Here is a 1,153,433-nt window from a genome sequence, read left to right as displayed (position 1 = left end):
CAATTTTTTGGGGGAGGTCACGAATTAAAGTCCTTTTCGCTCTAGGACGCTTAGTTTAGGAGATATGGGCAAAAGAAGTTTTTCATATAAAAATTTCAATTTTTTTAGGTTTTGGGTGGATTTTTCAATTTTTTGGGGGAGGTCACGAATTAAAGTCCTTTTCGCTCTAGGACGCATATTTAAGGGGATATGGGCAAAAGAAGATTTTCATATAAAAATTTCAATTTTTTTAGATTTTGGGTGGATTTTTCAATTTTTTGGGGGAGGTCACGAATTAAAGTCCTTTTCGCTCTAGGACGCATATTTAAGGAGATTGGGCAAAAGAAGTTTTTCATATAAAAATTTAAATTTTTTTAGGTTTTGGGTGGATTTTTCAATTTTTTGGGGGTGGTCACGAATTAAAGTCCTTTTCGCTCTAGGACGCTTAGTTTAGGAGATATGGGCAAAATAAGTTTTTCATATAAAAATTTAAATTTTTTTTTTAGTTTAGGAGATATGGGCAAAATAAGTTTTTCATATAAAAATTTAAATTTTTTTAGGTTTTGGATGGATTTTTCAATTTTTTGGGGGAGGTCACGAATTAAAGTCCTTTTCGCTCTAGGACGCATATTTAAGGAGATATGGGCAAAAGAAGTTTTTCATATAAAAATTTAAATTTTTTTAGGTTTTGGGTGGAGTTTTCAATTTTTTGGGGGAGGTCACGAATTAAAGTCCTTTTCGCTCTAGGACGCTTAGTTTAGGAGATATGGGCAAAAGAAGTTTTTCATATAAAAATTTAAATTTTTTTAGGTTTTGGATGGATTTTTCAATTTTTTGGGGGAGGTCACGAATTAAAGTCCTTTTCGCTCTAGGACGCATATTTAAGGAGATATGGGCAAAAGAAGTTTTTCATATAAAAATTTAAATTTTTTTAGGTTTGGATGGATTTTTCAATTTTTTGGGGGTGGTCACGAATTAAAGTCCTTTTCGCTCTAGGACGCATATTTAAGGAGATATGGGCAAAAGAAGTTTTTCATATAAAAATTTAAATTTTTTTAGGTTTTGGGTGGATTTTTCAATTTTTTGGGGGTGGTCACGAATTAAAGTCCTTTTCGCTCTAGGACGCTTAGTTTAGGAGATATGGGCAAAAGAAGTTTTTCATATAAAAATTTAAATTTTTTTAGGTTTTGGATGGATTTTTCAATTTTTTGGGGGTGGTCACGAATTAAAGTCCTTTTCGCTCTAGGACGCTTAGTTTAGGAGATATGGGCAAAAGAAGTTTTTCATATAAAAATTTAAATTTTTTTAGGTTTTGGATGGATTTTTCAATTTTTTGGGGGAGGTCACGAATTAAAGTCCTTTTCGCTCTAGGACGCATATTTAAGGAGATATGGGCAAAAGAAGTTTTCATATAAAAATTTCAATTTTTTTAGGTTTTGGGTGGATTTTTAAATTTTTTGGGGGTGGTCACGAATTAAAGTCCTTTTCGCTCTAGGACGCTTAGTTTAGGAGATATGGGCAAAAGAAGTTTTTCATATAAAAATTTAAATTTTTTTAGGTTTTGAATGGATTTTTCAATTTTTTGGGGGAGGTCACGAATTAAAGTCCTTTTCGCTCTAGGACGCATATTTAAGGAGATATGGGCAAAAGAAGTTTTTCATATAAAAATTTAAATTTTTTTAGGTTTTGGATGGATTTTTCAATTTTTTGGGGGTGGTCACGAATTAAAGTCCTTTTCGCTCTAGGACGCTTAGTTTAGGAGATATGGGCAAAAGAAGTTTTTCATATAAAAAATTAATTTTTTTTAGGTTTTGGATGGATTTTTCAATTTTTTGGGGGTGGTCACGAATTAAAGTCCTTTTCGCTCTAGGACGCATATTTAAGGAGATATGGGCAAAAGAAGTTTTTCATATAAAAATTTAAATTTTTTTAGGTTTTGGGTGGATTTTTCAATTTTTTGGGGGTGGTCACGAATTAAAGTCCTTTTCGCTCTAGGACGCATATTTAAGGAGATATGGGCAAAAGAAGTTTTTCATATAAAAATTTCAATTTTTTTAGGTTTTGGGTGGATTTTTCAATTTTTTGGGGGTGGTCACGAATTAAAGTCCTTTTCGCTCTAGGACGCTTAGTTTAGGAGATATGGGCAAAAGAAGTTTTTCATATAAAAATTTAAATTTTTTTAGGTTTCGGATGGATTTTTCAATTTTTTGGGGGAGGTCACGAATTAAAGTCCTTTTCGCTCTAGGACGCATATTTAAGGAGATATGGGCAAAAGAAGCTTTTCATATAAAAATTTAAATTTTTTTAGGTTTTGGATGGATTTTTCAATTTTTTGGGGGAGGTCACGAATTAAAGTCCTTTTCGCTCTAGGACGCATATTTAAGGAGATATGGGCAAAAGAAGTTTTTCATATAAAAATTTAAATTTTTTTAGGTTTTGGATGGATTTTTCAATTTTTTGGGGGAGGTCACGAATTAAAGTCCTTTTCGCTCTAGGACGCTTAGTTTAGGAGATATGGGCAAAAGAAGTTTTTCATATAAAAATTTAAATTTTTTTAGGTTTTGGATGGATTTTCCAATTTTTTGGGGGTGGTCACGAATTAAAGTCCTTTTCACTCTAGGACGCATATTTAAGGAGATATGGGCAAAAGAAGTTTTTCATATAAAAATTTCAATTTTTTTAGGTTTTGTGTGGATTTTTCAATTTTTTGGGGGTGGTCACGAATTAAAGTCCTTTTCGCTCTAGGACGCTTAGTTTAGGAGATATGGGAAAAAGACGTTTTTCATATAAAAATTTCAATTTTTTTAGGTTTTGGGTGGATTTTTCAATTTTTTGGGGGTGGTCACGAATTAAAGTCCTTTTCGCTCTAGGACGCTTAGTTTAGGAGATATGGGCAAAAGAAGTTTTTCATATAAAAATTTCAATTTTTTTAGGTTTTGGGTGGATTTTTCAATTTTTTGGGGGTGGTCACGAATTAAAGTCCTTTTCGGTCTAGGACGTTTAGTTTAGGAGATATGGGCAAAAGAAGTTTTTCATATAAAAATTTAAATTTTTTAGGTTTTGGGTGGATTTTTCAATTTTTTGGGGGTGGTCACGAATTAAAGTCCTTTTCGCTCTAGGACGAATATTTAAGGAGATATGGGCAAAAGAAGTTTTTCATATAAAAATTTCAATTTTTTTAGGTTTTGGGTGGATTTTTCAATTTTTTGGGGGAGGTCACGAATTAAAGTCCTTTTCGCTCTAGGACGCTTAGTTTAGGAGATATGGGCAAAAGAAGTTTTTCATATAAAAATTTCAATTTTTTTAGGTTTTGGATGGATTTTTCAATTTTTTGGGGGAGGTCACGAATTAAAGTCCTTTTCGCTCTAGGACGCATATTTAAGGAGATATGGGCAAAAGAAGTTTTTCATATAAAAATTTAAATTTTTTTAGGTTTGGATGGATTTTTCAATTTTTTGGGGGTGGTCACGAATTAAAGTCCTTTTCGCTCTAGGACGCATATTTAAGGAGATATGGGCAAAAGAAGTTTTTCATATAAAAATTTAAATTTTTTTAGGTTTTGGGTGGATTTTTCAATTTTTTGGGGGTGGTCACGAATTAAAGTCCTTTTCGCTCTAGGACGCTTAGTTTAGGAGATATGGGCAAAAGAAGTTTTTCATATAAAAATTTAAATTTTTTTAGGTTTTGGATGGATTTTTCAATTTTTTGGGGGTGGTCACGAATTAAAGTCCTTTTCGCTCTAGGACGCATATTTAAGGAGATATGGACAAAAGAAGTTTTTCATATAAAAATTTAATTTTTTTTAGGTTTTGGGTGGATTTTTCAATTTTTTGGGGGTGGTCACGAATTAAAGTCCTTTTCGCTCTAGGACGCTTAGTTTAGGAGATATGGGCAAAAGAAGTTTTTCATATAAAAATTTAAATTTTTTTAGGTTTTGGATGGATTTTTCAATTTTTTGGGGGAGGTCACGAATTAAAGTCCTTTTCGCTCTAGGACGCATATTTAAGGAGATATGGGCAAAAGAAGTTTTTCATATAAAAATTTCAATTTTTTTAGGTTTTGGGTGGATTTTTCAATTTTTTGGGGGTGGTCACGAATTAAAGTCCTTTTCGCTCTAGGACGCTTAGTTTAGGAAATATGGGCAAAAGAAGTTTTTCATATAAAAATTTAAATTTTTTTAGGTTTTGGATGGATTTTTCAATTTTTTGGGGGAGGTCACGAATTAAAGTCCTTTTCGCTCTAGGACGCATATTTAAGGAGATATGGGCAAAAGAAGTTTTTCATATAAAAATTTAAATTTCTTTAGGTTTTGGGTGGATTTTTCAATTTTTTGGAGGAGGTCACGAATTAAAGTCCTTTTCGCTCTAGGACGCTTAGTTTAGGAGATATGGGCAAAAGAAGTTTTTCATATAAAAATTTAAATTTTTTTAGGTTTTGGATGGATTTTTCAATTTTTTGGGGGAGGTCACGAATTAAAGTCCTTTTCGCTCTAGGACGCATATTTAAGGAGATATGGGCAAAAGAAGTTTTTCATATAAAAATTTAAATTTTTTTAGGTTTTGGGTGGATTTTTCAATTTTTTGGGGGAGGTCACGAATTAAAGTCCTTTTCGCTCTAGGACGCATATTTAAGGAGATATGGGCAAAAGAAGTTTTTCATATAAAAAATTAAATTTTTTTAGGTTTTGGATGGATTTTTCAATTTTTTGGGGGTGGTCACGAATTAAAGTCCTTTTCGCTCTCGGACGCATATTTAAGGAGATATGGGCAAAAGAAGTTTTTCATATAAAAATTTAAATTTTTTTAGGTTTTGGATGGATTTTTCAATTTTTTGGGGGAGGTCACGAATTAAAGTCCTTTTCGCTCTAGGACGCATATTTAAGGAGATATGGGCAAAAGAAGATTTTCATATAAAAATTTCAATTTTTTTAGGTTTTGGGTGGATTTTTCAATGTTTTGGGGGTGGTCACGAATTAAAGTCCTTTTCGCTCCAGGACGCTTAGTTTAGGAGATATGGGCAAAAGAAGTTTTTCATATAAAAATTAAAATTTTTTTAGGTTTTGGATGGATTTTTCAATTTTTTGGGGGAGGTCACGAATTAAAGTCCTTTTCGCTCTAGGACGCATATTTAAGGAGATATGGGCAAAAGAAGATTTTCATATAAAAATTTCAATTTTTTTAGGTTTTGGGTGGATTTTTCAATGTTTTGGGGGTGGTCACGAATTAAAGTCCTTTTCGCTCTAGGACGCTTAGTTTAGGAGATATGGGCAAAAGAAGTTTTTCATATAAAAATTTAAATTTTTTTAGGTTTTGGATGGATTTTTCAATTTTTTGGGGGTGGTCACGAATTAAAGTCCTTTTCACTCTAGGACGCATATTTAAGGAGATATGGGCAAAAGAAGTTTTTCATATAAAAATTTAAATTTTTTTAGGTTTTGGATGGATTTTTCATTTTTTTGGGGGAGGTCACGAATTAAAGTCCTTTTCGCTCTATGACGCATATTTAAGGAGATATGGGCAAAAGAAGTTTTTCATATAAAAATTTCAATTTTTTTAGGTTTTGGGTGGATTTTTCAATTTTTTGGGGGAGGTCACGAATTAAAGTCCTTTTCGCTCTAGGACGCATATTTAAGGGGATATGGGCAAAAGAAGATTTTCATATAAAAATTTCAATTTTTTTAGGTTTTGGGTGGATTTTTAAATTTTTTGGGGGAGGTCACGAATTAAAGTCCTTTTCGCTCTAGGACGCATATTTAAGGAGATTGGGCAAAAGAAGTTTTTCATATAAAAATTTCAATTTTTTTAGGTTTTGGGTGGATTTTTCAATTTTTTGGGGGAGGTCACGAATTAAAGTCCTTTTCGCTCTAGGACGCTTAGTTTAGGAGATATGGGCAAAAGAAGTTTTTCATATAAAAATTTAAATTTTTTTAGGTTTTGGATGGATTTTTCAATTTTTTGGGGGAGGTCACGAATTAAAGTCCTTTTCGCTCTAGGACGCATATTTAAGGAGATATGGGCAAAAGAAGTTTTTCATATAAAAATTTAAATTTTTTTAGGTTTTGGGTGGATTTTTCAATTTTTTGGGGGAGGTCACGAATTAAAGTCCTTTTCGCTCTAGGACGCTTAGTTTAGGAGATATGGGCAAAAGAAGTTTTTCATATAAAAATTTAAATTTTTTTAGGTTTTGGGTGGATTTTTCATTTTTTTGGGGGTGGTCACGAATTAAAGTTCTTTTCGCTCTAGGACGCTTAGTTTAGGAGATATGGGCAAAAGAAGTTTTTCGTATAAAAATTTCAATTTTTTTAGGTTTTGAGTGGATTTTTCAATTTTTTGGGGGTGGTCACGAATTAAATTCCTTTTCGCTCTAGGACGCATATTTAAGGAGATATGGGCAAAATAAGTTTTTCATATAAAAATTTCAATTTTTTTAGGTTTTGGGTGGATTTTTCAATTTTTTGGGGGTGGTCACGAATTAAAGTCCTTTTCGCTCTAGGACGCTTAGTTTAGGAGATATGGGCAAAAGAAGTTTTTCATATAAAAATTTAATTTTTTTTAGGTTTTGGGTGGATTTTTCAATTTTTTGGGGGAGGTCACGAATTAAAGTCCTTTTCGCTCTAGGACGCATATTTAAGGAGATATGGGCAAAAGAAGTTTTTCATATAAAAATTTAATTTTTTTTAGGTTTTGGTTGGATTTGTCAATTTTTTGGGGGTGGTCACGAATTAAAGTCCGTTTTGCTCTAGGAAGCATATTTAAGGAGATATGGGCAAAAGAAGTTTTTCATATAAAAATTTCAATTTTTTTAGGTTTTGGGTGGATTTTTCAATTTTTTGGGGGTGGTCACGAATTAAAGTCCTTTTTGCTCTAGGACGTATATTTAAGGAGATATGGGCAAAAGAAGTTTTTCATATAAAAATTTCAATTTTTTTAGGTTTTGGGTGGATTTTTCAATTTTTTGGGGGTGGTCACGAATTAAAGTCCTTTTCGCTCTAGGACGCTTAGTTTAGGAGATACGGGCAAAAGAAGTTTTTCGTATAAAAATTTAAATTTTTTTAGGTTTTGAGTGGATTTTTCAATTTTTTGGGGGTGGTCACGAATTAAAGTCCTTTTCGCTCTAGGACGCATATTTAAGGAGATATGGGCAAAAGAAGTTTTTCATATAAAAATTTCAATTTTTTTAGGTTTTGGGTGGATTTTTCAATTTTTTGGGGGTGGTCACGAATTAAAGTCCTTTTCGCTCTAGGACGCTTAGTTTAGGAGATACGGGCAAAAGAAGTTTTTCGTATAAAAATTTAAATTTTTTTAGGTTTTGAGTGGATTTTTCAATTTTTTGGGGGTGGTCACGAATTAAAGTCCTTTTCGCTCTAGGACGCTTAGTTTAGGAGATATGGGCAAAAGAAGTTTTTCATATAAAAATTTCAATTTTTTTAGATTTTAGGTGGATTTTTCAATTTTTTGGGGGTGGTCACGAATTGAAGTCCTTTTCGCTCTAGGACGCTTAGTTTAGGAGATATGGGCAAAAGAAGTTTTTCATATAAAAATTTAAATTTTCTTAGGTTTTGGATGGATTTTTCAATTTTTTGGGGGTGGTCACGAATTAAAGTCCTTTTCGCTCTAGGAAGCATATTTAAGGAGATATGGGCAAAAGAAGTTTTTCATATAAAAATTTCAATTTTTTTAGGTTTTGGGTGGATTTTTCAATTTTTTGGGGGAGGTCACGAATTAAAGTCCTTTTCGCTCTAGGACGCATATTTAAGGAGATATGGGCAAAAGAAGTTTTTCATATAAAAATTTAAATTTTTTTAGGTTTTGGGTGGATTTTTCAATTTTTTGGGGGTGGTCACGAATTAAAGTCCTTTTCGCTCTAGGACGCTTAGTTTAGGAGATATGGGCAAAAGAAGTTTTTCATATAAAAATTTAAATTTTTTTAGGTTTTGGATGGATTTTTCAATTTTTTGGGGGTGGTCACGAATTAAAGTCCTTTTCGCTCTAGGACGCATATTTAAGGAGATATGGGCAAAAGAAGTTTTTCATATAAAAATTTCAATTTTTTTAGGTTTTGGGTGGATTTTTCAATTTTTTGGGGGAGGTCACGAATTAAAGTCCTTTTCGCTCTAGGACGCATATTTAAGGAGATATGGGCAAAAGAAGTTTTTCATATAAAAATTTAAATTTTTTTAGGTTTTGGGTGGATTTTTCAATTTTTTGGGGGTGGTCACGAATTAAAGTCCTTTTCGCTCTAGGACGCTTAGTTTAGGAGATATGGGCAAAAGAAGTTTTTCATATAAAAATTTAAATTTTTTTAGGTTTTGGATGGATTTTTCAATTTTTTGGGGGTGGTCACGAATTAAAGTCCTTTTCGCTCTAGGACGCATATTTAAGGAGATATGGGCAAAAGAAGTTTTTCATATAAAAATTTCAATTTTTTTAGGTTTTGGGTGGATTTTTCAATTTTTTGGGGGTGGTCACGAATTAAAGTCCTTTTCGCTCTAGGACGCTTAGTTTAGGAGATATGGGCAAAAGAAGTTTTTCATATAAAAATTTAAATTTTTTTAGGTTTTGGATGGATTTTTCAATTTTTTGGGGGAGGTCACGAATTAAAGTCCTTTTCGCTCTAGGACGCATATTTAAGGAGATATGGGCAAAAGAAGTTTTCATATGAAAATTTCAATTTTTTTAGGTTTTGGGTGGATTTTTCAATTTTTTGGGGGTGGTCACGAATTAAAGTCCTTTTCGCTCTAGGACGCTTAGTTTAGGAGATATGGGCAAAAGAAGTTTTTCATATAAAAATTTAATTTTTTTTAGGTTTTGGATGGATTTTTCAATTTTTTGGGGGAGGTCACGAATTAAAGTCCTTTTCGCTCTAGGACGCATATTTAAGGAGATATGGGCAAAATAAGTTTTTCATATAAAAATTTAAATTTTTTTAGGTTTTGGATGGATTTTTCAATTTTTTGGGGGTGGTCACGAATTAAAGTCCTTTTCGCTCTAGGACGCATATTTAAGGAGATATGGGCAAAAGAAGTTTTTCATATAAAAATTTCAATTTTTTTAGGTTTTGGGTGGATTTTTCAATTTTTTGGGGGATGTCACGAATTAAAGTCCTTTTCGCTCTAGGACGCATATTTAAGGAGATATGGGCAAAAGAGGTTTTTCATATAAAAATTTAAATTTTTTTAGGTTTTGGGTGGATTTTTCAATTTTTTGGGGGTGGTCACGAATTAAAGTCCTTTTCGCTCTAGGACGCTTAGTTTAGGAGATATGGGCAAAAGAAGTTTTTCATATAAAAATTTAATTTTTTTTAGGTTTTGAGTGGATTTTTCAATTTTTTGGGGGTGGTCACGAATTAAAGTCCTTTTCGCTCTAGGACGCTTAGTTTAGGAGATATGGGCAAAAGAAGTTTTTCATATAAAAATTTCAATTTTTTTAGGTTTTGGGTGGATTTTTCAATTTTTTGGGGAGGTCACGAATTAAAGTCCTTTTCGCTCTAGGACGCATATTTAAGGAGATATGGGCAAAAGAAGTTTTTCATATAAAAATTTCAATTTTTTTAGGTTTTGGGTGGATTTTTCAATTTTTTGGGGGTGGTCACGAATTAAAGTCCTTTTCGCTCTAGGACGTTTAGTTTAGGAGATATGGGCAAAAGAAGTTTTTCATATAAAAATTTAAATTTTTTTAGGTTTTGGATGGATTTTTCAATTTTTTGGGGGAGGTCACGAATTAAAGTCCTTTTCGCTCTAGGACGCATATTTAAGGAGATATGGGCAAAAGAAGTTTTTCATATAAAAATTTAATTTTTTTAGGTTTTGGGTGGATTCTTCAATTTTTTGGGGGTGGTCACGAATTAAAGTCCTTTTCGCTCTAGGACGCTTAGTTTAGGAGATATGGGCAAAAGAAGTTTTTCATATAAAAATTTAAATTTTTTAGGTTTTGGATGGATTTTTCAATTTTTTGGGGGAGGTCACGAATTAAAGTCCTTTTCGCTCTAGGACGCATATTTAAGGAGATATGGGCAAAAGAAGTTTTTCATATAAAAATTTAAATTTTTTTAGGTTTTGGGTGGATTTTTCAATTTTTTGGGGGTGGTCACGAATTAAAGTCCTTTTCGCTCTAGGACGCTTAGTTTAGGAGATATGGGCAAAAGAAGTTTTTCGTATAAAAATTTCAATTTTTTTAGGTTTTGGGTGGATTTTTCAATTTTTTGGGGATGGTCACGAATTAAAGTCCTTTTCGCTCTAGGACGCATATTTAAGGAGATATGGGCAAAAGAAGTTATTCGTATAAAAATTTCAATTTTTTTTAGGTTTTGGATGGATTTTTCAATTTTTTGGGGGTGGTCACGAATTAAAGTCCTTTTCGCTCTAGGACGCATATTTAAGGAGATATGGGCAAAAGAAGTTTTTCATATAAAAATTTCAATTTTTTTAGGTTTTGGGTGGATTTTTCAATTTTTTGGGGAGGTCACGAATTAAAGTCCTTTTCGCTCTAGGACGCATATTTAAGGAGATATGGGCAAAAGAAGTTTTTCGTATAAAAATTTCAATTTTTTTAGGTTTTGGGTGGATTTTTCAATTTTTTGGGGTGGTCACGAATTAAAGTCCTTTTCGCTCTAGGACGCATATTTAAGGAGATATGGGCAAAAGAAGTTTTTCATATAAAAATTTCATTTTTTTAGGTTTTGGGTGGATTTTTAAATTTTTTGGGGGTGTCACGAATTAAAGTCCTTTTCGCTCTAGGACGCATATTTAAGGAGATATGGACAAAAGAAGTTTTTCGTATAAAAATTTCAATTTTTTTAGGTTTTGGGTGGATTTTTCAATTTTTTGGGTGTGGTCACGAATTAAAGTCCTTTTCGCTCTAGGACGCATATTTAAGGAGATATGGGCAAAAGAAGTTTTTCGTATAAAAATTTCAATTTTTTTAGGTTTTGGGTGGATTTTTCAATTTTTTGGGGTGGTCACGAATTAAAGTCCTTTTCGCTCTAGGACGCATATTTAAGGAGATATGGGCAAAAGAAGTTTTTCATATAAAAATTTCAATTTTTTTAGGTTTTGGGTGGATTTTTCAATTTTTTGGGGGTGGTCACGAATTAAAGTCCTTTTCGCTCTAGGACGCTTAGTTTAGGAGATATGGGCAAAAGAAGTTTTTCATATAAAAATTTAATTTTTTTTAGGTTTTGAGTGGATTTTTCAATTTTTTGGGGGTGGTCACGAATTAAAGTCCTTTTCGCTCTAGGACGCTTAGTTTAGGAGATATGGGCAAAAGAAGTTTTTCATATAAAAATTTCAATTTTTTTAGGTTTTGGGTGGATTTTTCAATTTTTTGGGGGTGTCACGAATTAAAGTCCTTTTCGCTCTAGGACGCATATTTAAGGAGATATGGACAAAAGAAGTTTTTCGTATAAAAATTTCAATTTTTTTAGGTTTTGAGTGGATTTTTCAATTTTTTGGGGATGGTCACGAATTAAAGTCCTTTTCGCTCTAGGACGCATATTTAAGGAGATATGGGCAAAAGAAGTTATTCGTATAAAAATTTCAATTTTTTTAGGTTTTGGGTGGATTTTTCAATTTTTTGGGTGTGGTCACGAATTAAAGTCCTTTTCGCTCTAGGACGCTTAGTTTAGGAGATATGGGCACAAGAAGTTTTTCATATAAAAATTTAATTTTTTTTAGGTTTTGAGTGGATTTTTCAATTTTTTGGGGGTGGTCACGAATTAAAGTCCTTTTCGCTCTAGGACGCATATTTAAGGAGATATGGGCAAAAGAAGTTTTTCGTATAAAAATTTCAATTTTTTTTTAGGTTTTGGGTGGATTTTTCAATTTTTTGGGGGTGGTCACGAATTAAAGTCCTTTTCGCTCTTGGACGCATATTTAAGGAGATATGGGCAAAAGAAGTTTTTCATATAAAAATTTCAATTTTTTTAGGTTTTGGGTGGATTTTTCAATTTTTTGGGGAGGTCACGAATTAAAGTCCTTTTCGCTCTAGGACGCATGTTTAAGGAGATATGGGCAAAAGAAGTTTTTCATATAAAAATTTCAATTTTTTTAGGTTTTGGGTGGATTTTTCAATTTTTTGGGGGTGTCACGAATTAAAGTCCTTTTCGCTCTAGGACGCATATTTAAGGAGATATGGGCAAAAATGGTTTTTCGTATAAAAATTTCAATTTTTTTAGGTTTTGGGTGGATTTTTCAATTTTTTGGGGTGGTCACGAATTAAAGTCCTTTTCGCTCTAGGACGCATATTTAAGGAGATATGGGCAAAAGAAGTTTTTCATATAAAAATTTAAATTTTTTTAGGTTTTGGGTGGATTTTCCAATTTTTTGGGGTGGTCACGAATTAAAGTCCTTTTCGCTCTAGGACGCATATTTAAGGAGATATGGGCAAAAGAAGTTTTTCGTATAAAAATTTCAATTTTTTTAGGTTTTGGGTGGATTTTTCAATTTTTTGGGGTGGTCACGAATTAAAGTCCTTTTCGCTCTAGGACGCATATTTAAGGAGATATGGGCAAAAGAAGTTTTTCATATAAAAATTTCAATTTTTTTAGGTTTTGGGTGGATTTTTCAATTTTTTGGGGGATGTCACGAATTAAAGTCCTTTTCGCTCTAGGACGCATATTTAAGGAGATATGGGCAAAAGAAGTTTTTCATATAAAAATTTCAATTTTTTTAGGTTTTGGGTGGATTTTTCAATTTTTTGGGGGTGGTCACGAATTAAAGTCCTTTTCGCTCTAGGACGCTTAGTTTAGGAGATATGGGCAAAAGAAGTTTTTCATATAAAAATTTAATTTTTTTTAGGTTTTGAGTGGATTTTTCAATTTTTTGGGGGTGGTCACGAATTAAAGTCCTTTTCGCTCTAGGACGCTTAGTTTAGGAGATATGGGCAAAAGAAGTTTTTCATATAAAAATTTCAATTTTTTTAGGTTTTGGGTGGATTTTTCAATTTTTTGGGGGTGTCACGAATTAAAGTCCTTTTCGCTCTAGGACGCATATTTAAGGAGATATGGACAAAAGAAGTTTTTCGTATAAAAATTTCAATTTTTTTAGGTTTTGAGTGGATTTTTCAATTTTTTGGGGATGGTCACGAATTAAAGTCCTTTTCGCTCTAGGACCCATATTTAAGGAGATATGGGCAAAAGAAGTTATTCGTATAAAAATTTCAATTTTTTTAGGTTTTGGGTGGATTTTTCAATTTTTTGGGTGTGGTCACGAATTAAAGTCCTTTTCGCTCTAGGACGCTTAGTTTAGGAGATATGGGCACAAGAAGTTTTTCATATAAAAATTTAATTTTTTTTAGGTTTTGAGTGGATTTTTCAATTTTTTGGGGGTGGTCACGAATTAAAGTCCTTTTCGCTCTAGGACGCTTAGTTTAGGAGATATGGGCAAAAGAAGTTTTTCGTATAAAAATTTCAATTTTTTTAGGTTTTGAGTGGATTTTTCAATTTTTTGGGGGTGGTCACGAATTAAAGTCCTTTTCGCTCTAGGACGCATATTTAAGGACATATGGGCAAAAGAAGTTTTTCATATAGAAATTTCAATTTTTTTAGGTTTTGGGTGGATTTTTCAATTTTTTGGGGGTGGTCACGAATTAAAGTCCTTTTCGCTCTAGGACGCTTAGTTTAGGAGATATGGGCAAAAGAAGTTTTTCATATAAAAATTTCAATTTTTTTAGGTTTTGAGTGGATTTTTCAATTTTTTGGGGGTGGTCACGAATTAAAGTCCTTTTCGCTCTAGGACGCATATTTAAGGAGATATGGGCAAAAGAAGTTTTTCATATAAAAATTTAAATTTTTTTAGGTTTTGGATGGATTTTTCAATTTTTTGGGGGTGGTCACGAATTAAAGTCCTTTTCGCTCTAGGACGCATATTTAAGGAGATATGGGCAAAAGAAGTTTTTCATATAAAAATTTCAATTTTTTTAGGTTTTGGGTGGATTTTTCAATTTTTTGGGGGATGTCACGAATTAAAGTCCTTTTCGCTCTAGGACGCATATTTAAGGAGATATGGGCAAAAGAGGTTTTTCATATAAAAATTTAAATTTTTTTAGGTTTTGGGTGGATTTTTCAATTTTTTGGGGGTGGTCACGAATTAAAGTCCTTTTCGCTCTAGGACGCTTAGTTTAGGAGATATGGGCAAAAGAAGTTTTTCATATAAAAATTTAATTTTTTTTAGGTTTTGAGTGGATTTTTCAATTTTTTGGGGGTGGTCACGAATTAAAGTCCTTTTCGCTCTAGGACGCTTAGTTTAGGAGATATGGGCAAAAGATGTTTTTCATATAAAAATTTCAATTTTTTTAGGTTTTGGGTGGATTTTTCAATTTTTTGGGGAGGTCACGAATTAAAGTCCTTTTCGCTCTAGGACGCATATTTAAGGAGATATGGGCAAAAGAAGTTTTTCATATAAAAATTTCAATTTTTTTAGGTTTTGGGTGGATTTTTCAATTTTTTGGGGGTGGTCACGAATTAAAGTCCTTTTCGCTCTAGGACTTTAGTTTAGGAGATATGGGCAAAAGAAGTTTTTCATATAAAAATTTAAATTTTTTTAGGTTTTGGATGGATTTTTCAATTTTTTGGGGGAGGTCACGAATTAAAGTCCTTTTCGCTCTAGGACGCATATTTAAGGAGATATGGGCAAAAGAAGTTTTTCATATAAAAATTTAATTTTTTTAGGTTTTGGGTGGATTCTTCAATTTTTTGGGGGTGGTCACGAATTAAAGTCCTTTTCGCTCTAGGACGCTTAGTTTGGGAGATATGGGCAAAAGAAGTTTTTCATATAAAAATTTAAATTTTTTAGGTTTTGGATGGATTTTTCAATTTTTTGGGGGAGGTCACGAATTAAAGTCCTTTTCGCTCTAGGACGCATATTTAAGGAGATATGGGCAAAAGAAGTTTTTCATATAAAAATTTAAATTTTTTTAGGTTTTGGGTGGATTTTTCAATTTTTTGGGGGTGGTCACGAATTAAAGTCCTTTTCGCTCTAGGACGCTTAGTTTAGGAGATATGGGCAAAAGAAGTTTTTCGTATAAAAATTTCAATTTTTTTAGGTTTTGGGTGGATTTTTCAATTTTTTGGGGATGGTCACGAATTAAAGTCCTTTTCGCTCTAGGACGCATATTTAAGGAGATATGGGCAAAAGAAGTTATTCGTATAAAAATTTCAATTTTTTTTAGGTTTTGGATGGATTTTTCAATTTTTTGGGGGTGGTCACGAATTAAAGTCCTTTTCGCTCTAAGACGCATATTTAAGGAGATATGGGCAAAAGAAGTTTTTCGTATAAAAATTTCAATTTTTTTAGGTTTTGGGTGGATTTTTCAATTTTTTGGGGAGGTCACGAATTAAAGTCCTTTTCGCTCTAGGACGCATATTTAAGGAGATATGGGCAAAAGAAGTTTTTCATATAAAAATTTCAATTTTTTTAGGTTTTGGGTGGATTTTTCAATTTTTTGGGGGTGTCACGAATTAAAGTCCTTTTCGCTCTAGGACGCATATTTAAGGAGATATGGGCAAAAGAAGTTTTTCGTATAAAAATTTCAATTTTTTTAGGTTTTGGGTGGATTTTTCAATTTTTTGGGGTGGTCACGAATTAAAGTCCTTTTCGCTCTAGGACGCATATTTAAGGAGATATGGGCAAAAGAAGTTTTTCATATAAAAATTTCATTTTTTTAGGTTTTGGGTGGATTTTTAAATTTTTTGGGGGTGTCACGAATTAAAGTCCTTTTCGCTCTAGGACGCATATTTAAGGAGATATGGACAAAAGAAGTTTTTCGTATAAAAATTTCAATTTTTTTAGGTTTTGGGTGGATTTTCAATTTTTTGGGTGTGGTCACGAATTAAAGTCCTTTTCGCTCTAGGACGCATATTTAAGGAGATATGGGCAAAAGAAGTTTTTCGTATAAAAATTTCAATTTTTTTAGGTTTTGGGTGGATTTTTCAATTTTTTGGGGTGGTCACGAATTAAAGTCCTTTTCGCTCTAGGACGCATATTTAAGGAGATATGGGCAAAAGAAGTTTTTCATATAAAAATTTCAATTTTTTTAGGTTTTGGGTGGATTTTTCAATTTTTTGGGGGTGGTCACGAATTAAAGTCCTTTTCGCTCTAGGACGCTTAGTTTAGGAGATATGGGCAAAAGAAGTTTTTCATATAAAAATTTAATTTTTTTTAGGTTTTGAGTGGATTTTTCAATTTTTTGGGGGTGGTCACGAATTAAAGTCCTTTTCGCTCTAGGACGCTTAGTTTAGGAGATATGGGCAAAAGAAGTTTTTCATATAAAAATTTCAATTTTTTTAGGTTTTGGGTGGATTTTTCAATTTTTTGGGGGTGTCACGAATTAAAGTCCTTTTCGCTCTAGGACGCATATTTAAGGAGATATGGACAAAAGAAGTTTTTCGTATAAAAATTTCAATTTTTTTAGGTTTTGAGTGGATTTTTCAATTTTTTGGGGATGGTCACGAATTAAAGTCCTTTTCGCTCTAGGACGCATATTTAAGGAGATATGGGCAAAAGAAGTTATTCGTATAAAAATTTCAATTTTTTTAGGTTTTGGGTGGATTTTTCAATTTTTTGGGTGTGGTCACGAATTAAAGTCCTTTTCGCTCTAGGACGCTTAGTTTAGGAGATATGGGCACAAGAAGTTTTTCATATAAAAATTTAATTTTTTTTAGGTTTTGAGTGGATTTTTCAATTTTTTGGGGGTGGTCACGAATTAAAGTCCTTTTCGCTCTAGGACGCATATTTAAGGAGATATGGGCAAAAGAAGTTTTTCGTATAAAAATTTCAATTTTTTTAGGTTTTGGGTGGATTTTTCAATTTTTTGGGGTGGTCACGAATTAAAGTCCTTTTCGCTCTTGGACGCATATTTAAGGAGATATGGGCAAAAGAAGTTTTTCATATAAAAATTTCAATTTTTTTAGGTTTTGGGTGGATTTTTCAATTTTTTGGGGAGGTCACGAATTAAAGTCCTTTTCGCTCTAGGACGCATGTTTAAGGAGATATGGGCAAAAGAAGTTTTTCATATAAAAATTTCAATTTTTTTAGGTTTTGGGTGGATTTTTCAATTTTTTGGGGGTGTCACGAATTAAAGTCCTTTTCGCTCTAGGACGCATATTTAAGGAGATATGGGCAAAAATGGTTTTTCGTATAAAAATTTCAATTTTTTTAGGTTTTGGGTGGATTTTTCAATTTTTTGGGGTGGTCACGAATTAAAGTCCTTTTCGCTCTAGGACGCATATTTAAGGAGATATGGGCAAAAGAAGTTTTTCATATAAAAATTTCAATTTTTTTAGGTTTTGGGTGGATTTTTCAATTTTTTGGGGTGGTCACGAATTAAAGTCCTTTTCGCTCTAGGACGCATATTTAAGGAGATATGGGCAAAAGAAGTTTTTCGTATAAAAATTTCAATTTTTTTAGGTTTTGGGTGGATTTTTCAATTTTTTGGGGTGGTCACGAATTAAAGTCCTTTTCGCTCTAGGACGCATATTTAAGGAGATATGGGCAAAAGAAGTTTTTCATATAAAAATTTCAATTTTTTTAGGTTTTGGGTGGATTTTTCAATTTTTTGGGGGATGTCACGAATTAAAGTCCTTTTCGCTCTAGGACGCATATTTAAGGAGATATGGGCAAAAGAAGTTTTTCATATAAAAATTTCAATTTTTTTAGGTTTTGGGTGGATTTTTCAATTTTTTGGGGGTGGTCACGAATTAAAGTCCTTTTCGCTCTAGGACGCTTAGTTTAGGAGATATGGGCAAAAGAAGTTTTTCATATAAAAATTTAATTTTTTTTAGGTTTTGAGTGGATTTTTCAATTTTTTGGGGGTGGTCACGAATTAAAGTCCTTTTCGCTCTAGGACGCATATTTAAGGAGATATGGGCAAAAGAAGTTTTTCATATAAAAATTTAATTTTTTTAGGTTTTGGGTGGATTATTCAATTTTTTGGGGGTGGTCACGAATTAAAGTCCTTTTCGCTCTAGGACGCTTAGTTTAGGAGATATGGGCAAAAGAAGTTTTTCATATAAAAATTTAAATTTTTTAGGTTTTGGATGGATTTTTCAATTTTTTGGGGGAGGTCACGAATTAAAGTCCTTTTCGCTCTAGGACGCATATTTAAGGAGATATGGGCAAAAGAAGTTTTTCATATAAAAATTTAAATTTTTTTAGGTTTTGGGTGGATTTTTCAATTTTTTGGGGGTGGTCACGAATTAAAGTCCTTTTCGCTCTAGGACGCTTAGTTTAGGAGATATGGGCAAAAGAAGTTTTTCGTATAAAAATTTCAATTTTTTTAGGTTTTGGGTGGATTTTTCAATTTTTTGGGGATGGTCACGAATTAAAGTCCTTTTCGCTCTAGGACGCATATTTAAGGAGATATGGGCAAAAGAAGTTATTCGTATAAAAATTTCAATTTTTTTTAGGTTTTGGATGGATTTTTCAATTTTTTGGGGGTGGTCACGAATTAAAGTCCTTTTCGCTCTAGGACGCATATTTAAGGAGATATGGGCAAAAGAAGTTTTTCGTATAAAAATTTCAATTTTTTTAGGTTTTGGGTGGATTTTTCAATTTTTTGGGGAGGTCACGAATTAAAGTCCTTTTCGCTCTAGGACGCATATTTAAGGAGATATGGGCAAAAGAAGTTTTTCATATAAAAATTTCAATTTTTTTAGGTTTTGGGTGGATTTTTCAATTTTTTGGGGGTGTCACGAATTAAAGTCCTTTTCGCTCTAGGACGCATATTTAAGGAGATATGGGCAAAAGAAGTTTTTCGTATAAAAATTTCAATTTTTTTAGGTTTTGGGTGGATTTTTCAATTTTTTGGGGTGGTCACGAATTAAAGTCCTTTTCGCTCTAGGACGCATATTTAAGGAGATATGGGCAAAAGAAGTTTTTCATATAAAAATTTCATTTTTTTAGGTTTTGGGTGGATTTTTAAATTTTTTGGGGGTGTCACGAATTAAAGTCCTTTTCGCTCTAGGACGCATATTTAAGGAGATATGGACAAAACAAGTTTTTCGTATAAAAATTTCAATTTTTTTAGGTTTTGGGTGGATTTTTCAATTTTTTGGGTGTGGTCACGAATTAAAGTCCTTTTCGCTCTAGGACGCATATTTAAGGAGATATGGGCAAAAGAAGTTTTTCGTATAAAAATTTCAATTTTTTTAGGTTTTGGGTGGATTTTTCAATTTTTTGGGGTGGTCACGAATTAAAGTCCTTTTCGCTCTAGGACGCATATTTAAGGAGATATGGGCAAAAGAAGTTTTTCATATAAAAATTTCAATTTTTTTAGGTTTTGGGTGGATTTTTCAATTTTTTGGGGGTGGTCACGAATTAAAGTCCTTTTCGCTCTAGGACGCTTAGTTTAGGAGATATGGGCAAAAGAAGTTTTTCATATAAAAATTTAATTTTTTTTAGGTTTTGAGTGGATTTTTCAATTTTTTGGGGGTGGTCACGAATTAAAGTCCTTTTCGCTCTAGGACGCTTAGTTTAGGAGATATGGGCAAAAGAAGTTTTTCATATAAAAATTTCAATTTTTTTAGGTTTTGGGTGGATTTTTCAATTTTTTGGGGGTGTCACGAATTAAAGTCCTTTTCGCTCTAGGACGCATATTTAAGGAGATATGGACAAAAGAAGTTTTTCGTATAAAAATTTCAATTTTTTTAGGTTTTGAGTGGATTTTTCAATTTTTTGGGGATGGTCACGAATTAAAGTCCTTTTCGCTCTAGGACGCATATTTAAGGAGATATGGGCAAAAGAAGTTATTCGTATAAAAATTTCAATTTTTTTAGGTTTTGGGTGGATTTTTCAATTTTTTGGGTGTGGTCACGAATTAAAGTCCTTTTCGCTCTAGGACGCTTAGTTTAGGAGATATGGGCACAAGAAGTTTTTCATATAAAAATTTAATTTTTTTTAGGTTTTGAGTGGATTTTTCAATTTTTTGGGGGTGGTCACGAATTAAAGTCCTTTTCGCTCTAGGACGCATATTTAAGGAGATATGGGCAAAAGAAGTTTTTCGTATAAAAATTTCAATGTTTTTTTAGGTTTTGGTGGATTTTTCAATTTTTTGGGGGTGGTCACGAATTAAAGTCCTTTTCGCTCTTGGACGCATATTTAAGGAGATATGGGCAAAAGAAGTTTTTCATATAAAAATTTCAATTTTTTTAGGTTTTGGGTGGATTTTTCAATTTTTTGGGGAGGTCACGAATTAAAGTCCTTTTCGCTCTAGGACGCATGTTTAAGGAGATATGGGCAAAAGAAGTTTTTCATATAAAAATTTCAATTTTTTTAGGTTTTGGGTGGATTTTTCAATTTTTTGGGGGTGTCACGAATTAAAGTCCTTTTCGCTCTAGGACGCATATTTAAGGAGATATGGGCAAAAATGGTTTTTCGTATAAAAATTTCAATTTTTTTAGGTTTTGGGTGGATTTTTCAATTTTTTGGGGTGGTCACGAATTAAAGTCCTTTTCGCTCTAGGACGCATATTTAAGGAGATATGGGCAAAAGAAGTTTTTCATATAAAAATTTCAATTTTTTTAGGTTTTGGGTGGATTTTTCAATTTTTTGGGGTGGTCACGAGTTAAAGTCCTTTTCGCTCTAGGACGCATATTTAAGGAGATATGGGCAAAAGAAGTTTTTCGTATAAAAATTTCAATTTTTTTAGGTTTTGGGTGGATTTTTCAATTTTTTGGGGTGGTCACGAATTAAAGTCCTTTTCGCTCTAGGACGCATATTTAAGGAGATATGGGCAAAAGAAGTTTTTCATATAAAAATTTCAATTTTTTTAGGTTTTGGGTGGATTTTTCAATTTTTTGGGGGATGTCACGAATTAAAGTCCTTTTCGCTCTAGGACGCATATTTAAGGAGATATGGGCAAAAGAAGTTTTTCATATAAAAATTTCAATTTTTTTAGGTTTTGGGTGGATTTTTCAATTTTTTGGGGGTGGTCACGAATTAAAGTCCTTTTCGCTCTAGGACGCTTAGTTTAGGAGATATGGGCAAAAGAAGTTTTTCATATAAAAATTTAATTTTTTTTAGGTTTTGAGTGGATTTTTCAATTTTTTGGGGGTGGTCACGAATTAAAGTCCTTTTCGCTCTAGGACGCTTAGTTTAGGAGATATGGGCAAAAGAAGTTTTTCATATAAAAATTTCAATTTTTTTAGGTTTTGGGTGGATTTTTCAATTTTTTGGGGGTGTCACGAATTAAAGTCCTTTTCGCTCTAGGACGCATATTTAAGGAGATATGGACAAAAGAAGTTTTTCGTATAAAAATTTCAATTTTTTTAGGTTTTGAGTGGATTTTTCAATTTTTTGGGGATGGTCACGAATTAAAGTCCTTTTCGCTCTAGGACGCATATTTAAGGAGATATGGGCAAAAGAAGTTATTCGTATAAAAATTTCAATTTTTTTAGGTTTTGGGTGGATTTTTCAATTTTTTGGGTGTGGTCACGAATTAAAGTCCTTTTCGCTCTAGGACGCTTAGTTTAGGAGATATGGGCACAAGAAGTTTTTCATATAAAAATTTAATTTTTTTTAGGTTTTGAGTGGATTTTTCAATTTTTTGGGGGTGGTCACGAATTAAAGTCCTTTTCGCTCTAGGACGCTTAGTTTAGGAGATATGGGCAAAAGAAGTTTTTCGTATAAAAATTTCAATTTTTTTAGGTTTTGAGTGGATTTTTCAATTTTTTGGGGGTGGTCACGAATTAAAGTCCTTTTCGCTCTAGGACGCATATTTAAGGAGATATGGGCAAAAGAAGTTTTTCATATAAAAATTTCAATTTTTTTAGGTTTTGGGTGGATTTTTCAATTTTTTGGGGAGGTCACGAATTAAAGTCCTTTTCGCTCTAGGACGCATATTTAAGGAGATATGGGCAAAAGAAGTTTTTCATATAAAAATTTAAATTTTTTTAGGTTTTGGGTGGATTTTTCAATTTTTTGGGGGTGGTCACGAATTAAAGTCCTTTTCGCTCTAGGACGCTTAGTTTAGGAGATATGGGCAAAAGAAGTTTTTCGTATAAAAATTTAAATTTTTTTTTGGTTTTGAGTGGATTTTACAATTTTTTGGGGATGGTCACGAATTAAAGTCCTTTTCGCTCTAGGACGCATATTTAAGGAGATATGGGCAAAAGAAGTTTTTCGTATAAAAATTTCAATTTTTTTTAGGTTTTGGGTGGATTTTTCAATTTTTTGGGGGTGGTCACGAATTAAAGTCCTTTTCGCTCTTGGACGCATATTTAAGGAGATATGGGCAAAAGAAGTTTTTCATATAAAAATTTCAATTTTTTTGGGGGTGTCACGAATTAAAGTCCTTTTCGCTCTAGGACGCATATTTAAGGAGATATGGGCAAAAATGGTTTTTCGTATAAAAATTTCAATTTTTTTAGGTTTTGGGTGGATTTTTCAATTTTTTGGGGTGGTCACGAATTAAAGTCCTTTTCGCTCTAGGACGCATATTTAAGGAGATATGGGCAAAAGAAGTTTTTCATATAAAAATTTCAATTTTTTTAGGTTTTGGGTGGATTTTTCAATTTTTTGGGGTGGTCACGAATTAAAGTCCTTTTCGCTCTAGGACGCATATTTAAGGAGATATGGGCAAAAGAAGTTTTTCGTATAAAAATTTCAATTTTTTTAGGTTTTGGGTGGATTTTTCAATTTTTTGGGGTGGTCACGAATTAAAGTCCTTTTCGCTCTAGGACGCATATTTAAGGAGATATGGGCAAAAGAAGTTTTTCATATAAAAATTTCAATTTTTTTAGGTTTTGGGTGGATTTTTCAATTTTTTGGGGGATGTCACGAATTAAAGTCCTTTTCGCTCTAGGACGCATATTTAAGGAGATATGGGCAAAAGAGGTTTTTCATATAAAAAATTCAATTTTTTTAGGTTTTGGGTGGATTTTTCAATTTTTTGGGGGTGGTCACGAATTAAAGTCCTTTTCGCTCTAGGACGCTTAGTTTAAGAGATATGGGCAAAAGAAGTTTTTCATATAAAAATTTAAATTTTTTTAGGTTTTGGGTGGATTTTTCAATTTTTTGGGGGTGGTCACGAATTAAAGTCCTTTTCGCTCTAGGACGCATATTTAAGGAGATATGGGCAAAAGAAGTTTTTCATATAAAAATTTAAATTTTTTTAGGTTTTGGGTGGATTTTTCAATTTTTTGGGGGAGGTCACGAATTAAAGTCCTTTTCGCTCTAGGACGCTTAGTTTAGGAGATATGGGCAAAAGAAGTTTTTCATATAAAAATTTAAATTTTTTTAGGTTTTGGATGGATTTTTCAATTTTTTGGGGGAGGTCACGAATTAAAGTCCTTTTCGCTCTAGGACGCATATTTAAGGAGATATGGGCAAAAGAAGTTTTTCATATAAAAATTTAAATTTTTTTAGGTTTGGATGGATTTTTCAATTTTTTGGGGGTGGTCACGAATTAAAGTCCTTTTCGCTCTAGGACGCATATTTAAGGAGATATGGGCAAAAGAAGTTTTTCATATAAAAATTTAAATTTTTTAAGGTTTTGGATGGATTTTTCAATTTTTTGGGGGAGGTCACGAATTAAAGTCCTTTTCGCTCTAGGACGCATATGTAAGGAGATATGGGCAAAAGAAGTTTTTCATATAAAAATTTCAATTTTTTTAAGGTTTGGGTGGATTTTTAAATTTTTTGGCGGTGGTCACGAATTAAAGTCCTTTTCGCTCTAGGACGCTTAGTTTAGGAGATATGGGCAAAATAAGTTTTTCATATAAAAATTTAAATTTTTTTAGGTTTTGGATGGATTTTTCAATTTTTTGGGGGTGGTCACGAATTAAAGTCCTTTTCGCTCTAGGACGCTTAGTTTAGGAGATATGGGCAAAAGAAGTTTTTCATATAAAAATTAAAATTTTTTTAGGTTTTGGATGGATTTTTCAATTTTTTGGGGGAGGTCACGAATTAAAGTCCTTTTCGCTCTAGGACGCATATTTAAGGAGATATGGGCAAAAGAAGTTTTTCATATAAAAATTTAAATTTTTTTAGGTTTTGGGTGGATTTTTCAATTTTTTGGGGCAGGTCACGAATTAAAGTCCTTTTCGCTCTAGGACGCTTAGTTTAGGAGATATGGGCAAAAGAAGTTTTTCATATAAAAATTTAAATTTTTTTAGGTTTTGGATGGATTTTTCAATTTTTTGGGGGAGGTCACGAATTAAAGTCCTTTTCGCTCTAGGACGCATATTTAAGGAGATGTGGGCAAAAGAAGTTTTTCATATAAAAATTTAAATTTTTTTAGGTTTGGATGGATTTTTCAATTTTTTGGGGGTGGTCACGAATTAAAGTCCTTTTCGCTCTAGGACGCATATTTAAGGAGATATGGGCAAAAGAAGTTTTTCATATAAAAATTTCAATTTTTTTAGGTTTTGGGTGGATTTTTCTACTTTTTGGGGGTGGTCACGAATTAAAGTCCTTTTCGCTCTAGGACGCTTAGTTTAGGAGATATGGGCAAAAGAAGTTTTTCATATAAAAATTTCAATTTTTTTAGGTTTTGGATGGATTTTTCAATTTTTTGGGGGTGGTCACGAATTAAAGTCCTTTTCGCTCTAGGACGCATATTTAAGGAGATATGGGCAAAAGAAGTTTTTCATATAAAAATTTAAATTTTTTTAGGTTTTGGGTGGATTTTTCAATTTTTTGGGGGAGGTCACGAATTAAAGTCCTTTTCGCTCTAGGACGCTTAGTTTAGGAGATATGGGCAAAAGAAGTTTTTCATATAAAAATTTAAATTTTTTTAGGTTTTGGATGGATTTTTCAATTTTTTGGGGGAGGTCACGAATTAAAGTCCTTTTCGCTCTAGGACGCATATTTAAGGAGATATGGGCAAAAGAAGTTTTCATATAAAAATTTCAATTTTTTTTAGGTTTTGGGTGGATTTTTCAATTTTTTGGGGGTGGTCACGAATTAAAGTCCTTTTCGCTCTAGGACGCTTAGTTTAGGAGATATGGGCAAAAGAAGTTTTTCATATAAAAATTTAAATTTTTTTAGGTTTTGGATGGATTTTTCAATTTTTTGGGGGAGGTCACGAATTAAAGTCCTTTTCGCTCTAGGACGCATATTTAAGGAGATAGGGGCAAAAGAAGTTTTTCATATAAAAATTTAAATTTTTTTAGGTTTTGGGTGGATTTTTCAATTTTTTGGGGGAGGTCACGAATTAAAGTCCTTTTCGCTCTAGGACGCATATTTAAGGAGATATGGGCAAAAGAAGTTTTTCATATAAAAATTTAAATTTTTTTAGGTTTTGGATGGATTTTTCAATTTTTTGGGGGAGGTCACGAATTAAAGTCCTTTTCGCTCTAGGACGCATATTTAAGGAGATATGGGCAAAAGAAGTTTTCATATAAAAATTTCAATTTTTTTAGGTTTTGGGTGGATTTTTCAATTTTTTGGGGGTGGTCACGAATTAAAGTCCTTTTCGCTCTAGGACGCTTAGTTTAGGAGATATGGGCAAAAGAAGTTTTTCATATAAAAATTTAAATTTTTTTAGGTTTTGGGTGGATTTTTCAATTTTTTGGGGGTGGTCACGAATTAAAGTCCTTTTCGCTCTAGGACGCATATTTAAGGAGATATGGGCAAAAGAAGTTTTTCATATAAAAATTTCAATTTTTTTAGGTTTTGGGTGGATTTTTCAATTTTTTGGGGGTGGTCACGAATTAAAGTCCTTTTCGCTCTAGGACGCTTAGTTTAGGAGATATGGGCAAAAGAAGTTTTTCATATAAAAATTTAAATTTTTTTAGGTTTTGGATGGATTTTTCAATTTTTTGGGGGAGGTCACGAATTAAAGTCCTTTTCGCTCTAGGACGCATATTTAAGGAGATATGGGCAAAAGAAGTTTTTCATATAAAAATTTCAATTTTTTTAGGTTTTGGATGGATTTTTCAATTTTTTGGGGGTGGTCGCGAATTAAAGTCCTTTTCGCTCTAGGACGCATATTTAAGGAGATATGGGCAAAATAAGTTTTTCATATAAAAATTTAAATTTTTTTAGGTTTTGGATGGATTTTTCAATTTTTTGGGGGAGGTCACGAATTAAAGTCCTTTTCGCTCTAGGACGCATATTTAAGGAGATATGGGCAAAAGAAGTTTTTCATATAAAAATTTCAATTTTTTTAGGTTTTGGGTGGATTTTTCAATTTTTTTTGGGTTGGTCACGAATTAAAGTCCTTTTCGCTCTAGGACGCATATTTAAGGAGATATGGGCAAAAGAAGTTTTTCATATCAAAATTTAAATTTTTTAGGTTTTGGATGGATTTTTCAATTTTTTGGGGGAGGTCACGAATTAAAGTCCTTTTCGCTCTAGGACGCATATTTAAGGAGATATGGGCAAAAGAAGTTTTTCATATAAAAATTTCAATTTTTTTAGGTTTTGGGTGGATTTTTAAATTTTTTGGGGGAGGTCACGAATTAAAGTCCTTTTCGCTCTAGGACGCATATTTAAGGAGATATGGGCAAAAGAAGATTTTCATATAAAAATTTCAATTTTTTTAGGTTTTGGGTGGATTTTTCAATTTTTTGGGGGAGGTCACGAATTAAAGTCCTTTTCGCTCTAGGACGCATATTTAAGGAGATATGGGCAAAAGAAGTTTTCATATAAAAATTTCAATTTTTTTAGGTTTTGGGTGGATTTTTCAATTTTTTGGGGGTGGTCACGAATTAAAGTCCTTTTCGCTCTAGGACGCATATTTAAGGAGATATGGGCAAAAGAAGTTTTTCATATAAAAATTTAAATTTTTTTAGGTTTTGGATGGATTTTTCAATTTTTTGGGGGAGGTCACGAATTAAAGTCCTTTTCGCTCTAGGACGCATATTTAAGGAGATATGGGCAAAAGAAGTTTTTCATATAAAAATTTAAATTTTTTTAGGTTTTGGGTGGATTTTTCAATTTTTTGGGGGAGGTCACGAATTAAAGTCCTTTTCGCTCTAGGACGCTTAGTTTAGGAGATATGGGCAAAAGAAGTTTTTCATATAAAAATTTCAATTTTTTTAGGTTTTGGATGGATTTTTAAATTTTTTGGGGGAGGTCACGAATTAAAGTCCTTTTCGCTCTAGGACGCATATTTAAGGAGATGTGGGCAAAAGAAGTTTTTCATATAAAAATTTAAATTTTTTTAGGTTTGGATGGATTTTTCAATTTTTTGGGGGTGGTCACGAATTAAAGTCCTTTTCGCTCTAGGACGCATATTTAAGGAGATATGGACAAAAGAAGTTTTTCATATAAAAATTTCAATTTTTTTAGGTTTTGGGTGGATTTTTCAATTTTTTGGGGGTGGTCACGAATTAAAGTCCTTTTCGCTCTAGGACGCTTAGTTTAGGAGATATGGGCAAAAGAAGTTTTTCATATAAAAATTTAAATTTTTTTAGGTTTTGGATGGATTTTTCAATTTTTTGGGGGTGGTCACGAATTAAAGTCCTTTTCGCTCTAGGACGCATATTTAAGGAGATATGGGCAAAAGAAGTTTTTCATATAAAAATTTCAATTTTTTTAGGTTTTGGGTGGATTTTTCAATTTTTTGGGGGTGGTCACGAATTAAAGTCCTTTTCGCTCTAGGACGCTTAGTTTAGGAGATATGGGCAAAAGAAGTTTTTCATATAAAAATTTAAATTTTTTTAGGTTTTGGATGGATTTTTCAATTTTTTGGGGGAGGTCACGAATTAAAGTCCTTTTCGCTCTAGGACGCATATTTAAGGAGATATGGGCAAAAGAAGTTTTCATATAAAAAATTTCAATTTTTTTAGGTTTTGGGTGGATTTTTCAATTTTTTGGGGGTGGTCACGAATTAAAGTCCTTTTCGCTCTAGGACGCTTAGTTTAGGAGATATGGGCAAAAGAAGTTTTTCATATAAAAATTTAAATTTTTTTAGGTTTTGGATGGATTTTTCAATTTTTTGGGGGAGGTCACGAATTAAAGTCCTTTTCGCTCTAGGACGCATATTTAAGCAGATATGGGCAAAAGAAGTTTTTCATATAAAAATTTAAATTTTTTTAGGTTTTGGGTGGATTTTTCAATTTTTTGGGGGAGGTCACGAATTAAAGTCCTTTTCGCTCTAGGACGCATATTTAAGGAGATATGGGCAAAAGAAGTTTTTCATATAAAAATTTAAATTTTTTTAGGTTTTGGGTGGATTTTTCAATTTTTTTGGGGGAGGTCACGAATTAAAGTCCTTTTCGCTCTAGGACGCTTAGTTTAGGAGATATGGGCAAAAGAAGTTTTTCATATAAAAATTTAAATTTTTTTAGGTTTTGGATGGATTTTTAAATTTTTTGGGGGAGGTCACGAATTAAAGTCCTTTTCGCTCTAGGACGCATATTTAAGGAGATGTGGGCAAAAGAAGTTTTTCATATAAAAATTAAAATTTTTTTAGGTTTGGATGGATTTTTCAATTTTTTGGGGGTGGTCACGAATTAAAGTCCTTTTCGCTCTAGGACGCATATTTAAGGAGATATGGGCAAAAGAAGTTTTTCATATAAAAATTTAATTTTTTTTAGGTTTTGGGTGGATTTTTCAATTTTTTGGGGGTGGTCACGAATTAAAGTCCTTTTCGCTCTAGGACGCTTAGTTTAGGAGATATGGGCAAAAGAAGTTTTTCATATAAAAATTTAAATTTTTTTAGGTTTTGGATGGATTTTTCAATTTTTTGGGGGAGGTCACGAATTAAAGTCCTTTTCGCTCTAGGACGCATATTTAAGGAGATATGGGCAAAAGAAGTTTTTCATATAAAAATTTCAATTTTTTTAGGTTTTGGGTGGATCTTCCAATTTTTTGGGGGTGGTCACGAATTAAAGTCCTTTTCGCTCTAGGACGCTTAGTTTAGGAGATATGGGCAAAAGAAGTTTTTCATATAAAAATTTAAATTTTTTTAGGTTTTGGATGGATTTTTCAATTTTTTGGGGGTGGTCACGAATTAAAGTCCTTTTCGCTCTAGGACGCATATTTAAGGAGATATGGGCAAAAGAAGTTTTTCATATAAAAATTTCAATTTTTTTAGGTTTTGGATGGATTTTTCAATTTTTTGGGGGTGGTCACGAATTAAAGTCCTTTTCGCTCTAGGACGCATATTTAAGGAGATATGGGCAAAAGAAGTTTTTCATATAAAAAATTAAATTTTTTTAGGTTTTGGATGGATTTTTCAATTTTTTGGGGGTGGTCACGAATTAAAGTCCTTTTCGCTCTAGGAAGCATATTTAAGGAGATATGGGCAAAATAAGTTTTTCATATAAAAATTTAAATTTTTTTAGGTTTTGGGTGGATTTTTCAATTTTTTGGGGGTGGTCACGAATTAAAGTCCTTTTCGCTCTAGGACGCATATTTAAGGAGATATGGGCAAAAGAAGATTTTCATATAAAAATTTCAATTTTTTTAGGTTTTGGGTGAATTTTTCAATTTTTTGGGGGTGGTCACGAATTAAAGTCCTTTTCGCTCTAGGACGCTTAGTTTAGGAGATATGGGCAAAAGAAGTTTTTCATATAAAAATTTAAATTTTTTTAGGTTTTGGATGGATTTTTCAATTTTTTGGGGGAGGTCACGAATTAAAGTCCTTTTCGCTCTAGGACGCATATTTAAGGAGATATGGGCAAAAGAAGTTTTTCATATAAAAATTTCAATTTTTTTAGGTTTTGGGTGGATTTTTCAATTTTTTGGGGGTGGTCACGAATTAAAGTCCTTTTCGCTCTAGGACGCATATTTAAGGAGATATGGGCAAAAGAAGTTTTTCATATAAAAATTTCAATTTTTTTAGGTTTTGGGTGGATTTTTCAATTTTTTGGGGGTGGTCACGAATTAAAGTCCTTTTCGCTCTAGGACGCATATTTAAGGAGATATGGGCAAAAGAAGTTTTTCATATAAAAATTTAAATTTTTTTAGGTTTTGGGTGGATTTTTCAATTTTTTGGGGGTGGTCACGAATTAAAGTCCTTTTCGCTCTAGGACGCTTAGTTTAGGAGATATGGGCAAAAGAAGTTTTTCATATAAAAATTTAAATTTTTTTAGGTTTTGGATGGATTTTTCAATTTTTTGGGGGTGGTCACGAATTAAAGTCCTTTTCGCTCTAGGACGCATATTTAAGGAGATATGGGCAAAAGAAGTTTTTCATATAAAAATTTCAATTTTTTTAGGTTTTGGGTGGATTTTTCAATTTTTTGGGGGTGGTCACGAATTAAAGTCCTTTTCGCTCTAGGACGCTTAGTTTAGGAGATATGGGCAAAAGAAGTTTTTCATATAAAAATTTACATTTTTTTAGGTTTTGGATGGATTTTTAAATTTTTTGGGGGAGGTCACGAATTAAAGTCCTTTTCACTCTAGGACGCATATTTAAGGAGATATGGGCAAAAGAAGTTTTCATATAAAAATTTCAATTTTTTTAGGTTTTGGGTGGATTTTTCAATTTTTTGGGGGTGGTCACGAATTAAAGTCCTTTTCGCTCTAGGACGCTTAGTTTAGGAGATATGGGCAAAAGAAGTTTTTCATATAAAAATTTAACTTTTTTTAAGTTTTGGATGGATTTTTCAATTTTTTGGGGGAGGTCACGAATTAAAGTCCTTTTCGCTCTAGGACGCATATTTAAGGAGATGTGGGCAAAAGAAGTTTTTCATATAAAAATTTAAATTTTTTTAGGTTTTGGGTGGATTTTTCAATTTTTTGGGGGAGGTCACGAATTAAAGTCCTTTTCGCTCTAGGACGCTTAGTTTAGGAGATATGGGCAAAAGAAGTTTTTCATATAAGAATTTAAATTTTTTTAGGTTTTGAATGGATTTTTAAATTTTTTGGGGGTGGTCACGAATTAAAGTCCTTTTCGCTCTAGGACGCATATTTAAGGAGATATGGGCAAAAGAAGTTTTTCATATAAAAATTTCAATTTTTTTAGGTTTTGGGTGGATTTTTCAATTTTTTGGGGGTGGTCACGAATTAAAGTCCTTTTCGCTCTAGGACGCTTAGTTTAGGAGATATGGGCAAAAGAAGTTTTTCATATAAAAATTTAAATTTTTTTAGGTTTTGGATGGATTTTTCAATTTTTTGGGGGAGGTCACGAATTAAAGTCCTTTTCGCTCTAGGACGCATATTTAAGGAGATATGGGCAAAAGAAGTTTTTCATATAAAAATTTAAATTTTTTTAGGTTTTGGGTGGATTTTTCAATTTTTTGGGGGTGGTCACGAATTAAAGTCCTTTTCGCTCTAGGACGCATATTTAAGGAGATGTGGGCAAAAGAAGTTTTTCATATAAAAATTTAATTTTTTTTTAGGTTTGGATGGATTTTTCAATTTTTTGGGGGTGGTCACGAATTAAAGTCCTTTTCGCTCTAGGACGCATATTTAAGGAGATATGGGCAAAAGAAGTTTTTCATATAAAAATTTAAATTTTTTTAGGTTTTGGATGGATTTTTCAATTTTTTGGGGGAGGTCACGAATTAAAGTCCTTTTCGCTCTAGGACGCATATTTAAGGAGATATGGGCAAAAGAAGTTTTTCATATAAAAATTTAAATTTTTTTAGGTTTTGGGTGGATTTTTCAATTTTTTGGGGGTGGTCACGAATTAAAGTCCTTTTCGCTCTAGGACGCATATTTAAGGAGATGTGGGCAAAAGAAGTTTTTCATATAAAAATTTAATTTTTTTTTAGGTTTGGATGGATTTTTCAATTTTTTGGGGGTGGTCACGAATTAAAGTCCTTTTCGCTCTAGGACGCATATTTAAGGAGATATGGGCAAAAGAAGTTTTTCATATAAAAATTTAATTTTTTTTAGGTTTTGGGTGGATTTTTCAATTTTTTGGGGGAGGTCACGAATTAAAGTCCTTTTCGCTCTAGGACGCTTAGTTTAGGAGATATGGGCAAAAGAAGTTTTTCATATAAAAATTTCAATTTTTTTAGGTTTTGGATGGATTTTTAAATTTTTTGGGGGAGGTCACGAATTAAAGTCCTTTTCGCTCTAGGACGCATATTTAAGGAGATGTGGGCAAAAGAAGTTTTTCATATAAAAATTTAATTTTTTTTTAGGTTTGGATGGATTTTTCAATTTTTTGGGGGTGGTCACGAATTAAAGTCCTTTTCGCTCTAGGACGCATATTTAAGGAGATATGGGCAAAAGAAGTTTTTCATATAAAAATTTAAATTTTTTTAGGTTTTGGGTGGATTTTTCAATTTTTTGGGGGTGGTCACGAATTAAAGTCCTTTTCGCTCTAGGACGCTTAGTTTAGGAGATATGGGCAAAAGAAGTTTTTCATATAAAAATTTAAATTTTTTTAGGTTTTGGATGGATTTTTCAATTTTTTGGGGGTGGTCACGAATTAAAGTCCTTTTCGCTCTAGGACGCATATTTAAGGAGATATGGGCAAAAGAAGTTTTTCATATAAAAATTTCAATTTTTTTAGGTTTTGGGTGGATTTTTCAATTTTTTGGGGGTGGTCACGAATTAAAGTCCTTTTCGCTCTAGGACGCTTAGTTTAGGAGATATGGGCAAAAGAAGTTTTTCATATAAAAATTTAAATTTTTTTAGGTTTTGGATGGATTTTTCAATTTTTTGGGGGAGGTCACGAATTAAAGTCCTTTTCGCTCTAGGACGCATATTTAAGGAGATATGGGCAAAAGAAGTTTTCATATAAACAATTTCAATTTTTTTAGGTTTTGGGTGGATTTTTCAATTTTTGGGGGTGGTCACGAATTAAAGTCCTTTTCGCTCTAGGACGCTTAGTTTAGGAGATATGGACAAAAGAAGTTTTTCATATAAAAATTTAAATTTTTTTAGGTTTTGGATGGATTTTTCAATTTTTTGGGGGAGGTCACGAATTAAAGTCCTTTTCGCTCTAGGACGCATATTTAAGGAGATATGGGCAAAAGAAGTTTTTCATATAAAAATTTAAATTTTTTTAGGTTTTGGGTGGATTTTTCAATTTTTTGGGGGAGGTCACGAATTAAAGCCCTTTTCGCTCTAGGACGCTTAGTTTAGGAGATATGGGCAAAAGAAGTTTTTCATATAAGAAATTAAATTTTTTTAGGTTTTGGATGGATTTTTCAATTTTTTGGGGGAGGTCACGAATTAAAGTCCTTTTCGCTCTAGGACGCATATTTAAGGAGATATGGGCAAAAGAAGTTTTTCATATAAAAATTTAAATTTTTTTAGGTTTTGGGTGGATTTTTCAATTTTTTGGGGGAGGTCACGAATTAAAGTCCTTTTCGCTCTAGGACGCTTAGTTTAGGAGATATGGGCAAAAGAAGTTTTTCATATAAAAATTTACATTTTTTTAGGTTTTGGATGGATTTTTAAATTTTTTGGGGGAGGTCACGAATTAAAGTCCTTTTCGCTCTAGGACGCATATTTAAGGAGATGTGGGCAAAAGAAGTTTTTCATATAAAAATTTAAATTTTTTTAGGTTTGGATGGATTTTTCAATTTTTTGGGGGTGGTCACGAATTAAAGTCCTTTTCGCTCTAGGACGCATATTTAAGGAGATATGGGCAAAAGAAGTTTTTCATATAAAAATTTAAATTTTTTTAGGTTTTGGGTGGATTTTTCAATTTTTTGGGGGTGGTCACGAATTAAAGTCCTTTTCGCTCTAGGACGCATATTTAAGGAGATATGGGCAAAAGAAGTTTTTCATATAAAAATTTAAATTTTTTTAGGTTTTGGGTGGATTTTTCAATTTTTTGGGGGTGGTCACGAATTAAAGTCCTTTTCGCTCTAGGACGCTTAGTTTAGGAGATATGGGCAAAAGAAGTTTTTCATATAAAAATTTAAATTTTTTTAGGTTTTGGATGGAATTTTCAATTTTTTGGGGGAGGTCACGAATTAAAGTCCTTTTCGCTCTAGGACGCATATTTAAGGAGATATGGGCAAAAGAAGTTTTCATATAACAATTTCAATTTTTTTAGGTTTTGGGTGGATTTTTCAATTTTTTGGGGGAGGTCACGAATTAAAGTCCTTTTCGCTCTAGGACGCTTAGTTTAGGAGATATGGGCAAAAGAAGTTTTTCATATAAGAATTTAAATTTTTTTAGGTTTTGGATGGATTTTTCAATTTTAGTTTAGGAGATATGGGCAAAAGAAGTTTTTCAAATAAAAATTTCAATTTTTTTAGGTTTTGGGTGGATTTTTCAATTTTTTGGGGGTGGTCACGAATTAAAGTCCTTTTCGCTCTAGGACGCTTAGTTTAGGAGATATGGGCAAAAGAAGTTTTTCATATAAAAATTTAAATTTTTTTAGGTTTTGGATGGATTTTTCAATTTTTTGGGGGAGGTCACGAATTAAAGTCCTTTTCGCTCTAGGACGCTTAGTTTAGGAGATATGGGCAAAAGAAGTTTTTCATATAAAAATTTAAAATTTTTTAGGTTTTGGGTGGATTTTTCAATTTTTTGGGGGAGGTCACGAATTAAAGTCCTTTTCCCTCTAGGACGCTTAGTTTAGGAGATATGGGCAAAAGAAGTTTTTCATATAAAAATTTAAATTTTTTTAGGTTTTGGATGGATTTTACAATTTTTTGGGGGAGGTCACGAATTAAAGTCCTTTTCGCTCTAGGACGCATATTTAAGGAGATATGGGCAAAAGAAGTTTTTCATATAAAAATTTAAATTTTTTTAGGTTTTGGGTGGATTTTTCAATTTTTTGGGGGAGGTCACGAATTAAAGTCCTTTTCGCTCTAGGACGCTTAGTTTAGGAGATATGGGCAAAAGAAGTTTTTCATATAAGAATTTAATTTTTTTTTAGGTTTTGGATGGATTTTTCAATTTTTTGGGGGTGGTCACGAATTAAAGTCCTTTTCGCTCTAGGACGCATATTTAAGGAGATATGGGCAAAAGAAGTTTTTCATATAAAAATTTCAATTTTTTTAGGTTTTGGGTGGATTTTTCAATTTTTTGGGGGTGGTCACGAATTAAAGTCCTTTTCGCTCTAGGACGCTTAGTTTAGGAGATATGGGCAAAATAAGTTTTTCATATAAAAATTTAAATTTTTTTAGGTTTTGGATGGATTTTTCAATTTTTTGGGGGTGGTCACGAATTAAAGTCCTTTTCGCTCTAGGACGCATATTTAAGGAGATATGGGCAAAAGAAGTTTTTCATATAAAAATTTCAATTTTTTTAGGTTTTGGGTGGATTTTTCAATTTTTTGGGGGTGGTCACGAATTAAAGTCCTTTTCGCTCTAGGACGCTTAGTTTAGGAGATATGGGCAAAAGAAGTTTTTCATATAAAAATTTAAATTTTTTAGGTTTTGGATGGATTTTTCAATTTTTTGGGGGAGGTCACGAATTAAAGTCCTTTTCGCTCTAGGACGCATATTTAAGGAGATATGGGCAAAAGAAGTTTTTCATATAAAAATTTCAATTTTTTTAGGTTTAGGATGGATTTTTCAATTTTTTGGGGGTGGTCACGAATTAAAGTCCTTTTCGCTCTAGGACGCTTAGTTTAGGAGATATGGGCAAAAGAAGTTTTTCATATAAAAATTTAAATTTTTTTAGGTTTTGGATGGATTTTTCAATTTTTTGGGGGTGGTCACGAATTAAAGTCCTTTTCGCTCTAGGACGCATATTTAAGGAGATATGGGCAAAAGAAGTTTTTCATATAAAAATTTCAATTTTTTTAGGTTTTGGGTGGATTTTTCAATTTTTTGGGGGTGGTCACGAATTAAAGTCCTTTTCGCTCTAGGACGCTTAGTTTAGGAGATATGGGCAAAAGAAGTTTTTCATATAAAAATTTAATTTTTTTTAGGTTTTGGATGGATTTTTCAATTTTTTGGGGGAGGTCACGAATTAAAGTCCTTTTCGCTCTAGGACGCATATTTAAGGAGATATGGGCAAAAGAAGTTTTCATATAAAAAATTTCAATTTTTTTAGGTTTTGGGTGGATTTTTCAATTTTTTGGGGGTGGTCACGAATTAAAGTCCTTTTCGCTCTAGGACGCTTAGTTTAGGAGATATGGGCAAAAGAAGTTTTTCATATAAAAATTTAAATTTTTTTAGGTTTTGGATGGATTTTTCAATTTTTTGGGGGAGGTCACGAATTAAAGTCCTTTTCGCTCTAGGACGCATATTTAAGGAGATATGGGCAAAAGAAGTTTTTCATATAAAAATTTAAATTTTTTTAGGTTTTGGGTGGATTTTTCAATTTTTTGGGGGAGGTCACGAATTAAAGTCCTTTTCGCTCTAGGACGCTTAGTTTAGGAGATATGGGCAAAAGAAGTTTTTCATATAAGAATTTAAATTTTTTTAGGTTTTGAATGGATTTTTCAATTTTTTGGGGGTGGTCACGAATTAAAGTCCTTTTCGCTCTAGGACGCATATTTAAGGAGATATGGGCAAAAGAAGTTTTTCATATAAAAATTTAAATTTTTTTAGGTTTTGGGTGGATTTTTCAATTTTTTGGGGGAGGTCACGAATTAAAGTCCTTTTCGCTCTAGGACGCTTAGTTTAGGAGATATGGGCAAAAGAAGTTTTTCATATAAGAATTTAAAATTTTTTAGGTTTTGAATGGATTTTTCAATTTTTTGGGGGTGGTCACGAATTAAAGTCCTTTTCGCTCTAGGACGCATATTTAAGGAGATATGGGCAAAAGAAGTTTTTCATAAAAAAATTTAAATTTTTTTAGGTTTTGGGTGGATTTTTCAATTTTTTGGGGGAGGTCACGAATTAAAGTCCTTTTCGCTCTAGGACGCTTAGTTTAGGAGATATGGGCAAAAGAAGTTTTTCATATAAGAATTTAAATTTTTTTAGGTTTTGGATGGATTTTTCAATTTTTTGGGGGTGGTCACGAATTAAAGTCCTTTTCGCTCTAGGACGCATATTTAAGGAGATATGGGCAAAATAAGTTTTTCATATAAAAATTTAAATTTTTTTAGGTTTTGGATGGATTTTTCGATTTTTTGGGGGAGGTCACGAATTAAAGTCCTTTTCGCTCTAGGACGCATATTTAAGGAGATATGGGCAAAAGAAGTTTTTCATATAAAAATTTCAATTTTTTTAGATTTTGGGTGGATTTTTCAATTTTTTGGGGGTGGTCACGAATTAAAGTCCTTTTCGCTCTAGGACGCATATTTAAGGAGATATGGGCAAAAGAAGTTTTTCATATAAAAATTTCAATTTTTTTAGGTTTTGGATGGATTTTTCAATTTTTTGGGGGAGGTCACGAATTAAAGTCCTTTTCGCTCTAGGACGCATATTTAAGGAGATATGGGCAAAAGAAGTTTTTCATATAAAAATTTCAATTTTTTTAGGTTTTGGGTGGATTTTTCAATTTTTTGGGGGTGGTCACGAATTAAAGTCCTTTTCGCTCTAGGACGCTTAGTTTAGGAGATATGGGCAAAAGAAGTTTTTCATATAAAAATTTAAATTTTTTTAGGTTTTGGATGGATTTTTCAATTTTTTGGGGGAGGTCACGAATTAAAGTCCTTTTCACTCTAGGACGCATATTTAAGGAGATATGGGCAAAAGAAGTTTTTCATATAAAAATTTAAATTTTTTTAGGTTTTGGATGGATTTTTCAATTTTTTGGGGGAGGTCACGAATTAAAGTCCTTTTCGCTCTAGGACGCATATTTAAGGAGATATGGGCAAAAGAAGTTTTTCATATAAAAATTTCAATTTTTTTAGGTTTTGGGTGGATTTTTCATTTTTTTTTGGGGAGGTCACGAATTAAAGTCCTTTTCGCTCTAGGACGCATATTTAAGGGGATATGGGCAAAAGAAGATTTTCATATAAAAATTTCAATTTTTTTAGGTTTTGGGTGGATTTTTCAATTTTTTGGGGGAGGTCACGAATTAAAGTCCTTTTCGCTCTAGGACGCATATTTAAGGAGATATGGGCAAAAGAAGTTTTTCATATAAAAATTTCAATTTTTTTAGGTTTTGGGTGGATTTTTCAATTTTTTGGGGGTGGTCACGAATTAAAGTCCTTTTCGCTCTAGGACGCTTAGTTTAGGAGATATGGGCAAAAGAAGTTTTTCATATAAAAATTTAAATTTTTTTAGGTTTTGGATGGATTTTTCAATTTTTTGGGGGTGGTCACGAATTAAAGTCCTTTTCACTCTAGGACGCATATTTAAGGAGATATGGGCAAAAGAAGTTTTTCATATAAAAATTTAAATTTTTTTAGGTTTTGGATGGATTTTTCAATTTTTTGGGGGAGGTCACGAATTAAAGTCCTTTTCGCTCTAGGACGCATATTTAAGGAGATATGGGCAAAAGAAGTTTTTCATATAAAAATTTCAATTTTTTTAGGTTTTGGGTGGATTTTTCATTTTTTTTGGGGGAGGTCACGAATTAAAGTCCTTTTCGCTCTAGGACGCATATTTAAGGGGATATGGGCAAAAGAAGATTTTCATATAAAAATTTCAATTTTTTTAGGTTTTGGGTGGAATTTCAATTTTTTCGGGGAGGTCACGAATTAAAGTCCTTTTCGCTCTAGGACGCATATTTAAGGAGATATGGGCAAAAGAAGTTTTTCATATAAAAATTTCAATTTTTTTAGGTTTTGGGTGGATTTTTCATTTTTTTTGGGGGAGGTCACGAATTAAAGTCCTTTTCGCTCTAGGACGCATATTTAAGGGGATATGGGCAAAAGAAGATTTTCATATAAAAATTTCAATTTTTTTAGGTTTTGGGTGGATTTTTCAATTTTTTGGGGGAGGTCACGAATTAAAGTCCTTTTCGCTCTAGGACGCATATTTAAGGAGATATGGGCAAAAGAAGTTTTTCATATAAAAATTTCAATTTTTTTAGGTTTTGGGTGGATTTTTCAATTTTTTGGGGGTGGTCACGAATTAAAGTCCTTTTCGCTCTAGGACGCTTAGTTTAGTAGATATGGGCAAAAGAAGTTTTTCATATAAAAATTTAAATTTTTTTAGGTTTTGGATGGATTTTTCAATTTTTTGGGGGTGGTCACGAATTAAAGTCCTTTTCACTCTAGGACGCATATTTAAGGAGATATGGGCAAAAGAAGTTTTTCATATAAAAATTTAAATTTTTTTAGGTTTTGGATGGATTTTTCAATTTTTTGGGGGAGGTCACGAATTAAAGTCCTTTTCGCTCTAGGACGCATATTTAAGGAGATATGGGCAAAAGAAGTTTTTCATATAAAAATTTCAATTTTTTTAGGTTTTGGGTGGATTTTTCAATTTTTTTGGGGGAGGTCACGAATTAAAGTCCTTTTCGCTCTAGGACGCATATTTAAGGGGATATGGGCAAAAGAAGATTTTCATATAAAAATTTAAATTTTTTTAGGTTTTGGGTGGATTTTTCAATTTTTTGGGGGAGGTCACGAATTAAAGTCCTTTTCGCTCTAGGACGCATATTTAAGGAGATATGGGCAAAAGAAGTTTTTCATATAAAAATTTCAATTTTTTTAGGTTTTGGGTGGATTTTTCAATTTTTTGGGGGTGGTCACGAATTAAAGTCCTTTTCGCTCTAGGACGCTTAGTTTAGGAGATATGGGCAAAAGAAGTTTTTCATATAAAAATTTAAATTTTTTTAGGTTTTGGATGGATTTTTCAATTTTTTGGGGGAGGTCACGAATTAAAGTCCTTTTCGCTCTAGGACGCGTATTTAAGGAGATATGGGCAAAAGAAGTTTTTCATATAAAAATTTAAATTTTTTTAGGTTTTGGGTGGATTTTTCAATTTTTTGGGGGAGGTCACGAATTAAAGTCCTTTTCGCTCTAGGACGCTTAGTTTAGGAGATATGGGCAAAAGAAGTTTTTCATATAAAAATTTCAATTTTTTTAGGTTTTGGATGGATTTTTAAATTTTTTGGGGGAGGTCGCGAATTAAAGTCCTTTTCGCTATAGGACGCATATTTAAGGAGATGTGGGCAAAAGAAGTTTTTCATATAAAAATTTAAAGTTTTTTAGGTTTGGATGGATTTTTCAATTTTTTGGGGGTGGTCACGAATTAAAGTCCTTTTCGCTCTAGGACGCATATTTAAGGAGATATGGGCAAAAGAAGTTTTTCATATAAAAATTTAAATTTTTTTAGGTTTTGGGTGGATTTTTCAATTTTTTGGGGGTGGTCACGAATTAAAGTCCTTTTCGCTCTAGGACGCTTAGTTTAGGAGATATGGGCAAAAGAAGTTTTTCATATAAAAATTTAAATTTTTTTAGGTTTTGGATGGATTTTTCAATTTTTTGGGGGAGGTCACGAATTAAAGTCCTTTTCGCTCTAGGACGCATATTTAAGGAGATATGGGCAAAAGAAGTTTTTCATATAAAAATTTAAATTTTTTTAGGTTTTGGGTGGATTTTTCAATTTTTTGGGGGAGGTCACGAATTAAAGTCCTTTTCGCTCTAGGACGCTTAGTTTAGGAGATATGGGCAAAAGAAGTTTTTCATATAAAAATTTCAATTTTTTTAGGTTTTGGATGGATTTTTAAATTTTTTGGGGGAGGTCACGAATTAAAGTCCTTTTCGCTCTAGGACGCATATTTAAGGAGATGTGGGCAAAAGAAGTTTTTCATATAAAAATTTAAATTTTTTTAGGTTTGGATGGATTTTTCAATTTTTTGGGGGTGGTCACGAATTAAAGTCCTTTTCGCTCTAGGACGCATATTTAAGGAGATATGGGCAAAAGAAGTTTTTCATATAAAAATTTAAATTTTTTTAGGTTTTGGGTGGATTTTTTAATTTTTTGGGGGTGGTCACGAATTAAAGTCCTTTTGGCTCTAGGACGCTTAGTTTAGGAGATATGGGCAAAAGAAGTTTTTCATATAAAAATTTAAATTTTTTTAGGTTTTGGATGGATTTTTCAATTTTTTGGGGGTGGTCACGAATTAAAGTCCTTTTCGCTCTAGGACGCATATTTAAGGAGATATGGGCAAAAGAAGTTTTTCATATAAAAATTTAAATTTTTTTAGGTTTTGGGTGGATTTTTCATTTTTTTTGGGGGAGGTCACGAATTAAAGTCCTTTTCGCTCTAGGACGTATATTTAAGGGGATATGGGCAAAAGAAGATTTTCATATAAAAATTTCAATTTTTTTAGGTTTTGGGTGGATTTTGCAATTTTTTGGGGTAGGTCACGAATTAAAGTCCTTTTCGCTCTAGGACGCATATTTAAGGAGATATGGGCAAAAGAAGTTTTTCATATAAAAATTTCAATTTTTTTAGGTTTTGGGTGGATTTTTCAATTTTTTGGGGGTGGTCACGAATTAAAGTCCTTTTCGCTCTAGAACGCTTAGTTTAGGAGATATGGGCAAAAGAAGTTTTTCATATAAAAATTTAAATTTTTTTAGGTTTTGGATGGATTTTTCAATTTTTTGGGGGAGGTCACGAATTAAAGTCCTTTTCGCTCTAGGACGCATATTTAAGGAGATATGGGCAAAAGAAGTTTTTCATATAAAAATTTAAATTTTTTTAGGTTTTGGGTGGATTTTTCAATTTTTTGGGGGAGGTCACGAATTAAAGTCCTTTTCGCTCTAGGACGCATATTTAAGGAGATATGGGCAAAAGAAGTTTTTCATATAAAAATTTCAATTTTTTTAGGTTTTGGGTGGATTTTTCAATTTTTTGGGGGTGGTCACGAATTAAAGTCCTTTTCGCTCTAGAACGCTTAGTTTAGGAGATATGGGCAAAAGAAGTTTTTCATATAAAAATTTAAATTTTTTTAGGTTTTGGATGGATTTTTCAATTTTTTGGGGGAGGTCACGAATTAAAGTCCTTTTCGCTCTAGGACGCATATTTAAGGAGATATGGGCAAAAGAAGTTTTTCATATAAAAATTTAAATTTTTTTAGGTTTTGGGTGGATTTTTCAATTTTTTGGGGGTGGTCACGAATTAAAGTCCTTTTCGCTCTAGGACGCTTAGTTTAGGAGATATGGGCAAAATAAGTTTTTCATATAAAAATTTAAATTTTTTTAGGTTTTGGATGGATTTTTCAATTTTTTGGGGGAGGTCACGAATTAAAGTCCTTTTCGCTCTAGGACGCATATTTAAGGAGATGTGGGCAAAAGAAGTTTTTCATATAAAAATTTAAATTTTTTTAGGTTTGGATGGATTTTTCAATTTTTTGGGGGTGGTCACGAATTAAAGTCCTTTTCGCTCTAGGACGCATATTTAAGGAGATATGGGCAAAAGAAGTTTTTCATATAAAAATTTAAATTTTTTTAGGTTTTGGGTGGATTTTTCAATTTTTTGGGGGTTGTCACGAATTAAAGTCCTTTTCGCTCTAGGACGCTTAGTTTAGGAGATATGGGCAAAAGAAGTTTTTCATATAAAAATTTAAATTTTTTTAGGTTTTGGATGGATTTTTCAATTTTTTGGGGGTGGTCACGAATTAAAGTCCTTTTCGCTCTAGGACGCATATTTAAGGAGATATGGGCAAAAGAAGTTTTTCATATAAAAATTTCAATTTTTTTAGGTTTGGGATGGATTTTTCAATTTTTTGGGGGTGGTCACGAATTAAAGTCCTTTTCGCTCTAGGACGCATATTTAAGGAGATATGGGCAAAATAAGTTTTTCATATAAAAATTTAAATTTTTTTAGGTTTTGGATGGATTTTTCAATTTTTTGGGGGAGGTCACGAATTAAAGTCCTTTTCGCTCTAGGATTTTCATATAAAAATTTCAATTTTTTTAGGTTTTGGGTGGATTTTTCAATTTTTTGGGGGAGGTCACGAATTAAAGTCCTTTTCGCTCTAGGACGCATATTTAAGGAGATATGGGCAAAAGAAGTTTTTCATATAAAAATTTAAATTTTTTTAGGTTTTGGATGGATTTTTCAATTTTTTGGGGGTGGTCACGAATTAAAGTCCTTTTCGCTCTAGGACGCATATTTAAGGAGATATGGGCAAAAGAAGTTTTTCATATAAAAATTTCAATTTTTTTAGGTTTTGGGTGGATTTTTCAATTTTTTGGGGGTGGTCACGAATTAAAGTCCTTTTCGCTCTAGGACGCTTAGTTTAGGAGATATGGGCAAAAGAAGTTTTTCATATAAACATTTCAATTTTTTTAGGTTTTGGGTGGATTTTTCAATTTTTTGGGGGAGGTCACGAATTAAAGTCCTTTTCGCTCTAGGACGCATATTTAAGGAGATATGGGCAAAAGAAGTTTTTCATATAAAAAATTAAATTTTTTTAGGTTTTGGATGGATTTTTCAATTTTTTGGGGGTGGTCACGAATTAAAGTCCTTTTCGCTCTAGGACGCATATTTAAGGAGATATGGGCAAAAGAAGTTTTTCATATAAAAATTTCAATTTTTTTAGGTTTTGGGTGGATTTTTCAATTTTTTGGGGGTGGTCACGAATTAAAGTCCTTTTCGCTCTAGGACGCTTAGTTTAGGAGATATGGGCAAAAGAAGTTTTTCATATAAAAATTTAAATTTTTTTAGGTTTTGGATGGATTTTTCAATTTTTTGGGGGAGGTCACGAATTAAAGTCCTTTTCGCTCTAGGACGCATATTTAAGGAGATATGGGCAAAAGAAGTTTTTCATATAAAAATTTAAATTTTTTTAGGTTTTGGGTGGATTTTTCAATTTTTTGGGGGTGGTCACGAATTAAAGTCCTTTTCGCTCTAGGACGCATATTTAAGGAGATATGGGCAAAAGAAGTTTTTCATATAAAAATTTAAATTTTTTTAGGTTTTGGGTGGATTTTTCAATTTTTTGGGGGTGGTCACGAATTAAAGTCCTTTTCGCTCTAGGACGCTTAGTTTAGGAGATATGGGCAAAAGAAGTTTTTCATATAAAAATTTAAATTTTTTTAGGTTTTGGATGGATTTTTCAATTTTTTGGGGGAGGTCACGAATTAAAGTCCTTTTCGCTCTAGGACGCATATTTAAGGAGATATGGGCAAAAGAAGTTTTTCATATAAAAATTTAAATTTTTTTAGGTTTTGGGTGGATTTTTCAATTTTTTGGGGGAGGTCACGAATTAAAGTCCTTTTCGCTCTAGGACGCTTAGTTTAGGAGATATGGGCAAAAGAAGTTTTTCATATAAAAATTTAAATTTTTTTAGGTTTTGGATGGATTTTTAAATTTTTTGGGGGAGGTCACGAATTAAAGTCCTTTTCGCTCTAGGACGCATATTTAAGGAGATGTGGGCAAAAGAAGTTTTTCATACAAAAATTTAAATTTTTTTAGGTTTGGATGGATTTTTCAATTTTTTGGGGGTGGTCACGAATTAAAGTCCTTTTCGCTCTAGGACGCATATTTAAGGAGATATGGGCAAAAGAAGTTTTTCATATAAAAATTTAAATTTTTTTAGGTTTTGGGTGGATTTTTCAATTTTTTGGGGGTGGTCACGAATTAAAGTCCTTTTCGCTCTAGGACGCTTAGTTTAGGAGATATGGGCAAAAGAAGTTTTTCATATAAAAATTTAATTTTTTTTAGGTTTTGGATGGATTTTCCAATTTTTTGGGGGAGGTCACGAATTAAAGTCCTTTTCGCTCTAGGACGCATATTTAAGGAGATATGGGCAAAAGAAGTTTTTCATATAAAAATTTCAATTTTTTTAGGTTTTGGGTGGATTTTTCACTTTTTTGGGGGTGGTCACGAATTAAAGTCCTTTTCGCTCTAGGACGCTTAGTTTAGGAGATATGGGCAAAAGAAGTTTTTCATATAAAAATTTAAATTTTTTTAGGTTTTGGATGGAATTTTCAATTTTTTGGGGGAGGTCACGAATTAAAGTCCTTTTCGCTCTAGGACGCATATTTAAGGAGATATGGGCAAAAGAAGTTTTCATATAAAAATTTCAATTTTTTTAGGTTTTGGGTGGATTTTTCAATTTTTTGGGGGAGGTCACGAATTAAAGTCCTTTTCGCTCTAGGACGCATATTTAAGGAGATATGGGCAAAAGAAGTTTTTCATATAAAAATTTCAATTTTTTTAGGTTTTGGGTGGATTTTTCAATTTTTTGGGGGAGGTCACGAATTAAAGTCCTTTTCGCTCTAGGACGCATATTTAAGGAGATATGGGCAAAATAAGTTTTTCATATAAAAATTTAATTTTTTTTAGGTTTTGGATGGATTTTTCAATTTTTTGGGGGTGGTCACGAATTAAAGTCCTTTTCGCTCTAGGACGCATATTTAAGGAGATATGGGCAAAAGAAGTTTTTCATATAAAAATTTCAATTTTTTTAGGTTTTGGATGGATTTTTCAATTTTTTGGGGGTGGTCACGAATTAAAGTCCTTTTCGCTCTAGGACGCATATTTAAGGAGATATGGGCAAAATAAGTTTTTCATATAAAAATTTAATTTTTTTTAGGTTTTGGATGGATTTTTAAATTTTTTGGGGGAGGTCACGAATTAAAGTCCTTTTCGCTCTAGGACGCATATTTAAGGAGATATGGACAAAAGAAGTTTTTCATATAAAAATTTAAATTTTTTTAGGTTTTGGGTGGATTTTTCAATTTTTTGGGGGTGGTCACGAATTAAAGTCCTTTTCGCTCTAGGACGCATATTTAAGGAGATATGGGCAAAAGAAGTTTTTCATATAAAAATTTCAATTTTTTTAGGTTTTGGGTGGATTTTTCAATTTTTTGGGGGTGGTCACGAATTAAAGTCCTTTTCGCTCTAGGACGCTTAGTTTAGGAGATATGGGCAAAAGAAGTTTTTCATATAAAAATTTAATTTTTTTTAGGTTTTGGATGGATTTTTCAATTTTTTGGGGGAGGTCACGAATTAAAGTCCTTTTCGCTCTAGGACGCATATTTAAGGAGATATGGGCAAAAGAAGTTTTTCATATAAAAATTTCAATTTTTTTAGGTTTTGGATGGATTTTTCAATTTTTTGGGGGTGGTCACGAATTAAAGTCCTTTTCGCTCTAGGACGCATATTTAAGGAGATATGGGCAAAATAAGTTTTTCATATAAAAATTTAATTTTTTTTAGGTTTTGGATGGATTTTTCAATTTTTTGGGGGAGGTCACGAATTAAAGTCCTTTTCGCTCTAGGACGCATATTTAAGGAGATATGGGCAAAAGAAGTTTTTCATATAAAAATTTAAATTTTTTTAGGTTTTGGGTGGATTTTTCAATTTTTTGGGGGTGGTCACGAATTAAAGTCCTTTTCGCTCTAGGACGCATATTTAAGGAGATATGGGCAAAAGAAGTTTTTCATATAAAAATTTAAATTTTTTTAGGTTTTGGGTGCATTTTTCAATTTTTTGGGGGTGATCACGAATTAAAGTCCTTTTCGCTCTAGGACGCTTAGTTTAGGAGATATGGGCAAAAGAAGTTTTTCATATAAAAATTTAAAGTTTTTTAGGTTTTGGATGGATTTTTCAATTTTTTGGGGGAGGTCACGAATTAAAGTCCTTTTCGCTCTAGGACGCATATTTAAGGAGATATGGGCAGTTTTTCATATAAAAATTTCAATTTTTTTAGGTTTTGGGTGGATTTTTCATTTTTTTTGGGGGAGGTCACGAATTAAAGTCCTTTTCGCTCTAGGACGCATATTTAAGGGGATATGGGCAAAAGAAGTTTTTCATATAAAAATTTCAATTTTTTTAGGTTTTGGGTGGATTTTTCAATTTTTTGGGGGAGGTCACGAATTAAAGTCCTTTTCGCTCTAGGACGCATATTTAAGGAGATATGGGCAAAAGAAGTTTTTCATATAAAAATTTCAATTTTTTTAGGTTTTGGGTGGATTTTTCAATTTTTTGGGGGAGGTCACGAATTAAAGTCCTTTTCGCTCTAGGACGCATATTTAAGGAGATATGGGCAAAAGAAGTTTTTCATATAAAAATTTAAATTTTTTTAGGTTTGGATGGATTTTTCAATTTTTTGGGGTGGTCACGAATTAAAGTCCTTTTCGCTCTAGGACGCTTAGTTTAGGAGATATGGGCAAAAGAAGTTTTCCATATAAAAATTTAAATTTTTTAGGTTTTGAGTGGATTTTTCAACTTTTTGGGGGTGGTCACGAATTAAAGTCCTTTTCGCTCTAGGACGCTTAGTTTAGGAGATATGGGCAAAAGAAGTTTTTCATATAAAAATTTAAATTTTTTTAGGTTTTGGATGGATTTTTCAATTTTTTGGGGGAGGTCACGAATTAAAGTCCTTTTCGCTCTAGGACGCATATTTAAGGAGATATGGGCAAAAGAAGTTTTTCATATAAAAATTTAAATTTTTTTAGGTTTGGATGGACTTTTCAATTTTTTGGGGGTGGTCACGAATTAAAGTCCTTTTCGCTCTAGGACGCTTAGTTTAGGAGATATGGGCAAAAGAAGTTTTCCATATAAAAATTTAAATTTTTTAGGTTTTGAGTGGATTTTTCAACTTTTTGGGGGAGGTCACGAATTAAAGTCCTTTTCGCTCTAGGACGCTTAGTTTAGGAGATATGGGCAAAAGAAGTTTTTCATATAAAAATTTAAATTTTTTTAGGTTTTCGATTTATTTTTCAATTTTTTGGGGGAGGTCACGAATTAAAGTCCTTTTCGCTCTAGGACGCATATTTAAGGAGATATGGGCCAAATAAGTTTTTCATATAAAAATTTAAATTTTTTTAGGTTTTGGGTGGATTTTTCAATTTTTTGGGGGAGGTAACGAATTAAAGTCCTTTTCGCTCTAGGACGCTTAGTTTAGGAGATATGGGCAAAAGAAGTTTTTCATATAAAAATTTAAATTTTTTTAGGTTTTGGATGGATTTTTCAATTTTTTGGGGGAGGTCACGAATTAAAGTCCTTTTCGCTCTAGGACGCATATTTAAGGAGATATGGGCAAAAGAAGTTTTTCATATAAAAATTTAAATTTTTTTAGGTTTGGATGGATTTTTCAATTTTTTGGGGGTGGTCACGAATTAAAGTCCTTTTCGCTCTAGGACGCTTAGTTTAGGAGATATGGGCAAAAGAAGTTTTCCATATAAAAATTTAAATTTTTTAGGTTTTGAGTGGATTTTTCAACTTTTTGGGGGTGGTCACGAATTAAAGTCCTTTTCGCTCTAGGACGCTTAGTTTAGGAGATATGGGCAAAAGAAGTTTTTCATATAAAAATTTCAATTTTTTTAGGTTTTGGGTGGATTTTTCAATTTTTTGGGGGTGGTCACGAATTAAAGTCCTTTTCGCTCTAGGACGCATATTTAAGGAGATATGGGCAAAAGAAGTTTTTCATATAAAAATTTCAATTTTTTTAGGTTTTGGGTGGATTTTTCAATTTTTTGGGGGAGGTCACGAATTAAAGTCCTTTTCGCTCTAGGACGCTTAGTTTAGGAGATATGGGCAAAAGAAGTTTTTCATATAAGAATTTAAATTTTTTTAGGTTTTGGATGGATTTTTCAATTTTTTGGGGATGGTCACGAATTAAAGTCCTTTTCGCTCTAGGATGCATATTTAAGGAGATATGGGCAAAAGAAGTTTTTCATATAAAAATTTCATTTTTTTTAGGTTTTGGATGGATTTTTCAATTTTTTGGGGGTGGTCACGAATTAAAGTCCTTTTCGCTCTAGGACGCTTAGTTTAGGAGATATGGGCAAAAGAAGTTTTTCATATAAAAATTTAAATTTTTTTAGGTTTTGGATGGATTTTTCAATTTTTTGGGGGAGGTCACGAATTAAAGTCCTTTTCGCTCTAGGACGCATATTTAAGGAGATATGGGCAAAAGAAGTTTTTCATATAAAAATGTCAATTTTTTTAGGTTTTGGATGGATTTTTCAATTTTTTGGGGGTGGTCACGAATTAAAGTCCTTTTCGCTCTAGGACGCATATTTAAGGAGATATGGGCAAAATAAGTTTTTCATATAAAAATTTAAATTTTTTTAGGTTTTGGATGGATTTTTCAATTTTTTGGGGGAGGTCACGAATTAAAGTCCTTTTCGCTCTAGGACGCATATTTAAGGAGATATGGGCAAAAAAAGATTTTCATATAAAAATTTCAATTTTTTTAGGTTTTGGGTGGATTTTTCAATTTTTTGGGGGAGGTCACGAATTAAAGTCCTTTTCGCTCTAGGACGCATATTTAAGGAGATATGGGCAAAAGAAGTTTTTCATATAAAAAATTAAATTTTTTTAGGTTTTGGATGGATTTTTCAATTTTTTGGGGGTGGTCACGAATTAAAGTCCTTTTCGCTCTAGGACGCATATTTAAGGAGATATGGGCAAAAGAAGTTTTTCATATAAAAATTTAAATTTTTTTAGGTTTTGGGTGGATTTTTCAATTTTTTGGGGGTGGTCTCGAATTAAAGTCCTTTTCGCTCTAGGACGCATATTTAACGAGATATGGGCAAAAGAAGTTTTTCATATAAAAATTTCAATTTTTTTAGGTTTTGGGTGGATTTTTCAATTTTTTTGGGGTGGTCACGAATTAAAGTCCTTTTCGCTCTAGGACGCTTAGTTTAGGAGATATGGGCAAAAGAAGTTTTTCATATAAAAATTTAAATTTTTTTAGGTTTTGGATGGATTTTCCAATTTTTTGGGGGAGGTCACGAATTAAAGTCCTTTTCGCTCTAGGACGCATATTTAAGGAGATATGGGCAAAAGAAGTTTTTCATATAAAAATTTAAATTTTTTTAGGTTTTGGGTGGATTTTTCAATTTTTTGGGGGTGGTCACGAATTAAAGTCCTTTTCGCTCTAGGACGCTTAGTTTAGGAGATATGGGCAAAAGAAGTTTTTCATATAAAAATTTAAAGTTTTTTAGGTTTTGGATGGATTTTTCAATTTTTTGGGGGAGGTCACGAATTAAAGTCCTTTTCGCTCTAGGACGCATATTTAAGGAGATATGGGCAGTTTTTCATATAAAAATTTCAATTTTTTTAGGTTTTGGGTGGATTTTTCATTTTTTTTGGGGGAGGTCACGAATTAAAGTCCTTTTCGCTCTAGGACGCATATTTAAGGGGATATGGGCAAAAGAAGTTTTTCATATAAAAATTTCAATTTTTTTAGGTTTTGGGTGGATTTTTCAATTTTTTGGGGGAGGTCACGAATTAAAGTCCTTTTCGCTCTAGGACGCATATTTAAGGAGATATGGGCAAAAGAAGTTTTTCATATAAAAATTTCAATTTTTTTAGGTTTTGGGTGGATTTTTCAATTTTTTGGGGGAGGTCACGAATTAAAGTCCTTTTCGCTCTAGGACGCTTAGTTTAGGAGATATGGGCAAAAGAAGTTTTTCATATAAAAATTTCAATTTTTTTAGGTTTTGGATGGATTTTTCAATTTTTTGGGGGAGGTCACGAATTAAAGTCCTTTTCGCTCTAGGACGCATATTTAAGGAGATATGGGCCAAATAAGTTTTTCATATAAAAATTTAAATTTTTTTAGGTTTTGGGTGGATTTTTCAATTTTTTGGGGGAGGTAACGAATTAAAGTCCTTTTCGCTCTAGGACGCTTAGTTTAGGAGATATGGGCAAAAGAAGTTTTTCATATAAAAATTTAAATTTTTTTAGGTTTTGGATGGATTTTTCAATTTTTTGGGGGAGGTCACGAATTAAAGTCCTTTTCGCTCTAGGACGCATATTTAAGGAGATATGGGCAAAAGAAGTTTTTCATATAAAAATTTAAATTTTTTTAGGTTTGGATGGATTTTTCAATTTTTTGGGGTGGTCACGAATTAAAGTCCTTTTCGCTCTAGGACGCTTAGTTTAGGAGATATGGGCAAAGAAGTTTTCCATATAAAAATTTAAATTTTTTAGGTTTTGAGTGGATTTTTCAACTTTTTGGGGGTGGTCACGAATTAAAGTCCTTTTCGCTCTAGGACGCTTAGTTTAGGAGATATGGGCAAAAGAAGTTTTTCATATAAAAATTTAAATTTTTTTAGGTTTTGGATGGATTTTTCAATTTTTTGGGGGAGGTCACGAATTAAAGTCCTTTTCGCTCTAGGACGCATATTTAAGGAGATATGGGCAAAAGAAGTTTTTCATATAAAAAATTAAATTTTTTTAGGTTTGGATGGATTTTTCAATTTTTTGGGGGTGGTCACGAATTAAAGTCCTTTTCGCTCTAGGACGCTTAGTTTAGGAGATATGGGCAAAAGAAGTTTTCCATATAAAAATTTAAATTTTTTAGGTTTTGAGTGGATTTTTCAACTTTTTGGGGGAGGTCACGAATTAAAGTCCTTTTCGCTCTAGGACGCTTAGTTTAGGAGATATGGGCAAAAGAAGTTTTTCATATAAAAATTTAAATTTTTTTAGGTTTTGGATTTATTTTTCAATTTTTTGGGGGAGGTCACGAATTAAAGTCCTTTTCGCTCTAGGACGCATATTTAAGGAGATATGGGCCAAATAAGTTTTTCATATAAAAATTTAAATTTTTTTAGGTTTTGGGTGGATTTTTCAATTTTTTGGGGGAGGTAACGAATTAAAGTCCTTTTCGCTCTAGGACGCTTAGTTTAGGAGATATGGGCAAAAGAAGTTTTTCATATAAAAATTTAAATTTTTTTAGGTTTTGGATGGATTTTTCAATTTTTTGGGGGAGGTCACGAATTAAAGTCCTTTTCGCTCTAGGACGCATATTTAAGGAGATATGGGCAAAAGAAGTTTTTCATATAAAAATTTAAATTTTTTTAGGTTTGGATGGATTTTTCAATTTTTTGGGGGTGGTCACGAATTAAAGTCCTTTTCGCTCTAGGACGCTTAGTTTAGGAGATATGGGCAAAAGAAGTTTTCCATATAAAAATTTAAATTTTTTAGGTTTTGAGTGGATTTTTCAACTTTTTGGGGGTGGTCACGAATTAAAGTCCTTTTCGCTCTAGGACGCTTAGTTTAGGAGATATGGGCAAAAGAAGTTTTTCATATAAAAATTTCAATTTTTTTAGGTTTTGGGTGGATTTTTCAATTTTTTGGGGGTGGTCACGAATTAAAGTCCTTTTCGCTCTAGGAGATATGGGCAAAAGAAGTTTTTCATATAAAAATTTCAATTTTTTTAGGTTTTGGGTGGATTTTTCAATTTTTTGGGGGAGGTCACGAATTAAAGTCCTTTTCGCTCTAGGACGCATATTTAAGGAGATATGGGCAAAAGAAGTTTTTCATATAAAAATGTCAATTTTTTTAGGTTTTGGATGGATTTTTCAATTTTTTGGGGGTGGTCACGAATTAAAGTCCTTTTCGCTCTAGGATGCATATTTAAGGAGATATGGGCAAAAGAAGTTTTTCATATAAGAATTTAAATTTTTTTAGGTTTTGGATGGATTTTTCAATTTTTTGGGGATGGTCACGAATTAAAGTCCTTTTCGCTCTAGGATGCATATTTAAGGAGATATGGGCAAAAGAAGTTTTTCATATAAAAATTTCATTTTTTTTAGGTTTTGGATGGATTTTTCAATTTTTTGGGGGTGGTCACGAATTAAAGTCCTTTTCGCTCTAGGACGCTTAGTTTAGGAGATATGGGCAAAAGAAGTTTTTCATATAAAAATTTAAATTTTTTTAGGTTTTGGATGGATTTTTCAATTTTTTGGGGGAGGTCACGAATTAAAGTCCTTTTCGCTCTAGGACGCATATTTAAGGAGATATGGGCAAAAGAAGTTTTTCATATAAAAATGTCAATTTTTTTAGGTTTTGGATGGATTTTTCAATTTTTTGGGGGTGGTCACGAATTAAAGTCCTTTTCGCTCTAGGACGCATATTTAAGGAGATATGGGCAAAATAAGTTTTTCATATAAAAATTTAAATTTTTTTAGGTTTTGGATGGATTTTTCAATTTTTTGGGGGAGGTCACGAATTAAAGTCCTTTTCGCTCTAGGACGCATATTTAAGGAGATATGGGCAAAAAAAGATTTTCATATAAAAATTTCAATTTTTTTAGGTTTTGGGTGGATTTTTCAATTTTTTGGGGGAGGTCACGAATTAAAGTCCTTTTCGCTCTAGGACGCATATTTAAGGAGATATGGGCAAAAGAAGTTTTTCATATAAAAAATTAAATTTTTTTAGGTTTTGGATGGATTTTTCAATTTTTTGGGGGTGGTCACGAATTAAAGTCCTTTTCGCTCTAGGACGCATATTTAAGGAGATATGGGCAAAAGAAGTTTTTCATATAAAAATTTAAATTTTTTTAGGTTTTGGGTGGATTTTTCAATTTTTTGGGGGTGGTCTCGAATTAAAGTCCTTTTCGCTCTAGGACGCATATTTAAGGAGATATGGGCAAAAGAAGTTTTTCATATAAAAATTTCAATTTTTTTAGGTTTTGGGTGGATTTTTCAATTTTTTTGGGGTGGTCACGAATTAAAGTCCTTTTCGCTCTAGGACGCTTAGTTTAGGAGATATGGGCAAAAGAAGTTTTTCATATAAAAATTTAAATTTTTTTAGGTTTTGGATGGATTTTCCAATTTTTTGGGGGAGGTCACGAATTAAAGTCCTTTTCGCTCTAGGACGCATATTTAAGGAGATATGGGCAAAAGAAGTTTTTCATATAAAAATTTCAATTTTTTTAGGTTTTGGGTGGATTTTTCAATTTTTTGGGGGTGGTCACGAATTAAAGTCCTTTTCGCTCTAGGACGCTTAGTTTAGGAGATATGGGCAAAAGAAGTTTTTCATATAAAAATTTAAATTTTTTTAGGTTTTGGATGGATTTTTCAATTTTGTGGGGGTGGTCACGAATTAAAGTCCTTTTCACTCTAGGACGCATATTTAAGGAGATATGGGCAAAAGAAGTTTTTCATATAAAAATTTTAATTTTTTTAGGTTTTGGATGGATTTTTCAATTTTTTGGGGGAGGTCACGAATTAAAGTCCTTTTCGCTCTAGGACGCATATTTAAGGAGATATGGGCAAAAGAAGTTTTTCATATAAAAAAGTGGTCACGAATTAAAGTCCTTTTCGCTCTAGGACGCTTAGTTTAGGAGATATGGGCAAAAGAAGTTTTTCATATAAAAATTTAAATTTTTTTAGGTTTTGGATGGATTTTCCAATTTTTTGGGGGAGGTCACGAATTAAAGTCCTTTTCGCTCTAGGACGCATATTTAAGGAGATATGGGCAAAAGAAGTTTTTCATATAAAAATTTAAATTTTTTTAGGTTTTGGGTGGATTTTTCAATTTTTTGGGGGTGGTCACGAATTAAAGTCCTTTTCGCTCTAGGACGCATATTTAAGGAGATATGGGCAAAAGAAGTTTTTCATATAAAAATTTAAATTTTTTTAGGTTTTGGATGGATTTTTCAATTTTGTGGGGGTGGTCACGAATTAAAGTCCTTTTCACTCTAGGACGCATATTTAAGGAGATATGGGCAAAAGAAGTTTTTCATATAAAAATTTTAATTTTTTTAGGTTTTGGATGGATTTTTCAATTTTTTGGGGGAGGTCACGAATTAAAGTCCTTTTCGCTCTAGGACGCATATTTAAGGAGATATGGGCAAAAGAAGTTTTTCATATAAAAATTTCAATTTTTTTAGGTTTTGGGTGGATTTTTCAATTTTTTGGGGGAGGTCACGAATTAAAGTCGTTCTCGCTCTAGGACGCATATTTAAGGGGATATGGGCAAAAGAAGATTTTCATATAAAATTTCAATTTTTTTAGGTTTTGGGTGAATTTTTCAATTTTTTGGGGGAGGTCACGAATTAAAGTCCTTTTCGCTCTAGGACGCATATTTAAGGAGATATGGGCAAAAGAAGTTTTTCATATAAAAATTTCAATTTTTTTAGGTTTTGGGTGGATTTTTCAATTTTTTGGGGGTGGTCACGAATTAAAGTCCTTTTCGCTCTAGGACGCTTAGTTTAGGAGATATGGGCAAAAGAAGTTTTTCATATAAAAATTTAAATTTTTTTAGGTTTTGGAGGGATTTTTCAATTTTTTGGGGGAGGTCACTAATTAAAGTCCTTTTCGCTCTAGGACGCATATTTAAGGAGATATGGGCAAAAGAAGTTTTTCATATAAAAATTTCAATTTTTTTAGGTTTTGGGTGGATTTTTCAATTTTTTGGGGGAGGTCACGAATTAAAGTCCTTTTCGCTCTAGGACGCTTAGTTTAGGAGATATGGGCAAAAGAAGTTTTTCATATAAAAATTTCAATTTTTTTAGGTTTTGGATGGATTTTTCAATTTTTCGGGGGAGGTCACGAATTAAAGTCCTTTTCGCTCTAGGACGCTTTAGGAGATATGGGCAAAAGAAGTTTTTCATATAAAAATTTAAATTTTTTTAGGTTTTGGATGGATTTTTCAATTTTTTGGGGGAGGTCACGAATTAAAGTCCTTTTCGCTCTAGGACGCATATTTAAGGAGATATGGGCAAAAGAAGTTTTCATATAAAAATTTAAATTTTTTTAGGTTTTGGGTGGATTTTTCAATTTTTTGGGGGTGGTCACGAATTAAAGTCCTTTTCGCTCTAGGACGCTTAGTTTAGGAGATATGGGCAAAAGAAGTTTTTCATATAAAAATTTAAATTTTTTTAGGTTTTGGATGGATTTTTCAATTTTTTGGGGGAGGTCACGAATTAAAGTCCTTTTCGCTCTAGGACGCATATTTAAGGAGATATGGGCAAAAGAAGTTTTTCATATAAAAATTTAAATTTTTTTAGATTTTGGATGGATTTTTCAATTTTTTGGCGGTGGTCACGAATTAAAGTCCTTTTCGCTCTAGGACGCTTAGTTTAGGAGATATGGGCAAAAGAAGTTTTTCATATAAAAATTTCAATTTTTTTAGGTTTTGGGTGGATTTTTCAATTTTTTGGCGGTGGTCACGAATTAAAGTCCTTTTCGCTCTAGGACGCTTAGTTTAGGAGATATGGGCAAAAGAAGTTTTTCGTATAAAAATTTCAATTTTTTTAGGTTTTGAGTGGATTTTTCAATTTTTTGGGGGTGGTCACGAATTAAAGTCCTTTTCGCTCTAGGACGCATATTTAAGGAGATATGGGCAAAAGAAGTTTTTCATATAAAAATTTTAATTTTTTTAGGTTTTGGGTGGATTTTTCAATTTTTTGGGGAGGTGACGAATTAAAGTCCTTTTCGCTCTAGGACGCATATTTAAGGAGATATGGGCAAAAGAAGTTTTTCATATAAAAATTTCAATTTTTTTAGGTTTTGGGTGGATTTTTCAATTTTTTGGGGGTGGTCACGAATTAAAGTCCTTTTCGCTCTAGGACGCTTAGTTTAGGAGATATGGGCAAAAGAAGTTTTTCGTATAAAAATTTCAATTTTTTTAGGTTTTGAGTGGATTTTTCAATTTTTTGGGGATGGTCACGAATTAAAGTCCTTTTCGCTCTAGGAGATATGGGCAAAAGAAGTTTTTCGTATAAAAATTTCAATTTTTTTTAGGTTTTGGATGGATTTTTCAATTTTTTGGGGGAGGTCACGAATTAAAGTCCTTTTCGCTCTAGGACGCATATTTAAGGAGATATGGGCAAAAGAAGTTTTTCATATAAAAATTTAAATTTTTTTAGATTTTGGATGGATTTTTCAATTTTTTGGGGGTGGTCACGAATTAAAGTCCTTTTCGCTCTAGGACGCATATTAAAGGAGATATGGGCAAAAGAAGTTTTTCATATAAAAATTTCAATTTTTTTAGGTTTTGGGTGGATTTTTCAATTTTTTGGGGGATGTCACGAATTAAAGTCCTTTTCGCTCTAGGACGCATATTTAAGGAGATATGGGCAAAAGAGGTTTTTCATATAAAAAATTCAATTTTTTTAGGTTTTGGGTGGATTTTTCAATTTTTTGGGGGTGGTCACGAATTAAAGTCCTTTTCGCTCTAGGACGCTTAGTTTAGGAGATATGGGCAAAAGAAGTTTTTCATATAAAAATTTAAATTTTTTTAGGTTTTGGGTGGATTTTTCAATTTTTTGGGGGTGGTCACGAATTAAAGTCCTTTTCGCTCTAGGACGCTTAGTTTAGGAGATATGGGCAAAAGAAGTTTTTCATATAAAAATTTAATTTTTTTTAGGTTTTGAGTGGATTTTTCAATTTTTTGGGGGTGGTCACGAATTAAAGTCCTTTTCGCTCTAGGACGCTTAGTTTAGGAGATATGGGCAAAAGAAGTTTTTCATATAAAAATTTCAATTTTTTTAGGTTTTGGGTGGATTTTTCAATTTTTTGGCGGTGGTCACGAATTAAAGTCCTTTTCGCTCTAGGACGCTTAGTTTAGGAGATATGGGCAAAAGAAGTTTTTCGTATAAAAATTTCAATTTTTTTAGGTTTTGAGTGGATTTTTCAATTTTTTGGGGGTGGTCACGAATTAAAGTCCTTTTCGCTCTAGGACGCATATTTAAGGAGATATGGGCAAAAGAAGTTTTTCATATAAAAATTTCAATTTTTTTAGGTTTTGGGTGGATTTTTCAATTTTTTGGGGAGGTCACGAATTAAAGTCCTTTTCGCTTTAGGACGCATATTTAAGGAGATATGGGCAAAAGAAGTTTTTCATATAAAAATTTCAATTTTTTTAGGTTTTGGGTGGATTTTTCAATTTTTTGGGGGTGGTCACGAATTAAAGTCCTTTTCGCTCTAGGACGCTTAGTTTAGGAGATATGGGCAAAAGAAGTTTTTCATATAAAAATTTAAATTTTTTTAGGTTTTGGATGGATTTTTCAATTTTTTGGGGGAGGTCACGAATTAAAGTCCTTTTCGCTCTAGGACGCTTAGTTTAGGAGATATGGGCAAAAGAAGTTTTTCGTATAAAAATTTCAATTTTTTTAGGTTTTGAGTGGATTTTTCAATTTTTTGGGGGTGGTCACGAATAAAAGTCCTTTTCGCTCTAGTACGCTTAGTTTAGGAGATATGGGCAAAAGAAGTTTTTCATATAAAAATTTCAATTTTTTTAGGTTTTGGGTGGATTTTTCAATTTTTTGGGGATGGTCACGAATTAAAGTCCTTTTCGCTCTAGGAGATATGGGCAAAAGAAGTTTTTCGTATAAAAATTTCAATTTTTTTTAGGTTTTGGGTGGATTTTTCAATTTTTTGGGGGTGGTCACGAATTAAAGTCCTTTTCGCTCTAGGACGCATATTTAAGGAGATATGGGCAAAAGAAGTTTTTCATATAAAAATTTCAATTTTTTTAGGTTTTGGGTGGATTTTTCAATTTTGTGGGGAGGTCACGAATTAAAGTCCTTTTCGCTCTAGGACGCATATTTAAGGAGATATGGGCAAAAGAAGTTTTTCATATAAAAATTTAAATTTTTTTAGGTTTTGGGTGGATTTTTCAATTTTTTGGGGGTGTCACGAATTAAAGTCCTTTTCGCTCTAGGACGCATATTTAAGGAGATATGGGCAAAAGAAGTTTTTCGTATAAAAATTTCAATTTTTTTAGGTTTTGGGTGGATTTTTCATTTTTTTTGGGTGGTCACGAATTAAAGTCCTTTTCGCTCTAGGACGCATATTTAAGGAGATATGGGCAAAAGAAGTTTTTCATATAAAAATTTCATTTTTTTTTAGGTTTTGGGTGGATTTTTCAATTTTTTGGGGGTGTCACGAATAAAAGTCCTTTTCGCTCTAGGACGCATATTTAAGGAGATATGGACAAAAGAAATTTTTCGTATAAAAATTTCAATTTTTTTAGGTTTTGGGTGGATTTTTCAATTTTTTGGGTGTGGTCACGAATTAAAGTCCTTTTCGCTCTAGGACGCATATTTAAGGAGATATGGGCAAAAGAAGTTTTTCGTATAAAAATTTCAATTTTTTTAGGTTTTGGGTGGATTTTTCAATTTTTTGGGGTGGTCACGAATTAAAGTCCTTTTCGCTCTAGGACGCATATTTAAGGAGATATGGGCAAAAGAAGTTTTTCATATAAAAATTTCAATTTTTTTAGGTTTTGGGTGGATTTTTCAATTTTTTGGGGGATGTCACGAATTAAAGTCCTTTTCGCTCTAGGACGCATATTTAAGGAGATATGGGCAAAAGAGGTTTTTCATATAAAAAATTCAATTTTTTTAGGTTTTGGGTGGATTTTTCAATTTTTTGGGGGTGGTCACGAATTAAGTCCTTTTCGCTCTAGGACGCTTAGTTTAGGAGATATGGGCAAAAGAAGTTTTTCATATAAAAATTTCAATTTTTTTAGGTTTTGGGTGGATTTTTCAATTTTTTGGGGGTGGTCACGAATTAAAGTCCTTTTCGCTCTAGGACGCTTAGTTTAGGAGATATGGGCAAAAGAAGTTTTTCATATAAAAATTTAATTTTTTTTAGGTTTTGAGTGGATTTTTCAATTTTTTGGGGGTGGTCACGAATTAAAGTCCTTTTCGCTCTAGGACGCTTAGTTTAGGAGATATGGGCAAAAGAAGTTTTTCATATAAAAATCTAAATTTTTTTAGGTTTTGGGTGGATTTTTCAATTTTTTGGGGGTGGTCACGAATTAAAGTCCTTTTCGCTCTAGGACGCTTAGTTTAGGAGATATGGGCAAAAGAAGTTTTTCGTATAAAAATTTCAATTTTTTTAGGTTTTGAGTGGATTTTTCAATTTTTTGGGGGTGGTCACGAATTAAAGTCCTTTTCGCTCTAGGACGCATATTTAAGGAGATATGGGCAAAAGAAGTTTTTCATATAAAAATTTCAACTTTTTTAGGTTTTGGGTGGATTTTTCAATTTTTTGGGGAGGTCACGAATTAAAGTCCTTTTCGCTCTAGGACGCATATTTAAGGAGATATGGGCAAAAGAAGTTTTTCATATAAAAATTTCAATTTTTTTAGGTTTTGGGTGGATTTTTAAATTTTTTGGGGGTGGTCACGAATTAAAGTCCTTTTCGCTCTAGGACGCTTAGTTTAGGAGATATGGGCAAAAGAAGTTTTCCATATAAAAATTTAAATTTTTTTAGGTTTTGGATGGATTTTTCAATTTTTTGGGGGAGGTCACGAATTAAAGTCCTTTTCGCTCTAGGACGCATATTTAAGGAGATATGGGCAAAAGAAGTTTTTCATATGAAAATTTATTTTTTTTAGGTTTTGGGTGGATTTTTCAATTTTTTGGGGGTGGTCACGAATTAAAGTCCTTTTCGCTCTAGGACGCTTAGTTTAGGAGATATGGGCAAAAGAAGTTTGTCATATAAAAATTTAAATTTTTTTAGGTTTTGGATGGATTTTTCAATTTTTTGGGGGAGGTCACGAATTAAAGTCCTTTTCGCTCTACGACGCATATTTAAGGAGATATGGGCAAAAGAAGTTTTTCATATAAAAATTTAAATTTTTTTAGGTTTTGGGTGGATTTTTCAATTTTTTGGGGGTGGTCACGAATTAAAGTCCTTTTCGCTCTAGGACGCTTAGTTTAGGAGATATGGGCAAAAGAAGTTTTTCGTATAAAAATTTCAATTTTTTTAGGTTTTGAGTGGATTTTTCAATTTTTTGGGGGTGGTCACGAATTAAAGTCCTTTTCGCTCTAGGACGCATATTTAAGGAGATATGGGCAAAAGAAGTTTTTCATATAAAAATTTCAATTTTTTTAGGTTTTGGGTGGATTTTTCAATTTTTTGGGGAGGTCACGAATTAAAGTCCTTTTCGCTCTAGGACGCATATTTAAGGAGATATGGGCAAAAGAAGTTTTTCATATAAAAATTTCAATTTTTTTAGGTTTTGGGTGGATTTTTAAATTTTTTGGGGGTGGTCACGAATTAAAGTCCTTTTCGCTCTAGGACGCTTAGTTTAGGAGATATGGGCAAAAGAAGTTTTCCATATAAAAATTTAAATTTTTTTAGGTTTTGGATGGATTTTTCAATTTTTTGGGGGAGGTCACGAATTAAAGTCCTTTTCGCTCTAGGACGCATATTTAAGGAGATATGGGCAAAAGAAGTTTTTCATATAAAAATTTATTTTTTTTAGGTTTTGGGTGGATTTTTCAATTTTTTGGGGGTGGTCACGAATTAAAGTCCTTTTCGCTCTAGGACGCTTAGTTTAGGAGATATGCACGCAAAAAAATAATTCGTTCCTCCCAAACGAAATTTTAGACAAACAAAGTTCGTTTCTCATTTGCTTTTCGCTGTAAGGAAGTGTATTTGGAAGAAAAGTATATACTTTTTGTGATAAACGTTTATTCTTTTCCAGGATGTAAAAACAATTTCATAAAGACTAGCTCAAAAAAAAAAAAAACATTATTTTCTTGCTAATTGCATTGTCCCTCACATCTTTCTCACATCCACGAGGATTTTTAGTTCTTAACACCTTTTCCTGTAATACCAACAATGTAGAAGAAATTATACGATTTTATAAATTTTTAAATTTTTTTTTACCTTTCGCCTGGACGGAGAATCGAACCGCGGACCATGCACATTGTAAGCCAACACACTAACCACTGAGCTATGTACTTGTTATGGTCATCAATAGATAAATATCCAAATAAGTTATATTTATATAGCATAGAAATAAAAATTTCAATTTTTTTAGGTTTTGGGTGGATTTTTCAATTTTTTGGGGGTGGTCACGAATTAAAGTCCTTTTCGCTCTAGGACGCTTAGTTTAGGAGATATGGGCAAAAGAAGTTTTTCATATAAAAATTTAATTTTTTTTAGGTTTTGAGTGGATTTTTCAATTTTTTGGGGGTGGTCACGAATTAAAGTCCTTTTCGCTCTAGGACGCTTAGTTTAGGAGATATGGGCAAAAGAAGTTTTTCATATAAAAATCTAAATTTTTTTAGGTTTTGGGTGGATTTTTCAATTTTTTGGGGGTGGTCACGAATTAAAGTCCTTTTCGCTCTAGGACGCTTAGTTTAGGAGATATGGGCAAAAGAAGTTTTTCGTATAAAAATTTCAATTTTTTTAGGTTTTGAGTGGATTTTTCAATTTTTTGGGGGTGGTCACGAATTAAAGTCCTTTTCGCTCTAGGACGCATATTTAAGGAGATATGGGCAAAAGAAGTTTTTCATATAAAAATTTCAACTTTTTTAGGTTTTGGGTGGATTTTTCAATTTTTTGGGGAGGTCACGAATTAAAGTCCTTTTCGCTCTAGGACGCATATTTAAGGAGATATGGGCAAAAGAAGTTTTTCATATAAAAATTTCAATTTTTTTAGGTTTTGGGTGGATTTTTAAATTTTTTGGGGGTGGTCACGAATTAAAGTCCTTTTCGCTCTAGGACGCTTAGTTTAGGAGATATGGGCAAAAGAAGTTTTTCATATAAAAATTTAAATTTTTTTAGGTTTTGGATGGATTTTTCAATTTTTTGGGGGAGGTCACGAATTAAAGTCCTTTTCGCTCTAGGACGCATATTTAAGGAGATATGGGCAAAAGAAGTTTTTCATATGAAAATTTATTTTTTTTAGGTTTTGGGTGGATTTTTCAATTTTTTGGGGGTGGTCACGAATTAAAGTCCTTTTCGCTCTAGGACGCTTAGTTTAGGAGATATGGGCAAAAGAAGTTTGTCATATAAAAATTTAAATTTTTTTAGGTTTTGGATGGATTTTTCAATTTTTTGGGGGAGGTCACGAATTAAAGTCCTTTTCGCTCTACGACGCATATTTAAGGAGATATGGGCAAAAGAAGTTTTTCATATAAAAATTTAAATTTTTTTAGGTTTTGGGTGGATTTTTCAATTTTTTGGGGGTGGTCACGAATTAAAGTCCTTTTCGCTCTAGGACGCTTAGTTTAGGAGATATGGGCAAAAGAAGTTTTTCGTATAAAAATTTCAATTTTTTTAGGTTTTGAGTGGATTTTTCAATTTTTTGGGGGTGGTCACGAATTAAAGTCCTTTTCGCTCTAGGACGCATATTTAAGGAGATATGGGCAAAAGAAGTTTTTCATATAAAAATTTCAATTTTTTTAGGTTTTGGGTGGATTTTTCAATTTTTTGGGGAGGTCACGAATTAAAGTCCTTTTCGCTCTAGGACGCATATTTAAGGAGATATGGGCAAAAGAAGTTTTTCATATAAAAATTTCAATTTTTTTAGGTTTTGGGTGGATTTTTAAATTTTTTGGGGGTGGTCACGAATTAAAGTCCTTTTCGCTCTAGGACGCTTAGTTTAGGAGATATGGGCAAAAGAAGTTTTCCATATAAAAATTTAAATTTTTTTAGGTTTTGGATGGATTTTTCAATTTTTTGGGGGAGGTCACGAATTAAAGTCCTTTTCGCTCTAGGACGCATATTTAAGGAGATATGGGCAAAAGAAGTTTTTCATATAAAAATTTATTTTTTTTAGGTTTTGGGTGGATTTTTCAATTTTTTGGGGGTGGTCACGAATTAAAGTCCTTTTCGCTCTAGGACGCTTAGTTTAGGAGATATGCACGCAAAAAAATAATTCTTCCTCCCAAACGAAATTTTAGACAAACAAAGTTCGTTTCTCATTTGCTTTTCGCTGTAAGGAAGTGTATTTGGAAGAAAAGTATATACTTTTTGTGATAAACGTTTATTCTTTTCCAGGATGTAAAAACAATTTCATAAAGACTAGCTCAAAAAAAAAAAAAACATTATTTTCTTGCTAATTGCATTGTCCCTCACATCTTTCTCACATCCACGAGGATTTTTAGTTCTTAACACCTTTTCCTGTAATACCAACAATGTAGAAGAAATTATACGATTTTATAAATTTTTAAATTTTTTTTTACCTTTCGCCTGGACGGAGAATCGAACCGCGGACCATGCACATTGTAAGCCAACACACTAACCACTGAGCTATGTACTTGTTATGGTCATCAATAGATAAATATCCAAATAAGTTATATTTATATAGCATAGCTTGCGGCGCCCACGAACCGAATAAACAAAGTTTATTAAACAGAAACAAACATTTAGTTTGGAACGTGGAGCAGTGGTAGCTACGTCTGAATCTCATGCCAAGGGTCGTGGGTTCGATCCCTGCTTCGGCCAAAGTTTTTTTTTGCTTTTGTTTTTTTTTACATATATTCCAGATATATTCGGAAGATTCCGAAAAAATGTTCAACATTACATTGTACTATATTAAATATTGAACTGTAAAATGTGTCTTATTAAGGACCTAAAGTCAGAAAAGAACAGTGTTTGGTATAAACGAAATGGACTGTGTTGTTATTTCAAAAATAACTTTTTTTATTGAAAAAATAAAAATTTTGTAACAAACGAATTTTTTTGGTGATAAAAGTTTAAAATTTTCGAAGCAATTCAAAAAACTCTAACAAAAGAAAAACGTTTTCGGTACACGTTTTCCAAACGTTTTTTTTCTTTGCGTGTGGGCAAAAGAAGTTTGTCATATAAAAATTTAAATTTTTTTAGGTTTTGGATGGATTTTTCAATTTTTTGGGGGAGGTCACGAATTAAAGTCCTTTTCGCTCTACGACGCATATTTAAGGAGATATGGGCAAAAGAAGTTTTTCATATAAAAATTTAAATTTTTTTAGGTTTTGGGTGGATTTTTCAATTTTTTGGGGGTGGTCACGAATTAAAGTCCTTTTCGCTCTAGGACGCTTAGTTTAGGAGATATGGGCAAAAGAAGTTTTTCGTATAAAAATTTCAATTTTTTTAGGTTTTGAGTGGATTTTTCAATTTTGTGGGGTTGGTCACGAATTAAAGTCCTTTTCGCTCTAGGACGCATATTTAAGGAGATATGGGCAAAAGAAGTTTTTCATATAAAAATTTCAATTTTTTTAGGTTTTGGGTGGATTTTTCAATTTTTTGGGGAGGTCACGAATTAAAGTCCTTTTTGCTCTAGGACGCATATTTAAGGAGATATGGGCAAAAGAAGTTTTTCATATAAAAATTTAAATTTTTTTAGGTTTTGGGTGGATTTTTCAATTTTTTGGGGAGGTCACGAATTAAAGTCCTTTTCGCTCTAGGACGCATATTTAAGGAGATATGGGCAAAAGAAGTTTTTCATATAAAAATTTAAATTTTTTTAGGTTTTGGGTGGATTTTTCAATTTTTTGGGGGTGGTCACGAATTAAAGTCCTTTTCGCTCTAGGACGCTTAGTTTAGGAGATATGGGCAAAAGAAGTTTTTCATATAAAAATTTAAATTTTTTTAGGTTTTGGATGGATTTTTCAATTTTTTGGGGGAGGTCACGAATTAAAGTCCTTTTCGCTCTAGGACGCTTAGTTTAGGAGATATGGGCAAAAGAAGTTTTTCGTATAAAAATTTCAATTTTTTTAGGTTTTGAGTGGATTTTTCAATTTTTTGGGGATGGTCACGAATTAAAGTCCTTTTCGCTCTAGGACGCATATTTAAGGAGATATGGGCAAAAGAAGTTTTTCGTATAAAAATTTCAATTTTTTTAGGTTTTGTGCGGATTTTTCAATTTTTTGGGGGTGGTCACGAATTAAAGTCCTTTTCGCTCTAGGACGCATATTTAAGGAGATATGGGCAAAAGAAGTTTTTCATATAAAAATTTAAATTTTTTTAGGTTTTGGGTGGATTTTTCAATTTTTTGGGGAGGTCACGAATTAAAGTCCTTTTCGCTCTAGGACGCATATTTAAGGAGATATGGGCAAAAGAAGTTTTTCATATAAAAATTTCAATTTTTTTAGGTTTTGGGTGGATTTTTCAATTTTTTGGGGGTGTCACGAATTAAAGTCCTTTTCGCTCTAGGACGCTTAGTTTAGGAGATATGGGCAAAAGAAGTTTTTCGTATAAAAATTTCAATTTTTTTAGGTTTTGGGTGGATTTTTCAATTTTTTGGGTGTGGTCACGAATTAAAGTCCTTTTCGCTCTAGGACGCATATTTAAGGAGATATGGGCAAAAGAAGTTTTTCGTATAAAAATTTCAATTTTTTTAGGTTTTGGGTGGATTTTTCAATTTTTTGGGGTGGTCACGAATTAAAGTCCTTTTCGCTCTAGGACGCATATTTAAGGAGATATGGGCAAAAGAAGTTTTTCATATAAAAATTTCAATTTTTTTAGGTTTTGGGTGGATTTTTCAATTTTTTGGGGGATGTCACGAATTAAAGTCCTTTTCGCTCTAGGACGCATATTTAAGGAGATATGGGCAAAAGAGGTTTTTCATATAAAAAATTCAATTTTTTTAGGTTTTGGGTGGATTTTTCAATTTTTTGGGGGTGGTCACGAATTAAAGTCCTTTTCGCTCTAGGACGCTTAGTTTAGGAGATATGGGCAAAAGAAGTTTTTCATATAAAAATTTATTTTTTTTTAGGTTTTGAGTGGATTTTTCAATTTTTTGGGGGTGGTCACGAATTAAAGTCCTTTTCGCTCTAGGACGCTTAGTTTAGGAGATATGGGCAAAAGAAGTTTTTCATATAAAAATTTCAATTTTTTTAGGTTTTGGGTGGATTTTTCAATTTTTTGGCGGTGGTCACGAATTAAAGTCCTTTTCGCTCTAGGACGCTTAGTTTAGGAGATATGGGCAAAAGAAGTTTTTCGTATAAAAATTTCAATTTTTTTAGGTTTTGAGTGGATTTTTCAATTTTTTGGGGGTGGTCACGAATTAAAGTCCTTTTCGCTCTAGGACGCATATTTAAGGAGATATGGGCAAAAGAAGTTTTTCATATAAAAATTTCAATTTTTTTAGGTTTTGGGTGGATTTTTCAATTTTTTGGGGAGGTCACGAATTAAAGTCCTTTTCGCTCTAGGACGCATATTTAAGGAGATATGGGCAAAAGAAGTTTTTCATATAAAAATTTCATTTTTTTTAGGTTTTGGGTGCATTTTTCAATTTTTTGGGGGTGGTCACGAATTAAAGTCCTTTTCGCTCTAGGACGCTTAGTTTAGGAGATATGGGCAAATGAAGTTTTTCATATAAAAATTTAAATTTTTTTAGGTTTTGGATGGATTTTTAAATTTTTTGGGGGAGGTCACGAATTAAAGTCCTTTTCGCTCTAGGACGCATATTTAAGGAGATATGGGCAAAAGAAGTTTTTCATATAAAAATTTAATTTTTTAGGTTTTGGGTGGATTTTTCAATTTTTTGGGGGTGGTCACGAATTAAAGTCCTTTTCGCTCTAGGACGCTTAGTTTAGGAGATATGGGCAAAAGAAGTTTTTCGTATAAAAATTTCAATTTTTTTAGGGTTTGAGTGGATTTTTCAATTTTTTGGGGATGGTCACGAATTAAAGTCCTTTTCGCTCTGGGACGCATATTTAAGGAGATATGGGCAAAAGAAGTTTTTCGTATAAAAATTTCAATTTTTTTTAGGTTTTGGGTGGATTTTTCAATTTTTTGGGGGTGGTCACGAATTAAAGTCCTTTTCGCTCTAGGACGCATATTTAAGGAGATATGGGCAAAAGAAGTTTTTCATATAAAAATTTCAATTTTTTTAGGTTTTGGGTGGATTTTTCAATTTTTTGGGGAGGTCACGAATTAAAGTCCTTTTCGCTCTAGGACGCATATTTAAGGAGATATGGGCAAAAGAAGTTTTTCATATAAAAATTTCAATTTTTTTAGGTTTTGGGTGGATTTTTCAATTTTTTGGGGGTGGTCACGAATTAAAGTCCTTTTCGCTCTAGGACGCATATTTAAGGAGATATGGGCAAAAGAAGTTTTTCATATAAAAATTTCATTTTTTTTTTAGGTTTTGGGTGGATTTTTCAATTTTTTGGGGGTGTCACGAATTAAAGTCCTTTTCGCTCTAGGACGCATATTTAAGGAGATATGGGCAAAAGAAGTTTTTCATATAAAAATTTCATTTTTTTTAGGTTTTGGGTGGATTTTTCAATTTTTTGGGGGTGTCACGAATTAAAGTCCTTTTCGCTCTAGGACGCATATTTAAGGAGATATGGACAAAAGAAGTTTTTCGTATAAAAATTTCAATTTTTTTAGGTTTTGGGTGGATTTTTCAATTTTTTGGGTGTGGTCACGAATTAAAGTCCTTTTCGCTCTAGGACGCATATTTAAGGAGATATGGGCAAAAGAAGTTTTTCGTATAAAAATTTCAATTTTTTTAGGTTTTGGGTGGATTTTTCAATTTTTTGGGGGATGTCACGAATTAAAGTCCTTTTCGCTCTAGGACGCATATTTAAGGAGATATGGGCAAAAGAAGTTTTTCATATAAAAATTTCAATTTTTTTAGGTTTTGGGTGGATTTTTCAATTTTTTGGGGGATGTCACGAATTAAAGTCCTTTTCGCTCTAGGACGCATATTTAAGGAGATATGGGCAAAAGAGGTTTTTCATATAAAAAATTCAATTTTTTTAGGTTTTGGGTGGATTTTTCAATTTTTTGGGGGTGGTCACGAATTAAAGTCCTTTTCGCTCTAGGACGCTTAGTTTAGGAGATATGGGCAAAAGAAGTTTTTCATATAAAAATTTAAATTTTTTTAGGTTTTGGGTGGATTTTTAAATTTTTTGGGGTGGTCACGAATTAAAGTCCTTTTCGCTCTAGGACGCATATTTAAGGAGATATGGGCAAAAGAAGTTTTTCATATAAAAATTTCAATTTTTTTAGGTTTTGGGTGGATTTTTCAATTTTTTGGGGGATGTCACGAATTAAAGTCCTTTTCGCTCTAGGACGCATATTTAAGGAGATATGGGCAAAAGAAGTTTTTCATATAAAAATTTCATTTTTTTTTAGGTTTTGGGTGGATTTTTCAATTTTTTGGGGGTGTCACGAATTAAAGTCCTTTTCGCTCTAGGACGCATATTTAAGGAGATATGGGCAAAAGAAGTTTTTCATATAAAAATTTCATTTTTTTTAGGTTTTGGGTGGATTTTTCAATTTTTTGGGGGTGTCACGAATTAAAGTCCTTTTCGCTCTAGGACGCATATTTAAGGAGATATGGACAAAAGAAGTTTTTCGTATAAAAATTTCAATTTTTTTAGGTTTTGGGTGGATTTTTCAATTTTTTGGGTGTGGTCACGAATTAAAGTCCTTTTCGCTCTAGGACGCATATTTAAGGAGATATGGGCAAAAGAAGTTTTTCGTATAAAAATTTCAATTTTTTTAGGTTTTGGGTGGATTTTTCAATTTTTTGGGGTGGTCACGAATTAAAGTCCTTTTCGCTCTACGACGCATATTTAAGGAGATATGGGCAAAAGAAGTTTTTCATATAAAAATTTAAATTTTTTTAGGTTTTGGGTGGATTTTTCAATTTTTTGGGGGTGGTCACGAATTAAAGTCCTTTTCGCTCTAGGACGCTTAGTTTAGGAGATATGGGCAAAAGAAGTTTTTCGTATAAAAATTTCAATTTTTTTAGGTTTTGAGTGGATTTTTCAATTTTGTGGGGTTGGTCACGAATTAAAGTCCTTTTCGCTCTAGGACGCATATTTAAGGAGATATGGGCAAAAGAAGTTTTTCATATAAAAATTTCAATTTTTTTAGGTTTTGGGTGGATTTTTCAATTTTTTGGGGAGGTCACGAATTAAAGTCCTTTTTGCTCTAGGACGCATATTTAAGGAGATATGGGCAAAAGAAGTTTTTCATATAAAAATTTAATTTTTTAGGTTTTGGGTGGATTTTTCAATTTTTTGGGGGTGGTCACGAATTAAAGTCCTTTTCGCTCTAGGACGCTTAGTTTAGGAGATATGGGCAAAAGAAGTTTTTCGTATAAAAATTTCAATTTTTTTAGGGTTTGAGTGGATTTTTCAATTTTTTGGGGATGGTCACGAATTAAAGTCCTTTTCGCTCTGGGACGCATATTTAAGGAGATATGGGCAAAAGAAGTTTTTCGTATAAAAATTTCAATTTTTTTTAGGTTTTGGGTGGATTTTTCAATTTTTTGGGGGTGGTCACGAATTAAAGTCCTTTTCGCTCTAGGACGCATATTTAAGGAGATATGGGCAAAAGAAGTTTTTCATATAAAAATTTCAATTTTTTTAGGTTTTGGGTGGATTTTTCAATTTTTTGGGGAGGTCACGAATTAAAGTCCTTTTCGCTCTAGGACGCATATTTAAGGAGATATGGGCAAAAGAAGTTTTTCATATAAAAATTTCAATTTTTTTAGGTTTTGGGTGGATTTTTCAATTTTTTGGGGGTGGTCACGAATTAAAGTCCTTTTCGCTCTAGGACGCATATTTAAGGAGATATGGGCAAAAGAAGTTTTTCATATAAAAATTTCATTTTTTTTTTAGGTTTTGGGTGGATTTTTCAATTTTTTGGGGGTGTCACGAATTAAAGTCCTTTTCGCTCTAGGACGCATATTTAAGGAGATATGGGCAAAAGAAGTTTTTCATATAAAAATTTCATTTTTTTTAGGTTTTGGGTGGATTTTTCAATTTTTTGGGGGTGTCACGAATTAAAGTCCTTTTCGCTCTAGGACGCATATTTAAGGAGATATGGACAAAAGAAGTTTTTCGTATAAAAATTTCAATTTTTTTAGGTTTTGGGTGGATTTTTCAATTTTTTGGGTGTGGTCACGAATTAAAGTCCTTTTCGCTCTAGGACGCATATTTAAGGAGATATGGGCAAAAGAAGTTTTTCGTATAAAAATTTCAATTTTTTTAGGTTTTGGGTGGATTTTTCAATTTTTTGGGGGATGTCACGAATTAAAGTCCTTTTCGCTCTAGGACGCATATTTAAGGAGATATGGGCAAAAGAAGTTTTTCATATAAAAATTTCAATTTTTTTAGGTTTTGGGTGGATTTTTCAATTTTTTGGGGGATGTCACGAATTAAAGTCCTTTTCGCTCTAGGACGCATATTTAAGGAGATATGGGCAAAAGAGGTTTTTCATATAAAAAATTCAATTTTTTTAGGTTTTGGGTGGATTTTTCAATTTTTTGGGGGTGGTCACGAATTAAAGTCCTTTTCGCTCTAGGACGCTTAGTTTAGGAGATATGGGCAAAAGAAGTTTGTCATATAAAAATTTAAATTTTTTTAGGTTTTGGATGGATTTTTCAATTTTTTGGGGGAGGTCACGAATTAAAGTCCTTTTCGCTCTACGACGCATATTTAAGGAGATATGGGCAAAAGAAGTTTTTCATATAAAAATTTAAATTTTTTTAGGTTTTGGGTGGATTTTTCAATTTTTTGGGGGTGGTCACGAATTAAAGTCCTTTTCGCTCTAGGACGCTTAGTTTAGGAGATATGGGCAAAAGAAGTTTTTCGTATAAAAATTTCAATTTTTTTAGGTTTTGAGTGGATTTTTCAATTTTTTGGGGGTGGTCACGAATTAAAGTCCTTTTCGCTCTAGGACGCATATTTAAGGAGATATGGGCAAAAGAAGTTTTTCATATAAAAATTTCAATTTTTTTAGGTTTTGGGTGGATTTTTCAATTTTTTGGGGAGGTCACGAATTAAAGTCCTTTTCGCTCTAGGACGCATATTTAAGGAGATATGGGCAAAAGAAGTTTTTCATATAAAAATTTCAATTTTTTTAGGTTTTGGGTGGATTTTTAAATTTTTTGGGGGTGGTCACGAATTAAAGTCCTTTTCGCTCTAGGACGCTTAGTTTAGGAGATATGGGCAAAAGAAGTTTTCCATATAAAAATTTAAATTTTTTTAGGTTTTGGATGGATTTTTCAATTTTTTGGGGGAGGTCACGAATTAAAGTCCTTTTCGCTCTAGGACGCATATTTAAGGAGATATGGGCAAAAGAAGTTTTTCATATAAAAATTTATTTTTTTTAGGTTTTGGGTGGATTTTTCAATTTTTTGGGGGTGGTCACGAATTAAAGTCCTTTTCGCTCTAGGACGCTTAGTTTAGGAGATATGCACGCAAAAAAATAATTCGTTCCTCCCAAACGAAATTTTAGACAAACAAAGTTCGTTTCTCATTTGCTTTTCGCTGTAAGGAAGTGTATTTGGAAGAAAAGTATATACTTTTTGTGATAAACGTTTATTCTTTTCCAGGATGTAAAAACAATTTCATAAAGACTAGCTCAAAAAAAAAAAAAACATTATTTTCTTGCTAATTGCATTGTCCCTCACATCTTTCTCACATCCACGAGGATTTTTAGTTCTTAACACCTTTTCCTGTAATACCAACAATGTAGAAGAAATTATACGATTTTATAAATTTTTAAATTTTTTTTTACCTTTCGCCTGGACGGAGAATCGAACCGCGGACCATGCACATTGTAAGCCAACACACTAACCACTGAGCTATGTACTTGTTATGGTCATCAATAGATAAATATCCAAATAAGTTATATTTATATAGCATAGCTTGCGGCGCCCACGAACCGAATAAACAAAGTTTATTAAACAGAAACAAACATTTAGTTTGGAACGTGGAGCAGTGGTAGCTACGTCTGAATCTCATGCCAAGGGTCGTGGGTTCGATCCCTGCTTCGGCCAAAGTTTTTTTTTGCTTTTGTTTTTTTTTACATATATTCCAGATATATTCGGAAGATTCCGAAAAAATGTTCAACATTACATTGTACTATATTAAATATTGAACTGTAAAATGTGTCTTATTAAGGACCTAAAGTCAGAAAAGAACAGTGTTTGGTATAAACGAAATGGACTGTGTTGTTATTTCAAAAATAACTTTTTTTATTGAAAAAATAAAAATTTTGTAACAAACGAATTTTTTTGGTGATAAAAGTTTAAAATTTTCGAAGCAATTCAAAAAACTCTAACAAAAGAAAAACGTTTTCGGTACACGTTTTCCAAACGTTTTTTTTCTTTGCGTGTGGGCAAAAGAAGTTTGTCATATAAAAATTTAAATTTTTTTAGGTTTTGGATGGATTTTTCAATTTTTTGGGGGAGGTCACGAATTAAAGTCCTTTTCGCTCTACGACGCATATTTAAGGAGATATGGGCAAAAGAAGTTTTTCATATAAAAATTTAAATTTTTTTAGGTTTTGGGTGGATTTTTCAATTTTTTGGGGGTGGTCACGAATTAAAGTCCTTTTCGCTCTAGGACGCTTAGTTTAGGAGATATGGGCAAAAGAAGTTTTTCGTATAAAAATTTCAATTTTTTTAGGTTTTGAGTGGATTTTTCAATTTTGTGGGGTTGGTCACGAATTAAAGTCCTTTTCGCTCTAGGACGCATATTTAAGGAGATATGGGCAAAAGAAGTTTTTCATATAAAAATTTCAATTTTTTTAGGTTTTGGGTGGATTTTTCAATTTTTTGGGGAGGTCACGAATTAAAGTCCTTTTTGCTCTAGGACGCATATTTAAGGAGATATGGGCAAAAGAAGTTTTTCATATAAAAATTTAAATTTTTTTAGGTTTTGGGTGGATTTTTCAATTTTTTGGGGAGGTCACGAATTAAAGTCCTTTTCGCTCTAGGACGCATATTTAAGGAGATATGGGCAAAAGAAGTTTTTCATATAAAAATTTAAATTTTTTTAGGTTTTGGGTGGATTTTTCAATTTTTTGGGGGTGGTCACGAATTAAAGTCCTTTTCGCTCTAGGACGCTTAGTTTAGGAGATATGGGCAAAAGAAGTTTTTCATATAAAAATTTAAATTTTTTTAGGTTTTGGATGGATTTTTCAATTTTTTGGGGGAGGTCACGAATTAAAGTCCTTTTCGCTCTAGGACGCTTAGTTTAGGAGATATGGGCAAAAGAAGTTTTTCGTATAAAAATTTCAATTTTTTTAGGTTTTGAGTGGATTTTTCAATTTTTTGGGGATGGTCACGAATTAAAGTCCTTTTCGCTCTAGGACGCATATTTAAGGAGATATGGGCAAAAGAAGTTTTTCGTATAAAAATTTAAATTTTTTTAGGTTTTGTGCGGATTTTTCAATTTTTTGGGGGTGGTCACGAATTAAAGTCCTTTTCGCTCTAGGACGCATATTTAAGGAGATATGGGCAAAAGAAGTTTTTCATATAAAAATTTAAATTTTTTTAGGTTTTGGGTGGATTTTTCAATTTTTTGGGGAGGTCACGAATTAAAGTCCTTTTCGCTCTAGGACGCATATTTAAGGAGATATGGGCAAAAGAAGTTTTTCATATAAAAATTTCAATTTTTTTAGGTTTTGGGTGGATTTTTCAATTTTTTGGGGGTGTCACGAATTAAAGTCCTTTTCGCTCTAGGACGCTTAGTTTAGGAGATATGGGCAAAAGAAGTTTTTCGTATAAAAATTTCAATTTTTTTAGGTTTTGGGTGGATTTTTCAATTTTTTGGGTGTGGTCACGAATTAAAGTCCTTTTCGCTCTAGGACGCATATTTAAGGAGATATGGGCAAAAGAAGTTTTTCGTATAAAAATTTCAATTTTTTTAGGTTTTGGGTGGATTTTTCAATTTTTTGGGGTGGTCACGAATTAAAGTCCTTTTCGCTCTAGGACGCATATTTAAGGAGATATGGGCAAAAGAAGTTTTTCATATAAAAATTTCAATTTTTTTAGGTTTTGGGTGGATTTTTCAATTTTTTGGGGGATGTCACGAATTAAAGTCCTTTTCGCTCTAGGACGCATATTTAAGGAGATATGGGCAAAAGAGGTTTTTCATATAAAAAATTCAATTTTTTTAGGTTTTGGGTGGATTTTTCAATTTTTTGGGGGTGGTCACGAATTAAAGTCCTTTTCGCTCTAGGACGCTTAGTTTAGGAGATATGGGCAAAAGAAGTTTTTCATATAAAAATTTATTTTTTTTTAGGTTTTGAGTGGATTTTTCAATTTTTTGGGGGTGGTCACGAATTAAAGTCCTTTTCGCTCTAGGACGCTTAGTTTAGGAGATATGGGCAAAAGAAGTTTTTCATATAAAAATTTCAATTTTTTTAGGTTTTGGGTGGATTTTTCAATTTTTTGGCGGTGGTCACGAATTAAAGTCCTTTTCGCTCTAGGACGCTTAGTTTAGGAGATATGGGCAAAAGAAGTTTTTCGTATAAAAATTTCAATTTTTTTAGGTTTTGAGTGGATTTTTCAATTTTTTGGGGGTGGTCACGAATTAAAGTCCTTTTCGCTCTAGGACGCATATTTAAGGAGATATGGGCAAAAGAAGTTTTTCATATAAAAATTTCAATTTTTTTAGGTTTTGGGTGGATTTTTCAATTTTTTGGGGAGGTCACGAATTAAAGTCCTTTTCGCTCTAGGACGCATATTTAAGGAGATATGGGCAAAAGAAGTTTTTCATATAAAAATTTCAATTTTTTTAGGTTTTGGGTGCATTTTTCAATTTTTTGGGGGTGGTCACGAATTAAAGTCCTTTTCGCTCTAGGACGCTTAGTTTAGGAGATATGGGCAAATGAAGTTTTTCATATAAAAATTTAAATTTTTTTAGGTTTTGGATGGATTTTTAAATTTTTTGGGGGAGGTCACGAATTAAAGTCCTTTTCGCTCTAGGACGCATATTTAAGGAGATATGGGCAAAAGAAGTTTTTCATATAAAAATTTAATTTTTTAGGTTTTGGGTGGATTTTTCAATTTTTTGGGGGTGGTCACGAATTAAAGTCCTTTTCGCTCTAGGACGCTTAGTTTAGGAGATATGGGCAAAAGAAGTTTTTCGTATAAAAATTTCAATTTTTTTAGGGTTTGAGTGGATTTTTCAATTTTTTGGGGATGGTCACGAATTAAAGTCCTTTTCGCTCTGGGACGCATATTTAAGGAGATATGGGCAAAAGAAGTTTTTCGTATAAAAATTTCAATTTTTTTTAGGTTTTGGGTGGATTTTTCAATTTTTTGGGGGTGGTCACGAATTAAAGTCCTTTTCGCTCTAGGACGCATATTTAAGGAGATATGGGCAAAAGAAGTTTTTCATATAAAAATTTCAATTTTTTTAGGTTTTGGGTGGATTTTTCAATTTTTTGGGGAGGTCACGAATTAAAGTCCTTTTCGCTCTAGGACGCATATTTAAGGAGATATGGGCAAAAGAAGTTTTTCATATAAAAATTTCAATTTTTTTAGGTTTTGGGTGGATTTTTCAATTTTTTGGGGGTGGTCACGAATTAAAGTCCTTTTCGCTCTAGGACGCATATTTAAGGAGATATGGGCAAAAGAAGTTTTTCATATAAAAATTTCATTTTTTTTTTAGGTTTTGGGTGGATTTTTCAATTTTTTGGGGGTGTCACGAATTAAAGTCCTTTTCGCTCTAGGACGCATATTTAAGGAGATATGGGCAAAAGAAGTTTTTCATATAAAAATTTCATTTTTTTTAGGTTTTGGGTGGATTTTTCAATTTTTTGGGGGTGTCACGAATTAAAGTCCTTTTCGCTCTAGGACGCATATTTAAGGAGATATGGACAAAAGAAGTTTTTCGTATAAAAATTTCAATTTTTTTAGGTTTTGGGTGGATTTTTCAATTTTTTGGGTGTGGTCACGAATTAAAGTCCTTTTCGCTCTAGGACGCATATTTAAGGAGATATGGGCAAAAGAAGTTTTTCGTATAAAAATTTCAATTTTTTTAGGTTTTGGGTGGATTTTTCAATTTTTTGGGGGATGTCACGAATTAAAGTCCTTTTCGCTCTAGGACGCATATTTAAGGAGATATGGGCAAAAGAAGTTTTTCATATAAAAATTTCAATTTTTTTAGGTTTTGGGTGGATTTTTCAATTTTTTGGGGGATGTCACGAATTAAAGTCCTTTTCGCTCTAGGACGCATATTTAAGGAGATATGGGCAAAAGAGGTTTTTCATATAAAAAATTCAATTTTTTTAGGTTTTGGGTGGATTTTTCAATTTTTTGGGGGTGGTCACGAATTAAAGTCCTTTTCGCTCTAGGACGCTTAGTTTAGGAGATATGGGCAAAAGAAGTTTTTCATATAAAAATTTAAATTTTTTTAGGTTTTGGGTGGATTTTTAAATTTTTTGGGGTGGTCACGAATTAAAGTCCTTTTCGCTCTAGGACGCATATTTAAGGAGATATGGGCAAAAGAAGTTTTTCATATAAAAATTTCAATTTTTTTAGGTTTTGGGTGGATTTTTCAATTTTTTGGGGGATGTCACGAATTAAAGTCCTTTTCGCTCTAGGACGCATATTTAAGGAGATATGGGCAAAAGAAGTTTTTCATATAAAAATTTCATTTTTTTTTAGGTTTTGGGTGGATTTTTCAATTTTTTGGGGGTGTCACGAATTAAAGTCCTTTTCGCTCTAGGACGCATATTTAAGGAGATATGGGCAAAAGAAGTTTTTCATATAAAAATTTCATTTTTTTTAGGTTTTGGGTGGATTTTTCAATTTTTTGGGGGTGTCACGAATTAAAGTCCTTTTCGCTCTAGGACGCATATTTAAGGAGATATGGACAAAAGAAGTTTTTCGTATAAAAATTTCAATTTTTTTAGGTTTTGGGTGGATTTTTCAATTTTTTGGGTGTGGTCACGAATTAAAGTCCTTTTCGCTCTAGGACGCATATTTAAGGAGATATGGGCAAAAGAAGTTTTTCGTATAAAAATTTCAATTTTTTTAGGTTTTGGGTGGATTTTTCAATTTTTTGGGGTGGTCACGAATTAAAGTCCTTTTCGCTCTAGGACGCATATTTAAGGAGATATGGGCAAAAGAAGTTTTTCATATAAAAATTTCAATTTTTTTAGGTTTTGGGTGGATTTTTCAATTTTTTGGGGGATGTCACGAATTAAAGTCCTTTTCGCTCTAGGACGCATATTTAAGGAGATATGGGCAAAAGAGGTTTTTCATATAAAAAATTCAATTTTTTTAGGTTTTGGGTGGATTTTTCAATTTTTTGGGGGTGGTCACGAATTAAAGTCCTTTTCGCTCTAGGACGCTTAGTTTAGGAGATATGGGCAAAAGAAGTTTTTCATATAAAAATTTAAATTTTTTTAGGTTTTGGGTGGATTTTTAAATTTTTTGGGGTGGTCACGAATTAAAGTCCTTTTCGCTCTAGGACGCATATTTAAGGAGATATGGGCAAAAGAAGTTTTTCATATAAAAATTTCAATTTTTTTAGGTTTTGGGTGGATTTTTCAATTTTTTGGGGGATGTCACGAATTAAAGTCCTTTTCGCTCTAGGACGCATATTTAAGGAGATATGGGCAAAAGAGGTTTTTCATATAAAAAATTCAATTTTTTTGGGTTTTGGGTGGATTTTTCAATTTTTTGGGGGTGGTCACGAATTAAAGTCCTTTTCGCTCTAGGACGCTTAGTTTAGGAGATATGGGCAAAAGAAGTTTTTCATATAAAAATTTAAATTTTTTTAGGTTTTGGATGGATTTTTCAATTTTTTGGGGGAGGTCACGAATTAAAGTCCTTTTCGCTCTAGGACGCATATTTAAGGAGATATGGGCAAAAGAAGTTTTTCATATAAAAATTTAAATTTTTTTAGGTTTTGGGTGGATTTTTCAATTTTTTGGGGAGGTCACGAATTAAAGTCCTTTTCGCTCTAGGACGCATATTTAAGGAGATATGGGCAAAAGAAGTTTTTCATATAAAAATTTCAATTTTTTTAGGTTTTGGGTGGATTTTTCAATTTTTTGGGGGTGGTCACGAATTAAAGTCCTTTTCGCTCTAGGACGCTTAGTTTAGGAGATATGGGCAAAAGAAGTTTTTCATATAAAAATTTAAATTTTTTTAGGTTTTGGATGGATTTTTCAATTTTTTGGGGGAGGTCACGAATTAAAGTCCTTTTCGCTCTAGGACGCATATTTAAGGAGATATGGGCAAAAGAAGTTTTTCATATAAAAATTTAAATTTTTTTAGGTTTTGGGTGGATTTTTCAATTTTTTGGGGGTGGTCACGAATTAAAGTCCTTTTCGCTCTAGGACGCTTAGTTTAGGAGATATGGGCAAAAGAAGTTTTTCGTATAAAAATTTCAATTTTTTTAGGTTTTGAGTGGATTTTTCAATTTTTTGGGGATGGTCACGAATTAAAGTCCTTTTCGCTCTAGGACGCATATTTAAGGAGATATGGGCAAAAGAAGTTTTTCGTATAAAAATTTCAATTTTTTTTAGGTTTTGGGTGGATTTTTCAATTTTTTGGGGGTGGTCACGAATTAAAGTCCTTTTCGCTCTAGGACGCATATTTAAGGAGATATGGGCAAAAGAAGTTTTTCGTATAAAAATTTCAATTTTTTTAGGTTTTGGTTGGATTTTTCAATTTTTTGGGGTGGTCACGAATTAAAGTCCTCTTCGCTCTAGGAAGCATATTTAAGGAGATATAGGCAAAAGAAGTTTTTCATATAAAAATTTCAATTTTTTTAGGTTTTGGGTGGATTTTTCAATTTTTTGGGGGTGGTCACGAATTAAAGTCCTTTTCGCTCTAGGACGCATATTTAAGGAGATATGGGCAAAAGAAGTTTTTCATATAAAAATTTCAATTTTTTTAGGTTTTGGGTAGATTTTTCAATTTTTTGGGGGTGGTCACGAATTAAAGTCCTTTTCGCTCTAGGACGCATATTTAAGGAGATATGGGCAAAAGAGGTTTTTCATATAAAAATTTCAATTTTTTTAGGTTTTGGGTGGATTTTTCAATTTTTTGGGGGTGGTCACGAATTAAAGTCCTTTTCGCTCTAGGACGCTTAGTTTAGGAGATATGGGCAAAAGAAGTTTTTCGTATATAAATTTCAATTTTTTTAGGTTTTGAGTGCATTTTTCAATTTTTTGGGGGTGGTCACGAATTAAAGTCCTTTTCGCTCTAGGACGCATATTTAAGGAGATGTGGGCAAAAGAAGTTTTTCATATAAAAATTTCAATTTTTTTAGGTTTTGGGTGGATTTTTCAATTTTTTGGGGGTGGTCACGAATTAAAGTCCTTTTCGCTCTAGGACGCTTAGTTTAGGAGATATGGGCAAAAGAAGTTTTTCATATAAAAATTTCAATTTTTTTAGGTTTTGGGTGGATTTTTCAATTTTTTGGGGGTGGTCACGAATTAAAGTCCTTTTCGCTCTAGGACGCATATTTAAGGAGATATGGGCAAAAGAGGTTTTTCATATAAAAATTTCAATTTTTTTAGGTTTTGGGTGGATTTTTCAATTTTTTGGGGGTGGTCACGAATTAAAGTCCTTTTCGCTCTAGGACGCTTAGTTTAGGAGATATGGGCAAAAGAAGTTTTTCGTATAAAAATTTCAATTTTTTTAGGTTTTGAGTGCATTTTTCAATTTTTTGGGGGTGGTCACGAATTAAAGTCCTTTTCGCTCTAGGACGCTTAGTTTAGGAGATATGGGCAAAAGAAGTTTTCCATATAAAAATTTAAATTTTTTAGGTTTTGAGTGGATTTTTCAACTTTTTGGGGGTGGTCACGAATTAAAGTCCTTTTCGCTCTAGGACGCTTAGTTTAGGAGATATGGGCAAAAGAAGTTTTTCATATAAAAATTTCAATTTTTTTAGGTTTTGGGTGGATTTTTCAATTTTTTGGGGGAGGTCACGAATTAAAGTTCTTTTCGCTCTAGGACGCTTAGTTTAGGAGATATGGGCAAAAGAAGTTTTTCATATAAAAATTTCAATTTTTTTAGGTTTTGGGTGGATTTTTCAATTTTTTGGGGGTGGTCACGAATTAAAGTCCTCTTTGCTCTAGGAAGCATATTTAAGGAGATATGGGCAAAAGAAGTTTTTCATATAAAAATTTCAATTTTTTTAGGTTTTGGGTGGATTTTTCAATTTTTTTGGGGGTGGTCACGAATTAAAGTCCTTTTCGCTCTAGGACGCATATTTAAGGAGATATGGGCAAAAGAAGTTTTTCGTATAAAAATTTCATTTTTTTTAGGTTTTGGGTGGATTTTTCAATTTTTTGGGGGTGGTCACGAATTAAAGTCCTTTTCGCTCTAGGACGCATATTTAAGGAGATATGGGCAAAAGAAGTTTTTCATATAAAAATTTCATTTTTTTTAGGTTTTGGGTGGATTTTTCAATTTTTTGGGGGTGTCACGAATTAAAGTCCTTTTCGCTCTAGGACGCATATTTAAGGAGATATGGACAAAAGAAGTTTTTCGTATAAAAATTTCAATTTTTTTAGGTTTTGGGTGGATTTTTCAATTTTTTGGGTGTGGTCACGAATTAAAGTCCTTTTCGCTCTAGGACGCATATTTAAGGAGATATGGGCAAAAGAAGTTTTTCGTATAAAAATTTCAATTTTTTTAGGTTTTGGGTGGATTTTTCAATTTTTTGGGGTGGTCACGAATTAAAGTCCTTTTCGCTCTAGGACGCATATTTAAGGAGATATGGGCAAAAGAAGTTTTTCATATAAAAATTTCAATTTTTTTAGGTTTTGGGTGGATTTTTCAATTTTTTGGGGGATGTCACGAATTAAAGTCCTTTTCGCTCTAGGACGCATATTTAAGGAGATATGGGCAAAAGAGGTTTTTCATATAAAAAATTCAATTTTTTTAGGTTTTGGGTGGATTTTTCAATTTTTTGGGGGTGGTCACGAATTAAAGTCCTTTTCGCTCTAGGACGCTTAGTTTAGGAGATATGGGCAAAAGAAGTTTTTCATATAAAAATTTAAATTTTTTTAGGTTTTGGGTGGATTTTTAAATTTTTTGGGGTGGTCACGAATTAAAGTCCTTTTCGCTCTAGGACGCATATTTAAGGAGATATGGGCAAAAGAAGTTTTTCATATAAAAATTTCAATTTTTTTAGGTTTTGGGTGGATTTTTCAATTTTTTGGGGGATGTCACGAATTAAAGTCCTTTTCGCTCTAGGACGCATATTTAAGGAGATATGGGCAAAAGAGGTTTTTCATATAAAAAATTCAATTTTTTTGGGTTTTGGGTGGATTTTTCAATTTTTTGGGGGTGGTCACGAATTAAAGTCCTTTTCGCTCTAGGACGCTTAGTTTAGGAGATATGGGCAAAAGAAGTTTTTCATATAAAAATTTAAATTTTTTTAGGTTTTGGATGGATTTTTCAATTTTTTGGGGGAGGTCACGAATTAAAGTCCTTTTCGCTCTAGGACGCATATTTAAGGAGATATGGGCAAAAGAAGTTTTTCATATAAAAATTTAAATTTTTTTAGGTTTTGGGTGGATTTTTCAATTTTTTGGGGAGGTCACGAATTAAAGTCCTTTTCGCTCTAGGACGCATATTTAAGGAGATATGGGCAAAAGAAGTTTTTCATATAAAAATTTCAATTTTTTTAGGTTTTGGGTGGATTTTTCAATTTTTTGGGGGTGGTCACGAATTAAAGTCCTTTTCGCTCTAGGACGCTTAGTTTAGGAGATATGGGCAAAAGAAGTTTTTCATATAAAAATTTAAATTTTTTTAGGTTTTGGATGGATTTTTCAATTTTTTGGGGGAGGTCACGAATTAAAGTCCTTTTCGCTCTAGGACGCATATTTAAGGAGATATGGGCAAAAGAAGTTTTTCATATAAAAATTTAAATTTTTTTAGGTTTTGGGTGGATTTTTCAATTTTTTGGGGGTGGTCACGAATTAAAGTCCTTTTCGCTCTAGGACGCTTAGTTTAGGAGATATGGGCAAAAGAAGTTTTTCGTATAAAAATTTCAATTTTTTTAGGTTTTGAGTGGATTTTTCAATTTTTTGGGGATGGTCACGAATTAAAGTCCTTTTCGCTCTAGGACGCATATTTAAGGAGATATGGGCAAAAGAAGTTTTTCGTATAAAAATTTCAATTTTTTTTAGGTTTTGGGTGGATTTTTCAATTTTTTGGGGGTGGTCACGAATTAAAGTCCTTTTCGCTCTAGGACGCATATTTAAGGAGATATGGGCAAAAGAAGTTTTTCGTATAAAAATTTCAATTTTTTTAGGTTTTGGTTGGATTTTTCAATTTTTTGGGGTGGTCACGAATTAAAGTCCTCTTCGCTCTAGGAAGCATATTTAAGGAGATATAGGCAAAAGAAGTTTTTCATATAAAAATTTCAATTTTTTTAGGTTTTGGGTGGATTTTTCAATTTTTTGGGGGTGGTCACGAATTAAAGTCCTTTTCGCTCTAGGACGCATATTTAAGGAGATATGGGCAAAAGAAGTTTTTCATATAAAAATTTCAATTTTTTTAGGTTTTGGGTAGATTTTTCAATTTTTTGGGGGTGGTCACGAATTAAAGTCCTTTTCGCTCTAGGACGCATATTTAAGGAGATATGGGCAAAAGAGGTTTTTCATATAAAAATTTCAATTTTTTTAGGTTTTGGGTGGATTTTTCAATTTTTTGGGGGTGGTCACGAATTAAAGTCCTTTTCGCTCTAGGACGCTTAGTTTAGGAGATATGGGCAAAAGAAGTTTTTCGTATATAAATTTCAATTTTTTTAGGTTTTGAGTGCATTTTTCAATTTTTTGGGGGTGGTCACGAATTAAAGTCCTTTTCGCTCTAGGACGCATATTTAAGGAGATGTGGGCAAAAGAAGTTTTTCATATAAAAATTTCAATTTTTTTAGGTTTTGGGTGGATTTTTCAATTTTTTGGGGGTGGTCACGAATTAAAGTCCTTTTCGCTCTAGGACGCTTAGTTTAGGAGATATGGGCAAAAGAAGTTTTTCATATAAAAATTTCAATTTTTTTAGGTTTTGGGTGGATTTTTCAATTTTTTGGGGGTGGTCACGAATTAAAGTCCTTTTCGCTCTAGGACGCATATTTAAGGAGATATGGGCAAAAGAGGTTTTTCATATAAAAATTTCAATTTTTTTAGGTTTTGGGTGGATTTTTCAATTTTTTGGGGGTGGTCACGAATTAAAGTCCTTTTCGCTCTAGGACGCTTAGTTTAGGAGATATGGGCAAAAGAAGTTTTTCGTATAAAAATTTCAATTTTTTTAGGTTTTGAGTGCATTTTTCAATTTTTTGGGGGTGGTCACGAATTAAAGTCCTTTTCGCTCTAGGACGCTTAGTTTAGGAGATATGGGCAAAAGAAGTTTTCCATATAAAAATTTAAATTTTTTAGGTTTTGAGTGGATTTTTCAACTTTTTGGGGGTGGTCACGAATTAAAGTCCTTTTCGCTCTAGGACGCTTAGTTTAGGAGATATGGGCAAAAGAAGTTTTTCATATAAAAATTTCAATTTTTTTAGGTTTTGGGTGGATTTTTCAATTTTTTGGGGGAGGTCACGAATTAAAGTTCTTTTCGCTCTAGGACGCTTAGTTTAGGAGATATGGGCAAAAGAAGTTTTTCATATAAAAATTTCAATTTTTTTAGGTTTTGGGTGGATTTTTCAATTTTTTGGGGGTGGTCACGAATTAAAGTCCTCTTTGCTCTAGGAAGCATATTTAAGGAGATATGGGCAAAAGAAGTTTTTCATATAAAAATTTCAATTTTTTTAGGTTTTGGGTGGATTTTTCAATTTTTTTGGGGGTGGTCACGAATTAAAGTCCTTTTCGCTCTAGGACGCATATTTAAGGAGATATGGGCAAAAGAAGTTTTTCGTATAAAAATTTCATTTTTTTTAGGTTTTGGGTGGATTTTTCAATTTTTTGGGGGTGGTCACGAATTAAAGTCCTTTTCGCTCTAGGACGCATATTTAAGGAGATATGGGCAAAAGAAGTTTTTCATATAAAAATTTCAATTTTTTTAGGTTTTGGGTGGATTTTTCAATTTTTTGGGGGTGGTCACGAATTAAAGTCCTTTTCGCTCTAGGACGCATATTTAAGGAGATATGGGCAAAAGAAGTTTTTCATATAAAAATTTCAATTTTTTTAGGTTTTGGGTGGATTTTTGAGTTTTTTGGGGGAGGTCACGAATTAATGTCCTTTTCGCTCTAGGACGCTTAGTTTAGGAGATATGGGCAAAAGAAGTTTTTCATATAAAAATTTCAATTTTTTTAGGTTTTGGGTGGATTTTTCAATTTTTTGGGGGTGGTCACGAATTAAAGTCCTTTTCGCTCTAGGACGCTTAGTTTAGGAGATATGGGCAAAAGAAGTTTTTCATATAAAAATTTCAATTTTTTTAGGTTTTGGGTGGATTTTTCAATTTTTTGGGGGTGGTCACGAATTAAAGTCCTTTTCGCTCTAGGACGCTTAGTTTAGGAGATATGGGCAAAAGAAGTTTTTCATATAAAAATTTCAATTTTTTTAGGTTTTGGGTGGATTTTTCAATTTTTTGGGGGTGGTCACGAATTAAAGTCCTTTTCGCTCTAGGACGCTTGGTTTAGGAGATATGGGCAAAAGAAGTTTTTCATATAAAAATTTAAATTTTTTTAGGTTTTGGATGGATTTTTCAATTTTTTGGGGGAGGTCACGAATTAAAGTCCTTTTCGCTCTAGGACGCTTAGTTTAGGAGATATGGGCAAAAGAAGTATTTCATATAAAAATTTCAATTTTTTTAGGTTTTGGGTGGATTTTTAAATTTTTTGGGGGAAGTCACGAATTAAAGTCCTTTTCGCTCTAGGACGCTTAATTTAGGAGATATGGGCAAAATAAGTTTTTCGTATAAAAATTTAAATTTTTTTAGGTTTTGGGTGGATTTTTCAATTTTTTGGGGGTGGTCACGAATTAAAGTCCTTTTCGCTCTAGGACGCTTAGTTTAGGAGATATGGGCAAAAGAAGTTTTTCATATAAAAATTTCAATTTTTTTAGGTTTTGGGCGGATTTTTCAATTTTTTGGGGGTGGTCACGAATTAAAGTCCTTTTCGCTCTAGGACGCTTAGTTTAGGAGATATGGGCAAAAGAAGTTTTTCATATAAAAATTTCAATTTTTTTAGGTTTTGGGCGGATTTTTCAATTTTTTGGGGGTGGTCACGAATTAAAGTCCTTTTCGCTCTAGGACGCATATTTAAGGAGATATGGGCAAAAGAAGTTTTTCGTATAAAAATTTCAATTTTTTTAGGTTTTGGGTGGATTTTTAAATTTTTTGGGGGAAGTCACGAATTAAAGTCCTTTTCGCTCTAGGACGCTTAATTTAGGAGATATGGGCAAAATAAGTTTTTCGTATAAAAATTTAAATTTTTTTAGGTTTTGGGTGGATTTTTCAATTTTTTGGGGGTGGTCACGAATTAAAGTCCTTTTCGCTCTAGGACGCTTAGTTTAGGAGATATGGGCAAAAGAAGTTTTTCATATAAAAATTTCAATTTTTTTAGGTTTTGGGCGGATTTTTCAATTTTTTGGGGGTGGTCACGAATTAAAGTCCTTTTCGCTCTAGGACGCTTAGTTTAGGAGATATGGGCAAAAGAAGTTTTTCATATAAAAATTTCAATTTTTTTAGGTTTTGGGTGGATTTTTCAATTTTTTGGGGGTGGTCACGAATTAAAGTCCTTTTCGCTATAGGACGCTTAGTTTAGGAGATATGGGCAAAAGAAGTTTTTCATATAAAAATTTCAATTCTTTTAGGTTTTGGATGGATTTTTCAATTTTTTGGGAGAGGTCACGTATGAAAGTCCTCTTCGCTCTAGGACGCTTAGTTTAGATATGGGCAAAAGAAGTTTTTCATATAAAAATTTAAATTTTTTTAGGTTTTGGGTGGATTTTTCAATTTTTTGGGGGTGGTCACGAATTAAAGTCCTTTTCGGTCTAGGACGTTTAGTTTAGGAGATATGGGCAAAAAAAGTTTTTCATACAAAAATTTCAATTTTTTTAGGTTTTGGGTGGATTTTTAAATTTTTTGGGGGTGGTCACGAATTAAAGTCCTTTTCGCTCTAGGACGAATATTTAAGGAGATATGGGCAAAAGAAGTTTTTCATATAAAAATTTCAAATTTTAGGTTTTGGGTGGATTTTTCAATTTTTTTAGTGGTGGTCACGAATTAAAGTCCTTTTCGCTCTAGGACGCATATTTAAGGAGATATGGGCAAAAGAAGTTTTTCATATAAAAATTTCAATTTTTTTAGGTTTTGGGTGGATTTTTCATTTTTTTGGGGTGGCCACGAATTAAAGTCCTTTTCGCTCTAGGACGCTTAGTTTAGGAGATATGGGCAAAAGAAGTTTTTCATATAAAAATTTCAATTTTTTTAGGTTTTGGATGGATTTTTCAATTTTTTGGGGGAGGTCACGAATTAATGTCCTTTTCGCTCTAGGACGCATATTTAAAGAGATATGGGCAAAAGAAGTTTTTCAAATAAAAATTTCAATTTTTTTAGGTTTTGGGTGGATTTTTCAATTTTTTGGGGGTGGTCACGAATTAAAGTCCTTTTCGCTCTAGGACGCTTAGTTTAGGAGATATGGGCAAAAGAAGTTTTTCATATAAAAATTTCAATTTTTTTAGGTTTTGGGTGCATTTTTCAATTTTTTGGGGGTGGTCACGAATTAAAGTCCTTTTCGCTCTAGGACGCTTAGTTTAGGAGATATGGGCAAAAGAAGTTTTTCATATAAAAATTTAATTTTTTTTAGGTTTTGGGTGTATTTTTCAATTTTTTGCGGGTGGTCACGAATTAAAGTCCTTTTCGCTCTAGGACGCATATTTAAGGAGATATGGGCAAAAGAAGTTGTTCATATAAAAATTTCAATTTTTTTAGATTTTGGGTGGATTTTTCAATTTTTTGGGGGAGGTCACGAATTAAAGTCCTTTTCGCTCTAGGACGCTTAATTTAGGAGATATGGGCAAAAGAAGTTTTTCATATAAAAATTTCAATTTTTTTAGGTTTTGGGTGGATTTTTCAATTTTTTGGGGGTGGTCACGAATTAAAGTCCTTTTCGCTCTAGGACGCATATTTAAGGGGATATGGGCAAAAGAAGTTTTTCGTATAAAAATTTCAATTTTTTTAGGTTTTGGGTGGATTTTTCAATTTTTTGGGGGTGGTCACGAATTAAAGTCCTTTTCGCTCTAGGACGCTTAGTTTAGGAGATATGGGCAAAAGAAGTTTTTCATATAAAAATTTCAATTTTTTTAGGTTTTGGGTGGATTTTTCAATTTGTTAGTGGTGGTAACGAATTAAAGTCCTTTTCGCTCTAGGACGCATATTTAAGGAGATATGGGCAAAAGAAGTTTTTCATATAAAAATTTCAATTTTTTTAGGTTTTGGGTGGATTTTTCAATTTTTTGGGGGTGGTCACGAATTAAAGTCCTTTTCGCTCTAGGACGCATATTTAAGGAGATATGGGCAAAAGAAGTTTTTCATATAAAAATTTCAATTTTTTTTAGGCTTTGGGTGGATTTTTCAATTTTTTGGGGGAGGTCACGAATTAAAGTCCTTTTCGCTCTAGGACGCATATTTAAGGAGATATGGGCAAAAGAAGTTTTTCATATAAAAATTTCAATTTTTTTAGGTTTTGGGTGGATTTTTCAATTTTTTGGGGGAGGTCACGAATTAAAGTCCTTTTCGCTCTAGGACGCTTAGTTTAGGAGATATGGGCAAAAGAAGTTTTTCGTATAAAAATTTCAATTTTTTTAGGTTTTGGGTGGATTTTTCAATTTTTTGGGGGTGGTCACGAATTAAAGTCCTTTTCGCTCTAGGACGCTTAGTTTAGGAGATATGGGCAAATTAAGTTTTTCATATAAAAATTTCAATTTTTTTAGGTTTTGGGTGGATTTTTCAATTTTTTGGCGGTGGTCACGAATTAAAGTCCTTTTCGCTCTAGGACGCTTAGTTTAGGAGATATGGGCAAAAGAAGTTTTTCATATAAAAATTTCAATTCTTTTAGGTTTTGGGTGGATTTTTCAATTTTTTGGGGGAGGTCACGAATTAAAGTCCTTTTCGCTCTAGGACGCATATTTAAGGAGATATGGGCAAAAGAAGTTTTTCATATAAAAATTTCAATTTTTTTAGGTTTTGGGTGGATTTTTCAATTTTTTGGGGGTGGTCACGAATTAAAGTCCTTTTCGCTCTAGGACGCTTAGTTTAGGAGATATGGGCAAAAGAAGTTTTTCATATAAAAATTTCAATTCTTTTAGGTTTTGGGTGGATTTTTCAATTTTTTGGGGGAGGTCACGAATTAAAGTCCTTTTCGCTCTAGGACGCATATTTAAGGAGATATGGGCAAAAGAAGTTTTTCATATAAAAATTTCATTTTTTTTAGGTTTTGGGTGGATTTTTCAATTTTTTGGGGGTGGTCACGAATTAAAGTCCTTTTCGCTCTAGGACGCATATTTAAGGAGATATGGGCAAAAGAAGTTTTTCATATAAAAATTTCAATTTTTTTAGGTTTTGGGTGGATTTTTCAATTTTTTGGGGGTGGTCACGAATTAAAGTCCTTTTCGCTCTAGGACGCTTAGTTTAGGAGATATGGGCAAAAGAAGTTTTTCATATAAAAATTTAAATTTTTTTAGGTTTTGGATGGATTTTTCAATTTTTTGGGGGAGGTCACGAATTAAAGTCCTTTTCGCTCTAGGACGCATATTTAAGGAGATATGGGCAAAAGAAATTTTCATATAAAAATTTAAATTTTTTTAGGTTTTGGGTGGATTTTTCAATTTTTTGGGGGTGGTCACGAATTAAAGTCCTTTTCGCTCTAGGACGCATATTTAAGGAGATATGGGCAAAAGAAGTTTTTCATATAAAAATTTCAATTTTTTTAGGTTTTGGGTGGATTTTTCATTTTTTTGGGGTGGCCACGAATTAAAGTCCTTTTCGCTCTAGGACGCTTAGTTTAGGAGATATGGGCAAAAGAAGTTTTTCATATAAAAATTTAAATTTTTTTAGGTTTTGGATGGATTTTTCAATTTTTTGGGGGAGGTCACGAATTAATGTCCTTTTCGCTCTAGGACGCATATTTAAAGAGATATGGGCAAAAGAAGTTTTTCAAATAAAAATTTCAATTTTTTTAGGTTTTGGGTGGATTTTTCAATTTTTTGGGGGTGGTCACGAATTAAAGTCCTTTTCGCTCTAGGACGCTTAGTTTAGGAGATATGGGCAAAAGAAGTTTTTCATATAAAAATTTCAATTTTTTTAGGTTTTGGGTGCATTTTTCAATTTTTTTGGGGGTGGTCACGAATTAAAGACCTTTTCGCTCTAGGACGCTTAGTTTAGGAGATATGGGCAAAAGAAGTTTTTCATATAAAAATTTAATTTTTTTTAGGTTTTGGGTGTATTTTTCAATTTTTTGCGGGTGGTCACGAATTAAAGTCCTTTTCGCTCTAGGACGCATATTTAAGGAGATATGGGCAAAAGAAGTTGTTCATATAAAAATTTCAATTTTTTTAGATTTTGGGTGGATTTTTCAATTTTTTGGGGGAGGTCACGAATTAAAGTCCTTTTCGCTCTAGGACGCTTAATTTAGGAGATATGGGCAAAAGAAGTTTTTCATATAAAAATTTCAATTTTTTTAGGTTTTGGGTGGATTTTTCAATTTTTTGGGGGTGGTCACGAATTAAAGTCCTTTTCGCTCTAGGACGCTTGGTTTAGGAGATATGGGCAAAAGAAGTTTTTCGTATAAAAATTTCAATTTTTTTAGGTTTTGGGTGGATTTTTCAATTTTTTGGGGGTGGTCACGAATTAAAGTCCTTTTCGCTCTAGGACGCTTAGTTTAGGAGATATGGGCAAAAGAAGTTTTTCATATAAAAATTTCAATTTTTTTAGGTTTTGGGTGGATTTTTCAATTTGTTAGTGGTGGTAACGAATTAAAGTGCTTTTCGCTCTAGGACGCATATTTAAGGAGATATAGGCAAAAGAAGTTTTTCATATAAAAATTTCAATTTTTTTAGGTTTTGGGTGGATTTTTCAATTTTTTGGGGGTGGTCACGAATTAAAGTCCTTTTCGCTCTAGGACGCATATTTAAGGAGATATGGGCAAAAGAAGTTTTTCATATAAAAATTTCAATTTTTTTTAGGCTTTGGGTGGATTTTTCAATTTTTTGGGGGAGGTCACGAATTAAAGTCCTTTTCGCTCTAGGACGCATATTTAAGGAGATATGGGCAAAAGAAGTTTTTCATATAAAAATTTAAATTTTTTTAGGTTTTGGGTGGATTTTTCAATTTTTTGGGGGAGGTCACGAATTAAAGTCCTTTTCGCTCTAGGACGCTTAGTTTAGGAGATATGGGCAAAAGAAGTTTTTCGTATAAAAATTTCAATTTTTTTAGGTTTTGGGTGGATTTTTCAATTTTTTGGGGGTGGTCACGAATTAAAGTCCTTTTCGCTCTAGGACGCTTATTTTAGGAGATATGGGCAAATTAAGTTTTTCATATAAAAATTTCAAATTTTTTAGGTTTTGGGTGGATTTTTCAATTTTTTGGCGGTGGTCACGAATTAAAGTCCTTTTCGCTCTAGGACGCTTAGTTTAGGAGATATGGGCAAAAGAAGTTTTTCATATAAAAATTTCAATTCTTTTAGGTTTTGGGTGGATTTTTCAATTTTTTGGGGGAGGTCACGAATTAAAGTCGTTTTCGCTCTAGGACGCATATTTAAGGAGATATGGGCAAAAGAAGTTTTTCATATAAAAATTTCAATTTTTTTAGGTTTTGGGTGGATTTTTCAATTTTTTGGGGGAGGTCACGAATTAAAGTCCTTTTCGCTCGCTTAGTTTAGGAGATATTGGCAAAAGAAGTTTTTCGTATAAAAATTTCAATTTTTTTAGGTTTTGGGTGGATTTTTCATTTTTTTGGGGGTGGTCACGAATTAAAGTCCTTTTCGCTCTAGGACGCTTAGTTTAGGAGATATGGGCAAAAGAAGTTTTTCATATAAAAATTTCAATTTTTTTAGGTTTTGGGTGGATTTTTCAACTTTTTGGGGGTGGTCACGAATTAAAGTCCTCTTCGCTCTAGGACGCGTATTTAAGGAGATATGGGCAAAAGAAGTTTTTCGTATAAAAATTTCAATTTTTTTAGGTTTTGAGTGGATTTTTCAACTTTTTGGGGGAGGTCACGAATTAAAGTCCTCTTCGCTCTAGGACGCATATTTAAGGAGATATGGGCAAAATAAGTTTTTCATATAAAAATTTCAATTTTTTTAGGTTTTGGGTGGATTTTTCAATTTTTTGGGGGTGGTCACGAATTAAAGTCCTTTTCGCTCTAGGACGCATATTTAAGGAGATATAGGACGCATATTTAAGGAGATATGGGCAAAAGAAGTTTTTCATATAAAAATTTCAATTTTTTTAGGTTTTGGGTGGATTTTTCAATTTTTTGGGGGTGGTCACGAATTAAAGTCCTTTTCGCTCTAGGACGCTTAGTTTAGGAGATATGGGCAAAAGAAGTTTTTCATATAAAAATTTCAATTTTTTTAGGTTTTGGGTGGATTTTTCAATTTTTTGGGGGTGGTCACGAATTAAAGTCCTTTTCGCTCTAGGACGAATATTTAAGGAGATATGGGCAAAAGAAATTTTTCATATAAAAATTTCAATTTTTAGGTTTTGGGTGGATTTTTCAATTTTTTTAGTGGTGGTCACGAATTAAAGTCCTTTTCGCTCTAGGACGCATATTTAAGGAGATATGGGCAAAAGAAGTTTTTCATATAAAAATTTCAATTTTTTTAGGTTTTGGGTGGATTTTTCATTTTTTTGGGGTGGCCACGAATTAAAGTCCTTTTCGCTCTAGGACGCTTAGTTTAGGAGATATGGGCAAAAAAAGTTTTTCATACAAAAATTTCAATTTTTTTAGGTTTTGGGTGGATTTTTAAATTTTTTGGGGGTGGTCACGAATTAAAGTCCTTTTCGCTCTAGGACGAATATTTAAGGAGATATGGGCAAAAGAAGTTTTTCATATAAAAATTTCAAATTTTAGGTTTTGGGTGGATTTTTCAATTTTTTTAGTGGTGGTCACGAATTAAAGTCCTTTTCGCTCTAGGACGCATATTTAAGGAGATATGGGCAAAAGAAGTTTTTCATATAAAAATTTCAATTTTTTTAGGTTTTGGGTGGATTTTTCATTTTTTTGGGGTGGCCACGAATTAAAGTCCTTTTCGCTCTAGGACGCTTAGTTTATGAGATATGGGCAAAAGAAGTTTTTCATATAAAAATTTAAATTTTTTTAGGTTTTGGGTGGATTTTTCAATTTTTTGGGGGTGGTCACGAATTAAAGTCCTTTTCGGTCTAGGACGTTTAGTTTAGGAGATATGGGCAAAAAAAGTTTTTCATACAAAAATTTCAATTTTTTTAGGTTTTGGGTGGATTTTTAAATTTTTTGGGGGTGGTCACGAATTAAAGTCCTTTTCGCTCTAGGACGAATATTTAAGGAGATATGGGCAAAAGAAGTTTTTCATATAAAAATTTCAAATTTTAGGTTTTGGGTGGATTTTTCAATTTTTTTAGTGGTGGTCACGAATTAAAGTCCTTTTCGCTCTAGGACGCATATTTAAGGAGATATGGGCAAAAGAAGTTTTTCATATAAAAATTTCAATTTTTTTAGGTTTTGGGTGGATTTTTCATTTTTTTGGGGTGGCCACGAATTAAAGTCCTTTTCGCTCTAGGACGCTTAGTTTAGGAGATATGGGCAAAAGAAGTTTTTCATATAAAAATTTAAATTTTTTTAGGTTTTGGATGGATTTTTCAATTTTTTGGGGGAGGTCACGAATTAATGTCCTTTTCGCTCTAGGACGCATATTTAAAGAGATATGGGCAAAAGAAGTTTTTCAAATAAAAATTTCAATTTTTTTAGGTTTTGGGTGGATTTTTCAATTTTTTGGGGGTGGTCACGAATTAAAGTCCTTTTCGCTCTAGGACGCTTAGTTTAGGAGATATGGGCAAAAGAAGTTTTTCATATAAAAATTTCAATTTTTTTAGGTTTTGGGTGCATTTTTCAATTTTTTGGGGGTGGTCACGAATTAAAGTCCTTTTCGCTCTAGGACGCTTAGTTTAGGAGATATGGGCAAAAGAAGTTTTTCATATAAAAATTTAATTTTTTTTAGGTTTTGGGTGTATTTTTCAATTTTTTGCGGGTGGTCACGAATTAAAGTCCTTTTCGCTCTAGGACGCATATTTAAGGAGATATGGGCAAAAGAAGTTGTTCATATAAAAATTTCAATTTTTTTTAGGCTTTGGGTGGATTTTTCAATTTTTTGGGGGAGGTCACGAATTAAAGTCCTTTTCGCTCTAGGACGCTTAATTTAGGAGATATGGGCAAAAGAAGTTTTTCATATAAAAATTTCAATTTTTTTAGGTTTTGGGTGGATTTTTCAATTTTTTGGGGGTGGTCACGAATTAAAGTCCTTTTCGCTCTAGGACGCTTGGTTTAGGAGATATGGGCAAAAGAAGTTTTTCGTATAAAAATTTCAATTTTTTTAGGTTTTGGGTGGATTTTTCAATTTTTTGGGGGTGGTCACGAATTAAAGTCCTTTTCGCTCTAGGACGCTTAGTTTAGGAGATATGGGCAAAAGAAGTTTTTCATATAAAAATTTCAATTTTTTTAGGTTTTGGGTGGATTTTTCAATTTGTTAGTGGTGGTAACGAATTAAAGTCCTTTTCGCTCTAGGACGCATATTTAAGGAGATATGGGCAAAAGAAGTTTTTCATATAAAAATTTCAATTTTTTTAGGTTTTGGGTGGATTTTTCAATTTTTTGGGGGTGGTCACGAATTAAAGTCCTTTTCGCTCTAGGACGCATATTTAAGGAGATATGGGCAAAAGAAGTTTTTCATATAAAAATTTCAATTTTTTTTAGGCTTTGGGTGGATTTTTCAATTTTTTGGGGGAGGTCACGAATTAAAGTCCTTTTCGCTCTAGGACGCATATTTAAGGAGATATGGGCAAAAGAAGTTTTTCATATAAAAATTTCAATTTTTTTAGGTTTTGGGTGGATTTTTCAATTTTTTGGGGGAGGTCACGAATTAAAGTCCTTTTCGCTCTAGGACGCTTAGTTTAGGAGATATGGGCAAAAGAAGTTTTTCGTATAAAAATTTCAATTTTTTTAGGTTTTGGGTGGATTTTTCAATTTTTTGGGGGTGGTCACGAATTAAAGTCCTTTTCGCTCTAGGACGCTTAGTTTAGGAGATATGGGCAAATTAAGTTTTTCATATAAAAATTTCAATTTTTTTAGGTTTTGGGTGGATTTTTCAATTTTTTGGCGGTGGTCACGAATTAAAGTCCTTTTCGCTCTAGGACGCTTAGTTTAGGAGATATGGGCAAAAGAAGTTTTTCATATAAAAATTTCAATTCTTTTAGGTTTTGGGTGGATTTTTCAATTTTTTGGGGGAGGTCACGAATTAAAGTCCTTTTCGCTCTAGGACGCATATTTAAGGAGATATGGGCAAAAGAAGTTTTTCATATAAAAATTTCAATTTTTTTAGGTTTTGGGTGGATTTTTCAATTTTTTGGGGGTGGTCACGAATTAAAGTCCTTTTCGCTCTAGGACGCTTAGTTTAGGAGATATGGGCAAAAGAAGTTTTTCATATAAAAATTTCAATTCTTTTAGGTTTTGGGTGGATTTTTCAATTTTTTGGGGGAGGTCACGAATTAAAGTCCTTTTCGCTCTAGGACGCATTTCAATTTTTTTAGGTTTTGGGTGGATTTTTCAATTTTTTGGGGGTGGTCACGAATTAAAGTCCTTTTCGCTCTAGGACGCATATTTAAGGAGATATGGGCAAAAGAAGTTTTTCATATAAAAATTTCAATTTTTTTAGGTTTTGGGTGGATTTTTCAATTTTTTGGGGGTGGTCACGAATTAAAGTCCTTTTCGCTCTAGGACGCTTAGTTTAGGAGATATGGGCAAAAGAAGTTTTTCATATAAAAATTTAAATTTTTTTAGGTTTTGGATGGATTTTTCAATTTTTTGGGGGAGGTCACGAATTAAAGTCCTTTTCGCTCTAGGACGCATATTTAAGGAGATATGGGCAAAAGAAATTTTCATATAAAAATTTAAATTTTTTTAGGTTTTGGGTGGATTTTTCAATTTTTTGGGGGTGGTCACGAATTAAAGTCCTTTTCGCTCTAGGACGCATATTTAAGGAGATATGGGCAAAAGAAGTTTTTCATATAAAAATTTAAATTTTTTTAGGTTTTGGGTGGATTTTTCATTTTTTTGGGGTGGCCACGAATTAAAGTCCTTTTCGCTCTAGGACGCTTAGTTTAGGAGATATGGGCAAAAGAAGTTTTTCATATAAAAATTTCAATTTTTTTAGGTTTTGGGTGGATTTTTCAATTTTTTGGGGGTGGTCACGAATTAAAGTCCTTTTCGCTCTAGGACGCATATTTAAGGAGATATGGGCAAAAGAAGTTTTTCATATAAAAATTTCAATTTTTTTTAGGCTTTGGGTGGATTTTTCAATTTTTTGGGGGAGGTCACGAATTAAAGTCCTTTTCGCTCTAGGACGCATATTTAAGGAGATATGGGCAAAAGAAGTTTTTCATATAAAAATTTCAATTTTTTTAGGTTTTGGGTGGATTTTTCAATTTTTTGGGGGAGGTCACGAATTAAAGTCCTTTTCGCTCTAGGACGCTTAGTTTAGGAGATATGGGCAAAAGAAGTTTTTCGTATAAAAATTTCAATTTTTTTAGGTTTTGGGTGGATTTTTCAATTTTTTGGGGGTGGTCACGAATTAAAGTCCTTTTCGCTCTAGGACGCTTAGTTTAGGAGATATGGGCAAATTAAGTTTTTCATATAAAAATTTCAATTTTTTTAGGTTTTGGGTGGATTTTTCAATTTTTTGGCGGTGGTCACGAATTAAAGTCCTTTTCGCTCTAGGACGCTTAGTTTAGGAGATATGGGCAAAAGAAGTTTTTCATATAAAAATTTCAATTCTTTTAGGTTTTGGGTGGATTTTTCAATTTTTTGGGGGAGGTCACGAATTAAAGTCCTTTTCGCTCTAGGACGCATATTTAAGGAGATATGGGCAAAAGAAGTTTTTCATATAAAAATTTCAATTTTTTTAGGTTTTGGGTGGATTTTTCAATTTTTTGGGGGTGGTCACGAATTAAAGTCCTTTTCGCTCTAGGACGCTTAGTTTAGGAGATATGGGCAAAAGAAGTTTTTCATATAAAAATTTCAATTCTTTTAGGTTTTGGGTGGATTTTTCAATTTTTTGGGGGAGGTCACGAATTAAAGTCCTTTTCGCTCTAGGACGCATTTCAATTTTTTTAGGTTTTGGGTGGATTTTTCAATTTTTTGGGGGTGGTCACGAATTAAAGTCCTTTTCGCTCTAGGACGCATATTTAAGGAGATATGGGCAAAAGAAGTTTTTCATATAAAAATTTCAATTTTTTTAGGTTTTGGGTGGATTTTTCAATTTTTTGGGGGTGGTCACGAATTAAAGTCCTTTTCGCTCTAGGACGCTTAGTTTAGGAGATATGGGCAAAAGAAGTTTTTCATATAAAAATTTAAATTTTTTTAGGTTTTGGATGGATTTTTCAATTTTTTGGGGGAGGTCACGAATTAAAGTCCTTTTCGCTCTAGGACGCATATTTAAGGAGATATGGGCAAAAGAAATTTTCATATAAAAATTTAAATTTTTTTAGGTTTTGGGTGGATTTTTCAATTTTTTGGGGGTGGTCACGAATTAAAGTCCTTTTCGCTCTAGGACGCATATTTAAGGAGATATGGGCAAAAGAAGTTTTTCATATAAAAATTTAAATTTTTTTAGGTTTTGGGTGGATTTTTCATTTTTTTGGGGTGGCCACGAATTAAAGTCCTTTTCGCTCTAGGACGCTTAGTTTAGGAGATATGGGCAAAAGAAGTTTTTCATATAAAAATTTAAATTTTTTTAGGTTTTGGATGGATTTTTCAATTTTTTGGGGGAGGTCACGAATTAATGTCCTTTTCGCTCTAGGACGCATATTTAAAGAGATATGGGCAAAAGAAGTTTTTCAAATAAAAATTTCAATTTTTTTAGGTTTTGGGTGGATTTTTCAATTTTTTGGGGGTGGTCACGAATTAAAGTCCTTTTCGCTCTAGGACGCTTAGTTTAGGAGATATGGGCAAAAGAAGTTTTTCATATAAAAATTTCAATTTTTTTTGGGTTTTGGGTGTATTTTTCAATTTTTTGCGGGTGGTCACGAATTAAAGTCCTTTTCGCTCTAGGACGCAGATTTAAGGAGATATGGGCAAAAGAAGTTGTTCATATAAAATTTTCAATTTTTTTAGATTTTGGGTGGATTTTTCAATTTTTTGGGGGAGGTCACGAATTAAAGTCCTTTTCGCTCTAGGACGCTTAATTTAGGAGATATGGGCAAAAGAAGTTTTTCATATAAAAATTTCAATTTTTTTAGGTTTTGGGTGGATTTTTCAATTTTTTGGGGGTGGTCACGAATTAAAGTCCTTTTCGCTCTAGGACGCTTGGTTTAGGAGATATGGGCAAAAGAAGTTTTTCGTATAAAAATTTCAATTTTTTTAGGTTTTGGGTGGATTTTTCAATTTTTTGGGGGTGGTCACGAATTAAAGTCCTTTTCGCTCTAGGACGCTTAGTTTAGGAGATATGGGCAAAAGAAGTTTTTCATATAAAAATTCCAATTTTTTTAGGTTTTGGGTGGATTTTTCAATTTGTTAGTGGTGGTAACGAATTAAAGTGCTTTTCGCTCTAGGACGCATATTTAAGGAGATATGGGCAAAAGAAGTTTTTCATATAAAAATTTCAATTTTTTTAGGTTTTGGGTGGATTTTTCAATTTTTTGGGGGTGGTCACGAATTAAAGTCCTTTTCGCTCTAGGACGCATATTTAAGGAGATATGGGCAAAAGAAGTTTTTCATATAAAAATTTCAATTTTTTTTAGGCTTTAAGTGGATTTTTCAATTTTTTGGGGGAGGTCACGAATTAAAGTCCTTTTCGCTCTAGGACGCATATTTAAGGAGATATGGGCAAAAGAAGTTTTTCATATAAAAATTTAAATTTTTTTAGGTTTTGGGTGGATTTTTCAATTTTTTGGGGGAGGTCACGAATTAAAGTCCTTTTCGCTCTAGGACGCTTAGTTTAGGAGATATGGGCAAAAGAAGTTTTTCGTATAAAAATTTCAATTTTTTTAGGTTTTGGGTGGATTTTTCAATTTTTTGGGGGTGGTCACGAATTAAAGTCCTTTTCGCTCTAGGACGCTTAGTTTAGGAGATATGGGCAAATTAAGTTTTTCATATAAAAATTTCAATTTTTTTAGGTTTTGGGTGGATTTTTCAATTTTTTGGCGGTGGTCACGAATTAAAGTCCTTTTCGCTCTAGGACGCTTAGTTTAGGAGATATGGGCAAAAGAAGTTTTTCATATAAAAATTTCAATTCTTTTAGGTTTTGGGTGGATTTTTCAATTTTTTGGGGGAGGTCACGAATTAAAGTCCTTTTCGCTCTAGGACGCATATTTAAGGAGATATGGGCAAAAGAAGTTTTTCATATAAAAATTTCAATTTTTTTAGGTTTTGGGTGGATTTTTCAATTTTTTGGGGGTGGTCACGAATTAAAGTCCTTTTCGCTCTAGGACGCTTAGTTTAGGAGATATGGGCAAATTAAGTTTTTCATATAAAAATTTCAATTTTTTTAGGTTTTGGGTGGATTTTTCAATTTTTTGGCGGTGGTCACGAATTAAAGTCCTTTTCGCTCTAGGACGCTTAGTTTAGGAGATATGGGCAAAAGAAGTTTTTCATATAAAAATTTCAATTCTTTTAGGTTTTGGGTGGATTTTTCAATTTTTTGGGGGAGGTCACGAATTAAAGTCCTTTTCGCTCTAGGACGCATATTTAAGGAGATATGGGCAAAAGAAGTTTTTCATATAAAAATTTCAATTTTTTTAGGTTTTGGGTGGATTTTTCAATTTTTTGGGGGTGGTCACGAATTAAAGTCCTTTTCGCTCGCTTAGTTTAGGAGATATTGGCAAAAGAAGTTTTTCGTATAAAAATTTCAATTTTTTTAGGTTTTGGGTGGATTTTTCAATTTTTTGGGGGTGGTCACGAATTAAAGTCCTTTTCGCTCTAGGACGCTTAGTTTAGGAGATATGGGCAAAAGAAGTTTTTCATATAAAAATTTCAATTTTTTAGGTTTTGGGTGGATTTTTCAACTTTTTGGGGGTGGTCACGAATTAAAGTCCTCTTCGCTCTAGGACGCGTATTTAAGGAGATATGGGCAAAAGAAGTTTTTCGTATAAAAATTTCAATTTTTTTAGGTTTTGAGTGGATTTTTCAACTTTTTGGGGGAGGTCACGAATTAAAGTCCTCTTCGCTCGAGGACGCATATTTAAGGAGATATGGGCAAAATAAGTTTTTCATATAAAAATTTCAATTTTTTTAGGTTTTGGGTGGATTTTTCAATTTTTTGGGGGTGGTCACGAATTAAAGTCATTTTCGCTCTAGGACGCATATTTAAGGAGATATAGGACGCATATTTAAGGAGATATGGGCAAAAGAAGTTTTTCATATAAAAATTTCAATTTTTTTAGGTTTTGGGTGGATTTTTCAATTTTTTGGGGGTGGTCACGAATTAAAGTCCTTTTCGCTCTAGGACGCATATTTAAGGAGATATGGGCAAAAGAAGTTTTTCATATAAAAATTTCAATTTTTTTAGGTTTTGGGTGGAGATATGGGCAAAAGAAGTTTTTCATATAAAAATTTCAATTTTTTTAGGTTTTGGGTGGATTTTTCAATTTTTGGGGGTGGTCACGAATTAAAGTCCTTTTCGCTCTAGGACGCTTAGTTTAGGAGATATGGGCAAAAGAAGTTTTTCATATAAAAATTTCAATTTTTTTAGGTTTTGGGTGGATTTTTCAATTTTTTGGGGGTGGTCACGAATTAAAGTCCTTTTCGCTCTAGGACGCTTAGTTTAGGAGATATGGGCAAAAGAAGTTTTTCATATAAAAATTTCAATTTTTTTAGGTTTTGGGTGGATTTTTCAATTGTTTGGGGGTGGTCACGAATTAAAGTCGTTTTCGCTCTAGGACGCTTAGTTTAGGAGATATGGGCAAAAGAAGTTTTTCATATAAAAATTTCATTTTTTTGAGGTTTTGGGTGGATTTTTCAATTTTTTTAGTGATGGTCACGAATTAAAGTCCTTTTCGCTCTAGGACGCTTAGTTTAGGAGATATGGGCAAAAGAAGTTTTTCATATAAAAATTTAAATTTTTTTAGGTTTTGGGTGGATTTTTCAATTTTTTGGGGGAGGTCACGAATTAAAGTCCTTTTCGCTCTAGGACGCTTAGTTTAGGAGATATGGGCAAAAGAAGTTTTTCATATAAAAATTTAAATTTTTTTAGGTTTTGGGTGGATTTTTCAATTTTTTGGGGGAGGTCACGAATTAAAGTCCTTTTCGCTCTAGGACGCATATTTAAGGAGATATGGGCAAAAGAAGTTTTTCATATAAAAATTTCAATTTTTTTAGGTTTTGGGTGGATTTTTCAATTTTTTGGGGGTGGTCACGAATTAAAGTCCTTTTCGCTCTAGGACGCTTAGTTTAGGAGATATGGGCAAAAGAAGTTTTTCATATAAAAATTTCAATTCTTTTAGGTTTTGGGTGGATTTTTCAATTTTTTGGGGGAGGTCACGAATTAAAGTCCTTTTCGCTCTAGGACGCATATTTAAGGAGATATGGGCAAAAGAAGTTTTTCATATAAAAATTTCAATTCTTTTAGGTTTTGGGTGGATTTTTCAATTTTTTGGGGGAGGTCACGAATTAAAGTCCTTTTCGCTCTAGGACGCATTTCAATTTTTTTAGGTTTTGGGTGGATTTTTCAATTTTTTGGGGGTGGTCACGAATTAAAGTCCTTTTCGCTCTAGGACGCATATTTAAGGAGATATGGGCAAAAGAAGTTTTTCATATAAAAATTTCAATTTTTTTAGGTTTTGGGTGGATTTTTCAATTTTTTGGGGGTGGTCACGAATTAAAGTCCTTTTCGCTCTAGGACGCTTAGTTTAGGAGATATGGGCAAAAGAAGTTTTTCATATAAAAATTTAAATTTTTTTAGGTTTTGGATGGATTTTTCAATTTTTTGGGGGAGGTCACGAATTAAAGTCCTTTTCGCTCTAGGACGCATATTTAAGGAGATATGGGCAAAAGAAATTTTCATATAAAAATTTAAATTTTTTTAGGTTTTGGGTGGATTTTTCAATTTTTTGGGGGTGGTCACGAATTAAAGTCCTTTTCGCTCTAGGACGCATATTTAAGGAGATATGGGCAAAAGAAGTTTTTCATATAAAAATTTAAATTTTTTTAGGTTTTGGGTGGATTTTTCATTTTTTTGGGGTGGCCACGAATTAAAGTCCTTTTCGCTCTAGGACGCTTAGTTTAGGAGATATGGGCAAAAGAAGTTTTTCATATAAAAATTTAAATTTTTTTAGGTTTTGGATGGATTTTTCAATTTTTTGGGGGAGGTCACGAATTAATGTCCTTTTCGCTCTAGGACGCATATTTAAAGAGATATGGGCAAAAGAAGTTTTTCAAATAAAAATTTCAATTTTTTTAGGTTTTGGGTGGATTTTTCAATTTTTTGGGGGTGGTCACGAATTAAAGTCCTTTTCGCTCTAGGACGCTTAGTTTAGGAGATATGGGCAAAAGAAGTTTTTCATATAAAAATTTCAATTTTTTTTAGGTTTTGGGTGTATTTTTCAATTTTTTGCGGGTGGTCACGAATTAAAGTCCTTTTCGCTCTAGGACGCAGATTTAAGGAGATATGGGCAAAAGAAGTTGTTCATATAAAATTTTCAATTTTTTTAGATTTTGGGTGGATTTTTCAATTTTTTGGGGGAGGTCACGAATTAAAGTCCTTTTCGCTCTAGGACGCTTAATTTAGGAGATATGGGCAAAAGAAGTTTTTCATATAAAAATTTCAATTTTTTTAGGTTTTGGGTGGATTTTTCAATTTTTTGGGGGTGGTCACGAATTAAAGTCCTTTTCGCTCTAGGACGCTTGGTTTAGGAGATATGGGCAAAAGAAGTTTTTCGTATAAAAATTTCAATTTTTTTAGGTTTTGGGTGGATTTTTCAATTTTTTGGGGGTGGTCACGAATTAAAGTCCTTTTCGCTCTAGGACGCTTAGTTTAGGAGATATGGGCAAAAGAAGTTTTTCATATAAAAATTCCAATTTTTTTAGGTTTTGGGTGGATTTTTCAATTTGTTAGTGGTGGTAACGAATTAAAGTGCTTTTCGCTCTAGGACGCATATTTAAGGAGATATGGGCAAAAGAAGTTTTTCATATAAAAATTTCAATTTTTTTAGGTTTTGGGTGGATTTTTCAATTTTTTGGGGGTGGTCACGAATTAAAGTCCTTTTCGCTCTAGGACGCATATTTAAGGAGATATGGGCAAAAGAAGTTTTTCATATAAAAATTTCAATTTTTTTTAGGCTTTAAGTGGATTTTTCAATTTTTTGGGGGAGGTCACGAATTAAAGTCCTTTTCGCTCTAGGACGCATATTTAAGGAGATATGGGCAAAAGAAGTTTTTCATATAAAAATTTAAATTTTTTTAGGTTTTGGGTGGATTTTTCAATTTTTTGGGGGAGGTCACGAATTAAAGTCCTTTTCGCTCTAGGACGCTTAGTTTAGGAGATATGGGCAAAAGAAGTTTTTCGTATAAAAATTTCAATTTTTTTAGGTTTTGGGTGGATTTTTCAATTTTTTGGGGGTGGTCACGAATTAAAGTCCTTTTCGCTCTAGGACGCTTAGTTTAGGAGATATGGGCAAATTAAGTTTTTCATATAAAAATTTCAATTTTTTTAGGTTTTGGGTGGATTTTTCAATTTTTTGGCGGTGGTCACGAATTAAAGTCCTTTTCGCTCTAGGACGCTTAGTTTAGGAGATATGGGCAAAAGAAGTTTTTCATATAAAAATTTCAATTCTTTTAGGTTTTGGGTGGATTTTTCAATTTTTTGGGGGAGGTCACGAATTAAAGTCGTTTTCGCTCTAGGACGCATATTTAAGGAGATATGGGCAAAAGAAGTTTTTCATATAAAAATTTCAATTTTTTTAGGTTTTGGGTGGATTTTTCAATTTTTTGGGGGTGGTCACGAATTAAAGTCCTTTTCGCTCGCTTAGTTTAGGAGATATTGGCAAAAGAAGTTTTTCGTATAAAAATTTCAATTTTTTTAGGTTTTGGGTGGATTTTTCAATTTTTTGGGGGTGGTCACGAATTAAAGTCCTTTTCGCTCTAGGACGCTTAGTTTAGGAGATATGGGCAAAAGAAGTTTTTCATATAAAAATTTCAATTTTTTTAGGTTTTGGGTGGATTTTTCAACTTTTTGGGGGTGGTCACGAATTAAAGTCCTCTTCGCTCTAGGACGCGTATTTAAGGAGATATGGGCAAAAGAAGTTTTTCGTATAAAAATTTCAATTTTTTTAGGTTTTGAGTGGATTTTTCAACTTTTTGGGGGAGGTCACGAATTAAAGTCCTCTTCGCTCGAGGACGCATATTTAAGGAGATATGGGCAAAATAAGTTTTTCATATAAAAATTTCAATTTTTTTAGGTTTTGGGTGGATTTTTCAATTTTTTGGGGGTGGTCACGAATTAAAGTCATTTTCGCTCTAGGACGCATATTTAAGGAGATATAGGACGCATATTTAAGGAGATATGGGCAAAAGAAGTTTTGTCATATAAAAATTTCAATTTTTTTAGGTTTTGGGTGGATTTTTCAATTTTTTGGGGGTGGTCACGAATTAAAGTCCTTTTCGCTCTAGGACGCTTAGTTTAGGAGATATGGGCAAAAGAAGTTTTTCATATAAAAATTTCAATTTTTTTAGGTTTTGGGTGGATTTTTCAATTTTTTGGGGGTGGTCACGAATTAAAGTCCTTTTCGCTCTAGGACGCATATTTAAGGAGATATGGGCAAAAGAAGTTTTTCATATAAAAATTTCAATTTTTTTAGGTTTTGGGTGGAGATATGGGCAAAAGAAGTTTTTCATATAAAAATTTCAATTTTTTTAGGTTTTGGGTGGATTTTTCAATTTTTGGGGGTGGTCACGAATTAAAGTCCTTTTCGCTCTAGGACGCTTAGTTTAGGAGATATGGGCAAAAGAAGTTTTTCATATAAAAATTTCAATTTTTTTAGGTTTTGGGTGGATTTTTCAATTTTTTGGGGGTGGTCACGAATTAAAGTCCTTTTCGCTCTAGGACGCTTAGTTTAGGAGATATGGGCAAAAGAAGTTTTTCATATAAAAATTTCAATTTTTTTAGGTTTTGGGTGGATTTTTCAATTTTTTGGGGGTGGTCACGAATTAAAGTCGTTTTCGCTCTAGGACGCTTAGTTTAGGAGATATGGGCAAAAGAAGTTTTTCATATAAAAATTTCATTTTTTTGAGGTTTTGGGTGGATTTTTCAATTTTTTTAGTGATGGTCACGAATTAAAGTCCTTTTCGCTCTAGGACGCTTAGTTTAGGAGATATGGGCAAAAGAAGTTTTTCATATAAAAATTTCAATTTTTTTAGGTTTTGGGTGGATTTTTCAATTTTTTCGGGGAGGTCACGAATTAAAGTCCTTTTCGCTCTAGGACGCTTAGTTTAGGAGATATGGGCAAAAGAAGTTTTTCGTATAAAAATTTCAATTTTTTTAGGTTTTGGGTGGATTTTTTAATTTTTTGGGGGAGGTCACGAATTAAAGTCCTTTTCGCTCTAGGACGCTTAGTTTAGGAGATATGGGCAAAAGAAGTTTTTCATATAAAAATTTCAATTTTTTTAGGTTTTGGGTGGATTTTTCAATTTTTTGGGGGTGGTCACGAATTAAAGTCCTTTTCGCTCTAGGACGCATATTTAAGGAGATATGGGCAAAAGAAGTTTTTCATATAAAAATTTCAATTTTTTTAGGTTTTGGGTGGATTTTTCAATTTTTTCGGGGAGGTCACGAATTAAAGTCCTTTTCGCTCTAGGACGCTTAGTTTAGGAGATATGGGCAAAAGAAGTTTTTCGTATAAAAATTTCAATTTTTTTAGGTTTTGGGTGGATTTTTTAATTTTTTGGGGGAGGTCACGAATTAAAGTCCTTTTCGCTCTAGGACGCTTAGTTTAGGAGATATGGGCAAAAGAAGTTTTTCATATAAAAATTTCAATTTTTTTAGGTTTTGGGTGGATTTTTCAATTTTTTGGGGGTGGTCACGAATTAAAGTCCTTTTCGCTCTAGGACGCTTAGTTTAGGAGATATGGGCAAAAGAAGTTTTTCATATAAAAATTTCAATTTTTTTAGGTTTTGGGTGGATTTTTCAATTTTTTGGGGGTGGTCACGAATTAAAGTCCTTTTCGGTCTAGGACGTTTAGTTTAGGAGATATGGGCAAAAGAAGTTTTTCATATAAAAATTTCAATTTTTTTAGGTTTTGGGTGGATTTTTCAATTTTTTGGGGGTGGTCACGAATTAAAGTCCTTTTCGCTCTAGGACGCTTAGTTTAGGAGATATGGGCAAAAGAAGTTTTTCATATAAAAATTTAATTTTTTTTAGGTTTTGGGTGGATTTTTCAATTTTTTGGGGGAGGTCACGAATTAAAGTCCTTTTCGCTCTAGGACGCATATTTAAGGAGATATGGGCAAAAGAAGTTTTTCATATAAAAATTTCAATTTTTTTAGGTTTTGGGTGGATTTTTCAATGTTTTGGGGGAGGTCACGAATTAAAGTCCTTTTCGCTCTAGGACGCTTAGTTTAGGAGATATGGGCAAAAGAAGTTTTTCGTATAAAAATTTCAATTTTTTTAGGTTTTGGGTGGATTTTTCAATTTTTTGGGGGTGGTCACGAATTAAAGTCCTTTTCGCTCTAGGACGCTTAGTTTAGGAGATATGGGCAAAAGAAGTTTTTCATATAAAAATTTCAATTTTTTTAGGTTTTGGGTGGATTTTTCAATTTTTTTGGGGGTGGTCACGAATTAAAGTCCTTTTCGCTCTAGGACGCTTAGTTTAGGAGATATGGGCAAAAGAAGTTTTTCATATAAAAATTTAAATTTTTTTAGGTTTTGGATGGATTTTTCAATTTTTTGGGGGAGGTCGCGAATTAAAGTCCTTTTCGCTCTAGGACGCATATTTAAGGAGATATGGGCAAAATAAGTTTTTCAAATAAAAATTTCAATTTTTTTAGGTTTTGGGTGGATTTTTCAATTTTTTGGGGGAGGTCACGAATTAAAGTCCTTTTCGCTCTAGGACACTTAGTTTAGGAGATATGGGCAAAAGAAGTTTTTCATATAAAAATTTCAATTTTTTAGGTTTTGGGTGGATTTTTCAATTTTTTGGGGGTGGTCACGAATTAAAGTCCTTTTCGCTCTAGGACGCTTAGTTTAGGAGATATGGGCAAAAGAAGTTTTTCATATAAAAATTTCAATTTTTTTAGGTTTTGGGTGGATTTTTCAATTTTTTGGGGGAGGTCACGAATTAAAGTCCTTTTCGCTCTAGGACGCTTAGTTTAGGAGATATGGGCAAAAGAAGTTTTTCGTATAAAAATTTCAATTTTTTTAGGTTTTGGGTGGATTTTTCAATTTTTTGGGGGTGGTCACGAATTAAAGTCCTTTTCGCTCTAGGACGCTTAGTTTAGGAGATATGGGCAAAAGAAGTTTTTCATATAAAAATTTCAATTTTTTTAGGTTTTGGGTGGATTTTTCAATTTTTTGGGGGTGGTCACGAATTAAAGTCCTTTTCGCTCTAGGACGCTTAGTTTAGGAGATATGGGCAAAAGAAGTTTTTCATATAAAAATTTAAATTTTTTTAGGTTTTGGGTGGATTTTTCAATTTTTTGGGGGAGGTCACGAATTAAAGTCCTTTTCGCTCTAGGACGCATATTTAAGGAGATATGGGCAAAAGAAGTTTTTCATATAAAAATTTCAATTTTTTTAGGTTTTGGGTGGATTTTTCAATTTTTTGGGGGTGGTCACGAATTAAAGTCATTTTCGCTCTAGGACGCATATTTAAGGAGATATGGGCAAAAGAAGTTTTTCATATAAAAATTTCAATTTTTTTAGGTTTTGGGTGGATTTTTCAATTTTTTGGGGGTGGTCACGAATTAAAGTCCTTTTCGCTCTAGGACGCATATTTAAGGAGATATGGGCAAAAGAAGTTTTTCATATAAAAATTTCAATTTTTTTAGGTTTTGGGTGGATTTTTCAATTTTTTGGGGGAGGTCACGAATTAAAGTCCTTTTCGCTCTAGGACGCATATTTAAGGAGATATGGGCAAAAGAAGTTTTTCATATAAAAATTTCAATTTTTTTAGGTTTTGGGTGGATTTTTCAATTTTTTGGTGGTGGTCACGAATTAAAGTCCTTTTCGCTCTAGGACGCATATATAAGGAGATATGGGCAAAATAAGTTTTTCATATAAAAATTTCAATTTTTTTAGGTTTTGGGTGGATTTTTCAATTTTTTGGGGGTGGTCACGAATTAAAGTCCTTTTCGCTCTAGGACGCATATTTAAGGAGATATGGGCAAAAGAAGTTTTTCATATAAAAATTTCAATTTTTTTAGGTTTTGGGTGGATTTTTCAATTTTTTGGGGGTGGTCACGAATTAAAGTCCTTTTCGCTCTAGGACGCTTAGTTTAGGAGATATGGGCAAAAGAAGTTTTTCATATAAAAATTTCAATTTTTTTAGGTTTTGGGTGGATTTTTCAACTTTTTGGGGGTGGTCACGAATTAAAGTCCTCTTCGCTCTAGGACGCATATTTAAGGAGATATGGGCAAAATAAGTTTTTCGTATAAAAATTTCAATTTTTTTAGGTTTTGAGTGGATTTTTCAACTTTTTGGGGGAGGTCACGAATTAAAGTCCTCTTTGCTCTAGGACGTGTGAGGACAAAAGTCGTCTACTCGTTTTTGTCCACATCGAAATTGTTTTCTTTAATGAATTTTATAAAGAAAACTAATTATCGGTAATATAATTTTGAATATGTTCTGTGGGTAACGGAAAACCCTAGCGGATAAAACAAGAGCTACTATGGCAGGATTGGTAACATTGCCATGTAGGGGGACATTGGCAACACAGGCTGTGCATCTTAGTTGGCATCGCTGGGGTGTTGGGGAGAATATAAAAAGGCGAGCACTCGCACAGGAAGGGTGAGTTCGCCAGTAGCCGGCCAACAGGTAGGACTATTTTGGGATCATAGCGTTGTAACGCAGTGACCAAAATATTACTATTTAGACTGCTAGGAAAGTGGGAAAGTTGTGACTTCCCCTTTTCTAACAATTTGCCCCGGTAATAGGTGGTTGTTGTTACAACCGCTCCGTCGCTGCCGCCCGCGGTTGTTGTTACAACTGCGCCATCGCCACCGTCCGTGGTTGTTGTTACAACTGCGCCATCGTCGCCGGTTGTGGTTGTCGTTACAACCGCTCCGTCGCTGCCGCTCGTGGTTGTTGTTACAACCGCGCCATCGCCGCCGTCCGTGGTTGTTGTTACAACTGCGCCATCGCCGCCGTCCGTGGTTGTTGTTACAACTGCGCCATCGCCGCCGTCCGTGGTTGTTGTTACAACTGCGCCATCGCCGCCGTCCGTGGTTGTTGTTACAACTGCGCCATCGTCGCCGTCCGTGGTTGTTGTTACAACTGCGCCATCTCCGCCGGTTGTGGTTGTTGTTACAACCGCGCCATCGCCGCCGTCAGTGGTTGTTGTTACAACTGCGTCATCGTCGCCGGTTGTGGTTGTCGTTACAACCGCCTCGTCGCTGCCGCCCGTGGTTGTTGTTACAACTGCGTCATCGTCGCCGGTTGTGGTTGTCGTTACAACCGCTCCGTCGCTGCCGTCCGTGGTTGTTGTTACAACTACGCCATCGGTACTGTCGCTGTGGCCTGTCATCAGTTTAGCATCGAATCGACGCCGTAAGCCGTTTATCTACGTCCGCATCTTCGTCCATCGTCTCTGGCCGTACGAATCTGTGTTTATGTAGATGTGTGTGAATATAGTGTTAATGTTGTGTATGAGACCAATAAAATTATAACGTTGATTGAAAACATAAATAAAGCCTGGTCAGTGTTTTTCTCTTTCTGTGGAAATATAAATATTTTGTAACGACCCTGGACACCCTGAGTTTGCCCCAGCTTTAAAGTGAAAACACGTCGTTACAGACGCATATTTAAGGAGATATGGGCAAAAGAAGTTTTTCATATAAAAATTTCAATTTTTTTAGGTTTTGGATGGATTTTTTAATTTTTTGGGGGAGGTCACGAATTAAAGTCCTTTTCGCTCTAGGACGCTTAGTTTAGGAGATATGGGCAAAAGAAGTTTTTCATGTAAAAATTTCAATTTTTTTAGGTTTTGGGTGGATTTTTCAATTTTTTGGGGGAGGTCACGAATTAAAGTCCTTTTCGCTCTAGGACGCTTAGTTTAGGAGATATGGGCAAAAGAAGTTTTTCATATAAAAATTTCAATTTTTTTAGGTTTTGGGTAGATTTTTCAATTTTTTTGGGGGTGGTCACGAATTAAAGTCCTTTTCGCTCTAGGACGCATATTTAAGGAGATATGGGCAAAAGAAGTTTTTCATATAAAAATTTCAATTTTTTTAGGTTTTGGATGGATTTTTCAAGTTTTTGGGGGTGGTCACGAATTAAAGTCCTTTTCGCTCTAGGACGCATATTTAAGGAGATATGGGCAAAAGAAGTTTTTCATATAAAAATTTCAATTTTTTTTAGGTTTTTCAATTTTTTGGGGGAGGTCACGAATTAAAGGCCTTTTCGCTCTAGGACGCATATTTAAGGAGATATGGGCAAAAGAAGTTTTTCGTATAAAAATTTCAATTTTTTTAGGTTTTGGGTGGATTTTTCAACTTTTTGGGGGTGGTCACGAATTAAAGTCCTCTTCGCTCTAGGACGCATATTTAAGGAGATATGGGCAAAAGAAGTTTTTCATATAAAAATTTCAATTTTTTTAGGTTTTGGGTGGATTTTTCAATTTTTTGGGGGAGGTCACGAATTAAAGTCCTTTTCGCTCTAGGACGCATATTTAAGGAGATATAGGCAAAAGAAGTTTTTCATTTAAAAATTTCAATTTTTTTAGGTTTTGGGTGGATTTTTCAATTTTTTGGGGGAGGTCACGAATTAAAGTCCTTTTCGCTCTAGGACGCATATTTAAGGAGATATAGGCAAAAGAAGTTTTTCATATAAAAATTTCAATTTTTTTAGGTTTTGGGTGGATTTTTCAATTTTTTGGGGGTGGTCACGAATTAAAGTCCTTTTCGCTCTAGGACGCTTAGTTTAGGAGATATGGGCAAAAGAAGTTTTTCATATAAAAATTTCAATTTTTTTAGGTTTTGGGTGGATTTTTCAATTTTTGGGGGGTGGTCACGAATTAAAGTCCTCTTCGCTCTAGGACGCATATTTAAGGAGATATGGGCAAAAGAAGTTTTTCGTATAAAAATTTCAATTTTTTTAGGTTTTGAGTGGATTTTTCAACTTTTTGGGGGAGGTCACGAATTAAAGTCCTCTTCGCTCTAGGACGCATATTTAAGGAGATATGGGCAAAAGAAGTTTTTCATATAAAAATTTCAATTTTTTTAGGTTTTGGGTGGATTTTGCAATTTTTGGGGGTGGTCACGAATTAAAGTCCTTTTCGCTCTAGGACGCATATTTAAGAAGATATGGGCAAAAGAAGTTTTTCATATAAAAATTTCAATTTTTTTAGGTTTTGGGTGGATTTTTCACTTTTTTGGGGGTGGTCACGAATTAAAGTCCTTGTCGCTCTAGGACGCATATTTAAGGAGATATGGGCAAAAGAAGTTTTTCATATAAAAATTTCAATTTTTTTTAGGCTTTGGGTGGATTTTTCAATTTTTTGGGGGAGGTCACGAATTAAAGTCCTTTTCGCTCTAGGACGCATATTTAAGGAGATATGGGCAAAAGAAGTTTTTCATATAAAAATTTCAATTTTTTTAGGTTTTGGGTGGATTTTTCAATTTTTTGGGGGTGGTCACGAATTAAAGTCCTCTTCGCTCTAGGACGCATATTTAAGGAGATATGGGCAAAAGAAGTTTTTCGTATAAAAATTTCAATTTTTTTAGGTTTTGAGGGGATTTTTCAACTTTTTGGGGGAGGTCACGAATTAAAGTCCTCTTTGCTCTAGGAAGCATATTTAAGGAGATATGGGCAAAAGAAGTTTTTCGTATAAAAATTTAAATTTTTTTAGGTTTTGGGTGGATTTTTCAATTTTTTGGGGGTGGTCACGAATTAAAGTCCTTTTCGCTCTAGGACGCATATTTAAGGAGATATGGGCAAAAGAAGTTTTTCGTATAAAAATTTCAATTTTTTTAGGTTTTGAGTGGATTTTTCAACTTTTTGGGGGAGGTCACGAATTAAAGTCCTTTTCGCTCTAGGACGCTTAGTTTAGGAGATATGGGCAAAAGAAGTTTTTCATATAAAAATTTCAATTTTTTTAGGTTTTGGGTGGATTTTTCAATTTTTTGGGGGAGGTCACGAATTAAAGTCCTTTTCGCTCTAGGACGCTTAGTTTAGGAGATATGGGCAAAAGGAGTTTTTCATATAAAAATTTAAATTTTTTTAGGTTTTGGGTGGATGTTTCAATTTTTTGGGGGTGGTCACGAATTAAAGTCCTTTTCGCTCTAGGACGCATATTTAAGGAGATATGGGCAAAAGAAGTTTTTCATATAAAAATTTCATTTTTTTAGGTTTTGGGTGGATTTTTCAATTTTTTGGGGGAGGTCACGAATTAAAGTCCTTTTCGCTCTAGGACGCTTAGTTTAGGAGATATGGGCAAAAGAAGTTTTTCATATAAAAATTTCAATTTTTTTAGGTTTTGGGTGGATTTTTCAATTTTTTGGGGGAGGTCACGAATTAAAGTCCTTTTCGCTCTAGGACGCTTAGTTTAGGAGATATGGGCAAAAGAAGTTTTTCATATAAAAATTTCAATTTTTTTAGGTTTTGGGTGGATTTTTCAATTTTTTGGGGGTGGTCACGAATTAAAGTCCTTTTCGCTCTAGGACGCATATTTAAGGAGATATGGGCAAAAGAAGTTTTTCGTATAAAAATTTCAATTTTTTTAGGTTTTGAGTGGATTTTTCAACTTTTTGGGGGAGGTCACGAATTAAAGTCCTCTTCGCTCTAGGACGCATATTTAAGGAGATATGGGCAAAGAAGTTTTTCATATAAAAATTTCAATTTTTTTAGGTTTTGGATGGAATTTTTAATTTTTTGGGGGAGGTCACGAATTAAAGTCCTTTTCGCTCTAGGAAGCTTAGTTTAGGAGATATGGGCAAAAGAAGTTTTTCATATAAAAATTTCAATATTTTTAGGTTTTGGGTGGATTTTTCAATTTTTTAGTGGTGGTCACGAATTAAAGTCCTTTTCGCTCTAGGACGCATATTTAAGGAGATATGGGCAAAAGAAGTTTTTCATATAAAAATTTCAATTTTTTTAGGTTTTGGGTGGATTTTTCAATTTTTTGGGGGAGGACACGAATTAAAGTGGATTTTTCAATTTTTTGGTGGAGGTCACGAATTAAAGTCCTTTTCGCTCTAGGACGCATATTTAAGGAGATATGGGCAAAAGAAGTTTTTCAAATAAAAATTTCAATTTTTTTAGGTTTTGGGTGGATTTTTCAATTTTTTGGGGGTGGTCACGAATTAAAGTCCTTTTCGCTCTAGGACGCTTAGTTTAGGAGATATGGGCAAAAGAAGTTTTTCATATAAAAATTTCAATTTTTTTAGGTTTTGGGTGGATTTTTCAATTTTTTGGGGGTGGTCACGAATTAAAGTCCTTTTCGCTCTAGGACGCTTAGTTTAGGAGATATGGGCAAAAGAAGTTTTTCATATAAAAATTTCAATTCTTTTAGGTTTTGGGTGGATTTTTCAATTTTTTGGGGGGGTCACGAATTAAAGTCCTTTTCGCTCTAGGACGCTTAGTTTAGGAGATATGGGCAAAAGAAGTTTTTCATATAAAAATTTAAATTTTTTTAGGTTTTGGGTGGATGTTTCAATTTTTTGGGGGTGGTCACGAATTAAAGTCCTTTTCGCTCTAGGACGCATATTTAAGGAGATATGGGCAAAAGAAGTTTTTCATATAAAAATTTCAATTTTTTTAGGTTTTGGGTGGATTTTTCAATTTTTTGGGGGTGGTCACGAATTAAAGTCCTTTTCGCTCTAGGACGCTTAGTTTAGGAGATATGGGCAAAAGAAGTTTTTCATATAAAAATTTCAATTTTTTTTAGGTTTTGGGTCGATTTTTCAATTTTTTGGGGGTGGTCACGAATTAAAGTCCTTTTCGCTCTAGGACGCATATTTAAGGAGATATGGGCAAAAGAAGTTTTTCATATAAAAATTTCAATTTTTTTAGGTTTTGGGTGGATTTTTCAATTTTTTGGGGGTGGTCACGAATTAAAGTCCTTTTCGCTCTAGGACGCTTAGTTTAGGAGATATGGGCAAAAGAAGTTTTTCATATAAAAATTTCAATTTTTTTAGGTTTTGGGTGGATTTTTCAATTTTTTGGGGGTGGTCACGAATTAAAGTCCTTTTCGCTCTAGGACGCTTAGTTTAGGAGATATGGGCAAAAGAAGTTTTTCATATAAAAATTTCAATTTTTTTAGGTTTTGGGTTGATTTTTCAACTTTTTGGGGGTGGTCACGAATTAAAGTCCTCTTCGCTCTAGGACGCATATTTAAGGAGATATGGGCAAAAGAAGTTTTTCGTATAAAAATTTCAATTTTTTAGGTTTTGAGGGGATTTTTCAACTTTTTGGGGGAGGTCACGAATTAAAGTCCTCTTCGCTCTAGGACGCATATTTAAGGAGATATGGGCAAAAGAAGTTTTTCATATAAAAATTTCAATTTTGTTAGGTTTGGGTGGATTTTTCAATTTTTTTGGGGGTGGCCACGAATTAAAGTCCTTTTCGCTCTAGGACGCATATTTAAGGAGATATGGGCGAAATAAGTTTTTCATATAAAAATTTCAATTTTTTGAGGTTTTGGGTGGATTTTTCAATTTTTTGGGGGTGGTCACGAATTAAAGTCCTTTTCGCTCTAGAACGCATATTTAAGGAGATATGGGCAAAAGAAGTTTTTCATATAAAAATTTCAATTTTTTTTAGGTTTTGGGTGGATTTTTCAATTTTTTGGGGGAGGTCACGAATTAAAGTCCTTTTCGCTCTAGGACGCATATTTAAGGAGATATGGGCAAAAGAAGTTTTTCGTATAAAAATTTCAATTTTTTTAGGTTTTGGGTGGATTTTTCAACTTTTTGGGGGTGGTCACGAATTAAAGTCCTTTTCGCTTTAGGACGCTTAGTTTAGGAGATATGGACAAAACAAGTTTTTCATATAAAAATTTCAATTTTTTTAGGTTTTGGGTGGATTTTTCAATTTTTTGGGGGAGGTCACGAATTAAAGTCCTTTTCGCTCTAGGACGCATATTTAAGGAGATATAGGCAAAAGAAGTTTATCATATAAAAATTTAAATTTTTTTTAAGTTTTGGGTGGATTTTTCAATTTTTTAGGGGTGGTCACGAATTAAAGTCCTTTTCGCTCTAGGACGCTTAGTTTAGGAGATATGGGCAAAAGAAGTTTTTCATATAAAAATTTCAATTTTTTTAGGTTTTGGGTGGATTTTTCAACTTTTTGGGGGAGGTCACGAATTAAAGTCCTTTTCGCTCTAGGACGCATATTTAAGAAGATATGGGCAAAAGAAGTTTTTCATATAAAAATTTCAATTTTTTTAGGTTTTGGGTGGATTTTTCAATTTTTTGGGGGTGGTCACGAATTAAAGTCCTTTTCGCTCTAGGACGCATATTTAAGAAGATATGGGCAAAAGAAGTTTTTCATGTAAAAATTTCAATTTTTTTAGGTTTTGGGTGGATTTTTCAATATTTTGGGGGAGGTCACGAATTAAAGTCCTTTTCGCTCTAGGACGCATATTTAAGGAGATATAGGCAATAGAAGTTTATCATATAAAAATTTAAATTTTTTTTAGGTTTTGGGTGGATTTTTCAATTTTTTAGGGGTGGTCACGAAGTAAAGTCCTCTTCGCTCTAGGACGCATATTTAAGGAGATATGGGCAAAAGAAGTTTTTCGTATAAAAATTTCAATTTTTTTAGGTTTTGAGTGAATTTTTCAACTTTTTGGGGGAGGTCACGAATTAAAGGCCTTTTCGCTCTAGGACGCATATTTAAGAAGATATGGGCAAAAGAAGTTTTTCATATAAAAATTTAAATTTTTTTTAAGGTTTTGAGTGGATTTTTCAATTTTTTGGGGGAGGTCACGAATTAAAGTCCTTTTCGCTCTAGGACGCATATTTAAGGAGATATGGGCAAAAGAAGTTTTTCATATAAAAATTTCAATTTTTTTAGGTTTTGGGTGGATTTTTCAATTTTTTGGGGGTGGTCACGAATTAAAGTCCTTTTCGCTCTAGGACGCATATTTAAGAAGATATGGGCAAAAGAAGTTTTTCATATAAAAATTTAAATTTTTTTAGGTTTTGGGTGGATTTTTCAATTTTTGGGGGGTGGTCACGAATTAAAGTCCTTTTCGCTCTAGGACGCATATTTAAGGAGATATGGGCAAAAGAAGTTTTTCATATTAAAATTTAAATTTTTTTTAGGTTTTGGGTGGATTTTTCAATTTTTTGGGGGAGGTCACGAATTAAAGTCCTTTTCGCTCTAGGACGCATATTTAAGGAGATATGGGCAAAAGAAGTTTTTCATATAAAAATTTCAATTTTTTTAGGTTTTGGGTGGATTTTTCAACTTTTTGTGGGTGGTCACGAATTAAAGTCCTCTTCGCTCTAGGACGCATATTTAAGGAGATATGGGCAAAAGAAGTTTTTCGTATAAAAATTTCAATTTTTTTAGGTTTTGAGTGGATTTTTCAACTTTTTGGGTGAGGTCACGAATTAAAGTCCTCTTTGCTCTAGGAAGCATATTTAAGGAGATATGGGCAAAAGTAGTTTTTCGTATAAAAATTTCAATTTTTTTAGGTTTTGGGTGGATTTTTCAATTTTTTGGGGGTGGTCACGAATTAAAGTCCTTTTCGCTCTAGGACGCGTAGTTTAGGAGATATGGACAAAAGAAGTTTTTCATATAAAAATTTCAATTTTTTTAGGTTTTGGGTGGATTTTTCAATTTTTTGGGGGAGGTCACGAATTAAAGTCCTTTTCGCTCTAGGACGCATATTTAAGGAGATATAGGCAAAAGAAGTTTATCATATAAAAATTTAAATTTTTTTTAGGTTTTGGGTGGATTTTTCAATTTTTTAGGGGTGGTCACGAATTAAAGTCCTTTTCGCTCTAGGACGCTTAGTTTAGGAGATATGGGCAAAAGAAGTTTTTCATATAAAACTTTCAATTTTTTTAGGTTTTGGGTGGATTTTTCAACTTTTTGGGGGAGGTCACGAATTAAAGTCCTTTTCGCTCTAGGACGCATATTTAAGAAGATATGGGCAAAAGAAGTTTTTCATATAAAAATTTAAATTTTTTTTAAGGTTTTGAGTGGATTTTTCAATTTTTTGGGGGAGGTCACGAATTAAAGTCCTTTTCGCTCTAGGACGCATATTTAAGGAGATATGGGCAAAAGAAGTTTTTCATATAAAAATTTCAATTTTTTTAGGTTTTGGGTGGATTTTTCAATTTTTTGGGGGTGGTCACGAATTAAAGTCCTTTTCGCTCTAGGACGCATATTTAAGAAGATATGGGCAAAAGAAGTTTTTCATATAAAAATTTAAATTTTTTTAGGTTTTGGGTGGATTTTTCAATTTTTTGGGGGAGGTCACGAATTAAAGTCCTTTTCGGTCTAGGACGCATATTTAAGGAGATATAGGCAAAAGAAGTTTATCATATAAAAATTTAAATTTTTTTTAGGTTTTGGGTGGATTTTTCAATTTTTTAGGGGTGGTCACGAAGTAAAGTCCTCTTCGCTCTAGGACGCATATTTAAGGAGATATGGGCAAAAGAAGTTTTTCGTATAAAAATTTCAATTTTTTTAGGTTTTGAGTGGATTTTTCAACTTTTTGGGGGAGGTCACGAATTAAAGTCCTTTTCGCTCTAGGACGCATATTTAAGAAGATATGGGCAAAAGAAGTTTTTCATATAAAAATTTAAATTTTTTTTAAGGTTTTGAGTGGATTTTTCAATTTTTTGGGGGAGGTCACGAATTAAAGTCCTTTTCGCTCTAGGACGCATATTTAAGGAGATATGGGCAAAAGAAGTTTTTCATATAAAAATTTAAATTTTTTTAGGTTTTGGGTGGATTTTTCAATTTTTTGGGGGTGGTCACGAATTAAAGTCCTTTTCGCTCTAGGACGCATATTTAAGAAGATATGGGCAAAAGAAGTTTTTCATATAAAAATTTCAATTTTTTTAGGTTTTGGGTGGATTTTTCAATTTTTGGGGGGTGGTCACGAATTAAAGTCCTTTTCGCTCTAGGACGCATATTTAAGGAGATATGGGCAAAAGAAGTTTTTCATATAAAAATTTAAATTTTTTTTAGGTTTTGGGTGGATTTTTCAATTTTTTGGGGGAGGTCACGAATTAAAGTCCTTTTCGCTCTAGGACGCATATTTAAGGAGATATGGGCAAAAGAAGTTTTTCATATAAAAATTTCAATTTTTGTAGGTTTTGGGTGGATTTTTCAACTTTTTGTGGGTGGTCACGAATTAAAGTCCTCTTCGCTCTAGGACGCATATTTAAGGAGATATGGGCAAAAGAAGTTTTTCGTATAAAAATTTCAATTTTTTTAGGTTTTGAGTGGATTTTTCAACTTTTTGGGGGAGGTCACGAATTAAAGTCCTCTTTGCTCTAGGAAGCATATTTAAGGAGATATGGGCAAAAGTAGTTTTTCGTATAAAAATTTCAATTTTTTTAGGTTTTGGGTGGATTTTTCAATTTTTTGGGGGTGGTCACGAATTAAAGTCCTTTTCGCTCTAGGACGCTTAGTTTAGGAGATATGGGCAAAAGAAGTTTTTCATATAAAAATTTATTTTTTTTTAGGTTTTGGGTGGATTTTTCAATTTTTTGGGGGAGGTCACGAATTAAAGTCCTTTTCGCTCTAGGACGCTTAGTTTAGGAGATATGGGCAAAAGAAGTTTTTCATATAAAAATTTAAATTTTTTTAGGTTTTGGGTGGACTTTTCAATTTTTTGGGGGTGGTCACGAATTAAAGTCCTTTTCGCTCTAGGACGCATATTTAAGGAGATATGGGCAAAAGAAGTTTTTCATATAAAAATTTCAATTTTTTTAGGTTTTGGGTGGATTTTTCAATTTTTTGGGGGTGGTCACGAATTAAAGTCCTTTTCGCTCTAGGACGCTTAGTTTAGGAGATATGGGCAAAAGAAGTTTTTCATATAAAAATTTAATTTTTTTTAGGTTTTGGGTGGATTTTTCAATTTTTTGGGGGAGGTCACGAATTAAAGTCCTTTTCGCTCTAGGACGCATATTTAAGGAGATATAGGCAAAAGAAGTTTATCATATAAAAATTTAAATTTTTTTTAGGTTTTGGGTGGATTTTTCAATTTTTTAGGGGTGGTCACGAATTAAAGTCCTTTTCGCTCTAGGACGCTTAGTTTAGGAGATATGGGCAAAAGAAGTTTTTCATATAAAAATTTCAATTTTTTTAGGTTTTGGGTGGATTTTTCAACTTTTTGGGGGAGGTCACGAATTAAAGTCCTTTTCGCTCTAGGACGCATATTTAAGAAGATATGGGCAAAAGAAGTTTTTCATATAAAAATTTAAATTTTTTTTAAGGTTTTGAGTGGATTTTTCAATTTTTTGGGGGAGGTCACGAATTAAAGTCCTTTTCGCTCTAGGACGCATATTTAAGGAGATATGGGCAAAAGAAGTTTTTCATATAAAAATTTCAATTTTTTTAGGTTTTGGGTGGATTTTTCACTTTTTTGGGGGTGGTCACGAATTAAAGTCCTTTTCGCTCTAGGACGCATATTTAAGAAGATATGGGCAAAAGAAGTTTTTCATATAAAAATTTAAATTTTTTTAGGTTTTGGGTGGATTTTTCAATTTTTTGGGGGAGGTCACGAATTAAAGTCCTTTTCGGTCTAGGACGCATATTTAAGGAGATATAGGCAAAAGAAGTTTATCATATAAAAATTTAAATTTTTTTTAGGTTTTGGGTGGATTTTTCAATTTTTTAGGGGTGGTCACGAAGTAAAGTCCTCTTCGCTCTAGGACGCATATTTAAGGAGATATGGGCAAAAGAAGTTTTTCGTATAAAAATTTCAATTTTTTTAGGTTTTGAGTGGATTTTTCAACTTTTTGGGGGAGGTCACGAATTAAAGTCCTTTTCGCTCTAGGACGCATATTTAAGAAGATATGGGCAAAAGAAGTTTTTCATATAAAAATTTAAATTTTTTTTAAGGTTTTGAGTGGATTTTTCAATTTTTTGGGGGAGGTCACGAATTAAAGTCCTTTTCGCTCTAGGACGCATATTTAAGGAGATATGGGCAAAAGAAGTTTTTCATATAAAAATTTCAATTTTTTTAGGTTTTGGGTGGATTTTTCAATTTTTTGGGGGTGGTCACGAATTAAAGTCCTTTTCGCTCTAGGACGCATATTTAAGAAGATATGGGCAAAAGAAGTTTTTCATATAAAAATTTCAATTTTTTTAGGTTTTGGGTGGATTTTTCAATTTTTGGGGGGTGGTCACGAATTAAAGTCCTTTTCGCTCTAGGACGCATATTTAAGGAGATATGGGCAAAAGAAGTTTTTCATATAAAAATTTAAATTTTTTTTAGGTTTTGGGTGGATTTTTCAATTTTTTGGGGGAGGTCACGAATTAAAGTCCTTTTCGCTCTAGGACGCATATTTAAGGAGATATGGGCAAAAGAAGTTTTTCATATAAAAATTTCAATTTTTTTAGGTTTTGGGTGGATTTTTCAACTTTTTGTGGGTGGTCACGAATTAAAGTCCTCTTCGCTCTAGGACGCATATTTAAGGAGATATGGGCAAAAGAAGTTTTTCGTATAAAAATTTCAATTTTTTTAGGTTTTGAGTGGATTTTTCAACTTTTTGGGGGAGGTCACGAATTAAAGTCCTCTTTGCTCTAGGAAGCATATTTAAGGAGATATGGGCAAAAGTAGTTTTTCGTATAAAAATTTCAATTTTTTTAGGTTTTGGGTGGATTTTTCAATTTTTTGGGGGTGGTCACGAATTAAAGTCCTTTTCGCTCTAGGACGCTTAGTTTAGGAGATATGGGCAAAAGAAGTTTTTCATATAAAAATTTAATTTTTTTTAGGTTTTGGGTGGATTTTTCAATTTTTTGGGGGAGGTCACGAATTAAAGTCCTTTTCGCTCTAGGACGCTTAGTTTAGGAGATATGGGCAAAAGAAGTTTTTCATATAAAAATTTAAATTTTTTTAGGTTTTGGGTGGACTTTTCAATTTTTTGGGGGTGGTCACGAATTAAAGTCCTTTTCGCTCTAGGACGCATATTTAAGGAGATATGGACAAAAGAAGTTTTTCGTATAAAAATTTCAATTTTTTTAGATTTTGAGTGGATTTTTCAACTTTTTGGGAGAGGTCACGAATTAAAGTCCTTTTCGCTCTAGGACGCATATTTAAGGAGATATGGGCAAAAGAAGTTTTTCATATAAAAATTTCAATTTTTTTAGGTTTTGAATGGATTTTTTAATTTTTTGGGGGAGGTCACGAAGTAAAGTCCTTTTCGCTCTAGGACGCTTAGTTTAGGAGATATGGGCAAAAGAAGTTTTTCATATAAAAATTTCAATTTTTTTAGGTTTTGGGTGGATTTTTCAATTTTTTAGTGGTGGTCACGAATTAAAGTCCTTTTCGCTCTAGGACGCTTAGTTTAGGAGATATGGGCAAAAGAAGTTTTTCATATAAAAATTTCAATTTTTTTAGGTTTTGGGTGGATTTTTCAATTTTTTGGGGGTGGTCACGAATTAAAGTCCTTTTCGCTCTAGGACGCATATATAAGGAGATATGGGCAAAAGAAGTTTTTCATATAAAAATTTCAATTTTTTTAGGTTTTGGGTGGATTTTTCAATTTTTTGGGGGTGGTCACGAATTAAAGTCCTTTTCGCTCTAGGACGCTTAGTTTAGGAGATATGGGCAAAAGAAGTTTTTCATATAAAAATTTAAATTTTTTTAGGTTTTGGATGGATTTTTCAATTTTTTGGTGGAGGTCACGAATTAAAGTCCTTTTCGCTCTAGGACGCATATTTAAGGAGATATGGGCAAAAGAAGTTTTTCAAATAAAAATTTCAATTTTTTTAGGTTTTGGGTGGATTTTTCAATTTTTTGGGGGTGGTCACGAATTAAAGTCCTTTTCGCTCTAGGACGCTTAGTTTAGGAGATATGGGCAAAAGAAGTTTTTCATATAAAAATTTCAATTTTTTTAGGTTTTGGGTGGATTTTTCAATTTTTTTAGTGGTGGTCACGAATTAAAGTCCTTTTCGCTCTAGGACGCTTAGTTTAGGAGATATGGGCAAAAGAAGTTTTTCATATAAAAATTTAAATTTTCTTAGGTTGTGGATGGATTTTTCAATTTTTTGGTGGAGGTCACGAATTAAAGTCCTTTTCGCTCTAGGACGCATATTTAAGAAGATATGGGCAAAAGAAGTTTTTCGTATAAAAATTTCAATTTTTTTAGGTTTTGGGTGGATTTTTCAATTTTTTGGTGGTGGTCACGAATTAAAGTCCTTTTCGCTCTAGGACGCTTAGTTTAGGAGATATGGGCAAAAGAAGTTTTTCATATAAAAATTTCAATTTTTTTAGGTTTTGGGTGGATTTTTCAATTTTTTGGGGGAGGTCACGAATTAAAGTCCTTTTCGCTCTAGGACGCTTAGTTTAGGAGATATGGGCAAAAGAAGTTTTTCATATAAAAATTTAAATTTTTTTAGGTTTTGGGTGGATTTTTCAATTTTTTGGGGGTGGTCACGAATTAAAGTCCTTTTCGCTCTAGGACGCATATTTAAGGAGATATGGGCAAAAGAAGTTTTTCGTATAAAAATTTCAATTTTTTTAGATTTTGAGTGGATTTTTCAACTTTTTGGGGGAGGTCACGAATTAAAGTCCTCTTCGCTCTAGGACGCATATTTAAGGAGATATGGGCAAAAGAAGTTTTTCATATAAAAATTTCAATTTTTTTAGGTTTTGGATGGATTTTTTAATTTTTTGGGGGAGGTCACGAATTAAAGTCCTTTTCGCTCTAGGACGCGTAGTTTAGGAGATATGGGCAAAAGAAGTTTTTCATATAAAAATTTCAATTTTTTTAGGTTTTGGGTGGATTTTTCAATTTTTTAGTGGTGGTCACGAATTAAAGTCCTTTTCGCTCTAGGACGCTTAGTTTAGGAGATATGGGCAAAAGAAGTTTTTCATATAAAAATTTCAATTTTTTTAGGTTTTGGGTGGATTTTTCAATTTTTTGGGGGTGGTCACGTATTAAAGTCCTTTTCGCTCTAGGACGCATATTTAAGGAGATATGGGCGAAATAAGTTTTTCATATAAAAATTTCAATTTTTTTTAGGTTTTGGGTGGATTTTTCAATTTTTTGGGGGTGGTCACGAATTAAAGTCCTTTTCGCTCTAGGACGCTTAGTTTAGGAGATATGGGCAAAAGAAGTTTTTCATATAAAAATTTAAATTTTTTTAGGTTTTGGATGGATTTTTCAATTTTTTGTTGGAGGTCACGAATTAAAGTCCTTTTCGCTCTAGGACGCATATTTAAGGAGATATGGGCAAAAGAAGTTTTTCAAATAAAAATTTCAATTTTTTTAGGTTTTGGGTGGATTTTTCAAATTAAATCACGAATTAAAGTCCTTTTCGCTCTAGGACGCTTAGTTTAGGAGATATGGGCAAAAGAATTTTTTCATATAAAAATTTCAATTTTTTTAGGTTTTGGGTGGATTTTTCAATTTTTTGGGGGAGGTCACGAATAAAAGTCCTTTTCGCTCTAGGACGCTTAGTTTAGGAGATATGGGCAAAAGAAGTTTTTCATATAAAAATTTAAATTTTTTTAGGTTTTGGGTGGATTTTTCAATTTTTTGGGGGTGGTCACGAATTAAAGTCCTTTTCGCTCTAGGACGCATATTTAAGGAGATATGGGCAAAAGAAGTTTTTCATATAAAAATTTCAATTTTTTTAGGTTTTGGATGGATTTTTTAATTTTTTGGGGGAGGTCACGAATTAAAGTCCTTTTCGCTCTAGGACGCTTAGTTTAGGAGATATGGGCAAAAGAAGTTTTTCATATAAAAATTTCAATTTTTTTAGGTTTTGGGTGGATTTTTCAATTTTTTAGTGGTGGTCACGAATTAAAGTCCTTTTCGCTCTAGGACGCTTAGTTTAGGAGATATGGGCAAAAGAAGTTTTTCATATAAAAATTTCAATTTTTTTAGGTTTTGGGTGGATTTTTCAATTTTTTGGGGGTGGTCACGAATTAAAGTCCTTTTCGCTCTAGGACGCTTAGTTTAGGAGATATGGGCAAAAGAAGTTTTTCATATAAAAATTTCAATTTTTTTAGGTTTTGGGTGGATTTTTCAATTTTTTGGGGGTGGTCACGAATTAAAGTCCTTTTCGCTCTAGGACGCTTAGTTTAGGAGATATGGGCAAAAGAAGTTTTTCATATAAAAATTTAAATTTTTTTAGGTTTTGGATGGATTTTTCAATTTTTTGTTGGAGGTCACGAATTAAAGTCCTTTTCGCTCTAGGACGCATATTTAAGGAGATATGGGCAAAAGAAGTTTTTCAAATAAAAATTTCAATTTTTTTAGGTTTTGGGTGGATTTTTCAATTTTTTGGGGGTGGTCAGGAATTAAAGTCCTTTTCGCTCTAGGACGCTTACTTTAGGAGATATGGGCAAAAGAAGTTTTTCATATAAAAATTTCAATTTTTTTAGGTTTTGGGTGGATTTTTCAATTTTTTTAGTGGTGGTCACGAATTAAAGTCCTTTTCGCTCTAGGACGCTTAGTTTAGGAGATATGGGCAAAAGAAGTTTTTCATATAAAAATTTCAATTTTTTTAGGTTTTGGGTGGATTTTTCAATTTTTTGGGGGTGGTCACGAATTAAAGTCCTTTTCGTTCTAGGACGCATATTTAAGGAGATATGGGCAAAAGAAGTTTTTCGTATAAAAATTTCAATTTTTTTAGATTTTGAGTGGATTTTTCAACTTTTTGGGGGAGGTCACGAATTAAAGTCCTCTTCGCTCTAGGACGCATATTTAAGGAGATATGGGCAAAAGAAGTTTTTCATATAAAAATTTAAATTTTTTTAGGTTTTGGGTGGATTTTTCAATTTTTTGGTGGAGGTCACGAATTAAAGTCCTTTTCGCTCTAGGACGCTTAGTTTAGGAGATATGGGCAAAAGAAGTTTTTCGTATAAAAATTTCAATTTTTTTAGGTTTTGGGTGGATTTTTCATTTTTTTGGGGTGGCCACGAATTAAAGTCCTTTTCGCTCTAGGACGCTTAGTTTAGGAGATATGGGCAAAAGAAGTTTTTCATATAAAAATTTAAATTTTTTTAGGTTTTGGATGGATTTTTCAATTTTTTGGGGGAGGTCACGAATTAATGTCCTTTTCGCTCTAGGACGCATATTTAAGGAGATATGGGCAAATGAAGTTTTTCAAATAAAAATTCCAATTTTTTTAGGTTTTGGTGGATTTTTCAATTTTTTGGGGGTGGTCACGAATTAAAGTCCTTTTCGCTCTAGGACGCTTAGTTTAGGAGATATGGGCAAAAGAAGTTTTTCATATAAAAATTTCAATTTTTTTAGGTTTTGGGTGCATTTTTCAATTTTTTGGGGGTGGTCACGAATTAAAGTCCTTTTCGCTCTAGGACGCTTAGTTTAGGAGATATGGGCAAAAGAAGTTTTTCATATAAAAATTTCAATTTTTTTAGGTTTTGGGTGGATTTTTCAATTTTTTGGGGTGGTCACGAATTAAAGTCCTTTTCGCTCTAGGACGCATATTTAAGGAGATATGGGCAAAAGAAGTTTTTCATATAAAAATTTAATTTTTTTTTAGGTTTTGGGTGGATTTTTCAATTTTTTGCGGGTGGTCACGAATTAAAGTCCTTTTCGCTCTAGGACGCATATTTAAGGAGATATGGGCAAAAGAAGTTGTTCATATAAAAATTTCAATTTTTTTAGATTTTGGGTGGATTTTTCAATTTTTTGGGGGAGGTCACGAATTAAAGTCCTTTTCGCTCTAGGACGCTTAATTTAGGAGATATGGGCAAAAGAAGTTTTTCATATAAAAATTTCATTTTTTTTAGGTTTTGGGTGGATTTTTCAATTTTTTGGGGGTGGTCACGAATTAAAGTCCTTTTCGCTCTAGGACGCTTGGTTTAGGAGATATGGGCAAAAGAAGTTTTTCATATAAAAATTTCAATTTTTTTAGGGTGGATTTTTCAATTTTTTGGTGGTGGTCCTTTTCGCTCTAGGACGCTTAGTTTAGGAGATATGGGCAAAAGAAGTTTTTCATATAAAAATTTCAATTTTTTTAGGTTTTGGGTGGATTTTTCAATTTGTTAGTGGTGGTAACGAATTAAAGTCCTTTTCGCTCTAGGACGCATATTTAAGGAGATATGGGCAAAAGAAGTTTTTCATATAAAAATTTCAATTTTTTTAGGTTTTGGGTGGATTTTTCAATTTTTTGGGGGAGGTCACGAATTAAAGTCCTTTTCGCTCTAGGACGCTTAGTTTAAGAGATATGGGCAAAAAAGTTTTTCATATAAAAATTTCAATTTTTTTAGGTTTTGGGTGGATTTTTCAATTTTTTGGGGGTGGTCACGAATTAAAGTCCTTTTCGCTCTAGGACGCTTAGTTTAGGAGATATGGGCAAAATAAGTTTTTCATATAAAAATTTCAATTTTTTTAGGTTTTGGGTGGATTTTTCAATTTTTGGGGGGCGCATATTTAAGGAGATATGGGCAAAAGAAGTTTTTCGTATAAAAATTTCAATTTTTTAGGTTTTGAGGGGATTTTTCAACTTTTTGGGGGAGGTCACGAATTAAAGTCCTCTTCGCTCTAGGACGCATATTTAAGGAGATATGGGCAAAAGAAGTTTTTCGTATAAAAATTTCAATTTTTTAGGTTTTGAGGGGATTTTTCAACTTTTTGGGGGAGGTCACGAATTAAAGTCCTCTTCGCTCTAGGACGCATATTTAAGGAGATATGGGCAAAAGAAGTTTTTCATATAAAAATTTCAATTTTGTTAGGTTTGGGTGGATTTTTCAATTTTTTTGGGGGTGGTCACGAATTAAAGTCCTTTTCGCTCTAGGACGCATATTTAAGGAGATATGGGCGAAATAAGTTTTTCATATAAAAATTTCAATTTTTTTAGGTTTTGGGTGGATTTTTCAATTTTTTGGGGGTGGTCACGAATTAAAGTCCTTTTCGCTCTAGGACGCATATTTAAGGAGATATGGGCAAAAGAAGTTTTTCATATAAAAATTTCAATTTTTTTTAGGTTTTGGGTGGATTTTTCAATTTTTTGGGGGAGGTCACGAATTAAAGTCCTTTTCGCTCTAGGACGCATATTTAAGGAGATATGGGCAAAAGAAGTTTTTCGTATAAAAATTTCAATTTTTTTAGGTTTTGGGTGGATTTTTCAACTTTTTGGGGGTGGTCACGAATTAAAGTCCTCTTCGCTCTAGGACGCATATTTAAGGAGATATGGGCAAAAGAAGTTTTTCATATAAAAATTTCAATTTTTTTAGGTTTTGGATGGATTTTTCAATTTTTTGGGGGAGGTCACGAATTAAAGTCCTTTTCGCTCTAGGACGCATATTTAAGGAGATATAGGCAAAAGAAGTTTATCATATAAACATTTAAATTTTTTTTAGGTTTTGGGTGGATTTTTCAATTTTTTAGGGGTGGTCACGAATTAAAGTCCTTTTCGCTCTAGGACGCTTAGTTTAGGAGATATGGGCAAAAGAAGTTTTTCATATAAAAATTTCAATTTTTTTAGGTTTTGGGTGGATTTTTCAATTTTTGGGGGGTGGTCACGAAGTAAAGTCCTCTTCGCTCTAGGACGCATATTTAAGGAGATATGGGAAAAAGAAGTTTTTCGTATAAAAATTTCAATTTTTTTAGGTTTTGAGTGGATTTTTCAACTTTTTGGGGGAGGTCACGAATTAAAGTCCTTTTCGCTCTAGGACGCATATTTAAGAAGATATGGGCAAAAGAAGTTTTTCATATAAAAATTTAAATTTTTTTTAGGTTTTGAGTGGATTTTTCAATATTTTGGGGGAGGTCACGAATTAAAGTCCTTTTCGCTCTAGGACGCATATTTAAGGAGATATGGGCAAAAGAAGTTTTTCATATAAAAATTTCAATTTTTTTAGGTTTTGGGTGGATTTTTCAATTTTTTGGGGGTGGTCACGAATTAAAGTCCTTTTCGCTCTAGGACGCATATTTAAGAAGATATGGGCAAAAGAAGATTTTCATATAAAAATTTCAATTTTTTTAGGTTTTGGGTGGATTTTTCAATTTTTTGGCGGTGGTCACGAATTAAAGTCCTTTTCGCTCTAGGACGCATATTTAAGGAGATATGGGCAAAAGAAGTTTTTCATATAAAAATTTAAATTTTTTTTAGGTTTTGGGTGGATTTTTCAATTTTTTGGGGGAGGTCACGAATTAAAGTCCTTTTCGCTCTAGGACGCATATTTAAGGAGATATGGGCAAAAGAAGTTTTTCATATAAAAATTTCAATTTTTTTAGGTTTTGGGTGGATTTTTCAACTTTTTGTGGGTGGTCACGAATTAAAGTCCTCTTCGCTCTAGGACGCATATTTAAGGTGATATGGGTAAAAGAAGTTTTTCGTATAAAAATTTCAATTTTTTTAGGTTTTGAGTGGATTTTTCAACTTTTTGGGGGAGGTCACGAATTAAAGTCCTCTTTGCTCTAGGAAGCATATTTAAGGAGATATGGGCAAAAGTAGTTTTTCGTATAAAAATTTCAATTTTTTTAGGTTTTGGGTGGATTTTTCAATTTTTTGGGGGTGGTCACGAATTAAAGTCCTTTTCGCTCTAGGACGCTTAGTTTAGGAGATATGGGCAAAAGAAGTTTTTCATATAAAAATTTCAATTTTTTTAGGTTTCGGGTGGATTTTTCAATTTTTTGGGGGAGGTCACGAATTAAAGTCCTTTTCGCTCTAGGACGCTTAGTTTAGGAGATATGGGCAAAAGAAGTTTTTCATATAAAAATTTAAATTTTTTTAGGTTTTTGGTGGATTTTTAAATTTTTTGGGCGTGGTCACGAATTAAAGTCCTTTTCGCTCTAGGACGCATATTTAAGGAGATATGGGCAAAAGAAGTTTTTCGTATAAAAATTTCAATTTTTTTAGATTTTGAGTGGATTTTTCAACTTTTTGGGGGAGGTCACGAATTAAAGTCCTCTTCGCTCTAAGACGCATATTTAAGGAGATATGGGCAAAAGAAGTTTTTCATATAAAAATTTCAATTTTTTTAGGTTTTGGATGGATTTTTTAATTTTTTGGGGGAGGTCACGAAGTAAAGTCCTTTTCGCTCTAGGACGCTTAGTTTAGGAGATATGGGCAAAAGAAGTTTTTCATATAAAAATTTCAATTTTTTTAGGTTTCGGGTGGATTTTTCAATTTTTTGGGGGAGGTCACGAATTAAAGTCCTTTTCGCTCTAGGACGCTTAGTTTAGGAGATATGGGCAAAAGAAGTTTTTCATATAAAAATTTAAATTTTTTTAGGTTTTGGGTGGATTTTTCAATTTTTTGGGCGTGGTCACGAATTAAAGTCCTTTTCGCTCTAGGACGCATATTTAAGGAGATATGGGCAAAAGAAGTTTTTCGTATAAAAATTTCAATTTTTTTAGATTTTGAGTGGATTTTTCAACTTTTTGGGGGAGGTCACGAATTAAAGTCCTCTTCGCTCTAGGACGCATATTTAAGGAGATATGGGCAAAAGAAGTTTTTCATATAAAAATTTCAATTTTTTTAGGTTTTGGATGGATTTTTTAATTTTTTGGGGGAGGTCACGAAGTAAAGTCCTTTTCGCTCTAGGACGCTTAGTTTAGGAGATATGGGCAAAATAAGTTTTTCATATAAAAATTTCAATTTTTTTAGGTTTTGGGTGGATTTTTCAATTTTTTAGTGGTGGTCACGAATTAAAGTCCTTTTCGCTCTAGGACGCTTAGTTTAGGAGATATGGGCAAAAGAAGTTTTTCATATAAAAATTTCAATTTTTTTAGGTTTTGGGTGGATTTTTCAATTTTTTGGGGGTGGTCACGAATTAAAGTCCTTTTCGCTCTAGGACGCATATTTAAGGAGATATGGGCAAAAGAAGTTTTTCGTATAAAAATTTCAATTTTTTTAGGTTTTGGGTGGATTTTTCAATTTTTTGGGGGTGGTCACGAATTAAAGTCCTTTTCGCTCTAGGACGCTTAGTTTAGGAGATATGGGCAAAAGAAGTTTTTCATATAAAAATTTCAATTTTTTTAGGTTTTGGGTGGATTTTTCAATTTTTTGGGGGAGGTCACGAATTAAAGTCCTTTCCCTCTAGGACGCTTAGTTTAGGAGATATGGGCAAAAGAATTTTTTCATATAAAAATTTCAATTTTTTTAGGTTTTGGGTGGATTTTTCAATTTTTTGGATGAGGTCACGAATTAAAGTCCTTTTCGCTCTAGGACGCTTAGTTTAGGAGATATGGGCAAAAGAAGTTTTTCATATAAAAATTTAAATTTTTTTAGGTTTTGGATGGATTTTTCAATTTTTTGTTGGAGGTCACGAATTAAAGTCCTTTTCGCTCTAGGACGCATATTTAAGGAGATATGGGCAAAAGAAGTTTTTCAAATAAAAATTTCAATTTTTTTAGGTTTTGGGTGGATTTTTCAATTTTTTGGGGGTGGTCAGGAATTAAAGTCCTTTTCGCTCTAGGACGCTTACTTTAGGAGATATGGGCAAAAGAAGTTTGTCATATAAAAATTTCAATTTTTTTAGGTTTTGGGTGGATTTTTCAATTTTTTTAGTGGTGGTCACGAATTAAAGTCCTTTTCGCTCTAGGACGCTTACTTTAGGAGATATGGGCAAAAGAAGTTTTTCATATAAAAATTTCAATTTTTTTAGGTTTTGGGTGGATTTTTCAATTTTTTGGGGGTGGTCACGAATTAAAGTCCTTTTCGCTCTAGGACGCTTAGTTTAGGAGATATGGGCAAAAGAAGTTTTTCATATAAAAATTTAAATTTTTTTAGGTTTTGGATGGATTTTTCAATTTTTTGGTGGAGGTCACGAATTAAAGTCCTTTTCGCTCTAGGACGCATATTTAAGGAGATATGGGCAAAAGAAGTTTTTCGTATAAAAATTTCAATTTTTTTAGGTTTTGGGTGGATTTTTCAATTTTTTGGGGGTGGTCACGAATTAAAGTCCTTTTCGCTCTAGGACGCTTAGTTTAGGAGATATGGGCAAAAGAAGTTTTTCATATAAAAATTTCAATTTTTTTAGGTTTTGGGTGGATTTTTCAATTTTTTGGGGGAGGTCACGAATTAAAGTCCTTTTCGCTCTAGGACGCATATTTAAGGAGATATGGGCAAAAGTAGTTTTTCATATAAAAATTTCAATTTTTTAGGTTTTGGGTGGATTTTTCAATTTTTTAGTGGTGGTCACGAATTAAAGTCCTTTTCGCTCTAGGACGCTTAGTTTAGGAGATATGGGCAAAAGAAGTTTTTCATATAAAAATTTCAATTTTTTTAGGTTTTGGATGGATTTTTTAATTTTTTGGGGGAGGTCACGAATTAAAGTCCTTTTCGCTCTAGGACGCTTAGTTTAGGAGATATGGGCAAAAGAAGTTTTTCATATAAAAATTTCAATTTTTTTAGGTTTTGGGTGGATTTTTCAATTTTTTGGAGGTGGTCACGAATTAAAGTCCTTTTCGCTCTAGGACGCATATTTAAGGAGATATGGGCAAAAGAAGTTTTTCGTATAAAAATTTCAATTTTTTTAGGTTTTGGGTGGATTTTTCAATTTTTTGGGGGTGGTCACGAATTAAAGTCCTTTTCGCTCTAGGACGCTTAGTTTAGGAGATATGGGCAAAAGAAGTTTTTCATATAAAAATTTCAATTTTTTTAGGTTTTGGGTGGATTTTTCAATTTTTTAGTGGTGGTCACGAATTAAAGTCCTTTTCGCTCTAGGACGCTTAGTTTAGGAGATATGGGCAAAAGAAGTTTTTCATATAAAAATTTCAATTTTTTTAGGTTTTGGGTGGATTTTTCAATTTTTTGGGGGTGGTCACGAATTAAAGTCCTTTTCGCTCTAGGACGCTTAGTTTAGGAGATATGGGCAAAAGAAGTTTTTCATATAAAAATTTCAATTTTTTTAGGTTTTGGGTGGATTTTTCAATTTTTTGGGGGTGGTCACGAATTAAAGTCCTTTTCGCTCTAGGACGCTTAGTTTAGGAGATATGGGCAAAAGAAGTTTTTCATATAAAAATTTAAATTTTTTTAGGTTTTGGATGGATTTTTTAATTTTTTGGGGGTGGTCACGAATTAAAGTTCTCTTTGCTCTAGGAAGCATATGTAAGGAGATATGGGCAAAAGAAGTTTTTCATATAAAAATTTCAATTTTTTAAGGTTTTGGGTGGATTTTTCAATTTTTTGGAGGTGGTCACGAATTAAAGTCCTTTTCGCTCTAGGACGCATATTTAAGGAGATATGGCAAAAGAAGTTTTTCGTATCAAAAGTTCAATTTTTTTAGGTTTTGGGTGGATTTTTCAATTTTTTGGGGGTGGTCACGAATTAAAGTCCTTTTCGCTCTAGGACGCTTAGTTTAGGAGATATGGGCAAAAGAAGTTTTTCATATAAAAATTTCAATTTTTTTAGGTTTTGGATGGATTTTTTAATTTTTTGGGGGAGGTCACGAATTAAAGTCCTTTTCGCTCTAGGACGCTTAGTTTAGGAGATATGGGCAAAAGAAGTTTTTCATATAAAAATTTCAATTTTTTTAGGTTTTGGGTGGATTTTTCAATTTTTTAGTGGTGGTCACGAATTAAAGTCCTTTTCGCTCTAGGACGCTTAGTTTAGGAGATATGGGCAAAAGAAGTTTTTCATATAAAAATTTCAATTTTTTTAGGTTTTGGGTGGATTTTTCAATTTTTTGGGGGTGGTCACGAATTAAAGTCCTTTTCGCTCTAGGACGCTTAGTTTAGGAGATATGGGCAAAAGAAGTTTTTCATATAAAAATTTCAATTTTTTTAGGTTTTGGGTGGATTTTTCAATTTTTTGGGGGTGGTCACGAATTAAAGTCCTTTTCGCTCTAGGACGCTTAGTTTAGGAGATATGGGCAAAAGAAGTTTTTCATATAAAAATTTAATTTTTTTTAGGTTTTGGATGGATTTTTCAATTTTTTGTTGGAGGTCACGAATTAAAGTCCTTTTCGCTCTAGGACGCATATTTAAGGAGATATGGGCAAAAGAAGTTTTTCAAATAAAAATTTCAATTTTTTTAGGTTTTGGGTGGATTTTTCAATTTTTTGGGGGTGGTCAGGAATTAAAGTCCTTTTCGCTCTAGGACGCTTACTTTAGGAGATATGGGCAAAAGAAGTTTGTCATATAAAAATTTCAATTTTTTTAGGTTTTGGGTGGATTTTTCAATTTTTTTAGTGGTGGTCACGAATTAAAGTCCTTTTCGCTCTAGGACGCTTACTTTAGGAGATATGGGCAAAAGAAGTTTTTCATATAAAAATTTCAATTGTTTTAGGTTTTGGGTGGATTTTTCAATTTTTTTAGTGGTGGTCACGAATTAAAGTCCTTTTCGCTCTAGGACGCATATTTAAGGAGATATGGGCAAAAGAAGTTTTTCGTATAAAAATTTCAATTTTTTTAGGTTTTGGGTGGATTTTTCAATTTTTTGGGGGTGGTCACGAATTAAAGTCCTTTTCGCTCTAGGACGCTTAGTTTAGGAGATATGGGCAAAAGAAGTTTTTCATATAAAAATTTCAATTTTTTTAGGTTTTGGGTGGATTTTTCAATTTTTTGGGGGAGGTCACGAATTAAAGTCCTTTCCCTCTAGGACGCTTAGTTTAGGAGATATGGGCAAAAGAATTTTTTCATATAAAAATTTCAATTTTTTTAGGTTTTGGGTGGATTTTTCAATTTTTTGGATGAGGTCACGAATTAAAGTCCTTTTCGCTCTAGGACGCTTAGTTTAGGAGATATGGGCAAAAGAAGTTTTTCATATAAAAATTTAAATTTTTTTAGGTTTTGGATGGATTTTTCAATTTTTTGTTGGAGGTCACGAATTAAAGTCCTTTTCGCTCTAGGACGCATATTTAAGGAGATATGGGCAAAAGAAGTTTTTCAAATAAAAATTTCAATTTTTTTAGGTTTTGGGTGGATTTTTCAATTTTTTGGGGGTGGTCAGGAATTAAAGTCCTTTTCGCTCTAGGACGCTTACTTTAGGAGATATGGGCAAAAGAAGTTTGTCATATAAAAATTTCAATTTTTTTAGGTTTTGGGTGGATTTTTCAATTTTTTTAGTGGTGGTCACGAATTAAAGTCCTTTTCGCTCTAGGACGCTTACTTTAGGAGATATGGGCAAAAGAAGTTTTTCATATAAAAATTTCAATTTTTTTAGGTTTTGGGTGGATTTTTCAATTTTTTGGGGGTGGTCACGAATTAAAGTCCTTTTCGCTCTAGGACGCTTAGTTTAGGAGATATGGGCAAAAGAAGTTTTTCATATAAAAATTTCAATTTTTTTAGGTTTTGGGTGGATTTTTCAATTTTTTGGGGGTGGTCACGAATTAAAGTCCTTTTCGCTCTAGGACGCATATTTAAGGAGATATGGGCAAAAGAAGTTTTTCGTATAAAAATTTCAATTTTTTTAGGTTTTGGGTGGATTTTTCAATTTTTTGGGGGTGGTCACGAATTAAAGTCCTTTTCGCTCTAGGACGCTTAGTTTAGGAGATATGGGCAAAAGAAGTTTTTCATATAAAAATTTCAATTTTTTTAGGTTTTGGGTGGATTTTTCAATTTTTTGGGGGAGGTCACGAATTAAAGTCCTTTCCCTCTAGGACGCTTAGTTTAGGAGATATGGGCAAAAGAATTTTTTCATATAAAAATTTCAATTTTTTTAGGTTTTGGGTGGATTTTTCAATTTTTTGGATGAGGTCACGAATTAAAGTCCTTTTCGCTCTAGGACGCTTAGTTTAGGAGATATGGGCAAAAGAAGTTTTTCATATAAAAATTTAAATTTTTTTAGGTTTTGGATGGATTTTTCAATTTTTTGTTGGAGGTCACGAATTAAAGTCCTTTTCGCTCTAGGACGCATATTTAAGGAGATATGGGCAAAAGAAGTTTTTCAAATAAAAATTTCAATTTTTTTAGGTTTTGGGTGGATTTTTCAATTTTTTGGGGGTGGTCAGGAATTAAAGTCCTTTTCGCTCTAGGACGCTTACTTTAGGAGATATGGGCAAAAGAAGTTTGTCATATAAAAATTTCAATTTTTTTAGGTTTTGGGTGGATTTTTCAATTTTTTTAGTGGTGGTCACGAATTAAAGTCCTTTTCGCTCTAGGACGCTTACTTTAGGAGATATGGGCAAAAGAAGTTTTTCATATAAAAATTTCAATTTTTTTAGGTTTTGGGTGGATTTTTCAATTTTTTGGGGGTGGTCACGAATTAAAGTCCTTTTCGCTCTAGGACGCTTAGTTTAGGAGATATGGGCAAAAGAAGTTTTTCATATAAAAATTTAAATTTTTTTAGGTTTTGGATGGATTTTTCAATTTTTTGGTGGAGGTCACGAATTAAAGTCCTTTTCGCTCTAGGACGCATATTTAAGGAGATATGGGCAAAAGAAGTTTTTCGTATAAAAATTTCAATTTTTTTAGGTTTTGGGTGGATTTTTCAATTTTTTGGGGGTGGTCACGAATTAAAGTCCTTTTCGCTCTAGGACGCTTAGTTTAGGAGATATGGGCAAAAGAAGTTTTTCATATAAAAATTTCAATTTTTTTAGGTTTTGGGTGGATTTTTCAATTTTTTGGGGGAGGTCACGAATTAAAGTCCTTTTCGCTCTAGGACGCATATTTAAGGAGATATGGGCAAAAGTAGTTTTTCATATAAAAATTTCAATTTTTTAGGTTTTGGGTGGATTTTTCAATTTTTTAGTGGTGGTCACGAATTAAAGTCCTTTTCGCTCTAGGACGCTTAGTTTAGGAGATATGGGCAAAAGAAGTTTTTCATATAAAAATTTCAATTTTTTTAGGTTTTGGATGGATTTTTTAATTTTTTGGGGGAGGTCACGAATTAAAGTCCTTTTCGCTCTAGGACGCTTAGTTTAGGAGATATGGGCAAAAGAAGTTTTTCATATAAAAATTTCAATTTTTTTAGGTTTTGGGTGGATTTTTCAATTTTTTGGAGGTGGTCACGAATTAAAGTCCTTTTCGCTCTAGGACGCATATTTAAGGAGATATGGGCAAAAGAAGTTTTTCGTATAAAAATTTCAATTTTTTTAGGTTTTGGGTGGATTTTTCAATTTTTTGGGGGTGGTCACGAATTAAAGTCCTTTTCGCTCTAGGACGCTTAGTTTAGGAGATATGGGCAAAAGAAGTTTTTCATATAAAAATTTCAATTTTTTTAGGTTTTGGGTGGATTTTTCAATTTTTTAGTGGTGGTCACGAATTAAAGTCCTTTTCGCTCTAGGACGCTTAGTTTAGGAGATATGGGCAAAAGAAGTTTTTCATATAAAAATTTCAATTTTTTTAGGTTTTGGGTGGATTTTTCAATTTTTTGGGGGTGGTCACGAATTAAAGTCCTTTTCGCTCTAGGACGCTTAGTTTAGGAGATATGGGCAAAAGAAGTTTTTCATATAAAAATTTCAATTTTTTTAGGTTTTGGGTGGATTTTTCAATTTTTTGGGGGTGGTCACGAATTAAAGTCCTTTTCGCTCTAGGACGCTTAGTTTAGGAGATATGGGCAAAAGAAGTTTTTCATATAAAAATTTAAATTTTTTTAGGTTTTGGATGGATTTTTTAATTTTTTGGGGGTGGTCACGAATTAAAGTTCTCTTTGCTCTAGGAAGCATATGTAAGGAGATATGGGCAAAAGAAGTTTTTCATATAAAAATTTCAATTTTTTAAGGTTTTGGGTGGATTTTTCAATTTTTTGGAGGTGGTCACGAATTAAAGTCCTTTTCGCTCTAGGACGCATATTTAAGGAGATATGGCAAAAGAAGTTTTTCGTATCAAAAGTTCAATTTTTTTAGGTTTTGGGTGGATTTTTCAATTTTTTGGGGGTGGTCACGAATTAAAGTCCTTTTCGCTCTAGGACGCTTAGTTTAGGAGATATGGGCAAAAGAAGTTTTTCATATAAAAATTTCAATTTTTTTAGGTTTTGGATGGATTTTTTAATTTTTTGGGGGAGGTCACGAATTAAAGTCCTTTTCGCTCTAGGACGCTTAGTTTAGGAGATATGGGCAAAAGAAGTTTTTCATATAAAAATTTCAATTTTTTTAGGTTTTGGGTGGATTTTTCAATTTTTTAGTGGTGGTCACGAATTAAAGTCCTTTTCGCTCTAGGACGCTTAGTTTAGGAGATATGGGCAAAAGAAGTTTTTCATATAAAAATTTCAATTTTTTTAGGTTTTGGGTGGATTTTTCAATTTTTTGGGGGTGGTCACGAATTAAAGTCCTTTTCGCTCTAGGACGCTTAGTTTAGGAGATATGGGCAAAAGAAGTTTTTCATATAAAAATTTCAATTTTTTTAGGTTTTGGGTGGATTTTTCAATTTTTTGGGGGTGGTCACGAATTAAAGTCCTTTTCGCTCTAGGACGCTTAGTTTAGGAGATATGGGCAAAAGAAGTTTTTCATATAAAAATTTAATTTTTTTTAGGTTTTGGATGGATTTTTCAATTTTTTGTTGGAGGTCACGAATTAAAGTCCTTTTCGCTCTAGGACGCATATTTAAGGAGATATGGGCAAAAGAAGTTTTTCAAATAAAAATTTCAATTTTTTTAGGTTTTGGGTGGATTTTTCAATTTTTTGGGGGTGGTCAGGAATTAAAGTCCTTTTCGCTCTAGGACGCTTACTTTAGGAGATATGGGCAAAAGAAGTTTGTCATATAAAAATTTCAATTTTTTTAGGTTTTGGGTGGATTTTTCAATTTTTTTAGTGGTGGTCACGAATTAAAGTCCTTTTCGCTCTAGGACGCTTACTTTAGGAGATATGGGCAAAAGAAGTTTTTCATATAAAAATTTCAATTGTTTTAGGTTTTGGGTGGATTTTTCAATTTTTTTAGTGGTGGTCACGAATTAAAGTCCTTTTCGCTCTAGGACGCTTAGTTTAGGAGATATGGGCAAAAGAAGTTTTTCATATAAAAATTTAAATTTTTTTAGGTTTTGGATGGATTTTTCAATTTTTTGGTGGAGGTCACGAATTAAAGTCCTTTTCGCTCTAGGACGCATATTTAAGGAGATATGGGCAAAAGAAGTTTTTCGTATAAAAATTTCAATTTTTTTAGGTTTTGGGTGGATTTTTAAATTTTTTGGGGGGTGGTCACGAATTAAAGTCCTTTTCGCTCTAGGACGCTTAGTTTAGGAGATATGGGCAAAAGAAGTTTTTCATATAAAAATTTCAATTTTTTTAGGTTTTGGGTGGATTTTTCAATTTTTTGGGGGAGGTCACGAATTAAAGTCCTTTTCGCTCTAGGACGCATATTTAAGGAGATATGGGCAAAAGAAGTTTTTCATATAAAAATTTCAATTTTTTTAGGTTTTGGGTGGATTTTTCAATTTTTTAGTGGTGGTCACGAATTAAAGTCCTTTTCGCTCTAGGACGCTTAGTTTAGGAGATATGGGCAAAAGAAGTTTTTCATATAAAAATTTCAATTTTTTTAGGTTTTGGGTGGATTTTTCAATTTTTTGGGGGAGGTCACGAATTAAAGTCCTTTTCGCTCTAGGACGCATATTTAAGGAGATATGGGCAAAAGAAGTTTTTCATATAAAAATTTCAATTTTTTTAGGTTTTGGGTGGATTTTTCAATTTTTTGGGGGTGGTCAGGAATTAAAGTCCTTTTCGCTCTAGGACGCTTACTTTAGGAGATATGGGCAAAAGAAGTTTTTCATATAAAAATTTCAATTTTTTTAGGTTTTGGGTGGATTTTTCAATTTTTTTAGTGGTGGTCACGAATTAAAGTCCTTTTCGCTCTAGGACGCTTAGTTTAGGAGATATGGGCAAAAGAAGTTTTTCATATAAAAATTTAAATTTTTTTAGGTTTTGGATGGATTTTTCAATTTTTTGGTGGAGGTCACGAATTAAAGTCCTTTTCGCTCTAGGACGCATATTTAAGGAGATATGGGCAAAAGAAGTTTTTCGTATAAAAATTTCAATTTTTTTAGGTTTTGGGTGGATTTTTCAATTTTTTGGGGGTGGTCACGAATTAAAGTCCTTTTCGCTCTAGGACGCTTAGTTTAGGAGATATGGGCAAAAGAAGTTTTTCATATAAAAATTTAAATTTTTTTAGGTTTTGGGTGGATTTTTCAATTTTTTGGGGGAGGTCACGAATTAAAGTCCTTTTCGCTCTAGGACGCTTAGTTTAGGAGATATGGGCAAAAGAAGTTTTTCATATAAAAATTTCAATTTTTTTAGGTTTTGGGTGGATTTTTCAATTTTTTTGGGGGTGGTCACGAATTAAAGTCCTTTTCGCTCTAGGACGCATATTTAAGGAGATATGGGCAAAAGAAGTTTTTCGTATAAAAATTGCAATTTTTTTAGATTTTGAGTGGATTTTTCAACTTTTTGGGGGAGGTCACGAATTAAAGTCCTCTTCGCTCTAGGACGCATATTTAAGGAGATATGGGCAAAAGAAGTTTTTCATATAAAAATTTCAATTTTTTTAGGTTTTGGGTGGATTTTTCAATTTTTTGGTGGAGGTCACGAATTAAAGTCCTTTTCGCTCTAGGACGCTTAGTTTAGGAGATATGGGCAAAAGAAGTTTTTCATATAAAAATTTCAATTTTTTTAGGTTTTGGGTGGATTTTTCAACTTTTTGGGGGTGGTCACGAATTAAAGTCCTCTTCGCTCTAGGACGCATATTTAAGGAGATATGGGCAAAAGAAGTTTTTCGTATAAAAATTTCAATTTTTTAGGTTTGGGTGGATTTTTCAATTTTTTTGGGGGTGGTCACGAATTAAAGTCCTTTTCGCTCTAGGACGCATATTTAAGGAGATATGGGCGAAATAAGTTTTTCATATAAAAATTTCAATTTTTTTAGGTTTTGGGTGGATTTTTCAATTTTTTGGGGGTGGTCACGAATTAAAGTCCTTTTCGCTCTAGGACGCATATTTAAGGAGATATGGGCAAAAGAAGTTTTTCATATAAAAATTTCAATTTTTTTAGGTTTTGGGTGGATTTTTCAATTTTTTGGGGGTGGTCACGAATTAAAGTCCTTTTCGCTCTAGGACACTTGGTTTAGGAGATATGGGCAAAAGAAGTTTTTCGTATAAAAATTTCAATTTTTTTAGGTTTTGGGTGGATTTTTCAATTTTTTGGGGGTGGTCACGAATTAAAGTCCTTTTCGCTCTAGGACGCTTAGTTTAGGAGATATGGGCAAAAGAAGTTTTTCATATAAAAATTTCAATTTTTTTAGGTTTTGGGTGGATTTTTCAATTTGTTAGTGGTGGTAACGAATTAAAGTCCTTTTCGCTCTAGGACGCATATTTAAGGAGATATGGGCAAAAGAAGTTTTTCATATAAAAATTTCAATTTTTTTAGGTTTTGGGTGGATTTTTCAATTTTTTGGGGGAGGTCACGAATTAAAGTCCTTTTCGCTCTAGGACGCTTAGTTTAGGAGATATGGGCAAAAGAAGTTTTTCGTATAAAAATTTCAATTTTTTTAGGTTTTGGGGGTGGTCACGAATTAAAGTCCTTTTCGCTCTAGGACGCTTAGTTTAGGAGATATGGGCAAAAGAAGTTTTTCATATAAAAATTTAAATTTTTTTAGGTTTTGGGTGGATGTTTCAATTTTTTGGGGGTGGTCACGAATTAAAGTCCTTTTCGCTCTAGGACGCATATTTAAGTAGATATGGGCAAAAGAAGTTTTTCATATAAAAATTTCAATTTTTTTAGGTTTTTGGTGGATTTTTCAATTTTTTGGGGGTGGTCACGAATTAAAGTCCTTTTCGCTCTAGGACGCATATTTAAGGAGATATGGGCAAAAGAAGTTTTTCATATAAAAATTTCAATTTTTTTAGGTTTTGGGTGGATTTTTCAATTTTTTGGGGGTGGTCACGAAGTAAAGTCCTTTTCGCTCTAGGACGCATATTTAAGGAGATATGGGCAAAATAAGTTTTTCATATAAAAATTTAAATTTTTTTAGGTTTTGGGTGGATTTTTCAATTTTTTGGGGGTGGTCACGAATTAAAGTCCTTTTCGCTCTAGGACGCTTAGTTTAGGAGATATGGGCAAAAGAAGTTTTTCATATAAAAATTTCAATTTTTTTAGGTTTTGGGTGGATTTTTCAACTTTTTGGGGGTGGTCACGAATTAAAGTCCTCTTCGCTCTAGGACGCATATTTAAGGAGATATGGGCAAAAGAAGTTTTTCGTATAAAAATTTCAATTTTTTAGGTTTTGAGGGGATTTTTCAACTTTTTGGGGGAGGTCACGAATTAAAGTCCTCTTCGCTCTAGGACGCATATTTAAGGAGATATGGGCAAAAGAAGTTTTTCATATAAAAATTTCAATTTTTTTAGGTTTGGGTGGATTTTTCAATTTTTTTGGGGGTGGTCACGAATTAAAGTCCTTTTCGCTCTAGGACGCATATTTAAGGAGATATGGGCGAAATAAGTTTTTCATATAAAAATTTCAATTTTTTTAGGTTTTGGGAGGATTTTTAAATTTTTTGGGGGTGGTCACGAATTAAAGTCCTTTTCGCTCTAGGACGCATATTTAAGGAGATATGGGCAAAAGAAGTTTTTCATATAAAAATTTCAATTTTTTTTAGGTTTTGGGTGGATTTTTAATTTTTTTGGGGGAGGTCACGAATTAAAGTCCTTTTCGCTCTAGGACGCATATTTAAGGAGATATGGGCAAAAGAAGTTTTTCGTATAAAAATTTCAATTTTTTTAGGTTTTGGGTGGATTTTTCAATTTTTTGGGGGTGGTCACGAATTAAAGTCCTTTTCGCTCTAGGACGCTTAGTTTAGGAGATATGGGCAAAAGAAGTTTTTCATATAAAAATTTAATTTTTTTTAGGTTTTGGGTGGATTTTTCAATTTTTTGGGGGTGGTCACGAATTAAAGTCCTTTTCGCTCTAGGACGCATATTTAAGGAGATATGGGCAAAATAAGTTTTTCATATAAAAATTTAAATTTTTTTAGGTTTTGGGTGGATTTTTCAATTTTTTGGGGGTGGTCACGAATTAAAGTCCTTTTCGCTCTAGGACGCTTAGTTTAGGAGATATGGGCAAAAGAAGTTTTTCATATAAAAATTTCAATTTTTTTAGGTTTTGGGTGGATTTTTCAACTTTTTGGGGGTGGTCACGAATTAAAGTCCTCTTCGCTCTAGGACGCATATTTAAGGAAATATGGGCAAAAGAAGTTTTTCGTATAAAAATTTCAATTTTTTAGGTTTGGGTGGATTTTTCAATTTTTTTGGGGGTGGTCACGAATTAAAGTCCTTTTCGCTCTAGGACGCATATTTAAGGAGATATGGGCGAAATAAGTTTTTCATATAAAAATTTCAATTTTTTTAGGTTTTGGGTGGATTTTTCAATTTTTTGGGGGTGGTCACGAATTAAAGTCCTTTTCGCTCTAGGACGCATATTTAAGGAGATATGGGCAAAAGAAGATTTTCATATAAAAATTTCAATTTTTTTTAGGTTTTGGGTGGATTTTTCAATTTTTTGGGGGAGGTCACGAATTAAAGTCTTCTTCGCTCTAGGACGCATATTTAAGGAGATATGGGCAAAAGAAGTTTTTCGTATAAAAATTTCAATTTTTTAGGTTTTGAGGGGATTTTTCAACTTTTTGGGGGAGGTCACGAATTAAAGTCCTCTTCGCTCTAGGACGCATATTTAAGGAGATATGGGCAAAAGAAGTTTTTCATATAAAAATTTCAATTTTTTTAGGTTTGGGTGGATTTTTCAATTTTTTTGGGGGTGGTCACGAATTAAAGTCCTTTTCGCTCTAGGACGCATATTTAAGGAGATATGGGCGAAATAAGTTTTTCATATAAAAATTTCAATTTTTTTAGGTTTTGGGAGGATTTTTAAATTTTTTGGGGGTGGTCACGAATTAAAGTCCTTTTCGCTCTAGGACGCATATTTAGGGAGATATGGGCAAAAGAAGTTTTTCATATAAAAATTTCAATTTTTTTTAGGTTTTGGGTGGATTTTTCAATTTTTTGGGGGAGGTCACGAATTAAAGTCCTTTTCGCTCTAGGACGCATATTTAAGGAGATATGGGCAAAAGAAGTTTTTCGTATAAAAATTTCAATTTTTTTAGGTTTTGGGTGGATTTTTCAAATTTTTGGGGGTGGTCACGAATTAAAGTCCTTTTCGCTCTAGGACGCTTAGTTTAGGAGATATGGGCAAAAGAAGTTTTTCATATAAAAATTTCAATTTTTTTAGGTTTTGGGTGGATTTTTCAACTTTTTGGGGGTGGTCACGAATTAAAGTCCTCTTCGCTCTAGGACGCATATTTAAGGAGATATGGGCAAAAGAAGTTTTTCATATAAAAATTTCAATTTTTTAGGTTTGGGTGGATTTTTCAATTTTTTTGGGGGTGGTCACGAATTAAAGTCCTTTTCGCTCTAGGACGCTTAGTTTAGGAGATATGGGCAAAAGAAGTTTTTCATATAAAAATTTAATTTTTTTTAGGTTTTGGGTGGATTTTTCAATTTTTTGGGGGTGGTCACGAATTAAAGTCCTTTTCGCTCTAGGACGCATATTTAAGGAGATATGGGCAAAATAAGTTTTTCATATAAAAATTTAAATTTTTTTAGGTTTTGGGTGGATTTTTCAATTTTTTGGGGGTGGTCACGAATTAAAGTCCTTTTCGCTCTAGGACGCTTAGTTTAGGAGATATGGGCAAAAGAAGTTTTTCATATAAAAATTTCAATTTTTTTAGGTTTTGGGTGGATTTTTCAACTTTTTGGGGGTGGTCACGAATTAAAGTCCTCTTCGCTCTAGGACGCATATTTAAGGAGATATGGGCAAAAGAAGTTTTTCGTATAAAAATTTCAATTTTTTAGGTTTGGGTGGATTTTTCAATTTTTTTGGGGGTGGTCACGAATTAAAGTCCTTTTCGCTCTAGGACGCATATTTAAGGAGATATGGGCGAAATAAGTTTTTCATATAAAAATTTCAATTTTTTTAGGTTTTGGGTGGATTTTTCAATTTTTTGGGGGTGGTCACGAATTAAAGTCCTTTTCGCTCTAGGACGCATATTTAAGGAGATATGGGCAAAAGAAGTTTTTCATATAAAAAAAAACTTCTTTTGCCCATATATATTTAAGGAGATATGGGCAAAAGAAGTTTTTCGTATAAAAATTTCAATTTTTTTAGGTTTTGGGTGGATTTTTCAATTTTTTGGGGGTGGTCACGAATTAAAGTCCTTTTCGCTCTAGGACGCTTAGTTTAGGAGATATGGGCAAAAGAAGTTTTTCATATAAAAATTTCAATTTTTTTAGGTTTTGGGTGGATTTTTCAATTTTTTGGGGGAGGTCACGAATTAAAGTCCTTTTCGCTCTAGGACGCTTAGTTTAGGAGATATGGGCAAAAGAATTTTTTCATATAAAAATTTCAATTTTTTTAGGTTTTGGGTGGATTTTTCAATTTTTTGGGGGAGGTCACGAATTAAAGTCCTTTTCGCTCTAGGACGCTTAGTTTAGGAGATATGGGCAAAAGAAGTTTTTCATATAAAAATTTAAATTTTTTTAGGTTTTGGGTGGATTTTTCAATTTTTTGGGGGTGGTCACGAATTAAAGTCCTTTTCGCTCTAGGACGCATATTTAAGGAGATATGGGCAAAAGAAGTTTTTCATATAAAAATTTCAATTTTTTTAGGTTTTGGATGGATTTTTTAATTTTTTGGGGGAGGTCACGAATTAAAGTCCTTTTCGCTCTAGGACGCTTAGTTTAGGAGATATGGGCAAAAGAAGTTTTTCATATAAAAATTTCAATTTTTTTAGGTTTTGGGTGGATTTTTCAATTTTTTAGTGGTGGTCACGAATTAAAGTCCTTTTCGCTCTAGGACGCTTAGTTTAGGAGATATGGGCAAAAGAAGTTTTTCATATAAAAATTTCAATTTTTTTAGGTTTTGGGTGGATTTTTCAATTTTTTGGGGGTGGTCACGAATTAAAGTCCTTTTCGCTCTAGGACGCTTAGTTTAGGAGATATGGACAAAAGAAGTTTTTCATATAAAAATTTCAATTTTTTTAGGTTTTGGGTGGATTTTTCAATTTTTTGGGGGTGGTCACGAATTAAAGTCCTTTTCGCTCTAGGACGCTTAGTTTAGGAGATATGGGCAAAAGAAGTTTTTCATATAAAAATTTAAATTTTTTTAGGTTTTGGATGGATTTTTCAATTTTTTGTTGGAGGTCACGAATTAAAGTCCTTTTCGCTCTAGGACGCATATTTAAGGAGATATGGGCAAAAGAAGTTTTTCATATAAAAATTTCAATTTTTTTAGGTTTTGGGTGGATTTTTCAATTTTTTGGGGGTGGTCAGGAATTAAAGTCCTTTTCGCTCTAGGACGCTTACTTTAGGAGATATGGGCAAAAGAAGTTTTTCATATAAAAATTTCAATTTTTTAGGTTTTGGGTGGATTTTTCAATTTTTTTAGTGGTGTTCACGAATTAAAGTCCTTTTCGCTCTAGGACGCTTAGTTTAGGAGATATGGGCAAAAGAAGTTTTTCATATAAAAATTTAAATTTTTTTAGGTTTTGGATGGATTTTTCAATTTTTTGGTGGAGGTCACGAATTAAAGTCCTTTTCGCTCTAGGACGCATATTTAAGGAGATATGGGCAAAAGAAGTTTTTCGTATAAAAATTTCAATTTTTTTAGGTTTTGGGTGGATTTTTCAATTTTTTGGGGGTGGTCACGAATTAAAGTCCTTTTCGCTCTAGGACGCTTAGTTTAGGAGATATGGGCAAAAGAAGTTTTTCATATAAAAATTTAAATTTTTTTAGGTTTTGGATGGATTTTTCAATTTTTTGTTGGAGGTCACGAATTAAAGTCCTTTTCGCTCTAGGACGCATATTTAAGGAGATATGGGCAAATGAAGTTTTTCAAATAAAAATTTCAATTTTTTTAGGTTTTGGGTGGATTTTTCAATTTTTTGGGGGTGGTCACGAATTAAAGTCCTTTTCGCTCTAGGACGCTTAGTTTAGGAGATATGGGCAAAAGAAGTTTTTCATATAAAAATTTAAATTTTTTTAGGTTTTGGATGGATTTTTCAATTTTTTGTTGGAGGTCACGAATTAAAGTCCTTTTCGCTCTAGGACGCATATTTAAGGAGATATGGGCAAATGAAGTTTTTCAAATAAAAATTTCAATTTTTTTAGGTTTTGGGTGGATTTTTCAATTTTTTGGGGGTGGTCACGAATTAAAGTCCTCTTCGCTCTAGGACGCATATTTAAGGAGATATGGGCAAAAGAAGTTTTTCATATAAAAATTTCAATTTTGTTAGGTTTGGGTGGATTTTTCAATTTTTTTGGGGGTGGTCACGAATTAAAGTCCTTTTCGCTCTAGGACGCATATTTAAGGAGATATGGGCGAAATAAGTTTTTCATATAAAAATTTCAATTTTTTTAGGTTTTGGGTGGATTTTTCAATTTTTTGGGGGTGGTCACGTATTAAAGTCCTTTTCGCTCTAGGACGCATATTTAAGGAGATATGGGCAAAAGAAGTTTTTCATATAAAAATTTCAATTTTTTTTTAGGTTTTGGGTGGATTTTTCAATTTTTTGGGGGAGGTCACGAATTAAAGTCCTTTTCGCTCTAGGACGCATATTTAAGGAGATATGGGCCAAAGAAGTTTTTCGTATAAAAATTTCAATTTTTTTAGATTTTGAGTGGATTTTTCAACTTTTTGGGGGAGGTCACGAATTAAAGTCCTCTTCGCTCTAGGACGCATATTTAAGGAGATATGGGCAAAAGAAGTTTTTCATATAAAAATTTCAATTTTTTTAGGTTTTGGGTGGATTTTTCAATTTTTTGGTGGAGGTCACGAATTAAAGTCCTTTTCGCTCTAGGACGCTTAGTTTAGGAGATATGGGCAAAAGAAGTTTTTCGTATAAAAATTTCAAGTTTTTTAGGTTTTGGGTGGATTTTTCATTTTTTTGGGGTGGCCACGAATTAAAGTCCTTTTCGCTCTAGGGCGCTTAGTTTAGGAGATATGGGCAAAAGAAGTTTTTCATATAAAAATTTAAATTTTTTTAGGTTTTGGATGGATTTTTCAATTTTTTGGGGGAGGTCACGAATTAATGTCCTTTTCGCTCTAGGACGCATATTTAAGGAGATATGGGCAAAAGAAGTTTTTCAAATAAAAATTTCAATTTTTTTAGGTTTTGGGTGGATTTTTCAATTTTTTGGGGGTGGTCACGAATTAAAGTCCTTTTCGCTCTAGGACGCTTAGTTTAGGAGATATGGGCAAAAGAAGTTTTTCATATAAAAATTTCAATTTTTTTAGGTTTTGGGTGCATTTTTCAATTTTTTGGGGGTGGTCACGAATTAAAGTCCTTTTCGCTCTAGGACGCTTAGTTTAGGAGATATGGGCAAAAGAAGTTTTTCATATATATGGGCAAAAGAAGTTTTTCATATAAAAATTTAAATTTTTTTAGGTTTTGGATGGATTTTTCAATTTTTTGTTGGAGGTCACGAATTAAAGTCCTTTTCGCTCTAGGACGCATATTTAAGGAGATATGGGCAAAAGAAGTTTTTCAAATAAAAATTTCAATTTTTTTAGGTTTTGGGTGGATTTTTCAATTTTTTGGGGGTGGTCAGGAATTAAAGTCCTTTTCGCTCTAGGACGCTTACTTTAGGAGATATGGGCAAAAGAAGTTTTTCATATAAAAATTTCAATTTTTTAGGTTTTGGGTGGATTTTTCAATTTTTTTAGTGGTGTTCACGAATTAAAGTCCTTTTCGCTCTAGGACGCTTAGTTTAGGAGATATGGGCAAAAGAAGTTTTTCATATAAAAATTTAAATTTTTTTAGGTTTTGGATGGATTTTTCAATTTTTTGGTGGAGGTCACGAATTAAAGTCCTTTTCGCTCTAGGACGCATATTTAAGGAGATATGGGCAAAAGAAGTTTTTCGTATAAAAATTTCAATTTTTTTAGGTTTTGGGTGGATTTTTCAATTTTTTGGGGGTGGTCACGAATTAAAGTCCTTTTCGCTCTAGGACGCTTAGTTTAGGAGATATGGGCAAAAGAAGTTTTTCATATAAAAATTTCAATTTTTTTAGGTTTTGGGTGGATTTTTCAATTTTTTGGGGGTGGTCACGAATTAAAGTCCTTTTCGCTCTAGGACGCTTAGTTTAGGAGATATGGGCAAAAGAAGTTTTTCATATAAAAATTTAAATTTTTTTAGGTTTTGGATGGATTTTTCAATTTTTTGTTGGAGGTCACGAATTAAAGTCCTTTTCGCTCTAGGACGCATATTTAAGGAGATATGGGCAAATGAAGTTTTTCAAATAAAAATTTCAATTTTTTTAGGTTTTGGGTGGATTTTTCAATTTTTTGGGGGTGGTCACGAATTAAAGTCCTCTTCGCTCTAGGACGCATATTTAAGGAGATATGGGCAAAAGAAGTTTTTCATATAAAAATTTCAATTTTGTTAGGTTTGGGTGGATTTTTCAATTTTTTTGGGGGTGGTCACGAATTAAAGTCCTTTTCGCTCTAGGACGCATATTTAAGGAGATATGGGCGAAATAAGTTTTTCATATAAAAATTTCAATTTTTTTAGGTTTTGGGTGGATTTTTCAATTTTTTGGGGGTGGTCACGTATTAAAGTCCTTTTCGCTCTAGGACGCATATTTAAGGAGATATGGGCAAAAGAAGTTTTTCATATAAAAATTTCAATTTTTTTTTAGGTTTTGGGTGGATTTTTCAATTTTTTGGGGGAGGTCACGAATTAAAGTCCTTTTCGCTCTAGGACGCATATTTAAGGAGATATGGGCCAAAGAAGTTTTTCGTATAAAAATTTCAATTTTTTTAGATTTTGAGTGGATTTTTCAACTTTTTGGGGGAGGTCACGAATTAAAGTCCTCTTCGCTCTAGGACGCATATTTAAGGAGATATGGGCAAAAGAAGTTTTTCATATAAAAATTTCAATTTTTTTAGGTTTTGGGTGGATTTTTCAATTTTTTGGTGGAGGTCACGAATTAAAGTCCTTTTCGCTCTAGGACGCTTAGTTTAGGAGATATGGGCAAAAGAAGTTTTTCGTATAAAAATTTCAAGTTTTTTAGGTTTTGGGTGGATTTTTCATTTTTTTGGGGTGGCCACGAATTAAAGTCCTTTTCGCTCTAGGGCGCTTAGTTTAGGAGATATGGGCAAAAGAAGTTTTTCATATAAAAATTTAAATTTTTTTAGGTTTTGGATGGATTTTTCAATTTTTTGGGGGAGGTCACGAATTAATGTCCTTTTCGCTCTAGGACGCATATTTAAGGAGATATGGGCAAAAGAAGTTTTTCAAATAAAAATTTCAATTTTTTTAGGTTTTGGGTGGATTTTTCAATTTTTTGGGGGTGGTCAGGAATTAAAGTCCTTTTCGCTCTAGGACGCTTACTTTAGGAGATATGGGCAAAAGAAGTTTTTCATATAAAAATTTCAATTTTTTTAGGTTTTGGGTGCATTTTTCAATTTTTTGGGGTGGTCACGAATTAAAGTCCTTTTCGCTCTAGGACGCTTAGTTTAGGAGATATGGGCAAAAGAAGTTTTTCATATAAAAATTTCAATTTTTTTAGGTTTTGGGTGGATTTTTCAATTTTTTGGGGTGGTCACGAATTAAAGTCCTTTTCGCCCTAGGACGCATATTTAAGGAGATATGGGCAAAAGAAGTTTTTCATATAAAAATTTAATTTTTTTTAGGTTTTGGGTGGATTTTTCAATTTTTTGCGGGTGGTCACGAATTAAAGTCCTTTTCGCTCTAGGACGCATATTTAAGGAGATATGGGCAAAAGAAGTTGTTCATATAAAAATTTCAATTTTTTTAGATTTTGGGTGGATTTTTCAATTTTTTGGGGGAGGTCACGAATTAAAGTCCTTTTCGCTCTAGGACGCTTAATTTAGGAGATATGGGCAAAAGAAGTTTTTCATATAAAAATTTCAATTTTTTTAGGTTTTGGGTGGATTTTTCAATTTTTTGGGGGTGGTCACGAATTAAAGTCCTTTTCGCTCTAGGACGCTTGGTTTAGGAGATATGGGCAAAAGAAGTTTTTCGTATAAAAATTTCAATTTTTTTAGGTTTTGGGTGGATTTTTCAATTTTTTGGGGGTGGTCACGAATTAAAGTCCTTTTCGCTCTAGGACGCTTAGTTTAGGAGATATGGGCAAAAGAAGTTTTTCATATAAAAATTTCAATTTTTTTAGGTTTTGGGTGGATTTTTCAATTTTTTTGGGGGAGGTCACGAATTAAAGTCCTTTTCGCTCTAGGACGCTTAGTTTAGGAGATATGGGCAAAAGAAGTTTTTCATATAAAAATTTCAATTTTTTTAGGTTTTGGGTGCATTTTTCAATTTTTTGGGGGTGGTCACGAATTAAAGTCCTTTTCGCTCTAGGACGCTTAGTTTAGGAGATATGGGCAAAAGAAGTTTTTCATATATATGGGCAAAAGAAGTTTTTCATATAAAAATTTAAATTTTTTTAGGTTTTGGATGGATTTTTCAATTTTTTGTTGGAGGTCACGAATTAAAGTCCTTTTCGCTCTAGGACGCATATTTAAGGAGATATGGGCAAAAGAAGTTTTTCAAATAAAAATTTCAATTTTTTTAGGTTTTGGGTGGATTTTTCAATTTTTTGGGGGTGGTCAGGAATTAAAGTCCTTTTCGCTCTAGGACGCTTACTTTAGGAGATATGGGCAAAAGAAGTTTTTCATATAAAAATTTCAATTTTTTAGGTTTTGGGTGGATTTTTCAATTTTTTTAGTGGTGTTCACGAATTAAAGTCCTTTTCGCTCTAGGACGCTTAGTTTAGGAGATATGGGCAAAAGAAGTTTTTCATATAAAAATTTAAATTTTTTTAGGTTTTGGATGGATTTTTCAATTTTTTGGTGGAGGTCACGAATTAAAGTCCTTTTCGCTCTAGGACGCATATTTAAGGAGATATGGGCAAAAGAAGTTTTTCGTATAAAAATTTCAATTTTTTTAGGTTTTGGGTGGATTTTTCAATTTTTTGGGGGTGGTCACGAATTAAAGTCCTTTTCGCTCTAGGACGCTTAGTTTAGGAGATATGGGCAAAAGAAGTTTTTCATATAAAAATTTCAATTTTTTTAGGTTTTGGGTGGATTTTTCAATTTTTTGGGGGTGGTCACGAATTAAAGTCCTTTTCGCTCTAGGACGCTTAGTTTAGGAGATATGGGCAAAAGAAGTTTTTCATATAAAAATTTAAATTTTTTTAGGTTTTGGATGGATTTTTCAATTTTTTGTTGGAGGTCACGAATTAAAGTCCTTTTCGCTCTAGGACGCATATTTAAGGAGATATGGGCAAATGAAGTTTTTCAAATAAAAATTTCAATTTTTTTAGGTTTTGGGTGGATTTTTCAATTTTTTGGGGGTGGTCACGAATTAAAGTCCTCTTCGCTCTAGGACGCATATTTAAGGAGATATGGGCAAAAGAAGTTTTTCATATAAAAATTTCAATTTTGTTAGGTTTGGGTGGATTTTTCAATTTTTTTGGGGGTGGTCACGAATTAAAGTCCTTTTCGCTCTAGGACGCATATTTAAGGAGATATGGGCGAAATAAGTTTTTCATATAAAAATTTCAATTTTTTTAGGTTTTGGGTGGATTTTTCAATTTTTTGGGGGTGGTCACGTATTAAAGTCCTTTTCGCTCTAGGACGCATATTTAAGGAGATATGGGCAAAAGAAGTTTTTCATATAAAAATTTCAATTTTTTTTTAGGTTTTGGGTGGATTTTTCAATTTTTTGGGGGAGGTCACGAATTAAAGTCCTTTTCGCTCTAGGACGCATATTTAAGGAGATATGGGCCAAAGAAGTTTTTCGTATAAAAATTTCAATTTTTTTAGATTTTGAGTGGATTTTTCAACTTTTTGGGGGAGGTCACGAATTAAAGTCCTCTTCGCTCTAGGACGCATATTTAAGGAGATATGGGCAAAAGAAGTTTTTCATATAAAAATTTCAATTTTTTTAGGTTTTGGGTGGATTTTTCAATTTTTTGGTGGAGGTCACGAATTAAAGTCCTTTTCGCTCTAGGACGCTTAGTTTAGGAGATATGGGCAAAAGAAGTTTTTCGTATAAAAATTTCAAGTTTTTTAGGTTTTGGGTGGATTTTTCATTTTTTTGGGGTGGCCACGAATTAAAGTCCTTTTCGCTCTAGGGCGCTTAGTTTAGGAGATATGGGCAAAAGAAGTTTTTCATATAAAAATTTAAATTTTTTTAGGTTTTGGATGGATTTTTCAATTTTTTGGGGGAGGTCACGAATTAATGTCCTTTTCGCTCTAGGACGCATATTTAAGGAGATATGGGCAAAAGAAGTTTTTCAAATAAAAATTTCAATTTTTTTAGGTTTTGGGTGGATTTTTCAATTTTTTGGGGGTGGTCAGGAATTAAAGTCCTTTTCGCTCTAGGACGCTTACTTTAGGAGATATGGGCAAAAGAAGTTTTTCATATAAAAATTTCAATTTTTTTAGGTTTTGGGTGCATTTTTCAATTTTTTGGGGTGGTCACGAATTAAAGTCCTTTTCGCTCTAGGACGCTTAGTTTAGGAGATATGGGCAAAAGAAGTTTTTCATATAAAAATTTCAATTTTTTTAGGTTTTGGGTGGATTTTTCAATTTTTTGGGGTGGTCACGAATTAAAGTCCTTTTCGCCCTAGGACGCATATTTAAGGAGATATGGGCAAAAGAAGTTTTTCATATAAAAATTTAATTTTTTTTAGGTTTTGGGTGGATTTTTCAATTTTTTGCGGGTGGTCACGAATTAAAGTCCTTTTCGCTCTAGGACGCATATTTAAGGAGATATGGGCAAAAGAAGTTGTTCATATAAAAATTTCAATTTTTTTAGATTTTGGGTGGATTTTTCAATTTTTTGGGGGAGGTCACGAATTAAAGTCCTTTTCGCTCTAGGACGCTTAATTTAGGAGATATGGGCAAAAGAAGTTTTTCATATAAAAATTTCAATTTTTTTAGGTTTTGGGTGGATTTTTCAATTTTTTGGGGGTGGTCACGAATTAAAGTCCTTTTCGCTCTAGGACGCTTGGTTTAGGAGATATGGGCAAAAGAAGTTTTTCGTATAAAAATTTCAATTTTTTTAGGTTTTGGGTGGATTTTTCAATTTTTTGGGGGTGGTCACGAATTAAAGTCCTTTTCGCTCTAGGACGCTTAGTTTAGGAGATATGGGCAAAATAAGTTTTTCATATAAAAATTTCAATTTTTTTAGGTTTTGGGAGGATTTTTAAATTTTTTGGGGGTGGTCACGAATTAAAGTCCTTTTCGCTCTAGGACGCATATTTAGGGAGATATGGGCAAAAGAAGTTTTTCATATAAAAATTTCAATTTTTTTTAGGTTTTGGGTGGATTTTTCAATTTTTTGGGGGAGGTCACGAATTAAAGTCCTTTTCGCTCTAGGACGCATATTTAAGGAGATATGGGCAAAAGAAGTTTTTCGTATAAAAATTTCAATTTTTTTAGGTTTTGGGTGGATTTTTCAAATTTTTGGGGGTGGTCACGAATTAAAGTCCTTTTCGCTCTAGGACGCTTAGTTTAGGAGATATGGGCAAAAGAAGTTTTTCATATAAAAATTTCAATTTTTTTAGGTTTTGGGTGGATTTTTCAACTTTTTGGGGGTGGTCACGAATTAAAGTCCTCTTCGCTCTAGGACGCATATTTAAGGAGATATGGGCAAAAGAAGTTTTTCGTATAAAAATTTCAATTTTTTAGGTTTGGGTGGATTTTTCAATTTTTTTGGGGGTGGTCACGAATTAAAGTCCTTTTCGCTCTAGGACGCTTAGTTTAGGAGATATGGGCAAAAGAAGTTTTTCATATAAAAATTTAATTTTTTTTAGGTTTTGGGTGGATTTTTCAATTTTTTGGGGGTGGTCACGAATTAAAGTCCTTTTCGCTCTAGGACGCATATTTAAGGAGATATGGGCAAAATAAGTTTTTCATATAAAAATTTAAATTTTTTTAGGTTTTGGGTGGATTTTTCAATTTTTTGGGGGTGGTCACGAATTAAAGTCCTTTTCGCTCTAGGACGCTTAGTTTAGGAGATATGGGCAAAAGAAGTTTTTCATATAAAAATTTCAATTTTTTTAGGTTTTGGGTGGATTTTTCAACTTTTTGGGGGTGGTCACGAATTAAAGTCCTCTTCGCTCTAGGACGCATATTTAAGGAGATATGGGCAAAAGAAGTTTTTCGTATAAAAATTTCAATTTTTTAGGTTTGGGTGGATTTTTCAATTTTTTTGGGGGTGGTCACGAATTAAAGTCCTTTTCGCTCTAGGACGCATATTTAAGGAGATATGGGCGAAATAAGTTTTTCATATAAAAATTTCAATTTTTTTAGGTTTTGGGTGGATTTTTCAATTTTTTGGGGGTGGTCACGAATTAAAGTCCTTTTCGCTCTAGGACGCATATTTAAGGAGATATGGGCAAAAGAAGTTTTTCATATAAAAAAAAACTTCTTTTGCCCATATATATTTAAGGAGATATGGGCAAAAGAAGTTTTTCGTATAAAAATTTCAATTTTTTTAGGTTTTGGGTGGATTTTTCAATTTTTTGGGGGTGGTCACGAATTAAAGTCCTTTTCGCTCTAGGACGCTTAGTTTAGGAGATATGGGCAAAAGAAGTTTTTCATATAAAAATTTCAATTTTTTTAGGTTTTGGGTGGATTTTTCAATTTTTTGGGGGAGGTCACGAATTAAAGTCCTTTTCGCTCTAGGACGCTTAGTTTAGGAGATATGGGCAAAAGAATTTTTTCATATAAAAATTTCAATTTTTTTAGGTTTTGGGTGGATTTTTCAATTTTTTGGGGGAGGTCACGAATTAAAGTCCTTTTCGCTCTAGGACGCTTAGTTTAGGAGATATGGGCAAAAGAAGTTTTTCATATAAAAATTTAAATTTTTTTAGGTTTTGGGTGGATTTTTCAATTTTTTGGGGGTGGTCACGAATTAAAGTCCTTTTCGCTCTAGGACGCATATTTAAGGAGATATGGGCAAAAGAAGTTTTTCATATAAAAATTTCAATTTTTTTAGGTTTTGGATGGATTTTTTAATTTTTTGGGGGAGGTCACGAATTAAAGTCCTTTTCGCTCTAGGACGCTTAGTTTAGGAGATATGGGCAAAAGAAGTTTTTCATATAAAAATTTCAATTTTTTTAGGTTTTGGGTGGATTTTTCAATTTTTTAGTGGTGGTCACGAATTAAAGTCCTTTTCGCTCTAGGACGCTTAGTTTAGGAGATATGGGCAAAAGAAGTTTTTCATATAAAAATTTCAATTTTTTTAGGTTTTGGGTGGATTTTTCAATTTTTTGGGGGTGGTCACGAATTAAAGTCCTTTTCGCTCTAGGACGCTTAGTTTAGGAGATATGGACAAAAGAAGTTTTTCATATAAAAATTTCAATTTTTTTAGGTTTTGGGTGGATTTTTCAATTTTTTGGGGGTGGTCACGAATTAAAGTCCTTTTCGCTCTAGGACGCTTAGTTTAGGAGATATGGGCAAAAGAAGTTTTTCATATAAAAATTTAAATTTTTTTAGGTTTTGGATGGATTTTTCAATTTTTTGTTGGAGGTCACGAATTAAAGTCCTTTTCGCTCTAGGACGCATATTTAAGGAGATATGGGCAAAAGAAGTTTTTCATATAAAAATTTCAATTTTTTTAGGTTTTGGGTGGATTTTTCAATTTTTTGGGGGTGGTCAGGAATTAAAGTCCTTTTCGCTCTAGGACGCTTACTTTAGGAGATATGGGCAAAAGAAGTTTTTCATATAAAAATTTCAATTTTTTAGGTTTTGGGTGGATTTTTCAATTTTTTTAGTGGTGTTCACGAATTAAAGTCCTTTTCGCTCTAGGACGCTTAGTTTAGGAGATATGGGCAAAAGAAGTTTTTCATATAAAAATTTAAATTTTTTTAGGTTTTGGATGGATTTTTCAATTTTTTGGTGGAGGTCACGAATTAAAGTCCTTTTCGCTCTAGGACGCATATTTAAGGAGATATGGGCAAAAGAAGTTTTTCGTATAAAAATTTCAATTTTTTTAGGTTTTGGGTGGATTTTTCAATTTTTTGGGGGTGGTCACGAATTAAAGTCCTTTTCGCTCTAGGACGCTTAGTTTAGGAGATATGGGCAAAAGAAGTTTTTCATATAAAAATTTAAATTTTTTTAGGTTTTGGATGGATTTTTCAATTTTTTGTTGGAGGTCACGAATTAAAGTCCTTTTCGCTCTAGGACGCATATTTAAGGAGATATGGGCAAATGAAGTTTTTCAAATAAAAATTTCAATTTTTTTAGGTTTTGGGTGGATTTTTCAATTTTTTGGGGGTGGTCACGAATTAAAGTCCTTTTCGCTCTAGGACGCTTAGTTTAGGAGATATGGGCAAAAGAAGTTTTTCATATAAAAATTTAAATTTTTTTAGGTTTTGGATGGATTTTTCAATTTTTTGTTGGAGGTCACGAATTAAAGTCCTTTTCGCTCTAGGACGCATATTTAAGGAGATATGGGCAAATGAAGTTTTTCAAATAAAAATTTCAATTTTTTTAGGTTTTGGGTGGATTTTTCAATTTTTTGGGGGTGGTCACGAATTAAAGTCCTCTTCGCTCTAGGACGCATATTTAAGGAGATATGGGCAAAAGAAGTTTTTCATATAAAAATTTCAATTTTGTTAGGTTTGGGTGGATTTTTCAATTTTTTTGGGGGTGGTCACGAATTAAAGTCCTTTTCGCTCTAGGACGCATATTTAAGGAGATATGGGCGAAATAAGTTTTTCATATAAAAATTTCAATTTTTTTAGGTTTTGGGTGGATTTTTCAATTTTTTGGGGGTGGTCACGTATTAAAGTCCTTTTCGCTCTAGGACGCATATTTAAGGAGATATGGGCAAAAGAAGTTTTTCATATAAAAATTTCAATTTTTTTTTAGGTTTTGGGTGGATTTTTCAATTTTTTGGGGGAGGTCACGAATTAAAGTCCTTTTCGCTCTAGGACGCATATTTAAGGAGATATGGGCCAAAGAAGTTTTTCGTATAAAAATTTCAATTTTTTTAGATTTTGAGTGGATTTTTCAACTTTTTGGGGGAGGTCACGAATTAAAGTCCTCTTCGCTCTAGGACGCATATTTAAGGAGATATGGGCAAAAGAAGTTTTTCATATAAAAATTTCAATTTTTTTAGGTTTTGGGTGGATTTTTCAATTTTTTGGTGGAGGTCACGAATTAAAGTCCTTTTCGCTCTAGGACGCTTAGTTTAGGAGATATGGGCAAAAGAAGTTTTTCGTATAAAAATTTCAAGTTTTTTAGGTTTTGGGTGGATTTTTCATTTTTTTGGGGTGGCCACGAATTAAAGTCCTTTTCGCTCTAGGGCGCTTAGTTTAGGAGATATGGGCAAAAGAAGTTTTTCATATAAAAATTTAAATTTTTTTAGGTTTTGGATGGATTTTTCAATTTTTTGGGGGAGGTCACGAATTAATGTCCTTTTCGCTCTAGGACGCATATTTAAGGAGATATGGGCAAAAGAAGTTTTTCAAATAAAAATTTCAATTTTTTTAGGTTTTGGGTGGATTTTTCAATTTTTTGGGGGTGGTCACGAATTAAAGTCCTTTTCGCTCTAGGACGCTTAGTTTAGGAGATATGGGCAAAAGAAGTTTTTCATATAAAAATTTCAATTTTTTTAGGTTTTGGGTGCATTTTTCAATTTTTTGGGGGTGGTCACGAATTAAAGTCCTTTTCGCTCTAGGACGCTTAGTTTAGGAGATATGGGCAAAAGAAGTTTTTCATATATATGGGCAAAAGAAGTTTTTCATATAAAAATTTAAATTTTTTTAGGTTTTGGATGGATTTTTCAATTTTTTGTTGGAGGTCACGAATTAAAGTCCTTTTCGCTCTAGGACGCATATTTAAGGAGATATGGGCAAAAGAAGTTTTTCAAATAAAAATTTCAATTTTTTTAGGTTTTGGGTGGATTTTTCAATTTTTTGGGGGTGGTCAGGAATTAAAGTCCTTTTCGCTCTAGGACGCTTACTTTAGGAGATATGGGCAAAAGAAGTTTTTCATATAAAAATTTCAATTTTTTAGGTTTTGGGTGGATTTTTCAATTTTTTTAGTGGTGTTCACGAATTAAAGTCCTTTTCGCTCTAGGACGCTTAGTTTAGGAGATATGGGCAAAAGAAGTTTTTCATATAAAAATTTAAATTTTTTTAGGTTTTGGATGGATTTTTCAATTTTTTGGTGGAGGTCACGAATTAAAGTCCTTTTCGCTCTAGGACGCATATTTAAGGAGATATGGGCAAAAGAAGTTTTTCGTATAAAAATTTCAATTTTTTTAGGTTTTGGGTGGATTTTTCAATTTTTTGGGGGTGGTCACGAATTAAAGTCCTTTTCGCTCTAGGACGCTTAGTTTAGGAGATATGGGCAAAAGAAGTTTTTCATATAAAAATTTCAATTTTTTTAGGTTTTGGGTGGATTTTTCAATTTTTTGGGGGTGGTCACGAATTAAAGTCCTTTTCGCTCTAGGACGCTTAGTTTAGGAGATATGGGCAAAAGAAGTTTTTCATATAAAAATTTAAATTTTTTTAGGTTTTGGATGGATTTTTCAATTTTTTGTTGGAGGTCACGAATTAAAGTCCTTTTCGCTCTAGGACGCATATTTAAGGAGATATGGGCAAATGAAGTTTTTCAAATAAAAATTTCAATTTTTTTAGGTTTTGGGTGGATTTTTCAATTTTTTGGGGGTGGTCACGAATTAAAGTCCTCTTCGCTCTAGGACGCATATTTAAGGAGATATGGGCAAAAGAAGTTTTTCATATAAAAATTTCAATTTTGTTAGGTTTGGGTGGATTTTTCAATTTTTTTGGGGGTGGTCACGAATTAAAGTCCTTTTCGCTCTAGGACGCATATTTAAGGAGATATGGGCGAAATAAGTTTTTCATATAAAAATTTCAATTTTTTTAGGTTTTGGGTGGATTTTTCAATTTTTTGGGGGTGGTCACGTATTAAAGTCCTTTTCGCTCTAGGACGCATATTTAAGGAGATATGGGCAAAAGAAGTTTTTCATATAAAAATTTCAATTTTTTTTTAGGTTTTGGGTGGATTTTTCAATTTTTTGGGGGAGGTCACGAATTAAAGTCCTTTTCGCTCTAGGACGCATATTTAAGGAGATATGGGCCAAAGAAGTTTTTCGTATAAAAATTTCAATTTTTTTAGATTTTGAGTGGATTTTTCAACTTTTTGGGGGAGGTCACGAATTAAAGTCCTCTTCGCTCTAGGACGCATATTTAAGGAGATATGGGCAAAAGAAGTTTTTCATATAAAAATTTCAATTTTTTTAGGTTTTGGGTGGATTTTTCAATTTTTTGGTGGAGGTCACGAATTAAAGTCCTTTTCGCTCTAGGACGCTTAGTTTAGGAGATATGGGCAAAAGAAGTTTTTCGTATAAAAATTTCAAGTTTTTTAGGTTTTGGGTGGATTTTTCATTTTTTTGGGGTGGCCACGAATTAAAGTCCTTTTCGCTCTAGGGCGCTTAGTTTAGGAGATATGGGCAAAAGAAGTTTTTCATATAAAAATTTAAATTTTTTTAGGTTTTGGATGGATTTTTCAATTTTTTGGGGGAGGTCACGAATTAATGTCCTTTTCGCTCTAGGACGCATATTTAAGGAGATATGGGCAAAAGAAGTTTTTCAAATAAAAATTTCAATTTTTTTAGGTTTTGGGTGGATTTTTCAATTTTTTGGGGGTGGTCAGGAATTAAAGTCCTTTTCGCTCTAGGACGCTTACTTTAGGAGATATGGGCAAAAGAAGTTTTTCATATAAAAATTTCAATTTTTTTAGGTTTTGGGTGCATTTTTCAATTTTTTGGGGTGGTCACGAATTAAAGTCCTTTTCGCTCTAGGACGCTTAGTTTAGGAGATATGGGCAAAAGAAGTTTTTCATATAAAAATTTCAATTTTTTTAGGTTTTGGGTGGATTTTTCAATTTTTTGGGGTGGTCACGAATTAAAGTCCTTTTCGCCCTAGGACGCATATTTAAGGAGATATGGGCAAAAGAAGTTTTTCATATAAAAATTTAATTTTTTTTAGGTTTTGGGTGGATTTTTCAATTTTTTGCGGGTGGTCACGAATTAAAGTCCTTTTCGCTCTAGGACGCATATTTAAGGAGATATGGGCAAAAGAAGTTGTTCATATAAAAATTTCAATTTTTTTAGATTTTGGGTGGATTTTTCAATTTTTTGGGGGAGGTCACGAATTAAAGTCCTTTTCGCTCTAGGACGCTTAATTTAGGAGATATGGGCAAAAGAAGTTTTTCATATAAAAATTTCAATTTTTTTAGGTTTTGGGTGGATTTTTCAATTTTTTGGGGGTGGTCACGAATTAAAGTCCTTTTCGCTCTAGGACGCTTGGTTTAGGAGATATGGGCAAAAGAAGTTTTTCGTATAAAAATTTCAATTTTTTTAGGTTTTGGGTGGATTTTTCAATTTTTTGGGGGTGGTCACGAATTAAAGTCCTTTTCGCTCTAGGACGCTTAGTTTAGGAGATATGGGCAAAAGAAGTTTTTCATATAAAAATTTCAATTTTTTTAGGTTTTGGGTGGATTTTTCAATTTTTTTGGGGGAGGTCACGAATTAAAGTCCTTTTCGCTCTAGGACGCTTAGTTTAGGAGATATGGGCAAAAGAAGTTTTTCGTATAAAAATTTCATTTTTTTTAGGTTTTGGGGGTGGTCACGAATTAAAGTCCTTTTCGCTCTAGGACGCTTAGTTTAGGAGATATGGGCAAAAGAAGTTTTTCATATAAAAATTTCAATTTTTTTAGGTTTTGGGTGGATTTTTCAATTATTTGGGGGTGGTCACGAATTAAAGTCCTTTTCGCTCTAGGACGCATATTTAAGGAGATATGGGCAAAAGAAGTTTTGCATATAAAAAAAAACTTCTTTTGCCCATATATATTTAAGGAGATATGGGCAAAAGAAGTTTTTCGTATAAAAATTTCAATTTTTTTAGGTTTTGGGTGGATTTTTCAATTTTTTGGGGGTGGTCACGAATTAAACTCCTTTTCGCTCTAGGACGCTTAGTTTAGGAGATATGGGCAAAAGAAGTTTTTCATATAAAAATTTCAATTTTTTTAGGTTTTGGGTGGATTTTTCAACTTTTTGGGGGTGGTCACGAATTAAAGTCCTCTTCGCTCTAGGACGCATATTTAAGGAGATATGGGCAAAAGAAGTTTTTCGTATAAAAATTTCAATTTTTTAGGTTTGGGTGGATTTTTCAATTTTTTTGGGGGTGGTCACGAATTAAAGTCCTTTTCGCTCTAGGACGCATATTTAAGGAGATATGGGCGAAATAAGTTTTTCATATAAAAATTTAAATTTTTTTAGGTTTTGGGTGGATTTTTCAATTTTTTGGGGGTGGTCACGAATTAAAGTCCTTTTCGCTCTAGGACGCATATTTAAGGAGATATGGGCAAAAGAAGTTTTTCATATAAAAAAAACTTCTTTTGCCCATATATATTTAAGGAGATATGGGCAAAAGAAGTTTTTCGTATAAAAATTTCAATTTTTTTAGGTTTTGGGTGGATTTTTCAATTTTTTGGGGGTGGTCACGAATTAAAGTCCTTTTCGCTCTAGGACGCTTAGTTTAGGAGATATGGGCAAAAGAAGTTTTTCATATAAAAATTTCAATTTTTTTAGGTTTTGGGTGGATTTTTCAATTTTTTGGGGGAGGTCACGAATTAAAGTCCTTTTCGCTCTAGGACGCTTAGTTTAGGAGATATGGGCAAAAGAATTTTTTCATATAAAAATTTCAATTTTTTTAGGTTTTGGGTGGATTTTTCAATTTTTTGGGGGAGGTCACGAATTAAAGTCCTTTTCGCTCTAGGACGCTTAGTTTAGGAGATATGGGCAAAAGAAGTTTTTCATATAAAAATTTAAATTTTTTTAGGTTTTGGGTGGATTTTTCAATTTTTTGGGGGTGGTCACGAATTAAAGTCCTTTTCGCTCTAGGACGCATATTTAAGGAGATATGGGCAAAAGAAGTTTTTCATATAAAAATTTCAATTTTTTTAGGTTTTGGATGGATTTTTTAATTTTTTGGGGGAGGTCACGAATTAAAGTCCTTTTCGCTCTAGGACGCTTAGTTTAGGAGATATGGGCAAAAGAAGTTTTTCATATAAAAATTTCAATTTTTTTAGGTTTTGGGTGGATTTTTCAATTTTTTAGTGGTGGTCACGAATTAAAGTCCTTTTCGCTCTAGGACGCTTAGTTTAGGAGATATGGGCAAAAGAAGTTTTTCATATAAAAATTTCAATTTTTTTAGGTTTTGGGTGGATTTTTCAATTTTTTGGGGGTGGTCACGAATTAAAGTCCTTTTCGCTCTAGGACGCTTAGTTTAGGAGATATAGACAAAAGAAGTTTTTCATATAAAAATTTAAATTTTTTTAGGTTTTGGGTGGATTTTTCAATTTTTTGGGGGTGGTCACGAATTAAAGTCCTTTTCGCTCTAGGACGCTTAGTTTAGGAGATATGGGCAAAAGAAGTTTTTCATATAAAAATTTAAATTTTTTTAGGTTTTGGATGGATTTTTCAATTTTTTGTTGGAGGTCACGAATTAAAGTCCTTTTCGCTCTAGGACGCATATTTAAGGAGATATGGGCAAAAGAAGTTTTTCAAATAAAAATTTCAATTTTTTTAGGTTTTGGGTGGATTTTTCAATTTTTTGGGGGTGGTCAGGAATTAAAGTCCTTTTCGCTCTAGGACGCTTACTTTAGGAGATATGGGCAAAAGAAGTTTTTCATATAAAAATTTCAATTTTTTAGGTTTTGGGTGGATTTTTCAATTTTTTTAGTGGTGTTCACGAATTAAAGTCCTTTCGCTCTAGGACGCTTAGTTTAGGAGATATGGGCAAAAGAAGTTTTTCATATAAAAATTTAAATTTTTTTAGGTTTTGGATGGATTTTTCAATTTTTTGGTGGAGGTCACGAATTAAAGTCCTTTTCGCTCTAGGACGCATATTTAAGGAGATATGGGCAAAAGAAGTTTTTCGTATAAAAATTTCAATTTTTTTAGGTTTTGGGTGGATTTTTCAATTTTTTGGGGGTGGTCACGAATTAAAGTCCTTTTCGCTCTAGGACGCTTAGTTTAGGAGATATGGGCAAAAGAAGTTTTTCATATAAAAATTTCAATTTTTTTAGGTTTTGGGTGGATTTTTCAATTTTTTGGGGGAGGTCACGAATTAAAGTCCTTTTCGCTCTAGGACGCTTAGTTTAGGAGATATGGGCAAAAGAAGTTTTTCATATAAAAATTTCAATTTTTTTAGGTTTTGGGTGGATTTTTCAATTTTTTGGGGGAGGTCACGAATTAAAGTCCTTTTCGCTCTAGGACGCATATTTAAGGAGATATGGGCAAAAGAAGTTTTTCGTATAAAAATTTCAATTTTTTAGGTTTTGAGGGGATTTTTCAACTTTTTGGGGGAGGTCACGAATTAAAGTCCTCTTCGCTCTAGGACGCATATTTAAGGAGATATGGGCAAAAGAAGTTTTTCGTATAAAAATTTCAATTTTTTAGGTTTTGAGGGGATTTTTCAACTTTTTGGGGGAGGTCACGAATTAAAGTCCTCTTCGCTCTAGGACGCATATTTAAGGAGATATGGGCAAAAGAAGTTTTTCATATAAAAATTTAAATTTTTTTAGGTTTTGGGTGGATTTTTCAATTTTTTTGGGGGTGGTCACGAATTAAAGTCCTTTTCGCTCTAGGACGCATATTTAAGGAGATATGGGCGAAATAAGTTTTTCATATAAAAATTTCAATTTTTTTTTAGGTTTTGGGTGGATTTTTCAATTTTTTGGGGGTGGTCACGTATTAAAGTCCTTTTCGCTCTAGGACGCATATTTAAGGAGATATGGGCAAAAGAAGTTTTTCATATAAAAATTTCAATTTTTTTTAGGTTTTGGGTGGATTTTTCAATTTTTTGGGGGAGGTCACGAATTAAAGTCCTTTTCGCTCTAGGACGCATATTTAAGGAGATATGGGCAAAAGAAGTTTTTCGTATAAAAATTTCAATTTTTTTAGATTTTGAGTGGATTTTTCAACTTTTTGGGGGAGGTCACGAATTAAAGTCCTCTTCGCTCTAGGACGCATATTTAAGGAGATATGGGCAAAAGAAGTTTTTCATATAAAAATTTCAATTTTTTTAGGTTTTGGGTGGATTTTTCAATTTTTTGGTGGAGGTCACGAATTAAAGTCCTTTTCGCTCTAGGACGCTTAGTTTAGGAGATATGGGCAAAAGAAGTTTTTCGTATAAAAATTTCAAGTTTTTTAGGTTTTGGGTGGATTTTTCATTTTTTTGGGGTGGCCACGAATTAAAGTCCTTTTCGCTCTAGGACGCTTAGTTTAGGAGATATGGGCAAAAGAAGTTTTTCATATAAAAATTTAAATTTTTTTAGGTTTTGGATGGATTTTTCAATTTTTTGGGGGAGGTCACGAATTAATGTCCTTTTCGCTCTAGGACGCATATTTAAGGAGATATGGGCAAAAGAAGTTTTTCAAATAAAAATTTCAATTTTTTTAGGTTTTGGGTGGATTTTTCAATTTTTTGGGGGTGGTCACGAATTAAAGTCCTTTTCGCTCTAGGACGCTTAGTTTAGGAGATATGGGCAAAAGAAGTTTTTCATATAAAAATTTCAATTTTTTTAGGTTTTGGGTGGATTTTTCAATTTTTTGGGGGTGGTCACGAATTAAAGTCCTTTTCGCTCTAGGACGCTTAGTTTAGGAGATATGGGCAAAAGAAGTTTTTCATATAAAAATTTCAATTTTTTTAGGTTTTGGGTGGATTTTTCAATTTTTTGGGGTGGCCACGAATTAAAGTCCTTTTCGCTCTAGGACGCATATTTAAGGAGATATGGGCAAAAGAAGTTTTTCATATAAAAATTTAATTTTTTTGAGGTTTTGGGTGGATTTTTCAATTTTTTGCGGGTGGTCACGAATTAAAGTCCTTTTCGCTCTAGGACGCATATTTAAGGAGATATGGGCAAAAGAAGTTGTTCATATAAAAATTTCAATTTTTTTAGATTTTGGGTGGATTTTTCAATTTTTTGGGGGAGGTCACGAATTAAAGTCCTTTTCGCTCTAGGACGCTTAATTTAGGAGATATGGGCAAAAGAAGTTTTTCATATAAAAATTTAAATTTTTTTAGGTTTTGGGTGGATTTTTCAATTTTTTGGGGGTGGTCACGAATTAAAGTCCTTTTCGCTCTAGGACGCTTGGTTTAGGAGATATGGGCAAAAGAAGTTTTTCGTATAAAAATTTCAATTTTTTTAGGTTTTGGATGGATTTTTCAATTTTTTGGGGGTGGTCACGAATTAAAGTCCTTTTCGCTCTAGGACGCTTAGTTTAGGAGATATGGGCAAAAGAAGTTTTTCATATAAAAATTTCAATTTTTTTAGGTTTTGGGTGGATTTTTCAATTTGTTAGTGGTGGTAACGAATTAAAGTCCTTTTCGCTCTAGGACGCATATTTAAGGAGATATGGGCAAAAGAAGTTTTTCATATAAAAATTTCAATATTTTTAGGTTTTGGGTGGATTTTTCAATTTTTTTGGGGGAGGTCACGAATTAAAGTCCTTTTCGCTCTAGGACGCTTAGTTTAGGAGATATGGGCAAAAGAAGTTTTTCGTATAAAAATTTCATTTTTTTAGGTTTTGGGGGTGGTCACGAATTAAAGTCCTTTTCGCTCTAGGACGCTTAGTTTAGGAGATATGGGGAAAAGAAGTTTTTCATATAAAAATTTCAATTTTTTTAGGTTTTGGGTGGATTTTTCAATTTTTTGGGGGTGGTCACGAATTAAAGTCCTTTTCGCTCTAGGACGCTTAGTTTAGGAGATATGGGCAAAATAAGTTTTTCATATAAAAATTTCAATTTTTTTAGGTTTTGGGTGGATTTTTCAATTTTTTGGCGGTGGTCACGAATTAAAGTCCTTTTCGCTCTAGGACGCTTAGTTTAGGAGATATGGGCAAAAGAAGTTTTTCATATACAAATTTCAATTCTTTTAGGTTTTGGGTGGATTTTTCAATTTTTTGGGGGAGGTCACGAATTAAAGTCCTTTTCGCTCTAGGACGCTTAGTTTAGGAGATATGGGCAAAAGAAGTTTTTCATATAAAAATTTAAATTTTTTTAGGTTTTGGGTGGATGTTTCAATTTTTTGGGGGTGGTCACGAATTAAAGTCCTTTTCGCTCTAGGACGCATATTTAAGGAGATATGGGCAAAAGAAGTTTTTCATATAAAAATTTCAATTTTTTTAGGTTTTGGGTGGATTTTTCAATTTTTTGGGGGTGGTCACGAATTAAAGTCCTTTTCGCTCTAGGACGCATATATAAGGAGATATGGGCAAAAGAAATTTTTCATATAAAAATTTCAATTTTTTTAGGTTTTGGGTGGATTTTTCAATTTTTTGGGGGTGGTCACGAATTAAAGTCCTTTTCGCTCTAGGACGCATATTTAAGGAGATATGGGCAAAATAAGTTTTTCATATAAAAATTTAAATTTTTTTAGGTTTTGGGTGGATTTTTCAATTTTTTGGGGGTGGTCACGAATTAAAGTCCTTTTCGCTCTAGGACGCTTAGTTTAGGAGATATGGGCAAAAGAAGTTTTTCATATAAAAATTTCAATTTTTTTAGGTTTTGGGTGGATTTTTCAATTTTTTGGGGGTGGTCACGAATTAAAGTCCTTTTCGCTCTAGGACGCATATTTAAGAAGATATGGGCAAAAGAAGTTTTTCATATAAAAATTTCAATTTTTTTAGGTTTTGGGTGGATTTTTCAATTTTTTGGCGGTGGTCACGAATTAAAGTCCTTTTCGCTCTAGGACGCATATTTAAGGAGATATGGGCAAAAGAAGTTTTTCATATAAAAATTTAAATTTTTTTTAGGTTTTGGGTGGATTTTTCAATTTTTTGGGGGAGGTCACGAATTAAAGTCCTTTTCGCTCTAGGACGCATATTTAAGGAGATATGGGCAAAAGAAGTTTTTCATATAAAAATTTCAATTTTTTTAGGTTTTGGGTGGATTTTTCAACTTTTTGTGTTGGTGGTCACGAATTAAAGTCCTCTTCGCTCTAGGACGCATATTTAAGGAGATATGGGCAAAAGAAGTTTTTCGTATAAAAATTTCAATTTTTTTAGGTTTTGAGTGGACTCAAAACTTTTTGGGGGAGGTCACGAATTAAAGTCATCTTTGCTCTAGGAAGCATATTTAAGGAGATATGGGCAAAAATAGTTTTTCGTATAAAAATTTCAATTTTTTTAGGTTTTGGGTGGATTTTTCAATTTTTTGGGGGTGGTCACGAATTAAAGTCCTTTTCGCTCTAGGACGCTTAGTTTAGGAGATATGGGCAAAAGAAGTTTTTCATATAAAAATTTAATTTTTTTTAGGTTTTGGGTGGATTTTTCAATTTTTTGGGGGAGGTCACGAATTAAAGTCCTTTTCGCTCTAGGACGCATATTTAAGAAGATATGGGCGCTCTAGGACGCTTAGTTTAGGAGATATGGGCAAAAGAAGTTTTTCATATAAAAATTTAAATTTTTTTAGGTTTTGGGTGGATTTTTCAATTTTTTGGGGGTGGATTTTTTTCGCTCTAGGACGCATATTTAAGGAGATATGGGCAAAAGAAGTTTTTCGTATAAAAATTTCAATTTTTTTAGATTTTGAGTGGATTTTTCAACTTTTTGGGGGAGGTCACGAATTAAAGTCCTCTTCGCTCTAGGACGCATATTTAAGGAGATATGGGCAAAAGAAGTTTTTCATATAAAAATTTAAATTTTTTTAGGTTTTGGATGGATTTTTCAATTTTTTGGGGGTGGTCACGAATTAAAGTCCTTTTCGCTCTAGGACGCTTAGTTTAGGAGATATGGGCAAAAGAAGTTTTTCATATAAAAATTTCAATTTTTTTAGGTTTTGGGTGGATTTTTCAATTTTTTAGTGGTGGTCACGAATTAAAGTCCTTTTCGCTCTAGGATGCTTAGTTTAGGAGATATGGGCAAAAGAAGTTTTTCATATAAAAATTTAAATTTTTTTAGGTTTTGGGTGGATTTTTCAATTTTTTGGGGGTGGTCACGAATTAAAGTCCTTTTCGCTCTAGGACGCTTAGTTTAGGAGATATGGGCAAAAGAAGTTTTTCATATAAAAATTTCAATTTTTTTAGGTTTTGGGTGGATTTTTCAATTTTTTGGGGGTGGTCACGAATTAAAGTCCTTTTCGCTCTAGGACGCTTAGTTTAGGAGATATGGGCAAAAGAAGTTTTTCATATAAAAATTTAAATTTTTTTAGGTTTTGGATGGATTTTTCAATTTTTTGGTGGAGGTCACGAATTAAAGTCCTTTTCGCTCTAGGACGCATATTTAAGGAGATATGGGCAAAAGAAGTTTTTCAAATAAAAATTTCAATTTTTTTAGGTTTTGGGTGGATTTTTCAATTTTTTGGGGGTGGTCACGAATTCAAGTCCTTTTCGCTCTAGGACGCATATTTAAGGAGATATGGGCAAAAGAAGTTTTTCATATAAAAATTTCAATTTTTTTAGGTTTTGGGTGGATTTTTCAATTTTTTTAGTGGTGGTCACGAATTAAAGTCCTTTTCGCTCTAGGACGCTTAGTTTAGGAGATATGGGCAAAAGAAGTTTTTCATATAAAAATTTCAATTTTTTTAGGTTTTGGGTGGATTTTTCAATTTTTTGGGGGAGGTCACGAATTAAAGTCCTTTTCGCTCTAGGACGCTTAGTTTAGGAGATATGGGCAAAAGAATTTTTTCATATAAAAATTTCAATTTTTTTAGGTTTTGGGTGGATTTTTCAATTTTTTGGGGGAGGTCACGAATTAAAGTCCTTTTCGCTCTAGGACTCTTAGTTTAGGAGATATGGGCAAAAGAAGTTTTTCATATAAAAATTTAAATTTTTTTAGGTTTTGGGTGGATTTTTCAATTTTTTGGGGGTGGTCACGAATTAAAGTCCTTTTCGCTCTAGGACGCATATTTAAGGAGATATGGGCAAAAGAAGTTTTTCATATAAAAATTTCAATTTTTTTAGGTTTTGGGTGGATTTTTCAATTTTTTAGTGGTGGTCACGAATTAAAGTCCTTTTCGCTCTAGGACGCTTAGTTTAGGAGATATGGGCAAAAGAAGTTTTTCATATAAAAATTTAATTTTTTTTAGGTTTTGGGTGGATTTTTCAATTTTTTGGGGGAGGTCACGAATTAAAGTCCTTTTCGCTCTAGGACGCTTAGTTTAGGAGATATGGGCAAAAGAAGTTTTTCATATAAAAATTTAAATTTTTTTAGGTTTTGGGTGGATTTTTCAATTTTTTGGGGGTGGTCACGAATTAAAGTCCTTTTCGCTCTAGGACGCATATTTAAGGAGATATGGGCAAAAGAAGTTTTTCATATAAAAATTTCAATTTTTTTAGGTTTTGGGTGGATTTTTCAATTTTTTAGTGGTGGTCACGAATTAAAGTCCTTTTCGCTCTAGGACGCTTAGTTTAGGAGATATGGGCAAAAGAAGTTTTTCATATAAAAATTTAAATTTTTTTAGGTTTTGGGTGGATTTTTCAATTTTTTGGGGGTGGTCACGAATTAAAGTCCTTTTCGCTCTAGGACGCATATTTAAGGAGATATGGGCAAAAGAAGTTTTTCATATAAAAATTTAAATTTTTTTAGGTTTTGGGTGGATTTTTCAATTTTTTAGTGGTGGTCACGAATTAAAGTCCTTTTCGCTCTAGGACGCTTAGTTTAGGAGATATGGGCAAAAGAAGTTTTTCATATAAAAATTTAATTTTTTTTAGGTTTTGGGTGGATTTTTCAATTTTTTGGGGGAGGTCACGAATTAAAGTCCTTTTCGCTCTAGGACGCTTAGTTTAGGAGATATGGGCAAAAGAAGTTTTTCATATAAAAATTTAAATTTTTTTAGGTTTTGGATGGATTTTTCAATTTTTTGGTGGAGGTCACGAATTAAAGTCCTTTTCGCTCTAGGACGCATATTTAAGGAGATATGGGCAAAAGAAGTTTTTCAAATAAAAATTTCAATTTTTTTAGGTTTTGGGTGGATTTTTCAATTTTTTGGGGGTGGTCACGAATTAAAGTCCTTTTCGTTCTAGGACGCATATTTAAGGAGATATGGGCAAAAGAAGTTTTTCATATAAAAATTTCAATTTTTTTAGGTTTTGGGTGGATTTTTCAATTTTTTTAGTGGTGGTCACGAATTAAAGTCCTTTTCGCTCTAGGACGCTTAGTTTAGGAGATATGGGCAAAAGAAGTTTTTCATATAAAAATTTAAATTTTTTTAGGTTTTGGATGGATTTTCAATTTTTTGGTGGAGGTCACGAATTAAAGTCCTTTTCGCTCTAGGACGCTTAGTTTAGGAGATATGGGCAAAAGAAGTTTTTCATATAAAAATTTCAATTTTTTTAGGTTTTGGGTGGATTTTTCAATTTTTTGGGGGAGGTCACGAATTAAAGTCCTTTTCGCTCTAGGACGCTTAGTTTAGGAGATATGGGCAAAAGAATTTTTTCATATAAAAATTTCAATTTTTTTAGGTTTTGGGTGGATTTTTCAATTTTTTGGGGGAGGTCACGAATTAAAGTCCTTTTCGCTCTAGGACTCTTAGTTTAGGAGATATGGGCAAAAGAAGTTTTTCATATAAAAATTTAAATTTTTTTAGGTTTTGGGTGGATTTTTCAATTTTTTGGGGGTGGTCACGAATTAAAGTCCTTTTCGCTCTAGGACGCATATTTAAGGAGATATGGGCAAAAGAAGTTTTTCATATAAAAATTTCAATTTTTTTAGGTTTTGGATGGATTTTTTAATTTTTTGGGGGAGGTCACGAATTAAAGTCCTTTTCGCTCTAGGACGCTTAGTTTAGGAGATATGGGCAAAAGAAGTTTTTCATGTAAAAATTTCAATTTTTTAGGTTTTGGGTGGATTTTTCAATTTTTTAGTGGTGGTCACGAATTAAAGTCCTTTTCGCTCTAGGACGCTTAGTTTAGGAGATATGGGCAAAAGAAGTTTTTCATATAAAAATTTCAATTTTTTTAGGTTTTGGGTGGATTTTTCAATTTTTTGGGGGTGGTCACGAATTAAAGTCCTTTTCGCTTTAGGACGCTTAGTTTAGGAGATATGGGCAAAAGAAGTTTTTCATATAAAAATTTAAATTTTTTTAGGTTTTGGATGGATTTTTCAATTTTTTGTTGGAGGTCACGAATTAAAGTCCTTTTCGCTCTAGGACGCATATTTAAGGAGATATGGGCAAAAGAAGTTTTTCAAATAAAAATTTCAATTTTTTTAGGTTTTGGGTGGATTCTTCAATTTTTTGGGGGTGGTCAGGAATTAAAGTCCTTTTCGCTCTAGGACGCTTACTTTAGGAGATATGGGCAAAAGAAGTTTTTCATATAAAAATTTCAATTTTTTTAGGTTTTGGGTGGATTTTTCAATTTTTTGGTGGTGGTCACGAATTAAAGTCCTTTTCGCTCTAGGACGCTTAGTTTAGGAGATATGGGCAAAAGAAGTTTTTCATATAACAATTTAAATTTTTTTAGGTTTTGGATGGATTTTTCAATTTTTTGGTGGAGGTCACGAATTAAAGTCCTTTTCGCTCTAGGACGCATATTTAAGGAGATATGGGCAAAAGAAGTTTTTCGTATAAAAATTTCAATTTTTTTAGGTTTTGGGTGGATTTTTCAATTTTTTGGGGGTGGTCACGAATTAAAGTCCTTTTCGCTCTAGGACGCTTAGTTTAGGAGATATGGGCAAAAGAAGTTTTTCATATAAAAATTTCAATTTTTTTAGGTTTTGGGTGGATTTTTCAATTTTTTGGGGGAGGTCACGAATTAAAGTCCTTTTCGCTCTAGGACGCTTAGTTTAGGAGATATGGGCAAAATAAGTTTTTCATATAAAAATTTCAATTTTTTTAGGTTTTGGGTGGATTTTTCAATTTTTTTGGGGGTGGTCACGAATTAAAGTCCTTTTCGCTCTAGGACGCATATTTAAGGAGATATGGGCAAAAGAAGTTTTTCGTATAAAAATTTCAATTTTTTTAGATTTTGAGTGGATTTTTCAACTTTTTGGGGGAGGTCACGAATTAAAGTCCTCTTCGCTCTAGGACGCATATTTAAGGAGATATGGGCAAAAGAAGTTTTTCATATAAAAATTTCAATTTTTTTAGGTTTTGGGTGGATTTTTCAATTTTTTGGTGGAGGTCACGAATTAAAGTCCTTTTCGCTCTAGGACGCTTAGTTTAGGAGATATGGGCAAAAGAAGTTTTTCGTATAAAAATTTCAAGTTTTTTAGGTTTTGGGTGGATTTTTCATTTTTTTGGGGTGGCCACGAATTAAAGTCCTTTTCGCTCTAGGACGCTTAGTTTAGGAGATATGGGCAAAAGAAGTTTTTCATATAAAAATTTTAATTTTTTTAGGTTTTGGATGGATTTTTCAATTTTTTGGGGGAGGTCACGAATTAATGTCCTTTTCGCTCTAGGACGCATATTTAAGGAGATATGGGCAAAAGAAGTTTTTCAAATAAAAATTTCAATTTTTTTAGGTTTTGGGTGGATTTTTCAATTTTTTGGGGGTGGTCACGAATTAAAGTCCTTTTCGCTCTAGGACGCTTAGTTTAGGAGATATGGGCAAAAGAAGTTTTTCATATAAAAATTTCAATTTTTTTAGGTTTTGGGTGGATTTTTCAATTTTTTTAGTGGTGGTCACGAATTAAAGTCCTTTTCGCTCTAGGACGCATATTTAAGGAGATATGGGCAAAAGAAGTTTTTCATATAAAAATTTAATTTTTTTTAGGTTTTGGGTGGATTTTTCAATTTTTTGCGGGTGGTCACGAATTAAAGTCCTTTTCGCTCTAGGACGCATATTTAAGGAGATATGGGCAAAAGAAGTTGTTCATATAAAAATTTCAATTTTTTTAGGTTTTGGGTGGATTTTTCAATTTTTTGGGGGTGGTCACGAATTAAAGTCCTTTTCGCTCTAGGACGCTTAGTTTAGGAGATATGGGCAAAAGAAGTTTTTCATATAAAAATTTCAATTTTTTTAGGTTTTGGGTGGATTTTTCAATTTGTTAGTGGTGGTAACGAATTAAAGTCCTTTTCGCTCTAGGACGCATATTTAAGGAGATATGGGCAAAAGAAGTTTTTCATATAAAAATTTCAATTTTTTTAGGTTTTGGGTGGATTTTTCAATTTTTTGGGGGAGGTCACGAATTAAAGTCCTTTTCGCTCTAGGACGCTTAGTTTAGGAGATATGGGCAAAAGAAGTTTTTCATATAAAAATTTAAATTTTTTTAGGTTTTGGGTGGATTTTTCAATTTTTTGGGGGTGGTCACGAATTAAAGTCCTTTTCGCTCTAGGACGCTTGGTTTAGGAGATATGGGCAAAAGAAGTTTTTCGTATAAAAATTTCAATTTTTTTAGGTTTTGGGTGGATTTTTCAATTTTTTGGGGGAGGTCACGAATTAAAGTCCTTTTCGCTCTAGGACGCTTAGTTTAGGAGATATGGGCAAAAGAAGTTTTTCATATAAAAATTTCAATTTTTTTAGGTTTTGGGTGGATTTTTCAATTTGTTAGTGGTGGTAACGAATTAAAGTCCTTTTCGCTCTAGGACGCATATTTAAGGAGATATGGGCAAAAGAAGTTTTTCATATAAAAATTTCAATTTTTTTAGGTTTTGGGTGGATTTTTCAATTTTTTGGGGGAGGTCACGAATTAAAGTCCTTTTCGCTCTAGGACGCTTAGTTTAGGAGATATGGGCAAAAGAAGTTTTTCATATAAAAATTTCAATTTTTTTAGGTTTTGGGTGGATTTTTCAATTTTTTGGGGGTGGTCACGAATTAAAGTCCTTTTCGCTCTAGGACGCTTAGTTTAGGAGATATGGGCAAAATAAGTTTTTCATATAAAAATTTAAATTTTTTTAGGTTTTGGGTGGATTTTTCAATTTTTTGGCGGTGGTCACGAATTAAAGTCCTTTTCGCTCTAGGACGCTTAGTTTAGGAGATATGGGCAAAAGAAGTTTTTCATATAAAAATTTCAATTCTTTTAGGTTTTGGGTGGATTTTTCAATTTTTTGGGGGAGGTCACGAATTAAAGTCCTTTTCGCTCGCTTAGTTTAGGAGATATGGGCAAAAGAAGTTTTTCGTATAAAAATTTCAATTTTTTTAGGTTTTGGGTGGATTTTTCAATTTTTTGGGGGTGGTCACGAATTAAAGTCCTTTTCGCTCTAGGACGCTTAGTTTAGGAGATATGGGCAAAAGAAGTTTTTCATATAAAAATTTCAATTTTTTTAGGTTTTGGGTGGATTTCTCAATTTTTTGGGGTCACGAATTAAAGTCCTTTTCGCTCTAGGACGCATATTTAAGGAGATATGGGCAAAAGAAGTTTTTCATATAAAAATTTAATTTTTTTAGGTTTTGGGTGGATTTTTCAATTTTTTGCGGGTGGTCACGAATTAAAGTCCTCTTCGCTCTAGGACGCATATTTAAGGAGATATGGGCAAAAGAAGTTTTTCATATAAAAATTTCAATTTTTTTAGGTTTTGGGTGGATTTTTCAACTTTTTGGGGGAGGTCACGAATTAAAGTCCTCTTCGCTCTAGGACGCATATTTAAGGAGATATGGGCAAAAGAAGTTTTTCATATAAAAATTTCAATTTTTTTAGGTTTTGGGTGGATTTTTCAATTTTTTGGCGGTGGTCACGAATTAAAGTCCTTTTCGCTCTAGGACGCATATTTAAGGAGATATGGGCAAAAGAAGTTTTTCATATAAAAATTTAAATTTTTTTTAGGTTTTGGGTGGATTTTTCAATTTTTTGGGGGAGGTCACGAATTAAAGTCCTTTTCGCTCTAGGACGCATATTTAAGGAGATATGGGCAAAAGAAGTTTTTCATATAAAAATTTCAATTTTTTTAGGTTTTGGGTGGATTTTTCAACTTTTTGTGGGTGGTCACGAATTAAAGTCCTCTTCGCTCTAGGACGCATATTTAAGGAGATATGGGCAAAAGAAGTTTTTCGTATAAAAATTTCAATTTTTTAGGTTTTGAGTGGATTTTTCAACTTTTTGGGGGAGGTCACGAATTAAAGTCCTCTTTGCTCTAGGAAGCATATTTAAGGAGATATGGGCAAAAGTAGTTTTTGTATAAAAATTTCAATTTTTTTAGGTTTTGGGTGGATTTTTCAATTTTTTGGGGGTGGTCACGAATTAAAGTCCTTTTCGCTCTAGGACGCTTAGTTTAGGAGATATGGGCAAAAGAAGTTTTTCATATAAAAATTTAAATTTTTTTAGGTTTTGGGTGGATTTTTCAATTTTTTGGGGGAGGTCACGAATTAAAGTCCTTTTCGCTCTAGGACGCTTAGTTTAGGAGATATGGGCAAAAGAAGTTTTTCATATAAAAATTTCAATTTTTTTAGGTTTTGGGTGGATTTTTCAATTTTTTGGGGGTGGTCACGAATTAAAGTCCTTTTCGCTCTAGGACGCATATTTAAGGAGATATGGGCAAAAGAAGTTTTTCGTATAAAAATTTCAATTTTTTTAGATTTTGAGTGGATTTTTCAACTTTTTGGGGGAGGTCACGAATTAAAGTCCTCTTCGCTCTACGACGCATATTTAAGGAGATATGGGCAAAAGAAGTTTTTCATATAAAAATTTCAATTTTTTTAGGTTTTGGATGGATTTTGTAATTTTTTGGGGGAGGTCACGAAGTAAAGTCCTTTTCGCTCTAGGACGCTTAGTTTAGGAGATATGGGCAAAAGAAGTTTTTCATATAAAAATTTCAATTTTTTTAGGTTTTGGGTGGATTTTTCAATTTTTTGGGGGTGGTCACGAATTAAAGTCCTTTTCGCTCTAGGACGCTTAGTTTAGGAGATATGGGCAAAAGAAATTTTTCATATATAAATATCAATTTTTTTAGGTTTTGGGTGGATTTTTCAATTTTTTGGGGGTGGTCACGAATTAAAGTCCTTTTCGCTCTAGGACGCTTAGTTTAGGAGATATGGGCAAAAGAAGTTTTTCATATAAAAATTTAAATTTTTTTAGGTTTTGGATGGATTTTTCAATTTTTTGGTGGAGGTCACGAATTAAAGTCCTTTTCGCTCTAGGACGCATATTTAAGGAGATATGGGCAAAAGAAGTTTTTCAAATAAAAATTTCAATTTTTTTAGGTTTTGGGTGGATTTTTCAATTTTTTGGGGGTGGTCACGAATTAAAGTCCTTTTCGCTCTAGGACGCTTAGTTTAGGAGATATGGGCAAAAGAAGTTTTTCATATAAAAATTTCAATTTTTTTAGGTTTTGGGTGGATTTTTAAATTTTTTGGGGGTGGTCACGAATTAAAGTCCTTTTCGCTCTAGGACGCTTAGTTTAGGAGATATGGGCAAAAGAAGTTTTTCATATAAAAATTTCAATTTTTTAGGTTTTGGGTGGATTTTTCAATTTTTTGGGGGTGGTCACGAATTAAAGTCCTTTTCGCTCTAGGACGCTTAGTTTAGGAGATATGGGCAAAAGAAGTTTTTCATATAAAAATTTAAATTTTTTTAGGTTTTGGATGGATTTTTCAATTTTTTGGTGGAGGTCACGAATTAAAGTCCTTTTCGCTCTAGGACGCATATTTAAGGAGATATGGGCAAAAGAAGTTTTTCAAATAAAAATTTCAATTTTTTTAGGTTTTGGGTGGATTTTTCAATTTTTTGGGGGTGGTCACGAATTAAAGTCCTTTTCGCTCTAGGACGCTTAGTTTAGGAGATATGGGCGAAAGAAGTTTTTCATATAAAAATTTCAATTTTTTTAGATTTTGGGTGGATTTTTCAATTTTTTTAGTGGTGGTCACGAATTAAAGTCCTTTTCGCTCTAGGACGCTTAGTTTAGGAGATATGGGCAAAAGAAGTTTTTCATATAAAAATTTAAATTTTTTTAGGTTTTGGATGGATTTTTCAATTTTTTGGTGGAGGTCACGAATTAAAGTCCTTTTCGCTCTAGGACGCATATTTAAGGAGATATGGGCAAAAGAAGTTTTTCGTATAAAAATTTCAATTTTTTTAGGTTTTGGGTGGATTTTTCAATTTTTTGGGGGTGGTCACGAATTAAAGTCCTTTTCGCTCTAGGACGCTTAGTTTAGGAGATATGGGCAAAAGAAGTTTTTCATATAAAAATTTCAATTTTTTTAGGTTTTGGGTGGATTTTTCAATTTTTTGGGGGAGGTCACGAATTAAAGTCCTTTTCGCTCTAGGACGCTTAGTTTAGGAGATATGGGCAAAAGAATTTTTTCATATAAAAATTTCAATTTTTTTAGGTTTTGGGTGGATTTTTCAATTTTTTGGGGGAGGTCACGAATTAAAGTCCTTTTCGCTCTAGGACGCTTAGTTTAGGAGATATGGGCAAAAGAAGTTTTTCATATAAAAATTTAAATTTTTTTAGGTTTTGGGTGGATTTTTCAATTTTTTGGGGGTGGTCACGAATTAAAGTCCTTTTCGCTCTAGGACGCATATTTAAGGAGATATGGGCAAAAGAAGTTTTTCGTATAAAAATTTCAATTTTTTTAGATTTTGAGTGGATTTTTCAACTTTTTGGGGGAGGTCACGAATTAAAGTCCTCTTCGCTCTAGGACGCTTAGTTTAGGAGATATGGGCAAAAGAAGTTTTTCATATAAAAATTTCAATTTTTTTAGGTTTTGGGTGGATTTTTCAATTTTTTGGGGGTGGTCACGAATTAAAGTCCTTTTCGCTCTAGGACGCATATTTAAGGAGATATGGGCAAAAGAAGTTTTTCATATAAAAATTTAAATTTTTTTAGGTTTTGGATGGATTTTTCAATTTTTTGTTGGAGGTCACGAATTAAAGTCCTTTTCGCTCTAGGATGCATATTTAAGGAGATATGGGCAAAAGAAGTTTTTCAAATAAAAATTTCAATTTTTTTAGGTTTTGGGTGGATTTTTCAATTTTTTGGTGGAGGTCACGAATTAAAGTCCTTTTCGCTCTAGGACGCTTAGTTTAGGAGATATGGGCAAAAGAAGTTTTTCGTATAAAAATTTCAATTTTTTTAGGTTTTGGGTGGATTTTTCATTTTTTTGGGGTGGCCACGAATTAAAGTCCTTTTCGCTCTAGGACGCTTAGTTTAGGAGATATGGGCAAAAGAAGTTTTTCATATAAAAATTTAAATTTTTTTAGGTTTTGGGTGGATTTTTCAATTTTTTGGGGGTGGTCACGAATTAAAGTCCTCTTCGCTCTAGGACGCATATTTAAGGAGATATGGGCAAAAGAAGTTTTTCATATAAAAAGTTAAATTTTTTTAGGTTTTGGATGGATTTTTCAATTTTTTGTTGGAGGTCACGTATTAAAGTCCTTTTCGCTCTAGGATGCATATTTAAGGAGATATGGGCAAAAGAAGTTTTTCAAATAAAAATTTCAATTTTTTTAGGTTTTGGGTGGATTTTTCAATTTTTTGGTGGAGGTCACGAATTAAAGTCCTTTTCGCTCTAGGACGCTTAGTTTAGGAGATATGGGCAAAAGAAGTTTTTCGTATAAAAATTTCAATTTTTTTAGGTTTTGGGTGGATTTTTCATTTTTTTTGGGGTGGCCACGAATTAAAGTCCTTTTCGCTCTAGGACGCTTAGTTTAGGAGATATGGGCAAAAGAAGTTTTTCATATAAAAATTTAAATTTTTTTAGGTTTTGGATGGATTTTTCAATTTTTTGGGGGAGGTCACGAATTAATGTCCTTTTCGCTCTAGGACGCATATTTAAGGAGATATGGGCAAAAGAAGTTTTTCAAATAAAAATTTCAATTTTTTTAGGTTTTGGGTGGATTTTTCAATTTTTTGGGGGTGGTCACGAATTAAAGTCCTTTTCGCTCTAGGACGCTTAGTTTAGGAGATATGGGCAAAAGAAGTTTTTCATATAAAAATTTCAATTTTTTTAGGTTTTGGGTGGATTTTTCAATTTTTTGGGGGTGGTCACGAATTAAAGTCCTTTTCGCTCTAGGACGCTTAGTTAAGGAGATATGGGCAAAAGAAGTTTTTCATATAAAAATTTCAATTTTTTTAGGTTTTGGGTGGATTTTTCAATTTTTTGGGGTGGTCACGAATTAAAGTCCTTTTCGCTCTAGGACGCATATTTAAGGAGATATGGGCAAAAGAAGTTGTTCATATAAAAATTTAAATTTTTTTAGATTTTGGGTGGATTTTTCAATTTTTTGGGGGAGGTCACGAATTAAAGTCCTTTTCGCTCTAGGACGCTTAATTTAGGAGATATGGGCAAAAGAAGTTTTTCATATAAAAATTTCAATTTTTTTAGGTTTTGGGTGGATTTTTCAATTTTTTGGGGGTGGTCACGAATTAAAGTCCTTTTCGCTCTAGGACGCTTGGTTTAGGAGATATGGGCAAAAAAAGTTTTTCGTATAAAAATTTCAATTTTTTTAGGTTTTGGGTGGATTTTTCAATTTTTTTGGGGGTGGTCACGAATTAAAGTCCTTTTCGCTCTAGGACGCTTAGTTTAGGAGATATGGGCAAAAGAAGTTTTTCATATAAAAATTTCAATTTTTTTAGGTTTTGGGTGGATTTTTCAATTTGTTAGTGGTGGTAACGAATTAAAGTCCTTTTCGCTCTAGGACGCATATTTAAGGAGATATGGGCAAAAGAAGTTTTTCATATAAAAATTTCAATTTTTTTAGGTTTTGGGTGGATTTTTCAATTTTTTGGGGGAGGTCACGAATTAAAGTCCTTTTCGCTCTAGGACGCTTAGTTTAGGAGATATGGGCAAAAGAAGTTTTTCGTATAAAAATTTCAATTTTTTTAGGTTTTGGGGGTGGTCACGAATTAAAGTCCTTTTCGCTCTAGGACGCTTAGTTTAGGAGATATGGGCAAAAGAAGTTTTTCATATAAAAATTTCAATTTTTTTAGGTTTTGGGTGGATTTTTCAATTTTTTGGGGGTGGTCACGAATTAAAGTCCTTTTCGCTCTAGGACGCTTAGTTTAGGAGATATGGGCAAAATAAGTTTTTCATATAAAAATTTCAATTTTTTTAGGTTTTGGGTGGATTTTTCAATTTTTTGGGGGTGGTCACGAATTAAAGTCCTTTTCGCTCTAGGACGCTTAGTTTAGGAGATATGGGCAAAAGAAATTTTTCATATAAAAATTTCAATTTTTTTAGGTTTTGGGTGGATTTTTCAATTTTTTGGGGGAGGTCACGAATTAAAGTCCTTTTCGCTCTAGGACGCATATTTAAGGAGATTGGGCAAAAGAAGTTTTTCATATAAAAATTTCAATTTTTTTAGGTTTTGGGTGGATTTTTCAATTTTTTGGGGGAGGTCACGAATTAAAGTCCTTTTCGCTCTAGGACGCTTAGTTTAGGAGATATGGGCAAAAGAAGTTTTTCATATAAAAATTTAAATTTTTTTAGGTTTTGGATGGATTTTTCAATTTTTTGGGGGAGGTCACGAATTAAAGTCCTTTTCGCTCTAGGACGCATATTTAAGGAGATATGGGCAAAAGAAGTTTTTCGTATAAAAATTTCAATTTTTTTAGGTTTTGGGTGGATTTTTCAACTTTTTGGGGGTGGTCACGAATTAAAGTCCTTTTCGCTCTAGGACGCTTAGTTTAGGAGATATGGGCAAAAGAAGTTTTTCATATAAAAATTTCAATTTTTTTAGGTTTTGGGTGGATTTTTCAACTTTTTGGGGGTGGTCACGAATTAAAGTCCTCTTCGCTCTAGGACGCATATTTAAGGAGATATGGGCAAAAGAAGTTTTTCGTATAAAAATTTCAATTTTTTTAGGTTTTGAGTGGATTTTTCAACTTTTTGGGGGAGGTCACGAATTAAAGTCCTCTTCGCTCTAGGACGCATATTTAAGGAGATATGGGCAAAAGAAGTTTTTCATATAAAAATTTCAATTTTTTTAGGTTTTGGGTGGATTTTTCAATTTTTTAGGGGTGGTCACGAATTAAAGTCCTTTTCGCTCTAGGACGCATATTTAAGGAGATATAGGACGCATATTTAAGGAGATATGGGCAAAAGAAGTTTTTCATATAAAAATTTAAATTTTTTTAGGTTTTGGGTGGATGTTTCAATTTTTTGGGGGTGGTCACGAATTAAAGTCCTTTTCGCTCTAGGACGCTTAGTTTAGGAGATATGGGCAAAAGAAGTTTTTCATATAAAAATTTCAATTTTTTTAGGTTTTGGGTGGATTTTTCAATTTTTTTAGTGATGGTCACGAATTAAAGTCCTTTTCGCTCTAGGACGCATATTTAAGGAGATATGGGCAAAAGAAGTTTTTCATATAAAAATTTCAATTTTTTTAGGTTTTGGGTGGATTTTTCAATTTTTTGGGGGAGGTCACGAATTAAAGTCCTTTTCGCTCTAGGACGCATATTTAAGGAGATATGGGCAAAAGAAGTTTTTCATATAAAAATTTCAATTTTTTTAGGTTTTGGGTGGATTTTTCAATTTTTTGGGGGTGGTCACGAATTAAAGTCCTTTTCGCTCTAGGACGCATATATAAGGAGATATGGGCAAAAGAAGTTTTTCATATAAAAATTTCAATTTTTTTAGGTTTTGGGTGGATTTTTCAATTTTTTGGGGGTGGTCACGAATTAAAGTCCTTTTCGCTCTAGGACGCATATTTAAGGAGATATGGGCAAAAGAAGTTTTTCATATACAAATTTCAATTTTTTTAGGTTTTGGGTGGATTTTTCAATTTTTTGGGGGTGGTCACGAATTAAAGTCCTTTTCGCTCTAGGACGCTTAGTTTAGGAGATATGGGCAAAAGAAGTTTTTCATATAAAAATTTCAATTTTTTTAGGTTTTGGGTGGATTTTTCAACTTTGTGGGGCTGGTCACGAATTAAAGTCCTCTTCGCTCTAGGACGCATATTTAAGGAGATATGGGCAAAAGAAGTTTTTCGTATAAAAATTTCAATTTTTTTAGGTTTTGAGTGGATTTTTCAACTTTTTGGGGGAGGTCACGAATTAAAGTCCTCTTCGGTCTAGGACGCATATTTAAGGAGATATGGGCAAAAGAACTTTTTCATATAAAAATTTCAATTTTTTTAGGTTTTGGATGGATTTTTTAATTTTTTGGGGGAGGTCACGAATTAAAGTCCTTTTCGCTCTAGGACGCTTAGTTTAGGAGATATGGGCAAAAGAAGTTTTTCATATAAAATTTTCAATTTTTTTAGGTTTTGGGTGGATTTTTCAATTTTTTAGTGGTGGTCACGAATTAAAGTCCTTTTCGCTCTAGGATGCATATTTAAGGAGATATGGGCAAAAGAAGTTTTTCATATAAAAATTTCAATTTTTTTAGGTTTTGGGTGGATTTTTCAATTTTTTCGGGGAGGTCACGAATTAAAGTCCTTTTCGCTCTAGGACGCTTAGTTTAGGAGATATGGGCAAAAGAAGTTTTTCATATAAAAATTTCAATTTTTTTAGGTTTTGGGTGGATTTTTCAATTTTTTGGGGGTGGTCACGAATTAAAGTCCTTTTCGCTCTAGGACGCATATTTAAGGAGATATGGGCAAAAGAAGTTTTTCATATAAAAATTTCAATTTTTTTAGGTTTTGGGTGGATTTTTCAATTTTTTGGGGGTGGTCACGAATTAAAGTCCTTTTCGCTCTAGGACGCTTAGTTTAGGAGATATGGGCAAAAGAAGTTTTTCATATAAAAATTTCAATTTTTTTAGGTTTTGGGTGGATTTTTCAACTTTTTGGGGGTGGTCACGAATTAAAGTCCTCTTCGCTCTAGGACGCATATTTAAGGAGATATGGGCAAAAGAAGTTTTTCGTATAAAAATTTCAATTTTTTTAGGTTTTGAGTGGATTTTTAAACTTTTTGGGGGAGGTCACGAATTAAAGTCCTCTTCGCTCTAGGACGCATATTTAAGGAGATATGGGCAAAAGAAGTTTTTCATATAAAAATTTAAATTTTTTTAGGTTTTGGGTGGATTTTTCAATTTTTTAGGGGTGGTCACGAATTAAAGTCCTTTTCGCTCTAGGACGCATATTTAAGGAGATATAGGACGCATATTTAAGGAGATATGGGCAAAAGAAGTTTTTCATATAAAAATTTCAATTTTTTTAGGTTTTGGGTGGATTTTTCAATTTTTTGGGGGTGGTCACGAATTAAAGTCCTTTTCGCTCTAGGACGCTTAGTTTAGGAGATATGGGCAAAAGAAGTTTTTCATATAAAAATTTCAATTCTTTTAGGTTTTGGGTGGATTTTTCAATTTTTTGGGGGAGGTCACGAATTAAAGTCCTTTTCGCTCTAGGACGCTTAGTTTAGGAGATATGGGCAAAAGAAGTTTTTCATATAAAAATTTAAATTTTTTTAGGTTTTGGGTGGATGTTTCAATTTTTTGGGGGTGGTCACGAATTAAAGTCCTTTTCGCTCTAGGACGCTTAGTTTAGGAGATATGGGCAAAAGAAGTTTTTCATATAAAAATTTCAATTTTTTTAGGTTTTGGGTGGATTTTTCAATTTTTTTAGTGATGGTCACGAATTAAAGTCCTTTTCGCTCTATGACGCATATTTAAGGAGATATGGGCAAAAGAAGTTTTTCATATAAAAATTTCAATTTTTTTAGGTTTTGGGTGGATTTTTCAATTTTTTGGGGGAGGTCACGAATTAAAGTCCTTTTCGCTCTAGGACGCTTAGTTTAGGAGATATGGGCAAAAGAAGTTTTTCGTATAAAAATTTCAATTTTTTTAGGTTTTGGGTGGATTTTTCAATTTTTTGGGGGTGGTCACGAATTAAAGTCCTTTTCGCTCTAGGACGCTTAGTTTAGGAGATATGGGCAAAACAAGTTTTTCATATAAAAATTTAAATTTTTTTAGGTTTTGGGTGGATTTTTCAATTTTTTGGGGGTGGTCACGAATTAAAGTCCTTTTCGCTCTAGGACGCTTAGTTTAGGAGATATGGACAAAAGAAGTTTTTCATATAAAAATTTCAATTTTTTTAGGTTTTGGGTGGATTTTTCAATTTTTTGGGGGTGGTCACGAATTAAAGTCCTTTTCGCTCTAGGACGCTTAGTTTAGGAGATATGGGCAAAAGAAGTTTTTCATATAAAACTTTCAATTTTTTTAGGTTTTGGGTGGATTTTTCAATTTTTTGGGGGAGGTCACGAATTAAAGTCATTTTCGCTCTAGGACGCATATTTAAGGAGATATGGGCAAAAGAAGTTTTTCATATAAAAATTTCAATTTTTTTAGGTTTTGGGTGGATTTTTAAATTTTTTGGGGGTGGTCACGAATTAAAGTCCTTTTCGCTCTAGGACGCATATTTAAGGAGATATGGGCAAAAGAAGTTTTTCATATAAAAATTTCAATTTTTTTAGGTTTTGGGTGGATTTTTCAATTTTTTGGGGGAGGTCACGAATTAAAGTCCTTTTCGCTCTAGGACGCATATTTAAGGAGATATGGGCAAAAGAAGTTTTTCATATAAAAATTTCAATTTTTTTAGGTTTTGGGTGGATTTTTCAATTTTTTGGGGGTGGTCACGAATTAAAGTCCTTTTCGCTCTAGGACGCATATATAAGGAGATATGGGCAAAAGAAGTTTTTCATATAAAAATTTCAATTTTTTTAGGTTTTGGGTGGATTTTTCAATTTTTTGGGGGTGGTCACGAATTAAAGTCCTTTTCGCTCTAGCACGCATATTTAAGGAGATATGGGCAAAAGAAGTTTTTCATATAAAAATTTCAATTTTTTTAGGTTTTGGGTGGATTTTTCAATTTTTTGGGGGTGGTCACGAATTAAAGTCCTTTTCGCTCTAGGACGCTTAGTTTAGGAGATATGGGCAAAAGAAGTTTTTCATATAAAAATTTCAATTTTTTTAGGTTTTGGGTGGATTTTTCAACTTTGTGGGGCTGGTCACGAATTAAAGTCCTCTTCGCTCTAGGACGCATATTTAAGGAGATATGGGCAAAAGAAGTTTTTCGTATAAAAATTTCAATTTTTTTAGGTTTTGAGTGGATTTTTCAACTTTTTGGGGGAGGTCACGAATTAAAGTCCTCTTCGCTCTAGGACGCATATTTAAGGAGATATGGGCAAAAGAAGTTTTTCATATAAAAATTTCAATTTTTTTAGGTTTTGGATGGATTTTTTAATTTTTTGGGGGAGGTCACGAATTAAAGTCCTTTTCGCTCTAGGACGCTTAGTTTAGGAGATATGGGCAAAAGAAGTTTTTCATATAAAATTTTCAATTTTTTTAGGTATTGGGTGGATTTTTCAATTTTTTAGTGGTGGTCACGAATTAAAGTCCTTTTCGCTCTAGGATGCATATTTAAGGAGATATGGGCAAAAGAAGTTTTTCATATAAAAATTTCAATTTTTTTAGGTTTTGGGTGGATTTTTCAATTTTTTCGGGGAGGTCACGAATTAAAGTCCTTTTCGCTCTAGGACGCTTAGTTTAGGAGATATGGGCAAAAGAAGTTTTTCATATAAAAATTTCAATTTTTTTAGGTTTTGGGTGGATTTTTCAATTTTTTGGGGGTGGTCACGAATTAAAGTCCTTTTCGCTCTAGGACGCATATTTAAGGAGATATGGGCAAAAGAAGTTTTTCATATAAAAATTTCAATTTTTTTAGGTTTTGGGTGGATTTTTCAATTTTTTGGGGGTGGTCACGAATTAAAGTCCTTTTCGCTCTAGGACGCTTAGTTTAGGAGATATGGGCAAAAGAAGTTTTTCATATAAAAATTTCAATTTTTTAGGTTTTGAGTGGATTTTTCAACTTTTTGGGGGAGGTCACGAATTAAAGTCCTCTTCGCTCTAGGACGCATATTTAAGGAGATATGGGCAAAAGAAGTTTTTCATATAAAAATTTCAATTTTTTTAGGTTTTGGGTGGATTTTTCAATTTTTTTGGGGGTGGTCACGAATTAAAGTCCTTTTCGCTCTAGGACGCATATTTAAGGAGATATGGGCAAAAGAAGTTTTTCATATAAAAATTTCAATTTTTTTTAGGCTTTGGGTGGATTTTCAATTTTTTTGGGGAGGTCACGAATTAAAGTCCTTTTCGCTCTAGGACGCATATTTAAGGAGATATGGGCAAAAGAAGTTTTTCATATAAAAATTTCAATTTTTTTAGGTTTTGGGTGGATTTTTCAATTTTTTGGGGGTGGTCACGAATTAAAGTCCTCTTCGCTCTAGGAAGCATATTTAAGGAGATATGGGCAAAAGAAGTTTTTCGTATAAAAATTTCAATTTTTTTTAGGTTTTGAGGGGATTTTTCAACTTTTTGGGGGAGGTCACGAATTAAAGTCCTCTTTGCTCTAGGAAGCATATTTAAGGAGATATGGGCAAAAGAAGTTTTTCGTATAAAAATTTCAATTTTTTTAGGTTTTGGGTGGATTTTTCAATTTTTTGGGGGTGGTCACGAATTAAAGTCCTTTTCGCTCTAGGACGCTTAGTTTAGGAGATATGGGCAAAAGAAGTTTTTCATATAAAAATTTCAATTTTTTTAGGTTTTGGGTGGATTTTTCAATTTTTTGGGGGAGGTCACGAATTGAAGTCCTTTTCGCTCTAGGACGCTTAGTTTAGGAGATATGGGCAAAAGAAGTTTTTCATATAAAAATTTCAATTTTTTTAGGTTTTGGGTGGATTTTTCAATTTTTTGGGGGAGGTCACGAATTAAAGTCCTTTTCGCTCTAGGACGCTTAGTTTAGGAGATATGGGCAAAAGAAGTTTTTCATATAAAAATTTAATTTTTTTTAGGTTTTGGGTGGATTTTTCAATTTTTTGGGGGTGGTCACGAATTAAAGTCCTTTTCGCTCTAGGACGCATATTTAAGGAGATATGGGCAAAAGAAGTTTTTCGTATAAAAATTTCAATTTTTTTAGGTTTTGAGTGGATTTTTCAACTTTTTGGGGGAGGTCACGAATTAAAGTCCTCTTCGCTCTAGAACGCATATTTAAGGAGATATGGGCAAAAGAAGTTTTTCATATAAAAATTTCAATTTTTTTAGGTTTTGGATGGAATTTTTAATTTTTTGGGGGAGGTCACGAATTAAAGTCCTTTTCGCTCTAGGACGCTTAGTTTAGGAGATATGGGCAAAAGAAGTTTTTCATATAAAAATTTCAATTTTTTTAGGTTTTGGGTGGATTTTTCAATTTTTTAGTGGTGGTCACGAATTAAAGTCCTTTTCGCTCTAGGACGCATATTTAAGGAGATATGGGCAAAAGAAGTTTTTCATATAAAAATTTCAATTTTTTTAGGTTTTGGGTGTATTTTTCAATTTTTTGGGGGAGGTCACGAATTAAAGTCCTTTTCGCTCTAGGACGCTTAGTTTAGGAGATATGGGCAAAAGAAGTTTTTCGTATAAAAATTTCAATTTTTTTAGGTTTTGGGTGGATTTTTCAATTTTTTGGGGGTGGTCACGAATTAAAGTCCTTTTCGCTCTAGGACGCTTAGTTTAGGAGATATGGGCAAAAGAAGTTTTTCATATAAAAATTTCAATTTTTTTAGGTTTTCGGTGGATTTTTCAATTTTTTGGGGGTGGTCACGAATTAAAGTCCTTTTCGCTCTAGGACGCTTAGTTTAGGAGATATGGGCAAAAGAAGTTTTTCATATAAAAATTTCAATTTTTTTAGGTTTTGGATGGATTTTTCAATTTTTTGGTGGAGGTCACGAATTAAAGTCCTTTTCGCTCTAGGACGCATATTTAAGGAGATATGGGCAAAAGAAGTTTTTCAAATAAAAATTTCAATTTTTTTAGGTTTTGGGTGGATTTTTCAATTTTTTGGGGGTGGTCACGAATTAAAGTCCTTTTCGCTCTAGGACGCTTAGTTTAGGAGATATGGGCAAAAGAAGTTTTTCATATAAAAATTTCAATTTTTTTAGGTTTTGGGTGGATTTTTCAATTTTTTGGGGGTGGTCACGAATTAAAGTCCTTTTCGCTCTAGGACGCTTAGTTTAGGAGATATGGGCAAAAGAAGTTTTTCATATAAAAATTTCAATTCTTTTAGGTTTTGGGTGGATTTTTCAATTTTTTGGGGGAGGTCACGAATTAAAGTCCTTTTCGCTCTAGGACGCTTAGTTTAGGAGATATGGGCAAAAGAAGTTTTTCATATAAAAATTTAAATTTTTTTAGGTTTTGGGTGGATGTTTCAATTGTTTGGGGGTGGTCACGAATTAAAGTCCTTTTCGCTCTAGGACGCATATTTAAGGAGATATGGGCAAAAGAAGTTTTTCATATAAAAATTTCAATTTTTTTAGGTTTTGGGTGGATTTTTCAATTTTTTGGGGGTGGTCACGAATTAAAGTCCTTTTCGCTCTAGGACGCATATTTAAGGAGATATGGGCAAAAGAAGTTTTTCATATAAAAATTTCAATTTTTTTTTAGGTTTTGGGTGGATTTTTCAATTTTTTGGGGGAGGTCACGAATTAAAGTCCTTTTCGCTCTAGGACGCATATTTAAGGAGATATGGGCAAAAGAAGTTTTTCGTATAAAAATTTCAATTTTTTTAGGTTTTGGGTGGATTTTTCAACTTTTTGGGGGTGGTCACGAATTAAAGTCCTCTTCGCTCTAGGACGCATATTTAAGGAGATATGGGCAAAAGAAGTTTTTCATATAAAAATTTCAATTTTTTTAGGTTTTGGGTGGATTTTTCAATTTTTTGGGGGAGGTCACGAATTAAAGTCCTTTTCGCTCTAGGACGCATATTTAAGAAGATATGGGCAAAAGAAGTTTTTCATATAAAAATTTCAATTTTTTTAGGTTTTGGGTGGATTTTTCAATTTTTTGGCGGTGGTCACGAATTAAAGTCCTTTTCGCTCTAGGACGCTTAGTTTAGGAGATATGGGCAAAAGAAGTTTTTCATATAAAAATTTCAATTTTTTTTTAGGTTTTGGGTGGATTTTTCAATTTTTTGGGGGAGGTCACGAATTAAAGTCCTTTTCGCTCTAGGACGCATATTTAAGGAGATATGGGCAAAAGAAGTTTTTCGTATAAAAATTTCAATTTTTTTAGGTTTTGGGTGGATTTTTCAATTTTTGGGGGGTGGTCAAGAAGTAAAGTCCTCTTCGCTCTAGGACGCATATTTAGGGAGATATGGGCAAAAGAAGTTTTTCGTATAAAAATTTCAATTTTTTTAGGTTTTGAGTGGATTTTTCAACTTTTTGGGGGAGGTCACGAATTAAAGTCCTTTTCGCTCTAGGACGCATATTTAAGAAGATATGGGCAAAAGAAGTTTTTCATATAAAAATTTCAATTTTTTTAGGTTTTGGGTGGATTTTTCAATTTTTTGGCGGTGGTCACGAATTAAAGTCCTTTTCGCTCTAGGACGCTTAGTTTAGGAGATATGGGCAAAAGAAGTTTTTCATATAAAAATTTAAATTTTTTTTAGGTTTTGAGTGGATTTTTCAATTTTTTGGGGGAGGTCACGAATTAAAGTCCTTTTCGCTCTAGCACGCATATTTAAGGAGATATGGGCAAAAGAAGTTTTTCGTATAAAAATTTCAATTTTTTTAGGTTTTGAGTGGATTTTTCAACTTTTTGGGGGAGGTCACGAATTAAAGTCCTCTTCGCTCTAGGACGCATATTTAAGGAGATATGGGCAAAAGAAGTTTTTCATATAAAAATTTCAATTTTTTTAGGTTTTGGATGGAATTTTTAATTTTTTGGGGGAGGTCACGAATTAAAGTCCTTTTCGCTCTAGGACGCTTAGTTTAGGAGATATGGGCAAAAGAAGTTTTTCATATAAAAATTTCAATTTTTTTAGGTTTTGGGTGGATTTTTCAATTTTTTAGTGGTGGTCACGAATTAAAGTCCTTTTCGCTCTAGGACGCATATTTAAGGAGATATGGGCAAAAGAAGTTTTTCATATAAAAATTTCAATTTTTTTAGGTTTTGGGTGTATTTTTCAATTTTTTGGGGGAGGTCACGAATTAAAGTCCTTTTCGCTCTAGGACGCTTAGTTTAGGAGATATGGGCAAAAGAAGTTTTTCGTATAAAAATTTCAATTTTTTTAGGTTTTGGGTGGATTTTTCAATTTTTTGGGGGTGGTCACGAATTAAAGTCCTTTTCGCTCTAGGACGCTTAGTTTAGGAGATATGGGCAAAAGAAGTTTTTCATATAAAAATTTCAATTTTTTTAGGTTTTCGGTGGATTTTTAAATTTTTTGGGGGTGGTCACGAATTAAAGTCCTTTTCGCTCTAGGACGCTTAGTTTAGGAGATATGGGCAAAAGAAGTTTTTCATATAAAAATTTCAATTCTTTTAGGTTTTGGGTGGATTTTTCAATTTTTTGGGGGAGGTCACGAATTAAAGTCCTTTTCGCTCTAGGACGCTTAGTTTAGGAGATATGGGCAAAAGAAGTTTTTCATATAAAAATTTAAATTTTTTTAGGTTTTGGGTGGATGTTTCAATTGTTTGGGGGTGGTCACGAATTAAAGTCCTTTTCGCTCTAGGACGCATATTTAAGGAGATATGGGCAAAAGAAGTTTTTCATATAAAAATTTCATTTTTTTTAGGTTTTGGGTGGATTTTTCAATTTTTTGGGGGTGGTCACGAATTAAAGTCCTTTTCGCTCTAGGACGCATATATAAGGAGATATGGGCAAAAGAAGTTTTTCATATAAAAATTTCAATTTTTTTAGGTTTTGGGTGGATTTTTCAATTTTTTGGGGGTGGTCACGAATTAAAGTCCTTTTCGCTCTAGGACGCATATTTAAGGAGATATGGGCAAAAGAAGTTTTTCATATAAAAATTTCAATTTTTTTAGGTTTTGGGTGGATTTTTCAATTTTTTGGGGGTGGTCACGAATTAAAGTCCTTTTCGCTCTAGGACGCTTAGTTTAGGAGATATGGGCAAAAGAATTTTTTCATATAAAAATTTCAATTTTTTTAGGTTTTGGGTGGATTTTTCAACTTTTTGGGGGTGGTCACGAATTAAAGTCCTCTTCGCTCTAGGACGCATATTTAAGGAGATATGGGCAAAAGAAGTTTTTCATATAAAAATTTCAATTTTTTAGGTTTTGAGGGGATTTTTCAACTTTTTGGGGGAGGTCACGAATTAAAGTCCTCTTCGCTCTAGGACGCATATTTAAGGAGATATGGGCAAAAGAAGTTTTTCATATAAAAATTTCAATTTTTTTAGGTTTGGGTGGATTTTTCAATTTTTTTGGGGGTGGTCACGAATTAAAGTCCTTTTCGCTCTAGGACGCATATTTAAGGAGATATGGGCGAAATAAGTTTTTCATATAAAAATTTCAATTTTTTTAGGTTTTGGATGGATTTTTCAATTTTTTGGGGGTGGTCACGAATTAAAGTCCTTTTCGCTCTAGGACGCATATTTAAGGAGATATGGGCAAAAGAAGTTTTTCATATAAAAATTTCAATTTTTTTTTAGGTTTTGGGTGGATTTTTCAATTTTTTGGGGGAGGTCACGAATTAAAGTCCTTTTCGCTCTAGGACGCATATTTAAGGAGATATGGGCAAAAGAAGTTTTTCGTATAAAAATTTCAATTTTTTTAGGTTTTGGGTGGATTTTTCAACTTTTTGGGGGTGGTCACGAATTAAAGTCCTCTTCGCTCTAGGACGCATATTTAAGGAGATATGGGCAAAAGAAGTTTTTCATATAAAAATTTCAATTTTTTTAGGTTTTGGGTGGATTTTTCAATTTTTTGGGGGAGGTCACGAATTAAAGTCCTTTTCGCTCTAGGACGCATATTTAAGGAGATATGGGCAAAAGAAGTTTTTCATATAAAAATTTCAATTTTTTTTTAGGTTTTGGGTGGATTTTTCAATTTTTTGGGGGAGGTCACGAATTAAAGTCCTTTTCGCTCTAGGACGCATATTTAAGGAGATATGGGCAAAAGAAGTTTTTCGTATAAAAATTTCAATTTTTTTAGGTTTTGGGTGGATTTTTCAACTTTTTGGGGGTGGTCACGAATTAAAGTCCTCTTCGCTCTAGGACGCATATTTAAGGAGATATGGGCAAAAGAAGTTTTTCATATAAAAATTTCAATTTTTTTAGGTTTTGGGTGGATTTTTCAATTTTTTGGGGGAGGTCACGAATTAAAGTCCTTTTCGCTCTAGGACGCATATTTAAGGAGATATAGGCAAAAGAAGTTTATCATATAAAAATTTAAATTTTTTTAGGTTTTGGGTGGATTTTTCAATTTTTGGGGGGTGGTCAAGAAGTAAAGTCCTCTTCGCTCTAGGACGCATATTTAGGGAGATATGGGCAAAAGAAGTTTTTCGTATAAAAATTTCAATTTTTTTAGGTTTTGAGTGGATTTTTCAACTTTTTGGGGGAGGTCACGAATTAAAGTCCTTTTCGCTCTAGGACGCATATTTAAGAAGATATGGGCAAAAGAAGTTTTTCATATAAAAATTTCAATTTTTTTAGGTTTTGGGTGGATTTTTCAATTTTTTGGCGGTGGTCACGAATTAAAGTCCTTTTCGCTCTAGGACGCTTAGTTTAGGAGATATGGGCAAAAGAAGTTTTTCATATAAAAATTTAAATTTTTTTTAGGTTTTGAGTGGATTTTTCAATTTTTTGGGGGAGGTCACGAATTAAAGTCCTTTTCGCTCTAGCACGCATATTTAAGGAGATATGGGCAAAAGAAGTTTTTCGTATAAAAATTTCAATTTTTTTAGGTTTTGAGTGGATTTTTCAACTTTTTGGGGGAGGTCACGAATTAAAGTCCTCTTCGCTCTAGGACGCATATTTAAGGAGATATGGGCAAAAGAAGTTTTTCATATAAAAATTTCAATTTTTTTAGGTTTTGGATGGAATTTTTAATTTTTTGGGGGAGGTCACGAATTAAAGTCCTTTTCGCTCTAGGACGCTTAGTTTAGGAGATATGGGCAAAAGAAGTTTTTCATATAAAAATTTCAATTTTTTTAGGTTTTGGGTGGATTTTTCAATTTTTTAGTGGTGGTCACGAATTAAAGTCCTTTTCGCTCTAGGACGCATATTTAAGGAGATATGGGCAAAAGAAGTTTTTCATATAAAAATTTCAATTTTTTTAGGTTTTGGGTGTATTTTTCAATTTTTTGGGGGAGGTCACGAATTAAAGTCCTTTTCGCTCTAGGACGCTTAGTTTAGGAGATATGGGCAAAAGAAGTTTTTCGTATAAAAATTTCAATTTTTTTAGGTTTTGGGTGGATTTTTCAATTTTTTGGGGGTGGTCACGAATTAAAGTCCTTTTCGCTCTAGGACGCTTAGTTTAGGAGATATGGGCAAAAGAAGTTTTTCATATAAAAATTTCAATTTTTTTAGGTTTTCGGTGGATTTTTCAATTTTTTGGGGGTGGTCACGAATTAAAGTCCTTTTCGCTCTAGGACGCTTAGTTTAGGAGATATGGGCAAAAGAAGTTTTTCATATAAAAATTTCAATTTTTTTAGGTTTTGGATGGATTTTTCAATTTTTTGGTGGAGGTCACGAATTAAAGTCCTTTTCGCTCTAGGACGCATATTTAAGGAGATATGGGCAAAAGAAGTTTTTCAAATAAAAATTTCAATTTTTTTAGGTTTTGGGTGGATTTTTCAATTTTTTGGGGGTGGTCACGAATTAAAGTCCTTTTCGCTCTAGGACGCTTAGTTTAGGAGATATGGGCAAAAGAAGTTTTTCATATAAAAATTTCAATTTTTTTAGGTTTTGGGTGGATTTTTCAATTTTTTGGGGGTGGTCACGAATTAAAGTCCTTTTCGCTCTAGGACGCTTAGTTTAGGAGATATGGGCAAAAGAAGTTTTTCATATAAAAATTTCAATTCTTTTAGGTTTTGGGTGGATTTTTCAATTTTTTGGGGGAGGTCACGAATTAAAGTCCTTTTCGCTCTAGGACGCTTAGTTTAGGAGATATGGGCAAAAGAAGTTTTTATATAAAAATTTAAATTTTTTTAGGTTTTGGGTGGATGTTTCAATTGTTTGGGGGTGGTCACGAATTAAAGTCCTTTTCGCTCTAGGACGCATATTTAAGGAGATATGGGCAAAAGAAGTTTTTCATATAAAAATTTCATTTTTTTTAGGTTTTGGGTGGATTTTTCAATTTTTTGGGGGTGGTCACGAATTAAAGTCCTTTTCGCTCTAGGACGCATATATAAGGAGATATGGGCAAAAGAAGTTTTTCATATAAAAATTTCAATTTTTTTAGGTTTTGGGTGGATTTTTCAATTTTTTGGGGGTGGTCACGAATTAAAGTCCTTTTCGCTCTAGGACGCATATTTAAGGAGATATGGGCAAAATAAGTTTTTCATATAAAAATTTCAATTTTTTTAGGTTTTGGGTGGATTTTTCAATTTTTTGGGGGTGGTCACGAATTAAAGTCCTTTTCGCTCTAGGACGCTTAGTTTAGGAGATATGGGCAAAAGAATTTTTTCATATAAAAATTTCAATTTTTTTAGGTTTTGGGTGGATTTTTCAACTTTTTGGGGGTGGTCACGAATTAAAGTCCTCTTCGCTCTAGGACGCATATTTAAGGAGATATGGGCAAAAGAAGTTTTTCATATAAAAATTTCAATTTTTTAGGTTTTGAGGGGATTTTTCAACTTTTTGGGGGAGGTCACGAATTAAAGTCCTCTTCGCTCTAGGACGCATATTTAAGGAGATATGGGCAAAAGAAGTTTTTCATATAAAAATTTCAATTTTTTTAGGTTTGGGTGGATTTTTCAATTTTTTTGGGGGTGGTCACGAATTAAAGTCCTTTTCGCTCTAGGACGCATATTTAAGGAGATATGGGCGAAATAAGTTTTTCATATAAAAATTTCAATTTTTTTAGGTTTTGGATGGATTTTTCAATTTTTTGGGGGTGGTCACGAATTAAAGTCCTTTTCGCTCTAGGACGCATATTTAAGGAGATATGGGCAAAAGAAGTTTTTCATATAAAAATTTCAATTTTTTTTTAGGTTTTGGGTGGATTTTTCAATTTTTTGGGGGAGGTCACGAATTAAAGTCCTTTTCGCTCTAGGACGCATATTTAAGGAGATATGGGCAAAAGAAGTTTTTCGTATAAAAATTTCAATTTTTTTAGGTTTTGGGTGGATTTTTCAACTTTTTGGGGGTGGTCACGAATTAAAGTCCTCTTCGCTCTAGGACGCATATTTAAGGAGATATGGGCAAAAGAAGTTTTTCATATAAAAATTTCAATTTTTTTAGGTTTTGGGTGGATTTTTCAATTTTTTGGGGGAGGTCACGAATTAAAGTCCTTTTCGCTCTAGGACGCATATTTAAGGAGATATAGGCAAAAGAAGTTTATCATATAAAAATTTAAATTTTTTTAGGTTTTGGGTGGATTTTTCAATTTTTGGGGGGTGGTCAAGAAGTAAAGTCCTCTTCGCTCTAGGACGCATATTTAGGGAGATATGGGCAAAAGAAGTTTTTCGTATAAAAATTTCAATTTTTTTAGGTTTTGAGTGGATTTTTCAACTTTTTGGGGGAGGTCACGAATTAAAGTCCTTTTCGCTCTAGGACGCATATTTAAGAAGATATGGGCAAAAGAAGTTTTTCATATAAAAATTTCAATTTTTTTAGGTTTTGGGTGGATTTTTCAATTTTTTGGCGGTGGTCACGAATTAAAGTCCTTTTCGCTCTAGGACGCTTAGTTTAGGAGATATGGGCAAAAGAAGTTTTTCATATAAAAATTTAAATTTTTTTAGGTTTTGAGTGGATTTTTCAATTTTTTGGGGGAGTTCACGAATTAAAGTCCTTTTCGCTCTAGCACGCATATTTAAGGAGATATGGGCAAAAGAAGTTTTTCGTATAAAAATTTCAATTTTTTTAGGTTTTGAGTGGATTTTTCAACTTTTTGGGGGAGGTCACGAATTAAAGTCCTCTTCGCTCTAGGACGCATATTTAAGGAGATATGGGCAAAAGAAGTTTTTCATATAAAAATTTCAATTTTTTTAGGTTTTGGGTGGATTTTTCAATTTTTTAGTGGTGGTCACGAATTAAAGTCCTTTTCGCTCTAGGACGCATATTTAAGGAGATATGGGCAAAAGAAGTTTTTCATATAAAAATTTCAATTTTTTTAGGTTTTGGGTGTATTTTTCAATTTTTTGGGGGAGGTCACGAATTAAAGTCCTTTTCGCTCTAGGACGCTTAGTTTAGGAGATATGGGCAAAAGAAGTTTTTCGTATAAAAATTTCAATTTTTTTAGGTTTTGGGTGGATTTTTCAATTTTTTGGGGGTGGTCACGAATTAAAGTCCTTTTCGCTCTAGGACGCTTAGTTTAGGAGATATGGGCAAAAGAAGTTTTTCATATAAAAATTTCAATTTTTTTAGGTTTTCGGTGGATTTTTCAATTTTTTGGGGGTGGTCACGAATTAAAGTCCTTTTCGCTCTAGGACGCTTAGTTTAGGAGATATGGGCAAAAGAAGTTTTTCATATAAAAATTTCAATTTTTTTAGGTTTTGGATGGATTTTTCAATTTTTTGGTGGAGGTCACGAATTAAAGTCCTTTTCGCTCTAGGACGCATATTTAAGGAGATATGGGCAAAAGAAGTTTTTCAAATAAAAATTTCAATTTTTTTAGGTTTTGGGTGGATTTTTCAATTTTTTGGGGGTGGTCACGAATTAAAGTCCTTTTCGCTCTAGGACGCTTAGTTTAGGAGATATGGGCAAAAGAAGTTTTTCATATAAAAATTTCAATTTTTTTAGGTTTTGGGTGGATTTTTCAATTTTTTGGGGGTGGTCACGAATTAAAGTCCTTTTCGCTCTAGGACGCTTAGTTTAGGAGATATGGGCAAAAGAAGTTTTTCATATAAAAATTTCAATTCTTTTAGGTTTTGGGTGGATTTTTCAATTTTTTGGGGGAGGTCACGAATTAAAGTCCTTTTCGCTCTAGGACGCTTAGTTTAGGAGATATGGGCAAAAGAAGTTTTTATATAAAAATTTAAATTTTTTTAGGTTTTGGGTGGATGTTTCAATTGTTTGGGGGTGGTCACGAATTAAAGTCCTTTTCGCTCTAGGACGCATATTTAAGGAGATATGGGCAAAAGAAGTTTTTCATATAAAAATTTCATTTTTTTTAGGTTTTGGGTGGATTTTTCAATTTTTTGGGGGTGGTCACGAATTAAAGTCCTTTTCGCTCTAGGACGCATATATAAGGAGATATGGGCAAAAGAAGTTTTTCATATAAAAATTTCAATTTTTTTAGGTTTTGGGTGGATTTTTCAATTTTTTGGGGGTGGTCACGAATTAAAGTCCTTTTCGCTCTAGGACGCATATTTAAGGAGATATGGGCAAAATAAGTTTTTCATATAAAAATTTCAATTTTTTTAGGTTTTGGGTGGATTTTTCAATTTTTTGGGGGTGGTCACGAATTAAAGTCCTTTTCGCTCTAGGACGCTTAGTTTAGGAGATATGGGCAAAAGAATTTTTTCATATAAAAATTTCAATTTTTTTAGGTTTTGGGTGTGGTCACGAATTAAAGTCCTCTTCGCTCTAGGACGCATATTTAAGGAGATATGGGCAAAAGAAGTTTTTCATATAAAAATTTCAATTTTTTAGGTTTTGAGGGGATTTTTCAACTTTTTGGGGGAGGTCACGAATTAAAGTCCTCTTCGCTCTAGGACGCATATTTAAGGAGATATGGGCAAAAGAAGTTTTTCATATAAAAATTTCAATTTTTTTAGGTTTGGGTGGATTTTTCAATTTTTTTGGGGGTGGTCACGAATTAAAGTCCTTTTCGCTCTAGGACGCATATTTAAGGAGATATGGGCGAAATAAGTTTTTCATATAAAAATTTCAATTTTTTTAGGTTTTGGATGGATTTTTCAATTTTTTGGGGGTGGTCACGAATTAAAGTCCTTTTCGCTCTAGGACGCATATTTAAGGAGATATGGGCAAAAGAAGTTTTTCATATAAAAATTTCAATTTTTTTTTAGGTTTTGGGTGGATTTTTCAATTTTTTGGGGGAGGTCACGAATTAAAGTCCTTTTCGCTCTAGGACGCATATTTAAGGAGATATGGGCAAAAGAAGTTTTTCGTATAAAAATTTCAATTTTTTTAGGTTTTGGGTGGATTTTTCAACTTTTTGGGGGTGGTCACGAATTAAAGTCCTCTTCGCTCTAGGACGCATATTTAAGGAGATATGGGCAAAAGAAGTTTATCATATAAAAATTTAAATTTTTTTAGGTTTTGGGTGGATTTTTCAATTTTTGGGGGGTGGTCAAGAAGTAAAGTCCTCTTCGCTCTAGGACGCATATTTAGGGAGATATGGGCAAAAGAAGTTTTTCGTATAAAAATTTCAATTTTTTTAGGTTTTGAGTGGATTTTTCAACTTTTTGGGGGAGGTCACGAATTAAAGTCCTTTTCGCTCTAGGACGCATATTTAAGAAGATATGGGCAAAAGAAGTTTTTCATATAAAAATTTCAATTTTTTTAGGTTTTGGGTGGATTTTTCAATTTTTTGGCGGTGGTCACGAATTAAAGTCCTTTTCGCTCTAGGACGCTTAGTTTAGGAGATATGGGCAAAAGAAGTTTTTCATATAAAAATTTAAATTTTTTTTAGGTTTTGAGTGGATTTTTCAATTTTTTGGGGGAGGTCACGAATTAAAGTCCTTTTCGCTCTAGCACGCATATTTAAGGAGATATGGGCAAAAGAAGTTTTTCATATAAAAATTTCAATTTTTTTAGGTTTTGGGTGGATTTTTCAATTTTTTGGGGGTGGTCACGAATTAAAGTCCTTTTCGCTCTAGGACGCATATTTAAGAAGATATGGGCAAAAGAAGTTTTTCATATAAAAATTTCAATTTTTTTAGGTTTTGGGTGGATTTTTCAATTTTTTGGCGGTGGTCACGAATTAAAGTCCTTTTCGCTCTAGGACGCATATTTAAGGAGATATGGGCAAAAGAAGTTTTTCATATAAAAATTTAAATTTTTTTTAGGTTTTGGGTGGATTTTTCAATTTTTTGGGGGAGGTCACGAATTAAAGTCCTTTTCGCTCTAGGACGCATATTTAAGGAGATATGGGCAAAAGAAGTTTTTCGTATAAAAATTTCAATTTTTTTAGGTTTTGGGTGGATTTTTCAATTTTTTGGGGGTGGTCACGAATTAAAGTCCTTTTCGCTCTAGGACGCATATTTAAGGAGATATGGGCAAAAGAAGTTTTTCATATAAACATTTCAATTTTTTTAGGTTTTGGGTGTATTTTTCAATTTTTTGGGGGAGGTCACGAATTAAAGTCCTTTTCGCTCTAGGACGCTTAGTTTAGGAGATATGGGCAAAAGAAGTTTTTCGTATAAAAATTTCAATTTTTTTAGGTTTTGGGTGGATTTTTCAATTTTTTGGGGGTGGTCACGAATTAAAGACCTTTTCGCTCTAGGACGCTTAGTTTAGGAGATATGGGCAAAAGAAGTTTTTCATATAAAAATTTCAATTTTTTTAGGTTTTGGGTGGATTTTTCAATTTTTTAGTGGTGGTCACGAATTAAAGTCCTTTTCGCTCTAGGACGCATATTTAAGGAGATATGGGCAAAAGAAGTTTTTCATATAAAAATTTCAATTTTTTTTAGGTTTTGGGTGTATTTTTCAATTTTTTGGGGGAGGTCACGAATTAAAGTCCTTTTCGCTCTAGGACGCTTAGTTTAGGAGATATGGGCAAAAGAAGTTTTTCGTATAAAAATTTCAATTTTTTTAGGTTTTGGGTGGATTTTTCAATTTTTTGGGGGTGGTCACGAATTAAAGTCCTTTTCGCTCTAGGACGCTTAGTTTAGGAGATATGGGCAAAAGAAGTTTTTCATATAAAAATTTCAATTTTTTTAGGTTTTCGGTGGATTTTTCAATTTTTTGGGGGTGGTCACGAATTAAAGTCCTTTTCGCTCTAGGACGCTTAGTTTAGGAGATATGGGCAAAAGAAGTTTTTCATATAAAAATTTCAATTTTTTTAGGTTTTGGATGGATTTTTCAATTTTTTGGTGGAGGTCACGAATTAAAGTCCTTTTCGCTCTAGGACGCATATTTAAGGAGATATGGGCAAAAGAAGTTTTTCAAATAAAAATTTCAATTTTTTTAGGTTTTGGGTGGATTTTTCAATTTTTTGGGGGTGGTCACGAATTAAAGTCCTTTTCGCTCTAGGACGCTTAGTTTAGGAGATATGGGCAAAAGAAGTTTTTCATATAAAAATTTCAATTTTTTTAGGTTTTGGGTGGATTTTTCAATTTTTTGGGGGTGGTCACGAATTAAAGTCCTTTTCGCTCTAGGACGCTTAGTTTAGGAGATATGGGCAAAAGAAGTTTTTCATATAAAAATTTCAATTCTTTTAGGTTTTGGGTGAATTTTTCAATTTTTTGGGGGAGGTCACGAATTAAAGTCCTTTTCGCTCTAGGACGCTTAGTTTAGGAGATATGGGCAAAAGAAGTTTTTCATATAAAAATTTAAATTTTTTTAGGTTTTGGGTGGATGTTTCAATTGTTTGGGGGTGGTCACGAATTAAAGTCCTTTTCGCTCTAGGACGCATATTTAAGGAGATATGGGCAAAAGAAGTTTTTCATATAAAAATTTCAATTTTTTTAGGTTTTGGGTGGATTTTTCAATTTTTTGGGGGTGGTCACGAATTAAAGTCCTTTTCGCTCTAGGACGCATATATAAGGAGATATGGGCAAAAGAAGTTTTTCATATAAAAATTTCAATTTTTTTAGGTTTTGGGTGGATTTTTCAATTTTTTGGGGGTGGTCACGAATTAAAGTCCTTTTCGCTCTCGGACGCATATTTAAGGAGATATGGGCAAAATAAGTTTTTCATATAAAAATTTCAATTTTTTTAGGTTTTGGGTAGATTTTTCAATTATTTGGGGGTGGTCACGAATTAAAGTCCTTTTCGCTCTAGGACGCTTAGTTTAGGAGATATGGGCAAAAGAATTTTTTCATATAAAAATTTCAATTTTTTTAGGTTTTGGGTGGATTTTTCAACTTTTTGGGGGTGGTCACGAATTAAAGTCCTCTTCGCTCTAGGACGCATATTTAAGGAGATATGGGCAAAAGAAGTTTTTCATATAAAAATTTCAATTTTTTAGGTTTTGAGGGGATTTTTCAACTTTTTGGGGGAGGTCACGAATTAAAGTCCTCTTCGCTCTAGGACGCATATTTAAGGAGATATGGGCAAAAGAAGTTTTTCATATAAAAATTTCAATTTTTTTAGGTTTGGGTGGATTTTTCAATTTTTTTGGGGGTGGTCACGAATTAAAGTCCTTTTCGCTCTAGGACGCATATTTAAGGAGATATGGGCGAAATAAGTTTTTCATATAAAAATTTCAATTTTTTTAGGTTTTGGGTGGATTTTTCAATTTTTTGGGGGTGGTCACGAATTAAAGTCCTTTTCGCTCTAGGACGCATATTTAAGGAGATATGGGCAAAAGAAGTTTTTCATATAAAAATTTCAATTTTTTTTTAGGTTTTGGGTGGATTTTTCAATTTTTTGGGGGAGGTCACGAATTAAAGTCCTTTTCGCTCTAGGACGCATATTTAAGGAGATATGGGCAAAAGAAGTTTTTCGTATAAAAATTTCAATTTTTTTAGGTTTTGGGTGGATTTTTCAACTTTTTGGGGGTGGTCACGAATTAAAGTCCTCTTCGCTCTAGGACGCATATTTAAGGAGATATGGGCAAAAGAAGTTTTTCATATAAAAATTTCAATTTTTTTAGGTTTTGGGTGGATTTTTCAATTTTTTGGGGGAGGTCACGAATTAAAGTCCTTTTCGCTCTAGGACGCATATTTAAGGAGATATAGGCAAAAGAAGTTTATCATATAAAAATTTAAATTTTTTTAGGTTTTGGGTGGATTTTTCAATTTTTGGGGGGTGGTCAAGAAGTAAAGTCCTCTTCGCTCTAGGACGCATATTTAGGGAGATATGGGCAAAAGAAGTTTTTCGTATAAAAATTTCAATTTTTTTAGGTTTTGAGTGGATTTTTCAACTTTTTGGGGGAGGTCACGAATTAAAGTCCTTTTCGCTCTAGGACGCATATTTAAGAAGATATGGGCAAAAGAAGTTTTTCATATAAAAATTTCAATTTTTTTAGGTTTTGGGTGGATTTTTCAATTTTTTGGCGGTGGTCACGAATTAAAGTCCTTTTCGCTCTAGGACGCTTAGTTTAGGAGATATGGGCAAAAGAAGTTTTTCATATAAAAATTTAAATTTTTTTTAGGTTTTGAGTGGATTTTTCAATTTTTTGGGGGAGGTCACGAATTAAAGTCCTTTTCGCTCTAGCACGCATATTTAAGGAGATATGGGCAAAAGAAGTTTTTCGTATAAAAATTTCAATTTTTTTAGGTTTTGAGTGGATTTTTCAACTTTTTGGGGGAGGTCACGAATTAAAGTCCTCTTCGCTCTAGGACGCATATTTAAGGAGATATGGGCAAAAGAAGTTTTTCATATAAAAATTTCAATTTTTTTAGGTTTTGGATGGAATTTTTAATTTTTTGGGGTAGGTCACGAATTAAAGTCCTTTTCGCTCTAGGACGCTTAGTTTAGGAGATATGGGCAAAAGAAGTTTTTCATATAAAAATTTCAATTTTTTTAGGTTTTGGGTGGATTTTTCAATTTTTTAGTGGTGGTCACGAATTAAAGTCCTTTTCGCTCTAGGACGCATATTTAAGGAGATATGGGCAAAAGAAGTTTTTCATATAAAAATTTCAATTTTTTTAGGTTTTGGATGGATTTTTCAATTTTTTGGTGGAGGTCACGAATTAAAGTCCTTTTCGCTCTAGGACGCATATTTAAGGAGATATGGGCAAAAGAAGTTTTTCAAATAAAAATTTCAATTTTTTTAGGTTTTGGGTGGATTTTTCAATTTTTTGGGGGTGGTCACGAATTAAAGTCCTTTTCGCTCTAGGACGCTTAGTTTAGGAGATATGGGCAAAAGAAGTTTTTCATATAAAAATTTAAATTTTTTTAGGTTTTCGGTGGATTTTTCAATTTTTTGGGGGTGGTCATGAATTAAAGTCCTTTTCGCTCTAGGACGCTTAGTTTAGGAGATATGGGCAAAAGAAGTTTTTCATATAAAAATTTCAATTTTTTTAGGTTTTGGATGGATTTTTCAATTTTTTGGTGGAGGTCACGAATTAAAGTCCTTTTCGCTCTAGGACGCATATTTAAGGAGATATGGGCAAAAGAAGTTTTTCAAATAAAAATTTCAATTTTTTTAGGTTTTGGGTGGATTTTTCAATTTTTTGGGGGTGGTCACGAATTAAAGTCCTTTTCGCTCTAGGACGCTTAGTTTAGGAGATATGGGCAAAAGAAGTTTTTCATATAAAAATTTCAATTTTTTTAGGTTTTGGGTGGATTTTTCAATTTTTTGGGGTGGTCACGAATTAAAGTCCTTTTCGCTCTAGGACGCTTAGTTTAGGAGATATGGGCAAAAGAAGTTTTTCATATAAAAATTTCAATTCTTTTAAGTTTTGGGTAGATTTTTCAATTTTTTGGGGGAGGTCACGAATTAAAGTCCTTTTCGCTCTAGGACGCTTAGTTTAGGAGATATGGGCAAAAGAAGTTTTTCATATAAAAATTTAAATTTTTTTAGGTTTTGGGTGGATGTTTCAATTGTTTGGGGGTGGTCACGAATTAAAGTCCTTTTCGCTCTAGGACGCATATTTAAGGAGATATGGGCAAAAGAAGTTTTTCATATAAAAATTTCAATTTTTTTAGGTTTTGGGTGGATTTTTCAATTTTTTGGGGGTGGTCACGAATTAAAGTCCTTTTCGCTCTAGGACGCATATATAAGGAGATATGGGCAAAAGAAGTTTTTCATATAAAAATTTCAATTTTTTTAGGTTTTGGGTGGATTTTTCAATTTTTTGGGGGTGGTCACGAATTAAAGTCCTTTTCGCTCTAGGACGCATATTTAAGGAGATATGGGCAAAATAAGTTTTTCATATAAAAATTTCAATTTTTTTAGGTTTTGGGTGGATTTTTCAATTTTTTGGGGGTGGTCACGAATTAAAGTCCTTTTCGCTCTAGGACGCTTAGTTTAGGAGATATGGGCAAAAGAATTTTTTCATATAAAAATTTCAATTTTTTTAGGTTTTGGGTGGATTTTTCAACTTTTTGGGGGTGGTCACGAATTAAAGTCCTCTTCGCTCTAGGACGCATATTTAAGGAGATATGGGCAAAAGAAGTTTTTCATATAAAAATTTCAATTTTTTAGGTTTTGAGGGGATTTTTCAACTTTTTGGGGGAGGTCACGAATTAAAGTCCTCTTCGCTCTAGGACGCATATTTAAGGAGATATGGGCAAAAGAAGTTTTTCATATAAAAATTTCAATTTTTTTAGGTTTGGGTGGATTTTTCAATTTTTTTGGGGGTGGTCACGAATTAAAGTCCTTTTCGCTCTAGGACGCATATTTAAGGAGATATGGGCGAAATAAGTTTTTCATATAAAAATTTCAATTTTTTTAGGTTTTGGGTGGATTTTTCAATTTTTTGGGGGTGGTCACGAATTAAAGTCCTTTTCGCTCTAGGACGCATATTTAAGGAGATATGGGCAAAAGAAGTTTTTCATATAAAAATTTCAATTTTTTTTTAGGTTTTGGGTGGATTTTTCAATTTTTTGGGGGAGGTCACGAATTAAAGTCCTTTTCGCTCTAGGACGCATATTTAAGGAGAGATGGGCAAAAGAAGTTTTTCGTATAAAAATTTCATTTTTTTTAGGTTTTGGGTGGATTTTTCAACTTTTTGGGGGTGGTCACGAATTAAAGTCCTCTTCGCTCTAGGACGCATATTTAAGGAGATATGGGCAAAAGAAGTTTTTCATATAAAAATTTCGATTTTTTTAGGTTTTGGGTGGATTTTTCAATTTTTTGGGGGAGGTCACGAATTAAAGTCCTTTTCGCTCTAGGACGCATATTTAAGGAGATATAGGCAAAAGAAGTTTATCATATAAAAATTTAAATTTTTTTAGGTTTTGGGTGGATTTTTCAATTTTTTGGCGGTGGTCACGAATTAAAGTCCTTTTCGCTCTAGGACGCTTAGTTTAGGAGATATGGGCAAAAGAAGTTTTTCATATAAAAATTTAAATTTTTTTTAGGTTTTGAGTGGATTTTTCAATTTTTTGGGGGAGGTCACGAATTAAAGTCCTTTTCGCTCTAGCACGCATATTTAAGGAGATATGGGCAAAAGAAGTTTTTCATATAAAAATTTCAATTTTTTTAGGTTTTGGGTGGATTTTTCAATTTTTTGGGGGTGGTCACGAATTAAAGTCCTTTTCGCTCTAGGACGCATATTTAAGAAGATATGGGCAAAAGAAGTTTTTCATATAAAAATTTCAATTTTTTTAGGTTTTGGGTGGATTTTTCAATTTTTTGGGGGTGGTCACGAATTAAAGTCCTTTTCGCTCTAGGACGCTTAGTTTAGGAGATATGGGCAAAAGAAGTTTTTCGTATAAAAATTTCAATTTTTTTAGGTTTTGGGTGGATTTTTCAATTTTTTGGGGGTGGTCACGAATTAAAGTCCTTTTCGCTCTAGGACGCTTAGTTTAGGAGATATGGGCAAAAGAAGTTTTTCATATAAAAATTTCAATTTTTTTAGGTTTTCGGTGGATTTTTCAATTTTTTGGGGGTGGTCATGAATTAAAGTCCTTTTCGCTCTAGGACGCTTAGTTTAGGAGATATGGGCAAAAGAAGTTTTTCATATAAAAATTTCAATTTTTTTAGGTTTTGGATGGATTTTTCAATTTTTTGGTGGAGGTCACGAATTAAAGTCCTTTTCGCTCTAGGACGCATATTTAAGGAGATATGGGCAAAAGAAGTTTTTCAAATAAAAATTTCAATTTTTTTAGGTTTTGGGTGGATTTTTCAATTTTTTGGGGGTGGTCACGAATTAAAGTCCTTTTCGCTCTAGGACGCTTAGTTTAGGAGATATGGGCAAAAGAAGTTTTTCATATAAAAATTTCAATTTTTTTAGGTTTTGGGTGGATTTTTCAATTTTTTGGGGGTGGTCACGAATTAAAGTCCTTTTCGCTCTAGGACGCTTAGTTTAGGAGATGTGGGCAAAATAAGTTTTTCATATAAAAATTTCAATTCTTTTAGGTTTTGGGTGGATTTTTCAATTTTTTGGGGGAGGTCACGAATTAAAGTCCTTTTCGCTCTAGGACGCTTAGTTTAGGAGATATGGGCAAAAGAAGTTTTTCATATAAAAATTTAAATTTTTTTAGGTTTTGGGTGGATGTTTCAATTGTTTGGTGGTGGTCACGAATTAAAGTCCTTTTCGCTCTAGGACGCATATTTAAGGAGATATGGGCAAAAGAAGTTTTTCATATAAAAATTTCAATTTTTTTAGGTTTTGGGTGGATTTTTCAATTTTTTGGGGGTGGTCACGAATTAAAGTCCTTTTCGCTCTAGGACGCATATATAAGGAGATATGGGCAAAAGAAGTTTTTCATATAAAAATTTCAATTTTTTTAGGTTTTGGGTGGATTTTTCAATTTTTTGGGGGTGGTCACGAATTAAAGTCCTTTTCGCTCTAGGACGCATATTTAAGGAGATATGGGCAAAATAAGTTTTTCATATAAAAATTTCAATTTTTTTAGGTTTTGGGTGGATTTTTCAATTTTTTGGGGGTGGTCACGAATTAAAGTCCTTTTCGCTCTAGGACGCTTAGTTTAGGAGATATGGGCAAAAGAATTTTTTCATATAAAAATTTCAATTTTTTTAGGTTTTGGGTGGATTTTTCAACTTTTTGGGGGTGGTCACGAATTAAAGTCCTCTTCGCTCTAGGACGCATATTTAAGGAGATATGGGCAAAAGAAGTTTTTCATATAAAAATTTCAATTTTTTAGGTTTTGAGGGGATTTTTCAACTTTTTGGGGGAGGTCACGAATTAAAGTCCTCTTCGCTCTAGGACGCATATTTAAGGAGATATGGGCAAAAGAAGTTTTTCATATAAAAATTTCAATTTTTTTAGGTTTGGGTGGATTTTTCAATTTTTTGGGGGTGGTCACGAATTAAAGTCCTTTTCGCTCTAGGACGCTTAGTTTAGGAGATATGGGCAAAAGAAGTTTTTCATATAAAAATTTCAATTTTTTTAGGTTTTCGGTGGATTTTTCAATTTTTTGGGGGTGGTCATGAATTAAAGTCCTTTTCGCTCTAGGACGCTTAGTTTAGGAGATATGGGCAAAAGAAGTTTTTCATATAAAAATTTCAATTTTTTTAGGTTTTGGATGGATTTTTCAATTTTTTGGTGGAGGTCACGAATTAAAGTCCTTTTCGCTCTAGGACGCATATTTAAGGAGATATGGGCAAAAGAAGTTTTTCAAATAAAAATTTCAATTTTTTTAGGTTTTGGGTGGATTTTTCAATTTTTTGGGGGTGGTCACGAATTAAAGTCCTTTTCGCTCTAGGACGCTTAGTTTAGGAGATATGGGCAAAAGAAGTTTTTCATATAAAAATTTCAATTTTTTTAGGTTTTGGGTGGATTTTTCAATTTTTTGGGGGTGGTCACGAATTAAAGTCCTTTTCGCTCTAGGACGCTTAGTTTAGGAGATGTGGGCAAAATAAGTTTTTCATATAAAAATTTCAATTCTTTTAGGTTTTGGGTGGATTTTTCAATTTTTTGGGGGAGGTCACGAATTAAAGTCCTTTTCGCTCTAGGACGCTTAGTTTAGGAGATATGGGCAAAAGAAGTTTTTCATATAAAAATTTAAATTTTTTTAGGTTTTGGGTGGATGTTTCAATTGTTTGGTGGTGGTCACGAATTAAAGTCCTTTTCGCTCTAGGACGCATATTTAAGGAGATATGGGCAAAAGAAGTTTTTCATATAAAAATTTCAATTTTTTTAGGTTTTGGGTGGATTTTTCAATTTTTTGGGGGTGGTCACGAATTAAAGTCCTTTTCGCTCTAGGACGCATATATAAGGAGATATGGGCAAAAGAAGTTTTTCATATAAAAATTTCAATTTTTTTAGGTTTTGGGTGGATTTTTCAATTTTTTGGGGGTGGTCACGAATTAAAGTCCTTTTCGCTCTAGGACGCATATTTAAGGAGATATGGGCAAAATAAGTTTTTCATATAAAAATTTCAATTTTTTTAGGTTTTGGGTGGATTTTTCAATTTTTTGGGGGTGGTCACGAATTAAAGTCCTTTTCGCTCTAGGACGCTTAGTTTAGGAGATATGGGCAAAAGAATTTTTTCATATAAAAATTTCAATTTTTTTAGGTTTTGGGTGGATTTTTCAACTTTTTGGGGGTGGTCACGAATTAAAGTCCTCTTCGCTCTAGGACGCATATTTAAGGAGATATGGGCAAAAGAAGTTTTTCATATAAAAATTTCAATTTTTTAGGTTTTGAGGGGATTTTTCAACTTTTTGGGGGAGGTCACGAATTAAAGTCCTCTTCGCTCTAGGACGCATATTTAAGGAGATATGGGCAAAAGAAGTTTTTCATATAAAAATTTCAATTTTTTTAGGTTTGGGTGGATTTTTCAATTTTTTGGGGGTGGTCACGAATTAAAGTCCTTTTCGCTCTAGGACGCATATTTAAGGAGATATGGGCGAAATAAGTTTTTCATATAAAAATTTCAATTTTTTTAGGTTTTGGGTGGATTTTTCAATTTTTTGGGGGTGGTCACGAATTAAAGTCCTTTTCGCTCTAGGACGCATATTTAAGGAGATATGGGCAAAAGAAGTTTTTCATATAAAAATTTCAATTTTTTTTTAGGTTTTGGGTGGATTTTTCAATTTTTTGGGGGAGGTCACGAATTAAAGTCCTTTTCGCTCTAGGACGCATATTTAAGGAGATATGGGCAAAAGAAGTTTTTCGTATAAAAATTTCAATTTTTTTAGGTTTTGGGTGGATTTTTCAACTTTTTGGGGGTGGTCACGAATTAAAGTCCTCTTCGCTCTAGGACGCATATTTAAGGAGATATGGGCAAAAGAAGTTTTTCATATAAAAATTTCAATTTTTTTAGGTTTTGGGTGGATTTTTCAATTTTTTGGGGGAGGTCACGAATTAAAGTCCTTTTCGCTTTAGGACGCATATTTAAGGAGATATAGGCAAAAGAAGTTTATCATATAAAAATTTAAATTTTTTTAGGTTTTGGGTGGATTTTTCAATTTTTGGGGGGTGGTCAAGAAGTAAAGTCCTCTTCGCTCTAGGACGCATATTTAGGGAGATATGGGCAAAAGAAGTTTTTCGTATAAAAATTTCAATTTTTTTAGGTTTTGAGTGGATTTTTCAACTTTTTGGGGGAGGTCACGAATTAAAGTCCTTTTCGCTCTAGGACGCATATTTAAGAAGATATGGGCAAAAGAAGTTTTTCATATAAAAATTTCAATTTTTTTAGGTTTTGGGTGGATTTTTCAATTTTTTGGCGGTGGTCACGAATTAAAGTCCTTTTCGCTCTAGGACGCTTAGTTTAGGAGATATGGGCAAAAGAAGTTTTTCATATAAAAATTTAAATTTTTTTTAGGTTTTGAGTGGATTTTTCAATTTTTTGGGGGAGGTCACGAATTAAAGTCCTTTTCGCTCTAGCACGCATATTTAAGGAGATATGGGCAAAAGAAGTTTTTCATATAAAAATTTCAATTTTTTTAGGTTTTGGGTGGATTTTTCAATTTTTTGGGGGTGGTCACGAATTAAAGTCCTTTTCGCTCTAGGACGCATATTTAAGAAGATATGGGCAAAAGAAGTTTTTCATATAAAAATTTCAATTTTTTTAGGTTTTGGGTGGATTTTTCAATTTTTTGGCGGTGGTCACGAATTAAAGTCCTTTTCGCTCTAGGACGCATATTTAAGGAGATATGGGCAAAAGAAGTTTTTCATATAAAAATTTAAATTTTTTTTAGGTTTTGGGTGGATTTTTCAATTTTTTGGGGGAGGTCACGAATTAAAGTCCTTTTCGCTCTAGGACGCATATTTAAGGAGATATGGGCAAAAGAAGTTTTTCGTATAAAAATTTAAATTTTTTTAGGTTTTGGGTGGATTTTTCAATTTTTTGGGGGTGGTCACGAATTAAAGTCCTTTTCGCTCTAGGACGCTTAGTTTAGGAGATATGGGCAAAAGAAGTTTTTCATATAAAAATTTAAATTTTTTTAGGTTTTGGGTGGATTTTTCAATTTTTTGGGGGTGGTCACGAATTAAAGTCCTTTTCGCTCTAGGACGCTTAGTTTAGGAGATATGGGCAAAAGAAGTTTTTCATATAAAAATTTTAATTTTTTTAGGTTTTGGGTGGATTTTTCAATTTTTTAGTGGTGGTCACGAATTAAAGTCCTTTTCGCTCTAGGACGCTTAGTTTAGGAGATATGGGCAAAAGAAGTTTTTCATATAAAAATTTCAATTTTTTTAGGTTTTGGGTGGATTTTTCAATTTTTTGGGGGTGGTCACGAATTAAAGTCCTTTTCGCTCTAGGACGCTTAGTTTAGGAGATATGGGCAAAAGAAGTTTTTCATATAAAAATTTCAATTTTTTTAGGTTTTGGGTGGATTTTTCAATTTTTTGGGGAGGTCACGAATTAAAGTCCTTTTCGCTCTAGGACGCTTAGTTTAGGAGATATGGGCAAAAGAAGTTTTTCATATAAAAATTTAAATTTTTTTAGGTTTTGGATGGATTTTTCAATTTTTTGGTGGAGGTCACGAATTAAAGTCCTCTTCGCTCTAGGACGCTTAGTTTAGGAGATATGGGCAAAAGAAGTTTTTCATATAAAAATTTCAATTTTTTTAGGTTTTGGGTGGATTTTTCAATTTTTTAGTGGTGGTCACGAATTAAAGTCCTTTTCGCTGTAGGACGCTTAGTTTAGGAGATATGGGCAAAAGAAGTTTTTCATATAAAAATGTCAATTTTTTTAGTTTTTGGGTGGATTTTTCAATTTTTTGGGGGTGGTCACGAATTAAAGTCCTTTTCGCTCTAGGACGCTTAGTTTAGGAGATATGGGCAAAAGAAGTTTTTCATATAAAAATTTCAATTTTTTTAGGTTTTGGGTGGATTTTTCAATTTTTTGGGGGTGGTGACGAATTAAAGTCCTTTTCGCTCTAGGACGCTTAGTTTAGGAGATATGGGCAAAAGAAGTTTTTCATATAAAAATTTAAATTTTTTTAGGTTTTGGATGGATTTTTCAATTTTTTGGTGGAGGTCACGAATTAAAGTCCTTTTCGCTCTAGGACGCATATTTAAGGAGATATGGGCAAAAGAAGCTTTTCAAATAAAAATTTCAATTTTTTTAGGTTTTGGGTGGATTTTTCAATTTTTTGGGGGTGGTCACGAATTAAAGTCCTTTTCGTTCTAGGACGCTTAGTTTAGGAGATATGGGCAAAAGAAGTTTTTCATATAAAAATTTCAATTTTTTTAGGTTTTGGGTGGATTTTTCAATTTTTTTAGTGGTGGTCACGAATTAAAGTCCTTTTCCCTCTAGGACGCTTAGTTTAGGAGATATGGGCAAAAGAAGTTTTTCATATAAAAATTTCAATTTTTTTAGGTTTTGGGTGGATTTTTCAATTTTTTGGGGGAGGTCACGAATTAAAGTCCTTTTCGCTCTAGGACGCTTAGTTTAGGAGATATGGGCAAAATAAGTTTTTCGTATAAAAATTTCAATTTTTTTAGGTTTTGGGTGGATTTTTCAATTTTTTGGGGGTGGTCACGAATTAAAGTCCTTTTCGCTCTAGGACGCTTAGTTTAGGAGATATGGGCAAAAGAAGTTTTTCATATAAAAATTTCAATTTTTTTAGGTTTTGGGTGGATTTTTCAATTTTTTGGGGGTGGTCACGAATTAAAGTCCTTTCGCTCTAGGACGCTTAGTTTAGGAGATATGGGCAAAAGAAGTTTTTCATATAAAAATTTAAATTTTTTTAGGTTTTGGATGGATTTTTCAATTTTTTGGTGGAGGTCACGAATTAAAGTCCTTTTCGCTCTAGGACGCATATTTAAGGAGATATGGGCAAAAGAAGTTTTTCATATAAAAATTTAATTTTTTTTAGGTTTTGGATGGATTTTTCAATTTTTTGGTGGAGGTCACGAATTAAAGTCCTTTTCGCTCTAGGACGCATATTTAAGGAGATATGGGCAAAAGAAGTTTTTCAAATAAAAATTTCAATTTTTTTAGGTTTTGGGTGGATTTTTCAATTTTTTGGGGGTGGTCACGAATTAAAGTCCTTTTCGCTCTAGGACGCATATTTAAGGAGATATGGGCAAAAGAAGTTTTTCATATAAAAATTTCAATTTTTTTAGGTTTTGGGTGGATTTTTCAATTTTTTGGGGGTGGTCACGAATTAAAGTCCTTTTCGCTCTAGGACGCTTAGTTTAGGAGATATGGGCAAAAGAAGTTTTTCATATAAAAATTTCAATTCTTTTAGGTTTTGGGTGGATTTTTCAATTTTTTGGGGGAGGTCACGAATTAAAGTCCTTTTCGCTCTAGGACGGCTAGTTTGGGAGATATGGGCAAAAGAAGTTTTTCATATAAAAATTTAAATTTTTTTAGGTTTTGGGTGGATGTTTCAATTTTTTGGGGGTGGTCACGAATTAAAGTCCTTTTCGCTCTAGGACGCATATTTAAGGAGATATGGGCAAAAGAAGTTTTTCATATAAAAATTTCAATTTTTTTAGGTTTTGGGTGGATTTTTCAATTTTTTGGGGGTGGTCACGAATTAAAGTCCTTTTCGCTCTAGGACGCATATATAAGGAGATATGGGCAAAAGAAGTTTTTCATATAAAAATTTCAATTTTTTTAGGTTTTGGGTGGATTTTTCAATTTTTTGAGGGTGGTCACGAATTAAAGTCCTTTTCGCTCTAGGACGCATATTTAAGGAGATATGGGCAAAATAAGTTTTTCATATAAAAATTTCAATTTTTTTAGGTTTTGGGTGGATTTTTCAATTTTTTGGGGGTGGTCACGAATTAAAGTCCTTTTCGCTCTAGGACGCTTAGTTTAGGAGATATGGGCAAAAGAAGTTTTTCATATAAAAATTTCAATTTTTTTAGGTTTTGGGTGGATTTTTCAACTTTTTGGGGGTGGTCATGAATTAAAGTCCTTTTCACTCTAGGACGCATATTTAAGGAGATATGGGCAAAATAAGTTTTTCATATAAAAAATTTCAATTTTTTTAGGTTTTGGGTGGATTTTTCAATTTTTTGGGGGTGGTCACGAATTAAAGTCCTCTTCGCTCTAGGACGCATATTTAAGGAGATATGGGCAAAAGAAGTTTTTCGTATAAAAATTTCAATTTTTTAGGTTTTGAGTGGATTTTTCAACTTTTTGGGGGAGGTCACGAATTAAAGTCCTCTTCGCTCTAGGACGCATATTTAAGGAGATATGGGCAAAAGAAGTTTTTCATATAAAAATTTCAATTTTTTTAGGTTTTGGGTGGATTTTTCTATTTTTTTGGGGGTGGTCACGAATTAAAGTCCTTTTCGCTCTAGGACGCATATTTAAGGAGATATGGGCAAAAGAAGTTTTTCATATAAAAATTTCAATTTTTTTAGGTTTTGGGTGGATTTTTCAATTTTTTGGGGGTGGTCACGAATTAAAGTCCTTTTCGCTCTAGGACGCATATTTAAGGAGATATGGGCAAAAGAAGTTTTTCATATAAAAATTTCATTTTTTTTAGGTTTTGGGTGGATTTTTCAATTTTTTGGGGGAGGTCACGAATTAAAGTCCTTTTCGCTCTAGAACGCATATTTAAGGAAATATAGGCAAAAGAAGTTTTTCATATAAAAATTTCAATTTTTTTAGGTTTTGGGTGGATTTTTCAATTTTTTGGGGGTGGTCACGAATTAAAGTCCTTTTCGCTCTAGGACGCTTAGTTTAGGAGATATGGGCAAAAGAAGTTTTTCATATAAAAATTTCAATTTTTTTAGGTTTTGGGTGGATTTTTCAATTTTTTGGGGGAGGTCACGAATTAAAGTCCTTTTCGCTCTAGGACGCATATTTAAGGAGATATGGGCAAAAGAAGTTTTTCATATAAAAATTTCAATTTTTAGGTTTTGGGTGGATTTTTCAATTTTTTGGGGGAGGTCACGAATTAAAGTCCTTTTCGCTCTAGGACGCTTAGTTTAGGAGATATGGGCAAAAGAAGTTTTTCATATAAAAATTTCAATTTTTTTAGGTTTTGGGTGGATTTTTCAATTTTTTTGGGGGTGGTCACGAATTAAAGTCCTTTTCGCTCTAGGACGCATATTTAAGGAGATATGGGCAAAAGAAGTTTTTCATATAAAAATTTCAATTTTTTTAGGTTTTGGGCGGATTTTTGAATTTTTTGGGGGAGGTCACGAATTAAAGTCCTTTTCGCTCTAGGACGCTTAGTTTAGGAGATATGGGCAAAAGAAGTTTTTCGTATAAAAATTTCAATTTTTTTAGGTTTTGGGTGGATTTTTCAATTTTTTGGGGGTGGTCACGAATTAAAGTCCTTTTCGCTCTAGGACGCTTAGTTTAGGAGATATGGGCAAAAGAAGTTTTTCATATAAAAATTTCAATTTTTTTAGGTTTTGGGTGGATTTTTCAATTTTTTGGGGGTGGTCACGAATTAAAGTCCTTTTCGCTCTAGGACGCTTAGTTTAGGAGATATGGGCAAAAGAAGTTTTTCATATAAAAATTTAAATTTTTTTAGGTTTTGGGTGGATGTTTCAATTTTTTGGGGGTGGTCACGAATTAAAGTCCTTTTCGCTCTAGGACGCATATTTAAGGAGATATGGGCAAAAGAAGTTTTTCATATAAAAATTTAAATTTTTTTAGGTTTTGGATGGATTTTTCAATTTTTTGGTGGAGGTCACGAATTAAAGTCCTTTTCGCTCTAGGACGCATATTTAAGGAGATATGGGCAAAAGAAGTTTTTCAAATAAAAATTTCAATTTTTTTAGGTTTTGGGTGGATTTTTCAATTTTTTGGGGGTGGTCACGAATTAAAGTCCTTTTCGCTCTAGGACGCTTAGTTTAGGAGATATGGGCAAAAGACGTTTTTCATATAAAAATTTCAATTTTTTTAGGTTTTGGGTGGATTTTTCAATTTTTTGGGGGTGGTCACGAATTAAAGTCCTTTTCGCTCTAGGACGCTTAGTTTAGGAGATATGGGCAAAAGAAGTTTTTCATATAAAAATTTCAATTTTTTGGTGGATTTTTCAATTTTTTGGGGGAGGTCACGAATTAAAGTCCTTTTCGCTCTAGGACGCTTAGTTTAGGAGATATGGGCAAAATAAGTTTTTCGTATAAAAATTTCAATTTTTTTAGGTTTTGGGTGGATTTTTCAATTTTTTGGGGGTGGTCACGAATTAAAGTCCTTTTCGCTCTAGGACGCTTAGTTTAGGAGATATGAGCAAAACAAGTTTTTCATATAAAAATTTCAATTTTTTGGTGGATTTTTCAATTTTTTGGGGGTGGTCACGAATTAAAGTCCTTTCGCTCTAGGACGCTTAGTTTAGGAGATATGGGCAAAAGAAGTTTTTCATATAAAAATTTAAATTTTTTTAGGTTTTGGATGGATTTTTCAATTTTTTGGTGGAGGTCACGAATTAAAGTCCTTTTCGCTCTAGGACGCATATTTAAGGAGATATGGGCAAAAGAAGTTTTTCATATAAAAATTTAATTTTTTTTAGGTTTTGGATGGATTTTTCAATTTTTTGGTGGAGGTCACGAATTAAAGTCCTTTTCGCTCTAGGACGCATATTTAAGGAGATATGGGCAAAAGAAGTTTTTCAAATAAAAATTTCAATTTTTTTAGGTTTTGGGTGGATTTTTCAATTTTTTGGGGGTGGTCACGAATTAAAGTCCTTTTCGCTCTAGGACGCATATTTAAGGAGATATGGGCAAAAGAAGTTTTTCATATAAAAATTTCAATTTTTTTAGGTTTTGGGTGGATTTTTCAATTTTTTGGGGGTGGTCACGAATTAAAGTCCTTTTCGCTCTAGGACGCTTAGTTTAGGAGATATGGACAAAAGAAGTTTTTCATATAAAAATTTCAATTCTTTTAGGTTTTGGGTGGATTTTTCAATTTTTTGGGGGAGGTCACGAATTAAAGTCCTTTTCGCTCTAGGACGGCTAGTTTGGGAGATATGGGCAAAAGAAGTTTTTCATATAAAAATTTAAATTTTTTTAGGTTTTGGGTGGATGTTTCAATTTTTTGGCGGTGGTCACGAATTAAAGTCCTTTTCGCTCTAGGACGCATATTTAAGGAGATATGGGCAAAAGAAGTTTTTCATATAAAAATTTCAATTTTTTTAGGTTTTGGGTGGATTTTTCAATTTTTTGGGGGTGGTCACGAATTAAAGTCCTTTTCGCTCTAGGACGCATATATAAGGAGATATGGGCAAAAGAAGTTTTTCATATAAAAATTTCAATTTTTTTAGGTTTTGGGTGGATTTTTCAATTTTTTGAGGGTGGTCACGAATTAAAGTCCTTTTCGCTCTAGGACGCATATTTAAGGAGATATGGGCAAAAGAAGTTTTTCATATAAAAATTTCAATTTTTTTAGGTTTTGGGTGGATTTTTCAATTTTTTGGGGGTGGTCACGAATTAAAGTCCTTTTCGCTCTAGGACGCTTAGTTTAGGAGATATGGGCAAAAGAAGTTTTTCATATAAAAATTTCAATTTTTTTAGGTTTTGGGTGGATTTTTCAACTTTTTGGGGGTGGTCACGAATTAAAGTCCTTTTCGCTCTAGGACGCATATTTAAGGAGATATGGGCAAAATAAGTTTTTCATATAAAAATTTCAATTTTTTTAGGTTTTGGGTGGATTTTTCAATTTTTTGGGGGTGGTCACGAATTAAAGTCCTCTTCGCTCTAGGACGCATATTTAAGGAGATATGGGCAAAAGAAGTTTTTCGTATAAAAATTTCAATTTTTTAGGTTTTGAGTGGATTTTTCAACTTTTTGGGGGAGGTCACGAATTAAAGTCCTCTTCGCTCTAGGACGCATATTTAAGGAGATATGGGCAAAAGAAGTTTTTCATATAAAAATTTCAATTTTTTTAGGTTTTGGGTGGATTTTTCAATTTTTTGGGGGTGGTCACGAATTAAAGTCCTTTTCGCTCTAGGACGCTTAGTTTAGGAGATATGGGCAAAAGAAGTTTTTCATATAAAAATTTTGGGTGGATTTTTCAATTTTTTTGGGGGTGGTCACGAATTAAAGTCCTTTTCGCTCTAGGACGCATATTTAAGGAGATATGGGCAAAAGAAGTTTTTCATATAAAAATTTCAATTTTTTTAGGTTTTGGGTGGATTTTTGAATTTTTTGGGGGAGGTCACGAATTAAAGTCCTTTTCGCTCTAGGACGCTTAGTTTAGGAGATATGGGCAAAAGAAGTTTTTCGTATAAAAATTTCAATTTTTTTAGGTTTTGGGTGGATTTTTCAATTTTTTGGGGGTGGTCACGAATTAAAGTCCTTTTCGCTCTAGGACGCTTAGTTTAGGAGATATGGGCAAAAGAAGTTTTTCATATAAAAATTTCAATTTTTTTAGGTTTTGGGTGGATTTTTCAATTTTTTGGGGGTGGTCACGAATTAAAGTCCTTTTCGCTCTAGGACGCTTAGTTTAGGAGATATGGGCAAAAGAAGTTTTTCATATAAAAATTTAAATTTTTTTAGGTTTTGGGTGGATGTTTCAATTTTTTGGGGGTGGTCACGAATTAAAGTCCTTTTCGCTCTAGGACGCATATTTAAGGAGATATGGGCAAAAGAAGTTTTTCATATAAAAATTTAAATTTTTTTAGGTTTTGGATGGATTTTTCAATTTTTTGGTGGAGGTCACGAATTAAAGTCCTTTTCGCTCTAGGACGCATATTTAAGGAGATATGGGCAAAAGAAGTTTTTCAAATAAAAATTTCAATTTTTTTAGGTTTTGGGTGGATTTTTCAATTTTTTGGGGGTGGTCACGAATTAAAGTCCTTTTCGCTCTAGGACGCTTAGTTTAGGAGATATGGGCAAAAGACGTTTTTCATATAAAAATTTCAATTTTTTTAGGTTTTGGGTGGATTTTTCAATTTTTTGGGGGTGGTCACGAATTAAAGTCCTTTTCGCTCTAGGACGCATATTTAAGGAGATATGGGCAAAATAAGTTTTTCATATAAAAATTTCAATTTTTTTAGGTTTTGGGTGGATTTTTCAATTTTTTGGGGGTGGTCACGAATTAAAGTCCTTTTCGCTCTAGGACGCTTAGTTTAGGAGATATGGGCAAAAGAAGTTTTTCATATAAAAATTTCAATTTTTTTAGGTTTTGGGTGGATTTTTCAACTTTTTGGAGGTGGTCATGAATTAAAGTCCTCTTCGCTCTAGGACGCATATTTAAGGAGATATGGGCAAAAGAAGTTTTTCGTATAAAAATTTCAATTTTTTAGGTTTTGAGTGGATTTTTCAACTTTTTGGGGGAGGTCACGAATTAAAGTCCTCTTCGCTCTAGGACGCATATTTAAGGAGATATGGGCAAAAGAAGTTTTTCATATAAAAATTTCAATTTTTTTTGGTTTTGGGTGGATTTTTCAATTTTTTTGGGGGTGGTCACGAATTAAAGTCCTTTTCGCTCTAGGACGCATATTTAAGGAGATATGGGCAAAAGAAGTTTTTCATATAAAAATTTCAATTTTTTTAGGTTTTGGGTGGATTTTTCAATTTTTTGGGGGTGGTCACGAATTAAAGTCCTTTTCGCTCTAGGACGCATATTTAAGGAGATATGGGCAAAAGAAGTTTTTCATATAAAAATTTCATTTTTTTTAGGTTTTGGGTGGATTTTTCAATTTTTTGGGGGAGGTCACGAATTAAAGTCCTTTTCGCTGTAGAACGCATATTTAAGGAGATATAGGCAAAAGAAGTTTTTCATATAAAAATTTCAATTTTTTTAGGTTTTGGGTGGATTTTTCAATTTTTTGGGGGTGGTCACGAATTAAAGTCCTTTTCGCTCTAGGACGCATATTTAAGGAGATATGGGCAAAAGAAGTTTTTCATATAAAAATTTCAATTTTTTTAGGTTTTGGGTGGATTTTTCAATTTTTTGGGGGAGGTCACGAATTAAAGTCCTTTTCGCTCTAGGACTCTTAGTTTAGGAGATATGGGCAAAAGAAGTTTTTCATATAAAAATTTCAATTTTTTTAGGTTTTGGATGGATTTTTCAATTTTTTTGGGGGTGGTCACGAATTAAAGTCCTTTTCGCTCTAGGACGCATATTTAAGGAGATATGGGCAAAAGAAGTTTTTCATATAAAAATTTCAATTTTTTTAGGTTTTGGGTGGATTTTTCAACTTTTTGGGGGGTGGTCACGAATTAAAGTCCTCTTCGCTCTAGGACGCATATTTAAGGAGATATGGGCAAAAGAAGTTTTTCGTATAAAAATTTCAATTTTTTTAGGTTTTGAGTGTTTCAACTTTTTGGTGGAGGTCACGAATTAAAGTCCTCTCGCTCTAGGACGCATATTTAAGGAGATATGGGCAAAAGAAGTTTTTCATATAAAAATTTCAATTTTTTTAGGTTTTGGGTGGATTTTTCAATTTTTTGGGGGTGGTCACGAATTAAAGTCCTTTTCGCTCTAGGACGCATATTTAAGAAGATATGGGCAAAAGAAGTTTTTCATATAAAAATTTCAATTTTTTTAGGTTTTGGGTGGATTTTTCAATTTTTTGGCGGTGGTCACGAATTAAAGTCCTCTTCGCTCTAGGACGCATATTTAAGGAGATATGGGCAAAAGAAGTTTTTCATATAAAAATTTAAATTTTTTTAGGTTTTGGGTGGATTTTTCAATTTTTTGGGGGTGGTCACGAATTAAAGTCCTTTTCGCTCTAGGACGCATATTTAAGGAGATATGGGCAAAAGAAGTTTTTCATATAAAAATTTCAATTTTTTTAGGTTTTGGGTGGATTTTTCAATTTTTTGGGGGTGGTCACGAATTAAAGTCCTTTTCGCTCTAGGACGCATATTTAAGGAGATATGGGCAAAAGAAGTTTTTCATATAAAAATTTCAATTTTTTTAGGTTTTAGGTGGATTTTTCAATTTTTTGGGGGAGGTCACGAATTAAAGTCCTTTTCGCTCTAGGACGCTTAGTTTAGGAGATATGGGCAAAAGAAGTTTTTCATATACAAATTTCAATTTTTTTAGGTTTTGGGTGGATTTTTCAATTTTTTAGTGGTGGTCACGAATTAAAGTCCTTTTCGCTCTAGGACGCATATTTAAGGAGATATGGGCAAAAGAAGTTTTTCATATAAAAATTTCAATTTTTTTAGGTTTTGGGTGGATTTTTCAATTTTTTGGGGGAGGTCACGAATTAAAGTCCTTTTCGCTCTAGGACGCTTAGTTTAGGAGATATGGGCAAAAGAAGTTTTTCGTATAAAAATTTCAATTTTTTTAGGTTTTGGGTGGATTTTTCAATTTTTTGGGGGTGGTCACGAATTAAAGGCCTTTTCGCTCTAGGACGCTTAGTTTGGATATATGGGCAAAAGAAGTTTTTCATATAAAAATTTCAATTTTTTTAGGTTTTGGGTGGATTTTTCAATTTTTTGGGGGTGGTCACGAATTAAAGTCCTTTTCGCTCTAGGACGCTTAGTTTAGGAGATATGGGCAAAAGAAGTTTTTCATATAAAAATTTAAATTTTTTTAGGTTTTGGATGGATTTTTCAATTTTTTGGTGGAGGTCACGAATTAAAGTCCTTTTCGCTCTAGGACGCATATTTAAGGAGATATGGGCAAAAGAAGTTTTTCAAATAAAAATTTCAATTTTTTTAGGTTTTGGGTGGATTTTTCAATTTTTTGGGGGTGGTCACGAATTAAAGTCCTTTTCGCTCTAGGACGCTTAGTTTAGGAGATATGGGCAAAAGAAGTTTTTCATATAAAAATTTCAATTTTTTTAGGTTTTGGGTGGATTTTTCAATTTTTTGGGGGTGGTCACGAATTAAAGTCCTTTTCGCTCTAGGACGCTTAGTTTAGGAGATATGGGCAAAAGAAGTTTTTCATATAAAAATTTCAATTCTTTTAGGTTTTTGGTGGATTTTTCAATTTTTTGGGGGAGGTCACGAATTAAAGTCCTTTTCGCTCTAGGACGCTTAGTTTAGGAGATATGGGCAAAAGAAGTTTTTCATATAAAAATTTAAATTTTTTTAGGTTTTGGGTGGATGTTTCAATTTTTTGGGGGTGGTCACGAATTAAAGTCCTTTTCGCTCTAGGACGCATATTTAAGGAGATATGGGCAAAAGAAGTTTTTCATATAAAAATTTCAATTTTTTTAGGTTTTGGGTGGATTTTTCAATTTTTTGGGGGTGGTCACGAATTAAAGTCCTTTTCGCTCTAGGACGCATATATAAGGAGATATGGGCAAAAGAAGTTTTTCATATAAAAATTTAAATTTTTTTAGGTTTTGGGTGGATTTTTCAATTTTTTGGGGGTGGTCACGAATTAAAGTCCTTTTCGCTCTAGGACGCATATTTAAGGAGATATGGGCAAAATAAGTTTTTCATATAAAAATTTCAATTTTTTTAGGTTTTGGGTGGATTTTTCAATTTTTTGGGGGTGGTCACGAATTAAAGTCCTTTTCGCTCTAGGACGCTTAGTTTAGGAGATATGGGCAACAGAAGTTTTTCATATAAAATTTTCAATTTTTTTAGGTTTTGGGTGGATTTTTCAACTTTTTGGGGGTGGTCACGAATTAAAGTCCTCTTCGCTCTAGGACGCATATTTAAGGAGATATGGGCAAAAGAAGTTTTTCGTATAAAAATTTCAATTTTTTAGGTTTTGAGTGGATTTTTCAACTTTTTGGGGGAGGTCACGAATTAAAGTCCTCTTCGCTCTAGGACGTATATTTAAGGAGATATGGGCAAAAAAAGTTTTTCATATAAAAATTTAAATTTTTTTAGGTTTTGGGTAGATTTTTCAATTTTTTGGGGGAGGTCACGAATTAAAGTCCTTTTCGCTCTAGGACGCATATTTAAGGAGATATAGGCAAAAGAAGTTTTTCATATAAAAATTTAAATTTTTTTAGGTTTTGGGTGGATTTTTCAATTTTTTGGGGGTGGTCACGAATTAAAGTCCTTTTCGCTCTAGGACGCTTAGTTTAGGAGATATGGGCAAAAGAAGTTTTTCATATAAAAATTTCATTTTTTTTAGGTTTTGAGTGGATTTTTCAATTTTTGGGGGGTGGTCACGAATTAAAGTCCTCTTCGCTCTAGGACGCATATTTAAGGAGATATGGGCAAAAGAAGTTTTTCGTATAAAAATTTCAATTTTTTTAGGTTTTGAGTGGATTTTTCAACTTTTTGGGGGAGGTCACGAATTAAAGTCCTTTTCGCTCTAGGACGCATATTAAGGAAGATATGGGCAAAAGAAGTTTTTCATATAAAAATTTCAATTTTTTTAGGTTTTGGGTGGGTTTTTCAATTTTTTGGCGGTGGTCACGAATTAAAGTCCTCTTCGCTCTAGGACGCATATTTAAGGAGATATGGGCAAAAGAAGTTTTTCATATAAAAATTTCAATTTTTTTTAGGTTTTGGGTGGATTTTTCAATTTTTTGGGGGAGGTCACGAATTAAAGTCCTTTTCGCTCTAGGACGCATATTTAAGGAGATATGGGCAAAAGAAGTTTTTCATATAAAAATTTCAATTTTTTTAGGTTTTGGATGGATTTTTTAATTTTTTGGGGGAGGTCACGAATTAAAGTCCTTTTCGCTCTAGGACGCTTAGTTTAGGAGATATGGGCAAAAGAAGTTTTTCATATAAAAATTTCAATTTTTTTAGGTTTTGGGTGGATTTTTCAATTTTTTAGTGGTGGTCACGAATTAAAGTCCTTTTCGCTCTAGGACGCATATTTAAGGAGATGTGGGCAAAAGAAGTTTTTCATATAAAAATTTCAATTTTTTTAGGTTTTGGGTGGATTTTTCACTTTTTTGGGGGAGGTCACGAATTAAAGTCCTTTTCGCTCTAGGACGCTTAGTTTAGGAGATATGGGCAAAAGAAGTTTTTCGTATAAAAATTTCAATTTTTTTAGGTTTTGGGTGGATTTTTCAATTTTTTGGGGGTGGTCACGAATTAAAGTCCTTTTCGCTCTAGGACGCTTAGTTTAGGAGATATGGGCAAAAGAAGTTTTTCATATAAAAATTTCAATTTTTTTAGGTTTTGGGTGGATTTTTCAATTTTTTGGGGGTGGTCACGAATTAAAGTCCGTTTCGCTCTAGGACGCTTAGTTTAGGAGATATGGGCAAAAGAAGTTTTTCATATAAAAATTTAATTTTTTTTAGGTTTTGGATGGATTTTTCAATTTTTTGGTGGAGGTCACGAATTAAAGTCCTTTTCGATCTAGGACGCATATTTAAGGAGATATAGGCAAAAGAAGTTTTTCAAATAAAAGTTTCAATTTTTTTAGGTTTTGGGTGGATTTTTCAATTTTTTGGGGGAGGTCACGAATTAAAGTCCTTTTCGCTCTAGGACGCTTAGTTTAGGAGATATGGGCAAAAGAAGTTTTTCGTATAAAAATTTCAATTTTTTTAGGTTTTGGGTGGATTTTTCAATTTTTTGGGGGTGGTCACGAATTAAAGGCCTTTTCGCTCTAGGACGCTTAGTTTGGATATATGGGCAAAAGAAGTTTTTCATATAAAAATTTCAATTTTTTTAGGTTTTGGGTGGATTTTTCAATTTTTTGGGGGTGGTCACGAATTAAAGTCCTTTTCGCTCTAGGACGCTTAGTTTAGGAGATATGGGCGAAAGAAGTTTTTCATATAAAAATTTAAATTTTTTTAGGTTTTGGATGGATTTTTCAATTTTTTGGTGGAGGTCACGAATTAAAGTCCTTTTCGCTCTAGGACGCATATTTAAGGAGATATGGGCAAAAGAAGTTTTTCAAATAAAAATTTCAATTTTTTTAGGTTTTGGGTGGATTTTTCAATTTTTTGGGGGTGGTCACGAATTAAAGTCCTTTTCGCTCTAGGACGCTTAGTTTAGGAGATATGGGCAAAAGAAGTTTTTCATATAAAAATTTCAATTTTTTTAGGTTTTGGGTGGATTTTTCAATTTTTTGGGGGTGGTCACGAATTAAAGTCCTCTTCGCTCTAGGACGCATATTTAAGGAGATATGGGCAAAAGAAGTTTTTCGTATAAAAATTTCAATTTTTTAGGTTTTGAGTGGATTTTTCAACTTTTTGGGGGAGGTCACGAATTAAAGTCCTCTTCGCTCTAGGACGCATATTTAAGGAGATATGGGCAAAAGAAGTTTTTCATATAAAAATTTCAATTTTTTTAGGTTTTGGGTGGATTTTTCAATTTTTTTGGGGGTGGTCACGAATTAAAGTCCTTTTCGCTCTAGGACGCATATTTAAGGAGATATGGGCAAAAGAAGTTTTTCATATAAAAATTTAAATTTTTTTAGGTTTTGGGTGGATTTTTCAATTTTTTGGGGGTGGTCACGAATTAAAGTCCTTTTCGCTCTAGGACGCATATTTAAGGAGATATGGGCAAAAGAAGTTTTTCATATAAAAATTTCATTTTTTTTAGGTTTTGGGTGGATTTTTCAATTTTTTGGGGGAGGTCACGAATTAAAGTCCTTTTCGCTCTAGAACGCATATTTAAGGAAATATAGGCAAAAGAAGTTTTTCATATAAAAATTTCAATTTTTTTAGGTTTTGGGTGGATTTTTCAATTTTTTGGGGGTGGTCACGAATTAAAGTCCTTTTCGCTCTAGGACGCTTAGTTTAGGAGATATGGGCAAAAGAAGTTTTTCATATAAAAATTTCAATTTTTTTAGGTTTTGGGTGGATTTTTCAATTTTTTGGGGGAGGTCACGAATTAAAGTCCTTTTCGCTCTAGGACGCATATTTAAGGAGATATGGGCAAAAGAAGTTTTTCATATAAAAATTTCAATTTTTTTAGGTTTTGGGTGGATTTTTCAATTTTTTGGGGGAGGTCACGAATTAAAGTCCTTTTCGCTCTAGGACGCTTAGTTTAGGAGATATGGGCAAAAGAAGTTTTTCATATAAAAATTTCAATTTTTTTAGGTTTTGGGTGGATTTTTCAATTTTTTGGGGGTGGTCACGAATTAAAGTCCTTTTCGCTCTAGGACGCATATTTAAGGAGATATGGGCAAAAGAAGTTTTTCATATAAAAATTTCAATTTTTTTAGGTTTTGGGTGGATTTTTGAATTTTTTGGGGGAGGTCACGAATTAAAGTCCTTTTCGCTCTAGGACGCTTAGTTTAGGAGATATGGGCAAAAGAAGTTTTTCGTATAAAAATTTCAATTTTTTTAGGTTTTGGGTGGATTTTTCAATTTTTTGGGGGTGGTCACGAATTAAAGTCCTTTTCGCTCTAGGACGCTTAGTTTAGGAGATATGGGCAAAAGAAGTTTTTCATATAAAAATTTCAATTTTTTTAGGTTTTGGGTGGATTTTTCAATTTTTTGGGGGTGGTCACGAATTAAAGTCCTTTTCGCTCTAGGACGCTTAGTTTAGGAGATATGGGCAAAAGAAGTTTTTCATATAAAAATTTCATTTTTTTTAGGTTTTGAGTGGATTTTTCAATTTTTGGGGGGTGGTCACGAATTAAAGTCCTCTTCGCTCTAGGACGCATATTTAAGGAGATATGGGCAAAAGAAGTTTTTCGTATAAAAATTTCAATTTTTTTAGGTTTTGAGTGGATTTTTCAACTTTTTGGGGGAGGTCACGAATTAAAGTCCTCTTCGCTCTAGGACGCATATTTAAGGAGATATGGGCAAAAGAAGTTTTTCATATAAAAATTTCAATTTTTTTAGGTTTTGGGTGGATTTTTCAATTTTTTGGGGGAGGTCACGAATTAAAGTCCTTTTCGCTCTAGGACGCATATTAAGGAAGATATGGGCAAAAGAAGTTTTTCATATAAAAATTTCAATTTTTTTAGGTTTTGGGTGGGTTTTTCAATTTTTTGGCGGTGGTCACGAATTAAAGTCCTCTTCGCTCTAGGACGCATATTTAAGGAGATATGGGCAAAAGAAGTTTTTCATATAAAAATTTCAATTTTTTTAGGTTTTGGGTGGATTTTTCAATTTTTTGGGGGAGGTCACGAATTAAAGTCCTTTTCGCTCTAGGACGCATATTTAAGGAGATATGGGCAAAAGAAGTTTTTCATATAAAAATTTCAATTTTTTTAGGTTTTGGATGGATTTTTTAATTTTTTGGGGGAGGTCACGAATTAAAGTCCTTTTCGCTCTAGGACGCTTAGTTTAGGAGATATGGGCAAAAGAAGTTTTTCATATAAAAATTTCAATTTTTTTAGGTTTTGGGTGGATTTTTCAATTTTTTAGTGGTGGTCACGAATTAAAGTCCTTTTCGCTCTAGGACGCATATTTAAGGAGATGTGGGCAAAAGAAGTTTTTCATATAAAAATTTCAATTTTTTTAGGTTTTGGGTGGATTTTTCACTTTTTTGGGGGAGGTCACGAATTAAAGTCCTTTTCGCTCTAGGACGCTTAGTTTAGGAGATATGGGCAAAAGAAGTTTTTCGTATAAAAATTTCAATTTTTTTAGGTTTTGGGTGGATTTTTCAATTTTTTGGGGGTGGTCACGAATTAAAGTCCTTTTCGCTCTAGGACGCTTAGTTTAGGAGATATGGGCAAAAGAAGTTTTTCATATAAAAATTTCAATTTTTTTAGGTTTTGGGTGGATTTTTCAATTTTTTGGGGGTGGTCACGAATTAAAGTCCGTTTCGCTCTAGGACGCTTAGTTTAGGAGATATGGGCAAAAGAAGTTTTTCATATAAAAATTTAATTTTTTTTAGGTTTTGGATGGATTTTTCAATTTTTTGGTGGAGGTCACGAATTAAAGTCCTTTTCGATCTAGGACGCATATTTAAGGAGATATAGGCAAAAGAAGTTTTTCAAATAAAAGTTTCAATTTTTTTAGGTTTTGGGTGGATTTTTCAATTTTTTGGGGGAGGTCACGAATTAAAGTCCTTTTCGCTCTAGGACGCTTAGTTTAGGAGATATGGGCAAAAGAAGTTTTTCGTATAAAAATTTCAATTTTTTTAGGTTTTGGGTGGATTTTTCAATTTTTTGGGGGTGGTCACGAATTAAAGGCCTTTTCGCTCTAGGACGCTTAGTTTGGATATATGGGCAAAAGAAGTTTTTCATATAAAAATTTCAATTTTTTTAGGTTTTGGGTGGATTTTTCAATTTTTTGGGGGTGGTCACGAATTAAAGTCCTTTTCGCTCTAGGACGCTTAGTTTAGGAGATATGGGCAAAAGAAGTTTTTCATATAAAAATTTAAATTTTTTTAGGTTTTGGATGGATTTTTCAATTTTTTGGTGGAGGTCACGAATTAAAGTCCTTTTCGCTCTAGGACGCATATTTAAGGAGATATGGGCAAAAGAAGTTTTTCAAATAAAAATTTCAATTTTTTTAGGTTTTGGGTGGATTTTTCAATTTTTTGGGGGTGGTCACGAATTAAAGTCCTTTTCGCTCTAGGACGCTTAGTTTAGGAGATATGGGCAAAAGAAGTTTTTCATATAAAAATTTCAATTTTTTTAGGTTTTGGGTGGATTTTTCAATTTTTTGGGGGTGGTCACGAATTAAAGTCCTCTTCGCTCTAGGACGCATATTTAAGGAGATATGGGCAAAAGAAGTTTTTCGTATAAAAATTTCAATTTTTTAGGTTTTGAGTGGATTTTTCAACTTTTTGGGGGAGGTCACGAATTAAAGTCCTCTTCGCTCTAGGACGCATATTTAAGGAGATATGGGCAAAAGAAGTTTTTCATATAAAAATTTCAATTTTTTTAGGTTTTGGGTGGATTTTTCAATTTTTTTGGGGGTGGTCACGAATTAAAGTCCTTTTCGCTCTAGGACGCATATTTAAGGAGATATGGGCAAAAGAAGTTTTTCATATAAAAATTTAAATTTTTTTAGGTTTTGGGTGGATTTTTCAATTTTTTGGGGGTGGTCACGAATTAAAGTCCTTTTCGCTCTAGGACGCATATTTAAGGAGATATGGGCAAAAGAAGTTTTTCATATAAAAATTTCATTTTTTTTAGGTTTTGGGTGGATTTTTCAATTTTTTGGGGGAGGTCACGAATTAAAGTCCTTTTCGCTCTAGAACGCATATTTAAGGAAATATAGGCAAAAGAAGTTTTTCATATAAAAATTTCAATTTTTTTAGGTTTTGGGTGGATTTTTCAATTTTTTGGGGGTGGTCACGAATTAAAGTCCTTTTCGCTCTAGGACGCTTAGTTTAGGAGATATGGGCAAAAGAAGTTTTTCATATAAAAATTTCAATTTTTTTAGGTTTTGGGTGGATTTTTCAATTTTTTGGGGGAGGTCACGAATTAAAGTCCTTTTCGCTCTAGGACGCATATTTAAGGAGATATGGGCAAAAGAAGTTTTTCATATAAAAATTTCAATTTTTTTAGGTTTTGGGTGGATTTTTCAATTTTTTGGGGGAGGTCACGAATTAAAGTCCTTTTCGCTCTAGGACGCTTAGTTTAGGAGATATGGGCAAAAGAAGTTTTTCATATAAAAATTTCAATTTTTTTAGGTTTTGGGTGGATTTTTCAATTTTTTGGGGGTGGTCACGAATTAAAGTCCTTTTCGCTCTAGGACGCATATTTAAGGAGATATGGGCAAAAGAAGTTTTTCATATAAAAATTTCAATTTTTTTAGGTTTTGGGTGGATTTTTGAATTTTTTGGGGGAGGTCACGAATTAAAGTCCTTTTCGCTCTAGGACGCTTAGTTTAGGAGATATGGGCAAAAGAAGTTTTTCGTATAAAAATTTCAATTTTTTTAGGTTTTGGGTGGATTTTTCAATTTTTTGGGGGTGGTCACGAATTAAAGTCCTTTTCGCTCTAGGACGCTTAGTTTAGGAGATATGGGCAAAAGAAGTTTTTCATATAAAAATTTCAATTTTTTTAGGTTTTGGGTGGATTTTTCAATTTTTTGGGGGTGGTCACGAATTAAAGTCCTTTTCGCTCTAGGACGCTTAGTTTAGGAGATATGGGCAAAAGAAGTTTTTCATATAAAAATTTAAATTTTTTTAGGTTTTGGGTGGATGTTTCAATTTTTTGGGGGTGGTCACGAATTAAAGTCCTTTTCGCTCTAGGACGCATATTTAAGGAGATATGGGCAAAAGAAGTTTTTCATATAAAAATTTAAATTTTTTTAGGTTTTGGATGGATTTTTCAATTTTTTGGTGGAGGTCACGAATTAAAGTCCTTTTCGCTCTAGGACGCATATTTAAGGAGATATGGGCAAAAGAAGTTTTTCAAATAAAAATTTCAATTTTTTTAGGTTTTGGGTGGATTTTTCAATTTTTTGGGGGTGGTCACGAATTAAAGTCCTTTTCGCTCTAGGACGCTTAGTTTAGGAGATATGGGCAAAAGACGTTTTTCATATAAAAATTTCAATTTTTTTAGGTTTTGGGTGGATTTTTCAATTTTTTGGGGGTGGTCACGAATTAAAGTCCTTTTCGCTCTAGGACGCTTAGTTTAGGAGATATGGGCAAAAGAAGTTTTTCATATAAAAATTTAAATTTTTTTAGGTTTTGGGTGGATGTTTCAATTTTTTGGGGGTGGTCACGAATTAAAGTCCTTTTCGCTCTAGGACGCATATTTAAGGAGATATGGGCAAAAGAAGTTTTTCATATAAAAATTTCAATTTTTTTAGGTTTTGGGTGGATTCACGAATTAAAGTCCTTTTCGCTCTAGGACGCATATATAAGGAGATATGGGCAAAAGAAGTTTTTCATATAAAAATTTCAATTTTTTTAGGTTTTGTGTGGATTTTTCAATTTTTTGAGGGTGGTCACGAATTAAAGTCCTTTTCGCTCTAGGACGCATATTTAAGGAGATATGGGCAAAATAAGTTTTTCATATAAAAATTTCAATTTTTTTAGGTTTTGGGTGGATTTTTCAATTTTTTGGGGGTGGTCACGAATTAAAGTCCTTTTCGCTCTAGGACGCTTAGTTTAGGAGATATGGGCAAAAGAAGTTTTTCATATAAAAATTTCAATTTTTTTAGGTTTTGGGTGGATTTTTCAACTTTTTGGGGGTGGTCATGAATTAAAGTCCTCTTCGCTCTAGGACGCATATTTAAGGAGATATGGGCAAAAGAAGTTTTTCGTATAAAAATTTCAATTTTTTAGGTTTTGAGTGGATTTTTCAACTTTTTGGGGGAGGTCACGAATTAAAGTCCTCTTCGCTCTAGGACGCATATTTAAGGAGATATGGGCAAAAGAAGTTTTTCATATAAAAATTTCAATTTTTTTTGGTTTTGGGTGGATTTTTCAATTTTTTTGGGGGTGGTCACGAATTAAAGTCCTTTTCGCTCTAGGACGCATATTTAAGGAGATATGGGCAAAAGAAGTTTTTCATATAAAAATTTCAATTTTTTTTAGGTTTTGGGTGGATTTTTCAATTTTTTGGGGGTGGTCACGAATTAAAGTCCTTTTCGCTCTAGGACGCATATTTAAGGAGATATGGGCAAAAGAAGTTTTTCATATAAAAATTTCATTTTTTTTAGGTTTTGGGTGGATTTTTCAATTTTTTGGGGGAGGTCACGAATTAAAGTCCTTTTCGCTGTAGAACGCATATTTAAGGAGATATGGGCAAAAGAAGTTTTTCATATAAAAATTTCAATTTTTTTAGGTTTTGGGTGGATTTTTCAATTTTTTGGGGGTGGTCACGAATTAAAGTCCTTTTCGCTCTAGGACGCATATTTAAGGAGATATGGGCAAAAGAAGTTTTTCATATAAAAATTTCAATTTTTTTAGGTTTTGGGTGGATTTTTCAATTTTTTGGGGGAGGTCACGAATTAAAGTCCTTTTCGCTCTAGGACTCTTAGTTTAGGAGATATGGGCAAAAGAAGTTTTTCATATAAAAATTTCAATTTTTTTAGGTTTTGGGTGGATTTTTCAATTTTTTTGGGGGTGGTCACGAATTAAAGTCCTTTTCGCTCTAGGACGCATATTTAAGGAGATATGGGCAAAAGAAGTTTTTCATATAAAAATTTCAATTTTTTTAGGTTTTGGGTGGATTTTTCAACTTTTTGGGGGGTGGTCACGAATTAAAGTCCTCTTCGCTCTAGGACGCATATTTAAGGAGATATGGGCAAAAGAAGTTTTTCGTATAAAAATTTCAATTTTTTTAGGTTTTGAGTGGATTTTTCAACTTTTTGGGGGAGGTCACGAATTAAAGTCCTCTCGCTCTAGGACGCATATTTAAGGAGATATGGGCAAAAGAAGTTTTTCATATAAAAATTTCAATTTTTTTAGGTTTTGGGTGGATTTTTCAATTTTTTGGGGGTGGTCACGAATTAAAGTCCTTTTCGCTCTAGGACGCATATTTAAGAAGATATGGGCAAAAGAAGTTTTTCATATAAAAATTTCAATTTTTTTAGGTTTTGGGTGGATTTTTCAATTTTTTGGCGGTGGTCACGAATTAAAGTCCTCTTCGCTCTAGGACGCATATTTAAGGAGATATGGGCAAAAGAAGTTTTTCATATAAAAATTTAAATTTTTTTAGGTTTTGGGTGGATTTTTCAATTTTTTGGGGGTGGTCACGAATTAAAGTCCTTTTCGCTCTAGGACGCATATTTAAGGAGATATGGGCAAAAGAAGTTTTTCATATAAAAATTTCAATTTTTTTAGGTTTTGGGTGGATTTTTCAATTTTTTGGGGGTGGTCACGAATTAAAGTCCTTTTCGCTCTAGGACGCATATTTAAGGAGATATGGGCAAAAGAAGTTTTTCATATAAAAATTTCAATTTTTTTAGGTTTTAGGTGGATTTTTCAATTTTTTGGGGGAGGTCACGAATTAAAGTCCTTTTCGCTCTAGGACGCTTAGTTTAGGAGATATGGGCAAAAGAAGTTTTTCATATACAAATTTCAATTTTTTTAGGTTTTGGGTGGATTTTTCAATTTTTTAGTGGTGGTCACGAATTAAAGTCCTTTTCGCTCTAGGACGCATATTTAAGGAGATATGGGCAAAAGAAGTTTTTCATATAAAAATTTCAATTTTTTTAGGTTTTGGGTGGATTTTTCAATTTTTTGGGGGAGGTCACGAATTAAAGTCCTTTTCGCTCTAGGACGCTTAGTTTAGGAGATATGGGCAAAAGAAGTTTTTCGTATAAAAATTTCAATTTTTTTAGGTTTTGGGTGGATTTTTCAATTTTTTGGGGGTGGTCACGAATTAAAGGCCTTTTCGCTCTAGGACGCTTAGTTTGGATATATGGGCAAAAGAAGTTTTTCATATAAAAATTTCAATTTTTTTAGGTTTTGGGTGGATTTTTCAATTTTTTGGGGGTGGTCACGAATTAAAGTCCTTTTCGCTCTAGGACGCTTAGTTTAGGAGATATGGGCAAAAGAAGTTTTTCATATAAAAATTTAAATTTTTTTAGGTTTTGGATGGATTTTTCAATTTTTTGGTGGAGGTCACGAATTAAAGTCCTTTTCGCTCTAGGACGCATATTTAAGGAGATATGGGCAAAAGAAGTTTTTCAAATAAAAATTTCTATTTTTTTAGGTTTTGGGTGGATTTTTCAATTTTTTGGGGGTGGTCACGAATTAAAGTCCTTTTCGCTCTAGGACGCTTAGTTTAGGAGATATGGGCAAAAGAAGTTTTTCATATAAAAATTTCAATTTTTTTAGGTTTTGGGTGGATTTTTCAATTTTTTGGGGGTGGTCACGAATTAAAGTCCTTTTCGCTCTAGGACGCTTAGTTTAGGAGATATGGGCAAAAGAAGTTTTTCATATAAAAATTTCAATTCTTTTAGGTTTTTGGTGGATTTTTCAATTTTTTGGGGGAGGTCACGAATTAAAGTCCTTTTCGCTCTAGGACGCTTAGTTTAGGAGATATGGGCAAAAGAAGTTTTTCATATAAAAATTTAAATTTTTTTAGGTTTTGGGTGGATGTTTCAATTTTTTGGGGGTGGTCACGAATTAAAGTCCTTTTCGCTCTAGGACGCATATTTAAGGAGATATGGGCAAAAGAAGTTTTTCATATAAAAATTTCAATTTTTTTAGGTTTTGGGTGGATTTTTCAATTTTTTGGGGGTGGTCACGAATTAAAGTCCTTTTCGCTCTAGGACGCATATATAAGGAGATATGGGCAAAAGAAGTTTTTCATATAAAAATTTAAATTTTTTTAGGTTTTGGGTGGATTTTTCAATTTTTTGGGGGTGGTCACGAATTAAAGTCCTTTTCGCTCTAGGACGCATATTTAAGGAGATATGGGCAAAATAAGTTTTTCATATAAAAATTTCAATTTTTTTAGGTTTTGGGTGGATTTTTCAATTTTTTGGGGGTGGTCACGAATTAAAGTCCTTTTCGCTCTAGGACGCTTAGTTTAGGAGATATGGGCAACAGAAGTTTTTCATATAAAATTTTCAATTTTTTTAGGTTTTGGGTGGATTTTTCAACTTTTTGGGGGTGGTCACGAATTAAAGTCCTCTTCGCTCTAGGACGCATATTTAAGGAGATATGGGCAAAAGAAGTTTTTCGTATAAAAATTTCAATTTTTTAGGTTTTGAGTGGATTTTTCAACTTTTTGGGGGAGGTCACGAATTAAAGTCCTCTTCGCTCTAGGACGTATATTTAAGGAGATATGGGCAAAAGAAGTTTTTCATATAAAAATTTAAATTTTTTTAGGTTTTGGGTAGATTTTTAAATTTTTTGGGGGAGGTCACGAATTAAAGTCCTTTTCGCTCTAGGACGCATATTTAAGGAGATATAGGCAAAAGAAGTTTTTCATATAAAAATTTAAATTTTTTTAGGTTTTGGGTGGATTTTTCAATTTTTTGGGGGTGGTCACGAATTAAAGTCCTTTTCGCTCTAGGACGCTTAGTTTAGGAGATATGGGCAAAAGAAGTTTTTCATATAAAAATTTCATTTTTTTTAGGTTTTGAGTGGATTTTTCAATTTTTGGGGGGTGGTCACGAATTAAAGTCCTCTTCGCTCTAGGACGCATATTTAAGGAGATATGGGCAAAAGAAGTTTTTCGTATAAAAATTTCAATTTTTTTAGGTTTTGAGTGGATTTTTCAACTTTTTGGGGGAGGTCACGAATTAAAGTCCTCTTCGCTCTAGGACGCATATTTAAGGAGATATGGGCAAAAGAAGTTTTTCATATAAAAATTTCAATTTTTTTAGGTTTTGGGTGGATTTTTCAATTTTTTGGGGGAGGTCACGAATTAAAGTCCTTTTCGCTCTAGGACGCATATTAAGGAAGATATGGGCAAAAGAAGTTTTTCATATAAAAATTTCAATTTTTTTAGGTTTTGGGTGGGTTTTTCAATTTTTTGGCGGTGGTCACGAATTAAAGTCCTCTTCGCTCTAGGACGCATATTTAAGGAGATATGGGCAAAAGAAGTTTTTCATATAAAAATTTAAATTTTTTTTAGGTTTTGGGTGGATTTTTCAATTTTTTGGGGGAGGTCACGAATTAAAGTCCTTTTCGCTCTAGGACGCATATTTAAGGAGATATGGGCAAAAGAAGTTTTTCATATAAAAATTTCAATTTTTTTAGGTTTTGGATGGATTTTTTAATTTTTTGGGGGAGGTCACGAATTAAAGTCCTTTTCGCTCTAGGACGCTTAGTTTAGGAGATATGGGCAAAAGAAGTTTTTCATATAAAAATTTCAATTTTTTTAGGTTTTGGGTGGATTTTTCAATTTTTTAGTGGTGGTCACGAATTAAAGTCCTTTTCGCTCTAGGACGCATATTTAAGGAGATGTGGGCAAAAGAAGTTTTTCATATAAAAATTTCAATTTTTTTAGGTTTTGGGTGGATTTTTCACTTTTTTGGGGGAGGTCACGAATTAAAGTCCTTTTCGCTCTAGGACGCTTAGTTTAGGAGATATGGGCAAAAGAAGTTTTTCGTATAAAAATTTCAATTTTTTTAGGTTTTGGGTGGATTTTTCAATTTTTTGGGGGTGGTCACGAATTAAAGTCCTTTTCGCTCTAGGACGCTTAGTTTAGGAGATATGGGCAAAAGAAGTTTTTCATATAAAAATTTCAATTTTTTTAGGTTTTGGGTGGATTTTTCAATTTTTTGGGGGTGGTCACGAATTAAAGTCCTTTTCGCTCTAGGACGCTTAGTTTAGGAGATATGGGCAAAAGAAGTTTTTCATATAAAAATTTAAATTTTTTTAGGTTTTGGATGGATTTTTCAATTTTTTGGTGGAGGTCACGAATTAAAGTCCTTTTCGCTCTAGGACGCATATTTAAGGAGATATAGGCAAAAGAAGTTTTTCAAATAAAAGTTTCAATTTTTTTAGGTTTTGGGTGGATTTTTCAATTTTTTTGGGGTGGTCACGAATTAAAGTCCTTTTCGCTCTAGGACGCTTAGTTTAGGAGATATGGGCAAAAGAAGTTTTTCATATAAAAATTTCAATTTTTTTAGGTTTTGGGTGGATTTTTCAATTTTTTGGGGGTGGTCACGAATTAAAGTCCTTTTCGCTCTAGGACGCTTAGTTTAGGAGATATGGGCAAAAGAAGTTTTTCATATAAAAATTTCATTTTTTTTAGGTTTTGAGTGGATTTTTCAATTTTTGGGGGGTGGTCACGAATTAAAGTCCTCTTCGCTCTAGGACGCATATTTAAGGAGATATGGGCAAAAGAAGTTTTTCGTATAAAAATTTCAATTTTTTTAGGTTTTGAGTGGATTTTTCAACTTTTTGGGGGAGGTCACGAATTAAAGTCCTCTTCGCTCTAGGACGCATATTTAAGGAGATATGGGCAAAAGAAGTTTTTCATATAAAAATTTCAATTGTTTTAGGTTTTGGATGGATTTTTTAATTTTTTGGGGGAGGTCACGAATTAAAGTCCTTTTCGCTCTAGGACGCTTAGTTTAGGAGATATGGGCAAAAGAAGTTTTTCATATAAAAATTTCAATTTTTTTAGGTTTTGGGTGGATTTTTCAATTTTTTGTGGTGGTCACGAATTAAAGTCCTTTTCGCTCTAGGACGCATATATAAGGAGATATGGGCAAAAGAAGTTTTTCATATAAAAATTTCAATTTTTTTAGGTTGTGGGTGGATTTTTCAATTTTTTGGGGGAGGTCACGAATTAAAGTCCTTTTCGCTCTAGGACGCTTAGTTTAGGAGATATGGGCAAAAGAAGTTTTTCGTATAAAAATTTCAATTTTTTTAGGTTTTGGGTGGATTTTTCAATTTTTTGGGGGTGGTCACGAATTAAAGTCCTTTTCGCTCTAGGACGCTTAGTTTAGGAGATATGGGCAAAAGAAGTTTTTCATATAAAAATTTCAATTTTTTTTAGGTTTTGGGTGGATTTTTCAATTTTTTGGGGGAGGTCACGAATTAAAGTCCTTTTCGCTCTAGGACGCATATTTAAGGAGATATGGGCAAAAGAAGTTTTTCGTATAAAAATTTCAATTTTTTTAGGTTTTGAGTGGATTTTTCAACTTTTTGGGGGAGGTCACGAATTAAAGTCCTCTTTGCTCTAGGAAGCATATTTAAGGAGATATGGGCAAAAGAAGTTTTTCGTAAAAAAATTTAAATTTTTTTAGGTTTTGGGTGGATTTTTCAATTTTTTGGGGGTGGTCACGAATTAAAGTCCTTTTCGCTCTAGGACGCTTAGTTTAGGAGATATGGGCAAAAGAAGTTTTTCATATAAAAATTTCAATTTTTTTAGGTTTTGGGTGGATTTTTAAATTTTTTGGGGGAGGTCACGAATTAAAGTCCTTTTCGCTCTAGGACGCTTAGTTTAGGAGATATGGGCAAAAGAAGTTTTTCATATAAAAATTTCAATTTTTTTAGGTTTTGGGTGGATTTTTCAATTTTTTGGGGGAGGTCACGAATTAAAGTCCTTTTCGCTCTAGGACGCTTAGTTTAGGAGATATGGGCAAAAGAAGTTTTTCATATAAAAATTTCAATTTTTTTAGGTTTTGGGTGGATTTTTCAATTTTTTGGGGGTGGTCACGAATTAAAGTCCTTTTCGCTCTAGGACGCATATTTAAGGAGATATGGGCAAAAGAAGTTTTTCGTATAAAAATTTCAATTTTTTTAGGTTTTGAGTGGATTTTTCAACTTTTTGGGGGAGGTCACGAATTAAAGTCCTTTTCGCTCTAGGACGCTTAGTTTAGGAGATATGGGCAAAAGAAGTTTTTCATATAAAAATTTCAATTCTTTTAGGTTTTGGGTGGATTTTTCAATTTTTTGGGGGTGGTCACGAATTAAAGTCCTTTTCGCTCTAGGACGCATATTTAAGGAGATATGGGCAAAAGAAGTTTTTCGTATAAAAATTTCAATTTTTTTAGGTTTTGAGTGGATTTTTCAACTTTTTGGGGGAGGTCACGAATTAAAGTCCTTTTCGCTCTAGGACGCATTTACAAGGAGATATGGGCAAAAGAAGTTTTTCATATAAAAATTTCAATTTTTTAGGTTTTGGGTGGATTTTTCAATTTTTTGGGGGAGGTCACGAATTAAAGTCCTCTTCGCTCTAGGACGCATATTTAAGAAGATATGGGCAAAATAAGTTTTTCATATAAAAATTTCAATTTTTTTAGGTTTTGGGTGGATTTTTCAATTTTTTGGGGGTGGTCACGAATTAAAGTCCTTTTCGCTCTAGGACGCTTAGTTTAGGAGATATGGGCAAAAGAAGTTTTTCATATAAAAATTTCAATTTTTTTAGGTTTTGGGTGGATTTTTCAACTTTTTGGGGGTGGTCACGAATTAAAGTCCTTTTCGCTCTAGGACGCATATTTAAGGAGATATGGGCAAAAGAAGTTTTTCGTATAAAAATTTCAATTTTTTAGGTTTTGAGTGGATTTTTCAACTTTTTGGGGGAGGTCACGAATTAAAGTCCTCTTCGCTCTAGGACGCTTAGTTTAGGAGATATGGGCAAAAGAAGTTTTTCATATAAAAATTTAAATTTTTTTAGGTTTTGGTTGGATGTTTCAATTTTTTGGGGGTGGTCACGAATTAAAGTCCTTTTCGCTCTAGGACGCATATTTAAGGAGATATGGGCAAAAGAAGTTTTTCATATAAAAATTTCAATTTTTTTAGGTTTTGGGTGGATTTTTCAATTTTTTGGGGGTGGTCACGAATTAAAGTCCTTTTCGCTCTAGGACGCATATATAAGGAGATATGGGCAAAAGAAGTTTTTCATATAAAAATTTCAATTCTTTTAGGTTTTGGGTGGATTTTTGAATTTTTTGGGGGAGGTCACGAATTAAAGTCCTTTTCGCTCTAGGACGCTTAGTTTAGGAGATATGGGCAAAAGAAGTTTTTCATATAAAAATTTAAATTTTTTTAGGTTTTGGGTGGATGTTTCAATTTTTTGGGGGTGGTCACGAATTAAAGTCCTTTTCGCTCTAGGACGCATATTTAAGGAGATATGGGCAAAAGAAGTTTTTCATATAAAAATTTCAATTTTTTTAGGTTTTGGGTGGATTTTTCAATTTTTTGGGGGTGGTCACGAATTAAAGTCCTTTTCGCTCTAGGACGCATATATAAGGAGATATGGGCAAAAGAAGTTTTTCATATAAAAATTTCAATTTTTTTAGGTTTTGGGTGGATTTTTCAATTTTTTGGGGGTGGTCACGAATTAAAGTCCTTTTCGCTCTAGGACGCATATTTAAGGAGATATGGGCAAAATAAGTTTTTCATATAAAAATTTCAATTTTTTTAGGTTTTGGGTGGATTTTTCAATTTTTTGGGGGTGGTCACGAATTAAAGTCCTTTTCGCTCTAGGACGCTTAGTTTAGGAGATATGGGCAAAAGAAGTTTTTCATATAAAAATTTCAATTTTTTTAGGTTTTGGGTGGATTTTTCAACTTTTTGGGGGTGGTCACGAATTAAAGTCCTCTTCGCTCTAGGACGCATATTTAAGGAGATATGGGCAAAAGAAGTTTTTCGTATAAAAATTTCAATTTTTTAGGTTTTGAGTGGATTTTTCAACTTTTTGGGGGAGGTCACGAATTAAAGTCCTCTTCGCTCTAGGACGCATATTTATGGAGATATGGGCAAAAGAAGTTTTTCGTATAAAAATTTCAATTTTTTTAGGTTTTGGGTGGATTTTTCAATTTTTTGGGGGTGGTCACGAATTAAAGTCCTTTTCGTTCTAGGACGCATATTTAAGGAGATATAGGCAAAAGAAGCTTTTCATATAAAAATTTCAATTTTTTTAGGTTTTGGGTGGATTTTTCAATTTTTTGGGGGTGGTCACGAATTAAAGTCCTTTTCGCTCTAGGACGCTTAGTTTCGGAGATATGGGCAAAAGAAGTTTTTCATATAAAAATTTCAATTTTTTTTAGGTTTTGGGTGGATTTTTCAATTTTTGGGGGGTGGTCACGAATTAAAGTCCTCTTCGCTCTAGGACGCATATTTAAGGAGATATGGGCAAATGAAGTTTTTCGTATAAAAATTTCAATTTTTTTAGGTTTTGAGTGGATTTTTCAATTTTTTGGGGGTGGTCACGAATTAAAGTCCTTTTCGCTCTAGGACGCTTAGTTTAGGAGATATGGACAAAAGAAGTTTTTCATATAAAAATTTAATTTTTTTTAGGTTTTGGGTGGATTTTTCAATTTTTTGGGGGTGGTCACGAATTAAAGTCCTTTTCGCTCTAGGACGCATATTTAAGAAGATATGGGCAAAAGAAGTTTTTCATATAAAAATTTCAATTTTTTTAGGTTTTGGGTGGATTTTTCAATTTTTTGGCGGTGGTCACGAATTAAAGTCCTTTTCGCTCTAGGACGCATATTTAAGGAGATATGGGCAAAAGAAGTTTTTCATATAAAAATTTCAATTTTTTTTAGGTTTTGGGTGGATTTTTCAATTTTTTGGGGGAGGTCACGAATTAAAGTCCTTTTCGCTCTAGGACGCATATTTAAGGAGATATGGGCAAAAGAAGTTTTTCATATAAAAATTTCAATTTTTTTAGGTTTTGGGTGGATTTTTCAACTTTTTGGGGGTGGTCACGAATTAAAGACCTCTTCGCTCTAGGACGCATATTTAAGGAGATATGGGTAAAAGAAGTTTTTCGTATAAAAATTTCAATTTTTTTAGGTTTTGAGTGGATTTTTCAACTTTTTGGGGGAGGTCACGAATTAAAGTCCTCTTTGCTCTAGGAAGCATATTTAAGGAGATATGGGCAAAAGAAGTTTTTCGTATAAAAATTTTAATTTTTTTAGGTTTTGGGTGGATTTTTCAATTTTTTGGGGGTGGTCACGAATTAAAGTCCTTTTCGCTCTAGGACGCATATTTAAGCAGCTATAGGCAAAAGAAGTTTTTCATATAAAAATTTCAATTTTTTTAAGTTTTGGGTGGATTTTTCAATTTTTTGGGGGAGGTCACGAATTAAAGTCCTTTTCGCTCTAGGACGCTTAGTTTAGGAGATATGGGCAAAAGAAGTTTTTCATATAAAAATTTCAATTTTTTTAGGTTTTGGGTGGATTTTTCAATTTTTTGGGGGAGGTCACGAATTAAAGTCCTTTTCGCTCTAGGACGCTTAGTTTAGGAGATATGGGCAAAAGAAGTTTTTCATATAAAAATTTAAATTTTTTTAGGTTTTGGGTGGATTTTTCAATTTTTTGGGGGTGGTCACGAATTAAAGTCCTTTTCGCTCTAGGACGCATATTTAAGGAGATATGGGCAAAAGAAGTTTTTCGTATAAAAATTTTAATTTTTTTAGGTTTTGAGTGGATTTTTCAACTTTTTGGGGGAGGTCACGAATTAAAGTCCTCTTCGCTCTAGGACGCATATTTAAGGAGATATGGGCAAAAGAAGTTTTTCATATAAAAATTTCAATTTTTTTAGGTTTTGGATGGATTTTTTAATTTTTTGGGGGAGGTCACGAATTAAAGTCCTTTTCGCTCTAGGACGCTTAGTTTAGGAGATATGGGCAAAAGAAGTTTTTCATATAAAAATTTAAAATTTTTTAAGTTTTGGGTGGATTTTTCAATTTTTTAGTGGTGGTCACGAATTAAAGTCCTTTTCGCTCTAGGACGCATATTTAAGGAGATATGGGCAAAAGAAGTTTTTCATATAAAAATTTCAATTTTTTTAGGTTTTGGGTGGATTTTTCAATTTTTTGGGGGAGGTCACGAATTAAAGTCGTTTTCGCTCTAGGACGCTTAGTTTAGGAGATATGGGCAAAAGAAGTTTTTCGTATAAAAATTTCAATTTTTTTAGGTTTTGGGTGGATTTTTCAATTTTTTGGGGGTGGTCACGAATTAAAGTCCTTTTCGCTCTAGGACGCTTAGTTTAGGAGATATGGGCAAAAGAAGTTTTTCATATAAAAATTTCAATTTTTTTAGGTTTTGGGTGGATTTTTCAATTTTTTGGGGGTGGTCACGAATTAAAGTCCTTTTCGCTCTAGGACGCTTAGTTTAGGAGATATGGGCAAAAGAAGTTTTTCATATAAAAATTTAAATTTTTTTAGGTTTTGGATGGATTTTTCAATTTTTTATTGGAGGTCACGAATTAAAGTCCTTTTCGCTCTAGGACGCATATTTAAGGAGATATGGGCAAAAGAAGTTTTTCAAATAAAAATTTCAATTTTTTTAGGTTTTGGGAGGATTTTTCAATTTTTTGGGGGTGGTCACGAATTAAAGTCCTTTTCGCTCTAGGACGCTTAGTTTAGGAAATATGGGCAAAAGAAGTTTTTCATATAAAAATTTCAATTTTTTTAGGTTTTGGGTGGATTTTTCAATTTTTTGGGGGTGGTCACGAATTAAAGTCCTTTTCGCTCTAGGACGCTTAGTTTAGGAGATATGGGCAAAAGAAGTTTTTCATATAAAAATTTCAATTCTTTTAGGTTTTGGGTGGATTTTTCAATTTTTTGGGGGAGGTCACGAATTAAAGTCCTTTTCGCTCTAGGACGCTTAATTTAGGAGATATGGGCAAAAGAAGTTTTTCATATAAAAATTTAAATTTTTTTAGGTTTTGGGTGGATGTTTCATTTTTTTAGGGGTGGTCACGAATTAAAGTTCTTTTCGCTCTAGGACGCATATTTAAGGAGATATGGGCAAAAGAAGTTTTTCATATAAAAATTTCAATTTTTTTAGGTTTTGGGTGGATATTTCAATTTTTTGGGGGTGGTCACGAATTAAAGTCCTTTTCGCTCTAGGACGCATATATAAGGAGATATGGGCAAAAGAAGTTTTTCATATAAAAATTTCAATTTTTTTAGGTTTTGGGTGGATTTTTCAATTTTTTGGGGGTGGTCACGAATTAAAGTCCTTTTCGCTCTAGGACGCATATTTAAGGAGATATGGGCAAAATAAGTTTTTCATATAAAAATTTTAATTTTTTTAGGTTTTGGGTGGATTTTTCAATTTTTTGGGGGTGGTCACGAATTAAAGTCCTTTTCGCTCTAGGACGCTTAGTTTAGGAGATATGGGCAAAAGAGGTTTTTCATATAAAAATTTCAATTTTTTTAGGTTTTGGGTGGATTTTTCAACTTTTTGGGGGTGGTCACGAATTAAAGTCCTCTTCGCTCTAGGCCGCATATTTAAGGAGATATGGGCAAAAGAAGTTTTTCGTATAAAAATTTCAATTTTTTAGGTTTTGAGTGGATTTTTCAACTTTTTGGGGGAGGTCACGAATTAAAGTCCTCTTCGCTCTAGGACGCATATTTAAGGAGATATGGGCAAAAGAAGTTTTTCATATAAAAATTTCAATTTTTTTAGGTTTTGGGTGGATTTTTCAATTTTTTGGGGGTGGTCACGAATTAAAGTCCTTTTCGCTCTAGGACGCATATTTAAGGAGATATGGGCAAAAGAAGTTTTTCATATAAAAATTTCAATTTTTTTAGGTTTTGGGTGGATTTTTCAATTTTTTGGGGGTGGTCACGAATTAAAGTCCTTTTCGCTCTAGGACGCATATTTAAGGAGATATGGGCAAAAGAAGTTTTTCATATAAAAATTTCAATTTTTTTTAGGTTTTGGGTGGATTTTTCAATTTTTTGGGGGAGGTCACGAATTAAAGTCCTTTTCGCTCTAGGACGCATATTTAAGGAGATATGGGCAAAAGAAGTTTTTCGTATAAAAATTTCAATTTTTTTAGGTTTTGGGTGGATTTTTCAACTTTTTGGGGGTGGTCACGAATTAAAGTCCTCTTCGCTCTAGGACGCATATTTAAGGAGATATGGGCAAAAGAAGTTTTTCATATAAAAATTTCAATTTTTTTAGGTTTTGGGTGGATTTTTCAATTTTTTGGGGGAGGTCACGAATTAAAGTCCTTTTCGCTCTAGGACGCATATTTAAGCACATATAGGCAAAAGAAGTTTTTCATATAAAAAAATCAATTTTTTTAGGTTTTGGGTGGATTTTTCAATTTTTTGGGGGAGGTCACGAATTAAAGTCCTTTTCGCTCTAGGACGCTTAGTTTAGGAGATATGGGCAAAAGAAGTTTTTCATATAAAAATTTAATTTTTTTTAGGTTTTGGGTGGATTTTTCAATTTTTTGGGGGTGGTCACGAATTAAAGTCCTTTTCGCTCTAGGACGCATATTTAAGGAGATATGGGCAAAAGAAGTTTTTCGTATAAAAATTTCAATTTTTTTAGGTTTTGAGTGGATTTTTCAACTTTTTGGGGGAGGTCACGAATTAAAGTCCTCTTCGCTCTAGGACGCATATTTAAGGAGATATGGGCAAAAGAAGTTTTTCATATAAAAATTTCAATTTTTTTAGGTTTTGAATGGATTTTTTAATTTTTTGGGGGAGGTCACGAATTAAAGTCCTTTTCGCTCTAGGACGCTTAGTTTAGGAGATATGGGCAAAAGAAGTTTTTCATATAAAAATTTCAATTTTTTTAGGTTTTGGGTGGATTTTTCAATTTTTTGGGGGAGGTCACGAATTAAAGTCCTTTTCGCTCTAGGACGCTTAGTTTAGGAGATATGGGCAAAAGAAGTTTTTCGTATAAAAATTTCAATTTTTTTAGGTTTTGGGTGGATTTTTCAATTTTTTGGGGGTGGTCACGAATTAAAGTCCTTTTCGCTCTAGGACGCTTAGTTTAGGAGATATGGGCAAAAGAAGTTTTTCATATAAAAATTTCAATTTTTTTAGGTTTTGGGTGGATTTTTCAATTTTTTGGGGGTGGTCACGAATTAAAGTCCTTTTCGCTCTAGGACGCTTAGTTTAGGAGATATGGGCAAAAGAAGTTTTTCATATAAAAATTTAAATTTTTTTAGGTTTTGGATGGATTTTTCAATTTTTTGGTGGAGGTCACGAATTAAAGTCCTTTTCGCTCTAGGACGCATATTTAAGGAGATATGGGCAAAAGAAGTTTTTCAAATAAAAATTTCAATTTTTTTAGGTTTTGGGTGGATTTTTCAATTTTTTGGTGGAGGTCACGAATTAAAGTCCTTTTCGCTCTAGGACGCTTAGTTTAGGAGATATGGGCAAAAGAAGTTTTTTCATATAAAAATTTCAATTTTTTAAGGTTTTGGGTGGATTTTTCAATTTTTTGGGGGTGGTCACGAATTAAAGTCCTTTTCGCTCTAGGACGCTTAGTTTAGGAGATATGGGCAAAAGAAGTTTTTCATATAAAAATTTCAATTCTTTTAGGTTTTGGGTGGTCCTTTTCGCTCTAGGACGCTTAGTTTAGGAGATATGGGCAAAAGAAGTTTTTCATATAAAAATTCCAATTTTTTTAGGTTTTGGGTGGATGTTTCAATTTTTTGGGGGTGGTCACGAATTAAAGTCCTTTTCGCTCTAGGACGCATATTTAAGGAGATATGGGCAAAATAAGTTTTTCATATAAAAATTTCAATTTTTTTAGGTTTTGGGTGGATTTTTCAATTTTTTGGGGGTGGTCACGAATTAAAGTCCTTTTCGCTCTAGGACGCATATATAAGGAGATATGGGCAAAAGAAGTTTTTCATATAAAAATTTCAATTTTTTTAGGTTTTGGGTGGATTTTTCAATTTTTTGGGGGTGGTCACGAATTAAAGTCCTTTTCGCTCTAGGACGCATATTTAAGGAGATATGGGCAAAATAAGTTTTTCATATAAAAATTTCAATTTTTTTAGGTTTTGGGTGGATTTTTCAATTTTTTGGGGGTGGTCAGGAATTAAAGTCCTCTTCGCTCTAGGACGCATATTTAAGGAGATATGGGCAAAAGAAGTTTTTCGTATAAAAATTTCAATTTTTTAGGTTTTGAGTGGATTTTTCAACTTTTTGGGGGAGGTCACGAATTAAAGTCCTTTTCGCTCTAGGACGCTTAGTTTAGGAGATATGGGCAAAAGAAGTTTTTCATATAAAAATTTCAATTTTTTTTAGGTTTTGGGTGGATTTTTCAATTTTTTGGGGGAGGTCACGAATTAAAGTCCTTTTCGCTCTAGGACGCATATTTAAGGAGATATGGGCAAAAGAAGTTTTTCATATAAAAATTTAATTTTTTTTAGGTTTTGGATGGATTTTTCAATTTTTTGGTGGAGGTCACGAATTAAAGTCCTTTTCGCTCTAGGACGCATATTTAAGGAGATATGGGCAAAAGAAGTTTTTCATATAAAAATTTCAATTTTTTTAGGTTTTGGGTGGATTTTTCAATTTTTTGGGGGAGGTCACGAATTAAAGTCCTTTTCGCTCTAGGACGCTTAGTTTAGGAGATATGGGCAAAAGAAGTTTTTCGTATAAAAATTTCAATTTTTTTAGGTTTTGGGTGGATTTTTCAATTTTTTGGGGGTGGTCACGAATTAAAGTCCTTTTCGCTCTAGGACGCTTAGTTTAGGAGATATGGGCAAAAGAAGTTTTTCATATAAAAATTTCAATTTTTTTTAGGTTTTGGGTGGATTTTTCAATTTTTTGGGGGAGGTCACGAATTAAAGTCCTTTTCGCTCTAGGACGCATATTTAAGGAGATATGGGCAAAAGAAGTTTTTCATATAAAAATTTCATATTTCATATTTAAGGAGATATGGCCAAAAGAAGTTTTTCATATAAAAATTTCAATTTTTTTAGGTTTTGGGTGGATTTTTCAATTTTTTGGGGGTGGTCACGAATTAAAGTCCTTTTCGCTCTAGGACGCTTAGTTTAGGAGATATGGGCAAAAGAAGTTTTTCATATAAAAATTTCAATTTTTTTAGGTTTTGGGTGGATTTTTCAATTTTTTGGGGGTGGTCACGAATTAAAGTCCTTTTCGCTCTAGGACGCATATTTAAGGAGATATGGGAAAAGAAGTTTTTCATATAAAAATTTAATTTTTTTTAGGTTTTGGGTGGATTTTTCAATTTTTTGGGGGTGGTCACGAATTAAAGTCCTTTTCGCTCTAGGACGCTTAGTTTAGGAGATATGGGCAAAAGAAGTTTTTCATATAAAAATTTAAATTTTTTTAGGTTTTGGATGGATTTTTCAATTTTTTGGGGGTGGTCACGAATTAAAGTCCTTTTCGCTCTAGGACGCTTAGTTTAGGAGATATGGGCAAAAGAAGTTTTTCATATAAAAATTTCAATTTTTTTAGGTTTTGGGTGGATTTTTCAATTTTTTGGGGGTGGTCACGAATTAAAGTCCTTTTCGCTCTAGGACGCTTAGTTTAGGAGATATGGGCAAAAGAAGTTGTTCATATAAAAATTTCAATTTTTTTAGGTTTTGGGTGGATTTTTCAATTTTTTGGGGGTGCTCACTAATTAAAGTCCTTTTCGCTCTAGGACGCTTAGTTTAGGAGATATGGGCAAAAGAAGTTTTTCATATAAAAATTTCGATTTTTTTAGGTTTTGGGTGGATTTTTCAATTTTTTGGGGGTGGTCACGAATTAAAGTCCTTTTCGCTCTAGGACGCATATTTAAGGAGATATAGGAAAAGAATTTTTTCATATAAAAATTTAATTTTTTTTAGGTTTTGGGTGGATTTTTCAATTTTTTGGGGGTGGTCACGAATTAAAGTCCTTTTCGCTCTAGGACGCTTAGTTTAGGAGATATGGGCAAAAGAAGTTTTTCATATAAAAATTTAAATTTTTTTAGGATTTGGATGGATTTTTCAATTTTTTGGGGGTGGTCACGAATTAAAGTCCTTTTCGCTCTAGGACGCTTAGTTTAGGAGATATGGGCAAAAGAAGTTTTTCATATAAAAATTTCAATTTTTTTAGGTTTTGGGTGGATTTTTCAATTTTTTGGGGGTGGTCACGAATTAAAGTCCTTTTCGCTCTATGACGCTTAGTTAGGAGATATGGGCAAAAGAAGTTTTTCATATAAAAATTTCAATTTTTTTAGGTTTTGGGTGGATTTTTCAATTTTTTGGGGGTGGTCACGAATTAAAGTCCTTTTCGCTCTAGGACGCTTAGTTTAGGAGATATGGGCAAAAGAAGTTTTTCATATAAAAATTTAAATTTTTTTAGGTTTTGGGTGGATTTTTCAATTTTTTGGGGGTGGTCACGAATTAAAGTCCTTTTCGCTCTAGGACGCTTAGTTTAGGAGATATGGGCAAAAGAAGTTTTTCATATAAAAATTTCAATTTTTTTAGGTTTTGGGTGGATTTTTCAATTTTTTGGGGGTGGTCACGAATTAAAGTCCTTTTCGCTCTAGGACGCATATTTAAGGAGATATGGGCAAAAGAAGTTTTTCATATAAAAATTTCAATTTTTTTAGGTTTTGGGTGGATTTTTCAATTTTTAGGGGAGGTCACGAATTAAAGTCCTTTTCGCTCTAGGACGCATATTTAAGGAGATATGGGCAAAAGAAGTTTTTCATATAAAAATTTAATTTTTTTAGGTTTTGGGTGGATTTTTCAATTTTTTGGGGGTGGTCACGAATTAAAGTCCTTTTCGCTCTAGGACGCTTAGTTTAGGAGATATGGGCAAAAGAAGTTTTTCATATAAAAATTTCAATTTTTTAGGTTTTGGGTGGATTTTTCAATTTTTTGGCGGTGGTCACGAATTAAAGTCCTTTTCGCTCTAGGACGCTTAGTTTAGGAGATATGGGCAAAAGAAGTTTTTCATATAAAAATTTCAATTTTTTTAGGTTTTGGGTGGATTTTTCAATTTTTTGGGGGTGGTCACGAATTAAAGTCCTTTTCGCTCTAGGACGCATATTTAAGGAGATATGGGCAAAAGAAGTTTTTCGTATAAAAATTTCAATTTTTTTAGGTTTTGGGTGAATTTTTCAATTTTTTGGGGGTGGTCACGAATTAAAGTCCTTTTCGCTCTATGAAGCATATTTAAGGAGATATGGGCAAAAGAAGTTTTTCATATAAAAATTTCAATTTTTTTAGGTTTTGGGTGGATTTTTCAATTTTTTGGGGGAGGTCACGAATTAAAGTCCTTTTCGCTCTAGGACGCTTAGTTTAGGAGATATGGGCAAAAGAAGTTTTTCATATAAAAATTTAAATCTTTTTAGGTTTTGGATGGATTTTTCAATTTTTTGGGGGAGGTCACGAATTAAAGTCCTTTTCGCTCTAGGACGCATATTTAAGAAGATATGGGCAAAAGAAGTTTTTCGTATAAAAATTTAAATTTTTTTAGGTTTTGGGTGGATTTTTCAATTTTTTGGGGGAGGTCACGAATTAAAGTCCTTTTCGCTCTAGGACGCTTAGTTTAGGAGATATGGGCAAAAGAAGTTTTTCGTATAAAAATTTCAATTTTTTTAGGTTTTGGATGGATTTTTCAATTTTTTGGGGGTGGTCACGAATTAAAGTCCTTTTCACTCTAGGACGCTTAGTTTAAGAGATATGGGCAAGATAAGTTTTTCGTAAAAAAATTTCAATTTTTTTAGGTTTTGGGGGGATTTTTCAACTTTTTGGGGGAGGTCACGAATTAAAGTCCTCTTCGCTCTAGGAAGCATATTTAAGGAGATATGGGCAAAAGAAGTTTTTCATATAAAAGTTTCAATTTTTTTAGGTTTTGGGTGGATTTTTCAATTTTTTGGGGGTGGTCACGAATTAAAGTCCTTTTCGCTCTAGGACGCATATTTAAGGAGATATGGGCAAAAGAAGTTTTTCGTATAAAAATTTCAATTTTTTTAGGTTTTGGGTGAATTTTTCAATTTTTTGGGGGTGGTCACGAATTAAAGTCCTTTTCGCTCTATGAAGCATATTTAAGGAGATATGGGCAAAAGAAGTTTTTCATATAAAAATTTCAATTTTTTTAGGTTTTGGGTGGATTTTTCAATTTTTTGGGGGAGGTCACGAATTAAAGTCCTTTTCGCTCTAGGACGCTTAGTTTAGGAGATATGGGCAAAAGAAGTTTTTCATATAAAAATTTAAATCTTTTTAGGTTTTGGATGGATTTTTCAATTTTTTGGGGGAGGTCACGAATTAAAGTCCTTTTCGCTCTAGGACGCATATTTAAGAAGATATGGGCAAAAGAAGTTTTTCGTATAAAAATTTAAATTTTTTTAGGTTTTGGGTGGATTTTTCAATTTTTTGGGGGATGTCACGAATTAAAGTCCTTTTCGCTCTAGGACGCTTAGTTTAGGAGATATGGGCAAAAGAAGTTTTTCGTATAAAAATTTCAATTTTTTTAGGTTTTGGATGGATTTTTCAATTTTTTGGGGGTGGTCACGAATTAAAGTCCTTTTCGCTCTAGGACGCTTAGTTTAGGAGATATGGGCAAAAGAAGTTTTTCATATAAAAATTTCAATTTTTTTAGGTTTTGGGTGGATTTTTCAATTTTTTAGTGGTGGTCACGAATCAAAGTCCTTTTCGCTCTAGGACGCATATTTAAGGAGATATGGGCAAAAGAAGTTTTTCATATAAAAGTTTCAATTTTTTTAGGTTTTGGGTGGATTTTTCAATTTTTTGGGGGTGGTCACGAATTAAAGTCCTTTTCGCTCTAGGACGCTTAGTTTAGGAGATATGGGCAAAAGAAGTTTTTCGTATAAAAATTTCAATTTTTTTAGGTTTTGGATGGATTTTTCAATTTTTTGGGGGTGGTCACGAATTAAAGTCCTTTTCACTCTAGGACGCTTAGTTTAAGAGATATGGGCAAGATAAGTTTTTCGTAAAAAAATTTCAATTTTTTTAGGTTTTGGGGGGATTTTTCAACTTTTTGGGGGAGGTCACGAATTAAAGTCCTTTTCGCTCTAGGACGCTTAGTTTAGGAGATATGGGCAAAAGAAGTTTTTCATATAAAAATTTCAATTTTTTTAGGTTTTGGGTGGATTTTTCAATTTTTTGGGGGTGGTCACGAATTAAAGTCCTTTTCGCTCTAGGACGCATATTTAAGGAGATATGGGCAAAAGAAGTTTTTCGTATAAAAATTTCAATTTTTTTAGGTTTTGGGTGAATTTTTCAATTTTTTGGGGGTGGTCACGAATTAAAGTCCTTTTCGCTCTATGAAGCATATTTAAGGAGATATGGGCAAAAGAAGTTTTTCATATAAAAATTTCAATTTTTTTAGGTTTTGGGTGGATTTTTCAATTTTTTGGGGGAGGTCACGAATTAAAGTCCTTTTCGCTCTAGGACGCTTAGTTTAGGAGATATGGGCAAAAGAAGTTTTTCATATAAAAATTTAAATCTTTTTAGGTTTTGGATGGATTTTTCAATTTTTTGGGGGAGGTCACGAATTAAAGTCCTTTTCGCTCTAGGACGCATATTTAAGAAGATATGGGCAAAAGAAGTTTTTCGTATAAAAATTTAAATTTTTTTAGGTTTTGGGTGGATTTTTCAATTTTTTGGGGGAGGTCACGAATTAAAGTCCTTTTCGCTCTAGGACGCTTAGTTTAGGAGATATGGGCAAAAGAAGTTTTTCGTATAAAAATTTCAATTTTTTTAGGTTTTGGATGGATTTTTCAATTTTTTGGGGGTGGTCACGAATTAAAGTCCTTTTCACTCTAGGACGCTTAGTTTAAGAGATATGGGCAAGATAAGTTTTTCGTAAAAAAATTTCAATTTTTTTAGGTTTTGGGGGGATTTTTCAACTTTTTGGGGGAGGTCACGAATTAAAGTCCTCTTCGCTCTAGGAAGCATATTTAAGGAGATATGGGCAAAAGAAGTTTTTCATATAAAAGTTTCAATTTTTTTAGGTTTTGGGTGGATTTTTCAATTTTTTGGGGGTGGTCACGAATTAAAGTCCTTTTCGCTCTAGGACGCATATTTAAGGAGATATGGGCAAAAGAAGTTTTTCGTATAAAAATTTCAATTTTTTTAGGTTTTGGGTGAATTTTTCAATTTTTTGGGGGTGGTCACGAATTAAAGTCCTTTTCGCTCTATGAAGCATATTTAAGGAGATATGGGCAAAAGAAGTTTTTCATATAAAAATTTCAATTTTTTTAGGTTTTGGGTGGATTTTTCAATTTTTTGGGGGAGGTCACGAATTAAAGTCCTTTTCGCTCTAGGACGCTTAGTTTAGGAGATATGGGCAAAAGAAGTTTTTCATATAAAAATTTAAATCTTTTTAGGTTTTGGATGGATTTTTCAATTTTTTGGGGGTGGTCACGAATTAAAGTCCTTTTCGCTCTATGAAGCATATTTAAGGAGATATGGGCAAAAGAAGTTTTTCGTATAAAAATTTAAATTTTTTTAGGTTTTGGGTGGATTTTTCAATTTTTTGGGGGAGGTCACGAATTAAAGTCCTTTTCGCTCTAGGACGCTTAGTTTAGGAGATATGGGCAAAAGAAGTTTTTCGTATAAAAATTTCAATTTTTTTAGGTTTTGGATGGATTTTTCAATTTTTTGGGGGTGGTCACGAATTAAAGTCCTTTTCGCTCTAGGACGCTTAGTTTAGGAGATATGGGCAAAAGAAGTTTTTCATATAAAAATTTCAATTTTTTTAGGTTTTGGGTGGATTTTTCAATTTTTTAGTGGTGGTCACGAATCAAAGTCCTTTTCGCTCTAGGACGCATATTTAAGGAGATATGGGCAAAAGAAGTTTTTCATATAAAAGTTTCAATTTTTTTAGGTTTTGGGTGGATTTTTCAATTTTTTGGGGGTGGTCACGAATTAAAGTCGTTTTCGCTCTAGGACGCTTAGTTTAGGAGATATGGGCAAAAGAAGTTTTTCGTATAAAAATTTCAATTTTTTTAGGTTTTGAGTGGATTTTTCAATTTTTTGGGGGTGGTCACGAATTAAAGTCCTTTTCGCTCTAGGACGCTTAGTTTAGGAGATATGGGCAAAAGAAGTTTTTCATATAAAAATTTCAATTTTTTTAGGTTTTGGGTGGATTTTTCAATTTTTTGGCGGTGGTCACGAATTAAAGTCCTTTTCGCTCTAGGACGCTTAGTTTAGGAGATATGGGCAAAAGAAGTTTTTCATATAAAAATTTCAATTTTTTTAGGTTTTGGGTGGATTTTTCAATTTTTTGGGGGTGGTCACGAATTAAAGTCCTTTTCGCTCTAGGACGCTTAGTTTAGGAGATATGGGCAAAAGAAGTTTTTCATATAAAAATTTCAATTTTTTTAGGTTTTGGGTGGATTTTTCAATTTTTTGGCGGTGGTCACGAATTAAAGTCCTTTTCGCTCTATGAAGCATATTTAAGGAGATATGGGCAAAAGAAGTTTTTCATATAAAAATTTCAATTTTTTTAGGTTTTGGGTGGATTTTTCAATTTTTTGGGGGAGGTCACGAATTAAAGTCCTTTTCGCTCTAGGACGCTTAGTTTAGGAGATATGGGCAAAAGAAGTTTTTCATATAAAAATTTCAATTTTTTTAGGTTTTGGGTGGATTTTTCAATTTTTTGGGGGTGGTCACGAATTAAAGTCCTTTTCGCTCTAGGACGCTTAGTTTAGGAGATATGGGCAAAAGAAGTTTTTCATATAAAAATTTCAATTTTTTTAGGTTTTGGGTGGATTTTTCAATTTTTTGGCGGTGGTCACGAATTAAAGTCCTTTTCGCTCTAGGACGCTTAGTTTAGGAGATATGGGCAAAAGAAGTTTTTCATATAAAAATTTCAATTTTTTAGGTTTTGGGTGGATTTTTCAATTTTTTGGGGGTGGTCACGAATTAAAGTCCTTTTCGCTCTAGGACGCTTAGTTTAGGAGATATGGGCAAAAGAAGTTTTTCGTATAAAAATTTCAATTTTTTTAGGTTTTGAGTGGATTTTTCAATTTTTTGGGGGTGGTCACGAATTAAAGTCCTTTTCGCTCTAGGACGCTTAGTTTAGGAGATATGGGCAAAAGAAGTTTTTCATATAAAAATTTCAATTTTTTTAGGTTTTGGGTGGATTTTTCAATTTTTTGGGGGTGGTCACGAATTAAAGTCCTTTTCGCTCTAGGACGCTTAGTTTAGGAGATATGGGCAAAAGAAGTTTTTCATATAAAAATTTAAATTTTTTTAGGTTTTGGGTGGATTTTTCAATTTTTTGGGGGTGGTCACGAATTAAAGTCCTTTTCGCTCTAGGACGCTTAGTTTAGGAGATATGGGCAAAAGAAGTTTTTCATATAAAAATTTCAATTTTTTTAGGTTTTGGGTGGATTTTTCAATTTTTAGGGGAGGTCACGAATTAAAGTCCTTTTCGCTCTAGGACGCATATTTAAGGAGATATGGGCAAAAGAAGTTTTTCATATAAAAATTTCAATTTTTTTAGGTTTTGGGTGGATTTTTCAATTTTTAGGGGTGGTCACGAATTAAAGTCCTTTTCGCTCTAGGACGCATATTTAAGGAGATATGGGCAAAAGAAGTTTTTCATATAAAAATTTCAATTTTTTTAGGTTTTGGGTGGATTTTTCAATTTTTAGGGGAGGTCACGAATTAAAGTCCTTTTCGCTCTAGGACGCATATTTAAGGAGATATGGGCAAAAGAAGTTTTTCATATAAAAATTTCAATTTTTTTAGGTTTTGGGTGGATTTTTCAATTTTTTGGGGGTGGTCACGAATTAAAGTCCTTTTCGCTCTAGGACGCTTAGTTTAGGAGATATGGGCAAAAGAAGTTTTTCATATAAAAATTTCAATTTTTTTAGGTTTTGGGTGGATTTTTCAATTTTTTGGGGGTGGTCACGAATTAAAGTCCTTTTCGCTCTAGGACGCATATTTAAGGAGATATGGGCAAAAGAAGTTTTTCATATAAAAATTTCAATTTTTTTAGGTTTTGGGTGGATTTTTCAATTTTTAGGGGAGGTCACGAATTAAAGTCCTTTTCGCTCTAGGACGCATATTTAAGGAGATATGGGCAAAAGAAGTTTTTCATATAAAAATTTAATTTTTTTAGGTTTTGGGTGGATTTTTCAATTTTTTGGGGGTGGTCACGAATTAATGTCCTTTTCGCTCTAGGACGCTTAGTTTAGGAGATATGGGCAAAAGAAGTTTTTCATATAAAAATTTCAATTTTTTTAGGTTTTGGGTGGATTTTTCAATTTTTTGGCGGTGGTCACGAATTAAAGTCCTTTTCGCTCTAGGACGCTTAGTTTAGGAGATATGGGCAAAAGAAGTTTTTCATATAAAAATTTCAATTTTTTTAGGTTTTGGGTGGATTTTTCAATTTTTTGGGGGTGGTCACGAATTAAAGTCCTTTTCGCTCTAGGACGCTTAGTTTAGGAGATATGGGCAAAAGAAGTTTTCCATATAAAAATTTCAATTTTTTTAGGTTTTAAGTGGATTTTTCAATTTTTTGGGGTGGTCACGAATTAAAGTCCTTTTCGCTCTAGGACGCATATTTAAGGAGATATGGGCAAAAGAAGTTTTTCATATAAAAATTTCAATTTTTTTAGGTTTTGGGTGGATTTTTCAATTTTTTGGGGGTGGTCACGAATTAAAGTCCTTTTCGCTCTAGGACGCATATTTAAGGAGATATGGGCAAAAGAAGTTTTTCGTATAAAAATTTCAATTTTTTTAGGTTTTGGGTGGATTTTTCAATTTTTTGGGGGTGGTCACGAATTAAAGTCCTTTTCGCTCTAGGACGCATATTTAAGGAGATATGGGCAAAGAAGTTTTTCATATAAAAATTTAAATTTTTTTAGGTTTTGGGTGGATTTTTCAATTTTTTGGGGGTGGTCACGAATTAAAGTCCTTCTCGCTCTAGGACGCATATTTAAGGAGATATGGGCACAATAAGTTTTTCATATAAAAATTTCAATTTTTTTAGGTTTTGGGTGGATTTTTCAATTTTTTGGGGGTGGTCACGAATTAAAGTCCTTTTCGCTCTAGGACGCTTAGTTTAGGAGATATGGGCAAAAGAAGTTTTTCATATAAAAATTTCAATTTTTTTAGGTTTTGGGTGGATTTTTCAATTTTTTGGCGGTGGTCACGAATTAAAGTCCTTTTCGCTCTAGGACGCTTAGTTTAGGAGATATGGGCAAAAGAAGTTTTTCATATAAAAATTTCAATTTTTTTAGGTTTTGGGTGGATTTTTCAATTTTTTGGGGGTGGTCACGAATTAAAGTCCTTTTCGCTCTAGGACGCTTAGTTTAGGAGATATGGGCAAAAGAAGTTTTTCGTATAAAAATTTCAATTTTTTTAGGTTTTGAGTGGATTTTTCAATTTTTTGGGGGTGGTCACGAATTAAAGTCCTTTTCGCTCTAGGACGCTTAGTTTAGGAGATATGGGCAAAAGAAGTTTTTCATATAAAAATTTCAATTTTTTTAGGTTTTGGGTGGATTTTTCAATTTTTTGGGGGTGGTCACGAATTAAAGTCCTTTTCGCTCTAGGACGCATATTTAAGGAGATATGGGCAAAAGAAGTTTTTCATATAAAAATTTCAATTTTTTTAGGTTTTGGGTGGATTTTTCAATTTTTAGGGGAGGTCACGAATTAAAGTCCTTTTCGCTCTAGGACGCATATTTAAGGAGATATGGGCAAAAGAAGTTTTTCATATAAAAATTTCAATTTTTTTAGGTTTTGGGTGGATTTTTCAATTTTTAGGGGAGGTCACGAATTAAAGTCCTTTTCGCTCTAGGACGCATATTTAAGGAGATATGGGCAAAAGAAGTTTTTCATATAAAAATTTCAATTTTTTTAGGTTTTGGGTGGATTTTTCAATTTTTTGGGGGTGGTCACGAATTAAAGTCCTTTTCGCTCTAGGACGCTTAGTTTAGGAGATATGGGCAAAAGAAGTTTTTCATATAAAAATTTCAATTTTTTTAGGTTTTGGGTGGATTTTTCAATTTTTTGGGGGTGGTCACGAATTAAAGTCCTTTTCGCTCTAGGACGCATATTTAAGGAGATATGGGCAAAAGAAGTTTTTCATATAAAAATTTCAATTTTTTTAGGTTTTGGGTGGATTTTTCAATTTTTAGGGGAGGTCACGAATTAAAGTCCTTTTCGCTCTAGGACGCATATTTAAGGAGATATGGGCAAAAGAAGTTTTTCATATAAAAATTTCAATTTTTTTAGGTTTTGGGTGGATTTTTCAATTTTTAGGGGAGGTCACGAATTAAAGTCCTTTTCGCTCTAGGACGCATATTTAAGGAGATATGGGCAAAAGAAGTTTTTCATATAAAAATTTCAATTTTTTTAGGTTTTGGGTGGATTTTTCAATTTTTTGGCGGTGGTCACGAATTAAAGTCCTTTTCGCTCTAGGACGCTTAGTTTAGGAGATATGGGCAAAAGAAGTTTTTCATATAAAAATTTCAATTTTTTTATGTTTTGGGTGGATTTTTCAATTTTTTGGGGGTGGTCACGAATTAAAGTCCTTTTCGCTCTAGGACGCTTAGTTTAGGAGATATGGGCAAAAGAAGTTTTCCATATAAAAATTTCAATTTTTTTAGGTTTTGAGTGGATTTTTCAATTTTTTGGGGTGGTCACGAATTAAAGTCCTTTTCGCTCTAGGACGCATATTTAAGGAGATATGGGCAAAAGAAGTTTTTCATATAAAAATTTCAATTTTTTTAGGTTTTGGGTGGATTTTTCAATTTTTTGGGGGTGGTCACGAATTAAAGTCCTTTTCGCTCTAGGACGCATATTTAAGGAGATATGGGCAAAAAAAGTTTTTCGTATAAAAATTTCAATTTTTTTAGGTTTTGGGTGGATTTTTCAATTTTTTGGGGGTGGTCACGAATTAAAGTCCTTTTCGCTCTAGGACGCATATTTAAGGAGATATGGGCAAAGAAGTTTTTCATATAAAAATTTAAATTTTTTTAGGTTTTGGGTGGATTTTTCAATTTTTTGGGGGTGGTCACGAATTAAAGTCCTTTTCGCTCTAGGACGCATATTTAAGGAGATATGGGCACAATAAGTTTTTCATATAAAAATTTCAATTTTTTTAGGTTTTGGGTGGATTTTTCAATTTTTTAGTGGTGGTCACGAATTAAAGTCCTTTTCGCTCTAGGACGCATATTTAAGGAGATATGGGCAAAAGAAGTTTTTCATATAAAAATTTCAATTTTTTTAGGTTTTGAGTGGATTTTTCAACTTTTTGGGGGAGGTCACGAATTAAATTCCTTTTCGCTCTAGGACGCTTAGTTTAGGAGATATGGGCAAAAGAAGTTTTTCATATAAAAATTTAAATTTTTTTTAGGTTTTGGATGGATTTTTCAATTTTTTGGGGGAGGTCACGAATTAAAGTCCTTTTCGCTCTAGGACGCATATTTAAGGAGATATGGGCAAAAGAAGTTTTTCATATAAAAATTTCAATTTTTTTAGGTTTTGGGTGGATTTTTCAATTTTTTGGGGGTGGTCACGAATTAAAGTCCTTTTCGCTCTAGGACGCATATTTAAGGAGATATGGGCACAATAAGTTTTTCATATAAAAATTTCAATTTTTTTAGGTTTGGGTGGATTTTTCAATTTTTTAGTGGTGGTTACGAATTAAAGTCCTTTTCGCTCTAGGACGCATATTTAAGGAGATATGGGCAAAAGAAATTTTTCATATAAAAATTTCAATTTTTTTAGGTTTTGGGTGGATTTTTCAATTTTTTGGCGGTGGTCACGAATTAAAGTCCTTTTCGCTCTAGGACGCTTAGTTTAGGAGATATGGGCAAAAGAAGTTTTTCATATAAAAATTTCAATTTTTTTAGGTTTTGGGTGGATTTTTCAATTTTTTGGGGGTGGTCACGAATTAAATTTCTTTTCGCTCTAGGACGCTTAGTTTAGGAGATATGGGCAAAAGAAGTTTTTCATATAAAAATTTAAATTTTTTTTAGGTTTTGGATGGATTTTTAAATTTTTTGGGGGAGGTCACGAATTAAAGTCGTTTTCGCTCTAGGACGCATATTTGAGGAGATGTGGGCAAAAGAAGTTTTTCATATAAAAATTTCAATTTTTTAGGTTTTGGGTGGATTTTTCAATTTTTTGGGGGTGGTCACGAATTAAAGTCCTTTTCACTCTAGGACGCTTAGTTTAAGAGATATGGGCAAGATAAGTTTTTCGTAAAAAAATTTCAATTTTTTTAGGTTTTGGGGGGATTTTTCAACTTTTTGGGGGAGGTCACGAATTAAAGTCCTCTTCGCTCTAGGAAGCATATTTAAGGAGATATGGGCAAAAGAAGTTTTTCATATAAAAGTTTCAATTTTTTTAGGTTTTGGGTGAATTTTTCAATTTTTTGGGGGAGGTCACGAATTAAAGTCCTTTTCGCTCTAGGACGCTTAGTTTAGGAGATATGGGCAAAAGAAGTTTTTCATATAAAAATTTAAATCTTTTTAGGTTTTGGATGGATTTTTCAATTTTTTGGGGGAGGTCACGAATTAAAGTCCTTTTCGCTCTAGGACGCATATTTAAGAAGATATGGGCAAAAGAAGTTTTTCGTATAAAAATTTAAATTTTTTTAGGTTTTGGGTGGATTTTTCAATTTTTTTGGGGGAGGTCACGAATTAAAGTCCTTTTCGTTCTAGGACGCTTAGTTTAGGAGATATGGGCAAAAGAAGTTTTTCGTATAAAAATTTCAATTTTTTTAGGTTTTGGATGGATTTTTCAATTTTTTGGGGGTGGTCACGAATTAAAGTCCTTTTCGCTCTAGGACGCTTAGTTTAGGAGATATGGGCAAAAGAAGTTTTTCATATAAAAATTTCAATTTTTTTAGGTTTTGGGTGGATTTTTCAATTTTTTAGTGGTGGTCACGAATCAAAGTCCTTTTCGCTCTAGGACGCATATTTAAGGAGATATGGGCAAAAGAAGTTTTTCATATAAAAGTTTCAATTTTTTTAGGTTTTGGGTGGATTTTTCAATTTTTTGGGGGTGGTCACGAATTAAAGTCCTTTTCGCTCTAGGACGCATATTTAAGGAGATATGGGCAAAAGAAGTTTTTCGTATAAAAATTTCAATTTTTTTAGGTTTTGGGTGAATTTTTCAATTTTTTGGGGGTGGTCACGAATTAAAGTCCTTTTCGCTCTATGAAGCATATTTAAGGAGATATGGGCAAAAGAAGTTTTTCATATAAATATTTCAATTTTTTTAGGTTTTGGGTGGATTTTTCAATTTTTTGGGGGAGGTCACGAATTAAAGTCCTTTTCGCTCTAGGACGCTTAGTTTAGGAGATATGGGCAAAAGAAGTTTTTCATATAAAAATTTCAATTTTTTTAGGTTTTGGGTGGATTTTTCAATTTTTTGGGGGTGGTCACGAATTAAAGTCCTTTTCGCTCTAGGACGCTTAGTTTAGGAGATATGGGCAAAAGAAGTTTTTCATATAAAAATTTCAATTTTTTTAGGTTTTGGGTGGATTTTTCAATTTTTTGGCGGTGGTCACGAATTAAAGTCCTTTTCGCTCTAGGACGCTTAGTTTAGGAGATATGGGCAAAAGAAGTTTTTCATATAAAAATTTCAATTTTTTTAGGTTTTGGGTGGATTTTTCAATTTTTTGGGGGTGGTCACGAATTAAAGTCCTTTTCGCTCTAGGACGCTTAGTTTAGGAGATATGGGCACAAGAAGTTTTTCGTATAAAAATTTCAATTTTTTTAGGTTTTGAGTGGATTTTTCAATTTTTTGGGGGTGGTCACGAATTAAAGTCCTTTTCGCTCTAGGACGCTTAGTTTAGGAGATATGGGCAAAAGAAGTTTTTCATATAAAAATTTCAATTTTTTTAGGTTTTGGGTGGATTTTTCAATTTTTTAGTGGTGGTCACGAATCAAAGTCCTTTTCGCTCTAGGACGCATATTTAAGGAGATATGGGCAAAAGAAGTTTTTCATATAAAAGTTTCAATTTTTTTAGGTTTTGGGTGGATTTTTCAATTTTTTGGGGGTGGTCACGAATTAAAGTCCTTTTCGCTCTAGGACGCATATTTAAGGAGATATGGGCAAAAGAAGTTTTTCGTATAAAAATTTCAATTTTTTTAGGTTTTGGGTGAATTTTTCAATTTTTTGGGGGTGGTCACGAATTAAAGTCCTTTTCGCTCTATGAAGCATATTTAAGGAGATATGGGAAAAAGAAGTTTTTCATATACAAATTTCAATTTTTTTAGGTTTTGGGTGGATTTTTCAATTTTTTGGGGGAGGTCACGAATTAAAGTCCTTTTCGCTCTAGGACGCTTAGTTTAGGAGATATGGGCAAAAGAAGTTTTTCATATAAAAATTTCAATTTTTTTAGGTTTTGGGTGGATTTTTCAATTTTTTGGGGGTGGTCACGAATTAAAGTCCTTTTCGCTCTAGGACGCTTAGTTTAGGAGATATGGGCAAAAGAAGTTTTTCATATAAAAATTTCAATTTTTTTAGGTTTTGGGTGGATTTTTCAATTTTTTGGCGGTGGTCACGAATTAAAGTCCTTTTCGCTCTAGGACGCTTAGTTTAGGAGATATGGGCAAAAGAAGTTTTTCATATAAAAATTTCAATTTTTTTAGGTTTTGGGTGGATTTTTCAATTTTTTGGGGGTGGTCACGAATTAAAGTCCTTTTCGCTCTAGGACGCTTAGTTTAGGAGATATGGGCAAAAGAAGTTTTCCATATAAAAATTTCAATTTTTTTAGGTTTTGAGTGGATTTTTCAATTTTTTGGGGTGGTCACGAATTAAAGTCCTTTTCGCTCTAGGACGCATATTTAAGGAGATATGGGCAAAAGAAGTTTTTCATATAAAAATTTCAATTTTTTTAGGTTTTGGGTGGATTTTTCAATTTTTTGGGGGTGGTCACGAATTAAAGTCCTTTTCGCTCTAGGACGCATATTTAAGGAGATATGGGCAAAAGAAGTTTTTCGTATAAAAATTTCAATTTTTTTAGGTTTTGGGTGGATTTTTCAATTTTTTGGGGGTGGTCACGAATTAAAGTCCTTTTCGCTCTAGGACGCATATTTAAGGAGATATGGGCAAAGAAGTTTTTCATATAAAAATTTAAATTTTTTTAGGTTTTGGGTGGATTTTTCAATTTTTTGGGGGTGGTCACGAATTAAAGTCCTTTTCGCTCTAGGACGCATATTTAAGGAGATATGGGCACAATAAGTTTTTCATATAAAAATTTCAATTTTTTTAGGTTTTGGGTGGATTTTTCAATTTTTTAGTGGTGGTCACGAATTAAAGTCCTTTTCGCTCTAGGACGCATATTTAAGGAGCTATGGGCAAAAGAAGTTTTTCATATAAAAATTTCAATTTTTTTAGGTTTTGAGTGGATTTTTCAACTTTTTGGGGGAGGTCACGAATTAAATTCCTTTTCGCTCTAGGACGCTTAGTTTAGGAGATATGGGCAAAAGAAGTTTTTCATATAAACATTTAATTTTTTTTTAGGTTTTGGATGGATTTTTCAATTTTTTGGGGGAGGTCACGAATTAAAGTCCTTTTCGCTCTAGGACGCATATTTAAGGAGATATGGGCAAAAGAAGTTTTTCATATAAAAATTTCAATTTTTTTAGGTTTTGGGTGGATTTTTCAATTTTTTGGGGGTGGTCACGAATTAAAGTCCTTTTCGCTCTAGGACGCATATTTAAGGAGATATGGGCACAATAAGTTTTTCATATAAAAATTTCAATTTGTTTAGGTTTTGGGTGGATTTTTCAATTTTTTAGTGGTGGTCACGAATTAAAGTCCTTTTCGCTCTAGGACGCATATTTAAGGAGATATGGGCAAAAGAAGTTTTTCATATAAAAATTTCAATTTTTTTAGGTTTTGGGTGGATTTTTCAATTTTTTGGCGGTGGTCACGAATTAAAGTCCTTTTCGCTCTAGGACGCTTAGTTTAGGAGATATGGGCAAAAGAAGTTTTTCATATAAAAATTTCAATTTTTTTAGGTTTTGGGTGGATTTTTCAATTTTTTGGGGGTGGTCACGAATTAAATTCCTTTTCGCTCTAGGACGCTTAGTTTAGGAGATATGGGCAAAAGAAGTTTTTCATATAAAAATTTAAATTTTTTTTAGGTTTTGGATGGATTTTTCAATTTTTTGGGGGCGGTCACGAATTAAAGTCCTTTTCGCTCTAGGACGCATATTTGAGGAGATGTGGGCAAAAGAAGTTTTTCATATAAAAATTTCAATTTTTTAGGTTTTGGGTGGATTTTTCAATTTTTTGGGGGTGGTCACGAATTAAAGTCCTTTTCACTCTAGGACGCTTAGTTTAAGAGATATGGGCAAGATAAGTTTTTCGTAAAAAAATTTCAATTTTTTTAGGTTTTGGGGGGATTTTTCAACTTTTTGGGGGAGGTCACGAATTAAAGTCCTCTTCGCTCTAGGAAGCATATTTAAGGAGATATGGGCAAAAGAAGTTTTTCATATAAAAGTTTCAATTTTTTTAGGTTTTGGGTGGATTTTTCAATTTTTTGGGGGTGGTCACGGATTAAAGTCCTTTTCGCTCTAGGACGCATATTTAAGGAGATATGGGCAAAAGAAGTTTTTCGTATAAAAATTTCAATTTTTTTAGGTTTTGGGTGAATTTTTCAATTTTTTGGGGGTGGTCACGAATTAAAGTCCTTTTCGCTCTATGAAGCATATTTAAGGAGATATGGGCAAAAGAAGTTTTTCATATAAAAATTTCAATTTTTTTAGGTTTTGGGTGGATTTTTCAATTTTTTGGGGGAGGTCACGAATTAAAGTCCTTTTCGCTCTAGGACGCTTAGTTTAGGAGATATGGGCAAAAGAAGTTTTTCATATAAAAATTTAAATCTTTTTAGGTTTTGGATGGATTTTTCAATTTTTTGGGGGAGGTCACGAATTAGAGTCCTTTTCGCTCTAGGACGCATATTTAAGAAGATATGGGCAAAAGAAGGTTTTCGTATAAAAATTTCAATTTTTTTAGGTTTTGGGTGGATTTTTCAATTTTTTGGGGGAGGTCACGAATTAAAGTCCTTTTCGCTCTAGGACGCTTAGTTTAGGAGATATGGGCAAAAGAAGTTTTTCGTATAAAAATTTCAATTTTTTTAGGTTTTGAGTGGATTTTTCAATTTTTTAGTGGTGGTCACGAATTAAAGTCCTTTTCGCTCTAGGACGCATATTTAAGGAGATATGGGCAAAAGAAGTTTTTCATATAAAAATTTCAATTTTTTTAGGTTTTGGGTGGATTTTTCAATTTTTTGGCGGTGGTCACGAATTAAAGTCCTTTTCGCTCTAGGACGCTTAGTTTAGGAGATATGGGCAAAAGAAGTTTTTCATATAAAAATTTAAATTTTTTTTAGGTTTTGGATGGATTTTTCAATTTTTTGGGGGAGGTCACGAATTAAAGTCCTTTTCGCTCTAGGACGCATATTTGAGGAGATGTGGGCAAAAGAAGTTTTTCATATAAAAATTTCAATTTTTTAGGTTTTGGGTGGATTTTTCAATTTTTTGGGGGTGGTCACGAATTAAAGTCCTTTTCACTCTAGGACGCTTAGTTTAAGAGATATGGGCAAAAGAAGTTTTTCGTATAAAAATTTCAATTTTTTTAGGTTTTGGGGGGATTTTTCAACTTTTTGGGGGAGGTCACGAATTAAAGTCCTCTTCGCTCTAGGAAGCATATTTAAGGAGATATGGGCAAAAGAAGTTTTTCATATAAAAATTTAAATTTTTTTAGGTTTTGGGTGGATTTTTCAATTTTTTGGGGGTGGTCACGAATTAAAGTCCTTTTCGCTCTAGGACGCATATTTAAGGAGATATGGGCAAAAGAAGTTTTTCATATAAAAATTTCAAATTTTTTAGGTTTTGGGTGGATTTTTCCATTTTTTGGGGGAGGTCACGAATTAAAGTCCTTTTCGCTCTAGGACGCTTAGTTTAGGAGATATGGGCAAAAGAAGTTTTTCATATAAAAATTTAAATCTTTTTAGGTTTTGGATGGATTTTTCAATTTTTTGGGGGAGGTCACGTATTAAAGTCCTTTTCGCTCTAGGACGCATATTTAAGAAGATATGGGCAAAAGAAGTTTTTCGTATAAAAATTTCAATTTTTTTAGGTTTTGGGTGGATTTTTCAATTTTTTGGGGGAGGTCACGAATTAAAGTCCTTTTCGCTCTAGGACGCTTAGTTTAGGAGATATGGGCAAAAAAAGTTTTTCATATAAAAATTTCAATTTTTTTAGGTTTTGGGTGGATTTTTCAATTTTTTAGTGGTGGTCACGAATTAAAGTCCTTTTCGCTCTAGGACGCATATTTAAGGAGATATGGGCAAAAGAAGTTTTTCATATAAAAATTTCAATTTTTTTAGGTTTTGGGTGGATTTTTCAATTTTTTGGCGGTGGTCACGAATTAAAGTCCTTTTCGCTCTAGGACGCTTAGTTTAGGAGATATGGGCAACAGAAGTTTTTCATATAAAAATTTCAATTTTTTTAGGTTTTGGGTGGATTTTTCAATTTTTTGGGGGTGGTCACGAATTAAATTCCTTTTCGCTCTAGGACGCTTAGTTTAGGAGATATGGGCAAAAGAAGTTTTTCATATAAAAATTTAAATTTTTTTTAGGTTTTGGATGGATTTTTCAATTTTTTGGGGGAGGTCACGAATTAAAGTCCTTTTCGCCTAGGACGCATATTTGAGGAGATGTGGGCAAAAGAAGTTTTTCATATAAAAAATTCAATTTTTTAGGTTTTGGGTGGATTTTTCAATTTTTTGGGGGTGGTCACGAATTAAAGTCCTTTTCACTCTAGGACGCTTAGTTTAAGAGATATGGGCAAAAGAAGTTTTTCGTATAAAAATTTCAATTTTTTTAGGTTTTGGGGGGATTTTTCAACTTTTTGGGGGAGGTCACGAATTAAAGTCCTCTTCGCTCTAGGAAGCATATTTAAGGAGATATGGGCAAAAGAAGTGTTTCATATAAAAGTTTCAATTTTTTTAGGTTTTGGGTGGATTTTTCAATTTTTTGGGGGTGGTCACGAATTAAAATCCTTTTCGCTCTATGAAGCATATTTAAGGAGATATGGGCAAAAGAAGTTTTTCATATAAAAATTTCAATTTTTTTAGGTTTTGGGTGGATTTTTCAATTTTTTGGGGGAGGTCACGAATTAAAGTCCTTTTCGCTCTAGGACGCTTAGTTTAGGAGATATGGGCAAAAGAAGTTTTTCATATAAAAATTTAAATCTTTTTAGGTTTTGGATGGATTTTTCAATTTTTTGGGGGAGGTCACGTATTAAAGTCCTTTTCGCTCTAGGACGCATATTTAAGAAGATATGGGCAAAAGAAGTTTTTCGTATAAAAATTTCAATTTTTTTAGGTTTTGGGTGGATTTTTCAATTTTTTGGGGGAGGTCACGAATTAAAGTCCTTTTCGCTCTAGGACGCTTAGTTTAGGAGATATGGGCAAAAGAAGTTTTTCATATAAAAATTTCAATTTTTTTAGGTTTTGGGTGGATTTTTCAATTTTTTGGGGGAGGTCACGAATTAAAGTCCTTTTCGCTCTAGGACGCTTAGTTTAGGAGATATGGGCAAAAGAAGTTTTTCATATAAAAATTTAAATCTTTTTAGGTTTTGGATGGATTTTTCAATTTTTTGGGGGAGGTCACGTATTAAAGTCCTTTTCGCTCTAGGACGCATATTTAAGAAGATATGGGCAAAAGAAGTTTTTCGTATAAAAATTTCAATTTTTTTAGGTTTTGGGTGGATTTTTCAATTTTTTGGGGGAGGTCACGAATTAAAGTCCTTTTCGCTCTAGGACGCTTAGTTTAGGAGATATGGGCAAAAGAAGTTTTTCGTATAAAAATTTCAATTTTTTTAGGTTTTGGGTGGATTTTTCAATTTTTTGGGGGTGGTCACGAATTAAAGTCCTTTTCGCTCTAGGACGCTTAGTTTAGGAGATATGGGCAAAAGAAGTTTTTCATATAAAAATTTCAATTTTTTTAGGTTTTGGGGGGATTTTTCAATTTTTTGGGGGTGGTCACGAATTAAAGTCCTCTTCGCTCTAGGACGCATATTTAAGGAGATATGGGCAAAAGAAGTTTTTCGTATAAAAATTTCAATTTTTTTAGGTTTTGGGTGGATTTTTCAACTTTTTGGGGGAGGTCACGAGTTAAAGTCCTCTTTGCTCTAGGAAGCATATTTAAGGAGATATAGGCAATAGAAGTTTTTCATATAAAAATTTCAATTTTTTTAGGTTTTGGGTGGATTTTTCAATTTTTTAGTGGTGGTCACGAATTAAAGTCCTCTTCGCTCTAGGACGCATATATAAGGAGATATCGGCAAAAGAAGTTTTTCGTATAAAAGTTTCAATTTTTTTAGGTTTTGGGTGGATTTTTCAATTTTTTGGGGGTGGTCACGAATTAAAGTCCTTTTCGCTCTAGGACGCATATTTAAGGAGATATGGGCAAAAGAAGTTTTTCATATAAAAGTTTCAATTTTTTTAGGTTTTGGGTGGATTTTTCAATTTTTTTGGGGGAGGTCACGAATTAAAGTCCTTTTCGCTCTAGGACGCATATTTAAGGAGATATGGGCAAAAGAAGTTTTTCATATAAAAATTTCAATTTTTTTAGGTTTTGGGTGGATTTTTCAATTTTTTGGGGGAGGTCACGAATTAAAGTCCTTTTCGCTCTAGGACGCATATTTAAGGAGATATGGGCAAAAGAAGTTTTCCATATAAAAATTTCAATTTTTTTAGGTTTTGAGTGGATTTTTCAACTTTTTGGGGGAGGTCACGAATTAAAGTCCTTTTCGCTCTAGGACGCTTAGTTTAGGAGATATGGGCAAAAGAAGTTTTTCATATAAAAATATCAATTTTTTTAGGTTTTGGGTGGATTTTTCAATTTTTTGGGGAGGTCACGAATTAAAGTCCTTTTCGCTCTAGGACGCTTAGTTTAGGAGATATGGGCAAAAGAAGTTTTTCAGATAAAAATTTCAATTTTTTTAGGTTTTGGGTGGATTTTTCAATTTTTTGGGGGTGGTCACGAATTAAAGTCCTTTTCGCTCTAGGACGCTTAGTTTAGGAGATATGGGCAAAAGAAGTTTTTCGTATAAAAATTTCAATTTTTTTAGGTTTTGGGTGGATTTTTCAATTTTTTGGGGGAGGTCACGAATTAAAGTCCTTTTCGCTCTAGGACGCATATTTAAGGAGATATGGGCAAAAGAAGTTTTTCATATAAAAATTTCAATTTTTTTAGGTTTTGGGTGGATTTTTCAATTTTTTGGCGGTGGTCTCGAATTAAAGTCCTTTTCGCTCTAGGACGCTTAGTTTAGGAGATATGGGCAAAAGAAGTTTTTCATATAAAAATTTCAATTTTTTTAGGTTTTGGGTGGATTTTTCAATTTTTTGGGGGTGGTCACGAATTAAAGTCCTTTTCGCTCTAGGACGCTTAGTTTAGGAGATATGGGCAAAAGAAGTTTTTCGTATAAAAATTTCAATTTTTTTAGGTTTTGGGTGGATTTTTCAATTTTTTGGGGGAGGTCACGAATTAAAGTCCTTTTCGCTCTAGGACGCATATTTAAGGAGATATGGGCAAAAGAAGTTTTTCATATAAAAATTTCAATTTTTTTAGGTTTTGGGTGGATTTTTCAATTTTTTGGCGGTGGTCTCGAATTAAAGTCCTTTTCGCTCTAGGACGCTTAGTTTAGGAGATATGGGCAAAAGAAGTTTTTCATATAAAAATTTCAATTTTTTTAGGTTTTGGGTGGAATTTTAAATTTTTTGGGGGTGGTCACGAATTAAAGTCCTTTTCGCTCTAGGACGCTTAGTTTAGGAGATATGGGCAAAAGAAGTTTTTCATATAAATTTCAATTTTTTTAGGTTTTGGGTGGATTTTTAAATTTTTTAGTGGTGGTCACGAATTAAAGTCCTTTTCGCTCTAGGACGCATATTTAAGGAGATATGGGCAAAAGAAGTTTTTCATAAAAAAATTTCAATTTTTTTAGGTTTTGGGTGGATTTTGCAATTTTTTGGCGGTGGTCACGAATTAAAGTCCTTTTCGCTCTAGGACGCTTAGTTTAGGAGATATGGGCAAAAGAAGTTTTTCATATAAAAATTTAATTTTTTTTAGGTTTTGGGTGGATTTTTCAATTTTTTGGGGGTGGTCACGAATTAAAGTCCTTTTCGCTCTAGGACGCATATTTAAGGAGATATGGGCAAAAGAAGTTTTTCATATAAAAGTTTCAATTTTTTTAGGTTTTGGGTGGATTTTTCAATTTTTTGGCGGTGGTCACGAATTAAAGTCCTTTTCGCTCTAGGACGCTTAGTTTAGGAGATATGGGCAAAAGAAGTTTTTCATATAAAAATTTCAATTTTTTTAGGTTTAGGGTGGATTTTTCAATTTTTTGGGGGTGGTCACGAATTAAAGTCCTTTTCGCTCTAGGACGCTTAGTTTAGGAGATATGGGCAAAAGAAGTTTTTCATATAAAAATTTCAATTTTTTTAGGTTTTGGGTGGATTTTTCAATTTTTTGGGGGTGGTCACGAATTAAAGTCCTTTTCGCTCTAGGACGCATATTTAAGGAGATATGGGCAAAAGAAGTTTTTCATATAAAAATTTCAATTTTTTTAGGTGTTGGGTGGATTTTTCAATTTTTTGGGGGTGGTCACGAATTAAAGTCCTTTTCGCTCTAGGACGCTTAGTTTAGGAGATATGGGCAAAAGAAGTTTTTCATATAAAAATTTCAATTTTTTTAGGTTTTGGGTGGATTTTTCAATTTTTTGGGGGTGGTCACGAATTAAAGTCCTTTTCGCTCTAGGACGCATATTTAATGAGATATGGGCAAAAGAAGTTTTTCATATAAAAATTTCAATTTTTTTAGGTTTTGGGTGGATTTTTCAATTTTTTGGCGGTGGTCACGAATTAAAGTCCTTTTCGCTCTAGGAAGCATATTTAAGGAGATATAGGCAAAAGAAGTTTTTCATATAAAAATTTCAATTTTTTTAGGTTTTGGGTGGATTTTTCAATTTTTTGGGGGTGGTCACGAATTAAAGTCCTTTTCGCTCTAGGACGCTTAGTTTAGGAGATATGGGCAAAAGAAGATTTTCAGATAAAAATTTCAATTTTTTTAGGTTTTGGGTGGATTTTTCAATTTTTTGGGGGTGGTCACGAATTAAAGTCCTTTTCGCTCTAGGACGCTTAGTTTAGGAGATATGGGCAAAAGAAGTTTTTCGTATAAAAATTTCAATTTTTTTAGGTTTTGGGTGGATTTTTCAATTTTTTGGGGGAGGTCACGAATTAAAGTCCTTTTCGCTCTAGGACGCATATTTAAGGAGATATGGGCAAAAGAAGTTTTTCATATAAAAATTTAAATTTTTTTAGGTTTTGGGTGGATTTTTCAATTTTTTGGCGGTGGTCTCGAATTAAAGTCCTTTTCGCTCTAGGACGCTTGGTTTAGGAGATATGGGCAAAAGAAGTTTTTCATATAAAAATTTCAATTTTTTTAGGTTTTGGGTGGATTTTTAAATTTTTTGGGGGTGGCCACGAATTAAAGTCCTTTTCGCTCTAGGACGCTTAGTTTAGGAGATATGGGCAAAAGAAGTTTTTCATATAAAAATTTCAATTTTTTTAGGTTTTGGGTGGATTTTTAAATTTTTTAGTGGTGGTCACGAATTAAAGTCCTTTTCGCTCTAGGACGCATATTTAAGGAGATATGGGCAAAAGAAGTTTTTCATATAAAAATTTCAATTTTTTTAGGTTTTGGGTGGATTTTGCAATTTTTTGGCGGTGGTCACGAATTAAAGTCCTTTTCGCTCTAGGACGCTTAGTTTAGGAGATATGGGCAAAAGAAGTTTTTCATATAAAAATTTAATTTTTTTTAGGTTTTGGGTGGATTTTTCAATTTTTTTGGGGGTGGTCACGAATTAAAGTCCTTTTCGCTCTAGGACGCATATTTAAGGAGATATGGGCAAAAGAAGTTTTTCATATAAAAGTTTCAATTTTTTTAGGTTTTGGGTGGATTTTTCAATTTTTTGGCGGTGGTCACGAATTAAAGTCCTTTTCGCTCTAGGACGCTTAGTTTAGGAGATATGGGCAAAAGAAGTTTTTCATATAAAAATTTCAATTTTTTTAGGTTTAGGGTGGATTTTTCAATTTTTTGGGGGTGGTCACGAATTAAAGTCCTTTTCGCTCTAGGACGCTTAGTTTAGGAGATATGGGCAAAAGAAGTTTTTCATATAAAAATTTAAATTTTTTTAGGTTTTGGGTGGATTTTTCAATTTTTTGGGGGTGGTCACGAATTAAAGTCCTTTTCGCTCTAGGACGCATATTTAAGGAGATATGGGCAAAAGAAGTTTTTCATATAAAAATTTCAATTTTTTTAGGTTTTGGGTGGATTTTTCAATTTTTTGGGGGTGGTCACGAATTAAAGTCCTTTTCGCGCTAGGACGCTTAGTTTAGGAGATATGGGCAAAAGAAGTTTTTCATATAAAAATTTCAATTTTTTTAGGTTTTGGGTGGATTTTTCAATTTTTTGGGGGTGGTCACGAATTAAAGTCCTTTTCGCTCTAGGACGCTTAGTTTAGGAGATATGGGCAAAAGAAGATTTTCAGATAAAAATTTCAATTTTTTTAGGTTTTGGGTGGATTTTTCAATTTTTTGGCGGTGGTCTCGAATTAAAGTCCTTTTCGCTCTAGGACGCTTGGTTTAGGAGATATGGGCAAAAGAAGTTTTTCATATAAAAATTTCAATTTTTTTAGGTTTTGGGTGGATTTTTAAATTTTTTGGGGGTGGCCACGAATTAAAGTCCTTTTCGCTCTAGGACGCTTAGTTTAGGAGATATGGGCAAAAGAAGTTTTTCATATAAAAATTTCAATTTTTTTAGGTTTTGGGTGGATTTTTAAATTTTTTAGTGGTGGTCACGAATTAAAGTCCTTTTCGCTCTAGGACGCATATTTAAGGAGATATGGGCAAAAGAAGTTTTTCATATAAAAATTTCAATTTTTTTAGGTTTTGGGTGGATTTTGCAATTTTTTGGCGGTGGTCACGAATTAAAGTCCTTTTCGCTCTAGGACGCTTAGTTTAGGAGATATGGGCAAAAGAAGTTTTTCATATAAAAATTTAATTTTTTTTAGGTTTTGGGTGGATTTTTCAATTTTTTTGGGGGTGGTCACGAATTAAAGTCCTTTTCGCTCTAGGACGCATATTTAAGGAGATATGGGCAAAAGAAGTTTTTCATATAAAAGTTTCAATTTTTTTAGGTTTTGGGTGGATTTTTCAATTTTTTGGCGGTGGTCACGAATTAAAGTCCTTTTCGCTCTAGGACGCTTAGTTTAGGAGATATGGGCAAAAGAAGATTTTCAGATAAAAATTTCAATTTTTTTAGGTTTTGGGTGGATTTTTCAATTTTTTGGGGGTGGTCACGAATTAAAGTCCTTTTCGCTCTAGGAGGCTTAGTTTAGGAGATATGGGCAAAAGAAGTTTTTCGTATAAAAATTTCAATTTTTTTAAGTTTTGGGTGGATTTTTCAATTTTTTGGGGGAGGTCACGAATTAAAGTCCTTTTCGCTCTAGGACGCATATTTAAGGAGATATGGGCAAAAGAAGTTTTTCATATAAAAATTTCAATTTTTTTAGGTTTTGGGTGGATTTTTCAATTTTTTGGCGGTGGTCTCGAATTAAAGTCCTTTTCGCTCTAGGACGCTTAGTTTAGGAGATATGGGCAAAAGAAGTTTTTCATATAAAAATTTCAATTTTTTTAGGTTTTGGGTGGATTTTTAAATTTTTTGGGGGTGGTCACGAATTAAAGTCCTTTTCGCTCTAGGACGCTTAGTTTAGGAGATATGGGCAAAAGAAGTTTTTCATATAAAAATTTCAATTTTTTTAGGTTTTGGGTGGATTTTTAAATTTTTTAGTGGTGGTCACGAATTAAAGTCCTTTTCGCTCTAGGACGCATATTTAAGGAGATATGGGCAAAAGAAGTTTTTCATATAAAAATTTCAATTTTTTTAGGTTTTGGGTGGATTTTGCAATTTTTTGGCGGTGGTCACGAATTAAAGTCCTTTTCGCTCTAGGACGCTTAGTTTAGGAGATATGGGCAAAAGAAGTTTTTCATATAAAAATTTAATTTTTTTTAGGTTTTGGGTGGATTTTTCAATTTTTTGGGGGTGGTCACGAATTAAAGTCCTTTTCGCTCTAGGACGCATATTTAAGGAGATATGGGCAAAAGAAGTTTTTCATATAAAAGTTTCAATTTTTTTAGGTTTTGGGTGGATTTTTCAATTTTTTGGCGGTGGTCACGAATTAAAGTCCTTTTCGCTCTAGGACGCTTAGTTTAGGAGATATGGGCAAAAGAAGTTTTTCATATAAAAAATTCAATTTTTTTAGGTTTAGGGTGGATTTTTCAATTTTTTGGGGGTGGTCACGAATTAAAGTCCTTTTCGCTCTAGGACGCTTAGTTTAGGAGATATGGGCAAAAGAAGTTTTTCATATAAAAATTTCAATTTTTTTAGGTTTTGGGTGGATTTTTCAATTTTTTGGGGGTGGTCACGAATTAAAGTCCTTTTTGCTCTAGGACGCTTAGTTTTTTTTTAGGTTTTGGGTGGATTTTTTAGGTTTAGGTTTTGGGTGGATTTTTAAATTTTTTGGGGGTGGTCACGAATTAAAGTCCTTTTCGCTCTAGGACGCTTAGTTTAGGAGATATGGGCAAAAGAAGATTTTCAGATAAAAATTTCAATTTTTTTAGGTTTTGGGTGGATTTTTCAATTTTTTGGGGGTGGTCACGAATTAAAGTCCTTTTCGCTCTAGGACGCTTAGTTTAGGAGATATGGGCAAAAGAAGTTTTTCGTATAAAAATTTCAATTTTTTTAAGTTTTGGGTGGATTTTTCAATTTTTTGGGGGAGGTCACGAATTAAAGTCCTTTTCGCTCTAGGACGCATATTTAAGGAGATATGGGCAAAAGAAGTTTTTCATATAAAAATTTCAATTTTTTTAGGTTTTGGGTGGATTTTTCAATTTTTTGGCGGTGGTCTCGAATTAAAGTCCTTTTCGCTCTAGGACGCTTAGTTTAGGAGATATGGGCAAAAGAAGTTTTTCATATAAAAATTTCAATTTTTTTAGGTTTTGGGTGGATTTTTAAATTTTTTGGGGGTGGTCACGAATTAAAGTCCTTTTCGCTCTAGGACGCTTAGTTTAGGAGATATGGGCAAAAGAAGTTTTTCATATAAAAATTTCAATTTTTTTAGGTTTTTGGTGGATTTTTCAATTTTTTGGGGGTGGTCACGAATTAAAGTCCTTTTCGCTCTAGGACGCATATTTAAGGAGATATGGGCAAAAGAAGTTTTTCATATAAAAGTTTCAATTTTTTTAGGCTTTGGGTGGATTTTTCAATTTTTTGGCGGTGGTCACGAATTAAAGTCCTTTTCGCTCTAGGACGCTTAGTTTAGGAGATATGGGCAAAAGAAGTTTTTCATATAAAAATTTCAATTTTTTTAGGTTTTGGGTGGATTTTTCAATTTTTTGGGGGTGGTCACGAATTAAAGTCCTTTTCGCTCTAGGACGCTTAGTTTTTTTTTTAGGTTTTGGGTGGATTTTTTAGGTTTAGGTTTTGGGTGGATTTTTAAATTTTTTGGGGGTGGTCACGAATTAAAGTCCTTTTCGCTCTAGGACGCTTAGTTTAGGACATATGGGCAAAAGAAGTTTTTCATATAAAAATTTCAATTTTTTTAGGTTTAGGGTGGATTTTTCAATTTTTTGGCGGTGGTCTCGAATTAAAGTCCTTTTCGCTCTAGGACGCTTAGTTTAGGAGATATGGGCAAAAGAAGTTTTTCATATAAAAATTTCAATTTTTTTAGGTTTTGGGTGGATTTTTAAATTTTTTGGGGGTGGTCACGAATTAAAGTCCTTTTCGCTCTAGGACGCTTAGTTTAGGAGATATGGGCAAAAGAAGTTTTTCATATAAAAATTTCAATTTTTTTAGGTTTTTGGTGGATTTTTCAATTTTTTGGGGGTGGTCACGAATTAAAGTCCTTTTCGCTCTAGGACGCATATTTAAGGAGATATGGGCAAAAGAAGTTTTTCATATAAAAATTTCAATTTTTTTAGGTTTTGGGTGGATTTTTCAATTTTTTGGGGGTGGTCACGAATTAAAGTCCTTTTCGCTCTAGGACGCTTAGTTTAGGAGATATGGGCAAAAGAAGTTTTTCGTATAAAAATTTCAATTTTTTTAAGTTTTGGGTGGATTTTTCAATTTTTTGGGGGAGGTCACGAATTAAAGTCCTTTTCGCTCTAGGACGCATATTTAAGGAGATATGGGCAAAAGAAGTTTTTCATATAAAAATTTCAATTTTTTTAGGTTTTGGGTGGATTTTTCAATTTTTTGGCGGTGGTCTCGAATTAAAGTCCTTTTCGCTCTAGGACGCTTAGTTTAGGAGATATGGGCAAAAGAAGTTTTTCATATAAAAATTTCAATTTTTTTAGGTTTTGGGTGGATTTTTAAATTTTTTGGGGGTGGTCACGAATTAAAGTCCTTTTCGCTCTAGGACGCTTAGTTTAGGAGATATGGGCAAAAGAAGTTTTTCATATAAAAATTTCAATTTTTTTAGGTTTTTGGTGGATTTTTCAATTTTTTGGGGGTGGTCACGAATTAAAGTCCTTTTCGCTCTAGGACGCATATTTAAGGAGATATGGGCAAAAGAAGTTTTTCATATAAAAGTTTCAATTTTTTTAGGCTTTGGGTGGATTTTTCAATTTTTTGGCGGTGGTCACGAATTAAAGTCCTTTTCGCTCTAGGACGCTTAGTTTAGGAGATATGGGCAAAAGAAGTTTTTCATATAAAAATTTCAATTTTTTTAGGTTTTGGGTGGATTTTTCAATTTTTTGGGGGTGGTCACGAATTAAAGTCCTTTTCGCTCTAGGACGCTTAGTTTTTTTTTTAGGTTTTGGGTGGATTTTTTAGGTTTAGGTTTTGGGTGGATTTTTAAATTTTTTGGGGGTGGTCACGAATTAAAGTCCTTTTCGCTCTAGGACGCTTAGTTTAGGACATATGGGCAAAAGAAGTTTTTCATATAAAAATTTCAATTTTTTTAGGTTTAGGGTGGATTTTTCAATTTTTTGGGGGTGGTCACGAATTAAAGTCCTTTTCGCTCTAGGACGCTTAGTTTAGGAGATATGGGCAAAAGAAGTTTTTCATATAAAAATTTCAATTTTTTTAGGTTTTGGGTGGATTTTTCAATTTTTTGGGGGTGGTCACGAATTAAAGTCCTTTTCGCTCTAGGACGCTTAGTTTAGGAGATATGGGCAAAAGAAGATTTTCAGATAAAAATTTCAATTTTTTTAGGTTTTGGGTGGATTTTTCAATTTTTTGGGGGTGGTCACGAATTAAAGTCCTTTTCGCTCTAGGAGGCTTAGTTTAGGAGATATGGGCAAAAGAAGTTTTTCGTATAAAAATTTCAATTTTTTTAAGTTTTGGGTGGATTTTTCAATTTTTTGGGGGAGGTCACGAATTAAAGTCCTTTTCGCTCTAGGACGCATATTTAAGGAGATATGGGCAAAAGAAGTTTTTCATATAAAAATTTCAATTTTTTTAGGTTTTGGGTGGATTTTTCAATTTTTTGGCGGTGGTCTCGAATTAAAGTCCTTTTCGCTCTAGGACGTAGTTTAGGAGATATGGGCAAAAGAAGTTTTTCATATAAAAATTTCAATTTTTTTAGGTTTTGGGTGGATTTTTAAATTTTTTGGGGGTGGTCACGAATTAAAGTCCTTTTCGCTCTAGGACGCTTAGTTTAGGAGATATGGGCAAAAGAAGTTTTTCATATAAAAATTTCAATTTTTTTAGGTTTTGGGTGGATTTTTAAATTTTTTAGTGGTGGTCACGAATTAAAGTCCTTTTCGCTCTAGGACGCATATTTAAGGAGATATGGGCAAAAGAAGTTTTTCATATAAAAATTTCAATTTTTTTAGGTTTTGGGTGGATTTTGCAATTTTTTGGCGGTGGTCACGAATTAAAGTCCTTTTCGCTCTAGGACGCTTAGTTTAGGAGATATGGGCAAAAGAAGTTTTTCATATAAAAATTTAATTTTTTTTAGGTTTTGGGTGGATTTTTCAATTTTTTGGGGGTGGTCACGAATTAAAGTCCTTTTCGCTCTAGGACGCATATTTAAGGAGATATGGGCAAAAGAAGTTTTTCATATAAAAGTTTCAATTTTTTTAGGTTTTGGGTGGATTTTTCAATTTTTTGGCGGTGGTCACGAATTAAAGTCCTTTTCGCTCTAGGACGCTTAGTTTAGGAGATATGGGCAAAAGAAGTTTTTCATATAAAAAATTCAATTTTTTTAGGTTTAGGGTGGATTTTTCAATTTTTTGGGGGTGGTCACGAATTAAAGTCCTTTTCGCTCTAGGACGCTTAGTTTAGGAGATATGGGCAAAAGAAGTTTTTCATATAAAAATTTCAATTTTTTTAGGTTTTGGGTGGATTTTTCAATTTTTTGGGGGTGGTCACGAATTAAAGTCCTTTTTGCTCTAGGACGCTTAGTTTTTTTTTAGGTTTTGGGTGGATTTTTAAATTTTTTGGGGGTGGTCACGAATTAAAGTCCTTTTCGCTCTAGGACGCTTAGTTTAGGAGATATGGGCAAAAGAAGATTTTCAGATAAAAATTTCAATTTTTTTAGGTTTTGGGTGGATTTTTCAATTTTTTGGGGGTGGTCACGAATTAAAGTCCTTTTCGCTCTAGGAGGCTTAGTTTAGGAGATATGGGCAAAAGAAGTTTTTCGTATAAAAATTTCAATTTTTTTAAGTTTTGGGTGGATTTTTCAATTTTTTGGGGGAGGTCACGAATTAAAGTCCTTTTCGCTCTAGGACGCATATTTAAGGAGATATGGGCAAAAGAAGTTTTTCATATAAAAATTTGATTTTTTAGGTTTAGGTTTTGGGTGGATTTTTAAATTTTTTGGGGGTGGTCACGAATTAAAGTCCTTTTCGCTCTAGGACGCTTAGTTTAGGAGATATGGGCAAAAGAAGATTTTCAGATAAAAATTTCAATTTTTTTAGGTTTTGGGTGGATTTTTCAATTTTTTGGGGGTGGTCACGAATTAAAGTCCTTTTCGCTCTAGGAGGCTTAGTTTAGGAGATATGGGCAAAAGAAGTTTTTCGTATAAAAATTTCAATTTTTTTAAGTTTTGGGTGGATTTTTCAATTTTTTGGGGGAGGTCACGAATTAAAGTCCTTTTCGCTCTAGGACGCATATTTAAGGAGATATGGGCAAAAGAAGTTTTTCATATAAAAATTTCAATTTTTTTAGGTTTTGGGTGGATTTTTCAATTTTTTGGCGGTGGTCTCGAATTAAAGTCCTTTTCGCTCTAGGACGCTTAGTTTAGGAGATATGGGCAAAAGAAGTTTTTCATATAAAAATTTCAATTTTTTTAGGTTTTGGGTGGATTTTTAAATTTTTTGGGGGTGGTCACGAATTAAAGTCCTTTTCGCTCTAGGACGCTTAGTTTAGGAGATATGGGCAAAAGAAGTTTTTCATATAAAATTTTCAATTTTTTTAGGTTTTGGGTGGATTTTTAAATTTTTTAGTGGTGGTCACGAATTAAAGTCCTTTTCGCTCTAGGACGCATATTTAAGGAGATATGGGCAAAAGAAGTTTTTCATATAAAAATTTCAATTTTTTTAGGTTTTGGGTGGATTTTGCAATTTTTTGGCGGTGGTCACGAATTAAAGTCCTTTTCGCTCTAGGACGCTTAGTTTAGGAGATATGGGCAAAAGAAGTTTTTCATATAAAAATTTAATTTTTTTTAGGTTTTGGGTGGATTTTTCAATTTTTTGGGGGTGGTCACGAATTAAAGTCCTTTTCGCTCTAGGACGCATATTTAAGGAGATATGGGCAAAAGAAGTTTTTCATATAAAAGTTTCAATTTTTTTAGGTTTTGGGTGGATTTTTCAATTTTTTGGCGGTGGTCACGAATTAAAGTCCTTTTCGCTCTAGGACGCTTAGTTTAGGAGATATGGGCAAAAGAAGTTTTTCATATAAAAAATTCAATTTTTTTAGGTTTAGGGTGGATTTTTCAATTTTTTGGGGGTGGTCACGAATTAAAGTCCTTTTCGCTCTAGGACGCTTAGTTTAGGAGATATGGGCAAAAGAAGTTTTTCATATAAAAATTTCAATTTTTTTAGGTTTTGGGTGGATTTTTCAATTTTTTGGGGGTGGTCACGAATTAAAGTCCTTTTTGCTCTAGGACGCATATTTAAGGAGATATGGGCAAAAGAAGTTTTTCATATAAAAATTTCAATTTTTTTAGGTTTTGGGTGGATTTTTAAATTTTTTGGGGGTGGTCACGAATTAAAATCCTTTTCGCTCTAGGACGCTTAGTTTAGGAGATATGGGCAAAAGAAGTTTTTCATATAAAAATTTCAATTTTTTTAGGTTTTGGGTGGATTTTTCAATTTTTTGGGGGTGGTCACGAATTAAAGTCCTTTTCGCTCTAGGACGCATATTTAATGAGATATGGGCAAAAGAAGTTTTTCATATAAAAATTTAAATTTTTTTAGGTTTTGGGTGGATTTTTCAATTTTTTGGCGGTGGTCACGAATTAAAGTCCTTTTCGCTCTAGGAAGCATATTTAAGGAGATATAGGCAAAAGAAGTTTTTCATATAAAAATTTCAATTTTTTTAGGTTTTGGGTGGATTTTTCAATTGTTTGGGGGTGGTCACGATTTAAAGTCCTTTTCGCTCTAGGACGCTTAGTTTAGGAGATATGGGCAAAAGAAGATTTTCAGATAAAAATTTCAATTTTTTTAGGTTTTGGGTGGATTTTTCAATTTTTTGGGGGTGGTCACGAATTAAAGTCCTTTTCGCTCTAGGACGCTTAGTTTAGGAGATATGGGCAAAAGAAGTTTTTCGTATAAAAATTTCAATTTTTTTAGGTTTTGGGTGGATTTTTCAATTTTTTGGGGGAGGTCACGAATTAAAGTCCTTTTCGCTCTAGGACGCATATTTAAGGAGATATGGGCAAAAGAAGTTTTTCATATAAAAATTTCAATTTTTTTAGGTTTTGGGTGGATTTTTCAATTTTTTGGCGGTGGTCTCGAATTAAAGTCCTTTTCGCTCTAGGACGCTTAGTTTAGGAGATATGGGCAAAAGAAGTTTTTCATATAAAAATTTCAATTTTTTTAGGTTTTGGGTGGATTTTTAAATTTTTTGGGGGTGGTCACGAATTAAAGTCCTTTTCGCTCTAGGACGCTTAGTTTAGGAGATATGGGCAAAAGAAGTTTTTCATATAAAAATTTCAATTTTTTTAGGTTTTGGGTGGATTTTTAAATTTTTTAGTGGTGGTCACGAATTAAAGTCCTTTTCGCTCTAGGACGCATATTTAAGGAGATATGGGCAAAAGAAGTTTTTCATATAAAAATTTCAATTTTTTTAGGTTTTGGGTGGATTTTGCAATTTTTTGGCGGTGGTCACGAATTAAAGTCCTTTTCGCTCTAGGACGCTTAGTTTAGGAGATATGGGCAAAAGAAGTTTTTCATATAAAAATTTAATTTTTTTTAGGTTTTGGGTGGATTTTTCAATTTTTTGGGGGTGGTCACGAATTAAAGTCCTTTTCGCTCTAGGACGCATATTTAAGGAGATATGGGCAAAAGAAGTTTTTCATATAAAAGTTACAATTTTTTTAGGTTTTGGGTGGATTTTTCAATTTTTTGGCGGTGGTCACGAATTAAAGTCCTTTTCGCTCTAGGACGCTTAGTTTAGGAGATATGGGCAAAAGAAGTTTTTCATATAAAAATTTCAATTTTTTTAGGTTTAGGGTGGATTTTTCAATTTTTTGGGGGTGGTCACGAATTAAAGTCCTTTTCGCTCTAGGACGCTTAGTTTAGGAGATATGGGCAAAAGAAGTTTTTCATATAAAAATTTCAATTTTTTTAGGTTTTGGGTGGATTTTTCAATTTTTTGGGGGTGGTCACGAATTAAAGTCCTTTTCGCTCTAGGACGCATATTTAAGGAGATATGGGCAAAAGAAGTTTTTCATATAAAAATTTCAATTTTTTTAGGTTTTGGGTGGATTTTTCAATTTTTTGGGGGTGGTCACGAATTAAAGTCCTTTTCGCTCTAGGACGCTTAGTTTAGGAGATATGGGCAAAATAAGTTTTTCATATAAAAATTTCAATTTTTTTAGGTTTTGGGTGGATTTTTCAATTTTTTGGGGGTGGTCACGAATTAAAGTCCTTTTCGCTCTAGGACGCATATTTAATGAGATATGGGCAAAAGAAGTTTTTCATATAAAAATTTCAATTTTTTTAGGTTTTGGGTGGATTTTTCAATTTTTTGGCGGTGGTCACGAATTAAAGTCCTTTTCGCTCTAGGAAGCATATTTAAGGAGATATAGGCAAAAGAAGTTTTTCATATAAAAATTTCAATTTTTTTAGGTTTTGGGTGGATTTTTCAATTTTTTGGGGGTGGTCACGAATTAAAGTCCTTTTCGCTCTAGGACGCATATTTAAGGAGATATGGGCAAAAGAAGTTTTTCATATAAAAGTTTCAATTTTTTTAGGCTTTGGGTGGATTTTGCAATTTTTTGGCGGTGGTCACGAATTAAAGTCCTTTTCGCTCTAGGACGCTTAGTTTAGGAGATATGGGCAAAAGAAGTTTTTCATATAAAAATTTCAATTTTTTTAGGTTTTGGGTGGATTTTTCAATTTTTGGGGGTGGTCACGAATTAAAGTCCTTTTCGCTCTAGGACGCTTAGTTTTTTTTTAGGTTTTGGGTGGATTTTTTAGGTTTAGGTTTTGGGTGGATTTTTAAATTTTTTGGGGGTGGTCACGAATTAAAGTCCTTTTCGCTCTAGGACGCTTAGTTTAGGACATATGGGCAAAAGAAGTTTTTCATATAAAAATTTATTTTTTTTTAGGTTTTGGGTGGATTTTTCAATTTTTTGGGGTGGTCACGAATTAAAGTCCTTTTTGCTCTAGGACGCATATTTAAGGAGATATGGGCAAAAGAAGTTTTTCATATAAAAATTTCAATTTTTTTAGGTTTAGGGTGGATTTTTCAATTTTTTGGGGGAGGTCACGAATTAAAGTCCTTTTCGCTCTAGGACGCATATTTAAGGAGATATGGGCAAAAGAAGTTTTTCATATAAAAATTTCAATTTTTTTAGGTTTTGGGTGGATTTTTCAATTTTTTGGCGGTGGTCTCGAATTAAAGTCCTTTTCGCTCTAGGACGCTTAGTTTAGGAGATATGGGCAAAAGAAGTTTTTCATATAAAAATTTCAATTTTTTTAGGTTTTGGGTGGATTTGTAAATTTTTTGGGGGTGGTCACGAATTAAAGTCCTTTTCGCTCTAGGACGCTTAGTTTAGGAGATATGGGCAAAAGAAGTTTTTCATATAAAAATTTCAATTTTTTTAGGTTTTGGGTGGATTTTTAAATTTTTTAGTGGTGGTCACGAATTAAAGTCCTTTTCGCTCTAGGACGCATATTTAAGGAGATATGGGCAAAAGAAGTTTTTCATATAAAAATTTCAATTTTTTTAGGTTTTGGGTGGATTTTGCAATTTTTTGGCGGTGGTCACGAATTAAAGTCCTTTTCGCTCTAGGACGCTTAGTTTAGGAGATATGGGCAAAAGAAGTTTTTCATATAAAAATTTAATTTTTTTTAGGTTTTGGGTGGATTTTTCAATTTTTTGGGGGTGGTCACGAATTAAAGTCCTTTTCGCTCTAGGACGCATATTTAAGGAGATATGGGCAAAAGAAGTTTTTCATATAAAAGTTTCAATTTTTTTAGGTTTTGGGTGGATTTTTCAATTTTTTGGCGGTGGTCACGAATTAAAGTCCTTTTCGCTCTAGGACGCTTAGTTTAGGAGATATGGGCAAAAGAAGTTTTTCATATAAAAATTTCAATTTTTTTAGGTTTAGGGTGGATTTTTCAATTTTTTGGGGGTGGTCACGAATTAAAGTCCTTTTCGCTCTAGGACGCTTAGTTTAGGAGATATGGGCAAAAGAAGTTTTTCATATAAAAATTTCAATTTTTTTAGGTTTTGGGTGGATTTTTCAATTTTTTGGGGGTGGTCACGAATTAAAGTCCTTTTCGCTCTAGGACGCATATTTAAGGAGATATGGGCAAAAGAAGTTTTTCATATAAAAATTTCAATTTTTTTAGGTTTTGGGTGGATTTTTCAATTTTTTGGGGGTGGTCACGAATTAAAGTCCTTTTCGCTCTAGGACGCTTAGTTTAGGAGATATGGGCAAAAGAAGTTTTTCATATAAAAATTTCAATTTTTTTAGGTTTTGGGTGGATTTTTCAATTTTTTGGGGGTGGTCACGAATTAAAGTCCTTTTCGCTCTAGGACGCATATTTAATGAGATATGGGCAAAAGAAGTTTTTCATATAAAAATTTCAATTTTTTTAGGTTTTGGGTGGATTTTTCAATTTTTTGGCGGTGGTCACGAATTAAAGTCCTTTTCGCTCTAGGAAGCATATTTAAGGAGATATAGGCAAAAGAAGTTTTTCATATAAAAATTTCAATTTTTTTAGGTTTTGGGTGGATTTTTCAATTTTTTGGGGGTGGTCACGAATTAAAGTCCTTTTCGCTCTAGGACGCATATTTAAGGAGATATGGGCAAAAGAAGTTTTTCATATAAAAGTTTCAATTTTTTTAGGCTTTGGGTGGATTTTGCAATTTTTTGGCGGTGGTCACGAATTAAAGTCCTTTTCGCTCTAGGACGCTTAGTTTAGGAGATATGGGCAAAAGAAGTTTTTCATATAAAAATTTAATTTTTTTTAGGTTTTGGGTGGATTTTTCAATTTTTTTGGGGGTGGTCACGAATTAAAGTCCTTTTCGCTCTAGGACGCATATTTAAGGAGATATGGGCAAAAGAAGTTTTTCATATAAAAGTTTCAATTTTTTTAGGTTTTGGGTGGATTTTTCAATTTTTTGGCGGTGGTCACGAATTAAAGTCCTTTTCGCTCTAGGACGCTTAGTTTAGGAGATATGGGCAAAAGAAGTTTTTCATATAAAAATTTCAATTTTTTTAGGTTTAGGGTGGATTTTTCAATTTTTTGGGGGTGGTCACGAATTAAAGTCCTTTTCGCTCTAGGACGCTTAGTTTAGGAGATATGGGCAAAAGAAGTTTTTCATATAAAAATTTCAATTTTTTTAGGTTTTGGGTGGATTTTTCAATTTTTTGGGGGTGGTCACGAATTAAAGTCCTTTTCGCTCTAGGACGCATATTTAAGGAGATATGGGCAAAAGAAGTTTTTCATATAAAAATTTCAATTTTTTTAGGTTTTGGGTGGATTTTTCAATTTTTTGGGGGTGGTCACGAATTAAAGTCCTTTTCGCTCTAGGACGCTTAGTTTAGGAGATATGGGCAAAAGAAGTTTTTCATATAAAAATTTCAATTTTTTTAGGTTTTGGGTGGATTTTTCAATTTTTTGGGGGTGGTCACGAATTAAAGTCCTTTTCGCTCTAGGACGCATATTTAATGAGATATGGGCAAAAGAAGTTTTTCATATAAAAATTTCAATTTTTTTAGGTTTTTGGTGGATTTTTCAATTTTTTGGGGGTGGTCACGAATTAAAGTCCTTTTCGCTCTAGGACGCATATTTAAGGAGATATGGGCAAAAGAAGTTTTTCATATAAAAGTTTCAATTTTTTTAGGCTTTGGGTGGATTTTTCAATTTTTTGGCGGTGGTCACGAATTAAAGTCCTTTTCGCTCTAGGACGCTTAGTTTAGGAGATATGGGCAAAAGAAGTTTTTCATATAAAAATTTCAATTTTTTTAGGTTTTGGGTGGATTTTTCAATTTTTTGGGGGTGGTCACGAATTAAAGTCCTTTTCGCTCTAGGACGCTTAGTTTTTTTTTTAGGTTTTGGGTGGATTTTTTAGGTTTAGGTTTTGGGTGGATTTTTAAATTTTTTGGGGGTGGTCACGAATTAAAGTCCTTTTCGCTCTAGGACGCTTAGTTTAGGACATATGGGCAAAAGAAGTTTTTCATATAAAAATTTCAATTTTTTTAGGTTTAGGGTGGATTTTTCAATTTTTTGGGGGTGGTCACGAATTAAAGTCCTTTTCGCTCTAGGACGCTTAGTTTAGGAGATATGGGCAAAAGAAGTTTTTCATATAAAAATTTCAATTTTTTTAGGTTTTGGGTGGATTTTTCAATTTTTTGGGGGTGGTCACGAATTAAAGTCCTTTTCGCTCTAGGACGCTTAGTTTAGGAGATATGGGCAAAAGAAGATTTTCAGATAAAAATTTCAATTTTTTTAGGTTTTGGGTGGATTTTTCAATTTTTTGGGGGTGGTCACGAATTAAAGTCCTTTTCGCTCTAGGAGGCTTAGTTTAGGAGATATGGGCAAAAGAAGTTTTTCGTATAAAAATTTCAATTTTTTTAAGTTTTGGGTGGATTTTTCAATTTTTTGGGGGAGGTCACGAATTAAAGTCCTTTTCGCTCTAGGACGCATATTTAAGGAGATATGGGCAAAAGAAGTTTTTCATATAAAAATTTCAATTTTTTTAGGTTTTGGGTGGATTTTTCAATTTTTTGGCGGTGGTCTCGAATTAAAGTCCTTTTCGCTCTAGGACGCTTAGTTTAGGAGATATGGGCAAAAGAAGTTTTTCATATAAAAATTTCAATTTTTTTAGGTTTTGGGTGGATTTTTAAATTTTTTGGGGGTGGTCACGAATTAAAGTCCTTTTCGCTCTAGGACGCTTAGTTTAGGAGATATGGGCAAAAGAAGTTTTTCATATAAAAATTTCAATTTTTTTAGGTTTTGGGTGGATTTTTAAATTTTTTAGTGGTGGTCACGAATTAAAGTCCTTTTCGCTCTAGGACGCATATTTAAGGAGATATGGGCAAAAGAAGTTTTTCATATAAAAATTTCAATTTTTTTAGGTTTTGGGTGGATTTTGCAATTTTTTGGCGGTGGTCACGAATTAAAGTCCTTTTCGCTCTAGGACGCTTAGTTTAGGAGATATGGGCAAAAGAAGTTTTTCATATAAAAATTTAATTTTTTTTAGGTTTTGGGTGGATTTTTCAATTTTTTGGGGGTGGTCACGAATTAAAGTCCTTTTCGCTCTAGGACGCTTAGTTTAGGAGATATGGGCAAAAGAAGTTTTTCATATAAAAGTTTCAATTTTTTTAGGTTTTGGGTGGATTTTTCAATTTTTTGGCGGTGGTCACGAATTAAAGTCCTTTTCGCTCTAGGACGCTTAGTTTAGGAGATATGGGCAAAAGAAGTTTTTCATATAAAAAATTCAATTTTTTTAGGTTTAGGGTGGATTTTTCAATTTTTTGGGGGTGGTCACGAATTAAAGTCCTTTTCGCTCTAGGACGCTTAGTTTAGGAGATATGGGCAAAAGAAGTTTTTCATATAAAAATTTCAATTTTTTTAGGTTTTTGGGTGGATTTTTCAATTTTTTGGGGGTGGTCACGAATTAAAGTCCTTTTTGCTCTAGGACGCTTAGTTTTTTTTTTAGGTTTTGGGTGGATTTTTTAGGTTTAGGTTTTGGGTGGATTTTTAAATTTTTTGGGGGTGGTCACGAATTAAAGTCCTTTTCGCTCTAGGACGCTTAGTTTAGGAGATATGGGCAAAAGAAGATTTTCAGATAAAAATTTCAATTTTTTTAGGTTTTGGGTGGATTTTTCAATTTTTTGGGGGTGGTCACGAATTAAAGTCCTTTTCGCTCTAGGAGGCTTAGTTTAGGAGATATGGGCAAAAGAAGTTTTTCGTATAAAAATTTCAATTTTTTTAAGTTTTGGGTGGATTTTTCAATTTTTTGGGGGAGGTCACGAATTAAAGTCCTTTTCGCTCTAGGACGCATATTTAAGGAGATATGGGCAAAAGAAGTTTTTCATATAAAAATTTCAATTTTTTTAGGTTTTGGGTGGATTTTGCAATTTTTTGGCGGTGGTCACGAATTAAAGTCCTTTTCGCTCTAGGACGCTTAGTTTAGGAGATATGGGCAAAAGAAGTTTTTCATATAAAAATTTCAATTTTTTTAGGTTTTGGGTGGATTTTTAAATTTTTTGGGGGTGGTCACGAATTAAAGTCCTTTTCGCTCTAGGACGCTTAGTTTAGGAGATATGGGCAAAAGAAGTTTTTCATATAAAAATTTCAATTTTTTTAGGTTTTGGGTGGATTTTTAAATTTTTTAGTGGTGGTCACGAATTAAAGTCCTTTTCGCTCTAGGACGCATATTTAAGGAGATATGGGCAAAAGAAGTTTTTCATATAAAAATTTCAATTTTTTTAGGTTTTGGGTGGATTTTGCAATTTTTTGGCGGTGGTCACGAATTAAAGTCCTTTTCGCTCTAGGACGCTTAGTTTAGGAGATATGGGCAAAAGAAGTTTTTCATATAAAAATTTAATTTTTTTTAGGTTTTGGGTGGATTTTTCAATTTTTTGGGGGTGGTCACGAATTAAAGTCCTTTTCGCTCTAGGACGCTTAGTTTAGGAGATATGGGCAAAAGAAGTTTTTCATATAAAAGTTTCAATTTTTTTAGGTTTTGGGTGGATTTTGCAATTTTTTGGCGGTGGTCACGAATTAAAGTCCTTTTCGCTCTAGGACGCTTAGTTTAGGAGATATGGGCAAAAGAAGTTTTTCATATAAAAATTTAATTTTTTTTAGGTTTTGGGTGGATTTTTCAATTTTTTGGGGGTGGTCACGAATTAAAGTCCTTTTCGCTCTAGGACGCTTAGTTTAGGAGATATGGGCAAAAGAAGTTTTTCATATAAAAGTTTCAATTTTTTTAGGTTTTGGGTGGATTTTTCAATTTTTTGGCGGTGGTCACGAATTAAAGTCCTTTTCGCTCTAGGACGCTTAGTTTAGGAGATATGGGCAAAAGAAGTTTTTCATATAAAAATTTCAATTTTTTTAGGTTTTTGGGTGGATTTTTCAATTTTTTGGGGGTGGTCACGAATTAAAGTCCTTTTTGCTCTAGGACGCTTAGTTTTTTTTTTTAGGTTTTGGGTGGATTTTTTAGGTTTAGGTTTTGGGTGGATTTTTAAATTTTTTGGGGGTGGTCACGAATTAAAGTCCTTTTCGCTCTAGGACGCTTAGTTTAGGAGATATGGGCAAAAGAAGATTTTCAGATAAAAATTTCAATTTTTTTAGGTTTTGGGTGGATTTTTCAATTTTTTGGGGGTGGTCACGAATTAAAGTCCTTTTCGCTCTAGGAGGCTTAGTTTAGGAGATATGGGCAAAAGAAGTTTTTCGTATAAAAATTTCAATTTTTTTAAGTTTTGGGTGGATTTTTCAATTTTTTGGGGGAGGTCACGAATTAAAGTCCTTTTCGCTCTAGGACGCATATTTAAGGAGATATGGGCAAAAGAAGTTTTTCATATAAAAGTTTCAATTTTTTTAGGCTTTGGGTGGATTTTGCAATTTTTTGGCGGTGGTCACGAATTAAAGTCCTTTTCGCTCTAGGACGCTTAGTTTAGGAGATATGGGCAAAAGAAGTTTTTCATATAAAAATTTAATTTTTTTTAGGTTTTGGGTGGATTTTTCAATTTTTTTGGGGGTGGTCACGAATTAAAGTCCTTTTCGCTCTAGGACGCATATTTAAGGAGATATGGGCAAAAGAAGTTTTTCATATAAAAGTTTCAATTTTTTTAGGTTTTGGGTGGATTTTTCAATTTTTTGGCGGTGGTCACGAATTAAAGTCCTTTTCGCTCTAGGACGCTTAGTTTAGGAGATATGGGCAAAAGAAGTTTTTCATATAAAAATTTCAATTTTTTTAGGTTTAGGGTGGATTTTTCAATTTTTTGGGGGTGGTCACGAATTAAAGTCCTTTTCGCTCTAGGACGCTTAGTTTAGGAGATATGGGCAAAAGAAGTTTTTCATATAAAAATTTCAATTTTTTTAGGTTTTGGGTGGATTTTTCAATTTTTTGGGGGTGGTCACGAATTAAAGTCCTTTTCGCTCTAGGACGCATATTTAAGGAGATATGGGCAAAAGAAGTTTTTCATATAAAAATTTCAATTTTTTTAGGTTTTGGGTGGATTTTTCAATTTTTTGGGGGTGGTCACGAATTAAAGTCCTTTTCGCTCTAGGACGCTTAGTTTAGGAGATATGGGCAAAAGAAGTTTTTCATATAAAAATTTCAATTTTTTTAGGGTTTGGGTGGATTTTTCAATTTTTTGGGGGTGGTCACGAATTAAAGTCCTTTTCGCTCTAGGACGCATATTTAATGAGATATGGGCAAAAGAAGTTTTTCATATAAAAATTTCAATTTTTTTAGGTTTTGGGTGTATTTTTCAATTTTTTGGCGGTGGTCACGAATTAAAGTCCTTTTCGCTCTAGGAAGCATATTTAAGGAGATATAGGCAAAAGAAGTTTTTCATATAAAAATTTCAATTTTTTTAGGTTTTTGGTGGATTTTTCAATTTTTTGGGGGTGGTCACGAATTAAAGTCCTTTTCGCTCTAGGACGCATATTTAAGGAGATATGGGCAAAAGAAGTTTTTCATATAAAAGTTTCAATTTTTTTAGGCTTTGGGTGGATTTTTCAATTTTTTGGCGGTGGTCACGAATTAAAGTCCTTTTCGCTCTAGGACGCTTAGTTTAGGAGATATGGGCAAAAGAAGTTTTTCATATAAAAATTTCAATTTTTTTAGGTTTTGGGTGGATTTTTCAATTTTTTGGGGGTGGTCACGAATTAAAGTCCTTTTCGCTCTAGGACGCTTAGTTTTTTTTTTAGGTTTTGGGTGGATTTTTTAGGTTTAGGTTTTGGGTGGATTTTTAAATTTTTTGGGGGTGGTCACGAATTAAAGTCCTTTTCGCTCTAGGACGCTTAGTTTAGGACATATGGGCAAAAGAAGTTTTTCATATAAAAATTTCAATTTTTTTAGGTTTAGGGTGGATTTTTCAATTTTTTGGGGGTGGTCACGAATTAAAGTCCTTTTCGCTCTAGGACGCTTAGTTTAGGAGATATGGGCAAAAGAAGTTTTTCATATAAAAATTTCAATTTTTTTAGGTTTTGGGTGGATTTTAGGAGATATGGGCAAAAGAAGATTTTCAGATAAAAATTTCAATTTTTTTAGGTTTTGGGTGGATTTTTCAATTTTTTGGGGGTGGTCACGAATTAAAGTCCTTTTCGCTCTAGGAGGCTTAGTTTAGGAGATATGGGCAAAAGAAGTTTTTCGTATAAAAATTTCAATTTTTTTAAGTTTTGGGTGGATTTTTCAATTTTTTGGGGGAGGTCACGAATTAAAGTCCTTTTCGCTCTAGGACGCATATTTAAGGAGATATGGGCAAAAGAAGTTTTTCATATAAAAATTTCAATTTTTTTAGGTTTTGGGTGGATTTTTCAATTTTTTGGCGGTGGTCTCGAATTAAAGTCCTTTTCGCTCTAGGACGCTTAGTTTAGGAGATATGGGCAAAAGAAGTTTTTCATATAAAAATTTCAATTTTTTTAGGTTTTGGGTGGATTTTTAAATTTTTTGGGGGTGGTCACGAATTAAAGTCCTTTTCGCTCTAGGACGCTTAGTTTAGGAGATATGGGCAAAAGAAGTTTTTCATATAAAAATTTCAATTTTTTTAGGTTTTGGGTGGATTTTTAAATTTTTTAGTGGTGGTCACGAATTAAAGTCCTTTTCGCTCTAGGACGCATATTTAAGGAGATATGGGCAAAAGAAGTTTTTCATATAAAAATTTCAATTTTTTTAGGTTTTGGGTGGATTTTGCAATTTTTTGGCGGTGGTCACGAATTAAAGTCCTTTTCGCTCTAGGACGCTTAGTTTAGGAGATATGGGCAAAAGAAGTTTTTCATATAAAAATTTAATTTTTTTTAGGTTTTGGGTGGATTTTTCAATTTTTTGGGGGTGGTCACGAATTAAAGTCCTTTTCGCTCTAGGACGCATATTTAAGGAGATATGGGCAAAAGAAGTTTTTCATATAAAAGTTTCAATTTTTTTAGGTTTTGGGTGGATTTTTCAATTTTTTGGCGGTGGTCACGAATTAAAGTCCTTTTCGCTCTAGGACGCTTAGTTTAGGAGATATGGGCAAAAGAAGTTTTTCATATAAAAAATTCAATTTTTTTAGGTTTAGGGTGGATTTTTCAATTTTTTGGGGGTGGTCACGAATTAAAGTCCTTTTCGCTCTAGGACGCTTAGTTTAGGAGATATGGGCAAAAGAAGTTTTTCATATAAAAATTTCAATTTTTTTAGGTTTTGGGTGGATTTTTCAATTTTTTGGGGGTGGTCACGAATTAAAGTCCTTTTTGCTCTAGGACGCTTAGTTTTTTTTTTAGGTTTTGGGTGGATTTTTTAGGTTTAGGTTTTGGGTGGATTTTTAAATTTTTTGGGGGTGGTCACGAATTAAAGTCCTTTTCGCTCTAGGACGCTTAGTTTAGGAGATATGGGCAAAAGAAGATTTTCAGATAAAAATTTCAATTTTTTTAGGTTTTGGGTGGATTTTTCAATTTTTTGGGGGTGGTCACGAATTAAAGTCCTTTTCGCTCTAGGAGGCTTAGTTTAGGAGATATGGGCAAAAGAAGTTTTTCGTATAAAAATTTCAATTTTTTTAAGTTTTGGGTGGATTTTTCAATTTTTTGGGGGAGGTCACGAATTAAAGTCCTTTTCGCTCTAGGACGCATATTTAAGGAGATATGGGCAAAAGAAGTTTTTCATATAAAAATTTCAATTTTTTTAGGTTTTGGGTGGATTTTTCAATTTTTTGGGGGTGGTCACGAATTAAAGTCCTTTTCGCTCTAGGACGCATATTTAATGAGATATGGGCAAAAGAAGTTTTTCATATAAAAATTTCAATTTTTTTAGGTTTTGGGTGGATTTTTCAATTTTTTGGGGGTGGTCACGAATTAAAGTCCTTTTCGCTCTAGGACGCATATTTAATGAGATATGGGCAAAAGAAGTTTTTCATATAAAAATTTCAATTTTTTTAGGTTTTGGGTGGATTTTTCAATTTTTTGGCGGTGGTCACGAATTAAAGTCCTTTTCGCTCTAGGAAGCATATTTAAGGAGATATAGGCAAAAGAAGTTTTTCATATAAAAATTTCAATTTTTTTAGGTTTTGGGTGGATTTTTCAATTTTTTGGGGGTGGTCACGAATTAAAGTCCTTTTCGCTCTAGGACGCATATTTAAGGAGATATGGGCAAAAGAAGTTTTTCATATAAAAGTTTCAATTTTTTTAGGCTTTGGGTGGATTTTTCAATTTTTTGGCGGTGGTCACGAATTAAAGTCCTTTTCGCTCTAGGACGCTTAGTTTAGGAGATATGGGCAAAAGAAGTTTTTCATATAAAAATTTCAATTTTTTTAGGTTTTGGGTGGATTTTTCAATTTTTGGGGGTGGTCACGAATTAAAGTCCTTTTCGCTCTAGGACGCTTAGTTTTTTTTTAGGTTTTGGGTGGATTTTTTAGGTTTAGGTTTTGGGTGGATTTTTAAATTTTTTGGGGGTGGTCACGAATTAAAGTCCTTTTCGCTCTAGGACGCTTAGTTTAGGACATATGGGCAAAAGAAGTTTTTCATATAAAAATTTTTTTTTTTTTAGGTTTTGGGTGGATTTTTCAATTTTTTGGGGTGGTCACGAATTAAAGTCCTTTTTGCTCTAGGACGCATATTTAAGGAGATATGGGCAAAAGAAGTTTTTCATATAAAAATTTCAATTTTTTTAGGTTTAGGGTGGATTTTTCAATTTTTTGGGGGTGGTCACGAATTAAAGTCCTTTTCGCTCTAGGACGCATATTTAAGGAGATATGGGCAAAAGAAGTTTTTCATATAAAAATTTCAATTTTTTTAGGTTTTGGGTGGATTTTTCAATTTTTTGGCGGTGGTCTCGAATTAAAGTCCTTTTCGCTCTAGGACGCTTAGTTTAGGAGATATGGGCAAAAGAAGTTTTTCATATAAAAATTTCAATTTTTTTAGGTTTTGGGTGGATTTTTAAATTTTTTGGGGGTGGTCACGAATTAAAGTCCTTTTCGCTCTAGGACGCTTAGTTTAGGAGATATGGGCAAAAGAAGTTTTTCATATAAAAATTTCAATTTTTTTAGGTTTTGGGTGGATTTTTAAATTTTTTAGTGGTGGTCACGAATTAAAGTCCTTTTCGCTCTAGGACGCATATTTAAGGAGATATGGGCAAAAGAAGTTTTTCATATAAAAATTTCAATTTTTTTAGGTTTTGGGTGGATTTTGCAATTTTTTGGCGGTGGTCACGAATTAAAGTCCTTTTCGCTCTAGGACGCTTAGTTTAGGAGATATGGGCAAAAGAAGTTTTTCATATAAAAATTTAATTTTTTTAGGTTTTGGGTGGATTTTTCAATTTTTTGGGGGTGGTCACGAATTAAAGTCCTTTTCGCTCTAGGACGCATATTTAAGGAGATATGGGCAAAAGAAGTTTTTCATATAAAAGTTTCAATTTTTTTAGGTTTTGGGTGGATTTTTCAATTTTTTGGCGGTGGTCACGAATTAAAGTCCTTTTCGCTCTAGGACGCTTAGTTTAGGAGATATGGGCAAAAGAAGTTTTTCATATAAAAATTTCAATTTTTTTAGGTTTAGGGTGGATTTTTCAATTTTTTTGGGGGTGGTCACGAATTAAAGTCCTTTTCGCTCTAGGACGCTTAGTTTAGGAGATATGGGCAAAAGAAGTTTTTCATATAAAAATTTCAATTTTTTTAGGTTTTGGGTGGATTTTTCAATTTTTTGGGGGTGGTCACGAATTAAAGTCCTTTTCGCTCTAGGACGCATATTTAAGGAGATATGGGCAAAAGAAGTTTTTCATATAAAAATTTCAATTTTTTTAGGTTTTGGGTGGATTTTTCAATTTTTTGGGGGTGGTCACGAATTAAAGTCCTTTTCGCTCTAGGACGCTTAGTTTAGGAGATATGGGCAAAAGAAATTTTTCATATAAAAATTTCAATTTTTTTAGGTTTTGGGTGGATTTTTCAATTTTTTGGGGGTGGTCACGAATTAAAGTCCTTTTCGCTCTAGGACGCATATTTAATGAGATATGGGCAAAAGAAGTTTTTCATATAAAAATTTCAATTTTTTTAGGTTTTGGGTGGATTTTTCAATTTTTTGGCGGTGGTCACGAATTAAAGTCCTTTTCGCTCTAGGAAGCATATTTAAGGAGATATAGGCAAAAGAAGTTTTTCATATAAAAATTTCAATTTTTTTAGGTTTTGGGTGGATTTTTCAATTTTTTGGGGGTGGTCACGAATTAAAGTCCTTTTCGCTCTAGGACGCATATTTAAGGAGATATGGGCAAAAGAAGTTTTTCATATAAAAGTTTCAATTTTTTTAGGCTTTGGGTGGATTTTGCAATTTTTTGGCGGTGGTCACGAATTAAAGTCCTTTTCGCTCTAGGACGCTTAGTTTAGGAGATATGGGCAAAAGAAGTTTTTCATATAAAAATTTAATTTTTTTTAGGTTTTGGGTGGATTTTTCAATTTTTTTGGGGGTGGTCACGAATTAAAGTCCTTTTCGCTCTAGGACGCATATTTAAGGAGATATGGGCAAAAGAAGTTTTTCATATAAAAGTTTCAATTTTTTTAGGTTTTGGGTGGATTTTTCAATTTTTTGGCGGTGGTCACGAATTAAAGTCCTTTTCGCTCTAGGACGCTTAGTTTAGGAGATATGGGCAAAAGAAGTTTTTCATATAAAAATTTCAATTTTTTTAGGTTTAGGGTGGATTTTTCAATTTTTTGGGGGTGGTCACGAATTAAAGTCCTTTTCGCTCTAGGACGCTTAGTTTAGGAGATATGGGCAAAAGAAGTTTTTCATATAAAAATTTCAATTTTTTTAGGTTTTGGGTGGATTTTTCAATTTTTTGGGGGTGGTCACGAATTAAAGTCCTTTTCGCTCTAGGACGCATATTTAAGGAGATATGGGCAAAAGAAGTTTTTCATATAAAAATTTCAATTTTTTTAGGTTTTGGGTGGATTTTTCAATTTTTTGGGGGTGGTCACGAATTAAAGTCCTTTTCGCTCTAGGACGCTTAGTTTAGGAGATATGGGCAAAAGAAGTTTTTCATATAAAAATTTCAATTTTTTTAGGTTTTGGGTGGATTTTTCAATTTTTTGGGGGTGGTCACGAATTAAAGTCCTTTTCGCTCTAGGACGCATATTTAATGAGATATGGGCAAAAGAAGTTTTTCATATAAAAATTTCAATTTTTTTAGGTTTTGGGTGTATTTTTCAATTTTTTGGCGGTGGTCACGAATTAAAGTCCTTTTCGCTCTAGGAAGCATATTTAAGGAGATATAGGCAAAAGAAGTTTTTCATATAAAAATTTCAATTTTTTTAGGTTTTTGGTGGATTTTTCAATTTTTTGGGGGTGGTCACGAATTAAAGTCCTTTTCGCTCTAGGACGCATATTTAAGGAGATATGGGCAAAAGAAGTTTTTCATATAAAAGTTTCAATTTTTTTAGGTTTTGGGTGGATTTTTCAATTTTTTGGCGGTGGTCACGAATTAAAGTCCTTTTCGCTCTAGGACGCTTAGTTTAGGAGATATGGGCAAAAGAAGTTTTTCATATAAAAATTTCAATTTTTTTAGGTTTTGGGTGGATTTTTCAATTTTTTGGGGGTGGTCACGAATTAAAGTCCTTTTCGCTCTAGGACGCTTAGTTTTTTTTTTAGGTTTTGGGTGGATTTTTTAGGTTTAGGTTTTGGGTGGATTTTTAAATTTTTTGGGGGTGGTCACGAATTAAAGTCCTTTTCGCTCTAGGACGCTTAGTTTAGGACATATGGGCAAAAGAAGTTTTTCATATAAAAATTTCAATTTTTTTAGGTTTAGGGTGGATTTTTCAATTTTTTGGGGGTGGTCACGAATTAAAGTCCTTTTCGCTCTAGGACGCTTAGTTTAGGAGATATGGGCAAAAGAAGTTTTTCATATAAAAATTTCAATTTTTTTAGGTTTTGGGTGGATTTTTCAATTTTTTGGGGGTGGTCACGAATTAAAGTCCTTTTCGCTCTAGGACGCTTAGTTTAGGAGATATGGGCAAAAGAAGATTTTCAGATAAAAATTTCAATTTTTTTAGGTTTTGGGTGGATTTTTCAATTTTTTGGGGGTGGTCACGAATTAAAGTCCTTTTCGCTCTAGGAGGCTTAGTTTAGGAGATATGGGCAAAAGAAGTTTTTCGTATAAAAATTTCAATTTTTTTAAGTTTTGGGTGGATTTTTCAATTTTTTGGGGGAGGTCACGAATTAAAGTCCTTTTCGCTCTAGGACGCATATTTAAGGAGATATGGGCAAAAGAAGTTTTTCATATAAAAATTTCAATTTTTTTAGGTTTTGGGTGGATTTTTCAATTTTTTGGCGGTGGTCTCGAATTAAAGTCCTTTTCGCTCTAGGACGCTTAGTTTAGGAGATATGGGCAAAAGAAGTTTTTCATATAAAAATTTCAATTTTTTTAGGTTTTGGGTGGATTTTTAAATTTTTTGGGGGTGGTCACGAATTAAAGTCCTTTTCGCTCTAGGACGCTTAGTTTAGGAGATATGGGCAAAAGAAGTTTTTCATATAAAAATTTCAATTTTTTTAGGTTTTGGGTGGATTTTTAAATTTTTTAGTGGTGGTCACGAATTAAAGTCCTTTTCGCTCTAGGACGCATATTTAAGGAGATATGGGCAAAAGAAGTTTTTCATATAAAAATTTCAATTTTTTTAGGTTTTGGGTGGATTTTGCAATTTTTTGGCGGTGGTCACGAATTAAAGTCCTTTTCGCTCTAGGACGCTTAGTTTAGGAGATATGGGCAAAAGAAGTTTTTCATATAAAAATTTAATTTTTTTTAGGTTTTGGGTGGATTTTTCAATTTTTTGGGGGTGGTCACGAATTAAAGTCCTTTTCGCTCTAGGACGCATATTTAAGGAGATATGGGCAAAAGAAGTTTTTCATATAAAAGTTTCAATTTTTTTAGGTTTTGGGTGGATTTTTCAATTTTTTGGCGGTGGTCACGAATTAAAGTCCTTTTCGCTCTAGGACGCTTAGTTTAGGAGATATGGGCAAAAGAAGTTTTTCATATAAAAAATTCAATTTTTTTAGGTTTAGGGTGGATTTTTCAATTTTTTGGGGGTGGTCACGAATTAAAGTCCTTTTCGCTCTAGGACGCTTAGTTTAGGAGATATGGGCAAAAGAAGTTTTTCATATAAAAATTTCAATTTTTTTAGGTTTTTGGGTGGATTTTTCAATTTTTTGGGGGTGGTCACGAATTAAAGTCCTTTTTGCTCTAGGACGCTTAGTTTTTTTTTTAGGTTTTGGGTGGATTTTTTAGGTTTAGGTTTTGGGTGGATTTTTAAATTTTTTGGGGGTGGTCACGAATTAAAGTCCTTTTCGCTCTAGGACGCTTAGTTTAGGAGATATGGGCAAAAGAAGATTTTCAGATAAAAATTTCAATTTTTTTAGGTTTTGGGTGGATTTTTCAATTTTTTGGGGGTGGTCACGAATTAAAGTCCTTTTCGCTCTAGGAGGCTTAGTTTAGGAGATATGGGCAAAAGAAGTTTTTCGTATAAAAATTTCAATTTTTTTAAGTTTTGGGTGGATTTTTCAATTTTTTGGGGGAGGTCACGAATTAAAGTCCTTTTCGCTCTAGGACGCATATTTAAGGAGATATGGGCAAAAGAAGTTTTTCATATAAAAGTTTCAATTTTTTTAGGCTTTGGGTGGATTTTGCAATTTTTTGGCGGTGGTCACGAATTAAAGTCCTTTTCGCTCTAGGACGCTTAGTTTAGGAGATATGGGCAAAAGAAGTTTTTCATATAAAAATTTAATTTTTTTTAGGTTTTGGGTGGATTTTTCAATTTTTTTGGGGGTGGTCACGAATTAAAGTCCTTTTCGCTCTAGGACGCATATTTAAGGAGATATGGGCAAAAGAAGTTTTTCATATAAAAGTTTCAATTTTTTTAGGTTTTGGGTGGATTTTTCAATTTTTTGGCGGTGGTCACGAATTAAAGTCCTTTTCGCTCTAGGACGCTTAGTTTAGGAGATATGGGCAAAAGAAGTTTTTCATATAAAAATTTCAATTTTTTTAGGTTTAGGGTGGATTTTTCAATTTTTTGGGGGTGGTCACGAATTAAAGTCCTTTTCGCTCTAGGACGCTTAGTTTAGGAGATATGGGCAAAAGAAGTTTTTCATATAAAAATTTCAATTTTTTTAGGTTTTGGGTGGATTTTTCAATTTTTTGGGGGTGGTCACGAATTAAAGTCCTTTTCGCTCTAGGACGCATATTTAAGGAGATATGGGCAAAAGAAGTTTTTCATATAAAAATTTCAATTTTTTTAGGTTTTGGGTGGATTTTTCAATTTTTTGGGGGTGGTCACGAATTAAAGTCCTTTTCGCTCTAGGACGCTTAGTTTAGGAGATATGGGCAAAAGAAGTTTTTCATATAAAAATTTCAATTTTTTTAGGTTTTGGGTGGATTTTTCAATTTTTTGGGGGTGGTCACGAATTAAAGTCCTTTTCGCTCTAGGACGCATATTTAATGAGATATGGGCAAAAGAAGTTTTTCATATAAAAATTTCAATTTTTTTAGGTTTTGGGTGTATTTTTCAATTTTTTGGCGGTGGTCACGAATTAAAGTCCTTTTCGCTCTAGGAAGCATATTTAAGGAGATATAGGCAAAAGAAGTTTTTCATATAAAAATTTCAATTTTTTTAGGTTTTTGGTGGATTTTTCAATTTTTTGGGGGTGGTCACGAATTAAAGTCCTTTTCGCTCTAGGACGCATATTTAAGGAGATATGGGCAAAAGAAGTTTTTCATATAAAAGTTTCAATTTTTTTAGGCTTTGGGTGGATTTTTCAATTTTTTGGCGGTGGTCACGAATTAAAGTCCTTTTCGCTCTAGGACGCTTAGTTTAGGAGATATGGGCAAAAGAAGTTTTTCATATAAAAATTTCAATTTTTTTAGGTTTTGGGTGGATTTTTCAATTTTTTGGGGGTGGTCACGAATTAAAGTCCTTTTCGCTCTAGGACGCTTAGTTTTTTTTTTAGGTTTTGGGTGGATTTTTTAGGTTTAGGTTTTGGGTGGATTTTTAAATTTTTTGGGGGTGGTCACGAATTAAAGTCCTTTTCGCTCTAGGACCCTTAGTTTAGGACATATGGGCAAAAGAAGTTTTTCATATAAAAATTTCAATTTTTTTAGGTTTAGGGTGGATTTTTCAATTTTTTGGGGGTGGTCACGAATTAAAGTCCTTTTCGCTCTAGGACGCTTAGTTTAGGAGATATGGGCTAAAGAAGTTTTTCATATAAAAATTTCAATTTTTTTAGGTTTTGGGTGGATTTTTCAATTTTTTGGGGGTGGTCACGAATTAAAGTCCTTTTCGCTCTAGGACGCTTAGTTTAGGAGATATGGGCAAAAGAAGATTTTCAGATAAAAATTTCAATTTTTTTAGGTTTTGGGTGGATTTTTCAATTTTTTGGGGGTGGTCACGAATTAAAGTCCTTTTCGCTCTAGGAGGCTTAGTTTAGGAGATATGGGCAAAAGAAGTTTTTCGTATAAAAATTTCAATTTTTTTAAGTTTTGGGTGGATTTTTCAATTTTTTGGGGGAGGTCACGAATTAAAGTCCTTTTCGCTCTAGGACGCATATTTAAGGAGATATGGGCAAAAGAAGTTTTTCATATAAAAATTTCAATTTTTTTAGGTTTTGGGTGGATTTTTCAATTTTTTGGCGGTGGTCTCGAATTAAAGTCCTTTTCGCTCTAGGACGCTTAGTTTAGGAGATATGGGCAAAAGAAGTTTTTCATATAAAAATTTCAATTTTTTTAGGTTTTGGGTGGATTTTTAAATTTTTTGGGGGTGGTCACGAATTAAAGTCCTTTTCGCTCTAGGACGCTTAGTTTAGGAGATATGGGCAAAAGAAGTTTTTCATATAAAAATTTCAATTTTTTTAGGTTTTGGGTGGATTTTTAAATTTTTTAGTGGTGGTCACGAATTAAAGTCCTTTTCGCTCTAGGACGCATATTTAAGGAGATATGGGCAAAAGAAGTTTTTCATATAAAAATTTCAATTTTTTTAGGTTTTGGGTGGATTTTGCAATTTTTTGGCGGTGGTCACGAATTAAAGTCCTTTTCGCTCTAGGACGCTTAGTTTAGGAGATATGGGCAAAAGAAGTTTTTCATATAAAAATTTAATTTTTTTTAGGTTTTGGGTGGATTTTTCAATTTTTTGGGGGTGGTCACGAATTAAAGTCCTTTTCGCTCTAGGACGCATATTTAAGGAGATATGGGCAAAAGAAGTTTTTCATATAAAAGTTTCAATTTTTTTAGGTTTTGGGTGGATTTTTCAATTTTTTGGCGGTGGTCACGAATTAAAGTCCTTTTCGCTCTAGGACGCTTAGTTTAGGAGATATGGGCAAAAGAAGTTTTTCATATAAAAAATTCAATTTTTTTAGGTTTAGGGTGGATTTTTCAATTTTTTGGGGGTGGTCACGAATTAAAGTCCTTTTCGCTCTAGGACGCTTAGTTTAGGAGATATGGGCAAAAGAAGTTTTTCATATAAAAATTTCAATTTTTTTAGGTTTTGGGTGGATTTTTCAATTTTTTGGGGGTGGTCACGAATTAAAGTCCTTTTTGCTCTAGGACGCTTAGTTTTTTTTTTAGGTTTTGGGTGGATTTTTTAGGTTTAGGTTTTGGGTGGATTTTTAAATTTTTTGGGGGTGGTCACGAATTAAAGTCCTTTTCGCTCTAGGACGCTTAGTTTAGGAGATATGGGCAAAAGAAGATTTTCAGATAAAAATTTCAATTTTTTTAGGTTTTGGGTGGATTTTTCAATTTTTTGGGGGTGGTCACGAATTAAAGTCCTTTTCGCTCTAGGAGGCTTAGTTTAGGAGATATGGGCAAAAGAAGTTTTTCGTATAAAAATTTCAATTTTTTTAAGTTTTGGGTGGATTTTTCAATTTTTTGGGGGAGGTCACGAATTAAAGTCCTTTTCGCTCTAGGACGCATATTTAAGGAGATATGGGCAAAAGAAGTTTTTCATATAAAAATTTCAATTTTTTTAGGTTTTGGGTGGATTTTTCAATTTTTTGGCGGTGGTCTCGAATTAAAGTCCTTTTCGCTCTAGGACGCTTAGTTTAGGAGATATGGGCAAAAGAAGTTTTTCATATAAAAATTTCAATTTTTTTAGGTTTTGGGTGGATTTTTAAATTTTTTGGGGGTGGTCACGAATTAAAGTCCTTTTCGCTCTAGGACGCTTAGTTTAGGAGATATGGGCAAAAGAAGTTTTTCATATAAAAATTTCAATTTTTTTAGGTTTTGGGTGGATTTTTAAATTTTTTAGTGGTGGTCACGAATTAAAGTCCTTTTCGCTCTAGGACGCATATTTAAGGAGATATGGGCAAAAGAAGTTTTTCATATAAAAATTTCAATTTTTTTAGGTTTTGGGTGGATTTTGCAATTTTTTGGCGGTGGTCACGAATTAAAGTCCTTTTCGCTCTAGGACGCTTAGTTTAGGAGATATGGGCAAAAGAAGTTTTTCATATAAAAATTTAATTTTTTTTAGGTTTTGGGTGGATTTTTCAATTTTTTGGGGGTGGTCACGAATTAAAGTCCTTTTCGCTCTAGGACGCATATTTAAGGAGATATGGGCAAAAGAAGTTTTTCATATAAAAGTTTCAATTTTTTTAGGTTTTGGGTGGATTTTTCAATTTTTTGGCGGTGGTCACGAATTAAAGTCCTTTTCGCTCTAGGACGCTTAGTTTAGGAGATATGGGCAAAAGAAGTTTTTCATATAAAAAATTCAATTTTTTTAGGTTTAGGGTGGATTTTTCAATTTTTTGGGGGTGGTCACGAATTAAAGTCCTTTTCGCTCTAGGACGCATATTTAATGAGATATGGGCAAAAGAAGTTTTTCATATAAAAATTTCAATTTTTTTAGGTTTTGGGTGGATTTTTCAATTTTTTGGCGGTGGTCACGAATTAAAGTCCTTTTCGCTCTAGGAAGCATATTTAAGGAGATATAGGCAAAAGAAGTTTTTCATATAAAAATTTCAATTTTTTTAGGTTTTGGGTGGATTTTTCAATTGTTTGGGGGTGGTCACGATTTAAAGTCCTTTTCGCTCTAGGACGCTTAGTTTAGGAGATATGGGCAAAAGAAGATTTTCAGATAAAAATTTCAATTTTTTTAGGTTTTGGGTGGATTTTTCAATTTTTTGGGGGTGGTCACGAATTAAAGTCCTTTTCGCTCTAGGACGCTTAGTTTAGGAGATATGGGCAAAAGAAGTTTTTCGTATAAAAATTTCAATTTTTTTAGGTTTTGGGTGGATTTTTCAATTTTTTGGGGGAGGTCACGAATTAAAGTCCTTTTCGCTCTAGGACGCATATTTAAGGAGATATGGGCAAAAGAAGTTTTTCATATAAAAATTTCAATTTTTTTAGGTTTTGGGTGGATTTTTCAATTTTTTGGCGGTGGTCTCGAATTAAAGTCCTTTTCGCTCTAGGACGCTTAGTTTAGGAGATATGGGCAAAAGAAGTTTTTCATATAAAAATTTCAATTTTTTTAGGTTTTGGGTGGATTTTTAAATTTTTTGGGGGTGGTCACGAATTAAAGTCCTTTTCGCTCTAGGACGCTTAGTTTAGGAGATATGGGCAAAAGAAGTTTTTCATATAAAAATTTCAATTTTTTTAGGTTTTGGGTGGATTTTTAAATTTTTTAGTGGTGGTCACGAATTAAAGTCCTTTTCGCTCTAGGACGCATATTTAAGGAGATATGGGCAAAAGAAGTTTTTCATATAAAAATTTCAATTTTTTTAGGTTTTGGGTGGATTTTGCAATTTTTTGGCGGTGGTCACGAATTAAAGTCCTTTTCGCTCTAGGACGCTTAGTTTAGGAGATATGGGCAAAAGAAGTTTTTCATATAAAAATTTAATTTTTTTTAGGTTTTGGGTGGATTTTTCAATTTTTTGGGGGTGGTCACGAATTAAAGTCCTTTTCGCTCTAGGACGCATATTTAAGGAGATATGGGCAAAAGAAGTTTTTCATATAAAAGTTACAATTTTTTTAGGTTTTGGGTGGATTTTTCAATTTTTTGGCGGTAGTCACGAATTAAAGTCCTTTTCGCTCTAGGACGCTTAGTTTAGGAGATATGGGCAAAAGAAGTTTTTCATATAAAAATTTCAATTTTTTTAGGTTTAGGGTGGATTTTTCAATTTTTTGGGGGTGGTCACGAATTAAAGTCCTTTTCGCTCTAGGACGCTTAGTTTAGGAGATATGGGCAAAAGAAGTTTTTCATATAAAAATTTCAATTTTTTTAGGTTTTGGGTGGATTTTTAAATTTTTTGGGGGTGGTCACGAATTAAAGTCCTTTTCGCTCTAGGACGCATATTTAAGGAGATATGGGCAAAAGAAGTTTTTCATATAAAAATTTCAATTTTTTTAGGTTTTGGGTGGATTTTTCAATTTTTTGGGGGTGGTCACGAATTAAAGTCCTTTTCGCTCTAGGACGCTTAGTTTAGGAGATATGGGCAAAAGAAGTTTTTCATATAAAAATTTCAATTTTTTTAGGTTTTGGGTGGATTTTTCAATTTTTTGGGGGTGGTCACGAATTAAAGTCCTTTTCGCTCTAGGACGCATATTTAATGAGATATGGGCAAAAGAAGTTTTTCATATAAAAATTTCAATTTTTTTAGGTTTTGGGTGGATTTTTCAATTTTTTGGCGGTGGTCACGAATTAAAGTCCTTTTCGCTCTAGGAAGCATATTTAAGGAGATATAGGCAAAAGAAGTTTTTCATATAAAAATTTCAATTTTTTTAGGTTTTGGGTGGATTTTTCAATTTTTTGGGGGTGGTCACGAATTAAAGTCCTTTTCGCTCTAGGACGCATATTTAAGGAGATATGGGCAAAAGAAGTTTTTCATATAAAAGTTTCAATTTTTTTAGGCTTTGGGTGGATTTTTCAATTTTTTGGCGGTGGTCACGAATTAAAGTCCTTTTCGCTCTAGGACGCTTAGTTTAGGAGATATGGGCAAAAGAAGTTTTTCATATAAAAATTTCAATTTTTTTAGGTTTTGGGTGGATTTTTCAATTTTTGGGGGTGGTCACGAATTAAAGACCTTTTCGCTCTAGGACGCTTAGTTTTTTTTTAGGTTTTGGGTGGATTTTTTAGGTTTAGGTTTTGGGTGGATTTTTAAATTTTTTGGGGGTGGTCACGAATTAAAGTCCTTTTCGCTCTAGGACGCTTAGTTTAGGACATATGGGCAAAAGAAGTTTTTCATATAAAAATTTATTTTTTTTTAGGTTTTGGGTGGATTTTTCAATTTTTTGGGGTGGTCACGAATTAAAGTCCTTTTTGCTCTAGGACGCATATTTAAGGAGATATGGGCAAAAGAAGTTTTTCATATAAAAATTTCAATTTTTTTAGGTTTAGGGTGGATTTTTCAATTTTTTGGGGGTGGTCACGAATTAAAGTCCTTTTCGCTCTAGGACGCATATTTAAGGAGATATGGGCAAAAGAAGTTTTTCATATAAAAATTTCAATTTTTTTAGGTTTTGGGTGGATTTTTCAATTTTTTGGCGGTGGTCTCGAATTAAAGTCCTTTTCGCTCTAGGACGCTTAGTTTAGGAGATATGGGCAAAAGAAGTTTTTCATATAAAAATTTCAATTTTTTTAGGTTTTGGGTGGATTTTTAAATTTTTTGGGGGTGGTCACGAATTAAAGTCCTTTTCGCTCTAGGACGCTTAGTTTAGGAGATATGGGCAAAAGAAGTTTTTCATATAAAAATTTCAATTTTTTTAGGTTTTGGGTGGATTTTTAAATTTTTTAGTGGTGGTCACGAATTAAAGTCCTTTTCGCTCTAGGACGCATATTTAAGGAGATATGGGCAAAAGAAGTTTTTCATATAAAAATTTCAATTTTTTTAGGTTTTGGGTGGATTTTGCAATTTTTTGGCGGTGGTCACGAATTAAAGTCCTTTTCGCTCTAGGACGCTTAGTTTAGGAGATATGGGCAAAAGAAGTTTTTCATATAAAAATTTAATTTTTTTTAGGTTTTGGGTGGATTTTTCAATTTTTTGGGGGTGGTCACGAATTAAAGTCCTTTTCGCTCTAGGACGCATATTTAAGGAGATATGGGCAAAAGAAGTTTTTCATATAAAAGTTTCAATTTTTTTAGGTTTTGGGTGGATTTTTCAATTTTTTGGCGGTGGTCACGAATTAAAGTCCTTTTCGCTCTAGGACGCTTAGTTTAGGAGATATGGGCAAAAGAAGTTTTTCATATAAAAATTTCAATTTTTTTAGGTTTAGGGTGGATTTTTCAATTTTTTGGGGGTGGTCACGAATTAAAGTCCTTTTCGCTCTAGGACGCTTAGTTTAGGAGATATGGGCAAAAGAAGTTTTTCATATAAAAATTTCAATTTTTTTAGGTTTTGGGTGGATTTTTCAATTTTTTGGGGGTGGTCACGAATTAAAGTCCTTTTCGCTCTAGGACGCATATTTAAGGAGATATGGGCAAAAGAAGTTTTTCATATAAAAATTTCAATTTTTTTAGGTTTTGGGTGGATTTTTCAATTTTTTGGGGGTGGTCACGAATTAAAGTCCTTTTCGCTCTAGGACGCTTAGTTTAGGAGATATGGGCAAAAGAAGTTTTTCATATAAAAATTTCAATTTTTTTAGGTTTTGGGTGGATTTTTCAATTTTTTGGGGGTGGTCACGAATTAAAGTCCTTTTCGCTCTAGGACGCATATTTAATGAGATATGGGCAAAAGAAGTTTTTCATATAAAAATTTCAATTTTTTTAGGTTTTGGGTGGATTTTTCAATTTTTTGGCGGTGGTCACGAATTAAAGTCCTTTTCGCTCTAGGAAGCATATTTAAGGAGATATAGGCAAAAGAAGTTTTTCATATAAAAATTTCAATTTTTTTAGGTTTTGGGTGGATTTTTAAATTTTTTGGGGGTGGTCACGAATTAAAGTCCTTTTTGCTCTAGGACGCATATTTAAGGAGATATGGGCAAAAGAAGTTTTTCATATAAAAGTTTCAATTTTTTTAGGCTTTGGGTGGATTTTGCAATTTTTTGGCGGTGGTCACGAATTAAAGTCCTTTTCGCTCTAGGACGCTTAGTTTAGGAGATATGGGCAAAAGAAGTTTTTCATATAAAAATTTCAATTTTTTTAGGTTTTGGGTGGATTTTTCAATTTTTTGGGGGTGGTCACGAATTAAAGTCCTTTTCGCTCTAGGACGCTTAGTTTTTTTTTAGGTTTTGGGTGGATTTTTTAGGTTTAGGTTTTGGGTGGATTTTTAAATTTTTTGGGGGTGGTCACGAATTAAAGTCCTTTTCGCTCTAGGACGCTTAGTTTAGGACATATGGGCAAAAGAAGTTTTTCATATAAAAATTTATTTTTTTTTAGGTTTTGGGTGGATTTTTAAATTTTTTGGGGTGGTCACGAATTAAAGTCCTTTTCGCTCTAGGACGCTTAGTTTAGGAGATATGGGCAAAAGAAGTTTTTCATATAAAAATTTCAATTTTTTTAGGTTTTGGGTGGATTTTTCAATTTTTTGGGGGTGGTCACGAATTAAAGTCCTTTTCGCTCTAGGACGCTTAGTTTAGGAGATATGGGCAAAAGAAGTTTTTCATCTAAAAATTTCAATTTTTTTAAGTTTTGGGTGGATTTTTCAATTTTTTGGGGGTGGTCACGAATTAAAGTCCTTTTCGCTCTAGGACGCTTAGTTTAGGAGATATGGGCAAAAGAAGTTTTTCATATAAAAATTTCAATTTTTTTAGGTTTTGGGTGGATTTTTCAATTTTTTGGCGGTGGTCACGAATTAAAGTCCTTTTCGCTCTAGGACGTATATTTAAGGAGATATGGGCAAAAGAAGTTTTTCATATAAAAATTTCATTTTTTTTAGGTTTTGGGTGGATTTTTCAATTTTTTGGGGGTGGTCACGAATTAAAGTCCTTTTCGCTCTAGGACGCTTAGTTTAGGAGATATGGGCAAAAGAAGTTTTTCGTATAAAAATTTCAATTTTTTTAGGTTTTGAGTGGATTTTTCAATTTTTTGGGGGTGGTCACGAATTAAAGTCCTTTTCGCTCTAGGACGCTTAGTTTAGGAGATATGGGCAAAAGAAGTTTTCCATATAAAAATTTCAATTTTTTTAGGTTTTGAGTGGATTTTTCAACTTTTTGGGGGTGGTCACGAATTAAAGTCCTTTTCGCTCTAAGACGCATATTTAAGGAGATATGGGCAAAAGAAGTTTTTCATATAAAAATTTCAATTTTTTTAGGTTTTGGGTGGATTTTTCAATTTTTTGGGGGTGGTCACGAATTAAAGTCCTTTTCGCTCTAGGACGCATATTTAAGGAGATATGGGCAAAAGAAGTTTTTCATATAAAAATTTCAATGTTTTTAGGTTTTGGGTGGATTTTTCAATTTTTTGGGGGAGGTCACGAATTAAAGTCCTTTTCGCTCTAGGACGCATATTTAAGGAGATATGGGCAAAAGAAGTTTTCAATTTTTTTAGGTTTTGGGTGGATTTTTCAATTTTTTGGGGGTGGTCACGAATTAAAGTCCTTTTCGCTCTAGGACGCATATTTAAGGAGATATGGGCAAAAGAAGTTTTTCATATAAAAATTTCAATTTTTTTAGGTTTTGGGTGGATTTTTCAATTTTTAGGGGAGGTCACGAATTAAAGTCCTTTTCGCTCTAGGACGCATATTTAAGGAGATATGGGCAAAAGAAGTTTTTCATATAAAAATTTAATTTTTTTAGGTTTTGGGTGGATTTTTCAATTTTTTGGGGGTGGTCACGAATTAAAGTCCTTTTCGCTCTAGGACGCTTAGTTTAGGAGATATGGGCAAAAGAAGTTTTTCATATAAAAATTTCAATTTTTTTAGGTTTTGGGTGGATTTTTCAATTTTTTGGGGGTGGTTACGAATTAAAGTCCTTTTCGCTCTAGGACGCTTACTTTAGGAGATATGGACAAAAGAAGTTTTTCATATAAAAATTTAAATTTTTTTAGGTTTTGGGTGGATTTTTCAATTTTTTGGGGGAGGTCACGAATTAAAGTCCTTTTCGCTCTAGGAGGCATATTTAAGGAGATATGGGCAAAAGAAGTTTTTCGTATAAAAATTTAAATTTTTTTAGGTTTTGGGTGGATTTTTCAATTTTTTGGGGGTGGTCACGAATTAAAGTCCTTTTCGCTCTAGGACGCATATTTAAGGAGATATGGGCAAAAGAAGTTTTTCATATAAAAATTTAAATTTTTTTAGGTTTTGGGTGGATTTTTCAATTTTTTGGCGGTGGTCACGAATTAAAGTCCTTTTCGCTCTAGGACGCTTAGTTTAGGAGATATGGGCAAAAGAAGTTTTTCATATAAAAATTTCAATTTTTTTAGGTTTTGGGTGGATTTTTCAATTTTTTGGGGGTGGTCACGAATTAAAGTCCTTTTCGCTCTAGGACGCTTAGTTTAGGAGATATGGGCAAAAGAAGTTTTTCATATAAAAATTTCAATTTTTTTAGGTTTTGGGTGGATTTTTCAATTTTTAGGGGAGGTCACGAATTAAAGTCCTTTTCGCTCTAGGACGCATATTTAAGGAGATATGGGCAAAAGAAGTTTTTCATATAAAAATTTAATTTTTTTAGGTTTTGGGTGGATTTTTCAATTTTTTGGGGGTGGTCACGAATTAAAGTCCTTTTCGCTCTAGGACGCTTAGTTTAGGAGATATGGGCAAAAGAAGTTTTTCATATAAAAATTTCAATTTTTTTAGGATTTGAGTGGATTTTTCAAATTTTTGGGGGTGGTTACGAATTAAAATCCTTTTTACTCTAGGACGCTTAGTTTAAGTGATATGGGCAAAAGAAGTTTTTCATATAAAAATTTCAATTTTTTAGGTTTTGGGTGGATTTTTCAATTTATTGGGGGTGGTCACGAATTAAAGTCCTTTTCGCTCTAGGACGCATATTTAAGGAGATATGGGCAAAAGAAGTTTTTCATATAAAAATTTCAATTTTTTTAGGTTTTGGGTGGATTTTTCAATTTTTTGGCGGTGGTCACGAATTAAAGTCTTTTTTGCTCTAGGACGCATATTTAAGGAGATATGGGCAAAAGAAGTTTTTCATATAAAAATTTCAATTTTTTTTAGGTTTTGAGTGGATTTTTCAATCTTTTGGGGGAGGTCACGAATTAAAGTCCTCTTCGCTCTAGGACGCTTAGTTTAGGAGATATGGGCAAAAGAAGTTTTCCATATAAAAATTTCAATTTTTTTAGGTTTTGAGTGCATTTTTAAATTTTTTGGGGGTGGTCACGAATTAAAGTTCTTTTCGCTCTAGGACGCATATTTAAGGAGATATGGGCAAAAGAAGTTTTTCATATAAAAATTTCATTTTTTTTAGGTTTTGGGTGGATTTTTCAATTTTTTGGGGGAGGTCACGAATTAAAGTCCTTTTCGCTCTAGGACGCATATTTAAGGAGATATGGGCAAAAGAAGTTTTTCATATAAAAATTTCAATTTTTTAGGTTTTGAGTGGATTTTTCAATTTTTTGGCGGTGGTCACGAATTAAAGTCCTTTTCGCTCTAGGAGGCATATTTAAGGAGATATGGGCAAAAGAAGTTTTTCATATAAAAATTTCAATTTTTTTAGGTTTTGGGTGGATTTTTCAATTTTTTGGGGGTGGTCACGAATTAAAGTCCTTTTTGCTCTAGGACGCATATTTAAGGAGATATGGGCAAAAGAAGTTTTTCATATAAAAATTTCAATTTTTTAGGTTTTGGGTGGATTTTTCAATTTTTTGGGGGTGGTCACGAATTAAAGTCCTTTTCGCTCTAGGACGCATATTTAAGGAGATATGGCAAAAGAAGTTTTTAGTATAAAAATTTCAATTTTTTTAAGTTTTGAGTGGATTTTTCAATTTTTTGGGGGTGGTCACGAATTAAAGTCCTTTTCGCTCTAGGACGCTTAGTTTAGGAGATATGGGCAAAAGAAGTTTTTCATATAAAAATTACAATTTTTTAGGTTTTGGGTGGATTTTTCAATTTTTTGGCGGTGGTCACGAATTAAAGTCCTCTTCGCTCTAGGACGCATATTTAAGGAGATATGGGCAAAAGAAGTTTTTCATATAAAAATTTCAATTTTTTTAGGTTTTGGGTGGATTTTTCAATTTTTTGGGGGTGGTCACGAATTAAAGTCCTTTTCGCTCTAGGACGCTTAGTTTAGGAGATATGGGCAAAATAAGTTTTTCATATAAAAATTTAAATTTTTTTAGGTTTTGGGTGGATTTTTCAATTTTTTGGGGGAGGTCACGAATTAAAGTCCTTTTCGCTCTAGGAGGCATATTTAAGGAGATATGGGCAAAAGAAGTTTTTCATATAAAAATTTCAATTTTTTTAGGTTTTGGGTGGATTTTTTAATTTTTTGGGGGAGGTCACGAATTAAAGTCCTTTTCGCTCTAGGACGCATATTTAAGGAGATATGGGCAAAAGAAGTTTTTCATATAAAAATTTCAATTTTTTAGGTTTTGAGTGGATTTTTCAATTTTTTGGGGGTGGTCACGAATTAAAGTCCTCTTCGCTCTAGGACGCTTAGTTTAGGAGATATGGGCACAAGAAGTTTTTCATATAAAAATTTCAATTTTTTTAGGTTTTGGGTGGATTTTTCAATTTTTTGGCGGTGGTCACGAATTAAAGTCCTCTTCGCTCTAGGACGCATATTTAAGGAGATATGGGCAAAAGAAGTTTTTCATATAAAAATTTCAATTTTTTTAGGTTTTGGGTGGATTTTTCAATTTTATGGGGGAGGTCACGAATTAAAGTCCTTTTCGCTCTAGGACGCATATTTAAGGAGATATGGCAAAAGAAGTTTTTAGTATAAAAATTTCAGTTTTTTTAAGTTTTGAGTGGATTTTTTAATTTTTTGGGGGTGGTCACGAATTAAAGTCCTTTTCGCTCTAGGACGCTTAGTTTAGGAGATATGGGCACAAGAAGTTTTTCATATAAAAATTTCAATTTTTTTAGGTTTTGGGTGGATTTTTCAATTTTTTGGCGGTGGTCACGAATTAAAGTCCTCTTCGCTCTAGGACGCATATTTAAGGAGATATGGGCAAAAGAAGTTTTTCATATAAAAATTTCAATTTTTTTAGGTTTTGGGTGGATTTTTCAATTTTGTGGGGGTGGTCACGAATTAAAGTCCTTTTCGCTCTAGGACGCTTAGTTTAGGAGATATGGGCAAAAGAAGTTTTTCATATAAAAATTTCAATTTTTTTAGGTTTTGTGGTGGTCACGAATTAAAGTCCTTTTTGCTCTAGGACGCATATTTAAGGAGATATGGGCAAAAGGAGTTTTTCATATAAAAATTTCTATTTTTTTACGTTTTGGGTGGATTTTTCAATTTTTTGGGGGAGGTCACGAATTAAAGTCCTCTTCGCTCTAGGACGCTTAGTTTAGGAGATATGGGCAAAAGAAGTTTTCCATATAAAAATTTAAATTTTTTTAGGTTTTGAGTGCATTTTTAATTTTTTGGGGGTGGTCACGAATTAAAGTTCTTTTCGCTCTAGGACGCATATTTAAGGAGATATGGGCAAAAGAAGTTTTTCATATAAAAATTTCAATTTTTTTAGGTTTTGGTGGATTTTTCAATTTTTTGGGGGTGGTCACGAATTAAAGTCCTTTTCGCTCTAGGACGCATATTTAAGGAGATATGGGCAAAAGAAGTTTTTCATATAAAAATTTCAATTTTTTTAGGTTTTGAGTGGATTTTTCAATTTTTTGGGGGTGGTCACGAATTAAAGTCCTTTTCGCTCTAGGACGCTTAGTTTAGGAGATATGGGCAAAAGAAGTTTTTCATATAAAAATTTCAATTTTTTAGGTTTTGGGTGGATTTTTCAATTTTTTGGCGGTGGTCACGAATTAAAGTCCTCTTCGCTCTAGGACGCATATTTAAGGAGATATGGGCAAAAGAAGTTTTTCATATAAAAATTTCAATTTTTTTAGGTTTTGGGTGGATTTTTCAATTTTTTGGGGGAGGTCACGAATTAAAGTCCTTTTCGCTCTAGGAGGCATATTTAAGGAGATATGGGCAAAAGAAGTTTTTCATATAAAAATTTCAATTTTTTTAGGTTTTGGGTGGATTTTTCAATTTTTTGGGGGAGGTCACGAATTAAAGTCCTTTTCGCTCTAGGACGCATATTTAAGGAGATATGGGCAAAAGAAGTTTTTCGTATAAAAATTTCAATTTTTTTAGGTTTTGAGTGGATTTTTCAATTTTTTGGCGGTGGTCACGAATTAAGAGATATGGGCAAAAGAAGTTTTTCATATAAAAATTTCAATTTTTTTAGGTTTTGGGTGGATTTTTCAATTTTTTGCGGTGGTCACGAATTAAAGTCCTTTTTGCTCTAGGACGCATATTTAAGGAGATATGGGCAAAAGAAGTTTTTCATATAAAAATTTCAATTTTTGTTAGGTTTTGGGTGGATTTTTCAATTTTTTGGGGGAGGTCACGAATTAAAGTCCTCTTCGATCTAGGACGCTTAGTTTAGGAGATATGGGCAAAATAAGTTTTTCATATAAAAATTTAAATTTTTTTAGGTTTTGGGTGGATTTTTCAATTTTTTGGGGGAGGTCACGAATTAAAGTCCTTTTCGCTCTAGGAGGCATATTTAAGGAGATATGGGCAAAAGAAGTTTTTCATATAAAAATTTCAATTTTTTTAGGTTTTGGGTGGATTTTTCAATTTTTTGGGGGAGGTCACGAATTAAAGTCCTTTTCGCTCTAGGACGCATATTTAAGGAGATATGGGCAAAAGAAGTTTTTCGTATAAAAATTTCAATTTTTTTAGGTTTTGAGTGGATTTTTCAATTTTTTGGCGGTGGTCACGAATTAAAGTCCTTTTCGCTCTAGGAGGCATATTTAAGGAGATATGGGCAAAAGACGTTTTTCATATAAAAATTTCAATTTTTTTAGGTTTTGGTTGGATTTTTCAATTTTTTGGGGGAGGTCACGAATTAAAGTCCTTTTCGCTCTAGGACGCATATTTAAGGAGATATGGGCAAAAGAAGTTTTTCGTATAAAAATTTCAATTTTTTTAGGTTTTGAGTGGATTTTTGATTTTTTTGGCGGTGGTCACGAATTAAAGTTCTTTTCGCTCTAGGACGCATATTTAAGGAGATATGGGCAAAAGAAGTTTTTCATATAAAAATTTAAATTTTTTTAGGTTTTGGTGGATTTTTCAATTTTTTGGGGGTGGTCACGAATTAAAGTCCTTTTCGCTCTAGGACGCTTAGTTTAGGAGATATCGGCAAAAGAAGTTTTTCATATAAAAATTTCAATTTTTTTAGGTTTTGAGTACATTTTTCAATTTTTTGGGGGTGGTCACGAATTAAAGTTCTTTTCGCTCTAGGACGCATATTTAAGGAGATATGGGTCACGAATTAAAGTCCTCTTCGCTCTAGGACGCATATTTAAGGAGATATGGGCAAAAGAAGTTTTTCATATAAAAATTTCAATTTTTTTTAGGTTTTGGGTGGATTTTTCAATTTTTTGGGGGTTGTCACGAATTAAAGTCCTTTTCGCTCTAGGACGCTTAGTTTAGGAGATATGGGCAAAAGAAGTTTTTCATATAAAAATTTAAATTTTTTAAGGTTTTGGGTGGATTTTTCAATTTTTTGGGGGACGTCACGAATTAAAGTCCTTTTCGCTCTAGGAGGCATATTTAAGGAGATATGGGCAAAAGAAGTTTTTCATATAAAAATTTCAATTTTTTTAGGTTTTGGGTGGATTTTTCAATTTTTTGGGGGAGGTCACGAATTAAAGTCCTTTTCGCTCTAGGACGCATATTTAAGGAGATATGGGCAAAAGAAGTTTTTCATATAAAAATTTCAATTTTTTTAAGTTTTGAGTGGATTTTTCAATTTTTTGGGGGTGGTCACGAATTAAAGTCCTTTTCGCTCTAGGACGCTTAGTTTAGGAGATATGGGCAAAAGAAGTTTTTCATATAAAAATTTAATTTTTTTAGGTTTTGGGTGGATTTTTCAATATTTTGGGGGAGGTCACGAATTAAAGTCCTTTTCGCTCTAGGAGGCATATTTAAGAAGATATGGGCAAAAGAAGTTTTTCATATAAAAATTTCAATTTTTTTAGGTTTTGGGTGGATTTTTCAATTTTTTGGGGGTGGTCACGAATTAAAGTCCTTTTCGCTCTAGGACGCTTAGTTTAGGAGATATGGGCAAAAGAAGTTTTTCATATAAAAATTTCAATTTTTTTAGGTTTTGGGTGGATTTTTCAATTTTTTGGGGGTGGTCACGAATTAAAGTCCTTTTCGCTCTAGGACGCTTAGTTTAGGAGATATAGGCAAAAGAAGTTTTTCATATAAAAATTTCAATTTTTTTAGGTTTTGGGTGGATTTTTCAATTTTTTGGGGGTGGTCACGAATTAAAGTCCTTTTCGCTCTAGGACGCTTAGTTTAGGAGATATGGGCAAAAGAAGTTTTCCATATAAAAATTTCAATTTTTTTAGGTTTTGAGTGGATTTTTCAACTTTTTGGGGGAGGTCACGAATTAAAGTCCTCTTCGCTCTAGGACGCTTAGTTTAGGAGATATGGGCAAAAGAAGTTTTTCATATAAAAATTTCAATTTTTTTAGGTTTTGGGTGGATTTTTCAATTTTTTGGGGGTGGTCACGAATTAAAGTCCTTTTCGCTCTAAGACGCATATTTAAGGAGATATGGGCAAAAGAAGTTTTTCATATAAAAATTTCAATGTTTTTAGGTTTTGGGTGGATTTTTCAATTTGTTGGGGGTGGTCACGAATTAAAGTCCTTTTCGCTCTAGGACGCTTAGTTTAGGAGATATGGGCAAAAGAAGTTTTTCATATAAAAATTTCAATTTTTTTAGGTTTTGAGTGGATTTTTCGATTTTTTGGGGGTGGTCACGAATTAAAGTCCTTTTCGCTCTAGGACGCATATTTAAGGAGATATGGGCAAAAGAAGTTTTTCATATAAAAATTTCAATTTTTTTAGGTTTTGGGTGGATTTTTCAATTTTTTGGGGGTGGTCACGAATTAAAGTCCTTTTCGCTATAGGACGCATATTTAAGGAGATATGGGCAAAAGAAGTATTTCGTATAAAAATTTCAATTTTTTTAGGTTTTGGGTGGATTTTTCAATTTTTTGGGGGTGGTCACGAATTAAAGTCCTTTTCGCTCTAGGACGCATATTTAAGGAGATATGGGCAAAAGAAGTTTTTCATATAAAAATTTCAATTTTTTTAGGTTTTGGGTGGATTTTTCAATTTTTTGGGGGTGGTCACGAATTAAAGTCCTTTTCGCTCTAGGACGCTTAGTTTAGGAGATATGGGCAAAAGAAGTTTTTCATATAAAAATTTCAATTTTTTTAGGTTTTGGGTGGATTTTTCAATTTGTTGGGGGTGGTCACGAATTAAAGTCCTTTTCGCTCTAGGACGCATATTTAAGGAGATATGGGCAAAAGAAGTTTTTCATATAAAAATTTCAATTTTTTTAGGTTTTGGGTGGATTTTTCAATTTTTTGGGGGTGGTCACGAATTAAAGTCCTTTTCGCTCTAGGACGCATATTTAAGGAGATATGGGCAAAAGAAGTTTTTCATATAAAAATTTCAATTTTTTTAGGTTTTGGGTGGATTTTTCAATTTTTTGGGGGTGGTCACGAATTAAAGTCCTTTTCGCTCTAGGACGCTTAGTTTAGGAGATATGGGCAAAAGAAGTTTTTCATATAAAAATTTCAATTTTTTTAGGTTTTGGGTGGATTTTTTAATTTTTTGGGGGTGGTCACGAATTAAAGTCCTTTTCGCTCTAGGACGCATACTTAAGGAGATATGGGCAAAAGAAGTTTTTCATATAAAAATTTCAATTTTTTTAGGTTTTGGGTGGATTTTTCAATTTTTTGGCGGTGGTCACGAATTAAAGTCCTTTTCGCTCTAGGACGCTTAGTTTAGGAGATATGGGCAAAAGAAGTTTATCATATAAAAATTTCAATTTTTTTAGGTTTTGGGTGGATTTTTCAATTTTTTGGGGGTGGTCACGAATTAAAGTCCTTTTCGCTCTAGGACGCTTAGTTTAGGAGATATGGGCAAAAGAAGTTTTTCATATAAAAATTTCAATTTTTTTAGGTTTTGAGTGGATTTTTCGATTTTTTGGGGGTGGTCACGAATTAAAGTCCTTTTCGCTCTAGGACGCATATTTAAGGAGATATGGGCAAAAGAAGTTTTTCATATAAAAATTTCAATTTTTTTAGGTTTTGGGTGGATTTTTCAATTTTTTGGGGGTGGTCACGAATTAAAGTCCTTTTCGCTATAGGACGCATATTTAAGGAGATATGGGCAAAAGAAGTATTTCGTATAAAAATTTCAATTTTTTTAGGTTTTGGGTGGATTTTTCAATTTTTTGGGGGTGGTCACGAATTAAAGTCCTTTTCGCTCTAGGACGCATATTTAAGGAGATATGGGCAAAAGAAGTTTTTCATATAAAAATTTCAATTTTTTTAGGTTTTGGGTGGATTTTTAAATTTTTTGGGGGTGGTCACGAATTAATGTCCTTTTCGCTCTAGGACGCTTAGTTTAGGAGATATGGGCAAAAGAAGTTTTTCGTATAAAAATTTCAATTTTTTTAGGTTTTGGGTGGATTTTTTAATTTTTTGGGGGTGGTCACGAATTAAAGTCCTTTTCGCTTTAGGACGCATATTTAAGGAGATATGGGCAAAAGAAGTTTTTCATATAAAAATTTCAATTTTTTTAGGTTTTGGGTGGATTTTTCAATTTTTTGGGGGTGGTCACGAATTAAAGTCCTTTTCGCTCTAGGACGCATATTTAAGGAGATATGGGCAAAAGAAGTTTTTCATATAAAAATTTCAATTTTTTTAGGTTTTGGGTGGATTTTTCAATTTTTTGGGGGTGGTCACGAATTAAAGTCCTTTTCGCTCTAGGACGCTTAGTTTAGGAGATATGGGCAAAAGAAGTTTTTCATATAAAAATTTCAATTTTTTTAGGTTTTGGGTGGATTTTTTAATTTTTTGGGGGTGGTCACGAATTAAAGTCCTTTTCGCTCTAGGACGCATACTTAAGGAGATATGGGCAAAAGAAGTTTTTCATATAAAAATTTCAATTTTTTTAGGTTTTGGGTGGATTTTTCAATTTTTTGGCGGTGGTCACGAATTAAAGTCCTTTTCGCTCTAGGACGCTTAGTTTAGGAGATATGGGCAAAAGAAGTTTATCATATAAAAATTTCAATTTTTTTAGGTTTTGGGTGGATTTTTCAATTTTTTGGGGGTGGTCACGAATTAAAGTCCTTTTCGCTCTAGGACGCATATTTAAGGAGATATGGGCAAAAGAAGTTTTCCATATAAAAATTTCAATTTTTTTAGGTTTTGAGTGGATTTTTCAACTTTTTGGGGGAGGTCACGAATTAAAGTCCTTTTCGCTCTAGGACGCTTAGTTTAGGAGATATGGGCAAAAGAAGTTTTTCATATAAAAATTTCAATTTTTTTAGGTTTTGGGTGGATTTTTCAATTTTTTGGGGGTGGTCACGAATTAAAGTCCTTTTCGCTCTAAGACGCATATTTAAGGAGATATGGGCAAAAGAAGTTTTTCATATAAAAATTTCAATGTTTTTAGGTTTTGGATGGATTTTTCAATTTTTTGGGGGTGGTCACGAATTAAAGTCCTTTTCGCTCTAGGACGCTTAGTTTAGGAGATATGGGCAAAAGAAGTTTTTCATATAAAAATTTCAATTTTTTTAGGTTTTGGGTGGATTTTTAAATTTTTTGGGGGTGGTCACGAATTAATGTCCTTTTCGCTCTAGGACGCTTAGTTTAGGAGATATGGGCAAAAGAAGTTTTTCGTATAAAAATTTCAATTTTTTTAGGTTTTGGGTGGATTTTTTAATTTTTTGGGGGTGGTCACGAATTAAAGTCCTTTTCGCTTTAGGACGCATATTTAAGGAGATATGGGCAAAAGAAGTTTTTCATATAAAAATTTCAATTTTTTTAGGTTTTGGGTGGATTTTTCAATTTTTTGGCGGTGGTCACGAATTAAAGTCCTTTTCGCTCTAGGACGCTTAGTTTAGGAGATATGGGCAAAAGAAGTTTTTCATATAAAAATTTCAATTTTTTTAGGTTTTGGGTGGATTTTTCAATTTTTTGGGGGTGGTCACGAATTAAAGTCCTTTTCGCTCTAGGACGCTTAGTTTAGGAGATATGGGCAACATAAGTTTTTCATATAAAAATTTCAATTTTTTTAGGTTTTGGGTGGATTTTTCAATTTTTTGGGGGTGGTCACGAATTAAAGTCCTTTTCGCTCTAGGACGCATATTTAAGGAGATATGGGCAAAAGAAGTTTTTCATATAAAAATTTCAATTTTTTTAGGTTTTGGGTGGATTTTTCAATTTTTTGGGGGAGGTCACGAATTAAAGTCCTTTTCGCTCTAGGACGCATATTTAAGGAGATATGGGCAAAAGGAGTTTTTCATATAAAAATTTCAATTTTTTTGGGTTTTGAGTGGATTTTTCAAGATTTTGGGGGTGGTCACGAATTAAAGTCCTTTTCGCTCTAGGACGCATATTTAAGGAGATATGGGCAAAAGAAGTTTTTCATATAAAAATTTCAATTTTTTTAGGTTTTGGGTGGATTTTTCAATTTTTTGGGGGTGGTCACGAATTAAAGTCCTTTTCGCTCTAGGACGCATATTTAAGGAGATATGGGCAAAAGAAGTTTTTCATATAAAAATTTAAATTTTTTTAGGTTTTGGGTGGATTTTTCAATTTTTTGGGGGAGGTCACGAATTAAAGTCCTTTTCGCTCTAGGACGCATATTTAAGGAGATATGGGCAAAAGAAGTTTTTCATATAAAAATTTCAATTTTTTTAGGTTTTGGGTGGATTTTTCAATTTTTTGGGGGTGGTCACGAATTAAAGTCCTTTTCGCTCTAGGACGCATATTTAAGGAGCTATGGGCAAAAGAAGTTTTTCATATAAAAATTTCAATTTTTTTAGGTTTTGGGTGGATTTTTCAATTTTTTGGGGGTGGGTACGAATTAAAGTCCTTTTCGCTCTAGGACGCTTAGTTTAGGAGATATGGGCAAAAGAAGTTTTTCATATAAAAATTTCAATTTTTTTAGGTTTTGGGTGGATTTTTCAATTTTTTGGGGGAGGTCACGAATTAAAGTCCTTTTCGCTCTAGGACGCATATTTAAGGAGATATGGGCAAAAGAAGTTTTTCATATAAAAATTTCAATTTTTTTAGGTTTTGGGTGGATTTTTCAATTTTTTGGGGGTGGTCTCGAATTAAAGTCCTTTTCGCTCTAGGACGCTTAGTTTAGGAGATATGGGCAAAAGAAGTTTTCCATATAAAAATTTAAATTTTTTTAGGTTTTGAGTGGATTTTTCAACTTTTTGGGGGAGGTCAAGAATTAAAGTCCTCTTCGCTTTAGGACGGTTAGTTTAGGAGATATGGGCAAAAAAAGTTTTTCATATAAAAATTTCAATTTTTTTAGGTTTTGGGTGGATTTTAAAATTTTTTGGGGGTGGTCACGAATTAAAGTCCTTTTCGCTCTAGGACGCATATTTAAGGAGATATGGGCAAAAGAAGTTTTTCATATAAAAATTTCAATTTTTTTAGGTTTTGGTTGGATTTTTCAATTTTTTGGGGGAGGTCAAGAATTAAAGTCCTCTTCGCTTTAGGACGCTTAGTTTAGGAGATATGGGCAAAAAAAGTTTTTCATATAAACATTTCAATTTTTTTAGGTTTTGGGTGGATTTTTCAATTTTTTGGGGGTGGTCACGAATTAAAGTCCTTTTCGCTCTAGGACGCATATTTAAGGAGATATGGGCAAAAGAAGTTTTTCATATAAAAATTTAAATTTTTTTAGGTTTTGGGTGGATTTTTCAATTTTTTGGGGGAGGTCACGAATTAAAGTCCTTTTCGCTCTAGGACGCATATTTATGGAGATATGGGCAAAAGAAGTTTTTCATATAAAAATTTCAATTTTTTTAGGTTTTGGGTGGATTTTTCAATTTTTTGGGGGTGGTCACGAATTAAAGTCCTTTTCGCTCTAGGACGCATATTTAAGGAGATATGGGCAAAAGAAGTTTTTCATATAAAAATTTATTTTTTTTTAGGTTTTGGGTGGATTTTTCAATTTTTTGGGGGTGGTCACGAATTAAAGTCCTTTTCGCTCTAGGACGCATATTTAAGAAGATATGGGCAAAAGAAGTTTTTCGTATAAAAATTTCAATTTTTTTAGGTTTTGAGTGGATTTTTCAATTTTTTGGGGGTGGTCACGAATTAAAGTCCTTTTCGCTCTAGGACGCATATTTAAGGAGATATGGGCAAAAGAAGTTGTTCATATAAAAATTTCAATTTTTTTAGGTTTTGTGTGGATTTTTCAATTTTTTGGGGGTGGTCACGAATTAAAGTCCTTTTCGCTCTAGGACGCATATTTAAGGAGATATGGGCAAAAGAAGTTTTTCATATAAAAATTTCAATTTTTTTAGGTTTTGGGTGGATTTTTCAATTTTTTGGGGGAGGTCACGAATTAAAGTCCTTTTCGCTCTAGGACGCATATTTAAGGAGATATGGGCAAAAGAAGTTTTTCATATAAAAATTTCAATTTTTTTAGGTTTTGGGTGGATTTTTCAATTTTTTGGCGGTGGTCACGAATTAAAGTCCTTTTCGCTCTAGGACGCATATTTAAGGAGATATGGGCAAAAGAAGTTTTTCATATAAAAATTTCAATTTTTTTAGGTTTTGGGTGGATTTTTCAATTTTTTTGGGGGAGGTCACGAATTAAAGGCCTTTTCGCTCTAGGACGCTTAGTTTAGGAGATATGGGCAAAAGAAGTTTTTCATATAAAAATTTCAATTTTTTAGGTTTTGGGTGGATTTTTCAATTTTTTGGGGGTGGTCACGAATTAAAGTCCTTTTCGCTCTAGGACGCATATTTAAGGAGATATGGGCAAAAGAAGTTTTTCATATAAAAATTTAATTTTTTTTAGGTTTTGGGTGGATTTTTCAATTTTTTGGGGGTGGTCACGAATTAAAGTCCTTTTCGCTCTAGGACGCATATTTAAGGAGATATGGGCAAAAGAAGTTTTTCGTATAAAAATTTCAATTTTTTTAGGTTTTGAGTGGATTTTTCAATTTTTTGGGGGTGGTCACGAATTAAAGTCCTTTTCGCTCTAGGACGCATATTTAAGGAGATATGGGCAAAAGAAGTTTTTCATATAAAAATTTCAATTTTTTTAGGTTTTGGGTGGATTTTTCAATTTTTTGGGGGTGGTCAAGAATTAAAGTCCTCTTCGCTTTAGGACGGTTAGTTTAGGAGATATGGGCAAAAAAAGTTTTTCATATAAAAATTTCAATTTTTTTAGGTTTTGGGTGGATTTTAAAATTTTTTGGGGGTGGTCACGAATTAAAGTCCTTTTCGCTCTAGGACGCATATTTAAGGAGATATGGGCAAAAGAAGTTTTCCATATAAAAATTTAAATTTTTTTAGGTTTTGAGTGGATTTTTCAACTTTTTGGGGGAGGTCAAGAATTAAAGTCCTCTTCGCTTTAGGACGGTTAGTTTAGGAGATATGGGCAAAAAAAGTTTTTCATATAAAAATTTCAATTTTTTTAGGTTTTGGGTGGATTTTAAAATTTTTTGGGGGTGGTCACGAATTAAAGTCCTTTTCGCTCTAGGACGCATATTTAAGGAGATATGGGCAAAAGAAGTTTTTCATATAAAAATTTCAATTTTTTTAGGTTTTGGTTGGATTTTTCAATTTTTTGGGGGAGGTCAAGAATTAAAGTCCTCTTCGCTTTAGGACGCTTAGTTTAGGAGATATGGGCAAAAAAAGTTTTTCATATAAACATTTCAATTTTTTTAGGTTTTGGGTGGATTTTTCAATTTTTTGGGGGTGGTCACGAATTAAAGTCCTTTTCGCTCTAGGACGCATATTTAAGGAGATATGGGCAAAAGAAGTTTTTCATATAAAAATTTAAATTTTTTTAGGTTTTGGGTGGATTTTTCAATTTTTTGGGGGAGGTCACGAATTAAAGTCCTTTTCGCTCTAGGACGCATATTTATGGAGATATGGGCAAAAGAAGTTTTTCATATAAAAATTTCAATTTTTTTAGGTTTTGGGTGGATTTTTCAATTTTTTGGGGGTGGTCACGAATTAAAGTCCTTTTCGCTCTAGGACGCATATTTAAGGAGATATGGGCAAAAGAAGTTTTTCATATAAAAATTTATTTTTTTTTAGGTTTTGGGTGGATTTTTCAATTTTTTGGGGGTGGTCACGAATTAAAGTCCTTTTCGCTCTAGGACGCATATTTAAGAAGATATGGGCAAAAGAAGTTTTTCGTATAAAAATTTCAATTTTTTTAGGTTTTGAGTGGATTTTTCAATTTTTTGGGGGTGGTCACGAATTAAAGTCCTTTTCGCTCTAGGACGCATATTTAAGGAGATATGGGCAAAAGAAGTTGTTCATATAAAAATTTCAATTTTTTTAGGTTTTGTGTGGATTTTTCAATTTTTTGGGGGTGGTCACGAATTAAAGTCCTTTTCGCTCTAGGACGCATATTTAAGGAGATATGGGCAAAAGAAGTTTTTCATATAAAAATTTCAATTTTTTTAGGTTTTGGGTGGATTTTTCAATTTTTTGGGGGAGGTCACGAATTAAAGTCCTTTTCGCTCTAGGACGCATATTTAAGGAGATATGGGCAAAAGAAGTTTTTCATATAAAAATTTCAATTTTTTTAGGTTTTGGGTGGATTTTTCAATTTTTTGGCGGTGGTCACGAATTAAAGTCCTTTTCGCTCTAGGACGCATATTTAAGGAGATATGGGCAAAAGAAGTTTTTCATATAAAAATTTCAATTTTTTTAGGTTTTGGGTGGATTTTTCAATTTTTTTGGGGGAGGTCACGAATTAAAGGCCTTTTCGCTCTAGGACGCTTAGTTTAGGAGATATGGGCAAAAGAAGTTTTTCATATAAAAATTTCAATTTTTTAGGTTTTGGGTGGATTTTTCAATTTTTTGGGGGTGGTCACGAATTAAAGTCCTTTTCGCTCTAGGACGCATATTTAAGGAGATATGGGCAAAAGAAGTTTTTCATATAAAAATTTAATTTTTTTTAGGTTTTGGGTGGATTTTTCAATTTTTTGGGGGTGGTCACGAATTAAAGTCCTTTTCGCTCTAGGACGCATATTTAAGGAGATATGGGCAAAAGAAGTTTTTCGTATAAAAATTTCAATTTTTTTAGGTTTTGAGTGGATTTTTCAATTTTTTGGGGGTGGTCACGAATTAAAGTCCTTTTCGCTCTAGGACGCATATTTAAGGAGATATGGGCAAAAGAAGTTTTTCATATAAAAATTTCAATTTTTTTAGGTTTTGGGTGGATTTTTCAATTTTTTGGGGGTGGTCAAGAATTAAAGTCCTCTTCGCTTTAGGACGCTTAGTTTAGGAGATATGGGCAAAAAAAGTTTTTCATATAAACATTTCAATTTTTTTAGGTTTTGGGTGGATTTTTCAATTTTTTGGGGGTGGTCACGAATTAAAGTCCTTTTCGCTCTAGGACGCATATTTAAGGAGATATGGGCAAAAGAAGTTTTTCATATAAAAATTTAAATTTTTTTAGGTTTTGGGTGGATTTTTCAATTTTTTGGGGGAGGTCACGAATTAAAGTCCTTTTCGCTCTAGGACGCATATTTATGGAGATATGGGCAAAAGAAGTTTTTCATATAAAAATTTCAATTTTTTTAGGTTTTGGGTGGATTTTTCAATTTTTTGGGGGTGGTCACGAATTAAAGTCCTTTTCGCTCTAGGACGCATATTTAAGGAGATATGGGCAAAAGAAGTTTTTCATATAAAAATTTATTTTTTTTTAGGTTTTGGGTGGATTTTTCAATTTTTTGGGGGTGGTCACGAATTAAAGTCCTTTTCGCTCTAGGACGCATATTTAAGAAGATATGGGCAAAAGAAGTTTTTCGTATAAAAATTTCAATTTTTTTAGGTTTTGAGTGGATTTTTCAATTTTTTGGGGGTGGTCACGAATTAAAGTCCTTTTCGCTCTAGGACGCATATTTAAGGAGATATGGGCAAAAGAAGTTGTTCATATAAAAATTTCAATTTTTTTAGGTTTTGTGTGGATTTTTCAATTTTTTGGGGGTGGTCACGAATTAAAGTCCTTTTCGCTCTAGGACGCATATTTAAGGAGATATGGGCAAAAGAAGTTTTTCATATAAAAATTTCAATTTTTTTAGGTTTTGGGTGGATTTTTCAATTTTTTGGGGGAGGTCACGAATTAAAGTCCTTTTCGCTCTAGGACGCATATTTAAGGAGATATGGGCAAAAGAAGTTTTTCATATAAAAATTTCAATTTTTTTAGGTTTTGGGTGGATTTTTCAATTTTTTGGCGGTGGTCACGAATTAAAGTCCTTTTCGCTCTAGGACGCATATTTAAGGAGATATGGGCAAAAGAAGTTTTTCATATAAAAATTTCAATTTTTTTAGGTTTTGGGTGGATTTTTCAATTTTTTTGGGGGAGGTCACGAATTAAAGGCCTTTTCGCTCTAGGACGCTTAGTTTAGGAGATATGGGCAAAAGAAGTTTTTCATATAAAAATTTCAATTTTTTAGGTTTTGGGTGGATTTTTCAATTTTTTGGGGGTGGTCACGAATTAAAGTCCTTTTCGCTCTAGGACGCATATTTAAGGAGATATGGGCAAAAGAAGTTTTTCATATAAAAATTTAATTTTTTTTAGGTTTTGGGTGGATTTTTCAATTTTTTGGGGGTGGTCACGAATTAAAGTCCTTTTCGCTCTAGGACGCATATTTAAGGAGATATGGGCAAAAGAAGTTTTTCGTATAAAAATTTCAATTTTTTTAGGTTTTGAGTGGATTTTTCAATTTTTTGGGGGTGGTCACGAATTAAAGTCCTTTTCGCTCTAGGACGCATATTTAAGGAGATATGGGCAAAAGAAGTTTTTCATATAAAAATTTCAATTTTTTTAGGTTTTGGGTGGATTTTTCAATTTTTTGGGGGTGGTCACGAATTAAAGTCATTTTCGCTCTAGGACGCATATTTAAGGAGATATGGGCAAAATAAGTTTTTCATATAAAAATTTCAATTTTTTTAGGTTTTGGGTGGATTTTTCAATTTTTTGGGGGTGGTCACGAATTAAAGTCCGTTTCGCTTTAGGACGCATATTTAAGGAGATATGGGCAAAAGAAGTTTTTCGTATAAAAATTTCAATTTTTTTAGGTTTTGAGTGGATTTTTAAATTTTTTAGTGGTGGTCACGAATTAAAGTCCTTTTCGCTCTAGGACGCATATTTAAGGATATATGGGCAAAAGAAGTTTTTCATATAAAAATTTCATTTTTTTTAGGTTTTGGGTGGATTTTCAATTTTTTGGGGGAGGTCACGAATTAAAGTCCTTTTCGCTCTAGGACGCATATTTAAGGAGATATGGGCAAAAGAAGTTTTTCATATAAAAATTTCATTTTTTTTAGGTTTTGGGTGGATTTTTCAATTTTTTGGCGGTGGTCACGAATTAAAGTCCTTTTCGCTCTAGGACGCTTAGTGTAGGAGATATGGGCAAAAGAAGTTTTTCATATAAAAATTTCAATTTTTTTAGGTTTTGGGTGGATTTTTCAATTTTTTGGGGGTGGTCACGAATTAAAGTCCTTTTCGCTCTAGGACGCTTAGTTTAGGAGATATGGGCAAAAGAAGTTGTTCATATAAAAATTTCAATTTTTTTAGGTTTTGGGTGGATTTTTCAATTTTTTGGGGGTGGTCACGAATTAAAGTCCTTTTCGCTCTAGGACGCTTAGTTTAGGAGATGTGGGCAAAAGAAGTTTTTCATATAAAAATTTCAATTTTTTTAGGTTTTGGGTGGATTTTTCAATTTTTTGGGGGTGGTCACGAATTAAAGTCCTTTTCGCTCTAGGACGCTTAGTTTAGGAGATATGGGCAAAAGAAGTTCTTCGTATAAAAATTTCAATTTTTTTAGGTTTTGGGTGGATTTTTCAATTTTTTGGGGTGGTCACGAATTAAAGTCCTTTTCGCTCTAGGACGCATATTTAAGGAGATATGGGCAAAAGAAGTTTTTCATATAAAAATTTCAATTTTTTTAGGTTTTGGGTGGATTTTTCAATTTTTTGGGGGTGGTCACGAATTAAAGTCCTTTTCGCTCTAGGACGCATATTTAAGGAGATATGGGCAAAAGAAGTTTTTCATATAAAAATTTAATTTTTTTAGGTTTTGGGTGGATTTTTCAATTTTTTGGGGGTGGTCACGAATTAAAGTCCTTTTCGCTCTAGGACGCATATTTAAGGAGATATAGGTTAGGTTAAAGTGGCAGCCCGATTAAGATTCAGGCTCACTTAGACTATTCAGTCCATTGTGATACCACATTAACTAAAAGTACTTATTACATATGGGCACTTCTAGTTTTAACCGCTGAACCTTCTTGATTATTTTTCTTTGTTGAACCAACCAGATTGTTCCAAAAATATTAGCAGACTGCTTAAGTTAACGTTTTCCAGATCCGCCAGTAATCTGAAGCTATATGCTCCTAAAAGTTGCTTGCGCTTTACACAAAATGCAGGACACTCACACAAGAGGTGTTTTATTGATTCCTTTTCCTCCGCATCATGACAGCTCATACAATAGTCATTATACTTCGCACCAATAGTCTCGAGAACACTAGCATATCTAGTGTGCGGTTTAAGTTGAAATGGGGCCATATTTGCTTGGTGTCGTTACAACCCTTGCAATTCTCCCATCGAACATTTGCCATCATAACAGCCTTCTCACGCAGCATGAGCTTGCAGGTAGCTAGGGGAATACCAACAAATTCTAGTTCCCCTGGAATATGTAAGGTAGTCCCTAGCCTTGCCAACTCATCCGCTTCGCAGTTCCCCGGTATGTTCCTATGGTCATATTAGGTGAATATTGTACTGCTCAGCCATCTCATTGAGAGATTTGCGGCAATCGATGGCCGTTTTCGAGTTGAGGAACACAGAGTCCAAGGATTTTATTGCAGGTTGACTGTCTGAGTATATATTAATGCCCACATTTTTTGGAACATTACTTCTCAGCCAATTCGCCACCTCTCTTATTGCTAATATTTCAGCCTGAAAAACACTACAGTGATTAGGAAATCTTTTCGCTATTTGAAGTTCCAGATCATTAGAATATACTCCGAAACCCACTTGTCCATCCAATTTGGAGCCATCCCCCAACTTGTCTATCCATTCCCCGGGGTCTGTGTGCACCACGCCTCACCGTTGGGGATCAGAGTCCCAAACTTTTTGTCGAAAAGTGGACTCGCCAAAGTGTAATCCACTACGTTAGGCACATCTGGCATTATTTTGAGGACAGAACTGTGACCGTAACCTTTTTCCGTCCACAGCGATAGTTCGCGATAGTTGCAGCTGACTGTTTGGCCAAAATGTCTAAAGGCAATAGATGCAGCATGACATTAAGGGAATTTGTTCCTGTCTTGCTGAATGCGCCTGAAATACACAAACACGCCATACGCTGAACTTTATCTAAACAAGTCGGTTTCTGAAGTGCCGGCCACCAGACTACAACACCATATAGCATTATAGGTCTAACCACTGCCGTGTATAGCCAATGCACAATTTTTGGTTTTAGTCCCCACTTTTTTCCTATTGCCTTTTTGCACGAGTACAAAGCTATAGTTGCCTTTCTCGCCCTTTCTTCAATATTAAGCTTAAAGTTCAGCTTCCTGTCCAAAATAACGCCAAGGTATTTTGCACAATCACCAAAGGGAATTTCAATACCCCCTAAGGAAATAGGCCTAACCGTGGGAGTTTTGCGATCTTTGCAGTACATGACTAATTCTGTCTTTGCAGGATTTACCCCAAGACCATTGTCTTTCGCCCATTTCTCTGTCATCCGGAGGGCCCTCTGAATAATATCTCTGATTGTGGATGGGAATTTTCCCCTGACTGCCAGAGCCACATCATCTGCGTATGCCACCACTTTTATCCTTTCTTTTTCTAGAGTAACCAGAAGGCTATTTATAGCAACATTCCAAAGAAGAGGTGATAGAACTCCTCCTTGGGGAGTGCCTCTGTTCACATACCTTTGTATGTTTGCTTGTCCTAGTGTGGCTGAAATACGTCTCTTCATTAGCAGTTGGATCAACATTCAGAGTTGTCAGTCCATTTAATATCGAGCTCGGAACGCCCCGTCGATGTCTAGAAACGCCACGATTGTGTATTCTTTGGCAGATAGTGAGCTGACTAGTTCATGTAGTGAGGTCTCAGTAGACCTGCCTTTCGAGTATGCATGCTGTCGTTTCGAGAACAAACTTGAATTGATGATAGTTCTAAGATAAATATCTATCATCCTCTCCAGAGTCTTAAGTAGGAATGATGATAAGCCGATTGGTCGGAAATCCTTCGCCCTCGAGTGAGAGGCTTTTCCCGCTTTAGGTATGAAAACGACTTTTGTTTCCCTCCACTTTCCTGGGATATATGATAAGTTGATACATCCTTTATATATCACCGATAACCAGGGGATAATTTTGTCAGTTACAGCTTGTAACTCCGCCGGAGTAATTCCATCAGGTCCGGGCGATTTGAATGGTCCAAAGCTATTTAGCGCCCATCTTATTCTAGTTTCCGATACAATTTCCTCGACAGGAAACGACCGCTGAGCAACTGCGGCACCGCCAGTACATGGTTCAACCGTCTGATTTCCAGGAAAATGTGTGTCCAATAGTACCTCCAGCGTCTCCTCACTGGACGTTGTCCAATTGCCCTCCGATGTTTTAATGAAACCTGGAGCGGAGTTGGTGGATGCTAGAACCTTCCGTAGTCTGGAAGCCTCGGACTTATTCTCAATACTGCTGCAGTAATCATTCCAAGAGTTATGCTGAGCCTTTCTCAGTTCTCGCTTGTATCCTCTCAGATTCTTCTTGTAAGCGTCCCAGTCCTCAGGGGCTCTGGTGGACTTTGCCTTGTTAAAGAGCTTCCTGCAGGATTTCCTCATATTACTTAATTCCGTAGACCACCATGGTGGTCGATGTTTCCCCCTTTGCTTTCCTTTAGGGCATGCAGTTTTCAGTGAGATGTTGAAGGCCTTAGTAATCCGCTCCACTGCGTGTTCGATATCTTGCACATTTCTCATATTTGTCTCTGTTATTTCCGGTATCATCATATTGAACGATTCCCTATACCTATTCCAGTCAGTTTTCCTAACATTTGGCGGAAATAAGGTCTTGGTGATATGAACATCAAATTTGAAACTGATGTAGCGATGATCTGAGAAGCTGTGTTCACTTAAAATCTGCCACTCAGATATCATTTCATTCAGTTCTTGCGAGGCCAAGGTGATGTCCAAAACCTCTTGCCTGTTTTTAGTAACAAAGGTTGGGGCATCTCCCTTGTTGCAAACTACCAGATTAGTACGCAAAATAAACTCTATTAGCGACTCTCCCCATGCATTAGTATCACTACTTCCCCATATACTATGATGTGCATTCGCATCGCATCCCATAATGAGTTTCGTCTTTGTTTTCAGTGACTCCTCAACTAAGGTCTTAACGGCACAGGGGCACAGATACCCAATATTTGCATTTGGATATCTCTAGACTGGCTGCGACAGTGTCTGCATTGCGCAATGAAGGAAGCAGAAACACGTTTAGTTCGTTTTTAGCAATTATACATGCTCGATTTATATCGTTACCGGTATTATGCAAAAGTTTGAAACCCGGAGTGCTTAATTCACAGATATTGTTCTTATATACACTGGCGATCAAAACCGAGTGCATGTTTACGATAATTTTATTTAGGGTGTCAAACAATTTTGAATAATAGACGGATAATTTTGAAAATTTCAGGGAATGCTATTTATTATGTTAGTAATAACATTTAGAAAGCAGAAAAAAATAAACTTAACTAGAATTAACAAATTCACAGGAAAAAATAAGGCAGCAGTATTCACTCAGTTTTGAACGTATTATTAGTAAGACAGTATATGTTTGGTATCAGTACGGAATCCACAATCCTTTGTTTGTAATCACTTTTTTTATACGTCTAGGCATGTTTTCAACTATATTTTGTATGATTTCACTTGGAATATTTTGCCACTCTAATTGTACTCGGCTCCAACGTTCTTCCATGTTACTTGGCGCTCGTTCATACTGCGCCAATCGCCTCTTGACCACAGCCCATAAATTTTCGATAGGGTTGAGGTCTGGGCTTTGTGCTGGCCACTGCATTAACTCAAAATTTTGTTCCAAGAGCCAGCGTTGCACAATTTTCGCTGTATGCTTTGGGTCTCCGTCTTGCTGGAAAACCACTTCCTCTTCAGGGTAGGCGCTTCTATCCACACGGTTTGTTTTACATGGTGTTTTTGAATACGCTCATGAGGTCTATGCCAAAAATATTCTTTCCCATCACTCTGGAAACGATTAATTTTTGTTTCGTCGGACCAAATTACCCGTTTCCAATCTTCCTCCGTCCAATTCTTGTGACTTTTACAGAACGTGAGTCTGGATTTTATGTTTTTATCAGATAGAGCTGATTTTTTCTTCTTGACTGCTGAAACGTATCCAAGTCTGTGAAGCGCTCTACGAGCAGTTGGTGCACTTACGTTCTTTCTTATTGCTAAAGCAGGCTGTTTAGGTGTTTTGCAGCTTTTGTTTCGTATTTGACGTAACATCAAACGGGCATCTGAGTCTTTTAACAGCCTTGGGCGACCACCAGAATTCGGCACAGGAGCAACATTTCTTCGTTTCTGTACAGATATTACGGTGCGTTGACTCACGTTCAGTTCTTTAGCAATAACACGTGACGATTTTCCACTATTAGTCAAGGTGACTATATTATTTTCCACATCTAATGCGATTTTTGTCATTTTTTAATTACTTTATTTTAACGCACCTTAATCTCCAAAATTAACGAACACAATAATACCGAAATTCACTGAAGAATACTACAAGCAAACAAAATGCCCTACATTTACCTAACGGTACATTTCCATATCTTTGGAAATGCGTAGCCTACTTAGCTTTTAATTGAACAAAGCGATCAAAACTGAGTGCATAGGGTTTCCATATATTTTTGCTGCAATTCGCTGGTGTTGCCATGTTTATTTTTTTTTCTTCGTACATTATTATGTTGCACATGTAATGAAGTATAAGCGCTGAAAATTTCAACGAAATCCGACAACTATTTAAAAATATATGACACTAGAAGTAAAAATGTTTAAAATATGCACTCGGTTTTGATCGCCAGTGTATGTATGGTTCTTGAATAAGAACTATATATATGTCTCCTTTCATCAGGAGAACTTTTAAGGCAGCACAAGCGGCCTTACAATGGTGAAGATTTATCTGGAGGAACCGTAGAACCATCAAATTTTCAGATCAGCCGCTTCAACTGAGTCATAAAGGGCTTCCTCTTCACAGATCTCGGCGACTCTCGAAACAATTCGCGGTTCAGTTTTTGTGAGGTTTGAGCCTGTAGAAACTTCCCGCATACGATTTTCGTCATAGTCTGCATTTTTTATGTCTCCTTCGGATTCGATAGGAGATTTTTTCACTGCTGACTCCACCGGAGGATTGTCCGTTTCGGAATCCTTTGGCTGATCGCTTTTGTATACCTTCATATGGATATCATGAAAGCCATAACTTACACATCCTTGGGTCTCGGCTAGATGTGGCAGCGACTCTATGTTTAATATAAACACCGCATGTCGTCTTGGTCCATCCACCTCATCCAAACGACCAACCTTCCAATCGGCGGTTGGAAGATCTGGGTTACATTCTTTTAATCTCTCTAGTATTGACTCAGGATCAGGAGGGTTTGCCGGTATCCATACAAGTGCTCTAGGTTTAGCCGGTATGTCTTTTTTATCGACTAACTCCAAAGCGGCTACTTCCCAAACTTCACCAATTAGCATCAATGCAGCTTTAAAGCAATCCATAGACATCTGGTCTGCAAAAGCTATTAACTTATATCGTCCTTGATACAATCCATCATCTTGCCGTCGAGGACATGGTCCGGGAAACTTTTTTAGCACCTCTGAGTAGACACCAGACATCGCGTTCTCAATTTCCCCCCATTTTTGCCTTGGAATCATACCGTCCAATGCTCCTTTATTAATGATAGCCATCACAAGGCTGTCTTTTGCAACTGAGGCAAACTACCTTTGATCCCGTTTAGAGGATGGCAGCTCATCCGGTAATCGTTCCCTTTTTCCAGCTTCAAGAATTCCTTGAGCCCATTTTAAGGAATCACTTTGTTTAGCCGCAAGCGTGCTTGGGTCGACTGATTCTAACTTCTTTAGGATAAACAAAGCATTTCTGCGTTCCTTGAATCTCTTTCGTGAGGGATTACCTCGTTTTGATGTCGTTACCTTAGAAAAAGTTCGACTTGTCAGAGTGTCGCCACCTGTCGACCCGTCTACAGGTCGACTAATTGGGCCTAACTCTTGGTCATTACCCAAATTTATAACTCCAGTCGATATCCGTCCACTGGGCCGTGAAGTAAGCAACCCAGTGGATGACTTTGAATGTCGCTGCATGGTGGCTTAATAACCCACCACACTTGAAATTCTTACTAGGTACCTATTACGATGAGTTTATCCGCTATTAAAAAAAGAACAGGTCCGTTCCGTTCGACGGTTGAATTAATAAGTCATCCCGTAGAAAATCCAAAATTCCACGCACATCCTGAAAAATTTGCAATTTTTATATAAAACAATTCTTTTTGTTCTATATCTCCTAAAATATGCGTCCTAGAGCGAAAAGGACCTTAAGTCGTGATCACCCATAAGGTTAGGTTAGGTTAAAGTGGCAGCCCGATTAAAATTCAGGCTCACTTAGACTATTCAGTCCATTGTGATAAACCATAGAAAATCCAAAATTCCACCAAAATCTTGAAAATTTTGAAATTTTTATATAAAAACTTCTTTTGCTCATTCTACTTAACTATGCGTCCTAGAGCGAAAAGGACCTTAATTCGTGATCACCCATAGAAAATCCAAAAATCAACACAAATACCAAAAATTTTAAAATTTTTATATAAAAACTTCTTGTGCTCATATCTCCTAAACTGTGCGTCCTAGAGCGAAAAGGACCTTAATTCGTGATCACCCATCGAAAATCCCACAATCGACCCAAATCCCGAAATTTTTAAAAGTTTTGTATGAAAAACTTATTTTGCTCATATCTCCTAAACTTTTCGTCCTAGAGCGAAAAGGACCTTAATTCGTGATCACCCAAAAAATCCAAAATTCCATCCAAATCCCGAAAAATTTTAAATTTTTATATGAAAAACTTCTTTTGCTTAAATCTACTAAACTTTGCGTCCTACAGCGAAAAGGCCCTTATTCGTGATCACCCATGGAAAATCCCACAATCGACCCAAATCCCAAAAATTTTGAAATTTTTATATGAAAACCTTCTTTTGGTCATATCTGCTAAACTTTTCGTCCTAGAGCGAAAAGGACCTTAATTCGTGATCACTCATCGAAAATCCAAAAGTCCACCCAAATTCTGAAAATTTTGAAAATTTTACATGAAAAACAGATTTTGCTCATATTTCCTAAACTATAATTTCTAGAGTGAAAAGGAACTTAATTCGTGCTCACCCATAGAAAATCCAAAGTTCCACCCAATTCCCGAAAATTTTGAAATTTTTATATGAAAACCTTCTTTTGCTCATATCTCTTAAACTATGCGTCCTAGAGCGAAAAGGACCTTAATTCGTGATCACCCATCGAAAATCCCACAATCGACCCAAATCCCGAAATTTTTAAAAGTTTTATATGAAAATCTTCTTTTGGTCATATCTCCTTAACTTTGCGTCCTAGAGCGAAAAGGACCTTAATTCGTGATCAACCACAGAAAATCCAAAATTCCACCCAAATCCTGAAAATTTTGAAATTTTTATATGAAAATCTTCGTTTGCTCATATCTCTTAAACTATGCGTCGTAGAGCGAAAAGGACCTTAATTCGCGATCACCCATAGAAAATCCAAAATTCCACCCAAATCCTGAAAAATTTGAAATTTTTATATGAAAATCTTCTTTTGCTCATATCTCTTAAACTATGCGTCTTAGAGCGAAAAGGACCTTAATTCGTGCTCACCCATAGAAAATCCAAAATTCCACCCAAATCCTGAAAAATTTGAAATTTTTATATGAAAATCTTCTTTTGCTCATATCTCTTAAACTATGCGTCCTAGAGCGAAAAGGACCTTAATTCGTGATCACCCATCGAAAGTCCCACAATCGACCCAAATCCCGAAATTTTTAAAAGTTTTATATGAAAATCTTCTTTTGGTCATATCTCCTTAACTTTGCGTCCTAGAGCGAAAAGGACCTTAATTCGTGATCACCCATCGAAATTCCAAAATTCCAACCAAATCCGAAAATTTTGAAATTTTTGCTCATATCTCCTAAACTGTGCGTCTTAGAGCGAAAAGGACTTTAATTCGCGATCACCATAGAAAATCCAAAGTTCCACCCAATTCCCGAAAATTTTGAAGTTTTTATATTAAAAACTTCTTGTGCTCATATCTCCTTAACTTTGCGTCCTAGAGCGAAAAGGTCCTTAATTCGTGATTACCCATAGAAAATCCAAAAATCAACCCAAATCCCAAAAATTTTGAAATTTTTATATGAAAAACTTCTTTTGCTCATATCTCCTAAACTTTGCATCCTAGAGCGGACCTTAATTCGTGATCACCCATAGAAAATCCATTCCACCCAAATCCTGAAAAATTTGAAATTTTTATATAAAAAACTTCTTTAGCTCATATCTCATAAACTATGCGTCCTAGAGCGAAAAGGTCCTTAATTCGTGATTACCCATAGAAAATCCAAAAATCAACCCAAATCCCAAAAATTTTGAAATTTTTATATGAAAAACTTCTTTTGCTCATATCTCCTAAACTTTGCATCCTAGAGCGGACCTTAATTCGTGATCACCCATAGAAAATCCATTCCACCCAAATCCTGAAAAATTTGAAATTTTTATATAAAAAACTTCTTTTGCTCATATCTCCTAAACTATGCGTCCTAGAGCGAAAAGGACCTTAATTCGTGATCACCCTTAGAAAATCTCACAATCGACCCAAATCCCAAAAAATTTGAAATTTTTTATGAAAAACTTCTTTTGCTCATATCTACTAAACTTTGCGTCCTAGAGCGAAAAGGCCCTTATTGGTGATCACCCATAGAAAATCCCACAATCAACCCAAATCACGAAAATTTTGAAAATTTTATATGAAAAACTTCTTTTGCTCATATCTCCTAAACTATAAGTTCTAGAGTGAAAGGGATCTTAATTTGAAATTTGTATATAAAAATCTTCTTTTGCTCATATCTCCGTATCTATGTGTCCTAGAGCAAAAAGAACCTTAATTTGTGATCACCCATAGAAAATCCAAAAATCAACCCAAACGCCAAAAATTTTGAAATTTGTATATAAAAATCTTCTTTTGCTCATATCTCCTAAACTATGCGTCCTACAGCGAAAAGGACCTTAATTCGTGATCACCCATAGAAAATACAAAATTCCACCCAAATCCTGAAAATTTTGAAATTTTTATATAAAAAAACCTCGTTTGCTCATATCTCCTAAACTATGCGTCCTAGAGCGAAAATGACCTTAATTCGTGATCACCCATAGAAAATCCAAAATTCCACCCAAATCCTTAAAAATTTGAAAATTTTATGTAAAAACTTCTTTTGCTCATATCTCCTAAACTATACGTCCTAGAGTGAAAAGGACCTTAATTCGTGATCACCCATAGAAAAAAATTTGAAATTTTTATATGAAAAACTTCTTTTAAAGGGTGATACGGCCAATATAAACTTAACGTATTTCTTTCAATTTTGCATTTAAAAAACCTGAACACCCCTCATTTTGAAGGTGTGTGTGTAGAATGTTGCTCCTGTTTTGATTTTGGAATTCACTCTTCAGTTGTCAAAATGCCGTCCAAGCAAGAAGAGCAGCGTATCAAAATTTTGCTCGCGCATCGCGAAAATCCAAGCTACTCGCACGCAAAGCTGGCAAAATCGCTAAAAGTTGCCAAATCAACCGTTACAAATGTACTTAAAGTGTTTGGGAAACGTTTGTCGACAGCCAGGAAGTCTGGATCGGGGGGAAATCGAAAACCGGAAGCCGCTGAGACGACAAAGAGAGTTGCCGGTAGTTTCAAGCGAAACCCTAACCTCTCTCTCCGAGATGCCACAAATAAGCTGGGTGTATCGTCTACAACCGTGCATCGAGCCAAAAAACGAGCCGGACTATCGACTTACAAGAAGGTAGTGACTCCAAATCGCGATGATAAACAAAATACGACGGCCAAAGCGCGATCCCGGAGGCTGTATACGACGATGCTGACGAAGTTTGACTGCGTGGTAATGGACGACGAAACCTACGTCAAAGCCGACTACAAGCAGCTTCCGGGACAGGAGTTTTATACGGCAAAAGGAAGGGGAAAGGCAGCAGATATTTTCAAATACATAAAACTGTCAAAGTTCGCAAAGAAATATCTGGTTTGGCAAGCCATCTGTACCTGTGGCTTGAAAAGCAGTATTTTCATAGCTTCCGGGACTGTCAACCAAGAAATTTACGTGAAAGAGTGTTTGAATACACGTCTGCTGCCTTTCCTGAAGAAACACGGTTGTTCCGTACTGTTTTGGCCGGATTTGGCATCTTGGCCCGGCAATTCGGATTTGGAAAAGCGAAAGCCAAACCGAATATTTTTCCTGAATTTTATACTAATTGAACTTGAAAAAAAAATTAATTTGATTTTTTGAATAAACGATTTCACCGATTTACACGTGTCTTCCCTTGACCAAGTTTTAACCGTATCACCCTTTACTCATATCTCCTAAACTATGCGTCCTAGAGCGAAAAGGAACTTAATTCGTGATCACCCATAAAAAATCCAAAAATCAACCCAAATCCCAAAAATGTTGAAATTTTTATATGAAAAACTTCATTTGCTCATATCTCCTAAAATATGCGTCCTAGAGCCAAAAGGACCTTAATTCGTGATCACCAATCGAAAATCCAAAAATCAACCCAAATCCCAAACATTTTGAAAATTTTATATGAAAAACTTCTTTTTCTCATATCTGCTAAAATATGCGTCCTAGAGCGAAAATGACCTTAATTCGTGGTCACCCATAGAAAATCCAAAATTCCACCCATATCCCGAAAATTTGAAATTTTTATGTAAAAAGCTTCTTTTGTTCATATCTCCTAAACTATGCGTCCTAAACTGTGCGTTTGGCCATATCTCCTAAACTAAGCGTCCTAAAGCGAAAAGATTTTGAATTCGTGACCACCCCCCAAAAATTGAAAATTCCATACAAATCCTATAAAAAGAATTTTTCATATGAAAACTTCTTTTGCTCATATCTCCTAAACTATGCGTCCTAAAGCAAAAACGAGCTTAATTCGCGATCCCGTAAATTTAAAATATTATTGGTTTGGTTTAAATCGCAATTATCTAGTAATTGTTCTCCTATATATAGATATAACTATAATGTGATGGAATAAAATTAATTTTCAATGGCTTTTCGTCAAGTTTTCAATATGGCACACTGTCAATATAAACCGGCAATATGTATAAGGCAAAATCAAATATTCTAAACAACTGCCGCCAAAACCTGCCCCCATTCAGAGATTTTCCCTTCGTCTTTGGCATATATTTTGTTATATCCGCAAATAGCAATACGTTAGACTATCCTTTGAATAAATCATTCCGGTTAAATGTCTACATGTATGTATAGATCACACAATGGGTCCTATTACAACGTTTACACGTAATGCCAAAAAAATATAACACTTTTGGCTTCCACATCAACGCCCACAAAATCGATAGCAGTTCTATTTTGTGCCAAAGCAATCACGCGATTTTTTCCAAATCGTCTAAAGTCGAAGGTCATTTACACGCTCTAAACAATTTTTCCTAGAATTTCTTTGCCCCTTAAAATCTAAAAGCTATTGGTAAAATTTAATCAATTGATTAAATCTATATAACAGTAAGGCACAGTATTTCGAACTAGGATAAAGTGTTGTATGGATGAATGTTTGCCACACACACAGATAAAAAGTATCGACAAATTTTTAATTGATTTTTAAAAAAAAATATTCAATTGAAAATTAATTAAACATTTAATTGATGCAACAATATTTTTAATTGAAATAAATATCACAAAAATCAATTGTATCAATTAATTTTTTTAATTCACTTTGGTGATTGATACTTTCATTTCTTTGAATAAAGACATTTTAACTAATAATTAATTGGATCAAATAATTTCGTGATTGAAGACAACAAGTATTGTTTTTCTGTGTATAGGAATTGTACTAGGTGGGGGTTTACGTTTCATCGACTGATAAAGCGTAATGCAAGCTCTAAGCTAATTTTTCAATGGAGAACTTGTACACTTTACATTTTCGGAAATCGATACATGGATGTGTTAGAAATAAAATAGAAAATTAGTATACATCATTCTTATAAGATTTGGTGCAAAAAATGCTTCGTTTTCAAATCCTCCAAAATATTCAAATAATTTTTTTTGTTTCACTTTCATGTCCATTAGACCTTTCTACTGTGCGTCCTTTAGCTATAAAATATAGCATTTGTATTCGTAACGAGTTCTGGTGCCAACAGCTAACACCTTACTTGATTGAACACCAACCACATCATTGAAGTGTGTTTAGCCAAAGACTAAAAATCGATTTCTAAGTATGGCTAGAGGCCCTTTAAATGCTCTTTATCAGATGACCAACATTGTTCGCTTTCATGCAAAATGATGGTGTTGTTGATGTGTGGTGGTAATGACGACAATGCCAGTAACTAAAGCAAGAGAATGGGGATAAAGATTATAAGGATGAAATAGCAAAATTGATGTGGTTGATTGTTTATATTTAGATTTTTTTCATAATGTGTCCATTATCAATCGCTCCATTGTTTCAAAAAAAAAAAAAACTGAAAAACCCTGGAGGGAAGAGAATATATTGCAGTTACTTTGCTGTTTTTCCAAGTCGAGTGAAAAAAAATCCAATGTCAGCAATAGCTTATTTTATGTAATAAACAAAATTAGTGAATTGACAAGAAGCCTGTACTAGGTGATATATATATATATATATATATATATAAGTCGGCCCCGCCCGACTTTAGACTTTCCTTACTTGTTTTGTTTAATATCCCAGCAAAAAAAAATTGGAAATTGTTCCACAAACATTTCTTTTAAAGCCCATCCCACAATCCCCCATCGAGTTTTTTCAACTTCCAATGCAGTCCTTTTGGACAAGTCCACAAACATTTCCTTTTCCCAGTATGCATTTATTTGACTACAGAAGTAATTTGAGCATAGGACAATTCTATACTACATCGGCACAAATATCGAACAGATTTGTCTATAAAGTTATAAATGGTAGAATATAACTGGCTCCGTCCAATATATATATATATATATATATATATATATATATATATATATATATATATATATATATATATATATATATATATATATATATATATATATATATATATATATATATATATATATATATATATATATATATATATATATATATATATATATATATATATATATATATATATATATATATATATATATATATATATATATATTGGACGGAGCCAGTTATATTCTACCATTTATAACTTTATAGACAAATCTGTTCGATATTTGTGCCGATGTAGTATAGAATTGTCCTATGCTCAAATTACTTCTGTAGTCAAATAAATGCATACTGGGAAAAGGAAATAAATGCTACCCCAATATAAATCAAGTTCATTCGGCATATATAGAGCCAATATTGTAACAACCTACATTTTTTTTTTTGCCAAAATTCTAAGCAATATATCAAACTGGGACCTATGGGAAGCCAGAGTTTTACCCCAATTTGGTTGAAATTTTGCACAGGGAGTAGAATTAGCATTGTAGCTATGCGTGCCAAATTTGGTTGAAATCGGTTCAGATTTAGATATATCTCCCATATATAGCTTTCGCCCGATTTATCCTCATATGACCACAGAGGCCAGTTTTTAACTCCGATTTAGTTGAAATTTTGCACAGGGAGTAGAATTAGCATTGTTGCTATGCGTGCCAAATTTGGTTGAAATCGGTTCAGATTTAGATATAGCTCCCATATATAGCTTTCGCCCGATTTATCCTCATATGACCACAGAGGCCAGTTTTTAACTCCGATTTAGTTGAAATTTTGCACAGGGAGTAGAATTAGCATTGTTGCTATGAGTGCCAAATTTGGTTGAAATCGGTTCAGATTTAGATATAGCTCCAGTATATAGCCTTCGGCCGATTTACACTCTTATAACCACAGACGCCAATTTTTTGCTCCGATTTGGTTGACATTTTGCACAGGGAGTAGAATTAGCATTGTAGCTATGCGTGCCAAATTTGGTTGAAATCACTTCAGATTTAGATATATCTCCCATATATAGCTTTCGCCCGATTTATCCTCATATGACCACAGAGGCCAGTTTTTAACTCCGATTTAGTTGAAATTTTGCACAGGGAGTAGAATTAGCATTGTTGCTATGCGTGCCAAATTTGGTTGAAATCGGTTCAGATTTAGATATAGCTCCCATATATATGTTTTTCTGATTTCTACAAAAATGGTCAAAATACCAAAATTTTCCTTGTATAATCGCCACTGCTTAGTCGAAAAGTTGTAAAAATGACTCTAATTTTCCTAAACTTCTAATACATATATATCGAGCAATAAATCATAAATAAACTTTTGCGAAGTTTCCTTAAAATTGCTTCAGATTGAAATGTTTCCCATATTTATACCCTTCACCACTACTGTGGTACAGGGTATAATAAGTTTGTGCATTTGTATGTAACGCCAAGAAGGAGTAATCATAGACCAACCTTTTAGTATACGGATCGGCTTAGAATTAAATTCTGAGTCGATTTAGCGATGTCCGTCTGTCTGTCTGTTGATGTATTTTTGTGTGCAAAGTACAGTTCGCAGTTTTAGTCCGATTGTGCTAAAATTTAATATAGGGTTCTGTTTCGGCTCAAAGACGATCCCTATTGATTTTGGAAAAAATCGGTTCAGATTTAGATATAGCTGCCATATATATTTTTCACCGATCTGGTCATAATTGGCGTGTATATCAACCGATCTTCCTAAAATTCCGTACATCCGAATATTTTATGAGTCTCGAAAAACTTGCAAAATATCAGCAAAATCGGTTCAGATTTAGATATAGCTCCCATATATAGCTTTCGTCCGATTTACACTCATTTGCCCACAGAGGCCAATTTTTAACTCCGATTTAGTTGAAATTTTGCACAGGGAGTAGAATTAGCATTGTAGCTATGCGTGCCAAATTTGGTTGAAATCGGTTCAGATTTAGATATAGCTCCCATATATATGTTTTTCTGATTTCGACAAAAATGGTCAAAATACCAATATTTTCCTTGTAAAATCGCCACTGCTTAGTCGAAAAGTTGTAAAAATGACTGTAATTTTCCTTAACTTCTATTACATATATATCGAGCGATAAATCATAAATAAACTTTTTCGAAGTTTCCTTAAAATTGCTTCAGATTTAAACGTTTCCCATATTTTTTATACCCTCCACCATAGGATGGGGGTATATTAACTTTGTCATTCCGTTTGTAACACATCGAAATATTGCTCTAAGACCCCATAAAGTATATATATTCTGGGTCGTGGTGAAATTCTGAGTCGATCTAAGCATGTCCGTCCGTCCGTCCGTCTGTCCGTCTGTCCGGCTGTCCGTCCGTCTGTGGAAATCACGCTAACTTCCGAACGAAACTAGCTATCGACTTGAAACTTGGCACAAGTAGTTGTTATTGATGTAGGTCGGATGGTATTGAAAATGGGACATATCGGCCCACGTTTACGTATAGCCCCCATATAAACCGATCCCCAAATTTGGCTTGCGGAGCCTTCCGGAGCAGCAAAATTCATCCGATCCGGTTGAAATTTGGTACGTGGTCTAAGTATACGGTCTCTAACAACCATGCAAAAATTGGTCCATATCGGTCCATAATTATATATAGCCCCCATATAAACCGATCCCCAGATTTGACCTCCGGAGCCTCTTGGAGGGGCAAAATTCATCCGATCCGGTTGAAATTTGGTACCTGATGTTAGTATACGGTCTCTAAAACCATGCAAAAATTGGTCCATATCGGTCCATAAATATATATAGCTCCCATATAAACCGATCCCCAGATTTGACCTCCGGAGCCTCTTGGAGGAGCAAACTTCATCCTACCCGATTGAAATTTGGTACGTGGTGTTAGTATATGGTATCTAACAACCATGCAAAAACTGGTCCATATCGGTCCATAATTATATATAGCTCCCATATAAACCGATCCCCAGATTTGACCTCCGGAGCCTCTTGGAGGGGCAAAATTCATCCGATCCGTTTGAAATTGGGTACCTGATGTTAGTATACGGTCTCTAACAAGCATGCAAAAATTGGTCCATATCGGTCCATAGTTATATATAGCTCCCATACAAACCGATCCCCAGATTTGAACTCTGGAGCCTCTTGGATGAGCAAAATTCATCCGATCCAATTGAAATTTAGTACGTGGTGTTAGTATATGGTCTCTAACAACCATGCAAAAATTGGTCCATATCGGTCCATAATTATATATAGCTCCCATATAAACCGATCCTCAGATTTGACCTCCGGAGCCTCTTGGAGGAGCAAAAGTCATCCGATGCGGTTGAAATTTGGTACATTTCGTTAGTATATGGCCTCTAACAGCCATGTAAAAATTGTCAAATTTTATTACTATAGAAAGTTTTGTCAAAATTTCATTTCTATAGAAAGTTTTGTAAAAAGTTTATTTCTATAGCAATGTTTGTCAACATTTTATTTCCATAGAAAATTTTGTCAAAATTTTATTTCTATAGAAAATTTTGTAAAAAATTTATTTCTGTAGAAAATTTTGTCAACATTTTATTTCTATAGACAATTTTGTCAACATTTTATTTCTATAGAACATTTTGTCAACATTTTATTTCTATAGAAAATTTTGTCAACATTTTATTTCTACAGAAAATTTTGTCAACATTTTATTTCTATAGAAAATTTTGTCAAAATTTTATTGCTATAGAAAATTTTGTCAACATTTTATTTCTATAGAAAATTTTGTCAAGTTTTATTTCTATAGAAAATTTTGTCAAAATTTTATTTCTATAGAAAATTTTGTCAAACTGAATTATATACGTATTTAATCGGCCGTTTTTTTGTTTAATATATACCCCTTATGGACTAACTTACAATTTAGAAGACAGTGTTAAAAAGTTTTACGATACCTTGCCATCGGCAAGTGTTATCGCAACCCAAGTAATTCGATTGTGGGTGACAGCCTTTAGTAGAAGTTCCTACGCAATCCATGGTGGAGGGTACATAAGATTCGGCCTGGCCGAACTTACGGCCGTATATACTTGTTATTATTATACCCTTCACCACTACTGTGGTACAGGGTATAATAAGTTTGTGCATTTGTATGTAACGCCAAGAAGGAGTAATCATAGACCAACCTTTTAGTATACGGATCGGCTTAGAATTAAATTCTGAGTCGATTGAGCGATGTCCGTCTGTCTGTCTGTCCGTCTGTCTGTCTGTCTGTCTGTCTGTCTGTCTGTCTGTTGATGTATTTTTGTGTGCAAAGTACAGCTCGCAGTTTTAGTCCGATTGTCCTAAAATTTGGTATAGGGTCCTGTTTTGGCTCAAAGACGATCCCTATTGATTTTGGAAAAAATCGGTTCAGATTTAGATATAGCTGCCATATATATTTTTCGCCGATCTGGTCATAATTGGCGTGTATATCAACCGATCTTCCTCAAATTCCGTACATCCGAATATTTTATGGGTCTCGAAAAACTTGCAAAATACCAGCCAAATCGGTTCAGATTTAGATATAGCTCTCATATATAGTTTTCGCCCGATTTACACTCATTTGCCCAAAGAGACCAATTTTTAACTCCGATTTGGTTGAAATTTTGCACAGGGAGTAGAATTAGCATTGTAACTATGCGTGCCAAATTTGGTTGAAATCGGTTCAGATTTGGATATATCTCCCATATATAGCTTTCGCCCGTTTTACACTCATATGACCACAGAGGCCAATTTTTAACTCCGATTTAGTTGAAATTTTGCACAGGGAGTAGAATTAGCATTGAAACTATGCGTGCCAAATTTGGTTGAAATCGGTTCAGATTTGGATATATCTCCCATATATAGCTTTCGCCCGATTTACACTCATATGACCACAGAGGCCAATTATTTGCTCCGATTTAGTTGAAATTTTGCACAGGGAGTAGAATTAGCATTGTAGCTATGCGTGCCAAATTTGGTTGAAATCGGTTCAGATTTAGATATATCTCCCGTATATAGCTTTCGCCCGATTTACCCTCATATGACCACAGAGGCCAATTTTTAACTCCGATTTAGTTGAAATTTTGCACAGAGAGTAGAAGTAGCATTGTTGCTATGCGTGCCAAATTTGGTTGAAATCGGTTCAGATTTAGATATAGCTCCCATATATATGTTTTTCTGATTTCGACAAAAATGGTCAAAATACCAACAATTTCCTTGTAAAATCGCCACTGCTTAGTCGCAAAGTTGTAAAAATGACTCTAATTTTCCTAAACTTCTAATACATATATATCGAGCGATAAATCATAAATAAACTTTTGCAAAGTTTCCTTAAAATTGCTTCAGATTTAAATGTTTCCCATATTTTTATACCCTTCACCACTACTGTGGTACAGGGTATAATAAGTTTGTGCATTTGTATGTAACGCCAAGAAGGGGTAATCATAGACCAACCTTTTAGTATACGGATCGGCTTAGAATTAAATTCTGAGTCGATTTAGCGATGTCCGTCTGTCTGTCTGTCCGTCTGTCTGTCCGTCTGTCTGTCTGTCTGTTGATGTATTTTTGTGTGCAAAGTACAGCTCGCAGTTTTAGTCCGATTGTCCTAAAATTTGGTATAGGGTCTTGTTTCGGCTCAAAGACGATCCCTATTGATTTTGGAAAAAATCGGTTCAGATTTAGATATAGCTGCCATATATATTTTTCACCGATCTGGTCATAATTGGCGTGTATATCAACCGATCTTCCTCAAATTCCTTACATCCAAATATTTTATGAGTCTCGAAAAACTTGCAAAATATCAGCAAAATCGGTTCAGATTTAGATATAGCTCCCATATATAGCTTTCGCCCGATTTACACTCATTTGCCCACAGAGGCCCATTTTTTGCTCCGATTTAGTTGAAATTTTGCATAGGGAGTAGAATTAGCGTTGTAACTATGCGTGCCAAATTTGCTTGAAATCGGTTCAGATTTGGATATATCTCCCATATAAAGCTTTCGCCCGATTTACACTCATATGACCACAGAGGCCAATTTTTAACTCCGATTTAGTTGAAATTTTGCACAGGGAGTAGAATTAGCATTGTAGCTATGCGTGCCAAATTTGCTTCAGATTTATATGTTTCCCATTTTTGTACCCTTCACCACTACTGTGGTACAGGGTATAATAAGTTTGTGCATTTGTATGTAACGCCAAGAAGGAGTAATCATAGACCAAGCTTTTAGTATACGGATCGGCTTAGAATTAAAATCTGAGTCGATTTAGCGATGTCCGTCTGTCTGTCTGTCCGTCTGTCTGTCCGTCTGTCTGTCCGTCTGTCTGTCCGTCTGTCTGTCCGTCTGTCTGTCTGTCTGTTGATGTATTTGTGTGCAAAGTGCTGCTCGCAGTTTTAGTCCGATTGTCCTAAAATTTAGTATAGGGTCTTGTTTCGGCTCCCATTTGCTCCCATTTAGTTGAAATTTTGCACAGGGAGTAGAATTAGCATTGTTGCTATGCGTGCCAAATTTGGGTGAAATCGGTTCAGATTTAGATATAGCTCCCATATATATGTTTTTCTGATTTCGACAAAAATGGTCAAAATACCAACATTTTCCTTGTAAAATCGCCACTGCTTAGTCGAAAAGTTGTAAACATGACTCTAATTTTGCTAAACTTCTAATACATATATATCGAGCGATAAATCATAAATAAACTTTTTCGAAGTTTCCTTAAAATCTGAAGATTTAAACGTTTCTCATATTTTTTTACTAACATTGTGTTCCACCCTAGTGCATTAGCCGACTTAAATTTTGAGTCTATAGATTTTGTAGAAGTCTATCAAATTCTGTCCAGATCGAGTGATATTTAAATGTATGTATTTGGGACAAACCTTTATATATAGCCCCCAACACATTTGACGGATGTGATATGATATAAAAACGCTGCATGACATAAAAAATAATTTAAAAAAAATAGTTGATAAAAAAAGTGCCGCTGGTGAGATTTGAACCTGTGTTTCTTATTTTTTCGTTCATACTAATAAAGAACATCTCGAGAAGCAATTAGAATGTTATTCCTTGGTGCGTATTACGATCATATCACTAACATTTGAATTGACCTTTCGACGCTTTATGTTCAATGGCGTTTGTGGCTGAGTGTGCTAAGGCGTTCTGTTATGGTGCCAGCAAACCCAGGTTCAACCCCTGGTCGGAGCGAAAAAGTTTTTCAAATTGTAAAAATTTGATAATAGGAAAATAATTGTGTAATAAAACGTATGGATGAAAAAAAAGTGAAATTGGTTGAAAAAAAAAATTTCGCTTTTTAAATTTCTTCATTCAAATTAACTTCCAGGGCACAACTTCTAAAGCAATGCAAAGGATCCAAAAAGGGAGTACTTCTGTCCTATGACAAGCCCATGTAAATCTCATTGGAGATGATCCAAGTTTGCACTACTTCCGGATCACAGATTGGGGATCCAAACTACTTTTTTGGAAGCTCTTTTTTTGCTGGGATATACCCCGTATAGACTAATTTACAATTTAGAAGACGGTGTTAAGAAGTTTTATGATACCTTGCCATGGGCATGTGTTACGCAACCCAGGTAATTCGATTGTGGATGACAGTCTTTACTAGTAGAAGTTTCTACGCAATCCATGGTGGAGGGTACATAAGATTTGGCCTGGCCGAACTTACATAACAATAATAACAAAATTTCTACTTGAAGCCGAGTCTGATTTAGAAATTGAAGTTCTCGTTAACACGTTTTTAAACGACTCTGATAGCACATGAAGAAAAAAGCAAGAAAAACGAATCAAGTAAAATTTGTTTGCTAGTATCAATTACGCGAGACTTGAATTCTGAGTTTCTTAGGCTCGAAATCAATACCAAACTCATTATGTAAAGACAAAATCTTTTAAACCGGACATGATTTGTTTTTCAGTTTACATACTTTTTGAAGTAGGCTACAATTTGCTTTAAAAGAGTACACTTTATTCATTATCTTTGATAAAATTGGAAAATTCAATTTTTAACGCTAGTTATGGCTTTCATTTATTCCCATTATGAAGTTCCTTAGAAAGATTCTTAATAACTTTGAGGTTTTAATAAAACTCTATCCTGTTAGTGTAGGCTTAATAAACATTAATCATGTATTTCTCCTGTTCACATTCATACACTCCAAGAGTGACATAAGTAAGAGGGTGACTAGCTCTAGCTAAATTACTAAAGCTTGTGTTGTGGCAATTAATGCGCTATGTTTATTTACACAACAATTTCGTAGACACAATTTCTTATGACCACAACTTGTGGTCGCTAACACCATAATGTGATTTTGTACATCAAATATTGGGTACACATCTGAAAGCATTCCTCGATTGTAATAAGGTGGTTCTGCTCACAGTGCTGAATATATTTTAAATGGGTTGCATATTAAGTCGTAAAATCGATTTTCGACCTAGAAAGTACAACAGTTGATCAGGGTAATATTTTAAGGCGATCTAGCTACATACTTCCGTCTGTTGTCCATAGCTATGTCCGCCACTATACAGTCTTCAATAATGGAGCTTTCGTCCTGAAATAGGCATATATTATTTTTGATATGAGAGAAAATGAAACCGAAATTATAAAAAGTGTTGCACCGGCTATCTCAAATCTTTATATCCTGCGCCACACTGTGGAAAAGGGTATTATAAGTTAGTGAATATAAAGGGTGGTTAAATTGTAAGGGCCGATGTTGAATGTGAACCACACCTAAACGCCAAGTTTTTTCCGAATTTTATTTGACATTTCTCTATTTCAGACTTACTCAATTTGAACCATGGAGAGATACACAATCCAACAATGTGTTAAATGGTTCCAAGAAATGGCAAGAGTGGATGATCAATTTTCGAAGAACATCATCTTCAGTGATGAGTCACATTTTCACCTCAGTGGATTCGTCAATAAATAGAATTGCCGCATTTTGGCGAATGAGAATCCAAGAGTGATTGTCGAAAAACCAATACACAAAGAGTGACTGTTTGGTGCGGGTTATGGGCTGGCGGCATCATCGGGCCGTATTTTTTCCAAAATCCGGCCGGTCAGGCATTTACTGTGAATGGTGTTCGCTATCGTGAGATGATAACGAACTTTTTATGGAAGATATGGATGTGGACGATATGTGGTTTCAGCAGGACGGTGCCACTTGCCACACAGCTAACGAAACAATGGCTCTTTTGCGCAACAAATTCAATGGCCGTGTTATCTCACGTAATGTCGATGTCAATTGGCCGCTAAGATCATGTGATTTGACACCGTTGGACTTTTTTTCTTTGGGGTTATTTGAAAGAAAAGGTGTTCGTCGATAAGCCGGCAACAATTCAAGAGCTAAAGGATGAGATAATTCGGCACATTAACGGCATAGAACCTCCATTATGCCTCAGCGTCATCGAAAATTTGGACCATCGGATGAAGGTGTGCCACCGAGGTCGCGGCGCCCATTTGGCCGATATTTTGTTCCATATATAATTTAGTAATACCAATATATCGTAATAAAATAAAATTACAATAATTTCCTAAATAGTTTGTGTTTTATTCAAAATCAACATCGGCCCTTGAAATTTTAACCACCCTTCATTTGCAATACCCAGAAGGAGACGACATATCGTGTCGTTGGCAATAATGTACAGGGCCGGCTCCTGTCCGTCTGCCTGTGAACATTTTTTGTAATCAAAGTCTAGGTCGCAGTTTCAGTTCAATCTACTTAAAATTTGGCATAAGTATGTGTTTTGGGTCAGAATAGAACCCTATTGATTTTTGGAGAAACTAGTTTAGATTCAGATCTAGCTCCCGTATATACCTTTCGCCCGATATGCATGCTTTTGTAACCCCTGAAGCCTGAGTTATACTTTGGTTTACTTCAAATTTTGTATATTTGATTGAAATCTGTTCAGATTTGGATATAGCTCCCACGCATATCTTTCGTCCGATTTACACTAATATGACCATAGAGGCCATAGTTTTACTTCGATTTACGTAAAAGTTTGCACAGGGAGTAGAATTACAAGTAAGAAAAGTCCAAAGTCGGGCGGGACCGACTATATTAAAGGGTGATACTGTAAAAATTTGGTCCAAGGAAAACGCGTGTAAATCGATGAAATCGTTTATTTAAAAAATCAAATTAAATTTCTTTTTCAAGTTCAATTAGTATAAAATTCAGGAAAAATATTCAGTTAGGCTTTCGCTTTTCCAAATCCGAATTGCCGGGCCTCACGCTTGACATCTGCCATCAGATTTTGTACAGCCACCTTGTCCACCTTCTTCGCCGCAGAAAGCCAGTTTGCCTTGAACTGCTGCTCGTCCTTAGCAGTTTTTATACCCTCCACCATAGGATGGGGGGTATATTAACTTTGTCTTTCCGTTTGTAACACATCGAAATATTGCTCTAAGACCCCATAAAGTATATATATTCTGGGTCGTGGTGAAATTCTGAGTCGATCTGAGCATGTCCGTCCGTCCGTCTGTTTAAATCACGCTAACTTCCGAACGAAACAAACTATCGACTTGAAACTTGGCACAAGTAGTTGTTATTGATGTAGGTCGGATGGTATTGCAAATGGGCTATATCGGTCCACTTTTACGTATAGCCCCCATATAAACGGACCCCCAAATTTGGTTTGTAGACCCTCTAAGAGAAGCAAATTTCATTCGATCCGGCTGAAATTTGGTACATTGTGTTAGCATATGGTCTTTAACAACCATGCAAAAATTTGTCCACATCGGTCCATAATTATATATAGCCCCCATATAAACCGATCCCCAGATTTGGTTTGCGGAGCCTCTAAGAGAAGAAAATTTCATCCGATCCGGCTGAAATTTAGTACATGGTGTTAGTATATGGTCTCCAACAACTGTGCAAAAATTAATCTACATCGGTCCATAATTATATATAGCCCCCATAAAAACCGATCCCCCGATTTGGCTTGCGGAGCCTCTAAGAGGAGCAAATTTCATCCGATCCGGCTGAAATTTGGTACATGGTGTTAGTATATGGTCTCTACTAACCATACAAAAATTGGTCAATATAGGTTCATAATTATATATAGCCCTCATATAAACCGATCCCCAGATTTTTGTCTAATATATACCACGTGTGGACTAACTCACAATTTAGAAAACGATTTAAAATACCACAACCCAAGTAATTCGATTGTGTATAACAGTCTTTCGTAGAAGTTTCTACGCAACCCATGGTGGAGGGTACATAAGATTCGGCCTGGCCGAACTTACGGCCGTTTATACTTGTTTTGGTCTTCTTTGGGTTCCGCTTGACAATAGCCCAGTATTTCTCAATTGGGCGGAGCTCTGGCGTGTTGGGAGGGTTCTTGTCCTTGGGAACCACCTGCACGTTGTTGGCGGCTTACGACTCCATGGCCTTTTTACCGTAATGGCAAGATGCCAAATCCGGCCATAACAGTACGGAACAACCGTGTTTCTTCAGGAAAGGCAGCAGACGTTTATTCAAACACTCTTTCACGTAAATTTCTTGGTTGACAGTCCCGGAAGCTATGAAAATGCTGCTTTTCAAGCCACAAGTACAGATGGCTTGCCAAACCAGATATTTCTTTGCGAATTTTGACAGTTTTATGTGCTTGAAAATATCTGTGCTTGAAATAAAATACGATGTTTATCATCGCGATTTGGAGTCACTACCTTCTTGTAAGTCGATAGTCCGGCTCGATGCACGGTTGTAGACGATACACCCAGCTTATTTGTGGCATCTCGGAGAGAGAGGTTAGGGTTTCGCTTGAAATTACCGGCAACTCTCTTTGTCGTCTCAGCGCCTTCCGGTTTTCGATTTCCCCCCGATCCAGACTTCCTGCACACAGAAATCAAATTTGTTGTGCCAACTAATTTTTTTGCCAACCAAATTATTTGGTCCCATCTACTATCAGAATATAACCAATAAAATTTGTTGAAGCAACCAATTGTTGTCTGACACAACAGTATATAAAATAGTTTGAAGAACTACATTTTGGGCACATTAACAGTCTAATTGGCAATCACAACCAATAAAATTGAATTCGTTTGTTAAAGCAACTAACTATTTGCCCGATAACCAATGCTTGCGAATTTAAAGAAAAAATCCGTTGAATTCATTTTAGTTTTTATTTTATTATAACATATATTAATGTATATTGTATTTATTGACCAAAAAGGATATTGTAAAACGCCTTTTATGAAGGATAAAAGATAACCCCATGAAATAGCTAAGGTGGAGATTTGCAAAATCTTCAAAAGCACAATCAAATATTTGCAGTTGTTGTTGTAGTAGCATATTATCATCATTGGAAACGTTCCATAGCAAATTTTCCCAACTTCCGCCAATAGTCACGCCCATACATTAACTTTGTTAGTTCGACCACTCACAATCACGTGATCAATTTTCAGTGTGACTTGGGACTCAATCAGGCTCATTAAATTTTTCTTATATATCGGCAGCAGCAATGTTGAGATTTTGAGACCGATGATGAGGCAGACAAACCCTATATATACCTTTCCCAACCTCGGTAATGGTCACATTTGCTAAGATATCTCTACATATTTTATGGAAATTAAGAGAAATGGTGAAGAGTGAGTTGTATTTAATTTGATGTTTATCTTACTTACCTTGAAAAAAATCTAACTTGATTTTTTAAATTTTATGTAATTAATGAAACAAAATGATTATTTGTTGTCATAACACATATGTAGCCCATAGCAAGAAGTTCCCTTTATAACTATCAAATCTGTTAACACGACCAACTTATTGGCCAGGGTTTGGTGACACATTGGCAAAACAAATTAGTTATCGCAACAATATGGAATATATTGAAATGGTTGCTTACTTCAATTTATAAATAACGACCAATATTTGGTCGGGTGTACGAACTTTTAGTCACACAGCTATTATATTGGATATAGAAACCATTAAACAAGGGAAGTAACTAACATTTATTTCAAACAACTAAAAATTGTAGGTCTACACTATCTATTTGTTGTCGTACTCGTATTCCAACCAATCATTTCTCTGGGTGTGGCTGTCGACAAACGTTCCCCAAACACTTTAATTACATTCAACCATCGTAACGGTTGAATGCAACTTTTAGCGATTTTGCCAGCTTTGCGTGCGAGTAGCTCGGATTTTCGCGATGCGCGAGCAAAATTTTGATACGCTGCTCTTCTTGCTTGGACGGCATTTTGACAACTGAAGAGTGAATTCCAAAATCAAAATAGGAGCAACATTCTACACACACACACCTTCAAAATGAGGGGTGTTCAGGTTTTTAAATGCAAAATTGAAAGAAATACGTCAAGTTTATATTGACCAAATTTTGACCGTATCACCCTTTATACCCTTCATCACTATGTATACCAACATTTTTGATACCATCTTAACACCTTCAACTTTGTTAGGAGCCATATTCTATATTACCATATACAAATATTTTAATTTGAACCGATTTGGACAACATTTTTTAAACTTTCACAAAAAGTCTAGAATCAATATTTAAATTGGTTAATAACCGGGACGGACCACAATGTTAGTAAAAAATAATACCCTGTTCCACAGTGTGGCGCAGGGTATAAAAAATATTGGATATATTTAAATTGCATATATTTTGCAAATCTGCATTTACGATTTATAGGTCGATAACATATATACGAATTAGAGTATAGGTAAATTTGAATCATTTTTGAGAGTTTTCGACTTAACTGTGACGATTTTACAAGGAACATATGAGAATTTTGGTCATATTTGCTAAAATCGGAAGAGCATATATATGGGGGCTTTGTCTAACTCTGAGCCGATTTTGATAAAATTTGGCAAACATTGCTAAAATTTTAATTGAACTCTCAGTGCAAAACTTCAACATTTTCGAAATAAGACTTTGGCTTCCGTGGTCATATAAATCTAAATCGGGCGAATGATATATGGGAGTTATATCTAAATCTGAACCGAATTTGACCAAATTTGGCATATGTATGTTAGTCCTACTCTCTGTGCAAAACTTCAAGTAAATCGGAGTGATTTTTTTTTTCGGACAAAAGATATATATGGCAGCTATAATTTAATCTGAACCAATTTCTACTAAATTTTGGCATGCATAGTAAAAATGTTATTTCCATTCCCTGTGAACAATTTTAAGTAAATCGGAGGGAAATTTTGATATACGGTAGTCATATGACTGTAAATCGGACGACATATATATATGGGAGCTATATCTAAATCTGGACTGATTTCAACCAAATTCGGTATCCATATTTATGTTAGTTCTACTCCTTGTGCAAAATTTTACGCAACTCGGAGTAAATCTTGGGCCTCTGGGGCCACAGGGGTGTAAATCGGGTGAAACCTATATATGGGAGCTATATCTAAATCTGAATCGATTTCAACCAAATTCGGCACGCATATTTATATTGTTAATTCTACTCCCTTTGAAAAATTTCACGTAAATCGGAGCAAAAGATTTTCCTCTGGGATCATAGAAGTGTAAATCGGGCGAGAGCTATGTATTAGAGCTATATCTGAATCTGAACCGATTTGACTGATATTCTGCAAAATTTGCGAGACTCACCATATATTCAATTATACGAAATTGGAAGAAAATAAGTTAATAAATACGTCATTTATGACCAGATCGGTTATAAATATATATGGTAGCTATATCTAAATCTGAACCGATTTTCAATAAGAATCGCCGAAAAAGGCTCAAAGAGGAGCTGGACTTTGCACAAAAAATACATCAACAGACAGACGGAGAGACAGACAAGCGGACATCGCTAGATCGACTCGGAATTTAATTCTAAGCCGATCGGCATTACATACAAATGCCAAATTTATTATATCCGGTACCACAGTAGTGGTGAGGGATATAAATATTCCTACTAGGCTATTAATGGAACTATTTCGGACTGAGAACAAATATACCAAAAAAATTTAATAGACTTTGGTTTGCATCTTTGTATTCGAAAACAAGTAAGTAAAGTCTAAAGTCGGGCTTGGCCAACTATATTATACCGTTCACCACCGTGTTGGCCAAAATATTTGATACCATCTCAAATTCATAATTTATTTAAATCTGAAGCGATTTGGACAATATTTTTTACACGTCAACAAATTCTCAACAACTGAAATGAAAATTGGCTAACGTCCTGGGACGAAACCGAATGTTAGTAAAAAATATGAGAATGATTAAACCTAAAGATATTTCTATGAAATTTGACAAAAGTACATTTGTACATGATTTATCGGGCGATGCATGTGTGTTATAGAAATAGGACAATTGGAGGCATTTCAATTTTTTTTTGATACTTATCAGTGGCTATTTTACAAGGATATTGACCAGACCTCGCCAAGATAGTGTGTAGGATTTGACTACAATATGGGGAAATCATCACAGAATTTTATGTAAAGGGTGATTTGTTAAGAGCTTGATAACTTTTTTTTTAAAAAAACGCATAAAATTTGCAAAATCTCATCGGTTCTTTATTTGAAACGTTAGATTGGTCCATGACATTTACTTTTTGAAGATAATTTCATTTAAATGTTGACCGCGGCTGCGTCTTAGGTGGTCCATTCGGAAAGTCCAATTTTGGGCAACTTTTTCGAGCATTTCGGCCGGAATAGCCCGAATTTCTTCGGAAATGTTGTCTTCCAAAACTGGAATAGTTGCTGACTTATTTCTGTAGACTTTAGACTTGACGTAGCCCCACAAAAAATAGTCTAAAGGCGTCAAATCGCATGATCTTGGTGGCCAACTTACCGGTCCATTTCTTGAGATGAATTGTTCTCCGAAGTTTTCCCTCAAAATGGCCATAGAATCGCGAGCTGTGTGGCATGTAGCGCCATCTTGTTGAAACCACATGTCAACCAAGTTCAGTTCTTCCATTTTTGGCAACAAAAAGTTTGTTAGCATCGAACGATAGCGATCGCCATTCACCGTAACGTTGCGTCCAACAGCATCTTTGAAAAAATACGGTCCAATGATTCCACCAGCGTACAAACCACACCAAACAGTGCATTTTTCGGGATGCATGGGCAGTTCTTGAACGGCTTCTGGTTGCTCTTCACTCCAAATGCGGCAATTTTGCTTATTTACGTAGCCATTCAACCAGAAATGAGCCTCATCGCTGAACAAAATTTGTCGATAAAAAAGCGGATTTTCTGCCACTGATTTTGGTAATAAAATTCAATGATTTGCAAGCGTTGCTCGTTAGTAAGTCTATTCATGATGAAATGTCAAAGCATACTGAGCATCTTTCTCTTTGACACCATGTCTGAAATCCCACGTGAACTGTCAAATACTAATGCATGAAAATCCTAACCTCAAAAGAATCACCCTTTATTATGGTCATATTTGCCTAAACTGGAAGAAAAAATCGATGTCTACATTCCATGTGCTAAGTCTAAAAAGTGGATTTTACAGATTTGAATATTACCCATATTTTGTTTACTAATATTCTGCTCCGTCCCAAGGCATTAGTTTAAATTTAAAGTTTAGAGAAATTCTTTATATATATAGCACCCAATAAATTTTGTAGGATTTTATTGGTATCGAAAATGTATATCTACAAAGTGGATCATAGTATAATATAGTCTGCCCCGCCCGACTTTGCACCCCTCATTATCAACAGAGCATTCCAACAATATATCCTAGATGTGACCCACATTAATATTAGCGAAACATACGAACAACATGCTTAGTGGCGTTTGTCTCCCTCATATAATGCGTGTATGTCATTCATTAAAGATACATGGACACCAGAAATATAGCCATATTACACTCTTATTTGCATAAAACACGACGATAGGAGATCTTATGATGACATTTGCAATAACAGCCAGAACAACACCAAATGTGTATGTGGCTGGTAAAAGTTCAGCTACTAAATATCCTTGAGCGTATTTTCATATTCATCAAGAGACCACAAAGAAAACCCCTTGACCAATAAAAATGTATAATCACCACAAATTTTTGATGCGTTTAAAGAGAGTACTTTCAAAGCAAGACCATTATCGCAGAAATATTCCTGGTTATCTTCTGCACTGGCTCTTATGGAATTTCTATTTGTAAATAAATTTTAAAAGTGAGCTTAAGGTAATTTCTCAGCTAAAATGCCTCATGAATAAATCCTCTAAATATATTAAGGTCTTTGATGATTTATTAAACATTTGTCACTACAGTAAACAAAAAGTTTTTAGGTAACATCTGTTAAATTTTTAAATTTAAAAGTGAAAAATACTTTAGAGGTCAAGGAATGCTAAATGTAAATTTTATATACAAACTTTTGGAATTTGCTTGCAAGGAGACACATGTTCATTTAGTTGGGGCCAAAATGTAATGTTACATTAGAGTTTACATCATCACGTCATCATATTTGAGATTCATTTCTGTGAGTTTTTTTTTTATTTTTTATTTTCACATCCTTATGGGCAAACACCACAATGGATCCTTTTCGTTTTGAAAACCCCTCCTCGTTGCGGGATATTGGAAAATATTTCGGATTCCAGGTAGATTTGATGAAACATACTACTTTCGATTAAAATTATTCAGATCCCAAAGTTAAATTTAAAATTTCACGAGAAGTAAAAATTCCAGATACGATGATTGTCTTGTTTTGGCGGGATAGTCTGTCTGTCCATGTATTTTTGTGTGCAAAGTGCAGTTCGCAGTGTAAGTCCGATCGTTCTTAAATTTGGTATATAGTATTTCTTCGGGTCAAAGACAATAGATTTTGAAAAAAATTGGGTCAGATTTACATACAGCTGTCATATAAAGGGTGATTCTTTTGAGGTTAGGATTTTCATGCATTAGTATTTGACAGATCACGTGGGATTTCAGACATGGTGTCAAAGAGAAAGATGCTCAGTATGCTTTGACATTTCATCATGAATAGACTTACGATCTGCCACAACGTCGAATTTTCAGTGAATGGGCCCTAGAAAAGTTGGCAGAAAATCCGCTTTTTTATCGACAAATTTTGTTCAGCGATGAGGCTCATTTCTGGTTGAATGGCTACGTAAATAAGCAAAATTGCCGCATTTGGAGTGAAGAGCAACCAGAAGCCGTTCAAGAACTGCCCATGCATCCCGAAAAATGCACTGTTTGGTGTGGTTTGTACGCTGGTGGAATCATTGGACCGTATTTTTTCAAAGATGCTGTTGGACGCAACGTTACGGTGAATGGCGATCGCTATCGTTCGATGCTAACAAACTTTTTGTTGCCAAAAATGGAAGAACTGAACTTGGTTGACATGTGGTTTCAACAAGATGGCGCTACATGCCACACAGCTCGCGATTCTATGGCCATTTTGAGGGAAAACTTCGGAGAACAATTCATCTCAAGAAATGGACCGGTAAGTTGGCCACCAAGATCATGCGATTTGACGCCTTTAGACTATTTTTTGTGGGGCTACGTCAAGTCTAAAGTCTACAGAAATAAGCCAGCAACTATTCCAGCTTTGGAAGACAACATTTCCGAAGAAATTCGGGCTATTCCGGCCGAAATGCTCGAAAAAGTTGCCCAAAATTGGACTTTCCGAATGGACCACCTAAGACGCAGCCGCGGTCAACATTTAAATGAAATTATCTTCAAAAAGTAAATGTCATGGACCAATCTAACGTTTCAAATAAAGAACCGATGAGATTTTGCAAATTTTATGCGTTTTTTTAAAAAAAAAAGTTATCAAGCTCTTAACAAATCACCCTTTATATTTATCACCGATTTGCTCATAATTAATATGTTTACAAACCGATCTTCTTCCAATTTAATACATCTGATTGTTTTACATGTCCCGTACAACTTGTACAATATCAGCCAAATCGGTTCATCCGATATCAATTTATAAGGCCATAGAGGCCACAATTACATATCGATTTGCTTCAAATTTTTCACAAGGAGTATAACTGATGGTATCGTCAAGTATGAAAAATCTTATTCAATTGGCTCTGATTTAGGTATAGCTCCTAAATATATATCTTACGTCCGATATAGAATCATATGACCATCGGAGGCCAAAGTTTCATTACGATTTACATGAAATTTTACACTGCGAGTAGAATTAATATTTTAGCAATATGTGCCAAATTTGGTTTAAACCGTTTAATATTTAGATATAGCTCCCATATACATTTACGCTCAATAAATATGTGGAAATAGGGTAGAATATTTTTCATATTTTATACTTATTTTCAATGAGATTTTAATCCAATTTACTTGATATTTTAAATAGAGAATATATTTACCATTCTATTAAGTGTGTCGAATTTCATCTAAATTGGTTCAGATTTAGATGAACCATCCATATATTAGTTCTTTCGGGTTATTTAGGCAAATATCGAAATCGAAAATTTTTAAAATGCCTCCAATTGTTCTATTTCTCTAATACCTGTATCGCCTGATAAATAATGAATGTACTTTTCTCAAATTGAATAAAAGCGACTTTAGGTTTAGGTTAGGTTAGGTGGCAGCCCGATGTATCAGGCTCACTTAGACTATTCAGTAGAGGTGTGTGCGTGACACGAAATTCTCGTGAAATGCGTGATTCACGTGAGTCGTGAACAAAATACAAAGCAACTCTCGTGAATGTGCGTGAATGGGACTAAATTTTGTGTGTCATGAGTGAGCGTGCGTGAGAAATAAAATCGGTCCATGAATGTGCGTGAATAAAATTTCTGCAAAATCACGCTCACGAAAATAAGTAAGATTTATTTCACACTCGTATGTTAACTGAAATTAATTTAGCTCTCGAACTGTATTATATTTTTGAATTTTGTTACCTTTGCTGATTTCTGTTTGGAAAATATCGTGAGTCTGGTGAATTTGCCGTGAAACACGTGAATTGTCGTGAATCGTTCGTGAACGTGAGTCTTTAAAAGTAGTTCGTGAGTCTTTAAAAGTAGTTCATAAGTCTTTAAAAGTAGTGCGTAAGCGTGCGTGAGTACTGGTTTTCATTTAGTGAATGTGCGTGAGTGTGATTGGCTACAACACGTACCGTGCGTGAGCGTGCGTGAATAAATATTTTACTTCAGTTACGCGCACACCTCTACTAAATATTCAGTTCGTTGTGATACCACAGTGTTGAACTTCTCTCTTATCACTGAGTGCTGCCCGATTCCATGTTAATTAAGCTCAATGACAAGGGACCTACTTTTTATAGCCGAGTCCGGACGGCGTTCAATATTGCAGTGAAACCACTTAGAGAAGCTTTGAAACACTCAGAAATATCACCAGCATTACAGAGGTGGGATAATCCACCGCTGAAAACCTTTTTGTATCATATATTCAAAATTAGACCTCATGTAGGTCCCATTATTATACCCTCCACCATATATTCTGGGTCGTGGTGAAATTCTGAGTCGATCTGAGCATGTCCGTCCGTCCGTCCGTCTGTTGAAATCACGCTAACTTCCGAACGAATCAAGCTATCGACTTGAAACTTGGCACAAGTAGTTGTTATTGATGTAGGTCGGATGGTATTGCAAATGGGCCATATCGGTCCACTTTTACGTATAGCCCCCATATAAAGGGGCCCCAAATTTGGCTTGCGATTGCTCTAAGAGAAGCAAATTTAATCCGATCCGGCTGAAATTTGGTACATGGTGTTAGTATATTGTCTATAACAGCCATGCAAAAATTGGTCCATATCGGTCCACTTTTACGTATAGCCCCCATATAAACGGACCCCCAAATTTGGCTTGCGATTGCTCTAAGATCCGGCTGAAATTTGGTACATGGTGTTAGTATATGGTCTCTAACAACCATGCAAAAATTGGTCCACATCGGTCCATAATTATATATAGCCCCTATATAAACCGATCCCCCGATTTGACTTGCGAAGCATCTAAGAGAAGCAACTTTCATCCGATTCGGCTGAAATTTGGCACATGGTGTTGGTACATGTTCTCTAATGACCATGCAAAAATTGGTCCACATCGGTGCATAATTATATATAGCCCCCATATAAGCCGATCCGCAGATTTGACCTCCGGAGCCTCTTAGAGGAGCAAAATTCATCCGATCTGGTTGAAATTTGGTACGTGGTGTTAGTATATGGTCTCCAACAACTATGCAAGAATTGGTCTATATCGGTCCATAATTATATATAGCCCCCATATAAATCGATCCCCAGATTTGTCCTCCGGAGCCTCTTGGAGGAGCAAAATTCATCCGATCCGGTTGAAATTTGGAACATGGTGTTAGAATTTGGACTCTAACAAACACGCAAGAATTGATCCATATCGGCCCATAATTATATATAGCCACCATATAAACCGTTCCCCATATTTGATCTCCGGAGCCTCTTGGAGGAGCAAAATTCATCCGATCCGGTTGCAATTTGCAACGTGGTTTAGTATAAGGCCGCTAATAACCATGCCAAAATTGGTCCATATCGGTCTATAGTTATATATAGCCGATCCGCAATCACACAAAAATTGGTCCATATCGGTTCATAATCATGGTTGCCACTCGAGCCAAAAATAATCTACCAAAATTTTATTTTTATAGAAAACATTGTCAAAATGTTATTTCTATAGAAAATTTTGTCAAAATTTTATTTCTATAGAAAATTTTTTCCAAATTTAGTTTCTATAGAAAATTTTGTAAAAATTTTACTTCTATAGAAAATGTCAAAATTTTATTTTGTCAAAATTTTATTTCTATAGAAACTTTAAACTTAATTATATACGTATTTAATAGGCCTTTTTTAGTTTAATATATACCACGTATGGATTATGTGGTATATATTACGGTGTTAGGAAGTTTTAAGATACCTTGCCATCGGCTTCAGTAGAAGTTTCTACTCAATCCATGGTGGAGGGTACATAAGCTTCGGCCTGGCTGAACTTACGGCCGTATATACTTGCTTTTTTTTTATACCCTCCACCATAGGATTGGGGTACATTAACTTTGTCATTCTGTTTGTAACACATCGAAATATTGCTCTAAGACCCCATAAAGTATATATATTCAGGGTCATGGTGAAATTCTGAGTCGATCTGAGCATGTCCGTCCGTCCGTCTGTTGAAATCACGCTAACTTCCGAACGGAACAAGCTATCGACTTGAAACTTGGCACAAGTACTTGTTATTGATGTAGGTCGAATGGTATTGCAAATGGGCCATATCGGTTCACTTTTACGAATAGCCCCCATATAAACGGACCCCCAAATTTGGCTTGCGAATCCTCTAAGAGAAGCAAATTTCATCCGATCCGAAATTTGGTACATGGTGTTTGTATATGGTCTCTAACAACCATGCAAAAATTGGTCCACATCGGTCCATAGTTATATATAGCACCCATATAAACGGATCCCCCGATTTGGCTTGCGGAGCCTCTAAGAGAAGCAAATTTCATCCGATCTGGCTGAAATTCGGTACATGGTGTTAGTATATGGTCTCTAATGACCATGCAAAAAATTGTGGATGACAGTCTTTCATAGAAGTTTCTACGCAATCCATGGTGGAGGGTACATAAGATTCGGCTTGGCCGAACTTACGGCCGTATATACTTGTTTGGATTTGAGATGGTGTCAAAAATTTTGGCTAACATGGTGGTGAAGAGTATAGTATAGCTGGTCCCGCCCGATTTTAGACTTTACTTACTTGTTTATATCTGTATTTGCTAAACAATTTTTTTACTTATTTTTCCTCGTTCGAAAATGTCAAGCATCAACAAGAAAATATGTTTCTTTTTTCTTTTTTTGAAATTTTTCAATATCAAGGGTGTTTCTGTAATAAAATTTAGTATGGTAATGCGTCTGATGCATAATTTAAACAAAACAAAAGAAAAACAATGTGACGGCACGCATTCTTCCAGCAATAGCATTAAAATAAAAAGTCAACAAATGTTGCCAACATTACTATGAGGAGCAACACAAAGACTCGTTAATTTTCCCGCTACTGTTGCTTTTTAACTGCTGTCGTTTTATGCCTTGGCCCGGAAATATAAAAAGGACATCTACATTTGTGTTGGCGTGAGCTATACACATTTACCCCTAAAATGCAAAGTACTCATACACCAACACGCACTATGCCCTTCTTTTCGCCTGTGTAGGAAAAATACTTCGTGCACACTGGCGTTTATTGAACATGTCAAAATATTCTTTCCGTTAAGTAGTGACGCTTCTAACACTTCTCTTTTTGTTTTTACGATACAAAGACCGATAATGTTGTTTTAGAGTACAATACGGTTGACAGTCATAGAAAGGAAAGGTTGTGACAGCGTGCAGTGGGACAAAATTGAAAAAAAAATGTACATAACTTTTATCTTTTTATACCCACCACCATAGAATGGTGATGGGGTATAATAAGTTTGTCATTCCGTTTGTAACATATCGAAATATCGATTTCCGACTACGCTCAGAGAGTGAATGTTTTAAGAGCAAAATGTTATTTTTGTACGAGAAACATGTAACATCTTTTGGCGGGAAAACAACATTTTTGCGGCAAACATATTCTAAAAAAAAAACTTTTTGCTCTTAAAAAATGTTTGGGGTGATCATATTTCTTCTCTGCGTGTATATATTCTTGATCAGGGAGAAATTCTAAGACGAAATCTAGAGGTATATTAGGACCATCAAAAAGTGTGCCGAAAATGGTGCCGAAAAATCTAGAGGTATATTAGGACCATCAAAAAGTGTGCCGAAAATGGTGCCTATCGGACAATGTTTTGGTATAGCCCCCATACACAGAAAAAAATTTACGAAAATTTTTCCAATTAAAGTCTTAATTGAGTTTTAAAAAATATCTCATTAAAAATTTAATTGATTCAAAATATTTTTTAATTGAAACAAAAATCAATCACAAAAATTTATAGTATCAATTAATTTTTTAATTGGATCAATTAAATTTTTAATTGGCTTTCAACTAGTTTTTTAACTGATGTTATCATTTCTATGGTTTAAGACATTTCAATTAAAACTTAATTCGATAAATTAATTTCGTGATTGAAGACAAAAAATATTTTTTTTTTTGTGTGTGTATAGACCGATCTTCTCGCTTTGACTGAAATTGAAAATCTAAAAGTATTTTAGGATCACAAATTGGTGTGTCGAAAATGGGGTGTATTGGTCCATGTTTTGGTACAGCCCCCATATAGACAGATCTCCCGATCTGGGCGTCCAGAATCTGTAGTTTTTATCCAATTTGCCAGAAATTTGAAATCTAGAGGTATTTTAGGACTATAAGAGTTGTGTCGAAAATGGTCCGTATAGATCCATGTTTTGGTATAGCCCCCATATAGAGTGATCTCCTGATTTTACTTCTTTGGCTTCTAGAATTAGTAATTCTTACCCAATTTGTCTGAAATTGGAAACGTAAATGTCTTTTAGGACAACAAACGGGTCAGCCTAATATGGTATGTATCGACCCATGTTTTGGTATAGCCCCCATATAGACTGATCTCCCGATTTAACTCCTTGGGCTCCTATAAACCGTAGTTTTTAAACCCTCAAAAATCTTTATCGCATTTATTTTTACCGGTCCAGTTGGTAAGGCATCGATATAGACAGTTTTCAGTTTTTGAGGTTATAACAGGCGCACTGATCATTGGTTAGGTTAGGTTATGTCGCAGCCCGATGTATCAGGATCACTTAGACTATTCAATCCATTGTGATACCACAGTGGTGAACTTCTCCCTTATCACTGAGTGCTGCCCGATTCCATGTTAAGCTCAATGACAAGGGACCTCCTTTTTATAGCCGAGTCCGAACGGCGTTCCACATCCCAGTGAAACCACTTAGAGAAGCTTTGAAACCCTCAGAAATGTCACCAGCATTACTGAGGTGGGATAATGCACCGCTGAAAAACTTTTTGGTGTTCGGTCGTAGCAGGAATCGAACCCATGACCTTGTGTATGCAAGGCGGGCATGCTAACCATTGCACCACGGTGGCTCCCATAAAAATTGCCTGATCATAAAAATTGCTTGAAACTGCTTTACTCCTCGTCATCATTTAAATAATGGCGGTAAAAATCTACAGATTTAAGAATTCAAATCTAGGCTTTATGTCATTATTCTCACGATATGTTTATGATTTCTCTAAAATTGGTTCTTATAAATGCAGAATCTGATCTAGTCTTCATAGGTACAATTTTTAAAATATATCTTCGGGAAGCGTACTGGTTGAACTGATCTGCTTGGGAGCATATCTGTCATCAAACACCCTGAAATTGTATATATTATCAAGTAACTCGCTACCACGAAGAGTTTTCAAAGTAAACTATTATATGTGATTCATGGTGGTGGGTAATTAAGATTCGGCCCGGCCGAACTTACTGCTGTATGTACTTGTTAAACATAGTTTCTTATTCTATCGCAATTTGCAATAAATCAGTCTATAATTTATCCTTATTATACCCAACCGGATGGTATGAAATTTGCTTCTCTAAGAGGCTCCGCAAGTCAAATCCGGGGATCATTTGCTTTTGACTCAAAGTATCATCTCCATCCAATATCGTTTGCAATTCGGCGTCTTCACACTTTTTGGTGGCCTTCCATGGGTTTGATTCCTCACATCAACACCTTTATTTCTTTGTCATTCCGTCGCGGTGAAATTCTGAGTCGATCTGAGCATGTCCGTCCGTCTCTTGAAATCACGCTAACTTCCGAACGATCCGTCTGAAATTTGGTTCATGGTGTAAGTATATGGTCTCTAATAACCATGCAAAAATTGGTCCACATCGGTTCATAAGTACATATAGCCCCCATATAAACCGATCCCCCGATTTGGCTTGCGGAGCCTCTAAGAGAAGCAAATTTCATCCGATCCGGCTGAAATTTGGTACATGGTGTTAGTATATGGTCTCTAACAACTATGCAAAAATTGCTCCACATCGGTAGATAATTATATATAACCCCCATATAAACCGATAATCAGATTTGACCTCCGGAGCCTCTTGGAAGACCAAAATCCATCAGATTAAGTTGAAATTTGTTGCGTGGTGTTAATATATGGCCTCAAACACTCATGCAAAAATTGGTCGAAATCGGTCAATAATTATATATAGGCCCCATATAAACCGATCCCCAGATTTGAATTCCGGAGCCCCTTGAAAGAGCAAAATTCATCCGATTCGGTTGAAATTTGGTACGTCATGTTAGTATATGGTATCCAACAACCATGCAGGAATTGGTTCTTATCAGTCCATAATTATATATAGCCCCCATATAAATCGATCCCCTGATTTGACCTCTGGTGCCTTTTGGAGAAGCAAACTTCATTCGATTTGGTTGAAATTTGATACGTGGTGGTAGTATATGTTATTTAACAACCATGCCAAAAGTGGTCCATATCAGTCCATAATCATATAGAGCCCCCATATAAACCGATCCCGAGATTTGGTTTTGGAGCCTCTTGGAGGAGCAAATTTCATCCGAGTCAGTTGAAATTTGGTACATTGTGATAGTATATGGCCGTTAACAACCATGTTTAACTAAGTCCATATCAAGTTCATAATTCTATATAGCCCCGATATAAGCGACCCCCATTTTTTAATTCTGGCTCTCTACGTACCGTGCAAAAGTCCATGCCGATTCGTAATTATTTATAGACTTACCTATACATAACTTTGTTGTCTAATATATACCACGTATGGAATAACTCAGAATTTAGAAAACGATGTTAAGAAGTTTTGAGATACCACAACCCAAGCAATTCGATTGTGGATGACTGACTTTCGTAGAAGTTTCAACGCAATCCATGGTGGAGGGTACATAAGATTCGGCCTGGCCGAACTTACGGCCGTATATACTTGTTCATATTAAAATTTTATTTTTTTTTTAGGATTTGGATGAAATTTTAAATTTTGGGGGGTGATCCCGAATTAACGTCCTTTCGCTCTAGGACTATTAGTTTAGGAGACACGCCAAAGTAACTTTGCCGAAATGTGGCCCATTCCCGGAGATCCGGAGACTTTGCTGTAAAAATGAAGCGAGGAACCTCAATTTCAAAATCAATTTGCTTTTAGAACAATTTCCCGATAATATTAGGAATTAATTAACTTCGTCATTCCTTTTGTAACACATCGAAATATTGGTACATGGTATTGGTATATGGTCTCTAACAACCACCCAAAAATTGGTCCACATCGGTCCACAATTATATATAGCACCCATATAAACCGATTCCCAGATTTGGCTTGCGGAGCCTCAAAGAGAAGCAAATTTCATCCTATCCAGCTGAAATTTGGTACATGGTGTTGGTATATGGTCTCTAGCAACCACGCAAAAGTTGGTCCACAATTATATATAGCCCCCATATAAATCGGTCCCCAGATTTGACCTCCGGAGCCTCTTGGAGGAGCAAAATTCATCCGATCCGGTTAAAATTTGGAACGTGGTGTTAGTATATGGCCGCTAACAACCATACCAAAATTGTTCCATATCGGTCTATAGTTATATATAGCCGATCCCCAATCACACAAAAATTGGTCCATATCGGTTCATAATCATGGGTGCCACTCGAGCCAAAAGTAATCTACCAACATTTTATTTCTATAGAAAATTTTGTTAAAATTTATTTCCATAGAACATTTTGTTAAAATTTCATTTCTATAGAAAATTTTGCCAAAACTTTATTTCTAGAAAATGTTGTCAACATTTTATTTCTATAGAAAATTTTGTAACAATTTTATTTCTTTAAAAAATTTTGTCAACATTTTATTTCTATAGAAAATTTTGCCAAACTGAATTATATACGTATTTAATCGGTCTTTTTATACCCTCCACCATAGGATGGGGGGTATATTAACTTTGTCATTCCGTTTGTAACACATCGAAATAATGCTCTAAGACCCCATAAAGTATATATATTCTGGGTCGTGGTGAAATTTTGAGTCGATCTGAGCATGTCCGTCCGTCCGTCCGTCCGTCTGTTGAAATCACGCTAACTTCCGAACGAAACAAGCTATCGACTTGAAACTTGGCACAAGTAGTTTTTATTGATGTAGGTTGGATGGTATTGCAAATGGGCCATATCGGTCCACTTTTACTTATAGCCCCCATATAAGCGGACCCCCAAATTTGGCTTGCGAGGCCTCTAAGAGAAGCAAATTTCATACGATCCGGCTGAAATTTGGTACATGGTGTTAGTATATGGTCTCTAACAACCATGCATAAATTGGTCCAAATCGGTCCATAATTATATATAGCCCCCATATAAACCGATTCCCAGATTTGGCTTGCGAAGCCTCTAAGAGAAGAAAATTTCACATGATCCGGCTGAAATTTGGTACATGGTGTTAGTATATGGTATCTAACCTCTATGCAAAAATTGGTCGAAATCGGTCCATAATTATATATAGCCCCCATATAAAATGATCCCCAGATTTGACCTCCGGTGCCCCTTGGAAGAGCAAAATTCATCGGATTCGGTTGAAATTTGGTACGTGATGTTAGTATATGGTATCCAACAACCATGCATGAATTGGTTCATATCAGTTCATAATTATATATAGCCCCCATATAAACCGATCCCCAGATTTGACCTCCGGAGCTCTTAGAGGACCAAAATTCATCGGATCCGGTTAAGATTTGGTACGTGGTGAAATTTTGTACATTGTGCAGTATATGGCCGCTAACAACCATGCCAAAATTGGTCCGTATCCGTCTATAGTTATATAAGCCGATCCCCAAAAGTAATCTAGCAAAATTTTATTTCTATAGAAAATTTTGTCAAAATTTTATTACTATCGAAAATTTTTCAACATTTTATTTCGATAGAAAATTTTGTTAAAATTTTATTTCTATAGAAAATTTTGTCAAAATTTTATTACTATAGAAATTTTTGTCAAAATTTTATTTCTATACAAAATTATGTAAAAATTTTGTCAAAATTTTATTTCTATAGAAAATTTTGTCAACATTTTATTTCTATAAAAAATTTTGTCAAACTGAATTATATAGTATTTAATCGACCTTTTTTGTTTAATATATACTCCGTATGGACTAACTTACAATTGAGTAGACGGTGTTAAGAAGTTTTAAGAAACCTTGCCATCGCAAGTGTTACCGCAACCCAAGTAATTCGATTGTGGATGGCAGTCTTTAGTACAAGTTTCAATGTAATCCATGGTGGAGGGTACATAAGATTCGGCCTGGCCGAACTTACTGCCGTTTATACTTGTTTAATTTAATATATACCACGTATGGACTTACTTACGATATAGAAGACGGTGTTAGGAGGTTTTAAGATACCTTGCCATCGGGCGTTACCGCAACCCAAGTAATTCGATTGTGGGTGGCAGTGTTTAGAAGAAGTTTCTACGCAATCCATGGTGGAGGGTACATAAGCTTCGGTCTGGCCGAACTTACGGCCGTAGCATATATACTTGTTTATACCCTGTGCCACACTGTAGAACAGGGTATTATAAGTTAGTGCATATGTTTGCAACACCCAGAAGGAGACGAGATAGACACATGGTGTCGATCTAGCCATGTCCGTTTGTCCGCCCGTCAAAGTCTAGGTCGCAGTTTAAGTCCAATTGCCTTCAAATTTTACACAAGTTCCTCTTTTGGGTCAGAATAGAACCCTATTGATTTTGGAAGAAATCGGTTCAGATTTAGATATAGCTCCCATATATATCTTTCGCCCGATATGGACTTATGGCCCCAGAAGCCAGAGTTTTACCCTAATTTGCTTGAAACTTTTCACCAGGAGAGCAATAAGTACTATAGTCAGGTGTGCCAAAATTGATTGAAATCGGTTTAGATTGAGATATAGCTCTCATAGATATAGCCCAGAAGCCAGAGTTTAAGCCCAATTTGGTTGAAATTTTGCACTAGGAGTACAATTAGTAGTGTAGTCAAGTTTGATAAATTTTATGGAAATCGGTTCAGATTTAGATGTAACTCCCATATATATCTTTCGCCCGATTTTCCGTCATATGACCACAGAGGTCAAAGTTGTAGTCCGATTTACGTGAAATTTTGCACAGGGAGTAGAATTAAAATACTAAGTATTCATGTCAAATTTGGTTGAAATCGATTCAGATTTCTATATAGCTTCCATATATATGTTTTTCCGATTTGGGCAAAAATGGCCAAAATACTCACATTTTCCTTATAAAATCGCCACTGCGAAGTCGAAAACTTGTAAAAGTGAGCCAAATTTTGCTTTATTTCTAATACATATCTATCGACCGACATTTTTGCGAAGTTGCCTCAAAATTGGTTTAGATTAAAATGTGTCCCATATTTTTTTTACTAAATTTTTTAAATTTTAAGTCTATAGATTATAAATTTTGTTCAGATGGAGTCAGTTTAAATGTATGTATTTGGGGCAAAAACCTTTATATATAGCACCCAACACATTTCACGGATTTGATATAGTATCGAAAATGTGGATTTACAAGGTGGTGCAGGGTATGTATAGTCAACCCCGCCCGACTTTAGACTTTCCTTACTTGTTTTTTTTTTAATCATAACCATAGCGTTTACCAAAACTACCAGTATCATTTTAACGATTTATAGAGCGATCATAAAGATTTTGTTCGCTTTGAGTTGTTTAATATACCAGTGTGAACTAACACTTCTTTGTTTTAGCTATCCTATTTATAAAATTATACTTCCGTTTTTTAGTTTGTTTATATCTTGCCTCTTATACAGTGCTAGTATTTTCAATTTTGAACCACTGTTCTATGGAAAAGATACGTCTGATGCTCTTCTCCTTTCGTAACCAGGACACTCAGAATCTGTGTTTCCCTTTCACTGGAAATAACAGATAAAACAATGAGAACAATATTGTAGCGAAGGAATACCAACTGTTCCCTTCGTTGGACTCATTGCCAATTGCCTTTGCGTATGCAGAATGTGTACTGGCACTTTCAAGTGTTTTCACTTTCGCATTTCTGTACACTTGTCAAGCGTCCCAAAGGCTGATGTGCGTAATAACTCTAACACAATGGGATGTAGGTAAGTCCTTTGAGGAGTGAAATCTTTGATTTGTTAAATCTTTAATACCCACCACCATAAATCGGATACAATTATTTTCTTCGAATTATGAATTAGACGAAGGCTAACCCTCTCCCAGCAAAACAGCGTTGCCAAGAAAGTAGTGAAAATGTTCTTTTTGGATCCGGAAGTGCTGCAAAATTGGCGCTGAGGCGATGAATTTAACATGGACTTGTCATAGGATGAATGTCCACCATTTCAACAGCCGTTGCAATGAATTTGAATCACTTTTTAAAATGTGATATGTGACATTTTGCCAAATAAATAATTTGTATAATTATATAAAGCTTGTGTGAAGAGTTTGACGTCAAATATTTTCAAAAATTAACAATTTTTCTAGAATGGGTTTAGCATTTTTATCGACAGAATTAGAATAATTTGTTCCAATTTATTCGTTCCTACTTTGTTTTTATCCTATGTGAAACCAAAAAAAAAAGTTAAAATTAAAATGCGAAAAAAACGAGTTACAAAAAATTGAATTAAAAGAACTTCCTGTGTAGTTAAATAATGAACATCTTTGGGAGGACATATTTGGTAGTGATTTTAAAGTGGTGCCCATAATAGCTTCAATTTTTTGCTGGGCTCTTAAATGGTACAGGTTCCACAATTTAATGAATTTCTAGAAGGAATCATAAATTCATGTTTAAGAAAATCGCATGAAACTATCGATTTCATATGATTCGAGACTTTAGTTATGTAAATTTATACAGTGGAACATTATTGTTTGAATTGGTCATGCCAATCAGTCATTTAATGACTGATATTGTCATCTATGTGCCCAAACTAATCTGCAGGCATGCTAGGTACACATTGTTATTTTTAAGGGTCCACGAAACCAAATCGGAAAATTGGTCTATAAGGGAGTTAAATCGATATATCAATAAAACCCACTTTTGGCATAACTGTTCTTGCATCTAAAATACATCTTTAAATATAGGGGCTATATGAAAACATGATCCAACACCAAGAAAAATGTGCCTTCGGAACTAAAGGAAAAAATATTCATCAATTTATTTTAGCCAATTTATTTCCATTAAGTTAAATTTTTGTTTAAAATAATAAAATTTACTTGCTTCAGTAAAAAAATCCTAAACTTAAAGCAGTTAGGAATAGTTCATTAACTAGAATAAGGCATGGAATTTTTCTAATACTGTTTTCTTCGCTGGGTATAAGAATTTACTACTGAACAAGAAAATTTTATTCACTGATAACAAAACATTCGTAAAAATAAACAAAATATGAACTAAAACCAAGTTTCCTCAAATTTAGTAAAATTTCTTATAAAATGACAATTCTGACTTCCTTTATTATAGAAAGCTTATCATACATACGAATAACACTTGGCATAGAAAAATATTTTAGTTCATTCGTACTAAGAAGTATCCAATCCTTTTAAAACTTAAGGAGACACACTTGCTAGAATATAGGAAATTTTCCTATATTTCTTTTATCTACCTGCAATCGATAACTGTCATCGATGTAATCGATATGTTTGCGCGTGGGTTGGTTTTTTAGTTGGAATCGCGTTGTTATGGTATACGGAGGGATTGCTAAAAAAAAAGTAAAATATATAAAATATTTGTTATTTTAAATTAGTGAGAAAAAACTATGTTCGTGATGGTGCATAAAGAAAGAAAACATTCATTCATTCGTCTTCATTTTGGAATATTCAATTAACAGGTGACATTCAGTGACGCTAATCTTTTGTGAAAAAATTGGTTTATGATTTTTTTTTATTTGTAGGTATTGAAATTGTAAAAGGAAAAGTGAAATGTACAAGAAGAAGGAAAAATGCGGTTTACAGTTGATGACATTACATGGAAATTGGAAAAAGTGGAATAATAAACTAATATTTCAAGGCCAGTCGATGCTGTTGATTTCAAATAAGTATATTTAATATATTAATAAAACGTGTATTTTATAGAAGAAAAAATTGCTTATATAAATAAATAAAATTGTATTTAAAAACGAAGGTAAGCAGTTCTAAGTTTGAAGTAAAAAGGTTTACCACAAATATGTAAGATTTGTCCCAATGAATGAAAAAATTTCAATAAAATCATTCCATATATGAATTCAATTCAGTTAAATTTTTTCATTCTGTAGTATAGTGGTACATAAATATAGGAAAATGTTAACTAATATATGGAATGCATTCTACCTAATTTAAACGAAATTCACATCGTTCAAAAAAATAAAAATGTCTTTGGCGCTATACGAAGTTCAACTTTCTTCACAATTAGTTCATTTTAACTTAAAGAAGGGGTCACTTTTTTCTGGGTGAATATGCATCAAATTTGGCATACCTCAATATAAAATGGAAGGAAATCAGATAAAAACAGATAAAACAAGTCTATAGGGCGTGGCCAACTATATTAAAACCTGCACCGCATTACAGATATACATTTTCGTTACCATCTAAAATTCTTCAAATTTGTTGGGAGTTATAAAGGTTTATGTTCCCAAGTTATATTTAAATCTGAACCGATTTGGACTTCTTAAAAAATCTGTAGTCTTCAAATTTAAATCGGCTAATGCCCTGGGTCGGAACACAATGTTAGTAAAGAAATAAGGAAAATATTGAAATCTAAAGCAAATTCGCAAAAGTGTCTTTACGATTTATCGGTCAATAGATATGTAAAGAGAAAAAAATGTGGAAATTTTATATTCACTTATAAGCAATTTTCACAGTGCGCCTTCTATACCCTCAAGAAGTGAAATCGGTCTATATGTACGCCTTATCAAATGGACCGATAAAAATTAAATCCGATACACGTTTTTGTGAGTCTAAAATTCCAGCAGATTTACAATTTGAAGCAAATCGAGATCGGTTTATATGGGGGCTATATCAAAACATAGACCGATACTCACCATTTTCGGCACACCTTTTTATGGTCCTAAAACACCTCTAGATTTTCAATTTGAGGCATATTGGATAAAAACTATAAGCCTTTTTTATTTCTATAAACCCAAGAAGTACAATCGGGAGATCGGTCTATATGGGGGCTATACCAGAACATGGACCGATACTCACCATTTTTGACACACCTCTTTATGGTTCTAAAATTCGTTCAGATTTCAAATTTCAGGCTAATTGGATAAAACCTACTGATTCTAGAAGCCCAAGAAAAAAAATTGGCAGATCGTTCTATATGGGGGCTATAACAAAACATGGACCTATACTCACCATTTTTGGTACACATCTTTATGGTCCTAAAATAACTCTAGATTTCCATTTTCGGATGAATTGGATAAAAACTACGGTTTTTATAAGCCCAAAACCCAAAATCGGGAGGTCGGTTTATAGGGGGACTATATCAAAACCTGGACCGATATAGCCCATCTTCGGACTTGGCCTGCCTGCAGCAAAATCCGAGTTTGTGCACAATTTCAGCACGATTGCTTCATTATTGAAGACTGTAGCGAGATTACAACAGACAGACAGACAGCCAGACAGGCAGACAGACGGACAGACGTTTTAGAATTTCTCCCTCATCAAGAATATATATACTTTAAATTGTCGGAAAACGATATTACGATGTCTTACAAACTTAACATATTATACGCCCGTCACCATTCTATGGTGGTGGGTATAAAAATTACTTGTTTTACAAGCTTTTTTTACAGTGACAATTTAACTGGTGACATTTCTAAGTGTTTCAAAGCTTCTCTAAGTGGTTTCACTACAATGTGGTTAACATGGAATCGGGCAGCACTCAGTGATAAGAGAGAAGTTCACCAATGTAGTATCACAATGTTAGTAGAGGTATGCGCGTGAGTGCAATTTCACTCACACTCACGCACATTCACGAAGCCAAATATTTATTCAGGCACGCTCACGCACGATAAGTGTCGTAGTCACTTACAGTCACGCACATTCACGAAATGAAAAGCAGTATTCACGCACGTGACAATTCACGTGACTCACGACAAATTCACGTGACTCACGGCATTTTCCAACCGGGGATAAGCAAAGTTAACAAAATTCATAAATAAAATATATTTCGACTGCTAAATCAATTTCAGTTAAGAATAATAATTAAATCTTGATTTTTTTCATAAGCGTGATTTTGCAGAAATTTTATTCACGCACATTCACGAAACGATTTTATTACTCACGTACGCTCACGCACGACATATTTATTTTAGTCCCATTTCACGCACATTCACGAGAGTTGCTTCAGATTTTATTCACGACTCACGTGTGAATCACGCGTGTCACGACAATTTCGTGTCACGCACACATCTCTACTGAATAGTCTAAGTGAGCCTGATACATCGGACTGCCACCTAACCTAACCATATACCATATTTGGCACATATCTTAACGGACACAAAATACTTCTAGATTTCCCATTTCAAGCATATCGGTTAAAGATAGAGACTTCCATGCTTTCACGAATTCAAATTGGTCGATCAGTTTATATGGGTTATATCGAAATATGGACCGATATAGGCCAGTTATCACGATAACTGTACGGAAGGCTGAATCTTGGTTACAATAGACAAACAGACGGGCGGACATCGTTAGATCATCTTTGAATTTTTCCCTGATAAGGAATATATATATTTTATATAGTCGGAAATCGTTATTTCCAAGTGTTACAAACGGAATGGCAAACTTATTATACCTCTATCACCATCCTATGTTAGTGGATATACAAATATTGATGATATCTTGTTCTGTAAGTACATCTACAACCCACTGTGCCATAAAAATTGTCTACTCATTGCCATAGCTTGCCTTGCATACTTAAAAACAATCAATTCTGCAGGACCGGGTATCATCACCACGAGTCACATCATCAATGTCTTTTTGTGATTTTTCTGCCAGTGAATGTTTCGTCATTGGCCTGGTCCTGTATCATTTTGGCATATTATGCTTCCCTCCCCAAACTCACACGGTGGGGTGTCATGGTTATTGATATTGTGCCATTGGTATAATTTCATTCTGGTTTTTATGCGACTTATACGTGGTGGAAATCGGTTAGTTTCATGACGTACTCGTAAAATCTTCACATCGGTAAAATTTTCCATAATGAAGAAATTGGAAATTGATTGGATGCAGATTGTCACGAGAGTTCGAAGCATTCCATGGCCTGACATTCCACATCACTGTCATGGGGGGGAATTTGTATTGAGGTAATAGCTGCATAAATAGCAACAATCATTAAATTAGCATAATCTCATATACTGAATGGTTTGGTAGGGAGATTTAACTTTTTTTGGTGTTATTTGCATAGCATAATGGTGTAATGCCTTTACACAGTCTGCTGATATTGGCAATGCTCAAGAGGGAAATATTCAATTCTTTGTTTCCATAGCCCCATTAAAATGGGGTCAGGGTATTGCGATTTTTGTTTTTGTAAAACAAGGACTTTTTTTACATAAATATGTCGAACAAGTCAATGCAGAGTAATCCAGATGACCGCTCTTTTCGGGACCATGCATTTACGGGGAAATGATGCATATACGTAGTCAGACAAACAGCAAGATTGGTAAGATTTAAATACGTAAAATAAATGCTTAATTAATGATATTACAATAACCGTTTATTAGACAATGCTAGTCCTCTGTAGATCTTGCTATGAATCTTTCAAATTGGATTTTGTAATTTTGACCAAATTTCTCTTTAAAATATACTCTAGGATATTTTTGGTGGGACTCACGCTCATGCGTACTCACGAAATGAAAACTTTTAGTCACCTACGAAAAGCTTTTAAAAACTCGCGCACGCTTACGAGGAGAAACTTTTTATTTACACCTACTTACAATTAGAATAAGGAACTAATGTACAGAAAACAATGAAATATTGACTCAATTAAGTCAAGAAAATTATCGTTACTTTTGAGTTCGAAGAAGTTTTTCATATAAACATTTAATTTTTTTTAGGATTTGGTTGAATTTTTTGGCGGTGATCACGAACTAACCTCCTTTTCGCTCTATGACCCATATTTAAGATGATATAGCCAAAAGAAGTTTAATTAATTAATTTCAATTTAATCAAATAATAAAATTGTTGTTGTTTTTTATTTCAGCTTAAAACCATACATTGACTAAACTACAAGAGTAGCTTAAGCAACAGAGGAAAAGAATGTTTGTCAAATTTATTTGGGCAAAGCCCTATAGACTGCAAGATGGTTGGATGGACGCACGTTTCGGAATTACCACATTCAAAACCAACAATAACAAAACAAAACAAATGGAAAAAGAAGAGGAGGCACGCTCAAAATAAACCCAGCCATGTGAATTCAAATCGATGATTTGACAGTGGCATAGGAAAAGAGATATGTTTGTTTCGAATTTATTTCGGCAAAAGCCGGCTATCAATGTAAAACCTTTTTTCGGAGGGTTCAAGTGTGGTTTTTGTTGGGTTTAATAAACTGCCTGAATTTATTCTGATAATTGGTTGATAGTTTTGCTGCAAGTAGAGGATGCTGATGAGGAATGTGGTAATTCCGAAACGTGCGTCCATCCAACCATCTTGCAGTCTATAGGGCTTTGCCCAAATAAATTTGACAAACATTCTTTTCCTCTGTTGGTTAAGCTACTCTTGTAGTTTAGTCAATGTATGGTTTTAAGCTGAAATAAAAAAACAACAACAATGCTTAAAGAACAAAACCAACAATAACAAAACAAAACAAATAAATAATAAAATTTTTTTGGGGATGGTCACGAAATAAAGACCTAAGACGCTTAGTTTAGGAGATATGACCAAAAAAAAGTTTTTCAACTTTTTGGGGGTGGTCGCGAATTTCAACTTTTTGGAGGTGGTCACGAATTATCGTCCTTTTCGCTCTATGACGCATATTTAAAGAGATATGACCAAAAGAAGTTGTTCATATAACTTCTTTTGGCCTTATCTCGGAAACAAATGTAGCTCCTATATATGTATATGTTTCGGGCGAAATATAAAGGATGATACGGTCATAATTTGGTCAATATAAACTTGACGTATTTCTTTCAATTTTGCATTTAAAAAACCTGAATACCCCTCATTTTGAAGGTGTGTGTGTGTGTAGAATGTTGCTCCTATTTTGATTTTGGAATTCACTCTTCAGTTGTCAAAATGCCGTCCAAGCAAGAAGAGCAGCGTATCAAAGTTTTGCTCGCGCATCGCGAAAATCCGAGCTACTCGCACGCAAAGCTGGCAAAATCGCTAGAAGTTGCCAAATCAACCGTTACAAATGTAATTAAAGTGTTTGGGGAACGTTTGTCGACAGCCAGGAAGTCTGGATCGGGGGGAAATCGAAAACCGGAAGCCGCTGAGACGACAAAGAGAGTTGCCGGTAGCTTCAAGCGAAACCCTAACTTCTCTCTCCGAGATACCACAAATAAGCTGGGTGTATCGTCAACAAACGTGCATCGAGCCAAAAAACGAGCCGGACTATCGACTTACAAGAAGGTAGTGACTCCAAATCGCGATGATAAACAAAATACGACGGCCAAAGCGCGTTACCGGAGGCTGTACACGACGATGCTGACGAAGTTTGAATGCGTGGTAATGGACGACGAAACCTACGTCAAAGCCGACTACAAGCAGCTTCCGGGACAGGAGTTTTATACGGCAAAAAGAAGGGGAAGGGTAGCAGATATTTTCAAGCACATAAAACTGTCAAAGTTCGCAAAGAAATATCTGGTTTGGCAAGCCATCTGTACCTGTGGCTTGAAAAGCAGCATTTTCATAGCTTCCGGGACTGTCAACCAAGAAATTTACGTGAAAGAGTGTTTGAATAAACGTCTGCTGCCTTTCCTGTAGAAACACGGTTGTTCCGTACTGTTTTGGCCGGATTTGGCATCTTGCCATTACGGTAAAAAGGGCATGGAGTGGTACGCCGCCAACAACGTGAAGGTGGTTCCCAAGGACAAGAACCCTCCCAACACGCCAGAGCTCCGCCCAATTGAGAAATACTGGGCTATTGTCAAGCGGAACCCAAAGAACACCAAAAAAACTGCTAAGGACGAGCAGCAGTTCAAGGCAAACAGGCTTTCTGCGGCGAAGAAGGTGGACAAGGTGGCTGTACAAAATCTGATGGCAGGCGTCAAGCGTGAGGCCCGGCAATTCGGATTTGGAAAAGCGAAAGCCTAACTGAATATTTTTCCTGAATTTTATACTAATTGAACTTGAAAAAGAAATTTAATTTGATTTTTTAAATAAACGATTTCACCGATTTACACGCGTTTTCCCTTGACCAAATTTTGACCGTATCACCCTTTATAACCCATATTTAAGGTGATATGGCCTAAAGAAGTTTTTCATATAAACATTTCGATTTAATTAATTTCAATTTAATCAAATAATTAAATTTTTTGGGGATGGTCACGAATTAAAGACCTAGGACGCTTAGTTTAGGAGATATGGCCATAAAAAGTTTTTCATAAAAAATTTACAATTTTTAAGCCTTAGGTTGATTTTTTAAGTTTTTTGGAGGTGGTCACGAATTAATCTACTTTTCGCTCTATGACGTATATTTAAAGAGATATGGCCAAAAGAAGTTTTTCATATAACTTCTTTTGACCTTATCTCAGAAACAAATATAGCTCCTGTATATGTTTCGGGAGAAATATATACATGCACCCTCAAAAAAAAATCGCTTCTGTAACATATGTTATAACTCAAACACATTCTGCTTCAAGCATATATATTTTCAGGATTCCAAACAAAATGTTGTTTGTATTGTTCAAACATATTATGTTTCAACTTAGGCATAAATTGGTAGAAAAAAATTTTAATGCGTATATATATAACGTAGGTTAGGTGTCCATTGTGATACTATACGTGATTTACTTCTCTCTTAGTAATGAGTGCTTTTATGTTTAACTCAATGACAACTTGTCATTTAAAAGTGAACTCTTGTTTTATAGCCGAGTTCTGGTATCTCACATTGCGGTGGAGTACTTCGAGAAGCTTTGAAACATTTAGCATCCACCGTAGGTTAGGTTAGGTTGTAGAGTTTGACATCAATGTTCTTATATTGATGCCCACTTAGACCAGTATAGGTCCATTGTGATCCCTCGATGTGATTTTTCAATCTTTCTCCTTCCGATGCGGCCGCTATGTCCCAGAAACTTCCACCTACTCGTTATATTTGAAAGAAATCTCAGATAACCAACCAGAGGCCCTGATGAATGCAAGTATGTCCCTTAAGCTGCACTCCCGCAGATCAGTGAGAGCCTGAAAGAAAAGGGAGCCCAGTATCTTGTTTCTTCTAAAGGATAAAGCTGGGCACTGACACAGGAAGTGGTACGAGTCCTCCGTAACTTCCGGGTCTAGGCACCATCTACAGATATCATCGTCTTTAAGTCCTATTCTTACCATGTGTTTCCCAAGTGTGTTGTGTCCTGTTATGATACCAATCAATGGCCGTAATTCCTCTCTGTTCATCGACAACAAAATTTCACAGTTCCTACGTTTCTTTTCATCCCATATCAACTTGGTTTGCTCGCAACCATCCGAAGAGACCCAGCGTCATCGCCATTGCTCATCATATTTAACCTCTATCCTGTAATGATAAGAAGATAGTGGAGGAAAAATGTCCGCTAGGACGTTGTTCGTTCCACGAGTACCCTCCTTAGCCAGCACATCCGCTTTCTCATTTCCTATTATCCCATAGTGCCCAGGTACCCAGCACAGAGTTATATTATGCTGTTCAGTGAGAACCTTGAGTTCTCGACGACAGCGGCTGACTACCCTAGACCTTATGTCAGCACTGCACAATGTCTTTATAGCTGCCTGACTGTCGATGAAGAAGCTGATATCGCTTCTGAATAACGGCCTCATCAACAGCGACTCAGCAGCCTTCGTGATCGCAGAAATCTCAGCCTGAAAAATACTGCAATCACTATCCAGCGTGTAAGACTTCCTTATTCCTAGTTCACTACAATAGATTCCACTGCCCGTTCCTTCCTCCATCTTTGATCCGTCCGTATACATGTTCAGGGTTCCGAAGGGTATCCTCCTGTCTTCCCACTCTTCCATACTTGGTATAATGTATGTCGGTTTGTGATGGTAAACATGCTCCGTGGCCATATGGTCCGTCTCTCTATACTGCCCGGCCAGACTTTCAGTATGCCTGCAGGCTGTCCTCTCCAGCGTGTTCAAGCTCCTAAGTCTCAGTTCAGCCGTCTTCCTTACGTGTAAATCGAGTGGGATAAATCCCATCAGTACCTCCAGAGCGGCAGTGGTTTTGGTTCTCATGGCACCTGTCATATAGATGAATGCAGTCCTATTTTCCCTATTTATTCTCACGATTGTCCACCAAACATGAAAAACATTTGTTGCCACCGTAGAAACACATTTTGCTCTTTGGTCGAAACTGGGTTTGAATCCTTTGTATACAAGGCGGGCCATTGCACAGCAATGGCTTCGCGTAAGGCGCACGGCGTTGAATTCACACTTATAAAAATTGCTTAAAATTTAAGCACTTCCCTTTGTTTGCATATTTCAAAAAAAGAGCATGACGTCAAAAAGGTTGCAAAATGCGACTAAAGTCGCACAACGGTAACACTCGTGGTGAGTATTAAAAGAAGTTATCTCCTATATACTCACCTTTCTGCACCACAGTGTCTGCATGAAGAAAAAAAAAACCAACTATATTTTCCAATATTTTTTAATTGCCATTTATTGTTTAGTTTTTTTTTTGCTTGTCATTAATTTGCCTGTTTTTTTATTTTCAATCATTTCTTTTTATATTTGTGTATTCAATTCTTTACTTTGGTATTTGTTCATCAATTCATATAATTTGCTTGCTCTCTCTCTCTATATGTATATAGTATATCGTTTTATTTCTATATATAATTATTTTTTTGGTTTCAATTTGTTGCTTAAAAATACATACATACATCATCAGTAGAAGTAGAGTTTATGTTACTTTGTAAATTATATGCTTTTTATCAATTTGTATGACTATTTAATTTTTTCCCCATTTAAAAATTCATATCATTCTATTACAGGAAGATTTATGTTTTCTACATATATGTTTGTCAATATCAATATACTGTTTGAAGGAGAGTATACACAAGAGAATCCTATTGACTTTTTCTAATGGAGAGAAAGGAATAATGGAAATTATCTGCATAGATGTTATCTATGTTATGTATGGACATCTGATAAATATTTAATTATAGGATAGTCCAATTTCAACAGAATACAGTTTAAGAGAATATTGAGAAACGAATCGTTATCCAATTGCAAAAATAAATCAATAATTTACAATAAAAAAAAACAGAGATTTGGGAAAGTTTAAACGTTTAAAAGGGTCTATCATATGATACACGACATTAGAATAAGTTGACAAGTGGTAGGGATTGAACATAATCCTAGTTTTGGCTGAACGGAAAAAAAGTGTTTTAAAGGTTTATATTCTCTCCGAAATTTTAATAAGATTTCAGAGTGCTTTAAATCTTCTCAAAGTCGTTTTATATTATCTCCGTAAGGAAGTTATTCCACAAGCATTTCAGGTTAGGAGCATCTGCGGATCCTCCCACCAGTTTGTTCCACTTCTGCAGAATTATCATTTTGGACAAGCCTTAGTTTTAAAAATAAACTAAAAATTGAATTTTAGACTATTAAAAAAACTTAACAAAATAAAATAAATAAAAAAATGTTATGAAAGTATATTTTTACGATTTTTGTTTAATTGTTTCACTACACAAAAAAAAATTCTGATTCAATCACGAAATTAATTGATCTAATTAGTTTTTTAATTAAAAAGTCTTCAATCACAGAAATTATAGTATGAATTAAAAAATTAAATAATCCAATTAAAAAATTAACTGATACTATTAATTTTTGTGATTAATTTTTATTTCAATTAAAAAATTTGTTGAATCAATTACATTTTTAATTGAATATTTTTCAAACTCAATTAAAATTTTAATTGGAAAAATTTTCGTGAATTTTTTTTCTGTGTAGTTTAGTTGACCTGTAGTTTTTATTTATTTTATTACTATTTCGGCTTGAGGTCCATTAAATAAAAATTCGTTTTCACGACTTTTGAATAATTTTTTAATTTATTATTCAATATCAAATAACATTGTTAGTCTTCGAGGGGGATATTTAGAGTTTTTATAAATAAACAAAAAAAGATAGAGTGTTTACGTTTGTTTTTTTAATTACCTAAAATAGACGTAAACGCTCTATATATTTTTTGGTTTATTTGTTTAACAATTGTATTATCCCTGGCCAAGACTAACGATTTCAGTGGTAATATTGAATAATAAATTTAACAATTAATCAAAAATTCTAAAACTGAATTTTTATTAAATCCCAGATCCCAGAGATTTGATCTCAGACGAAAGGAGAATAAACTAATTCACCCTAGAAAGCTTAACGTACTGCAAGTCACTGATAAGTCTGTGGGACAAAATTTGTGGATTTTTGTTTTAAATTTTTGTACTCACACCGATTCTTTATACAAATCCTTATAATTTAAAAACTTTGTTGGATAAACTTTTATTTATTGTGTAACAAAAATCACATTTCCAGTACTCATTTTCATGAGGGAGAGCGAAAAACTAAAAAAAAAAACAAGTATATACGGCCGTAAGTTCGGCCAGGCCGAAGCTTATGTACCCTCCATCATGGATTGCGTAGAAACTTCTCCTAAACTAATAATAAAAATTTGACAAAATTTTCTATTTTGACAAAATTTTCTATAGAAAGAAAATGTTGACAAAAATTTCTACAGAAATACAATTTTAACAAAATTTTCTATAGAAATAAACTTTTGACAACATTTTCTATAGAAATAAAATCTTGGTAGATTAGTTTTGACTCGAATGGCAACCATGATTATGAACCGAATAAAATTTGAACAAAATTTTCTATAGAAATAAAATTTTGACAAAATTTTCTATAGAAATAAAATTTTGGCAATGATGAAAATTTTATTATGTACGGAATAAAATTTTAACAACATTTTCTCTAGAAATAAAATTTTGACAAAATTTTCTATAGAAATAAAATTTTGGTAGATTATTTTTGGCTCTAGTGGCAACCATGATTATGAACCGATATGGACCAATTTTTGTGTGATTGGACCAATTTTGGTATGGTCCTTAGCGACCATATACTAACACCACGTTCCTAACTTGAACCGGATCCGATGAATTTTGCTCCTCCAAGAGGCTCCGGAGGTCAAATCTGGAGAACGTTTTATATGGGGCCTATATATAATTATGGACCGATGTGGACCAATTGTAGCACGGTTGTTAAAGATCATATACTAACACCATGTTCCAAATTACAACCGGATTGGATGAAATTTTCTTCTCTCGGAGACTTCGCAAGCCAGATCTGGGGATCGGTTTATATGGGGGCTATATATAATTATGAACCGATGTGGACCAATTTTTGCATGGTTGTTAGAGACCATATACCAATATCATGTACCAAATTTCAGGCTGATCGGATGAAATTTGCTTCTTTTTGAGGCTCCGCAACCCAAATCTGGAGATCGGTTTATATGGGCGCTATATATAATTATGGACCAATGTGGACCAAATTTTGCAAGGTTGTTAGAGACCGTATAACAATACCATGTACCAAATTTCAGCCGGATCGGATGCAATTTGCTTCTCTTTGAGGCTTCGCAAGCCAAATCTGGAGATCGGTTTATATGGGGGCTATATATAATTAAGGACCGATATCGACCAATTTTTGCATGGTTGTTCGAGAACATATATCAAAATCATGTACAAAATTTCAGCCGGATCGGATGAAATTTTCTTCCCTTTGAGGCTCCGCAAGCCAAATCTCGGGATCGGTTTATATGGGGGCTATATATAATTGTGGACCGATGTGGACCAATTTTTGCATGGTTGTTAGAGGCCATATACCAACACCATGTACCAAATTTCAGCCGGATCGGATGAAATTTGCTTCTCTTTTAGGCTCCGCAAGCCAAATCTGGGGATCGGTTTATATGGGGGCTATATATAATTATGAACCGATGTGGACCAATTTTTGCATGGTTGTTAGGGACCATATACCAGCATCATGTACCAAATTTCAGCCGGATCGGATGAAATATGCTTCTGATAGAGGCTCCACAAGCCAAATCCGAAGGTCCCTTTATATGGGGGCTATACGTAAAAGTAGACCGATATGGCCCATTTTCAATACCATCCGACCTACATCGATAACAACTACTTGTGCCAAGTTTCAAGTCGATAGCTTGTTTCGTTCGGAAGTTAGCGTGATTTCAACAGACGGACGGACGGACATGCTTAGATCGACTCAGAATTTCACCACGACCCAGAATATATATACTTTATGGGGTCTTAGAGCAATATTTCGATGTGTTAAAAACGGAATGACAAAGTTAATATACCCCCATCCTATGATGGAGGGTATAAAAAAACGAATAAGTCTCTCAGACGTAGATAAGTTGTCTAGGGTTAAGAACAACAGGTCAAACGGGTATTTGAGCCGCTCAAAAAAAGTTTACTTGGATCCAAAGAATTTGACCTTCCCTTAAGGAAAAATAAAGAAATATTTAGCGAAATAGCTGGCTCTAGGATCAATAAAATTAAAATTAAGATACAGATCTTTTCATTCTCTTTTCGCGATTTATTAATATAGGTACTTACCAGCGTTGCCAGAATTGTTTCACCAAAAACCGCTAGATTTGCCCAAAAAAATAGCTAAAAAATGCTAAAAAATAGCTAGAAAAAAGCTCATTTTTTTGTATCAAAAGCCACATTTTTGATTGAAATTTAACAAACTTAAAGGCTTTATTTCACTTAAAATGCATATTATTTTCATTTTAATTCCACTTCTGTGAGACTGTAACAATATCTAAGGCATATTAGCTCTGTTTGCGTATTCGATACATTTTGATTACTATCACAAATTTATTGGAAGTGCTTCGTTTTGTGGGAGCTACCTTCCCAACAACTCTATTTTATTTACTTGTTATTTTAAAATATTAAATAATCTAAGCATGCTTTGGGTTTGGTAAAAAATGATTTGTCATTTTTTAAAATAAAATTTTAGTTTGGTTTTGAAATTGTGAGAAATTCGAAATACATTACTTTTATTTAAATTGTAGAAAATACCTACAGTTTACATTTCCCAGTAAAAACATTTTCCTTTTCTTCATGACCTATCAAAGTGCTTTAAAAACGTGCTAACGCCAACTTAAATTTCCAAATTCAGACTCGACTTCAAGTAGAAATTATTGTATGTATACGTTTTTAAAATAAAGTGTTGAAAAACATCTTCTATTTTTGAACGCTATTTTGGTTTGTGGTCAAGAAGTAAAAACTCCTCACATTTAAAGACTATTTCATTAATTCTTCCTTCTTTCATGAAAAGAAGAAGGACAAAACGACTTTATCGTCTTTTGGACAAGGAAAACAGATTATATAAGAGAAATTCACAAATGCTATTATAACCAAATTTCGCGTTCGTATTTTAAGGAGATGAAATCTTTGGCCTCACGACAATATTTTTTCAGTGCACAGACCAATTCACATCTACTATTTTAATTCAGTAATATCGTAATAACTTTAGAATATTATAATAACATAAATAAGATAAACGAGTCAAATGATTACTTTTATGAATATGATGAAAAAACTTTACAACAAGGTGTATTTGCTACAAAAATGCCCCCATAGTGGCTGGAATCATTATTAATATTTCAACAGAGCTTTGAAATATGTGGAAACCCCAAGGCTTAGATAAAAACGCCGTTTTATCCATATTTCAATAGAAACATGTCGAAAATAAAAAAAGCCAAAAATAGCTAAAAGGGTCATGAAAAAAAGCCAGAAAAAAAGCTTAAAGCTGAATGCATTTTTTTCCCGCTAAACATCTTCAAAAAAGCCAAATCTAGCGGGGAAAAAGCTAAATTGGCAACGCTGGTACTCACGTACAAACAAATGCCAGTTTAAAAATCCAAATTATAACCGATACTTCAAATTAAAAAATTTTTGTTAATTCTAAAAAAACTTTAAACCAAAGACGCTAAATCATCAAAATAACTCTTATCCTGTATTTGAAGCGTTTTTATCTTAAATCTAAAGTTTCAATGTTTCAGTTAATTTAAGGACAATTTCTTTAAATCAAAAATGTGTTTCTTTACTTTAATGAAAATTAGTCTTAGTTTAAAGACATGCGAAATTTAATGACAAAAATGTTTGAAGCAAAGATTATAAACTATATTTTTATTAAAATATCATTATTTTAAAGAAAATTGTCCTTAATATTTTGTAAATTTCGCATCCTAAAATTAAGGTTGCGTAATGTTTAATATCACTTTTCAGTGTGAATACCAAGAAAAAGTTTCACCAAAATATATCCAAATAAAAGTTTAATTGCATTACCAAAATATTCAATTAAAAAAATTATTGATTCAACAAAGTTTTTAAATAAAAAATGTCAATCAGAAAAATTTATAGTATCAATTATTTTTTTATTATTTGTATCAATTAACGTTTTAAAAGTCTTTCATTCCTGTGATTGAAGTCATTTCAATTAAAAATTAATTTCTTGATTGAATCAAAAAATTTTTTCTGTGTACTCAAAACGCTTCTGTTTTGGGGCACACATACTCAGATCCAACCCCTGTAGATAAAGTTCAGTGAATGACTCGTTTTGTGTATCTCAGGCGCATTCAGGAGCCACCGTGGTGCAATGGTTAGCATGCCCGCCTTGCATACACAATGTCGTGGTTTCAATTCCTGCTACGACCGAACACCAAAAAGTTTTTCAGCGGTGTATTATCCCACCTCAGTAATGCTGGTGACTTTTCTGAGGATTTCAAAGCTTCTCTACACTGAAAAAAAAGCATACCCGGTTCCAAAGATTTTGTCTTTACTTTAAAAATTTTGGTATTGATTCCGAGCCAAAGACGAGAATACAAGTAAGGATAATTTTAAGACAAAATTCTCTTTTGAATTTGGGTTTTGTGTACTTGCTTCCAAGAAGCAAATTTTAATTTTTCGTTTTTTCAGCTTTTTTTCGTCGTATGCTATTAAAGTCCTTTAAAAACGAGTTAACGACAACTTTATTTTCCTAATTAAGACTCGACTTTCAGTAGAAATTAATTTTTCAAGTAAAAAACGTCTTTAAAATAAAGTGTTGAAAAACATGTCCTATATTTGAACGATTTTTTGCTTTGTAGTCAAGATGCAAAAAGACAATAAATTTAATGACAATTTCATTAAATTTAAAGAATTTTTCGGAATTATTAAAGTCAAATTGACCTTAGTCCAAACATTTTTTCTTTCATATTATGATACCCATTTTTAAGTGAAATCACCTAATTATAAGGACAATACGACTTCAGTGAAAAGTTTATCGACTTTTGGACTAGGAAAAAAACTTTATATTAGAGAAATGCGTCTTCTATGCTAAGCAAAATTTATATTCGTATTTTAAAGACATGAAATCTTTGACCTCACGACAATATTTTTTTTCAGTATAAGTGGTTTCACTGGAATGTGGAACGCCATTCGGACTCGGCTATAAAAAGGAGGTCCCTTGTCATTGAGCTTAACATGGAATCGGGCAGCACTCAGTGATAAGAGAGAAGTTCACCACTGTGGTATCACAACGGACTGAATAGTCTAAGTGAGCCTGATACATCGGGCTGCCACATAACCTAACCTAACCTAAGCTGGGGTCTTGGGCTTAAAAAAATCGTAGTTTTTATCCAATTTGTCTGAAATTTGAAATCTAGAGGTATTTTATGACCATAAAGAGGTGTGCCAAAAATGGTGAGTATCGGTCCATGTTTTGGTATAGCCCCCATATAGACCGATCTTTACTTCTTGGCCTTCTAGAATCCGCAGTTTTTATTCAATTTACCAGAAATTGGAAATCTAGGGGTATTTGAGAACCATAAAGAGGTGTGCCTCTTTGAATGGTGGGTATCGGTCCATGTGTTGGTATAGCCCTCATATAGACCGATCTCCCGAGTTTGCTTCTTGGGCGTCTAGAAACTGTATTTTCTATCCGATTTGCCTGAAATTGAAAATCGGGAAGTCTTTTTGGTACTTAAAGAGGTGTGTCGAAAATGGGGTGTATCGGTCCATGTTTTGGTATAGCCTCCATATAGACCGATCTCCCGATTTTAGTTCTTGGGCTTCTAGAAACTGTATTTACTATCGGATTTACCTGAAATTGGAAATCTAGACGTATATTGGGGCATAAAGAGGTGTGTCGAAAATGGTCCGTATAGGTCCATGTTTTGGTATAGCCCCCATATAGACCGATTTCCCGGTTTTGCTTCTTGGGCGTCTAGAAACTGTATTTTCTATCCGAGATGCCTGAAATTGAAAATCTTGAGGTATAAAAGAAAACACTTCTTTCAGGGTATAACATGCTCACTAATCATGAAAATTGCTTGAAATTGAAAGTAAAATTTCCAGATTTTACTCATCGTATTCATTTAAATAATGTCGGAAAAAATCTACAGATTTAAGATTTCAAATCAAGGCGTTATTTTATCATATACACGATATGTTTATGATTTCTCTAAAAACTCAAACAAAATTGGTTCTCATAAATCTGATCTAGACTTCATAGGTAGAATCGGTTTGAACTGATTTGCTTGGGAGAAAATTTGTCATCAAACCCCCTAAAATTCTATATATTATCAAGAAACCCAATACGACGAAGAGTTTTCAAAGTAAACTATTATATTTGATTCATGGTGGTGGGTATTTAAGATTAGGCCCGGCCGAACTTACTGCTGCATATACTTGTTTATGTAATTTTTGCAATAAATTTAAATTTTCTGAATTTTACCGGAAATGAAACAAAGGACAAATAATAAAAATGTCGTTACATAGGAAAGATTGTAATTTTCTTGCTTTTTCAAATGAAATTGGAAATGAAATCATCACATCTGAAGAATTAATGCCAAATCAATGCAGCGGATATTTAAAGATTTGACAACCGCCCAATGACAAGTCCATTTAAAACTCATTATTTCTGATTCGATGTTACATCGCTTCCGGATCAAAACAAAACAACGTCATTGCTTTTTTCGCTAGGTGGTTTCATAGTCTGGTACACTGAAAAAAAGCATGCCCAGTTCCAAAGATTTTGTCTTTACTTTAAAAATGTTGGTATTGATTCCGAGCCAAAGAAGCGGATAATACAAGTAATGATACTTTTGAGACACAATTCTCTATTAAATTCGGGTTTTGTGTACTTGCTTCTAGGAAGCAAATTTTAATTTTTCGTTTTTCAAGCTTTTTTTTTTCTTCATATGCTATCAAAGTTCTTTAAAAACGAGTTAACGACAACTTTATTTTACAAATTTAGACTCGACTTCCCGTAGAAATTATGCTATGTTTCAAGTAAAAAACCTCTTTAAAATAAAGTGTTGAAAAACATGTCCTATATGAACGATTTTTTGCTTTGTAGTCAAGATGCAAAAAGACAACAAGTTTAAAGACAAATTCATTAATTTGAAAGAATTTTTCTGAATTATTAAAACGGGTATCATAACATGAAAGAAAAAAATTTTGGGCTAAGGTCAACTTGACGACCTTAGCCCAAAAATTTTTTCTTTCATGCTATGATACCCATTTTGAAGCCAAATCACTTAATTATAAGGACAATACGACTTCGTTGAAAAGTTTATCGACTTTTGGACAAGGAAAAGATCTTTATATTAGAGAAATGCGTCTTCTACGTTAAGAAAAATGTGCATTCGTATTTTAAAGACATGAAATCTTTGACCTCACGACCATATTTTTTTTCAGTGTATACTGACGGTATTAAAACTATTAAAGGCCAATTTGTTCCTGGATAATTTAACAATAGCTCTGGTGGTCGTTATTTCCAGTAAATGGTTAATGTTTTGAGTTTTGAAGAATATATGTGTCCTATAGCATTCCAAGAGATTCCTCCCAGCTCGATTTCCTTCCTGCCACTCTTCCACATTACAAAAATCCCTAATTGTGGTTAGAGGAATAAATGACCATAATGTAATTTTAAATTGCCTTTTAGTGTTGTGGCCAAACAGTCTGCTTTCAATTAACAATAGGCGGTCTGTATACCAGAATCAGAATCCATCAAACAATGACTGAAAAAATATCGATCGGCCTCTTTTGGAGAAATAAATTGTGCATACCTACCATTCGTATAATACTGCAATATTCTCTTATGTTTTTATAGATATATCATTTAATTAGTTGTCTCTTTTAATTATATTATATTAAATTAAAATTTAAATAGTAATTTATCATTTACCCAATGACAATTTGATTCTTCCCCACTATCAAAAGTCAATATTTTTTCACATTGGCTTTTTACCCCACTCCGTGTTTTTTGTTGTTGTTGTTTCAAATCCTATATTTATGTATGCTAATTATTTACACATGTATGTAGGTATGTATGCAAGTGTTTTTGTAAAAATAAATTTATTTCATTGTGGTGATAATATCATTTCCCCAAATGATTTATCAATTAGTTCTATTGGATTTTATTTAAATTTATCTTAGAGTTTCACATGCACAACTATTTAATATTGCATGACATTGGATAATATATAGTTTTCTGACTATGTATGCATTTATATTTAATGAACTGCAATGAAAACATTTAATAGAATTGTGGGGAAGTTGTTTTTTTTTTTGTGAATGTGATAAATCTATCACATTCACTTTGTTTTATTTTGTTTGTTTTATTATACATTCAACACAATTGATATTTGCGATGAAATATAAAAGAACATGAGAGAAAAACAAATAAAAACGGCGTTGAGTTCAACCTTGCCGAAACATCTACAAACCCTTCTGCAATGAATTTGAATAATCTGATTTTTCGGTCGAAAGCTTCAAGAGAATCGTTAACAAATGTTTTGATTTTCATATGTTCAGAATATCGTGAAATGAAATTCTAAATCTCAGGCACATTATTTCTGAGGTGAACAATTTTTCGACCAATCAAATTAAAACTGTTATACTAGGTATTTAGAAACACAAATCTGTCTATATACTTTATCATCTAATGATTTCTTATAGCTCTATACTGGTAAAGGGTTAACTTGCACAAAAATATATTGACTTTCTCTTAATGATTTTTGTATTGATTCAGGTCCAATGATGCGGTTTCTCTAAAATAAAGAAGTTGTTTTAGGGCTCAATCTAGATTTAACTTCTCCGCCTTTTTTATACAAATGGAAAAAATGCCTAAAGAGTGGATCTCTCTAATCTGATACAAACCACATATACCGATATTCCATGTTTGTACAAGCCTACACTGAAAAAAGCATGCCCGGTTCCAAAGATTTTGTCTTTACTTTAAAAAAATTGGTACTGATTTCGAGCCAAAGAAGCGGAGAATACAAGTAAGGATACTTTTAAGACACAATTCTCTTTTAAATTTGGGTTTTGTGTACTTTAATTTTTCGGTTTCTCAGCTTTTTTTCTTCATATGCTATCAAAGTCCTTTAAAAACGAGTTAACGACAACTTTATTTTCCAAATTAAGACTCGACTTTCAGTAGGAATTATTCTATGTTTCAAGTAAAAAATGTATTTAAAATAAAGTTTTGAAAAACATGTCCTATATGTGAAAGATTTTTTGCTTTATAGTCATGATGCAGAACGACAACAAATTTAATTTCATTAAATTTAAAGAATTTTTCTGTATTATTAAAGTCAAGTTTACTTTAGCCCAAACATTTTTTCTTTCATGTTATGATACTAATTTTTAAGTGAAATCACTTAATTATAAGGACAATACGACTTCATTGAAAAGTTTATCGACTTTTGGACAAGGAAAACAACTTTATATTAGAGAAATGCGTCTTCTATGCTAAGCAAAATTTGCATTCGTATTTTAAAGACATGAAATCTTTAACCTCACGACAATATTTTTTTTTTGTGTATGTTTCAGTCTCTACACTAGTAGAAAAAATACCATCACCTCAAATATTTTTCAAGAACTCAAAGTTATTTTTGAAAGGGAAACATGTAATATGTTTGTCCCAATCACATTATTTCTCCAAAATAATATATATGATTTCGGCAAGCATTCTTATGGGCGAGAAAAATGTCCCACGTTCATCGTTCAAAAATAGCGTTATGCTCTGGAAAATGGTTTGGGGTGATTACTGTATTTACTTTTCTTCATATAATTTCTCAAATTAACAATAATTATAGGGGTTACAGACTACTTCCTCCTAATTTAGATCGGCCTTATGGTTTAAATTTCTCATCATGAAGATTTTATTAATAAATGATGGCGTTTGCATTTTTATAGCACCACTTAAAACTTTGGAGAGGCTGAAAGATATCTATCTATCAAAAAAATCTTTAAAAGTAAATAAAAAAGTTCAAAAGGCTTATCATAAATTGTATTCCAACAAATATCAATGTCTAATCAGTTATGTTACAATCAAACCTTTAGACTTCATGTTCCTACACGCTCACAAAAAATCGCTTCTGTAACATATACTCCCAAACATATTTTGCTTCAAGCATATACATTTTTGGGTATTGCCCAAACTTTTATATGTTTGATCTCTTCCAATATATAATATGTTTGAAAGCATATTGGTCTAAACAATATATGTTTGGGTAGTCTAAGTTCCAAACATTTTGTATTTTTGCATCCAAATTCAATAATATTGTCTTCCAAAAAACAATATGTTATTATGTGAACATATAATATGTTTGGAAGCATTTTGCTCCCAAAAATATTATATGCTTAAAAAAATTCTCCCAAACAATATTGTGCTCAAAATTTTATTTATTTATTTATATATTTACAATCATAATAAATTATGAAAATTAACAGGTAATATAGGTGCTAACAACATAGGTTTTCGACATGAATGCTCAAAATTTTGTTTCTGCCCAATTGTATATTCCCCCACATCTTTCTCACTTCCACGAGATTTTTTAGCTCTTAGCACCTTTTTCTGTAATACAAACATTGTAGAAGAAATTATTCAATTGTATGATTTTTTTATTTTAATTTTACCTTTTGCCGGACGGGGATTCGAACAGCGGACCACACAGTTTGTAAGGATCAAAGAAGTAGCTGATCAATTGCCCAAGGAAAAATAAAATGTTAATTTTGTAATAACAAGCAACAACCACCAACTTAATTCAATATCGCTCCCTGTTAAATAGCGCTCCAAGCTACTAAACACATATATGTTTATAGGCTATTTCTAAATTAATATATGTTTGCATCCAAGCATATTATATTTACAAACATTTTATGTCCCAAACATAATATGTTCTAACATATTAACATATATGTCCCAAACATGTTATGAACATTATATGCTTGCACTCAAAAATATTGTGTTTAAAAATTTGTGTTCCAAACATATAATGTTTATAGCCAAACATATGAAAAACAGTCTGTTTCAACCGTGTAAGCAGTTCAATATTCACCAATTATGGGTACCTGACCATCCTAACGTAATCTCCCTTAACTGGTATCTGATATGATCGAACCTTTACCATAGTTACCATATATGAGTTCTCGATGTTATTGGGAGCCACCGTGGTACAATGGTTAGCATGCCCGCCTTGCATACACAAGGTCGTGGGTTCGATTCCTGCTTCGACCGAACACCAAAAAGTTTTTCAGCGGTGGATTATCCCACCTCAGTAATGATGGTGACATTTCTGAGGGTTTCAAAGCTTCACTAAGTGGTTTCACTGCAATGTGGAATGCCGTTCGGACTCGGCTATAAAAAGGAGGTCCCTTGTCCTTGAGCTTAACATAGAATCGGGCAGCAGTCAGTGATAAGAGAGAAGTTCACCAATGTGGTGTCACAGTGGACTGGATAGTCTAAGTGAGCCTGATACATCGGGCTGCCACCTAACCTAACCTACCATGGATAAAAGTATTCGAGAGAGGATTTAGGAATTGAGGCGGCTGCTTTTATCTGATCTAAGTTGGGTCAAAACTACCCAATATAGATAAGATTAGCAAGGTATATATTTAACAGACCGTAGATGTCATAAACTAGGGGAACTCTCTGCTTTCCTCTACTACATCTTGACTTTCCGTCTCCAACCAAAGTTTGGTTCTCGTAGGTATATATGAGTTTTCGATGTCATCATGTGGAGGAGTCTGGTCAAGTACTCAACTCTCAGTATTCCTAGATGCTTCAACATAAGCTTAGAAATACCCTTGACAATATTTTGCGAATGCCACGATGACTTACTTTTTCGTCTATATTTCTCGGGATGCTGTCAATTGAAAAATCTGGTAGACATCTTTGGATGAGTCACCGTCACATAGCCCAATGTGACTGAGGCAGTGTGGCCAAGTTGGGGGTTTTCCCCAAAATTTAGGTATTTTTTCACGGTTAGGGGTAATTTTAGGGGTAACATTTATTTGGATTTTTGGAGGTAAAAAATATATTAGGCCATAGGAGCAATTCTCAATTAAATTTGGAACTATTTTGGCATGAATTTGGAGAAAGAAGATGCGGAACGTCAACCCCAGTTCCTTAATATAAGCAAGTATGCATTAGCATTATTTTCGTTATCCTTTTAAATAGCTTCTGTTGAAAGGACATTTTTAATATTTGACACAGTTAAAAACAAATTAAGAAATCGTATTTCAACTTTAGCAGCTGAAAGCATTTTAAGAGTTAAATGTTCCTTAAATTATGCATCTCATAATATAACACCTACAATTTGGACTCTTTTTGGCGTACAATGTATACACCCTACGGGAAATGGATTAACCACAGGACCGGTACAGGACTAGTCCCTGGTGTGTATGGACCAATCCTAGTTCTGGTCAAAATGTATGGAAGGGACCGGTCACTTTAACACGGGTTTGTCATTGACGGGGCAAATTTATACTTTAGGACACCTCTTGGACTCGTTCCTAAGCGCGCGTCGTGGAACATTTTAGTAGTAGCACTCCATAGACAGGTCCTCATGAACCAGTCTCGAACAAACTCTTAGGAATCTGTTTCATTTTGAAGTATGTTAAACAATAAGTTACTCTGGTAATTCTACTTCACTAAATGTGTAGGTAGATTCAATAAGATTTTTATGTCAAGCTAGTATGGAAATCATTAAATTATGATTATTTAAACAAACTGCGATAAACTGGATCACCAGTACCAGTCCTGTTATAGGTCCGTCAGTGGCAGTTTGCACCAATTTTCCGTAGGGTATTAACTAAACTTGCATTTTTGGTAATTTTTTCTACTTTAAAAACCGATTTTTTAAATAAATTTGGTTTAAATTATGCATTAAATTATTTTTTTACGTACATATTGTATTATTCTATATTTTTATTAAATTTAATTTTTGAAGTGTATCAATACAGAATATTTTCACGAAATTTAGGAACCCATTTTGTACTATTTACATTCTTAAATTTTTTAGATTGGACCAATTTAGGGTTTTTTTCTTAAGATTTGGGGAAAGATTTAAAAATCACCTGGCAACACTGGACTGAGGTCCCATCATCTCTTGTAGCGGTGTGCGAGACAACTTTTCAGTTGACTAAAATTTTGCTGTGCCTATGTTACATTGCTTTAGGTTTTCGAAATATGTGTGCGGCACGTGCTCGTCGACTAAGATCACCAGGATCAGCATTACAACGCTTCTCACGATCGTTTGCGATTCCCGCCACTTTTGCTGCGTTAATGATGTCCCGGATCATTCCTCTGGGCAATGTTGTCCTGGGAGGAATATTCTTTGAAGCTGTCCAAGTTGGCAGTTTTTATACCCTCCACCATAGGATGGGGGGTATATTAACTTTGTCATTCCGTTTGTAACACATCGAAATATTGCTCTAAGACCCCATAAAGTATATATATTCTGGGTCGTGGTGAAATTCTGAGTCGATCTGAGCATGTCCGTCCGTCCGTCCGTCTGCTGAAATCACGCTAACTTTCGAACGAAACAAGCTATCGACTTGAAACTTGGTACAAGTAGTTGTTATTGATGTAGGTCGGACGGTATTGCAAATGGGCCATATCGGTCTACTTTTACGTATAGCCCCCATATAAGCGGACCCCCAAAATTGGCTTGCGATTGTTCTAAGAGAAGCAAATTTCATCCGATCCGGCTGAAATTTGGTACATAGTGTTAGTATATGGTCTCTAACAACCATGCAAAAATTGGTCCACATCGGTCCATAATTATATATAGCCCCCATATAAACCGATCCCCCGATTTGGCTTGCGAGGCCTCTAAGAGAAGCAAATTTCATCCGATCCGGCTGAAATTTGGTACATGGTGTTAGTATATGGTCTTTAACAACCATGCAAAAATTGGTCCACATCAGTCCATAATTATATATAGCCCCCATATAAACCGATTACCAGATTTGACCTCCGGAGCATCTTGGAAGACCAAAATTCATCTGATTCAGTTTAAATTTGGTACGTGGTGTTAATATATGGCCTCACACTCCCATGCAAAAATTTGTCGATATCGGTCCATAATTATATATAGGCCCCATATAAACCGATCCTCAGATTTGACCTCCAGAGCCCCTTGGAAGAGCAAAATTCTTCCCATTCGGTTGAAATTCGGTACGTGATGTTAGTATATGGTATCCAACAACCATGCAGGAAGTGGTTCCTATCAGTCCATAATTATATATAGCTCCCATATAAACCGATCCCCAGATTTGACCTCCGGTGCCTTTTGGAGAAGCAAAATTCATCCGATCTGTTTGAAATTTGGTACGTGGTGGTAGTATATGATATTTAACAACCATGCCAAAAGTGGTCCATATCAGTCCATAATCATACATAGCCCCATATAAACCGATCCCGAGATTTGGTTTTGGAGCCTCTTGGAGAAGGAAATTTCATCCGAGTGAGTTGAACTTTGGTACATTGTGCTAGTATATGGACGTTAGCAACCATGCCTAACTAGGTCCATATCGGTCTATAGTTATATATGGCCCTCACATTAATCGATGCCCAATCACACAAAAATTGGTCCATATGAAGTTCATAATTGTATATAGCCCCCATATAAGCAACCCCCATTTTCCAATTCTGGCTCTCTACGTACAAAAAGTCCATATCGATTCGTAATTATTTGTAGACTTAACTATACATAACTTTTTTGTCTAATATATACCATGTATGGACTAAATCACAATTTAGAAAACGATGTTAAGGTGTTTTAAGATACTACAACCCAAGTAATTCGATTGTGGATGACAGTCTTTCGTAGAAGTTTCTACGCAATCCATGGTGGAGGGTACATAAGATTCGGCCTGGCCGAACTTACGGCCGTATACACTTGTTTTGTATTGATAAACGTCGGATGTTCAGAGATTATGACGTTAGAGGAACGGTCAATGGTGGTGAATTATGGGGATGTTGTCTGATACCAGTGAAATGTATTTTTGACAGGCAGTGATGCCAGGAAGTTGTTTGAAAATTCCTCCCTCTTTTTCCCTACTCCCAAAAATTATTCCCTACATTTTTCGCTACGGTAAAAAATTTACTAAATTCAAACAAATATGGCAAGAAAATCACAAATATATTTTTAAAATTAATAGTCAGGGACTATATCCTTCAATTAAGGGACCAAATATGCAATAATATTAATATATTCTGACATTCTTAATCGGATTTCAAATTTTGCAATATCATTGCTCATTTTTAACACTACCAACATTTTTCTTGTCAAGTTTAAAGGCCGCGTGTTTCTTCAGGTCAGATTTTCCACAATTTACAAATTTTCCAAAAGCAATGCAATAACATTTAAAATCGCCATTTTCTAGCCAATCCTTTAATTCAGCAGTGATCCAATTTGCACAAAAAGATTGTTTTCTAAATTTTGTTGCAATGGTTTTTGTAGATGACAGTTTCTTTTAATAAAAAACTCTTATGAATGTAATTTGCCCATAGGTAAACAGCGTAAAACAGTTATTTAAAGATATTCCGGAATAAATATTCTACATTTATATAAGCGAACCGCAAATGCACTGCTGAAGTGGTCTTTGTATTAGAAAATATTGGGAAGCACCAAGTTGGGGAAGCTATATCCCCACTGGTGTACCTAAATGGAAGCGTTCATTCCTGTAAAAGTAAATCTATTTCATGTTATTAAATACCAATGCAAAAAAATTTTAACGATACCGCTGACCTTTTCTAAATAATATAATTACAATAACATCGTTGACGGTGAATTACGTATTCAATTAGTTGATGCCTTGACCACCATATATTTTGGATCTTATAATATTTGAAATATTAAGCAAAAGTACTCTTCTTGTTGCAAAATATAGTAACATTAGAAAAATTCCCTACATTTGTATAAAAAAATTAAAATCTGTTCTTTTTATACCCTCCACCATAGGATGGGGGTATATTAATTGTCATTCCGTTTATAACACATCGAAATATTGCTCTAAGACCCCATAAAGTATATATATTCTGGGTCGTGGTGAAATTCTGAGTCGATCTGAGCATGTCCGTCCGTCCGTCCGTCTGTAAGTTGAAATCACGCTAACTTCCGAACGAAACAAGCTATCGACTTGAAACTTGGCACAAGTAGTTGTTATTGATGTAGGTCGGATGGTATTCAAATGGGCCATATCGGTCCACTTTTACATGTAGCCCCATATAAACGGACCCCAAATTTGGTTTGCAGACCCTCTAAGAGAAGCAAATTTCATCCGATCCGGCTGAAATTTGGTACATGTTGTTTGTATATGGTCTTTAACAACCGTGCAATAATAATAATTATATATAGCCCCCATATAAACCGATCCCCCGATTTGGGTTTCTGAGCCTCTAAGAGAAGAAAATTTCATCCGAACGGGCTGAAATTTGGTACATGGTGTTAGTATATGGTATCTAATATCTATGCAAAAATTGGCCCACATCGGTCAATAATTACATATAGCCCCCATATAAACCGATCCCCAGATTTGACCTCCGGAGCCTCTTGGAAGACCAAAATTCATCTGATGCAGTTGAAATTTGGTACGTGGTATTAATATATGGCTTCAAACACCCATGCAAAAATTGGTCGAAATCGGTCCATATTTATATAAAGCCCCCATCGAAACCGATCCCTGGATTTGACCTCCGGAGCCCCTTGGAAGAGCAAAATTCATCTGAATCGGTTGAAATTTGGTACGTGATGTTAGTATATGGTATCCAACAACCATGCAGGAATTGGTTCTTATCAGTCCATAATTATATATAGCCCCAATATAAACCCATCCCCAGATTTGACCTCTGGCGGATAAACAAAATTCATCCGATCTGATTGAAATTTAGTACGTGGTGTTAGTATATGGTCTATAATATTCATGCAGGTATTGGTCCATATCAGTCCATAATTATATATAGCGCCCCATATAAACCGATTCCGAGATTTGGTTTTGGAGCCTCTTGGAGGAGCAAATTTCATCCGAGTCAGTTGAAATTTGGTACATTGTGCTAGTATATGGCCGTTAACAACCTTTGCCTAACTAGGTCCATATCGGTCTATACACAGAGAATACAGATTGGTTGTGATAACCGAATTTATTGCCAACCTCCTTTTGGCAGTTGCAGCAACTAACTGTTGGTAGTTGTGATACCCGATAAATTCGGTCGTCTCAATCGAATTATGGGAAATCCAACTAATACTATACATGAGGTTGGTTGTATTAGACAATGAAATTGGTCGTTGCCCCTTGTTCATTTGGTTGTATCACCCAACTTTACTAGCATATTAACCGAATTGAGAATTAATTTTTCCTCAAAATATTGTATTTTATTTATATTTTTATAGGATAGAAAGGTACATAAAATAACTTTATACCTAAATACAATACATTGATAACAATTTAAAACAATGATCACTATTAAAGGCAATTGGAGTTAAATCTTTGAAGCTCTTCGTTCAGTAGTATTTATAATTGGAGTCCGAACTGAGTACATAGTGGTATATCAGAAAAATTGGCCAACACATCCCGTCTAAAACCACAAAAAATTAAATCAAAAAATTAGAGTGTAGTTTTAAAAAATAAATAAGAATCTACTCGCCATGGTCACTTCCTTTTGGGTTTCATAGATAAACGGCAGATGTGGAGATGATCTTTAAAGTCGTTATCATTGTTTTCGCACAATAAAATTGTTCCACATCTAAAACATAATACAACTCAATCTTCATTTGATCCTAAACAATTTAAGATGCGCACTATTTATCTAACTGGTAGCATTGAGTATCCTCAAGCCTGCGCGAGTTGTTCGTGAAAATGTGTGAGTGGCACTCCACCAAGGACTCAAATAAACTTAGATATGGCTGAAAAATAATCCATTTCCTGTGGTTTTTACTTTAAATTAAAAAAAAAACACGTTTTCCTTCAACATTGAAGAATTAGTAATAAATTGTTTGACATTTAAAAATATGTCCAAAGGAATTCGGCTGTGAAAACCAATTGTTAGTGCTGAATACTAAATGACAGTTATAAAAGATTTAGATTTAAAGATTTTACATTTAAGATTTATTTGTGCGTATCGAATTCGATAACAAATTTTCGTAAGAGAGGCAATTAGTTCAGACAACTATTTGACTGGTATTACAAACAAAAATCTATAATAATAAGCGCCAAATGGAAACAGAAACGAAATAATGGTTGTAAATAAAGTAAATAGATTGCCACAACTGTGATTTCATTGTAAATGCAGAATTTTCATTACAACAATCGATTTTCAACTAATATCTTCTCTGTGTGTAGTTATATATAGCCCTCAGATAAATCGATCCCAATCACACAAAATTTGGTCCATATCAAGTTCATAATTGTAGCCCCCATATAAGCGACCCCATATTTCAATTCTGGCTCTCCACGTACCGCGCAAAAGTCCATATCGATTCGTAATTATTTGTAGACTTACCTATACATAATTTTTTTGTCTAATATATGTTATACCACGTATGGACTAACTCACAATTTAGAAAACGATGTTAAGAAGTGTTAAGATACCATGCCATCGGTTGGTATTACCACAAGAATCATGCCAAAAGTGTTCCATATCAGTCCATAATCATACACACAGAAAACAGATAGGTTGAAAATCGATTATTGTAACGAAAATTCTACATTTACAATCAAATCCAAGTTGTGTCATTCATTTTACTTTATTTACAATCGTTTTTTCGTTCCTTCTACCATTTGTTGTTTATAATACAAGACAATTAGTTGTCTAAACTAAATGCCTCTCTTTTGAAAAATTTTGATCGAATTCGATAGGCACAACCAACCTTATAAAACCTTTGTAACTGTCATTTAGTAGTCAGCAGTCTTTCGCAGAAGTTTCTACGCAATCCATGGTGGAGGGTATATAAGATTCGGCCTGGCCGAACTTACGGCCGTATATATTTGTTTTTCCTACAGTTGTAATTTTAGGAAAAAAAATCCCTACAAAAAAGGATTTTCCCTACGCATGACATCACTGTTGCCAGGGCAGGTCATTTATCAGACCAGGAGAAGCAAAGGAAATGTCTGGCAAACTACCGCAACCACCCTTAACTTTCCTGGGTATCTCTTCGTTCGTCTTGCAAAATGTGGGATCAATGATCTGCTCTGCCAAATCTATGCCTCTATGTAATGTTCACCTCAGAGAGAATGTCACAGTTCATGGTGGGCATTGAATTTTCCTTGAACTCATACATTGCATATAGGGTTCACTAGTGTCGGTCACAAGCGAGATAGGTCTATACTGCATAGAACGGTAGAAAATAAAAGCTACCCAGCAAAAATATTTGGAAGTTCTTCCATAGGCACAACTTTAAGAACACTTCCAAAAGATGTACTCCCAAAGATGTTCTTTTTTTTAACTACAAGGAAGTTCTTTTAATTCAATTATTTATAACTCGTTTTTTCTTATTTTTAATGGGTAAATTTAATTTAAAAAAAAAATCTAAATCCATTCAAGAAATATTGCGAATTTTTGAAAATATTTTAATTTAAACGTTTTGGACAAGCGTTAGAATGCATTAAAAATCATAAAAAATTATAAAAATTTTTATTTGTCAAAATATGACAATATTTTTTAATTCACATCCAAAACACTGAATTTGAATCACACAGTAAGAAGTGATGCAAAAAATTATTTATTTGTCAAAATATGACAATATTTTTTAATTCACATCCAAAACACTGAATTTGAATCACACTGTAAGAAGTGATGCAAATTCAGTGCAACGGCTGTTGCAATGGTGGACATCCATCCTATGACAAGCCCGTGTTAAATTCATCGCTTCTGCGCCAATTTTGCACTGCTTCCGGATCCAAAAACAACATTTTCACTACTTTTTTGGCGACGCTTTTTTTACTGGGTATGTCTTATTCCATCCTTACGTAGCACATTGTATCTATCACAATGGCGTAAGTTAGTTGGCATTCAGCTTCATCTCTTGGATCGTCGTGACCCTGATTCTCTTCAGATGCATAAAATCAACATTATCACTAATCTTACCTCAGGAGCCCGTGCATGATTTGCCCCACCAGGTAATGATATCATAGTCTATTATTTAAATAATCCCAGCAGAAAATATTGCATCCCCGGATGCTATAGTGCAAAAGAAATTATCATGACATTATGTTATCTTACACCGTTTTTTCACTGCCAGACAAAATACATATATAGAAATAAATAAATTCAAGAATTTAGCTTGAAGAATATAAAAATTGGAATATAATTTGTTGGATTTTTTTTCATTTGGGCTATCAAACTTTAAGAACAAATAATAAATATCTAAATGTTTAATTGCATTTGACAAAATTCCAAATTTATTAAACAAAGAAATGATTAAAAATCCATAACTTCTGATGGAGAATATTTAAGTTTGAGACTATACTGGCAACTTTAGATTATGAGCAGTGTCCATAAAGTTAATAATTGCATATACACAATTCCCCAAAATATATGCAAGAGAAAGCTATTACATATATAGTCCATAATTATTATTTCGTATAATATTTTCATTGCATTTATTTTAAAACCAATGTATGTATGACATTAGAAATGATTGATTGTGTTATGTTAGATTAGGTCTCTAATGGATGATTGTTTTACAATATCATGACTTTTGACTCTTTGGATTAAATATTCATGACAATTTATGAGTGTGTGACTAAGTATTCTACAATGTCTTAACCAATACATATACATACACATACATATATTCTAATCTATATACATATGACTTAAAACTGGTAGTTATTTTTGGTTTTTGGTTTTTTGTTTTTGTTTTTTTTTTTTTTTGTTTAGTTATTTGCTTTTCATTTCATGTAAAAATTAATTTATATTCTTTTTATCACAGAGAGACGTGACTGTTTAACAATAATAATCGTCAGTTTTAAATAACTTAATAACAAGAAATTAATTTTAAATATTTATATAGATTTAATAATAATTTTTTCCATGCTATGCATTTAGCTAACTATGCCAACAAAATGAATAACGAATATTGAAAATAGCACATGTGGTCTATAATCCTTAAAGAAAGCTCGCTGCTTGAAGATGACTAGAATTTCTTTGGAAGGTTTTTGTTATGGCTTAGAGTGTGGTAAATTTTAATGTAAGCAGCAAAAATGTTCATCGTTATTGGTGAGAAATACTCAATAATTATTTTTAAAAAATCTGGTATATCTAATATTTAATCTGTTTGATGTTTTTTCCTTTATCATTATTTATTTTTTTCCTTTATATTGACCAAAATGACATATTAAAATGTAAGATATGAAGTTGAAAATATTGTCATGCTACACAGAAAAAAATTTCAGGAAAAAATTTTCCAATTAAAATCTTAATTGAAAAATCGTGAAAAAATTTCATGAAAATTTTTCCAATTAAAATCTTAATTGAGTTTTAAAAAAATATTCAATTAAAAATTTAATTGATTAAAATATTGTCATGCTACACAGAAAAAAAGTTCACCAAAAATTTTCCAATTAAAATCTTAATTGAAAAATTTTGAAAAAATTGCATGAAAAAATTTCCAATTAAAATGTTAATTGAGTTTTAAAAAATATTCAATTAAAAATTTAATTGATTCAGCAAATTTTTTAATTGTAACAAAAATTATTAGTATCAAGTATTTTTTTAATTGATTGAAGACATTTCAATTTAACAACAATTGGATCAATTAATTTTGTGATTGAATCAGAATTTTTTTTGTGTGTAAACTCAATCAAAAATGTATGAAATCGTTGAATACAAAATACCAAACGATTTCATTAAATCGGCAAATTTTTCCGTAACTGTAATTTAAAAGAACATTTTTGTTAAAAAGATTAAATATTTTTTGTGTCCATTTGGGAACCTTTTTTTGGCTGTACACAGAAAAAATATTTTTGTCTTCAATCATTCATTTAAACATTTCATTGATAGAGATAAGTTTTGTCACTGAATTTTGTTTGAACTAAAATATAAGTTGAATGAATTAAACTTTTAATGCAGATTTTTAAAAATTCTATAACAAATGTTTGTGATATTTTTTCCGTGTACATATATTTTTGCAATATTCACACACAACTTAAGCTTTTTTGCCAATCTATTAATTCGTTTAAAATTATTTGTTATATAAAAACAAAAATATTTAATATGTTTTGCTGGCACAGTTTTGGTAGATTTAACTAAAGTTAAAGCTAAATAAATTAACAAAATGGCAACAATTTTTAATTTATCTGTGGTCTAATACAAAAATATTATTTTATTTTATTTTAGCCGCTTTTTCATGAAGCTCCGTTAGTACATTGCTAGGTAAAGATCTTTTAAATCATATTAATGATAGATTTGTAACGTTGCTTCTATAATCATATACCATTTATGATATTGTCTGCTGAAATTTTTTCGATTAAAGTTAAGCAAAGAAAATCCACTTTCTGCTAACTGACAATTAAAATCTAACGGAGCTACTTGAAAATGGTGCTCAATTAATTAACCAAAGTGAAATAAGATCTACTGTCATGGAAAACATTTGTTAACAAATCAAACATAAAATAGTGCTTTAAAAATATTCCATATGTTCTATCGAAGAATATGATTTGATTGACGGATATTTAAAAACATGCTGTAAACTAATAAAAATTAAAAAAAAAAACACATAAATTAAAAAAAAATATATATTTTGTAAAAAATCCGACGCTGATGAGATTTGGACCTGCGTACTTTATTTTTTATTTATTCATAATATTAAAGAACGTCTCGAGAATGTTAGCCTTTGATGTCACATCATCACAAACATTTAATTAGACGTTTTGTTGCATCATGTTGAATGGCCTTTATAGGTGAGTATGTTAGGGTTCTATTATTGTACCAACATATAAAGGTTCAACCTCCCAGTTGGAGCGAATAAGTTTTGCAAATTGTAAAAATTTAACAATAAGAAAATAAAAATGTAATACGAAAAAATTGATAAAAATAAAAAGTAACATTGGAGATTTTTTTTTTGTAAATTTCTTCATTCAAATTAATGTCCAATACGTAGTTTCTACAGCAATGCAAATTATCCGAAAACAGAGTATTTCCGTCCTATGACAAGCTCTTGTTAATTCATTCATGGGAGATTATCCAACTTTGCACTAATTACAGATTACAAGTTTAGGATACAAAACCACTTTTTTGAATCATTTTTTACTGGGGTTTTATACATATTTGGTAATTATTGAATCGATTGAAGTTCTAATTTTAAAATGCTGCACTTCATGCGAGACATAGCCTTTACAGAAAAAACGAGAGATATAAAACAATATTTAATGGTTTTATGTTAGCCTGGTATCAATACAGTCAAGCTTTTCATCCAAATGAACTATTCTACATATTATTACAATTTTCATACGTGCTTCCTGGACATGCGTTTTGAACAAATTCGGAATCTTTAAAGGCAACAAATAATATTTAATAATTTGTCAAGATAACAGCTCTAACCGTAAGCGGATGTTGCTCCTCCAAAACTGCAACAAAATAATAAATATGCCAGCTTAAAAAAATAAATAAAAAACATTATTTGACCAATATTTTCAATTTTTAGATACACTTAAAGAAAAACATCCAAATCTTCAGCTAAAAATATCGCAAAGCGTCAACAAAAACAGCAAACTGAAAATTTTCTGGTGACTATTATATGGCAAACATAATGCGTGATACAATGATAAAGAAAGAAAAACCCTACTCCATTGTTTGGTAGATGCAAACGTTGGACATACGAATTATTTATTTTAAAATAAAAAATTTTGAAAACTCATCATCGGAGCAAAAAAATGGAAGTTTTTTCACAAACATTTCTTTTAAACATCCCGGGATTCCCTATCGTTTTTTTCCACTTCCGATTCAGTACTTTTGGACAAGATTTCGAAAGTACGAAATTAGGCCGTGTTAAGTGAAAATTTAAGTTTTGGACAATTTTTTAATTTAATAATTTCGGAAATAAGAATAGAAAATCAATAAAAAGTAAATGAAAAGTAATAAAAATAATAAAAAAAAAAAACATACGCGCTGGGATTGGAACCTTTGCAGTTTGACTTTTTCACTTCCAAGGAACTTCTTTTGGAAAGGGTGTGTAAATTACTATAATTATTATTTTTTTTTTTATTTTTAATGGAAAAAAATATACAAAAACATATGCCGAAAAAAAAAAAAAAACAAAATTCAAACGATCTATAACATAAAAAATAATTTTTTAGAAAAATATTTATTTAAAAAATTGCCGCTGGTGAGATTTAAGCCATTCACAATAATAAAGAACATCTCACGAAGTAGTATGAATGTTTTTCGGTTTTTCAATTTATAAAAATAAGATGATAAGAAAATAAAAATTTAACAAAAAATACTGATAAAAAAATAAATAAAAAGTGAAATTGGAAAACAAATTGTTTTTTAGGGTTTTAAATATCTGCATCCAAATGAACTTCCTAGGCACAATGCTGGTGACATTTCTGAGGGTTTCAAAGCTTCTCTAAGTGGTTCCACTGTAATGTGGAACGCCGTTTGGACTCGGCTATAAAAAGGAGGTCCCCTGTCATTGAGCTTAACATGGAATCGGGCAATGTGGTATCACAGTGGACTGAATAGTCTAAGTGAGCCTGATACATCTTGCTGCCTCCTAACCTAACCTAACCTAAGGCACAACTTCCAAAGCAATGCAAAGGCTTCAAAAATGGAGTACTTCCATCCTACTATTACAAGTCTATGTAAAATTCATTGGAGATGATCCAAGATTGCACTACTTTCGGATCACAAATTGGGGATCCAAACTACTTTTATGAAAGCTCTTTTTTTTTGCTGGGTGGTTAATTGAACCTATATTGAATTTCAGGTGGATTTGATGGCAGATATTCTCCCTGGTGGAGAGGTTCAAATAGTAATTTTACTTACTTACTTACGTTACTATAAGAACCAGTTTTGTTTGAGTTTTAGGGGAATCATAAATATCTCGTAAAAAATAACGCGATTTGACATATAAATTCCTGAGATGTTTCCCCCCATTACTAGACGAGGAGTAATCTCGGGAAATGTTAGTTTCATGCAATTTAGATGACCAATGCGACTTTTATGCCATCAAGAATAGATTTACAAATTTTTATTTACAAATTCACGACGGTCGGATAAAAATTGTGGTGTCCGTATGTCCTAGAATTCAAAAAGGGAGATCAGTCTATGTGGTTGCCACACCGAAATATAGACCGTGGTCGGCCTAAATTGGGGTCTATCTATAAAAAACATGAATAGATACACACCATATTCGACGCACCTCATTGTGGACCTAAAGAATTTCTAGATTGCTAATTTCAGGCAAATCGCATGAAAATTGCGCTATATAGGAGCCCAAGACCACAAATCGGTGGATCATATTATACGGGAGCTATATCAAAGCCTGGACCGGCACATTTCGTCGTGGAACTAAATAACCAAAAGTCAAATCTAGAGATCGGCCTACGTGGAGCCTATACCAAACTATGGACCCATACACTTCATATTCGCTACAACTCTCACATCCAAAACACTTAATTCGGATCACACCCTAAGAACTAATGCAAATTCAGTGCAACGGCTGTGGAAATGGTGGACATCCGTCCTATGAAAATCCCATGTTAAATTCATAGCTTCTGCGCCAATTTTGCACCACTTCCGGATCCAAAAAGCACATTTTCACTACTTTTTTGACTACGCTTTTTTTGCTGGGATCCGATACATTTGTTAACGTTTTACCGTTTTCCAGGTAATTCATATGGGTGTCCTTTCATTTTTGTCTCACCTTTTCACACTTTAAATTGAGGTTTGGCCGCCATGGCGCATAATAAATAATTTTGCCACAGGTCCATGATCTATCATTTGCATTATTATTTAATTAATATGAATTGTACATTTAAGGTTATTTAATTTGCTTTTTATTTGAAGATGTTAACGATTTAATAAAAATTTCAATATGAAACAATTTGGCAAGTATAGAAAAGGTTTTTTTTTATCTATCAATCAAAACATATTCTGAATTATTATAAATTGGTTGAAAATTAAAAAAAAAAACAAAGGGAAGTGACCTAAATTGAATTATTTTTCTTAATAAAGGGTGATTCTTTTGAGGTTAGGATTTTCATGCATTAGTATTTGACAGATCACGTGGGATTTCAGACATGGTGTCAAAGAGAAAGATGCTCAGTATGCTTTGACATTTCATCATGAATAGACTTACTAACGAGCAACGCTTGCAAATCATTGAATTTTATTACCAAAATCAGTGGCAGAAAATCCGCTTTTTTATCGACAAATTTTGTTCAGCGATGAGGCTCATTTCTGGTTGAATGGCTACGTAAATAAGCAAAATTGCCGCATTTGGAGTGAAGAGCAACCAGAAGCCGTTCAAGAACTGCCCATGCATCCCGAAAAATGCACTGTTTGGTGTGGTTTGTACGCTGGTGGAATCATTGGACCGTATTTTTTCAAAGATGCTGTTGGACGCAACGTTACGGTGAATGGCGATCGCTATCGTTCGATGCTAACAAACTTTTTGTTGCCAAAAATGGAAGAACTGAACTTGGTTGACAAGTGGTTTCAACAAGATGGCGCTACATGCCACACAGCTCGCGATTCTATGGCCATTTTGAGGGAAAACTTCGGAGAACAATTCATCTCAAGAAATGGACCGGTAAGTTGGCCACCAAGATCATGCGATTTGACGCCTTTAGACTATTTTTTGTGGGGCTACGTCAAGTCTAAAGTCTACAGAAATAAGCCAGCAACTATTCCAGCTTTGGAAGACAACATTTCCGAAGAAATTCGGGCTATTCCGGCCGAAATGCTCGAAAAAGTTGCCCAAAATTGGACTTTCCGAATGGACCACCTAAGACGCAGCCGCGGTCAACATTTAAATGAAATTATCTTCAAAAAGTAAATGTCATGGACCAATCTAACGTTTCAAATAAAGAACCGATGAGATTTTGCAAATTTTATGCGTTTTTTTTTAAAAAAAAGTTATCAAGCTCTTAACAAATCACCCTTTACAATAAATTAATTTTTATTTTTTGGTTTTTTACTACAATTCTTTTTTATAACAATACTTTTAAACGTTTGGTTTGGTTTGACTTTATTTTAGGATGCTGCCGTTACGATTTTTTCTTTAGTTTTTATATTAAATGCCTTAATATCTAAAATTAATATTTTTGACAGTTTTCTTTTTTTTTTGGTTTTTTACACTGATTCTAGGAGTATATTTATGTTCACTTTGTGTTTTGTATTTATGGGTGTTTGTATTCTTAATAATTGTCAGTTAAAAATAGGATCTCTTGTTATGTCATCTATTCTGATATATCTTACGAATATGATTTATTTTTGTTTTTTTTTTCAGTATTATATTTTAGAGTTTAGTTTGCTTTTCTTTGCTTTAGTTTTGATTCTTTAAGAAAATAATGTTTTTTTGGTATTAAATAATAACAACAATGCGTAGTTCATAGTATTATAATAAACTTAATAAATACAATAATAATAATAATAATAATAGTTTTATATATTATTTTATATATATATAAAAAATCATCACTCTTTTGTTTAGCAGAAGAAGAAGTAGTATCGGAAATAGTCAAACAAAATGAATCTTTTTCAGCATTCTATGTCAGTATTGGCTGTGATTGATTGGCATGCTTTTCATTGCAACGTGAAGAGAGAAAATAGATGGATTCTGACCAACGAATATGCGAGAGTAATATCACTACGAGTAGATTAGATTATGTTTGTGTCACTCTTAATGGAATTGTCTTTCGTGCTTTAAGCATTTCTCTCTCACACTCAAAGACGCTCTCACTCTCCCTCTCCAATTGTAATAAATCTTGTCATGGATTAGTAATGCAGTACATTGCAAGGGGAATCAACCATTAGTTATGCAGTGTTAGAGATAGAGAGAGAGGAGGAAAAAAATTTGCTATTCTCGTAGAAGAGAAACCAAGTTATTACTCTTTGAAATTTTTACCTCATTCACAATACACTTCTGAAATCCTCTTTAACTTGATTCAAAACTGTCATTTGCCTTATAAAAAAGTGATTTGAAGTCAACTTTTACTGGATTTCGAGTTTAATTTGAATGGGCTGTTGCAATAAGAAAAAGAGTAATCATTTTGCATTCACACATACAACGATCATAGTTAATTCGCATGAAAATATAGGTGCCGATGATTTGATCACATAGCAGTTTGTCGTACATCCTAAAACACTCTTGTGCAAAGCGTTTTTTTTCGGAGAATTAACAAAAATTGTCCTTGCATTATAATGTAACTTTCTCAATAATGTGGTTACATATTACAGTTATTGATAACGTAAGATTTCATGCCACGACGTTACATTTTCGCTAATTGGCTAATAAAAACCTCTAATGATCTCTTTGTTTCTCCTCCCCCAATTACTCTCTCTCTCAATCTCGCTTTTTGTTTTTGCTCTCCTAAACTCTATCACCTTCTTCTCAATTTACCTAATTTCAGAGAAAACTTTCCCTAGCACCATGCCTCTCATCGCCCAACATTACACGCTGTGATGGTGGCTCACCATATTGATCTTGATAGTAATTCTCTCGCATCATTGTATTGAGACTAGAACATCGGAAGTAGAGAATCTCTTGGAAAGGTTTACGGAAGTCACGATTCAATGTAGCATAGATAATGGGATTGAGCAATGAATTGGCATAGCCCAGCCATAGGAACAACGAAGACAGCGATTGTGGCACATGTGTGGTTTCCGTTTCCACAAATGGACGTATGAGAGCTAAAATGAAAAATGGCAGCCAGCATATGGTGAATGCGGACATTATAATGCCCAATGTGGTAGAGGCTTTCTTCTCTTTGGCCAATTGGAAACGTAGCTTCTTTTGATGGGGCGAACCGAGTAGGCCGCTCGAACCACTACCGCCTCCACCACAATGGCCTGCTGTACCACCACTACTGTGATGACTGGTGGATAAACCGCCACCTCCTCCACATGTGGAATAGTTGAGGGAGGTATTGCCAAAACTACTATGTCTATGCTGTTGCGTGTGCGTATCCAAGTCGGTATGGCCCGGAAGTGGTGAACCCGTTCCATTAAGGGCATGCTGCAAATGTGTTTGGGCTCGTTTCTCCTCGAGAACAATACGTCGAGCAGCCCTAAATATCTGATAATAGACAAACAACATTACGGCCAGAGGTATATAAAAGGAACCCAATGTTGCATAAATTTGATAGCCAAAATTCTGACACACCGAACACATGGGATTACCATGCTCATCCACATGTTCGTTGCCCAATATTAACAAAGGAGGCAATGAAATACAAGCTGCTGCCAGCCACACCAAAGCCACACACAACATCATGCGGCGCGGAGTTCGTTTGACCCCATACTCTAGGGGCTTGGTAATGGCTAAATAGCGATCCACCGAAATGGCACACAAATTCAATATGGAAGCTGCACAGCACAGGACATCGAATGATACCCAGATATCACACAACACTGGGCCAAAATTCCATTTTTCTAAAACCTCATAAAGCAAAGCCATGGGCATAACCAGCACAGCGACACAGAGATCAGAGAGCGCCAAGGATACTAATAAATAATTACAGGGACGACGTAGTTTACGGACCATGCACACAGCAATGCACACCAGGACATTGCCAACAATGGTGCCTAGGATGACAAAGAGCAAAACAATGCTCACCAATACGGTATGGACAGGGGGCATGGTGAATTCGGCTTCAGGTATTGTGGCCGTCGGCGAACTGGACAGGTTCGATGATGTATCCGAGGTGATGGTGGTGGTAGTAAGGGACAGAGATGAGGACGGTAAAGATGTGGACGTAAACGAGTAGAGTAGATGCGAGGGTGGTGTTTGTGGTGGTGGGACTGACGAGGATGCTGATGTGAGTATAGACCCTGAGCCAACTGGCCACTCAGAGTCATTTGTTGACGACAATGCCGCCGACAATGTCGAAGTGATGGTATTGAAACTAATGCCGCTGGCCTGGTGTCCACGATGATGCAATGGCCCCCCAGACAATGAAGCCATTGTTGATGCTGTAATTCCTGTTGCTGATCCTTGTGTTCCGGTAGCCACATTTGTGGCTGTGCTAAACATGTTGCTAATACTGTGCTGTTGCTGCTGGTGGTTAGTATGGTGATGGTGTTGTTTGATGTTGACGCTGCCACTGGTCTGGCCATACGAGTTGGTGGATGTTGTATCAAAGGCGACTTTGTTGCCATCATTTGTTTGTTCTTTATCCTCTTCTTGGCTATTGGTGATTGTCGTACTATTGCTGTTATCTTTACCCCAATGTTCGCTTAGTCGATTACTATGGCGTTGGCGTTTGTTCTCTAAATCCTGATCCACAGTTTCCACCTCAAAAATCAATGCCTGTATGGGCAGCAATGATGGCAAGGGAGTGTGAGTTTCAAGCTCTTCCAGGTGTGATGGGTGGGCCAATACCTTTTCTCTGGCCAAAATCGCAGCGGCTGAACCACCTTGAAACCAACAATCACTAAGGCTTAATAGCAATAGAATATAGATCCAAGCCCTTAGCAAGGCGAACATAAAATTTTTCAAATGTTTTCCTAAGCTAGTCCAAATGAGCGATTTCCGTTTTTGATAGTTGTGAAATTTGAAATTAGTTGTGCCAAAGGTGAGAGAGGAATAGTTGTGATGTTGACCATAAGTTGGTGTTCTGGTGGTGCTATAGAACTCACCCAAATGATCTGATGCTGTTGTTGTTGTAGCTGGTTGTGTTTTTGATGAAGAAATTTTAAAGCTTTTTATAGTCTGTTGGTTATAGATGTCTAGGCTTAAAGAATTCATATGATGGAGATATGAGTACCTGGTTTAGCTTTAAGCCTTTATGAAAGCGGACGAGAGTTTTGATTTCAGATCCAATTTGTACTTTGTGATATTTGGGATTACTTCAAAAAATTATTTCTAATAATTGCTCTTAGTTTTGTAAATGGTAGGGACATTCTCTCCTGCAATTCCTTTTTCAGTCAAATTACGGTTGTCTATGGCCTGTATGAAGCACTGGTGTAGGACTAAATATCCCTATTTACTTTTAGTATTTGTCTTTTCCATACATTTGTAATATAGATTAAATCCATTTATATAGTGTGTATGTGTGTTTTGTTATGACCTAGCAATCTCTCTTATTCTCCCCTCTCCGCCCAAGGTGCACACAATATCATGTGGGCTAGGCAAGCTGATTTGAGGCTGATGACTAGAGCAAAGTAATCGATTCGTTGTCTCACGTCATCAAGATGGTCTTATTACTAAGTTTGATTGACTGATAATAGAAACTCTTTAGCTCGCTCTCTCTATCTCTCTTACACCTAGTCTTAGTTACTCTCTGGTAGTAGTACTTGGCTTGTCGTTTATCATAATTCTTCTCTTTGTTATTCTATTCAGAAGATATGCCAGTCACTCTTTCATTCATGCTCTCTCTCACTCATATTATTCGTTGGTTATTATGGTGTCCATTCACTTTAGCAAAGCCTTGAATGTGGATTGGTTCCGACCAACCTACAATGACATTGTACAACAAACATCCTTTCATCAGGCGAAAATCATTCATTTATCAGTGTCGTCGTTGTTGGCAACATGCAGCTGCTGTTGTAGAATAGGGCTGTCTGTAGCACTTGTTCGTAACTGATTGTGTTGTTTTACTTTCCAGTTCTATGATTCTAGTCCTTCAATTTTACATCGTGTTGCCAGGTAATTTATTTTTGTTTTTATTTTTTTGCCAGTTCTTGTTGTTGCGTTGTTGTTACTATTACAGGTTTTTTGTATCCTCCTTTTTCAAAGATATGAAATGGATTTTGTTGACGTTTGGGTTTTATGGATTTTTATTCTTTGTTGTTGTTTCGTGGTCTAAAATGAAAATCTTGTTCCTTATGTTGCTTGAAACCGCTTAATGGAAACACTAGAGTGATTGTCCAAATTCTGTAAGAAGAGAAGGGAAACAGAAAAAAAAAATTGATATTAAATTCGTTTTTAAGGCAAAATTAATAACAAACTATTAAGAAAAGTTTTAAATCGGGCGGACCGACTATATTAAAGGGTAATACGGTCAAAATTTGGTCAAGGGAAAACGCGTGTAAATCGGTGAAATCGTTTATTTAAAAAATCAAATTAAATTTCTTTTTCAAGTTCAATTAATATAAAATTCAGGGAAAATATTCAGTTAGGCTTTCGCTTTTCCAAATCCGAATTGCCGGGCCTCACGCTTGACACCTGCCATCAGATTTTGTACAGCCACCTTGTCCACCTTCTTCGCCGCAGAAAGCCAGTTTGCCTTGAACTGCTGCTCGTCCTTAGCAGTTTTTTTGGTCTTCTTTAGGTTCAGCTTGACAATAGCCCAGTATTTCTCAATTGGGCGGAGCTCTGGCGTGTTGGGAGGGTTCTTGTTCTTGGGAACCACCTGCACGTTGTTGGCGACGTACCACTCCATGGCCTTTTTACCGTAATGGCAAGATGCCAAATCCGGCCAAAACAGTACGGAACAACCGTGTTTCTTCAGGAAAGGCAGCAGACGTTTATCCAAACACTCTTTCACGTAAATTGCTTGGTTGACAGTCCCGGAAGCTATGAAAATGCTGCTTTTCAAGCCACAGGTACAGATGGCTTGCCAAACCAGATATATCTTTGTTTTATGTGCTTGAAAATATCTGCTACCTTTCCCCTTCCTTTTGCCGTATAAAACTCCTGTCCCGGAAGCTGCTTGTAGTCGGCTTTGACGTAGGTTTAGTCGTCCATTATCACGCAGTCAAACTTCGTCAGCATCGTCGTGTACAGCCTCCGGGATCGTGCTTTGGCCGTCGTATTTTGTTTATCATCGCGATTTGGAGTCACTACCTTCTTGTAAGTCGATAGTCCGGCTCGTTTTTTGGCTCGATGCACGATTGTAGACGATACACCCAGCTTATTTGCGGCATCTCGGAGAGAGAGGTTAGGGTTTCGCTTGAAACTACCGGCAACTCTCTTTGTCGTCTCAGCGGCTTCCGGTTTTCGATTTTCCCCCGATCCAGACTTCCTGGCTGTCGACAAACGTTCCCCAAACACTTTAATTACATTTGTAACGGTTGATTTGGCAACTTTTAGCGATTTTGCCAGCTTTGCGTGCGAGTAGCTCGGATTTTCGCGATGCGTGAGCAAAATTTTGATACGCTGCTCTTCTTGCTTGGACGGCATTTTGACAACTGAAGAGTGAATTCCAAAATCAAAATAGGAGCAACATTCTACACACACACACCTTCAAAATGAGGGGTGTTCAGGTTTTTTAAATGCAAAATTGAAAGAAATACGTCAAGTTTATATTGACCAAATTTTGAGCGTATCACCCTTTAGTAGATGGAAAAAATCGTCTTTCATAATTTAGACAGGCCATTCTAGGTCTGTAAGAGTGCATTAAAATCATGTTCGAATATAATAGAAATAAGAAAAACTCGTTGACACCGGAATGTTGGCAATCTCATCCACTTGATTTTCTTCACATTCATACAAGATTCATAAAAAATTGCTATTTGCAAGAAAGTTTTATCGAGGAAACTATAGCAGAACGATAAGTCATTTTCAATGTAAAATATGGCCGTAAATAAAAGTTTCCTAGAAAATGTATGTCATCCATTCTGCATATCAAATAGAGATTTAAATATAAAATATATATATTTACAAATGTAGAAGAATACCTTTTGTAGTAGGGTTTGGAGATGGGTTATGTAAAAGGAGCTATACTTATAGTAACTTTGTATTTACAAACCAGGGAAATACCATCTACGGGTTGGGTCTTAACTATATGACTTGGCCTCCCCTTATGATGCAAAAGTAATTTTTTTACATTCTCGTCAACGTAAGAATATAATGTGTGGCTGTAATGCAATGCTCCGAAGTAAAATACAATAATATTTTTAGTTTTAGAATCGGTTTAGCTTTGTTCGGATTGTCTACTTTTGGCACAAATTATGGCCTTCAAACAGCCGTCAAAGCCATCATACGCTGCACGATAGTAACTCTGCGGTATTTTGGCCCTTTACCGGCAAAGCGCTGTCTTGAGATGATCGACACAGTTTTTAGTGCCAACCTTACTCTCCAAAAGTCCAACGGATTGAGATCCGGAAATTTTGGTGACCATTTTGGTCGTACGGTATAAATGAAGGGTGGAGTCTACTTTTTAATCCATTCATTGTTGACGCGTTTAAAGTGCGATGGTGCTGAGTCCTGTTGGAATGTTCATGGTCTGCGGCCGAAATGTTTGTCTAACCAGGGCTTCAATACCGCCTTTGGGACAGTTTCGCGAACATGTTCGAAATTTATTTTGACTCACGGTCGATAAATGCGATAGGGGGCTAACCATCGATGGAGCTTGATTTATGGTGGCCAATCGAAGGAGAAAATTTTTTTGCTGACCTCTTGGGCAAGTAAACCCGATTATCTTGTTTGTTTACAAACCGCACAATTTGGAATGAATTCGCATATGAGGAAACCAAATTCGGCACATGACCACTTTTGTGCAAACGAAGCAATACCACGGCTCTTTCCAGTGTAACTGTATCGGAGAGCTCTTGCATTTTCTATACTAATAAAATTTCTATAGAAATAAAATTTGGACAAAATTTTCTATAGAAATAATATTTGGACAAAATTAACTAAAGAAAAAAAATTTTTCCAAATTTTCTATAGAAATAAAATTTTGACAAAATTTCCCATAGAAATAAAATCTTGACAATATTTTCTATAGAAATAAAATTTGGACAACGTTTTCTATAAAAATAATATTTGGACAAAATTTACTATAGAAATAAAATTTGGACAAAATTTTCTATAGAAATAATATTTGGACAAAATTTTCTATAGAAATAAAATCTTGACAAAATTTTCTATAGAAATAAAATTTGGACAACATTTTCTTAGAAAAAATATTTGGACAAAATTTTCTGTAGGAAAATATTTGGACAAAATTTACTATAGAAATAAAATTTGGACAATTTTTTCTATAGGAATACAATTTTGACAAAATTTCCTATAGAAATAAAATTTTTACAAACTTTTCTATAGAAATAAAGTTTTGACAAAATTTTCTATAGATATGAAATTTTGACAAAATTTTTTGACAAAAAAAATGTTGACAAAATTTTCTATAGAAATAAAATTTTGGCAAAAATTTTCTAAAGAACCGAAATATTTTAAATAAATATTAAAACAAATCAATAATCGATTGTTTGACAAAATTTTCTATAGAAATAAAATTTGGACAACATTTTCTATAGCAATTAAAATTTCACAAAATTTTCTATAGAAATGAAATTTGGACAAAATTTTCTATAGAAATAAAACTTGACAAAATTTTCTATAGAAATAAAATTTGACAAAATTTTCTATTGAAATAAAATGTTGACAAAATTTTCCACAAAAATTAAATTATTACAAAATTTTCTATAGAAATTAAATTTTGACAAAATTTTCTATAGAAATAAAACTTTTACAAAATTTTTCTATAGAAATAAAATGTTGACAAAAGTTTCTATAGAAACAAAATTTTGACAAAATTTTCTATAGAAACAACATTTTGACAAATTTTCTATAGAAATAAAATTTTGACAAAATTTTCTATAAAAATAAAATTATTACAAAATTTTCTATATAAATTTGACAAAATTTTCTAAAGAAATAAAATTTTGAAAACATTTTCCATAGAAATAAAATTTTGCAAAAATTTTACATAGAAATAAAATTTTTAAAAAATAGAAATAAAATTTGGACAACATTTGCTATAGCAATTAAATTTTGACAAAATTTTCTATAGAAATGAAATTTGGACAAAATTTTCTATAGAAATAAAATGTTGACAAAATTTTCCACAAAAATTAAATTATTACAAAATTTTCTATAGAAATAAAATTTTGACAAAATTTTCTATAGAAACAAAATTTTGACAAAATTTTCTATAGAAACAGAATTTTGACAAAATTTTCTATAGAAATAAAATTTTGACAAAATTTTCTATAAAAATAAAATTATTACAAAATTTTCTATATAAATTTGACAAAATTTTCTAAAGAAATAAAATTTTGACAACATTTTCCATAGAAATAAAATTTTGCAAAAATTTTACATAGAAATAAAATTTTTAAAAAATAGAAATAAAATTTGGACAACATTTGCTATAGCAATTAAATTTTGACAAAATTTTCTATAGAAATGAAATTTGGACAAAATTTTCTATAGAAACAAAATGTTGAAAAAATTTTCCACAAAAATTAAATTATTACAAAATTTTTCTATAGAAATAAAATGTTCACAAAAGTTTCTATAGAAACAAAATTTTGACAAAATTTTCTATAGAAACAAAATTTTGACAAAATTTTCTATAGAAATAAAATTTTGACAAAATTTTCTATAAAAATAAAATTATTACAAAATTTTCTATATAAATTTGACAAAATTTTCTAAAGAAATAAAATTTTGACAAAATTTTCCATAGAAATAAAATTTTGCAAAAATTTTACATAGAAATAAAATTTTTAAAAAATTTTCTATAGAAATAAAAATTTTAAAAACTTTACTATAGAAATAAAATTTTAACAAAAATTGTCTATACAAATAACATTTTGACAAACATTTTCTATAGAAGTAACATTTTAACAACATTTTCATAGTTGGTGAGACACCATTTTCATGCTTGAAAACGAAAATGGACTTTAATTGGAAAACATTTTTGGACTAAATAGAGATACAGCTTCCACAAACATCGCTCGATTTTGCAACTGTATTCTTCTTTAAATTTGTTACAATTATACAAATGTCGGTATAAGGGTCACATAATTTGAAATTTTAGTAAATACTGAACTCTATATTCGTATTAATGGGAGTATAGTTTTTCATTCGGTTGTGGGAATTCATAATGGTGGATGACACAACCGAATGATGATGGTACGGATAACCAATAAAATCGGCTGAAACAACCAACTCCATTATATTGAATAAGTTGTATTGCCGTAATTTGATTGAGTCGACAGGAAAAATCGGGTGGCACAATTGCCAATAGATAGTAGCTGCAACTACCAAAGAGAGGTTGGCAATAAACTCGGTTATCACAACCAATCTGTATTCTCTGTGTGTTTTGAAAGCTCTGTTTTTCTGGCCAATATATTAACAATCAAAATCATGTCTTGTTAAAGTTTTAGAGCTTTCTAGAATAACAAAATCCTTACATTGTTAGATTCTCCAAAAATCGTGAAGCAAAGTATGTAGATATTTGAATCGCATTGTCAATGTTACTATTTCCCAAAATCTTACCTAAGCCATAGGATTTTGGTTTATAAATATTTTCTTCCATATTATAAGAACTTTGCATAATAAATCTCAAATCCCTACTAGATAACTCATCTTATATGATAATCGTATAAAAAAACAAACCAACCCGCTATCTAACAGAATAACATTGTAAATTTATGCATTGCACCAGCAAAACTAAATAAATATCGCGTATTATATCGGTTGTATGAAAATAAACCTTTATCGCTTTATTCTGCATATCAAATTTACTTCTTGCACACTCATGACCGTCTCATTCATATCATGGAAATGATTTCCCTACAAATTGCTACGATATTATATTTATGTTTATTTTTAAAGCGTGTTTCCATCCATCCAATGTCGCTTGCCAAAAGACAGATGTATGACTAGATAAGTGTTGCAGGGCCGGGGAAAAACGTCAACCTGAAGGAAGGACATCGTTTTATATAAACTTCGCAAAAAAAGAAAAAACGAAACGAAATTCAAGGAAATGAAATCTTGACATTTTCCCCCTTTTAATTTATTATATGAAAAATATTTTGCATTTTGCATTGGCAGCAGAAGTTAATGCTTGGATGAATTCTGGCCCATCAAGAGCGTGTTTAGTACGCTACACTTTTCTTGATTTAATGAAATTCAAGTTGTCTTGAATTCTATGCTAAAGTGAAATTGTTGATAATAGTTTTCTTAAGGTTGTCATGACATAGAGAGTCGTCTCTAAAACCCAAATATAATGGAAACATTTTATGAAATTGTTGTAAAAAATTTCGTTAACTTGAAATTTTTGTTTGATTGCAAGTTTTTCTGAACATAGTACGAGATATGATTGAATAGGTTTTGCTAAAAGCATTCCATTATTAACAAAATTGTTGAAAGGTCATAGCCATATACATTGTTATCAACCTGCACAGAGATGAAATATGTAAGTTTTTCGTGATCATCATAAATTATAAGGCAATGCAGAAAAAATATTTTTGTTTTTTTAGTCACGAAATTAATTTTAATTGGAAGTTTTTCAATCACAGAAATGATAGTATCAATCACCAGCGTCAGTAAAAAACAATAATTGTTCCAATTAAAAACTTAATTGGTACAATTTAGTTTTGTGTACAGAAAAAAACCATAAAACATCTCCAATTAAAAAGTTGATTGAAGATGAAAACGTCCCAGCAAAAAAAGAGCTTCTAAAAACGTAGTTTGGATAACCGATCTGTGATCCGGAAGTAGTGCAAACTTGGATCATCTTCAATGAATTTTACATGGTCTTGTCATAGGACGGAAGTACTCAATTTTTAGATCCTTTGCATTGCTTTAGAAGTTGTGCCTTGGAAGTTCATTTGGATAAAGAAATTTAAAAAAAATTCTCCAATTTCTCTTTTTATTTTTATCAGTATATTTTGCTACACTTTTATTTTCATATTATCTAATTTGTACAAATTGAAAAACTTCTTCGCTTCCACCGGTGGTTGCACCTGGGTCTGATGGCACCATAACAGAACGCCTTAGCACACTCAGCCACAAATGCCATTGAACACGATGCATCAAAACGTCTATTCAAATGTTTGTGACATAAACCTAATATGACGCCACGGCCTGGCATTCTAACTACTTCCTGAGATGTGCTTTATTATTATGAATGAAAAAATAAAGAACGCTGGTTAAAATCTCATCAGCGGAAATTTTTTTATTAAATATTTTCCAATTATACAATTATTATTCGAGCTTTATGGACAGATATAGATTAAGGAACATGGTTAATAGAGTCATTGAAAAGAAAACGCCAGATACAAATCTATACACGCCTGGACTGTACATGTTTCGGTTCGGGCGAATGAACCTTTCCACAGCCTTTAGTATAGATCTGGCTGAGAGAGATAACTCAATTTTGGGCCCTTTATGCTAACTCCTTATGGAGAAAACATTTAGGAAATTTCCTCTTACAAATTGAATCATCTTTTCTCCCACTGTACATCATCTTTTCATATAACTTACAAGTCCCTTAATCTTATTTTTATTTCGTTTTGTTACATATTAATGCAACAACACGAAATTTATTTTTAGAAAGTTAATTTGTTAGAATTCACCTAAGTGGTGAACAGTCGAACAATGCTTATTGTTTCTACAGTCAACTACAACATATGACAATTAACAGAAACTGGTTTCCAGGATACAACAACAATTCTAACGCGTACATTAGTCGTGTTTTTCCTAGTTTTACGACGGGCTCATCGTTGCTTATTATATTACATGTTATATTATATTATATTATATTACATGTTTCGGTTCGGGCGAATGAACCTTTCCACAGCCTTTAGTATAGATCTGGCTGGGAGAGATAACTCAATTTTGGGCCCTTTATGCTAACTCCTTATGGAGAAAACAGCTCCATAAGGAGCCTTTAGTATAGATCTCTCCCAGCCAGATCTATACTAAAGGCTGTGGAAAGGTTCATTCGCCCGAACCGAAACATGTACAGTCCAGGCCTGTATAGATTTGTATCTGGCGTTTTCTTTTCAATGACTCTATTAACCATGTTCCTTAATCTATATCTGTCCATAAAGCTCGAATAATAATTGTATAAATAGATATAATGCATTTGGACGTCAATTACCTGTTTCGGTATCAGGCTAACATGTAATATATTAAATATTTTCCTAAAAAAAAATTTTATGTTATACATCGTTTTAATTTTGTGTTTTTTCGGTATATATTTTTGTATAAATATATTTTTCGATTAAAGAATTATCGTAACCCAGCAAAAAAAGCGTCGCCAAAAAGTAATGAAAATTTTCTTTTTGGATCCGGAAGTGGTGCAAAATTGACGTAGAAGCGATGAATTTAAGATGGGCTTGTCATAGGACGGAAGTCTTCCATTTCAACAGCCGTTGCAATCCAGTGTTTTGGATGTGAATTAAGAAATTTTGTGATATTTTGACGAATAAATAATTTTCTAATGCATTTTCAAAATTTCGCAATTTTTCTAGAGATGATTTAACATTTTTTTCGGCAAAATTTAAATAATTTACACTATTTTGTTAATTATTAATCTGTTTTTAACTTATTTGAAATAAAAAATTTAAATTTAAAAAATTTAAAAATTTTAAATTTCCCTTTAATAATATGAAAAAGCGAGTTATAAAAAAATTGACTCAAAAGAACTTCCTGTTCAGATAAAATAAAGAACATCTTTGGGAGGACATTTTTGGAAGTACTTTTAAAGTTGTGCCTTTAGGAGAACTTCCAATTTTTTTTGCTGGGTAGTAAATAATTTCTAGCCAATCCCTCCAAACACGTAGCAAAACCTCTCTGGGCGGCAATCCTGCCAATCCCTGGAAACACACACCAAAAGCATAGTGAGCGGCAATCCCGACTGTCTTCTGACTGTCAATATACTTTACCTTAACTAACCTAACAATATATAAAGCTTTCAGCTCTGTTTTTATACCCTCCACAATAGGATGGGTGTATATAAATTTTGTCATTCCCTTTGTAACACATCGAAATATTGGTTCATAAAGTTGTTATTGAAATAAATCGGATGGTATTGCAAATGGACCGATCCCAAGATTTGGCTTGCGGAGCCTATTAGAGAAGCAAATTTTATTACTTGCAAAAATTGGTACATATCGGTTCATAATTATATATAGCCATATAAGCCGATCCCCAGATTTTGCTTTCGGATGAGCAAATCTCATCCGATCCGGTTGAAATTTGGTATGGGGTGTAAGTATATGATGACTAACAACTTTGCAAAATTTAGTCCATATCGGTTCCTAATTATATATATGTCCCATATAAACCGAACCCTAGTTTTGACCTCTTGGAAGAGCAAATTTCTTGGAGGAGCAAATTCATCTGATTCGGTTGAAATTTTTCTAACAGTCATGCCAGAATTGGTTCATACACTCAACAAAAAGTTTATTTGGATCTAAATAAAGGATTTTGGTATTGATTCCGAGCCAAAGATTTGGCTTCTTTAAAATAAAGAAATTTTTTAGCGACCTATCTGGCTTTAAATCTAGGACCAATAAAATTAAAATTAGTATACAGATCTAATTTATCAAATTTTTATTATCTTTTCGTGGTTTATTAATAACACACAAAATAAAATTTTAATTTTTGAGATAATAATAAATTGTTGTTGCAGAAAATTTTGAAGTTCAACTAAATTTTTGTTGATATAACAAAATTAGTTGATAAAGTGACTATAATCGTAATTGTATTTACAAAATACGTTGTTAGCTCAAATTTATACATAATTTTAATTGTATTGACAATCAAATTAATTGATATTTTTGTTATAACGAATACTACAAAGTAAAAAATCTACTCTTAATTCAAAAAAAAAAAACTTTAAACCAAAGACGCTAAATCTTCAAAATAAGTCTTAGCCTATATGTGAAGCGTTTTTATCTTAAATGAAAAGTTTGAATATTTCAGTTAATTGAAGGACAATTTCTTTAAATCAAAAATGTGTTTCTTTACTTTAAGGAAAATTAGCCTTAGTTCAAGGACATGGGACTTTAACGGAGGGACGCAAATTTACAAAATTTGTGTCCTAAATTTAATGAAAAAATTTTAAATAAATTTTATTTTAATTAAAATTTCATTATTTAAATTTCATTAATATTTTGTAAATTTCGTATCCTAAAATTTAGATTTTTAATATTTTTTCAGTGTATCTATATATAGCTCTCAGATAAACCAATACCCAGATTTTACTTCGTGAGCCAGGAGGCAAAGCAAATTTCATTTGATCTTGCTAAATTTTGATATTATTGACACAAAAATTGGTCCATATAGCCCCATATAAACCGACCCCCCCCCCTATATGACTTTTTTTTATTTTTCCACAGCTCAAAGAAATCTTACTATTTTTTAAATATGTCTCAAATATTTTATGAACTAAACGTGAGTAAAATGTTCAATTACTGTACACATAAGTTCATTATGAAATAAAACAAAATCGTAAAGAATCGATTTTTAAAAAATAGTAAGAAAGAACTACTGTATGGTTAAAATGGTCATGATTTGGCGCCAATAATTTGTTTTCTTTATTTTTAGTTCATGTTTTCTTCTATGAGAGAATGTAATTTCGTGAACTGCTATAAAAAAGTACAACAGGGTATTACATTTTCCTGCTTTTAACAACGCTTTGTGGAAATCTCCAAATGTGGAGTATAATATAGTTAAATTTTTCTAAGTGTTAGTTTATTCTTAGTATGGAACAGATTACTTTTTTTCTTTGCACATAAGAAACGTAACCTTTCATCAAATGTACATGAAAAAAATTTATTTTGTAAACTAGTGCCACGAATAACGTGCGGTATCAATTTGAGTACAAATGGTACAAATTTTTCTTTTGGTGTGCCAATATACGGGTTTGAATTCTATTTCTTGTCTTGTTTGTGAGTTCTACTCACTGATAGCCTAGGATATTATGAACTGAGATCAAAAAAAAATCAAAAAAAAAAAAAACAATAACGATTGAAGAGAAGCCAACAATAACAAACAAAACGAATGATTGATTTATTCTGGTTTAAACTTTTCTTTATGAAATTATGTAAATATTTACTGCATAACTCATATCATATATTCCCTCAATCTTTGGTATACTTCCATCGCCCTTCAAGTCTACAAAAATTTCATCCAAATCGGTTCAGATTTAGATATAGCTCTCATATATATGTATCGCCCGATTTTCCCAATATTGGCCACAAAACCTTTATTTATCAACCGATCTTACTCAAAGTTGGCTAAATGTAGTCTTCTATAGCACTAACTATATGTGCAAAAAATCATCGAAATTGGTTCAGATTTAGATATAGCTCCCATATATATGTATAGCCCGATTTTCCCAAATTTGGCCATAGAACCCTTATTTATTAACCGATCTTACTAAAAGTTGGCTAGATCCAGTCCTCTATAGTACTAACTATATGTGCAAAATTTCATCGAAATCGGTTCAGATGTAGATATAGCTCCCACATATGTATCACCCGATTTTGAAAAATTCGCCCCTAATAACCTTACGATTGACCATACAGGCCTCATTTCTTAACTGATCTTACTCAAATCTTAAAGAAGGTAACCTTTTGTGGTATTAATCAAATCCGCAAAATATTATGCAAATTGGTTCAGATTTAGATATAGCTTCCATATATATGCATCGCTCTATTTTCCCAAATTTGGCCATAGTACTCTTATTTATTAACCAATGTTACTCATTTTTTTGATGTACTAGCCGATCGTACTTATACGTACTTGTAGCTCTGACATAAGAATATTGCACGATTTTTACAAATTTGTATTTATTACCCACACTAATTCAACGATTTTCTTTTTTAATAATGGGCTCAATATTAGTGGCATACTAACTCTGTGGGTGCAATATCAACACAGTCAGTGTTGCTAGAAGTAGGGGAAATTCCCTATATGTAAGGTTTTTCTAAAATTTATCGTCTTGTAGGGACGTAGGGCCACAATATAGGACATTTTCACTCAACACAATTTGTAATAATTTTTACATTTTGGTGGCTCTAGAGGAGGAAATTAGAAGCCGGCAAGGCTTGATCTTTAACAATGTGTGGTAAACTTTATTCCTGTAGAAAATTTTGTCAACATTTTATTTCTATAGATCATTTTGTCAAAATTGTATTTCTATAGAAATTTTTTTCAAAATATTATTTCTATAAAAAATTTTCTCAAAATTTTATTTCTGTGGAATTTTTTCTCAAAATTTTATTTCTATAGAATTTATGGTCAAAATTTTATTTCTATAGAAAAATTTCTCACAAAAATTTGTTTATAGAAACTTTTTTCAAAATTTTATTTTTATAAAGATTTAACAAAAAAGATTACTAATTTTGGGTAGAATTCTACCAACTGTGGCAACCGTGGTGGTAATACAAATTTATATTCTAAGTTAAATACGTTGCATATTCATGTTTTAAGATAATAAAGTACTTAGAACCATTTTTGCTTTGTAAAATTTTTTAAATTTAACGAAAAATATAGTAGGTAAAATTGTTTGGGAATGTATAGGAAAGTAGGGAACTTTTTTTGTCCTTGTAGGGTAAACCGAACATTTTCCCTGGCAACATTGACTATGAGATTGACACAAAGCACCCATAGACATGTACCCCTTAATTTTCTTAAATATGCAACAGCGGTTTATCTCCCAGAACTATATGTCACCCCACAAATGCTTATGATTACTAATTCTGTAATGGTGGTTTAGGGTATGATATAGTCGGCCCCGCCCGACTTTCTACTTTACTTACTTGTTTTTAATTTAAGACCGATTAAATACGTATATAACACTGGACTTACAGTGTTAGGAGGTTTTAAGATACCTTGCCATCGGCAAGCGTTACCGCGACCCAAGTAATTCGATTATGGATGGCAGTGTTTAGAAGAAGTTTCTGCGCAATCCATGGTGGAGGGTACATAAGCTTCGGTCTGGCCGAACTTATCGCCGTTTATACTTGTTTATTTTAAATATGCCAGACTAATGCGAGATAACAACATGTTCATTTCAATGGCTTTAAATATAGCCCTCAACAATGTATATGTAATACAAACTATTTGTGAGTATATAATAAACTTTTAGTTGTATTTGCATTTAATATTAAATGATTCCATAATCCTTATGTGACTTTGTGCCATTTGGGACTACTAACAAAATCTAACCATTACATGTCGTACAAAAAAAAACTTAATAACTTTGTATTCGTACAAGAGAGAACACAAATCTACCACAAAACTTGTTGTGCTAGTTTAAGTTTAACCACATTTTATTATTTCCTAAAAATGTGCCTGTGCAAACAACAGGGTTGGAGCTCAGATGTAATTTCATTGCGGGTTGATAAACATTTAGATGAATCCAATAAGAACTTAGTCTACATAACTAAGCACTCTCGATAAGAAGCAGTATTAGAGACATATATAGTAGTCGATCTGTATACAATTTCGAGAGTCAACAAAATAGTCAATAGTTAAATTGATGCTAAATTTAACTTAGTTTTATTAAAAACAAGGAAGGGAAGTCCTGAGTCGGGCGGGGCCAACTATATTATATCCTGCACCATTTTGTAGGTCTCTATCTTCGATACCATCTCAAATCGTTCAAATTTGTTGGGTGTCATATATTAAGGTTTATGTCCGTATATACATACACAATTTAAATCTATAGCCATTTTTATGGAATTTCGCAAAAGTGAATTTATGATTTATCGGTCGACAAATATGTATTAGGTATAGGAAAATTTGATTTTGATTCATTTCTAAAAATTTTCGACTTAACAGTGGCGATTTTACAAGGAAAATGTGGGTATATTGTCTATGTTAGACCAATTCGAAGGGACATAAGTATGAGAGCTTATATCAAAATCCGAAACAATTTCAATCAAATTTAGCACACGTGACTATACTACATAGAAAAATTTCCGTAGTTAAACTAACCCTAAATTTAACTTATTTTTATTGGAAAAAAATTATTAAAAATGTAGGTATAAAGTTTAATGACCGTACACATAAGTTCAATATGAACTAAGCAAAAGAAGATTTTCGTACGATTCCCAAAAATAGTAAGAATGAACTACTGTATGGTTAAAATGGTCATGATTTGGCGCCAATGATTTTCTTCTTTACTTTTAGTTAATTTTTGCTTCTATGAGAGGATTTAATTTCGTGAACTGCAGTTAAAAAGTACAAAAGGACATTACATTTTCCTGGTTTTAACAACGCTTTGTGGAATCAGGGTAAAATTTAGTTCAATTTTCGTGCGAGGTAGGTCATTTTTCCTATAAAACAGTTTATAGGAAGAACTGTTTTATAGGAACAGTTCTTCCTATAAACAAAATTTCAAGGAAATCAAGGTAAAACTCTGCCTTCTGGGGCCATATAAGTGCACATGGGACGAAAGCTATAAATAGGAGCTATATCTAAATCTGAACCGATGTCAACCGGACATGGCTAGATCGACTCAGGGATCCACCCTGAGAATTATTGCCAAAGACATATTTTGTTCATCTTTTCTCCTTCTTGGTGTTGCCTGTTCCAAAATCAATAGGGTTCTATTCTGACCAAAAACAGAAACTTGTGCCACATTTAAAGTCGATTAGACTAAAACTGCGGCCTAGACTTTGATCACAAATATATCTTCACAGACAGACGGACGGACGGTCATGGCTAGATCGACTAAGGGACCCATCCTGAGCATTATTGTCAAAGACGTCATGTGTCCATCTTGTCTCCTTCTGGGTGGTGCCTGTTCCAAAATCAATAGGGTTCTATTCTGACCCAAAACAGAAACTTGTGCCACATTTAAAGTCGATTGGACTATAACTGACGACACTACTAAGTGTTGTCCTTGTGCAAAATTTCAAGGAAATCAAGGTAAAACTCTGGCTTCTGGGGCCATATAAGTGCATATTAGGTGAAAGCTGTATGTGGGAGCTATATTTAAATCTGAACCGATTTCTTCCAAAATAAATAGAGTTCTACTCTGACCCAAAATATAAACTTGTGCCACATTTAAAGTAGATTGGACTAAAACTGCGCCTGGACTTTGATCACAAAAATGTGTTCACAGACAGACGGACGGACATGGCTACATCGACTCAGGGACCCATCCTGAGCATTATTGTCAAAGACGTCATGTGTCCATATTGTCTCCTTCTGGGTGTTGCCTGTTCCAAAACCAAAGGGTTCTATTCTGACCCAAAACAGAAACTTGTGCCACATTTAATGTCGATTGGACTATAACTGACGACACTACTAAGTGTTGTCCTTGTGCAAAATTTCAAGCAAATCAGGGTAAAACTCTGGCTTCTGGGGCCATATAAGGGCATATTGGGTGAAAGCTATATGTAGGAGCTATATCTAAATCTGAACCGATTTCTTCCAAAATCAATAGGGTTCTATTCTGACCCAAAACAGAAACTTGTGCCAAATTTGAGTCGATTGGACTAAAACTACGTAGGACTTTGATTACAAAAATGTGTTCACAGACATACGGACGGACAGACATGGCTAGATCGACTCAGGTATCCACCCTGAGCATTATTGCCAAAGTCACCATGTGCCCTCCTTCTGGGCGTTGCAAACATCTGTACTAACTTATAATAACCTGTTCCACAGTGTGGCGCACGGTATAAAAATTATTCGTATTTGCGCGTCTCAAATCTTTAATGAGCTAACGTGGATATAATATTTAATGAACGTACAAATAAGTTCAATATAAACTAAAACATAAAGAAAATTCCGAACGATTTCCAAAAATGCAGGTCACGATATGGTGTCCATGCTTTTTGCTTTAATCTTAGTTCAAAAATAATATTTGTTATTATTTTTTCAGTGTAATACCAAAAGCCAAATTCGAAAACACAACAAACCTATTTTTTTATGGCATGTGAAAAAAGCAACATTTCCTGAAAATTCACATGTTTTCAGTTTGTCAATAATTTCCACAACATTTCCTATGTGGTCATAGTGTGGTTTATTCCATTTTGTCTGTAGGTTGGAGGATACCAGTCATCGGCTAGAGAGCAGTGAGTTATCCACACACCACAAGAAACTCTATTAAACTTTACTTTGTTTTTGTACATTCGAGATGGTTGTGGCTAAGTGGCAAAGACACAAACGGATAAAGTTTGTGGTTATGGCTGAGATTGCAAGAGTGCAGAATGGTGATTTCGCATGGAACTATTAGTGAAAGTTCTTTGGCTCTAGAAGGGAAAACATTTTTTTGTTTAAACTTTCTGTCGGATTATTTACATTTGTTTTTTTTTTTTTTTTGTTATAGGCAAACCAATTCGATATTTGTATGTTGTGCTTAAGGGAATGTCAGGGGAAAAATATCTTAAATTCCAATAAATGGAAAACTTGTCTGTGATAAGGATGTAAGTATAGACATTGACTTCTTAAATTATTGTAAAATAAAAACCTTAGCTTCCATTTGAAAATAAAGTATTTACAACGCTAATCATTTAAAGTGTATCAAAAGGTTTTCCAACAAAAAGTGTCGGTATCTATTCTAAAGCTTTTACTCTGTGACATTTGACAAATAGAAACTATGTCATTACTAACAACTTAAATACCCACTGCCAATGTAATGTAAATGTCAACACCTACTCGCATCGAAGTTTTGCTGTGGACACAAAAATTGTGGAAAATCGTTAGTATAAAGTCTGTCGTAAATTGTGGATACATAGGGTCTCTGTTATGGAAATTTGAAGGCATAAAGTTAATATAGAGAATTTCTGGTAAATTTGATGATCGGTTCAAATAAGTACGGTCTCCAAAGTTAAATTTGAAATTTGTAATATAGATTAGGAAACTTTTTTCTACATATCATTATTCGAGCTAATTGGACAAGAATATACAGGAATTTGACACATCCTACTAAGACATTAAGAACCAAGCTACACAAGACAATACAAATGTTTCATCGCTGGCTAAGGAGAGATGATAGTCTTACTGCTTATGCAAATTACATACGACAATTATTTGTCCAAAAAGTAAATAGTGTGAAAATAACGCCTTTCATAGGATTCAATGCTCTAGATTTACACGGTGGCTGATATGTATCACAACCAACTTTATACTCATTTTATTGGTCGGCTGTGGTCATAATTCTGAGTCAATCCTTCCGTCTGTTGAAATCACGCTAACTTCCGAACCAAAAAAAGCTAGCGACTTGAAACTTGGCACAAGTAGTTGTTATTGATGTAGGTCGGATGGTACTGCAAATGGCCATATCGGTTCACTTTTACGTATGGGGGCTTTTATATGGGGGCTATAAAGGGAGATTTGGCTTGCGGAGCCTCTAAGAGAAGTAAATTTCATCCGATCTGCCTGAAATTTGGTCCATGGTGTAATTATATGGTCTCTAACTACCATGCGAAAATTGGTCCACATCGGTCCATAATTATATATAGCCCCCATATAAACCGATCTCCAGAGTTGGCGTGCGGAGCCTCAAAGAGAAGTAAATTTCATCCGATCCGGCTGAAATGTGGTACATGATATTGGTATATGGACTCTAACAACCATGCCAGAATTGGTCCACATCGGTCTATAATTATATATAGCCCTTATATAAACCGATCCCCAGATTTGACCTCCGGAGCCTCTTGGAGTAGCAAATTTCATCGGATCCTGCTGAAATTTGGTACATGGTGTTGGTATATGATCTCTAACAACCGTACAAAAATTGGTCCACATCGGTCCATAATTATATATAGCCCCCATATAAACCGATCGCCAGATGTGGGTTGCGTAGCCTCAAAGAAAATCAAATTTCATCCGATCCGGCTGAAATTTGGTACATGATATTGGTATATGGGCTCCAAAAACCATGCCAGAATTGGTCCATATCGGTCCATAATTATATATAGCCGTAATATAAACCGATCCCCAGATTTGACCTCCGGAACCTCTTGGAGGAGCAAATTTCATCGGATCAACCGATCCCCAGATTTGGCGTGCGGAGCCTCAAAGAGAAGCAAATTTCATCTGATCCGGCTGAAATTTGGTACATGATATTGGTATACGGACTCTAACAACCATGCCAGAATTTGTCCATATCGGTCCGTAAATATATATAGCCCTTATATAAACCGACCCCAGATTTGACCTCCGGAGCCTCTTGGAGGAGCAAATTTCATCGGATCCTGCTGAAATTTGGTCCATGGTGTTGATATATTATCTCTAACAACCGTACAAAAATTGGTCCACATCGGTCCATAATTATATATAGCCCCCATATAAACCGATCGCCAGATGTGGGTTGCGTAGCCTCAAAGAAAATCAAATTTCATCCGATCCGGTTGAAATTTGGTACATATCGCTACCCAGCAAAAAAATTTGGAAGTTCTTCCAAAGGCACAACTTTAAATGCACTTCCAGAAGATGCACTCCCAATGATGTTCTTTTTTTTTAACTACCCAGGAAGTTATTTTAATTAAATTTTTTATAACTTGGCTTTTTCATACTTTTAATGGATAATTTTAACTTTCTTTGTTTCAAATAGGTTAAAAACAGCACCCAGAAAAGGAATATGATCACCTCAAACATGTTTTAAGAGCAAAATGTTATTTTTGGGTGTTGACCATGTAGCATGGTTTTCGCAACCATGTTATTTTCTCGGAAATCATGTATCTGATTTCGGCAAACAGGTTATATTTGACGACAAAATAACATTTTAGTGACAAACATGTTACATGGTCACCATACAAAAATAACATTTTGCTCTTGAAACAGGTTTGAGGTGATCATATTCCTTCTCTGCGTGAGAGTAAGAATTCATAAAATGGTACAAGTCATTTAAATTTTGTCGAAAAAATGCTAAATCCAATCTGAAAAAAATGTGAATTTTTGAAAATATTTGAGGTCAAACGTTTCCGACAAGTGTTAGAATCCATTAAAAATTATAAAAATTATTTATTTGTAAAAATATCACAAATTTTTTTAATTTACAACCAAAACATTGAATTCGGATCACACCTAAAGAAGTGATGCAAATTCAGTGCAACGGCTGTTGAAATTGAGAACTTCCGTCCTGTGACAAGCCCATGTTAAATTCATCGCTTCTGCGTCAATTTTGCACCACTTCCGGATCCAAAAAAAAAAACATTTTCATTACTTTTTTGGCGACACTTTTTTTGCTGGGTAGTGTATGGCCGATAACAACCATTCCAAAATTGGTCCGTATCGATCTATATTATATATAGCCCCCAAATAAATCGATCCCCAATCACAGAAAAATCACGATTGCTACTAGAGCCAAAAATAATCTACCAAAATTTTATTGCCATAGAAAATTTTGTCAACATTTTAATTCTTTAGGAAATTTTGTAGAAATATAATTTCTTTTGTCAAATATAACTTTTTGTCAAAAATTTATTTCTATAGAAAATTTTGTCAAAATTTTATTTCTATAGAAAATTTTGTCAGAATTTAATGTCTGTAGAAAATTTTGTCAAAGTGTTATTTCTATAAAAAATTTATGAAGCATTTCATAAATGGAGAGGAATATTTAGCAAAATCTTCCAAAACATCAAGATTTCTACCAATCTACCAAACAGTAAAAAATCTGCCAATTTTGGTAGACTCGTGTTCATAATTGTATATAGCGCAATCCATGGAGGAGGATACATAAGATTCGGCCTGGCCGAACTTACGGCCGTATATACTTCTTAATAATAAAATAAAATAAAAAAAATTAAAATATAGCTTTTTACTTTGTTGTATTACATATCAGGCACACTGAAGTACTCGTAGTAGTGACAAGGATTGTTACATAAAAATCCAAAACTACGTTTTCTACGCAATCATAGAATAACTAGAAGTGATAAATCTTGCGATAGCCACGCAGACAAGCAAGACAAGGCAAAAACAAGCAGAGGAAACTTAATACCATAAGACCCCAACAAATAAGCCACTAATTTATCATCGAAAGACATGATTTAGTATTTCAAGTTAATTTGACCTTAAACTTATTAGAGGTATTCTAATTCGTTAATGTCGAGCATTAGGGGGGAGGATATTCCATGTTACAAAATAACAAAAATGAACAAAAGTAGCTAAAATTGCCACAAAACGAAATAAGTCAAATTTGATTCCAGACTTAATGGCAAATCTCCTTTCAATGCTCGGGGGACAATGTCAATGCTGCTGCTATCTAAGGCATTGCCTTAAGACAACATAATGTTAATTTCTCAGAGAAATTTGGCCACAAAACCATACACACAGAGAATGAAAGGCCAAGTAATAAGTTAATAAAGGCCAAAAAGAAGGCCGATTAAACAAGCACAGTAAATTAATATAATTATAATATTTGATTTATGAATATTAAAATCGTAGACATTGATGACAACGACAAAGTGGATGACATTAAAGATGAACTGAACGTTGAGTATGGTTAACCATTAATTAGATTGGGTTCATGTCGTCTGAAGTCAAATAAGATCTTAATCATGTTCACATGGAATTCGTTGATAGTGAGGTTATATTTGTTAAAATTATTAATACATTCAAAATTTACGAATTAATTTAGATTAATATGTAAAAAATATTAGCAAAGAATGTATATTTTTAAGAATTAATAAATAAATTTCAAAAATGACGTCTAAATTTTTCTCCATCTTAAAAATGACTGAAAAACATAAAATATAATACGAAGGTATACCTTGAGAGGTAACTGCAGGATATAGCATAATTTGTGTCTTAATTTGTACAAAGTACAAAAGCAATACGAAAAAATACCATACCATTATATATGCAAATGCACGAATTAGGAATCTGCAATTAAGGCAATAAGACAGAAGGTATTAAATATTAGAACGCAAAATAAACTATGTTATAATCCAGGGATGAAAAATAGCATTCCAAAAATTGTACTGAATGGCTACCAGGGAGCCATCGTGGTGCAATGGTTAGCATGCATACACAAGGTCGTGGGTATGCATACCTTGTGTATGCATACACAAGGTGCATGCATACAAAAGGTCGTGGGTTCGACCGAACACCAAAAAGTTTTTCAGCGGTGGATTATCCCACCTCAGTAATGCTGGTGACATTTCTGAGAGTTTCAAAGCTTCTCTAAGTAGTTTCACTGCAATGTGGAACGCCGTTCGGACTCGGCTATAAAAAGGAGGTCCCTTGTCATTGAGCTAAACATGGAATCGGGCAGCACTCAGTGATACGAGAGAAGTTCACCAATTTGGTATCACAATGGACTGAATAGTCTAAGTGAGCCTGATACATCGGGATGCCACCTAACCTAACCTAACCTACCCCCTTCAATAATAAATCTATTTTGCTGAACATTCGCACACATTTATTTTTTGCATTCAATCAGGTCAAGATGGAAGATGGGCTATATCAATCCAGGTTTTGATAAAACCCCCATATAAACCGATCCCCGATAACCCCAATATGAGGTCTTGAGCACCAAGCCACAGCAAATTTTTATTCGATTTGCATGAAATTCAGGACGTGGGAGTACTTTTGGTCCATAAATAGCTGTGCCGAATATTGTGTGTGTGTTTGGTTTATGTGAGGGTCATAAACCGATCTCCCAATTTGGCTTTTTCGGTTTCTGAAAATCGCAATTTTTATTCAAAATACCTAAAATTCAAAACATAGAGGCCCGATTGACATTAAATTGAAAATATAGGTATTTTTGGCCCACAAACAGGTGTGCCAACCCGGTATAGGTCGCTATTCCGATTTGGCTTCTTGGGCTTCTAGATACCGCCATTTTTATACCCTCCACTATAGGATGGGGGTACATAAACTTTGTCATTTCGTTTGTAACACATCGCAATATTGCTCTAAGGTCCCATAAAGTATATTATTCTGGGTCGTGGTGAAATTCTAAGTCGATCTAAGCATGTCCGTCCGTCCGTCTGTTGAAATCATGCTAACTACCGAACGAAACAAGCTATCGACTTGAAACTTGGCACAAGTAGTTGTTATTGATGTAGGTCGGATGGTATTGCAAATGGGCCATATCGGACCACTTTTACGTATAGCCCCATATAAACCGACGCTCAGATTTGGTTTGCGGAGCTTCTTGGAGGAACAAAATTCATCCGATTCGGTTGAAATTTGGTACGTGGTGTTAGTATAGGGTCTCTAACAACCATGCAAGTCGATATCGGTCTATAATTATATGTAGCCCCCATATAAACCGATCCCCAGATTTGACCGGTTGAAATTTGGTACGTGGTGTAAGTATATGGTCTCTAACAAACATGCAAAAATTGATCCATACCGGTCTTAATTATATATAACCCCAATTTAAACAGATACCCACATTGAAAAACATATTGACATAATATGGATGATTAAGCATCTTAGGGACTCGAAATTTATGCAATGCAAGGACAAATTCTTTCAAAAAAATGACATTTTAATTAAAAGAAAGTTTATAAAATTCTTTTCATTAAATTTAGGACACATATCTTGAAATGTGGCGTCCCTCTGTTGAAGTTGTAGATCTTTGAAGTAAGGCAAATGTTCCTTAAAATAAAGAAAAACATTTTTAATTTAAAGAAATTAATTTAAAGAAAATAATTGAAGTACATTGCATAATTTGGATATTGAAACTGGAATTTTTACATGAATACCTTTATTAATATATCGCAAACAGAGAATAAAAAATCGATGAATGAGATCTGTATCCAATTTTAATTTTATCGATCCTAGATTTAAAGCCGCATTTTTGGCTCGGAATCAATACCAAAATCCTTAAAGGAAGGTCAAAATCTTTGGATCAAAGTAAACTTTTTTTGAGTGCAGATTTGACCTCCGGAGCTCTTGGAAGAGCGAAATTCATCCGATCCGGTTGAAATTTGGTACGTGGTGAAATTTGGTCCATTGACCCAGCAACAAAAGTTCTTCTAAAGGCACAACTTTAAAAGAACTTCCAAAAATGCTCTCCCAAAGATGTTCTTTATTTTAAATGCACAGTTAGTTCATTTGAGTCAATCTCTTTATAACTCGCTGTTTTCATATTTTTAATGGGACATTTATTTTTGTGTGTTTCAAATAGGTTAAAAAAAGGATTAAGAATTAATAAAATGGTACAAATTATTTAAATATAGCCGAAAAAATGCTAAATCCTTTGTAGAAAAATTTCGAATTTTTGAAAACATTTGACGACAAAAGTTCCAGACAAGCGTTATATGTTAATGCATTAAAAATCATTAAAAAAATTTAAAAATTATTTATTTGTCAAAATATCACAACATTTCTTAATCCACGTCCAAAACACTAAATTCGCCTCACATCTTAAGAAGTGATGCAAATTCAGTGCAGCGGCTGCTGAAATGGTGGACATCCGTCCTATGACAAACCCATGTTAAATTCATTGCTTCTGCTTCAATTTGGCACCACTTCCGGATCAAAAAAAAACATTTTCACTACTTTTTGGCGACGCTTTTTTTGCTGGGGCGCTAGGAAAGGGTGGTTAAAATTTCGAGGGCCGATGTTGATTTTGAATAAAACACAAACTATTTAGGAAATTATTGTAATTTTATTTTATTATGATATATATTATGATATATCGATGACGCTGAGGCATAATGGAGGTTCTATGCCGTTAATGTGCCGAATTATCTCATCCTTTAGCTCTTGAATTGTTGCTGGCTTATCGACGTACACCTTTTCTTCAAATAACCCCAAAGAAAATAGTCCAAGGGTGTCAAATCACATGATCTTGGCGGCCAATTGACATCGACATTACGTGAGATAACACGGCCATTGAATTTGTTGCGCAAAAGAGCCATTGTTTCGTTAGATGTGTGGCAAGTGGCACCGTCCTGCTTAAACCACGTATCGTCCACATCCATATCTTCCAATTCGGACCATAAAAAGTTCGTTATCATCTCACGATAGCGAACACCATTCACAGTAACTGCCTGACCGGCCTCATTTTGGAAAAAATACGGCCCGATGATGCCGCCAGCCCATAAACCGCACCAAACAGTCACTCTTTGTGGGTGCATTGGTTTTTCGACAATCACTCTTGGATTCTCATTCGCCCAAATGCGGCAATTCTGTTTATTGACGAATCCACTGAGGTGAAAATGTGCCTCATCACTGAAGATGATTTTTTTCGAAAATTGATCATCCACTGTTGCCATTTCTTGGAACCATTTAACACGTTGTTGGATTGTGTATCTCTCCATGGTTCAAATTGAGTAAGTCAGAAATAGAGAAATGTCAAATAAAATTAAAAAAAAAAAAAAACTTGGCGTTTAGGTGTGGTTCACATTCAACATCGGCCTTTACAATTTAACCACCCTTTATATGGCCGCTAAGAACCATGCCAATATTGGTCCATATCGGTCTATAGTTATATATAGCCGATCCCCAAAAATAATCTACCAAAATTTTATTTCTATAGAAAATTTTGTCAATATTTTATTTCTATAGAAAATTTTGTCAATATTTTATTTCTATAGAAAATTTTGTCAAAATTTTATTATTATAGAAAATTTTGTCAACATTTTATTTCTATAGAAAATTTTTCAATATTTTATTTCTATAGACAATTTTGTCAATATATTATTTCTATAGAAAATTTTGTCAATATTTTATTTCTATAGAAAATTTTGTCAAAATTGTATTTCTATAGAAAGTTTTGTCAAAATTTCATTTCTAGGTGTTATTTATTGGGATTTCAAATGTTTTACAAACCAGTAATGTTGCTATATTTAAAACTTTTTGCTAATAACCACTATTTTACACTAATGACCACTTGGACGATATTCATAATTTTTGTAAGGTATTGCGTGTACGTAAATTGCTCTACATGTGAATTTTCCTGCGTTCTAATGACTATGCCATTTTACGCCTTCATGATTGCTCGCAATCAGCATGGCCACAAATGTCATTAGTAATTTATGTTTTAATTAAAACTTTTCTAAATTAAAAGTGAACAAATTTAATCGCTTTTGCAAATATAATCTACACATGTTTGAAAATAACCACAACCAAATTGGAAACAATTTTAATATTCTAACACAACATTTTGAAATTATACAAAATGTTCGACATAATTGTGATAAAAAAAAATTCTAGTGTACATGAGTATTTCCAATTGCAATCATTAGAATACGACAATTATGAATTATCGGTCAATTTGCATTTGAAAGCGAGTGCACAAAATAATTTTCCTAAAAATTTGGTGTGGACAAAAGACATTTGTTTACATTGCAATGATAATTTCAAATTTCTTTTTTGCATGGTTGACATCGTTAATCATATGGCGATTGATGTGGAAAAAAATAAACAAAAATGACCCTGAGTTTGAAATGCTTCCATTAGATCTAAAACTAAATAGTAGGCATACTACAAAGCAAACTCTGTCTTTTCACTGCATAAGAAGTAAAACTGAGAAATCGGTGTATTTACAACACACATAGTTTAGGCAGATCTAACTATAAGGGTCAAGTCAGAAGAAGTGTATCGAGATTTTGAATTTTGTCAAATTTTATTGGTTGTTTTTGTTGCAGTTTCAAAATTTGAAATTTCAGAAAGTGTACATTTTTCTGAACTAATTAAAATTCTAAAGTTCAAAAATGTCTCAATGTATTTGCATGTTTCTTTTTTATTTATTGAAGGTAAAAAATGCCATACCAAATAATGATCAAGTTGAAATAGTGGAATTTTCAGCAGTTAAATTTAAGAAATTGTTTCAATAACACATCTATAATTTTGTAGTAGGAAATTTGGAAAAGCTTATCGCAAGAAAATTGATGAATATTTCATTTAGACATTTGCATTTGTTTATCACTTTAAAGTTTTTTTTTCTGTGTATACATTTCTCTCTGATGTTTATCACTTTAAAGTTTTTTTTTCTGTGTATACATTTCTCTCTGATGAAATAAAAAATTAATTATTGTGTTATTAATTGATTAAACTTTTATTCTACAGGCTAATTAAATTTACTGTAGCATTTCAATTCTTTGTGTTTCATTTGTAATTGCATTCATTAATAAAAAATAAATAAAAAAACTTTAATCTTAATTCGCTTAATTACATATTATATACAATAAAAAAGAGAATATACAGCTGCAAGTTCGGTCAGGCCGAATCTTAAACCCACTACCATGAATCAAATATAATCGCAAAGTTACATTGACAAAAAAAACATACCCAGTTCCAAAGAAGCGGATTATTGGTGTAAGAATAAACTTATGACACAATGCTCTTTGAGCTTTATGCAGTTGATTCTAAGAAACAAATTTTAGATTCTTCGTTTTTTCAGATTTAAAAATATGTTAACGGCAAATGAAATATCCAAATTCAGACTCGACTTCAAGCGGAAATCAAGATATGTTTCTAGTAAAAAACGTCTTTAAAATTAAGTATTGAAAAGCATCTCCTCTTTTTTAATGCTTTGTAGCCATGATGCAAAAAGTCAACCAATTTAAAGACACATTAATTTTGATTAATTTTTCCAAGTTGACAGCAGAGCTGACACTTATGAGACTTAAGAGCTTGGACAATCTGGAGAGGACTGGCTGCAGGTATGTTGAAATTCTTGCCGGGCATTATAGAGAGACGGGCAATACGGCCACGGAGCAAGTTTATCATCACAAACGGGCACACAAGTATAGAGGAGGGGTAAGACAGAAGCATACCCTTCGGAACATGTATACGGACGGATCAAAGATGGAAGAAGGAACGGGCAGTCGTATTTATTGCTGGATAGTGATTGCAGTACTTTTATACCCTCCACCATAGGATGGGGGTATATTAACTTCGTCATTCCGTTTGTAACACATCGAAATATTGGTCTAAGTATATATATTCTGGGTCGTGGTGAAATTCTGATTCGATCTGAGCATGTCCGTCCGTCCGTCCGTCTGTTGAAATCACGCTAACTTCCGAATGAAACAAGCTATCGACTTGAAACTTGGCACAAGTAGTTGTTATTGATGTAGGTCAGATGGTATTGCAAATGGGCCATATAGGTCCACTTTTACGTATAGCCCCCCAAATTTGGCTTGCCGATCCTCTAAGAGAAGCAAATTTTATCCGATCCGGCTGAAATTTGGTACATGGTGTTAGTATATGGTATCTAATAACCATGCAAAAATTGGTCCACATCGGCCCATAATTATATATTAGCCCCCATATAAACCGATCCCCCGATTTGGCTTTCGAAGCCTCTAAGAGAAGCAAATTTCATCCGATCCGGCTGAAATTTGGTATATGGTCTCTAGCAACCATGCAAAAATTGGTCCACATCGGTTCATAATTATATATAGCCCCCGTATAAACCGATCCCTCGATTTGGCTTGCGGAGCCTCTAAGAGAAGCAAATTTCATCCGATCCGGCTGAAATTTGGTACATGATGTTGGTATATGGTCACTAACAACCATGCAAAAATAGGTCCACATCGGTCCATAATTATATATAGCCCCATATAAACCGATCCCCCGATTTGGCTTGCGGAGCCCCTAAGAGAAGCAAATTTCATCCGATCCGGCTGAAATTTGGTACATGGTGTTGGTATATGGTATCTAACAACTATGCAAAAATTGGTCCACATCGGTTCATAATTATATATAGCCCCCATATAAACCGATCCCCCGATTTGGCTTGCGGACCCTCTAAGAGAAGCCAATTTCATCCGATCTGGCTGAAATTTGGTACATAATGTTAATATATGATCCCTAACAACCATGCAAAAATTGTCCACATCGGTCCATAATTATATATAGCCCCCATATAAACCGATCACCAGATTTGACCTCCTGAGCCTCTTGGAAGCCTCTAAGAGAAGCAAATTTTATCCGATCCGGCTGAAATTTGGTACATGGTGTTGGTATATGGCCTCTAACAACCATGCAAAAATTGGTCCATATTGGTCCATAATTGCATAGCCCCCATATGAACCGATCCCCCGATTTGGCTTTCGGAGCCCCTAAGAGAAGCAAATTTCATCCGATCCGGCTGAAATCCCCTCAAAAAGTGAAATCGCGAGATCGGTCTATATGAAGGCTTTACCAAAAAATGGACCAATAAAAAAATACCTTTAAATTTATTTCATGCAAATCAGATCAAAATGGCGGATTATAAAAGCTGAAGAAGTCAAATCGAATGGGCGCCATACCAAAACATGAACCGATAAACACCCCACTCGGCACATCTATGTTAGGCATGGTTGTTAACGGTTGAGTCCATATATTAACACCACGTAGCAAATTTCAACTGAATCAGATGAATTTTGGTCTTCCAAGAGGCTCCGCAAGCACAATCGGGGGATCGGTTTATAAGGGGGCTATATATAATTATATACCGATGTGGAGCAATTTTTGCATAGTTGTTAGAGACCATATACCAACACCATGTACCAAATTTCAGCCGGATCGGATGAAATTTGCTTCTCTTAGAGGCTCCGCAAGCCAAATCAGGGGATCGATTTATATGGGGGCTATATATAACTATTGACCGATGTGGACCAATTTTTGCGTGGTTGTTAGACATCATATGCTGACACCATGTACCAAATTTCAACCGGATCGGATGAAATCTGGGGATCGGTTTATATTAGGGCTATATATAATTATGGACCGATGTGGACCAATTTTTGCATGGTTGTTAGAGACCATATATCAACACCATGTACCAAATTTCAGCTGGATCGGATGAAATTTGCTTCTCTTAGAGGATCGACAAAACAAATTTGGTGGTCCGTTTATATGGGGGCTATACGTAAAAGTGGACCGATATGGCCCATTTGCAATACCATCCGACCTACATCAATAATAACTACTTGTGCCAAGTATGGTGGAGGGTATAAAAACTACTACAGGCCCAAGAAATCAAATCGGGAAATCGGCCTATATGGGGGCTATACCCAAATATGAAGAGATAAACACCATATTCGGCACACCTATTTATCCTCAAAATAGCACTAGATAAAACCCTACATAAACCGACCCCGAATCGGGGCGTCGGTTTACATAGTGTTGTAATCAGTCTATAGCCTTTATAAACCGACCCAAAATCGGGGCGTAGGTTTATATATGAGGGCTATATCAAAATCTTAACTGAAATAGCCAATCTTAGAACTTGACCTATGTAGAAACACAAAATGAAGCTGCGTCAAATTTGTGGACGACAGTGCCATTATTAAAGGCTATAGACTGATTACAACAGACAGACAGAAACCCGGTCCCCATTTGGAGTCGGTTTATATATGAGGGCTACATCAAAATCTGGATTGAAATAACCAATCTTCGAACTTGACATGTCTGCAAACAAAAAACTAATCTGCGTCAAATTTCAAGACAACAGCGCCATTATTAAAGGTTATAGAATGATTACAACAGACATAAAGACCTAAAGTCACATATTGCTTTAGAAATTCTCCCTGATCAAAAATATTTATACGAAGATCGATATTGCGTTGTGTTACAAATTGCATGACATACTTATTATACCCTCATCACCATTCTATGGTTGCGGGTATGCAAAAAAACACAAAGAAATCAACCATATCTGGTTATCCAACGCGTTGGTTGCATAATATAACAAATATTTGCTTAAGGTTAATTCGAGGTTTTATTTATAATTAATCATTTTGTTACACAGACATAAAAAAACATAAAAACAATATGTAAATTTATAATTAAAATAAATGTGTATATGGACATTCATTTAACACTGAATAAATAATAAAGAGTTTTGTTTATGACATAAAATAATAGTTGCATGATTGTGATAAAATGGTGGCCTCAAATCATTTCCATATTAATTTTTTTTTAATAACATAAAAAAATACTTGTACTTTAAATTCGACAGAAGGATGTAGTTATAAAAATAAATTTCTTACAAATTTATATTTCCAACTGATGAGCTTAAAATTGCAAACAAAATTTAAGAATTTAAAATATAAAATTAATAAAATTTAAGAATTTAAAAATTCATATAAACTCAATAATTTAGAAAAAACTTCCAATTCACCAATTTTAAATTTATTACAATATTAAATTTATCCTAACAATATAATAGTATCAGTTCAAATCTAAATGAAATCTGATTAGAAGTTTATCACTTGATTTTCTCATACATTTGGCCATAATCAAATTTTCTCATTTTGGTATACGTCCATTTAATTTTGGATTACTAATTGAAATTGCTTTAATCAAGATAATGATTGTATCAATCATAGAAATAATAAGAAATAAAAAATTTTAATCATGTTTGATTTGAAAAATAAATTTAATTTTTCGATTGATGTTTTTATTGGTTCAATTAAAAATTCAATTAATTTTGACTGCAAACTACAAGTAATTGGTTAATTTAGACAATCAATTATGCGTTGTATTTATTTTTTTTTATAATTATTTTATAATTATTTTGTTTTATTTTCTTATAACTTTATAAGAGTTTATACATTCATATGAATTTTTCGATTGTAACTATAGTTAGATTTAGTCTTTGCATTTGAGTCAAAATATAACCAATCATATCGATGGCCTCATTCCAGAGTACGCTTCGATCCCCAATCACACAAAAATTGGTCCATATCGCCAAAAATAATCTACCAACATTTTATTTCTATAGAAAATTTTGTCAAAATTTTATTACTATAGAAAATTTTGTCAAAATTTTATTGCTATACAAAATTTTGTGAAATTTTTATTTCTATAGAAAATTGTGTCAAAATTTTATTTCTATAGAAAATTTTGCCAAAATTTTATTTCTACAAAAAATTTTGTCAAAATGTTATTTCTATAGAAAATTTTGTCAAAATTTTATTTCTATGAAAAATTTTGTCAAAATTTTATTTCTAAAGAAAATTTTGTCAAAATTTTATTTCTATATAAAAATTTTGTCAAAATTTTATTTCTATAGAATTTTTTGTCAACATTTTATTTCTATAGAAAATTCAATTAATCAAAATTTTGTCAAAATTTTATTTCTATAGAAAATTTTGTCACAATTTTATTTCTGTTGAAAATTTTGTCAAAATTTTATTTCTATAGAAAATTTTGTCAAAATTTTATTTCTATAGAATAGTTTGTCAAAATTTTATTTCTATAGAAAATTTTGCCAAAATTTTATTTCTACAAAAAATTTTGTCAAAATGTTATATCTAAAGAAAATTTTGTCAACATTTCATTTCTATAGAAAATTTTGTCAAAATTTTATTTCTATAGAAAATTTCGTCAAAATTTTATTTCTATAGAAAATTTTTGTAAAAATTTTATTTCTATAGAAAAGTTTTGTCAAAATTTTATTTCTATAGAAAATTTTGTCAAATTTTTATTTCTATAGAAAAATTTTGTCAAAATTTTATTTCTATAGAAAATTTTGTCAAAATTTTATTTCTATAGAAAATTTTGTCAAAATTTTATTTCCGCAGAAAATATTGTCAAAATGTTATATCTACAGAAAATTTTGTCAAAATTTTGTTTCTATAGAAAATTTTGTCGAAATTTTATTTCTATAGAAAATTTTGTCAAAATTTTATTGCTATAGAAAATTTTTGTAAAAATTTTATTTCTATACAAAATTTTGTCAATTTTATTTCTATACAAAAGTTTGTCAAAATTTTATTTCTATAGAAAATTTTGGCAAAATTTCATTTCTATAGAAAATTTTGGCAAAATTTCATTTCTATAGAAAATTTTGGCAAAATTTTATTTCTATAGAAAATTTCCTCAAAATGTTATTTCTAGAGAAAATTTTTGTCAAAATTTTATTTCGTTATTGTTGTTTTTTATCTCAGCTTAAAGCCATGCATTGACTAAACTACAAGTGTGGCTTAACCAACAGGGGAAAAGTATGCTTGTCAAATTTATTTGGGCAAAGCCCAGACTGCAAGATGGTTGGATGTACAGCTGTTTCGAAACAAATAAATTTGACAAGCATACTTTTCCTCTGTTGGTTAAGCTACACTTGTAGTTTAGTCAATGCATGGCTTTAAGCTGAGATCAAAAAAAACAACAATAAGGATTGAAGAGAAGCCAACAATAACAAACAAAACAAAATTTTTGTCTCTATGGAAAATTTTTTTTCAACATTTTATTTCTATAGAAAATTTTGTCAAAATTTTAGTTCTATGAAAAAATATATATATATATATATATATATATATATATATATATATATATATATATATATATATATATATATATATATATATATATATATATATATATATATATATATATATATATATATATATATATATATATATATATATATATATATATATATATATATATATATATATATATATATATATATATATATATATATATATATATATATATATATACCCCGTGTGCACGAACTTAGAATTTAGAAGACGTTGTTAAGAAGTTTTAAGATACCTTGCAATTGGCAAGTATTACCTCAACCCAAGTAATTCGATTGTGGAAGACAGCCTTTCGTAGAAGTTTCTATGCAATCCATAGTGGAGGGCACACTGAAAAAAAGCATACTCGGTTCCAAAGATTTTGTCTTTACTTTAAAAAATTTGGTATTGATTCCGAGCCAAAGAAGCGGAGAATACAAGTAAGGATACTTTTAAGACACAATTCTCTTTTAAATTTAGGTTTTGTGTACTTGCTTCTAGGAAGCAAATTTTAATTTTAATTCTCAGCTTTTTTCTTCATATGCTATCAAGTCCTTTAAAAACGAGTTAACGGCAACTTTATTTTCCAAATTAAGACTCGACTTCCAGTAGAAATTATGCTATGTTTGAAGTAAAAAACTTCTTTAAAATAAAGTTTTGAAAAACATGTCCTATATTTGAACGATTTTTTGCTTTGTAGTCAAGATGCAAAAAGACAACAAATTTAAAGACAATTTCATTAAATTTAAAGAATTTTTCTGAATTATTAAAGTCAAGTTGACCTTAGCCTATAAATTTGTTCTTTCATGTTAAGATACCCATTTTTAAGTCAAATCACTTAATTATAAGGACAATACGACTTCATTGAAAAGTTTATCGACTTTTGGACAAGGAAAATAACTTTATTTTAGAGAAATGCGTCTTCTATGCTAAGCAAAATTTGTATTCGTATTTTAAAGACATGAAATCTTTGACCTCACGACAATATTTTTTTCAGTGTACATAAGATTCTGCCTGGCCGAACTTACGGCCGTTTTGGCTACATATAACAGCTTGGCTTGAAATCAACTCAGGTGGAAGTGTTTATATCCCAGCAAAAAAAAAATTGGAAGTTCTTCCAAAGGCACAACTTTAAAAGCACTTCCAGAAGATGCACTCCCAATGATGTTCTTTATTTTAACTACCCAGGAAGTTCTCTTAATTCAATGTTTTATAACTTAGTTTTAATACTTTTAATGGGTAATTTTATCTTTTTTGGTTTCAAATAGGTTAAAAACAGAGTAAGAATTCATAAAATGGTACAAATCATTTAAATTATGTCGAAAAAAATGCTAAATCTTATCTGAAAAAAATTTGAATTTTTGAAAATATTTGAGGTCAAACGTTTCCAACAAGCGTTAGAATTCATTAAAAATTATAAAAAATTATTTATTTGACAAAATATCATAGAATTTTTTAATTTACATCCAAAACATTGAATTCGGATCACACCTAAAGAAGTGATGCAAATTCAGTGCAACGTCTGTTGAAATGGAGGACTTCTGTCCTATGACAAGCCCATGTTAAATTCATCGCTTCTGTGTTAATTTTGCACCACTTCCGGTTCCAAAAAGGACATTTTCATAACTTTTTTGGCGACGCTTTTTTTGCGGGAATCATATGCATAATTCCCCCCGATTCCAGGCGACCAAACTTTGACAAAATGTTGACAGTATTGTTGAAAATATTGTACACACAATGGCGGAGGGTATATTATAATAGACCAAGCCCGCATTTAGACTTTACTTATTCATTTCCTTTTACGACACCTCTCAAAAGTATCAAATATCACATATAGAATAGTATATAGAAATGTGTAGTAAATATTTGTATTTATTATTAAAACAAAAAAAAATATATATATAATTTTTATTTATATAATTTATATTTGTTTTTAAAGTAAATATCAAAAATTTGCAAGCAATTCATAACATAATTTCTTTAAGTCAATTTTTTTGCAAGTCGTTTTGGATTCAAGCAAATATATTAAATAAAAACACGTTCCATAAGAGTATGATCCTATAAATAATTTTTATGATAATATTATTTAAATCGTTTCACATTTCCATAATCATTATTATTAATATTTACCCATAATTGTGACCTTCTACAATCTGTGAACAGCGATTTTTGGTTCAGCTTCAATAAATGTTTATCGTAGTCAAATAATTGCAAATATCTTGTGAACAAACAAACACACACGCAAACATTTAAAGAACTTACACACATCTTTACATACATATATTAATAAATAGCAGTGTCTTGACTGTTTTGGTCTGGAATCTCTCAAGTCCTTGTCGTATTTAACAATACTTAAAAACATAAAACGATTTCCGTAAGTACTCTTCATATCTTATGAAAAGATTTTATAAATTTCGAAGAGATTTTCCGTCTGTCTGCCCGATTGTTGTGAAAATTATTTTCTGTTTATTTGCCATTAAAAGAATTTGTATTCCATTCTTTCATTGCCCTGAATAAGCACAGTGGGATGAGGGAGAAGAAAAAAATTATATTATCCATTACATTGAAATATTTTATAAGCCTTTTTCAAAAGAACAAGAACTTAATCGAACTTAATATTTGTATGGAGTCCGGTTAGTTTTTATAAAAAAAAAAAATAAAATAAACCAAAAACCGAAGTCGACGAGAAACCAGATTATTTTTAGCAATGCTCAAACCATTAATATAAAAATCGTTTTCTTCTATTCTAGTCGCACTTTTAAAATGTTTTTGTTAAACAAAAAAAACTATTCTATTATTTTTTTCGATATGAGAATTTTTATTTTTAATATAAATGTTTAGCATAGATTGAATTAATTTTTTCAAACTTTACGAATTCCTTGATTCTCATGTTTTGATGTCTATTGCAAGTTATGATTTGGGAGATCTGTAATGTTCTTGAAAGTTTATCAAAATTTAACCAAATGTTTTGAAATAATGGTGGTATATCTTTACAAAAACAAAAGTGAATTCGTCATGGAAGCCTTCTTTCATTCATTCGTATGTTGCATCTTTCGGGCAACATATGGATACCACGACCACTCGCCTTTTGAATCAATATGCGAATAGACCCAATTTTTGGTTTATTCATAAACAATCAGCCAGAACATACCAAGGAGAAATCTGTAAAAATAATGTCCTAGGAAAAATCTATAGAAATAATGTCGGGTTATATAGGATATCTCATTTGAGTGTTTTCAAATAAGGTTTTACGAAATTACAACATCGCAGAACAGTTAATTCTGAGTGGTATACAACCAGATGCCAGTTTTTTCCAAGAAATCAGGAAGATCAAGAGGAAAACCGCCGAAGAGGGATCACTCTTCACCACGACAATGTGAGCTCCAACACATCCGTTCAAAAAGTTGTATTTTGAGCTGTCAAAACATCGATTTGATGAGTCATCCGTTGTATAGTCCGGACTTCCCACCGAGTGACTTCTTTGTAAAAAATTCATTCCCGTACAAGTAAGTAAAGTAGAAAGTAGGGCGGTGCCTACTATATTATACCCTAAACTACCCCTACTGAATTAGTAAGCATTGTTTGTGAGGTATCAGTGGTGTAGGTTTGGGAGATAACATAAACTGGGATCCATATTTAAGAACATTAAGGGGTACATGTTTATGGGAGTTTTATCACAATCAGAACAGAAATGCCTAATATTAGAAGCTATAGAGTTAATATGCCACTAATATTGAGTCCATTATTAAGAAAAGAAGAAATCGCTCAATTAATGTGGGTAATAAATGAAAATTCATGAAAATCGGGCAATATTGTAATGTTAGAGTTACGAGGGCAGTTCGGAAGCTTCTTAGCCTAGCACAAAAAGCGCGGTATAAACCAGGGATCTGAAGCGGAGCGGAGCAAGCCCTTTTTTTGCCGGAGCGGGAGCGGCATTTCTAAAATCCGGAGCGGGAGCGGAGCGGTTTCCAAATGAAAAACCGCTCCGCTCCGAATAAAATATTACTTGAATGAAATGTGTAACTTTGAAATTACACTGTGTAGGTAATTTCAAATTTAGCTAGTACTTAGCGTAGTGTGAGTAAACGTTTAAAATGTACGATATGTATTTTTGTACGTACGTACATTGGGGAAAACACAACGTGTTTTTTTAGTAATTGTTTTCAAAAACGGCAAATGTCAAAATATATCTCTAGTATGTGTTGTAAAAGTAACAACAGTACTTTCGATCAATTTCATCCCGTATTACTACAAAGATGGTTGTAATGAACGTCAAATAAATGCAATTAAACGATCTTATTTATATTTAGTTTTTTAGTTTTCTACACTGAAAAAAATATTGTCGTGAAGTCAAAGATTCCATGTCCTTAGAATAAGAATGCAAATTTTGCTTAACATGGAAGACGCATTTCTCTAAAATAAAGTTTTTTTCTTGTCCAAAAGGCAATAAACTTTTGAATGAAGTTGTACTGTCCTTATAATTAAGTGATTTTACTTAAAAATGTGTATCATAACATGAAAGATAAAATTTTTGAGGTAAGGTCAACGTGACTTTAATAATTAAGAAAAATTCTTTAAAATTAATAAAATTGTCTTTAAATTTGTTTCCTTTTTGCATCTCAAAAAATCGTTAAAAAATAAGACATGTTTTTCACCACTTTATTTTAAAGACGCTTTTTACTTGAAACATAGCATAATTTCTACTGGAAGTCGAGTCTTAATATGAAAAAAAAAACAACTCGTTAACTCGTTTTTAAAGGATTTTGATAACAACTGACGAAAAAAATCTAAAAAAATGAAAAATTAACATTTGCTTCCTAGAAGCAAGTACATAACCCCCAAATTTAAAAGAGAATTACGTCTTTAAAGTATCCTTACTTGTATTCTCCGCTTCTTTGGCTCGGAATTAATACCCAAACTTTTAAAGTAAAGACAAAATCTTTGGAACCGGGCATGCTTTTTTTCAGTGTAAGGACATTCATATTTGCTTTACTATTGTACTATATCCTAGCATTCTCTTATTTCTGATATTAGTTCTCGAAAATTTAATTAAAATTATGGATAGTTTCAATTTTGATTGAAAAATGTGCGCATATACATTTATTATACAATAAAGGGGAAAAAAGCGAAATTAGGTAACACTAGATCTGAGTAAGAATATTCGTAGGTATATCACGGACTGATGTCGATGGAGGTTGTTGCAAACATAAACATACACACACATTACAAATATAACAAAACCTCTTCTCTACGTCTGTTGCAAAACAAAAAAAAAACTTTCGGAGAGTAGTTACTTCTACTCTGTGTATAGACTTTCAATTCCAATCAGCGTTGCCGTTTTGGTCCGATCGGACCAAAATTGGTCCAAAAGATTTCCAATTTTTAAATTTGGTCCGATGGTCAGACCAAACAGAATTTGGTCCATTTTGGTCCTATTTCATAAATTTGGTTTCTATCACATATTAAATAGTAGATGGTGCACCGCAAAGAATATTGTCGGGAGTCCAAATATTTCACATGCTTAAAATACGAGTACTAATTTTGCTTAGAATAGAAGACGTATTTCTCTGAAAAAAAGTTTTTCCTTGTCTAAAAGTCTCTAAACTTTTCAATGAAGTCTGTTTATCCTTATAGCTAAATGATTCGACATAAAAATGTGTATCCTAACATGAATGCAAATTTCGTTTTAATGAAGTCAAAATGGATTTAATATTTCTGAAAAAATCTTCAAAATTAATAAAATGTTTCAACACATTGTTTTAAAGTCATTATGCCTACAAGAAATATTGATTTTAGACCCCATAAAATATATACCGATCGACTAAGAATCACCTCCTGAGTCGATCTAGCGCTTGGTGTCCGTCTGTCCATGTATTTGTTGTTCACAGGATTTCGGTGGCAATTATTAACCGATTTTGATGAAATTTGGTACAGGGAGTTTTTTTGGGCACAAGCACGAACGTTATTGAATTTGGAAGAAATCGGATCAAATTTAGATATAGCTCCCATATATATGTATTGCCCGATTTCGACAAATGGGGTCACGTTGCACTTTTTTACTAACCGATCGTCGTCAAATTTAGCACAAAATAATCTTCTGTATCACCCTTTAAGTCTGAAAATTTCATCGAAATCGGTTAAGATTTAGATATAGGTCCCATATATATGTATCGCCCGATTTTGCCAAATTAGGTCATAAAACCCTTATTTATCAACCGATCTTACTCAAAGTTGGCGAAATGTAATCTTCTATAGCACTAACTATATGTGCAAAAAATCATCGAAATCGGTTCAGATTTAGCTATAGCTCCCATATATGTACCGCCCGATTTTTCTAAATAAAATAAAACTCAATTGAACAAATAATACAATGTTTGTACTATAATTTTCTCGAAGAGGAGCGGAGCGATTTTTTTTTCTAGGAGCGGAGCGAGGAGCGGAGCGGTTTTTTTTTCTCCGGAGCGGGAGCGGAGCGAAAAAAATGGACCGCTCCGGATCCCTGGTATAAACAGAAAAAAGTTAAGTGTTTTGGAAACTTCTATCTCCGTTATGAACACATGTTAAATTTTGTTTCGATCTGGCAACTCCTTCATATAGAAACAGGTGTTCAAAAAAGACACATCCGCAATTTTTTACAATGGAAAAATTAGAAATGCGTGCTGTCATTAAATATTTACATAAAAAAATGTGTTAGGTGAAAGTGCTCCTTCATATGCAACAGTAAAAAATTGGGTTGTTGAATTTAAACGTGGTCGTACAAGCATTGAAGATGAACCACGTAGTGGACGTCCAAAAACAGCAACAACAACAGAAATTGTAGCCAAAGTGCATGATATGGTATTAAATGATCGACGAATAAAAGTGCGTGAAATTGTTAATATCATGGGCATCTCAAATGAGTCCATTTAATTTTGCATGAAGAACTACAGATGAAAAAGCTTTCTGCAACATGGGTGCCGTATTTGTTAACAGTCGATCAAAAACGCATAAGAATGAACATTTCTCAAGCTTGTTTCGATCGTTTTAAGCGAAATAAAATGGATTTTAAGCGTCGTTTCATAACTTTTGATGAGACATGGATCCACCACTATACTCCAGAGACAAGAGAACAATCCAAACAATGGACTGAAGCTGGAGGAAGTGCCCCAAAGAAGGCAAAAACAATTCAATCGGCTGGTAAGGTTATGGCAACGGTTTTTTTGGGACTTCAAAGGTATTTTATTGATTGACTATCTGCAAGAGGGTAAAACAATAAATTCAGAGTACTATTGCCACCTTTTGGATCAATTAAATGTACAAATTCGAGAAAAACACAAACAAATAATTTTTCATCAAGACAACGCACCAGCGCACAAGAGTGTTTTAACAATAGCTAAAATCAACGAATTAAAGTACGAGTTGCTTGACCACCCACCTTATTCTCCTGATTTAGCTCCCAGTGACTTTTACTTGTTCCCAAATCTAAAAAAATCTGTGCTGGCAAGCGTTTTACCTCAAATGAAGATGCAATTACAGTTGTAAACCACTATTTTGAAGACCTTGAGGAAACTATTTTAATCAAGGGATAGAATTGCTAGAAAAGCGTTGGATTAAGTGTATTCAGGTTTCAGGAGATTATATTGAAAAATAAAAATATTTTTGAAAAATGATCTATTCTCTTTCATTGATAGGCTAAGAAGTTTGCGAACCGCCCCCGTACATGTAAGTCTAAATATGATCGAATAATACATAAAAAATTTAAACTTGAGTAGCATTGGTTAATAAATAATATTATTATGGCCACATTTGGGAAAATCGAGCGATGTGTATATATGGGAGCTATATCTAAATCTGAACCGATTTCAACCAAATTTGGCACGTATAGCTACAATGCTAATTCTACTCTATGTGCAAAATTTCAACTAAATCGGAGTTAAAAATTGGCCTTTGTGGTCATTTGAGTGTAAATCGGGCGAAAGCTATATATGGGAGATATATCTAAATCTGAACCGATTTCAACCAAATTTGGCACGCATAGCTACAATGCTAATTCTACTCCCTATACAAAATTTCAACTAAATCGGATGAAAAAATTGGCCTCTGTGGTCATATGAGTGTAAATCGGGCGAAACTTTATATGGGAGCTATATCTAAATCTGAACCGATTTCAACCAAATTTGGCACGCATAGCTATAATGCTAATTCTACTCTCTGTGCAAAATTTCAACTAAATCGGAGTTAAAAATTGGCCTCTGTGGTCATATGAGTGTAAATCGGGCGAAAGCTATATATGGGAGATATATCCAAATCTAAACCGATTTCAACCAAATTTGGCACGCATGGTAATTCTACTCCCTGTGCAAAATTTCAACTAAATCGGAGTTAAAAATTGGCCTCTGTGGTCATATGAGTGTAAATCGGGCGAAAGCTATATATGGGAGATATATCCAAATCTGAACCGTTTTCAACCAAATTTGGCACGCATAGTTACAATGCTAATTCTACCCCCTATGCAAAATTTCAACTAAATCGGAGCAAAAAATTGGCCTCTGTGGGCAAATGAGTGTAAATCGGGCGAAAGCTATATATGGGAGCTATATCTAAATCTGAACCGCTTTGGCTGATATTTTGCAAGTTTTTCGAGACCCATAAAATATTCGGATGTACGGAATTTGAGGAAGATCGGTTGATATACACGCCAATTATGACCAGATCGGTGAAAACTATATATGGCAGCTATATCTAAATCTTAACCGATTTTTTCAAAATCAATAGGGATCGTCTTTGAGCCGAAACAGGACCCTATACCAAATTTTAGGACAATCGGACTAAAACTGCGAGTTGTACTTTGCACACAAAAATACATCAACAGACAGACAGACAGACGGACAGACGGACAGACAGACAGACAGACAGACAGACAGACAGACAGACAGGCAGACAGACAGACAGACGGACATCGCTAAATCGACTCAGAATTTAATTCTAAGCCGATCCGTATATTAAAAGGTTGGTCTATGATTACTCCTTCTTGGCGTTACATACAAATGCACAAACTTATTATACCCTGTACCACAGTAGTGGTGAAGGGTATAAAAAACGGAGTTAAGTTTGCATATATCGTTTTGGTGCTATACTAAGCTCATGATACAAGACTTTAGTTTTAGTGCTTCCAAATTTCCAGTTATTTTTATTTATTTCTTTCTTTCTTTTGTTACAATTTTCGTTCAAATAGCAGTATTTCTCTGTTATAAATTATTTCCAATGAGTATTCCCCATGCCACAGTGCCTCATTATTAATGTTGTTTATCTCTGTGATTTCCTATGTTATGGTACAGAGCAGATGAAATAAATTATTTCATTTACATTTCATTAAGCAAGGATGAATATGTAAAGAAAAGTCTATAGCATCCTTTACGTATATAAATATGTAAATTATATTTCATATTTTTTTCGCTCTTAAATGGTTTGTCGAGTTCTTTTTTGTGACATTTGCTATATTTATTATTCATAGACAAAAGAAAACATTTTATAGAAAAAGTGCATTGGCCTCGAACACCATCATCAATTGTTCAACTTTTAAATATTTTTGTTTAATTGGTGAATAATTATAGATTAAAAGAAATTTAAATATTTTTCAAAAGAAAGCGTTTTTAATGAAAGTATACTTTATTATTAAATAACTATAGAATCAATTATATTAAAAAAAATATTTTTCTTTGAATACCATAATAATTAAACCAACATTGGAAAACGCTTTACGTTATAGCATTTTTTTTTTTTACCTGAACACTTTTCGAAATTCATATTGTATGGCATCAATTTATAATAACTCTCAAAATAATAATTCATATTTAATTTGCTTTAGCATACAAGATAACCAAAAGTTTATTAGAGTTATTAAATTTCTAAAATATTTTGTAAACTTTTAACAACCATCATCTCAGATATCTGTATTTCGATGGTGTACATGGTGACGTATGATTGTGCATTTGTTATGCAAGCTGAAGCCATTACTTATACGCACTCGCATCCCTCCATCAAAAAAAAAAGAAAGCAAGTAAATGTGGAAAATTTATTTGAGTGTTTGTTCACATTACGAATGTAATCGTAAACAATATTTTTTATTAAGCGGGGGATATAAATCTCTGACATTGTTACCGCACAACTCATCTGCACGTGCCAGTATTCGTGGTGTTGTTGGTTGAGCTGAAACTCTTCGAGTATGTGCTTGCAGGTTTTCTCAACTAAATCTTCTTTAGCAATATTGCCATGGGCGATATTTACTAAACAGCGACGTAGTAGAATATTGTGCAAACATATTTGCTAAAATAAATAAAGCGTATGAAAACATTTGAGAAACGCTGATGTGATATATGTTCTCAACTGAAGGATGTCATAGTGTCGTTTGTTAAATATAATATTGTTTTATACGCATATTGAAATGTAAGAAAATGTCTTCCTCCTTAGTGACATTTCTACATTTATAGTTTTTTTGCCATGGTCGTGACTCTGTCTCTGTAAACATTGTATCTTCATAACATAAACTATATGTTATGTAGAGAAATATGTGAATGTGAGATGTATGACATTTGATAAATATTGTATTTAAATTCTGAAAATTTAATTTTTTATTATACGATGAATTGGTATACCAGGAGAGATATTGTCAATTACGACTATTTTTAGATTCAGTGTGCAGAACAAATGTAGGAATAATTATTGAATTAAAAATGTAAGAATAACACAGACTTCAACCAGGCCGAAATTTAAATCACATAAAGCTTTGGATCATGAGCACGGTTACCACATGGGTTAAAAATAATCTACAAACAATTGCAAAAAATTCTACCAAAAAAACCATTAAAAACTGCCATTTTTGAATTTTTTTGATCAAATTTTGGAAGTTGGGATAGGAAAAAGGAATTTCTTTTCAAGAAATATTTTATTTAGTCATTTGGCATACTAAAGACAAGTAAGTAAGGTCTAAAGTCGGACGGGCCCGACTATATTATACCCTTCACCACAGTGTTGACCACCATTTTTGGTACCATCTCAAATCAATCAAATTCATTGGGAACTGCATAAACCCCTAAATTGGAATATACATGTATTTAAATCTAAAACGATTTGCATATTATTTTACACTTCTAGAAATTCTCTACAATTAAAAATTAAATCAACTAGCTGTTTGGGACGAAACACTATGTTAGTAAAAACAAGTAAAGGGTGATTTGTTAAGAGCTTGATAACTTTTTTTTTTAAAAAAACGCATAAAATTTGCAAAATCTCATCGGTTCTTTATTTGAAACGTTAGATTGGTCCATGACATTTACTTTTTGAAGATAATTTCATTTAAATGTTGACCGCGGCTGCGTCTTAGGTGGTCCATTCGGAAAGTCCAATTTTGGGCAACTTTTTCGAGCATTTCGGCCGGAATAGCCCGAATTTCTTCGGAAATGTTGTCTTCCAAAGCTGGAATAGTTGCTGGCTTATTTCTGTAGACTTTAGACTTGACGTAGCCCCACAAAAAATAGTCTAAAGGCGTCAAATCGCATGATCTTGGTGGCCAACTTACCGGTCCATTTGTTGAGATGAATTGTTCTCCGAAGTTTTCCCTCAAAATGGCCATAGAATCGCGAGCTGTGTGGCATGTAGCGCCATCTTGTTGAAACCACATGTTAACCAAGTTCAGTTCTTCCATTTTTGGCAACAAAAAGTTTGTTAGCATCGAACGATAGCGATCACCATTCACCGTAAAGTTGCGTCCAACAGCATCTTTGAAAAAATACGGTCCAATGATTCCACCAGCGTACAAACCACACCAAACAGTGCATTTTTCGGGATGCATGGGCAGTTCTTGAACGGCTTCTGGTTGCTCTTCACTCCAAATGCGGCAATTTTGCTTATTTACGTAGCCATTCAACCAGAAATGAGCCTCATCGCTGAACAAAATTTGTCGATAAAAAAGCGGATTTTCTGCCACTGATTTTGGTAATAAAATTCAATGATTTGCAAGCGTTTCTCGTTAGTAAGTCTATTCATGATGAAATGTCAAAGCATACTGAGCATCTTTCTCTTTGACACCATGTCTGAAATCCCACGTGATCTGTCAAATACTAATGCATGAAAATCCAAACCTCAAAAGAATCACCCTTTATATATGGCCGTAAGTTCGGCCAGTCCGAATCGTATGTACCCTCCACCATGGGTTGCGTAGAAACTTCTACGAAAGACTGTCATCCAGAATCGAATTACTTGGGTTGTGGTATCTTAAATTGTTTACTAAATTGTGAGTTAGTCCATACGTGGTATATATTAGACAAAAAGGTATGTGTAGGTAAGTCTACAAATAATTACGAATCGATATGGACTTTTGCACGGAACGTAGAGAGCCAGAATTGAAATATGGGGGTCGCTTATATCGGGGCTATATAGAATTATGAACTTGATATGGACCAATTCTTGTGTGATTGGGGATCGATTTATCTGAGGGCTATAAATAACTTTAGACTGATATGGACCTAGTTAGGCATGGTTGTTAACGGCCATATACTAGCACAATGTACCAAATTTCAACTGACTCGGATGAAATTTGATCCTCCAAGAGGCTACAAAACCAAATCTCGGGATCGGTTTATATGGATGCTATATATGATTATGGACTGATATGGACCACTTTTGGCATGGTTGTTAAATATCATATACTACCACCACGTAACCAATTTCAACCAGATCGGATGAATTTTGCTTCCCCAAAAGGCACCGGAAGTCAAATCTGGGGATTGGTTTATATGGGGGTTATATATAATTATGGACTGATATGAACCAATTTCTGCATGGTTGTTGGATACCACATACTAACATCACGTACCAAATTTCAACGGAATTGGATGAATTTTGCTCTTCCAAGGGGCTCCGGAGGTAAAATCTGGGGATCGGTTTATATGGGGGCTATATATAATTATGGACCGATTTCGACCAATTTTTGCATTGGTGTTTGAGGCCATATATTAACACCACGTTCCAAATTTCAACTGAATCAGATGAATTTTTGTCTTCCAAGAGGCTCCGGAGGTCAAATCTGGTGATCGGTTTATATGGGGGCTATATATAATTATGGAGCGATATGGACCATTTTTTGCATGGTCATTCGAGACCATATACTAACTCCATGTACCAAATTTCAGCCGGATCGGATGAAATTTGCTTCTCTTAGAGGCTCCGAATGCCAAATCTGGGGATTAGTTTATATGGGGGCTTTATATAATTATGGACCGATGTGGACCAATTTTTGCATGGTTGTTAGAGACCATACACTAACACCATGTACCAAATTTCAGCCGGATCGGATGAAATTTGCTGTTAGAGGGTCTGCAAGCCAAATTTGGGGGTCCGTTTATATGGGGGCTATACGTAAAAGTGGACCGATATGGCCCATTTGCACTACCATCGATAACAACTAATTGTGCCAAGTTTCAAGTCCATAGCTTGTTTCGTTCGGAAGTTAGCGTGATTTCAACAGACGGACGGACGGACATGCTTAGATCGACTCAGAATTTCACCACGATCCAGAATATATATACTTTATGGGGTCTTAGAGGAATATTTCGATGTGCTACAAACGGAATGACAAAGCTAATATACCCCCATCCTATGGTGGAGGGTATAAAAATGGGAATGATTAAAGCCACTTTTATTGAATTTGACAAATGTTAGGTTAGGTGAGGTTAGGTGGCAGCTCGATGTCTCAGGCTCACTCAGACTATTCAGTCCATTGTGATACCACATTGGTGCACTTCTCTCTTATCACTGAGTGCAGCCCGACGTATCAGGCTCACTTAGACTATTCAGTTCATTGTGATACCACATTGGTGAATTTCTCTCTTATCACTGAGTGCTGCCCGATACCATGTTAAGCTCAATGAGAAGAGACCTCCTTTTTATAGCCGAGTCCGAATGCCATTCCACATTGCAGTGGAACCACATACAGAAGCTTACAGAAATGTCACAAACATTACTGAGGTGGAATAATCCACAGCTGAAAAACTTTTTTGGTGTTCGGTCGAAGCAGGAATCGAACCCACGACCTTGTGTATGCAAGGATGGCATGCTAGTCATTGCACCACGGTGGCTCCATTAGCGTAGCTAGACAATTTTCCTAGGGGGGGGGGGGGCTATAGCCCCCCTAGCTAAAACTTTATAGACTGAACTTATAGGTTCAACTAATGTTTTATTTCATAAAATTTAATAAAAAATAGACATCAAAATAACTCGAGAATCAATTTATAATAAAGCAACTAAAAGTACCCTACGGGAAATTGGTGCAAATTGTGAAATAAAATTTAGTGAAATAAAATTATCAGAATAACCTTTTGTTCGTTATATTTCAAATTTTGTTTCATTTCGGGTTCGATTAGGAGCCCAAATTGAAAGAGATTTCTAAGAGTTTGTCCGAGACTGGTTCCTGAGGACCTGTTTAGGGTTGCTCCTGCTAAATTGTTCCAAGACATGTCCTTTGGGGTGAGTCCAAGACGCGTCCTAAAATGTAAGTTTACTCCGTCAATGACAAACCCATGTAAAGGTGGACGGTCCCTTCCATACGTTTTGATCAGAACTGGGACTGGTCCATACACACCAGGGACTAGTCCTGTACCAGTTCTGTGGTTGATCCATTTCCCGTAGGGTAGTTCCACACTTTTCCCAGCAAAAAATTGGGAGTTGTTCTAAAGTCACAACTTTAAAAGCACTTCCAAAAATGTCCTCACAAAGAAGTTAACTATTTTAACTACACAGAAAGTTTTTTTACTTCATTTTTTTATATTTTAATGCGTAATTTTTTGTTTTCTGTTTTCAAATAGTTTAAAAAAAGAGTAAAAGAGTAAGTAAGAGTGTACCACTTCCAGACCCAAAAAGAACATTTTCATTTCTTTTTGGCGACGCTTTTTTGCAGCATTATTAAGATATTAATTTATGAAAGAATAGTTCTAATATCAATTACTATTTTTTATTCAACTAAATCATAAGTTCAACCACAGCTTTATTTCATAAATATCAGACTTCTACCACAACCCACGTAATTCGATTGTGCATGAAAGTCTTTAGTGGAACTTTGTGCGTTGTACGAGTATATACTTGCTTAATTTTTATAAAAATGTAAAATCGTAAATAGGTTTTCAAATTCTGGGGGGGGCTAAAATTTTTCTGGGGGGGTCTAAGCCCCCTCCCCAGAGGCCTTCCTACGCTTATGGGTGGCTCCCAATTTGACAAAAGTGCATTTATGATTTACTGAGCGATACAAATGTATTAGAAGCATAGGACAATTTGAGGCATTTTTACAATTTTTGCTACATAGCAGTGGCTATTTTAAAAGGATATTAGCTAGATCTCTCGAAGATAGGTGGTATATTATGATTTGGCAACATCGGGCAACACTTGCACAAGTCGCAGCCTTATTTAAATCTCAATCGTTGTCTGGAAAGTCTGGCCTGACAGTGTTTAGGATTTGACACCATCACAGAATTTTGTGTAAGTCGGAGCCTTATCGAAATATCAACCGTTAATAGGAGCAAATTTATGGAATCAGATATACACAGAGAAATTAATTAATCTTTTAATTGAAAATCACGAAAATTTTATTATAGATCACAGAAGTAATTCACTTTGGTTGGAAAACTCAATTAATGTTTTAATTAAAGAAATCAATAACACTACGAGTAGTTTACACTGATAATGTACACTTGATGAGAGTCGACTTTTCTTATGTATTTCGATCTGCGATTTTGCTAAAACTATTGGTGCGAAGTAACAGGTTGGCTGATAAGTCCCCGGTCTAACAAAGAAAAACACATTTTTTTCTGTCAAAATTCGTTTTTATACCCACCACCATAGAATGGTGACGGGGGTATAATAAGTTTGTCATTCCGTTTGTAACACATCGAAATATCGATTTCCGACTATATAAAGTATATATATTCTTGATCAGGGAGAAATTCTAAGACGATATAACGATGTCCGTCTATCTGTCTGTCTGTCTGTTGTAATCACGCTACAGTCTTCAATAATGAAGCAATCGTGCTGAAATTTTGCACAAACTCGTCTTTTGTCTGCAGGCAGGTCAAGTTCGAAGATGGGCTATATCGGTCCAGGTTTTGATATAGTCCCCATATAAACCGACCTCCCGATTTGGGGTCTTGGGCTTATAGAAATCGTAGTTTTTATCCAATTTACCTGAAATTGGAAATCTAGAGGTATTGTAGGACCATAAATACGTGTGCCGAAAATTGTGAGTATCGGACCATATTTTGGTATAGCCCCCATATAGGCCGATTTCCCGATTTTACTTCTTGAGCTTATAGAAACCGCAGTTTTTATCTGATTTGTCTGAAATTGTAAATATTCTGGTATTTTAGGCTCACAAAAACATGTATCGGATTAAGTTTTTATCGGTCCATTTGGTAATGCCTCCATATAGACCGACTTCACTTTCCAGATTTTACTTTTACAGATTTAAGATATCAAATCAAGACGTTATTTTATAATTTTCTTGCACATTACAAGAGATATTAATGATTCCTCTAAAACTCAAACAAAAATGATTCTTATAAATCCAGAATCTGATATAGTCCTCATAGGTGAAATCTTTAAATTTATCTTCGGGAAGTGTCCTCAAGTCCTCAAGCCCTCCTGAAATTTCAAAGGAAAACCTAATATTTGGTTCATGGTGGTGGGTATTTAAGATTCGGCACGGCCGAACTTAGTGCTGTATATACTTGTTATTATTCAACATAGTTCCCTTCAAGAGCGATACAACGATTATAACGACCTTCCAATTTGTTGATACCATTTTGGTAGTACTCCTTCGGGTTTGCCTCAAAATAGGCCTCAGTTTCGGCGATCACCTCTTCATTGCACCCAAATTTTTTCCCTGCGAGCATCCTTTTGAGGTCTGAGAACAAGAAAAAGTCGCTGGGGGCCAGATCTGGAGAATACGGTGGGTGGGGAAGCAATTCGAAGCCCAATTCATAAATTTTTGCCATCGTTCTCAATGACTTGTGGCACGGTGCGTTGTCTTGGTGGAACAACACTTTTTTCTTCTTCATATGGGGCCGTTTTGCCGCGATTTCGACCTTCAAACGCTTCAATAACGCCATATAATAGTCACTGTTGATGGTTTTTCCCTTCTCAAGATAATCGATAAAAATTATTCCATGCGCATCCCAAAAAACAGAGGCCACTACTTTGCCAGCGGACTTTTGAGTCTTTCCACGCTTCGGAGACGGTTCAACGGTCGCTGCCCACTCAGCCGACTGTCGATTGGGCTCAGGAGTGTAGTGATGGAGCCATGTTTCATCCATTGTCACATATCGACGCAAAAACTTGGGTGTATTACGAGTTAACAGCTGCAAACACCGCTCAGAATCATCAACACGTTGTTGTTTTTGGTCAAATGTGAGCTCGCGCGGCACCCATTTTGCACAGAGCTTCCGCATATCCTAATATTGATTAATGATATGGCCAACACGTTCTTTTGATATCTTTAAGGCCTCTGCTATCTCGATCAACTTCATTTTACGGTCTTTCAAAATCATTTTGTAGATTTTTTTGATGTTTTCGCCGGTAACCACCTCTTTCGGGCGTCCACCGTCCTCCGTGCTCATTTCACCACGCTTGAATTTTGCATACCAATCATTTATTGTTGATTTCCCTGGGGCAGAATCCGAAAACTCATTATCAAGCCCAGTTTTTGCTTCCACCGTATTTTTTCCCTTCAGAAAACAGTATTTTATCAAAACACGAAATTCCTTTTTTCCATTTTTTTTTTCACAATAACAAAAGTTGCTTCACAAAAGACGCTCTATCTCACAAACTAATTGACTTACAGACGTCAAATTTTGACACGAATCATTTGAAGGTTGGTACTATATAAAAATAATATGCATTTAATACTAGCGACGCCATCTATGTGTTAGACCGGGGACTTATCAGCCAAACTGTTATAAATACTATTGTATGAGATGCCATGATGCGGAGGAAAAAAAAATCAATTAAACACCTCTTGTGTGAGTGTCCTGCATTTTGTGTAAAGCGCAAGCAACTTTTTGGAGCATATAGCTTCAAATTACTGGCAGACCTGGAAAACGTTAACTTAAGCAGTCTGCTAATATTTTTGGAACAATCTGGTTGGTTCAACAGAAGGAAATAATCGAGAAGGTTCAGCGCTTAAAACTAGAAGTGTCCATATGTAATACGTACTGAATAGTCGAAGTGAGCCTAAAACTTAATCGGGCTGCCACTTTCACCTAACCTAACCTAAGGGGTATATATTTTATGGGGTCTAAACTCAATATTTTTTGCAGATAAAAGTTATTATGTCCTCTTAGTGGTTTTGGGAAAAAATAGAAGTTTGTAAAGTTACTCTATAGAGTTATTCTCTTAAATAATAATAACATTATCAACTATCTGTTGTTAGTATGCATAGCATAAATGAAAGTGTCTGTATACAAATTATATTAATTTGTTTTGTTAATATAACGTTGTAGACTACCTATCTTTTAATTTTTCTTATTTGTGAGCAAAACAACAAACTGTTTCCCATCTAATCTGTACAATGCTTATCCAATTAATGTTGAAGTTACTTCCCGTGTCAGAAAAAAAACAAAAAACATTAAACTAAATTGCCTAGCAAATGCCATTCATATTCATTATATTTACGACCAGTTTATCCATCATTAAGACAATGCCAAAGGGGCTTTTCGTTTAACAAGAAATCTGAATGCATATTCTATTGGGTGGATCCATGGATGGATGATTGTCGTCAAAGAAGAAGAGAGCAATTTATGTTTTTGTTGATATGTGAAATAAATGTTAATTTTATGTTTACTTCGTAAATTTCTATGTAAATGTCCAAGTCATGTCTGTGCTGTTTTGTTTTCATATGTATACTACATCGGAAGTTATTTTCCCCTTTTTTTCTTTCTGAGTTCTTCTCGCTTTTGGTCCTCACAGTGGGGTAAGAGTGTTTATTTTTCTTTTTAAGTTCATGTTGTGGTACAGAGTGTCATAAAAAATGAAAGGAAGCAACATTGTTGTACTGCTACATTAAGTTTTTTTCTTCGTTTTTACTTTGTGGTGAATTTTTTTTTTTTAACCCAGCATACATTGTTAAGGCCTTAAACATAGGGAGACAGCGCTGGAAAAACGACTCGTCTTTTGGGTCAATCTGCGAATTGACTTAATTTTTGGCTTCCTCAAAAGAAAGAAAATGTTGAACAGCCAGTTGATCGGAACAAGTGGTGATCACAAGCACTCAAGAAAGGTTTACTTGCATCCAAAGATTTTGACGCTCCTTTAAGGATTTTGTTATTGATTCCGAGCCAAATATATAACTTCTGTAAAATAAAGACATTTTTAGGGACCGTAACCCGGCCCGCTTCGCTGCGCCTTCCAAAGCGTATTTGTAGGAATATTTTCCGTTAACTTAGTCAACCATATCCTTCGTGCTGAAAACAAATTCGAAAAGATTTGAATTCTTTCAAACAAATCCGACTACGTGCTTTTTCGTTTATAGGTAAAAATACGACGGATATGCATATGTAAAACGGTTCGTCCTAAAAAATGTCGGGGAGAGGGTGTACCCTTTCCTCCAAATGTTTTAAATAATGTTCTGTATTCAAGTAGTTGGACAATGTTCTATATTTCTTGTGAATATTAAGGGAAAGGAAAGGTATCCTTCTCCTCAACATATCTGAAAATTAAGCACTATATTATAATAACATAACATACAAAGAATTACTTTTTCCCATCCAATAAATCGGAAAAAGCAAAAGTAGTAAAAAATTTTACCACATTAACATTTGCTAAAATGTTGGAAAATGATGCACCCTCTACGTTGGCTGCCAATTTCATGTAAATTTAAGTTCTTTACTAAAAAGAAGTCTGGCAGAATCTTGTTCAAAAATTATAAAATTACACACAAAAAAATATCAATTAATTTGATTGTCAATACAATTAAAATTATGTTTAAATTTGAGCTAACAACGTATTTTGTAAATACAATTACGATTTTAGTCACTTTATATCATTTCTTATATCAACAAAAATTTAGTTGAACTTCAAAATTTTCTGTAACAACAATTTATTGTTAGCTCAAAAATTATAATATTTTTTGTGTGTATGTACCGAGTTTACGGACAACCCTCTACTTTCAATTTAAGGAAAAAACGGACAAAAGGGTAGTAAATCGACAAAGTCTATTCAAATTTTCCCCTTCCCCAACCAGATATCGAAAAATCATGTACTAATTTAAAAATCATGTATAAATTTAATCACCTCCTCCCACGTTCCCTGTAAATTTCAAGTAGATCGGAGATGTTTAAATTTTGCTCTATTGTTTTAAAGGGACGTCACATTCCCCGATACAATATCGACAAACACCGTAGTGAATAGCACCCGTAACCTTCCCTGAAAATTCTTGAAACTTTCTTTCAAGTGTGTTCGGCAAGGAAGGTTACCTCTTCGTTCATAACCTTCCCCCACTGCCTTTGTAAATTTCAAGAAAACTTAAGAATTTTTGTTTTTCTTCCAGTTTTAGAGGAGGACCTCCTCCCCAAATATCGAAAAGTGATATAGCGTATCTTTTGTAAACGTCCCAGAAAATGTCAAGCAAATTATAAGCCTAAAGGAACGGCCTCTCTTCCGTCCGAATATGACAAAATCAGGTATCAACTATTTATATCGTAACCTCTCCCCTATCCTCTGTAAATTTCAAGTAACTCGGTAAAGTTTAATTGTTTCTCTGTATGTAGTTACTTAAGAGAAGCGGATGTCTCCCTATGTCCTTTTAGTTTTATTAAAAAAATTAGGAACCTGATATATTTAAATATCATAACCTCACTCATTTTTCCGTAAAATTTCAGTCGGGGGAGTTTAGTTTTGTTTTCACTGTACTTTAAAAAAAGTCGGGCAAAGGGGTGGTCCCCCTCCCCGACCAAATATCGAAATATAAAGTAGCGGATCTTTGTCTAGATACCAAACCCAACCTTCAATGAAAATTTCAAGCAAATCGGTCAACTTTGGTCCAATTTTCAAAAAGTCCGACAAAGGGGAGGTCCCCCTCCGCGACCAAAAAATGAGGTACCCTATTTTCACCACATGAACGCCCCCTACGATCTCTGAAAGTTTCAAGTAAATCGGTTCAGCCGTCTCAGAGCCAACTCGGAACATACAAACAAACAAACAAACAAATAAACAAACATATGTAGATTGAATTTTATATATATAGATATTGTCAAGATTTTATTTCAACAGAAAATTTTGTAAAAATTTTATTTCAATAAAAAAATTTGGTAAAATTTTATTTCAATACAAAATTTTGTCAATACTTCATTTCTACAGAGAACTTGTCAAAATTTTATTTCTATAGAAAATTTTGTCAATATTTTATTTCTATGGAGAATTTTGTCAGTGTTATTGCTATAAAAAATTTTGTAAAAATGTTATTTTTATAGAAAACTATGATATTATTTCTATGGAGAATTTTGTCAAAATTTTATTTCTATAGAAAATTTTGTAAAAGTTTTATTTTTATAGAAAATTTTTGCAATATTTTATTTCTATGGAGAATTTTTTCAAAATTTAATTGCTATATAAAATTTTGTCAAAATTTTATTTCTATAGAAAATTTTGTCAAAATTTTACTTCAATAGAAAATTTTGTTAAAATTTTATTTCAATAAAAAATTTTGTCAAACTTTTATTTCTATAGAAGATTTAGCTACATTTTTTGTCTATAGAAGATATTGCTAAATTTTATTTTATAGACAATTTTGTCAAAATGGTATTTCTATAGAAAATTTTGTAAAAAATTTATTTTTATAGAAAATTTTGTCAAAAATTTTATTTCTATAGAACATTTTTTCAAAAGTTTATTTCTATAGAAAATTTTGTCCAATTTTTATTTCTATAGAAGATTTGACCAAAATTTTATTTCTATAGAAGATTTTACCAAATTTTATTTCTATAGAAAATTTTGTCAACAATTTTATGTCTATAGAATTTTAAAAATATTTTATTTCTATAGAAAACTTTGACTGATATGGAATGAAATAAAGTAATTTCTTTTTAAATTTTTTGTCCAAAACCAAAAACTATTGGCAATTTTAGAATCAATTTAGATTTGTTCGAATCGGCTACATTTGACCCGACTTATGTGCTTCAAATGGCTGGCAAAGCCATTACTGGCTTCGCGAAAGTACCATTCCCGGCGAAGCGCAGTCTTTGCTACTTTTTTTTTGCCAACCTTACTCTCCAAAAGTCCAACGGATTGATATTCGTAGGTTTTGATGGCCATTGTGCGTTAGAAATAAAGCGATGAAACTCCTTTCTAAGCCATTCTGTGTGGACACAAGCTGAGTGCGATAATAAGGTGTACCATTGGAATGTCCATGGTCAAAGGCCGAAGTGTTTGTTGGACCAGGGAAAATGTCCTAGGTAATGTCTCGCTATTTATTTTCACCCCACGGTTGATGAATACGAACGGAGTGCGATCATCGGCCGTTACGGCGGCCCAAGCAACTACCATCATTGGCGCTTGAGTTCTGGCAGCCAATAGAAAATGTAAATTTTCAGTTTATCGCATTGACAAGTAAACCCGAAGATTTTTCATTGTTCACAAACTGCTCAATTTGGAATGGGTTCACATCGGGGAAAGAGAAATTCGGTTTTTTCCAGACTAACTGTATTGGTGCGTCGGTAAGCTTTTGCACTTTTTGGAACTTCAACGGTTTTAGTAAACTGAAAAAAAAACTTGCCCGGTTCCAAAGATTTTGTCTTTACTTTAACAATTTTGGTATTGATTCCGAGCCAAAGCAGCGGGGAATACAAGTAAGGATACTTCAGCTGATCGCTGAAATAGTTTTTTAAATTTGGGGTTTGTGTACTTGCTTCTAGGAAGCAAATTTTAATTGTTTGTTTTTTTTCAGCTTTTTTCTTCATGTGCTATCAAAATCCTTTAATAACGAGTTAACGACAACTTTCTTTTCCAAATTCAGACTCGACTTTCAGTAAAAATTATGCTATGTTTCAAGTAAACAACGTCTTTAAAATAAAGTATTGAAAAACATGTCCTATATTTGAATGATTTTTTTGCAAAAAAACAACAAATTTAAAGACACTTCCATAAATTTTAAAGAATTTTTCTGAATTATTAAAGTCAAGTTGACCTTAGCCCAAACATTTTTTCTTTCATGTTATGATACCCATTTTTAAGTCAAATCACTTAATTATAAGGATAATACGACTTCATTGAAAAGTTTATAGACTTTTGGACAAGGAAAAAAACTTTATATTAGGTTAGGTTAGGTGGCAGCCCGATATTTCAGGCTCACTTAGACTATTCAGTCCATTGTGATACCACATTGGTGGACTTCTCTCTTATCACTGAGAGCTGCCCGATTCCATGTTAAGCTCAATGATAAGGGACTTCCTTTTTATAGCCGAGTCCGAACGGCGTTCCACATTGCAGTGAAACCACTTAGAGAAGCTTTGAAACCCTCAGAAATGTCACCAGCATTACTGAGGTGGGATAATCCACCGCTGAAAAACTGTTTGGTGTTCGGTCGAAGCAGGAATCGAACCCACGACCTTGTGTATGCAAGGCGGGCATGCTAACCATTGCACCACGGTGGCGGGCATGCTATCCATTGCACCACGGTGGCTCCCAACTTTATATTAGAGAAATGTGTCTTCTACGCTAAGCAAAATTTGCATTCGTATTTTTATGACATGAAATCTTTGGCTTCACGACAATAATTTTTTCAGTGTAAGAGCTCATTTTTCAACATGTGCTGTTTATGTTCTCGCGATATGTTCAGCTCACGAGTAAGTTTTCTATTACTGCGACGTAGATTTTGATTAAATCTGGCCACCACTGTTTGGATTTTTTCTGATATTTGTATTTCTTAAATAAATCCTCACCTCAATTCTCCGCTTATTTTGCGCAATACCAAAATAGTTAGGGTAAAGATAAACTCTTAAGAACCAGACAAGCTTTTTTCAGCACACTATCACGAATACATTTATTTTCCATCACGAATAATTTTATTTCTAAATGCAAAAGATCAAAATGCTTTTGGAAGCTTCTAAACAATAAAATGAACAGTCAATGGAAAAAAATTTTTTAAATGAAATCAGTTGCAATACATATCAGCCACACTGTATAAAAACAATTTTCTTTTAATTTTTTATCTTCATATTTCTTTTCACTTCAAGAACACTTTGTTTTTTTTTGCTGGGTTATATTTATGCTTCAATGAGAGCTTTAAAAAAAACCCTGTGCCCCTCAAGGGGTAAAGGGAATGAACTGGTACAACAATGTGTGTGAACCTTTGATAGAGAAGAAGATGTACACATGTCACTTTATGTTTAACTGGTCCTCCCAGAGGCTGGCTAGGAAGAATAAATGAATAAAATATACATAAAACTCTTCTTTTATGGCAGTGGTGCTTAGTACATACTGCCACTCAAGTTCTTTAAGAATTCAATTTTCATTAGAAATTTAATGTTGTTCATAAAATTTACAAAATTCCTGAAATTCCGTTTTCTTTGGGAAAGATCAAGTTTCATCTTTTGTGATGGGATGAAAATCGTGTTTTTTTTCTTTTTTGAAGAACATATTATGGTAACTTTGCTTTTAGCAGCATAATCTCTCAGTTATGTTATTATACGTCATATATCCTTAACGTTATTAATTATTCTTGGTGTTTGAAACAGCATTTAAATTCATTCATGTTGTTATTAATTTCTTTTATTAATTCCATCTCATGGATTTTAAGAAATAATTAAATGGATTTTGGAAAATATGGAAATAATGAACGAAAAACATAGAGCTTCACAGTCTTCACCATTGCATTGTAGATGTTCACAAAATGTGGCATTTAATTAAATTTTTAAATAATAACACTAGTTTACAAAAAAAAATCATACACCATTGATAAAACCCAACTTTTCTTATGTATATTGAGCTGCTGAATTCGAAAATAATTTAAAAAAAAATTTTTATGGAACGGTTTTTAGATATCCCGTTATTTTTAAATTTTCGCTCTGTTTTCACTAAACACAATATATATCGAATTAGAAACGTTCGATTATAACGTTGTTGATACTTAAATGAAAGGTTATAAGATGACGAATAATCGTGTGCAATTGAATTTGTGATAAGTTAAGTGGTTCAAAAATTATCAATGCGAAAATTCAAAATTTTCGAAAAAATCGTGTTTTACAAAGAACCTTTTCCGCTTTAAATTTTTTTTTTTTCGAATTCAGCAGCTCAAAATACATAAGAAAAGTTGGTTTTTATCAATGGTACATTTTGAGTGTAAACTAGTGTAATCAGAGCGTCCGGAAAGTATGTGTTTATAAAACCAATGGACATCTATATTCATATATCTGTCTTTCCATATGTCAACTTAATCAAATAATACTAGCTTATAAGCAATTTTCATTTAATCCACTCAAAATTCACTATAATTTTGTTTTCCATAACCCATCGAAAAAAATGGTAGTTGTTCCACAAACATTTTTTTAAGAGCATCCTTTCTTTTTAAGAGATCCTCCAACAACTTTGCCCACTTCTAATGAAATTTTTTTGGACCAGAAAATAAGCTATATGGCGGTTTAAAGTGAACATTTAAACTTTGGACAATTATGTGTCTCAAAAAGGTATAGAATATCAGCAATATAGTAAACAAGTAATGAAAGTCTAAAGTCGGGCGGGGCCGACTATATTATACCCTGCACCACTTTGTAGATCTAAATTTTCGATACAATATCACATCCGTCAAATGTGTTGGGGGCTATATATAAAAAGGTTTGTCCCAAAACATACATTTAAATATCACTCGATCTGGACAGATTTTGATAGACTTCTACAAAATCTATAGACTTAAAATTTAAGTCGGCTAATGCACTAGGGTGGAACACAATGTTAGTAAAAAAAATATGGGAAACATTTAAATCTAAAGCAATTTTAAGAAAACTTCACAAAATTTTTTTTATGATTTATCACTCGATATAAATGTATTAGAAGTTTAGGAAAATTGGAGTCATTTTTACAACTTTTCGACTAAGCAGTGGCGATTTTACAAGGAAAATGTTGGTATTTTGACCATTTTTGTCGAAGTCAGAAAAACATATATATGGGAGCTATATCTAAATCTGAACTGATTTCAACCAAATTTGGCACACATAGCTACAATGCTAATTCTACTCCCAGTGCAAAATTTCAACTAAATCGGAGCAAAAAATTGGCCTCTGTGGTCATATGAGTGTAAATCGGGCGAAAGCTATATATGGGAGCTATAGCTAAATCTGAACCGATTTCAACCAAATTTGGCACGCATAGCTACAATGCTAATTCTACTCCTTGTGCAAAATTTCAATTAAATCGGAGTAAACGATTGGCCACTGTGGTCATATGAGTGTAAATCGGGCGAAAACTATATATGGGAGCTATAGCTAAATCTGAACCGATTTCAACCAAATTTGGCACGCATAGCTACAATGCTAATTCTACTCCTTGTGCAAAATTTCAATTAAATCGGAGTAAACGATTGGCCACTGTGGTCATATGAGTGTAAATCGGGCGAACGATATATATGGGAGCTATATCTAAATCTGAACCGATTTCAATAAAATTTGGCACACTTGACTACACTACTAATTGTACTCCTAGTGCAAAATGTCAACCAAATTGGGGTAAAACTCTGGCTTCTGGGACCGTATTAGTCCATATCGGTCGAAAGATATATATATATATATATATATATATATATATATATATATATATATATATATATATATATATATATATATATATATATATATATATATATATATATATATATATATATATATATATATATATATATATATATATATATATATATATATATATATATATATATATATATATATATATATATATATATATATATATATATGGGAGCTATATCTAAATCTGAACCGATTTCTTCCAAAACCAATAGGTTTTATTCCGAGCCAAAACACATACTTGTGCCAAATTTGAAGTCGATTGGACTAAAACTGCGACCTAGACTTTGATTACAAAAATGTGTTCACGGACCGACGGACATGGCTATATTGACTCAGGAGCCCATCCTGAGCATTTTTGCCAAATACACCATGTGTCTATCTCGTCTCCTTCTGGACATTGCAAACATATGCACTAACTTATAATACCCTGTTCCACAGTGTGGCGCAGGGTATAAAAATTTCACCACCGTATTTGAACCTATGGCTATTGGAGTTTTTAATTCCATAGAATGCTTTGCAAATTACTAAAATTTTCAATTTTTTATTGAATGCTGGACCCAGAGGCCAACACCTTAATTTGATTAAAATTTTACCCAAAGACTACAATGTATGGCATTGTCAAGTGGGCTAAATTTGATTGAAATCGGTTCAGATTTAGATCTAGCTCCCATATGTATGGCAAATTTGGTAAAAATCGGTTCAGATATTCAGAAATAGCTCCCATATATATCTTTCGCCCGATTTAGATTCATATAACAGCGTAAGTTTCACTCCGAATATTTCCACTCAGAAATTTCGCACAAAGAGTAGAATTAATACTGTAGCAATATGTGTCCAATTTGGACAAAATCTAGCTATATTACCCATATTTTACCCCCAGGATTCAACTAGATTTTAGTCAAACTGTCCTAATATTTAACACAAATAGCAGATTTAAAATTCTATTTCAATGTTCTGAATATGATCCCAACAAAAAAAGCGTCGCCAAAAAAGTAATGAAAATGTTCTTTTTGGATCCGGAAGTGGTAGAAAATTGACGCAGAAGCGATGAATTTAACATGGGCTTGTCATAGGACGGAAGTCCTCCATTTCAACAGTCGTTGCACTGAATTTGCATCACTTCTTTAGGTGTGATCCGAATTCAATGTTTTGGATGTAAATTTAAAAATTCTGTGATATTTTGTCAAATAAATAATTTTTATAATTTTTTTATAATTTTAATGGATTCTAATGCTTGTCGGAAACGTTTGACTACAAATATTTCCAAAAATTCACAATTTTTTCAGATTGGTATTCGGATTGTTTTCGACAAAATTTAAATGAATTCTTACTCTGTTTTTACCTATTTGAAACAAAAAAAGTTAAAATTACCCATTAAAAGTATGAAAAAACCAAGTTATAAAAAATTTTATTAAAAGAACTTCCTGGGTAGTTAAAATAAAGAACATCATTGGTAGTGCATCTTCTGGAAGTGCTTTTAAAGTTGTGCCTTTGGAAGAACTTCCAAATTTTTTTGCTGGGATCCCAATCGATCTAGATTTAGATATAGCACATTTATGTTCTTCCGATTTGGGGAAATATGGTCAGAATAACTATATGGTACACACAATTTCAATGATGATTTACCCATATTATAATCATATCGTAGGATATCATCTACAAATACCATAATTCTAACGAATGATGATATTTGTAGATGGTGTTTGGACCCTGAGGCTACGGATGATTTATTCCATTTTATGCGCCAGTGTCCAACATTATCTTTCAGAAGGAATAAGATACTGGTAAGAGAACCTCTTTCAGACTGTGACCGATTTGCCTCTGGGTGGAGGACCCAAGCAGATCTGAATGACATTTTATCATTTGATGGGATTATCCTGGCAGGAGATAATCGTCCAAAAATCAACAATTCACTACATACATAAGATAAGACTTGGCCTAACTTATGGTGGTATATACTTCTTTTTACTTAATTTGCATTCTTTAGAAACTTACCCTTTTATTGGTTTTTTGTTGCTATGATCGCATCTGTAAAAAAGAAAAAATTTTTGAATTAAGAAATGCCTTGGGATTTACAATGAAAAAAGTCTTAAATATCTAATTAATTATAATTTATAGCCTTAATTTGTATACCCTGCGCCACACGGTGGAACACGGTATTATAAGTTAGTGCATATGTTTGCAAGACCCAAAAGGGGACGAGATAGACATATGGTGTCTTTGGCAATATTGGTCAGAGTGGGTCCCTGTGTCGATGTCCGTCTGTCCGTCCGTCCGCCCGTCTGTCAGTGAACACATTTTTGTAATCAGAGTCTAGGTCGCAATTTCTGGTTTGAGTCAGAACAGAATCCTATTGATTTTGGAAGAAATCAGTAACCATATATATCTTTCGTCCGATGTGGGCATATATGGCTCCAAAAGCCAGAGTTTAGCCATGATTTGCTTCAAATTTTGCACAAGGAGTACGTTTAATAGTATCGTTAATTGTGCCAAATTTATTTGAAATCGGTTCAGATTTAGATATAGCTCCCATATATATCTTTCGTCCGATTTACACTCATAAAGGGTGATACGGTCAAAATTTGGTCAATATAAACTTGACGTATTTCTTTCAATTTTGCATTTAAAAAATCCTTAACACCCCTCATTTTGAAGGTGTGTGTGTGTAGAATGTTGCTCCTATTTTGATTTTGGAATTCACTCTTCAGTTGTCAAAATGCCGTCCATGCAAGAAGAGCAGCGTATCAAAATTTTGCTCGCGCATCGCGAAAATCCGAGCTACTCGCACGCAAAGCTGGCAAAATCGCTAAAAGTTGCCAAATCGTAACGGTTGAATGTAATTAAAGTGTTTGGGTAACGTTTGTCGATTGCCAGGAAGTCTGGATCGGGGGGAAATCGAAAACCGGAAGCCGCTGAGACGACAAAGAGAGTTGCCGGTAGTTTCAAGCGAAACCCTAACTTCTCTCTCCGAGATGCTGCAAATAAGCTGGGTGTATCATCTACAACCGTGCATCGAGCCAAAAAAACGAGCCGGACTATCGACTTACAAGAAGGTAGTGACTCCAAATCGCGATGATAAACAAAATACGACGGCCATAGCGCGATCCCGGAGGCTGTACACGACGATGCTGGCGAAGTTTAACTACGTGGTAATGGACGACGAAACCTACGTCAAAGCCGGCTACAAGCACCTTCCGGGACAGGAGTTTTACACGGTAAAAGGAAGGGGAAAGGTAGCAGATATTTTCAAGCACATAAAACTGTCAAAGTTCGCAAAGAAATATGTTACAGACCTGTGGCTTGAAAAGCAGCATTTTCATAGCTTCCGGGACTGTCAACCAAGAAATTTACGTGAAAGAGTGTTCGAATAAACGTCTGCTGCCTTTCCTGAAGAAACAAGGTTGTTCCGTACTGTTTTGGCCGGATTTGGCATCTTGCCATTACGGTAAAAAGGCCATGGAGTGGTACGCCGCCAACAACGCGCAGGTGGTTCCCAAGGACAAGAACCCTCCCAACACGCCAAGCGGAACCTAAAGAAGACCAAACAAACTGCTAAGGACGAGCAGCAGTTCAAGGCAAACTGGCTTTCTGCGGCGAAGAAGGTGGACAAAGTGGCTGTACAAAATCTGATGGCAGGTGTCAAGCGTGAGGCCCGGCAATTCGGATTTGGAAAAGCGAAAGCCTAACTGAATATTTTTCCTGAATTTTATACTAATTGAACTTGGAAAAGATATTTAATTTGATTTTTTAAATAAACGATTTCACCGATTTACACGCGTTTTCCCTTGACCAAATTTTGACCGTATCACCCTATATGACCACGGAGACCAAAATTATTCTCCCATTTACGTGAAATTTTGCAAATGTAGCAGAATTATTATTCTAACTATGCATGTCAAATTTGGTCAAAATCGGTTCAGATTTTGATATAGCCCCCACGCTAGAGTTGGGGAAATATGGTAGAATGTTTTATAGTTTAGACCCAATTTCAATTGACTCGTGAATATATTTAATATGCTATTAAAGTGTGCCAAGTTTGATCTAATTTGGTTCAGATTTAGATAAAGCTTCCATATATTTGTTCTTCCGGTTTATACAAATATGGGAAAAATACCCACATTTTACACACAATTCTGTGATGATTTCCCCATATCGTAGTCATATCCTACACACTGTAATGCCAGCTTCGACTTGTGGAAATATCGCCCGACTTGGCCAAATAATATATCACAACCCACATATCTTGGCGAGATCTAACCAACATCCCTGTAAAATTGTCACTGCTAAGTAGAAAAAATTGTAAATATTATTCAAATTGTTCTCTATCTCGAATACATCTTTTTGTACAATTTCATTGAAATTGCTCTAGCTTTACTAACATTGTGTTTCATCCCAGGGCGTTTGCCGATTTAAATTGTAATTCTAGAGATTTTGTTAGAAGTATAAAAAATTGTCTCCAAATCGCTTAAGATATAAATATCTTAACCGACGTAGTTGAGATGGTAACACAAATTTTTGTCCACATAGTGGTGAAGGGTATAATATGGTCGGCCCCGCCCGACTTTAGACTTTCCTTACTTGTTTTCTATTGGGTGTGTAAAATAGAAATGTAAATTCACACAATTTTGGTTTTCTCATAAGAATGAAAACGATGATAAGCAAGGTCATATGTTATCGATCGGAACAGGTGGTAACCAGAAGGGGCAATGTATAGCTATAAGGCGGGTGGGATACGACTTCCGTTTGAATGTTTCCAACTAAAATTCCAAAGTGTCGGTCATTCCAAGATGGCTATTCGTAACAAAAGTAGTCAATTCTAAAACATTTAAATCGATTCTAAAATTTTAATTTATTTCCCACATTTTTGCTTATGAACAATAAAAATTAAAAAAGGGACAAAATATAGTGCCTTAGGTTAGGTTAAAGTGGCAGCCCGATTAAGATTCAGGCTCACTTAGACTATTCAGTCCATTGTGATACCACATTAACTAAAAGTACCTATTACATATGGGCACTTCTAGTTTTAACCGCTGAACCTTCTTGATTATTTTTCTTTGTTGAACCAACCAGATTGTTCCAAAAACATTAGCAGACTGCTTAAGTTAACGTTTTCCAGATCCGCCAGTAATCTGAAGCTATATGCTCCTAAAAGTTGCTTGCGCTTTACACAAAATGCAGGACACTCACACAAGAGGTGTTTAATTGATTCTTTTTCCTCCGCATCATGACAGCTCATACAATAGTCATTATACTTCGCGCCAATAGTTTTTGCAAAATCGCCTATCAGACAGCGACCCGTTATAGCAGATATCAGGAGTGATATCTGACGTCTCGAGAACATTAGCATATCTAGTGTGCGGTTTAAGTTGAAATGGGGCCATATTTGCTTGGTGTCGTTACAACCCTTGCAATTCTCCCATCGAACATTTGCCATCCTAACAGCCTTCTCACGCAGCATGAGCTTGCAGGTAGCTAGGGGCATACCAACAAATTCCAGTTCCCCTGGAATATGTAAGGTAGTCCCTAGCCTTGCCAACTCATCCGCTTCGCAGTTCCCCGGTATGTTCCTATGGTCAGGCACCCATATTAGGTGAATATTGTACTGCTCAGCCATCTCATTGAGAGATTTGCGGCAGTCGATGGCCGTTTTCGAGTTGAGGAACACAGAGTCCAAGGATTTTATTGCAGGTTGACTGTCTGAGTATATATTAATGCCAATATTTGTTGGAACATTACTTCTCAGCCAATTCGCCACCTCTCTTATTGCTAATATTTCAGCCTGAAAAACACTACAGTGAATTAGGTAATCTTTTCGCTATTCGAATTTCCAGATCTTTAGAATATACTCCGAACCCCACTTGTCCATTCAATTTGGAGCCATCAGTATAGAAATCTATATATCTTTTATTCCCCGGGGTCTGTGTACACCACGCCTCACTGTTGGGAATTAGAGTTTCAAACTTTTCGTCGAAAAGTTGTTTTGCCAGGGTATAATCCACTACGTTAGGCACATCTGGCATTATTTTGAGGACCGAACTATGACCGTACATTTTTTCCGACCACAGCGATAGCTCGCGCAACCGCACAGCCGTTGTTGCAGCTGACTGTTTGGCCAAAATGTCTAAAGGCAATAGATGTAGCATGACATTAAGGGAGTCTGTTCCTGTCTTACTAAATGCGCCTGAGATACATAGTGCCTTACTTCAGCCACCCTGTATATCCAGACTGAAGAATGATATCAATACGTCTTTCCTTTATTATGCAATTCCTCTCGCAACAATGAGAAAATTTTCTGCACTCATTCACATCACTGTTTCTAACTGCATTTGTTTCAGAATACTAGATGGTCACATTTACCAGGAAAATGTATTGCTTACTTGCGAATGACAATGTGCATGTGTTTGTGTAGGTGTATTCTTGGCTAAGTGTCTCGTACACGTTTATGCCTAGGATAATAAAACTCTTCATAGTTTTTTACATCCGCAAAGAGTTGTGAAGTAAAAACTTAACTATGGTTACAAATAGGCACTAAACGAGGTAAAACACGAATGAATACAAACACACACACACATACATCAAAGATGAGTACAAACACTTACTTTCTCACACACACACACCTAATGGTAGCATCCATGCATATTAACACATTGAAGAAAGAAAACACAAACAAACACCAACACAACAGCTTCATTGCGAGACATTTGCCGGAGTATACTACATACTACATGATCATGGCCCATAACACTTCGAAATGGGCTATAAAATACACACACTGACATATCCAACCGGTAAACACACGTTCATCTCCTCACTCATTTTGATGGATACGAACTGTTGGAAAAATCGATGGAAAAAAGGCATTAAGTTGTGGTATAGGATGGCGTCATTTACTACAAGCTCCTGCTTGTGCATAGGAGGTCTTATTGCCACCTTCCCCATCGTCGTGATGTGAGAAAAACTTGAATACAAATACCTGGTGCATATTTTATGGATAACTTAATCTTTGTAAATACTATGGTGGGTATACACAGTCTGTGTCTAAGTGAAATGGAAATTCAATGTAATTTCAAATTTTTTCCTTGAATTTGGTCTAGAAATATGCTTAGCGTAATTTCTTAAGAAGATATAACTTTTTTCGGACCTCTTAGAAAAAGCAAGTTTCGAACATTGTGGAATGAGCAATAAACGATCCTGAAATTACAGCATTATTTAAAGACAACGGCAAATTATATTGCCGAAAATTTTGTTCCAGAGAAGAAAAAAAGGCATTATGAACATTTCGCATCCTCCAGATGTGTACTAAATTGTATGGAAATACAATTTAGTTGAAATATATTAAACCTTCCATGGGGTCTTAACGGTCATGGTAACCAAATCCAAACAAATGTAGAAATCATGCGATACATACTCGCATAAGATTATTAGGGGAAATTTTTGAAAATCAAGCGATACATATATATGGGAGCTATATCTAAATCTAAACCGATTTGAACGATATTTTGCAGGTATGTTGGGTACCACAGAATGTTACCCTGTGCGAGTAAGTGTAAGTACGTATTCTTTTCGGGCAAGAAAAGACACTGGAGAAAAATTTTGAAATTGAATAGAGAAAAGTAGTTAAAAAAAAAGAGTCATATTAGAAACTATAGAAACAGAGAGTTTGAAAAAAAATTATTAGAAAAATTTTGTTAGAGAAATAGGAAGCCTGCAAAAAAGAAAAAAAAAAACAAGTATATACGGCCGTAAGTTCGGCCAGGCCGAAGCTTACGTACCCTCCATCATGGATTGCGTAGAAACTTCTTCTAAACACTGCCATCCACAATCGAATTACTTAAGTTGCGGTAACGCTTGCCGATGGCAAGGTATCTTAAAACCTCCTAACACCATCTTCTAAATTGTATGTAAGTCCATACGTGGTATATATTAAATCAAAAAAGATCGATCCAATACGTATATAATTCAGTTTGACAAAGTAGACATAAAATTTGACAAAATTTTCTACAGAAATAAAATTTTAACAAAATTTTCTATAGAAATAAAATTTTCACTAAATTTTCTATAGAAATAAAAATTTTGACAAAATTTTCTATAGAAAGAAAATTTTGACAAAAAAATCTACAGAAAAAAATTTTAACAAAATTTTCTATAGAAATAAACATTTGACAAAATTTTCTATAGAAATAAAATCTTGCAAGATTATTTTTGGCTCGAGTGGCAACCATGATTATGAACCGAATAAAATTTGAACAAAATTTTCTATAGCAATAAAATTTTGACAAAATTTTCTATAGAAATAAAATTTTGACAATGATGAAAATTTTATTATGAACCGAATAAAATTTTAACAAAATTTTCTCTAGAAATAAAATGTTGACAAATTTTTCTATAGAAATAAAATTTTGACAAAATTTTCTTTAGAAATAAAATTTTGACAAAATTTTCTATAGAAATAAAATTTTGACAAAATTTTCTATATAAATAAAATTTTGATAGATTATTTTTGGCTCTAGTGGCAACCATGATTATGAACCGATATGGACCAATTTTTGTGTGATTGGACCAATTTTGGTATGGTTGTTAGCGACCATATAGTAACACCACGATCTTAATTTTAACCGGATCGGATGAATTTTGCTCCTCCAAGAGGCTCCGGAGGTCAAATCTGGAGAACGTTTTATATGGGGGATATATATAATTATAGACCGATATGGACCAATTGTGGCACGGTTGTTCAAGATCATATACTAAAACCATGTTCCAAATTACAAACAGATTGGATGAAATTTGCTTCTCTTGGAGACTTCGCAAGCCAAATCTGGGGATAGGTTTATATGGGGGCTATATATAATTATGAACCGATGTGGACCAATTTTTGCATGGTTGTTAGAGACCATATACCAATACCATGTACCAAATTTCAGCCGGATCGGATGCAATGTGCTTCTCTTTGAGGCTTCGCAAGCCAAATCTGGAGATCGGTTTATATGGGGTCTATATATAATTATAGACCGATGTGGACCAATTTTTGCATGGTTGTTAGAGACCATATACCAACATCATGTACCAAATTTCAGCCGGATCGGATGAAATTTTCTTCTCTTTGAGGCTCCGCAAGCCAAATCTGGGGATCGGTTTATATGTGGGCTATATATAATTATGGGCCGATGTGGACCAATTTTTGTATGATTGTTAGAGACCATATACCAACATCATGTACCAAATTTCAGCCAGATCGGATGAAATTTTCTTCTCTTTGAGGCTCCGCAAGCCAAATCTGGGGATCGGTTTATATGGGGGCTATATATAATTATGGACCGATGTGAACCAATTTTTGCATGGTTGTTAGAGACCATATACAAACACCATATACCAAATTTCAGCCGGATCGGATGAAATATGCCTCTGTTAGAGGCTCCACAAGCCAAATCTGAGGGTCCCTTTATATGGGGGCTATACGTAAAAGTGGACCGATATGGCCCATTTTCAATACCATCCGACCTACATCAATAACAACTACTGGTGCCAAGTTTCAAGTCGATAGCTTGTTTCGTTCGGAAGTTAGCGTGATTTCAACAGACGGACGGACGGACGGACGGACATGCTTAGATCGCCTCAGAATTTCACCACGACCCAGAGTATATATACTTTATGGGGTCTTACAGCAATATTTCGATGTGTTACAAACGGAATGACAAAGTTAATATACCCCCATCCTATGATGGAGGGTATAAAAATGAAATAATTTTATAATAATTTAACTAAGAAAACGAAAAAAAAGGAAGATTTCAATAGCCATGTGCCTTTAGAAAAGGAGGAAATTTTGAATAACCGACACCAAGAATTTTAAATTACCAATAATATCAATTATCGCCTACTTTTAATTTAAAAGCGAAGCACGCCCGGCCGCCAATCTCTAGAATTGAATGAGAGACATTTTGGAAATACGTTCGAGGATAAAATGCTGAATGGGCACGGGTCAACTTTTATTGAAACCAAAATCTAAATCAACTATTTAATCTACGTCGAGCCTCATTTCAATATCGCCTTCTTAATTAAACTACAAAGAAGAAAGCTTCATTTCATTATCGCCTTCTTAATTGAATTACAAAGAAGAAAGAAATTGTTGAAAACCTCGAGAGGAAAAGGAGCAAAATTTTAAACCCGTCATAGGATGATGGAAATAACTACTACTGATACAGATTTTTACACTATATAAGTATTTAAGTTATTTGTCCATATTATTACACATATTTATCATTTCATATAAACATTTTCTACCATTTAAACGGCTTCAAGATCCTCCATCAACAGGCCTGGTGACAGCGAGGGATATCTTGGGTAAGTCCGACCATATTTATGTTCATTATTTCTATATATTCATTATTACTTCTTTACTACATTATTACTCGTGAACTACTACAACAACAATTTACCTTTAAATTTACACTAACTTTATTATCCTAGAATATTAGGTCATAATTCGATAGATTTTTGTACTTACCATTTCATTGCTTACTAAACCCTTATCCACTTGTATAATTTTCCATCCGTTTGTTAAATATACATATTAAACTGATTCGACTTTAAAATGAATTGCTAACTTTCATTTCGATAGTGCGAAAGGTAATGACGGTTAGATAAAGGATTCGTAATTCGTGGGCTGATATTGGTATGTCACCAGGTAGGACGGGTAAAGAAATATGAGCCGCAGTTAAACACCTAAGCCGGCTCGCCTCAGTTAACGCCACTTTCATTTTTCGGTATCTACTACAAAGTTTTTGAGGCATGTCAAATACACATGTACATACACACACACATACCTTTAAGAGCTACCTTATCTTCTTAATTTCTGTAAACGGATCCGTAATCTATCTCTGAAGGAAAACGAACTCTCCCAAGACTGAGCAAGGCCGAGAGCCAGAAGGTAGCCATTTCCGGAGGAGACAGATTTATCGAGAGGATCGTTAAATAAGATCGGTTATAAATAAGGCTATTACGACTAAATTTTTGAAAATCGGGCAATGCATATATATCGGAGCTATATCTAAATCTGAGCCGATTTCCATGATTTTATTCCACATATTGTTAGTACTATAAACGATTAGAGTAAACCAAATTTAAGGAAGATCGATTGATAAATTTGGGAAAATTGGGCGATACATATATATGGCAGCAATAGCTAAATCTGAACCGATTTCGATGAATAAAAAAGTAATAACAAGTATATACGGCCGTAAGTTCGGCCAGGCCGAATCTTATGTACCCTCCACCATGGATTGCGTAGAAACTTCTACGAAAGACTGTCATCCACAAATTTCAACTCACATGGTTGTTAAATATCATATACTACCACCACGTACCAAATTTACACCAGATCGGATGAATTTTGCTTCTCCAAAAGGCACCGGAGGTCAAATCTGGGGATCGGTTTATATGGGAGCTATATATTATTATGGACTGATAGGAACCAATTCCTGCATGGTTGTTGGATACCCTATACTAACATCACGTACCAAATTTCAACCGAATGGGAAGAATTTTGCTCTTCCAAGGTGCTCCGGAGGTCAAATCTGGGGATCGGTTTATATGGGGCCTATATATAATTATGGACCGATATCGACCAATTTTTGCATGGGTGTTTGAGGCCATATATTAACATCACGTACCAAATTTCAACTGCATCAGATAAATTTTGGTCTTCCAACAGGCTCCGAAGGTCAAATCTGGTGATCGGTTTATATGGGGGCTATATATAATTATGGACCGATGTAGACCTATTTTTGTATGGTTGTTAGATACCATATACTAACACCATGTACCAAATTTCAGCCGGATCGGATGAAATTTGCTTCTCTTAGAGGCTCCGCAAGCCAAATCGGGGGATCGGTTTATATGGGGGCTATATATAATTATGGACCGATATGGACCAATTTTTGCACGGTTGTTAGAGACCATATACTAACACTACGTACCAAATTTCAGCCAGATCGGATGAAAATTGTTTCTTTTAGAGGCTCTGCAAGCCAAATCGGGGGATCGGTTTATATGAGGGCTATATATAATTATGGACCGATGTGGACCAATTTTTGCATGGTTGTTAGAGACCATATACTAACACCATGTATCAATTTTCAGCCGGATCGGATGAAATTTGCTTCTCTTAGAGGCCTCGCAAGCCAATTTTGGGGGTCCGTTTATATGGGGGCTATACGTAAAAGTGGACCGATATGGCCCATTTGCAATACCATCCGACCTACATCAATAACAACTACTTGTGCCAAGTTTCAAGTCGATAGCTTGTTTCGTTCGGAAGTTAGCGTGATTTCAACAGACGGACGGACGGACGGACATGCTCAGATCGACTCAGAATTTCACCACGACCCAGAATATATATACTTTATGGGGTCTTAGAGCAATATTTCGATGTGTTACAAACGGAATGACAAAGTTAATATACCCCCCATCCTATGGTGGAGGGTATAAAAAGTATATACGGCAGTAAGTTCGGCCAGGCCGAATCTTATGTACCCTCCACCATGGATTGCGTTGAAACTTCTACTAAAGGCGGTCATCCACAATTGAATTACTTGGGTTGCGATGGCAGGGCATCTTAAAACTTGTGCTATATGTAACTATAGATCGATATGAACCAATTTGGCATGGTTGCGATCGGCCACATACTAGCGAAATGTACCAAATTTCAACCTGATCGGAAGAATTTTGCTCCTTTAAGAGGCTCCGGAGGCCAAATCTGGGTATCGGTTTGTATTGGAGCTATATATAATTATGGACCGATATGGACCAATTCTGACATGGTTGTTAGATACCACATACTAACACCTCGTACCAAATTTCAACCGGATCCGATGAATTTTGCTTCTCCAAGAGGCTTCGGATGTCAAATCTGGGGATCGGTTAGGTTAAAGTGGCAGCCCGATTAAGATTCAGGCTCACTTAGACTATTCAGTCCATTGTGATGGGGATCGGTTTATATGGGGGCTATATATAATTATGGGCCGATATGGACCAATTTTTGCATGTTTGTTAGAGACCATATACTAACACTATGTACCAAATTTCAGCCAGATCGGATGAAAATTGTTTCTTTTAGAGGCTCTGCAAGCCAAATCGGGGGATCGGTTTATATGAGGGCTATATATAATTATGGACCGATGTGGACCAATTTTTGCATGGTTGTTAGAGACCATATACTAACACCATGTATCAATTTTCAGCCGGATCGGATGAAATTTGCTTCTCTTAGAGGCCTCGCAAGCCAATTTTGGGGGTCCGTTTATATGGGGGCTATACGTAAAAGTGGACCGATATGGCCCATTTGCAATACCATCCGACCTACATCAATAACAACTACTTGTGCCAAGTTTCAAGTCGATAGCTTGTTTCGTTCGGAAGTTAGCGTGATTTCAACAGACGGACGGACGGACGGACATGCTCAGATCGACTCAGAATTTCACCACGACCCAGAATATATATACTTTATGGGGTCTTAGAGCAATATTTCGATGTGTTACAAACGGAATGACAAAGTTAATATACCCCCCATCCTATGGTGGAGGGTATAAAAAGTATATACGGCAGTAAGTTCGGCCAGGCCGAATCTTATGTACCCTCCACCATGGATTGCGTTGAAACTTCTACTAAAGGCGGTCATCCACAATTGAATTACTTGGGTTGCGATGGCAGGGCATCTTAAAACTTGTGCTATATGTAACTATAGATCGATATGAACCAATTTGGCATGGTTGCGATCGGCCACATACTAGCGAAATGTACCAAATTTCAACCTGATCGGAAGAATTTTGCTCCTTTAAGAGGCTCCGGAGGCCAAATCTGGGTATCGGTTTGTATTGGAGCTATATATAATTATGGACCGATATGGACCAATTCTGACATGGTTGTTAGATACCACATACTAACACCTCGTACCAAATTTCAACCGGATCCGATGAATTTTGCTTCTCCAAGAGGCTTCGGATGTCAAATCTGGGGATCGGTTAGGTTAAAGTGGCAGCCCGATTAAGATTCAGGCTCACTTAGACTATTCAGTCCATTGTGATGGGGATCGGTTTATATGGGGGCTATATATAATTATGGGCCGATATGGACCAATTTTTGCATGTTTGTTAGAGACCATATACTAACACCATGAACCGAGCCAGATCGAATTTTAGCTTCGATCGGGTTAAGTCGGGCTCCATCCCTTTTTGAAAATTGGATCAAACAAATCGGAGAACTGTTCGACAATTTTCAGAAAAGGTTAAAGTGGCATCTAGACAAAGATCCGTATATTTTCCGATATTTGACTGTGGAAGAGACGCCTCGTTTGTAAAACAATAGAGTGAAATCTAAACTTCTCCAATTTACAAGAGGGTGTATATTCTCACAAAATATATCTTCCCAGCAAAAAGATTTGGAAGTTCTTCTAAAGGCACAACTTTATAAGCATGTTCTTTATTTTAACTACCAAGGAAGTTCTTTTAATGCAATTTTTTATAACTTGGTTTTTTCATACCTTTAATGGGTAATTTTAACTTTTTTGGTTTCATATAAGGGGTGATACGGTCAAAATTTGGTCAAGGGAAAACGCGTGTAAATCGGTGAAATCGTTTATTTAAAAAATCAAATTAAATTTCTTTTTCAAGTTCAATTAGTATAAAATTCAGGAAAAATATTCAGTTAGGCTTTCGCTTTTCCAAATCCGAATTGCCGGGCCTCACGCTTGACACCTGCCATCAGATTTTGTACAGCCACCTTGTCCACCTTCTTCGCAGCAGAAAGCCAGTTTGCCTTGAACTGCTGCCCGTCCTTAGGAGTTTGTTTGGTCTTCTTTAGGTTCCGCTTGACAATAGCCCAGCATTTCTCAATTGGGCGGAGCTCTGGCGTGTTGGGAGGGTTCTTGTCCTTGGGAACCACCTGCACGTTGTTGGCGGCGTACCACTCCATGGCCTTTTTACCGTAATGGCAAGATGCCAAATCCGGCCAAAACAGTACGGAACCACCGTGTTTCTTCCGGAAAGGCAGCAGACGTTTATTCAAACACTCTTTCACGTAAATTTCTTGGTTGACAGTTCCGGAAGCTATGAAAATGCTGCTTTTCAAGCCACAGGTACAGATGGCTTGACAAACCAGATATTTCTTTGCGAACTTTGACAGTTTTATGTGCTTGAAAATATCTGCTACCTTTCCCCTTCCTTTTGCCGTATAAAACTCCTGTCCCGGAAACTGCTTGTAGTCGGCTTTGACGTAGGTTTCGTCGTCCATTACCACGCAGTCAAACTTCGTCAGCATAGTCGTGTACATCCTCCGGGATCGCGCTTTGGCCGTCGTATTTTGTTTATCATCGCGATGTGGAGTCACTACCTTCTTGTAAGTCGATAGTCCGGCTCGTTTGCACGGTTGTAGACGATACACCCAGCTTATTTGCGGCATCTCGGAGAGAGAAGTTAGGGTTTCGCTTGAAACTACCGGCAACTCTCTTTGTCGTCTCAGCGGCTTCCGGTTTTCGATTTCCCCCCGATCCAGACTTCCTGGCTGTCGACAAACGTTCCCCAAACACTTTAATTACATTTGTAACGGTTGATTTGGCAACTTTTAGCGATTTTGCCAGCTTTGCGTGCGAGTAGCTCGGATTTTCGCCTTCAAAATGAGGGGTGTTCAGGTTTTTTAAATGCAAAATTGAATGAAATACGTCAAGTTTATATTGACCAAATTTTGACCGTATCACCCTTTAGGTTAAAAACAGAGTAAGAATTGATAAAATGATACAAATCGATTAAATTGTGAATTTTTGGAAATATGTTATTTGAAGTCAAACGTTTCCGACTAGCCTTAGAATCCATTAAAAATTATAAAAAATTATAAAAATTATTTATTTGACAAAATATCACAGAATTTTTTAATTTACATCCAAAACATTGAATTCGGATCACACCTAAAGAAGTGATGCAAATACAGTGCAACGGCTGTTGAAATGGAGGACTTCCGTCCTAGGATAAGCCCATGTTTAATTCATCGCTTCTACGTCAATTTTGCACCACTTCCGGATCCAAAAAAAAAAACATTTTCATTACTTTTTTGGCGACGCTTTTTTTGCTGGGTTATGATTCACAAGAAATTGATGTGGCATGTAGATTGTCGTGACGTAGTTCATCATGATGCCCACTATTTCTGTTATGCGATACTTAGTCCAGGTAGCTGTATAGTTTATCCCACAAACCATCTCTTGGGTAAATATTGAGATTCGTACAAACTCATTCGATTCTCGAAAGGTGTCAATGGTTCATTGTCATTTTAGAACTACTCAGTGATAAGTATGTAGAGCCTTCATCAACATCAGCATATACAACCAAATCTTCAACCAATTCAGCATCGGTGCATTAACAGTTGGTATTGTCATCTTCATTGTCATCATCCACTAGTAATCTCAACGTTTGTTTGCGAAAGAATATGCCGATTTTCCTGTTCTTGAGTAGGTGTCGTTGATTCATCTTCCTCATCAAGGGTATATTGTTCATTTTCTTCTTCTTTAATTTCAAATGAATTTTGAAATTAAAGTAACGTCTTTAATTTCGAAATTCATTTTATATTCTTTGATACATTTAAGATCCATTAAAGGTAGCTACAACATCTTGTCAATATCAATTCAATGTCACATGGCTGTATAGTTTCTCCCACAAACCATATCTTGCGATGCACAACAAAGTGTTGTGGCATGAACGAAACACATCAGCAACAATGATTATCACCACGTAGTCCATCATCGCCCCTGCAATTTCTATAGCTGCAAAAATCCTGTTATGAGAAATTTAGTCCAGAATTTTATTTTCTCCATTCACTTCACTTCACTTTCTTTTAAAATCCTGTCATTGCTTATGTCGTTGATGCCAATTGAAGGGCGTAGAAATCAGGAAAATCATTTTTATCATCTCCGTAAAGTGTTGGGGTTTTACAAGGTTTATGAGAATTGTGGGACTACGATATTATTATTCTCTTATAGCTTTGCCAATGTGATTAAAGGAGAAAGGACTCTATTTTTTATTATCATCATCATTGTCATCAGTCGAATAGAAAACATAAAATTGTGAAGCCAGTGGACAGTTTAACCTTAATTTGGAATTTAAAAGTCACATCAAATTAACGAGTTTAAGGAATACGGGATTCAGAAGGATATATTGCAAAAGTATGGAAAATTTGAAGATAGAAATGGTGCTATTTTACAATTAAGCTACATCAAAACGGGAAGCTATTGGCGAAATCGGCAAAGAAAGTTGAATTTAAAAACAATTTAGGCCGTTGACTAAAATTTTTTTTTTCGAAATTTTCCACAGTCCAATGTAAGTTTCCTTATCCCAAAGATGCAAAATAAGTATTATCTTATTTTTGAGCATTTCAATACCAACCACCTTAGAATGGTGATGGGGGTTAATAAGTTTACCATTCCGTTTATAACACATCAAAATATCGAATTCCAACAACATAAAGTATATATTCTTGACAAGGAAAAAACTCTACGACAATTTAATCATGTCCGTTTGCCTTTCTATTGTAATCACGCTACATCTTAAATTATTATTATCATCCTGAAATTGGGCGTAGGTTCGCTGTTTGTCTGCACCATAGATAGTGCGAGAAGCAATTATTTTGGTTTTCTACTTTACTTTATTGAAGTATTTTAGATTTTTCATAATATAATATTTTTAAATTTTTACTCAAATTGTTAAAACTTTAAAAATTTTTTTGCTAAAAATTTGTTTATATACAACATACAAAATGCCAACCACATCGATTTAAATTTATAAAGATTTTTATATTGTACTACACTGTAAAAACAGTGAACCCACCAGGATGAAAACTTTTGGTTGATTTTAGAAAATTTTAAATATTTTCAGAAAACTGCAAACGCTGGAATCACGCCGATATTACAACAATAAGTAACTATTTTTCGACAAATTCAAGAAAATTTATTAGACATAAATAATTTTTTTCACTTGTTGAAAAAAAGTTTGAAGGCAAAAATTGGAGTTCAAAATTGCAAGAATGTCTTTAGTGACATAGGAAGTTCATGATGGACGCATTTGTAGCAAAATTTACAAATTTAAAGAAATAATGAACTATTTTGTGAGATATACGAATGTAGTAAATCTTTGTGCTTAATTTGTGTATAATTATTTCCCGTTTTTTAGTTCATTTAACAAAAGTCCGCTAAAAATTATTAGTGTAAAGCAAACATTCTCCAAACATAACAATTCCATGAACTAAAATAAAGTTAAATTGGCTTTAGAGAGTTCACTTTTTTTTGAGTGTAGTTAAATCCGGCCCGCTTCCTTGAGCATTTCCGTGTGTTTTTTTTTATAACCTCCACCATAGGATGGGGGTATATTATCTTTGTCATTCCGTTTGTAACACATGGAAATATTGCTCTAAAACCCCATAAAGTTATATATTCTGGGTCGTGGTGAAATTCTGAGTCGATCTGAGCATGTCCGTCCGTCCGTCTGTTGAAATCACGCTAACTTCCGAACGAAACAAGCTATCGACTTGAAACTTGGCACAAGTAGTTGCTATTGATGTAGGTCGGACGATATTGCAAATGGGCCATATCGGTCCACTTTTACGTATAGCCCCCATATAAACGGACCCCCAAATTTGGCTTGCGTTTGCTCTAAGAGAAGCAAATTTCATCCGATCCGGCTGAAATTTGGTACATGGTGTTAGTATATGGTCTCTAACAACCATGCAAATATTGGTCTAAATCGGTCCATAATTATATATAGCCCCCATATAAACCGATCCCCAGATTTGGCTTGCGGAGCTTCTAAGAGAAGCAAATTTTATCCGATCCGGCTGAAATTTGGTACATGGTGTTAGCATATGATTTCTAACACTCATGCAAAAATTGGGCCACATCGGTCCATAATTATATATAGCCCCTATATAAACCGATCCCCAGATTTGGCTTGCGGAGCCTCTAATAGAATCAAATTTCACCCGATCCGGGTGAAATTTGATATACTTACGTGGGTAAGTATATGGTCTCTAACAACTATGCAAAAATTGGTCCACATCGGTCCATAATTATATATAGCCCCCATATAAACCGATCCCCCGATTTGACTTGCGTAGCCTCTAAGAGAAGCAAATGTCGTCCGATCAGGCTGAAATTTTGTACATGGTGTAAGTGTATGGTATCTAATAACCATGCAAAAATTGGTCCACATCGGTCCATAATTATATATAGCCCCTATATAAACTGATCCCCAGATTTGACCTCCGGAGCCTCTTGGAAGACCAAAATTCATCTGATTCAGATGAAATTTGGTAAGTGGCATAATATATAGCCTCAAACACCTATGCAAAAATTGGTCGAAATAGGTATATAATTATATCTAGCCCCCATATAAATCGATCCCCAGATTTGACCTCCGGAGCCCCTTGGAAGAACAAAATTTATCCGATTCGGTTGAAATTTGGTACGAGATTTTAGTATATGGTATCCAACAACCATGCAGGAATTGGTTCATATCAGTCCATAATTATATATGGTTTTGGAGCCTCTTGGAGAAGCAAAATTCATCCGATCTGGTTGAAATTTGGTACGTGGTGTTAGTATATGATATTTAACAACCGTTTCTACGCAATCCATGGTGGAGGGTACATAAGATTCGGCCTGGCCAAACTTACGGCCGTGTATACTTGTTTTCACTATAAACAGGCTTAAAAGAGTCAGACAAAGGAGAGGGTCCCTTCTTCGATCATATACCGAAAAATTAAGTAGCAGATCTTTGTCTGGGGGCCTTCCCTAACATTGCCTAGAAATTTCTAGCAAATCGGAGAACTTTGGCCAAATTTTCTTCAAATTTTTAATCCTTTAATGGGAAATATTTAGGTGTTATTTTTTTCTGTGTATTGTCGACTCTGCTCGACCACTTTGCACTTGTTTTAATTTTGTAAGATTGCATGGTCTGACCTTTATCGCAGTCACGTTTCAAAATGTTACTCTTGCTATGTTTAGTGGTAAACTACAACACGATTTGGTTGTGCTATACCTTCCACAAATTTTGTATTTCACGCTGTGATGAATTCTAATGCTTTACTCATCATCGTCCATCTGCAAAAGAAGAATCCATTTAGCATTTCAAAACCCCAGCCCCCACCCCAAAAAAAAAGTAAATGATTGCAAGTCCATTTGCAATGGAAACAAATTTGTTCAAAGTTAATTAAAAATCTTGAACAGATTGAAAGAGGAACCATTAGCAGTAGACTAGGAGGAGCGCTGAAGAAAAATAGTAACAGCGAATGACTACTAAAATTTCTGGTCAGAAGATAGAAGAGCTAAAATGTATGCAAATGCAGTTTGTGGACAATGTTCAAAATATTTTCAAAGAATTTTGCACGGACACACGCAAAACACTTACAGACAAATTGGGAAACTTTGTTCGAAACTTTGTAAAAGTTTCTGTGGACATAGTAGCTAAAATGAAGCATTCCAAGTATCTAACATTTACACTGTACACCATGAATTCTTTTCAGAAGGCAAGTGATGGACTGGCAAAACGGAAAAGTTGAACATTAGTTACGCCACTTATATAGTGTATCTGTTGCAAACAGTCTACTGGTGGTTTGATTTATGAGAATACTAAATAGAATTAGACTTTTACAAGGGGATTTTTGTAATTTTAAGTTTTGTTCTTCATATAGTTTTCGGCAGTGATGACGAGGTTATCTTATAATTGGGGAAAACATATAAGCTGGTGAATCAAACAAATAAAAATAGTGCTGCGCCCGAGCAGCTCAAAGCTTTTGTACACCCTTTTGTGGCTGTGGTTTTGTGGCACAGTTCTCGTAACGAAATTACTGGAAAGGCCTGATCTTCCATCACTAATGGGTCAAGATGTCATGATTGTATCGTCTTTGGGAGAATGTGAAAAAAATAGAGCATAGAGCCACCAGCACTTCAAGGCCCAATAATTCGTTTCTGTCTTATGCGGACGACAGTACATTCAAGGCTCTATTTCGCTGATTCAGCGAGGTAGGCAAGTAGTCGAAACCACTGCTACTTGTAAGAAGCTCTGGAATAGGAATAAGGTTGGCAACTCACTTGCAACTCAGAACTGTGACGAGTATCTTTCCAAGATTACCAGAGGGCAATGAAAGCGGACGGTATTGGAATGCAAACGCATGATGAACGAATACTCGGGACATGCCGGAATAAAAGGAAACATAAAAGCAACCTAGCGATAAAAGCTGGGACCCGAGGGTCGAGTTGGATGACAGGGTACGGAATCAATGCAACGGTGGGAAGGGCGACGAAAATACTATGGGGGGACCCAGATAAAAAAATAGATTGGAGAACTACTCAAGTAGAGTAGTCCGACAGTCAGGAGAATCGTGTACGTAGAATTGATAGCACATCTGTGCCGAATAAGAGCAGCAGAGCTGGTACATGTAGCGAGTGGTGTGAGGATGGTGATGATTTGGAAGGAAAAGGAATTGAGTTCAAAATTGCAAAAATGTCTTTAGTGCTATACGAAATTCAATATGGAATTCTGAACTATTTTATGGGAGACACGAATTTAATAATTCATTTTATTTCATTTGTTCGTATTTATTTAACTTAACTAACGAACAAAAAGAAACAAGTATAGATGGCCGTAAGTTCGGCCAGGCCGAATCTTATGTACCCTCCACCACGGATTGCGTTGAAACTTCTACTAAAGACTGTCACCCACAATCGAATTACTTGGGTTGTGGTAATACTTCCCGATAACAACATAAATTATTTCTTCTTGGCATCGTCTTCTAAATTGTAAGTTAGTTCATACGTGGTATATATTAGACAAAATAAAGGTATATGAACTTACCGATATGAACTTTTGCGCGGTAATTAGAGGGCCAGAATTTAAATATGAGGGTCGCTTTGTATAGGGAGTATATACAATTATGAACCGATATGGGAGAATTTTTGTGTGATTGGGGATCACTTTATCTGAGAGCTATATATAACTATAGACCGATATGGACCAAGTTTGGCATGGTTGTTAGCGACCATATATTAGCACAATGTACCAAATATCAATCGAATCGTATGATGTTTGCTCCTCCAAGAGGCTCCGGAAGTCAATCTTGGGGATCGGTTTATATGGGGGCCACATATAATTATGGACCGATATGGACCAATTTTTGCATGGATGTTATTGACCATATACTTACACAAAATACAGAATTTCAACTGAATCGGTTTTAATTTGATCTTACAATAGGCCCCAAAACCAAATCGGGGGATCGGTTTAATGTGGGATAAATATAATTATGGACCGATATGAACTAATTTTCGCGTGGTAGTTAGAGATCATATACCAACACCACGTACCAAATGTCAACCAGATCGGATGTATTTTGCACCACCAAGAGGCTCCGGAAGTCAAATCTGGGGATCGGTTTATATGGGCGCCATATATAATTATGGACCGGTATGGACCAAATTTTGCATGGTTGTTAAAGATCATACACTAACACAATGTACCAAAATTCAGCCGGATCGGATGAAATTTGCTTCTCTTAGAGGCTCAGAAAGCCAAATCCGGGGATCGGTTTATATGGGGGCTATATATAATTATGGACCGATGTGGACCAATTTTTGCATAGTTGTTAGAGACCATATACTAACACCATGTACCAAATTTTAGCCGGATAGGATGCAATGTGCTTCTCTTAGAGGCTCCGCACGCCAAATCGGGGGATCGGTTTATATGGGGGCTATATATAATTATGGACCGATATGGACCAATTCTTGCATGGTTGTTAGAGACCATATACTAACACCACGTGCCAAATTTCAACCGGATCGTATGAAATTTGATTCTCTAAGAGCCTCCGCGTGCTAAATCTGGGGGTCGGTTTATATGGGAGTGGTCCGATATGGCTTTTGCAATACCATCCTACCTACGTCAATAACAACTACTTATGCTAAGTTTTAAGTCGATGGCTAGTTTCTTGACGAAGATAGAGTGATTTCAATTGACGGACGGACAGACGGGCATGGCTAGATCGACTCAGAATTTCACCACGACCCAGAAAATGGGGACTTAGAGCACTATTTCGATGTGTTCCGGAAACGGAATGACAAAGTTAATATACCGCCCATCCTACTGTGGAAGGTAGGTTAGTTTAGGTGGCAGCCCGATGTATCAGGCTCGCTTAAACTACTCAGTCCATTGTGATACCACATTGGTGATCTTCTCTCCTATCACTGAGTGCTGCTTTTTATAGCCGAGTCCGAACGGGGTTCCACATTGCAGTGTAACCACTTAGAGAAGCTAACATATGAAACGCTCAGAAATGTCTCCAGCATTATTGAGGTGGGATAATCCACCGCTGAAAAACTTTTTGTTCGGTCGAAGCAGGAATCGAACTCACGACTTTGTGTGTGTAAGGCGGGCATTAATGTTAAGGAATATTTCTTAAAACATAATAATTCCATGTACTAAAATTGAGTTAAATTGGCTGTAGTGCCATAGAGAGTTCACTTTTTTCAGTACAGGCAAAAAGTTAACGTGATGATTCGGGACCTGGCCCACCCCGATAATAGGAACTGGAAACAAATTAGGTAGGAAACTCGTTTGGGACACAGATTCCTGGAATAACAGGAGGGTACACGCACAGAAAAACATGTTTGAACATGGTTGCCGCATCCATTTAATGCTTATCTAAAGCATGTAATTGTCGAGAGAACCATGTATTTTGTCTTTGTAAAAATAATTTTCGAGCAGAGAAAAATGTATGCTGGTAATAAGCACTTAAAAGGTTCTCAAATGCCGCAAACCGTTATATTATTTAAATGATAGAATTTGAATTACAATTTTTGACTTTTTTCCTTGATGATATATCTACAAGATGTCACAGAAATACCTTCTGGGTTGTCGATAACCAAACCTAGCAAAGTCCGAATTGTACTATGGAGTACAAGAATGGGCTTCACGGACTAATGACAAGCAATGAAATAAAATACAGACCTCTCGGAGCTTCGATCGAGTATCTCCACTCTCCTGGAAGTTATGATACTACCTACGCGAAGACATAACTACAACATGCCACTGAGAGAAGACGGCGCATGCTGGATATTTTATATATTGTGAAGTTGGTTAATGGTATGATTGACTCAGATTTCTTGATTGGACTCTTGAACTTTGTTGTACCAAGTCGACCAATGAGACATTTTTTGCCCTTGAGACTACCACTATTCAAGTACAACTACGAGGCCAATAGCCCATTGAATCGTCTTATAATTGAGTTTAACCATTCTTTTAATTTATTTTCACTCACTGATTCCATATCTTGTAGAAAACGCGCTATCCTTATGGATTAGATTTGTGCTCTAATGGGTTGTCAACTATAACTATATCGTATTTCGTATTTTATTGTTCCTGTCTGTTCCTGCAATAACTCCCTATTATGCTCCTGTCCATTAACGTAATTTCCTGTGTTCGTTCCTGCTTTCCTTATTCATGCTATCACTGTGTTCCTGATTCCTGCTATCACCATGTTCCTGCAATAACTCCCGTTCAAGCGATATTATTCTCTTCGATTTTATTTTCCATTTCCTTATACTGCTGTGTTCCTGATTCTTCCTGGTTCCTGACTTGTAATTGCCTAAATTTCTTCCTTTCAACATACCTACTATGCTTTGGCGTCATTTCCTGTATCCGTTCCTGCTGTTCTTATTCCTGCTATCACCATGTTCCTGATTCACCCTAGTTGCTGATTCATCCTTATACTGCTGTGTTCCTGATTCTTCCTGGTTCCTGACTTGTAATTGCCTAAATTTCTTCCTTTCAACATACCTACTATGCTCCTACTATGCTTTGGCGTCATTTCCTGTATCCGTTCCTGCTGTTCTTATTCCTGCTATCACCATGTTCCTGATTCATCCTAGTTCCTGATTCATCCTAGTTCCTGATTCTCTTATTTCCTGACCCATAATTCGTCTAATACAAAACCCATTTTATCCCTGGTATCCCAGTTTTTCCGCAATGAATTTACTCCAGCTTTACACTATATTCCCAATTCTTGTTGTAAAATTGTTCCTTATCTTATCGTTTTTTTTTCTCTTCTTTTTTTCTCCTGTTTTTGTTGTTGTTTGTATCCAATTCTTAGTCCCAATCCTGCCTTTAAATCTTCTATTGTTCCTACAATTTCTAAAATAGATTATATAGATATATGTTTTATTTTATTTTATTTTATTTTATTTTATTTTTAATGTATTATAAGCGTCATACTTTTTATTTTACTGTAACCAGCTGCTAATTATGCTGTGTAAATAAATAAATAAATGTCCCTGGGCAGTCATAATTGATCTGCATTATCTAGAGCCCAGGGTCAAGTGTTATAAAGAAGAGCATACGCCTGAACACCGCAACAGCAGCTAACTGAACACCAATTTATCTGGAATTAAAAGCAGCTTTGCTGATGTGTGTCCCGTCTGTAACCAAGATACCAGAATAGCCCGCTTGATATGGATATCCAGAAACGAAAAGGGCGATACATACCACCCACAATAGCTCATAATGCTCGGAAAGAGTGATCTCCCAAGTATCTTGGCGATGGTAAAATAAAGGGTGATACGGTCAAAATTTGGTCAATATAAACTTGACGTATTTCTTTCAATTTTGCATTTAAAAAACCTGAACACTCCTCATTTTGAAGGTATGTGTGTGTAGAATGTTGCTCCTATTTTGATTTTGGAATTCACTCTTCAGTTGTCAAAATGCCGTCCAAGCAAGAAGAGCAGCGTATCAAAATTTTGCTCGCGCATCGCGAAAATCCGAGCTACTCGCACGCAAAGCTTCCAAAATCGCTAAAAGTTGCCAAATCAACCGTTACAAATGTAATTAAACTGTTTGGGGAACGTTTGTCGACAGCCAAGAAGTCTGTATCGGGGGGAATCGAAAACCGGAAGCCGCTGAGACGACAAAGAGAGTTGCCGGTAGTTTCAAGCGAAACCCTAACTTCTCTCTCCGAGATGCCGCAAATAAGCTGGGTGTATCGTCTACAACCGTGCATCGAGCCAAAAAATGAGCCGGACTATCGACTTACAAGAAGGTAGTGACTCCAAATCGCGATGATAAACAAAATACGACGGCCAAAGCGCGATCCCGGAGGCTGTACACGACGATGCTGACGAAGTTTGACTGCGTGGTAATGGACGACGAAACCTACGTCAAAGCCGACTACAAGCAGCTCCCGGAACAGGAGCTTTATACGGCAAAAGGAAGGGGAAGGTAGCAGATATTTTCAAGCACATAAAACTGTCAAAGTTCGCAAAGAAATATCTGGTGTGGCAAGCCATCTGTACCTGTGACTTGAAAAACCGAATTTTCATAGCTTCCGGGACCGTCAACCAAGAAATTTACGTGAAAGAGTGTTTGAATAAACGTCTGCTGCCTTTCCTGAAGAAACACGGTTGTTCCGTACTGTCTTGGCCGGATTTGGCATCTTGCCATAACGGTAAAAAGGCCATGGAGTGGTACGCCGCCAACAACGTGCAGGTGGTTCCAAGAACCCTCCCAACACGACAGAGCTCCACCCAATTGAGAAATACTGGGCTATTGTCAAGCGAAACCTAAAGAAGACCAAAAAAAAAAAAACTGCTAAGGACGAGCAGCAGTTCAAGGCAAACTGGTTTTCTGCGGCGAAGAAGGTGGACAAGGTGGCTGTACAAAATCTGATGGCAGGTGTCAAGCGTGAGGCCCGGCAATTCGGATTTGGAAAAGCGAAAGCCTAACTGAATATTTTTCCTGAATTTTATACTAATTGAACTTGAAAAAGAAATTTAATTTGATTTTTAAATAAACGATTTCACCGATTTACACGCGTTTTCCTTTGACCAAATTTTGACCGTATCACCCTTTAAGTAATAAAATGACTTGTACATGGTGTTGCCAGAAGTGAAGATTTATGGTAGTATTGTCGATTTTAATGACCAAAAATTTTATGTAACCATTTTTGCCGGGAGCCACCGTGGTGCAATGGTTCGCATGCCCGATTTGCATACACAATGTCGTGGGTTCGATTCCTGCTACGACCGAACACCAAAAAGTTTCTCAGCGGTGGATTATCCCACGTCAGTAATGCTGGTGACATTTCTGAGGGTTTCAAGCTTCTCTAAGTGGTTTCACTGGAATGTGGAATGCCGTTCGGACTCCGCTATAAAAAGGAAGTCCCTTGTCATTGAGCTTAACATGGAATCGGGCAGCACTCAGTGATAAGAGAGAAGTTCACCACTGTGGTATCACAATGTACTGAATAGTCTAAGTGAGCCTGGTACATCGGGCTGCCACATAACCTAATCTTGCCCGGAAAATAACGATTGGTTAGATATAACGGAAAGCGTATGAGTCTATGAAATAAAAAATGAAATGCTATTCTGAAAGTTGCGACAGAAGTACTTTCAAATACATTTTTTTTTGTATTAAAGATGATCACTCTGTTGCGAAAATGCTCGATGTAGTTCGCGGTACGAGCCTTAGTTCAAATTATATGCCCATCAAGATATATTTGCTTTGCAGGACTCGGACACGATTCTAATTCCGATTACTTCTTTAAAGGCCATAAATATTTTGATTGGGAATTTTATGAACGATTATGGTTTTGTTGTTTTGACAAATTTCATGATTTTTGATCAACAGTATCTGGCAATACGTCTTTGTAATTTTGTTCCTTAAGCCTATATGGTTAATGTTCCAATAAACTTTCTATTATTTTCACAGAGGAGATGATAATGAAATTATTAACATGAAGCCCCATTAGCTAATCTAACTTATGGTTATCGAATAAATCAACACATTTTTACTTCCCGCCATTGCGACATCATGTAATTTGTTTTATGTGTCATAAATCAAAGGCTCGTTATAAATATATCTCAATTATATTAACTATAACTAATTGTTTTAGTATATAATAAATAGTATCTTAATTAACTTATTTTGATTTTTATGTCATAGTCTTTCAGTTTTTATCAATATTTTATGGCCAAATCCCACGCCACTGTGTCGCAGCGGTAGTACTATCACAGGCTATCAAATACTAGCAATATCCAACAAGAGTGTGGATGTACAGTGATTAGCAAATGTTTTGGTATTCTTACTTATAATATATCTTCATTTTCCAATTGTATTAAATTATCAAAAAATATATATTATTTACGAACTTAATTATATCGTCTTAGAATTTCTCCTCTATGAAGAATATATACTTTATATATAGACTGAAATTGATATTTCGATATGTTACAAATGGAATGACAAACGTATTATACCCAAAACCATTCTATGGTGGTGGGTATAATAAGCATAAAAATTGACTTATTTGACTTTTTAATTCGTATGCAGTACCTTGACTTTTGCTGCTCACTGTACGTATATAAAATGAATGATATAATACGCCGAGACAGACACACACACACACTTAATTCATCAACGCATTCTCCACACACGCCATCACACTATGTCACGCCAATCCAATTCTGTCTCTCTTACTTTGCACTCGTTACGTCTCATCGATGTCATGTGGTTGTGACTACCATAGTTTTCTATTGTGCTTGATTTGTCTCATCGCTGCTATGGAGAGACAATATGGTGCGATTGTTCTGACACCGATAACGTGCTGTAAACGTAAAATGTTTTCACACACATATTAGACGCTTATGTGCAGCAGTTTACGAAACCAATAAATAATCGTATTCTAATAGTTATGAATATGATCCAATAATTTTGAGAATATTATATAGAAATTCAATAGAAGGTGGCAATTGTGTTTGAATTTTGTTTGAATTATTTCAGACAAAGTTATTATAAGCTGGGTCATATGTATTTTAGCACCGTCCATAAGGAACGAGGTAATTCTGAGTTATGAAAACCTGCTCAGAGTAATAATCTGAGATTATTTAATGGCTAATGACTATATTTCAGTTTTTATTTATTTACATATTTTTATTTAATTACATATGGTACAAGTAGGTTATTCCGTTTAAAGGCCGATAGGAAATGAAACCCAGTATATACAGCCGTAAGTTCGGCCAGGCCGAATCTTATGTACCATCCACCATGGATTGCATAGAAACTTGTACTAGAGACTGTCATCCGCAATCGAAGTAATTGGGTTGCGGTAACACTTGCTGATGGCGAGGTATCTTAAAACTTCTTAACACCGTCTTCTCAATTGTAAGTTGGTCCATACGGGGTATATCTTAAACAAAACAAGTATATACGGCCGTAAGTTCGGCCAGGCCGAAGCTTATGTACCCTCCATCATGGATTGCGTAGAAACTTCTTCTAAACACTGCCATCCAGAATCGAATTACTTAAGTTGCGGTAACGCTTGCCGATGGCAAGGTATCTTAAAACCTCCTAACATCATCTTCTAAATTGTATGTAAGTCCATTCGTGGTATATATTAAATCAAAAAAGATCGATCCAATACGTATATAATTCAGTTTGACAGAGTAGAAATAAAATTTTGACAAAATTTTCTACAGAAATAAAATTTTAACAAAATTTTCTATAGAAATAAAATTTTCACAAAATTTTCTATAGAAATAAAATCTTGGTAGATTATTTTTGGCTCGAGTGGCAACCATGATTATGAAATAAAATTTTGGTAGATTTTTTTGATTATGAACCGATATGGACCAATTTTTGTGTGAGTGGACCAATTTTGGTATGGTTGTTAGCGACCATATACTAACACCACGTTCCTAATTTGAACCGGATCGGATGAATTTTATTCCTCCCAGAGGCTCCGGAGATCAAAACTGGAGAACGTTTTATATGCGGGCTATATATAATTATGGACCGATATAGACCAATTCTGGCACGGTTGTTAAAGATCATATACTAACACCATGTTCCAAATTACAACCGGATTGGATGAAATTTGCTTCTCTTGGAGACTTCGCAAGCCAAATCTGGGGATCGGTTTATATGGGGGCTATATATAATTATGAACCGATGTGGACCAATTTTTGCGTGGTTGTTAGAGACCATATACCAATATCATGTACCAAATTTCATGCGGATCGGATGAAATTTCCTTCTCTTTGAGGCTCCGCAACCCAAATCTGGGGATCGGTTTATATGGACGCTATATATAATTATGGACCGATGTGGACCAATTGTTGAACTGTTGTTAGAGACCATATACCAATACCATGTACCAAATTTCATGCGGATCGGATGAAATTTCCTTCTCTTTGAGGCTCCGCAACCCAAATATGGGGATCGGTTTATTTGGACGCTATATATAATTATGGACCGATGTGGACCAATTTTTGCATGGTTGTTAAAGACCATATACCAACATCATGTATCAAATTTCAGCCGGATCGGATGAAATTTGCTTCTCTTTGAGGCTCCGCAAGTCAAATCTGGGGATCGGTTTATAAGGGGGCTATATATAATTATGGACCGATGTGAACCAGTTTTTGCACGGTTGTTAGAAACAATATACCAACACTATGTACCAAATTTCAGCCGGATCGGATGAAATTTGCTTCTCCTTTAGGCTCCACAAGTCAAATCTGGGGACCGGTTTATATGGGGGCTATATATAATTATGGACCGATGTGGACCAGTTTTTGCACGGTTGTTAGATACCATATACCAACACCATGTACCAAATTTCAGCCGGTTCGGATGAAATATGCTTCTGTTAGAGGCTCCGCAAGCCAAATTTGGGGGTCCGTTTATATGGGGGCTATACGTAAAAGTGGACCGATATGGCCCATTTGCAATACCATCCGACATACATCGATAACAACTACTTGTGCCAAGTTTCAAGTCGATAGCTTGTTTCGTTCGGAAGTTAGCGTACTTTCAACAGACGGACGGACGGACGGACGGACATGCTTAGATCGACTCAGAATTTCACCACGACCCAGAATATATATACTTTATGGGATCTTAGAGCAATATTTCGATGTCTTACAAACGGAATGACAAAGTTAATATACCCCCATCCTATGATGGAGGGTATAAAAAGGCCGATTAAATGTATATAATTAAGTTTGACAAAATTTTTAATAGAAATAAAATTTTGACAAATTTTTCTATAGAAAAAAAAAATTGACAAAATTTTCTACAGAAATAAAATCTTGACAAAATTTTGTATAGTAATAAAATTTTGACAACATTTTCTATAGAAATAAAATGTTGACAAAATTTTCTATAGAAATAAAATGTTGACAAAATTTAGTTTAGTGATAAAATTTTGACGAAATTTTCTATAATAATAAAATTTTGACAACATTTTCTATAGTAATAAAATTTTGACAAAATTTTCTATAGAAATAAAATTTTGGGAGATTATTTTTGGGGATCGGCTATATATAACTATAGACCGATACGGACCAATTTTGGTATGGTTGTTAGCGGCCATGTACTAGCCCAATGCACCAAATTTCACCACGTACCAAATTTCAACCGGATCGGGTGAATTTTGCTCTTCCAAGGGGCTCCGGAGGTCAAATCTGGGGATCGGTTTATATGGGGGCTACATATAATTATGGATCGATATGGACCAATTTCTGCATGGTTGTTAGAGACCATATAATAACACCTTGTAGCAAATTTCAGTCAGATCGGATGAAATGTGCTTCTCTTAGAGGCTCCGCAAGCCAAATCGGGGGATCGATTTATATGGAGGCTATATATAATTATGAACCGATGTGGACCAATTTTTACGTGGTTGTTAGATACCATATACTAACACCATGTACCAAATTTCAGCCGGATCGGATGAAATTTGCTTCTCTTAGCGGCTTCGCAAGCCAGATCTGGGGATCGGTTTATATGGGGGCTATATATAATTATGGACCGATATGGACTAATTTTTGCATGGTTATTAGAGACCATATACTAACACCATGTGCCAAATTTCAATAGCTTGTTTCGTTCGGAAGTTAGCGTGGTTTCAACAGACGGACGGACGGACATGCTTAGATCGATTCAGAATTTCACCACGACCCAGAATATATATACTTTATGGGGTCTAAGAGAAATATTTCGATGTGTTACAATGGTGGAGGGTATAAAAAACCCAACCACCTTATTACTAGTATATAAAGTTGTTCGATAAACTGTCAGTTAATATAATACTATATATTTAAACGTTCTTTTAAGAATAACTGATAGGTCTCGAAACTGCATCCTTATTAGGGACACATAGGTCGAAAATCTACTTTTCGACTAGGTATTGTAACCAGAATGAAAATGTCGACTTATCGATTTTTTAAAATTGGAAAAAGTTGAATTTTCAAATTGGCAAAATTTGAAAAAATTGACACTTTAAATTTTTTGAGCAGCGGTTATTATCAACAAGTATATAAGTAGTAAGTTCGGCCGAATCCTAAGTACCCACCACCATGAATCAAATATAATAGTTTACTTTGGAAACTCCAAGCAGATCAGTTCAATCAGAATGCTTCCCGAAGATAAATTTAAAGATTCTTTCTATAAAGACTAGATCAGATTCTGGATTTATAAGAACTAATTTTGTTTTAGTTGTAGAGAAATCATAAACATATTGTGTAAACGATGAAATAAAGCCTTGTTTTGAAATCTTAAATCTTAAGATTTTTATCGCCATTATTTAAATGATTACGAGTAAAATCTGGCAATTTTGCATTTAGTTTCAAGCAATTTTTATGGTCAGTGAGCCTGCTTACCCCCGAGAAGTGAAATCGGTCTATATCGATGCCTTACATCGATATAGACCGTGGCTCACGACAATTTCGGGTGTGCGTGTGATTAACAACTCAAATGTCGTGCGTGAATCACGAAAATAATTTCTTCGTGAGTGTGTGTGAGTAACGAATTTTGGCAAAAATACGCTCACGAAAACAAACCCGCCAACGGACATAAAACGCTTACGAGTTGAATTCATTTATAATTTTAGTGACACCTGAGATGGTAAAATTTAAATAAAGCTCTCGATTTTATGTGTGATCATGTTTTCAGACATGTCCCTAATGTAAATTACTCATAAAATAATTTACTGATAATGTAAATTACTTGACATTTGTCATGAGTCACGGTATTTTTCGTGAGTCACAACATTTTCTTGCATGAAAGAAAGAAAGTGAATACATATTTTTCTTTTCGTTAGTGTGCGTGAGCCCTACCAAACAATATCCGTGCGTGAGTGTGCGTGAGTAAGATTTTTCCATCGTGAGTGTGCGTGAGTACAATATTACTATCGTGCACACCTCTAGTCCTTATGGGGGCTAAACCAAAACATGGACTGATAGGCACTATTTTCGGCACACTCTTTGATTGTCCTAAAATACCTCTAGATACCTCTAGAATTTTAAATCAAGTATTTTTTTTTTTTGATGTTCAAATAAAACTATGATGGATACTATCATTTTCGTGATTGAAGACTTTTCAATTAAAGAATTAATTGAATAAATTTTTGATTGCATTAGAAAACAAATTTTTCTGCGTATTCTTCTTTTCATCCAAACGAATTTTCACTTTTTTGTTAAAAATTTAATTTGGCCAAATTCGAATTGAGCCGATTTTCTATTAGTAGAATTTTAAAATTTCATTATGTCAACGATTATGACATTTTCGATTATCTGCATCGACATTTTGAAATCTTCAAAACTGACTAATTGACTTTTAAAATTTAAAGTAAAATCGACAATGTCGGCTTGTTCACTTTTTCTTTAAATCGGTTAAGAAGTGTGGCGAAAAATTTATCGAAAGTGGAATAGTCAAATTCATATAATGCCGACTATTACATTCCTATAATCGACTATTTATCAAAAAAATTTGGCACATGTTCCTAATTTGGGTCAGAATATAACCCTATTGATTTTGGAAGAAATCGGTTCAGATTTAGATATAGCTCCCATATATATCTTTCGCCCGATATACACTAATATGGACCCAGCAGCCAGAGTTTTATACCGATTTGCTTGAAATTTTGTACAAACATATCACTAAGTCGTATAGTAAAGTGTGCAGAATTTGATTGAAATCGGTTCAGATTTATATATAGCTCCCATATATATCTTTCGCCCGATATGGACTTATATGATCCCAGAAGCCAGATTTTTGGCCAAATTTGGTTGAAATTTTGCACTAGGAATACAATTAGTAGTATAGTCAAGTGTGCAAAATTTGATTGAAATCGGTTCAGATTTAGATATAGCTCCCATATATATCTTTCGCCCGATATGGACTAATATGGTCCTAAAAGCCAGAGTTTTGGCCCAATTTTGGTTGAAATTTTGCACAGGGAGTACATTTAGCATTGTAGCTATGCGTGTCAAATTTGGTTGAAATCGATTCAGATTTAGATATAGCTCATATATATATTTTTCGCCCGATATGTACTTATATGGACCCAGAAGCCAGAGTTTTATCGCGATTAGCTTGGAATTTTGCACAAGGAGTATAATTGGTAGTATAGTCATGTGTGCCAAATTTGATTGAAATCGGTTCAGATTTAGATATAGCTTCCATATATATTTCTCGCCCGATATGGACTTATATGGCCCCAGAAGCCAGAGTTTGGCCCAATTTGGTTGAAATTTTGCACTAGGAGTACAATTAATAATATAGTCATGTGCAGGGATCCGGAGCGGAGCGGAGCAAGCCCTTTTTTTGCCGGAGCGGGAGCGGCATTTCTAAAATCCGGAGCGGAGCGGGAGCGGAGCGGTTTCCAAATGAAAAACCGCTCCGCTCCGAATAAAATATTACTTGAATGAAATGTGTAACTTTGAAATTACACTGTGTAGGTAATTTCAAATATAGCTAGTACTTAGCGTAGTGTGAGTAAACGTTTAAAATGTACGATATGTATTTTTGTACGTACGTACATTGGGAAAAACACAACGTGTTTTTTTAGTAATTGTTTTCAAAAACGGCAAATGTCAAAATATATCTCTAGTATGTGTTGTAAAAGTAACAACAGTACTTTCGATCAATTTCATCCCGTATTACTACAAAGATGTTTGTAATGAACGTCAAATAAATGCAATTAAATGATCTTATTTATATTTAATTTTTTAGTTTTCTACACTGAAAAAAATATTGTCGTGAAGTCAAAGATTTCATGTCCTTAGAATAAGAATGCAAATTTTGCTTAACATGGAAGACGCATTTCTCTAAACTTTTGAATGAAGTTGTAATGTCTTTATAATTAAGTGATTTTACTTAAAAATGTGTATCATAACATGAAAGATAAAATTTTTGAGGTAAGGTCAACGTGACTTTAATAATTAAGAAAAATTATTTTTTTTCAGTGTAAGGACATTCATATTTGCTTTACTATTGTACTATATCCTAGCATTCTCTTATTTCTGATACTAGTTCTCGAAAATTTAATTAAAATTATGGATAGTTTCAATTTTGGTTGAAAAATGTGCGCATATACATTTATTTTAATTTTTTTCTCACATTGACTTGATTTGTATTATTGCATGTTATCTACTTTTTTGAGAACGAACATTTCTTAAAAACGCTGTTCGAAAATGTATTTTTGCAATAAAAGGGAAAAAGCGAAATTAGGTAACACTATATCTGGGTAAGAATATTCGTAGGTATACCACGGACTGATTTCGATGGAGGTTGTTGCAAACATAAACATAAACATAAACATACACACACACATTACAAATATAACAGAACCTCTTCTCTACGTCTGTTACAAAACAAAAAAACTTTCGGAGAGTAGTTACTTCTACTCTGTGTATAGACTTTCAATTCCAATCAGCGTTGCCGTTTTGGTCCGATCGGACCAAAATTGGTCCAAAAAATTTCTAATTTTTAAATTTGGTCCGATGGTCGGACCAAACAGAATTTGGTCCATTTTCCTAAATTTGGTTTCTATCACATATTAAATAGTAGATGGTGCACCGCAAAGAATATTGTCGGGAGGCCAAATATTTCACATGCGTAAAATATGAATACGAATTTTGCTTAGAATAGAAAACGTATTTCTCTGAAGTAAAGTTTTTTCCTTGTCTAAAAGTCTCTAAACTTTTCAATGAAAACTGTTTGTCCTTATAGCTAAGTGATTCGACATAAAAATGTGTATCCTAACATGAATGAAAATTTCGTTTTGATGAAGTCAAAATGGATTTAATATTTCTGAAAAAATCTTCAAAATTAATAAAATGTTTCAACACATTGTTTTAAAGTCATTATACCCTAAACCACACAGTGGATAGGGTATAAGTTTGATCTGCCAAAAAATGTCCCTACCAGAAATATTGATTTTAGACCCAATAAAGTATATACCGATCGACTCAGAATCACCTCCTGAGTCGATCTAGCGCTTGGTGTCCGTCCGTCCGTCTGTCCATGTATTTGTTGTTCACAGGATTCCGGTCGCAATTATTAACCGATTTTGATGAAGTTTGGTACAGGGAGTTTTTTTGGGCACAAGGACGAACGCTATTGAATTTGGAAGAAATCGGATCAAATTTAGATATACCTCCCATATATATGTATTGCTAGATTTCGACAAATGGGGTCACGTTGCACATTTTTACTAACCGATCGTCGTCAAATTTAGCACAAAATAATCTTTTGTATCACCCTTTAAGTTTGAAAATTTCATCGAAATCGGTTCAGATTTAGATATAGGTCCCATATATATGTATCGCCCGATTTTGCCAAATTATGTCATAAAACCCTTATTTATCAACCGATCTTACTCAAAGTTTGCTAAATGTAATCTTCTATAGCACTAACTATATGTGCAAAAAATCATTGAAATCGGTTCAGATTTAGCTATAGCTCCCATATATGTACCACCCGATTTTTCTAAATAAAACAAGTAAGGAAAGTCTAAAGTCGGGCGGGGCCGACTATATTATACCCTGCACCACTTTTAGATCTAAATTTTCGATACCATATCACATCTGTCAAATGTGTTGGGGGCTATATATAAAGGTTTGTCCCAAAATTATATTATTATCACTCGATCTGGACAGAATTTGATAGACTTCTACAAAATCTATAGACTCAAAATTTAAGTCGGCTAATGCACTAGGGTGGAACACAATGTTAGTAAAAAAATATGGGAAACATTTAAATCTGAAGCAATTTTAAGGAAACTTCGCAAAAGTTTATTTATGATTTATCGCTCGATATATATGTATTAGAAGTTTGGGAAAATTAGAGTCATTTTTACAACTTTTCGACTAAGCAGTGGCGATTTTACAAGGAAAATGTTGGTATTTTGACCATTTTTGTCGAAATCAGAAAAACATATATATGGGAGCTATATCTAAATCTGAACCGATTTCAACCAAATTTGGCACGCATAGCTACAATGCTAATTCTACTCCCTGTGCAAAATTTCGACCAAATCGGAGTTAAAAATTGGCCTCTGTGGTCATATGAGTGTAAATCGGGCGAAAGCTATATATGGGAGCTATATCTAGATCTGAACCGATTTCAACCAAATTTGGCACGTATAGCAACAATGCTAATTCTACTCCCTGTGGAAAATTTCAACTAAATCGGAGTTAAAAATTGGCCTCTGTGGTCATATGAGTGTTAATCGGCCGAAAGCTATATGTGGGAGCTATATCTAAATCTGAACCGATTTCAATAAAATTTGGTATACTTGACTACACTACTAATTGTACCCCTAGTGCAAAATTTCAACCTAATTGGGATAAAACTCTAGCTTCTGGGACCGTATTAGTCCATATCGGGCGAAAGATATATATGGGAGCTATATATAAATCTGAACCGATTTCAATAAAATTTGGCACACTTGACTCTAGTGCTAATTGTTCTTCTTCTGCAAAATTTTAAGCAAATTAGGGTAAAACTCTGGCTTCTGGGGCCATATAAGTCCATATCGGGCGAAATATATATATGGGAGCTATATCTAAATCTGAACCGATTTCTTCCAAAATCAATAGGGTTCTATTCTGAGCCAAAGCACATACTTGTGTCAAATTTGAAGTCGATTGGACTACAACTGCGACCTAGACTTTGATTACAAAAATGTGTTCACGGACAGACGGACATGGCTATATCGACTCAAGAGCCCACCCTGAGCATTTTTGCCAAAGACACCATGTGTCTATCTCGTCTCCTTCTGGGTGTTGCACGCATATGCACTATTTGTACTATAATTTTCTCGAAGAGGAGCGGGAGCGGAGCGGGAGCGGAGCGGAGCGAAAAAAATGGACCGCTCCGGATCCCTGGTCATGTGTGCAAAATTTGATTGAAATCGGTTCAGATTTAGATATAACTCCCATATATATTTCGCCCGATATGGACTAATATGTTTAGATTTAGATATAGCTCCCATATATAACTTTCGCCCGATATGGACTTATATGGTCCTAGAAACCAGAGTTTTGGCCCAATTTGGTTGAAATTTTGCACTAGGAGTACAATTAGTAGTGTAATCAAGTGTGCTACATTTTATTGAAATCGGTTCAAATTTAGATATAGCTCCCATATATATCTTTCTCCCGATATGGACTAACAAAGTGGTGCAGGGTATAATATAGTCGGCCCCGCCCGACTTTAGACTTTCCGTACTTGTTTTTAATTAAATTTTTGAAAATTAATTTAAATTGGCTAATATTTGATTAGATTAGATATGCTTTAAAGCTTACCCATCGACTTGTTACAGAGACTAATATCGAATCTTAATGAAACAGTCAAGGAAAGGTAACATAATCAGGTAATTTGCAAAGTCAACTTTTCAAAATCCGAAAATCGATCTTTTCGAATTTAAAAACAAATCTTATGGTTAATTTTTACATATTTTGAAAGAGTCGAAAGGTCGATTTTTATCGATTCCTTTAATCATAAGGAATCGATAAAAAATTGTCGCTTCATCCGTATGTCCCAATTTTTTGATAAACCTTTATTAATTTTTAACAAAAATGGAATTTCAATGATCCTTAATATTTCTACTAAAGGCTATTATCTAAACTATTTGTACAAATTTTGAATTTTTTTCCTCAATATGGAAAATATCATTGTCTCACAAACGAACAAATTTTCTCATATTACTAAATTTTCCATTTTTCCTCCCATAAATCCATAAATCAATTGCAACTCATGCACTTAATCGAATTCAATACAATGATCATTGGCAGTGAACAAATAAAACCTTTAAATTGAATTCGGATCTCGGTTTATTGGCTCTCAAACCACATAACGAAAAGGCAAACCAAATAAATATAAACAAAACCTCACTCACACTCGATTAGTTAGTGACCGCCCTGAACCATATAGCACTGTTGCTATTTGCCAGAATATTATTTGGTTGTTTGTCAATAATTTACGTGACTGCAATAAATTTGCCAAGTTATATTTGCCTGACGCTTTTTGGGGTCTTTATTTCATAATCCAAATGGATGATTGTGGTTACATTTTCCAAGTCAATTGTTTCAGCCTTGCATTTTTGGATACTGTTGAAGCTGCATTTGATATCATTTTGAAAATTCGATTTGGGTTTGATTACGTAAACATTTTCACTACACATCATACACAGAAATCTATTGATTTTGACCCATCAATGTTAGCCAACAGAGGGCATAACGATTTGTGAGGATAATGGCAATGTGTGTTGACCTGGTTGGTAATTGAAGCGAGAGTGATACACACATTTTCAGTGCTCTTAAATAAATTGACATTTACGAAATATATCCTCATATTTCGTGATATTTTAATTTATTATTTACTCATGCAAAATAATTAAAATTTTTCTCGTTTATTGTTAGAATATATTATAAACTAGCGTACCCCGGCCCGATTCGCTGCGCCTTCCGAAGCGTATTTGTAGGAACATTTTGCGTTAACTTAGTCAACCATATCCTTTGTGCTGAAAACAAATTCGAAAAGATTTGAATTCTTTCAAACAAATCGGACTACTTGCTTTTTCGTTTTTAGGTACAAATACGGCGGATATGCATATGTAAAACGGTTCGTCTTAAAAAATGTCATACAAATGTCATTAAAAAATGTCATACAAAGAATTGAATTGATTATTTACCGAGTTTCTATTTACGGACAACCCTCTACTTTCAATTTAAGAAAAAACAAGTATATACGGCCATAAGTTCGGCCAGGCCGAAGCTTATGTACCCTCCATCATGGTTTGCGTAGAAACTTCTTTTAAACATTGCCATCCACAATCGAATTACTTAAGTTGCGGTAACGCTTGCCGATGGCAAGGTATCTTAAAACCTCCTAACACCATCTTCTAAATTGTATGTCCATACGTGGTATATATTAAATCAAAAAAGATCGATCCAATACGTATATAATTCAGTTTGACAAAGTAGACATAAAATTTTGACAAAATTTTCTACAGAAAAAAAATATTAAAAAATTTTCTATGGAAATAAAATTTTCACAAAATTTTCTATAGAAATAAAATTTTGACAAAATTTTCTATAGAAATAAAATCTTGGTCGATTATTTTTGGCTCGAGTGGCAACTATGATTATGAACCGAATAAAATTTGAACAAAATTTTCTATAGAAATAAAATTTTGACAAAATTTTCTATAGAAATAAAATTTTGACAAAATTTTCTATAGAAATAAAATTTTGACAATGATGACAATTTTATTATGAACCGAATAAAATTTTAACAAAATTTTCTCTAGAAATAAAATTTTGACAACATTTTCTATAGAAATAAAATTTTGGTAGATTATTTTTGGCTCTAGTGGCAACCATGATTATGAACCGATATGGACCAATTTTTGTGTGATTGGACCAATTTTGGTATGGTTGTTAGCGACCATATACTAACACCACGTTCCTACTTTGAACCGGAACGGATGAATTTTGCTCCTCCAAGAGGCTCCGGAGGTCAAATCTGGAGAACGTTTTATATGGGGGCTATATATAATTATGGACCGATATGGACCATGTTCCAAATTACAACCGGATTGGATGAAATTTGCTTCTCTTGGAGACTTCGCAAGCCAAATCTGGGGATCGGTTTATATGGGGGCTATATATAATTATGAACCGATGTGGACCAATTTTTGCACGGTTGTTAGAGACCATATACCAATATTATGTACAAAATTTCAGGCGGATCGGATAAAATTTGCTTCTCTTTGAGGCTCCGCAACCCAAATCTGGGGATCGGTTTATATGGGCGCTATATATAATTATGAACCGATGTGGACCAATTTTTGCACGGTTGTTAGAGACCATAACTAACATCATGTACCAAATTTCAGCCGGATAGGATGCAATTTGCTTCTCTTTGAGGCCTCGCAAGCCAAATCTGGAGATCGGTTTATATGGGGTCTATATATAATTATTAACCGCTGTGGACCAATTTTTGCATGGTTGTTAGAGACCATATACCAACACCATGTACCAAATTTCAGCCGGATCGGATGAAATATGCTTCTCTTAGAGGCTCCACTAGCCAAATCTGGGGATCGGTTTATATGGGGGCTATATATAATTAAGGATCGATATGGACCAATTTTTGCATGGTTGTTAGAGACCATATACCAACATCATGTACCAAATTTCAGCCGGATCGGATGAAATTTTCTTCTCTTCGAGGCTTCACAAGCCAAATCTGGGGATCGGTTTATATGGGGGCTATATATAATTATGGACCGATGGGAACCAATTTTTGCATGGTTGTTAGAGACCATATACCAACACCATGTACCAAATTTCAGCCGGATCGGATGAAATTTACTTCTCTTTTAGGCTCCGCAAGCCAAATCGGGGGATCGGTTTATATGGGGGCTATATATAATTATGGACCGAGGTGAACCAATTTTTGCATGGTTGTGAGAGACCTAATACCAACATCATATACCAAATTTCAGCCGGATCGGATGAAATATGCTTCTGTTAGAGGCTCCACAAGCCAAATCTGGGGATCGGTTTATATGGGGGCTATATATATTTATGAACCGATGTGGACCAATTTTTGCATGGTTGTTAGAGACCATATACCAACACCATGTACCAAACTTGAGCCGGATCGGATGAAATTTGCTTCTCTTTTAGGCTCCGCAAGCCAAATCTGGGGATCGGTTTATATGGGGGCTATATATATTTATGAACCGATGTGGACCAATTTTTGCATGGTTGTTAGAGACCATATACCAACACCATGTACCAAATTTCAGCCGGATCGGATTAAATATGCTTTTGTTAGAGGCTCCACAAGCCAAATCTGAGGGTCCCTTTATATGGGGGCTATACGTAAAAGTGGACCGATATGGCCCATTTTCAATACCATCCGACCTACATCGATAACAACTACTTGTGCCAAGTTTCAAGTCGGTAGCTTGTTTCGTTCGGAAGTTAGCGTGATTTCAACAGACGGACGGACGGACGGACGGACATGCTCAGATCGACTCAGAATTTCACCACGACCCAGAATATATATACTTTATGGGGTCTTAGAGCAATATTTCGATGTGTTATAAACGGAATGACAAAGTTAATATACCCCCATCCTATGATGGGGGGTATAAAAACGGACAAAGGGGAATCCTCTCCCCACCTTCGCTCCATTCCGACCTGATATCGGACTATCACGTACCCTATATTAATTTCACAACTACTCAATGGTCCCTATAAATTATATCGAAGTAAATCGACAAAGTTTATTTCAATCATATACTAATTTAAAAATCATGTATAATTTTATTCACCTCCTCCCACGTTCCCTGTAAATTTCAAGTAGATCGCAGATGTTTAAATTTTGCTCTATTGTTTTAAAGGGACGTCACGTTCCCCGATACAATATCGACAAACACCGTAGTGAATAGCCCCCTAACCTTTCCAGAAAATTCTTGAAACTTTCCTTCAAGTGTGGGGCAAGGAAGGTTGCCTCTTCGTTCATAACCTTCCCCCACTGCCTTTGTAAATTTCAAGATAACTTAAGATTTTTTTTTGCAGTTTTAGAGGAGGACCTCCTCCCCGACCAAATATCGAAAAGTGATGTAGCGTATCTTTTGTAAACGTCCCAGAAAATGTCAAGCAAATTATAAGCCTAAAGGGGCGGCCTCTCTTCCGTCCAATTATCACAAAATCAGGTATCAACTATTAATATCGTAACCTCTCCCCTGTCCTCTGTAAATTTCAAGTAACTCGGTAAAGTTTAATTGTTTCTCTGTATGTCCTTAAGAGAAGCGGATGTCTCCCTATGCCATTTTATTTTTATTAAAAAATCAGGAACCTGATATAAATTTCATAACCTCATCCATTTTTTCCGTAAACTTTCAGTCGGGGGAGTTTAGTTTTGTCTTCACTGTACTTTAAAAAAAAAGTCGGCCGAAGGGGTGGTCCCCCTCCCCAACCAAAGATCGAAAAATAATGTAGCGGATTTTTGTCTCTATGCCAACCCCAACATTCAATGAAAATTTCAAGCAAATCGCATAATTTTGTTCCAAGTTTCAAAAAGTAGGACCTCCCCCTTGTCCTCTCCCCGTCCACATATGAAATCATCAGGTACCCCATATTAACTCCATAACCTCAGCGCATGTTCTCTGCAAATCTCAGATAATTTAGAGAATTTTAGTTTTTTCACTGTACTTTAAAAAAAAATCGAACAAAGGGGAGGTCCCCCTCCGCCCCCAAATATGGAAATATAAAGTAGCGGATCTTTATCTAGATGCCAACCCCAAACTTCAATGAAAATTTCAAGCAAATCAGTCAACTTTGGTCCAATTTTCAAAAAGTCCGACAATGGGGAGGTCCTCCTCCGCGACCAGGTGTCAAAAAATGGGGTACACTAGTTTCACCACATGAACGCCCCATACGAACTCTGTAAGTTTCAAGTAAATCGGTTCAGCCGTTTCGAAGCCAAGTCGGAATATACAAACAAACAAACAATCAATCAAACAAACAAATAAACAAGTATACACAGCACTAAATTCGGCCGGGCCGAATCTTAAATATCCACCACCATGAACCAAATATTAGGGTCTCCTTTGACATTTCAGGAGGGCTTGAGGACTTGAGGACACTTCCCGAAGATAAATTTAAAGATTTTACCTATGAGGACTATATCAGATTCTGGATTTATAAGAACCATTTTTGTTTGAGTTTTAGAGGAATCATTCTCGATTTGAATTCTTATATCTGTAGAAGTAAAATCTGGAAATTTTACATTGAGTTTCAAGCAATTTTCATGATCAGTGCACCTTCTACACTTTTAAGAAGTGAAGTCGGTCTATATGGAGGCATTACCAAATGGACTGATAAAAACTTAATCCGATACACGTTTTTGTGAGCCTAAACTACCAGAATATTTACAATTTCAGGCAAATCACATAAAAACTACGGTTTCTAGAAACCCAAGGAGTTAAATCGGGAGATCGTTCTTATGGGGGCTATACTAAAATATGGACCGATACTCACCGTTTTTGGCACACCCCTTTATGACCCGAAAATACCTCTAGATTTCCAATTTCAGGCAAATAGGATAAAAAGTTCGGATTCTAGAAGCCCAAGAAGTAAAATCGGGAAATCGATCTATATGGGGGCTATACCAAAATATGGACCGATACGCACCATTTTCGGCACACTTCTTTGTGGTCCTAACATACCTCTAGATTTCCAATTTCAGACAAATTGGATAAAAACTACGGTTTCTATACACCCAAGACCCCAAATCGGGAGGTCGTTTTATATGGGGACCATACCAAAACATGGACTGATACTCACAATTTTTGGCACACGTATTTGTGGTCCTACAATACCTCTAGATTTCCAAGTTCAGGTAAATTGAATAAAAACTGCGGTTTCTATAAGCCCAAGAAGTAAAATAGGGAGATCGGTCTATATGGGGGCTATACCAAAATATGGACCGATACTCACAATATTTGGCACACGTATTTGTGGTCCTACAATACCTCTAGATTTCCAATTTCAGGTAAATTGAATAAAAACTGCGGTTTCTATAAGTCCAATAAGTAAAATCGGGAGATCGGTCAATATGGGGACTATACCAAAACATAGACCGATACTCACCATTTTTGGCACACCTCTTTATGGTTATAAAATACCTCTAGATTTCAAATTTCAGGCAAATTGGATAAAAACTACGATTTCTATAAGCCCAAGACTCCAAATCGGGAGGTCGGTTTATATGGGGACTATATCAAAACCTGGACCGATATAGCCCATCTTCGAACTTGACCTGTCTGCAGACAAAAGACGAGTTTGTGCAAAATTTCAGCACGATTGCTTCATTATTGAAGACTGTAGCGTGATTACAACAGACAGACAGACGGACATCGTTATATCGTCTTAGAATTTCTCCCTGATCAAGAATATATATACTTTATATAGTCAATGTAAAATTCATTGGAGATGATCCAAGTTTGCACTACTTCCGGATCACAATTTGGGGATCCGCACTACTTTTTTGGCAGCTCTTTTTGCTGGGAGATTAAATTAACCGTCATCCATAAGTTTTTGGTATATTTTAATAATTTTCCATATTTCAAGGGCGTTTTGGTTTCTCAAAAAAATATGTTGCCTTGATGTTACACTACTTTTTCCCTCATTGTATTTTCGGCCAAATGATAGCGTCATTCGAATGTTATTATTCATTCGTAATATTGTGCGGGATACAGGATCCAGGATCCAAAATCTATGACAGTGTCCTTCATATTTTGCACTTAATTTAGAGAAGGTTGCGCCTTTTATCCCAATCGAAATCGTCATAAGTCATGAACTGACACGATATCCATTACTTGCTTAAATGTAAATTTTTCTAATCATAAAACTTCATTACCATATTTTTATGTGCAAACTTTTATATACATTTATTATGCACTTCAAGTTCTATAATAAATAATGCATACCTTTTAGTATTTCTCAACTGTTTCTTCACATTTTAACTCGCTACATAGACGACCAACTGGAATATTTCTTCTTGGTACGCCATTCGAGGTCATAAATTTTGTGAATGCATAAAAAAAGAATTAAATATGAATAATAAAATTGAAAAGCGAATAATATGCACAGTGAGATAGTTTGTGGTTATTAAAATTTTATAAATGAAATTTAAAATAAATTAGAATAAAACTGTATAAACTACAGCTTAACAAACAATGGGAAAGTATACTTGGCAAAGCCCTTTGGACTGCAAGACGGTTGGATAGACGATGGTTTCGGAACAGCCACATTCCTCATCAGCATCCTCTACTTGCAGCGAAATTATCAACCAATTATCAGAATAAATTCGGATTACTGAACTAACTAAACCCAATAAAACCTCCAGGAAAAGGTGTTAGTCGACCTTGTCCTCATCAAATTAAACAAACATTTCGCTTATCCTGTTCATGTATTAAAAATCACACAGAGAGGTCACAGCAACAACTTAGCTATAATAAGTCTAAGAAATATTTTACTATCTAGTACGTAAGGCATTGTTAATATTAAACAAGTATATACAGCAGTAAGTTCGGCCGGGCCGAATCTTTAATACCCACCACCATGAACCACATATTAGGGTTTCCTTTGAAATTTCAGGAGGGCTTGAGGACTTGAGGACACTTCCCGAAGATAAATTTAAAGATTTCACCTATGAGGACTATATCAGATTCTGGATTTATAAGAACCATTTTTGTTTGAGTTTTAGAGGAATCATTAACATCTCTTGTAAGTGTGCAAGAAAATTATAAAATAATGTCTTGCTTTGAAATCTTAAATCTGCAGATTTTCACCCGAGAAGTAAAATCTGGAATTTTTACATTGAGTTTCAAGCAATTTTCATGATCAGTGCGCCCTCAAGAAGCGAATTCGGTCCATATGGAGGCATTACCAAATGGACCGATAAAAACTTAATCCGATACACGTTTTTGTGAGCCTAAAATACCAGAATATTTACAATTTCAGGCAAATCGGATAAAAACTTCGGATTCTAGAAGCCTAAGAAGTAAAATCGGGATATCGGTCTATATGGGGGCTATACCAAAACATGGACCGATACTCACCATTTGTGGCACACCTCTTTATGGACCTAAAATACCTATAAATTTCCAATTTCAGGCAAATTGTATATAAACTACGGATTCTATAAACCCAAGATGTAAAATCGGGAGATCGTATCGTTCCAAAACATTGAACGATACGGACCATTTTCGGCACACCTTTTGATGGTCCTCAAGTACCTCTAGATTTTCAATTTCAGGCAAATTGGATAAAAACTACGGTTTCTATAAGCCCAAGGCCCTAAATCGGGAGGTCGGTTTATGTGGGGACTATATGAAAACCTGGACCGATATAGCCTATCTTCGAACTTGACCTACCTGCAGACAAAATACGAGTTTGTGCAAAATTTCAGCACGATTGCTTCATTATTGAAGACTGTAGCATGATTACAACAGACAGACGGACATCGTTATATCGTCTTGGAATTTCTCCCTGATCAAGAATATATATACTTTATATACTCGGAAATCGATATTTCGATGTGTTACAAACGGAATGACAAACTTATTATACCCCCGTCACCATTCTATGGTGGTGGGTATAATAAAAGGAGTTTTTCACTAAATCATCGCACTCTGGTCAAACTCACCAGTTTTATCATATAACAAATTAGATAAATCAATATTTAGAACAATTGAAAACTGTTCAAAATCTCGATAACATCTGATGCAAAATTTTACTCTATCTTGAGAAGGTAAGCAATTTGAGTGGGGTAGTTCCTCCTGGATAAATACAGTTTGGATAAATCCAGTTTGGATAAATCCCTGATGCTCTTAGTTTAGGTTAAGGTTTTGATTACTGGCACAGTATGTTAAAATGGGAACATATATTTGGGCGGTGGAACTATCAAATCTACAACTAAGAAACACCCTACGGGAAATGGATCAACCACAGGACCGATACAGGACTAGTCCCTGGTGTGCATGGACCAGTCCTAGTTCTGGCCAAGACGTATGGAAGGGACCGGTCACTTTAACATGGGTTTGTCATTGATGGGGTAAATTTACACTTTAGGATACGCCTTGGACTCGTTCCTAAGGACACATCCTGGGGCATTTTAGTAGTAGCACTCCATAGAAAGGTCCTCATGAACCAGTCTCGGACAAACTCTTAGAAATCTGTTTCAGTTTGGTTATCCGAATCGCACCAGAAATGAAAAACTTTTGAAAAATGTTGAACAATAGATAATTCTGGTAATTCTACTTCACTTAATGTGTAGATCCAATAAGATTTTTATATCAAGCGAGTATGGAAATCATTGAATTATCACTTTTTAAAAACAGCGACAAACTGGATCACCGGTACCAGTCCTTTGATATGTCCGTCAGTGGCCAATTTCAGTCACCAATAACACTTCGTTTACTTCACGTGCGCAGAGAATATAGATTGGTTGTGACAACCAAATTTATTGCCAACCTCCTACTCTCTGTGCCATCCGATTCATTCGGCTATATTATGGTGTAGGTTGTGTCAACCGATTTTATTGGTTATCGGTACCCCCATCATTCTGTTGTGACACCCAACTTTAAGAATTCCCACAATCGAATTGAATACTCTCTATATTAACAAAAATACGAAGCATTGCACCACGGTGGGAAACTATCACCAAATCGTACTTAGGACGAAAAACTATTTGTAAAAGTTGACAATAGGTTGTCGCAAACGATTTATAATTCTTAATGTAGAAGGTTCATTAGTACAACCGATTTCTCTGATACAAAAGATTAATGATACAAAGATTACAACACGAAGCTATATGATTTAACATGTATTGTAACGAAACATTGACCGACGGATCATTTAGCATAAGACACTAAGGACGGTATTTTCTATTCTTGCAGTTTTTTTTTTTTTTTGTCCAAATTTCTCGTAGTCACCGTTTCTTTGAAAATTCGTTTTCAAGCAAACCACGTAATAATTCTTTAGCTTTTAGATGTCAAAAAATTTTCGTTTTGGAGCTTGGTGATTCCACTGTTTTTATACCCTCCACCATAGGATTTGGGGGAGGGGGATACTAACTTTGCTATTCCGTTTGTAACACATCAAAATATTGGTCCGCCCGTTCGGCTGCCCGTCCATCCGTCCTTCTGTTGAAATCACACTAACTTCTGAACGAAATTATATAGCCCCCATATAATCGGATCCACAGATTTGACTTACATAGAAAAAAATTACACGAGTTTTAAAAAATATTAATTGAGTTTTAAAAATATTCAATTATTTAAAAGTTTAATTGATTCAACAAATCTTTTAATTGAAACAAAAAAAAAAAACAATCACAAAAATTAATAGTAGCAATTAATTTTTTAATTTCTTTCAATTAATTTTTTAATTGATACTATCATATATTTGATTGAAGGCATTTCAATTAAAAACTAATTGGACCAATTAATTTCGTGATTGAAGACAAAGAATATTTTTTTGTGTTTCGGAGTCTCTAAGAAGAGCAAATTTCATATGAAGTCAATATATGCCTTTTAGCAACCACGCAAAAATTGGTGTGATGTCAGTATATGCTTTCTAATAATTATGCAAAAATTGTTTCATATCGGTCATTAATTATATATAGCCCGCGTATAATCTTTGACATGGAACCTCATAGAGGAAGAAATTAATCCGATAAGTGTGAAATTTGGCACACTAATTATCATGTGGAAATTGGTTCATATCGGTTCGCTATTATTTATATTTATATTTAATGCCATGTTCCCACTAACTCGTTTTCCTTATTCGTTTTTCCAAAACATATGTATCATCGTTAACACCGTGTTGAGATGGAAACTAGAAATTCCCATTTACCCTAAAATCAAATATATACAACCTTCGTACAAATGGTTAGCATGCCCGCCTTGCATACACAAGGTCGTGGGTTCGATTCCTGCTTCGACCGAACACCAAAAAGTTTTTCAGCGGTGGATTATCCCATCTCAGTAATGCTGCTGACATTTCTGATGGTTTCAAAAGCTTCTCTAAGTGGTTTCACTGCAATGTGGAACGCCGTTCGGACTCTGCTATAAAAAGGAGGTCCCTTGTCATTGAGCTTAACATGGAATCGGGCAGCAATCAGTAATAAGAGAGAAGTTCAACAATGTGGTATCACAATGGACTAAATAGTCTAAGTGAGCCTGATACATCGGGCTGCAACCTAACCTAACCTTCGTACAAATATTTAAATACAGCGTCCGCAAAGGGAACATTTTTTATACCCTGCGCCACACTGTGGAACAGGGTATTATAAGTTAGTGCATATGTTTGCAACACCAAGAAGGAGACGAGATAGACACATGGTGTCTTTGGCAAAAACGCTCAGAGTGGGCTCCTGAGTCGATATAGCCATGTCCGTCTGTCCGTGAACACATTTTTGTAATTAAAGTCTAGGTCGCAGTTTAGTCCAATCGACTTCAAATTTGGTACAAGTATGTGTTTTGCTCAGAATAGAATCCTATTGATTTTGGAAGAAATCGGTTCAGACTTAGATATAACTCCCATATATATTTCGCCCGATATGGACTCATATGGCCCCAGAAGCCAGAGTTTTATCCTAATTTGCTTAACATTTTGCACAAGAAGAACAATTAGTAATATAGTCAAAGTGTCAAATCAAATTCTGTCCAGATCGAGTGATATTTAAATGTATGTATTTGGGACAAACCTTTATATATAGCCCCCAACACATTTGACGGATGTGATATGGTATCGAAAATTTAGATCTACAAAGTGGTGCAGGGTATAATATAGTCGGCCCGGCCGATTTTAAACTTTCCTTACTTGTTTTAAAGTTATTTCTGTTACGTATATCTTCCTCAAAACCTTTATTTATTCGTGTTTTTCTATAAAATTTATTTCAATAATTTCACATATGTTTTGAAAAGAGTATGTTCAATCTGAGCATATTCCAAATAATTGTGGCTCACATTCTGAAATTGACGTGTTTTTTGAGGAAAACTTGTATTTTGTACTTGATGTTTATACCCTCCACCATAGGATGGGGGTATATTAACTTTGTCATTCCGTTTGTAACACATCGAAATATCATCCGATCCGGCTGAAATTTGGAACATGGCGTTAGTATATGGTCTCTAACAACCATGCAAAAATTTGTTCACATCGGTCCATAATTATATATAGCCCCCATATAAACCGATCCCCCGATTTGGCTTGCGGAGCCTCTAAGAGAAGCAAATTTCATCCGATGCGGCTGAAATTTGGTACATGGTGTTAGTATATGGTCTCTAACAACCATGCAAAAATTGGTCGACATCGGTCCATAATTATACATAGCCCCCATATAAACCGATCCCCCGATTTGGCTTGCAGAGCCTCTAAGAGAAACAAATTTCATCCGATCCGGCTGAAATTTGGTACATGGTGTCAGCATATGGTCTCTAACAACCATGCAAAAATTGGTTCACATCGGGCCATAATTATATATAGCCCCCATATAAACCGATCCCCCGATTTGGCTTGCGAAGCCTCTAAGAGAAGCAAAATTCATCCGATCCGGTACATGGTACATGGTGTTAGTATATGGCCTCAAACACCCATGCAAAAATTGGTCGATATCGCTCCACAATTATATATAGGCCCCATATAAACCGATCCTCAGATTTGACCTCCGGAGCCTCTTGGAAGACCAAAATTCATCTGATTCAGTTGAAATTTGGTACGTGATGTTAGTATAGGGTATTCAACAACCATGCAGGAATTGGTTCCTATCAGTCCATAATTGTATATAGCTCCCATATGAACCGATCGCCAGATTTGACCTCCAGTGCCTTTTGGAGAAGCAAAATTCATCCGATCTAGTTGAAATTTGGTACGTGGTGGTAGTATATGATATTTAACAACCATGCCAAAAGTGGTCCATATCAGTCCATAATCATTTATAGCCCCCATATAAACCGATCCCGAGATTTGGTTTTGGAGCCTCTTGGAGGAGCAAATTTCATCCGAGTGAGTTGAAATTTGTGGATGACAGTCTTTCATAGAAGTTTCTACGCAATCCATGGTGGAGGGTACATAAGATTCGGCCTGGCCGAACTTACGGCCGTAATACTTGTTTTTTTTTTTTATGAGGAAACCGACTTCTTTTGAAATGCTTAATATAAAGGGAAAACATTTCAAATCCCAAAATATGGTTGGTGAGAATGCCGTATAATATGTCTTTTTGATCTAACAAAAAAAACTCCATATGGACTAACCTACAATTTAGAAGACAATGTTACCACAACCCATGAAATTCTATTGTGGATTGCAGTCTTTAGTATAACTTTCTGCGCAACATATTATTAATGGAAAATCTGCCACTGTGATTCATTTACTTGTTCCTAAAAGCACTTCAGGCACCAGATGCTTTCAAATGATAGAGAATTGTAATAAATTTCAATATTGGTATCTGCTCGCCTTTATGCAACCTAGCATCATAAGAGAATACTGCATATTGCCGGTCAAAGCTTTCAGTTTTAAACGAATCACCAGTGGTATTGAATTGAATTACATGGTCAGTCAGTAAGGATACATGGCATGAAAGATAAATTAGGTTTAGGATATATAGCTATGGACTTTGTTGGGGTTATGACGATGAGTTATGAATGTGGCTGTATGTGTGCGTATATAAATGGCGATGATGAAAAATTCAATCCATTTTAGAAAAAATGTTAATTTATCATTTCTTTTCTTGAAAGTACAATACTCAATTTATAAATGTTTCTATAGTTTCCAAAACTTGTTATATAGTAACCATAACAATTTACATGAGTACACAAATACATATGTAGTTTTTAAAAATTTGGTGAAGTTGTGTGTATAGTACACATAAATTTAATTTTTTTTTTAAGAAATTTCTTTTGGTTTGTAGAAATAAACGCCTGTAAGCCTTCCCGTCACTTTTCTGTACAATTTGAAGCAAAATCGGAATATTATAATCTAGATGAATATTAAATATCCCTTCCGTGGATCACATAAAAAAATTGCAGGGAGTATGCTCGCAACATATAGGTGATACGGTCAAAATTTGGTCAAGGGAAAACGCGTGTAAATCGGTGAAATCGTTTATTTAAAAAATCAAATTAAATTTCTTTTTCAAGTTTAATTAGTATAAAATTCAGGAAATATATTCAGTTAGGCTTTCGCTTTTCCAAATCCGAATTGCCGGGCCTCACGCTTGACACCTGCCATCAGATTTTGTACAGCCACCTTGTCCACCTTCTTCGCCGCAGAAAGCCAGTTTGCCTTGAACTGCTGCTCGTCCTTAGCAGTTTTTTTGGTCTTCTTTAGGTTCCGCTTGACAATAGCCCAGTATTTCTCAATTGGGCGGAGCTCTGGCATGTTGGGAGGGTTCTTGTCCTTGGGAACCACCTGCACGTTGTTGGCGGCGTACCACTCCATGGCCTTTTTACCGTAATGGAAGCTATGAAAATGCTGCTTTTCAAGCCACAGGTACAGATGGCTTGCCAAACCAGATATTTCTTTGCGAACTTTGACAGTTTTATGTGCTTGAAAATATCTGCTACCTTTCCCCTTCCTTTTGTCGTATAAAACTCCTGTCCCGGAAGCTGCTTGTAGTCGGCTTTGACGTAGGTTTCATCGTCCATTACCACGCAGTCAAACTTCGTCAGCATAGTCGTTTACAGCCTCCGGGATTGCGATTTGAACGTCGTATTTTGTTTATCATCGCGATTTGGAGTCACTACCTTCTTGTAAGTCGATAGTCCGGCTCGTTTTTAGGCTCGATGCTTATTTGCGGCATCCAGCTTATTTGCGGCATCTCGGAGAGAGAGGTTAGGGTTTCGCTTGAAACTACCGGCAACTCTCTTTGTCGTCTCAGCGGCTTTCGGTTTTCGATTTCCCCCCGATCCAGACTTCCTGGCTGTCGACAAACGTTCCCCAAACACTTTAGTTACATTTGTAACGGTTGATTTGGCAACTTTTAGCGATTTTGCCAGCTGTGCGTGCGAGTAGCTCGGATTTTCGCGATGCGCGAGCAAAATTTTGAGACGCTGCTCTTCTTGCTTGGACGGCATTTTGACAACTGAAGAGTGAATTCCAAAATCAAAATAGGAGCAACATTCTACACACACACCTTCAAAATGAGGGGTGTTCAGGTTTTTTAAATGCAAAATTTAAAGAAATACGTCAAGTTAATATTGACCAAATTTTGACCGTATCACCCTTTATAACATGAACATTTGATGAACATTTATGACTATTGTTTCTATGGTGGAAATAACTTTGAAAGGGTCTATGAGTTATGGGCATCAGAGCCTATAAATTTTACATAACGAATTTTAGGTGGCTTTAATGAGACATAATTCCTCCAAAAGAGAGGGACGTTTACAGAAGTTAAATTAGAAAAAGCAGGCACGAATTTTAGGTGGCTTTAATGAGACATAATTCCTCCAAAAGAGAGGGACGTTTACAGAAGTTAAATTAGAAAAAGCAGTGACAATTTTACAAGGCAAATGTTGGTATATTGACCATTTTGCCGAAAAAAAGAAAAAAATATATATGTGGGAGCTATATCTAAATCTGAACCGATTTCAAATTCCAAATTTGGTATGCATAGTTAAAATATTAATTATATTCCCTGTGCAAAATTTCACGTAAATCGTATTACATGAAAATCGGGTGAAAGATATATATGGGAGGTATATAAGTCTTATTCGATTTCAACCAAATTTGTTATACATAGCTATAATATTAGTCCTACTTCCTGTGTAAAGTTTAAAGTAAATTAGGGCAAAACTCTGGCTTCTGGGGCCATATAAGTGCATATCTGGGGAAAAATATATATGGGAGTTATATCTAAATCTGAACCGATTTCAACCAAATTCGGCACACTTTACGACACTATCAATTGCACTTCTTTTGCAAAATTTAAAGTAAATCAGGCTAAAATTTTGGCTTCTGGGGCCCTATTAGTAGATATCGAGCGAAAGATATATATGTGAGCTATATTTAAGACTTCAGCGATTTCTTCCAAAATCAATGGGGTTCTATTCTGACTCAAAATACATATTTGTGTCAAATTTGAAGTCGATTGGACTTAAATTGCGACCTAGACTTTGACACCATATGTCTATCTCGTCTCCTTCTGGGTGTTGCAAACATATGTACTAACTTATAACACCCTGTTCCACAGTGTGGCGCAGGGTATTACAACTCGTATAAATCCAGAATCTGCCGAAGTCTGTTTGAGTGAGTATGTTTCATTACATGCACCTGAAAATCTATATATTTTCAAGTAACCCGCAATGACGAGGGGTTTTATAAAGGGAACTATTATACGTATTTGATTCATGGTGGTGGGCATTTAAGATTTTTACTGGCCGAACTTGCAGCCTTATATACTTAATTTAATTTAAAATTACTTTCTTCGCCAGTTCACAGAATAGTTTTATTTATTTCATATCATTTTGCGTCGTTACCAGTTTTCTAAGCTTAAAAAAAATTATTATTATAATACTATTTTTTAAGATTCCATCGTTTGTTTCATCACTTTACCTCTCAATGTCCCATTAGTTTTGGCGAGTTTTGTAGTCGTATATGTTTTTTAATAGATTTTTTAATTTCATCTTATAATCGACTCTAATTCCAAGCATTATTCTGTGTCATGTTTTTGTGAAATGCTTTTAACACACTTTTATTCTCCAACTATTCATTTTAATTTTGCACATTGTTTGTCTACGGAATTGAATGTGCTGGCATTAAAACAATGATAATCTCTTAATTGAAATTGAGTTCATCTACATCACAGCATATTAATATAGATTAATTATGAAAATGAAAATGGAAAATTGTTATTTCTACCACTTGCTATTTGTATAGAGGAATGTGTCATGAGTTAAACCTTTTGAAACCCATTTTTCATTATAAATGAATGCGAAGAAAAACGCATAAATTTTAGTCACTTATTTCATTTACCCCCATTTTCATGAAGCTCCGTTAGTGCTACGTTAGCTAACGAACTTTTAAACCGTGATATCTACATATCTGTCATATTGCGGATATATTCCATATGCCAGTTAGAAACTTAACTACAGAAAATTTTTCAATTAAAGTTAACCGGAAAAATGATATTTCCATTTTTCTTTCTGTTAACTGGCAGTTAAAGCCTAACGGAGCTACATGAGAATGGCCGTTAGATTACATTTGTATGGCCTAGACTATCGTAAATGAAAATGAAATAAAAAATATGTTGAACTCATTCAGAACGGATGTCAAATATTTTCTATCATGGATTGGAAATCTTTTCAATTCGAAATTCTCATGAAGTAAATTTGGTAATTCACTTTATACGTTGGCAAGAAACAAAAAGTTGACCTATACGGAAAATTTTCCTATGAGTCTAAAATAACACAAAATTTTCAATTTTACTTAATGATAAAATTAACTGTTATGAACAACATGAATCTTTTTTGTTGAGTATTATGAGAATATGCGTATCAACATATCATATATTTCATGTAATGAGACGTATAATTTTTTTCATCTCTAAATTAGGCACTAGAGAGAATAGAAAAATAAATAGAAAACTGAGGTTTTTATAGAGAGCCGGCTGAAATTTGTTTCTCCTTGAGACCCCAAAAGTCAAATCTGGGGTCGGTTTATAGGGGGCTTTATATACCCAGCAAAAAAAGAGCTTCCAAAAAAAGTAGTTTGGATCCCCAATTTGTGACCCGGTAGTTGTGCAAACTTGAATCATATCCAATGAATTTTACATGGGCTTGCCATAGGACGGAAGTACTCCATTTTTGGATTCTTTGCATTGCTTTAAAAGATGGGCCTTGGAAATTCATTTGAATGAAGAAATAAAGAGCGCAGGTTCGAATCTCACAAGCGGTGAATTTTTTATCAAAAATTTTTCTAAAACATTATTTTTTTAAATATTTATATCGTTTTTATTTTGTTATTTTCACCATATATTTTGTATATTTTCTTCAAATCCTAGCTGGAATGAAATTTTACTTTTCTAATTGATTTTCAATTTTTTTTATACCCTCCACCATAGGATGGGGCGAAATACCGATCTAAGACCCCATAAAGTATATATATTTTGGGTCGTTGTGAAATTCTGAGTCGATCTGAGCATGTCCGTCCGTCCGTCCGTCTGTTGAAATCACGCTAACTTCCGAACGAAACAAGCTATCGACTTCAAACTTGGCACAAGTAGTTGTTATTGATGTAGGTCGGATGGTATTGCAAATGGGCCATATCGGTCCACTTTTACGTATAGCCCCCATATAGACGGACCCCCAAATTTGGCTTGCTGAGCCTCTAAGAGAAGCAAATTTCATCCGATCCGTCTGATACATGGTGTAAGTATATGGTCTCTAACAACCATGCAAAAATTGGTCCACATCGGTCCATAATTATATATAGCCCCCATATAAACCGATCCCCCGATTTGGCTTGCGGATCCTCTAAGAGAAGCAAATTTCATCCGATCCGGCTGAAATTTGGTACATGATGTTAGTATATGGTCTCTAATGACCATGCAAAAATTGGTTCACATCGGGTCATAATTATATATAGCCCCCATATAAACCGATCCCCAGATTTGGCTTGCGGAGCCTAAAAGAGCAGCAAATTTCATCCGATCCGGCTGAAATTCGGTACATGGTGTTGGTATATGGTCTCTAACAACCATGCAAAAATTGGTCCATATCGGTCCATAATTATATATAGCCCCCATATAAACCGATCACCAGATTTGACCTCCGGAGCCTCTTTGAAGACCAAAATTCATCTGATTCAGTTGAAATTTGGTACGTGAGGTTAATATATGGCCTCAAATACCCATGCAAAAATTGGTCGATATCGGTCCATAATTATATATAGGCCCCATATAAACCGATCCCCAGAATTCTTCCCATTCGGTTGAAATTTGGTACGTGATGTTAGTATATGGTATCCAACAACCATGCAGGAATTGGTTCATATCAGTCCATAATTATATGTAGCTCCCATATAAACCGATCCCCAGATTTTACCTCTGGTGCCTTTTGGAGAAACAAAATTCATCCGATCTGGTTGAAATTTGGTACGTGGTGGTAGTATATGATATTTAATAACCATGCCAAAAGTGGTCCATATCAGTCCATAATTATATATAGCCCCCATATAATCCGATCCCGAGATTTGGTTTTGGATTCTCTTGGAGAGCCAAATTTCATCCGAGTCAGTTGAAATTTGGTACATTGTGCTAGTATATGGCCGTTAACAACCATGTCTAACTAGGTCCATATCGGTCTATAGTTATATATAGCCCTCAGATAAATCACACAAAAATTGGTCCATATCAAGTTCATAATTCTATATAGACCCCATATAAGCGAACCACATATTTCAATTCTGGCTCTCTACGTACCGTGCAAAAGTCCATGTCGATTCGTAATTATACCTATACATTACTTTTTTGTCTACTATATACCACGTATGGACTAACTAAGTCGACTTAGCATGTTTTTATGGAGTTCGCTGTTTTTTATTTGGATTGATGTGAATTGCATCCTGTCAAAAGTTCGAATTTATTGGACATTTCTATCAAAAGTTATGGTTAATATTGTCCTTAGCCTGTGTCCAAAGTTTTAAAAAATTTCCAATCCAAAAAGAGCAAAAAACTTTGTTCGGTCTAAAGTGGCCTAAGTCATTTTTAGCCATAATCTATTATCACTATTTTGAGTTCATATATACTAAAAAAAAATTATAAAAAATATGATTTTGAGACCGAAAATAAGGGAATTTCTATCTTATACGGGTTTTGAGAAATTTCAAAAAACAAACCCTGTTTCTTGTTTCCTGTAAAATTCACTTTTTAGACTTAGCGCACTTTGGAATGTAGACATCGATATAAACCACACCGTAGTTCTATTTTGGAGAAGTATACACAAATTTTCTTCTGTTTTGGTTAGCATTGAACTTATTTTTACAGTCAGTTATAATTACACTGAAAAAAAAAGTATTCCCTGTTGCAAAGATTTTGTTTCAAACTACTGATTATGGCATTGATTTCGAGCCAAAGAAGTGGAGAATTGTAGAAGGGATACATTTAAGACACAATTCTCTTTTAAATTTAAGTTTTGCATACTTAATTCTAGAAAAAATCATGTTAACGACAACTAAAATTTTCAAATTTGGACTCGACTACAAGTAGAAATTATTCTTTGTTTCAAAAATGTCTTTAAAGTAAAGTGTTGAAAAATCGTCTATTTTTAAACGCTTTTTTGTTAAAAAGACGACATATTTAAAGTCGATTTTATTAATTTTGAAAATTTTTTCAGAAGACAAGTTGAGTCAAACAATTTTTATACCCTCCACCATAGGATGGGAGGTATATTAACTTTGTCATTCGGTTTGTAACACATCGCAATCTCACAAAGTATATATATATTCTGGGTCGCCGTGAAATTCTGAGTCGATCTAAGCATGCCCGTCCGTCTGTTGAAATTACGTTAACTTCCGAACAAAACAAGCTGTCGACTTGAAACTTGGCACAAGTAGTTGTTATTGATATAGGTCGGATGATATTGCAAATGGGCTATATCGGTCCTCTTTTACGTATAGCCCCCATATGAACGGACCCCCAAATTTGGCTTGCGATTGCTCTAAGAGAAGCAAATTTCATCCGATCCGGCTGAAATTTGGTACATGGTGTTAGTATATTAGCAGATTTTTTTTACTCGGAAGTTAGCAACGAATATAAAAGAAAGTCTGCAAGGGATATAGTTTACTGGTAGTTGAAGTCAAATTAAAAATTCCGTTTTTTTTTTACATGCTTCAGAATTTATTCCGAAAATCAAAAACAGATTGATCAGTCGATGTATGCTACCCCTAAACTATGCCATTGTCAATTCTGCATTACTAATTTGCATTTTCAATTATTTTCTGTTAATTATGCAAATTTGTTTTTATTGCAAATAAGGTCACAAAATCTTGTATCATTACGCCTAGCTTATTTTAAATTAAGAGTTACGTGTTGGTGCCTGCTTCCCAATTTCCCTTTGCTATCAAGCCCTATATATATATTAATTCATCGAAAAGCCTAGCCTGACACAAAAAGAAAATAACTTTTTACTAACATAATTCTAGTGAAAATGGCAGCGATATGTGAAGGTCATAGAAAGAGATGGCTTTACTAAGATTTGTGGTCATAGATGACATCAGCCATTGAGTGATTTTAGCAACCACGAATATCGAAAGCCGAAACAAACCAGCCAACCACTTAGAGTCGGTAGTGAAACAATGAAGTGGATCCTTCAGCGATAAAGACGATGGATGGCCTCTTACGAATGTTATTTGTACTTATTTCCAAATATAAAATCCAAATGATGTCAAATAAAACCAAAGCCTTTAAGCCATAAAAGCCTTCAAGTGGCACTATTGCGGATGGCCGACAATAGACGGATTTATTCTCGACCTAGGCATTGAGGAGACATCAGTGTCAGAATCATTGTTTCACGAGTGAAGAATAAACATTTTCGCAGATAAAACACCAGTTAATAGTAATGTAGTGAAATTGACAAACGTTGTCGATGAAATATTATGACTGTAAGAAGGTCGTTATTGTTGGCTACTAACACTTACCAGCAGCAAAGAAAAGCCATTAAATATTTTCCTCTTTCTCTTAGCTTTTCTACACTTATAGAAAATAGTATGTCCTGTAAACAATTCGAGAACTTGTTAAGGGTAATAGTTTTGGTCAAAATGAGTGCGTAAATAATATTACCAATCCAGTAAAAAAGGGCTTCCAAAATAGTAGTTTGGATTCCCAAGTTGTGATCCTGAAGTAGTGCAAACTTGGATCATGTCCTATGAATTCTACTCATAGGATGGAAGTTGTGCCTTTGAAGTTCATTCGGATGAATATATTTAGAAAACTAAAAAAAAAAAAACAATTTTTTCTCCAATTTAACATTTTATATTTATCAATTTTTTCTCCAATTTAACTTTTTATATTTATCAGTATTTTTTGTTACACTTTTATTTTCCTATTATCTAATTTTTATAAACTTCTTCGCTTTCACTGGGGGTAGAATCTGGTCTGTTGGCACCATAGCAGAATGGTTTAGCACACTCACCAGCGGCATTTTTAACAAATATTTTTCAAAAAAATAAAATGTTATACATCGTTCTTATTTTGTTATTGTTGGCATATATTTTTGTATAAATATATTTTTCCATTAAAAAGCAACAAAAAATTAATAATTTCAAAACCTTTTCAAAATAACGTATATGGAATTGAAATAGTAAAATAACGCAGGTTCAAATCTCAGTGGGGATGAAATTTATTTTTTATACTTTTTTGTCGATTTTCAGTTTTTTTGTGAATTTTTAAACTTGAATCTTCACTTAAAATAGCATAATTGCGTACATTATAGTATTTGTCCAAAAGGACTTTATCGGAAGTGGAAAAAATCAATGGTGATCTCGGAATACACTTTAAAAGAAATGCGTATTGCAAAAGGACTGCATCGGAAGTGGAAATATCGATGTGGGATTCCGGGAAATGTTTGTGGAACAACTTTCTGCCTATCAAAAAAAGCATCGCCAAAAAAACGCAGTGAAAATGATTTTTTGGATCCGGAAGTGGTGCAAAATTGGCGCAGAAGCCATGAATTTAACACGTGCTTTTCATAGGACGGATTTCCACCATTTTACCAGCTTTTGCGCTAAATTTTGGAACAACTTTCTGCCTATCAAAAAAAAAAGCGTCGCCAAAAAAAACGCAGTGAAAATGCTTTTTTGGGATCCGGAAGTGGTGCAAAATTGGCGCAGAAGCCATGTATTTAACACGTGCTTTTCATAGGACGGATTTCCACCATTTTACCAGCTGTTACGCTAAATTTTCATCACTTCTTAAGGTGTGATCCGAATTCAGTGTTTTGCATGTGAATTAAAAAATCTTGTGATGTTTTATTAAATAAATAATTTATGTAATTTTTTATGATTTTTTATGCATTCTAAGGCTTGTCTGAAAGGTCTGGCAAAAAATTTAGCAATTTTTCTAGAATGGATATTCCAAATCCAAAATTTTAATAATTTGTAACATTTTATTAATTCTTACCCTGTTTTAAGCCTATTTGAAACCAAAAAAATATATTTTAAAATTACCCATTAAAAATATGAAATCAACGAATTATTCAAAATTAATTAAAAGAACTTTCTTTGTAGTTAAAAAAAAAGAACATCTTTTGGGAGGACATTTTTGGAAGTGGTTTTAAAGTTGTGCCTTTTTTTGTGAGTAGTATATATATAAGCTCGGCCAGACCGAATCGTATGTACCTGCACCAAGGATTGCATACAAAGTTCTATTAAAAACTGATATCCACAATCGAAGGGCTTTGGTTACAATTACCGATGGCAAGGTACCTTCTTAACATTGTCTTCAAAATTCGTCATAGATTTTTGAAAGCAAATCGGAAGAAAATTGAAATGAAATTGCGGCTTCCATGCCCTTAATAAGCCACATCAAGAGATCGATGTGGCGGCTATGACAAAACATGGACCGATATGTACCCAATCTGGCACATCTCTTTATGGGCCTCACATTCTTCTGGATTTCAAATTAAAAGCAAAGCGAACGAAAACTGCGGCACGAAGTCCAATCAGAAGAAGTCCAATCAGAGATCCATCTATGTGGCAGCAATATCAAAACAAGGCCCGATATGCATCCAAACTAGCACATACATTTATTGAACATATCTTTGGATTTCAAATTTAAAGCAAATCGGATGAAAATTGCGGTTTCCATGCCGTCAACAAGTTAAATCGGTCTATGGGGGCTGTATGGTCCTAAAATACCTCTGGATTTTCAATTTCAAACAAACCGCATGAAAATTGCGACTACCTTACGCTCGAGAAGTCAAATCGGGAGATAGATATATAAGGGGGCTATATCGAAACAGAGTCCGGTTCAGTCAATCTTCGAACTTAACCTGCCTGCAGACAAAAGACGAATTTGTGCAAAATTTCAACACGATAGCTTTAGTATTCAAGGCTGTAGCGTGATTAGAACAGACGTCCACGCATACTGGCGGACATCGTTAGATCATCTTAGAATTTCTCCCTGATAACAAATATATATACTTTATATAGTGGAAAATCGCTATTTCGATGTGTTACAAACGGAATGACAAACTTAGTATACCCCCATCACCATCCTATACTCAAATAAAGTTAACTTGAATCCCAAGATTTTGATCTTCCCTAAAAGATGTTGGTATTGATTCCGTCCCAAAGATGCGTTCCAAAGACGCTCCAGAAGTCAAATTTGGAGTCGATTTACATGGGGGCTATATATAATTATGGATAGATATAAACCAATTTTCTAATTGTTATTAGAGGCAATATGCTTACATCATGTACCATATTTCAACCGAATCGGATGAAATATGCCTCTCCAAAAGGCTTCTGATTCTGGCGATCGGTTTATAAAGGGGATATATAATTATGAACCAATTTGTTTTTTGTAGAGGCTCCGCGAGTCAAATCTTTTGTTGGTTTTTATTTTCTCGAAATTTTATTTCTATAGAAAAATTTGTCAAAATTTTATTTCTGGGGAAAATTGTGTAAAAATTTTATTTCTATAGAAAATTTTGTTAAAATGTTATTTCTATAGAAAATTTTGTCGAAATTTTATTTCTATAGAAAATTTTGTCAACATTTTATTTCTATAAAAAATTTTGTCAAAATTTTATTTCTATGGAAAATTGTGTAGAGATTTTATTTCTATAGAAAATTTTGTCAAAATTTTATTTCTATAGAAAATTTTTTCAAAATTTTATATCTAGAGAAAATTTTGTCAAAATTTTATTTCTATAGTTTTTTTTCAAAATTTTATTTCTTTAGAAATTTTTTTCAAAATTTTATTTTTATTGAAAAGTTGGTCAAAATTGTATTTCTATAGAAAATTGATGTACCTCTTATTCGGAGAAGTATATTTTGCAAAATCTACCAAAATATCAAGAATTCTACCAATCTACCAAAAATAAAAAATCGACCATTTCTGGTAGAATTCTACCAAATGTGGCAACCGTGGTTGGGAGACCAAAATTTCGATGTGTTACAAATGAAATGAAAAATTTAGTTCACCTCCATCTCCCCATAAATATATCCATATATATATCAATTCGTATCCATAACCCAGCAAAAAAAGTTGAAAGTTCTTCTAAAGGCACAACTTTAAAAGCACTTCCAAAAAAGTTAAGAACATAACTTTTTAACTATTTTAACTGCACAGGAAGTTCATTTGAGTCAATTTTTATAGCTCGCCTTTTTTCATATTTTTAATGGAAAATTTAAAATTTTTAATTTCAAATAGGTTAAAAATAGATTAGGAGGTAATAAAAAGGAAAAAAAGTATTTAAATTTTGCCGCAAGAAATGCCAAATCCATTCTAGAGAAATTGCGAATTTTTGAAAATATGTTCCACACAAGCGTAAGAATGCAATTAAACTCATAAAAGATTAAATATTATTTATTTGTCAAAATATCACAAAATTTCTTAATTCATATCCAAAACACTGAATTCTCATCACACCTTAAAAAGTGATGCAAATTCAGTGCACCGGTTGTTGAAATGAACCCGTGTTAAATTCATCGCTTCTACGCCAATTTTGCACCATTTCCGGATCCAAAAAGAACATTTTAACTACTTTTTTGGCGACGCTTTTTTTGCTGGGAAGTAGTGCAATACATTTTAAAAAACATATTCCTTGAGGATTACATATCACATATTGGCGACTAGTAATTTAGCAAAAAAATTTTATCCAATTTATACCCATTTTTCTCTCAATGTTGACCTTTTTATGGTCTTATATTAGAAAATGACCATAAAAGCTTTTTTCATATTGTTCTATCTCTACTACTGCTGCTGGGGCATTGTATTAATATTGTATTTAATATCTTTTGCCGAGTAAATATTATTTAAGTAGAAGATATTCTTTTGCCATATACAAATCTATAAAAAGTATTTTAAATCATTCAGTATGAGTGTGGATTTTATTTCGAAGGGATGGAAGCAAAAGATGTCTAGATGGTGAAACCAATAAAAATGCCGAACTCCCATTTAATGTTCTAGTAAAAACATTTAAATATAAACAAAAGAATTCAGTTATATTCAGTCAATAAAGAATTAAATAATAGTAAAACTTAGGGATACTTAATAGTGGCCGACAATTGAATTATAAAGAAAATTTTAGAGTTCATAATGGACATTTATATGTTTCCCACAAATATTTCAGACAGGACAAAATAGTAGAGCCCTTTTTAATGGGCTAAAAGATAAGTGACTTACATTTTCGGAGTTTTAAATGGAAGGCCACTCAATGCGCACTTGCACTTCTAAGGAAAGTTTTAAAAAATTATAAAGATGCGGGTAGTTTAGCCACTAGATATTCAGCCTTCATCTCAAAGGGTTCTACGTACAGGGTTCGCAACCCTATCCAAGGTCTGCAAGCTCCAGTGGGGTTTACACTTTACAACATTTCTCTTCCCCTCTATCCTTCCTCTCCCTTTTTGCTTTCCCCAGTGGGTTTACACCTTGTAGTATTTCTATTCCCCTCTATTCCCTATTCTCGCTGCTTATGCCAGCTAATATACAACTCTACCATCGCCATACCAATATTGCCTATCCTAAATCCACCAAGTATCTCTGTTACACTGACTCCGAGTTCTGTCACCCCTGCAGGTAGTGTAGGCAAGGTTGAATATGTTATCAATACCACCTACCTACCGATTCGGTTAGTCAGACAGTTTCCAAGTCGCTATTGTTGCAAAACCTCAACGGTGAGCGGGCTGTCCTGTCCGGCAATCGGAAATCTCAGAAAGACAACTCATTTTCAGAACTTTGCTGTCACAATGAGTGAACACATTGGGGTTCTGGGTGATGGCATAGTTTCGCAAAGCCACTTTCACGGAAGAGGTATTTGGCATATTTTCACTATGTGGTCCAAAAGACCCTACGGAACAGGGGTCGGAAGAAAAGCATCTATGATGGCAAAGAGGAGGGATGGGATATGTAGTAGGGATGATCCGAGATCCAAAATCTCTGCAATTAGATCGGTCGGCTAGTAGTCAATCACAAGCAAGACAAGTGGTGCAAGTATAAGGAGGAGTAATATCTCTGATACTGGCAGTTTTCGATCACCTTCTTGAGGGAAGCTGACAAATGTCGATAGGTCATATCGGCCTATTATTCGTTTGGTCCCGCTATCAAGATACGGGAAGCCATCATACCACACACCTTCGCACAGTACCTTCCCTTAGCCAGACAGCAGAGTGGCTTCCACTCAGGTAGAAGTATCACGACGCCTCTGGGCAATATACCAGAGCGTTTGACATTGGGTTTATCCAAAAGTCGAAAACACAAACAAGCCAACTTTGCCAAATTTTCAAAATGCCAAAAACTCGCAACGTCGGCTTTTTTAAATGGTAAAATAATTGAAAAGCCAAAAAGTCAACTTTTCTTTTTGAAAATTCCAAAAGTCGTTTTCTGCCAAATTTGAAAATATCGAAAACTAAAATTTTGAAATTTCTAAAAGGTGTTTATACCCTCCACCATAGGATGGGCGGTATAGTAACCTTGTCATTCCGTTTGTAACACATCGAAAGATTGTTCTAAGACCCCATATATAAAGTATATATATTCTGGGTCGTCGTGGAATTCTGAGTCGATCAAAGCATGCCCGTCCGTCCGTCTGTTGAAATCAGGCTAACTTCCGAACGGAACAAGCTATCGACTTGAAACTTGGCTTGCGGAGCCTCTTAGAGGAGCAAAATTCATCCGATCCGGTTGAAACAGGTTGTGTTAGTCCCCGGTCTAACAAAGAAAAACACATTTTTTATCAAAATTCGTTTTTATTATTCAACATAGTTCCCTTCAAGAGCTATACAACGATTATAACGACCTTCCAATTTTTTGATACCATTTTGGTAGTACTCCTTCGGTTTTGCTTCAAAATAGGCCTCAGTTTCGGCGATTACCTTTTCATTGCAGCCAAGCATCATTTTGAGGACTGAGAACAAGAAAAAGTCGCTGGGGGCCAGATCTGGAGAATACGGTGAGTGGGGAAGCAATTCGAAGCCCAATTCATGAATTTTTGCCATCGTTCTCAATGACTTGTGGCACGGTGCGTTGTCTTGGTGCAACAACACTTTTTTTTCTTCATATGCCGTTTTGCCGCGATTTCGACCTTCAAACGCTCCAATAACGCCATATAACAGTCGCTGTTGATGGTTTTTCCCTTCCCAAGATAGTTGATAAAAATTATTCCATGCGTATCCCAAAAAACAGAGGCCATTACTTGGCCAGCGGACTTTTGAGTCTTTCCACGCTTCGGAGACGGTTCACCGGTCGCTGTCCACTCAGCCGACTGTCGATTGGACTCAGGAGTGTAGTGATGGAGCCATGTTTCATCCATTGTCACATATCGACGGAAAAACTCGGGTGTATTACGAGTTAACAGCTGCAAACACCGCTCAGAATCATCAACACATTGTTGTTTTTGGTCAAATGTGAGCTCGCGCGGCACCCATTTTGTACAGAGCTTCCGCATATCCACATATTGATGAATGATATGACCAACACGTTCCTTTGATATCTTTAAGGCCTCTGCTATCTCGATCAACTTCATTTTACGGTCATTCAAAATCATTTTGTGGATTTTTTTGATGTTTTCGTCGGTAATCACCTCTTTCGGGCGTCCACTGCGTTCACCGTCCTCCGTGCTCATTTCACCACGCTTGAATTTTGCATACCAATCAATTATTCTTGATTTCCCTGGGGCAGAATCCGAAAACTCATTATCAAGACCAGTTTTTGCTTCCACCGCATTTTTTCCCTTCAGATAACAGTATTTTATCAAAACACGAAATTCCTTTTTTCCATTTTTTTCACAATAACAAAAGTTGCTTCACAAAAAAACGCTCTATCTCACAAACTAATTGACTTACAGACGTCAAATTTTGACACGAATCATTTGAAGGTTGGTATTATACAAAAATAATATGCATTTAATACTAGCGACACCATCTATGTGTCAGACCGGGTACTTATCAGCCAACCTGTTATATGATTTCTAACAACCATGCAAAAAATAAAGCCTTAGGAGGAGCAAAATTTATCCGATCCGGTTGAAATTTGATACATGGTGTTAGTATATCGTCTCTAACAACCATGCAAAAATTTGTGCAAATCGGTCCATAATTATATATAGCCCTCAAATAAACCGATCCCCATATTTGACCTTCGGAGCCTTTAGGAGGAGCAAAATTTATCCGATCTGGTTGAAATTTGATACATGGTGTTAGTATATGGTCTCTAACAACCATGCAAAAATTGGTCTATATAGGTCTATAATTATATATAAACCGATCACCAGATTTGACCTTCGACCTTCGATTTGACCGATGTCCACCAAGTTTGACCTTGGGAGCCTTTAGGAGGAGCAAAATTTATCAGATCCGGTTGAAATTTGATACATGGTATTAGTATATGGTCTCTAACAACCATGCAAAAATTCGTCGATATCGGTCTATAATTATATATATATATAGCCTCCATATAAACCTATCCCCAGATTTGGTTTTGGAGCCTTTTGAAAGAACAAATTTCGTCTTGGAGGAGCAAACTTCAGCCGATTCGGTTGAAATTTGGTAGATTGTGTTAGTATGCGACCGCTCACAACCATGCCAAACTTGGTCATTGTCGGTCTATAGTTATATATAGCCCTCAGATAAACCGATCCCCAATCACACAAAAATTGGTTCTTATCGGTTCATTATTGTATATAGCCCCCATATAAAACGACTCCCATATTTCAATACCGGCTCTCTAATTACCGAGTTCATATCGGTTCGTAATTATTTGTAGAATTGTCTATATATACATTTTTGCCTAATATATACCACAAATGGACTAACTTACAACTGTGTTAAGAAGTTTTAAGATACCTGGCCATCGGTAAGCATTATCACAATCACAATCTTTAGTAGAAGTCTCTAAGCAATCCATGGTCGAGAGTACATAAGATTAAGCCTGGCCGAACTTACGGCCGTACCTACTTGTTTGATATCTGATTGGAATGCCTTTGCCATACGGTGTATCCATATTTTTGGCACACTTTTATTAATACTACTTACTACTGGTGGTGATAAGGGTTAATATTAATATAGGGGATATAAAAGAGAAGCAATTTAAAAATTCCCATAAAATATTTAACACAAAATCACAAAAACTTGATGACACTTGATTTTTTTTATCATTTCTATTAAATTTTCATCATCTATATAGTGTCGTGATAGTCACACAAGAGATAGTTTGACGCAACAGCAATGTCATAATAATAGTAATAATAATCATTATGTCCTTTTTTCAGCCATGAGCAGAATTGTCGCCATAGAAATTTGTCGTATTACATTTTGTCGTCATCTTGTCAACCCCTCAAATGTCAGGACCATGAATGTTCTTTTGGGAGTAAATTTGAATAAAACAATATCAACTCCCTCGCTGCGTATTTTTATACCCTCCACCATAGGATGGGGGGTATATTAACTTTGTCATTCCGTTTGTAACACATCGAAATATTGCTCTAAGACCCCATAAAGTATATATATTCTGGGTCGTGGTGAAAATCTGAGTCGATCTGAGCATGTCCGTCCGTCCGTCCGTCCGTCTTTTGAAATCACGCTAACTTCCGAACGAAACAAGCTATCGACTTGAAACTTCGCACAAGTAGTTGTTATTGATGTAGGTCGGATGGTATTGCAAATGGACCATATCGGTCCACTTTTACGTATAGCCCCCATATAAACGGACCCCCAAATTTGGCTTGCGAGGCCTCTAAGAGAAGCAAATTTCTTCCGATCCGGCTGAAATTTGGTACATGGTGTTAGTATATGGTCTCTAACAACCATGCAAAAATTGGTCCACATCGGTCCATAATTATATATAGCCCCCATATAAACCGATCCCCCGATTTGGCTTGCGAGGCCTCTAAGAGAAGCCAATTTCATCCGATCCGGCCTCTAAGAGAGGCCAATTTCATCCTATCCGGCTGAAATTTGGTACGTGGTGTTAGTATATGGTCTCTAACAACCATGCAAAAATTGGTCCATCGGTCCATAATTATATATAGCCCCCATATAAACCGATCACCAGCTTTGACCTCCGGAGCCTCTTGGAAGACCAAAATTCATCTGATTCAGTTGAAATTTGGTACGTGATGTTAATATATGGCCTCAAACTCCCATGCAAAAATTGGTCGAAATCGGTCCATAATTATATATAGCCCTCATAAAAACTGATCCCCAGATTTGACCTCCGGAGCCCCTTGGAAGAGCAAAATTCATACGATTCGGTTGAAATTTGGTACGTGATGTTAGTATATGGTATCCATGCAGGAATTAGTTCATATCAGTCCATAATTATATAGAGCACCCATATAAACCGATCACCAGATTTGACCTCCTGTGCCTTTTGGAGAAGCAAAATTCATCCGATCTGGTTGAAATTTTGTACGTGGTGGTAGTATATGATATTTAACAACCATGTCAAAAGTGGTCCATATCAGTCCATAATCATATATAGCCCCCATATAAACCGATCCCGAGATTTGGTTTGGAGCCTCTTGGAGGAGCAAATTTCATCCGAGTCAGTTGAAATTTGGGACATTGTGCTAGTATATGGCCGTTAACAACCATGCCTAACTAGGTCCATATCGGTCTATAGTTATATATAGCCCTCAGATAAATCGATCCCCAATCACACAAAAATTGGTCCATATCAATAATTGTATATAGCCCCCATATAAGCGACCCCTATATTTCAATTCTGGCTCCCTACGTACTGTGCAAAAGTCCATATCGATTCGTAATTATTTGTAGACTTGCCTACAGATACTTTTTTGTCTAATGTATACCACGTATGGACTAACTCACAATTTAGAAAACGATTTAAGATACCACAACCCAAGTAATTCGATTGTGGATGACAGTCTTTCGTAGAAGTTTCTACGCAATCCATGGTGGAGGGTACATAAGATTCGGCCTGGCCGAACTTACGGCCGTTTATACTTGTTAAAATTGGGAATTTAATTTAATTGAGTGTAATATCAATTATGAGCATTTGATATAAGCACTTAGCGAAATTAAAATGATTTTATTTAATATAAACGTGTACTTTACACTTTTCTTACTTCTAAAAAGGTCAACTTATTATTAATATAACAGGGGTAAACTCTAACACTCTAAGAAAGACGATGTCACCAGGAAAGTAAATGTAGGTTAGGTTGTAAAAAAATTTAATTAGACTATTATAAACACCGATATCACAAAAATAAATACATATTTTGCGACAAATTCCAGAAAATTTGTTAGACATTGTTAAAGAAAGCGGGAGCCACCGTCGTGTATTGGTTAGCATGCCCGCCTTGCATATACTGGGAAAATTTTGTCAAACGTTTATTTTTATAGAAAATTTTGTCAACATTTTATTTTTATAGAAAATTTTGTCAAAATTTTGCTGCTATAGAAAATTTTGTCAAAATTTTGTAGCTATAGAAAATTTTGTCAAAATTTTGTTGCTATAGAAAATTTTGTCAATATTTTGTTGCTATAGAAAATGTTGTCACAATTTTATTTCTATGGAAAATTTTGTCAAAATTTAATTTCTATAGAATTTTTTGTCAAGATTTAATTCTATAGAATTTTTTTTTTTCAAAAATGTATTTCTATAGAAAATTTTATCAAAAATTTATTTCTATAGAAAATTTTGTCAAAATTTTATTTCTCTAGAAAATTTTGTCAAAATGTTATTTCTAAAGAAAATTTTGGCAAAATTTTGTTTCTATAGAAAAATTTGTCAAAAATTTTTTTCTATAGAAAATTTTGCCAATTTTTTTTCTATAGAAAATTTTGTGAACATTTTATTTTTATAATAAATTTTGTCAAAACTTTATTTCTATAGAACATTTTGTGAAAACCTTATTTCTATAAAAAATGTTGTCAAAATTTTATTTCCATAGAAAATTTTGTTAAAATTTTATTTCTATAGAAAATTTTGTCAAAATTTTATTTCTATAGAAAATTTTGTCAAAATTTTATTTCTATAGAAAAATTTGTCAAAATTTAATTCTATAGAAAATTTTGTCAAAAATTTATTTCTATAGAAAATTTTGTCAAAATTTTATTTCTTTAGAAAATTTTGTCAAAATTTTATTTCTATAGAAAATTTTGTCAAAATTTTATTTCTATAGAAAATTTTGTTAAAATTTAATTCTATAGAAAATTTTGTAAACATTTTTTTTCTATAGAAAATTTTGTCAAAATTTTATTTCTATAGAAAATTTTGTCAAAAAAAATTTTTTTCTGTAGAAAATTTTGTCAAAATTTTATTTCTATAGAAAATTTTGTCAAAACTTTATTTCTATAGAAAATTTTTCAAAATTTTATTTCTATAGAAAATTTTGTCAAAATTTAATTTTATAGAAAATTTTGTCAAAATTTTATTTCTGTTAAAATTTTGTCAAAATTTTATTTCTGTTAAAATTTTGTCAAAATTTTATTTCTATTAAAATTTTGGCAAAATTTTGTTTCTATAGAAAATGTTGTCAAAATTTTATTTCTATAGAAAATTTTTTCAAAATTTTACTTCTATAGAAAATTTTGTCAACATTTTATTTCTATAGAAAATTTGTCAACATTTTATTTTTATAGAAAATGTTGTCAAAATATTGTTTCTAAAGAAAATTTTGTCAAAATTTTATTTCTATAGAAAATTTTGTCAAAATTTTATTTCTTTAGAAAATTTTGTCAAAATTTTATTTCTATAGAAAATTTTGTCAAAATTTTATTTCTATAGAAAATTTTGTCAAAAAACTTTTTTTCTGTAGAAAATTTTGTCAAAACTTTATTTCTATAGAAAATTTTGTCAAAACCTTATTTCTATAAAAAAATTTTGTCAAAATTTTATTTCCATAGAAAATGTTGTAAAAATTTTATTTCTTTCAAAAATTTTGTCAAAATTTTTTTTCTATAGAAAATTTTGTCAAAATTTTATTTCTATAGAAAATTTTGTCAAAATTTTATTTCTTTAGAACATTTTGTCAAAATTTTATTTCTATAGAAAATTTTGTCAAAATTTTTTTTCTTTAGAAAATTTTGTCAAAAAACTTTTTTTCTGTAGAAAATTTTGTCAAAATTTTATTTCTATAGAAAATTTTGTCAAAATTTTATTTCTATAGAAAATTTTGTCAAAATTTTATTTCTATAGAAAATTTTTCAAAATTTTATTTCTATAGAAAATTTTGTCAAAATTTAATTTTATAGAAAATTTTGTCAAAATTTTATTTCTATTAAAATTTTGTCAAAATTTTATTTCTATTAAAATTTTGTCAAAATGTTATTTCTAAAGAAAATTTTGGCAAAATTTTGTTTCTATAGACAATTTTGTCAAAATTTTATTTCTATAGAAAATTTTTTCCAAAATTTTACTTCTATAGAAAATTTTGTCAACATTTTATTTCTATAGAAAATTTTGTCAACATTTTATTTTTGTAGAAAATGTTGTCAAAATATTGTTTCTATAGAAAATTTTGTCAAAATTTTATTTCTATAGAAAATTTTGTCAAAATTTTATTTCTTTAGAAAATTTTGTCAAAATTTTATTTCTATAGAAAATTTTTTTCAAAATTTTACTTCTATAGAAAATTTTGTCAACATTTTATTTCTATAGAAAATTTTGTCAACATTTTATTTTTATAGAAAATGTTGTCAAAATATTGTTTCTATAGAAAATTTTGTCAAAATTTTATTTCTATAGAAAATTTTGTCAAAATTTTATTTCTTTAGAAAATTTTGTCAAAATTTTATTTCTACAGAAAATTTTGTCAAAAAACTTTTTTTCTGTAGAAAATTTTGTCAAAACTTTATTTCTATAGAAAATTTTGTCAAAACCTTATTTCTATAAAAAAAAATTTGTCAAAATTTTATTTCCATAGAAAATGTTGTAAAAATTTTATTTCTTTAAAAAATTTTGTCAAAATTTTTTTTCTATAGAAAATTTTGTCAAAAGTTTATTTCTAAAGAAAATTTTGTTATATTCCAGAAAATTTATTAGACATAATTTTCGCCCATTTTAATGTATGATAACCAAACATTGTGAAAGATAGCGGGAGCCACCGTCGTGCATTGGTTAGCATGCCCTCCTTGCATACACAGGGTCGTGGGTTCAAACCCAGTTTCGATCAAACCCCCATCCCACCTCAGTAATGCTGGTGACATTTCTGAGTGTTTCAAAGCTTCTCTAAGTAGTTTCACTGCAATGTGGAACGCCGTTCGGACTCGGCTATAAAAAGGAGGTCCCTTGTGATTGAGCTTAACATTGAATCGGGCAGCACTCAGTGATAAAAAAGAAGTTCTGGAGTATTCACTTTTTTCTGACATCTTTGGACACCTTTGATCAAGAATATATTTACTCAGAAATCAATATTACGATGTATTATTACCTGTTTGGCATACTTATTTTACTCCAATCACCATAGCGGTGGATATAATAAAGGATTCCTCCTTTCTATGATTCATTGTCCGAAACCATTTATTCAATGTTTTTTTCGGAATGCAGCACTTCACATTTAAACAGTCCTCAAGTTTTCTTTTTCCGCTTTTTGTCTGGATAACAAACACAAATAAAAGACTATTGAAAAAGCCAATATTAACGTTACCACCACCTTTTGTTATCATACCTGAATTGTTGGCAAACAAAAAAAAAAAAATAGAAAAGCAAATAAAGAATCTGCTATGAAGATAAATTGCATTAAAGGAAAGATGAATTTAAGGCAATAACAAAGAATCAAATGAAATTTTGATTCAGCATATAACGAATATTTTGTTTCCTATTTATAAAATCGAACATAACGGGATGTCTTTATGGACCGATATGGACCAAATGTTGTATGGTTGTCAGAGACCATATACTAACACCACGTACCAAATTTCAACCGGTCCGGATGAAATTTGCTCCTCCAAGAGGCTCCGTAAACCAAATATGGGGGTTGGTTTATATGAGGGCTATACGTAAAAGAGGTACGATATCATCCGACCTACATCAGTAACAAGCCAAGTTTCAACCCAACAAAAAATGGAGCACTATTTCAGTAGCATTGTAAGGGAGAGAAGCAATACCAACTGCTTACAAAACACCCGAATCAGCGCTGATTTTTGTGGGCGATGTCCCGATTTAGAGCAGCTTCTACATAACGCTGATATAATTGCTTATTTTAATAGAAATATTGCTCAGAAGTGATATATTATCTTGAGTATAGCATTGTTGGCGTGAAGGAAAACGATTTAGAGCGTAGGCTTAGCTCTAAAATATACCAAAGTGTCGACCATCACAAGACGGCACTTGGCAGGGAATGAGCCAAACTAACGCGTAGCCATTTTCGTGCAGCGTGTTATGGTTTATCGGCCGTAGGAAGACCATAATTCATGTCAAAACTAGCCAATTAGAATAAATCGAAACTGATTTTTAAACTTGATGTTTTTTTATGAAATTTTTTGCTTTTGAAAAATTGATAAAAACAATTAAAATGATAGCGCATTACTTGGAAATAGATGTGTTACGGAAATAAATAAAAACACCCTAGCATATTGCTCCAAGAGTAAGCGAGCATGGTCTTGTAATGACCATGCTCGTGTATTCCTTCCCTTTATTAGTTGGAACAAATTAGCTCATGTTCTTCGGTAGACAGGTTTTAAAGACATGGAGACGACATTCCTTTCGAGGTACAAAACGATCCACGGCCACCGTTGTCGCTCGTGCCAAAAACAATCTTCCAAAATTTTAAAAAAATTTTACGAAAAAAAATCTAATTTGGAAGTTTATGAAATCGACGAAATATTATATTATATTTTATAACTCATATTAGCGTCAATTTTTTTGAGTGTATAAATATCCCTTAAATTGCACATGTGCCGAATTTTAAATGTTTTAGCGATTTACCTTGAACCAACAAGGTAAAGTTATTACTTCTTTAGAGAGGATGAACAAAAATTAAAAATTTTAACACGAAAATTAACATTTCTAAAGATATTGAATTTATAGAATTTTTTCTCAAAATTGTATTTCTATAGAAAATTTTGTCAAAATGTTATTTCTATAGAAAATTTTGTCAAAATTTTATTTCTATAGAACATTTTGTCACAATTTTATTTTTATAGAAAATTTTGTCACAATTTTATTTTTATAGAAAGTTTTGTGAAAATTTTATTTCTATAGAAAATTTTGTCAAAAATTTATTTTTATAGAAAATTTAGTCAAAATTTTATTTCTATAGAAAATTTTGTCAAAAATTTATTTTTATAGAAAATTTTGTCAAAATTTTATTTTTATAGAAAATTTTGTCAAAATTTTATTTCTATAGAAAATTTTATTTTTATAGAAAATTTTGTCAACAGTTTATTTTTATAGAACATTTTGTCAAAATTTTATTTTTATAGAAAATTTTGTCAAAATTTTATTTCTATAGAAAATTTTGTCAAAATTTTATTTCTATAGAAAATTTTGTCTAAATGTTATTTTTATAGAAAATTTTGTGAAAATTTTATTTCTATAAAAAATTTTGTCAAAATTTTATTTTTATAGAAAATTTTTTCAAAATTTTATTTCTGTAGGAAATTTTGTAAAAATTTTATTTTTATAGAAAATTTTGTCCCAATTTTATTTTTATAGAAAATTTTGTCAAAATTTTATTTCTATAGAGAATTTTGTCAAAAATTTATTTTTATAGAAAATTTTGTCAAAATTTTATTTCTATAGAAAATTTTATTTTTATAGAACATTTTGTCAACGTTTTATTTTTATAGAAATTTTTGTCAAAATTTTATTTCTATAGAAAATTTGTCAAAATTTTATTTCTATAGAAAATTTGTCAAAATTTTATTTCTATAGAAAACTTTGTCAAAATTTTATTTCTATAGAAAAGTTTGTCAAAAATTTCTTTTTATAGAAAAGTTTGTCAAAATTTTATTTTTATAGAAAATTTTGTCAAAATTTTATTTCTATAGAAAATTTTGTCAAAATTTTATTTCTATAGAAAATTTTGTCAAAATTTTATTTCTATAGAAAATTTTGTCAAAATTTTAATTGTATAGAAAATTTTGTCAAAATTTTACTTCTATAGAAAATTTTGTCAAAGTTTCATTTCTATAGAAAATTTTGTAAAAATTTTATTTCTATAGAAAATTTTGTAAAAATATTATTTATATAGAAAATGTTGTCCAAAATTATTTTTACATCAAATGTTGTCAAAATTTTGTTTCTCTTGAAAATTTTGTCAAAATTTTATTTCTATAGAAAATTTTGTCAAAATTTTATTTTTATAGAAAATTTTGTCAAAATTTCATTTTTATAGAAAATTTTGTCAACATTTTATTTCTATAGAAAATTTTAATTTTATAGAAAATTTTGTCAACATTTTATTTTTATAGAACATTTTGTCAAAATTTTATTTTTATAGAAAATTTTGTCAAAATTTTATTTCTATAGAAAATTTTGTCTAAATGTTATTTTTATAGAAAATTTTGTGAAAATTTTATTTCTATAGAACATTTTGTCAAAATTTTATTTTTATAGAAAATTTTTTCAAAATTTTATTTCAGTAGAAAATTTTGTAAAAATTTTATTTTTATAGAAAATTTTGTCCCAATTTTATTTTTATAGAAAATTTTGTCAAAATTTTATTTCTATAGAGAATTTTGTCAAAAATTTATTTTTATAGAAAATTTTGTCAAAATTTTATTTCTATAGAAAATTTTATTTTTATAGAACATTTTGTCAACATTTTATTTTTATAGAAATTTTTGTCAAAATTTTATTTCTATAGAAAATTTGTCAAAATTTTATTTCTATAGAAAATTTGTCAAAATTTTATTTCTATAGAAAACTTTGTCGAAATTTTATTTCTATAGAAAAGTTTGTCAAAAATTTCTTTTTATAGAAAAGTTTGTCAAAATTTTATTTTTATAGAAAATTTTGTCAAAATTGTATTTCTATAGAAAATTTTGTCAAAATTTTATTTCTATAGAAAATTTTGTCAAAATTTTATTTGTATAGAAAATTTTGTCAAAATTTTATTTGTATAGAAAATTTTGTCAAAATTTTATTTCTATAGAAAATTTTGTCAAAATTTCATTTCTATAGAAAATTTTGTCAAAATTTCATTTCTATAGAAAATTTTGTAAAAATTTTATTTCTATAGAAAATTTTGTAAAAATATTATTTATATAGAAAATGTTGTCCAAAATTATTTTTACATCAAATGTTGTCAAAATTTTGTTTCTATTGAAAATTTTGTCAAAATTTTATTTCTATAGAAAATTTTGTCAAAAATTTATTTTTATAGAAAATTTTGTCAAAATTTTATTTTTATAGAAAATTTTGTCAAAATTTTATTTTTATAGAAAATTTTGTCAAAATTTTATTTCTATTGAAAATTTTGTCAAAATTTTATTTCTATAGAAAATTTTGTCAAAATTTTATTTCTATAGAAAATTTTGTCAAAATTTTATTTCTATAGTAAATTTTGTCAAAATTTTATTTTTATAGAAAATTTTGTCAAAATTATTTCTATAGACAATTTTGTCAAAATTTTATTTCTATAGAAATTTTTGTCAAAATTTTATTTCTGTAGATAATTTGTAAAAATTTTATTTCTATAGAAAATGTTGTCCAAAATTATTTTTATATCAAGTGTTGTCAAAATTTTGTTTCTATTGAAAATTTTGTCAAAATTTTATTTCTATAGAAAATTTTGTCAAAAATTTATTTTTATAAAAAATTTTGTCAAAATTTTATTTTTATAGAAAATTTTGTCAAAATTTTATTTTTATAGAAAATTTTGTCAAAATTTTATTTCTATCGAAAATTTTGTCAAAATTTTATTTCTATAGAAAATTTTGTCAAAATTTTATTTCTATAGAAAATTTTGTCAAAATTTTATTTCTATAGAAAATTTTGTCAAAATTTTATTTTTATAGAAAATTTTGTCAAAATTATTTCTATAGACAATTTTGTCAAAATTTTATTTCTATAGAAATTTTTGTCAAAATTTTATTTCTGTAGATAATTTATAAAAATTTTATTTCTATAGAAAATTTTGTCAAAATTTTATTTCTATAGAAAATTTTGACAAAATTTTATTTCTATAGAAATGTTTGTCAAAAATTTATTTTTATAGAAAATTTTGTCAAAATTTTATTTCTATAGAAAATTTTGTCAAAATTTTATTTCTATAGAAATTTTTTTAAAAATTTTATTTCTATAGAAAATTTTGGCAAAATTTTATTTCTATTGAAAATTTTGTAAAAATTGTATTTTTATAGAAAATATAATGTATAAGCTCGTTTGAGGATTGTAATAATATGTTGGACATTTATTCCATTATTGTATTACCGTCACCATACAGACCGATCTATTGAGTGTGTATAAACTGATCTCTACGGTGAACTAGTCTGTTAAAAATACACATGTTGACGTACGATTATTCTATTGACTTTATGTCTGCTAGTTTTTTTTATTGAACTTTTGGCGCCTATCATTCTTACAATACCATGATACCCTAGACTAATGTAGGGTATAAATATAAGAGGTAAGCAACAAAAAAGCAAACATATTCTCTATAAGGAAATCAAGTAATTTGAGACGATCTACGACCACGAGCCAGGAAAAACATTCAGTTTTTCTTTCTTTTGTTAAATTTTCAGCTTCATATATTTTTTTTTTTGCTTTAACTATAGAAAATCCATTATTGTTGAACAAAAGAAAATCTCTCTATATATACTTCTTTTTCATTTTTATTCATGGCATTCGAATTTCCTTTCAGCATCATCTCTTGAATCCTTACCAACAGAAAAGGATCCATTGAATGGACCATGAAAGTGGAAGAAACTAAAGGCAGCAATGGAATGTTTCATAACAGTCTTGTACGAAGAACACAACGGTGAATATTCTTCGAATGAAGAAAAAACGTGGCGAAAATAGTCGGAAATTATTTTTCGTACTACTCCAAATGTAGACTCATAATGAGGCCAGCACCATCACTACCATCATCATCAGTACAAGTAAGAGGAACAATGTTGCAACCTTTTACTTTACTCCCATGCGGTGTTCATTTGTGAAGAGCCCGTTGAGCTGGATAAATAATGATATTATCACCAGGTTCATTTTATACCTGTTTTTCTTTTTGTTCGCCATTACAAAGGCATGGCCAGTAAATGCAATTATGTAGACATTGTGATGAAAGCTATTAGAAATTTACATAAGAAACTTTTTTTCGAAGCAAAAAGAAAAAGTTCTTAAAACTGGAATAATTTATTTTGCCTGTTAACAGGTGTTATTGGTAGGTAAATTGCAAATTTCGATAGAAGACCATCTGTCTTAAGTATAAAGTTAAATCTGGCGAGATTAAAAATTTTAATCATTGCAGAAATGAGTGATTATATAGGTATAAAAAAATAAGCCAGACGACCTTAAGCTAAGGTGGGTCAAATTTTATGATAACCCAAAGCTGCTCTTCTTAAAATTAATATGCAGTTGAAGAAACGAAAAATTTTGCTAGCCTAAAGATTATTTTCCTTAAATACATATGCGATTTTTGATTAGCACACACAGAAAAAATTTTCCTTAGATATAAAATTTTGACAAAATTTCCTATAGAAATAAAATTTTGACAAAATTTTCTATAGAAGTAAAATTTTGACAAAATTTTCTACAGAAATAAAATTTTGACAAAATTTTCTATAGAAATAAAATTTTGACACGTTTTCTATAGAAATAAAATTTTGACAAAATTTTCTATAGAACTAAAATTTTGACAAAATATTCTATAGAAATAAAATTTTGACAAAATTTTCTACAGAAATAAAATTCTGACGAAAATTTCTATAGAAATAAAATTGTTTTAAAAGTTTCTGTAGAAATAAAATTTTGACAAAATTTTCAATAGATATAAAATTTTGCCAAAATATTCTATAGATATAAAATTTTGATAAATTTTCTATAAAAATAAAATTTTCTATAGAAATAAAATGTTGACAAAATTTTCTATAGAAATAAAATTTCTAATAATAAAATGTTGACAAAATTTTCTATAGATATAAACTTTTGACAAAATTTTCTATAGATATAAAATTTTGACAAAATTTTCTATAGATATAAAATTTTGACAAAATTTTCTATAGAAAGAAAATTCTGACGAAAATTTCTATAGAAATAAAATGTTGATAAAAGTATCTGTGGAAATAAAATTTTGATAAAATTATATATAGAAATAAAATTTTCACAAAATTTTCTATAAAAATAAAATTTTCACAAAATTTTCTATAAAAATAAATTTTTGACAAAATTTTCTATAACAATAAAATTTTTACGAAATTTTCTATAAAAATAAATTTTTGACAAAATTTTCTATAAAAATAAAATTTTTACAAAATTTGCTATAAAAATAAAATTTTGACAAAATTTTCTATAAAAATAAAATTTTTACAAAATTTTCTATAGAAATAAAATTTTGACAAAATTTTCTATAAAAATAAAATTTTGACAAAATTTTCTATAGAAATAAAATTTTCACAAAATTTTCTATAAAAATAAAATTTTGACAAAATTTTCTATAGAAATAAAATTTTCTATAAAAATAAAATGTTGACAAAATTCTCTATAAAAATAAAACTTTCTATAAAAATAAAATTTTGACAAAATTTTCTATAGAAATAAAAACTTGACAAAAATTTGTATAGAAATAAAATTTTCATAAAATTTTCTATAGGAATAAAATGTGGACAAAATTTGCTAAGAAAAATAAATTTTTAAAAGAATTTTCTATAGAAATAAAATTTTGACAAAATTTTTTATAGAAATAAAATTTTTGCAATCTTTTGTATAAAAATAAACTCTGACAACATTTTTTGAAGTTTTGGCAAAATTTTCTATACAAATTTTTCTTTAGAAATACAATTTGGCAAAATTTTTTTAGAAAAAAAAAATTACAAAATTTTCTGTAGGAATAAAATTTTGACAAAATATTCGATAGAAATAAAATTTTGACAACATTTTCTATGGAAATAAAATTTTGGCAAAACATTTGTTTTTGTTTGGTAGTTTTTCGATAAAATTTTCTGCAAATTTTGGTAGATTAGTTTTCGCGTGAGTGGCAACAGTGCTTACGAATGTACATGTTTTATTTCTATATTCTTTAATATTTAACACAGCAAGAATTTTTTGCTCCTTGGCCTTATGGTTGAAACCTAAATTTTCTGTATGTTCTTTTATTCGATAGAATTTATTTCTAATTTTGATCCATTATCTAATGATTGTAATGAGGAACTCATAAATCTTTGATAAGCTTAAATGTAAGTGTAATTTTAATTTTATTCGTATACTAAAATTCCAGTCAATTTCAATACAGGATATTCGTATAAAACTTTTTACTATCGAATCATTTATAATTTAGTTTTACTATAGTTTAACATTTTTAAATATTCGGGAAATTACTCAATCTACCGGATGGAGTTTATGTTGTTTTTGCTACTGCTGCTTTTGTTGTTGTTTTATTCATATGGAAACTGTATTCATACACATTTCCGCTGTTATGAATTTTGATGATGATGGTGTCGTAGCTGCTATTGAATAATTTACGATACCATCAAGGTTTGTATTGAGATTCCAGTCATCGTTGTAGTTGTATTCTGTTAACATGTTATACCATAAATATGTTTACGTTTGTAATAGTATTAGTGATTATGATGATGATGATTTTGATTCAAATTTAGTTTTTTTTTTTGCACTGCAATGCTTTTCTACACATTTGCTATGATGTGGAATGCATTTCCTTTTCCGCTTTTGGCTTAATTTTCTGTATTTTACTTTGCAATTTCCGTTTGTACGTACAAAATGAACGCTATGTTATCTGTATGTTTGCCAGGTACATATGTATGGAAGAATGAATTTATGATGACAAAATTTAATAAAAACTAAAAACTTAAAGTTTTTGCGGAAATCGGCAATGGAAATTTTGACAAATGAGGTCAAGCTGTGTTGACTGTGTTAAATAAGGAAATATTCTATTTTATTATACCCTTGCATAAATTTGACTTTGTATTGGGAGTGCAAGTTACAAATGGGGTATTTTTCAAATATTTGAGAATTTATTCCTAAGAATATTGCAGCAGACTGACAAATCGAAGTATTGTCCATCGCTAGCCACTACTTTTTTTCGATATCGCGACCAATGAAGGACTCGTCTTTTGACTCATTCCGGGAATCGGCCCAATTTTGGAGGTCATTTGGAGATCATTGAGTTGGGCAATACTCAGTGATAAGAGTCTAAGTGAGCCTGAAATATCGGGCTTTCACTATACCTAACCTAACCTTGGGCTATACGGCAGGTGGGGTAGGACTAACCATTTGCGCGTTTCTACATAACTTTTTCGTGATGAAAAATCATCTTGTCGTGCATTTCAAAGTGTTGTGGCCTTTTATTATGCATTGCTCGGCTAAAACGAATCAATTGAGTCCAATACAAGTCTCCTAGGATCCATTCACAAGGTTCCAGTAACTTATACTACACCTTACCCACACAGCATAAGTTTTGATTCCATGGATATTCAGTTTTATCGTCGATGTTTAGGCATGATTAGGGCAACCATATGACTTTTTATCACGGTTTGCACAGTTGGTAGATTGGTAGAATTCTTGATGGTTTGGTAGATTCTGCAAAATATTTCTCTCCACAAATTTCCTCTAGAAAAGTTTAGACAAAATTATCTACAGAAATAAAATTTTGACCAAATTTCCTATAGAAATAAAAGTTTAAACAAATATATCTACAGAAATAAAATTTTGAGAAAATGTTGTATAGAAATAAAATATTGAGAACATTTTCTATCGAAATAAAATTGTGAGCAAATTTTCCAAAGAAATAAAATATTGACAAAATTTTCTATAGAAATTTAAAAATAAATAAAATTTTGAGAAAATTTTGAATAGAAATAAACTTCGACCAAATTTTCTATAGAAATAAAATTTTGACAAAATTTTCTATAGAAATAAAATTTTGACAAAATTGTCTATAGAAATAAAATTTTGACAAAATTGTCTATAGAAATAAAATTTCGACAAAATTTTTTATAGAAATATAATTTTGACAAAATTTTCTATGGAAATAAAATTTTGAAAAAATTTTCTATACAAATAAAGTTTTGAAAAAAATTTTTCTAAAGAAAAAAACGTTAAAAATTTTCTATAGAAATAAAAGTTAAGGCAAAATTTTTTATAGAAATAAATGTTTAGGCAAAATTTTCTGTAGAAAATAAATTTTGACTAAATTTTCTATATAAATAAAATTTTTACAAAATTTTCTAAAGCAATAAAATTTGACAAAATTTTCCAAAATTTTGAATAGAAATAAATTTCGACCAAATTTTCTTTACAAATAAAACTTTGACAAAATTTTCTATAGAAATAAAATTTTGACAAAATTGTCTATAGAAATAAAATTTCGACAAAATTTTTTATAGAAATAAAATTTTGATAAAATTTTCTATGGAAATAAAATTTTGAAAAATTTTTCTATAGAAATAAAGTTTTGAAAAAAAAAGTTCTAAAGAAAAAAACTTTTTCTGTAGAAAATAAATTTTGACTAAATTTTCTATAGAAATAAAATTTTTATAAAATTTTCTAAAGAAATAAAATTTGACAAAATTTTCCAAAGAAATAGAATTTTGAAAAAAAATTCTAAAGAAATACAATTTTGACAATATTTTCTATAGCAATAACTTTATATTAAAGAAATGCGTCTTCCGGCTAAGCAACAAATCTTTGGCCTCTCGATATTTTTTCAGTGGACCTTCTTTGAAATTTGCAAGCAAGTCGGAGAGCTTTGGTAAAGTTGTGTGTTTCAAAACCTCATGCAAGCGGAAAGTTATCTTCCAGACGATAAAAGACGAAAGAGTTGTAGAGCAAAGTTATGGCATCTGCACTGAAAAAACATTTACCAGATATTAAGGATTACGCAACCTAAATTTTAGGATACACAATTTACAAAATATTTAGGACAAATTTCTTTAAAATAATGAAATTGTAATTAAAATAATGTTTATGATCTTTACTTCAAAATTTTTATACCCTCCACCATAGAATGGAGACGGGGGTATAATAAGTTTGTCATTCCGTTTGTAACACATCGAAATATCGATTTCCGACTATATAAAGTATATATATTCTTGATCAGGGAGAAATTCTAAGACGATATAAGCATGTCCGTCTGTATGTCTGTCTGTCTGTTGTAGTTACGCTACAGCCTTCAACAATGGCGCTATCGTCCTGAAATTTGGTACAGATTAGTCTTTTGTTTTCAGGCAGGTCAAGTTCGAAGATGGGATATATTGGTCCAAGTTTTGATATAGTCTCCATATAAACCGACCTCCTGATTTGGGGTCTTGGGTTATACAAACTGTAGTTTTTATCCAATTTGCCTGAAATTGGAAATCTAGAGGTATTTTAGGACCATCAAAAAGTGTACCGAAAATGGTACCTATCGGTCCATGTTTTGGTATAGCCCCCATATGGACCAATTTCCCGATTTTGCTTACTGGGCGTCTAGAAAGTGTATTTTCTATCCGATTTGCTTGAAATTGGAAATCTAGAGGTATTCTAGGACCATAAAAAGGTGTGCCAAAAATGGGGTGTATCGGTCCATGTTTTGATATAGCCCCCATATAGACCGATCTCCCGATTTTATTTCTTAGGCTTCTAGAATCCGTAGTTTTAATCCAATTAACCTGAAATTTGAAATCTAGAGGTATTCTAGGACCATAAAGACGTGTGTCGAAAATGGTGAGTACCGGTCCATGTTTTGATATAGCCCCCATATAGACCGATATCCCGATTTTACTCCTTGAGCTTACCCAATTTTTCCATTTTGCCTGAAATCGGAAATCTAGAGGTATTCTAGAAAAATAAAGAGATTTGCCCAAAATGGTGATTATCGGTCCATCTTTTGATATAACCCCCATATAGACCGATCTCCCGAGTTTACTTCTTGGGCTTGTAGAATCCGTAGTTTTTACCCAATTTGTCCGAAATTGGAAATCTAGAGGTATTCTAGGAAAATAAAGAGATGTGCCGAAAATGGTGATTATCGGACCATGTTTCGATATATCCCCATATAGACCGATCTCCAGACTTACTTCTTGGGCTTCTAGAATCCGTAGTTTTTATCCAATTTGCCTGAAATTTGAAATCTAGAGGTATTCTATGACCATAACGAGGTGCGCCGAATATATTGAGTATAGATTTGGGGTATAGAATCTAGAACTATAATTAAATGTGCTGAATACTGTGTGTATCCTTCCATGTTTTGGTATAGCCCCTGTTACTCCGATTTAACTCCTAGGGTTTCTAGAAATTTTAGTTTTTATTCGATTTGCCACAAATTGAAAATATACTAGCATTTTAGACCCATAACAAAGTGTATATGATTTAGTTTTATCGGTTCATTTGGTAAGGCCCCCATATAGACCGATTTCACTTATTGAGGGTATTGCTTGAAACTGAATGTAAAATTTCCAGATTTTACTTCTCGTAGTCATTTAAATAATTGGGATAAAAATCCACAGATTATAGATTTCAGATCAAGGCGTTATTTCATCATTTTCTTGCACACTTAGAAGAGATGTTTATGATTCCTCTAAAACTCAAACAAAAAATGGTTCTTATAAATTCAGAATCTGATGTAGTCTTCATAGGTAAAATCTTTACATTTATCTGTGGGAAGCGTACTGGTTGAACTGATCTGCTTAGGAAAATGTCTGTCATCAAATCCCCCTGAAATTTCCAAAGGAAACTCTTATATTTGATTCATTTAAGATTCGGCCCGGCCGAACTTGCTACTGTATATACTTGTTTTATTAAATTTAGGACTCCAATTTTGGAAATTTTCGTCTCTCCGTTAAAGTAGTATGTCTTTGAACTAAGGTAGATTTTCCTTAAATTAAAGAAACGCATTTTTGATTTAAAGTAATCGTCCTTAAATTAACTGAAATATTGAATCTTTATATTTTATATAAAACCCCTTCAAATATAGCCTAAGACTTATTTTGAGGATCTAGTATCTTTTTTAGAATAAAGAAAACATTTTTGAAGTATCCGTTATAATTTGGATTCGTAAACTGACATTTGATTATACGTGAATAGCTTTATTAATGAAAATTGAATACGCCAATAGATTTAATAAAAAATTGAAATTTGATAAATGAGATCTGTGTCCAAATATTAATTTTATTGGTCCCCGATTTAAAGCCAGATATGTCGCTAGGAAATGTCTTTATTTTAAAGAAGACGCATCTTTGACTCGGAAACTATAGTCAAAATCTTTGAATCCAAATAAACTTTTTTTGACTGTGGGAAGGAATAAGTTCCATTAATATTACTGTATATGGGTTTAACCAGTACTGATCTATCAAAACTATATCTTAGTAATATTTCTGGCTTTTTAATTACCTATGAATTATTTTATTAGATCTCCCTTTTTACATTTTCTCACAATTTCATGTTAACATTATGATTTCAAGGGTACTTGGTCAAAAGCCAATTAAATAAATTTAAAGGTTTTCGTTTTTCCATTTCATTTTGAGAAATCTTTCATCTACCGTTAACGCAGGATTTCTTGGAAAATCTTTCGATTGACTGGTGTATGAAAATCCAAAGTAATGGCTTTAGTTGGGAAACCAGTAATCTCCATAAATACACCATTAGTAAAGTAAGCAGAATCAAAATGGTGGAAAACCCACTACAACAAGTTTGTAGCAATAAGTAGTCATCTTAAATCTCTTTGGTTTTTAAGATTATTCATTGATTGGGAATAAAAATGGTTTGAGGAAGATTTATTTTATTTTAAAACTTGAAGGATGAAAAGCTCAAAGTTATTTAAGGGTTATTTGATAAAATTCGTATGATGTGTTATGGAAAGAAAAACACGAATAATATACTCGTAGCTATAACTTTGGTTTGAATGTATACGCAGAAAAATAATTTTTTCCTGTCGTAGGGTGTCAATTTTTTTACCCTCCAAAATAGGATGAGGGGGTTTATTAACTTTGTTATTCCGTTTGTAATACATCGATATATTGTTCTAAGACCCCATAAAGTATATGTATTCTGGGTCGTGGTGAAATTCTGAGTCGATTCTGAGTCGAAGCCCAATTCATGAATTTTTGCCATAGTTCTCAATGACTTGTGGAACGGTGCGTTGTCTTGGTGGAACAACACTTTTTTCTTCTTCCACGATTTTGAACGCTCCAATAACGCCATATAATAGTCACCGTTGGTGGTTTTTCCCTTCTCAAGATAATCGATAAAAATTATTCCATGCGAATCCCAAAAAACAGAGGCCATTACTTTGCCAGCGGACTTTTGAGTCTTTCCACGCTTCGGAGACGGTTCACCGGTGGCTGTCCACTCAGCCGACTGTCGATTGGACTCAGGAGTGTAGTGATGGAGCCATGTTTCATCCATTGTCACATATCGACGGAAAAACTCGGGTGTATTACGAGTTAACAGCTGCAAACACCGCTCAGAATCATCAACACGTTGTTGTTTTTGGTCAAATGTGAGCTCGAGCGGCACCCATTTTGCACAGAGCTTCCGCATATCCAAATATTGATGAATGATATGACCAACACGTTCCTTTGATATCTTTAAGGCCTCTGCTATCTCGATCAACTTCATTTGACGGCCATTCAAAATCATTTTGTGGATTTTTTTGATGTTTTCGTCGTTAACCACCTCTTTCGGGCGTCCACTGCGTTCACCGTCCTCCGTGCTCATGTTACCATGCTTGAATTTTGCATACCAATCAATTATTTTTGATTTCCCTGGGGCAGAGTCCGGAAATTCATTATCAAGCCAAGTTTTTGTTTCCACCGTATTTTTTCCCTTCAGAAAGCATACAAATCAAAACACGAAATTCCTTTTTTTCCATTTTTTTCACAATAACAAAAGTTGCTTCACGAAAGACGCTCTATCTCACAAACTAATTGACTTACAGACGTCAAATTTTGACACGAATCATTTGAAGGTTGGTACTATATAAAAATAATATGCATTTCATACAAGCGACGCCATCTATGTGTCAGACAGGAGACTTATCAGCCAACCTGTTATTTATCTCCGATCTGGTCATAATTAGCGTGTTTATCAACCGATGTTTTTAAAATCCGAATATTTTATGAGTCTCGAAAAACTTGCAAAATATCAGCCAAATCTGTTCAGATTTAGATATAGCTCCCATATATATCTTTCGTCCGATTTAGACTCATATGGCATAATAGGTCAAAGTTTACTACCGACTTTCGTGAAATTTTACACAGAGAGTAGAATTAACATTCTACCAATGCTTGGTAAATTTGATTGAAATCGGTCCAGATTTAGATATAGCTCCCATATATATCTTTCATCCGATTTGCACTTATATGGCCTCAAAAGCCAAAGTTTTGCCCTGACTTGCTTCAAATTTTGCACGAGAGTTACGTTTAATGGTGACGTTATGTGTGCCAAATTTGGTTGAAATCGGTCCAGATTTAGATATAGCTCCCATATATATCTTTCATCCGATTTGCACTTATATGGCCTCAAAAGCCAGAGTTTTGCCCTGACTTGTTTCAAATTTTGCACAAGGAGTTCGTTTAATAGTATCAGTAAGTGTACCAAATTTGAAATCGGTTCGGATTTAGATATAGCTCCCATATATATCTTTCGCCCGATATACGCTCATAAGACCACGGGGGTCAAAGCTATACTCCCATTTACGTGAAATTTTGCAGAGATTGCAGAATTATTATTCTAACTATGCATGTCAAATTTAGTCAAAATCAGATTCAGATTATATATAGCTCCCATATATACGTACACCAGAGTTTGGGAAATATGGTAGACTGTTTCATATTTTAGACACATTTTCAATGGGATTTTCCTCCAATTGACTGGATAGTTTCCACAGAAAATATATTAATATGATATTTAAGTGAGTCAAGTTTGATCTAATTTGGTTCAGATTTAGATAAAGCCTCCATATATTCGTTTTTCCGGTTTATACAAATATGGCATAAATTCCCACACTTTACACAAAATTTTGTGATGATTTCCCCTTATCTTAGTCATATCCTGCACAATGTAATGCCAGACTTTCCACAGAACGGTTGAGTTTTAAATAAGGCTCAACGTCGCCCGACTTGATTGACCAAATAATATATCACAACCCATACTTGACCACATATCTTGGCGAGATCTAACCAATATCCTTGTAAAATCGCCACTGATGAGTATCAAAAATTGTAAATAATTCTAAAATTGTCCTATATTTCGAATACATATGTATCGCCAGATAAATCATAAATGCTCTTTTGTACAATTGCATTAAAATTGCTCTCGCTTCATATTTCCCATATTTTTTTACTAACAGGTGTTTCATCCCAGCAGGGTGTACCTATAAGGTAATTGGCTGGTCAGTGGTAAACTATGCAGCGCCTTTGTGGACACCTCAGTAATTATCCAAACAACCACCACCCAAGAATGTAAGGGTCGATAAACATCATCTAGAGCGCGAGATTCAGCACTACAAAAGAGATCCACTACATCAGGCAGCATACCAGGCAGGTCTGAATAGAATTCATGAGGATACTGTAGCTAAAGCGGTGAGAAGCTACACAGTCAATCCTGTTCTCGGGGTCCAACCACCTCCCATATCACCGGAGGACGAAGGTATTTGTCATGACAGACTGGGGTAATTTTGACCCCATTAAGATCAGAAAAGTGCAGTCGCCGCAATTCTTATCTATCAGTGATTGATACACGGATGAAAAAGACTGTTTTTCATATGTTTGGCTATAAACATTATATGTTTGGAACACAAATTTTTAAACACAATATTTTTGAGTGCAAGCATATAATGTTCATAAACTAGCATAACATGTTTGAGACATATATGTTAATATGTTAGAACATATTATGTTTGGGACATAAAATGTTTGTAAATATAATATGCTTGGATGCAAACATATATTAATTTAGAAATAGCCTATAAACATATATGTGTTTAGTAGCTTGGAGCGATATTGAATTAAGTTGGTGGTTGTTGCTTGTTATTACAAAATTAACATTTTATTTTTCCTTGGGCAATTGATCAGCTACTTCTTTGATCCTTACAAACTGTGTGGTCCGCTGTTCGAATCCCCGTCCGGCAAAAGGTAAAATTAAAATAAAAAAATAAAAAATCATAAAATTGAATAATTTCTTCTACAATGTTTGTATTACAGAAAAAGGTGCTAAGAACTAAATAATCTCGTGGATGTGAGAAAGATGTCGGGGAATATACAATTGGGCAGAAACAAAATTTTGAGCATTCAGGTCGAAAACCTTGTTGTTAGCACCTATATTACCTGTTTATTTTCATAATTCATTATGATTGTAAATATATAAATAAATAAATAAATAAAATTTTGAGCACAATATTGTTTGGGAGAATTTTTTTTAAGCATATAATATTTTTGGGTGCAAAATGCTTCCAAACATATTATATGGTCACATAATAACATATTGTTTTTTGGAAGACAACATTATTGAATTTGGATGCAAAAATACAAAATGTTTGGAACTTAGACTACCCAAACATATGTTGTTTAGACAAATATGCCTTCAAACATATTATATATTGGTAGAGATCAAACATATAAATGTTTGGGCAATACCCAAAAATGTATATGCTTGAAGCAAAATATGTTTGGGAGTATATGTTACAGAAGCGATTTTTTGTGAGCGTGTAGCAACGAAGCTGACGTGTATCCCATCTACAATATGGAGTCAATTTAGAGATGTCCGTTTGTCTGTCTGACCATCAGTCCGTCTGTCGTTTTGTTATATTTTTGTGTGCAAAGTGCAGCTCGAAGTTTAAGTCCAATCTTCCTCAAATTTTTCATAGTGTGGTACTTCGACTCAAAGACAATCCCTATTGATTTACGTGTTGGTTACCCGATTTTCTTCTAATATCGTATATCAGAATATTTTGTGAGTTCCGTATGACCTGACAAATATCATCGCCAAATCGGTTCAGATTTAGATATAGCTTCCATATATATCTTTCGCCCGTTATGCACCTACTTATGGCCCCGGAGTCCAAAATTTCATATTGATTTGCTAAAAATTTTGCAAAAGGTGTAAATTTTATCGTACTGCCAAGTGTGCGAAATTTGGTTAAATCTGTTCAGATTTAGATATAGCTCCCATATATATTATTTCGACTTACCCCCATTTTCATGAAGCTCCGTTAGTGCTCCGTTAACTAACGAACTTTTAAACCGTATTGTGGACATAGCTGCCATCTTGCCTGTATATTCCACATGTCAGTTAGTTGAAAATTTTTCAGTTAAAGTTAACCGGAAAGAAGATATTTGCAATTTACTTTCTGTTAACTGGGAGTTAAAGCCTAACGGAGCTACATGAAAATGGCCGTTAGACATATACTGACAAAATACCCACATTTTACATAAGACTCTGTGATGATTTCCCTGCATTGTAGCTATATCTTACTAACTGTAATGACAGATTTCCGACAGAATGATTAAGATTTAGTCAAGGCTCCGACTTTTGTAAATGTCTCCCGACTTGTCCAAACATTGTCCCTTAGCTTTAAATATTTCCCACCTTTTTAACTATATTGTGTTTCGTCTCAGGGCGTCCGCCAATTTAAATTTGATATGTTATCTTTTAGAAGTGTAAAAAATTTTGTCCAAATCTGTTCGGACTTAAATATGTGTATATTGTCATGTAAACTAACAAATTTGAAGAAGTTGAGATGGTATCAAAACCTTGGTTTACAAAGTGGTGAAGGCTATAATATAGTCGGCCACGCCCTACTTTAGACTTGCCTTAGCTGTTTCTGTAATAAAAATCTTTCGAAAAAACTGTAAAAAAATCACCATGTTCGCTACACCCATCTAAACAATATAATTAAATTGTTTAGACCATTGCAGAATGTTGTAATTCAACAACTGGAATGGGCTAATATCTAATAAAAATATTTTCTGTATTGGGCGAGCAATAAATGATTTTTGATTCACGATATCGATTGATATTGTGATTTGACAGCATTGCCATTTAGGTGCTTAAACTGTGAGATTTGCATACACACTCACACAAATGGCATTTGCTGCCACTTGCTTTTTTACCAGAATTGTTATTGGCTTAAACAACAGCTGAATGTCTCATAAATAAATATTTTTGTTTAGATCTCTGCACGCACTTAATGTCTAAGTAAATGGCTAAAGAATGCTAAAAAGATATTCCATTTATTTTGTTTATTTATAGGCATACGAACGATGCTGTGCACTATCACAATGCCAACTTTTAGTACGGAGGCTGTGGTAGGTGAGAAAAATTGTTTAACATACAAATGAGTTTGTTGAAATATTAATATTATCTGAAACGGAAATGAGAACTCATCAAAATATTTCAATATTGCTTTTTTTTTATTTTGGTACATATGTACAGACTAAATTCTATGACATTGTTCGCATTTTTTTACAAGAAAGCAAAAAGTGTATTTTTTTCGAATTCAATGAATGTGCTATACGGACTTATTTATTCTGTTTTGTAACACATTGAAATATTAGTCTGAGATTCTTTAGCGTATGGATATTATTGTACCTACATTCAAAAAATAAATACAAACCTCCAGAACGAAAATTAAAAAAAAAACCCATTCAAAATATTTTCTATAAACCAGAGCTAATGACAAAGTATGCAACCATTGTTTATATTTTTAGTTAGTCAGAAAAGAAAACTATTCTTTCAGTGCATCTATTGATTTTGTGACATTAGATGGACTTTAAATCTGTTCTTTTTATATTCGCCACCATATAATGGAGTTGTACGCTACACGCAAAGAAAAAAAAAACGTTTGGAAAACGTGTGCCGAAAACGTTTGGAAAACGTGTGCCGAAAACGTTTTTCTTTTGTTAGAGTTTTTTGAATTACTTCGAAAATTTTAAACTTTTATCACCAAAAAGATACGTTTGTTACAAAATTTTTATTTTTTTAATAAAAAAAGTTATTTTTGAAACAACAACACAGTCCATTTCGTTTATATCAAACACTGTTCTTTTCTGACTTTAGGTCTTTAATAAGAAACATTTTGCAGTTCAAAATTTAATATACTACAATGTAATGTTGAACATTTTTTCGGAATCTTCCGAACATATCTGGAATATATGTAAAAAAAAAAAAACTTTGGTCGAAGCAGGGATCGAACCCACGACCCTTGGCATGCAAGTCGGACGTAGCAACCACTGCTCCACGGTGCCAAACTAAATGTTTGTTACTATGCTATATAAATATAACTTATATGGATATTCATCTATTGATGACCATAACAGGTACATAGCTCAGTGGTTAGTGTATTGGCTTACAAAGTGCATGGTCCGCGGTTCGATTCTCCGTCCAGGCGAAAGGTAAAACAATTTTAAAAATTCATAAAATCGTATAATTTCTTCTACATTGTTGGTATTACAGGAAAAGGTGTTAAGAACTAAAATAAACATCGTGGATGTGAGAAAGATGTGAGGGAAAATGCAACTAGCGAGAAAACAATGTTTTTTTTTTTAGTTTGTCTTTATGAAATTGTTTTTACATCCTGGAAAAGAATAAACGTTTATCACAAAAAGTATATACTTTTCTTCCAAATACACATCCTTACAGCGAAAAGCAAACGAGAAACGAACTTTGTTTGTCTAAAATTTCGTTTGGGAGGAAAGAATTATTTTTTTGATACGGACCAATTTTGGCATGGTTGTTATCGGTCATAACATATACTAGCGCAATGTATCAAATTTTAAACGGATCGGATGAATTTTGCTTCTTCAAGAAGCTCCGTAGGTCAAATCTGGGGATCGGTGTATATGGTGTATATATAATTATAAACCGATATGGACCAAGTTTTGCATGGTTATTAGGGACTATGTACTAACACCACATACTAAGTTTCAACCGGATCAGATGAATTTTGCTCCTTCAAGAAGCTGCGGAGGTCAAATCTGGGGATCGGTTTATATGGAGGCTATATATAATTATAGACCGATATGGACCAATTCTGGCATGGTGGTTAGATACCATATACTAACACCACGTACCAAATTTCAACCCGATCGGATGATTTTTGCCCCTCCAAGAGGCTCCGGATGTCAAATCTGGGTATCGGTTTATATGGGACTATATTTCACATATATTCATATATATATTTCATATGTAGTAGACGAAAGAAAGGTCGATTAAATACGTATATATTCAGTTCATGACCGGTATATATAGGGAAGAAACAATTACGAACCGATATGAACTTTTGTGCTGTAATTATAGAGCCAGAATTGAAATATGGGGTCGCTTCATATGGTGGCTATATTAGAGGTGGAGAACTATCGATAGTCGGCGCCATCGATAGTCGACGATAGTAATTTCACAACCATCGATAGTTGACGATAGTACTATCGATATTCGACGTTAGTATCGTCCACAATAATATACATATTTGGTTCGTATTTAAAATTTTTTAAATATTTTAATATGAATATTTTGCGATATTAAAGTTATTTGATCCAAAAGGCTTGGTTTAAAAATAAAATAATGTTAACATTTTTCGCCACTCGAAAACAATTAGTACCGCTTTGTTGCAGGGATGTTTGTGTCGTACAAAACGGCTCTTTTAAAGTAAGAAGCTACTGAATGTATTGACGATCTACAACTTATGCTTGTCGGTGCAATATTGGCAGTATCCGCCGAAATAGCTGGAATCAGAGGCTAGAATTTCCAAGCCAGAATGGTATCTTTTTAGATGGTCTTGAAAATTCGATGTGTTTCTGCTCGTTTTATACTCCTTTCCGCAATTAAGGCACTTTGAAAATTGTATGTCCTCTGACCTTTTGAAATATTTCCATACTTGAAAGATTTTATTTTTCTTTTTTCTATCGGTAGCCAAATCTTTCTCTGAGTCTGTGCTGTTGTAATCACATGCCTGCCATGGTCGACTCACTGACTGCCATGGAGCTCCGAAGTTTAGCTGAAATTCAACACAAAGTCAAAACTCAGAACTACTTTAAAAGTAAATATTACACCTCTTTGGAGAAAGCGATCCATTGCTTTTAATGCTGCAGCAGACGTCACAAAAAAGGAGAATATTTGGTGATGTGAAAGCCAAACTATCGACTAACTATCGATAGTACTATCGAAAATGTCTGGCTGCTATCGATAGTAGCTCGATAGTGCCCAACAATCGATAGTGCCGATAGTGCTATCGATAGTTCTCCACCTCTAGGCTATATAGAATTATGAACACGAGTCTACCAAAAATGACAGATTTTTTTCTGTTTGGTAGATTGGTAGAATTCTTGATGTTTTGGAAGAATTTGCAAAACATTCCCTTCCAACTATGAAATGCTTCATAAATTTTCTATAGAAATGACATTTTGACAAAAGTTTCTACAGAAATAAATTTGTGACAAAATTTTCAATAGAAAAAAAGTTTTGACAACATTTTTTATAGAAATAAATTTTTGACAACTTTTTGTATAGAAATCATATATTTTGACAAAATTTTCTAAAATGTTGACCATATTTGCTATAGAAATAACATTTGGATAAAATTTTTTATAAAAATATAAAATTTTGAAAAGATTTTCGATAGCAATTAAATTTTGTTTGATTATATTTTTCACGAGTGGCAATCGTGATTTTTCTGTGATTGGGGATCGGTTTATTTGGGGGCTATATATAATATAGGCCGATACGGACCGATTTTGGCATGGTTGTTATTGACCATACACTAGCGAAATATACCAAATTTCGACGGGATCGGTTGAATTTTGCTCCTCCAAGAGGCTCCGGATGTCAAATATGGGGATCGTTTCATATGGGGGCTATATTTCATATATATTCATATATATATATTTCATATATAGTAGACAAAAGAAAGGTCAATTAAATACGTATATATTCAGTTCTTGACCGGTATATATACGGAAGAAATACGAACCGATATGAACTTTTGTGCTGTAATTATAGATCCAGAATGGCTCCCTTCTGGATCTATAATTACAGCAATGGTTAGCATGCCCGCCTTGCATACACAAGGTCGTGGGTTCGAAATCATATATTTTGAAAAAATTTCCTAAAATGTATGTTTTTGCTATAGAAATAAAATTTGGATAAAATTTTCTACAAAAATATAAAATTTTGAAAAAAATTTCGATGGCAATAAAATTTTGGTTGATTATTTTTGGCACGAGTGGCAATCGTGATTGGGGATCGGTTTATTTGGGGGCTATATATAATATAGACCGATACGGACCGATTTTGGCATGGTTGTTATTGACCATGCACTAGCGAAATGTTCCAAATTTCGACCGGATCGGATGAATTTTGCTCCTTCAAGAGGCGCCGAAGGTCAAATCTGGGGATCGGTTTATATGGGGGATATATATAATTATGGGCCGATATGTATCATCTCTGGCATGATTGTTAGAGACCATATACTAACACCACGTACCAAATGTCAACCGGATCGGATGAATTTTGCTTCTTCAAGAGGCTCCGGATGTCAAATCTGGGGATCGGTTCATATGGCTATATTTCATATATATATTCATATATAAATTTCATATATAGCAGACAAAAGAAAGGTCAATTAAATACACATACAATAAAAAAAAATTACATACTTCCTTAATTTACATTTGGTGATATGTTATTGCTGTTAGTCAAATCGCAATATATTCATGTGAAGGTTGTTTGATTTTTTTTTGCGAAATTTGCATTTAAAAGTGAAATTTAAAAAAAAATCTCCCGATGGTTTGTGTCTTGGCTATAAAAAATTAAAAACACAACTTTAACTTCACGCCCTTACCAAAAACAAAAAGGTCAAACATTGAATGTATCCTGGTCCAACTAATACGTAGGGTTTTCTCAATTTCACGGTAGGTCACATGACGAAATTCGTCATGGAGTAAACAACGACCTCGGTTGAATTCACCATACCATCTATAAATACTGGTCCTTGACATAGTTTTATCGCCAAATTTTTATACCCTTCACCACTACTGTGGTACAGGGTATAATAAGTTTGTGCATTTGTATGTAACGCCAAGAAGGAGTAATCATAGACCAACCTTTTAGTATACGGATCGGCTTAGAATTAAATTCTGAGTCGATTTAGCGATGTCCGTCTGTCTGTCTGTTGATGTATTTTTGTGTGCAAAGTAGAGCTCGCAGTTTTAGTCCGATTGTCCTAAAATTTGGTATAGGGACCTGTTTCGGCTCAAAGACGATCCCTATTGATTTTGGAAAGGTTCAGATTTAGATATAGCTGCCATATATATTTTTCACCGATCTGGTCATAATTGGCGTGTATATCAACCGATCTTCCTCAAATTCCGTACATCCGAATATTTTATGAGTCTCGAAAAACTTGCAAAATATCAGCAAAATCGGTTCAGATTTAGATATAGCTCCCATATATAGCTTTCGCCCGATTTACACTCATTTGCCCACAGAGGCCAATTTTTTGCTCCGATTTAGTTGAAATTTTGCATAGGGAGTAGAATTAGCGTTGTAACTATGCGTGCCAAATTTGCTTGAAATCGGTTCAGATTTGGATATATCTCCCATATAAAGCTTTCGCCCGATTTACACTCATATGACCACAGAGGCCAATTTTTAACTCCGATTTAGTTGAAATTTTGCACAGGGAGTAGAATTAGCGTTGTAGCTATGCGTGCCAAATTTGGTTGAAATCGGTTCAGATTTAGATATAGCTCCCATATATATGTTTTTCTGATTTCGACAAAAATGGTCAAAATACCAACATTTTCCTTGTAAAATCGCCACTGCTTAGTCGAAAAGTTGTAAAAATGACTCTAATTTTCCTAAACTTCTAATACATATATATCGAGCGATAAATCATAAATAAACTTTTTCGAAGTTTCCTTAAAATTGCTTCAGATTTAAACGTTTCCCATATTTTTTTTACTAACATTGTGTTCCACCCTAGTGCATTAGCCGACTTAAATTTCGACTTATAGATTTTGTAGAAGTCTATCAAATGTATGTATTTGGGACAAACCTTTATATATAGCCCCCAACACATTTGACGGATGTGATATGGTATCGAAAATTTAGATCTACAAAGTGGTGCAGGGTATAATATAGTCGGCCCCGCCCGACTTTAGACTTTCCTTACTGGTTTTTTTATTCATCTCTGCACTGTTGTTGAGTCGAAAGGTTTAAAAAAATAATCGCGCGAAAATGTTTACGATTTCATTTCATTTTTTGGCGAAATTAACACAAATAACGCTCGTATGTCATCACGTTCTGAGTCAAGCTTTACGATGGAGCTGTCAGTTGGCAGATTGCAATATTAGGCTTGCCCAATCCTGAAATATAAAAGGCAACCAACGTATGTTAATATGCTACATTCAATCATTTCTGTTTTGAAATTGCTCCTGAGTTCCATTAATTTGTCTTGAGTTTCATGAATTTTCGTGAATCGTGCGTGACCGTGAGTCTTTAAAAAATGTTCGTGTGTGAGTACACTGAAAAAAATATTGTCCTGAGGTCAAAGATTTCATGTCTTTGAAATACGAATACAAATTTTGCTTAGCATAGAAGACGCATTTCTCTAAAATAAAGTTATTTTCCTTGTCCAAAAGTCGATAAACTTTTCAATGAAGTCGTATTGTCCTTATAATTAAGTGATTTGACTTAAAAATGGGTATCTATAAAAATGGGTATGAAAGAAAAAATGTATACCTAAGGTCAACTTGACTTTAATAATTCAGAAAAATTCTTTAAATTTAATGAAATTGTCTTTAAATTTGTTGTCTTTTTGCATCTTGACTACAAAGCAAAAAATCGTTCAAATATAGGACATGTTTTTCAAAACTTTATTTTAAAGACGTTTTTTACTTCAAACATAGCATAATTTCTACTGCAAGTCGAGTCCTAATTTGGAAAATAAAGTTGCCGTTAACTCGTTTTTAAAGGACTTTGATAGCATATGAAGAAAAAAAGCTGAGAAAGCGAAAAATTAAAATTTGCTTCCTAGAAGCAAGTACACAAAACCTAAATTTAAAAGAGAATTGTGTCTTAAAAGTATCCTTACTTGTATTCTCCGCTTCTTTGGCTCGGAATCAATACCAAATTTTTTAAAGTAAAGACAAAATCTTTGGAACCGAGTATGCTTTTTTTCAGTGTACGGCTTTGCATTTCGTGAGAGACCCCACCACACAATTCTTAGGGTAGAGTACGTGAGTCAACATTTCCCCTCGTTAATGTGCATGAATGAAATTTCAATAGTTCTGATTCTTCAGATGCTGAATATATGGGCGTACGCTGTTTTCGTCTTACCTGGAATTAAAGAAAAAAAAATACAATTACTTGGTTGGCAAAATCTAATAACAGATTTTAGATTATTAAAGAAATTCAATATTCTATTCTTATACTTATTTCAATGATTTAGTAATGGTGTTCAATACAATATATCCCGTTTTTATGATTTTCCCATATGATCTCATAATCACTATAGATTGGAAAAAAAATCAGAATATTTCCAAAAAAAAAAACATCTTTGCTTTACTTTTTCGTTGACATTTATTTGGGATTAACCTAAAAATACGAACACCAGCGTGTCGTCTAAGTATAAATAAAAGCTAAAAAAGAACTTGCCTACACTGAAAAAAAAGCATGCCCGGTTCCAAAGATTTTGTCTTTACTTTAAAAAATTTGGTATTGATTCAGAGCCAAAGAAGCGGAGAATACAAGTAAGGACACTTTTAAGACACAATTCTCTTTTAAATTTGGGTTTTGTGTACTTGCTTCTAGGAAGCAAATTTCAATTTTTCACTTTCTCAGCTTATTTTCTTCATATGCTATCAAAGTCCTTTAAAAACGAGTTAAAGACAACTTTATTTTCCAAATTAAGACTCGACATCCAGTAGAAATTATGCTATGTTTCAAGTAAAAAACATCTTTAAAATAAAGTTTAGAAAAACATGTCCTAAATTTGAACCATTTTTTGCTTTATAGTCAAGACGCAAAATGGCAACAAATTTAAAGACAAATTCATTAAATTTAAAGAGTTTTTCTGAATTATTAAAGTCAAGTTGACCTTAGCCCAAACATTTTTTCTTTCATGTTATGATACCCAGTTTTAAGTCAAGTCACTTAATTATAAGGACATTACGACTTCATTGAAAAAATTATCGACTTTTGGACAAAGATAAAAACTTTATATTAGAGAAATACGTCGTCTATGCTAAGCAAAATTTGCATTCGTATTTTAAAGATATGAAATCTTTGACCTCACGACAATATTTTTTTCAGTGTAATATCAAGGATTTTTCATGAAATTTTAATGATTGTTCTGTCTTGCCCTTGGGTCCTATTGTCGTCTTCTTCTTCATTTTGAGTTTACTTAGCTCATTTCCCCACTTTACATTTTCATTATCGAAATAGGCAGCTGACAGCAGAACCAACCTCGTCTATTGTGAATCACGTAAACACTTCACACACACACACACACACAAATGAGACTACCCAAGAAGTAAGCAAACATTTTGGTGTGAGGATTCACTTTCAGCGACATAGACATACATGGTTGGCATTGTTTTAAACGTCCCACGAATTTTTTAAGCACAATTAAGCCTACAAAATACTTTTGCAAACTGTTCACTCACCCTGTGCGCTGTCATTGTTTGACACCCTTTTTAATTTTGTTGATTGTGCTGAATATGTGCACGAGATTGGTGGGTGGGAGAAGAGAGGTATTTACTCTGCACTGTGGATTCAAGTCAAACATTTAATTGCACTATGAATGCCACATACGATTTTATTACTTGGTCTAATACAGGGTGGTTGATATGTAAGGCAACAAAGTAAAGAACCATATTTTATTCACTTAAAATTTCTTTTTAGTTTTAGAATCAGTTTAGATTTGTTCGAATTGGCTACCTTTGGTACGAATTATGGCCGACATAGCCATACCACGCTGCACAAAATCGTCTCTATGGTATTTGTAGATGATCGACACTTTGGTATTTTTTTAGTGCCAACCATACTCTCCAAAATGCCCCAAGCCCAACGGATTGAGATTCGAAAATCGGTAAGCGAACATGGGCCTTTATGGCGGCCCACACCATTGCCATCGGAGGCTCTTGTATTCTGGTGACCAATCGAAGATGTAAGTTTTCAATTGACCCCTTTGGTAAGTGAGTTTCATCATTTTGTTTGTTCACAAACAACTCATTTCGGAAAAACTTTTAGTCTTAGAAAACCAAATTCAGTAACTGGCCACTTTCGTGTAAGCTCATTTTTTCGGACTGTCTGTCCGTACATCTAGGCTGCAGTTTTAGTCTAATCGTGTTCAAATTTGCCACATGAATGTATTTTGCTTCAGAAAAGGGCCCTATTGATTTTGGAAGAAATCGGTTCAGATTTTGCACATAAAGCAGAATTAATAGTACAGTCAAATGAGGTTTAATATGGTCGGTCCAGCACGACGTTAGACTTTTCTTACTTGTTTGTGCATCGCTGAGATCTTGAACTTTTTAAAACTTCAATGGCTCTCAAACCTTATTTTTTAATATGTGTTCCATCCGCTTTCGAGATTTTTTCAGTGGAATGGTTGGGCAGCCCAGAGCCATCCATCCGTCTGTCCGTGTTCTGTGTGTTCTGTGAACACATTTTTATAATCAAAGTCTAGGTAGCAGTTCAAGTTTTCGAATTCCAAAATTGTGAACACGCGGTGACAAAATGAAACAAAAACGTTTACGAAAAATCAAAACGGGATGTTCACGCATTCGTCCACGTGCGTTCACGATTTTATTGGAAGGCTTTCGTTTTTCTTTGGCCATGGAAACTCTTAAAATATTCGTTAGACGTTCTTTTGACAACTCCGCCGGCGGTGCAATCACGGTTGCCACAGTTTGTAGAATTTCACCAAAAATGGCAACAACATTTTCTATAGAAATAAAATGTTGACAACATTTTCTATAAAATAAAATTTGGACAAAATTTTCTATAGAAATAAAATTTTGACAACATTTTCTATAGAAATAAAATTTTGACAAAATTTTCTGATAAAATAAAAATTTTCCGATAAAATAAAATTTTGATAAAATAAGTTTTTTTGTTTGATATTTTTTGGTGAAATTTTCTCAAAATGTTTCATAGATTATTTTGGGCTCGAGTGGCAACCGTGGGTGCAATACGCTAAGGCGACTGTTAGCGCGTATTGAGTCACGGTAGCAGATTTTTATACCCTCCATCATAGGATGGGGGTATATTAACTTTGTCATTCCGTTTGTAACACATCGAAATATTGCTCTAAGACCCCATAAAGTATATATATTCCTGGTCGTGGTGAAATTCTGAGTCGATCTAAGCATGTCCGTCCGTCTGTTGAAATCACGCTAACTTCCGAACGAAACAAGCTATCGACTTGAAACTTGGCACAAGTAGTTGTTATCGATGTAGGTCGGATGGTATTGAAAATGGGCCATATCGGTCCACTTTTACGTATAGCCCCCATATAAAGGGACCCTCAGATTTGGCTTGTGGAGCCTCTAACAGAAGCATATTTCATCCGATCCGGCTGAAATTTGCTACATGGTGTTGGTATATGGTCTCTAACAACCATGCAAAAATTGGTCCACATCGGTCCATAATTATATATAGCCCCCATATAAACCGATCCCCAGATTTGGCATGCGGAGCCTAAAAGAGAAGCAAATTTCATCCGATCAGGTTGAAATTTGGTACATGGTGTTGGTATATGGTCTCTAATAACCATGCAAAACTTGGTCCACATCGGTCCATAATTATATATAGCCCCCATATAAACCGATCCCCAGATTTGGCTTGCGGAGCCTCAAAGAGAAGAAAATTTCATCCGATCCGGCTGAAATTTGGTACATGATGTTGGTATATGGTCTCTAACAACCATGCAAAAATTGGTCCACATCGGTTCATAATTATATACAGCCCCCATATAAACCGATCCCGAGATTTGGCTTGCGAAGTCTCCAAGAGAAGCAAATTTCATCCAAGCCGGTTGTAATTTGGAACATGGTGTTAGTATATGATCTTTAACAACCGTGCCAGAATTGGTCCATATCGGTCCATAATTATATATAGCCCCCATTGAAAACGTTCTCCAGATTTGACCTCCGGAGCCTCTTGGAGGAGCAAAATTCATCCGATCCGGTTCAAATTAGGAACGTGGTGTTAGTATATGGTCGCTAACAAGCATACCAAAATTGGTCCAATCACACAAAACTAGAGCCAAAAATAGTCTACCAAAATTTTATTTCTATAGAAAATTTTGTCAAAATTTTATTTCTAGAGAAAATTTTGTTCATAATCATGGTTGCCACTCGAGCCACAAATAATCTACCAAGATTTTATTTCTATAGAAAATTTTGTTAAAATTTTATTTCTGTAGAAATTTTTGTCAAAAATTTCTTTCTATAGAATATTTTGTCAAAATTTTTATTTCTATAGAAAATTTTGTGAAAATTTTATTTCTATAGAAAATTTTGTTAAAATTTTATTTCTGTAGAAAATTTTGTCAAAATTTTATGTCTATTTTATCAAACTGAATTATATACGTATTGGATCGATCTTTTTTGATTTAATATATACCACGTATGGACTTACATACAATTTAGAAGATGGTGTCAGGAGGTTTTAAGATACCTTGCCATCGGCAAGCGTTACCGCAACTTAAGTAATTCGATTGTGGAAGACAGTGTTTATAAGAAGTTTCTACGTAATCCATGATGGAGGGTACATAAGCTTCGGCCTGGCCGAACTTACGGCCGTATATACTTGTTATACCCTACACCATAGGATGGGGGGTATATTAACTTTGTCATTCATTTGAAATTCTGAGTCGATCTGAGCATGTCCGTCTGTTGAAATCACGCTAACTTCCGAACGAAACAAGCTATCGACTTGAAACTTGGCACAAGTAAAGGGTGATTTGTTAAGAGCTTGATAACTTTAAAAAAAAAAAAACGCATAAAATTTGCAAAATCTCATCGGTTCTTTATTTGAAACGTTAGATTGGTCCATGACATTTACTTTTTGAAGATAATTTCATTTAAATGTTGACCGCGGCTGCGTCTTAGGTGGTCCATTCGGAAAGTCCAATTTTGGGCAACTTTTTCGAGCATTTCGGCCGGAATAGCCCGAATTTCTTCGGAAATGTTGTCTTCCAAAGCTGGAATAGTTGCTGGCTTATTTCTGTAGACTTTAGACTTGACGTAGCCCCACAAAAAATAGTCTAAAGGCGTCAAATCGCATGATCTTGGTGGCCAACTTACCGGTCCATTTCTTGAGATGAATTGTTCTCCGAAGTTTTCCCTCAAAATGGCCATAGAATCGCGAGCTGTGTGGCATGTAGCGCCATCTTGTTGAAACCACATGTCAACCAAGTTCAGTTCTTCCATTTTTGGCAACAAAAAGTTTGTTAGCATCGAACGATAGCGATCGCCATTCACCGTAACGTTGCGTCCAACAGCATCTTTGAAAAAATACGGTCCAATGATTCCACCAGCGTACAAACCACACCAAACAGTGCACTTTTCGGGATGCATGGGCAGTTCTTGAACGGCTTCTGGTTGCTCTTCACTCCAAATGCGGCAATTTTGCTTATTTACGTAGCCATTCAACCAGAAATGAGCCTCATCGCTGAACAAAATTTGTCGATAAAAAAGCGGATTTTCTGCCACTGATTTTGGTAATAAATTTCAATGATTTGCAAGCGTTGCTCGTTAGTAAGTCTATTCATGATGAAATGTCAAAGCATACTGAGCATCTTTCTCTTTGACACCATGTCTGAAATCCCACGTGATCTGTCAAATACTAATGCATGAAAATCCTAACCTCAAAAGAATCACCCTTTAGTTGTTATTGATGTAGGTCAGATGGTATTGCAAATGGGCCATATCGGTCCACTTTTACGTATAGCCCCCATATAAACGGACCATCAAATGTGGCTAAGCCCCCCTAGCTAAGAATTTATAGACTGAACTTATAGGTTCAATTAATGTTTTATTTCATAAAAATGAATAACAATTCAGACATAAAAATAACTAGACAATTAATTTATAATAAAGCAACTAAAAGTAGTACCACACTTTTTCCAGCAAAAAATTGGGAGTTGTTCTAAAGGCACAACCTTAAAGCACTTCCAAAAATGTCCTCACAATGAAGTTAATTATTTAACTACACAGGAAGTTTTTTACTTTAATTTTTTTTTATTAATTTTTGTTTTCTTTTTTTCAAATAGTTAAAAAAAAGAGTAAGAATAAATAAAATGGTACAAATCATTCAAATTTTGCCACAAAAATGCCAAAGCCATTATAGAAAAATCGATAATTTTTTAAAATATTCGAGGGAAAACGTTTCAAACAAGCGTTAGAATGCATTAAATCATAAAAACATAAAAATATAAAAATTATTTATTTGGGAAAATATCATAAAAGTTTTCAATTCACATTCAATACACTGAATTCGGATCGCACCTTAAGAAGTGATACAAATTCATTGCAACGGCTGTTGAAACGGTGGACATATGTCCTATGACAAGTTAATATTACCCAGCAAAAACTCTCATTACCCGGTAATCTTGTAGGTAAGCCTTTTTAAAAATTAATAACCACTTATTAATTGGCATCGCTTCAGATTACATTTACATACGCATGTCCTAGAAGGAAAGTACTTCTCCCCAGGCATACTTTCGGCCATAAAATAAGTAGTGCATTTAAAGCATATAATCACCTAATATGTAATGAATTATTCGTAGATACACCAAAGTTTGCAAAATAGCCACTTATTGTCTCAGCCAACCAAATCTCGAAAATATTGATTTCTATCGCCGATTACAATGGATCAAAATATGGCGAGTGATGCTGTAATAGGAGAACTACTTGAATAGAAACGAATATTGTATAAATAAACAAAAAATCTAATAAATAATCTAAATAAGATTACACGCAAATTAAATTCACACTTAAAATATAAATAAATGTAGGTTGTTTAAGCGAGTGGGATTCGTGAATTACGTTATAATATATCCAATAGCCAATTCACATAAGGTTCGAAATCTACTAAAAGTGTATTTTAAGTCTCTTTTTTATAAGGCAAATGGCATTTGAAATTTAGTTTAAGCGCATTTTGGATGTGTAATGTGAATGAGGTATAAAAAAGCATTTATTTAAAACATAATATGATAATGTCATTAAACACAATTATTATGAAATATTTGTGATAAAAATTTCTTAACGGAAAAATTTTCAGAATTACCGTTACATTACATATTCTTTTTAATTTTTTTATGTAAGTGCTCGATTATGTTAATAATTATACCTAATGGTACCAACATTTATTCTATTTTATTAATTCGTTAACTACAACTGCCTAAAAATTTGAGAGTAACAATTCGAAAATTACCGAGAAGTATTTATTTTTGTCATTACAAGTTAGTCATTATAACTCGCCGCAATGTAATGCAACGTGTAATGACAGCTTTACTCCTGGTAATGTCAATTGTAATGAGATGTGGTTACGTAGTTTTTGCTGGGTACATTTATCGCTTCTCCCCCAATTTTGCACCACTTCCGGACACAAAAAGAAATTTTTCACTTCTTTTTTGGCGACGCCTTTTTGCAGCATTATTAAGATATTCATTTATGAAAGAATAGTTTTAATATCAATTATTTTTTAATTAAATTGACTAAGCCAGACTAAATAAAATAATAAAGGACCTTTAGTTATTAAACTAAACATAAATTTAGGAACTTAAATCATAAATTCAACCACAGCTTTATTTCATAAATATCAAACTTCAAACATTCACTTATAATAAAGAAACTAACTCACAATTTAGAAGATAATGTTAAGATATAAAACTATATATTGCCCGATTGTGCATGAAAGTCTTTAGCGGAACTTTCTGCGGTTGTATATACTTGTTCATAATTTTTATAAAAACAATTGAAAATCGTAAATAGCTTTTCAAATTCTGGGGGGAGGGGCTACAATTTTTCTGGGGGGGTCTGAGCCCTCTCCCCAGAGGTCTTCCTACGCTTATGCATCTAAGAGAAGCAAATTTCATCCGATCCGGCTGAAATTTGGTACATGGTGTTAGTATATGGTCTCTAACAACCATGCAAAAATTGGTCCACATCGGTCCGTAATTATATACAGCCCCCATATAAACGGATCCCCCGATTTGGCTTGCGAGGCCTCTAAGAGAAGCAAATTTCATCCGATCTGCTTGAAATTTGGTACGTGGTGATCGTATATGATATTTAACAGCCATGCCAAAAGTGGTCCATATCAGTTCATAATCATATATAGCCCCATATAAACCGATCCCGAGATTTGATTTTGGAGCCTCTTGGAGGAGCAAATTTCATCCGAGTGAGTTGAAATTTGGTACATTGTGCTAGTATATGGTCGTTAACAACCATGCCTAACTAGGTCCATATCGGTCTATAGTTATATATATCCCTCAGATAAATCGATTTCCAATCACACAAAAATTGGTCCATATCAAGTTCCTAATTGTATATATCCCCCATATAAGCGACCCCCACATTTCAATTCTGGTTCTCTACGTACCGTGCAAAAAGTCCATATCGATTCGTAATTATATTCTCTCCGATTTGTCTGAAATTGAAAATCTAGACGTATTTTAAGACCACAAATTGGTGTGTCAAAAATGGCGGGTATCGGTCCATGTTTTGGTATAGTTCCCACATAGACCGATCTCCAGATTTTACTTCTTGGGCTTCTAGAATCCGAAGTTTTACCCAATTTGCCTGAAATTTGAAATATAGAGATATTCTAGGAAAATAAAGTGATGTGCTGAAAATGGTGATTATAGGGCCATGATTTGATATAGCCCCCATATAAACCGATCTCCCGAGTTTACTTCCTGAGCTTCTAGAATCTGTACTGTTAATCGAATTTACCTGAAATTTGAAATCTAGAGGTATTCTAGGAAAATAAATAGATGTGCCGAAAATGGTGATTATCGGTCCATGATTTGTATATGATTTAGTTTTATCGGTCCATTTGGTAAGGCCTCCATATAGACCGATTTCACTTCTTGAGGGTATAGAAGGCACACTGAAACTGAAGGCAAAATTTCCAGATTTTACTTCTCGTAATCATTTAAATAATTGGGGTAAAAATCTACAGATTTTAGATTTCAAATCAAGGCGTTATTTCATCATTTTCTTGCACATTTACAAGAGATGTTTATGATTTCTCTAAAACTCAAATAAAAAATGGTTCTTATAAATTCAGAATCTGATCTAGTCTTCATAGGTAAAATCTTAATATTTATCTGTGGGTAGCGTAGTGATTGAACTGATCTGCGTGGGAAAATATCTGTCATCAAATCCCACTGAAATTTTCGAAGGAAACTATTATATTTGATTCATGGTGGTGGGTATTTAAGATTCGGCCGAACTTACAACTGTATATACTTGATACCCACGTTTTCAGATTATGAACGCTGCTTGTTGTTTTGACAACGCATGGTGTCATTTTATTGTTGTCACATTAACACCGTCTGTTCTCCGTTTGACACCACAGGTGTGTTGATTGACTTTCGTAAACGGATAGTTTTGAAATGAGCACGCCGTTCATGATTTTTGTATGGGTATAGCGGATATGACAATTTCACCAAGATTTAGCAAAAATTTTGCACAGACTTAAACTATTCAGTGCATTGTGTTACCTACCAGGGCTATAGTGTCGAGTCAATTTGGCTGGACTCCGTCTTTGACTCGAACATTTTTCATTAGGCTCCGACTCTAGCAAAATCTTTTGACTCCGACTACACAGCCCCGGTTACCACAGTTGTGAACTCCTCTCTTATCGGTGAGTGCTGCCCGATTCTATGTTAAGCTCACTGACAAGGGACCTCGTTTTATAGCCGAGTCCGAACGGCATTCTACATTGCAGTGAAACCACTACGAGAATTTTTGAAACATTCAGAAATGTCACCAGCATTACTGAGGTGGGATAATTTACCGCTGAAAAACTTTTTGGGTGCCCGGTCGAAACTGGGATTGAACCCACCGCACTTTGTACGAAAGGCGGGCATTGTAACCATTGCACCACAGTGACTCCCTATCAAAATCAGGCTATATATGTATGTCAAAAAATCCCTATGTTCTTCCGATTTGGTCAAATATTGTTGGCCATTTACAGTGCCAGACATAAGTATTGGCATAGCATCCTAAATCACATAGTGGTCAGAGTATCTGCAAAAAAATGTGCCTACCATAAATATTTATTTTAAGCTCCATAAAATATATACCAATCGACTCAGAACCACCTCCTGAGTCGGTTTAGCCCTTGGTGTCCGTCTGCCTGGCCATGTATTTGTTGTTCGCAGTATTCAGGCCACTATTATTAACCGATTTGTATGGATTTGAGATGGTTAGGAACATGTAGATCTACTAGGTGGTGCAGGGTATAATATAGATAGCCCTTTCCGACTTCTCCTTACTTATTTTCATAAAAAATTAATTGAAATAATTAATGTCGTGCACGAAAATGCAAAATATTTTTTCTGTAAATAGGTTTTTATTTTGGTACCACTGTGCCAAAGTAGCACCAGTACATTAGACAGAGACTGATAAACAGACTAAGTAATCAAAAAGCTTTCTAATGTTTGTTAACTAATTTCAGACAAACAGACCGTCCTCCCTTTATGAAATGTACTCTTCATCATGGATGAAGTGTCGTATCATGCAAGTGACACCTGACCATTTTATACGTGCAGTTTGTATGAAAATTTCTTAAAATTTAGTGTTGAATACATTTCCAAAACCTTTTATTCAATTAAATGCAAATGGTTGTATCATAAAAAATGGGGAGTCGAAAAATCCACTTTCATTTCCACGCCATTTAATTTTTTACACATACCACGATACACTTCAAAAAGTTTACTGGGATGCAAAAATTCTGACATTAGAAAATGAAGTTTAATTTTAGAAAATTTCAATTAAACTGTATTACAAACTCAGATGTTATGTCGATTTCACAAAATAAATAAATATTATCCAACAAAATTAAAAAAAAATGTATTAGATATTATTTATTTTTCACTTCCCAGCAAAAAAACATCGCCAAAAAAGCAAAATTGACGCAGAAGCGATGAATTTAATATGGGCTTGTCATTGGACGGATGTCCACCATTTCAACATAATTTAAATCACTTTTTAAGGTGCGATCCGACTTCAGTGTTTTTGATGTGCATTAAAAAATTTTGTAATATTTTGCTAAATAAATAGTTTATAACCTTTTTATGATTTTTTATGCATTCTTGTCTGAAACATTCAAAAATTTTCAAAATGTCTCAATTTTTCTAGAATGGTCGACAAAATTTTAATAATTTGTATCATTTTATTAATTTTATTAATTTTTACTCTGTTTTTAACCTATTTGGAGCAAAAAAAAATTAAAATTATCTATTATTAAAAAAAGCGAGTTATAAAATCTTGAATTAAAAGAACTTCCTCCGTAGTTAAAATAAAGAACATCTTTGGGAGGACATTTTTGGAAAAATTTTAAAGTTATGTCCTTAGAAGAACTTCCAAATTTTTTTGCTGCATTGTTACGAGATTTTTGTAGTTTAAAGGAAAATTGGAGTTCAAAATTGCAAAAATGTCTTCAGTACCAAACGAAGTTCTAAGTCGCATTTTTGATAAAATTTAAAAATTTTAAGAAATTCTTAACTATTTGGTGGTAGACACGAATTTACTAAATTTGTATCCTTCATTTGTGTATGATTTTCTCCCTTTTTTAGTTCATCGAATAAACGTGCACAAACAATTATTAAAGTCAACTTTCTCAAAACATAATAAATCCACGAACTACAATAGAATTAATTTGGTTTTTTGCCATACCAGTTCACTCTGTATACCCACCACCATAGAATGATGATGAGGGTAAAAAAAGTTTGCCATTCCATATCGATATATCGATTTTCGACTTCATAAAGTATATTTGTTCTTGGTCAGGGAGAAATTCTAAGACGATATAAGCACGTCCGTCTGTTGTAATCACGCTACAGCCTTCAATAATATTATAGCGCGGTTCTGAATATTGGCACAGAATCACCTTTTGTCTGCACGCAGGCCTAAAATAATCTAATGATCCAAAAATAATATACCCAAAATTTTGAGAAAATTTTACCAAAAACTACCAAACAAAAACATGTTACACTAAAAAAAAGCATGCCTGGTTCCAAAGATTTTGTCTTTACTTTAATAATTTTGGTATTGATTCCGAGCCAAAGAAGGATACTTTTAAGACACAATTCTCTTTTAAATTTGGGTTTTGTGTATTTGCTTCTAGGAAGAAAATTTTAATTTTTCGCCTTTTCAGCGTTTTTTCTTCATATGCTATAAAAGTTCTTTAAAAACGGGTTAACCACAATTTTATTTTCCAAATTAAGATTCGACTTCCAGTAGAAATTATGCTGTGTTTCAAGTAAACAACGTCTTTAAAATAACTAAAGTGTTGAAAAACATGTCCTATATTTGAATGATTTTTTGCTTTGCAAAGAGACAACACATTTAAAGACAATTTAAATTTAAATTTAAAGAATATTTTTGAATTATTAAAGTCAAGTTGTCCTTCGACCAAACAGTTTTTCTTTCATGTTATGATATCCATTTTTAAGTCAAATCACTTATCTATAAGACGACTTCATTGAAAAGTTTATCGGCTTTTGGACAGGGAAAATACTCTATATTAGAGAAATGCGTCTTCTATGCTAAGCAAAATTTGCATTCGTATTTTAAAGACATGAAATCTTTGACCTCACGACAATATCTTTTTCAGTGTATTTTGTCAAAATTGTATTACTATAGAAAAGTTTATTTCTATAAAAAATTATGTCAACAACAAATTTTGTCAAAACTTTATTTCTGTAAAAAAATGTTAAAATTTTATTTCTATAGAAAATTTTGTCAGACCTTTCTGTCTATAGCAAATATTGTCAAAAATTTATTTATTTGAAAAATTTTGTCAAAATTTTATTTTTATAGAAAATTTTGTAAAAATTTGTATTCTTTTTTGTCAAAAATGTTGTCAAAATATTATTTCTATAAAAAATTTTGTCAAAATTTTATTTCTATAGATTATTTTTTTTAATTTTATTTTATTTCTATAGAAAATGTTTTTAAAGATTTTATTTTTCCAAATTTATTTTTTAAATCTTATTTCTATAGAAAATTTTGTCAAAATTTTATTTCTATAGAAAATTTTGTCAAAATTTTATTTCTATAGAAAATGTTGTCAAAATATTATTTCTATAAAAAATTTTGTCAAAATTTTATTTCTATTCATTATTTTTTTTTAATTTTATTTTATTTTAATTTTATTTCTATAGAAAATTTTTTAAAGATTTTATTTTTCCAAATTTTTTTAAATCTTATTTCTATAGGAAATTTTGTCAACATTTTATTTCTATAGATAATTTTGTCAAAATTTTATTTCTATAGATAATTTTGTCACCATTTTATTTCTATAGAAACATTTTTTTAAAAATTTTATTTCTATAGAAAATTTTGTCAAAATTTTATTTCTATAAAAATATTATTTTTATAGAAAATTTTGTAAAAATTTTATTTCTATAGAAAATTTTGGCTATATGTAGCAAAGTCTTCCAAAACATCATCTACCAGTTTTGGTAGAAATCTACCAACTGTGGCAACCGTGCTACAGACCACAATTTTAACACGATTTGACTGAAATTCGAAATGTAAAGGTATTTTAGGTCCACAAAAATTTGTGGTGGATATGATGAGTTTCAGTTCAGTCTATAGAAAATTTTATAAAAATTTTATTTCTGTATAAATTTTTTTAGAAAGCTTATTTCTATAGAAAATTTTGTCAACATTTTATTTCTATAGAAAATTTTGTCAAAATTTTATTTCTGTAGCAACTTTAGTCAAAATTTTATTTCTAGAGAAATTTTTGTCAAAATTTTATTTCTATAGATAATTTTGTCACCATTTTATTTCTATAGAACATTTTGTCAACATTTTATTTCTATAGAAAGTTTTATCAAAATTTTATTTCTATAGAATTTTTTTTAGAAATCTTATTTCTATAGAATATTTTGTAAAAATTTTATTTCTGTAAAAAATTTTGTCAAAATTTTATTTCTATAGAAAATTTTGTCAAAATTTTATTTCTATACATAATTTTTTAAAAATTGTATTTCTATAGATAACTTTGTCACCATTCTACTTCTATAGAAAATTCTGTCAACATTTTATTTCTATAGAAAATTTTGTCAACATTTTATTTCTATAGAAAATTTTATAAAAATTTTATTTCTATAGAAATTTTTTTAGAAATCTTATTTCTATAGAAAATTTGGACAAAATTTTATTTCTATAGAAAATTTTGTCAAAAATTTTATTTCTAGAGAAATTTATGTAAAGATTTTATTTCTATATAAAATTTTGTCAACATTTTATTTCTATAGAAAATTTTATAATTTTTTTTCTATTGAAATTGTTTTAGAAAATATTATTTCTATAGAAAATTTTGTCAAAATTTTATTTCTGTAGAAAATTTTGTCACAATTTTATTTCTATAGGAAATTTTGTCAAAATTTTATTCCTATAGATAATTTTTTTAAAAATTGTATTTCTATAGATAATTTTGTCACCATTTTATTTCTATAGAAAATTTTTTAAAAAATTTTATTTCTATAGAATTTTTTTTAGAAATCTTATTTCTATAGAAAATTTGGACAAAATTTTATTTCTATAGAAAATTTTGTCAAAATTTTATTCGTTTGGTTTGTTATTGTTGGCTTCTCTTCAATCGTTATTGTTGTTTTTGATCTCAGCTTAAAGCCATGCATTGACTAAACTACAAGTGTAGCTTAACCAACAGAGGAAAAATATGTATATTAAAAATTTTATTTCTACACGCTCACAAAAAATCGCTTCTGTAACATATACTTCCAAACATATTTTGCTTCAAGCATATATATTTTTGGGTATTGCCCAAACATTTATATGTTTGATCTCTTCCAATATATAATATGTTTGAAAGCATATTGGTCTAAACAATATATGTTTGGGTAGTCTAAGTTCCAAACATTTTGTATTTTTGCATCCAAATTCAATAATGTTGTCTTCCAAAAAACAATATGTTATTATGTGAACATATAATATGTTTGGAAGCATTTTGCACCCAAAAATATTATATGCTTAAAAAAATTGTCCCAAACAATATTGTGCTCAAAATTTTATTTATTTATTTATATATTTACAATCATAATGAATTATGAAAATAAGCAGGTAATATAGGTGCTAACAACATAGGTTTTCGACGTGAATGCTCAAAATTTTGTTTCTGCCCAATTGTATATTCCCCCACATCTTTCTCACTTCCACGAGATTTTTTAGTTCTTAGCACCTTTTTCTGTAATACAAACATTGTAGAAGAAATTATTCAATTGTATGATTTTTTTATTTTAATTTTACCTTTTGCCGGACGGGGATTCGAACAGCGGACCACACAGTTTGTAAGGATCAAAGAAGTAGCTGATCAATTTCCAAAGGAAAAATAAAATGTTAATTTTGTAATAACAAGCAACAACCACCAACTTAATTCAATATCGCTCCCTTTTAAATAGCGCTCCAAGCTACTAAACACATATATGTTTATAGGCTATTTCTAAATTAATATATGTTTGCATCCAAGCATATTATATCTACAAACATTTTATGTCCCAAACATAATATGTTCTAACATATTAACATATATGTCCCAAACATGTTATGCTAGATTATGAACATTATATGCTTGCACTCAAAAATATTGTGTTTAAAAATTTGTGTTCCAAACATATAATGTTTATAGCCAAACATATGAAAAACAGTCTTTTTCATCCGTGTATAGAAAATTTGTGGTGGATATGATGTGTATCAGCCCACGTTTTGGTATGTGATGTTATTATATACTCCCTGATATCCATTCAAAACTTGGTCTATATCAGTCCATAATTATATATAGCCCCCATATTAACCGATGCCCAGGCTTGCCTTACGGATACTTATGGAAGAGAAAATCTTATCCAATCCGGTTGAAACTTGGTACAAAGTTTAAAGTCGATAGCTTGCTTCGTAAGGAAGTTATCGTGATTTCCACAGACGAACGGACGGACATCGCTAGATCGACTCACGATTTCATCACGACCCAGAATATACATACTTTATGGTATCAGAGACTAATATTTCGATTTGCTACACAGAGACCAATATTTCGATGTACTACACACAAATGGACAAAGTTAGTGTACCCCTTATGATAGAGGGCATAAAAAATTATACCAAAGATGTCGAATCTTCAAAATTAGTCCTAACCTCTAGTTGAAGCTTTGTTACCTTGGATATCTCGGTTGAATATCTCGATTTTGAATGTCTCGTTAAAGATTATTTCTTTGAATCAAAAATTTGTCTTGCTTTACGGCGTCTTTATAACAAGCGTCTTTATAAACAAAAAGTGTTATTTTTTTAATTTAAAATTTCATTTAAAAAAATATCATATTAAATTAGGTTTCCGTAACTATCATTTTAGATCAAAATATTTTCGATGTACAGATTCAATGGAACGTAGAATCACCATATTGGTGCCACTTTGAAATTCATAGAATGCTCCCGCATCTATGGAATTTATACAAATTCGATAAATTCTCAAATCTTCTTTCAATTTTATTCCCTCATATTTTATTACTTAACTTTCAACACCTTGAATTTGTTTCTAATTTCCTTAGAGATTATCCAAAAAGGGTACTTGCTGTACCAGTCCTCAGTGTTTCATTTTGCTGTCATTGTCTAGGGATCTTTCCGGCCAACATCTTTTTTTTTTGCCATTAACTTCTTCTCTATTGGGCTAAGGGTTTTGTTTGTTTGCCTCAGGTTCCAAACAATAGCAAAAAACTTTGCAATTTCTGTACAAAAGAGGACCAATGTCAAAGCAGCATAAACAAAAAAGGTGCTTCCCATGAAGCAATGGACACCCGCTTCATGGACAAATAAACTTTGTAATAAAAAATTTAAAAGTTGCCCCCTTTTAATTTTGTAGCGGTGTAAATATTTTGTTAAAACCGAAATGTAGTACTTAAATTTATTAAATCGACGTTGGAATCTATGGGGTCAAGAGCAATTTACTCATCACACTCTTCTTATTGGGTGATGATTTATTAATTTCCCAAAAAAAGGGAAATTTTTCAAAAGGTGTAAAACCAAACAAAAGGGTGTGAAAGTAATTGAAAAATGCAATTGTGTTAATTGTATTATTCGCTGAATAAAATATTGTTTATATTTGAAAAAAAACTTGTATATACAAAACAAGCTAGAAAGCATCAGTCGAATAAATCGACTTCAATATAAGCTGTATGAGTATGGTATTGATAATTTGCCAAATAGGTTAAAAGAAATACGTTCATATAGAGAAGAAGGTAATCACGAATTTTATGCATGGAACACCAACAATTTTCTTGGCGAGGTACACAGAAAAATATCACCAAAATAATTCTAATTAAAAATTTAAAGACGTAATCTATTAAAAACAAGTATATACAGCAGTAAGTTCGGCCAGGCCGAATCTTATGTACCATCCACCATGGACTGCGTAGAAACTTCTACTAAAGACTGTCAGCCACAATCGAATTACTTGGGTTGCGGTAACACTTGCCGATGGCAAGGTATCTTAAAAAATCCTTAACACCGTCTTCTTAATTGTAAGTTAGTCCATACGGGGGATATATTAAAAAAAAAGGCCGATTAAATACGTATATAATTCAGTTCGACAAAATTTTCTATAAAACTAAAATGTTGACATAATTTTCTATAAAACTAAAATTTTGGCAAAATTTTCTATAGAAATAAAATTTTGACAAAATTTTCTACAGAAATAAAATTTTAACAAAATTTTCTACAGAAATAAAATTTTGACAAAACTTTCTATAGTAATAAAATTTTGAGAAAATTTTCTATAGAAATAAAATGTTGGTAGATTATTTTTGGCGATATTTACCAATTTTTGTGTGATTGGCCATTGGCTACACTGAAAAAAATATTGTCGTGAGGTCAAAGATTTCATGTCTTTAAAATACGAATGCACATTTTGCTTAGCATAGAAGACGCATTTCTTTGATATAAAGTTTTTTTCCTTGTCCAAAAGTCGATAAACTTTTCAATGAAGTCGTATTATCCTTATAATTAAGTGATTTCACTTAAAAATGGGTATCACAACATGAAAGAAAAAAAATTTGGGCTAAGGTCAACTTGACATTAATAAATAAGAAAAATACTTTAAAATTAATTAAATTGTCTTTAAATTTGTTGCCTTTTTGCATCTTGACTACAAAGCAAAAAGTCGTTCAAATATAGGACATGTTTTTCAACAGTTCATTTTAAAGACGTTTATTACTTGAAACATATCATAATTTCTACTGGAAGTCAAGTCTTAATTTGGAAAATAAAGTTGTCTTTAACTCGTTTTTAAATGACTTTGATAGCATATGAAGAAAAAAAGCTGAAAAAGCGAAAAACTAAAATTTGCTTCCTAGAAGCAAGAACACAAAACCCAAATTTAAAAGAGAATTGTGTCTTAAAAATATCCTTACTTGTATTCTCCGCTTCTTTGGCTCGGAATCAATACCAAAATTTTTAAAGTAAAGACAAAATCTTTGGAACCGGGCATGCTTTTTTTTTCAGTGTATATATAACTATAGACCGATATGGACCAATTTTTGCGTGGCTGTTAGCGGCCATATACTAGCGCAATGTACCAAATTTCAACCGAATCGGATGAATTTTGCTCCTCCAAGAGATTCCGGAGGTCAAATCTGGACCTCGATTTATATGGGAGCTATATACAATTATGGACCGATATAGACCACTTTTTGCATGGTTGTTAGATACCATATACTAACACCACGTACCAAATTTCAACTGGATCGGATTAAATTTACTCTTCGAAGAGGCTCCGAAGTTCTAATCTGGGGATCGGTTTATATGGGGTCTATATATAATTATAAACCGATATGAACCAATTTTTGCATGATTGTTATAGACCATATAATAACACCACATACCAAATTTCAACCGAATCGGATGAATTTTGCTCCTCCAAGAGGTTCTGCAAGCCAAATCTGGGGGTCGGTTTATATGGGGGCTATACGTAAAAGTGGTCCGATATCGCCCATTTGCAATACCATCCGACCTACATCAATAACAACTACCTATGCCAAGTTTCAAGTCGATAGATTATTTCGTTCGGAAGTTAGCGTGATTTCAACAGACGGACGGACGGACATGCTCAAATCGACTCAGAATTTCACCACGACCCAGAATATATATACTTTATGGGGTCTCAGAGCAATATTTCGATGTGTTACAAAAGGAATGACAAAGTTAATATACCCCCAATCCTATGGTGAAGGGTATAACGAGTATATAAAGCAGTAAGTTCGGCCGGACCGGATCTTAAATACTCACCACCATGAATGAAATATAATCGTATCCTTTGAAAACGCTTCGTAGTATCGGGTTACTTGATAATATATGGATTTTCAGGAGGGTTGATGATAGGTATTCTCCAAAGCAAATCAGTTAGGTTAGGTTGCAGGTGGCAGCCCTATGTATCAGGCTCACTTAGACAATCCAGTCCATTGTGATACCACATTGGTAAACTTATCTCTTATAACTGAGTGCTGCCCGATTCCAAGTTAATGACAAGGGACCTCCTTTTTATAGCCGAGTCCGAACGGCGTTCCACATTGCAGTGAAACCACTTAGAGAAGCTTGGAAACCCTCAGAAATGTCACCACCACTGAAAAACTTTTTGGTGTTCGATCGAAGCAGGAATCGAACCCACGACCTTGTGTATGCAAGGCGGGCATGCTAACCATTGCACCACGATGGCTCCCAAGCAAATCAGTTCTACCAGTACGCTTCCCGAAGATACATTTTATAGATACCTATGAAGACTACATCAGATTCTTGATTTATAAGAACAATTTTTGTTTGAATTCTAGAGATGTAAGTGTGCAAGAAAATGATGAAATAACGTCTTGATTTGAAATCTAAAATCTGTAGATTTTTAACCCTATTATTCAAATGATTACGAAAAGTAAAATTTGGAAATGTTACATTCAGTTTCAAGCAATTTTCATGATCAGCGCGCTTTCTATACCCCCAAGAAGCTAAATCAGTGTATACGGAAACTTACCAAATTTCAGCCGATCCGGTACATGGTGTTAGATATGGTCTTTAACAACCATGAAAAAATTGGTCCACATCGGTCCATAATTATATATAACCCCCTATATAAACCGATCCCCAGATTTGGCTTGCCGAGCCTCTAAGAGAAAAAAATTTCATCCGATCCGGCTGAAATTTGTGTTAGCATATGATCTATAATGGCCATGCAAAAATTGGTCCACATCGGTGCATAATTATATATAGCCCCATATAAATCGATCACCAGATTTGACTTCCGGAGCCTCTTGGAAGATCAAAATTCATCTGATTCAGTTGATATTTGGTACGTGGTGTTAATATATGGCCTCAAACACCCATGCAAAAATTGGTCGAAATCGGTCCATAATTATATATAGCCCCCATATAAACCGATCCCCAGATTTGACCTCCGGAGCCCCTTCGAAGAGCAAAATTCATCCGATTCGGTTGAAATTTGGTACGTGATGTTAGGATACGGTATCAAACACCCATGCAAAAATTGGTCGAAATCGGTCCATATTTATATATAGCCCCCATATAAACAGATCCCCAGATTTGACCTCCGGAGCCCCTTCGAAGAGCAAAATTCATCCGATTCGGTTGAAATTTGGTACGTGATGTTAGGATATGGTATCAAACAACCATGCATGAATTGGTTCATATCAGTCCATAATCATATATAGCCCCCATATAAACCGATCCCGAGATTTGGTTTTGGAACCTCATGGAGGAGCAAATTTCATCCAAGTCAGTTGAAATTTGGTACATTGTGGTAGTATATGGCCGTTAACAACCATGCCTAACTAGATCCATATCGGTCTATAGTTATATATAGCCCTCAGATAAATCGATACCCCATCACAACAAAATTGGTCCATATCAAGTTCATAATTGTATATAGCCCCCATATAAACGGCCCCCATTTTTCAATTCTGGCTCCTTACATACCGTGCAAAAGTTCATATCGATTCGTAATTATTTGTAGACATACCTACACATACCTTCTTTGTCTAATATATACCACGTATGGACTAACTCACAATTTAGAAAACGATTTAAGATACCACAACCCAAGTAATTCGATTGTGGATGACAGTCTTTCGTAGAAGTTTCTACGCAATCCATGGTGGAGGGTACATAAGATTCGGCCTGGCCGAACTTACGGCCATATATACTTGTTTTTTTTTTTTTTAAACTTTTTAGGGGGATAAACCCCCTAAAAAGTTAAATTAAAATTTATAAAATTTAAATTTTATATATCGCCTCAAAAGTACTTATTGCAAAGTGAAGATTAAATCCATCTCTAAAGTGAGATTTTTTAGACGTAAATTTAAAGTCATGACGAACAGGAAGAACATCAAAATTCTTTTTCTGGGATATTTACTATTATAGCAGATGATATTCATATATTAAATATAATTCTTTCCAAATTTACATAAATTAATTTATTATGCATATCTCATATACCTCACATGTGGCCTATTTCCACAGACAATATTTTTGTTTTGTGAAAAATTACATCTGCATAGAAAAGTCATAAGGTATTATTATTAGTTTTTGGCACATGGGAAAAAGACATTGACATTTGATGGCATCCATGTATGACACGAGAAGACGTTTTTTGTTTTTGCTTCTGCTACAATACTGAGTTTTTGCACCCCATAGAGTGACGGATGATAGGTGACCAAACATATTGTCCCTAACAAACAAAAAATACCTACTTTTGCTTATATTAGGCAAATGCCAATGTCATCACAGAATGTCACATCTGTCACTGGAGCAAATATTGAATGATGTTTAATGGCATAATTCCAAATCCATATTTTCGGGATGTACATGTAAGGCAATGGCGATGAAATCAATATGCCCCATTGATGATCCAGCATAGAAGAGGTCAATTGTAAAAATGTTGTAGTTATGGGATACACAAAAACCAATAATATACCTTAGGTTGGAACGAATTATGTTAATGTTAATTTTAATAATTATTTTATAAAATAAAATTAGCAAAGCTTAGGAAATCTAAATAAGTTAGACTTTGCAGTTTACAGAAACAAAGAAGAAGAGATTCATGTTGGAGAGTGACCAAAGCAAAAATACTTTCCACCGGAACGAAATATTAGACAAACGAAATTTTCCTTTCTTTAATGTATTAAAATAATATCGCTATATTTTCAATTTCAGCCAAATGGCATGAAAATTGCTGTGTATAGATGCTCAAGACCCCAAAATGGGGAGATCGATTTATATGGCATCTATATCAAAACCTAGATCGATATATCCCATCTCCGAACTTAGCCTGCGTGCAGACAAAAGACCAATCTGTGCCAAATTTCAGGACGATAGCGCCATTATTGAAGGCTGTGGATTTATTACAACAGACGGACATGCTTATATTGCCTTACAATTTCTCCCTGATCAAGAATATATATACTTTATATAGTCGGAAATCGATATTTCGAAATGGCAAACCAGTCTATGGTGGTGGTTATCAAAAAATACGACTTTGACGACTAAAGTGAAAAGTGACACAAAGTTCTCCGATTTGCTTGAAATTTTCAGAGATGGTTGATCTGCTACTTTATTTTTCGATACATGGTCGCGTAAAGGGAGCTCCCCTTTACCAGACTTTTTTTTAAGTACATAGAAAAACTAAAGTTTACCGATTTTCTTGGACGGGATGAGAAGGACTTCCTCCTTGACCGGCTCTTTGAAAATTGGACCAAAATTCTCAGAGTTGGTTGAAATTTTCAGGGAAGATTTGGGGTGGCCTCTAGACAAAGATCTGCTAGTTTATTTTTCAATATTTGGTGGGGGATCTCCCCTTGTTTCAAGTTTTGAAACTTGAAAAAAAAAAATTAACCGATTTTTTGGATTTTTGATTGGGAAAGGGGACGTCCCTTATTTTTTTAATAATAGAACAAAATCTAAACTTCTCAGATTTACTTGAAATTTACAGAGAACAAAGGAGGAGGTGAATACATGAATATAGGATACGTGATACTTTTCTCGATATCTGGTCGATTTTTTTGAAAATTAAAAACTTACAGATTTTCTTGACATTTCTCTGATTTATTTGAAATTTACCGGGAACGATAGAGAAGGGCACCTTCTCCCTACACAGAAAAAAATATTTTCAATTAAAATTTAAAATTTTTTCAATTAATAATTTAGTTGATACAATTAACTTTTTAATCAGGCTAGAAACATTAAGCGAATTAAGTCATTGAATGAAAATTTTGAAATTTTTATTTAAAAAATTAGTTGATACTAAATTTAATTAAAAAACAAGTATATACGGCCGTAAGTTCGGCCAGGCCGAAGCTTATGTACCCTCCATCATGGATTGCGTAGAAACTTCATCTAAACACTGCCATCCACAATCGAATTACTTAAGTTGCGGTAACGCTTGCCGATGGCAAGGTATCTTAAAACCTCCTAACACCATCTTCTAAATTGTATGTAAGTCCATACGTGGTATATATTAAATAAAAAAAGATCCATCCAATACGTATATAATTCAGTTTGACAAAGTAGACATAAAATTTTGACAAAATTTTCTACAGAAATAAAATTTTAACAAAATTTTCTATAGAAATAAAATTTTCACAAAATTTTCTATAGAAATAAAAATTTTGACAAAATTTTTTATAGAAAGAAAATTTTGACAAAAATTTCTACAGAAAAAAATTTTAACAAAATTTTCTATAGAAATAAACTTTTGACAAAATTTTGTATAGAAATAAAATCTTGGTAGATTATTTTGGGCTCGAGTGGCAACCATGATTATGAACCGAATAAAATTTGAACAAAATTTTCTATAGAAATAAAGTTTTGACAAAATTTTCTATAGAAATAAAATTTTGACAACGATGAAAATTTTATTATGAACCGAATAAAATTTTAACAAAATTTTCTCTAGAAATAAAATTTTGACAAATCGGATGAATTTTGCTCCTCCAAGTGGTTCCGAAGGTCAAATCTGGAGAATGTTTTATATGGGGGCTATATATAATTATGGACCGATATGGACCAATTCTAGCACGGTTGTTAAAGATCATATACTAACACCATTTTCCATATTACAACCGGATTGGATGACATTTGCTTCTCTTGGAGACTTCGCACGCCAATTTTTGCATGGTTGTTAGAGACCATATACAAATACCATGTACCAAATTTCAGGCGGATCGGATGAAATTTGCTTCTCTTTGAGGCTCCGCAACCCAAATCTAGGGATCGGTTTATATGGGCGCCATATATAATTATGGACCGATGTGGACCAATTTTTGCACGGTTGTTAGAGACCATATTCCAATACCATGTACCAAATTTCAGCCGGATCGGATGCAATTTTCTCCTCTTTGAGGCTTCGCAAGCCAAATCTGGAGATCGGTTTATATGGGGTCTATATATAATTATGGACCGATGTGGACCAATTTTTGCATGGTTGTTAGAGACCATATACCAACATCATGTACCAAATTTCAGCCGGATCGGATGAAATTTGCTTCTCTTTGAGGCTCCGCAAGCCAAATCTGGGGATCGGTTTATATGGGGGCTATATATAATTATGGACCGATGTGGACCAATTTTTGCATGATTGTTAGAGACCATATACCAACACCATGTACCAAATTTCAGCCGGATCGGATGAAATATGCTTCTCTTAGAGGCTCCACAAGCCAAATCTGGGGATCGGTTTATATGGGGGCTATATATAATTATGGACCGATGTGAACCAATTTCTGCATGGTTTTTAGAGACCATATACCAACACCATGTACCAAATTTCAGCCGGATCGGATGAAATTTGCTTCTCTTTTAGGCTCCGCAAGCCAAATCTGGGGATCGGTTTATATGGGGGCTATATATAATTATGGACCGATATGGACCAATTTTTGCATGGTTGTTAGAGACCCTATACCAACACTATATACCAAATTTCAGCCGAATCGGATGAAATATGCTTCTGTTAGAGGCTCCACAAGCCAAATCTGGGGATCGGTTTATATGGGGGCTATATATAATTATGGACCGATGTGAACCAGTTTTTGCATGGTTGTTAGAGACCATATACCAACACCATGTACCAAATTTCAGCCGGATCGGATGAAATTTGCTTCTCTTTTAGGCTCCGCAAGCCAAATCTGGGGATCGGTTTATATGGGGGCTATATATAATTATGGACCGATATGGACCAATTTTTGCATGGTTGTTAGAGACCCTATACCAACACTATATACCAAATTTCAGCCGAATCGGATGAAATATGCTTCTGTTAGAGGCTCCACAAGCCAAATCTGAGGGTCCATTTATATGGGGGCTATACGTAAAAGTGGACCGATATGGCCCATTTTCAATACCATCTGACCTACATCGATAACAACTACTTGTGCCAAGTTTCAAGTCGATAGCTTGTTTCGTTCGGAAGTTAGCGTGATTTCAACAGACGGACGGACGGACATGCTTAGATCGACTCAGAATTTCACCACGACCCAGAATATATATACTTTATGGGGTCTTAGAGCAATATTTCGATGTGTTACAAACGGAATGACAAAGTTAATATACCCCCATCCTATGATGGAGGGTATAATTAATTAATAAAGTGATGGATTTTTTTATTTTAATTTTAAATTAAACATTTATTCTAAACAATCAATTTGTTAATCAAACTAAAAACACTAAGTCAAAAGTAATGGAAAATAGTTATTTTTTAATTAAAAAGTAATTGGATAAATTAATTTCGTGATTGAATTAAATTTTTTTTTTATTTGGGTACTTTGTTGTTTCACCGCAATGGGACTTGACTATAAAAAGAAGGGACCTACTCCGAATATGGGAGTGACGATCCACATTTTAGTATACTTCCCATATAGACCGATCTCCCGATTTGACTTCTTGGGATCCTAGACAAAATAATTTGTATCCGATTTGCCTCAAATTCAAAATTTCGAGGTATTTTATGTCCGTAAATAGGAAGAAGTTTGGGATAGGTCCGTGTTTTCGTATAGCCTCCATGTGTTAAGACTTGCGTTACCCATGTTGGTATAATGTGCATAGTATCTGTCCTCAAGTCCGCCTGAAATCTTCTAATATATAAAAATAAATTTATTTCCACGGTTTTGAAAGGTCTCCGGCTCCGTAAGGTTTCTCACAACGAAAATTCAAGAAAAGTGTCAACGGAAAAGCGGGAAAATATTTTTTTTATATACAGCACCATCTCTGGTGCAACTCCAGAACTCACGAACCAATTCCATCTAATCCACGGTTTTGTATTCATTGGAAAGGCCTCGGGCACTGTGAGGTTTATAGCAAAGAAAATTCAAGAAAAGTTTCAACGGAAAAGCGGGACATTTTTTTTACATACAGCGCACATTACAAAAAATTATAACTTGAATTCATCACAAATGCTTTTGTTACAAAATAATTTTATTTTTTCACATGAAAAATGAGAACGTAGAGGGTAATCATGTGGTGAGAATAGAGTACCTCATTTTTTGATATCTGGTGTGGGAGGGGGACATCCCCCTTGCCCGATTTTTTCAAAATTGGGCCAAGATTAGGTTAGGTTAGGTTAGGTGGCAGCCCGATGTATCAGGCTCACTTAGACTATTCAGCCCATTGTGATACCACATTGATGAACTTCTCTCTTATCACTGAGTGCTGCCCGATTCCATGTTAAGCTCAATGACAAGGGACCTCCTTTTTATAGCCGAGTCCGAACGGGTTCCAAATTGCATCGAAACCACTTAGAGAAGCTTTGAAACCCTCAGAAATGTCACCAGCATTACTGAGGTGGGATAATCCACCGCTGAAAAACTTTTTGGTGTTCGGTCGAAGCAGGAATCGAACCTACGACCTTATGTATGCAAGGCGGGCATGCTAACCATTGCACCACGGTGGCTCCCTTGGGGCCAAAGTTCTCCGATTTAGGTGAAATTTCTAAGGAAGGTTAGGGCTGATGGATCACCCCTTTATACGTTTTTTTGTTTAAAGTGCAGTAAAAAAACAAAAATGCTCTGATTTACTTGAGATTTACAGAGAGCACCCCATGAGAAAATGCATTTATTATGGGGTACCTGAGTTTTAATATGGAGGTATGTGATTTTTTAAATAAAGGGGCCTCCCCTTGATCTGCTGTTTAAAAATTGGGCTTATAATTTGCTTGAGATTTTCAGGGACGTCTACACAATATACGCTCTCCCTCCCCGTCCCATATTGGGAGACCTCCACTGAAACTAGAATTCTCAAGTTTACTTGAAATTTACAAAGGTCGTAGGGGAAGGTTATGAAATTAATATGGTGTACTTGATTTTTGGTATTTGGACGGGAACCTTCTCCTTGCCGCACACTATGAAACTTGAAGGAAAGTTTACAGATTTTCTTGGAATTTGCAGAGAAAGTGACGTCCCTTTACAAAAAATAGAGTAAAATCTAATCTTCTCCGATTTTCTTGAAATTGGGAGAAAATGATTACATTTATACAGGGTACATGATTTTTCAATGTCTGGTTGGGGAAGGGGAATAGTGAAGTTGGGTAGTTTGTGAAATGAATATATTGTACGTGAATTTACGATATCTGGTCTGGTCGAATTTATGATATCAACGAAGAGGGCCGGGTTACGCTAGTTCTATATATTTTCAAATAACTCGAAGAAGAGTTTTCAAAGGAAACGATTGTGTTATTTGTATAGAACAACAATTCCTATAATTTTGCCATATAATCGCTCACTCTAGAACATACAGAAGAGCATCTTGTATTCCTTGGAAAACGATCCCATTCATGTTAAATCGCATTTCCAAAAATGCTATCTCCTCAATTTTCGTTTATCTCATTGTGTGTGTGTGTTTTCTGTGGAAAATTTCTTTCTGTCTGCAGCATGTCACAACTTTTGACAATTTCATTTAAAGAAATGTCACATTCAATTTCATGACAATACCAAAATAATTTTCTTTGTTTCTCCTCCATTTTGTGCAGATCTTTATTGCTGCTCATGCTTGTTTGTTTTTTTTTTTTGTCGGTTTTTTGAATTTCCTTCCACTTGAACAGATTACTAAACTGATGACAGACGGAAAGGCAGAGCTACTTCATTCGTTTTATCTAAGGAAATATTTATGAAATCAATTTAAACAGGACATTGGAAATGGAAATATGCGGGAATCTCTAGAACAACATTCTGTGGTTACGGTGGCAATAGAATATCCTGTAAACAATGTTGTTCTTCGGATACAACTGAAACTGAAAGGAAACATAACAAATATTGAGTATATTTTTCATATCTATAAGTTAATATCGATGGTATTGATGAATCGTGGTATATTTATATCTTTATATTGTAAATGAATCTCGTATATGTCAACAAAATTTCTATTAAATTTAAAAATTTTATCTAATTTATATGTTATGGAAACAAATAGAATGGGATAGATTTCTACCAAATGTGTGACCGTAAAGTCAGGTTCACGAACAAAAAGTAATTTGTAAAGACCCTTTGTGAATATGGATAAAAAATTTTCTTACACAAAAGTCAGAAAAGCGTTAAGTTCGATATTCATATGACCTCCACAAACGATTTAAAAAAACTATTTAAAATATTATAAAGATAGAATGACAAAGTTTCACAAAATTGTCTACAGAAATAAAATTTTGACAAAAGTTTCTATAGAAATAAAATTTTGATCAAAATAAAATTTTGATAACATTTTCTATAGATGTAAAATTTGGACAAAATTATCTATAGAAATAAAATTTTGACAAAATTTTCTATCGAAATAAAATTTTGACAAAATTTTCTATCGAAATAAAATTTTGACTAAATTTTCTATCGAAATAAAATTTTGAAAAATTTTTCTATCGAAATAAAATCTTGACAAAATTTTGTATATTTAACATCCCAGCAAAAAAAGCGTCGCCAAAAAAGCAGTGAAAATGTTATTTTTGGATCCGGAAGTGGTGCAAAATTGACGCAGAAGCGATGATTTTAACATGGGCCTGTCATAGGACGGATGTCCACCATTTCAACAGCCGTTGCACTAAATTTGCATCACTTCTTAAGGTGTGAAGCGAATCCAATGTTTTGGATGTGAATTAAGAAATTTTGTGATATTTTGACGAATAAATAATATTTAAAATATTTTATGATTTTTAATGCTTTATAACGCTTGTCTGGAACCTTTGATATCAAATATTTTTAAAAATCGCAATTTTTCTAAAAAGGATTTTTTCGGCAAAATTTAAATAAATTGCAATTTTTGAAACAATAATTAAATTTCCCTTTAAAATATGAAAAACGAGTTATAAAAAAAATTGACTCAAATAAACTTCCTGTGCAGTTAAAATAAAGAACATCTTAGGGAAGACATTTTTGGAAGTGCATTTAAAGTTGTGCCTTTAGAAGAACTTCCAAGTTTTTTTGCTGGGATAGTAGTAAAATTTTGACAATTTTTTTTATAGTAATAAAATTTTGGTAGATTATTTTCGGGGATCGGCCATATACTAGCGCAATATACCAAATTTCACCACGTACAAAATTTCAACCGGATCTGATGAATTTTGTTCCTCAAGAGCTCTGGAGGTCAAATCTAGGGATCGGTTTAAATGGGGGTTATATATAATTAAGACCGGTATGGACCAATTTTTGCATGGTGGTTAAAGGCCATAAATGTTAGTAACACCACGTACCAATTTCAACCGGATCGGGTGAATTTTGCTCTTCCAAGGGGCTCCGTAGGTCAAATCTGGGGATCGCTTTATATGGGGGCTACATATAATTATGGAGCGATTTGGACCAATTCCTGCATGGTTGGTTGTTAGAGACCATATACTAACACCACGTACCAAATTTCAACGGAATCGGATGAATTTTGTTCATCCATGAGGCTCCGGAGGTCATATATAATTATGGACCGATGTGGACCAATTTTTGTGTAGTTGTTAGAGACCATATACTTACACCATGTACCAAATTTTAGCCGGATCGGATGAAATTTGCTTCTCGTAGAGGCTCCGCAAGCCAAATCTGCGGATCGGTTTATACGGGGGCTATATATAAATATGGAGCGATGTGGACCAATTTTTGCATGGTTGTTAGAGACCATATACTAACACTATGTACCAAATTTCAGCCGGATCGGATGAAATTTGCTTTTCTTAGAGGCTCCGCAAGCCAAATCTGGGGATCGGTTTATATGGAAGCTATACGTAAAAGTGGTCCGATATGACCCATTTGCAATACCATACGACCTACATCAATAACAACTACTTGTGCCAAGTTTTACGTCGATAGCTTGTTTCGTGATATTAACAGACGGACGGACGGACAGGCATCGCTAGATTGACTCAGAATTTCACCACAACCCAGAATATATACATTATGGTGTTAGAGCAATATTTCGATGTGTTACAAACGGAATGACAAAGTTAATATACCCCCCATCTTATGGTGGAGGGTATAAAATGAAAATTCTACTTTTTGAATCTCATTACTATCCCTAGTACATATAGGGCATTTTCAGTAATAGAATGGCAAAACTTTTGCTCTGAACTAATTTCAAAATCCCTCTTTATTGACAGCAATGAAGTTTTATTCTTTATTTCCTTTTAAAATTATATTTCTATTGCACATAATTTTAAAACCATACAACTTTTTGATTTAAATTTTTCGCGTGATGATAATAAAAAAAGCAATATTCTCCTCTCGTATTGCTGAATAAATTCATATCGAGAGCTTTGTTAACTTAATACGACACAGCCACAGTAATTGTTGTCATACATGCAAACGAGAAATAAGTTTTGTAGTTTATTTGCTAGCTTTGATACGACAAAAAACCAGCATTGATAACCCAAGAACATAAAAAATGACGGTGAAAATAGCACGAACTGTAAACCTATGTTCTGTATTAAATTTTTACCGAATTTCGTTGTTCCCCCATTCGAATGGCAAATACTTTTGCCATTTCAAGCAAATGTGTATGGGAGATTTAAAGAGAAATAAATATTTCTTCTGAAGGATTTAATGCTCATTGTATTCAGGGGGATGGTCCAAGAAATTAATATAAAAAATATTTTGTAAATGTGTCGATTTCCTATTTAAAATATTTAAATCGACATACTCAGGGAGCCACCGTGGTGCAATGGTTAGCATGCCCGCCTTGCATACACAAGGTCGTGGGTTCGATTCCTGCTTCGACCGAACACCAACAAGTTTTTCAGCGGTGGATTATCCCACCTCAGTAATGCTGGTTAAATTTTTGAGGGTTTCAACGCTTCTCTAAGTGGTTGCACTGTAATATGGAACGCCGTTCGGACTCGCCTATAAAAAGGAGGACCCTTGTCATTGAGCTTAACATGGAATCGGGCAGCACTCAGTGATAAGAGAGAAGTTCACCAATGTGGTAACACAATGGACTGAATAGTTTACGTGAGCCTGATACATCGGGCTGCCACCTAACCTAACCTAGTACAATAATGCTCCTTTTTTAAACCAAATAAACGTTTTATACAGACCAGAAAAATAAATCTCCGTAGAGACAACGGTTTCCTCATTTTGATTGGTATTTTACCAGGAAATCTTCATTAATTGCAAAAACTGCGTAAAACAAAGGATTTCTCATGAAGTGAACATTCCAGGGTGACTGATATGCATTACACCTAACTTCAGGTTGCTGTCTAGACCGCTCGTCTGACTGCTGACAGATTTATTCCAATGACAGTTCATTTTATTTTACAAGCTTGCCAAAGAATTTCATGGCTATTGTTAGAGCCATCCAATATTTAAGTGTGAATAAATCTTTTTGACAGTGTTGCATCGCGCCCAACACCTAGAGAAGGAATTTTATCACCCCAAATATATTTCAAGAGTATCATGTTACGTTTTCATGGGAAACAAAGAACATTTTTCTCACCAAACATAACAAGCTTGCCGATATCAGATTTGTAATGACCAAGAAAATAAAGTGGTTGCGAAAAACATGTTACATTTTCGCCGTGAAGAGGTAACATGATGCTCTCAAAACATGTTTGGGGTGATCACATTCCTTCTCCGCGTGAAACAGTGTACAAAACATTGTAACAATAAATGTTTCAAAAATTGAAGGCCAGATTTGATCGAAACCCACGCCGTGGTCGCAGAAAATTGGCTCATGAGCGGGAACAAATGCACAACATTTGACAAATTAGTTTGAACTAAAGCCCTTAAATTTCTAAAACAGGCATGAGCTTGCCAAAACACAAAAAAGTTTGACTAGAATGAGCCAAGTCAGTTTGCTGTGGGAGGTGCAGTTTGTGAAAACAAAACACAACAAAATGGTCGGTTTTACTTGCCAAAGAGGCCAGCTGAAAATTTACATTGGCTACTAGAACTCCAGTACCGAACAAGCTAATGCTAATGGCGTGGACCGCCATAACAGCCGATAGTCGCTCGCCGCTCTTATGCATCTACCGTGAAGTCAAAACTAATGCCGAAGACAGTATAGTGGCCTTGTAAGGACAAACATTGTGCAACCCATATACATTCCAACAGGACTCGTCAACCAAGAATGGTTCAAAATGATTGCTCCACGCTTAATATCTACCGCACAATGGCCACCTCAATTCACAGATCTCGATCCCTTGGATCCCTTGGGCACTAAAAAATCCAAAGTGTCGATCATCCCAAGAGGACGCTTATCCGGAAATGGGACAAATACCACAGATCGGTTGATGGCTTTGAAGACCGTTTGAAGGCCATAACTTAAATTCTAGGACAAGTAATTTACCCAGCATTAGGGACAAATTTCATTAAAATTCAATTTAAAAGAAAGTTCATAATCTTTGCTTTTTAATACCCACCTATATAGAATGGTGATAGGGGTATAATAAGTTTGCCATTCCGCAACACATCGAAATATCCATTTCCGGCTACATAAAGTATGTATATTCTTGATCAGAGAGAAATTGTAACACGATATAACCATGTCCGTGTATCTGTCTGTCAACTTTAGAAAAAAATATTCAATAATCTCATGTGTAAAAAATTTTATTTATGCATAGGTATGTATACAATATTTTTATAATATTAAATTGAGCCGACGGGCTTTTCGGGCAGCAAATAAATCAATGATTTCTTCAGTCGCACATTTATTCGGCGATGAACCGACATTAATGCCAATCCATTGAGTCTATTCTCGCTAGTCGAATTTCTAAGATACGTCTGTAATCTCTTCATTGTTGAAAATGAACGTTCGGATGAGCACGTACACACAAAAAATTTAACGAAAATTTTTCCAATTAAAATTTTAATTGAGTTTTAAAAAATATTCAATTAAAAATTTAATTGATTTAACAAATTTTTTAATTGAAACAAAAATCAATCACAAAAATAATAGTATCAACTAATTTTTTAATTGGATCAATTAACTTTTTAATTGACCTTCAATTAATTTTTTAATTGATACTATCATTTCTGTGATTGAAGACATTTCAATTAAAAATTAATTGGATCAATTAATTTCGTGATTGAATCAGAAAAAAAAAATTTTTGTGTGTAGTAACTGCAGTGATGGAAAATGCAGTACGAAAGTAAATTTTTCAATACTTTTTCACCCCGGTCAGTACCGTAGTACCCCCGCGAATGATTTAGCACCTTTTGTGTAGACATTTTTGAGTCGATATCAGATTTATGGTACAATAGCTTTGACAAAATATTTTAATATTTTGAGAAAGACTTTATTAACTTTATTTGCTAATAGTCTTTTACAATTATGGCAAAACAGACATGTTCATGTGGGAAAAAAATCTCGATTTTGTAAAAGACATAGTCAAAAACAGGATTTTATTGAACTTCAAGAATGTCTTAGTCGAAAAAAGAATGCGATTCTATATTATCAATTTTTTATTTCGGTAGAAAATGTTGTCTAAATTTTATTTCTATATAGAATTTTTGCAAAATTTTATTTTTATAGATAATTTTGTCAAAATTTTATTTCAATTGAAAATTTTGTGAAAATATTATTTCTATAGGAAATTTTTGCAAAACTTTATTTCTATAGAAAAAATTTTGCACATTTTTTTTTTCTATAGAATTTTTTTGCAAAATTTTTTTCCCTTCGTTTTGTTTTGTTATTGTTGGTTTTGTTCTTTAAGCATTGTTGTTGTTTTTTATTGCAGCTTAAAACCATACATTGACTAAACTACAAGTGTAGCTTAACAAACAGAGGAAAATAATGTTTGTCAAATTTATTTGGGCAAAGCCCTATAGACTGCAAGATGGTTGGATGGACGCACGTTTCGGAATTACCACATTCCTCATCAGCTTCCCCTACTTGCAGCAAAACTATCAACCAATTATAAGAATAAATTCAGGCAGTTCATTAAACCCAACACTAAACCACACTTGAACCTTCCTAAAAAAAGGTTTTTGTATGATAGCCGGCTATAGAAAATTTTTTATTTATATAATTTTATTTTCTTTAAAATTCAGTCTCTTGACAATAATCTTCCAGTGAAATTTTTGTTGAAATTTAGTAAAAAGTACCTTTCCGCTCAAAAAATACCTTTTTTGTACTTTCTTAAAAATTGTATTTTCCATCCCTGAGTAACTCGCAAAGTGACCAAAATGTTTAAAAGAATATGCATGTTTGGAAATATCTCTTTATTGCACTCTCCAAGTGCTTCCATCGCTGAATTAGGCAGGTTCTTTTCGCAGGTTTTGCGCCATTTCATTTACATGTGTGTTTGGCTGTTTCGTTGTTGTTGCTATGGCCAAACAAAGCGAGTTATGTTCACAAAAATAACAACAAACACACATAAAAAGCAGAAATACATTTTCCAAAAATGAAATTTGTGGTGCGAGAACAAAAACAATTTGTTTTTTTTTCGACCGTCGTTTGACGGGCTTTTCAACTAGTATTCTATGATTTGTGCAAGTTTTATAGGTAAGCGTTTTTCAAAATAAAACCTATGCAGCTAAAAATATATATTTCTTTATATAAAAATATTCATTCAATTCGGGGGCGGGGTTTGATCCCCCCCCCCTAAATACGGCCTTGCACCAAACAGTAAAATATCTACGCGCTCACAAAAAATCGCTTCTGTAACATATACTCCCAAACATATTTTGCTTCAAGCATATATATTTTTGGGTATTGCCCAAACATTTATATGTTTGATCTCTTCCAATATATAATATGTTTGAAAGCATATTGGTCTAAACAATATATGTTTGGGTAGTCTAAGTTCCAAACATTTTGTATTTTTGCATCCAAATTCAATAATGTTGTCTTCCAAAAAACAATATGTTATTATGTGAACATATAATATGTTTGGAAGCATTTTGCACCCAAAAATACTATATGCTTAAAAAAATTCTCCCAAACAATATTGTGCTCAAAATTTTATTTATTTATTTATTTATTTACAATCATAATGAATTATGAAAATAAACAGGTAATATAGGTGCTAACAACATAGGTTTTCGACCTGAATGCTCAAAATTTTGTTTCTGCCCAATTGTATATTCCCCCACATCTTTCTTACTTCCACGAGATTTTTTAGTTCTTAGCACCTTTTTCTGTAATACAAACATTGTAGAAGAAATTATTCAATTGTATGATTTTTTTTATTTTAATTTTACCTTTTGCCGGACGGGGATTCAAACAGCGGACCACACAGTTTGTAAGGATCAAAGAAGTAGCTGATCAATTGACCAAAGAAAAATAAAATGTTAATTTTGTAATAACAAGCAACAACCACCAACTTAATTCAATATCGCTCCCTGTTAAATAGCGCTCCAAGCTACTAAACAGATATATGTTTATAGGCTATTTCTAAATTAATATATGTTTGCATCCAAGTATATTATATTTACAAACATTTTATGTCCCAAACATAATATGTTCTAACATATTAACATATATGTCCCAAACATGTTATGCTAGTTTATGAACATTATATGCTTGCACTCAAAAATATTGTGTTTAAAAATTTGTGTTCCAAACATATAATGTTTATAGCCAAACATATGAAAAACAGTCTTTTTCATCCGTGTACCATTTTTGGTAGAATTCTACCTACTATGACAACCGTGGTCTAGACACCCCCAGTTCAATCTGATTTGTCTGAAATTCAAAATCTAAAAATATTTTAGAACAACCAATAGGTGTGACCGTGCGATCTCTAAAAGAATATTTTTGAATATACGCTTAAAACTTAGCAAGAACTTGCAATTTTTTTCTGAGATTTAGAGGGCGTATATATTGTATTTGTTTTGTTGTGGGGTAAATAAGGGCCATTACTAATGCGACCTTGGAGGGTGTTCTCACTTCTTTGATTTTTGCTCAATCATGTTCTTTCAATAACCCATATTTCTCAGTATCTAACGACATTTCTAAAGGATTTAACAATGAGAAAAAAAAATATACAAAAAAAAAAACACCAACCACACCTACAACCATCTCAATCAACTTCAATGAACACCCATCCACAAAAATGAATACCGTCCCCTTGTTGCTACCCCAAAACACCCAAAATCCGTACAATATTTGTAAATAGAAATTGAAAATTTGATCACAAGAATGCTCATTGAATTAGGCATTGTTCTCTTTCTGGTGTTGCCACTTAGTCTCATCTGGTTTTAGTCGAAATGAACTTAATGTTCAATCATTTTCTTTATGGTGGATATTAAATTGAATTTATATTCTTCGTGAAATGTTTATAAATCAATCATCATCATGAGAGACGTCAGTTTTTTTTTTATTTGGTTCTTGCCCCCAGCAATTGCACCATTCCATTGCTAACAGACAATATGGAATCCTCATGATTTCAATGGGGTGTACATTTTTGTGTATGGAATAAATGAAATTAATGGAATCATATAATTGGAATGGGGATATGGATTTTTTCGCCTTTTTTCACAAAAGCGATTTTTAGATTTTTGGTTGGTTTAATAGCTACGTTGTCTATATTTAAATACTATTGAAATGCAATTTGATGGATATTGGACAATTTCACCCTCCAAAAAAAAACCATCGCTTCTGTAACATATAACCCAAACACATTTTGCTTCAAGCATATATATTTTCACGATTGGTCCAAACAAATTACTGTTTGTATTGTTCAAGCATATTATGTTACCCTTGAGGCACACACTGGTAGAAAAAAAATTTTAATGACATTTTTTTGTGTGTTTATATATTTTTAAGGAGCCAGTTGATCACTTCCATTTTTTACTTACAGCTCTCTCGGTCTCTCTTTCCAAACACAAATATGTTTTCTAAATTAATATATGTTTGGATCCACACATATCATATTTAAAAAAAAATATTATGTACCACAAACATGTTGTGGTAATTTATGAACATTATATGACTGCACTTAAAAATAATGACCCAGAAGATATATACTTCATAGAATATTAGACCAATATTTCTATGCGATACAAACGGAATGACAAACTTAGTATACTCTCCATTCTATGGTCAAGCGTATAAAAATATTCTGATGCAAGAGGAATGGAAAATACAATTTTTAAGAAAGTGCAAAAAAGGTATTTTATGAGCGAAAAAGTACTTTTCATTGAATTTAACAAAACATCCACTGGCAGATTATTGTCGAAAGCTCCTTTAAACTGAATTTTAAAGAAAATTAAATTTTGTTTGTTAACTCCTCTATTTTTAAAATTTTTTTAGTTTTATATCCGCTTACAAAGACTACCGTAGTATTGTTATCACAATTGCCACAGTTGGTAGAACTCTACTGTTTGGTAGAATTCATGGCACTTCATAATTTTTCTTCAAATAAATAAAGTTTCTATAGAAATAGAAATTTGAAAAAATTTTCTACGTAAATAAAATTTTGACAACATTTTCAATAGAAATAAAGTTTTGACAAAATTTTCCATAGAAATAATATTTTGACAAAATTTACTATAGAAATAAAATTCTGACAAAATTTTCTATAGAAATAAAATTTTGACAAAATTTTCTGTAGAAATAAAATTTTGACAAAATTTTTCTACAGAAATAAAATTTTAACAAAATTTTCTATAGAAATAAAATTCTGATAAAATTTTCTACATAAATAAAATTTTGACAACATTTTCTATAGAAATAAAATTTTGACAAAATTTTCTATAGAACCAAAAATGAAAAAATTTTCTAACGAAATAAAATTTCGACAACATTTTGTATAGAAATAAAATTTTGACAAAATTTTCCATAGAAATAAAATTTTGACAAAATTTTCTATAGAAAAAAAATTGAAAAAATTTTCTAACGAAATAAAATTTCGACAAAATTTTCTATAGAAATAAAATTTTGACAACATTTTCCATAGAAATAAAATTTTGACAAAAGTTTCTATAGAAATATAATTTTGACAAAATTTTCTATAGACATAAAATTTTGACAAAAATTTTTATAGAATTAAAATCCTCCTAAAATTTTCTATAGAAATAAAATTTTGACTCAATTTTCTATAGAAATAAAATTTTGACAAAATTTTCTATAGAAATAAAATTTTGACAAAATTTTCTATAGAAATAGAATTTCGAAAAAATTCTCTATAACAGTAAAATTTTGACAAAATTTTCTATAGAAATAAAATTTTGACAAAATTTTCTATAAAAAGTAGAATTTTGACAAAATTTTCTATAAAAATAAAATTTTGACAAATTTTTCTACAGAAATAAAATTTTCTATAGAATTAAAATTTTCATAAAATTTTCTAGAGAAATAAAATTTCGACACAATTATCTATAGAAATAAAATTTTGACAAAATTTTCTAACGAATTAAAAATTTGACAAAATTGTCTATAGAAATAAAATTTCGACAAAATTTTCTATAGAAATAACATTTCGACAAAATTTTCTATAAAAATAAAATTTTGACAAAATTTTCTATAGAAATAAAATTTTGACTAAATGTTATAAAATAAAATAAATTTTTAACAATTTTCTATAAAAAAAAATAGAAAATTTTCTATAGAAATAAAATTTTGACAAAATTTTCTATAGACAAAAAATTGAAAAAATTTTCTAACGAAATAAAATTTCGACAACATTTTCTATAGAAATAAAATTTTGACAAAATTTTCCATAGAAATAAAATTTTGACAAAAGTTTATATAGAAATATAATTTTGACAAAATTTTCTATAGATATAAAATTTTGACAAAAATTTTTATAGAATTAAAATCCTATAGAAATAAAATTTTGACTCAAGTTTCTATAGACATAAAATTTTGACAAAATTTTCTATAGAAATAAAATTTTGACAAAATTTTCTATAGAAATAAAATTTTACAAAATTTTCTATAGAAATAAAATTTTGACAAAATTTTCTATAGAAATAGAATTTCGAAAAAAATCTCTATAAAAGTAAAATTTTGACAAAATTTTCTATAGAAATAAAATTTTGACAAAATTTTCTATAAAAAGTAGAATTTTGACAAAATTTTCTATAAAAATAAAATTTTGACAAATTTTTCTACAGAAATAAAATTTTGACAAAATTTTCTATAGAATTAAAATTTTCATAAAATTTTCTATAGAAATAAAATTTCGACACAATTTTCTATAGAAATAAAATTTTGACAAAATTTTCTAACGAATTAAAATTTTGACAAAATTGTCTATAGAAATAAAATTTCGACAAAATTTTCTATAGAAATAACATTTCGACAAAATTTTCTATAAAAATAAAATTTTGACAAAATTTTCTATAGAAATAAAATTTTGACTAAATGTTATAAAATAAAATAAATTTTTAACAATTTTCTATAAAAAAAAATAGAAAATTTTCTATAGAAATAAAATTTTGACAAAATTTTCTATAAAAATAGAATTTCGACAAAATTTTGACAAAATTTTCTAAAGAAATAAAATTTTGACAAAATTTTCTATAAAAATAGAATTTCGGCAAAATTTTCTACAAAAATAAAATTTTGATAAATTTTTCTATAGAAATAAAATTTTGACAAAATTCTCTATAGAAATAAAATTTTAACAAAATTTTCTATAGAAATAAAATTCTGACAAAATATTCTCACGAAATAAAATTTCGGCAAAATTTTCTATAGAAATAAAATTTCGACAAAAATTTCCATAGAAATAAAATTTTGACACAATTTTCTATAGAAATAAAATTTTGACAAAATTTTCTATAGAAATAAAAGTTTGACAAAATTTTCTATAGAAATAAAATTTTAACAAAATGAAAAAATAAAATAAAATTTTTAACAATTTTCTATAGAAAACAAATATAGACAAAACTTTCTATAAAATAAAATTTTGACAAAATTTTCCAAATGAAAAAAATTTTACAAACCTTTCTGAAGAAATAAAATTTTGCAAAATAATTTTTTTTTTTGGTAAGATTTTTTTCCAAATGTTGGTCGATTATTTTTGTCTCAAGTTTCGACCGTGACTATAATGGTTCGCATTATTTTAGTACGCGATCGATAACTTCTGATCTAGAAAGTATTTGTGTGGAGGCGTAATATAGAATCACATGCTTTTTTCGACTAAAACATTCATGAAATTCAGGAAAATAGTGTTTTTGACTACGGCTTTTAAAAAATCCAGATTTTCTTCGCACATGAACTTGTCTATTTTGCCAAATTTGTAAAAGACTATTAGCAAATAAGTTTATTAAAGTATTTCTAAAAATATTTAAATATTTTGTCAAAACTATTTGATATCGGCTTAAAAGATACTGACTCATTCGCTGGGGTACTACGGTACTGAGTAAGATGAAAAAAGTACTATAGAACTGAATTTTCCATCCCTGATATGCAATATTTCTGTATTAAATTTCATCAAACTTGTTCACAAATTTATTGAAGAAAGTTTTTTTTGGGAAAATTTATAATAGAAAAATTCTTAAAGAAAATATGAAAAACAAAGAATTTCATTTAACTTTGTTAAGAATTTATACTTGTTTCAGCTTGTTTCAATAATCTCCACCATTAATTCTAAGAAATATCCACATCCTTTTGCTGTAACAAAGGAGACATTTTTAAATTTGTTACAATAAGTTTCAATTGTCAATTTTCAATATTAGATATACAACTCACATTAGATTAGCACAGGGATAGAAAAAATTCACTTAAAATTAGAGTTTTTTTCTTCGTTTTGTTTTTTGGTAGCCATGTAATGGACATTTCATAGCCATGACCTCACAACATTTGTTTCACCCACACACACATGAATGGATTCATTGTTGTCCCATTGTGACCTTAGAGTAGGCCAAATACATGAAGAGCTGAGAGAGGGAGGCCAATGACAAAGTTTTCTCTGGTTTTTTTGTATGTGTGAGTGGACATTGGTCTTTGGTGTTTCTTTATGCCCTTCGGCATTGTACCACATGCTGCCTTGAGCGCTCTTAGGGCAGTTCTAGTACTAGCTTGCAACATAAATTAGTCACTCACCAATATCGAAATAATTTGCCATGCCACATAACACAGTGGTGGTGCAGCTGTCGCTGATGGCATTGTTAGCCTTGTGTGTATATCAGTGTTGCTGTTGTTTCCTTTTATTCATTGTATCAGTGTTGTCAGATTAGGGGATTTTTGCTCGTGGTTGGGGATATTTTTTCACTTTTGGGATCTGGGAATTTTACTGAGGATAACGTCGTGATTTGGGGATTTTTCTGGTGATATTTCCACTTTCAATCACAATCCCAGTATTAATTTTTTTTATAAAAAGGGTAAAAGCGAAATAAAATAACACTTATGAGCTTTGGTAGATTTTGCAAAATCCAACTACGAGGTACTTCAGAAACTTTCAACAGAAATAAAATGTTGACTAATTTTTCTATAGACATAAAATGTTGACAAAATTTTCTATAGAAACAAAATTTTGACAACATTTGCAATAGAAATAACATTTTTAAAAATTTTCTACAAATTTAACACAATTTTCTATAGAAGTAAAATTTTGACAAAAATTTGTTTAGAAATAAAATGTTGACAAAATTTCTTAAGCGAATAAAATTTGAGAAAATTCTCTATTGAATTAGTATTTGGCAACATTTGCTGCTATAGAAATAAAATTTTGACTACATTTTCTACAGAAGTTTTCTTCTATAGAAATAAAATTTTTAGAAAGAGAAAAGTCTGTTAACTGGTCAATTGTTGTAATCAATGTGTGTTTTGCAATAAAAATTGCGGCTTTTTTTTTAGAAAGTTAAACTATTCGAGCCAAAAATAATGTACCACAAACTGGAGAAAATCCAAACAAAAATTATTTTATCAATATTTTATTTCTATAGAAATAAATTTTGACAAAATTTCCTATAGAAATAAAATATTGATAAAAGAATTTTTATTTGGATTTTCTCCAATTTGTGGTAGATTATTTTTGGATCGAATAGTTTAACTTTATAAAAAAAAAACTCCGCAATTTTTATTGCAAAACACACATCGATTACAACAATTGACCAGTTAACAGACTTGCTAGTTCACCAATGTGGTATCACAATGGACTGAATAGTCTAAGTGAGCCTGATACATCGGGCTGCCACCAAACCTAACCTAACAGACTTGATAAGTCTTTGAAGAATTCGATTGTTTATATTTTTCGTAGAATACAATTTACATACATGCTATAATTATAAGAATTTTCCTTTGGGGATTTTTCTTGGGGAAAATATTGCAGTTGGGGAATTTTCGTGGAAATTTTGGAGATTTCTCTCGAAAAAATCTGGCAACCGTTCATGGTAATTTGATGTAGTTGTTGTAGCGTAGTATTTGAGTTGGTATGTGTTTTTGTGCTTCCAACACGTCACTTTAACTATCATGGAATTAAATGTCTGACTGATAGATACTTTCATTTGCCTGGTATTGCGTTTCCTTCTCTACACCACCATATTTGGGTAAAGGTAAACTTTGGATAGCTTGACCAACTACGGATCTGATTTATGGAATGTACAAATTGAGCATCTCTGCACTAAAAAAAGCATACCCGATTTTAAAGATTTTGTTGTTATACCCTTCGCCACACTGTGGAACATGGTATTATAGATAGACACATGGTGTCTTTGGCAATAATTCTCGGGATGGGTCCCTGAGTTGATCTAGCCATGTCCGCCTGTCCGTCCGTCTGTCTGTGAACACATTTCTGTGATCAAAGTCTAGGTCGCAGTTTTAGTCCAATTGTCTTCAAATTGGACAAAAGTTTCTGTTTTGAGTCAGAATATAACCTTATAGCTCTCATAATTATGTTCTTCCTAATTGAGCTAATATTGCCAAAATACCCACATTTTCCTTGCAAAATATGTCGAAAAATTGTAAAAATGAACTAAATCAAATTTTCCTATACCTAATAAATATTTACCGACCGATAAATTATATATGCACTTTTGCAAAATTACATAAAAATGCCATTAGATTTAAATTTTGTATGTATATCCGGACATTATCCTATATATTTCGCACCCAACAAATTTGAAGGATTTGAGATGCAATGAAAAGAAATATTTACGTGATATTAAAGATTACGTAAACTCAATTTTAGGATGCGCAATTTACACATTAGTAAGGACAAATTTCTTTCAAATAATGAAATTTTAATTAAAATTAAATTTATAATCTTTGCTTCAAAAAATTTTTTTAATTAAATTTAGGACACACATTTGGAAATTTCGCGTCCCTTCATTAAAGTTACATGTCTTTAAAATAAGGCAAATTTCCTTAAAGTAAAGAAACACATTTTTTATTTAAAGAAATCATCCTTAAATTATTATTACAACATTGAATCTTTAGATTTAAGATAAAAACGCTTCAAATAAAGACTAAGACTTATTTTGAGGATTTAGCATCTTTGGTTTAATGTTTTTTTTTTTTTTTTGAATTAAGAAAATACTTTTCTACTTCGGAGGATCTGTAATAATTTGGATTTTTAAACTGGCCTTTGTTTGTACGTGAATAGCTTTATTGATAAACCGGAAAAATACAATGAAAATTCGATAGATGAGATCTGTATCCTAATTTTAATTTTATAGATCTTAGATTTAAAGCCAGATAGGTCGCAAAAAAAATTATATATTTTAAAGAACTCGCATCTTTGGCTCGGTTTCAATACCAAAATCCTTGAAGGAAGGTCAAAATCTTTGGATCCAAGTAAACTCTTTTTTGAGTGTGGTATTGAAAATAAAGACCTACAAAATGGTGCAGGTCAAAGTACCGAGTCAAAGTAGCGAAGAATTGAAGTAAGGATACCTTTAAGACACAACTATCTTATAAATTTGAGTTATGCGTACTTGATATTAATAAACAAATTTTAATTCATTCGTTTATACACTGAAAAAATATTTATTTTGTACGAAAGATTATACAACCTAAATTTATAATAACATTAAGAGCATTTTTTGTCTTAAATAAAGACATTTTAATTTTATAATCCTCACTTTAAAATTTTTCTTCTTTGAATTTAGGAGACGAATATTTGAAATTTGAGTTCCTCTATCAAAGTTGCATGTCATTGAAATAAGGCAAATTTTCCTTAAATTAGCTGTGATATTGAATCTTTCCATTAGAGATGAAAATTCTTTAAAAATAGGCTAAGATTTATATTAAGGATTTTGCATGTTTTGTTTAAAGTTTTTTTTTATAGCCTCCATCATAGGACGGGGGGTATATTAACTTTGTCATTCCGTTTGAAACACATCGAAATATCGCTCTAAGACCCCATAAAGTATATATATATTCTGGGTCGTGGTGAAATTCTGAGTCGATCTAAGTATGTCCGTCTGTTGAAATCACGCTAACTTCCGAACGAAACAAGCTATCGACTTGAAACTTGGCACAAGTAGTTGTTATTGATGTAGGTCGGATGGTATTGCAAAAGGGCCATATCGGTCCACTTTTACTTATAGCCCCCAGATTTGGTTTGCAGAACCTTTAAGAGAAGCAAATTCCATCCGATCCGGCTGAAATTTGGTACATTATATAACTATATGGTCTCTAACAACCACGCAAAAATTGGTCCAAATCGGTCCATAATTAAATATAGCCCCCATATAAACGGACCCCCAAATTTGGCTTACGGACCCTCTAAGAGAAGCAAATTTCATCCGATCCGGCTGAAATTTGGTACATGGTGTTAGTATAGGGTCTCTAACAACCATGCAAAAATTGGTCCACATCGGTCCATAATTATATATAGCCCCCATATAAACCGATCGCCCGATTTGGCTTGCGGAGCCTCTAAGAGAAGCAAATTTCATCCGATCCGGTTGAAATGTGGTACATGGTGTAAGTATATGGTATCTAACAACCATGCAAAAATTTGTCCACATCGGTCCATAATTATATATAGCCCCCATACAAACCGATCACCAGATTTGACCTCCAGACCAAAATGCATCTCATTCAGTTGAAATTTGGTACGTGGTGTTAATATATGGCCTCAAACACCCGTGCACAAATTGGTCCAAATAAAATTTCGAGCTATATAATTATATATAGCTCAGATATAAACCGATCTCCAGATTTGACCTCCGGAGCTCCTTGGAAGAGCAAAATTCATCCGATTCGATTGAAATTTGGTACGTGATGTTAGTATATGGTATCCAACAACCATGCAGGAATTGGTTCATATCAGTCCATAATTATATATAGCCCCCATATAAACCGATCCCCAGATTTGACCTCCGGTGCCTTTTGGAAAAGCAAAATTCATCCGATCTGGTTGAAATTTGGTACGTGGTGGTAGTGTCCATAATCATATATAGAAAAATTACGAATTTTTTAAAATATTTGATGACAAACGTTCCAGACAAGCGTTATAATGCATTAAAAATCATTAAAAAAATTTAAAATTATGTACTTGTCAACATATCACAAAATTTCTTAATTAACATCCAAAACACTGAATTCGCCTCACACATTAAGAAGTGATGCAAATTCAGAGCAAATTCAGACCATTGCACTAGAATGGCTCCTAGATTTGAATACAGATAACACCCTAAAACCTCTCTTTGCATATGTTTGTAACACCCAGAAGGAGGGGACGCAGGCACATGGTATCTTTGGCAATAATGCTCAGGGCTGGCCCCTGAGTCGATATAGCCGTGTCCCTCTGTCGGTGAACAAATTTTTGTGATCAAAGTCTAGGTCGCAGTGTTAGATCACTCGACTTCAAATTTGACACAAGTATGTGTTTTGGGTCAGAATTGAACCATATTGATTAATTGGAAAAAATCGCTTTAGATTTTGTTATAGCTCCCATATAGATTTGTTTTGCCCGATATGTACTTATGTGACTCCAGAAGCCAGAGTTTTTCCCTGATATGCTTTAAATTTTGCAAAAAGAGTACAAACCGTAAAACCGTAAGGTTTTACTCGGTCTAGATTTAGATATAGCTCCCATATATATTTCGTTTCGATTTACCACAGAGGCCAAAGTTTTACTCTGATTTACTTGCACCCAACAAATTTAAAGGATTTTAAATGGTATCGAAAATGTAGATCTACAAAATTGGGTATATTATTAATGTCGGGGCCGACTGACTTTAGACTTTCATTACTTGTTTTATTTTTAACGTTTGGATTGTCAATATTGATCTGTAGTCATTCTAGGTTAGAGATTAGCTAAAGCGGCAGCCCGATATTTCAGGCTCAGTTTGACTACTCAGTGCATTGTGATATCACAGTGGTGAATTTCTCTCTTATCACAGAGTGCTAGGAGAGGAAATTCCACCACTTTTTTGGAATTTGGTTGGAATTGGGATTGAACAAGTGATCACTTAAATTACATCACGAATGGCTATTCTGTCTGTCACTGTAACAAATTTAGCAGCTGTTTGGAAATGATATCAACCTGAATTTGGTTGCAACATATATATCAAATACGAAATTTTCATTAACATAATGAAATGTTTCATTCATAATTAACAAATCCATTACAATAACGAACCATTTCATTGTATTTATGAAATAGTTTCAAGTGCAGGATGGTCTTCAATGCGGACTGCCCTATAGATGAGGTGGACTTAGTTCCTTAGGGTCCCTTATTAAAAATTATGAACTCGCTATAAATAAAATAAAATTACCCTAAGCGGTTCACAATTTCTCCTAAATTTTTAGGGTATAAAAGAACCGATCATTCCAAAAATTCTCCTAATCAGCGACATAAGAAATGTTTGTCTAAAGGCTTCTTGATAAATCATTCAGTTCACATACATGTGGAAATCCTGGAAGGTGACACAAAACAAACAACCAATCAGTGTAAGTGGGCAAACAACAAAACCACAAAACCCCCTTCCTTTCAATGGCCCCAAAATAAGGAAAACGAAATACTTACGACACATTTCTTTCGCAGAATCAATTAGTGTGTATATATATGTGTGTGTGAGTGTTTACTTAATGTCGTTGCTTTAATGAGAGACCTTTTGCTAGTCCTTAGATTTACTACAATAAGAGGTTGATAACCGCGAAAAATTCTTTGTTGTAACCATTTTATGGCTTTAGGGAGGCGTTAAAGCGAATATTCAAGTTTCGCCCCCAGTAATTGAGCCTATAATTGAAATATATGTACATAGTTGTTCAACGAAATTAATGAGAATTGTCAAATATATAGAAGCCTCCCTTTGAGTATTTCATAATCAGTCTTAATGACGCCTTCACTAAAGTTTTCCCCCAAACGTCTTCAAAGTTTTTAAAGCTGCTTTCCTTTTTCTTGGTTTTACCAAAATGATTTCGTGCTTCAATGAAGTATGATTGGATAAAAATACCCTCTCCTCTTAATTTACTGTCCAATGTGATAAATGACCCATCCAATTTTGTGGACATTGAATTGTTAATGGCACAGTGTTAAAGAACCAAAACTGAAGAGGACTTTCTTACAATGGACAAAATAGTGAGGGACAAAATTTGATTAGTCCAATCAAATAATTATTGTAATTGTTTGATCAAAATAAATTAAATTATAATAACAAATAAGTCAGACAGCTTTATTCTACTTTAATCGTATAAAAAAGTCAATTATTGACAATTTTTATTTTTCAATTAAAATATTACATATCGCAATTAAAATTTTAATTAAATTCAAAAATATTCCCAAATCAAAATATATCTATTTGAATATTTTATTCAGAAATAACTCATTTCTCGATACATACCAGAATCATTAAATTTTGCTGAAAGCCAAAGCAAAAAAAAATCGTAAAAAACGTTGAATCCTATGAAAATTACAAGGAATTTTCTTTCTAAATTAAATATTAACAAATAAACAATTGATTACCCCATTTAAAACATTTAACAACTTTTGTGGCAAAAAATCAATTACATTTCTAATTGAACCACTTAAAAATGCAACTGAAAGTATGAGAATTAATTCCTAATTAATTCGGTGATTGATACTATCATTTTCGTGATTGAAGCAATTTCAATTAAAACAAGTATAAACGGCCGTAAGTTCGGCCAGGCCGAATCTTATGTACCCTCCACCATGGATTGCGTAGAAACTTCTACGAAAGACTGTCATCCACAATCGAATTACTTGGGTTGTGGTATCTTAAATCGTTTTCTAAATTGTGAGTTAGTCCATACGTGGTATATATTACACAAAACAGATATGTGTAGGTAAGTCTACAAATAATTACGAATCGATATGGACTTTTGCACGGTACGTAGGGAGCCAGAATTGAAATATGGGGGTCGCTTGTGTGATTGGGGATCAATTTATCTGAGGGCTATATATAACTATAGACCGATATGGACCTAGTTAGGTATGGTTGTTGACGGCCATATACTAGCACAATGTACCAAATTTCAACTGACTCGCATGAAATTTGCTCCTCCAAGAGGCTCCAAAACCAAATCTCGGAATCGGTTTATAGGACTATGTATGATTATGGACTGATATGGACCACTTTTGGCATGGTTGTTAAATATCATATACTACCACCACGTACCAAATTTCAAGCAGATCGGATGAATTTTGCTTCTCCAAAAGGCACCGGAGGTCAAATCTGTGGATCGGTTTATATGGGTGCTATATATAATTATGGACTGATATGAACCAATTCCTGCATGGTTGTTGGATACCATATACTAACATCACGTACAAAATTTCAACCGAATCGGATGAATTTTTCTCTTCGAAGGGGCTCCGGAGGTCAAATCTGGGGATCGGTTTATATGGGGGCTATATATAATTATTGACCGATGTGGACCAATTTGTGCATAGTAGTTAGAGACCATATACTAACACCATGTACCAAATTTCAGCCGGATCGGACGAAACTTTCTTCTCTTAGAGGCTCCGAAAGCCAAATCGGGGGATCGGTTTATATGGGGGCTATATATAATTATGGACCGATGCGGACCAATTTTTGCATGGTTGTTAGAGACCATATACTCACACCATGTACCAAATTTCAGCCGGATCGGATGAAATTTGCTTCTCTCAGACCTCAAAAGGATGCTCGCAGGGAAAAAATTTGGCTGCAAGGAAGAGGGGATCGCCGAAACTGAGGCCTATTTTGAGGCAAAACCGAAGGAGTACTACCAAAATGATATCAAAACAATGGATGGTCGTTATAATCGTTGGATCGCTCTTGAAGGGAACTAGGTTGAATGATAAAAAAAGAATTTTGACAAAAAAATGTGTTGTTTTTTTTTGTAAGACCGGGGACTTATCAGCCAACCTGTTATAATATCCTGGTCAGAAATCTACATATGGTCGCAAATCGATAGAGCGACTTAGTAACAACACCAGAAGTGAAGATCGAAATCCACTCGGATCCACGATGTAACACATATTGAAAAAATTAGCTTGGACTAAAGCCATTGAAGTTCCAAAAGGGAGCAGGAGTTAGCCGATGCACACGACAGTTAGACTGGAAAGAGCAAGGCAGTTATTTCGTTTGTTAGTTACCGCATTCGTTTTTCTCCTCATTCCAAATTGATAATTTTGTGAATAAACAAAATGATCGGGTTGCTGAAAATGTACACCTTCGATTGGTCACCAAAACTCAAGTTTCTCCGCACACAATTTTTTTTAATTGAAATGTCTTCAATCGCAGAAATAATATCAATTAAAAAATTAATTGATACTATTAATTTTTGTGATTGCTTTTGTTTCAATTAAAAAATTTATTGAATCAATTAAAATTTTAATTGAATGCTTTTAAAACTCAATTAAAATCACTCTAATTGGAAAAATTTTCATGAAATTATTTTTTGTGTGATGGCAATGATGTGGGCCGCTGTGTCAACCGATTGCCGTCCGTGGGGACAAAATAAATATCGAATATTATCGGTATTTATTGGGAAAATGTCCTATAGACAGTATCGTTTATGTCAAGATGTCGCTTTGCCGGGATTAGGCTAAAATAGCATAGAGCCTTTTTCGTGCAGAAAAAAAAAAACAAGAAAATACGGACTTGACAGCCAACCGTAAGGCTAGGCCGAATCTTAAATAGCCACCACCATGGATAAAAAAATAGAATTTTTTTGAAAACTCTTCGTCGGGTTACTTGAAAATCTGTAGAATTTCAGGTGAATTTGATGGCAGATACTCTGCCAAGCAAACATATATACCAACGTGGAAATCGGCAGACTTAACACATGGGGGCTATACCAAAACATGGACGGAGCCACACCTAGTTCGCTACACCTATTTACGGACTTAAAATACATAACTCTAAATTTCGTATATCAGGCAAATCGGATAAAAATTGTAGTGCTTCTAGACCCAAAAATCAAGAAGCTATATCAAAATGGGGATCGATACGCCCCATATTACTCATGATTGGACCTGAAATACCTCTAGATTTTGACTTTCAGTCAAATCCGGAGATCCCAAAATAACTACAAATTTGGATAAAAAATGCCGTTTCTGGGAGCCCAGGAAGTCAAATCATATGGGGTCTGTACCGAAACATCGAACGATATACACCATCTTACGCACACTTATTTATGAACCCAAAATACCTCTAGATTTTGAATTTCATCGAAATCGGATAAAAATTAGGATATCTAGACGCTCAAAAATCCAAATCGAGATATCGTCTATATCAAAACGTGAACCGACACGCACCATATTCGGCGTACTTATGTGTGGTCCCAAAATACCTCAGGCAAATCGGATAAAAGAAGTTAAATCGGGAGATCGGGCTATATTATATGGGTGCTATAACAAACCGTGGGCCGATATACACCATTTATGGACCACCATTTACACCATTTATTTATGGACCAAAAATACCTCCATATTTTGAAGTTCAGACAAATCGGATAAAAATTGCGGTACCTAGAAACCCAAGAGGTCCACTCGCATGATATCAAAATTTGAACCAAATAACATCATATTCGGCACATCTATTTATGCACCAGAAATACCTCTAGATTTTGAAATGCCGGCAAATCGGATAAAAATTGGCATCTCAAGATCCCAAATCTGGGGGTCGACACAAAAGATTTTCAGCAAAAGCTACAGTAACAGTAAGTAAAATTCCTATTAAAAGAAATCCAAGGGAGAATGGCGAAATTGTATTTTCTCTACGAAAGTGTTGCCGCAATAAGGTTGGTGCTAATTGATAAAATATAATATTATAAACATTTTTGGTTTTTGGATTTTACTATAACTTGTGCGTACAACTTTATTAATTAAAACAAAATGTTTCCACTTATAAATCTGTGCCGAAAATTTCCAATTTAGAAAGAATCATTGACCCTAAGCACAACACAAGAAATGGGATTGTGAAGCAATATCTTTGGTAGAATTGCGCACACAACCCATGAGATTTATTGCAGCCGAACTTTCAGCTTTATATTATGTTGCTTATGGTAACCCTTTCTTGTTGGTTAGCAAAATTAAAATCAATTATGTTACCCACCGTGCCGTGCGGAAAGAATTTTATAACTTACCCCAAACACTATAACATTTTTTCTCCCTACTTTCTGACATTTTTATTTGTGATAAATAAAGCAACTTGGACGAAAGACAAGTCCAAGGAAAACCAAGAAAATTTCTTCTAATTGCCTTAATATCAATCAATAGATCATGTTGTCGACACTTTGTAAAATTTATTGTAAAAAAAAAACACTTTGAAAACTTTTAAGCGTTTTATTAGCGTCAGCAACACGGACGGTTTACTTTTGCTATCTCGAATTACGGATATTTATCATTTGGCCATAACTTTGTGAATCTGTGTGAGTATATGTGGTCGGGCTAAAATTTCAACAACAACAACAACAACAAAAAGCAGGACACACATTAAGCTGTGGCCACAAAATTGCCACTTTGAAGATGGTGATGGTGACATCAAATGTCATAAACAATGTTCTTTGGTTGCTTTTATCTTAGTACGTAAGTGGAGATGTTAGTGCTTATTAAGTGCTATTAAATTGTCAATGACTACCTTTAATAGAGTTTTCAAATTGACACAATTATCAGCAAATTTTATCCTAGAAATTTGCCATGAACATTCATTGGGGAACAGAGTAGCAACTAACGCGAAACATGTTTACGCTCTCAAAAGTCAAAGTTGATTTCCAGACTTTTTAGTCAGTTGACATAATAAAACACATCACAGGTAGAAAATGGGTTTGCAAAAAAAGATCGAATGAAGATTTCATGGTTAAGTTTAAGTGCGGCTGTCACTTATGTCAAGAATAATTTACCAATAATTAAAGAAAATTTTACCACAAATCTACCAAACTTTAAAAACTCCAGTTTGAAGTTTTTGATCACATATTTGTGGTTAATATAAAAGAATGCTTTCTCTTCGAATAAAATGTCTTATTATTTTCATTTAAAAGTTTATATTTTTAATTGCAATATAAATATTATGGTCTCCACTATTAGTATATTATAATATCTCTTGAATTGTACATATATTCAATTTAAAATGTTCAACATTTTATTTCTATAGAATATTTTATCAAAATTTTATAAAATTTTGACAAAATTTTATTTCTACAGAGAAGTTTGACAAAATTTTATTTCTGTATAGAATTTTCTCAAAATTATATTTTTGTGGAGAATTTTATCAAAATTATATCTTTAAACACAATTTTGCCAAAATTTCATTTTTAAAAATATTTTATTAAAATTTCATTTTTATAAAAAAAAATTATCAAAATTGCATGTTTATAGGAAATTTTGTCAAAATTTTATTTCTAGAAAAATTTTGTCAAAATTTTATTTCTATCGAAAATTTTGTCACAATTTTATTTCTATTGAAAATTTTGTCAAAATTTTATTTCTATTGAAAATTTTGTCATAATTTTATTTCTGTCGAGATTTTCTTCAAAATTTTATTTCTATGGAGAATTTTGTCAAACTTGTATTTCTTCGAGAATTTTGTTAAAGTTTTATTTCAATAGAAAACTTTGTCAACATTTTATTTCTATAGAGAATTTTAAAAAATTTTATTCCTATTGAAAATTTTGTCAACATTTTGTTTCTATAGAGAATTTTAAAAACTTATTTCTATGGAGAATTTTATCAAAATTATATTTCTATACAAAATTTCATTTCTATAGAAAATTTTGTCAAAATTTTATTTTTGTAAAAAAAATTATCAAAATTTAATTTTTATAAAAGATTTTATCAAAATTTCATGTCTATAGGACATTTTGTCAACATTTTATTTCTATAGAAAATTTTTTCAAAATTTTATTTCTATAGAAAATTTTGTCAACAGTTTATTTCTATAGAAAATTCTGTATAAAATGTTATTTTTATAGAAATTTGATCAAACTTTCATTTCTATAAAAATTTTTTCACCATTTTATTCCTATTGAAAATTTTGTCAACATTTTATTTCTATAGACAATTTTGTCAAAATTTTATTTCTATTGAAAATTTTGTCAAAATTTTATTTCTATACAAAATTTCATTTCTATAGAACATTTCGTCAAAATTTCATTTCTGTAGAAAATGTTGTCAACATTTCATTTTTATAAAAGATTTTATCAAAACTCAATGTCTATAGGAAATTTTGTCAACATTTTATTTCTATAGAAAATGTTCCCAAAATTTTATTTCTATTGAAAATTTTGTCAAAATTTTATTTCTATAGAAAGTGTTGTCAAAATTTTATTTCTATAGAAAATTTTGTCAAAATTTTATTTCTATAGAAAATTTTGTCAAAATTTCATTATTGTTGTTATTCACTAATCTACAAGTGAAGCTTAACCAACAGAAGAAAAGTATGTTTGTCAAATTTATTTGGGCAGAGCCCTATAGACTGCAAGATGGTTGGATATACAGCTGTTTCGGGATTACCACATTCCTCATCAGCATCCTCTACTTGCAGCAAAACTATCAACCAATTATCAGAATAAATTCGGGTAATTCACTCAACCCAAAGTGAACTACACTTGAACCTTCCGAAAAAGGTTTGATAGTCGGGTACTGCCTAAAAAAAATTGTTTTCCTTTTTATAAAAGATTTTATCAAAATTTCATGTCTATAGGAAATCTTGTCAACATTTTATTTCTATAGAAAATTTTGTCAAAATTTTATTTCTATAGAAAATTTTGTCAAAATTTTATTTCTATAGAAAATTTTGTCAAAATTTTATTTCTATAGAAAATTTTGTAAAAAAATGTAATTTTTTGTATATTTTGTCAAAATTTTATTTCTATTGAAAATTTTGTCAACATTTCATTTCTATTGAAAATTTTGTCAAAATTTCATTTCTATATAAAATTTTGTCAAAATTTAATTTCTGTAGAAAATGTTGTTATGAAAGATTTTATCAAAATTCAATGTCTATAGGAAATTTTGTCAACATTTTATTTCTATAGAAAATTTTGTCAAAATTTCATTATTGTTGTTTTTGATCTCAGCTTAAAACCATACATTGACTAAACTACAAGTGTAACTCAACCAACAGAGGAAAAGTATGCTTGTCGAATTTATTTGGGCAAAGCCCTATAGACTGCAAGATAGTTGGATGTACAGCTGTTTCGGAATTAACACATTCCTCATCAGCATCCTCTACATGCAGCAAAACTATCAGCCAATTATCAGAATAAATTCGGGTAATTCATTCAACCCAAAGTGAACTACACATGAACCTTCCGAAAAAGGTTTGATAGTCTGCTACAACCTAAACAAATTTGTTTTCCTTTTTATAAAAGATTTTAGAAAAATTTCATGTCTATAGGAAATCTTGTAAACATTTTATTTCTATAGAAAATTTTGTCAAAATTTTATTTCTGTGGAAAATTTTATTTCTATAGAAAATTTTGTAAAAAATGTCATTTTTATAGAAATTTGATCAATCTTTCATTTCTATAGAAAATTTTGTCAAAATTTTATTCCTATTGAAAATTTTGTCAAAATTTTATTTCTATTGAAAATTTTGTCAAAATTTTATTTCTATACAAAATTTCATTTCTATAGAAAATTTTGTCAAAATTTTATTTCTATACAAAATTTCATTTCTATAGAAAATTTTGTCAAAATTTCATTTTTATGAAAGATTTTATCAAAATTCCATGTCTATAGGAAATTTTGTCAACATTTTATTTCCATAGAAAATTTTCCTAAAATTTCAATTCTATTGAAAATTTTCTCAAAATTTTATTTCTATAGAAAATTTTGTCAAAATTTTTTTTCTATAGAACATTTTGTCAAAATTTTATTTCTATAGAAAATCTTGTCAAAATTTTATTTCTATAGAAAATGTTGTCAAAATTTTATTTCTAGAGATTTTTTAATCTTATTTTTATAAAAAGTTTTGTCAAAATTCTTTTTATAGAAAATTTTGTTAAAATGTTTTTTTTTTATAGAAAATTTTGTCAAAATTGTATTTCTATAACAAGTTTGATCACCATTTTATTTCTATAGAAAATCTACAAAAACATCAACCATTCTATCTAGTTTATCATGGTGTATATGCACGACTAGATTCTTCTAAAGAAAAATCCATGCAATGTTAAATGGATAGAACTACTGAATGCAGAGCGCGTGGCCCTTGGATATATACGAGCAGTAATAAATTGACTCCTATTCTCCCGCCGGAGATCCTTACATGTGTACCCATGTAACAACAACAACAAATGTGATTTGTGGTTTAATAGACTCGTAGAGGGGGTGTTGTGTTGAAAAGTGTCGGTTGGTTAATTTAATTGCACTTAATTTTCTAAAGTACTGTCAATATTAATGTCATTTGAGGTATACTCAAATGTGACAATTCGAACGATTATATTGAAAAGATGTTCTGCCAAAGACAATCATGTCAAGAGCTCTTGAGATAAAATGTGTGAACAGATGTTTCACTGCTTTATTATTCAATTCAATTTAATTTTGCATTTGTTTTTCTCAAACGCTCTTCGCTAAATGTGACTTATTAGGGATTATGAAGTGTAATCGAATGAAAAATAATTTAAATTCAATTGAATAAAGCTTGTAAAATTTTTAATTAATAAAGAAAGAAAATTTCATTAAAATTGGGCCAATGAAATTTTTTCATTAGGGAAATGAAAACGTTTAGTACTGACATGAAATATTTCGTTATTAAATAGAAAAAATCATAACAATGACGAAAAATTTTATTGTATTAGCAAATTTGTTAAGTTTGCTCAATTTGAATGAAAATGGTCGTTAATTTTTTAAAACTTTCTGTGTAGCAGAGATGCCAGAAAGATTTTTGAAAATTTCTTACACAACTTCAAAAAACCATCAATTTTTTCTCTATGCCCAAAAAATGTATGCCTACAATTTTCCCTACGGCAAACAAATATTAAAAAAAAAATCGAAGAGAAATAAATAATGAAATAAGTAAGTAATAAAATAAAGACAATTTTATTTTGAAATTCAATTTCGTTAAAAATATCAACACAATTTGGATATTGTTATAAAAGGTACAGGGAGACCTCTTTCTTTCATAGGTAAATACTGCGAAAGAATTATTATACCCTCCACCATAGGGGGGGGGGGGGGTATATTAACTTTGTCATTCCATTTGTAACACATCGAAATATTGCTCTAAGACCCCATATAATATATATATTCTGGGTCGTGGTGAAATTCTGAGTCGATCTGAGCATGTCCGTCCGTCCGTCTATTGAAATCACGCTAACTTCCGAACGAAACAAGCTATCGACTTGAAACTTGGCACAAGTAGTTGTTATCGATGTAGGTCAGATGGTATTGAAAATGGGCCATATCGGTCCCCCCAAAATTGGCTTGCTGAGCCTCTAAGAGAAGCAAATTTCATCCGATCCGGCTGAAATTTGGTACATGGTGTTAGTATATGGTCTCTAACAACCATGCAAAAATTGGTTCACATCGGTCCATAATTATATATAGCCCCCATATAAACCGATCACCAGATTTGACTTCCGGAGCCTCTTGGAAGACCAAAATTTATCTGATTCAGTTGAAATTTGGTAAGTGATGTTAATATATGACCTCAAACACCCATGCAAAAATTGGTCGATATCGGTCCATAATTATATATAGGCCCCATATAAACCGATCCCCTGATTTGACCTCCGGAGCACCTTGGAGGAGCAAAATTCTTCCCATTCGATTGAAATTTGGTACGTGATGTTAGTATAGGGTATCCAACAACCATGCAGGAATTGATTCCTAACAGTCCATAATTATATATAGCTCCCATATAAACCGATCCCCAGATTTGACCTCCGGTGCCTTTTGGAGAAGCAAAATTCATCCGATTTGGTTGAAATTTGGTACGATCCCCAGATTTGACCTCCGGTGCCTTTTGGAGAAGCAAAATTCATCCGATCTGGTTGAAATTTGGTACGTGGTGGTAGTATATGATATTTAATAACCATATGATTTGAAATTTGTGGATGACAGTCTTTCGTAGAAGTTTCTACGCAATCCATGGTGGAGGATACATAAGATTCGGCCTGGCCGAACTTACGGCCGTATATACTTGTTTTTCCAATTTACTTCAAATTCAGAGGACGAGGGGGGAAGTTATGAAATTAATATGGGGTACCTGATTTTGTCTACACAATGATATGCTACATAATTTTTCGATATTTGGTCGGAAGGGAGACCTCCTATAAAATTAAAAAAAAAAATTCTCAAGTTTACTTGAAATTTACAAAGGCCGTAAGAAACTTGAAGGAAAGCTCTCAGATTTTCTTGAAATTTTCAGGAAATGTCAAGGATGCTATCCACTTCTCTATTCGTGGATGTTCGATCGGGGAAAGTAACGTCCCTTTCAAAAAATAGAGAAAAATCTGACCTTCTGAGATTTACTTAAAATTTACAGGGAACGTGGTAGAAGGTGATTAAATCAATACAGGGTACATGATTTTTCGATATCTGGTTGAGGAAGGGGAATAGTGAGATATCTAAACTTCGTCGAGTAACTTGGAATTTATAGGGACCGTTAGGTAGTTTGTGAAATGGTGGAATGCGAACACCGTCTCCTCAGTTTTTGAGCCAGACTTCTTTTGACCCTTCACTTGAAGAGTTCAAATGTTTTCGAGTTTGTTTTCAGCTCGAAGGATATTATGGATTCCCTAAAAATATGCTTCGGAAGGTGCAGCGAAGCGGGCTGGGCTACGCTAGTAAACTTATATACAGTGATACCTCTGAAAGGTGGACACTCACGGTCGCCTAAATTTTCTCCACATTTGGGAGGTGTCCACTTATTAGAGGTTAATTCTAAGGTGTTAATATAGCAAACGTCCCTAGACTACTGTCCAAGTTTGGGAGTTGTCCGGTTTTCAGAGTGTCTAAGTTTGAGAGGTGTCATTGTACATGTATATACACTGAAAAAACAGTGAACCTACCAGGAAGAAAACGTTCGGTTAATTTTAGAAAATTTTGAATATTTGTAGAAAATTTTAACTAACAGTATTACAAACGTTGGTATCACGCCGATGTCATAAAAATAAGTACATACTTTTCGACAAATTCAAGAAAATTTATTAGACATAACTAAGTTTTTTCACTTGTTAAAGAAAATTTTGTAGTTTGAAGGAAAAACTTGGAGTTCAAAATTGCAAGAATGTCTTTAGTGACATACGAAGTTCATGATGGACGCATTTTTGGTAAAATTTACAAATTTAAAGAAATTCTGAACTATTTTGTGGAAGACACTATGTCAGTTCATCTTTATGCTTCATTGGAGTATATTTTTTTCCTCACGTTTAGTTAATTTAACTAACGTACACAAAAAATTATTAGAGTAAAGAAAACGTTCTCTAAACATAATAATTCCATGAACTAAAATAAAGTTAAATTGGCTTTAGTGAAATAGAGAGTTCACTTTTTTTTGAGTGTACCAAATTTGTCGCAAGTCCTTATGGACCTCAAATACCTATAGGTTTCTAATTTCATGCAAATAGGATATATGCGATCGATAAGTGAAATCGAAGGATGGGTTTATAAGGGACTATATTTCAACGGTGGTTGGTATTTAAGATTTGGCACGGCCACACACAGAGAAAGAATATGATCACCCCAATCATTTTTCAAGAGCAGAATGCTTTTTTTTTTGGACGGTGACCGTGTAAGATTTTTGTCGCAAAAATGTTGTTTTTATGGTTGTCGAAATCAGCTAAATAAGTTTTGAGAAAATAACATGATTGTCGCAAACAGGTTACATGTTCCCAATCCAAGAATAACATTTTGCTCTTGAAATATGATTGATTGATCAATGATACTATTCCTTCTCTGGGTGCTCACAGGAATTGTATAACTGGTACTAATTAAAAATGTGCCACATTGAAATTATTTTATTACTACATTCTATTAAATTTTCTCCGGGCTAATTCATTCTTTTCATTCATTTTGTAAATTGTAGCACTTTCTGTTTACTGTTCTGCTCCTCTCATTTTTTTTGGCATTTTATACACTTTTTATGGCACTAAGTTTGTGGTAGATTCTATATGACATTGGCATGCCACTGTGAAAAATTGCAATGGCAAAGTTTTTGTCCCCTCCTCTGTTTTTTTTTTTCTTTGTACATAAAAGCTGACATCATTTTTGAAATTGTTCCAGCTTTAAGATGCGGTGTTGGTAACACTCATTTGTTATTTACTCTCCCTAGACTTGAAGCCTTCGCCTGTATGAATGTGTATGTGTGTTTGAATGTCAACATACAAAAAGTGAAAGAATGAAAAAGAAAAGTGCAAAAAAGAGCACACTTGCAAATATAGAAAGATTTCTTTGAAAATTACCAACTAATTGCAAAAGTTTTTTACCCACCTCCCCCTTAGGAATTATTTAAAGCTTCACAAAAAAAAACATACAAAGTCTGCATTTTTCCTTTTTGATTTTATTCAAATCGTACAAATAGTCATTATCGTCATCATCATTATTGTCATTTTCATTATCACCAAAACCACCACTACTACCATTGTCGTCTTCGTCGTCATCAGTGGTATAATATCATGCAAAAGAACTATAAAAATGCCCGAAAGAAAATGTCTAATAACAAAGTAAGAATGAAAACATTAAACCAAAGAGGAACTTTTATTCAAAAGAGAAAAATACAGGGGACAAAAAGTGAAAAATAAGTGCTGAAGAAAATAAAACAGATATACCCATAATAAACGAAAATGGTAGGAAAACAGCGTTGCCAGATAGATCCAAAATAACTACAGGTGTGATTATTGATGAAGTTACCAAAGGTTGTACAACTATTGCGAGCGCAAAATAAAAATGCGATTGTTGCAAGGGCTGTTGTCTTTTATTTTTCGGGATTTGAGAACAAAAACAAATATAACAAGTAAGTAAAGTCTAAAGTCGGGCGGGGCCGACTATATTATACCCTTCACTACAATGTAGACCAAAAATTTGTGTTACCATTTCAACTCCTTCAAATTTGTTGGGAGTTATTATGAAGGCTTTTATTAGAAATATTTATATAATTTATATACAATATGGAGACAATTTTTGTACTTCTATAAAATATCTAGAATTAAAATTTAAATCGGCTAAGACCCTGGGATAAAACACAATGTTAGTTACAAATTATGAGAAATATAAAGATAGAGCAATTTTAATGCAATTGTACAAAATAATATTTACGATTTATCGAGCGAGAAATACGTATTCGAGATAAAGGAAAATTTAAGTAATATTTAAAATGTTTGCTACAGTGGCGCTTTTACAAGGATATTGGTTAAATCTCGACATTATATGTGGTTAATTGTGGGTTGTGATATATTATTTGGCCTAGTTTATTTAAAACTCAGCCGTTTTGTGGAAAGTGTGGTATTACAGTGTGAAATATGATTACGAAATCTGAACCAATTAGATAACAAGTATATACAGCAGTAAGTTCGGCCGGGCCGAATCTTAAATACCCACCACCATGAACCAAATATTAGGGTTTCCTTTGAAATTTCAGGAGGGCTTGAGGACTTGAGGACACTTCCCGAAGATAAATTTAAAGATTTCATCCATGAGGACTATATCAGATTCTGGATTTATAAGAACCATTTTTGTTTGAGTTTTAGAGGAATCATTAACATCTCTTGTAAGTGTGCAAGAAAATTATAAAATAACGTCTTGATTTGAAATCTTAAATCTGTAGAATTAAAATCTGGAAATTTTACATTGAGTTTCAAGCAATTTTCATCATCAGTGCGCCTTCTATACCCTCAAGAAGTGAAGTCGGTCTATATGGAGGCATTACCAAATGGACCTATAAAAACCTAATCCGATACACGTTTTTGTGAGCCTAAAATACCAGAATATTTACAATTTCAGGCAAATCAGATAAAAACTACGGTTTCTAGAAACCCAAGGAGTTAAATCGGGAGATCGTTCTTATGGGGGCTATACTGAAATATGGACCGATACTCACCGTTTTCGGCACACCTCTTTATGACCCGAAAATACCTCTAGATTTCCAATTTCAGGCAAATAGGATAAAAACTTCGGATTCTAGAAGCCCAAGAAGTAAAATCGGGAAATCGGTCTATATGGGGGCTATACCAAAATATGGACCGATCCTCACAATTTTCGGCACACTTCTTTATGGTCCTAAAATACCTCTAGATTTCCAATTTCAGACAAATTGGATAAAAACTACGGTTTCTATAAGCCCAAGACCCCAAATCGGGAGGTCGTTTTATATGGGGAACATACCAAAACATGGACCGATACTCACAATTTTTGGCACACGTATTTGTGGTCCTACAATACCTCTAGATTTCCAATTTCCGGTAAATTGAATAAAAACTGCGATTTCTATAAGCCAAAGAAGTAAAATCGGGAGATGGGTCTTTATGGGGGCTATACCAAAATATGGACCGATACTCACAATTTTTGGCACACGTATTTGTGGTCCTACAATACCTCTAGATTTCCATTTTCAGGTAAATTGACTAAAAACTGCGGTTTCTGTAAGCCCATGAAGTAAAATCGGGAGATCGGTCTATATGGGGGCTATACCAAAATATGGACCGATACTCACCATTTTTGGCATACCTCTTTACGGTCACAAAATACCTCGAGATTTCAAATTTCTGGCAAATTGGATAAAAACTACGGTTTCTATAAGCCCAAGACCCCAAATCGGGAGGTCGGTTTATATGGGGACTATATCAAAACCTGGACCGATACAGCCCATCTTCGAACTTGACCTGCCTGCAGACAAAAGACGAGTTTGTGCATAATTTCAGCACGATTGCTTCATTATTGAAGACTGTAGCGTGATTACAACAGACAGACAGACAGACAGACAGACGGACAGACGGACATCGTTATATCGTCTTAGAATTTCTCCCTGATCAAGAATATATATACTTTATATAGTCGGAAATCGATATTTCGATGCGTTACAAACGGAATGACAAACTTATTATACCCCCGTCACCATTCTATGGTGGTGGGTATAAAAAAGCATATTAAATATATTCTCTGTGGAAACTATCGAGTCAACTGAAGGAAACTCCCATTGAAAATGGGCTTAAAAATATGAAACATTCTACTCAACTCTGGCGTATATATAAAAAATTTGAAGCAAATCAGGCTTCAACTCTGGCTTTTGTGCAAATCGGACGAAATATATATATATGGGAGCTATATCTAAATCTGAACCGAGTTTAAACAAATTTGGCACAGTTAACCATGCAATTAAACGCACTCCTTTTGCAAAATTTGAAGCAAATCAGGGTAAAATTCTGGCTTTTGAGGCCATATAAGTGCAAATCGGACGAAAGGTATATATGGGAGCTTTATCTAAATCTGAACCGATTTCAACCAAATTTGGCACAGTTAACCATATTATAAAACGTACACTTTGTGCAAATTTAAAATCAAATCAGGGCAAAATTCTGGCTTTTCAGGCCATATAAGTGCAAATCGGACGAAAGATATTAATGGGAGCTATATCTAAATATGAACCGATTTAGCTGATGTTTTGCAGGTTTTACAGAGAACGTGGGAGAAGGTGATTAAATCAATACAGGGAACATGATTTTTCGATATCTGGCAAAATTCAAATCAGGGCAAAATTCTGGTTTTTGAGGCCATATAAGTGCAAATCGGACGAAAGATATTAATGGGAGCTATATCTAAATCTGAACCGATTAAGCTGATGTTTTGCAGGTTTTATGTGACCGACAAAACATTCAGATGTACGAAATTTGAAGAAGATCGGTTCATAAATACGTCAATTATGATCAAATCGGTTATAAATATATAAGGCAGCTATATCTAAATCTGAACCGATTGTTTCCCAAATCAATTGCGATTGTCTATGACCCGAAGAAAGACCCCATGCCAAAATTGAGGACGATCGGACTTAAATTGCGAGCTGTACTTTGTGCACAAAATTACATACACAGACAGACGGACGGACATCGCTAAATCGACTCAGAATTTAATTCTAAGCCGATCGGTATACTAAGGGTATATGACTGCTATTTCTTGGCGTTACATACAAATGCACAAACTTATTATACCCTGTACCACAGTAGTGGTGAATGGTATAATAACTAGCGTAACCCGGCCCGTTTCCCTCATATAAACCGAACCCCTAGATTTGGCTTGCGGAGCCTCTAAGAGAGGCAAATTTCATCCGATCCTGCTGAAATTTGGTACATGGTGTTAATATATGGTCTCTATCAACCACGCAAAAATTGGTCCACATCGGCCCATAATTATATATAGCCCCCATATAAACCGATCTCCCGATTTGGCTTACGGAGCCTCTAAGAGAAGCAGATTTCATCCGATCCGGTTGAAATTTGGTACATGGTGTAAGTATATGGCCTCTAATAACTATGCCGGAGCCTCTGGAAGGAGCAAAATTCATCCAATCCGGTTCAAATTTGGAACGTGGTGTAAGTATATGGCCGCTAACAACCATACCAAAATTGGTCCATATCAGTCTATAGTTATATATAGCCGATTACCAATCACACAAAAATTTGTCCATATCGGTTCATAATCATGGTTGCCACTCGAGCCAAAAATAATCTACCAAAATTTTATTTCTATAGAAAATTATGTTAAAATTTTATTTGTATAGAAAATTTTGTCAAAATTTTATTTCTATAGAAAATTATGTTAAAATTTTATTTGTATAGAAAATTTTGTCAAAATTTTATTTCTACAGAAAATTTCGTCAACATTTTATTTCTATAGCAAATTTTGTCAAACTGAATTATATACGTATTTAATCGATCTTTTTTTATTGAATATATACCACGTATGGACTTACATACAATTTAGATGACGGTGTTAGGAGGTTTAAGATACCTTGCCATCGGCAAGCGTTACCGCAACTTAAGTAATTCGATTGTGGATGGCAGTGTTTAGAAGAATTTTCTACGCAATCCATAGTGGAGGGTACATAAGCTTCGGCCTGGCCGAACTTACGGCCGTATATACTTGTTTTAAATAATGTTCTGTATTCAAGTAGTTGGACAATCTTCTATATTTCTTGTGAATTTTAAGTGTGGTTTGTCAAGGAAAGGTATCCTTCTCTTCAACATACCGGAAAATAAAGCACTATATTACAACAACATACAAAGAATCACTGTTTCCCGTCCAATAAATTGGAAAGAGCAAAGGTAGTAAAAAAATTTACCACATTAACATTTGTTAAAATGTTGGAAATGGAGACCATGCCTTTGCCGAACATATACCGGAAAATGATGGCTGCCAATTTCATGTAAATTTAAGTTCTAAAAAGAAGTCTGGCAGAAGCCTGTGCAAAAATCATAAAATTATGTACCGAGTTCCAATTTATGGACAACCCTCTACTTTCAATTTTCAGAAAATTGGACAAAAGGGAACCCTCTGCCTACCTTCGCTCCACACCGACCTGATATCGGAATATCACGTGCCCTATATTAATTTTACAAACTACCCAACGGTCCCTATAAATTATATCGAAGTTTACTTCACTATTCCCCTTCCCCAACCAGATATCGAAAAATCAAATACTAATTTAAAATTCATATATTAATGTATTCAACTCCTCCCCCTGCAAATTTCAAGTATATCGGAGAAGGTTAAATTTTGCTCTATAGTTTTAAAGAGACGTCACTTTCCCCAATAAAATATCGACAAACACTGAAGGCTGCTATTCACGCCTGAACCTTCTCTGAAAATTCCAAGAAAATCTAGAAACTTTCCTTCAAGGGTGGGGCAAGGAGAAGGTTCCCTTCCGCGTCCAAATACCTAAACAACAGGTACACCATATTAATTTAACAACCTTCCCCCACGGCCTTTGTAAATTTTAAGAAAACTTGAGAATTGTAGTTTTTTCAGTTTTAGAGAAGGTCCCTCCTCCCCGACCAAATATCGAAAAGTGATGTAGAGTATCTTGTGTAAACGTCAAATTATAAGCCCAATTTTTACAAAGCAGAGCAAGGGGCGTCCCCTCTTTCCATCCAAATGTTACAAAATCAGGTATCCAATAATAATTTCATAACCTCTCCCCACGTCCTCTGTAAATTTCAAGTAAATTGGAAAAGTTTAATTGTTTCTCTGTATGTACTTAAGGAGAAGCGGATGTGTCCCTATGTGCTTTTATTTTCCCCGATCAAATATTAAAAAATCAGGAAACTTATATAAATTTCATAACCTCACACAGTTTTTCCGTAAAATTTTAGTTTTGTTATCACTGCACTTAAAAAAAAAAGTTAAGCAAAGGAGAGGTCCCCGACAAAATATCGAAAAATAAAATAGCCGTCCTTTGTCAAGACACCATCTTTCAAGCTTCCCTGAAATTTTGAAGCAAATCAGATAATTTTGTTCCAAGTTCCAAAAGTCAGGAAAGGGGGAGGTCCCCCTCCTCGCCCACATATTAAAACATCAGGTACCCCATATTAATTTCATAACATCACCGCATGTTCTCTATAAATCTCAGGTAATTTAGAGAATTTTAGTTTTGTCACTTAACTTTAAGAACAAAAGTCGAACAAAGGGGAGGTCCCCCTCTGCCACCAAATATCGAAATATAAAGTAGCGTATCTTTGTCTAGGTGCCAACCCCAACCTTCAATGGAAATTTCAAGCAAATCGGACAACTTTGATCCAATTTTCAAAAAGTCCGACAAAGTGGAGGTCCCCCTCCGCGACCAGGTATCAAAAAATGAGGTACCCTATTTTAACCACATGAATGCCCCCCTACGATCTCTGAAAGTTTCAAGTAAATCGGTTCAGCCGTTTCGGAGCCAACTCGGAACATACAAACAAACAAATAAACAAACATAGATTGAATTTTATATAACATATATAGATAGATTGAAAATCTCTTTACTGGTTTTCAAAAAACTTTTGCCAATTTAATCAAAAATATACATTCTGATCGCATCAACCACTTCTTCAGGTGTCGCAAAACGATGAACTTTTTTTAACTTTTCATTTTATTTTTTTTTTTTGGTACGGGTGTTGCCAGTATTGGAGATTCCACCTCCCCAAAGTTGGGGCTATTTTTTTCATAGATTGGGACGAAATTTTTGGATAGGGACCTTGGGGATTTGATGGGGAGTTTCAAAAAATGTTGGGGACTCTTTTCATACAATAAATCGGTTTCCATAGATTTTTAAATTCCTCGTCCAATTTTAAAAAAGAAAAATTTGCTCGTCTTTAATTCAAGGCATAAAAAAGGGTGCACGTGGAGCATTTGGACTAGAAACGGACACATGTTTTTATACCCTGCTCCACACTGTGGAACAGGTGGAGCAGGGCTAATTTTTTGCTCCGATTTAGTTGAAAATTTGCACAGGGAGTGAAATTAGCATTGTTGCTATGCGTGCCAAATTTGGTTGAAATCGGTTCAGATTTAGATATAGCTCGACAAAAATGGTCAAAATACCAACATTTTCCTTGTAAAATCGCCACTGCTTAGTCGAAAAGTTGTAAACTTCTAATACATATATATCGAGCGATAAATCATAAATAAACTTTTTCGAGGTTTCCTTAAAATTGCCTCAGATTTAAACGTTTCCCATATTTTTTTACAAACTTTGTGTACCACCCTAGTGCATTAGCCGACTTAAATTTTGAGTCTATAGTTTTTGTAGAAGTCTATCAAATTCTGCCCAGATCGAGTGATATTTAAATGTATGTATTTGGGACAAACTTTAAATATAGCCCCCAACACATTTGACGGATGTGATATGGTATCGAAAATTTAGATCTACAAAGTGGTGCAGGGTATAATATAGTCGGCCCCGCCCGACTTTAGACTTTCCTTACTTGTTTTTTTTTTTTTTTTGGGATCAAGAGCTAATTTATAATTTTGCTCAGGGTCACTAAGACATTTTTCTACAATTTTGAATTAATATTTATAAGAACTGGGACCTAAGTGTCAATCACTGATTGGGACAATATATTCCACAAATATAGAAATTATGGAGACGATGCACCTTTATATTGATTCAGCATTGGACGAGTATTAAGAACTACATTTTCGTCGATAAACACATGGTGGTTGATGCCCCATTTTCATGCCTCAAGCATTTGGAAGATGATTTGTTTAATTTAAAATTTTTAAAATTTTGCTGATTTTCTGGAGTAGATCCTATTTCGTTTTATTATTTTTTTTTTTTATAAAAACTTGTCAAAAATGTATTGGGGATTTTTGTGGAACGACAACTGATTTCGGACGTCGATTGAATTCACCGTACCATCGATAAAAATTGGTCCTTCGTCGCCAAAAATTTAAATAAGTTCATCGATGCACTGTTGATGAGTTCCATCCACGTCAAAAGTTGTACCAAATAATCGCGCCAAAAAGTTCACGATTTAATTCCATCTTTTGGGCGAGATCGATCTTTTAAACAACACAAATAGCGCTCGTATGTCAAAACGTTCCGAGTACGTATAACCTAAAAAATGCCAAGCTTTACAATAGATCTGTCAGTTAGCAGGGAGCCACCGTGGTGCAATGGTTACATGCCCGCCTTGCATACATAAGGTCGTGGGTTCGATTCCTGCTTCGACCTAACACCAAAAAGTTTTTTAGCGGTGGATTATCAGTAATGCTGGTGACATTTCTGAGTATTTCAAGGCTTATCTAAGTGGTTTCACTGCAATGTGGAACGTCGTTCGGACTCGGCTATAAAAAGTAGGTCCCTTGTCGTTGAGCTTAACGTGGAATCGAGCAGCACTCAGTGATAAGAGAGAAGTTCACCAATTTGGTATCACAATGGACTGAATAGTCTAAGTGGGCCTGATACATCGGGATGGCACCTAACCTAACCTAACTTAGCAGATTGCAACACTAGGGTTACCCAATCCCGAAATATAAAAAGCCACCGTCGTTGTAGACTGATCTATCTACTTTTTCTTTCTGGCAACTAAGGGATACCGTAACGAAAAAGGACTCGTCTTTTGACTCAAACCGCGGATCGACCCCATTTCTGGCTTCCTCAAAAGAAGGACCAGCCAGGTCAGTGGGGGCAATACGGCGATTAAGGTAGGAGTTTTCATGACGCTCAAAAGCGTCAATTGAGTTCTGTCATCATTTCACTCGGTACACCACACCCGGCTGGTCCCATCAAATACACAGCATAAGATTATTTCCATGGATATTCAGCTTTGCCGTCGATGTTGAGCGACATGATCGGGATAACTATATTATTTATTCGCTTGGGATTGTCGAAGTAGATCCACTTTTCATAACAAGTAACGATGCGATACACAAAGCCTTTCTTTTGTTGCCTTTGGAGCAGCTGTTCCAAAATGAAAAATCGCCTTATGACTTCTCTCGTCATCAATTCCTACCATTCCCAAGGAAATTGCTTTTAAACATTTCCATTCCATTAGTTTCATCTGCACGCAGAGAAGGAATTTGATCACCCACGCATGTTTTAAGAGCACCATGTTTTTTTTTTTCACGGGGAACATGTAATATGTTTGTTGAAAGCTATATGTAGAAAATGAGGATCCATATCTTTATGGCATAAATCTGGTAACTCTATAATAAATTCAATTCACTATGTTTTGTAGTAAATTTTATATTACAGACACGTTGAATAGTAATTTTATATCATTTATCCATACAGTTGTATGGAGAGCAGTAAAAAAAAACGAACTGCCACCAACAGACGTGGAGGCAATATACAGACACATCTACAATTGGTACAACAACGTTTTGCCACTAAGTTATGTTCATTTACTCACAGGATATTTTTTTCACTAAGGCATACTTATTTTTCCAAACCTAAAGCGTATGGATGTGAAAGGAAATATTAAATCACTATAAAAATTCTAAGTATTTCTGAAATTTTAATAACTGCCGGACTAGTATGGAAATAATTCAAATATGGAAATGATTCAAGTAGGGAAATAATCCCACAGTTTTTATTTTTTATTTTTGGCTAAGAATCACGTAATTTGATTATAAAATTGGAACGCAGAGTCGATGACATAAAGATGTGAATTGTCTACTATTGCGATACAATAAAAAAATCATTTAAAATATTTTTTTTTTAACTTGTAATGAAAGAAAATTTATAATTTTTCCATTAAAGTAAGGACGAGAATTTTTGAAATTTCCGTCACTCTTATAAATTCCTATGTCTTTGAATTAAGGTAAACCTTTTTGATTTCAAGAAATAATGATTTCGGCTAAAAGAATGGAAATTAGATAAATGAGATTTGTGTTCTAATTTTAATGTAATGGAGTCAAGTTTTAAGCTATTCCCTACCTAAAAATTAATTTAATGTAAGAAGTTGCAACTTTGGCTGTTAATCCATATCCAAATCATTAAGAAAGGTCAAACTATTTGGATTGAAGAAATTTATCTTCAATCCCGAGATTAATTGATCCACTATCTTCAATAACAGAAATTATAGTATCAATCACCAACGTCAATAAAAATAATAATTCATCCAAAGAAAACTTTATTGAAACTATTAGTTTGTTGACTGATTTTTATTTTGATTAAAACTTTGTTGAATTAATTAATGGTTCGCCGGAAGATAGGTGCACGGACGAAAAAGACTGCTTTTCATATGTTTGGGTGTAAAAATTATATGTTTGGAAGTTAAATTTTTTAACACAATATTTTTAAGTGCAAGCATATAATGTTCATAACCTAGCAAAACATGTTTGGGGCATATATGTTAATAGGTTAGAACATATTGTGTTTGGGACATAAAATGTTTGTAAACATAATATGCTTAGATGCACACATATATTAATTTGGAAATAGCCTATAAATATATATGTTTTTAGAAAGAGAGACCTAGAGTGTGTGCTGCAAGTAAAGTAATGAAAGTAACCAATTGGCACCTTAAAAATATATCCACACAAAGAAAATTTCATTAATTTTTTTTTACTACCAGGGTATGCCCTAAAGCGAAACATAATATGTTTGAACAATACAAATAATATTATGTTTGGACCAATCCTATATATATAAAAACATATATGCTTGAAGCAAAATGTGTTTGGGGTATATGTTACAGAAGCGATTTTTTTTGAGGGTGTGGTATATTTAATAGTATATTGCACACAAACATATATCAACAAATTTTCTATAGCAATGAAATTTTGACAAAATTTTCTATATCAAAAAATGTTGACAAAATTTTCTATAGAAGTAACATTTTGACAATATTTTCTTTAGAAATAAAATTTTGATAAAATTTTCTATAGAAATAAAATTTTGATAAAAATTTCTATAAAAATAAAATGTTGACAAAAATTTCTATAGAAATAAAATATTGACAAATAAAATTTTGACTATATTTTCCATAGAAGTAAAATTTTGACAAAATTTTCTTTAGAAATAAAATTTTGACAAAATTTTCTATAGACATAAAATGTTGACAAAATTTTCTACAGGAATAAAATTTTGACAACATTTTTTGAGAAATAAAATTTTTACAAAATTTTCTGTAGAAATAAAATTTTGACAAACTTTTCCATAGAAATAAAATGTTAACAAAATTTTATGTATATATATTTTCACTAAGACAAACAAAATTTTCTATAGAAAAAAAAATTTGGACAAATTTTCTGTAGAAACAAAGTTTTGACAAAATTTTCTACAGAAATAAAATTTTGACAAAATTTTCCATAGAAATAAAAATTTGACAAAATTTTCTTTAGAAATAAAATTTTGACAAAATTTTTGGTATGGAAATAAAATGTTGACAAAGTTTTCTATAAAAATAAAATGTTGACATAATTGTCTATAAAAATAAAATTTTGACAACATTTTTGGTATAGAAATAAAATCTTGACAAAATTTTCTATAGAAATAAAATTTTGACAAAATTTTTTTTTATAGAAATAAAACTTTGACAAAAGTTTCTATGGAAATAAAATTTTAACAAAATTTTCTGTAGAAATAAAGTTTTGACAAAATTTTCTATAGAAAAAAATTGTCACAAACTTTGCCATAGAAATAAAATTTTGACAACACTTTATGTAGAAATAAAGTTTAAACAAAATTTTCTAGCGAACTAAAATTTTGACAAAAGTTTCTATAGAAATAAAATTTTGACAAAATTTTCTTTAGAAATAAATAAAATTTTGACAACATTTTTGGTATACAAATAATTTTTTTACAAAATTTTCTATAGAAATAAAATTTTGACAAAATTTTCTTTAGAAATAAAATTTTGACAAAATTTTCTTCAGAAATAAAATTTTGACAAAATTTTTGGTATAGAAATAAAATGTTGGTAAAGTTTTCTATAGAAATAAAATGTTGACATAATTGTCTATAAAAATAAAATTTTGACAACATTTTTTGTATAGAAATAAAATCTTGACAAAATTTTCTATAGAAATAAAATTTTGACAAATTTTTTTTTATAGAAATAAAACTTTGACAAAATTTTCTATGGAAATAAAATTTTAACAAAATTTTCTGTTGAAATAAAATTTTGACAAAATTTTCTATAGAAAAAAATTGTGAAAATTTTTGGCATAGAAATAAAATTTTGACAAAATTTTTGGTATAGAAATAAAATTTTGACAAAGTTTCTATAGAAATAAAATTTTGACAAAATATTTTATAGAAATAAAATGTTGACAAGATTTTCTATAAAAATAAAATTTTGACAAAATTTTCCATCGATATAAAGTTTAAACAAGACTTTATGTAGAAATAAAGTATAAACAAAGTTTTCTATAGAAAGAAAAAAAACTTTTAACAATATTTTCTATAGAAATAAAATTTTGATAAAACTTTGGGTAAGAAATAAAATTTGGACAAAATTTTCTATAGAAATAAAATTTTGACAAAATTTTCTATAGAAATAAAATTTTGACAAAATTTTCTATAGAAATAAAATTTTAACAAAATTACCTATAGAAATAAAATTTTGGAAAAATTTACTATAGAAAAGAAAATTTGGAAAAAATTTTATAGAAAAAAAATTTTAGCAAAAAGAAATACAATTTTGACAGCATGTTTTTAGAAATAAAATGTTGACAATATTTTCTAGAGAAATAAAATTGTTTATGTTATTTTGATTTCAGCTTAAAACCATCCGTTGATTAAACAACAAGGGTAGCTTAACCAACAGAGAAAAAATATGTTTGTCAATTTTTTTTTTGGCATTTTTGTTAATTTTGTAGATCTTTCGCAAAATTTTCGTAAAATTTTCTTCAAATTTTGGTAGATTATTTTTGGCACGTGTGGTAATCGTGTATGCTAACATATAATATGGGGCCCGGACTGCTCCTTTTAGGCTTTTACATACAAATGCACAAGGTTTAAAACTCCTAAAATATGATACAAATACACTGCCAGAGATTTGTATTATGTATCACATGATACCGCTTACAATGTATGATATGAAATTTGATAATATATTCGTATATATTATAAATTCGGATTTTTTTAAAGTTTTGTAGAATCCCAAATAAAGCAATAAAATATGTTAAATTTGCAACCTAGCAATTTATTGAAAGTACGCGAAATTTACTAAAATTTTGATTAGAACTTCATCATAAAGCATATCCATATACGGTATAGCCCACTAATCATTACAACAGTAATCACTCTTTTATCCTTAATCCACCTGAATTGCAATGAATTTGCATTTTGGTACATTCGTATAGTGCTCAATATTAGACTAAACATATATGAGCACGTAATATTAACTCTTATTGCATTTGAGCCACGTGTGTGTGTATGTGGCATTAGTTATTCCCTCTATTGAATAGAGAGTGGGGGCGTTATATTTGATCGTCACGTCAATGGGTGTTAAAATAATATGTTCGTTTGTTTAGTCGTCCTTTTGTTGTTATTCCATTTCCTTTAATGTTATCGTTTGCATTCGCCAATGGCTGTATATTCTCACCACATTTACATACCAAACCCCCCTCATCCTTCCCACCAGAATTGTTTGAAAGAGTGTAATTGTGTATTATTATTTCTTATTTAGTCGGATTTTTTGCTGCTTTTATTGCATTTTGTTTTTTGCTGTTGGCCTTATGTGTTATTACAATTGTCTGTGTTTTACTTTCTAACACAATTCCTTGTTGTGTTCACATTGCCACACTTGTCCTATATATGTACACCCTCAAAAAAAAATCGCTTCTCTAACATATGTTCCAAACATATTTTGCAGGAAGCACATATATTATTGGATACTGCCGAAACATTAATATGTTTGTTTTATGTGAGCATATTATATGTTTGGAAGCATTTTGAGTCCAAAAATAGTATATGCTTGGAAGAATTCCCCAAAGAAAATTGTGCTCATTCCCTCACATAATTTTCACTTCCACGAAATTTTTGAGTCCTTTGCATCTTTTTCTGAATACAAATATACTGTTTTTTTTTCAAATGTCTATTCTCTTGGTTCCGAATACTCATTCTAATATTCAAATTAAATAATATTTAGACTTAACCATATTAAATTTTTGGCCTTATCATGAAACAGTTTTCCGAAACAACATACAAGCGGTTTCACAGAAATTGCTCTCATTTCATTCTCTCGCTGTGTTATGTTGATATCTTTTTATTCAACCCTCCCGGTTTCCATATCTATTTCTTTCTCTATACTAACTCTCTCTCTCTCTGTCGCTCTCTGAATAAAGTATCACAATATATATATGTTTACTCGAAATTTGTAAATTTATATATGTTTACATTCACACATATTATTTTTTTGAAACATTCATGCCCCAAACATAATATATTCTAACATATGTTTGGGACACATATGTTAATATATATTAACATATGTGTCCCAAACATTTTGTGTTAGTTTAGGAACATTAAATGTTTGCACTTAAATATATTGTGTTTAAAAATTGTGCCCGAAACACATTTTGTTTATATCGGAACATATGAAAAACATATTTTTCTAATAGTGTATATGTGAGTGCAAGAGTTTCCGTGTATGCGTGTGTGTTAGCACATTCATATGTAAATTTATGGATTTGTGGTTTCCTTGTATGCATGTTGCACCCACAATGTAATGTGGAATATGGGTCTCTTGTTGTATTGCTCAATTATAATGATGCCTTACCTCTTGTTTTTGTTTTTTGTTATTTTGTTTCTCTTCCTACCAACCATGAGTATCTGTTTGGCTCTATATATATATATATATATCAACTCTCGTGTAATTGCATCAATTGTAGAACATAATTACTTTCAACACGCCACAATCAAAATGAATACATTGTCGAAATGACCACATATAAAAAGTTTTCGGAAATTTTAAATACGGAAACACGAGTGGTGGTGAAAATAGATTTTAGATTTGTTAAGTTAGATTGTGGGTAGTCAGTGTTAGTGCTTGATTTTTGGGAAGGGATCACATATATATTATTGCATAAAAGGGTGGGATAACACAAATAGCAAAATGTCCGTCATTTGAGAACAGTTATAGATCAATTGACCAAGAAGTGAGCCAAATTTTGAGACCCTATGTGGACCAGAACCCTAATGACAGTTCGCTACAATTGGTCTCCTCAGCTTTTATTTTTTTTTACCCACCACCATAGAATGGTGACGGGGGTATAATAAGTTTGTCATTCCGTTTGTAACACATCGAAATATCGATTTCCGACTATATAAAGTATATATATTCTTGATGGGGGAGAAATTCTAAGACGATATAAGCATGTCCGTCTGTCCGTCTGTTGTAATCACGCTGCAGCCTTCAATAATGACGCTATCGTCCTGAAATCTGGCACAGATTCGTCTTTTGTTTGCAGGCAGGTCAAGTTCAAAGATGGGCTATATCGGTTCAAGTTTTGATATAGTCCCCATATAAACCAACCTCCCGATTTGGAGTCTTGGGCTTATAAAAACTGTAGTTTTTATCCAATTTGCCTGAAATTGGAAGTCTAGAAATATTTTAGCACCATCAAAAAGTGTACGGAAAATGGTGCTTATCGGTCCATGTTTTGGTATAGACCCCATATAGACCGATTTCCCGATTTTGCTTCTTGGGCGCCTAGAAAGTGTATTTTTTATCCGATTTGCCTGAAATTGAAAATCTAGAGGTATTCTAGGACCATAAAGGGGTGTGCCGAAAGTGGGGTGTATCGGTCATTTATACTCCCCCTATATACAGATCTACCGATTTTACTTCATGGGCTTCTAGAATCCGTAGTTTTAATCCAATTTACCTGAAATTTGAAATCTAGAGATACTCTAGGGCCCTAAAGACGTGTGCCGAAAATGGTGAGTACCGGTCCATGATTCGATATAGCCTCCATATAGACCGATCTCTCGATTTTACTTTTTGGGCTTCTAGAATCCGTAGTTTTTATCCAATTTTCCTGAAATTTGAAATCTAGAGGTATTCTAGGACCACAAAGACGTGTGTCGAAAATGGTGAGTACCGGCTCATGTTTTGATATATCTCCCATATAGACCGATCTCCTGATTTCATTTCTTGATCTTCTAGAATCCGTAATTTTTATCAAATCTGCCTGAAATTTGAGATCTAGAGGTATTCTAGAACCATAAAGATGTGCGTCGAAAATGGTGAGTACCGGTCCATGTTTTGTTATAGTCCCCATATAAACCGATCTCCCGATTTTACTTCTTGAGCTTCTAGAATCCGTAATTTTTATCAGATTTGCCTGAAATTTGAAATCTAGAGGTATTCTAGGACCATAAAGACGTGTGTCGAAAATGGTGAGTACCGGTCCATGTTTTGATATAGCCCCCATAGGGACCGATCTCACGATTTTACTTCGTGGGCTTCTAGAATCCGTAGTTTTTACCCAATTTGCCTGAAATTGGAAATCTAGAGGTATTTTAGGACCATCAAAAAGTGTACCGAAAATGGTGCCTATCGGTCCATGTTTTGGTATAGCCCCCATATGGACCGATCTACCGATTTTATTTCTTGGGCTTCTATAATCCGTAGTTTTAATCAAATTTACCTGAAATTTGAAATCTCGCGGTATTCTAGGACCGTAAAGACGTGTGTCGCAAATAGTAAGTACCGGTCCATGTTTTGATATAGCCCCCATATAGACCGATATCCCGATTTTATTTGTTGGTCTTCTAGAATCTGTAATTTTTACCCAATTGGTTTCAAATCGGAATTCTAGAGGTATTCTAGGAACATAAGGAGGTGTGCCGGAAATGGTGAGTATCGGTCCTTGTTGTGATATAGCCCCCATATAGACCGATCTCCCGATTTTACTTCTTGGGCTTCTATAATCCGTAGTTTGCCTCAAATTTTAAACCTAGGGGTATTCTAAGACCATAAAGACGTGTGTCGAAAATGGTGAGTACCGGTGTATGTTTTGATACAGCCCCCATATAGACCAGATTTTACTTCTTGAGCTTCTAGAATCCGTAGTTTTTAACCAATTTGCCTGAAATAAGAAATCTAGAGGTATTCTAGGAAAATAAAGAGATGAGCCAAAAGGGTGATTATCGGACCATGCTTCGATATATCCCCCATATGGACCGATCTCCAGATTTACTTCTTGGGCTTCTAGAGTCCGTAGTTTTTTTTCCAATTTGCCTGAAATTGGAAGTCTAGAGGTATTCTAGGACCACAAAGGGGTGTGCCGAATATATTGAATATCGGTACAGTTTCTGATATAGCCCCCTTATAAACCGTCACTCCGATTTGGGGTCGAGATTCTAGAACTACAATTAAATGTGCTGTGTGTATCTTTCCATGGTTTTGGTATAGCCCCCATTACACCGAACTCCCGATTTAACTCCTAGGGTTTCTAGAAATTGTAGTTTTTATCCGATTTGCCACAAATTGAAAATATACTGGCATTTTAAACCCATAAGAAAGTGTATATGATTTAGTTTTATCGGTCCATTTGGTAAGGCCTACATATAGACCGATTTCACTTATTGAGGATATAGAAGGCGCACTGATCATGAACGTTGCTTGAAACTGAATGTAAAATTTCCAGATTTTACTTCCCGTAGTCATTTAAATAATGGGGATGAAAATCTACAGATTCTAGATTTCAAACCAAGCGTTAGTTCATCATTTTCTTACACACTTACAAGAGATGTTAATGATTCCTCTAAAACACAAACAAAAATGATTCTTGTAAATTCAGAATCTGATATAGTCTTCATAGGTAAAAACCATGAATATAATATTTGATTCATGGTGGTTGGTATTTAAGATTCGGCCCGGCCGAACTAACTGCTGTATATACTTGTTATATTTGCTGTTAGCTTACAACTTAAATAAAATTTTGATCATTTTGAAAGTAACGTACAAGAAACAGTAGTTTTTCAGTAGTTTAAAAGAAAACAAAAAAATACAATTCATAGATTGAATTTTTTGTTACAAGTCCGTACTTTGGTTAAATGAACTAAAATACGGGAAATAATTATAAACAAACAAGTAAGGAAAGTCAAAAGTCGGGCGGGCCGACTATATTATACCCTGCACCACTTTGTAGATCTTAATTTTCGATACCATATCTCATCCGTCAAATGTGTTGGGGGCTATATATAAATGTATGTCCCAAATATATACATTTAAATATCACTCGATTTGGACAGAATTTGATAGACTTTTACAAAATCTATAAACTCAAAATTTAAGTTGGCTAATGCACTAGGGTGGAACACAATTTTAGTAAAAAGATATGGGAAACATTTAAATCTGAAGCAATTTTAAGGAAACTTCGACAAAAGTTTATTGATGATTTATCGCTCGATATATATGTATTAGAAGTTTAGGAAAATTAGAGTCATTTTTACAACTTTTCGACTAAGCAGTGGCGATTTAACAAGGAAAATGTTGGTATTTTGACCATTTTTGTCGAAATCAGAAAAACATATATATGGGAGCTATATCTAAATCTGAACCGATGTCAACCAAATTTGGCAAGCATAGCTACAATGCTAATTCTGCTCCCTGTGCAAAATTTCAACTAAATCGGAATTAAAAATTGGCCTCTGTGTTCATATGAGTGTAAATCGGGCGAAAGCTATATATGGGAGACATATCCAAATCTGAACTGATTTCAACCAAATTTGGCACGCATAATTACAATGCTAATTCTACTCCCTATGCAAAATTTCAACTAAATCGGAGCAAAAAATTGGCCTCTGTGGGCAAATGAGTGTAAATCGGGCGAAAGCTATATATGGGAGCTATATCTAAATCTGAACCGATTTGGCTGATATTTTGCAAGTTTTTCGAGACTCATAAAATATTCTGATGTACGGAATTTGAGGAAGATCGGTTGATATACAAGCCAATTAAGACCAGATCTGTGAAAAATATATATGGCAGCTATATCTAAATCTGAACCGATTTTTTCCAAAATCAATAGGGATCGTCTTCGAGCCGAAACAGGACCCTATACCAATTTTAGGACAATCGGACTGAAACTGCGAGCTGTACTTTGCACACAAAAATACATCAACAGACAGATAGACAGACGGACAGACAGACAGACAGACAGACAGACGGACATCGCTAATTCGACTCAGAATTTAATTCTAAGCCGATCCGTATACTAAAAGCTAGGTCTATGATTACTCCTTCTTGGCGTTACATACAAATGCACAAACTTATTATACCCTGTACCACAGTAGTGGTGAAGGGTATAATTAAGCATAAATATTTTCTAAATTCGTATTTCTCATAAATATTTACTAAACTCTTATATCTGACAAATGAAACTATAACAAATTAGTCCAAATTCGTATTTCTCACGAAATAAATTTTAAATTTTACTACAAATTAGTCCATCATGAACTTCGTATGTCACTGAAGACATTCTTGCAATTTTGAACTCCAATTTTTTCCTTCAAATTATAAAATTTTCTCCAACAAGTAAAAAAAATATTTCTAATAAATGCTTTTGAATTTGTTGAAAAATATTTACTTATTTTTGTGATATAGTGATTTACTTATTTTTTCTTCGATTTGAATGAAATTCAGAAATTTGAAGGTGTTCTGTTCTGATTTTCCTTAAATTTTAAATCTAGATGTAACATATTTTAGGTCAAGAATGACTTGTGGCTAATTTGGATTCTATCGGTCCATATTTTGTTACACCGTAAAAAGTGAACTGTTTTATAGGAAGAATGAACTACCACGCTCGAAACTTGAACTAAATTTTACTCCATATTTTGAGATTTCCACAAAGCGTTGTTAAAACCAGGAAATTTTAATGCCCTGTTACACTTTTTAACTGCAGTTCACGAAATTACATCAACCCATAGGAAAAAAAATTAACTAATAGTAAAGAAGAAAATAATTGGCGCCAAATCATGACCATTTTAACCATACAGTAGTTAATTCTTACTATTTTTGGGAATGGGAATTCGATAAAAATAATAAAATTGAAATACAATCAAATAATTTTTTCCCAATAAAAATAAGTTATATTTAGCGTCAGTTCAAGTACGGAAATTTTTTTCTATGTAAAGCCCCCACATAGACCAATCTTCCGATTTGAGTTCTTGGCATCGGTTTGGTAATTACAATTCAATCATTTTCCAATTTTAATATTAATTTATTTATTTTCGATCAATCCCAATGCAATACCAGACTATTATGAAACGCAAAAACCTCATTCTCCATCTATGTTACGTGCACATTTTTTTTGTATTCTTTCTCCCCCTCATGGAAATCCTTGTGTAATCAATATCTATCTAGCGAAATAAATAGCTGTAATTATTCCATTTAATTTTGCAGTGGAGCAAATATTAGAAGTATTCCATAATACAGACGATATCCGTTATAAATCCTAGATATTAGTTGCCTCAATTACAATTAGCAAGGTAATTTGTAGCATTTGCAAAAAAATATCCTTGGCAAAATATAAATTAAGGTGTTATTCGAAGGGTAGACTACACAGACTGAACCAAAAGCGAAACAAAAAAAAAAATCATTCGTAATAGCACAAACCAAAATGAAATCCATTTTAATCCTTGCCGAACAGCTGCTCAGTTGCTTGCGAGAACTACGAGGAAGACAAATGGCTCAGCCGTGCGTGCAAATTCGCGGAATGCCAAGGACATTATTGTTCGTATAATTTTTTATTTTTTTGTTTAAATTCTTCTAGGGATTTCCAAGCGAGCAAGAATGTAGTTGGGCGCTACATTTTGACTAATGATGGTTTTGCATTGTAGTCAACGTTAAAACTTGGAACCCAAGCACCACTTTAGAATGCCATCTAAGAGTTAGCAAAGCTGTGTGTATGTGTGGCTTTTTCTACAAAGTACAACGTGGAGTCCTTAGTCACAGTACGTGCTGAAATCCATTTCCTAAATGCTTTAGGTTTTCATCCTACTCATAGCTTTAAATGAAAATACTTTAATTTCTCTATAATGTTGATATTTTAAAGTTCAAAGATAGTGGAAAAAAGTTAGTGTTCTATCTTACCCATTCCTGGATCATGTGTATTGAAGTGAATCATACCTGTAATTAAAAAATAGTATAAATTTAATTATCAGTTTACTTACAGTGGACATTTATAATGTAGAAACAAGTAAGAAAAGTTCAAAGTCGGTCGGGGCCGACTATATTATACCTTCACCATGATGTAGACCAAAATTTGTGTTACCATCTCAACTCCTTCAAATTTGTTGGGAGTTATTATTAAGGTTTATATTCCCATATACAAATATTTATATCTGAAACGATTTTGAGAGAATTTCAGTACTTCTACAAAATCGCTAGCATTAAAAATTAAATCGGCTAACAACCTGGGATGAAACACAATGTTAGTAAAAAATATGGGAAATATAAAGCAAGAGCAATTTTGATGCAATTGTACAAAAGAGCATTTATGATTTATCGGGCGATACATATGTATTCGAGATATAGGGCATTTTGAGAAATATTTAAAATTATTTGCTACTCAGCAGTGGCGATTTTACAAGGATATTGGTTAAATCTCGCCAAGATATGTGGTCAATTGAGGGTGTGATATAATAAAGGGTGATAGAGTCAAAATTTGGTCAATATAAACTTGACGTATTTCTTTCAATTTTGCATTTAAAAAACCTGAACACCCCTCATTTTGAAGGTGTGTGTGTGTAGAATGTTGCTCCTATTTTGATTTTGGAATTCACTCTTCAGTTGTCAAAATGCCGTCCAAGCAAGAAGAGCAGCGTATCAAAATTTTGCTCGCGCATCGCGAAATTCCGAGCTACTCGCACGCAAAGCTGGCAAAATCGCTAAAAGTTGCCAAATCAACCGTTACAAATGTAATTAAAGTGTTTGGGGAACGTTTGTCGACAGCCAGGAAGTCTGGATCGGGGGGAAATCGAAAACCGGAAGCCGCTGAGACGACAAAGAGAGTTGCCGGTAGTTTCAAGCGAAACCTTAACCTCTCTCTCCGAGATGCCGCAAATAAGCTGGGTGTATCGTCTACAACCGTGCATTGAGCCAAAAAACGAGCCGGACTATCGACCTACAAGAAGGTAGTGACCCCAAATCGCGATGATAAACAAAATACGACGGCCAAAGCGCGATCCCGGAGGCTGTACACGACGATGCTGACGAAGTTTGACTGCGTGGTAATGGACGGCGAAACCTACGTCAAAGCCGACTACAAGCAGCTTCCGCGACAGGAGTTTTATACGGCAAAAGGAAGGGGAAAGGTAACAGATATTTTCAAGCACATAAAACTGTCAAAGTTCGCAAAGAAATATCTGGTTTGGCAAGCCATCTGTACCTGTGGCTTGAAAATCAGCATTTTCATAGCTTTCGGGACTGTCAACCAAGAAATTTACGTGAAAGAGTGTTTGAATAAACGTCTGCTGCCTTTCCTGAAGAAACACAGTTGTTCCGTACTGTTTTGGCCGGATTTGGCATCTTGCCATTACGGTAAAAAGGCCATGGAGTGGTACGCCGCCAACAACGTGCAGGTGGTTCCCAAGGACAAGAACCCTCCCAACACGCCAGAGCTCCGCCCAATTGAGAAATACTGAGCTATTGTCAAGCGGATCCTAAAGAAGACCAAAAAACTGCTAAGGACGAGCAGCAGTTCAAGGCAAACTGGCTTTCTGCGGCGAAGAAGGTGAACAAGGTGGCTGTACAAAATCTGATGGCAGGTGTCAAGCGTGAGGCCCGGCAATTCGGATTTGGAAAAGCGAAAGCCTAACTGAATATTTTTCCTGAATTTTATACTAATTGAACTTGAAAAAGAAGTTTAATTTGATTTTTTAAATAAACGATTTCACCGATTTACACGCGTTTTCCCTTGGCCAAATTTTGACCGTATCACCCTTTATTTGGCCAATTCGGGCGATATTTCCACAAGTCGGAGTTTTATTTAAAATTCGACCGTTCTTTGGAAAGTTTTTACAGTGTGTATGATATGACTACGATATGGGGAAATCATTACAGAATTTTGTGTAAAATGTGTCATAGTGTCAAATTCAAAATAATTTCAATTAAAAATTTAATTGATATGAACGTTTTTGTTTTCCAAAGGACTGAAAATATTTTAGAATAAAACATGTATAAACGGCCGTAAGTTCGGCCAGGCCGAATCTTACGTACCCTCCACCATGGATTGCGTAGGAACTTCTACGAAAGACTGTCATACACAATCGAATTACTTGGGTTGTGGTATTTTAAATCGTTTTCTAAATTGTGAGTTAGTCCACACGTGGTATATATTAGACAAAAAGGTATATAAGTCTACAAATAATTACGAATCGATATGGACTTTTGGACGGTACGTAGGGAGCCAGAATTGAAATATGGGGGTCGCTTATATGGGGGCTATATACAATTATTTGAACTTGATATGGACCAATTTTTGTGTGATTGGGGATCGATTTATCTGAGGGCTATATATAACTCTAGACCGATATGGACCTAATTAGGCATGGTTGTAAACGGCCATGTACTAGCACAATTTCGACTGACTCGGATGAAATTTGTTCCTCCAAGAGGCTCTAAAACCATATCTCGGGATAGGTTTATATGGGGGCTATATATGATTATAGACTGATATGGTCCACTTTTGGCATGGTTGTTAAATATCATATACTACCACCACGCACCAAATTTCAACCAGATCGGATGAATTTTGTTTCTCCACAATGCGCCGGAGGTCAAATCTGGGGATTGGTTTATATGGGGGCTATATATAATTATGGACTGAAATGAACCAATTCATGCATGGTTGTTGGATATCATATACTAACATAACGTACCAAATTTATACCGAATCCGATGAATTTTACTCTTCCAAGGGGCTCCGGAGGTAAAATCTGGGGGATCGGGGGTTGTACATAATTATGGACCGATTTCGACCAAATTTTCCATGGGTGTTTGAGGCCATATATTAACACCACCTACCCAATATCGTCTGAATCAGATGAATTTTGGTCTTCCAAGAGGCTCCGAAAGCCAAATCGGGGGATCGGTTTATATGGAGCTATATATAATTATGCACCGATGTGGACCAATTTTTGCATGGTCATTAGAGACCATATACTAACAAATGTACCAAATTTCAGCCGGATCGGATGAAATTTGCTTCTCTTAGAGGCTCCGCAAGCCAAATCTGGGGATCGGTTTATATGGGGGCTATATATAATTAAGGACCGATATGGACCAATTGCTGCATGGTTGTTAGCGACCATATACCAACATCATGTACCAAATTTCAGCCGGATCGGATGAAATTTTCTTCTCTTTGAGGCTCCGCAAGCCAAATCTGGGGTTCGGTTTATATGGGGGCTATATATAATTATGGACCGATGTGAACCAATTTTTGCATGGTTGTTAGAGACCATATACCAACACCATGTACCAAATTTCAGCCGGATCGGTTGAAATTTGCTTCCCTTAGAGGCTCCGAAAGCCAAATCGGGGGATCGGTTTATATGGGGGCTATATATAATTATGGACCGATGTGGACCAATTTTTGCATGGTTGTTAGAGACCCTATACTAACACCATGTACAAAATTTCAGCCGGATCGGATGAAATTTTCATTTCTTAGAGGGTCTGCAAGCCAAATTTGGGGGGTCCGTTTATATGGGGGCTATACGTAAAAGTGGACCGATATGGCCCATTTGCAATACCATCCGACCTACATCAATAATAACTACTTGTGCCAAGTTTCAAGTCGATAGCTTGTTTCGTCCGCAAGTTAGCGTGATTTCAACAGACGGACGGACATGCTGAGGTCGACTCAGAATTTCACCACGACCCAGAATATATATATACTTTATTGGGTCTTAGAACAATATTTCGATGTGTTACAAACGGAATGACAAAGTTAATATACCCTCATCCTATGGTGGAGGGTATAAAAAATATAAAAACTAAAACATAAAATAAAACAAGTATATACCGTCGTAAATTCAGTCAGGCTGAATCTTATTTATCCTCCACAATGGATTGCGTCAAAACTGGAATTAAAGGCTGTAAAAGGCTGATTAAATGACTGTAAAATTCTGTTCTTGGCCGATATATACGAGTATAGAAGAATAAATAAATAAATAAATTCGAAACGATATGAATCATTTTTTGGGTGGTAATTCAAGAACCAGAAGTCAAATATGGGGGTCGGTTTATATGGGGGCTATATATAGCTATGGACGGATATGGACCAATTTTTGCATGAATGTTAAAGACAGTATACTAACACAAATTACCAAATTTCAACCGAATGGTATGACATTTGCTGCTCGAAGAGGTTCCGAAATCAAAATCTGGGGAACGGTTTATATGAGGGCTATAGGAAAAATTTTCATCCGATCCGTGTGAAATTTGGCCATAACTGTAGGCCCGATATAGACTAGTTTGTGCATGGTTATTGTAGATTTCATACTAACAAATTTCACACGGATCGGATGAAAATTGTTCCTCTAAGAGGCTCCGAAATTAAAATCTGGAGATCGGTCTATATGGGTCTTATATATAGTTATGGCCCGATATGAACCAATTTTTGAATGAATGTTGGAGACCGTATACTAACACAACCACCATTTGCAATACCTACTTCAATAAAAGCTATTTGTGCCAAGTTTGAAGCCGATAGCTGGTTTCGTTTGGATGTTAGCGTGATTTCAACAGACGGACGGACGTCGCTAGATCGACTCAGAATTTCAACACGACCCAGAAAATATATACTTTATGAGGTCTTAGACAAATATATTGATGTATTACAAACGGAATAACAAAGTTAATATAATATAATTAAGTACGTCTTCTATGCTAAGCAAAATTTGCATTCGTATTTTAAAGACATGAAATCTTTGACATTACGACAATATTTTTTTCAGTGTAAAATATTTTCTAATTTAATAATTTGTTAAAAATTGGTTACATTTCGATGCAAAAAGAGTGAATAGAATCATCAAGCAAGGGACTTCTATATGTAGTTGTGTCAGCAATATTTATCATTTTGGAATCTGCATTAAAAATCTGCTGTTTAAAAATTTAATTATTTACGGAAATCCCATAAAACACGAATTTGAATTTTGCTTATCATAGAAGACACATTTCTCTGATATAACGTTTTTTTTTTTCCTTGTCCAAAAGTCGATAAATTTTTCAATGAAATCATTTTATCTTTATACCTAAGTGACATAAAACTGGGTATCTCTATATGAAAGAAAATTTTATTTGATTAAGGTCAACTTGCTTTCAATAACTCTGAAAAATTCTTCAAAATTAATGAAATCATCTTTAAATTTGTTGACTTTTTGTATCTTCACAACAATGCGAAAAGAGGAGTTATTTTTCAATACTTTACGTTAAAGACATTTTCACTTGAACCACTGGTGCATGCCCGCTTAGGATACAAGGGGTCATGGGTTAAATTCCAGTTTTGACTACACACCAAAAAGTTTGTCAGTGGTGGATTATAATATCTGTGAAATACTGGTGACGGGTCTTAGTGTTTCAAAGCTTCTCTAAGTGGTTTCACCATAATGTGGAACACCGTTTAAACTCTTTTGTATAAACCGACCTTGTTTTTATACCCTAAACCACTTAGTGGTCAGGGTATAATAAGTTTGATCGGCCAAAAAATGTGCCTACCAGAAATATTGATTTTAGACCCCATAAGATATATACCGATCGACTCAGAATCACCTCCTGAGTCGATCTTGCGCTTGGTGTCCGTCCGTCCGTCCGTCCATGTATTTATTTTGCACAGGATTCCGATCGCAATTATTAACCGATTTTGATGAAATTTGGTACAGGGAGTTTTTTGGGCACAAGGACGAACGCTATTGAATTTGGAAGAAATCGGATCAAATTTAGATAAAGCTCCCATATATGTAGGTATCGCCCGATTTCGACAAATGGGGTCACGTTGCGCTTTTTTTTTTGAACGGATTGTCACCAAATTTGGCAAAAGGTAATCTTTTTCACCGCCCTTCAAATCTGCAAAATTTCATCCAAATCGGTTCAGATTTAGCTATAGCTCCCATATATATGTACCGCCCTATTTTTCTAAATTTGGCCATAAAACCCTTATTTATCACCCGATCTTACTCAAAGTTGGCTAAATGTAGTCTTCTATAGCACTAACTATATGTGCAAAAAATCATCGAAATCGGTTCAGATTTAGATATAGCTCCCATATATATGTATAGCCCGATTTTTCTAAATTAGGCCATAAAACCCTTATTTATCAACTGATCTTACCCAAATTTGGCTAAACGTAGTCTTCTTTAGCGCTAACTATATGTGCAAAAAATCGTCGAAATCGGTTCAGATTTAGATATAGCTCCCATATATATGTATAGCCCGTTTAGAACCTATGACCAAATTTGGGAAAAATTTATTATTTATTAACCGATCTTACCCAAAGTTGGCTAGATCCAGTCCTCTATAGTACTAGCGGTATGTGCAAAATTTCATCGAAATCGGTTCAGATGTAGATGTAGCTCCCATATATGTATCGCCCGATTTTGAAAAATTCGCCCCTAATAACCTTATTTTTGACCATAGAGGCCTCATTTCTTAACTGATCTTACTCAAATTTTGCACAAGGTAACTTTTTTTGGTATTAATCAAACCCGCAAATTGGTTCAGATTTCCATATAGCTTCCCTATATATATGCATCGCTCTATTTTCTCAAATTTGTCCATAGTACTCTTATTTATTAACCAATGTTACTCAAATTTCAAATTTTTATGTACAAGCCAATAGAATTTATACATACTTGTAGCTTTACATAAGAATATTGCTCCATTTTTACAAATTTGGTAGGTGCAATATCAAAACAGCCAGTGTTGCTAGAAGTAGGGGAAATTCCCTATATGTAGGGTTTTTCTAATATTTAGCGTCTTGTAGGGACGTAGTGCCACAATGTATGGACATTTTCACTCAACACAATTTGTAATAATTTTTACATTTTGGTGGCTCTAGAGGAGGAAATTAGAAGCCGGCAAGGCTTGATCTTTAACAATGTGTGGTAACAACAGTTACCACTCGTGCCAAAAAAAAAAAAATAAAACAAAATTTGAAGACTACCACAAATTAGCACAAATCTACCAAACAATTATTTCTATAGAAATTTTTGTCAACACTTTATTCCTGTAGAAAATTTTGTCAACATTTTAGTTCTATAGAAAATTTTGTCAAAATTGTATTTCTATAGAAATTTTTTTCAAAATATTATTTCTATAAAAATTTTCTCAAAATTTTATTTCTATGGAAGTTTTCTCAACATTTTATTTCTATAGAATTAATTGTCAAAATTTTATTTTTATAGAGATTTAACAAAAAAGATTACTATTTTGCGGAAGAATTCTACCAACTGTGGCAACTGTGGTGGTAATAATTTTTTTTTTTAAATTTAACGAAAAATATTGTAGGGAAAATTGAATGGGAAGGTAGGGAACTTTTGTTGTCCTTGTAGGGTAAACCGAACATTTTCCCTGGCAACATTGAGTATGAGCTATAGTCAGATTGAGACAAAGCACCCATAAACATGTACCCTTTAATTTTCTTAAATATGCAACTGCGGTTTATTTCCCAGACCTATATCAATGTTACCCCACAAATGTTTATAATTACTAATTCAGTAAGGGTGGTTTAGGGTATGATATAGTCGGCCCCGTCCGACTTTCTACTTTACTTACTTGTTTAAATAGGTACATAATCAGCTTTTTTAATTTTTTTAAAAATTAAATATTTTTGGTCATAAAAGTCTACATTTTTCAACGAGTTACCAAAGGCAGCAACAAAAGAACACCGTTTGCAGCAACCGTTTTCCAAGCAGCGTTTTACTTTATTGCATCTGCACTCAAGCCTACAGGAAGGTTAGAACAACTTCACCAATTTGCAACCTGATTCATCGCGGTGGTAAGAAATTTTTTAAACTAGTGTTTTTCAAAACTATTTCCCTACGATAAGTTTTCAATGTTGTTAGTATTTTGCAAATATTACTAATTTAAGTTTTCTTAATAAATATTAATTATTTTTCAAGATGACCATTGAATGCACCATCTATAGTCATAGAAACAAACAACAACTTGAAAAAAAAACTTTTTCTCAAGTATCATGGTAGTTTTATTTTCTGCACTCACGCCTTAAAAAACAAAAACGAAAGTTGTGTTTTAGAACTGCAAGAAATTATTACCATTTATATTGGATAGACTTTATGCAAATTGCTGGAGTATTTTTTCTCTTGGCTCTTGCACAAAACTCTTATAATTATCTACTAATATTGAAAGAGTTCCTAAGAAAAAAACTTTGTGAACAACGAGGAGGAATTTGTGAAAAAAGGGACTGTTAAAAAAATATCTGAAGTCGTAGTTGCATAGCGTTTAATATGCGGGTCATACACCATAATGTAGTGATATTTGAATAATTTTTTATTTCGATGCTTAATATCCAGATATTCAATTCAAATCAATTCCATATTTCCACGTAATGAAATTGGGGGTCAGTTGATATGAGGCATATATCTAAATCCGCACCGATATTGCCCATGTTGGAACTTCACCTGCCTGCCGACAAAAGACGAGTGTATGCAAATTTTCAGATGAATAGCTTTAGCAAGACTGTAGCGTGATTACAATAGACAAACAGACGGTCATGGACATAAAATATATATGGGATAACGGTTGGCTGATAAGTCCCCGGTCTAACAAAGAAAAACACATTTTTTTGTCAAAATTCGTTTTTATTATTCAACATAGTTCCCTTCAAGAGCGATACAACGATTATAACGACCTTCCAATTTTTTGATACTATTTTGGTAGTACTCCTTCGGTTTTGCCTCAAAATAGGCCTCAGTTTCGGCGATCACCTCTTCATTGCTGCCAATTTTTTCCCTGCGAGCATCCTTTTGAGGTCTGAGAACAAGAAAAAGTCGCTGGGGGCCAGATCTGGAGAATACGGTGGGTGTGGAAGCAATTCGAAGCCCAATTCATGAATTTTTGCCATCGTTCTCAATGACTTGTGGCACGGTGCGTTGTCTTGGTGGAACAACACTTTTTATACCCTCCACCATAGGATGGGGGTATATTAACTTTGTCATTCCGTTTGTAACACATCGAAATATTGCTCTATGACCTATATATTCTGGGCTCTATGAGTATATATTCTGGGTCGTGGTGAAATTCTGAGTCGATCTAGCGACGTCAGTCCGTCTGTTGAAATCACGTAGTTCATTCTTACTATTTATGGGAATTGTACGAAAAATTTCCTCCGTTTCCGACAAAATAATAAAATTTAATTACAAAGAAATATTGTTTTTTTTGCAATAAAAATATTTTAGATTTAGAATTAATTTTAACGGATATATTTTCCAGTGTAGTCAAGATGCAAAGAGGCAACAAATTTAAAGAATATTTCATTAATTGTGAAGAATTTTACAGAATTATTAAGACCAAGTTGACCTTAGTCAAACAGAATTTTCTTTGATGTGAAGACACCCTGTCTTAAGTCGAATGACGTTATCTATAAGGATAACACGACTTCAGTGAAAGGTTTATAGGCTTTTGGAAAAGAAAAAAAACTTTATATCGGAGAAGTGCGTTTTTGCTTTATATCGGAGAGGTGCGTTTTGATAAGCAATTCACATTCATATTTTAAGGACATAAAATCGTTGGCCTGAGGACAATAATCATATCCGTGTATTTTTTTGAAAAAATATCCTATAGCTCTTAAAAGCATCACACCTTACATAAATCATTACAATTTGAATACTGCGGTTTTCCAAAAAACAAGTAAAATATAAAGAACTTTTCTTTGTTTACCCCCTTCTTGATTTAGCCTCTTCTGACAGTTGACCCCTTTCATCCCTGCAGCTTGAGACGATTACAACAGTTAACGACCAGCATTATCCTTAATGTATTCATCATGCCCTATTGAACAGTACATCCAGAAATATAATCAATATCCCTGTAGCATACCACCAACCCGAAAAAGAACAAAACTTCATTCGCATAATGATCACCTCCAGCATTTTTCGACAGTTATGAGTTGACTTGCGGAGCCACGATGGTCTGCGATAAAGCAACAAAAATTCTCCATCTCATATTTTATGCTGCCACATATTATGATAATAGCAGGGACCACAGGAAAGGCCAAAATGACGGAAGACATAAATGCCAAACGCCATGATTGCCAACACAGAATAGAACAAGACTGGGGGCTGAAAATTTACTACAAACTCAATCAATGAATCACTGAATATGATTGATGATGATTTAACCAAATCCCCCCCCTCGACAACGTTGCTATAGCTCCTAAGGCTCTGCCTTCATTTCCTTTACGCTGACGACGTCGTCTCCGTCGTCGCCCTGGTTTGGTGTCAAAGCCAAGTATTGTATGACAGAGCTTTCCATTCACTCATGTGCTGCTGTGTTTACATTATAGCCCTCCATACTCTTTTTGTTTGCTACCTTCCTTAAATGGGATTAAGCGTTTTGCGATCATGAGCATTACTCCATTGTAAATACAAACACACCCAACCAATCAAGGGGAAGCAAATATTTTTCTAATGAAAAATCATCTGAAAGGATTTAGGACATAAACCGAACGAGTGTTTTAGAGTTTCCTTAGAGTTGTTTAAATTTCCGCCATACGCCCATACGCAATACATTTTCCATATCATCATCTCTCTTCCTTCCACCTTAAAGAGATTAGAATTTCTATAGCTATATAATCAACCTACCCAGAAGCAGTGTCACTCTGGAGTTTAGATTAAATTATATCGATGCTATCACTTTAATTGGCCATAGTATAATGGGACATAACCTAAGGTAAAAAAGTCTAATGAACTTTCTATTTCGTGGGAAATCCAATTTCCGGCTATGACTGGCAAACCTTCCCACAAAAGGTAAATTCATTGACAGGAGTCTATTAGAATTTTTCAAGTGACCAGCAACACGCACAAAGAAAATTACAATAAAAAAATATTTCTTTTTTACTGGCTATGATGGTGTTCGTTATGGTGATGAAGATGGTGACTGTGATGAAGGCAATGTCATTGATTTTAATTATTCCGTTGCACGTAAATTTTGGTAATAGGATTATGACTGCGTTGGTATAAAAGCATGAAAATTTACTTGAAAATTGTGAGTGAATAATTTTTATTTATCTTTAATTTGGATTTATATTTTTGAATTGAAATTTATTTATTGTATTCAGCGGAACGTATCACAACGGAAGATAAAAATTATCCAAGGATATATTTGAACTTTTATATATGATTTATTTTTATTTTTCAGAAAAATAAAATGAAAAAATAATTAAAACCAATGCTTATATTTCCGTAAAATGGATTGCACCACGATCATCACAGTAATACACCCTGCACCACTTTGTATATCCACATTTTCGATACCATATCAAATCCGTCAAATGTGTTGGGTGCTTTATATACAGTTTTTTGTCCCATAATCATACATTTAATTTAACTTGATCTGGACACAATTTTTTAGATTTATACAAAGTCTCTGGACCTAACATTTAAGTCGGCTAATGTCCTGAGGTGGAAGACAATGTTAGTAAAAACAAGTTAGTAAAGTCTAAAGTCGGGCGTGAACGACTATATTATAACCTTCACCACTATGTAGACCAACATTTTTGATACCACCTCAACTTCTTCAAATTTGTTGGGAGCTACATAAAGGCTTAGATTCCCATATACAAATATTAAAATCAGAACCGACTTGGAGAAGCATTTTTAAACTTCTACAAAATCTTCATGAAAAGTTTCTAAATATACCGATGACTCAGGTGAATGCTGATTTCTATAGTTCCCGAACTTTAACTTCCACCTCTCAACGTGGTTTTAGTCTAAGGCATGTATTTGATAATGAGGTGCTCAATAGTATCATGACAATAAAGTCAAACGCTGTCGGTACTGACGAAATCTGACCAAAATTTGTCAAGCTTATTATTCTGAGTATACTTAAATACATTACTCATATTATAAATACTATTATAACAACTAGTTCATTTCCAACACTGTGGAAACTGGCCAAGATTATACCTGTTCCAAAGGGTGCCAACGAATTCCGTTCTATTGCGATTTTACCACTTATGTCGAAAGTGTTTGAACGACTTGTTAATCTACAAATTCTCCAATATTTAACTGAACTTAATAATATAGCTGACCATCAATCTGGATTCAGACCGAGGCATAGCTGTCTCACTGCCTTAGTAGACGTTGTAGAATCGATAGGTAACAATCTTGAGAAAAATGAAGTTTCTATTTTGGTACTGTTAGATCATTCGAAAGCTTTTGACACTGTCTATAGTGGACTCATCCACTTGTTTTCTTTATCTGAATCTACTGTACGATTAATGTCTAGCTACTTGGAAGACAGAAAGCAACTAACCGTTTCTGGTAATAATGCATCGTCGCAGATGACAACAAAAATGCTATATACGATGTACTCAAATGATTTACCGACCGAGCTAGAACACACCAAAATAAGAATGTATGCTGATGATGTCTAGCTATATACATCTACCACTACTGATACAATCGATAGGTGTGTAATGAATGTTAACAATGATCTCAACAAGATCCTGGATTGGGCGAATGGCAATGGCCGGGCTCCCCAATAAATCAAAGGCAGTTTTGATTCATAAGAAGTCCACAAGTGTGGGCAATGTTAACATATTACTGGGTAACTGCCAAATAGAACTTGTCAAGAAAGTGAAGAATCTTGGAGTACCTTCAATGAGAATTTAACTTGGTCTGATCATATTAATGCTAACTGCGGTAAAGTATACGGTATGTTGCGTAATCTTTGGTATACTCAATGGTTTACATCTTTTTGTATCAGACTGCTGTTGGCCAAATCCTATGTTCTGCCTACTTTGTTGTATTGTTGTGAAATTTTCTCTGGATGTAACACCACTGACTTAAAAAGACTAACAACCACGTTCAACAACATTACCCGATATGTCTTCGGATTTAAAGGTTACAATAGTGTGACACTTTTTGAGAACAAAATTTTTGGTATTCCGTTTGACAAATACATTCAACTCAGAACTCTGATATTCCTCAAAAAAATTTTACACACAAAGTAACCATCATACCTCTACGAACGATTAACATTCGCTAGATCCAACCGTGGTAACAATTATAATTATCTGAGGGCTATATAGAACTATAGACCGATATGGACCTAGTTACGCATGGTTATTAACGGCCATATACTAGCACAATGTACCAAATTTCAACTGACTCGGATGAAATTTGCTCCTCCAAGAGGCTCCAAAACCAAATCTTGGGATCGGTTTATATGGGGGCTATATACAATTATGGACTGATATGGACCAATACCTGCATGGTTGTTAGGTACCATATAATAACACCACGTCCTAAATTTCAATCAGATCGGATGTATTTTTCTTATCCACCGGGGGTCAAAGCTGGGGATGGGTTTATAGGGGGGCTATAAATAATTATGAACTGATATGAACCAATTCTTGCATGGTTGTTGGATACTAACATCACGTACCAAATTTCAACCGAATCGGATGAATTTTGCTCTTCCAAGGGGCTCCGGAGGTCAAAACTAGGGATCGGTTTATATGGGGGCTATATATAATAATGGACCGATTTCGACCAATTTTTGCATGGGTATTTGAGGCCATATATTAACACCACGTACCAAATATAAACTGAATCAGATGAATTTTGGTCTTCCAAGAGGCTCAGGAGGTCAAATCTGGTGATCGGTTTATATGGGGGCTATATATAATTATGGACCGATGTGGACCATTTTTTGCATAGTTATTAGAGACCATATACTAACACCATGTACCGAATTTCAGTTGGATCGGATGAAATTTGCTTCTCTTAGAGGCTCCGAAAGCCAAATCGGGGGATCGGTTTATATGGAGGCTATATATAATTATGGACCGATGTGGACCAATTTTTGCATGGTTGTTAGAGACGGTATACAAACACCATGTACCAAATTTCAACCGGATCGAATGAAATTTGCTTCTCGTAGAGGCTCCGAAAGCCAAATCGGGGGATCGTTTATATGGGGGGTATACACAATTATGGACCGAAGTGGACCAATTTTTGCATGGTTGTTAGAGACCATATACAAACACCATGTACTAAATTTCAACCGGATCGGATGAAATTTGCTTCTCTTAGAGGGTCTGCAAGCCAAATTTGGGGGTCCCTTTATATGGGGGCTATACGTAAAAGTGGACCGATATGGCCCACTTTTTGCAATACCATCCGACCTACATCAATAACAACTACTTGTGCCAAGTTTCAAGTTAAAGTTTCGTTCGGAAGTTAGCGTGATTTCAACAGACGGACGGACGGACATGCTCAGATCGATTCAGAATTTCACCACGACCCAGAATATATATACTTTATGGGGTCTTAGAGCAATATTTCGATGTGTTACAAACGGAATGACAAAGTTAGTATACCCCCATCCTATGGTGGAGGGTATAAAAACAATATTCTAATATTCTAATTTAGAATCATATTATATACACGGATGAAAAAGACTGTTTTTCATATGTTTGGCTATAAACATTATATGTTTGGAACACAAATTTTTAAACACAATATTTTTGAGTGCAAGCATATAATATTCATAAACTAGCATAACATGTTTGGGACATATATGTTAATATGTTAGAACATATTATGTTTGGGACATAAAATGTTTGTTAATATAATATGCTTGAATGCAAACATATATTAATTTAGAAATAGCCTATAAACATATATGTGTTTAGTAGCTTGGAGCGCTATTTAACAGGGAGCGATATTGAATTAAGTTGGTGGTTGTTGCTTGTTATTACAAAATTAACATTTTATTTTTCCTTGGGCAATTGATCAGCTACTTCTTCGATCCTTACAAACTGTGTGGTCCGCTGTTCGAATCCCCGTCCGGCAAAAGGTAAAATTAAAATAAAAAAATCATAAAATTGAATAATTTCTTCTACAATGTTTGTATTACAGAAAAAGGTGCTAAGAACTAAAAAATCTCGTGGAAGTGAGAAAGATGTGGGGGAATATACAATTAGGCAGAAACAAAATTTTGAGCATTCAGGTCGAAAACCTATGTTGTTAGCACCTATATAACCTGTTTATTTTCGTAATTGACTATGATTGTAAATATATAAATAAATAAATAAAATTTTGAGCACAATATTGTTTGGGAGAATTTTTTTTAAGCATATAATATTTTTGGGTGCAAAATGCTTCCAAACATATTATATGTTCACATAATAACATATTGTTTTTTGGAAGACAACATTATTGAATTTGGATGCAAAAATACAAAATGTTTGGAACTTAGACTACCCAAACATATATTGTTTAGACTAATATGCTTTCAAACATATTATATATTGGAAGAGATCAAACATATAAATGTTTGGGCAATACCCAAAAATGTATATGCTTGAAGCAAAATATGTTTGGGAGTATATGTTACAGAAGCGATTTTTTGTGAGCGTGTACTATCCATATTCATTATTATTGTTATTAGCTTTATTAAATTATCTTTCTATTTATTATATTTTGTTATAAAATTAATGATTCTAGTACTCATTACAAGATATATATCTTTTGTATTAGGAAACCAAAATAAATAAATGAAATGAAAATGAAATCTCTTAACTTTTATTTTAAATATGGGAAATGTATAGCTAAAACCTTTTTATTGCACAAAAGTGCATTTATGATTTATCCGACGATACACATGTCTTAGAGGTATAGGACAATTTGAGAAATTTTTATTTTTGCTCCTTAGCAGTGGTTAGTTCACAAGGATGTTGGCTAAATATCACATCAATATGCGGTCAATTGTCGGGATTGTGACAATATTCGGCCACATCGAGCGACATTTACACAGCCGGAACCTTATCTAAATCTTCTGTGGAAAGTATGGGGACATATTCGCTGACGTTGTATCATTTTTACCTAAAGTGGAACAATATTTGGCGGTTTATCTAAATCTGAACTGATTTGGATAAAATTTGACACAGTCAGATATAATGTTAAATCTTTCTTCTGTGTAAAATAAAATCAATTGCAGTAAAATTCCGTTGAAATGGGTATAAAATGTGAAAAACTTCAAAAAAAATTGAAATGAAACTTTGGTCACCGTTTGTTATATGAATCTAAATCGGGCGAAAAATATATATGGGAGCTATATCTAACTCTAAAGCGATTTTTACCAAACTTGGCATGGATACTACAATGTTAATTCTACTCCTATGAAAAATTTCAAGATATATATGGGAGCTACATCTAAATCTGAACCGATTTCAACCCATAGAAAAGAAAAGCTTGCGGAACAACTTCCATTTTTTTGTTGGGTTGCCTATAAGTTGCTTTATTTTCAAGAAGTTTTTTTACTCGAAACATATCATGATTTCTACTTGAAGTTGGCCCTGAATTTAAAAATTCTCGTTAACACCTGTTTAAAGGCCTTTCATAACGTATGAAGAAACAAGTATATACAGTAGTAAGTTCGGCCGGGCCGAATCTTAAATACCCACCACCATGAATCAGGTATAATAGTTTCCTTCGAAAATTTCTGGGGGGTTTGATGACACATATTTTCCCAAGCAGATCAGTTCAACCAGTACGCTTCCCACAGATAAATGTAAAGATTTTACCTGTGAACACTAGATCAGATTCCGAATTAATAAGAACCATTTTTTTGTTTGAGTTTTAGAGGAATCATAAACATTTCTTGTAAGTGTGCAAGAAAATAATGAAATAACGCCTTAATTTGAAATCTAAAATCTGTAGATTTTCATCCCAATTATTTAAATGACTACGAGAAGTAAAATTTGGAAATTTTGCATTCAGTTTCAAGCAATTTTCACGATCAGAGCCCCTTCTATATCCTCAATAAATAAAATCGGTTTATATGGAGGCCTTACCAAATGGACCGATAAAACTAAATCAAATCATCACTTTGTTATTGGTCTAAAATGTCAGTATATTTTCAATTTGTGGCAAATGGGATAAAAACTACAGATTCAGAAGCCCAAGAAATAAAATCCGGAGATCGGTCTATATGGGGGATATATCAAAACATCGATCGGTACTCACCATTTTCGACACACGTCTTTATGGTCCTAGAATACTTCCAGATTTCAAATTTCAGGCAAATTGGATAAAAACTACGGATTCTAGAAGCCCAAAAAATAAAATCGGGAGATCGGTCTATATGGGGGCTATATCAAAACATGGACCGATACACCCCATTTTCGGCACACCTCTTTATGATTCTAAAATACCTCTAGATTTCCAATTTCAGGCAAATCGGATAGAAAATACACTTTCTAGACGCCCAAGAAGCAAAATCGGGAAATCGGTTCATATGGGGGCTATACCAAAACATGGACGGGTATACATTTTGATATTCCTAAAATACCTCTAGATTTCCAATTTCAGACAAATTGGATAAAAACTACAGTTTTTATAAGCCCAAAACCCCAAATCGGGAGACGAATCCGTGTCAAATTTCAGGATGATAGCGCTTTTATTGAAGGCTGTAGCGTGATTACAACAGACAGACGGACGGACATGCTTATACACACAGAGAAGGAATATGATCACCTCAAACTTGTTTTAAGAGCAAAATGTTATTTTTGGGTGGTGACCATGTAACATGGTTTTCGCAACCATGTTATTTCCTCGGAAAGTTATATTTGGCGAGAAAATAACATTGTAGTGACAAACATGTATATATTCTTGATCAGGGAAAAATTCTAAGACGATATACGCAGAGAAGGAATATGATCACCTCAAACATGTTTCAAGAACAAAATGTTATTTTGGTATGGTGACTACACGGATGAAAAAGACTGTTTTTCATATGTTTGGCTATAAACATTATATGTTTGGAACACAAATTTTTAAACACAATATTTTTGAGTGGAAGCATATAATGTTCATAAACTAGTATAACATGTTTGGGACATATATGTTAATATGTTAGAACATATTATGTTTGGGACATAAAATGTTTGTAAATATAATATGCTTGAATGCAAACATATATTAATTTAGAAATAGCCTATAAACATATATGTGTTTAGTAGCTTGGAGCGCTATTTAACAGGGAGCGATATTGAATTAAGTTGGTGGTTGTTGCTTGTTATTACAAAATTAACATTTTATTTTTCCTTGGGCAATTGATCAGCTACTTCTTTGATCCTTACAAACTGTGTGGTCCGCTGTTCGAATCCCCGTCCGGCAAAAGGTAAAATTAAAATAAAATAAAAAATCATAAAATTGAATAATTTCTTCTACAATGTTTGTATTACAGAAAAAGGTGCTAAGAACTAAAAAATCTCGTGGAAGTGAGAAAGATGTGGGGGAATATACAATTAGGCAGAAACAAAATTTTGAGCATTCAGGTCGAAAACCTATGTTGTTAGCACCTATATTACCTGTTTATTTTCATAATTCATTATGATTGTAAATATATAAATAAATAAATAAAATTTTGAGCACAATATTGTTTGGGAGAATTTTTTTTAAGCATATGATATTTTTGGGTGCAAAATGCTTCCAAACATATTATATGGTCACATAATAACATATTGTTTTTTGGAAGACAACATTATTGAATTTGGATGCAAAAATACGAAATGTTTGGAACTTATACTACCCAAACATATATTGTTTAGACCAATATGCTTTCAAACATATTATATATTGGTAGAGATCAAACATATAAATGTTTGGGCAATACCCAAAAATGTATATGCTTGAAGCAAAATATGTTTGGGAGTATATGTTACAGAAGCGATTTTTTGTGAGCGTGTATGTACCATACAAATTTCTTCCTGATCAAGAATATATAAACTTTATTTAGTCGGAAATCGATATTTCGATGTGTTACAACCGGAATGACAAACTTATTATACCCCCGTCACTATTCTATGGTGGTGGGTATAAAAAATTATTAACTGCTTCTTTTTACATTTGGTGGGCAAAAATTACTTGGCGAAAAACTCTGTGCATCGGTACAACCTCTCCGTCCTGTTTTCACATTCACTTCATATGATCCAATTGAATGGTTTAATGGTTTTCCTCCTCAGCAATATTGATAAAAACCTCCGAAAAGATAACTTCAATATTTGCGAATACTTTCCATGACATGCCTGAGTTGACTCTATCATTTAACCGTAACCTCTTTATCGGTAATGGTGTGGCTTATATGGTGGTGTCCAATCGTCCATTTTTGCGTACATATTTCCATGAACGGAAAGTTGATAAATCTCAAGGGATTTAAGGTGGAAGGGACGAAGAAGAAGCTTTCAACAAACATGATTCCCATATATAAATTTCCGTTTCACATCCTGCCCCTGTAGAAGTTTTATGTGGTCTTGTGGCACAAATTCACATGAAGTGTATGCAGAAAGAAAAGAGGGAGCACTTAGCACGAAGTTGTTACCACCGGGAATGTTAACTTGAGGATAAAGGTTTCACTTGCCGGTGGGGTGGACAATTATCCATAGGCAAGTCAATGAGAGCTGTTCAGCGCTCGTTTAAGATTGGTTATGCGAGAAAGCCTTATAATTGCACTTTCATATTATCTTACCAGAAGTTGTTCTAACGGTACAATGTGAATTTAAACACTTTTCCGTAAATTTTGTAATTATTTTTTTTCCTAACTCGCTTTTTTTAGTTTTTTAAGGGTGAATTTTAAATTTTTGTTTCAAATACATTCTAAACACAGAAGGAATTAATATGCAACAAATTTTAATATTTTGCGACATTAAAAAAATTGGGAATTTGTTAAAATATTTAAGCTCAAGCGTATTGTGAAGGGTGGTTAAATTGTAAGGGCCGATGTTGAATGTGAACCACACCTAAACGCCAAGTTTTTTTCCGAATTTTATTTGACATTTCTCTATTTCAGACTTACTCAATTTGAACCATGGAGAGATACACAATCCAACAACGTGTTAAATGGTTCCAAGAAATGGCAACAGTGGATGATCAATTTTCGAAGAAAATCATCTTCAGGCACATTTTCACCTCAGTGGATTCGTCAATAAACAGAATTGCCGCATTTGGGCAAATGAGAATCCAAGAGTGATTGTCGAAAAACCAATGCACCCACAAAGAGTGACTGTTTGGTGCGGTTTATGGGCTGGCGGCATCATCGGGCCGTATTTTTTCCAAAATGAGGCCGGTCAGGCAGTTACTGTGAATGGTGTTCGCTATCGTGAGATGATAACGAACTTTTTATGGCCGGAATTGGAAGATATGGATGTGGACGATATGTGGTTTCAGCAGGAAAGTGCCACTTGCCACACAGCTAACGAAACAATGGCTCTTTTGCGCAACAAATTCAATGGCCGTGTTATCTCACGTAATGGCGATGTCAATTGGCCGCCAAGATCATGTGATTTGACACCGTTGGACTTTTTCCTTGGGGTTATTTGAAAGAAAAGGTGTACGTCGATAAGCCAGCAACAATTCAAAAGCTAAAGGTTGAGATAATTCGGCACATTAACGGCATAGAACCTCCATTATGCCTCAGCGTCATCGAAAATTTGGACCATCGGGTGAAGGTGTGGCACCGAGGTCGCGGCGCCCATTTGGCCGATATTTTGTTCAACACATAATTGAGTAATACCAATATATCATAATATAATAAAATTACAATAATTCCCTAACTAGTTTGTGTTTTATTCAAAATCAACATCGGCCCTTGAAATTTTAACCACCCTTTGTAAGCGTTAAAATGTATTAAAAATCATAATAAATTATTTATTTGCTAAAATATCACAGAATTTCTTAAATAATTAATAGACAATATTTTTTACATTGGTGTTACATTTCTGAGTATATTAAATTGTATCGAAGTGTTGGCAGCCGTCTCAGAAATTAGAAATTTAACCGATAACATGCCCGCTTTGCATACAAAACGCTCATGGGTTCAATCCCAAGTGCGACCGAAAACAAAAATGTTCTTAGTGGTGGATTAATTGTTTCCAAACCAGAGAATGAAGCCACCCCATATTCTTTGACAACAAATACAACAATTATTAATAATTTTTCTGATCTAAATCAATATTTGTGATTAATTGGCGCCGATCCACCGCAACATGAAACGCCGCTCTAGGCTATAGAAAAGATCTCCAGCTAGAACTCCTCTTACCAGGTAAGAGTACAAGTAACACGGTTGACACAATTGGTAGAATTCTACCAAAAATTATAGATTTTCTACTGTTTGGTAGATTGGTAGAATTCTTGATGTTTTGGCAGATTTTGCTATTTGTTCCTCTTCATTTAAGAGGTACTTCACAAATTTTCTATATAAATAAAATTTTGGCTAAATTTCCAATAGAAATAAAATTTTGGGAAAATTTTCTATACAAATAAAATTTTGACAAAATTTTCTAGACAAATAAAATGTTGATAAAATATTCTATAAAAATAAAATTTTGACAAAATTTTCTATAGAAATAAAATTATTACTAATTTTTCTAGAGAAATAAAATTTCGACAAAATTTCTTATAGAAATTTCCTACAAAATAAGAGTTTTTAAGTTAGATTTGTGGTAAAATTTTCTTAAAATTTTGACAAAATGTTCTATAGTTCTATATTTTCTATAAAGTTTTGACAAAACTTTCTATAGAAGCAAAATTTTGACAAAATTTTCTATAGCAATAAAATTTTGACATTTTTTATAGCAATAAAATTTTGACAAAATTTTCTATAGCAATAAAATGTTGACAAAATTTTCTATAGCAATAATATTTTGACAAAATTTTCTATAGAAATAATATTGTGACAAAATTTTCTGTCGAAATAAAATTTGGACAAAATTTTCTATAGAAATAAAATTTTGACAAAATTTTCTGTAGAAATAAAATTTTGACAAAGTTTTCTATAGAAATAAAATTTTGACAAAATTTTCTATAGAAATAAAATTTTGACAAAATTTTCTATAGCAATAAAATGTTGACACAATTTTTTATAGAAATAATATTTTGACAAAATTTTCTGTTGAAATAAAATTTGGACAAAATTTTCTATAGAAATAAAATTTTGACAAAATTTTCTATAGAAATAAAATTTTTACTAAATTTTCTATGGAAATAAAATTTTTCCAAAATTTTCTATAGAAATAAAATTTTTACAAAATTTTCTATAGAAATAAAATTTTGACAAAATTTTCTATACAAATAAATTTTTGAAAAAATTTTCTATAGAAATAAAATTTTGACAAAATTTTCTATAGAAATAAAATTTTGACAAAATTTTCTATAGAAATAAAATTTTGACAAATTTTTTTTTAGAAATAAAGTTTTGACAAAATTTTCTATACAAACAAATTTTTGACAAAATTTTCTATACAAATAAATTTTTGGCAAAACTTGCTATAACAAGTATATAAAGTAGTAAATTCGGCCGCGCCGAATCTTAAATACCCACCACCAAGAATCAAATATAATAGTTCACTTTGAAAACTCTTCGTCGTAGTGGGTTACTTGATAATATATAGAATTGTAGGGGGTTTGATGACAAATCTTCTCCCAAGCAAGTCAGTTCCCGAAGACAAACTTTAAAGATTTTATCTATGAAGACCAGATCAGATTCTGGATTTATGAGAACCAAATATGTTTGAGTTTTAGAGAATTATAAACATATCGTGTATATGATGAAATTACGCCTTGATTTGAAATCTTAAATCTGTAGATTTTTTCCGCCATTATTTAAACAAATACGATGAGTTAAATCTGGAAATTCTACTTTCAGTTTCAAGCAATTTTCATGACCATGAAATAAGTGTTTTCTTTTTTGAGAAACGTAATTTTAGACAAGCAAAGTTTTTTTGTGACACACATTTTAGAGACAATCGTTGAATAAACGAAAATACTTTATAAGAAAAGGAAATTTCGTTTGTCTAAAATTTCATTATAGATTACTAATTTCCAGCAAATCGTATAAAAACTACGGATTCTAGAAGCCCAAGAAATACAGCCGGGAATCGATCTATATTGGGGCTATACCAAAACATGGACCGATAGGCATCATTTGCTAATCACATATTTGTGATCTTAAAATACCTCCAGATTTTCAATTTCAAACAAATCGGCTAAAAAATATAGTCTCTAGACGTCCAAGAATCGAGAGATCAGTCTATATGGGGGTTTTACCAAAAAATGGACCTCGATATACCTCAATTTCGGCACACTTATTAGTGGTGTAAAAATACATATCGGCAAATCGGGTAATAAATAAAGTTTATAGGAGCTCAAGAATTTCAGGCAAATCGGATGGTAAATATAGTTTCTAGAAGCCCAAGAAGCAAAATCGGGAGATCGGTCTATAGGGGGGCTATACCAAAACATGGACCGATGGGCACCATTTTCGACACACCTTTTTATGGTCCCAAAACAACTCTAGATTTTCAATTTCAGGAAAATCGGATAGAAAATATAGTTTCTAGAAGCCCAAGAAGCAAAATCGGGAGATCGGTCTATAGGGGGGCTATACCAAAACATGGACCGATGAGCACCATTTTCGTCACACCTTGTTATGGTCCTCAAATACCTCTAGATTTCCAATTTCAGGCAAATCGGATGGTAAATATAGTTTCTAGAAGACCTAGAAGCAAAATCGGGAGATCGGTCTATATGGGGGCTATACCAAAACATGAACCGATGGGCACCATTTTCGGCATACCTTTTAATGGTCCTCAAATACCTCTATATTTCCAATTTCAGGCAAATTGGATAAAAACTACGGTTTTTATAGGCCCAAGACTCCAAATCGGGAGGTTGGTTTATATGGGGGCTATATCAAAACATGGACCGATACGGACCATTTTCGACACACCTCTTTATGGTCCCAAAATACCTCTAGATTTTAAATTTCATACAAATCGGATAGAAAATACTGTTTCTAGACGCATAAGAAGCAAAATCGGGAGATCGGTCTATATGGGGGCTATACCAAAACATGGATCGATACGGACCATTTTCAACACACCTCTTTATGGCTCCAAAATACCTCTAGATTTCCAATTTCAGGCAAATCGGATGGTAAATATAGTTTCTAGACGCCCAAGAAGAAAAATCGGGAGATCTGTCTATATGGGGGCTATACCAAAACATAGACAGATACGGACTATTTTCAACACACCTCTTTACTGTTCCAAAATACCTCTAGATTTCCAATTTCAGGCAAATCTGATAAAAAATTCGTTTTTTATAGGTCCAAGACCCCAAATAGGGAGGTCGGTTTATATGGGGACTATATCAAAACTTGGGCCGATATAGCCCATCTTCGAACTTGACCTGCCTGCAAACCAAAAACGAATCTGTGCCAAATTTCGGGACGATATCGCCATTATTGAAGGCTGTAGCGTGATTACAACAGACAGACAGACGGACATGCTTATATCGTCTTAGAATTTCTCCCTGATCAAGAATATATATACTTTATATAGTCGGAAATCGATATTTCGATGTGTTACAAACGGAATGACAAACTTATTATACCCCCGTCACCATTTTATGGTGGTGGGTATAAAAATCGGGAGATCGGTTTATATGGGGACTATACCAAAACATGGACCGCTACTCACCATTTTTGGCACACCTCTTTATGGTTCTAAAATACCTCTAGAATTTGAAATTGTGGCAAATTGGATAAAAACTACGGATTCTATAAGCCCAAGAAGTAAAGTCGGGAGATCGGTCTATATGGGGGCTATACCAAAACATGCACTGACACTCACCATTTTTGGCACACCTCTTCAAGGTTCCAAAATACCTCTAGATTTTCAATTTCGCGCAAATTGGATGAAAACTACGGTTTCTATAAGCGAAAGACCCCAAATCGGGAGGTCGGTTTATATGGGGGCTATACCAAAACATGGACCGACACTCACCATTTTTGGCACACCTCTTCAAGGTCCCAAAATATCTCTAGATTTTCAATTTCGCGCAAATTGGATGAAAACTACGGTTTCTATAAGCGAAAGACCCCAAATCGGGAGGTCGGTTTATATGGGGGCTATACCAAAACATGGCCCGATATAGCCCATCTTCGAACTTGACCTGCGCGCAGACAAAAGACGATTCTGTGCCAAATTTCAGGACGATAGCTCCATTATTGAATGCTGTAGCGTGATTACAACAGACAGCCAGACAGACGGACAGACGGACATGCTTATATCGTCTTAGAATTTCTCCCTGATCAAGAATATATATACTTTATATAGTCGGAAATCGATATTTCGATGCGTTACAAACGGAATGACAAACTTATTATACCCCGTCACCATTCTATGGTGGTGGGTATAAAAATAAAATTTTTACAAAATGTTCTATAGAAATAAAATTTTGACAAGAGTTTCTATAGAAATAAAATTTTGACAACATTTTCTATAGAAATAAAATTTTGACAAATTTTTCGATACAAATAAATTTTTGAAAAACTTGTCTATATAAATAAATTTTTGACAAAATTTTCTATAGAAATAAAATTTTTGACAAAATTTTCTATGGAAGTAATATTTTGTCAGAATTTTCTATAGAAATAAATTTTGACAAAATTTTCTATAGAAATAAAATTTTGACAAAATTTTCTATAAAAATAAAATTTTGACAAAATTTTCTATAAAAATAAAATTTTGAAAAAAATTTCTAGAGAAATAAAATTTTGACAAAATTTTCTATAGAAATAAAATTTTGACAAAATTTTCTATAGAAATAAATTTTGACAAAATTTTCTATAGAAATAAAATTTTGACAAAATTTTCTATAGAAATAAAATTTTGACAAAGTTTCTTATAGATATTGCTTTCAAAATAAGGGGTTTTAAATTTGGTAGATTTTGGGAAAATTTTCTTCATATTTTGGTAGATTGTGTTTGGCACGAGTGGCAACCGTGGTCTCTTGCCATTGTGCTAAACATGAAATCGGGTAGCACTTTGTCACATTTTCTTGATTCTTCTCCCAGTTTTTTTTATATTTTGCCAATTGTACAGAGAGAATCTGTACCCAGATTCTTATTGGCTCTCATTCGTAGGTATATTAGCACTATTGTGTCTCTATCAAATTCACGACTTCTATTCAAAATTATTTAATACAGTTTTCCAATGAATTTCTTTTTCAAAGTGTATTCATCAATAGGCAGGAAAATTGATATGTCTCCTAAGAAATACTTTTTTCTTCTTATTTGTTTCTTGCTACTCAGTCTGTCAAAGAATAAATTCGAAGGTTGGCCACACTTGAGTATGTACTGAATGCCCCAATTTTTTTGTCTTTCTCTATTCTGTTCTACTTCGTGCTGGTATACGAGTATTTGTAAAATCTTGGTTGCATTGATGGATAGATTTTGTTTGGGGTTTTGGTTGGTTGGGATATTCCCTTCTGGTATCCAACGAACAATCATCCATCAATATATTGACAGGGCTCGTGCAGACACAGACGGGTGTCAGTGTGAAATCGAGAAAAGTGGAGAAAAGAAAGAAAAGTTTGACATTTTTAACGGAAACGTATGGTTGAGCTTTTGAAATTGTTCCCGAAAGACATATCAACTATGTCTGAATACCTTATCAACTCTAGGCACAGTGAAGTACTGAGAACTTTTTTGATATTTCAAGTATTGGTTTTATTCTTTCAATATTGTGCACAAGGATCATAACCTTAAAAGGATTATGAAACTTACAGTTTAACCTGATCATATTCAAAATCATTTGAATTTCATTTCAGATTATGCTTCTAATATGCAATCGGACATATATTTCAAAACTACCATATATGTCCACATTCGAATATCGACAATTTATTTATTTGTTTTTTTTTTTTTCGTCAAGAACCACTTTGCACTTTTACATTTCTCCTTCACTCAAACGTTCACCAATAAATCCAAAATCCTTTCCATATGTGACTCAAAACTCCTTAAAATATGATACAAAAAAAAAAAAACAAGTATATACGGCTGTAAGTTCGGCCAGGCCGAAGCTTATGTACTCTCCATCATGGATTGCGTAGAAACTTCATCTAAACACTGCCATCCACAATCGAATTACTTAAGTTGCGGTAACGCTTGCCGATGGCAAGGTATCTTAAAACCTCCTAACACCATCTTCTAAATTGTATGTAAGTCCATACGTGGTATATATTAAATCAAAAAAGATCGATCCAATACGTATATAATTCAGTTTGATAAAGTAGACATAAAATTTTGACAAAATTTTCTTCAGAAATAAAATTTTAACAAAATTTTCTATAGAAATAAAATTTTCACAAAATTTTCTATAGAAATAAACTTTTGACAAAATTTTCTATAGAAATAAAATCTTGGTAGGTTATTTTTGGCTCGAGTGGCAACCATGATTATGAACCGAATAAAATTTTGATAAAATTTTCTATAGAAATAAAATTTTGATAAAATTTTCTATAGAAATAAAATGTTGACAATGATGAAAATTTTATTATGAACCGAATAAAATTTTAACAAAATTTTCTCTAGAAATAAAATTTTGACAAAATTTTCTATAGAAATAAAATTTTGACAAAATTTTCAACAGAAATAAAATTTTAGTAGATTATTTTTGGCTCTAGTGGCAACCATGATTATGAACCGATATGGACCAATTTTTGTGTGATTGGACCAATTTTTGTATGGTTGTTAGCGACCATATACTAACACCACGTGCCTAATTTGAACCGGATCGGATGAATTTTGCTCCTCCAAGAGGCTCCGGAGGTCAAATCTGGAGAACGTTTTATATGGGGGCTATATATAATTATGGACCGATATGGACCAATTATGGCACGGTTGTTAAAGATCATATACTAACACCATGTTCAAAATTACAACCGGATTGGATGAAATTTGCTTCTCTTTGAGACTTCGCAAGCCAAATCTGGAGATCGGTTTATATGGGGTCTATATATAAATATGGACCGATGTGGACCAATTTTTGCACATACCAACATCATTCACCAAATTTCAGCCGGATCGGGATAAAATTTACTTCTCTTTGAGGCTCCGCAAGCCAAATCTGGGGATCGGTTTATATGGGGGCTATATATAATTATGGACCGATGTGGACCAATTTTTGAATATTTGTTAGAGACCATATACCAACACCATGTACCATATTTCAGCCGGATCGGATGAAATATGCTTCTCTTAGAGGCTCCACAAGCCAAATCTGGAGATCGGTTTATATGGGGGCTATATATAATTAAGGACCGATATGGACCAATTTGTCCATGGTTGTTAGAGACCATATACCAACATCATGTACCAAATTTCGGCCGGATCGGATGAAACTTTCTTCTCTTTGAGGCTCCGCAAGCCAAATCTGGGGATCGGTTTATATGGGGGCTATATATAAATATGGACCGATGTGAACCAATTTTTGAATGGTTGTTAGAGACCATATACCAACACCATGTACCAAATTTCAGCCGGATCTCTTTTAGGCTCCGCAAGCCAAATCTGGGGATCAGAGAATGAAGCCGACCCATTTTTGTCGGCGGCGGCTAACACTAAATTTTTGCCTCCGGCGGCGGCGGCTTGACGGCTAAGCCGATAAAAATTGTCTGTTCGGCGGTGCAAAATTATCTATTATAAAATCAATTTGAAGTTTTCCAAATTGTAATGAGATTAGTTGTACAACCAATCTTACAATCAAATTTACATTTCATTAAAATTTTTTGAGCTAAATTTTTGTAAAACTATTAAGCAACTTGATACAAATTGATTGAAGGTGGAAAGTTCAAAATTTTGGCAAAAACTATAACAAATATTATTAAATTTTTCTGATATAAATCAATATTTTAGATTAATTGGCGGCTAAATTTGAGTCCAGATGAGTCGACATAATCGGCGGCGGCGTCGACTGCTAAAAACGGGACGGCGACGGCTAAAATCGGCGGCGCGACTCGGCGGCTTCATTCTCTGCTGGGGATCGGTTTATATGGGGCTATATATAATTATGGACCGATGTGGACCAATTTTTGCATGGTTGTTAGAGACCATATACTAACACCAAATTTCAGCCGGATCGGATGAAATATGCTTCTGTTAGAGGCTCCACAAGCCAAATCTGAGGGTCCCTTTATATGTGGGCTATACGTAAAAGAGGACCGATATGGCCCATTTTCAATACCATCCGACCTACATCGATAACAACTACTTGTGCCAAGTTTCAAGTCGATAGCTCGTTTCGTTCGGAAGTTAGCGTGATTTCAACAGACGGACGGACGGACATCCTTAGATCGACTCAGAATTTTACCACGACCCAGAACATATATACTTTATGGGGTCTTAGAGCAATATTTCGATGTGTTACAAACGGAATGACAAAGTTAATATACCCCCATCCTATGATGGAGGGTATAAAAAAAAAAAACAGAACAGAACAGAAGAAAATAACCATTCGCTCCACAAAAATCTTTTTCAGGGTTTTTACATTGCAAACCTCAGCAACATTGCAAAAGGATATTTTCCTGTATTAAGTTGTACTACCATGTGACAGAAAATCAACTTAAGCATATCAATCAACGACAGCTTAAAATGTTAATGCACATACTCGAGCATTTACATTGTGGTATAGGCAGATATTTATTTTTCTTTGATTGGTAGGCTGTGAAACCAGTAAAATACCCATTGGTGGTCTAGAATTTGGGAAAACACAGACAAAAATTTAAAATTTTTTATGCAAAATCACATTAAATTTAAATTAAACTAAACATAAATATACATTTAATAATTTATTAACAAATGCGCATAGGCGCTAAAGACTGTTTTTATACGAAGTAAACGTAAAGTACTGATTACTGATTTTCATTTCATTTCGAAGAAATGTTGTCAAAAATGCTTAGGAAGACAGTTGTTTCGGATTTCCAATTAATTATGGAAAATCCCTTTATTGTTGTTCAAAATAATCCCCATTAAGATCTATACACTTTTACGTTTGAATCAATTGCGAAGCACTTTTGCCATTCTAATTGAGGTATCTTCAAAAAACGTTGACATCTCATTTACGGGAATAAAAATAAGTCATTCGGTGCCAAGTTAGGACTATATGGCGGATGAGCCATAAAATCGATGTTTCGAGTGCTGAAAAATGCAGTTGTTTGAGCCGTTTTGTGAGAGCTAGCATTGTCGTCGTGAAGAGTGATCCGTCTTCGGCGGTTGGTGTTCATTATTTCTTGGCAGACAACTGGCAAACAAGTGGTTGTGTACTGCTCAGATGTGGTACGATTGCGACAGTCCAGTTTTTCCGAAAAAAAACAGGCTATCTTTTACTTTCTTTCGAACAATTGACATGAGGCTTTTTTGGGCGATTGACAAAATGTATGGGATCCAATTAGATGTGTGCACGTGACACGAAATTGTCGTGACTCACGAAAATTTCCGTGATTCGTGCGTGAGTTGTGAGTCACGCTCATGACAACAGCATGAGTGTGCGTGAGCGTGATTAACAAACCAAAATGTCGTGCGTGAGCGTGAGTCACGAAAATAATATCTTCGTGAGTGTGCGTGAGTAACGAATTACACTCACGAAAATATTCCTGCTAACCAACATAAAACACTTAAGAGTTAAATTCAATTACAATTTTAGTGACACCTTGGATGTTAAGAGTTTAATAACACTCTCGATTTTAATAATGCTCATGCTTTCAGACACTTCGGTAAGGTAAATTAATCATAAAATTATTCGTGAGTCACGACGTTTTCGTGCGTGAGTACAAATTTTCTTTTCGTGAGTGTGCGTGAGTCCTACCGAAAAATATAATGCGTGAGTATGATTTTTCAGTCGTGAGAGTGCGTGAGCGTGAGTAAACTATTACTTACGTGCACACCTCTAGATCCAATGCGAACAATTTTGTTTTCACGGTCAAGTGTTAAATGTATGCTGATCTCACTAATACCCAAGGTTGTCTCAATCTCACGATAGGTCAAATGACAACCATGCAATATGGTTTCCGGTACAACAACTGATTATGTACAACCTTCACCAAATTTGTCTTAGAGTGAACTACGACATCGGTTTAATTCAGCATACCGGCGACAAACAATGACCTTCTTCGCTAAAAATTGAATTAAGTTCATCGATGGGCTATTGTTGAGTTCATACACGTGGAAAGTTATAATAATAATCGCACGAAAATGTTCACGATTTAATTCCATTTCAATGGGCGAGTTGAATCCTTTAAGATGCTGTTTACAACACAAATAGCGCTCGTATATTAAAACGTTCTGGGTATGTATAACCTCAAAAACATCAAGCTTTACGATAGCGCTGTCAGTTGTGGGATTACAAGACCAAGGTTATCAATCCCGCCAAACAAAAGGTAAAGCGTTCTTCTATAAACTGGCTGACGGTCTTTAAAAATCCAACTTCTCAAAAAAAAAAAAACAATAAGTAAGGAAAGTCTAAAGTCGGGCGGGGCCGACTATATTATACCCTGCACCACTTTGTAGATCTAAATGTTCGATACCATAGCACATCCGTCAAATGTGTTGGGGGCTATATATAAAGGTTTATCCCAAATACATACATTTAAATATCACTCGATCTGGACAGAATTTGATAGACTTCTACAAAATCTATAGACTCAAAATTTAAGTCGGCTAATGCACTAGGGTGGAACACAATGTTAGTAAAAAAATATGGGAAACATTTAAATCTGAAGCAATATTTAGGAAGCTTCGCAAAAGTTTATTTATGATTTATCGCTCGATATATATGTATTAGAAGTTTAGGAAAATTAGAGTCATTTTTACAACTTTTCGACTAAGCAGTGGCGATTTAACAAGGAACATTTTGGTATTTTGACCATTTTTGTCGAAATCAGAAAAACATATATATGTGAGCTATATCTAAATCTGAACCGATTTCAACCAAATTTGGCACGCATAGCTACAATGCTAATTCTACTCCCTGTACAAAATTTCAACTAAATCGGAGTTAAAAATGGGCCTCTGTGGTCATATAAGTGTAAATCGGGCGAAAGCTATATATGGGAGATAAATCTAAATCTGAACCGATTTCAACCAAATTTGACACGCAAAGCTACAATGCTAATTCTACTCCCTGTGCAAAATTTCAACTAAATCGGAGCAAAACATTGGCCTCTGTGGTCATATGAGCGTAAATCGGGCGAAAACTATATGTAGGAGCTATATCTAAATCTGAACCGATTTCAACCAAATTTGGCATGCATAGCTATAATGCTAATTTCAATTAAATCTGAGTAAAAGATTGGCCACTGTGGTCAAATGAGTGAAAATCGGGCGTACGATATATATGGGAGCTATATCTAAATCTAAACCGATTTCAATAAAATTTGGCACACTTGACTATAATACTAATTGTTCCTCTTGTGCAAAATTTTAAGCAAATTAGGGTAAAACTCTGGCTTCTGGGGCCATATAAGTCCATATCGGGCGAAATATATATGGGAGCTATATCTAAATCTGAACCGATTTCAATCAAATTTGGCACACATGACAATTGTACTCCTTGCGCAAAATTTCAAGCTAATCGGGATAAAACTCTGGCTTCTGGGTCCATATAAGTGCATATCGGGCGAAAAATATATATGGGAGCTATATCTAAATCTGAATCGATTTCAACCAAATTTTGCACGCATAGCTACAATGCTAAATCTACTCCTTGTGCAAAATTTGAAGCAAATTAGGGTAAAACTCTGGCGTCTGGGACCGTATTAGTCCATATCGGGCGAAAGATATATATGGGAGCTATATCTAAATCTGAACCGATTTCAATAAAATTTGGAACACTTGACTATAATACTAATTGTTCTTCTTGTGCAAAATTTTAAGCAAATTAGGGTAAAACTCTGGCGTCTGGGACCGTATTAGTCCATATCGGGCGAAAGATATATATGGGAGCTATATCTAAATCTGAACCGATTTCTTCCCAAATCAATAGGGTTCTATTCTGAGCCAAAACACATACTTGTGCCAAATTTGAAGTCGATTGAACTAAAACTGCGACCTAGACTTTGATTACAAAATGTGTTCACGGTCAGACGGACATAGCTATATCGACTCAGGAGCCCACCCTGAGCATTTTTGCCAAAGACACCATGTACTTATCTCGTCTCCTTCTGGGTGTTGCAAACATATGCACTAAGTTATAATACCCTGTTCTACAGTGTGGCGCACGGTATAAATACGTCTATCACTACAATATAAAGCTATTTTATACCCACAATTGCCCAAAGTTGCCCACAGGCAACATTATCTACCTCCCAAACGAATGGGCGTGGAGACCCGAAATTTTGGCTAGATGCTTCTTACATGATTTCAACATGATTAAAAGTAAAAAAATAGCGATACCTGAAAAAATTCGGGGTCGAAAAGGTTAAGCCATTGTTGGTAGACGTGTGCTGAAGACTAAGTTGCGGAGCTCTGTTAGAATGTCCATGGTCTGCGGCCGAACTGCTTGTCGGCCCGTGTCCTCAATACAGCCTTTAAGACATATTTCCGATAATATTGGTTGTAATACCTTCCACCATAGGATGGGGGGTATATTAACTTTGTCATTCCGTTTGTAACACATCGAAATATTGCTCTAATTCCCCCTCAAGTATATATAACATATTCTGGGTCGTGGTGAAATTCTGAGTCGATCTAGCATAAGCATGTCCGTCCGTCCGGCCGTCTGTTCAAATCACGCTAACTTCCGAACGAAACAAACAATCGACTTTAATCTAGGCACAAGTAGTTGTTATTGATGTAGCTCGGATGGTATTGCAAATGGGCCATATCGGTCCACTTTTACGTATAGCCCCCATATAAACGGACCCCCAGATTTGGCTTGCGGAGCCTCAAAGGGAAGCAAATTTCATCCGATCCGGTTGAAATTTGGTACATGGTGTTGGTATATGGTCTCTAGCAACCATGCAAAAATTGGCCCACATCGGTTCATAATTATATATAGCCCCCATTTAAACCGATCCCCAGATTTGGCTTGCGGAGCCTCAAAGAGAAGCAAATTTCATCCGATCCGGCTGAAATTTGGTACATGGTGTTGGTATATGGTCTCCAACAACCGTGCAAAAATTGGTTCACATCGGTCCATAATTATATATAGCCCCCATATAAACCGATCCCAAGATTTGGCTTGCGGAGCCTCAAAAAGAAGCAAATTTCATCCGATCCGGCTGAAATTTGGTACATGATGTTGGCATATGGTCTCTAATAGCCATGCAAAAATTAGTCTACATCGGTCCATAATTATATATAGCCCTCATATAAACCGTTCTCCAGATTTGACCTCCGGAGCCTCTTGGAGAAACAAAATTCATCTATCCGGTTCAAATTTGGAACGTGGTGTTAGTATATGGCCGCTAACAACCATACCAAAATTGGTCCATATCGGTCTATAGTTATATATAGCCGATCTCCAATCACACAAAAGTGGTTCATATCGGTTCATAATCATGGTTGCCACTCGAGCCAAAAAGAATCTACCAAAATTTTATTTCTATAGAAAATTTTGTCAAAATTTTATTTCTATAGAAAATTTTGTTAAAATTTTATTCGGTTCATAATCATGGTTGCCACTCGAGCCAAAAATAATCTACCAAAAATCTACCATTTGTATAGTGCATTTTTTCAAAATTTTATTTCCAAAAAAAATTGTCAAAATTTTATTTATATAGAAAATTTTGTTAAAATTTTATTTCTATAGAGAATTTTGTTAAAATTTTATTCGGTTCATAATCATGGTTGCCACTCGAGCCAAAAATAACTTACCAAAAATCTACCATTTGTATAGTAAATTTTTTCAAAATTTTATTTCCAAAAAAATTGTCAAATTTTTATTTCTAAAGAAAATTTTGTCAAAATTTTATTTCTATAAAATTTTTATACCCTCCACCATAGGATGGGGGTATATTAACTTTGTCATTCCGTTTGTAACACATCGAAATATTGCTCTAAGACCCCATAAAGTACATATATTCTGGGTCGTGGTGAAATTCTGAGTCGATCTAAGCATGTCCGTCCGTCCGTCCGTCTGTCCGGCTGTCCGTCCGTCTGTGGAAATCACGCTAACTTCCGAACGAAACTAGCTATCGACTTGAAACTTGGCACAAGTAGTTGTTATTGATGTAGGTCGGATGGTATTGAAAATGGGCCATATCGGCCCACGTTTACGTATAGCCCCCATATAAACCGATCCCCAAATTTGGCTTGCGGAGCCTTCCGGAGCAGCAAAATTCATCCGATCCGGTTGAAATTTGGTACGTGGTCTAAGTATACGGTCTCTAACAACCATGCAAAAATTGGTCCATATCGGTCCATAATTATATATAGCCCCCATATAAACCGATCCCCAGATTTGACCTACGGAGCCTCTTGGAGGGGCAAAATTCATCCGATCCGGTTGAAATTTGGTACCTGATGTTAGTATACGGTCTCTAACAACCATGCAAAAATTGGCCCATATCGGTCCATAAATATATATAGCTCCCATATAAACCGATCCCCAGATTTGACCTCCGGAGCCTCTTGGAGGAGCAAACTTCATCCTAACCGATTGAAATTTGGTACGTGGTGTTAGTATATGGTCTCTAACAACCATGCAAAAACTGGTCCATATCGGTCCATAATTATATATAGCTCCCATATAAACCGATCCCCAGATTTGACCTCCGGAGCCTCTTGGAGGGGCAAAATTCATCCGATCCGTTTGAAATTGGGTACCTGATGTTAGTATATGGTCTCTAACAAGCATGCAGAAATTGGTCCATATCGGTCCAAAATTATATATAGCTCCCATATAAACCGATCCCAAGATTTGAACTCTGGAGCCTCTTGGATGAGCAAAATTCATCCGATCCAATTGAAATTTAGTACGTGGTGTTAGTATATGGTCTCTAACAACCATGCAAAAATTGGTCCATATCGGTCCATAATTATATATAGCTCCCATATAAACCGATCCCCAGATTTGACCTCCGGAGCCTCTTGGAGGAGCAAAAGTCATCCGATGCGGTTGAAATTTGGTACATTTCGTTAGTATATGGCCTCTAACAGCCATGTAAAAATTGTCAAATTTTATTACTATAGAAAGTTTTGTCAAAATTTCATTTCTATAGAAAGTTTTGTAAAAAGTTTATTTCTATAGCAATGTTTGTCAACATTTTATTTCCATAGAAAATTTTGTCAAAATTTTATTTCTATAGAAAATTTTGTAAAAAAAAGTATTTCTGTAGAAAATTTTGTCAACATTTTATTTCTATAGACAATTTTGTCAACATTTTATTTCTATAGAACATTTTGTCAACATTTTACTTCCATAGAAAATTTTGTCAACATTTTATTTCTATAGAAAATTTTGTCAAAATTTTATTGCTATAGAAAATTTTGTCAACATTTTATTTCCATAGAAAATTTTGTCAAGTTTTTATTTCTATAGAAAATTTTGTCAAAATTTTATTTCTATAGAAAATTTTGTCAAACTGAATTATATACGTATTTAATCGGCCTTTTTTTTGTTTAATATATACCCCTTATGGACTAACTTACAATTTAGAAGACAGTGTTAAAAAGTTTTACGATACCTTGCCATCGGCAAGTGTTATCGCAACCCAAGTAATTCGATTGTGGATGACAGCCTTTAGTAGAAGTTCCTACCCAATCCATGGTGGAGGGTACATAAGATTCGGCCTGGCCGAACTTACGGCCGTATATACTTGTTTTTTTTTTTTAATTTTATTTCTATAAAATTTTTTTTGAAAATTTTATTTCTATAGAAAATTTTATTAAAATTTTATTTCTATAGAAAATGTTGCCAAATTTTATGTCTATAGACATTTTTTGTCAAACTGAATTATATACGTATTTGATCGATCTTTTTTGATTTAATAAATACCACGTATGGACTTACAATTTAGAAGACGGTGTTAGGAGGTTTTAAGATACCTTGCCATCGGCAAGCGTTACCGCAACTTAAGTAATTCGATTGTGGATGGCAGTGTTTCTATGCAATCCATGGTGGAAGGTACATAAGCTTCAGCCTGGCTATATATACTTGGTTTTTTTTTGGCATTTGACCGCGAGGAAAAAACGCCTTTTCACTCAATCGGCAGATTAAAAAAATTATAAAATCGATAAATTTCTTCTACATTGTTTGTATTACAGAAAAAGGTGCTAAAAACTAAAAAAACCTCGTGGAAGTGAGAAAGATGTGAGAGAAAATGCAATTAGCCAGAAAAGATGGTGTTTTTGAGTTGGTCTTTATGAAATTGTTTTTACATCCTAGAAAAGAGTAAACGCTTATCACAAAAATTACATACTTTTCTTCAAAATAAACTTCCTTACAGCGAAAAGCAAATGAGAAACGATCTTTGTTTGTCTAAAATTTCGTTTGGGAGGAAAGAATTATTATTGTGGCCAAAGGAATTTTTCTCCGTGTTTACCAACATACCTGCAATTCCATGAAATTCTTCGCTATAACTTTGCCTGATTTATTTTATTCATCAAGCAAAGACGCCTACTATACCTATATATTTTGAATGCCATTATAGGCTATCGATACATCCATCAGTGTTTACGGAAATTATTTCAACCTATTCATCTACGAAGCAAACAAAGAATAACCAAACAAACACGAAAGACAACTTATAGTCGCTCATAAAATACTCCAGGATTCATTTCAATTACATTTAAATTTCACTGTAAAATTGTATTCCACTTGATTGATTTTCCATCACAAAAGACATCGTTTACCATGGCAAGTAAGTAAGTAAGTAAGAGTCGCGTGATAAAAGGGTTCCATGATTGAAATCATGATGATGAGTTAATCAAGAAGATCGCAAGCAAATTGTTTTCCCATGAAATGAAGCCTTTCATACATGTTCGCTGATAGATTTGCTTGCATGTACAACGATGGATTATACTCGTACTCGTGTAATATGTCCAACTACGGCAGGAATACGATATCAATGGAAATTGGAGGAAAGCTAGCATGAGCCATACCATGACAAATTTGCCTACTGAAATTTAAAATGAGGGATATTGATTCAATATTGATTATTTACAACTCTATTCTCCACACAACATCCATAAATTTTGCTTTAATATTAGGTTTTGAAGTTAAATCGGTTGTTTTTGACTCCCAACATTGATAGCCTCTTAAATTTCAATTGTTCGTTGTCCTAAGAGTCAGAGTGATATCTTATACCATTATCGTTGAATGACCATTATGGGCGACCATTGCTACATATACGAAGAATATATAAATTTTAAAGTAAATTAAGAAAATGATATTGATTTCACTTCTGGGAAAATATTTAAGCCTTTGAAATGTTGGGGTAAAGAAATATTCTGATAGAGTGACATGTTTGAAGGGGCAAATGCATATTATTTAAGGCATTGATTAATTTGTAATATATGCGAACAACAAACAGGTAAATGGAAGGATGGTTCACAAAAGCCGTAGTTTTACCAGAGAAAATAAAATGCAAGTATTTACGGTCGGAAGGTCGGACAGACCAAATCTGACAAACTCACCATCATGTATCAAATAAAATAGATTCCTCCGAAAAGTTGGAAATACTTGGAAATATTTTCAAGTATTGCAGATGGATTTGGTGACTTATACTCTCCTAAGCAGAAAAGTTCAAATGGTACGCTTCCCGTAGTTAATTTCAAAGTTTCTCCATAGAGACTATATTAGAGTCTGGATTTATAAAAACTATTTATACCCTGCGCCACACTGTGGAACATGGTATTATAAGTTAGTACATATATTTGCAACACCCAGAAGGAGACGAGATAGACACATGGTGTCTTTGGCAATAATGCTCAGGGCCGGTCCCTGAGTCGATCTAGCCATGTCCGTCTGTCTGTGAACACATTTTTCTAATCAAAGTCTAGGTCGCAGTTTAAGTCCAATTGCCTTCAAATTTCGCACAAGTTCCTGTTTTGGGTCAGAATAGAACTCTGTTGATTTTGGAATAAATCGGTTCAGATTTTGATATATCTCCCATATATATCTTTCGCCCGATATGCACTTATATGGACCCAGAAGCCAGAGATTTACCCTAATTTCTTGAAATTTTGCACAAACATAACACTTGGTCGTATAGTCAAGTGTGCAAAATTTGATTGAAATCTGCTCAGATTTAGATATAGCTCTCATATATCTTTAGCCCGACATGGACTTCTATGGCCCCAGAAGCCAGAGTTTTACCCTAATTTGCTTGAAATTTTGCACCATGAGAATAAATAATTACTATAGTCAGGTTTGCCAAATTTGATTGAAATCGGTTCAGATTGAGATATAGCTCTCATATATATCTTTCGCCCGATATGGATTTATATGGCCCCAGAAGCCAGAATTTTAACACAATTTGGTTGAAATTTTGCACTAGGAGTACAATTGTTAGTAGCTAAGTGTGCTAAATTTTTTTGAAATCGGTTCAGATTTAGATATATGTAGGATAGGTTAGGTTAGGTGGCAGCCCGATGTATCAGGCTCACTTAGACTATTCAGTCCATTGTGATACCACAGTGGTGAACTTCTCTCTTATCACTGAGTGCTGCCCGATTCCATGTTAAGCTCAATGACAAGGGACCTCCTTTTTATAGCCGAGTCCGAACGGCGTTCCACATTCCAGTGGAGCCACTTAGAGAAGCTTTGAAACCCTCAGAAATGTCACCAGCATTACTGAGGTGGGATAATCCACCGCCGAAAAACTTTTTTGGTGTTCGGTCGTAGCAGGAATCGAACCCACGACCTTGTGTATGCAAGGCGGGCATGCTAACCATTGCACCACGGTGGCTCCCAGATTTATATATAGCTCCCATATATATCTTTCGCCCGATTTTGTGTCATAGGACCACAGAGGTCAAATTTGTAGACCGATGTACGGGAAGTTTTGCACAGGGAGTAGAATTAAAATACTAAGTATGCATGTCAAATTTGGTTGAAATCGGTTCAGATTGCTTCCATATATACGTTTCTCCGATTTGGGTAAAAATAGCCAAACTACCCACATTTTCCTTATAAAATCGACACTGCTAAGTCGAAATCTTGTAAAAACGACTCAATTTTTCCTTTATTTCTAATACATATCTATCGATCGATAAATCATAAATACACTTTTGCGAAGTTGCCTCAAAAGTGGTTCAGATTAAAATGTTTTCCATATTTCCATATTTTTACTAACATACACAGAAAAAAAGCATGCCCGGTTCCAAAGATTTTGTATTTACTTTAACAATTTTGGTATTGATTCCGAGTCAAAGAAGCGGAGAACAATCTATCGACTTTAAACTTGGCACAAGTAGTTGTTATTGATATAGGTCGGATGGTATTGTAAATGGGCCATATCGGTCCACTTTTACGTATAGCCCCCATATAAACGGACCCCCAAATTTGGCTTGCGATTGCTCTAAGAGAAGCAAATTTCATCCGATCCGGCTGAAATTTGGTACATAGTGTTAGTATATGGTCTCCAACAACCGTGCAAAAATTGGTTCACATCGGTCCACTTTTACGTATAGCCTCCAATATAAACGGACCCCCCAATTTGGATTGCGATCGCCCCCCCCCCCCCCCCCCAATTTTGGCTTGCAATTGCTCTAAGAGAAGCAAATTTCATCCGATCCGGCTGAAATTTGGTACATGGTGTTAGGATATGGTCTCCAAAAACCATGCAAAAATTGGTCCACATCGGTCCATAATTATATATAGCCCCCATGTAAACCGATCAGCAGATTTGACCTCCGGAGCCTCTTGGAAGACCAAAATTCTTCTGATTCAGTTAGGTTAGGTTATGTGGCAGCCCGATGTATCAGGCTCACTTAGACTATTCAGTCCATTGTGATATCACATTGGTGAACTTCTCTCTTATCACTGAGTGCTGCCCGATTCCATGTTAAGCTCAATGACAAGGGACCTCCTTTTTATAGCCGAGTCCGAACGGCGTTCCACATTCCAGTGGAGCCACTTAGAGAAGCTTTGAAACCCTCAGAAATGTCACCAGCATTACTGAGGTGGGATAATCCACCGTCGAAAAACTTTTTTGGTGTTCGGTCGTAGCAGGAATCGAACCCACGACCTTGTGTATGCAAGGCGGGCATGCTAACCATTGCACCACGGTGGCTCCCATTTGATTCAGTTGATATTTGGTACGTGGTGTTAATATATGGCCTCAAACACCCATGCAAAAATTGGTCTAAATCGGTCAATAATTATATAGAGGCTCGATATAAAGCGATCCCCAGATTTGACCTCCGGAGCCCCTTGGAAGCACAAAATTCATCCGATACGGTTGGAATTTGGTACGTGATGTTAGTATATGGTATCCACCAACCACGCCGGAATTGGTTCATATCAGTCACCAAGAAACAAAAATCATTCCATAATTATATATAGCCCCCATATAAACCGATCCCCAGATTTGACCTCCGGTGCCTTTTGGAGAAGCAAAATTCATCCGATCTGATTGAAATTTGGTACGTGGTTTTACTATATGATATTTAACAACCATGCCAAAATTCGAATGGTCTTTTGTGAAGCAACTTTTGTTATTGTGAAAAAAGGAAAAAAATGAATTTCGTGTTTTGATAAAATATCGTGTTTTGATAAAAAATTTCTGAAGGGAAAAAATACGGTGGAAGCAAAAACTTGGCATGATAATGAGTTTCCGGACTCTGTCCCAGGGAAATCAACAATAATTGATTGGTATGCAAAATTCAAGCGTGGTGAAATGAGCACGGAGGACGGTGAACGCAGTGGACGCAGTGGACGCCCGAAAGAGGTGGTTACCGACGAAAACATCAAAAAAAAAATCCACAAAATGATTTTGAATGACCGTAAAATGCAGATGATCGAGATAGCAGAGGCCTTAAAGATATCAAAGGAACGTGTTGGTCATATCATTCATCAATATTTGGATATGCGGAAGCTCTGTGCAAAATGGGTGACGCGCGAGCTCACATTTGACCAAAAAACAACAACGTGTTGATGATTCTGAGAGGTGTTTGCAGCTGTTAACTCGTAATACAACCGAGTCTTTCCGTCGATATGTGACAATGGATGAAACATGGCTCCATCACTACACTCTTGAGTCCAATCGACAGTCGGCTGAGTGGACAGCGACCGGTGAACCGCCTCTGAAGCGTGGAAAGACTCAAAAGTCCGCTGGCAAAGTAATGGCCTCTGTTTTTTGGGATGCGCATGGAATAATTTTTATCGAAATACCATCAACAGTGACTATTATATGGCGTTATTGGAGCGTTTGAAGGTCGAAATCGCGGCAAAACGGCTCCATATGAAGAAGAAAAAAGTGTTGTTCCACCAAGACAAAGCACCGTGCCACAAGTCATTGAGAACGATGGCAAAAATTCATGAATTGGGCTTCGAATTGCTTCCCCACCCACCGTATTCTCCGGATCTGGCCCCCAGCGACTTTTTCTTGTTCTCAGACCTTAAAAGGATGCTCGCAGGGAAAAAATTTGGCTGCAATGAAGAGGTGATCGCCGAAACTGAGGCCTATTTTGAGGCAAAACCGAAGAAGTACTACCAAAATGGTAGCAAAAAATTGGAAGGTCGTTATAATCGTTGTATCGCTCGTGAAGGGAACTATGTTGAATAATAAAAACGAATTTTGACAAAAAATGTATTTTTCTTTGTTAGACCGGGGACTTATCAGCCAACCTGTTATGTAAACTTAAACCAAAATTGAAAGAAAACTAAAATGAAATTTTGCCCGAAAATTCAAAAGCTTACAAATTGGAGAATAATTAACTTTTACCAGAATTAAAAGGAATGTTGGTAAAAAATGTGTATAGTGTAAAAATATCTCTATTCTCTATCTTCTAACGCAAAAAAAAAAAAAAACAAAATTTAAAAAAAAAATGTGCTATACAGATGTTCTTTTTCACTATTTTACATTTTATATATATTTTTTTGAGGAATCAATGTTCGTGTACATTTAAGGGTTAATACATTTCGATAGTAAAATAAATATGTACGAGATTAAAATTCTAATTCTGGTTTACAAAATGTTGCTTCCTTCAACTACAACTATTTAAAGGAAATTACTTTTTGACTCCAACTTTGTATCAAAATTTTAATCTAAGAGCAAAACTGTAAAACGCTTGCTTGACTTTGCTCTAAATTTCGATTTTGTTTAAGGAACATAATCAACGTCATCTTATTCACCAACAAATATTTTATTTTCATTTGTAGTGATAAATTTTATTAGCAAAAGTGTGTAATTATTTGTCAATACAGAAGCCAAAGTCCATAAAAAACACCCTCAAACTATGTGCTCACAAAAGAACACACTAAATGGATGTAAAAATACAACTTAAATGCAATAAATATCAACAAATAGACATTAAACAACCTTAACATGAGCCATGAAAGCAAACAGCGGCGAAACCACTAACATTGGGGCCTACCACAAACGGGAGGCTCTTATCACCTCATTTGTTAGAGGAGGAGGCGCCTGCCAAACATTCGTAATTACAAAAGCAAACGGTTTTACCGCACTTGTGTCTCTGGCGTTTAATAGGAGGGCGGCCAAACTGACATAGGTAAACAAACATCGCAAATGGAAAAAACTAACACCAATTTTACACAAAGTTTTTTTTTTTTTGTATAGATTCCCACTAACAAGGAGAGCAAACAGCAGCGAATGTATTTTAACACTTTCGTTTGTACATTTTCACCTCATTGTTTGGGAATGGTGTGCGCAATGCCTAAATCGTTCTAGTATCTCTTTGACAAATTTGCCGTTAACCAGCCGAATCGATTAAATGGAGATAAACGACAAAGTACTGAAAACCAATGAAACACGAAGGTATGCATCATTTGGGTAGACCGAGAGAGATGTTCACCAATGTGGTATCACAATGGACTGAATAGTCTAAGTGAGCCTGATACATCGGGCTGCCACCTAACCTAGCATAACCTAACCTTGGGTAGACCGATATTTACGTTTGTAACACATCAAAATATCGGTTTCCGACAATACACACACAAGACAATTTTTTCTAACGCAATCACGAAATTAATTGATCCAATTAATTTTTTAATTAAAATATCTTCAATCACGAAAATGATAGTATCAATCACATACTTGATTAAAAAATTAATTGATGTTGATTGCAAACTCATTTAAATTTTTCATTAGAAACAATTCTTAACTGACTTTTGGTTTGATTAAAATAAATTTTTAATTAAAAACAAGTATATACGGCCGTAAGTTCGGCCAGGCCGAAGCTTATATACCCTCCACCATGGATTGCTTAGAAACTTCTACTGAAGACTGTCATCCACAATCGAATTACTTGGGTTGCGTTAACACTTGCCGATGGCAAGGTATCTTAAAACTTCCTAATACTGTAATATATACCACCTAGTCCATAAGTGGTATATATTAAACTTAAAAAGGCCGATTAAATACGTTAATAATTAAGTTTCTATAGAAATAAAATATTCTATAGAAATAAAATTTTGACAAAATAAAATTTTGACAACATTTTCTGTAGAAGTAAAATTTGGACAAAATTTTCTTTAGAAATACGATTTTAATAAAATTTTCTATAGAAATAACATTTTGACAAAATTTTCTATAGAAATAAAATTATGACAAAATTTTCAAAAGATTTAAAATTTTGACAACATTCTCTATAGAATTAAAATTTTGACAACATTTTCTATAGAAATAAAATTTTGCCAATATTTCTATAGAAAAAATTTTATAGAAATAAAATTTTGACAAAATTTCCTACAGAAATAAAATTTTGCTAGATTATTTTTGGCTCGAGTGGCAACCATTATTATGAACCGATATGGACCAATTTTTGTGAGATTGGGGATCGGCTATATATAACTATTGACCGATATGGACCAATTTCGGCATGGTTATTAGAGATTTCAACCGGATCGGATGAATTTTGCTCCTCTGAGATGCTCCGGAGTTCACATCTGGGGATCGGTTAATATGGGGGCTATATATAATTATGGACCGATATGGACCAATTTTTGCATGGTTGTTAGAGACCATATACTAATACCATGTACCAAATTTCACCCGTATCGGATGAAATTTGCTTGTGTTTGAGGCTTCGCAAGCCAAATCTGGGGACCGGTTTGTATGGGGACTATATATAATTATGGACCGATGTGGGCCAACTTTTTCAAGGTTGTTAAGGACCATATACCAACACCATGTGCCAAATTTCAGCCGGATCCGATGAAATTTGCTTCTCTTTGAGGCTCCGCAAGCCAAATCGGAGGATCGGTTTATATGGGGGCTATATATAATTATTGACCGATATGGACCAATGTTTGCATGGGTGTTAGAGACCATATACCAACACCATGTACCAAATTTTAGCCAGATCGGATGAAATATGCTTCTCTTATAGGCTCTGCAAGCCAAATTTGGGGGTCCGTTTATATGGGGGCTATACGTAAAAGTGGACCGATATGGCCCATTTGCAATACCAGCCGACCTACATCAATAACAACTACTTGTGCCAAGTTTCAAGTCGATAGCTTGTTTCGTTCGGAAGTTAGCGTGATTTCAGCAGACGGACGGACGGACGAACGGACGGACATGCTCAGATCGACTCAGAATTTCACCACGACCCAGAATATATATACTTTATGGGGTCTTAGAGCAATATTTCGATGTGTTACACACGGAATGACAAAGTTAATCCATGGTGGAGGGTATAATAAACAATTTCCATTACTTTTTAACTGACTAAATATTCCGAGGTTGAATAATAAGTTAATTGTATCAATTAAATTTTAATGATTGATGTAATTAACTTAATGTTTCTTTATTGATTAAAAAGTAAATTGCATCAATTAAGTTATTAATTGGAAAGAGTTTCAACTTCAATCAACATTTTTATTTGAAATATTTTAGTGATGTGTTTTTCTTTGTATCTACATTGAATTTATCTAATATGAAAGATTATTTAACCTAACTTTTAGGACACGCTTTTTTTCAATATTAAGGACAGATTTCTTTAAAATAATGATATTTTAATAATAAGAAAGTTTATAATCTTGACTTCAAAAAAAAAAATTATTAATTTAGGACATGATTCTTGGTAATTTGCGTCCCTCCGTTAAAGTCCCATGACTTTGAAGTGCAAATTTAGGACACGCAAATTTCTCTCTATTTTAAAAAAGCCATATCTTTGGCTCGGAATCAAAACCAAAATTCATAAGGGAAGGTGAAAATCGTTGAATCCAAATAAACTTTTTGAGAATATGTATATAAAATATGTTTGTATGTTCCGGGTAAGCTTGGAAACGGCTGAACCGATGTACTACAAATTTTCAGACAACGTGAAAATAGAGTTCCCCAGTTTTTGATGTCATGCAGGGGGACCTCCCACATGCCAGAATTTTTGACCAAAGAAATGCGATTTGCTAACATTTTTCAGGAAAAGTTTGGGGTGGCATATAGACAAAGATCCGCTCCTTATTTTCGATTTTTGGTCGGGGAGGGGGGCCTCTTTTTTCGAGTTTTTATATCCTCCACTATAAAATATATATATATATATATATATATATATATATATATATATATATATATATATATATATATATATATATATATATATATATATATATATATATATATATATATATATATATATATATATATATATATATATATATATATATATATATATATATATATATATATATATATATATATATATATATATATATATATATATATATATATATATATATATATTCTGAGTCGTGGTGAAATTCTGAGTCGTTCTAGCGATGTCCGCCAGTCCGTCCGTCCGTTGAAATCACGCTAACCTCCGAGCAAAGCAAGCTGTCGACCTGAAACTTGGCACAAGTAGTTGCCATTGATGTAGGTCGGCTGGTATTGCAAATGTACCATATCGGACCACGTTTATATATAGACGCGATATAAATCGACCCCATGATTTGGCTTGCAGAGGCTCTAGGAGGAGCAATCGTGCAAAAATTGGTTCATATCGGTCCATAATTATGTATAGCCCCCATATAAACCCATCCCCAGATTGGATTTTCGGGCCTTCTGGGAGGTGCAAAATTTTGTTAGTATATGGCCTCTAATAACCACGCAAAACTTTGTTCATATCGGTTCATTATTATAAAAAGCTCCCATATAAACCGATCCCCCAGACTTGGCTTGCGGAACTTCGTCGAGGTAAAATGTCATCCGTTCCGATTAAATTTAGTATGTGGTGTTCGTATACGGTTTTTAACAACCAAGCAAAATTTGGTTCATATCGGTCCATAATTGTATATACTCCCCATATAAACCGATTCCCAGATTTGATTTTCGGAGCCTCATTCGATCCGGGTTAAATTGCATGGGTGGTGTTAATATATGGCCTTTAACTTCTATGCAAAAATTAGTCCAAATCGGTATAAAACTATATATAGGCCCCATATAAACCGCTCCCCAGATTTGATTTCCCGCGCTTCCTACAGGTGCAAATTCCACCCGATCTGGTTGAAATTTAGCCCACTAATAACCGTGCAAAAATTGGTTCATACAGGATCATAATTTGTAACAAGTCTCCTCCATATAAACCGATCAAGAACTTAATTGTTTTTTTTTTTTTTTTTTTTTTTTTTTGTATTTGTATAACATTTTATTATATTATTATTAATTCATTTTTACAAATTAATTATATATATATATTTATAAAAATATTTGTAGCCTCAGCGCCATAATGGCATTATTGAGGCAATCTGGCAACATTTAAACTGTTAATGAAGTCAAAATTCAATTACAACATATTTCATTAAAAGAAAAAAAAAAAAAAAGAAAATAAATAATAATAATACTAATAATAATAATTTTAAATCTTGTTCTATTATATTTAGCATAAATTCAAATTCTGCTTATTCCCATCATCATATTATAAGCATTTCAATATTGTCAATTAGATGACGCTTTAATCTTTGTTTAAATATTGATATCGATTGTGCATCTTTAACATACAATGGCAAATCATTATATTCCATGCTTCCCATAAATTCGATTCTCTGCTTTGACATTTCCAAGCGACACCTGACAACGTACAAATTCATATGATTTCTTGTATTTATACCATGATTACTCTGGCGAAATCTTATGGTATGAAATCCTATATTGTGCAAAACTTTATAAACGTACGTTAAAATCTGCATTTTGAATAATCCATATATAGGTAAAATAGTTTTGGCTACATCTTTATACAAGGACAATGTCGAATATGTTCTTGGAAGATTAAAAATTATTTTTAGTGCTTTATTCTGAATTATTTGTATTGATTTTAGATCAGCGTTCCGTTTGTGACCATAAATTAAGGACAAATAATTGATTTTACTTTGAATGAGACATTCGTAAACCTTCATCTTTGTGCTCTCAGTGAGTTTATTTTTAAGTTTGTAAAGTATTCCAAGAATAGGAGAAATTTTACTTCTTAATTCTTGTATATGTTTGCTCCATGACAAATTATTTTGGAGATAAACACCCAAGTATTTAACTACCTTAACTTCTCTGATCTCATTTCCTTCCAACATAATAATATTGTCACTACTTTGTGACTGATGTGGTCTAAACCGCATCAACTGCGTCTTATTTAAATTCAGTTTGAGTTTGTTTAATTTCGCAAATTCCGAAACAATGTTAGCATCATGTTGAATATTATCTAAAAGTACACTATCTATCTTAGACGGGTAAAAAATGCACAGATCATCAGCATACATATATATTCTTCCTCTCAAATTAAGGTTGTTTAAATCATCAATATAAATCTTAAACAGTAGAGGCCCCAGAACACTGCCCTGGGGAACGCCATGTTTAATAATACCCATTGAACTTCTACCGTTATTTATCTGCACATATTGTACTCTATCCCTCAAGTAACTTCTAAAAAATGCTAACTCTCTTCCCCTAATTCCATAAAATGACAGCTTTTCCAACAAAATTCCATGATCAACTAGATCGAATGCCTTAGAGAAATCATAAAACATTCCCCCAACTGTAGAATAACCTTCGTCAAAACAGGAACATATATAATTAACAACATTCACTACGGCTTCGTCAGTTCCACATCCCTTTCTAAAGCCATATTGATTATTTGATAAAAGCTCTTCTTGAAGCAAATACTCACTCAGCTGTTTATATATTATCCTTTCAAATATCTTATCTATAACCGGCAAAAGAGCAATAGGCCTATACATCTCAACGTTAGTAGACTTTTTTTCTTTCGGTATTGGTAAAATTTTCTGCACCTTAAGAACCTGGGGATACACATGACTTCTAACCAAGCTATTAAATATTTCTACCAAATATGGTAACAATTCATCGCAACACTCTACCAAAACATTTGGTGTTATAGAGTCATGACCAGGAGATTTATTCCTATCTAACTGCAAAATGAACTCTCGAACCTCATTCTCAGTAGTTTCATATAGCTGAAAAGTATTTGAGTGATGCCTTATGGATCTGAATGAATTCCAACTATCTCCAGGAAGCGCACTGATTTGACTCTTCAAAACTTCCACAGAATTGAGGAAGTAGTTATTAAATTCTTCAGCCTTAATACTATCTTCCGTAATATCTCTACCTTGACTATCTCTCAATGTGATATCTTGTCTTTTATTTCGACCTAAAGACTGATTTAAAAACTGCCAACACTTCCTTGCATCTTTCTCAAATTTACTTAGGTTATCATAGTAGTAGTTATTCATGTTTTCCCTTGTAGCCCTTTTAATCACTTTACCAATCCTCCTTAAGCTATCGTCGGAGTATACATTAGGATTTTGTCTTCTTTGTTTGAGAAGTTTCCTTTTAAACTTTATCAATGACTGAATATTCAGATTTACCCATGGCGCAATACAATTTTTTATCAGTTCTCTCCTCTTAGTTACCTTCGTAGAATTTGAAATGGCATTTGATATACAAGAAATTACATTAGAAAGATCACTTGACGGATTTCCACTGAGCACTAAAGATTGAAAATCCCGGCGAATGTGCTCTCTTAACAATTCATAGTCACAAAGTGCTTTTGTTTTTACTATGCTATCCCTCAACGTATGTTTGCAGTCTATAACGCAATGAATAAAATTATGGTCAGATATGTGGCATTCAATTGAATCAATTTTCAATTTATCCGGCAAGTTACTAAAAACATTATCTATTGATTTGCCACTCAGAGGTCGAGTGACAAGACTATGGCAATTTCTAACATCAAACGATTCAATTAATACTCTCACATCTTCCGACGCAGCGTTGCTAAGAAAGTCAACATTAGAATCCCCAACCATTACTATTGGACTACGGGCAAACCGAACAAGAATATTTTCTAAATAATTCATGAACTGATTAAGAGAGCATTTCTGCGATCTATAGAAGGACATTACTTTTAATGACTTCGCAAGAAAATTGTGACTCGGAAGAGTCATTAAAATACACTCTATGTAGTTGCTACTTTCACAAACCTCAACATTATACGAGATACCATATCGAATGTACATCGAAGTGCCACCGTAAGAGTCGCTTCTACAACAGTGAATATTTTCATATCCCGGTATTTGATAAAGGTCAATCACTTCATTATTAAGCCAAGTTTCCTGAATACAGATTATCGCAGGTAGTATGGGAAAATTAGACAAAGAAGTTTTAAACTTATTGAACTTAGAAATTGAAGAAATGCTTCTAATATTGATGGACATAATTATTAAATTATTAACATCAGAAATCGCAAAATCAGATTCAAATGAATTAAATGATTTAAAATATTTATTTATAAACAAAAAGAAATATTAATTAAAAAAAATGGCAATAGTAATATTACAATATCAAAAAATAAGATTTTATATGTTTGGGGATAAATAATCCATATTATTAGCCTCATCACTATCATCCGATACTTCAACATTTTGTACAGTTCGGGACCTTCTGGTAGTTGTTGATTGTAATAAAATTTCATCTACTTCATCTTCACTGTTTATTACTCTTGGTTTAGACAGTTCGCTTCTTTTTGCAAAAACTTTTCCACCGGCAGCGTACACTCTCCTAAATCCAACTGATTTTAAAGCTTTTGCGTGATTGAGCAAACCAAGTGTTTCTTTACTAAGAAAGTCATTTACAAAAATTGATTTCGTTTCTTCGTTCGCACCCAGTTTCATTTTTGCCGACATCACTTTTTGCTTCGCTGCTTTTGTTTCAAACTTTGCCACAACCATTTTTTTCTTGCTTTCCTTTTTTCCGATATAATACGCAGCTTCAAAATCTTCTGGTTTCAAGTTTACTTCCACTTTCTTCATAATATCTATGACCGATTCCACTGCATTTGACGAATTTACGTTTTCAATTCCGCTTATTAAACAATCATTTCTTACGCGGTGGTCATTTAAAAATTTTACAGTTTTTTTTAATTCATTGTTTTCTGCTTTTAATATATTAGTTTCTTTTCGCATTGCGTCTATTTGTTTTTTGTTCTCTTTTATTCCTTTCAAAACATCATCAAACTTCTGTGACATGAACAACATTGACTCTTGCAATGAATCCAGCTGATTTAACTTATTGAGAGCATCCAGCTGATCAAGTTTACTGAGCTTTGTTTTTATTTCTTTTAACTCGCTCTCTATATTTCCATCACATCCTTTGTTACACATGAAGCACACATATTCTTCTTTGTCATCAGACATTAGTTGATCAAATTGACGTTTGTCTATCATGGTACACATAGCATGCAATGTTTTTAAGCATTTATCACATTCTATTGCTTCCTCATTTTCTTTAACAGGCAATTTACATCTACCACAAAAAATAGTTGGCGTTTTAACACTTCTACGCTTTGTTTGGGGCATTTTTCATATGTTTCAAACAGTTTTCGTTTTACTTAATGAACAGATGATATTTAAGCCGTTAAATGATTTGTATAGCCTGTATTTTTCAATAATTTAAAATGATTTGACGGAGCACTTGAAATGTGATGTTTATTCACGATGAGTTGCCAGATTATATTTTTTTATGTATATATTTTTTATGTATATTTTTTATGTATATATAATCTACCTCCATATGGGTTAAGACAACCCAAGTAATTCTTTAGTAGAGCTTTCTATTGTGGATGGTACATAAGAATCGGCCTGGCCGAACTTATAGCCGTATATATAGTACCGTGAAAAAACAAAATTTTTTAGTATGTTTATGTTAGTCTGATATCACAACAGGCTGGGTTTTCGTCCAAATCAATTACTTTATATTAATTACAATTTTAAATGCGAGCTAATTGGACTTGAAGATTAATGAAAAAAAAAATTTTAGTTGAAATTGACAGAGGAAATTTGCAAAGTGTAGGGTTGTCTCTGGACAAAAAAACCCTGACGTTCCTTTTTTAAAACAATATAGCATTACCCAAACTATTACTATTTTGACAAAATCTCCTAAAGAAATAAAATTTTTCAAAAATTTCCTAATGAAATAAAATTTTGACAACATTTTCTATAAAAAAAATAAAATTTGGACAAATTTTTTTTTAGAACAATTTGACTATAAAAATAAAATGTTGACAAAATTTTCTATCGAAAAATTTGACATTTTTCTACAGAAATAAAATTGTCAAAATTTGAAATTTACAAAGTTAAGGGTTAAAAAAATCTGACGTCCCTTTTTTAAAACAATATAGCAAAACCTAAACTACTCCGATTTACTTGAAATTTTAATATGCAACGTGGCGACTCCATTAAAAAGATGTGTATGCTGTTCTTCGTGGTTTCGTCATATTCTACGACCCATATGTACCGGAGCATTAGGAACGGTCGAAGAAACATATTGACTAGTCAAACTCACGTTCCGACGAAGGTGAAATTGCTACATCCGCCGAATTGGTGATGACCACCCCTCCCATAACTTGCAAAATGTTTTGTTTATCGTTCAAACATTGAAGTGTCATCTGATTGTATTAATTTTTCGCTTGCCTACACAGATATAATCGCTTTTGCATATAATTTTTTTTTTTTTGCCTATGGTATTTATATCGGTGATGAGAATAAACATCTAAACCAACAATAAAGCCATTTAATTGAATCGTAATCGGTGTGATAACGCATTTATTGTAGAACAAAAAAACATTTCTAGTTAATTAATATAAATAATTATATTCAATTATAACACATTACTTTAAGTTGCCTGCTATTGTCAGATGAACAAATTGGCTAGTTTTAATGAACATGTTGAAGTATAATTTGTAACTAAAAGTAGTAGCAGTATTAAAATTAAAATTAATTAGAGTATGTACATATATGACCCCAAATAGCTTAAACAACAAATATATAGGTTCATATATTCGGCCAACCCGAATTTGAAATGGTGGTTCATTATCATTCTTATACCTCTAACCGGAGCATAGGACGCTAAAAATAAGCTCACTCGGTTTGGAGCTAAGTGGACCCCAGATTAATCCGATACAACCATTCCGCCTTCCGTTAATCGTTTCTCAGTTTTTCTAGATCTTTCTCAGTTTTTCTAGATCTTCTTGGATGAACGGAATCCAACCACGTTTTCTACAGTTGGTAGAATTCTACCAAAAATGGTAATTTTTTTATTTTTTTGGTAGAATTCTTGATATTTTGGTAGATCTTGACAAAATTTTCTATAGAAATAAAATTTTGACAAAATTTTCGATGGAAATAAAATTTTGACTATATTTTCTATAGAAATGAAATGCATACAAAATTTTGTATAGAAATAAAATGTTGCCATTTTCTACAAAACTTATATAGACTAGATTTTCTATAGAATTAAAACTGTGACAAAATTTTCTATAGAAATAAAATTTTGAAAAAAGTTTCTATAGAAATAGAGTTTAGAAAAAAATTCTATAGAAATAAAATTTTGACAACATTTTTTATAGAAATAACATTTTGACAAAATTTTCTATACAAATAAAATGTTGACAAAATTTTCTAAAGAAATAAAATTTTGACAAAATTTTCTATATAAATAAAATTTTGACAAACATTTCTTTAGAAATAAAATCTTAACAAAATTTTCTATAGTAATAAAATTTTGACAAAATTTTCTATACAAATAAAATTTTATTAAAATATTTCATAGAAATAACATTTTGAAAAAAAAAAATATAGAAATAAAATTTTGACAATTTTGAAAAAATTTTCTATACAAATAAAATTTTATTAAAATATTTCATAGAAATAACATTTTGAAAAAAAATATAGAAATAAAATTTTGACAATTTTGACAAAATTTTCTTTAGAAATAAAATTCTGAGAAAATTTTCTAAAGAAATACAATTTTAATAAAGTTTTCTATAGAAATACAAGTTTAATAAAATTTTCTACAGATATAAAATTGTGACAAAATTTTTATAAAAATAAAATTTTGACAAAATTTAAAAAAAAATAAAATTTTGACAAAATTTTCCTAAAATGTTGACAAAATTTTCTACAAAAATAAAATAACATATTGACAACATTTTCTATAGAATTAAAATTTTAACAAAATTTCTACAGAATTACAATTTTGACAAAATTTTCTATAGAAATAAAATTTTGACAAAATTTGCTAGCGAAATAAAATTTTGACAAAACTTTTTAAAAAATAAAATTTTGACAAAATTTTCTATAGAAATAACATTTTGACAAAATTTTCGATAAAAATAAAATTTTGACAAAATTTTCTACAGAAATAATATTTTCTATAGAAATAACATTGTGAAACAAATTTTAGAGAAATAAAAATTTTACAAAATTTTCTACAGAAATAAAATTGTGACCAAATTTTTATAAAAATAAAATTTTGACAAAATTGTCCATAAAATGTTGACAAAATTTTGCTAAATATTTCTAGTGAAATAAAATTTTGACAAAATTTTATGTAGAAATTAAATTTTTACAAAATTTTCTTAGAAATAACATTTTGACAAAATTTTCGATAAAAATAAAATTTTGACAAAATTTTCTATAGAAACAAAATTTTCTAGTGAAATAAAATTTTTGACAAAATTTTATATAGAAATAAAATTTGACAACATTTTTCACAGAAATAACATTTTGACAAAATTTTCTATACAAATAAAATGTTGACACAATCAAGGCCGTAGCCAGGATTTTAATTCGTGGGGGGGTTCAACTTAAAAAAAATATTCATATAATCTCATGTGTAGAAAATTTTATTTATGCATAGGTATGTATACAATATTTTTACAATATTAAATTGAGCCGACGGGCTTTTTGGGCAGCAAATAAATCAATTACTTCTTCAGTCGGCAAATTTATTCGGCGATGAACCGACATTAATGCCAATCCATTGAGTCTACTCTCGCTAGTCGAATTTCTAAGATATGTCTGTAATCTCTTCATTGTTGAAAATGAAAGTTCGGATGAGTACGTAGTAACTGCAGGGATGGAAAATGCAGTACTATAGTACTTTTTTCAATACTTTTTCACACCGGTCAGTACCGTAGTACCCCCGCGAATGATTTAGTACCTTTTGTGTAGACATTTTGGAGTCGATATCAGATTTATGGTACAATATCTTTGACAAAATATTTTAATATTTTGAGAAAGTCTTTATCAACCTTATTTGCTAATAGTCTTTTACAAATATGGCAAAACAGACATAGACATGTTCATGTGGGAAAAAAATCTCTATTTTGTAAAAGACATAGTCAAAAACAGGATTTTATTGATCTTCAAGAATGTTTTAGTCGAAAAAAGAATGCCATTCTATATTATCGATTTTTTATTTCGGTAGAAAATGTTGTCAAAATTTTATTTCAATTGAAAATTTTGTAAAAATTTTATTTCTATAGGAAATTTTTGCAAAATTTTATTTCTATAGAAAAAATTTTGCAACATTTTTTTACAGAATTTTTTTGCAAAATTTTATTTCTATAGAAAATTTTTGCAAAATTTTATTTATATAGAAAATTTTGTCAAAATTTTATTTATATAGAAAATTTTGTCAAAATTTTATTTTCTTTAAAATTTAGTCTCTTGACAATAATTTTCCAGTGAAATTTTTGTAAAAAGTACCTTTCCGCTCAAAAAATACCTTTTTTGTACTTTCTTAAAAATTGTATTTTCCATCCCTGAGTAACTGGCAAATTGACCAAAATTTTTAAAAGAATATGCACGTTTGGAAATATCTCTTTATTGCACTCTCCAAGTGCTTCCATCGCTGAATTAGGCAGGTTCTTTTCGCAGGTTTTGCGCCATTTCATTTACAAATGTGTGTTTGGCTATTTCGTTGTTGTTGCTATGGCTAAACAAAGCGAGTCATGTTCACAAAAAGAACAACAAACACAAATAAAAAGCAGAAAGACATTTTCCAAAAATGAAATTTGTGGTGCGAGAACAAAAACAATTTGTTTTTTCGGCCGTCGTTTGACGGACTTTTCAACTAGTATTCTATGATTTGTGCAAGTTTTATAGGTAAGCGTTTTTCAAAATAAAACCTCCAGCTTTTCTTCAACATCTTCGATAAGATTTTTCTATGCAGCTAAAAATATATATTTATTTATATAAAAATATTCATTCATTTCGTGGGGGGGGGCGGGGGGTTTGATCACCCTCATCACTCCCCCCCCCCCCTGAATACGGCCTTGGACACAATTTTCTAAAGAAATAAAATTTTGACAAAATTTTCTAAAGAAATAAAATTTTGACAAAATTTTCTGTAGAAATAAAATTTTGACAAAAATTTCTATAGAAATAAAATCTTAACAAAATTTTCTATAGAAATAACATTTTGAAAAAATTTTCTATAGAAATAAATTTTTGATAAAATTGTCTATAAAAATAAAATTTTGACACAAATTTCTGTAGAAATAAAATTTTCATAAAAATGTCTATAGAAATAAAATTTTGACAAAAATTTCTGTAGAAATAAAATTTTGATATAATTTTCTACAGAAATAAAGTTTTGAGAAAATTTTTATAAAAACATAGAAATACAATTTTGAGAAAATTTTCTAAAGCGTGATACGGTCAAAATTTGGTCAATATAAACTTGACGTATTTCTTTCAATTTTGCATTTAAAAAATCTGAACACCCCTCATTTTGAAGGTGTGTGTGTGTAGAATGATGCTCTTATTTTGATTTTGGAAGTCACTCTTCAGTTGTCAAAATGCCGGCCAAGCAAGAAGAGCAGCGTATCAAAATTTTGTTCGCTCGTGAATATCGGAGCTACTCGCACGCAAAGCTGGCAAAATCGCTAAAAGTTGCCAAATCAACCGTTACAAATGTAATTAAAGCGTTTGGGGAACGTTTGTCGACAGCCAGGAAGTCTGGATCGGGGGGAAATCGAAAACCGGAAGCCGCTGAGACGACAAAGAGAGTTGCCGGTAGTTTCAAGCGAAACCCTAACCTCTCTCTTCGAGATGCCGCAAATAAGCTGGGTGTATCGTCTACAACCGTGCATCGAGCCAAAAAACGAGCCGGACTATCGACTTACAGGAAGGTAGTGACTCCAAATCGCGATGATAAACAAAATACGACGGCCAAAGCGCGATCCCGGAGGCTGTACACGACGATGCTGACGAAGTTTGACAGCGTGGTAATGGGCGACGAAACCTACGTCAAAGCCGACTACAAGCAGCTTCCAGGACAGGAGTTTTATACGGCAAAAGGAAGGGGAAAAGTATCAGATATTTTCAAGCACATGAAACTGTCAAAGTTCGCAAAGAAATATCTGGTTTGGCAAGCCATCTGTACCCGTGGCTTGAAAAGCATGAAAATGAAAATGAAAATCATTGCCTCCGGGACTGTCAACCAAGAAATTTACGTGAAAGAGTGTTTGAATAAACGTCTGCTGCGTTTCCTGAAGAAACACGGTTGTTCCGTACTGTTTTGGCCGGATTTGGCATCTTGCCATTACGGTAAAAAGGCCATGGAGTGGTACGCCGCCAACAACGTGCAGGTGGTTCCCAAGGACAAGAACCCTCCCAACACGCCAGAGCTCCGCCCAATTGAGAAATACTGGGCTATTGTCAAGCGGATCCTAAAGAAGACCAAAAAACAGGACGAGCAGCAGGCAAACTGGCTTTCTGCGGCGAAGAAGGTGGCTGTACAAAATCTGATGGCAGGTGTCAAGCGTGAGGCCCGGCAATTCGGATTTGGAAAAGCGAAAGCCTAACTGAATATTTTTCCTGAATTTTATACTAATTGAACTTGAAAAAGAAATTTAATTTGATTTTTTAAATAAACGATTTCACCGATTTACACGCGTTTTCCCTTGACCAAATTTTGACCGTATCACCCTTTATAAAAATTAAAGTTCGACAAAATTGTCGAAAGAAACGAAGATGTTGTTAAATAACACAGCTCTTTAAAAATATAAGTTTAACAAAATCAAAAAATCCATAACAAATGACGGAAGCCATGAATATGTAAAAAGGTCCGAATGACATCACATTCATAGAGATTTCAATCCTTTGTTATTGTTGTATCAAAAATTTATTTTATGAGTTTTTATTTGACTAGAAAATTATACATATTTGAGAATATAAAGTAGGGAGTTTTTTTTTTTTTTTGGTTTTATCCCTATTAACATATGAAAACACAAATACAGTTCAACGCCCATAATATTAACATACACCCACATATTTAGCTTAATATTCCTTTGACCATATATGACAATAGTTACACACTGACCCTTTTCAAAATTTTTAATGGATTTTCATAGACAGTTTTCGCCCCTTTTTGTATGGAGCTGTTAACAATCGACAACAAAACCACATGTGGGGAGTGACATTTAAAATTGATATACACTGAAGTAAATTCTTCTCTGTTTGTTGATAAAGTTATAAAATATATATTGAAATTAAAGCTTTAACCTTCCATCATGGAAAAAATAGGGGATACAATACGTTTGGTGTCCCATTTATAAGATATTGATTTTAAGCCACATAAAGTAGTGGTCATGAAGAATATGGACAGACCAAGTTCCTTGACTTCATATATCGTTATAGCTCCCTAAAGAGCAATCACCATGGTTGACAATTAATTTCTTCTTGAACACGGATATATGATTTTCAATGTTCCTCCAATGCCAAGAAAATCGCCGGATGGTGTTAAAAGTCCTGCTTGCAGACAAAAAAAAATAGTATGTGTCAAATTACAGTCTAGATGTCAAATCGGGGAATTGGTTTATATGGGGGCTATATCGAAACCTTGACTCAACACTGAAAAATATTGTCATAAAATACAAATGCGGATTCTTCTTAGCATAGAAAACGCACTTCTCCGATATAAAGTTTTTTTTTCCTTGACCAAAAGCCGACAAGCTTTTCAATAAAGTCGTTTTGTCAAAACAAAGCGTCGCCAAAAGAGTAGTGAAAATATTCCTTTCGGATCCGGAAGTAGCGCAAAATTTGCGCAGAAACGATGAATTTGACATGGGCTTGTCATAGGGTGGATGTCCACCATTTCAGCAGTCGTTGCACTTAATTTGCATCACTTTTTAGGGTGTGATCCGAATTCAGTATTTTGGATGTGAATTAAAACAAGTATATACGGCCGTAAGTTCGGCCAGGCCGAATCTTCTGTACCCTCCACCATGGATTGCATAGAAACTTGTACTAAAGACTGTCATCCACAATCGAATTACTTCGATTGCGGCAACACTTGCCGATGGCAAGGTATCTTAAAACGTCTTAAAAACGTCTTCTCAATTATAAGTTAGTCCATACGGGGTATATATAAAACAAGTAAATAAAGTAGAAAGTCGGGCAGGGCCGACTGTATCATACCCTAAACCACCCTTACTGAATTAGTAATCATAAGCATTTGTGGGCTAACATTGATATAGGTCTGGAAGATATACCGCAGTTGCATATTTACGAAAATTAAGGGGTACATGTCGATGGGTGCTTTGTGTCAATCTGACTATAGCTCATAGTCAGTGTTGCCAGGGAAAATGTTCGGTTTACCCTATAAGGACAAAAAAAGTTCCCTACTTTCCCATACATTCCCAAACAATTTTCCCTACACAATTTTCGTTAAATTTAAACAAATTTTACAAAACAAAAATGGTTCTAAGTACTTTATTCTCTTAAAATGCAACGTATATAACCTAGAAAATAAATTTGTATTACCACCACGGTTGCCACAGTTGGTAGAATTCTACCAAAAAAGTTTTTTTTTTTTTTTTTGTTAAATCTCTATAGTAATAAAATTTTGGAAAAAGTTTTTATAAACAAATTTTTTTGAGAAATTTTTCTATAGAAATAAAATTTTGACAATAAATTCTATAGAAATAAAATTTAGAGAAAATATCCATAGAAATAAAATTTTGAGAAAACTTTTTATAGAAATAATATTTTGAAAAAAATTTCTATAGACATACAATTTTGACAAAATTTGCTATAGAAATAAAATATTGACAAAATTTTATACAGGAATAAAGTTTAAAATTTTGTTAGATTATTTTGGCACGAGTGGTAACTGTTGTTACCACACATAGTTAAAGATCAAGCCCTTGCCGTCTTCTAATTTCCTCCTCTGAGCCACCAAAATGTAAAAATTATTACAAATTGTGTTGAGTGAAAATGTCCCTACATTGTGGCCCTACGTCCTAAAAGATGCTAAATATTAGAAAAAACATACACGGAAAGAAAAAAAAAAGGTTGGAAAACGTGTACCGAAAAGGATTTTCTTTTGTTAGAGTTTTTTGAATTGCTTCGAAAATTTTAAACTTTTATCACCAAAAAAATTCGTTTGTTACAGTCCATTTCGTTTATATTAACACTGTTCTTTTCTGGCTTTAGGTCTTTAATAAGACACATTTTACAGTTCATAGTAAAAATTTAATATAGTAGAATGTAATGTTGAACATTTTTTCTGAATCTTCCGAACATATCTGGAATATATGAAAAAAAAAAAAAACAAAAAAACTTTGGTCGAAGCAGGGATCGAACCCACGACCCTTGGCATGCAAGTCGGAAGTGGCAACCACTGCTCCACGGTGCCAAACTAAATGTTTGTTTCTGTTAAATAAACTTTGTTTATTCGGTTCGTGGGCGCCGCAAGCTATGCTATATAAATATAACTTATATGGATATTTATATATTGATGACCATAACAGGTACATAGCTCAGTGGTTAGTGTGATGGCTTACAAAGTACATGGTCCGCGGTTCGATTCTCCGTCCAGGCGAAAGGTAAACAAATTTTAAAAATTTAAAAAATCGTATAATTTCTTCTACACTGTTGGTATTACAGGAAAAGGTGTTAAGAACTAAAAAACCTCGTGGATGTGAGGGCAAATGCAATTGGCAAGAAAACAATGTGTTTTTTTAGTTTGTCTTTATGAAATTGTTTTTACATCCTGGAGAAGAATAAACGTTTATCACAAAAAGTATATACTTTTCTTCCAAATACACTTCCTTACTGCGAAAAGCAAATGAGAAACGAACTTTGTCTAAAATTTCGTTTGGGAGGAAAGAATTATTTTTTTTGCGTGTATAGAGGACTGGATCTAGCAAACTTTGAGTAAGATCGGTTAATAACTGAGGGTTCTATGGAAAATTTGGGAAAATCGGGCTATACATATATATGGGAGCTATATCTCAATCTGAACCGATTTCGATGAAATTTTGCACATACAGTTAGTGCTATATAAAATTACATTAAGCCAACTTTGGGTACTATCGATTGATAAATAAGGGTTTTATAGCCAAATTTAGAAAAATCGGGCGGTACATATATATGGGGGCTGTAGCTAAATCTGAACCAATTTCCATGATTTTTTTTTTCACATATAGTTAGTGCTATAGAAGATTACATTTGGCCAACTTTGAGTACTATCGGTTGATAAATAAGGGTTTTATGGCTAAATTTTGAAAAATCGGGCGGTACATATATATGGGAGCTATAGCTAAATCTGAACTGATTTCGATGATTTTTTTGCACATATACTTAGTGCTATAGAAGATTATAGTTACACGGTTGAAAAAGACTGTTTTTCATATGCTTGGCTATAAACATTATATGTTTGGAACACAAATTTTTAAACACAATATTTTTGAGTGCAAGCATATAATGTTCATAAACTAGCATAACATGTTTGGGACATATATGTTAATATGTTAGAACGTATTATGTTTGGGACATAAAATGTTTGTAAATATAATATGCTTGAATGCAAACATATATTAATTTAGAAATAGACTATAAACATATATGTGTTTAGTAGCTTGGAGCGCTATTTAACAGGGAGCGATATTGAATTAAGTTGGTGGTTGTTGCTTGTTATTACAAAATGAACATTTTATTTTTCCTTGGGCAATTGATCAGCTACTTCTTTGATCCTTACAAACTGTGTGGTCCGCTGTTCGAATCCCCGTCCGGCAAAAGGTAAAATTAAAATAAAAAAATCATAAAATTGAATAATTTCTTCTACAATGTTTGTATTAGAGAAAAAGGTGCTAAGAACTAAAAAATCTCGTGGAAGTGAGAAAGATGTGGGGGAATATACAATTGGGCAGAAACAAAATTTTGAGCATTCAGGTCGAAAACCTATGTTGTTAGCACCTATATTACCTGTTTATTTTCATATTTCATTATGATTGTAAATATATAAATAAATAAATAAAATTTTGAGCACAATATTGTTTGGGAGAATTTTTTTTAAGCATATAATATTTTTGGGTGCAAAATGCTTCCAAACATATTATATGGTCACATAATAACATATTGTTTTTTGGAAGACAACATTATTGAATTTGGATGCAAAAATACAAAATGTTTGGAACTTAGACTACCCAAACATATATTGTTTAGACCAATATGCTTTCAAACATATTATATATTGGTAGAGATCAAACATATAAATGTTTGGGCAACACCCAAAAATGTATATGCTTGAAGCAAAAAATGTTTGGGAGTATATGTTACAGAAGCGATTTTTTGTGAGGGTGTAGCCAACTTTGAGTAAGATCGGTTGATAAATAAGTGTTTTGTGGCCAAATTTGGGAAAATCTGCCGATACATATATATGAGAGCTATATCTAAATCTGAACCGATTTGGATGAAATTTTGTAGACTTGAAAGGTGATAAAAAAAGATTATTTTTTGCCACATTTGGTGACGATCCGTATGTAAAAAACGCAACGTAACCCATTTGTCGAAATCGGGAGATACATATATATGGGAGCTATATCTGAATTTGATCCGATTTCTTCCAAATTCAATAGCCTTCGTCCTAGTCCCCAAAAAACTCCCTGTACCAAATTTCATCAAAATCGTTTAATAATTGCAACCGGAATCCTGTGAACAACAAATACATAGACAGACGGACGGACGAACACCAAGCGCTAGATCGACTCAGGAGGTGATTCTGAGTCCATCGGTACATATTTTATGGGGTCTAAACTCAATATTTCTGGCAGGCACATTTTTTGGCAGATCAAACTTATTATACCCTGACCACTATGTGGTTTAGGGTATAACAAAAAAAGGCCGATTAAATACGTAAATAATTCAGTTTGACAAAATGTTCTATAGAAATAAAATATTGACAAAATTTTGTATAGAAATTTTGACAAAATTTTGTGTAGTAATAAAGTTTTGACAAAACTTTCTATAGTAATAAAATTTTGACAAAATTTCTATAGTAATAGTATGACAACAGACGCTGTGTCGTTAGGTTCTACTCAATAGTGGGTGTAATATTTTTGTTGTTTTCGTAAGTGTTTTTAATGTAATATCAAATTTGTACGTATTTCAATGTTTTTGAATATATTTTCTTTTCTTTTTGTACACTCAGAATAATTTTCCCGATGAAGTCTTTCAATTAAAAGACGAAATATTGAATAAAAAAATAAATTAAAAAATACAGACCTCGAGCTCGTTTCAATCAACAATTCATTAATTCAAAATTTTCTATAGTAATAAAATTTTGACAAAATTTTCCATAGTAATAAAATTTAAACACATTTCATTCGTTTTGTTTTGTTATTATTTTTTTTTTCTTTAATCAATGTTGTAATTTTTTTGATTTCAGCTTAAAACTATGTATTGACTAAACTACAAGTGTAGCTTAACCAACAGAGGAAAAGAAAAAAATTCTGACAAAATTCTCTATAGAAATAAAATTTTGGTAGATTAACATATTTTTGGGGGTCGGCTATATGTGACTATAGACCGATATGAACCAATTTTGGCATGGTTGTTAGCTGCCATATACTAACGCAATGTACCAAATTTCACCACGTACCAAATTTCAACCGGGTCGGATGAATTTTGCTCCTCCAATAACTACGGAGGTCAAATCTGGGGATCGGTTAAATGGGGGTTATATTATATATAGCCCCCATATAAACCTATCCCCAGATTTATTTGCGGAGCCTCAAAGAGAAGCAAATTTCATCCGATTCGGCTGAAATTTGATACATGGTGTTCATATATGGTCTCTAATAACCGTGCAAAAATTGGTTCATATCGGTCCATGATTATATATAGCCCCCATATAAACCGTTCTCCAGATTTGACCTCCGGAGCCTCTTGAAGGAGCAAAATTCGTCCAATCCGGTTCAAATGTGGAACGTGGTGTTAGTATATGGTCTCTAACATCCATGCAAAAATTGGTCCACATCGGTTCACAATTATATATAGCCCCCATATGAATCTATCCCCAGATTTGGTTTCCGGAACCTCTAAGAGAAGCATATTTCATCCAATCCGGTTGAAATTTGGAACATGGTGTTAGTAAATTGTCTCTAACAACCGTGCCAGAATTGGTCCATATCGGTGCATAATTATATATAGCCCCCATATAAATCATTCTCCAGATTTGACCTCCGGAGCCTCTTGGAGGAGCAAAATTCATTCGATCGGTTCAATTCGATTGTGGATGGCAGTGTTTAAAAGATGTTTCTACGCAACCCATGGTGGAGGGTACATAAGCTTCGGCCTGGCCGAACTTACGGCCGTATATACTTGTTTCGTTTTTAAATATCTTCTTTGAAATGAACTTCCAAGGCACAACTTCTAAAGCAAAGCAAAGGATCCGAAAACGAAGTACTTCCGTCCTATGACAAGCCAATGTAAAATTCATTGGAGATAATCTAAGTTTGCACTACTTCCGGATCACAGTTTAGGATCCAAACTATTTGTTTACAAATTCTTTTTTGCTGGGTTGTTTTCATTATCACAAACTTGTCATTTAGTACCTACACTGAAAAAATAGTGAACCCATCAGGAAAGAAAATTTTGACTAAACTCTATTAGAAACGCAGATATCACGTCGATTTCACAAAAATATGTAAATATTTTCGACAAATTTAAGAACATTTATTGAATTATTATTTTTTACTTATTAAAGAAAATTTCGTAGTTTGAAGGAAAAAAATTGGAGTTCAAAGTTTTTCCCTCAAACTATTTTATTTTTAAATTTTTTTTTGTTATAGTTAAATGAACTAATATACGCAAAAAATTATTAAAGTCATGGAAACTTTCTTAAAACGTAATAATTCCATGAACTAAAATAGAATTAAATCGGCTTTAGTGAAATATAGGATTCACTTTTTGAAACTTTTTCGATAGCAAACCCTCTTAAAACTGAATAGAAATTTACATGGGAAATGAGTTATAAGTTATAAGTCACATGATAACCATTTGTTAGCTTAAAATAAACTCCATTTCCTACCGGGTAGCTTAAGTTTTTGAACATCCAATTTTACCAAATGAAAAACTCTCCTCGCTGCGCTTTAATCAAGCACATATCCTATCACCGTTCGTTGAGTTCAAGTTAATATTTCATGACAAAATCTATATCATATGCGATGAATGGATGAACCCTCCATCTAAAAAAAAAAGGACAAAAATTTACAAATTCCCTCTTTTTCTTATTCAGATTTTGTTACATTAAATTTCCAACAAATTCCCCCCGCCAAACAAAAAATTGCCACTAAGTTAAATGTGTCCGTGCTTTTGTCCATTTTAGTAACAATAGCATTGCGGCCATATACGAAACCAAAAAAAAAAATGTAACGACATCAATGTAGGTTATCCCATATCAAATCCATCCATTTAAAAAACCAAATAGGTATGGGATGTATGGAATGTTGCATAGGGACAACGGAAATGTTTCGGGATATTAGCTGGAGTGTTACAAAACAAAACAAACCCAAAATACAAAACAAACCCAAAATACAATGTTGGAAGGTATGGGTGAGTGTTTTTTTGTTTTATTTGGGGAATCAAAAAGGACAAGTAAGAACAAACCAGTGGACCCAATATTCCCAAATAAACTTGACCACTCTGGAGATTCGTTAGCATATTTGAACATATTGCAAATATTTTTGGACTTCCTAAAAAACGTGAAAAAGGTTGTTTTTTGCGAATAATTTATTTACTTGGAGCTTAGCTTTATTTTATGGCAGAAACAAAGAGCTTCTGCTATTAAATGGGAAAACTGGCAGGGATTTAATTGAGTACGAAAACAAGAGCAGAGCAGAGCCATTTTTTATTTGGGAATTTAGCGTGAATGGATTTTGGGATTGTCAATTTTTGCTTGTTGCGATTTTATTTTTTAAAGACTTAATATGAGCTTATTTGGAATTGTATATTGTGCGGGCGATAAATGGGAGAGTACCGGTATGTTCGAATCCTATAATGTATTAGGTTGTGACGTAAGTATAGATAAAAAGAAAATTTAATTATCTAATGGCTAACTCAACCAAAAAAAAAAAATGGGAGATTGTCCTAAGGGCACATGTCTAAAAGCGAAAATGTCCCTCCAAAAAATGTTCATTCGTTCAAATACCACGGATTTTTTATTTTGTTAACAAAATTTTCCATAACAATAAAATTTCGACAAAATGTTCCATAGCAATAAAATTTTATTAAAATTTTTCTATAGAATTTTGACAAAAATTTCTATAGAAATACAATTTTGACAAAATCTTCTATAAAAATAAAATTTTGACAAAATTTTTTATAGAAATAAAATGTTCAAAAATTTTCTATAGAAATAAAATTTTGACAAAAATTTTCTGTAAAAATACAATTTTGACAACATTTCCTATAAAAATAAAATGTTGACAACATTTCCTATAGAAATAAAATTTTGACAAAATTTTCTATTGAAATAAAATTTTGACAAAATTTTCTATAGAAATAAAATTTTGACAAAAATTTCTATAGAAATAAAATTTTGACAAAATTTTTTATAGAAATACAATTTTGACAAAATTTTCTATAGAAATAAAATTTTGACAAAATTTTCTATAGAAATAAAATTTTGACAATTTTTCTATAGAAATAAAATCTTGACAAAATTTTCTATAGAAATAAAATTTTGACAACATTTTCTACAGAAATAAAATTTTTATAAAATTTTATATCTATAGAAAACTTCACAAAAAATTTTAGATATAAAATTTGAGCAGATATAAAATTTTATCAAACAAGCAAAAAATAAAGTTCACAAAATTTTCTTTAAACAAAAAAAAAAAATACAAAGTTGTCTACAGACACAAAATTTTTACAAAATTTTCTCTAGAAATAAAACTTTGACGACATTTTCTATAGAAATAAAATTTTGACAACATTTTCTATAGATATAAAATTTTATCAAACAAAAACAAAGTTCACGAAATTTCCTATAGAAATAAAATTTTTACAAAATTTTCACTACATTTTCTATAGAAATAAAATTTTGACAAAGTTGTCTACAGAAACAAAATTTTCTTTAGAAATAAAATTTTGACAAAATTTTCTATAGAAATAAAATTTTCACAAAATTTTCTATAGAAATAAAATTTAGACAACATTTTTTAAATAAATTAAAAATAAATAAAATTTTTAAATAAATAAAATGTTGACAAGATTTTCTACAGAAATAAAATTTTAACAAACTTTTCTATAGAAATAAAATTTTGACAACATTTTCTATATAAATAAAACTTTGACAAAAATTTTCTATAGAAATAAAATTTTGAAAAAATTTTCTATAGAAATAAAATGTTGACAAAATTTTCTATAGAAATAAAATTTTAACAAAATTTTCTATAGAAATAAAATTTATACAAAATTTTCTATAGATATAAAATTTTATCAAACAAAAAAAGTTCACAAAATTTTCTATAGAAATAAAATTTTTACAAAATTTTCACAAGATTTTCTATAGCAATAAAATTTTGACGAAGTTGTATACAGAAACAAAATTTTGACAAAATTTTCTTTAGAAATAAAATTTTGACAAAATTTTTTATAGAAATAAAATTTGTAGAAAATTTTCTATAGAAATAAAATTTGTATAAAACGTTCTATAGAAATAAAATTTTGACAAAGTTGTCTATAGAAACAAAATTTTGACAGAATTTGCTATAGAAATAAAATTTTGACAAAGTTTTCTATAGAAATAAAATTTTGAAAAAATTTTCAACAGAAATAAAATTGTGACAAAATTTTCTATAGAAATAAAATTTGTATAAAATTTTCTATAGAAATAAAATGTTGACAAAATTTTCTATAGAAATAAAATTTTGACAAAATTTTCAACAGAAATAAAATTGTGACAAAATTTTCTATAGAAATAAAATTTGTATAAAATTTTCTATAGAAAGAAAATTTTCACAAAAATTTTCTGTGGAGATACAATTTTGACAACTGTTTCTATAGAAATAAAATTTAGCTATAGAAATAAAATTTTGACAAATTTTCTATAGATATAAAATTTTGACAAAATTTTCTATAGAAATAAAATTTCGATGAAATTTTTTATAGAAATAAAATTTTGACAAAAAGTTTCTATAGAAATAAAATTTTGACAACATTTTCTATAGAAATAAAATTTTCACAAAAAGTTTCTATAGAAATAAAATTTTGACAACATTTTCTATAGAAATAAAATTTTGACAAAATTTCTATAGAAATAAAATTTTGACAAAATTTTCTATAGAAATAAAATTTTGACAAAATTTTCTATACAAATAAAATTTTGACAAAATTTTCTATAGAAATAAAATTTTGACAAAGTTGTCTATAGAAACAAAATTTTGACAGAATTTTCTATAGAAATAAAATTTTGACAAAATTTTTCAACAGAAATAAAATTGTGCCAAAATTTTCTATAGAAATAAAATTGTGACAAAATTTCTATAGAAATAAAATTTGTATAAAATGTTCTATAGAAATAAAATTTTCACAAACTTTTTTATAGAAATAACATTTTCACAAATTTTCTATAGAAATAAAATTTTTACAAAATTTTCTATAGAAATAAAATAAAATTTTGACAAAGTTGCCTACAGAAATAAAATTTTGACAAAATTTTCTATAGAAGTAAAATTCTGACAAAATTTTCCATGGAAATAAATTTTTAACAAAATTTACTATAGAAGTAAAATTTTGCAAAAAATTCTATAGAAGTAAAAATTTGACAAAATATTGCATATATTCAACATAAACTAAAGTAGTAAATTATCGATTTATTTTGTTGCATTACATATGAGCCACCCTTTATATACTTTATTGGGTCTTAGACCAATATTTCGATACCTAAATAAGTGATATAACATCTATAAGAAGGGAGAGAGATTACGTGTTCACTGTATACCATATCCCCTAATGCGATCGTGAATCACCTTAGACTTCATTGTTTAATTCTGATTAGAAAATAAGGCGCCTAAATTATTGTTGACGATTTTTATCTCTTCTGAATTTTGTGATACGGTGTAATCAACCTAATGCACATTCAATCCCACTAATGTTGATGTTACGATTGTCTTTCTGTCAAACGATTGAATAACACGTCAGCTATGTTGTTAGATCTGTTACTTTGCCACGCTTTGTTGAGTATATTTCAAACTACCAAACGATTTTCGAATTACTGTCCATTTCACATTCGATGTGCACCACAAATCTTATCGAAAAAAAATTTCACAGGTACTTACCTTCAAGTTTGATGTTGCGTTCTAATCTTAATTTCTAAACGTTTGTTGAACTGTAAGAAAAAGACAGAAATAGAAAATAAAATGATTTTTAATTAAATATATCACATAGGCTATATATAAATCAAAGTCAATTTAATTATCGTTATCATATATTAATTCTTTCAACTGAACAGATTAGAGAAGTCCAAAGATATAAATATTTAATAGTGATTACTTATCAACATAAATACCAAAAATGTAGTCAGATTTATTTCCCTTTCAAATTAAAGCTTCTTAGCTTGGTCATCAAGTTAATATGGAATCACATTTTCTAGGTGTGCTCGCTACATTTTTCCATAGATTATTCATCGCAGAGTTGATAAAGTTGACACCAGTGGAACTTCACATACCATCTGCCTTACATTTTGCTGGTATTTTCTTACGTTTATGCACCCACTTGAGGTAAGTATTTCTTAGCCATCTCCTCGAGAGATTGATGAATATTAAACTAGTCAAACATATCTTTGAGATATTTGTTGCTTCCCATCGTAACCTCTGGAAGTTTCTGTTGTCCGAATATTCGGTACATTTAAAATTCACCCGATCCGGTTGACATTTTGTACGTGATGGTAGTATATGGTCTCTAACAACCATGCAAAAATTAGTACATACCGGTCTTAATTATATATAACCCCAATTTAAACCGATCCCCAGATTCGACCTCCGAAGCTCATCCGATCCGGTTAAAATTTGGTAAGCGGTTAAATTTGGTTTATTGCGCTAGTATATGGCCGCTAACAACCATGCCAAAATTGGTCCATATCGGTCTATAGTTATATATAGCCGATCCCCAAAAATAATCTACCAAAATTTTATTTCTATAGAAAATTTCGTTAAAATTTTATATCTATAGAAATTTTTGTCAACATTTTATTTCTACAGAAATAAAATTAACGATTTGACGAAAGTGGACCAAATTCAACCAAATTCCATTTGGTCCGACCATCGGACAAAATTTTAAATTTAATAATTTTTTGGACCAAAATGGCAGACCTGATACCATCGCTAAACTGGTCCCTGCCCGAGCTGCATCGACACAAATTTAATTAAGTTCTTCGATGTACTGTTGTTGAGTTAATCTACGTCGAAACTTGTAAAAAATAATCGCACGAATGATTTAATTCCATTTTTTGGGCGAGATGAATCTTTTAAGAGTCCGTAAACAACACAAATAGTGCTCGTATGTCAAAATGTACTGAGTTGGTACAACCCAGAGATGATAAATGATGTTGACGAAACAGTACTAAAAATGTATTAAAAATGTTCTTTTCGAAGCCAAAAGTTGCTAAAATTACATAATATCAAATTGAAAGACTATTGTAAAAGTATACGTATATTTAAATCTAGACAAATTTGGACATTTTTTTTTAGATTTTCTAAAAAGAATCCTAATTTGCAAAATATTATTTCAATAGAAAATTTTGTCACAATTTTATTTCAATAGAAAATTTTGTCACAATTTTATTTCTATAGGAAATTTTGTCAAAATTCTATTTCCATAGAAAACTTTGTCATAATTTTATTTCTATAGAAAATTTTGCCAAAAGTTTATTCCAATAGAACATTTATGAAGAAGTACCTCTTTGCAAAATCAACCAAAATCAATAATTCTACCAATCTACAAAACAGAAAATATCTACCATTTTTTGTAGAATTCTACCAACTGTGGCAACCGGCTCTAAGCATTATTGCTAAAGACACCATGTGTGTATTTCGTCTCTTTCTGGAAAAAAAAACATTACTTGTTTCAAATTTGCGGACTAATGTGGTATAGACAATATTCCTCTCACAAATGTTGAGATCCTGTAACAGGGATGATAAATGATGTTGACGAAAAAGTACTAAAAATTTATTAATAATTTACTTTTCGAAGCCAAAAGGTGGTAAAATTACATAACATAAAATTTAAAGACTATTGTAAAAGTATACGTAAATTAAAATCTAGACCGATTTGGACATTTTTTTTAGGTTTCAAAAAAAAAAAATCTTATTTTGCAAAATTTTATTTCAATAGAAAATTTTGTACATTTTTTTTTACCGAAAATTTTGTAAAAATTTTATTTTCGCATTTTTTTTTGTATTTGTATAACATTTTATTATATTATTAATAATTCATTTTTATAAATTAATTATATATATACATTTATAAAAATATTTATAGCTTCAGCGCCATAATGGCATTATTGAGGCAATCTGGCAACATTTAAACTGTTAGTGAAGTCAAAATGCAATTACAACATATTTCATTAAAAGACAAAAAAAAAAGAAAATAAATAATAATACTAATAATAATAATTTTAAATCTTGTTCAATTATATTTAGCATAAATTCAAATTCTGCTTATTCCCATCATCATATTATAAGCATTTCAATATTGTCAATTAGATGACGCTTTAATCTTTGTTTAAATATTGATATTGATTGTGCATCTTTAACATACAATGGCAAATCATTATATTGCATGCTTCCCATAAATTTGATTCTCTGCTTTGACATTTCCAAGCGACACCTGACAACGTACTAATTCATATGATTTCTTGTATTTATACCATGATTACGCTGGCTGGTATGAAATCTTATATTGTGCAAAACTTTATAAACGTACGTTAAAATCTGCTTTTTGAATAATCCATATATAGGTAAAATAGTTTTGGCTACATCTTTATACAAGGACAATGTCGATTATGATCTTGGAAGATTAAAAATAGGAAAAATAGGAAATTTTGTCAAAATATTATTTCTATAAAAAATTATGTCAAAATATTGTTTCTACAAAAAATTTTGTCAACATTTTATTTCTATAGAAAATTTTGTCAAAATTTTAATTCCCCAGAAAATTTTGTAAACAATTTATTTCTATGAAAAATTTTTTAAAAATTGTATTTCTATAGGAAATTTTGTAAAAAAAAAATATTTTTATAGAAAATTTTGTCAAAATTTTATTCCTAATTTTTTTGTAAAAAGTTTATTTCTATAAAAAATTTTGTCAAAATTTTATTTCTATAGTAAATTTTGTAAAAATTTTATTTCTGCGAAATTTTTTTAAAAATTTTATTTCTATAGGAAAATTTGTCAAAATATTATTTCTATAAAAAATTTTGTCAAACTATTATTTCAACAAAAATTTTGTCACAATTTTTTTTCTATAGAAAATGGTGTCATTTAATTTTAATTGAATTTTAATTCTCCAGAAAATTTTGTACAAATTTTATTTTTGCAGAAAATTTTGTACAAATTTTATTTTTGCAGAAAATTTTGTAAAAAATTTATTTCTATGGAAAATTTTTTAAAAATTTTATTTCTATAGGAAATTTTGTAAAACAAAGTATTTTTATAGAATATTTTGTCAAAATTTTATTCCTATAAAAAATTTTGTAATAAGTTTATTTCTATAAAAAATTTTGTCAAAATTTTATTTCTATAGTAAATTTTGTAAAAATTTTATTTCTATAGAAAATTTTCTCAAAATATTATTTCTATAGAAAATATCAAAATATTATTTCTATAGAAAGTGTCAAAATTTTAATTCTGCAGAAAATTTTGTAAAAATTGTATTTCTGTGGAAAATTTTTTAAAAATTTTATTTCTGTGGACAATTTTTTAAAAATTTTATTTCTATAGGAAATTTTGTCACAATTTTATTTTGTTAGAAAATTTTGTCCAAATTTTATTCCTATAGAAAATTTTGTAAAAAGTTTGTTTCTATAGTAAATTTTATCAAAATTTTATTTCTATAGTAAAGTTTGTCAAAATTTTATTTCTATAAAAAATGTCAAAATTTTATTTTTATAAAAAATTTTGTCAAAATTTTATTTCTATAAAAAATGTTGTCAAAATGTTATTTCTATAACTAATTTTGTCAAAAGTTTATTTCAATAGAAAATTTGTGAAAAATTACAAAATCTACCAAAATCAAGAATTCTACCAATCTACAAAGCAGTAAAAAAGTTACCATTTTTTTTAGAATTCTACCAGGGACCAGCTCCAAGTAATATTGCTAAAGTCACCATGTGTGTATTTCGTCTCCTTCGGGGCGTTTCAAATATATACGGTATCTTATAATACTTTATTCCTCAGTGTGCCGAAAAAAATCTTATTTCACGTTTCACATTTGCGAACGAATGTTGTATAAACAATTTTCCTCTCAAAAATATTGAGCTCCTGTGATAAAAACTAAAATATCCTCATTTTGGAATATGTTTATTTCATCAATGTCCGCTTTTTTAGAGTTGAGGAGATATCTAAGAAACGTTCACATTTACGGTAGAATAACTTTAGAGTATTGTGATGGAAAAGTACCAAATTGGTCGCGCGTCGTGCCACGGTGCTTTTGGCAGTCGAAATGTATCGAAGAAAAGTGTCAACTTTATCCAACCTGTCCTGCAATAAAACCTAAAATTTCCTCATTTTGGAATATGTTCATATCTTCAATGTCCACTATTTATAATTTTTAGAGAAATATTCACATTTATGGCAGAATAACTCTATATAGAGTAATTGTGATGAAAAAGTACCAAATGGCTCGCGGTCGCGCCACGGTGCATTTGGCTGTCGAAATGTATCAAAAAAAGAACAAAAATGTCAACTTTATCAACCCTGCACGCTCACAAAAAATCGCTTCTGTAACATATACTCCCAAACATATTTTGCTTCAAGCATATACATTTTTGGCTATTGCCCAAACATTTATATGTTTGATCTCTTCCAATATATAATATGTTTGAAAGCATATTGGTCTAAACAATATATGTTTGGGTAGTCTAAGTTCCAAACATTTTGTATTCTTGCATCCAAATTCAATAATGTTGTCTTCCAAAAAACAATATGTTATTATGTGAACATATAATATGTTTGGAAGCATTTTGCACCCAAAAATATTATATGCTTAAAAAAATTCTCCCAAACAATATTGTGCTCAAAATTTTATTTATTTATTTATATATTTACAATCATAATGAATTATGAAAATAAACAGGTAATATAGGTGCTAACAACATAGGTTTTCGACCTGAATGCTCAAAATTTTGTTTCTGCCCAATTGTATATTCCTCCACATCTTTCTCACTTCCACGAGATTTTTTAGTTCTTAGCACCGTTTTCTGTAATACAAACATTGTAGAATAAATTATTCAATTGTATGATTTTTTTATTTTAATTGTACCTTTTGCCGGACGGGGATTCCAACAGCGGACCACACAGTTTGTAAGGATCAAAGAAGTAGCTGATCAATTGCCCAAGGAAAAATAAAATGTTAATTTTGTAATAACAAGCAACCACCACCAACTTAATTCAATATCGCTCCCTGTTAAATAGCGCTCCAAGCTACTAAACACATATATGTTTATAGGCTATTTCTAAATTAATATATGTTTGCATCCAAGCATATTATATTTACAAACATTTTATGTCCCAAACATAATATGTTCTAACATATTAACATATATGTCCCAAACATGTTATGCTAGATTATGAACATTATATGCTTGCACTCAAAAATATTGTGTTTAAAAATTTGTGTTCCAAACATATAATGTTTATAGCCAAACATATGAAAAACAGTCTTTTTCATCCGTGTGGTATAACCTCAAAAATGTCAAGCTTTACGATAGAGCTGTCACGAGGGTTGTCAACTCCCGTCAAATAAATGGCAACCCTCGTATAGTATCAGTAGTGTCTGGTACGTATATTCCGACTTGCACCATCTATTGTCAATCCCTCATTACTAATTTGCGCTCCATAATTTAAATAAAATTGGTCGCGGCTGAAGGCCCTCCCACGTTAGGCTTACTTCTAAGTTTATTATTGAAATAAATTGCATTTATTTTCATATGGTGAACATTTCTCTTGTTATTCTGATCATTATCTAAATACTAAATGGCACCCGTACAAGGTCATTGAAATCATTAACATTTTCAAAAAGTTTTTCCATTTATTCTCCACACTAGTTTTAGTACCAATTGTGAATGTGCTACTTGTATTTATATACAGTACACGCTCATACTTATTCATTTTTTTCTGTTAATGGAATGCGTCTGTTGTACATATTCTTGATGTGTACATATGGGGAGTGTAGCACAGTAGAGGTCTAGACTCTTCAACTGCCTGAGAATATACGACTGCGTATGATAAGTTTGCATAGGCTGCTCATATACTTTTGTAAAATCCTCGAAAAGTACTCACTCTCACACCCACATTCATTCGCTCACCCAGTGTTAACACCCAAGGAGGGGCTATGGTACATCCCAGCAAAAAAATTTGGAAGTGCTTCCAAAGGCACAACTTCAAAAGCACTTCCAGAAGATGTGCTCCCAATGATGTTCTTTATTTTAACTACACAGGAAGTTCTTTTCATTCAATTTAAAAAAGAAATGTTTTTTTTTTCATATTTTTAATGGGTAATTTTAACTTTTTTGTTTCAAATTGGTTAAAAACAGTTTAAGAATTCATAAAATGGTACAAATTGTTTAAATTTTGTCGAAAAAAAAAATGCTAAATCAAATCTGAAAAAAATGTGAATTTTTGAAAATATTTGAGGCCAAACGTTTCAGACAAGCGTTAGAATCCATTAAAAATTATAAAAAAAATATAAAAATTTTTATTTGACAAAATATCACAACATTTTTTAATATACTCCCAAAACATTGAATTCGGATTACACCTAAAGAAGTGATGCAAATTCAGTTCACCGACTGTTGAAATGGAGAACTTCCGTCCTATGACAAGCCCATGTTAAATTCATCGCATCTGCGTCAATTTTGCACTGCTTCCGGATCCAAAAAGAACACTTTTATTACTTTTTTGCCGACGCTTTTTTTGCTGGGATGTTCATAGAAAACTTGTGGTGTTTCTAAGACTACTGGTAAAAACAGCGAGAATAATATGAGCAATAATCCCCAACTGCCCATAGCTGAAGAGATTTAAGCGAAATCTACAGCAATTTTTCCCCCAGAGAAGTTTCATATTTCAGTTGAATGGCTTTCTGCTATGCTCGTGACAGCAGATGGTAAGAAGAAAGCCAATGACTTGCTGAATGTCAAGGAGCAAATGTTACAAATGCTATAGCCTTGTTCAAAATACATAATAATAATAATAATAATAATAAAGACAAGAAAATGTGACGCAGTGATGGGCATTAACAATGATGAAATGGTGGTTTATTTTCATGATTTTAAAATGTGCGAAATTTTTTTCATAGAATCTATGCAAAAACAAGTAAGGAAAGTCAAAAGTCGGGCGGGCCGACTATATTATACCTTGCACCACTTTGTAGATCAACATAGTCTATACCATACCAAAACCGTCAAATGTGTTGGGCGCTATATAACATATACAGTTTTATGTTTCCATATACATATATTTACGTCTGACCCGATCTGGACAAAAATTTGTTAGACTTCTACAAAATCTATAGGCCTAAAATTTTAGTCGGCTAATGCCCAGGGCTGGAACACAATGTTAGTAAAAACAAGTATATACGGCCGTAAGTTCGGCCAGGCCGAAGCTTATGTACCCTCCACCATGGATTGCGTAGAAACTTCTACTGAAGATTGTCATCCACAATCGAATTACTTGGGTTGCGGTAACACTTGCCGATGGCAAGGTATCTTAAAACTTCCTAACACCGTCTTCTAAATTACAAGGTAGTCCATACGTAGTATACATTAAACTAAAAAAAGCCGATTAAATACGTATATAATTAAGTTTAAAGTTTCTATAGATATAAAATTTTGACAACATTTTCTATAGAAATAAAATTTTAACAAAATTTTCTATAGAAATAAAATTTTGACAAAATTTTCTATAGAAATAAAATTTTGACAATATCTTCTATAGAAATAACATTTTGACAATGTTTTCCATAAAAATAAAATTTTGGTAGATTATTTTTGGCTCGAGTGGCAACCATGAATATGAACCGATATGAACCAATTTTTGTGTGATTGGGGATCGGTTATATATAACTATAGACCGATATGGACCAATTTTGGCATGGATATTAGCGGCCTTATACTAACACCACGTTGCAAATTTCAACCGTGTCGGATGAATTTTGCTCCTCCAAGAGGCTCCGGAGATCAAATCTGGGGAACGGTTTATATGGGGGCTATATATAATTATGGACCGATATGGACCAATTCTTGCGTTTTTGTTAGAGACCACATTCTAACACCATGTTCCAAATTTCAACCGTCTCGGATGAATTTTGCTCCTCCAAGACTCTCCGGAGGACAAATCTGGGAATCGATTTATATGGGGGCAATATATAATTATGGACCGAAAGCGACCAATTTTTGCATGGTCATTAGAGAACATATACCAACACCATGTACCAAATTTCAGCCGGATCGGATGAAACTTTCGTTTCTTAGAGGCTCCGCAAGCCAAATCGGGGGATCGGTTTATATGGGGGCTATATATAATTCTGGACCGATATGGACCAAAATACCATGTACCAAATCAAATCGGATGAAATTTGCTTCTCTTAGAGGCTCCACAACCCAAATCGGGGGATCGGTTTATATGGGGGCTATATATAATTATGGACCGATGTGGACCAATTTTTGCATGGTTGTTAGAGACCATATACGTAAACCATGTACCAAATTTCAGCCGGAACGGATGAAATCTGGTTCTCTTAGAGGCTCCGCAAGCCAAATCGGGAGATCGGTTTATATGGGGGCTATATGTAATTATGGACCGATATGGACCAATTTTTGCATGGTTGTTAGAGACCATATACTAACACCATGTACCAAATTTCAGCCGGATTGGATGAAATTTGCTTCTCTTAGAGCAATCACAAGCCAAATTTGGGGGGTCCGTTTATATGGGGGCTATACGTAAAAGTGGACCGATATGGCCCATTTGCAAAACCGTCCGATCTACATCTATAACAACTACTTGTGCCAAGTTTCAAGTCGATAGCTTGTTTCGTTCGGAAGTTAGCATGATTTCAACAGACGGACGGACGGACGGACATGCTTAGATCGACTCAGAATTTAACCACGACCCAGAATATATATACTTTATGGGGTCTTAGAGCAATATTTCGATGTGTTACAAACGGAATGACAAAGTTAATATACCCCCATCCTATGGTGGAGAGTATAACAAGTAAGGATAGTCTAAAGTCGGGTAGGGCCGACTATATTATACCCTGCACCACTTTGTAGATCTAAATTTTCGATACCATATCACATCCGTCGAATGTGTTGGGGGCTATATATAAAGATTTGTCCCAAATACATACATTTAAGTATCACTCGATCTGGACAGAATTTGATAGACTTCTACAAAATCTATAGACTCAAAATTTAAATCGGCTAATGCACTAGGGTGGAACAGAATGTTAGTAAAAAAATATGGGAAACATTTAAATCTGAAGCAATTTTAAGGAAACTTCGCAAAAGTTTATTTATGATTTATCGCTCGATATATATGTATTAGAAGTTTAGGAAAATTAGAGTAATTTTTACAACTTTTTTGGCGATTTTACAAGGAAAATGTTGGTATTTTGACCATTTTTGTCGAAATCAAAAAACATATATATGGGAGCTAAATCTAAATCTGAACCGATTTCAACCAAATTTGGCACGCATAGCTACAATGCTAATTCTACTCCCTGTGCAAAATTTCAACTAAATCGGAGTTAAAAATTGGTCTCTGTGGTCATATGAGTGTAAATCGGGCGAAAGCTAATATGGGAGATATATCTAAATCTGAACCGATTTCAACCAAATTTGGCACGCATAGCTACAATGCTAAATCTACTCCCTGTGCAAAATTTCAACTAAATCGGAGCAAAAAATTGGCCTCTGTGGTCATATGAGTGTAAATCGGGCGAAAGCTATATATGGGAGCTATATCTAGATCTGAACCGATTTCAATAAAATTTGGTCCACTTGACTACACTACTAATTGTACTTCTAGTGCAAAATTTCAACCAAATTGGGGTAAAACTCTGGCTTCTGGGACCGTATTAGTTCATATCGGGCGAAAGATATATATGGGAGCTATATCTAAATCTGATCCGATTTCAATAAAATTTGTCACACTTGACTATAGTACTAATTGTTCTTCTTGCGCAAAATTTTAAGCAAATTAGGGTAAAACTCTGGCTTCTGGGGCCATATAAGTCCATATCGGGCGAAATATATATATGGGGGCTATATCTAAATCTCAACCGATTTCTTCCAAAATCAATAGGTTCTATTCTGAGCCAAAACACATACTTGTGCCAAATTTGAAGTCGATTGGACTAAAACTGCGACCTAGACTTTGATTACAAAAATGTGTTCACGGACAGACGGACATGGCTATATCGAATCAGGAGTATTTGGAGTTTTAAGAGATCATGCAAGTATTTCGAGTTTTAAAAGAACATGCAAAAATGATATTGTCGACACAGTTGAAACACTTTAACATTAAATCAATCATGAATTTTGGCCCAATAATGCCAAGTGGCGTTGGGCCAAATATTGTAATGGATATATAACCTATTGTACAATAATCAAATTAAAAAATAATAAAAAACAAGTACATACGGCCGTAAGTTCGGCCAGACCGAAGCTTATGTACCCTCCATCATGGATTGCGCAGAAACTTCTTCTAAACACTGCCATCCACAATCGAATTACTTAAGTTGCGGTAACGCTTGCCGATGGCAAGGTATCTTAAAACCTCCTAACACCATCTTCTAAATTGTATGTAAGTCCATACGTGGTATACATTAAATCAAAAAAGATCGATCTAATACGTATATAATTCAGTTTGACAAAGTAGACATAAAATTTTGACAACATTTTCTACAGAAATACAATTTTGACAAAATTTTCTATAGAAATAAAATCTTCGTAGATTATTTTTGGCTCGAGTGGCAACCATGATTATGAACCGAATAAAATTTGAACAAAATTTTCTATAGAAATAAAATTTTGACAATGATGAAAAATTTATTATGAACCGAATAAGATTTTAACAAAATTTTCTCTAGAAATAAAATTTTGACAAAATTTTCTATAGAAATAAAATTTTGACAAAATTTTCTATAGAAATAAAATTTTGGTAGACTATTTTTGGCTCTAGTGGCAACCATGATTATGAACCGATATGGACCAATTTTTGTGGATTGGACCAATTTTGGCATGGTTGTTAGCGACCATATACTAACACCACGTTCCTAATTTGAACCGGATCGGATGAATTTTGCTCCTCCAATATGGGGGCTATATATAATTATGGACCGATGTGGACCAATTTTTGCACAGTTGTTAGAGACCATATACCAACACCATGTTGGATCGGATGCCATTTGCTTCTCTTTGAGGCTTCGCAAGCCTAATCTGGAGATCGGTTTATATGGGGTCTATATATAATTATGAACCGATGTTTACCAATTTTTGCATGGTTGTTAGAGACCATATACCAACATCATGTACCGAATTTCAGCCGGATCGGATGAAATTTTCTTCTCTTTGGATCGGTTTATATGGGGGCTATATATAATTATGGACCGATGTGAACCAATTTTTGCATGATTGTTAGAGACCATATACCAACACCATGTACCAAATTTCAGCCGGATCGGATGAAATATGCTTCTCTTAGAGGCTCCACAAGCCAAATCTGGGGATCGGTTTATATGGGGGCTATATCTAATTAAGGACCGATATAGACCAATTTTTGCATGTTCGTTAGATCATATACCAACATCATGTACCAAATTTCAGCCGGATCGGATGAAATTTTCTTCTCTTTGAGGCTCCGCAAGCCAAATCTGGGGATCGGTTTATAAGGGGGCTATATATAATTATGGACCGATGTGGACCAATTTTTGCGTTGTTGTTAGAGACCATATACCAACACCATGTACCAAATTTCAGCCGAATCGGATGAAATATGCTTCTGTTAGAGGCTCCACAAGCCAAATCTAGGGATCGGTTTATATGGGGGCTATATATAATTATGGACCGATATGGACCAATTTTTGCATGGTTGTTAGAGACCATATACCAACACCATGTACCAAATTTTAGCCGGATCGGATGAAATTTGCTTCTCTTATAGCAATCGCAAGCCAAATTTGTGGGTCCGTTTATATGGGGGCTATACGTAAAAGTGGACCGAAATGGCCCATTTGCAACACCATCCGACCTACGTAAATAACAACTACTTGTGCCAAGTTTCAAGTCGATAGCTTGTTTCGTTCGGAAGTTAGCGTGATTTCAACAGACGGACGGACGGACGGACATGCTTAGATCGACTCAGAATTTCACCACGACCCAGAATATATATACTTTATGGGGTCTTAGAGCAATATTTCGATGTGTTACAAACGGAATGACAAAGTTAATATACCCCCATCCTATGATGGAGGGTATAAAAAATAAATAACTCAAATCCATTGTTGTCGGGTGGAAAGGTTTCGTCAATCGACATTATTAAATTCCTAATTTTTTAGCAGAAAATTAATATCAAAATCCATGAAATTATTATGCATGAAATCTCTTCGTCAACAAAAATCTAAAAGTACTTTAAACAACATGACATTTTTTGTAATTCCCTTAATTTGATACAACAAGTTTCGTAAGCAAATCAACTTATGGATACTTTCTTCAATATTCATATAAAATAAAATTGCTTCATATTGTCTTAAGTTAAAGCACAATCTTTCTGTGAGTTTTCACCATATTCCATTTTGTTAAGAACATTAAAGGCTTCAGTGAAAATTTGATTTTAAGATTTTTCTTTTCCCCATTGAAGGAAAATTACTTGGAAAATATTTGTTTTGTTTCCAAATTTCTTTGGAATCAATTTGCTTGTCAAAGAAAAAGTTTTTTTTTTCTACTCAAACTTGGAAATGTTATACATGTTATAGGGGAGTTTGGTATTGCTCATGAAATCTCCGCACAAAGAGAGAAGATTGAATGAAACATTGCCAATTTTCAGGACCAAAAAAAAAAAAAAAAACAGACACACACACAATAAACGACATCAAAAGCTATAGAAATGGTGTGAAGTAGAATGAAATGGAATATTCATATGTCCTTCCATGCATGATATTTTCATATCCGTATAATATTATTTGGGGTAGAAGCCATAAGATAAACAATCAGCCAACCATCCAAGATAAGTCAATAAGTAACTTTGTCCTCTAACTTTGTTAGATAAAGACAAAGAAGAGTTTTTTTTTTAACGTTGCTTTATAATAAATAATTTTTCCTATAATTTAGCTTTTATATTATAGAAGGGGATATATGTAAGAATCTATGATGCTAATGGTATTTTATACTAAGAGAATCTAATTTCGTATAAATTAGTTTAATTTATTTTTTCCAATTTTTAACCTAAGGATATATTAAATATCATACACTGATAAAAATATTAACCTAATATTAAAGATTATTAAAGTAAAATTTTACTACATGTCGGTTGCACAGTGTTAAGGACTCTATTTCTTTAAAATAAAGAAATATGAGATATTATTAAAAAAGATATTATTCCCGACGGGTTATTGAAAAGATAATGCCAGATAACAAATCTACACAAGCCTGGCTTTCAGCGTTGCTACGATGAATTTTTAATTTGAACCAACATCTTTCAAAAATTGGACCAAAATTCGTACCAGCGGATCATTTTTCCAAATTAATTTAATATTATTTAATACCCAGCAAAACAAGCGTCGCCAAAAAAGTAGTGACAATGTTCTTTTTGGATCTGGAAGTGGTGCAAAATTGGCGCAGAAGCGATGATTTTAACATGGGTTTGTCATAGGACGAATCTCCACCATTTCAACAGCCGTTGCACTGAATTTGCATAACTTCTTAAGGTGTGATGGGAATTCAGTGATTTGGATGTGAATAAAGACATTTTGTGATATTTTGACAAATAAATAATTTTTTTAAATTTTTTTATGATTTTTAATGCATTATAACGCTTGTCGCGAACGTTCGACATCAAATATTTTCTTTTTTTTTAATTTTCCAATAAAAATTGACTCAAATGAACTTCCTGTGCAGTTTAAATAAAGAACATCTTTGGGAGGACATTTCAGGAATAGCTTCTAAAGTTGTGCCTTAAGAAGAACTTCTAAATTGGTTTGCTGAGTAGTTAAATTTTTCCAAAATTTTACTTCAACAGAAAATTTTGTAAAATTTTTATTTTTATTTATTTCTGTAGAAAATTTTGTCACATTTTTATTTCTATTTATTTCTATAGAAAATTTTGTCAAAATTTTATTTGTATACAAAATTTTACTTCTATAGAAAAGTTTGTCAAAATTTTATTTCTATAGATATTTTTGTTAACATTTTATAAAATTTTGTCAAAATTTTATTTTAGAAAATGTTGTTAAAAATATTATTTCTATAGAAAATTTTGCAAAAATTTTATTTCTTTAGAAAATTTTGTCAAAATTTTATTTCTAGAGAATATTTTGTCAAAATTTTATTTCCATAGAAAATTTTGTCAAAAGTTTATTTCTACAGAAAATTTTTTTCAAAATTTTATTCCTATAGAAAATTTTGTCAAAATTTTATTTCTATAGAAAGTGTTGTCAAAATTTTATTTCTATAGAAAATTTTGTCAAAATTTTATTTCTATAGAAATTTTTGTTAACATTTTATAAAATTTTGTCAAAATTTTATTTTAGAAAATTTTGTTAAAAATATTATTTCTATAGAAAATTTTGCAAAAATTTTATTTCTTTAGAAAATTTTGTCAAAATTTTATTTCAAGAGAATATTTTGTCAAAATTTTATTTCTGTAGACAATTTTGTCAAAATTTTATTTCTATAGAAAATTTTGTCTAAATCATTGGCGTAGCAAGGGGGGTGCTGGGGGGGGCTATGCCCCCCCCCAGAATAGTTCTTGCCCCCCCCCCCAGAATAATCAAAGCTACAGTTGTTTTATATTTTAATTCAAGCTTTGCGATGTGTTTAATCCAATTAAGATTGTGGCAGAGAGAGTATGTTAAGCATATTTTTTAGTATTGATATTTCATTACAACTAAAAACACGTAATAAAAACACTAAAAGGAAACTTGAGACGCACATTATCAAAAATAGTCAATTTATAACTACGTTGATTAAAATCATAAATCATCACATGCCCAATTTACCATCTAAAATCGTCAAATTCACGAAAAATCCACAGAGTTGGCACCACTGCTCTCGACAGTTGCTTCGTTGTATTCTGTTCTCAGAGAATTTTTAAAAACTAATCGAAGATAGACGTATTATAATATTCAATTTATTTTTTGCCTTTTATTTAATTTTTTATTCTTAGTATTTTTTATACACGATGAATATATTAAGTTTATGTTTTGCTTTATGATTTCTAGTCCTGTTTTAAAACACACATTTTAAATAAAATATAAAAATCATATGTTTGTTGTCTTGAATTAAAAATAAATAACAAACAATATTTTTCAAACACATACTTAAAGCAATGCTTTTATGTTTTGTTATATTAAATAATGGTAAGTTGCTATTTGATTATTTATAGCGGTGTCGTGGAACCGGCTCCCACACACAATAAAATATTTTTTGTCTTCAACCATGAAATTAATTGATCTAATTAATTATACCCTTCACCACTACTGTGGTACAGGGTATAATAAGTTTGTGCATTTGTATATAACGCCACGAAATAGTGGTCATAGACCCATCTTTTAGTATACCGATCGGGTAAGAATTAAAATCTGAGTCGATTTAGCGATGTCCGTCTGTCTGTCTGTCCGTCCGTCCGTCTGTCTGTATATGTAATTTTGTGCACAAAGTACAGCTCGCAATTTAAGTCCGATCGTTCTCAAATTTGGCATAGGGCCGTTTCTTGAGACAGAGACAATTGCTATTGGTTTTGGAAAAAATCGGTTCAGATTTAGATATAGCTGCCATATATAATTATCTACGATGTGGTCATAGTTAGCGTGTTTATCAACCAATTTTCTTGAAATACCGTACATCCAAATATTTAATGAATCTCGCAAATCTTGCAAAATATCAGCCAAATCGGTTCAGATTTAGATATAGCTCCCATATATATCTTTCGTCCGATTTAGACTCATATGACCACAGAGCCCAAAATTTACTACCGATCTTCATGAAATTTTGCACAGAGGGTAGAATTGGCATTCTACCAATGCTTGGTACACTTGATTGAAATCGGTTCAAATTTAGATAAAGATCCCATATATATCTTTCGTCCGATTTGAACTTATATGGCCACAAAAGCCAGAGATTTGCCGTGATTTGCTTCAAATTTTGCACAAGGGGTACGTTTAATAGTATCGTTAAGTGTGTCAAATTTTGTTAAAATCGGTTCAGATTTAGATATAGCTCCCATATATATCTTTCGTCCGATTGAACTTATATGGCCTCAAAATCCAGGGTTTTGCCGTGATTTGCTTCAAATTTCGCACAAGGAGTACGTTTAGTAGTATAGGTAATTGTGCCAAATTTGGTTGAAATCGATTCAGATTTAGATATGGCTCCCATATATATCTCCCGTCCGATTTGCACTCATATGACCAGGGGGGCCAAAGTTATACTCCCATTTACGTGAAATTTCGCATAGATAGCAGAATTATTATTCTAACTATACATGTCAAATTTATTCAAAATCGGTTCAGATTGTATATAGCTCCCATATATACGTACACCAGAGTTGGGGAAGTATGGTCGACTGTTTCATATTTTAGACCCATTTTCAATGGGATTTTCCTCCAATTGACTGGATAGTTTCCACAGAGAATACAAATATGGCCAAAATTCTCACAGTTTACACAAAATTCTGTGATGATTTCCCCATATCCTACACACTGCAATGCCAAAATTTCCACAGAACGGATGAGTTTTAAATAAGGCTCCAAGTCGCCCTACACATATCTTGGCGAGATCTAACCAATATCCTTGTAAAATCGCCACTGCTGTGTAGCAAAAATTGTAAATATTACTCTAATTGTCCTATATCTCGAATACATATGTATCGCCTGAAAAATTAAAAATCTCTTTTGTACAATTGCATTAAAATTTCTCTCGCTTCATATTTCCCATATTTTTTACTAACATTGTGTATCATCCCAGGGCGTTAGCCGATTTAAATTTTAATTCTAGAGTTTTTGTAGAAGTACAAAAAATTGTTTCCATTAAAAGTATTTGTATCTGGAAATGCAAACCTTTATATAGCTCCCAGCAAATTTTAAGTAGTTGAGATGGTAACACAAATGTTTGTCTACATAGTGGTGAAGGGTATAATATAGTCGGCTCCGCCCGACTTTAGATTTTACTTACTTGTTTTTAATTGAAATGTATTCAATCAAAAAAAAATGATAGTATCAATCATCAAAGCCAATTAAAAAATTAATTGATACAACTAATTTTTGTGATTGAGTTTTTTTGTTTTTTATTGATTTTGCTGCATATTGCCTTTAACACCGCAATAAAATTGAGGATGTATAGTTTTATCAATAGGGGTAATTTATCGCTTCGGAAATTTCGACAAAATTTCTAGCTCCGCCAATGGTCTAAATTTTATTTCTATAGAAAATTTTGTCAAAATTTTATTTCTATAGACATTTTTGTTAACATTTTGTAAAATTTTGTCAAAATTTTATTTTAGAAAATTTTGTTAAAAATATTATTTTTATAGAAAATTTTGCAAAAATTTTATTTCTTTAGAAAATTTTGTCAAAATTTTATTTCTAGAGAATATTTTGTCAAAATTTTATTTCTGTAGACAATTTTGTCAAAATTTTATTTCTATAGAAAATTTTTTTAAAAATTTTATTCCTATAGAAAATTTTGTCAAAATTTTATTTCTATAGAAAATTTTGTCAAAATTTTATTTCTATAGAAAATTTTGTCAAAATTTTATTTCTAGAGAACATTTTGTCAAAATTTTATTTCTGTAGAAAATTTTTTTCAAAATTTTATTCCTATAGAAAATTTTGTCAAAAATTTATTTCTATAGAAAATTTTGTCAAAATTTTATTTCTATGGAAAATATTGTCAAAATTTTAGTTCTATAGAAAAGTTTATAAAAATTGTATTTCTATATAAAATTTTTACAAAATTTTCTTCTCGTACAAAATTTTTGCATAATTTTGTATCTTTTCCACTTTGCAACACTCCGTCACAGTTGTACGTCTTTAATGTAAGGCAAATTTCTCTTAAACCAAGGATAAGTCAGGTTAGGGGGCAGCCCGATGTATCGGGCTCGCTTAGACTATTCAGTCCATTGTGATGCCAGATTGGTGAACTTCTCGCTTATCACTGAGTGCTGCCCGATTCCATGTTAAGCTCAATGACAAGGGACCTCCTTTTTATAGCCGAGTCAGAACGGCGTTCCACATTGCAGTGAAACCACTTAGAGAAGCTTTGAAACCCTCAGAAATGTCACCAGCATTACTGAGGTGGGATAATCCACCGCTGAAAAACGTTGTGGTATTCGGTCGAAGCAGGAATCGAACCCACGACTTTGTGTATGCAAGGCGGGCATGCTAACCTTTGCACCACGGTGGCTCCAAAAAGGAAAACCAAAGGAAAACTTTTTCGAATAGTGCAATGGTTAACAATAATGCTGCCATCATTTCCGAGTGTTTCACAGACTTTCTACAATGAAAAAAAAAAAACAATAATATCGTGAGGCCAAAGATTTTCTTTTTTGTCCTTAAAATACGAATGCAAATTTTGCGTAGCATAGAAGACGCATTTCCAAAAGTCGTTAAACTTTTCAGTATCCTTATGTGTGATTCCACTTAAAAATGAGTAACTTCGTTCGTTAAACTAAAAAGGACCAAATCCATCATCTCAAGACGGCCGGGAGTAGGCCAAAATAGAGGAGAGCCATTTCATGCCAAATCGAAACTGATTCTACAATTTGATGTTATTTTCAACATTTCAACATCCGTCCTATGACAACTCATCACTTCTGCGGTAAAACAAAATTTTCTATCATGTCAAGACACCCAATTTTTATTCGAATCGCTTTACTATACACCCAAAGAAAAATTTTAGACAAACTATTTCGTATTTTCGTTTAGAGCAAACTAATTCGAATATTTGATAAAAAAAAAAAAAACAATTCAACGAGTGTCACTAAATTTTTTAATTTACTTTGAAAGAAAAGTTCTTAGCGTTAAAAGAAAAAATGCTAAACAAAAGTCGTATTTTTATTTTAAGGACAAGAAATCTTTGGTCTCATTACAATATTTATTCAGTGTATGTAAGATTCAACTCGGCCGAATATTTATTATTTCTGCTACTGTTTGTAAATCACGATTATAGCGTTTCCACTTTCACAAATTTTGAAAGGAATACTTGCCAACCAATTACAACAAAGAAAAAACTTTTTTTTGTAGAATACAAACGACACTGAACCAGAATTCGTTAAAGTTTATTTTTTATACAAAAAACATACACTATATACCATTAGTCAATGCACTTTTTGTTGACATTTCATTAATCATCTGCAACTTTAACTCAAAATACAAACAATTTTAAGCTCTTACTGATAAAGACAGTGTTTGGTTTGTTTGCTACCTCGGCACGCCACAATAGCAAATCAAAGAAAAAATGTTGCAAACAAAATTTATTACTTTTACTTGAACAAACAATTTCAAACTAAAACATCAATTGCCAAAAATAAACAAAATGACACTTCAATAAATATAGAGAAGAAATATAATCATCGTATATTTTTTAGAAATATTTATATAATCGAATAAAATTTGCTCGTATGTTATCGACCTAAATGCTTTAGATCATAAATGAAATTATTTTTTTTTTTCAAAATTTAAATAAATTCTCTGTCTCCCCAATTTATTCATGAATGGAATTAAAACCAAATGAAAAACCCCTTTCAGTTGGTTTACAATCCCTTAACCAAAATTACCAGAATTAAACTGAAATTCTTTATTCCTTTGCAGTCCCCACTTTAATTGCCATGATTTATTCTCGTTTGAGTTGACATCAAAATATGCAATATATCACAAAATTAAGCTTTATAATTTACGATGGCTGATGGTAATAAATTACCGCCGAATTCACCAAAAACAAAGTAAATGTCCAAATATCCAATTTATTTGTAAATTGTTTAGAATTGTGGGAGAGTGGACGGGGTCTGGTTTACAATGAAAAGAATGAAATATGCGTTCGGTTGTACATAGAATAATATGACAACCAAACAATATTTAGGATATAGAGGAATAGACCTAATACACACCAGGACACAAACTATATGCGCAATATTCTGTCAAACAAGATCTTAATAAATATTAAAAATTGCTTAATATTTTGTCACATTCACATAGAGGGAAATCATGGGTTTTGTTGATGACATTCGAGTATCTATATTTATGTATACGATGGCAAGGTATGAATAAAGTACTTGGGAGTAACCTTAGACAGGAAACTGAACTGAAAGAGTCACATAAAAAATATAACAGAGAAAGCCAAAGCCCAACATCGGCATTGTGAACAAGAGAGCTGGGCTCTAATGTATAGGTAATGCGTAATGAAGCCAATCCTAAGAAATGCATTCATAGTCTAGTGAACATCAATGGCGAGAAAGTGCAACATAGAAATTTGACAACGGGTCCAACGGATTTGTTTTGTCTTGGCATAATTGGGTCTATGAAAACCACTTCAACCGGAGCCTTGGAGACTATTATGGACTTAAGACATAAGGCTCAGATAAAAAGTGTAGCCGCAATGGATGCGATGAGATCGAAGATGTTGGCAGAATGGACGGAAACACAAAACATGATCGTCATAAAAGGATAATTGGGGAGACGGAGGGTGAAATGGCGGATGCTGGGGCGGAGAATGGCGTTGGGCATAGCTGCCGAGTGTGACAATCTGACGCCAGTAAAATGGTCCTGGCAGAATGGAACTCTAGACAAATAACAGAGGAAAATAACTGCAACACCGATAGATGGCTGAGAGGACAGACGTATATGTGGATGACACCAACAATATAAACAAAAAAACAAAACAAATTTTATTTCTACAGAAAATTTTGTCAAAATTTTATTTCTATAGAAACTTTGATTTCTCAAAATTTTATTTCTATAAAAAATGATCTCAAAATTCTATTTCTATACACGGACGAAAAAGACTGTTTTTCATATGTTTGGGTGTAAAAATTATATGTTTGGAACTCACATTTTTTAACACAATATTTTTGAGTGCAATCATATAATGTTCATAAACTAGCATAACATGTTTGGGACATATATTTTAATATGTTAGAACATATTATGTTTAGGACATAAAATGTTTGTAAATATAATATGCTTATATATATTAACATATATATTAATTTGGAAATACCCTATAAACATATATGTGTTTAGAAAGAGAGACCTAGAGAGTAGAAGTGTGCACGTGAGTAATATTTTGCTCACACTCACGACGGAGAAATCTTATTCACGCACACTCACGCACGTTCACGAAAAGAAAATTAGTATGCACGCACACTCACGCACTAAAATCTTTTAAATGTCGTGACTCATGAAAAATATCGTGACTCACGAAAAGCCTCGTGACTCACGAATAATTTTACTCATAATTTACCTATAGAACCTGACTAAAAACATGAGTATGATTAAAATCGAGAGTGTTATGAAACTTTTAACACCTAGGATGTCACTAAAATTATAAATGAATTCAACTCGTAAGCATTTGATGTTCGTAAGCGGGATTATTTTCGTGAGCGTGTTTTTCCGAAATTCGTTACTCACGCACACACGAGAATAGTATTTTCGTGACTCACGCACGACATTTGGTTGGTTACGCTCATTTGGTTATCACGCTCAGGCACACGCACGTCGTTGTTGTCAGCGTGACTCACGCGTGAGTCACGACAATTTCGTGTCACGTATACACCTCTACTAGAGAGTATGCTGCAAGTCAAATAATGAAAGTAACCAATTGGCGCCTTAAAAATATATGCACACAAAGAAAATTTAATTAAAATTTTTATACCCTCCATCATATGATGGGGGTATATATTAACTTTGTCGTTCCGTTTTAACACATCGAAATATTGCTCTAAGAACCCATAAAGTATATATATTCTGGGTCGTGGTGAAATTCTGAGTCGATCTAAGCATGTCCGTCCGTCCGCCCGTCTGTTGAAATCACGCTAACTTCCGAAAGAAACAAGCTATCGACTTGGCACAAGTAGTTGTTATCGATGTAGGTCGGACGGTATTGAAAATGGGCCATATCGGTCCACTTTTACGTATAGCCCCCATATAAAGGGACCCTCAGATTTGGCTTGCGGAGCCTAAAAGAGAAGAAAATTTCATCCGATCCGGCTGAAATTTGGTACATGGTGTTGGTATATGGTCTCTAACAACCGTGCAAAAATTGGTTCACATCGGTCCATAATTATATATAGCCACCATATAAACCGATCCCCAGATTTGGCTTGCGGAGCCACAAAGAGAAGAAAATTTCATCCGATCCGGCTGAAATTTGGTATATAGTGTTAGTATATGATCTTTAACAACCGTGCCAGAATTGGTCCATATCGGTCCATAATTATATATAGCCCCCATATAAAACATTCTCCAGATTTGACCTCCGGAGCCTCTTGGAGGAGCAAAATTCATCCGATCCGGTTCAAATTAGGCATGGTCGCTAACAACCATACCAAAATTGGTCCAATCACACAAAAATTGGTCCATATCGGTTCAAAATCATGGTTGCCACTAGAGCCAAAAATAATCTACCAAAATTTTATTTATATAGAAAATTTTGTCAAAATTTTATTTCTAGAGAAAATTTTGTTAAAATTTTATTCGGTTCATAATAAAATTTTCATCATTGTCAAAATTTTACTTCTACAGAAAATTTTGTCAAAATTCTATTTCTATAGAAAATTTTGTTCAAATTTTATTCGGTTCATAATCATGGTTGCCACTCGAGCCAAAAATAATCTACCAAGATTTTATTTCTATAGAAAATTTTGTCAATAGTTTATTTCTATAGAAAATTTTGTTAAAATTTTATTTCTGTAGAAATTTTTGTCAAAATTTTCTTTCTATAGAAAATTTTGTCAAATTTTTTTTTCTTTAGAAAATTTTGTGAAAATATTATTTCTATAGAAAATTTTGTTAAAATGTTATTTCTGTAGAAAATTTTGTCAAAATGTTATGTCTACTTTGTCAAATTGAATTATATACGTATTGGATCGATCTTTTTTGATTTAATATATACCACGTATGGACTTACGTACAATTTAGAAGATGGTGTTAGGAGGTTTTAAGATACCTTGCCATCGGCAAGCGTTACCGCATCTTAAGTAATTCGATTGTGGATGGCAGTGTTTAGATGAAGTTTCTACGCAATCGATGATGGAGGGTACATAAGCTTCGGCCTGGCCGAACTTACGGCCGTATATACTTGTTTACTACTAATGTATGCCCTAAGGTCAAACATAATATGTTTGAACAATACAAACAATATTTTGTTTGCACCAATCCTGAAAATATATATGCTTGAAGCAAAATGTGTTTGGGGTATATGTTACAGAAGCGAGGGTGTAGACAATTTTCTCAAAATGTTATTTCTATAGAACATTTTTTTCAATAGAAAATTTTCCAAAAAATGTATTTATTTATATAGACATTTTTTTCAAAATTTGATTTCTATAGAAAAATGTCTCAAAATTTTCTTTTTATAGAAAATTTTCTCAAAATTTTATTTCTATAGAAAATTATCTCAAATTTTTATTTCTATAGAAAATTTTCTCAAAATTTTATTCCTATAGAAAATTTTCTCCAAATTTTATTTCTATAGAATATTTTCTCAAAATTTTATTTTTATAACGACTTTTCTCAAAATTTGATTTCTATAGAAAATTTTCTTAAATTTGTATTTCTATAGAAAATTGTGTCCAAATTTTATTTCTATGGAAAATATTCTCAAAATTTTATTTCTATAGAATTTTTTTTCAATTGAAAATTTTTTCAAAATTTTATTTCTATAGAAAATTTTCTCAAAATTTTATTTTTATAGAAAACTTTCTCTAAATTTTATTTGTATAGAAAATTTTCTCAAAATTGTATTTATATAGAAAATTTTCTCAAAATTGTATTTCTATAGAATATTTTCTCAAAATTTGATTTCTATAGAAAATTTTCTCAAAATGTTATTTCTATAGAAAAGGGAGCCACCGTGGTGCAATGGTTAGCATGCCCGCCTTGCATACACAAGGTCGTGGGTTCGATTCCTGCTTCGACCGAACACCAAAAAATTTTTCAGCAGTGGATTATCCCACCTCAGTAATGCTGGTGACATTTCTGAGGGTTTCAAAGCTTCTCTAAGTGGTTTCACTGCAATGTGGAACGCCGTTCGGACTCGGCTATAAAAAGGAGGTCCCTTGTCATTGAGCTTAACATGGAATCGGGCAGCACTCAGTGATAAGGGAGAAGTTCACCAATGTTGTATCACAATGGACTGAATAGTCTAAGTGAGCCTGATACATCGGGCTGCCACCTAACCTAACCTAACGGTTTTTAGAAGCTCACGAAGTGAAATCTGGAGATCGGTCTATATGGGAGCTATACCAAAACAAGGACCGATGAACCGAAAAAATTTTTCAGCAGTGGATTATCCCACCTCAGTAATGCTGGTGACATTTTTGAGGGTTTCAAAGCTTCTCTAAGTGGTTTCACTGCAATGTGGAACGCCGTTCGGACTCGGCTATAAAAAGGAGGTCCCTTGTCATTGAGCTTAACATGGAATCGGGCAGCACTCAGTGATAAGGGAGAAGTTCACCAATGTTGTATCACAATGGACTGAATAGTCTAAGTGAGCCTGATACATCGGGCTGCCACCTAACCTAACCTAACGGTTTTTAGAAGCTCACGAAGTGAAATCTGGAGATCGGTCTATATGGGAGCTATACCAAAACATGGACCGATACACACCATTTGCGACACACCTATTTGTGGTCCTAAAATACCTCTAGATTTATGGTTTCTTGGAGGAGCAAGTGTCATCCGATTCAACTTAATCGGATGACACTTGCTCCTCCAAGAAGCTGCTGATGTCAAATATCGGTTGATATGGGTTTGGTATGAGCCATTTGCAATACCACCCGGATCACATTTACTCACGACAATGCGAGCTCTTATACATTCGTTTAAATAACTGCAAGTTTAAGAACTCAAAACATCGATTTAATGGATCATCCGCCTGTCTTGACTTGCCAATGACTTCTTTTTATTTCCGTATGTAAAAAAATAAAATGAGATGTCAACGTTTTTCGATACCTTAAGAAGTTTTGGAGATACCTCAATCAGAGTGGCTAAAGTTTTCCGATAATTGGTTCAAAAGCAAGCAAAGTTAATAGATAATAATGGGGAATATTGTGAAAAGCAATTAACCGAGTTTCGATGATTGACACTAGTTCTCTAATACCGAAATATAAAAGGTAACTAGTTCAAAACGATGTTATTTTTTTTAGTCCACAAAAAATGTGAACTTTATCAATTCTGCTCGGTTTAACATGTCGAATTAATTTATTTTTTGAAAATATTTGACATCACTCCAGTATATGCGTTTTATGTATTATTTTTACTGTTGTCGTAACATGGTAATTTGCAGATTTTACATTAGCATGAACAAATTTTCATACATTTTATGTCATTTATCATTCATTTATAAGCTACATTTTAATAACACTTTATGTGCTATATGATCACAAAAAATAAAAACAAAAACAGGCACTTAAAAACCAAAATGACATTTTTTCTTGTTGTTGTTTTTTGTTTTGTGTTTTTGGGTAATCATTCTTTTGATGAAAATTTGTATGCCTACGAAGTGTAAATATTTCCATGTTGGCTTTTCATAAATTCACGTACAAACATAAAATGCACTCTTGACGATGTAATTAATTTATCATCACATACAACACACACACAAACACAGAGCATAATTCCTGATAAAACTCATGTGTCGCTTTTTTATGATTTTGTTTTATCTTTTGGTTTATATATTTTCATTTTTTGTGGTTACTCATTGCGGTGTACCATATGTGTGAGAGAATTTTTATGATGATGTTTTTTTGTATTTAATAGAAATTTGCCAAAAATACATAAATTCATAGATATTGCGAATGATATGCTTATATAACCTGTATTAATGTGTAAAGGTACATGGTAGCTGACATTCTTAAATCGCTTTATATATCCAAATAAAACAAGAACTTTTGTAGTGTATGAAATTCTATTAAAATTAATTTTTAGTATTAAAGTCATATTAACATAAAAAGGCAATTAAATTTTTATCGAGCTATTGTCCCATAGTTGGTGGAGGGTAGGAAGATATATACATTTTTATGCCCTCCACCATAGGATTCCCTTTGCAACACATCGAAATATTGCTCTAGGACCCCATAAAGTATATATATATATATATATATATATATATATATATATATATATATATATATATATATATATATATATATATATATATATATATATATATATATATATATATATATATATATATATATATATATATATATATATATATATATATATATATATATATATATATATATATATATATATATATATATATATATATATATATATTCTGAGTCGTGGTGAAATTCTTAGTCGATCTAAGCGCTAACTTCCGAACGAAACAAGCTATCGACTTGACATTGGGCACAAGTAGTTGCTATTGATGTAGATCGGATGGTATTGCACATGGTATTGCCATATCGGACCACTTTTACGCACAGAAAAAAATATCACCAAAATATTTCCAATTAAAATGTTAAATGAAGTTGAAAAATTTTTCAATTAATAAATTAATTGATACAATTAACTTTTTAATCATGATAAAAACATTAAGTTAATTTTAAGTCAATGATTGAAAATTTTAAAATTTTTAATTAAAAAATTAATTGATACAATTATTTTTTTAATCAAATTCTGAAGACTAATTCAGTTAAAAAAAGTGCTGATTTTTTTAAAATTTTTAATTAAAAATGTATTTCAAACAATCATTTGTTAATCCAAACTCTAAGCCAATTCAGAGAGTAATTAAAAATATTTACCTTTTTTAATTAATAAATTAATTGAGTTTTGCAATCAACATCAATTAAATTTTTAATTGAATCAATTAAAAAATAATTGAAATTTGCTGAAAAAATCAATTAATTTTTTAATCAAGAATTTTTTCTATGCCCAATTAAAACTGTGATTGATACTATCATTTTCGTGATTGAAGACATTTCAATTAAAAAATTAATTGGATCAATTAATTTGGTGATTGAATCAGAAAAAAAATTGTTTGTGTGCGTATAGCCCCCATATAAACCGATCCCCAGATTTGGCTTGCGGAGCCTCTAAGAGAAGCAAATTTCATCCGATCCGGCTGAAATTTGGTACATGGTGTAAGTATATAGTCTCTAACAACTACGCAAAAATTGGTCCACATCGGTTCATAATTATATATAGCCCCCATATAAACCGATCCCCAGATTTGACCTCCGGAGCCTCATGGATGAGCAAAATTCATCCGATTCGGTTGAAATTTGGTACGTGGTGTTAGTATATGGTCTCTAACAACCATGCAAAAATTGGTCTACATCGGTCCATTATTATATATAGCCCCCATATAAACCGATCCCCAGATTTGACCTCCGGATCCTCATGGATGATATATATAGCTCCCACATAAACCGATCCCCAGATTTGACCTCCGGAGCCTCATGGATGAGCAAAATTCATCCGATTCGGTTGAAATTTGGTACGTGGTGTTAGTATATGGTCTCTAACAGCAATGTAGCAATTGTTCCATATCGGTCCATAATTATATGTAGCCCCCATATAAACCGATCCCCAGATTTGACCTCTGGCGCCCCTTTGAAGAGCAAAATTTACCCGATCCCGTTGAAATTTGGTACGTGATGGTACTATATGGTCTCTAACAACCATACAGAAATTGGTCCATACCGGTCTTAATTATATATAACCCCAATTTAAACCGTTCCCCAGATTCGACCGGTTGAAATTTGGTAGGTAGTGAAATTTGGTACATTGCGCTAGTATATGGCCTCTAACAACCATACCAAAATTGGTCCATATCGGTCTATAGTTATATATAGCCGATCCACAAAAATAATCTAGCAAAATTTTATTTCTATAGAAAATTTTCTGAAAATTTTATTACTATAGAAAATTTTGTCTACATTTTATTTCTGTAGAAAATTTTGTCAAAATTTCATTTCTATAGAAAATTTTGTCAAAATTTTATTACTATACAAAATTTGTCAAGATTTTATTTCTATAGAAAATTTTGTCAAAGTTTTATTAAGAAGTTTTAAGATACCTTGCCATTGGCAAGTGTTACCTCAACCCAAGTAATTCGATTGTGGATGACAGTCGTTAGTGCAAGTTTCTATGCAATCCATGGTGGAGGGTACATAAGATTCGGCCTGGCCGATCTTACGGCCGTATATACTTGTTTTAATATACTAAATTTGTCATACCGTTTGTAACTAGGCTTACCAGGCCGGGATTCGCCTGCATTGTCCAGGAATTTCTTCTGCAGGAAGTGTCCCGAATCTTTCACAAAATTTGCCGGAATTTCAATTGCTTAAAAAGTAATAAACAGATTTATTTAAAAAACAAGCACATACGGACTTAAGTTCGGCCGGGCCGAATCTTAAATATCCACACCCAGAGAAGGAATATGATCACCTCAAACAAGTGTCAAGAGCAAACTGTTATTTTTGGGTGTTGACCCAAGAAGTCAAATCGGGAGATTGGGTTATATGGGGGCTATACCAAACCGTGGACCGGTACACACCATATTCGGCTCACTTATTTGTGAACCCAAGATACGTCTCGATTTTGAATTGCAGGTAAATCGGATAAAAATTGCGGTGTCTAGAAGCCCAAGATGTCAAATCAGGAGATCGGGCTATATGGAGCTGTACCAAAACATGGACCGATACACACCATTTGCGACACACCTATTTGTGCTCCTAAAATACTTCTAGATTTCCATTTTAGGCGAATCGAATGAAAACTACGGTTTTTAGAAGGGGGCCACCGTGGTGCAATGGTTATGCACCTTGCATACACAAGGTCTTGGGTTCGATTCCTGCTTCGACCGAACACCAAAAAGTTTTTCAGCGGTGGATTATCCCACCTCAGTAATGCTGGTGACATTTCTGAGGGTTTCAAAGCTTCTCTAAGTGGTTTCACTGCAATGTGGAACGCCGTTCGGACTCGGCTATAAAAAGGAGGTCCCTTGTCATTGAGCTTAACATGGAATCGGGCAGCACTCAGTGATAAGAGAGAAGTTCACCAATGTGGTATCACAATGGACTGAATAGTCTAAGTGAGCCTGATACATCGGGCTGCCACCTAACCTAACCTAACGGTTTTTAGAAGCTCACGAAGTAAAATCTGGAGATCGGTCTATATGGGAGCTATACCAAAACATGGACCGATACACACCATTTGCGACACATCTATTTGTAGTCCTAAAATACTCTTAGATTTACGTTTTCTAGAAGCCCAAGACCCCAAATCGGCAGATCGGCTATATCAAAACCTGGACCGATATAGCCCATCTTCGAACTTGGCCGTGCGTGCAGAAAAAAGACGAATCTGTGCCAAAATTTAGGACGATAGCGCTATTATTGAAGGTTGTAGCGCAGTGCTGCCGCTACTACTTCAATCGAAGTATTTTGCTTCATTTTCACAAAATTTACTTCGTCACTCCTTCTTTCAAATATCTGCTTCACTTTTTGTTCTGCTTCAAATTTTTAAATTTTCCCCATTTTACCTAATTGTTTTTCCTATTCCTTTAATTACGATGAACATAGCGGTTTTAATCATTGAATTATTAACCGATGTGGACCAATTTTTGCATAGGTGTTAGACCATTTACCAAATTACAGCCGGATCGGATGAAATTTGGTTCTCTTAGAGGCTCCGCAAGCCAAATCGGGGGATCAGTTTATATGGGGGCTATATATAATTATGGACCGATGTGGACCAATTTTTGCATGTTTGTTAGAGATCATATGCTGAAACCATGTACCATATTTCAGCAAGCCAATTTTGGGGGTCCGTTTATATGGGGGCTATACGTAAAAGTGGACCGATATGGCCCATTTGCAATACCATCCGACCTACATCAATACCAACTACTTGTGCCAAGTTTCAAGTCGATAGCTTCTATCGTTCGGAAGTTAGCGTGATTTCAACAGACGCATGGACGGACATGTTCAGATCGACTCAAAATTTCACCACGACCCAGAATATATATATATTTTATGGGGTCTTCGATGTGTTACAAACGGAATGACAAAGTTAATATACCCCCATCCTATGGAGGAGGGTATAATAAAATGAATTCTATTGTTTTGTTTTCAAAAATGTATGCTACTTCAATTTTATTCAATCTACTCCACTTTTTTGCAAAATCTACTTCACTCAATTTTTCACTAGCGGCAGCACTGTTGTAGCGTGATTACAACAGAAAGACAGACGGCCAGACGGACATGCTTATTCGTCTTAGAATTTCTCCCTGATCAAGAATTTATATAATTTATATAGTCGGAAATCGATATTTCGATGTGTTACAAACACACCACCTATGGTGGTGGGCATAATAAAGAAAATAATTAACTATTTGAGGCCTTAAAAAATTATATGCTTAGGGTGAAGGATAATATGTTTGTAAAATTTCTGAAAATATATATGTTTGAAGCGAATTTCCAAAGCTTTCAGATTCAGAAACATATACCGGAGGAAGATGATTCATTTTGGACCTTATGTGCTAATTTCTTAGGGAAATTGATATCGATAAGGCTATGGATCCAACATTTCTGAATTTTGGTTTTTGCTACAATCAAACTATAATTCGTTTTCATTTTCGGCCTATTAAAATATTATACTCGAGGGGCATATTGTCGCGCTTGAACAATTTATGAATTACACCATTATTTCAGGAAACATCCCAATAAAACACTGGCAAACTGTATGACAGATGGGCATAATAACTATTTTATCATTGCTCGTTTACAAAACCCAATAGAAATTCCTCAAGCTTTTTAATGGGATAGTGACTTATTTCCTGTAAAACGACATCGAAAACTTCTAATAAGTAACTAAAGGTCACCTTCTAAATAAAATTTTAAATTAAAGCAAAAACAAATTGTGGCCTCCAAAAAAACTCAATAATTCATTCATTTCATTCAGGCCAACATTTATTTTAAATAATATCCAAAAAATGTCTTCTTTAATCGAGACATGCAGCTGCGTTGTGTCATCGAAAAAGAAAACAAAAAAAAACAACAAAAACCAACTGCTCAAGTGTATTTTTGGCTAATTATTTTATTTTGCTGCAGATATTCCAAGCAAAAGTATGAATGGATTTGTTCTTTCTTCTCTGTGTCATATAAGTGCCAGATATTTTTGTTAGCCATTTAAGAATTTGTCATTGCACACGAGTAGATTTCGTGGATTGTTGACTGTTTTTATACCCACCACCATAGAATGGTGACGGGGGTATAATAAGTTTGTCATTCCGTTTGTAACGCATCGAAATATCGATTTCCGACTATATAAAGTATATATATTCTTGATCAGGGAGAAATTCTAAGACGATATAACGATGTCCGTCTGTCCGTCTGTCTGTCTGTCTGTCTGTCTGTCTGTCTGTCTGTCTGTTGTAATCACGCTACAGCCTTCAATAATGAAGCAATCGTGCTGAAATTTTGCACAAGCTCGTCTTTTGTCTGCAGGCAGGTCAAGTTCGAAGATGGGCTATATCGGTCCAGGTTTTGATATAGTCCCCATATAAACCGACCTCCCGATTTGGGGTCTTGGGCTTCTAGAAATCGTAGTTTTTATCCAATTTGCCTGAAATTTGAAATCTGGAGGTATTTTATGACCATAAAGAGATGTGCCAAAAATGGTGAGTATCGGTTCACGTTTTAGTATAGCCCCCATATAGACCGATCTCCCGATTTTACCTCTTGGGCTTATAGAAACCGCAGTTTTTATTCAATTTACCTGAAATTTGAAATCTAGAGGTATTGTAGGACCACAAATACGTGTGCCAAAAATTGTGAGTATCGGTCCATATTTTGGTATAGCCCCCATATAGACCGATCTCCCGATTTTACATCTTGGGTTTATAGAAAACACAGTTTTTATTCAATTTACACCTCAAACCTTGCCGTCTTACAAAGAAAGACTATCGCTCATCAAATTACCTACACTGAAAAGTAGACGTACCATGCTGAATATCTGTTTTATGGTTGATTTAATTAACGGAAGATTTAAATCTGACTTCCTTATTAACAGCATATCATTCAATGTTCCCTTTAGACCTACCCGCAACTTTGAACTGCTCCACATTGAATACTTTCGAACGAACTTTGAAAACAACGATCCACTTCGCCGTCTTTGTAAAGAATTCAATAAATTTTATTATTATCTTGATTTGTCAGAAGAGAAATACAATGTAAAGAAAAAGATAACATTATTATTAAATACTTGATATATTAACAAACAATATGTATATAATGTAATATATTACTGTTAGTCTGTAAGGGTTTAATCCATAGATGAAAATAATAAAAAAAAAAATAAAAAAAAAAATACCTGAAATTGGAAATCTAGAGGTATTGTAGGACCACAAATACGTGTGCCAAAAATTGTGAGTACCGGTCCATATTTTGGTATAGCCCCTATATAGACCCATCCCCCGATTTTACTTCTTGGGCTTATAGAAACCGCAGTTTTTATTCAATTTACCTGAAATTGGAAATCTAGAGGTATTGTAGGACCACAAATACGTGTGCCAAAAATTGTGAGTATCGGTCCATATTATGGCATAGCCCCCATATAGACCGATCTCCCGATTTGGGGTCTTGGGCTTATAGAAACCGTAGTTTTTATCCAATTTGTCTGAAATTGGAAATCTAGAGGTATTTTAGGACCATAAAGAGGTGTGCCGAAAATGGTGAGTATCGATCCATATTTTGGTATAGCCCCCATATAGACCGATTCCCCAATTTTACTTCTTGGGCTTCTAGAATACGAAGTTTTTATCCTATTTGCCTGAAATTGGAAATCTAGAGGTATTTTCGGGTCACAAAGAGGTGTGCCGAAAATGGTGAGTATCGGTCCATATTTTAGTATAGCCCCCATAAGAACGATCTCCCGATTTAACTCGTTGGGTTTCTAGAAACCGTAGTTTTTATCTGATATGCCTGAAATTGTAAATATTCTGGTATTTTAGGCTCACAAAAATGTGTATCGGATTAAGTTTTTATCGGTCCATTTGGTAATGCTTCCATATAGACCGACTTCACTTCTTGAGGGTGTAGAAGGCGCACTGATCATGAAAATTGCTTGAAACTCAATGTAAAATTTCCAGATTTTACTTCTACAGATTTAAGATTTCAAATCAAGACGTTATTTTGTAATTTTCTTGCACACTTACAAGAGATGTTAATGATTCCTCTAAACCTCAAACAAAAATGGTTCTTATAAATCCAGAATCTGATATTGTCCTCATAGGTGAAATCTTTAAATTTATCTTCGGGTTGTGTCCTCAAGCCCTCCTGAAATTTAAAAGGAAACCCTAATATTTGGTTCATGGTGGTGGGTATTTAAGATTCGGCCCGGCCGAACTTACTGCTGTATATACTTGTTTCTCTTTCTTGGAGCTTATCACCATTGGCGTTGTTGCTATTACATTTGCAAATGCCATCAGACTGAGGTTGATGTTGCTGCCCGTTGCATGTCAACTTATTTCACTGGTGTTTGGAAAAGTTTTTCATTAATGTGCCATGCATGCCATGTGGGCGTTTGTTCATATTCGTGTCATTCATATTTATAATTCCAACATGCGGACGGACAAATGTGCACACAAACAATCTTTCGTAGTATGCGTTTTTTGTTTTTGCAATTAAGCATAAAAATGTCTCCCCCATCAAATGATTTGTGTTGAATTTGGCTTTTAGTTTTTTGCCACTCTACAAAATTTTCCACATTTTTTTCTCCAACGCCATGGCTCTTAATCTGAATATAATGGCCCATGCATTCTTTACCACGCGAACATACGAGTAGTATAAGCTAGTGTGTATTTGTTGTACGATTTGGAACCAAGTTTTTGGTGGATTTTTCATGGATTACCAAAGGCATTATTTTAACCGCTGCTATTCATATCAACCAACATTAAGCGTTAATAAACATGAAATACCTTTGAATTCTTCCAAATAGGATAAAAGAATTAACCGGTTGGCTACCCAAATAGGACCAAAAAGGAGCATTGGGACTGGTATTCAAAAAAGTTAGTAGTAGTTCTGTTCCTGGCCATCGCTTTTTTTATACCCTCCACCATATGATGTTTTTATTTATCTTTTCATTTACTTATAAAACGTGTAAACATATATACAACATATTGTATATAAGGAAACATGAAGCGTTTATCGGTTGGATTTGGCAACACGTTCCAATTCATCCTTCTTCTTGATAGCATAGGAGTTAGAAGAACCCTTAGCAGCGTTGATCAATTCATCGGCCAAGCATTCGGCGATGGTCTTGATGTTTCTGAAAGCGGCTTCACGGGCACCGGTGCACAATAACCAAATAGCTTGATTGACACGACGGAGTGGAGATACATCAACGGCTTGACGGCGGACAGTACCTGCACGACCGATACGGGTTGAATCTTCACGAGGGCCAGAGTTGATGATGGCGCTGACAAGGATTTGCAAAGGATTTTCGCCAGTCAACAAATGAATGATTTCAAAAGAGTGCTTAACAATACGGCAGGCCATGAGTTTCTTGCCATTGTTGCGTCCTTTCATCATTAAGGAGCAGGTCAAGCGTTCTACGATGGGGCATTGAGCCTTGCGGAAACGTTTGGCGGCATAACGACCAGCAGAGTGGGGCAAATAGCGAGCAAATTTCTCCTTAACGGAGATGTAATCTTGCAACGAGATATCGTTGACGGTCACGTCATCACAGGACCAGCGACCGCACAATTTGATTTCGGGCAATTCTGTGTTGGAAACAACATTGGTTTCCAAAAGGGTTTCAGCACCCTCGGTTTCAATTGGAGGTTGCTCCTCGAAAGTCTCGGTCACGTTTTCAGCAACTTCAGCCATTTTTTTCACTAAGAAAAATTATCCCCGATGCAAACAGCAGTGGCGTTCGCCAGAAAAAGAAGGGGGTATATTAACTTTGTCATTTCGTTTGTAACACATCGAAATATTGATCTAAGACCTCATAAAGTATACATTCTGGGTCGTGGTGAAATGAAACAAGCTATCGACTTGAAGCTTGGATGTAGTTGTTATTTATGTAGGTCGGATGGTATTGAAAATGGGCCATATTGGACCACTTTTACATATAGCCCCCATACAAATCGAACCCCAGATTTGGCTTGCAGAGCCTCTTAGAGAAGCACATTTCATCCGATTCGGATGAAATTTGGTACGTGGTGTTAGTATATGGTCTCTAACAACCACGCAAAAATTGGTCGATATCGGTTGATAATAATATATAGCGCCCATATAAACCGATCTCCAGATTTGACCTCCGAATCCTCTTAGAGAAACAAATTCCATCCTATCCGGTTGAAACTTAGTACGTGGTGTTAGAATATGGTATCTAACAACCATGCAAAAATTGGTTAATATCGGTCCATAATTATATATAGCCTCCATATAAGCCGATCCCCATATTTGACCTCCGGAGTCTCTTGGAGAAGCAAACTTCATCCGTTCCTGTTGAAACTTAGTACGTGGTGTTAGTATATGGTCTCCAATAAAAATTGGTTAATATCGGCCCATAATTATATATAGCCCCCATCAAGGCCGTATTCAGGGGGGGGGGATGAGGGGGATCAAACCCCCCCCCCCCCCGAAATGAATGAATATTTTTATATAAATATATTTATATTTTTAGCTGCATAGAAAAATCTTATCGAAGATGTTGAAGAAAAGCTGGAGGTTTTATTTTGAAAAACGCTTACCTATAAAACTTGCACAAATCATAGAATACTAGTTGAAAAGTCCGTCAAACGACGGCCGAAAAAACAAATTGTTTTTGTTCTCGCACCACAAATTTCATTTTTGGAAAATGTCTTTCTGCTTTTTATTTGTGTTTGTTGTTCTTTTTGTGAACATGACTCGCTTTGTTTAGCCATAGCAACAACAACGAAATAGCCAAACACACATGTGTAAATGAAATGGCGCAAAACCTGCGAAAAGAACCTGCCTAATTTAGCGATGGAAGCACTTGGAGAGTGCAATAAAGGGATATTTCCAAACGTGCATATTCTTTTAAAAATTTTGGTCAATTTGCCAGTTACTCAGGGATGGAAAATACAATTTTTAAGAAAGTACAAAAAAGGTATTTTTTGAGCGGAAAGGTACTTTTTACAAAAATTTCACTGGAAAATTATTGTCAAGAGACTAAATTTTAAAGAAAATAAAATTTTGACAAAATTTTCTATATAAATAAAATTTTGACAAAATTTTCTATATGAATAAAATTTTGCAAAAATTTTCTATAGAAATAAAATTTTGCAAAAAAATTCTGTAGAAAAAAAATGTTGCAAAATTTTTTCTATAGAAATAAAATTTTGCAAAAATTTCCTATAAAAATAAAATTTTTACAAAATTTTCAATTGAAATAAAATTTTGACAACATTTTCTACCGAAATAAAAAATCGATAATATAGAATCGCATTCTTTTTTCGACTAAAACATTCTTGAAGATCAATAAAATCCTGTTTTTGACTATGTCTTTTACAAAATCGAGATTTTCTTCCCACATGAACATGTCTATGTCTGTTTTGCCATATTTGTAAAAGACTATTAGCAAATAAGGTTGATAAAGACTTTCTCAAAATATTAAAATATTTTGTCAAAGATATTCTACACAAAAGGTACTAAATCATTCGCGGGGGTACTACGGTAATGACCGGGGTGAAAAAGTATTGAAAAAAGTACTATAGTACTGCATTTTCCATCTCTGCAGTTACTACGTACTCATCCGAACTTTCATTTTCAACAATGAAGAGATTAAAGACGTATCTTAGAAATTCGACTAGCGAGAGTAGACTCAATGGATTGGCATTAATGTCGGTTCATCGCCGAATAATTGTGCCGACTGAAGAAGTCATTGATTTATTTGCTGTCCAAAAAGCCCGTCGGATCAATTTAATATTGTAAAAATATTGTATACATACCTATGCATAAATAAAATTATCTACACATGAGATTATATGAATATTTTTTTTTAAGTTGGAACCCCCCCCCCCCCAAATTAAAGTCCTGGCTACGACCTTGGCCCCCATATAAATTTGGTACGTGGTGATAGTATATGGTTTCTAACAACCTTGTAACAATTGGTTCACATCGGTCAATAATTATATATAGGGGGCTATATCTCAATCTAAACCGATTTCGATGAAATTTTGAAGACTTGAAGGGTTATGAAAAAGATTCATTTGTGCCAAATTTAGCCACGATAGGTTGGTTAAAAAGTGCAATGTGACCCAATTTGTCGAAATCGAGCGATACATATATATATGGAAGCTATACCTAAATTTGATCCGATTTCTTTCAAATTCGTCCTTGTACCCAAAAAACTCCTTGTACCAAATTTAATCAAAATCGGTTAATAATTGCGACCGGAGGAATGACACCAAGCGCTAGATAGACTCAGGAGGTGATTCTGAGTCGATCGGTATTGTGAGTGCAGCAAATGTGGTATAGACTGGTAACGGGGTATAGTAGCTTTTTTCTATATCTACACTAGAGTGACCGCAACTTATATGGTGCAAAAAAAATGTCGGAATCTTGTTCGCCTTAACCCCACAAAACGAATCCCCTTTCCACATATATTGGGATAGCCAAAACTTGAGCCGGATTAAACGACGTTAACACGTGCCGCTCGTCGCTCAAAATTTGGAAAAAAAAACTAATGTTTTGGTCAAAAAGTTAACGTATTGAGCCATAACTCGAGAACGGTAAACAATAAAAACACGCACGATATCACAAACGATAGCTTATTTTGTCCTTAAAAATTTATGTTATCAACAAAATTGTTGTAAGTCTGAGTCAAACCGAGTTACGCCACACTTTAGCTTCGAAAACGCGACCTGGTGCCACTAGGAGCATTCGCCTCAACCCCAAAAAATGATTCCCTTTCCAGATATTGGGATTGCCAAAATTTAAGGCCGATTAAACGACGATATCTTAATATCTAGCATGTATTAAAAATAATCGTGGAGGTTGAGGAGGTTCCCGAAAACATTTATGATTTATAATTAGATGTGTAGGTATATTTGAGAAATGTTTACAATATTACACATGGGCTGGACCTCTCCAAGACATTTGGCGAATTGTGAATTTATGTTCACAAATAGGGTGGTTTGTAATTATTTGCAATCTAGATTTTCACCATTAAGATAAGGCCCGGCCGATGTTCTATTGTATTTAGTTGATTTCAACACGAACATATACCATTCCATTTATTAATCAATTTTTATTTTATTTTTAGTAAAGATTTCTTGCCGTATAGGATGATTTCGCCAATTCATAGCAGAGGGTACATCAGTTGATTTAGTGCAATTTTCACCTTTCGATGTCACCTACTTTGTATTTAAATTTATTATATACATATATTTTAATAAAATAAAATATAATATTTAACTGGGACGAAATTGGTTTTTAATTCGGTCATTAGTATTATCAAAGTTGGGCAACACAACCGAATGATGAAGGTAGCAACAACCAATGTCGTCGGCAGACCGAACCAATATCATATGAGATATTGGTTGTGTCGACCGAATCAGTCGGGTGGCACAAATGCCAATTGGTAGTGGCTACAACTTCCAAAAGGAGGTTGGCAATAAATTCGATTGTCACAACCAATCTGTATTCTCTGTGTATGGGAGCTATATCTAAATCTGAACCAATTTGTATAATATTTTGCACACTTACGTCGTACCAAACTCGCCGATCGGTTAGTAACTAAATTTGATCCGATTTTTTCCAAACTCAATAGCACTCGTCCTTGTGGGAATACAATTTCATCAAAATCTGTTAATATATTGCGACTGAATCCTGCGCACAACAAATACATGGATAGACGGACGGACACCAAGGGCTAGGTGATTGAGTCAATGAGTATATATTTTACTGGGTCTAAAGCAGGGCTGTGGAGTCGAGCCAATTTTGCTCTACTCCCACTCTAGCATTTTTCATCAGCTCGACTCCGACTCCGGGTAATATAACAAAATCTCATTTTAATACCAATAATTTGTAGTTCTATTGTGGGGGTACCGTAAGTGGATCGATATAAAGTATCGTATTTATTTATGTGTGCAAAAAAAGGTCTTAATTTCACATTACATGCCAATTGAACTCTATATTTCAAATTTAGGGCAATGTTTAATAAATAAAATAATGATATAAATACCCATCATAATATGTGATGATACCAACAGTATATGTATTTGTGGACCAAAATTATTGATACTATCTCAAATCCTTTAAATTTGTTGCGAGCTATATAAGGGTTTATATTCCCATATGCATGAATTTGAATCTGAATCGATTTAGACAAAATTGTATATACTTCTACAAAATCTATGTACTTAAAATTTAAATCTAATCAAAAAATAAAAATGCAAGGAAAGTCTAAAGTCGGACGGGCCGATTATAATATACTCTGCACAACTTTTGTATTTAGATCTACATTTTGATAAAATCTCAAATCAGACTTCTACAAAATCTCGGGCAATATTAGGAAAACATTTATAATTGTTTAGACAAGTTCGCAAAAATGCATTTATGATTCATTCATTGAAAAATTTGAAAATTTGAGTCATTTCTACAAGTTTTCGACTTAGCAGTGAGTATCAGTGAGCGTACAATTTTGGAAAAATTTTTTCTCTAATAAATAAAATTTTGGCAAAATTTTCTATAGAAATCAAATTTTGACCAAATATATAGAAATAAAATTTGGCAAAATTTTGTATAGAAATAAAAGTTTGAAAAAATGATCAATAGAAATACAATTAAAAAAAATTGTGTAGCAAACAAACTTTTGCAAAATTTTCTATAGAAATAAAATTTTTCAAAATATTCTATAGAAACAAAATTTTGACTAAATTTTCTATAGAAATAACATTTTGACAATATTTTATATAGAAAATAATATTTCTATAGTAATAAAATTTTGAATAAATTTTTTATAAAAATAAAATTTTGACCAAATTTTCTATAGAAATGAAATTTTGACAAAATTTCCTATAGAAAAAAAATTTTGACAAAAAATTTTCTATAAAAAATAAAATTTTGACAAAATTTGCTATAGAAATAAAATTTTGACAAAATTTGCTATATAAATAAAATTTGACAATTTTTTCTTATAGAAATAAAATTTTGAAAAAATTATCAATAAAAATACAATTTTAGAACAATTTTTGTGTAGTAAATAAAATTCTGCAAAATATTCTACAGAAACAAAATTTTGATTAAATTTTCTATAGAAATAAAATTTTACAAAGTTTTCTATAGAAATAAAATTTTGACCAAATTTTCTAATAAAAATATCTATTACTATAAAATTCTGGCAAATTTTTCTATAGAAATAAAATTTTGACCAAATTTTCTAATAAAAAAAATCTATTACTATAAAATTTTGGCAAAATTTTCTATAGAAATAAAATTTTGACTTAAATTTTTATAGAAATAAAATTATCAATAGAAATAAAATTTTGAAAAAAATTTTATGTAACAAACAAAATTTTACAAAATTTTCTATAGAAATAAAATTTTGCAAAATATTCTATAGAAACAAAATTTTGACTCATTTTCTATAGAAAACAAGTAAGTAAAGTCTAAAGTCGGGCGGAGCCAACTATATTATACCCTTCACCACTATGTAGACAAACATTTGTGTTACCATCCCAACTACTTAAAATTAGCTGGGAGCTATATAAAGGTTTGCATTTCCAGATACAAATACTTTTAATGGAAACAATTTTTTTTTTGTACTTCTACAAAAACTCTAGAATTAAAATTTAAATCGGCTAACGCCCTGGGATGAAACACAATGTTAGTAAAAAATATGGGAAATATGAAGCGAGAGAAATTTTAGTGCAATTGTACAAAAGAGATTTATGATTTTTCAGGCGATACATATGTATTCGAGATATAGGACAATGAGAGTAATATTTACAATTTTTGCTACTCAGCAGTGGCGAATTTTGTGTAAAGTGTGAGAATTTTGGCCATATTTGTATTCTCTGAGGAAACTATCCAGTCAATTGGAGGAAAATCCCATTGAAAATGGGTCTAAAATATGAAACAGTCTACCATATTCCCCAATTCTGGTATACGAATATATGGGAGCAATATACAATCTGAACCAATTTTGCCTAAATTTGACATGCATAGTTAGAATAATAATTCTGCTATCTATACGAAATTTCACGTAAATGGGAGTATAACTTTGGCCCCCTGGTCATATGAGTGCAAATCGGACGAGAGATTTATATGGGAGCCATATCTAAATCTGAACCGATTTCAACCAAATTTGCCACAATTACCTATACTACTAAACGTACTCCTTGTGCGAAATTTGAAGCAAATCACGGCAAAACCCTGGATTTTGAGGCCATATAAGTTCAAATCGGACGAAATATATATATGGGAGCTATATCTAATTCTGAATGGATTTTGACTATATTTGGCACATACAATAGTACCGTTAAAAGTACCGTTTGTGCAAAATTTGAAGTAAGTCAGGGCAAAACTCTGGCTGTTGAGACAATATAAGTCCAAATCGGGCGAAAGATATATATGTGAGCTATATCTAAATCTCAACCGATTTTAACAAAATTTGATACACTTAACGATACTATTAAACGTACCCCTTGTGCAAAATTTGAAGCAAATCACGGCAAAACTCTGGCTTTTGTGGCCATATAAGTTCAAATCGGACGAAAGATATATATGGGAGCTATATCTAAATTTGAACCGATTTCAATCAAATTTACCAAGCATTGGTAGAATGTTAATACTACCCTCTGTGCACAATTTCACGAAGATCGGTAGTAAATTTTGGCCTCTGTGGTGATATGAGACTAAATCGGACGAAAGATATATATGGGAGCTATATCTAAATCTGAACCGATTTGGCTGATATTTTGCAAGTTTTTCGAGACTCATAAAATATTTTGAAATACTGAATTTGAAGAACATCGGTTGATAAACACGCTAACTATGACCACATCGGGGATAAATATATATGGCAGCTATATCTAAATCTGAACCGATTTTTTCCAAAACCAATAGCGATTGTCTCTGTCCCAAGAAACGGCCCTATGCCAAATTTGAGGAATAGCGATTGTCTCTGTCCCAAGAAACGGCCCTATGCCAAATTTGAGGACGATCGGACTTAAATTGCGAGCTGTACTTTGTGCACAAAATTACATATACAGACAGACGGACGGACAGACAGACAGACAGACAGACAGACGGACAGACGGACGGACATCGGTAAATCGACTCAGAATTTAATTCTAAGCCGATCGATATACTAAAAGATGGGTCTATGACCATTATTTCTTGGCGTTACATACAAATGCACAAACTTATTATACCCTGTACCACAGTAGTGGTGAAGGGTATAAAAATATTTCTATAGAAATAAAATTTTGATAAAACTTTTTATAGAAATAACATTTTGACACAATTTTCTGTAAAAACAGCTTTGAAAAATTTTTCTGTCAATATTACATATGTGGAATATGGCCTTAAAACAAAATGTAAAAAAAATAATTTCGATTGTTCGAAATATTTCAAATAAATTGATATGGGCATTAAAATGGATCGATCCAGCCCATCTGCTAGTCTAACATTCTAGGAAACATAAAAAGATAGCCGTAATTGGAAGTTGATTTTCATTTACAATCATGCTGTACATTGATCGAATGAATAACGCAATGGAAACTAATTTGCGTAAAAACTTGCTTAGTTACAAAAATGTGAAGTGTTTTAAAAAAATTGGTTTAGCCGGAGTCGGAGTCGAGCAAAATTTTTACGACTCCGACTCCAGCAAAATCTTCAGACTCCGGCTCCTGCTCCACAGCCCTGGTCTAAAATCAATATTTCTAATAGATACATTTTTTTAGCAGATCAAAGTTATTAATAGATTTCTTCAGTACTTCAATGAACTTTTTAATTTATTAAATTTCAAATAATAACAATTGGTTTCAAAACTCAACTAATTTTCTAATTGAGGGAACTGTAGTATTATTTATAATTATTTCACCATTAGCCCCAATTTCCATGAAGCTGCGTTACTGCTACGTTAGCTAACGAACTTTTGAACCGTACTATGGACATATCTGTCAACATGCCTATATATTCCATATGCCAGTTACACGGATGAAAAATACTGTTTTTCATATGTTTGGCTATAAACATTATATGTTTGGAACACAAATTTTTAAACACAATATTTTTGAGTGCAAGCATATAATGTTCATAAACTAGCATAACATGTTTGGGACTTATATGTTAATATGTTAGAACATATTATGTTTGGGACATAAAATGTTTGTAAATATAATATGCTTGGATGCAAACATATATTAATTTAGAAATCGCCTATAAACATATATGTGTTTAGTAGCTTGGAGCGCTATTGAACAGGGAGCGATATTGAATTAAGTTGGTGGTTGTTGCTTTTTATTACAAAATTAACATTTTATTTTTCCTTGGGCAATTGATCAGCTACTTCTTTGATCCTTACAAACAGTGTGGTCCGTTGTTCGAATCCCCGTCCGGGAAAAGGTAAAATTAAAATAAAAAAAATCATAAAATTGAATAATTTCTTCTACAATGTTTGTATTACAGAAAAAGGTGCTAAGAACTAAAAAATCTCGTGGAAGTGAGAAAGATGTCGGGGAATATACAATTGGGCAGAAACAAAATTTTGAGCATTCAGGTCGAAAACCTATGTTGTTAGCACCTATATTACCTGTTTATTTTCATAATTCATTATGATTGTAAATATATAAATAAATAAATAAAATTTTGAGCACAATATTGTTTGGGAGAATTTTTTTAAGCATATAATATTTTTGGGTGCAAAATGCTTCCAAACATATTATATGGTCACATAATAACATATTGTTTTTTGGAAGACAACATTATTGAATTTGGATGCAAAAATACAAAATGTTTGGAACTTAGACTACCCAAACATATATTGTTTAGACCAATATGCTTTCAAACATATTATATATTGGTAGAGATCAAACATATAAATGTTTGGGCAATACCCAAAAATGTATATGCTTGAAGCAAAATATGTTTGGGATTATATGTTACAGAAGCGATTTTTTGTGAGGGTGTAGGAACTTAACTGCGGAAAAAATTTCAGTTAAAGTTAACGGAGAGAAGATATTTGCTAATTACTTTCTGTTAACTGGCAGTTAAAGCCTAACGGGACTACATGAAAATGGCCTTAAATATAATAATTTTCAAGACATTTTATAAGACATAATGTGAAATAATTAGTTGTTTCAGTTATTTTTCAATTGACTATATTGTTGACTATATTTTTTAAGGTCAATTAACTTTTTTAATTGGAAATATTTGGGTAATATTTTTTCTGTGTAAAAACTAGCCTTTCCTTGAAGTGTATTCATTGCTTCCTTTTAGCCTTCTGACATGTAATACACATTCGTGATATAAACGTACGCTTAAAACCTTACATCTTTACCATTGCATTTTTCACGTTCTCTGTACGCAAATGATAATTATAATAACATTTGACATATCGTAAAACAATTACAGTAAAATGTAATGGTAACGGATATGGATATGTAGCTATTGGATATATGAACATGCAAACACATGTCCTCGTACACCTATATACACGTGTTGTACAAATACTGTATACAACAGTTCATTCAATTTGTAATAAACGTAAATAACAACAATAAACATCCAGGCAGGAATCATGTACCAATTTACGAACGTGCATTTTATTTGTTCTACATTAGCTATATACCTATATTTGTGTGTGTGTGTTTATATTTCTAATGATAATAACACATATACACATACACAAACTCCTTGTAGTCAGTTGATTGGAGACGACTACAAAGACCTAAAGTACCATGACACTGTGACGACGCTATCGCATAAATAACATCAATGAAGGAAAAATCAATGAAAACGAATTCAAGCATTTCTCTTCACGATATGGTTCAAAGGAATAAGCCATGGAAAATAAATGTGGTAAAAATAATCTGTTATTTTAATCAAATGCTCAAAGTTCAAGGCTTCTGAGGATAGAACAGGCATGGAAAAGAAAAACCTTCAGCTGCACTTTTGAACATCGATTTCTTTACATGCTTAATCATGGCTTATGTTGTAAGGTGAAGGAGAAAGAGAAAGAAATTATTGCATTGCTGATAATAATAGACTGCTTCTATTGTTTATTGGGTGAAAATTCAATACCAACGATCACGTGTGTGGATTTGAAGTGAAATTTAGTAACTTTGTTATGTTTCTCTACGATTTGTGTTATACGCGATTTTATTTTGTGCTTCCAGTATTTAAGCCAAGTAAGCAAGAAGAGGAAAATCTTTCATTAAATTCAATTGAAATTCTTTTTATTAAATTTATTAAATTATTTTATTATTATTAAATTATTAAATTTATTATTTTATTAAATTTATGTACGAGCGCACATTGAATATTGCATGAACATTTGACCGGCAAAAAAATTTGTTCGTGTTGAATTGATTACACAATGCAACACAAAAAATCCAAACAAAAAATTACTTATTCCAGCCGAAAATACTCGATGAGAGGAGACAAGTAATTTCTAGATTTGCTAGTTTGGTTCCCGTTCGTTTTTTATGAGCATCTACTTTTTCTTCGCCAAATTCGATTTTGAGCACTTTTTTTTTTGCAATTTTTGTTTATTTTTTTCCTATTTCTATTTTTCGCATGGTTATACTTCGAAAACTGGTGCACTCAAAAAAAGTAAACTCTGTATTTCACTAAAGTCAATTTAACTTTATTTTAGTTCATGGAATTATTATATATGGAGAAAGTTTCCTTTACTCCAATAATTTTTTGCGTACGTTAGTTAAATGAACTAAAAAAAATTATGCACAAATGAAGTAAAAAGTTTTACTAAATTCGTATTTATCACAAAATAGTTAATTATTTCTTTAAATTTGTAAATTTTACTACTAATGCGTCCATAATGATCTTCGTATGTCACTAAAGACATTCTTGCAATTTTGAACTGCATTTTTTTAACAAGTGAAAAAAATTAATTACGTCTAATAAATTTTCTTGAATTTATCGAAAAATATTTACTTATTTTTGTGATATCGGCGTGATGCCAACGTTTGTAATACTGTTTAGTTAACATTTTTTTTTTAAATAATAAAAATTTTCTAAAATTAGCAGTTTTCTTCCTGTTGGGTTCACTGTGTGAATTGTTTTTTTTCTATTTTTTTGTCATCTTCAACAAAGTTCTAGTTTTTAATTCAGCAAACAAAAAATGCTGAATATTTTAAACCTCAAAAAATTGTTAAAAATTACCAATTTTTTCGTTTTTCGACTACAGCTCTTGAACCGTTGAATATTTTACCCAGCAATCAAGGGAAGAAATGTAGCCTATAAAATTATGAATAACTTTCTAGTATATACTAGGGAGCCACCGCGGTACAATGGTTAACATGCCCGCCTTGCATACACAGAATCGTGTGTTTAAACCCAGTTTCGAGCGAACACCAAAAAGTTTTCCAGCGGTGGATTATCCCACTTCAGTAATGCTGGGCACATTTCTGAGTCTTTCAAAGCTTCTCTAAGTGGTTTCACTGCAATGTGAAACGCCCTTCGGACTCGGCTACAAAAAAAGGAGGCCCCTTGTCACTGAGCTTAACATGGAATCGGCCAGCACTCAGTGATAAGAGAGAAGTTAATCACTGCGGTATTACAATGGACTGAATAGTCTAAGTGATCCTGAAATATCGGGCTGTCACCAGAGATGGTCTGTCGTAAACTGTAAGGTATTTGACATACATTTACGACGTATTTTACCATACGTCAAAAACGTCGTAAACCTTCGTAAAATACTTAGTTTTTGACAATATACGAATTTCTATTGAATACTTTGTTTAGAACCGTTTATTTCGTACTTTTTTTTAAATTTTTGTATTTATGAATGACTTTTCATTATAAAAAAGAAAATGCTAACCTTCGTAAAATACTTACTTTTTGGCAAAAATATATTTTTTTGTACAGTACGTTTATTACAACCATTTATGTCTTACTTTATTTGAGAATGATTATTAATAAAATTAAATATGCGTGGTTGGTATTTTGCATGCCCACATGTTGTACCTAAATCCGATTTGTGCACAACAATGAAAACGAGTTGCATTCAAATGTTTATGCCAGCGAATCGTGCAAATTTCGTTTGAATAAAAATTTTAAAATATTATTATAAAAAAGTCTAAAATACTTCAATATGACGTTTTCATGGCTTAGGATACTAAAAATAGTTTTTGAAATCAAATCTAAGGGTCCTGTAGGCGTTTTTGACATTTACTACGTTTTTTACCTTTTATACAGGTATATGACGTTTTCGACGTTTACAACTTTTTGACAGTAGAAAACACAAAAAATTGCTACTTGGACCATCTCTGGCTGTCACAATACCAAACCTAACCTACCCAGCAAAAAAAGCGTCGCCAAAAAAGTAATGAAATTGTTCTTTTTGGATCCGGAAGTGGTGCAAAATTGACGCAGAAGCGATGAATTTAACATGGACTTGTCATAGGAGGGAAGTCCTCCATTTCAACAGCCGTTGCAATGAAGTTGCATCACTTCTTTAGGTGTGATCCGAATTCAATGTTTTGGATGTAAATTAAAAAAATCTGTTATATGTTGTCAAATAAATATTTTTTATAAATTTTTATAATTTTTAATGGATTCTAACGCTGGATTCGGAAAGGTTTGACTTCAAATATTTTCAAAAATTCACAGTTTTTTCAGATTGGATTTAACATTTTTTTCGACAAAATTTAAATGATTTGTACCATTTTGTGAATTCTTACTCTGTTTTTAACCTATTTGAAACAAAAAAGGTTCAAATTACCCATTAAAAGTATGAAAAAAAAACCAAGTTATAAAAATTTGAATTAAAATAACTTCCTGGGTAGTTATACCCTGCGCCACACTGTCGAACAGGGTATTATAAGTTAGTGCATATGTTTGCAACACCCAGAAGGAGATGAGATAGACACATGGTGTATTTGGCAATAATGCTCAGGGTGGGTCCCTGATTCGATCTAGCCATGTCCGTCTGTCTGTGAACACATTTTTGTGATCAAAGTCTAGGTCGCAGTTGTATTTCAATCGACTTCAAATTTGGCACAAGTATGTGTTTTGGCTCAGAGTAGAACCTTATTGATTTTAGAAGAAATCTGTTCAGATTTAGATATAGCTCACATATATATATCTTTCGCCCGATATGTACTAATATGGTCCAAGGAGCCAGAGTTAACCTCAATTTGGTTGAAGTTTTGCACTAGGATTACAATTAGTAGTGTAGTCAAGTGTGCCAAATTTTATTGAAATATGTTCAGATTTAGATAGAGCTCCCATATATATCGTTCGCCCGATTTACACTCACACAGTGGCCAATTTTTTACTCAGATTTACTTGAAATTTTGCACAGGAAGTAGAATTAACATTCCAATTGTCTGTATCAAATTTGGTTGAAATCGGTTCAGATTTAAATATAGCTCCCATATATAGCTTTCGCCTGATTTACACTCACATGACCACAGAGGCGAATCTTTTAATGGGTGATACGGTCAAAATTTGGTCAAGGGAAAACGCGTGTAAATCGGTGAAATCGTTTATTTAAAAAATCAAATTAAATTTCTTTTTCAAGTTCAATTAGTATATATAAGCGAAAGCTTTTCCAAATCCGAATTGCCGGGCCTCACGCTTGACACCTGCCATCAGATTTTGTACAGCCACCTTGTCCACCTTCTTCGCCGCAGAAAGCCAGTTTGCCTTGAACTGCTGCTCGTCCTTAGCAGTTTTTTTGATCTTCTTTAGGTTCCGCTTGACAATAGCCCAGTATTTCCCAATTGGACGGAGCTCTGGCGTATTGGGAGGGTTCTTGTCCTTGGGAACCACCTGCACGTTGTTGGCGGCGTACTACTCCGTGGCCTTTTTACCGTAATGGCAAGATGCCAAATCCGGCCAAAACAGTACGAAACAACCGTGCTTCTTCAGGAAAGGCAGCAGGCGTTTATTCAAACACTCTTTCACGTAAATTTCTTGGTTGACAGTCCCGGAAGCTATGAAAATCCTGCTTTTCAAGCCACAGGTACAGATGGCTTGCCAAACCAGATATTTCTTTGCGAACTTTGACAGTTTTATGTGCTTGAAAATATCTGCTACCTTTTCCCTTCCTTTTGCCGTATAAAACTCCTGTCCCGGAAGCTGCTTGTAGTCGGCTTTGACGTAGGTTTCGTCGTCCGTCACCACGCAGGCAAACTTCGTCAGCATCGTCGTGTACAGCCTCCGAGATCGCGCTTTGGCCGTCGTATTTTGTTTATCGTCGCGATTTGGAGTCACTACCTTCTTGTAAGTTGATAGTCCGGCTCGTTATTTGGCTCGATGCACGGTTGTAGACGATACACCCAGCTTATTTGCGGCATCTCGGAGAGAGAGGTTAGGGTTTCGCTTGAAACTACCGGCAACTCTCTTTGTCGTCTCAGCGGCTTACGGTTTTCGATTTCCCCCCATTCAGACTTCTTGGCTGTCGACAAACGTTTCCCAAACACTTTAATTACATTTTTAACGGTTGATTTGGCAACTTTTAGCGATTTTGCCAGCTTTGCGTGCGAGTAGCTCGGATTTTCGCGATGCGCGAGCAAAATTTTGATACGATGCTCTTCTTGCTTGGACGGCATTTTGACAACTGAAGAGTGAATTCCTAAATCAAAATAGGAGCAACATTCTACACACACACACCTTCAAATGGAGGGGTGTTTAGGTTTTTTAAATGCAAAATTGAAAGAAATACGTCAAGTTTATATTGACCAAATTTTGACCGTATCACCCTTTACTCTGATTTACTTGAATTTACTTTTGCACAGGGAGTAGAATTAGTATTGTAGCTATGCGTGCCAAATTTGGTTGAAATCGGTTGAGAGTTAGATATAGCTCCCATATATATGTTTTTCTGATTTCGACAAAAATGGTCAAAATACCAAAATTTTCCTTATAAAATCGCCACTGCTTAGTCGAAAAGTTGTAAAAATTACTCTAATTTTCCTAAACTTTTAATACATTTATATCGAGCGATAAATCATAATTAAACTTTTGCGAAGTTTCCTTAAAATTGCTTCCGATTTAAATGTTTCCCATATTTATACCCTTCACCACTACTGTGGTACAGGGTATAATAAGTTTGTGCATTTGTATGTAACGCCAAGAAGGAAAAGTTTGAGACCCATCGTTTAGTATACCGATCGTCTTAGAATTAAATTCTGAGTCGATTTAGCGATGTCCGTCTGTATGTCTGTCCGTCTGTCTGTCTGTTGATGTCTTTTTGTGTGCAAAGTACAGCTCGCAGTTTTAATCCGATTGTCCTAAATTTTGGTATAGGGTCCTGTTTTCTGCTCAAAGACGATCCCTATTGATTTTGGAAAAAATCGGTTCAGATTTAGATATAGCTGCCATATATATTTTTCACCGATCTGGTCATAATTGGCGTGTATATAAACCGATCTTCCTCAAATTCCGTACATCCGAATATTTTATGAGTCTCGAAAAACTTGCAAAATATCAGCCAAATCGGTTCAGATTTAGATATAGCTCCCATATATAACTTTCGCTCGATTTACACTCATTTGCCCACAGAGGCCAAGTTTTTGCTCCGATTTAGTTGAAATTTTGCACAGGGAGTAGAATTAGCATTATAGCTATGCGTGCCAAATTTGGTTGAAATCGGTTCAGATTTAGATATAGCTCCCATATATAGCTTTCGCCCGATATACACTCAAATGACCACAGAGGCCAATTTTTTGCTCCGATTTAGTTGAAATGTTGCACAGGGAGTATAATTAGCATTGTTGCTATGCGTGCCAAAGTTGGTTGACATCTGTCCAGATTTAGATATAGCTCCCATATATAGCTTTCGCCCGATTTACACTCAAATGACCACAGAGGCCAATTTTTTCCTCCGATTTAGTTGAAATTTTGCACGGGGAGTATAATTAGCATTATAGCTATGCGTGCCAAATTTGGTTGAAATCGGTTCAGATTTAGATATATCTCCCATATATAGCTTTCGCCCGATTTACACTCATATGACCACAGAGGCCAATTTTTAACTCCGATTTAGTTGAAATTTTGCACAGAGAGTAGAATTAGCATTGTTGCTATGCGTGCCAAATTTGGTTGAAATCGATTCAGATTTAGATATAGCTCCCATATATATATTTTTCTGATTTCGACTAATACATATATATCGAACGGTAAATCATAAATAAACTTTTGCGAAGTTTCCTTAAAATTGCTTCAGATTTAAATGTTTCACATATTTTTTTACTAATATTGTGTTCCACCCTAGTGCATAAGCCGACTTAAATTTTGAGTCTTTAGATTTTGTAGAAGTCTATCAAATTCTGTTCAGATCGAGTGATATTTAAATGTATGTATTTGGGACAAACCTTTATATATAGCCCCCAACACATTTGGCGGATATGATATGGTATCGAAAATTTAGATCTACAAAGTGGTGCAGGGTATAATATAGTCGGCCCCGCCCAACTTTAGACCTTCCTTACTTGTTTTTTACTAACATTGTGTTCCACCGTAGTGCATTAGCCGACTTAAATTTTGAGTCTATAGATTTTGTGGAAGTCTATCAAATTCTGTCCAAATCGAGTGATATTTAAATGTATCTATTTGAGGCAAACCTTTATATAGAGCACGGATGTGATATGGTATCTAAAATTTAGATCTACAAAGTGGTGCAGGGTATAATATAGACGGCCCCGTCCGACTTTAGACTTTCCTTACTTGTTTTTTACTAACATTGCGTTCCACCCTAGTGCATTAGCCTACTTAAATTTTGAGTCTATAGATTTTGTGGAAGTCTATCAAATTCTGTCCAGACCGAGTGATATTTAAATGTATGTATTTGGATATTAGACTTTCCTTACTTGTTCATACTAACTTCATAGCACCATTATTTAGTTGTTTCGTGCTCAGTGTGAGGGTACTCAGTTTCGTTAGAATGCCTATGGTCGAAGGCTGAAATGTGTATGGGCCCAGGGCTTCTATACTGTCTTTAGGAAAATTTTTCGATAATGTTAGGTATTTATTTTGACCCCACAGTAAATTAATAGGAGAAGCAAGCGACCATAAGCCGTTAGGGCAGCCCACATAATTACCATTGGAGGCGCTTGAAGGTGTACATTTTCAGGTAATCTCTTTAGCGAGTAAACCCAGATCACTTTGTTTCTTAACAAACTGCTCAATTGGAAATTATTTCTCATCGAAAAAAAAAAACAAATTCGGTAACTGGTGACTTTCGTGCAAACGAAGCAACTCTTTCGAAATTTCCAATCTATTTTTTTGTGAATTTTTGGAACTTCAATAGTTTTAAGTTAAAGCTCATTTTTCAATATGTGTTGCATTCATTTTCACGAACTTGTTTTCTATCACTGCTGCATGGATTTCGATCAAATCTGGCCTTCTATTTTTGGATCATTTATAGAGTTGTTACCGTTTATTTGTCCACTTTGTAAAGCCGATGCAACACTGACAGTTTCACGGTAACGATCAATGGTACGAAAAACAAAAGATTTGTTTATATTTAAGTGCTCTGCCGGCTCTAACGATAGCCAATTGTGGTTTACCAGCCAAATATAAATCAATAACTTCATATCTTAATGCAATAGATCAAAATGCTTTTGTTAACTTGTAAAGAATAAACTGAACTGTCATTAGAATAATATATTAGTTATCAGAGGAGCGCTTTAGAAATGATAGCAACCTGAAATTGGTAGTAATACATATCAGCCACACTGTATATATGTAGACTCGTTTCTGTGTCTGGAAGCCAAGTCCCTATACAACCCGATTTCTTCGATTAGAACGATCCTTCCACTATAGAAATTTGCAGTATTTGTCTCTCGAATCATGTGAAAGGCAACATTTTCATACGTTATTCTTCAGTGCCTAGACGAGCGATTTAAGATTCCCTGCAGAAATTAAATGAAAAATAAAAAATGTTAAAAAAATTCCAATATTACTTTGAAAACCATGCTAATGTTTCATCAAATTCATCTGATATTTTATTTCAGTAATACTCACATGTTTTTCAGATGGTAGGCAAGAATCTATATTACAATATTTTCCACCCGTTTTTATCCAGAACAAAAATCCATTATGAGTAGGAGTTTTCAAAGCAAATTATAGTATGCATTGCATGGTGGTAGGTATTTAAGTTTCGGTCCGGCCCAACTTTAGACGGCATATAGATACCTGTTTGCTTTTATTTTTCTCATTCATATACAAAGTTTCCCTGATTGTCATTAAAATTTTTCATTACAGCTCCTTCATAATTATAATGCCAGCTAAATGAGAACATGAAAGTTAATTCATTCATGATAGTAGATTTGTAATTGGGAAAGTGTTTGCCGACATGTCCTCGTATATGAAATGCGTATAAAAGTGGAAAATGTTTCATTACGTGGTGTTAGGTAACTGGAAAAAGTTAAGCAAAAGCTTGATAGTGAAACTAAGTTTAGAATGTCACTACAGTTAGTGACTGAAGTATTCTAGAGTGAAACGAGGAAATAATTTAACTATGTTTACATTTTCATTTAATCAAAAATAATTAAGGCAGGTTAAAGAGTAGAGCCAATTATATGACACTCAAAAGTATCACATTTCAAGCTCGAGATGTTATTCTAAGTCAAAATGTCGAAGAAAATCGAAAGGTAAATAAAAACAAATAGTTTAGATAAATATTTGGTATTTAATAAAAAAAAAACTAAATCATATTAATTTTTTTGTGTAATAATATTCTGAATGAATGGAGCTTAAATAGTCCATCTTATTTAGGACTTAAACAGAAAAAAAATCTGTAGTTAAACTAACGATAAATTTAACATATCTTTATTGCAAAAAAATTATTTGTGTGTAGTTAAATTTTATTATTATTATACCCTCCACCATAGAGTGGGGGGTATATTAACTTTGTCATTCCGTTTGTAACATATCGAAATATTGCTCTAAGACCCCATAAAATATATATATTATGGGTCGTGTTGAAATTCTGAGTCGATCTAAGCATGTCCGTCCGTCCGTCTGTTGAAATCACGCTAACGTCCGAATGAAACAAGCTATCGACTTGAAACTTGGCATAAGTACGAGTAGTTGTTATTGTTGTAGGTCGGATGTTATTGCAAATGGGCTATATTGGACCACTTTTACGTATAGCCCCCATATAAACCGACCCCTAGATTTGGCTTGCGGAGCCTCTTGGAGGAGCAAAATTCATCCGATCCGTTTGAAATTTGATACGTGGTGTTAGTATATGGTATCTAACAACCATGCAAAAATTGGTCCATATCGGCCATTAATTATATATAGCCCCCATATAAACCGATCACCAGATTTAACCTCCGGAGCAATCATTGCTAAGCCGATCTCTTTTGTAAAATGCCTCATATATCCACTAACTAACTAACAAATTACATAAAATCACGCTTTTTAACATACATCCCCACTTCGAATATTTTTGATAGGATTTTTGGGAATGGCATATTCACCAAAAATTTCTTAAAGCAATTTTTTCTGTAAAACTTAAAAAAAATATTATAATGAAATCATAATTACACACAAAAAAGTTTTTTTCTGATTCAATCACGAAATTAATTGATCCAATTAATTTTTTAATTGAAATGTCTTCAATCACAGAATTGATAGTATCAATTAAAAAATTAATTGACAGTCAATTAAAAAATTAATTGACAGTCAATTAAAAAATTAATTGATCCAATTAAATATTTAATTGATACTATTAATTTGTGTGATTGATTTTTATTTCAATTAAAAAATTTGTTGAATCAATTAAATTTTTAATTGAATATTTTTTAAAACTCAATTAAGATTTTAATTGGAAAAATTTTCGTGAAATTTTTTTCTGTGTAGTTCAAAAGTTATACCAGAAAATAGTCCCGTTTACCAGAAAATAAAAGAAAATTTAAAATTATTAGCTGGTTGCATGTTAGCAAAAAAAAAAATAAAAACAAAATTGGCTTAAACACGTTTTACTCACATCATGTTTCGTCCCAGGGTGTTTTCTGATTTAAATTTTAATTATAGAGCATTTGCCAGGGAAATACATTTGTATTCCACTTTAGACCTTTATACAGTTACCAATAAATTTGATAGATTTGCGATGTTACAAAAAATTTTGGTCTGCACGGTGGTGAAGGGTATAATATAGTTGGACCAGCCCAAATTTAGACTTTACTTTCTTGTTATTATTTAAATGTTTTTGATTTTTATACCCTCCACCATAGGATGGGGGGTATATTAACTTTGTCAATCCGTTTATAACACATCAAAATATTGCTCTAAGACCCCATAGTATATTTTGGGTCGAGTCGATCTAAGCATGTCCGTCCGTCTGTTGAAATCACGCTAACTTCCGAACGAAACAAGCTATCGACTTCAAACTTGTCACAAAAAGTTGTTATTGATGTCGGTCGGATGGTATTGCAAATGGGCCATATCGGTCCACTTTTACGTATAGCCCCCATATAAACGGACCCCCAGATTTGGCTTGCGCAGCCTATAAGAGTAGCATATTTCATCCGATCCGACTGAAATGTGGTACGTGGTGTAAATATATGGTATTTAACAACCATGCAAAAAGTGGTCCACATCGGTCCATAATTATATATAGCCCCCATATAAACCGATCCCCAGATTTGGCTTGCAGAGCCTCTAAGAGAAGAAAATTTCATCCGATCCGGCTGAAATTTGGTACATGGTGTAAGTATATGGTCTCTAATGACCATGCAAAAATTGGTCCACATCGGTGCATAATTATATGTAGCTCCCATATAAACCGATCATCAGATTTGACCTCCGGAGCCTCTTGGAAGACCAAAATTAATCTGATTCAGTTGATATATGGTACGAGGTGTTAATATATGGCCTCAAACAACCATACAAAAATTGGTCTATATCGGTCCATAATTATATATAGCCCCCATATAAACCGATCCCCAGATTCGACCTTCGGAGCCTCTTAGAGGAGCAAAATTCATCCGATCCGGTTGAAATTTGGTACGTGGTGTTAGTATGTGGTCTCTAACAACCATGCAAGAATTGGTCCATATCGGTCCATAATTATATATAGCCCCCATATAAATCGATCCCCAGATTTGTCCTCCGGAGCCTCTTAGAGGAGCAAAATTCATCCGATCCGGTTGAAATTTGGAACGTGGTCTCTGACAAACACGCAAGAATTGGCCCATAATTATAAATAGTCCCAATATAAACCGTTCCCCAGATTTGATCTCCGGAGCCTCTTTGAGGTGCAAAATTTATCCGATTCGATTGAAATTTGTAACATGGTGTTAGTATAAGGTCGCTAATAACCATGCCAAAAGTAGTCCATATCGGTCTATAGTTATATATAGCCGATCCCCAATCACACAAAAAGTGGTCCATATCGGTTCATAAGTATGGTTGCCACTCGAGCCAAAAATAATCTACCAAAATTTTATTTTTATAGAAAATTTTGTCAAAATTTTATTTCTATAGAAAATGTTGTCAAAATTTTATTTGTATAGAAAATTTTGTTAAACTTTTATTTCTATAGAAAAATGTTAATCTTCTTGCTATATAAAAAAATCCGAGTTATGTTTGTTTTTCGATTTATTTGCTTTAGAGCAGCATCTTATTATCTTATCCTGCGAAATATTCTATAAAGGATATGGTTGAATTATTTAACCCGGAGCATGGAAGCGGGCTGGATTCGGATACCTATACTATTTATATACCTTTTTATCTAAAATAGATTCCATGTGGACTAATTTGCAATCCAGAAGATAATGTTCAGAAGTTTTAACATACTATGCCAACGGCAAAGTGTAACCACAACCAAGTAAATAGATTGTGGATGACAGTCTTTAGACGGACGAAAAATACTGTTTTTCATATGTTTATGTGTAAAAATTATATGTTTGGAACTCAAATTTTTTTATCACATTATTTTTAAGTGCAAGCGAATAATGTTCATAAACTAGCATAACATGTTTGCGACATATATGTTAATATGTTAGAACATATTATGTTTGGGACATAACATTTTTGTAAATATAATATGTTTGGATGCATACATATATTAATTTATTAATAGCCTATAAACATATATGTGTTTAGAAAGAGAGACCTAGAGAGTAAGCTGCAAGTAAAAGAATGGAAGTAACCAATTGGCTCTCTAAAAATATATGTTATATGTATAAAGAAAATTTCATTAACTTTTTTTTACCAGTGTATGTATAAGGTGAAACATAATATGTTTGAACAATACAAACAATATTTTTTTGACCAATCCGGAACATATATATACTCAAAGCAAAATGTGTTTGGGGTATATATTACAGAAGCGATTTATTTGAGGGTGTATGTAGTACAATTTTATACTCAATTCTTGGTGGATGGGTACATAAGATTTGGCGTGACCGAATTATTGGCCGTATATGCTTGTTTTTATACCCACCACCATAGAATGGTGATGGGGGTATAATAAGTTTGTCATTGAGTTTGTAACACATAGAAACATCTTGATCAGGGAGAATTTCTAAGACGATATAATCATGTCCGTCTGTCTTGAGATATTTTATCTTGAGATCTTTTAAGACCATACAAACGTTCGTCGAAAATGGTGAGAATCGGTCCATGTTTGGATATAGCCCCCATATAGACCGATCTCACGCTTTTATTTCTTGAGCTTCTAGAATCCGTAGTTTTTATCCAATTTGCCAGAAATTCAAAACCTAGGATTGTTTTAGGGCCACAAATAGGTATGCCGAAAATGGAATGTTTCGTTTTATGTTTTCGTATAGCCCCCATATAGACCGATCTCCCGATTTTACTTTTGGGCTTCTAGATTCCATAGTTTTTATCCAATCTGCCTTAAATTCGAAATCTAGGTGTATTTTAGGACCACAAATAGGTGTTACGAATGTATTGTGTATCGGTACAGATTTTAATATATCGCCCTTATAAACCCGCCTTCCGATTTGAGGTCAAGATTCTGTAGGGTTTTCAGAACCACAATTACGCGCTCTTAATTTGGTGTTGGTATCATGATTTTGGCATAGCATAGACAGAACTCCGAAATGTAACTTCTTCGGCTTAAACAAATACGCGCGTTTAATTTGGTGTTGGTATCACGTTTTTGACATAGCACCCATATAGACGGAACTGCAAAATTTAACTTCTTCGCTTATACAAATAGCTTTAAACTGAAAGTAAAATTTCCAGATTTTACTTCTTCTATTCATTTGGATAATGAATGTAAAAATCAACAGATTTTAGATTTCGAATCAGGGCGAAACAAATTTTACTTTCAGTTGAATCCAGAATCTGATCTAGTCTTCATAGGAAGAATCTTTAAATTTATCTTTGGGAAGCGTACTGGTTGAACTGATCTGCTTGGGAGAATATCTGTATCAAGTAAACCGCCCGGCCGAGCATACTGCTGTATATACTTGTTTATTTTTTCCAATAATCAAATTAAACCAGATACCAAATAAACATTCGCGATTATATTCGGATTGAAGTAGTTGAGTATTCCTTTCCGCATACAAATACATCTCGCAATAATAACGACATGAATTACGATGGTATGCAATATAGAAGAGCCATCTGCCTTATTGACTTTACGAGTTGTACTTGAAATAATGCATTCACTTTATAGACATAATTAAGGTCATATTTTCATGTATGCATAATTAAGTATTGATAGAATTGGATGGGTGGAGAGGTGAAGGGAAGAAGTGTCGGTGACACTTAGGAATGACAAATATACCTGTCTATGAATGCGTGTTTGTATGGAATTTATTCAATGCCAACATGGGGTATGAGTGTCTCTGCGGATGAATTGCAGTTCCAGCAGTTCATTCACTGCAGAGAGGATAGAAAATGTTTACCGTATATTATCTCCCCATGGACACATGAAGTAGTCGATTCTAATTGGTATAGTATAATTCGTTGTGTAGGGATTATAGTGTCGTTTTAATATTCGCCAAGGATTGATTGATAATGAGAAGTGAAAAATATCATATCAGACTGCTGTGACCTAATATATTTCGAACTTTTAAATTAATTTTAACGGCGTAATAAGACTCATTGACACTGATGAAAATATTTAGAGGCCATAACGATTATCAGGTCAATAGGTAAGGATGGTTAATACCACTTTTCCACTTCATCCTCTCGATTAATTTTGTAAAAAAGTTTTATACACTCTATAGCTACTATAGGTCGAAGTTAACTTACCGTACGGTCACACTAGGCAAATATTTGGTACAAATCAAAAAAGTATTCGTCACCGCAGTCGAACCAGTAAACATTTTTAGCTCCTTTGGATATATGAGATCATGGTGGGAGTATTTACCGAAAATTCTCCTGGAAATAGGTTTGACACTCAGTTTAATCAAATGTTTTCCTAGTGTGAACATACACTGAAAAAAATATTGACCTAATATGGAAGAGGGAATCTTACAAAGTCCTACCAAAAACTGTCACCCACAATCGAGTTCAGTTGCCGATGGCAAAGTATCACAACATTGTCTTCTCATTTGAAAGTTAGTCCATATGGATTCTAATCCTCCTTAGATCAATTTGATCAGTTTATATAAAGAAGTCTATATAAAATTATGATCTGATATGGAGCAATTTTTCAATGGTACGAACGAAATGTTAGACAATCGAAATTCCCATTTATTATAAAGTATTGCCTTCAAAACCATATAAATCCCAATTTTTAAGGAACGCTGCAACGACTGTCTCTAATCTATTTTATTCGTCTTCAAAGAAACTTCTGTAGCGTCATAAGAATACTTCCTTTGTCTATAAATTTTTTCCTCAGAAAAGAAAACTCTTCTTTCAGTGGAGTAAGACGACATATACGAACATTGTTCTTCAATTTTAAACCGGATTGGATGGATTTTTTTCCTGCAAAGATGCACAAGAAGTTACATTTGGGGACCTGCCTTTATGGTGTTTTCATATCAATATCGACCAACATGGAGCAATTATTGAATGTCTATTAAATGTCATATACTGACATTAAATACCAAACTTCAATCAGATCGATTGAACTTTGCATCTCCAGGAGGATCCAGAAGTGAAATCTGGAGATTGGTTTTAATGGGGCTATATGTAGACCGACCAGATCGGGTGAAATTTGCTTCTCCAAAAGGCTGCGAAGTCCAATTTCGAGATCAGTTTATGTAGTGGCTATATGTAATTATGGACCGATATGGACCAATTTTTGCATAGTTCTTAGAAGAATTTTTCTAACTAACATTACGTACCAAATTTCAACCCGATCGAAAGAAATTTGTTCCTCCAAAAAGCTCAGCCAGTTTAGTCTGGGGTTGGTTTATATGGGGGCTATCTGACATATATCAATAACAACTACTTGTACCAAGTTTTAAGTCGGTAGCTTATTTCGTTCGGAATTTAGAGTATTTTCAACAGACAAATGGACGGACAGACATCGCTGGGTCAAATCAGAAGTTCACCACGACATAGAATATATACACTATATGGAGTCTGAGCACGGTTGGTACTCGTACCAGAAATAATCTATAAAAAACGTTTTTTTAACGTCAAAAAGAAAATTTTGTCAAAATTTTATTTCTAAATATAGATTTTTATTTATTTTTTTATTTTTATTTAAACATTATTACTATAAAAAATTTTGTCAAAATTTTATTTCTATAAAAAATTTTGTCAAAATTTAATTTTAATAGACAATTTTGTCAAAATTTTACTTTTATAGAAAATTTTGTCAAAATTGTATTTCTATAGAAAATTTTGTCAAATTTTTATTTCTATAGGAAATTCTGTGAAAATTTGATTTCTATAGAAAATATTGTCAAAATTTTATTTCTATAGAACATTTTGTGAAAATTTTATTTCTTTAGAAAATGTTGTCAAAATTTTATATTTATAGAAAATTTGGTCAAAATTTTATATATATAGAAAATTTTGTCAAACTTTTATTTCTATAGAATATTTTGCGAGAATTTTATTTCTTTAGAAAATTTTGTCAAAATTTTATTTCTATAGAAAATTTTGTCAAAATTTTATATTTATGGAAAAGTTGGTCAAAATTTTATATTTATAGAAAATTTGGTCAAAATTTTATATCTATAGAAAATTTTGTCAAACTTTTATTTCTATAGAAAATTTTCTCAGAATTTTATTTCTATAAAAAATTTTGTTGGATTATTTCTATAGAAAATTGTTTTAAAATAATATTTCTAAAGAAAATTATGTAAAAACTTTATTTCTATAGAAAAATTTGTCAAAATTTTATTTCTATGGAAAATTTTGTCAAAATTTTATTTCTATAGAAAGTTTTGTGAAAATTTTATTTCTATAGAAAATATTTAAAAAATTTTATTTCTATCAAAAATTTTGTCAAAAATTTATTTCTATTGAAAATGTTGTCAAAATTTTATTTCTATAGAAAATTTTGTCAACATTTTATTTCTATAGAAAATTTTGTCAAAATTTTATTTCTATGGAAAATTTTGTCAAAATTTTATTTCTATAGAAAATTTTGTCAAAATTTTATTTCTATGGAAAATTTTGTCAAAATTTTATTTCGATGGATTTTTTTTTTTAATTTTATTTCTATAGAAAGTTTTGTGAAAATTTTATTTCTATAGAAAATTTTGCTAACATTTTACTTCTAAAGAAAATTTTGTCAAAATTTTATTTCTATAGAAAATGTTGTCAAAATTATATTTCTATAGAAAATTTTGTCAAATTGTTTTCTATAGGAAATTTTGTCAAAATTTTATTTCTATAGAAAATTTTGTCAAAATTGTATTTCTATAGAAAATTTTATTTCTATAGAAAATTATATAAAAACTTTATTTCTATAGGAAATTTTGTCAAAATTTTATTTCGTTGTTGTTGTTTTTTATTGCAGCTTAAAACCATACATTGACTAAACTACAAGTGTAGCTTAACCAACAGAGGAAAAGAATGTTTGTCAAATTTATTTGGGCAAAGCCCTATAGACTGCAAGGTGGTTGGATGGACGCACGTTTCGGAATTACCACATTCCTCATCAGCAGCCTCTACTTGCAGCAAAACTATCAACCAATTATCAGAATAAATTCAGGCAGTTTATTAAACCCAACAAAAACCACACTTGAACCCTCCGAAAAAAGGAGGGTGATAGCCGGCTTATGCCGAAATAAATTCGAAACAAACATATCTCTTTTCCTATGCCACTGTCAAATCATCGATTTGAATTCACATGGCTGGGTTTATTTTGAGCGTGCCTCCACTTCTTTTTCCATTTGTTTTGTTTTGTTATTGTTGGTTTTGTTCTTTAAGCATTGTTGTTGTTTTTTATTGCAGCTTAAAACCATACATTGACTAAACTACAAGTGTAGCTTATTATTATTTCTATAGAAAATTTTGTCAAAATTGTATTTCTATAGAAAATTTTATTTGTATAGAAAATTATATAAAAATTTTATTTCTATAGAAAAATTTGTCAAAACTTTATTTCTATAGAAAATTTTGTCAAAATATAATTTTTTCAGAAAATTTTGTCAAAATTTTAGTTCAATAGAAAATTTTGTGAAAATTATATATATATATATATATATATATATATATATATATATATATATATATATATATATATATATATATATATATATATATATATATATATATATATATATATATATATATATATATATATATATATATATATATATATATATATATATATATATATATATATATATATATATATATATATATATATATATATATATATATATATATATATATATATATATAGAAAATTTGGTCAATTTTTTATTTCTATAGAAAATTTTGTCAAAATTTTATTTCTATAGAAAGTTTTGCGAAATTTATATATATATATATATATATATATATATATATATATATATATATATATATATATATATATATATATATATATATATATATATATATATAAATTTATATATATATATATATATATATATATATATATATATATATATATATATATATATATATATATATATATATATATATATATATATATATATATATATATATATATATATATATATATATATATATATATATATATATATATATATATATATATATATATATATATATATAGAAAATTTGGTCAATTTTTTATTTCTATAGAAAATTTTGTCAAAATTTTATTTCTATAGAAAGTTTTGCGAAATTTTTATGTCTATAGAAAATTTTTCCAAAATTGTATTTCTATACAAAATTTTGTCAAAATTTTATTTCTATAGAAAATTTTGTCAAAATTTTATTTCTATACGAAATTTTGTCAAAATTTTATTTCTATAGAAAATTTTGTCAAAATTGTATTTCTATAGAAAATTTTATTCCTATAAAAAATTATATAAAAATTTTATTTCTATAGAAAAATTTGTCAAAACTTTATCTCTACAGAAAATTTTGTCAACATTTTATTTCTATAGAAAATTTTATTTGTATAGAAAATTATATAAAAATTTTTATTTCTATAGAAAAATTTGTCAAAACTTTATCTCTATAGAAAATTTTGTCAAAATTTATTTTTTTCAGAAAATTTTGTCAACATTTTATTTCTATAGAAAATTTTGTCAAAATTTTATTTCTATGGAAAATTTTGTCAAAATTTTATTTCTATGGAAATTTTTTTCAAAATTTTATTTCTATAGAAAGTTTTGTGAAAATTTTATTTCTATAGAAAATTTTGCTAAAATTTTATTTCTAAAGAAAATTTTGTCAAAATTTTATTTCTGTAGAAAATTTTGTCAAAATTTTATTTCTGTAGAAAATTTTGTCAAAATTGTATTTCTATAACAAATTTTATTTCTATAGAAAATTATATAAAAATTTTATTTCTATAGAAAAATTTGTCAAAACTTTATTTCTAAAGAAAATTTTGTCAAAATTTTATTTCTATAGAAAATTATGTAAAAATTTTATTTCTATACAAAATTTTGTCAAAATTGTATTTCTATAGAAAATTTTGTCAAAATTTAATTTTTACAGAAAATTTTGTCAACATTTTATTACTATAGAAAATTTTGTCAAAATTTTATTCCTATGGAAAATTTTGTCAAAATTTTATTTCTACAGAAAATTTTGTCAAGATTTTATTTCTACAGAAAATTTTGTCAAGATTTTATTTCTATAGAAAAATTTGTCAAAATTTTATTTCTATGGAAAATTTTGTCAAAATTTTATTTCTACAGAAAATGTTGTCAAGATTTTATTTCTACAGAAAATTTTGTAAAGATTTTATTTCTATAGAAAAATTTGTCAAAATTTTATTTCTATGGAAAATTTTGTCAAAATTTTATTTCTATAGAAAACAGTAAAAAATCTACCATTCTACCAAACAGTAAGAATCTACCATTTTTGGTATAATGTTACCAACTGTGAGAAATTCTGAGTCTGAGACCGATTTGTCGATGTGTTGCAAACGGTATTGCAAAGTTAGAGGAGAACCAAAGTCGTTCTAGATATATGTTCATGAAAACGATAAAATATTCATTTCGTTGCAAAAAATCTCAAAATTAAATGGTCACGAAAAACAGGTACAAGATTTTTCTAATCATGTAATGATCTCAAATTCTATCAATTAAATAATCGAAATTATATGTCCATTTGAGGACCATTTAAATGCTTATTGCCATAATATTTGTTCTTGGCCAGAAAACTCTTTTCGCAAAGACATGATTTTTGTGACAACTAAATCCTCTAAATAGGCCTTAATGGGCTGAGGTAAAAATGTTGTTTCTATACGTGTCCATGGAAATAATCGTCATATAGATACTAATGTAATCCGTTACGCGGATATGACTTCAAGGAAACTTCTTATATGCTTTTCATGGTGGTGTGTAGTTAGAATTCATCCTGGCGTGTATTTTCTGATTTAATCCTAGCATTAATATTATAGATTTTCCTGCAGATAAATGGCTAATTTAAATTCTATAGGGCTATTTTTATATGTGTATATAAACGTCATTATGAAGGTGAATTTTTACTCCCTCCTGACTTGTTTTTCTTTGCTATCTTAGATTAAATTTTATGATATTATCTGGATTCCATATACTAGGACTCTATCCAATATCCAATACAACATGGCAACGAAATGTAATCATAACAGAATTCCAAGCAAGAATAAATAAATAAAGAAAAATTCCAAAATTTATTATTAACATCAAAGGAACATAGCTAGAGAGATAATAATTCATTTGCAATGCCATAATGCCATGTCTAAAACAAATTCTTGACAATGTTGTATTATTATCATATTTTTACTGCTATCCTATTTTTTGTTCCTCTCACCAAATTTCCGGAGCATGATTAAGGTCCATCTTTGATGTCTTTTTATGATTTTTGTTTTCCCTAATATTGGACTTTTTTGGCCCCAGTGACTGTAATTGAATGCTAGCTATGCTTTGAACAGCAATAAATTTCACAAATGGACTTTTGTTTATTTTACAATAATACACCATTATTTTATTACCTCACTACAGCAATATTGTGCCTATAGGTAGTGGCAATATAAAAATTATTTTTGATTAAAATGAATGGATATGAAGCGAGGGAAAAATGTTGTGGTATAATTTGACCGGTCAATGGGTAATAAATATAAATTCTAATTTATTGGGATTTCTCGCACATGACTGCCAATTTAATAGAAATAATTGGTGGATTTTTCTTTTGTCCTGCTTATTATGAACAGGGTTGTTTTAAATGAAAAGCCATTAATACAAAGGATAATGGTGTTTGATTAGGACTGTAGGTTTGTTGATTCTGAGAAAAAGTATGCTGAAGCTCAATAACGGTTTATTTATTTTATATTTATATTATTTTCATAAGATAAGCCCTGAAAATCATTATTTACTAAGGGCACAACAAATGCATTTCAATTACATATCGTTAATGTATGGGTGTAAAATCAGGTATCTACTAGTTGGATATTTGATAGGCAATATAACATAAGTCTTTTCTTTGTTCTCATTTTAGATAACCCTGAAAAACTGGGTACACTGAAGAAAATATTGTTGTAGAGCGAAAGATTTCATATCCTTAAAATATGAATGTGGGTTGTGCTTAGAATAGACGATGTATTTCTCTGGTAGAATTTTTTTTTTTTCTTGTAAAAAAGTGGATAAATTTTTCGATAAAATCATTTTGACCTAAAAGTTTAGTGATTCGACTTAAAAATTTGTATCGCTATATAAAAGAAAATTTTGTGGGATGCTGGTAGTACATGCAAAAATACGAATAAATTGAAGTTTGTCGGCTTCACTCGAAAAAAATTGCCCTAAAATAATATGCAACCTAAATTTTAGAATACACAATATTAGGAACAAAATTTCCTTAGAATAACGCAATTTTAATTAAAAGAAATTTTATAATATTTTAAGAATTGTTTTCTTTTAATTGGAAGTCGTTCCACAAAAATTTCTTCTAAATCGCATCCCGGGATCCCCTACATATTGTTTTCCACTTCCGATGCAGTCCTTTTGGACAAGTCTTAGAAAGTACGGAATTAGGCCATTTTAAGTGAAAATTTTAGTTTTGGACAATTACATTTCGCAAAAAAGAATAGAAATAAAATTTTGACAAAATTTTCTATAGAAATAACATTTCGACAATGTTTTCCATAAAAATAAAATTTTGGTAGATTATTTTTGGCTCGAGTGGCAACCATGAATATGAACCGATATGGACCAATTTTTGTGTGATTGGGGATCGCCTATATATAACTATAGACCGATATGGACCAATTTTGGCATGGATATTAGCGGCCTTATACTAACACCTCGTTGCAAATTTCAACCGGATCGGATGAATTTTGCTCCTCAAAGAGGCTCCGGAGATCAAATCTGGGGAACGGTTTATATGGGGGCTTTATATAATTATGGACCGATATAGACCAATTCTTGCGTGTTTGTTAGAGACCACATTCTAACACCATGTTCCAAATTTCATCCGGATCGGATGAATTTTGCTCCTCCAAGAGGCTCCGGAGGACAAATCTGGGAATCGATTTATATAGGGGCTATATATATTTATGGACCGATATGGACCAATTTTTGCATGGTCATTAGAGAACATATACCAACACCATGTACCAACTTTCAGTCGGATCGGATGAAATTTTCGTTTCTTACAGGCTCCGCAAGCCAAATCAGGGGATCGGTTTATATGGGGGCTATATATAATTATGGACCGATGTGGACCAATTTTTGTATGGTCATTAGAGAACATATACCAATACCATGTACCAAATTTCAGGCGGATCGGATGAATTTTGCTTCTCTTAGAGGCTCCGCAAGCCAAATCGGGGGATCGGTTTATATGGGGGCTATATATAATTATGGACCGATGTGAACCAATTTTTGCATGGTTGTTAGAGACCATATACCAACACCATGTACCAAATTTCAGGCGGATCGGATGAAATTTGCTTCTCTTTGAGGCTCCGCAACCCAAATCTGGGGATCGGTTTTTATGGGGGCTATATATAATTATGGACCTATGTGGACCAATTTTTGCATGGTTATTAGAGACCATATACTAACACCATGTACCAAATTTCAGCCGGATCGGATGAAATTTGCTTCTCTTAGAGGCCTCGCAAGCCAAATCGGGGGATCGGTTTATATGGGGGCTATATATAATTATGGACCGATGTGGACCAATTTTTGCATGGTTGTTAGAGACCATATACTAACACCATGTACCAAATTTCAACCGGATCGGATGAAATTTGCTTCTCTTAGCGGCTCCGAAAGCCAAATCGAGGGATCGGTTTATATGGGGGATATATATAATTATGGACCGATGCGGACCAATTTTTGCATGGTTGTTAGAGATCACATACTAACACCATGTACTAAATTTCAGCCGGATCGGATGAAATTTGCTTCTCTTAGAGCAATCACAAGCCAAATTTGGGGGTCCGTTTATATGGGGGCTATACGTAAAAGTGGACCGATATGGCCCATTTGCAATACCATCCGACCTACATCAATAACAACTACTTGTGCCAAGTTTCAAGTCGCTTGTTCAATAGCTTGTTTCGTTCGGAAGTTAGCGTGATTTTAACAGACGGGCGGACGGACGGACATGCTCAGATCGACTCAGAATTTAACCACGACCCAGAATATATATACTTTATGGGGTCTTAGAGCAATATTTCGATGTGTTACAAACGGAATGACAAAGTTAATATATATATATATTATATATATATAGCATAGCATATATATATATGCTATGGTGGAGGGTATAAAAAACAAACAGATTAAATACGTATATAATTCAGTTCTTCTTGTATATCGTATATAGGTAAGTGTACAAATACTTACCAATGGGTATGAAGTTTTGCGCGGTAATTAGAGAGCCGAATTGAAATGTGGGGGTCGCTTTATAAGGGGCTATATACACTTATGAACGGATATTGACTAATTTTTGTGTGAATGGGGGTAGGTTTATCTGGGGGCTATATATAATTAAAGACCGATATGGCATGGTTGGTAACGGCCATAACATATACCAGCAGAATGTACCAAATGTTGTACCGAATCTGATGAATTTTGCTTCCCCAAGAGGCTTTGGCTATCGGTTAATATGGGGACTAAATATAATTATGGACCGATGTGTATAAATTTTGTCATGATTGTCCACGTACCAAATTTCAACCGGATAGGATGAATTTTGCTCCTCCAAAAGGCTCCGGAGTTCAAATCTGGATATCGGTTTAAATGGGGACTATATATAATTATTGACCGATATAGTCCAATGCTTGCATAGTTGTTAGAGACCATATGCTTACACCATGTACTACGAATTTCAGCCGAATCGGATGAAATTTGCTTCTCTTAGAGGCTCCAGATGTCAAATAAAGGGTGATACGGTCAAAATTTGGTCAATATAAACTTGACGTATTTCTTTCAATTTTGCATTTAAAAAACCTGAACACCCCTCATTTTGAAGGTGTGTGTGTGTAGAATGTTGCTCATATTTTGATTTTGGAATTCACTCTTCAGTTGTCAAAATACCGTCCAAGCAAGAAGAGCAGCGTATCAAAATTTTGCTCGCGCATCGCGAAAATCCGAGCTACTCGCACGCAAAGCTGGCAAATCAACCGCTAAAAGTTGCCAAATCAACCGTTACAAATGTAATTAAAGTGTTTGGGGAACGTTCGTCGACAGCCAGGAAGTCTGGATCGGGGGGAAATCGAAAACCGGAAGCCGCTGAGACGACAAAGAGAGTTGTCGGTAGTTTCAAGCGAAACCCTAACCTCTCTCTCCGAGATGCCGCAAATAAGATGGGTGTATCGTCTACAACCATGCATCGAGCCAAAAAACGAGCCGGACTATCCAAATCGCGATGATAAACAAAATACGACGGCCAAAGCGCGATCCCGGAGACTGTACACGACGATGCTGACGAAGTTTGACTGCGTTTGACGACGAAACCTACGTCAAAGCCGACTACAAGCAGCTTCCGGGACAGGAGTTTTATACGGCAAAAGGAAGGGGAAAGGTAGCAGATATTTTCAAGCAAAGTTCGCAAAGAAATATCTGGTTTGGAGAGCCATCTGTACCTGTGGCTTGAAAAGCAGCATTTTCATAGCTTCCGCGACTGTCAACCAAGAAATTTACGGGAAAGAGTGTTTGAATAAACGTCTGCTGCCTTTCCTGAAGAACACGGTTGTTCCGTACTGTTTTGGCCGGATTTGGCATCTTGCCATAACGGTAAAAAGGCCATGGAGTGGTACGCCGCCAACAACGTGCAGGTGGTTCCCAAGGACAAGAACCCTCCCAACATGCCAGAGCTCCGCCCAATCCAGAAATACTGGGCTATTGTCAAGCGGAACCTAAAGAAGACCAAAAAAACTGCTAAGGACGAGCAGCAGTTCAAGGCAAACTGGCTTTCTGCGGCGAAGAAGGTGGACAAGGTGGCTGTACAAAATCTGATGGCAGGTGTCAAGCGTGAGAGCCGGCAATTCGGATTTGGAAAAGCGAAAGCCTAACTGAATATTTTTCCTGAATTTTATACTAATTGAACTTGAAAAAGAAATTGAATTTGATTTTTTAAATAAACGATTTCACCGATTTACACGCGTTTCCCTTGACCAAATTTTGACCGTATCACCCTTTATGGGGATCGGTTTATATGGCGGCTATTATATATAATTATGGACCGATATGGACCAATTTCTGCATGCGAGTTAGAGGTCGTAAACTAACACTCCGTACCAAATTTCAACCGGATCGGATGAATTTGGCTCCTCCAAGAGGCTCCAGATGTCAAATCTGGGGATCGGTTTATATGGGGGCTATATTTAATTATGGACCGATGTGGACCAATTTTTGGCATAGTTGTTAGAAATCATATACTTACACCATGTACTAAGTTTTAGCCTGATCGGATGAAATTTGCTTCTCTTAGAGGCTCCGTAAAGCAAATCTGCGGATCGGTTTATATGCGGGCTATATATAATTATGGACCGATGTAGACCAATTTTTGGCATAGTTGTTAGAGACCATATACTTACACCATGTACTAAATTTTAGCCTGATCGGATGAAATTTGCTTCTCTTAGAGGCTCCGCAAGCCAAATCTGCGGATCGGTTTATATTCAGGCTATATATAATTATGGACCGATATGGACCAATTTTATCATGCTTATTAGATACCATATACTACCACCATGTACCAAATTTCAGCCCGATCGGATGAAATTTGCTTCTCATAGAGGATCCTCAAACTAAATTTGGGGGTCCGTTTATATGGGGGCTATACGTAAGAGTGGTCCGATATGGGCCATTTGCAATTCCATCCGACCTACACCAATAACAAATACTTGTGGCAAGTTTAAAATCGATAGCTTGTTTCGTTCGGAAGTTAGCGTGGTTTCAACAAACGGGCGGACGGACATGCTTAGATCGACTCAGAATTTCACCACGACCCACGATATATACTTTATGGGGTATTAGAGCAATATTTCGATGTGTTACAAACGGAATGACAAATTTAATATACCGCCATCCTATGGTGGAGGGTATAATAACAAAAAATCATCCCCGCTGGGATTTGAACCTCTGACGTTTGACTTTTTCACTTCTATGGAAGTTCTTTTGAGAAGGTTTTGTAAATTACGATCATTTTTAATTTTTTTGTTGATTTCCAATGGAAAAAGTATATTTATACAAAAATATATGTCAAAACAAAATGGAAGCGATGTATTTTTCGAAAAAAAAAAATATTTTTTTAGAAAAATATTTAATAAAAAAATTATTTTTCATTCATAATAATAGAGAACATCTCAGGAAGTAGTTAGAGTGGCATGCCGTAGTGTCATATTAGGTTCGTATCACAAACATTTCAATAGACGCTTTTACGTATCGTGTTCAATGGCGTTTGTGGCTGAGTGTGCTAAAGCGTTCTGTGCCAACAGACCCAGGTTCAACCCCCGGTGGAAGCGAAGAAGTTTTTCAATTTGTAAAATTTAGATAATAAGAAAATAAAAGTGTAACAAAAACTACTGATAAAAATAAAAAGTAAAATTGGAAAAAAATTCTGTTTTTTTACTAGAAATTATTATAATATTTATTCGAACTTATTGGACAGGAAGATTAAGGGAATTCACATTATAAAGTTACTGAAAAGAAAGTGCCAGATACCCATCTCGCAAGCCTGATTATACATATATGTTTCAGTGCTGGCCACTACACATTTCCATAGTCTTCAGCGAGATCTGGCCGGGTGAGATTATTAAATTTGGTTCTTTTATGTTAATTTCTTATGAAATTTACATACGAGAATTATTCTTCCCAAATTTAACCATTTTTTTCACCCGCACTGTGCATCATCTTTTCGTATAACTTACAATCCCTTATCTTATTTTTTTATGTACCAACAAATCGAATTTTTTTTTGTATTTTTTTAGTTTTTTAAATTTGTTCATCCAAATGAAATTTCAGGGCACAGGTTCTAAAGCAATGCAAAGGGTACAAAAATGGGGTACTTCCGACCTATGATAAGCCCATGTAAACTTCATTGGAGATGATCCAAGTTTGCACTACTTCCGGGATCCAAACTACTTTTTTGGAACCTCTTCTTTACTGGGATCCTATGTGATATCATCGTAGGTATTTTAGATCCTAGCAAAAAAACGTCATCAAAAAAGTAGTGAAAATGTTCTTTTTGGATCCGGAAGTGGTGGAAAATTGTTGCAGAAACGATGAATCTCATAGGTCGGATGACGACCATTTTAATAGCCGTTGCACTGAATTTGCATGTGGATGTGAGCAGGGCTGTGGAGCCGGAGTCGGAGTCTTGGAGTCGGAGTCTGAAGATTTTGCTGGAGTCGGAGTCGTAAAAATTTTCCTCGACTCCGACTCCGGCTAAACCAAATTTTTTGAAACACTTCACATTTTTCTAACTAAGCTAGTTTTTACGCAAATTAGTTTCCATTGCATTATTCATTCGATCAATGTACAGCATGATTGTAAATGAAAATCAACTTCCAATTACGGCTATCTTTTTATGTTTCCTAGAATGTTAGACTAGCAGATGGGCTGGATCGATCCATTTTAATGCACATATCAATTTATTTGAAATATTTCGAACAATCGAAATTATTTTTTTTTAATTTTATTGTAAGGCCGGCCATATACATATGTGGAATATTGACAGAAATTTTTTTCAAAGTTGTTTTTTATAGAACATTTTGTCAAAAGGTTATTTCTATAAAAAATTTTGTCAAAATTTTATTTCTATAAAAAATTTATTCAAAATCTTATTACTATAGAAATATTTTTTTATATAGAAAATTTAGTGAACATTTTATTTCTATAGAAAATTGAGTCAAAATTTTGTTTCTATAGAATATTTTGCAAAATTTTATTTCTATAGAAAATTTTGCAAAATTTTGTTACACAAAATTTTTTTCCAAATTTTATTTCTATTGATAATTTTATTTCTATAAAAATTTAAGTCAAAATTTTATTTCTATAGAAAATTTTGCCAAAATTTTATAGTAATAGATTTTTTTATTAGAAAATTTGGTCAAAATTTTATTTCTATAGAAAATTTAGTCAAAATTTTGTTCCTGTAGAATATTTTGCAGAATTTTATTTACCACACAAAATTTTTTCTAAAATTGTTTTTTTATTGATAATTTTTTCAAAATTTTATTTCTATAAGAAAAAATTGTCAAATTTTTTTTCCATAGGTAATTTTCTCAATTTTTTTTTTACTGATGCTCACTGCTATAAAAAATGTATTCAAAATTTTATTACTATAGAAATATTTTTTTTCTATATAAAATTTAGTCAAAATGTTATTTCTATAGAAAATTTAGTCAAAATTTTGTTTCTATAGAATATTTTGCAAAATTTTATTTCTGTAGAAAATTTTGCAAAATTTTATTTCTATATAAAATTTTGCAAAATTTTATTTACTAGACAAAAATTTTTCCAAAATTGTATGCTCACAGATACTCACTGCTAAATCGAAAACTTGTAGAAATGACTCAAATTTTCAAAATTTTCAATGAATGAATCATAAATGCATTTTTGCGAAATTGTCTTAACAATTATAAATATTTCCCAAATATTGCTCGAGATTTTGTAGAAGTCTGATTTGAGATTTTATCAAAATGTAGACCTAAATACAAAGTTGTGCATAGTATATTATAATCGGCCCACCCGACTTTAGACTTTCCTTGCATTTTTATTTTTTATTAAAATTGTGTTACGTCCCATAACGTTAGATTTAAATTTTAAGTACATAGATTTTGTAGAAGTATATACAATTTTGTCTAAATCGATTCAGATTCAAACTCATGCATATGGGAATATAAACCTTTATATAGCTCGCAACAAATTTAAAGGATTTGAGATAGTATCAATAATTTTGGCCCACAAATACATATACTGTTGGTATCTTCTCATATTATGATGGGTATTTATATCATTATTTTATTTATTAAACATTGCCCTAAATTTGAAATATAGAGTTCAATAGGCATCTTATGTGAAATTAAGATTTTTTGTTTTGCACACATAAATAAATACGATACTTTATATCGATCCACTTACGGTACCCCACAATAAACTACAAATTAGTGGTATTAAAATGAGATTTAGTTATAATACCCGGAGTCGACTCCGGAGTCGGAGTCGAGCTGATGAAAAATGCTGAAGTCGGAGTCGGAGCCGGAGTCGAGCAAAATTGGCTCGACTCCACAGCCCTGGATGTGAGTTAAAAAAATTTGTGATATGGTTCAAATAAATAATTTTTATAATTTTTTTATGGTTTTTAACCTCGATTATTTTCAAAAATTATCGATTCATCTAGAATGGATGTAACATTTTTGTCGTATTTCTATTTGCACGTATCAGAAAAAAATCCCCAATGAACGAAATATTGAATAAAAATAAATTAAAAACACTGACCTCGAGCTCGTTTTTATCAATAAATTATTAAATGAAAAAAATCAAATACACGTCGAATACAATAAGAACAAGTTTCCCAGCAAAAAAAAAGCGTCGCCAAAAAAGGAATGAAAATGTTCTTTTTGGATCCGGAAGTGGTGCAAAATTGACGCAGAAGCGATGAATTTAACATGAGCTTGTAGGACGGAAGTCCTCCATTTCAACAGCCGTTGCAATGAATTTGCATCACTTCTTTAGGTGTGATCCGAATTCAATGTTTTAGATGTAAATTAAAAAATTCTGTGATATTTTGCCAAATAAAATTTTTTTATAAATTTTTATAATTTTTAATGGATTCTAACGCTTGTCGGAAACGTTTGACTTCAAATATTTTCAAAAATTGAAAATTTTTTAGATTGGATTTAGCATTTTTTTTTTCGACAAAATTTAAATGATTTGTACCATTTTATGAATTCTTACTTTGTTTTTAACCTATTTGAAACAAAAAAAGTTAAAATTACCCATTACAAATATGGAAAAACCAAGTTATAAAAAATTTAATTAAAATAACTTCCTGGGTAGTTAAAATAAAGAACATCATTGGGAGTGCATCTTCTGGAAGTGCTTTTAAAGTTGTGCCTTTGGAAGAACTTCCAAATTTTTTTGCTGGGTAACATAAATTTTATTTCTATAGGAATTTTGTCAAAATTACTACTATAGAACATTTTTTCAATCTTTTACTTCTATAAAAATGTTGTCAACATTTTATTTATGTACACTGAAAAAAAAGCATACTCGGTTCCAAAGATTTTGTCTTTACTTTAAAAAATTTGGTATTGATTCCGAGCCAAAGAAGCGGAGAATACAAGTAAGGATACTTTTAAGACACAATTCTCTTTTAAATTAAGGATTTGTGTACTTGCTTCTAGGAAGCAAACTTTAATTTTTCGCTTTCTCAGCTTTTTTTCTTCATATGCTATCAAAGTCCTTTAAAAACGAGTTAACGGCAACTTTATTTTCCAAATTAGGACCCGACATCGAGTAGAAATTATGCTATGTTTGAAGTAAAAAACTTCTTTAAAATAAAGTTTTAAAAAACATGTCCTATATTTGAACGATTTTTTGCTTTATGGTCAAGATGCAAAAAGACAAAAAATTTAAAGACAATTTCATTAAATTTAAAGAATTTTTCTGAATTATTAAAGTCAAGTTGACCTTAGCCTATAATTTTTTTCTTTCATGTTAAGATACCCATTTTTAAGTCAAATCACTTAATTATAAGGACAATACGACTTCATTGAAAAGTTTATCGACCTTTGGAAAAGGAAAATAACTTTATTTTAGAGAAATGCGTCTTCTATGCTAAGCAAAATTTGTATTCGTATTTTAAAGACATGAAATCTTTGACCTCACGACAATATTTTTTTCAGTGTATATACAAGATTTTGTTAAACTTTTAGTTTAGTCAACATTTTATTTCTATAGAAAATTTGTAAAGTTCCTCTTATGAGGGAAGAATATTTTGCAAAATCTACCAAACCATCAAGAATTCTACAAATCTACCAAACAGTAAAAAATCTACCATATTTGGGAGAATTATACCAACTGTGGCAACTTTGGCTATAGGCTACCTGGGAAAATTGTCTCTACGCTAATGCGTTAGAAGATCCATTATCTGCGGCCAACATTTTTATCTACCCAGTGCTTTCCGATAATTTTAAGCACTTATTGATAAATTTAAGATAATAAATATTTGACCAATTTGAGAGGGGAATAAACTCGATCAATTTGTATATCCACCATGAGTTTGCAACACATCGAAATATCGATTTCCGACTACACAAAGTATATCTATTCTTGATCAGGGAGAAAGTCGTACTTAAATTTTGCACACACTCATCTTTTGTCTGCAGGCAAGTCAAGTTCGGATATGGGATATATCCGTTCAGATTCTGATATAGCCCCCCATTTAAACCGACCACCGGATTTGGGGTCTTGAGCATTTAGACACCGAAATTTTTCCGATTTGCCTGGAATTAAAAATCTAGAGGAATTTTGCATAAATAAGTGCGTCGAACGTAGTGATTCGGTCCACGTTTTGATATAGGCCCCATATAGCCCGATCTCCCCGATTTGAATTGTTGGGCTTGTAGACGCCGCAATTTTTATCAGATTTGCCTGAAATTGGAAATATAAATGTATTTTGTGTCTATAAACAAGTGTGCTGTCTGGTGCTATGTTTACTCCATGACAAGGGATCTTATTTTTATAGTCAAGTCCAAACATTGCGGTAAAACTACTTAGAGACGCTGTGATATTTCACCAGCATTACTAAAAAGGAATACTCCAGCGTTGAACTTTTTTTTTATACCCTCCACCATAGGATGGGGGTCTATTAACTTTGTCAGTCCGTTTGTAACACATCGAAATATTGCTCTAAGACCCCATAAAGTATATATATTCTAGGTCGTGGTGAAATTCTGAGTCGATCTGAGCATGTCCGTCCGTCCGTCCGTCTGTTGAAATCACGCTAACTTCCGAACGAAACAAGCTATCGACTTGAAACTTGCCACAAGTAGTTGTTATTGATGTAGGTCGGATGGTATTGCAAATGGGCCATATCGATCCACTTTTACGTATAGCCCCCATATAAACGGACCCCCAAATTTGGCTTGCTGATCCTCTAAGAGAAGCAAATTTCATCCGATCCGGCTGAAATTTTGTACATGGTGTAAGTATATAGTCTCTAACAACCATGCATAAATTGGTCCACATCGGTCCATAATTATATATAGCCCCCATATAAACCGATCCCCCGATTTGGCTTGCCGAGCCTCTAAGAGAAGCAAATTTCATTCGATTCGGCTGAAATTTGGTACATGTTGATGGTATATGGTCTCTAACAACCATGCAAAAATTGGGCCCCATATAAACCGATCCCCAGATTTGGCTTGCGGAGCCTCTCAGAGAAGCAAATTTCATCCGATCCGGTAGAAATTAGGTACGTGGTGTCAGCATGCAAAAAATGGTCGAAATCGGTCCATAATTATATATAGCCCCCATACAAACCGATCCCCAGGTTTGACCTCCGGAGCCCCTTGGAAGAGCAAAATTCATCCGATTCGGTTGAATTTGATACGTGATGTTAGTATATAATATTTACCAACCATGCCAAAAGTGGTCCATATCTGTCCATAATCATATGTTATATAGCCCCCATATAAACCGATCCCGAGGTTTGGTTTTGGAGCCACTTGGAGGAGCAAATTTCATCCGAGTCAGTTGAAATTTGGTAAATTTTGCTAGTATATGGCCTTTAACAACCATGCCTAACTAGGTCCATATCGGTCTATAGTTATATATAGCCCTCAGATAAACAGATCCCCAAAAATTGGTCCATATCAAGTTCATAATTGTATATAGCCCACATATAAGCGACCCCCATATTTTAATTCTGGCTCTTTACGTACCGTGCAAAAGTCCATATCGATTCGTAATTATTTGTAGACTTACCTATACATACGTTTTTGTCTAATACCACGTATGGACTAACTCACAATTTAGAAAACGATGTAAAGAAATTTTAAGATACCACAACCCAAGTAATTCTATTGTGGATGACAGTCTTTCGTACAAGTTTCTACGCAATCCATGGTGGAGAGTACATAAGATTCGGCCTGGCCGAACTTACGGTCGTATATACTTGTTTTGGATTGAATACTTTTGATACTTTGTATGTAAAGCAGGCATGCTATCCGTTGGATCACGGTGACTGCATCAACTTTTATTTAATTTACCTGAAAAGGGAGATTTAGATGGGTGTGCCGAATATGGTATCCATACACGGTTGCCACAGTTGGTAGAAATCTACCAAAAACGGTAAATTTTTACTGTTTGGTAGATTGGTAGAATTCTTGATGTTTTCGTAGATTTTGCGTCTCGAGCTAAGAGGTACTTTAATTTTCAAATTTTGAGAAAGTTTTCTATATAAATAAAATTTTGAGAAAATTTTCAATAGAAATAGAGTTTAGACAAAATTTTATATAAAAATAAAATTGTAACAAAATTTTCTACAGAAATAAAATTTTGAGAAGTTTTTCTATAGAAATAAAATTTTGAGAAAATTTTTTATAAAAATTAAATTTTGAGAAAATTTTTTATAGAAATAAAATTTTGAGAAAATTTTTTATAGAAATAAAATTTTAAGAAAATTTTTATAAAAAACATTTGAGAAAATTTTCTAGAGAATAAAATTTTGAGACAATTTTCTATAGAAATAAAAGTTTGACAAAATGTTCCATAGAAATAATACTTTGACAAAATTTTCTATAGAAATAAAATTTTTTTAGAAATAAAATTTAGAGAAAATTTTCTTTAGAAATAACATTTGGATAACAATTTCTATAGAAATCGTTTTTTTTAAATTTGGTAGATTTTTGGTAAAAATTTCTTCGAATTTTGGTGGCTTATTTTTGGCACGAGTTGAAACCGTGTATAAAGTGGTCAGAAAATGTCATTCTTGTAACCTGTAGAAATACTAATATAAAACCTCATTAAATGTATATGTACTTTTTCATAGCGCAAATCTGAATCGATCTAGCCCTGTCTGTCCATCCGTGTGCCCGTATATTACATCAAAACAACGCAGGCTTGACACAGATTAAATTTCTTAAGAGTTATGAAGCCTTCCTTTCCGCTGCATCCATGTGAACGATTTCTGTTACTAATTTCGAATACTAACTAATAAATTTCATGAAAATATTTCTTAGTTAACAGATATTATAGTCCATCCAATGTATCCACAAATATTTTCCCTATTTGATGGCACAGTGCACCCTTCAGATTCTTGCAAGCATGCCATAATGCAATATGGCGCATTCTCTTCGTTCCCTTGGGTTAATGGCAACAGGTGCTGAAATAAACATGGTGAACATTGTGAATACTTCACATTTTGCCATGCATATCAGGCATTCAGATCTCGATATTGACCTTTCATTGTAATCGACATACCATTTTGATATGAATAAACAAGTGAGTAATGTAGAAAGTCGGGCGGGGCCGACTATATCATACCCTAAACCACCCGTACAGAATTAGTAAACATTGTTTGTGGGATATCAATGGTATAGGTTTGGCGAAACCCGCCTTTCCATATTTAAGAACATTAAGGGGTACATGGGAGTTTTATGACAATCTAAACAGAAATGTCTGATATTAGGAGCTATAATTGATTCTGAACCTACAGAGTTAGTATGTCACTAATATTGAGTCCATTATTAAAAAAAAGATGAAATCGCTCAATTAGTATGGGTAATAAAGACACATTTCTGAAAATAGGATAATAGATTTATGTAAGAGCTACATGTAAGTCTAAATACGATCAGCTCATACATGTACATTTGAAATTTGAGCAACATTGGTTAATAAATAAGAATATTATGGCCAAATTTGGGAAAATCGATCGATGCATATATATGGGAGCTATATCTAAATCTGAAACGATTTCGATGATATTTCCCAGATTTGGTTGATACCACAGAAGATTACCTTGTGCTACATTAGAGTAAGATCGGGTACTAAATAAGGCTATTATGGTCAGAAAAAAATTTGTAAGAGTCATTTTTTCAAAACCAGGCGATACATATATGGGAGCTATATCTAAATCAGAACCGATTTTGGTTATGTTTTGCAGGTTTTGTTGATATTACAGGGGATAACCTTGTGCTAAATTTGAGTAAAATCGGTTTATAAATGAGGCCACTACGGTCAAAAATAAAGTTATAAGGGGAAAATTATTGAAAATTGGGCGCTACATATAAATGGGAGCTATATCTAAATCTGTACCGATTAGAATGATATTTTGCACATATAGTCAGTACTATAGAATATTATAGTAAGCCACATTTGAGTAGGATCGGTTGATAAATAAGGGTTTTATGGCCAAATTTCTGAAAATCGGGCGATACATATATATGGGAGCTATATAGCAATTTCGAACATATAGTAACCCTGCAAAAAAATTTTGAAGTTCTTCCAAAGGCACAACTTTAAGAGCACTTCCAGAAGATGCACTCCCAATGATGATCTTTATTTTGACTACACGGGAAGTTCTTTTAATTCAATTTTTTATAACATGTTTTTTTCATACTTTTAATGGATAATTTTAACTATTTTTGTTTCAAATAGGTTAAGAACAGAGTAAGAATTCATAAAATGGTACAAAACATTTAAATTTTGTCGAAAAAAATGCTAAATCCAATCTGAAAAAATTTTGTATTATTGAAAATATTTGAGGTCAAATGTTTAAGACAAGAGTTAGAATCCATTAAAAATTATAAAAAATTATAAAAATTATTTATTTGACAAAATATTACAGAATTTTTTAATTTACATCCAAAATATTGAATTCGGATCACACCTAAAGAAGTGATGCAAATTCAGTGCAACGGCTGTTGAAATGGAGGTCTTCCGTCCTATGACAAGCCCATGTTAAATTCATCGCTCCTGCGTCAATTTTGCACCACTTCTGGGAAGTACTATAGAAAATTAGATTTAGCTAACTTTGAGTCAGATCGGTCGATAAGTAAGGGACTTATGGCCAAATTTGGGAAAATCGGGCGATACATCTATATGGGAGCTATAGCTAAATCTGAACCGATTTCGATGAAATTTGCACACTTTAAGGTTGGTCTATTGGATTACTTTGTGGCAAATCGGTTAGTAAATGAACGCAATCTGATCCCATTTATAGAAATCGAGCGATACATATATATGGGAGCTATATCTAAATTTGATCTGTTTTTTTCCAAATTTAATAGCGTTCGTTCTCGCACCAAAAAAAAAAACGCCACATACCAAATTTTATCAAAATCGGTTAATAATTGCGACCGGAATCCTGCGAACAACAAATACGTGGAGGGACGGACGGATGGACGGACACACGGACGGACGGATGGACGGACACACGGACGGACGGACGGACACCAAGCGCTAGATCGACTCAGGAGGTTTTCATTCTACTCATAGCTTTAAATGAAAATACTTTAATTTCTCTATAATGTTGATATTTTAAAGTTGAAAGATAGAGGAAAAACGTTAGTGTTACATCTTACCCATTCATGGATTATGTGTATTGAAGTGAATCATACCTGTAATTAAAAAATATTATAAATTTAATTATCAGTATACTCACAGTGGACATTTATAATGTAGAAAAAATAACACAATTTATTCGTTTAAAATATTCAATGCAACTCACACTTATTTCATATTCCAAATCTAGCCTAAGGCCAAAATTGATTATTATTATCAACAATATAGAAACACTATGTTGATACCCATATGTACCCTCCACCATGGATTGCGTAGAAACTTCTACTGAAAACTATCATCCACAATCGATTACTTGGGTTGCGGTAACACTTGCCGATGGCAAGGTATCATCAAACTTCCTAACACCGTCTTCTAAATTACAAGGTAGTCCATACGTAGTATATATTAAACTAAAAAAGGCCGATTAAACACGTATATAATTAAGTTTAAAGTTTCTATAGAAATAAAATGTTGACAACATTTTCTATAGAAATAAAATTTGGAAAAAATTTTCTATAGGAATAAAATTTTGACAAAATTTTCTATAGAAATAAAATTTTGACAAAATTTTCTATAGAAATAAAATTTTTACAAAATTTTCTATAGAAATAAAATTTTGACAAAATTTTCTATACAAATAACATTTTGACAATGTTTTCCATAAAAATAATATTTTGGTAGACTATTTTTGGCTCGAGTGGCAACCATGAATATGAACCGATATGGACCAATTTTTGTGTGACTGGGGATCGGCTATATATAACTATAGACTGATATGGACCAATTTTGGCATGGATATTAGCGGCCTTATACTAACACCACGTTGCAAATTTCAACCGGATCGGATGAATTTTGCTCCTCCAAGAGGCTCCGGAGATCAAATCTGGGGAACGGTTTATACGGGGGCTATATATAATTATGGACCGATATGGACCAATTCTTGCGTGTTTGTTATAGACCACATTCTAACACCATGTTCCAAATTTCAACCGGATCGGATGAAATTTGCTCCTCTAAGAGGCTCCGGAGGTCAAATCTGGGGATAGGCTTATATGGGGGCTATATATAATTATGGGTCGATGTGGACCAATTTTTGCATGGTCATTAGAGAACATATACCAACACCATGTACCGAATTTCAGCCGGATCGAATGATATTTGCTGCTCTTAGAGGCTCCGCAAGCCAAATCTGGGGATCGGTTTATATGGGGGATATATATAATTATGGACCGATGTGGACCAATGGTTGCATGATTGTTAGAGACCATATACTAACACCATGTACCAAATTTTAGCCGGATCGGATGAAATTTGCTTCTCTTAGAGGATTCGCAAGCCAAATTTGGGGGTCTGTTTATATTGGCCTATACGTAAAAGTGGACCGATATGGCCCATTTGCAATACCATACGACCTACATAAATAACAACTACTTGCGCCAAGTTTCAAGTCGATAGCTTTTTTCGTTCGGAAGTTAGCGTGATTTCAACAGACGGACGGACGGACGTTAACGGTCGTCTTAGTACATTGCACCACGGGGGAATTGCCATAACAACGCTAGGTTAGGTTAGGTTAGGTGGCAGCCCGATGTATAAGGCTCACTTAGACTATTCAGTCCATTGTGATACCACATTGGTGAACAACGTTAAGGAGCTTGAAGATGCTTTGCCATCGGCCGCAACCCAAGTAATTTAATGGTGGGTGACCATCTTTAGTAGAAGTTTCTACGCAATCCATGATACATAAGATTCGGCCTGGCCGAACTTACGGCCGTATATACTTATTTGTGAATGTTTCCGTTTCACTTTGTCACTGTCCGTTCAGGATTGTGGAACGTAATTTTTTCTATTAGTATAATACTGTTTCATTTCTGACAGGCTTTAAGCCGAAATAGGACAAAGTGTAGGGGCCTTTTGCAGTACATACGTGCTTCCAAAAATGATACAATATACTACCATAAAATATTATTGGTATGGTTCCAGACATATTAACGCAGAATGTAAGGTACACGGACGAAAAAGACTGGTTTTCATATGTTTGGGTGTAAAAATTATATGTTTGGAACTCAAATTTTTTAACACAATATTTTTAACTGCAAGCATACAATGTTCATAAACTTGCATAACATGTTTGGGACATAAATGTTAATATGTTAGAACATATTTTTTGGGTCATAAAATGTTTGTAAATATAATATGCTTAGATGCAAACACATATTAATTAGGCATAGATGCAAACACATATAAGCATAAGGTTGGCTGATAAGTCCCCTGTCCAACAAAGAAAAACACATTTTTTTTGCCAAAATTCGTTTTTATTATTCAACATAGTTCCCTTCAAGAGCGATACAACGATTATAACGACCTTCCAATTTTTTGATACCATTTTGGTAGTACTCCTTCGGTTTTGCCTCAAAATAGGCCTCAGTTTCGGCGATCACCTCTTCATTGCAGCCAAATTTTTTCCTTGCGAACATCCTTTTGAGGTCTGAGAACAAGAAAAAGTCGCTGGGGGCCAGATCTGGAGAATACGGTGGGTGGGGAAACAACTCGAAGCCCAATTCATGGATTTTTCCCATCGTTCTCAATGACTTGTGGCACGGTGCGTTGTCTTGGTGGAACAACACTTTTTTCTGCTTCATATGGGGCCGTTTTGCCGGGAGTTCGACCTTCAAACGCTCCAATAACGCCATATAATAGTCACTGTTGATGGTTTTTCCCTTCTCAAGATAATCGATAAAAATTATTCCATGTCAGACCGGGGACTTATCAGCCAACCTGATATATTTTACAGAAGCGATTTTTATTTTTTTTTTTTTTTTAGAGTGTAGACATCATCCGATGATGAAGAGACTAACGATGTGGACGTGTATCCAAACTGGGTTAATTAATGTGCAGTGTGTAGGGATAAGACTCCTAATGTCGTGGTTATGCTGTGCAGATATGTATATAAAAATTTGTAGCGAATGTGTCCAATGTTTTCACATTTGGAGTTCACCATAATGGACACAAAGTGTTCGGACATTCTATGTAGCTGTTCGCCGTATTTTCCTGATTGGTATTTGATATTGAGATATTTCTTTAGAGAAAATCTGGCGAAAATTGCGACATTGAGAGGACTCAAAATAAAATGGAAATTTGGAACATTTTTAGTAAAAGTAAATCGATTTAGAACGGAATCCCCATTTCTGATTTTTCTCGAAAAAAAAAATTGTGATATTCGGCCGGAACTGGGATTGTGTTCGTATAAAAGGGGGAACGCTAACCAGAATCACCATGGATGCACTGTCAGCAAAACCCATTTCATGATTCCGATGGACGGAACCCGTCCGTCAATCATTTATAGACAGGTCGTCAAGACACTTAGATCAATTTATGTTAATTTAAGTAAAGAAGCAGATGAAATATAAATTACGCCAGATTTTCAAGTAAATATACATACATCACTGTGCTAGCTTACTTGCCATTACCATAAATATTCTACCAAAAAATTCAACCACCTTAATTCACACACACACACACACCCATGATTCAAGCGATAGTAAATGATATTCTATCTTTGACAGTTTTTACATTTAATTTCCATAGTGACCACAACCCCACAGTTGTTCTGATAAAAATAATAACCATAAAAAAAAATACCAACGAAAAACTGAATAACATCTTGTTCCAACCAGACCATGATGATGATAATGGTAGCGATGGTCTTAACCGTTATATGACCAAACGTATCGCAGAACAAACCACTCAACAACGTGAAGATACTGCCAATGGATTGTCGCCAAATGTGAACTGAGTGTCAAGGCGAATAATATCTTATTCCTAGAGACCAATAAACCATAGCTTATCCTTGCCACAGTAACTTCGTTCAACGGAATTGGTATGATATGAATTGGAGTGGAAAAACAGCAGAAGATGAACGGACGGGGAGAATATATTGAAGATAATTGTACTACTTTATTCTCTTTAAATATGAATGAAATGGAAGTGAAATGCAGCAAGGGATTGAGAAGTAAGTAATTGCAAAAATATGTCTTTATTCAAAAAGATAATGCTGAATTAAACTGAAAAAAAGACGTCGGTTCCAAAAAATTTGTCCTTACATTAATAATTTTTTATAACAGTGTTTTGGATGTTAATAATATTTTTTTTTATTTTTTTAATGTTATTTTCGTTTTCTTTTCAATGGCTCTATTAACCATGTTCCTTAATCTATATCTGTCCATAAAGCTCGAAAAATAATTGTATAATTAGATATAATGCATTTGGACGTCAATTGCCTGTTTCGGTATCAGGCTAACATGTAATATAATAAGCAACGATGAGCCCGTCGTAAAACTAGGAAAAAACACGACTAATGTACGCGTTAGAATTGTTGTTGTATCCTGGAAACCAGTTTCTGTTAATTGTCATATGTTGTAGTTGACTGTAGAAACAATAAGCATTGTTCGACTGTTCACCACTTAGGTGAATTCTAACAAATTAGCTTTCTAAAAATAAATTTCGTGTTGTTGCATTACTATGTAACAAAACGAAATAAAAATAAGATTAAGGGACTTGAAAGTTATATGAAAAGATGATGTACAGTGGGAGAAAAGATGATTCAATTTGTAAGAGGAAATTTCCCAAATGTTTTCTCCATAAGGAGTTAGCATAAAGGGCCCAAAATTGAGTTATCTCTCCCAGCCAGATCTATACTAAAGGCTGTGGAAAGGTTCATTCGCCCGAACCGAAACATGTACAGTCCAGGCGTGTATAGATTTGTATCTGGCGTTTTCTTTTCAATGGCTCTATTAACCATGTTCCTTAATCTATATCTGTCCATAAAGCTCGAAAAATAATTGTATAATTAGATATTTTTTATTTTTTAATGCTTGTCTGGAAAGTTTGACATCAATTCTTCGCAATTCTTCGACAATTTGTGTTTTTAAGTTTATACCATTTTAATAATTTTTACTCTGTTTTTAAAGTATTTGAAACAAAAAACTAAAAATTATTACTTACTTTTATATTAACAAAAGCATCGCCAAAAAAGTAGTGAAAATGTTCTTTTCGGATACGGAAGCCTAACTAGAGTATATGTTTGCAACATTCAGAAGGAGACAAGACAGACATATGGTGTCTTTGGCAATTTTGCTCAGGGCCGGTCCCTGAGTCTATATAGCCATGTCCGTCTATATGTGAACACATTGTTGGTTTAGCCCAATCGACTTTAAATTTGGCACAAGTTTCTGTTTTTGGGTCAGAATAGAACCTACACAAAAAAAATGTTTCTCTGATTCAATCACGAAATTAATTGATCCAATTAATTTTTTAATTTAAATATCTCCAATCAAGAAAATTATCGTATCAATAGCAGTTTTAAATGAAAATTAAAAAATACTTGATTAAAAAAAATTATTGATTTCATTAGCAAATTTCAATTAATTTTTTAATTAATTCAGTTAAAAATTTTATTTATGTTGAATACAGAACTCAATTAATTTTTTCATTAAAAACATAACTACTTTCAATTATTTTCTTAACTGACTTACGGCCATTTTCATGTATCTCCGTTAGACTTTAACTCCCAGTTAACAAAAAGTAAAATTGAAATATCTTCTCTCCGGTTAACTTTAACTGAAAAATTTTTAGCAGTTAAGTTCCTAACTGGTATATGGAATATATAGACAAGATGACAGACATGTGCATAGTACGTTTTAAAAGTTACCTAACTTAGCACTAACGGAGCTTCCTGAAAATGGGGGTTAGTGTTTTTAGTTTGTTTAAAAAATTGATAGTTTGAAATAAATGTTTAGTTAAAAATTAAAAAAAAAATCGATCGCTTTTTTAAGTGACATAGTTTGCCTAGTTTAATTAAAAAGTCAATTTTATAAATTAATTTTTTAATTAAAAATTTTTAAATTTTCAATCATTGACTTATTTCATCTCAACATCAATCAACATTTTAACTGGAAATATTTCGGTGATATTTTTTTCTGTGTATTGATTTTGGACAAAATCGTTTCACATGTAGATATAGCTCCCATATATATTTTTCGACCGATATGATCTTATATGGCCTCAGAAGCGAGAGTTTTACCCTCATTTGCTTGAAATTTTGCACAAGAAGTACAATTTGAAGTATAGTTAAGTGTACTAAATTTTATTCAAAGATTTATAAATAGCTCCCTTATATATCATTCGCCCGATATGCACTTATATGGTCTTAGAAGCACGGTTGCCACAATTGGTAGAATTTTACAAAACATGGTAGATTTTTTACTGTTTAGTAGATTGGTAGAATCATGATGTTTTGTTAGATACAAAATATTCCAACTATTCCAACTAAGAGGTACTTCATAAACTTTTATAGAAGTAATTTTCTATAGACATAAAGTTTTGACAAAACATTCTATAGAAATAATATTTTGACAAAATTTTCTATAGAAATAAAATATTGACAAAATTTTCTAAAGAAATAAAATTCTGACAAAAATTTCTATAGAAATAAAATTTTGACAAAATTTTCTATAGAAGTAAAATTTGGACAAAATTTTCTATAGAAATAAAATATTGACAAAATTTTCTATAAAAATAAAATCTTGACAAAATTTTCTATAGAAATAAAATTTTGACTGTATTTTCTATAGCTTCGAAATAAAATTTTGACAAAATTTTCTATAGAAATAAAATTTTGACAACATTTTCTATAGAAATACAATTTTGACAAAATTTTCTATAGAAATAATATTTTGATAAAATTTTCCATAGAAATAATATTTTTTTCAAAATTTTCTATAGAAATAAAATATTGACAAAATTTTCTATAGAAATAAAATTTTGACAAAATTTTCTCTAGAAATAAAATTTTGACAAAATTTTCTATAGAAATAAAATTTTGACAAAATTTTCTATAGAAATAAAATTCTGACAAAATTTTCTATAGAAATAAAGTTTTGACAAAATTTTCTATAGGAATAAAATTTTGACAAAATTTTCTATAGAAATAATATTTTGATAAAATTTTCCATAGAAATAAAATTTTGACAAAATTTCCTATAGAAATATATTTTTTTCAAAATTTTCAATAGAAATAAAATATTGACAAAATTTTCTATAGAATTAAAATTTTGACACAATTTTCTATAAAAATAAAATTTTGACAAAATTGTTTATAGAAATAAAATATTGACAAAATTTTCTATAGGAATAAGATATTGACAACATTTTTTGTATAGAAATAAAATTTTGAAAAAAAAAAATTGTATAGAAATAAAATTTTGACAAAACTTTTTGTAACGAAATAAAATTTTGTCAAAAGTTTTTGTATCGAAATAAAATTTTGACAAAAGTTTTTGTAGAGAAATAAAATTTTGAAAAAAAATTTTGTATAGACATAAAATTTTGACTAAATTTTTTGTATAGAAATAAAATTTTGAAAACATTTTTGTATGGAAATAAAATTTTGACAAAATTTTTGGTATAGAAATAAAATTTTGACAAAATTGTCTACAGAAATAAAATTTGGGAAAGATATTCTATTGAAAGATATTCTATTGACAAAATTTTCTATAGGAATAAAATTTTGACAAAATTTTCTTTAGAAATAAAATATTTAAAAAAATGTTCTATAGGAATAAAATGTTGACAAAATTGTCTGTAGAAATAAAATTTTGACAAAATTTTCTATAGAAAAAAAAATTTTGACAAAATTGTCTATAGAAATAACATTTGGACAAAATTTTCTATAGAAATAAAATTCTGTCAAAATTTTCTATGGAAATGAAATTTTGACAAAATTTTCTATAGAAATAAAATTCGGACAGAATTTTCTGTACAAATAAAATTTTGACAAAATGTTCTTTTTGTTTGTTTGTTTGTTTGTTTGTTTATTGGTTCCAAAATAGTACAAAAGAATTCACTTATAAACTGTACTATTTTAATAAAGAAAGTGTTCTATTTTTGCAATCGATACTACTAAATAATAAAAATTTAACATTAAATATTGAAATTTTTAAGAAACGAAAACAAAATAAATAAGTAAATAAATAGATAAATAAATAAAAAATAAATAAATAAATGTATGGTATGATGACAATAAATTACAAATTATTAAAAAAAAAATGGAATTAAAATTAATAATAGTCAAACAGGGATGTAGAAATTTAACAAAAAGTGCACATTATACAATAGACAGATAAATAAATAATAATTATAATTAATGATAGTGATAAAAAATAAATAAGACAGCGAGCAAAAAACAAAAATAGTTAAATATTTAATTTAAAACATTTTTATTAATTAATCAAAGTAATGTGATTTTGCAGTTTGATTTTAAATTGATTGTAATTACTTGTGTTTCTTAGTTGAGACGGTAGATTGTTCCACTAAAATAAATAGAATATTTTTTTAGAAATAAAATAGTTAGTTTCTTGGTAAAAATGATAGTTTCTTGGTAAAATTGTCTCCAAATTTTGGTAGATTATTTTTGGCTCGAGTGGCAACCGTGCCCAGAAGCCAGAGTTTTACCCTGATTGACTTGAAATTTTGCAAAAGGAGTACAATAAGTGGTTTAGTAAAGTGTGCTTAAGTTGATTGAAAGAGGTTACCATGTAGGTATAGCTCCCATATATATTTCGCCCTATGCGCACTTATATGGCCACAACAGCCAGAGATTTACCCTGATTTGCTAGAAATTTTGCACAAGAAGTACAATTTAAAGTATAGTTAAGTGCGCTAAATTTGATTTAAATCGGTTCAGTATTAAATATATTTCCCATATTTATCTTCTTCCAAATTGCCAAAAAATTTTGGAAATGGATCAAAATTTAATTTTTCTATATCTATAATACATACACTGTTAGAAAAATATGTTTTTCATATGTTCCGATATAAACAAAATGTGTTTCGGGCACGATTTTAAACCACAATATATTTAAGTGCGAACATGTAATGTTCCTAAACTAACACTAAATGTTTGGGACATCTATGTTAATATGTTAGAATATATTATGTTTGGGGCATGAATGTTTCATAAAAATAATATCTGTGAATGTAAACATATATAAATTAACAAATTTCGAGTAAACATATATATGTTGTGATATTTTATTCAGAGAGCGACAAAAAGAGAGTATAGAGAAAGAAATAGAGATGGAAACCGGGAGGGTTGAGAGAGCGAGAGAATGAAAAAAGAACAGTTTCTATGAAACCGCTTGTATGTTGTTTCGGAAAACTGTTTTATGATAAGTCTAAAAATGTTGATATGCTTAAGTCTAAATATTATTTAATTTGAATAAATAGACATTCGGAACCAAGAGAATAGACATTTGAAAAACAAACTGCAATGTTTTCGCCTTGAGAGCAGCATTTTATGCATGTGTGAACATGTGTTTTGTTTATCATTTTGGCATTATGGGCACAATTTTTCGTTGAAATAAATCAGGGGTCTTCATAAAAATAACGAAAGGGCACTATACTCTTTTTAGAGTTGGGACAGTAAAATGAAATAAGGAGGAAATAGTGAAAAATTACACAGTAAAATGTAAAAATACAAACTTTAGTTCCTCTTTATTAAAAAGTAGTCCACGAGGAGTTGACGGACACCATCAAATATAAAAGCGGGCATTAAGTTCGAGTTTTACAGCTAAAACAATTTAAAAAGTTTATTTTCTTTAAAATGAATTATTAAAGAAAAATAAAAGGAATTTTAAATTTATAAATAAATTTATGTTTATATTATAAAATTATGTATGTATGTTTATACTCGACTCCACGTTCTTTTGTTAGTTTTTGAATTCCTTCCAAATTTTAAAGTTTTGTACAAAAGCAGTTTTTTATTAAAAAATTGTTATTTTTGCAATAAAAAAAATATTTTATCCAAAAATCAGTCAATTTCGTTTATATCAAGCTCTGTTACTGACTATCTTTATAACACACATTTCGAAGTTTCATTTAAAAAAAATTTAATATAGTATAAATATAAATGTGTAAATTAAAAAAAAAAAAAAAAAAAAATGTTCGGTCGGAGCAGGGATTGAACCCACGACCCTTTGTATGCAAGGCAGACATGCTAACCACTGCCCCACGTGGCAAACAAATGTATGTTTCTGTTAAATAATGTTATGTTTGCATGGGCTCGTGGGCGCTGCAAACTATGCTATATAAATGTAACTTAAAACGATAATTATCTACTGGTGACTATAACAGCTACGTAGCCCAGTGGATAGTGTGTTGGCTTACAAACTGTATGGTCCTCGGTTCGATTCTCCGTGCAGGCGAAAGGTAAAATTTAAAAAATTTATAAAAGTGAATAATTTCTTCAACATTATTTGTATTACAGAAAAAGGTGCCAATAACTAAAAAATTTCGTGGAAGTGAAAATTACGAGTATGTTAGGGAATGAGCACAATCGTGTTTGGGAAAAATTCTTCCAAGCATATAATATTTTTGGCTCAAAATGCTTCCAAACATATAATATGTTCACATAAAACAAACATATTAATGTTTCGGCAGTATGCAATAATATATGTGCTTCCTGCAAAATATGTTTGGAACATATGTTAAAGAAGCGATTTTTTTTGAGGGTGTATCGATCAGATTTTTTCATATTTGTTTACTGCCATTATGCTTCGCCCCACAGAAGCCTAAAACAATTTTGGGAATATAAACCTCTATATATAGAAGCCAACAAATTTGAAGGATTTAAGATTGTACCGATAAAGTGGTGCAGGGTATAAAATAGATGAACCCGCCCGACTTTAGACTTTCCTTACTTGTTTTTTCAGTGTGGTATGCGGCCGAAATGTTTGCATGACCGGGGCGCAAATACTGTCTTAAGGTTGAATTACACACCATGCGTCAATTCGTGCGTTGATGGAAGGGTTGATTTTTTCTGTTTGCGGCAGACTATTCGAGCTTTTGATTTCAAAGAGAAATTTCAACTCTTCAATCATCGGACGCATTTAACGCATTGAACGCATTGTATGTAATTTTACCTTTAAGCGATAATATTCGACATCGGTCATTTCGGCGTCCAATATCATTACGATCGATGGCGCTTGAGTTCTAGGGGCCATTCGAAGGTGTAATTTTTAGTTGACCTTTTAGTCGAGTAAACCCCATCAGTTGTTTGTTCACAATCTGGGATGGCTTCTCATCGGAGAAAATCAAATTCGGTAAATAATCACTTTCGTGCAAGCGAAGAAACTTCTGAGTTATTGCATTTTTTGGCTTTAGTCCAAGTTCATTTTATGAATATGCGTTGCATCCGTTCTCGCGATATGTTCAACTACCGAGTAAAGTTTCGTGGATTTCAATCAAATATGGGCTTGCAGGTAATGTGTAAAATTTCGAGAATATAATTGGAAGTTTGTATGGGCAAGCGGACGGACGGACATATAGTGGAGTTATTTCAATATTTACTATAAGTTTTTAAAACGCAGTTTATTTTTGTATTTCAAGTGCACTATCGTAGACATGCAGGACTCCTTCTCATCCCACTGCATTGAGAACTTTGTATTTTCCACTGGTTATTGATTTCTTTTAAATCATCTTGTCTATAGAATGTATACTTGGAAATATTTTTTTACCGATACATGTACGGCATAAATATATTCTCGTTTCCGACCTACCTGGAAATCTTAAGCTTACGGATGGAGACAAGAACGTTGTCAGTATTGATGGTGGCAAAGAATTCAATAAAAATTTACACAAATTTTATGAGCTTTTTTTTGTTTTCCATCATGTAAGATCCTTCAAGGCATTTCTTTATTGAGATACATTCTTGCATGTGAACGGAAAAGCATTCACCTAAAATCGAGCATCTGCATTTCTTTATACCTATACACTGGCTCAAAAAAGTCTTTGGACTGTCCCATTATCTTTTTATAAAATTTTTATATTGACTCTAATATTGGAGAAATGGCGAAAAAGAAAACTAAATTACAAATGTAATGATATTGCATAGCGTTATGTTGCGAGAAACATTTTAATGGCAGCCTTACAATATAATTGACCACCCAAGTATAGGAAACTTGTTTGTACATAAAAAAAATCACTCAATTGGAGGAAACTTTTTTGTACATTAAAAAAAGTCACCGTACAATTATGGGTTTTGCAAAATATTAGAATTTCGAAAATCCCTTCCATAAGAAAAGAAAGTTGGCTGTGCTTCGATGGACACTAGAATTTATTAAATCTTCGAAATCGATGCGAAACCTTTATCTGAAATATCAGAAATCCATAAAAGCCATCACTCCTCACTTCAATATGCCTTTGAGCAATAAAATTAAGAACATATTGGGTTTTACTTTGTTGAATTAAAAACCAGCTACCCTGCTGGATTTCTGATCAAACTAAAAGGTTTCTCGAAACATAAGACTTTTGAATATCTTTAATTTTAGTTGCAATTTATTCTTTTTCTCCATTTCTATTATGGTAGTCAATATAACAGGTTGGCTGATAAGTCCCCGGTCTGACACATAGATGGCGTCGCTAGTATTAAATGCATATTATTTTTATAAAGTACCAACCTTCAAATGATTCGTGTCAAAATTTGACGTCTGTAAGTCAATTAGTTTGTGACATAGAGCGTCTTTTGTGAAGCAACTTTTGTTATTGTGAAAAAAAAATGGAAAAAAAGGAATTTCGTGTTTTGATAAAATACTGTTTTCTGAAGGGGAAAAATGCGGTGGAAGCAAAAACTTGGCTTGATAATGAGTTTCCGGACTCTGCCCCAGGGAAATACAATAATAATTGATGGGTATACAAAATTCAAGCGTGATGAAATGAGCACGGAGGACGGTGAACACAGTGGACGCCCGAAAAAGGTGGTTACTGAAGAAAACATCAAAAAAATCCACAAAATGGTTTTGAATGACAGCAAAATGAAGTTGATCGAGATAGCAGAGGCCTTAAAGATGTCAAAGGAACGTGTTGGTCATATTATTCATCAATATTTGGATATGCGGAAGTTCTGTGCAAATGGGTGCCTCGCAGCTCACATTTGACCAAAAACAACAACGTGCTGATGATTCTGAACGGTGTTTGCAGCTGTTAACTCGTAATACACCCGAGTTTTTCCGTCGATATGTGACAATGGATCAAACATGGCTCCATCACTACACTCCTGAGTCTAATCGACAGTCGGCTGAGTGGGCAGCGACCGGTGAACCGTCTCCGAAGCGTGGAAAGACTCAAAAGTCCGCTGGCAAAGTAATGGCATCCGTTTTTTGGGATGCGCATGGAATAATTTTTATCGATTATCTTGAGAAGGGAAAAACCATCAACAGTGACTATTATATGGCGTTACTGGAGCATTTGAAGGTCGAAATCGCGGCAAAACGGCTCCATATGAAGAAGAAAAAAGTGTTGTTCCACCAAGACAACGCACCGTGCCACAAGTCATTGAGAACGATGGCAAAAATTCATGAATTGGGCTTCGAATTGCCTCTCCACCCACCGTATTCTCCAGATCTGGCCCCCAGCGACTTTTTCTTGTTCTCAGACCTCAAAAGGATTAGGTTAGGTTAGGTTAGGTTAGGTGGCAGCCCGATGTATCAGGCTCACTTAGACTATTCAGTCCATTGTGATACCACATTGGTGAACTTCTCTCTTATCACTGAGTGCTGCCCGATTCCGTGTTCGATCGAAGCAGGAATCGAACCCACGACCTTGTGTATGCAAGGCGGGCATGCTTACCATTGCACCACGGTGGCTCCCTCAAAAGGATGCTCGCAGGGAAAAATTTGGCTGCAATGAAGAGGTGTTCACCGAAACTGAGGCCTATTTTGAGGCAAAACAGGAGGACTACTACCCAAATGGTATCAAAAAATTGGAAGGTCGTTATAATCGTTGTATCGCTCTTGAAGGGAACTATGTTGAATAATAAAAACGAATTTTGACAAAAAAAAAAATGTGTTTTTCTTTGTTAGACCGGGGACTTATCAGCCAACCTGTTAGGATGGGGGTATATTAACTTTGTCATTCCGTTTGTAACACATCGAAATATTGCTCTAAGACCCCATAAACTATATATATTCTGGGTCGTGGTGAAATTCTAAGTCGATCTGAGCATGTCCGTCTGTTGAAATCACGCTAACTTCCGAACGAAACAAGCTATCGACTTGAAACTTGGCACCGATCCGGCTAAAATTTAGTACATGGTGTTATTATATGGTCTCTAACAACCATGGAAAAATTGGTCCGCATCGATCCATAATTATATATAGCCGCCATATAAACCGATCCCCCGATTTGGCTTTCGGAGCCTCTAAGAGAAGCCAGTTTCATCCGATTCGGCTGAAATTTGGTACATAGTGTTAGTATATGGTGTTTAGCAACCATGCAAAAATTGGTCCACATCGGTTGATAATTATATATAGCCCCCATATAAACCGATCCCCAGATTTGGCTTGTGGAGCCTCTAAGAGAAGAAAAGTTCATCCGATCCGGCTGAAATTTGGTACATGGTGTTAGTATGTGGTCTCTAACAACTATACAAAAATTGGTCCACATCGGTCAATAATTATATATAGCCCCCATATAAACCGATCACCAGATTTGACCTCCGCAGCCTCTTGGAAGACCATAAAATTCATCTGATTTAGTTGATATTTGGTACGTGGTGTTAATATATGGCGTCAAGCACCCATGCAAAAATTGGTCGAAATCGGTCCATAATTCTGTATAGCCCCCATATAAACCGATTCCCAGATTTGACCTCCGGAGCCCCTTGGAAGAGCAAACTTCATCCGATTCGGTTGAAATTTGGTACGTGGTGGTAGTATATGATATTTAACAACCATGCAGGAGTTGGTTCATATCAGTTCATAATTATATATAGCCCCCATATAAACCGATCCCCAGATTTGACCTCCGGTGCCTTTTGGAGAAGCAAAATTCATCCGATCTGGTTGAAATTTGGTACGTGGTGGTAGTATATGATATTTAACAACCATGACAAAAGTGGTCCATATCAGTCCATAATTATATATAGCCCCCATATAAACCGATCCCGAGATTTGGTTTTGGAGCCTCTTGGAGGAGCAAATTTCATCCGAGTCAGTTGAAATTTGGTACATTGTGCTAGTATATGGCCGTTAACAACGATGCCTAACTAGGTCCATATCGGTCTATAGTTATATATAACATAGCCCTCAGATAAATCGATTCCCAATCACAAAAAAATTGGTCCATATCAAGTTCATAATTGCTTAGCAAAAACTCTCATTACCCGGAATTCTTGTAGGTAAACCTGTTTAAAAATTAATAACCACTTATTATTTGGTATCGTTACGGATTACTTTTACATACGCATGTCCTAGGAGAAAAGTAATTCTCCCCAGGCATACCTTTGGCCATGAAATAAGTAGTGCTTTTAAATCATATAATCACCTAATATGTAATCACTTATTCGTAGATATACCAAAGTTTGCAAAATAGCCACTTATTGGATCAGAAAACCAAATCTAGCCGATTACAAAATATGGCGAATAATGCTGTAATATGAACATTACTTGAATAGAAACGAATATTGTAGAAATAAACAAAAATGTAAAAAATCGTCTAAATAAGATTACACGCAAATTAATTTCACATTTAAAATAGGGAGTTATTGTTTAAGGGAGTCGGATTCGTGAATTACGTTATAATATACCTAATAGCCCATTCACATTATGTTCAAAATCTACTAAAAGGGGATTTTATATATCCCTTTTGATAAGCCATCTAGTGAAATCTAGTGAAGTCAATTTTGAAAGTGTAATGTGAATGAGTTATAATAGCATTTATTTAAAACATAATATGGTAATGTCATCAATTTAAAACACAATTATTATGAAATATTCGTGAAGAATATTCCTTAACGGAAAAATCTTCAGAATTACCGTTACATAAAATATTCTTTTTGTGTTTTTTTTTTCGAGTAAATGCTCAATTATGTGAATACTTATACCTAATGGTACCATTATTTATTCTATTTTATTAAGTCATTGAGAATATCAATTCGAAAATTACCGAGAAGTATTTATTATTGTCATTACAAGTTAGTCATTATAACTCAAAGCAATGTAATGCGCTGTGTAATTACAGCTTTACTCCTGGTAATGTAAATTGTAATGAGATGTGATTACCTACACGGATGAAAAAGACTGTTTTTCATATGTTTGGCTATAAACATTATATGTTTGGAACACAAACTTTTAAACACAATATTTTTGAGTGCAAGCATATAATGTTCATAAACTAGCATAACATGTTTGGGACATATATGTTAATATGTTAGAACATATTATGTTTGGGACATAAAATGTTTGTAAATATAATATGCTTGGATGCAAACATATATAAATTTAGAAATAGCCTATAAACATATATGTGTTTAGTAGCTTGGAGCGCTATTTAACAGGGAGCGATATTGAATTAAGTTGGTGATTGTTGCTTGTTATTACAAAATTAACATTTTATTTTTCCTTGGGCAATTGATCAGCTACTTCTTTGATCCTTACAAACTGTGTGGTCCGCTGTTCGAATCCCCGTCCGGCAAAAGGTAAAATTAAAATAAAAAAATCATAAAATTGAATAATTTCTTCTACAATGTTTGTATTACAGAAAAAGGTGCTAAGAACTAAAAAATCTCGTGGAAGTGAGAAAGATGTCGGGGAATATACAATTGGGCAGAAACAAAATTTTGAGCATTCAGGTTGAAAACCTATGTTGTTAGCACCTATATTACCTGTTTATTTTCATAATTCATTATGATTGTAAATATATAAATAAATAAATAAAATTTTGAGCACAATATTGTTTGGGAGAATTTTTTTAAGCATATAATATTTTTGGGTGCAAAATGCTTCCAAACATATTATATGGTCACATAATAACATATTGTTTTTTGGAAGACAACATTATTGAATTTGGATGCAAAAATACAAAATGTTTGGAACTTAGACTACCCAAACATATATTGTTTAGACCAATATGCTTTCAAACATATTATATATTGGTAGAGATCAAACATATAAATGTTTGGGCAATAGCCAAAAATGTATATGCTTGAAGCAAAATATGTTTGGGAGTATATGTTACAGAAGCGATTTTTTGTGAGGGTGTAGTTTTTGCTGGGTGTAAATAGCCTCCATATAAGCGACCCCCATATTTCAATTCTGGCTCCCTAAGTACCGTGCAAAAGTCCATATCGATTAGTAATTATTAATAGACTTACGTAACATACCTTTTTTGTCTAATATATACCACGTATGGACTAACTCACAATTTAGAAACGATTTAAGATACCACAACCCAAGTAATTCGATTGTGGATGACAGTCTTTCGTAGAAGTTTCTTCACAATCATCCATGGTGGAGGGTACATAAGATTCGGCCTGACAGAACTAACGGCTATATATACTTGTTTTCTCCATTTCTGTTATGGTAGACAATATATCGTTTTTGTAAACTGTAACTGTACGGAGACTTTTATGACTTAGTGTATTTGCGTGGATGTGTGCCTACAGATGGAGTTTTAGTCAACAAAGAAAAGTAAAAGGGCACGTATACTGGGATCACCAAAAGAATTCTATTATCCTTTCAAATGCATTGGACATCTGAAGTTGACAGACTTAAGACGAACTAAACCGAAGGGTTTGTTGACTACCTAGCCAAAGGGCTATGCAATGTTATTGGAAGTAACATTTATGCATTTTTGTTTTGATGCCAGTAACAACTTTTTAAAGCTTTAACAATTGAGTATTCCATGAAAGTTTGGAAAAAAAAATGTATTGGGTTGTACAATTAGTTTGTAGTTCACACAAAATAATATTATAATTTTTGAACTAACAGTAAATTAGTTCAACAAAGTTCAACAAAATTTTTGTTGATATAACAAAATTGGTTGCTAATATGACAAAATATTACTAAAATCGTAATTGTATTTACAAATGACGTTGTTAGCTCAAATTTAAATATAATTTTAATTGTATTGACAATAAAATTAATTGATATCTTTTTGTGTGTTAATATATTTTAAAATTATAAAACGAGAATTTTTAATAGGTTTACTGAGGTAATAATATGAAAAATTCGCAACTTTTCTAGAATTGATTTAACATTTTTTATGACAAAATTTAAATAATTCGTACCATTTTACTAATTCTTACCATCTTTTTAACATATTTGAAACAAAACAAGTAAGGAAAGTCTAAAGTCGGGCGGGGCCGACTATATTATACCCTGCACCACTTTGTAGATCTAAATTTTCGATACCATATCACATCCGTCAAATATGTTGGGGGCTATATATAAATGTTTGTCCCAAATACATACATTTAAATATCACTCGATCTGGACAGAATTTGATAGACTTCTACAAAATCTATAGACTCAAAATTTAAGTCGGCTAATGCACAAGGGTGGAACACAATGTTAGTAAAAAACAAGTAAAGAAAGTCTAGTCTATGTATTAGAAGTTTAGGAAAATTAGAGTCTTTTTTACAACTTTTCGACTAAGCAGTGGCGATTTTACAAGGAAAATGTTGGTATTTTGACCATTTTTGTCGAAATCAGAAAAACATATATATGGGAGCTATATCTAAATTTGAACCGATTTCAACTAAATGTGGCACGCATAGCTACAATGCTAATTCTACTCCCTGTGCAAAATTTCAACTAAATAGGAGTTAAAAATTGGCCTCTGTGGTCATATGAGTGTAAATCGGGCGAAAGCTATATTTGGGAGATATATCTAAATTTGAACCGATTTCAACTAAATTTGGCACGCATAGCTACAATGCTAATTCTACTCCCTGTGCAAAATTTAAATAAAATCGGAGTTAAAAATTGGCCTCTGTTGTCATATGAGTGTAAATCGGGCGAAAGCTATATATGGGAGCTATATCTAAATCTGAACCGATTTCAACCAAATTTGGCACGCATACCTACAATGCTAATTCTACTCCCTGTGCAAAATTTCAACTAAATCGGAGTTAAAAATTGGCCTGTGTGGTCATATGAGTGTAAATCGGGCAAAAGCTATATATGGGAGATATATCTAAATCTGAACCGATTTCAACAAAATTTGGCACGCATAGCTACAACGCTAATTCTACTCCCTGTGCAAAATTTCAACTAAATCGGAGCAAAAAATTGGCCTCTGTGGTCATATGAGTGTAAATCGGGGGAAAGCTATATATGGGAGCTATATCTAAATCTGAACCGATTTCAACCAAATTTGGCACGCATAGCTACAATGCTAATTCTACTCCCTGTGCAAAATTTCAACTAAATCGGAGCAAAAAATTGGCCTCTGTGGTCATATGAGTGTAAATCGGGCGAAAGCTATATATGGGAGTTGTATCTAAATCTGAACCGATTTCAACCAAATTTGGCACGCATAGCTACAATGCTAATTCTACTCCCTGTGCAAAATTTCAACTAAATCGGAGCAAAAAGTTGGCATCTGTGGTCATATGAGTGTAAATCGGGCGAACGATATATATGGGAGTTGTATCTAAATCTGAACCGATTTCAATAAAATTTGGCACACTAGATTACACTACTAATTGAACTCCTAGTGCAAAATTTCAACCAAATTGGGGTAAAACTCTGGCTTCTGGGACCGTATTAGTCCATATCGGGCGAAAGATATATATGGAAGCTATATCTAAATCTGAACCGATTTCTTCGAAAATCAATAGGTATCTATTCTGAGCCAAAACACATACTTGTGCCAAATTTGAAGTCGATTGGACTAAAACTGCGACCTAGACTTTGATTACAAAAATGTGTTCACGGACAGACGGACATGGCTATATCGACTCAGGAGCCCACCCTGAGCATTTTTGCCAAAGACACCATGTGTCTATCTCGTCTCCTTCTGGGTGTTGCAAACATATGCACTAACTTATAATACCCTGTTCCACAGTGTGGAGCAGGGTATAAAAAGCTAAAATTACCCACTCAAAATATGATAAAAGCGAGTTGTAACAAAATTAATTAAAAGAATTTTCTGTGTAGTTAAAATATAGAACATCTTTGGAATGATATTTTTGGAATAGCTTTTAAAGTTGTGCCTTTAGAAGAACTTTCAAATTTTTTTGCTGGGTTGTATCTTTAATACAAAACATAATAGGACATCGTTAGTTTTACTAAGCACAGTAAATTGACATTCAACCATAATCTATTATTATGTTATGTGCAATTTTGTCCCTGAACAAAATACTTATGTTGGCTAATTAGTAAAGGACAATTATTGTGATAAATACATAGTGTGTTGTTAATTGTATTCAAGGAATTGACCTATTTACAAATATATGTATGTATATTACCAGTAATTAATATACGGTGCGGTGTGCCATACATTTGTATTAGTTTTGTTGTTATATTCTCCACCATAGGTAGGGGGAAATCAAAGCTTTCAAACTTGAAACTGCACAAAACTTCAAGCATTCATACAATAATTGGTCTAAAGGGTGATACGGTAAAAATTTGGTCAATATAAACTTGACATATTTCTTTTAATTTTGCATTTAAAAAACCTGAACACCCCTCATTTTGAAGGTGTGTAGAATGTTGCTCCTATTTTGATTTTGGAATTCACTCTTCAGTTGTCAAAATGCCGTCCAAGCAAGAAGAGCAGCGTATCAAAATTTTGTTCGCGCATCGCGAAAATCCGAGCTACTCCCACGCAAAGCTGGCAAAATCGCTAAAAGTAGCCAAATCAACTGTTACAAATGTACTTAAAGTGTTTGGGAAACGTTTGTCGACAGCCAGGAAGTCTGGATCGGGGGGAAATCGAAAACCGGAAGCCGCTGAGACGACAAAGAGAGTTGCCGGAAGTTTCAAGCGACACCCTAACCTCTCTCTCCCAAATGCCGCAAATAAGCTGGGTGTATCGTCTACAACCGTGCATCGAGTCGAAAAACGAGCCGGACTATCGACTTACAAGAAGGTAGTGACTTCAAATCGCGATGATAAACAAAATACGACGGCCAAAGCGCGATCCCGGAGCAACACGACGATGCTGACGAAGTTTGACTGCGTGGTAATGGACGACGAAACCTACGTCAAAGCCGACTACAAGCAGCTTCCGGGAAAGGAGTTTTATACGGCAAAAGGAAGGGGAAAGGTAGCAGATATTTTCAAGCACATAAAACTGTCAAAGTTCGCAAAGAAATATCTGGTTTGGCAAGCCATCTGTACCTGTGGCTTGAAAAGCAGCATTTTCATAGCTTCCAGGACTGTCAACCAAGAAATTTACGTGAAAGAGTGTTTGAATAAACGTCTGTACGGTTGTTCCGTACTGTTTTGGCCGGATTTGGCATGTTGCCATTACGGTAAAAAGGCCATGGAGTGGTATGCCGCCAACAACGTGCAGGTGGTTCCCAAGGACAAGAACCCTCCCAACACGCCAGAGCTCCGCCCAATTGAGAAATACTGGGCTATTGTCAAGCGGAACCTAAAGAAGACCAAAAAAAAAACAAACTGCTAAGGACGAGCAGCAGTTCAAGGCAAACTGGCTTTCTGCGGCGAAGAAGGTGGACAAGGTGGCTGTACAAAATCTGATGGCAGGTGTCAAGCGTGAGGCCCGGCAATTCGGATCTGGAAAAGCGAAAGCCTAACTGAATATTTTTCCTGAATTTTATACTAATTGAACTTGAAAAAGAAATTTAATTTGATTTAGACCGTATCACCCTTTATAACGGTCCACAATATATAACGATCATCAAACTGAACTTCGTGAGCATCCTGAAGGCTTATATATTTTCCGGTCAGCCTAAAGTTCGGTATCTGATGTCGGTATTCAGCCTGATATTCAATCTTATACGTTACAAAAAATAGTCAATATTGATGCATAATATGCCATAGCCCCCTTATATACCGATCTCCATATTTAATTTGTTGATTATCCTGAAGGCTTATTTTTCATAAATCCATACCAATCAATTGGTATTCACCCTGAAGTAGCCACACAAAAATTATCTCAAATTGGTCTATAATTAGACCAATACCACAATTTGTCGGTCCGAGATATTCGTATTCATTTCTAACTTCGGAGGTCATAACCGCCTCCGAAGACGCGATACATTAAATATTGTTTAGAATATTGCTATATATTATGTATTAAAGCCTACTAAGATAGATTTTGTCAAGGGAGCCACCGTGGTGCAATGACTAGCATGCCCTTGCATACACAAGGTCGTGGGTTCGATTCCTGCTTCGACCGAACACCAAAAGTTTTGCAGCGGTGGATTATCCTACCTCAATAATGCGGGTGACATTTCTGAGAGTTACAAAGCTTCTCCAAGTGGTTTCACTGCAATGTGGAACGCCGTTCGGACTCGGACTCGGACTTAACATAGAATGGGGCAGCACTCAGTGATAAGAGAAAAGTTCACCAATGTGGTAGCACAATGGACTGAACAGTCTAAGTGAGCCTGATACATCGGGCTGCCACCTAACCTACTAAGATAGAGGTTTGGGATAATTTCATTGGCAAATCTCCAAAATAATTTAACTAGATTAAGATTTGATAACATATTGTTATTAAAACTATTTTGAAAGACGCAATAAATAACTATATCATACATGTAAAAAAAAAAGATAAACATTCTTTTTTACAGAAGCTTTGGAAGACAGAAGTTGTGGAAGCTCATTGAATGGAAATACGGGGGTCGCTTATATGGGGGCTATATAGAATTATGCACTTGATATGGACCAATTTTTGTGTGATTGGGGATCGATTTATCTGAGGGTTATATATAACTATAGACCGGTATGGCATAGTTGTTAACGGTCATATACTAGCACAATGTACCAAATTTCAACTGACTCGGATGAAATTTGCTCCTCCAAGAGGCTCCAAAACCAAATCTCGGGATCGGTTTATATGGGGGCTATATATGATTATGGACTGATATGGACCACTTTTGGCATGGTTGCTAAATATCATATACTACCACCACGTACCAAATTTCAACCAGATCGGATGAATTTTGCTTCTCCAAAAGGCACCGGAGGTCAAATCTGGGGATCGGTTTATATGGGGGCTATATATAATTATGGACTGATATGAACCAATTCCTGCATGGTTGTTGGATACCATATACTAACATCAGGTACCAAATTTCAACCCAATCGGATGAATTTTGCCCTTCCAAGGGTCTCCGGAGGTCAAATCTGGGGATCGGTTTATATGGGGGCTATATATAATTATGAACCGATGTGGACCAATTTTTGCATGGTTGTTAAAGACCATATACTAACACCATGTACCAAATTTCAGCCGGATCGGATGAAATTTGCTTCTCTTAGAGCCTCAGAAAGCCAAATCGGGGGATCGGTTTATATGGGGGCTATATATAATTATGGACCGATGTGGACCAATTTTTGCATGGTTGTTAGTGACCATATAAAAACACCATGTACCAAATTTCAGCCGGATCGGATGAAATTTGCTTCTCTTAGAGGGTCTGCAAACTAAATTTGGGGGACCGTTTATATGGGGTCTATACGTAAAAGTGGACCGATATGGCCCATTTGCAATACCATCCGACCTACATCAATAAGCAACTACTTGTGTCATGTTTCAAGTCGATAGCTTGTTTCGTTCGGAAGTTAGCGGGATTTCAACAGACGGACGGACGGACATGCTTAGATCGACTCAGAATTTCACCACGACCCAGAATATATATACTTTATGGGATCTTAGAGCAATATTTCGATGTGTTACAAACGGAATGACAAAGTTAATATACCCTCATTCTATGGTGGAGTGTATAAAAATCAGCCTTTAGATGGGATAGTATCGATCGGACCACTTTTAAGTCCAACCAAAGTAAAAATATTTTCCTCGGAAACGGAATTTTAGACAAACGAAATTCCCTTTCATATGAAATATTTTCCTAAAAATCAAACAAACCCGAATTTGTAACAAGTGTTGCGACGATTTTATCAAATGATTTTTATTTGCTTCAATAGAAAATTTGTTAGCATCATTTTTTTCTTTCAGTGTAAGGTCCCCTTATAAACCGATTAAAATATTGGAGCTATTCAGCCTTGGGGAGGAGCAAATTTAGTACGTGTTTTCTACCAATCATGCAAAAATTGATCCATATCGGCTTATTTATATAAACCGAGCAATAACTAATGCCAAAACAACATCATTGAATATTAATTTTTGAATTTATTTCAAGAATAAGTGGTAGGCTTTTCTCTTGGTCTGAAATTGATATTTCGTCTAAAATTGTTTTAGCTTACATTATATGGTTTAGGTTACAAAACCGAGCTAACTACAGCTATAAAGATTATTGAATATCGCTTGATTGTCTAACGATTGCAATCTGATTAGGAATAAAAGATATCTTGACCATTTCATAGTGGACCGAAATCAAAGAAGGGGATTGCAGATTCAGATAATGAAATTGGCTTATTGAATTGCCATTTGTAATATATGGAAAATTCTGAAGATCTCATTAAAAATTTTACTGAATATTAAAAAATAAAAAACGTTGTAAACAAAAAGGTCTTGATGGATGTCAGAGGAGGGGACTTCACCAAAATTTTAGATTTTACGGTATTGGTTTAAAATCTCAAAAATTAAAAGATTTAAATAAAATATCACACATTAATTTATTACATACATTGATTGTGGGGTGGGGGGAAACTCTTTCTCCCGTCAGCATATTTGCTGATATTAATTTGTGGCTTCACTATCACGGAAAACCTATGAATGTCAAGACAACGTCAAAAGGTAGAACTCATTAAAAGCGAATCGCTTTAATAAGAAATAATTTACTACAAAGGTTTCACATTAGGAATGTAATAATTACTATAATACGCACACACAGACTCACTCATATACGCATACATACACATACACACAGGAATATGTACTACTTACTAAATGAAGATGGAGATGAAAACATTATATAAAATAGGTTTAACAGCACCCACAAAAGTAATTTATATTACATATGTGTGTAAGAATGTATGTGTGTGTGCGAGTGTGTGTGTGTCGGTGCATATACATGGACATTATAGATAACGAAACTTTCCTGCGGAAACAATAAAACTTTTATCATTAGAGGATAATGATATACACGGTACATGGAAGCCATTGCACAATGGGATGAGATTCAAGGATAATTAGTTTACACATTAAGGTGTGGAAAAGCTAAAACGTTTTAATATTTGACAGCAGAGGAATAAAACGAATGATAAACAAGTATATAAAGCAGTAAGTTCGGCCGGGCCGAATCTTAAATATCCACCACCATGAATCAAATATAATAATTTCCTTTGAAAATTTCAGAGGGGTTTGATGACAGATATTTTCCCAAGCAGATCAGTTCAACCAAGTATGCTTCCCACAGATAAATGTAAAGATTTTACCTATGAAGACTAGATCAGATTCTGAATTTAAAAGAACCATTTCTTTTTGAGTGCGCCTTCTATCCCCTACCGTTGTAAAACAATATGATTTATCTCTTTGTTATACTAAAATATCTCCAGATTATCAATTCCAGGCAAATTGGATAAAAATTTAGGTTTTTAGAAGCGTTTCAAACGGTGGGCGGGTTATATTGGCCCTATACCGAAATATGGACCGATAAACACCTTATTCTCCACAGCATATGTCTGGATTTCACATTCAGACCAATCGGTGAATAGAAATAAAAAAGGGGATCGGGGCTATATTAAAATATGAACCGATCAATATGCCTGAGAAACCAATTCGGAAGGTTGGTTTATATGAAGGTCATACATGGACGAAAACGACGGTTTTTCATTTGGGTGTAAATATGATATGTTTGGAACTAAAATTTTTTTAACACATTATTTTTAAGTCCAAGCATATAATGTTCATAAATTAACATAACATGTTTGCGTTAATATGTTAGAACATATTATGTTTGGGACATAACATTTTTGTAAATATAGCCTATAAATATATATGTGCCCAGAAAGAGAGACCTTGAAAGCAGGGTTGGCCTGTCACAAACTGTGACTTTTGCGACATACATTTGCGACGGTATAATACGTATTTCGCAAAAGTCGTAAACCTATTGTAGAAAACCTATTTTTGAATAGAAGAAATCCTGAACATTTTTTAATTTAGCTTAACAGCATTCGCTGAGTTTCTGCAGAAATTTGTGAAAGTTTCCCACGGTCAAGCCTATTTTCTTAGGTGGTATCGAAATTCCCGTTGGTGAGTGTGCAAACTACCTTGGGGTTATATTGGACAGGAGACTGAACTTAAAGCAAAGAAAGGACGAGAAAATCCACGGTTACCCTGTACTCGTGCAAAAGGCAATAGGGAAAATGTTGGGACTAAAACCTTCTCTTTGCACATACCATTGTCTTGGATATCATCGAATTTGCTGCCTAGCTGACGCGACTAAAGTATTTTGAGTTTGCGACTTTTATTAGTTTTTCTACATTTACGACACGTATGTGATGTTTACGACATTTACAACTTTGCGACAGTCGCAAACCTAAAAAAGTTTGATACAGACCATCTCTGCTTGAAAGTAAATAAAATAATGGAGGTAACCAATTGGCGCCTTAAAAATATGTATACACAAAGAAAATTTCATTAATTTTTATACCCTTCACCACTACAGGGTATAAGTTTGTGCATTTGTATGTAACGCCAAGAAATAATTGTCATAGACCCATCTTTTAGTATACCGATCGGCTTAGAATTAAATTCTGAGTCGATTTAGGGATGTCCGTCTGTCTGTCCGTCCGTCTGTCTGTATATGTAATTTTGTGCACAAAGTACAGGTCGCAGTTTAAGTCCGATCGTCTTCAAATTTGACATAACGTCTTTCTTCGGGTAGAAGACAATCGCTATTAATTTTGGAAAAAAACGGTTCAGATTTAGATATAGCTACCATATATAGTTATCACCGATTTGATCATAATTCACGTATTTATGAACCGACGTTCTTCAAATTTTGCACATCTGAATGTTTTGTTAGTCCCGTAAAAACTGCCAAATATCAGCTAAATCGGTTCAGATTTATATATAGCTCCCATATATATCTTTCGTCCGATTTGGACTTATATGGCCCCAAAAGCGAGAGTTTTACCCTGATTTGCTTCAAATTTTGCACAACGAGTACGTTTAATAGTATCGTTAATTGTGCCAAATTTAGTTGAAATCGGTTCAGATTTAGATATAGCTCCCCTATATAACTTTCGTCCGATTTTGACTTATATGGCTTCAAAAGCCAGAGTTTTGCCCTGATTTGATTAAAATTTTGTACAAGGAGTACGTTTAACAGTATCGTTAATTGTGCCAAATTTAGTTGAAATCGGTTCAGATTTAGATATAGCTCCCATATATATCTTTCGACCGATTTGGACTTATATGGCCCCAAAAGCCGGAGTTTTGCCCTGATTTGCTTTAAATTTTGCACAACAAGTACGTTTAATAGTATCGTTAAGTGTGCTTAATTTGGTTAAAATCGGTTAAGATTTAGATATAGCTCCCATATATATCTTTCGTCCGATTTGGATTTATAAGGCCCTCAAAAGCCAGAGTTTTGCCCTGAGTTGCTTTAAATTTTGCAAAAGGAGTACGTTTTTTAGTATCGTTAATTGTGCAAAATTTAGTTGAAGTCGGCTCAGATATAGATATAGCTCCCATATATATCATTCGCCCGATTTGGACTAATATGCCCACAGAGGCAAAAGTGCTACTCTGATTTACGTGAAATTTTGCAGAGGGAGTAGAATTGAACTTGAAACTTTGCACAGGCAGTAGACTTAAGGTTCTGCATATGCGTGTTTATTTTGGTTGAAATCGGTTCAGATTTTGATATAGCTCCCATATATATCTTTCGCCCGATTGTCCGTCATATGACCACAGAGGCCAAAGTTGTTATCCGATTTACGTGAAATTTTGCACAGGGAGTAGATTTAACATGGTAACTATGCATGTGAAATTTGATTGCAATCGGTTCATATTCCGATATAGATTCCATATATATGTTTTTCCTATTTAGGCAAAACTGGCCGAAATACCTACATTTTCCTTATCAAATCGCCACTGCCAAGTCGAAAACTTATCAAAATGACTCAAATTTTCCTATTACTCTATTACACATCTATCGACCGATAAATCATAAATTCACTTTTGCGAAGTTGCCCCAAAATTGGTTCATATTTAGATGTTTCCTATATTTATACCCTGCTCCACACTGTGAAACAGGGTATTATTTTGTACTAACATTGTGTTCCACCTCAGCGCATTAGCCGACTTAAATGTAAAATCTATAAATATTGCAGAACTCTGTACAGATCTGCTCAGGTATACAGAATATATGTATATGGATTCATATAGCATCCAACACATTGGACGGATATGATATGGTATCGAAAATGTGGACTTACAAAGTGGTGAAGGGTATAATATAGTCGGCCCCGCCCGACTTTAGACTTTACTTATTTGTTTTTTCTACCAGTTTATGCCTATGGTGAAATATAACATGTTTGAACAATACAAACAATATTTTGTTTGGGCCAATCAGATTTTTTTTTTGAGGGTGTGTAGTCGATATAGCCCATTTTCGAAGTTGATCTGTTTCTCGAAAAAAAAAAAAAACAAAACAAATTGCAGAAAGATAATTTCATTATTCAGGTTTTAGCTTCTACACCCAGAGAAGGAATATGATCACCTCAAACATGTTTTAAGAGCAAAATGTTTTTTTGGGTGGTGGCCAAGTAACATGGTTTTCGCAACCATGTTATTTTCTCGGAAATCATGTATCTGATTTCGGCAAGCAGGTTATATTTGACGAGAAAATAACATTTTAGTGACAAACATGTTACATGGTCACCATACAAAAATAACATTTTGCTCTTGAAACATGCTTGAGGTGATCATATTCCTTCTCTGTGTGTATCTAATGATGTCCGTCCATTCCGAACGAAATGAGCTATCGGCTCATAGCTTCTCTAAGTGGTTTCACGGCAACGTGGAACGCCGTTCGTACTCGGTAATAAAAAGGAGGTCCCTTGTCATTGAGCTAAGCAAAGAATTGGGCAGGACTCAGTGATAAGAGAAAAAAAGACACCACTGTGGCATCACAATGGACTGAATAGACTAAGTGAAACTCAAATATCGGGCTGCCACCATACCTAACGTAACCTAACCTATCGACTCACACAAGTAATTGTTATTGATGTAGTACGTATCATATCGCAAATGGACCATATCGGATCGGAACCCAAGATGTGATTTCAGAAGGAACAAAGTTCAATTGCCGACGGCAAGACATCGAGAAAGTTTTTAGCATTGTATTCTAAATTGCAGTTTAGTCCAGACGGAGAGAATGAAATTTGCTCTTCCAAGAGGCTCCGAAAGCCAAATCTGGGGATCGGTTTATATGGAGGCTATATATAATTATGGACTGATATGGACAAATTTTTTGCATATACTAGAACCAACCGGATCGAATGATCGAATTTGTTTTTCTATGAGGTCAAATCTAGGGGTCGGTTATATGGGGGCTATAAGTAAGAGTGGTCCGGTCTGACCTACATCAATTTAAAGTACGTGTGTCAAGTTTAATGTCAATAGCTTGTTTCGTTTGAAAGTTAGTGTGATTTCAGCAGACGGACGGACGGATAACGCTCAGAATTTCACCACGACCCGGAGTATATATACTTTATAGGGTCCTACACCAATATTTCGATGTGTTACAAACGGAATGACAAAATTAATATACCCCCATCCTATGGTGGAAGGTATAAAAAACTTGTGTTAGTGTACCCATTGGGAAGTTTACGACCCTTTCGAATACATTTTCAACACTTTCAAATACATTCTTCCTATTTTGCTTAGCCCTACTCAATCCTATCCTAGTGTGCGTTATTTGGAAGCTGTTTCAACTTAGAATGCGAGTTGTGTAAAAGGGCATTGTAGTCCATTAATATTAAAGGCATGTTAATCTCATTATTCGAGAGTATTTGTATTCTCATTATGATAAATACAAGATTAGAATCATCTCCAATAACATTAGCTAGAATATTTGGTATTTTTACTTGCTGGTTTTATATTTTAGTAAATCATTGGAAAGTTTAAAATGTTTTTTTTTTTAATTTTGAAAATTTTTTTCAGAATTCTTAACGCCAAGTTGACTTTAGTCAATCTTTATTTTGTTTCATCTAAAGATACAGATTTTTAAGTCGCATTTCGTAACCATAAGGACAAAACGACTTCACTGAAAAGTGTATTTTCTTTTGGATAATGAAAAAAAAACTTTATATCAGATAAATAGACCTTATATGCAAACAAAAATTATAATTCGTATTTTAGGGACAAGAAATTGTTGGCCTCAGTACAATATTTTTTTTTGCAGTGTACCATTTTAAGACCATAATTCGTGCCAAAGGTAGGCAATTCGAACAAATCTAAACTGACTCCAAAATGTGATTTTATTTTCCGACATTTTTGTTTATTAACGATAAAATGAAAAAAGTATGGCGCTCCGAATTGTTGAATTTTATATTAGCCACCTTGTAGAGCGATCTTCCGTTTTAATTTTTTGGGCTTTTCGACACTGCAAATAATAAACGATTTGTCTGAAATTTACAATCTGGAGATATTTCAAGTCCGCAAATAGGAATCGCAAATAAGGTTTATATCGGTACATGTTTTGATATAGCCTCCATATAGACCCATCTTTCGATTTGACTTCATGGGCTTCTGGAACCGTAATTTTTCCATAATTATTTCCATAAGATTTTCCTAAATTAGGAATATAGAGGTGTTTTAGGTCCACAAATAGATGTTCATAATATGGTGTACATGTCTACCCCCAAGAAGATTTCCCAATTTGAAGTCTTGACACTGCAATTTTTATTCGTTTTTCATGAAAATCTTGTGGTATTTTAGCTTCACAAATCCAGAATTTAATGTAGTCTCTATAAAACCATTTTAACCGATTAAAACCCCATGAAATTCGATATATTATGTTAGGTTAGGTATGGTGGTAGCCCGGTATTTCAGGCTCAATTAGACTATTCAGTCCATTGGGATAACACAGTGGTGAACTTCTCTCTAATACCTGAGTGTTCACCGATTTTACGAGTATGTTTAGCTCAACGAAAAGGGGCCTCCTTTTATTAGCCGAATCCGAACGGCATTCCATATTGGGGAGAAACCATCTAAAGAGAAGATTTGAAACTCACCGCCTTTTTTGAGATGTTTTTGGTGTTCGGTCGCCCATGCAAGGCGGTCATGCCAACCATTGCACCACGGTGGCTCCAGATATATTTGGTTTTTCGGGGAAAATACTATTTGTGAGGATCGGTATTTAAGATCCGGTCGTTCAAAGTTATGTCCATATATACGATTGTCATTTGCTGGTTGTTATACTCTGTGCCACACATTGTGGAACAGGGTATTATAAGTTAGTGCATATGTTTGCAACACCCAGAAGGAGACGAGATAGACATATAGTGTCTTTGGCAATATTGGTCAGGTAATACTGAGTCGATTTAGCCATGTCTGTCTGTACGTCCAACCGTCTGTCTGTTTGTCTGTTGTAATCACGCTACAGCCTTCAATAATGGCGCTATCGTCCTGAAATTTGGCACAGATTCGTGTCTTGTTTGCAGACAGGTCAAGTTCGAAGATGGGCTATATCGGTCCAAGTATTGATATAGTCCCCATATAAACCGACCTCCCGATTTGGGGTCATGGGCTTTAAAAACCCATAGTTTTTATCCAATTTGCCTAAAAATGGAAATCTAGAGGTATTTTAGGACCATCAAAAAGTGTACCGAGAATGGTGCCTATCGGTCCATGTTTTGGTATAGCCCCCATATAGACCGATTTCCGGAGTTTGTTTCTTCGGCGTCCAGAAACTGTATTTTTTATCCAATTTGCCTGAAATTGAAAATCTAGAGGTATTTTGGGACCATAAAGAGTTGTGTCGAAAATGGTTCGTATCGGTCAATGTTTTCGTTCAGCCCCATGTAGACTGATCTCCAGATTTTATTTCTTGGGCTTCTAAATAGAAACTGTATTTACTATCCGATTTGCCTGAAATTGGAAATATACAGGCATTTTATGATCAGAAATAGGTGTGCCGAAAATGGGATGTATTGGTCCATGTTTTGGTATAGCCCCCATATAGACCGATCTCCCGATATTACTTCTTGGGCGTCTAGAAACTGTATTTTCTATCTGATATGCTTGAAATTTAAAATCTATAGGTCTTTAAAGACAACAGATAGGTGCGCCGAAAATGGGGAGTATCGGTCCATGTCTTGATATATATCCCATATAAATCGATACCCCGATTTGGGGTCTTGAGCTTCTAGAAACCGTAGTTTTTATTCGATTTGCCTAAAATTGGAAACGAAATGTATTTTAGGACCACAAATACGTGTGTAGAAAATGGGGTGTATCGGTCCATGTTTCGTTCTAGCCCCCATATAGACCGATCTCCCAAATTTACTTCTTGGACTTATAGAATTCGTAGTTTTTACCCAATTTGTCCGAAATTGGAATTCTAGAGGTATTTGAGGAACATTAATAGGTGTGTTGAAAATTTTGAGTATTGGTCCATGTTTTGGTATAGCTCCCATATAGACCTACCTCCCGGATTTATTTCTTAGGCTGCTAGAATCTGTAGTTTTTATCCACTTTTCCTTAAAATGTAAAATATACTGGTATTTTAGACCCTCAAAAATTTGTATCGCATCCCGGTCCATTATGTAAGACATTGATCGAGCGACCGATTTCACTTCTTGAAAGTATAGCAGGAGCACTGATCATATAAATTGCTTGAAACTAAAAGTAAGATTTCCAGATTTTACTCCTCGTTATCATTTAAATAATGGCGGTAAAAATCTACGGATTTAAGATTTCAAATTAAGGCTTTGTTCATCATTTACACGATATGTTTATGATTTCCCTTAAATTCAAACAAAATTGGTTCTTATAAATCCAGAATCTGATGTAGTATTCATAGGTAGAATCTTTAAATCTATCTTCGGGAAGAGTACTGGCTGAATTGATCTGCTTGGGAGAATATCTGTCATCAAACCCCCTTTAGGTTAGGTTAGGTTAGGTGGCAGCCCGATGTATCAGGCTCACTTAGACTATTCAGTCCATTGTGATACCACATTGGTGAACTTCTCTCTTATCACTGAGTGCTGCCCAATTCCATGTTAAGCTCAATGGCAAGGGACCTCCTTTTTATAGCCGTGTCCGAACGGCGTTCCACATTGCAGTGAAACCACTTAGAGAAGCTTTGAAACCATCAGAAATGTCACCAGCATTACTGAGGTGGGATAATCCACCGTTGAAAAACTTTTTGGTGTTCGATCGAAGCAGGAATCGAACCCACGACCTTGTGTACGCAAGGCGGGCATGCTAACTATTGCACCACGGTGACTAAAACCTCCTTAAATCCTACATATATTACCAAGATACCCGAATTTTCAAAGGAATCTATTATATTTGATTCATGGTGGTGGGAATTTAAGATTCGGCCCGGCCGAACTTACTGCTGTATATACTTGTTATACCCACCACCATAGAATGGTGACGGGGGTATAATAAGTTTGTCATTCCGTTTGTAACGCATCGAAATATCGATTTCCGACTATATAAAGTATATATATTCTTGATCAGGGAGAAATTCTAAGACGATATAACGATGTCCGTCTGTCCGTCTGTCTGTCTGTCTGTCTGTCTGTCTGTCTGTCTGTTGTAATCACGCTACAGTCTTCAATAATGAAGCAATCGTGCTGAAATTTTGCACAAACTCGTCTTTTGTCTGCAGGCAGCTCAAGTTCGAAGATGGGCTGTATCGGTCCAGGTTTTGATATAGTCCCCATATAAACCGACCTCCCGATTTGGGGTCTTGGGCTTATAGAAACCGTAGTTTTTATCCAATTTGCCTGAAATTTGAAATCTGGAGGTATTTTGTGACCGTAAAGAGGTGTGCCAAAAATGGGGAGTATCGGTCCATATTTTGGCATAGCCCCCATATAGACCGATCTCCCGATTTTACTTCTTGGGCTTATAGAAACCGCAGTTTTTATTCAATTTACCTGAAATTGGAAATCTAGAGGTATTGTCGGACCACAAATACGTGTGCCGAAAATTGTGAGTATTGGTCCATATTTTGGTATAGCCCCCATATAGACCCATCTCCCGATTTTACTTCTTTGGCTTATAGAAATCGCAGTTTTTATTCAATTTACCGGAAATTGGAAATCTAGAGGTATTGTAGGACCACAAATACGTGTGCCAAAAATTGTGAGTATCGGTCCATATTTTGGTATAGCCCCCATATAGACCGATCTCCCGATTTTACTTCTTGGGCTTATAGAAACCGCAGTTTTTATTCAATTTACCTGAAAATGGAAATCGAGAGGTATTGTAGGACCACAAATACGTGTGCCAAAAATTGTGAGTATCGGTCCATATTTTGGTATAGCCCCCATAAAGACCCATCTCCCGATTTTACTTCTTGGGCTTATAGAAATCGCAGTTTTTATTCAATTTACCGGAAATTGGAAATCTAGAGGTATTGTAGGACCACAAATACGTGTGCCAAAAATTGTGAGTATCGGTCCATGTTTTGGTATGTTCCCCATATAAAACGACCTCCCGATTTGGGGTCTTGGGCTTATAGAAACCTTATTTTTTATCCAATTTGTCTGAAATTGGAAATCTAGAGGTATTTTAGGACCATAAAGAAGTGTGCCGAAAATGGTGAGGATCGGTCCATATTTCAGTATAGCCCCCATAAGAACGATCTCCCGATTTAACTCCTTGGGTTTCTAGAAACCGTAGTTCTTATCTGATTTGCCTGAAATTGTTAATATTCTGGTATTTTAGGCTCACAAAAACGTGTATCGGATTAGGTTTTTATAGGTCCATTTGGTAATGCCTCCATATAGACCGACTTCACTTCTTGAGGGTGTAGAAGGCGCACTGATGATGAAAATTGCTTGAAACTCAATGTAAAATTTCCAGATTTTACTTCTACAGATTTAAGATTTCAAATCAAGACGTTATTTTATAATTTTCTTGCACACTTAAAGATATGTTAATGACTCCTCTAAAACTCAAACAAAAATGGTTCTTATAAATCCAGAATCTGATATAGTCCTCATGGATGAAATCTTTAAATTTATCTTCGGGAAGTGTCCTCAAGCCCTCCTGAAATTTCAAAGGAAACCCTAATATTTGGTTCATGGTGGTGGGTATTTAAGATTCGGCCCGGCCGAACTTACTGCTGTATATACTTGTTTTTACTAACATTGTTTTCCACCCACCCGGCATTAGCCGACATAAATGTTAAGTCTATAGACTTTGTAGAAGTCTCACAAATATTGTCCAGATCGAGTCAGATTTAAATGTATGTATTTGGGACACACTTTTATATATAGCACCCAACACTTTTGGCCGATTTGATATGGTATCCAAAATGTGGATCTACAAAGCTATGGTATAATACGGCCCAGCCAGACTTTCCTTACTTGTTTTTTTTATAATTTTTGTAAAAATTTATAAAATTATACGGGCCCCGCCCGACTTTAGACTTTCCTGACTTGTTTTTTTTTATAATTTTTTTAAAAATTTATAAAGTTATACATAAGCCAAAGTATTCTGTCTAATATTGTTACATGTTTTCTTTGAATGGAATATCCACTATTTGCATTAATTTTTTAAAATTTTTGTTTTCTATTTGCAATTTCTTAACTCATATGTAATTTTTACTCATGGCCTACTTATTAACTAATCTTATATAAATGGATCGTTAAGGCTATTTGGTACATAAAACAGAAAGTACGAGTATACAAATAAATCACTAAACTTCCATCGTAAAGAAGAATAACAATTTTTTATGACTCTTGTCGGAAGTTGTGCTTGCTACCTAATAATCCTGTATTATTCACATTAGGCAATAAACTGGTCATCATATTTCTACACTTTCCAGGAGTTGGAGGTGAAAAACCATCAGAGACACAGACAAACAGACATACAGACAGATAGTCTTAATTTCCATTAAATATTTATATTGTTTTGTTTTTGCTAATTACTGACCATTAATCATAATTCCAAAACAAGTTGTATTGGATGGAGCTAGTATCTGTTTCAGACAACATACACATCCAAGTCAATTACGTAAGAATATTTTGTTTTTTTCCACTTTGTTTGTCTTGTTGCTTTTGACAGGTGAGAGAGCGAAAAACATAAACATTTTTATTTACGCCTTAATTTGTTAAAAAAAAAAAACTCAAAGCAAAAGAAATATGCAAAATATAAAAGAAAGTAAACACGTTGAAGTTTCCTTTTGATTAACCATAAGAAATCCCTAGGGTAATGTAGTATAGGAAAATAACATCTTTTTAAAATTAGAAGAGATTTGCAAGGAAAACAACATTTGTCATAAATTTGTTTTATTCTTTAATATCTGCAAACTTCTTTGTTCAAAGCGATGTAATTTAATTTAAAACACAAACTCACCGTTATTTACAATTCAAAATCGCTACTGCATAATTTAAGAAAATATGAATTAAATTTACCTGAAAAAAGAAAAAAAGTAAATTTTAGTCATAACGTTTGATTGATGAAAACTGTTTATTTGAAAATAAGTAAGAATTCGTCTTACACAGCTCTAATGCTATAGAGAGAACGACGTAGCAAAATCGTGAACGGATGTTAACGAAATAAAATAGGAATACAATTTTGACAAAATTTTCTATAGAAATAAAATTTTGACAAAAATTTCTATAGAAATAATATTTTGACAAAATTTTCCATAGAAATAAAATTTTGACAAAATTTTCTGTAGAAATAAAATTTTGACAAAATTTTCTATTGTAACAAAATTTTGACAAAATTTTCTATGGTAATAAAATTTTCTTTAGAACTAAAATTTTCACAACATTTTCTATAAAAATAAATTTTGACAAAATTTTCAAATAGTAATAAAATTTTGACAAAATTTTCCATAGAAATAAAATGTTGACAACATTTTCTATAAAAATAAAATTTTGACAAAATTTTCTATAATAACAAAATTTTGAAAACATTTTCTATATAAATAAAATTTTGACAAAATTTTCTGTAGAAATAAAATTTTGACAAAATTTTCTATAGTAACAAAATTTTGACAAAATTTTCTATGGTAATAAAATTTTGACAAAATTTTCTGTAGAAATAAAATTTTGACAAAAATTTCTATAGAAATAATATTTTGACAAAATTTTCTATAGAAATAAAATTTTGACAAAATTTTCTATAGAAAAAAAAATTGACAAAATTTTCTATAGAAATACAATTTTGAAAAAGTTTTCTATAGAACTAAAATTTTGACAAAATTTTCTATGATAATAAAATTTTGACAAAATTTTCAAATAGTAATAAAATTTTGACAAAATTTTCCATAGAAATAAAATGTTGACAACATTTTCTATAAAAATAAAATTTTGACAAAATTTTCTATAATAACAAAATTTTGAAAACATTTTCTATATAAATAAAATTTTGACAAAATTTTCTGTAGAAATAAAATTTTGACAAAAATTTCTATAGAAATAATATTTTGACAAAATTTTCTATAGAAATAAAATTTTGACAAAATTTTCTATAGAAAAAAAAATTGACAAAATTTTCTATAGAAATACAATTTTGAAAAAGTTTTCTATAGAACTAAAATTTTGACAAAATTTTCTATGATAATAAAATTTTGACAAAATTTTCAAATAGTAATAAAGTTTTGACAAAATTTTCCATAGAAATAAAATTTTGACAACATTTTCTATAAAAATAAAATTTTGACAAAATTTTCTATAGTAACAAAATTTTGAAAACATTTTCTATATAAATAAAATGTTGACAAAATTTTCTGTAGAAATAAAATTTTGACAAAATTTTCTATAGTAACAAAATTTTGACAAAATTTTCTATGGTAATAAAATTTTGACAAAATTTTCTGTAGAAATAAAATTTTCACAACATTTTCTATAAAAATAAAATTTACATATACAACAAGTGGAACGTACGTGTTTTTCTGGGCGGCCGAAACAAAATCGAATAAAAGCTTCCATAAGCATTTTCGTAATATTGTATCCTGACAAAAATACGGCACATTGTTGGTAGAAGACTCACACGTATTGGTGGGAAGCACTTTTTGGTGATTATAGCACAATTATAATAATTTTTTTTTTAAATTTTTGTGAATTTCACTGGAAATCGCAAACCAAAAACCACTCAATTGCAACCACAAAAACAAAATCAGCTGTTCTCTTTCTGGCAAAATACTGGCTAGTTGTTGCACAGTTGGTGACTAACATACATATACCGAGTGCGAGTATCGAGTCACACGAATACCCCAGTAAGAACATTACCGACAGAACATTACCGACAAACCAAATAATTCACAATAGTGAAAACACAATAAAAGCGACAAACGCAAATACATAATAAAGTCTGTTGTAAGATAAAATGGATCCTTCCACACCATCAAGATTCAATCAGTCTGTACATCATAGGCTGCTCGATCGTGCAATAAGTACACCTAAATTAACAACCATGGAATCTCCACTTAAATTTATTCAAATAATAGACAAACGATTTGAGAAACTAACAGAACAATTGAACGCTGAATTAATCAAGTCGATGGGAAACTTGATAAGAGAAAGTGAGCAGCGTATACTGTCGGAACTGGATTCCATAATAAATGTTGTGAAAAATGATATAAATGAACTGAAATCTCGCGTGGAGGAAAGCGAAAAAAATTATAAAAAACTCGATAAATTAGAAAATGAAGTTGTCCAGCTTAAAAGAAAATTTTTAGCAAAAGAAAATTCTGTAGTTTCGAGTGGACTGCGTATCACTGGAATTCCCAAAGAAGAAAATGAAAACCTTATTGAAATATTTAGTAATTTTTGTGGGACGCTAAATATTCCCGTACCAAAAATAGAATCTATTTATCGGCTCGACAGGATAAGAAAGTACACAGTGAGGAAAAGTTTTCAAACTGAGGATGCCATTTACATAAAACTTCACACCCCTTCTGATAAAAATTTGATTTTAAAAGAAGCAGCAAAACACCGGAAAAATAATAAGAGACCTATAAATTTGACTGATTTTGGTCTAGAGAGCACAGTCCCTGTTTATATCCATGAAAACTTAACACCTCACAACTATGGAATATTAAAATCTGCATTAAAGCTAAAACGTGATAAAAAAATTAAAACTGCTTTTAGCATTCGTGGCTTAATTTATATCAGAAAACATGATGAGGAAGAACCAATATTGATAGAGTTTTCGGAAGAATTAGACCATTTTTTTCGGCAATGCTAGTTTTATCAATACCAATGTACTATTACCATACCAGCACTTATTTCACCACTTTTTATTTTTTCATAACACGAATTGTCATTACAAAATTATGCTAATTTTTGTATTTATCTTTACTTTATTTTTTTATAAAAAAATTCTTTCGCTAAGTTTACATAATTGTTCAATTATCTACACTTTCACTAAACAACACACAACAAGTTTTGAGATTTATGCTGTGTATTATCAAGTTTGCGATGAATACGACTAACATAGATTTGGGTTCCAGAGAGGATAATTTTACAATGATGAGAATTCTGGCAAATTATACAACGGGCATAAATATTTGTCATATTAATACACAAAGTTTAAATAACAAAATCGATGAATTTCGTATACTTTTTGAACATTCAGGGATAGATGCAGTATGCGTTTCTGAAACTTGGTTTCATCCTGACTGCAATGATGAAACATACAAACTAAATGGATACAGACTTTTTAGAGCTGACCGGCAAACTAACGGAGGGGGAGTTGCCATATATCTTCGAAATACACTAAGATGTAATTTGATAGATTCATCCGAAAGCTTTCAAATTCATGAGCACTTATTTCTGGAAGTGTTATGCAATGACACCAAAATTTTACTTGGATGCATCTATAGGCCAAATCGCCAAGTTTCTATTGAGCCAATTATTTCAAAATTGGAATCCATATCGGTTGAATACAGTGACATAGTTATAACAGGAGACTTCAACAGTAATGTACTTCTGGAAAAAAATCTAGTTGATGCAATGGAAACTTTGAATTTGAATTTGGTCAATTCCTGTAATCCAACACATTTCTCTACCACAGTTAATACCTTACTGGACCTGGTATTTGTGAACAACAATGAGAGAGTCCTCCACTATGATCAACTGAGTGGATCAGGTTTCTCAAAACATGATATTATATTGCTTTCATATGACTGCTCAATAACATCACAAATCAACACATATACATATCGTGACTTTAAGAGAATCAACATCTCAGCTTTGGAATGTGATTTATCAAACAAATGTTGGACCCCATTATATTTCCTCTCAACATCTGAAGAAAAAACTAGATACCTTACAGATGAAATAATAAATTTATACAACCAACATGTTCCACTAGTAATAAAGACAGTAACACCCAAATTAAGACCTTGGTTCAAGGAAGACACTAAACTGTTAATTGAGAAAAGAGACAAAGCTTATAGGCGATGGAAACGATATAAGACTCCATCTCTCTACAAGTCTTATAAAATTGCTAGAAACAAGGTAGTGGCAAAAGTAAAAAAAGACAAAATATTGTACTACGACAACAAATTCAATAGAGCCATTGGAAGTAAGCAGACATGGAAAGGAATTCAAGAAATATGTGGCATAAAAAAACGAACAGTTGTTAGTTATGATATCAATGTTGATGAACTGAACGAAAAATTTGTTAATCTGCCAATTCCGGAAATCGAGGATAATATAACCGTGCAGCAGCCTCTAAATATCGATGCAGAGCAGATTTTAACTTTTTATAATGTGCGTGCCTTAATATCGATTAAGTCAAACGCTACAGGATACGATGACATAAATCCTAAATTTGTTAAACTGATAGCACCACAAATTCTAAGACCATTAACACATGTCATCAATTTCAACATAACAACTAGCACTTTTCCAAATATTTGGAAATGCTCCAAAGTCATCCCAATAGAAAAGGCCCTTAAAGAGTTTAGACCTATATCCATCCTGCCCTTTTTATCCAAAGTCTTTGAAAAACTAATACATGAACAGATTTATACACATCTACAAAACCGAAAACTTCTTTCAAATTCCCAGTCAGGCTTCAGATCGAATCATAGTTGTCTTACGGCCCTGGTTGACGTCTCCGAATCTTTGCGTTATAGCCTCGACAATAATGAAGTCTCTGTACTTATCTTATTAGATCACTCCAAGTCATTTGATTCAGTGCATTACCCTACATTGTGTCGGAAACTATCCGACATGTTTGCCTTCTCCGATACTGCTACAAGACTGATAGCTTCCTACTTAAAAGATCGCCAACAATTTACTGTACATCAAGGTCAATCTTCATCGTCGCTTCCATTAAAACGAGGTGTACCTCAAGGCTCTATATTGGGACCACTGTTATACACAATGTATTCTAATGATTTGCCGAATGTGATCCAACACTGTAACGTCAGAATGTATGCGGATGACGTACAACTACATATTTCATCCAAAATTTCAATGCTTGATGATTGCATTTCTATGGTAAACCACGATCTCTCAAACATATTGCAATGGGCAAGTAAAAACGGACTTTTATTGAACCCCAGAAAGTCAAAGGCAATGATTTTTCGTAGAAAGAATGTTGAGATTAGAGATGTCAATATACACCTAGGGGGCACCCGTATTGAAATTGTACCCAAGGCAAAAAATTTGGGAGTTGTATTTAATGAACATCTCAGTTGGACTGACCATATAAACATGGCGTGCGCAAGTGTATATGCCAAGCTACGAAACCTTTGGTTAACACAATATTTTACTCCATTCAAAATCAGAATGCTATTGGCAAAAACATATTTAACTCCTACACTTACATACTGCTGCGAAATTTTTGCTGGTTGTAATGTTAGATACGCTGACAAACTCACAAAAACATTCAACAATATAGCCAGATATGTTTATGGAATCAGAAGATTCGATAGAATTTCCGTTTATGCGAATCAAATATATAACATGCCGTTCCAATGCTATATAACATATTGAATTCTCTCCTTTTTCCATAAAATAATATACACAAAAGAACCGAGCTACCTCTATGAAAGGATAACCTTCTCTAGATCAAGGAGAGGCAGAAATGTAACCCAACAATTCCACAGGAGTCAAATATCGGAGAGACAATTCTATGTTAGAGCTATCCGTCTCTGGAATCAATTACCAAACGATACTCAAACTATCGCCAACACAGCTAAATTTAAAACGTGTTTAAAAAACTTCCTACAAAACTCTTCGTAGATTGAAAAATTATTATTTAAATTGTGTTAAATTATTACTATGTTAAAAACTAAACTATAGAATATTTTTATATTTAAATTAAAATTAGTATTGAATAAGTTAAATGTACTAACTATTAATGCACATAACGCACATTATCCTAGTACTACGTTAATAAGATATTAGTCTTGCTGTATTAGGAATGAACTAAATAAATAAATAAATAAAATAAAATAAAAATAAAATTTTGACAAAATTTTCTGTAGAAATAAAATTTTGACAAAATTTTCTATAGAAATAACAATTTGACAAAATTTTCTATAGAAATAAAATTTTACAAAATTTTCTATAGAAATAAAATTTTGAAAAAAATTTCTATAGAAATAGAATTTTGACAAAATTTTCTATAAAAATAAAAATTTTTACAAAATTTTCTATAAAAATAATATGTCACAAAAATTACTATAGAAATAAAATTTTGACAAAATTTTCTATAGAAATAAAATTTTGACAAAATTTTCTATAGAAATAAAATTTTGACAATTTTTTTTATAGAAAAAAAAATGTTGACCAAATTTTCTATAGAAATAAAATTTCGACAAAATTTTCTATAGAAATAAAATTTGGAAAAAATTTTCTATAAACATAAAATTTTGACAAAATTTTCTATAGAAATAAAATTTTGACAAAATTTTCTATAGAAATAAAATTTTGACGAAATTTTCTATAAAAAGAAAATGTTGACAACATATTTTGTATAGAAATAATATGTCACAAAATTTTCTATAGAAAAAAACTTTGAAACATTTTCTATAGAAATAAAATTTTGACAAAATTTTCTATAGAAATAAAATTTTGACAAAATTTTCTATAGAAATAAAATTTTGACAAAATTTTCTATAGAAATAAAATTTTGACAAAATTTTCTATAAAAATAAATTTTTGACAAAATTGTCTATAAGAATAAAATTTTAACAAAATTTTCTATGGAAATAAAATTTTGACAAAATTTTCTATAGTAAAAAAATTTTGACAAAATTTTCTATAGTAAAAAAATTTTGACAAAATTTTCTATAGTAAAAAAATTTTGACAAAATTTTCTATAAAAATAAAATTTTGACAAAATTGTCTATAAGAATAAAATTTTAACAAAATTTTCTATGGAAATAAAATTTTGACAAAATTTTCTATAGTAAAGAAATTTTGACAAAATTTTCTATAGTAAAAAAATTTTGACTAAATTTACTATCAAAATAAAATTTTGACAAAATTTACTATAAAAATAAAATTTTGACAAAATTTTCTGTAGAAATAAAATTTTGACAAAATTTTCTATAGAAATAAAATTGTGACAAAATTTTCTATAGATATAAAATTTCTCAAAATTTTCTATAGAAACAATAATTGAAAAATTTTCTTCAGAAATAAAATTTTAACAAAATTTTCTGTAAAAAAATTAACAGGATTTCCTTTAGGAAGAAAATTTTGACAAAATTTTCTATAGAAATAAAATTTTGACAAAATTTTCCATAGAAAGAAAATTTTGACAAAATTTTCCATAGAAATAAAATTTTGGCAAAATTTTCTTTAGAAATAAAATTCTGACAAAATTTTCTATAGAAATAAAATTTTGCAAAATATGACGTTTTTGTTTGGTAGTTTTTGGTAAAATTTTCTCCAAATTTTGATAGATTATTTTTGGCCCGAGTGGCAACTGTGACCATGACTTATGAAAAACGGGCATGCTAACCTCCAATCTCCAAATCATCTACAAACTACGCTTCACCGGAAATAGGCCAAACTTCTTTAGAGTAGGTTAGGTTAGGTTAGGTCAGGTGGCAGCCCTATATATCAGGCTCACTTAGACTATTCAGTCCATTGTGATACCACATTGGTGAACTTCTCTCTTATCACTGAGTGCTGCCCGATTCCATGTTAAACTTAATGACAAGGGACCTCCTTTTTTAAGCCGAGTCCGAGCGGCGTTCCACATTGCAGTGAAACCACTTAGAGAAGCTTTGAAACCCTCAGAAATGTCACCAGCATTTCTGAGGTGGGATAATCCACCGCTGAAAAACTTTTTGTTCTTCGGTCGAATCAGGAATCGAACCCACGACCTTGTCTATGCAAGGCGGGCATGCTATCCATTGCACCACGGTGGCTCCTTTCGTTAGAGTAACTTTCGTGCAGCGTGTGATGGTTTTATCGGCCAATTCGAAGAAATCTAAATAGTTTTGCTTTTTAAGAATGAAATTACAAAATGAAAAAAATATCGATTTGCATTGTAGGAAATCGACATTTCTCTGTGATCCTAACGAAAAGGCGAAATTACTTCGCCACCTTTCTGGGGATGGGAAATAAGAAAGTAGAACCGTAGTACCCACTTTACTAGACGATAAGTAATGACATCACTTATGGAGTGCTGAAGTACGATGATGGCACACCCCCATCTAAAGTTAATTTCAAGATTTACAAATTTTCGATATTAAAGCACTGTATATAGTTTCCATATTGGATTACTGTGTTACGTTCTCCAAGAAAAAGGAGTTCTTGAGCATATAACAAACCTGTATGTACTTAAACACTTAAGGGAATTTGTTGCAAACCCACGTAAATTTCCAAGATAGAAAAAGGTGTTGTCTGTATGGCATACGTATGAGTAACTCATTTGAAATGCAATTGACATTAATGAAGGCAGTGTCATCATTATCAGCAGGACTTGTAATTGAGTGTTAATTGTCTGTGGTTTCACGACAGACGTCTGTTAACTTAAGATTAAGACAACGAGCACTACAGATCATGCTGAGAGATTGCAAATGAAATGAATGTTGAAAATGACGCTTATCCATGTAGCATTCAGATATAAGACCCAAATTTTACACAAGGGAGACATAAAGCGGCAACACAACTACAAGCCACACCAATTTGCCAACACACACACAAATGTATTTTTATTACAAATGTGTATGTATATTCTTGTGCATAATGTGTATGTCCTTTAAGGTTTTCATATTTCATGTGGATTCACATTTATGCTATAACATATATTCCATTTTTTTGCAAATGTGTTTTTTCATGGCGGCATGGAGAGATATAAGTATATTTAATATACCATACTATATATGATAGCTCATGTAAGCCCAGGGTCTACACGCAAAAAAAATAATTCTTTCCTCCCAAACGAAATTGTTGACAAACAAATATGGTTTCCCAATAGCATTTTTCTGTAAGGAAGTTTGTTTGGAAGAAAAGTATATACTTTTTGTGATTAATGTTGAATCTTAAAATGAAAAACATTTGTAAACAAATAAATTTTTTGATGACAAAAGTTTGAAATTTTTGAAGATATTCAAAAAACTCTAACAGAAAAAAAACACATTTTCCTAACGTTTGCTTTTCTTTGCGTGTATATTCATATAGCCATGAGTACGAACAAATATATAAACTACAAGGCAAATCTGTAAATTTCAACAATTTTACCTTTTCTCCCAAACCACAATGGTAGTATTTCGGTCATCCATCTGCTTACTGTATTCATAGCCAGTTATGCCACTGGTTAAAGGATGTAAAACCTCCCATATCCACCTACAGGTAATTCTCCTACATTTTAGAGGCATTTATATCTTTTTGGAAACTCTAGTATAACAAGTTCACAAACCACATAATCTCCAAACGTTGTTCTTTTGTTGCAATTTTTTGTATCTCTACGAAAAGAAACACTATTACTACCAAACAAAAATTATTTATTACAAAATTTTCATTTTTGCCGTAAATAATTTTTATTATTATATTCTGATAATTGGTTGATAGTTTCGCTGCAAGTAGGGGATGCTGATGAGGAATGTGGTAATTTCGAAACAGCTGTACATCCAACCATCTTGCAGTCTACAGGGCTTTGCCCAAATAAATTTGACAAGCATACTTTTCCTCTGTTGGTTAAGCTACACTTGTAGTTTAGTCAATGCATGGCTTTAAGCTGAGATCAAAAACTACAATAGTAAATAAAGTAAGTAAATAATAATTTTTCATACCCATACAGCAAAACATACGATTTGCTTGAAATTTAAATCCAGATGTAGTTTCTGTGCATAAAGAGATGTGCTATATTTTGTATATATCGGTCCCTGGTCTGATATAACCCACACATAGATCGAACTTTGTATTTGACTTCTTGATTTTCATCAATTTGCTTGAAATTTGAAACCTTAACAAAAAGTATGTTACTTGAGTCTCGTAAGAACCTGTCTGTTTTTATACTTATTCCCACAGAAAATGTTGTCAAAATGTTATTTCTATAGAAAATTTTCTCCAATTTTTATTTCTATAGAAAATTTTGTCAAAATTTTATTTTTATAGAAAATGTTGTCAAAATTTTATTTTTATAGAAATTTTTGACAAAATTTTATTTTTATAGAAAATTTTGACAAAATTTTATTTTTAAAGAAAATTTTATCAAAATTTTATTTTTATAGAAAATTTTGTCAAAATTTTATTTTTATAGAAAATTTTGCCATAATTTTAATTCTATAGAAAATTTTGTCAAAATTTTATTTCTATAGAAAATTTTGTCAAAATTTTATTTTTAAAGAAAATTTTGTCAAAATTTTATTTCTATAGAAAATTTTGTCAAAATTTTATATCTATAGAAAATTTTGTCAAAATTTTATTTCTAAAGAAAATTTTGTCAAAATTTTATTTCTATAGAAAATTTTGTCAAAATTTTATTTCGGCAGAAAATTTTGTCAACATTTTATTTTTATAGTAAATTTCGTCAACATTTTCTTTCTTTAGAAAATTTTGTCAAAATTTTATTTGTATGGACGATTTTGTCAAAATTTTATTTGTATAGAAAATTTTGTCAAAATTTTATTTCTATAGAATGTGTTGTCAAAATTTTATTTCTATAGAAAATTTTGGCAAAAAATGTATATCTATTGAAAATTTTGTCAAAATTTTATTTCTAAAGAAAATTTTGTCAAAATTTTATTTCTAAAGAAAATTTTGTCAAAATTTTATTTCTATAGAAAATTTTGTCAAACAGAAAATTTTGTCAACATTTTATTTTTATAGTAAATTTCGTCAACATTTTCTTTCTTTAGAAAATTTTGTCAAAATTTTATTTCTATGGAAAACTTTGTCAAAATGTTATTTTTATAGAAAGTTTTGTCAAAATTTTATTTCTATTGAAAATTTTGTCACAATTTTATTTCTATAGAAAATTTCGTCAAAAATTCTATTTATATAGAAAATTTTTGTCAAAATTTTATTTCTATAGACAATTTTGTCAAAATTTTATTTCTATAGAAAAATTTGTCAAAATTTTATTTCTATAGAAAATTTTGTCAAAATTTTATTTCTATAGAAAATTTTGTCAAAATTTTATTTCTATAGAAAATTTTCTCAAAATTTTATTTTTATAGAAAATTTCGTCAAAATTTTCTTTCTTTAGAAAATTTTGTCAACATTTTATTTCTAAAGAAAATGTTGTCAAAATTTTATTTCTATAGAATATTTTGTCAAAATTTTATTTCGACAGAAAATTTTGTCAAAATTTTATTTGTATGGAAGATTTTGCCAAAATTTTATTTGTATAGAAAATTTTGTCAAAATTTTATTTCTACAGAAAATTTTGCCAAAATTTTATTTCTATAGAAAATTTAGTCAAAATTGTATTTTTATAGAAAATTTTGACAAAATTTTATTTCTATAGAAAATTTTGTCAAAATTTTATATCTATAGAAAATTTTGTCAAAATTTTATTTCTAAAGAAAATTTTGTCAAAATATTATTTCTATAGAAAATTTTGTCAAAATTTTATGCCGACAGAAAATTTTGTCAACATTTTATTTTTATAGTAAATTTCGTCAACATTTTCTTTCTTTAGAAAATTTTGTAAAAATTTTATTTGTATGGACGATTTTGTCAAAATTTTATTTGTATAGAAAATTTTGTCAAATTTTTATTTCTATAGAATGTTTTGTCAAAATTTTATTTCTATAGAAAATTTTGGCAAAATTTTATATCTATAGAAAATTTTGTCAAAATTTTATTTCTAAAGAAAATTTTGTCAAAATTTTATTTCTAAAGAAAATTTTGTCAAAATTTTATTTCTAAAGAAAATGTTGTCAAAATTTTATTTCTATAGAATATTTTGTCAAAATTTTATTTCGACAGAAAATTTTGTCAAAATTTTATTTGTATGGAAGATTTTGCCAAAATTTTATTTGTATAGAAAATTTTGTCAAAATTTTATTTCTACAGAAAATTTTGCCAAAATTTTATTTCTAAAGAAAATTTTGTTAAAGTTTTATTTCTATAGAAAACGTTGTCAAAATTTTATTTCTATAGAAAATTTTGTCAAAATTTTATTTCTATAGAAAATTTTGTCAAAATTTTATTTTTATAGAAAATTTTGTCAAAAATTTATTTTTATAGTAAATTTCGTCAAAATTTTCTTTCTTTAGAAAATTTTGTCAAAATTTTATTTCTATAGAAAATTTTCTCAACATTTTTTTATTTTCTCAAAATTTCATTTCTATAGAAAATTTTGTCAAAATTTTATTTCTATAGAAAATTTTGTCAAAATTTTATTTCTATAGAAAATTTCGTCAAAAATTCTATTTATATAAAAAAAAATTTGTCAAAATTTTATTGTTATTGAAAATTTTGTCAAAATTTTATCAAATTTCTTTTCTATAGAAAATTTTGTCAAAATTTTATTTCTATAGAAAATTTCGTCAAAAATTCTATTTATATAAAAAAATTTTGTCAAAATTTTATTGTTATAGAAAATTTTGTCAAAATTTTATCAAATTTCTTTTCTATACAAAATTTTGTCAAAATTTTATTTCTATAGAAAATTTTATCAAAATTTTTTTGCTATAGAAAATTTTGTTAAAATTTTATTTCTATAAAAATTTTTTTCAAAATTTTATTTTTATAGAAAATTTTGTCAAAATTTTATTTTTATAAAAAATTTTGTCAAAATTTTATATGTATAGAAAATGTTATCAAATTTTTATTTCTTAGATAATTTTGTCAAAATTTTATTTCTATAGAAAATTTCGTCAAAAATTCTATTTATATAGAAAATTTTCTCAACATTTTTTTATTTTCTCAAAATTTCATTTCTATAGAAAATTTTGTCAAAATTTTATTTCTATAGAAAATTTTGTCAAAATTTTATTTCTATAGAAAATTTCGTCAAAAATTCTATTTATATAAAAAAAATTTTGTCAAAATTTTATTGTTATAGAAAATTTTGTCAAAATTTTATCAAATTTCTTTTGTATAGAAAATTTTGTCAAAATTTTATTTCTATAGAAAATTTCATCAAAAATTCTATGTATATAAAAAAATTTTGCCAAAATTTTATTGTTATAGAAAATTTTGTCAAAATTTTATTGTTATAGAAAATTTTGTCAAAATTTTATCAAATTTCTTTTCTATACAAAATTTTGTCAAAATTTTATTTCTATAGAAAATTTTGTCAAAATTGTATTTCTATAAAAAATTTTGTCAAAATTTTATTTCTATAAAAATTTTTTTCAAAATTTTATTTTTATAGAAAATTTTGTCAAAATTTTATTTTTATAAAAAATTTTGTCAAAATTTTATATGTATAGAAAATGTTATCAAATTTTTAATTCTTAGAAAATTTTGTCAAAATTTTATTTCTATAGAAAATTTCGTCAAAAATTCTATTTATATAGAAAATGTTGTCAAAATTTTATTTTTATAAAAAATTTTGTCAAAATTTTATATGTATAGAAAATTTTGTCAAAATTTTATTTCTATGGAAAGCTTTGTCAAAATGTTATTTTTATAGAAAGTTTTGTCAAAATTTTATTTCTATAGAAAATTTTCTCAAAATTTTATTTTTATAGAAAATTTTGTCAAAAATTTATTTTTATAGTAAATTTCGTCAAAATTTTCTTTCTTTAGAAAATTTTGTCAAATTTTTATTTCTATAGAAAATTTTCTCAAAATTTTATTTCTATAGAAAATTTTCTCAAAATTTTATTATTTTCTCAAAATTTCATTTCTATAGAAAATTTTGTCAAAATTTTATTTCTATAGAAAATTTTGTCAAAACTTTATTTCTATAGAAAATTTCGCCAAAATTTTATTTCTATAGAAAATTTCGTCAAAAATTCTATTTATATAAAAAATTTTGTCAAAATTTTATTGTTATAGAAAGTTTTGTCAAAATTTTATCAAATTTCTTTTCTATACAAAATTTTGTCAAAATTTTATTTCTATAGAAAATTTTGTCACAATTTTATTTCTATAGAAAATTTTGTCAAAATTTTATTTCTACAGAAAATTTTGTCAAAATTTTATTTCTAAAGAAAATTTTGTTAAAATTTTATTTCTATAGAAAACGTTGTCAAAATTTTAATTCTATAGAAAATTTTGTCAACATTTTATTTCTATAGAAAATTTTGTCAAAATTTTATTTCTATAGAAAATTTTCTCAAAATTTTATTTTTATAGAAAATTTTGTCAAAAATTTATTTTTATAGTAAATTTCGTCAAAATTTTCTTTCTTTAGAAAATTTTGTCAAAATTTTATTTCTATAGAAAATTTTCTCAAAATTTTATTATTTTCTCAAAATTTCATTTCTATAGAAAATTTTGTCAAAATTTTATTTCTATAGAAAATTTTGTCAAAATTTTATTTCTATAGAAAATTTCGCCAAAATTTTATTTCTATAGAAAATTTCGTCAAAAATTCTAGTTATATAAAAAATTTTGTCAAAATTTTATTTTTATAGAAAATTTTGTCAAAATTTTATCAAATTTCTTTTCTATACAAAATTTTGTCAAAATTTTATTTCTATAGAAAATTTTGTCACAATTTTATTTCTATACAAAATTTTGTCAAAATTGTATTTCTATAAAAAATTTTGTCAAAATTTTATTTCTATAAAAATTTTTTTCAAAATTTTATTTTTATAGAAAATTTTGTCAAAATTTTATTTTTATAAAAAATTTTGTCAAAATTTTATATGTATAGAAAATGTTATCAAATTTTTATTTCTTAGAAAATTTTGTCAAAATTTTATTTGTATAGAAAATTTCGTCAAAAATTCTATTTATATAGAAAATTTTGTCAAAAGTTTTTTTTTTTATAAAAAATTTTGTCAAAATTTTATATGTATAGAAAATTTTGTCAAAATTTTATTTCTATGGAAAACTTTGTCAAAATGTTATTTTTATAGAAAGTTTTGTCAAAATTTTATTTCTATTGAAAATTTTGTCACAATTTTATTTCTATAGAAAATTTCGTCAAAAATTCTATTTATATAGAAAATTTTGTCAAAATTCTAATTATATAGCAAATTTTGTCAGAATTCTATTACTATAGAAAATTTTTGTCAAAATTTTATTTCTATAGACAATTTTGTCAAAATTTTATTTCTATAGAAAAATTTGTCAAAATTTTATTTCTATGGAAAATTTTGACAACTTTTTTTCTATAGAAAATTTTGTCAAAATTTTATTTCTCAGAAAATTTTGTCAAAATTTTATTTCTATAGAAAATTTCGTCAAAAATTCTATTTATATAGAAAATTTTGTCAAATTTTTAATTATAGGGAAAATTTTGTCAAAATTCTATTACTATAGAAATTTTTTTCAAAATTTTATTTCTATAGAAAAATTTGTCAAAATTTTATTCCTATAGAAAATTTGGTCAAAATTTTATTTCTATAGAAAATTTTGTCAAAATTTTATTTTTAAAGAAAATTTCGTCAACATTTTACTTGCACAGAAAATTTTGTCAAAATGTTATTTCTATAGAAAATTTTGTTAAAATTTAATTTAGGTAGAAAATTTTGTCAAAATTTTATTCTATAAAAAATTTTGTCATGATTTTATTTCTATAGAAAATTTTGTGAAAATTTTATTTCTATAGAAAATTTTTTCAAAATTTTAGTTTTATAGTAAATTTTGTAAAATTTTTATTTCTACGGAAAATTTTGTCAAAATTGTATTTCTATAGAAAATGTTGTCAAAATTGTATTTCTATAGAAAATTTTGTTAAAATTTAATTTATGTAGAAATTTTTGTCAAAAGTTTATTTTTATAGTAAATTTCGCCAAAATTTTATTTCTATAGAAAATTTTGTAGACTGTAGTCTAAGTGAGCCCGAAATAACTTCGAACATTTTGATTTATGTGTATATAGGTATACATCTACCTACAGGCTACCTTTTTACCCTTGCGTCATAATATTTCTTACATTGAAGAGATTTCATCAATCTAAACTAAGTCATGACAACTTGACCACTCGGTGTTTCGATAAATGGATACCAATACCGCAAATGTACTGATCGATTTTCCCCTATACCAAACATAATCCGAACAAATCCTTCCTAGATGCTCTCTGTAGACCCATATAGCATGTGTGGTAAGCTAGGACTTTTCCTTTTGATTGTATGTGTGGTTCGTGTGATTTAATATTGCTATTTTAAGCATCTCTCCATCTGACTGGCATGCACGCACACACACATACACACAATTTGATTGATAGCTGGATTAAAAGAGATTTACAAAATATGCTTGTTAAGTAGACACGTATGTACGTGTGCTTACGCTTAAGTGTAAAGGTAGGTACTCACTTGAATATCGACACGTTACCTTATAGTCATATTAAAGCGTTGATCTTTGTCCAACATATTTTAAGTGCCATATAATATGTTATATGGTAATGTTATCTTGAATTACTAAAGAGAATACCGGTTGTTCAACATCTATGAGTTATCAAAATGCTTTTTGTGGTATGGAGTTGTTTAAAAATTTCATACTAACATATATACACTTGGTAATAATTACAATTTTTATTCAAATTTTATTATGACATTGGAATGTTGTTAGAATTTAAAAGCTCCGGTATGTTTGAACTTCGTTCTCCAAGTGCTGTCATCAAAAAAATTTATGTTCTTTCTAAGGCATCATTTTTAATAAAAGTCACAAAAAAATGCTCCAGAAGGGCATGGACATAAATTTTGCAAAATCTACCACAACATCAAGAATTCTACCAATCTACCAAACAGTACAAAACTACCATTTTTGTTAGAATTCTCCCAACTGTTCTATGAAAAATTTGTCAAAATGTAGAAATAACATAATAACAATAGAAATGTATGTAGAAATAACATAATAGAATTCTAGCAAAAATGGTAGATTTGCACTGTTTGGTAGAATTCTTGAAACATCAAAATATCATTTCTACATTTTGACAAAATTTTCTATAGAAACAGTTGGTAGAATTCTTGATGTTTTGGAGATTTTCTTGAAGTTGTGTTAAAATTTTGACAAATTTTTCTATAGAAATTCAAATTTGACAAATTTTTCTATAGAAATAAAAATTTGAAAAATTTTTCTATAGAAATAAAATTTTTACAATATTTTCTATAGAAACAGTTGGTAGAATTCTAGCAAAGATGGTAGATTTTTTACTGTTTGGTAGAATTCTTGATGTTTTGGTAGATCCCCTTCAACGAAGAGGTACTTAAATTTCAATAGAAAAAAACTGTTTTGATAAAATTTTCTGTAGTAATAAAATTTTAACAAATTTTTCTGTATAAATAAAATTGAGAAAAATTTTTCTGTAGAAATAAAATTTAGACAAAATTTTCTATAGAAACAAATGGTAGATTTTATACTGTATGGTAGATTGGTGGAATTCTTGATGTTTTCGTAGATTTTGCCAAATTTCCTCTTCAACTAAGAGGTACTTAAATTGTCCACAGAAAAAATGTTTTGACAAAATTTTCTGTAGAAATCAAATTTTGACAAATTTTTTTTATGGAAATAAAATTTGACAAATATTTCTATAGAAATAAAATGTTGACAAAATTTTCTAAAGAAATAAAATTTTAACAAAATTTTCTATAGAATCAAAATTTTGGTAAAATTTTCTATAGAAATAAAATTTGGCAAAGTTTTCCATAGAAATAAAATGTTGACAAAAATGTTCTTTAAAATTAAAAATTTTTCTATAGAAATCAAATTTTGAGAAACTTCAAATAAGGTTCTTTTTAAATTTAGTAAATTTTTAGTGAAATTTTGTTAAAATGTTGGTAGATTATTTTTGGCACGAGTGGTAACTGTGCTGGTAACTTACGACTAAATGCTTCAAAGGTGTCCTCCAATGCGTCAATTGAAGCGGGATTGTCTGCATAGACATGAGCTTTAACATAGCCCTACAAAAAATATTATAAAGACGTTAAATCGAACAATCTAGGCGGCAAATTAACCGACCCCGAACGTGAAATAAAATATTCACAGAACTCGCCTTTCCATTGTTACGCGTGCTGTGTGGCATGTTGCACCGCCTTGCTAAAACCTCATGTCATGCAAGTCAAGCTCTTATATGTTAGTTTGGGCCAAAAAAAAAAATTGGAGATCATCTCACAGTAGCACTCACCAATGACGTTATGATTCGGAACATTTTTAAAGAAGTACGGTCCAATGAATGCATTGGACCGCATCCTATGTTGGAGTGTATCAAAATAAAGCGTTTTACAGTATTGCATTGCATATCAACTCTGCCATAGATGCAATTATCCATTCAATTTCAATTTCCAGCAGGTTAATATTTTCATATATATATATAAAATGTGTTTTATTTCTTAATTAACATGTATCTGACCTACTGCATTGCTCTCTGTCAGCAAATTGTAAAATCCTCTTAAAATCCTCTGATCTTTATAACCTGCAATAATTACAGATTATTAATGTTGAACCAACTGGTAGCGTAATGAGAACGTATCATGCATTTAAAGTCAATATGCCATAAATTAACATATTTTTTTTTGTTTTGTATAATCGGTAAACTGGCGCATAATTCTGCTCATATATCGTTCTTATTGCTTAATTTGATTGAAAAGCTTAAACATTTCTCGCAATAAATTTTTGAATTGCATTTCTGCAATCATTTATAAATATTTGCATATGCCAAACAGTGATGTTAATGCCAGGGCAATATTTGTATGAATTTTTAATAAATTGGATATTTATAGCCTACAACACTACTATTGAAAGCTGGGAAATATGTAATGTTAAGAAACGAGCGAGAGAGAAAATGGTATTTGCTTTACGCTTCATTGCGGTAAGATTATTTCACCCTAAAAGGTTTTACCAATATATCCGTCAGTCTGTCCTTGTACACACGAAGAAAAAACACTTTCGCCCGAATCGAAATTCCTTTTTTTAACAAATATTTTGGCTGAGAGCAAATAAGCTCGAGTTTATAATAAGCGAGGTAACAATCATCCTTAAACGCTTTTTATTTGCTTTAAAGGAAATCCTGTATGAACAAAAGGAAACTTCCCAACAAAAAAAAAAAAAATTGGAAGTTGTTCCACAAACATTTATTTTAAAGCGCATCCCGCGATCTCCTATCGATTTTTTCCACTTCCGATGCAGTCCTTTTGGACAAGTCTTTGAAAGTACGGAATTAGTTTAAGTGCAAATTTAAGTTTTGGACAATTAAATTTCGCAAAAAAGAATAGAAAATCAATAAAAAGTAAACAAAATCATCCCCGCTGGGATTTGAACCTGCAGCGTTTGATTTTTTCACTTCCATGGAAATTCTTTTGCGAAGGTTTTGCAAATTATGATAATTTTAATTTTTTTTTGTTTATTTTTAATGGAAAAAATATATGACGAAAAAAAAAACAAAATAAAAACTATGTATAACATAACAAAATAATTTTTTAGAAAAATATTTAATATAAATATTATTTTAATATTATTTTTTCATTCATAATAATAAGAACATCTCAGGAAGTAGTTAGTATGTCATGCCGTAGTGTTATATTAGGTTTATTTCACAAACAGATTGATGCATCGTGTTCAATGGCGTTTGTGGCTGAGTGTGCTAAGGCGTTGTATTATGGTGCCAACAGACCCAGGTTCGACCCCCGGTGAAAGCGGAGAAGTTTCTCAATTTGTAAAAATTAGATAATAAGAACATAAATTTCTGAAAATATATTGATAAATATAAAAAGTGGAATTGAAAAAAATTTGTTTTTTTTAGTTTTTATACCCTCCACCATAGGATGGGGGGTATTTTAACTTTGTCATTCCGTTTGTATCACATCGAAATATTGCTCTAAGACCCCATAATTCTGGGTCGTGGTGAAATTCTGAATCGATCTGAGCATGTCCGTCCGTCCGTCTGTTGAAATCACGCTAACTTCCGAACGAAAAAAGCTATCGATGGGAGCCACCGTGGTGCAATGGTTAGCATGCCCGCCTTGCATACACAAGGTCGTGGGTTCGATACCTGCTACGACCGAACACCAAAAAGTTTTTCAGCGGTGGATTATCCCACCTCAGTAATGCTGGTGACATTTCTGATGGTTTCAAAGCTTCTCTAAGTGGTTTCACTGGAATGTGGAACGCCGTTCGGACTCGACTATAAAAAGGAGGTCCCTTGTCATTGAGCTTAACATGGAATCGGGCAGCACTCAGTGATAAGAGAGAAGTTCACCACTGTGGTATCACAATGGACTGAATAGTCTAAGTGAGCCTGATACATCGGGCTGCCACATAACCAAACCTAACCTAACCTATCGACTTGAAACTTGGCACAAGTAGTTGTTATGGATGTAGGTCGGATGGTATTGCAAATGGGCCATATCGGTCCACTTTTACGTATACCCCCATATAAACCGATTCCCCGATTTGGCTTGCGGAGCCTCTAAGAGAAGCAAATTTCATCCGATCCGGCTGAAATTTGGTACATGGTGTCAGCATATGATCTCTAACAACCATGCAAAAATTGGTCCACATCGGTTCATAATTATATATAGCCCCCATATAAACCGATCCCCCGATTTGGCTTGAGGAGCCTCTAAGAGAATTAAATTTCATCCGATCCGGCTGAAATTTTGTACATGGTGTTAGTATATGGTCTCTAACAACCATGCAAAAATTGGTCCACATCGGTCCATAATTATATATAGGCCCATATAAACCGATCACCAGACTTGACCTCCGGAGCCTCTTGGAATACCAAAATTCATCTGATTCAGTTGAAATTTGGTACGTGGTGTTAGTATATGGTCTCAAATACCCATGAAAAATTGGCCGAGTGAGTTGAAATTTGGTACGTTGTGCTAGTATATGGCCGTTAACAACCATGCCTAACTAGGCCCATATCGGTCTATTGTTATATATAGCCCTCAGATAAATCGATCTCCAATCACACAAAAATTGGTCCATATCAAGTGAATAATTCTATATAGCCCCCATATAAGCGACCCCCGTATTTCAATTCTGGCGCTCTACGTACCGTGCAAAAAGTCCATATCGATTCGTAATTATTTGTAGACTTAACTATACATAACTTTTTTGTCTAATATATACCACGTATGGACTAACTCACAATTTAGAAAACGATGTTAAGAAGTTTTAAGATACCACAACCCAAGTAATTCGATTGTGAATGACAGTCTTTCGTGGAAGTTTCTACGCAATCCATGGTGGATGGTACATAAGATTCGGCCTTATAAAGCGACCCCCATATTTCAATTCGGCTCTCTATTTTTTTTTGTCTAATATATACCAAGTAGGGACTCAATTACAATTTAGAGGACGATGTTAAGAAGTTTTAAGATAGCAAAGACATCGGCAATTATTTCCACAACCCAGGTAATTCAACTGTGGATGACAGTCTTTAGTAGAGTTTTCTACGCAATCCATGATGGAGGGTACATAAGATTCGGCCTGGCCGAACGTACGGCCGTATATACTTGTTGTTCTTTAAATATTTAAATCTTAAAAAAAATAAAAAATGCAAATTTTTTGAGGAACAAAAGTATTGGAACAGATAGTCCTAAATTAGCTTTTTGGTACATTTAGTATTTGTTGGGCATTTATTTTTGTTTGATAACAACATTTTTTGTATATTTCTCCATTCTTCCATCAACACTGGAGGTGGAAGAGGTGTTCTGAGTCGATCGGTATATATTTTATGAAGCTAAAAATCAGAAATATTGATTTTGATAGGTACATATTTCCCAGATAACCTGAACACTATGTGGTTTAGGGTGCTGTGCCAATACTTATGTGTGGCACTGTATGTGGTCACATATAAACCGTTCGCTAGATTTGACTTCTTGAATCTCATTATACGATCTGATTAGAATTTTGTATACAATCTCAGTATATGACCTCTAACTACCATTTATATCAGTTTATAAGTACATGAAGACTCTTTTTTATAAACCGATCAAGAACTATATAATCCGCCCTTGTCATCTAAAGTAGACTACAATTCAGATGGGAAGTTTTAAGCTATTTTGCCATTGGCAACATATCAGTTGCCCGTTAAACACATACGATATTGCAATTCACTCTACAACAAAAATACAAAACTAATATTAACCTCATGTAATTAAAACAGGGAACATTAAAAAGCACACAAAAATAAATATTAAGTAAGAACAAAGCATTGCATTTATTTCCTCCTCATGATACTAGATAGAAATGTAAATAATTTAGAATGTACAAATGGTCATTATCATTAAACTGGCAATAAAGAGATGTTGTGCATTTGTGTGTCAGTGTGAACAAATAACGCGCGTCGTTCATATCATCATTAGTACCAGCTAACTGACCGTTGTGGCTTATTTACATATAACTCCCCATGTCCCATCTCCCCCATTGGCGTATGGTGGAGCGCATTGATGCTTTGATGTAATGTGTCGACAAAAACGAAGTAATCACCACTATCATACAGGTCCATACAGCAGTTGGTTCTATTAGTTCACTTTTTTGGTTCCACAAACGCATTTCATTTGCCATAAATACACTATGGTAAACTATTGGCACTGTAATGCGATTGAGGGCATCAGAGACAACGACAACAAATTCGCATTGTGAAATTCTTGTCAATTAAAAACTGACAACATATGTGGTCAGTCATTCATGCTTAATGCTCATGCTCACACAATTCCGTCCGTCCATCCTTTGGCCATTCAGCACCTTTACAATGTTGACATTGATGGAATTGTTAATGCTTATCAACAGCTTGCCACTTGAGGTGTGCGCTGCTCTGCTGCAAGCTCATCATCGTCCCTGCCACGCTTTCGGGTGATATCTATGTGATAGTTGTTTCATTCATTTCGCTTTGAATGTAATTATAAAAGGTTAATGCACATTATGTTGGCACATTGCTGAGTGTATGAAAGAGTTAAAGAACAGTGTTTCAGAACCAAATAAGGGCGAAAGGGATTGTTTCTGGAGTATTGTGCATACATCAGGGTTATAACTGGGAGTAAAAAAGGCGAAAATTGCCAGAAAAAAAAAACAATCACTAATTCTGAGCCAACTTTCCACCATTTATGGTCCACATGAGTCAGTGCAAGTAACTCAGGGATTTGGACTTTCTCTTGATATCGAAATGTTACACCCATATATAATATTGTGCCCAATTTTTTATACCCTCCACCATAGGATGGGGGTATATTAACTTTGTCATTCCGTTTGTAACTCATCGTAATATTGCTCTAAGACCCCATAAAGTATATATATTCTGGGTCATGGTGAAATTCTGAGTCGATCTGAGCATGTTCGTCCGTCCGTCCGTCTGTTGAAATCACGCTAAGTTCCGAACGAAACAAGCTATCGACTTGAAACTTGGTACAACTAGTTGTTATTGATATAGGTCGGATGGTATTGCAAATGGGCCATATCGGTCCACTTTTACGTATAGCCCCCATATAAACGGACCCCCAAATTTGGCTTGCGGAGCCTCAAAGAGAAGCAAATTTCATCCGATCCGGCTGAAATTTGGTACATGATGTTGGTATATGGTCTCTAACAACCATGCAAAAATTGGTCCACATCGATCCATAATTATATATAGCCCCCATATAAATGGACCCCCAAATTTGTTTCGCCGATCCTCTAAGAGAAGCAAATATCATCCGATCCGGCTGAAATTTGGCACATGGTGTTGGTATATGGTCTCTAACAACCATGCGAAAATTGGTCCACATCGGTCCATAATTATATATAGCCCTCATATAAACCGATGCCCCGAGTTGGCTTGCGGAGCCTCTTAGAGAAGCAAATTTCATCCGATACGTCTGAAATTTGGTACATGGTGTTAGGTTAGGTTTAGGTGGCAGCCCGATGTATCAGGCTCACTTAGACTATTCAGTCCATTGTGATACCACATTGGTGAACTTCTCTCTTATCACTGAGTGCTGCCCGATTCCATGTTAAGCTCAATGACAAGGGACCTCCTTTTTATAGCCGAGTCCGAACGGCGCTCCACATTGCTGTGAAACCACTTAGAGAAGCTTTGAAACCCTCAGAAATGTCACCAGCATTACTGAGGTGGGATAATCCACCGCTGAAAAACTTTTTGGTGTTCGGTCGAAGCAGGAATCGAACCCACGACCTAATTATATATAGCCCCCATATAATTCGATACCCAGATTTGACCTCCGGAGCCCCTTGGAAGACCAAAATACATCTGATTCAGTTGATATTTGGTACGTGGTGTTAATATATGGTATCCACCAACCATGCAGGGATTGGCTCATATCAGTCCATAATTATATATAGACCCCATATAAACCGATCCCCAGATTTGACCTCCTGTGCCTTTTGGAGAAGCAAAATTCATCCGATCTGGATGAAATTTGATACGTGGTGGTAGTTTATGATTTTTAACAACCTTGCCAAAAGTGGTCCATATCAGTCCATAATCATATATAGCCCCACCATAAACCGATCCCGAGATTTGGTTTTGGAGCCTCTTGGATGAGCAAATTTCATCCGAGTCAGTTGAAATTTGGTACATTGGGCTAGTATATGGCCGTTAACAACCATGCCTAACTAGGTCCATATCGGTCTATAGTTATATATAGCCCTCAGATAAATCGATCACCAATCACACAAAAATTGGTCCATATCAAGTTCATAATTGTATATATCCCCCATATAAGCGTCCCCCATATTTCAGTTCTGGCTCTCTACAGTAATTATTTTTAGACTTACCTATACATAACTTTTTTGTCTAATAAAGGGTGATTCTTTTGAGGTTAGGATTTTCATGCATTAGTATTTGACAGATCACGTGGGATTTCAGACATGGTGTCAAAGAGAAAGATGCTCAGTATGCTTTGACATTTCATCATGAATAGACTTACGATCTGCCACAACGTCGAATTTTCAGTGAATGGGCCCTAGAAAAGTTGGCAGAAAATCCGCTTTTTTATCGACAAATTTTGTTCAGCGATGAGGCTCATTTCTGGTTGAATGGCTACGTAAATAAGCAAAATTGCCGCATTTGGAGTGAAGAGCAACCAGAAGCCGTTCAAGAACTGCCCATGCATCCCGAAAAATGCACTGTTTGGTGTGGTTTGTACGCTGGTGGAATCATTGGACCGTATTTTTTCAAAGATGCTGTTGGACGCAACGTTACGGTGAATGGCGATCGCTATCGTTCGATGCTAACAAACTCTTTGTTGCCAAAAATGGAAGAACTGAACTTGGTTGACATGTGGTTTCAACAAGATGGCGCTACATGCCACACAGCTCGCGATTCTATGGCCATTTTGAGGGAAAACTTCGGAGAACAATTCATCTCAAGAAATGGACCGGTAAGTTGGCCACCAAGATCATGCGATTTGACGCCTTTAGACTATTTTTTGTGGGGCTACGTCAAGTCTAAAGTCTACAGAAATAAGCCAGCAACTATTCCAGCTTTGGAAGACAACATTTCCGAAGAAATTCGGGCTATTCCGGCCGAAATGCTCGAAAAAGTTGCCCAAAATTGGACTTTCCGAATGGACCACCTAAGACGCAGCCGCGGTCAACATTTAAATGAAATTATCTTCAAAAAGTAAATGTCATGGACCAATCTAACGTTTCAAATAAAGAACCGATGAGATTTTGCAAATTTTATGCGTTTTTTTTTTTAAAAAAGTTATCAAGCTCTTAACACATCACCCTTTATATACCACATATGGACTAACTCACAATTTACAAAACGATGTTAAGAAGTTTTAAGATTTTACAACCCAAGTAATTCGATTGTGGATGACATTCTTTCGTAGAAGTTTCTACGCAATCTATGGTGGAGAGTACATAAGATTCGGCCTGGCCGAACTTACGGCCGTATATACTTGTTTTTATTTGATTCATGGTGGTGGTTCTTTAAGATTCGGTCCGGCCGAACTTACTGCTGTACGAGTATATACTAAAATATCGAACGCTAGTTAGAAAAGGCAATCGCCTCAGAAGCTGATCAAAGTTCTGTAGGTTTCACGCAGTGGATTCAAGCATCCTCTTACGATTTATGGTAAACACTTTGCAATTCAATTTAATTTGGAAATATGCTAAAAAACTTATATGAAACATATTGACTCCAGGACAAAAGCTTTACTCATTTCCCCACAACACACAATTCTGGACACCACAAACTGTATGGAATATCATTTCCATATAATGGGGAAACGAAAACGAGAAAAAAAAAAAAACAAAATGGAAACCCTTGATATTCATTTATAATTGTTAACATCTCCAACAACGAGCATTTGGCTCTTAATTAAATTGTAAATACAGGTGGTTTATGTGGTTATACAGACAGAGAACACACCGAAAACACACACACAGACAGACAGGTAGTCGGATATAAGGAATGAATGCAGAAAATGTGTTACACATTTTCACATGTGAAAATGTGCAGAGGTCTTCCGCCAATTGCACTGCAGTATTGTAAGCAAAACAAAAAAAGCAATTTTACAAACCATAATAGTGTTGGCATTCTCTCAAGTAGAAATAAAATAGCAAATCTAATATAAATGAAATTGCATTGAATTGCATTTCATTAACAGGCAAGGAATCTGAAAGAATGCAAATTAAATTTTCAATAAAACTTCAACCACTCTATGATGGGGTGGGAAATGAATTAAAGTATCAAGAAAATGATATTATAGAAATGCAAACATACACTGAAAAAACACATAAATATTTTTTTTTTTTTTATTTGTTGAAGAAAATTTTATAATTTGAAAGAAAAAATTGGAGTTCAACATTGCAAGAATGTCGTTAGTGACATACGAAGTTCATGATGGACGCATTTGTAGTAAAATTTATAAATTTAAAGAAATAATGAACTATTTTCTGAGAAATAAGAATTTAGTAAATCTTTATGCTTAATTTATGTATAATTTTTTCCCGTTTTTTAGTTAACGTACGCAAAAAATTATTAGAGTAAAGAAAACTTTCTCGAAACATAATAATTCCATGAACTAAAATAAAGTTAAATTGGCTTTAGGGAAATAGAGTGTTCACTTTTTTTTGAGTGTAGGTAGTTAGGTGGATAGTGATAGTTTGAGTTTTAAATAAATTCAATAGTATCGATAAACCAAAGTGTATGTAATTTTCTTTGATATCATTGCTATATTGCTAGAAGAAAAACAAATAAAAATTCCAAAAGGTTAGCTCCAAAGAAGCGGAGAATTGAAGTAAGAATACTTTTAAGAAACAATTCTCTTTTAAATTTGAATTTTGCGTTCTTGATACCAAGAAACAAATTTTAATCAATTCGCTTTTTTTAATTTTTTTTTCATATGCTATCAAAGTTCTTGAAAAATTTGTTAAAGACAATTAAGATATTCAAATTCAGATTCGAGTTCGAGTTGTTGGATGTAAAAAAAACATCTTTAAAATAAAGCATTTTTGAACGTTTTTTTACTTTGGAATAAAGCTACAAAAAGTCGAAAAATTTAAAAAGGATTTCATTAATTTTTGCACCTTCCACCATAGGAAGGGTGTATATTAACTTTGTCATTGCGTTTGTATTCAGAAAAAAAAGTAGTTAAAGTAACGCTAAATTTAACTTATTTTTATTGGAAAACAAGTAAGTAAAGTAGAAAGTCGGGCGGGACCGACTATATCATACCCTAAACCACCATTACAGAATTAGTAATCATAAGCATTTGTGGGGTAACATATAGGTCTGGGAGATAAACCGCAGTTGCATATTTAAGAAAATTAAGGGGTACATGTCTATGGGTGCTTTGTGTCAATCTAACTAGAGCTCATAGTCAATGTTGCCAGGGAAAATGTTCGGTTTACCCTACAAGGACAAAAAAAGTTCCCTACTTTTCTATACATTCCCAAACAATTTTCCCTACAATATTTTTCGTTAAATTTAAAAAATTTTACAAAACAAAAATGGTTCTAAGTACTTTATTATCTTAAAACATGAATATGAAACGTATTTAACTTAGAATATAAATTTGTATTACCACAGCGGTTGCCACAGTTGGTAGAATTCTACCCAAGTTAGTAATCTTTTTTGTTAAATCTCTATAAAAATAAAATTTTGGAAAAAGTTTCTATAAACAAATATTTGCGAGAAATTTTCTATAGAAATAAAATTTTGACAATAAATTCTATAGAAATAACATTTTGAGAAAAAATTCCACAGAAATAAAATTTTGAGAAAATTTTTTTATAGAAATAATATTTAAAAAAAAAAATCTATAGAAATACAATTTTGACAAAATGTTCTATAGAAATAAAAGTTGACAAAATTTTCTACAGTAATAAAGTTGACCATACATTGTTAAAGATCAAGCTTGCCGGCTTCTAATTTCCTCCTCTAGAGCCACCAAAATGTAAAAATTATTACAAATTGTGTTGAGAGAAAATGTCCTACATTGTGTCCCTACGTCCATACAACACGCTAAATATTAGAAAAACCCTACATATAGGGAATTTCCCCTACTTCTAGCAACACTGGCTGTGTTGATATTGCACCTACGGAGTTAGTATGCCACTAATATTGAGCCCATTATTAAAAAAAAAAGAGAAAATCGTTAAATTAGTGTGGGTAATAAATACAAATTTGTAAAAATCGAGCAATATTCTTATGTAAGAGCTACAAGTACGTATAAGTACGATCGACTAGTACATCAAAATTTGAAATTTGAGTACCATTGGTTAATAAATAAGAGTACTATGGCCAAATTTGGGAAAATCGAGCGATGCATATATATGGAAGCTATATCTAAATCTGAACCAATTTGCATAATATTTTGCGGGTTTGATTAATACCACAAGAGGTTACCTTGTGCAAGATTTGAGTAAGATCAGTTAAGAAATGAGGCCTGTATGGTCAAACATAAGGTTATTAGGGGCGAATTTTTCAAAATCGGGTGATACATATATGGGAGCTATATCTACATCTGAACCGATTTCGATGAAATTTTGCACATATAGTTAGTACTATAGAGGACTGGATCTAGCCAACTTTTAGTAAGATCGGTTAATAAATAAGGGTTCTATGGCCAAATTTGGGAAAATCGGGCTATACATATATATGGGAGCTATATCTAAATCTGAACCGATTTCGATAATTTTTTGCATATATAGTAAGTGCTATAGAAGACTACATTTAGCCAAATTTGAGTAAGATCGGTTGATAAATAAGGGTTTTATGGCCAAATTTAGAAAAATCGGGCGGTACATATATATGGGAGCTATAGCTAAATCTGAACCGATTTCGATGATTTTTTGCACTATAGTTAGTGCTATAGAAGATTATATTTAGCCAACTTTGAGTTGAGATCGGTTTATAAATAAAGGTTTTGTGGCCAAATTTGGGAAAATGGGGCGATACATATATATGAGAGCTATATCTAAATCTGAACCGATTTGGATGAAATTTTGCAGAGTTGAAGGGCGATGGAAAAGATTACCTTTGGCCAAATTTGGTGACGATCCGTTTGAAAAAAAGCGCAACGTGACCCCATTTGTCTAAATCGGGCGATACCGAGCTATATCTAAATTTGATCCGATTTCTTCCAAATTCAATAGCGTTCGTCCTTGTGCCCAAATAACTCCCTGTACCAAATTTCATCAAAATCGGTTAATAATTGCGACCGGAATCCTGTGAACAACAAATACATGGACAGACGGACGGACGGACACCAAGCGCTAGATCGACTCAGGAGGTGATTATGAGTCGGTCGGTATATATTTTATGGGGTCTAAAATCAATATTTTCTGGTAGGAACATTTTTTGGCCGATCAAACTTATTATACCCTGACCACTATGTGGTTTAGGGTATAAAAATATTTGCTTGTAGTTAAATTTTATTATTTTTATCGAAATTTTCCACAGCTTAATGAAATCCTACTTTTTTAAGTATGTCTCAAAAATTTAACGTGAGTATAAAGTTCAATGACCGTCCGCATAAGTTCAATATGAACTAAAACAAATGAAAATTTTCGAACGATTCCCAAAAATAGTAAGAATGAACTATGGTATGGTTAAAATGGTCATGATTTGGCGCCAATGCTTTTCCTCTTTACTTTTAGTTAATTTTTTCTTTTATGAGATGATGTAATTTCGTAAACTGCAGTTAAAAAGAACAAAAGGGCATTAAAATTTTCTTGTTTTAACAACGCTTTGTGGAAATCTCAAAATGAGGAGTAAAATTTACTTCAATTTTCGTGGGTGGTAATTCATTCTTCCTATAAAACAGTTCACTTTTTTTCGGTCTAACACATAGAAATATTGTTGTAAGACCCCATTAAGTACATAGTCTCGGTTATGGTGAAATTCTGAGTCGATCTAAGCATGTCCGTAAGTCAGTCCGTCTGGTGAAATCACCCTAACTTCCGAACGAAACAAGCTATCGACTTTAAACTTGGCATAAGTACTTGTTATTGATGTAGGTCGGATGGTATTGCAAATGTGCCATATTGGACCACTTTTACGTATAGCCCCCACATAAACCGACCCCCAGATTTGGCTTGCGGAGCCTTTTGGAGAAGCAAATTTCATATGATCCGGTTGAAATTAGGTCTACAACAACCATGCAAAAATTGGCCCATATCGGTCCACATTTATATATAGCCCCCATATAGACTGATCCCCAGATTTGACCTCCGGAGCCTCTTGGAGGAGCAAAATTCATCCGATCAGGTTGAAATTTGGTACGTCGTGTTAGTATATGGTCTCTAATAACCATGTAAAATTGGTCCATATCGGTCTATAGTTATATATAGTCGATCCCCAATCACAAAAAAATTGGTCCATATCGCCAAAAATAATCTACTAAAATTTTATTTCTATAGAAAATTTTGTCAAAATTTTATTACTATAGAAAAATTTGTGAAAATTTTATTTCTATAGAAAAATTTGTGGAAAATTTTGTGAAATTTTATTTCTATGGTAAATTTTGTCAAAATTTTATTTCTATAGAAAATTTTGACAAAATTTTATTTCTATAGAAAAATTTGTGCAAATTTTATTTCTATAGAAAATTTTGTCAAACTGAATTATATACATATTTAATAGACCTTTTTTTGTTAGGCTTTCATCGGCAATTTTTAAAAAAAGAAAAAAAAATTGTTAAAAAAATTCTCATTTGGCAATGCACCGATGGCTAAGCCAAATGATCTCTTTTCCACAAAGTCCCATGTGTCCATTAAAGAACTGTAGACGTTTTCAACATCCTACCGATAAAAAGCTGAGAAATATGTAAATTAAAAAAAAAAAACTTTTTTTAATACATGTCCCCAATTTGGGGATTTGGGGATTTGTGATAAAAATTTTGGGAATGGTATATTCAGCAATATATCTTAAAATAACGCAATGTAGACCATAATGATATTGCAATGGGTTCAAAAGTTATATAGGTTTCAATTCATATTTTTAATTACCAAAAATGGTATTTTTTACTAAAAATTGTTCCTTGCCCCCAAATCCATCAAATTGAGACATTTTTGTTTTTCTCGATTTCATTGTAGGAAAGTCCTCTCAAATACCTTTCCAATGATAAATTATAATCATACCGTTGCTTAGAAAAATTCGCCAAAGATTGGCACTAAACCTCACTAACTCTGATGAAAAAGTGAATTTCTGTAAATGTACGTTTATATGGTGGCTATACCAAAATCTGATCCGATTTCAACAAAAGATATTATTAAGTGTACTCTTTAAAAATACTATTAAGTGTACTCTTACAGATACTATTAAGTGTACTCTTTATGCAAAATTTGAAGCAAATCCGAGTAAAATCCTGGCTTCTGGGGCCATAAAAGTGTATATCGATCATAAGATATCGAAAATGTAGAACCACAAAGTGATGCAGGGTATAATATAGTCGGCCCCGCCCGACTTTAGACTTTCCTTATTTGCTTTTTGCTTAAAAAATCTGGCAAGAAAGAGGGGTTTATCTTCTTCCTTAAACTAAAGTGATCAATTCCATAAATTAACTGAAACGGTTGCTCTAAACTAACTTCAAATTGTATGGAATTTTTTCAGAAAGATTATCTCATTCTCTTATCCAGCAAAATGTTATTTTCCTTAAAGGTACAACATTTTTAACAAGTAGTCTCTCAGTTATAAACAAGTATGTACGGCCGTAAGTTCGGCCAGGCCGAAGCTTATGTGCCCTCCACTACACGGATGAAAAAGACTGTTTTTCATATGTTTGGCTATAAACATTATATGTTTGGAACACAAATTTTTAAACACAATATTTTTGAGTGCTAGCATATAATGTTCATAAACTAGCATAACATGTTTGGGACATATATGTTAGAACATATTATGTTTGGGACATAAAATGTTTGTAAATATAATATGCTTGGATGCAAACATATATTAATTTAGAAATAGCGTATAAACATATATGTGTTTAGTAGTTTGGAGCGCTATTTAACAGGGAGCGATATTGAATTAAGTTGGTGGTTGTTGCTTGTTATTACAAAATTAACATTTTATTTTCCCTTGGGCAATTGATCAGCTACTTCTTTGATCCTTACAAACTGTGTGGTCCGCTGTTCAAATCCCCGTCCGGTAAAAGGTAAAATTAAAATAAAAAAAATCATAAAATTGAATAATTTCTTCTACAATGTTTGTATTACAGAAAAAGGTGCTAAGAACTAAAAAATCTCGTGGAAGTGAGAAAAATGTGAGGGAATATACAATTAGGCAGAAACAAAATTTTGAGCATTCAGGTCGAAAACCTATGTTGTTAGCACCTATATTACCTGTTTATTTTCATAGTTCATTATGATTGTAAATATATAAATAAGTAAATAAAATTTTGAGCACAATATTGTTTGGGAGAATATTTTTTAAGCATATAATATTTTTGGGTGCAAAATGCTTCCAAACATATTATATGTTCACATAATAACATATTGTTTTTTGGAAGACAACATTATTGAATTTGGATGCAATAATACAAAATGTTTGGAACTTAGACTACCCAAACATATATTGTTTAGACCAATATGCTTTCAAACATATTATATATTGGAAGAGATCAAACATATAAATGTTAGGGCAATACCCAAAAATGTATATGCTTGAAGCAAAATATGTTTGGGAGTATATGTTACAGAAGCGATTTTTTGTGAGGGTGCATGGATTGCGTAGAAAGACTGTAATCCACAATCGAATTACTTGGGTTGCGGTAACACTTGCCGATGTCAAGGTATCTTAAAACTTCCTAACACCGTAATATATACCACATAGTCCATACGTGGTATATATTAAACTAAAAAAGGCCGATTAAATACGTATATAATTAAGTTTAAAGTTTCTATAGAAATAAATTTTTGACAAAATAAAGTTTTGACAACATTTTCTATAAAAGTAATATTTGGAAAAAATTTTCTATAGAAATAAAATTTGGAAAATATTTTCTATAGAACTAAAATTTTGACAAAATTTTCTATAGAAATAAAATTGTGACAATGTTTTCTATAAAAATAAAATTTTGGTAGATTATTTTTGGCTCGAGTGGCAACCATGAATATGAACCGATATGGACCGCAAGCCAAATCGGGGGATCGGTTTATATGGGGGCTATATGTTATTATGGACCGATATGGACCAATTTTTGCATGGTAGTTAGAGACCATATACTAACACCATGTACCAAATTTCACCCGGATCGGATGAAATTTGCTTCTCTTAGAGCAATCGCAAGCCAAATTTGGGGGTCCGTTTATATGGGGGCTATACGTAAAAATGGACCGATATGGCCCATTTGCAATACCATCTGACCTACATCAATAACAACTACTTGTGCCAAGTTTCAAGTCGATAGCTTGTTTCGTTCGGAAGTTAGCGTGATTTCAACAGACGGACGGACGAACGGACATGCTCAGATCGACTCAGAATTTCACCACGACCCAGAATATATATAATTTATGGGGTCTTAGAGCAATATTTCGATGTGTTACAAACGGAATGACAAAGTCAATATATACCCCCATCCTATGGTGGAGGGTATACAAAAATCGATTCATCCCCATTTTCATGAAGCTCCGTTAGTGTTATGTTAGCTAACTAACTTTTAAACCGTGATATCTACATATCTGTCATCTTGCCTATATATTCCATATGCCAGTTAGAAACTGCTGAAAATGTTTCAGTTAAAGTTAACCGGAGAAAAGATATTTCCATTTTTCTTTAACTGCCAGTTAAAGCCTAACGGAGCTACATGAAAATGGCCGTCAGTGGATGATATAACCCAGAAACTAATTCCTATCTTTTTAATTAGCAATTACATTAAATGACAATATATTAACTGGAAAACCAATGAGAAAATTCTACCATATTCTATGGTGTTTGAATTAAAAACAAACTAAATAAATTCACTTTACAGACCAATACAAAAACAAAACTAAGAAGCATCCATTAAAATTCACTGACACACCACTACCACTACCACCACAATCACAATCAACCCCAGGCCATTTAACATTGAGACATCATTACTTGTCATATTTATATTCTATAAAATTCCCCTTAGCGCTGAATAATCTTTAGTGGGTAGTCGTCGCTGTGGGGCATTGGGGCCGAAGGCATAGGAAATACTAAAATCCAATGTTAATAGACTTAAGGCTAAAAATTACTGGGGAACCATTTATCATAATAAATGATAAGCGAATACAAAAACCCATCGGAGGCGAGTACATAAAGAAGACAACCATATCCGTAATTAAGGCAAATCGATCAAGGTCGACCTTGAGTTAGCGAGCAAATCACTACAATGGCCATGAAAATGATGGGGAAGATAAACATTTTTCGTTTTGCAATCACTTCAAATTAGTTTAGCGTATATTTAATAATTTGTAGTAATATTAAGTCCAGGAAAAGCTTGTTCGTCATCAATTTTACAGGGCATCTACATTGTATTAATGTTGCTGGTGCTATAATAAGATTGTCATTTCATTTCTTAGACCAAGGAAAATATGGTTTTTGGACACAAAATTAATATATTGTGTACAGTATGTATTCTGGGAACATAGTTGGATAATATATGTTAATGACATCATCTTTGAGTGACGAGAGTAATTGGTCAGAGGGTCTGGAGGAATTCAGTTTAAACTTAGATTAAATGTGTACTGAGGTATACTTATGGAAAAATGGAACTTAGGATGAAAACCCTACAAATCCTTTGCTTTGCTTTGCTTCTTTTAAGAGATAAGAAGATTCCAAAATGAAGACGAATGAAGAGATGTTATACAGCTTGTTTTTTCTTCCTATGAGGTTGTTTTTTATACCCACCACCATAGAATGGTGATGGGGGTATAATATGTTTGCCATTCCGTTTGTAACACATCGAAATAAAAGCATGACAGTGTCTGTCTGTTTTAATCATGATACAGTCTTCAATAATGGCGCTCTCGTCCTGAAATTTAGCACAAATTCGTCTTTTGTCTGCACGCAGGCCAAGTTCGAAGATGGCATACATCGGTCCAGGTTTTGATATAGCTGCCATATAAACCGACCCCCGATTTGGGGTTTTTAGCTTCCAGAAACCGTGGTTTTTATTCCCTTAGCCTGAAATTGGAAATCTAGGCGTATTTTAGGATCATAAATAGGTGTGTCAAAAATGATGGGTATAGGTCCATGTTTTGGTATAGCCCTATATAGACCGATCTCCCGATTTTACTTCTTGGGCTTCTGGAAACGTATTTTCTATTCGATTTGCTTGATATTGAAATATGGGGGTAATTTAGGACCACAAATTTTATCCGATATGCCTGAAATTAGAAATTTAGAGGTATTTTCCAAAAAAAAATCTGCTAAAGATGGTGTGTATCGATACATGTTTTGCTATTTACCTCATATAGACCGATCTCCAGATTTGGTTTAGGGTATGATATAGTTGGACCCGCCCGACTTTCTACTTTACTTCGTCGATCTGAGCTTGTCCGTCCGTCCATCCGTCTGTTGAAATCACGCTAACTTCCGAACGAAACAAGCTATCGACTTGACACTTGGCACAAGTAGTTGTTATTGTAGGTTGTTATGTGTAGGTATATGTAGGTCGGATGGTATTGCAAATGGGCCATATCGGTCCACTATTACGTATAGCCCCCATATAAACGGACCCCCAAATTTGGCTTGCGATTGCTCTAAGAGAAGCCAATTTCATCCGATCCGGCTGAAATTTGATACATGGTGTTAGTATTGCAGAAATTGGTCCATTTCGGTCCATAATTACATATAGCCCCCATATAAACTGACCCCCCGATTTGGCTTGCGGAACCTCTAAGAGAACCAAATTTGATCCGATCCGGCTGAAATTTGGTATATGGTGTTGGTATATGGTCTCTAACAACCATGCAAAAATTGGTCCACATCGGTCCATAATTATATATAGCCCCCATATAAACCTATCCCACGATTTGGCTTGCGGAGCCTCAAAGAGAAGCATGTTTCATCCGATCCGTCTGAAATTTGGTACATGGTGTTGGTATATGTTCTCTAATGACCATGCAAAAATTGGTCCACATCGGCCCGTCCGCCTGTTGAAATCACGCTAACTTCCGAACGAATTAAGCTATCGACTTGACACTTGGCACAAGTAGTTGTTATTGATGTAGGTCGGATGGTATTGCAAATGGGCCATATCGGTCCACTTTTACGTATAGCCCCCATATAAACGGACCCCCAAATTTGGCTTGCGATTGATCTAAGAGAAGCAACTTTCATCCGATCCGGCTGAAATTTGGTACATGGTGTTAGTATATGGTCTCTAACAACCATGCAAAATTGGTCCATATCGGTCCACTCTTACGCATAGCCCCCTTATAAACGGACCCCCAAATTTGGCTTGCGATTGCTCTAAGAGAAGCACATGTCATCCGATCCGGCTGAAATTTGGTGTATGGTGTTAGTATGTGGTCTCTAACCACCGTGCAAAAATTGGTCCATATCGGCCCACTTTTACGTATAGCCCCCATATAAATGGACCCCCAAATTTGGCTTGCGATTGTTCTAAGAGAAGCAAATGTCATCCGATCCGGCTGAAATTTGGTACATGGTGTTAGTATGTGGTCCCTAACCACCATGCAAAAATTGGTCCATATCAGTCCACTTTTACGTATAGTCCTCATATACACGGACCCCCAAATTTGGCTTGTGATTGCTCTAAGAGAAGCAAATGTCATCCGATCCGGCTGAAATTTGGTATATGGTGTTAGTATGTGGTCTCTAACTACCATGCAAAAATTGGCCCATATCGGTCCACTTTTACGTATAGCCCCCATATAAACGGACCCCCAAATTTGGCTTGCGATTGCTCTAAGAGAAGCAAATTCCATCCGATCCGGCTGTAATTTGGTACATGGTGTTAGTATATGGTCTCTAACAACCATGCAGAAATTGGTCCACATTGGTCCATAAACCGATCCCCCGATTTTGCTGGCGGAGCCTCTAAGAGAAGCAAATTTCATCCGATCCGGCTGAAATTTGTATATATTCTCTAATGACCATGCAAAAATTGGTCCACATCGGCCCATAATAATATATAGCCCCCATATAAACCGATCCCCAGATTTGACATCCGGAGCCTCTTAGAGGAGCAAAAGTCATCCGATCCGATTGAAATTTGGTACGTGGTGTTAGTATATGGTATCTAACAAACACGCAAGAATTGTTCCATATCGGTCCATAATTATATATAGCCCCCATAAAAACCGTTCCCCAGATTTGATCTCCGGAGCCTCTTGGAGAAGCAACGTTCATCCGATCCGGTTGAAATGTGCATCGTGGTGTTAGTATAAGGCCGCTAATAACCATGCCAAAATTGGTCCATATCGGTCTATAGTTATTTATAGCCGATCCCCAATCACACAAAAATTGGTCCATATCGGTTCATAACATGGTTGCCACTCGAGCCAAAAATAATCTACCAAAATTTTATTTTTATAGAAAACATTGTCAAAATGTAATTTCTATAGAAAATTTTGTCAAATTTGATTTCTTTAGAAAATTTTGTCAAAATTTGATTTCTATAGAAAATTTTGTCGAAATTTTATTTCTATAGAAAATTTTGTCAAAATTTTATTTCTATAGAAAATTTTGTCAAAATTTTATTTCTATAGAAAATTTTTTCCAAATTTTACTTCTATAGAAAATGTTGTCAAAATTTTATTTCTATAGAAACTTTAAACTTAATTATATACGTATTTAATCGGCCTTTTTTAGTTTAATATATACCACGTATGGACTATGTGGTATATATTACGGTGTTAAGAAGTTTTAAGATACCTTGCCATCGGGAAGTGTTACCGCAACCCAAGTAATTCGATTGTGTATGACAGTCTTTAGTAAAGGGTGATTCTTTTGAGGTTAGGATTTTCATGCATTAGTATTTGACAGATCACGTGGGATTTCAGACATGGTGTCAAAGAGAAAGATGCTCAGTATGCTTTGACATTTCATCATGAGTAGACTTACGATCTGCCACAACGTCGAATTTTCAGTGAATGGGCCCTAGAAAAGTTGGCAGAAAATCCGCTTTTTTATCGACAAATTTTGTTCAGCGATGAGGCTCATTTCTGGTTGAATGGCTACGTAAATAAGCAAAATTGCCGCATTTGGAGTGAAGAGCAACCAGAAGCCGTTCAAGAACTGCCCATGCATCCCGAAAAATGCACTGTTTGGTGTGGTTTGTACGCTGGTGGAATCATTGGACCGTATTTTTTCAAAGATGCTGTTGGACGCAACGTTACGGTGAATGGCGATCGCTATCGTTCGATGCTAACAAACTTTTTGTTGCCAAAAATGGAAGAACTGAACTTGGTTGACATGTGGTTTCAACAAGATGGCGCTACATGCCACACAGCTCGCGATTCTATGGCAATTTTGAGGGAAAACTTCGGAGAACAATTCATCTCAAGAAATGGACCGGTAAGTTGGCCACCAAGATCATGCGATTTGACGCCTTTAGACTATTTTTTGTGGGGCTACGTCAAGTCTAAAGTCTACAGAAATAAGCCAGCAACTATTCCAGCTTTGGAAGACAACATTTCCGAAGAAATTCGGGCTATTCCGGCCGAAATGCTCGAAAAAGTTGCCCAAAATTGGACTTTCCGAATGGACCACCTAAGACGCAGCCGCGGTCAACATTTAAATGAAATTATCTTCAAAAAGTAAATGTCATGGACCAATCTAACGTTTCAAATAAAGAACCGATGAGATTTTGCAAATTTTATGCGTTTTTTTAAAAAAAAAAGTTATCAAGCTCTTAACAAATCACCCTTTAGAAGTTTCTACGCAATCCATGGTGAAGGGTACATAAGCTTCGGCCTAGCCGAACTTACGGCCGTATATACTTGTTTTTTTTACTAACTTTGTGTTCCACCCTAGTGCATTAGCCGACTTAAATTTTAAGTCTATAGATTTTGTAGAAGTCTATCAAATTCTGTCCAGATCGAGTGATATTTAAATGTATGTATTTGAGACAAACCTTTATATATAGCACCCAACACAATTGACGGATGTGATATGGTATCGAAAATTTAGATCTACAAAGTGGTGCAGGGCCCGCCTGACTTTAGACTTTCCTTACTTGTTTTTACAAGCAGCGTGCTCTGCTCCAGGGTATTAGCCTATTTAAATTTTAACTTTAGAGATTTTTCTCAAATCGATTCAGATTTAAATATATGTGTACGGGGATGTTAACCCTCTAATGCCCCATTTTTTTGCAAGCTGATTAAATTTTCAATGTTAACGACACAAAATCAAGAGAACTAAGCAAGAAAAATTTATACGGTAAAATTCAGCATATGCTGCAAAGCCTCTTGAATAGTTTCAAGTAAGTTTTCTTTTTATTTTGCCGATTTTTGTTGTCTTAAGGTGTGTTTTACTAAAAGCTTCCTTATTAAATGAAGTCCGCCTAAAGGCGGGCTTGGGCATTAGAGGGTTAAGCTTTGTATATAACAACCAACAAATTTGAAGGATTTGATATAATATCGACTCCACAGCCCTGGTTATCAGTGAATAAAATTTTTTGGTCAGTTGTAAATTTTTATATCCCGAGAATAAATCAGTATTAATAAAATTCCATGCCTTATTCTAATTAATTAACTATTTCTAACTGCTTTCTGTTTGGGATTTTTTACAAGTAAATTTATTATTTTACACAGAAATTAAACTTAATGGAAATAAAATGGCTAAACTAAATTGAAAAACATTTTTTCCTTTAGTTTCGAAGGCATTTTTCTGGATTTTTCCAATTTAGTGTGGTAGTGGTGTACAATGTTTTAATACAATTGTAGAAATAAATTCTATTGATTCCAAGAATTTTCAATTTATAAATATCGTAAAACTTATAAATTCAAATTTGTCTCTTACTCTTTGAACTATTTACACTCAATATAGTTTGCCAAATCATTATGTATCATTTCATTTAATTTAGGTTAGTACTGGTAAAGATGAATTTTCATTCAATTTCTAAAAGAAAAATATTTATATTTGTTTTATCCAAAAAGCACATCTGTACTTTAGTTTTCTTTGAATTGAATTCGCTTACACATAGACCGACATAGCCATAGACACAGACTCATACACTTCAAATGTCTAGGGTATACTTATGTCTTAGCTATCTCGAGCACTTGGTATCTTGAGACCTATTTTTGCTGACATATTTTTGATGACACATAGAAGGGCCCCAAAGGAGAAGACGATCTTTGTGATTTTGTTCTTGTTGAACGTTGATACTACTTTGTGATTTTTCCACCCACCTACCTACCTATGTACCTTTCGTCTCGGATTTAACAAACTTAAAGGAAACTTCTATGACGAACACTAAGAACCACACGTACAAAATTACATGATGGAAGAAAAGTTGAAATGAATGAATTGCCATGTTTATGTGGTTACCGGATTTAAGGGAACATTTATCAAAGTACTATTCTACTTAAATAAATTAATTTTACCATTCTCATCTTGTGTTCTGGCATAGCATCTTCTTCAGTAACCAATGAAAGTCTTATTAATTATATTTAATGGTTTTGAGAAGAAAAGAAATATGTCTTAGTAAAGTGTTTGCGATAACACATCTAAGATGGAAACATAATTGAATAAAAGTGGAAAAATATTAGATTAAACGATTCATTTAGCACGCAAAAACACCTATTATAATTATGGAAAAAGCCCCCACATGATCACACTTGCACAATAAGTTTTAATCCTGGCCGTTATTGGTTGGACTGAGTAATTATGAATGATTTTGATAATCACTGTTAGGCATTGGAACTGAATCAAAATGTAAACTTTTTGACCTTTTTTAGAAAGAATATTGAGATAATATGAAATATAATGCAACCAAATTTTTGGGACATGGAATTTATACAACTTTACGGACAAATTTCTTTTAAATAAAGAACTTTTCATCGAAAAAGTCTTATCTAATCAAACTTTGACTCTTTGTTTTTATAATTATATTGAATCATTTTGGGTAACTACCATTTGCCACTTTTCTATATTATTCCATCAGTGTAAAACTTTCGCGGTTTCTCGGTGAATAACTGTGACAAGTAATTTTCGCAGGCTTATCTTAAAGCCAACTTTACACCATTAACCCTCTAATGGCCAAGGAAACTTTTAGTAAAACACACCTTAAGACAACAAAAATGGGCAAAATAAAAAGAAAACTTACTTGAAACTATTCAAGAGGCTTTGCAGCATATGCAGAATTTTACCGTATAAATTTTTCTTGCTTAGTTCTCTTGCTTTTGTGTCGTTAACATTGAAAATTTAATCAGCTGGCAAAAAAATTGGGGCATTAGAGGGTTAAGGGAGTTCCGCAGAGACTGAAAAAAAAGCAGTCCGATGGTACGAGGCCTGTGCCTTATGGTGGATGCATTTTAAAGTCATCAACCATGTTTGTGAAAGACTAAACCCTTTATGTTTCAACCTTAGACCAGGCTAGAAGAGGTCATAGTTGATTTTTATGCATTCCCACCTAGTACTCAATATGAACTTCTTCTCTACTCTCTCTCTCTCATTGTAATATTTGCTCATAAGTTACCATAACTTAATTACTTCACTTCGATTTAACACTTCAACCTGGTAAGCAGCAGCGATCCTAGAATGAAACTCTGTAACTTTAACTTTACTGTAACTCTGTACTTTGAATCTGAAACCTGTTCTGGTATTTTCGGAAGTAAGAGTACAGATATATAAGCAGGCACAGTATGCTTTCTCAGAAGCATCACAGAATCCGTGCATTTCAACTTGTCTGTCGGGTGAGTATCCTGAGCCATCGTGAAATTCTGATTGATTCAATGACCGGAAAATTCAAAATAAAGCAGTTCCATTTCTGGAATGAATGTGTTTTGATCTCTTCGTCCCAGTCAGTTCCGTCAATCCATAATTGCTGTAGCAACATTTTCGCTGCAACAATTATTGGTCATAACCAAACTGCGGGATCGAAGATTTTTGCGACTATTGACAAGATCTTTCTTTTGGTTAACGGACCAGGAGGAATATATTAAAACGAGTCAGTCATCGCATTCCATCGAATGCCCAATGTTTTAGTATCACTTGTATCCTCTAGTTTTAAAAAATCTTCGTTTAGAAGATCCTCGGGGCAATGTGTTGCAACGATTGAATGACCACCAGAAAGAACATCATCGACGTATATCTGATGTTGCAGTATTGACGAGGCATTTGGGTGAGTATCTTTGGCGTCTTTGCTCAATTGAAGCGACGTTCGGATTGCTAAATATGTTACAGGTTTTTATTCAAGATTGCTGGTGCTTACCAGGTTGAAGTGTTAAATCGAAGTGAAGTAATTAAATTATGGTAACTTATGAGCAAATATTACAATCAGAGAGATAGTATAATTGAGTTGGAGTGAGACAACTAGGGCTTAAAGTATAAAAATTAAAGTTATTTAAAGTAATCCAAGTTCTTAAATATACGTTTTAAAATAAAATTAGAAAATAAACTATGACTATTAAACTGGGTTTAACACTACACGGTTGAAAAAGACTGTTTTTCATATGTTTGGCTATAAACATTATATGTTTGGAACACAAATTTTTAAACACAATATTTTTGAGTGCAAGCATATAATGTTCATAAACTAGCATAACATGTTTGGGACATATATGTTAATATGTTAGAACATATTATGTTTGGGACATAAAATGTTTGTAAATATAATATGCTTGGATGCAAACATATATTAATTTAGAAATAGCCTATAAACATATATGTGTTTAGTAGCTTGGAGCGCTATTTAACAGGGAGCGATATTGAATTAAGTTGGTGGTTGTTGCTTGTTATTACAAAATTAACATTTTATTTTTCCTTGGGCAATTGATCAGCTACTTCTTTGATCCTTACAAACTGTGTGGTCCGAATCCCCGTCCGGCAAAAGGTAAAATTAAAATAAAAAACAAGTACATACGGCCGCAAGTTCGGCCAGGCCGAATCTTATGTACCCACCACCATGGATTGCGTAGAAACTTCTACGAAAGACTGTGATTTAGTCCATACATGGTATATATTAGACAAAAAAGTTATGTATAGTTAAGTCTACAAATAATTACGAATCGGCTTTTTGTACGTAGAGAGCCAGAATTGAAATATGGGGGTCGCTTATATGGGGGCTATATACAATTATGAACTTGATATGGACCAATTTTTGTGTGATTGGGGATCGATTTATCTGAGGGCCATATATAACTATAGACCGATATGGACCTAGTTAGGCATGGTTGTTAACGACCATATACTAGCACAATGTACCAAATTTCAACTCACTCGGATGAAATTTGCTCCTCCAAGAGGTTCCAAAACCAAATCTCGGGATCGGTTTATATGGGGCTATGTACGATTATGGACTGATATGTACCACTTTTGGCATGGTTGTTAAATATCATATACTACCACCACGTACCAAATTTCAAGCAGATCGGAAGAATGTTGCTTATCCAAAAGGCACCGGAGGTCAAATCTGGGGATCGGTTTATATGGGAGCAATATATAATTATGGACTGATAGGAACCAATTCCTGCATGGTTGTTGGATACCATATACTAACATCACGTACCAAATTTCAACCGAATGGCAAGAATTTTGCTCTTCCATGGGGCTCTGGAGGTCAAATCTGGGGATCGGTTTATATGGGGCCTATATATAATTATGGACCGATATCGATCAATGTTTGCATGGGAGTTTGAGGCCATATATTAACACCACATACCAAATTTCAACTGAATCAGATGAATTTTGTTCTTCCAAGAGGTTCCGGAGGTCAAATCTGGTGATCGGTTTATATGGGGGCTATATATAATTATGAACCGATGTGGACCAATTTTTGCATGGTTGCTATAGACCATATACTAACATCACGTACAAAATTTCAGCCGGATCGGATGAAATTTGCTTCTCTTAGCGGCCTCGGAAACCAAATCGGGGGATCGGTTTATATGGGGGCTACATATAATTATGGACCGATGTCGACCAATTTTTGCATGGTTGTTAGATACCATATACTAACACCATGTACCAAATTTCAGCTGGATCGGATGAAATTTGCTTCTCTTAGAGGCCTCGCAAGCCAAATCGGGCGATCGGTTTATATGGGGGCTATATATAATTATGAACCGATGTGGACCAATTTCTGCATGGTTGTTAGAGACCATATACTGACACCACGTACCAAATTTCAGTCGGATCGGATGAAATTTGCTTCTCTTAGGGGCCTCGCAAGCCAAATCGGGAGATCGATTTATATGGGGGCTATATATAATTATGGACCGATGTGGACCAATTTTTGCATGGCTGTTAGAGACCATACACTGACACCATGTACCAAATTTCAGCCGGATGGGATGAAATTTGCTTCTCTTAGGGGCCTCGCAAACCAAATCGGGGGATCGGTTTATATGGGGGCTATATATAATTATGGACCGATGTGGACCAATTTTTGCATGGTTGTTAGAGACCATATACTAACACCATGTACCAAAATTCAGCCGGATCGGATGAAATTTGCTTCTCTTAGAGGCCTCGCAAGTCAAATTTTGGGGCCCGTTTATATGGGGGCTATACGTAAAAGTGGACCGATATGGCCCATTTGCAATACCATCCGACCTACAGCAATAACAACTACTTGTACCAAGTTTCAAGTCGATAGCTTGTTTCGTTCGGAAGTAAGCGTGATTTCAACAGACGGACGGACGGACGGACGGACGGACGGACATGCTCAGATCGACTCAGAATTTCACCACGACCCAGAATATATATACTTTATGGGGTCTTAGAGCAATATTTCGATGTGTTACAAACGGAATGACAAAGTTAATATACCCCCCATCCTATGGTGGTGGGTATAAAAATCATAAAATTGAATAATTTCTTCTACAATGTTTGTATTACAGAAAAAGGTGCTAACAACTAAAAAATCTCGTGGAAGTGAGAAAGATGTGGGGGAATATACAATTGGGCAGAAACAAAATTTTGAGCATTCAGGTCGAAAACCTATGTTGTTAGCACCTACACTCAAAAAAAAGTGAACTCTCTATTTCACTAAAGCCATATTAACTTTATATTAGTTCATAGAATCATTATGTTTGGAAAAAGTTTATTTTAGTCAAATACTTTTTTTGCGTATGTTAGTTAAATGAACTAAAAAACGGGAAAAAGTTATACACAAATAAAGCATAAAGATTTCCTAATTTCGTATTTCTTACAAAATAGTTCATTATTTCTTTAAATTTGTAAATTTTACCAAAAATGTGTCCATCATGAACTTCGTATGTCACTAAAGACATTCTTGAAATTTTGAACTCCAAGATTTCTCTTAAAACTACAAAATTTTCTTTAACTACTGAAAAAATTTAGTTATGTTTAATAAACGGAAAATATTTACTTATTTTTGCCATATCGGAGTGATGCCAGCGCTTGTAATACCGTTTAGTTAAAATTTTCTAAAAAAGTTCCAAATTTTCTAAAATTAATCGAAAGTTATCTTTCCTGGTGGGTTCACTGTTTTTTCAGTGTATATTACCTGTTTATTTTCATAATTCATTATGATTGTAAATATATAAATAAATAAATAAAATTTTGAGCACAATATTGTTTGGGAGAATTTTTTTTAAGCATATAATATTTTCGGGTGTAAAATGCTTCCAAACATATTATATGTTCACATAATAACATATTGTTTTTTGGAAGACAACATTATTGAATTTGGATGCAAAAATACAAAATGTTTGGAACTTAGACTACCCAAACATATATTCTTTAGACCAATATGCTTTCAAACATATTATATATTGGTAGAGATCAAACATATAAATGTTTGGGCAATACCCAAACATATTTTGCTTCAAGCATATACATTATATTAATTTCCAATTAAAAAGTTAATTGAAGTTGAAAATTTTTTCAATTAATAAATTAATTGATACAATTAACTTTTTAATCATGATAGAAACATTAAGTTAATTAAGTCAATGATTGAAATTTTTAAAATGTTTAATTAAAAAATTAATTGATACAATTACCTTTTTAATCAAATTCGGAAGACTAATTCAGTTAAAAAAGTGCTGATTTTTTTTTACTTTTTTAATTAAAAATGTATTTCAAACAATCATTTGTTAATCCAAATAAAAACTCTAAGCCAATCTAACTAAGTAATTAAAAATAGTTACCTTTTTTAATTAATAAATTAATTGCGTTTTGCAATCAACATCAATTAAATTTTTAATTGAATCAATTAAAAAATTAATTGGATCAATTAATTTGGTGATTGAATCAGAGAAAAAATTTTTTGTGTGTATCTAGTAAGAGGAAACTAGCTACATGTAACGGAAGAGTCCAGAGTGAAGTAGGTTAGGCGTAGCGTGAAGCGAATGTCCACTTTTCGGGCATTCTTCTTAAATTCTTGGTTCGGATGTGAGAGGTTACTATTAAGGTATCTGGTGATGCCAGAACGTAGCTGGGATACACGATCTGGTCTCTCTGGGCAGCCGTCTATCATCGTCGCTGATAGCCAGAGACCGCCTTCTGAAACGCAGCCGTCTGCATGACCTCCAATTCCACTCTTAATGCCTCTGTCACTGTCATCACCTATCAAGTGATTAATTGATCGTGAGCGCCTTTCTAAATATTAACTTTATCATTCCGTTTGCAACACATCGAAATATTGCTCTAAGACCCCATAAGGTATATATATTCTGGGTCGTGGTGAAATTCTCAGTTGATATAAGCATGTCCGTCCGTCCGTCTGTTGAAATCACGCTAACTTCCGGACGAAACAAGCTACCGCCTTGAAACTTGGCACAATTAGTTATTATTGATGTAGGTCGGATGGTATTGCAAATGGGCCATATCGGACCACTTTTACGTATAGCCCCCATATAAACCGACGCTCAGATTTGGTTTGCAGAGCCTCTTGGAGTAGCAAAATTCATCCGATCCGGTTGAAACTTGGTACATGGTGTTAGTATATGGTCTCTGACAAGCATGCAAAAATTGGTTCACATCGGTCCGTAATTATATATAGCCCCCCTATAAACCGATCCCCAGATTTTACTTGCGGAGTCTCTAAGAGAAGCAAAATTCATCCGATCCGGTTGAAACTTGGTATATGATGTTAGTATATGGTCTCTAATAACCATGCAAAAATTGGTTCACATCGGTCCGTAATTATATATAGCCCCCCTATAAACCGATTCCCCTATTTGGCTTGCGGAGTCTCTAAGAGAAGCAAAATTCATCCGATCCGGTTGAAATTTGGAACATTGTGTTGGTATATGGTCTCTAACAACTATGCAAAAATTGGTCCACATCGGTCAATAATTATATATAGCCCCCCTATAAACCGATCCCCCGATTGGGCTTGCGGAGCCCCTTGGAAGAACAAAATTCATCCGATTCGGTTGAAATTTGGTACGTGATGTTAGTATATGGTATACAACAACCATGCAGGAATTGGTTCATATCAGTCCATAATTATATATAGCCCCCATATAAACTGATCCCCAGATTTGACCTCCAGTGCCTTTTGGAGAAGAAAAATTCATCCGATCTGATTGAAATTTGGTACGTGGTGGTAGTATATGATATTTAACAATCATGCCAAAAGTGGTCCATATCAGTCCATAATCATATATATCCCCCATATAAACCGACCCCGAGATTTGGTTTTGTAGCCACTTGGAGGAGCAAATTTCATCCGAGTCAGTTGAAATTTGGTACATTGTTCTAGTATATGGCCGTTAACAACCATGCCTAACTAGGTTCATATCGGTCTATAGTTATATATAGCCCTCAGATAAATCGATCCCCAATCACACAAAAATTGGTCCATATCAAGTTCATAATTGTATATAGCAAACATATAAGCGACCCCCATACTTCAATTGTGGCTCTCTACGTACCGCGCCAAAAGTCCATATCGATTCGTAATTATTTTTAGACTTACCTATACATACCGTTTTTGTTTAATATATACTACGTATGGACTAACTTACATTTTAGAAAACGATGTTAAGAAGTTTTAAGATACCACAAGCCAAGTAATTCGATTGTGGATGACAGTCTTTCGTAGAAGTTTCTACGCAATCCATGGTGGAGGGTACATAAGATTCGGCCTGGCCGAACTTACGGCCGTATATACTTGTTATATCTTAAATGAATTTTTACTTGCCTTTTGATTATGGTTAAATTGAAGTCTATATTTACCTGAAATGAAAATAAATAAATGTATTAATAATGAATAAATTTCTTATTTTGGTTTTTTTTGTACAAAAAATTAATATTTTGTATTTATATTATATTGAATAATACCAATCATATCTAAATATTATTCATTTCGAAACTGGGTTTGGACCCAGACCCTGTGTATGCAAGGCAGGTATGCTTCAGTGCAACGTTGAACGCCGTCCGGACTCGGCTATAAAAAGCAAGTCCCTAGTCATTGAGCTTAACATAGAATCGGGACGTTAGCGCCATTATTGAAGGCTACGGTGTGATTACAACAGACAAACAAACGGGCATGGTTATATCATTTTAGAATTTCTCCCTGATCATTAATGTATATAATTTATATGGCGGAAATCAATATTTCGATGTTCTACAAACGGAATGACAAACATATTATACGCCCATGCAAACAATTTTATTACAGTTTCCATATATTTCCATTCTTTATGACGAAATAGAATTTCGTTTGTGTAAAATTTAGTTTTAAATTACAACGATTATTTAAAGATAAAATATTCATAACCGGTAAACCCAGCGAAACTGTATCCTTTTACCACAATATTCTTGAACTTGAAGACATGGGGACATGCGCTAATGGCCAACAACGAATATTCAAAATAATTGAAATGTTATTGACAGTCAACGCCATATTTAATAAGAATTATGACAATATCTCGATAATTACGTTTTGTGGTAAGTTGACATTTTGACATGTGACTAAAGGCAAGCCGAAGGGAAAAACTGTGTAATTGAAGCCCAAAAAGAAAATGCAGACTTTGTTATCCATCCACCCCAACCCACATTGTGTTCATATCCCAAAAGTCTGACGAATATACTCCCGTATGCCACCGTAGAGTATGAATACTTAAAAAAATTATGTTAACACAACAAACAAGACGAATTTTCTTGTCAAGCTCTTGTCACAGCGGCTTCGGGGATTTACAAGTGAGAGTAAGCCACAAGATAGAAGCAGCCGTATATATAAAGCAGCAAATTGACAACATGAAGCAGAATTTCAGTAATTGTGGTACCATAACAAAAAAACGAACTGCGAACTGGTGAATAGGTTGGTCGCTTTGGCTGGCTTCTTTCCGGTTGACTTTGAGGTTAAATAAATACTATAGCTTTAGAGTTGATATTTCTCTGTATTCCTTACGGTCTCCCTCGCTATCTCTCTCTATTATTGTTGTGACTGTTATTTTTCTCCTACTCATCGCTTTCACTTATTTGAGCAAACCCACTTTGAGATAATGTTTGTGCATGTGTATTAGTTACCAATCAGGCAGAAAAAAAGACCATACAGCTCAGCTCACATTGAAAAGAACCAGAAAACCTCAGTAAGTGAAATCCACCAGCCAACATCCTTTAACATCAGCCGGGGTAAAGTTCAGCGGAAGTTCAAATCCCTATGGCTTACTACGATGATGGATTCTCTCATGTTGCTTTAAAGGTTAAAGAGTAACACCGAACAAGGTTTAATCCTCTGGGATACATACATTTGTTATGGTTAAACATTAAATATTAAAAACGTCTGTTGCTTATTTCATATTTATAGAGCTTTCCATTGATGATGAATTGGTAGCAAAAAAAAAATGGATATGAGAATGCAGCCTCTTGGAGGAGCAAAATTCATCCGATCCGGTTGAAATTTGGTGCGTCGTGTAAGTATATGGTCTTTAATAACCATGCAAAAATTCGTCCATATCGGTCCATACTTATATATAGCCCCCATATAAACCGATCCCCAGATTTGAATTCCGGAGCCTCTTAGAGGAGCAAAATTCATCCGATCCGGTTGAAATTTGGTACGTGGTGTTAGTACATGGTATCTAACAACCATGCAAAATTGGTGTATATCGGTCCATAATTATATATAGCCCCCATATAAACCGATCCCCAGATTTGGCTTGCGTAGCTCTAAGAGAAGCAAATTTCATCCGATCCGGCTGAAATTTGGTACATGGTGTTAGTATATGGTCTCTGAGAGCCATGCAAAAATTGGTCCGCATCGGTCCATAATTATATATAGCCCCCATATAAACCGATCACCAGATTTGGTCTCCGGAGCCTCGTGGAAGAGCAAAATTCAACCGATTCGTTTGAAATTTGGTACGTGGTGTTAATATATGGCCTCAAAAACCAATGAAAAAATTGGTCGAAATCGGTCCATAATTTTATATAGCCCCCATATAAACCGATCCCCAGATTTGACCTCTGGAGCCCCTTGGAAGAGCAAAATTCATCCGATTCGGTTGAAATTTGGTACGTGGTGGTAGTATATGATATTTTACAACCATGCCAAAAGTGGTCCATATCAGTCTATAATCATATATAGCCGCCATATAAACCGATCCCGAGATTTGGTTTTGGAGCCACTTGGAGGAGCAACTTTCATCGGAGTCAGTTGAAATTTGGTACATTGTGCTAGTATATGGCCGTTAACAACCATGCCTAACTAGGTCCATATCGGTCTATAGTTATATATAGCCCTCAGATAAATAGATCCCCAATCACACAAAAATTGGTCCATATAAAGTTCATAATTGTATATAGCCCACATATAAGCGACCCCCATATTTCAATTCTGGCTCTCTACGTACCGTGCAAAAGTCAATATCGATTCGTACTTATTTGTAGACTTACCTATACATGGCTTTTTTGTCTAATATATAGCACATATGGACTAACTCACAATTTAGAAAACGACACGACACAATTTGGATGACAGTCTTTCGTAGAAGTTTCTACGCAATCCATGGTGGAGGGTACATTAGATTCGGCCTGGCCGAACTTACGGCCTTATATGCTTGTTTTTTTTTCATTCTTTTAGTAAATTATGAAACTTCCATGGGCAAATGAGTTAATAAATATACTCTGCGCCACACTGTGGAATTGAATTTGGCACAAGTTTCTGTTTTGGGTCAGAATAGATATGCACTTATGGTATTTATGTGGCGGCAGAATCCAGATATATGACGCCACCACCGTGGTGCAATGATTAGCTTGTCCGCCTTTCATACACAACCCAGCAAAAAAAATAACTTCCAAAAAAGTAGTTTGGATCCCCAATCTGTGATCCGGAAGTAGTGCAAACTTGGATCATCTCCAATGAATTTTACACGCGCGTGTCATAGGACGGAAGTACTTTGGTTGAATGCCGGGGGTTGTTGGCCCCATCCTTAGTGTCAATCTTTAACAATATTGTAGATAGCAGCAGCTACCCCGATTGTTTAAAAATAAGCAAAGTTACACCGATTCCAAAAGTGTCAAATTCTACGCAACTTCATCAATTTCGACCTATATCTGTGTTGCCAGTATTGGATCTTGTTGTCGAGAAATTGATTTAAGCCAGGATAATGAAATATCTTGAGGAAAACGATATCATTTATAAATATCAGTTTGGTTTTATGAGAGGTTGCGGGACAGATGAAGCAGTGCTAAATGTGTTGAATTATATATACTGTAATATAGATCATGGTTATAGAGGTGTAGGTGCCCTATTTTTAGATTTGACAAAAGCCTTCGATATTGTAGATCATCACGTACTTCTTCGGAAGTTGTCATATTATAGTATTCGAGGTGATGAACTACAATTGTTTAGAAGTTTTTTGACAAATCGGAGGCAGTATGTGGTAGTATCTGGAGAGGAAAGTAATGTATCAGTCGTAAGGCATGGAATTCCGCAGGGAAGTTGCTTAGGTCCACTACTTTTCCTTGTCTATATAAATGATTTATCCAATCTGGGGTTAGATGGCCGGATGTATATGTTTGCAGATGATATATGTCTGCTTTACCCTTATAGAAACGACGTGACATTAAAAAACGCTATGGAAAGGGATATGGCCTTGATCCTTGAATATACGAGGTTAAATAAGTTAGTATTAAGTTCGTCGAAGACGAAATTGGTGCGTTTTAGACCGACTTCGAACCAAGCTGTTAGTGAGTTTTCAATATCCATCAATGGTGTTGTAGTTAACGAAGTCAAGGAAGTGAAATATTTAGGTATATTACTTCAGCATAATTTATCTTGGGACTCTCATATATCTTGTCTGAGGAACAAAGTAGCTCCAGCGTTAGGAATTCTTTTTAAGATGAGGTACCTTTTGGACTCCAAAACTAAGATGATGCTATATCAGTCATTGGTGCAGAGTCATCTTGGTTATTTGGCAGTCATTTTTGGATGGAAGAATACCTCAGCTCTACGTTCCTTACAACGCATTCAGAATAAAGCCCTCAAGGCCGTCTTTAACTTGCCCATGAGGTTTTCAACGATACCACTATACGCGGAAATTTCTAAAAATATTTTGCCTGTACATGGTTTGTATAGATATCAGTTGTTGCTATATATTTATAAGACTGAGAAAAATATCGGCTATTCTACGTTAAAATTTTCCAGGAATCAATCTGCTTTTAACACTAGAAACAGAACATCTTTAAGGGTAGTGAGGTGTAGATTGGAAATTACCAAACAGAGAATTGAGTTCATTGGTACTTCCCTATTTAATGCATTACCCCATGATGTGAAGCATGCATCTAATATATCGCTGTTTAAGACCAAACTTAAGAAATATTTGCTTGAAAATGTTGAGATACTTCTAGCTTAAATTACATTCAAAATTTATGGTTTATGGTATGGATTAATTTTTGTAATTTCTTTTTATTATTTTTTTCTCTTTCTTTTTGATTTTTTTAATTTCGTACTTATATTTTTAAAATTATAATATATTAAAAACATTTATCTTTGTCACATATTTGCCAACTTGCCTCAAAAATGCCTTAAGGCGCTGAGGCCTTAACATAATTGTAAAGTTTTTAATAGAATAACAAATAATATTAATAAAATAAAAAAAATACTTCCTTTTTGGATCCTTTGCATTACTTTAGAAGTTGTGCCCCGGAAGTTAATTTGAATGAAGAAATTTAAAAAGTGAAATTTTTTTTTTCAACCAATTTCACTTTTTTTTTCAACCATATGTTTTATTACACTATTATTTTCCTATTATATAATTTTTACAATTTGAAAAACTTTTTCGCTCCGACCAGGGTTTGAACCTAGGTTTGCAGGCATCATAACAGAACGCCTTAGCATACTAAGCCATAAACGCCATTGAATATAAAGCGTCGAAAGGTCAATTCAAATGTGTGTGATATGATCGTAATACGACACCAAGGAATAATATTCTAATTGCTTTTCGAGAAGTTCTTTATTAGTATGAACGAAAAAATGAGAAACGCAGGTTCAAATCTCACCAGCGGCAATTTTTTTTTATCAAATATTTTTCTAAAAAAATATTTTTTTATGTTATGCATCGTTTTTATTTTTTATTTTCGGCATATATTTTCGTATAAATATATTTGTTTCATTACAAATCAACAAAAAAATTAAAAATTCTCGTAATTAGCAAAATCTTCTCAAAAGAACTTCCATGGAAGCGAAAAAGTCAAACGGCACAGGTTCAAATCCCAGCGGGGATTGAAATTTATTTATTATTATTATTATTATTTTTTTACTTTTTTATTCATTTTTTTATTAGTTTTCTATTTTGTTTTAATTTAATTGTCCAAAATTTGCACTAAAATACACTGATTGCGTTGTTTCTAATACTTGTCCAAAAGGACTGCATCGGAAGTGGAAAAAAATCATTGGGGGATCCCAACGATGCGCTTTAGAAGAAATGTTTTTGGACTTGTCCAAAAGGACTACATCGGAAGTTGAAGAAACTCGATGGGGGATCCTGGGATGGGCTTTAAAAGAAATGTTTGTGGAACAACTTCCTTTTTTTTTTTTTTGCTGGAAAGTTCGTGGGTTCGATTCCTACTTCGACCGGTAATGCTGGTGATATTTTTCTGGTTGTTTGAAAGCTTCTCTAAGTGGTTTCACTACAATGTGGAACGCCGTTCGGACTCGGCTATAAAAAGGAGGTCCCTTGTCATTGAGCTTAACATAGAATCGGGCGGCACTCAGTGATAAGAGAGAAGTTCACCACTGTGGTATCACAATGGACTGAATTTTGGCCCAAATCGGTTCAGATTTAAACATATATAAACGTTTATATATCGCACCCAAAAAATTAGAAGGATTTGAGAATGGTAAAGTGTTGCAGAGTATACTATAGTCGGCTCCGCCTGACTTTAGACTTTCCTTACTTGTTTTAGTAAATTGTTAAATATTGTAATTAAGCTCGAGGTCTGTTGTTTGAAGAAAAGTTATTAGGCATAACTAATACTTTTCTGTTATTTAAAAACAATTCATATATTCAAGAAAACATTGAAGTCAAAATTTTGTTAAATTAGTTTTTAATTCTGATCGATTGACATTTGGAAGTTTGTAGCTTCGACATGAATTGATTTTCTAGTTTTACCTTTTGAGTTAATTTAGACATGACATGTCTTAGATTGTAAACTTGTTAGGGATACGTTTAAATTATTAAAGAGCTTCGATAAGAACAATATTTATACAAAGGAAGTTTTTGTTTTTGCCTTTAAAATCAGTTTTTCTTAAGATCAACATAAAATGTTAGCGTCAATCCCTTTTATCCTTGTCAATAAATTCGTTTGTATATGTACCAAAATTTGTAAAAACTTTTTTTTCATTTCATGACGTTTCTAACAATTCAAATCTATAACAAACGCATGTATCATTTTCTTCATAACCTAACCCAACGCAGTTTTTTACATATTCCTAACTACTGATAATGTTGTCATGTAAATACCCATATAAAGGGTGATTTGTTAAGAGCTTGATAACTTTTTTTTAAAAAAAAAACGCATAAAATTTGCAAAATCTCATCGGTTCTTTATTTGAAACGTTAGATTGGTCCATGACATTTACTTTTTGAAGATAATTTCATTTAAATGTTGACCGCGGCTGCGTCTTAGGTGGTCCATTCGGAAAGTCCAATTTTGGGCAACTTTTTCGAGCATTTCGGCCGGAATAGCCCGAATTTCTTCGGAAATGTTGTCTTCCAAAGCTGGAATAGTTGCTGGCTTTTTTCTGTAGACTTTAGACTTGACGTAGCCCCACAAAAAATAGTCTAAAGGCGTCAAATCGCATGATCTTGGTGGCCAACTTACCGGTCCATTTCTTGAGATGAATTGTTCTCCGAAGTTTTCCCTCAAAATGGCCATAGAATCGCGAGCTGTGTGGCATGTAGCGCCATCTTGTTGAAACCACATGTCAACCAAGTTCAGTTCTTCCATTTTTGGCAACAAAAAGTTTGTTAGCATCGAACGATAGCGATCGCCATTCACCGTAACGTTGCGTCCAACAGCATCTTTGAAAAAATACGGTCCAATGATTCCACCAGCGTACAAACCACACCAAACAGTGCATTTTTCGGGATGCATGGGCAGTTCTTGAACGGCTTCTGGTTGCTCTTCACTCCAAATGCGGCAATTTTGCTTATTTACGTAGCCATTCAACCAGAAATGAGCCTCATCGCTGAACAAAATTTGTCGATAAAAAAGCGGATTTTCTGCCAACTTTTCTAGGGCCCATTCACTGAAAATTCGACGTTGTGGCTCGTTAGTAAGTCTATTCATGATGAAATGTCAAAGCATACTGAGCATCTTTCTCTTTGACACCATGTCTGAAATCCCACGTGATCTGTCAAATACTAATGCATGAAAATCCTAACCTCAAAAGAATCACCCTTTATAACTGCTTATGATTACAATAAAATCTTTGATAATACAGTATACAGCATAATTATTCATGACTTTTTCCAACAAAATCCTGCCATCATTTCATTCTAATGAAAGTCGAATGTTGATTCAACCAAATGTCTGGAATTAGGGCATACGGGCATTGTGAACTTCAAATTATGCCGTCAATACTTTACAACTTATAATTATTATGTTCGTTAGAAAGGTATTTTATAACCCTAAGGGTTGGGTTTTAAAGAACATAATTATTAATGTTTTTCAAATTAGGTTGTGCGTGTGAGTGTGTGTGTGTGGTTTTAAAACTCATTGCAAGGGAAGGTTACGGTGACGGTGTAAAAGAAAAGTTCATAATTTGTTGGTATTTTTAAATTTGGGGACTTGTAACGAGAACATGAAAAGGAGTTTATTTCTTCCATATCTAATTTAGGAGTTTTGCGAAAATTTATAAAATAAACATTTCATTTCGAAATGTTTAAACTTTTATTTTTACGATTAGAAAAATCCGTTTACCGTAAATCACATACCAAACATTTGGTGGAGAAGATAAGATTTTCTAAACTCTAAACAAATATTGTCAATAAAATATTGTAGCGTTAAAACAAAATTCAAACAAAAAACTTTTCGTCGATAACATTATGATTTATTGTTTATATGTCACCAGTTGGTGGGGAGGAAGCATGCCAAGTGTAGTCATTTTTTACATACTTTGTGCTTTGAAAGTTACAAACATGTGACAAATGTGCTTAGTTTTCGAGTAGCTTTTGCGAAAATCCTAAACGAATGTTAGATTTCCGTTTTAAATATTTTGCTGTGCGAGTGTACTCCTACGAAACAAATTTCTTATGATATTTATAAATACGAAACAAGTATATACAGCAGTAAGTTCGTCCGGGTCGAATCTTAAATACCCACCACCATGAATCAAATATAATACTTCCCTTGGAAAACTCTTCGTCGTATCGAGTTACTTGAAAATATATAGAGTTTCAGGGGGGTTTGATGACAGCTATTCCTCTAAGTTAAACCAGTACGCTTCCCGAAAATAAAAGATTCTACCTATGAAGACTAGACCAGATTTTTTATTCAAAAAACCAACTTTGTTCGAGTTTTGCAGAAATCATAAACATCTCGCATAATTGTACAAGAAAATGATGAAAAAACGCCTTGATTTGAAATTTAAAATTTGTAGATTTTTACAATCATTATTTAAATGATTAAAAGAAGTAAAATTTGGAATTTTACTTTCAGTTTAAAGCAATTTATATAAGCCGAAGGAGTTCAACTTGGGAGATCAGTCTATATGGGTGCTATGCCAAAACATGATATACCCCAAAATCAGCACACTTAATTGAGGTTCTGAAAAACCTATAGAATTTTGACCTCAAATCGGAGGGCTGGATTATAAGGGGGTATATCAAAATCTGTACCGATACACAATATATTCGTAACACCTATTTGTGGTCCTAAAAAACCTTTAGGTTTGAAATTTCAGGCAAATTGGATAAAAACTACGGTTTCTAGAAGCCAAAGAAGTAAAATCGCGAGACCGGTCTCTATGGGGGCTATACCAAACATGGACCGATGCACACAATTTTCTGAAAACCTATTTATGGTCCTAAAAACCTGTAGATTTCAGCAAATTGGATAAAAACTACGGATTCTAGAAGGTCAATAACTAAAATCGGAGGATCGGTCTATATGGGGGCTATACCAAAACCTGGACCAATACGTACCATTTCCGGCACACCAATTTGTGGTCCTAAAGCACCCCTAGCTCTCGAATTTCAGGCAAATTGGATAAAAATCATGGATTCCAGTAGCCCAAAAAATAAAATCGGGAGATCGGTCTATGTGGGGGTTATAACAAAATATGCACCGATACACCCCATTTTCGACACATCTATGTGTGGTCCTAAAATAGCTCTAGCTTTCCAATTTCAGGCAAATTGGATAAAAACTACGGATTCTAAAAGCTCAAGAAGTAAATTCGGGACATCGGTCTATATGGGGGTTATACCAAAACATGGGACCATAAAGGGTGATACGGTCAAAATTTGGTCAAGGGAAAAAGCGTGTAAATCGGTGAAATCGTTTATTTAAAAAATCAAATTAAATTTCTTTTTCAAGTTCAATTAGTATAAAATTCAAGAAAAATATTCAGTTAGGCTTTCGCTTTTCCAAATCCGAATTGTCGGGCCTCACGCTTGACACCTGCCATCAGATTTTGTACAGCCGCCTTCTTCGCTGCAGAAAGACAGTTTGCCTTGAACTGCTGCTCGTCCTTAGCAGTTTTTTGGTCTTCTTTAGGTACCGCTTGACAATAGCCCAGCATTTCTCAATTGGGCGGAGCTCTGGCGTGTTGGGAGGGTTCTTGTCCTTGGGAACCACCTGCACGTTGTTGGCGGCGAAACACTCCATGGCCTTTTTACCGTAATGGCAAGATGCCAAATCCGGCCAAAACAGTACGGAACAACCGTGTTTCTTCAGGAAAGGCAGCAGACGTTTATTCAAACACTCTTTCACGTAAATTTCATGGTTGACAGTCCCAGAAGCTATGAAAATACTGCTTTTCAAGCCACAGGTACAGATGGCTTGCCAAACCAGATATTTCTTTGCGAACTTTGACAGTTTTATGTGCTTGAAAATATCTGCTACCTTTCCCCTTCCTTTTGCCGTATAAAACTCCTGTCCCGGAAGCTGCTTGTAGTCAGCTTTGACGTAGGTTTCGTCGTCCATTACCACGCAGTCAAACATCGTCAGCATCGTCGTGTACAGCCTCCGGGATCGCGCTTTGGCCATCGTATTTTGTTTATCATCGCGATTTGGAGTCACTACCTTCTTGTAAGTCGATAGTCCGGCTCGTTTTATGGCTCGATGCACGGTTGTAGACGATACACCCAGCTTATTTGCGGCATCTCGGAGAGAGAGAGAGGTTAGGGTTTCGCTTGAAACTACCGGCAACTCTCTTTGTCGTCTCAGCGGCTTCCAGTTTTCGATTTCCCCCCGATCCATACTTCCTGGCTGTCGACAAACGTTCCCCAAACACTTTAATTACATTTATAACGGTTGATTTGGGAAATTTTAGCGATTTTGCCAGCTTTGCGTGCGAGTAGCTCGGATTTTCGCGATGCGCGAGCAAAATTTTGATACGCCGCCCTTCTTGCTTGGACGGCATTTTGACAACTGAAGAGTGAATTCCAAAATCAAAATAGGAGCAACATTCTACACACACACACCTTCAAAATCAGGTTTTTTAAATGCAAAATTGAAAGAAGTACGTTAAGTTTATATTGACCAAATTTTGACCGTATCACCCTTTACATACAAATGTACAAACTTATTATACCCTGTGCCACAGTAGTTCGTGAAGGGTATACAAATTTGAAGCAAAGATTATAAACTTTCTTTTAAGAACAATTTCATTATTTTAAAGAATTTTGTTGTATTTTTTTAGTGTGGGCTCTATAAACTAGATTTAAGGGTTTTCAGCGGCGGTTTGTCCGCTCTCAGTAATGCTGGTGATATTTTTGAGTATTTCAAAGCGACGTTCGGACTCGTCTTTAAGAAGAATGTCCCTTGCCATTGACACAGTGTTTACACAGTTCACCAGTGTGGTATTGCAATGGTCTGTATAATCTAAGAAACAGTCTGAAATAAGGGGCAGCAACTCTACCTATCCTAACCTAGCATAATCATTACCCGTTTTTTTAGCAACATTTCATCTTCCATTGTTATTCTATAATGTATTGTCTAAACCTAAGAAAGACACAGAAAAGAAGTGAAAGAAAGGGAGAGATGGAATGCGTTAAAATGGTAATCAAAGCAAAATGTTTGGGACAATTTCAAACATCCGTTATTCTTGGCACGTTTTGAAACAAAACAACATCTCAAACATGGGTTATATGTTAAGCCTGATGGCTGACACTTGTTTCCCTTTTTAATTGAGTTTAGCCCTTCAAAACCCCATAATGTAGCAGATAGTAAAATAAAAGGGTCTTGTCTAAAGAAGTAAATATTTACCCCATTATGGTCCCAGATTTAAATTATTGTTGCCAAGATAGCATCTCATTTTAATTAAGTTAATAAATCTGTAAACTCCTTCGCTTCGTTTGCTACCAAATGCCATTCTACTGTAATTCTATTTAGGTAGGTAGGCGTTCTTTATCACAGCCGAAAAAAACACACACACAAACGATTTTTTGGTTTGTTTTCTATTTTTTCGCATTTTTCTATATCATTCTTCATCCTGATGATTTACGTCCATGTCAACTTTTGCCTAAACTCACTTATTCTCTATTATTTACTTAAGAATTAAATTGTTTGTTTTTAATTAATTAGATTTGTATTTGAAAGGGGTTAAATCTCATAATACCAACGTAATGGGAAGAAAAATACTTAACAAAGTAAAGTGTGGAAGTTGATTAATCTCCTCCAAACAGAAAGCGGTATTAGTTGACAATTTTATGATGTAGAATTTACAAAAAACAAGTATATACAGTAGTAAGTTCGGCCGGGCCGAATCTTAAATACCCACCACCATCAATCAAATATTATAGTTTCTTTTGAAATTTCAGGGGGTTTGATGCCAGATATTTTCCCAAGCAGATCAGTTCAACCAGTACGCTTCCCACCGATAACATGTTGGCTGATAAGACCCCGGTCTGACACATAGATGGCGTCGCTAGTATTAAATGCATATTATTTTTATATAGTACCAACCTTCAAATGATTCGTGTCAAAATTTGACGTTTGTAAGTCAATTAGTTTGTGAGATAGAGCGTCTTTTATGAAGCAACTTTTGTTATTGTGAAAAAATGGAAAAAAAGGAATTTCGTGTTTTGATAAACTACTGTTTTCTGAAGGGAAAAATACGGTGGAAGCAAAAATGCGTGATAATGAGTTTCCGGACTCTGCCCCAAGGAAATCAACAATAATTGATTGGTATACAAAATTCAAGAGTGGTGAAATAAGCACGGAGGATGGTGAGGTGAACGCAGTGGACGCCCGAAAGAGGTGGTTACCGACGAAAACATCAAAAAATCCACAAAATCATTTTGAATGACCGTAATATGAAGTTGATCGAGATGCAAAATGGGTGCCGCGCGAGCTCACATTTAACCAAAAACAACAACGTGTTGATGATTCTGAGCGGTGTTTGCAGCTGTTAACTCGTAATACATCCGAGTTTTTCCGTCGATATGTGACAATTGATGAAACATGGCTCCATCACTACACTCCTGAATCCAATTGACAGTCGGCTGAGTGGACAGCGACCGGTGAACCGTCTCCGAAGCGTGGAAAGACTCAAAAGTCCGCTGGCAAAGTAATGGCCTCTGTTTTTAGGGATGCGCATGGAATAATTTTTATCGATTATCTTGAGAAGGGAAAAACCATCAACAGTGACTATTATATGGCGTTATTGGAGCGTTTGAAGGTCGAAATCGCGGCAAAACGGCCCCATATGAAGAAGAAAAAAGTGTTGTGTTGTGAGAACGATGGCAAAAATTCATGAATTGAGCTTCGAATTGCTTCCCCACCCACCGTTTTCACCAGATCTGGCCCCCAGCGACTTTTTCTTGTTCTCAGACCTCAAAAGGATGCTCGCAGTGAAAAAATTTGGCTGCAATGAAGAGGTGATCGCCGAAACTGAGGCAAAACCGAAGGAGTACTACCAAAATGGTATCAAAAAATTGGAAGGTCGTTGTAATCGTTGTATCGTTCTTGAAGGGAACTACTCGTGTGTTGAATAATTGACATGAATTTTGACAAAAAAAAGTGTTTTTCTTTGTTAGACCGGGGACTTATCAGCCAACCTCTTAAATGTAAAGATTTTACCTATGAAGACTAGATCAGATTCTGAATTTATAAGAACCATTTTTTGTTTGAGTTTTAGAGGAATCTTTTACGTGTGCAAGAAAATGATGAAATAGCACCTTGATTTGAAAACTAAAATCTGTGGATTTTCATCCCAATTATTTAAATGACTACGAGAAGTAAAATCTGGAAATTTAGCATTCAGTTTCAAGCAACTTTCATGATCAGTGCGCTTTCTATACCCTCAATAAGTGAAATTGGTCTATATGGAGGCCTTACCAAATGGACCGATAAAACTATATCATCATCAATCATGGGTCTAAAATGCCAGTATATTTTCAATTTGTAGATAATCGGATAAAAACTACAATTTCTAGAAACCCTAGAAGTTAAATCGGGAGTTCGGTGTAATGGGGGCTATACCAAAACATGGAAGGATACACACAGTATTCAGCACATTCAATTGTAGTTCTAGAATCTAGACCCCAAATCGGAGGGCCGGTTTATAAGGGGGCTATATCAAAAACTGTACCGATACTCAATATATTCGGCACACCTCTTTCTAGTCCTAGAATACCTCTAGATTTCCAATTTTAGGCAAATTGGATAAAAACTACGGATTCTAGAAGCCCAAAAAGTAAATCTGGAGATCGGTCTATATGGGGGCTATATCGAAACATGGTCCGATAATCACCATTTTCGTCACACCTCTTTATGGTCCTAGAATACCTCCAGATTTCCAATTTCAGGAAAATTGGGTAAAAATTACGTTTTCTAGAAGCCCAAGAAGTAATATCGGGAGATCGATCTATATGGGGGCTATATCGAAACATGGTCCGATAATCACCATTTTCGGCACATCTTTTTATTTTCTTAGAATACCTCTAGATTTTCAATTTCAGGCAAATTGGATAAAAACTACGGATTCTAGAAGCCCAAGAAGTAAATCTGGAGATCGGTCTATATGGGGGCTATATCGAAACATGGTCCGATAATCACCATTTTCGTCACACCTCTTTATGGTCCTAGAATACCTCCAGATTTCCAATTTCAGGAAAATTGGGTAAAAATTACGTTTTCTAGAAGCCCAAGAAGTAATATCGGGAGATCGATCTATATGGGGGCTATATCGAAACATGGTCCGATAATCACCATTTTCGGCACATCTTTTTATTTTCTTAGAATACCTCTAGATTTTCAATTTCAGGCAAATTGGTTAAAAACTACGGAAGCCCAAGTAGTAAAATCGGAGATCGGTCTATATGGGGGCTATATCGAAACATGGTCCGATAATCACCATTTTCGGCACATCTGCTTATTTTCCTAGAATACCTCTATATTTCCAATTTCAGGCAAATTGGATAAAAAGTACGGTTTCTAGAAGCCCAAGAAGTAAAATCGGGAGATCGGTTTATATGGGAGCTATATCAAAACAATCAGGGAGCCACCATGGTGCAATGGTTAGCATGCCCGCCTTGCATACATAAGGTCGTGGGTTCGATTCCTGCTTCGACCGAACACCAAAAAGTTTTTCAGCGGTGGATTACCCACCTCAGTAATGCTGGTGACATTTCTGAGGGTTTCAAAGCTTCTCTTAGTGGTTTCACTGCAATGTGGAAAGCCGTTCGGACTCGGCTATAAAAAGGAGGTCCCTTGTCATTGAGCTTAACATGGAATCGGGCAGCACTCAGTGATAAGAGAGACGTTCACTAATGTGGTATCACAATGGACTGAATAGTCTAAGTGAGCCTAATACATCGGGCTGCCACCTAACCTAACCTATATCAAAACATGGACCGATACACCCCATTTTCGGCACACCTCTTTATGGTCCTAGAATACATCTAGATTCACAATTTCAGGCAAATCGGATAGAAAATACAATTTCTAGACGCCCAAGAAGAAAAATTGGGAAGTCGGTCCATATGGGGCTATACCAAAACATGGACCAATAGGCACCATTTTCGGTACACTTTTTGATGGTCTTAAAATACGTCTACATTTCCAATTTCAGGCAAATTGGATAAAAACTACAATTTTTATAAGCCCAAGACCCCAGGTCGGTTTATATGGGGTCTATATCAAAACTTGGACCGATATAGCCCATCTTCAAACTTGACCTGCCTGTCTGCAAACAAAAGACGAATCTGTGCCAAATTTCAGGACGATAGCGCCATTATTGAAGGCTGTAACGTGATTACAACAGACAGACGGACATGCTTATATCTTCTTAGAATTTCTCCCTGATCAAGAATATATATACTTTATATAGTCGGAAATCGATATTTCGATGTGTGTATAAAAAAGAACTAAAAGTAACGAAGAAAATCATTGGAGCCAAATCATAACCATTTTAACCATACAGTAGCTCATTCGTACTATTTTTGGGAATCGTAAGAAAATTTAAATTTAATATACCCCCGTCACCATTCTATGGTGGTGGGTAAAAAAAGAGTAGGACTGATTGAAATTCTCTAATATATTGATATACGCATCAGACAATACTGAAGATTTTGTTTCTGTCGGGGGTCTACAATCTTTTGGGGGGTTTCCAATCGATTTTGACATACGTTTACATTTTAAGTATTACTAAAATTTAAAAGATTCGTTCTCATCTAAGATCCATCATGTTTTTCAACTTCATGTTTCACGTACACATATGAAACATATGGTTCCATATTCGAAGGAATAAATATGTATGACATTAACCTTTAATATTTTGATTATGTTAATGAAACACAAATAAAAAGACACATGCATACATGGGTAATGATATGCCTCAAGATAATCAAATCCCATTTTCCTTCTCCATAATATTGCCATTAAGGCATATCCTTTGAACATATTTCAATTCAATCCTTTGAATAAAATCAAATTGCAAAAATGATTAAAATGTTAGATATAAGTGTCATTTGAAGCAGAAGACTAAAAAGCAACAAATCTTTCTTTGTGATATATATGTATGTAGAAATTAATTAAATCTAGGTCAACAATGATTTTTCTAATTGTAATATAAATTGAAAATTATCTACAAAGACTTTTCTCTCTCACCAAAAAAAAAAAAGATAAAGATCACTAAAAGAAAAAGTTATGAACTATAAAGTTATTACTCATGCCACGTATAAAAATAATATTCATTATACATAAGGGTGTAACGAATTCCAGCAAACAAAAAAATGGAAGTTGTTCCACACATACTTCTTTTAAAGCGCATCCCCGAATCCCCCATCAATTGTTTTCACTTCCGATGCAAAGGGTCCATAAACATTTCATTTAAAACGCAACCATGGATCCCCTATCGACTTTTTCCACTTAGACCGTTTTATGTTAAAATTTAAGTTTTGGACAATAAAATTTCGCAAAAAAGAATAGAAAATAAATAAAAAAGTAAAACAAAAACAAGTAAATACAGCTGTAAGTTCGGCTGAGCCGAATCTTATGTACCCACCACAATGAATCAAATATAATAGTTTACTTTGAAAACTTTTCGTCGTAGAGGGTTAGTTGATAATATATATAGAATTTAAGGGGGGTTTGATGGCAAATATTCTCCCAAGCAAATCAGTTCATCCAGTACGCTTCCCGAAGATAAATTTAAACATTCTACCTATGAATACCAAATCAGATTATAGATTTACCAATTTTGTTTGAGTTTTAGAGAAAACATAAACATATCGTGTATATGATGAAATAACGCCTTGATTTGAAATCTTAAATCTGTAGATTTTTACCGCCATTATTTAAATGATTACGAAAAGTAAAATCTTGAAATTTTACTTTCACTTTCAAGCAATTTTAACGAGCAGTGCGCCTGCTATACACTGAAATAAGAGTTTTCTTTTCTGAGGACCGAAACTTTAGACAAAGTTTCCTTTTGACACAAATTTTAGAGACAATCGTTGAATCGTTTGTCATACATTCGGATTAATTTGCTCTAAACGAAAATACTTTATACGAAAGGGGAATTTTTATACCCTCCACCATAGGATGGGGGTATATTAACTTTGTCATTCCGTTTGTAACACATCGAAATATTGCTCTAAGACCCCATAAAGTATATATATTCTGGGTCGTGGTGAAATTCTGAGTCGATCTAAGCATGTCCGTCCGTCCGTCCGACCGTCCGATCCTGCTGAAATTTGGTACATGGTGTTGGTATATGGCCTCTAACAATGATGCACAAATTGGTTCACATCGGTTCATAATTATAAATAGTCCCCATATAAACCGATACCCAGATTTGGCTTGCGAAGCCTCAAAGAGAAGCCAATTTCATCCGATCTTGCTGAAATTTGGTACATGGTGTTGGCATATGGTCTCTAACAACCATGCAAAAATTGGTTCACATCAATCCATAATTATATATAGGCACCATATAAACCGATCCCCAGATTTGGCTTGCGAAGCCTCAAAGAGAAGCAAATTTCATCCGATCTTGCTGAAATTTGGTACATGGTGTTGGTATATGGTTTCTAACAACCATGCAAAAATTGGTCGACATCGGTTCATAATTATATATAGCCCCCATATAAACCGATCCCCAGATTTGAACTCCGGATCCTCTTGGAGGAGCAAAATTCATCCGATCCGGTTCAAATGTGGAAACCACGTTCCATATGGTCTCTAACATCCTTGCAAAAATTGGTCCACATCGGTTCACAATTATATATAGCCCCCATATAAACCGTTCTCCAGATTTGATCTCCGGAGCCTCTTGGAGGAGCAAAATTCATCCGATCCGGTTCAAATTTGGAACGTGGTGTTAGTATATGGCCGCTAACAATCATACCGTGGTCCATATCGGTCTATAGTTATATATAGCCGATCTCCAATCACACAAAAAATGGTCCATATCGGTTCATAATCATGGTTGTCACTCGAGCCAAAAATAATCTACCAAAATTTTATTTCTATAGAAAATTTTTTCAAAATTTTATTTCTATCGAAAATTTTGTCAAAATTTTATTTCTATAAAAAATTTTTTCAAAATTTTATTTCTATCGAAAATTTTGTCAAAATTTTATTTCTATCGAAAATTTTGTTCAAATTTTATTTCTATAGAAAATTTTGTTCAAATTTTATTTCTATATAAAATTTTGTTTAAATTTTATTTCCAAAGAAAATTTTGTCAAAATTTTATTTCTAAAGAAAATTTTGTCAAAATTTTATTTCTATAGAAAATTTTGTCAAAATTTTATGTATATAGAAAATTTTGACGAACTGAATTATATACGTATTTGATCCATCCTTTTTAATTTAATATATATGGACTTGCATACAATTTAGAAGACTGTGTTAGGAGGTTTTAAGATAAATGCGATACAAATTTTTGAGGGTCTACTATACCAGTATATTTACATTTTCGAGCAAATCAGATAAAAACTACGGTTTCTAGAAGCCCAAGGAATTAAAACGGGAGATCAGTCTATGTTGGGGCTATACCAAAACATGGGCTGACACACGCCATATTCAGCTGACCTTTTTGTGGTCAGCCGGGTTCTACAAGTCCTAGAAATAAATTCGAGAGGTAGGTCTATATGGGGGCTATACCCTAACATGGACCAATACTCACCATTTTCGACACACCTCTTAATGGTCCTCAAAAACCTCCAGAATTTCAATTTCAGACAAATTGAGTAAAAACTACGAATTCTAGAAGCCCAAGAAATATAGTCGGGAGATCAGTCTATATGGGGGTTATAACCAAACATGGACCGATCAGCACCATTTTCGGCACACCTTTTGATGGTCCTAAAATACCTCTAGAGTTCCAATTTCCGTCAAAATGGATAACATCTACGCTAAAATCCGTACTTTTTATCCATTTTGACGGAAACCCAAGAAATAAAGATGGGAGATCGGTCTAGATGGGGGCTACACCAAGACATCGACCGACACACCAATTTATGGTTCCAAACTACTTCTAGATTTTCAATTTCAGGGAAATTGGATAAAAACTATAGATTCTAGAAGACCAAGAAGTAAAATCGGGAGATCGGTCTATATGGTGGCTATAGCAACACATGGACCGATACACCCAATTTTTGACACACTTTTTGCGGTTCTAAACTACCTCTAGATTTTCAATTTTAGGCAAATCGCATAGTAAATATAGTTTCTTGAAGCCCAAGAAATAAAATAGGGAGATTGGTTTATATGGGGGCTATACCAAAACATGGACCGATACACCCCATTTTCGCCACACCTATTTGTGGTCCTAGAATACCTCTACATTTCAAATTTCAGATAAATCGGATAGTAAATACAGTTTCTAGTAGCCCAAGAAGTAAAATCGGGAAATCGGTCTATATTGGGGTTATACCAAAAAATGGACCGATACACCTCAATTTCGGCACACCTATTTGTGGTCCCAAAATACCTTTAGATTGCCAATCTATATTTTCTAGCCGATTTGCTTGAAATTGAAAATCTAGAGGTAATTTAAGATCACTAATAGGTGTGTCGCAAATGGTGCCTATCGGTTCATGTTTTGGTATAGCCCCCATAAAGACCTATCGCCCGACTTTATTCCTGAGGCTTCTAGAATCCGTAGTTTTTATCCAATTTGCTAGAAATTAGAAATATAGAGGAATTTTAGGACCATAAAGAGGTGTATCGAAAATGGTCCGTATCGGTCCATGTTTTGGTTTAGCCCCTATATAGACTGATCTCCCAATTTTACTTTGGGCTTCTAGAATTCCTAGTTTTCACCCAATTCGTCTGAAAGTGGAATTCTAGAGGTATTTGAGGAACATTAAGAGGTGGTGAGTATTGGTCCATGTTTTGGTATAGCGCCCATATAGACCTAATTTATTTCTAAGACTTCTGGAATCCGGCTGACCACAAATAGGTCAGCCTGGAATTTTAGACCCTCAAAAATCTGTATCGCATTTATTTTTACCGGTCCGATTTAACTTCTTGAGGGTACACCCAAAGAAAAAAATATTTTCCTCCGGAATGAAATATTAGAAAAACGAAATTTCCCTTTCGTATAAAGTATTTTCGTTTAGAATGTTTGATAAGCGATTCAACTGTTGTCTCTAAAATTTGTGTCAAAAGAAAACTATGATTGTCTAAAATTTCGTTCCTCAGAAAAAAACACTTCTTGACAGGCGCACTGACCATGAAAATTGCTTGAAACTGAAAGTAAAATTTTCAGATTTTACTCAGCGTATTCATTTAAATAATGGCGGGGCCGACTATATTATACCCTGCACCACTTTGTAGATCTAAATTTTCGATACCATATCACATCCGTCAAATGTGTTGGGGGCTATATATAAAGGTTTGTCCCAAATACATACATTTAAATATCACTCGATTTGGACAGAATTTGATAGACTTCTACAAAATCTATAGACTCAAAATTTAAGTTGGCTAATGCACTAGGGTGGAACACAATTTTAGTAAAAACAAGTATATACGGCCGTAAGTTCGGCCAGGCCGAAGCTTATGTACCCTCCATCATGGATTGCGTAGAAACTTCATCTAAACACTGCCATCCACAATCGAATTACTTAAGTTGCGGTAACGCTTGCCGATGGCAAGGTATCTTAAAACCTCCTAACACCATCTTCTAAATTGTATGTAAGTCCATACGTGGTATATATTAAATCAAAAAAGATCGATCCAATACGTATATAATTCAGTTTGACAAAGTAGACATAAAATTTTGACAAAATTTTCTACAGAAATAAAATTTTAACAAAATTTTCTATAGAAATAAAATTTTCACAAAATTTTCTATAGAAATAAAATTTTCACAAAATTTTCTATAGAAATAAAAATTTTGACAAAATTTTCTATAGAAATAAACTTTTGACAAAATTTTGTATAGAAATAAAATCTTGGTAGATTATTTTTGGCTCGAGTGGCAACCATGATTATGAACCGAATAAAATTTGAACAAAATTTTCTATAGAAATAAAGTTTTGACAAAATTTTCTATAGAAATAAAATTTTGACAACGATGAAAATTTTATTATGAACCGAATAAAATGTTAACAAAATTTTCTCCAGAAATAAAATTTTGACAAAATTTTCTATAGAAATAAAATTTTGACAAAATTTTCTATAGAAATAAAATTTTGGTAGATTATTTTTGGCTCTAGTGGCAACCATGATTATGAACCGATATGGACCAATTTTTGTGTGATTGGACCAATTTTGGTATGGTTGTTAGAGACAATGCCTAATTTGAACCGGATCAGATGAATTTTGCTCCTCCAAGTGGTTCCGAAGGTCAAATCTGGAGAATGTTTTATATGGGGGCTATATATAATTATGGACCGATATGGACCAATTCTGGCATGGTTGTTAGAGACCATATACAAATACCATGTACCAAATTTCAGGCGGATCGGATGAAATTTGCTTCTCTTTGAGGCTCCGCAACCCAAATCTAGGGATCGGTTTATATGGGCGCCATATATAATTATGGACCGATGTGGACCAATTTTTGCACGGTTGTTAGAGACCATATACCAATACCATGTACCAAATTTCAGCCGGATCGGATGCAATTTTCTCCTCTTTGAGGCTTCGCAAGCCAAATCTGGAGATCGGTTTATATGGGGTCTATATATAATTATGGACCGATGTGGACCAATTTTTGCATGGTTGTTAGAGACCATATACCAACATCATGTACCAAATTTCAGCCGGATCGGATGAAATTTGCTTCTCTTTGAGGCTCCGCAAGCCAAATCTGGGGATCGGTTTATATAGGGGCTATATATAATTATGGACCGATGTGGACCAATTTTTGCATGATTGTTAGAGACCATATATCAACACCATGTACCAAATTTCAGCCGGATCGGATGAAATATGCTTCTCTTAGAGGCTCCACAAGCCAAATCTGGGGATCGGTTTATATGGGGGCTATATATAATTATGGACCGATGTGAACCAATTTTTGCATGGTTGTTAGAGACCATATACCAACACCATGTACCAAATTTCAGCCGAATCGGATGAAATATGCTTCTGTTAGAGGCTCCACAAGCCAAATCTGAGGGTCCATTTATATGGGGGCTATACGTAAAAGTGGACCGATATGGCCCATTTTCAATACCATCCGACCTACATCGATAACAACTACTTGTGCCAAGTTTCAAGTCGATATCTTGTTTCGTTCGGAAGTTAGCGTGATTTCAACAGACGGACGGACGGACGGACATGCTTAGATCGACTCAGAATTTCACCACGACCCAGAATATATATACTTTATGGGGTCTTAGAGCAATATTTCGATGTGTTACAAACGGAATGACAAAGTTAATATACCCCCATCCTATGATGGAGGGTATAAAAATGGGAAACATTTAAATCTGAAGCAATTTTAAGGAAACTTCACAAAACTTTATTTATTTTTTATCGCTCGATATATATGTATTAGAAGTTTAGGAAAATTAGTCATTTTTACAACTTTTCGACTAAGCAGTGGCGATTTTACAAGGAAAATGTTGGTCGAAATCAGAATAACATATACATGGGAGCTAAATCTAAATGTGAATCGACGTCAACCAAATTTGTCACGCATAGCTACAATGCTAACTCTACTCCCTGTGCAAAATTTCAACTAAATCGGAGTTAAAAATTGGCCTCTGTTGGCATAGCTACAATGCTAATTATACTCCCCGTGCACAATTTCAACTAAATCGGAGCAAAAAATTGGCCTCTGTGGTCATTTGAGTCTAAATCGGGCGAAAGCTATATATGTCAGCTATATCTAAATCTGAACCGATTTCAACCAAATTTGACACGCATAGCTACAATGCTAATTCTACTCCCTGTGCAAAATTTCAACTAAATCGGAGCAAAAAATTGGCCTCTGTGGGCAAAAGAGTGTAAATCGGGCGAAAGCTATATATGGGAGCTATATCTAACTCTGAACCGATTTGGCTGATATTTTGCAAGTTCTTCGAGACTCATAAAATATTCGGATGTACGGAGTTTGAGGAAGATCGGTTGATATACACGCTAATTATGACCAGATCGGTGAAAAATATATATGGCAGCTATATCTAAATCAGAACCGATTTTTTCCAAAATCAATAGGGATCGTCTTTGAGCTGAAACAGGACCCTATACCAAATTTTAGGACAATCGGACTAAAACTGCGAGCTGTACTTTGCACACAAAAATACATCAACAGACAGACAGACGGACAGACAGACAGACGGACATCGCTAAATCGACTCAGAATTTAATTCTAAGACGATCGGTATACTAAACGATGGGTCTCAGACTTTCCCTTCTTGGCGTTACATACAAATGCACAAACTTATTATACCCTGTACCACAGTAGTGGTGAAGGGTACAAAAAGTGAACTCTCTATTTCACTAAAGCCAATTTAATTTTATTTTAGTTCATGGAATAATTATATATGGAGAAAGTTTCCTTACTCTAAAAATTTTTTGCGTATGTTAGTTAAATGAACTCAAAAACGGGAAAAAATTATACCCAAATGAAGGATAAAGATTAACTAAATTAATCTTTAATAGAACACAATAGTTCAATATTTCTTCAAATTTGTAAATTTTACTACAAATGCGTTCATCATGAACTTCGTATGCCACTAAAGACATTCTTGCAATTTTGAACTCCAATTTTTCCTTCAAACTACAAAATTTTATTAACAAGTGAAAAAAACTTAATTACGTCTAATAAATTTGCTTGAATTTGTCGAAAAATATATATTTATTTTTATGACATCGGCGTGATGTCAGCATTTGTTATACTGTTTAGTTAAAATTTTCTAAAAATATTCAAAATTTTCTAAAATTAACTGAAATTTTTCTTCTCACTGTTTTTTCAGTGAAAGCTTGTAGAAGTAATGAATTTCATATAGACCATAATTCTTAATCTGATTTATTATACTGAATAGATTTCGAAAAATCCCCAAATTTGTGGAAATTCCCCCAAGTCTCCAACTCAAAAAATTTGTACTCATCCACGAAAAAATATCCCCGATTTGGGGAAAAACCTATTCTGGCAACACTGGATTTGGGGAAAAACCTCCAATTCAGGCAACACTGGCCATTATAAAAATTTTAATATATTAAATTTTGTTGCTTGAAATTATTTACAGTTCAACCTTTTGCTGCCTGTCCATACACTTCACCTGCATACTTGTGCGAGTTTTAAATAAATACCTCGAGGCATTGTTTTCGTTTAATTGCGTTCATTGACAATGTTTTTTTTTTATATTTTTATATACATGCCTTCATGTTCTTTACCATCATAGCGGATAAAATCCCCAGTGATTTGATGAGTTTATTTAAAATTAAAAAGAAAATAATTCAAGCAGATGTAGTTTTAAGTTTACTGGAGAAAGCTCATATCAATATAAAATAATGCTAGTATATTTCGTTTTTATTATTATACAAACTGATTTCGTCAAAATCGGGATATACAGAAAAAGTCACATAAACTGTTTTTATAAACATGAATTTATGCCTATTTAAAAAAGATAATATTTTCGTGTGAAAATTGAACCAAATTCTACCACACATTTTGAGATTTCAAGAATGCGTTATTGGATGGAGCGATATAGCCTATCTTCGAACTTGACTTTGGAAACAAAAAACGAGTTTGTGAAAAGTGTGATTAAAATAGACATGCAGACAGACAGACGGACATTGTTATATCGTCTTAGAATTTCTCCTTTCTTTATATAGTCGGAAACCAATATATCGATTTATTACAAACGGAGTGGTAAATTTATTATACCCCCTTCCTAGGGTGATGGGTATAAAAAATTATTGGCGTCAAATCATGACCATTTTAACCATACAGTATTTCATTCTGACCACTTTGGGGAAGTGTTTGAAAAAAAAATAAAAAAAAGAAAAACTTCATTGGGCTGCGAAAATTTCGAAAAAAAATAATAAAATTTAACTACACACGAATAATCTTTATACCCCCGAATAATTTTTATAACACATCTAACTATCGATTTCCGACCATACAAAGTATATATATTCTTGACCGATGTATTATGCTCAATACGACTATGCAGTCCATTGTGCTACCACTGTGGTGAACTTCTCTCTGAGTGCTGCCCGATTCCATGTTAATATCAAAGACACACATTGCAGTGAAACCACTTAGAGAAGTTTTGAAACACTCAGAAATTTTGGGTCTACACACATAATCAAGCCGAATATGCGGCCTATCGATCGATATACCCCTTATAGACCGATCTCCCGACATGACTTCTTTTACTTCGAGACACAGCAATTTTTATTCGATTTGCCTGAGGTCCGTAAATAGGTGTAGAGAATATGGTGTGGATCGGTCCATATTTTAGTATAGCTCCCATGTGTTAAGTCTCCCGATTTTCATGTTTTTATATATGTTTGCTTGGCAGAGAATCTGTCATCAAATTCAGGGCTGTGGAGTCGGGGTCTTGGAGTCGGAGGATTTTGCTGGAGCCGGAGTCGGAGTCGTAAAAATCTTCCCGTAATTATACCCTGCGCCACACTGTTCCCAAGATTTTGTAGAAGTCTTACAAAATATTGTTCAAATCGGGTCAGTTTTAAATGTTGGTTAAGTGGAACATAAACATATATAAAGCCCTCAACAAATTTGAAGGATTTGAGATTTTATCAAAATGTAGATCTAAATACAAAGTTGTGCAGGGTATATTATAGTCGGGCCCCCCGCGACTTTAGACTTTCCTTATTTGTTTTTTTTTTATACCCTCCACCATACGATGGGGGTATATTAACTTTGTCATTATGTTTGTAACACATCGAAATATTGCTCTAAGACCGCATACCCCCATATACTTATATATATTCTGGGTCGTGGTGAAATTCAGAGTTGATCTAAGCATGTCCGTCTGTCCGTCCGTCTGTTGAAATCACGCTAACTTCCGAACGAAACAAGCTATCGACTTGAAACTTGGCACAAGCAGTTGTTATTGATGTAGGTCAGATGGTATTCCAAATGGGCCATATCGGTCCACTTTTACGTATAGCCCCCATATTAACGGACCCTCAGATTTAGCTTGCGGAGCCTCTAAGAGAAGCATATTTCATCCGATCCGGGTGAAATTTGGTACATTGTGTTCGTATATGGTGTCTAACAACCATGCAAAAATTGGGCCATATCGGTCCATAATTATATACAGCCCCATATAAACCGATTCCCAGATTTGGCTTGCGGAACCTCAAAGAGAAGCAAATTTCATCCGATCCGACTGAAATTTGGTACATGGTGTTGGTATATGGTCTCTAATAACCATGCTAAAATTGGTCCACATCGGTCCATTATTATATATAGCCCCCATATAAACTGATCCATAGATTTTACCTCCGGAGCCCCTTGTAAGAGCAAAATTCTCCCGATCCGGTTGAAATTTGGTACGTGGTGTGAGTATATGGTCTCTAACAACCATGCAAAAATTGGTCCATATCGGTCTCAATTATATATAACGCCCATTTAAACCGATCTCCAGATTTGACCTCCGGAGTTATTGGAGGAGCAAAATTCATCCGACCCGGTTGAAATTTAGTACGTGGTGAAATTTGGTACATTGCGTTAGTATATGGCCGCTAACAACCATGCCAAAATTGGTCCATATCGGTCTATAGTTATATAAAGCCGATCCCCAAAAATAATCTACCAAAATTTTATTTGTATAGAAAATTTTGTCAAAATTTTATTACTATAGAAAATTTTGTCAAAATTTTATTTCTATAAAAAATTTTGTCAAAATTTTATTTTTATAGAAAATTTTGTCAAAATTTTATACCTATAGAAAATTTTGTCAAACTTTTATTATTATAGAAAATTTTGTCAAAATTTTATTATTATAGAAAATTTTGTCAAAATTTTATTTCGATAAAAAATTTTGTCAAAATTTTATTTCTATAGAAAATTTTGTAAAAATAGTAATAATAAATAGTAAATTTTGTCAAAATTTTATTACTAGAGAAAATTTTATCAAAATTTTATAGCTATACAAAATTTTGTCAAAATTTTATTTCTATAAAAAATTTTGTCAAAATTTTATTTCTATAAAAAATTTTGTCAAAATTTTATTTCTATAAAAAATTTTGTCAAAATTTTATTTCTATAGAAAATTTTGTCAAAATTTTATTACTATAGAAAATTTGGTCAAAATTGTATTTCTATAAAAAATTTTGTCAAAATTTTATTTCTATAGAAAATTTTGTCAAAATTTTATATCTATAGAAAATTTTGTCAAAATTTTATGACTATAGAAAGTTTTGTCAAAATTTTATTACTATAGAAAATTTTGTCAAAATTTTATTACTATAGAAAATTTGGTCAAAATTGTATGTCTATAAAAAATTTTGTCAAAATTTTATTTCTATAGAAAATTTTGTCAAAATTTTATATCTATAGAAAATTTTGTCAAACTGAATTATGTATATGTATACCCCGAATGGACTAACTTACAATTGAGAAGACGGTGTTAAGACGTTTTAAGATACCTTGCCATCGGCAAGTGTTGCCGCAATCCAAGTAATTCGATTGTGGATGACAGTCTTTAGTACAAGTTTCTATGCAATCCATGGTGGATGGTACATAAGATTCGGCATGGCCAAACTTACGGCCGTATATACTTATTTTTACTAAAATTGTGTTTCGTCCCATAACGTTAGATTTAAATTTTTAGTACATAGATTTTGTTGAAGTGTATACAATTTTGTCTAAATCGGTTCAGATTCAGATTCATGCATATGGGAATATAAACCTTTATATAGCTCGCAACAAACATAAAAGATTTGAGATTGTATCAATAATTTTGGTCCACAAAGTGTTGAAGGGTATAATACATTATTATTTTATTTATTAAACATAGGACCGACATTGCCTTAAATTTGAAATATAGAGTTCACTCGGCATCAAATGGGAAATTAATTTTTTTTGCATAAATAAATACGATAATTTATATCGATCCATTCACGGTACTGAACCATTCAGAAGCAATCTGTATGAAAAACAAACTTCTTTGCCATACACATAGAGAAGTAATATGACCACCCCAAACATGTTTTCACTGCAATTTTTTTACAAAAAGTCGATTGGACGACTCTTAGAGATACCATAAAATAGTTATACCATACAACTTTATCAAATGTTATGTTTTCGATTTTGTCCATCAACAAAATTCGATTAGTCAATTTCATTAGTTAAAAGTCAATTAGTCGAATTTGAATTTTACAATTGGTCAAATTTGCTTTCTCGTCTACGCTTTTTGACAAAAAAAAAACGATTAGTCAACTCTCGGAAATACCATAAAATAACATATTTGGACAGTATTTCTCTTTTAATTCAATGTCAACTTTTTTTATTTTTTGTCGATTTTCTCGATTACCAATAATATCGATTAGTCGAGTTTAAAGAATACAATTGGTTGACTTATTTTCTCGACTACTTTTTTTTAACAAAAAGTCGGTTTTGTATCCCTAGTTCAGTGTACCTTTTCCTTCATTACCTTTAATGTCATTTGTTCACATTCTCATACTAACTGGAGAGTACATAAACACAAATTCAACATACACACATACAACCCAACTAACAGCTGAATGACTGAATGAATGTATTTCCTTTTGCTCCCGCACCGCGTGTGTGAAGGAGAACAAGCATCGAATTTCCGTTTCCCGTTTTGGCATAAAACACTTACTTTGCGTGAAAATGGGTGAATGAGTAAGTGATTGGGTGGGTGGGTTAGGTTCGTGGTATTTATTATGCTGCTAACCCCAATGAATGGTGAAACGAAAGAGGCTGACGACAAAGCCTAGCGGTAATGGTGGCAAACAGTTAGGACCATCAGTGAACCATCATCCTTTGGTCGGTGAGTAACTTGGCTTGGTTAGCCTGTTGTCGACTGCCTGCCATGTTTGCCTGATGACTGTTTCTTTGATTGTTCTCATGCAGCTTCCTAATGTTCTTTTTCGTCTTTTATTATCGCCTTCTTGAAGAATGCTTTCTAGTCACTGGTGTCAGACAAAGGCAAGGAGCTTAAATTCAAAAGACTGAACATTAAGACGCATTTCTTGGGAGACCTATCAAATGTTGAAATATTTACTTGCCTTTTGTCAGAATGTTGGAGGACTACATACATTTACAGGAACAATGTGAAAAATGTGTATGTTTGCGTGTATATTAGCACCACAAGTGTGCAATACATGTACATATGTACATGTTCCTTATCCTTAACATTTGACTTTAATACAGGCACTCAGTTACACGCGTCACACACACACACATTGGCAAATGACTAAGGAAAACCAACCGTTTGCTTGGAATTGATGCTGGTAATTTTCTGGGATTTGATTTGAAAAATTTCCCAGCACCATAAGAAACCAGGGTAAAATTTTCAAATAATTACTAATAGCATGGGATCATTCATATTTTCTCTAAAGACTATCATTAATTTCTTTTTTGTCCTTGTCCTCTTCATGTCCTTGTAATTTATCGAAAGGGGTTTTTTTCTGAAGCATGAATCGTTTTTCTCTTTATTTTTCGTTGTTTGATAAATTCCACATTTTATTATTGACTGCATTTGTTTTTGTGGCATCAGCATCAGTCTAACCCTGTGTGGACTGAGTCAGCACATTCATTGTACATGTCAGATATTTTCAACTAAAATCCTAAGGATAATATTTTCTTGATGAAATTGTTTTTTTTTTTTTCTTCATACTTTGCGTTCATTTTCTGTGGTGAATAAAAATGAGAAAACCACAAGATAAGACAATGATGACCAGGGATAATTTTTAGCTTTTTTTGGAATTTTCTATAAATTTTCCAAATTTGTACACAACTAGTGGATAGAGCAGCGTCGCTGTTGAGAATTTCCAAAAAGTAACACAATAGGTATGTTTCGCAATAGAAGATGGCACAATTATTTCCAAAAAGTGGTATATTTTTATTAAAAAAAAAGTTGTTTTGATTTACATCGGTTTTTTTATTCCCACAAGAGAATCGCGTTTGAAGTATAATTCCGTTTTGACCACATCGAAATATCGATTTCTCCCTATATATATAAAATTCGAGATATGTTTTTTGTATGTTTCGGATAAGCTCGGAAACAACTACCACTTGCCTAACTTTTTGAAAATTGGACCAAATTTCTCCAATTACAGTATAGTGTTACAACTAAACTTTTCAGATTTACATGAAATTTACAGAGGTCAAGGGGAGAGATTTCGCAACTAAGAGGTACTTCACAAATTTTCTATGGCAATAAAATTTTGACAATATTTTCTGTAGAAATAAAATTTTGACAAAATTTTCTATAGAAATAACATTTTGACAAAGTCTTCTGTAGGAATAAAATTTTGACAAACTTTTGTATAGAAATAACATTTTGACAAAATTTTTTATAGAAATAAAATTTTGACAAAATTTTCTACTGAAATAAAATTTTGACAAAATTTTCGATAGAAATAAAATTTCTACAAAATTTTCCATAGAAATAAAATGTTGGCAAACTTTTTACAAAAATAAAATATTGACAAAATTTTCTATAGAAATAAAATTTGGACAAAATTTACTATAGAAATGCTATTCTGACAAAATTTTCTATAGAAATAAAATCTTGACGCATTTTTTATAGAAATAAAATGTTGGCAAAATATTGTATGGAAATAAAATTTTGACAACATTTTCTATAGAAATAAAATTTTGACAAAATTGCCTATAGAAATAAAATTTTGACAAAATTTTCTATAGAAACAAAGTTTTGACAAAATTTTCTATAGCAATAAAATTTTGACAAATTTTTCTATAGAAATAAAATTTTGACAAATTATTTATGGAAATAAAATTTTGACAAATTTTTCTAACATATAGAAATAAAATTTTGACAAAATTTTCTATTGAAATAAAATTTTGCCAAAATTTTCGATAGAAATAAAATTTAGACACAATTTTTTACAGAAATAAAATGTTCTATAGATATAAAATATTGCCAAAAATTTCTATGGGCATAAAATTTCGATAAATTGTTCCATAGAAATAAAATGTTGCCCAAATTTTCGATAGAAATAAAATTTTGACAAAATTTTCTATAGAAATAACATTTTGACAAAATTTTCGATAGAAATAAAATTTCTACAAAATTTTCTATAGAAATAAAATTTTGACAAAATTTTCTATAGAAATAAAATTTTGACAAAATTTTCTATAGAAATAAAATTTTGCCGAAATTTACTACAAAAAAAATTTTTTTTGATAAATTTTTCTACATAAATTAAAATTTAACAAAATTTTCTATAGAAATAAAATTTTGACAACATTTTCTATAGAAATAATATTTTGACAACATTTTATATAGAAAAAAATGTTGACAAAATTTTCTATAGAATAAAATTAAAAAAAAAAAAATCTATAGAAATAAAATTTTGAAAATAAAATCTTTAGAAACAAAATTTTGATAAAATTTTCTAGAGAAAAAAAATGTTGACAAAATTTTCCGCAGAATTAAATTTTGAAAAAAAATCTATAGATACAAAAGTTTTTCCGGTTAGAAGAAAGAGTTTATGTTCCATGTTGCCGATCGTATAAAATTTTCTATAGAAATAAAATTTTTACAATATTTTCTATAGAAATAAAATTTTGAAAAAATTTTCTATAGAAATAAAATTGTGACAAAATTTTCTATAGAAATAAAATTTTGACAAAATTTGCTATGGAAATAAAATTTTTCAAAATTTTCTATAGAATAAAATTTTGAAGAAAAAAAATCTATAGAAATAAGAATTTGAAAAAAATTCTATAGAAACAAAATTTTGACAAAATTTTCTATCGAAATAAAATCTTGAAAAAATTGAGTAAGTTTTACCGGTTAGTGGAAAGAGTTTATGTTCCACGTTGCTGATCGTATAAAATTTTCTATAGAAATAAAATTTTGACAATATTTTCTATAGAAATAAAATTTTTACAAAATTTTCTATAGAAATAAAATGTTGACAAAATTCTCTATAGAAATAAAATTTTGAAAAAAAAAATCTATAGAAATAAAACAAAAAAAAAATAAAAAATAAATTTTCTACAAAAATAAAATTTTGACAAAATTTTCTATCGAAATAAAATTTTGACAAAATTTTCAATAGAAATAAAATTTTTACTAAATTTTCTATACAAAATAAAATTTTGACAATATTTTCTGTAGAAATAAAATTTTCACAATATTTTCTATAGCAATAAAATTTTTTACAAAATTTTCTGTAGAAATAACATTTTGACAACATTTTCTACAGCAATAAAATTTTGACAAAATTTTCTATAGAAATAAAATTTTGACAACATTTTCTATAGAAATAAAATTTTGGAAAAAAAAAAATCTATAGAAATAAAATTTTGACACAATTTTTTATAGAAATAAAATGTTCTATAGATATAAAATATTGCCAAAAATTTCTATGGACATAAAATTTCGATAAATTGTTCCATAGAACTAAAATTTTTACAAAATTTTCCATAGAAATACAATTTTGACAAAATTTTCTATAGAAATAAAATTTTGACAAATTTTTCTATAGAAATAAATTTGAAAATTTCTGTTTTTTGTTTCACTTCAGCCTTGAAAACGGTTTTGACGAAGTCAACCGAAATATTGGAAATAAAATTTAAATAAAAACATCAATCTTATGTTTTTTCATCGACCTATAGCCGAAACTATGATAAGTATTGCTTAAAAATGAAATAAATTTTTGGCAACATTTTCTATAGAAATACTATTCTGACAAAATTTTCTGTAGAAATAAAATTTTGACTAAATTGTCTACAGAAATAAAATTTTGACAAAATTTTCTATAGAAATAAAATTTTGACAAAATTTTCTATAGAAATAAAATTTTGACAAAATTTTCTACACAAATAAAATTTTGACAAAATTTTCTATAGAAATAAAATTTTTCGAAATTTTTCTTCGAAATAAAATGTAGACAAACATTTCTATAGAAATAGAGTTTGGACATAATTTTCTATAGAAATGAAATTCTGTTAAAATTTGCTATAGAAATGAAATTCTTACAAAATTTTCTATAGAAATAAAATTTTTACAAAATTTTCTATAGAAATAAAAGTTTGACAAAAGTTTCTATAGAAATAAAGTATTGAGAAAAATTTTATAGATATAAAATCTTCTGTAGAAATAAAATATTGACAAAATTGTCTATAGAAATAAAATTTTGAAAAAATTTTCAATGGAAATAAAATTTTGACCAAGTTTCTATAGAAATGAAATTTTGACAAAATTTTCTATTGAAATGTAATTCTGACAAAATTTTCTAAAGAATAGAAATAAAATTTTTAAAAAATTGTCCATAGAAATTAAAATACTGACAAAATTTTCTATAGAAATAAAATGTTGACAAAAATTTCTATAGAAATAATATATCGTATAATAATAACTTAAATTTACATGAAATACATGACCATCATAGATGGCGCATTAGTTTCCGGTATATGCACGGGAAAGACTTCTTCCCCGTGTCCGACATTTTATTCTTATTTTTTAAGAACTTTTAAGTATTTACTTTCACTGATTTATATGAGAAGTCATTTAGATTGAAATTCTCTCCATACGTGGCGACACTCATATAGTTCCATAATTAGATTTAAGTTATAGACGATTATATCAATCCGTAGAAACGAATTTGGTGTTCACTTCGACGTCTTAGAGACCGTTACATTCCGTCCAGGTTAATCCCGGATTCAGTAGGGCGATTATATAGATAATCTATAATGGTCGGTTATAAAATTCGTTAGGCCTGAACTTTTTTGTTTCTTAAAAAAGTATATAATATTATTTTGTTTTACAAAATAAGAACAACCCAGTAATTGGCGATGTGGGAAAAATTAACATTCAACACAAATGATTGATATTACCAATATTCATAAACGTTTGTATCCATTAATCTTTTAATACATATGATATTCCAACATTTCCATTTATTGCATTTGGAGTTCCTACCTCCTTCCCCATTATGTTAATTTCATCAACTCCTTCATGAATCGAAACTACAACCCTTAGTTATATTCAGTTTTCGTTACGAAATCGACTCTAGTACATTTATGCGGAACAATTTATGAATTCCAATGCACAATTCCCTTTATGACAGCTTACTCGAATCAACTTCAACAAGGGCACATGGTATTAGTATGGTAGCTGAATGGAATTACTAATGATTCGACGAAGACGAAGCAGAAGAAGACGGCCAGAATATTGAAAATTTCATCTTAAATGGAAATTATGAAAGGAACACAAAAATATCTGATGACTTTAATCAACATACACCAAGTGATTGAGAGAGATATTCTGCCACTTCATATTTATCAAGAGGGCAAGGGAGAATCTTCGTTTTGTATATGCCGAGAATATGGGCCGAGAATATAGGCCGTATTAGTTTCGACAATGCCATCCAATCATTTATGATGATTATACCCCCTTTATAAACAGCATCATCCAATGGGAATGATGGCTGCTTGTGCTAGAGATGGTGTTGGCGATGTTTGCTTTTAAGGTCTCAATAAAATATGTATGTATGCATTTTTTATTATTTACGAGCTCCAGCAAAAAGCTTTTGCAATTTTCCCCTATGGTGTAATAAGCGAACAGGCAAAAAAAAGACACACATAAGTGTATATATCAGCTTAGATAAAGATACAATATATTTACATACTGGAGTGGATGGATAATTGGGTGGAACAAGAATCCACCTACACAGGCAACGAATGGGTCATTAATACAAAACTAATATTTTTGAGCATTGTCGTCTTCAACCACGTCTACAAGTGATGTTGGTGCCTTATTTTGTATGATATGTAATTCGGTCTTTGTTATTAGGTCCTCACTTCTCAATGAGACGAAATGAAAACCCGCTGGCACTACATGATAACATATAAGCGAATTTTCACATTGTGTGAAAAATATGGAAGTTCTTGTAAAGGCTCAACTTTAAAAGCACTTCCAAAAATGTCCTCCCAGATGTTCTTTATTTTAACTACACAGGAAGTTCTTTTAACCCTTTCGACTCGTAAAGTTACCTGTGGGCAACTTTTTGTATTTTAACACTCACTGTCAACGCTGTTTTTGTTCGTAAAACTGTAACTGTATGAAAGTTTTTATTACATCTGTTGTAGTACATATCAAATAAAATATTTGTGGAAGTCAAATCTTAGAATTGCAAAAAAACAACATGTGAGAAATTTTTGAAGTTTTAAAGTTGCTTGCAGGCATCTTTTGGCCAATTGTGGTAGTGAAATTACATATTTATACCCTGCGCCACACTGTTAGTGTAAGTTAGTGCATATATTTGCAACACCCACAAGGAGACAAGATAGATACATGGTGTCTTTGGCAAAAATGCTCAGGGTGGGCTCCTGAGTCGATATAGCCATGTCCGTCTGTCCGTGAACACATTTTTGTAATTAAAGTCTAGGTCGCAGTTTTAGTCCAATCGACTTCAAATTTGGCACAAGTATGTGTTTTGGCCACCGTGGTGCAATGGTTAGCATGCCCGCCTTGCGTACACAAGGTCGTGGGTTCGATTGCTGTTTCGACCGAACATCAAAAAGTTATTCAGCGGTGAATTATCCCACCTCAGCAATGCTGGTGACATTTCTGAGGGTTTCAAAGCTTCTCTAAGTGGTTTCATGCAATGTGGAACGCCGTTCGGACTCGGCTATAAAAAGGAGGTCCCTTGTCATTGAGCTTAACATGGAATCGGGCAGCACTCAGTGATAAGAGAGAAGTTCACCAATGTGGTATCACAATGGACTGAATAGTCTAAGTGAGCCAGAATAGAACCCTATTGATTTTGGAAGAAATCGGTTCAGATTTAGATATAGCTCCCATATATATATATATATTTCGCCCGATATGGATTTATATGGCCCCAGAAGCCAGAGTTTTACCTTAATTTACTTAAAATTTTGCACAAGAAGAACAATTAGTACTATAGTCAAGTGTGCCAAATTTTATTGAAATCGGTTCAGATTTAGATATAGCTCCCATATATATCTTTCGCCCGATATGGACTAATACGGTCCCAGAAGCCAGAGTTTTACCCCAATTTGGTTGAAATTTTGCACTAGGAGTACAATTAGTAGTGTAGTCAAGTGTGCCAAATTTTATTGAAATCGGTTCAGATTTAGATATAGCTCCCACATATATCGTTCGCCCGATTTACACTCATATGACCACAGTGGCCAATCTTTTACTCTGATTTAATTGAAATTTTGCACAGGGAGTAGAATTAGTATTGTAGCTATGCGTGCCAAATTTGGTTGAAATCGGTTCAGATTTAGATATAGCTTCCATATATATTGTTCGCCGGATTTACACTCATATGAATACAGAGGCCAATTTTTTGCTCCGATTTAGTTAAAATATTGCACAGGGAGTAGAATTAGCATTGTAGCTATGCGTTCCAAATTTGGTTAAAATCGGTTCAGATTTAGATATAGCTCCCATATATATGTTTTTCTGATTTCGACAAAAATGGTCAAAATACCTACATTTTCTTTTTAATTAAATCTACAAAGTTGTGCAGGGTATAATATAGTCGGCCCGCCCGACTTTAGACTTTCCTTACTTCTTTTCGACATGAGACCTAGAGAAAAACGGCTTGAAAAACAATGATAATGAAAAAATTTTGAACTTCGATTGGGATGTCCCAGTGACGAGGAATGCGGCGATGATGTGGAAGACATATCTGCAGTGCTGGGGAGGAATTCGGAAGGAATCGTGAAAAGGGACGAAGCCATAAATATCGTCCTTCTTGGCAACATACTGGTGGATTAACACGAATATTGGCACTTTATTATAATTTTGGTTTTTTACACCGCCAGTTAAAATGCCATGGGTTCAAAACAAAACATTTTCGTGATTCACGCGTGATTCACGCGAAGCCGTGAATGAATTTTAAAATAAATCTCGTGAATGTGCGTGAACGGGAGTAAACAAATATGTGTCGTGTGTAAGCGTGAGTAAAACCCAAACTGTGTTCGTGATTGTGAGTGAGACAAATTTCTCATGCTCACGATAAAAATTCACGTGTACTATCCAACGGAAGCTTACGGTAAAATTCACGTTCATGATAAAAACCATGTTCACGATAAAATACACGTTCACCATAAACTTCACACTCACGGTGCAACATATTTTAATTATGCCAATAGTTCCGTCGAGAGTTATGAATGTTAACAAGTATATAGGGCCGTAAGTTCGGCCAGGCCGAATCTTATGTACCGTCCACCATGGATTGCGTAGAAACTTCTACGAAAGAATGTCATCCACAATCGAATTACTTGGGTTGTGGTATCTTAAAACTTCTTAACATCGTTTTCTAAATTGTTAGTTAGTCCATACGTGGTATATATTAGACAAAAAAGGTATGTGTCGGTAAGTCTACAAATAATTACGAATCGATATGGACTTTTGCACGGCACGTAGGAATATGGGGGTCGCTTATGTGGGGGCTATCTACAATTATGAACTTGATATGGACCAATTTTTGTGTGATTGGGGATCGATTTATTTGAGGGCTATATATAACTATAGACCGATATGGACCTAGTTAGATATGGTTGTTAACGACCATATACTAGCACAATGTACCAAATTTCAACTGACTCGTATGAAATTTGCTCCTCCAAGAGGCTCCAAAACCAAATCTCGGGATCGGTTTATATGCGGGCTATATATGATTATGGACTGGTATGGACCACTTTTGGCATGGTTGTCAAATATCATATACTACCACCACGTACCAAATTTCAACCAGATCGGATGAATTTTGCTTCTCCATAAGGCACCGGAGGTCAAATGTGGGGACCGGTTTATATGGGAGCTATATATAATTATGGACTGATATGAACCAATTCCTGCATGGTTGTTGGATACAATATACTAACATCACGTACCAAATTTCAAATGAATCTGATGAATTTTGCTCTTCCAAGGGACTCCGGTGGTCAAATCTGCTAATCGGTTTATATGGGGCCTGTATATAATTATGGACTGATTTCGACCAATTTTTACATGGGTGTTTGAGGCCATTTATTAACACCGCGTACCGAATTTGAACTGAATCAGATGAATTTTGGTCTTCCAGAGGCTCCGGAGGTCAAATCTGGTGATCGTTTTATATGGCGGCTATATATAATAATGGGCCGATGTTGACCAATTTTTGCAGGTTATTAGAGACCATATACTTACATCATGTACCAAATTTCAGCCGGATCGGATGAAATTTGCTTCTCTTAGAGGCTCCGCAATGTTGTCTTGGTGGAACAACACTTTTTTCTTCTTCATATGGGGCCGTTTTGCCGCGATTTCGACCTTCAAACGCTCCAATAACGCCATATAATAGTCACTGTTGATGGTTTTTCCCTTCTCAAGATAATCGATAAAAATTATTCCATGCGCATCCCAAAAAACAGAGGCCATTACTTTGCCAGCGGACTTTTGAGTCTTTACACTCTTCGGAGACGGTTCACCGGTCGCTGTCCACTCAGCCGACTGTCGATTGGACTCAGGAGTGTAGTGATGGAGCCATGTTTCATCCATTGTCACATATCGACGGAAAAACTCTGGTGTATTACGAGTTAACAGCTGCAAACACCGCTCAGAATCATCAACACGTTGTTGTTTTTGGTCAAATGTGAGCTCGCGCGGCACCCATTTTGCACAGAGCTTCCGCAAATCCAAATATTAATGAATGATATGACCAACACGTGATATTTTTGAGGCCTCTGCTATCTCGATCAACTTCATTTCACGGTCATTCAAAATTATTTTGTGGATTTTTTGATGTTTTCGTCTGTAACCACCTCTTTCGGGCGTCCACTGCGTTCACCGTCCTCCGTGCTCATTTCACCGCGCTTGAATTTTGCATAACAATCATTATCAAGCCAAGTTTTTGCTTCCTCCGTATTTTTTCCCTTCAGAAAATAGTATTTTATCAAAACACGAAATTCTTTTTTTTCATTTTTTTCACAATAACAAAAGTTGCTTCACAAAAGACGCCCTATCTCACAAACTAATTGACTTACAGACGTCAAATTTTGACACGAATCATTTGAAGGTTGGTACTATATAAAAATAATATGCATTTAATACTAGCGACGCCATCTGTGGGTCAGACCAGGGACTTATCAGCTAACCTGTTACTTCTTGGGCTTACAAAAACCGTAGCTTTTATCCAATTTGCCCGAAATTTGAAATCTAGAGGTATTATAGGACCATAAAGAGGCTCGCTGAAAATGGTAAGTATCGGTCAATATTTTAGTATAGCCCGATCTCCCGATTTTACTTTTTGGGCTTATAGAAACCGTAGTTTGTATCTGATTTGCCTAAAATTGTAAATATACTGCAATTTTTGAATTAAAAAAAAAAACATGTATCGGATTTAGTTTTTATCGGTCCATTTGGTAAGGCCTGCATATAGGCCGATTTCACTTCTTGAGGGTTTGGAAGGCGCTCTGATCATGAAAATTGCTTGAGACTGATCATGAAAATTGCTTGAGACAGATTTTACTTCTCGTAATTATTTAAATAATGGGGATGAAAATCTACAGATTTTGGATTTCAAATCAAGGCGTAATTTCATCATTATCTTGCACACTTACAAGAGATGTTTATGATTCTTCCAAAACTCAAACAAAAAATGGTTCTTATAAATTCAGAATCTTGTACAGTCTTCATAGGTAAAATCTGTAAATTTATCTTCGGGAAGTGTACTGGTTGAACATCCCTGAAATTTCAAAGGAAACTATTATATTTGATTCATGGTGGTGAGTATTTAAGATTCGGCCCGGCCGAACTTACAGAATTATATACTTGTTTTGTATTAAAAAACAAACATGAAAATAATAACATTTATGGTACATGTTTTCCAACGTTCTTTTTTCTTTGCATTTAGAAACTTAAATTTTAACCCCGGGAAGCGAATAGTTGAACCGAACTACTGGGCAGAATATCTGTTATCAAAGAGCCCAGAAATTTTATATATTTTCAAGTAATCCGCTACGACGTAGTGTTGTGAAAGGAAACTATCTAAAGGCGTCTGAAACAAGTATATAGGCCCATATATACTTGGTTTTATAATGTTGACTTTTTTATAATTTAATTTCATTTTTTGCTTAGTGTTTTTAATATTTAAAAATATTTTAGTATGAAATAATTCATATCGATGCTGGTGTTCAAAAAAGAGTTATGACTTATTCCAAATAGGTTGAGTATTTGGACCACTGTGCCGCGCTTAAAATTTAGATTTCGGTTCTCCTACAGCAACATGAGTTTTAACTGGACAAGTTTTGTTTTTTTTTTTTCAAAACTATATCCGTTTCCGTTCTATCCTCATATTCCACGTATACGAGTGTGTGTGTGTGTGCGGATGATCAAAACTCGATTCATATGTTTCTATGGGGTATTTCCCCCCTACATATTCAGCAAATGATAAAACGTGCAAGCTGATACTCTTGTATTCGCATCCTGAATACGAAAGATGTAAAAACAAACAAAATAATTCACATGTCCTAAAAATAGTTTCAGGGGTAAGATTTATGAATATTTTTTTTATGAGTTTCACAAAACGTTGAATATGGCTGTTACTGATATCACAGTCACTAAATCCCACCCCCTCAAAACCCAACATTGGTGACATTGAGTGGGAAAGAGAATAATGGAGCCCCAAAGTCGGAAGTCGGTTCGATAAACAGGACACATGCTTAAATGGAAATACCAAATATGTACATATGGATGCGTGTATTTATCATTATGATTTAATAGCCATTAAGGAAATCTAAAACAAAATTTTTTATCGATAATATTCGCATAGCGTGGAGAAACACAGAATAGAAAATTTAATGGGGATCCCAAGTATTAAGTAAATCAGTTAGGATTGGTTTAAACAAGTAAATGCTTTTGTAGGCCAGAAAAAATAAATATAACATTTAGATGGGATAAATATAAAAACTATGGGCAATACAAAACAAAGAGGGCAAATTTGGTCAAAATCAGTGCATATTAAAATATATCCCCCATATATAGGTTTTTTGGATGTGGGGTATATGGCTAGAACACCCACATTGTACCCCCAAGATTCAATCAGATTTTACTTCAATTGACTTGATATGTGACAATAGAGAGTCGATTTAACAAATTTAAGTTTGATTCAAATTCAGATTTAGGTCAGCAAAAAAAATTTGAAGTTCTTCCATAGGCACAACTTTAAAAGCACTTCCAGAAGTTGCACTCCCAATGATGGTCTTTATTTTAACTACCCAGGAAGTTATTTTAATTCAATATATTATAACTTGTGTTTTTCATACTTTTAATGGATAATTTTAACTTTTTTTGTTTCAAATAGATTAAAAACAGAGTAATAATTCATAAAATAGTACAAATCATTTAAATGTTGTCGACAAAAATGCTAAATCCAATATGAAAAAATTGTGACTTTTTGAAAATATTTGAGGTCAAACGTTTCCGACAAGCATTAGAATCCATTAAAAATTATAAAAAAATATAAAAATTATTTATTTGACAAAATATCACAGAGTTTTTTAATTTACATCCAAAACATTGAATTCGGATCACACCTAAAGAAGTGATGCACATTCAGTGCAACGGCTGTTGAAATAGAGGACTTCCGTCCTATGACATGCCCATGTTAAATTCATCGCTTCTGCGTTAATTTTGCACCACTTCCGGATCCGAAAAGAACATTTTCATTACTTTTTTGGCGACGCTTTTTTGCTGGGCAACTGTGCTTTAATAATTCTGAAAAACTGCTTTGTAGTCAATTGTTTTTAATGCTTTATTTTAAATACTTTTTTACTTCAAACAAATCATAATTTCGAGTCCGAATTTGGAAATTTAAGTTGTCATCAATATAAGTTTAAAGGACTCTGATAAAACATGTAGAAAACAGCTGAAACAAGTATATACGTCCGTAAGTTCGGCCAGGCCGAATCTTATGTACCCTCCACCATGGATTGCATAGAAACTTGTACTAAAGACTGTCATCCATCATCGAATTACTTGGGTTGCGGTAACACTTGCCGATGGTAAGGTATCTTAAAACTTCTTTACAACGTCTTCTCAATTGTAAGTTAGTCCATACGGGATATATATTAAACAAAAATAAAAAATGCCGATTCAATACGTATATAATTCAGTTTGACAAAATTTTCTATAGAAATAAAATTTTGACAAAATTTTCTATAAAAATAAAATTTTGAAAAAATTTTCCATAGAAATAAAATTTTGACAAGCTTTTCTATAGAAACAAAATTTTGACAAATTTTTCTATAGATATAAAATTTTGACAAAATTTTCTATAGAAATAAAATTTTGACAAAATTTTCTATAGAAATAAAATTTTGACAAAATTTTCTATAGAAATAACATTTTGACAAAATTTTCTATAGAAATAAAATTTTGACAAAATTTTCTATAGAAATAAAATTTTGACAAAATTTTCTATACAAATAAAATTTTGACAAAATTTTCTATACAAATAAAATTTTGAAAAAATTTTGTAGAGAAATAAAATTTTGACAAGATTTTCTATAGAAATAAAATTTTGAAAAAATTTTCTATAGAAATAAAATTTTGACAAAATTTTCTATAGAAATAAAATTTTAACAAAATTTTCGATAGAAATAAAATTTTGACAAATTTTTCTATAGAAATAGAATTTTGACAAAACTTTCCATAGAAATAAAATTTTGACCAAATTTTCTGATAAAATTTTTTATAGTAATAAAATTTTGACAAAATTTTCTATAGTAATAAAATTTTGACAAAATTTTCTATAGAAATAAAATTTTGACAAAATTTTCTATAGAAATAGAATTTTGACAAAACTTTCTATAGAAATAAAATTTTGACCAAATTTTCTATAGAAATAATATTTTGTTATAAAAATTTTTATAGTAATAAAATTTTGACAAAATTTTCTATAGTAATAAAATTTTGACAAAATTTTCTATAGTAATAAAATTTTGACAAAATTTTCTATAGAAATAAAATTTGATAAAATTTTCTATAGAAATAGAATTTTGACAAAACTTTCTATAGAAATAAAATTTTGACCAAATTTTCTATAGAAATAAAATTTTGTGATACAATTTTTTATAGTAATAAAATTTTGACAAAATTTTCTATAGTAATAATATTTTGACAAAATTTTCTATAGTAATAAAATTTTGACCAAATTTTCTGATAAAATTTTTTATAGTAATAAAATTTTGACAAAATTTTCTATAGTAATAAAATTTTGACAAAATTTTCTATAGAAATAAAATTTTGACAAAATTTTCTATAGAAATAGAATTTTGACAAAACTTTCTATAGAAATAAAATTTTGACAAAATTTTTTGTAGAAATAAAATTTTGACAAAATTTTCTATAGTAATAAAATTTTGACAAAATTTTCTATAGAAATAAAATTTTGACAAAATTTTCTATAGAAATAGAATTTTGACAAAACTTTCTATAGAAATAAAATTTTGACCAAATTTTCTATAGAAATAATATTTTGTTATAAAATTTTTTATAGTAATAAAATTTTGACAAAATTTTCTATAGTAATAAAATTTTGAAAAAATTTTCTATAGTAATAAAATGTTGACAAAATTTTCTATAGAAATAAAATTTTGATAAAATTTTCTATAGAAATAGAATTTTGACAAAACTTTTGTGATAAAATTTTTTATAGTAATAAAATTTTTTGTAGTAATAAAATTTTGACAAAATTTTCTATAGTAATAAAATTTTGACAAAATTTTCTATAGTAATAAAATTTTGACAAAATTTTCTATAGTAATAAAATTTTGACAAAATTTTCTATACAAATAAAATTTTGGTAGATTATTTCTGGGGATCGGCTATATATAACTATAGACCGATATGGACCAATTTTGGCATGGTTGTTAGCGGCCATACACTAGCGCAATGTACCAAATTTCACCACGCGCAATGTACCAAATTTCACCAAATTCCAACCGGATCGGATGAATTTTGCTTCTCCAAGATCTCCGGAGGTCACATCCGGGGTTCGGTTTATATGGGGACTACATATAATTATGGACCGATATGGACCAATTTTTGCATGGTTGTTAGAGACCATATACTAGCACCACGTACCACATTTCAATCGAATCGGATGAATTTTGCTCATCCATGAGGCTCCGGAGGTCAAATCTGGGGATCGGTTTATATGGGGGCTTTATATACTTATGGACCAATGTGGACCATTTTTGCATGGTTGTTAGAGACCCTATACTAACACCATGTACCAAATTTTAGCCGGATCGGATGAAATTTGCTTCTCTTAGAGACTCCGCAATCCGAATCTGGGGATCGGTTTATATGGGGCCTATATATACTTATGGACCGATGTGGACCAATATTTGCGTAGTTGTTATAGACCATATACTAACACCATGTACCAAATATCTGCCGGATCGGATGAAATTTGCTGCGGGGGATCGGTTTATATGGGGGCTATATATAAGTATGGACCGATGTGGACCAATTTTTGCATGGTTGTTAGAGACCATATACCAACACCATGTACCAAATTTCAATTGGATCGGATGAATTTTGCTCCTCCAAGAGGCTCCGCAAGCCAAATCTGAGCGTCGGTTTATATGGGGGCTATACGTAAAAGTGGTCCGATATGGCCCATTTACAATACCATCTGACCTACATCAATAACAACTAATTGTGCCAAGTTTCAAATCGATAGTTTGTTGCGTTCGGAAGTTAGCGTGATTTCAACGGACGAACGGACATGTTTAGATCGACTCAGAATTTCACCACGACCCAGAATATATATACTTTATGGGGTCTTACAGTAATAAAGGGTGATTTGTTAAGAGCTTGATAACTTTTTAAAAAAAAAAAACGCATAAAATTTGCAAAATCTCATCGGTTCTTTATTTGAAACGTTAGATTGGTCCATGACATTTACTTTTTGAAGATAATTTCATTTAAATGTTGACCGCGGCTGCGTCTTAGGTGGTCCATTCGGAAAGTCCAATTTTGGGCAACTTTTTCGAGCATTTCGGCCGGAATAGCCCGAATTTCTTCGGAAATGTTGTCTTCCAAAGCTGGAATAGTTGCTGGCTTATTTCTGTAGACTTTAGACTTGACGTAGCCCCACAAAAAATAGTCTAAAGGCGTCAAATCGCATGATCTTGGTGGCCAACTTACCGGTCCATTTCTTGAGATGAATTGTTCTCCGAAGTTTTCCCTCAAAATGGCCATAGAATCGCGAGCTGTGTGGCATGTAGCGCCATCTTGTTGAAACCACATGTCAACCAAGTTCAGTTCTTCCATTTTTGGCAACAAAAAGTTTGTTAGCATCGAACGATAGCGATCGCCATTCACCGTAACGTTGCGTCCAACAGCATCTTTGAAAAAATACGGTCCAATGATTCCACCAGCGTACAAACCACACCAAACAGTGCATTTTTCGGGATGCATGGGCAGTTCTTGAACGGCTTCTGGTTGCTCTTCACTCCAAATGCGGCAATTTTGCTTATTTACGTAGCCATTCAACCAGAAATGAGCCTCATCGCTGAACAAAATTTGTCGATAAAAAAGCGGATTTTCTGCCAACTTTTCTAGGGCCCATTCACTGAAAATTCGACGTTGTGGCAGATCGTAAGTCTATTCATGATGAAATGTCAAAGCATACTGAGCATCTTTCTCTTTGACACCATGTCTGAAATCCCACGTGATCTGTCAAATACTAATGCATGAAAATCCTAACCTCAAAAGAATCACCCTTTATTTCGATGTGTTACAAACGGAATGACAAAGTTAATATACCCCCATCCTATGGTGGAGGGTATAAAAAAACGAATAAAAAACTTTGTTTCCTTGAATCTAGTATGCAAAACATAAATTTAAAATATAATTGTGTCTTAAAATATAATTGTGTCTTAAAAAATTTTACGTATTTTGAAATATGTGGCCGAGCTATATTATGCTGCAAAATCACCTTGTCATTTAAGGCTATATCTGAAGTGTGGAGAGTACTGAAAATGTTTGGATTTTACTATTCTCATCAGTCATTTTTATGGAATAATCTTCAAAGTTTAATTACATCAACATGAGTATTTTCTTTCGCACAGACTATATCCTAAGCTGCATTATTTTTTTCTCCCCTAATGAAACAACAGGATCGTGTGCGAACGTATGAGATTTCGTATAAGTTTAACATGAAATGTAGGTAGGCTGTAAGTACGTGGAACTAACATTGGCCCTCTTGCAATTATGAACATGAGAGCCATAAGGTTGTGCAATAAGAATAATTAGCATAAGTGCTCATCTGATTTGCTATTTTCCCTACTTGGCCATGTGCGACTGGACAGCAAATACCAAAAGTATGATGCAACAAATGGGGGATTATTCTGTAAAGTAGAACAGTAGTGGTTGAGCAACTAATTTATTTCCCCAGTGGAAGACAAAATTAGAAATTGGAAAAACGAAAGAAAAAATTTAGAGTTTTGCTAAAATTTGTTGCTTTAGAGGAATCCTAAACATCTCATGTATGTCTTTTCATATGATTTAAAATCTAAATTCTGTAGATTTTACATTAGGAGATTATTCAAATGAGAACGAGATGTAATATTGGAAAATTTTACTTCTACTGTCGAGAAATTTTGAATGCTAAGTGTGCATTCTATTCAAGATTGTAAATTAGGAGAACTCTTTATGGACCTAAAATACCTCTAAATTCTACTTTCAGGAAAACTGGATCAAAATTGTGGTATCTGAAAACCAAATAATTCAAATCGGGAGAACGTTCATTTTCAAATTCAAAAAACTCGGATACGCATTACGCCGTCTCTATGTCCAAGAAGTCATGTTAGGAAATCGGTCTTTATGAGGCTATACCAAAACATAGCCCAATATGAACTAAATTCGACACTAGATGCCCAAGAAGTCCTATCGATAGATTGGGGTGATACCAGTACATGGACCGATACACACCATATTCCGAACACCTACTTGAAACTAGACATCCAATTCGAATAGAAAAAAAAAATATGTGTCTCAAGAAACCAAATCTAGATGATCAAGAAACCAAATAGGGAGCCACAATGGTGCAATGGTTAGCATGCCCGCTTTGAATACAAAATTGTAAAGGGAACAATTCCAGTTTTGAGCAAACACCAAACCGTTTTCAACGGTGGATTATCCCTCTCAATAATGCTGAAGGCTTTTCTGAATACTTCAAACTTTCTCTAAGTGGTTTCACCGCAATGTAAAATGCCGTACGGACTCGGCCATAAAAAGAGGTCCCTGTCATTGAGTTAAACATTGAATCGTGCAGCACTCATTGATAAAAGAGAAGTTCACCAATTGTGGTATCTCAACGTATTGAATAACATAAGTTAGCCTATAGATTACGGACTGCCACCATACCTGAACTAACCTAAATCGGGCTAAATCGGTTAATACGGGCTACTTCAATCCTAGGTCCTGGCTACTACTTTCGAATTTGACCTCGTTGCAGACAAAAAACGAATGACAAATTTCGGAAATATTAGAGAAGGTTGTAGCGTTACAACCACAGTTGCCACAATTGGTAGAATTCTACCAAAACTCGTATATTTTTTTCTGTTTGGTAGATTGGTATAATTCTTGATGTTTTGGTAGATTTTGCAAGTTATTCCTCTCCAACTAAGATAAAATTAAAATTTGGACAACATTTTTTATTTTCTATAGAAATAAAATTTTGACAAAATTTTCTATAGAAATAAAATTTTGACAAAATTTTCTATAGAAATAAAATTTTGACAAAATTTTTTATAGAAATAAAATTTTGACAAGATTTTCTATAGAAATAAAATTTTGACAAATTTTTTTTATAGAAATAAAATTTTGACACAATATTCTATAGAAATAAAATTTTAACAAAATTTTTGATAAAATTTTCTATAAAAATAAAATTATGACAAAATTTTCTACAGAAACAAAATTTTCTATAGAACTAAAATTTTCTACTCAAATAAAATTTTGACAAAAATTTCTATAGAAATAAAATTTTGACAAAAATTTCTATAGAAATAAAATTTTAACAAGATTCTCTACAGAAATAAATTTTTGATAAAATTTTCTATAGAAATAAAATTTTGACAACATTTTCTATAGAAATAAAAATTTGACAAAATTTTATATAGAAATAAACTTTTGACAAAATTTTCTACAAAAACACAATTTTGACAAAATTTTCTACAGAAATAAAATTATGAAAAAATTTTCTAAAGAAATAAAATTTTGACAAAACTTTCTATAGAAATAAAAAAACTAAAATTTTGATAAAATTTTCTACAGAACTAAAATTTTGACAAAATTTTCGATAGAACTAAAATTTTGACAAAATTTTCTATAGAACTAAAATTTTGACAAAATTTTCTATAGAAATAAAATTTTGACAAAATTTTCTATAGAAATAATAATTTTTGATAAAATTTTCCATAGAAATAAAATTTTGACAAAATTTTCTATAGGAATAAAATGTAGACAAAATTTTCTATAGAAATAAAATTTTGACAACATTTTCTATAGAAATAAAAATTTAAAAAAAAAAAATTTTATAGAAATAAAATTTTGACAAAATTTTCTATATAAATAAAATTTCGACAAAATTTGCTATAGAAATAAAATTTTGACAAAATTTTCTATAGAAATAAAACTTTGACAAAATTTTCCATAGAAATAAAATTTTGACAAAATTTTCTATAGAAATAAAAATTTGAAAAAAAAAATTTATAGAAATAAAATTTTGACAAAATTTTCTATAGATATAAAATTTTGACAAAATTTTCTATAGAATAATTTTGACAAAATTTTCTATAGAAATAAAATTTTGACAACATTTTCTATAGAAATAAAAATTTGACAAAAATTTTTATAGAAATAAAATTTTGACAAAATTTTCTATAGAAATAAAATTTTGACAACATTTTTTATAGAAATAAAAATTTGACAAAATTTTTTATAGAAATGAAATTTTGACAAAATTTTTTATAGAAATAAAATTGTGACAAAATGTTCTATAGAAGTAAAATTTTGACAAAATTTTCTATAGAATTAAAATTTTGACAAAATTTTTTATAGAAATAAAATTTTGACACAATATACTATAGAAATAAAATTTTGACAAAATTTTTTATAGAAATAAAAATTTTTGATAAAATTTTCTATAGAAATAAAATTTTGACAAAATTTTCTATAGAAATAAAATTTTTGATAAAATTTTCTATAGAAGTTAAATCTTGACAAACTCTTCTATAGAAATAAAATGTTGACAACATTTTTTAAAGAAATAAACATTTTTGACAAAATTTTCTATGGAAATAAAATTTTGACAACATTTTCTATAGAAATAAATTGTTGACAAAATTTTCTATAGAAATAAAATTCTGCAAAATAAGAATTTTTGTTTAGTAGTTTTTGTGGATTTCTTCAAATTTTGGTAGATTATTTATTATTATTAGAGTGTCAACCGTGGTTACAGCATACAAACGGACGGACATCGTTTGCTTGTCTTGATTTGATCGACATCTTGGTACTGTTTAGTATCATCCATACTCTCCAAACTGCCGCAGACGGAAAAGTTTAAGGGACTGAAATTCAACAACTGATCCGGAGGTTACGGTGGCGATTGTGCGGAAATGAAGTGAGTAACTTCCTTTTCTAAGTGACCTTGAAGCGTGCTGAAGTTCTGTTGGAATGTTTCCGGCCTTCGCTACCGTTTTTGGGAAATTTTCTCGATATTATTCAACATGTGTAGCATAAGAACAAGTTTTCGATCAAATCTGGTCTTAATTTTGAGCATCATTTCTGGTGCTGTTATCGTTCTTTTCGGCTAATTTTTGGACGCATTGCAACACTGAGAAACAAAAGATTTATTAACATTTAAATGCTGCAGAGCTCTAACGAAAACTACTTGTTCTTTTCCAGTCAAATATAAAGCAATCATCCTATCACTCTTGAATTCCATCATGAATAACTTTATTTTTGAATGCAATGGATTACAATGCTTTTATAAGTTTATAAACAATAAAATGAATTATCAGTGAAATAAATCTACACGCTATTGCACGAGTTTTGTTGCAATACATATCTGTCACCCTGCATACATACTGTATGGAGTCCGCAATCGATATTTCAATGTGATACAAATGGAATAATAATCCGTCCTAAGGTGGCGTTTATAAATAAAATCCCCGTGCTACCACATGAAGTCAGGTGCCAAAAAAACAAAAATCCCTTCTCAATTTCTTCAATTGTCATTAAATTGACAAATTTATTTACGGAATAACTTTGTATTTTATGGATATATAGAACCATAAAATTTGATCTTTAAAATATAAAGAACACAATAACAAATTTATTTCGTAATATTAAATTTAAAGTATAGCAGATTCCACATACCCTTAGCCCAAAGGGAAAAGATTTAATTGTTCTTCCCTGGTACAATACGAAAGTACTTTAGTATTGTATTTACAAAATTTATTATTCAGAAATATTTTACTTCACTTATAAACACTTCCTCCCCTTGGAAATATTTATTGCCGGGATTGTATGGAAAAGCATAAGTGGTCTCCCCCACATTTCTTTTGATTCAGGAAAAACTGAAGAACAACAAGAGGCTTATAAAGCATTTGGTTGTTGTGGAACTAACTTCACATTAACCAGAAAGAGAGAGAAAGAGAGGTAGAGGTGTTCATGAAGGAGGTTTATGATGATAAGAGCCGCCGGCACTTAACGCCTTTTGTACGTACAACTGTTTTACATTTTCTTTTTTGTTTTATTTGTTCGCATTTGCACATTCAATTATTAAATGCGACTGTCAATGAATTCTCGAAACAGACTTTCTGGCAGACAATCAAATCAAATATAAATCTCCCCCTCACAAAACAACAAACGTAAATGAAATAAATATTCAATTGTGTTTGGAAATTGCACAATAGAATAAATATGAAACAGAAAACAACAGAACTACACATGTATTTATCGAACCATGAAGTTTCCAAGTTTTTGTCTATCTTCCCAATGGCCTTTTTTTGAAAAATCCTTTGTATTCTTGAAACAAGTGAGAAAAGGCTTAAGTCAAGGGTTAAGTACTATATGCTCTAGGTTAAAAACCTCTGTTTTTTCATCACTTTTTTTTTTTAAATATATACATATGTTAATTTATTTTGGATGAATCTTTTTTTTTTTTGATAAATTTATAAATATATCCCACAATTTTGTAGGATTTCTAAATTTTAACATTTTGAAAAATAATAACAAAATATGCCACAGGATAAGTAATAAATAACATCTAATTGGAAAAAAGCTTGCCCGATTTTGCATTTAACTTAACTACTTTAATATTGGTTATAAAAAGCGTGACATAGTTGGTTCGAAATTTTGACGTTTCGTCCACATTGAAAAAATATGGGCGTGAGTCCAAAGATTTCTTGTCCTTAAAATATGAATGCTAATTTAGCATTGAAGACGCATTTCTTAAAATAATTTTTTTTCTTGTACAAAACTCGCTAAACTTTTGAATGAAGTCGGTTTTCCTCATAATTAAAAGATTCGACTTAAAAAAGAATCTACTAAAAGTGTTATTTTGTCAAAATTTTATTTCTATAGACAATTTTGTCAAAATTTTATTTCTATAGAAAATTCGTGAAAAATTTAGTTCTATAGAAAATTTTGTCAAACTTCTATTTTGTCAAAATTTTATTCTATAGAAAATTTTATTTCTATAGAAATTTTTTTTTTTTTAAATTCTATTTCTTTAGAAAATGTTGTCAAAATTTTATTTTCATAGAAAATTTTTTCAAAATTTTATTTCTACAGAAAATTTTGCCAAAATTTTATTTCTATAGAAAATTTTCTAAATTTTTTTCTATAGAAAATTTTTACAAAATTTTATTTCTAAGAAAATTTTTGCAATCTTTTTTTATAGAAAATTTTGTCAAAATTTTATTTTCATAGCAATTTTTTTCAAAATTTTATTTCTATAGAAAAGTCAATCTTGCCAAAATTTTATTTCTATAGAAAAATTTTTCAAAATTTTATTTCTATATAAACTTTTGAAAAAAAAAGAAAATTTTGTCAAAATTTTATTTCGATATAAAATTTTGTCAAAGTTTTATTTCTATAGAAAATTTTGTCAAAATCTTATTTCTATAGAAAGTTTTGTCAAAATTTTGATTTCAATAAAATGTTTTTTCAAAATTTTATTTCTATAGAAAATTTTGTCAAAATTATAGTTCTGTAGAAAATTTTGTCAAAATTTTAGTTCTGTAGAAAATGTTGTCAAAATTTTAATTCTATAGAAAATTTTGTCAAAATTTTAGTTCTATAGAAAATTTTGTTAAAATTTTATTTCTGTAGAAAATTTTTTCAAAATTTTATTTCCATAGAATATTTTATTAAAATTTTATTTCTATAAAAAGTTCTGTCAAAAATTTATTTCTGTAGACAATTTTGTCAAAATTTTATTTATATAAAAAATTTTGACAACACTTTATTTCTATAGAAAATTTTGTCAAAATTTTATTCCTATAGAAAATGTTATCAAAATTTTATTTCTATAGAAAATTTTTATCAAAATTTTATTTCTATAGAAAATTTTGTCAAAATTTTATTTTTATAGAATATTTTATCAAAATTTTATTTCTATAGAAAATTTTGTCAAAATTTTACTTCTATAGAAAATTTTGTCAACATTTTATTTCTATAGACAATTTTGTCAACATTTTATTTCAACATAAAATGTCGTCGAAATTCTATTTCTATAAACAATTTTGTGAAAATTTTATTTCTGTAGACGATTTTGTCAAAATTTTATTTCTATCAAAAATTTTGTCAAAATTTTATTTCTATAGACAATTTTGTAAAAATGTTATTTCTATAAACAATTTTGTCAAAATTTTCTTTCTATAGAAAATTTTGTCACAATTTTATTTCTATTGAAAATTTTGTCAAAATTTTGATTTCTATCGAAAATTTTGTCAACATTTTATTTCTATAGAAAATTTTGTCAACATTTTATTCCTATAGAAAATTTTGCCAAAATTTTATTTCTATAGAAAATTTTGTCAAAATTTTATTTCTATAGACAATTTTGTTAAAATTTTATTTCTGTAGAAATTTTTTTCAAAATTGTATTTCCATAAAAAAATTTAGTCAACACTTTATTTCTATAGAAAATTTTGTCAAAATTTTATTCCTATAGAAAATTTTATCAAAATTTTATTTGTATAGAAAATTTTATCAAAATTTTATTTCTATAGAAGATTTTGTCAAAATTTTATTTTTATACCCTCCACATAGGATGGGGGTATATTAACTTTGTCAATCCGTTTGTAACACATCGAAATATTGCTCTAAGACCCCATAAAGTATATATATATTCTGGGTCGTGGTGACATGCTGAGTCGATCTGAACATGTCCGTCCGTCCGTCCGTCTGTTGAAATCACGCTAACTTCCGAACGAAACAAGCTATCGACTTGAAACTTGGCACATGTAGTTGCTAGTGATGTAGGTTGGATGGTATTGCAAATGGGCCATATCGGGTCACTTTTACGTATAGCCCCTATATAAACGGACCCGCAAATTTGGCTTGCGATTGATCTAAGAGAAGCAAATTTCATCCGATCCGGCTGAAATTTGGTACATGGTGTTAGTATATGGTCTCTAACAACCTTTCAAAAATTGGTCCATATCGGTCCATAATTACATATAGTCCCATATAAACCGATCCCCCGATTTGGCTTGCGGAGTCTCCAAGAGAAGCAAATTTCATCCGATTGGGGTGAAATTTGGTACATGATGTTGGTATATGTTCTTTAATGACCATGAAAAAATTGGTCCCTATAATTATATATAGCCCCCATATAAACCGATCCCCAGATTTGACCTCCGGAGCCTCTTAGAGGAGCAAAAGTCATCCGATCCGATTGAAATTTGGTACGTGGTGTTAGTATATTGTCTCTAACAACCATTCCAAAATTGGTCCATATCGGTCCATAATTATATATAGCCCCCATATAAGCCGATCCCCAGATTTGTCCTCCGGAGCCTCTTAGAGGAGCAAAATTCATCCGATCCGATTGAAATTTGGTACGTGGTGTTAGTATAAGGCCGTTAATAACCATGCCAAAATTGGTCCATATCGGTCTATAGTCATAAGCGTAGGAAGGCCTCTGGGGAGGGGGCTTAGACCCCCCCAGAAAAATTTTAGCGCCCCCCCAGAATTTGAAAACCTATTTACGATTTTACATTTTTATACAAATTAAACAAGTATATACTCGTACAACGCACAAAGTTCCACTAAAGACTTTCATGCACAATCGAATTACTTGGGTTGTGGTACTCATGATTTAGTTGAATAAAAAATAGTAATTGATATTAAAACTATTCTTTCATAAATTAATATCTTAATAATGCTGCAAAAAAGCGTCGCCAAAAAAGAAGTAAATATGTTCTTTTTTGGGTCTGGAAGTGGTACAAAATTGGCGGAGAAGCGATGAATGTAATATGAACTTGTCATAGAACGAATGTCCACCGTTTCAACAACCGTTGCAATGAATTTGCATCACTTCTTAAGGTGTGATCCAAATTCAGTGTTTTGAATGTGAATTAAAAATTTTTTGATATTTTCCCAAATAAATAATTTTTATACTTTTTTATTATTTTTAATGCATTCTAACGCTTGTTTGATGCGTTTTTTCAAATATTATCGATTTTTCTATAATGGATTTAGCATTTTTGTGGCAAAATTTGAATAATTTGTACCATTTTATTTATTCTTACTCTTTTTTTAAACTATTTGAAAACAGAAATCAAAAAATTACGCATTAAAATATAAAAAATGAAGTAAAAAACTTCCTGTGTAGTTAAAATAGTTAACTTCTTTGTGAAGACATTTTTGGAAGTGCTTTTAAAGTTGTGCCTTTAGAACAACTCCCAATTTTTTGCTGGGAAAAGTGTAGAACTACCCTACGGGAAATGGATCAACCACAGAACTGGTACTGGACTAGTCCCTGGTGTGTATGGACCAGTCCCAGTTCTGATCAAAACGTATGGAAGGGACCGTCCACTTTAACATGGGTTTGTCATTGACGGAGTAAACTTACATTTTAGGACGTGTCTTGGACTCATCCCAAAGGACACGTCCTGGGACAATTTAGCAGGAGCAACCCATAAACAGGTCCCCAGGAACCAGTCTCGGACAAACTCTTAGAAATCTCTTTCAATTTGGGCTCCTAATCGAACCCGAAATGAAAAAAAAACTTTTGAAATATGTCGAACAAAAGGTTATTCTGATAATTTTATTTCACTAAATGTGAAAATTTCAACTAACTGGAGTCTGTGATAGGTCCGTCAGTGGCAATTTGCACCAATTTCCCGTAGGGTACTTTTAGTTGCTTTATTATAAAGTGATTGTTGAGTTATTTTGATGTCTATTTTTTATTCAATTTTATGAAATAAAACTTTAGTTGCAACTATAAGTTCAGTCTATAAAGTTTTAGCTAGGGGGGCTATAGCCCCCCCTAGGAAAATTGTCTAGCTACGCTAATGTCTATAGTTATATATAACCGCACCCCAATCACACAAAAATTGGGCCATATCGGTCATAATCATGGTTGCCACTCGACCTAAAAATAATCTACCAAAATTTTATTTTTATAGAAAACATTGTCAAAATATTATTTCTATAGAAAATTGTGTCAACATTTTATTTCTATAGAAAATTTTGTCAACATTTTATTTCTATAGAAAATTTTGTCAAAATTTTATTTCTATAGAAACTCTTGTCAAAGTTTTATTTCTATAGAATATCTTTTCCAAATTTTAGTTCTATAGAAAATGTTGTCAAAATTTTATTTTGTCAAAAGTTTATTTCTATAGAAACTTTAAACTTAATTATATATGTATTTAATCGGCCTTTTTTAGATTTATAAATACCACATATGGACTATGTGGTATATATTACGGTATTAGGAATTTTTAAGATACCTTGCCATCGGCAAGTGTTACCGCAACTCAAGTAATTCGATTGTGGATGACAGTCTTCAGTAGAAGTTTCTACGCAATCCATGGTGGAGGGTACATAAGCTTCGGCCTGGCCGAACTTACGGCCGTATATACTTGTTATAGAATATTTTATCAAAATTTTATTTCTGTAGAAAATTTTGTCAACATTTTACTTCTATAGAAAATGTTGTCAACATTTTATTTCTACAGACAATTTTGTCAATATTTTATTTCAACATAAGATGTTGTCGAAATTTTATTTCTATAAACAATTTTAGTACAAGAACAAAAATTGTCATTTTTAAAACCTACCTCAATTACTTCAAGAGCTATATGAGCTTGTTCAGAAAACATGATTCTTGAATTGTGACCAAATGGCCTTACGAAAATAAGCGCTATTTGGCCTATAATATTTTTCAAAGTGTGCGAAAAAATACAAAAAAAAAACCGAAAAATTATCATTTATAGTTTAAAAGAAACCAAAGATCTAATATATAATAGGTCCAAAATACTGACACTACTTTGTAAAAATTTTCCCAAAAAATAATTCTCGCAGACTATCAGAGATACTCACACAAACTTAGAGGAAAACACCTCAGCTTTCACACAAAGAATTACGTTGATATCTCTATCCATTCAAATATTGCAGATTAAAAAGCGATTTGATCGGCTCCTTTTGGTATTCATCCACCTTTGGGTTAAAAATGGCGCATATTATCTGGAGAATATCCTAAAGAAAGTGTTATGTCCTGACAGACATTACGGCCATGGACATTCCAACAAAACTCAAAACAATCACACTAAGCAAGCGACAATCAAGGATGGCTTAAAAAGAGACTCCGTGCTTGTGACCTCAATCCGTTAGACTTGGTGATAATATCAATACCAAAGTGTCAATAATCTTAAGAAGGCTCTTCACCGGAAATGGGTCAAAATACCACAGAGCCACTTTCGGGCAGCGTGCGACGTTTTATTTTATTTTATTTATTTTTGCCCCTTTGAAAACCATAATACGTGCCAAATGAAGCCAATTCGAACACATCTAAACTGACACACTTTGTTCTGCTAAACAATAAATTAAAAAAAAAAAAACTTAAAAATTATTGCGCTCAACTTCAATGAAATTTTTATCAATTTTTTCATTGACTTTGAACTTGTTAATCGACAAGTTATGTACGTATGTAAAATTGTGCCAAAAATTAAAGTCAAATTACCGTGGTATGTCTCTAACCCAGCAATTTTGCGCTTACTACAATATTTAATTTAATTTAATTTATAAAATTAAAGAGCTAAAAGTGGACTATTTTTAATCTCTTAGCAGATTTAGGTATTAGGTTTAATCTACTAAAGGCCTAAAGCCACAGAGCCCCTTGAATTTCATTTACTTTCCAATGATGTTTAAAATATTTCCATGGTACTATTGTGTCAGTTATAGATGTTCATTTCTGTATTGAAAACACACACATTTTTTATTACTAATGTTCTGTGCAGATATTGCTGTTTAGTGTTGTGCATTTGCCCCATAAAATTCATCAATTTATTACTTATGCTATTTTTTTACGATTTTAAATTGACAATTTATTGGATTTCGTATAAAAACATACACGTATGCTATTTGTGTTTTTTGTTTCTTTTATTCATTGAATGTTTTGTGCAAATGTTTATCCTCCAGTGGGCACGGAAATAGAACTTGCGTGCGAACCCATCAAACTGCCCAGTATTCAGTTAAATATGTAAGTAATCGCCTTATTGTTTTGTCATTAAATGATGACATTTTGTGTGAGCTCTTCTCATTGGATATTCAATGAGCATCTGGTTTTGATTTGAAATGACTTAATTTCAAAACTACTTAAGTATTGAACAGTTATTGATGTTAGGCCCAGACATGATAAGAATTTTTAAATAGGTGGGATACGTACGTACGATGTCACATACGAGGATGCAAGTTTGTAATTCGCTAACATTTACAAAACTACAAAGCTTGAGTCATGATTAAAGCTAATTGAGTACGTGTTTGTAATTAAAAATTACATTTCGTGCGAAGGTGTTTACTTGGTGCACTGAAAAAAATATTGGCCAAAAATTTCATGTCCTTAAAATACGAATGCGAATTTTGCTTAGCATAAAAGACGTCTTTCTCCGATATTAGGTGTTTTTCCTTGTCCAAAAGTCGATAAAGGTTTCAATAAAGTCGGTTTGTCCTTACAATTGAGGGATTTACTTTATAAATGGGTATCTTAACATAAAAGTAAAATTTGGTTTGGTTGACCTTAGACAACATGAAACAAAAATTTTAAAATTAATAAAATTTTCTCTTTTCATCTTTGCAAAGCAAAACAGAGTTCAGAACTAGAAGATGTTTTTTAAAACTTTATTCAAAAGACGTTTTTTTAATTGAAACATAGAATAATTGCTATTTGAAGTCGAATCCGAATTTGGAAATTTAAATTGTCGTTAACACGTATTTAGAGGACTTTGAAAGCACAATAAAGAAAACAACTGAAAAAGCGAATAAATTAAATTTTGTTTCCTAGAATCATGTACGTGAAACTCTAATTTAAAAGAGAATTGGGGTTTTAAAGTATCCTTACATAAATTCTCCGCTTCTATGGCTCGGAATCAATACCAAAATCATTAGTGTAAAGACAAAATCTTTGGAACGGAATCTTTAATATCCACAAATATGTCTTCCTTATAATAATTTTCTTTGAAAATAATTCGGATAATATCAGGTGTGGCGGAAACATAGGGATTTAAGGCCAAATGTATAACATTAGAATCAGCTACAACTGTTTCACCAAAAACCACCAGATTTTCTCAAAAAAACAAAAAAAAAAAAAAACAGGTATAAACGGCCGTAAGTTCGGCCAGGTCGAATCTTATGTACCCTCCACCATAGAAACTTCTAAGAAAGACTGTCATCCACAATCGAATTAATTGGGTTGTGGTATCCTAAAACTGCTTAACATCGTTTTCTAAATTGTGAGTTAGTCCATACGTGTTTTATATTAGACAAAAAAGCCAAATCTCGGGATCGGTTTATATGGGGGCTATATATGATTATGGACTGATATGGACCACTTTTGCCATGGTTGTTAAATATCATATTTTACCACCACGTACCAAATTTCAACCAGATCGGATGAATTTGGCTTCTCCAAAATGCACCGGAGGTCAAATCTGGGGATCGGTTTATATGGGAGCTATATATAATTATGGACTGATAGGAACCACTTCCTGCATGGTTGTTGGATACCATATACTAACATCACGTACCAAATTTCAACCGAATCGGATAAATTTTGCTCTTCCAAGGGGCTCCGGAGGTCAAATCTGGGGATCGGTTTATATGGGTCTATATATAATTATGGACCGATTTCGACCAATTTTTGCATGGGTATTTGAGGCCATATATTAATACCACATACCAAATTTCAACCGAATCGGTTGAATTTTGCTCCTCCACGAGGCTCCGGAGTTCAAATCTGGGGATCGGTTTATATGGGGGCTATATATAATTATGGACCGATATGAACCAATTTTTGCATGGTTGTTAGAGACCATATACCAACACCATGTACCAAATTTCAGCCGGATCGGATGAAATTTGCTTCTCTTATAGGCTCGGCAAGCCAAATCGGGGGATCGGTTTATATGGGGGCTATATATAATTATTAACCGATGTGGACCAATTTTTGCATGGTTGTTAGAGACCATATACCAACACCATGTACCAAATTTCAGCCGGATCGGATTAAATTTGCTTCTCTTATAGGCTCGGCAAGCCAAATCGGGGGATCGGTTTATATGGGGGCTATATATAATTATTAACCGATGTGGACCAATTTTTGCATGGCTGTTAGAGACCATATACCAACACCATGTACCATGTATAGCTTGTTTCGTTCGGAAGTTAGCGTGATTTCAACAGACGGATGGACGGACATGCTCAGATCGACTCAGAATTTCACCACGACCCAGAATATATATACTTTATGGGGTCTTAGAGCAATATTTCGATGTGTTACAAACGGAATGACAAAGTTATGGTGGAGGGTATAAAAACTAAAGGTGCTAGGAAAAAGCGCTAAATATTTCTTAAAACAAAAATTACGATGAGAATTAGAGACTGATTTAGATCTAACAGCTACAACTAACATCTTTGTTAATATTCGGTTAATACCGTATCTGTAGAAAATTGCAGAACATCTCTAAAAACTATAGGTTCAAATGGTACGGTTTCCAAAGTTCAATTTTGAATATTTTAGAATTGCAAGATAATTTTTTGTTTGATTTCTAGAGGTGTTTGTCAATTTCAGTCAAAAATAGAATGAAAATATTACCTTTCATATGATTTGATTAAGAATTACGCACATGTCATATACAAATTTCTGTTTTTATTGATCCAAGAAATCGAATCAGCTCGTTACGATATCCAAATGTCGGTCAATACTATATCAAAATATGGCCCACTATATAACAAATGTGACACAGCTATTTATTAACCTAAAATACTTCTACATAATAAATATCAATCAAATCGAATTAAAATTGCGGATTCCATGCCCTCAAGAAGTCAAATTGGAAGATCGATCTGTATGGAGCCTATATTAAAACACGGACCGATATATACAAAATGTAGCATAGCTCTTAGTGGACCTAAAGTTCATCGGAATTTCAAGCAAATTTTATGAAAATTGCAGCTTCCATCAAATCGGGAGATCGGTCTAACGAAAATTTCAGCATGATAGATACATTATGGAAGGCTGTAGCTTATTACAACAGACAGCCAGGCGGACAGAGACTGAATTTCTCCCTAACCAAAAATATATACTTTATATTGTCAGAAATCGATATTTCGACGTGTTACAAACGAAATGACCAACTTTTTATACCCCCAATCACAATCCTATAGAAGTGGGTATAAAAATGGTCTCAAAATTGCTTATTTTTCGTTGATTCCCAGCAAAAAAATTTAATTTGTTCTAAAAGCACAACTTTAGAAGGACTTCCAAAAATGTCTTCCCAAAGATGTTCTTCATTTTAACTACACACACGGATGAAAAAGGCTGTTTTTCATATGTTTGGCGATAAACATTATATGTTTGGAACACAAATTTTTAAACACAATATTTTTGAGTGCAAGCATATAATGTTCATAAACTAGCATAACATGTTTGGGACATATATGTTAATATGTTAGAACATATTATGTTTGGGACATAAAATGTTTGTAAATATAATATGCTTGGATGCAAACATATATTAATTTAGAAATAGCCTATAAACATATATGTGTTTAGTAGCTTGGAGCGCTATTTAACAGGGAGCGATATTGAATTAAGTTGGTGGTTGTTGCTTGTTATTACAAAATTAACATTTTATTTTTCCTTGGGCAATTGATCAGCTACTTCTTTGATCCTTACAAACTGTGTGGTCCGCTGTTCGAATCCCCGTCCGGCAAAAGGTAAAATTAAAATAAAAAAAATCATACAATTGAATAATTTCTTCTACAATGTTTGTATTACAGAAAAAGGTGCTAAGAACTAAAAAATCTCGTGGAAGTGAGAAAGATGTGGGGGAATATACAATTAGGCAGAAACAAAATTTTGAGCATTCAGGTCGAAAACCTATGTTGTTAGCACCTATATTACCTGTTTATTTTCATAATTCATTATGATTGTAAATATATAAATAAATAAATAAAATTTTGAGCACAATATTGTTTGGGAGAATTTTTTTTAAGCATATAATATTTTTGGGTGCAAAATGCTTCCAAACATATTATATGTTCACATAATAACATATTGTTTTTTGGAAGACAATATTATTGAATTTGGATGCAAAAATACAAAAGGTTTGGAACTTAGACTACCCAAACATATATTGTTTAGACCAATATGCTTTCAAACATATTATATATTGGAAGAGATCAAACATATAAATGTTTGGGCAATACCCAAAAATGTATATGCTTGAAGCAAAATATGTTTGGGAGTATATGTTACAGAAGCGATTTTTTGTGAGCGTGCAGGAAGTTATTTTAATTAATTTTTTTATAACTCACTTTTTTCATATTTTAAATAATAATCTTAAATTAAACAAGTAAGGAAAGTCTAAAATCGGGCGGGGCCGACTATATTATACCCTGCACCACTTTGTAGATCTAAATTTTCGATACCATATCACATCCGTCAAATGTGTTGGGTGCTATATATAAAGGTTTGTCTCAAATACATACATTTAAATATCACTCGATCTGGACAGAATTTAACAGACTTCTACAAAATCTATAGACTCAAAATTTAAGTCGGCTAATGCACTAGGGTGGAACACAATGTTAGTAAAAAAATATGGGAACCATTTAAATCTTAAGCAATTTTAAGGAACCTTCGCAAAAGTTTATTCATGATTTATCGCTCGATATATATGTATTAGAAGTTTAGGAAAATTAGAGTCATTTTTACAACTTTTCGACAAAGCAGTGGCGATTTTACAAGGAAAATGTTGGCATTTTTACTATTTTTGTCGAAATCAGAAAAACATATGTATGGGAGCTATATCTAAATCTGAACCGATTTCAACCAAATTGGGCACGCATAACTACAATGATAATTCTACTCCCTGTGCAAAATGTCAACTAAATCGGAGTAAAAAATTGGCCTCTGTGGTCATATGAGTGTAAATCGGGCGAAAGCAATATATGGGAGCTATATATAAATCTGAACCGATTTCTATCATATTTGGCACGCATAGCTACAATGCTAAATCTACTCCCTGTGCAAAATTTCAACCAAATTGGGCCAAAACTCTGGCTATTAGAACCATATTAGTCCATATCGGGCGAAAGATATATATGGGAGCTATATCTAAATCTGAACCGATTTCAATCAAATTTTTCACACTTAACTGCAATGCGAATTTTGCTCCTAGTGCAAAATTTCAAACAAATTGGGCCAAAACTCTGGCTTCTAGGACCATATTAGTCCATATCGGGCGAAAGATATATATGGGAGCTATATCTAAATCTGAACCGATTTCTTCCAAAATCAATAGGGTTCTATTCTGACCCAAATTAGGAACATGTGCCAAATTTGAAGGCGATTGAACTTAAATTGCGACCTAGACGTTGATCACAAAAATGTGTTCACAGACAGACGGACGGACGGACAGACGGACATGGTTATATCGACTCAGGGACCCACCCTGAGCATTATTGGCGAAGACACCATGTGTCTATCTCGTCTCCTTCTGGGTGTTACAAACATATGCACTAACTTATAATACCCTGTTCCACAGTGTGAAGAAGAAATAAAAGGCACAACTTATTTAAATTTTGTAGAAAAAAAATGCTAAATCCATTCTAGAAAAATTGCGATTTTTTTTATACCCTCCACCATAGGATGGGGGTATATTAACTTTGTCATTCCGTTTGTAACACATCGAAATATTGCTCTAAGACCCCATAAAGTATATATATTCTGGGTCGTGGTAAAATTCTGAGTCGGTCTGAGCGTGTCCGTCCGTCCGTCCGTCTGTTGAAATCACGCTAACTTCCGAACGAAACAAGCTATCGACTTGAAACTTGGCAAAATTAGTTGTTATTGATGTAGGTCGGATGGTATTGCAAATGGGCTATATCGGTCCACTTTTACGTATAGCCCCCATATAAACGGACCCCCAAATTTGGTTTGCAGACCCTCTAAGAGAAGCAAATTTCATCCGATCCGGCTGAAATTTGGTACATGGTGTTTGTATATGGTCTCTAACAACCGTGCACAAATTGGTCCACATCGGTCCATAATTATATATAGCCTCATATAAACCGATCCCCCGATTTGGCTTTCTGAGCCTCTAAGAGAAGAAAATTTCATCCGATCCAGCTGAAATTTGGTGCATGGTGTTAGTATATGGTCTTTAACAACCATGGAAAAATTGGTCCACATCGGTCCATAATTATATATAGGCCCCATATAACCCGATCCCCAGATTTGGCTTGCGGAGCCTCTAAGAGAAAAAAATTTCATCCGAACGGGCTGAAATTTGGTACGTGGTGTTAGTATATGGTCTTTAACAACCATGGAAAAATTGGTCCACATCGGTCAATAATTACATATAGCCCCCATATAAACCGATCCCTAGATTTGACCTCCGGGGCCTCTTGGAAGACCAAAATTCATCTGATGCAGTTGAAATTTGGTACGTGATGTTAGTATATTGTATCTAACAACCATGCAGGAATTGGTTCATATCAGTCCATAATTATATATAGCCCCAATATAAACCCATCCCCAGATTTGACCTCCGGTGGATAAGCAAAATTCATCCGATCTGATTGAAATTTAGTACGTGGTGTTAGTATATGGTCTCTAATAACCATGCAGGTATTGGTCCATATCAGTCCATAATTATATATAGCCCCAATATAAACCCATCCCCAGATGTGACCTCCGGTGGATAAGCAAAATTCATCCGATCTGATTGAAATAAAATATAAACCGATTCTGAGATTTGGTTTTGGAGCCTCTTGGAAGAGCAATATTCATCCGAGGCAGTTGAAATTTGGTACATTGTGCTAGTATATGACCGTTAAAAACCATGCCTAACTAGGTCCATATCGGTCTATAGTTATATGAAGCCCTCAGATAAATCGATCCTAATCACACAAAATTTGGTCCATATCAAGTTCATAATTGTAGCCCCCATATAAGCGACCCCATATTTAAATTCTGGCTCTCCACATACCGCGCAAAAGTATCGATATCGATTCGTAATTATTTGTAGAGTTACCTATACATAACTTTTTTGTCTAGTATATGTTATACCACGTATGGACTAACTCACAATTTAGAAAACGATGTAAAGAAGTGTTAAGATACCTTGCCATCGGTAGGTATTACCACAAGAACCATGCCAAAAGTGGTCCATATCAGTCCATAATCATATGGACTAACTCACAATTTAGAAAACGATGTTAAGAAGTTTTTAGATACCACAACCCAAGTAATTCGATTGTGGATGACAGTCTACAGACAAATTATTTATTTGACAAAATATCAACAAATTTTTGAATAACATTTTCACTACTTTTAGGCGACGCATTTTTGTTACGTAATTACTGAATTCCCATAAAAGGGAAACATTCTAGTTTCCCTAAACATTTCAAGAACATCGCACAACATTCAATTCTAATAAAATCGGCCAAGAAAGAGGTGCCTCTCTCTATCGTTCAGTCCAGTAAATTTTAACTAAATCAGAAAAGTATCAAGAAACTCTGAAAACTTTTAATTTTCAACAAATCGGTCAAGTAGATTTAAATTCTGGATCAGATTTTGGAAAATCCCATATCCTATATTCATTTACTCACCTTCTCCCTCGTTCCCTGTAAATTTCATGTAAATCGGAGGGACGTCGTTTTTTCCCACAATATATAAGGGAAAACAAATTAGTGTTTTTTTTTTTTTTTTGACCAGAGAAAATACTAAACTTCGGAGGGACGTCGTTTTTTCCCACAATATATAACGGAAAACAAATTAGTGTTTTTTTTTTTTTTGACCAGAGAAAATACTAAACTTCCCTGAAATTTAAACATGATCGGGGAAATTTACTTTAAGTGTCTGGACCTCTCATCTCCCCTCCCCGGCTATCTCTGAAATTTTCATGCACATCAGAAAACTTTGGTCCACTTTTGCAAAAGACGGAGATCCCCATCGAAATATTAAAAATTCAAATACCCCATATTAACTTCATAAACTCCTGTCACGTCCCTTGTAAATTTCAAGAAAAACGCAAAAGTCGAAAAAGAGGCGGTCCCCCTTCTCGACCAAATACCGAAAAATAAAGTAGCATATCTTTGTCTAGACGCATCCCCCAACCTTCCATGAAATTTTCAAGGAAATCGGAAAACTTTGATTCAATTTTCAAAAGGTGGCACAAGGCCCGACCAGGGGCCAAATTACCGCATTCGTCATCGAGTTCTGTTTCGTATCGAGAAACATTTCGATCGCTGTAAAATTTTGGATCACCGCATTCGATCGTAATTTATTTTGTCTACAACTTTTTTTTACATTGCTGTAAACATATGGTAATAAGAAATTGGAAGCAAAAGATGATTTCAAAATAACTTTTTGTGATCAAAATATGTATATGTGTAAAAATTATTATGAATCCATGTGTTTTTGTTTTCCTCGTCTTCGGATTCAGAGGATGAGTACAAAGTGGCATTAATAAGGAAAAATATTCGAGACAAAATCAGTCGTTTGCCTGAGGTGCATTGCCTGTAAGTGATTCTATTTTGAAGTGAGTGCTTTTAACTAATTGTGTTTCAAAAGAAGCTTTTAAATGAGTTTTTTTGAAGCGGCTACTGGGCATTCCTTTCTTTGTTCCGTTTCCCTAAATGCAAGTAATATTATATTTTCTTAAATGTATTTTGCCAAAATATATAAAAAATACTTCCATTTTCACCAACTACTTGTTTCTTTTTGTTTACCTTTTTTCTGCTCAAAAATCACTACATATTTCGTTTTCGATAGCATGCTACCTATCGTGTTCAACTTCGAGTAGAAACAATTCGATAACGACTGCGGTGATTCGCGTAAACTACATTACGACGACGAAGTACTCGATTTCGACTGCGGTGATTTGGCCCCAGATATGAATAAATGTCGTAACCTTTTTAGCACATGATTACCCACTACGTTCTGTGAAAATTTCAAGTAAATTGCCGCTTTCGAGCTTACCCGGTTGCCACTAACGAGACAACTTTACCAATTAAAGAAATCTTCGTTGGCCTAAAAAAAGTATGAACAGATTCAAGGAGAAACTATAACAACTTTAATGTGATCTACACGTTTAATAAACTATTACTATATTAATTTATTTAATTTCTACATATATATTGTATTCTAATATTTTCTAAATAATCTTTTGTTTTTCGTCTAGAAATTTTAGTATTTTTCATCTTAAACGAAAGCGTCTAAAAATATCTCCCCATAAACATTTATTTGTCCACTTTGTTAGTCTTATTTTATGTGACAAATTAGAAAATCTTTGTTGCGAAGGGGCCATTCCCAATATTGTCAATTTGTTCAAAATATCGATGACGTCAACATGACAATTCGAAGGTGAAAAGTAGAACATGAGGCGAAATCTCCTATGCATATTTCTTCAGATTTTTTGTTTATTATTAAAAAAAAGACTATAACAAAATTTAGAACATATTTTTTGTCGAGAGTAGGTTATTTCATATCGAAATATTTTCTTGGGAAAATCAATGAATTTTTGGGAAAAATTGAGTACATCTTATTGCTCTTATACCCTAAACAAGAGAGTGGTCAGTGTAAAATAACCTAGATCTGCAGGAAAATATTGGTTCATGGCTCATAAAATATACACCGATCGACCCAAAAACATCTCCTTCGTCGATATAGCCATTGGTGTCTGTCCATCCGATTTGCCGAAATTCGGCCATACTTATTTCAATTCATTTCGTGACAACAGTTAATTAAATGTTTAATTCAAAATCATTTTTTTTTTTCATGGGTATTGGATTGGATTGGAAAAGCGATAAATAAATTGTAATCCATCTTTTGAGATTTCCGCAAAGTGTTTTTATACCCTTCACCACTAGTGTGGCACAGGATACAACAAGTTTGTGCATTTGTATGTAAGGCAAAGATAGATCAGTCTGAAACCCATCGTTTACTATACCGATCATCGTAGAATTAATTCTGAGTCAATTTGGCGATGTCCCTCTTCAAAGTACAGCTCACAGTTTAAGTCTGTGGTGTGGTTATAATTGGTTCAGATTTAGATATACACTGAAAAAAATAATTACGTGATATTAAAGATTACGCAACCTCAATTTTAGGATGCGCTATTTACACACTATTAAGGACAAATTTCTTTAAAATAATTAAATTTTTATTAAAAAAAAATTTATAATCTTTGCTTCAAAAATTTTTTCATTAAATTTAGGACACAAAGTTTGTAAATTTGCGTACCTCCGTTAAAGTCGCATGTATTTGAACTAAGGCTAATTTTCTTTAAAGTTAAGAAACACATTTTTGATTTATAGAAATTGTCCTTAAATTAACTGAAATATTGAAATATCAGATTTAAGATAAAAACGCTTCAAATATAGGCTAAGACTTATTTTGAGGATATAGCATCTTTGGTTTAATTTTTTTTTTTGGAATTAAGAAAATATTTTTACTTCGAATTATCCGAATTTGGATTTTTGAACTGGCATTTGTTTGTACGTAAATAGCTTTATTAATATACCGGAAAAATAGAATGAAAATTCGATCAATGAGATGTGTATCCTAATTTTAATTTTATAGATCCTAGATTTAAAGCCAGATAGGTCACAAAAAAATGTCCTTATCTTAAAGAACCCACAGCTTTGGCTCGGAATCAATACCAAAATCCTTAAAGGAAGGTCAAAATCTTTGGATCCAAGTAAACTTTTTTTTTAGTGTAGCTACCATATAGGACTTTCGCCCGATTTACACTCATATGACCACAGATATTACAGCGTAAAAAGATTTTACAGAGTAGAATTAACATTCTTTGCCAAATTTGATTGAATTTGCCAAATTTGATTGAAATTTGCCAAATTTGATTGAAATTTGATTTAGATAGACTACATCTATATATTTCGTCCGATTTACACTCATACGACCACAGAGCACGGATGCCACAGTTGGAACAATTCTACCAAAAATGGTAGATTTTTTACTGCTTGGTAGATTGGTAGAATTTTCAATGTTTTGGTAGATTTTGCAAATCATAAATAGAAGTAAAATTTTGACAAAATTTTCTATAGAAGTAAAATTTTGACAAAATTTTCTATAAAAATAAAATTTTGACAAAATATTCTATAGAAATAAAATGTTGACAAAACTTTCTATAGAAATAAAATTTTGTCAACATTTTCTATAGAAATAAAATTTTGACAAAATTTTCTGCAGAAATAAAATTTTGACAAATTTTTCTATAGAAATAAAATTTTGTCAAAATTTTCCATAGAAATAAAATTTTGACAAAACTTTCTATAGAAATAAAATTTTGAGAAAATTTTCTATAGAAATAAAATTTTGTCAAAATTTTCTATAGAAATAATATTTTAACAAAATTTTCTATAGAAATCAAATTTTGTCAAATTTTTTACAGAAATAAAATTTTGACAAAATTTTCTATAGAAATAAAATTTTGACAAAATAAAATTTTGACAAAATAAAATTTTTTGGCAGTTTTTTGGTAAAATTTTCTCCAAATTTTGGTAGTTTTTTTTTTTGCCCAAGTGGCAACAGTGCCACAGAGGCCAAAGTTGCAATCCGATTTACGTGAAATTTTGTACAGGGAGTAGAATGAACATTCTTACTATTCATATCATTCTTACTATTCATATACGGATAGAATACTACGCATAGAAACTTCTACTAAAGACTGTCATCAACAATCGAATTACTTGGGTTGCGGTAACACTTACCGATAGCAAGGTATCTTAAATCTTCTTAACACCGTCTTCTCAATTGTAAGTTAGTCCATACGGGGTATATATTAAACAAAACAGGCCGATTAAATACGTATATAATTCAGTTTGACAAAATTTTCAATAGAAATAAAATATTGGCAAAATTTTCTAAAGAACTAAAATTTTGACAAAATTTTCTATATATATAAAATATTGGCAAAATATTCTATAGAAATAAAATTTTGACAAAACTTTCTATAGCACTAAATTTTGACAAAATCTTCTATAGAAATAAAATCGAGACAAAATTTTGTACAGTAATAAAATTTTGACAAATTTTCTGTAGAAATAAAATTTGGAAATTTTTTCTATAGAAATAAAATGTTGACAAAAATTTGTATGGTAATAACATTTTGACAAATTTTTCTATAGTAATAATATTTTGACAGAATTTTCTATAGAAATAAAATTTTAGTAGATTATTTTTGGGGATCGGCTATATATAACTATAGACCGATATGGACCAATTTTGGCATGGGTGTTAGCGGCCGTACCGAATTTCAACCGGAGCCGATGAATTTTGCTCTTCCAAAGGGCTCCGGAGGTCAAATCTGGGGATCGGCTTATATGGGGGCTATATATAATTATGGACCGATATGGACCAATTTTGGCATGGTTGTTAGAGACAATATACTAACACCACGTACCAAATTTCAATCTGATCGGTTGACTTTTGCTCCTCTAAGAGGCTCCGGAGGTCAAATCTGGGGATCGGTTTATATGGGGGCTACATATAATAATGGGCAGATGTGGACCGATTTTTGCATGGTCATTAAAGAACATATACCAACATCATGTACCAAATTTCAGCCGGATCGGATTAGAGGCTCCGCAAGCCAAATCGGGGTATCGATTTATATGGGGGCTATATGTAATTATGGACCGATATGGACCAATTTTGGCATGGTTGTTAGAGACCATATACTAACACCATGTACAAAATTTCAGCCGGATCGGATGAAATTTGCTTCTCTTAGAGGATCGGCAAGCCAAATTTGGGGGTCCGTTTATATGGGGGCTATACGTAAAAGTGGACCGATATGACCTATTGGCAATACCATCCGACCTACATCAATAACAACTACTTGTGCCATGTTTCAAGTTGATAGCTTGTTTCGTTCGGAAGTTAGCGTGATTTCAACAGACGGACGGACGGACATGCTTAGAGCGACTCAGAATTTCACCACGACCCAGAATATATATACTTTATGGGGTCTTAGAGCAATATTTCGATGTGTTACAAACGGAATGACAAAGTTAATATACCCCTCACCCTATTATGGAGGGTATAAAAATTACATTGGACTGCGGAAAATTTCGAAAATATATTAAAATTATTTTATTTTTTTTTGTGGATATTCTTGCTTTAGTTAATACGGCCTAACGCTTTAATGTAAATAAAAACAATTTTTAGTTACATATTTCCCAACGTTTTGTCGATGTATGTCGACATTTTCAAGGGATTTTTATTTTCTAATAATAAAAATAAAAAACAAATAAAATTAAACTAAAACGAAATATTTTTCCACTTTCGCAAAAATTAGTAGATTGACAGTAATATTGTTCATTAAATTCATGCACTATAAGCACACATTTAAATCATAAATTATTTTTACGTTCTTCAAGCCATACATTTCATATGAATCATTTTCAAAAATTTCATCGGAAATAATAATTACGTAGGAAATATAATTGCTGTATTTAACTAATGACCCTTGGTAATTAAAAATTGACATTAAGTAGCAAGAGATAGTAATATCAATTTGTATTTTCAAGCTATAATAAAGTTGAACATGCAAGATTTAATTACCACATTAATAATGGCAATGACTATCACATAGTCTTCCAAAAGTAAATTGAAATTATTACTATCGGCTTCTTTGATCACCATCATCATTATCATCATCGATTAACTCTGTATAGGAAGTAGTGAAGAATTTGTGAATAGGTGGAATTAATTATTTGATGAATTGCATATTCGTGTAATAATTGTAACGGAAGAAACTTTTAATTAGATTTTCTTGATAAGATGTACACGGTGCGATTAATAACCACAAAAAGGATATGGAAGTGAATTATTTTATGGAAAAATATAACCATACCCATGTTTTGATATTTGGACAAGATTAATTCTTGTATGGTAATTTAATTCCTGAGGGTATAGGAGGCACATTCACATTGTACAAAACAAGAATGAACATGTCCCGATTTTACTCTCGTCCTCATTCGAGTAATGCTGGTAAAAATTTATAGAATTTGGACCTCAAATCATATAAAAGGCCTAATTCAACGGATTTTTTTGCATGCTTAGACGAGAAGTTAAAGATTCCTCTAAAACTCAAACAAATATGGTCTTACTGAACCCAGAATATATTGTAGTCTATATAGAAAATTTATTGAGGCCAAATTTTCAATTTTGGCCTTGGACAGCCTTTGAGTTATGAAATACCTGTATATTGAATTGAATTTGTCTTCGGGAAGCGTGCCATTTGAACCGATCTACTTGGGATAGTATCTGTCAAAAAATATTTCTATGAAATTATGGCAATAGCGGAAGTGAAAAAAAGTTTATTCCGATATAGTTCAATGTAAATCTTCTGTATATATAAAATCAATCTATGTTTGTTTGTTTGTTTGTTTGTTTGTTTGTTTGTTTGTTTGTTTGTATGTTCCGAGTTGGCTCCGAAACGGCTGAACCGATTTACTTGAAACTTTCAGAGATCGTAGGGGGCGTTCATGTGGTGAAAATAGCCAATTTTGCTCGACTCCGACTCCAGCATTTTTCATCAGCTCGACTGCGACTCCGGGTAATATAACTAAATCTCATTTTAATACCACTAATTTGTAGTTCTATTGTGGGGGTACCGTAAGTGGATCGATATAAAGTAGCGTATTTATTTATGTGTGCAAAAAAATGTCTTAATTTCACATTAGATGCCAATTGAACTCTATATTTCAAACTTAGGGCAATGTTTAATAAATAAAATAATGATATAAATACCCATCATAATATGAGAAGATACAAACAGTATATGTATTTGTGAACCAAAATTATTGATACTATCTCAAATCCATATGCATGAATTTGAATCTGAATCGATTTAGACAAAATTGTATATACTTCAACAAAATCTATGTACTTAAAATTTAAATCTAACGTTATGGGACGTAACACAATTTTAACAAACAATAAAAATGCAAGGAAAGTCTAAAGTCAGGCGGGCCGATTATAATATACTCTGCACAACTTTGTATTTAGATCTACATTTCGATAAAATCTCAAATCAGACTTCTACAAAATCTCGGGCAATATTTGGAAAATATTTATAATTGTTTAGACAATTTCGCAAAAATGCATTTATGGTTCATTCATTGAAAAATTCGAAAATTTGACTCATTTCTACAAGTTTTCGACTTAGCAGTGAGTTCACTGATACTCACGCATACAAGTTTGGAAAAATTTTTGTCTAGCAAATAAAATTTTGCAAAATTTTATATAGAAATAAAATTTTGCAAAATTTTCTATAGAAATAAAATTTTACTAAATTTTATATAGAAAAAATATTTCTATAGTAATAAAATTTTGAATACATTTTTTATAGCAGTGAGTATCAGTGAGAAAATCAGTAAGAAAAAAAATTTTGAGAAAATTTGCTATAGAAATAAAATTTGACAAGTTTTTCTTATAGAAGTAAAATTTGGAAAAAATTATCAATAAAAATACAATTTTATAAAATTTTTTGTGTAGTAAATAAAATTCTGCAAAATATTCTATAGAAACAAAATTTTGACTAAATTTTCTATAGAAATAAAATTTTGACTAAATTTTCTATAGAAATAAAATTTTGACAAACTTTTTTGTAGAAATAAAATTTTGACCAAATTTTCTAATAAAAAAATATATTACTTTAAAATTTTGGCAAAATTTTCTATAGAAATGAAGTTTTGACTTAAATTTTTATAGAAATAAAATTATCAATAGAAATAAAATTTTGAACAAATTTTTGTGTAACAAACAAAATTTTGCAAAATTTTCTATAGAAATAAAATTTTTCAAAATATTCTATAGAAACAAAATTTTGACTCAATTTTCTATAGAAATAAAATGTTGACTCAATTTTCTATAGAAAAAAACAAGTACGTAAAGTCTAAAGTCGGGCGGGACCAACTATATTATAACCTTCACCCCTATGTAGGCCAAAATTTGTGTTACCATCTCAACTACTTCACATTTGCTGGAAGCTATATAAAGGAGACAATTTTTTTACTTCTACAAAATCTCTAGAATTAAAATTTAAATCGGCTAACGCTATCTAGTTAATTGGAGGAAACTTCCATTGAAAATGGTTCTAAAATGTGTAACAGTCTACCATATTTCCCCAACTCTGGTGTACGTATATATGCGAGCTATATATAATCTGAACCGATTTTGACAAAATTTGACATGTATAGTTAAAATAATAATTCTGCTATCTATGCGAAATTTCACGTAAGTGGGTTTATAACTTTGCTTTGAAGCAAATCACGACAAAACCCTGGATTTTGAGGCCATATAAGTTCAAATCGGACGAAAGATATATATGGGAGCTATACCTAAATCTGAATCGATTTTGACCATATTTGGCACATACAATAGTATCGTTAAAAGTACCGCTTGTGCAAAATTTGAAGTAAGTCAGGACAAAACTCTGGCTTTTGTGACCATATAAGTTCAAATCGGGCGAAAGATATATATGGGGGCTATATCTAAATTTGAACCGATTTGGCTGATATTTTGCATATCTTACGAAAGCCCCAAAATATTTGGCTGCCCGAAATTTTGAGAAAATACGTTTATAAATATGTCAATTATGACCAGATCGGTGATAAATATATATGGCAGCTATATCTAAATCTGAACCGATTTTTTTCGAAATCAATAGCGATTGTCTTTGAGCCAATGTAAACATCTGTCCCAAATTTGAGAACGATCAGACTTAAACTGCGAGCTGTACTTTGCACACAAAATTACATATACAGACAGATGGACGGACGGACAGACAGACAGACGGACATCGCTAAATCGACTCAGAATTTAATTCTAAGACGATCGGTACACTAAACGATGGGTCTCAGATATTTCCTTCTTGGCGTTACATACAAATGCACAAACTTATTATAACCTGTACCACAGTAGTGGTGAAAGGTATAAATATTTTTATAGTAATAAAATTTTGAATAAACTTTTTATAGAAATAAAATTTTGACAAAATTTGCTATAGAAATAAAATTTTGACAAAACTTTTTATAGAAATAACATTTTACCAAATTTTCTATAAAAAACAACTTTGAAAAAATTTTCTGTCAATATTCCACATACACAGTCTCACACAAGTTTACATGCGGTTAAACAATTTATATTTTCTTTAAATAATAAAATTTTAAAAAATATACATATATCCCTTAGTTTTAGTAAATTAATTTGAAAAATAAAGTATTTGTTAATTTGCAAGAAGATTTTTTTGGTGTGGGTTATAAAAAACAACAAGAAACAGGTTTAGTTAAGAGGTAAAAAACTCAGGGGTATGTAAACTTGCGTGAGACTGTGTATCAAAAAAAAAATATTTTCGATTGTTCGAAATATTTCAAATAAATTGATATGGGCAATAAAGTGGATCGATCCAGCCCATCTGCTAGTCTAACATTCTAGGAAACATAAAAAGATAGCCATAATTGGAAGTTGATTTTCATTTACAGTCATGCTATACATTGATCGAATGAATAAAGCAATGGAAACTAATTTGCGTAAAAACTTGCTTAGTTACAAAAATGTGAAGTGTTTTAAAAAATTTGGTTTAGCCGGAGTCGGAGTCGAGTAAAATTTTTACGACTCCGACTCAGACTCCAGCAAAATCTTCAGACTCCGACTCCAAGACTCCGGCTCCACAGCCCTGATTTAAACATCTCCGATCTACTTGAAATTTACAGGGAACGTGGGAGGAGGTGATTAAATTTATAAAGGGTGATTTGTTAAGAGCTTGATAACTTAAAAAAAAAAAAAACGCATAAAATTTGCAAAATCTCATCGGTTCTTTATTTGAAACGTTAGATTGGTCCATGACATTTACTTTTTGAAGATAATTTCATTTAAATGTTGACCGCGGCTGCGTCTTAGGTGGTCCATTCGGAAAGTCCAATTTTGGGCAACTTTTTCGAGCATTTCGGCCGGAATAGCCCGAATTTCTTCGGAAATGTTGTCTTCCAAAGCTGGAATAGTTGCTGGCTTATTTCTGTAGACTTTAGACTTGACGTAGCCCCACAAAAAATAGTCTAAAGGCGTCAAATCCTTCTATATTTAATAGATGATTTTAAATACCAATATAGACTTACGTAATTCGTGCCGTTTAATATTTGCCGTACTTCAAATTCATTTAATATGCTTTTTCCAAAGTATATTATTCTTAAATCTCGATACATAGGACAGACACCAATAAAGTGTAATGTGTTTTTCGGTTCATCTAGATTACATACCGTACAAATGCCATCACTGTTATTCCTAAAACTCCTCGCGTATAGATCTAGCAGACCGCCTCTAGCTCTTATAATTAAACCGATAGCATGAGTGGAAAGATTTGTCGTCAGTAATGGTGTCTGTTCATAATTTAATGTTGGGTACATATCGTGGAACTGAGAGCTTAAAGCATTCTCTGTAAAATCATGATTCTCTTTTATTGTAAGCCTCTCAATAACCTCCCTCGAGAACATGCATACCGGTTGATTGTTAGTTGGAGGGTTATATCGAAGATAGTTGCACAAATTATTCCATTCTCCTGCCCAGTTCGTTCGCAGTACTATTACTTCTTCGGCAAGTCTACGCGGCAGCCTATCAGGGGTAAGTGTTAGTACCTTCTGGATGTAACCAAAATGCATTCTCAGCGTTGATACAAACAACGAGCTCAGACCAGTCTCAAGGTGTAACATGTAGTTGGGTGTATTTTCCGGTAGGCACAACATTTTCTTAACAAAGAATCGTAGTAATTTTTCTACATCATCGTACTTGGCATATCCCCAGACTTGTGCTGCATAAAACATTACAGATCTACAGCAAGAGTCAAAAATCTTAAGTTTATTGGCTTTTGATATTCTCCAGTTATTGATGTATCGGGACCAAGTCGAGGCGACTGCCATTTTAGAAGTGGCGAGTTTACTCCTTAAGTGTTTTCTGAAAGACAGATTGTATGTAATCTCAACTCCTAGGTATGGGTAACTGTTAACCACTTCTATATGTTGTCCGTTAAATGTCCAGTTCAAGCCTGCTGAAATTCTAGGTCCTTTACGGAACACTAGGATTTTTGACTTTGTCAAGTTGACCGTTAGTCCCCATGTAAAACAGTAGTCTTGCAGAGTATCAATCATATGTTGTAGTTCATGAGGGCTATCGGCCAACAGGACTATGTCGTCAGCATATAATAAAATTCTAACGTTCGTTCCTGCAACGGTTACTCCACCAGGTAAAATTTCTGGTAAATCATTCAGGTAACGGGAGAAGAGTACCGGACTAAGTATACATCCCTGTTTTACACCCGTCTCCATTTCAAATCCTTCAGACATATTTCCTCCGTCCCAGATGTTACCTTCGGTTCCCTCATACAGCCCCTGTAGAATTCTAACAATCTTTGATGATAGGCCAGCACGGGATAATTTAAAAAATAAATTATTTCTAGGAATTGTATCGAACGCAGTTGAAAAGTCAACAAAAAATGCATATGTAGACTTCTTGTTCAGCCAGTTAAGATGAACAGTATTCACGATGTTAAAGACATTATCTATTGTCGAATAATCCCTTCTAAATCCTGCCTGGAATTCATTTAAGATTTCATTTTGCGTAAGCCATGTCGTAATACGATTCAATAAAATGTTGCTGAAAATCTTGCTCATGGTATTCACAAGTGAAATGCCTCTGTAATTTGACGGTATATTTGAATCTCCCTTTTTATATATAGGTAGTAAAATGGAAGTTTTAAAAGAAGGTGGGATTTTCTCCGTCAAGAAGATGACGTTGAGAATATTCCACAACTCTTAAACAATTTATATTTTCTTTAAATAATAAAATTTTAAAAAATATACATATATCCCTTAGTTTTAGTAAATTAATTTGAAAAATAAAGTATTTGTTAATTTGCAAGAAGATTTTTTTGGTGTGGGTTATAAAAAACAACAAGAAACAGGTTTAGTTAAGAGGTAAAAAACTCAGGGGTATGTAAACTTGCGTGAGACTGTGTATTAAAAAAAAATAAATTCGATTGTTCGAAATATTTCAAATAAATTGATATGGGCATTAAAGTGGATCGATCCAGCCCATCTGCTAGTCTAACATTCTAGGAAACATAAAAAGATAGCCATAATTGGAAGTAGATTTTCATTTACAGTCATGCTATACATTGATCGAATGAATAAAGCAATGGAAACTAATTTGCGTAAAAACTTGCTTAGTTACAAAAATGTGAAGTGTTTTAAAAAATTTGGTTTAGCCGGAGTCGGAGTCGAGTAAAATTTTTACGACTCCGACTCAGACTCCAGCAAAATCTTCAGACTCCGACTCCAAGACTCCGGCTCCACAGCCCTGATTTAAACATCTCCGATCTACTTGAAATTTACAGGAAACGTGGGAGGAGGTGATTAAATTTATACATGATTTTTAAATTAGTATATGAATTTTCGATATCTGGTTGGGGAAGGGGAAAATTGAAATAAACTTTGTAGATTTATCTCGATATAATTTATAGGGACCATTGAGTAGTTGTGAAATTAATATAGGGTACGTGATAGTTCGATATCAGGTCGGAGTGGAGCGAAGGTTTTTTTTTCTTAAATTGAAAGTTGTCCGTAAATGGGAACTCGATACATAATTTTATGATTTTTGCACAGGCTTCTGCCAGACTTCTTTTTAGTAAAGAATATTAATGTGGTAAAAATTTTTATTACTTTTGCTATTAAAGTAAAGGGGGGGGTTGAAAAGTACCTTACATTACGACTTATTTCCCTTTAATAAAATAGAATGTAATTGTAAATTATTTTTTCCCAAAAGTGCTTTACAATTGTATGCAAAGGTCGAAAATAGTCAGTAAGTGAGCTTTGTGTTTTGGTTTTGTACATCCAATTACTCTCAGAGAAACAAAAAGTTTCGCCAACGGCCATTGTTCGACTACTCGAACAGTCTCACCTGGCACAACTATCACAGGTAGAACAATTTTGACGACGGATTTGTATTTATTGGGTACTAATTACCCTAGAAAAGTAACTTTTGCGTGTAGTTTCGAAAATTTTTGCATCGCGGCAAAAAATGGGTTAAGACGAACCGTTTTACATATGCATATCCGCCGTATTTGTACCTATAAACGTAAAAGCAAGTAGTCCGATTTGTTTGAAAGAATTCAAATCTTTTCGAATTTGTTTTCAGCACGAAGGCTATGGTTGACTAAGTTAACGCAAAATGTTCCTACAAATACGCTTCGGAAGGCGGGTCGGGTTACGCTAGTATCAGATAAAATGTGTTGAGTTTCGATTAGAAATTCGAAAAGAATTTCTTTTGCCAACTTTTCAAAAGCTATTTAAAATAAATTTTTCAAAAAATTTCCACTCACTAACTATACTCGTGTGCTCATCGCCCCAAATTCAAATAAATGCAAAATAAGACAAAAAAAAACATTGTCCCGAAACGTTATTCTTCATTAATTAAATAATCATATATAATGCTAATGTCCATTTCAATTAAATTTTCTTTTTCACTTCTTGACGGAAAGATAAATTTCAAGAAAAAAATGTTTGTCTCTTTTGTTTGAAGGTCTGCCTTTTTATCACCACCCCGATAAGAGTCCAGGGAACAATATGCCCAGAGCAAATACACAGTCCATATAGATATACGTGCACATAAAGGTATTCATCAAACGATAAGACATATGCTTTTATCAAACTTTTCATATCATACGAAGAAGAAGAAGAAAAAATAAAAACGAATCCAAATAATAGTAAGGCAAAAGCCACCTAAAACAGAGAAGAAAAGAAAGACCTAAATGGCTAAGGAGGAATGGAAATAAATTAAACAAATATTTTTATAAATAGCATGTGAAGCTATAAGTCTTTTATGTTCACATCAACATAAAACCTATTAGGGATGACAGATGGAAAGTGGAATGATGATTACCTTATTGAGGGATTGCAATGACATGAAAGTCTATCACGCAATCAGTATAATTAATTTATGTTTATTTCCATTTAAGATATATCAAACGCATGTAAGTATCAAAAAAATATCTGCCCCTTGGGTCACTGTGCTAGAACATAAGGCCGTTTTCCATGATCCTAAATTGACAAGTTTTCAATGGATTTTTTTTTTATCAAGCCGCAATTTTTATAACCATAGTGCACAAATATTCTATAAGCATTGTGCATAAACAAGTAAGGAAAGTCTAAAGTCGGGCGGGGCCGACTATATTATACCCTGCACCACTTTGTAGATCTAAATTTTCGATACCATATCACATCCGTTGGGTGCTATATATAAAGGTTTGTCCCAAATACATACATTTTAATATCTCTCGATCTGGACAGAATTTGATAGACTTCTTCAAAATCTATAGCCTCAAAATTTAAGTCGGCTAATGCAATAGGGTGGAACACAATGTTAGTAAAAAATATGGGAAACATTTAAATCTGAAGCAATTTTTAGGAAACTCGCAAAAGTTTACTTATGATTTATCGCTCGATATATATGTATTAGAAGTTTAGGAAAATTAGAAAATTTTTACAACTTCTCGACTAAGCAGTGGCGATTTTACAAAGGAAAATGTTGGTATTTCGAAATCGAAAAAAAAAACATATATATAGGAGCTATATCTAAATCTGAACCGATTTCAACCAAATTTGTCACGCATAGCTACAATGCTAATTCTACTCCCTGTGCAAAATTTCAACTAAATCGGAGCAAAAAATTGGCCTCTGTGGTCATATGAGTGTAAATCGGGCGAAAGCTATATATGGGAGCAATATCTAAATCTGAACCGATTTCAACCAAATTTGGCACGCATAGCAACAATGCTAATTCTACTCCCTGTGCAAAATTTCAACCAAATTGGGGTAAAACTCTGGCTTCTGGGACCGTATTAGTCCATATCGGGCGAAAGACATATATGGGAGCTATATCTAAATCTGCACCGATTTAATTGGAAATATTTTTTTCTGTGTATAGTTAACATGGATGGCTTGAATATTCTGAGGGGCTAAAATTTCTCTGGAGGGGGCTTAATCCCCAGAACCTCTGGAGGGGGATTAATCCCCAGGTCCGCTATGGCCTATTTTCACTACCATAACTAACCTACATCAATAACACCTACATGAGCAAAGTTTCAAGCTAATATCTTTTTTGGTTCCCTAAAAAAATTACTAGATTTCCGTTAGAGAATTTTCCGAAAATTTTATAATTTTCTCCAACTTTATAATTCATTAAATATTTTTCTTACAAACGGCATCCCTATGTCCATATCTGAAATATCAAATTTCCATTTACTTACCTTAGTTTGAATAAATGTTGTTTATTACATATTCCCAAAATCCTACAATTAAAACGCCTTAACGTAGTAGCCGATGATTAACGCTGCTAATGATGACGACAAATATCAGTTAAGAGTAATCGTGGAGACAAACACAGAAATAAAATCACAGCGTCATACAGAGTGTCGTTGATGCTGATAACTTGGTTTTGGGAAAATGTGGAAGATTGCAGGTATAATAGTTTAATGACTGCTGATGTAGTAGTAGTTGTTGTTGTTGTTCTAGCTACTGATTTATTTATTTATTTGGCATTAAACAGATGTTTAATGTGAGCATAAGATTAAATATTCACGTGAATTACACAAATAGACCTGGAGGGTCTATTTGTGGGGTTTTTGTGATGTGGCTATGGGCTTATGGGTCACTCACTCATTCACTATGGTTTTCCAGATTTTTTTTTTTTGTTTGTTTCGCGACAAAATTAACTGCTCCTCTGTGTGGGCAAATCACAAAAACGCGAACACTTTTCGAAAGATAAACATTATAAATGACTATTTCATGGGAGGTGACACATTTTCCACATTGAACCGAATAGCTGACACATTCATTATGGGTAAATTTTTCTTTTTGCTTTACTTTTCAAAAAAAAAAAGAGGCAGACCACACACATATATCTTCTAAATGGAAGGTATTTTTTTATGATGAATTAGATGGTTTTAAATTTGCCATAGATCATCAGTGGCATGAAGACATAAAGGTCACACTTAGATAATTTATTTTGGGTTTTTTTTACTATAGATTTATATATAATTTTAGTTAAAATATTTTATTTTTTTATTTCTAACACTTAATTTTTTTGGTTACTTTAATTATAAAATAATTAAAATGTTTAGAGGTGGGCTTTATTAATTATCGTATTTTTATAAATTTTAAATATTTTTCACACTCTGTTTTCTATTTCACAAAGAATTTTGTTTTAATGTCTGCTTTAATTTCCATTATATATTGCTTTCATTCTCAAAATAATATTTATTTTCCTTATTGATGTTGTTGTTTTGCTTACTTATATTTCGTATATTATTTTTGTTTTGGGTCTTATTTAGATAACACTAATTAATCATGACATTTGGCTTTTGTTATTAATTCTTTTTGTTTTTTTGGTATTTATTTATACAGAGACCGATATAAACATACAAACACACAACTCATTTTGTTTCTTTTACTTTGGTTAATGGTTACCCAATTTTGTCAGCACTTATCATTATTTTAATTTCGTAAATATAAGCAAAGCATAGCAAAAACACTTGTTTCTGGGCGAGTAAATTTCATGAATGGAGATTTTTTTTGTGGCCAAAACAAAAACTGAGTTAAAGATTTTCTTTCTTATATGAAATTTAAATTTTTTTTCCTTAATAAGTCAGCACAAAATATTTTTCTTTATTTTTCAAAAAATTTTTCTTTTCCAAAAAATTATTAAATTTCGTTTTTTTTTACAACTTTAAATTATTATTTCGTTTTTTTACAACTTTAATTTCCTTCCGCTTCAATGGTCTTACACTTTTATAAGAATTCTTTCATTGAAAATCACTTTCACTTTAACATTGAAGCCTTTTGATCCAGTAGTTGTGGCCATTGAAGTTAACATTTACACCGACACCATAACGAAGACAAGAAAACCCCTTTCTTTTACTTTGTTGTTGCTGTCGTTATACCATTTACCATTAAATTCTTATATGCCTTATTTATGCGTGTGTGTGTGTGTGTGTGTATGGGAATTTTAAATATCCAGTATGGTTAAAGGTATGGTAAAACAAGAGAAGAAATAAACACAAACACACAAATACAAATTTTAAAACGAATTCAGCATATCCGCTCTACAATTGTATTTCCTCACGCGCGCACGATAGAAATTTAACTGGAACCTTTCACTGGCTCATTGAACTGCTGGCAAACGGCTACCTTTACAGAATGGGGAATATCACAGTACACGATGATTAACAGCAAGAACAATATTTCAACAGCAAGAAATGTTAGCTTTAGCTGTTAGCAAAAGCATAAGCAATTGAGATAACAGTAAAAGTAACAGAACTAACAGACCGCAAAGAGCACACAAACATACTTATGAATTTAATAACGAACGAGAACACCATTACCCCACTAGCAGGCTAACAACAATATTACCATAAAACCACCATACACACAACACCGCCACTCACAAATGTTAACCATCAATACAGAATCGCTTGTTTAGTTCTTTATGGAATGGTGTAAAAACAACGACAACAAACTTTCCCCCCAAAACTATAACAGAGAGTAAAGAATGAGAGTGAGAGTATTTTGATTAACATTGTTTTGTTTTGCTTTGTTATTGGACCACCCACATTCGTAGAATCATATGCATGCCCAAAGAATTATGTGGGCAAATTTCTCTGTTAATATATAGAGTAAAAGATTAAAGTTGAGGAAATCACAAAATATTACTCTCCTACAGAATTTCTCTCCACATGCTTGGTTTTCTTTCTCTCTGTTGTGGTGTTTCTCCAAGTAACCGAGTTTCTTACCAACAGGTCGTATGAGTTATGGTAAAACGCTGTTTTGATTTTTGGTAAGCATACGCCAACCCCTTCCTAAGAGGTAAATAGGCATCCCATTGGGCAGTGTGTCAGTGGGTCTGTGTCATTGTTAAGCGAACAGGAATGCCATGAGATAATTTTGTTGTTTCTCAGATTAGATAAACATTTTTCTTCGACCAAGGATTTTAAACAGGCAATGGATGTTTATTAAAATAAGGTGATACACTGAACAGAAATTTGTCTGTAGTACAAAGATATCTTAATCAAAATATACGAATGTGTGTTTTTCTTAGCATAGAATACGCATTTTTCTAATACATACTTGTTCTTCTTTGCCAAAAGTCGATAAAATTTTAAATGAATGTGTTTTACACTAAGAGCTAGGAGACTCTAGTTAGGAAAAAAAAACGTTATATCGAAAGGAATGTTCTATAGACCTGAGATCAATTTTGCGGCTAACACTTTGGAAAGTAATCTTCAATATTATTGAAGTCATGCAGAAATTCGACTATTTTTGGCAAATCTATTTATTTAAACACTACATTTTTATACCCTCCACCATAGGATGGGGGTATATCAGTGCTGCCGCTAGTGAAAAATTGAGTGAAGTAGATTTTGGAAAAAAGTAGAGTAGATTAAATAAAATTGAAGTAGTCCGTCTGTTGAAATCACGCTAACTTCCGAACGAAAGAAGCAATCGCCTTGAAACTTGACACAAGTAGTTCTTACTGATGTAGGTCGGATGGTATTGCAAATGGACCATATCGGTCCACTTTTACGTATAGCCCCCATATAAACGGACCCCCAAATTTGGCTTGCGAGGCCACTAAGAGAAGCAAATTTCATCCGATCCAGCTGAAATTTGGTACATGGTTTCAGTACACGATCTCTAACAACCATGCAAAAATTGGTTCACATCGGTCCATAATTATATATAGGTCCATAATTATATAATGGGGAAAAATTTAAAAATTTGAAGCAGAACAAAAAGTGAAGCATATTTTTTGAAAAAGGAGTGACGAAGTAAATTTTGTGAAAATGAAGCAAAATACTTCGATTGAAGTAGTAGCGGCAGCACTGGGGTATATTAACTTTGTCATTCCGTTTGTAACGCATCGAAATACTGCTCTAAGACCCCATAAAGTATATATATTCTGGGTCGTGGTGAAATTCTGAGTCGATCTGAGCATCTCCGTCCGTCAGTCTGTTGAAATCACGCTAACTTCCGAACGAAACAAGCAATCGACTTGAAACTTGTCACAAGTAGTTGTTATTGACGTAGGTCGGATGGTATACGTAAAAGTGGTAAATGGGCCACTTTTACGTATATCGTAAGAGAAGCAAATTTCATCCTATCCGGCTGAAATTTGGTACATTATGTTGGTATATGGTCTCTAACAGCCATGCAAAAATTGGTCCACATCGGTCCATAATTATACATAGCGATCCCCAGATTTGGCTTGCGGAGCCTCAAAGAGAAGCAAATTTCTTCCGATCCGGCTGAAATTAGGTACATGATGTTGGTATATGGTATCTAACAACCATGCAAAAATTGGTCCACGTCGGTCCATAATTATACATAGCCCCCATATAAACCGTTCTCCAGATTTGACCTCCGGAGCCTCTTAGAGAAGCAAAATTCATCCGATCCGGTTAAAATTTGGAACGTGGTGTTAGTATATGGCCGCTAACAACCATACCAAAATTGGTCCATATCGGTCTATGGTTATATATAGCCTATCTCCAATCACACAAAAATTGGTCCATTTGTTAAAATTTTATTTCTATAGAAAATTTTTGTTAAAATTTTATTTCTATACAAAATTTTTGGAAAGTTATATTTCTATAGAAAATGTTGTTAAAATTTTATTTCTATAGAAAATTTTGTCTAAATTTTATGTCTATAGCAAATTTTGTCAAACTGAATTATATACGTATTTGATCGATCTTTTTTGATTTAATATATATGGACTTACATACAATTTAGAAGACGGTGTTAGGAGGTTTTAAGATACCTTGCGATACCGCAACTTAAGTAATTCGATTATGGAGGGCAGTGTTTAGAAGAAGTTTCTACGCAATCCATGGTGGAGGGTACATAAGCTTCGGCCTGGCCGAACTTACGGACGTATATACTTGTTAACCCTATAATGCCCCAACCCGCCTTTAGGCGGTCTTCGATAAAACGAGAAGCTTATAGTAAAACACACCTTAAGACATTTTTAATTATGTAAAACAAAAACAAAACTTAGTCAAAACCCTACAAGAGACTTGCAGCATATACTGGATTTTAGCATATTGAGTTTCCATGTTTCGTTTTCTTACATTTGTGTGCTAAACCTGGACTATTTTATCAGCTGGCAGAAAAAATGGGGCATTAGAGGGTTAATATTCAACTGTATAAAAAAAAGTTCTGTAATAAATAAAATAAACAATGGCAACCCCATAATAAAATTTGCAGACTCCCAATAAATGAAAATTGCACAAAGAATTTACTCTCTGAATAATTGTGTTCGTTTTTTTTTGCTCTCCCAATGCTTAAAATTACTTACCCCACACATAGTACATCTCATTTTGTTTGAGTACAACTATAGCAGACCAGTGAAGCAATAACATAATGTTATTGTACATAGGTATAAATATTTTATAGCATGCTATATTTTTGTTTTTTGAACAGATTTGAATGTCATGGATAGAATGTTAATGAAAATAAGAAGCACTGATAACAGTTGTTACTTACGTATATTACTAGCCAATTGAATTTTCATATATGGTCAAGTATAATTTGGTATTAATTTTTATTGAGGCAAGATTTTATTTTTGTACATTTAATTGTTTTATTATCTATGAATACTTTGTTTGCCATGAAATGGCACCAATATTTATTGTAAATATTAGCTAAGATATATTTGAGTGGTTGGAGATAATTGAAGTTCAAGATGCTTTCTACCGCTACACCTAATTGTGGTATATGCAGTGAAAAAAAATACTGTCGTGAGGTCACAGATTTCATGTCTTTAAAATACCAATGCAAATTTTGCTTAGAATAGAAGACGCATTTTTTTCCTTGTCCAAAAGTCGATAAACTTTTCAATGCAGTCGTATTGTCCATATAATTATGTGATTTCACTTAAAAATGGATATCATAACATGAAAGAAAAAAATGTTTGGGCTAAGGTCAACTTGACTTTAATAATTCAGAAAAATTCTTTAAATTTAATGAAATGTCTTTAAATTTGTTGTCTTTTTGCATCTTGACTACAAAGCAAAAAATCGTTCAAAAATAGGACATGTTTTTCAACACTTTACTTTAAAGACGTTTTTTGCTTGAAACATAGCATAATTTCTACAGGAAGTCGAGTCTGAATTTGGAAAATAAAGTTTTTGTTAACTCGTTTTTAAAGGACTTTGATAACATATGAAGAACAAAAAGCTGAAAAAAAACGAAAAATTAAAATTTGCTTCCCAGAAGCAAGAACACAAAACCCAAATTTAAAAGAGAATTGTATCTTGAAAGTATCCTTACATGTATTCTCCGCTTCTTTGGCTCGGAATCAATACCAAAATTGTTAAAGTAAAGCCAAAATCTTTGCTTTTTATACTCTCCACCATAGGATGGGGGTATATTAACTTTGTCATTCGGTTTGTAACACATCGAAATATTGCTCTACTACCCCATAAAGTATATATATTCTGGGTCGTGGTGAAATTCTGAGTCGATCTGAGCATGTCCGTCCGTTCGTCCGTCTGTTGAAATCACGCTAACTTCCGAACGAAACAAGCTATCGACTTGAAACTTGGTACAAGTAGTTGTTATTGATGTAGCTCGGATGGTATTGCAAATGGGCCATATCGGACCCCCATATTTCAATTCTGACTCTCTACGTACCGTGCAAAAGTCCAAATCGATTCGTAATTATTTGTAGACTTACCTATACATACCTTTTTTTGTCTAATATATACCACGTATGGACTAACTCACAATTTAGAAAACGATGTTAAGAAGTTTTAAGATACCACAACCCAAGTAATTCGATTGTGGATGACAGTCTTTCGTAGAAGTTTCTACGCAATCCATGGTGGAGGGTACATAAGATTCGGCCTGGCCGAACTTACGGCCGTATTTACTTGTTTTCAGTGTGAGACAATAAAAACCGGTAAAAAAATGGTTCAATGTAAATATTTGAAGTCGAAGAGGTAATGTGATGGGCTAGTTATTGTCATTGAAACCATACAAAGCTCATCACTTCCTGGAGTTGTGCAATCGAATACATCGGTTGCATTTAAGAGACAATCACTAGACAATTTTCCATAGGTCACAACTTCAAGTTGTGCCTTCTAAGGGCACAACTTTAAGTCCCCGGTCATAAATGCATATTATTTTTATATAGTACCAACCTTCAAATGATCCGTGTCAAAATTTGACGTCTGTAAGTCAATTAGTTTGTGAGACAGAGCGTCTTTTGTGAAGCAAATTTTGTTATTGTGAAAAAAAATGGAAAAAAGGAATTTCGTGTTTTGATAAAATACTGTTTTCTGAAGGGAAAAAATACGTGGAAGCAAAAACTTGGCTTGATAATGAGTTTCCGGACTCTGCCCTAGGGAAATCAACAATAATTGATTGGTATGCAAAATTCAAGCGTGGTGAAATGAGCTCGGAGAGTGGGTTACCGACGAAAACATCAAAAAAATCCACAAAATGATTTTGAATGACCGTAAAATGAAGTTGATCGAGATAGCAGAGGCCTTAAAGATATCAAAGGAACGTGTTGGTCACATCATTCATCAATATTTAGATATGCGGAAGCTCTGTGCAAAATGGGTGCCGCGCGAGCTCACATTTGACCAAAAACAACAACGTGTTGATGATTCTGAGCGGTGTTTGCAGCTGTAAACTCGTAATACACCCGAGTTTTTCCGTCGATATGTGACAATGGATGAAACATGGCTCCATCACTACACTCCTGAGTCCAATCGACAGTCGGCTGAGCGGACAGCGACCGGTGAACCGTCTCCGAAGCGTGGAAAGACTCAAAAGTCCGCTGGCAAAGTAATGCCCTCTGTTTTTTGGAATACGCATGGAATAATTTTTTTGTCGATTATCTTGAGAAGGAAAAACCATCAACAGTGACTGTTATATGGCGTTATTGGAGCGTTTGAAGGTCGGAATCGCGGCAAAACGGTCCCATATGAAGAAGAAAAAAGTGTTGTTCCACCAAGACAACGCACCGTGCCACAAGTCAGTGAGAACGATGGCAAAATTCATGAATTGGACTTTGAATTGCTTCTCCACCCACCGTATTCTCCAGATCTGGCCCCAGCGACTTTTTCTTGTTCTCAGACCTCAAAAGGAAGCTCGCAGGGAAAAAAATTTGGCTGCAATGAAGATGTGATCGCCGAAACTGAGGCCTATTTTGAGGCAAAACCGAAGGGGTACTACCAAAATGGTATCGAAAAATTGGAAGGTCGTTATAATCGTTGTATCGCTCTTGAAGGGAAATATGTTGAATAATAAAAACGAATTTTGACATAAAAATGTGACCGGGGACTTATCAGCCAACCTGTTATCATATACTACCACCACGTACCAAATTTCAACCAGATCGAATGAATTTTGCTTCTCCATAAGGCACCGGAGGTCAAATCTGGGGAGCGGATTATATGACAGCTATACATAATTACGGACTGATATGAACCAATTCCTGCATGGTTGTTGGATACAATATACTAACATCACGTACCAAATTTCAACCAAATCGGATGTTTTTTGCTCTTCCAAGGGGCTCCGGAGGTCATATTTGGGGATCGGTTTATATGGGGCCTATACATAATTATGGACCGATTTCGACCAATTTTTGCATGGGTGTTTGAGACCATATATTAACACCACGTACCAAATTTGAACTGAATCAGATGAATTTTGGTCTTCCAAGAGGCTCCGGAGTTCAAATCTGGTGATCGGTTTATATGGCGGCTATATATAATTATGGACCGATGTTGACCAATTTTTGCATGGTCATTAAAGACCATATACTTACATCATGCACCAAATTTCAACCGGGTCGGATGAAATTTGCTTCTCTTAGAGGCTCCGCAAGCCAAATCTGGGGATCGGTTTATATGGGGGCTATATATAATTATGGACCGATGTGAACCAATTTTTGCATAGTTGTTAGAGCCCATATACTAACACCATGTACCAAATTTCAGCCGGATCGGTTGAAATTTGCTTCTCTTAGAGGCTCCGCAAGCCAAATCTGGGGATCGGTTTATATGGGGGCTATATATAATTATGGACCGATGTTGACCAATTTTTGCATGGTCATTAAAGACCATATACTTACATCATGCACCAAATTTCAACCTGGTCGGATGAAATTTGCTTCTCTTAGAGGCTCCGCAAGCCAAAACTGGGGATCGGTTTATATGGCGGCTATATATAATTATGGACCGATGTGGACCAATTTTTGCATGGTTATTAGAGCCCATATACTAACACCATGTACCAAATTTCAGCCGGATCGGATGAAATTTGCTTCTCTTAGAGGCTCCGCAAGCCAAATTTGGGGGCCCGTTTATATGGGGGCTATACGTAAAAGTGGACCGATATGACCCATTTGCAATACCATCCGACCTACATCAATAACAACTACTTGTGCCAAGTTTCAAGTCGATAGCTTATTTTGTTCGGAAATTAGCGTGATTTCAACAGATGGACGGACGGACGGACGAACATGCTCAGATCGACTCAGAATTTCATCTCGACCCAGAATATATATACTTTATGGGGTCTTAGAGCAATATTTCGATGTGTTACAAACGGAATGACAAAGTTAATATACCCCCCATCCTATTGTGGCTGGTATAACAAAATAAAATTTTTGCAATCAATATTAGTTCATTTTAGCATCAATTTTACAACAGACGTTTTCTGTGTGCGTGGAATTACAAATCTGGAGTAATTTCAGGACGGTTCAATGGTCGTTTACCCCGACTCAGAAATATTCTTGAAACATCTTCAAAGCTTCTTTAAGTGCTTCCACCGCAATCTGAAATGACGTTGGGACTCGGCTATAAAAAGGAGGTCCCTTGTCATGGAGCTAAACGCAGTATCGGGTAGCATTCATTGATAACATAGAAGTTCATCGAGCGTATTTTTCAAACTTATTTTAAGTATATTTGTTTATTATCATATTATAATATTTAGAAAATTTTTTGTTATAAAACATTTACTACTATTTAACCATATGCACTTTTGAAAACTTTATATTTATTTGTTATTTTAATTTTGTATCACACAATAATTTATTTTTAATAGTCAATGTAAGTCAAGTGGTTGTTGTAAACTTGGCAATGAAATCTGGAAAATGAGCAATTACTCAAAATAGGAACCATTAAATAAACATTTACTACCTGGTCAAAATACAACAAAAATGCTGTTATTATTAATAAACAAATGGAAATTTACTTGCCAGATGAATCTGTGTAATAACCAAAATGTGGATTGTTGTTGATAATAAAAATTTATAGCACTTATAATAATAAACAATGAGTGACCAACTCATCACCAAAATCTAAATTAAGTATTTTGGTTTTTTTTTGTGTAGTACGTTGCCCAACAAAAAAAGATGGAAGTTGTTTCACAGAATATACTCTTTTAGAACATCCTCGATCCAATTTTTTCCATTTCCAATCAAGAGTTTTATTTATTTATATTTTTTTTTGGGAAAATGCTTAAAAATGCCTTATTTGGAAGGTAAATTAAATTTTGGGCAATTATATCACGCGAAAAAAAACTATCAAAGTGAAAAATCAGTTAAAATAAAAATGTTAGCCTACCTAATCCATTTTATCTTTCAACTTCCATTGATGTTCTTTCAATAATTTTTTTTAAAATTAAGAGAATTACAAATTTTGTTTAATGTTTGGATACTTTTTGAAAGCTCTTAGTTTGCTGGGAAATGTTGCTAAATGTTCACGAGATTAACGTTCACCACTATAACATTCAAATTCTCGAAAAAAAATTATTTAAAAAAATACTTTTTAAATACTTTCATGTAATTAGAACTGCATACACAGTGAAAAATATTTTGTTGTTTGTCTTAAATCATGTCTTAAATCATGATCCAATTAATTTTTAATTGAAATTTCTTAAATCGAGGAATGGCACCAATTACAAAAAACTATTAAAAAAATTTATTGTTTTAATTAATTTTTGTCTTAAGTTTAGAAATACTTGAATCAATAAAATTTTTAATGGAATGTTTTTCAAAATTTAATAAAAAACAAGTAAGGAAAGTCTAAAGTCGGGCGGGGCCGACTACATTATATCCTGCACCACTTTGTAGATCTAAATTTTCGATACCATATCACATCCGTCAAATGTGTTGGGGGCTATATATAAAGGTTTGTCCCAAATGCATACATTTAAATATCACTCGATCTGGACAGAATTTGATAGACTTCTACAAAATCTATAGACTCAAAAAGTCGGCTAATGCACTAGGGTGGAACACAATGCTAGTAAACAAATATGGGAAACATTTAAATCTGAAGCAATTTTAAGGAAACTTCGCAAAAGTTTATTTATGATTTATCGCTAGATATATATGTATTAGCAGTTTAGGAAAATTAGAGTCATTTTACAACTTTTCGACTAAGCAGTGGCGATTTTACAAGGAAAATGTTGGAATTTTGACCATTTTTGTCGAATTCAGAAAAACATATATATGGGAGCTATATCGAAATCTGAACCGATTTCAACCAAATTTGGCACGCATAGCAACAATGCTTATTCTACTCCCTGTGCAAAATTTCAATTAAATCGGAGCAAAAAATTGGCCTCTGTGGTCATATGAGTGTAAATCGGCCGAAAGATATATATGGGAGCTATATCTAAATCTGAACCGACTTCTTCCAAAATCAATAGGGTTCTATTCTGAGCCAAAACACATACTTGTGCCAAATTTGAAGTCGATTGGACTTAAACTGCGACCTAGACTTTGATTACAAAAATGTGTTCACGGACAGACGGACATGGCTATATCGACTCAGGAGCTCACCCTGAGCATTTTTGCCAAAGACACCATGTGTCTATCTCGTCTCCTTCTGGGTGTTGCAAATATATTCACTAACTTAGAATACCTTATTCCACAGTGTGGCGCAGGGTATAAAAAACAAGTAAGGAAAGTCTAAAGTCAGGCGGGCCCGCCTATATTATAACCTTCACCAATTTGTAGATCCATATTTTCGATACCATATCAAATCCGTCAAATGTGTTGGGTGCTATATATAAAGGTTTGTCCCAAATACATACATTTAAATATCACTCGATTTGGACAGAATTTGATAGACTTTTACAAAATCTATAGACTCAAAAATATTTAAGTTGCCCAATGCGCTAGGGTGGAACACAATTTTAGTAAAAAACAAGTAAGGAAAGTCTAAAGTCGGGCGGGGCCGACTATATTATACCCTGCACCACTTTGTAGATCTAAATTTTCGATACCATATCACATCCGTCAAATGTGTTGGGGGTCCCAAATACATACATTGAAATATCACTCGATCTGGACAGAATTTGATAGACAAAATCTATAGACTTAAAATTTAAGTCGGCTAATGCACTAGGGTGGAACACAATGTTAGTAAAAACAAGTATACACGGCCGCAAGTTCGGCCAGGCCGAATCTTATGTACCCACCACCATGGATTGCGTAAAAACTTCTACGAAAGACTGTCATCCACAATCGAATTACTTGGGTTGTGGTATCTTAAAACTTCTTAACATTGTTTTTTAAATTGTGATTTAGTCCATACATAGTATATATTAGACCAAAAAGTTATGTATAGTTAAGTCTACAAATAATTACGAATCGATATGGACTTTTTGTACGTAGAGAGCCAGAATTGAAATATGGGGGTCGCTTATATGTGATTGGGGATCGATTTATCTGAGGGCCATATATAACTATAGACCGATATGGACCTAGTTAGGCATGGTTGTTAACGACCATATACTAGCACAATGTACCAAATTTCAACTCACTCGGATGAAATTTGCTCCTCCAAGAGGTTCCAAAACCAAATCTCGGGATCGGTTTATATGGGGCTATGTACGATTATGGACTGATATGGACCACTTTTGGCATGGTTGTTAAATATCATATACTACCACCACGTACCAAATTTCAAGCAGATCGGATGAATTTTGCTTCTCCAAAAGGCACCGGAGGTCATATCTGGGGATCGGTTTATATGGGAGCTATATATAAATATGGACTGATATGAACCAATTCCTGCATGGTTGTTGGATACCATATACCAACATCACGTACCAAATTTCAACCGAATGGCAAGAATTTTGCTCTACCAAGGGGCTCTGGAGGTCAAATCTGGGGATCGGTTATGGGGTATGGGGCCTATATATAATTATGGACCGATATCGACCAATGTTTGCATGGGAGTTTGAGGCCATATATTAACACCACGTACCAAATTTCAACTGAATCAGATGAATTTTGGTCTTCCAAGAGGTTCCGGAGGTCAAATCTGGTGATCGGTTTATATGGGGGCTACACATATAATTATGGACCGATGTCGACCAATTTTTGCATGGTTGTTAGAGACCATATACTAACACCATGTACCAAATTTCAGCCGGATCGGATGAAATTTGCTTCTCTTAGAGGCCTCGCAAGCCAAATCGGGGGATCGGTTTATATGGGGGCTATATATAATTATGGACCGATGTGGACCAATTTTTGCATGGTTGTTAGAGACCATATACTGACACCATGTACCAAATTTCAGCCAGATCGGATGAAATTTGCTTCTCTTAGGGGCCTCGCAAGCCAAATCGGGGGATCGGTTTATATGGGGGCTATATATAATTATGGACCGATGTCGACCAATTTTTGCATGGTTGTTAGAGACCATATACTAACACCATGTACCAAATTTCAGCCGGATCGGATGAAATTTGCTTCTCTTAGAGGCCTCGCAAGCCAAATTTTGGGGTCCGTTTATATGGGGGCTATACGTAAAAGTGGACCGATATGGCCCATTTGCAACACCATCCGACCTACATCAATAACAACTACTTGTGCCAAGTTTCAAGTCGATAGCTTGTTTCGTTCGGAAGTTAGCGTGATTTCAACAGACGGACGGACGGACGGACGGACGGACATGCTCAGATCGACTCTTAATTTCACCACGACCCAGAATATATATACTTTATGGGGTCTTAGAGCAATATTTCGATGTGTTACAAACGGAATGACAAAGTTAATATACCCCCCATCCTATGGTGGTGGGTATAAAAATATGGGAAACATTTAAATCTGAAGCAATTTTAAGGAAACTTCGAAAAAGTTTATTTATGATTTATCGCTCGATATACATGTATTAGAAGTTTAGGAAAATTAGAGTCTTTTTACAACTTTTCGACTAAGCAGTGGCGATTTTACAAGGAAAATGTTGGTATTTTGACCATTTTTGTCGAAATCAGAAAAACATATATATGGGAGCTATATCTAAATCTAAACCGATTTCAACCAAATTTGGCACGCATAGCTACAATGCTAATTCTACTCCCTGTGCAAAATTTCAACTAAATCGGAGCAAAAAATTGGCCTCTGTGGTCATATGAGTGTAAATCGGGCGAAAGCTATATGTGTGAGCTATATCTAAATCTGAACCGATTTCAACCAAATTTGGCACGCATAGCTACAATACTAATCCTACTCCCTGTGCAAAATTTCAATTAAATCGGAGTTAAAAATTGGACTCTGTGGTCATATGAGGGTAAATCGGGCGAATGCTATATATGGGAGATATATCTAAATCTGAACCGATTTCAATCAAATTTGTCACGCATAGCTACAATGCTAATTCTACTCCCTGTGCAAAATTTCAACTAAATCGGAGCAAAAAATTGGCCTCTGTGGTCATATGAGTGTAAATCGGCCGAAAGCTATATATTGGAGCTATATCTAAATCTGAACCGATTTCAACCAAATTTGGCACGCATAGCTACAATGCTAATTCTACTCCCTGTGCAAAATTTCAACTAAATCGGAGCAAAAAATTGGCCTCTGTGGTCATATGAGTGTAAATCGGCCGAAAGCTATATATTGGAGCTATATCTAAATCTGAACTGATTTCAACCAAATTTGGCACGCATAGCTACAATGCTAATTATACTCCCTGTGCAAAATTTCAACTAAATCGGAGCAAAAAATTGGCCTCTGTGGCCATATGAGTGTAAATTGGGCGAAAGCTATATATGGGAGCTATATCTAAATCTGAACCGATTTCAACCAAATTTGGCACGCACAGCTACAATGCTAATTCTACTCCCTGTCCAAAATTTCAACAAAATCGGAGCAAAAAATTGGCCTCTGTGGCCATATGAGTGTAAATTGGGCGAAAGCTATATATGGGAGCTATATCTAAATCTGAACCGATTTCAACCAAATTTGGCACGCATAGCTACAATTCTAATTCTACTCCCTGTGCAAAATTTCAACTAAATCGGAGCAAAAAATTGGCCTCTGTGGTCATATGAGTGTAAATCGGGCGAAAGCTATATATTGGAGCTATATTTTAATCTGAACCGATTTCAATCAAATTTGGCACACATGACTATACTACCAATTGTACTCCTTGTGCAAAATTTCAAGCTAATCGGGATAAAACTCTGGCTTCTGGGTCCATATAAGTGCATATCGGGCGAAAGATATATATGGGAGCTATATCTAAATCTGAACCGATTTCAACCAAATTGGGCACGCATAGCTGCAATGCTAATTCTACTCCCTGTGCAAAATTTCAACCAAATTGGGGTAAAACTCTGGCTTCTGGGACCGTATTAGTCCATATCGGGCGAAAGATATATATGGGAGCTATATCTAAATCTGAACCGATTTCAATAAAATTTGGCACATTTGACTACAATACTAGTTGTACTCCTAGTGCGAAATTTCAACTAAATCGGGCTAAAACTCTGGCTTCTGGGGCCATATAAGTGCATATCGGGCGAAATATATATATGGGAGCTATATCTAAATCTGAACCGATTTCTTCCAAAATCAATAGGTATCTATTCTGAGCCAAAACACATACTTGTGCCAATTTTGAAGTCGATTAGTCTAAAACTGCGACCTAGACTTTGATTACAAAAATGTGTTCACGGACAGACGGACAGACGGACAGACGGACAGACGGACATGGCTATATCGACTCAGGAGCCCACCCTGAGCATTTTTGCCAAAGACACCATGTGTCTATCTCGTCTCCTTCTGGGTGTTGCAAACATATGCACTAACTTATAATACCCTGTTCCACAGTGTGGAGCAGGGTATAAATATGGGAAACATTTAAATCTGAAGCAATTTTAAGGAAACTTCGCAAAAGTTTATTTATGATTTATCGCTCGATAATATGTATTAGAAGTTTAGGAAAATTAGAGTCATTTTTACAACTTTTCGACTAAGCAGTAGCGATTTTACAAGGAAAATGTTGGTATTTTGACCATTTTTGTCGAAATCAGAAACACATATATATGGGAGCTATATCTAAATCTGAACCGATTTCAATCAAATTTGGCACACATGACTATATTACTAATTGTACTCCTAGGGCAAAATTTCAACCAAATTGGGCCAAAACTCTGGCTTCTGGGGCCATATAAGTCCATATCGGGCGAAAAATATATATGGAAGCTATATCTAAATCTGAACCGATTTCAACCAAATTTGGCACGCATAGCAACAATGCTAATTCTACTCCCTGTGCAAAATTTCAACTAAATCGGAGTTAAAAATTGGCCTCTGTGCTCCTATGAGTGTAAATCAGCCGAAAGCTATATATGGGAGATATATCTAAATCTGAACCGATTTCAACCAAATATGGCACGCATAGCTACAATGCTAATTCTACTCCCTGTGCAAAATTTCAACTAAATCGGAGCAAAAAATTGGCCTCTGTGGTCATATGAGTGTAAATCGGGCGAAAGCTATATATGGGAGCTATATCTAAATCTGAACCGATTTCTACCAAATTTGGCACGCTTAGCTACAATGATAATTCTACTCCCTGTGCAAAATTTCAACCAAATTGGGGTAAAACTCTGGCTTCTGGGACCGTATTAGTCCATATCGGGCGAAAGATATATATGGGAGCTATATCTAAATCTGAACCGATTTCAATAAAATTTGGCACACTTGACTATAGTACTAATTGTTCTTCTTGTGCAAAATTTTAAGCAAATTAGGTTAAAACTCTGGCTTCTGGGGCCATATAAGTCCATATCGGGCGAAATATATATATGGGAGCTATATCTAAATCTTGTAAGTGACTGGAAAAAATATTTGTACAAATATCTAAATAAAAAAGGAACCCCAAGTATTTTATTTCAAAAGCTTTCATAAAAAAATCTGACAAAAAGAAAAAATATTTCATTGAAATATAAGTAAGAAATTTGAGTTGAAGATAATTTCCTTATAAATTTGGGGAAGCAAAAAAAAGAATTAAAATACTTTTACATCGCCGGGAATTCGATCCTTGGTATTATCAGCATCGCTAAAGAAAATCAAGAATATCAACAAATTTTAGCGAAAATTCCGATTAACAAAAGAGGGAAAAAGGAAAACATTATAATAATCATAAATTTATTTACAATTTGGTGTGGTAAGTTATAGGATATTAGCACAAAACCGCGACTTATTACTAATCTTGTTATAGGTCTGGGACCCAAGGGGATCCCACAGGCCACATCAGCTGTACCTGTGGAAGTAAATCGTTTTGTAGAACATTTGGTACATCAAACATTATAAATTGAATTAATTAATCATAAAAGAAAACGCAAGATGAACTTAAAGGATGGAAGGAAATTAGCGGATAAATTATATTAAGAAGAAATACAAAATTATTTACTAAATATTACCTACTGATAAAGATGCTACAACTAAAGGATTATAAGAACTTTTTTATCTAATCTTGAATTACACGATTGAACACTAGGAATTAAATATTTCCAAAACATACATTTACTTTCAATGTCATATAGTTTTAATAATATTTGCGATCCAGACCTCAACATCAGCGGGCCCGAAGATTACGAGGAAATTGGTGAGTCATCTATTGTATATTAAATCCACACCTAGTCATATACAAACATTCCCCCATATATATATATTACTATTTTAATTATTCATATGATCGCTTTAATTCACATTGACACAGCATTAATACATAGATTTTTTGTTTTTTTATTTAAACATTAATTAATTGATCAATTCTGTTAAACATTTCATGATTTTAATATAATTTACCATTATGTTTTTCCTATAAATCCGGAAATTTTAATTTACGAAAGGTAACAATGGCATAATGAGGCAACGATAAAGGGACTTATTGGCTAAATTCCATCTAATGCCAATTCGATCTATAAGCATAAAAATAGAACTATCTATATTCGATTTATTTTTTTATAAAAGAGCTATCTTAAAATTTTCTTTTATGATGACCGATCCGAATCTCTTCCTCTTGAACAAGAACTCTCCCAAGACTGAGCATGGCCGAGAACAAGAAGATAGCCAAGTTCAAAGAGGTAGAAACCATAAGGGGGTTCGTCACATAAATTAAATGGCGCCCAACGTGTGGCCACATCAGCAGGCAGTTAAAGAATGAAATTTCGTTTCGACAAAAGCAGAGACAACGCTGGTGTGATCTCATATTTAATTTGATCTTATTTGGTCTTGGATTTTTTATATTTCAATATACTTCTGAAAAAAAAAACCGACTAAATCAGATTCAAACTCACTTGTATCCATTGGATATTATTATATCTATTATTAAAGATGTATTTACCAGCGGACCTTTTTTATTTTTTTGTTTTTTCTTGTGATGAGACATAATTGTAGATTACTTATTTTGGTTAATTACAAAATAAGACTCAATCATAACTTGTCTAAGACTAGTCTCAGTTTAGGGATCTAAGATTATGAACATTGGTGTCAAATTTTACCAACCGAAATTAGTTATAAATTCAAAACATCACAAAATAAATCGAAAAAAAAAATATGTATATAAATAAATAATTAGCTAATAGATACTAAGTACCCCTATGTTTATTATGTCATTCGTTTCCGAGTAGTAATGCTAAAATTAATTAATTATTTTGAATTCGCGTATATATTAAATATAGGGAAATATTAATAAAGGGTGATTCTTTTGAGGTTATGATTTTCATGCATTAGTATTTGACAGATCACGTGGGATTTCAGACATGGTGTCAAAGAGAAAGATGCTCAGTATGCTTTGACATTTCATCATGAATAGACTTACTAACGAGCAACGCTTGCAAATCATTGAATTTTATTACCAAAATCAGTGTTCGGTTCGAAATGTGTTTCGCGCTTTTTTATCGACAAATTTTGTTCAGCGATGAGGCTCATTTCTGGTTGAATGGCTACGTAAATAAGCAAAATTGCCGCATTTGGAGTGAAGAGCAACCAGAAGCCGTTCAAGAACTGCCCATGCATCCCGAAAATGCACTGTTTGGTGTGGTTTGTACGCTGGTGGAATCATTGGACCGTATTTTTTCAAAGATGCTGTTGGACGCAACGTTACGGTGAATGGCGATCGCTATCGTTCGATGCTAACAAACTTTTTGTTGCCAAAAATGGAAGAACTGAACTTGGTTGACATGTGGTTTCAACAAGATGGCGCTACATGCCACACAGCTCGCGATTCTATGGCCATTTTGAGGGAAAACTTCGGAGAACAATTCATCTCAAGAAATGGACCGGTAAGTTGGCCACCAAGATCATGCGATTTGACGCCTTTAGACTATTTTTTGTGGGGCTACGTCAAGTCTAAAGTCTACAGAAATAAGCCAGCAACTATTCCAGCTTTGGAAGACAAGATTTCCGAAGAAATTCGGGCTATTCCGGCCGAAATGCTCGAAAAAGTTGCCCAAAATTGGACTTTCCGAATGGACCACCTAAGACGCAGCCGCGGTCAACATTTAAATGAAATTATCTTCAAAAAGTAAATGTCATGGACCAATCTAACGTTTCAAATAAAGAACCGATGAGATTTTGCAAATTTTATGCGTTTTTTTAAAAAAAAAGTTATCAAGCTCTTAACAAATCACCCTTTATTTATAGTCTGTTCATATTTCAAACTCTTAATTTATAATGTTTGTTGCCAGAAGCACAGAAGACTTGACAAGTAATGGTCAAGACGACCCTAACAATACTTCATTCGTTGTAGATATAGGTACTCATAGTGTCGGTAAAAAACGCCCAACTCGAACGACGCGGTCGGGTATGGCCGGAGTATCAGCGACAGCAAGAACTACAGATTCACAAAATATTGCAGATAGGATGGATGAAAATAGCATACGTCGTATAGTTTCTGACTCATTGTCTAGCTTAAGGTCTGAGTTAATATCATCCATATCTAACGAATTAGGGGACATGTTACGTGGACTAAACATTGGTGAAAATAGAAATAGAGATTTCAATACGAGACGTTCCGAGGGACATACATCCGATCCTATGAATGAACATAGAAATCAAAACTCATTCCCTCAAGATAATTCTGAAAGAGTTCTAAATATTATACGTAATTGGGGACTGAAATTTTCTGGAGACACGCGTAGTATAGATGTTGACGAATTTGTTTATAGAGTAAAAATTATGACAGAAAATACCCTATCGGGAAATTTTAATGCTTTGTGTAAGTATGCACATCTGCTCTTTGAAGGAAAGGCGTTAAGTTGGTTCTGGCGTTTTCATCGACAGAACGATTCATTCGAATGGTATACATTATCAAGATCACTAACCAGACAATACAAGACCGGGTATACAGACTCGGATATTAGAGATGACATTCGCCGGAGATACCAGCGATACAATGAGAGTTTCGAGGACTTTTCAGAAGCTATACTCAGCTTAGCAGATAGACTACAAACGCCATTATCGGATGAAGAAATTTGTCAGGAAATGTTAAGGAATCTAAGACCTGAGATAAGACATGAGCTACTGCATGTAGACATTTCTGGGGTAGCGGAATTACGAAAGGCGGTAAAAAGGCATGAGAAGTTTGTCCGAGACACTCAAGCATATAAAAATCGACATGGCAAGGAAAGAAGTCACCTAGCAGCAATAGAGCATGAAGAAGACACTGAGGAGAGGGATGAGAGAAACGAAGGATTATGTGAGGTTACGCGAGTCTTGGAATGTTGGAATTGTAGGGAAATAGGTCATTTATATAAAGATTGTACGAAAAATAGGAACATATTCTGCTACGGTTGTGGAATAAAGGAAGTATTCCGACCAAATTGTCCTAAATGTAGCAAGCAGGGAAACTACAAGAGGGATGTCTCTCGATTCCAAGAGAGACATCCATCCAAAATGTGGAAGAAATAATGGATTCAAAATTAAATAATAACTATTCCGATATTATAGATAAAATCAACTCAATAGGACTAAATAAACGTTTTAATGTAATCCATAAACAAAATTCTAAATCATCACGAAGTGCAAGTAGAATGAGGTCGTATTGGAAAAGGATTAAATCATTTAAAAATTGTATTGTTTCATCCATAATCGTAAAGGAATTCGATAATAGGCCGTATATTCCGTTGAAAATTGGAGGGAATTTATATTTTGCGTTGTTGGATAGCGGGGCCAATAAAAGTGTAATTGGAGGACAATTAGTACATCAAATTAGTAGTTTGTCAAAAGTTATTAAATGTTATGGTAGTGTACAAACCGCCGATGGATACAAACAAAATATAGCGAGAGTTTCAAAATTACACTTTGAATACCAGAATAGCGAATGTGAATTTGAATTTCTCTTAATACCTACAATAAAACAAGATATCATCTGTGGCATGGACTTTTGGAGAAAGTTTGGGATAAACGTATCGCTCATAGACGAAATTGGAGTAGTGGAATCTAAGTTATCCGATTCGAAAATACCCCTTTCAAACGAACAACAGAAGAAACTACAGGCTATCGTGGAACTCTTTCCAGATTCAGAAAGAGAAGGTCTAGGATGTACCACATTAATACAGCATCATATTGATACAGGAGACGCAAGGCCAATAAAACAAAAATACTATCCAATTTCACCAGCTCGGGAGAAGATATTATGCTCTGAAATAGACAGAATGTTATCGTTAGGAGTGATCGAAGAATGTCCACAATCGCCTTGGTCGTCTCCAGGAGTTCTAATAGTAAAACCTGAAAAGGTCAGATTTTGTGTAGACAGCCGAAAGCTTAATTCCGTGACCATAAAGGATTCATATCCAATACCTAACATTGATGGTATTTTGTCTAGACTTCCTGCGGTTCGGTGCATTTCAAAAGTAGACCTTAAAGACGCCTTTTGGCAAATTAGATTAGATGAGTCTTCAAAGCCGAAAACTGCGTTCACAGTACCCAATCGCCCACTTTATCAGTTTACACGCATGCCATTTGGATTATGTAATGCTCCTCAAACAATGTGCCGTCTAATGGACATTGTGATCCCATATAATATGAAATCGCATGTTTTTGTTTATATGGACGATTTGCTTATCATGTCCCAGAATTTAGAGGAGCACATGAAACATTTACAGGAAGTGGCATTACAGTTTCGAAAAGCCGGCCTGACTATAAATGTCAAAAAGAGCTCGTTTGGAATAAAACAAGTACAGTACTTGGGATATATTGTAGGACAGGGATCGTTAAGTGTAGACAAGGAAAAGGTCAAAGCAATTTTAGATTTTCCCAACCCCAGTTCAATTAAGAAATTAAGACAATTTCTAGGAATGGTGGGATGGTACAGAAGATTTCTACACGATTTTTCCACACTGACATGTCCATTAACCGAATTATTATCAAATAAAAACAAATTTAAGTGGAATAATGAAGCGCAGAAGTCTTTTGAGTTGCTAAAGCAAAAGTTGTGTGATGCACCAGTTTTGATAAATCCAGATTTCACAAAGAAGTTTATAATACAATGCAATGCCAGTACAGTGGGGGTCGGAGCAGTATTAGCTCAAGAAGATGAAGAGGGAAATGAACGACCGATAGCATTCATGTCGCAAAAATTGAATAAGGCCCAGAGAAATTATACAGTTACCGAACTGGAATGTTTAGCAGTAGTTTTGGCGGTTGCTAAGTTTCGACATTATATCGAAGGACAAGAATTTAAAATAATTACAGATCATGCGAGTCTAAAGTGGCTCATGAAACAGAGTGAGCTTAGTGGAAGATTAGCGCGATGGGCCTTAAAGTTGCAAGGATTTGCATTTACTATAGAACATCGTAAAGGAAGCGAAAACGTGGTTCCAGACGCATTGTCACGATCGTTTGAAATATCCGGGATAGAAGCGGAAATTTTACCAGCTATTGACCTCAAGTCAGACGCCTTTCGAGGCCAAGAATATATTCAATGGAAGGAGGAGATTAAAAAATTACAGTTTCCAGAATACAAAATAGAGGGAGATAGCATATATAAACGAACAGGTTTCGATAGTGAGATTGGGGAAAATAGTCAGGCGTGGAAACTATTAGTCCCGACGGAACTAAGAAACAAGGTGCTGTATGCGGCACACAATATCCCGAACGCCGGTCACGGTGGGATTGCGAAAACTATTGAAAGGATTCGTAGAAACTTTTATTGGCCGAAATTAGTAAAGGATGTCAAGGAGTACATTAATAATTGTGATATCTGTAAAACCTCAAAACTGCCAACAGTGACTCTCAAACCTCCAATGGGCCAAATGATTATATCAGAACGACCCTTTCAACGACTATATTTAGATTTTATAGGTCCATTCCCTAGAACGAAGAAAGGAAACATTGGAATCTTTATAGCTTTAGATCATTACTCTAAGTTTACCTTTCTAAAAGCATTGAAGAAGCTGGAATCGAAACTTGTAGTGACATACTTACAAGATGAAATGTTTAATTGTTTTGGGGTGCCAGAGATTATAGTTACGGACAATGGATCCCAATTCAAAAGTAAAGAATTCGAGGCATTGATGAAGAAATATGGGATTAAACACCAATATACAGCGGCGTATAGTCCACAATCTAACGCTAGTGAACGCGTGAATCGATCGATTAACGCAGCACTAAGATCATATGTTAAAGACGAACAGAAACATTGGGATATATATTTAGGAAGTATCAATTGTGCTTTAAGAAATAGTATTCACCAGACCATTGGAGATTCGCCATATCGCATAATTTTTGGACAATCCATGTTAACACATGGTGACGATTATGAACTTAGACGAAGACTGAAAATTTTGGAAGATAGGGACGAAAACATAAGCAGAAATGATAATTTCATCTTAATAAGAGAGGCGATTCAAACGAAAATTCAGAAAGCATATGAAAAAAATGAAAGAACATATAATTTAAGAACAAGACGAAGACAACTACATATAGGTCAAGAAGTTATTAGAAGGAATTTTGCACAAAGTTCGTCATCTAAGAAATTTTGTGCAAAACTTGCACCAATAGGAGTTAAATGTGTCATAACCAAGAAGGTGGGTAACTGTTATTTCGAAGTAAAGGATTGTGATGGTGGAAGGACCGGAGTTTATCATATGAAAGATTTATGGACGTAAGAATGTTTTTTTTTTTTTTTGTTTGTAGAAGATATGTTGTAAGTGACTGGAAAAAATATTTGTACAAATATCTAAATAAAAAAGGAACCCCAAGTATTTTATTTCAAAAGCTTTCATAAAAAAATCTGACAAAAAGAAAAAATATTTCATTGAAATATAAGTAAGAAATTTGAGTTGAAGATAATTTCCTTATAAATTTGGGGAAGCAAAAAAAAGAATTAAAATACTTTTACATCGCCGGGAATTCGATCCTTGGTATTATCAGCATCGCTAAAGAAAATCAAGAATATCAACAAAATTTTAGCGAAAATTCCGATTAACAAAAGAGGGAAAAAGGAAAACATTATAATAATCATAAATTTATTTACAATTTGGTGTGGTAAGTTATAGGATATTAGCACAAAACCGCGACTTATTACTAATCTTGTTATAGGTCTGGGACCCAAGGGGATCCCACAGGCCACATCAGCTGTACCTGTGGAAGTAAATCGTTTTGTAGAACATTTGGTACATCAAACATTATAAATTGAATTAATTAATCATAAAAGAAAACGCAAGATGAACTTAAAGGATGGAAGGAAATTAGCGGATAAATTATATTAAGAAGAAATACAAAATTATTTACTAAATATTACCTACTGATAAAGATGCTACAACTAAAGGATTATAAGAACTTTTTTATCTAATCTTGAATTACACGATTGAACACTAGGAATTAAATATTTCCAAAACATACATTTACTTTCAATGTCATATAGTTTTAATAATATTTGCGATCCAGACCTCAACATCAGCGGGCCCGAAGATTACGAGGAAATTGGTGAGTCATCTATTGTATATTAAATCCACACCTAGTCATATACAAACATTCCCCCATATATATATATTACTATTTTAATTATTCATATTATCGCTTTAATTCACATTAACACAGCATTAATACATAGATTTTTTGTTTTTTTATTTAAACATTAATTAATTGATCAATTCTGTTAAACATTTCATGATTTTAATATAATTTACCATTATGTTTTTCCTATAAATCCGGAAATTTTAATTTACGAAAGGTAACAATGGCATAACGAGGCAACGATAAAGGGACTTATTGGCTAAATTCCATCTAATGCCAATTCGATCTATAAGCATAAAAATAGAACTATCTATATTCGATTTATTTTTTTATAAAAGAGCTATCTTAAAATTTTCTTTTATGATGACCGATCCGAATCTCTTCCTCTTGAACAAGAACTCTCCCAAGACTGAGCATGGCCGAGAACAAGAAGATAGCCAAGTTCAAAGAGGTAGAAACCGTAAGGGGGTTCGTCACAATCTGAACCGGTTTCTTCCAAAATCAATAGGGATCTATTCTGAGCCAAAACACATACTTGTGCCAAGTTTGAAGTCGATTGGACTAAAACTGCGACCTAGACTTTGATTACAAAAATGTGTTCACGGACAGACGGACATCGCTATATCGACTCAGGAGCCCACCCTGAGCATTTTTGCCAAAGACACCATGTGTCTATCTCGTCTCCTTCTGGGTGTTGCAAACATATGCACTAACTTATAATACCCTGTTCCACAGTGTGGAGCAGGGTATAAAAATATTCAATTAAAATTTAGTTTATTCAAAATTCAACTGATTCCTTTATTATATCCTCCACCATAGGATGGAGGTATATTAACTTTGTCATCGAAATATTGCTCTAAGACCCCATAAACTATATATATTCTGGATCGTGGTGAAATTCCGAGTCGACCTGAGCATGTCCGTCCGCCTGTTGAACTTCCGAACGAAACAAGCTATCGACAATTAGTTGTTATTGATGTAGGTCGGATGGTATTGCAAATGGACCATATCGGTCTACTTTTACGTATAGCGCCCATATAAACGGATCTCCAAATTTAGCTTGCAGATCCTCTAAGAGAAGCAAATTTCATCCGATCTCGCGGAAGTTTGGTACATGGTGTTAGTATATGGTATCTAACAACCATCCAAAAATTGGTCCACATCGGTCCATAATTATATATAGCCCCCATATAAACCGATCCCCAGATTTCATCTCCGGAGCCTCTTGAAGGAGCAAAATTCATCCAATCCGGTTCAAATTTGGAACGTGGTGTAAGTATATGGCCGCTAACAACCATACCAAAATTGGTCCATATCTGTCTATAGTTATATATAGCCGATCTCCAATCACACAAAAATTGGTCCATATCGGTTCATAATCATGGTTGCCACTCGAGCCAAAAATAATCTACCAACATTTTATTTCTATAGAAAATTTTGTAAATTTTTTATTTCTGTAGAAAATTTTGTTAAAATTTTATTTCTAAAATTTTTATTTGTTAAAATTTTATTTCTATAGAAAATTTTGTCAAAACTCTATTTCTATAGAAAATTTTGTCAAAATTTTATTTCTATAGAAAATTTTGTCAAAATTTTATTTCTATAGAAAATGTTGTGAAAATTTTATTTTAATAGAATAAAATTTTAAGTGAATTAAAAAAAAATAGCCCTTTAAAATTTTGATTGATTTGCTGTAGTTTATCCTGCGCCACACTGTGGAACAGGGTATTATAAGTTAGTGCATATATTGGCAACACCAAGAAGGAGACGAGATAGATACATGGTGTCTTTGGTAATAATGCTTAGGGTGAGTCCCTGAGTCGATCTAGCCACACTGAAAAAAGCATGTCCGGATTTTGTCTTTACTTTAAAAATTTTGGTATTGATTCCGAGCCAAAGAAGTGGAGAATACAAGTGAGGATAATTTTAAGTCACAATTCTCTTTTAAATTTGGGTTTTGTGTTCTAATTTTTTTTTTAATTTTTCACTTTTAAAGCTTTTTTTTCTTCATATGCTATCAAAGTCCTTTAAAAACGAGTTAACGACAACTTTATTTTCCAAATTAAGACTCGACTTTCAGTAGAAATTATGCTATGTTTCAAGTAAAAAAACGTCTTTAAAATAAAATGTTGAAAAACATGTCCTATATTTGAATGATTTTTTGCTTTGTAGTCAAAATGAAAAAGACAACAAATTTAAAGACAATTTCATTAAATTTAAAGAATTTTTCTGAATTATTAAAGTCAAGTTGATCTTTGATGTTATGATACCCATTTTTAAGTGAAATCACTTAATTATAAGGACAATACGACTTCATTGAAAAGTTTATCGACTTTTGGACAAGTAAAAAAACTGTATATTAGAGAACTGTACCTTCTATGCTAAGCAAAATTTGCATTCGTATTTTAAAAACATGAAATCTTTGATATCACGACAATATTTTTTTCTGTGCATGTCCGTCTGTCTGTGAACACATTTTTGTGATCAAAGTCTAGATCGATATTTTAATCCAATCGACTTCAAATTTGGCACAAGTTTCTGTTTTGGTCAGAATAGAAACCTATTGATGTTGGAAGAAATCGGTTCAGATTTAAATATAGCTATCATATATATCTTTTGCCCGATAAGGACTTATATGGCCCCAGAAGCCAGAGTTTCACCATAACTTGCTTGAAATTTTGCACTAGGAGTACAATTAGTTGTGTAATCAAGTGTGGTAAATTGTATAGAAATCGGTTTAGATTTAGATATAGCTTCCATATATATCTTTCGCCCGATTTGAACTAATATGACCACAGAGGCCAAAGTTGTACTCTGATTTACGTGACATTTTGCAGAGGGAGTAGAATTAACATACTAACTACGATTGTTGAATTTGGTTTAAATCGATTCAGATTTATATATAGCTCCCATATATATCTTTCGCCCGATTTTCCGTCATATGACCACAGAGGTCAAAGTTGAAATCCGATTTACGTTATATTTTGCACAGGGAGTAAAATTAACATTGTAACTATGCATGTCAAATATGGTTGAAATCGGTTCAGATTTCGATATAGCTTCCATATATACGTTTTTCCGATTTGGGCAAAATGGCCAAAATACCCACAATTTCTCTATAAAATCGCCACTGCTAAGTCGAAAACTTGTAAAAATGACTCCGATTTGCCCATAATTCTAATATATATCTATCAACCGATAAATCATAAATACACTTTTGCAAAGTTGCCTCAAAATTGGTTCAGATTTAAATGTTTTTATACCCTGCTCCACACTGTGGAACAGGGTATTATAAGTTAGTGCATATGTTTGCAACACCCAGAAGGAGACGAGATAGACACATGGTGTCTTTGGCAAAAATGCTCAGGGTGGGCTACTGAGTCGATATAGCCATGGCCGTCTGTCCGTCTGTCCGTGAACACATTTTTGTAATCAAAGTCTAGGTCGCAGTTTTAGTCCAATCGACTTCAAACTTGGCACAAATATGTGTTTTGGCTCAGAATAGATCCCTATTGATTTTGGAAGAAATCGGTTCAGATTTAGATATAGCTCCCATATATATATTTCGCCCGATATGGACTTATATGGCCCCAGAAGCCAGAGTTTTAACCTAATTTGCTTAAAATTTTGCACAAGAAGAACAATTAGTACTATAGTCAAGTGTGCCATATTTTATTGAAATCGGTTCAGATTTAGATATAGCTCCCATATATATCTTTCGCCCGATATGGACTAATACGGTCCCAGAAGCCAGAGTTTTACCCCAATTTGGTTGAAATTTTGCACAGGGTGTAGAATTATCATTGTAGCTAAGCGTGCCAAATTTGGTAGAAATCGGTTCAGATTTAGATATAGCTCCCATATATAGCTTTCGCCCGATTTACACTCATATGACCACAGAGCCCAATTTTTTGCTCCGATTTAGTTGAAATTTTGCACAGGGAGTAAAATTAGCATTGTTGCTATGCGTGCCAAATTTGGTTGAAATCGGTTCAGATTTAGATATAGCTTCCATATATATTTTTCGCCCGATATGGACTTATATGGCCCCAGAAGCCAGAGTTTTGGCCCAATTTGGTTGAAATTTTGCACTAGGAGTACAATTAGTAATATAGTCATGTGTGCCAAATTTGATTGAAATCGGTTCAGATTTAGATAGAGCTCCCATATATATGTGTTTCTGATTTCGACAAAAATGGTCAAAATACCAACATTTTCCTTGTAAAATCGCTACTGCGTAGTCGAAAAGTTGTAAAAATGACTCTAATTTTCCTAAACTGCTAATACATATATATCTAGCGATAAATCATAAATAAACTTTTGCGAAGTTTCCTTAAAATTGCTTCAGATTTAAATGTTTGCCATATTTTTTTACTAAAATTGTGTTCCACCCTAGTGCATTGGGCAACTTAAATATTTTTGAGTCTATAGATTTTGTAAAAGTCTATCAAATTCTGTCCAAATCGAGTGATATTTAAATGTATGTATTTGGGACAAACCTTTATATATAGCCCCCAACACATTTGACGGATGTGATATGGTATCGAAAATTTAGATCTACAAAGTGGTGCAGGGTATAATATAGTCGGCCCAGCCCGACTTTAGACTTTCCTTACTTGTTAAGTAAAAACTTATACCATATCTATTAATATATATGTGTTTGGAAAAGTATGTTCCTCGTGCCCGACATTTAAAATAAATATTGTTATGAACGTTGTTTAAGACCTTTTAAATATTTCTTTTTTTCATATATTTGACAAGAAACATAGAGTCCTTTTGTGCAGTGGAAATAGGATACTCCCCATGGGTTCCAAACAGGAAAAAGAAAAAGGTGTGCTTCATTTCTATGTGCCAGTGAGGGGACTCCCCAAGCCCTACTGTTTACAAGGGTTATCCGGTTTATTATTATAACCTCAACCATAGTATTGGGTATATTAACTTTATCGTTCCTTGTGTAACACATCGAAATATTGGTCTCAGACCCCACAAAATATAAATCCTCTGGATCATGGTAAAATTCTGAGTCGATCTAGCGATGTCCGTTTATGGAAAGCACTTCAACTTCCGAACGAAACAAGCTATCGACTTGAAACTTGGCACAAGTAGTTGTTATTGATGTAGGTCGGATGGTATAAATGGGCCATATCGGACCACTGTTATGTATAGCCCCCATATAAAACGGCCCCCGAGATATGTCTTGCGGACGCTCTTGGCGGAGCAAAGTTTATCCGATCTGGTTTAAATTTGGTACGTGATGTTAGTATACAACCTCTAGCAAGCATGCACAAATTTGTTCATATTGCTCCGTAAATATATATAGCCCCCATATAAACCGATCCCCAGATTTGACCACCGGAGCCTCTTGGAAGAACAAATTTCATCCGATCCAGGTGAAATGATAACCCCAACTGTGGTATCACAATGGACTGTATAGTCCAATTGAGCCTGAAATAACGATTTGGCATTATATCTAAGCTAACCAAAGACCTTTGGTTTTTGTCGTATGAGTAAAGTGTAAAAATTCACTACATTGAAAAAAGAAAATAATATTGATGCAGTAAAACAGATTTGATGTCTTGACGTCATGATATCTTTTAAACCCATCATCATAGAATGATGGAAATAAATTTGTCTTCATATTTTCAATTTGTGGCAAATCGGATAAAAACTACAATTTGTAGAAACTCTAAGAGTTAAATCGGGAGTTCGGTGTAGTGGGGGCTATACCAATACATGGAACACACAGTATTCAGACCATTTAATTGTAGTTCTAGAAACTAGACCACAAATCGTAGGACCGGTTTATAAGGGGGGGGCTATATCAAAAACTGTACCGATACTCAATATATTCGGCACGCCTCTTTATGGCCCTAGATTTAAAACTTCAGGCAAATTGGATAAAAACTACGGATTCTAGAAGCCCAAGAAGTAAATCTGGAGATCGGTCTATATGGGGGCTATATCAAAACATGGACCGATAGTCACCATTTTCGGCACACCTCTTTAAGGTCCTAGAATACCTCTAGATTTCTGATTTGAGGCAAATTGGGTAAAAATTACGGATTCTAGAAGACCAAGAAGTAAAATCGGGAGATCGGTCTATATGGGGGCTAGACCCAAACATGAACCGATACTCACCATTTTCGGCACACGTCTTTAGGGTCCTAGAGTACCTCTAGATTTCAAATTTCAGGTAAATTGGATTAAAACTACGGATTCTAGAAGCCCAAGAAGTAAAATCGGGAGATCGTTCTATATGGGGGCTATATCAAAACATGGACCGATACACCCCATTTTTGGCACACCGTTTTATGGTCCTAGAATACCTCTAAATTTCCAATTTCAGGCAAATCAGATAGAAAATACACTTTCTAGACGGAACCGCCATTATTGAAGGCTGTAGCGCGATTACAACAGACGTACAGACGGACATGCTTATATCGTCTTAGAATTTCTCCCTTATCAAGAATATATATACTTTATATAGTCGAAAATCAATATTTCGATGTGTTACAAACGGAATGACAAACTTATTATACCCCCGTCACCATTCTATGGTGGTGGGTATAAAAAGTTGATATATTGCGATTTCGTTTGTTTTGAAATCTTAATCACCATTTACGAAATTCTTCATTCACCAAAAAAAAAAAAAAAACAATGAACTAAAAGTAATGAATGTAATATTTAAAATAAAATGTTTTTATTTTTTCTCAGCGTTTGTCACATTCCAATTTCTCATATTTTTCTTATATAATTCTTATATAATTCTTAAAAAATCACAAATAGGATTTTTAAAATTTTCAATTATTTCAATTTCAAAATTCCTGACCCACTATATCACAATTCTTCTGACCTTACCCTCTGAAATATTGTCAAAGAAACAACTCCTAACCACTAACCATCCATATCACCGTTCCCTGAAAATGAAGACGCGTGGTCTAGTAATATAAAAGAATTTAAGTCACTTTTGTTCTTCCAATTCGATTACTCGTCATAGCACAAGGGGGACGTAACCCGCCACAAAGGCTAGAATCAAATTTAATGAAGTCAATAAAGGGTGATACGGTTAAAATTTGGTCAAGGGAAAACGCGTGTAAATCGGTGAAATCGTTTATTTAAAAAATCAAATTAAATTTCTTTTTCAAGTTCAATTAGTATAAAATTTAGGAAAAATATTCAATTAGGCTTTCGCTTTTCCAAATCCGAATTGCCGGGCTTCACGCTTGACACCTGCCATCAGATTTTGTACAGCCACCTTGTCCACCTTCTTCGCCGCAGAAAGCCAGTTTGCCTTGAACTGCTGCTCGTCTTTAGCAGTTTTTTTGGTCTTCTTTAGGTTCCGCTTGATAATAGCCCAGTATTTCTCAATTGGGCGGAGCTCTGGCGTGTTGGGAGGGTTCTTGTCCTCGGGAACCACCTGCACGTTGTTGGCGGCGTACCACTCCATGGCCTTTTTACCGTAATGGCAAGATGCCAAATCCGGCCAAAACAGTACGGAACAACCGTGTTTCTTCAGGAAAGGCAGCAGACGTTTATTCAAACACTCTTTATCGTAAATTTCTTGGTTGACAGTCCCGGAAGCTATGAAAATGCTGCTTTTCAAGCCACAGGTACAGATGGCTTGCCAAACCAGATATTTATTTGCGAACTTTGACAGTTTTATGTGCTTGAAAATATCTGCTACCTTTCCCCTTCCTTTTGCGGTATAAAACTCCTGTCCCGGAAGCTGCTTGTAGTCGGCTTTGACGTAGGTTTCGTCGTCCATTACCACGCAGTCAAACTTCGTCAGCATCGTCGTGTACAACCTCCGGCATCGCGCTTTGGCCGTCGTATTTTGTTTATCATCGCGATTTGGAGTCACTACCTTCTTGTAAGTCGATAGTCCGGCTCGTTTTTTGGCTCGATGCACGGTTGTAGACGATACACCCAGCTTATTTGCGGCATCTCGGAGAGAGAGGTTAGGGTTTCGCTTGAAACTACCGGCAACTCTCTTTGTCGTCTCAGCGGCTTCCGGTTTTCGATTTCCCCCCGATCCAGACTTCCTGGCTGTCGACAAACGTTCCCCAAACACATTAATTACATTTGTAACGGTTGATTTGGCAACTTTTAGCGATTTTGCCAGCTTTGCGTGCGAGTTGCTCGGATTTTCGCGATGCGCGAGCAAAATTTTGATACGCTGCTCTTCTTGCTTGAACGGCATTTTGACAACTGAAGAGTGAATTCCAAAATCAAAATAGGAGAAACATTCTACACACACACCTTCAAAATGAGGGGTGTTCAGGTTTTTTAAATGCAAAATTGAAAGAAATACGTCAAGTTTATATTGACCAAATTTTGACCGTATCACCCTTTATAATCTTCTAAAAAACTTTTTCGAAAACAAGAAAAAAAGCTAAAAACATAAAAGTCCAAACCTTGAAAAGTCACCATATCCAATAATATGAAGATACAAAATATAAAATCTTTCAGATCTTTAGGAAGTAGAAAAACTGTTGACCTATTTAAAAAGTATAAATACTTCTTGGCTTCTATCGAAAAAAAGCATATTTTCCCCCAATAACAAACACAAACCCTCTGCAATATGAGTTTGTGCTCGTATACATTCTCATACTTTAACTTTTCATTCAATTCAATTTTCTTTTTTTGCGAATGAATGACTGACTGATGCCACTGAGCGCACCAACACCAATCGAATGCTGTTCAATTTCAGTTTTCTCTATGTTTATTTATGTAAAGCGGGAAAATATGCTTGATTTATTCTTTGAACATGCTGACGGTATGTCATATTTTACTCTTTAGAAATTCATTTGAACACTCGACGGGGATAGTGGGTTTTCAAACATATTTCTCCTCGACAGTATATACAGTGGTGCTGAAAATATTTGTAACCATATCGAAAATGAAACCGCAATTTTAAAGACAATTAAGACGTTACTTAAAACCATACATTTTTAAACATTTTTTAACATAAAGTACTTATTTGACATAAAGACGATTTCATTAGATTTAAACAATTTTCATACATAAGAATATTGCTGGAATTTTACAAATTTGGACTTCTTACCCACACTAATTGAGCGATTTTCTCTTTTTTAATAATGGGCTCAATATTACTGGCATACTAACCCTGTAGGTGCAATATCAACTACAGCCAGTTTTGCTAGAAGTAGGGGAAATTCCCTATATGTAGGTTTTTTCTAATATTTAGCCTCTTGTAGAACGTAGGACCACAATGTAGGGGCATTTTCACTCAACACAATTTGTAATATATTTTTACATTTTGGTGGCTCTAGAGGAGGAAGTTAAAAGCCGGAAAGGCTTGATCTTTAACAATGTGTGGTAACAACAGTTACCACTCGTGCCAAAAAAAATCTAACAAAATTTTAAGTTTACCACAAATCTACCAAACAAATATTTCTATAGAAATTTTTGTCAAAACTTTATTCCTGTAGAAAATTTTGTCAACATTTTATTTCCATAGAAAATTTTGTCAAAATTTTATTTCTATAGAATTTATTAACAAAATTTTATTTCTATAGAAAATTTTCTCAAAAAAAATTGTTTATAGAAACTTTTTCCAAAATTTTATTTCTATAGAGATTTAACAAAAAATACTTTTTTTGGTAGAATTCTACCAACTTTGGCAACCGTCGTGGTAATACAAATTTATTGTCTAGGTTATATACGTTGAATTTTCATGTTTTAAGATAATAAAGTACTTAGAACCATTTTTGTTTTGTAAATTTTTTTAAATTTAACGAAAATATTGTAGGGATAATTGTTTGGGAATGTATGGGAAAGTAGGGAACTTTTTTTGTCCTTGTACGGTAAACCGAACATTTTCCCTGGCAACACTGACTATGAGCTATAGTCAGATTGGGACAAACCACCAATAAACATGTACCCTTTAATTTTCTTAAATATGCAACTGCGGTTTATCTCCCAGACCTATATCAATGTTACCCACAAATGCTTATTATTACTAATTCAGTAAGGGTGGTTTAGGGTATGATATAGTCGGCCCCGCACGACTTTCTACTTTACTTACTTGTTTAATAATGGACTCAATATTAGTGGCATACTAACTCTGTAGGAGCCAAATCAACCATAAACATGTACCCCGTTAATGTTCTTAAATATGGAGATGTGGAAATGCTTATGCTTACTAATTCAGTAGGGGTGGTTTAAGACATGATATAGTCGGTCACGCCTGTCTTCTGCTTTACCCACTTGTTATACCCACCACCATAGAATGGTGACGGGGGTATAATAAGTTTGTCATTCCGTTTGTAACACATCGAAATATCGATTTCCGACTATATAAAGTATATATATTCTTGATCAGGGAGAAATTCTAAGACGATATACGAATGTCCGTCTGTCCGTCTGTCCGTCTGTCCGTATGTCTTTCTGTTGTAATCACGCTACAGTCTTCAACAATGGCGCTATCGTCCCGAAATTTGGCACAGATTAGTTTTTTGTTTGCGGCAGGTCAAGTTCGAAGATGGGCTATATCGGTCCAAGTTTTGATATAGTCCCCATATAAACCGACCTCCCGATTTGGGGTCTTGGGCGTATAAAAACCGTAGTTTTTATCAGATTTGCCTGAAATTGGAAATCTAGAGGTATTTTAGGACCATAAAGAGGTGTGTCGAAAATGGTCTGTATCGGTCCATGGTTTAGTATAGCCCCCATATAGACCGATCTCCCGATTTTGCTTCTTAGGCGTCTAGAAACAGTATTTTCTATCCGATTTGTCTGAAATTGAAAATCTAGAGGTATTGTGGGACTATAAAGAGGTGTGTCGAAAATGGTCCATATCGGTCCATGTTTTGTATGGCCTCCATATAGACCGATCTCCCGATTTTGCTTCTTACGTGTCTAGAAACAGTATTTTCTATCCGATTTGTATGAAATTGAAAATCTAAAGGAATTTTGGGACCATAAAGAGTTGTGTCGAAAATGGTCCGCATCGGTCCATGTTTTGATATAGTCCCCATATAAACCGACCTCCCGATTTGGGGTCTTGGGCGTATAAAACCGTAGTTTTTATCAGATTTGCCTGAAATTGAAAATATAGAGGTATTTGAGGACCATAAAAAGGTGTGTCGAAAATGGTTTGTATCGGTCCATGGTTTAGTATAGCCCCGATTTTGCTTCTTAGGCGTCTAGAAACAGTATTTTCTATCCGATTTGTCTGAAATTGAAAATCTAGAGGTATTGTGGGACTATAAAGAGGTGTGTCGAAAATGGTCCATATCGGTCCATGTTTTGTATGGCCTCCATATAGACCGATCTCCCGATTTTGCTTCTTACGTGTCTAGAAACAGTATTTTCTATCCGATTTGTATGAAATTGAAAATCTAAAGGAATTTTGGGACCATAAAGAGGTGTGTCGAAAATGGTCCGCATCGGTCCATGTTTTGTATGGCCTCCATATAGACCGATCTCCCGATTTTGCTTCTTACGCGTCTAGAAACAGTATTTTCTATCCGATTTGTATGAAATTGAAAATCTAAAGGTATTTTGGGACCATAAAGAGGTGTGTCGAAAATGGTCCGCATCGGTCCATGTTTTGATATAGCCCCCATATAAACCAACCACCCGGTTTGGAGTCTTGGGCCTATAAAAACCGTAGTTTTTATCCAATTTGCCTGAAATTGAAAATATAGAGGTATTTGAGGACCATAAAAAGGTGTGCCGAAAATGGTACTCATCGGTCCATGTTTTGGTATAGCCCCCATATAGGCCGATATCCTGATTTTGCTTTTAGGGCTTCTAGAAACTATATCCGCTTTGCCTGAAATTCTTGAGCTACAATAAACTGTATTTATTACATGATTTGCCTGAAATTCGAAATCTAGAGGTATTTTTAGACCACAAATAAGAGTGCCGAAATTGAGGTATATCGGTCCATTTTTTGTGGTATAACCCCCATATAGACTGTTCTCTCGATTTTTACTTCTTGGGTGTCTAGAGACTATATTTTCTGGCCGATTTGTTTGAAATTGAAAATCTGGAGGTATTTTAAGATCACAAATATGTGAGTAGCAAATGGTGCCTATCGGTCCATGTTTTGGTATAGCCCCCATATACACCGATCTCCCGGCTTTATTTCTTGGGCTTGTAGAATCCGTAGTTTTTATCCGATTTGCTGGAAATTAGTAATCTATAATAAAATTTTAGACAAACGAAATTTCTTTTTTCTTATGAAGTGTTTTCGTTTATTCAACGATTGTCTCCAAAATTTGTGTCAAAAGAAACTTTGCTTGTCTAAAATTACGTTTCTCAAAAAAGAAAACACTTCTTTCAGGGTATAGCAGGCGCACTGATCATGAAAATTGCTTCAAACTGAAAGTAAAAGTTCCAGATTTTACTCATCGTATTTAAATAAATGCGGAAAAATCTACAGATTTAAGATTTTAAATCAAGGCATCAAGGCATTTCAACATATACACGATATGCTTATATTTTCTCTAAAACTCAAACAAAATTGGTTCTCATAAATCCAGAATCTTATCTGGTCTTCATAGGTAGAATCTTTAAAGTTTGTCTTCGGGAACTGACTTGCTTGGGAGAAGATTTGTCATCAAACCCCCTACAATTCTATATACTATCAAGTAACCCACTACGACGAAGAGTTTTCAAAGTAAACTATCATATTTGATTCATGGTGGTGGGTATTTAAAATTCGGCCCGGCCGAATTTACTGCTGTATATACTTGTTTTTGAATGCATTTGATCTGTCACTGGAATAAATCTATCAGCTGTCAGATGATTGGCTTAAAAATGATAGCAACCTAAATTTTTTTGTAATACCATATCAGCCACACTGTAAATATTAATTAGCCCCTGTAGGGTCCTTATCCACCTCCACAACCTAAAACGACCACATGTCATTTCATTCAACTCAATTAAATTCCAATATTCCACTTATGATTTATTTTTCAATTTATTAGCAAATCAAAATTCATACGGATTGAATTTTCGAACTAATTTCAAGAGTCGGAAGCATCAATGGTAATTCTCTATGCCGACATTAATATACGGTTTTTCAAATGCCATGACATGAGAAGCTCTTGGTTTTTCATCGTCAGCGGTATTAGCATCATCGACATCATCATCAATGGCAGCAGCAACATCGGTCCCCCGGTTAAATATAAAATTCAAACATAAAATTTATGAATGACCAAAGCTGGATCCATTCATCCGCAAAAACGAAAAATAGACAATTATAGATTTGAATAGCAAATAAAGCGCGTTTATTGCTGTAGCTATGCCATGTATTTCAATTGAATGGGAAATGGGAAAAACAGACACACACACACACGCACATACATATATATTCACAAATGTTTGTGGATAAAGGGCCATATAAGCTTTGCAGGCTGTGTAAAATTTTAATAAATGCATAAAAAGTATTTTATTCAATGACTTCTTTCCTTCATCTTCATGCCACCATTTGTCCTCATGAATATTTTTTCCTTTTCCCAGTATCCTCAAAGTTGATTTTTCGCAACGAATTCCCAAAAAATATAAAATCAGAATGTTAGACAGAAATGAAGCGTATGTTCTTGATTGCATAATAATGCTATGGCCAACAAAAAAGGGCTAAATTATGCAAATGAATCAATATCCTTTACAACTAAAGTAAGAGCGAGGGAGAGTGAGAGCGAGAACAATAAGAATTGGGCACCCATAAAAATGCCGATATCGGACCAATAACCAATAAACATAAATATTTTACTGTTTTGACCTCCCCCTGCTCCTATATTAGAGAACAAAGAAGGGAGTGCGTCTACCAATGGAATAGCATCAAAAATTCTACAGACGCTAGTAAATCATAATAAATGATGATGACGATGATACATTTGACTCAAGAACTTTGACTTTGAAAAAATTTGAACAAATTTCTGCACACACCAAAAAAAAAAAAAATCAAACAAAAAATATAAATCTTCCAAAAATTTAAATACTTACAAAAAAAAAAAAAAAACTATGCGAATGGAATTTAAAATCATACGCATCCAAGAAGATAAGGCCATTTAAAGGCCTTTACATACTAACGGCTCTAACATATATCAATGAATGAAACATTTAGAGAAGAGACATTCTAAAGTTTTTCGAAATCGACCCATGTACTCCTATACTACAGTGGGCACAAAATACTCGTAGTAAGCCTTTGTTTATAATTTTAAAACTCTTTAGTCGTTTTGACAAATCTACTTTGTTCCCTCTCAAAGTAATCGCCCTGGAAAATAAAATTTTGTTCAATTCTTGTAACAGTTGCACCTTTACTTTGCATTATACCCTGCGCCACACTGTGAAACAGGGTATTATAAGTTAGTGAATATGTTTGCAATACCCAGAAGGAGACGAGATAGACACATGGTGTCTTTGGCAAACATGCTCAGGGTGAGCTCCTGAGTCGATATAGCCATGGCCGTCTGTCCGTCTGTCCGTGAACACATTTTTGTAATCAAAGGTCGCAGTTTTAGTTCAATCGACTTCAAATTTCGCACAAGTATGTGTTTTGGCTCAGAATAGAACCCTATTGATTTTGGAAGAAATCGGTTCAGATTTAGATATAGCTCCCATATATATATATTTCGCCCAATATGGACTTATATGGCCCCAGAAGCCAGAGTTTTACCCTAATTTGCTTAAAATTTTGCACAAGAAGAACAATTAGTACTATAGTCAAGTTTGCCAAATTTTATTGAAATCGGTTTAGATTTAGATATAGCTCCCATATATATCATTCGCCCGATATGGGCTAATACTGTCCCAGAAGCCAGAGTTTTACCCCAATTTGATTGAAACTTTTCACTAGAAGTACAACTAGTAGTGTAGTCAAGTGTGCCAAATTTTATAGAAATCGGTTCAGATTTAGATATAGCTCCCATATATATCTTACGCCCGATTTACACTCATATGACCACAATGACCAATCTTTTAGTCCGATTTAATTGAAATTTTGCACAGGGAGTAGAATTAGCATTGTAGCTATGCGTGCCAAATTTGGTTGAAATCGGTTCAGATTTCGATATAGCTCCCATATATAGCTTTCGCCCGATTTACACTCATATGACCACAGAGGCCTATTTTTTGCTCCGATTTAGTTGAAATTTTGCACAGGGAGTAGAATTAGCATTGTTGCTATGCGTGCTAAATTTGGTTGAAATCGGTTCAGATTTAGATATATCTCCAATATATAGCTTTCGCCCGATTTACACTCATATGACCACAGAGGCCAATTTTTTGCTCCGATTTAGTTGAAATTTTGCACAGGGAGTAGAATTAGCATTGTTGGTATGCGTGCCAAATTTGGTTGAAATCGGTTCAGATTTAGATATAGCTCCCATATATATCTTTCGCCCGATATGGACTAATACGGTCCCAGAAGCCAGAGTTTTACCCCAATTTGGTTGAAATTTTGCATAGGGAGCAGAATTAGCATTGTAGCTATGCGTGCCAAATTTGGTTGAAATCGGTTCAGATTTAGATATAGCTCCCATATATAACTTTCGCCCGATTTACACTCATATGACCACAGAGGCCAATTTTTTGCTCCGATTTAGTTGAAATTTTGCACAGGGAGTAGAATTAGCATTGTAGCTGTGCGTGCCAAATTTGGTTGAAATCGGTTTAGATTTAGATATAGCTCCCATATATATGTTTTTCTGATTTCGACAAAAATGGTCAAAATACCAACATTTTCCTTGTAAAATCGCCACTGCTTAGTCGAAAAGTTGTAATTACTCTAATTTTCCTAAACTTCTAATACATATATATCGAGTGATAAATCATAAATAAACTTTTTCGAAGTTTCCTTAAAATTGCTTCAGATTTAAACGTTTCCCATATTTATACCCTGCTCCACACTGTGGAACAGGGTATTATAAGTTAGTGCATATGTTTGCAACACCCAGAAGGAGACGAGATAGACACATGGTGTCTTTGGCAAAAATGCTCAGGGTGGGCTCCTGAGTCGATATAGCCATGTCCGTCTGTCCGTCTGTCCGTCTGTCCGTGAACACATTTTTGTAATCAAAGTCTAGGTCGCAGTTTTAGACTAATCGACTTCAAAATTGGCACAAGTATGTGTTTTGGCTCAGAATAGATACCTATTGATTTTGGAAGAAATCGGTTCAGATTTAGATATAGCTCCCATATATATATTTCGCCCGATATGCACTTATATGGCCCCAGAAGCCAGAGTTTTAGCCCGATTTAGTTGAAATTTCGCACTAGGAGTACAACTAGTATTGTAGTCAAATGTGCCAAATTTTATTGAAATCGGTTCAGATTTAGATATAGCTCCCATATATATCTTTCGCCCGATATGGACTAATACGGTCCCAGAAGCCAGAGTTTTACCCCAAATTGGTTGAAATTTTGCACAGGGAGTAGAATTAGCATTGCAGCTATGCGTGCCCAATTTGGTTGAAATCGGTTCAGATTTAGATATAGCTCCCATATATATCTTTCGCCCGATATGCACTTATATGGACCCAGAAGCCAGATTTTTATCCCGATTAGCTTGAAATTTTGCACAAGGAGTACAATTGGTAGTATAGTCATGTGTGCCAAATTTGATTGAAATCGGTTCAGATTAAAATATAGCTCCAATATATAGCTTTCGCCCGATTTACACTCATATGACCACAGAGGCCAATTTTTTGCTCCGATTTAGTTGAAATTTTGCACAGGGAGTAGAATTAGAATTGTAGCTATGCGTGCCAAATTTGGTTGAAATCGGTTCAGATTTAGATATAGCTCCCATATATAGCTTTCGCCCAATTTACACTCATATGGCCACAGAGGCCAATTTTTTGCTCCGATTTTGTTGAAATTTTGCACAGGGAGTAGAATTAGCATTGTAGCTGTGCGTGCCAAATTTGGTTGAAATCGGTTCAGATTTAGATATAGCTCCCATATATAGCTTTCGCCCAATTTACACTCATATGACCACAGAGGCCAATTTTTTGCTCCGATTTAGTTGAAATTTTGCACAGGGAGTAGAATTAGCATTGTAGCTATGCGTGCCAAATTTGGTTGAAATCGGTTCAGATTTAGATATAGCTCCAATATATAGCTTTCGGCCGATTTACACTCATATGACCACAGAGGCCAATTTTTTGCTCCGATTTAGTTGAAATTTTGCACAGGGAGTAGAATTAGCATTGTAGCTATGCGTGACAAATTTGATTGAAATCGGTTCAGATTTAGATATATCTCCCATATATAGCATTCGCCCGATTTACCCTCATATGACCACAGAGTCCAATTTTTAACTCCGATTTAATTGAAATTTTGCACAGGGAGTAGGATTAGTATTGTAGCTATGCGTGCCAAATTTGGTTGAAATCGGTTCAGATTTAGATATAGCTCAAACATATAGCTTTCGCCCGATTTACACTCATATGACCACAGAGGCCAATTTTTTGCTCCGATTTAGTTGAAATTTTGCACAGGGAGTAGAATTAGCATTGTAGCTATGCGTGACAAATTTGATTGAAATCGGTTCAGATTTAGATATATCTCCCATATATAGCATTCGCCCGATTTACCCTCATATGACCACAGAGTCCAATTTTTAACTCCGATTTAATTGAAATTTTGCACAGGGAGTAGGATTAGTATTGTAGCTATGCGTGCCAAATTTGGTTGAAATCGGTTCAGATTTAGATATAGCTCACACATATAGCTTTCGCCCGATTTACACTCATATGACCACAGAGGCCAATTTTTTGCTCCGATTTAGTTGAAATTTTGCACAGGGAGTAGAATTAGCATTGTAGCTATGCGTGCCAAATTTGGTTGAAATCGGTTTAGATTTAGATATAGCTCCCATATATATGTTTTTCTGATTTCGACAAAAATGGTCAAAATACCAACATTTTCCTTGTAAAATCGCCACTGCTTAGTCGAAAAGTTGTAAAAATGACTCTAATTTTCCTAAACTTCTAATACATGTATATCGAGCGATAAATCATAAATAAACTTTTTCGAAGTTTCCTTAAAATTGCTTCAGATTTAAATGTTTCCCATATTTTTATACCCACCACCATAGGATGGGGGGTATATTAACTTTGTCATTCCGTTTGTAACACATCGAAATATTGCTCTAAGACCCCATAAAGTATATATATTCTGGGTCGTGGTGAAATTAAGAGTCGATCTGAGCATGTCCGTCCGTCCGTCCGTCCGTCCGTCTGTTGAAATCACGCTAACTTCCGAACGAAACAAGCTATCGACTTGAAACTTGGCACAAGTAGTTGTTATTGATGTAGGTCGGATGGTATTGCAAATGGGCCATATCGGTCCACTTTTACGTATAGCCCCCATATAAACGGACCCCAAAATTTGGCTTGCGAGGCCTCTAAGAGAAGCAAATTTCATCCGATCCGGCTGAAATTTGGTACATGGTGTTAGTATATGGTCTCTAACAACCATGCAAAAATTGGTCGACATCGGTCCATAATTATATATAGCCCCCATATAAACCGATCCCCCGATTTGGCTTGCGAGGCCCCTAAGAGAAGCAAATTTCATCCGATCTGGCTGAAATTTGGTACATGGTGTCAGTATATGGTCTCTAACAACCATGCAAAAATTGGTCCACATCGGTCCATAATTATATATAGCCCCCATATAAACCGATCCCCCGATTTGGCTTGCGAGGCCTCTAAGAGAAGCAAATTTCATCCGATCCGGCTGAAATTTGGTACATGGTGTTAGTATATGGTCTCTAACAACCATGCAAAAATTGGTCGACATCGGTCCATAATTATATGTGTAGCCCCCATATAAACCGATCACCAGATTTGACCTCCGGAACCTCTTGGAAGACCAAAATTCATCTGATTCAGTTGAAATTTGGTACGTGGTGTTAATATATGGCCTCAAACTCCCATGCAAACATTGGTCGATATCGGTCCATAATTATATATAGGCCCCATACCCCATAACCGATCCCCAGATTTGACCTCCAGAGCCCCTTGGTAGAGCAAAATTCTTGCCATTCGGTTGAAATTTGGTACGTGATGTTGGTATATGGTATCCAACAACCATGCAAGAATTGGTTCATATCAGTCCATAATTATATATAGCTCCCATATAAACCGATTCCCAGATATGACCTCCGGTGCCTTTTGGAGAAGCAAAATTCATCCGATCTGCTTGAAATTTGGTACGTGGTGGTAGTATATGATATTTAACAACCATGCCAAAAGTGGTCCATATCAGTCCATAATCGTACATAGCCCCATATAAACCGATCCCGAGATTTGGTTTTGGAACCTCTTGGAGGAGCAAATTTCATCCGAGTGAGTTGAAATTTGGTACATTGTGCTAGTATATGGTCGTTAACAACCATGCCTAACTAGGTCCATATCGGTCTATAGTTATATATGGCCCTCAGATAAATCGATCCCCAATCACATATAAGCGACCCCCATATTTCAATTCTGGCTCTCTACGTACAAAAAGTCCATATCGATTCGTAATTATTTGTAGACTTAACTATACATAACTTTTTGGTCTAATATATACCATGTATGGACTAAATCACAATTTAAAAAACAATGTTAAGAAGTTTTAAGATACCACAACCCAAGTAATTCGATTGTGGATGACAGTCTTTCGTAGAAGTTTTTACGCAATCCATGGTGGTGGGTACATAAGATTCGGCCTGGCCGAACTTGCGGCCGTGTATACTTGTTTTTACTAACATTGTGTTCCACCCTAGTGCATTAGCCGACTTAAATTTTAAGTCTATAGATTTTGTCTATCAAATTCTGTCCAGATCGAGTGATATTTCAATGTATGTATTTGGGACCCCCAACACATTTGACGGATGTGATATGGTATCGAAAATTTAGATCTACAAAGTGGTGCAGGGTATAATATAGTCGGCCCCGCCCGACTTTAGACTTTCCTTACTTGTTTTATACTAACATTGTGTTCCACCCTAGTGCATTAGCCGACTTAAATCTTGAGAAGTCTATCACATTCTGTCCAGATCGAGTGATATTTAAATGTATGTATTTGGGACAAACCTTTATATATAGCCCCCAACACATTTGACGGATGTGATATGATATCGAAAATTTAGATCTACAAAGTGGTGCAGGGTATAATATAGTCGGCCCCGCCCGACTTTAGACTTTCCTTACTTGTTTCTTCTATGAGAGGATGTAATTTCGTGAACTGCAGTTAAAAAGAACAAAAGGGCATTAAATTTTTCTGGTTTTAACAACGCTTTGTGGAAATCTCAAAATGTGGAGTAAAATTTAGTTCAATTTTCGTGCGAGGTAGTTCATTCTTCCTATAAAACAATTTACTTTTTTTCGGTGTAATTTGAATTTTTAAACTGGTATTTGTTTGTATGTGAATGAGAATTCGATAAATGAGATCTGTATACTAATATTAATTTTAGTGATCCTAGATTTAAAGCCAAATAGATCTCTAAAAAAATTTCTTTATTTTAAAGAAACAGCATCTTTGGCTCGGAATAAATAACAAAATTTTTAAGGGAAGGTCAAAATCTTTGGATAAAGTAAACTTTTTTGTGAGTGTAAACAGTACCCCCATCCTATGATGGTGGATATAATAATATGAGTTTCCCCTTAAAGCTACGATATTAACTCCTGAAATGAAATATAAGTATCCCTAAATGAGCCACGTTTCGAGGTATTTGGGCAACATATGTATATGTTTAAGATAAAAAATATTTTTTACGTGACTTAAAACTTAAACCGATTATCAAAAAAATTCCTACTTTCCACAATTTGACTCCCCCAATCCTTCCCTGCATCATATACCAAACAAACAAAGAGTTATGGTTAAAAGAAAATGGACACCAAAATCAAATACACTCAAATTGAATTTCAGCATGTGGCATAAAAACACGAAATAGAGAACAAATGTATTTATTTGAGGATCATTTCTTTTTTTGGGCGATTTTCGCTTTTACTCACACTCGCCCCCTAGGGACTAGGTTAAATGTCATAAATCGACATCTAACATTACTAAAAGCCCAAACGAGTGTATCATAAATCACAAATTGAATTTTTGTTTTATATCATTCTGTTTGGATATGTTCGCATATTTGCCAAAACAAAATTCAAAACTAATAAATCATCATAATGTTATCAGCAATTTGCAACTAAAGTTTTTTGTCATAGGCATTCGTAGTGAAAATGAATATGATTTTTGGAAGATATGTGAAAATTATACTTACAAGTTTTATAAGAAATCTAGAATGGGGTTGCCACACATACATATAAGATACTATATGATATAAGCAAAGTTTCAAAAACTGATATTCTGATAATATTTGTAAGGCCTATATCGTTGAACTTACGGATACACAAATTGGAAAAATGGATTTAACCATTAATCAATATTTTTAGAAAAATATATAAACATTTTGAGGTTCCTTAAAATCGAACTTAATACGGCCCAAGGTGAAACGAAGTGTTGACACTGCTATATCTGTCAAACAAGAAATGAAATCGCCTCGTGGTATATACATTTTTGTTACTTCAATTAATTAAAAGTATGTTTACAAATATATGACTTCGGTAACACTTCGTGCCAGCAGTCCTGTACATGTGAAGATTATGTATGAATCATACACACAAAAAAAAATTCTGATTCAATCACGAAATTAATTGATCCAATTAATTTTTAATTGAAATGTCTTCAATCACAGAAATGAATTAATTGAAGGTCAAAGTTAATTGATCCAATTAAAAAATTAATTGATACTATTATTTTTGTGATTGATTTTTGTTTCAATTAAAAAATTTGTTGAATCAATTAAATTTTTAATTGAATATTTTTTAAAATTCAATTAAAATTTTAATTGGAAAAATTTTCGTGAAATTTTTTTGTGTGTAGTATATTGACAGAAGTACGGAAAATATGCATTCCAGCGGGTCGTCATCCGATAAGAGGGGTAAGGTTTGGGAAACCCCTTCCAGTCATAGAATTAGCTAAAATATTGAAGCATGTAATCGGTGTATATTTCAGCGCTCTTGCACTTGCAGATTTTTGGAAAGATTGTTCCGGTACTTAAAAGCGGCACACTTTGAAATCTCGGAGACCTCCATCCCCACTTATCTTAGAAGATGGTTGACCTCAGGTTCTTGAGTTTGATAACATGTTCTCCTTTAGTAAACATGCGGAATTCGTTCCAAAAAATCTTGAGAGCAAAAACAAGATCCCGAAATAGTGTTATAACAGGTTGGCTGATAAGTCCCCGGTCTAACAAAGAATAACACATTTTTTTGTCAAAATTCGTTTTTATTATTCAACATAGTTCCCTTAGAGAGCGATACAACGATTATAATGACCTTCCAATTTTTTGATACCATTTTGATAGTACCTTCGGTTTTGCCTCAAAATAGGCCTCAGTTTCGGCGATCACCTCTTTATTGCTGCCAAATTTTTTCCCTGCGAGCATCCTTTTGAGGTCTGAGAACAAGAAAAAGTCTCTGAGGGCCAGATCTGGAGAATACGGTGGGTGGGGAAGCAATTCGAAGCCCAATTCATGAATTTTTGCCATCGTTCTCAATGACTTGTGGCACGGTGCGTTGTCTTGGTGGAACAACACTTTTTTCTTCTTCATATGGGACTGTTTTGCCGCGATTTCGACCTTCAAACGCTCCAATAACGCCATATAATAGTCACTGTTGATGGTTTTTCTCTTCTCAAGATAATCGATAAAAATTATTCCATGCGCATCCCAAAAAACAGAGGCCATTACTTTGCCTGCGGACTTTTGAGTCTTTCCACGCTTCGGAGACGGTTCACCGGTCGCTGTCCACTCAGCCGACTGTCGATTGGACTCATGAGTGTATTGATGGAGCCATGTTTCATCCATTGTCATATCGACGGAAAAACTCGGGTGTATTACGAGTTAACAGCTGCAAACACCGCTCAGAATCATCAACACGTTGTTGTTTTTGGTCAAATGTGAGCTCGCGCGGCACCCATTTTGCACAGAGCTTTCGCATATCCAAATATTGATGAATGATATGACCAACACGTTCCTTTGATATCTTTAAGGCCTCTGCTATTTCGATCAACTTCATTTTACGGCCATTCAAAATCATTTTGTAGATTTTTTTTGATGTTTTCGTCGGTAACCTCCTCTTTCGGGCGTCCACAGCGTTCACCGCCCTCCGTGCTCATTTCACCACGCTTGAATTTTGAATACCAATCAATTATTGTTGATTTTCCTGGGGCAGAGTCCGGAAACTCAGTATCAAGCCAAGTTTTTGCTTCCACCGTATTTTTTCCCTTCAGAAAACAGTATTTTATCAAAACACGAAATTCCTTTTTTTCTATTTTTTCACAATAACAAAAGTTGCTTCACAAAAGACTCTCTGTCTCACAAACTAATTGACTTACAGACGTCAAATGTTGACACGAATCATTTGAAGGTTGGTACTATATAAAAATAATATGCATTTAATACTAGCGACGCCATCTATGTGTCAAACCGGAACTTATCAGCCAACCTGTTAGTTATTTCATTTTAGTGGCAAATTTTCCATTTTTTTCAGGCGGTGATACTTTAATGCCACCTTTTTGTTATGCCACCAAATGTGATACTTTTTACTTTTTTTGTCATACTGTTTTATTTCTATAGAAAATTATGTCATAATTTATTGCTATAGAAAATTTTATCAAAAATTTATTTCGATAGAAAATTTTGTACAAATTTTATTTCCGTAGAAAATGTCAAAATTTTATTTCTATAGAAAAATTTTTCAAAATTTTATTTTTATAGGAAATTTTGTCAAAATTTTATTTCTATAGAAAATTTTGTCAACATTTTATTTCTATAGAAAATTTTGCCAAAAATTTATTTCTATAGAAAATTTTGTCAAAATTTTATTTCTATAGAAAATTTTGTCAAAATTTTATTTCTATAGAAAATTTTGTCAAAATTTTATTTCTATAGAAAATATTGTCAAAATTTTATTTCTATAGAAAATTTTGTTAAAATTTTAATTCTATAGAAAATTTTGTCAAAACTTTATTTCTATAGAAAATTTCGTCAAAATTTTATTTCTATAGAAAATCATGTCAAAATTTTATTTCTATAGAAAATTTTATCAAAATTTTATTTATATACAAAATTTTTGTCAAAATTTTATTTCTATAGAAAATTTTGTCAAAATTTTATTCCTATAAAAAATTTTGTCAAAATTTAATTTTCTAAAGAAAATTTTGTCAAAATTGTATTTCTATCGAAAATTGTGTCAACATTTTGGGTAGAATTCTACCAACTGTGACAAACGTGCTTGTGACACTTTTTGCGCCACTTCCTAGAAATTCTAAACGCCACTTCCTAGAAATTTTAAACGGTAACTCTGTCTAGAAAGAATTGGCTGTTATCACTCGGTTGGAAAATAATGAGACTATTCATTGCTTTTCGTCGCTTCGTCGATTGTGCCAATCTCTTGTGGGTTGTTAACAATGCAGCGGTTTTCTATCGGGTGTCACTCAAAAAAACCCAAACTTCTATAGTTGCAGGAATATTGTGAATCCCAGGCGGTTCTACTTTAGAAATGTCAAATCACTAATCAATCAACTGGTCGGGGACAATAGTCATGACGGAATTACGGCAGCATACACACGCTGTTCAAAGAGCTATCAATGCAGTATTGTACTGCGAAAAGGACCATCACCTGTTAGCAATAATGATAAACGACTGCCTCTAAAGACGAGATCGGTGTTGCGCCAGCTAGGGCTCGTTGGGTTTGGCTATCCCATCCGATTTGTTTGTAGAAAGCACAAATTATCAATCCACTGGTCGGTGACAAAAGTGAGGGGGTAATTTCAGAATCACTTGATTTTTTTCGGGTACTTTTGGATCGAATCATGCTCTTCAAAAGACCAACAAAGCCATCACACGCTGATGAAGATGGCCTATTCCCATGGAAGCGCCAGCCAGCGTGAGATGACCGACACATTTTTTTTATGGTTTGATATCCGGAGATTTTGGTATTCGGTAGAAATGATGCGAGGAAACTTCTATATAAACCATTCTAAGTTGAGGCGTGCTGAGTGCGATGGTGCTGAGTTCTGTTGGAATATCTATGGTCTACGGCTGAAATGTTTGTCTGGCTAGGTAGTCGGCGTTTCTTTAAACCACACGATCAGTTATTTTGAACATTTTCTTGGGATTGTTTTTTTTTTACAACTTTCGGCGTGGATTAACTCAACAAAAGTGCATTAATTAACTTAATTAAAATGTTGCCGACAAACCCCCTTAAGAACCAGTGTTTATCGACGGTAGGAGAATTCAACCGAGGTCGTAGTTCACTCCAAGACGAATTTCGTGAAGGTCGTCCAAAATCAGTTGTTGTTCCGGAATCCATTGATACCGTATACATTCAATATTGCATGAACATTCGACCGTCAAAAAAATTGTTTACAGAGAATCCCACACAATTTGCAAAAAAAGGCTCGCGTCCATTGGCTTCGTAACACGTCCATGACATTATGACAGGTGATGAATCATCCACGATTGATACACGTATGAGGGCGAATGTAAAGAGCAGTCGACTGCATGAGTCAAAGATGACCCAAATCCAACAATAGTTGGTCACGCACGAAACACTTGCAAGCAAATGATCGCATGTTTTTATACCCTTCACCACTACTGCGGTACAGGGTACAATAAGTTTGTGCATTTGAACGTAACGCCGAGAAGGAATAGTCATAGACTCATCTTTTAGTATACCGATCGGCTTAGAATTGAATTCTGAGTCGATTTAGCGATGTCCTTCTGTCTGTCCGTTTGTCTGTCTGTCTTTTATTTTTGTGTGCAAAGTCCAGCTCGCAGTTTACCAAATTTGGTTTAAATCGGTTCAGATTTAGCGATTTTCGATAATTTCGACTTGTTTTCGTTCTGGGGCAAGACCACCACATATTGTCATTAAGCTAAACATGGAATCGGGCAGCACTCAGTCTGAAATATCGGGATGCCACCTAAACTAACCACATATTACTGATGAGAGACAGCTTCCATAGAGACAAGATCGGTGCTATGCCTCTTATGTCAATAAAAGATGTATACTGGAAATTGTCGACATTCGCCTAACGTGTCCTACGAACCTCTCAGACCTGACTTCACATGCACGAGCACCTCACTGGCTCTAGGGGTGTAAATTGTGTTCATTTTTTTTACCTTCCTAAAACTATCAATTCCCATACAAATCCCCGAGCTGCTCTATTCCCACCAAAAAGGGAATAGAATATTAGCTGAACTTACCCAATTTTTAAAACAAGGTCTTCTAGTATTGTAATTCCTTGACATACTAATTTGTTTCTATATGGATTGATATCTGCCCTAAATATATTCTATGGTTTTCACAAATCCATTGTAAAAATCCAATTCATAATTCCATTAAATAAATGAAGTTCTCAAAAAAAAAATTGCTTCTGCTATTTATTGTCTACGTGCAATATATGAACATCAAATATTTCGTAATAATCGAAACAAGTTCAAGTTCAATTCCGCAAATACTGTCGCAGCAATTTTTTCTTCGTCTCATATTTACTGCAGCCATACACTAAGGAAAATGAACGCGTTAAACTTAACATTGAACTTGTTGTGCAAAAAAAAAAACAGAAACAGAAAACAATGTCATATTGTCAGTTGTTCTAATATACCCTTTTCCATCTCCCTCTTTCACTTGAAAGCCCATAAGAAAGACGTTGTGGGAAAACAGACGTCTGTAATGGAGGTAAAACATCTGGTACCCTCACGACATCCAGCCAGTAGCAATGCGGATGAGCCGTTTGTAAGAAAAAAACAAACAAAAAACCTAAAGAAAATTAACTTTTTATACCCTCCATCATAGGATGCGGGTATATTAACTTTGTCATTCCGTTTGTATCACATCGAAATATTGTTTTAAGACCCCATAAAGTATATACATTCTGGGTCGTGGTGAAATTCTGAGTCGATCTAAGCATGTCCGTCCGTCCGTCCGTCTGTTGAAATCACGCTAACTTCCGAACGAAACAAGCTATCGACTTGAAACTTGGCACAAGTAGTTGTTATCGATGTAGGTCGGATGATATTGTAAATGGGCCATATCGGTCCACTTTTACGTATAGCCCCCATATAAAGGGACCGTCCGATTTGGCTTGTGGAGCCTCTAGCAGAAGCATATTTCATCCGATCCGGCTGAAATTTGGTATATGATATTGGTATATGGTCTCTAACAACCATGCAAAAATTGGTCCACATCGGTTCATAATTATATATAGCCCCCATATAAACCGATCCCCAGATTTGGCTTGCGAAGTCTCCAAGAGAAGCAAATTTCATCCAATCCGGTTGTAATTTGGAACATGGTGTTAGTATATGATCTTTAACAACCGTGCCAGAATTGGTCAATATCGGTCCATACTTATATATAGCCCCCATATAAAACATTCTCCAGATTTGACCTCCGGAGCCTCTTGGAGGAGCAAAATTCATCCGATCCGGTTCAAATTAGGCACGTGGTGTTAGTATATGGTCGCTAACATCCATACCCAAATTGGTCCAATCACACAAAAATTGGTCCATATCGGTTCATAATCATGGTTGCCACTAGAGCCAAAAATAATCTACCAAAATTTTATTTCTATAGAAAATTTTGTCAAAATTTTATTTCTAGAGAAAATTTTGTTAAAATTTTATTCGGTTCATAATAAAATTTTCATCATTGTCAAAATTTTATTTCTATAGAAAATTTTGTCAAAATTTTATTTCTATAGAAAATTTTGTTCAAATTTTATTCGGTTCATAATCATGGTTGCCACTCGAGCCAAAAATAATCTACCAAGATTTTATTTCTATAGAAAATTTTGTCAAAAGTTTATTTCTATAGAAAATTTTGTTAAAATTTTATTTCTGTAGAAATTTTTGTCAAAATTTTTATTTCTACAGAAAATTTTGTGAAAATTTTATTTCTATAGAAAATTTTGTTAAAATTTTATTTCTGTAGAAATTTTTGTCAAAATTTTATGTCTACTTTGTCAAACTGAATTATATACGCATTGTATCGATCTTTTTTGATTTAATATATACCACGTATGGACTTACATACAATTTAGAAGATGGTGTTAGGAGGTTTTAAGACACCTTGCCATCGGCAAGCGTTACCGCAACTTAAGTAATTCGATTGTGGATGGCAGTGTTTAGATGAAGTTTCTACGCAATCCATGATGGAGGGTACATAAGCTTCGGCCTGGCCGAACTTACGGCCGTATATACTTGTTTGTTTTGCACTTGTGTTGTGCTGTTTTTTTTTATTATTTGTTTACCCATTTTGTTTAGCTTCAAGTGTTAACAGTCACAATGCATAAATTACACATCAATCATACATTCGAGGTTCCTCCCCAAAACAAAATATGTCTTAGACACCGCAATTTTATTTTTCTGGTTATGACAGTCTGTAGAGTCGATTGCATTTCTTCGACTTATAATTTGTAATTATGAAATGTGTGGTGTATAATGTGCCGGCATCCATCCATCCATCTATCCATCAATCTGGTTGTCAGATATTTTTGAAACTTTAGGTGATTGTTTTCATTGTAAGTCCATGAATATTACCATAAATTGCGCATTGTTCGTTTTGAACAATATTTTTTGGGACATTGCCTGAAATCTTCCACATTTTCACAATATGTACTTAAAAATGTAGGAAGTGCATGCATCAAATTTCCTTGATCTTGTGCATTAATATTCAATCAGCAAAAATATTTTGAAACTTGTCTAAAATTGTTGTGGCACCAAACACTTGCTTGCTTCCAAATATGCACTGAAAAAAAGCTTGTCTGGTTCCAAAGATTTTGTCTTTACACTAATGATTTTGGTTTTGATTCTGAGTCAAAGAAGCAAAGAATTGTAATAAGGATAACTTTAAGAAACAAATCGCCTTTAAATTTAAGTTTTGCGTACTTGATTCTAGGAAACAAAATTTAGTTTAATCGATTTTTCAACTTTTTTCATTATGTGCTATCACAGTCCTTAAAAAACGTGTTAACGAAACCCTAAATTTCAGACTGGGCTTCTAGTAGAAATTATGTCAAGTTTCAAGTAACGCTTTTTTGCTGTGTAGTTAAGATGCAAACGGACAACAATTTTCATTAATTTTGATGAATTTTTCAGAATTATTAAAGTCAAGTTGGCCTTAGTTAAACAAAATTTTCTTTCATGTAAATTTACCCATTTTTAAGTCGAATCACTTAATTGTACAAAACGACCTTATTGAAAATTTTATTGACTATTGAACAAGGAAAAAAACATTTAAACCAGAGAAATGCATCTTCTATTGTACACAAAATTCGCATTCGTATTATAAGGTCAAAAAATCGTTGGCCTCACGACAATATTTTGTCAGTTTGAACATTTTTATACCCTCCACCATAGGATGGGGGGTATATTAACTTTGTTATTCCGTTTGTAACACATCGAAATATTGATCTACGACCCCATAAAGTATATATACTCTGGGTCGTGGTGAAATTCTGAGTCGATCTGAGCATGTCCGTCCGTCCGTCTGTTGAAATCACGCTAACTTCCAAACGAAACAAGCTATCGACTTGAAACTTGGCACAAGTAGTTGTTATTGATGTAGGTCGGATGGTATTGCAAATGGGCCATATCGGTCCACTTTTACGTATAGCCCACATATAAACGGACCCCCAAATTTTGCTTGCGAGGCCCCTAAGAGAAGCAAATTTCATCCGATCCGGCTGGAATTTGGTACATGGTGTTCGTATAGGGTCTCTAACAACCATGCAAAAATTGGTCCACATCGGTCCATAATTATATATAGCCCCCATATAAACCGATCCCCCGATTTGTCTTGCGGAGCCTCTAAGAGAAGCAAATTTCTTCCGATCCGGCTGAAATTTGGTATATGGTGTTAGTATATGGTCTCTACTAACCATGCAAAAATTGGTCCACATCGGTCCATAATTATATATAGCCCCCATATAAACCGATCCCCCGATTTGGCTTGCGAGGCCTCTAAGAGAAGCAAAATTCATCCGATCCGGCTGAAATTTGGTACATGGTGTTAGTATATGGTCTCTAACAACCATGCAAAAATTGGTCCACATCGGTCCATAATTATATATAGCCCCCATATAAACCGATCCCCCGATTTGGCTTGCGAGGCCTCTAAGAGAAGCAAATTTCATCCGATTCGGCTGAAATTTGGGACATGGTGTTGGTATATGGTCTCTAACATCCATGCAAAAATTGGTCCACATCGGTCCATAATTATATATAGCCCCCATATAAACCGATCACCAGATTTGACCTCCGGAGCCTCTTGGAAGACCAAAATTCATCTGATTCAGTTGAAATTTGGTACGTGGTGTTAATATATGGCCTCAAACTCCCATGCAAAAATTGGTCGGTATCGGTCCATAATTATATATAGGCCCCATATAAACCGATCCCCAGATTTGACCTCCAGAGCCCGTTGGAAGAGCAAAATTCTTCCCATTCGGTTGAAATTTGGTACGTGATATTAGTATATGGTATCCAACAACCATGCAGGAATTGGTTCCTATCAGTCCATAATTATATATGGTTCCCATATAAACCGATCCCCAGATTTGACCTCCGGTGCCTTTTGGAGAAGCAAAATTCATCCGATCTGCTTGAAATTTGGTACGTGGTGATAGTATATGATACCACAACCCAAGTAATTCGATTGTGGATGACAGTCTTTCGTAAACGTTTCTACGCAATCCATGGTGGAGGCCGTATATACTTGTTTCATATTTTCAATAGGTAATTTAAACTTTTTTGTTTCAAATTTGTTTAAAAAAATCATAAAATGGTACAAATTATTTAAATTTTGTCGAAAAAAAATGCAATACAATCTGAAAAATTGTGATTTTTTGAAAATATTTGAGGTCAAACGTTTCAGACAAGCGATAGAATCCATTAAAAATTATAAAAAATATCACACAATTTTTTTAATTTACGTCCAAAACATTGAATTCGGATCACACCTAAGGAAGTGATGCAAATTCAGTGCACCGGCTGTTGAAATGGAGGTCTTCCACATGTTAAATTCATCGCTTCTGCATCAATTTCGCACCACTTCCGGATCCAAACAGAACATTTTCATTACTTTTTTGGCGACGGTTTTTTTAGTGCCCGGGGTCATGGTTTCAATCAATGTGAAACTTCTGAGTATTTCAATTTTTTTTAAGTGGTATCACCGTGATATGAAAATCCATTCGGACTAGGCTATAAAAACCAGGCCTTTGTCATTCAGCTAAACATGGCATCGAGGGAACTCCTATGTTACCGACCGCAGTCAAAATTGGAAAATTCGAAAGTTTCAATTAATCGAGTTTATATAATGAACAAGTCGAAGTCGACTCTTTGTATTATACAAAATCGACTAAGCGATTTTAGACTATTACCGGATTCAATTGGAAAATTTTCACTGCATTTGTGGCGACACTTTTTTTCTGGCTTCTATATGCACTACAAATTCTTTATGTCTCGTATTTTAAAATTTATTTGTATAAAAGTCAACATCGACCAAACATCGAACTGTAGATTTTCGACTGTATAATTTCGATATGATAAGTTTAGATTATAAATTGTTATATTAGAGTAGATCATAATGATTCCAATGAAGTTTGTAGAAGTTTTTTTTTAATCCCAGCCCGATCGAACTCAGTGACTTTTTTTCTTATTATAATAATCATTCACACCTGACATTATACACTTGGCTATCACCAAAAATGTCCTCATAAGCAACATTTTGGATGTGATATGCACTCGAATGTATTTCATATCAATTATGTTTGAGCAATGAAATTTAAACATTTATATTTTGCGATTGCAAATGACATATGTTCATCACTTGAATGTTTCATATCGATACGCTATACGTTTGATTATTTTGCCCATTAATATTGTATATTAGAGTGTTCCCGCACACTTACCCTTGCGAGTATTTCAATTTTGATTAACTACCCACAAAAAGAAAATGTCACCACGACGACAAGATTATCTTTGGTTCCAGAAGTTGTGTAAATTCGGATCAGAAGCTACGAATTTTACATGGGCTTCTCATAGTGCGGAAGCATCGTTTTCTTTACACACACAAAAGAACATTCTGATTCAATCTCGAAATTAATTGATCCAATTAATTTTTTAATTTAAATATCTCCAATCACAGAAATGATAGTATCAATTAAAAAATTATTGAAAGTCAATTCAAACAAGTATATACGGCCGTAAGATCGGCCAGGCCGAATCTTATGTACCCTCCACCATGGATTGCGTAGAAACTTCTACGAAAGACTGTCATTCACAATCGAATTACTTGGGTTGTGGTATCTTAAAACTTCTTAACATCGTTTTCAAAATTGTGACTTAGTCCATACGTGGTATATACTAAACAAAAAAGGTATGTATAGGTAAGTCTACAAATAATTACGAATCGATATGGACTTTTGCACGGTACGTAGAGACCCAGAATTGAAATATGGGGGTCGCTTATATGGGGGCTATAAACAATTATGAACTTGATATGGACCAATTATTGTGTGATTGGGGATCGATTTATCTGAGGGCTGTATATAATTATAGATCGATATGGACCTAGTTAGGCATGGTTGTTAACGGCCATATACCAGCACAATGTACCAAATTTCAACTGACTCGGATAAAATTTGCTCCTCCAAGAGGCTCCAAAACCAAATCTCGGGATCGGTTTATATGGGGGGCTATATATGATTATGGACTGATACTGACCACTTTTGGCATTGTTGTTAAATATCATATACTATCACCACGTACCAAATTTCAACCAGATCGGATGAATTTTGCTTCTCCAAAAGGCACCGGGGCTATATATAATTATGGACCGATGTGAACCAATTTTTGCATGGTCATTACAGACCATATACTAACACCATGTACCAAATTTCAGCCGGATCGGATGAAATTTGCTTCTCTTAGAGCCAAATCGGGGGATCGGTTTATATGGGGGCTATATATAATTATGGACCGTTGTGGACCAATTTTTGCATGGTTGTTAGAGATCATATGCTGACACTATGTACAAAATTTCAGCCGGATCGGATGAAATTGGCTTTTCTTAGAGGCTCTGCAAGCCAAATCTGGGGATCGGTTTATATGGAGGCTATATATAATTATGGACCTATGTGGACCAATTTTTGCATGGTTGTTAGAGACCATGTACTAACACCATGTACCATGCCGGATCGGATGAAATTTGCTTCTCTTAGAGGATTCGCAAGCCAAATTTGGGAGTCCGTTTATATGGGGGCTATACGTAAAAGTGGACCGATATGGCCCATTTGCAATACCATCCGACGTACATCGATAGCAACTACTTGTGCGAAGTTTCAAGTCGATAGCTTGTTTCGTTCGGAAGTTAGCGTGATTTCAACAGACGGACGGACGGACATGCTCAGATCGACTCAGAATTTCACCACGACCCAGAATATATATATACTTTATGGGGTCTTAGAGCAATATTTCGATGTGTTAAAAACGGAATGACAAAGTCCTATGGTGGAGGGTATAAAAATAGTTGATGCTATTAATTTTTGTGATTGGCTTCTATTTTAATTTAAAAATTTGTTGAATCAATTAAATTTTTAATTGAATATTTTTTAAAACTCATTTAATACTTTAATTGAAAAAATGTTTGTGAAATTTTTTTCTGTGTGGCTATATAATATATTATTGATCAGAGAGAAATTTTAAGACTACGAAACGATGTCCGTCTGGTTCTCTGCTGCTGAAATTTGGTACAGATTTGTATGTAGGCCACGATCTATGATGGGCTAAATCGGCCCATGTTTTGATATAGCCCCCATATGAACCGAACTCCCGATTTGACTACTTGAATATATGAAAGTCGCTATGTTTATCCAAGTTACCTGAAATTGGAAATCTAAAGATATCTTAGGGCCATAAATAGGAGTGTCAAATATGTCGCGTATGGATCCATGTTTTGGACCATTTAAACCGATCGCCAGATTTAGAAATCTAAAGGTATGATTATGTATATCGCTTCATATTTTATTACAGCCCCCATACAGATCGTCTTTGATTTTGTCGCCTTCTACATATTAGACATTTAAAGGTATTTTAGGTAAAAAAAGCCTGTATCAAATTTGGTATATATCGATATTTTAGTAAATCCCCATATAGACCCACCTCTCGATTGGGGTTCTCGGGCACCTAGACACATCATTTCTTAGAAATTTCCTACAAATATTTAAATACTCGTATAGACAACAACAAATTAATTGTTGGTAATAAAAATAAGTTAATTTTGGCATCAGTTTAAGAACTGATATATTTTCTCTGTACCTGACGTAGGTACATCTTCCATTTGTTTGTTGGGCATTATTAGGGAAATAGAATTATGAAAATTAAATATTCGTACATCAGATAGATTCTATAACGATATAAAGAATTCAGAGATTCGCTCATATGGACAAGGAAATTAGACCATTGTAAATATACCAGTGTAAAATATAAATAATCATAAATCAAATTCACTCGATTTAGTAGCTCCGATAAAAAAATATAACTAATCTCTAGGGCGCGCAAGAACCAAAGGTATTTACACAAAATAATTTTTTCCAATTTATGATTACACCCTACTATACCATCTTGAATGGGAGCACAACACATCAGTCTGTCATTCAAGCAACCATCTATCCATCCATCTATTCATACATCTATCGTTCGGTTGCAAAACAAGTGTCATTTCTATTTGTACCCCTGCTCATTACATTTCATTCCGTCAAGTGGCGCATTGTTATCGAAAGATATTGTTTATTGCTATTGCTCCGATGGGGACGCATAGCGAAGCAATTGGTTAAGCTGAGAGGAAGCGTAAAACATGTGTATTTTTACCTTTCGATTCTTGACATTTCAAGTTCAGGGTGGGTGATAGCGGGGAGTATCGTGGAAAACTGTTCCATATGAATGGGTACTGGGGCGGAAGGTCTCTCAGATACTGCTGCTATACATTTGCTGTTCACAGATGTTTATTAACAAAAAGTGCAGAATTGTGTGTGTGTACACGGGACAAGAGAAATATATGTGTACTTACCTCAATTAAAGGCCTTTAGGTAGGCCTTACTTTAAATATAATGAAAATACCTTATGGCAAGATTACACACGGAAAGAGAGGCGATCTTATTCATATCTTAAAGTACTCTTGCTGACCACTAATTATATAATGCAGCCAGAAATCCAACAATCCAATAAAATGCAACAAATCGCTCAATATTGTAGATTTTTAGATTCAAAAGTCTAAACCAAAGAAAATATCAGACGCAAGATGTTATTAACTTCACAAATGTGTTGCCACAGTAGGTAACATTCAACCGAAAATGATAGATTTTTTACTAGTTGGTAGATTGGTAGAAGAGTTGATATTTTGGTAAATTTTGCAAAATATTCCTCTCCAACTAAGAGGTACTTCATAATTTTCTATAGAAATAAAACTTTGTCAATATTTTCAATAGAAATAAAATTTTGACAAAATTTTCTATAGAAATAAAATTTTGATAAAATTTTCTATAAAAATAAAATTTTTATAAAATTTTCTATACAAATAAAATTTTCTACAGAACTAAAATTTTAACAAAATTTTCTACAGAAATAAGATTTTGAAAATATTTTCAAAAGAAATAAAATTTTGCAAATATTTTCAAACGAAATAAAATGTTGACAATACTTTCTATAGAAATACAATTATGATTTCTATAGAATTGAAATTTTGATCAATATTTCTGTACAAATAAAATTTTGTCCAAATTTTCTATAGAAATAAAATGTTAACACACTTTTCTATAGAAATAAATTTTTGACAAACTTTTCTATAGAAATAAAATTTTGACAAAATTTTCTATATAAATAAAATTTTAACAAAATTTTCTACAGAAATAAAATTTTGACAACATTTTCTATAGAAATAAAATTTTGACAAAATTTTCTATAGAAATAAAATTTCGCAAAATGATAGATTTTTTACTATTTGGTAGATTGGTAGAAGAGTTGATATTTTGGAAAATTTTGCAAAATATTCCTCTCCAGCTAAGAGCTACTTCATAATTTTCTAAAGAAATAAAACTTTGTCAATATTTTCAATAGAAATAAAGTTTTGACAAAATTTTCTATATAAATAAAATTTTCACAAAATTTTCTATAAAAATAAATTTTTAACAAAATTTTCTATATAACTAAAATTTTGACAAAATTTTCTTTAGATATACAATTTTAACAAAAAAACTTTTGACAAAATTTTCTATAGAACTACAATTTTGACAAACTTTTCTATAGATATAAAGTCTTGACAAAATTTACTGTAGAAATGCAATTATAACAAAATTTTCTGTAAAAATAAAATTATGACCAAATTTTCTATAGAAATAAAATTTTGATAAAATTCTATATAGAAATAAAATTTTGATAAAATTTTATATAGAAATAAAATTTTGACAAAATCTTCTGTGGAAATAACATTTTGACAGACTTTTCTAAAGAAATAAAATTTTGAGTTGCTATTTTGGAAGAGTTGTTATTTTGGAAAATTTTGCAAAATATTCCTCTCCAGCTAAGAGGTACTTCATAATTTTCTAAAGAAATAAAACTTTGTCAATATTTTCAATAGAAATAAAATTTTGACAAAATTTTCTATAGAAATACAATTTTGATAAAATTTTCTATAGAAATAAAATTTTAACAAAATTTTCTAAAGAACTAAAATTTTAACAAAACTTTCTACAGAAATAAAATTTTGACAAAATTTTCTATAGAAATAAAATTTTGACAAACTTTTCTGTAGAAATAAAATTTTGAAAAAATTTTCTATAGAAATAAAATTTTGAAAAAAATTTCTGTAGAAATAAAATTTCGACAAAGTTTTCTATAGAAATAAAATTTCGACAAAATTTTCTATAGAAATAAAATTTTGACGAACTTTTCTATAGAAATAAAATTTTGAAAAAATTTTCTATAGAAATAAAATTTTGACAAAATTTTTTATAAATATAAAATTTTGATAAATTTTTATAAAGGAATAACATTTTGATAAAATTTTTTATAGATATAAAATTTTGATAAATTTTTATATAGGAATAAAATTTTGACAAAATTTTTTATAGAAATAAACTTTTGCCAAAATTTTCTGTAGAAATAAAATTTCGACAAAGTTTTCTATAGAAATAACATTTTGACAAAGTTTTATATAGAAATAAAATTTTGACAAACTTTTCTATAGAAATAACATTTTGAAAAAATTTTCTATAGAAATAAAATGTTGATAAATTTTTATATAGGAATAAAATTTTGACAAAATTTTTTATAGAAATAAAATTTCTACAAAATTTTCTGTAGAAATAAAATTTCGACAAAGTTTTCTATAGAAATAAACGTTTGACGAACTTTTCTATAGAAATAAAATTTTGAAAAAATTTTCTATAGAAATAAAATTTTGAAAAAATTTTCTATAGAAATAAAATTTTGACAAAAATTTTTATAGATATAAAATTTTGATAAATTTTTATATAGGAATAAAATTTTGACAAAATTTTTTATAGAAATAAAATTTTGACAAAATTTTCTATAGAAATAAAATTTTGACAAAATTTTCTATAAAAAAAATTATTATTGTTGTTTTTTTTATAGATTTTTTCTTGACAAAATTTTCTATAGAAACAAAATTTTGACAAAATTTTCTATAGAAATTAAATTTTGACAAAATTTTCTATAGAAATAAAATTACAATTTGAGTCGGCTTATGTTATTAAAAATGTATGGGAAACATGTAAATATGAAGCAATTTTTGGGCAATTTCACAAAAGGGTATTTATGACTTATCGGTCGATAGCTTTGTATTAGAAGTATAGGGGAATTGAAGTCATTAATACAAGTTTTCGACTTATACGTGGCGATTTTACAAGGAAAATGAGGGCATTTTGGTCATTTTTGCCCAAATGGGAAACACATATAGGTTAGGTTAGGTGGCAGCCCGATGTATCAGGCTCACTTAGACTATTCAGTCCATTGTGATACCATATTGGCGAACCTCTCTCTTATCACTGAGTGCTGCCCGATTCCATGTTAAGTTCAATGACAAGGGACCTCCTTTTTATAGCCGAGACCGAACGGCGTTCCACATTGCAGTGAAACCACTTAGAGAAGCCTTGAAACCCTCAGAAATGTCACCAGCATTAATGAGGCGGGATATTTCACCGCTGAAAAACTTTTTGGTGTTCGGTCGAACAGGAATCGAACCCACGACCTAGTGTATGCAAGGCGGGCATGCTAATCATTGCACGGTGGCTTCCTAAACACATATATACAGTAGAATTCGGTTATAGCGACCGCCAAGGGACCGAAATTATACGTCGTTATAACCGAACGTCGTTGTATCCAAATAAGTGTACACAATATTTTCAAGTTTTTTTTAATCATGTATATTCATATTTATTGAGATTGGAAAAAGTTTAGAATTGTGATTTGTTTTCTATTTACAAGAATTTCTTTTAATAATTTACTTTCAATAATTTCAACGGGACTATATAAACTCTCTGATATATCAAATTTTGACAACATTTTCTATAGAAATAAAATTTTGACAAAATTTTCTATAGAAATAAAATTTCGCAAAATGATAGATTTTTTACTATTTGGTAGATTGGTAGAAGAGTTGATATTTTGGAAAATTTTGCAAAATATTCCTCTCCAGCTAAGAGCTACTTCATAATTTTCTAAAGAAATAAAACTTTGTCAATATTTTCAATAGAAATAAAGTTTTGACAAAATTTTCTATATAAATAAAATTTTCACAAAATTTTCTATAAAAATAAATTTTTAACAAAATTTTCTATATAACTAAAATTTTGACAAAATTTTCTTTAGATATACAATTTTAACAAAAAAACTTTTGACAAAATTTTCTATAGAACTACAATTTTGACAAACTTTTCTATAGATATAAAGTCTTGACAAAATTTACTGTAGAAATGCAATTATAACAAAATTTTCTGTAAAAATAAAATTATGACCAAATTTTCTATAGAAATAAAATTTTGATAAAATTCTATATAGAAATAAAATTTTGATAAAATTTTATATAGAAATAAAATTTTGACAAAATCTTCTGTGGAAATAACATTTTGACAGACTTTTCTAAAGAAATAAAATTTTGAGTTGCTATTTTGGAAGAGTTGTTATTTTGGAAAATTTTGCAAAATATTCCTCTCCAGCTAAGAGGTACTTCATAATTTTCTAAAGAAATAAAACTTTGTCAATATTTTCAATAGAAATAAAATTTTGACAAAATTTTCTATAGAAATACAATTTTGATAAAATTTTCTATAGAAATAAAATTTTAACAAAATTTTCTAAAGAACTAAAATTTTAACAAAACTTTCTACAGAAATAAAATTTTGACAAAATTTTCTATAGAAATAAAATTTTGACAAACTTTTCTGTAGAAATAAAATTTTGAAAAAATTTTCTATAGAAATAAAATTTTGAAAAAAATTTCTGTAGAAATAAAATTTCGACAAAGTTTTCTATAGAAATAAAATTTCGACAAAATTTTCTATAGAAATAAAATTTTGACGAACTTTTCTATAGAAATAAAATTTTGAAAAAATTTTCTATAGAAATAAAATTTTGACAAAATTTTTTATAAATATAAAATTTTGATAAATTTTTATAAAGGAATAACATTTTGATAAAATTTTTTATAGATATAAAATTTTGATAAATTTTTATATAGGAATAAAATTTTGACAAAATTTTTTATAGAAATAAACTTTTGCCAAAATTTTCTGTAGAAATAAAATTTCGACAAAGTTTTCTATAGAAATAACATTTTGACAAAGTTTTATATAGAAATAAAATTTTGACAAACTTTTCTATAGAAATAACATTTTGAAAAAATTTTCTATAGAAATAAAATGTTGATAAATTTTTATATAGGAATAAAATTTTGACAAAATTTTTTATAGAAATAAAATTTCTACAAAATTTTCTGTAGAAATAAAATTTCGACAAAGTTTTCTATAGAAATAAACGTTTGACGAACTTTTCTATAGAAATAAAATTTTGAAAAAATTTTCTATAGAAATAAAATTTTGAAAAAATTTTCTATAGAAATAAAATTTTGACAAAAATTTTTATAGATATAAAATTTTGATAAATTTTTATATAGGAATAAAATTTTGACAAAATTTTTTATAGAAATAAAATTTTGACAAAATTTTCTATAGAAATAAAATTTTGACAAAATTTTCTATAAAAAAAATTATTATTGTTGTTTTTTTTATAGATTTTTTCTTGACAAAATTTTCTATAGAAACAAAATTTTGACAAAATTTTCTATAGAAATTAAATTTTGACAAAATTTTCTATAGAAATAAAATTACAATTTGAGTCGGCTTATGTTATTAAAAATGTATGGGAAACATGTAAATATGAAGCAATTTTTGGGCAATTTCACAAAAGGGTATTTATGACTTATCGGTCGATAGCTTTGTATTAGAAGTATAGGGGAATTGAAGTCATTAATACAAGTTTTCGACTTATACGTGGCGATTTTACAAGGAAAATGAGGGCATTTTGGTCATTTTTGCCCAAATGGGAAACACATATAGGTTAGGTTAGGTGGCAGCCCGATGTATCAGGCTCACTTAGACTATTCAGTCCATTGTGATACCATATTGGCGAACCTCTCTCTTATCACTGAGTGCTGCCCGATTCCATGTTAAGTTCAATGACAAGGGACCTCCTTTTTATAGCCGAGACCGAACGGCGTTCCACATTGCAGTGAAACCACTTAGAGAAGCCTTGAAACCCTCAGAAATGTCACCAGCATTAATGAGGCGGGATATTTCACCGCTGAAAAACTTTTTGGTGTTCGGTCGAACAGGAATCGAACCCACGACCTAGTGTATGCAAGGCGGGCATGCTAATCATTGCACGGTGGCTTCCTAAACACATATATACAGTAGAATTCGGTTATAGCGACCGCCAAGGGACCGAAATTATACGTCGTTATAACCGAACGTCGTTGTATCCAAATAAGTGTACACAATATTTTCAAGTTTTTTTTAATCATGTATATTCATATTTATTGAGATTGGAAAAAGTTTAGAATTGTGATTTGTTTTCTATTTACAAGAATTTCTTTTAATAATTTACTTTCAATAATTTCAACGGGACTATATAAACTCTCTGATATATCAGAACCCCCTCTCAGTATTTATCCAAGTACAAGTGCAGCACGCAACCTTACCTGCGTTTGGTTGAGCTGGATTACAGATTCTTATGTAAATAAAAAATTTCTATAACACCGCCGGTAATTAAAAAGTGAATGTTTATGCATCCCTGATGGACTTTTACGACTCAAACTGGTTTGAATATTTCTTCTTTGTCATTTGCACCTCTGTTTGGGATAGTCGAAAACAAATTCTGTGATTCCCCGCAGTATATGTTTCTTTATTTAGTATTGGCTGACGACAAAATATGGAATGAAAAAAATAAAAATTAGTACACAGAACTTACATCGTCGTTATAACCGAATGTCCATTCCAAAGCAGACGTGCAAATTGGTCGTTAAAAGCAGATGGTCGCTAAAACCGGAGTCGTTCTAAGAGAATGCTTGCGCATGTACAAACTATTGAGAACCAAACTAGCTTTGAAAATCCGTCGTTATAAACGGATGGTCGTTATAACCGAGGTCGCTATAAATGAATTCTACTGTATATATATGTGAGCTATATCTAAATCTCAACCAATTCCAAATTTTGCATGTTTAGTTACAATGTTAATTCTACCCCTCGTGCAAAATTTAACATAAATCGAATTACAACTTGGGTCTCTGGGGTCATATGAGTGCAACTTGGACGAAAGATATATACAGTAAAATTCATTTATAGCGACCTCGGTTATAACGACCATCCGTTTATAACGACGGATTTTCAAAGCAAGTTTGGTTCTTAATAGTTTGTACATGCGCAAGCATTCGCTTAGAACGACTCCGGTTTTAGCGACCAACTGCTTTTAACGACCAATTTGCACGTCTGCTTTGGAATGGACATTCGGTTATAACGACGATGTAAGTTCTGTGTACTAATTTTTATTTTTTTCACTCCATTTTTTGTCGTCAGCCAATACTAAATAAACATATACTGCGTGGAATCACAGAATTTGTTTTCGACTATCCCAAACAGAGGTGCAAATGACAAAGAAGAAATATTCAAACCAGTTTGGGATGAGTTCGAGTTCAAACCTGGACTGGGATGAGTTCGTAAATGTCGATGACAACGTCATGACATCAGAAGAGCCTTCATTGAGAGAAATAGTAGAGAACACAAAAGAAAACACAAAAGATGAAGAAGATGAGCCAATCAAAATTCCAACTAGGACAGAAACCTTGAGTGCGGTGCACACATTAAAACAGTATTTACGATTTGGGGGTTCTAATATATCAGAAAGTTTATATAGTTCAGTTGAAATTATTAAAACAAATTCTTGTAAATATAAAACAAACCACAATTCTAAACTATTTCCAATCTCAATAAATATGAATATACATGATAAAAAAAAACTTAAAAATATTGTGTACACTTATTTGGATACAACGACGTTCGGTTATAACGACGTATAATTTCGGTCCCTTGGCGGTCGCTATAACCGAATTCTACTGTATGTAGGAGCTATATCTAACTCTGAACCGAGTTAGATATATAGATTCATATAACCTCTGAGGTTATATGAATCTAAATCGGGAGAAAGATATATATTGGAGCTAACTAACTGTGAATCGATTTCATTCAAATTTGGCACACTTTACGATACTTACAACTGTACTCCTATTGCAAAATTTCAACCAAATTAAGGTAAAACTATGTCTTCTGGGGCCATATCGTGAGAAAGATATATATGGGAGCGATATCTAAATCTGAACCGATTTCTTCCAAAAACAATAAGGTTCTATTCTGACCCAAAACACATAATTGTGTCAAATTTGAAGTCAATTGGACTTAAATTGCGACATATACCTTGATTATAAAAATGTGTTCACAGACAGACGGACGGACGGGAAGACGGAAGCTGAATCTTTGGCTCGAAAATCCTTGGAGCTAAGTGAGTTTATGTACAATATGATTTAAAATTCTCCATTTTAGATCCACTTCGTGTTAACATTTCACTACTGGATAGTGCGTACTTCAATGAGAAACAATCATAGCAGGAAGCTAACCAGGCCACAACATAGTGGCACACAAACAGTACACACACACACTCTCACGCATACACATATCTCACACTTTACTCACAGCCTTGCAGACGTCATGTATGGCAATATGGCAATTTCGTTTCAATAATGAAAACAAAAGTATTTCACTGCAGCAGTTCATTGATTTCATTTCACTTTGATTCGATAGCTCAATGCTACTGTCAGGTCCTCCTCATCGAACAAAATCTTTCATGTAAGAATGAAGTCTTGTATAAATGTCGGTTTGTTGATATTGCTGCTGTGCAAATATTTTTCAATAAATAACATTTAATTAATCTTTTTAGTTGCAAACAAGATTTTTTCATTTGCAATAATTTTAGCAACAAATTTCTTTATTTTATTAAATGGAATTTGTTTTGTTTCGTTACATACAAATGCACAAACTTATTACACCCTGTACCACAGTAGTGGTGAAGGGTATAAAAATGAATTACATGCAAATTGGATAAAAATTGTGATCTTTAGTAGACCAAGAAGTCAAATCAGGAGATCGGTCTTATGGAGGCTAAACCACACAGAAAAAACTATCGTGACAGTTTTCAATTATAGTCTTAAATTGAGTTTTAAAAATATTCAATTAAAAATTTAATTGATTCAACAAATTTTTTAATTGACACAAAAATCAATCACAAACAAGTATATACGGCCATAAGTTCGGCCAGGCCACCATGGATTGCGTAGAAACTTCTACGAAAGAATCGTCATCCACAATCGAATTACGAGTACTTGGGTTGTGGTATCTTAAAACTTCTTAACATCGTTTTCTAAATTGTGAGTTAGTCCATACGTGGTATATATTAGACAAAAAAGTTATGTAAAAGTAAGTCTACACATAATTACGAATCGATATGGACTTTTTGCACGATACGTAGAGAGCCAGAATTGAAATATGGGGGTCGCTTATGTGGGGGCTATATACAATTATGAACTTGATATGGACCAATTTTTGTGTGATTGGGGATCGATTTGTCTGAGAGCTATATATAACTATAGACCGATATGGACCTAGTTAGGCATGATTGTTAACGGCCATATACTAGCACAATGTACCAAATTTCAACTGACTCGGATGAAATTTGCTCCTCCAAGAGGTTTCAAAACCAAATCTCGGGATTGGTTTATATGGGGATACGGGAGCCACCGTGGTGCAATGGTTACCATGCCCGCCTTGCATACATAAGGTCGTGGGTTCGATTCCTGCTTCGACCGAACACCAAAAAGTTTTTCAGCGGTGGATTACCACCTCAGTAATGCTGGTGACATTTCTGAGGGTTTCAAAGCTTCTCTAAGTGGTTCCACTGCAATGTGGAAAGCCGTTCGGACTCGGCTATAAAAAGGAGGTCCTTTGTCATTGAGCTTAACATGGAATCGGGCAGCACTCAGTGATAAGAGAGAAGTTCACCAATGTGGTATCACAATGGACTGAATAGTCTAAGTGAGCCTGATACATCGGGCTGCCACCTAACCTAACATATGGGGACTATATATGATTATGGAGTGATATGGACCACTTTTTGCATGGTTGATAAATATCATATACTACCACCACGTACCAAATTTCAACCAGATCGGAAGAATTTTGCTTCTCCATAAGGCACCGAAGGTCAAATCTGGGGATCGGTTTATATGGAGCCATATATATATATATATATATATATATATATATATATATATATATATATATATATATATATATATATATATATATATATATATATATATATATATATATATATATATATATATATATATATATATATATATATATATATATATATATATATATATATATATATATATATATATATATATATATATATATATATATATATATATATATATATATATATATATATATATATATATATATATATATATATATATATATATATATATATATATATATATATATATATATATATATATATATATATATATATATATATATATATATATATATATATATATATATATATATATATTATATATATATATATATATATATATATATATATATATATATATATATATATATATATATATATATATATATATATATATATATATATATATATATATATATATATATATATTTAGACGTAGAGAGCCAGAATTGAAATATGGGGATCGGTTTATATGGGAGCTATATGTAATTATTGACCGATGTAGACCAATTTTTGCATAATTGCTAGAGACCATATACCAACACCATGTACCAAATTTCAGCCGGATAGGATGAAATTTGCTTCTCTTAGAGGCTCCGCAAGCCAAATCTGGGGTCCGTTTATATGGGGGCTAGACGTAAAAGTGGACCGATATGGCCCATTTGCAATACCATCCGACCTACATCAATAACAACTACTTGTGCCAAGTTTCAAGTCGAAAGCTTGTTTCGTTCGGAGTTAGCGTGATTTAAACAGACGGACGGACAGACATGCTCAGATCGACTCAGAATTTCACCACGACTCAGAATATATATACTTTATGGGGTCTTAGAGCAATATTTCGATGTGTTACAAACGGAATGACAAAGTTAACCCTTTCACTACCGATGTCCACTTAGAAGGACATTCGAAAAATACACAAAATTCTATTTTCCCACTTAGTTTCGATTTATGTCTCGATATTATTTTAAAGTAGAGGCTTTAATCTAAATAAGCTATAAATATTTTCCATATTGATGAGCACATTTTTATAAACTTCTTTAACAATGAACGAAAAATACGAAAATTTGGGAAAAATTTTCTACCGTATGTTTCTAGTAAATGAACATTCATACAAAAACTATAGCTGATACTGTTTCGGTTTCTTTTTTGTATTTTTGCTCACACTTTGAAAGATATTATAGGCCAAATAGCGCTTATTTTCGTAAGGCCATTTGGTCACAATTCAAAAATTAAGTTTTCAGAACAAGCTCATATAGCTCTTGAAGTAATTGAGGTAGGTTCTCAAAATGACAATTTTTGTTCTACATGCTGTTAGTACAAGTAAGAACAGAAGGAAAATTAAAGTTTTTAACATTAGGTTTATTTCGGTAGTAAAAGGGTTAATATACCCCCCATTCTATTGTGGAGGGTATAAAAATAATAGTATCAGTTTCAGTATCATAGTATCAACTTCAGGCAAATCGTACAAATTTTATGATGTCTAGGAGACAAAGAAGTAATGTCGGGAGATCGGTCTATATGGGGACTATACCAAAGCATTGACCGATACACTCCATATTCGGTACACCTATTTATCGACTTTGGAATGAAGATGAGCTGAAGATCAGCAGAAGCTACGACACGAAATTTTGGAGGGAATATGGCAAAATTGCTCTAAGTGGATGGACCATTTGAGGACATGAAATATAATCTCCAAACATTAAATTAGTTAGACCGTACTATCAATACGGCCAAATAATGTTTTCGTACATTTTTCAGAATTTTATATGTTATTAAGAAAGCCCAATCCGTTTTATTACATAGAAACACAATAGTGGATCCTTGCCGGTCATTATTGTCCTTAAAAATGGCCTAGCATAATTGGCACAAGAAATGTTTACATAATAATTTAAATATTCCAAAATACCTAATTAATATTTTATATTAACAAATTTGTAATCTCATAGTATATCAATCTAATGCTCTTAAATATTTTAACAATATTTCCAAATAAAAAATTGCTAGTGTTAATTAAAATTGATTTTGAGGTTCACTTATTATTATGTGTTTGAGGTCTACCATGTGGAGATTAACACACATGTGTTTATCATGGTTGGCCACAAACCATGATAAACGCAAACATAATAGTATTTTTAAAGATTATGGACCGATATATGCAAAACCAATACAATTTCAATAAAATTCAGCATAAGACGAAACAAACAATGTGTGATTAAAATGGCATGAATTTGGGTTAATTATCATAGTCTCAAAAAAAATGAATAAAAACAAATTTTTGAAAAATAAACAGAAACAAGTTGTTTTTAAATATTTAAATTTTGTTTTATTTTCTATGAGTAGGAAAAGGCTAATATAGGACAGCACTAATGAACTTATAAAGCGAAATCAATAGCAATGTCCGGTGTATGTAGACAATTTCTTTCTATAGTGAAAGTTAATGAGGAAGTTAAAGCTTAAGACCCTAGCAGTGAAAGCTTACAATTATACATTTTTCGGTCGTTTTTTTTCCAGTTGGTCTTATTACTTACGTTAGAGTATCATCTATACGACCATGGAGAGAAAATTTGTATACCCTCCACCATAGGATGGGGGTATATTAACTTTGTCATTCCGTTTGTAACACATCGAAATATTGCTCTAAGACCCCTTAAAGCATATGTATTCTGGGTCGTGGTAAAATTCTGAGTCGATCTGAGCATGTCCGTCCGTCCGTCCGTCCGTCTGTTGAAATCACGCTAACATCCGAACGAAACAAGCTATCGACTTGAAACTTGGCATAAGTAGTTGTTATTGATGTAGGTCGGATGGTATTGCAAAAGGGCCATATCGGTCCACATTTACGTATAGCTCAAAGAGAAGCAAATTTCATCCGATCCGGCTGAAATTTGGTACATGGTGTAAGTATATGGTCTCTAACAACCATGCAAAAATTGGTTCACATCGGTCCATAACAAAATTTCATCCGATCCGGCTGAAATTTTGTATATGGTGTTAGTAGATGGTCTCCAATGACCACGCAAAAATTGGTCCACATCGGTCCATAATTATATATAGCCCCCATATAAACCGATCCACCGATTTGGCTTGCAGAGCCTCTAAGAGAAGCAAATTTCATCCGATCCGGCTGAAATTTGGTACATGGTGTTAGTATATGGTCTCTAATGACCATGCAAAAATTGGTCCACGTCGGTCCATAATTATATATAGCCCCCATCATTAGCGTAGCTAGACAATTTTCCTAAGGGGGGCTATAGCCCCCCTAGCTGAAAATTTATAGACTGAACTTATAGGTTCAATTAATGTTTTATTTCATAAAAATATAGGCATCAAAATAACTCGACAATTAATTTATAATAAAGCAACTAAAAGTAGTTCCACACTTTTCCCAGCAAAAAAATTGGGAGTTGTTCTAATGTCACATCTTTAAAAGCACTTCCAAAAATGTCCTCACAAAGAAGTTAATTATTTTAACTACACAGGAAGTTTTTTACTCCATTTTTTCATATTTTAATGCGTAATTTTTTTGTTTTCTGTTAAAAAAGGTAAGAATAAATAAAATGGTACAAATTATTCGAATTTTGCCACAAAAATGCTAAATTCATTATAGACATTTTTATAGAATTTTTAAAAATATTCGAGGGAAAACGTTTCAAACAAGCGTTAGAATGCATTAAAAATCATAAAAAATATAAAAATTAATTATTTGGGAAAATATAACAAATTTTTTTAATTCACATTCAAAACACTGAATTTGGATCACAACTTAATAAGTGATGCAAATTCATTGCAACGGCTGTTGAAACGGTGGACATTCGTTCTATGACAATTTCATATTACATTCATCGCTTCTCCGCCAATTTTGCACCACTTCCGGACCCAAAAAGAAGATTTTCAATTCTTTTTGGCTATGCTTTTTTGCAGCATTATTAAGATATTAATTTATGAAAGAATAGTATCAATTACTATTTTTTTAAATTAAATTGACTAAACCAGACTAAATAAAATAATAAAGGAGCTTTAGTTATTCAACTAAATCAAAAGTTCAACCACAGATTTATTTTATAAATATCAGATTTCAAACATTGCCATCGGCAACTGCTACCACAACTAAATTAATTCGATTGTGCATGAAAGTCTTTAGCGGAACTTTGCGCGGTTGTATATACTTGTTTAATTTTTAGAAAAATGTAAAATCGTAAATAGGTTTTCAAATTCTGGGGGGGCTAAAATTTTTCTGGGGGGGGGTCTAAGCCCCCTCCCCAGAGGCCTTCCTACGCTTATGGCCCCCATATAAACCGATTACCAGATTTGTTCTCCGGAGCCTCTTGGAAGACCACAATTCATCTGATTCAGTTGAAATTTGGTACGTGGTGTTAATATATGGCCTCGAACACCCATGCAAAAATTGGTCGAAATTGGTCAATAATTATATATAGGCCCGATATAAACCGATCCCCAGATTTGACCTCCGGTGCCTTTTGGAGAAGCAAAATTCATCCGCTCTGGTTGAAATTTGGTACGTGGTGGTAGTATATGATATTTAACAACCGTGCCAAAAGTGGTCCATATCAGTCCATAATCATATATAGCCCCCATATAAACCGATCCCGAGATTTGGTTTTGGACCCACTTGGAGGAGCAAATTTCATCCGAGTCATTCGAAATTTAGTACATTGTGCTAGTATGTGGCCGTTAACAGCCATGCCTAACTAGGTCCATATCGGTCTATAGTTATATATAGCCCTCAGATAAATCGATCCCCAATCACACAAAAATTGGTCCATATCAAGTTCATACTTCTATATAGCCCCCATATAAGCGACCCCCATATTTCAATTCTGGCTCTCTACGTACCGTGCAAAAGTCCATGTCGATTCGTAATTATTTGTAGACTTACCTATACATACCTTTTTTGTCTAGTATATACCACGTATGGACTAAGTCACAATTAAGAATACGATGTTAAGAACTTTTAAGATACCACAACCCAAGTAATTCGATTGTGAATGACAGTCTTTCGTAGAAGTTTCTACGCAATCCATGGTGGAGGGTACATAAGCTTCGGCCTGGCCGAACTTACGGCCGTAAATATTTGTTTTTCAATGGTTTGTACTTTTCCGGCGAAAAAGTGTCACTGTAAAACATGATTGAAAATTTTGAAAATTTGCCCTTTTTACATCAATATTTTTTGAACCACTTAACTTATCACCAATCCAATTATACGCGATTATTCGATATTTCAATGCCGTTCATTTAAGTATCAACAACGATATAATCGGAGATATAATTTGTTTAGTGAAAAAAAGAGCGAAAAACTAAAGATTACGGGATAACTCAAAAACTATTCCATAAAAAACAATTCAAGATTTTTTTCGAATTCAGCAGATCAAAATTTATAAGAAAAGTCACATCTCATCAAATGAACATGAAAAAAATTATTTTGTAAACTAGTGTAATTAGTGTTTTATTTAAAAAAAAACGCTCATTTCATACCTGAAAGATTATGCGTTCTCTGTCGACGACAGCATCACCTCAGAACGCTTCATAGTCTTTCAGTTCTTGAGAGGACGAATGTGATTAAGCGTCATCAGTGTTGCATGAATTGTCTGTCACGCAGACATGTTGCGACTAATTGCCTCAGTACATATGATTGCGGCAAATGTGGTAGAAGACACCACACTCTTTTACACAGGGAAACATCGATTAGCCCTAGGACTACTCCTGTCGTTTCCGCACCGGTTGCACGAAATACCGAAGAAGCATCATTGGATGCCGATCGGCCTTCTACGTCGACTGGCATTGTTTCAAGGCCGTCGAGTAGACTGGTATTCCATACTTCACGTACTGGAAATGTATTATTAGGGACTGCAATGGTGAATATCGTTCATCAGGGAATTACTTATACTGCTAGGGCCTTAATAGATTCCGCTTCAGAATCATGGTGAATATCGTTCATCAGGGAATGACGTATCCTGCTAGGGCCTTAATAGATACCGCTTCAGAATCATCCTTCATTACGGTGCGCCTTCGACTTCGGCTACAATTTCTGGTGTGTATCAAAGTGTTTCGATCACGTCGACAGAACTTTATTTACTTTGCATTGGCACCCCACTAGATGAGTCGCTCCTATTGGAGACTACAGCCTATGTTCTTCCGAATATTTCCGGCAACCTGTCATCTTTTTTTCTGGATCGTAAAAAAATCTAGGTTCTGCTAACCCCAATTTATTTGTTTGTCGTCCTGTTGACCTGCAGTTGGACGCGGATCTCTATCCGAAAATTTTATTGCACGGTACGCGGACGAATATTTTGGAATTACTACTACAGCAAAATACAGTCTTCGGATGGGTGGCATGGGTCCTATCCCTTCTTCTAATATTTCAGTCTACTGTGGACCTCCCCGAGGAAAATAGTCTTGACGAGACACTTCTCCACTCTTTGGGAACTAGAAGATTTTCCCCGACGTCCTCTATTATCTGCTTCCGATAAGTTAGCGAGGAAAATTATAAAAAGACAACCAGACGGGATTCTGAGTGAAGATACTCTTCCTCTCAAAACTTAATTCTCCGGACAAATCGGAAATCAAGGACGGATTGCCTGAGACAATTTATTCGAAATGAGGCATCCCTCTTGCGAAAACCACACATTAAGACCTTTTATGACGACTGAGGCCACCTACAAATACAGAGGCTTGTCATCAGCCTCATCTCATGTGACAAACGCCGACACAAAGACTACTAGACTTCAATTGATTTTCACTGCCTTGAGTGACACGTCGGTCTGACTCAACAATCAGACTTGTTTCCACTCGTCATGAGGTGGAGGTTGTACAAATTCGTGTACAATTGCGACATCACACAGATGTATCGCCATACAAGTTGACCCGTCCTAGACTTTTCTGCATTGAATACAATTCAGATATTCTCTGCAAAATACTATCCAGGACTTTTAAATTCAAACAGTAACTATGACATATTTTACAATTGGTTGACGGCACGGAGAATGAGTTTCCTCTTTATGCATAAGTCTTAAGGAAGTGCATATACGTTGACGACGTATTGAAGGGGTACCTTAATTTGAGTAATACGACTGGTTAAAGGAGGCAATATACAACACTATTCTGGGTTGTCTTCTCATATAAAATGTGACGCTACTTTACCACTATTGGGTTTTGACTGAAATTATGTAAGATGCTTTACAGGATACGCCTGTAATATAACCCACCCATGCTATTTCGATTTGTCCACGACATTCTCGACGAAAACTATTACTCCCCACTACGTGGAAATTATGTCGTCTTCTCAATATTCTCCCGGGTATTAACGGTCGTCGATTGTTAAATTGGATTACGTCCTTGCCTCTTAGGGAGTTAAAACAGGTCTATTTTGAAGCGTTATGCTAGCGTTTGTTGGCCGCGTGAGAATCGCGATAGATCAGACTACAAGTTGTAAGGCGACCTATGGTTTCCGGTCACCCTGACCATTTTGTTAATTTGGTTTTCCGTTCCGAAATCTTTCTATATTTTCATAGATAGAAAACATAGCAAAGATGGCTGCTAACCTTCCAGAGTCTGAGGACGACGTCCCCATGTTGGATGAAGAACGGGAGATTAATTCTAGCAACGCACCCCTTGCCGATGAACATACCATCAGTACGACTATTGATTCGGCCATTCTGGCCGACAATGTTACAACAGCAATCAATGAAAAACCGTTGACGACGGCTTCTGGAGTTCCTCCAGGAGAATTATTTGTGGCTTCGCCACCACTTTCGGCACCAGTCGAAAGAACCAGGGCTTGAGTATATCGACATATGCGCATGACATCATTCACGTGATTGCAAAGATTTCAAGCCGATGCGCGTTTAACGAAGGCTGCGGACCGTAGCGCTTCACATTCTTACTTTGCGACTCTCACGCTTTGGCTTTTCTTCTACGAAGGTAAATATTGTTTCACGAGCAAGAATTTATTAAATAAAGCCTCACATTTTGGTTCAACTTCTAAACCAGTGCCTTTTTATTTCTTCTACTTTTATGTACCACGCATTCACGTGTTATATGTTAGAATATATATTATAGGGGCGACTTTTTTAGGGGGGGGGGGGGGTGGGTTTTTCCCATTTGAGTGTTTCCTAATAATTTTTTTTCTGGGTTTTGCAACAGGTGGCCTAGCGTGGTCGTACTGCAAATGAAAAAGTTTTGATAGGCAGCCTTCATTAACGTGGCAGCCCTCAAAACACAGTCCTGTTATATCTGTGTTTACTACATCATATATTTCAAAATATTTTTTTTTTCCAGAGGCGGAAGATGTGTGATTCTTTTCGACTATTTCCGAATATATTTAGCCTGTTTGTTGGACAAAAATTAACCCAATGAAGGAATATGATTACCTCAAACCCATTTTAAGAGCAAAGTGTTATTTTTTAACGGGACGCATGTAACATATCATGGTTCTATTTTTGCATGAAATAAACTACTAACATTAAATTTATTTATTTATTTATTGTTTATTTTAATCATACAGTAAATGTATGATAAAAAAGAAAAGGGAAAAGTACACCCAGAAAAAAGTGTCTTCGAAATTAAAGGAAAAAATGTTCATCAATTTAGTTTAGCCATTTTATTTCCATTCAGTTAAATTTTTGTGTCAAATAATAAAATTTACTTGTTTCAGTAAAAAAATCCTAAAGTGAAAGCAGTTAGGAATAGTTCATTAACTAGAATAAAGCATGTAATTTTACTAATACTGTTTTCTTCGCTGGGTATAAGAATTTACTACTGAACAAGAAAATTTTATTCACTGATAACAAAGACATTCGTAAAAATAAACAAAAAGCGAACTAAAACCAAGTTTCTTCAAGTTTAGTAAAGTTTCTTATAAAATGATAAATTTATTTATTTATTTTATTTATTTATATTCCTACTATGAAGTATTCAATCCTTTCAAAACTTAAGGAAACACATTTATTAGAATATAGGAAAATTTCCTACATTTCTTTTATCTGCCTGTAATCGATACCTGTCATCGATATGTTTGCGCGTGGGTTGTTTTTTAGTTGGAATCGCGTTGTTATGGTATACGGAGAGATTGTTAAAAAATAAATATAATATAATAAAAAACAAATAAAATATATAAAATATTTGTTATTTTAAATTAGTGAGTAAAATTTTGTTTTTTGAAAATTGGTTTATAAAAAAGAAAACACCAGCAGAATAACAACCCCTTCATTCGACTTCATTTTGGAATCTTCGATTATCAGGTAATATTCAGTGACGCTAACCTTTTGTGAAAAAATTGGTTTAAGATTTTTTGTTTATATTTGTAGGTATTGAAATTGTAAAAGGTGAACAAAATTGCTAGCAGCAACTTATTCAAAGTTAAAGGTACTAGAAGAAGAAAAAAATGTGTTTTAATATTTCAAGGCCAGTCGATGCTGTTGATTCTAAATAAATATATTTAATATATTAATAAAACATGTCTTTTATTGAAGAAAAAATTGCCTATATAAATAAATAAAATTATATTTAAAAACGAAGATAAGCAGTTCTAATTTTGAAGTAAAAGGTTTACCACAAATATGTAAGATTTATCCAAATGAATGAAAAATGTTCAATAAAATCATTCCATATATGACTTCAATTCAGTTAAATTTTTTCATTCTGTAGTTAAGTGGTACATAAATATAGGAAGATGTTAACTAATGTATGTAATGCATTCTACCTAATTTCTACGAAAATCATATCGTTCAAACAAATAAAAATGTCTTTGGCGCTATACGAAGTTCAATTTTCTTCACAATAAGTTCATTTTAACTTAAAGAAGAGGTCACTTTTTTCTGGGTGTAGCATTGGCTGCTAAGGCCATCAGCTACTAACATTAAATTATACGGGCCGTGCGTTTCGATTCAAATAAAGAGTTCATGCATTTTGGTTAAATTTGTTTTTTTTTTGTAATTTGGATGGCTCTTTACAAATCACCCTTTACATCGAAGCTTTATCGAAGTCTGCAAAAATTTCTTACAAAAGCAATCAAATGCTATGTATTTCACATAGTTTGAAGGCCACGTTCTTCAACTGTTCAGTCGACCCTTGACCTAACCCTTGGTTTATATAAAATTTGTCCATGCACTGGAGAAATATACAAAGTAATGGTATATCCTTTACAAATTTAAAGGTGTACCCAATCTTCTATCAAAATTTTTATATGTACTCGATAAAAAAATAAACAAAAAAACTCTTACCTTATTCACCACGTATTGTTGTTATATTTCAATGCATTCCCCAACTTATTAAAATAATCAGCGATGTTCCAATAAAGAGATATTTATAAATGCTCAGGTATGTTTACACAAGCTCTCCGTGGAGATGTATTCAAATAAATATCACCGACACACACATACACCCATACACCATGCGTCTTTCACCATACTCATGAGGCCATATTGTCGACGATTTTTTTATCACAAAACGAACACAAAACACAATCTACTGTCATCATAAAACTTCCTGTCTCCCATCGACCGGAAGACATTAATTCTGAAATGATTTTGTGTTTATCTCAATGTATTGGTGACTTGTGTGTGTTTGCAGTTGTGTCTCTTGACGTTGCTGAACTTATGTTCACTAACATAATACCACTCTGAAATTAAAGAAAAGAATATTTTCAAATGATAAATTTATAGCCGATGAATGATATTTTATTATCGTTATATAAGACCCACCGAGGTGTAATGATTAGTATGTCCGCCTTGCATACAAAGGGTCATGGGTTCCCAAATTCGATCAAACATCAAAAAAAAAATGCTCAACGACAATACTGGTGACATTTCTGAATGTTTCTATGTGGTGAATTTGAAACACAGTTCGGGCTAGCGGTGTGCACGTTACACGAAATTGTCGTGACTCACGCGTAAGTCGTGAACAAAATGTCGTGAGTGAGCGAGAGTCACGAAAATGATATCTTCGTGAGTGTGCGTGAGTAACGAATTTCGGAAAAACATGCTCACGAAAATAATCCCCCTTGCGAATATAAAATGCTTACGAGTTGAATTCAATTATAATTTTAGTGACATCCTAAGTGTTAAAGAGTTTTATAACGCTCTCGATTTTAATCATACTCATGTTTTCAGTCAGGTTCTATAGGTAAATTACTCTTAAAATTATTTGTGAGTCACGAGGTTTCTCATGAGTCACGAATATAGAATTCTTGATGTTTTCGAAGATTTTGCAAAACATTCCTCTCCAACTAGGAGATACTTCAATTTTCCATAGAAATACAATTTTGGGAAATTTTTCTATAGAAATAAAATTTTGACAAAATGTTTTATAATTCAACTAGTGTAACCCGGCCAGCTTCGCTGCGCCTTCCAAAGCGTATTTGTAGGAACATTTTGCGTTAACTTAGTCAACCATAGCCTTTGTGCTGAAAACAAATTCGAAAAGATTTGAATTCTTTCAAACAAATCGGACTACTTGCTTTTAAGTTTATAGGTACAAATACGGCGGATATGCATATGTAAAACGGTTCGTCTTAAAAAATGTCGGGGAGAGGGTTTACCCTTTCCTCCAAATTTTTTAAATAATGTTCTGTATTCAATTAGTTGGACAATCTTCTATATTTCTTGTGAATTCTAAGTGTGGTTTGTCAAGGAAAGGTATCCATCTCCTCAACATATCTGAAAATTAAGCACTATGTTATAATAACATACAAAGAATTACTGTTTCCCATCCAATAAATCGGAAAAAGCTAAAGTAGTAAAAATTTTTACCACATTAACATTTGCTAAAATGTTGGAAAATTATGCACCCTCTACGTTGGCTGCCAATTTCATGTAAATTTAAGTTCTTTACTAAAAAGAAGTCTGGCAGAAGTCCGTGCAAAAATCATAAAATTATGTACCGAGTTCCCATTTACGGACAACTTTCAATTTAAGAAAAAAAAACCTTCGCTCCACTCCGACCTGATATCAAAATATCACATACCCTATATTAATTTCACAACTACTCAATGGTCCCTATAAATTCTATCGAAGTAAATCGACAAAGTTTATTTCAATTTTCCCTTCCCCAACCAGACTTGAAACTTTCCTTCAAGTGTGGGGCAAGGAAGGTTGCCTCTTCGTTCATAACCTTCCCCCACTGCCTTTGTAAATTTCAAGAAAACTTAAGAATTTTTTTTTCAGTTTTAGAGGAGGACCTCCTCCCCGACCAAATATCGAAAAGCGATGTAGCGTAACTTTTGTAAACGTCCCAGAAAATGTCAAGCCTAAAGGGGCGGCCTCTCTTCCGTCCAAATATCACAAAATTAGGTATCAACTATTCATATCGTAACCTCTCCCCAGTCCTCTGTAAATTTCAAGTAACACGGTAAAGTTTAATTTTTTCTCTGCATGTACTTAAGAGAAACGGATGTCTCCCTATGCCCTTTTATTTTTATTAAAAATCAGGAACCTGATATAAATTTCACAACCTCACCCATTTTTTTCCGTAAAATTTCAGCCGGGGGAGTTTAGTTTTGTTTTCACTGTACTTAAAAAAAGTCGGGCAAATGGGTGGTCCCCCTCCCCGATCAAATATCGAAAATAATGTAGCGGATTTTTGTCTAGATGCCAACCCCAACATTCAATGAAAATTTCAAGCAAATCGCATAATTTTGTTCCAAGTTTCAAAAAGTAGGGCAAGGGGGAGGTACCCTCCCCGTCCACATATGAAATCATCATGTACCCCATATTAATTCCATAACCTCACAGATAATTGAGAGAATTTTAGTTTTTTTTTTACTGTACTTTAAAAAAAGTCAAACAAAGGGGAGGTCCCACCAAATATCGAAATATAAAATAGCGGATCCTTGTCTAGATGCCAACCTCTCGACTCCACAGTCCTGCCTCTAAGAGAAGCAAATTTCATCCGATCCGGCTGAAAATTGATACATGGTGTTAGTATATGGTCTCTAACAACGATGCAAAAATTGGTCCGCATCGGTCAATAATTATATATAGCCCCCACATAAACCGATCCCCCGATTTGGCTTGTGGAGCCTCTAAGAGAAGCAAATTAAGTATATGGTATCTAATGGCCATGCAAAAATTGGTCGAAGTCGGTCCAAAATTATATATAGCCCCCATATAAACCGATCCCCAGATTTTTCCTCCGGAGCCCCTTGGAAGAGCAAAATTCATCCGATTCGGTTGAAATTTGGTAAGTGATGTTAGTATATGGTATCCAACAACCACGCAGGAATTGGTTCATATCAGTCTATAATTATATATAGCACCCATATAAACCGATCCCCAGATTTGACCTCCGGTGCCATTTGGAGAAGCAAAATTCATCCGATCTGGTTGAAATTTTGTACGTGGTGGTAGTATATGATATTTAACAACCATGCCAAAAGTGGTCCATATCAGTCCATAAACATATATAGCCCCCATATAAACCGATCCCGAGATTTGGTTTTGGAGCCTCATGGAGGAGCAAATTTCATCCGAGTCAGTTGAAATTTGGTACATTGTGCTAGTATATGGCCATTAGCAACCATGCCTAACTAGGTCCATATCGGTCTATAGTTATATATAGCCCTCAGATAAATCGATCCCCAATCACACAAAAATTGGTCCATATCAAGTTCATAATTGTATATAGCCCCCATATAAGCGTCACCCACATTTCAATTCTGGCTCCCTACGTACCGTACAAAAGTCCATATCGATTCGTAATAATGTGTAGACTTACATACCTTTTTGTCTAATATATACCACGTATGGACTAACTCACAATTTAGAAAACGATTTAAGATACCACAACCCAAGTAATTCGATTGTGGATGACAGTCTTTCGTAGAAGTTTCTACGCAATCCATGGTGGAGGGTACATAAGATTCGGCCTGGCCGAACTTACGGCCGTTTATACTTGTTTATAGTTCAATTTATTTTAAAAATTCTTTAAAAGTGTTTCGTATTATTGGAGTAAGTTCCCCCTTTTTGTAGAAGTAGTCCCATTTACATTTTAAGGGGTATTTATATACACAAAAGAATTGTCGCTAATAGGAGGGATCATTCATTCATTCGAAGAAAATACATTTTTGACATCCCGTACCACTTCCTGTACTAATGTCCAGCATTATCCTTTAGGAGAAGCAAGATACTGGGCTCTTACCGTTCTGCGGGTGTTTAGCTTAAGCTTACTCGCTTTCATCAGGCCATCTGGCTAGACGTTTAATCTATTCTAAGAAAGAAGGGCAAATGAAAGTTCTCGAGAGACTTTAAAGGAGACCACCACAGAAGGAACAAGTATATACAACACTATGTTCGGCCGGGCCGAATCTTAAATACCCACCACCGTGAACCAAATATTAGGGTTTCCTTTGAAATTTCAGGAGGGCTAGAGGACTTGAGGACACTTCCCGAAGATAAATTTAAAGATTTCACCTATGAAGACTATATCAGATTCTGGATTTATAAGAACCATTTTTGTTTGAGTTTTAGAGGAATCATTAACATCTCTTGTAAGTGTGCAAGAAAATTATAAAATAACGTCTTGATTTGAAATCTTAAATCTGTAGAAGAAAAATCTGGAAGTTTTACATTGAGTTTCAAGCAATTTTCATGATCAGTGCGCCTTCTGCACCCTCAAAAAGTGAAGTCGGTCTATATGGAGGCATTGCCAAATGGACCGATAAAAACTTAATCCGATACACGTTTTTGTGAGCCTAAAATACCAGAATATTTACAATTTCATGTAAATCAGATAAAAACTACGGTTTCTAGAAACCCAAGGAGTTAAATCGGGAAATCGTTCTTATGGGGGCTATACTAAAACATGGACCGATACTCACCGTTTTCGGCACACCTCTTTATGACCCGAAAATACCTCTAGATTTCCAATTTCAGGCAAATAGGATAAAAACTTCGGATTCTAGAAGCCCAAGAAGTAAAATCGGGAGATCGGTCTATATGGGGGCCATACCAAAACATGGACCGATACTCACCATTTGTGGCACACCTCTTTATGGTCATAAAATACCTCTAGATTTCAAATTTCAGGAAAATCGGATAAAAACTACGATTTCTATAAGCCCAAGACCCCAAATCGGGAGGTCGGTTTATATGGGGACTATATCAAAACCTGGACCGATATAGCCCATCTTCGAACTCGACCTGCCTGCAGACAAAAGACGAGTTTGTGCAAAATTTCAGCACGATTGCTTCATTATTGAAGACTGTAGCGTGATTACAACAGACAGACAGACAGACAGACAGACAGACGGACAGACGGACATCGTTATATCGTCTTAGAATTTCTCCCTGATCAAGAATATATATACTTTATATAGTCGGAAATCGATATTTCGATGTGTTACAAACGGAATGACAAACTTATTATACCCCCGTCACCATTCTATGGTGGTGGGTATAAAAAGTTGAGAAATAGACATTAAGTTCTCAGTGCCAGCCATTGGGCTCCAAAGCATACTAAACAATTTTATTTTTAGCCTTAGGTTAGGTTACACATCAAAAAGAGCGTTGCCAAAAAGTAGTGAAAATGTTCTTTTTGCATCAGGAAGTGGTGCAAAATTGGCGCAGAAGCGATGATTCTAACATGGACTTGTCATAGGACTTTGTACCACTTCTTAAGGTGTGATGCGTATCCAGTGATTTGGATGTGAATAAAGAAATTTTGTGATATTTTGACGAATAAATAATTTTTAAAATTTTTTATGATTTTTAATGGATTATAATGCTTATCTGTAACGTTTGACATCAAATATTTTCTAAAATTCGCAATTTTTCTAGAAAGGATTTAGCATTTTTTCGGCAAAATTTAAATAATTTGCACTATTTTATTAACTTTCAATCTGTTTTTAACCTATTTGAAACAATAAACATTTAAATTTCCCATTAAAAATATGAAAAAAAGCGAGGTATAAACAAGTAAGTAAAGTAGAAAGTCGGGCGGGGCCGACTATATCATACCCTAAACCACACTTGCTGAATTAGTAAACATAAGCATTTGTGGGGTAACATTGATATAGGTATGGGAGATGAACCGCAGTTGCATATTTAAGAAAATTATGTTAAGGGGTATATGTTTATGGGTGTTTTGTCTCAATCTGACTATAGCTCATAGTCAGTGTTGCAGGGAAAATCTTCGGTTTACCCTATAAGGACAAAAAAAGTTCCCTACTTTCCCATACATTCCCTGCAATATTATTTGTTAAATTTTACAAAACAAAAAATTTTACAAAACAAAAATGGTTGTAAGTACTTTATTATCTTAAGACATGAATATGCAACGTATATAACTTAGAATATAAATTTGTATTACCACCACGGTTGCCACAGTTGGTAGAATTCTACCAAAAATAGTAATTTGTTTTTGTTAAATATCTATAGAAATAAAATTTTGGAAAAAGTTTCTATAAACAAATTTTTGTGAGAAATTTTTCTATAGAAATAAAATTTTGACATTAAATTTTTTGGAAATAAAATTTTGAGAAAAAATTCTATAGAATTAAAATTTTGAGAACATTTTTTATAGAAAATATTTTGAAAAAAGTTGCTATAGAAATAATATTTTGACAAAATTTTCTATAGAAATAAAATGTTGACAAAATTTTCTACAGGAATAAAGTTTTGACAAAAATTTCTATAGAAATATTTGTTTGGTAGATTTGTGGTAATTTGTGTTAATCTTCAAATTTTGTTAGATTTTTTTGGCACGAGTGGTAAATGTTGTTAAAGATCAAGCCTTGCCGGCTTTTAATTTCCTCCTCTAGAGCCACCAAAATGTAAAAATTATTACAAATTGTGTTGAGTGAAAATGTCCCTACATTGTGGCCCTTCGTCCCTACAAGACGCTATATATTAGAAAAACCCTACATATAGGGGATTTGCCCTACATCTAGCAACACTGGATGTATATTAGTTGAGATTGCACCTACGGAGTTAGTATGCCACTAATATTGAGCCCATTATTAAAAAAAGAGAAAATCGTTCAATTAGTGTGGGTAATAAATCCAAATTTGTAAAAATCGAGCAATATTCTTATGTAAGAGCTACAAGTACGTATAAATAGTACATCAAAATTTGAAATTTAAGTAACATTGGTTAATAAATAAGAGTACTATGGTCAAATTTGGGAAAATCGAGCGATGCATATTTATGGAAGCTATATCTAAATCTGAACCAATTTGCATTATATTTTGCGGGTTTGGTAAATACCACAAAAGGTTACCTTGTGAAATGAGAAATGAGGCCTGTATGGTCAAAAATAAGGTTATTATGGCCAAATTTGGCAAAATCGGGCGATACATATATATGGGAGCTATAGCTAAATCTGGACCGATTTCCATGATTTTTTGCACATACTGTTAGTACTATAGGGGACTGGATCTAGCCAACTTTGAGTAAGATCGGTTAATAAATAAGGGTTCTATGGCCAAATTTGGGAAAATCGGGCTATACATATATATGGAAGCTATACCTAAATCTGAACCGATTTCGATGTTTTTTTACACATATAGTAAGTGCTATAGAAGATTACACTTAGCCAACTTTGAGTAAGATCGGTTGATAAATAAGGGTTTTATGGCCAAATTTAGAAAAATCGGGCGGTACATATATATGGGAGCTATAGCTAAAACTGAACCAATTTCCATGTTTTTTTTCACATATAGTAAGTGCTATAGAAGATTACATTTAGCCAACTTTGAGTAAGATCGGTTGATAAATAATGGTTTTATGGCCAAATTTAGAAAAATCAGGCGATACATATATATGAGAGCTATATCTAAATCTGAACCGATTTGGATGAAATTTTGCAGACTTGAAGGGCGGTGAAAAAGATCACCTTTTGCCAAATTTGGTGACGATCCGTTTGAAAAAAAGCGCAACGTGACCCCATTTGTCGAAATCGGGCGAAACATATATATGGGAGCTATATCTAAATTTGATCCGATTTCTTCCAAATTCTATAGCGTTCGTCCTTGTGCCAAAAAAAACTCCCCGTACCAAATTTCACCAAAATCGGTTAATAATTGCGACCGGAATCCTGTGAACAACAAATACATGGAGAGACGGACGGACGGACACCAAGCGCTAGATCGACTCAGGAGGTGATTCTGAGTCGATCGGTATATATTTTATGGGGTCTAAAAACAATATTTCTGGTAGGCACATTTTTTGGCCGATCAAACTTATTATACCCTGACCACTATGTGGTTTAGGGTATAAAAATTTACTCAAATGAAGTTCCTGTGCAGTTAAAATAAAGAACATCTTTGGAGGACATGCTTTTAAAGTTGTGCCTTAAGAAGAACTTCCAAATTTTTTTGCTGAGTAGGTATAGTGGCAGCCTGATATTTCAGGCTCGCTTAGACTATTCAGTCCACTGTGATATCACACTGGTGAACTTCTCTCTAATCACTGGGTGCTGCCCGATTCTATGTTAAGCTCAATGACAAGAGACCTCCTTTTTATAGCCGAGTCCGAACTGCGTTCCATATTGCAGTGTAACCACTTAGAGAAGCTTTGCACCACTCAGAAATGTCACTAAAATGACTGAGGTGGGATAATCTGCCGCTGAAAAACTTTTTTGCGTTTGGTCGAAACTGGGTTTGAACCCTGTGTATACAAGGCGGGCATGCTAACCATTGCACCACGGTGGCTCCCCTCTGTTCAGAAGAGAGCGATATGTGAAAAATAAATTAGGTATTAGGAAATGTTTGTACTTCTCATAATTCAACCCTTATGAAAACTCTATGATGATCTAAGTGAAATTCTTAATTATTAAAATTTAACATTTTACTTTGAAGTCGTCCCACCCTAACATGTAATTCATACATTCACGTATAATAACATAGTTAATACATCCGTGCACATGGGAATTCATTGGTTTTATATGCAAAATAAAAATTTTCATTAAAGGAGCCTCGAAATCTGAGGTTTCAAGAATACATTTTATTTCGCAGACAAATGTGTCTTTTGTATACCGGTGGTTGAGGCAAAAAAAGTCATTGAAACGTTTTCGCCCACAAAAAAACTAAATTAATTCAGAGGGAAGGACGTGAACATTAGACGGCAGTAATGGTGATGGCGGTGGCGATGGTGGTGTTATCATTCATTACGTATCAACCCAACTAAGCATCACGAAGATCTACACTTTTAATCTGATATGGTTCGGTAAGTTTTAATTTTAAATGTGGCAAAATCGGAGGAAAATGAAATTCAACTAAAATATTAAAATATATTTTCATTTTCTTTTTTGCGATGCGTTTCTTATTAAACTTTAATGAGGATGGTGTTTCTTTTTTTTGGCTTTCTTTTTTGGTTGTTGTTGATAAAAGAGCACACCCACAAATTAATGATGCATAACAAACTGATGAGAAATGGGGAGAAATGTGAAGCTTATTTTGTTTTACTTCGGATATTAAGGAAAGCCCTTTTGGCTTTTTCATATTGCTTCAGGTTTTGTCTAAACGCGGAGGAGTTTTCCGGTGGATTTACATTTACTACATTAAGGGATACACTTGCATTTACTTTATTTATGTCAATTTTGTAAAATATAATAAATTTTGATTTTTTATAAGGCAATATTCAATTATAAAAAAAAAATAACAATTTAAAAAATATGAGATTTGGCTTTTCACATAAATATGTTTTTGTAGGATGTCGCAATTTTTAGGCTTAGATTAGAGGATTAGATTAAGTGCATCCCGGTGTAGTACATGCAAAGAAAAACAAGTATATACGGCCGTAAGTTCGGCCAGGCCGAAGCTTATGTACACGCAAAGAAATAAAACGTTTGGAAAACGTGTACCGAAAACGCTTCGAAAAGTATACACTTTTATCACCAAAAAAAATCGTTTGTTACAAAATTTTTATTTTTTCAATAAAAAAAGTTATTTTTGAACCAACAACACAGTCCATTTCGTTTATATCAAACACTGTTCTTTTCTGACTTTAGGTCTTTAATAAGACACACTTTACAGTTCATAGTAAAAATTTAATATAGTAGAATGTAATGTTGAACATTTTTTCGGAATCTGCCGACCATATCTGGAATATATGTAAAAAAAAAAACAAAAAAAAAAAACTTTGGTCGAAGCAGGGATCGAACCCACGACCCTTGGCATGCAAGTCGGATGTGCAACCACTGCTCCACGGTGCCCAACTAAATGTATTTTTCTGTTAAATAAACTTTGTTTAATCGGTTCGTGGGCGCCGCAAGCTATGCTATATAAATATAACTTATATGGGTAATTGTCTATTGATGACAATAACGGCTACATAGCTCAGTGGATAGTGTGTTGGCTTACAAATTGCATGGTCCGCGGTTCGATTCTCCGTCCAGGTGAAAGGTAAAAAAAAGATTAAAAATGTTTAAAATCGAATAATTTCTTCTACATTGTTTGTATTACAGAAACAGGTGCTAAGAACTAAAAAAACTTTGTGGAAAATTTTTTGCGTGTACCCTCCACCATGAATTGCGTAGAAACTTCTACTGAAGCCGATGGCAAGGTATCTTAAAACTTCCTAACACCGTAATATATACCACATAGTTCATACGTGGTATATATTAAACTAAAAAAGACCGATTAAATACGTATATAATTAAGTTTAATGTTTCTATAGAAATAAAATTTAGACAAAATAAAATTTTGACAACATTTTCTATAGAAGCAAAATTTTGACAAAATTTTCTATAGAAATAAAATTTTGACAAAAGTTTTCTATAGAAATAACATTTTGACAATGTTTTCTATAAAAATAAAATTTTAGTCGATTATTTTTGGCTCGAGTGGCAACCATGATTATGAACCGATATGGACCAATTTTTGTGTGATTGGGGATCGGCTATATATAACTATAGACCGATATGGACCAATTTTGGCATGGTTATTAGCGGCCTTATACTAACACCACGTTGCAAATTTCAACCGGATCGGATGAATTTTGCTCCTCCAAGAGGCTCCGGAGATCAAATCTGGGGAAGGTTTATATGGGGGCTATATATAATTATGGACCGATATGGACCAATTCTTGCGTGTTTGTTAGAGACCACATTCTAACACCATGTTCCAAATTTCAACCGGATCGGATGAATTTTGCTCTTCCAAGAGGATCCGGAGTACAAATCTGGGGATTGATTTATATGGGGGCTATATATAATTATGGACCGATATGGACAAATTCTTGAATGGTAGTTAGAGACCATATACTAACACCATGTACCGAATTTCAACCAGATCGGATGAATTTTGCTCCTCTAAGAGGCACCGGAGCTGAAATCTGGGGATCGGCTTATATGGGGGCTATATATAATTATGGGTCGATGTGGACCAATTTTTGCATGGTCATTAGAGAACATATACCAACATCAAGTACAAATTTCAGCCAGATCGGATGAAATTTACTTCTCTTAGAGGCTCCGCAAGCCAAATCGGGGGATCGGTTTATATGGGGGCTATATATAATTATGGACCGATGTGGACCAATTTTTGCATGGTTGTTAGAGACCATATACCAACACCGTGTACCAAATTACAGCCGGAGCGGATGAAATTTGCTTCTCTTTGAGGCTCCGCAAGCCAAATCTGGGGATCGGTTTATATGGGCGCTATATATAATTATGGACCGATGTGGACCAATTTTTGCATGGTTGTTAGAGACAATATACCAACACCATGTACCAAATTTCAGCAAGATCGGATGAAATTTGCTTCTCTTTTAGGCTCCGGAAGCCAAATCTGGGCATCGGTTTATATGGGGGCTATATATAATTATTGACCGATGTGGACCAATTTTTGCATCCGGATCGGATGAAATGTGCTTTTGTTAGAGGCTCTGAGAGCCAAATCTGAGGGTCCGTTTATATGGGGGCTATACGTAAAAGTGGACTGATATGTCCCATTTGCAATAGCATCCGACCTACTTCATTAACAACTATTTGTGCCAAGTTCCAAGTCGATAGCATGTTTCGTTCGGAAATTAGCGTGATTTCAACAGACGGACGGACAGACATGCTCAGATCGACTCAGAATTTCACCACGACCCAGAATATATATACTTTATGGGGTCTTAGAGCAATATTTCGATGTGTTACAAATGGAATGACAAAGTTAATATCCCCCTATCCTATGGTGGAGGGTATAAAAAACGGTTGGAAAACGTGTACCGAAAACGTTTTTCTTTTGTTAAGAGTTTTTGAATTTCTTCTAAAATTTTAAACTTTTATCACCAAAAAAGTTCGTTTGTTAAAAAATTTTTATTTTTCAATAAAAAAAGTATTTTTGAACCAACAACACAGTCCATTGACATCAAGTACTGTTCTTTTCTGACTGATTGATAATAGTATGTAATGTTGAACATCTTTTCGGAATCTTCCGAACATATCTGAAATACGAGGGCGGTTCGGAAACTTCTTACCTATCAATGAAAGAGAATAGTTAGTTTTTCAAAAATATTTTTATTTTTCAATATAATATCCTGAAACTTCAATACACTTAGTCCAACGTTTTTCTAGCAATTCTATCCCTTGATTAAAATAGTTTTCCTCAAGGTCTTCAAAATAGTGGTTTACAACTGTAATTGCATATTCCGATCTTTTTGTGCTAGGCTAAGAAGTTTCCGAACAGCCCTCGTATATTCCATATGTTTTTTTTTGCACTATATCTACCCAGCAAAAGAATTTGGAAGTTCTTCCAAAGGCACAACTTTAAAAGCACTTCCAGAAGATGCACTCCCAATGATGTTCTTTATTTTAACTACCCAGGAAGTTCTTTTAATTCAATTTTTTATAACTTGGTTTTTTCATACTTTTAATGGGTAATTTTAACTTTTTTTGTTTCAAATATGTTAAAAACGGAGTAAGAATTTATAAAATGGTACAAATCATTTAAATTTTGTCGACAAAAGAGCTAAATCCAATCTGAAAAAATTGCGAATTTTTGAAAATAGTTGATGCCAAACGTTCCACACAAGCATAAGAATGCATTAAAACTCATACAAAATTTTTAAAAATTAATAATTTTTCAAAATATCACAAAATTTCTTAATTCACATCCAAAACATTGAATTCGGATCACACCTAAAGAAGTGATGCAAATTCAGTGCAACGGCTGTTGAAATGGAGGACTTCCGTCCTATGACAAGCCCATGTTAAATTCATCGCTTCTGCGTCAATTTTGCACCACTTCCGGATCCAAAAAGAATATTTTCATTACTTTTTTGGCGATGCTTTTTTTGCTGGGTATATTATAGAGCTAGTGCAAAAAATACACATACTTGTATACAACAACAACAGAGAACCCTAGAGAAGAGAGCCAAACTGTGTTTTTTTAGCGAGGTCCACCCAGTGATGCCAATTTGGTGCTTTTAGCACCAAATTTAGTGCTTTTTGATTTCAAAAAAGCACCAAATTGCCTTTTTAGTGCCTTTTCAAAAAAAAAAAAACACACCAACTTGGTGCTTTCTGGCATTTGCATTTAGTGCTTTTGTTGCTTTTTGTCCAAGTCGAACAGTATTAAGTTTAATTGACACTTTCAAAAGCTTAAGAAACTCAACTATCGGACGAGTGACGAATTTCTGAAAATGATAAAGATGTCATTGAAACGTTTGTATTAAATTTACAAAGCACTCATATCTGAAATAAGAAATAGACTTCCTCCAAATATTAATATTTCCAAATTTAATGTCGGAAAAATGTTTTTCTCGTCTGGAAAAATATTGCGAAATTTTAAAGACATTCGAAAAACGCAAACTTTGGGATTTTCAATAACTTTTGAACCAGTCCAGGTTTAGTCATGAAATTTGTACCAATTAAATTTCTTATCAATAAAAACTATTTTTACAATTTTCCTATTATGTACCATGATGGTTCAGAAAATAGAGATTGAGAAAAAATTAAAATTGCGTGAAATTAATACACAAATGTTGGAAGTTTTTTTTTTGGTAATGCATTGAAGAACAGTGCTTTTAGCCCTTCGTGAGTTGGCAACACTGGGTCCACCTTTTGAGGTTTTCTTCTCATATCAATTCAAGAGACTACGCACACAAAGAGAGCAGTTTATATTTTATAGTTGAGAGAGAGGCTATAATATTGGCGGGAACTTTTTGTTTTGGAAAATGTGCAGAAACAAAGTCAATATATACCTAATGAAATATTGAAACTTTTTATTTCATTACTACACTTTGGTAGTAATATGTGTCGATACAAGACAATTTTCAATAGTGAACAGAATCACATCTAGTTACACATAACAATAAATACATATATGGTAAATTTGAAAATAAATTATAGATGAAATGAATAAAACACATACTCTCATTGGCTAAAGTTGATTCTGCCTTTGACCCACAATATACTAGGACACTTATACTGAAGCACTATAAATGTGAAAGTTTACTGACCGTGAACTAATCAAGCACAAAATTTATGAAAAACATTACTCTTTTTCCAAATCATCAAATTATTTCCAGACACAAAAGTTGATAATAAAAGGAATTTTCCAAACTACCGATCTCGAAAACTCAACCGTACACCGCAAGTGTAAAAGTTAAACTGAGAAAAAGAGTTGTTGGAATTTTTACTGGAGCCCCAAAAACTCTTTTTAAAATCTATGGAAGCGGATGCAAGGTCTCTTCCCTTAAAAATATAAATAAGGGAAACGGAAAATCTACAAAACGTAATTTGTAGATACTCTCATATATTGAGAGATAATTTTAAGAAGATAAAAAATTCTATAGCGAAATATCTAAATATTAAAATTGTACGTTATCGCATATATCCAACAGAGGGCCAAGACAATATCAGATAACTGAAGTAAATTCATGTGATATCTAATAACAACTCTCGTTCTTGTTAAAAGTCTAGACGAGAACATAATATCCAATACAACCACCATTTAACGGAAGCTAATTAATATGAAAATTTAGTTGTTGGTGTCTTTGCTAAAATGTCCCATTTAGATAAAAGTGTAAGATTTTAAGCGTACACATCCATACATATTATACATTTCGCTGTTGTCAATGTAATACATTGGTATTGCATATACCAACATATGCATTTCAATTTGTCCACTTCAATCATAATAGAGACAACAATGGGAGATGCGGAGAGTACTATATGTGTAACATGCAACTAGTACAAAAACACACACAAGCATACAACGCCTACAAAACATTCGAGAGAAAAGGAGAGCTAAACTTTTTGTTTTATAGAATTTCATCTTTAGATCTTCTCTTCTCTTAGCAATACAATGTACTACACACAAAGTGAGAAGTTTACATCTTATAATGAAGAGAGCCCTTAATATTGGCGGGAATTTTTGCATTGCTTTTGTATGTATAGAAAGCTTGTATGGAAAGTATGTACATATGTATGTATCGATATAAAACAATTTCAACAACGAACAAAATGACTATGACGTATAGTAACATATAACCGTAAATATAAATATGAAAATAAATTAAGGATGAAATAAATAAAATACATACCCAAATTGGCTAAACTTGTTTCTATCTTTGATGAACAATCTACTAAAACACTCATACTGTAACACTATACATGTCAAATTTTATTGACCATGATATATACAACACACAATATATTAAAAATGTTAGGCCTTTTCCAAATTATAAAACTGTTTTGCGACACATATACATAAATATCGAAATTTTTCAAACTACCGGACTCGAAAACTCAACCGTACACCGCAAGCTTAAAAATCCAACTGAGAAAAAGGGTTGTTGGAATTTTTAATGGAGCCTCAAAATCTCTTGTTAGGGAAGCGAATGTAAGAAGGTCTTCTCTTCACTTACAAAATATCAATAAGGGATACGGAAACTCTCCAAACCTTAATTTATGGATTCTCTCATTTATTGACAGATAATTGTAAAAGGGTAAAAAATTCTATAGCGAAATATCTAAATATTAAAATTGTACGTTGTCGCATATATCCAACAGGCGGCCAACAAAACATCAGATAACTGAAGTAAATTCATCTGATATCTAAAAACAACTCTCGTCGTTCGTGTTAAAATCTAGACGAGAACATAATATCCAATACAACCACCATGTCACGGTAGCTCATACATCTGCTTAGTAAGATGTCGATGTCTTGACTAGACCGTATGTCCAGGTCTCTTGGACTTGCTATTTAGATAAAAATGTGAGATTTTAAGCGCACACAATTTTTATTCCTACATTTCCATTTCAGTTTGCTCAATTCCACCGTTATAGAGACAACAGTGGGAGATGCGGAGAGTACTATGTTATATGTGCAACAAGCAACTAGTAGAAAAACACACACAAACATACAATGCCTACAAAGCATTCGAGAGAAAAGGAGAGCTAAACTTTTTGTTTTATAGAATTCCATCTTTAGATCTTCTCTTCTCTTAGCAATACAATGAACTACACACAAAGAGAGAAGCTTACATCTTATAATGAAGAGAGCCCTTAATATTAGCGGGAATTTTTTGCGTTGCTTTTGTATGTATGTATGTGTCGATATAAAAAAAATTCAACAACGAACAAAATGACTATGACGTGCAGTAACATATAACAAAAAATATAAATAAGAAAATAAATTATTGAGCTCGAGCTCGTTTTTATCAATAATTTATTAATTGGAAAAATATAAGAAAATAAACGAATGATGAAATAAATAAAACACATACCCAAATTGGCTAAACTTGTTCCTGCATTTGATCCACAATATACTAACACACTCATACTGTAACACTATACATGTGAAAGTTTATTGACCATGATATATACAACACAAAATTTATTAAAAATGTTAGGCCTTTTCCAAATTATAAAACTATTTTGCGCCACCGAACGCGAAAACTCAACCGTACACCACGAACTTATAAATCAAACTGAGAAAAAGTGTTGTTGGAAGTTTTATTGGAGTCCCAATAAAACCTTTTGTTCGAATTTAGGGAAGCGGATGCATGAAGATAGAAATAAGAGAAACAGAAACTCTCCAAAACGAGATTCGAAGATTCTTTCATAATTATCTAAAGATTGAATTTTGTGTTGTCGCCAATATGCAAAAGGGGGCCAATACGAAAACTCAACCGTACACCGCAAGCTTAAAAATCAAACTGAGAAAAAGGGTGGTTGGAATTTTTAATGGAGCCTCAAAATCTCTTGTTAGGGAAGCGAATGTAAGAAGGTCTCTTCTCCTACAAAATATGAATAAGGGATACGGAAACTCACCAAAACGTAATTTGTAGATACTCTCATATATTGAGAGATAATTTTAAGAAGATAAAAAATTCTATAGCGAAATATCTAAATATTAAAATTGTACGTTGTCGCATATATCCAACAGGGGGCCAAGACAATATCCGATAACTGAATTGAATTCATCTGATATCTAATAACAACTCTCGTCGTTCGTGTTAAAAGTCTAGATGAGAACATAATATCCAATACAACCACCATGTAATGGCAGCCAATATATCTTCTAAGTAAGATGTTGGTGTCTTGACTAGACAGAATGTCAAGGTCGCTTTGTCTTCCTATTTAGATAAAAGTTTGAGATTTTAAGCGCACACAATTTTTATTTCTACATTTCTATTTCAGTTTGCTCAATTCCACTGTTATAGAGACAACAGTGGGTGATGCGGAGAGTACTATTTTATATGTGCAACAAGCAACTAGTACAAAAACACACACAAACATACAACGACAACAAAGCATTCAAGAGAAAAGGAGAGCTAAACTTTTTGTTTTGTAGAATTTCATCTTTGGATCTTCTCTTCTCTTACCAATATAATGTACCACACACAAAAAGAGTAGTTAACATCTTATAGAGAAGAGAGCCCTTAATATTGGCGGGAATTTTTTGCGTTGCTTTGTATGTATGTATGTGTCGATATAAAACAATTTCAACAACGAACAAAATGACTATGACGTGCAGTAACATATAACAAAAAATATAAATAAGAAAATAGATTATTGAGCTCGAGCTCGTTTTTATCAATAATTTATTAATGGGAAAAATATAAGAAAATAAACTAATGATGAAATAAATGAAACACATACCCAAATTGGCTAAATTTGTTCCTGCCTTTGATCCACAATATATTAATACACTCATACTGTAACACTATACATGTGAAAGTTTATTGACCATGATGTATACAACACAAAATTTATGAAAAATGTTAGGCCTTTTCCAAATTATAAAACTATTTTGCGCCACATATAAATAAAAACATATGTATAAATATAAAAATTTTGTAAACCACCGAACGCGAAAAGTCAACCGTACACCACGAACTTATAAATCAAACTGAGAAAAAGTGTTCTTGGAAGTTTTATTGGAGCCCCAATAAAACCTTTTGTTCGAATTTAGGGAAGCGGATGCAAGAAATAAGCGAAATAAGAGAAACAGAAACCCTCCAAAACGTGATTCGAAGATTCTTTCATAATTATCTAAAGACTGAATTTTGTGTTGTCGCCAATATGCAAAAGGGGGTCAATACAATGTCAGATGACTGAACAAACTTCTTCGAATGTCTAAATCGACTGTTTAATAATTAGGACGAGAACATAATATCTAATACAACAACCATTTAACGGTAAGTAAATTGGTTACAATCCAACCAGTGTTGCCTGGTTAGGGGGTTTCCCCTCAAATTTAGGGGGTTTTTTCACGTTTAGGGGGATTTTTAGGGGTAACATTTATTTAAGGGGATTTTTGGGGGTAAAAAATTATTTCAGACCTTATAAAGTAGCAAATTCGGAACAATTCTAGCATGAGTTATGAGAAAAAAGATGCGGAAAGTCAACAAAAAGATCCTAAATACAAACAAGTATCCAATAGCATTATTTTCGTTATCTTTTTTAAACTCTTCTGTTGAAAGGGCATTTTTAATATTTCACAAAATTAAAAACAATCGTATTTTAACTTAGCAGCTGAAAGCTTTTTAAGAGTAAGCCCGCTTTTTAAATTGATATACATATTGTATTATTACATCCATAAAAAAATAATTTCCTCAGGGATGAAATTTTAAACAAACGAAAATCTCTTTTGTTTTAAAGTATTTTCTTAAATAGCAAATTTTATTTTTTTATTTACTTCAACCGAAAAAAATTTTAGCATCAAAAGAAAACTTAGTTTTTCTAAAATTTCGTTTCTCAGGAAAGAACTCTTCTTTCAGGATATATATTTGTGTTAAATTTAATTTTTAAAGTGTATCACTACAGGATTTTTTTCACGTAATTTTGGGACCACTTTTTTTACTTTTATACTCTGAAATTTTTTGGGGGTTTTTGAAAAAAGCTTAGACCAATTTAGGGGTTTTTTTCTTAAGATTTGGGGGAAGAATCAAAAATTACCTGACAACACTGAATCCAACAAACACAATGGTGAGGGTTTTTCATATGCCACATTGTTTCATTAAAGTAAATTTCAATTTCAATAAGTTGGTGCTAATTTCCCAGCAAAACAAGCGTCGCTAAACAACAGTATTGAAAATTTTCTTCTTCGAACCGGAAGTGGTGCAAAATTAGCGCAGAAGCGATGAATGTAACATGGACTTGTTATAGGACAGTTGTCCACAATTTCAACAACCTTTTCACAGAATTTGCATCACTTTTTAAAGTGTGAAGTGAGTTTTGGATAAGAATTATTAAAATTTTTATATTTTGTCAAATAAATGATTTTTATAATTTTTTTATGATTTAATCTGAAACTGCCGAACAACAATTGATTTTATGGGTTTTTATTAACTCAGTAACGACTAAGTAAAAAGATTTAAATAAAACAAGTATATACGGCCGTAAGTTCGGCCAGGCCGAATCTTATATACCCTCCACCATGGATTGCGTAGAAACTTCTACGAAAGACTGTCATCCACAATTGAATTACTTGGGTTGTGGTATCCTAAAACTTCTTAACATCGTGGACTTTTGCACGGTACGAAGAGAGCCAGAATTGAAATATTGGGGTGGCTTTTATGGGAGCTAAAATTATGAACCTGATATGGGCCAATTTTTGTGTGATTGGGGATCGATTTATCTGAGGGCTATATATAACTATAGACCGATATGGACCTAGTTAGGCATGGTTGTTAACGGCCATATACTAAAGGGTGATACGGTCAAAATTTGGTCAATATAAACTTGAGGTATTTCTTTCAATTTTGCATTTACAAAACCTGAACACCCCTCATTTTGAAGGTGTATGTGTGTAGAATGTTGCTCCTATTTTGATTTTGGAATTCACTCTTCAGTTGTCAAAATGCCGTTCAAGCAAGAAGAGCAGCGTATCAAAATTTTGCTCGCGCATCGCGAAAATCCGAGCTATTCGCACGCAAAGCTGGCAAAATCGCTAAAAGTTGCCAAATCAACCGTTACAAATGTAATTAAAGTGTTTGGGGAACGTTTGTCGACAGCCAGGAAGTCTGGATCGGGGGGAAATGGAAAACCGGAAGCCGCTGAGACGACAAAGATAGTTGCCGGTAGTTTCAAGCGAAACCCTAACCTCTCCGAGATGCTGCAAATAAGCTGGGTGTATCGTCTACAACCGTGCATTGAGCCAAAAAACGAGCCGGACTATCGACTTACAAGAAGGTAGTGAAGTTTTATACGGCAAAAGGAAGGGGAAAGGTAGCAGATATTTTCAAGCACATAAAACTGTCAAAGTTCGCAAAGAAATATCTGGTTTGGCAAGCCATCTGTACCTGTGGCTTGAAAAGCAGCATTTTCATAGCTTCCGGGACTGTCAACCAAGAAATTTACGTGAAAGAGTGTTTGAATAAACGTCTGCTGCCTTTCCTGAAGAAACACGGTTGTTCCGTACTGTTTTGGCATCTTGCCATTACGGTACAAAAGGCCATGGTGTGGTACGCCGCCAACAACGTGCAGGTGGTTCCCAAGGACAAGAACCCTCCCAACACGCCAGAGCTCAGCCCAATTGAGAAATACTGGGCTATTGTCAAGCGGAATCTAAAGAAGACCAAAAAACTGCTAAGGACGAGCAGCAGTTCAAGCCAAACTGGCTTTCTGCGGCGAAGGAGGTGGACAAGGTGGCTGTACAAAATTTGATGGCAGGTGTCAAGCGTGAGGCCCGGCAATTCGGATTTGGAAAAGCGAAAGCCTGACTGAATATTTTTCCTGAATTTTGTACTAATTGAACTTGAAACAGAAATTTAATTTGATTTTTTAAATAAACGATTTCACCGATTTACACGCGTTTTCCCTTGACCAAATTTTGACCGTATCACCCTTTAGCACAATGTCCCAAATTTCAACTGACTCGGATGAAATTTGCTTCTCTTAGAGGCTCCGCAAGCAAAATCGGAAGATCGGTTTATATGGGGGCCATATGTAATTATGGACCGATGTGGACCAATTTTTGCAAGGTTGTTGGAGACCATATACTAACATCATGTACCAAATTTCAGCCGGATCGGATGAAATTTGCTTCTCTTAGAGCATTCGCAAGCCAAATTTGGGGGTCCGTTTATGGGGGCTATACGAAAAAGTGGACCGATATAGCCCATTTGCAATACTATCCGACCTACATCAATAACAACTACTTGGGCCAAGTTTCAAGTCGATAGCTTGTTTCATTCGGAAGTTAGCGTGACTTTAACAGACGGACGGACGGACATGCTCAGATCGACTCAGAATGTCAACACGACCCAGAATGTATATACTTTATGGGGTATTAGAACAATATTTCGATGTGTTACAAACGGAATGACAAAGTTAATATATCCCCATCCTATGGTGGAGGGTATAAAAAGCCACAATTTTAACAAATTGGAATTATTTTGCCGGGATCCGGAAAAATCCCGAGATTCAAAATAAAAAATCCCGGATGACATCCCTAATTCTAACGATTATCTGAAACGTTTGAACTCCACTTTTCCCAAAAATTCGCAATTTTTCTAGAATGGAATGGTATTTTTTTTTTTTGACAAATTTAAATAATTTGTACATTTTTGTTAATTCGTACTCTGCTTTTAACCCACCTAAAACAAAAAAGTTAAAATTACCTATTATGAAAAAAGCTAGATATAAAAAAATCGAGTTAAAAGAATTTCCTGTGTAGTTAAAACAAAAAACATCTTTGGAAGTGCTTTTAAAATTGTGCCTTTAGAACAATTTCAACGTTTTTTTTTTTGCTGGGTTTATTAAAAAGATTCTACTAATGTGTTTCATTCTGCTGTGGTCTGTTTTTTTTTTTTTTGGTTGAGAACGCGATTTTGCTGAAAACTTTATAACAAAATTAATTGACCCAATTAATATTTTGTTATTAAAATTGCTTTAATCACGAAAAATGAATCAATCATATTTTGCAAATATTATTGCTTACAAATATTAATTGCTATACAATTTCATTTGATCAAGCTATATTTGCTTGTCAATAGTTGGCAACACTGACGATATCTTACGATCAAAGACACACACCATCTTGTTTATAGCTAACACTCTTACCGGTAGGTGGCTATCGTATTGTTGTTATCTATACACATTATTTCAGACAACGAATCATTTTGAATTTATCTTTACAGAGGTAATTATCCAAAAGAGAGCTTCATCGATTTTAAACGTGAGAAATCTCCGTATCCTTCTCTTTGATAGTAATGGAGAGATTTTTTTTTCACTAGCTGCATTTGGTTACCCATTAGTTGTTGTGAAATTATCAAAATGAAGCTCTGTTAGTACGGTTTTAATAGTTGCGGTGTACAGTTAGGTGTAGTGTTGTGATTGCTAAAATAGTTTTATTTTATGCTCCTTTTATATTGTATGTACAGAAAGATTTCTTAGTGTTTTTAATGTAATTGTGAAACAAGTTGTGTGGTTTTTATTTAAAAGTAACGCAGATGCAACGAATAAAGCTGTCTTATGTATGGTAAGTTTTTGTTTTTTTGTATGTTTTGTTTGTGTTGCCTTTTGGGTTATGATTTTGCTCACATAAAGCTCTTCTCATAATTGTATGTACATATCGACAATGTGCATGAATTTGTGTTAGTCAATGACAACCACAAACAAATCCAATAATGATAATAACGCTATTCTATTAAAATCAGAGTATTTACTGTACCAATCTGTTTACTGATTTCTTCGCGGAGAAAGTTTGAAGAAGAGAAGATCTATGAAGACGAGGAAAGTATAAATTATATATACATAAAAAAAGTCAGTTGTAAAACTGATGCTAAAACTAATTTATATTTATTGCAAAAAAAATTATTTTGTTTTAGTTTATTTTTAAAATTTCATAAGAAATTTTCCACAGCCCAACGAATTTTCTTTTATTCCATGTACATATGTCTCAAACATTTTATAAACCACATCCCAATAAAATTTCAATGACATACAAATAAGTTCAATGCTAACTAAAGCAGAAAAAGTTTTTCGTACACTTCTCAAAACAAGTAAGCAATGTCTAAAGTCGGGCGGGGCCGACTATATTATACCCTGCACCACTTTGTAGATTTAAATTTTCCATACCATAGCACATCCGTCAAATGTGTTGGGGGCTATATATAAAGGTTTGTCCCAAATACAAACATTTAAATATCACTCGATCTGGACAGAATTTGATCACTGGACAGAATCATATCACATCCGTCAAATGTGTTGGGTGCTATATATAAAGGTTTGTCCCAAATACATACATTTAAATATCACTCGATTTGGACAGAAATTCATAGACTTTTACAAAATCTACACTAATAGAAAAAATTACGTTGCATTGTCGTGAACGGACGGTGACAAAATGAAACGGAAACGTTCACAAAAAATCAAAACGGAATGTTCACAATTTCGTCCACGGGCGTTCACGATTTCATGAACGGCATTCGTTTTTCTTTGGACATGATAAGTCTTAAAATAATCGTTAGACGTTATTATGGCAACTCCTCGGTGGTGCAATGTGCTAAGGCGACTGCTAACGCGTATGGTGCAGAAAACACAGGTTCGAGTCACGCTAGCGGAAATCTTTTTTTAATTTTGTTTATAAAGTCGTAACCATAACGTTTCAGATCATGAACGCTGGTTGTTGTTTTGACAACGCATGGTGTCATTTTATCGTTGTCAGATTGACACCGCCTGTTCTCAGTTTGACACCACATGTGTGTTGATTCACTTTCATGAACGAATCGTTTTGAAATGAGCACGCCGTGCATGATTTTTTCTATGGGTGTATAGACTCAAAATTTAAGTTGGCTAATGCTCTAGGGTGGAACACAATTTTAGTAAAAACAAGTAAGGAAAGTCTAAAGTCGGGCGGGGCCGACTATATTATACCCTGCACCACTTTGTATATCTAAATTTTCGATACCATATCACATTCATCAAATGTGTTGGGTGCTATATATAAAGGTTTGTCCCAAATACATAAATTTAAATATCACTCGATCTGGACAGAATTTGATAGACTTCTACAAAATCTATAGACTCAAAATATAAGTCGGCTAATGCACTAGGGTGGAACACAGTAAAAAAATATGGGAAACATTTAAATCTGAAGCAATTTTAAGGAAACTTCGCAAAAGTTTATTTATGATTTATCGCTCGTTATATATGTATTAGAACTTTAGGAAAATTAGAGTCATTTTTACAACTTTTCGACTAAGCAGTGGCGATTTTACAAGGAAAATGTTGGTATTTTGACCATTTTTGTCGAAATCAGAAAAACATATATATGGGAGCTATATATAAATCTGAACCGATTTCAACCAAATTTGGCACGCATATCTACAATGCTAATTCTACTCCCTGTGCAACATTTCAACTAAATCGGAACAATGCCAATTCTACTCCCTGTGCAAAAATTTCAACTAATACCCCCATCCTATGCTGGAGGGTATACAAATTAATAATTTTTGTTAATTGGATGAATTAATTTTTTAATTGACACTATCATTTCTATTATTGAAGACATTTCAATTAATTCGACAATTCAATTAATTAATTGGATCAATTAATTTCGAGATTGAAGATAAAAAATATTTTTTTTGTGTGTGTGTAAGGTGTGTTCCGAATTCAGTGTTTTGGATGTGAATTAAAAAATTTTGTAATATTTTGTAATATTTTGCCAAATAAATAATTTTTTATACCCTCCACCATAGGATGGGGGTATATTAACTTTGTCATTCCGTTTGTAACACATCGAAATATTGCTCTAAGACCCCACAAAGTATATATATTCTGGGTCGTGATGAAATTCTGAGTCAATCTGAGCATGTCCGTCCGTCCGTCTGTTGAAATCACGCTAACTTCCGAACGATACAAGCTATCGACTTGAAACTTGGCACAAGTAGTTGTTATTGATGTAGGTCGGATGGTATTGCAAATGGGCCATATCGGTCCACTTTTACGTATAGCCCCCATATAAACGGACCCCAAAATTTGGCTTTCAGACCCTCTAAGAGAAGCAAATTTCATCCGATCAGGCTGAAATTTGGTACATAGTGTTACTATACGGTCTCCAACAACCATGCAAAAATTGGTCCATATCGGTCCACTTTTACGTATAGCCCCCATATAAACGGACCCCCAAATTTGGCTTGCGATTGCTCTAAGAGAGGCAAATTTCATCCGATCCGGCTGAAATTTGGTACATGATGTTAGTATAAGGTCTCTAACAACCAAGCAAAAATTGGTCCACATCTGTCCATAATTATATAAAGCCCCCATATAAACCGATCCCCCGATTTGGCTTGCGGAGCCTCTAAGAGAAGCAAATTTCATCCGACACCGGAAATTTGGTACATGGTGTTGGTATATGTTCTCTAATGACCATGCAAAAATTGGTCCACATTGACCCATAATTACATATAGCCCCCATATAAGCCGATCCCCAGATTTGACCTCCGGAGCCTCTTAGAGGAGCAAAATTCATCCGATCCGGTTGAAATTTGGAACATGGTGTTAGTCTAAGGCCGCTAATAACCATGCCAAAATAGGCCCATATCGGTCTATAGTTATATATAGCCGATCCCAAATCACACAAAAATTGGTCCATATCGGTTCATAATCATGGTTGCCACTCGAGTAAAAAATAATCTACCAAAATTTTATTTTTATAGAAAACATTGTCAAAATGTGATTTCTATAGAAGATTTTGTCAAAATTTTATTTCTTATTTTTCATAGTTTCGGCTATAGGACCTATAGCCGAAACTATGAAAAATAATTCTTAAAGATAAATAAAAAGGTCAACGATAATTATCCAGAAAAATTTTATTTCTTTAGAAAATTTTGTCAAAATTTTATTTCTATAGAAAATTTTGTCAAAATTTTATTTCTATAGAAAATTTTTTCCAAATTTTATTTCTATAGAAAATTTTGTCAAAATTCTACTTCTATAGAAAATGTTGTCAAAATTTTATTTCTATAGAAACTTTAAACTTAATTATATACATACTTTAATATATACCACGTATGGACTATGTTATATTACGTTGTTAGGAAGTTTTATGATACCTTGCCATCGGCTTCAGTAGACGTTTCTACGCAATCCATGGTGGAGGGTGCATAAGCTTCGGCCTGGCCGAACTTACGGCCGTATATACTTGTTTTAATTTTTTATGATTCTTAATGCATTCGAATGCTTGTCTGAAATGTTTCATCTCAAATATTTTCAAAAATTCGCAATTTTTCTAGATTAGGATTAAGCTTACTCTGATTTTAACCTATGTGAGACAAAAAATTTAAAATTAAACGAATGGACATTAATTTTCGAATAAAAAGAATATTTTTATTACAAAAATAAAATTTTTTTGACAATAAATGTTAGCGTTTACTTGTTTTCCAACCGTGTTTTTTTTCTTTGCGTGTATTATTGATGGATTCGGCTGCATTTTTGTCATATTCGTTTCAGATAAACTGAAACGTAAATGGCTTCTAAGTGCACAATCAGATGTCAAAGCAATCAACAGGGTAGCAGATATGTAATGCAACAAAGTAAAGCGCTTTTTATTTTTGTCATTCTTTTTTTTTTAATTTATCGTTCAAAAGCAAAAAATGTCGGATCACTTAACTATAAGGACAAAATGACTTCATTGATTCGTTCGCACAAGGAAAAAAAAATTATATCAGAGAAATTCGTCTTCTATGCTAAGGAAAATTCGCATTTGCAGTTTAAGAACAAAAAGTATGCGGCATCACCAAAATATTTTTCTCAGTGTACTGTATATCATGTAGTTTTCATTTCTCGTTTGCAGTGTGAACAGGGTAATACGTACTTTTACTCTACCATATATATCACTTCTTTGTCACAACAAGTGACGAACAGTTATTTGTTAAAGGACAAAAAAAAACTTTAACAAAATTGTTAGATCCATCCGCTCAAACTCATTTCAAATGCACAATCACACTCATATGATTTTTTCGCGTAAATCACTATCCACACTATCCAAAATGAAAAGACAAATTTCCCATGAGCTACTAAGCTTCAAAAGAGCAGCAGGTACTGATGGTTCAAATGAATCGCTTTCTATTCGATCTAAGCTAGAAGTCAATTGCTTCTTTTTGGAAAACTCAATTTGTCCACATTGTGACACATATGAGAAGGAAGCATCATCTTCATATTCCCTATTCGAGTTTATTGTATGTTACAAATACCCAGCTGAGTTCCATCAATTTTACATGAGGGCACTTTCAACTCTTCCATTCGTCATGCCTTGATATGGGAATACTTGAGTTGGCTAAAAATGAAAATGTTCTTGAAGCAAAAACTGTATTTGGCCATCATACGTCGTGCATAGAAACTCTGATGAAATTCATTTCCCTTTGTTGACGTTACAGATGGGGGAGGATTTTCAGGAATAGAATACGTGAATCTTTTACTTCTTGTATACCCAGATATTTTCAACAACAACATTTCTAACTACAATGTTGCATTCCAGTTTAAATTAAAGTTTCATGTACATTTGACAATGGTATATGCTGGAATTGAATCGCATTAAAGAATGTTTCGTTACGAGATTACTATAATTTGAGAGGAGATAGGTTTCCGAGGAGTGCTGATAAACATTAATGGGCGTGCATAACATTATGCTTGGATGGACTTGGATTATATTGATATGAATGATTTGGTTAACTTGGAATGTTATAATCAAACATTTCCGGAAGTCGACAATAATTCGGCAAAATGATAACTATTGCAGTTCGTCTGATATACATTGCAATCAGTCCCTAATCGCTTGACTCACTGCTGATAGACATTCATTTTATTCTATACAAGTTTTGATCCATTGCATTAGGGAATAAGAGTATTCATTATGGAATTCAAGTGTGATAATGCAACTGTTTTATATTTGTCTGGAAAATCACAAGTGGCTATCATTAGAGCCTCCAGCATTTACATGTGATACCGGCAGAGTTGCCTCGAGCCCAAACAGTAGACGAAAACAAATGCCGTACGGAAATAGAGCAACCACAGGACCGTTACATGACTAATCGCTGGTGTGTCCTAGTTCTGGTCACCTTACTAGTCACCTTAACATGGAATTTCCATTGATGGGGTACATTTAGGACTCGGCTTATAATCATTACAAAGACCACGTCCTGGGACAATTTAGTAAGACTATCCCAAAGACATCCATCTTCGATCCATCGTTGTAGATGTGAAAGACCCAAACACCGACATCCTATTGCGATTAGCGGACTACAGCACAATACTGCAGGCAGAAAAGCGTGAACTGGCGATAAGAGCTAGGACACATAGGGAAGTGAACTTTGAGAATGCAAAGCCAATAGAGGCAACGCGGACCGAGTTGGATAAAAGGGCACAGCAGACACATAAAGTGATGTGGACCAATGCAATGGTTGGAAGGGTGACAAAAATACTAAAGGGTGACTCAGATAAGAAAAAGACTGTAGAACAACTCAAGGATAATAGGACGATATTCAAGGGGACCGTCAGAATAATGACGAGTCACCTACGGTACTGGGCGTATATGAGGATGACCCAGACACCGAGATCCAAATTACCGGATCACATCACAATACTGCAGGCCGAAGTGCATGAACTGAAGATAAGAACTAGGACAGAAAGGGAAGTGATATTAGATTAGAGAACGCAAAGGCAATAGAGGCCACGCGGGTCGAGTTTGATGAATGTGCTCGGGAGATACATAAAGCGAAGCGGACCAATGAAACGGTCGGAAGGGCGATGAAAATACTATGTGATGATCCAGATTAGAAAAAGAATGGAGAATTACTAAAGGATAGTAGGACGACAGTGAGGAGGGCACCTAGAATTGAGAACACATCTGTGACGAAAAGGAGAATCATTGGATGGTGCATCTAGACCGTATTTTGATGATGATGAGACCCTGGAACACTATCTTTGCCACTGTACTGCATTTTCTAGGCAAAGAGGTAATCATATCGGTGAAGAGGTGATTCGGGATTTGAGACAGGGAAACTTGGAAACAGGAATTGTAAACATATTCGGGAATTCGTTAGAGACACAAAGAGTTCCCGGAATAAAAGATGGGTACAATGGAAAGAAGAAGTAGAGCACATGGGTTAGCTTTATGTTAGCATACATTAGACAGGGCGACCTAAATCCTCTTTTCAACCTAACCTATCCCATAGACATGTGCTCATGAACCAGTCTGGTTCGAACTCTAAGGAATTTCTTTTTATACCCTCCATCATAGGATGGGGGTATATTAACTTTGTCATTCCGTTTGCAACACATCGAAATATTGCTCTAAGACCCCATAAAGTATATATATTCTGGGTCGTGGTGAAATTCTGAGTCGATCTAAGCATGTCCGTCCGAACGAAACAAGCTATCGACTTGAAACTTGGCACAAGTAGTTGTTATCGATGTAGGTCGGATGGTATTGAAAATGGGCCATATCGGTCCACTTTTACGTATAGCCCCCATATAAAGGGACCCTCAGATTTGGCTTGTGGAGCCTCTAACAGAAGCATATTTCATCCGATCCGGCTGAAATTTGGTATATGGTGTTGGTATATGGTCTCTAACAACCATGCAAAAATTAGTCCACATCGGTCCATAAATATATATAGCCCCCATATAAACCGATCCCCAGATTTGGCTTGCGGAGCCTAAAAGAGAAGCAAATTTCATCCGATCCGGCTGAAATTCGGTACATGGTGTTGGCATATGGTCTCTAACAATCATGCAAAAATTGGTTCACATCGGTCCATAATTATATATAGCCCCCATATAAACCGATCCCCAGATTTGGCTTGCGGAGCCTCAAAGAGAAGCAAATTTCATCCGATCCGGCTGAAATTTGGTACAAGATGTTGGTATATGGTCTCTAACAACCATGCAAAAATTGTTCCACATCGGTCCATATAAACCGATCCCCAGATTTGGGTTGCGGAGCCTCAAAGAGAAGCAAATTTCATCCGATCCGGTTGTAATTTGGAACATGATGTTAGCATATGATCTTTAACAACCGTGCCAGAATTGGTCCATATCGGTCCATAATTATATATAGTCCCCATATAAAACATTCTCCAGATTTGACCTCCGGAGCCTCTTGGAGGAGCAAAATTCATCCGATCCAGTTCAAATTAGGAACGTGGTGTTAGTATATGGTCGCTAACAACCATACCAAAATTGGTCCAATCACACAAAAATTGGTCCATATCGGTTCATAATCATGGTTGCCACTAGAGCCAAAAATAATCTACCAAAATTTTATTTCTATAGAAAATTTGTCAAAATTTTATTTCTATAGAAAATTTTGTCAAAATTTTATTTCTAGAGAAAATTTTGTTAAAATTTTATTCGGTTCGTAATAAAATTTTCATCATTGTCAAAATTTTATTTCTATAGAAAATTTTGTCAAAATTTTATTTCTATAGAAAATTTTGTTCAAATTTTATTCGGTTCATAATCATGGTTGCCACTCGAGCCAAAAATAATCTACCAAGATTTTATTTCTATAGAAAATTTTGTCAAAAGTTTATTTCTATAGAAAATTTTGTTAAAATTTTATTTCTGTAGAAATTTCTTTCTATAGAAAATTTTGTCAAAATTTTTATTTCTATAGAAAATTTTGTGAAAATTTTATTTCTATAGAAAATTTTGTTAAAATTTTATTTCTGTAGAAAATTTTGTCAAAATTTTATGTCTACTTTGTCAAACTGAATTATATACGTATTGGATCGATCTTTTTTTGATTTAATATATACCACGTATGGACTTACATACAATTTAGAAGATGGTGTTAGGAAGTTTTAAGATACCTTGCCATCGGCAAGCGTTACCGCAACTTAAGTAATTCGATTGTGGGTGGCAGTGTTTAGATGAAGTTTCTACGCAATCCATGATGGAGGGTACATAAGCTTCGGCCTGGCCGAACTTACTGCCGTATATACTTGTTTAGCATTCGATTCGCACCAGAAAGGAAAAACTTTTGGATTATATTGAACAATAGGTCATATTTGTAAATATGTAAATGTATAGATCCACTACGATTTTAATATCAAGAGAGTATAGAAATCTATACATTATACAAAAATTGCGGTAAACTGGAGCATTGGTCCCAGTCCTGTGATAGGTTCGTTAGTGGTAATGTGTACCAATTTCCGTAGGGCGGTAATAACACCTGAAATGATGCGAAATGTGAAAGGAAAATTTTGCGAAGGCGGATGCAACACATATTGAAAAATGAGCTTTGACTAAAGCTATTAAAGTTTAGAGCTGGACTAAAGCTATTGAAGCACGAGCTCAGCGATGCACAAAAAAATAGGCTGGAAAATCCAATGAACTGTTTCGCTTACATGAAAGTTGCCCCTTACCCGTTTTGTCCGATATGAAGTCATTCCAAATTAGCAGTTTTTGAACAAATAAAATGATCTGGCTTACTTGCCTGAGAGGTCAGCTGAAAATTTCGATTGGCCACCAGAACTCAAGCGCCGCAGATGGTAATGGTGGGTTAAAAAAATGCCGAATATTGTCAAAAAAATGTGCTACAGAAAGTATTGAAGGACTGGGCAGACAAACAGATCATGGATATTACAACAGGACTCAGAATGGCTTGAAAAGGAGTTTCCTCGTTTTATTTCTACCGCACAATGACGACACAAAATATTCGGATCACAATCCGCTGGACTTTTACCATTGGGCATTTTGACACAAAAAAATACCAAAGTATAGATCATCTCAAGACGGGCTTTGCCGGGAATGGGTCACAATACCGTATGACCACTTTTGCGCAGTGTTTTTATACCCACCACCATAGAATGGTGACGGGGGTATAATAAGTTTGTCATTCCGTTTGTAACACATCGAAATATCGATTTCCGACTATATAAAGTATATATATTGTTGATCAGGGAGAAATTCTAAGACGATATAAGCATGTCCGTCTGTCTGTCTGTTGTAATCACGCTACAGCCTTCACTAATGGCGCTATCGTCCTGAGATTTGGCACAGATTCGTCTTTTGTATGCAGGCAGGTCAAGTTCGAAGATGGGCTATATCAATCCAAGTTTTTGGGGTTATAAAAACTGTACTTCTAGAGGTTTTTCGAACCATAAAGAGGTGTGCCAAAAATGGTGAGCATCGGTCCATGTTTTGGTATGGACCCCATATAAACCGATCTCCCGATATAGGGTCTTGGACTTACAGAAACCGTAGTTTTTATCCAATTTGCCTGAAATTGGAAATCTAGAGGTACTCTAGGACCCTAAAGACGTGTGGCGAAAATGTTGAGTACCGGTCCATGTTTTGATATAGGCACCATATAGACCGATCTACCGATTTTACTTCTTGGGCCTCTAGAATCCGTACTTTTTATCCCATTTGCCTGAAATTTGAAATCTAGAGGTATTCTGGGACCATCAAGATGTGTGTCGAAAATGGTGAGTACCGGTCCATGTTTTGATATAGCCACCATATAGACCGATCTCCCGAGTTTATAAGGTGGATATATCAATATCAGTACCGATACACAATATATTCGGAATACCTATTAATGATCCTAAACAACTTCTAGATTTTATATTTGAGGTAAATTTGATAAAAACTACGGTTTCTAGAAACTCAAGAAGTAAAATCGGGAGATCGGTCTATATGGGGGCTATACTTAATCATAGACCGATACACACTATTTTCGGCACACCTATTTATAGTTCTAAAATACCTCTAAGTTTCCAATTTCACACAAATCGGATAAAAACTACGGATTCTAGAAGCCCAAGACGTAAAATCGGGAGATCGGTATATATGGCGGCTATACCTAAACATGGACCGATACACACCATTTTCGACAAATCTATTTGTGGTCCTAAAATACCTCTAGATTTCCAATTTTAGGAAAATCGAATAAAAACTACGGTTTCTAGAAGCTCAAGACCCCAAATCGGGGGATCGGTTTATATGGGAGCTATATCAAAAGCGATATAGCCCATCCTCGGACTTGGCCTGCGTGCAGACAAAAGATGAATCCGTGCCAAATTTCAGGACGATAGCGCCATTATTGAAGACTGTAGCGTGATTACAACAGACAGACAGACGTGGAAGTGAGAAAGATGTGAGGGAATATGCAATTAGCCAGAAAAATAAAAAAATATTGAATTGAAAATTTAATTTTCTTCCAAGCAAACTTTGGGTGTAAAAATTATATGTTTGGAACTCAAATATTTTTAAGTGCAAGCATATAATGTTCATAAACTAGCATAACATGTTTGGGACATATATGTTAATATGTTAGAGCATTTTATGTTTGGGACATAAAATGCTTGTAAATATAAAATGCTTGGATGCAAACATATATTAATTTCGAAATAGCCTATAAACATATATGTGTTTAGGAAGAGAGACCTACAGAGTGTGCTGCAAGTTGGAATGGATGGAAGTAACCAATTGGCGCCTTAAAAATATATCCACACAAAGAAAGTTTCATTAATTTTGTTTACCAGTGTATGCCCAAGTTGAAACATAATATGTTTGAATAACACAAACAATATTTTATTTGGACCAATCCTGAAAATATATATGCTTGAAGCAAAATGTGTTTGGGGCATATGTTATAGAAGCGATTTTTTTGACGGTGTAGAATCTCTTAACTATTATGACAAACCGACTTCGTTGAAAAGTTGATTGACCAAGGACAAAAAATACTTTAAATCAGAGAAATAACTCGTATTCGTATTTTAAGGACAAGAAATCTCTGGCCTCATTACAGTACTTTTTTCAGTGCACGATGTTCGTTTGTCTAAATTTTGCTTAGGAAAACAATTTTTGGTGAAATTGTTTCTTCTGTATACCTAAGGAAAACCAGCCGTCAAGAATTGTTATGCTAAGTGCAGACGTGCTGAAATATGCAACGAAGAAAATAAATACAGCGAACGCCCAGACAAATTGCCGCAGATGAAAATGTAAAAAAACCACGCAATGATTGTTGGCAAACACTTCGGCCATCCTTATTGGCCAAATTTGCTCGCCGTATTGGAACACAACAATATTCGCGTGGGTAATTCATTTTAATTTCACTAAAAGTTCGCACAAAATTTTTCTTATCAAATTAATCAATCATTGAACTCTTAAATTCAAGCTAAAGAAATTCGACTAACGCAGGTCATTAAGTAAAAACGATGAATATTTTGTTTTACAATTCATTGAGTTGAAGTTATTCGAAGGTAATACATTATACCAATTCCCAAGATATGGCCATTGGCCTTTCATGTAAATGATTTATCGGTCACCAGCATCTAAATGTCTAGTAAAACAGTCGAAATGAAATGTAATGCCATCAAAATACTTTGATTTATTCTTGGCAACATTTTGAGTGCAAAGTACTTTATTGGGTTTCACGCAAATATTGAAAAATATTTCTTGGAACTTATACTGGCACGTTTTACCTTCGAACAATAAATAAATTCACTTAAAAATAAAGTTAGGAATTTAGTTTTATATTTTCGAATTTAAAGCAATTCTATGCCTTAAATTGTAGTTGTGCATTTTGGGATTAATTGGGTGAGCCAATGCCTCTAAAAACTAAAAGAACTCCTTGCAAGTGTTTTTTTTTTATGAAAGTCACTTTTACAGATTTAATTTGGCTTTGATTAAAAAATCGTCTTACAAGTTTTATATTTTTTTAGATATGTTCAAAGGATATTTTCAGATTTTTTTCTTAAATTCTGAATTTTTAAAATGGTTTCCAACAAAAGGTGCTATTTTTAATCATGCGATATTTCGGTACACTCCCTCTACTCGTATTTTACTATTTCACTAAAGCCGATTTGACTGTATTTTAGTTCACGGAATTATTATGTTTGGAGAAAGTTTCCTTTACTCTAACAATTTTTTACGTACGTTAGTTAAATTAACTAAAAAATGGGAAATAAATTTTTGGAAAAATCTGTATAGAAATTATATTTTGACAAAATTTCTTAAAGACATAAAATGTTGACAAAATTTTCGATAGAAATAAAATTTTGGCAAAAATTTCTATGGCAATAAAATGTTGGTAGATTATTTTTGGCTCGAAGGCAATCGTGATTTTTTCTGTGATTGGGGATCGGTTTATTTGGGGGCTATATATAATATAGATCGATACGGACCAATTTTGGCATGGTTGTTATCGGCCATACACTAGCGAAACATAAAAAATTTCAACCGGATCGGATAAATTTTGCTCCTCCAAGAGGCTCCGGAGGTCAAATCTGGGGTTCGGTTTATATAAGGGCCATATATAATTATGGACCGATAAGGACCAATTGTGGTGCTTGTTAGAGAATATATAGTAACACAACGTACCAAATTTCAACCGAATTGAATGAAATTTGCTTCTCTTAGAGGTTCCGCAAGTCAAATCTGGGGATCGGTTTATATGGGGGCTACATATAATTATGAACCGATGTGGACCAATTTTTGTATGGTTGTTAGAGACTACATACCAACGCCAGTACCAAATTTCAGCCGGATCGGATGAAATTTGCTTCTCTTTGAGGTTCCGCAAGCCAAATCTTGGGATCGGTTTATATGCACTCAAAAAAAGTTTACTTGGATCCCAAGATTTTGACCTTCCTTCAAGGATTTTGTTATTGATTCCGAGCCAAAGCTGCGGGTTCTTTAAAATAAGGAAATTTTTTGCGACATATCTGGCTTTAAATCTATGATCTATAAAATTAAAATTAGGATACAGATCTCATTTATCAATTTTTCATTCTATTTTCCCGGTATATTAATAAATCTATTCATGTACAAAAAAATGCCAGTTTAAAAATCCAAATTAGGACGAATACTTCGAAGTAAAAAATATTTTCTTAATTTCAAAAAAAAAAAAAAACGTTAAACCAAAGATGCTAAATCCTCAAAATAAGTCTTTGTCTATATTTGAAGCGTTTTTACCTTAAATCCAAAGATTCAATATTTCAGCTAATTTAAGGACGATTTCTTTAAATCAAAATTGTGTTTCTTTATTTTAAAAAAAATTGTTTAAAGACATGAAACTTTAACGAAGGGACGCAAATTTTCAAAATGTGTGTCCTAAATTTTAATGACAAAAAATTTTTGAAGCAAAGATTATAAACTTTCTTTTATTTAAAATTTAACTTTTTTAAAGAAATTTGTTCTTAGTAGTGTGTAAATTGTGCATCATAAAATTGAGGCTGCGTAATCTTTAATATCACGTAAATATTTTTTTTTTCAGTGTGGGGGCTACATATGATCATGAACCGATATACCGATATACATACCAACACCACGTACCAAATTTCAACCGAATCGGATGAAATTTTCTTCTCTTAGAAGCTCCGGAGGTCAAATCTGGGGATCGGTTAATATGGGGGCTATATATAATTATGGACCGATGTGGACCAATTTTTGCATGGTTGTTAGAGACCATATACCAACACCATGTACCAAATTTCAGCCGGATGAAATTTGCTTTTCTTTAAGGCTCCGCAAACCAAATCTGGGGATTCGTTTATATGGGGGCTATATGTAAAAGTGAAATACCATCCGTCCTACATCAACAACAACTACTTGTGCCAAGTTTCAAGTCGATAGCTTGTTTCGTTCGGAAGTTAGCGTGATTTCAACAGACGGACGGACGAACATGCTTAGATTGACTTAGAATTTCACCACGACCCAGAATATATATACTTAGAGCGATATTTCGATGTGTTATAAACGGAATGACAAAGTTAATATACCCCCATCCTATGAGTGAGGATATAAAAAAATTAAATATGTCTAGTAAATTTTCTTGAATTTGTCGAAAAACATTTACTTATTTTTGTGATATCGGCGTGATATCAGCGTTTGTAATACTGTTTGGTTAAAATTTTCTAAAAATAATCGAAATTTTCTAAAATTAGCCAAAATTTTTCTTCCTGGTGGGATCACTGTTTTTATACCCACCACCATAGAATGGTGACGGGGGTATAATAAGTTTGTCATTCCGTTTGTAACACATCGAAATATCGATTTCCGACTATATAATGTATATATATTGTTGATCAGGGAGTAATTCTAAGACGATATAACGATGTCCGTCTGTCTGTCTGTTGTAATCACGCTACAGTCTTCAATAATGAAGCAATCGTACTGAAATTTTGCACAAACTCGTCTTTTGTCTGCAGGCAGGTCAAGTTCGAAGATGGGCTATATTGGTCCAGGTTTTGATATAGTCCCCATATAAACCGACCTCCCGATTTGGGGTCTTGGGCTTATAGAAATCGTAGTTTTTATCCAATTTGCCTGAAATTTGAAACCTAGAGGTATTTTATGATCATAAAGAGGTGTGCCAAAAATGGTGATTATCGGTCCATGTTTTGGTATAGCCCCCATATAAACCGATCTCCCGATTTTACTTCTTGGGCTTATAGAAACCGAAGTTTTTATTCAATTTACCTGAAATTGGAAATCTAGAGGTATTGTAGGACCACAAATACGTGTGCCAAAAATTGTGAGTATCGATCCATATTTTGGTATAGCCCCCATATAGATCGATCTCCCGATTTTACTTCTTGGGATTATAGAAACCGCAGTTTTTATTCAATTTACCTGAAATTGGAAATCTAGAGGTATTGTAGGACCACAAATACGTGCGACCTCCCGATTTGGGGTCTTGGGCTTATAGAAACCGTAGTTTTTATCCAATTTGTCTGAAATTGGAAATCTAGAGGTATTTTAGGACCATAAAGAGGTGTGCCGAAAATGGTGAGTATCGGTCCATATTTTGGTATAGCCCCCATATAGACCGATTTCAAGATTTTACTTCTTGGGCTTCTGGAATCCGAAGTTTTTATCCCATTTGCCTGAAATTGGAAATCTAGAGGTATTTTCGGGTCATAAAAAGGTGTGCCGAAAACGGTGAGTATCGGTCCATATTTTAGTATAGCCCCCCATAAGAACGATCGCCCGATTTAACTCCTTGAGTTTCTAGAAACCGTAGTTTTTATCTGATTTGCCTGAAATTGTAAATATTCTGGTATTTTAGGCTCACAAAAACGTGTATCGGATTAAGTTTTTATATATCAATATGGTAATGCCTCCATATAGACCGACTTCACTTCTTGAGGGTGTAGAAGGCGCACTGATCATGAAAATTGCTTGAAACTCAATGTAAAATTTCCAGATTTTACTTCTACAGATTTAAGATTTCAAATCAAGACTTTATTTTATAATTTTCTTGCACACTTACAAGAGATGTTAATGATTCCTTTAAAACTCAAACAAAAATGGTTCTTATAAATCCAGAATCTGATATAGTCCTCATAGGTGAAATCTTTAAATTTATCTTCGGGTATATCCTCAAGTCCTCAAGCCCTCCTGAAATTTCAAAGGAAACCCTAATATTTGGTTCATGGTGGTGGGTATTTAAGATTCGGCCCGGCCGAACTTAGTGCTGTATATACTTGTTTCAGTATTCTTTTGAAGTTTTTATTGTTTGAAATTTGAGTACACGAAAAAAATAATTTTTCCTCCAAAATGAAATTTTTGACAAACAAATATCGTTTCCCATTTGCTTTTCGCTATAAGGAAATTAGTTTGGAAATAAAGTAGATAGTGGACATCAGTCCTATGATAAGACCACGTTAAATTCATCGCTAAAAAAAAAGAAAAAAAAAACGTTTTCGCTACTTTTTGGTGACGCTTTTCTTGCTGGGCAATTTAAAAGAATAATTGAGTTGCAAACAACTCTGTAAATTGATGTGAATTGTCTACTTTGCAAAACTTTAAATAGTTTAAATATACCCCTATATAAATGATTTTCTTTATTTCATTCCAAAAGGGTATTGTAATATGGCTTCCTCTTTTGATAACACCTTTATGATAAGCTTATGATACTTCTTTACAGATTATTCTGCAGAATACAAAGGGAAAAACAACAATGCCAAGGCATTGAATATTTTATATTTAAGATAAATGCCTCTTTTGCATACATAAATGACCCCATTTCAAACATAGATATATGGAGGTATGTAACAAAGATATCGAAGAATATGTGCATTACAAAAATTGCTTAAGTTTTGGTTTGGTTTCATTTATTTGTAAACATAAAGAGCTTAGTTGACCTAATACTTTTAAATCAATTTTATGATGATTATTTATAAGGGTAATGATAAAATATTGTAATAAATTTCAGAAAATTGCCTTTACATCTTCAATTTCGTAAAATGGGTTTATTTTTATGTTAGACTGATGCAGTGTCGCCAGTATTTTTCTGGCTCTTGTCCCCAAATTATGATGCTTTCGTCGCCAAAATCCGCATTCTAAATTTAAATTCCTCATAAAAATCCCCAATACATTTTTATAGCCTCCACCATAGGATGGGGGTATATTAACTTTGTCATACATATATATATATATATATATATATATATATATATATATATATATATATATATATATATATATATATATATATATATATATATATATATATATATATATATATATATATATATATATATATATATATATATATATATATATATATATATATATATATATATATATATATATATATATATATATATATTCTGGGTCGTGGTGAAATTCTGAGTCGATCTAGCTATGTCCGTCCGTCCGTCTGTCCGGCTGCCCGTCCGTCTGTGGAAATCACGCTAACTTCCGAACGAAACAAGCTATCGACTTGAAACTTGGCACAAGTAGTTGTTATTGATGTAGGTTAGGTTAGGTTAGGTTATGTGGCAGCCCGATGTATCGGGCTCACTTAGACTATTCAGTCCATTGTGATACCACAGTGGTGAACTTCTCTCTTATCACTGAGTGCTGCCCGATTCCATGTTAAACTCAATGACAAGGGACCTCCTTTTTATAGCCGAGTCCGAACGGCGTTCCACATTCCAGTGAAACCACTTAGAGAAGCTTTGAAACCCTCAGAAATGTCACCAGCATTACTGAGGTGGGATAATCCACCGCTGAAAAAACTTTTTGGTGTTCGGTCGTAGCAGGAATCGAACCCACGACCTTGTGTATGCAAGGCGGGCATGCTAACCATAGCACCACGGTGGTAGGTCGGATGGTATTGCAAATAGGCCATATCGGTCCACTTTTACGTATAGCCCCCATACAAACGGACCCCCAAATTTGGCTTGCCGATCCTCTAAGAAAAGCAAATTTCATCCGATCCGGCTGAAATTTGGTACATGGTGTTGGTATATGGTCTCTAATAACCGTGCAAAAAGTGGTCCACAACGGTCCATAATTATATATAGCTCCCATATAAACCGATCCCCCGATTTGGCTTGCGGAGCCTCTAAGAAAAGCAAATTTCATCCGATTCGGTTGAAATTTGGTACGTGATGTTAGTATATGGTATCCAACAACCATGCAGGAATTGGTTCATATCAGTCCATAATTATATATAGCCCCATATAAACCCATCCCGAGATTTGATTTCGGAGCCTCTTGGAGAAGAAAAATTCATCTGATCTGGTTGAAATTTAGTACGTGGTGTTAGTATATGATATTCAACAACCATACCAAAAGTGGTCCATATCAGTCCATAATCATATATAGCCCCCATATAAACCGATCCCGAGATTTGGTTTTAGAGCCTCTTGGAGGTGCAAATTTCATCCGAGTCAGTTGAAATTTGGTACATTGTGCTAGTATATGGCCGTTAACAACCATGCCTAACTAACATAGGTCCATATCGGTCTATAGTTATATACAGCCCTCAGATAAATCGATCCCCAATCACACAAAAATTGGTCCATATCAATATCATAATTGTAGCCCCCATATAAGCGACCCCCATATTTCAATTCTGGCTCCCCACGTCCATATCGATTTGTAATTATTTGTAGACTTACCTATACATAACTTTTTTGTCTAATATATACCATGTTAAGAAGTTTTAAGATACCGTGCCATCGGTAAGTATTACCACAACGCAAGTTATTCCATTGTGGATGACAGTCATTCGCAGAAGTTTCTACGCAATCCATGGTGGAGGGTACATAAGATTCGGCCGGGCCGAACTTACGGCCGTATATACTTGTTTTACCTAATATATGGATGGACAAACTTCCAATTTAGAAGACGATGTTAAGGAGGGTACATAAGATTCGGCCTGGCCGAACTTACGGCCATATATACTTGTTGATACTGGCAACTCTAGCGTGATATGAATACAGGTTGGGTTTTCGTCCAAACTAATTATTCTACATATTATTAAAATTTTCATTTGAGCTTATGGGACATGAAGATTAAGAAATTAGTATTATTAAGTTATTGAAAATAAAATGCTAAATAACAATCTACACAAGCGTGACTATACATATGTTTCATCGCTGCCTAATTCGAATTTCCATAACCTTTAGTATAGATTTGGCGAAGGAAAAGGATTCAGATTGGGTCTTATATGATGATTTCTTATGAAAATCACATACAGGAATTATTCTTCCCAAATTTAACCATTTTACCAAGATTTCTTGCCCTTAAAATACGAATAACTTAGCATTGAAGATGCATGTCTGTACTACAAAGATTGTTACGACAAAAAGTCGATACATTTTTCGATGAATCAGTTTTGTCCTTAGAGTTGGGAGATTGGACTTATATATGGGTATCTTTACATAAATCAAAAATTCTCTATATTTCAGGCCAATTTGTCCTTCAAACTTGGAAATAAAATTTGGAAATAAAAATTATTGAAATCGTCCTTAAATTCGATATTTTTTTCTAACTTAAAGACGATTTTTTTTTAATTTAAGATTTTACTAAACAAATAATAGTTCTACACAAAATCGTACTATTTGAACAGATTTTCTTGAAAAACTCAACCTGTTATTTTAGGATCACATAGACTATACGGTCCATTGTGATGCCACAACTGGTGAACTTCTTTCTTATCAATGAGCACTATCCGATTCCATGTTTGGCTCAATGATAAGAGGCGAAATCTGTACGGCGGTGTTGAAATCACCAGCATTACTAAGAGGGCATAATTCACCGCAGAAAACTTTTTGGTATTTGGTCGACATTGCGGAATGCCATGTTGAACACATGGTATGACGTGACCTGAGTCATCTTTGGCGACGTGACGGTGATTGGTCCGAAGAAATGCACGAAGTTTTTCAACAGATAACTTGTTGAACATCCCAATGGGAGCCACTGTGGTGGAATGGTTAGCATCCCCGTCTTGCATACAGAAGGTCGTGGGTTCGATTCCTGCTTCGACCGAACACCAAAAAGTTTTTCAGCGGTGGATTATCCCACCTCAGTGATGCTGGTGACATTTCTGAGGGTTTCAAAGCTTCTCTAAGTGGTTTCACTGCAATGTGGAACGCCGTTCGGACACGGCTATATAAAGGAGGTCCCTTGCCATTGAGCTTAACATGGAATTGGGCAGCACTCAGTGATAAGAGAGAAGTTCACCAATGTGGTATCACAATGGACTGAATAGTCTAAGTGAGCCTGATACATCGGGCTGCCATCTAACCTAACCTAACATCCCAAAGCAATTCATTGCATTCGTGGTCTCCGAGCCAGCGACACACCACAATTTACCCTAGGCGAAGTTAACATACCAATGTCATCAACATCGGGAAACCACCCAAGGCGTTGGGTCCTGACGAAATTTGTATGCTAATGCTGAATCATCTAGCAATACTAGGAGTTATGTACTTGAACAGACTCTTAAATTTGTCCTTTGAATCTCTCATTCTAACAGATGTCTGGAAAATGGGTATGCAGGCATATTTTCGATCAAGAATGAATTGTAGGTACTAATCTCCCCTCTCGCCAGTAGCCAAAACACTTGCGCTACTATTCCTTCCCAGCGTTGTTGATGTCTTTCCTACCATCAACATATCATAGGACCATCCTCGTGGTGAACAGTGGTTCTTTTTCGCCTTTTTACGGAAATAATTCTGTAACTTTTCAAAGGATAAAGACATGAACATAATTTTTGTGTGATAGCTGAGGTGTTTTGCTCTAAGTTTGTGGGCTTACCTATAGACGTTGAAAGTTGGTTACTACGGGGGACCCAAGGAGGCTAACTTTGAACGCCTACAGCTCAGCCCGTGGTACGTCCAGGAGCCCACAAACTTGACAAATTAGAGGAAAACTCCCCAGCATTCACAGAAAGAAAACAAATTATGTTGATATCTTTATCCGTTCAAAAGTTGCAGAAATATTTCCAAAAAAGAAGCGATTTGGAACCACTGTGTTGCGCTTGACCCGAAGGCATTCAGTACGGTCAGCCATGCCCGAATGTTCGAGGACATCGAAAACAGTTTGCTACCGGAAGGAACCAAACGTTCCTTTCTAATTTTTTGTGCGGGTGTCAGTCGTACATGGAATTTAAAGGGATAAAGTCAAGTCCTTGTAGGGTGAAACAAAGAGTTAATGGTCATTGTTCAATCACGTCATTGTTCAACCTCTACCTATCCTCAAACTTGCACCCTTCTAGCGGCGCTGAGATTTTAATTTATGCGGACCACTGTACAATCATGACATTCCAGCTCATTGCTGATGACATCTGCAATCGATTAAATATCTACTTGCCGAACTTATCACTGCACCTGGTGGCACTACCAGGAATGTAGGTGCTACAAAAGAGAGCCTCCGAAACATGTATCCTGAAGGCAGCAGCTGTTTCCTCAGGTATGGAACAGTCGACTGATGTTTACTTTCAGGCTTACACGCGCCAATCCACCATTCATAACCTGCACCAATGTTATAGACGTGTTTCAAAGCACCGCGATTTCATTTTGGAAGCATTTTGTTTTTGAGAAATGTTCATGCAATATTGGGAGTATGATGATGATCATTAATGCAGTAACAGTTGGCGCACAGCATCAGTGGTTTCCAGAACAACAACTGATTTTGGGCGACCTTCGCGAATTCGTCTTGGAGTGAATTACGAGCTCTATCGTCTAAATTTGAGTTAAGTTCATAGATGCTCTGTTATTGAGTTAATCGACGTTGAAAGTTTTAAGAAATAATCGCATCAAAATGCCTACGATTTAATTGCACTCTTTTTTTTTGGACGAGTTGAATCCTTTAAGTTGCTGTAAACAACACAAATAGCGTTCGTATGTCAAAACGTTGTGAGTACGTATAACCTCAAAAATGTCAAACTTTATGGTAGACTTCCAGGGTTATTAATACTAGGGTTGTCCAATCCACATAAATAAAGGGAAGCTCTTGTATCAGTGATTGATACTAGCAAAGCTGATGTGTATTCTATCTCCAACTAAAGCCTACATGCCACGCATTACCTTTTCGCTTTGCCCACTCAAACCTAGATTGATTGTAGTAATGTCAATTAAAAATTTATTAAATTAATTTGGTGATTGAAGCCAACAAATGTGTATTTTCGTGTAAGTCGAATTATTGGTCCGGATCGAAGCTACAATGAAGAAAAATCTGTCGGTGCAGCAAACATGGCTCAATAATATTAACCTCCTAATAACTATGTGAGTTAATTAACTGAACACATTTTTCGGAAGCAGCTATCAGAACTAGGCCCTTTATAAAAATAACACGAAAATAGAATTGTACTCCACTCGCAGATAAAGGGTGATTTGTTAAGAGCTTGATAACTTTTTTTAAAAAAAAAACGCATAAAATTTGCAAAATCTCATCGGTTCTTTATTTGAAACGTTAGATTGGTCCATGACATTTACTTTTTGAAGATAATTTCATTTAAATGTTGACCGCGGCTGCGTCTTAGGTGGTCCATTCGGAAAGTCCAATTTTGGGCAACTTTTTCGAGCATTTCGGCCGGAATAGCCCGAATTTCTTCGGAAATGTTGTCTTCCAAAACTGGAATAGTTGCTGGCTTATTTCTGTAGACTTTAGACTTGACGTAGCCCCACAAAAAATAGTCTAAAGGCGTCAAATCGCATGATCTTGGTGGCCAACTTACCGGTCCATTTCTTGAGATGAATTGTTCTCCGAAGTTTTCCCTCAAAATGGCCATAGAATCGCGAGCTGTGTGGCATGTAGCGCCATCTTGTTGAAACCACATGTCAACCAAGTTCAGTTCTTCCATTTTTGGCAACAAAAAGTTTGTTAGCATCGAACGATAGCGATCGCCATTCACCGTAACGTTGCGTCCAACAGCATCTTTGAAAAAATACGGTCCAATGATTCCACCAGCGTACAAACCACACCAAACAGTGCATTTTTCGGGATGCATGGGCAGTTCTTGAACGGCTTCTGGTTGCTCTTCACTCCAAATGCGGCAATTTTGCTTATTTACGTAGCCATTCAACCAGAAATGAGCCTCATCGCTGAACAAAATTTGTCGATAAAAAAGCGGATTTTCTGCCACTGATTTTGGTAATAAAATTCAATGATTTGCAAGCGTTGCTCGTTAGTAAGTCTATTCATGATGAAATGTCAAAGCATACTGAGCATCTTTCTCTTTGACACCATGTCTCAAATCCCACGTGATCTGTCAAATACTAATGCATGAAAATCCTAACCTCAAAAGAATCACCCTTTATTTAAAAAGTGTTCGCTTCTTCCACTTAGGATATTAGTGGCAAATGCGACAAATGACGTTTCCTATTTCTTTTTACATAAGGTATTGCCTTTACGTCAGTCCAAATATGTTATCGTATGCGTATGAAGTTTAAATATTTTTTTCTCTCTCTCTCTCTCTTGAAGAAAGCAAACATCTGAAGGATAACATTAGCCCAAAGGTGTGATTGTGTGTAGGTGTCTGTATGTTTATGCATGACAGTGTATGCCACAAAAGAAACACAACAGTTTGTATAAGTATACTTTCTTGTATTTACTTTATGGCTTAAGATCCTTGTTTGTGTCGAAATGAACAAATTTTAAAATTAATTAATGTCAATTTTGACAAGGGTCCAAAATGAATGTCCACAATCACAAGCAAACACCGAAAGTCAAACATTTATACACAGCCAATGTAACACCACCAACATTCATCCACATCCAACATCATCGGTGGATAAATGGATGGTTGGATGGATACCCTTTGGCGTATTAATCTTTGTTTACCTAATCATTGCTATGGTTATGTCATTTGATATGGGGAATTTGCAGATTTACCTAGATTTTTGAGGTTACACGATATTAATGAACTCAAGATATCCTAATTACAAATACCATGTAATCAACATGATTTGATGTAAATTTATATTTTAAAGTTTTGCTTTTATGGAATTGGATCAATATTCAGAAAGTCGTGTAAGGAAGAAAATTCAGTGTACAATCAATAAACAACGGCTTAGATTGTACATCCTTTCTTTTAAAACCCACCACCACTTAGTATAATGATGGGGGTATGACAAGTTTGTCGTTCGATTAGTAGCCCAATGAAATATTGACTTTTAACTATGTACAATAAGAATATTTTTAATCAGGAAGATATTCTAAGACGGTCTAACTATGCTCGTCTGCCCATATGTTAGTCTGTTGTAATTACAGTATTTAAAGTAGGGGATATGGTTCTGAAATTTGGTACAGGTTCTTTTTATACCCTCCACCATACTGTTGAACAGATTGATTATAAATCAGTGAATAGTATCATCAAGTATGTCAAATTTGGTTGAAATCGGTTTAGATTTAAATAAAGCTCCCGGGAGTCAAAGTTTAACGCCGACTAACGTGAAATTTTGCAGAGTGCGCCAAATGTGGTTTACATCTGTTAATATTTAGATATAGCTCCCATATATGGTGTAATGCAAACATTTTAATTTTATTGTTCATAAAACATGTCGGTAATAATATCAAATTTTAGTATCAGTTTCGCTTTGTTCGAATTGGCTACCTTTGGGAACTAACCATTGCCTTCAAACCGCCGATAAACCCATCACACGCTGCATGAAAATTTCTGTGCTACATTTGGCATTCCCGACCAGAGAATGAAACCGCCGACCATTTTTTACCAGTCGACGCCGCCGCCGAATATGTCGACTCAAATTTAGCAGCCAATTAATCGAAAATATTGTTTATAATCAGAAAAATGTGTCACTAATTGTTATATTTTTCACCAAAATTTTGAACTTTCCACCCACAATAAATCAATTTTACGCTGCTAAAGGGTGATACGGTCACAATTTGGTCAATATAAACTTGACGTATTTCTTTCAATTTTGCATTTTAAAAACCCCTCATTTTGAAGGTGTGTGTGTAGAATGTTGCTCCTATTTTGATTTTGGAATTCACTCTTCAGCTGTCAAAATGCCGTCCAAGCAAGAAGAGCGTATCAAAATTTTGCTCGCGCATCGTGAAAATCCGAGCTACTCGCACGCAAAGCCGGCAAAATCGCTAAAAGTTGCCAAATCAACCGTTACAAATGTAATTAAAGTGTTTGGGGAACGTTTGTCGACAGCCAGGAAGTCTGGATCGAGGGGGAAATCGAAAACCGGAAGCCGCTGAGACGACAAAGAGAGTTGCCGGTAGTTTCAAGCGAAACCCTAAACTCTCTCTCCGAGATGCCGCAAATAAGCTGGGTGTATCGTCTACAACCGTGCATCGAGCCAAAAAACGAGCCGGACTATCGACTTAAAAAAGGTAGTGACTCCAAATCGCGATGATAAACAAAATACGAAGGCCAAAGCGCGATCCCGGAGGCTGTACACGACGATGCTGACGAAGTTTGACTGCGTGGTAATAGACGACGAAACCTACTACAAGCAGCTTCCGGGACAGGAGTTTTATACGGCAAAAGGAAGGGGAAAGGTAGCAGATATTTTCAAGCACATAAAACTGTCAAAGTTCGCAAAGAAATATCTGGTTTGGCAAGCCATCTGTACCTGTGGCTTGAAAAGCAGCATTTCCATAGCTTCCGGGACTGTCACGTGAAAGAGTGTTTGAATAAACGTCTGCTGCCTTTCCTGAAGAAACACGGTTGTTCCGTACTGTTTTGGCCGGATTTGGCATCTTGCCGTTACGGTAAAAAGGCCATGGAGTGGTACGCCGCCAACAACGTGCAGGTGGTTCCCAAGGACAAGAACCCTCCCAACACGCCAGAGCTCCGCCCAATTGAGAAATACTGGGCTATTGCCAAGCGGAACCTAAAGAAGACCAAAAAAAAACTGCTAAGGACGATCAGCAGTTCCAGGCAAACTGGCTTTCTGCGGCGAAGAAGGTGGACAAGGTGGCTGTACAAAATCTGATGGCAGGTGTCAAGCGTGAGGCCCGGCAATTCGGATTTGGAAAAGCGAAAGCCTAACTGAATATTTTTTAATATTAATTTTATTTTTTAAATAAACGATTTCACCGATTTACACGCGTTTTCCCTTGACCAAATTTTGACCGTATCACCCTTTATAATCATTTTGCAAAATTTTAATGAAATTTAAATTTGATTGTAAGATTGGTTGTACAACTAATATCATTACAATTCGTGTAACTTCAAATTGATTTTATAATGGATACTTGTCGGCCGCCGAATAGACAAATTTATATCAGCTTAGCTGTCAAGCCGATGCCGACAAAAATGGGTCGGCTTCATTCTCTGTTCCCGACGAAGCCACGTCTTGTGTTGGTCGACACTTTGGTACTTTTAGTGCCACCTTGCACTCCGAAATACTCTATGCGCAAAATCACGCGGATTGAATAACGGATATTTTAGTTGCCATTGAACGGTAGAAATGAAACAAGGAAGCTCTTTTTCAAGCCGTTCTAGGTTGACGGGTGCTGAATAAGATGGTTGGGATGTCTATGGTCTGCGGCCGAAATGTTAGTCTGCCCAGGACTTCAATACTGGCTGAAGGACATTTTCTTGATAATATTCGAAATCAGTTTGACACCACAATCGATGAATACGAACATGGAGTGGCCGTCGGTTGTTACAGCGACCCACATCATTACCATCGGCCTAAATGGCTGATAATATTCCTCATTTTGATACCATCCGCCATAGGATGAGGGTATACTAATTTTGTCATTCTGATTGTTACATATCGAAATGTTGGTTTCAGACTCCATTCTGGGTCGTGGTGAAATTCGATCAAGTACCCATCCAGCTGTCCGTCCGTCTGATGAAATCACCTCCGAACGAAACAGGCAGTCTAGTTGAAACTTGGCACAAGTAGTTATTATTGATATAGGTCGGATGGGTATTGTATATGGGTAATATAGAACCACTTTTAGGTATAGCCCTCATTTAAATCGACTCCCATATTTGGGTTGCCGTCGGGCGGGGCCGACTATATTATACCCTGCGCCACTTTGTAGATCTAAATTTTCGATACCATATCTCACCCGTCAAATGTGTTGGGGGGCTACATATAAAGGTTTGTCCCAAATACATACATTTAAATATCACTCGATCTTGACAGAATTTGATAGACTTCTACAAAATCTATAGACTCAAAATATAACTCGGCTAATGCACTAGGGTGGAATACAATGTTAGTAAAAAACAAGTAAGGAAAGTCTAAAGTCGGGCGGGGCCGACTATATTATACCCTGCACCACTTTGTAGATCTAAATTTTCGATACCATATCACATCCGTCAAATGTGTTGGGTGCTATATATAAAGGTTTGTCCCAAATACATATATTTAAATATCACTCGATTTGGACAGAATTTGATAGACTTTTACAAAATCTGTAGACTCAAAATTTAAGTTGGCTAATGCACTAGGGTGGAACACAATTTTGTAAAAAAATATGGGAAACATTTAAATCTGAAGCAATTTTAAGGAAACTTCGCAAAAGTTTATTTATGATTTATCGCTCGATATATATGCATTCGAAGTTCAGGAAAATTAGAGTCATTTTTACAACTTTTCGACTAAGCAGAGGCGATTTAAGAAGGAAAATGTTGGTATTTTGAACATTTTTGTCGAAATCAGAAAAACATATATATGGGAGCTATATCTAAATCTGAACCGATGTCAACCAAATTTGGCACGCATAGCTACAATGCTAATTCTACTCCCTGTGTAAAATTTCAACTAAATCGGAGTGAAAATTTGGCCTCTGTGGTCATATGAGTATAAATCGGGCGAAAGCTATATATGGGAGATATATGTAAATCTGAACCGATTTCAATCAAATTTGGCACACATGACTATACTACCAATTGTACTCCTTGTGCAAAATTTCAACCAAATTGGGCCAAAACTCTGACTTTTAGGACCATATTAGTCCATATCGGGCGAAAGATATATTTGGGAGCTATATCTAAATCTGAACCGATTTCAATCAAATTTTGCACACTCGAATATACGACTAAGTGTTATATTTGTACACAATTTCACGCAAATCGGTATAAAACTCTGGCTGCTGGGTCCATATTAGTGCATATCGGGCGAAAGATATATATGGAGCTATATCTAAATCTGAACCGATTTCTTCCAAAATCAATAGGGTTCTATTCTGACCCAAATTAGGAACATGTGCTAAATTTGCAGGCGATTGGACTTAAATTGCAACCTAGACTTTGATCACAAAAATGTGTTCACAGACAGACGGACATGGTTATATCGACACAGGGACCCACCCTGAGCATTATTGCCAAAGACACCATGTGTCTATCTCGTCTCCTTCTGGGTGTTACAAACATATGCACTAACTTATAATACCCTGTTCCACAGTGTGGCGCAGGGTATAAATATGGGAAACATTTAAATCTGAAGCAATTTTAAGGAAACTTCGCAAAAATTTATTTATGATTTATCGCTCGATATATATGTGTTAGAAGTTTAGGAAAATTAAGTAATTTTTACAACTTTTCGACTAAGCAGTGGCGATTTTACAAGGAAAATGTTGCTATTTTGACAATTTTTTCGAAATCAGAAAAACATATATATGGGAGATATATCTAAATCTGAACCGATTTCAACCAAATTTGGCACGAATAGCTACAATGCTAATTCTACTCCCGGTGCAAAATTGGGGTAAAACTCTGGCTTCTGGGACCGTATTAGTCCATATCGGGCGAAAGATATATATGGGAGCTATATCTACATCTGAACCGATTTCGTCCAAAATCAATAGGGTTCTATTCTGAGTTAAAACACATACTTGTGCCAAATTTGAAGTCGATTGGACTAAAACTGCGACCTAGACTTTGATTACAAAAATGTGTTAACGGACAGACGGACATGGCTATATCGACTCAGGAGCCCACCCTTAGCATTTTTGCCAAAGACACCATGTGTCTATCTAGTCTCCTTCTGGGTGTTGCAAACATATGCACTAACTTATAATACCCTGTTCCTCAGTGTGGCGCAGGGTATAACAAGTATATACGGCCGTAAGTTCGGCCAGGCCGAATCTTATGAACCCTCCACCATGGATTGCGTAGAAACTTCTACGAAAGACTGTCATCCACAAATTTCAACTCACTCGGATGAAATTTACTCCTCCAAGAGGCTCCAAAACCAAATCTCGGGATCGGTTTATATGGGGGCTATAAATGATTATGGACTGATATGGACCACTTTTGGCATGGTTGTTAAATATCATATACTACCACCACGTACCAAATTTTAACCGGATCGGGTGAATTTTGCTTCTCCAAAAGGCACCGGAGGTCAAATCTGGCGATCGGTTTATATGGGAGCTATATATAATTATGGACTGATAGGAACCAATTCCTGCATGGTTGTTTGAGGCCATATATTAACATTACGTACCAAATTTCAACTGAATCACATGAATTTTACACCCAGAAAAAAGTGACCCCTTCTTTAAGTTAAAATGAACTCATTGTGAAGAAAGTTGAACTTCGTATAGCGCCAAATTTTATTTGTTTGAACGATGTGATTTTCGTAGAAATTAGGTATAATGCATTCCATATATTAGTTAACATTTTCCTATATTTATGTACCACTATACTACAGAATGAAAAAATTTAACTGATTTGAATTCATATATGGAATGATTTTATTGAAATTTTTTCATTCACATGGACAAATCTTACACATTTGTGGTAAAACTTTTACTTCATAATTAGAACTGCTTACCTTCGTTTTTAAATACAATTTTATTTATTTATATAAGCAATTTTATCTTCAATAAAAGACATGTTTTATTAATATATTGAATATATTTATTAAGAATCAACAGCATCGAATCTCCTTGAAATATTAGTTTATTATTCCGCTGTTTCCAATTTCCATGTGATATTACCAACTGAAAAACGCACATTTTCTTCTTCTTGTACTTTTCACTATTAATAAGTTGTCCTCTTTTTACAATTTCAATACCTACAAATATAAAAAATCATAAACCATTTTTTTTACAATATTACTGAATATTACCTGATAATTGAAGATTCCAAAATGAAGACAAATGAAAGGGTTGTTATTCTGCTGGTGTTTTCTTTCTTTATATACCATCACGAACATTGATAGATTTATTTTCAAAAAACGAAAATTTTTCTCACTAATTTAAAATAATAAATATTTTATATATTTTATTTGTTATTTATTATATTATTTTACCATATTATTTTTTAACAATCTTTCCGTATACCACAACAACGCGATTCCAACTAAAAAAACAACCCACGCGCAAACATATCGATTACACCCACGCGCAAACACATCGATTGCGATGACAGGTATCGATTACAGGTAGACAATAGAAATATAGGAAAATTTCCTATATTCTAACAAGTGTGTTTCCTTAAGTTTTGAAAGGATTGCATACTTCTTAGTACGAATGAACTAAAATATTTTTCTATGCCAAGTGTTGTTCGTATGTATGAAAAACTTTCTATTATAAAGGAAGTCGCAATTATCATTTTATAAGAAATTTTACTAATTTTGAGGAAACTTGGTTTTAGTTCGGTTTTTGTTTATTTTTACGAATGCTTTGTTATCGGTGAATAAAATTTTCTTGTTCAGTAGTAAATTCTTATACCCAGCGAAGAAAATAGTATGAGTAAAATTCCATGCCTTATTCTAGTTAATGAACTATTCCTAACTACTTACAGTTTAGGATTTTTTTACTGAAACGAGTAAATTTTATTATTTCTCACAAAAATTTACCTTAATGGAAATAAAATGGATAAACTATATTGATGAAAAATTTTTCCTTTAGTTTCGAAGGCACTTTTTTCTGGGTGTACAAAATCTGGGCCGACGTTAAATTTCCGCATTTATTTATGGATCTCAAATAACTCTAAATTTAAAAATTCTGACAAATCTTATAAAAATGTTAGACTGGGTGCTATATCACAAAATTGTCCGGCCTGCCAAAATTTCAGAATGTGAGGTTCTACTGCTATATTGCCTTAAAATTGTACCTTTATCAAGACTACATATGGGGTCAAGAATCGATATTTTATTATGTTAAAAATGGGCAATACAATTGATCAATTCAGCCCATATTCTACTAAAACCTACATTCTATATCTCCGTGAAGTTTCACCCAAATATATACACTTTGACAGGCCTGAAATCCAGTACTTTGTTTTTAGTTGTTCGATTAAAAACCCTAATGGAATAAATTTTGTCGAAATATTTCTTTAGTTACAAAGATATGAAGTATTTTTCAAATTTTGTTTCGCCGGAGTCGGAGTCGAGCAAAATTTTTACGACTCCGGCTCCGACTCCAGCAAAATCTTCAGACTCCGACTTCAAGACTCCGACTCCGGCTCAGACTCCACAGCCCTGGTGAAAACATTGAAAAACATTCTCCGAATAGAATAATGTGGTGGTCATTAATAAATGAATGACCCATCTTACAATTATCTGAGTAATTTACCTTTCGAACCTCATGGAAAATGAGAGCGTGATTGAAGTCAGAATATGATTGAAATTTTAGTATTGTTTGCGTATCACAATCATACACATCGAGTGACAATATTGAATCTTATCATGACTATCTACTATTACAAAAATGTCTTCCTTAAATCCAATTGCTATTTTTATAAAATTCCTGAAATGAAATTATATGGAGAAAACTAAAACAGATTTGCTGTGGTATCCACAACCAAAGGACATACCTTCCTTACGTTATGCAAAAAATTCTATTGAAATATTCAAAGCTATTTGTGATAACTACAATTATTTTCTAGATTCCCCCAAACCATATAATATTCTCAATATATCTTCCTTCCTACCCACTTTTGGAAACAGATAAGACAAATATTATATTTACAAGTACACGCATACAAATTGGTCCTAAAATGTACATGTTCATGGTTTCATTCAGTACCACTTTTTTTAGGCTTGGTTTATTTCAAAGTATAAAGACGAAGGAAGACACTTTCCGAATAGCAATATATTTTAAACTGTAGGTAAACAAACATTCATATGAACGAACAATTGTACGATTTGAATAAACACAAACAAAATTACATGACAAAGGCTTAGATGATGCCACCACGACCATTCCTAGTAAAACCAGAACCACACCAGTACCAACACATGTCCCAAACAATTGTATGCATATTAAAATCATACAAGTAAGTTCGTTCTTTTCCATCTCTTATTGGTATGTAAACATGCGTCGTATCTCAGTTTTGTAGATGTGCGAATAAGAATCTGTTTGTGTGGTTTACATAGACTTTAACAAAATCACTAATCCAACACTAGAGATCATAAGTGAGGAATTTGGACTATGATTTTTATACACATACACTGAAATATTGCCGTGTGACCAAAGATTTCATGTGTTTAAAATACGATTTGGAATTTTGCTTAGCATAGAACACACAATTCTCTGATCTTAAGTCTTTTTCTTTGTCCAAAAGTCGATAAACTCTTCAATGTAGTCGTTTTGTCTTTATAGTTAATTCGATTAATAAGTCGACTTAAAACTGGGTATCTTTATATGAAAGAAAATTAGGTTTAATAATTCTGAAAAATTCTTTAAAATGAATGAAATCGTCTTTATGTTTGTTGACATTTTGTATCTTGGCTATAAAGCAAAAAATCATTAAAAACAAGTAAGGAAAGTCTAAAGTCGGGCGGGGCCGACTATATTATACCTTGCACCACTTTGTAGATCTAAATTTTCGATACCATATCACATCCGTCAAATGTGTTGGGGGCTATATATAAAGGTTTGTCCCAAATAAAGGGTGGTTAAAATTTCAAGGGCCGATGTTGATTTTAAATAAAACACAAACTATTTAGGAAATTATTGTAATTTTATTTTATTATGATATATTGGTATTACTCAATTATGTATGGAACAAAATATCGGCCAAATGGACGCCACGACCTCGGTGGAACACCTTCATCCGATGGTCAAATTTTCGATGACCCTGAGGCATAATGGAGGTTCTATGCCGTTAATGTGCCGAATTATCTCATCCTTCAGCTCTTGAATTGTTGCTGGCTTATCGACGTACACCTTTTCTTTCAAATAACCCCAAAGAAGAAAGTCCAACGGTGTCAAATCACATGATCTTGGCGGCCAATTGACATCGCCATTACGTGAGATAACACGGCCATTGAATTTGTTGCGCAAAAGAGCCAAACTCTGGCTTCTGGGACCGTATTAGTCCATATCGGGCGAAAGATATATATGGGAGCTATATCTAAATCTGAACCGATTTGTATACAATTTACCACACTTGACTACACAACTAATTGTACTCCTAGTGCAAAATTTCAAGCAAATTAGGGTGAAACTCTGGCTTCTGGGGCCATATAAGTCCATATCCGGTGAAAGATATATATGGGAGCTATATTTAAATCTGAACCGATTTCAATCAAATTTGGCACCCTTGACTATAGTACTACTTGTTCTCCTGGTGCAAAATTTCAAGCAAGTTAGGGTGAAACTCTGGCTTCTGGGGCCATATAAGTCCTTATCGGGCGAAAGATATATATGGGAGCTATATTTAAATCTGAAACGATTTCTTTCAAAATCAATAAGTTTCCATTCTGACCAAACAAGAAACTTTTGCCAAATTTGAAGTCGATTGGACTAAAACTGCGACCTAGACTTTGATCACAAAAATGTGTTCACAGACAGACGGACATGCACAAAAAAAAAATATTGTCGTGAGATCAAAGATTTCATGTCTTTAAAATATGAATGCACATTTTGCTTAGCATAGAAGACACATTTCTCTAATATAAAGTTTTTTTACTTGTCTAAAAGTCGATAAACTTTTCAATGAAGTCATATTGTCCTTATAATTAAGTGATTTCATAACCTGAAAGAAAAAATGTTTGGACTAAGGTCAACTTGACTTTAATAATTCAGAAAAATTCTTTAAATTTTATGAAATTATCTTTAAATTTGTTGTCTTTTTGCATCTTGACTACAAAACAAAAAATCGTTCAAATATAGGACATGTTTTTCAACACTTTATTTTAAAGGGGTTTTCTACTTGAAACATAGCATAATTTCTACAGGAAGTCGTGTCTGAATTTGGAAAATAAAGTTGTCGTTAATTTCGTTTTAATGTACTTTAATAGCATATGAAGAAAAATAGCTGAAAAAGCGAAAAATTAAAAATTGCTTCCTAGAAGCAAGTACACAAAACCCAAATTTAAAAGAGAATTGTGTCTTAAAAGTATCCTTTCTTTTATTCTCCGCTTCTTTGGTTCGGAATCAATACCAACATTTTTAAAGTGAAGACAAAACCTAGGGAACAGGGCATGTTTTTTCAGTTTGGTTTAATGTCCAAATCATTTAAATTACATATTATTACAATATTCCTTCGAGCTAATAGGACAAGAAGTTAAAGGGAATTGATACTATTAAGTTACTGAAAAGAAAATGCCAGATGCCAATAATACAAATTTCCTTATTCTTTAGTGAGATCTGACAGGGTGAGAGTATTTGTATTTGAGTATTTTATGTTAATTTCTTATGGAAATTACATACGAGAATTATACGGTGTTCTCACCAAGCATGTTTTGGGGTTTGAAATGTTTTCCCTTTATAAGCGCTTCAAAACGAGTCGTTTTCGCCATACTAAAAAACAAGTTCAAAACACAAGTTTTCCTCCAAAACACGTCAATTTTAAAATGTGAACCCACCTAATTTGGAATATACCTCGAATAACATATCCTATTCAAAATATATGTCAAAATATTGAAATAAGTTTCATAGAAAAAAAGAATAAACAAAGGCTTTTAAGAACATGGACATGTGAAAATAACATAAAAAAATTTTCCCTTTGCGCTCGCCGTAATTATTTGGACATAGGTTGCATATATGTGAATTAAATGTGAATTTCTAGTTTCCATGGTAACTGTCAAACTAAAACATCTCAACCCGGTGTGAACGGTGAAATGTTTTGGAAAAACGAATGAGGAAAACGAGTCGGTGGGAACATAGCATTATTCTTCCCAAATTGAAACTTTTTTCACCTCAACTGTGCATCATCTTTGTTGAAAAATATACTCCCTCAAGAAGATCGGTTTAAATAGTGGGGTTTTTATTTGGGGTTTTGAAAGAATCTTAAACTTCTAATAACGAAATTTTAAAACAATCAAAAGTTCCATTCCGATTTACGGAAATTTTGCAAAGAGAATAGAATTAATATTTTAGTTATGAATGTCAAATTTGATTGAAATCGGTTCAGGTAGATAGACATAACAAAATGCATATATTTCACACATATATCAACAAGATTTTCCTTCAGTTGCCTTGATATTTTACACAGCGAGAAGATTTGACATTCTACTTAAGTGTTTCGAATTTGATCTAAATCGGTTCAGATTTGAACAAAGCCACATATATATATGAGCAGAATACCCACCTTTTACTCACAATTTCAATGATGATTTCTCCATATGGTAGTCATATCGTACACGCTGTAATGTCGGACATTCCACACAATCTGTTATGATTTAGATTAGGATCCGACTTTTGTAAATGTTGCCCGATTTGGCCAAATATTGTTCCAAAACACATAATGTTCAACCTATCTTGATGAGATCTAGCAAAAATTATAAAATGCCTCAAATTTACGTATATCAATAATACATCCATACTATTCATTGGATCATAAAATGTTGATTCAAATCTACAAGAAAAATCAAAAATCTGTCAAATAAATTATTAATTGGACTAACTTAAAAATTAATTGAATACGCCGGAAGAAATAAGTTAATTTTTTTAATCAAGTATATTCTCAGCAAAAAAAGCGTCGCCAAAAAATTAGTGAAAATGTTCTTTGTGGATCCGTAAGTGGTGCAAAATTGACGCAGAAGCGATGGGCTTCTTATAGGACGGATACTAACCATTTCAACAGCCGTTGCACTGAATTTGCATCACTTCTTAAGGTGTAATTCAATTTCAGTTTTTTTGGACGTGAATTAAAAAATTTTGTGATATTTTTCCAAATAAATAATTTCTATAATTTTATAATTTTTTCTCGAATATAGTTTGAATTTTTTTTCGACAAAATTTGAAGAATTTGTACCATTTTATTAATTCTTACTCTATTTTTAACCAATTTGAGACAAAACAAGTATATACAGCAGTAAGTTCGGCCGAATCTTAAATACCCACACCCATGAATCAAATATAGTTTCCTTTAAAAATTTCAGGGGGGGTTTGAAATTTTTAAAGCAGCAGTTAAACCAGTACACTTCCCGAATATACATTTAAAGATTTTACATATATCAGATTCTGGATTTATAAGAACCATTTTTGTTTCGCGTTTTAGAGGAATCATTAACATCTCTTGTAAGTGTGCAAGAAAATGATGAAATAATGCCTTCATTTGAAATCTAAAATCTGTAGATTTTCACCCCCATAATTTAAATGATTACGAGAAGCAAAATCTATAAATTTTACATTCTGTTTCAAGCACTTTTCATGATCAGTGCGCCTTCTATACACTCAAGAAGTGAAATAGGTCTATATAGAGGCCGATAAAAAGTACATATATACAATTTCAGGCAAATCGAATAAAAACTACCGTTTATAGAAACCCAAGGAGTTATGGGGGCTATACTAAAACATGGACCGATAATCACCGTTTTCGGCACACCTCTTTATGGAATATATATTTCTATATTTCAAAATTCAGGCAAATTGGACAAAAACTACGGTTTCTACAATCCCAAACAATAAAACCATTTCTTGCCCACCTATTTATAGTCCTGAAAACCTTCAGATTTCAAATTTCCTACAAATTGGATAAAAACCGTAGCCTATAAGCCCAAGAAATAAAATCGGGAAATCGGTCTATATGGGGAATATACCAAAACATGGACCACTATACGTCATTTTTGGCACACGTATTTGTGGTCCATAAAAAAACTCAAGATTTCCAATTTCAGGCAAATTGGATAAAAACTACGGGTTCTATAGGCCCATGAAGTAAAATCAGGAGATCGGTCTATATGGGGGCTCTATGAGAGCTATACCAAAACATGGACCGATATTCACCATTTTTGACACACCTCTATAGGGTTCTAAAATACTTCTAGATTTCCAATTTCAGTCAAATTGGATAAAAACTACGGTTTCCAGAAGCCCAAGAAATAAAATCGGGAGTTCGGTCTATATGGGAGCTACACAAAAACATCGACCGATACTCACCGTTTTTGGTACAACTCTTTATGGTCCTAAAATTCCTCCAGAGTTCCAATTTCAGGCAAATTGGATAAAAACTACGGTTTTTATAAGACCAAGACCACAAATCGGTAGGTTGGTTTATATGGCGACTATATAAAAACCTGGATCGATATAGCTCATCTTCGAACTTGACCTGCCTGCAGACTAAAGATGAGTTTGTGCAAAATTTCAGCACGATTGCTTCATTATTGAAGACTGTAGAGGGATTACAACAGACAGACAGACGGACAGACGGACATGGCTATATCGTCTTAGAATTTCTCCCTGATCAAGAATATATATACTTTATATAGTCGGAAATCGATATTTCAATGTGTTACAAACGAAATGACAAACTTATAATACCGCCCTCACCATTCTATGGTGGTGGGTATAAAAAGTTAAAATTAACCATTAAAATATGAAAAAAACAAGTAAGGAAAGTCTAAAGTCGGGCGGGCCGACTATATTATACCCTGCACCACTTTGTAGATCTAAATTTTCGATACCATATCACATCCGTCAAATGTGTTGGGTGCTATATATAAAGGTTTGTCCCAAATACATACATTTAAATATCACTCGATTTGGACAGAATTTGATAGACTTTAACAAAATCTATGGACTCAAAATTTAAGTTGGCTAATGCACTAGGGTAGAACACAATTTTAGTAAAAAACAAGTATATAAAGCAGTAAATTCGGCCGGGCCGAATTTTAAATACCCACCACCATGAATCAAATATGATAGTTTACTTTGAAAACTCTTCGTCGTAGTGGGTTACTTGATAATATATAGAATTGTAGGAGTTTGATGACAAATCTTCTCCCAAGCAAGTCAGTTCCCGAAGACAAACTTTAAAGATTCTATCTATGAAGACCAGATCAGATTATGGATTTATGAGAACCAATTTATTTGAGTTTTAGAGAAATTATAAACATATCGTGTATATGATGAAATTACGCCATGATTTAAAATCTTAAATATGTAGATTTTTTCCGCCATTACTTAAATACGATGAGTAAATTCTGGAAATTTTACTTTCAGTTTGAAGCAATTTTCATGATCAGTGCGCCTGCTATACCCTGAAAGAAGTGTTTTCTTTTTTGAGAAACGTAATTTTAGACAAGCAAAGTTTCTTTTGACACAAATTTTGGAGACAATCGTTGAATAAACGAAAACACTTCATAAGAAAAAAGAAATTTCGTTTGTCTAAAATTTTATTATAGATTACTAATTTCCAGCAAATCGGATAAAAACTACGGATTCTAGAAGCCCAAGAAATAAAGCCGGGAGATCGGTGTATATGGGGGCTATACCAAAACATGGGCCGATAGGCACCATTTGCTATTCACATATTTGTGATCTTAAAATACCTCCAGATTTTCAATTTAAAACAAATCGGCTAGAAAATATAGTCTCTAGACGCCCAAGAAGTAAAAATCGAGAGATCAGTCTATATGGGGGCTATACCAAAAAATGGGCACCATTTTCGGCACACATTTTCGGCATACCTTTTTATGGTCCCAAAAGAACTCTAGATTTTCAATTTCAGGAAAATCGGATGTAAAATATAGTTTCTAGAAGCCCAAGAAGCAAAATCGGGAGATCAGTCTCTATGGGGGCTATATCAAAACATGGACCGATGAGCACCATTTTCGGCACACCTTTTTATGGTCCTCAAATACCTCTATATTTCCAATTTCAGGCAAATTGGATAAAAACTACGGTTTTTATAGGCCCAAGACTCCAAATCGGGAGGTTGGTTTATATGGGGGCTATATCAAAACATGGACCGATGGACACCATTGTCGACACACCTCTTTATGGTCCTAAAATACCTCTAGATTTTCAATTTCATACAAATCGGATAGAAAATACTGTTTCTAGACGCGTAAGAAGCAAAATCGGGAGATCGGTCTATATGGGGGCTATACCGAAACATGGACCGATACGGACCATTTTCGACACACTTCTTCATAGTCCCACAATACCTCTAGATTTCCAATTTCAGGCAAATCGGATGGTAAATATAGTTTCTAGACGCCCAAGAAGCAAAATCGGGAGATCGGTCTATATGGGGGCTATATCAAAACATGGACCGATACGGACCATTTTCGACACACCTCCTTATGGTCCTAAAATACCTCTAGATTTTCGATTTCAGACAAATCGGATAGAAAATACTGCTTCTAGACGCCGAAGAAGCAAAATCGGGAGATCGGTCTATATGGGAGCTATACCAAAACATGGACCGATACGGACCATTTTCGACACACCTCTTTATGGTCCCAAAATACTTCTGGATTTCCAATTTCAGGCAAATCTGATAAAAACTACGGTTTTTATAGGCCCAAGACCCCAAATCGGGAGGTCGGTTTATATGGGGACTATATCAAAATTTGGACCGATATAGCCCATCTTCGAACTTGACCTGCCTGCAAAGAAAAAACTAATCTGTGCCAAATTTCGGGACGATAGCGCCATTATTGAAGGCTGTAGCGTGATTACAACAGACAGACAGACAGACAGACGGACAGACGGACAGACGGACATGCTTATATCGCCTTAGAATTTCTCCCTGATCAAGAATATATATACTTTGTATAGTCGGAAATCGATATTTCGATGTGTTACAAACGGAATGACAAACTTATTATACCCCCGTCACCATTTTATGGTGACGGGGGTATTTATACCCTTCGCCACCTGTTCCACAGTGTGGCGAAGGGTATAAATATGGGAAACATTTAAATCTGAAGCAATTTTAAGGAAACGTCGCAAAAGTTTATTTATGATTTATCACTCGATATATATATACACTGTTAGAAAAATATGTTTTTCATATGTTCCGATATAAACAAAATGTGTTCCGGGCACGATTTTAAACCACAATATATTTAAGTGCGAACATGTAATGTTCCCAAACTAACACTAAATGTTTGGAACATCTATGTTAATATGTTAGGATATATTATGTTTGGGGGATGAATGTTTCATAAAACTAATATGTGTGAATGTAAACATATATAAATTAACAAATTTCGAGTAAACATATATATGTTGTGATATTTTATTCAGAGAGCGACAAAAAGAGAGTATAGAGAAAGAAATAGAGATGGAAACGGGGAGGGTTGACGAAAGATATCAACATAACAAAGCGAGAGAATGAAAAGAGAACAATTTCTGTGAAACCGCTTGTATGTTGTTTCGGAAAACTGTTTTATGATAAGGCTAAAAATTTGATATGCTTAACTCTAAATATTATTTCATTTGAATAAAGAGAATAGACATTCGGAACCAAGAGAATAGACATTTGAAAAACAAACTGCATATGTTTTCGCCTTGAGAGCAGCATTTTATGCATGTGTGAACATGTGTTTTGTTTATCATTTTGGCATTATGGGCACAATTTTTCGTTAAAATAAATCAGGGGTCTTCATAAAAATAACGAAAGGGCACTATACTCTTTTTAGAGTTGGGACAGTAAAATGAAATAAGGAGGAAATAGTGAAAAATTACACAGTAAAATGTAAAAAAAACAAACTTTAGTTCCTCTTTATTAAAAAGTAGTCAACGAGGAGTTGACGGACACCATCAAATATAAAAGCGGGCATTAAGTTCGAGTTTTACAGCTAAAACAATTTAAAAAGTTTATTTTCTTTAAAATGAATTATTAAAGAAAAATAAAAGGAATTTTAGAGCGATGGTGTTAAATGCTAGTAAAAAACTGTTCACTCCTAAATAAATTTATGTTTATATTATAAAATTATGTATGTATGTTTATACTCGACTCCACGTTCTTCTTTTGTTAGTTTTTGAATTCCTTCCAAATTTTAAAGTTTTGTACAAAAACAGTTTTTTATTAAAAAATTGTTATTTTTGCAATAAAAAATAATATTTTATCCAAAAATCAGTCAATTTCGTATATATCAAGCACTGTTACTGACTATAAATCTTAAATAACCCACATTTCGAAGTTTCGTTTAAAAAAATTTAATATAGTATAAATATAAATGTGTAAATTAAAAAAAAAAAAAACAAAACAAAAAAAATGTTCGGTCGGAGGAGGGATTGAACCCACGACCCTTTGTATGCAAGGCAGACATGCTAACCACTGCTCCACGTGGCAAACAAATGTATGTTTCTGTTAAATAATGTTATGTTTGCATGGGCTCGTGGGCGCTGCAAACTATGCTATATAAATGTAACTTAAAACGCTAATTATCTACTGGTGACTATAACAGCTACGTAGCCCAGTGGATAGTGTGTTGGCTTACAAACTGTATGGTCCTCGGTTCGATTCTCCGTGCAGGCGAAAGGTAAAATTTAAAAAATTTATAAAAGTGAATAATTTCTTCAACATTATTTGTATTACAGAAAAAGGTGCCAATAACTAAAAAATTTCGTGGAAGTGAAAATTACGAGTATGTTAGGCAATGAGCACAATCGTGTTTGGGAAAAATTCTTCCAAGCATATAATATTTTTGGCTCAAAATGCTTCCAAAAATATAATATGTTCACATAAAACAAACATATTAATGTTTCGGCAGTATGCAATAATATATGTGCTTCCTGCAAAATATGTTTGGAACCTATGTTAAAGAAGCGATTTTTTTTGAGGGTGTATGTATTAGAAGCTTAGGAAAATTTGAGTAATTTTTACAACTTTTCGACTAAGCAGTGGCGATTTGACAAGGCAAATGTTGGTATTTTGACCAGTTTTGTCGAAATCAGAAAACATATATATGGCAGCTATATCTAAATCTGAACCGATTTCAATCAAATTTGGCACACATGACTATATTACTAATTGTACTCCTAGTGCAAAATTTCAACCAAATTGGGCCAAAACTCTGGTTTCTGGGGCCATATAAGTCCATATCAGGCGAAAAATATATATGGAAGCTATATCTAAATCTGAACCGATTTCAACCAAATTTGGCACGCATAGTTATAATGCTAGATCTACTCCCTGTGCAAAATTTCAACCAAATTGGGCCAAAACTCTGGCCTTTAGAACCATATTAGTCCATATCGGGCGAAAGATATAAAATTTCGACCAAATTCGGCCAAAAATCTGGCTTCTGGGGCCATATAAGTCCATATCGGGCGAAAGATATATATGGGAGCTATATCTAAATCTGTACCGATTTGAATCAAAATTTGCAAACTTGACTATACGACTAAGTGTTATGTTTGTACAAAATGTAAAGCAAATCGGTATAAAACTCTGGCTGCTGGGTCCATATTAGTCCATATCGGGCGAAAGATATATATGGGAGCTATATGTAAATCTGAACCGATTTCTTCCAATATCTATAGGGTTCTATTCTGACCCAAAGTAGGAACATGTGCCAAATTTGAAGGCGATTGGACTTAAATTGCGACCTAGACTTTGATCACAAAAATGTGTTCACAGACAGACGGACGGACGGACAGACGGACATGGTTATATCGACTCAGGGACCCATCCTGAGCATTATTGCCAAAGACACCATGTGTCTATCTCGTCTCCTTCTGGGTGTTACAAACATGTGCACTAACTTATAATACCCTGTTCCACAGTGTGGCGCAGGGTATAAAAACAACTTATAAAAAATTGAATTAAAAGAAATTCCTTGTAGTTAAAATAAAGAAAATCTTTAAGAAGACATGTTTAGAAGTCCCTTTAAAGTTGTGCCTTTAGAAGAACTTCCAATTTTTTTTTTGCTAATTTATTCTGTTATAATATCATTTTCGTCATCAATTAATTTCGTTATTGAATCAGATAAAATGTTTTCTGTGAGGTTATCAGCTGATTTAAATTTGAAGTTTAGGTATTTTTTAGAAGTGTAACAAATTTTGTCTAAATCGATTCAGTTTTTATAAATCGATTCAGATTTATAGAAATATAGACCTTTACACATAGCTCCCAACAAATTTGAAGGTATCCAAAATATAGAAGGGTGTAATTGTGATTTTAGTTTGTATTAGAATATAATGTATTAATAGTCATATGTACCTACATATTACAGCCATTTTACCCCTTAGTGTAAATTCATAGCACATAAAGGTACGTGTCTAAAAATCTAAATAAATTTACCACAACAAATAGGCTGCACAAAAATGTACAACAAACTGAACAAAAAAAAAAACAAAAGAAACAAAATACAATTTTAACAATTGTCTTAAAAAATTCCGTTTGCAAATAACAACATTTTCATTGGGAAAACATGTCACATGTATGTAAATGCGAACAAATAAAGAAATGCGATTTACCGAGAGTACATTTGTTTAAACAAAAAAACTTACATTGTACTTTTACTGCATGATATATATGTTATGTATATATGTGTGTATTTGTATTCGCATATGAATGAAACTGAGCAAACAATTTCTAACATCTTTGTGTAACATGTGTTCTCAAATAAAATTACTCCTCACATTTCAAATGGGTTACCTGCATAAAACACTGCCTTCGCTTTTTTTTATCATATTTACTGCCAAAGCAGCCTGAATATTCATTTTTTTCGTGAATGCCTAAAGAATGCTTCTCAGTGACAGATTCAACTGAAAATTAAATTTATTGAAAAATTTAAATGTTCTTCTATATAACCAACAATGAAAAAAAGTATTATCGTTGTTTTTGTGTAGCATAGAAGACGTATTTCTCTGATAGAAAGGTGATTTCCTCATCCAAAAGTCAATAAAGTTTGGAATCAATACCAAAATAATTAGTATAACGACAAGCTTTTTGTCAGTGCATATTGTGTGTCTGAATCGATTTGCTTGAAATGTCCTGGGAAATTAATAGAGTAATATACACGCAGGGAGGGAATATCATCACGTCAAAAATGTTTTAAGAGCAAAAAGTTACTTTTAGACGGTGAACATGGAACATTTTTGTCGTAAAAATGGTGGAAATCCGTCCCATGACAATCCCATGTTAAATTCATCGATGAGTTTAACATGGGCTTGTCATAAGACGGAAGTCCTCTATTTCAACAGCCGTTGCACTGAATTTGCATCACTTCTTTAGGTGTGATACGAATTCAATGTTTTGGATGTAAATTAAAAAATTCTGTGATATTTTGTCAAATAAATAATTTTTTATAATTTTTAATGGATTCTAATGCTTGTCGGAAACGTTTGACCTCAAATATTTTAAAAAATTCACAATTTTTTTAGATTGGATTTAGCATTTTTTTCGACAAAATTTAAATGATTTGTAACATTTTATGAATTCTTACTCTATTTTTAACCTATTTGAAACAAAAAAAGTTAAAATTACCCATTAAATTATGAAAAAACCGAGTTATAAAAAATTGCATTAAAAGAACTTCCTGGGTAGTTAAAATAAAGGACATTAGCGGGAGTGCATCTGCTGGAAGTGCTTTTAGGTTAGGTTAGGTTAGGTGGCGGCCCGATGTATCAGGCTCACTTAGACTATTCAGTCCATTGTGATACCACATTGGTGAACTTCTCTCTTATCACTGAGTGCTGCCCGATTCCATTTTAAGCTCAATGACAAGGGACCTCCTTTTTATAGCCGAGTCCGAACGGCGTTCCACATTGCATTGAAACCACTTAGAGAAGTTTTGAAACCTTCAGAAATGTCACCAGCATTACTGAGGTTATGAGGTTACTGAGGGATAATCCACCGCTGAAAAATTTTTTGGTGTTCGGTCGAAGCAGGAATCGAACCCACTACCTTGTGTATGCAAGGCGGGCATGCTAATCATTGCACCACGGTGGCTCCCAGGAAGCTCGTTTGAGTCAATTTTTGTATAACTCGCTTTTTTCATATTTTTAATAGGAAATTTTAAATTTTATTGTTTCAAATAGGTTAAAAACAGATTAAGAATTAATAAAGCAGTGCAAATTATTTAAGTTTTACCGAAAAAAATGCTAAAATCTTTTAATGCATTAAAAATCATAAAAAATTTAAAAAACTATTTATTTGACAAAATATCACAAAATTTCTTAATTCACATCCACAACACTGGATTCGCATCGCACCTTAAGAAGTGATGCAAATTCAGTGCAACGGCTGTTGAAATAGTGGACATCCGTCCTATGACAATCACCACTTCCGGATCCAAAAAGTACATATTCACTACTGTTTTGGCGATGCTTTTTTTGCTGGGTATTTAAAATAAAAACAGTTTAAATTACCCATTAAAAATATGATAAGAGCGACTTATAAAAATTGACTCAAATGAACTTCCTATGCAGTTAAATTAAGAACATCTTTGGGTGGACATTTTTGGAAGTGCTTTTAAAATTGTGCCTTTAGAAGAACTTCCAAATTTTTTTGCTGGGTTTATAAAAAAATTTTGTCGAAAAAAATGTTAAATCCAATCTTGGAAAAATTGCGAATATTTAAGGTCAAATGTTTCAGACGAGAGTTAGGATGCATTAAAAATCATAAAAAAATTATAAAATTTAATTATTTGGCAAAATATCATAAATACACATCCAAAACACTGATTTCGGATCACGCCTAAGGAAGTGATGCAAATTCAGTGCAACGGCTATCGAAATGTTGGACATCCGTCCTATGACAAGCCCATGTTAAATTCATCGCTTCTGCGTCAATTTTGCACCACTTCCGGATCCAAAAAGAACATTTTCACTACTTTTTTGGCGACGCTTTTTTTGCTGGGATGTTTGGGGTGATTATATTCCTCCTCTGGAAATATAGGATACCTCCTTTTTTTAATGCCTACACCGAAAACAATTTTGAAATAATATAAAGGATTATGAAAATTAATTTTTAGAACTCTAAATTTACACAACATTAAGGACAAATTTTAATTAAAATAAAGCTTATATTCGTAATGCTTGCACTGTGGACAAATATATAATACGTAAGTGCATATGTTTGCAATACCCAGAAAGAGACGAGATAGACACATAATGCTCAGAGCCGGCCCGTGAGCAGAGAATGAAGCCGCCGAGTCGCGCCGCCGATTTCAGTCGCCGCCGCAGAATATGTCGACTCATCTCGACTCAAATTTAGCCGCCAATTAAACAAAAATATCGATTTAAATCAAAAAAAAACGTATTTAAATTTTTCCAAAATTATGAATCTTCCACCCACAAATAATCATTTTCGATCTGCTATAATAATTTTACAATAATTTAGCTCAGAAAATTTTAATAAAATGTAAATTTGATTGTAAGTTTGGTTGTACAACTAATCTCAATACTATTCGAGCAACTTCACAGAAAAAAAATGTCACCAAAATATTTCCAATTAAAAAGTTAATTGAAGTTGAAAATTTTTTCAATTAATAAATTAATTGATAGAATTAACTTTTTAATCAAGATAGAAACATTAAGTTAATTAAGTCAATGATAGAAAATTTTAAAATTCTTAATTAAAAATTAATTGATACAATTAACTTTTTAATCAAATTCGGAAGACTAATTCAGTTAAAAAAAGTTGAAAATATTTACCTTTTTTAATTAATAAATAAATATAGTTTTGCAATCAACATCAATTAAATTTTTAATTGAATCAATTAAAAACTTAATTGAAATTTGCTAATGAAATCAATTAATTTTTTAATCAAGAATTTTTTCTATGCCCAATTAAAACTATGATTGATACTATCATTTTCGTGATTGAAGACATTTCAATTAAAAATTAATTGGATCAATTAATTTCGTGATTGAATCAGAAAAAAATTTTGTGTGTTCAAATTGATTTTATAATGGATAATTGTCCGCCGCCGAATGGACAAATTTTTATCGGCTTAGCCGTAAAGCCGCCGAAGGAAAAATTTAGTATCAGCCGCCGGCGTCAAAAATTTGTCGGCTTCATTCTTTGCCCGTGAGTTGATCTAGGCGTGTTGGTCTGTCTGTGAACACATTTTTGTGATCAAAGTCTAAGTCGATTTGTGGATGTGGAAATTTCATACGATCCAATTTACATTTTATCCGATCGGGTTGAAATTTGATACGCGGTATTAGTATATACGTTCCACTAATCGTGCTCAAATGGGTCCATATCGGTTCATAATTATATATAGCCCTCATATAAACCGATCCCTAAATTTGACTTTTGGAGTCTCATGGAAGAACAAATTTCCGGTTGAAATTTGGAAAATTTATGTGTGAAAATTTCACTGAAACCACGGTGGAGGATACAGTTTCAGCATGGCCGAACTATACAGCCGTATATATTTGTTTAACTTATGAAAAATTTTCATTCAATTTATCCACATCCACATTTTAACTAATTATAAAATCGATAAAGAAGTTCAATGTATCAGTGCAAAGATTTACCAAATTTTGAAAGAAACAAATTTTAATAAAAGTTTTTCTCAAAATTTTACAATGCGTTTTTATACCCACCACCATAGAATGGTGACGGGGGTATAATAAGTTTGTCATTCCGTTTGTAACGCATCGAAATATCGATTTCCGACTATATAAAGTATATATTCTTGATCAGGGAGAAATTCTAAGACGATATAACGATGTCCGTCTGTCCGTCTGTCTGTCTGTCTGTCTGTCTGTCTGTCTGTCTGTCTGTTGTAATCACGCTACAGTCTTCATTATTGAAGCAATCGCGCTGAAATTTTGCACAAACTCGTCTTTTGTCTGCAGGCAGGTCAAGTTCGAAGATGGGCTATATCGGTCCAGGTTTTGATATAGTCCCCATATAAACCGACCTCCCGATTTGGGGTCTTGGGCTTATAGAAATCGTAGTTTTTATCCAATTTGCATGAAATTAGAAATGTAGAGGTATTTTATGACCATAAAGGGGTGTGCCAAAAATGGTGAGTATCGGTCCATGTTTTGGTATAGCCCCCATATAGACCGATCTCCCGATTTTACTTCTTGGACTTATAGAAACCGCAGTTTTTATTCAATTTACCTGAAATTGGAAATCTAGAGGTATTGTAAGACCACAAATACGTATGCCAAAAATTGTGAGTATCGGACAATATTTTGGTATAGCCCCCATATAGACCGATCTCCCGATTTTACTTCTTGGGCTTATAGAAACCGCAGTTTTTATTCAATTTACCTGAAATTGGAAATGTAGAAGTATTGTAGGACCACAAATACGTATGCCAAAAATTGGGAGTATCGGTCCATGTTTTGGTATGGTCCCCATATAAAAGGACCTCCCGATTTTGGGTCTTGGGCTTACAGAAACCGTAGTTTTTATCCAATTTGTCTGAAATTGGAAATCTAGTGGTATTTTAGGACCATAAAGAGGTGTACCGAAAATGGTGAGTATCGGTCCATATTTTGGTATAGCCCCCATATAGACCGATCTCCCGATTTTACTTCTTGGGCTTATAGAAACCGCAGTTTTTATTCAATTTACCTGAAATTGGAAATCTAGAGGTATTGTAGGACCACAAATACGTGTGCAAAAAATTGTGAGTATCGGTCCATGTTTTGGTGTGGTCCCCATATAAAACGACCTCCCGATTTGGGGTCTTGGGCTTATAGAATCCGTAGTTTAAATACGATTTGTCTGAAATTGGAAATTTATAGGTATTTGAGGACCATAAAGGGGTGTGCCAAAAATGGTGAGTATCGGTCCATGTTTTGGTATAGCCTCCATATAGACCGATATCCCGATTTTACTTCTTGGGTTTCTAGAATCCGTAGTTTTTATGCGATTTGCCTGAAATTGTAAATATTATTTTAGGCTCCCAAAAACTTTTGGTAATGCCTCCATATAGACCGACTTCATTTCTTGAGGGTATAGAAGGCGCACTGATCATGAAAATTGCTTGAAACTCAATGTAAAATTTTCAGATTTCAGATACTTCTCGGGTGAAAATCTACAGATTTAAGATTTCAAAGCAAGACGTTATTTTATAATTTTCTTGCACACTTACAAGAGATGTTAATGATTCCTCTAAAACTCAAACAAAAATGGTTCTTATAAATCCAGAATCTGATATAGTCCTCATAGGTGAAATCTTTAAATTTATCTTCGGGAAGTGTCCTCAAGTCCTAAATCCCTCCTGAAATTTCTAAGGAAACCCTAATATTTGGTTCATGGTGGTGGGTATTTAAGATTCGGCCCGGCCGAACTTAGTGCTGTATATACTTGTTTTTGTGTAAAATTGTCAATATAATATTCATATCTAATCCAAATAGCAAACCATTCTTTTTAATCAAAGCATGCTAATATTTACCCAACAACGATCGCTGTTTAAACTTTTTTTTATCGCGAAAATCTTAATTAATGAAACCGAATTTAGTTAAAAACAAAAGTGTCCTTTCTAATTAAATACGAAATCAATGAATACATTTTCCATAATTTTCACTTCAATCAAATTTTTTTAAAGATTATTCATTTTTGAGGAGGTTTCATTGTCGTTTCAAGCAAAATCCCTACCCCCATCTGGAATAAATTTATTGGCCACCCCTTGGTAATATCCAACTCCTTAGACATTGAATATGATTATGACCAACAACAAATGCTATTTGAAATTCTCTATTGAGCAGTTTGGCAAAAAGTTTTGTGAAAAGATTTAATTGAGATTGTAAGTGATAACAATGTTGCCTTAATTATTGCCAATTGATTTAAAAAAACTTTTCATGCAATTCAACAACAGAAGCTGTTTGGTGGCATAGGAATATAAAAGTTTTCAAATAATCAAGGCAGAGTAAAATGGCTTTGATGTTGAGATGTGCGCCAACTACTTGGGCTTCAAATGATGGATCTCCTGATGATGGGATGGTGGACTAGTTTATCCATTGTGGCGGTTGTCTTCTCACAGATATTTATTAGCAAACAACATTGCCTGTCTGGCCTCCAGGCGAATAGCATAACCAGTTGATTTCCAAGATGCCGGAGATATTCTTACCCTTATGATTCTTTTTGGATATTATTGTTTCGATGGCAATAATTTTTCGAAAATTAATTATAAAGAACATGTTTAGGGTGGTATAATGATAACAAAAAGTCTGATTAAAGTTAGCGAACAACAACAGAAACAGGATATTGTACCGCCTGTTAATATTGAATTGAAACTTTTTCGGGGTACTCCCCCGCATTCGCCAAGTATTTTCTGGAGCCTTAGTGTGATAGATATTTGCTCCATGTTCTAATTAGAGGATATCTTTAATTAAATTAATCAAATAAAAATGCATTGCCAATTAGGAGCAATTTCATATTTATTCTAGCAACCTTATGAACCACAACAAATGTTTGGAAATATCTCGATGGAAGACGTTTTATAAGATTGTACTCAACTACTTCGAATCGATAATTTGAGTCCTTGTTTTTAAAGGACTCTGATAGCACATGAAGAAACAAGTAAGAAAAGTCTAAATTCGGGCTGGGCCGACTATATTATACCCTGCACCACTTTGTAGATCTAAATTTTCGATACCATATCACATCCGTGTTGGGGGCTATATGTAAAGGTTTGTCCCAAATACATACATTTAAATATCACTCGATCTTGACAGAATTTGATAGACTTCTACAAAATCTATAGACTCAAAATTTAATCCCAAAACGGGGGGTCGGCTAATGCACTAGGGTGGAACACATTGTTAGTAATAAATATGGGAAACAAACAAATCTGAAGCAATTTTAAGGAAACTTCGCAAAAGTTTATTTATGATTTATCGCTCGATATATATATGTATTAGAAGTTTAGGAAAATTAGAGTCATTTTTACAAGTTTTTGACTAAGCAGTGGCGATTTTACAAGGAAAATGTTGGTATTTTGACAATTTTTGTCGAAATCAGAAAAACATATATATGGGAGCTATATCTAAATCTGAACCGATTTCAATCAAATTAGGCACGCATAGCTACAATGCTAATTATACTCCCTGTGCAAAATTTCAATTAAATCGGAGTAAAAGACTGTGGTCATATGAGTGTAAATCTGGCGAATGCTTTATATGGAAGCTATATCTAAATCTGAACCGAATTCAATAAAATTTGGCACACTTGACTAAACTGTTAATTGTACTCCTAGTGCAAAATTTCAACCAAATTGGCGTAAAACTCTGGCTTATGGGACCGTATTAGTCCATATCGGGCGAAAGATATATATGGGAGCTATATCTAAATCTGAACCGATTTCAATAAAATTTGGCACACTTGACTACACCACTAATTGTACTCCTAGTGCAAAATTTTCAAAAAACAAATTGGGGTAAAACCCTGGCGTCTTGGGCCATATAAGTCCATATCGGGCGAAATATATATATGTGAGCTATATCTACATCTGAACCGATTTCGTCCAAAATCAATAGGGTTCTATTCTGAGCCAAAACACATACTTGTGCCAAATTTGAAGTCGATTAGACTAAAACTGCGACCTAGACTTTGATTACACAAATGTGTTCACGGACAGACGGACATGGCTATATCGACTCAGGAGCCCACCCTGAGCATTTTTGCCAAAGACACCATGTGTCTATCTCGTCTCCTTCTGGGTGTTGCAAACATATGCACTAACTTATAATACCCTGTTCCACAGTGCAGCGCAGGGTATAAAAAAGCGTAAATAAAAAACAAATACATAGAGACTTACTCTACCAAGCAAACATGTTTACCAACTTGGAAATCGGTCCACCTAAAACATGGAGCTATATCAAAACATTGAACAATCCACACCATACTCGCTACACCTATGTATGGACCTAAAATAACTCTAAATTTTACATTTCATTAAAATCGGATAAAAATTGCAGTGTCTAGATGTCCAAGAAGTCAAATCCGGGGTATATCAAACTGTGGATCGACATGCCCCATATTCGGTTTACTTATGTGTGGACCCAAAATACCTCTAGATTTTGGATTTCAAGCAAATCGCATAAAAATTTGATGTCTAGAGATCCTCAAGAGGTCAAATCGGGCTAACTGGGAGATATACTAAACCATGGACCGATACACACCATATTCGGTACACGTATTTATAGACCCAAAGTACTACTAGATTTCAAATCAGGAGATCGAGCTATATGGGTGCTATACTGAAACATGGACCGATAAACACCAACTTCCACACACTTGTTTATGACGACAAAATACCTCTAGATTTTTAAATTCTGGTATATCGGATAACAATTGGGATGTCTAGACGCTCAAGATCCCAAATCGGGGGTCGATTAGAATGGGAATGTGGTCACGTTTGCCACTCGAGTCAAAAATAATCTACCAAATTTCAAAGAAAATTTTACCAAAAACTACCAAACGAAAAAGTCCTCTTTTGCAAAATATTATTTCTATGGAAAATTTTATTTCTATAGAAAATTTTCTCAAAACTTTATTTCTATATACAAAAATTTTCAAAAAGTTATTTCTATAGAAAATATTTTTAAAATGTTATTTCTATAGAAAATGTTGTCAAAATTTTATTTCTACAAAAATTTTTGTCATAATTTTATTCCTATATATAAATTTTGTCAAAATTTTATTTCTATATACAAATTTTGTCAAAATTTTATTTCTATAGAAAATTTTGTCAAAACACGAATAAAATCTAAAATTTATAATTTATTTATAACTATAGAAATTTTTGTAAAAATTTTATTTCTACAGAAAATTTTGTCAAAATTTTATTTCCATAGAAAATTATGTCAAACTTTATTTCTATAGAACATTTTGTCAAATTTGTATTTCTATAGAAAATATTGTCAACTTTTTATTTCTATAGAAAATTTTGTCAAAATTTTATTTCTATAGAAAATATTGTCAAAATTTTATTTCTATAAAAATTTTTGTCAAATTTTTATTTCTATAGAAACTTTTGTCAACATTTTATTTCTATAGAAAATTTTGTCAACACATGAATAAAATCAAAAATTTATAATTTATTTATAACTTTAGAAATTTTTGCCATAATTTTATTTCTATACAAAATTTTGTCAAAATTTTATTTGTATAGAAAATTTTGTCAAAATTTTATTTCTATAGAAAATTTTGTCAAAATTTTATTTCTATACAAAATTTTGTCAAAATTTTATTTCTATACAAAATTTTTTTCAAAATTGTATTTCTATAGAAAATTTTTTCAAAATTGTATTTCTATAGAAACTTTTGTCAAAATTTTATTTCTATACAAAATTTTGTCAAAATTTTATTTCTATAGAAAATTTTGTCAAAATTGTATTTCTATAGACAATTTTGTCAAAATTTTATTTCTATAGAAAATTTTGTCAAAATTTTATTTCTATAGAAAATTTTGTCAAAATTTTATTTCTATAGAAAATTTTGTCAAAATTTTATTTCTATAGAAAATTTTGTCAAAATTTTATTTCTATAGAAATTTTTGTCAACATTTTATTTCTATAGAAAATTTTGTCAAAATTTTATTTCTATACAAAATTTTGTCAAAATTCTATTTCTATACAAAATTTTGTCAAAATTCTAGTTCTATAGAAATTTTTGTCAAAACATGAATAAAATCTAAAATTTATAATTTATTTATAACTATAGAAATTTTGTCAAAATTTTATTTCTATAGAAAATTTTGTCAAAATTTTATTTCTATAGAAAATTTTGTCAAAATTTTATTTCTATAGAAAATTTTGTCAAAATTTTATTTCTATAGAAATTTTTGTCAACATTTTATTTCTATAGAAAATTTTGTCAAAATTTTATTTCTATACAAAATTTTGTCAAAATTCTATTTCTATACAAAATTTTGTCAAAATTCTAGTTCTATAGAAATTTTTGTCAAAACATGAATAAAATCTAAAATTTATAATTTATTTATAACTATAGAAATTTTTGTCATATTTTTATTTCTATACAAAATTTTGTCAAAATTTTATTTCTATACAAAATTTTGTCAAAAATTTATTTCTATATACAAATTTTGACAAAATTTTATTTCTATAGAAATCTTTCTCAAAATTTTATTTCTATAGAAAATTTTGTCAAAATTCTATTTCTATAGAAATTTTTGACAAAATTTTATTTCTACAGAAAATTTTGTCAAAATTGTATTTCTGTAAACAATATTGTCAAAATTTTATTTCTAAACAAAATTTTGTCAAAATTTTATTTCTATAGAAATTTTTGTCAACATTTTATTTCTATAGAAAATTTTGTCAAAACATGAATAAAATCAAAAATTTATAATTTATTTATAAATATAGAAATTTTTGCCATAATTTTATTTCTATACAAAATTTTGTCAAAATTTTATTTCTATACAAAATTTTGTCAAAATTCTATTTCTATAGAAATTTTTGACAAAATTTTATTTCTATAGAAAATTTTGTCAAAATTTTATTTCTGTAGAAATATTTGTCAAAATTTTATTTCTATAGAAAATTTTGTCAAAATTTTATTTCTATAGAAAATTTTGTCAAAATTTTATTTCTATAGAAAATTTTGTCAAAATTCTATTTCTATAGAAATTTTTGACAAAATTTTATTTCTACAGAAAATTTTGTCAAAATTTTATTTCTATAAAAATTTTTGTCAAAATTTTATTTCTATAGAAATTTTTGTCAACGTTTTATTTTTATAGAAAATTTTGTCAAAACATGAATAAAATCTAAAATTTATAATTTATTTATAACTATAGAAATTTTTGTCATAATTTTATTTCTATACAAAATTTTGTCAAAATTTTATTTCTATACAAAATTTTGTCAAAATTTTATTTCTATATACAAATTTTGACAAAATTTTGTTTCTATAGAAAATGTTGTCAAAATTTTATTTCTATACAAAATTTTTTTCAAAATTGACTCACGGGCCAAGAACGGCCCGTGAGTCAATGTAGCCATGTCCGTTTGTCAGTGAAAAAATAGCACTACATACGTGTGCCTTTGGATCAGAATAGAACCCTATAGATTTTGGAATTTTCCGGCCTTATATACCAGTTTTATTTGAGGCTGCTATCTTAGTTTACATATTACCATCGAAGTAGATTCTTAGGAACTTCATTCCCAACAAAATAAAAATAAATAACTTCCATTATTTCAATATGAATATTTAAGAGTATTTAATATTTGCTCTCATGAATTATTCATATATATGAACTAAGTTCAATAAAAATAAATTATACTACGATTTAATTTAACTTTTATGCATAATTAAATGTATCTCTCCCACGTGAATGTGTGTCTGCATCCCTAAAAGTGTCAATAAATGCAATATGCAATAATAATTTGAATTCTAGTCTTGCATTGAATGTCATGTAATTGCTACAAATATTGATTTTGGTTTCAATTTAAATTCAGTTTTCCCAAACTTGGGAAACTGTATGGTGTACATGGTGTTGGTATATGGTCTCTAACAAACATGCAAAAATTGGTCCACATCGGTCCAAACTTGGGAAACTGTATTCTTTACAAATACTCAAAGCTATAAAGGAAATATGTTGGTCATAAGTCTATCCAATACGTACTTACGTAGGTTGATTCAGTTTGAATCAGGGATGGAAACTGCAATTTTTAAGAGAGTACACAAAAAGGTATTTTTGGAGCGAAAAAGTACTTTTCAATAAATTTCAACAAAAATTCCATTGGAAGATTATTGTCAAGAGTTCGTTTTAGACTGAATTTTAAAGAAAATAAAATTTTGTTTGTCAACTCCTCAATTTTAAATATTTTTTTTTTAATTTTATATCCTCTTACAAAATTTTACCCAATTTTCTATAGAAATAGAATGTTAACATATTTTTCTATAAAAATAAAATTTTTGGAAAAATTTTCTGTAGAAATAAAAGTATGACAAAAGATTCTACAGAAATAAAAATTTGACAAAATTTTCTAACGAAATAAAATTTTGACAAAATTTTCTATAAAAATAAAATTTTGATAACATTTTCTATAAAAATAAAATTTTAAAATTTTGGGATTATTCGTATGGCTAGGTCATGGACTAACGAAAAACTTTCAAAAATTTTTCACAAGGTATGATCCACGCCCATTACCTGCCCAGCAAAAAAAAGGCGTCCCCAAAAAGTAGTGAAAATGTTCTTTTTGGATCCGGAAGTGGTGCAAAATTGGGGCAGAAGCGATGAATTGGGCTTGTCATAGGAGTGATGTCCATCATTTCAATAGCCGTTGCACTGAATTTGCACCACTTCTTAAGGGATGATGAGCGTGAGCTATGCAAACAACGACAAATATAAATTCTTATTCGCATAATTTGTATATACAATATGTTGGCCAGATATACCGATAGTGGATTCCATTGCCGGTAGGGTGGATCAAAAATGTTTCCGTCCGTCCGTATTACATCTATTTTTATACCCACCACCATTGTCGTTCTGTTTGTAACACAACGAAATATTGCTCTAAGACCCCATAAAGTATATATATACTGGGTCGTGGTGAAATTCTGAGTCGATCTGAGCATGTCCGTCCGTCTGTTGAAATCACGCTAACTTCCGAACGAAACACGCTATCGACTTTAAACTTGGCACAAGTAGTTGTTATTGATGTAGGTCGGATGGTATTGCAAATGGGCCATATCGGTCCACTTTTAAGTATAGCCCCCATATAAACGGACCCCCAAATTTGGCTTGCAAACCCTCTAACAGAAGCAAATTTCATCCGATCCGGCTGAAATTTGGTACATGGTGTTGGTATATGGTCTCTAACAACCATGCAAAAATTGGTCCACATCGGTCCATTATATATAAACCGATCCCCAGATTTCATCCGATCCGGTTGAAATTTGGTACATGGTGTCAGCATATGATGCCTAACAACCATGCAAAACTTGGTCCACATCGGTCAATAGTTATATATAGCCGATCCCCAATCACACAAAAATTGGTCCATATCGGTTCATAATCATGGTTGCCACTAGAGCCAACAAAAAATTTCTACCAAAATTTTATTTTTATAGAAAATTTTGTCAAAATTGTATTTCTATAGAAAATTTTGTCAAAATTTTATTTCTATAGAAAATTTTGTTAGGATGTTATTTCAAAAGAAAATTTTGTTAAAATTTCATTTCTATAGAAAAGTTTGTCAAACTGAATTATACACATATTTAATCGGTCTTTTTATACCCTGCGCCACACTGTGGAACAGGGTATTATAAGTTATTGCATATGTTTGCAACACCCAGAAGGAGACGAGATAGACACATGGTGTCTTTGGCAAAAATGCTCAGGGTGGGCTCCTGAGTCGATATAGCCATGTCCGTCTGTCCGTGAACATATTTTTGTAACCAAAGTCTAGATCGCAGTTTTTGTCCAATCGACTTCAAATTTGGCGCAAGTATGTGTTTTGCTCAGAACAGAATCCTTTATTTTGGAAGAAATATATATATATATATATATATATATATATATATATATATATATATATATATATATATATATATATATATATATATATATATATATATATATATATATATATATATATATATATATATATATATATATATATATATATATATATATATATATATATATATATATATATATATATATATATATATATATATATATATATATATATATATATATATATATATATATATATATATATATATATATATATATATATATATATACATCGCCCGATATGGACTTATATGGCCTCAGAAGCCAGAATTTTACCCTGATGTGCTTAAAATTTTGCACAAGCATTAGTACTATAGTCAAGTGTGCCAAATTTTATGGAAATCGGTTCAGATTTAGATATAGCTCCCATATATATCTTTCGCCCGATTTGGACTAATACGGTCCCAGAAGCCAGAGTTTTACCCCAATTTGATTGAAATTTTGCACTTCGAGTATAATTAGTAGTGTAGTCAAATATTTATTGAAATCGGTTCAGATTTAGATATAGCTCCCATATATATCGTTCGCCCGATTTACACTCATATGACCACAGTGGCCAATATTTTGCTCTGTTTTAATTGAAATTTTGCACAGGGAGTAGAATTAGCATTGTAGCTATGTGTGTCAAATTTGGTTGAAATCGGTTCAGATTTAGATATATCTCCCATATATATCTTTCGCCCGATTTACACTCATATGACCACAGAGGCCAATTTTTTGCTCCGATTTAGTTGAAATTTTGCGGAGGGAGTAGAAAGCATTGTAGCTATGCGTGCCAAATTTGGTTGAAATCGGTTCAGATTTAGATATAGCTCCCAAATATATGTTTTTCTGATTTCGACAAAAATGGTCAAAATACCAACATTTTCCTTGTAAAATCGCCACTGCTTTGTCGAAAAGTTGTAAAAATGAGTATAATTTTCCTAAACTTCTAATACATATATATCGAGCGATAAATCATAAATAAACTTTTGCGAAGTTTCCTTAAATTTGCTTCAGATTTAAATGCTTCCCATATTTTTTTTACTAAAATTGCGTTCCACCCTAGTGGATTAGCCGACTTAAATTTTGAGTCTTTAGATTTTGTAGAAGTCTATCAAATTCTGTCCGAGTGATATTTAAATGTATGTATTTGGGACAAACCTTTATATATAGCCCCCAACACATTTGACGGGTGTGATATGGTATCGAAAATTTAGATCTACATAGTGGTGCAGGTTATAATATAGTCGGCCCGCCCGACTTTAGACTTTCCTTACTTCTTTAATTTAATATATACTACGTATGGACTTACTTACAATTTAGAAGACGGTGTTAGGAGGTTTTAAGATACCTTGCCATCGGCAAGCGTTACCGCAACCCAAGTAATTCGATTGTGGATGGCAGTGTTTAGAAGAAGTTTCTACGCAATCCATGGTGGAGGGTACATGAGCTTCGGCCTGGCCGAACTTACGGCGGTATATACTTGTTTTAAAATAAGACAATGTTAAGTAAGAAGCTGAAGTAATTCAGAGAACTCGGTTTTTGAACAATATCGTTTCATTATTTGACCTAAATAAATCAATAAATAGATCGCCCGATGTGACTAGGTAAGATTATTTTGCAGAGATTTAATTTAAAATTAATTCAATTAAAAATTAGGATTTAATTCGTGAGCCATTAGCAGAGATGGTCTGTATCAAACTTTTTTATACCCACCGTAAGAATTCTCTTCGTTAATTTTACGAAGAATTCTTCATTAACTATTCTTCCTGAATTCTTCATTAAAATAACGAAATTTTCATTGATTTTCGTAAATTTTACGAAGAACATTTTACGAATATACGAAACTTCTACGAAACATTCTACATTAACTTTTCTTCGTAAAAAGTTCGTACTTTTAACGAAACTTTCTTCACATTTCATGAATTTTGTGAAGAAGTTTTTACGAATATTTTACGAAACATTCTGCGTTAAAATTTCTTCATAAAAAGTACGAAACATTTTCTTTGAAATAACGAAGAAGTTTCATTGAAGTTGTAAAATTTCCGTTCGCGGCATTAAATTGTCTTTTATAATGTGCTTGAGTGTATTCCTTTATTCTATTTTTTTTATGCAAGTCTATGCTGCTTCTCATTTGGGTGATAGCGCGCTATGAATAAAAGTGAAGCAATAAAACTAAAAATTATTCAAAAACTTAAGATGTAAAGTAGTGATGTCATTTTTCACACTTGCAACTACAACCAAATGCACTTTCGACTATAAATTTTTTTTCTAAAAGTTCGAACATTTTTCAGAAGTAGTTTTTCATAAAAAGTACGAACATATTTCATGAAAACTACGAAATTTTTTCATAAAAAGTACGAAACATTTTCATAAAAAGAACGAAATTGTTTCATAAAAAGTACGAAAATTTTTCATAAAAAGTACGAAGATTCTTCATAAAAAGTACGAAAATTTTGGAAGAACTTTTCTTCGTAAAAAGTACGAAATATTTCGTACTTTTAATGAAAAGTTTCTTTGGTTGTAAAACAATGACAAATTTCGTACTTTTAACGAAATTTTTCGTTCTTTTTACGAAGAAAATTCTTTCGGTGTAGGATGGGGGGTATATTAACTTTGTCATTCCGTTTGTAACACATCGAAATATTGCTCTAAGACCCCATAAAGTATATATATTCTGGGTCGTGGTGAAATTCTGAGTCGATCTGAGCATGTCCGTCCGTCCGTCCGTCCGTCCGTCTGTTGAAATCACGCTAACTTCCGAACGAAACAAGCTATCGACTTGAAACTTGGCACAAGTAGTTGTTATTGATGTAGGTCGGATGGTATTGCAAATGGGCCATATCGGTCCACTTTTACGTATAGCCCCCATATAAACGGACCCCAAAATTTGGCTTGCGAGGCCTCTAAGAGAAGCAAAATACATCCGATCCGGCTGAAATTTGGTACATGGTGTTAGTATATGGTCTCTAACAACCATGCAAAAATTGGTCCACATCGGTTCATAATTATATATAGCCCCCATATAAACCGATCCCCCGATTTGGCTTGCGAGGCCCCTAAGAGAAGCAAATTTCATCCGATCCGGCTGAAATTTGGTACATGGTGTCAGTATATGGTCTCTAACAACCACGAAAAAATTGGTCCACATCGGTCTATAATTATATATAGCCCCCATATAAACCGATCCCCCGATTTGGCTTGCGAAGCCTCTAAGAGAAGCAAATTTCATCCGATCCGGCTGAAATTTGGTGCATGGTGTTAGTATATGGTCTCGAACAACCATGCAAAAATTGGTCCACATCGGTCCATAATTATATATAGCCCCCATATAAACCGATCCCCCGATTTGGCTTGCGAGGCCTCTAAGAGAAGCAAATTTCATCCGATATGGCTGAAATTTGGTACGTGATGTTAGTATATGGTCTCTAACAACCATGCAAAAATTGGTATACATCGGTTCGTAATTATATATAGCCCCCATATAAACCGATCACCGGATTTGATCTCCGGAACCTCTTGGAAGACCAAAATTCATCTGATTCAGTTGAAATTTGGTACGTGGTGTTAATATATGGCCTCAAACTCCCATGCAAAAATTGGTCGATTTCGGACCATAATTATATATAGGCCCCATATAAACCGATCCCCAGATTTGACCTCCAGAGCCCCTTGGAAGAGCAAAATACTTCCCATTCGGTTGAAATTTGGTACGTGATGTTAGTATATGGTATCCAACAACCATGCAGGAATAAGAAGTTTTAAGATACCACAACCCAAGTAATTCGATTGTGGATGACAGTCTTTCGTAGAAGTTTCTACGCAATCCATGGTGGTGGGTACATAAGATTCGGCCTGGCCGAACTTGCGGCCGTATATACTTGTTAGGTTTGCAACTGTCACAATGTTGTAAACGTCACATACACGTCGTAAATGCAGAAAAAGTAACAAATGTCGCAAACTCAAAGTACTTCAGTGGCGTCAGCTACACTCAAAAAAAAAGTTTTCTTGGATCCAACGATTTTGACCTTCCTTTAAAGATTTTGGTCTTGATTCCGAGCCAAAGACGCGGGTTTTTTTAAATAAGGAAATTTTTTAAATAAGGAAATCTATATAATTAATATTAGGATACACATGTCATTTATGTAATTTTCATTCTATTTTTCCGGCATATAAATAAATCTATTCACGTACAAAACAAATGCCAGTTTAAAAATCTAAATTATAACGGATACTTCGAAGTAAAAAATATTTTCTTAATTCCAAAAAAACTTTAAACCAAAGAGGCTATATTCTCAAAATAAGTCTTAGCCTATATTTGAAGCGTTTTTATCTTAAATCTAAAGATTCAATATTTCAGCTAATTTATGGACGATTTCTTTAAATCAAAAATGTGTTTATTTATTTTAAGGAAAATTTGACTTAGCTTAAAGACATACAACTTTAACTAAGGGACGCAAATTTTCAAAATGTGTGTCCTAAATTTAATGAAAAAAATTGTTGAAGCAAATATTATAAACTTTCGTTTAAGTAAAATTGCATTATTTTGAAGAAATTTGTCCTTAATAGTGTGTAAATTTCACATCCTAAAATTGAGATTGCATAATCTTTAATATCACGTAAATATTTTTTTCAGTGTAGGCAGCGGATTTGATGATATCCAAGATGATGATATGTGCGAAGAAGTTCAATTCTCAGGAATATTCACAATTTTCGGTTTTAGTCACCTCATCTTCCCTATTGCCTTTTGCACGAATACAAGGCTACCGCTCTTTCTTCAATAGTAAGCTTAAAGTTCAGCCTCCCGTCCAATATAACCTCAAGGTATTTTGCACACTCACCAACGAGAATTTCAATACCACCTAAGAAAATGGGCTTATTCATTGGAAACCTTTCACAAATTTCTGCAAAACTGGCAGCGAAGGAAAATCACTATTTTATAAAATAACGTTTTGACTTATTAGAACCAATTTCCATAGTACTTGCAAATTGTCAATTCAAATTGTAATTCGCTTTACGACTTTTGCGACATACGTATTACGCAAAAGTCACAGTTTGTGACAGGCCAACCCTGGCCATTAGAAAATACATTTCTAGTGCGTTTTTTTTATTAATTTAATTTTTTTACTTTATCGAACTATTTGCTAGTTTTTCTTACAACACTGTCCCTGTCAACTTGCAATCCAATTTCAATGTTTATTTGTATAGAGCCAAATATAGATGGCAATAAAATGCAGGAATTGATTTAACTTCTATGTAACTGAAATGCCATAAGACTCAAATAGCCATGCTTGCAAGTTTGTTACAGAAACCATTTCACCTTAAGGGTATTCGAATTAATGGCCATTTTCTTAGAGAGTTGAAACCCTGTATGGTTGTCACAGAGCAATTTCTTCTTTTCGGTTTATCCTGCATTCCAAACTACCACACATCAATCGAAAATCTCATCACATTTTCCCAATACTCATTTTCAAAATTCATTTATGGTATTTGTGTTGTTGTTCGACCATGTCATCGTCCAGTTCAATGGACCAGTTCAATTCAAGTTTAAATGAATGGTTTGGCCCAGATGGTTCTCTTCTCACAAACATTTCTGAGCATTTTCTTACAAATATTTGTATACATCTGTAGTTTCATGCAAAAGTGTAGAATTCAGAAGAGATATCCTTTCTTGTATTGCTGAAAATGCTTGAAACTCAAGGACATTCGTACACACTTTCACATCCACACACATATCCTGTTTCATACATTTATCTAACTGGTCTGGTGTGAAATTGGTGTGTCCTTGACTATCCATGTAGTTTTTCATGCTTATGTCTAAATGACATCGTTCTCTTCAGGTGACTAACAAATTACTTTTATGCAGAGCAACAGAAACTGAATCCAGATGAAGAGTTTTAAAAGAAATGGGTAGGAGGAAAGCATTGCGTGCATTTTAAGTGTAAATAAATACCCAAAAATTTTCTATGTTTTTATGCTTTTGATACTTAGAGATACGGAAGCTGATTGCTTTCTGCAGATATCTGAGAAATTGTCGAATTTTTAATAAAAAGAGACATAATTGAAATCCAATATAGATGAATTGAAATTGCTTTTTATGAAAACTAACAAGAATATATTTACAAATTGTGGTTATCAGTAATTATAAGACCCTCTTCAAGCTACGACAAAAAGCATCAGCACAGATTCAAAGCACAAAATTCAACAACATATTTCCAATTAAAAATTTGAAATTGAAAACTTTTTCAATTAAAATATGAATTGCAACAATTAACTTTTTAATCAAACTCAGAAGACTAAATCAGTTAAAGTCCTGTTCCTGTACGAAAGCTTTTCGTATTCCAAACGAAAGAAAATTGATTTTCCCAGCAAAAACTAGGTAACCACATCTCGAATAGATACTTTTCGAATAGATATTCTCAAAATGAAGGTTAGGTTAGGTTAGGTTAAAGTGGCAGTCCGATTAAGTTTCAGGCTCACTTAGACTATTCAGTCCATTGTGATACCACATTTAACTAAAAGTACCTATTACATATGGGCACTTCTAGTTTTAACCGCTGAACCTTCTCGATTATTTTCTTCTGTTGAACCAACCAGATTGTTCCAAAAACATTAGCAGACTGCTTAAGTTAACGTTTTCCAGGTCAGCCAGTAGTCTAAAGCTATATGCCCCTATAAATTTGCTTACGCCTTACACAAAATGCAGGACACTCACACAAGAGGTGTTTAATTGATTCATTTTCCTCCGCACCATGACAGCTCATACAATAGTCATTATACTTCGCGCCAATAGTTTTTGCAAAATCGCCTATCAGGCAGCGACCCGTTATAGCAGATATCAGGAGTGATATCTGACGTCTTGAGAACACTAGCATATCTAGTGTGCGGTTTAAGTTTAAATGGAGCCATATTTGCTTGGTGTCGTTACAATCTTTGTAATTCTCCCATCGAACATTTGCCATCATAACAGCCTTCTCACGCAGTAAGAGCTTGCAGGTAGCCAGAGACATACCAACAGATTCTAGTTCCCCTGGAATATGTAAGGTAGTCCCTAGCCTTGCTAACTCATCCGCTTCGCAGATCCCCGGTATGTTCCTATGGCCAGGCATCCATATTAGATGAATATTGTGCTGCTCAGCCATCTCACTGAGAGATCGGCGGCAGTCGATGACCGTTTTCGAATTGAGGAACACAGAGTCCAAGGATTTTATTGCAGGTTGACTGACTGAGTATATACCCAGCAAAAAAGCGTCGGAAGTGTTGCAAAATTGATGCAGAAGCGATGAATTTAACATGGGCTTGTCATAGGACGGAAGTCCTCCATTTCAACAGCCGGTGCACTGAATTTGCATCACTTCGTTAGGTGTGATCCGAATTCAATGTTTTGGATGTACATTAAAAAATCTGTGATATTTTGTCAAATAAATAATTTTTATAATTTTTTAAAATTTTTAATGGCGTTAGAATGCTTGTCTAAAACGTTTGGCATCAAATATTTCCAAAAATGCACAATTTTTTCAGATTGGATTTAGCATTTTTTTCTACAAAATTTAAATAATTTGTACCATTTTATGAATTCTTAGCTGTTTTTAACCAATTTGGAATAAAAAAGTTAAAATTACCCATTAAAAATATGAAAAAGCATGTTATAAAAAATTGAATGAAAATAACTTCCTGCGTAGTTAAAATAAAGAACATCATTGGGAGTACATCTTCTGGAAGTGCTTTTAAATTTGTGCCTTTGGAAGAACTTCCAAAATTTTTGGCTGGGTATTAATGCCAACATTTTTTGGAACATTTCATCTCAGCCAATTCGGAATTTGCTTTGTTAAAGAGCTTCCTGCAGGATTTCCTCATATTACTTAACTCCGTAGATGGTCGATTTTTTCCACCTTGGCTTCCCCCTAGGGCATGCAGCTTTCAGTGAAATGTTGAAGGCCTTAGTAATCCGTTCCACTGCGTGTTCGATATCTTGCACAGTGCTCATATTTGTCTCTAGTATTTCCGGTATCATCATATTGAACAATTCCCTATACCTATTCCAATCAGCTTTCCTAACATTTGGTGGAAATATGGTCTTGGGGGTATGGACATCACATTTGAAACTGATGTAGCGATGATCTGAGAAGCTATGTTCACTTAAAACCCGCCAATCGGATATCATTTCATTCAATTCTTTCGAGGCCAAGGTGACGTCCAAAACCTCTTGCCTGTTTTTACCGACGAAGGTTGGGACATCTCTCTTATTTCAAACTACCAAATTACTACTCACACTAAACTCTAGGAGTGACTCTACTCTTGTATTAATGTCACCACTTCACCATATACTGTGATGAGCATTTGCGTCGCATCCCATAATGAGTTTTGTCTTTGTTTTCAATTACCCATCAACTAAGGTGTTAACGGCGCATGGAGGCATCTCCCTATCATGTCCCATGTAGACCGAAGATACCCAATATTTGCATTTGGCTATTTCTAAACTGGCAACGACAGTGTCTGCATTGCACATTGAAGGAAGCAGAAACAAGTTAAGCTCATTTTTAGCAATTATACAGGCTCGATTTACATCATTACCAGTATACTGCAATAGTTTGAATCCCGGAGTACTTAATTAACATATTTTGTTTCTATAAACATATGGTTCTTGAATAAGAACTATATCTATGTCCCTTTTCATCAGGGGAACTTTTAAGGCAGCACAAGCAGTCTTACAATGGTGAAGATTTAACGGGAGGAGCCGTAGGACCATCGAGATTTTCAACAACCGTCACATCAGCCGTTTCAATCGAGTCATCAAGAATGTCCTCTTCACAGATCTCGGTGACTCTTGAAATAACCATAGGTTCAAGTTTGGTGAGTTTTGGGGAAGTAACAGTTGGCTGATAAGTCCCCAGTCTAACAAAGAAAAACACATTTTTTTGTCAAAATTCGTTTTTATTATTCAACATAGTTCCCTTCAAGAGCGATACAACGATTATAACGACCTTCCAATTTTTTCATACCATTTTGGTAGTACTCCTTCGGTTTTGCCTCAAAATAGGCCCCAGTTTCGGCGATCACCTCTTCATTGCAGCCAAATTTTTTTCCTGCGAGCATCCTTTTGAGGTCTGAGAACAAGAAAATCGCTGGGGGCCAAATCTGGAGAATACGGTGGGTCGGGAAGCAATTCGAACCCCAATTCATGAAATTTTGCCATCGTTCTCAATGACTTGTGGCACGGTGCGTTGTCTTGGTGGAACAGCACTTTTTTCTTCTTCATATGGGGCCGTTCTGCCGCGATTTGGACCTTCAAACGCTCCAATAACGTCATATAATAGTCACTGTTGATGCTTTTTCCCTTCTCAAGATAATCGATAAAAATTATTGCATGCCCAAAAAACAGAGGCCATTACTTTGCCAGCGGACTTTTGAGTCTTTCCACGCTTCGGACACGGTTCACCGGTCGCTGTCCACTCAGCCGACTGTCGATTGGACTCAGGAGTGTAGTGATGGAGCCATGTTTCATCCATTGTCACATATCGACGGAAAAACTCGGGTGTATTACGAGTTAACAGCTGCAAACACCGCTCAGAATCATCAACACGTTGTTGTTTTTGGTCAAATATGAGCTCGCGCGGCACCCATTTTGCACAGAGCTTCCGCATATCCAAATATTGATGAATGATATGACCAACACGTTCCTTTGATATCTTTATATCTCGATCAACTCCAAAATCATTTTGTGGATTTTTTTGATGTTTTCGTCGGTAACCACCTCTTTCGGGCGTCCACTGCGTTCACCGTCCTCCGTGCTCATTTCACCACGCTTGAATTTTGCATACCAATCAATTTTTATTTATTTCCCTGGGGTAGAGTCCAGAAACTCATTATCAAGCCAAGTTTTTGCTTCCGCCGTATTTTTTCCCTTCAGAAAACAGTATTTTATCAAAACACGAAATTCTTTTTTTTTTAATTTTTTTTCACAATAACAAAAGTTGCTTCACAAAAGACGCTCTATCTCACAAACTAATTGACTTACAGGCGTCAAATTTTGACACGAATCATTTGAGAGTTAGTACTATATAAAAATGATATGCATTTAATACTAGCGACGCAATCTATGTGTCAGACCGGGGATTTATCAGCCAACCTGTTATAAACCTCTCGCATACGGTGTCTATCCATGTCTGCATCTTTGGTATCTCCCTCGTCTTCGCAAGAAGATCTGCTTATTTTTGATTCAGACAAAGGCTTGTCCTTTTCTGAATCCTTTAGCTGATCGTTTTTATATACCTTCATTTGGATATAATGAAAGCCATAACATACACGGCCCTGAGACTTTGCTAGATGTGGCAAGGACTGAGTGTTCAATATAAACACTGCATGCCGTCTTGGTCCATCCACTTCATCCAAACGGCAAACCTTCCAATAAGCTGTTGGAAGATCTGGATTGCATTGTTTCAGTCTATTTAAAATAGATTCCGGGTCAGGAGGGTTTGCAGGTACCCACACATGTGCTCTAGGTCTAGCCGGTCTTCTCGACTAACTCTAGAGCAGCTCCTTCCCAAACTTCACCAATTAGTATCAACGCAGATTTAAAACATTCTATAGACCTCTTGTCCTCAAATGTGACTAACTTAAATCGTCCTTGATACCAACCAGCCTCTTGGTGTCGAGGATCTGGCCGGGAAACTTTTCCAGCACCTGTGTGTAGACGCCAGACAAAGCATTCTCAATTCCCCCCACTTGTGCTTTGGAACAATATCTATTAACAATCGCTATCACAAGGCTGTTTTTGCCACTGAGGCAAACGATCTGTGATCTCTTTTGGAAGATGACAGTTCATCCGGCGATCTTTCCCTCTTTCCAGCTTCAAGAATTCCTTGCGCCCATTTTAAGAAATTGCTTTACTTAGTCGACAACGTGCGTGGGACGTCTGATCCTAATTTCTTTAGGATAAACAAGGCATTTCTGCGTTCCTTAAATCTTTTTCTGGAGGGATTACCTCCTTTTGATGTCGTTACCTTAGGGAGGGTTCGACTTGTCAAATTATCGCAACCTTTCGACCCGTCTTAAATACCCACCACCATGAATCAAATATTAGGGTTTCCTTTGAAATTTTGAGGGATATCAAGCAGAGCAGTTCAACCAGTGCACTTCCCCAAGATAAATTTAAAGATTTTACCTATGAAGACTATATCAGATTCTGGATTTATAAGAACCATTTTTGTTTGAGTTTTAGAGGAATCATTAACATCTCTTGTAAGTGTGTAAGAAAATTATAAAATAAATGTCTTGATTTGAAATCCTAAATCTGTAGATTTTCACCGGAGAAGTAAAATCTGGAAATTTTACATTGAGTTTCAAGCAATTTTCATGATCAGTGCGCCTTCTATACCCTCAAGAAGTGGAATCGGTCTATATGGAGGCATAACCAAATGGACCGATAAAGGCATTACCAAATGGACCGATACACGTTTTTGTGAGCCTAAACTACCCTAATATTTACAATTTCAGGCCAATGGGATAAAAACTACGGTTTCTAGAAACAGAAGGAGTTAAATTGGGAGATCGTTCTTATGGGGGCTATACTAAAATATGGACCGATACTCACCATTTTCGGCACACCTCTTTATGGTCCTAAAATACCTCTAGATTTCAAATTTCTGGCAAATTGGATAAAAATTTCGGAATCTAGAAGCCCAAGAAGTAAAATCGGGAAATCGGTCTATATGGGGGCTCTACTAAAACATGGACTGATACTCACCATTTTCGGCCCATAAAGAGGGTCCTAAAATACCTCTTGATTTCAAATTTCAGGAAAATTGGATAAAAACTACACTGAAAAAACAGTGAACCCACCAGGAAAGAAAATTTTAGTTAATTGTTGAAAATTTTGATTATTTGTAGAAAATTTTAACTAAACAGTATTATAAACGCAGATGTCGCTCCGATTTCGCAAAAACAAGTAAAAAATTTTCGACAAATTTGAGAAGATTTATCAGACAAAATTATTATTTTTCACTTATTACAGAAAATTTCATAGTTTGAAGGAACAAATTGGAGTTCAAAATTGCAAAAATGTCTTTAGTGCCATACGAAGTTCATGATGGACGCATTATTGGTAAAATTTACAAATATTACGGAATTCTGAACTATTTTGTGGGAGACACGAATTTAGTTCATCTTTATACTTCAATAGTGTATAATTTTTTCTTCTGCTTTAGTTAAGTTAACTTACGTACGCAAAAAATTGTTAATGGCATGGAAACTTTCTTAAAACGTAATAATTCCATGAACTAAAACAGAATTAAATCAGCTTTAGTGAAATATGGGGTTCACTTTTTTTGAGTGTACGATTTCTATAAGCCCAAGAAGTAAAATCGGGAGATCGGTCTATATGGGGGCTATACCAAAATATGGACCGATGGGCACCATTTTTGACATTCCTCTTTATGGTCATAAAATACCTCTAGAATTCAAATTTCAAGCAAATTGGATAAAAACTATGATTTCTATAAGCCCAAGACCCCAAATGGGGAGGTCGGTGTATATGGGGACTATATCAAAACCTGAACCAATATAGCCCATCTTCGAACTTGACCTGCCTGCAGCCACAAGATGAGTTTGTGTAAAATTTCAGCACGATTGCTTCATTATTGAAGACTGTAGCGTGATTACAACAGACAGACGGACATCGTTATATCGTCTTAGAATTTCTCCCTGATCAAGAATATATATATACTTTATATAGTCGAAAATCGATTTTTCCATGTGTTACAAACGAAATGACAAACTTATTATACCCCTGTCACCATTCTTGGTGGTGGGTATAAAAATTGATTGAGTAAATTTTTAATTGAATTAATCAAGCAATTAATTTTTAATCAAGGACATAAAAAATCCAATTTAAACTGTGATTGAACTATCATTTTAATTAATAAGATCAATTAATTTCATGATTGAATCAAATTTCAAATTTCTGTATGGGGTTCGTAAATCTGAGGAGTCGGGTAGGGTCATTGGATCTTGAGGTTTAAGATTAATGAAAACATTTTCAAAACATGATAATTCCATGAACTAAAAATAAAAATTGATTGAGTAAATTTTTAATTGAATTAATCAAGCAATTCATTTTTAATCAAGGACATAAAAAATCCAATTTAAACTGTGATTGAACTATCATTTTAATTAATAAGATCAATTAATTTCATGATTGAATCAAATTTCAAATTTCTGTATGGCGTTCGTAAATCTGAGGAGTCGGGTAGGGTCATTGGATCTTGAGGTTTAAGATTAATGAAAACATTTTCACAACATGATAATTCCATGAACTAAAATAGAATTAAATTGGCTTTATTGCCATATAGCGTTCACGACAGCAGACCATTGGCATTCCAGCAAGATGCGTTAACCAAGAACAATGATTACCAAAATCTCCGGATTTCAATCCGTTGGACTTTTGGAGAGTAAATGTGGCACAAAAATACCAAAGTTTCTATCAGGGTACTTCGCTGGGAAAATACCATAGAGTCACTTTCGTGCAGCGAGTAATTGCCATGTCGACCATAATTCGAGCCAAATATACCGAAACTTAAACTGATTCTAAAATGTTATGTTATTTTCGACTTTTTACCTTTACCATAAACAATAAAATTAGAAAAAGAAATTAATACAATATATAGCTTTTAGATATTGTTCATTGTATTCCACGAAACTAGTTTCGAAAAATGATTTTCTGCTTACCAACTTTCATAAGGTTTTCACATAAGTGAATGCCCCAAATAAGTAAATATATGATTCCCATTTGTTTCGTATGAAACATTAATAGGTTTTCTTACGCTCTACCATAAAAAGGATGACTTGTAAGAAAAACCACTTTATTTTCTATTACACACATTAAACGATTCCTCTCTATTGGTGCCTCAGTGTACAGAGACGTTTTGTAAAGAGAAGGACAGATAAACATAACTTATCTTATCGGCATCAATAGTCCAAATAAAGCTTAAATAACGGATCCACCACTATTTTTTTATTTTCAATTCAAATTGTAAATTTAATTTATTTTTATTGTATTTTTTGTTTTAGTTTAATTTTATCACTTTATCACTTTTTAAATTTTCTACAATCAATGCACTTTCCTTACCTGAAGTATGTATCAAAAATTCTACGTGAATGAGCATCATGTATAATAAATGCTGACACGCGCCCCTGTCAGCATTTGCAAGGTAATCTGTTGCCAAGCAATTTTGACTGAATATCCAAAAAATAAAGAAAACGGCTACTCAGCATGACAGAAACACCTGCAAGAATCGAAATAATAAACAAAAATTTCTCATAGGCATATAAGAACAATCAGCAGGATATTCATGGTTGTAATACAATCAACACTGGGGAGCATGCAATAAAACAAGACGAAACGACGAATGACCAACAGAAATTTGCCAACACCCTGTGAAGGCCAAAAAGTCACAACTTTGATATCGTCTATATGAAATAGAAATAAAACCGAAATTTAATACACTTTTTGGTGTATTAAATCTATAGCATGAGATGACGATCACAGTTACTAGTCGTGCCAAAAAAAAATTACCAAAATTTGAATAAAATTGTACCATCTTTCTTTATATCTTTATAGAAAATTTTCAATAGAAATAAAATGTTATTTCTGTAGAAAATTTTATTAAAATTTTATTTCTGTAGAAAATTTTGTCAACATTTTATTTCTATAGAAAACTTTGTCAAAACTTTATTTCTATAGAAAACTTTGTCAATACTTTATTTCTATAGAAAACTTTGTCAAAATTTTATTTCTATAGAAAACTTTGTTAAAATTTTATTTTTATAGAAAATTTTGTCAAAATTTTACTTGGATAGAAAATTTTGTAAAAATTTTATTTCTATAGAAAATTTTGTCAAAATTTTATTTCTATAGAAAATTACGTCAAAATTTTATTTCTATAGAAAATTTTGTCAAAATTTTATTTCTATAGAAAATTACGTCAAAATTTTATTTCTATAGAAAATTTTGTCAAAATTTTATTTCTATAGAAATTTTGTCAAAATTTTACTTCTATAAAAAAATTTAGTCAAAACTTTATTTCTATAGAAAATTTTGTCAAAATTTTATTTCTTAGAAAATTTTGTAAAAATTTTATTTCTATAGAAAATTTTGTAAAAATGTTATTTCTATAGAAAATTTTGCAAAAATTTTATTTCTATAGAAAATTTTGTCAAAATTTTATTTCTATAGAAAATTTTGTCAAAATGTTATTTCTATAGAAAACTTTTTTAAACTGTTACTTCTATAGAAAATTTTGTCAAGATTTTATTTCTATAGAAAATGTTGCCAAAATTTTATTTCTATAGAAAATTCTTTCAAAATTTCATTTCTATAGAATATTTTGTCAAAATTTTATTTCTATAGAAAATTTGGAAAAATTTTATTTCTATAGAAAATTTTGTCACAAAAATTTGATAAAAATTCAGTAAATCTATAGCATGAGATGACGATCACAGTTGCTAGTCGTGCCAAAAATAATTTGCCAAAATTTGAAGAAAAATCTACCAAATCTTTTTCGCCAATATTTTTTTTTCTATTTTTATAGAAAATTTTCTATAGAAATAAGATTTTATCAAAATTTTATTTCTATACAAAATTTTGTCAAAATGTTGTTTCTATTTATTAAAATTTTTTTATTTTCTATAGAAATTTATTTAATTTCTATAGAAAATTTTGTAAAAATTTTATTTCAATAGAAAATTTTGTTAAAATGTTATTTTTATTGACGATTATGTCAAGATTTTATTTCTATAGAAAAAGTTGTCAAAAATTTATTTCTATCGAAAAATTTGTAAAATTTTATTTCTGTAGAAAATTTTGTCAAACTTTTATTTCTATAGAAAATTTTGTCAAGATTTTATTTCTATAGAAAATTTTGTCAAGATTTTATTTCTATAGAAAATTTTGTCAAAATTTTACTTCTATAGAGAATTTTGTCAAAATTTTACTTCTATAAAAAATTTAGTCAAAACTTTATTTCTAGAGAAAATTTTGTAAAAATTTTATTTCTATAGAAAATTTTGTAAAAATTTTATTTCAATAGAAAATTTTGTAAAAATTTTATTTCTATAGAAAATTTTGTAAAAATTTTATTTCTAAAGAAAATTTTGTCAAAATGTTATTTTATAGAAAACTTTCTGAAAATGTTATTTCTATAGAAAATTTTCTCTATAGAAAATTTTGTCAAAATGTTATTTCTATAGAAAACTTTTTTAAACTGTTACTTTTATAGAAAATTTTGTCAAGATTTTATTTCTATAGAAAATGTTGCCAAAATTTTATTTCTATAGAAAATTTTGTCAAAATGTTATTTCTATAGAAAATTTTGTCAAAATTTTATTTCTATAGAAAATTTTGTCAAAATTTTATTTCTATAGAAAATTTTGTCAAAATTTTATTTCTATAGAAAATTCTTTCAAAATTTCATTTCTATAGAAAATTTTGTCACAACTTGATGACTGTAGAAAAGTTTGTCTAAATTTTTTCTCTATTGAAAATTTTATTTTTATATAAAATTTTATCAAAATTTTATTTCTATAGAAAATTTTGTCAAAATTTTATTTTTGTAGAAAATTTTTTCAAAATTTTATTTCTATAGAAAACTTTGTCAAAATTTTATTTCTATAGAAAATTTGGAAAAATTTTATTGCTATAGAAAATTTGGAAAAATTTTATTTCTATAGAAAATTTTGTCACAAAAATTTGATAAAAATTCAGTAAATCTATAGCATGAGATGACGATCACAGGTGCTAGTCGTGCCAAAAATAATTTGCCAAAATTTGAAGAAAAATCTACCAAATCTTTTTCGCCAATATTTTTTTTCTATTTCTATAGAAAATTTTCTATAGAAATAAAATTTTATCAAAATTTTATTTCTATACAAAATTTTGTCAAAATGTTGTTTCTATTTATTAAAATTTTGTCGAAATTTAATTTCTATAGAAAATTTTGTCAAAATTTTATTTCAATAGAAAATTTTGTTAAAATATTATTTTTATTGACGATTATGTCAAGATTTTATTTCTATAGAAAAAGTTGTCAAAAATTTATTTCTATCGAAAAATTTGTAAAATTTTATTTCTGTAGAAAATTTTGTCAAACTTTTATTTCTATAGAAAATTTTGTCAAGATTTTATTTCTATAGAAAATTTTGTCAAAATTTTACTTCTATAGAAAATTTTGTCAAAATTTTACTTCTATAAAAAATTTAGTCAAAACTTTATTTCTAGAGAAAATTTTGTGAAAATTTTATTTCTATAGAAAATTTTGTAAAAATTTTATTTCAATAGAAAATTTTGTAAAAATTTTATTTCTATTGAAAATTTTGTAAAAATTTTATTTCTATAGAAAATTTTGTCAAAATGTTATTTTATAGAAAACTTTCTGAAAATGTTATTTCTATAGAAAATTTTCTCTATAGAAAATTTTGTCAAGAATTTATTACTATAGAAAATTTTGTCAAGATTTTATTTATATAGAAAATTTTGTCAAAATTTTATTTCTATAGAAAATGTTGCCAAAACTTTATTTCTATAGAAAAATTTGTCAAGATTTTATTTCTATAGAAAATTTTGTCAAAATTTTATTTCTATAGAAAATTTTGTCAACATTTTATTTCTATAGAAAATTTTGTCAAAATTTTATTTCTATAGAAAATTCTTTCAAAATTTCATTTCTATAGAAAATTTTGTCAAAATTTCATTTCTATAGAAAATTTTGTCAAAATTTTATTTCTATAAAAAATTTTGTCAAAACTTTATTTCTATAAAAAATTTTGTCAAAATTTCATTTCTATAGAAAATTTTGTAAAAATTTCATTTCTGTAGAAAATTTTGTCAAAATTTTATTTCTATAGGAAATTTTGTCAAAATTTTATTTCTATAGGAAATTTTGTCAAAATTTTATTCTTGTAGAAAATTTTGTCAAAATTTTATTTCTATAGATAATTTGGAAAAATTTTATTTCTATAGAAAATTTTGTCACAAATTTTTTTATATAGAAAATGTTGTCACAAATTTTTTTCTATAGAAAATTTTGTCAAAATTTTATTTCTATACAAAATTTTGTCAAAATTTTATTTCTATAGAAAATTTTGTGAAAATTGTATTTCTATAGAAACATTTTTGTCATTATTGGTGTTTTGTTTTCGGCTTAACCAAAAGAAGAAAAGTATGTTTGTTAAACTTATTTTGGCAAATAACATAATTCCTGCCAGTATTCTACCCCTATTTCGTCCATCATACTAAATGTATATGTGGAAGCTATAGCTAAATCTCAACCGATTTGAATTGAATTTATCGCACCTGTCGTTGGTATCAAAATTTGAAGCAAATCAAGGCGAAATACTGAACTCTGGGGACCATACACGCAAAGAAAAAAAAAACGTTTGGAAAACGTGTACCGAAAACGTTTTTCTTTTGTTAGAGTTTTTTGAATTGCTGCGAAAATTTTAAACTTTTATCACCAAAAAAATTCGTTTGTTACAAAGTTTTTATTTTTTTAATAAAAAAATTATTTTTGAAACAACAACACAGTTCATTTCGTTTATATCAAACACTGTTCTTTTCTGAATTTAGGCCTTTAATAAGACACATTTTACAGTTCAAAATTTAATATAGTACAATGTAATGTTGAACATTTTTTTGGAATCTTCCGAACATATCTGGAATATATGTAAAAAAAAAAAACTTTGGTCGAAGCAGGGCTCGAACCCGCGACCCTTGGCACGCAAGTCGGACGTAGCAACCACTGCTCCACGGTGCCAAACTAAGTGTTTGTTTCTGTTAAATAAACTTTGTTTATTCGTTTCGTGGGCGCCACAAGCTATGCTATATAAATATAACTTGTATGGATAATTATCTATTGATGACCATAACAGGTACATAGCTCAGTGGTTAGTGTGTTGGCTTACAAAGTGCATGGTCCGCGGTTCGATTCTCCGTCCAGGCGAAAGGTAAAAAAATTTTAAAAATTTAGAAAATCATATAATTTCTTCTACATTGTTGGTATTACAGGAAAAGGTGTTAAGAACAAAAAAACCTCGTGGATGTGAGAAATATGTGAGGGAAAATGCAATTAGCAAGAAAACAATGTTTTTTTTGAGTTAGTCTTTATGAAATTGTTTTTACATCCTGGAAAAGAATAAACGTTTATCACAAAAAGTATATACTTTTCTTCCAAATACACTTCCTTACAGCGAAAAGCAAATGAGAAACGAACTTTGTTTGTCTAAAATTTCGTTTGGGAGGAAAGAATTATTTTTTGCGTGTATGGTGCATATCGGGCGAAAGATATGTATGGAGCTATATTTAACTCTGAACCGATTTTTTCCAATTTAGCATACATAGCTAAAATTTTACTTCTACTAAAATATTAATTCCATCTGTGCAAAATTTCACGGAAATCGGCCCCCTGTGGTCATATGTGTGTAGATGTGTTCCCACACCTTGAGCAATATTACTAAAGACACCATGCATCTATCTCTTCCCCTTTGGGTGTTTGCACTAATTTACAATACCCGGTTTCACAGAGGGGTTCAGGATACATAAATAGGGTCGTTTGAACTGGCAAATGAGTATATTCATCTAGTAAACTAAACATTCCCCATTTGAATTTTTTATGGGATTTTTGTTATTTTGGTTATTATTTGTGTTGATGGACATACTGTAACCAAATAAAGTTTTTCCTCTTTTTGCAGAAAATGACTTGTTGGTGAATGGCATTAAGACTTCAAATATAACCAAAATTGGATTTTGTTATAAAAAAGTTATACAATGGGCAAAGTGACTTAAGTCCATTCGTTATCTTCAGAATCTTCAGAGAATTTGAGTATATGGAAATAAATTTTATAAATTCGTCAAAGACCTCAATTATGATAAATTCCAAAAAATAAGGTATGTTTCTTTTTAATAAATTTCTTTAACTTATCCCTTTTTTCATTTAATATATATACTATACTATTCTATATTAAATAAAAAAATGTATGTAATGATTGAAGCGATTGTATTGTATAGTTTTGCGATAATATTGAATTTACTCTCACATTGATTGTTGAAGGAAATTATTTCATTAGATTGTCTGCAGGCAATATGGAGGGGACAAGAACTAAAGTAAATATTTTCTATTGATTATTCGATTATTATTTATGAAAGATCTATTGACAATCTACTCGTAGTGGTTCGTTGGTATCCTTGAGGAATTGTCTGGAAACTTCGTTATGACTATGGGGAAATTTTTTCGTATATTATACAAATGTATTAAGTTTACATTAATGTACCAATTTTTGGAATTGATTTGATTGTATTTATTTATATTTGATGTTTGATATTGAAGTTTGCTAAAATATTTCCACAGCATTTGAATTCATTAGCATTTTGAATAAATTATTACTGAAGTTATGGTATGGTTAAGGGAAAATAATAAAATTGTTATACCGTCCACTATGAAATAGAGTGTGACGTAAAATACACAAAAAAACATTCTATAGAAATAAAATTTTGACAACATTTGTATATAGAAATAAAATTTTGACAAAATTTTTATATAGAAATACAATCTTGACAACATTTTCTATAGTAATAATATTTGACAAAAATTTCTTTACAAATAAAATGTTGACAAAATTGTCTATAGGAATAAAATTTTGACAAAAGTTTTCTAAAGAAATAACATTTTGACAAAATTTTCTGTAGTAATAAAATTTTAACAAAAATTTCTTTAGAAATAAAATTTTGGCAAAATTTCTTTATAAATAAAATTTTGACAAAATTTTTCTATAGAAATACAATCTTGACAACATTTTCTGTAGTAATAATATTTTGACAAAATTTTCTTTACAAATAAAATGTTGACAAAATTTTCTATAGAAATAAAATTTTGAGAAAATTTTCTATAGAAATAAAATTTTGACAAAATTTTCTGTAGTAATAAAATTTTGACAAAATTTTCTATAAAAATAAAATTTTGACAAAATTTTCATATAGAAATAAAATGTGGACACAATTTTCTATAGAAATAAAATTTTGACAAAATTTTCTATAGAAATAAAATTTTGACAAAATTTGTATATAGAAATACAATTTTGCCAAAATTTTTATATAGAAATAAAATTTTGACAAAATTTTCCATAGAAATAACATTTTTACAAAATTTTCTATAAAAATAAAATTTGACAACATTTTCTATAGAAATAAATTTTGATATAATTTTCTTTAGAAATAAAATTTTGACAAAATTTTCTAAAGAAATAAAATTTTGGCAACATTTTCTATAGAAAAAAAAATTTGACAAAATTTCTTATAGAAATAAAATTTTGACAAAATTTTCTATAGAAATAAAATTTAGACAAAATTTTTCTGTAAAAATAAAATTTTGACAAAATTTTCTATAGAAATAAAATTTTGAAAAAATTTTCTAGAGAAATAAAATTATGACAAAAAATTCTATGGAAATAAAATGTTGACAAAATTTATATCTAAAAGTAAAAATTTTAATTTTTGTGTTAGATCATA

General features: G+C 33.3%; 5 protein-coding genes across 5 annotated transcripts; 2 read left to right on the top strand and 3 right to left on the bottom strand.

Moving 5' to 3' along the window:
• Positions 1-327,755: 327,755 nt before the first annotated feature.
• Positions 327,756-328,394, bottom strand: LOC142232855 (uncharacterized). Its single transcript, XM_075303563.1, has one exon. The coding sequence runs from the start codon at positions 328,392-328,394 to the stop codon at positions 327,756-327,758; it is 639 nt and encodes a 212-aa protein (XP_075159678.1).
• Positions 328,395-407,323: 78,929 nt separating this feature from the next.
• On the bottom strand, positions 407,324-973,588 carry 5-HT7 (5-hydroxytryptamine receptor 7). Its single transcript, XM_075292052.1, has 4 exons — positions 971,682-973,588; positions 722,647-722,696; positions 473,031-473,063; positions 407,324-412,255 (listed from the first exon to the last, which is right to left on the bottom strand). Exon 4 carries the CDS (start codon positions 411,125-411,127, stop codon positions 408,788-408,790), a length of 2,340 nt encoding a protein of 779 aa, XP_075148167.1. The 5' UTR covers positions 411,128-412,255; positions 473,031-473,063; positions 722,647-722,696; positions 971,682-973,588; the 3' UTR covers positions 407,324-408,787.
• On the bottom strand, positions 757,096-757,918 carry LOC142222091 (small ribosomal subunit protein uS7A-like). The gene has a single exon (XM_075292051.1). The coding sequence runs from the start codon at positions 757,858-757,860 to the stop codon at positions 757,177-757,179; it is 684 nt and encodes a 227-aa protein (XP_075148166.1). The 5' UTR covers positions 757,861-757,918; the 3' UTR covers positions 757,096-757,176.
• Positions 844,250-893,391, top strand: LOC142232836 (uncharacterized). The gene is made up of 5 exons (XM_075303527.1): positions 844,250-846,200; positions 860,037-860,125; positions 883,679-883,820; positions 883,878-883,994; positions 893,252-893,391. Exons 1-5 carry the CDS (start codon positions 844,250-844,252, stop codon positions 893,389-893,391), a joined length of 2,439 nt encoding a protein of 812 aa, XP_075159642.1.
• On the top strand, positions 893,872-894,648 carry LOC142232827 (uncharacterized). The gene has a single exon (XM_075303519.1). It carries the CDS (start codon positions 893,872-893,874, stop codon positions 894,646-894,648), a length of 777 nt encoding a protein of 258 aa, XP_075159634.1.
• Positions 973,589-1,153,433: the final 179,845 nt, after the last annotated feature.

Source organism: Haematobia irritans, chromosome 1 (genome assembly GCF_050003625.1).
Source record: "Haematobia irritans isolate KBUSLIRL chromosome 1, ASM5000362v1, whole genome shotgun sequence".
NCBI classification, from domain to species: domain Eukaryota; kingdom Metazoa; phylum Arthropoda; class Insecta; order Diptera; family Muscidae; genus Haematobia; species Haematobia irritans.
This window is presented reverse-complemented; position numbering and strand designations above follow the sequence as displayed.

Bases quoted from the DNA above. Each gene is read 5' to 3' on its own strand.
- LOC142222091 (XM_075292051.1), bottom strand. From the start codon at position 757,860: ATGGCTGAAGTTGCTGAAAACGTGACCGAGACTTTCGAGGAGCAACCT.
- LOC142232836 (XM_075303527.1), top strand. From the start codon at position 844,250: ATGAATACGACTAACATAGATTTGGGTTCCAGAGAGGATAATTTTACA. The intron at 846,201-860,036 runs GTAACGTCAGAA...GGATATTTATAG, and splicing joins GCCGAATGTGATCCAACACT to CCTACAACACTACTATTGAA. The intron at 860,126-883,678 runs GTAAGATTATTT...CGTCCCAGTCAG, and splicing joins TTGCTTTACGCTTCATTGCG to TTCCGTCAATCCATAATTGC.
- LOC142232827 (XM_075303519.1), top strand. From the start codon at position 893,872: ATGGAAAGGGATATGGCCTTGATCCTTGAATATACGAGGTTAAATAAG.
- LOC142232855 (XM_075303563.1), bottom strand. From the start codon at position 328,394: ATGACAAAAATCGCATTAGATGTGGAAAATAATATAGTCACCTTGACT.
- 5-HT7 (XM_075292052.1), bottom strand. From the start codon at position 411,127: ATGAATTCTTTAAGCCTAGACATCTATAACCAACAGACTATAAAAAGC.